At 44.8% G+C, this 1,153,433-nt stretch overlaps 1 protein-coding gene across 4 annotated transcripts; it reads left to right on the top strand.

The window, feature by feature from the left end:
* The first annotated feature begins 329,518 nt into the window (after positions 1–329,518).
* MDGA2 (MAM domain containing glycosylphosphatidylinositol anchor 2) lies at positions 329,519–963,452 on the top strand. Of its 4 annotated transcripts, XM_045015355.1 has the most exons (19): positions 329,519–329,809; positions 564,416–564,555; positions 618,332–618,506; positions 666,461–666,669; positions 671,671–671,803; positions 691,656–691,925; positions 731,908–732,237; positions 744,273–744,566; positions 813,594–813,863; positions 869,197–869,345; positions 909,678–909,855; positions 923,198–923,218; positions 937,618–937,773; positions 938,979–939,137; positions 945,582–945,712; positions 955,094–955,199; positions 956,683–958,610; positions 960,484–960,599; positions 962,615–963,452. In XM_045015355.1, exons 1-17 carry the CDS (start codon positions 329,737–329,739, stop codon positions 956,769–956,771), a joined length of 2,883 nt encoding a protein of 960 aa, XP_044871290.1. In that variant the 5' UTR covers positions 329,519–329,736; the 3' UTR covers positions 956,772–958,610; positions 960,484–960,599; positions 962,615–963,452. The 4 variants fall into 4 exon arrangements, with proteins under 4 accessions (XP_044871290.1, XP_044871292.1, XP_044871289.1 ...); XM_045015357.1 differs by having other exon boundaries at positions 666,461–666,657; positions 960,484–963,452; XM_045015354.1 differs by having other exon boundaries at positions 960,484–963,452.
* Positions 963,453–1,153,433: the final 189,981 nt, after the last annotated feature.

Below are 1,153,433 nucleotides of genomic sequence, written 5' to 3'. Positions count from 1 at the left end.
TGTGTGCTGTGTTGGAGTTTCACATGTAACAAAACAAGGAAACGCTCTCTAAAGAGCAAAAGACTAAGCAATCAATAAACGCATGGGTAACTTCCTTTAAAAATTGCAAAAGGAGATGGGCAGCAGTTCTCAAACAGTAGTGTGTGTACCACTGGTGGTATGCAGGCTGCAACCAGGTGGCATACAGGTTGTCTTAAAGACTAATATCAGAATAAGTATTATAGCAACACTGATTAAAATGACCAAGTACTTTTGAGTTTTAGGCATGTTTTGCTAAATCTTGGAGTCTGAAAATTGTTGGCATATAGTAACTATAACAAATTAAATTATGGTCTGGCTCCATCAATGCTACATGAAGGACAGGCAAGGCCCAAGGGGGAAGAAAAACTAAGATGTGAAATCAATAGCACATCTTGTAGGTAGCAGAACATATGAGTGAGCTCTTAATTCAGGCTGGGGTCAGTTCCCCTCCAGAATTTTAGGATAGCCCTAAACATAATTCAGGAGGCTATGATGCTGGGCTAAGCATATGACTTCTTAGGCTTCCAGCCACTATGAAAAACGCTGCAATGTTTGTTGATCATATTTTCTCAGTCTCAGCCAATGCAAGTCTGTAAAAGCCAGTAGCGGAGGTCTGAGTGCACACAGAGTGAAACACACTCACAGTGGGTTTGATGCTCGTACATATGTGACATAGATTACATTTAACTCTCTTCCTCATCTCTTACTGCCGCATGATGTGCAATGTGATCTTTTCACTAGAGGGTATCCCTTCCAGGAACTATCTGTGTAGGAACTTTTTATCATTCTTAGGAAATCTGACAAAACAAAAATCCAAATGGGCATACAGTAACCCACCGGCGGTTGGGAACATCTGCTCTCAGGGACTTTGAGTCAGTCCTCATTTGTTGAAATTCAGAGAATCCTTCACTTAAAGGCAGTGCCAGGAAGAGAGGGACGTCAATTATTCATTACAAAGGGACTCTGTCTGCAATAATGAGAAGCAAGAGAACAATCTGTGTTTTAGGGTGTTGTAACATTTATTTAGGAGAAGACAGCGCACAGGTAGCCTAGAGGGAACTTTGCCTTTTATTGCCAGAGTCCCCTGAAAAATCAGGATTGTAGTTCTTCAGGATCTCACTGACTCTGAGTGATTGTCAAAGCCCATTTATTTTAGCTGCTGGCATCATACATGTCAGGAATAAAAGACTTCATAAACCTCCTCCAAAACTGGAAATGCTCAGCTCCACTCGGAAACATTTGAAATGTGTAATGTTGCTTGCCTTTGATATCAACAATACCACAGTTATTATAAAACATGTGCAAATCTTTGGAAAAGTAATATCTGACCTCTCACAGGAGATCAAAGTTTTCAGTCTGCTAGTTTTGCCTTGATTCTTTAAGTAGATGAACAAAAAAGTTCATTGCAGAATTACTTTAATCCAAAATGCTCTTGATAAAATGGAGAATTGGTCTGAAATCAACATGATGAAATTCAATAAAGACAAGTGCAAAGTGCTACATGGTGGAAGGAAAAATCAAATGCATGAATACGAAATGGGAAATAACTAGCAAGGAAGTGGTGCTGCAGAAAAGGGTCCTGGGTAATAGTGGATCACAAATCGAATATGAGCAAAGAATGTGACGCTGTTGTGAAAAAGGCAAATTTCATTCTGCGATGTATTAACAGGAGTGTCTACGTCAGACATGGAAGTTGATTGTCCTGCTCTACACAGCACTGGTGAGGCCTCAGCTGGAGTATTGTGTTCAATTTTGGGTGCCGCACTTTAGGAATGATGTGCACAAATTGGAGAGTCCAGAGAACAACAAAAACGTTAAGACATTTAGAAAACCTGACCCATGAGGAAAAGTAGAAAGAAGAGGGCAGGTTTGTCTAGAGAAGAGAAGTGTGAGGGGGGGACATGAGATCTGTCTTTAAATATGTAATAGGTTGTTCTAAAGAGAACGGTGATCAATTGCTCCACATGTCCACTGAGAGTAGGACAAGAAGTAATCAGCTTAGTTTGCAGCAAGGGAGATTTAGGTTGGATATTAATGGAAAAAAATCTAACTCTAAGGGTAGTTAAGCACTGGAACAGTTTATCCAGGGAGGTTGTGGAATCCTCATCACTGCAGATTTTTAAGAACAGGTTAAACATACTCTTGTCAGGGATGGTTTAGGTTTACTTATTCCTGTCTTGCCATTGGGGCGGGGGTGGGGAGCAGCTGGACTAGATGACCTCAGGAAGTCCCTTCAAGCCCTACATTTCTATGATTTTATAGCCATAAAGATTAAGTGTTAGAAGATTCGTGAGAACAAAGTCACAGTGACTGTATTATCTTCCAGTTCTGAATGGTACAGAGATGTTAATAAATAAATAAATAATAATTATTAATAATCTATCAATTATTTAATATAATTAATTAATTAGAAATTAATAATAAACCTGTGCTTCTGTGTAGCACCTTTCATCCATAGATCTCAAAGTGCTTTCCAAAGGATGGTCAATATAATTACACTCAAAATGTACTGAAAGACCATTAGTAAGGGGGCAAAGCCAAATGTTCAAAAGTTAGGAGATGCCAGAATTGGGGTTCCCTGTCCACCCTTTCTTGTCGGCATGTAATGATAGTCTCACATCACATGATCACATAGTATTTTTTTCCACAGCACCTCTGTCTCATTGAGTGCCAAGGATGGACAGTGCCAATTAATAAGCAGTTCAACTCAATATTTTGTTTTCTCCTCATTATTCATAGAACATAGGACTAGGAGGGACTTCCTGGGTCATCGTGTCCAGTCCCTTGCTATCGCAGTCAACTGCATCATAGAATCTTGTTCATAAACTTACCAAGCTCCGTATTAAAACTAGATAGGCCGTTTGGCTCACTGCTGTTCTAGAACCTCACTCCCCTGATAGTTAGAAACCTTCTAATTTCCAGCCTATATTTATTCATGGCCAATTTATATCCATTGTTCTTGTCTCACCATTGCCCTGTAGCTTAAATAGCTCTTCCTCCTCCCTAGAGTTTACCCCCGATACAATTATGGAGAGCAATCAGATACCCTCTCCACCTCTCTTTTTTCTAGGCTAAACAAGACAAGCTCTTCCAGTTTGCTCACGTAAAACTCCATCTCCTGCTCATCCTACTAGCTCTTCTGTGCACTTGTTCAAGAGAAGCATTCAAACTGGAACACAGGTGATCGGAACAGTACACAGTATCCCAGATGAGGCCTTGTCCAATGACATTAAGACTTCCCTATCTCTACTGGAAGTACCTTTTCCACAGCTGCATCACATTGGAGGCTCATAGTCACCCTGTGATTGCCTAATACACCCAGGTCTTTCCCTTCTTCTGTGTTTTCTAACTGATAATCCCCCAGTTTATAGCACAAATCCTTGCTATGAGTGCCTAAGTGCATGACTTTGCACTTTGTATTGTTATATTTATCTCATTTCTTTAATTCCAGTCCTCAAAGTCATCCAGATCTTCCTGTAAAATATTCCAATCCTCCTCTGTATTGATGAAGTCTCCCAACTTAGTGTCATCAGCAAATCTCATCAGCGCACTCCTATGTTTTGTGTCAAGGTCATTAATGACAAATATTAGATAAGGTCAGATCTACATTAGAGTTAGGTCAACACAAGGCAGGTTATGTCAACCTAACTATGGAAGTGTCTACACTTAAATTTTGCTCCCACCAATACGACTGCCCCACTATGCCGACTTTATAACTCCACCTCCACTCACGGCGTAAATTCAAGGTTGATGTAGTTAGGTCGATGCGGTGTCAGTGTTACTGGCTTTCAGTCCAACAATGCCTCACACTGACAGTACACACATTACAAGCACTCATGGTAAGGACATGCACCATGGACACAGGAGCAACGTATAGACATGCACAAGCAATGTAATTACTATGGTGGCTCTAAGCCCATGTAAGTTAGGTTGACTTAATTTTGTAGTGTCGCCATGGTCTCAGGTCCGTCCCAAGACCAATCCTTGAGGAACTCTACTAGTAATCTCCCTCTGTCCCGATCATTCTCCATTAAGCACAACTCATTGTCATCTTTCCTTTAGTCTGTTTCTTATCCACCTTACAATTCCTGCTCTAACTCCCATCCTCTCCCACTTCACTAAAAATTTCCCATGTGGTACAATGTTTAATGCTTTACTGAAGTCCTCATAGGTATAATCTAATGCATTTCCCTAGTAGAAAAAAATCAGTTAGCTGATCCATGAAAGAAAACGGGTCAGTCTGGCAAGATCTACCATTGGATAATCCATGTTGTATTTCAGAGTGTGGCCCTGCACCTTATTTACTGCACTCTATTCAAACCCTGCCATGAAGACAGAAGTTTCTCCTGGGGTTTCCCAGGGTGCCCATCCCAATAGTATTTGAGTGCTTCGCACACAATGAATTTTCACAACACCCGTTTACTGGATTCCTGCCTGCTCCCTCTCCCAGTCTCTTTGCCTACCCAGTCCCAGTCTCCTCCCATACGTCAGCTTCCCCACAGGGTAATCAGTGCAGTTATTGATCAGGAGAAGGATTTGACAAAGCTGGTTACCATTTAAACACTGGTGCTTTCTAGCAGAAGTTGAATAAAGCTTTCTCCAAACCCAACCTTTTTAACCCTCACCACCCACAAAAGGAACAGGGGTCCTTTCGTTACAGGCTAAGCTCAAGGTTTCAAGCAGGTTATAGCTCCCATCCCTTGGCTTATGTCCCTCACTTTACAGGGACGTTGATGCTAAGGAAGCTCATCAGCCTGTCAACCAGCCTGTTCTGGCCAGCAGAGCACAAGGATGGAGGGCTGAGTGGGGAATCTGCCAAGGGGCAGCATTAACACAGCTTTGCCCCAGGGGAGCTGTGCAAAGATATCCTAAACTCGCCAGGTTCTCAGGCGCAATCTCTCTATAGGCTGCTGCCTGAGGACTGGGGCCCATCAGCATGCAAATCAGCATGACTCCCTGAATTTCAATGGAGCAATGCTGATTTACGCCCACCGGGGGCCTGGGCCCAGCTGTGCCTCGCTTCTCCAGCAAGGCTCTGCCTCCAGCTAATGAGCCATCCTGGTTTCCATGTTCATTCCAGTTCCATCCCGGCCCTGTTTGCCCTCTGCAGTTTTGGCCCTGTGCATTTCCCAGTCTGCGGCCTACAGGCTGAGTCAAGTGACTCAACTGCATCAAACCCTGATGCAATACCAAGGCTGTGTGATTTGTTTTCTTCATTCCCTGACATTAGAAAGACCTCAGAAAAAGTATGAATTGGCATAGCCTGAAGGGCATCAACAGTGCTCAGAAAATTCAACTCACAACAGGACGTGTGTGTTTTTGGGAGGGGTGTATGGAAAACATTCTTAAAACTTTCAAAGCTATGCAATGAAAAACACCTTTGATTAAATAATAAATGTTTGTTGCAATGGCACAAGAAGAGCTGGGGTTCATTAATGATAATTACTAATGCAGACTCCCAGCATTGTCAGCTTCCCTTATTGGGGTACACGTAATGTGAAGGTTGTAGATACATCTGATTCATCAGTCAGGCTTATTTTCCTTCCTTTCCTTCTGAATGATACTAGTAACTATTCAAAAGATTTTTTGGGGGGAGGGAGGTCCTTGATTATTCATCTATCAAACACATGCCCCTGTCATTCATGCTGTATTCTGTTTTATGTGCTTTAATTCTGTCTCCCAACCAATTAGCTCAAAGATGGAAATGAATGCCAAAGAACTAGCCTGAGTGGGAAAAACACCCTGGGATTGTAGCCCAAGGCCATCACTTGTTTCTCTTTTCACTGTGCTTTTCAAGCTGAAAACAAAAATTATTGAAGAGAAAGTTGTCAATCTGAGACCATCAAAGAAATCTGCTTTAATCCAAACTCAAGCTTTTTGTTGTTAAAAGCTTGGCAATCCACTCCAGTGCTACATGGAATTAAGTCCGTCTTAAACTGGTATTTATTTAAGAAAACAACTACAACTATAAACAGAAACAAAGAGGCTTCCACACAGCTTGAATTCCTCCTTTGTCTACCTTGTTTACCCAACCCTGTCTGGAACTCTGTTCTGCAGATGTCCAGTGACTGAAAAATATACCCCAGTAAACATTATAGAGATGTTAAAGATTATTATTATAGTTTTACATTGAGTTTCTTTTCAATTGTTGTTCACTTATCCTGCTTTGTTTCATTTCTTTCTAGCAGATGGGAAATGTGTGTGTAATAAATGTAGCCGCACATATGAGAGTGCTGCTATCTTAGGCTTCCTGCCAGTATGAGAACTGGCACGGCATTTGCTGATCATGTAGTCTCAGAAATTAAAATCAGGGGAAAAGATTAAATCTCTGTAATGTTCAGCTGGAAGTATCACCCTTTGATACTGGTTTCTATTTCGACTATGTACTCCTCACTAGGCCTATGTTATAAAAAGTCCTTGACACTACCAGAAGGAATCTCACCGCCTTCTGAGTTTCCTGTATGAATAGTTTGCCTTTGTGGCCCATGGTTTGGGTCTTTCACACACAGTGTCCCATTTAGGTCTGCAGCAAAGAAACCTGCTAGCAGATGAATGGCAGGCACTGGTACTTCTCCAAAACCCAAGAACGATCCTTTAGAACTAGGTACGTCCATGATACTTCAGTTAGGGCTTGTCTTCACTACCAGGGCAAGTAGACCCAAGTTACGCTACTCCAGCTATGTGAATAATGGAGCTGGAGTCGACGTAGCTGAAGTCAACTTACCCCAGTGTCTTCACTGCGCTGCTTCGATGGGAGACTCTCTCCTTACCTTACTCTTCTTGGAGAGATGGCATACCGGGGTCGACCGGAGAGCGCTCTGCCATTGATTTAGCGGATCTTCACTAGACCCGCTAAATCAACATCCGCTGCATCGATTTGCAGCAGCGTCGATCTCTCCAGTAGTGAAAACCAGCCCTTATACTATTTTGTGAATTAACTACTTAGGCTGAAAGAGACAGACTTGCAAAGGTATTTAGGCACCTAACGATGTAGACAGGAACCTAGTGGAATTTTCAACCTGGCAGGTTGATAGAGAACCAGGACCATGGAAGCCCTTGGAGCCCTGTCAAGCTCATGGATCCACAGCAACCTGGGCTGCATGGTCAGCAACTCTTCAACAGCTTCCCAGGTAGCTCGCCTTTAGGCTGGGATCCATTCCAATTCATGGAGTATTTCGAACATTTTGATTTTCATGCCGGATTGGAACAAAACCAAATGTCTAAATCCTCCACCAAATGGAATGAGCTTCTCCACCCAGCTCTAATAAATAACAGTGTCAAGAGTAATAAATCAGCTGGTCTGAGTCCCAAGGTAAATGTTCTTGGGTCATCCATTACATTCTTCCCGGGGAACTTTTCTGTTATTCTCCTGGTCCCAGAAGGTTTCAAAAAAACATTAAACCAGAACAGTCAGCTGGGAAAACTTGTTAGTGTTGTCAGTCTTCTTTTAGGAGAGCAAAATGTACAAAAATGTCTACATTATTTTTCAATGAAAACAGAACAATGTTGCAGACTCCCTTGATGGCTCAGCACCCCCAAAGAACCCCCTTCCTGCTAGTCAAGACATGGCAAGTCTAGCCTGCCTCAGTTTCTCCTCTTACCACAGACCCAGAAGGACAGAAAACCGGTATCAAATCCAGCCTGACGCCTTTTCCTCAGGTGATTACTGTCTTTCTTGAAACCAAAGACACACACAGTTTCTTTGGCCTCACATATACCATCTTCACCCCCAAATTTCCCTCCATTAAGAGCCCCCAGTACAGTCAGTTATTCAATAGTTCTTCCTAGGTCTTACCTTGAGATACAGACCTTTCCGAGTCATTCCCCTAGATCCAGGGCCTTCAGCCAGGAACCCTTGGTCCATAGGTTACTCTTAGTCCACACACCATAGCTTTCCTCCGAACTCATAAAGTTCCTATTTTATTTTATCTCTAGACCCAGGGATCCCTGCAGAGACCTGTGAAGTCTCCTTTCACCAGCCCATCCTGGGGCTCCCACCCAACTCCTTCTCTGCAGTACCAGCCTTCCTTCTCGAGCTCCTTCTGACCTCCCCCTCTTTCTTAAATGCCTTTCCTGACTTTATTAAAATCGGGTGTCCCTCATCACAGCCACCTGGGAGGCACCTCCTGGACTCATTACTCTTCAAGGGACTGGGACAGGCCCCTTCAAAATGGCTAGTGGGACTGATTTGAAAGAGCTATGCTCTGACCAGGACACGATAACAGTCTGCAAGTATTGACAGAGTGTACGAGCCAGAGGAAGTGGAGATACAGTGGAATCAGGTGTAAGCAATGAGGAGAGGTAAGAGGTAAATTCAAGCCGGACATGCACATCTACCTGACAAGTGGGATCTATTAGGCGCTGGAGTAGTCTCTCAAGGGAAGTGGTGGGAGACATTTAAATGCAGACCCGACAGCATTCGAGTGGATGTACCTTACACTAGGGAATAGCCGTGCATTGGCAGGGAGACGAACTACATGGGCTGAGCAGTTTATTCCAGCTCTGACTTCTCTGACATTACCCATCCTCTCCCCTCAGCCAGAGGCCTTGAGCCCAACAAGGGTCACACACCAAAACTGAATCCAAAACACAGCTCCCCACTCCTTACTGCGCTGACCACCCACCTCTCCGGGACACCCCATCTCCCTCCACACACGCCTCCCCCACACAGACCGGGTGCCAGGAGTAGGTCACCATAGGGTTGGCTTGATAAATCCAGCGTCCCTACCTCCTTTCCCCTTGCACACACATGTACAGAGCATGCCCAGAGCAACGGAAGTGTTCAGTACCTCCCACCACGGTCATGCAATGAGGGAAAGGTCTCTTTGGGAATAGAATGCAGGTTTCCTGACTCCCGAGCAATGGGCCCCCACTCTCCGGAAAGAAAAGAGTCACGGGCTTGGGTATCTGGAGGGTGGGGATACCTTCGTGGGGGGGAGGAGGGAGACGAAGCGTGAGACTAATATATAAGCAGAATTGTTTCTAAATTGAATGGTTTCAGTGAGGCAGAAGCTTCATTCTAAGAGACACCTAAACAGCACCTGACTTGGTTCCTCTAGAAGCAGCAAAGAATCCTGTGGCACCTTATAGACTAACAGAAGTTTTGCAGCATGAGCTTTCATGGGTGAATACCCACTTCTTCGGTTCCTCTAGATTCACACAGCAGGTACTTATGCAGTTGCCTGCATTAGGCTTGATCCTGGCCCCATTCCAGTGAATGGCAGAGCTCCCATTGACTTTAGTTAAAGCAGAATCAGGTCCTCAGTGCCCATGCACGTGGGCTTTGCCCTCACAGCAGACACAATTGTGGTGACACAACACAGGAGCCCAAGTGAAATCACTGGGAGTTTGAAGCCCAAATGCCTTTGAGGATCTGGGTCTAGGAGTTTAGGGACAGATTTTCAAAGGTCTTCAGGTGCCCAAAGCTTTGGAGGGGCACCTAGTGGGACTGTGAAAAGCTTAAGGCAAGTGCCCTGCACATTCTGAAAATCAGGTCTACACTTTTGAAAATTATGGCTTCTGAAAATTAAAAGAAGCCACATACCTTGAATACCAAAAGCAGGAGCAGCACGTCATTGCAGATCTATGTGTATATATTCTTTCTAATGAGGCAAGAGCCAGAGAGGTTTTTTTTTATTGGCCTGACTGTTTTTTTTATTTAATTTAATCTGAAGTGAAAGTCCTGCCAGGGATGCACTAAAATGACTTATTTCCCCCTCAAAGTGAATAAATGAGAAATGAGTCCACAGTATGTCCTATCATCCTAGTAATGCCTTCTGCCTGGTAAAGCCACTGAGCAGATTTGTAGTCTCTTTTTCCTAACTGCATGGCCTGCTGACCACCAAACCAGCTAAAGTTGACGAAGCTAGTGGGAAATAGCGTTTCTTATTCTACGTCTCTTTTCATCATGCTTTTCAGGTCCCCGGAGTGGTGAAATTCATCATCACTTTGACACAAACACACACTCATGGGGCGGGGCGAGCCATTGCTGGTGTTTTGGGGGGGCAAAGAAAGGTCTCCACTCATTCCCTGACCTTCTCCTCTCTTTCCCCACTCACGAGCTGGAGCCAGGGAGAATGCTGGGCATGCAGCTCATCACCCGACCCTTGGTGCTCAGCTGCAATGCAGGGAATGGGAATGCGGCTGCATGGGGACCAGGGTGTATTTAGGGCCAGCTAGTAAACCCCTCTCATGCTGCTGAGCCGATATGCACTCAAAGAGCTCCATGGCAGTAGACGCAGCTGAATAACTGCTGAGTCAGCAAAGCACATGCTTAACTTTCAGCACATCCCTCTTCAGCAAAGCACTTAAGCACATGCTTAAGTCTCAGAGATGTGGACTGCTTTGCTGAATCAGGGCCTAATATAAGTAAGAGTTTAATAATCTGGCCCTAAATACAGGATTATGCAAATCACAGACAACACACACCAGAGAGTCACAGCTCCCGTAGCTATATTTCTTTTTCATCCATTTTTTACCATTTTTCGTCTAACTAACCATGCTTCTTTCTTTTCTCCTGCCCTCCACTCTACAACTCACTATAGAAAAATGGTTTCTTTAATCATAGAATTATAGACTATCAGGGTTTGAAGGCACCTCAGGAGGTCATCTAGTCCAACCCCCTGCTCAAAGCAGGACCAATCCCCAACTAAATCATCCCAGCCAGGGCTTTGTCAAGCCTGACCTTAAAAACCTCTAAGCAAGGAGATTCCACCACCTCCCTAGGTAACCCATTCCAGTGCTTCACCGCCCTCCTAGTGAAAAAGTTTTTCCTAATATCCAACCTATTCTTTAGCAGAGTCTTAGCAATGGGTAAACCAAAAGCCCTATGCTACACTATATTATACCGGTACTATGCTATACCCCTACCCTTTACATAACTACTACAAATGCAAGACCTTATTGCTCCCTGAAGACTTGGGGGGCATTGGATCAGCATTCATGGCATGTCCTGCATTGGTACCTAGCTAACCCCTGGAAGCTAATGATCCAACCTAGCAGCCCAAAGCCATTCCCTGGCTTTTTAGTCATCGGTCTGGCTTCAAGGGTTCTCCAACTCAATGTTGAAGGTTTGTCGGCATCCAAGCGCAATGTAATCAGCTAAATGACTTGCCTAGAGGAGACACACATCTGCTGAAGAAGCAAAGAGATATGCCATCGATGGAGTTGATCTTCTGTGTCACACTGCACACGCCCAACTGAAGCCATCTTTTGTTTGCACAAAGCAATTACAAGCAATTTCTCTCTCCTATCCAGTGCAGCAGTCTTCCTGTAGGGGACCGTCAGCCATAGAATAACGTGATGCCTGGCGACAGTAACGAGCTACATTTCTTCAGCCCAAAAAGTAGAAGAGACTTCAATCCTGAACACAAGATACAATTTGGAGCATAAAGTCAGAAAACATAGTCTCATCAGAATGAGCCAATTTAAACCACAGCATGGGTTTGTCACAGCTAAAAAGGATTTTTCATTTGGCAGTGTTCAGAGAGTTGGTGAGCCCAGATTTCCAGTTACATCACAATGGAATTCTGCCCCCTTTCCAACAGGCTGGCTTCTCTGTTGCTTACTCCCTTGTTCCTTTTGGCCTGTTTCAGTAAGGTTATATTTTCAATTCTGCTTCTAGTTTTTCCAGTGCAGAAGTTCACTGTTTTCAATGGTCTGTACAACCGAGATTCAGCATCAGCAATGACAACTAGATGAGTCATTGATAATAATAACAATGGGAGGGAAGTAAGAATGGGTTCTTGGCTAGAAATCTAAGGTTTAAGGATAACACCAGAGCACAGTGAAGGTTCGAGTGACTCAGCAGCTGGCTCAGTGTTCCCATTACAGCAAGGAGACTGCCTTTGTGTTGTAACTAGAATAGTAATTTATCAATAGGTATCTGGTATTCATTGCCTTTGCACCTGAGTGGAATAATTATGCATTGTTCAGGGGTTGCTTTCAGTTGTTAGTATGTAGCTCGGTCTTTCTCGTATACAAAGACAAGCAGCTTCTATTGCATTTCAGTCAGAGAGCTATGTATTGGTAGCACTGACACTTTGCAGGTGGGGATGACGGGCTTGAATTCTAACTACCACCAATATCCACAGGAAATACTCCCAGAATTAGGCCAGACTAACCACCAGGTGTCACTGTTTTTTCACAGGTACAAACACAATGCTAGGTTCTACCAAAGAAATGGGGTGCATCTTATAGGCAGTAGTTCAGAAATGTTCATTTTAGGTGCATTAGGGCCAAAAATCTGCTGTTCTTTAAACTCATTGAGCCTAACAAAAGTTAAACAGCATCTGAAACAGACACCTACTCCTGTCATAGACTATCAGGGTTAGAAGGGACCTCAGGAGGTCATCTAGTCTGATGTCCTGCTTCAAGCAGGACCCATCCCCACACAGATTTTTGCCCTAGATCCCTAAGTGGCCCCCTCAAGGATTGAACTCATAGCACAGGGTTTTGAAGGCCAATGATCAAACCACTGAACTATCCTGCCCCCTGGAGCAGCTTAACTACCCCCAGACAAATGTGTCCACAGTTCTGCATTCTAATGCATAGTGACATCTGGAGCCAGACATTTGCAAAACTGAGTTGGAAAATGACAATGAAAAATCTTTTCCACCCCTAAAGGGGATGGCTAAAAGTCTTCTATGCTTCCAATGGTGTGCAAGTTTGCAGTAGACCTTTCCATGAGAGATTTCACCTTCTTTTGAGAAGAGAAAAAAATAAATAAAAATCAATAGGTCTTTCTGGCTATTGTCTATATTAATTGAGGGTTAACTCTACTTATTGGTGTACTAATTACAACAATTAGCTGGATAATGACCTAACATATATATTTATGCTCAGGAGATCTGAACACCAGCTTCTTTCCTTAGATTTATTGAAAGGTGTGGCATGAGTCTCATTACACATGATTTAATCTGGGACTCACCTCTGAAAGCTTATATGTGACTTGTCAATGAAGCATGAATGATGTCATGTGTTTGGTACCCACAGTGCTAGACTTTGATACTAGAATAGAAATGTCTGGGACTCTTTTTCCTTCATTTAAAATGATAAAGAGGCCATGGAGCACACAGGGTCAATTAGGAGAATGTTTTTTTTCAAGAATGTATTACTTCTTGTAATTTGGTTGGGGTGAGCAACTTTAACTTAGAATTAATGAGGCTTTTGAGGTCTATAAAATAAGGCTCTTTCTGAGATTTGCCACAATCTTTACAAGAGCCTTTAGACTCTGCCTTCATTATGGTTATTATTAATTAGTAGTAGTAATATTGCGGAAGCGCTAGGGATCCCAGTCAGAAGTCAGGGCTCCATTGTGCTAGACATTGTATATAGCCATGACAAAAGGAGGGTCCCTGCCCCAGAGAATTTACAATCTACATAGTCTCCTTGGTTAGGATCGATTTTCCCAGTCAAAACTCCATCCTCCCTGTCCTAGACATAGGCCAAATTTAGACTGGGTGAGGTCTCTGCATCACCAAGGCTTCAAAACTGGTCTTAATGGTGCATAGTCCTTGTTTTGATCCTTAACACAGGAGTGCCTTCCATTCACCATGTGTAAGTCAGAGATGCATGAACCTACAAGAGTCTGAATTCACACAGTGGCTACTAACCACTAACTCACGTTCCTTCCCAGGCAGAATCCCTGCCTTTTGCCATCACTAGGGTATTTTTTAGCTGGAATGTAATGAGCACAATTATTAACTTGGCCAGGTTAACTTGGTAATGGTCTCGGTCTAGTGTTTCTTCTTTTATGGAGGAGGAGAACGAATAAGTGGACCCTTTGTATCGGTTTGAATTTTTACCCTTCGGCCAGCCAGTGCTGACACTGCACTGTTCTGCAGAAATTGGGGGAGTTTCTGAGGCATTAAATTCTTAGTAAAACTGGACAGAACAACAGTAAAGCTCTTCAATGGTACCAGGTTGCGGAAATGCCTGCAGAAGTAGTGCTGGTGAACTTTCCCATTAGGGAATTTACTTGTCTTTGGTCAGATATCTGTAAGACTACTCTTTGATGTGAGATTCTGCTTAAGGGTGTCTTTGAAGTGTTTTCACTGGCCACTCCTTTTGTGATCTCCAAGTTTCAGCTCACCATAAAAAACCTTTTCCAGGAGTCTATCATTGCCCATTATGATAACATGACCAGTTCATCCAAGCTGAGCATGGATGAGCATTGCCTTGATGCTAGTTGGTTTTGCTCTTTCAGGGACATTAATGTTTGAGACTATGCATTGTAAGTGGACTTTAAGAATAGACCAGAGACAGCACATGTGGTATTTTTTAAGTTGGTTAATGTGTCTTCTGTAAACTGTACATGTTTCACACTCTTATGAAAGGGATGCTATCAGTTCTGCATTGTATATCATCAGGGTTGGGTTTTTTTTTACTATTTGATGGTGTCTTGGTTAAGTATCCTATGGGGAAGTCTTCTGAGTGCCTGGTCTTTTGTGTTTTATTGGCTACTTTATGATCCAGGGAACTGTCACTCGAGATGGTGCTGCCAAAGTATGTAATGAGAGTGACGTTCTTTTGTTTTGTACCATTGATGGTGATGTTTGGCTCACTGCTTGTGTTGATGAAGCTGGTGGGTTGAGGACATCAGTTTTTTTCAGGTTGATGATGAGTCCAAACTGGTTAGTTGCCACTGAGAACCTGTGAAGGATAAGCGCTAGGTCACTTTCGCTATGACTAAATACAGTGCAATGATGCGCAAAAAGGGCTTCATGTAGGAGTTGCTCAAGAACATTTGTCTTTGAAGTAAACCTTTGGAGATGGAAGAGTTTTTCATCAGTTCTGCAGCTTATGTAGATGTTCTTTTGAAGGTTGTCCATTGCATAATTCAAAACGGCTGCCAAGAAGAAACCAAAAAGGGCTGGTGTCAGCACTCGGCCTAGTTCAGTGGTTCTCAGTTTTTCTGGACGACTGTACTCCTTTCAGGAGTCTGATTTGTCTTGTGCATCCCCAGTTTCACCTCACTTAAAAACTACCTGCTTACAATCTCAGACATAAAAATACAAAAGTGTCACAACATACTGAACAATTGCCGACTTTCTCATTTTTACCACATAATTCTAAAATAAATTGATTGGAATATAAATATCGTGCTTCCATTTCAGTGTGATGCCTGAGCCTGTTTTTCTCTTGTGAGCCTTGTCATCCTGGGAGGCAGTGAAGCGACAGCAACAATTAAGTTTTTCTCCACAATGAGTCTATTTCTACTCTTTGTCTTGATGGCAGTCATAGCAGAAAGTGAGTCTTCACAAAGATACGTAGACCCCAAAGGTAACACACCATTCAAAGCATGGTTCCCAAGGTCAGTGTATTCTTTCTGTACTCATGGCTGATGTTAGGGGGTGGCAAGCCCGGGGCCCCACGCCATAGAGGGACTCATGAAACTCAGCTGCTCAGCTTCAGCTTTCTGTCCTGGGCCCCAGTGAGTCAAATGCTGGCCCTCACGACCCCATTGCAATGAACTCATGACCCACTTTGAGGTCATGACCCACAGTTTGAGGACCGCTGATTATAGTATATAGAGCAATATAAACAAGTAATTGTTTGTATGAAATTTTAGTTTGTACTGACTTTGCTAGTGCATCTTATATAGCCTGTTGTAAGACTAGGCAAATATGTCTAGATGAGTTGACAGAAGACCGCTGTGTACACCCTGGGATACGCATACCTCTGGCTGAGAATCACTGGCCTAGTTTCACCCCACTAGTTATGGAAATGCTTAAACAAAGGCCATCACCTCAGAATATTTGACTTTGTGGGGTCAATCACATTTTTCTAGAATTTCCAAAGGCCATTTCTGATCAGCATGTAGTATGCTTTTAAAGATAAATGCAGACAGCGTACAATTCCATGTTTTGTTCAATATTTTATTCTGGAATCTGTGTCACAACAAAAGTCACCTTGGTGGTGCACTGAACTGATTTAAATCCACATTGAATCTCTAGTACAAACTTCTCCAGTACTGTTTTGACAAGCCAATTGAGCAAAAATACAGGTGAGGATTTTACCACTGATAGATAGTAAGAAGGTGCCCCTCCCTTTATTTGTGTGTAGTGTCACTATGATTGAAGTCTTGAGGAATTTCCTCAGCTTCCCAGATATCCTTAATGATTGCTTGTAGATGACAGTTTTGGGGCTTGCAGGTTTGAAGATTTCAGCTGATAACTGTCTTTGCCAGGTGATTTGCTTGACTTCATTTGTTCAATAGCTTTTTGCACTTCCTCGGTGATAGGTGGCTGGGCAATTGCTTCAGATATAGGGGGCTGTGTCAGTTCCTCTAGTGCTGTGTACAGACTGTAGAGGGATGGTTGAGTAGCCCAGTAAAGCACTTCACCCAACATTCAGAGATGCCTCTCTTGTTCTTGATTAGGGCAAATTGATCTGCCCTCATTAGTGGAGCTGGTCCTGATTTTGATGGGCCATAAATGGCCTTCAGGGAATCATAAAACATCTGTGTTGTTAGTATGAGCGTAATACTTTAGTTCTTCTTCTCTCTTTTCCTACCAGTTACCCTGTAGGTCACGAAGGCATCTTTGAGCTTTGGCTTGTACATACTTTAATGTATCTTTCTTTGACGTTGATTATTTGTCATTTTGCTATGACATAAATGTATCATTCTTTTCCTTGAGGATCTTTGATTTCATTGTCATTTTCATCAAGCCAACCCTGGTGCCGTCTTTGATTTTCAACTACAGTTTCTTCTGAGGCTCGAAAAATGGCCACCTTAAATATATGAAACTTTTCAAATGCAGCATTGGTGGATGGTGTAATGCTATCAATTTCTTTCTCTGGGTTTTCCCTCCATTTTTTTTTGGAAGACATGGATGTCTCGGCTCCCTATATACAGTTTTGGTTTAATCTGTTCAGCATGTAAATTAAAAATGGCTCTGATAATCCTGTGGTCAGTCCAACGCTTTGTTCCTTGCATTACTCAGGTGATCTTAATGTGCCCTTGCCGTATAATGACATAGAGAATCAAGTGCCCGTGCTTTGATCTCAGATGCATCCAAGACGTTTTGTATTTGTCGAGTCGCCTGAAAATCAAGTTGGTGCAGACCACTGCTGTTCATTTTCCTGACTCCATTGGTCTTTATTACATCAAAGTAAAACCAAATGAACCTCACAGAATCGAATGAGAATGGAATTTGTCCCTATATTTATTTCCACAAGGAAATCAACACATATATGCTAATGACAGCTTCATTATGTTATCTAGGAAATGTCTGGGAATATAAATGTGGTTTGTTCTGTAGAGAAAAATAGAAATTTGCTAGTTACTATTATGCAAATAGTTGGATTTTATTCTAATAATTAGATTAATTATACACAATTAGCTTCTAATAACTAGAATACCAGTATTTCTTTCTTATTCTCACTGCGATGATATATAAGGTCTGTAAACTGGGATTTTTTTTTGTAGCTTTCTATATATATTAAACCTTTCTTAGCCTGAAACCACACCATTCCTTTTATTCTGTAGGAGTTTATAACTCAACTATTCAACTCTGCACTTCTCAAACAAGGCCAAAAAAAGTATATTATCCTTTTTAGCTCTTATTCTAATTATTAGGGTAGTGCCTCAGGCAACCCAAGAGGTGCAGCACAAACACAGAGTAGTAGCTGATCCCTGCCCTGAAGAGCTTACAATCTAAATAGACAGGACAAACACAGAGTGGGGGAAGGGGTCACACACACAAGCAGAGCGAACAATGTGATGGTGGCACATATCATGTTAGTTCCATGCTGCTCATGGAGCTAGGGGGTGGAGCCAGCGTTTTTCCCATACCCAGTCCCACCTGCCAACAAGGGACAGTAGAAGCTCAATGGATGCTGCTATCAGCCTGCATAAGACTGTATAGGATTCAACTTATACCTCAGTAGCCCTCTCTGCTGACATACACCCCACACCACCGTTGTCCTCTTAACAATGTAAATAAATCTAACGTTGGCTCTGTCTTTGGCATCTTTCTGTACAAACACCTTGAGGGAAAAATGTCTGAAATCCCCTCCCTAAAGTGAGGGAAAGCTCTGCTCTCAAGACATTTCTGAAAAGGTCATTGGAGCACTAGCTCTGAAATTACAGCCATCTCTCGCCTCCACACCTGGTCACTCCGGGAAGAGGAATTAAGACCAGGAGACAAGGGATTTCCATTATTTAATGTGAGATATGGTCTCTCTACTGACCCAGAAATGAGCTGAGGATGAAGCATGATTTGTGACCTGAAAGCAAAACAGATAACTAGATAGGCTGTGTCAAAAATTAAACCAGGATCCATTTATTGAAGAGCCAGGGTTGATGCAGGTGAGGAGTTGATGTTTAATTATGGCATGAGTAGGTCCCAGATTGATTGCCCCATAATCCTCCTAATTAGACTGCATAATAGGGCATTGGAAGACAAAGAGGAAAGCAGAGCAACTGTACTTACATAGGAAAAGGTTATCCCACTCAAGATTACACCTTTATGAATATTTTGATATTTGTAATTAGAAAGTAGGCACTGATTATGTCCTAGGCAACAACAAGTAAATGTCAAGGTCTGATCTGGGAAGTGAACGTACGCTTAAGTACTTTGCTACTCTGAGGCTTATGACTTCAGCTTGGTAAACAACTAGCTCCCCCGTCTAGCAAGCCACTTCAAGACATGCTTTAGTTTAAGCACATGAATTGTCTTGCTGAAGTCCTATCCAAGGTAAGCCCGTGCCTGGGGCATTAATCAGCGGAGAGCCTCACAAAAGGTGAGCAGTTGGGGTTACCTATTCAAAATGACTGAACATAGAGAATTTATGCTTTTATAGTGATTAGTATCCTGTGATTCATTACTGAAGTCAAAGCTGCCATAACTAAACCAATAAATTAATCTGTAGGTTTCCTTTGAGTGTCATTTAGGTGTTTTCCGCCCTTTGTTCCATCTCCCAGAATGTTGGCTCTGATATTAAAATGGAGCCTCCATGCTCAGAGACCCATTATCTTCCATTACCCCCAGTAGTAATAATGAATCTTTCTAGAGGGTCTTATCAGTATGGTTTATGTCAGATTGTTTATTTTTATTCACTTGTTACTGTGCTCATTATGGGTTTATCAGCAATGGGTTTTTTTCTTCTTGAAACATCTTCCATTTTCTCCTGAAATTAACGTATTTCGGGTTTAACAGGTACTGTTAAAAAACGACTGTCTGTCTAGGCTCGTAGGCCCATCATTGCATGACTTCTCTATGTACTTCACACAGTACAAGTCACTGAATAAAGGGCTAGACTGAGCACAGGAAAAGACAATGTGCAAAATGTACCTGCTTAAAGGGGAGGAATCGTACCTCAGATAGGCAAAATTACCTCCTGTGCTTTGAGCCCAGAGCATATCCTGCCGACACCCAGTCAGCTGTGCCCAACCCTTCCCCACCTGCTCATGGGCTGGGGGATATCTGGCAAACAGCCTCTGCTCTGCCTCTGCTCGAGTCACAATTCCGTTGTTCGTGTGAGTGTACAAGCCTGTGTTGCTTCCCCTCACCTCCCTGCATGGCCACGCGGTGAATTCCATAATCTAGCTCAGAATGTTTCTTGTTTAAAGATTGTCTCGAATGTGCCCATTTTAGAGGCAAACCTTTGGTGTTGTGATATGCTGGGGCAATAGGATTACCACCTCTTCCATGGTATTTGGGTTGCCTCTGGCACCTTCTCAGGCACTAAGGGTAGGTCTTCACTACCCGCCGGATGGGTAGGCAGTGATTGATCCAGCGGGGGTCGATTTATCGCGTCTAGTCTAGGCGCGATAAATCGACCCCCGAGGGCTCTCCCGTCGACTCCTGTACTCCAGTTCGGAGAGAGGCGCAGGCAGAGTCAACGGGGGAGCGGCAGCAGTAGGCTCACCGCGGTGAAGACACCACGGTAAGTCGATCTAGGTACGAAGTTGCATAACTTAGATCGATTGTCCCTGCGTCCCACCCGTCCCCCCGCCCCCAGTGTAGACCAGGCCTTAGAAATCTTAACCTACTTCTTGACAGGAAGATCAGAAATATGATGTGTCCTTTCTGTAGGAGGTCCCCTCTGGCCAGGCAGAATTCTTTAAACTCAGAGGAAGGTTGGTCGGGAGAATGGTCTCAGCTGTTTATTCATTTCCTAAGTCTACTAAGCTGGGTTAGTTGTTGTTTTTGTTTGTTTGTTGGGGGTGAGGAGATTCTTGCCTTTTCTTTTTTTAAAGGAAACATGAAACTGCCTTGCAAAGTTGAGAGCAAATACATGGACCGCAGCAAAGGCTTTAGCTATATCCAGGGACAACTGGATTGGATTTTGAAAATGTTTATGCTCCTAATCAGTGGACAATTAATACAAACGTAATTTTACCAACGTGTTCATGAGCTGGTCCTTATTGAACCAGTCAGTCCAGTGTGTGATGTTTGAAATCATAATCACAAGGCAAGATCTCTGGCTTTCAGAAGTGCCTGAAATAGATTAAACATCAGACTGGATTCACCATTACCAGACACCTTGTATCATCATTTGCACCAGTGCAAAATGTATGCACAGCACTATTAGAGCAGGCTGGGAGCATTTCACATCCAGCTGGCCCTGGAGGAAGCAACTTTACACAAGGCACAGGACAACAGTGAAGCTGTTCCCGAGCGTTTACTCCTACTTCAGTTGTTTAAAAAGGGGTGAAATCCTGGCCCTGCTGGAATCAATGGCAACACTCCCAATGACATCACTAGGGTCAAAGGTTCATTCCAAGGTGCATTAGCTGAGTTATAAGAAGGGTTAAATTACAGAGAAATCACATCATGGTGTTAACAAACTATACTTGGAGGCCTCAGTGGGGACGCTTTTAGAAACAATTTGCTGGGTCCAGACTGTGCTTCTTGAAAAGAGAAATCCTAGAAGAAGTTGCAAATGGAGTGAAGGTTGGTGCCTGGGGTACTAGAATTGCCGTACAGCCTGTCTCTCCCCCCCACACCTTTCTGAAGCTCTGACTGTAATTTTTACACTCCACCTCCCAGCTTTATTCACTGATCTAGTTAATTTTTTTTCCCCGAGCAAAGTATTTTTTACACTAAAAATATTGATTGGCAGCCTTTTTTGTTTACTTCCAATCCCACCTGGAGGGATCTCGGTGAATAAGATCACAGTGCCTATTCCAAAGGGAATAAATTAGCTCTCCCGGTTTAGAGCGAGCTATCGCAAAGCCCCACCATTGATTCGATTTTATCTCTAGTTCTGCTGACTGCACTAGGTGAGGGGAAATAGAGAATTATTTGTAAAAGCCACATTTGCCCAGGAGAACACAAAAGCAATGTACTTTCTCAAGGCTGGCGAGGGAACAAGGGAAGGCTACACAGCTTTCTAAAGTTCTTTTAGCTCCTGGTTGGTTTCTGTGGTTCTGATCTTCCGCGGTAGTTGAGAAGCACATAATGCAGCTCAGGAGGTGCAAAGCATAAAGGTGGCTTTTAGACTTTCTCAGCCAGCTGTGCACTGGATCAATCTCCTGGCATAAATTACAGCAGCCTCGGGGCTGTTTTAAATTGTACCCATTTCCAGTGTGCCCAAAGGGCCATTTTGGAAGACAAGGATGATTGGATCACAGGGTATCTGCTTTCCCACAGCTGACTGGCAGGGAAAACTTTCAGGCCAAAATTTTCAAACCTGAATGGAGAAATTAAGCACTTGCAGCTTCCCACAGACACCTAAATAAGTAGCCTGGTTTATTTAGGGGCACAGGTCCTCTGAAGATCAGACCATTTATTTAGATGCCCGAAGTCAGATGTCCAACCTTGAAAATGTTGGCCTTCCTACATGAAAACATCCATTGAGAACAATGGCTGAGGGGAGTGGTAAACACAGAGAAGCTCAGATTCTACTGACCATGGAGCTTGACAAATTCATTCCCAAACTTCTGCTCTGGGAATGTGCTTCCAGAGCTCAAGGTTCCCTGGGGCCAGCTCTCTCCCCCTCAGGGGGCCCTATATTTGACTCACTACTTTGCCAAGGAAGTATCTATAAAGTATTACCCAATGCGCAACTTGTAGGAAGAGAGAGTGGTCTCTGCATCCCTCTAGAGGCTGGCCCAGGTAAGCTATTTACAAATTTGCTAGATAGCACATATAGTCCAAATCCTGGAAACTGCAGTTTTTAATGCCGAAGGTCCAGGGTTCAAACCCAGCTGACTGCCTGGATGGGGTCAGTTCCATTAGCACAATGTAATATTTAGGTCATTACACAAAGTGCTTGCAATCATCTCCACTCACCACCCTAGCACCGCGTGACCTTGCAGGAGTCCATACCGCTAGCACCCCCTGTTGATCACCTCCTTGGCCCTGCAGTGGGCTGTTGCTGTCCACAACTTAGCCCTCCAGCTAAGTCGCACCTAGTCCAAACCCCTCCTGGGGTAACAAAAGCCCAACAAAAGTTCACATAGACAAAAAGGCTCGGCCCCCTCTTCAGCCCATCCTCTGGCTCACCTCCTAGCCTGTTCTGGGCTACTTCTAAGTCTCTCTTGGGCTGCAGAATAGGGCCCTGACTCCTCATCTCCTGCCCTAGAGGCCCCTCACAGCCTCTCCCGCGAACAGCCCATCTAGCTTCCTATGATTCCTCCACAAAACCGAGGTTTTTCAGCCCTTGTCTGAGACTCAGCGGTTTCTAACCCCAGTTAGTCCAGCCCCCTCTGGCTAAGATGCCATTAATTATATCACAAGTGTGTTTGATTGAACTGGGCAGGCTAGTCCCAGGTCTCCTAGCCTTTAAAGGGGAAGGACAACCTTTTTACAGTACCATGCACCTTAATTTTTAATTTGGGGTTCGGAAATACTTTTTGCAGGTCACGGAGGCATTGATTGTCCCCAGTGTCACCAATCCACCTCACCTTCGCCAGAAGAATATGAAGCATCAGCGTTCCCTCTTTGCAGGCATCTTCTAACCCTGCACACACCATATCTAAGCCAAAGCTCCATTCATCGGAATCCCTCCTCTACCGAGGACGCAGGTTTTGCTTTTCCCCCACCAGATTCTGCAGCTAGCTTGACTTCTCTCTATGCAGGAATTCAGGTTTGAAGTGCTCGCCTCTGCTTTTTTTTAAATGGTCTCCCCAGGGCTATCAATTTTAGTGGATTAGGATTGCATTAGATATGGATAAGATTTGTATTGAATGTTAATTTTCTTATACAGAACGTTGTGACGAAATCTGATTATCTGAATAGTTTTTCATTTAATTTACGGATCAAAATTAACCTAATTAACTGAGCTAGGTTTTTTTTCCATCCTGTCATGACTCGTTTGCACTCCTCGGAAGAGAGAATAGCAATGGGAAAGGGCAACCTTATTTGCAGGCCAGCCATATAAGACACCTTACAAGACATATTGGGAGTGGCAGAATTTTCTTCACACAACATTTAAGGGCTGGAACGAGAACAGCTGATTGTGGACCACCAATGCCACGCTCACCCCAGTCTTCTTCAGCTGGAAGGACGGAGGCGCTGATATGACTGATATTTCGCAGTTTGCAGATGCCTTTTGCTAGAATCTCTTGGTACATGTAGAATAAAATTGTTTCTGATACTAAAGAGCTGAATGAAAAAAGACACCTCCAATACAATTACCCAGGCAGGAGCACAAGGCTTATGCGATGCTCTAGGAGGGTCAACAAACGGTGGTTCTGTCAGGCCCGTCGAGGAAGTGGGTGCCAGAGGCTAGAGGTCTGCACTCAGAGAGGTCAAGACAGTTTCGCAGATAAACAGATGGGATGTGTGACAGGGCAGTCATCCATTCAGGGCTGGAGCACATATGGGTCAGCCCATCCCATCAGCTGGCATGGCCCTTTAAGGGATTGGAAGGCTCCCATGGATTATAGAGGAACACCCCTAAGGGTCCTGGGCATGCTTGGGGAATGAATTCTGGCACTGTACCTTTAAGGGCCTGAAGCTTTGCAGAGCGGGTGGGTCAAGGCTCCCCTCTCAGTCAACCAACTGGGAAGGAGTTGGGAGGAAGGAATCAGCATGAAGGCTGCCTCCTCCCTCACACCAGGTGGGCCCAGGTGGGACAGGACTGGCTGACTGGACTATCCGGAATGGAAGGCTAATTGGGCAGGGTGCTAGACAGAAAGGAGCTTGCCAAAGGCTTGCAGCTGATTTAAGGCACAGCCCCAGCTCCCGGAAGAGGGCTGCTGGGTGGGATCTCCTGCCTGGAGGCGGGGATAGACAGACTAAACTAGAGATAGAGGAGTTACCCAACCGCTGTGAGAAGGGCTGAAAGCAGCTGCGAGGAGGCATCTATGCAGCTAGCAAAGAACCAGGGATCTCACGTAGGGAGAGCAGAATCCAGAGACCTGGGGAAGACAGCAACAAGCTTGGCAAAAGTAGGAGCAGTGCAGAGAAAGGACAGAGAAATGGAGGAAGCAGTCCTTATCCACCTAGGACAGGGCCCCTGGGCTAGAACCCAGAGGAACCGGCAGGCCTGGGTTCCCCAGACCAAGAGGGAACATACAGGCATCAGAAGGAGAAGAGGTCAAGTATCATGGTCCCAGGCTTAAAAACCTCTGGGCTTTCCAATTTGAGACCTTTCTGTTAACCCCAGAAGGGGACTGGACAGAGAAGTGATCTGGCCACTGTTGTCAGTAGCTACCGGTGTGGTGCTCTCCTCTTGTTCGATGATGATACAGTCGGCTGCCTGCGTGTCCCCTCTGTGTGCTGCCCCAGTTCTACGCAGATCACTGACACAGCAAACCCCGAGAGAACCCCCAAAGACCACAGACTCTAGTAAGGTACGAAGGAACCTGAGCCAGGTTTATTGTCAAACGAAGCACAGTAATAGTTTCCCATAGACTCTACAAGACATGCTACGAATTTGTGCCCCCGGCAATGGAGACAGCTCAGTCAGTGGCGGGACTTTCCACTGCCCCCTAGGCCAGACAAAGATGCGCACTCTGGGACCTACTTTTATACAGTTACAGGACAGATCACTCATCCCTACTGACGTATTAAGGTACAGCCCCTTGGTTCATTAGGGTGTTGTCTCCCCCTTTGATCATATTGTTTCAGACAAACAGATCTATCCATCATGTCTTTAAGATGCACCTGCCTGTTCCTTGTTATGTCTATGGAGTGTCCTCGTATCGGGCTGTCCAGTTCCATCTTGGCACAAGTTCCTCTTATTAGCACTTATATGTGAATGCACCTGCTTCTAACAACCCTCTTCTCACCAACTTCTGTGAGTGGGGTCTGCCTCTGGCTCACAGCCCAGCTTTTGCTTAGCAATGCCTGGAAGTACTTTGGTTCAGGCTTCAGGCCTCAGACTGGGCCTCTGACACAAAAGTTTGTTTCAGGGCCTCATCTTACTACAGCCACATACAATGAGATAGCATTGTGGCATCAGAACGACTAGCAGGGGCATTGGACCATGAGAATACCTGCAACACCACACCCTGACATATGGGGGAGCTCTGGAGGTGAGAGGCAGAAGTACAGAGTGATATAGCCCTTGGTATGAGAGGAGCATGGTCTCTAGCAATGAACAAAAAGGGATGCATTAGGGACATGATTCTTTCCAACTAAAACTGTGGGGCAGAGTGGGGGGAGGAGGCTGGTTGAAAGTTTTCTATCTTTGAACTGTTTGGACAAAAAAAGGGATATTTATGGAGGACATTTTTATGAAAAAATGTGTCCATTTTTGAGCAGCTCTAGTCAAAAATTTGTTGGTGGTGTCTAGGCACTGAAACCAGATTAGCACCCCCTTGTGTTTGGCACAGTATAGACAAAGAGCACAAGGAAAGTCCCTGCCCCAGGGAGCGCTGAACCAATGAAAAAAAATACATTCAGTAGCATAAAGGCATCTTTATTTTCCAGGGTTTCAAATACTTTCACAGTCACAAACACACACGCACATCAATTCCATAATGATGAAAAAGCCTTTACTTTCTTCTTCTTCTATCCCACCTGTTTTCTAGGTACTTTATCCCAGAGGCTTTGGCATACTGACAGCCTGGTTGAGCAGCTCTGTTTGCAGAAGACACTTGAGTCTTTGTTTCCCAGATACCATCTAAATAAGTAATCCTGTGATTGCGGGATGTATGTTTAGGCAGTTGGCTAATGTGTGTACTCCCCAGTTTTCTACTTACTATGACAGCATCAATTAAGGCCCAGAGAGTGCGATCTGACCCCAGTTAATTTCCTTTCTCTAAGCACATCTGGGTGAGTAAAGAAAACCTTTGTTCTGTTATCAGGTACCTCTGCTATATCGTATAATTGCAAGCCTTTCAATTAGCATGTACCATGGTCGGCAATAAAGAGAACCAGGGATTGCAAACCCACCCAGGAGGATAAGAAGGGAAAAATTAAGAGCACATGGCAAGAAGAAGAGAACACTAGAGAACAGAAACCACTGGAATGAAATTCCTATTTTAAGAAATGGCCACTCTGGATATGACACAGAAACTAGGGTTTTTCACTAATCTATGTTTTATCATAAAAAATGTGAATAAAGTACATTTAAAATGGATCATATCTCAGTTATCTTTGTTCTTGGGTATATTTAGCAAGATGGTTTGAACTGCTCCGATAGAAAGGAACTGTGGTGCAGATCCAGATGTGATCATAGAACCATAGGGTTAGAAAGGACCACAAAGGTCATCTTGTCTAACCCTCTGCCAAGATGCAGGATTTGTTGTGTCTAAACCATCAATGGACTTAATGTAAAGAAATGGAAATCCTTGACACTTTTGACATGCAACTCTTGTAAACAGGCAGGTGGGAGAAAAGTTCCCAGAGGTAATTAGGAGAGAACCATGGGGCCTTCCCTGCACATACATCTTCTGATCAAATACTTTGGTGTAAATGTTAAGGAAACATCACCGTGCTGGCTGGCTGGATTCTACTCGGTGATTGTCATAAACAGATAGTTAAGGGTTAAGGTCTCTTTTACCTGTAAAGGGTTAACATGCAGTACCTGATGACCACCTGACCAGAGGACCAATCAGAGACAAGATAATTTCAAATCTCTGTGGAGGGAAGCCTTTGTCTGTGTTCTTTGTTAGAGAGTTCTCTTTTTGGATCTAAGAGAGGCCAGTCATGTCTCCAAGTTCTCCTGGAGTAGTTTCTACTATTCAATAGTGAGTATTAATTAGAAAGGCGGATTAGTCTTATAATTTGATTTCTACATTTGCAATTGTGTGTTGCTGAAGGAATTTCTTTAATTCTGTACTGTTATTGCTTTTACTGAAAAAGAAAGGAGGGGGGATTCTCTCCAGAGATTGATAAGTTTAGACCTGTATATTGTTCCATCTTGGTTACAGAGACAGTGACTTTCTTTTATTTTTTAACAAATCTTTTCTGTAAAGGACTTGGTTAATCTTTCTTTGGGTGGATTCTCAGGGAAAGGGGAGGGGGAGGCATCCCTCTGTAGTTAGATCCCGGTGTCTCTCCTAGGAAAAGGGAGCGGGGAGGAAGCAGGGGGGGAATGGTTTATTTCTCCTGGGTGTAAGAACTCCATGGATTTGGGGCTCTTGGGATCCCCAAGGATTTTGGGGAAGGACTGTGTCCCAATCCACGTACCTGATTGGGTGGTGGCAGCTTTTACTAGACCTAAACTAGGATTTTTAGTTTAGAGATAAATTCATGCAGGTCCCCATATTGGAACCCAACAGCTCTAAGTGGGGGTGAGACCTATGACAGTGATAGAGGCCTGGACATCCAGGAGAGTCATGTCTGAAAGTGCTCGTTGAGTCAGTCAGAGGGACTTAAAATGGGTGCTGGATACAGCATGAGTGAGTTGGTATCTGGACAGTAAGTCTTGGCACAGGCTGGCTAAAGGCTGGTCCTAGGAGAGTATTTCACTAAGCTATTCACTTTTCTGTTTTCTCTATTACTGCACAGAGAAAGACATATCCAGGTGAGCTTATGAGAAGGGATAATCTAGTTTAAGCAAAGCAATTCTTTTGTTTCAGTTCCATTGTCTCTGAGTTTAATGACTCATTTTTACTGAGGTTACTGCTGCCTAGGCAATTTCATGAAGACATCCTCCAGGAGAAGAGAACCTCATAACCCCTAGGGAGAGGTGCTGAAGTGTAAAATAGGTGCTTGGTCAAGGGGCTTGGACAGAGGTGCCGTCTTCCAGGGAGCCGTGTTGCCATCAGGAAGACACAAGGAGAGAGGGAAAAGAACCATGCAGGACACAAGAGCTGGCAAAAGTGTTGGTCCCTCTGGCATCTTTAACTGTGGACTGTGCTAAGTCACCCGAATTTGGGTCATATTTCCCAGGTCAGCAAGGACTGTGAGCCCTTTAGAGACAGCTCCAAGGACAAAAAGCAGAGGGAGAAAGGCGGTTTTGTGGTTAAGGCAGGCCTGGGACTCAGATGATCTGGGTTCAATTTGTGGTTCTGCCACTGACTTCCTGTGTGAATCTGGGCGAGTCACTGAGGGTGTGTCTACATTGCAGGCAAGGCTGTGAAGGGCAGCGTGTGGAGACCCACCTGCATTACTTGTACTCCAGCTGGCCGGTTAAAAAGAGAAGTAAGGATGTCACAGCACAGATCCACAGGCCCACCCATCTGCCCCTCTCCTCCCGCTGTATGTATTCACTCGCATAGTCTGCACCACAGAGTCCTCATGACTATTTTTAGCGAGCTAATGAGAGTACAGCTAGCATGGGCCACCATTCAACCCCTCAGCGGCAATTTAGATGTACCCTCAACCTGTCTGTGCTTCACATCCCTCTCAGTAAAACTGGACAATAATGCTTCTTTTGTCTCTTCACCGTTTAGAGTTTAAGCTGTCTTGGGCAGAGGCTTCATTTGTGCAACATAACCATGGGATCCCTCCCCGTGGCTGTGTCGGCAGGCACTACTGTGATACAAATACTGAAGCACTACCTTGAATGGCTCTTGCAACCCCTCTGATTGTGTCCATCCCAGAAGTGGCACCGATAAGAGCAAGCTGGATGGAACTTGGAGGGAGGAGCCCAGGTTGCAGGAGGGAAGAGTTTAGAGGGGGCAACAGAAAGTCGGTCTGTGGGCACATGGGTAGGCTGCTAGCTGCACTTGCAGTTTCTCTGTGAATAGTTTTCATACTGAAAAGCCAGTTTAGTTTTAGAAATACAGAGTCCTTTCATGTTACCCACCAGGCAGTATATGAAACAGTGATGGATTCTGGACAGAGCCATGCCCCAGAGAAGAGTAAATAAACACCGGCTTTATACATCCTTATCTGAATCCGAGGCATAAACGTAAGTCTCCGGGGTAAGAACCAGGTGCAATAAATCGGCCCTTCGCAAGTCTCAGAGCAGAGAACCAGGAATGCTCACCGATTCATGAATGAAGCTAACATTGCTGCTGTTTCTCTCACACAGTTTACCTCTCTCTCAAAAAAAAACCCCCAAGAGTGCTTTTCAATTCTCTTATCAGCAACCCACCACCTACCACAACCGGGAACCTTAGCCTGCAGATTGATTTGACATGGTACTCATTGCTACGGAAACAGATTTCTTAGTGCTCCGTCTGCTTCTCAGGAAGCCTAGTCCTTTAGGAATCTGACTATGCCAGCAGCATATTAAAAACCTAAAAGGGAGGAGAAGGAAAGGAAATAGAGAAACGTGAATGGAGTAGAGAAGTGAAAAGAACTTTCACAAACAGTCTAACCCAGACCCTGAGGGTCTGATTCTGTCACCTTACTCACCTTGAGTAGGACCTTACTCTGGAAGTTGCTCAGTAGGGATGGGCAATTAGCTGACGACAGGAGCTAGAATTGGTCAGAAATTTTCCTGCGGAACATTTTTCCGTCAGAAAATCCTGTCTCATCAAAAGCAGAACTGTTTCAGAGAAACTTGTCACCTTTGAAAATTCATTTAGTAATGGAAATTGGTGGGGGTGGGGGAGGAAATCAATAAGAACATTTCAACCTTTTCAGAATGGAATGTTTCAATTTTCCGTTTCAGAATTACATTTCTCCCCACCCCAGGGGATGATAAAATGGAAATGACAGAACTTGTCTTGAAACTGTTTTTAGAGCTACTGTAAATGTATGTTTTTCAGAATTACGTTTTGCACGAAAATCCACATTTTTGGATGGGTTTGTGCCATTCCAGAGCAAAAGAAATTTCAAAATCACAAAACACCCCCTGAAACAGAAAATCCAGTTCCTGCCCAGCTCCACTAATAATGCCGACTTCATGGGTGAAATCCTGGCCCCAAGGAAGTCAAAGGCATAGCTCCCACTGACTTAAATGGGGTCAGGATTTGCTTTCTATTTTTAGCCCAGGTAACTAATGTATGGGCTTAGTCCTGTACAATTTGGTCTTACGCTGAGAAACATGCATGAAAGTCTGCAGTCAAGCACCCAAATAAGAGATTATTTTCTCTTTTAAGTTCATTTTCACTGTATACCTCCATTAGGGCCCATTCTTGTTACTGAGTCATTATAAAGTAATTTGTTCTTTTTTTTAGCATTTCATGATGGTTTGTCTATACAGCTAGTTAACCCAGAGATGGAGCTAGTCCATGAAAAAAAGATTATTCAGCCAAAATGAAAATTTCCATTTTGATAGACATTGCCCAGTGAAACAACAAACTAATGCCTTAACTTTTTTGGTAAAGCTTTAGTTTTTGGTCATTTTTTAGATTTTGTTTTTGAAAACAATTTTTTTCCCAAACCAAAATGGCTTTCAAAAATTAAACCTGTTTTTTACAGTTGAAAAAAAAATGTTTTTTTTTTCAAAATTTCCTGCCCAAAAAATTGCACATTTTAAACAGACTTACTCACTTTCCTTGTATGTGCGTGTGGTGGCTATCACCTTATTTCTATTGCTTTCCGATTAGTATTTTTCTCTAGTCCACCTTCCAGTGCTTACTTTGGAGATATCTAAAAAAATATTGTGGCACTCAGAGGGCACATTTCCCAAGGGCTAAAGCCCAGCCCTCACCCTTTATGATAGCTCAGTTTCCACCCACATAATTTATGCTGGCAAAAATAAATTACAAACGTAGATCGAGAGTAGCTACAACCCTAGGTATGGGTCTGTGAAACTCAGCAGTTTTATGGTTGCATGCAAATTTAATTTAAAAAATTCTGTTCATTTGGATTCACCACCCCTGAGTTTCACCACATTTTGCCTGATTTCCCCCCACTCCCCCTTCCAGGCTAGACCACAAAACTTACCTACTTACACATTTCATTCTATATGTTTCACACATGTCTAATGTTGTATTTGGAGGGGAAGGCTCAGTTATGGTCATGGGATTGCGGGTCAGCGATCTAGCGCAAAGGTATTTATAAATAATGTTGTATTTATTGGAGTGGCAAAGGAAACAACATTGATGGCATAGGAGACAAATGGGATATGGTGAGGAGGAGAGGGTGAAAATTAATTGGAAGGCTTGATGATGTAAAAATACATGCTCCTGCCCACCTGCCTTTTTGAAAGAACATATAGAAGGGCTTATACGAATAAAGTGTGCAGCAGCAGCAAGAGCTTCTGTTTGTAAGAACCAGCAGCCCAACTCCTCACAAGTGACGTACAGGAGAATATTTGTTTCACAAGAATTTAGTCATTTAAGCAAATTGGCAGAAGATTGTTATGCATTGGCCAGATCCTTGGCTGGGGTAAATCAGCACAGCTCCACTGAAGTCAATGGAGCTACACCACTTTACACCAGTGGATAATTTTCCTCATGCATTCATTAAGGTCTGGTCCTCCGGGATAGGTGCACACTGATTCTGGCTTGATGTCTTAGTAGGTTTGGTTGCACTGACACAACACTGATATTATTTTACTAATTTATTACAGTCTGGAAGGATATTTTTTTAAGCCTACAGGTGCCATTTTAAATCTTCACCACCATGCTCTTCCCACTCGGAAATCATAGACAAACTTAGCTGGCAAAATTCAAAACAGACTTAAAAAACCCTGACATTTCATGACCATACAAAATGAAAATCCAAGAAAATCAAATGTAGCCAAGCTAATATGATTCCTGCAGAATAATAAACCCCATTATGACCCAGCATTATGCTCAAACTAGCATTTAATTGATGTCAAGTATCAGAGTGGTAGCCATGTCAGTCTGTATCCACAAAAACAACAAGGAGTCTAGTGGCACCTTAAAGACTAACAGATTTATTTGGGCATAAGCTTTCGTGGGTAAAAACCCCATTTCTTCAGATCCACCGGACTCCTTGTTTAATTGGTAATTCTGTACAAGCTGTGACCTATTTGTAGCCCCATGATATAAACAGAGCACTCTTTCTATGGACTGTGTGTTGGTTTACCCCATAAGGCTTCCTGGGAATATGCTTATGAATGTATATATGATATAACTGGAACATGTTTTATGCTACATATGCCACGTAACATACCTATGTAAAGGTTATGATCTACTGAATACATTCCTCCTATTTGTATTCATGTATCATTTTTGTATTTGAAGTTAGGAATATGGGCTGTATACTTGCTTGATTTCTATTGAGAAAGGAGTGTGCAAATTAAATGCCCAATCAAGAACCACTTAAGCCAACAATGAACTCGAAGATGCCAATCCACATCGGAGCTTTCCCCAGCATGTGGCTTGGCTGGTAAGAAACTCAGTTATGCATGGACATGTGACTTGCCCATTATTAATCCGTAGAGCCAGCCAGATCTGCATGTACTGTATTCCTCAGAAAGAGGAAAGACAGCGTGGGCTATGTCCAAGGGCCTTGGTGTCCTGTTGCAGACCCTTTTACCCTGAGTTGCCAACAAGAAACCGCAACTGCCCCTGAGGAAATAATCCCAGTGCAGAGCTGGTGTATGCAACCCTCCACAGCATCGCTCACAGCCCCCAGCATATTGGTTTGCCAGGGACTGAGCGGGGATGAAGCCAATCATTTAATTTACAGTAGCCAATAGGCAGCCCAGGGAAGGCTGCAGTAAACCAACGCAGCCCCCAAGGCTGCCCTATCTTACCGCTGGGGCCAGGCCAGAGCAGCTCAAATAACAGGAGGCACAAAGGTTGTGTAAAGTCCTTCTTCCTGAGCTGTACCTTCTCTTGAATCAGAATTAGGCCCATTTGACATACAGCTCCTTGGTAGGCCCCTGGTATTAGACACATGCACTGGTATTCTCTGCAGTAATCAAAGAAATAATGGACACATAACCAGCAGAGGAACAACACTGTGATGCTTAGTTCAACCAGAACCACCACTCATAGAGGTTCTGTATCTTTGTCAGAGTGTTGAGTTATTGGTTTGTTTTGATTTTATGTTGTCTTGGTTTGGTGGGGGTGGAGGGGCTGGTAGGAGGAAGTTAAGCCAATGCTGGAGTTGTTACTTGCAGAGCTTCAATAAATCCTTTGATCTCTACAACCAAATATTACACAACCAACCTCAAAAGATAAATGTAACCAATAACTATGGTTACCTTGACTATGTTCTTAGTGGGCTGGCCCCATGACTGATACAGGGTAGAGTGTTAAATTAGAGAGGGCCTGTGCTTGCAACTGGACTAGTGGATTCTGTTCCTCTTCAGAATACCTTCTCTTTGATCATCTACTTGAAGAGACTTCAAGGTCAACACAGTGACTCACAGCTCAATCCTAATTAGCCTCACTACTGCTGTAACAATCCGGGGACTTTGCTGAGCAAAGAATGCCCAAGATTCATGGTTCTGGGACATGGACAAGTATCCACAAAACAAGTCAATTGGCAGCTCCAAAGTAACTGGAGTTTGTGGCATAGTTGAGGGTTGAATCCAGGTCATCAGTGTCTTAGTGCCTGAACTGGATGAGCCACCTTCTTTGTACAAGCCTTGAAAAAACTCCACTCTCCATCGTCTCAATTTCTCTCCTTACTGTACGCAACCAAACATGAGGCAATTGCAGCTCAAAGAAGCAATTTGGCCAGTATTGGAATCATATGCATGGGCTTTTGTTGCTCTGTAATTGCATTGCTATTTGAAAGAAGTCCAAGTTGAGTACAGGAGCCTGGTCTGTTTCATAAATCAGTTCTGCACCACTTAGATTCAAATTCCATGGTCCTTTCCCATAAAAATGCAGACCAAACCATAAGAGCACATAAATTCTAAATTGTATGCACTATATCCTCCATTCATTGTACTGATCGCATTGTTGAAAAGCACTTACTTGCATCAACCCTCTGGTCAAGTAGCTATAACACAGTGATACTGTATTGGGAACACCTGACTCAGTGGGATGTTGGCTCCCCCACTACATATAAAACATTCCAGGCATGAGATGGAGTTCCATCTTTACAGCATTACTGGTGGGGCAGGGAAAGTACTATGAAAATATTTCCACATATTCAGCTAAATGAATATTATACGTGACTTTGCTTCAGCTGTGTTTGTACCACTCTTCCCAGTCAACCTAGCAAGCTGGTTCGAATATGGGGCACACCTAGCAAGATGTCCAGTGGGATTTGTGAGCGCTCAGTAGCTCCAGGAGTCACTCGACACCTTGGAGGATTAAGGCCTATTCACAGAAAGCACATTTTGAATTGGCAAATGCAAGTCTTCCTAGCCAGAACAAGAGGCCAAGAGTTACTTATCCAACCAGGTCAGGTGACAGAGGTGTCCAATCAAAACGAGCCCAATTTGACATGTTGAAGATGAGATGCTCACACTGGACAGCTCACAGAGTAGCTAAAGATCAAGAACGAGTCACGGGAATTATTTGGCAATTTGTTTTGAACTGTTGGTAGAACTGCTGCCACTGCACCTTTGCCAAAAAAATCTGGTGAGACATTTCCTAGTGTGGACCAGGCCTTAGAAATGATTTCAGGGGCAGAAAACTGGGATCCAGATTTTGAACACACCAAAGGTTTGAGGGTGGCGATATCAGGCACTGGTCCATCACTTTTGAATAAGGAGGCAGTGTTGCCTAGAGGATAAAATACTGGACTGGGGCTCAGGAGAGCTGGGCTCTTTGCCTGACTCTTCCACTGGCCTGCTGGATGATGTTGGGCAAGTCACCGCCCCTCTGTGCCTCAGTTTCTGCATCTGTAATGTGGAGCGAATGATACCGATCTCCTTTGCAAAGTGCTTGGAGATCTCCTCATGAAAAATGCTGTATAAGAGTTAGCTGTTATTACTGGTAAGGGAGCATTTTAAAGCTGGATTCCCCAGATTTCTGGGGTTTAAGAGACAGCCTGATGATTCAGACATTTCTACACACAAAGCACTAAGGTGAAATAATCTTCTGGCTTTAAGAAGATAATCAATACTAATAAAATGTAGGATTTGTACAGAGAGAGTGTGTAGTGTTACAGCCTGCTCTGAGCCCAGGACGGTTGGAGCTGCACTGCCCTGGAAGCAGACTGGAGAACGTGCTGTGACAATCACAATTCCTGTCCTGCTTGCTCTTGGGCGAGAGTAAGTATTTCATCCCTTTCCATGGGGCAGCTTGCACCTGATTGGGGAGGAGTGGGAGGGGCGGAGTCTGGGCTCCTCCCACTCCATGGCTTTCTCTGTCCCATCCATCCCCGTCTGTTTGCAGAGGTTGGGTAAGGGGGCCTTGCACTTCCCTTTGGGGCAGGAGTCCCAGTTTGAGCAGAGCAGAAGGAATAAGGAAGGCCCCTTACTCCTCTGCCCAGCTGAGTGAGGGCTGTGACAATCTGCCCAGTACAGCTTGATGTTTTCAAAGCCCTAAGGGCCAGATTCTGGTCTCCTGACTCATGCTGGTTTCCTGAACAGTTCCACAGCGAGGTGCTGTCACCTGTCAGTAAAGGGAGCAGCACCTGTTCTGTCCAGAGCTCCTTGCTTTCACACCATATCTTACTATGGGAAGGTTCTTTTTACAGCAGGCGAGGAACCCAACATAAATCTGTGACAGGGAAAATTACTGCATAGATCAGAGCCTAAAAGAAACTTTCTGTCCCACAGTTAGAGCGTCTTTCCTCCTTTATCTCCACTCTCCCCTATTTCAAGTCCAGTTGGCACCGCTGTGTTTTCCCTTCGTTCTTCCCCACTTGCTTTATATTTTCAACCGATAACAGTCTTTGGCCCAGGCTCTTGCCCAGGCCAGCCAGTCCCACGTCACGCCAAGTGACAGGAGATTTATAAATCTGCATTGAAGAGAACCATTAATCAGACTTTCCTCTTTGTCTCAAGGTCCTGAGAACGGGCCAAGGTGTCCTACAGCTGACTTGGAGTGAAGTGTTACATCTGAATGCTTGGGTATGCGGACCGACACCATGGCAAAATTAATGGGACTCTTCAAAATCAGTGCCCTTTCCTTGGGGTCCTAGAGAAGAATGAAATTGCTAAAAGAACTGTAAGTTGCGGAAGGGATATTTTCATCCCTGAATCTGAACTGCAGCTGAGGCATAGCCACAAGAAAGCCAAAGCAGGTGAAATCCTGGGCATTTCTGGCACCTGCAAGAAAATGCAAGTCATCTCACTGTCATCCCAGAGCGAGATAGACAAATGAACAAACTTGTGCTATCCCTATGCAGGAATACGGTCTTGCAGGGATTGGTGTGTTTCAATTATTTTTAACCTTAAAAAAACTTGAAAAAACAGGTTTTAGGGGCAATTTTTTATAGTTAGAGAATGGGTGCCTTTGCGCAGGTACATTTGTACACACAGATCAGGCATTTGCTCATGCAAATTGCTAATTGGGCACCTAATACACCATCTGCATACATAAATAACCTTGTTTGCATCTGTAGTAAATGTAGACATAATTTTAGGTGTTCAAGTGCAGAAGCAAAAGTTCATATGGCCTTCAGGGCTTTTTTTTTTTTTTTTTTTTTAAATCAGGTCCTTAAGCTCTTGTGAACAGGAAGACAGACCAAGTCTGGCTAGCTATTAGAAATCTTCTTCACCAGGATAGGAGCCAGAATTAACTTGGTTAGTGTTAGGATACAGATATTCAGGCCTTTCTATAAAGGCCTGTACTTTAAGAATTTAGGTATATGTTCATCATTTAGCTAGTTATAGTGGTATAAAATAAAAATAAAAATTACTGTCTGCTTGTGTAAGGGCCTTTTCTCACTGTGACAGTCCGAGGCCCTGTTCTTAAACTAAAGCCTTTGGCTAAGCAGTGGTAGCAGCCATGAGCTGGAAAATGTACGGTCACGTCCTTGCACGTTTCAAACCAGTCATATGTAAATAAGGCAATCTGGGGCTGTTAGGAACGGGATCCGATTTATCACCTCCAGAGAAAGGGAAGAGCCTAGAAGATGTAAAAGGAAGTTTAGTTTAATAGTTTTCTGTTTGGTAAGAACTCACTTATCAATAGACATAGTTGGGAAGCCCTAATGTCTTTATAGATGTAGTTGTGAAATCCTCACTTCTGTATTGTTTTGTCATTATAGTTCCCATTTTGCTATTGTTTATTTGCAGGGTCTCTGTCTGGTTCTGTGATTGTTTCTGTCTGCTGTATAATTAATTTTGCTGGGTGTAAACTAATTAAGGTGGTGGGATATAATTGGTTAGCTAATCATGTTACAATATGTTAGGATTGGTTAGGTACATTTCAGTAAAATGATTGGTCAAGGTATAGCTGAGAATATTACTATATAAATTAGGGGCAAACAGGAAGTAAATTATCAGCAGGGTAGCCGTGTTAGTTTGGATCTGTAAAAAGTGACAGAGTCCTGTGGCACCTTATAGACTAACAGAAGTATTGGAGCATAAGCTTTTGTGGGTGAATACCCACTTCGTCAGATGCATGTGGTGGAAATTTCCAGAGGCAGGTATAAATATGCAGGTAAGAATCAGTCTAGCGATAACGAGGTTAGTTCAATCAGGGAGGATGAGGCCCTCTTCTAGCAGTTGAGGTGTGAACACCAAGGGAGGAGAAACTGCTTTTGTAGCTGGCAAGCCATTCACAGTCTTTGTTTAATCCTGAGCTGATGGTGTCAAATGTGCAAAAAAACTGAAGTTCAGCAGTTTCTCTTTGGAGTCTGGTCCTGAAGTTTTTTTGCTGCAAGATGGCTACCTTTAGATCTGCTATTGTGTGTCCAGGGAGACTGAAGTGTTCTCCTACAGGTTTTTGTATATTGCCATTCCTAATATCTGACTTGTGTCCATTTATCCTTTTCCATAGAGACTGTCCATTTTGGCTGATGTACATAGCAGAGGGGCATTGCTGGCACATGACGGTGTATATTACATTGGCGGACATGCAGGTGAATGAACCGGTGATGGTGTGGCTGATCTGGTTAGGTCCTGTGATGGTGTCGCTGGTGTAGATATGTGGGCAGAGTTGGCATCGAGGTTTGTTGCATGGATTGGTTCCTGAGTTAGAGTTACTATGGTGAGGTGTGTAGTTACTGGTGAGAATATGCTTAAGGTTGGCGGGTTGTCTGTGGGCGAGGAAGTAAATTGGGATTCGAAAATAAGGAAAAAGGAACTTGGATTTAAGCTTGCTAAAAGTTCACCCCAATAAACATCAAATTGTTTGCACCTTTGGACTTTGGGTATTGTTGCTCTCTGTTCACGCCCGAAGGACGAGGGAAGTGGGAGAGTGAAGGAATACGCCCTCCATCAGCTACTTGAAAATCAACTGGGATCTCTTAAAATATCAACATAAGTGCCACCAACGTTCATCTGTTGGTGCTTCTGAATGGAGATTCCAGAATGAGACAAATGTTTCCCAAGCTCATTTTGAAATGATTTGGATAGTAGTTGGATGAGAAGAGCATGCTTGATTCTGTGCGTAAATAAGACTACAAAAGATGGAAGGGAGATGGGAGGGAGCATGCTTGGAATCCAATGGGGCAATTTCACAGGCTACTTTTTCCTTCAGTGTCCAAGAAATGGAAGGAGTGGAATGGGGTGTTATGGGCTGAGCCCCACAGTGTGCTTGGGACCCTGAACAAGACCTCTATAGTTGGTGGGAGTCTTTTCATTGTCTCCAGTAGACTATGGCTCAGCACCTTGCTAAGACAAAAGAGAAGAGGAGTGAACTTTGAAATGGCTTCTTTTTCCTTTAGTGTGAGAGACAGGGATCACCGGCTTTCCAGCCAGTGGGCAGAGTTGAAATAGCCTCCAAGTCTCTAGAATGCTTGTTCCACTCTCTGACTCCCTGTATGGAGCACTCCTTGATGTCATTAGGAGTTTTGTGTGGAGGTCAGAACTAGGGCAGCAAAGAAGAAAAGTGTCTCCTGGAGTAAGCTGTGGAATAGCATTCGGTGCTTTTCTTTCCTTGTAGGCCATTTTGTGGCATTTCTTAGAGCAGCCTGGGTGGGAGAGGGAAAAAATATATATTCCGTGGTGTTGTAATGATTAGTGTCCATCAACCCTCACCTGTTGTAATTCCATGCGGCTTCATCGAGCTATGCCCGTTACAGCAGCTGGGGATCTGGCTTGGAACTTGTAGTGGCTGGTTTGTAGACGTATTTATATTGTAGTCTATAAGTAGTCAGGGAGGGAAAGAGAAATATTTGTAAAGGCCCAACTAACAGTAATGCAGTCATTCCTCTGCCTTTATTTTTTCTTGGGAATGCATTTGTTGCATAGCAGATCAATAGCCTCTCTTGAACTGCAATTGATCCTTGAAACGTGTTATATGAATGAACAAAGACATTCAGACAAGTTAGAATTCCCAGTAATTGCAACCGAATGAATTATCGCTAGCTCTGCCAGATACAATCTATAAATTCCTTCCCCACCATGGGGAATATTTACTTAACTATATTTGATAATCTCAGCATCTTTTGCCGTTCCGTTTGAATTCAAAGTTGAAATAACCTAGTTGTGATATTATTTAGGCATGTTTAGAGCTGATAAATAACACAGTTTAAGGAGAGAACTCTGCCTGCTATATGCTTTACTATGCTATGATCCTGCTCCAAAGTCCATTGAGGTTAATGGAGAGACTCCCACTGGATGTGCCACTCTTTGGATTGAGCTTTAGGTCTGAAAATATAGAATCAGGTGAAGATGGGTAATTGGTTGCCTTCATTTCTTGGCCCAACCAGAGAGCTGATGACTACACATTATCATTTAAAGGATGTTTCTTGGCTTATGTGAAATGAGCTGGTGGTTCCCTGTTCTGAATGGGCAGCTGTCCACATTCCAAAAGCCACCAATATTCCCTGGCAGGCTTATTAGTCAGTGTCAGAGGCTAAGGACTGGGTGGGATGGAGACTGCCAACACATGCTTACAGGGGGTTGCTTCAAGACAGCACTGAGGAATGCTAGCAGAATGGCCTTTTAAATGGTTTTTGCTGCCCTTAGTATTAGGATAATAATAACTACTAGTTTTATTTCAAAAGCGTCTCCTTGCAGAGGAATGTCGGATGCTACTCAGCAATAATCCCATAGCTCTCCTGGACAGTGTGGCGTCTGTTTAACTCAGTGTGAGGAATTCCCTCATTCCATCAAGGCTCTCTGCTGGTCTTCCCATGACTGCTGAATAGGGCTATCCTATTTCACCAATGAATGTGGCAGGTTTTTGGGTGACCTATTCATTTAGCTAACAAGAAATCAGAAGGCAAATAAGTCACTGACTTTCCTTGTAGCCTCTAGCTTTGTCATGTGATTAGTTCAGCAGCCTCCAGCTGGTTTCAGGCCTCTAAAGAGAGAATCTGCCTATGTCAATGGGCAACTAATCTGTCCTTTGTGGAGTAAGACATTGCTAGAAATGTGGGCTCCTGCTGGGCTGTCTGATCTTAGTACAGCCCAGTGTGGTCTTTGAGGAGGATGTCTATGGGATTCTGGATTACTTGAGGCATCACCTCTGTACCTTGCACAACCTGGCTTCTCAAAGCAAATTGGGAAGCTGTGGTGCCTTCATTCATTAATATAAGAAGCTTCCAAGGTTGTTCCTCTGAAGCCTACACTTTGCATCACTGTGAAGTGATGGAAAAAGCTATAAGCACGTCTGAGAGATCTTTCTGTTTAGAATATCAACAGGGTCAATCATCGCTGGGATTTACGGTCTGTTACCTTCCAATATTAATGTTCTCAGTCACTTTGACTTCACATATTACACCCCTGTGACAACACTGGCTTTCAATGACAGCAAGGCCTGTATCTATGCCGTGCCAAGAGTCTGAGACCAATCACCAACCTTACTCTACTGCTAATTTGCACATAATGGTGTCATTGGCGGCATGAGGGAGACTGCATGTGAAATACTTGACCAAACTGCCGCACCTGGGCGACACCAAGGCCTTTCAGCTATTAGTACGCATTCTGATCGCCTCCATTTGTGAAGGGAAGATGGCAATTCTCCTCATACAAGCTGAGGTCCAGATTCTTTTCATATCTCCTCTTGCTCCTCAAGTTCTTGCCAGCTGCTGACCTGCTTCCAGCCTCTCCCATTTTTAGTGTACCCTGCTGAGCAGGGGTTGGTTTTTTCAGCTCCATGTGAATGAAGCCACCAGAGAAGTAGGTTGAATGTGCATTTGGGGCTTTTGTGGGGGAGGACGCTGCGAACAAAAACGAACCCTTAGCGCATGATGAACGGATTTAGATAGTAAAGATGGAATTAAGTCAAACACCAGATCCACCCACTGGGGATTTTGACCATCCAAAATCCAGATCTCAGTTTTGCAACTTGGGCCTGGTCTACACTACGAGTTTAGGTCAAATTTAGCAGTGTTAAATCGAATTAACCCTGCACCTGTCCACACAATGAAGCCATTTTTGTTGACATAAAGGCTCTTAAAATCAATTTCTGTACTCCTCCCCGACGAGGGGAGTAGTGCTGAAATTGACATTGCTGGTTCGAATTTGGAGTCGTGTGGACACAATTTGACGGTATTGGCCTCCGGGAGCTATCCCACAGTGCACCATTGTGACCGCTCTGGACAGCAATCTGAACTCAGATGCACTGGCCAGGTAGACAGGAAAAGGCCCGCAAACTTTTGAATTTCATTTCCTGTTTGCCCAGTGTGGAGAGCTGATCAGCACAGGTGACCATGCAGTCCCAGAATTGAAAAAGAGCTCCAGCATGGACCGTACGGGAGGTATTGAATCTGATCGCTGTGTGGGGTGATGAATCTGTGCTATCAGAACTCCGTTCCAAAAGACAGAATGCCAAAACATTTGAAAAAATCTTCAAGGCCATGATGGACAGAGGCCACAACAGGGACTCAACGCAGTGCTGCGTGAAACTTAAGGAGCTGAGACAAGTGTACCAGAAAGCCAAAGAATCAAACAGACGCTCCAGAACAGAGCCACAGACATGCTGCTTCTACGCTAAGCTGCAGGCAATTTTAGGGGCTGGGGGCATCACCACTACCCCACCCCTGTCCGTAGACTCCGATGATGGGGTACTCTCAGTCGCCATGCCTGAGGATTTTGAGGATGGGGAAGATGAGGAGGAGGAGGAGGAGGAGGTTGAGGAGAGCACAGCACACTGTTCTCCTCGACAGCCAGGATCTTTTTCTTACCCTGACTGAAATATCCTCCCAACCCTCCCAAGGCGGTATCCCGGACCATGAAGCCGTAGAAGGGACATCTAGTGAGTGTACCTTTGTAAATATAAAACTTGGTTTAAAAGCAAGCATTTTTAAATGATTAATTTGCCATGAGGACTTGGGATGCATTCATGGTCAGTACAGCTCCTGGAAAAGTCTGTTAATGTGTCTGGGATGGAGCGGAAATCCTCCAGGGACATCTCCATGAAGCTCTCCTGGAGGTACTCTAAAAGCCGTTGCAGAAGGTTTCTGGGGAAAGCAGCCTTATTCCGTCCTCCATGGTAGGACACTTTACCACGCCAAGCCAGTAGCAAGTACTCTGATATCATTGCATGACAAAGCCTGGCAGCATATGGTCCCGGTGTTTGCTGGCATTCAAGCAACATCCGTTGTTTATCTGGCTGTGTTATCCTTAGGAGAGTGATATCGTTCATGGAAACCTGGTTAAAATACGGGAATTTAATTAAGGGGATATTCATAGGTGGCCGTTCCTACTGGGCTGTTTGCCTGTGGCTGAAAATAAATCCTCCCCGCAGTAAGCCAAGCGGGGGAGGGGGGAAGCATTGGTGCTGAGCTGTTTGTGTTTGGTTTCCCTGATACCACCCATGCAGTTGGGGAAGGGTTAAAGCCATCATCACAGAGAAAAGGATGGTGGGGGGGCTTCATGCTGAGCTGTTCACGTTTGGCTAGCAGGGATCTTCCCTGATACCCAGCCATGCAGTGCGGGGTGGGGAGGGTTAAAGCAGTTATCCCAGATAAAAGGATGGGGGGGGGTTAGTTTGGTTTCTGCTACTGCACATTAACACAAAAACAGCAGCCCTAAATGGACAACTCAACGGGCTTTGCTTAGTATGGGAAAGGAGGGCGCTGCTGTTATGAAAGTTGCAGAAGCCAAAAGACTATGGCTTACCATGGCCGCCTGCAAGCCAAAATCTGTTCCCCAGCGTGTTTGAGCTCTAACACCAAAGCCGCAGGCACTCAATATAAGATGCAAAAAATGACCTTGTACCGAAATCACATGTGCTATGTAATGTGAATAGTGTTGTTCACTGTGAAAGAGTATACCCACTGTTCTGTAAAATTTATCTTTGTAAATACTTCTCTCCCTTTTTTCCTCCTGCAGCTGCAAATGTTTCAAGCCTCCCTCCTCCGTCCCAAAGACTATCTCAGATAAGGCGGTGAAAAAAACGCACGCGCGATGAAATATTCTCTGAGCTCATGCAGGCGTCCCGCACTGAAAGAGCTCAGCAGAAAGTGTGGAGGGACACAGTAGCACAGGACAGGAAAGCGGCCAGTGAACGTGAGGCGAGGTGGCGGCAGGAAGATCAGAGGAGGCAGGATGCAACGCTGGGGCTACTGCGGGAACAAACGGACACGATCCGGCATCTAGTGGAGGTTCAGGAACGTCAGTTGGAGAGACTGCCGCTGCAGCCTCTGTTTAACTGCCCTCCCTCCTCCACAAGTTCCATAGCCGCCCCCTCACCCAGACGCCCAAGAACGTGGGTGGGGAGGCTCCGGGTACCCAACCACTCCACCCCAGTGGACAGAAGGCTGTCATTCAACAAGTATTGAAGTGGCCTTTCCCTTCCCTCCTCCCAAACCCCATACGGGCTACCTTGTGAGCTATCTCTCTATTTCTATAATCAATTAATACATGGTTTTTAAACAATAGTGACTTTATTTCCAAGCTGTGATCGAAGTGGGGAGGGCGGTTGGCCTACAGGGAATTAGAGTCAACCAAGGGGGCGGGTTTTCATCAAGGAGAAACAAATAGAACTGTCACACGGTACCCTGGCCAGTCATGAAACTGGTTTTCAAAGCTTCTCTGATGCGCAGTGCTTCCTGATATGCTCTTTTAATAACCCTGGTGTCTGGCTGTGCATAATCAGCGGCCAGATGATTTGCCTCAACCTCCCACCCCACCATAAACATCTCCCCCTTACTCTCACAGAGATTGTGGAGCACACAGCAAGCAGCAATATCAATGGGGATATTGGTTTCACTGAGGTCTGAGCGAGTCAGTAAACTATGCCAGCGATCCTTCAAATGTCCAAATGCACATTCTACCACCATTCTGCACTTGCTCAGCCTATAGTTGAACAGCTCCTTACTACTGTCCAGAGTGCCTGTGTACAGCTTCATGAGCCAGAGCATTAAGGGGTAGGCTGGGTCCCCAAGGATAACTATAGGCATTTCAACATCCCCAACAGTTATTTTCTGATCTGGGAGGTAAGTCCCTTCCTGCAGCCATTTAAACAGACCAGAGTTCCTGAAAATGTGAGGTCATGAACCTTTCCCGGCCATCCCACTTTGATGTTGGTGAATCATCCCTTGTGATTTACCAGTGCATGCAGCACCATTGAAAAGAACCTGTAACGGTGTTGGGACTCACCACCACAGCACCTCCTTCTGGTCACTCCGGGAATTAGCTCAGTCCAGTGGAGTGCCTCCTCCTGGTGGTGTCCTGTCTGTCGTCTAGCCCTCGGTTGGCATATGGACCTGCGTTGCTCCCAATCTGTGGCGTCCTCTTCGAGCCACTGCTCTCCGGCAGTGCCCCTTACTCCATCCTCATCCCCTTTCAGGTGTGTGTGTGTCAATCAGCTGTCTGTCTGCACCCCAGCCAATGTGGGCAACTGCACCCCCAAAGTCACTCTTGGCAGGGGGTTGGTGCAGCCCTGGACAGCCACTCCCATCAGCCGGGTGTAAGGGGGAAGTGGGGGACCCAGGCCTACCCACTACTCTGGATCCCAAACCAGGGACTCTCTAGTGGCAGCCATCTTGCCCTCCTTCTCTCCCTCCATCTGTCCGTGTCCCAGGGCCGCTTCTCCTTCGGCCCCTCGCACCGGCTAGGCCCTTCCCCTCAGGGCCTGCAGCCTGGCAGACACCAGGATGGAGTTCCCTTCTGCTCCCCTGGGACTGCCCAGCACTGCGCTGTCCCAGGTGCTAGTCTCCCAGCTCTGGAGACAGACCTTTCCCTATCGAAGGCCTGGGGCAGACTGCCTGCCTTCTCTCTTAGGGTACGTCTACACTACGGGACTATTCCGAATTTGCATAAACCGGTTTTGTAAAACAGATTGTATAAAATCGAGTGCGCGCGGCCACACTAAACACATTAAATCGGTGGTGTGCGTCCATGGTCCGAGGCTAGCGTCGATTTCTGGAGCGTTGCACTGTGGGTAGCTATTCCGTAGCTATCCCATAGTTCCCGCAGCCTCCCCTGCCCCTTGGAATTTCCGGGTTGAGATCCCAGTGCCTGATGGGGCAAAAATCATTGTCGCGGGTGGTTCTGGGTAAATGTCGTCAGTCACTCCTTCCTCTGGGAAAGCAACGGCAGACAAGCATTTCGCGGCTTTTTTCCCTGGATTGCCCTGGCAGATGCCATAGCATGGCAATCATGGAGCCTGTTTTGCCTTTTGTCACTGTCACCGTATGTGTACTAGATGCCGCTGACAGAGGCGATTCAGCAGCGCTACACAGCAGCATGCTTTTGCTTTTGCATGACAGCAGAGATGGTTATCAGCCATACTGTACCATCTACCAATCCATAAATTGGTAATAAGATGAGCATGGTTACCAGTCGTTTTGCACCATTTGCTGCTGTCATAAGTGCCCCTGGCTGATCTTAGCCAGGGGCGCAAAAGCCAAAATTGGGAATGACTCCCAGAGTCAATCCCTCCTTTTTGGTATCTAAAAATAGAATCAGTCCTGCCTAGAATATGGGCAAGTGTACTAGAGAACCACTGTATCATAGAACCAGAGAGCACAGCTGCTCTGTGTCAGATCCTGCAGAAATAATGAGCTGTATTCTATTCACAGGGGGTGCTCCTGCAACAACCCCACCTGTTGATTCTGTTCTTACCCCAGCCTTCCTGGGCTACCGTAGCATTGTCCCCCCACTTGTGTGATGAAGTAATAAAGAATGCAGGAAGAAGACACAGTGACTTGTTAGTGAGAAATGAGTGGAAGGCAGCCTCCAGCTGCTATGAGAGTCCAGACAGGACAGTAAGGAGTGTGGAGGAGAGGAGCCCAGCATCCCTCTGCTAGTCCAGGGGCAATTGAATCTTTTCTTTACACATGAAGGGTGGGGGCTGATGGAGCTCAGCCCCCTGTTGCTATGATGACGATGGTTATCAGCCATATTGTACCATCTACCAGGAAAAATTAGGGGCAGGCACCCTTGATTGACCTGACAGATGCTAGTACGCATGGTTACCAGTCCTTTTGCACTGCCCCATATGCCAATAGGCTGATGATGACGATGGGTATCAGTCTTATTGTACCATCAGCCACCCATAGTGGGGCGGGGGAGCAAGGATATTGGCGTTGAGTGCTGCACCATCGCGTCTATCGGCAGCATTCAGTAAAGATAGGGTGACATGTAAAAGAGTCAAGAGAGGATTGTTTTCCCTTTCACTTCTGGGGGTGGGTGGGGGGCTGCGTAAATTGCCTAGCTATGCCCTGACCCACCGCTGACACTGTGTTTGACCCTAGAAGCATTTGGAGCTCAGCCAAGAATGCAAATACTTTCGGAGACTGCAGGAACTGTGGGATAGCTTGAGTCCTCCAGTCCATGAGCGTCCATTTGATTCCTTGACTTTCCGTTACGTTTGTCACACAGCAGTGCGCTGAGCCCCTGCTATGGCGTCTGTCTGGAGATTTTTTAAAAATGATTTTGAATTTCGTCTTCTGTAACGGAGCGCTGATAGAACAGATTTGCCTGCCCTTACAGCGATCACGTCCGCATCGTCCATGCGGGAGCTCTTTCTTTATTTTGATTTTTAACTGCATTGCCACACGTGCTGATCTGAGCTCCACGCTAGGCAAACAGGAAATATTCAAAAGTTCGCGGGGCTTTTCCTGTCTACCTGTCCACTGCATCCGAGTTCAGATTGCTGTCCAGAGCGGTCAGTGGTGCACTGTGGGATACCGCTCGGAGGCCAATACCGTCGATTTGCGGCCACACTAACCCTAATCCGATATGGTAATACCGATATTAGCGCTACTCCTCTCGTTAGGGAAGAGTACAAAAACCGGTTTAAAGAGCCCTTTATACCGATATAAAGGGCCTCTTAGTGTGGACAGGTTTGGCGTTAAATTGGTTTAATGCTCCTAAAACCGGTTTAAACGCGTAGTGTAGACCAGGCTTTAGGCAGCCTTTATATAGGGCCTAGTCTAGCCCTCATTGGCTGGCTCTAATCTTGGCCCTGATTGGCTCCCAGTAAGCCCTTTTTTAATTGGCTGCCCATCTGCACAGGCTCACTGGCCTGCTGCAGTCCACACTACCCCTTGCGGTTTATGTACTGGCTGCCTTGGTGGTCCAGTCCCAAGATAGGGATATGGGTTCCGTCTATCACCCCACCACAGTTAGGGAATCCCATTGCAGCAAAGCCATCTACTATGAGCTGCACATTTCCCAAAGTCACTACTTTTGATAGTAGCAGCTCAGTGATTGTGTTGGCTACTTGCATCAGCAACCCCCACAGTAGATTAGCCCACTCCAAATTGATTCCCGACTGACCAGTAGCTATCTGGCATTGCAAGCTTCCAGAGGGCTATTACCATTCACTTGTGAACTGTGAGGGCTGCTCTCATCTTGGTATTCTTGTGGTTCAGGGCAGGGGAAAGCAAGTGACAAAGTTCCATGAAAGTGCCCTTACGCATGCGAAAGTTTTGCAGCCACCAGGAATCATCCCAGACCTGCAACACTATGCGATCTCATCAGTCTGTGCTTGTTTTCTGGGCCCAGAATCGGTGTTCCACAGCATGAACCTGCCCCATTAACACCATGATGTCCACATTGCCGGGGTCCGTGCTTTGAGAGAAGTCTGTGTCCATGTCCTCATCACTCTTGTCACCGCGCTGCCGTTGCCTCCTCGCCTGGTTTTTCAGCTTCTAGTTCTACATAAACTGCACGATAATGCACGAGGTGTTTACAATGCTCATAACTGCTGCAGTGAGCTGAACGGGCTCCATGCTTGACATGCTATGGCGTCTGCTCAGGCAATCCAAGGAAAAGGGCGCAAAAAGATTGTCTGCCGTTCCTTTCACGGAGGGAGGGTTGACTGATGACATTTACGCATAACCACCCGCAACAAATTTTTGGCCCCATCAGGCATTGGGAGCTCAACCCAGAATTCCAGTGGGCAGCGGGGACTGTGGGAACTGTGGGACAGCTACCACAGTGCACTGCTCGGAATGTCGACGCTTGCCATGGTACTATGGACGCACACCACCGAATTAATGTGCTTAGTGTGGACGCATGCACTCAACTTTATACAATCTGTTCCCAAAAATCAACTTCTGTAAAATCGGAGTAATTTCGTAGTGTAGACATACTCTTGGATCTGTCTCTTGTAATAGGCATAATGGAAAATGCGGACAGGCTTATGTTGTACTAGAAGGTAAGGGACTATTCCAGTACTCATGTATTCAACCACAGACATGACCCAATAAGCACTGATAATTATACAGCTCCATGATTATTATTAATAACCTATTAAATATGAAAACATGATTTCAGGATCTTAATTGAATGCCACGTGAAAACGTATGTGCATCTGATGGGAGTAATTGGAATGGAAGGAAAACAAAAGGATTCAAAACTATTTAACACTGATTTATTGTAATTATTTTGTCCCTTTGTCTAGACTCTGCTCCTGTTTTCTAAAGTTCTTGTAGTTTTGTATACACATAATAAAGAACGTTATTAACTGCTGCACTACACAGCTAATTATGCTTATTTTTGGCACTGTATTGCACTTTAATTAAGAACTGTTTGCATTTTCAGAGCTTGAGATTGCCAAAAGTTTGTCTTTTTAATTAAAAGTAAAAAGCAAACTAAGCTGTTCTGTTAGGAATGCGAAATGATGTTAGAATGAACGGGGAAGGACAGAAGCGAAGTTAAAACCTGGTAAACTTTAGTGCCGATGGCAGAAAATGTAATTAATTATACAACAATTGATTGTTTGCCACATATAACCGGTTACAAAATTGTTTGCCAAATCGACTGACAAAATAAACTAATCTCGGTTCTCATTCAGCGTAATCAATATGATTTTGTAAAATTGAGAGATGCACAGGGAGGCCACACTTTTGTGAGGGAAGCCAACCAAAAGTCATTTCAATAAGCCCCTCCTTAGGAGTGAGAAATTGAATTACTACAGGATATTTGCTCTGAAGCAAGAATTCTCTTCCATTTTAGGATGTTTCCTACATTATTTGGTTCACTCATGCCTGCATTATCTGCTACTAAAGGCTGCAGTGCCTTGGGAATCTAACCTTTAGTTCTTGCCGAGGGTGAACCTGACTTGACCAGGGGACTGTCAGTGAAGTTATATGAATTTTGGTTTATGTGTGCGGAGACAATTACTGGCATAATCCACTGTGGAAAAATCTTTCATATTAACAGTTGACTCACCCTATCTTCCAGAGGCACTACAAATGTGCTCCACGTAATGTAGCCATATCCAGACTGTGAGGCACAAAGTGGTTGAGATATTCAGTATGACAGCTACTGAAATTTGCATAAGAAATCCCATAAACCTAGAAGGACGGGGAGGGGGGGGTGTGCTGAAAAATACTCATATATCTTGGCTCAGGCAGCTGCTGCTGAGACATTAGGAGATAGATGTCAAAGATGTTGACACAGGAACTTTTTTACTGAAGTTCTGTGGCCTGTGTTATGCAGGAGGTCACAGTGGTCCCTCCTTGCCTTAGAATCTGTGACTCTATATCCCAGGATGAACTCATAAAATCGTGGATAGGCAGAGTTTGAGGCTTGGGTAAAAAAGCAGGACTGTGACAGCAGCGAAGCTGCCATGTGGACACAGGCTATTTGGAACTGATGAAGCTGGAATGGTAGTTGAAGCATGAAGGGACATATGAATCTTTAGCACATCTGGCAAGAAAATACTTGTGATGCCTGCTACAACAATGCCATGCAAATGCCTGCTCTCACTTTCAGGTGACATTGTATACAGGGAGCAGGCTACATTATTTCCTGGAAATGTAAAAAACGTGTTTGTCTGAGTGATTGGCTGAACAAAAAGTAGGACTGAATGGACTTGTAGGCCTTAAAGTTTTACATTGTTTTATTTTTGAATGCAGTTATTTTTTGTACTTCATTCTACATTTGTAAGTTCAACTTTCATGATAAAAATATTGCACTACAGTATTTGTATTAGGTGAATTTAAAAATACTATTTCTTTTGTTTTTTACAATGCAAATATTTTTAATCAAAAATAAATATAAAGTGAGCACTGTACAATTTGTATTCTGTGTTGTAATTGAAATCAATATATTTGAAAATGTAGAAAACATCAAAATATTTAAATAAATGGTATTCTATTATTGTTGAACAGCACAATTAATCATTATTCATTTTAATTGCTCAATTAATCACTATTAATTTTTTATGCGCTTGACAGTCCTAGCAGAGATTAATAAGACTGGAACATTTCAGCTTGGAAAAGAGAAGATTAAGGGAGGTACGAGGAAGGGCTATAGAATCATGACTGGTGTGGAGAAAGTAAATAAGAAAGTGTTATTTAATCCTTCTCATATATAAGAACTAGGGTCTCCAAATGAAATTAATAGGCAGTGGGTTTAAAACAAACAAAAGGACATATTTCTTCACACAACACACAGTCAACCTGTGGAACTCTTTGCCAGGGGATGTTGTAAAGGCCAAGACTATAACAGGATTCAAAAAAGAATTAGATAACTTCTTGGAAGATAGGTCCATCAATGGCTATTAGGATGGGCAGGGATGCAAAACCATCCTTTGAAATGTCCCTAGCCTCTGTTCAGGTGCCTGGAGCCGCCAATAGAAAGTGGCGGCACTCTGTCTGTTATTGGGGCGGCACATCCCGGTCTGCGGCGGCACTTCGGCAGCAGCTCAGTCACTCTGCTTCAGTCTTCAGTGGCAATTCGGCGGTGGGTCCTTCACTCCCTCTCTTCCTCTTCGGCGGCACTTCGGCAGCAGCTCAGTTGGGTTTTTCTTTTTTCTCTTTTTTTTTCTTTGCCGCTTGGGGCGGCAAAAAAGCTGGAGCCGGCCCTGCCTCCGTTTGCCAGAATCTGAGAATGGGCAACACAGGATGCATCACATGATGATTCCCTGTTCTGTTCATTCCCTCTGAAGCACCTGGCATTGACCATGTTGGAAGACAGGACACCGGGTTAGGTGGATCTTTAGTCTGACCTAGTATGGCCATTCTTATGTACTGCAAGAAGTTACCATATTGATCACTTTTTCCTTCCCACACAGTTCCAGCCTCCAGTCTGCACATCACCCTTATCTTTATTTATTGTTTCTTCAAGCCTCTTTCTTGCTTTCATTTCTTTTTGCAGCTCCTTGTTGTAATTCCCAGGCCTCTCAGTCTGCAATGCCCTCTAATACTTTTCTCTGCTATTATCCCCATAATCACCTCTCTATTGTATTTCTGCTGCTTGCATATTCCTCAATAGCTAGAGCTTCATGCAAATGTCAAAGAACTTACAAATAGTTGCTTGATTTGTCAGTATCCATAAACTCCTGGATACATGTTGCTTTCTACAAACATTCCTAAGAGCACCATTTGGTCTGCCAGTATCTTCAAAGTATCATGGATCCTCATGAAAATACACATTCATATGAGTGTTCACATGGAAAGTGCCCATCCAGCGATGCTGAATGCCCTTTATGGGTTAAGGAGTCATTTAGTCAAACACAGAAGTTGTATCATGTGATTTAGGTGACCAATTATATGGCATTAAGATTGAGTTAGAGATTGTGATTATTCTAAACAACAGGGTCTATGGATAGTTCCCAACAGCCCTGTAGGCTGAAATATGTTTGTAGACACCATTCATCACCAAATCACTCTGACTAATGAAAAACATGTGAAATCTGGCAAACAGACATATGGATAAATCCATGGAATACATTATTGGCTGAAAATAGTTTTCCAACCTTGATTAAAGACCATACTTCAGCCATTGCCGTTGGCATGAGCTGGCAGTGTTAGAGACTGAACAGGCATGAAAGCGGATCTCATATCTTACACCTTGTAGGCATTGCCAGACTGGTTCAGACCCAGGGTCCATCTAACCCAGTACCCTCCCTCTAAAAATGGTCAGTGCCTGGTGTTTCAGAGGAAGGTGCAAGAAACCCCACAATGGGGAATGTTGGGATGCTCTAGCTAACCTCTCTCTAACCCTCACCAGTTAGAGGTTGGCTTCTGCCATGAAGCATGAAGGTTGATATCCCTTTGATTGTCCCTTGAGAGACACACCATGGCAGTCTGAGGCAGCTTGCACTGTGGGGATGAATAGACAGAGCCTCTACTCCCAGGGCTCAGTCTGGCTGCTTTCCCAAGCACTTACTTAGTGTTTAAAACGTGAACTAGGCACCCCTATGTTGTTAGTGTTCATCACACTCTATTCCCCCCGCCCATTCAGCCACAAGAGAAAAGGTGGTCCACTTGTTGGCACACTAGCCTGGGAGACTGGGGTTTAATTCCTGCCCCGCTGGAGATTTTCTGTCTGATCTTGGGCTAGTCACTGAGGCCTGCATGCACAAAAGGAGTCAGGCATTGTGATGCTCAATGTCACAACCTCTAACTTTTAGGCAGCTGGAAAACCACTGCAGCTAGGCTCCTACGCTCCTGTTACAATGAATGGGAACAGATAAATGCCTAAGAATGCAATACACAAAGCCGGCACGCTAGCCTAACCTAGCCAATGGTAGAGGATGATGGGAAGGGTGTGCTAAGCCTAGGCTGCAGGGAGGCACCTGTCTCTGCTTCTCATTCACAGCAAGGAACCCTCTTTGGAAGTGGGCATCTATGCTGTTTTGCAAGAAGCTGGAGGAAGATGTTGGGGTCAGGGCCGCCCAGAGGGGGGGGCAAAGGGGGCAATTTGCCCCGGGCCCCGGGCTCCGCAGGGGCCCCCAAGAGAACAGCTGAGGCTCCCGCCTCCGCCCCTCTCTGGGAGCCTGAGCGCATCAAGCGCTGTCCTCAGATCAGCGCGGCAGCGAGTCTCCGGCGGGGCCCCTGAGCCCCGCCCCGCTCCGAGCCACGCGGTGAGGGGGCGGGGCTGCGAGCTCCGGGCTGAGCTCAGCTCCCTCCGCTCGGCGTGGAGCTCCCAGCCCCGCCCCCTCACCACGCGGCTCTGAGCGGGACGGAACTCAGGCCCCGCCGGAGACTCGCTGCAGCTGTTCAGCGAGGCGCTGAGGCTCCGGGTGAGGAGGGAGCTGGGGGTAAGAGGCTGGGGCCGGGGGGTTTGGCTAAGGGGCAGGGAGTCCTGGGGACAGTCAGGGCACAGGGAGGGGGCGGAGGTTGGGGAAGCGGTCAGGGGGCAGGGAATGGGGGGGGTTGGATTGTGGGTGTTCTGGGGGGGGTGGATAGGGTCAGGGCCGCCCAGAGGGGGCGTGGCAAGAGGGCGCAGGAGTTTCTTCGCTCCCGGTCTTCGCCAGCGGGGGGTCCTTCTGCTCCGGGGCGGAAGGACCCCCCACTGGCGAATTACCGCCGAAGCGGGATCCGCCACCGACATGCAGCCGGGTCTTTGGCGGTAATTCGGCGGCGGGGGCCCTTCTGTTCTGGGACCCGCTGCCGAAGTGCCCCGAAGACCCGTGGCGGGGACCCCCCCCCCCGCCACTGCTGAATTACCGCCAAAGACCGGGCTGCACTTCGGCAGCGGGTCCCGCTTCGGCGGTAATTCAGCGGCGGGTCCCGGAACGGAAGGGCCCCCCGCCGCCAAAGACCCCAGGCCCCCAGAATCCTCTGGGCGGCCCTAGTTGGGGTGGTGGTGTCCCCAAGTATAACTTTTAGCTCAGTGGGTAGAGCACTCACCTGGGATGTAGGAGACCCAGGTTCAATTCCCCACTCTGCCTGAGGGGGAGAAAGGATTTGAAGGTCTCCCACTTCTTAAGAGCATGCTCTAATCACACTATGGGATATTGTGATGCAGGTCTCCCTCAATCTCTCCCATTCAAGTTTTGGCTAAAGAAAGAAAGTCACTGGAGATGGGGGACTTGACCCTTGCCCTAACCACTGCACTACCAAGTCTCTCTCACCCAATGACTATTTAAGTATTTATCCACAGTGGAACAGCCCTCCTCCTCCAGCTGGATTTTGAATGGACTCGATCCAGGAGGCAGCCTCTGAGCTCACCTACCAGATCAAGCCCCTCATATGACTTAGGTGGCTGAACACCCATCTTCCCCCAGTTTGGGAATCACTTCATGGTTTAGGTACAAAATAGGTGTCTGGCTGCCTAGAGAAACATGGACACCAAGGTTGAGTTCAGGCCCCCTCGGTTACGCAGGAGTTTCGTGCATTGCTGTGGAGTGAAAACTTGATGTAGGTCTGAGGTGCCTAACTCCTCTAGTGCACCCAGGTCTTAATCTTCCTGGCTGGGATTCATAAAGGCATGTTGGCATCTAACTCCCATTCATTTCAATCCACTTGTGAACCCCACCCTCTGCGCCTGCGTGCCCCATCTGAACAACTGGGTAATAACATTTGCCCTCCTCTCAGGGGGCTTGTGAGGATAATGCAGTAACAGTTGTGCTCAGATACTCTGGTGATGGGTGATGTGTAGTACCATAGACCGTCTAATCCTCAACCGGCCCTCCCACTCCAGAGAGACACAAGGCCGGAAACACAGCAGAACACCTACACTTCCCATGCCTGGGGAAGAAGGTAGGAAGAAGACCACCCTTTCAGAGGGACACCTTACTCTCCTCTGCACAAAGCCAAACTGCACAGTGATTCTCCAGAGAGAGGTGTGGAAGGGGGTGGTGGTTAAAGACCCTGGGCCCAGCAGAGCTGTATTGCCCCAAAGCACATCTTAGGGACATACCCACTCCTCCTACACAGGCTGTGGGTGCCCAACCCTGCACACTGAATTCAATGGGAGTTTTGTCTTTCATTTCATCTGGTAGAGGATCAAGCCCTTGCAGAGACTTCTTCCTGAGTGCCCTGCTCTGCACCTTTGGGATGGGAAAGACAATCCTCACAGGCAATGTCTTTTTAAGACTTCTATGTTCAGAAAAGCAAGGATTAAGGCTATGAATAGCAGGAACGGTATCTCATTGATATTGGGTCATGTTGAGGGCATTAGCTTGACCTACAGTATGCTGCAAAAAGAACAATACAATTATGATGTAAGCCACGTAGCACGACATCATGGCATAATGAAGAAGAAAATTACACTGACGGTCAAGATCCCTGAACTCTTTAACACAAGTTATTCAGCTAGCTAGGAGTAGAGCAAATATTAAAGTGTCTAAAGTGAGAGCAAACCTGCATATCTCCATTTCACTTACGTCTGGAACAGTTTTAGATAGTTCACCAGATTTCTAGATTTATCATCTTCATATTCTTATATTACCCTCTGAAGCTCCAGAAACCAATAGCAACATTAGACAGCCAAGAAATCATATTTATGGGAGCCATTAAAATACTGTATTGAAAGTTAAATCTAGAGCTTGGAATAAATTATGAGAATTTAATGAGGAATCCTGATGGAGCGGCATCTGAGGAATTCAGTCCATCGCTATGGAAGACATAGATTCATATATTCCAAGGGCAAAAGGGATCATTGTGAGTATCTAGTCTGACCTCCTCCATAACACAGGACACAGAACTTCCCCAAAATAATTCCTAGAGCCAATCTCGATTTAAAAATTGTCCATTATGGGCAATCTACCATCAATTTTGGCAAATTGTTCCAATTGTTAATTACCCTCACAGTTAAAAATGTACACCTTATCTCCAGGCTGAATTTGTCTAGGATCAGCTTTCAGCCACTGGATCATGTTATACCTTGCTCTGCTAGACTGAAGAGCCCATTATTAAATACTGATACTGCATGTAGATATATAAAGACTGTAATCAAGTCATCCCTTGTTAAGCTAAATCATAGAATCATAGAATCTCAGGGTTGGAAGGGACCTCAGGAGGTCATCTAGTCCAACCCCCTGCTCAAAGCAGGACCAAACCCAACTAATCATCCCAGGCAGGGCTTTGTCAAGCCTGACCTTAAAAGCCTCTAAGGAAGGAGATTCCACTACCTCCCTAGGTAACTCATTCCAGTTCTTCACCACCCTACTAGTGAAAAAGTTTTTCCTAATGTCCAACCTAAACCTCCCCCTCTGCAACTTGAGACCATTACTCCTTGTAATGTAAATAGATTGAGCTCCTTCAGTCTGTCACTATAAGGCATGTTTTCTAATCCTTTAATAATTCTCGGGGGGTGGGGGTGGTCAGGGACTCCCTCCTCAGGGGGACTGAGTCATCTATCTGCTGACCCGACCGGGAGAACCGAGAGGTGTGCTGCTTGCCAGGGGCTAGGATTCACGATGTGACGGAGAGACTGTCAAGACTCATCAAGTCCTCGGATCGCTACCCCTTCCTGCTTCTCCACGTGGGCATCAATGATACTGCCAAGAGTGACCTTGAGCGCATCACTGCAGACTACGTGGCTCTGGGAAGAAGGATAAAGGAGTTTGAGGTGCAAGTGGTGTTCTTGTCTATCCTCCCTGTGGCAGGAAAAGGCCTGGGTAGAGACCATCGAATCCTGGAAGTCAACAAATGGCTATGCAGGTGGTGTTGGAGAGAAGGCTTTGGATTCTTCGACCATGGGATGGTGTTCCAAGGAGGAGTGCTAGGCAGAGACGGGCTCCACCTAACGAAGAGAGGGAAGATCAGCTTCGCAAGCAGGCTGGCTAACCTAATGAGGAGGACTTTAAACTAGGTTCACCGGGGGAAGGAGACCAAAGCCCTAAGGTAAGTGGGGAAGTGGGATAGCGGGAGGAAGCACGAGCAGGAGAGCACAAGAGGGGAGGACTCCTGCCTCATACTGAGAAAGCGGGACAATCAGCGAGTTAATTTAAGTGCCTATACACAAATGCAAGAAGTCTGGGAAACGGGTAGGGAGAACTGGAAGTGCTGGCACAATTAAGGAATTATGATGTGATTGGAATTACAGAGACTTGGTGGGATAACTCACATGACTGGAGTACTGTCATGGATGGATGAAACTGTTCAGGAAGGATAGGCAGGGCAGAAAAGGTTGGGGAGTTGTACTGTATGTAAGAGAGCAGTATGACTGCTCAGAGCCCCAGTATGAAACTGCAGAAAAACCTGAGAGTCTCTGGATTAAGTTTAGAAGTGTGAGCAACAAGGGTGATGTCGTGGTGGGAGTCTGCTACAGACCACCAGACCAGGGGGATGAGGTGGATGAACCTTTCTTCCAGCAATTAACATAAGTTACTAGATCGCAGGCCCTGGTTCTCATGGGTGACTTTAATCACCCCGATATCTCCTGGGAGAGCAATACAGCGGTGCACAGACAATCCGGGAAGTTTTTGGAAAGGGTAGGGGACAATTTCCTGGTGCAAGTGCTGGAGGAACCAACTAGGGGAAAAGCTCTTCTTGACCTGCTGCTCACAAACAGGGAAGAAGTAGTAGGGGAAGCAAAAGCGGATGGGAACCTGGGAGGCAGTGACCATGAGATGGTTGAGTTCAGGATCCTGACACAAGGAAGAAAGGAGAGCAGCAGAATACGGACCCTGGACTTCAGAAAAGCAGACTTTGACTCCCTCAGAGAGCTGATGGGCAGGATCCCCTGGGAAAATAACATGAGGGGGAAAGGAGTCCAGGAGAGCTGGCTGTATTTTAAAGAATCCTTATTGAGGTTGCAGGAAGAAACCATCCCGATGTGCAGAAAGAATAGTAAATATGGCAGGCGACCAGCTTGGCTTAACAGTGAAATCCTTGCTGATCTTAAACGCAAAAAAGAAGCTTACAAGAAGTGGAAGATTGGACAAATCACCAGGGAGGAGAATAAAAATATTGCTCAGGCATGCAGGAGTGAAATCAGGAAGGCCAAATAACACTTGGAGTTGCAGCTAGCAAGACATGTTAAGAATAACAAGAAGGGTTTCTTCAGGTATGTTAGAAACAAGAAGAAAGTCAAGGAAAGTGTGGGACCCTTACTGAATAAGGGAGGCAACCTAGTGACAGAGGATGTGGAAAAAGCTAATGGACTCAATGCTTTTTTTGCCTGTCTTCACAAACAAGGTCAGCTCCCAGACTGCTGCACTGGGCAGCACAGTATGGGGAGAAGGTGACCAGCCCTCTGTGGAGAAAGAAGTGGTTCAGAACTATTTAGAAAAGCTGGACGAGCACACGTCCATGGGGCCGGATGCTCTGCATCCGAGGGTGCTAAAGGAGTTGGTGGATGTGATTGCAGAGCCATTGGCCATTATCTTTGAAAATTCCTGGAAATCAGGGGAGGTCCCAGATGACTGAAAAAAAGCTAATGTAGTGCCCATCTTTAAAAAAGGGAAGGAGGAGGGTCTGGGGAACTACAGGGCAGTCACGCTCACCTCAGTTCCTAGAAAAATCATGGAGCAGGTCCTCAAGGAATCAATTCTGAAGCGCTTTGAGGAGTGGAAAGTGATCAGGAACAGTCAGCATGGATTCACCAAGGGCAAGTCATGCCTGACTAACCTAATTGCCTTCTATGATGAGAAAACTGTCTCTGTAGATGAGGGGAAAGCAGTGGACATGTTATTCCTTGAATTAGCAAAGTTTTTGATACTGTCTCCCACAGTATTCTTGCCAGCAAGTTAAGGAAGTATGGGATGGATGAATGGACTATAAGGTGGATAGAAAGCTGGGTAGATCGTTGGGCTCAACAGGTAGTGATCAATGGCTCCATGTCTAGTTGGCAGCCAGTATCAAGCAGAGTTCCCCAAGGGTCGATCCTGGGGCCGGTTTTATTCAATATCTTCATAAATGAGCTGGAGGATGGTGTGGACTGCACCCTCAGCAAGTTCATGGATGACACTAAACTGGGAGGAGTGGTACATAAGAACATAAGAAAGGCCGTACCGGGTCAGACCAAAGGTCCATCTAGCCCAGTATCTGTCTACCGACAGTGGCCAATGCCAGGTGCCCCTGAAGGAGTGAACCTAACAGGCAATGATCAAGTGATCTCTCTCCTGCCATCCATCTCCATCCTCTGACGAACAGAGGCTAGGGACACCATTCTTACCCATCCTGGCTAATAGCCATTTATGGACTTAGCCACCATGAATTTATCCAGTCCCCTTTTAAACATTGTTATAGTCCTAGCCTTCACAACCTCCTCAGGTAAGGAGTTCCACAAGTTGACTGTGCGCTGCGTGAAGAAGAACTTCCTTTTATTTGTTTTAAACCTGCTGCCTATTAATTTCATTTGGTGACCCCTAGAAACGCTGGAGGGTAGGGATAGGATACAGAGGGACCTAGACAGATTAGAGGATTAGGCCAAAAGAAATCTGATGATGTTCAACAAGGACAAGTGCAGAGTCCTGCACTTAGGAAGGAAGAATCCCATGCACTGCTACAGGTTACGGACCGAGTGGCTAGGCATACGTTTTGCAGAAAAGGACCTAGGGGTTACAGTGGACGAGAAGCTGGACATGAGTCAACAGTGTGCCCTTGTTGCCAAGAAGGCTAATGGCATTTTGAGCTGTATAAGTAGGGGAATTGCCAGCAGATCGAGGGACATGATCATTCCCCTCTATTTGGCATCTGGAGTACTGTGTCCAGTTTTGGGCCCCACACTACAAGAAGGATGTGGAAAAATTGGAAAGAGTCCAGCAGAGGGTGTGACATTATTGATATAAATTGGGACCATATAGAACATGGGTTGCAACCAAGGTCCTGTAGTGGCACCAAATCTTAAGTAAAGGGGGTCATATAAGGTGTCTAAGACCAGGTTCTGGGTTGCTGGTTATGATTATACTGTCTGTATGTCTGTGTATCATTTTGTAGTTGAAGTTATAAGTATTGGCTCTGTACTGTCTGTATTTTGTGTTATGCTCTGCTTCTGGAAATATCCCAGACAAGCTGGTGTTAGCCCTGCCTAGCTGGCTTGATGGCCCATTAAGGACCATCAGCTACACAATTGACCCATGGAGAGAAGGCAGACACGCCTTGTGACTCAGCAAAGTATGCAGAGACTTGTCCATGTGACTGCAGACTCCATTTTGCTGTAATTTTCCACAGTGAGGACAAAGAGATTCTTACACCTGGAAAAGTCTATATAAGGCTGAGGCATCATCTCCATCTTGTGTTCAATCCTGCTTCTGACCTCTGGAGGGACTTTGCTACAAACTGAAGCTCTACACAAGGGACTGAATGACCCATCCCAGCGGGAGATGTATTCCAGAGACTTAATTTGAACCTGCAGTTTACTCCATCACTGCTGCAAGCCTGAACTAAGAACTTTGCCATTACTGTATGTAATTGATTCCATTTAACCAATTCTACCTCTCATCTCTACCTTTTTCCCTTTGTAAATAAACCTTTAGATTTTAGATTCTAAAGGATTGGCAACAGCGTGATTTGTGGGTAACATCTGATGTGTATATTGACCTGGGTCTGGGGCTTGGTCCTTTGGGATCGAGAGAACCTTTTTCTTTTATTGGGGTGTTGGTTTTCATAACCATTCATCCCCAGGACGAGTGCACTGGTGGTGATGCTGGGAGACTGGAGTGTCTAAGGAAATTGCTTGTGTGACTTGTGGTTAGCCAGTGGGGTGAGACCACAGTCCTTTTTGTCTGGCTGGTTTGGTTTGCCTAAGAGGTGGAAAAATCCCAGCCTAGGGCTGTGACTGCCCTGTTTGAGCAATTGGTCCTGATTTGGCACTCTCAGTTGGGTCCCGCCAGAACCGCACCGTCACAGAGGGCAACAAAATGATTAGGGGGCTGGAGCACATGATTTATGAGGAGATGCTGAGGGATTGTTTAGTCTGCAGAAGAGAAGAATGAGGGGGATTTGATAGCTGCTTTCAACTACCTGAAAGGGGGTTCCAAAGAGAATGGATCTAGACTGTTCTCAGTAGTAGCAGATGACAGAACAAGGAGTAATGGTTTCAAATTGCAGTTGTGGAGGTTTAGGTTGGATATCAGGAAACATTCTTTCACTAGGAGGGTGGTGAAGCACTGGAATGAGTTACCTAGGAAGGTCGTGGAATCTCCTTCCTTGTAGGTTTTTAAAGTCAGGCTTGACAAAGCCCGGCTGGGATGATTTAGTTGGGGATTGGTCCTGCTTTGAGCAGGGGGTTGGACTAGATGACCTCCTGAGGTCCCTTCCAACCCTGAGATTCTATGATTCTCTGATTCTAGTGGCTCTTCTCTTCTCCAGTTGATCAATATCCTTCTTGAATTATGGGCACCGGAATTGGACACAGGATTCCAGCAGTGGTGACACCAGTGACAAATACAGAGGTAACATAACCTCTCTTCTCCTATTCGAGATTCCCCTGATCATGCATCCCAGGAACATATTAGCCCTTTTGACTACAGCATCACAGTGGGAGCTTCTGTTCAGCTGATTATGCACCACGACCCCCAAAACTTTTTCAGAGTCCTTGCTTCCCAGGATAGAGCCCCACCCCCCATGTTATAACTATGTTTTATCGGTAAAATTTCATATCCCAGCCTACCTGAGCAGTCCATAGTGTTTTGTATCACACATACACATACTATAAAATGTAAACACAGATAGGCTGTAAAATGATGGGCATGTTCAACCATTGCATTGGTATTGTTCAATGTCTGCATTATTTGGAAAAGGGAGACACCTTAGTCTTCAAGCACTGCATATATCCAGGAGCCTTTGAAGGGGAGACAGAGACAAACAGAGAGCTCAGGGTTCTGTTGTGACTTGTAGGCAATGGCCTGTCATGGGGGTGGGGGATGCAGAAGATATAAACAGGCCTGCTCCTGCAGTCCATAAATGGATGCAGCATATGCTCCATGCACAGCCATCCAGTGGCCTGGACTGGTACCATGGGCCCATGGTCTGATTCCTCTTCACATTCTAAGGAATGCCAGCAGGGAGTGGTCTCTGCTGTTTTTTCACTGCTCTCCTTTCTCTCTTCTGCTCTAGTCTGTAGCTGTGGTGCTGGGGGCTTTAAAAACAATCCAATCCCACACAATAATTTACTGAGCCTTTATCTAGGGTATCCATCAATGGCTATTAGCAGGGATGCAAAACCATGCTCTGAAATGTCCCTAGCCTCTGTTTGCCAGAAGCTGGGAATGGGTGAAAGGGAATGGATCACTTGATGATTATCTGTTCTGTTCATTCCCTCTGGAGCACCTGGCATTGGCCACTTTTGGAAGACAGGATACTGGGTAGACCTTTGGTCTGATGCAGGATGGCCACTCATATATATCAAACTTCTTCTCAACATTTTACCTGAGCTGTTTTAGTGGTACCAGATAAAGGCAAAAAGCGTATCATCTATGCATGGAGAACTCTGAAAGTCCTACGTATGGGACAGACATATGACTGGAAGGAAATGTATCAAGCTCAATCTTCAAACTAGTTAGGTTGTTTGCCCGGTTAGAAGTCTGTTCCAAAACCCCACTCCTTTGATGGCTAGACACCTTCTAATTTCCAGCCTGAATTTATTCATGGTGATATATACATATTTGTTCTGGTGCCAACATTCTCCAATAGATTAAATAGCTCTTCTCTCTCCCTGACGTTTACCTCCCAATGCATTTATAGAGAGCAATCAGACCCCTCTCAGCATCTTTTTGTTTGGCTCAACAAGCCAAGCTCTTTTCATCTTCCCTTGTAAGATTGGCTCTTCATTTCCTGACCACCCCAGTAGCCCTTCTCTGCACATGTTCCAGTTAGAATTCCCCTTTATTGAACAGAGGTGACCAGAATTGCACACATGATTCCAAACGGGGTCTTACCAGTGCTTTGTCCAATGGCATTAATAATACCCTATCTCCACTGGAAATGCCTTCCCTGATTGGAGCAGGCAGTCATGATAAAACCACGGGTAGATTTGTGCATGCATTTTTGTCTGGGCAAATGCACAGATACAGTACTGAAAATCGACAGTCCTATCCAGCCATCCCTGTCCGGGAGCTGCCCACATTAATTGCGTTGGTGAGCGAGAGCCTCAGTAGACTTAATGGAGCCTGGGTCTTCTCTTTTCCATGGTGATAAGTAGTATTATTGAGGTAGTTTATTCTGTATACACCAAGGGAAGCCTTTTCCAGAGGCACTGCCTGAGCACACCCAGAGACAATAGCAATAGAGAAAACACTTTTTTTGTTTCCTTTCCCATCATTCCATGTTTCTGTTTGCCTCCAATTGCAGATGAGAGAGAAAAGGGAGCTGAAGTAACGTTTTTTATTGCACCAACGAAGTTGGTGGAAGTGACAATCCTTCAAACTCCACCAACCTGGTCTCTCTCATATCCTGGGACCAACGTGGCCACCTCGCCACAGGAAACAACAATCGGAAATAGCAAATTGTTAATATGTTTTAAATTGGCTTTGCTTTGTTCGGCTGCAGCTTGTCCTCGAGTTCTCTTGCAGCAATGCCAGTGCAAAATTCAAATGCCTCCCTTGGCCTCATGTAACTATTGACATTTTCCTCATCTGTTCAATTATTAAGTGTGTTCTTGTTGCACAGAACCAAGGTCTCAGACCTTTCATACAACGCATTGACAACCAACGTCTGTTTAATTCTGGCCTAACAAGCAACTCTAGTTTAGATTGGCAGCATCGTCCACCCGTGCCCTAAAGCTGAGGGCTCGGCATACTTGAGAAAGCTTTATTACTGTATATCAGTCTCCGAGCTCAATTTAAAAGCATCAAAGCTCACACATTTTATGAGACTGCATATTGTCACTACTAAAATCTCATTTTATCTTTCTAGTTACCTCATTTCGCTGCAGAATAATGTTTGGTGTTAATGACACAGCAAGGGTAATAAAATGTCTCTATGATGATTTAATGCACCAACAATTCTCTCCCCAACAGCCTTGTGACTAGTACTCACTGTTATGATGGACTGCTCATTCACTTATTAAACATTTATTGTTTCCCCAATAAAAGTAATCTTAGATGTATTCAATTATTAATATCAGTAAGGCACAGCATAGGAAACAGCAGCAATCTCATTTTCCTTTTCCGCATCAATCTCCTCTCTTATTCAGCCATCACAGGGGGAAAGAAAAAAAGTCATTTAAGCTGAATGACTGCAAAACATATGAGCCCCACAGCACAGAAGTGAAGTTCTGACCTGCGCCTATGCCAGAAAATCAACAGGAAATCACCACAACTTCAGGAATGTATGCTGGAGGAGAGAAAGCCAGAATCTGGCGGGGCTGAAAATTACCAAGAGAGCCAGGATTGCTAACCCGCTACAGCAGGGGGTAGCTCCCAAGGCCAGTGCACCGTTTCCGGCTCCGAGGACGTTCACCTCTCTGCACGAGGCCTAGGCATCACTAACCTACTTAAGCACTAATTTGAGCGGAAGTGGGACTTAGAGGAGCATAGGCTCATACTCCATACCTTTTGCACAGAGTTTCACTTTTGTGTTTCACTTGGAGGCCAGGAAATGGATGGGGCCGGGATTATCAGGACTGTTGTAGCCAAGAAATGGATTAATTTAATTGTTGTTTCTATTGCGGTAGCACATACAGCGCCAATCGGGGACCCGTAGTGCAAGGTGCTGTACACAAACATACCCCCTCCCCCAAAGGAGTGCCTGCCCTAAAGAGGTAATAAATAAAGGTAATAATTGGAGATATACCAATCTCCTAGAACTGGAAGGGACCTCGAAAGGTCATTGAGTCCAGCCCCCTGCCTTCACTAGCAGGACCAATTTTTGCCCCTGATCCCTAGTTAGCTTATACTCTAACTAGAAGAGAGTCAGCATTTGGGTACAACCAACTGATGGGGGCAGAACAAGGTAAAAGGGACACAGTTATGATTAGGGTGATGAACAGAGATCACACAGCACACCAATGGCCTAGCACTTTTCAGGGTTGCTTGCTGTAATGGGGTGGCTGCTTACTGAGCACCCCCTTGTGGCCAGGGGTTGCTTTGCAGGCCTCCTGTTTGTTCCCTTTGCGAGCTCCTTTAAGTGTCCCACGCAGTCTCTCTTGTGGCTGACAGCACCTCCGCCCCAGGCTGGTTTAACAATAGACAAGACTCAAACAGTCCTCGGAGTTCTTCATAACAAAGGGTTCGAACAATCCTCAGAAAGTCCCGAAAATAAAGTCCATCACCACCCCTGAAAAGTCCATACTCAGGCCGGGCTCTTCCACTGCACACAGAGCTCTTCCTTTTTCTGGTCTGCTCCTCCTGTCGCTGCCAGTCCCAGCCGTCTGTGGCTGGAACCCAGCCCTCTGGCCTTGGCTTCCTTCTCCTTCATTGTCTCTTCTGGTCGGTATATATACTGCCTTTCTCCAGACACCTTCTCCTGATTGGCTGGAAGAGAGGGGACCCTTGCTCCACCCTACACTATGGGGCTCCTGATCATGGGCCCTTAAAGGAACAGTGTCCTGGGGTTTCCCCCCATCCAACTCCTAATTCCCCAGCACTGCTTTCTCTCCTCTGCTACCAGGCCTTTTTCCAGGTTTTTGTTCAATCCAAATCCATGGAATGGCTTCTTGTGGTCTTCTCTGTCCTTAAGGGCATACCCTGTTATGCCTGGGCATTGTGTATATTAGACCCGTTCAAGGACCAGCCCCTTTGCTTTGTTAGGGACCTGTGTAAACGTGTTTTTCAGTCAGTACACTCCCTTCACATCCCTTGAGTTTTGCTTTGAGATCTGAGTTCAAGTGAAGCTAAAATCACGGAGTGAGGGTCGCTCGCAAAGGTCAAAGTCAAGGTTTTGTGCCAAACCCACACAAAATCCCCGCTAGAATGCAAAACTGTTTATTGGCCCAAGTCCACCGGAAACTGGCCCAGGATTCCCCGTTTACTTCACCATTAACGTGATCCAAGTTTCATCTTTTTTAACCAGGCCGAAAATGTGTAGTTTTGGGTTTCATCATATATTTTCCGTAAAGCATCAGTGTGTATTTGCTTTCAGAAGGGGATTTATACCTATTTGGAAGCACCTGCCAGAATTTAGCCATATATTGGCAAAACAACTCTACATATATACAACTCCAGCTGAATAAAACTATGTGGAAGAGAAATCAATCAGAGAAATCACAGATGCTGAGATGAGTGAAGCTTTAACAAGCTGGGACAGCCACAGTCCAACTCTACTTTTAGCACCTCTGGCTAGATTCTGTTCTTGGGTAAATAATCCTTTTCACTCATTTTCATTATTAATTATTTGTATTACAGTAACACCCAGAGACCTCAACCATGATCCAGGCCCCACTGCGCAAGGCCGTGTACAGACACATAGTAAAAGAGCTTCCAAGCTAAATAACCCCCTATTTTTAAGTCACAGTCTCAGTACCCTGCAGTTGTTTTTTGTGCAGTCAGATGTGCTGCGCTATGGTATCAACTCCACACAGACTTACAAAGTCTCTGGGAACAAACCCCAGAGCAATACAGCATCATCGGACTGGGATTCCCTACCCAATCCGAGTCCCCACCCTGTCAGGCTAGGTGAATCACGGTCCCTAGGCTATCTCTTCCACAATCTCTCCCCCTTCCATAAATTCATTTCCATGCGTCGGATAATCACATTTCCATAACACAAACAAACTCAACAGTACAGCAAAAGAATGGGTAGAGAACTACATGGGGGCAGAATGATAAATGAAGTCTGCCAGAGCTAGCTTTGTTTCTTTCCTGCTACATGGGAAGCAGACGGCGGCTTTTCATTTTGACCCCTTCTAGCACTGGGGCTTGCCTTTGCTTTCTCTGCTCTGCACTGCCACGTGCTCACAAGCTTCAAAAATATTCTTCAACCTTTGAGTTGGTTGAATTGGTTTGGACTTTAACCATCTTTTCCCATGTATTCTGGACACCGGCTCCAATAGTTGGGCAGGGCCAATTTGTGTTTGGTGTAGGACCTTGGTTAAGTCAAAGAAAATACTGCTCAGCATGGATGAGGGTGGCAGAATTCAGCCCGTTGTGCATAAGGAGAGTTGGATGGAGCCTTTTCTTTTTAGTATTGCCCTGCTGCCATTTCAGAAAGATGCAACAGTCGTACTAGCCAAGTGAAATTGAAAACACCATCATCCTTGAACGCTGCTCTCAGATGTTGCTGCTGCTTTCGTGTTCCGACTTTGATAAATAAAACAATAATGAGATGATAACAAGTGGGTTGTTGGTAGAGCTTCAAATGGGAGGTGGGGAAGGTCACATTTCCCTCTAACAAAAGAGCACCAGGGCGGCCTCTCAGCTGGAATTAAATGAAATATGTGTATCACTTGAAAGGGCCATCATTTTTCAGATGTCTAGTGTATTGTTAGTACAGCTTATCTGCACAAGTAACCCGGACAGAGAGAAGGGCAGAGAGGAACCCACAGTGCATGCCAATGCTGCTCTGAACTCCAATAATGGGGAAAGCGTGTTCTTCCCAATCTGATGCTTCTCAGGAATGCAGCCCATCCCCAAGGAGGATAAGGGCTGGCTTCTCTTCTTCACTAGAACGGGGTGAATAATTCATAATGACTCATCTGTTCTAGGAATTCCACCTCTCTCTTCTGTTTGCAAACTGACCATGAGCAGATTTTCATTCCCCACATATATTTTGTTATTCAAAATGATTCCTTAAATAACTGCTGGGGGTAATTATTGTTTGGCAGATTGGACAGAAGCTTTCCACGATGAGTTTCCTTGGCTCGCCCACCAGTGTGCCATGATTAGATTAATAGAACTCCACAGTATTATTTGAATGACAGAAGCATCCGGAGGTCCCCACCAAGATGGAAGCTCCCATGTGTCAGGCACCATACAAGCATATCATGGGAGACAGCCCCTGCTCCTGAACAGCTCACTGTATAAATTGCCACGATACACAAAGGGTGGGGGGAGGGAAACTGAGGCACAGAGCAGGGATGTGACTTGCCCAGGGTCACAGAGCGAGTCAGTAGCAGAGCTGTGAGGAGAAGCCAGGTCTCCTGACTCCCAGACTAGCACCCTATGCAATAGACTGTGCAGCCTCCCCTCTTAAAATCACATTTCTTATGTAGGTTTCAATGCTCGTCCTCAGCAAATGTAAAATTCTCCTATAGCTACATAAAATGCACCGTTTCCATGGACATCTCTTCTGGTAAACTCACTTGCTAAAATATTCATGGGAAGTGCACACAAAAGGCAGGTAAAGCTAGATTCCACTTAAAAATTCAAATGAATATTCACAGATGAGTTTTCGCAGTAGTCATCTAGCTTTGTGTTTCATGCTCTTGGAATTCCTGCTAAAATCCTGCCCCAGGGGAGGAGCAGCAAAATATTGGAGGATGAAATGACTTTCATGCTTCTCTTCTCTTGTAGGGAGAAATCTGTAGCCGAAAAAGAAATTCCTTATCACTGATTGATTGATAGCACATATTGCACAGCACAGTGCTGCCTGGCCTGACAAGAAACAGCCTAACGGTGGTGGTGGTGGTGGGGAATTAGGAGTAAAATATAATCGTATGTTTTTATATGTTTTTATATTGGGGAAGTATTTTTACTGTTAAACCCAATGAAACCTCAGCTCCCTGAATATGAATCTCCTAGGACTGGACAATCTTTACATACATAAAACTCCCATAGACTTCAATAGGAACTAAAAACAGATACAGGCTCAGGGGTTGCTATGTAGGATTAAATTCTATGGTCCATATTTCTGACCCCCTGCCCCATCCTCTCTATGTGCTGCTGAACTAGCTAGCTGGGCATTCTTCTTGCCTGGAATTCTCAGGGGGTGTAAGAGCCACGAGGATCCCCAGACCAGGTGGTTTTCTGGGGACATGTCAGGAGCAGGAGAAGGAATGGGGTGATGTGATCCTAGCCGGTAGAACAGCCCAGCAGTGCTGCCAGTTACCAGCTGGTGAAACTTAAAGCAGCTCTGAGATGGTCATATTGGGTCCAGGCTCATCCCAGGATCCAGGGGATGGAAAGGTGGCTTCAGACCTCCTTGACCCACTCCCCCTTTGTGCCATGCAAAGCATCAGCAAACCTGAATGTTTAGCTCTGTAGCTACCCAAATTCCAGGCCATCCTGAGCACTTGATATGAGCTCGTTTACACTAATTAGTCCTGTAGCCCTTGGATCATCCTCACCTTGAATAATCCTTACTCACACAAGTGGTTCTGGAGAGCGACTTCCCCCAAATGCGAAGGAGAGCAGGAGGGAGAAAAATTGTTCTTCTTAACCTCTGAGGATAGGAGAAGAAGTAATGGGCTTAAATTTCAACACTGGCGGTTTAGGTTGGACATTAGGAAAAACTTCCTGTCAGAGTGGTTAAGCACTGGAATAAATTGCCTAGAGTGATTGTGGAATCTCCATCATTGGGGATTTTTAACAGTAGGTTGGACAAACACCTGTCAGGAATGGTCCAGATAATATTTAGTCCTACCTTGAGTGCAGGGGACTGAACTAGATGACCTCTCAAGGTCCCTTCCAGTTCTATGATTCTATTATGCTATAATTTACTTCTGGATGTAACAGGTATTCTTAAGTTCAAGACCTTTGCTGATTTATACAAGCTGAGACTCTGGCCCAGAATCTTTAGAGTTAAGAAATCAGAGTGGCTTTGTTTGTTTATTTTTTCACCTTTGGGTTCATTGACAAATCGGTGGCTGCTTACATAACTGCCCTTCACTGGAAAGTCAGTCCCATAAAGCATGACTGAATACAATCAAATATAATGATTTCTGCAGTACAATGTGCATAGTCCTATAACACAAGATTTTATTTGTCATTTGAAAGAAGTGTGGCTTTGCATCTGATTAGAAATTGAACGTGAGACTTGTGATTTTGAGCGAATACTAGTAAAATGCAACTTGTAGGAATGTGTGTTGTACAGAAGATCCAGAATGGCCAAAAGAACTGAAGCAATATATGGTTCCGTTTGAGTGAGTTCAGACCCAGAAAACTTTTAGTATCTTTCTGTCTTAAACCATCTGCGCAAACGGATATTATAATTGACCAATCTGTGGGTGAGATTGGACAACCCTGACTCTTGCTGGTGAGCACTTGCCTTCTTTGGGGCTCGTGGTGTGTCAAAGTGCTCATCGATATGAGTAAGGGTTATGCACTCTGGCCAAGCAGCGCTACCTAAGGTAATTAATATAAACAGAGTGTGATGATTTCTAGGAAGAAGGGAAATGAGAATAGAAGAAAAACTAACTCAGGGTTAGATGATCACAGCCCTTGCCTCATAACTCAGGGAACTAAGAAGGCATGTGGAGAGTAAATCAGAGTTTGACTCCAGCCATGATGGGAAGACCAGGAGCTACTCACCAACTAGTGAGTGGAGTGTGGGCAGAGGGACATTAGGAGTGGGAAGAGATTTGGCTACCAAGGATGGTTAAGGGGAGCATAAAGCTCCAAGATTCAAAGCAAGGACAGGCAGCTATAATGTTATGTCTACACTAGACCCTTCACTAATGATTGCAAGGTTAGATGCACCAGTTTAAATGTGTCCACTGGTGTCCTGACGATTGTGTTGTCTAACTGGGTGACTCAGTCAGAGAGGTCAAAAATGACAAATTTTTCTTTAAAATATTGAATGTGTATTGTGTTTTTTTTTTTTAAATCATGCATTTAATTCTTTTATTGAAAATATCAAAAATGGTTTTCAATAAATGAAAACAGTCTAAAACCATTTGGATTATATTTTCAGTCAATATTTTGAAAAAAAAATATCCAGAAAGGCATGGGAGTTTTCAAGAAAAATATCAGCAATGATGACATTTTTGTTTTGTTTTTTTTGTGGTGGGAAATGTTGATTTTGGAAAAAGGCCATTTTTCATTGGAAAAAACCTTTTAATTTGGAACATTTTGACCAGTTCTAGGCACTGCAATTTAAATGCCAGCAGATGCTGGCACACCTTTCCTGCCCAAGTGATGAAGCTTCAATAGTGACAAAGCTTGAAGACAGGAAAAGACTCGTGTGGACAAGCCAAAGATTTGCTCTGTTTCAAAAAAGAAGCCAAGTTGTCATTGAGGAGTAAATGCGTATGTATCCCACTGTTCAGGGAGTTATGCATTCTCCTTCTGTGCCCAATCCACAGAAAGCAGGAATCTCTTATAGCTTTTCATTTGGGAGACTTGTTCTTCAGTTCAACTGATAGCAACTCATGCTTTTAGCTCTGGAGATCCCCAGTATGCCAGCCGAGAAGGTGACTGCATTAGTGCGGAGGCATTTTAGTGTTTAAAAAAATCTGTCACTCTTAATTGTGTTTGCAGACAGAAAACTCAATTGCTGATTCTTTCTAATTTTAATTCAGAAAAGGTTAAATTGACAATATACAGGAGGTAGCTTTGGAAGGTATTTTTTGCAACTCACCAAAGCACGTGATAGAACACTAAGGAAATCGGAGATGAAAAATACCTTTTGAATCATCTAATCCATACCTCTGACAATGCAGGTTTGTTCCAGGCCTTGTATTTTTTTAATGTCCCATGTCCTGGTGGTCCTATCACCTAAGACTATTTCACAGTCTAATCCATTTCATCATCAGGAAGCTTTTCCAGAGAGCCGGAGTTTTCCTTTTGTCCATTTTAACTCCTGAAGCTGTGTGAGTCCTTCCAAGCTCAGCTCAAAATGGGTTCACCCATCTTTAGCGAATGCTGATTTACAAGGACTTTACAGACCCAAGAGATCAAAAAGGTTTGTGCTCCTTCAGGCATCTCATCACAATCCTCTAGGCAAGGTACAGAGATTTACACCCATATCTCACACTAGTTGGCTGCTTTGAAAGAACGGAAAGTGGGATTGTAAAGCAGAATTCTGATCTCAGGTAAATAAATTTTCCCTTATAAATATAGGCTATAATCCTTCAGTTAGCTATAATCACAATTAGTGTGCTGTTCTGCATTGTTTGTTTACTTATTTATTTAATGGCAGACTGATTTAAAATGAATCTCAGAGACTCAGTGAAAGCTATTGATTCCTTCGGGAATTAGATTTGACAGTGCAAAGTTAAGAGAGGAAGACAGCAAAAAAAGAACCACACACAAATGATCAAATGATGCTCATTAAGGCATTCAGTACACTTCTCTAAGGAGCTCAGGTACTGTGATGAGGAGGGATCTACAAGAACCAGGGGAGTAAGACACAGAACAGATACCTGATTTGACAGCCTGAATGGAAAAGTAAAAAGGTGGCACTGGGCAAATAGAACCATAGAATCATAGAAGATTAGGGCTGGAAGAGACCTCAGGAGGTTCTAGTCCAACCCCCTGCTCAAAGCAGGCCCAACCCCAACAAAATCATCCCAGCCAGGGCTTTGTCAAGCAGGGCCTTAAAAACCTCTAAGGATGGAGATTCCACCACCTCCCTAGGTAAGCCATTCCAGTGCTTCACCACCCTCCTAGTGAAATAATGTTTCCTAATATCCAGCCTAGACCTCCCACACTGCAACTTGAGACCATTGCTCCTTATTCTGTCATCTGCCACCACTCAGAACAGCCAAGCTCCATCCTCTTTGGAACCCCCTTCAGATAGTTGAAGGCTGCTATCAAATCCCCCCTCACTCTTCTCTCTGCAGACTAAATAATCTCAGTTCCCTCAGCCTCTCCTCATAAGTCATGTGCTCCAGCCCCCTAATCATTTTCGTTGCTCTCCGCTGGACTCTTTCCAATTTGTCCACATTCTTTCTGTAGTGGGGGGCCCAAAACTAGACACAATACTTCAGAGGTGGCCTCACCAGTGCCGAATAGAGGGGAATAATCACTTCCCACAATCTGATGGCAATGCTCTTACTAATGCAGCCCAATATGCCGTTAGCCTTCTTGGCAACAAGGACACACTGTTGACTCATGTTCAGCTTCTTGTCCACTATAGTCCCCAGCTCCTTTTCTACAGAACTACTGCTTAGCCAGTCGGTCCCTAGCCTGTAGCTGTGCATGGGATTCTTCCTTCCTAAGTGCAGGACTCTGCATTTGTCCTTGGTGAACCTCATCAAATTTCTTTTGGCCCAATCCTCCAATTTGTTTAGGTCACTCTGTAACCTATCCCTACTCTCCAGTGTATCTACCTCTCCTCCCAGCTTACTGTCATCCATGAACTTGCTGAGGGTGCAATCCATCCCATCATCCAGATCATTAATAAAGAGGTTGAACAAAAATGGCCCCATGACAGACCCTTGGGGCACTCCGCTTGATACCAGCTGCCGACTACACATCGAGCCTTTGATCACTACCCATTGAGCCCAATGATCTGCCCAGCTTTCTATCCACCTTATAGTCCATTCATCCAATCCATACTTTTTTAACTTGCTGGCAAAAATACTGTGAGAGACCGTACCGAAAGTCTGCTAAAGTCAAGATATATCACATCCACTGCTTTCCCCATATCCACAGAGCCAGTTATCTCATTATAGAAGGCAATCAGGTTGGTCATGCATGACTTGCCCTTGGTGAATCCATGTTGACTGTTTCTGATCACCATCCTCTCCTCCAAGTGCTTCAAAATTAGCAAGCCACATGCTGCCATGGCTAAGACTTGGCAGATGTGACAGCACACTGGAGCTTAATTGTAAAGTAAGTTCCTGAGGAACACTGACATTAGAGTCTGTAACAGATTATATTTCACCAGCTGAGTGGAATGGATTAAGAAAACTTTTTAAAGCCATTTTAATTAAAAACAAAAGCTTCTGCTGTATTTTGATTAGTATTAATAATTTCTGTTTGTGGCCCCAGAGCTTTAGATGGACGCATTTTAAATAAATAAATTAATTGAATTAGATCAATCTATCGATTTTAAATATAGGTCCCAGAAACATGGCCACGGGATCATCTGCTCACTGCACACTCTGGTGTGCTAACACAGACAGAGCACGTGTATTTCTGCTGCCTATGTGGCACCCCAAGTTGAGGGCTTTTTCCATGTATAGACTTTGTATTAATAAAAGAGAAGGCTTGCACACAGCCTAGCCCATGCGTCCTTATCTGCGGAGGAGCTCAAGTCATAAAATGCACTCAGATCTGACTCCCCAAGTCTGATGTTTGGATCCAGGAGGTTGTTTTCTGGATCAATCATATGGCACCAGATCTAGATTTGGATTTTAATTTCCCTGCATGGTTGTAGGTGTTAGCATTCGGGCTTCTGGTTTGTGCCCATCTTAGCAATGAGTAATTTCTTTTTTAGTGTTGTGAGTAGGTAATGCTGAATAAATATCCATCACATGCCAAGATGTTCTTGGTTGCTAGTATTATCATGATAAATGATGGTATCAAACTCCCAAAGAACTTTCCCAGTTAATTATGTGATCTCCTACTGTAATAGTTCCAGCAGCTGTCAAAAGCAAATATAAAGGGTTTTTAAAACTACCTTTTTAAGGACTGAAAAGCATTTTCCAGGATTTAAGAGTCCTTCCAACTCAATTATGGCATTGAAATATAGCGGCAGCCACTCTCTCTTCTCTCTAACTATCTCTTCACAAGGATAAAAACATCCATCTACAGCTAATCACTCATCAACTTGCATAGTAAACTCTTCCCAGACATGTTCTTTGTGATACCATGTTCAATGTGAATGCAAACTAAGAGTGAAACGGGAACCTTCACATTCTCCTCTGTTTCCAGTAGGAAGAGTATATGGTCCCCTAGGCTGCAAAGGAGCCTAAGGCCAGATCCTGCAATGCATTTGAGGACGTGCAAACCTTTATTCAAGAGAACTCAACTGGGCAATCCATGCACATGTGCTTAGGTGCTTTTCTGGACTGGGGCCCCAATCCCTGAGGAATATACTGTGTACACGGAGATGTGAATGTACCTACAGAGCTATGCCTCCACTATGCGAGAATCATTACCCCCTGTTTTATTATTATTCATTACCATACCGCCTGGCAGCCCTAGTCATGGATCAGGATCCCACTGTACTAGACACTGTATAGACAGAACAAAAAGCCACTCCCTGCCCCAAAGAGCATCCAATCTAAGTATAAGATAAGAGACAACATATGGGTACACTCAGAACAATGGGGGAGTACAAGGGAATAATAAGACAGAGAGGAGAGGAAAGTGATCAGGAACAGTCAACGTGGATTCACCAAGGACAAGTCATGCCTGACCAACCTGATTGTCTTCTATGATGAGATAACTGGCTATGCGGATGAGGGGAAAGCAGTGGATGTGTTATTCCTTGACTTTCGCAAAGCTTTTGATATGGTCTCCCACAGTATTCTTGCCGGCAAGTTAAAGAAGTATGGGCTGGATGATTGGACGATAAGGTGGATAGAAAGCTGGCTAGATCGTCGGGCTCAATGGGAAGTGATCAATGGCTCCATGTCTAGTTGGCAGCCGGTATCAAGCGGAGTGCCCCAAGGGTTGGTCCTGGGGCCGGTTTTGTTCAATATCTTCATTAATGATCTGGAGGATGGCGTGGATTGCACCCTCAGCAAGTTTGCAGATTACACTAAACATTGTCTACAGCCAAGCACTGAGGTACAACCGTATCTGCTCTAACCCCTCAGACAGAGACCAACACCTACAAAATCTCCATCAAGCATTCTCAAAACTACAATACTCGCACAAGGAAATAAGGAAACAGATCAACAGAGCCAGACATGTACCCAGAAGCCTCCTACTGCAAGACAAACCCAAGAAAGAAACCAACAGGACTCCACTGGCCATCACATACAGTCCCCAGCTAAAACCCCTCCAACACATCATCAGGGATCTACAACCCATCCTGGACAATGATCCCACACTTTCACAGGCCTTGGGTGGCAGGCCAGTGTTCGCCCACAGACAACCTGCCAACCTGAAGCATATTCTCACCAGTAACTGCACACTGCACCATAGTAACTCTAACTCAAGAACCAATCCATGCAACAAACCTCGATGCCAACTCTGCCCACATATATACACCAGCGACACCATCACAGGACCTAACCAGATCAGCCACACCATCACCGGTTCATTCACCTGCACATCCACCAATGTAATATACACCATCATATGCCAGCAATGCCCCTCTGCTATGTACATCGGCCAAACTGGACAGTCTCTACGGAAAAGGATAAATGGACACAAATCAGATATTAGGAATGGCAATTTACAAAAAGCTGTAGGAGAACACTTCAACCTCCCTGGCCACACAATAGCAGATCTTAAGGTGGCCATCCTGCAGCAAAAAAAACTTCAGGACCAGACTTCAAAGAGAAACTGCTGAGCTTCAGTTCATCTGCAAATTTGACACCATCAGCTCAGGATTAAACAAAGACTGTGAATGGCTTGCCAACTACAAAACCAGTTTCTCCTCTCTTGGTTTTCACACCTCAGCTGCTAGAAGAGGGCCTCATCCTCCCTGATTGAACTAATCTCATTATCTCTAGCCTGCTTCTTGCTTGCATATATATACCTGCCCCTGGAAATTTCCACTACATGCATCCGACGAAGTGGGTATTCACCTACGAAAGCTCATTCTCCAAAACGTCTGTTAGTCTATAAGGTGCCACAAGACTCTTTGCTGCTTTTACAGATCCAGACTAACACGGCTACCTCTCTGATACTAAACTGGGAGGAGTGGTAGATATGCTGGAGGGTAGGGATAAGATACAGAGGGACCTAGACAAAGGACATGTGCAGAATCCCTCACTTAGGACAGAAGAATCCCATGCACTTCTAGAGACTACAGACCGAGTGGCTAGACAGCATTTCTGTAGAAAAGGACCTAGGGGTTACAGCGGATGAGAAGCTGGACATGAGTCAACAGTGTGCCCATGTTGCCAAAAAGGCTAACAGCATTTTGGGTTGTATAAGGAGGGGCATTGCCAGCAGATCGAGGGACGTGATCATTCCCCCCTATTCGACATTGGTGAGTCCTCATCTGGAGTAGTGTGTCCAGTTTTGGGCCCCACACTACAAGAAGAATGTGGAAAAATTGGAAAGAGTCCAGAGAAGGGCAACAAAAATGATTAGGGGGCTGAAGCACATGACTTATGAGGAGAGGCTGAGGGAACTGAGATTATTTAGTCTGAAGAAGAGAAGAATGAGGGGGGATTTGATAGCTGCTTTCCACTGTCTGAAAAGGGGTTCCAAAGAGGATGGAGCTAGACTGTTCTCAGTGGTACCAGATGACAGAACAAGGAGTAATGGTCTCAAATTGCAGTGGGAGAAGTTTAGGTTGGATATTAGGAATAAAACTTTTTCACTAGGAGGGTGGTGAAGTACTGGAATTGGTTACCCAGGAAGGTGGTGGAATCTCTTTCCTTAGAGGTTTTTAAAGCCAGGCTTGACAAAGCCCTGGCTGGGATTATTTAGTTGGGGATTGGTCCTGCTTTGAGCAGGGGGTTGGACTAGATGACCTCCTGAGGTCCCTTCCAACCCTGATAGTCTATGATTCTATGAACATTGATCACCATGACAGGCAGTGGTCTCAGCACCACACCTTCTCACTGTCTTCTGCTCTAATGGAGCCTTAGTCATCTGTTATCATTTCTGCAGCTCCCAGGAACTCTGTGGTGATCACATACTCAGCAATGATTGATTATTTGATTGGCAATCCCTCGATTCCAGGATTATCTCTACCATGGATTTACATATGGGTCCTGAAATGACTCAGGAGTCTGATCCTGGAACCTCAAATCTGCCCGCAGTAGGTAAAGCAGCCTGCTGGGAGAAGGTTATTTTTTCCCCTTCTTCCTGTCTCTCTCTTTTCAGCTTCAAGGGCAAGGTGTTTCTCCTCGAAGTGGGCCACTGCCTGATGGAGTATATGGCGCCATTGGGGTTGGTTGGTGGCTTGCTCTTCCCAGCTTGTGATGTCCACATCAGTTTTCTTAAGATATGTTTTCAGTGTGTCTTTCTAGCATTTCCTCTGACCATCCCGGGGTCTCTGATCATGGGTGAGCTGAGGGTAGAGGAATTTTTCTGGGAGGTGAGAGTCTGGTATTCGCCCACGATGTCCAGCCCAGCAACGTTGGTGCTTGAGGATCGTTGCTTCAATGCTGGTGACATTAGCTTCAGTGAGGATGCTGGCGTTTGTGCAGCCATCTTCCCACTTGATGCAAAGGATCTTCTGGAGGCATCGTTGGTGATATCCCTCCAAACTGTTGAGGTGTTGTCGATAGGTCACCCATAGAGGAGAGTAGGAACAAAAATTGTCTTATAGACTGGGATTTTGGTGTCCCGCCATAGGTCATAGTCTATGAAAATGCATCAGAGCAATTTCCCAAAGGAAGTACTTTTGCACTGGATCCTGTGCTAGATCTCACTGTTGATTTTTGCATTTTGAGAAAGTTGGCTACTGAGGTAGCAAAAATGTTCAGCTGTCTCCAGAGTCTGACACTCAATGGTGATTTGTGGTGGTCATATGCAAGTCCTGAAGTAGGCTGATTGAGCACTTTAGTCTTCTCAACTTTGAGTGAGAGTCCTAGGCTTCAGTAAGCTTGTACAAGAAAATCCAATATGGACTGAAGGTCATTCTTAGTTTGTGCGAGGATGACACAATCATCGGCATAGTGAAGATCAGTAATGGATCTCCTGAAGACTTTAGACTTCAAGCAGAGAAGACGAAGATTAAAGAGCTGCCCATCCATTCTATATGAAATGTCAACTCGGTTGGGGAGACGGTCTTTAACAAGGACCAAAATGACTGCTAAATAGATGGAAAACAGGGTTGGGGCAACAACGCATCCTTGCTTAATCCCAGTTTTGATGATGAAAGGCTCCATCTCAAGGCCATTACCAAGAACCGTGGCAGTCATCTGATCATGGAGAAGCCTTAGGACCTTACTAAATTTTGGAGGGTGGCCAAATCTGGCCAGAACCTTCCACAGGGCTTCGCGATTGACAGAGTCAAAGGCCTTTGTCAAATCAATGAAAACCATGTACAAGTCCTGATTTTGCTCCCAAGATTTTTCCTGGATTTGGCGGGCAACAAATATCATGTCAGTTGTCCGGCGGGATGGTCTAAAACTGCACTGAGATTACGGAAATATTTCCTTAGCAAGGGGAAGTAATCTGTTGAAGAGGATACCAGCAAGAATTTTCCCTGCTGTAGCTAGCAAGGAAATACCTCGATAGTTTCCACACTCTGACTTATCTCCTTTCTTAAAGATTGTAACAATGTTAGCATTTCTCAAATCTTCTGGAATAGTCTCATTATACCAGATATGAAAATCTTGACAGAGTTTTGACCAACATTCCTAACAAGTACAAGATCATTCTCCTGAGAGATTTTAACGCTAGAGTCAGGCAGGAGTCAGATCTCTGGAATGGCACTATTGGAAAAGAAGGCGTAGGAAAGGCTAACTCCAATGGCATCCTCCTTCTGAGCAAATGCATAGAAGATAGCCTGATCTTTAGACAAACTGAGAAGTATAAAACCACCTGGAGACACGCTCACTCCACCTGCTTGGTTATGTTATTGTTAGAGCTCGAGATCAGAAGGATGTCCGCATACGAGGGCCGTGCATGGAACCAATGACTGTTGGGCAGACCATCGCCTTGTTAGATCAATCATGAATTTCCAGATCACCTCAAGACATTGCAAGCAGGCAAAATCAGTATGAAAGAAATTCAACGTCAAGTCCCTTGAAGATATAGTGATTCGGGAGAAACTTCAGCAGTGTCTCCAAGAGAAGTTTGTCGCTATGCCTACAGCTGATGATGATAATTAAAATTTCTGGAAGGGATTAAAGACTGCCATTCTCTTGGCATGTGCTGAGTCCATTGGCTATGTCACCAAGACTGGTTTGATGAGAACGATGCTGAGATTCAGGGCTTGCTTGACCAGAAAAGACAAGCTCATTGCATGTGGCAAAACGACATATCACATCAGCAGAAGAAAGAGCCATCCAAGCAACTCAAGGCTGAAACCCAAGGAAAATCTGTGACATCAAAAATAAGTGGTGGCAAAAAAAGGCCAAGGAGCTTGAGCTTTATTCTGATAAACATGACATGAGGAGTTTCTTTCAGCCAATAAGGGCCATTTATGGCCCACGTTCCCATGGACCCACACCACTCCAAGCCCAAGATGGGTCAACATATTTTAAGGACAGCAAAGCCAGCAAATCCAGATGGAAGGAGCATTTTGAGCTACTCCTGAACCGTGAGTCAATTGTCTCTTATGCCACCACCGAATCTATACCTCAACGGCATGAAAGAGAATCTCTTGTTGACCCCCCCACCCTCGAAGAAGTAACATGAGCCATTATGTGAACTAAGAACAATAAGGAAGCAGGGCCAGATGGCAAATCAGCTGAAGCCTACACGTTTGGAAGTGATGAACTGGTAGGGAAGCTCCACAAACTCATCAATATGCTCTGCTAAAATGACACTGGGGGTAGCATTGACCTTTTCCTTCTTAAACATAGTTTTAAAACATTTTTAATTAGGATTATTTTGCACTTGAATTTAAATTATTCACGCACCATGTTTACACCTTTCTTAGCTTTATTTATAAAATGTATTTTAGGCAAAATAATGATGTTCCCACCTGTGACGGTGATTGCTGGAGGGGATATACTGAGAATGCTTAATCAGGGCAAACTGCAAAGAATAGGCCAGACGATCCTCAAAACTGGTGGTTTATTAGATTAGATTTCACCAAACCAGTAACCAAACTGCTTCTGTAATGCCAAGAAGCCAAAATACGGTTCCCTTTAAGCAACCCAGCCGCTGGCTCCCACCCACACAGCCAAGTCTAACACAGTGAGGGTTACTAAAAACCTTAATCACCATATATAAAGTTCTACCAATCCCAAGAGATTGGAAACATTACCTCCCAGGTCAGTGAATATTTCACATTTTACTCAAATGTACCCAAAAAAGCCAATCCTTATTAATTAAATCTAAGATTTACTAAAAAAGAAAAGAGAGTTACTGTGGTTAAAAGATTATTATACATACAGATATGAAAAAAGCTCTTAGGTCAGTTTCATGGCAGAGATGGTGATGCTGCTAATTTGTAGAAATCCTTCTGGGATTAATTAAAGAAGTTATAGTCTAATAGGCAATCCATGTGCAGAGTTTATTCAAATTTTTTTCATAAAAATTGCAGGGTTAATTCAGAATAGACCTGGAGACCTCAGTCTTGTGACTTAGACTGCCCCTGACAAAGTTGAAGCAGATCTGAGATAGTGAGGATGAGGCTGAATATTCCTTTATAGCTGAAATTCCGATGATAAGCCTCTTGGCAGCAAATGAGCACAGCAGGCATTCCTTGGATGAAGAATAGGTAATGTGCATTGTTGCTTTGAAGTAAATCTCTATTTCCTACGCATACATTGATAATGAATTACTTTCATTAGCATAAGACAGTTAATCATTCAAATATTCATAGGTAGTTTACTACAAACTTCAAAGAGAAATAAAGACAATGATATTATTACATCACAAGTTCCATCTAAATGTTAATGTTAATATCCCCTTTTGATCTCTAAATCAATAGAATATAGTAATGAAATATTATAGACAGGAACCAACGTTTAGCATTTACAAGCTAATTAGACTTCTAACAAGATAAAGGTAAACACAGACAAATTAAATTTAGCTTCTTCTTCTGATTCTCTAACAATACAGGCCTAGTTAACATGGCTTTGCTAACTATCAACAAGGAATGGCCCTGTTTACCATTTTAAAACTCTTCTAATGTGTCCTTACAGGCTGTTTTCAGGTCACACAGCTTGCTGGTTGCTTAACCCTCTCTAGCTCAGTGTCACGCCCCTGTAAAGCATCCCCGAAGAAAGAGCTGGACTGCAGAGACGATTTCAAGGATTTTAAGGCTGTTTAAATGGAAGACCAGGTTCTCTGCTGATAGAGGTCCAAAAGGTCACTCTCTTTATTTGAAGGTGAGACCCTGGCCTGAAGGGTAGAACAGGCAACTATAGGAGGCAGCTAACAGAAGGCCCTGGTTCCCAGGATGTTAGAGTCAGCACCACAGAAGCCAGTGTATATATGTATGTATGTATCTATCTATCTATCTATCCTCAGCCACCTCCTCTATCTATCTATCTGTCTATCCCCAGCCACCCCATCTATCTATCTATCTATCTATCTATCCTCAGCCACCCCCTCTATCTATCTATCTATAGGCAGATGCTCGGTGGGTATAAAGTGAAATCAATGGAGCTATGGCAGCTTACATCAGCTGAGGATCTGCCTCATAACATCTAGGTCTTCCATAGACACACACGCATAGAAGTATACATAATACATTTCTCTTATATATAGGAAAATGTGGTCAAAATGCGATTACTGTAAGGGGATGCACAACTGGTTGAAAGACCACACTCAAAGAGTAGTTGTCAATAGTTTGCTGACAAACTAGCACAATGTATCTAGTGGGGTCCTGCAGGGGTCAATCCTGGCTCCGGTATTAGTCAATATTTTCATTTATGACTTGGATAATGGAGTAGGGAGCATGCTTGTAAAATTTGCAAATGACATCAAGCTGGGAGGGGTTGCAAGCACTTTGGAGAACAGGATTAGAATTCCAAATGACCTGAACAAATTGGAGAATTGGTTTGAAATCAACAAGATGAAATTCAATAAAGATAAGTGCAAAGTACTACACTTAGGAAGGAAATATCAAACACACAACTACAAAATGGAGAATAACTGGCTTGGTGTTAGTGCTGCAGAACAGAATCTGGGCATTATAGTAGATCATAAATTGAATATGAGTCAATCAATGTGATGCAGTTGCAAAAAAGGCTAATATAGTATCGGGAGTGTTGCATGTAAGACCCAGGAAGTATTATCACATTATACTCAGCACTGGTGAGACCTCAGCTGGATTACTCTGTCCAATTCTGGGAGCCACACTTTAAGAAAGATGTTGTCAAATTGGAGAGAGTCCAGAGGACAGCAACAAATTGATAAAAGGTTGAGAAAACACAACCTATGAAAAAAGGTAAAAAAATATATATGACCACGACAGCAAGAAAAGAAGACGGAGGAGGGACCTGACCAAAGTTCCCTCTAATTTTTCCCACTCATGTGGGGAATTAATTTAGTTATGTGCAACAATATGGAGGCCATGTGTGATACATCGCCTCCATATTGGTGTACATAACAAAATCCACATGGTGGGGATAGGGCCAAGGGGTTAGGAGTTGGGGGGGGGCTCACAGCTTGGGCAGAGGGTTGGGGTGCAGGGGGGTGAAGGCTCCAGTTGGGGGTGCAGGCTCTGGTGTGGGGCCGGGGATGAGGGTTTTGGGGTGCAGTTTGCCCTGGGGCTGCGACGGAGAGAGAGGACTCCCCCCAGCTCTCTGTCCCTGCAACAGCACCTGGGCTGAGGGGGAGGACAGCCTCTCCCCAACGTGGCAGCTCCAGGGCTGGGGACATGGGATAGGCATCTCTCCCCTGGCCACGGCAGGTCCATGCCTGGGCTGGGTTGGGTCCAGGGCTGGAGGATAGGAATCTGTCCTGCTGCAGTCCTGAAGCGTCTGTGCTGCACTTAATAGGCTGCTGCACGGTTGTGCAGCTTAGAGGGAACTGAGGACTCAACAACAGTCTTCAAATGTGTTAAGGGCTGTCATAAAGAGGACTGTGAGCACTTGTTCTCAGCTTAATCTGTGGCAAAGGAGGTTTAGATGAGGTGTTAAGGAAAACTTTCTAACGACAAGGTGGTTAAACTCTGGAATAGGCTCCCAAGGGAAGTTGTAGAATCTCCATCATTTGAGGCTTTTTAAGAACAGGTTGGACAACCACGTGTCAGGCATGGCCTAGGCTTAATTGGTCTTGCCTTAGCACAGGAGGATGGACTTGATGACTTCCAAGATCCCGTGCAGCCTGACATTTCTCTGATTCTATATATACCCACATATATCTCTCATAACATTAGAATAAACAACCAGGAGACAGATCCTCAAAAAGTGTAAAGTGGTGTAGCCCCACTAATATATATTGTCAAAAGTTTTAATAAATACATTTTCCTTTCCTTTTTTTGATAGGTATCTTTTTCAGGGCTTATGGAAGTAGAAATAGCTCAGTACATAACGGATCTGAAGCTCCAAACATTTACCCATTAATGGAACTTCCCATGGTAACAAATATCTGGTCCTACATGTCTGCCAGATCATCCTCTACATTGTTAGATGCTTTGATTAATTTTTTAGCAGTTTCTTATTGTTATTGTTGTATGATCTGTGCTCCTGCCTAGCTGAAATTAAAGCCAAATAAAAAAGCAATGTCTTATCCTATTTCCAATTTTAATTGCTTATGTCTGCAATTAATAATTTAAGTACCCAAATATATTTGCAGGCAGCATCCTTATTTATTTCACATCCCATTTTTAACTTTGACTCCTTCTTATGTTTATTATTATTGGTATTTTTGCTGCCTGATTTCCCTGTAGTGGGTAAGTAACGTCCCATGGAATCGTTTATATGCCTGAGCCCCTTCTGCAGCAAGGGGAAAGCAAAGTCTTATTAAAAGCAAGGCAACTGACTTTTGCTTACTGACAGAAACCACTTGAAAATCAATGAGACTTAAGCTCTGCACATAAAAATATTATTAGAGTTGTATAGGGTTTCTTAAGGGCACTTTTAATTTACAACGGCAGACTGGTGCAGTTTTTGGACACAGTATAAAACTGAAAAAAAAGATTCCACATTTAATAAAATAGCTATTAATAAAGCAAACAGGATTGGAAGGGACGTTTCATTTGCTGGATAAAGTACGTTGGCCCATGTGAAGAAATATCATAAGGTTAATTGGGGAGAAAAGTAGAGATGCCTGGATGGTGAAGAGGAACTAAAGAACTGAAGCTGTTCAGTGCAAGGAACTGCAAGCCGAGCAGGCAAAGTGGGTAGGGTTGGGACAGTGGCTCCAGGTTCTCAGATATTGTGTGGATGGGGGGCCATGATAAATACTGAGACTGGGAGACAGAAGAAGACTTATTTGCACATCCCTTATTTAGGGCTCAGTCTTGCCTCCTGGTCCAACTTCATCCTGGAACTCCCTGGAGCTCTCAATGCCTACTCCTTTCAGGATGCTCTCCTGTGTGTGTCTGGCCAGCTCTGCCAGCTGGTGTGGGAGGGAGAGTTGGAACCACATTCTTCCCTCCTCCTCTCCACCTATGCTGTGTCTTATTTAGAGATTCACAGTTTATAAAGCCAGAAGAGATCACTGAGATTATCTAATCTGACCTCCTGCACAACCCAGGCTAGAGAAGGTCCTTGAATTAATTCCTCTTTGAACTACAGCATCCTTTTCAGAACAACAGCCAGTCTTGCTTTAAAGCTTTCCAGTGATCAAGAATCCACCACCACCCTTGCTAAATTATTCCAGTGGTGAATGTCCCTCACTGTCAAAAATGTGCCTCTTATTTCTAGTCTGAATCTGTCTAGCTTTAACTTCTAGTCATTGGATCTTGTTATATCTTTGTCTATAAGGGTACGTCCATACTACCCGCCCGGGTCGGCGGGTAGCGATTGACTTCTCGGAGTTTGATATATCGCATCTCATCTAGACGCGATAGTTCGAACTCCCCACGCGCTCCGGTCAACTCCGGAACTCCACCACCGCGAACGGCGGTGGCGGAGTCGACGGGGGAGCCGCGGACTTCGATCCCGCGGCGTCTGGACGGGTAAGTAGTTCGAACTAAGGTAGTTCGAGTTCAGCTACGCTATTCACGTAGCTAAACTTGCATACCTTAGTTCGACCCCCCCCACAGTGTAGGCCAGGCCTAAGACAGCAGAGCCCTCTTTTATCAAACGTTTGCTGTCCATGTGAGCACTTGTTGGCTGTGATCAAGTCATCCTTTCACTTTCTCTTTAACCTTCTCTTTTTTTGACCTCCCTGGGTCTCTCACTGTCAGGAAGGTTTTCAAACCCTTTAATCATTCTCACAGCTCTTCTCTGAACCTTCTCCAATTTAACAACAGACTTTTTGAATTGTGAACACCAGAACTGGACTCCTTCGGGGGCTCAAAGAGGGATGAGTCCATGCACTGAGCGAAGAGCAGGGACTGCTTTGTGCCTTGGTAGGGGTTTGTCATGTGACTATTGTGAAACATCTCAGAAATTGTTTCTTTCTTCTAAAACTGAACCAGGATCTGTATTAGACTAAGGGAAGCCCTGTTACCTCTAAAGTTCCTCTTTCTCTCTGCATCATCGCTATGCTTCTCCCTTGGACCTTCCCCAGACCCACTCCTGCCTGGTTTCCTGCTGTGGGTTTAAAAAAACAACACCTATATCCTCAGAGGGTGTAAAACAGTGTTTCTCACACAGGGGTTGCTGCTTGTGTAGGGAAAGCCCCTGGCAGGCTGGGCCAGTGTGTTTACCTGCCCCGTCCGCAGGTCCGGCTGATCACTGCTCCAGGCCAATGGGAGCTGCTGGCAGCTGCGCGGGCTGAGGGACGTACTGGCCGCCGTTTCCAGCAGCTCCCATTGGCCCAGAGCAGTGAACCACAGCCAGTGGGAGCTGCGATCAGCCAGACCTGAGGATGGGGCAGGTAAACACACTGGCCCAGCCCGCCAGGGGCTTTCCCTATACAAGCGGCAACCCCTGTGTGAGAAATCCTGGTGTAAAAGAAGGTTGGGTGGAGCATCTTTGATCTTCAATTCCCCTAATGCATTTCTGCAGCAATAGGCACAGCCAGAGATGTTCCCTGGTCTGTTGGGAAATAGCCTGTATCCTACTTGACCCAAATGATGAGGAACCATTTCATGTTTAGCAACAATGTTGTAGATAGATGGTGACAGCAGCATTGTAGATAATGGAGCAATGGCAATTTACACCAGCTAAGCATCTGCCGACACACACACACACACACACACACACACCACTGCTGAAAAGCAGTCACCATTGTGGTGGAGTGCAGCAACCAACTGGGACACTACAAAACAGTCAGGAAGGGGAAATTCTGGACTGGACACGAGGACAAACCCTCAAAGGATCTCTAGTGCCCATGCACTTGAAAAGTGGAACTGGTCAGAAAAAACTCTGACAATACATCTTTTCGATCAGAATTTGCCCACTTGTTAAAATCACTGGGGAGAGAGTTTGATTTTAAGAAAATTCCCCCAGACCCCATGAATTCCATCTGAGGCCATGCAGACTGCCACTGAGGCTACATGTACAGTAGGAGCTCGGCATGCAATTCCCTGGCTAGCATGAATATAAACAGCTGCCTAGCCCCGTAGCACGGGTAGCAGCAGAGAGGGCACAGCTGAGCCATGCTGAGTACAAACCTGCCTGAAACTGGTGGGCAAGTACTGTGTCGCTCAGCCAGGCCTCAGCTGCCATTACCCATGATGCCACGACTACGCTGCTATTTATACTCGCACTAGCTCCACGAGAGACAGCTAGCATGAGTATGTGCTAGGTTGGATATTAGGAAACACTATTTCCCTAGGAGGGTGGTGAAGCGCTGGAATGGGTTACCTAGGGAGGTGGTGGAAGCTACTTCCTTAGGGTCTTTTAAGGTCAGGCTTGACAAAGCCCTGGCTGGGATGATTTAGTTGGGGATTGGTCCTGCTTTGAGCAGGGGATTGGACTAGATGACCTCCTGAGGTCTCTTCCAACCCTAATGTTCTATGATTCTATGTGCACACTGCAGGGGATGATACCCCGAGCTTGTAATGAAGAAGTAGCCTGAGTTAGAGACCCTGGAGCTTCAAGAGTGTGCAGCTGTGGGGCAGTCCCACCACATGGACTGCCTTGGAGTCTGCGATGCCAGGGGCTTCCAAAGGCCACGGCTCTGGGGAAATCCCACTGCGGGGATTGCCCCAAAGCTTCCATTCCCTTTGGCAAATAATGTAGAAAATTTTGGTTTGGGGCCCAAATGGGAATGAAACCAGATTTCAAAACATTTAAATCCTTCATGAAAGAGAATTCCCTTTCTCCACCCAGCTCAATGTTAAGGTCTCTTCTGACAGGCTCCCATATTCACTAGGAAACTGCAGAAGAGCCAATGTTTCTACTTTGGAAGAATGAAAGATTTAGAGTGTTCAGACTTTGAGCTTAATTCTCGTCTAATTTACACCAATTTGACACCATTCCAACTTCATTGACTTCTGCTGATTTGCAGCGGCGTAAAGTGAGATCAGAGTCAGGCCCTGTAAATGCATCCTCAGATTTCAGAGTAGCAAGGGTTCTTAAGTCATCATGCTGCACAGATCAGAAATGGACATTCAAATAACTCTGCTCTGGGTAACCTAGTAGCTGACACAGGATTGACAGTTCAAAATGATTAGGCTGGGCACTTTCTCACAATGACACTGGCGTGTCTGAGGTCAGGCTCCCGCCCAGAACATTATTAACAATGCATGGTCAGCTCACTCCCAGGAGAGGACAATTTTCTGGAATAAGGGCCTGATACACAGGAAAGCTGGGAAGAAAATGTGTTTGATTTTCCAGACCTGGGATCTGGGCTGGGTGATGGGCATTAATATCCTTGTCTGTGACCACTGACACCAAAGCCTTCCATTGCATTAGGACAGCCTCTATTTTCTTATAGTATAGAGCTGTTTTAGTACAGATCCCCACCTCCCTTCATGGGCCTGGGCTGCCCTCCAGACCCTCCATTGTCCCCAATGTAACTGACGTGAACCATCTGTGAATGAGGGGGTTCATGACCTACCAGGCTTTCCAGACTCTCAGCCATCCCTTAGAAGCCCAAAAGGCAGGCAGGCAGCAAGGAGCAGGTTCCATCACCAGCAGCCTGAGAACATAACTTACTCTCCTGTCCCTGTTTATATTTGTTACAGCACTAGCTCATTTCAGTGCTGGGTTCGCCTCTTGAAGAAGAGAAATGAACAGTTGGAAAATTTTGGTGGCCAGACTGAGTCCCTGAATGACTGGGTGCATTCTGGTGGTGGGACCTCACCTGGTCCTATGGTTTGATAGGTTAGGTCACTGAGCGGCATTAGGAAAATAACCTCAGGGGCTTGACTACCAAATTCTTGCTCTGGGACCTGCTGAATTCATCAGGTTCCAGCTCGTCACTTTCACTGTTAGCCTGGGTATTTATTTGCCTGTGACTCAGAAGTAAAAGAAGTTCAATGGGCATGTGCTCCAGTTTTCTCCAAACTCTAGCAAGCCCAATGTGATGGGAATGACCGGTCCCTGTTTTCCAATACTGTTCAATTAAGTCTGCAAAATGGCCTCAAACACAATTGAATGGTGTTTTGCCCTGTGGATTCATAAGGAAGCACAGTCTGGAATCGAAGAAGCAAGGCTTTATTGGGACTAAAACAGAGTGACATAAGACACAGGAGAGCCAGGTGCTCCTAGCTGTGCATCTGGTGAAGGTGACTCTGAGCTGCTTCCAGCCCATTCCTCCTAGGCCAATGTCCGTCTCCCTAACATGTGCTCTTCTCTTAACGGCACCGTACTTACTCCTAACAAGCGGAACACGAGACCACGACTGGGTTGGAGTCTCGAGAAGAATAGCCAGTGCACTGCGTTCATTTGCCACATATGGACAGATACAAGGCTCTCCTAATCATTTTTTTTATCTGACTTCAAAAGACTAATTCTAACGGTAGCTACTGTCTTCAGAAAACCAGTATTTTGTAAATATTAGATGCATAGGGGCAGAGTCACAGCAGGTGCAAATTGGTATAGTTGCACAGAAGCCAATGGAATACTCTGATTTCCAGCAGCCAAGATTCTGGCCCATGCTCTCTAGCTCCAGGTGTAAACATAAATCTGCTAAAATAGGGCAGCTGATAATGAGAAATGGCTTTCCCATTCATTCCCCTTCATTCCCCTTCTCAGGAACTATAATAAAGCTAGATCAATGAGTGACTGTCCAATCCTAATGGGAAACCCCATACTTTGGCTCAGCGGCACATAGGGTAACCATTTTGCATCGCACCATTGAGGTCATGTCTACACTTGGTGCTGGTGCTGTGATTCCTAGCTCGAGCAGGCATACTTGTGCCAGCTCTCATTGAGCCAGGGCACTAAATCTAATACTGTCGCCATGATAGCACAGGCAGCAGTGAGTGGTGGCATGGGCTGGCTGCCCCAGATAGTCACCCACTGGGTCCAGCTGGGTTGGTACTCAAGATGGCTAGTCCATGCTGCGGCTCACTCCCCCCCACCCCAAGGCTACACTACTGTTTTTAGTGCGCTAGCTCGGTGCGTGTTAGCATGAGTATGTCGACGCAAGCTGTGAATCAGACCCCGAACTCACAGTGTAGTGCAGCTGGAGTGTTGGCATTCAGCTAAACAAAACACAGGCAGGGGACTGAGAAAAGAGAGACAGAAAGAGAGAATTTTCCAAAGCCGCAGGTGGATTGAAATTATGGTGTTACCAATAAGATTGAGACGTGTGTCTGTACAGGAAGGCAATGGACTTGTTTCCAATCTCAGTCACACTGGTTTCACATCACTATCGTTCCTGTTCTGCACTGGTGTGGCTGAGATCTGGATCCAGACATATATCTGCTCATTCCATTTCTCTTCTAAATTCCCTATGAATTTAAGGGACTAGCCTAAAGTCCTCTGTGACAATGGCCGTGGTCAATGTTACAGGATATGACAGAGAATGCCAACCAATCACTGCTTCGAAGGATCTCATATTTCTTTTACAACTACCTGTCCCCATTGTACTAGCACATAATAAGAGACAGGACCTGCTCTCAAGAGCTTACAATCGAAATAGACCCCTGTAACGGGCTACTCACCGCCGCGGCGCCTCCTGCTGGTTTTTCCGGGGAATTAGCTCTTTTTCAGCCCGGAGCGCCCTCTGCAGGCCGGTGATCCCCCTTTTTCCTATCGGCCCCGTGTCCCTCCCAGGACCCGGTGCCCCTTTAACTATAATTGGGTCTCCCCCTCCCAGGGGAACCCCCACCCTGCTATCCCCACTTTGCCTCAGTAGTGGCCACTGACAGTCATGGTCTAGCCCCACACCCTGGGGCAGACTGCAGCATCGACCCACTCATCACAGGCAATAGGGGTTTGGACCTGCTGCTTTACCTACTCCTGGGTTGTCCCTTGCAACCCCCAGTACCTCTTGCCCTTTACTAGGCCGCAGCCTGGGGCTTTCCAGGCTGGAGCTTCCCTAGCTCCTCAGCCCTTCCCCAGCCCTGCTTCACCATAGGTACCTTCTCAGCCTCTAAGCAGCCAGGCCCATCTCTCTCTGGAAGCAGAGAGAGACTGTCTGTGCTCTGGCTTCCCTGCCTTCTTATAAGCCCCAGGGCTTCAGTTTGGGGCGTGGCCGCAGCTGCAGCCACTTCCTTAATCAGCCCAGCTTCCAGAGCCACCGCTCTCAAGCCCTGGCAGGCAGCATTTCAAGCGCCTCCGGGCAGGAGCAGGGTCCACCCTGCTACAACCCCAGACACAGGATGGGAAGGGACACAGAGGCAGAGAGAAAAGAAACATCAAACAGCCTTTGTAAAGAGCAGGCTTCAACGAGATGAGCGATAATGGGAGAATGGAGATGGGGCAGTAGGTGGAGAGGCAGGTGGGGACAAGGGTGGGTCTAAAGATGGGCGAGACTAAAACATGCTTGTACTGGGAGGGGAGAGACTCAGAGGACAGGGAGAGGCTAAGAAGAAAAGTAAGGGAGTGGGTGCGAGGGAGACTGGGAGATGGGACGGGGTGCTGGGAGAAGTGGAGGGATTAGAGGAGGAAAGCAGATGATAAACTTCTGTGTCTGACAGAGGAGGAGGAAGCTAGAGTTGTAGGTGGGGAAGGAAAGGTGAGTACAGGGGAGGGGGAAGGGAAGGCGAGCCCGGGGGAGAGGGACGGTCACATAGTAATTTGTCAGTTTGTCAGTTTTCTCTTGGAAGAAATCAGCGAGATCCTGCACAGAGAGGGAAGTGGAGGCAGGTGCCATGGAGGGTTTGAGGAGGGAATCAACGGTGGCGAAGAGGCAGCTGGGATTGCGGGCTCGAGGCTCCATGCAGTTGGAGCAGTGGAATTGCTTAGCAAGGAGAGGGCAGAACTGAAGGAGGAGAGAAGGAATTTGCATCGGGGGGAAGTCAGCCTGGCAGGGGGGTTGCACCAGAAATGCTCCACAGCGCGAGAACAGGCGGGGAGGGAGCTGACGCCTCCAAAGCCTTTACTGACGCTACAGATGTGCAGGCCTGTCACTGCTTCCCCACAGGCCAGTCCCTCAAGCTAGGCCATTGCAGAATCTGCCAGTGGTAAACTCTGTGCTCTGCAAAGTCCCTTCTCCCAGTTCTGCTGTTCACCCCCAGCTGCGTACCAAGGCGACGCCCGCGAGGAAGAGGCAGAGGTTTTGTCCAATAAGAAAATGATTCTGTGCTAGATCGTTCCATGGACAAGGTGCCCACAGAACCTCCATCCCCATACATGCGCTGCCTTGCCCTGATGTGCAGGCAGGCAGGAGTAGGTGAGTGCTGATCCCCTGCTTCTTCCTTAGAGGTTTTTAAGGCCTGGCTTGACAAAGCCCTGGCTGGGATGATTTAGTTGGGGTTGGTCCTGCTTTGAGCAGGGGGTTGGACTAGATGACCTCCTGAGGTCCCTTCCAGCCCTGATATTCTATGATTCTATGATTCTCTACTCCTCCTTGGCAACTTGCTCTGGGCAGGGAATAAGCAGGTGAATAACCCAGCTGCACACCTCCCTCCAGTGTACGGGCAGGACTCTTCGGGGTTCACTGGAGGGGTCCTGTTTCCTTTTATTCTCTTGGACTGTCTGACTCCCAGCCCAGGCCTTTATTAACTTGGGCCTTTAATACATACTCACTGTCTAGGCAGATAGGCCAAGATTGTCACTTGGAGCACCTCCCTTGTGGGGTGCGGAACTTAGCACATGTGAGCAGGTCTGATTTTAAGGAAATACTGAGCATCTCCCTCTGAAAAGCAAGCACCTTGAAGGTATCCCAAATCAGGCAAACAAGGCGCCTCTGATCACTCGTCACAGCTGAAAATCTCATCTCTATGCTCTTGTTGAGTTTTACTTCACTCTCAGCTTTGAATCTTTTCTCTTGGAGTTTCTTTAGGTGCTAGTTTTCCTATGTCTGCCTAGCACATACCTGCAATAGATGTATGATGCTGCTGTTTGAGCCAGCCAAGAGATTGTCTCCAGTCTGCTTCGGCTACTGAGGAACAGCTCCTTGTTCCATGTGCCAGGCAATTCTCCCTCGCATTGCAGCCTTGCTCCTGCAGATGTTGCAATCAGCCATTACTGAATGAGTTCCTTGCAAAGCCACAAGGAAGTTTGCTTATCTGCATGTGATAACTAAAGGGCAAGCCAGGATATTTGCATTAAGATTTTACCCAGCAAATATGACTCCAGATGATTCACAGACATGTTGGAAAGTTTCCTTTGGGCTAAACAATATTTTTAATGTGTTGACGGTGTTTTCATTTCCTCATGATGAAGCAGCACTGGAGTGTAAGGATGGGTCAAGAGGCAATTTAAAAGGAAAGATTTTGCTTTTCCTGACTAGAGGAGGCTGCTAATTAGCCAAACTAGAGAGAGAGAAGTCAATCATTAATGTACAAACTGTAGAGCGCTTGCTATCAAATACATTGATTAGAAGACAAATCATAATCGAACCCTTGGCTTATTAGTGACTTTGTGCAATCAATTAATACTGGTATTTGTCAAATCACAGATGTCTCCAGAGCACAGGGAATTCATTGCAGTATGTTTTTGGAGATAAGAGATGCCGGTTTAGACCCAGGAAATGAATCCCTGGAAGTATAACAGCTAAGTTGTCCTGTGCTTTCTGGATTTTTTTTTGGTAAATGGGTTGTTGAGCATGTTGCTTTAATTCTTTCTTTGTTCTGTTTGTGTTTGAATGTATTTACAGCTGAGAACACATTATTCTCACATTAATTTATTAGTGCTTTCTGCACAGCTACTTGGCTCTAGGGGTCTAGGTAATAACTTCTTCCCTCTGGGGCTAATAATCATTTTCAATAGAGTGAAATTATGAGTGGCAACTTACAAAGGAAAATGCAGTGAGCTTTCAGAGGAGCTCACCACTTTATTACTCTGACTGCAATGCTGTTCTTGACTGATGGGTCTCTCTTGCTCCCCAAACCAGCAGTGGTTGGGAATGCTACCTGAGCTACGTACTAAGGCCCTGAGTCTTTCCACTGAGTCTTTCTTATAACGCCAGTGGGCTTTGGATCAGGCCCTTAGTCCTGGAGGATAGACGGTGTGTTTGCATCCTGTGGTGACCCTGTGTGGACCAGAAAAAAACAGTAGCAATGGACTCTTGAGAGACTTTCATGCTAAATTCTTCAGCCAAGGAAGGTTGCTGCTACAGAGGCCTGGAGGAGTGGGGAAGGAGAAACCTCTGGAGTCCTTCATTTATATCCTGCACAAAAAACATGTCGGTTACCTTCAGCTAGAGCAAAAGTCAATGCAATTAGAGCCTTGGGTAGGAGGGGAGGGAGAAGTGATATTTCCTTCTGAACATACATTTCTCTTGTGTTGCCAAAATTAAACCAGCTAAGGCTCAATCTTATGTTCCTTATTCATTGGCTTCAAGCTGAATATTGTCTCAGCAGGTTGTTTAGCACCTGGCCCCAAAATCTGAACATATCCCAGTGCAGAGATGAAGCAGCTGGGTAGATCTTCTCCGTCACGAATGAAATTTCACAATGGTAATTGTTTAGCTAGGACTTCCTGGGGAAAGGTGACGTTGTGGGCCACAGCCTCAGCCAATATAAATTGGTATGGCCCTGTTGAAAGGCAATGGAGTTACTCACTCACACCAGGTAGGGATCTGGCACAGTGTGTACAAAAGAAGCCACAGTTTTGATGAGTTTTGTCTGGTTTTCCCCTTCATTCACCCTGCTCGCTCCCACCAACAACGGAGGTTTTAAATCTCCATCAAAGCTCCCTTGCCCCACCTCCAAACAGTGCTGAGGATGGGCCGGCATTCTCCTAGCATCAGGACGGCAGTCCAAAGGGAGGGGTTGAAGGGAGCCAGTTAACCCTGGAAGGAAACTTCTCTCTGTGCCAGCAGTCATTTATTTTGGAACTCCAATGTGTAGCCTTTTGCTAGGTTTAATGGATATTTAAATGAATTGGAAGCAGATGGCCTGGACACAGAGGTGGGACATCTTCTTTCCCTTCAACTTGTTACACCTCCAAAGAACAAGATCCTTCAGCCCGAACTGGCAAGGTACTTAATTTCAAGCACACAAATGGGCTGCACAGTTCCCCAGATAGCTCGCTGGGCAGCTGGCAAGCCAGCCAGGAGGGAAGCCGGCCGTCTGCCTGACTGCCCAGCTGCCCGGCAGGTGGATGGGCTGCTACATTGCAGAATTTTCCGTGAAACGGAACAATGTTGACATTTTGTTCCAATGGAAAAGTAAACTAGACAAAACCTTAGTTCATGGCAAGGTGGGGTACAAATCTACCCTGTCCTAGCCTGCTATGCACCGAGTGTTCACGTGGACCTTGCTGCTGTGTGTTAAATGTTCCTGAAGTTGCTTTCAACTACCCCACTTTGACATGGGAGTGGACTAAAGTGCACTAGGGAACATTTAATGTGTGGCAGCAAGGTCACACCGACACAGTGCACAGCAGGCTAGTGCAGAGTAGAGTTGCACCCCAGATTGCTGCGGACTAAATGTTTTTATAGACAACCCTTTTGTGGTAAGCTAGTGACTGATACTGGCTGACCAAAATAAGAGGGAGGAGCAAGCTTCACCATCATGGCTGCTATCTCCACCATCTTCTGAAACCCTGCACCTTCTTTGTCCCAATCATGAGATATGTCCAGACTGGGCCACAGAGAGGGACCCAGACAATGATCACCCCCTCCACCAGCTTCAGCTACATTCCGAACACCATCAGGGATGTAAGGCTTTGTCTCCCCTGGGCTCAGAGATTAATTTAGAAACATCCCCACGTGTCTTTTTCTTTCCCCAGCTTTAGTTATTTTTCCTCTCTTGGTTTGCCTTCTGTTTAACAAGACTCAGGGGCAAGTGGGGCAATTTGCCCCAGGCCCCATAGGGGCCCCCACGAGAGATTTTTGGGGCCCCTGGAGCAGGGTCCTTCACTTGCCCAAGGGGCCCCGGAATACTCTCACAGGGCCCGGGCCCCCGGAGCTTCTTCTGCTCCGGGTCTTCGGCAGCAATTTGGTGGCAGAGGGTCCTTCTGCCCCGGGACTCACCGCCAAAGTGTCCTGAAGACCCGCGGCAGGGGGTCCTTGCGCCCCGGGACCCGCCGCCGAAGTGCCGGGTCTTCGGCGGCAGTTCAGTGGCGGGGGTCCCCTGCCGCCGGAGACCCCAGGCCCCCTGAATCCTCTGGACAGCCCTGACAAGACTGCGGCATAGCTGGCCAAGACGCATACTTTGCAACAGTGCTGTAAGCCTTTGACCAGAAGAGCAGCTAAAAGCAACACCCTACACAGCTCAATGCTAGTAGAAGCGTGTTGGGTCTCACAGTGGTTGACAACACTGTGTGCTGGATCTGTGTTTCTCCAGCAGTGAGGCTGCAAGTGAGAGTCACCACCAGAGACAGAAGTTGCATTTTCTAAATTTGTTGGTCTGTTCTCTTCCCTCATATGTACATTTGTCTTATTTTGTCCTGTAGGCCACAGGACCAGAGTTTGCATAACAACGCTGACAGCTCCAGTCCGTCTCAACTAACTTCTTCTCCTTTGTCCAAAGAGGATGGTTATTCCCATCTAAGATGGAATAACAAGGGTTTTTGGGTTTGTTTGTTTGTGTTTCCTGCTAAAGACCCTCTCCAGCTAAGGGAAAGGGAAGTTGCTAAAATGGAAGCTTTAATACTTTACATTTCAGAGGCCTTAACTGTTTTTTCTTCTTGTCTGTATCTTTAATAAAAGGGTTACAAGGATTTTTAATGATGCATTTGCAAGGTACTAAGCAGGCTGAGGTCTTTATATATCAAACTCCAAACCTTGTTTAACACTATTTAAAGTTGGGCAATGATAGGGTTGGGCCCATATATTCCATCTCAATTAATACAACGAGCCCTAAATGTCCACAACCCAGAATGTCCTTAAAATGGAAATTACCTTTTCTGAGCCTCTAGGGATGCTGGGCAATGACAGTGCTGTTACCTTACTCCTCCAATATCCAAACTTATTTCACTTAGCCACCAACCAGCCATCAGATCGCCGTGATTTGGGACTAGACTGGGCCTTGTAGGCATAGGCCTACTGTAGTCAAGCACAGACTCACCCGGCGGCGCCTTCTGCTGGTCATCCTCGGGAATTAGCTCACCAGCCCTCTGGAGCGCCCCCTGCCAGCCAGTGATCCGCTACCGCTGGGCCGCCATGTCCCTCCCAGGATCCCAGTGCCCCTTTAACTGGGTGCTGCCCCCTGGCAGTACCCCCACAGTTCTGAGGGTCTCCTCCTCCCAGGGGAACCCCCACCCACTATCCCCACTTCGCCTCAGTGTTAGGTTACTGCCAGTCCCCATCTAGCCCCCACTAACTGGGGTGGACTGCAGTGTGCACCACTCAACATAGGCAAAGGGGGGTTCAGACCTGCTGCCTCTACCTACCCATGGGCTGCCCCCTGCAACCCAGTACCTAATAGGCCTTACCAGGCCTGCAGCCTGGGGTTTTCCTAGGCTGGAGCTCCCCGGCTCCCTTGGCCTTTCCCCAGCCCTGCTCCAATCTAGGTTCCCTGCTTGGCACCTTGCAGCCAGGCCCTTCTCCCTTTACAGGCAAAGGGAGACTGCCCGGGCCTCTGGCTCACAGCCTTTTATAGGGGCCAGCTGGGCCTGATTGGGGCGTGGCCCAGCTGCGGCTGTTTCCCCAATCAGACTAGGGTTTTCTCTCTCAACCCCAGCCCTCTCCAAGGGCTGTCTTTAAACATCTCAGAGCAGGAGTGGGTGACCACCCCGCTACACCTACACTGGGGGCAGGGTGGAGATGCACCCCCACCCCACCCTCAGAGCACCAAAAGGGCCATTCGATGCATGGGGGAATGTTCACTGCTACATCCCTTTACCGGTGCATCATACGCCCTCGCTCTCTGGTGGTCGGCGCATAGGGGTCATGATTCCACCTACTCTCCACCTCCCATCCCCCTTTGAGGCACCACACAGCCCTGAAGAGTAATTTGGGAGCACAGAGCCTGCAGTTCTTACCCTTGTGCTTTATGTTAAGCCTGTACTTTAAAGGCTCGATTCAGCTCCCACTGAAGTCAACGTTAGTCTTTTTATTGATGTCGCTGGGAGGTGGATTTGGCCCAAAGACTGAGATTTTTAAAGGGGCTTAAGAGAGTAAGGCACTTGCACTCTGATACTCAATACTCAAAGGTATTCAGGCAGGCGCCAGCCACTGAAATCAATGGGAGTTAGCCACTGAAATACCTCTGGGGATCTGGGCGTCTGTTCCCAATGGAAGTTGGGCTCCAAACTCACCTTTGAAAACCTGCGCCTAAGCGTTTTGGTGAGTCGGAGCCCTTTGTTTGGAAAGAATCCATATCCCATTAGCAGTCCACCATGCCATCTGCTCTGCCTGCCTAATCACTTCTTTTCCTGATAGCAACACTGCACAGGTTAAAAAAATATAATCACCAGCTTTGAAAGATTTAACAACTTTTGTGAAAACAAAACCTGCATCCGTCTGTCAAATGGTGAAAAGTAGCAAAAATGGACAAAACCGCATGAAATCCCACCTCGAAATCTCACAGCATATCCGCCCTGGTAACATTTCAGCCTTCATAAAGAAATAAAAGGGGTGCAGGGGCTGTGACGCAACAGCAAACCATTTTATGAAGTTCCAGGCCAAAACAAATGAGAAGTGAGTGTATATTTCTCAGAATCCTGTCTAACAATTCTCCTTTTTTATAGTGCTCGGGTTTAAATTTTTCCATCCATAGTACCTAAGGACTTTTACTGTGCAAGCTGTTCAGAGTCATATAGCATTTTTTATTTTCTTGGTAGTAAACCATATCGACTGGAGTATCTCTTCCCTTCTAAGGACAGAAAATAATGTAGAATCCCTTTGCAGAATATTTGTCAAACTAAACACGATGGTTTATACAACATCTGTATAATTATTTAGCGCAAATGTATCTCTGTGTCATTTTGCATCTGCCAACTCCCCTTTCTAACTTCCTACCTCTTGAGTGCACTAAAAATGCCCAGAAAATGTTCATTAAAATTGATTTTTCTGTCCAATTTTATAACCAATGGAAATGTATGAAATATATATTTCCTTTGAGTAGCCTGTTTGTTTCTACCATAACAGAACATCCGTACTAATCTAGTCAGGAATAAAGGCAGTCCACTAAAATGGAAAAAGACAGCAAGGGCAGTCCACTAAAATGGGAAAAGACAGCAAATGACTGTTTACAAAACTGAAAATAAGTGAAGAGCACATACGCAGGAAATTCAAGAGTGTTAAGGGATCTATGGACTTATTTTGGAAAGAATGTGGATACATAGTTTTTGGTAATACAGCAGGATAATGTAGGTCTTACAACAAGAGAATGGAATGGTCTCTGGGGCTATAGTCATTGGAGGTGAGAGGGAGGCTACCTGGTAAATATAACAGGAGTAGCAGGGATTGTCATAGACAAGGCAGGACTGTCATAGATGACACCCTATTTAGAGTCACTTATAACACTCCCAAAATGTCCTCTCTTGAGATAAACTTCTCCATGTTTAGCCCCTCACAACACTTCTCTCCCCACCACATGTCTTCCCTTTATAAAAACTTCTTGCAACTCCTATTGAATTGTTCTTCTGTTGGAAGAGCTGGAGATAGAAAGTGGAAATTGGCTCTCCTGAAGGAGAAGTTCCTTTGAGTGCTCCAGCGAAAACTGGGGATAACTTGATCTATTTTAACTTAAAGCATCTTTCACCTTCTTCTGTCTCCTTCGTATATATGATGGGGTCTATCAGGCCTTCTCTGGGCCTGGCTGGAGGGGTTGGCACCCTGGCACTCCCCGCTAAGGAAAACAGACTTAGACTGAGCTACCAATGAAGCTTGGGCTTCTATATCTACACTACGAGCTAGGGGTGTGATTCCCAGCTCATGCAGACACACTCACACTAGCTCCCATCGAGCTACATGCAAAAAATAGTATCTGTAGAAGCACAAGCAGGGGCAGCAACCCGCCAGCCCCCGTAGGTACATACTCAGGGCAGCTGGCCCATGCTGCTGCTACTTCTGTAACTGCAGTTGCACTAATACTTTGAGCACGCTGCTCAGATGAACGTTCAGGTACGTCTACCCGAGCTGGGACCCACAACCCTAGTGTACGCATAGCCTTCGTCCTCCAGAGACCTGGAAGGGCCAGGAGGAAGCACTGAGCAATAGGGATCCAGCAAGCCAGTTAAAAAAAGCAATGGTAAGTGAGGCTGGGGCAGGAGAAGAGCTGCCAGGACTGCTTCAGGGCCAGGCCAGGACTAGATCAAGTCCTTCGCTTAAACACTGCAATTAAACTAACCGACACAAAGGGGAACTGCTTAAGGCACAGACAGCCCAATCTCGAGTTTGGTCACTACTCGCCGCCGAGCTCACGGCATGGGCCCTTCTGCTCCCTCCTGGCTGCCACAGCGTAGTATTTACACTATTTTAGATTCCCTGTTGGCATGGGTGCACATAGGTCTCAAGGAGTCTGCATGTAAGGGAGTCTAGGGGCCTGAGACAGAGCCAGTGGAAAGACTCCTGTTGACTTCAGTGGACTTTGGATCAGGCTCTAACCAAGTTTAAGAGAGTTTAATTTACACCCATTTAGCACTGATTTTAGGCCAGTCTATTGCCTCTGGGATCAATTATTCTATTTTGAGGCTACTTAAAATACTTTTAAATTAATGATTTATTTGAGAAGGAGATCGCTGCACAAATCTGTGGTGAATGAGGATTACAAATCTCATTTCACTTCAAGGAAGTGCCACCATCAGAGGCATTAGGTTGACATTAAATTACTAACTACACATGCCAACACATCCATTTTTTTGTTTAAACTATACAATCCTAGACTAGGGGTCGGCAACCTTTCAGAAGTGGGTGCAATTAGGATGGTGCAATTTCTCTTCACACTAATATTCCATCTAACCCAAAGACAAGCATTGTGCTGTTACAGTATAATGTATTGTAATGGGGTGCACTCATCTCTCACAAGTGCCCCCGTCGCAGTGCATGTGCCTGCACACTCTCTCAGTTTGTGGTGGATCTACGGCGACTCAGCCCTCTGGCAGAGTCCCACACAGTGTCAGGGTCTTGTCCTGGTGGAGTCCCAGCAGCCAGCACAGAGCTCCTTCAGGTTCCCCTCAGCCTTTGCCAGCACTGCTCTGTCCAAGGTCCTGCAGCTCCCTCAGCCGGCCAGGCACATCATCTACTCTCCTCCAGGCCTAGCAAGGATCTGAACTTACTCTGGCCCTGCAGCTCTTCTTATACTAACCTGCTGGGCCCTGATTGGCTGCTTCCCACACAGCTGCTCTAGGCAGCTTGGAAGACCTCTCTACTGCCCTTTTCTGGGGCAGGGTGTAGCATGTCTGTGAGGCCTCCAGCAGGAGGCCTCTGGACCTAGTCCGCCCCATCACATATAAGTTTTTTGATAATGGCAGCATATTTCTAATTGGAAAGACTCATGCCAAGTTTAAACACAGACTTTTCTGATCTTCATATATACACAGATTTTACAGCCAGAAGGGATCATTATGAACATCTAGTGTGACCTCTGGAGTGACAGACCACAGGAATTCACCAGTGGATCCTGCATGGAACCCAAGTACATCGGGCTGAGATAGAGTGTATCTTTCACAAAGGCATCCAGTTGTGTTCTAGAGACCCACCTCATCCTTGGGTAAGTTGTGCCAATGGTTAATTACCCTCACTGTTAAAAATAGGCCACTTATTTCCAATCTGAATTTACCAAGCTTCAACTTCCAATGACTAGGCCTTGTTATGACTCACTCTGAATGTCTACAGAGACCTGTAGTACCTGGTGTTTATTCTCCTGAATGTCTATTTATAGATTGTGATAAAAAGTGAAAGTGGTAATGTACAAGGGTCAGCCAGGGCTCGACCCCCTCTGGGGCGGTGGGGAGTCACACCGGCTCACTACACATAGTTGTTGTTTGGGGGGAATTCGTCTGTCCGCGGGGTCTCCCTCGGCAGCCCTTGCGGTAACTGCAACAAACACTGTGAGCCCAGGCCCTGGATCAGGGCGGGCGACAATGAGTCAAGGGCTCAGGCCCGCAGGCAGGGCTGAGCAGGAGCAGTACAAACAGTATCAAGCCCAGGCCCTGGGTCAGGGCGGGGCAACAATGAGTCAAGGGCTCAGGCCCTCAGGCAGGGCTGAGCAATAACAAGCCCTCAGGCTTGGGGGAGGGGGAGACGGCCACCCACGAATTGGGTGGCAGGGGGGACGCAGGCCCTCACACTCCACTGCGTCCCAGCCCAGGGCCCTAGCACAGGTAGACGACCCGCTGCTGGGTCAGTGGGGATCCTGGCTGCAACACACTGACATGGGCTCTGGCAGTGCTGCAGCCAGACTGGGGTCGGCTGCCCCCGGGCTACTTCCTACCTCCCCCTCGGGTCATACCTGGGTCCAGGTGTTGTCCTCTGGGGGGTTCCAGGACCAGGGGTTCTTCGGGGCAGTGGGCGGTCGGCAGGCCCGGCAACACCTCCGGGTAGCAGGTGCAGGGCAGGCCCGGCCAGTCCTGGTGGCCGCCTTGGGCCACGGGGTTTTCCCAGTCGCGGGCTAGGCTGGAGACGTCTGGTTTCTCCGGCGGCTGGGGCCTTACTGAACGCTGAGGACGAGCCTTTATACTTCCGGGTCATCGCCTGACCCTCTGAGGGGAGGGCTCAGAGCTCCCCAGCTCCGCCCACTCCGGCCTCCGGATGGGCTCTTCCCCCTACGGGGCAGCGGGGAGCCACACCGGCTCACTGCAGGTAATAATAACGATGAAGTCCTTATCTTGGCCGCTAAGACCCCTTTCCCACAGTATGTGGCACAGAGGAGAGCAAAATTATGGCAATGTGTATAGTGGGGCCACTCAGAGGGCAAACACAAGTACGCAGGATATTCCTGGATCCCCTCTGTATAGCAGCCTCTCTCGCATTGGCCAAGAGCGTCACAGCACTTCAGCCAGGCACATGGGCACGTTGGAGCCATACAAAGCAGCCCCGAGCACTGCAGAAAGTGATTCCTCTTTGGATCAACCCCATTGCAGACTCCAAGCCAGCCTACCTCCAATGTGGGTCGGGGGTTGTTACAGAGTCTGTAATTGTAGTCTTCTAGGCACTGAGAAATCAGACTCCTAGTCCTATCCTTGCATGACCCAGCTAAACAGACCAAGTTCACAGTTTGAGCTTTAGTGACCCCAAGGAGGACAGCACCAGCAATCCCTTGTGCAACAAGTGCTTACCCGGTATTTATATTGCATTCCCTTCAGAGGAGCACCCAACCCACCCAAGGTGTCCAGCCCAGAGATGTGTACTGGCTGCAAGCTTTGGGGCATAAGACATCTTCCAAAATCCATTCTTTAGAAAGCAATGCTGAGGCCACAGGTGTCTGAGGTTTTGGGACTAGGCTCAGGTGAGATGCACTGGACTGTGGGGACAGACAGTTCTAGGAGCTGGAGAGTGTGCAGTGGAAAACATTCTCCCGGTGTTTACTATGCTGGAGTGTCGCTGTGAATGCAGACCCTAGTGGGACAGTTGTCTAGGGAGTGCACTGAAATTAGATGTTGCACTCCCATATCCAGGGTAGGCCTCCTACCATGGCGTGAAGTCTGGGCCCAGAGAGTCAAAGGGAGGACAGGTAACAAGTGAGGTGGCAATGCTAACCTCTTCCCCGAGTTTTCCCATTGGCTTCAATGGGAGTAGGATTAGTCCTCTAGGCCTGGATTCTTCTTCAGCTTTTAGGAATAAATTTTCAGAGGACCTGATGCTGTGATGCCTGAGTTTCCTCCCGCAAATGTCATTGCCTAATGGTAGACCATGTTGTCAGGCAGAGCATGGGAAACTCGGAATGGCATGAAGCAGCTTTTGAACTTGGAGCCTGTGGTTAGCAGACTCTATCAGTTTGGACTAGAAGCCAAGCATATTCCCTTTCTCCAAAGGATTACTGAGAAATGCACCTAGCTTGAGGAACTGAGGTGAGTTCACTAAGTGCTGTAGCAATTGATCTCAGGAAGGATATAACTCCTGTCAGTCTCATGCATGAAAAGAGTACAATGCTCCTCTGAAATTGGGCTGGTCAAGGGGACTACAGAGTCCGGTAATTACACAGAGACCCAAAGGTAGACAATAGTCAAATACAATTCTCCTCCACTGAAGTCAATTGGCTTTCAGAGGGTGAACATCGGGGCAGAATTTAGCTGTACATGCCTCCAGTGAATGAGGTAGCTAAAAATAGCAGCACATGCACAATCTGACATACCGTTCTGTGCCCTGCTGCATGTGACAATGACCACAGCTTGGTGCTATGGCCCATTCAGATATGTATCCTCTACTGTGAGTGAAGACAGAAGGTACAAGAATGTTAGAAAGATTTAAGCCTGGTTTGGAGCTTACGCCGTGCATTCTGTGTACTGGCTTCTTGAAGTGCATGAAAATTCCTAGCTTGACTCCAATGACACAAGAAAAGGAATGTCCCTAACCACCACCATTTCTCCTGTACTGATTCTTGGTCCTGGTCTGTGTCTCCTTATTTGCTGGTGCTTGAAATACCTTGGCTAACACGACTAATATAAGAGAACCTAGGGTGGTCAAATGTTATAATACGATATTTGATTAACCCAAGCACCTCCCCCACTTGTGATATATGGGAGGTCAGACTATTTGGCTTTAAACTTTATGAAACTTCTCATGAGAACACATGGAATATTTACATACAATCAGTTCTCTAGGTTAACCAGAGAACCTGTCTTGGATTTTCAGAAGGGCTTCTAGTTTCTCTTGACCTTGCAGGGAGATATGGTGAAACATTTGCAAAAAGCAATGACCCCTTGTAGTGAGGCAGAGTGGCCTCCCACTGAGCCAGAGGGGGAGGGACCACTCTCTGAGCCCAGGTGGGTGGAGCCAGGCCGTGCCCACCTCTCTCACCAGAAGTTAAGAGGCAGAACAGGAAGTATTAATGGTAGGTCCTGGAGCTCAGTTGGGCTGCAGCTGCTGGAGGAGACAGACGTCTCCTGCCCGCTCCTGAGGCTGGAGACTGAAGAGGAGCCCTGCCGAGCTGAGGACTGACAAGAGCTGCTGGAGCCGCCAGCCAACCGAGGCACTGAGGCGTCACTGGGACTGCTGCTGGCCATCTACCCCAGGGGAAAGGTGGACACCCATGAATCCACGTATACCCCGAGGGGAGGGGAGGAAGTGGCCCAGGCACAGCTGACTCCAGTCTGGCTGCATTGCTGCTTGAAGTGTTGTGGCCAGGATCTCCACTGACTCAGTGGCAGAACCCTCCACCACTGTTAGGGTCCTAGGCTGGGACCAGGTGAAGGGGGTGGGCCTGGATCCCCCTACCTCCTGCCATCCCACCCTGGATTGGCAGCCTCCCCACCTTTAGGCCAGAGCCAGGCCGTCTCACTGTTTTCTGCTCTTCCCTGCCTGAGGGCCTGAGCCCTAGACTGCTTGGTGTTTTACCCTAACCAGCCTATAGCCTGCCCGGCCGGAAAGCCAGATCTCCCGAAGACTGCTCCACCCCAGATCCTCACGCCAGACTCTGCTAATTCCCTGACTGTGGGCAGTGTCCACTGACGTAGTGGGGTGCAGTGGTCTCCCATTGACCCAGAGGGGGAGAGACCACCGCTAACCCACTACACCCCTCAGACTCGTGTATTTACCAGAACATCACAGAAATCCACTGAGGGAAATATCAAAGTGAGACAAATTGGCACATTTAAATTGCCAGACTCTGTTTGCCGATTTCATTAATACTATGATTGCTTTTCCCTGGTCAATTATACAGTGGTTCCCTTACTGGTTCCCTGAGAGGGTTTTTTAAATTTGGTTTGGATCAAACTCCCTTGACAATTAATATTTACATTTAATATTTATCAAAACTTTCTACTGGCTGGTCTGTTCTTTTATGTTTAATGTGGGCACTGATTCAGCAAGGAACTTAAGCATGTGCCTAACTGTACGCACATCCGTAGCCCCACTGATGTCATTACAAATACTCTCATGCTTAAAGTTAAGCAGGGGCATAAGCGCCTGGCTGGACTAGGGCCTTAGATGCTGACCCAAATACCAATGTGTTACTTATTCACCCCTCCCACTTACACATTACCTCTGCATTTTGCTCCAGAGCCAAATTATTCCCAAATGGAACATTTTTCAAAGTTTCCCATGCAGTGTCAGCAGCTCTTTAAGTGTACAGATTTTAGGTATGTGCATTAGCTTCTTCATTATTAAAAAAGTGTTATTAAATATGGAATTAAATATTTATGCAGTGTGGTTTTAAAGTTAAAAATCTTAGATCACAAGAGCTTTCTCTAATTGAAATTGTCTTCAAGTGTAGCTGGATGCTAATTTAAACTCTGCCTCGCCTAGTTTAAAACTTAAAACAATTATCACAGAAAATTAATGACATCGTATCTGTATCACTTTTCACATATAAGTGATTGTAATGTGCTCAATTATTTACCACATGCAAAATTAAATGAACAATTTCAATTCGATGTATATTTGCATTTGCACGTCTTGATCGCTTGCTCATTATAAGATCTGACTGGTTGTATAGACAAGTTGAAATTAGCACTGATTAAGGCCCAAATTCAGGAAGATATCTGAGCCCATGCTTAATTTCAAGCACATGCCTAACTCTAAGAACTTGAGTAGTTCTATTGGTGCCAGTTTTGTCTTCTTTGGAGTCAAAGTAACAAGTCACTTGCTTAACGTTAGGCGAGTGCTGAAGTGCCTCGCTCGGTCAGGCAGAGCCATAACTAACCCCTACAGATGAACAGACCTTACTGTAGATGCACCCAAGCTCGATATAAAATACATCCACAGTCCAAGGAGGAAAGTCACCATTGGCCCCTTCTCCTCTCCCAAAAGAGTTTACCTTTTCAAATGAAACTCTCACTTCTCAGCCAAGTGGAAGGACATTCTGACTAATGAGGCGCGTGCAGGCAGGACAGTCTGTCTGGAAAGACTTCAACAAAGATCTGTCCACTCACACAAGAAAAAAGCTGGCCCAGCCTGGCCCAGCCTCACAAACAGAGACAAAGAAGGAATTAAAAAAAAGGAGCAATTTAAAGGGGAGAGCAACAGAAGCATTAGAAAAGGGCAAGCAAACGAAAACAAACGTCATGTGTAGTGCAGGAGTGGGCCAGTCGTAAGACAGCCAAGTGTCAACGACCCAGCCAAGGGGTCCTGTGAGATAGCATGAAATATCCCACTTTGGGCTACAGCCCCATCTGGTGTCAATTGTCTCCATTCCCCTGAAGTCAACAGAGGTCTGGTACAGGAGAGCCCTTCTTCAGGGTCCACAAAGCCCCTGGTCTCTCCTCAGTCCTTCTCAGAACTTGGAGGAACCGTTCATTTGAATAAAACATTCTTTCCATTTTCCTTACAAATTCAGGGCCAGGTGTTCCATTGGTGTAAATCAGTGTAGCTCGATTGGCTTCAGAGGAATGGTGATGTTGATTGACACCAGTTAAGAACCTGACCCAATGTCTTGAAAATGTAAACCAATGCAACCCATGACTAGGATTAAAAACATCGCACTGAGCTTCCCCCCTGCAGATCACAGGCTGCTTTGCATACTTGCATGCTCTAATACGATGCATTCTTCCGTGTTGTTTGGGATGTTCATTCATAACTATGGCACAGTTGCTTAGTGGTTGGGATCCAAGTCAATGAGATCCCACTGTCTTAAGCTACATAATAAACTGGTTTCTACTGATGGTTAATATACTTTGACAGTAAGAAGCGGTTGTCAGGGGTTTCTGAATGGACGCTGCTCCAGCTGGCATTGGAAACTGAACCGATGTTGCCCATGAGCCAAAAAAAAGGGGGTGACATTTTTCAAGAAGAAAAGAGATGAAAATTCCATTAAAAGGAGTTACAGCACCTAGTGACAGTGGAACCGGATGAACAGATTTATAGCTGTGCTAAAACGGTAGCATACAGCACCTGAACTTCTTTTGGAACAGAAATGAGTCCTTTTCAATTTCCACTGTCAGGTGCAATAAATTGTGTTTGGTGACAACATTGCTATTAGCAGGGGGGGTCTTGTAAACAGCAGGCAGGGTGCCTATCTCTAGTACCTCCATTGTCAGAGCAATGTGCTTGTGGACTGTGCTCAAGGACTTGAACCAGACAGTTGGTAAATACACGCACATGCAAAGACCTGGGCAGATAAAGCTGGGCAGATTTGCAAATGTGGGTCTTAAGGTCTCCACCTTTCTTGGCTGAGCATGGAAATAAAATACGGTAAACCCAAATGTGGTTTACGACATAAAAGTAATTCGAAGAAATTCACACTCTAGTTTCTCTAGAGAGAGAGACATCTCAGAGTCAACTTGGCCATGGGCCTGGTCATGCCCATGCTCTCAAAAGCTCAGAAATCCCAAGTTTTAAGGAAACTGCCCCAGTGACTCAGTAAAGAAGATGCCAGAACTCCAAGATCCTCAGATTTTACTCTTTCAAATTTAGGCCAGGTGTACTCTGCCACTTATGTCGCTTGGGGGAGTGAAAAAACACCCCCCCGAGTGACGTACGTTTCTCCGGCATAAGTGGAGTGTGCACAGCGCTCCGTTGGCGGGAAAGCTTCTGTCGCTGCCATAGCTACTGCTGCTCATTGGGGGTGGTTTAATTATGTCAACAGGCGATCTCTCTCCCATCAGCATAAAGCAGCTACGTGAGCAAACTGGTACCACTGCACTGCTGTCAGGTGTCTAGGGTAGACATGGCCTAAAACCTTTCTGTCCCTCTGAGGGCTATTTTCCTTTATCAGGTCTGCAATCAACCCTCCCCCTCCTTTGCACCCCGACAGTTCCATACCATTACTGGCTGCAGCCACTTTAGCGGCCAACTGTATATGAATTTCTTATGGTTGCTGTGACATGTCCCTGTCATGCATCCAATCATCATCCTATTACACCGAGTAATCATAGCTGAGAGCTCTTGGAGGTTCTGCTCAGTATCTATTACCGAGACCTCTACTGGCGCCAGGGTCAGAATAGACTGCTGGAAAGAGGTTTGCTGCTCCAGGCTTGATTGCATCTTGTTCGGCATTTCCCAGAGATGCAGGCCTTGAAAGCTTAACCAGTTGCACTATCAACTAAAAATAGCCAGAAAATAAAGTCTGGAGCACTTCACCGCTTGCTTCCAGCAAACCATCCCTCACCCCACTCAGTGCTTCTTACATTGAGACCTGACATGCTGACCGTCTTTTAGCAAGAATCTGAGACCAGCACTGCCTGAAGCAGCTGAGAGTTCATGCATTTCTGCTCTGGAGGATGAAACAATGCTTGTGGTTTTATTGATTTTATGAGTGGTGCAGAGTCACCCATCTGCCTTACTACATACAGGCAGACAGATGTTTCCACTGGTACAGTCGTAAACTGTCTGCCGTCGGTGTAGCTAGTGATTACTTGTATGGAGGAGTATTGAACAGTTCCAAACTCTCATGGGTAAGTCCTTCAGAATTTCCAACTGCATCCCACTTATTGATCCCTCATTTTGCACCTTGATGCAGTTCTGGCAAGTACAACACCAAGAGCAGCAGGGTACCAAAATAATGTGAGTCATCTGAGGACATGGCCAGAAGGTGCTAAGCCAACATCAAAAGGCATATTTTTTTAAAAGCCACATTAAAAAAAAGCATCAAAAGCATGTAGCTTGACATCTTTTCTTCTCTCTTGATCTGTAGTCGTTCAAATAGCCCATATTAGGAGCAGCAGCCTGTTCCTATAACAGTCCTTACTCACTTTTATGTACCTCTATGCTTGAGAAAATTTTCAAGATGAAAAGGAATTACCCAAAATGTATAGTTAAGCTTCCCACACCAGTGATAAAGCCTGGGGTTTCTAAAGCTAGAATGAGAGAGAGGGGTTAATATTAAATAATGACACCCTTTTCTTACAAATACTCTGAGACAATTTAGCAAAGGGGGACCTTAACATTGCTCCGTGGTATAAACAGGTGGTGCGTAAGGAAGTTTTGAAGGCACGCTGGTCACTGAGAACAGTTCCTATAAAAGATAGGCAGGTATGAAAAATCACACTTTTCACAAACTGTGGCTTGCATACCTCAACATTTTCTGACCCCTTTGCCAACAAACCCTGCATGTTCAGACTTCAGACCTGTCAGAGCACTAGACACAGCCTCTCTGAGTAGAAAACCCTTACACGCTTCAAATACTGCCATTTATAATAGAGACAAGATTTTCACCCTAACTTGACGTAGCTCTGCCTGTGAAATTCCGGGTCCTCACCTGTGTTTCAGCACAAGTAAGGTGAGTGGATAAGGAGACTGAGGTGGCCAGAAAGAGGTGGAGGTCAGGGGTTCTATCTGGGCTCCCTGTCTACGCTCCCACTTTCAGCCACTCCACCCTTTCCTCTTATTAAAGCCTTTTATTCCCAGGGGGTAGGCTTCCCATACCTATACCAGGCCCAGTCTGATGAACTCATGGGACTTTTTCAGACCAGAACTTACCAGCTGGTGATTTATAGATGGGTGACTGGAAGAGGAACGGGTCTCAGGAGCTGAGCTGTGCATACGGCTCCTCTAATTACTTCATGAACAAGCCCTTCCCCTGTCGCTGCATCCTCTCAGCTTTGCAAGAAGGCAGGAAAAGAGTAAATTTGCCAGTGAAGCTGTCTGAGGATCTGAGCTTCCAACCCAGCTCCTGAAACAGCTTCCCCTGCTAGTTCTCAGAGGAATTTGCAGGATTCCAAGGATTCCAAACTCTGTGCAAAGCAACTTCCATTTGGCACAAATAGCTGGTCTGGCAAACCATCCTTATTTAAAAAAATAACAGAAATGCCAACAATGAACCCTGAAAGTCACTGAAATTATACCAGCCAATCAGCCTCCTGCCTTCTTGTGCTAAACCATGTCTGTGGAAACCTTCCATGGCTGGTGTACATGAACCCGGACACCAAGGCAACATGCTTCCACACTTGGCCAACCTACAATATTTTGTGTTCCTCATACGCAACTTGGCAATAGCTGCATTATAGTGGTTAGTGTGAATCTAAAGTGCGGGTAGAGTCTTCCCACGGTGGCTCTACTCCAGACATGCTCACCTTGTTCACATAAGTAGTCCAGATGAAGACAAAAGGACATACCATAGGAGTCATTCTTCTTATTTATATTTTGCATTACAGTAGGGCCGAGAGGGTCAAACCAAGAGCAGCACCAGTTAGTGTTAAGAGCTGTGCAAGCACATCCTTAGCGGCAGGCCTGCCTTCAGGCCTTTACAGTCAGAGACAGGAAGTATCATTACAGAAGCTGAGGTACAGAGATACTAAAGGTATGTCTACAGAGCATTGCAAGCCTGGGTCTGTGCGGGCCATGTCTGCAGACCCAGTGTTTCTTCAGCGTCCACACCGTTTGGGAAACCTGGATCTCACCACCCTGCTGGCACTCCCATACTGCACTAAGCAGACCTGAGTCAGAACTTCAGCTTCCGTGAGCGCGTGCCTGGGTTCTTAGCACTCTCACCAGCTGTCACCCACCGCTCTAGGGCTTGGATCCCAGTGAGTTGTGGAAGAGCCTGTCTGTCCGTCCCTCAGGAGTTGACAAGAAGCATTTTGGGTGGCTTTTAGCTCACCAGTACATCCTGGTGAGCCATTTTGTGTTCGCACACTTCCAACCGCTTGAGCCATCAACATGGATACCTACCCAGTGGAAGAACTTCTCCACTTCATGCATTCAGTTCTATTTCAGGAATCAAGCGGCGCATCCGCGAGATGCTGGTGGACATTTTGGTGGCAGTTTTTAACCTGCTGAAGGCACCTCTCAGAGGGGGAAAATCACATGCCATCTGTGACCCAGCTGATGCTGTTCACGCTTGTTGCCATAGCTGCAGATACTCCCTATGAGACCAGTGCTTCTTGAGCAGGGCCACAAGCGCAGACTGGTGGGATCACAGCATCATGTGGATCTGGGATGACCAACCGTGGGTCCAGAACTTCCATATGAAGAATACATTCCTGGAGGCCTTGCCTCAGCCCTCTAGTGACACAACACCCACGTGAGGGCTGCCATACTCATCCAGAAGTGGGTCATTATAGCCATCTAGAAGCTGGTTAACACAGGCGGTTGCAGGACCATGGCTAACCAGTTTGAAATTGGTAAATCAACTGTGGGGTCTTTGTGGCAGAGGTTTGTGAGGCAATCTGGACTGCGAGGTACCCAAAGGTGGTGAGCATTATAAATGCTGCTGAAGTAACTGCTGCTTTGAGAGAATGGGCTTTTCAAACTGTGCCAGGCCCTCAGATGGGACTCATGTGCCCATAATTTGCCCTTCTCATAAAACATGTGAGTACATCAACTGCAAATGGTGCTTCTCTATTGTTACGCAGGCCCAGGTCGATCACAGGGGCACTAATGTGGGAGGAGTTGCCAGGGTGTTCTGGAGCTCTGGCCTTTACCTCCATGGAGAAGCTGGTACATTATTCCCAATGAATGACATTGTTAGACATGGAGTCACTGTCCCCACTGTTATTCTGGTGGACCTCGCTTACTCCCTGTTGCCATGGCTTATGGGACCATTAGGACCTGGCAAAGAAGGATCAGCGATACACTGAAGGAGCTGTGGTGGAATGTGCATTTGGCAGATTGAAATCCCTTTGGCAATGCCTTCAAAATGGTTTGTGTGCCAGTGTCGTCAATGAAGTCTGCATTATTGTGGCCTGCTGTGTTCTGCACAATGCCTACGAGGAGCAAGGGGAACTTATTTGCCAGGAGTGGACTCAAGACAATGCTGGATTTCTGAACTGCTACACACAGCGAGAGAGTGCATCTGTCATAACTGGCACTGGATTCACACACACAACAGAAATCAAGGATGCTTTGTATGTCCGCATAATGGGTTTGCACAGTCCTGTGCATGAGGGGGAATGCAATGGTATTTGAAGTTGTGCTGTGTATGGGTATGGGGAGCTGTAGAATGCTTTTTTAATGTATAGGTGTTGTGTATTATGAATTTTATAACCACTTTCCTGAAATACACAGAGTCCCAACTCACATGCCTTAACTACAAGCCCAGTCTTCTTCTTCACATAAAATTTGGTCCCCTATGTTGTCCAACTCTGTTGGTATGTAAGAGCGATATAGCCTTAAAAACACAGGCCTGCTCTGGCCTCACTTACACAATGATATGGTGAATCCTGAAAAAAGGGAACAGTGATGAGAAAGCCAGGTTTATAGAAGGTCTCCAGAGCTAGAATCAGATCCCAGGGTTCTTGATGTGAAAGACTCTGAACCGGTGAGCTCCAATTATTGCTTGGGCAATACAAAGGAAGGACCCAGATGTATTTCTCCCTCAGCCCTTTCTAGAGATTTCAGGTAAAGGGAGTTTGCCTCTGCTTACGTTTACATTTGAATTTTCAAATAGAATCCTCGTATGTGTGTGTGGCTTTTTTTTCAATCAGAGCACAGCTATTAGCTCAGACTTAAACTGGTAAATCAAATAATTCATAGTTCATTTTATAGACTTAAAGAATATGGATCAGAGCTATGGGATATGTGCATATTATATTAGGGAGAGGGGGTATTATCTCTTCGCTGTGTTTAAATATTTAGGCATTGTTTGCTCCTACACTTGCTGTAGGATATTGAATCATCTATTCCACACTGACTTTTATGTGGCAATATTCCTTAAGCACCGAGGGCTTTCATCTACACAAATTATATCAATAACTAAGCTTCTTTTCATAAGTTATATTAAATCAAGGCATATGTTGATAGCATTGACAATTATGCACAGCCCAGATTAGGTAGGAATTATAGCACATATTGCTCTTTGTACTGTCAGATGTAAAAACTCATTTGCCCAAATACTCTTGCTAAAATCCAAGAGAAAACAATAATTCCTGAGTATAAAACAACTTATCTGTATGAAAACAAGTTAAGCCCCAGTCCTGCAAATGAGCTGTGTAGGGGCACAGAGTTTACCAGCCTGGAGCTGGAGGAAGTACCAGGGATTTAGATAGCTGAACATGTCCCCCAGACAGTTAACAACATAGGGGTTGGCCCAGTGGATCTGCCCAGTGGTCCATCTAGTCCAGTATCAGTGGCCTGCAGCTTCATGGGACGGTACAAGGAACACTGCAGTAGGGAAAGTTTTCTCCTAGTCTCCAATAGTTAGAGGCTGGTTTAAGGCCTATAAGCAGACAGGTTTATGCCTGCCAAACATTTGACTGTTTTTTAACTCTTTACTGTTCAAACTCTGGATATTTTTGCTATTGTCTAATGCTTTAGGGACAGATTTGGCCACCCGCACTCACGTGAAGTGGTACCATACTCCATGGGTTGGCGCATTCCTTTCAGTAGGATTAGTTATGAAGGAGAGACCATGATGCATCAAAGGAAATGTTGTCCAGCCAGGGAGCCCTGTCCATAGGGGTCATGCAGCAACTCAACTACAACTTCCTGAGTTAAAATGGCAGCGTTGCCAATGCTAAATATTTTGGGGTTTGGCCAAAATATGTGGGTTTCAGATGAAATTTTTCAGTATTTGAATTTCTGCCAATTTTTTTTTTAAATTTCCAGGGGGATAAAAAAACCTTTTTCTCGGTAAGCTCTGAAGGTGGTTGGATCTGCCCTTTATTGAATCCTGCTAAGCCATTCTGTGTCAGAACTGTTAAAGTCAACTTGTCACAAAAGAAAATGCTTGGCAATATTGTATATTTACTATTTATTGGGCCCAGCTCTGACAAGGGAATATATAAGAAGACACAGTTCCTGTCCAAATTACTTACAGTCTATGAAAGCCAAGGAGAGTTTGGCCTTTTTCCTCAAGGGGAGCAGAGTCAGGCACTAAATTAGACCAAGAGCACAGGCGAACGATGGTGTAATTCCACTGACTGACATGAAGATGCAGTCCCTGCATTTGTAAAGGTTTGCAGGACTGGGCTGGGGCCCATATACTTGTGGTTGCTGCTGCAGCACTTTTGCTGCTATGGCAACAGAAGCAGAGATGGAGGACCAGTCCAAATTCAAACAAGGGGGTCCCTCAACAAATGTCTGCCTCAACGGTCGACACATACAACATTCCTGAGTAAAATACTCTCTGTCCCATCTTCCAAAGAATAACCTATTGTCTCAGTACTCATTCACCATCCTCTCGAATCTAGATCCATCACTCCTTCCACCTCAACCCCGACCACATTTCCCACTCGCTAACACCTCAGGAAGGCAATTCTCGGAGTCTTCCCTGCCCAACAGCAGCAGCAAACAATGCTACCACAGCCCTTGCTGGAAGCCCACAGATCGTCCTGTGGGAGGGCTGGTGGGGTGGGGAGTGGGCACCCTGTGGTACTTGTTTTGATGGGAGAGGTGGGGAATGGGTCTCCTTTGGTTCTCAAGGTGAGCAGGTCTCCCCATGATGGTGTAGGGGGACAGTTAGGGGAGGAAGTTTTGTCTGGGTGATGGCAGGGGGAGCAGGGATGAAGTAGGATCTATCCCCACTCCCCGTCCCAGCCTTCTAGACTTTGGGCTGAAATTGTGCATTGGCACGGGCCAGCAGCTGCAGGACCTCCCATCTGCATTGCCTCCACCCCAGCCTCCTCTCACTCCTTCCCCACCTATGCAGTGATGGAGTGGCCAGCAGGGGGCAGATGCAGAAACTAAGTGGCACATCCCCAATGCTCTATCAATGGTAATTCCTGGAGGATACAAGCATGGACCAACTATGGTGGTTACTGCCTTCATGTTCTTGTGGGATGAGCCTTGGATGCTATCCAGCCAACCGATGCACATTTAGTTCTCCGAATCTCTCCCTACAAGCCATGCACGCCCTTCCTCTTAATCAGTTGGTTGCTCTCAGCTGAGTTGTCTCCAAGATGCTGACACTGGCACCTGTTCAGCTGCCCTGATCAGTACGCAGAGTTGCAGGTGCAGTCTCATCTGTTCTGTGCAGGGAGGGACAGCTGCCACATCTCATTGAGAACTTGCAGCCCGTTTGCGAATCGTTATTAGCCTCAGACAATTTTTTCTTTAATTACTGCTTTACAAGCTCTTTCCTCTTGTTGAATATCTGCATGCAGGATCATTTACTCACCGCTGTCATCCTTTGCATTTTTCCAAGTTGAATCTCATTCTGGTTTGGATGCCCATATTTCCACCCCTCATACGTTCTACAATGGCAACCCCTTATGCATGGGGCAAACACCCTGTAAAATACACAAAGGTACTGTTCTATTCCCCTTTCCTAGTCACCACTACCATGATGCCTACAGAACCCAGCCTACTGGGAATAGTTAGGAAAGGGGTGAGCTCTCACTGTTGCTTTCTAGGCAAGTAAGTGGAAGTGTTTGCAGGATCAGGCTCTAGACGTTTGTCCACAGTATGATACCGTATTGCTCTTCTGCTGTTACCATTAGCCAGTTTTCAGTCCCAGGAGACAGTTCACTGCTACAGACTAGGGACCAAATGGCTAGGCAGAAAAGGACCTAGGGGTTACAGAGAAGTTGGATATGAGTCAGCAATGTGCCCTTGTTGCCAAGAAGGCCAACGGCATTTTGGGCTGTATAAGTAGGGGCATCGCCAGCAGATCAAGGGACATGATCATTCCCCTCTACTCAGCATTGGTGAGGCCTCAGCTGGAGTACTGTGTCCAGTTTTGGTCTCTACACTATAAGAAGGGGGTGGAAAAATTGGAAAGAGTCCAGCGGAGGGCAACAAAAATGATTAGGGGGCTGGAGCACATGACCTACGAGGAGAGGCTGAGAGAACTGGGATTATTTAGTCCGCAGAAGAGAAGAGTGAGGGGGGACTTGATAGCTGCTCTCAACTACCTGAAAGGGGGTTCCAAAGAGGATGGATCTAGACTGTTTTCAGTGGTAGCAGATGACAGAACAAGGAGCAATGGTCTCAGATTGCAGTGGGGGAGGTCTAGGTTGGATATTAGGGGAAAAAAATTCACTAGGAGGGTAGTGAAGCACTGGAATGGGTTACCTAGGGAGGTGGTGGAATCTCCATCCTTAGAGGTTTTTAAGGTCAGGCTTGATAAAGCCCTGGCTGTGATGATTTGGTTGGGGTTGGTCCTTCTTTGAGCAGGGGATTGGACTAGATGACCTCCTGAAGTCTCTTCCAAGCCTAATCTTCTATGATTCTATGATTCTCATCTGCAAACTCTGACGACGCAAGATTCCTAACTGCCTCATCAACATGCTTCCATCCAGATACTAGTAGATTTTTGTGCACTGGGAAATAGAATGAGATAGACAGCAAATGGTAATGATTTCCCATCTCTACCAACTCAGTCTACATTTGAAACAGGCACCACATTTAAATCTGTAGGTATTATATATTCACCTTTGGAAATTTTCCCTGTTCTTTTCAGAACCTATACACATTTTATGGAAATAACCGTTGCTTTTTCTTTCGATCCCCTCCTTTTTTAATGTAGTTTTTTAACAAAGGTACAACATCCTATATTGACTAAGGAGTTGTATGTATTTTGTGAAGCTGACCAAAGAATGAGACATTTCCCTCTTGTGAAAAGTTTAGTGCTCAAAATCCAAATGAACGTGTATTTATTTATTCAGATATTCAGGCATGCAAATCTAGGCACTCTAAGTACAAACATAAAGACTTTTATTTTAATCTCACTTCTGCAAATTAACATAGTCATGTAGTTTTCAAAATTAAAAACTCAAAGGATTAAATCCAACTGGCAAACATGGTTTGGAAAATCATTTTTGTGGCCCAAATCATAAGATTACTAAATGTAGATGAAAGAGGCAATTCCAAGAGAAAATTCTGTTCCTTTACAAGGAAAGAAGATAAGCTTTAACTATATGTGCATGCAAAAATGTAATATGATTTATTTTCTAGCAGGCAAATCTACTGTATATAGCTCTAGGTCACAGAGCAATGTGGCTGCAATATAAATAAAGCTCCTGAGGCTGACATGTTGATGATGGTTGTAATTATTGATTAATACTACTGTGGCAGGCTTGAAAACAAGTCCATCTTGGAATGGACACTACCACAATGCTTTTTCATTGCACGAAACTAAAATATTACCCACACTGAGGCTTTCAGATTTGCCAAGGGATAAATGTCATTTCTGGCAGGCGGAAAATGAAATGAATGCCTTTTAACTTTCTGGAGAGAATTTTAATAAAGATTAAACCAGGCTGTTAGAAAATCAAAAGAACGTTCTCTAACCTGACGGCAGCTGCAACACTTGAGTAGCTTTAGGAGTGAAACACAGCCTTCCCTTCATCCTGTCGTTGTTCTTAAGTGTATTGATACTTCGTGTTTGTCTTGCAGTAGCATCTAGAGGCCATGGCCCCACTGGGCCAGGCAGAGAGCAAACAGATAAAGAAGTGATGGTCCCTTCCCCAGAGAGCTTGAGATCTAAGATGAGAGACAACAGGTTATTCAGCTTGGCTCAAACCATTTTGGCTTGGTGAAAACTCTTCACCACTGAGCTGATCTTTTGACTTCATGGAGCTCTGCTGATTTTCTCCTGCTGAGACCTAGTCCTTTTGCTTTGTGAAGGGCTTAGTTACCACCTTCAGGATATTGCATGCATGCTTGAATGATTCATATATGCATAGCATTGATTGACAAGGGCTGAAAAAGACTTCCCTTCATTAATTATTATAGGGAGCAGATAATGAATACTGGGTAAATTCCATGGCCTGCTATGTGCTGTTGAGAGCAGTGCCTTATCTCCATGGAGAGCAGAATACAAACTCAAGGAAAAACTGGGAGAACAAACTCTTATGCCGGCAACTTTGGGAATACTAAGAAAGGGTCATAAAAATGCAACCCAGTGTGATACAAATGGAAATCACGTATTGCCTCTAAGGAGTTCCTCTTGCGGGTGTCCCTAGCTAACTCAGCCTGTCTTTGGTTGGCACTGATGCCCTAACAAAAGTGGCCTGGCATGTCCTGGGAGGATACAGTCCCACAGTGGGCAGCTACAGAAGTCTGCTAAATGATTGATATGGTCTGAATTGGTGCGACTGCAGGGCGGTTGAGAAGGTGGTCAGTCTTTGGCTTAATCACAGCAGCAGGGGTTGGGGGAGGGAGAGGAGGAACTGCTTTAGTGCTGGATTGGATCTCTCCTGAAAATCAAACAGTGGCTCCTGCCCCAGATGCTGTAAAAGCAAGTTTTGCAGGGAGGGGTGGGGAGTGGGGGTTTGCAGTAGATAGGACAATAGCTGGACACACAGGACAGCAGGCTTCAATTCTTTGCCTGCTTACTGTCTTCCTGAGTGTCCTTAGGCAAGTCATTCAGCTACGCTGCACCCCAAGCCTAAAATAGAAACAATCCCTCCCTAGGCCAGAGGGGCCCTGGTGGGGTAGAATCCCGTAAGGCTGGTGAAGTGTTTGATGATGTGAGTGATGACTCTGCTGAGGGATCTAGCTAGATTCTGTCTCCTTTAACCCTCTGATGGAAGCCACAGCAGAGCTAGCTGAGAGTTTGTCTTGCCAGACAGTTGGGGGACACCACCGAGCACTGCAGAATCCCCCACCCTTAGTGCTGTGCAAGAGTCAAAGTAGAAGCTGTGGCAACTTGCCCCGAGTTCCATCCTGCTTCTAGAATTATGGCCAATGCAGCCAGAACACGGTATCTTTGAGCAGGGGGTTGGACTAGATGACCTCCTGAGGTCCCTTCCAACCCTGATATTCTATGATTCTATGATTCCCATCTTGGGGAAAGGGTTTGCGAAAGCCAGTGACCAATATCTAATGTGTATTAACTCACTGGTGTCCTGTCACCATGGTAGAGAAACCTGGCACAAAAAATATGGGGAGACCAAAGGGTGAGAGACCCTTTAGTGTGGCCTCCTGGATCTCAGTCTTTAACAATTGATGGGATATCTGTAGATTTCTCTGCCATTTCTGAACAAATCCCCATCCCCAGCAGTCACATGGGCTCGGGGAAAGAACCTGAAGCGTGAAGGTACATCATCTAACACAGCAGGACCTTCAGTGCTACTGTCACATAGATAACCACCGTCATTTCACCTGCCATGTTCTACTGGGGAGAGACAAATAGGCCCTGGCAGCAGTGTAGGCGCACACACCCCCCAGATAAGAAGAGTTAGGAGAGGAGAGCCCAGCACACTGCAGAATCCAGGCAGAGCCCAACAGGATTTACCGGGGTGGTGAAGGGGGCAGTTACCTTACTCAAATGCAAGTTCCTCAATAAGCAGCAAAGAATCCTGTGGCACCTTATAGACTAACAGACGTTTTGCAGCATGAGCTTTCGTGGGTAAATACCCACTTCGTCAGATGCAAGTTCCTCAATGATACACATAGGCTTGGAAGGATTTGATTTTTAAAATCAACAAATGTTGATTTCACCGTACACACCAACCAATGAAAATACATTTCCATCCATGCTAATCGAAATTTACAAATAGCCAAAGTCAGAAAAACGCTGCCTCAGAACATGGAGTTTGAGTTCTGGATATTTACTTTGTACATTTTGCCATGTGATATTGGCAATTTATGCTCTAACGGTTATGAAGCTTTGACTTTTTGAAATCAGTGTCTACTCATTCGAATATTGTTTGAACCGACCCTTGTTTCCCACAATGGTGAACATTTAAATCAATAAAAATGAAAAAAGATGCTTAAAAATAAGCATCGGCATTATCAAATAAGCATTGATGTTATTCATCAAAATTATAACAATCAAGTTCGGCCGTGGGACACATGACAAAGCCTGGTGCAAAGGTGCAAGGTGATGTAACGAGGCCAATACACAGGAACCAGGCTATAGCCGGGGGAGAGGGGGTCGATTCACTTCTGTAGGTATCTGTCCGAATCATTTAGGGAGATCACAGGGATTGGAAGTCACTGCTGCCATCTGCACAGCACAGTCTTTGAGTACCAGAGGCGGGAGGACTAGACTAGTTTAGGCAGTTTTGTGCCCACTGGAGAAGACACAACTGCCGTAGGTGGATGTTGACTTATGCTACGACTTACTGACCCCTTGTGCTGCCTTCCGACATGAGTCTTCCCTTAGGGGCTTCCCCCGTCTCATCTCTCCCCTCCTCACATTTTCCTCACCCAAATCACTGACAGCTGTCTTTCTTACCCATTTTCACCTGTTACTAGTTAGCATTGGCAAGGCGCTCCATGCTGTACAAGACACCAGAGTAAACAGCAGGTTCTGACAATAAATGCAGAAGCAAACATGGGTGAGTATTTCAAAAAATAGCCCCCTTCTTTGTGCAGAGGGAGCTGAGGGAGACCAGGACACAGAGTGAAATTTACATGAAAAGGCAGAAACGAGAGAGCTGAAAGAGAAATACAAAGAAATGGAACAGTCGCGTCTGGCAGTTTTGAATTGCTCTGTTTCTTCGGATAGTGAAAGGAATAGGCCAAATCCTCAGATGTGCACCACACTGAAGACAACGGAGCTTTGAGGATTTACACCGAGAGGGGCTCTGCAGGGCCTGGGATGTCCAACTGTCTTCACAGGACCCCTGTAGCATTAAGCCTGTTCAATCCACATATAACTCCCAGAAATGGAGCACTTCCCAAGGCAAGAGCTTGGGCTACTGCCGCTTGCCAAACTGTGCCAGACCATTCCTGGAGCCCCTTGGTCCAGAGGGGGAACTTTGCAGCTGATGTAAAATTATGAGGACTAGGGAAACATTGGGCGTCCTCTTGTACCGAAGTATTGAATGAGCACTTGTGGGTTGTGAATCTCCACATCTTATGGTATCTAGTCCCACAACAGCCTGGCCATTCATGTAGTTGTTGAAGCTCGATGTATAGGAAGTCAGGCAACCCTCCCCTGCTCCCCTCAAAAATGAACATCTTGAGCTGGAAGGCTGGGAGTTTCCAGGAGGCCTCTAGACTTAGTGAAATTCAGTGGGATTTGTCCATTTAACGCCCTTTGGCTCCTTTGAAAAACACAAGCCTAAATGACATTGTTCCATGCAAAAATGCTAAGTCAAAGGGAGTTACATTGAGGGTCGTGCTAAGTCTTACGGTTACTTAAAGGATTGCACGTGAAACCTGACAAGGGAAAGCAAGAAGAACTTAGGACAGATGCCTCAGAGCGCTTTCTCCTTCAAATATGTTCACAGCTGTAAGTGGTCTCTGGAACTGTCTCCCAAGCCCACTGTTGAGTCAGAGGCACTAGGGACTTAAGCAATGGATCGTTTTAAGAAACAGAGCAGTTGAACGTAGCTGCTCTGCATACTTGTGGTATTAGGTAATCGGAGGTTCAAGCTGAAGATATATCAGACCTGACTAACACTTCAGGACCCAGAGTGTCATGTGGTGGGTTTGTACAGCATCAGGTCCTGATTTGGACCTTTGGGTCCTACAATAAATATGTTGCTTAGTGCGTATTGTTTCATGATACCAAAATGTGTCAGTAATGTAAGAATCTGCCTGTTGGTTGCCAACTGGAAAACTGAGGATTATACAAATTACAGGAGAGGAAAAAAAGGAAGAAACTGTCAGCCATGAATCTATCAGCACTAGCTGCCTAGTGCAGTGCATACTATGGAGAACACAGGGCGGGGATGTTAGAATTAGAGCAAGAACTTGAGATTCCTGAGGCCCAGCCCAATAACCCAGCCACTGAGTCATGTCACTTCCCCTAATATACACGCAGGGTGCTTTATAGAAAACATCCATCCATTTACACAGCGAGAGGTGACTCAGAGGACACTGGGGAGAGTGTTTAGCTCTGGGTGATCTTTCTCTCCAGTTGGTTTGTATGTACACATGATTGGTGCCTTCCCTTTCATGCCTGCGGCAGTTCAGTGCTGCCCGTGTGAGGCCTGGTACCAGCACAGGAGACTGGCATTCTCTGTGTCTGTGCTGAATGGGCACATGCTCACATCTGACTCTAAACCTGGAAGCACCACCGGAAAGGAGGAGAGGTTAATTCGTTCTCTCTGTCTTGATCCTGAGCACCTCAGGGGAACAGGCTGGTTAGTACACATTGGCAATTCTGACACATCTCCACCCCCGGCCTGAGGCTGGCTTTTTTAAAAAAATACACACTATCAGTGTTCTCTCCATCTCTGAGTTTTCTTTCAGTGCTCCCTACGCTGGAATTTCCTTTAAGGATACAGAAAGACGTCTCCTCCCTCCTAAGCTATCAGAAATTCACCCACTGCAGCCGGATGCAAACCATGTCCTTCTTCCTCTTTGTGTGAAAAGCCTTTACATGTGAGACTTATTTCAAACAGGAGCTGTATCACCGGTAAAACTCCCCAAAGAACTGCAGTATACTGCCAGGCTGCAAGCTTAATTTGTACCTGCCAAGCCAGAGAAGAGACAGGAAATATCTTCACACAGGAAAATTCCTTTATACGGAAGTTTTCCTGGAATTCCTAGCTCAAGAGAGTATGTAGAGAAAGCCAATACTCTATTTTTTTTTAAACATGACATTAAGACAGTAGTTAAAAGCTTTTAACGATCAAACAAACACCTAAGCTGAAGCATCACAAAACTGCAGGCTTCCCATCAGGCTGCCAATGGATTCAAAGATGGCCTTCTACTCCAGACTCATCAATCTTCCCTCTTGGGGGTTCTCTGTGTATCCTCCAGCCATCAGGATGGAGGAAAATCTATATATACACACACACGCAAAAAATCCAGGAGAGTTTGTCCATTCATTTCAAAAGGGCCCGGAGAGGACAGATTTAAGGAAACATGGCTCTGGGAGACAGGATGAAATTTAACTGCAGCCACAACAGGGGAAAAAGGAGAGGACTAGGAACAGGGCCATCCAGAAGAAGTTAACATGTTTCAAATGATAAAATTCAGTGAAATTTCTCACAGAAATGATGTGATGTTCTTAGAACTCCTTTTATCAAGTCACACTTCCACTGCCTTCCTGTGGAGTTCCAGCAGGCCTGGAATAGCTGCTGCTGGGACTGTAAGGTTGCTAATTGAATAAGTCCTTTGCTCTGGATTATTGCTCTTGACCACACAAAGAGCTTTCAACCCACAATGTTGTGTTTACCTTGAGCTTTTTAAAACTGAAGTTCATTTCTGAACAAAAAGTGACTTTCAGTAAAGAAAAAATGAAAATGAAAGGTTTGCCTTCAAAATGCTGAAACAAAATATTCTGGTTTTTCTCTTGTTACGTTTCTGAAACAATTTGACGAGTCAGATGTGAATTCACAAAATATTTTAGTTGACCCGAATCCGCATTTTTGGCAAAAAATGTCCAGTCTGAAAAATTTCACCCAGCTCTACTGAATACTAATCACCTCCGTATTCATCACAGATGGACTCAAACCCCCTCTCTCATTCTAGATTAGGCCTTTGGATATGTTGTAGAGTCCATACATTTCCTAGGAGTTTGCGGAGTGGGTAGGATGAGGAGTTAGAAAGATTAGTCATGGTGCTGTTAAGAATATTATTGTTATGGACAGTAAATAGTACTTGAATTGGAATAGGCAGCTAATCATACATTTTTATTTCCCCCATTTATAATACAATTATAGAGACAGAAATACATACTGTCGATATGTTGGGGAAAATACTGTTAATATCCTAATCAAAGACCTGTGACAAATCTGGCTATTTTGTCATTGAGTCTAATTACGTCCCCTTAAATGAAAGTGAAAATAAGATCAAAATTACAGTAAAATTCCATTCATTTCTGATAGTGTTTTAATTACTGAAAAAGGGTCTAGAGCTTTGATATAGATCTAAATTAGTCAATTACATATACATTTAAAAAAGAAATGAGAACATGTAGTGATGTAAGTGCAGCACATTTGTTCCACGCAACAGCAAGATTTGAAGCAAGCACAGAAGTCATGCAGCTGTTAATGAAGCATTGGCCTTATATTTGCAGAGCGAGACACAAGGGAAACATAAGTGTCTACTGAATGTGATTTATCCTACAAGCTTTGGACTCAGACATTTAAGCCTTTTCAGCTAAAAAGGACCGTAATCTGGTAAACAGGAAATCAAAGTTGGCTTGAATGCTTGAGGTTATGAGCTCCAGAAGTTGTTTTTAGATAAAAAACAAAGAAAAAGAAAGAACCAACAAAACTACAACACAGATTTTGTATCTGACCTATATAGACAACTATAATTTAAAAATTGGTGTCTTTTCTCCTGAGAAACTTTGCCAAAGCTCCCTGATGTTGACAGGGTGCGAAACTGTAGATTTTGAGATCTTCTCAATGATGAGCAAATATTGATCTTAGAGCAGAGATCATAAAACAGATAGACACTGGGGAACCAGGAGATGGCTAGCTTAGGGAATTCATATTAGGAGCTACACTGCTATGCATCTAAGTCACTAGCTGGAATCCACATCAGAGCAGTAGTAGTGACTTATGTGAAATCTCCTTATGATCTGTGTGGTTCCCCCTGGACAAGGCCTTGTCTGGATTAGGATTTGGAAGGTGTTAGGAGTGCCATGCTTGTGCCAGTTAGCACCCTTGCTGGCAAACCTGGCAAAGAGGTGAAGAATGCAGCTGGCCTGGACGCTGAGCTACTTCATCCTGAGAACTGACTCATTCAGCACATGAGTGAAAAGCATGCTGGGACAGTCTGGGAAAACATGCACTGCTGTAGGAATGGTGAGGTGTTACACAGTGCACTGGGCAACAGATAACTTCATCCTTGGCGACTGTCACAAGCACTCAGACAAAGAAAAAGATTAAAAAGGTGTCTGGCCCAAATCCACCATGCAGATTGCTCTCAGTTCTAAGGGCCATTTGCCCTTTGATCGCAGCTTTCATGTTTTATTAGTCTCTGGACACCAAATAGCCCTTTCATCAGGGACAAAGTCACCGGTTTCACCCAGCATGATTGCTTTGCACAGAGTTGCTGAGCAGGTTCAGAGAGTCCCTTCCCCTTGTCCTGTCTAGCACTAGGCAAACCTCAGAAGATCCACAGTACAGACCACTCCTAAAGCCAGGGGTAGTCAACAGGCAGACCGCGGGACAAATCTGGAGCACCAGATGCTTTTGAATGGACCACAGACTCTCTTTATTTACTTATCATTAATGTCATTATTTCTGTATTATTTTCTCTAGAGTCTGGACCTTGACTATACCTTGGCCAAGAAGTTTGGACTTTGACAAAAAATAATTGAGTGCCCCTGACTTAAGCGGAAGGAAAAGAACTCCATTAGCAGGCAGCAAACATTGGCTGCTTGACGTTGCACTCCATATGTTTTATGGAACTATGCTAATTAGTGTGAATATAATGTAACTGGAATATGTTTCATGCAAAAGGTCTCTTGTAAGGTATCATTACAAAGCTTATAATCTACTGAGTGTGGCCATCCTATTTGTATGTATGTATCATTCTTGTATCTAAAACTAGAAATATGAAATATAACTCTGAAGTCGTATTGTAATTATGCAAAATGTGGGCCATTAATGGTGGTTTAGAATCTTGATGGCTCCCATTGACTAGGACAATTGGTTGTAAATGGCTCTGTTTACCTGTAAGCCTTCCTGTGAGTCAGGCCAGGAAGAATGAAGGCTTGGGGGTCTCACAGGACATGTGACCATGTCACCTGGTACTGAAATCCACTTAAACCTGGTGATTTTCCATTTAGAAGGAAGGATGGGGACCCAGAGAAACAAAAGATTCCCGCCTTGTGCCAAAGCTATAAAAGGGGATGGAACAGAACAAATTGGACTGCCAGTCATTAAAAATCCCCTAGTTACCACCTGAACTGGAACTAACAGTACCAGGGGAAAGGATTGGGCCCAGACTCGGAAGGAGTCTAGTCTGTGAAAGAAGCTGATTGGAACATCTCCGAGGGTGAGATATTACCTGTATTCAGTTTCTTAATGTATTAGGCTTAAACTTGCATGCTTTGTTTTATTTTGCTTGGTAACTTACTTTGTTCTGTCTGTTATCACTTGAAACAACTTAAATCCTACTTTTTATACTCAATAAAATCATTTTTGTTTATTAGTAAACCCATAGTGATTAATACCTGGTGGAGCAAACAGCTGTGGATATATCTCAATCAGTGTTATAGAGGGTGGACAATTTATGAGTTTACCCTGCATAAGCTTTATACAGAGTAAAACTGATTTATGGGGGGTTTGGATCCCATTGCGAGCTGGACGTCTGGGTGTTAGAAATAGGTAACCGGCAGAGCTGGTTTTAGTTAAAGTCTGCAGCTTTGGGGGCGTGGACCAGACCTGGTTCTGTGTTGCAGCAGGCTGGTGTGTCTGGCTCAACAAGGCAGGGTTCTGGAGTCCCAAGCTGGCAGGGAAAATGGGGTCAGGGCACATCAGGTGACAGTCTCATGGGGCTCTCTCTGACCGAACTTGTCACAGCTGCTATTCTCCATGTGTATCAGTCAGAGGAGGACCACACATGTTGCAAGAGGGCATGTCTACACTGCAATAAAAAACCCATGGCACCAAGTCTCAGAGACAGGGTCACCTCACCTGGGCCAGCCTCAGCCAAGTCTTTTAGCAGCGCGTAGACATACCCTAAGTGAACTCCAGCACCCCCAAGTAAGTGTAACTGGTACAAAGACTAAGATGCATCGCACACCAGTGGAGCTAGAGCAGAGCAGGAGAACCAGACAAACAGGAAGGAATTGTGCCCTCAAAGTACCATCCTCTTCCTCAGGCTGGAGGCAAACATAGTAACATGGATGAAAACAGTGTAGACAGAACTTTTGTGTCAGTCAAGCCTGCCCACATGCTTTCATGGAAAAAGCGTTCTGAACAGCAGGGTACAGAAGGGAGATTATTCCATTTCTCTCCCCTGGGACAGCAAGCCAGGCAGGTGTTGGAAATAAACACAAAACCTCATGTGTCAAAGCTTGGGACACTAAAATCTCAAAGTACTGTTGTTCCAGGGATTAGAATAATGCAGGGACTCTGCTGGCTGTCAAGAGCTGCAAAAAGCTGCTGCTATGTGTCAAACCTCAGCCTCCAGGCAGGAGTAAGTTATTATGAGCCTTTTAATGCTGTTAATTCTTTTGTATTCCTTAATCTTCTTCAAATGTTCTTGGAGCCCGGCCAGGCCAGAATGTATATTCCAAATCGCTGAAAGTTATGGATTCTTCTCCGTATATTTCACTTGTCAGATTTAAAGGCTGTTTTGGGAAAGCTGAAAAAAAAATCTTAGGATTAGCTTCTACCGAAACTCTATTTTGCAAAGCGCAAGGGCAAGAACCGTGCAAATGAGCTCATCTGGAACACCTAGCACATGCACAAAACAGCCAGGAGAGATCCCAGAAGGCTGTCAATATTTTGAAGCTAGAGCTGGACAAAAACAGCTCAAGTTTGGATTGGGCTGAAAGGATCTATGCCCTTATCCAGCCATCGTGTCTTTATTGAAGCCAAGAGGACTATCCACATGAATAAACTCTGTTTGCAGGATAGGAGCCAAAGGTCCCTGTCCTGCAGCTGGCTCTGCATGGGTGCAAATGTCCAGCCACACAGGTCTGTTTGCATGATTGAGGCCTAAATGTTTTCCATCTTCCACCCTTTGTCTATTTAGACTCCAATCCTGCAAACACTAATGCATGTGTTTGTGGTTAAACACATTGTCACAGGGCTGATACATCCTGTCAACCTTTGGGGCAGGAGAGAGGTGCATTACAGCCCCATGGTTGAGTCTGTAGGGCTGTCCCCAGGCTCTGGGCTGCATGGCCCTTTGGCCTTAGACTGTAGCCCAGCCCTTGGGCTCACGGCACTGTGGCTCAGTGACCAGAGTCAGTGATACGACCTTTGCTCTCAGGGCAGTGAGGCCAGAGTCAATAGTGTAGGTGAGCCTGGCCACCACCCCAGAGTGGCCGGTGGCCAGGACAGGGGGGCCCAGGCCCACCCTCTTCACCAGGTCCCAACTCAGGGCAATGTAGGTGGGAGGGTTGCCCACCACCAACTTGGAGGGGATCCTACCAAAACACACCAAGCCTGTCTCTGGTTCTACCATCCCTTTTCCGCCAAGTTTCCATTTCCTACCCAATCCTCTGCAGTTTCCCGCCTCAGGGTCTCCACGATCTCTCCCCCTCTGCAGTGTCCGGAGACTGTATTTCGTGGTCTGTCTCCGTCTGGCTGGCCTCCGCATCCTGGAGTGCAGGCGTTCCTCCCCCAGGAGTCAGCAGTGCACTTCCTTCCTTGCTGACAGTCAGCCCAGACTGAGCTGCTCTGCTGTCTTTTATATTCTGTCTCCAGCTGGAGCATGCCCAGAAGATGAGAGGGTGTGGCCTCCTCGGCCAAGAGAAAAGGGTTAACCCCTTCTGCACCAGTGCAGAGCTGCTACATCCCGTCACACACACAAATAACTTCAATGGGGCAACCTACGTGGGTAAAGTTCAGCATACAAAGTACTACAGTAGAACCTCAGAGTTACGAACAGCTGGGGAACGGAGGTTGTTCATAGCTCTGAAATGTTCATAACTCTGAACAAATGTTCTAGTTGTTCTTTCAAAAGTTTACAACTGAACATTGACTTAAAACAGATTTGAAACTTTACCAGGCAGAAGGAAAATGGTGCTTTCCCTTTATTTATGTTTTTAGTAGCTTATGTTTAGCACAGTACTGTACTTATTTGGCATTTGGTTTTGGTTTCTTTGTCTCTACTGTTGCCTGATTGTGTACTTCTGGTTCCAAATGAGGTGTGTGGTTGACTGGTCAGCTTGTAACTCTGTTTTTTCGTAACTCCGAGGTTCTACTTTTTTGCAGGATCAGAGCCTCAGAATGTCAGATCTTCTAGGCAAGGACTGATATGTATTGTCTTTCTAGTACCTAGCACAGCAAGACCTTGATCTCAGTGGAAGCCCTTAGCCAGAACCATAGTAGCAATATTTGTCATGCAGAGCTTATGCAAAGAAAATAATAAAAAAAAATAATTGGAGATATACCAATCTCCTAGAACTGGAAGGGACCTTGAAAGGTCATTGAGTCCAGCCCCCTGCCTTCACTAGTAGGTCCAAGTGCTGATTTTTGCCCCAAATCCCTAAGTGGCCCCCTCAAGAAGTAAACTCTCAATGTGGGGTTTAGCAGGCCAATGCTCAAACCACTGAGCTATCCCTCCCCCCAATGACAATGTAAGGACAAAAGGAGAAAAATCAAAATCAGCCCAGCAGTAAAACTAACAAAAAATAGCAAAAATATTCCCAGCAGCTGTGATCATCTCTCATAATATTAAAGACTGAGCAAGGCCCAAAGGAAATTACAACACACTACAGATTAAGCAAACTGTCTCCCAGGTAACTGTGCTGTCTCCTGTGCCACAATCAGCCATCATTCATTAAACCATAAAGTATATGTTTATTGCATGGCAAAGGCAGTGGTGTTCATAAAGGAGTCCCAAAGTGCGCGGACTGTCAGCTCATACATAACCTTGTTGGTAATGAAGTCTATTCAGATTACCTGCTTGACTAAACCATGCCAGACGGGAAGAGAAGGACTTGGGATCTCTCCAGAAATTTAAAATAGCTTTACAGGCCCAAAACAAAAAATAACTGAGCAACAATCTGTCTCGGCGCAACATCTGGGCTCTCTCACAGCACAGTGCTCAGAAGAATCAAAATGGGCACAACATCCAAATGTTAACGGCTTATTTGTGCTCTCTGTGACTACGTGTGCCCCATGTTTGCTACATCAAACAGACCTGAACGATATGCCCTGGTAATCCTTTTCTGAGGGCATCTAAAGCCACTCCTGGGGACCTATTTCTGTGAAATATAAGCTCTGTGCAATCTTACATCTATGGGCTAGATAATGCCATCATTAGTAGATTGAGATCAGTGGGTCTACTGGCAGAGTAAAGTACTAGACTAGGGAGTAACGATGGGAGAATCTGAAAAGGGCCAGACCCTACTTGCCTGAGCCCCAGGGCCGGCTCCAGGCACCAGTGGAGGAAGCATATGTCTGGGGCGGCACATGCTAAGGGGAGGCATTCTGTCCAGTCTTGGGGTGGCACAGTCCGAGTGGCTTTTTTGTTTTTTGTTTTGCTTGGGGCGGCAAAAATGGTAGAGCCGGCCCTTCTGAGCCCTGGTTCTGCAGCCTTTATTCACACCAAGTAGCACTTAGTCACACACAAGTAGACTTTGCAAGCGTTTGCACTGAAGTGGCCTTTGCACCATGAAGTGCTGCTTCAGTTCCGTGAGTGATGGGCCCTGCGAAGCAATGGCCAATGTCCATGAAGGATATTTACCCCTGCAGGAAGGAGAATAGTGGTTTGGAATCCAATGACTCTTTCATTTCCATCATAAACATGCCCTAGTTTGATAGACTTTCTGGCTATGGAATGGGGAACCAAGCAGTGCTTAATCTGTGCCAGCACTTGTCAGGACTAAGCCCTGGCATCTCTAGGCTTGGCAGTTCAGAGCCCTGGCACCTCTGGGCTTGTCGCAACAGTTGTGAAAATAAAAAAAAAATTGCTTGAGCCCCAGCACCTCTTTCATTACAAATTAAGAATCTCTTGGCCCTCATTTTAATCCCAGATCTTTTTAAAAAACTACCATTGGAAGCCAAAATTCTACCTTCAAATTTCAAACTCCTACAAGCAAGTTTCTTTTAAAGCCTTTATGATTCACCTTTAAGCACCTAGCAGTCATCACCACCGCATCAAAGTTTAATTTGCTCTATTTCACCACAATGTCCTCACTATATTGAGGCCAAGGATTAATTACTACCTGCTAATAAAACAACAAATTAAATGCAAACAGCCACCAGACTGAATTATTAAAGAATTACCCGTTTCAGCCTACATTGGGTCCTACTGCCTGTTTGGTTTATTTATTAGCATGTAATCACTTTATATTTTCACCTCTGTAACTGCGTGTGTTAAGTCTACAAAGGTGACTAGACAAAAGTTGCATTAACTAGGACAGAGTTTGCGTTCTACTTTTGGATTACATTTTGAGGCAGGCAGATCAGGTGTGCTTGGTAACTTTCAGCCAAGAACTTGGGTGGTATCCTGGACTTTGACTTCTCTTCCCATGTCACTTTGGTTCTTTAGCTGTCCCCTGATGCTGTCTCTTATTTAATATCTCTGCAGTTTGTAAATACGTAACCATTTCGGTTGCACAACCATGAGCCTTTGCTCTCCTGTGGCTTACCTTTGGATTGCTGCAGTAGAGTTTCAGCAGGTTTGTCTACACCACCATCCCATTGCTTGCCTGCAATTGGTAAAGAGCACAACTTTCACAGCTTTCCCTGTTCCTTATTGCACTCACCACGTGTTATTTAGTGAATTGCGTTGCTTACCTGGGCTTTGGGCTAGTTTCAAAGGCTCCATATTCTTCCATGGAGAATCTTGCAGGAGGGGAATCTGACATGGTATTTCCATTCCCTTATGGCAGCCACTCCAGGTCTGTGGAAAGAGCACAGCATGAGGTCTGGCAGCTGTGCCTGGGGCTCTGAAGTCCTGCAGGGAATTCTCCCTGTAGATATGTGGAGCTTGCTATGGAAAGGCTGCTTCTCCATGGTGCTTTGCCCCTCGGCCCGTTGGCAGCATGTCTCTCTCTGTCACCATGCTGCTGTTGGCCTTCCACTCTGAGCACAGCAACAAGTAACCTTGACTCCCAGTGAAACTTCTTCTGTAAATCCCACAGGACTACTGGGGGAAGATCACCTTCTGGAGCAGCTATCTTCTAGCCTGTGAAAAGCATCCCCATGAAGCATTCACACCAAGGGACTTCCATGTGTCCAGAGGGGAAAGTGAACATGCCAGCACGTTACTGTTTGCTTTAGTTCTATATGCCTGCAGTTAAACAGTGCTATGCTACCTCCAGCATACTACAGCTGTTCCCTGGCCACGCTTCCCTCTCTTCAGAAACATCTTCTGATTTCTGTCTTGTCTTTTATCTTCTCCTCTCTCGAGGAGCTGAGTGCATGCTAATGACTGCTGTGGTTGCTAGTGGTGATGCAAGCACTCATGCTTTAAACGGAGCTCGATACTTTTTACTAAGCATGGATTTTTAGCTTCATCCTGCACGGTGCAAGAAAGGAAGCCAGCAGGATTGTCACAGTGCTCCTACAGGTCAGAGACAAAGGTGTGTCTCTGACCCATAGGAGCACTATCTTTGAGGTCTTTGCAGGTCGAATTTGAACTAGTGTGGAGAAGAGTAGCTGAGCTAATGCTGTAAAATACAGCACAATCCCTCCTGAAATATTAAGAGACAACACTTTACAGTGCTGCCAATGGACATAAAGCACCTCGTGACAGCGTATGCATGCCCCACCCCGAAAGGGAGGTGCCTGGGGTACGCAGGTACTACCGTTAAGTCCGCTTGTCCATCTCTGACCTCACCACCCCGGAGTCTAAGGACCAGCAAAAAGTCAATAGCACAGCCCTTTGGTGCAGGGCAGCATGGCCTAATGGCCAGCACCCGACGGGCCATCAGCAAGCGTGGCTGGCTACCCAGGTAGGGGGGTGTGGGTCCACCTGACTCCACTGGGCCCTGACCCAGGGCGCTGGCAGTGGCGGAGCAGTCCATCACTGGCTCAGCAAGGAATCCCACCAAAACACACTGAGCTTACCTGGGTGGGAGATAACACTCCGTCACCCTCCCTGGATCACTTCCTACCATTGTCTCTGTGTGGCAGTCCATGAGGCTTTGGAGTCTCCAGGCTCTGCAGCACTGGTCACTTCCTGGGGCACCTTTGGTTACAGGGGTCCAAACTGACCCTTGGGGCCTCCAATCTCCGCAGGCAGGGGACCATAGCCAGTCCTCAGCAGGAGCATCCAGTACAAGTCCTTCCCTCCGGCATCCAGCTCCCAATGAGCTGGGCTTCCTCCCTTTATACTGCTGCAGCATCTGGAGCATGCCCAGTCCAGCCTAGGGGGCTGGACTTCCGCTGTCCATAATGTGTGTTTAACCCCGTCTTGGCTAGTGCGGGGTATGCACACCCTGTCACACACCTGCAGAATGCTCCTCCTTACAGCAGTTTTATAATTTGTCAGAATGAGCTTCATAATGTGAAGGAAAATGGTGCTGAAAATGTTTCCCACAGAAGTAAGATCTTAAAATCCTTGAGTTATATCAAGACAGTAGCCTCACTTTATTGGGCATGAATTATCCAGATCCTCCTAACTTCTACAGCCTGAAAGAATAGATTTACTCGCTTATATAATGTAGCCAAAAATGATAAACAATTCCCTTGGAGACTTGCCAGAGTTTTTTCATTTCACAGGGAAGGATAAGAATCAGGGAAATCATATTTAATTCATCTAGAGAGCACTTAACAATTGGTGACCCTCCTGTGCTTGTAATTTTCAGAATTACTTTCCCAGGTTGTAGAATCAAAAAAAGATTTAGAAATACCATGAGATGAAGAAACTAAACTGGAGGGGATTCTTTCACGGTGAAATTCATCATTAGGTGAATCATGCTAGTAAAACAGCAGCATAGGACTTAAGTGGTACCTGGGTCTTCACACATGCTGAGGAAGTCTGACAAATCTGATGAGGTTCAACAAGGACAAGTGCAGAGTCCTGCACTTAGGACAGAAGAATCCCATGCACTGCTACAGACTAGGGACCGAGTGGCTAGGCAGCAGTTCTGCAGAAAAGGACCTGGGGGTTACAATGGCCAAGAAGCTGGAGATGAGTCAACAGTGTGCCCTTGTTGCCAAGAAAGCTAACGGTATTTTGGGCTGTATAAGTAGGGCCATTGCCAGCAGATCGAGGGATGTGATTGTTCCCCTCTATTCGGCATTGGTGAGGCCTCATCTGGAGTACTGTGTCCAGTTTTAGGCCCCACACTACAAGAAGCATGTGGAAAAATTGGAAAGAGTCCAGCAGAGGGCAATAAAAATGATTAGGGGGCTGGAGCACATGACCTATGAGGAGAGGCTGAGGGAACTGGGATTGTTTAGTCTGCAGAAGAGAAGAATGAGGGGGGATTTGATAGCTGCTTTCAACTACCTGAAAGGGGGTTCCAAAGACGATGGATCTAGACTGTTCTCAGTGGTAGCAGATGACAGAACAAGGAGTAATGGTCTCAAGTTGCAGTGGGGAAGGTTTAGGTTGGATATTAAGAAAAACTTTTTCCCTAGGAGGGTGGTGAAGCACTGGAATGGGTTACCTAGGGAGGTGGTGGAATCTCCATCCTTAGAGGTTTTTAAGGTCAGGCTTGACAAAGCCCTGGCTGGGATGATTTAGTTGGGAATTGGTCCTGCGTTGAGCAGGGGGTTGGACTAGATGACCTCCTGAGGTCCCTTCCAACCCTGATATTCTATGAAGCAGCATTAAAAATGAGGTTCAACATGCTAGAAGTAGGTAGGGTGTCATGAAGGGATGCAGGGACACACTTTAGAAAGGGAGATTTGGATGGAGAGAAGGTTAGTAGAGCTGCTTGGAAAAGCTGATGATGAAACTTTTTCAGTGTAATTGACCAATTGGTCAAAATCTAAATGTTCTGCAAAGACTGGTCAGCTCACTTGACTACCTCCTTGGCAACCTTCCTGGCAGGATGCTGGAGAACCCAGGGACTGTGGCTCCAGGGTAGCTATTTGGCATGCAGAATGCTGCTAGAGTCCATGACCCTTGGGAAGCCATCCAGACAGATTGCCCCAGAGCTGGGGACCCCCCCCAGGGTTTCTAGGGTCCACAGCCTTGGGTCAGCCAGCCAGGTGGCTGAGCTGCTCACAAAAATATGCAGTCTCATTAAAAATAGCCACTGTCCCAAAGAACACAGCATCCTCTTCAGGACACAGCCCTCCTGCTGTATCACCCGCTGTTCAACCCCCTACCGGGGGAACCATAGTCCACTGTCCAGCCACTTCCTCAGTGGCAAGTGGGAGTAGGAGGGGACCCAGGCCCGCCCACTATTCTGGGTCCTGGCCCAGGGACCCGGTGGGTGGCAGCCATGTGCTGCGTCCCCTCCAACTCCACAGTCTATTCTCTGGGCCACTTTCCCTCAGCCCCAGCACTTCTCCACCCTTGCCTCAGGGCCCCAGTATGTCAGCAGTTAGCCAGGAGCTCCCTCTCGCTCCCCTGATCCTGCCCAGCATTGCTCTATCCAAGGTGCTAGCTGCCCTCTGCCTGCAAGGCAGTCAGTCCTCCTCCCTTCCTGAGCTCCAGAGAGTGACTGACCTCCTCTGCCCTGCGGCTCTTCTTATATGGGCCTCTCCGGCCCTGATTGGCTGCTCCTCGCAGTCCTCTCCAATAGGCTGTCTCCTGCACAGTACGCCTAGAGTCTCCTCCAATTGGCTGCCTGTTGCTCAGCCTCCCTAGGGTTGCTTTAACCCCTTTCAGGCCAGTGGGGGACAGGTACCCCATTACACACTGTTATAAAGAGGATGGTTCTATCCTCCGTGGAAGTGGTGGACATGAAGCAACTTAATCTGCACCAAGGGAGCTTTTAGCTTAGATATTAGGGGGAAATTGCCCACCTCTATGGATAGTGAAGCACCAGATAGGCTTCCAAACAAGACTGTGGAATCTTTGTCAATGGGGTGTTTAAGAATGGGCAGGACACATGCAGGGGGTGGGGCATGCAGGGTCACATGCCCCCTCAGATTTGCTACTTTGGCTTGTACTGAGCATGTTTACATGGACTGGGACTGAGCATGCTCAGTAACACGGCTGAAGCCAGCTGCCCTCACTCTGCCCCCGCCTCGCTATCGGCAGGCATGGATCATCTCTGAGAACTGGCTACTAGACAAACACCTGGTAGGGGTGGTCTAGGTATATTTGGTCACGTTTTTCAAAGTTTCTTGCTGCCCTTCATTGCCATGTTTCTATTACTACATTTACACAAACACTTTGCAAGATGGTTTATTAGGGAAAAGTTCACCCTTTGGGAACTACAGCTAGGCAACTGGCTAATTTGGGGTTTTTTGCCTGGGCTACTGAGGAAGGGGTTTGTAGCTACTGGGAGGCAGGAAGGGCTGTATCTCGTCTTATCAGCAGTGAGCTCTGAATGGTCCTATCTCCCCACCTGCAGCCCTTCTCGCATAGAAGCCATTGAGAGGCACTCCAGGGAAAGGTCTAAAGGATGTGGCCCAATTGTGAGGCTGCTTCTTAATCTTAATCACTTCACCAGAGGCAAGGGCCTGTGATGATTGGCATACGCTGGGGATCTGCCCAAGGGCGCACAATGTTAACCAGTTAACCGATAACTTCAGTCTTATCGGTAATGTATTCAGTTAACCATTGAACTCCACTGCCGGCTCGTGCTCGGGTCCCAGCGCAGGGTGGCAGCTGAGATCCCGGGCGTGGGGGCAGCAGCTGAGATCCTGGGCGTGGGACGGCAGCCGGGATGTCGGGCACAGGGCCAGTAGCTGGGATCCTGAGCGTGGGATGGCAGGAGAGCCCTGGGCGCAGGGCAGGAGCCAGGATGATGGGCATGGGCGGCAGCCGGGATCCTGGGGGCGGGGCCGACAGCTGGGATCCCAGGCCCAGGGTGGCAGTTGGGATCCCAGGCGCGGGGTGGCAGCGGAGCCCCACATAAAACGTGGGGTGCTGCAGCACCTCCACACTCCTAGTTCCCCGCCTAATGATGTGAACTTAACAGGTAAGCTTAACGGTTAAACCGATAGCATTTTAATCGTTTAAATGGTTACTTTTTAAAATGCTACTTACATCCCTAATCTGGCCCTCTACATGTGCCTGTTTGAATGTGACACAAGGACTGGACACGGTGCCCTCTGCCTTTCACCATCCCTTTAAAATGTTCCTCTTAGACGTTGCCTGCTTGGCCAGTGCGTGAGTGAGGACAGAGGGTGTCTGTACATAATTTCCTTATCATTTCTAGGTGTATGACTCCAGTTTTATCATGTTAGTTTCCCAGCACTGTTTTGAACATTTCCAGATTCTTGCTAATAGTTTTCCTTCAATTCTTGCTCCCAATTAACCTTTCATATTTCCTTTAATCCAGCAAACTGCACTTTCTGCCATTTACATTTTTTATCTTACTAATTGCATTTTTTCATCTCCATCTTTTGGTTTCAAATCTAATTATATTGTTATCACTGGCACCTAGATGGTGTAAAACCACTGGGTTATTGATAACTTCTGTTCATTACTAAATTAAAATTTGCCTTATTGTTCATTGCTTAACAGTTTGATGTGGAAAGCAGTCCTGGGCTGGCTGTGCAACCATTCTGAATGTTTCCTTGGTTTGCTGAAGCTCTCATTAAGTCATTCCGCCCAGACTTCTTTCTTTTTTTCAAATGTAATTCACCCTTAGTCTTGCCCACCTTTATTCAAAGCACTCTATGCAGCAAGAGAATAGGCAGGCATAAAATTCACTTCCATTGCGTGAATGTCTCAAGTGTTCCTAAACAAAACCCAACATTCTATAACAGCTATCAAAAGCTAGTTGCTGGACCAACCATATGAATTGTTGCAGAAGAACATAACAATGACCATACTGGGTCAGACCAGTGGTCCATCTGGCTCAATATCCTGTCTTCTGTCTGTAGCTGCTCCCAGATGTTTCAAAGGGAATGAACAGAACAGGACAATTTATCAAGTCAGCCATCCTCTGTCATCCAGTCTCACCTTCTGGCAATTGGAGATTTAAGGGCACTGAGAGCATGGGGTTGCATCCCTGACCATCTTGGCTAATAGCCATTTATGTAGTTATCCTCCAGGAACGTATCCAATTCTTTTTTAAATGCAGTTATACTTTTGGCCTTCACAATCACCCATGGCAACAAATTCCAGAGGTTGACTGTGTGTTGTGTGAAGTAGTATTTCCTTTTAAACCTGCTTCCTATTAATTCCATTGGGTGACCCCTGGTTTGTGTGAAAGGTAAATAACACTTCTTTATTCACTCTCTCCACACCATTCATGATTTTATAGACCACTATCATATCCCCCTTCAGCAAATGCTCAAGATGTCACAGCAAACACATCACCCTGTCCCACACATTTTTGCTTTCATGTCAGACTACGGAGGTCCTGGAATAGCATAGGCTAAGTTTTGAGAACTAATACACATCTTTTTCAACAGTCTGTGCTCTGAGACAGCTGAATGAACCAAGTTCCAACTCCACAGAAGCCAAAGCATGCTTACACCATGGACTATATTTGGTCCTGAGTCTTCCAGACAACAATAAAAAATGGTTCCTAACAACCAAGGCCATCTGCAGGAAAGGGAAATTTGAAATCCCACCTGCTTATGCTGATCATTTAAAGGAGCTGTCCAATAAGGAGCTGATGAAGGGACTGACATTAGAACAACCTGATGCCTGATTTTAGATCTTACATTAGTCACCAGTTTCCTGGATACAAGTTGTGTATCTGCTCACAGATAACAGTTGGATCAGATGCTAGCTAGGCTACCAAGCCTCTTGTTACTGTAATTATGGAGGATTTTATCAGTGTTTTACATGTATTGAGTTTTTTTCCTATTGGAATAATCTCCCTGTAAGATGATAGGTAGTTTCAGACAGACAGGAACTTTTTCCTTTCTTACCTTCCACAACTGCATAGGTGCATGGTCAGGATTCACTTCCTGAGTAGGGTACAGCATACCCACTAGCACTCAGGATTCTGGACTAGATGCTTGGGTCAGATATTGAAAATTCCATGTTCTTGTGTGATGTGTTTCATTTTTAATTAGCCAAGTGACCTTCCAATTCATAATTCATATTGACCTGCATAATTCATAACCACCTGATACCGGCAAAAACTAAAGTACTGACAGAAGATCAGAAATCTCCAAATGACCTACAAATGTGGGATGAATTCAAAAATTCCAGCTCAGGCAAGTTCTAACAAGGGCAATAATAGGTAATCTGGCAAAGCTCACTTGCCATGATCATTATAATTCAATCCCAGGTCATAAAGGCAGCCAGAACTGCATATTTTTGATGCTAGAGACAAAGTTCCTAGTTCTGAAACTGTGCAAGTTACATTTGAAAAAAAAATTCCAGCTGAATCCTGTGGGGTCACTTCAGTTTTACACTACAACAGAGAAGAGTTTTAGAAAATTTAGAGACATTCAATTACTAATGGTAGTAAAACAGTGGGAGTGCAGAGGGAGCTCCGGAGGGCAAGCTGAGAAATGAAGTTGCATATCATCTGCATAAGAATGAAATTGAACTGGAAGTTCATGTTACAGAACAAAACTGACTAATGCAATGAGCAGACAAAGAGAATGAGAAGAGAGGGCAGCTAACTGAGAAATACTTCCAGCGATTGCTAGATTAGGCAGGACAGGAGCAGGATGACCTAGAAGATAAGATGGGCCAACGTCCACCCTAATGTAATTTTACAGACATTCCTGATGTTACACAAGAGATTTATTTGGTCCCAAGTATAAAGAGTGAAATCCTTGGTGAGCCAAAGGTGCTCTGAAATAAGGAAAGATAATTGGCAAATTCGTAACAGGATATCTTGTCCAGCTGAACAGTAACTGAACTCATGTTTGCGAAAAAGATTTGAATCATACCAGGATAAATCTGTGACATCAGTAAATGTCATTCCCCTCACAAGATTGCACCATTAGAATATAGCCCTTTACCATACATTGCGTAGAATAAGGTCTTGAGCCATTATTTTCAGTGGAACCCAAGGTTCTAAACAGCCTAAAAGGTCTTTTCCATCTCTATGTTTTGTGATTCCCTCATGTAGTGTAATTAAATGCAAAAGCTCATATTGATGCATTGTTAATCTGAGAAACCAGGACATTCCAAGGGTTAAGGGGGCCACCACAAAATTAACTCCAGCCTCATGCACATGGACAATGTTTACTGAATTGCTTTTGCTATTTAATAGATACCCTGGTAACCAGGTTGCTGGGGTGGGGCCCCTTGTGGCCCTTCCAGGAATAGCTCACCCTGCTGCTGGTGGGTCTCTGTCCCACTGAGGTCCAGCACAGTGCACTTTGGGCCTTCTGGCCTTTTCAGTCCTACCCTTCTCAGGGTAGTTAAGGTTCAAAGGTGATCAGGAGCAACAATAAGCCCAACTCAAAACAAGGCTTATCCCACAAACATTCAGCATGGCCCCACATGGCTCATTTCCAAAACAGTCTGTGCTTCCACCAAGTCCCTTCCCAGGGTCTGGTCAGCCCTTCCAGGGGGGTTCATCAGGCCGGGAAGTAAGCTCTCCGGGCTGCAGGGAGGCTTCTCCTCCCCTCCCCGAGAACCAGAGCTCTGCCCTGCGGCCTGGTTAGCCCTGAGCTGGGCAATGCCCTCTCCTTTTATCTGTGCCTGGCTTTGGCTGAAGGTGTATTGGGGCAGGGCCAAGTGGGTCCACAGGCTTTCCTTAACCCCTTCATAGCCAGAAAGGAGCCTGGCACCCTCCTTAACCCCTCATAGCCAGTGCGGGGGCTTCTCTGCCCCATCACGACCTTATAGAATGCAGGATATGCAAGATGCCCAAGCAACCTTTATAGTAGAAGCCTTGGGCCAAATCATTAGCTGGGGTTTACACCACCTGCGGGTCTGGGCCCTTAACTTATGGAATGTCCAGGCTTGCAGGAAAATCCAAGAGCCTGTTTTCTTCCCCTCCTTAAAGCAGAGGAAGGATCCATTAACTGTGTAAATTAGAACACGCAGCTGTCCTCGGACTGTCCTGGGAGCCCTAAACTCTCACAAACCCGGAGGTTTTAAGTGGATTAAGTATGGTTCACAGAGCCTGAAATGAGTGCAATAATTCAGGCTGTTAGAGCATCAGTAGCACTGGGTTCTACGTGGGTTTGATGATGGCCCCATAACAGTGTGGCAGAAGCTCTACGGAATAACACCTCTTCACTTGCCAGGCTCTGAACTTACTGAGATGTCGTCCCTATTTGCATTTCCTCTCCTGCGGTGCGGGCAGACTGAGTTCAAGTGCTACAATTTGTGCAGTGAACCAGGCTTCCTGACACAATATTTCGGCAGCTGTCTTTTAAGTACGGGCGGTGTGCATCCTGCGCAGCCCGGGCGCCAGGTGCTGCGCGGAATGCGTGAGTGCAGAATTCCTGGGCAGGCCCCAGGGAACACGAGACGACGACGCTGGGCAGCTACGAAAGTGCGTCTCGCCTGTTTGCAGTGGTGCCAGACAGGAGAGTGCACGGCCTGCGCATGCTGCTGATGGTGCTCGGATACGTCCTCCACCCGCTGCCCCTCTTGTGATCCTGATAGTGAGCGGGCATTTGAGGGGCTTAAGATTTACTTCCGAGCAGCGCAGAAGCCCACACATAGCTTCTACTCATGCCTGATCAGATGAGCCGGAGCCTGGTGCTCCCTACTGCGTACCACAAAGAGTTCAATAGGTTCTGAGGCCAGAAGGGACCCCTGTGGTCACCTAGTCTGAGCTCCTGTATCACACAGGCCACCGACCTTCCCTCAATTAATTCCCATTTGAATCACAGCAGATCTTTTAGGGGGGGGGAAAACCATCCAATCTAGAATGAAAAGTTGCAGTGATGGAGACATCGTCAGATCAAGGCCTTGACTGTTGCAAGGACGGTCATCGCGTTGCTTGAATGGCCGAATCCTGCCCCCACAGTAGCCTGAGCACCTGGGCCCTGGGGCATGGAGATCAGGGCTGTGGGTTAGCATGGGGGAAAGGGTGGGTGGAGCCACTGCTGCATCCTTTACTCTGTTGTCTGCCCAGGAAGTGTGGGCCTAGTTTAGTTATTAATTTGTTTGCTTTATAAAATATTTCTCTTGACTTGGTGCACATGTGAGCATGGGCCCAATGGCATTAGCCAATGCGCAAGGACGGCCCTTTGCCCCTGACTGGAAAAGCCTGCTGAGCACCAGAGAGAATCCCAGTCAAGCTCCGGTGATCCAGTTTGGAGGATCCTTCTAGGAGCTAAAGCCATTGCCGTGGTTTGTATTACGGCAGCCTCATTGCATTAAGCTGTTTAGAGATACTCTGTAAGCTGTCCCTGCCCTGCAGACCCTACAGACTGAGGGAGAGGAAGGAAGTATTTTTATTACCACTGTTTTATAGTTGGGGAGTTCAAGATCAGAGAGATTAAGGCCCTGAGTCCTTACGCTAAGCACATGAAGATTATTGACTCCAATAGGACTATTCACATGCATAAGTACTTTGCTGACTAGGAGCCTAAGTAACTTGCCCAGGGTCACACAGAAAGTCTGTGGCAGAGCAAAGAATTGGCCCCGGTTCTCCTGAGGTTCAGGACAGTGTGTTAACCACAAGACCATCTTTGTAACTCATATTCCACTGTGGTTTGGAACTTAGTTCTCCAGAGATAAAAGGGGAGGGACCTAAATTATTCTGCATGCCCCACATCTCTTCAAAATTAGATGATCTCGCCTCTAGTATCCTTTGTTGTGGGTAGACATTTTAGTCCCCCATGAAAAAGAGTTAGTGTACTCCTAATAAAAGAGAAAAAATGCATTTGGTTGTCAGGCATGCCATATACAACTGAAACCGTACAGTGAGGTCGCAAATGAAAGTCAGAGTCAGTGAAAATAAGTCATCATTAGTCTGTGTAAACTATTACTCAGTTTAGTTACCTAGGGCATTATTAGGCCAAGAAGGATGTGATAGGACATGTACAGAAACAGACAAATGGTTTTACATTGCACCCACCTTGTATTGCTTCTGACACACACTTTTGCTCAGGTTGGCAGGGTGCCACTCGGGCTGTGTTAATTTTAGCAGCAAGGACACTAAAGAAGGCAGACAGTGGTAATAATATATTCTGTTGGGGTCCTCTGCTGTCTTTTGCGTTTCTTGTCACAATCCTTTCTGCAAGGGGGGAACAAAAGAAGTCACCCATCCAGAGAAAAGAAATCTAGCAGTCATTCTTGGTCCCTGCTGGAAAGACGCGGTGTCAAATTCCCGCTGGTGTAAACAAATGAAATTCCACGGAAGTCAACGGTGTGCAAATCCAACAGCAACAGAGAATTTGGCCTCAGGTTCTATGGTTGGCTGCTGTCCATTGGTGGCTTGAATTTTCAGAGGTGCTCAAGACCCATAGTTTCCGTTGAAGTCATGGTACATCAGGCCATTGGCTTGTTTTCTGCTATATAACTAGAAACAGGAGCAGATGACAGTTTTCCACTAGAGCCCTTCCCTGTCATACCAATCATCAACCAAGGCTTTCTCCAGTTTCCCATACAGATAAGTGAAGAATATTTTGAAAAGCAACTCTGCTCTGCCAATGTTCCCAGCCTCACCTGTGTGCCTCTCAAACAACTACCTCCACCCATCTTCTACGCAGCCTTCTTTGCATGGTTCAAACTCCCTGAACGAATCAGCAAGCTCCATCTCCATCTTGAGCTTCCTCTTAAAAACTCACTCCTGCCATGCTGCCTGTAGAAGATCTTGCTGATATATATTGAAAAACTCTCATGTCATTCCCCTTCCCTGGCCGCTCTCTGTCTGTGCTTAGGCCAAGAGCTTCTCGTGGGGTTGGAAAGAGTCCAGCACATTGTGGATGCTACGGCAAACAAGCAGTAATAATGGGAACATACAGAAGAACATAGACCTTAATCAGAGGAATGAAGAGGAGAAAGTAAATAAGGAAGTGTTATTTGCTCCTTCTCATAACACAAGAACTAGGGGTCACCCAATAAAATGAATAGGCAGCAGGTTTAAAACAAACAAAAGGAAGTGTTTCTTCACACAACACACTGGCAACCTGTGGAACTCTTTGCCAGAGGATGTTGTGAAGGACAAGACTATAACAGGGTTCAGAAATGGACTAGATAAGTTCATGGAGGAGAGGTCCATCAATGGCTATTAGCCAGGATGGGCAGGGATGGTGTCCCTAGCGTCTGTTTGCCAGAAGCTGGGAATGGGTGGCAGGGGTTGGATCACTTGGTGATTACCTGTTCTGTTCATTCCCTCGGGAGCACCTGACATTGGCCACTGTCAGAAGACAGGATACTGGGCTAGATGGACCTTTGGTCTGACCCAGTTTGGCCATTCTTATGTTCTTATGACCCAGATCTCAAAGATATTTATATTTTGAATGATTTCAGTGGAAGTTAGGAGCCTAAATACATTTGAGGATCTGGGCCTAACACCTTAGTTGTTACCTTCTGGATATGATGATTAATTAATCGCATCATCAGTATAAGGAAGGCAGCTTTGATTCCAGTTTCTAGGCAGAATGACTCTTCCTTCCCAGAAATCTGCTTTTCCTCCATGGATCCCTTTTCCATGGCCTACTTTGGCTAGCATCTCCAGCAGTGAATCGATTCTCATGCTATTACCAGCAAATGTTACAACCTAGTCATTCACGAGCGACTGTGACAAAACTGCCTTCATGCAAACTTCCATTTGTTAATGCAACAACCTTCAGAACCATCCACTGTGAGAACAGCAGAGTGGGATCAAATTTCTGAACATAATGACAATGTCAGTGTAGTTTATGAAACCATAACAATGTAAGAAATGACATCTGGTAAGCCCATCATGCATGTAATGTACGGTTAGCTTCAATGATTCCTCAGCGTTTTGCGCTCTGTGTAATGTATGGGTGGCAGGATGCCACTCAAAGTAAGTAGACTCGTTCAGCTGCCTTGAATATAAAGTGGCGAATATACCATGCTTCACTGAGTAGGCTAGTTGCACATGAATTTTGATGCAGATGCCCAGTGGAAATCCTGCTGATAAACAATGTAAGATGAACAACCTAAAGAATCAATACAGAGTCGTATCCTCGAGAATACATTTGCATTTATACTGAAAAATCCTGGCATCCAGGCAGGAGCTGAGCACTGGTGCCACACCTATTAACCCACAGCCCTGTGGCTTTAAATACAAATAAACTCCACGTTGCTCAGGCAACTTCCCCTTTCCTCTACAGATGGTAGACAAGCTTGGTCCCTGAGAGAGCTGAGTCACGGTCTCAGCTGACTTCCTCTGGTCCTTTTCCTGTGAGGAGAAAGCTAGTGAAGGGCTATAAAGGGATGAAATGCAGGGTTACACTGGGGAGGCCATGGACCCACCCAAGGCACCGTGTTCCTTCAGAAGGATCATTTCAGAGGGATCAGGACTTATTGCACTTGCAGTCGTCTTTTTAACTGCCATGGTGAGGTTGGCATTGGCATAAACCACGATATGCAGCCCATCTACCTATCACTGGGCGCTACACGGTTTCCATTGCCATAGTATCTGAGGGCCTCGTTACAGCGTCCAACCATGTATTCCCTCAGCAGACTCTTCAATGGATTTGTCAACACACACCCTGTGAGGTAGGGCAGTGCTATCCTCCTCGTGTTGCAGACGGGGACCTGAGGCACAGAGACACTAAGACTTTCCAAGTTCATATAGGCAGAGTAATTGACTCCCAGAGTCCTGCTCTAGCCGCTGGGTCATCCTGCCTCTCTAGAGTCATCACAAGCCACAGTGTTTTCTAAAATAGAGGATTCTCCTGTCTCAGTCGAGTTAATGTCTGACCGCCAGTGGCATTCATGTGTTCATTATCTGTGGATCCCTGGTTTCCTCAGACTATCAGCCTGGCCCCAGTTTCAAGATGACCCCCAAGTGTATCAACAAGAGAGAGAGTGAACTACGAGAGGTGGGAAATGGGTGTGCACCTCTCTAGTCTGACAAGTCTCTCTTCCAGTGGTGGGTTCTGGCATGGGGGAGGCAGCGTAGGTTTGAGGGCGGTGGGTGGATGATGTCACTTCCTGGTTGCCATTTTGAGGGAATGGTGTAAGATGGGAGAGCAGACCAGCTGGGATTCATGGTTGGAAGCTGTAATGAGTGCGTGTGCAACTGCTGGATGTGTAACTTAGAAATTTGAAAATTTGGCCTAATGTGGCAGCCAGGCCATAATCTGACCTATTCCTCTTTTGCCCATCGTTCCCCCTGTCAAGGAAGAGAGGCAAGTCCAGCTACAGAGGCCCCCTAGTTTGCCTATGCACTGCAATGTTGGGGTACCAAGCTTACCATATTTGCAGAGCACCTCGTGCATTGGGGCCTTGAGCTCTGTAAAGGAGCACTCACCTCTTGAGCATCTCACTGGGGCTGGGTGCAGTACCTCCCTCCTTTTCTCACCCTGATGCTCCTGAAGGCTGGTGGCTGGCCTCGGTGGTCTGGCTCTCTGGACAAGTTACAAAGTCCAAATGAGCCTTTCCAAGGTATCAAAGCGTGACAGTCTCGTTGCCTTTGCTAGGGTCTTCAGCCTTGGCTGTGGGGCCTTTAAATTCAGCCCTTTGTTCAGGCTCCCATATAAACCCTGCCCCATTATGCTGTCTGGAGTGGCTCATGACTGTGAGCGCCTACCTCAGGGCAGACTGCCGAAAACGAGGCAGACACCCCAAACTGGTGCTATGTTCTATAATTAGATTTCGCCAACCCAGCAACAAACGTGAACCCCTGGATCACCGTTAACAGTCTTACCATTAAGTCACAGACAGTCCCCTTGGGCTTGCTGATCTATCTTGCCATCCAGGCAAGCTGGACTTAGTGATAAATGGTCACTTACACCAAAACATTCAGGTTGCTCCCAGTTCCAAGAGAACAGTCACTTACCCCAGGTCATTTTGTATCTCAGATCTCACACCAAGACAATGCTTGTAGCCAGTCCCGTAATAAACTAACTCAAGGTTAATTGATTAGGAAAAAGAAACAGGAGACAGTTATTGAACTGTTAAACAAGCGAGCACACACACACAAATGAGTGACCATCTATGGTTCCTAAAGATGACAGAGATGTAGTAATCTGTCAATTCAAAAATGTCTTTCAGAGTGGGCCCAGGGACAGGTGTAGTAGGTAACCCCTGGGGATCGCTGTCTTCATTTAGTGTTTCTGGCCCTTTGGAAGTTCAATCAGCAAGGAAATGAAGAAAAAAAAATCTTCAACTCAACTATTTTCGTTTCCAGCATTGAAACAGATGAGAGGAGACCTCAGGTAGGTACTTCTCCATGGGTGGATGGGGCAATTAACAAAGCTTTTGTCCTATGATGGCCCACTTAATTGTTGATAGTCCTTCTGGATGGGCCGGGGGAGCCACTCTTCCCGTCTGAGTTCACATGTTCAGAGCAGGCATTTTTACAATTATAAAACCAACATGTTTTACCTTGCAGCATGGAATGCAGACATTACAAGTGAGATTAATGCATCCAGCAACACACAAACATTTCATAGACTATAAACACCAAATGCATTCTTATAAAACTAATACCTGCTTTGAACAAAACTAACCTACAGATTATTTGGTTTGGTTTCCAGCTATGAGTTTGTCTGTTCTGAGCTAATGCCTACAGCCTTGTCCGGAGCTGGCACTTGGTTTACCAGTGTCACATCTGGGTTTATGCAACTTTACCTGTGCTTGGTAGGGGAATCCAGGACCCTATATACAGCAGCCACATATTGCTTGATTCAATCCATTGCTGCTTCTTCCCTGGGCCTCTTCCTACTGGACCCTTTACCTCCATCCCTCTCTCAGGGTCGGCATCCTCAGTCATTCTCTTCCCTCGGCAGTCTCAGCTATGTAAGTTCAGCCAGCCATAAACTATGGCCACTTGTCAGATTCTGGTGGCCAGAGAGGAGCCCCCTTCTTCACTCCTCTGCCCCAGCCAGGGACAGACCAGCTAAGGTCACTCAGCAACTTTTATCTGGGTCAGCAAGGCCCTGATTGGCTGTTACTGGTCCCTCTAGCCCTTGGAGGACCAGGTCACTGTGCTTTTCCAAAGTGGCTGTTCCAGAGAATCCTTTCGAGGCAAGCCTGGAGGATCCACTTTTGCTGCTCTTTTCTTGTCTCTACACTGTTTCTTGGGGTGGGGTATAATAGAACAACAGGACCCCCCCCAGCAGGGAATTGCAATGGCTGAATGCACCCCGTCACAATGCCTAATTGAGACCTCTCAGCATTAGAACAATTTTAAATAATAATTGCAAATTATGCTTTTACTTGAAGTTAGAATTTCAGTTAATGATTATGAAAAAGTCACAAAACTGATGCATAACAAAAAGTTTAGAGTCCTTAAAAAGTATTCCTGCGGCAGAATTTTTTTTTTTCAAAAAATGACGATGGGAAATGTTCTTAGACTATATTATGGGTAGCAAACCACAGCCTATCTCGCTAAGCAAGGTCTTGCTGGCAGAGAGGACTCATTAATGTCATTCAAATAAATTGGTGTGAAATATGATCATCCCAAGCAGCACATTTATTTACACTTGCAAATCAGAAATAATACAGTTAGGATAGATGAGGCAACAATTAAGGAATATGTCTGCAGGTATTCAAGGAAATATTCAGCTTCTGCCGCACAAAATGAATATTTTATTGCCGGTGTGTATGTCTAATTGAATAATGAGGATAATAAAGCTCTTTTACAGGTGCGGCAGCAATGGAAATTTCAGCTAAATATAGAAGTAATTCCCCAGAAGTAGAGCTGGTATGCTAAGCGTCTTTGTCCCCTCAAAGTGCAGGAGATTCTTTAAGAATCACATAATGTGCCATGTGTAGTCTGATTGCAAAGCATTGGTGATACGCTACCGATTGCATTGTACAGGGCTCAGAATGCCATGGCACACCTTCAAAGAGCTGTGCTTAAAATTGCCAGGTTGAAAAGTGAGAACCAAAACAGTGAGCGTGGAAGAACCTGATTTTGCACCACCAGGTTATTCCTTCCTGCTCACAGGAGTAAGCCCAGTGAGTGCAGCATGTAACTAAGCCTCATTACTGTGAGGATTATGTTTCTATCCAAAGACCAATTCAACACCCACACCCTCATTTCACCCTGCACTCTTCAGAGTAAGGAAGGGAGCTGGGACATATTCCCTCTCAGTGCTGATATCTCCTTATTTGCATCTGCATATCACTTTTATTTACACTTACATTGCATGGATCAGTCTAGTGGTCCCAGCTGTGTCCCATCCTCCATCCAACATCCACCAAAATCCATGGGAGCCCTTCCATTGACTTCAAAGTTGGATGAGGTCATATGCATGGTTGACAGGCTCGGGACCAGGGTTCCTAGTTCTTTGACTATTTCAAACAATCCAGAATTGTTGAGCACGGTGCCTACTCCTGCTGCTTCAACTTCCTTTCCGCTCACCCCCTCTTTGATCCACTGTCAACTGGTTTCACCATCTTCCACTTCCCTGGCCCTACACTTCCCAATGTCAATATAACTTCCTCCCAGACCAAATCTTAAAGGCTTTGCTTTGGTCTTAAGACTGCTGTTTGCCGTAGAGAAGGAATTTTGACTGAAAAATTAAAACTCAGGTTCCTCAGGCCGGAAGGGTGTATTTAATTGTGCTGCCCATGTTGGATTTTATTTTTCTCCTTGACAATGAATCTAAGGAGTCATTTTAGGAGATCTAAAACCTCTGGCCTTTCTATTAAAATTTGATAGAATAAAAAGAGTGGAGCAAATTCCCGTGTGTCCTTTATTGAACAAAAGTCCCATTGAAGCAGTTTTGCTCAAGTACAGAGCAAGAGTGTAAACAGAATAGGAAATTTTGCTTCAACAATAGTCTGTATGTACTTCATTACTAAATGGCAAGGCCATTACTGGAGTGCAAATGCTTATTCTATTAATGTTATCTCTTAATTATAGTCGAAAGCCCCATGGCAGCACTTTGAACATCAATACCCAGTAGCCCAGTTTGCTGCAAGCTAGTTTCCCAGCACAGTATAATGGGAGTCTATAGTGATTGTTAAAAGAGAGCATTTAGTGAGCTTATAGCCAGTATAGTAGAAGAGAGGTTCCTTCAGAGCAAAGGCTTCAAATCATGACTACATCTGGGGAGAAAAAGGTACAGATACATTAGAAGGTAATGATTACTACATATGTAGTTGTCACATCAAAGTCATTTTACCGTCACATCCTAATAAACTGCTGTGAAATGTGTCATTTCAAAGTCAGATTAATTCAGATTCCTGTAATATTGTCATCACATCCAAGTTATTATGCTCAGGCTTTTTCGCTGCAATGGATTGTGGGTTTTGCTTGGTTTGTTTTCTTATTGATGAATTAGCCAAATGGTCATTAATATCCCTCCTGGATTTAGGGTATTTTTTTATGCAAATCCAAAAAGAAAAATAGAAAAAAGTCATCTTATTCGAATAAAGTAATAGCCACTTGATCTGCAATGTTATTATTCTGGAACCTATGGAGTCATGTCCAGGCAAATTCAGGAAATGGCACCCATTACAAATCACAGAACTCAATGCATCTGTATATCCTTGTCTGTACATATAAATACAGAATATGTTCGAAAGTCAGCATATGTTAGAGTGAAGAGCAATCTGTTATGATTGTAATTTCATTGCATGCTGTACTACAGAGGATTGTGCTATATAATGCAGCTCATTATGATGGATGTGCTTCATTTTGTTCAACCAGTCATGGTAAAATATTTGGCTAATGTTTTCATTGTTTGCCATCTGTTTGGGCAGTAATATTGTCCAGCACCACTTGAAATGTCACCGTTTCAAATAAGCATTTAATTGAAATTTAATCAGGGAGATCTTTTCTATTAATTAAATAGCAGCTGATTAATGAAAACTCTTTTGATATGTAATAGCCAAGGCCGAGGTTCTGATGCCCTTACTCACACTGAGTGGCAGACTTGCTCCTTGAGTATTGCTATTGAACTAAGTAAATCAGGGTGGATCGGGTCTCAGAATGTGTACCTTGGTATATATTACATCCCAAAAAACGATGTTCAAAGGTTACAAAGTCAGACTCTCAAAGGTTAGGATATGCCAGCCTGAAGATTGCCCTGGAAACATTCCCGGTACAGCTTTAATTCAGTTCCCTTGTGCATATGTATTCCGATAAAGTATTTAATTACTTGATCAAATAGTGTATTTTCCACAGGACCTACCTCCGGCTCATTCAGTGAATGGCGTGGTTACTCAATATTTCTTTTTATCTTCCTCATTCAATCTGTGGTCCAGTGTCTTATTCAACACACACAATCCAAACCCAGCAACTGTATACAAAATTAATAATTTCCTCTTGGGCTATTCCATAGGGCTCTCACCATAGTGTCTGAATATTTTACAAATATTAACAAATCTGTGTCTCTTGTGCCAGTTTTATAGCTGGAAACCTGAAGAACAGAGGCATTAAGGCTAAAATTGCCAGTACTCACTAATTTTGGGTGCCGAACTTGAAACAGTGAGGGATTTTTCAGCATACTTAGCATTTTTAGAGCATTTTATTATAGTGCGGTGATTAAGGTGTATAGTTAAGGTTGTGACTAGCTGATAGTTTAAAAGCTGATTTTTTTCAAGAGCTTTAAAATTTACATTCTGGCTGAGGTTGTCTTGAAAATTCCTGGCTTGTCTACACAGAGATTTTTCCACTTTTACCAGTATTATTAAACCAGTATCATTAAACCACTTTATTTATATCAGTATAATCCTCCTGTGTTTACACTCTTAGGGCAGGTCTACACTATGGGGGAAAATCGATATAAGATACGCAACTTCAGCTACGTGAATAATGTAGCTGAAGTCGAAGTATCTGATATCGAATTACTTACCGTCCTCACGGCGCGGGATCGACGTCCGCGACTCCCCATGTCGACTCCGCTACCGCCGTTCACGTTGGTGGAGTTACGGAGTCGACATGAGCGCGTTTGGGGATCGATATATCACGTCTAGATGAGATGCGATATATCGATCCCCGAGAAATCAATTGCTACCCGCCGATACGGCGGATAGTGAAGACGTACCCTTATTGATCTCTAAGAAAGGCTTTTTCTGGTTTAGCTTAAATCACTTCCCAAGCGACAAAAGCCAAATGGTGAAAAGGCTTTGATATTGGAATTTGTGTATATATCAGTATAACTATAGTACTTTGAATTCATACCTTAGTTTATACTGATACAACTTCCCTGTGTAGACAAGCCCTTAGTCGTACCTCATGTCTGCTTATTACAGGGCAGCCCTGGCTGGAACATGCTTACAGTATATCCCCTTTGGCTTGTGCCAGATCTAGGGGGCAGAGTTAAGGTTATGGGGCAGGGCTGGTATATACCTTCACTCTGCCCCTTGGGGCTGGCATGAGCCACTGGTGACATACTGTAAGTAGGTTTCAACTAGTAAGTACTTTTCTCCTTCCTTCCTGACCAATTCCAGCTGGGTAACCATACCAAGGATGCTCTAATAAAGCGCTTTTGAGATCTACTGAGGAAAGTGCTATACAAGAGTCAGGTATTTTTATTGGTAATAGTATAATACCAATCACTGTTTTTCAAACAAAATCAATGATTGACACATTTTTAAAACTGTCTGTTTATTCATCTTAGGGTTTTCATCTTGGGCCCATCACCACAGTCTTCAAGGGCTTAGAAGGAGTGATAACAAATGTTTCACATACATTGCAGTTTTCCTAATATTTTAAGTGTATCATTTCCCATTCAGGGGGACCCAGTGACACATACAAGCATCTATATATTGGTGAGGAGTCAAAGTCTGTAAATTATGCCCCAAAGCCCCCTGAATTCAAAGAAAAGAGTATTTGCAAGTTATTAAAATGAGCACTTCTGACCTTTGCAACAAACACTTCTTAATTGCTTTTATTTTGCTGACTAGGCTTCGCATCCAGGGGTTCTGCTGGTCAGTGCCCAATTAGTGCTCAAATAAATCACAGAGCCATGTAACTAACGGGAATGAACCTGACGTTCTTGGAATCCAGGCCCAGTGAATTGGAGACAGGCCCTGGGGGACTCTATTCCTCTTCCATCTTTCTCCATTTCGCTGAGGTGTTTGCAAGCCATTCAATAATATTCGACCATCAGGCTCTCATCAACCTTCCCGTTCAGTCTCTTTAATGCCTGCTGCGGTCATTAACGATGCAGTCAGGAAGGCTGAGAGGGCCTGAGTATGTCAGCAGTTAATTAGTCTTCACGCTACACAAAGTTACCTGTTAAGTAATGGAGCTGCATCGAGTCTCTTGTGCAGACACGACAGCCTGGCACTATTGCGTGCGTTCGGTTTGGATGTACACCTTATAAAATGTCTGCTCTAATGGCTGTACGTTCATCTCTGAGGAAATCACTATTAAATAGATAAGGACAAATACTAGGTAACGTTTACAGGAACCACAAATTAAAATGGGAGATAATATATGGTCCTTTATTTAGACACTACTGCTATTATATATATTACTGTAGCACTTAGAGTGTAGCACTTAGAGGCCCCAACTAAGCTCAGGGCTGCATTGCACTAGGTGTGGACAGACACTCAGCCCTGGTCTACACTGGGAGGGGGGAGATATAAGTTACGCAACTTCAGCTATGTGAATAACGGAGCTGAAGTCGACGTACTTAGAGCAGCTTACCGTGGTGTCTTCACCGCGGTGTGTCGACTGCTGCCGCTCCCCTGTCGACTCTGCCTGTTCTTCTCGTGGCGCTGGAGTACAGGAGTTGATGGGAGAGTGCTCAGGGGCTGATTTATTGCATCTAAACTAGTGATAATTCAATCCCCGCTGGATCGATCGCTGCCCGCCGATCCGGCAGGTATTGTAGTCACACCCATAGTAAGTGATTGTCCCTGCCCTGAAGATCTTGCAACCTAAATCAACAAGAGAGAGGCAGGTGGAGAAAAGGAATGTTCATTATCCCCATTTTACAGATCAAACCCACAGAGATTTCTAGACTTACCTGGGCTCACAGAGGAATTGTGGGTGAGTTGGGAATAGAATCCAAGGTCCTGAATCCCAGGTGAGCCACAACAGGGTCCTTCCTCTCTGCTCTGTATTTGATTTTATGTCCATTAATAAGATTTTACACTGTTCCGTTTATTTTATATCCATTAATAATAACCCATTCCCAATACATGCTTTGTGGCTCATCTTCTCCCCCCGGTCTCACCTCCCCATATACTCTGAAGCAGTGTCAGTGAAGATCACATCAGAATAAGAAGGGAGCACTGCAAACACTTGCCTTCATGGTATATCCAATGCCAGCATAGCTCATAGACTCACAGATTCCAAGGCCAAAAGGATCATAGAATCATAGAATATCAGGGTTGGAAGGGACCTCAGGAGATCATCTAGTCCAACCCCCTGCTCAAAGCAGGACCAAACCCAACTAAATCATCCCAGCCAGGGCTTTGTCAAGCCTGACCTTAAAAACCTCTAAGGATGGAAATTCCACCACCTCCCTAGGGAACCCATTCCAGTGCTTCATCACCCTCCTAGTGAAATAGTTTTTCCTAATATCCAACCTAGACCTCCCACAGTGAACCTTGAGAGAGCATCCTGATCATCACCTCCTGCACATCTCAGGCCACAGAACCTCACCCACCCAGTTCTGTAATGGACCCAATACCTCTGGCTAACTGTTCTGGCCTGATTCCTGCCATGAAGGCTGAAGCAGCAGAAAAAGAAAGAGTTGCTGACAATGTGAAGCACATTTTATTTAAAGAAAACAAATTCAAAATCATTGTTGTGTCCTTCTGAGCCTGAATGGCTATTTCTAAGGCTATAATTTTAGACTCTTCAAGTGTAACCTGTAGAGGTAGAGCTGTTATGTTCCCTTTTTGTCTCGCCATAACCTTTTCTGTTCCAGCTTTTTGCATTCCACAGATGTATCCTGTGGTTGTAGTACAGGGATACCTGCTGACTATAAAAATGCTGGGCTCTAAAAAGCTCCTCAAAGACTTTATCCACATTACTCCAGAGCAAGAAGGTTGAAAGGAGAGTGAAAAATATAGCAGGCCACAGTGCGTAAGCACATCACATTAGAGTTCGAGTGCATATCAGTCCTTGTACCATGCTCATCACAGTAGTGCCTGAGATCCTTCCAGTAGTGAATGAAGCAATGGGACTCTAAAGTTGCACTACATATAGGGAGGGCCTTTGGGTGAATAACTGATTTTCCAGTTCAGTGTCACTTCCAAAAAAAAAATCAGAAAAAAATAATAATTGGTTTGGGTCTAACCAAATCTGAATTTTTGATGAATCAAAAGAAGTCCATGGTGGGTTGATTTCTAGCTGGGGATTTAAACCTGCATTTCTCACCCCCTAGGCGAGTTCCCCAGCCCCTGGACTACAATTTACAAGGCTTTGTTAGGAGGGCAGGGAGGGCAGGGCTGGTGGCAGCAACACCCCTGCTCCTGTGGCTGTTTTGTGAATGGCCAACATGAGCCCCTTTTAGTTACGGTGAGTAGGTAATTATACATCTTCACCTTATTTAATTTCCCCTAATGGATTACCCATCATTTTATGAGCTTATTAAAAAATAAAGCAGAACTGCACTTCAGCCTTTGATTCACAAATAGCTAATGACAAAGGAAGTAAAAGCATACACAGGAAAAGCTGTTTTATCCAGCACCTCACCAGTCAGAAAGCTCTATAAACCGGCCTGTCTGGTCTTCCTTGGAATCCCAATGTGGGGCCAGCAGGGTGCTGGGGCGGGGGAGGAGGTGCGGGCTGTGGGCTGTGGGAGGGAGTTTGAGTGTGGAGGGGGCTTGGGGCAGCAGGTTGGGGCATGAGAGGGAATGTGGGGTGCCGGATCCAGGAGCTGCTCATCTCAAGTGACTCCCCGCTAGAGATGACCTGTCCCTGCTACTCCTAGGTGGAGGCGCGGCTGGGGGCTCTGCATGCTGCCCCCCCCCAAGCACTAGCTCCGCAGCTCCCCTTGGCTGGGAACTACAGCCAATGAGAGCTGTGGGGGCGGTGCCTGTGGGCAGAGGTAGCACACAGAGCCATCTGTCGCACCGCCGCCGAGGAGCAGCCAGGACAGGTCGCTGCTTGCAGGGAGCCGCCCGAGGTGAGCGGCCCCTGGATCCGGCACCCTGCACTCCCTTCTGTGCCCCAACCTGCTGCCCCAAGTCCCCTCCTACACCCAAACTCCCTCCCAGAGCCCACGCCACGCACCCCTTCCCGCACCCAAACTCCCTTCCTCTTAGTTAACCAGCATTTTTCACATACTGGCACCCCCCATTCCCCCAACATGCAAATAAAACAGCTTTTACTGTAATTCTCTTGCTCAATGCATATGCACTGCTAAAAAATAGAAAATGCTAAAAATGGTAATGACATGCCAGGTGACCACTGCCTTTTAATGCAGTAGTACCAGGTAGAGAGAATGAAACAAAAGACTCAAGAAACTGAGGGTTTTTTTTTAAAGAAATGCAATTAGCGTACAATAAAGATGGATTAAGTGGAGGTGACACCACTGGAATCGCTAGACCCATTGACAAAACGCAGCCAGAAGTGAATTGTGGTTTAGTACTACAAAGAGAGCCGTACCCATCAAGCAGTGAATGTCACTAATCTACACCACTGTACCCTTCAGAACATTGTCAGAGAAGTTTTTGTCTCCAGATAATTTGTAGCTTTCATCCTGTGATGGTGTATTTCACAAATGTTATCGTTCCAGACAGTTCAAATCTACCTAGAGTCCCGCACACACAGCTCTGAAAATGAGATACTGTAAAGCTCAGGGAAATAGCAAAAGATTAGCCATGAGACAGGGCCACACATTTCAGAGACGGATTAAGATCCAACTGTTAACTGCCCCGTTTCAGAGGCGTGTTCATATCTGAAGTTCTGGCTGAGCTCTTTATAGACTCAGAAACTAGCAGTAACGTTCCAGTCTGAATCTGAAGTTCTCCATGTTTCTGAGGGATGAGGATTCACATACAGTGTTTTGTTTTGGGCTCAGCACACAGAGATGATACATGATGGATATGCCTTCGGGGCTTAGTATGTGCTGCTGGGCGGTGTTGTGGTCCTGTGATATACAAGAGGTCAAACCTGACAATCTAGTGGTCCCTTTCGGCCTTATCATCTATGACTACGGCCTGTCAATACCATTACCGCATATACCTGGAAGGATATCTACATGACTGACTTAATGCTACCCCTTTATTTTCATACTAAATACATTACACAGAAATTACTCTGCAATTATACCATTTTGATACATATGCCTAACACAAAATCCTAGAATCAGAAGGTTAATTACTTGAGTTACACTTCCTAATTACACTATAATTGCTATCTGATTACAATCACTATATTATCAAGAGTAAACGAACTGAGAGATAAAAAGCTTAGTCAAACAAATCAGTAAATACAGAACACTAGATTTTTTTCCCTAAATATTCTAGGAAAGCAAATAATGTATTAAACATTGTGTATGTGTATGTGAACACTTAGGACTTTCTTAGTCTATTTGAAATTATTCATTGAATCTACTTTAGTTCTTGGCTTGTCAATTGCTCACAATGAGTTCGCTGCAAGTATTCGGTATTTGAAAATCAAGTTATGCCAGTTGGACACCTACATCACATGATACTGTTTTTGTTCCTTGCCTGGAAGCACATAACCCTTAAACTTGAATTAGGTTTCTGGTGAGAATACCTGTGTTTTCAAATTCAAAATTCATTTTCTGCAAATATTTCTGAGTATTCACTTTAAATTGCTGTTCCCATGACTATGACTGACACTTTTCAGTAAATCGTTTTCCTGCATCCATAAAAACTTTTGGTTTCATATTTAACTGATCATCGGAGTTTTCAGTTTGGATATAACACAGTTGAAGCTGAAGAGAATGCTAGTAGATTTCCTCTTTCAGGTTATATGATTCCTTGTCAAAACAGGCCAAGCCAGGTGTCCTACAAAGCTTAGCTGGATTCGCCAGATCACCAGCTATGGAATTAGGATAGTCTGTTAAAGATTCCCTCTTGAGTTCTCCTTGGGGGGTTCGCTACTGAAATCATTGTGAAAGAAGGAAAGACCGAATTCAAAGTCCCATATCTGTGTGCAAGAATATCTGGATTAGGACTACTGGGTTGTCTGTTTTGAGATGCCTCGTGCAGTATATGGTCATAGAAATTAGGTCAAGTAACGGGAACTACTGATGATGCTAAATATCCAGGAAAAATTATTCAGTGTGGCAGGAAATAAGGTGGAAATATTTGATGTGGATTGGAGGTTTTACTTATTAGGACCAAATGGAGAAAGGATCAGAGGGGAGCAGTTCATGCTGCTTATCTCAATATAGCCATTCAGGGTTCAGTGCTGAGCACTACTCTGATCTGTTGTACCAAAATGCATGGGAAAGCCACCAGAATCCCAAAGCTGAGGATTCTCCTAGTGTGCTGGCATCACTGGGTGATCTAGAGATGTTGTAGCCAACTCGTACACCAGCCCCATCTCACAGCCCAGGAGGCATGCTGTGAGCATTACTGGAAGAGAAGGGGTGGAGCTGGAGCATCGTGGTGATCTGGCAATGCCAAACTAACCTAAAGCCCTTTGGGGAACATAACCAGACGGGCCTAGTTTAGAGCAGATCTAAACTACGGACTGAACCAGCCCTTGGCCTGGGGTGTGGAGAGAGGCAGTTCGCAATTTTGGCGTTCCGCCCCTCATGTCCATCTCAGCTACACATGTACTCATGTATGCTCGTATCTGCCATGCAGCTCTTCTAGCAGACCAAACTAATACAGCCAGGGGGAATGCTTGAAGCAGAAAACACAGAATAATATTCATAATAGAATGAGGGTTATGAGTGAATATGGATAACTAATACCAACCTCCGAACCATTGCTGGAAACTGGCCTTTGAATATTCCCACTCCCTCTACTTAGCTTCGCAGACTTGCAAGAATCTGTGGTCTCCCATCTTATCTTTCAAAGAGGTTTAGATCCTGAGACCAGAAGGGATCACTATGATCATTTAGTCTGACCTCCTGTATAACATAGGCCAGAGAACGGCCCCAACATAAATCCTACAGCAGATCTTTTAGAAAAAGATCCGATCTGGATTTTAAAATTGCCAGTGATGAGAATCCATTGTTCCAAAGGTTAATTACTCTCCCCGTTAAAAATGTATGCCTTATTTCCAGTCTGAATTAGTCAAGCATCAACATGCTACACCTTTCTCTATTAGATTGATGAGCCCATTATTAAATATTTGTTCTCCATAGATACTTAGAGACTGTGATAAAGCCACCCCTTAATCTTCTCTTTGTTCAACTAAACAGACTGAACTCCTTGAGTCTATTACTCTATGGCATGTTTTCTAATCCTTTAATCATTCTCTTGACTCTTCTCTGAACCCGCTCCAATTTACAAACCTCCTTCTTGAATTGTGGACACCAGAAGTGGACACAGTTTTCCAACTGCAGTTGCACCAGTGCTAAATACAGCAGTAAATAACCCCTCTACTCCTACGTGAGATTCCTTGTTTATGCATCCCAGGATTGCATTAGCTCTATTGGCCACAGTGTCGTTCTGTGAGCTCGTGTTCAGCTGATTATCCACCACAGCTCCCAAATCTTTTTCAGAGTCCCGGCTTCCCTGACCAACCTGATTGCCTTCTATGATGAGATAACTGTCTCTGTGGATATGGGGAAAGCAGTGAACGTGATATATCTTGACTTTAGAAAAGCTTTTGATAGAGTCTCCCACAGTATTCTTGCCAGCAAGTTAAAAAAAGTATGGATTGGATGAATGGACTACAAGGTGCATAGATTGTCGGGCTCAACGGGTAGTGATCAATGGCTTGATGTCTAGTTGGCAGCTGGTATCAAGCGGATACCTAAGGGTCGGTCCTGAGACGGTTTCCTTCAACATCTTTATTAATGATCTGGGTGATGGGATGGATTTCACTCTTAGAAAATTTGCGGATGACACTAAACTGGGGGGAGAAGTAAATATGCTGGAGGGTAGGGATTGGTTCCAGAGTGACCTCGACAAATTGAAGGATTGGGCCAAAAAAAATCTGTTGAGGTTCAACAAGGACAAGTGCAGAGTCTTGCACTTAGGATGGAAGAATCCCATGCACTGCTACAGGCTGGGGACTGATTAGCTACGCGGCAGTTTTGCAAAAAAGGACCTGGGGACTAGAGTAGACAAGAAGCTGGATATGAGTCAGCAGTGTGCCCTTGTTGCCAAGAAGGCTAACAACATTTTGGGCTGTATAAGTAGGGGCATTGCCAGCAGATTGATGGAAGTGATCCTGCCCCTCTATTCGGCACTGGTGAATCCATATCTGGAGTATTGCGTCTAGTTTTGCCCTCCACACACACTACAGAAGGGATGTGGACAAATTGGAGAGAGTCCAGCGGAGGGCAACGAAAATGATTAGGGGGCTGGGGCACATGACTTATGAGGAGAGGCTGAGGGAACTGGGGTCATTTAGTCTGCAAAAGAGAAGAATGAGAGTGGATTTGATAGCAGCCTTCAACTACTCAAAGGGGGTTCCAAAGAGGATGGAGCTTGGTTGTTCTCAGTGGCTGCAGATAACAGAACAAGGACAAATGGTCGCAAGTTGCAGTGGAGGAGGTCTGGGTTGGATATTAGGAAAAACTGTTTCACTAGGAGGGTGGTGAAGCACTGGAATGGGTTACCTAGGGAGGTGGTGGAATCTCCTTCCTTAGAGGTCTCTAAAGTCAGGCTTGAAAAAGCCCTGGATTTAGTTGGGGTTGGTCCTGCTTTGAGCAGGGGGTTGGACTAGATGACCTCCTGAGGTCTCTTCCAACCCTGAGATTCTATGATTCCCAGGATGGAAACCCCACCCTGTAAGTAGGGCCTGCATTCTTTGTTCCTAGATGTATATGTTTACATTTAGCCAGAGTGAAATGCATATTCTTTGCTTGTGCCCAATTACTAAGCCTCCCTGATATAATTCAGTCTATATCAGTGACCTGTCCTATGCATCATTTATCAGTCCCCCAATTTTTATGTGATTTATAAACTTTATCAGTGATGATTTTATGTTTTCTTTCAGGTACTTATAAACATGTTAAATAGCGTAGGGCCAAGAACCTATCCGTTCAGGATCCACTGGAAACACACCTGCTCTATGATGATTCTCCATTTACAATTACATTTTCAGATCTATCTGTTAGCCAGTTATTAATTAATTTAATGTGTGCCATGTTAATTTTATATCATTCTAGTTTTTTAATCAAAATGTGGTGTGGTACCAAGTCAATGCCCTACAGAGGTCTAAGTTTATCACACCATTATCTTTATCAACCAAACCTGTAATCTCATCAAAGAATATATCAAGTTATTATGATAGGATGTATTTTCTATAAGCTTATGTTGATTTGCATTAATTATGTTACCCTCCTTTAGTTCTTTATTAACTGAGTCCCATATCAGCCTCTCCAATATCTTGCCAGGGATCAATGCCAGGCTGACCAGCCTATACTTTCTTGGGATACCCCGTTTACCTTTTGTAAAAATTGGCACAACATTCGTTTTTTTTCTCCAGTCTTCTGGAACTTCCCCAGTGCTCCAAATCTTTTTGAAAATCAATATTAACAATCCAGCAACCTCTCAGCCAGCTCTTTTAAAACTCTTGGATGCAAGTTCTCTAGACCTCATGATTTAAAAATATCTAACTTTAGTAGTTTCTCTTTAACATCCTCCAGACATACTAGTGGAATGGAAAGAGTGCTACCATCACCATGTGATGAGACTATATCATCTGTTATAGCTTGTTGAGGAAGGAGATTTATGTTTCCAAAGGGAGTTCCAGCAGCCAAATGACCCTTCTACTCTAGAGATGGATGATCTCCTACTCTAATTTCTGGACCCCTCACCAGGGAGCCCTTGAGGATTTGGTTCCCTACACTCCCTTCTCCTCGGCTCCCATGTGTGATTTCCCTGAAAATCCCTTACTTTTAATGAGGAGTACTTTAACGAAAGCTACTTTTCATGCAGTTGTCTCCTCTCTGGCAGTGTGTATGCATCTCTGTGCTGCATGCAAATTAACATGAACCACCAGCCTTCACAAAAAAACAGCATCTAGGGGCTTGCTAGGGAAAAGTAGGCAGAAAATACCTCTAGCCTTCATTGCACAGAAGGCTAGTCAAGGCCATTCAATCCCGAAAGCATTTATTTTCAGGGTGGAAGCTGTGGATGCTCTTTGACTGTTACCAGTGCAGGACACAGATGCTAACACCAGTTGCAAAAAAAAAAAACTTGACGCAAGAAGTTACAAGCAGGGAAATTACTTGCTGTAATTCCTTCCAGCTTGAAATGACCTATAAATGTAGAAGGCACTAAATATTTATTCATTTCCCTGTAGAATATTCTGTTGCTTTCACAGCACTGACCAGCAAGTCTAGTAGTACCTTAAATCGTACATAAACTGATTAATATACTGTAGCTCCAAACCAACAGATGGATAATGAACATTTCACTCTCGATCTCATGCGTCAATTTCAAGATACTGTATAGTATTAAAACAGCCATATTCTTAATTCAAAAGTAAAGAAATCCAAGAGGATCAAATGCATACTAAAATGCCCCTTGAAAATCAGATTCACTGAAATCACTTTGAGCTCCTGATGAGATAAAATTGCTTATATGGACAGGAAATGAATCCCTGCATCAGAAATCCCTTCATGCCCTCGGCTAGGCTCAAATAAAACTGGCTCTCTGACACAAACAGCAACAAATCAACTAGCCACAAGAATTAGGTTTGCTGCATAGGCCTAATGAAACTTAAGCAAACACTGAAATTATTTAGTTGTGCACACAAGGAAAGCTATTTACATTGAAATTATACAGTACTTTATTCTACCTGAATGAGATTTACTTGTATGCACAAACTCACATTTATCTCTGTTCATTAATTCCGGTAGCCCTTCATAGAGGTAGAAGGCAGGAGAAACCTGGAAATCAGTAACAGTGAAAGAGACCTATGGGTGAGAGTTCCAGCAAACTAGCCAGTCACTGTTCCGAAGGACTGGGAGGTGGCAAATGTTCGGGCTATATGTAAGAAAGCTCTAGGAGTAATCCAAGGAATTACAGACCAATGAGTCTTACAGCGGAACCTGGCAAGTTGGTTGAAATGAAAATCAAAATCAAAATACATAGACCCTGTGAGAACATTATATCATAGTATCTAATAAGCATAGTTTTGTCAAGGGAAAATTGTGTCTCACTAATCCTTCAGGATTCTTTAAACGCATCAATAAAGTGAAGGATAAAAGACAACAATCAGATGTTATTTATTTGCATTTCCAAAATGTCTTTGGCAAGGTCCCATGCAAGATACAAAAAAGGCTAAGAAGTCATGGGGTGAGAGGCAAAGTATTGTCATGGATAAAAATAACAATGGGTGCCTCAAGATTCTGTATTAGGACAGGACACATGTTGTTTCATATATTTGTTAATGATCTGGAAACAAGGATGAGGAGTAATGTAGCCAAGTTTGCAGATATCACAAGTTATTGAAGATCAGTAATTAATCTGTGGAACTCCCTGCCACAGGAAGTCATTGAGGCCAAGAACTTAAGAAGGTTAAAAAAGAGGCAGGACATATAGATACCATGAATATCCAGGGTTTTAATAATAATTATAAGAATTTGGTGACAGGGATATTAAACCTCATGCTTCAAGGTTTGAGTCAATCTCTAACAATTAAAGATTAGGACAGATTATCCCATATCTGTCTCTACGGGTTTGTACACCTTCCCCTGAAGCATCTGGTACTGGGGATACAGGGCTGGAAGATCTCAGGGCTGATGTAGTCCAACAGTTCTTAGGCATAAGTTTGCAATGTGATATGGCACGCATACAGCCTGTGCGCTTCATACACAGAACCACCATGCCTCGGAGCAGGAAGACCACAGTTCCTCTCAATATGTCTCTCATTTGACTGCACGGGGCATATTGTGTTCAGTATTTATTTATTTTTTTTTAGATATGAGTTCCAGGCCCTGTATTTCCTGATTGATCCTCACAAACCGGAGTGAGTACAGGGAAAAGCAACAAAAATGTAAGTATCGGAGTTAGTCTGTATCCACAGAAACAATGCTATTTATGCCTGCATCTGTAATTTTCACTCCATGCATCTGAAGAAGTAGGTTTTTTGCCCATGAAAGCTTATGCCCAAATAAATCTGTTAGTCTTTAAGGTGCCACCGAACTCCTCTTTTTTTTTTTAAACAAAAATTGAGATCAAGGTGCTGGCTGAAATGATCAAAGTTCTGGCTGGAATGACCTGTATGGACAGATGACTAGAGTTTAAGATGTATCGTTTGGTAGAAAAAGGCTACTCAGACGGGGGTGCAGGTGGGGAATGATCACTGTCTACACATTTTCCAAGAGGTCTGAGGGGTAACATATACCCTGCACTAGCATGGAAGGGGTTAAGGAGCTGCTTCGGTCTGGAGTGCTCCTGCCCCCACTGCACCTGCAAATCACCCCACGACAGGAGGAGGAGTTAGAAGGAGGCAAGTCCGGAAAGATGGGGGCAACCCTGGAATGGGGACAGGCTGTTGAGTTTCTCCAGCCCTGGAGAAGGGGCGACAGCCAGCAGAGCCCTTGCCCTCGCAGCAGGAGGGTGCAGGACCCAGCAGTTGAAGGGGAAAGTAACGGAGGCTGGACAGGAGCCCAGTGAGCTCTGAGGGGGACACTGATAGTCCCAGGCCCCTCTGCAATAAGAGAGGCTGAGAGCCTGGAGGGAGCCGCTTGCAGCTTCTTCTGTACGTTTCTTTGGTTTAACCCCTTTGGCTGACTAGGGGCTGCTGGTGGCTCACCGGGGACACAAAGATGGACACGTTCGAGAGGCCTGCCCACCAGAGAGACGTCCTGTAGCACCCGCTGGTGTGGGGGTGAAGTAAGTGGACTCATGTGCGTGCACCTCCCACGTAACCTAGAAGCAGAGCCCTGCCACAGACAGATTCGTGAGAACTGGTCCATGGGGTAGGACGAGGAGCAATGGCATGCAATTAAGGAAGGAAATCTGCCGTGAACATCAGAAGAAAAGTGAGACGTCAGACTGTGGAATAGTCTCTCCAGGGAAATGGGGCGAGTTCCATTGCTTGGGACATTTAAAACTAGACTGAATAAAATGTCTTGAGGGAAACCAATCCTGGACGGGGAGGGAGAAAGATGGGATGACTTATGTGGTTTCCCCCCACGCCTGGACCAGCTGATGTCAATTAGCAAAGCCCCACTGACATCAATGCGGCTCTACCAATACACACTTTCGAGGACCGGACCTACTCTCATTTGTGGTGCTCTGATTTATAAACAGGCACATTGCAGGAGAATCTCTCTCTTCCTGCAAACATGCAGCAAGCCCACGTCTACCCAACTTTTCTAACCAGGGAAATAGGAAACGCACTTTGCACTAGCCCTTTGAGAACATGTGATGGGGTGTCCACTCCCTCCCAGCCTCAAAAGGATGAACAATGCCGAAAAGGGAGCCAATTAACGTGAAAGGCTGAACCTGAGGGAGACCCAGGAACCCAGCTGAGAAGGAACAGGAGGGGCTGGTAAGAAGACAGGTCGTTGGCAGCAGAAAAGGGCTGCAGGGAAGTAGTCTGCAGTCTCTCCCTGGGAGAAGGGAGCTGTGTTTGGAGTGACAGAGCCAGGTAACGTGCAGTTACTACCCGAGACGAGGGAGTTTGGGCTGGGACACCCAGAGCTGGGGGGAGCCAGAAGGTAGAGCTGAAAAGTAGGAAGATGTAGGAAGGAGTCTAGGGGAAAAGCAACATGGTCTGAGAAGGCTATTGTTGCTAAAGATAGGACAGGAACCCAGAGGAGAGGGTGGGCCCGGGTTCTGCTGCCAGCCGCTGGAGGAGTGACACGGTCAGGGCAGTGAAGGGAAGGGAAGACTGCCGTTTTATATAGAGGGACTTTGATACCCTGGAAGGGAAGGAATATAGTGACCTGGTTGAGTCAGGAAGGAGCACCCCAAGTCCCAGACAAAGAGAGAGGGCCTGCGGAGGGGAACCGACAGAACAGGGCATCAAACCTGCCAGGAGCTAACCCCTAGCAACCTGGGGGAGGTGCTTTAGTGGTGAGCAGACACTGTGACAAGAACACAGCACGGGACAGAGTTCAGACCTCCAGTAATCTTTGTCTATTTGACTATATTTCCAGATTTAATAGGATTCTCTTTCTAAGGAGCAGGATAGCAGCCGAGAAATAAAAGGGACTTTTTTTTTCTTCTGAGAAGAGTGGGAGAAATGATGTTATAAAATAGTTTTAATATGGGGGGGGGAGAGTACATCAACAGTGTGTTGGGCAGATTTTGGCTGCAGCTGTGGCTCTGTCTATCTCTGCCATTTCCCCACCTATTTGGTCACATAGCATCAGGTTATCCTAAGCCAGCCCCAGGGAGATCCTACGCAGCTACACGTGGTGGCTTACTTCTCCTTACTCCACTCTACGGCTACTTGGGAACAGGGAACTCTAGCTCCAAGTGGGCATTTCTGGCTGTTTATATCCAGACACAGCAGATGCGGGTGGGTATTTCAGGCTGGAGTCCCATTTGGTCTCTCTTTGTTTCTTTATGTCTGTCACTATTCGGGCCATATCCTCATCTGGTGTAAGTTAGCATAGGTCAGCAGGGACTTTGGAGTGATGCCGATTTATACCAGCTGGGAATCTGGCCCTGTGTGTCTTCAGTTCCTAGGAAGATTAGATAACAAAAAATAATAATTAATAATAACTGTGTTCCTATCCCGATTGTCTGTGGCAGCGGGGAACTTGTCAGGCCATAACTAGAAAGAGCCTTTTACATTTTACAGGGAACATTCAACTAGCAGGTCCAATGGATGAAAAGAAGGTTCCTTGTGAGATCAAAAATTCCCAGACAAAAGGATTGATCTCTCTTTCTGGCTCACGGTCAGTAAGGAAATAAGGCTCAGCAGAATGTGAATTATGTAAGCAGTGACCTATATTGTCTGTGCTCAGAGCAGCACTGATGAGAAGTCTGCACTGACAGCTGCACAAAGAGGCAAACGAGCAGAGTGCAGAGATTCTCAAAAGGAACCAGCCCCAGTGCTCAGCAGAAGGGGCTTCTAGGGTACTCGGTCTCCCAGTCTGGCGGAGGCCACGAGTGAGGAAACGGAATTTAAACTCCTGTTGACAATCAACCAGAAATGGATTTAGAACCCCCGATTCAGAGATCATCAGCTGACGTTCCAGCAGCACCTCCAGGCCCCTCGTCTCCCGCCTAGAACAGTTCTCCAATTCAGGATGCTGTGTGCCCTGTACTAAACACCTGGGGTGAAACCCTTGGCCCAGTGAAATTAACTGGAGTTTTGCCTTTGACGTCAATGCGATCAGGATTTCACCCCTTGAGTTCAGATGCTGTTATTATGTGTTAGCAGTTTGGATAGGACGAGCCAGATCCTCAGCGGATGAAAATCAGCATAGTCCCATTGAAATCAATGGATTTGTGCTGATTTGCATGAGCTGATGTTCTGGTGCCATGTTTTTAGTTTCTCCCAAGTCTTTTAAAGTAAAGAATGGCAATTTGGTATCTGATTTATTGGTGGATGATTAGGACAGAGGTTGATTGATCACTTTTCTGCAGTGGCCAGAGACAGTAAGAAAGCTCTAGGTTCCTACTACATGACTTACCTGAGAGTAAAGCTTTATTATGCATAATTTAGTCTCTCTCTCTCTCTCTCTCTTTCTCTCCTTTTTGTTTTTACTCCAGTAGGGAAGTCTTTTTTAGTTATTGTCTCATAAGGACCAAAGCTGTCAACATTATATCCCTGAAACAGCACCATTGCCTAGAACTTTATCAGGAATCAAATCAAATTACAAGATGAAACATTGATGTGATATGGGATTAGGCAAGAACCCATTGTGTTTTCAAACTCCCACTGCCCGTTCTTCTCCTCATTTTTTATTTACAGTCTCAGAAGGGCGGAGGTGGGAGGGGATCTGGGAAACGCTAGCGGAAATGGAGGTGCACACCCACACTTGAGATTATTTTTTTTATTTTAATCTGATAGATCTTGGCTAAAAATAACCCAACCCACTATGTAGCCGACATATTACCACATTTTAAAGAAACAGACGGCTTTCCGGATTAGTAAGGGAAAAAACAAACCGGAACGTCTATGTCCATCCAGCACTGCCAGAAGCCAAAATCATTACAATCTGTGGGTCTAGGTGACATCAATTACTACTCGTGTGGTTAGTCCCTGTGCACAGGAGTCTACACATCACCCAGATCAACATGAGAATTCTACCCCATGATGGGAGTCTAAGCAGAGAGGCCAAAACTTGAATGGGTAAGTGGGCAGAGCTTGCTCTTTCCCTAGTGCTGGCCTTTCAGAGTCCGGTTCACCAATGAGGTAGAGAGGTTATTTTACCTCTGTATTTGTCACTGGTGCTGGAATAGTGTGTCCAGTTCTGGTGTCCACACTTCAAGAAGAATTTTGATAAATAGGAGAGGGGTCGGAAGGGCCACAAGAATGATTAAAGGGTTAGAAAACTGTCTCCTAGTGACAGACTCACTCTATTTAGTGTGAAAAAGAGAAGGTTAAGGGGTGACTCGATTACTGTCTTAAAATACCTGCACAGGAAACAAATATTTACTAATGAGCTCTTCAATCTAGCAGTGAAAGATCTAACACGATCCAATGACTGGAAGTTGAAGCTAGACCAACTCAGTCTGGATATAAGGTGAGAGTGATGTAATGAACCGTCAGAACAATTTACCAAGGTTCGTCGTGGATTCTCCATCACTGACAATTTTTAAATCGAGTTTGGACGTTTTTCTAAAAGATCTGCTCTAGGAATTATTTTGGGGAAGTTCTACTGGCCTGTGTTATACAGACTGGATGATTCCAATGGTCCCGTCTGGCCTTGGAGTCTACCTGTCTGGGATTATAACTAGCGCTGGAGTAAAATTTTCAAAAGTTCCTAGGGATTTAGGAGTGTAAGACCCATTTACAAAAGTGACTTAGGCACTCAGAAGTGGAAAGTCAGTGGCACTGAGGCTGTCTTAAGTTCCTAAATCACTTTACCATTTTAGAAATGTTTGCCCTGATCAAAATTTTCCAGATGTCAATTTTCTGATAACATTTCCCACCAAAAAAATCAATTTTAAACAAAATGTGGCAGTTTTTGACCAGCTCTAGTTACAGCAAAATGAGGCAGTGTCCTGTAGGTACTAGAAGGATGCTTATACTGCCTTTGTGCCTGGTCCATGGAGGAAAGGCTGCAACTGCGAACATTTTACCAGGGCTAAGGAACTATTTCTAGTGGGTTGGAGAATTTGTTCACGGCTCTTTTAATTAGTAAGGACAATTGCATGAAAATGACCTGCTTTTCATTCCTCATCACCCTCTGATTGTGACACTCAACAGGGAACCTTATTTGAATAATGAAAACAATGTTATCTCTTCACTGTCCATCTTCCCTGTGCAATTTCTGCCTCGACCCTTACCGAGCCCTGCCTGATGGCTTCCTGCTGCAGATATTTTTAAAAACAGAATGCATATCATCACCATTTCCACAGCAACTAATTGCAGTGTCAGGTATACAGGATGATGAGTGCCTTCAAACAGGAAATGGGTAATAAGACCCAATAAATGATTAAGTAATATAGACACTGGGTCTAATTCTGATCTCACGCAAGCTTACACTGGTGGAACTGATGAGTTGCTTCTGATCTCCTCTGACATAAGTGAGATCAAAATTAAGTCCATTGTTCTGATGCAAATGAGCCAAATCATAAAAATGGGGACAGATAAAAACATAGGATAAGATGCCTCCTCTGCATGTTTTTTTTTTTTTTCAAAATAAGGGTCTTCAGTGGTTTCTGTGATGCATCACCTGGTCTGGAATTTCACTTTGGGGGCTACCTTCTGTGATGCTCTGGTGGATTGTCCTTAACAAGCTAAACTGCTTGCATTGCCAACAACCAGTGTTAGCATCAGTTCCTCCTCTGAGCTGGGAACCTGCCCTTGGTGAGCAAAACGGCCTCATCCGGCAAAGTCTGTAACGCCCACGGACAGGTGCTGAGAGTCCTTGACTCCCTTTGGCTTTTCAGCACCAGACTGTTCTGTTGTAGCAATCTTTCCTGCCTGTGGCGTGTTTTTAAATTGCCATTCTAATGAGTGGGACCGTAGAGGCGTTTGCACTAAAGCAGATTGCTTTGCTGGATGAGTGTTTTGGGGAAGTTTGTGAGCTACTGGAGTCTTTGTTCGTGGGCTGGTTGCCTCGTCCACACAATGGGGCATGAATTACTATGTGCGTTTCTCAGGCCTGTGTGATGTAGAAGGTAAAACTAGATCAGGGGTGGCCAACCTGGGGCTCCGGAGCCACATGCGGCTCTTCAGAAGTTAATATGCGGCTCCTTGTACAGACACCGACTCGGGCTGGAGCTACAGGCGCCAACTTTCCAATGTGCAGGGGGGTGCTCAGTGCTCAACCCTGGCTCTGCCACAGGCCCTGCCCACACTCCACCCCTTCCCGCCCCCTCCCCTGAGCCTGCCGTGCCCTCGCTCTCCCCCACCCCCCAGAGCCTTCTACACCCCATGAAACAGCTGATCGGGAGGTGCTGATCAGCAGGGCTGCCGGGGGGCGGGAGGCGCTGGGAGTTGAAGGAAAGGGAGCAGATAGGGGGTTGCTGCCGTATTACTGTGGCTTTTTGGCTCTTTGGTAAATTCTGGCTCCTTCTCAGGCTCAGGTTGGCCACCCCTGAATGAAATGATGAAAGGAAATTAAAGTCTATAAATCTATGGAAGAATTTGTGCCTGGGTTTTATGCTGCCGCCCGGATTAAATACTATGATGAAAGAGCGCATGCTTTTCTAGTGTGACACCATGGGAAACAGGGAGACTGGTGAAGATGCCGGGCAGTCAGGATAGATTCATAATGATTCATATTTGTGGGGTTTGGAAGTAATGTACTGAAAGAAGCTTTGGGGCTGGACCTTAAAATCATAATTCAGGCCAATAAACCCAACTACAAATGTTTAAGAATTTTGATGAAAAATGGAAACAAACATTTAGCAGAATTTTTTTTCCCCTCCATTTTTCAAGCAGCACTGCCAAAAACCTAAGAGAGGCATAGATTTTATGGCCATCCTGTTTGACCTTTGGCATTGCATGCACCAGAGAGTCTCACCCTGGGATTTCTACATCAAACCCATCACTTCTGGCAGAGGTACAGTATCTCTTTTAGAAAAAGACACCCGGTCTTGGCAGGGCCGCCCAGAGGATTCCGGGGGCCCGGGTCTTCGGCGGCGGGGGGCCCTTCCATTCCTGGACCCGCCGCCGAAGTGCCCCGAAGACCCGCGGCGGGGCCCCCCTCCGCCGAATTACCACCGAAGCGCAGCCCGGTCTTCGGCGGTAATTCGGCGGAGGGGGGCCCCGCCGCAGGCCTTCGGGGCACTTCGGCGGCGGGTCCCGGAACGGAAGGGCCCCTCGCCACCGAATTACTGCCAAAGACCGGGCTGAACTTCGGCGGCGGGTCCCGCTCAGTCTTCGGTGGTAATTCGCCGGCGGGGGGTCCTTCCGCCCCGGAGCGGAAGGACCCCCCACCGGCGAAGACCTGGAGCGGCAGAAGCTCCTGCGCCCGGCCACACAAGAGTTTGCCGGGCACCCCGGAGAGAGTGAGGGACCCCGCTCCAGGGGCCCCGAAAAACTCTGGTGGGGGCTCCCGTGGGGCTCGGGGCCTGGGGCAAATTGCCCCTCTTGCCCCCCCCTCTGGGTGGCCCTGGGTCTTGGTGTAATGGAGAATCTACTGCACCCTCTGGTGGATGATGGTATAAAAAAAATCTTGAGGGCCCTACATACAGGACATACTGACTCTGATTACCTCCTTAGGCCCCGTTCTGCACACACTTGCACACATGTTTAACTTTGCTCATGTAGTTAGTTGGGGATTGGTCCTGCTTTGAGCAGGGTGTTGGATTAGATACCTCCTGAGGTCCCTTCCAACTCTGATATTCTATGAGTCTATGAATTAATCACCTTCACTTCAGTGGGACTACTCACACTGGTCATGTTCCGGATGTACTTAAGGGTTTGCAGTATGGACCTTCACAAAGTCCTCCCTTCACAAAGAGATGTGGGACCTGATACTCTTTTCAATTACACCAGTGTAAATCAGAAGTAATTCTACTGAAATCAGTGGAGTTATGCCAGGGGAAAAGTGGTGTGAGAGAAGAATTATAGCCCAGTCTTTCTAAGAAGATGCAGATCTAAGCACTGACCTTTCAAGGGTACTGAATTCATTTATTTCCAGAAGCCGCTAAAACCGCTCAATCACACCTTCATGAATTCATATGTTTGAAGGAAGAATTCATAAGAAATGGTGCTATTACTTCTCTTCTCTATCTTCCTAAATTGAGGCTTCACATATACAGTAAAGCCAAAATATCCGTTTGACACAATCACAGCAAGCCACATGCCTTCTGAGATTAAAAAGGGCATTTTTGCTGCTGACCCCACTGTGCATCAAGGTGTATCAAGCACTGCAAATCCCCCAGCTAATGGATCAGAAGAACTCTTTGATTCCAGGTTTCTTGTCTTTTACTCTTAGACCTCCGATGACCTTTTAATGAGATTTTTGGATTTAGTTTTATTCTTATAATTCAGCAAATCATCTGCATAGGAATTGATCTTTTTTGCTGAGGGGCTATATTCAGGCACTGGACTTTTTCAACATTTGGCATAGGACTACTTCTAATACTGCAACTTTTCTCTAGATTTGAGAAGTGATATTGCCTTTTGCCTAACACTTCTGCCTTCCCTGACACACAAAGGGCTGTTTAAACATGTAGACGTTGAGGAGGAAAAGAAGGGGGAAGGGACACTGGACTTGCAAAGGGAAATAGTTTTTATTTTATGATGTGTTGACCTTGTGATCCAGTTCTTCAAGGTGCTCGCTGCCTCCTGAGGGGTTCTGAAGACCTGCCACTCCCACCGAGTGGAGGGGTCTCAGCACTGATCTGATCAGGCCCTGTCTCTTGGGAATGTACAACCAGTACTGGGGTTACAATGGCACCAATGGCGCCGTGGTGCTGGGTCCCACTCACAAGAGGCCCTAGTGCCTGGACTGTGGCCCTGCCCCCCAAGGCCCTGCCTGCCGCTCGGCCCCGAGGCCCTGCCTGCCGCTCGGCCTCTCCCCCCAACCCACAAGGCCTCTCCTGCTGCTTGCTCCTCTCTGCCGCTTCCTCCCCATGTGAGTGGTCAGCAGGGCCTCGGGGGGAAAAGGACGAGTCGGGGCTGGCTTTGGGGCGAAGCATAGGAAGATCATGGGGGCTGGGGCTCAGGGTAGAGCATGGGCGGAGCACTAGGGCGGGGCCTTGGTTTGGGTGCCAAGGCCCATAAAAGATTAATCTGGTCCTGTGTACAGCTGTCTTATAAATGCATATTCATGGATTATTTATTTCATAGAACCATAGAATCATAGACTATCAGGGCTGGAAGAGATCTCAGGAGGTCAATTAGTCCAACCCCCCTGCTCAAAGCAGGCCCAATCCCCAACTAAATCATCCCAGCCAGGGCTTTGTCAAGCCTGACCTTAAAAACCTCTAAGGATGGAGATTCCACCACCTCCCCAGGTAACCCATTCCAGTGCTTCACCACCCTCCTAGTGAAATAGTGTTTCCTAATATCCAACCTAGACCTCCCCCACTGCAACTTGAAACCATTACTCCTTATTCTGTTATCTGCCTCCACTGAGAACAGTTGAGCTCCATCCTGTTTGGAACCTCCCTTCAGGTAATTGAAGGCTGCTATTAAGTTCCCCCTGACTCTTCTCTTCTGCAGACTAAATAACCCCAGTTCCCTCAGCCTCTCTTCATAAGTCATGTGCCCCAGCTCCCTAATCATTTTCATTGCCCCCCTGCTGGACTATCTCCAATTTGTCCACATCCTTTCTGTAGTGGGGGTCCCAAAATTGGATGCAATACTCCAGCTGTGGCCTCACCAGTGCCAAATAGAGGGGAATAATCTCTTCCCTCAATCTGCTGGCAATGCTCCTACTAATACAGCCCAAAATGCCATTAGCCTTGTTGGCAACAAAGACACACTGTTGACTCCTATCCAGCTTCTTGTCAACTTTAATCCCCAGGTCCTTTTCTGCAGAACTGCCACTTAGCCAATCGGTCCCCAGTCTGTAGCAGTGCATGGGATTCTTCCATCCTAAGTGCAGGACTCTGCACTTGTCCTCGCTGAACCTCATCAGATTTCTTTTGGCTCAATCCTCCAATTTGTCTTGGTTACTCTGTATCCTATCCCTATCCTCCAGCGTATCTACCTCTCCCCACAGCTTAGTGGACCCAGGACTGACCCCAGTTTTGTTATAGCACTTTGGAGCAGTCATGGACCATTGTGCTAAGCACTGAACAGACACAGAACAGAAAGAATCCTTACCCAAAGATGTCAGGGTTTTCAGATAATCCCTCTACACCACTCTAACAGTGTAAAGAGCTTTTGGTTTAAGTGATCTGCCATCAGCAGCCTGTTGGCCTTCTGCTCCTTCTAACAACATGGACACCATTAACAGAGCCATGTTAATTCACACCTCATGTGAGACAGCTTTGCTGATGCTGCAGTAGATGTGTAGGTCTTTCAAAACCCAGGTGAGGAAAATGTTTTCTAAAAATAAAGTGAAAACAGCACCAATCAACACCCAGCAATGTGTGTCTGCAAAATTACAGTAGGGAGAAGCAAGGGATTTATTTCCTGGCCAGACATGACCAAAAGGTCTCTATCACTGCAAAGGCAGTTTTTCCGCAGCTGTAGTGCTCAGGAAGTGAGGAATTTAGCTAATTTCCAGCCATTGTGAAAAAAAGGCATCCATGCAAAGAATTTGAACATGATTCCAAACAGCTGATTATAAAAGGGCATGACATACTCTACAAATGGCTCTGTAAACATGCTTCTAACAACCATCCCCTCCTTCCATCCATCATCAGGCTAGTTTATAACATATTCCCCGTGTAAATTATGAGCCAGAAAACAACCTCATGTTGACATTTTCACATTCCAGACTACAGGTGCCAAGAGGATTCAGAGATTATTAAATGTTAAGGCCACCAGATACCTTTATGATCATCTAGCCTGACCTCCTGCATAGCACAGGCCAGAGAAATTTACCCAGTGGTTCCTTCACCTAGCTCAATAACTTGTAGTTCCACTCCAGCAGATATTTTTGAAAGACATCCAATCCTGCGTTCAAGCCTCAGAATGTCGGGGAAGTTACCCTCACTGATAAAAGAATTGCAATTTATTTCCAGTGGCAACTTTGCTGACTTCAACTTCCAGCCACCGGATCTTGTTATACGAAATTAAGACGCCCTCTCGTTTCAGACTTATACACCGTGATCAAGCTGCCGCTTAACCTTTGCTTTGGTAACTAGATTGAGTTTATTTACTCTCTCACAGGAAGGAGCGTTTTCATAAGAACTTAAGAACAGCCTTACTGGGTCAGACCAATGGACCATCGAACCCATTGTCCTGTCTTCCGACAGTGGCCAATGCCAGGTGCCCCAGAGGGAATGAAGAGAACAGGGAATCATCAAGTGACCCATTCCTTCTTGCTCATTCCCAGCTTCTGGCAAACAGAGGCTCGGGACACCATTTCTGCCCATCCTGGCTAAAAGCCTTTGCTAGACCCATCCTCCATGAATTTATCTAGTTATTTTTTGACATCACATCATTTATCTAGTTCTTTCCAGACATCACTTCCTTCTTGTATGTCTCCTCTGCCCCTTTCCAGTTTTTCACCATACTTTTTAAGTGTGGATGCTAGAACTGGACACAGTATTCCATTCATACGTTCATTAATGCCATATACAGAGTCAATACAACCACCCCACTCCTGCTCCATATTCCCTTATTTATACACCCAAGGATCATGTTAGTGTTTTTGCCACAGCATCACACTGGGAACTCATGGGCAGTTGGTTATCAACAATGATTCCTAAGTCCAGCCAGGTTACAGTACTTTCAGGATACAGTTTCGTCCATCCATTAAGAATGGCCTGTATTCTTTGTTCCAAGATGTCTATGCCCTTGCATTTGGCTGGGTTAACTTAAATGTATGTTTGATTGTGCCGAGGTTTACCAATGGAGCCGAATTTCTCTCTCTCTGAGACCCATTCTCATACGTATTTCATGGTGGAGAAGTTATCTGTATGCTTCTGGAATGAGGAGGTTTCTTCTATAGGACAGATTTTTTTCCTTGCCTTCACAGAAAGAAAAAGTCTGTGCTATTATCATTAAGACTCAGCTCTTAAGATATGCTTGCTAGGATTTGCAATACATCTAGAAGCCTATTAGAATGGTCACCATTTCTTCAACAATAATTACAGTAACTCCTCACTTAACGTTGTAGTTCTGTTCCTGAAAAATGCGACTTTAAGTGAAATGATGTTAAGCGAATCCAATTTCCCCATAAGAATGAATGTAAATGGGGGGGTTAGGTTCCAGGGAAAAGTTTTTTGTTATACAGCACAGTACTATAGTTGGGAGGTGCCCCTGCCTTACCCCTCCCCCTAGGCACAACCCACTGGCACTGGAGGCAATGAGGCAGGCAAGGAGGCTGAAGGTGCTGTAGGCTGGGAGAAGCACGTTGCGCAGTGGTAGTGGCAGCTTCCCCTACTCTGCAAGTACCAGGGGCAGGGGACCTCGGCCCGCACACTCCACCCCTTCCCCAAAGCCCCCACCCTTAACCCGCCTCTTCTTCCCCTCCTCCCCCTTTACTCCGCACGCTGCATCCTCCCTCATCTCTGCCCAGGACAATCAGCTGGTTTGTGGCATTCGGGAGTCAGGGGAGGGAGGGGGAGCCTGCACGCCAAGTCCTCGCTCCTCCCCCGTCCCTCCTGAACGCCGCCAGCCAGCTGATGGCTGTGGGCAGGAGGCAGGGGGAGAAGGGGGAAGGCGCTGATCCGCAGGGTCTGCCGGCGGGCAGAAGGCGCTGGGGGGGGGGCATAGGGGAGATGATAGGCGGCTGCCAGCTGTGGACAAAGCCAAACGACGTTATAGCGAAGCGTTGCACAACTTTAAATGGAGCATGTTCTGTAATTGAGCAGGGATGTAAGATCAAAACAACATTAAGCGAGAGGATGTTAAGTGGGGAGTTACTGTAGTACCTCTACTTCCCTTACCAGTAGTTCACATCCAATACCAGCTGAAGAGAACAGATCTGACCTATGGCTTCGGCCTTCTTTCAGCTTATTTATTACTTTTGTTCATTTCCATGTCTCACGATAAAAGTGAAAGGTAAATTAAAAGCAGGAAAGTGATAGCTTAATTTCTTAAAGGTAAATGATCATTCAAGCTTATGTGCATTGAAATGTCCAAAAACGTTGGGGAATATGGAACACCAACTTCCAGTGATCTTAATGAGGCCATTGTTTTAATAAATTAGGGACTTCAGTCTTCAGCACTGATCTGCAAGTATTTATCCTGAATGTTTTCTGTTGTTTGGCGGGGGGCCGTGCAGCCTTGCAATGGTTGGAGCATATCTGCCAGATCAAACACATTCTTGAGAGCATTCCCTTTGTTATTAATCGTTCTTTATTACACTAGCACCTGGAGCCCTAATACCAGATGCCAGATGAGCTAGGTAAGCTCATGTACATACATAGAAACCCCCCCTGTCCCAAACAGCTTACAATCGAACTAGACAAGCCAGACAATGAGTGGGAGACAGGACAATGCTATTATCCCCATAGTACAGAAGGGAAACTGAGCCAAGGACAGAGACGTGTCTTGCCCCAGGTAATAAAGGATGTTGGTAGGGTGACCAGATGTTCCGATTTTATAGGGACAGTCCCGACATTTGGGACTTTATCTTATATAGGCTCCTATTACCCCCCAGCCCCTGTCCTGATTTTTCACACTTGCTGGCTGGTCACTCTATATGTTGGTGACAGAGCTGGGAACTAGATCTTAATCTCCTTGAGTTATGGTGCAATGCCTTAACCACAGTTCTGCTAGTGCCCTTGGTGCCACCTTCATTATCGTAGAATGAGGCCCTGTACTGTAATATTGATTGGACCAAATCCTCAGCTGGTGTGAACCAGCATAGCTCCCATGGTTTCAGTGGAGCTAAGTGAATTGACACCAGCACATTATGAACCACATCCATTTCCTTTTCTTTACGTTTTCTTATTTTCCCCATTTCTGACTTGAATTGATTTGCTATTCCATGAAAGAAAAGCCATCAGGAATGGATGAGATTTATGCACCAGACAGTTGTCGAATAATAACAATAAGAATGGCTTTTAAAACATTAAAACTGACTCCAGCTACAAAGGGCAGAGCATTTTCACGGGGACACTCGTCCTGGTAGAATTCCCACTTTGATGCCGCATGTGAAATCTCATATTAGATGAAAACATATGAGCTGCTCACGGCAAGCTCTTTGTCATCCTTGTCAGAAGCTGCGAGTTGAACTCAGGGTTCTCAGAGCTCAAGGCAGTTTGAAATGTGCATCTCCTCTTTCCACCAAGTCATTCACTATTCAAAACTAAGTTTGACTAAAATGTGCCAAGACATATTATGCTGAGGTGTTTCCAAGCAGGAGAAAAGGAGACCCAAATGGTACAGCGATGGTGTCACGGAGTGTGGGGGAGTCCGGCCCTGCACCCCTCTTCCTGGGCTCACAGTGACTCTCAGCCAGCGAGTAAAACAGAAGGTTTATTGAACAACAGGAACACAGGATACAGCCCAGCTTGGGTTCAGAGCCAGGACCCCTCAATCTGGCCTTTCTGGGGGGTTCAGGGTGCTTGGATCCCAGCCTAGGATCCCCTGAAACCCACCTCCCAGCTCCCAACCGAAGACTGATTCCACTTCCCCCCTCCCTTTGTCTAGCTACAGCCAGAGGTGAGACCTCCCCTCCCCCAGGCCAGGCTCATGTTACAGCTGCAGACCTGTCTCTGCCTACCAAGCACACAGACAGTCCCTGCTCTCACCTATCAACCACACAGACAGTCCCTATTCCATCACACCTCTCCCCCCTCCGAGACTGAACTGAGCGGGGTCACTCTGCCCAGTGACCTGGGGAAGTTCAGGGCCTCATCTCCGGGACAGCGCATCCGCTATCAGGTTGGCGCTTCCCTTCACGTGGACCACGTCCATGTCATAGTCCTGCAGGAGCAGGCTCCACCTCAGGAGCTTGGCGTTGGCTCCTTTCATCTGGTGCAGCCAGGTCAGGGGAGAGTGGTCGGTGTACACGGTGAAGTGGCGCCCAAAGAGATATGGCTCCAGTTTCTTCAGGGCCCACACCATGGCCAGGCATTCCTTCTCGATGGCCGCGTAGTTCTGCTCCCGGGGTAGCAACTTCTTGCTCAGGTACACGATGGGGTGTCTCTCCCCCTTTTCATCCTCCTGCATCAACACCGCCCCCAGGCCCATGTCGGAGGCATCGGTAAACACCATAAAGGGCTTGTCAAAGTTTGGGTTTGCCAGAACTGGGCCTTTGAGCAGAGCCTCCTTCAGTGCCTGGAGAGCCTCCTGGCACTGCTCGGTCCAGACCACCTTGTCTGGCTTCCCCTTCTTGCACAGCTCAGTGATGGGGGCAGCTATGGCACTAAAGTGGGGCACGAACCTCCGATAGTACCCCGCCATCCCAATAAAGGCCTGGACCTGCTTTTTGGTCTGGGGAGCGGGCCAGTCTCTGATCGCCTCCACCTTGGCTGGTTCCGGCTTTAGGCAGCCGCTCCCCACCCGATGGCCCAGGTAAGATACTTCAGCCATCCCCACCTTGCACTTCTCAGCCTTTACGGTTAACCCCGCCTCCCGGAGTCGGTCCAGCACTTGTCTAACCTGGAGCACGTGGTCTTCCCAGGTCTGGCTGAAGACGCAGATGTCATCAATATACGCCACAGCAAAACTCTCCATCCCCCTCAGTAGCTGATCCACCAGGCGCTGGAAGGTGGCCGGCGCTCCCTTGAGGCCAAAGGGCAGGGTCAGAAACTCATAGAGCCCCAGGGGAGTGATGAAGGCCGATTTCAGCCTGGCATCTGCGTCCAGCGGCACTTGCCAGTAGCCCTTTGTAAGATCCATGGTGGTGAGGTACCGAGCACCTCCTAGCTTGTCTAGGAGCTCATCAGGCCTTGGCATGGGGTAGGCATCAGATACGGTGATGGCATTAAGCTTTCGATAGTCCACGCAGAACCGGATCGACCTGTCCTTCTTGGGGACCAGCACCACTGGGGAGGCCCAGGGGCTGGCGGACGGCTGGATCACCCCTAAAGCCAGCATGTCCCTGACCTCCCTTTCCAGGTCCTGGGCCGTCTTCCCGGTAACCCGAAAAGGGGAGCATCGTATCGGGGTGTGTGCCCCAGTCTCCACCCGGTGGACAGTCAAATTAGTGCGCCCAGGCTGGTTGGAAAACAACGGTCGGTACAGTTGCAGCACCCCTCTGATCTCAGCATGCTGAGCCGGGGTCAGCTGATCTGAGAGGGGAATCGCCTCCAGGGGGAAACCAGCCTTTGTCCCTGGGAATAGATCCACTAGAGGGTCATCCCCCGGCTCCTCCCAGTGGCCACACACGGCCAACACCATATTCCCCGGTCATAATATGGCTTCATCATATTCACATGGTACACCGGCGGTGGTGCGCCCGGTTAGACAGCTCCACCACATAGTTTACCTCATTTAGCTGCTTGACAACCTTGAAGGGCCCTTCCCAGGCAGCCTGGAGTTTGTTTTTCCTCACGGGGATGAGAACCATCACTTGGTCCCCGGTGGCGAAGGCGCGGGCCCGCGCCGTGCGGTCGTACCAGACCTTCTGCTTCCTCTGGGCTCGGGCCAGATTCTCCCTGGCCAGGCCCATGAGCTCGGTAAGTCTTTCCCGGAAGGTCAGGACATACTCCACCACCGACTCGCCATCGGGAGCGGCCTTCCCCTCCCATTCGTCTCTCAGCAGGTCCAGGGGCCCCCTTACCCACCTTCCATATAACAGTTCGAAAGGCGAAAACCCAGTAGACTCCTGGGGTACCTCCCTGTACGCAAACAGCAGGTGAGGTAAGTACTTGTCCCAGTCCTGTGGGTGCTGGTGCATGAATGTTTTTAGCATCATCTTTAGCGTCCCGTTGAACCTCTCCACCAGCCCGTTGGTCTGGGGGTGGTACGCTGAGGCCCAGCTGGGTCGGACCCCACATTTCTCCCACAGGGACTGGAGCAGGTCCGACATGAAGTTGGACCCCTGGTCCGTTAAGACTTCCTGGGGGAATCCCACCCGGCTGAAAATGGTCATCAGCGCATCCGCCACGGTGGCTGCTTCGGTAGAGGACAAGGCCACCACCTCGGGGTATCGAGTGGCGAAATCTACCACCACCAAGATGTATTTCTTTCCTGACCGGGTCGCCTTGCTGAGAGGCCCCACCATGTCCATGGCCACCTTCTGGAAAGGCTCTTCTATGATGGGCAAAGGCCTCAGAGCTGCTTTCCCCTTGTCCCGGGCCTTCCCCACCCGCTGGCAGGGGTCACAGGATTGGCAGTACTGCCGGACATGGGTAAAGACCCCAGGCCAGTAAAAGTTCTGTAGCAGCCTCTGCCTGGTGCGCCGGATTCCCTGGTGCCCTGCGAGGGGGATGTCATGGGCCAGGTACAGCAGCTTGTGGCGAAACTTCTGAGGAACCACCAGCTGCCTCCTAATCCCCCATGACTCCACCTCCCCGGGGGGAGCCCATTCCCGGTACAGGAACCCCTTCTCCCACAGGAACCTCTCCTTGCAACCTCTCCTCATGGTCTGCACTGCATTGAGGTCAGCCCGTTCCCTGGGCTTCTGCAAGGAGGGATCCTTCTGCACCTCGGCCTGGAACTCAGCAGCTGGGACAGGGATGGGGCCCTGCTCTCTCTCACCGGCTGGGTCTGAGGCCGCAGCCTCTCTGGGTCGTGTCTCTGGGCATTCCCTCCCCACCAGGCACTCGGGCAGAGTACTTTCCCCGTTGTCAGGGTGCAGAGCCCTGCGCCGACTCTGACTACGGGTCACAATCAGGGTACCCCGGGTATTGCCGGGCCAGGTCTCGAGGTCCCCCCCCATTAGCACCTCTGTGGGCAAATGGGAGTGCACTCCCACATCCTTGGGGCCCTCCTTGACCCCCCACTTCAGGTGCACCCTCGCCACGGGCACCTTGAATGGGGTCCCGCTCACGCCCATCAGGGTCAGGTAGGTATCAGGCACCATCCGATTTAGGCCCACCACCTCGGGCCGGGCCAGCGTCACCTCTGCGCCTGTGTCCCAGTACCCAGTGACCTTCTTCCCATCCACCTCCAGGGGAACCAGGCACTGTTTCCGGAGGGGCAGCCCCATGGCCACCCTGTAGCAGCCCCTTGGGACCGGAGCATCCAGCCCCCCAGAGGCGCTGACCGGGGGCCCTCCTCCCTCCTCCCCAGGTGGGACGCTGCCAGCCCCCCTCTCTTGGGCATGTTGCCCCTCCTCCGATTGGGTCTGTACCCAGTCAACCCTCTGCGGGTTGGGTCTGCTCGGTCTGTCTCTGAGCTTGGGGCACTGGGCCCGTATGTGGCCTTGTTGGCCACAGTGAAAGCAGCCCATGTCTCGTGGGTCCCCTCGAGGGGGTCGGGTGGATCTGACGCTGGACGTTCCCCTTTGGTGGGGGTTCTCCATAGGGCCCCGCTGGGACGTCCCGTGGTGACTCTCTCTCTGCGTTGAGGCAGACCTGCCCCCTCGAGACTCCTCCCTGCCATCCCCTGCCCGACTGTCCACATATTGGTCGGCCAGCTGGCCGGCATGCTGCGGGTTCTCCGGCTTCTGGTCCATCAACCATCGCTTCAGGTCAGATGGGCACTGCGCATACAGGTGCTCCAGTACGAATAGGTCAAGCAGGTCCTCTCTGGTTTGGGCCCCGGCTGTCCACTTGCGGGCATACCCCTGCGCCCGGTTGACCAGTTGCAGGTAGGTGCCCTCCCGGGTCTTACGTTGACTCCGGAACCTCTTCCGGTACATCTCCGGGGTCAGCCCAAACTCGCAGAGCAGGGCCTCTTTGAACAGGTTGTAGTCCCGCGCCTCCGCCCCTCTCATTCGGCTGTACACCTCCACGGCGGTGGAGTCCAGTAAGGGGGTGAGGCGCCGGATCCTGTCTGCAGGGTCAACCTGGTGCAGCTCGCAGGCATTCTCAAAGGCCGTCAGGAAGGTGTCTATGTCCTCCCCCTCCTTACGCGGGGCCAGGAAGTTCGTATCGAAGCTCTTTGTAGGCTTGGGCCCCCCCTCACTCACCGCAGCCGGGGTCTTACTGTTGTTCTGCTGGGCCAGGGCCAGTTCATGTCTGCGCTGCTCCTCCTTCTCTCTCGCTTCGAATTCACGTTGCTTCTCCTTCTCTCTCGCCTCGTATTCACGTTGCTTCTCCTTTTCCCTTTCCTCGAATTCACGCTGGCTTTGTCTTTCCTCATGTTCCCTCAGCTCCTTACGCTCCTCCATCTCCATCCGTTTGATCTCTCTCTCCAAGTCCAGCCGCCTGAGTTCCACGGAGGCCGAGTGTCGCCGGGACGATCCCCTGCCGGCCGGGGGGGTCACGGTGCCCTCGGTAGCTGGGCTCCTCCTCCCCCTTCCCCTAGGCCTAGGGGTGGGGGGTCTCGAGGAGCCCTCAGCAGCCGGCTGACCACTCCCAGTGGGTACAGACCCTGGTGTCTGCGCTGCATCTGCCGGGCTGCTTCCCTCAGAGACCGGGTCCGGTTCATTGACTCGATCTCTCTCCTCCAGCCGGGCAATCAGCTGGGCCTTGGTGAGCTTCCCATAGTGCAGCCCCCTCTGCTTACATTGCTCCACCAGGTCACACTTGCGCTGCGTGGCATACATCTTCCTGCTGGCCGCTCGCAGGCCGGGGTGCTCGCCGCTCCCCACGGGTTCCAGGGGGACCCCTAGTGTGCCAGTCCTTGAGGTCACCCCCTCTCTGCCAGGGTCGAGCTGCAGACTCCTCCGCCCCTGGGATCGCTCGCTGTGATCCCCCGGGGGACCCTGTTACTGCAAAGTCCTTCTCTCTGGCCACACTCGCCCAGGGGTGAATCGCCCCTTCGTTTTACTGCTCCCCAGTCACTTACTGCAGGAAGCGCCGTCCGCGGGGTGCAGTCGATCCCACCGCTGCCACCAGTTGTCACGGAGTGTGGGGGAGTCCGGCCCTGCACCCCTCTTCCTGGGCTCACAGTGACTCTCAGCCAGCGAGTAAAACAGAAGGTTTATTGAACAACAGGAACACAGGATACAGCCCAGCTTGGGTTCAGAGCCAGGACCCCTCAATCTGGCCTTTCTGGGGGGTTCAGGGTGCTTGGATCCCAGCCTAGGATCCCCTGAAACCCACCTCCCAGCTCCCAACCGAAGACTGATTCCACTTCCCCCCTCCCTTTGTCTAGCTACAGCCAGAGGTGAGACCTCCCCTCCCCCAGGCCAGGCTCATGTTACAGCTGCAGACCTGTCTCTGCCTACCAAGCACACAGACAGTCCCTGCTCTCACCTATCAACCACACAGACAGTCCCTATTCCATCACAGATGGTTAGGATGACATGTGAAATACTGCATAGTTAAGAGTAGCGTAAAGAATCTCCCCTCTGTTCTTTCAGGCCCCAATTCAGCAGGCCATTCCTTTTCAGTAAAGCGTGTTAGCACATACTTAACTTATTGAAGCACGTGCTTCAGTGATTTGCTGAATGGGGAGAGGCTTCAGCATGGGCTTTTGTAGTTCTGTAAATTGTGCAGTTACAGCTTTTAACTTCTGTCTTTAGGAGTCAGCGTCTTTAAAACCAGAGCAATGCAACTGCACCTCAGCATGCAACAAAATAATTAAAACCACACCTGCACACAGAACAACCCCTGCCTCTCCTTGGGCCTGAGGGCAAAGAGACCCGAGAACCGACAAAACACCTGCTTCATTGAGCTCACCCCCTGGCAAAGTGCCTAGGGGCCATGGCAATGCTCATGGTACAAACACCAGGATAAATAAAAGAACCAGATCTGCTTTTTCCTAGGGCACAAATTGCAGGGGCAATTCTGTCCCTTATTCCGCATCCCACTTTCCTGGTTTAAACAGCGGGACATGCCCAGTGCATTTGACATTCGCGCGTTCTAACCTCAGTTCGAACTTGGTCAAAATAGACCCGGAGAAGTAGCCTGCTCCTGCACGCGTTGTGCACCTAGAACGCCCCTCGGCCTCACTGCAAGTCTGAGGAGCACAACGAATGACAAGGTTTAGGTCTGATGACACTGTTCACTTGGGACAAAAGGGACCAGCTGCCACCCACATACACGCTACCTTTCCTCCCTTCTGCAGCGTGGAACCGAACTCCGGAGCAGAAGATAGAATAGGGTCCTTGCTATCCAAGCTGCCCTTTTCTTTTGTCTTGGAGCCTCTCTTTTCGCCCCTCGTGGGCAAACGGGAATAGTTGTGTTATTTTTGTATAACTATCCCATGTCCCTGGGTGTGTCTTTGTGATGTTATCCTGCATGCTGAGAGTTAGATGAAAAGCAACCAGGCAGGAAAGGTAAAACGGTGACCTAGAGAAGGAGCAGCCCCTCCAACATAATCGCCAGGTTGATCGCCATGGAGAGGGGCTCCTCAGTTTCAACCCTGCACCAGGGCTGATTGGCCGAGAGACCAGTTACGTGACGCTGGTCAGTTAAAAGCTACCCCTGACAGAAAGGTACGGGGGGGGAGTGGACAGGCAGCTGTGAGGCTGACACACAGACTGAGTCAGAGCCAGAGTTTGCAGCAAGAGGAGAATGGGGAACACCAGGGCTAAGTCATGTCTGCCCAGGGGCTGGACTCCACCCTGGGAAGCAGGGACTTTGAAACAGAGCTAGGGGATGTGGCGGGTAATCAGCTGAACATGAGCTCCCATTGTGGCCCTGTGGCAAAAAAAGCAGATGTGATCTTGGGATGCATAAATGGGGGACTCTTGAGTCAGAGCAGAGAGGTGGTTTTACCTCCGTATTCGGCCCTGGTGTGACCACTGCTGGAATCCTGTGTCCAGTTCTGGTGCCCACAAATCAGAAAGGATGTGAAGAAGGTTCAGAGAAGAGCCACAAGGATGACTAAAGGATTAGAAAACACGCCCGATAGTGATAGACTCAAGGAGCTCAGTCTATTTAGCTTAACAAAGAGAAGGTTAAGGGGTGACTTGATCCTAGTCTGGAAGTACCTACATGTGGACCAAACATTGGATAATGGGCTCGCAAGTCTAGCAGAGAAAAGTCTAACACGAGCCAATGGCTGGGTGTTGAAACTAGATAAATTGAGACTGGAAATGAGGCATCTTTTTTTAACAGTGAGAGTAATGAACCATGGCACCATGAAACAAGGGTCACGGTGGATTCTCTATCTCTGACAATCTTTAAGGATTGGATGTTTTTTCTAACAGCTATGCACTGTGAATTTTTTTAGGTGGAGGGGGCGGGGGGAGTTTTCTGTCCTGTGTTATACAGGAAGTCAGACTAGATGATCCCAATGGTCCCTTCTGGACTTGGAACCCATCAATCAATGAAAAAAGGATCAAAGGAATGTTTTTTAATGCAATGAATAATTAATGTGTGGAATTCACTGCTGCAAGATACTGGTGAGTGAACAGAATAGCTTTGGGAGTTTGCAGAAACAAAGAGACATATGTGGGCAAGAATAACATCTGCAGTTTCACGCACTAGGATAAAATCCTTGTGCTTAAGCTCTTCGCCGGATGGGATCAGAAGGCATCCTGCATGGTTTGCACAGCTATTTCCATTATGGGGTTTTTAATGCCTTAATTTGAGTCATTTATTTGTAGGGGACCAAAGACCAGATTAGACGGACCGTTACCTGGTGTTCCGATAGGAGCTTTGATGCTGAAGTGCTAAATAAACATCATTAGTCATGCAGCTCCTACTTACTGGGAAGTACGTTTGTATGCAGTAAAGGATAATTGTGTCATTAAGGCCACAGCGCGCTGTAAAGAACAGTGCACAGATGTGCTCCCCAGCGAGAGCTCCTAGAGGCACAGAGCCTCGGGCAGGGAAAATACCTTCAGGAACCAGCCGGGAGTGTGGCTGTGTGTACTCCCTCCCACAAGGTGTTAGGTCCTTTGGAGGAGACAGGAAGGGGACCACTGGCCACTGACACCCTACCAGGGTGTCTAGTGCTGATGATAGTGCCTAAGTGATGGGGCAAGATCTTACTCCCCCTGTGCACACTGAAGAGCAGTGAAGACAATGGGGCTTCTAGAGGAGTCAAGTGGGGAAGAAGCTATCAGAATCTGCCCCTCGGTCTTTGCTCTTCCATTGTGCCCAGCTCCTGTACAAGAGAGGAAGGGAAGGTCCGTGCACTCACAGGCCAGCTGAGCCCACCGGAGCCTGCAGAATGCACGACCAGGAGGAGAAGATAAATACACCTCTACCCCATATAACGTGCCCCGATATAACACAGGTTCGCATACAAGGCGGTAAAGCTCGGACATGCTGCTCTGAGCAGCGTGTTAAGGGTGCCGGGCCGGGCCAGGGCCGGGGGGTTGGATAAGGGGCAGAGGGTCTCGGGGGCGGTCAGGGGCTCCCCCCCCAGGGTCTAGGAGGCAGGAGCTGTGGGGGGCAATGCTGGGGGTCCTGCCGTCCCAGAGTGGCCCGGGGGATTAGCAGGGGGCCAGGAGCAGCCCGCTCCGCTTCCCTCACCCCGGCCCCAGCCGTGTCACTCGGGGGAGGGGGCTTGGGGGAAGGGATCCCCCCGCACTCACCGGCAGCGGCAGAAGTGGAGCAGCCTGGCCCCAGCCCCCTCCACTCCGCCAGCTCCCAGCTGCGGCGCTCCGCTTCCCGCCGCAGGTGAGTACGGGACCTTTCCCCAACCACCTCCCTCCCCTGCCCCCCAGCGACATGGCTGGGGCTGGGGCAAGGCCACATCACTCCGCTTCCCGCCGCCGGTGAGTGCGGGGGGACGTCCTTTCCCCAACCTCCCCGCACTCACCGGCGGCGGGAAGCGGAGCACCGCGGCTGGGAGGTGGCGGAGTGGAGCGGGCTGGGGCCACGTTGCTCCTCTTCCCGCCTCTGCCGGTGAGTGCCTGTCAGGGGGCGGGGGGTGGGGGTGGATGGGGTCAGAGCAGTCAGGTGGGTTGGGTAGGGGGTGGGGTCCTGGGGGTGATTAGGGACGGGGGTCTCTGGAGGGGGCGGTCAGGGAACAAGTAAGGGGGGGACAAAGCAAGTTCGATATAACGCGGTGAGATTTTTTGTCTCCCAAGGACCGCGTTATATCAGGGTAGAGGTGTGTCAATAAGGTACCTGAGCTCTGCCTAGAGAGAGCTGGCGGGAAGCCAGGATTTCCGTTCCAGTTGCAATTCTGATGGGATTTTTTGGTGGGAGGAGGTGGGGGGGGTAATCATTCCCAATCAGAAGGAGAAACCAAAAATATCAAAGCTTCCTGCAAAATAAAATGACACCAAATTACCTGTTGAAACATGTCACTGGCCCCGAAGAGCTCACGGAGCCCTTGCTACACAACGCCCATCTGGCAGAGTCCCCCTCGGTGCGCCAGAGGCTGGTCCTGGCAGAAAGCACCAGAGTCAGAGAATTCCTGGACTACGACCCGGGGGACTGGGCAGATCCCCAGGCGCTCGGTTGATGCATGGGGCTCTCCACCCTGCACGTACTCCAGGAGGTGGGGGAAGCCTTGTCACCCACCTCTTGGGTTTTCCTTGAGCAGTTCCTGAGCAAAGATGCCCCCTATCCGCCCCTCATCCTGGCCCTCCGAATCTTTTCATCGGGTCCCTGCTCTGTGAGCCCAACCCCACTTCCCCTGCCCCATCCTTTCCACAACCTGAGCTGGCTGAGTGCCCTGCAGCCAGTTCGTTTCTGAACCATGCCTAGAGAACAGCTCTACACACTTGTGCTTCACACGTTCCACTTCCTCACCCTCATGTCCTGCCACTTGGCATCGGGATACCTTTTACCAGCCCGTACTCCACCTTGGTCCCACAGCCTGCTGGGGATATCAGTTGGTGGCTCCTTCATGGAGCCGTGGGAACAGGCTGTGTATCTGGCACTGTTCATCCCCCATCCCCAATGCCTGTCTCTTTTGTGGCGTGAGGGAGACCCAGGTGTACGCTTATCTCGAATGCGCCAGGTTGCAGCCCCTATTCCGGCTCCTCCAGAACCTCCTGCTGAGGTTCTGGGTGCACTTTGCCCCACACCTTTTCATATACACACACCCTGTCCGTGGCCCCATGAAGTGGCGAGACCGCCTCAGCAACCTCCACCTGGCGCTGGCCAAAGTGGCCATCTTCAGCACTAGGAGGAGGATGCTTGGACAGGGAGATGCTCTGCGACTGTGGGGCCTATTTCCATTCCTCCCTGGTCTCACATATGTGGGCAGAGTTCCTTCGGGCAGTGGCCACTGGCTCCCTATACAGCTTTGAGGAGCAGTGGGCGCTGTCTGGGGTTCTCTGCTCGGTGTCCCCCTCTGGATCCTGAATTTTGAACCTATGACCCCGCCAATCTAGGCCCTGTTATTCCTTAGTTGTCCCCTGTATTCATTTGGGTCCCAAATCCAGTAGCTCTTCCCACAAGTCTGGGGAAGGGGCCTCCCGTCCACCTGTCTCCCAGAATTGAATAAGGCCCTTGAAGAGGGAAGAGGCCAGCGCGCATGTGACTTGTCAACTAATCCCCAATTGGGTTTAAAAGATGGCTCCTGGCCCTCGAGGGAGGAGACTGGCTGGTGAGAGCTGCCTGAGGCCTGGAGAAACAGAGAGCTGGACAGTCAGCACCTGAGAAGACTTGGAGAAACAGGAAGCAGCAGGTGAGAGCTGTTCGACCGAGAACAGCAGGAGACTGAGGAAGCGGAGTTCTGAGGACAACTGGAACAGAACTGCTGGTGAGAACGGATGAAAGCTGGGGACCCCTGAGGAGTGGAAGGTTTGGGGAAAAGGGAAAGAACCAGCTTTGGGGGGAAGCTGAGTTCATAATCAAGCAGGGCAAGGCTTAAAGACAGGGCGGCATGTGCAGTGGAGCCATGGTTCATGGCAAAAGGAACTGGGAACACAGTGTTGCTATTTTCAGAGGGGTAGCTGTGTTAGTCTGTATCAGCAGAAACAACGAGAAGTCCTTGTGGCACCTTAGAGACTAACACATTTATTTGAACCTAAGCTTTCGTGGGCTAGAACCCACATGCATCTGATGAAGTGGGTTTTAGCCATGAAAGCTTATGCCCAAATAAATGTATTAGTCTCTTAGGTGCCACAGGGACTCCTTGTTGTTAGTGTTGCTATTGACTCGCCGATGGGGCCCCTTGTTCTGGGAACAGAAAAACCTGTTGGATCTTTTTGCATTTACTGTGAAATCAGAGAAATGTTTTACTACAAGGCTTTGAGGGAACTAGTGCACTGATGTCTATGAATAAATTATACCTGGAGGTGCATTTTGTTTCGGATACCGAGAGATTATGTTCTGATCATAGTTTGGACAAAAAGGGAAGCTGAGGCTGGGTGCACCTGTTGTGCCAGAACTTGCCACTGGAGGGGGCCCTAGATAGGGTCACCCTATGACAAGGACCATCAAAATATTTCATTTCAATTATGTTGAATCATTTTACTTAGTGGTGAAATATTTCATGTAAAGAAGGTAAAAACATGGCATTTCAATAAGGCAAAATGTTTTGTTTAGATGTTCTTGTTTTGATTGATTTTAATCAATTTAATATTGCATTAAATATTAAATATAATATATAAAATTAACATATGTAATATAATAAAAAAGTCAAAAACAAAATGAATCAAAACAATGAAGTCTAAATGAAACATTTGACCATTATTGAAACAAAACATGTTGATGTTATTGAAATTAAGTAAGAACGTCAAAATGATTCATGCAGACTTCGCTGTGTTGACAATGGGGTTGGAATGAACGCCTTCCTGAGAAATGTTGCAGGAGTTTTGTGGATTGCAGTGGAGCCAAAACTAGACCCTAGGCACCTAAACATGTTTGTGGAGCAGGGCCAGAGAGAGACTAAGGGACCAACCCACCATCAGAGAGGGCGTCTGGGCGAAGCAGTGAGTTGAACCTACTTCACCTGAGTCCCAGGCTAGTGCCTCGATCACTGAACCAACTTTTCCCCTTACACATCAAAACTGGAGCCACCACCAATTTTTTTCAAATTTTAAAATTGCAATGAATTCTTTTTGTCTACTAAATGTGAACTTTATTTCAATGTACGAGGGATAATCCCTTAAAATACAGAAATTAGATCACTACTGGATTCGGCATGATCTATATCCGAGCAAAATGGTCTTGCGTTAGCACAGTGCATGTCAACTCAACATGAACATTTGGCTTAGACATGACAGACGAGTGCCTGTCCTGGGAATGTTAATTGAATAATTACAAACAGCCTTGAATTTAGACTCTTTTATGTCTAAATTAAATACAGGATAAATAAAGGGTGATTAGAATCCATTAATGGGAAGGGGAACTAATGGAAATAGACTGTAGGTAGGAAATTAAATCTGTCAGGAGCTTTTGTCATAAAATAAAATATCACTTTAGCTTTTGCAGAGGGCTAGTAGTTATCTGACACACTTTTCCAGGAGAACAGAATTCCAAGCGAGCGGATAATTATTATCTTTGCATTACAGTGGTATGTGAAGGCCCCAGCTGAGATGAGGGCCACTTTGTGTTTCTACAGTGCCTAGGACACCACCAGTAAGAACTTGTAAGCTAAACAGACAAGACAGACAGAGAGTGGGAGAAAAGAGGGGCTATTATCATCATTTTAGAGCTGGGGAGCTGAGACACAGAGAGACTCATTATTTTGGAGAAGGTCTCTGGCCTGTGTTATGCAGGAGGTCAGACTAGACGCTCACAATGGTCCCTTCTGGCTCTGGACTCCATGAATCTGTGAATGAAAGGCCAAGTTCACACAGGAAACCTGTGGCAGATTTGTGAGAATTGGCCCTAGACCTCCTGAGACCACAATGCTGTTTCATGTAGTGTAATAACACGAGAGGCTCCTGCGCTTAATTTTAATGGGACTCTGCCCAGAAGTGCTGCAAGTGCAGGTAACTTTCTAGCCATGAGCATGCAGATTAACTTTCTGGTATAGCTTCCAAATGCTCCCCTTCTCAAACCTGCATTCCCATCCATTCCCCTGAAGGGTGCTACACAGACCATCCTTTCTCTCCAGGACAGTCAGTGTAAATGATAGATAGTGGAGGGATTATGAATGGGAGCGTGGGAATGCAGAAAAGGTAGGAAGAGAGAGGGCAATGCTGAGTCTGGTACATGGGTCTGAGTACAAATTATCTCAAACTACCATGAGAGAACAGCTAAGGGTACAAATTGCTTAATCTCGCTTTTTCCTGGGGAATTAGGCAGTTGATGTGCAGACACCACATATTGTTTCTTTGTGCTCCTCCGTATGTCTGGATCCATTCGTTGTCTCTTGTCTTATACTTAGATTGGGGCAAGGAGCATCTTTTTGTTCTGTGGTAGGACAGTGCCTAGCCCAAGGGGGTCCTGGTCTATGACTAGGGCTCCTCGGCGCTATGGTCATTAATCATAATATGGGGAAGGGATCTGGTGAGCCAAGTGGGTGGAGTTGCTCCACGCATTATCCCTGGCTAATGTGGGAGGGTGGCCAAGGGTCACCACCCATTCCATTGAGATCAGTGAGAATGCTGATGGGGAGGATTGGACTCGACTATGTGAGTGCATGTTGACTGATTTGCCCATCAGCTGTGGGAGGAAGGCTAGGGGCCTCAGATCACTTACTTGTCCTTGGTGAGAGCTCCCAGGGGATGGGTTGTTTTGCATCAGTGAGGTAAGAAGAGTGAGAAGGTCGATAGCAGGGGCAGGGCAGTGGGGTGTCTGGGTGATAGTGCAGCCTGGCTCGGGTCAGGGAGTTCTTGTGCCCTGTCTTGGTAGACGCTCTTTGGAAGGCTTGAGCCCAGCAGCTGTAGCCAAGAGGGGAAAACGCCACAATAGGTGTGTGGAGTCCTCCGGCTGCGTGCATGGTTATGGTGTGAATAACCCTCAGGCGGTTGTATTGGCTGACAATCTCTTCCTGGAGATGGTTATTAGGCGGCCAGGCTGAGTCTTGTAGAGCTGTCAGCTGACTTGGACACAGCAGATCATGAGGTTTGGTGACATGTTTGTGCTTCCTCACAGGGATGGATGGAGCGGCCTGGAGGTGGCTGTTCAGCTTTTTCCCAGAGAGATCAGATGGGGGATGCTAGGAGACATGGGATGGTCAAGACTTTCCTGTGCCAGCACATACACATGGGTGGTTCTCTCACTGGATAAACCCCCACATTTCTTCATTCAAGGAAAGGCAAATCCTCCTTCATGTGAGGAAAGTATGCATCTCCCGGCTCAGTATCTGTTGCAGAGAGAGAAAAAGTTAATGGGAGCAAAGGCCCAGATCCTCAAAGGTATTTAGGCTCCTAACTTTCATTGACCTCTCTTGGATTTCATGGGAATTTAGGAACCTAAATACCTGTTGAGGATCTGGACAGAAGTGATTTTTTTTACCAGTGAGAAAACCTTGAGACTTAGAAAGTAAATGGCAAGTAACAGGTAACAATGCCAGGGAGAAATGGAGAAAAGGAGGCATTGCCTGGGTTCAACATGAAATATGCCTTTGTCAGTGGGAAAGAGGATTTCGAAGCTTAACAAGAAGTTGTGGGGAAATGTTGCTCAGAAGGAGAGAATTCAAAATGCGGGCCAGGACCGCACGGCACCTGAGAGAGACTCCAAATTCAGCGAGGTGGTTACGGCAGCTGTATGTGTAATATCACGATGTGGTCAGTGCTCGTTTTCCATAAGTGCAGAAATTCAGTCATCAGCGCTGGAGCTAAGCATTCAAGTCTTAGGGTCAGGAGAGTCTCTGAAGGGGCTAACAGCAGAACCCTGCCCAACATCCAAGGAGAAGATACTGCCTGAATCTGGGGCCATCAAATCCTCTTTTGTGTACCCGCCTGTACCATGGTTCACATTCCCATGGTCTGTTACACAATCCTCCTATTCTGTGCAAACTTCAGCCCCACTCTGCCAGTCGAAGACCCACCCAACGTTTTGCTGCTCTACTTGCCCTAAGGGTCTGCCGTCGTGACGGAGTTAGCTCAGGTGATCAGCAGCCAGGTCTGCGCACCTGGCTTAGCCTAGCCCAGGTGTGAGCAGGCACACGGCAAAGCCCTGCCTGTGTTACTGTGTCCTGGCGCTGTGCTCCCCCACATGTGTCACTGGGCGTTCTGGGGGCATAGCCCAGGATTCTTTGTGCTGCAGTAAGCTGAGCATCCCTCTGATTCTTTCGCGGTGCATTGTGGGAGCACTGTCCTGGGCCCCTGGAGGGAACTGCAGGAAGGTAATAGAGGACCGTCAGCATTCAAGTGATTTAGCCTGCGTCTTCAATGCAAAGTAAAAGCAGATCCTAGGCTTTAACCCACACTCCTGCCAGGCCAGCTAGCCCGGAGTAAAAGCACCACTAAACTTGGGTGAGAGGTTTTTGTGTGGTTGGGACAGCAGTTTGGGGCACTGGCACGAGCCCAGGGTAACTCTGCAGTGACGACCTACCCTAATATTTCCTTCTCTGCTGGGCTGTACCGAACGTATTCCATTTTAAAGCTGGAGTATTTTACTCTACTAGGAATGCTGCTCGTTGGGGTCGAGCCTGGAAAGAGCTCAGCTGTGGGGGTGTGAGGGCCCCTCTTTCCTCTGACCAGGGTCTTTTTTTCTACTGCATTTTTCCGCACCTCACCCAGGCAAAGCCAGTGATAAGAGATGTCCGAGGGCAGCCAGAATTTGAGCAAAAGCCCCAAGGCAGAGGCTCCTCACACCCTTTGTCTATTTGTCTCCTCATACCCTTTGGGGCAGGGTTTGCCCTTCCCTATGTATTTGTACAGCACCTGGCACAATTCTTATGCTACAGAAATACACATAATGAATAATAAAAGTGCAACCTCTGAATATAAAGCCCAATACAGGGGCCCATTCACATTCCTAGTCCGTGTTTTGGAGGGACTTTTGCCGACTTCTCTGGCAGTTGGTTCCAGTAGGATTAAACGATTCCCTTCTCGCTCTAATGATGTCAACATGGAGCAGGCAGACTGGATACAAAGCGAGGAAGAACAAAAGGCCTTCTCCTTTGCCCCCAGAGGATTAAAAAGATCTCACACGAACCATTCAAAATATCCATCTGGCTGTTCTTATGATATAAAAGAAATCCCCCCCTTGATTAAACCCTTTGCCCTGCTGGGTCAAATTCTGTGTGTACATAGGCACTCAAGATACACCCTTTTAAAGCATCGCTCCATAAAAAGAAAACAAACCAGTTCATCAGCTCCTCTTTTCTTTCAGGATGTGAATTTAAAGTATGGAGCCAGATACTGAATATGTTCCACCGACGTGAGGTGACACCATCAGCCCAGCTCTCTTGGAACAACACAGCTCTGTTCTGGCACCCGTAGCCCCGCAGCCCTTTGGGGGCTTTGAACACTTCCACATCACTGGGGTAGAAATTGACTTTGTTTGGGGTTTGGTTTGGTTTATTGCCAGCTGTTTGCCAGCCTCCATCTGATCTTGAGTTCATAAGAAGATTATCGCTGGTGACTAGGATGGGTTAGATAAGAAGAGGCTATTGAAATTATGTTCAGTTTTATATCCTTGAATTGAGGTTGATGCTAAAGCTACCCTAAATGATTTGTTTTAAAATAGAGCATTCGTGTCCTGAACTCAAAGGTAGTGGTGGCGGGAGGAGGGGCTTGGAGAGAGCCCACCATTACCAGCGAGGGGACGGAAGGGAGGCTCATAAGGTCAAAATGTGACCGCTTGAGTTCCACAGAAATCTACTGATTCAAATGGCATTAAACATATACATAAGAGTTTCATACATATTTTAAGGTTAAAAAAAGTTCATTCCTCTCAAAAAACGACTCTTCTCCAGCTTATCCTGTGTCAAAGGGGAGGTTTAGGGAATGCCACAGGATTGCAAAGTCTGTGTCATCTCTTTGGGACAAAGAACATGTCTCCATACAGCGCCTGGCCAGTTGGGTCCTGATCTCCGCTGGGTCCTACTGTGTTATCAATGATAATTTTATGCTGACCACTCTGACAAATGTTGGATGTACATCTTCATGGCCTGCAAATTGGTGTAGGTCCATTGACTGAAAGGGATGATGCTGATTTACACTAGCTGAGGATGTGGCCCTATATTATTGTTGTTTTGGGGGGCGGGGGAGTGGAGGGTTAACAAACACATATAAGAACGTGCTAAAGGGGCCAGCTGGCAACATGGCTATATGAACAACCCCAATTTGCAAAGCAACTTAATGTCCAGGACCCCAGATCGAAGAGACAGGCCTTGTCTCAGACATGACGGGTGTCTCATTTTCAGTCTTTGGAAGAACAAGCACTGCCAGCATGCTGTTATTAACATTGCAGTAGCAGCTGGAGTTTGGGGCCCATAGTGTATAGACACAGTCTAAGCCTTGAAGAGAATGTCACCTACGTAGCCAAAGGGAGGGAGGGGAAATTGAGGCACAGAAGCATAGTGCCTTGCCCACAGTCACACAGAGCCGGGTCTATAACCCTGATGCCCAGTCTAGTGCTCTCTCCAGTACACACGGCTCTATCCCCTACTGGGCTGTTATAGACTCATAGACTTTAAGGTCAGAAGGGATCATCATGACCATGCACATTGGAGGCCACAGAACCTCACCCACCCACTCCTGTAGTAGGCTTATAACCTTGGCTGAGTAACTGAAGTCCTCAAATCTTGATGTAAAGTCTTCAACTCACAGAAAATCCACCATTTTCTCTCATTTGACCCAGCAAGTGACCTGTGCCCCAGGCCGCAGGGGAAGGCAAAACTCCCTCAAGGTCTCTGCCAATCTGATCTGAGGGGAATTCCCTTCCCAACCCTAGACATGGTGATCATTAAATTCTGAGCCCATGGGTGAGCCCCACCAGCCAGATTCGTTATCCTCATGGCAAATCCCAAAAGGATGCAGTTTCCCTGTGGATCGAGCACCATCCAGACCCTGTTGGGCCAGGTTCATCCCTAATGTAAAGCCATTGACTTGACTATTTACATCTGGGCAATTATGGGCTCGAGCCACTCAGAGGGAAAGCTCAGTCTGCTGAGAGCAGCTGGAGAAGCGAACCTGATCAAAGCCAACTCCTGCGGCACCAGAACGGATAAAAGCTGAGCTACAGAGGGGGCAGATGAAAAGAGATTATTGGGGGAAAAAGAGTAAAATGACATTTGCTTCAAGTGTAAGCGTTTTAATTAGAGCTCATTATTTTGCCAATAAATCTCATATTATTAGACTGAGAATTTGACTCCTCAATAGGGTTAGAGTCTGGCAGTCAAGCACTTGGGGACGTCACGCTGTGATCACTCAGCCCTACAAGGAGATACTTTTTAATTATATTTTTTGAACAGGAAGTGTCAGTGAAATGCTAGTGCAGACCTTACAAATACATGTGTAGGGTTGGGTTTTTCAAAAAATTTCTCGCCAGTCTTTCTGAAATAACCTATGCCCACGCCAGAGTTACACAGCAGAAGCTTCATCTCTCACTGACATCTTGCTGGTTGTCTTGTTTCATTGTTACTGGGAGGAATGTCACACCGTGAGAGGAGCGTAGCTATGTAGCCAGGCATGAGCAATATACTGATGGCGATCACCTTAGAACCATCTCTGAGGCTACCTTGCACTGTACAGCTCTGGAATAACATGCTGATCACCTGTTTCAGAAAGGAAAGAAATCAGTCCTGCCAGGAAGCTCACTCTTGCATAAATGCTGCATTAATAAGGGCCATGAGGGACCTGCCTTAGCTCATTTATTACAGTAATACCCAGCTGCACCTTGACAATAAATGCAGCTCTCCGATTTTTAAAAGAAAGGAGACTTTCAGTTCCTGTGAGCTATAAAATAGCCTACACTTAAGACCGTCTGATGAGGTGGACAAGGCCCTGAGGTCTCATGGTTCTGCCACACCCCGCTGCAGAAAAGAGCAGTGGAGAAGCTCCTCCAAGCTGCCTGCAGAAGCTGCATGGAACACTGCCAATCAGAAAGGGGTTGCAAGGAGCAACCCCCTGCTGGGATATATCTCCCATGCAGACTGTCCGCGACTCGACCGGAGGGCTGGGTCGCTGAAGACTCGTACAGAAAGTGCAGACACGTGTTCGGCCAAGGGGGCACGTGCGAGAGGTAAGTGCGCCCCATTACAGACGGGCAATAGAAAATGTCAAGAGATGAACCTATGGGAATTGGTTGTGGGTGGGGAGACCGTCAGCATGAAGTGACTCCTCCAAAACATGGAGAAGGAGCGTGGTCTTGTGGCTAAGATACTTGCAGCAGGGCGGTTACCCTGCTCCTGCCCTAAAGGGCTTAAACAGCCCGGGGGGGGGCTGTGGCTGGAGAAAGCAGCTTTTAGGCTGGGCTGATTGTGGGAAGTGGCTGCAGCTGGGGCCATGCCCCAAACCGACTCAGCTGGCCCTATAAAGGCAGAGAAGCCAGGGGGAGATAGTCAGTCTCCCTCTGCCTGTAGAGGGAGACGGGCCTGGCTGCAGGGAGCTAGACCGGGTACCTGAGTGGAGCAGAGCTGGGGAAAGGCTGAGGAGCTGGGGAGCTCCAGCCTGGAAAGCCCCAAGCTGTGGCCTAGCATAAGGCCAACAGGTACTGGGGGTTGCCGAGGGCAGCCCAGGGGTAGGCCAAGGCAGCAGGACCAAACCCAACCTGGCCAGTGATGAGTGGCTGATACTGCAGTCTGCCCCAGGGCGTGGGGCTAGGCAATGACTGGTAGTAGCCTTATACTGAGGTGAGGTGGGGATAGTGGGTGGGGGTTCCCCGGGGAGGGGAGACCCTCAGAGAAAGGGGTTACTGACAGGGGGCAGCACCCCAGGTAAAAGGGGCACCGGGTCCAGGGAGGGCCACGGGGCCCAACAGCAAGTGGTAAGGTGGATCACTGGCCTGCAGAGGGCGCTCGGGCTGGAAATCGAGCTAATTCCCAGAAGTCACCGGCAGGAGGCGCCGCAGGGGTGAGTCCGCACCTCTACAATACTCCACTGGGACACAAGAAGTCTGGGTTGTGTTCCCAGTTCTTCCATTGACATCCTGGGTGACTCAGGAAGTCACACAGCACCAGATTTTCAAACATGTAGCACCCACATTTGGGGCAAGATTTTCAGGAGAGTTCAGCTCCCATTTGGGGACCAAAATTAAGCCGAGCTCTTTTGAAACTACGGCCTCTCTATTGGATCCCTAAATGGGGAGCTGAACTCATATGAAAACCTAGCCCCAAGTATGGGTGCAGAGCAGTTTTGAGACTCTGGCCCTACACCTCTGTGTGGCTCAGTTCCCCATCTCAAGAGGGTGGTGAAGCACTGGAATGGGTGACCTAGGGAGGTGGTGGAATCTCCTTCCTTAGAGGTTTTTAAGGTCAGGCTTGACAAAGCCCTGGCTGGGATGATTTAGTTGGTGTTGGCCCTGCTTTGAGCAGGGGGTTGGACTAGATGACCTCCTGAGGTCCCTTCCAACCCTGATATTCTATGATTCTATGATTCTAAGATGGAGTAATATTTCATGTCACCAACTCTACCCCTTTGCGGGCCAGAGGGGCTAGGAAGGCACCTGGCAAGCAGGCAGCCGCTGGGAGTTATCAGACCCAACCGGACAGCATCCAGTGACCCCAAGCTTCTGACAGTATGGTGGAGTGAGAGGCCCTGTGGACTATTTTCAGATCTGGGACAGGCAGGTATAGGCCCACCTAGTCAGTGAAGAGGGAGGAACCGCTAAGCCCAAGCCACAAGTGCGTGCATGGGCCAACAAATGAAAGAACAGGAACAGGGGTGAGGTGAGAGGTCCTGAGGAGGTGCCTGGGCTGAGGTAAGACCTAGGGTAGTAGGCCGCCAGAGGCCAGGAAGGCCACAACCTACAGCTGAAAACAGGCCATTTGCTTTACACTGTCGTTTCCATTTTGCATTTGGAAGAATAAACAAAGCCGTGAGGCAAGGGTAAGGATTGATTTGGGCATGGCTGGTTATTCCCAGATCAGCGAGTAGCTCACCAACCTACACTTCCCCGCCTCATGGGGCCACGATGAAGAGATCCAATTTATGTGAGGTTGCGATGGGCTTACGACGCATCACCTGCCAGGTGAGGGAAAGAACCCCAATTAGTTGTGCTCTGCACAGGTGGGGGCATTAGCTGATTGACTCCTGGCCAGTGAAGGTGGAGGCAGGCCTTACAGGTAAACCGTGGGAAGCTCAGATGGGGGAAGGCCGCAGAGGTAACAGGTCTCTGGTGGAGAGAAGCTGTGGAACAAACAGGAGTTGCAGAAGGCAGAATCGTACAGGCGCTGGGTAGGCCTCTGCAGGGGTAGCCCTGAGGTAAGGCCAACAAGGGAACTACAGTGAAGTCTGAGAGAGGTGGGCCACAGAAGGGCTCTTAGTTTGAAGGTTTGTTTGGACTTTCCTTTGGACCTGTTAGTGTTACCTTGGGGGAGGGGGCAGGCTTTCCTCTGATTTATCCAGAAGGCCAAGCCACAGAATACCTGGAGTGGGAGTGGCGAGAAGATGAAGGCTGAGAAAGGCCATTGCGGGGCTAAGGGAGAACCCAATAAGGAGTGTCAGAAATGAGGATCCTCTGAGAGCTGCAGCCGGAGACAAGTGGGTGCCCACATGAGGATGCACAGCTACATGGATGCTAAGGCACTAAGGTGAGAGGAGCCGTGGAAGGACCTAGTTGATAGTCTGACGGTGGGACGGTCTCCTCCTTTGGCTCGTTGACTAGCTGGGTATGTGAGCGTCACATCACCGTATGAAGAGAACTTGAGCAGTTCACATTTGACTGCCTCTGTGTTTGTGCCCTTTGTATACGTCGCATCCAGTGTGCAGATAAATCTTCTCGCTGAGCAGGAGAGAGGTTGGTTATAAGACTGGGCATCACACCACGTGTTTTCTTGGGCTGCTATTTCCCCCCAGCAAAGCTGATATAATAATAATACTTTTCATCCAAAAGCTTTACAGACCAAGGCCCCGTACTGCAAACATTTAGCATGTGTAACATTATGCACCTGACTTGCATGAGCACTACTAATACAGAGAGAGGAGTGACAGAGTCCTGTGGCATCTTATAGACTAACAGAAGCATTAGAGCATAAGCTTTCGTGGGTGAATCCCCACTTCGTCAGACGCATGTTAGTCTCCAGCCTCCCCTCAACTTCTCTTTGCAGGAGGTATCATAAAAGCCTTTTGCAGAGGGGAAAACTAAGCTGCAGTGTCTCAGTGACTTGTATAATGTGGCACAGGAAGCAGGAGTGCCAAGACAACTATTCAAGACTTAACATCCAGGGCCCAGCAGTAATCTTTGTACAACACTCCCTTCTTAACGCAGCGTGGAAAGAGATTTTTTTTTTTTATGGACTAGCTTCTTCGGTGTCCCTGCCTGTGATGGGCAAAAACTGCAAGTCCAAATAATAAATTATACTAGACTCCCCTGGAGAAAAATGCACAAACATCCACTCAGTGGGGACTTAGCCTGCTTTGTCATTTGACTTCAACCTCCCATGTAGACATAACGAGTAACCTGCTCCCTGAAGCCTCTTTGTCAGACTGCCTGGTAGATGCCCTCAGGCAACGTCACTCCGTTCTTTAGGGGAGACTGAAATCTTAGACCGGAAGGGAAGACAAGGGAATCTCACTTTCAGCTGGAATTCTTCTCAGCCCCATTTCAACTGCAACCCCTTCATCCGAGAGCTAAAAGACCACTTCTCGCACCGCTGTCTCACTGCTTGTGGTGGATATTTCACAATGAAGGTGTTTTTCTCTTACACTCAGAAAACCTGATGGAATAGCACCGATAATGCTTTGGAAAAAACACAGCTGGAACAAAGACAGTTACGGGCCCACAAAGTCAAGTAACAGTGAGCATCATTAAGCGGCAGGTATGTTGCTTTCTTATCTGCTGGCTATTCAGTCAATCGTTGATTTGCTGGAATGCCAGAACTGAATTGAAATGATGCTGTTACCTGTCTCCTAGTGCTGACCCAGTTAATAGGAGCAGGGCTGTAAGTGAGAGGGAAAAGCAGCATGTAGGACCCTGGGCTGAAACTCTTACACATGCGAGTAGTTCACTGCTAGACTGAAAACTCAGGCGGGAATTGTCTCTTTACAATATGAATGTACAAAGCCTAGAACAATGGGACCCTAATCCCTGACTGGAGCTCCAGGCACTAGTGTTAATATCAACACATTTATTTTTCCCAACTATGACTATTAATGGCAGAGCAGCCAATTATTCTCTCTCTCCATTTCTTGTGTGCAAGACAAAAACCTGAAGCGCCCCCCACAAATGGCAAAGGGGGCCAAATCATTGTAAATATCAGAGAACAGAAATCAAAGGGATCTCCTGAGCTACTGCACCCAGGGGCAAGTTCATCACTGCCTGAGGCACAATGCTGTCACGCCTGCTAGTGAAAAGTGTTGCTGTCTCCCACGCGCTTTATATGGAGGCAGCCCCATTGCCTTCAATGCCGTTACCTCTGATCTCCAGCGGTGTAAGTGAAACCAGAATTAGTCCCCTCTCTCTCCACTAAAATGCTGTCTGAAGTGCGTCTCAATCTTATCTGTTCCTCTTCAGGCAATACAGAGACCTAGATAGGCATGGTAGGAAACCTGATACCAGGAGATTAGTACCTGTGGTAGGTAAGAAACCTAGGGAACGCAAGGTTGGTGTATTAAACAGTATCCTCTCTTTTTTGAATAACAATTCAATTATTTGTTATGAAGAAGAGACAACGTCTAATCCTGTTTATCCCTCATTGTCTTTGGCATTAGTTTCCTAAGCTTTTAGTGGAATGAAAATGCATTCTGAGAACACTGTAGCCTGCCAGTGTTTCCTGACGTCTCCTACAGCCTAGGGATCTGGGTGTGTATACTGCCATTGTATGCTACATGGTGGTTAATTTGTCAGAGAACTTGAGCCTTTTCTACTGGAATTGGCACTCACTTAATATTACATATTTGTACCCGGCTGTAGTAAAAATCATGTGTTTATTGCAGCAGTGCCTAATCATAGGCCAAGACCCTGTTGTGCTAAGGGCTGTACAAACACTAAAGAAAAAGATGGCACCTTCCCCGAGGTTCTTACATCCTAAGATGCTACAATATACATTCTGTTTCCCATCACCTGTGGTTTTTGTGTCTAATCTGAAGCACTTTGAAAGCAGTGCGACTTTTCCCATTGACTTCACTGGGCTTTGGATAACATCTTTCTCAATTCTTTGTTTTGCTCCACAGGGCTGGAAAAGCTGCTGGAATGATTAAGGTGTGTGTAGGCAGGTTGTTACATGGTTTTAAATTGTCAAATCTAGAGGAGCTCAGTCTGTTCTTATCGCTTGTATAAGAAAAGCATCTTTGCTTGTCTAGACTGTAGACAGAGGTGTGCTCTCGCAAACTACAACTCCTTAGCTGCATGGATTCTTGGAACAGCATGAGGATTTCTTTATCAATCGGTTTCCAGGCTCCATGTTTCAAGCTCAACTCTTGGTGATTTCCTTTTCATTTGGGTGAAAGATAATTGATTAATAACTCCGTTTTCCCACTTTGCTGTTTCTTTTCATCTCCTTCTTCCCGTTGCTGCCTGCTTCTTGTTCCATAAATGCTTTGTGCATTTCTCTGCCCCTCCCAGAAACTTTAAAACCAATTTCAATCCAGATTAATGTTTCTTTGTTTGTCTATTTGCCATCTGCTGTGATTGAGTAAATAGTCTACTTTGTCGTTGTGTTCCTAATCAATATGTGCAACACTACTTAACAACCTTTCTTATTAAACGCTCTCCCTCTGCTAAATTTTAACCATGGTTCTAGTTTCCAAACATAAATCGTATACATTAATAACCAATACCTTTTGGCTAGTTATTTATTGGATATGCTGGGAGGTGACTGGGGTATTCATTCATTCCCAGTCAGGGACTGACTGTGATACCCTTATGCTGAGTAGTATTTTTTTCTACAAACCATCCATTGATTTCAGTGGACTACTTGTGGCGTTAGATGTGATTCCGCATTATTAAGTGTATCATAATCTGGCAACCACTGTTCATTGCTGATATGGCCTCAGTAACTAGTTATGGCTATTTTAGTGCAACTACAAGACACGAGTAGTATACAAAAAAGATTTCTCATACAGCACTTGTGGCTAAAATCCAAACCAAGAGGAAGATGGCGAGGAATGACGTTGATAATCCTATGAACAGTATGTCTATGTGGAGCGAAGGGCCTAAAATTATTAATGTGATTTGTATTGATGTAACAGGTGGGCTATTTCATTAGAAGAAGCTTTTCTTCTAATGAGAATGGATGAATCCATTTATTCTGCATGAATCTAACAGTCCTAGATAATGGCACACAAGTTAAATTCATTCCTCTATGTCTTCAACCGCATTGTGAAACATACGTCTCGAATGCAATATCTATCTATAACATTTGGGAAGCTTAACAGAATTGATCTTGAAATGTTGAGTTCCTCCTCCTAGTTTCTTGTCTCCTTACACTTTTTAAGAAGGATTTTCTGTTGTTGGGGAAGCAGAAACCCAGAACACAGCATGAATGGCTTTTAAAGATGGATTTGAGCAGAGGGGAAGGTTCTGTGTACAAATAAACTGTGAAAAAATGGAATAGTTGGAGACTCTTCTTACACAAATGTGCAGTGCTTAGAACAATATGCTCCTGAGTAGAGTTGGGCCAATAAGTTATTTTTCATTTTGTTGGCAATTTCATAAACTCAAACACATCATTTTGGGTCAGACAAAACATGAAAAATTGTAAACATTTTGGTGAATGAGAAAATATTTTTTTTTAATTTCTGGTGGAATAAAATATTGAACACTTAATTTTCTTTTTTGAACTTGTTAAAAATAAAATTAGAGGACATTTTGAAGCAAAACATCGTGTCAATCTGAAAAATCAAAATGTTTTTGTTTTGAAATTTCCATTTGTTCGGATTTTTTATTTGTTTTTTCTTTTGTAGATGAACATTTCAGTGATACTGACACATTTGTAAAACATTTCTGTGTCACCAACTCTGCGTTTTTCATACACAAAAATATGGTAAATGTTCATTCAGTTCTTAACCCCAGTGGCTGCTTGGGGCTTCTGAGTGTTCATGCAACATAAATAATAATTGTATAAGTGAATGTTAAACCACTACAGAAGATGGCAAGAGAACTTTACTAGACACAGAGCAGATGGTTATGAGGGTGAGTGTTTCGGATAGTTCACTGAAGAACCAGGGAATTATAATTGTTCTGTATTATTTGAGGTTCTGAGGTATTCCCATAATCTGGGCCGGCTCCAGACCCCAGCGTGCCAAGCGCGCGCTTGGGGCGGCATTTTGCCAGCAGGACGACAGGCGGCTCCAGCGGACCTTCCGCAGTCATGCCTGCGGGAGGTCCACCGGAGCTGCGGGACCACTGGACCTCCCGCAGGCATGACTGCGGAGGGTTCGCTGGTCCCGCGGCTCGGGTGGACCTCCTGCAGGCATGCCAGCGGATGCTCCACCGGAGCTGCGGGACCAGCGGAACCTCCGCAGGCACGTCTGCAAGAGGTCCCCCGGAGCCGCGGGACCGGCGACCGCCAGAGCGCGCCCCGCGGCGCGCCGCCCTGCTTGGGGCAGCGGGATTCCTAGAGCCGCCCCTGCCCATAATATAATTGAGCATCAGGACCCCATTGTACTGGACTCAATTTGAATTTTTTCTGCACCATCAAATGTTACTTAGGATACGTCTCCACTGCAATTAAAAGCCAGTGGCTGGCCCCTGCCAGCTGAGTCGGGCTGGTGGGACTCGGGCCAAGGGGCTGTTGAATTGCAGTGTACACAGTCAGGCTCAGGCAGGAGCCCTGGCTCTAGGATCCCGCAAGGTGGGAAGGTCCCAGTGCTCGGGCTGCAGCCCAAGCCTGAACGTCTACACTGCAATGAAACAGCCCCAGGGTCCCAGGCCCCATGAGCCCGAGTTGACTGGAACAGGCCAGCCGCAGGTGTCGAACTGCAGTGGAGACCTACCCTTAAGGCACAGACATGTCTACCTTGCTGTGTTTGAATAACATAAGTTGTTGGCCTATTGCTCAAACCACGAGGGGTGGCCCTAGCAGGAGCTGAAGCTGCAGCTAGCATAGCTCTGTGTCACTGGAACACACAGGCCTCCCACCTCATGAAGGGACAGTCTGCAAGACAGGATGGGAGCTCTACAGAAGAAGGGGCGAGAACAGTGCTTCATTTGTGCCAGGACTTGCCAGGGCTGAGCTCCGGCACCTCTAGGCTTGGCAGTTCAGAGCCTGGCACTGCTGGGCTGGCTGCATCCGTTATGAATGTAAAAAAATTGCTTGACCCCCCCAGCACCTAATTGCTTATTCCTGGCACCTCTTTCAAATTAAACATGGGTGGGAGAGAAAAAACCCAGACTTTATTTTTATTTTAAATATTAAACCGAGAAGAAACAAATGGACAAAATTACAAAAGCAACCAACAAAATCCCTGCCACTGAATTAAATGGCTTATCTGCTAATTTATTCAAGCAGTAATAGTAGAGATAGCCAAAAATGCATTTTTTTTTGTGGGAAATGTCCCTTTTTGAGTTTTTTTTTTAAATGAAAAACCAAAACTGAAACTCAACATTTTTAAGTTTTCAAACCATTTTTTGATTAAAAAAAAATTGGTTTGCAGTCAACATTTGCAAAGTGTTGAAAAATGAACAACTGACAATTTTAGCTGAAAATGGGAAATGTGTCATGAAAAATGTTGGGTGTCTGGATTCTGGCTTTTCAATGGTTAGCAAAAAAAGAAAATGTTTTCATAGAATCATAGAATCATAGAATCTCAGGGTTGGAAGGGACCTCAGGAGGTCATCTAGTCCAACCCCCTGCTCAAAGCAGGACCAACCCCAACTAAATCATCCCAGCCAGGGCTTTGTCAAGCCTGACCTTAAAAACCTCTAAGGAAGGAGATTCCATCACCTCCCTAGGTAACCCATTCCAGTTCTTCACCACCCTACTAGTGAAAAAGTTTTTCCTAATATCCAACCTAAACCTCCCCCTCTGCAACTTGAGACCATTACTCCTTGTTCTATCATCTTCTACCACTGAGAACAGTCTAGATCCATCCTCTTTGGAACCCCCTTTCAGGTAGTTGAAAGCAGCTATCAAATCCCCCCTCATTCTTCTCTTCTGCAGACTAATCAATCCCAGTTCCCTCAGCCTCTCCTCATAAGTCATGTGCTCCAGCCCCCTAATCATTTTTGTTGCCCTCCGCTGGACTCTCTCCAATTTATCCACATCCTTCTTGTAGTGTGGGGCCCAAAACTGGACACAGTACTCCAAATGAGGCCTCACCAGTGCTGAGTAGAGGGGGATGATCACATCCCTTGATCTGCTGGAAATGCCCCTACTTATACAACCCAAAATGCCATTAGCCTTCTTGGCAACAAGGGCACACTGTTGACTCATATTCAGCTTTTCATCCACCGTAACCCCTAGGTCCTTTTCTGCAGAACTGCTACCCAGCCATTCGGTCCCTAGTCTGTAGCAGTGCATGGGATTCTTCCGTCCTAAGTGCAGGACTCTGCACTTGTCCTTGTTGAACCTCATCATATTTCTTTTGGCCCAATCCTCTAATTTGTCTAGGTCCCTCTGTATCCTATCCCTACCCTCCAGTGTATCAACAACTCCTCCCAGTTTAGTGTCATCTGCAAACTTGCTAAGGGTGCAGTCCACACCATCCTCCAGATCGTTAATGAAGATATTGAACAAAATCTTCTTCTTGGTCACAATGATATTTCTTTGGTCACAATGATATTTTTCATTCAAAAAAATGTTGTTGACCAGTCCTCATTAGAAAGCCTCACTTTCCTAGTTCTACGTTATCTTTAGCAGGGCTTAAACTCTTCTGAAGAAGGTCTCCCCTACTCTCTCAACTCATCCTCTGTTAGATGCAATTACCTATAATCTCTCATCCCCCAAATATTAAAATCTTCCTCTTCATTCAAAAGACACCACCAATTAACTCACATATGCTGCAGATAGACCAGGTAACCTATCAACCTTTTTTATTAAAAAAATTCCCACAACAAACTTTAATTTAACTAGCAAAAAATACCTACTGCAAAATGGCCATTCTGTAGTAACAAAACTACATTTCCCAGAAGGCCATGGCCATGGTTCAAAGATGAATGTACACAACCCAGAATAAGATCCCCTAGCTTCTTGTCCTCATTACAGGGAGTTCTAGGCTTCAAAAAGGATATCTCAGATAAAGAGCAACTCCCTCTTTCACTGACCCTATCTTAGTGTGTAAAGCAGAGATCATGATGATGTGCCAAACCATCACTTTATTCACCAGCAGTATTGGCAATCCCAAGTGTTCACATCTCATCAAACAATGGTCCCCTAATCATGAGGAATTTTTTTTTAATAGTACACTTTTGGGGAGGGATGGGGATTGCCTTCTGGCTTCTGAAGGTGCACTCTGGTCATAGTTCCAAGCTTTTCTCTTCAAGCATGTGGGCGAGAAATGTACTTTGTTTTAATTGAAGTTGAGATTCTGATGCAATCAATTGACTCTCAGAGCTAGGGCTTGGAGAAAATCACCAAATATCACAAGCCTCGTGATTAAATCCTGAGCATTGGCCTCACTTCACCAATGCTCTCTGCATTACGTTGTGGAGTTTTAAGGAGATGTAAAGGTGAACAATATGGACTTCGTGGATTTTGATAGGAGCTTCTCCCATGCATAAAGGACAGCACAAACTAAATGTCATATCTAATCCTGTGTTGTTGTTTTTTAACAGAAAAACAAAGACTATTATTCCACCTCCTAATTAGTAATGATTAGAATTTGCATAATCATACTTAGCATTTAGAACTTTTTCATCTCTTGAATATTTGAGTACCTCACGAGCTGCAATGAATTTGCCATTGTGATGTCCATGGAGGTTAAGTAAAGTGCTCAAGAACACACAGCAAGTCTGTGGCAGAGAAAAACCCAGGCTTCCTGAGCCCCAATCCTATGCCCTATTTCATGCACCACACTGCCTCCTTAGCATGTTGTGCTGCAGAGAAGAACACATTCAGTGCGTATTTTGCCAGTGTGAACAAGAGCGAGAGCAAAGTGGTGTGAGATTAGAAGGAAAAACAACAATGAAGAGTAACTAAACCATGCATAGAACTTGAACTGTTGTGTCACCTGTGGCTATGTTACAGTAGGATCATTGTACCGGTACAGACATAACCAGTATTTCCCTTAAACAAAGATTATGGGCCTTATCAATGCGGAGTGATTTCTTTTCTTGCTTTCCTTATTCCTGCAATCTGACTATATCAAAGGTAACCTGATATGATTTATCCTGGACTGCAGATCGCATTCTCTTGGCTCGTCTATATTTAGAGATGCATCCATTTTTTAGATAGAGGTTTAATCATTCCAGTCTAGACTGAACTGATACCAGAGTTGTTTGTCCACATTGCAGGTAAACAAACAATTAAATGTATTCTTCTATTAAATATTCAAACCAGACCGCGTGCAGATTAATGACTTGGAAGCGTCCATCTGGCAAACCAAATTACTGAGAATATTGGATGGTACAAACTCCACAATGAATGATTATATCAACTCCGCTTAAAGGTAGGAGAGAGGGGAAAACAAAGCGGGTTGAGTGGTGAATGGCCTGTGGATGCCTAGTCTTAGACCCTGAACGGCTTGTTATGTTGGACACAGCATTATCCACTTGTAAAGTTGAGTATTTTGTTACAAATATACATCGTCAGGCCCTGATGCAGCAAGGTACTGAAGCAGCATTCTCCCATGAAAGTTAATGACAAAGCTCCCATTGACTTCCATGGGGCTAGGATTTCACCCTACCTATTTAGTTCCCAGTTCCCATATTAGCTATTAATCTAGTCACATACTCGCTAGTTACCCTGTTTTAATTGTGAACAGTCCACCTCCAATTTAGGGGTCATGGCTGCTAGTGCACAATTTTGGCAGCTTTCAGGGTTACCCCGGCCTGCATCACGACCAAGCCACGCTCAGAAGCCCCTGGAAGTGGGGTAGTGTATGGGGGAAGGGATAGTGCAGTGGTTTGCATATTGGCCTGCTTAAACCCAGGGTTGTAAGTTCAATCCTTGAGGGGGCCATTTAGGGATTGGGGAAAAAATCTGTCTGGGGATTGGTTTCCCCTTTGAGCAGCAGGTTGGACTAAATGACCTTCCAACCCTGATATTCTAAAACATATTACTTTTTTTTTAAAAATTTTTGCCAGACACTTCCCTGCAAAATGACAAGCCGATGAAATATTTGAGCAAGAAGTGGATCTGGCAAAAATGATCCACCAGAAGCTTTCAGTGCCCTTGAATTTTTACTGAGAACGATGAGCTCAAACCATGCAAAACAAATTTGGGACAAATATTAGTGGGGGCAGAGTCTCCAGTTTCCCCCAGTTCTGGTACAACCCTCACCAACTTGTGAATGTTTTCACCCTGATTTTTCATTTCTCCACCATTTTGGGTATTATGACAGGCAATGCTTTAAAATGCTTTCGGGTACAATTGGGGGAAGATAACACCTACATTTTCTCCACCGCTTCTCAAGTGCGGCCTCAGAAGATAAGGGTTCTCATTTGGGAGGCTGACCCATTGAGCTAGGGAACAATACGAGGACCGCCAATCAGAAAAAAACAGATACGTTTTTCAAAAACATAAGGCCCATTTACTCCCACAAAAATGTGCACACACATTTGAATATGCAAACATCCGTTTGCTCTCCAAGGTAGGTGTTGCAGGTGCAAATGAAAGCAGCACATATACAAATGAAGTGTTGATGGGTGCAGGTTGGGTGCCTAGTTTTGGAAACTTTGCCCTGCAGTCTCTCTCTCATTTAAATTCATGTTATCTACAACCCTCACTACAAGGACTATAGAAACAAGTTTTATTCCATAAATATTGCAGCACTAGTAGTTTGCTCCATCTGAATCTGGGTGAAGCTTAGAAACAACAACAGGTGTAGAAAAGTGGTAAATCTTGATTTACAGCTTTAAAACAAATTGTTGAACCTATTTGTGGCATTTCACAATTAAATACTCCATGTTAGCTTCAGATCTAGTGTTCCATAATCAGCATAACAGATGATCTAAGAGACATGACAAAATGGCATGCCTTAAGTTAAAAGCGATGAAAGGAAAACGTACATTGTGAAGTATTCTTTTTTTTAAAAGGAAAAAATATATACAAAAGCAAACAATCCCTGTGAAAGGCTTAAAAATATTCTTTTTTCTAGGAAACTGAAGTTCAGATGATTTTATTTCCCACCTTGCCCTGGTATTCTTCATGCTGGATTGTTTTCTATTAAGCTTCTAACTGGAGAAATGCTCCAGTCCTTTTGGGACTTAAAATGCCATTTCATACTTACTGTATTTGGGGAACTTTATCTCCTTACAAAAGATTTGCTGTGCCTAGCAAATGAGGTTTAGATTCCACTATGGATAAAATACTTGTTACAATATGTTGTATTAATTTAGGTGGAGTAAACGACCCAAAGGTGTTAACACAACTCAGTGTCTGTCCAACATTAATCACTGTCAAACAAGGTCCGGTGTTTGGCATACAGAGACCTTAGCCAGCTTAGTACCATAGCAAACAAACCATTACAAATCCTTTATACCTTTTATTAAAGATACCGAAAAGCAGGAAAACCAGTTAAACGTTAGAAATGTAAGGTATTAAGTAAGGCTTTGATTTTAACAATATTTCTTGTTCCCTTTAGCTGGAGAGAGTTTTAAAAGGAAAGCCCCCTTGTTTGACAGTCTCAATGACTGTCCTTGTGGGGGGAAAGGAGAAGTTAGTTGAGATGGGCTGGAGACGTCGTTGGTGCTGTTGTTAAAGTCCAATCCCATTTCATCTCAGATGGTGTTTGGGTTTCAGCCGGAGCTCGTATGGGTGGTGATGTTATGTGGATCCCTCTCACTGGATTGATCTGCTGAGACATCTCTCAGGATTAGGATGGCAAAGGCCCAGGGTTCCAGGAGATAGTGGGGGGTAGCAGCCATGATGGTGAAGTTCCCTCCAGTAGCTCCGGTTTGTTGTTCTCTACTTCTCCTCACCAAAGTCTCTTTCTTTCAGGACCCACAAAGGGAATGGCGAGTGGAGTAGGCTGTGCCCTGGTTACTTTCTCCACCACTTAGTCTAGTTTCCAACACGCCAATTTTGGTTCATTAATTTCTGATTCCCCATTTTCTGTTTTTACCAAGCATGATTTTAACCTAGTCCTTGCACTGTAGCAGTTGGCCTTTCGGTTTTGGACTCATTCCGTTTTTCTCTCTCTTTCGTACCTTTTCCCATCAACATAGGTTATTTTAGCTTATTGTGACATCTTCTGAGCTTTCACACACTTTTACAGTTGAGCTCACAATTAAAGTAAACTGGTAGGCCCAATTATCACAAAACCACCTTATCCCAATCGGACACCCGAGCCGGACCCAAGCAGGAATGAGGTTGGAGGTGGAATAACGGCTGTCCAGTGGGTAAGAGCGAATGTATATTAAACAAATATCTGTCAGGGGAGGTCTCATGCCTCAGCCTTGGAGCATGGACTAAATTAATTCTTGAGGTCCCTTCCAGCCCTACAATGTACAGCCCTGTCTCTATCATTCGAGGGTCAGTAAGACTCCAGAAGCAAATGAGTTGCTGGGAGTTGAAAGGCTATTGCTTATTCTGCAAAAGCACCTCATTTCTAAATGGTAAGCGTGTACCACCCCCTGCAGATTGCAGAGCATTTTCATGCGTGGCTGGTATTCCAAACAACTAGCTGTGTTTGATGGATTCTGTGCACCACAGAGTTGTCACTGTGCTGAATAGACGGGCAGCTCCATATTGACTAGGTCTCCAGGCCAACACTAGTGGAAGGGAATGGAAAGCAGCTGGCTTCCCTGAGCACTGGATCAGGCTTTAAAGCAGTTGAAGGGAAAGCAGCAAGAAGAAACCAACCCCCCAGGGATGCTGATGTCCCACGTGTAAATTCAGAGGAGGGTACAAAGCAAATGTTTAACGCATGCTACTTGAGGAACCTGCAGGAGAGTCACCTTCAATAATTAGAGGTCAAGGGCTGTCAAGAAAAGGTGTTCTCTGTCCCACGTTCATAAAAGATTCATAAGAACCCCCTGTTTGTCAATGTCTCGTCCAGTGAAAAACAAGTTAAGTGGCATGTCAGATGCAACGATACAGGAAAAGCTACTGCCAGCAGCGTTGTGTTGAACTGTGACCTGAGCCGCATCTGAGCCTGACAGGAAGATGCTATTTCAGGCTGGACTTTCAGCACTGTTCAGTCCTATGTGAGAGTACCGTAATTATCCTACCTTACCGATACAGCGGGGCAGTATTCAGAGGGCTGGAGATCTCACGTCCCTCACTCGTGTCTTAGGCAAACAGTGTCTTCCGATTGCTCCCCCGGTACCCTGGAGCAGCTTTGGATAGACACGCTGAGCTGAGCCAACTGCAGAATCTGCTTACACCAACCCAGAAGAAGTCAGCCTGGGAATTCTTGACGAAAGGCTCTGGAGGAGCGTGTGCAGCCCAGTGTGGATTAGGGTTGTAGGGCCCCAGCGGAGTCTGTTACAGCCCCAGCTATGGCACATTGGCTCTTTAGTTCAGGTTGTAGTAGCACAGCGGGACCCCTATCTCCGGTAGGGCTTCTAGATGCTACTGTACTACAAATACAACGTCATATGGGGAGATTTGCATCTGCTAGTTGCAGTACACTTCGACGTGCACCAGAAGTTTTGATTTGTTTCATGACGGCAAATTCATGATTTTTTTTTTTAAATCACCAGGGCAGATCCTTGGTTGGTGGAAGTAGGCTCCAAGGGGCCCATGACACTTTGAGGCAGAGCCTCAGCCTAGCGTAGAAAATGTATTCATCCCTTGCAATCAACGCATGCAAGTTGCCTGGATACAGGGCAATTTGTGAGGGTTGGGGTTTCCAGAGACCCCCTTAATTTTTGCCTGTGAGCACCCCAAGCTATAGTGCTACTCCTTGAGATCTAAGCAACTTATGTTACTTTTCCACTTACACTTATGTTCTGCTTAGGGTGACCAGATGTCCCGATTTTATAGGGACAGTCCCGATTTTGGGTCTTTTTCTTATATAAGCTCCTATTACCCCCCACCCCATCCCGATTTTTCATACTTGCTGTCTGATCACCCTAGCTGCTGCATGTACACATTATGTAAACCTTCCTCCACCACATACATCATCACTAATTGTATTCCAATGATTATACCACAGTTCAAAATTGGTCATTGTTTGTAAGGGGCTAGTATTCTTAGTGTCCATAGGTATATAAAATATTCTGTAACACATGCAGACCCTGCATGAATGGGAAAAAGCAGATTTTGCTCCATCAGTCAAAATCTAATAAAAATGGACAAAACTTCAAATTGCTTGTATAGACTTTTTTTCCCCACAAGGCTCTTAATTGCTTATACGTTGAGGTCAGACACCATTCGATAATCTCCAGAACACGCTAAGGTTTCTTGTAGTAATGCAGCAGGAAAGGGAGACATGATGTTTATTCGACCAAGTGTCCATTTTTCAATACAATTCATTTGCTTGGGGTTTTTTTTTCACTCATCTGGTTTTGTCAGAACTGGTTGGAGCAACAACTTTGAGGTGGTCTCTTAGCAGGAGCTGTGCTTTCTGGTTTATTTTATTATTCATTGATTTGTCTTGCAGCAGCCCCCAGTTGTGAACCAGAACCCCACTGTGCAAGGTGCTGTACAAAGACAGAGCAAAAAGACACACCCTGCCCCCAAAAGGGTACAAATGAAGTATAAGACAAGAGAGCAAGTGGTCCAGACAGCAAAGAAACAATATGATAATACCAATCAGCATGATAAGTAGTGATCTCAACATACCTGCCTACCTGTGGTCATATGTTGTTGGTTGTGAAAAGAAAAGGAATATGTTTCTTTCAAACATAACCCCCTGGAAAGTTTCCCCAAATGCACAGTCCTGGGCATGTTTTTAAAAGTGGAGGCTAAGAGCCATGCACAAAAATGGGCAAGGGCACATGCAATTCTGTTAACTGTGCAAACAAATGCAATGTTATTCGTCTCTGTGGGACAGTATTACCCAGAGGCCTCACGTGAGATCAGGCTCCCATCATGCTGTATGTACACCTAGTTAGAAACAAGCCCTGAAAATCCAAAGACAGAGGAGGGGTTTACAGGCAAGGGACTGAGGCACACAGAGATTAAAGGTCTTGCCCAAGCTTGGACAAGGAGTTTGTGGCGGAGCTGCGAAATGAACCCAAGTTCTGAGTCCCTGGCTAGTATGCAAGCCCTTCCTCTCCCTGTGCATAGGACGTGCATGCTCAGTTTTGAACATAGTCATCCGCCTCTGCTTTGTCAGGTTTAGCCCTGAGAGGCAAATCCACTCCTCTCATGCATTGTTCACTTTTATCAAACACAAGCATATGGCACTGGGCCGTGGAAAGCTCTCCCAGTAAGCAAGAAAGGAATTCAGAGTTATAGCTGCACTGGGGTTTTTGCATAGCTGCTATGCAGGGCAGCTGAGCCATTACCTTGCTTATTTTGTCTTGATTACTGCACAGCCAATGCATCCACAGCAGCAGACCCAGGGGGAAAAGCCAATGATGGAGGTAATTCAACTACACTAGGATCTGAAAGCTTTTGGGTGTCTATTGTCCATCCCTCTCCTGTGCACTGTGCTGGCGCCTTGCAGTTAACACTGCAAGCTTGAAACAAGAAAGCGGAGGATTGTTTGAAGGGAAGAATAGTTAAGATAATTATCTTTGTTTTCACAGCAATTCTACAGCGCCGCTCTGATCAGAGAGTTACTTCACAGCACACCACTTGCTGTGGACACTAAGCCCCAGGATCGGACACCAATGAAAAGTTCTGACCGCAGCATTCAAGGAAGCAAAACACAAAACAAAACATCCAACTGGTGTTTGAAAATGTTGTAAAACAAGAAGAGACGACAGTGGCTGGATGGGCGGCTGTAGGTAAGGATGGGGTATGCCATTGCTATTTTCCCATTGGAGCAGTAATGTATGTCAGGGGCCAGATTCTTATCTCCTTGTTCCACAAGCAGAGTCATTAAAGTCCAAAGGGCTACTCCTGGAGTAAGCTGCTATCCCATGTGAGGACCAGAAGCTGGCATCATATCACAGCAAAGATGGGGGGGCGGGAGGGGACGGGAAGAAACAGGTGCTTCTCTCAGTCCTCACAACCTTGAAGACAGCTTGAGAGCCAGGGGAATGCCCCTTTAAGAGAGTTCAGCCCACAGCCAAGGCATTCTGGGGCTTCTGGTACCCAGGGCTGGGAGGGACTGTGGGTCTGGCGGTGAAGCATTCTGGGAGACGGGCTAGGACTGGAAGGGCCTGGCCAGTGGCTAGGCAAGGTCTGTGGTGGGGCCCTCAGCCGAGAGGGAACCAGTGACAGGGCCCCTGAGGCAGACCGGAGCGCAGGGAACCCCCGAGAGGTGCATGTTGGCAGTGGGATAAAGGACAGCCCGTGACTCATGGACCACGAGGGATGGACGTTTCGAAAGGGGTGGAGCTGCCAATTTAACTGAGGAGCTAAACGACTCAACCAGCATGGAGGAAACTAACTGAGGCAGCAGCTGGAGCTGACCGGGGAAGGTAAAAGTCACTGTTTCAGCAAACCCCTCCCCCAGCCCTATACTCCAGCACTCTTGAGGCGAGGCTGCCTGATGCAGCAGCAGTCTCTCCTCAGCGGCAAGGTTTGCCTCTGGCTTGTTCCCTGCTGGCATTCCAGTGGATAACCTCACACACCGGGACGGGCCTCTTCCTAGTACTGCCAGGGGCTCAGGAGCTCGGTACTGGGACCCTTATAATCCATGTGAGCATTCAATGCCCCACTCGCACAATCAGTACTGACACCAGTGCAGGAGTGATCAGGGTCTTAGATGGGGCAGCATGTAACTGACCGAATTAAAGGCAATTGTTCAGAATCACTTTGAGTCCCCATTGAAATAAATCCTCCCCTCAGTCCATGTTTTTTAATGGAACCAAAGACCTTAACCAACCTGTGCCGGTTTAGCTGATTGTCCCAGGAGCTGAACAAGCTAAATGCTCACTGGCCGTGAGTAGTTCTCAGTCATGTGAGTAGTCCCATTGCAGGTAACGTGAGTAACATTTGTAGATCTGGGCCTTAAATAAGGAACGGAGTCCAAGTCCTTTTCTAAAAGACAGAGGGGTTAAAGGTTGTAAACAAGAGCTGAATTTGGCTCCAGGTCTGCGTATTTCCTGATGTCAGTGACAAAGACTCGAGTGCATCTAAATAATGGTGTAAGACAGTCAATAGAAAACATCTCTAGCAAGGTGAGCCTTGCCCATGAGGGCCGTTACTAAACTAACACGTAGACACTCTTGTACTGACCCATTGAACTGGCAGCTGCTATACGTCTTTTCTGAAACTGGCAAAGTGATGTTGAAGTTTAATAAGACTGTGGAATGGCAAGTCAGAATAGGGTGTCTGTCAGCTGCGCAGGTTTGTTACAAGCCCATGTCTTGCAAGTGATTGTATCATATATCCAGGGCTGAAATTCAGCTGGCGCTGGCCGGAGCAGAGCTCCAGTAAATATTTTTCAAACCTTGACTCCAGCATGATGCTGTTGTGGTTCTCAACCCGGGGGGGGGAGGTCCATGACCCTCTGCAGCGGGATGGGAGCTGGTTTCAGGCGGTCTGTGGAGTCCTGTGGCTGAAGCCCAGATCCCTGAGCCCCAGGGCGTTCCCCCTCCCCCGCCTCATGGAATGTTGGGGGGGGCAGGGTATTGAGCTCCAGGAAATATTCTATAAGAGTTTAAGCCCTGCATATATCCCATATTTACACACACCCAAAATGGAAGTAGCTACGGTATAGACACAGGGCAAGCGAGGTATAAACTCCTCATTGCTTCAATTCAGTGATCCTGCTTTCTCTGCTACAATCCAAGACTCCAGGAGCCCTTTGTATAGCATACGTTTTGCAACCTGATAGAACACTGACATTATACCTCATAATCTTAACACTGCCTCCCATACCATGGTAAGGGTCAGTGGGCTGGAATCTGACACCATTATTCATGTTGACTAGCATCTTAGTCCAGGGCTGATTGTGTGGAGGTCAACAGTGGAGGTGGGCCGGGTACGGATGAAAACTTGAAATTGTGCGAGTATTTGTGAACCAAGAATCCAAAACAAAAATGTGGATTGGGCCAATCAAAAGGTTTTGTTTCCACTGTGACCATTTAAAATTTGCTTTTAGCATCAATTAACTAAACTTTTTGAAATAAAAAATTGTTTGGAATAAAAAAATGGAAACTCTTATTGTTCAGAAAAAAATTCCCCATTGGAGGATTGGTTGAAACCAACCCTTTCCAAGAATGATTTCAGTTCTGAAAAATCAACATTTTCTCATGACAAAACATCTAATTGGAAAAATATCAAGCAGCTCCAGCCAATCAGCCGGCTTGCGGCGCACCAGCGCTCTCTGTGTGTAAGGTGTTAGAATCTGGTCGCTTATGGGAAGAAACATTTTGGCCTTTTCACTCCCTGTTCCCTATGGAATTGTTCATTTTCAAGCAAATGTTTCATTTCATATTTTTTCCATAACTGAATAATTGAATCTGTGGTTTGATGCAGGATCTATACGTACTTCTACTGAAACAGTAAGATATTGCTTGTGAAGGTAATAAGCTTAGTTAAGCAGCTAAATACAATTAAATTTGGAATTGTAGCGAATCATTTGTGATAGGGTCTTCTGATTAACCTTATTATTTAAATTACTGAAGATCCATATCTGAATTTTCCTTGAACTGTGTATTAACGTTCCCGCCTCTTCTTCCACTAATTCAGCAGGACTCTTCCCTTCTTTGTACAGCTCTGAGATGGGATGCCCAGGATCAGCCCTATTAAATTCTGTTTCTGGGTGGTGCTTTGCTACACAGTGGATACAAGCTTTAACCAGTGGTTTGCTTCTTCCCATTTGCTTTGCTGGTTTTCTGGTGTTCTGCGTGCAAACACTAAGCACTCCCATGAAGCTCATTCTGGCTTTAGAGCTGTTACTGGTTCTAGTGATTGATCCTATTTCAAATATGGGGAATGCAATTGTTGGTACCATTACAATCTCTAAAACTGGAGTGAACCCTAATTGTGCCTGCTCTATGCAGTGTCTCTCCTAACGATAAAAAACTATTTAGGGAATAATAAAGAGGAGAGCATGCAAACCTGACCCAAAGCCCATTGAAGTCATGCAAAGACTTGCATTGACTTCTCTGGGCTCTGGATCTATCCCCATGTTGTTTGGTATTCTAATATTTCTAGATTCTGGGTAACATTTTCAAAAGTGCCTTTGTCTCTCTCTTTCACACACCCTTCCCAACTGCCCCATGTGTCCTTTTCCGTAGCTACCTATTTTTTTTATTTTCCTATCATTCTCTTTTTGCCTTCTAATAAGAGTCTGGCTTAACTGGCTGAGCTTGCAACACTGCGGTAAACCTGTGACCAGAAAGAGGCAGCTAAAAGCAATGCATCAAACAGCCTGATGCTGCTGCTGGTACAAGTTTGGCAGGCCTCAGGTTGGCTAATCAGACTGTGAACTGTGCCTGTGTTTTTCCAGAAGCGAGATTGCAAGTGAGAGTCAGCACCAGAGACAGAAGCTGCCTGTTCTGTCTTTGCTGTTCTTTTCGCTCCCCCTTTGTGTTTGTTTGTGTTGTTTTGTCTTCTAAGAAACAGGATCAGACTTTAACAACAGCAGCAACTTCACAGCTGCAGCCCATCTCCGCTCATTGTTTCTCCCCCCCGCCACCCAACGAAAGGACAGTTTTTACCATCTAAAAGAGTGTTAATAAAGGGGGTTTCTTTCTAAAAACTCTGTCTGGGGAAAGGGAGCAAGGGACATCATTACAATGAAAAGCTTATTTCAGTCTTTACATATAAAACACGTTAACTGATTTTCCTTCTTTTTTCCTTATCTTTCATCAAACATTACAAGAATTTTCAATGGCGCATTTTCCATGGTGCTAAGCAGGCTAAGGTCTCTGTAAACCGAACCCCAAACCTTGTTTAAAACTGTTTAATGTTGGACAGGTTCAGGGTCACGGTAACTCCTTTGATTTTGGGGGTTCATATAGCCCGTCTAAATTACGGGAGCCTCCCCAAAGGAATTAGGCGTCAACTCAAGGGATTTGGGCATGTAGTGCTCTTATTTTACGCAGAAAATCCCAGCAGCCAGTTTGAAAATCTTGGCCTTGGGCTAGAGAATTTTCATCTCTCCAGACAGAGCCATGGTCTTTCCCCCAGTTTCAAAGGGAGGTATCCAGGGTCAAAAATCACTTGACTAAATCTTCGCAGGTTTCTTATGTGTATACAAACTTGAAAACAGGCTGGCTCCACAAGTGTTCACTGAAAGTGTTGCACAGCTCTGAAGAAGGCTTTGTTGGGTGGGCAATAACAATGGATTTTTTGGGAAGAAATGCTACTCTTTAAACAAGCGAGGGCAAACTTTTCCCTAGGCGGAGATTAGCATCACTGCTCTTTAAACAGAGGATCATCCTCATGTTTGAACTAGCTTTCCCAATCACAACAGATGGGGCTTGAGGGTTAATGTTATTTTTATAGCCTTTCCTTTTTTACAATGGCTGGATTATCTCTGAAGCTTTGATTCCGTTCCTAAAGAACCTGGTCCAGGTAAGAACATAAGAGCATCATTTGTTCTGTAAGCACATAAGATCTTAGGAAAAGAAAAACACTGACTCTGACTAGCTCAGCATACTGTATCTGCCCTTTATTCTTATCCGAATCTCAGTCCTACCTTCCTGCTCTTTCATCCTCTGCAAGTACGGAGAGAAGATTAGAACAGGAAAGGTGCCCCTGGAGGCTGTAGGGGGTGTGGGGGAAGAGAGAGAGACTTGACTTTTAAAACATTTTTAATAATATCAGTACAGAAACACTGCAAAAACAAAGTAAAAGATTACAAATTCAAAGCTAGCAAGCAGTACAAAGTTCATTTCCAGTAGCCCACTGCTGAATAACTTGATCCAAAGAGTATAAATATCTCAACTCCACAGGAAGGTGTAAAACCACTAAAAATCTAAAAAAGAACATCGGCAACCCCAGTACCAAATAATTGCCATTGTTTACTTCTTAAAATGGCCGTCTTTGCTTGACACAAAATAAAGTTTGCAAGTCATGCCACAGCTCTCTTTGTGAACCTAGGAGAGAGGAGGTGTGATCATATAGTGCATCATCCAATAGTCACTTATTATTTGTGTTCTAGTAATGCTTAGAAGCCCCAATATAGATCAAGACCCTACTATGCTAGGCACTATTCCCATGCATAGTAAAAGACTCACTGCCCTAAGAAGCATAGAGTATAAATAGATAAGACAAAGGGTGGCAGGAGAAACAGAGACTACCCCAGGTCACACAGCAGGTCAGAGGCAGAAACTAGCAGGTTTCCCTAAAATTCTTCATCATGTTCTCATCTCTCTGTCTTTTACCAAAAGTGGGTACCGACTTAAACCCACCAAGTGTGAATGTGTTCCCTGACATTTGCACATGCAAATGAACAATTGCAAGCACAAAAGGGGATTATCATGTGCAAGACCCCAGTTTATGCACACAAATGTGGTGCCTTTGTACGCCTTTTCCTTTTTTTTTTTTTAAGGTGGGCCACACTCGGCCTCTAGTTTTGAAACGTTTGGCCTCAGTCCACTTTGGAGACAGTGAGCTGGATTGCTTGTACTAGTGAATGTGGAGCATGCTGGTCAACTGAGTTACATCAAAATAGCCCCTGTGCAAGTGAACACAAGAACGTAGAACATAAGACTGGCCATTATGGGTCAGACCAATGGTTCAGCTGGCCTGGTATCCTGTCTTCTGACAGTGGCCAGTGCCAGGTGTTTCAGAGGAAATGAACAGAAGAGGGCAATTTCAAGTGATCCATCCCTTGTCATCCAAATCCCGCCTCAGGAAGCTGGAGGTTTAGTGATACCTGGCGCATGGGATTGTATCCCGGACCGTCTCGGCTAATAGTCATCGATGGACCTATCCTCCATGAAAGGAGAATAAGGTCTGAATAATTTTAGGAAAACCTACTTGTTTCTTTACCCTGATTCATTTTTCTTTATTTATTTTTGATGTGTCAAATGCACCAATTCCAGGTTGTTAGTTGCTGTATATGTCCAGCGGTTCACATCTTTATTGAACATGTTGATTTTACTGGATATTTGTCAGACAGGTGGAAATTTCAGCTTTTTCTTTTTAGATGCACTGAATAACATTTTCTGCAAAATTACCCATCTGGGATTGAAAAAAAGCTATTTCATATGCAGCAGCATCTAATGAAGGAACATGTTGTTCCACAGTATATCTGATGAGCAGTAAACACATTCATCTACTATGTGTGTCCTTTTTGATTTCCCACAGCATTTCAGAAAGCAAATACCTGAGTAGGCATCATTTAGGAAGACTAACAAGAAATGTTTATTTGACTTTAGACCTTTGAACAGCATTATAAACTCTGCAAGGTCTGAAAGTGTATGCATTAGCGGCAAATTCTACAATAAAGATGTATATCATGGAGTCCCTAACATTGTGCTTTCATGGATGTTGTCTAAGCGCTATCAATTTCATGTATGATTGATTTTTGGAAATGTGTTGAATAGAATCCATTTTCAAGGCCCATTTATTCAAGATGAGGTTCGTGTCACATAAAATCTAAATAATCTATTTTGAATTATAAAGACTAAATCTGCTAGAAAAGCTGTTACTTCGGGAAGAACAGCATCCGACACTAGTTTGTTGTGGTGGTGGTGTTTTTTCTCCAAAACATTGTCTTCCTGTAGTCTCATATTAAATCATCTGTTATGCTCTGAAATATTCCTTATATTTAGCAGCACTCCACCACTAAGAACCTTCAGCCTACAGTTATATTTTTAAGAACACAGTAAATATGCCTTTCCTGCATTGGTCACTCATTTACCACAAAAATGTATTTGAATCAAACCCCCAAGTCATATCTCTTTCATTGAGAAAATCACTGAGCTATGTACAAATACCAGTGCTCAAGTAGGACAGGAATCAAAATAAGCACAATCAAAAATATTTTAGATAAGGCATCTCATTCTACCTGTGAGGATTGCTTTGTATGTCCATCCTGTATATTTAGTTAAACTAGTCTCCTTCTAGGACCATTCACTGTAGGCCTATAAAGAAGCAGTGTACAGAGCAGAAGTACGTTAACAAAAAGGATGATTTTAGTTCTGTCTTCCCATGTTCCTGCTAGGGTGGGTTCTGAAGCTACTCAAGGGAAATCTATTCCCTCAAAGTGCATTTATACCCAAAAATTTACTGAAGTGACTGTCAAACTCTAGCAATGATGTCTAGTTCAAGCTTGTTCAGTTTACAAGCTTTCTCTGACTCGAAAAATCAAGCTGTCTTTCTTCTGGCTTTCATGCCATCATTAATAATGGACATTTCACACCTTGACACTTCATTAACATTTCTGTTGATCATGCTGGAGTCGCAACATAATCCAGTTTACTTCTTCAGAGTTGTATTGACTCCACATTCTAATCAGAAGTAAGTTTTTTATGTCTTGTGTTTGACAGTAAATAAGCAACTGCAACACTTCATCCAGCCAGCCTAGAAATGTTTAGTATGCCAGCTGGATTTAAAATTTCAGGCCTACTTATATACATAATAAATTCCCACCCAAAAAGACCTCTGGCAATTAGCAAGTTAAGGGTGCCAGAGTAAATGATAAAACCCTTAAACAAAATACTTAACAAGAAAATTACAATTAAAAAAACCGCTGATTGTTAAGAGGATGGAAATTACCATTTCAGTCACCTTACAGAAGTATTTTATTACTCTTGTAGTCACGTTTTCAGTTGATGAAGGCGTTGAGATTAAGTTTACCATATGCATTGCAATAATAACCTTAACTAGTATTCCTTATGAAGTCATTCACAAATGCATATGTATCATAGCTATATTTCTAATTATATTAAGATTTTTGAGGATTTTGTTAACCAATAGTATCCCCCCAACAAAAACAGAGAAAAAAACCCGCAATAATAATACCACAGAAAATCCAACTCATCAATATATCAAAGTTGTATCAGTTCGAATCCAGAAGTTGCAGAAAGTATTAGATGAATATGCTGTCTGAAACTGCAGGGCTTATGCAAGTAACACACAGAAATTCTGTGAGAACCCTAAATAAAGCAAAACTTTGTTTGCAGGCCTCTGTGTTGCATGATCCATGCCAGCATGGAAATGATTTGCAGCTTTTCAAAATGCCCTTGTGTCCATCATATGTTGTTGGACACTATAAATGTGCACATAGGGGCTTCCATGCTGTGTGCATGTGACCATCACCAACAATGGTCAGATGGCTTCCGGGACTGGAAGCAATAAACACAGTGATTGATAGGCAGAGACCTTTTTCTGACACTTTACTTTTTCCTTCAATTTTTTTCTTCAATTGGTGTCATAAGAAGAAATTTGAAGCCCTTATTACCATAACCACTGAGCTAAGGACAAACACTGTGTCATACAGTATATGAAAGTTCTATGTACTGATAGAAATATTGATACATATTATAGACATGATTATTTATTATAGGGAGTTAGAAGTGCATCAGCAGAATGGGTTATAAATCCCCATCCATACACATGTTGTAATCCAAACAGCAGGTCCCGCAGGGGTCCAGTACTAATCAATATTTTCCTAAATCAATTGGATAATGGAGTTGAAAGTTCACTTATGCAATTTGCAGATGACACCAGGCTGGGAGGGGTTGAAAGCACTTTGGAGGACAGGATTAGAATTTGAAATGCCCTTGATAAATTGGAGGATTGGTCTGAAATCAGCAGATGAAATTCAATAAAAACAAGTGCAAAGTACTACACTTAGGAATGGAAAAGAAAATGCATAACTACAAAATGGGGAATAACTAGCTAGGCAATAGCTCTGCTGGAAAGGATCTGGGGATTATAGTGAATCACAAAGTGAATGTGTCAACAATATGATGCAGCTACAAAAGAGACTAATATCGTACTAGGTTGTTATGACACATGTTGCAGCCTTGTGCAGTATCTCTGGGGGTACATACTGTATTAAGCTTATGAATGGTTTATGTATCACTGTGGGCCAGGGACTGTATGCAACCTGGGGCAGTGGAGGAGAGTGAGGGGGAATGATACCCCAGCTCCTCCAGGAACTAAAAGCAGTGGATGGTGATTTAAGGTGAATCCCTCCGGTTGTAAAGACCTCCAGAGAGGTACCATGCCTGGGGACGCTTGCATAAACCGGTTCAAACTAGGTTTTCCAGAGACCAACGGACTAAGAAAGGATGTTTGGCATAAAACGTCTGTATTTAAACTGACTCAGGGCCGCTTTTTGATTCAGCAAGCGGACAAGTCCTTCTGACCAAAGACTTGGAAGAACTTTGGCTTACTAGGGCCCCCGTCAGATTGAGCGGTGACATCTGATTAGCTTTTAGAGTGTGTCATAAACATACAGTTAAGGGCTAATTCCTCTTTTGCCTGTAAAGGGTTAAGAAGATCACATGACCTAGCTGACACCTGCCCAACAGGACCAATAAAGAGACAAGATACTTTCAAATCTGGGAGGGAGGAAAGTCTTTGTCTGTCTGTTGTTGTGTGGGCTTTTGCCAGAGAAGATCAAGGAGCCAAGCCATCTAACGCCATTCAAATTCAAAAGTTTTGGATTTTTAAGCAGAATTTTTGTATTGTTTCTTCAAACACAGCAAGCAGCAAATATTTGGCCACACACTTCTGAAACCCCAAATCATGTTCAGGTTTTGGCAGACTTATTTCAGCTTTTTCAATTAGAAAAAACACAACAAATTTTGAAGGAAAGCAGACATTGGCCGTGATTTTTTCTGCTTTTTTAAAACCCCTAGTTTTCAATCCAAAAAAAGTTTTGACGGAAAATATTTGTCCAACCCTTTTAATGAGCTGTAGTGCCTTTTAGCACTAGCTGATGCTGAGAACCAGTGATACCTTGTAAAGGTGACTGGAAAAGAAGTTTTCTCAAAACTGGGTTTGTGCTGAGATGCAGAAGGTTTTTAAATGTTTATTTTTCCCAGGGCCGCCCAGGGGGCTGGGGGGCAAGTGGGGCAATTTGCCCCGGGCCCCACAGTGGCCCCCACGAGAATACAGTATTCTACAGTATTGCAACTTTTTTTTATGGAAGGGGCCCCCAAAATTGCTTTGCCCCAGGCCCCCTGAATCCTCTGGGCGGCCCTGTCTCGTCCACCCCTAATCTTCTATGATTCAATGATAGGGGACACAGCTGGGGGAAGGAGCATGTGGCCAAGGCTTCCCTGAACCATGGCAATCCCCACGTGCTGTTAAAGCTGGCCCAGCAGCCTCCTGGCCACTCTAACCTGTGCCTTGGAACTGGCCCAGCATTGCAGGGGCCCCGTGGGATGTCATGTGCTACTTGGCGCAGCTGGGCATTTATGTCTTGCTCTTGTGTCTTGCTCTGCACGTCGCTTCTGCCCAGTAACCAAACGAGAATTTCCTTCCCCAGCCTCCACAGAAAACAGCAAGAGACATGGGCTCTTGGGCTCGTCTCCTGTTTGTTACTGCTGTACAACACACCAAAATTACCTTTAAATTAAACTGCCCTTAGCCTGGGATTTAAAATGCCAGTTAACTACTTCTCTAATCCTGTACATGCTTGAGTTCTCTATAGAGTGGGGAAACAGTGACTTAGTCAAATTGGCTTTATCCACCTCTGCAGAAATATCCACTTACAGATGCCATTAGCCTCTTGTTATGAGTTCTCGTTTAATTATTAGTGCGAGAGAGCGAGATGAGAGACCCCCCACACACAGGATAGCAAGTCCGTTACTGTACATGCATCCAAGGGAGTAATGGGCTCATCCGAAACTCCTAGCAAACTACACATCACACAGCTACAGTATACAAGAGCCTGGATTATCCCCATTTCTGGAGAGGTCTTGAAGCCTTTGGATAACTGGAGGCTTGGATGATTGGGGCATCTTAACACAGCTTTCAAAGCCCGTTGAGCTAGTGCTCCAGTTATAAACATCTTCCCCAAGGCCACCAACCCAGAATGACAGCTACAAGCCAAGCTTGTGGGACCCTGGAGTGCAGTGATGTCTGCTCCTCAAGACTGGCTAGCTCAGGAGAAGGTGGCAGTGTCTGAGGGTGGGATTTCCAGATACCTGCAACACTGGCCTAATTCTGCTCCCAGTGAAGTCCATGAGAGTTTAACCAGTGACTTCAACGGGAGCAAAATTAGGCATTTGGCATTTGGTCCTGGTATGATGTAAGAAGTGTAGCAACCTGCATGGAACTTGGAGGAAGGAGCACAGGTTGCAGTGAGGAAGAGTTTGGAAGAGGCAAAAGGAAGTCAATCAGTGTGCACGTGGGTAGGAAGCTAGCTGCAGCACCGCTGTAACTAGTTCTTTAAACAAAGCGTCAGTTTAGAAACATGGGGTCCTCTCATGTTATTACCCAGAACACAGTCCATGAAACAAGTGGGTGCCAGAGGAGAGGCACGGTAAACCCTGTGGCGTGTAACCCCAGAGTTGGGTGAAGTTCAGCTCAGTTTTGGTTAACAGGGATGCGGTTAAAAGGGACCATAGCTCATTAATTTCTAAAGGATAGAACCAGTAATTTTAAGCTGGTTCTTTTGAAGTCTCAACTCAACATGTTTTGGCCAATCCCTAGGTGCAACCAGAGCAGAAAAACGTATCATATTCTTCCTTTAATTTCTATGGGCCACCTCCAAAATCCCAGTCTAACAACTGATTCCCAAACCCAGCAGTGATTTGCAGCTTTAAAGCCACTCCAGGAAGATCTAAGTACTGTTGCTGGCATGACAGCCAAGTGTACTGACAGCTTGAGCAAAGACAGAGGGGCCAGCTCTGGAGCTTAGGAGATAGATAGATATATCAGTAGATACATTCTTGTTCTCATGCCTTTGTTTCAAAGTTTGCTACCAGTCTTTATGGTGTGAAAGTCATTCCTCCACTTTCCCATTCATTCTAAAAAGAAAAATATGAGCTTCATAGCTGAGTTGTTCTAGTTGCTGTGAATAAATATAGGGCCGGTGTCCCCTCAACCCGCTTGAACTGAAGGAAATTAAAGAATAGTTCTTCCCGCTGTTTTTTTTCTGGTCACAAGGGTAGTAATTTCAGTGACCCCCATCAGCAAGAGTGCCAGGATTTATCTTTCATCGGATCGCTCAGGTTCAGCTAGGGAGCAGGCACTAGCTCTGCTTTATCTCCAAACTTTTTTTAAATAGGTTTCCAGATTTGAAAGCTCTGTGGCATGAGCTTTTAGTAAATGGCTCCTGCATGGAAGCTGCACTTCCCAAATGCTGATGCAGCCGGAGTGGCGGGAAGAGCGGCATGCTGCGTGCAAAGTGAGGTCGAGGTAGTCACAGTGCTCCAGACAAAAGCAGCTCAGCAATAGAAAGCAATTTCACTAGTGCACAGATGTGGACCATTTTCAATTGAGTCCCGCAATGTACAGTGTTCCAATCTGTTCCGACAGAGAGCAAGGACAAAAAATATAATCCTCTCCTGAGAAAAATCCAGCTTTATAATCTCCATCTTCATTTTTCAGCCCTAGATTTAGGAAAACAAAATAAAATGAATTTATTGCAAAAAAAGCAAACAAAATAACCCCACAGCGGATCCGTGCCTCAGCTTTAAAGTGAAACATAGAAACCTCAAACAGAATGAGAGGGGGACAACCTAGGAATCCCAAATTTGTCAGTAGCCACCCGTCAGCGGCAGAACGTCAGAGCAGGGATGGGAACAGGCCTGAGGTCTCAGCAAGAGGCACAGGACTCAGTTTGGCTTTTTATAATCTCATCCTAAGTGCTAGTTAAGAAAAACAAATTCTTATGTAGAGACCATGCAGCAGCACAAAGCAAACCTGAAGCTGGGAGAGGGGGCCATGGAAGGCTCACTCTAGTGTGGTGGGACCTTCCAGTGGTATAGAGCTACCCTATTGCTTTGATCACACCTCCTGTCATAGCTGCTAGCTCCCAGTGGCATGGCCAGATGAAAGATTGCATGGCTAGGCGATCCCTAGCACTAACGGTCGCCCACAACAGTACGGACTGCATGTTGACAGCAAGCCCTTGTTAGAGAACTCTGATACTGTTTCAGTTTATGCTGTGGGACCAGTCTGGCACCATCTCTAGATAGCTGCACAGATCATTCCACTGGAGGATTTGGGCTCAGCCTACCCATTATTTCAGGTTTGCTTATCGTTATTTGGCATATTCCTAAAAATGAAGAAAAACAAAATCTAACCTCAGCTGCTGTCTGCCTTTCTCACCAATGCTAACACAGTCCTAGGGGGGAAAAAAAGAGGCATGCATGCTTGCATGTGCAATTATGCCCCTAATTTGCTCCTGTAATTAAGGTGTGTGCACACTAAAATCCAGCAATTGCACACAAATAGCTAATCCGGCATACGTGTGGATAACAATTCACAGTTTGCACATTCAGTTGTCGCAGTTGTGTGCACATATTTTCATGCATGTTTATACACTTAACTTGTTTGAAACTCTGTTAGTACAACCATTTCCTGCCTAAAGCTACCAATTGGTAAAGCACATAAACAGAAAATCTGTCAGGCACTACTATAAACACTTCGGCCATGTACTCTCCTGCATCAAGAGCCAGTATGTGCAGGAGGGCATATTATCCAGAAGGTGATTATGGCTCCTTGATTCACCAGCCACATTTGCTCCAACCTTGGCTCTGTCATACTTTAGAGCAGCCTAGAGGCAGCTTTTACTTTCACCAGCTGGCTATGGTCCTTGAGGGACCTGCTGAGAACTGGCACAGTGCAGCTGCCCTCTTTGATGGCTTTTCGTCAGCTGGGAACCAAGATCAAGGGAATTTTTAGACGTGCACTTAGGGTCAGATTCCAGCTCCTTTGTGCCATCTGAGTGGTGCAAAGGGCCAGAACAGACAGATAGAATCTGTCCCTTTCCTCTCTCCTGGGACAACTGCAGGTGTCACCAGGTGGTGCTGTTACATTTAGTCATCCAAGTTCTTTTTCTTAGGTTGCGAGTGACCATTCCCTCTTCGGAAGACATGATATGTTGATGTCAGTTTTCTTTGACAAGGCTCTCTGGAGAGGCAGCTTCTAGAAAGAGGGAGCAATGGGAGCAATATGAAAAGTTTGCCGTTTGCACTGGTCTCTGATTGGAGTTAATTCTTGAAGTAGAGTTCTTCCTTGGGCATTGGAGTTGGGCTGAGATTCTAGAAAGAAGGGATTTTTGAGTGCTGTTTGCCCACCGCTGCTCCAGGACTTATATATACACATGTAAATGAAGAAAGTTACAATTACAATATGCTCATTGTTGATTTCTCCTTCAGCTGCTGTCTGCCTTTCTCACCAGTGCTAACACAGTGTGTTTGTAAAGTCCTAGGGGGAAAAAAAAGAGGCATGCATGCTTGCATGTGCAATTATGCCCCTAATTTGCTCCTGTAATTAACCAACCTGCGAGGCCACAGCCATGGTGTTGGAAGAAGAGTGAACAATAATTGCATCTTTTTGGAGTGTTTGGTAAATGTGTGGTTATGTCTAGGTTTGTTTGTTATTTCAGCTGACTGGTGCTTTAGGGAAAGCTCAGATTTTCCTCACTGCACTGGGGAGGAAAGCCATTCTGCAAAGGATCAGCACTGGCAAGTTCCCTTGGAGGGGGTTCGGACTGAAACTAAAGATGTTATTAATAACCATTAAAAATTGAGTTTAAAAAGAGCCATTAGGCCTGATTCTCTTCTCACCTTTACACCTACTGGTGTAAATCAGGAGTCACTTCCTTTACATGCTCCAGGGTAAAACTGGTGTGAAAGGAGAGTCAGACCCACACTGTTTTGTGCACACCTGTAAATTAGGCCAAAGCAGGGTTTGCTTCGCTCAAGTTCTTCCTGCATCAGCTCTTCAAAATGTGGCCATAATCCCCTGTAATTATTGAGTACTTCACAGATCAAGTCAGTTTTACAACCCATTAAAAAATCCAATTAATGCAACAGTTGCAAATGCCTCTTGCAGTAGCACTGCCTCAAGTAGCTGGATTTGCACAAATATGAAGTGTTCTTTGCCTTTGACCCAACGTATTGCAAGGATCACTTGTTTACTGAAAGGCTCATTAATTCCTACTGCGCTGCAGTGTTACTAACGGGGTGCTTCACTTTTCTTAGCTTTCTACATAAGAACATAAGAACAGCCATACTGGATCAGACCAAAGGTCCATCTAGCCCAGTATCCTGTCTACCGACAGTGGTCAATGCCAGGTGCCCCAGAGGGAGTGAACAGAACAGGGAATCATCAAGTGATCCATCCCCTGTCGCCCATTCCCAGTTTCTGGCAAACAGAGGCTAGGGACACCATCCCTGCCCATCCTGGCTAATAGCCACTGATGATCCTATCCTCCATGAATTTATCTAGTTCTTTTTTGAACCCTGTTATAGTCTTTGCCATCACAACATCCTCCGGCAAAGAATTTCAGAGTTCTAAGCAAATATGGGATGTCACAGTTCAGAGAAATTTAGATACATTTCAGTGGATATTTTACTACTAGTCATTGTTGTATCCTGGTAAAATCTGGTGCAAACATAGCTGGTTGAGAGGCCCAGAGAAATGCTCTCCTGCACAGCTCTTCTTCCTGGTCTATACTCCGCATAACATTGGTCTCAGCAGGGTCCAGCCGACAACTCATAGTTACTGTAATGATCAATCCAGGCACCACCCCCGCCAATAGGTGGCACTGCATCTTTATCCTAGTGCTAAGATGTCTCTTGTTTTGATATCATATATTAGGAACAAAGACGGTCAGTCATAGTTACAGGATGGGGGATTCTATCCTGGGAAGCAGTGACTCTCAAAAGCTCCGGGGGGGTCACGATGGATAGTAAGATGAACATGAGCTCCCGGTGCAACACTGTGGGTAACCCTGGGATGCATAATCAGGAGAATCTTGAGTAGGAGTAGGGAGGTTCTCTTACCTCTGTATTGGGCACTGGTGTGACCGCTACAGGAATATCGTGTCCAGTTCTGGTGCCCACAATTCGAGGAGGATGTTGATAAATTGGAGAGGGCTCAGAGAAGAGCCACAAGAATTATTAAAGGATTAGAAAAGATGCCTGATAGTGATAGACTCAAAGAGTTTGTTCTATTTATTTTAACAAAGAGAAGGTTAAGGGGTGACTTGATTGCAGTCTATAAATACCTATATGGGGAACAAATATTTAATATGAACTTTTCAATCTAGCAGAGAAACGAATAATAAACACTATCTGATGTCTAGAAGTTGAAGCTAGACAAATTCAGACTGGGAATAAGGTGTACATTTTTAACAGAGAGAGTAATTAACTTGGAACAACTTAGCAAGGGTCATGGTGGATTCTCCATCACTGACAATTTTTAAATAAAGATCAGATATTTTTCTAAAAGATCTGCTCTAGGAAGTATTTTGGGGAAGCTCTCTGGCCTGTGTTATACAGGAGGTCAAACTAGATGATCCCAGTGATCCCCTCTGGCCTTGGAATCTATTCTATTGATGTTGTTGTGTCTGATTATGGAGGAGTGTTATAGGAAGTTTGAGTCCTGTCTGTGTGTGCTGGAGTTACTAAATCCGTGTCCCACTAAATCCTTTAATTTCTATAAGCAAGTATGATAAAAATATTTTCTGGCTGTCCCTCATGCCCATGTCAAGATGCCTTTCTCCCAGTTTGGAGAGAGGAAGATTCCAGGCGCAAGCAGACCATGCAATTTACCCTGTAAAACTCTGTCCAGTCATTCAACTACAGTGGTCTAGACAGAGAGAGAGCGTGTGTGGGCCCGCTGTTAGGGCCAGGCTGATTTACGCAAGCGAAGGAACTGGCTCAGAGGACTTTCTGTGCTAACAACACCTCTTCTGTTACTGTAACTCCATACCAGAGATGATGAGATGTCCTCTCCACACAACCTCCTGGGCTCTTCTAAGGATTTCTTCTGTTCTTGTCTTACTTACAAGACATCCTTAGAAGCTTTCCATGGTACCAATTGTACTTCACCTCCGTGTTAACATTTGGCATATTCTCCTAATTATGGTATTCCCCGTGTTTTAGGCCACTGCCGTCTCTTTTCCAGCTGTTCCATGGCCTGTGTGCCCTGTGGTGCCATCTGGAAACACGGGACACCTGTACTGCTGGGCGTCTATTGTTGGAGCTAAAAGACCCAGCTCTGTTAGACAAGAATGGAAGAGGCTCATCAACCCAGCCACCACTGAATGTGGACAGAGTACTGCACTGGGACATAGACTGAGCCACTAGGCCTAGTCGAGCATGTACCTGCCGCACCGCAGGAGGAGCCGTAGGAAGGAATTTTGCCTCCTAGCCGTGACTCCTGCTTATTCCCTCCTTGCTCTGACACAGGAGTAATTTACTTCACCCCTTCTCAGGGTGCAATTTCTTCCCAGTGTGCACGTCGTCAGATAGTTTGGCAGACAGGAAGAGCAGGGGTGAGGCCAGGGCTCCTCCCACACCCCATTCATTTGTTCCCCAGAGGGATTAACAAGTGGGCAACCCTTGGAGCTGCAAACTGAGCAGCCTTTACTCTGCAGAGTTAGGGAGAAAAGGCCTGGGAAGGTCTTACTCCCTTCCACAGCCAAGTGTGTCCGAGGGCCAATCTCAGCCTTAGAGATAGACAGCAATAAATGACCTGAACAAGCCCACTAAACATTGTGGTGCAGCGGGTCACACGACCATTATTCAGGCTGTCTAGAAATAACTCTCCCTGGTCTCCACCCCCGTTGTCTCCCTAGAATAGTGCACCTGGTTAGCAAAGAGGAGGCACAAAAGGGAACTTGGTTCAGCCTCTAATCAAACTTTCCAGAGTTGCATTAACAGGCAAAGAGTTGAATTAAAAAGAAATCAAATGGATAAATCATTACAATTTAAGCCACAATTAAAAAGACAGACTATTGTAACAGTTAGGCAAAGCACTGTTTAATAGCAGGTATTGCTGTGATTTTTATAATACCGTCTATAGACACGGAAATAGTGTCATTACACTGCTCACCATCTGCTTTAAACACGGTAATTCATGGAACAGTGAGATTAATTAATCCCATTAATTCTGATTTTCTGGAGGACCCCAATGAATTTTGGTTCTGGATTTAGCTCTACCTCTTCCTGTAAACCAATAAAAGGATTAGGAATGTGGAGTACTTTGTTCACATTTCAATGGACTATCTCAGCTGGGAGACGGTAGTGTCAGCAAATGTGCCTTCTTCAAATAACGGGACATGAGGGATGGAATGTTTGTTGGCACTGTCTGGAGTCAAGCATGGCACGGTCTTGTCTCTCTTGGGACTTAGAGAACAACTAAAATGCTCAGGCAAAGTCCTACTCATTCACCATGCATTTTCTCTACCTTTCATTTCCATCAGTAGTGCTTTGCTCAGTTGGAGACTTCTGGACCAGCAGGGATCTTCTCCTTTCTTCACCTATTCCTACACCCTGACTGGATCCATGGTGGCTTCTCCATCATACCTAGGCCTCCTTGTTTCATTGCACCTAATTTTGGCCACCAAGCCACTGGGTTTGATTAGCTGGGTTTTGGGATGCTGCCCCAGTTCCACCTGGAGTTTTCAAAGCAAGGCTGAAATCCCATCAAGTGAGGTCCTTTCCCCCACTCTCTCTATTTGCCTCCTCTCCCACATGGGAGCACTGCTGTCCAAAGGCTCTTCTGGAGAGTGGGAGAGCACCCCTAATTTCTGGGATAGCTCAGTCCCCATATTACTGCTTAGATAAATTGCCATCTGCAGTAGGGGCAGCACTAGGTTCTTGTGTCCCAATGTTGGTGAATGGGAGACAGACAGGCCACCTCCTCCTTTCACACAGAAGAACCTCACAAGGGTGGGAAGGCAGTGACACCTAGAGCCTGGCCCCAGACAATTGGCCATTTTTCCAGCTGGTTGGGATGAGTTTCTGGAAGGGCAGGGGAGTGTTCAAAACCAAGGTTGGGGAAGTCTGGCATGATGGGAAAAGTAAGAGGGGGGTTGGTGGAGCCAGGACCTCTTGTGGGGGCTCCACATCATTTTCTTGGAGGGGGCAAAACTTTTGCCCAGCTCTAGGCGCCATGGTATCCAATGTAACTGACAGCAGTGTATTGATCTCTGAAACAAACATGTTTATCAGCACTGAGAGCCTTCCTGTGCGCTGGCTTATTGGTGGTCAGAAAACGATGGGAAAGGGAGGGAAACAGCAGAGTACCCAATGGGCTGAGACCCAATGGGTCTCCCTTTTTAGAGTTTGCTGGGCTGTGGCAGTGCAAATCAGAACCCATAAAACAATCAGTTCCAGACCTTGGGTGCACAGTCATCTGGACTCTCTACAGATCTGCCAATATCCCAAAGCTTTGGATGGTAGAAGTAACTTGTACCATATTGGGTTTCCATTGTCCTTACGCACCCTAAGAGACACACCCCAAAACCCCAGTGGTGCTGGTTCATATGAATAATGGAGCCCATCGCTCTCTTTACCAATATGTTGAATGCTGGCCACAAGGGGCAGTCATCACCATCACAGAGCAGAGCTAGCTAGCCAGCAAAATGTTCCCCTTTACGGTGTCTGAATCCTGAATGTATCAGCCATATCCCTGCAGCCAAAGCCAGAGTGAAGACCCGTATGGCTCCAACAGACAGGTGGGTAAAGAAGCCAGGCTAATCTTTGTGCATCTGGTACTTTGTGCGTACCACACAAGAGGCTTGTAATGTTTCACAGAGACACATCTTAAACACTTATCCATAAAGCACATTGATTTCCTTTAACTGAGTTCAAATGCTTGGTGACCTGATTCTAACCCTTGGCTTTTCTTTCTCAAGTTTCTTAGTGCTACAGTAGTGATTTAGCAGCCGTAATCTAAGTTTTTATACATTATGGCGCCATCTATAGGACTGCGTCCTTTTATAAATATTTGTCAGGAATCCATATTTGCATGGCAAATGGAAAATAAATCTACCTGCAGAGTTTGTTTGACTTATCTCCCTTGTGTAAATGAAAATTATGCAGCTGAGATTTACCTGGCCTCAGCAAAATAGATTCTAGTTCATAGACTATGAATAGCATATTATATGTTAAACTGTACATATTCCTTGTTCAGATTTATTCTATTCTAATTAATTTGTATTGCAGTAACACTTAGCAGCCCCAGTGGAGATCAGGGCCCTGTCGATCTAGGCAATGTACGTACACATAGTAAGAGACAGTCCCTGGGTTAAAAAAAAACCAACTAGATAAATTCATGGAGGATAAGTCCATCAGTGGCTATTAGCCAGGATAGACAAGGATGGTGTCCCTAGCCCCTGTTTGCCAGAAGCTGGGATGGATCACTTGATGATTACCTGTTCTGTTCATTCCCTCTGGGGTATCTGGTACTGGCCACTGTTGGAAGACAGGATACTGGGCTAGATGGACCTTTGGTCTGACCCAGTCTGGCTGTTTTTATGTTCTTATCTTGAGTAATGTGGATCGTCTTCACCTCACTATTCATCCCTTTTTCCAGATCATCTATGAATATGCTGAACAGCACTGGTCCCAATACAGATCATTGGAGGGCCCCACTATTTACTTCTCTCCACTGTGAAAACCGACCATTTATTCCTACCATTTGTTTCCTGCCTTTTAACCAATTACTGATCCATGAAAGGACCTTCCCTCTTATCCCATGACTGCATACTTTGCTTAAGAGCCTTTGGTGAGACCAAGTACACTGTATCAGCTGAATCACCTTTGTCCACAGGCTTGTTGACTCCTGTAATGGGGTGTTCACCCCACACAGGACTGACAGGGGTTAAGATGGTCCAGTAGGCCAATTATTTCCACAGGCTGCACCTGGAGGAGAAGCCAGGGAGTAGGAAGCTAATTGAAAGCAGGCTCAGCTGAGCAGGAACAGGTGGTACCTATAAAGCCAGGAAGCTGGCAACAGAATGTAGCTGTTGCTGGGAAAGGGCAGTCACTTCCTGGGAAGAGGGAGAAGTGTTTGAAGGCTGCAGTCACTGCCTGGGAAGAGGGAGGAGGGTTTGGAGCTACTACAGCCAGACCAAGGAGGGGAACCGGGAGTGGTAGGAAGGAGTCCAGGACGGAGCAGTGAGGGCTGGGAAAGGAGAGCCATGAACTGCTGGACTGGAACCCAGATTAGTGGGCGGGCCTGGGTTCCCCTACCAACCACCGTGGGTGTGGCATAGACTTTAGGCAGTGAATGGGAAGACTGCCCAGGATTGCTGAAGGAAAGTCTTTGATATACCCCGGAAGGGGGAAAAACACTGAGTGACCTGGCCGGAGGGCTGAGTCATGAAGACGACGCTGCGGTGAGAGGGTCTGCAAACCAGGGAGAGAGTCAGAGTGATGGCATATAAACTGCAGTAGGGGGTGTTTGCCTTGAGAGCTAATCCCTAGAGTGACCAGAAGGAGGCACCAGACCAGCGGTGAACGGAGAACCATGTGACATTTCCTCAAAGAATTCTAGTATATTGGTGAGGCATGATTCCCCTTTAGAAAAGCCATATTGACTTCCCCAACACATCATTTCATCTATGAGTCTGATCATTCTGTTCTTCAACAAATTTGCCTAGTACTGAGGTTAGCCTAGCAAGCCTGTAATTGCCAGGATCGCCTCCTGAGCCTTTTTTTAAGATAGGCATTACGTTAGCTAGCCTTCAGTCAGCTGGTACAGAGGGTGATTTAAGCGATAGGTTACATACCATGGTTAGTGGTTTTCCAATTTCATATTTGAGTTCCTTCAGAACTCTTGGGTGAATACCATCCAGTCCTGGTGACTTTTTACTGTTTAATTTATCAACTTGTTCCAAAACTTCCTCTATTGTCACTTCAATCTGAGACAATTCCTCAAATTTGTCACCTAAAAAGAATAGCTCATCTGAGGGAACCTTCCCCCTATCCTCTGCAGTGAAGACCGATGCAAAGAATGTATTTAACGTCTCCGCAACAGCCTTGTCTTCCTGGAGTGCTCCTGTAGCATCTACACTGCAAGTAGACACCCGCTGCTGGCCTGTGCCAGCTGACTCGGGCTTAAGAGGTTGTTGAATTGCAGTGTAAACGTTCATGCTCATGCTGCAGCCTGAACTCTGGGACCCTCCGACCTTGCAGGACTCTATCCTGGGAAGCAGTGACTCTGAAAAAGATTTGGGAGTTGTGGTGAACAATCAGCTGGACGTGAGCTGTCAGCACAACAGTGTGGCCCAAAGAGTGAAAGTGATCCTGGGCTTCATAAACAGGGGAATCTCGAGCAGGAGCAGAGAGGTTATTTTACCTCTGTATCTGGCACTGGCGTGACCGCTGCTGGAATATTGTGTGCCGTTCTGGTGCCCACAATTCAAGAAGGATGTTGATCCATTGGCGAGGGTTCAGAGAAGAAACATAAAGATTAGAAAACTTGACTTACAGTGATAGACTCAAAGAGCTCAATCTATTTATTAACCAAGAGAACTCATCAAGGGATGACTTGATTACAATCTATCAGTATGTACATGGCTTGAGGTGAATTCTCCATCATTGACCATTTTAAAATCAAGATGAGGTATTTTTCTAAAAGATCTGCTCAAGGAATTATTTTAGGGTCGTTCTCTGGCCTGTGTTATACAGACTGCAGAGCTGGTTTCCGCTGCCTGAAATCAGCAGTAATATGGGATTATAGGAATGACCTGATGAAAGCTAAGGATTTTAATAGCTGAACATCACAGCCTGATAATATTAGAGCAAGATTTGTGGTGGCACAATAGCTGAGAATGCTTGTTTCCTGTTAGCTGCTGAAATGCAAAGAAATGCAGACAGAGAATTTAGCTCTACCGTGGAATGCCAGGAGTCTCTTCCATTGGCAAGAGTGACAACATTTCCATCTTTGGGTCCAGAGGACTAAGCACTCTGCCTAAACGAACCCCTACTCACCACATCATCTTCGCACCCTAAGCTCCTAGCTAAGTACTTACACGGCCTGGTATCAGTGTGGAGTCTATGCTGGGGAAACTCAGTGACGTAAACATGCAGGCTTTGATTCTCCACAATTCTGGTTCCTGTCCTTGGGGAAAGTACAAAAAGGGAGGGGCGAGTGTTCCCCGCACTCTGGGGCTGGGCCCGAGGGTCCCTCAGAAGCATTGACTAGCCACAGTGCCCCCAATTTGTCCCTACATTGGTGACTAGGAACAGGGCCAGTGCAGAGCTATGACCACCCAGGGAGCCCCATTGCAGAGGCAGTTTGCTTAGGGGCTATTTCTTCTCACTTCAGTGCCCCTTTATGCTCCCGCATGGACCAATAGGGCCTTAACGTAACTGAAAATTCGGCTTGTCAGTCAACTTGTCCCCAACCATGGGTTCCTCCAGTGGAGGAGACCGCATGGTCCTTAACCTCCGACTCAGGTCAAAGCTGACAAAGTAGCTGGAGGGCAGAAGAAAAAGCCTTCGTCGGTGGGTGCTGGCCCACACAGGTTGGATTAGTGTTTCAACTGGCCTGTCGCCGTTTCAATTTGAAAAGAACCAGCACAGTTAACAATAGGGAATTGATCCCTCCAGGGATTAGCTTTAATCCCTCTGTGATAATCAATATAATAAGCACTTATTAGCTTTTATTCAGGCGGATACCTCCTTTCAGAACGGCATTGAAACCTTAAAGAACAAAGACGCCCGCTGAGCCTCAACATCCAGCAGCAGCTGCCGTGTGCTGGAGACAGGCAGAGCCGGCCAGGCCTGGAGCCGGAGCCAGAGCCGAAGCCCAGATTTGGACCGCGGCCTGTCACAAATCTGACCATGGTAGAGCTCCCCCTGTAGGAGCCATGTGGGGAGTACGTGTGAGTGCCTCTGGGTTGTCTTTCTAGAGGGCCAGCGCTCAACCCTCTGGCCAAGGCCACTTGGCGGTTTCTTTCCCTCTCAGGGTGAAACAACAAAGCTGCCTGCAGCCAGCAAACAAGGTTAAACGAAGGTATGAAGGAAAAGAAAAACCTGTAGCTGGCTCTCAAAAGGCTATGGGCCTCTCTTACTTCACAGGGGTGCTGGGAATATCATTGTCCACATGAGAGTTCTGGGTCTCTCGTGCAAATCTCAGTCTTTTCCGCCCTTTAGCTCAAGAGATCAGCACCCTCTGTCAGGGCAGGAGGTCTGCTGGCTGCCAGCCCTCTCCTCGGGGCTGGAGATGCTTAACAGCCTGTTCCCTTCCTAGGGTTACTCCCATCTGAGTGGCGTTTCCTCCTTTTAACTTCTCCTCCAATCCTGGCATGACTGGTAGGTGCACGGAGGCCTGGCTACTCCAGCCCAAAGCACCTTCCTAACCTCTCCCTGCTACTGTGGGGTGTGTTTACCCTGTCACACTGTCCTCCAAAGATGATCTGCCCTAAAGGGAGACTTTCACCTATATATAAGGCTTGGAAATAGCAAATTTCTGTCAGAGAAGCACCTGACCAGTGTCTCTTCTGGGTTCTCTTTGCTAATGCGGAGAATGTTTACACATGTACTTGTACACCCCCATTGCAGTGTCCACCTGTCCAGTACTGCACCATAGTCTTGTACAATCCTGGTTGTGCCAGAGCAAATTCTGAGCCAGATTCTCAGCTGGCGAAAACAGGCACAGCTCCACTGAAGTCATTTGCTAATGAACCACGGGAAGAGACACCTTGGCATCCTATCCTCTGTGCCGCCCCTTATCCTTGGTAAGACCGTTATTTGTTACAGTGAAGGAGCATGTCTCCTGCAGTGCAAGAGAATGGTGTGTTGGAAGGAGAAAACCCAGAGATTAAGAGAAATGATGTGAGAGTGATAATCCATCGACAGTGGCTAGACAGATGCCTGTAGAGATTACAGAGACTTTCTGGCTTATTCAGGTTTTACAATTAACAACAGAAAGTAATTCACTCAAACCTCTCTAATTGTGCGTGTATCTGAGTGTTCTTGTCAGCCCACCCTTTCCAATTCTTACCTACACCCACCCGGGTCACCTGGATTGCAATTAGATTGGAGCCTTTTAGGAAGCTATTCTCCCTTCCTACGTGCTTGCAGGACACTTAGCCTGACTGGACCTCTAGGCATGACCACAATATAAATGATAAATATTAATAACACCTGGTCTGCAGCCACATCTGGAATTTTGGGGGCTCTGTTTATTCCACTCTATAGCTAGCCATCATCACATTTCTGTTGTGCATGACGTATACTCTTCAGCACTAATACGACAGCTGACATTTTCAGTATTCAATTGACAATATTGCATTTAAACTATTAACTGTTGCTATCCTAGCTACAGAAACATTAACTCGATTTCCATGATGCAGATAATGGGCCTGATTCTGCCCTCATCTACAGCAAAAGTCCCACTGACCTTGACTTGCAGTGGACCTAGTGTCTTCCATACCCTAAGTGCAAATCCTATCACTTGCACAAGGAAGTGACAGAGAAGTAAAAGTGTGTGTGCCAGTGTTTGCATGTTCATAAGGAAGGTGCACGTGTATCTTCATAGAGGTACATTCATCACCATAGTCCAGTAGTTCTCAAACATTTGTACTGGTGACCTCTTTCACATAGAGAGCCTCTGAGTGTGCCCCCCCTTATAAATTAAAAACATGTTTTTATATATTTAACACCATTTTAAATGCTAGAGGCAAAGTGGGGTTTGGGGTGGAGGCTGACAGCTCGCAACCCCCCATGTAATAACCTTGCAACCCCTGCCATAGTCACAGAGTCATACTCAGAGTTTAAAGCCAGAAGGGACCACCAGATCATCTCCTCTGACCTCCTGTATAGGACATGCCACCAACACCCCCCAGCACCCGCACAGTAACCCAACAAACAAAATTAGACTGAAGTATTATAGCCACAGGAAACTAAACTATCATGTTTCCAAGACCCCTGCCAGGGCTGATCAAGTGACATATACCCAGATAATTCTGGCACCCACACCCTGTAGAGGAAGACAAAAACCCCATAAGGTCCTTGCCAGTCTGACCCGAAGAAAAATTCCTTCCTGACCCCTCATAGGGCGATCAGGTAGACCCTGAGCAAGAACCAGCCAGCCAAGTGTGTGATCTGAACAGTGAGATCTGAAATTGTACCTCTAAATCTCTTCCCTGTCCCAAACACCTCTGGAGGTTTCCTCTGTGCTGGCTGTCAGGGATTAGGGATTCATCCTGAAAGATGCTAAGTATTCCTGGGGGAGGCTGAATACTCTCCATTTCCATTGGAGCCAGTGGGAACAGAGATCTCTTCACATCTCTCAGGGATGTTCAGCACTTTGCAGTATTCAGCCCTCAAACTGGGTCTGTCTGCCGAGAGGTGGGCAAAGTGTTTCTTCTTTAGAGTGCGGAAAATATTTTAGGATCCTTCTGGTGTAATGCTGTGCACATTTGTCATTCCTTAAAACCGGGGTAGTTGCTATTGTCTTTATTCATGACTATTTGTACTGCAGTAGTGTCTAAGAAGGCATGAGGAAGGTCTTGACCCGATGGTTAGAAGATGAAATTAAGAAAGGGGAACATTTAGACTTAGCATATGGAAAAGGAAGGAAGTTGATGGGGGTGTGAAATAGTCTCACATGGGAAGAGATGGAAATCACATTACTTGGGATACAATTACAGTGCTCAGAACCCTAGTAAATACAGAACTCTTGCATTGTCAGGGGATAGAACAGATGACCTAGTATGTATTTTCTGTCGGTAGCTTCTACAATTCTATGACGTCCTAATCAATAACAAGGGCCCTGTTCTGCACTCAGCTACCCACATGAAACTCTGATTGAAGACAGCGGGAGCAGTTCACGCATCTCTCAAAGCAGAATTGGGCTCTTACTGTGCTATATATAAACTTCTATTGCCACATACAGGATAATACAAAGTCCCCTCAGCCAGGGCAGCAAAGTGTGGCAGTCCTGTTCTCCTATTATTATCCAATTTCTATGCTGGCTTCTGTGAGTGCTTTCAGTGCACTCACAATCCACTGATGTAAAAAACAAAACAAACAGTCTTCTGAAAACAGGCAGAGCGGTGGATGAAAGGTCTCCAGACTGTCTTGAATGTTTTCAAGAGGTTTTGGAGTGCTGGTGGCTTGCTCAGACCTGCACATCAGTCATTACAATGTGAAACAACAAGCATCTGATCCATCAGCCTCGCTTGGAGCAGCATGGGCCAGGGCTTACCCCGCCATGATTGCATGTCGAAACAGAGAAAGAACAGGGAAGACAACCTCTTTTGTTCACTCTGCATGGAAGTAGGTCAGGGATAAGCAAATAACTTGCACCTGTTCAAGCACCAAACACAGGTGCCTCCCCGGAGCCTGTTCTTGAGTGACTCATATTGCAAGTGCCTTGCTGCGGTAGCCTGACTGCAGGGGAATTGGAACACCCCGATGCACGAGAGAGGCCAACCTGCCAAGGAAGAGGAAGACAAAGATCACCAGCCAATTCCTGCCTTGCAAAGGAAAAGGGGACGATTGGAAGAACAGATCCACCTCTCATGGGATCACCATCGGCTCCATTGCACTGTCTCCCCTCGAAAATGGTGCCGGTGGTGAACGTCCAGCAATTCTTGTGGAAAACAAAGAGCGGCAGATACAAGGGATCTTAATCCACCTACACCTCCCAAGTAGGTCTCCGGCGGCACCGCACTATATCTCTTGGCCTTTCCACACCAGCAGCCACCCGCCACTGCCCAACTTGCCTTCTGTTAAAGCTATGGAGGGAAGCTTCGGCTTCAAATTTCATCATAATTTATGCTGCCCTGAAATACAAATATGGGCCCTGTTTTCCCATTATCTTCAATGGTCTTTGGATCAGGCGCATGATACATGGATTAGCCATTTCCGAGAATCCTTCCCCTCCAACCCATGATGGCCTGTAATACTGATGGAGCCACAAAAGCTCACTGGCCATGGAGGGACTTCCAGCAGACCATGGGAAATGGAAACATGCTAGTCATGCACCCCGTGTCTGATCCCACCATGCAGCAGAGGGGAGAGTTGGGTCTCATGTGTCATCACCTTATGTGTGTGGAAGATGCAAGAAAACAATTCACCTGTGTGAATCCTGCAAATCCAAATTCCTAAATCCACAACAAGGAGATAGTTGCCATGGTTAATGAACCAAATTTTATTTGGAGAAAAGGCAAAAATCAATTACCCCTCTTAGTGAGTGATTCAGGTATTCCAAACGAGCTGGCAGAGAGGGCAAAGCTGGACAAGAGCACAAGCAATAGAAAAGAGACAACAAAGTTAGGTCTCAAAGTTGCAGACACTTACATCATAGAATATCAGGGTTGGAAGGGACCTCAGGAGGTCACCTACTCCAAACTTCTGCTCAAAGCAGGACCAATCCCAACTAAATCATTCCAGCCAGGGCTTTGTCAAGCCGGGCTTTAAAAACCTCTCAGGAAGGAGATTCCACCACCTCCCTAGGTAAACCATTCCAGTGCTTCACCACCCTGCTAGTGAAATAGTGTTTCTAATATCCAAAATAGACTTCCTCCACTGCAACTTGAGAACATTGCTCCTTGTTCTGTCTTCTGCCACCACTCAGAACAGCCAAGTTCCATTCTTTTTGGAACCCTCTTTCAGGTAGTTGAAGGCTGCTATCAAATCACCCCTTATTCTTCTCTTCTGCAGACTAAATAACCACCGTTCCCTCAGCCTTTCCTCATAAGTCATGTGCCCCAGCTCCCTAATCATTTTTGTTGCCCTTCACTGAAGTCTCTCCAATTTTTCCACATCCTTTCTGTAGGGGGGGGCCCCAAAACTGGATGCAGTACTCCAGATGTGGCCTCACCAGTGCCCAATAGAGGGGAATAATCACTTCCCTCGATCTGCTGGCAATGATCCTACTAATGTAGCCCAATATGTTGTTAGCCTTCTTGGCAACAAGGGCACACAATTGACTCATATCCAGCTTCTCGTCAACTTTAATCCCCAGGTCCTTTTCTGAAGAACTGCTGCTTAGCCAGTCGGTCCCCAGCCTGTAGCAGTGCATGGGATTCTTCCATCCTAAGTGCAGGACTCTGCACTTGTTCTTGTTGAACCTCATCAGATTTCTTTTGGCCCAATCCTCCAATTTGTCTAGGTCACTCTGGACCCTATCCTTACCCATCAGCATATCTACCTCTCCCTACAACTTAGTGTCATCTGCGAATTTGCTGAGGGTGCAATCCATCCCATCATCCAGATCATTAATTAAGATGTTGAACAAAACCAGCCCCAGGACTGACCCCTGGGGCACTCCACTTGATATTGGCTGCCAACTAGACATCGAGTCATTGATCACTACCCATTGAGCCCAATGACCTAGACATCTTTCTATCCACCTTATAGTCTATTCATCCAATCCATACTTCTTTAACTTGCTGGCAAGAATCCTGTGGGAGACTGTATCAAAAGCTTTGCTAAAGTCAAGGTATATCACGTCCACTGCTTTCCCATATTCACAGAGCCAGTTATCTCCTCATAGAAGGCAATCAGTTTGGTCAAGCATGACTTGCCCTTGGTGAATCCATGTTGACTGTTCCAGATCACCTTCCTCTTCTCCAAGTGCTTCAAAATGGATTCCTTGAGGACCTGCTCCATGATTTTTCCAGGGACTGAGGCGACGCTGACTAGTCTGTAGTTCCCTAGAGTCTCCTTCTGCCCTTTTTAAAAGATGGGCACTATATTTGCCTTTTTCCCATTGTCTGGGACCTCCCTCGCTCGCCACAAATTTTCAAAGATAATGGCCAATGGTTCTGCAATCATGTCAGCCAATTCCCTCAGCACCCTCAGATGCAGTGCATCCAGATCCATGGACTTGTGCATGTCCAACTTTTCTAAATAGTCCATATCCTGTTCTTTCACCACTGAGGGCTGCTCACCTCCTCCCCATACTGTGCTGCCCAATCTGTGAAGACCAAAGCAAAAAAAAAGTATTGAGTATTTCAGCTTTTTCCACACCATCTGTCACTAGGTTGCCTCCCCCATTCAGTAAGGGTCCCTGACCTTTTTCTTATTGCTAACATACCTGAAGAAACCCTTCTTGTTACCCTTCACATCCCTTGCTAGCTGCAACTCCAATTGGCCTTCCTGATTACTGCCCTGCATGCTCGAGCAATATTTGTACATGAGTCACTTTACTCCCGTGAGTGGTCTTAGTGGAAGCCAAAAGGTGCAACATTAAAACCCAGAACTGGGAAAAGCAGACCAGCACCTGAAGCAATGTATCAAGCAGCACCTTGGTAGTGAGGGAATGATTCAGAGAAGCAAATATGATATGGGGCATGGACATACCTAATGAAAATGTGGGTAGAGACCAGAAAGAGGAGAATGATTTTGCTCCATACAGTCTGGACTCATCCATCACTGGATCAAATTAGCCCTGAGACACAGAAGGGATGAAAGAAGAGAAATGTGGTAAATGCAAGGGCAATCTGAAGATCCTGCTAAAAGTCTCTGTCTGATTAGGCTCATTTTCCTGAAATAAGAGAAATTCGACTGAAAAACCAATTACAATCTATTTCAGAGCTGGGTATTTTCTCTGACCTGACTGTATAATATTATAATAATGTGTAGAAAATTGAATAGTGTATTTCAATTAATCCAAAATATTTCACACCAAAAAAGATAATTAATTTGACTCCTTGGACCAAAATAATGTAAACTTTGTTTTTGTATTCCTGTAATATGTGCTTGTGCATTTGTCTAATGTATAGGGAGTTAAAAAATTCCCTAAAGAATAATCAGAACAGATCCCTGCTCACCTAAAGAGTGCTGGGATGCTGGAAGGAAAAGAAAGACGTATTTGAACTACATTATTATAGACAGGGCTGGTAGCATCGTCCATTATTTAGGTTGCCTGACACTCCCCATGATAGGATCCTATTCTCAATGGCTTGTAACTTTTCCAACGTTTAACTATTTGGTCTGAAATTTTCCATGATAGGTATCTGTCTACGCCTGAATTTTCTTGAAAAATTTCAGCCAAAACAGTTCAGCCATTCCCAAGGAGGAGGCTAGCGGGAAACAAGTTGTTTTTCCCATGTCAAAAAATTCTGCCAACCTTTTATTTCAATGCTTTTCAACCTGTGGTCCGGGGACCGCTGGGGGTCTGTAGACTATGTCTAAGGAGTCCATTAAAGGTTGTCATTACCACAGAACAGTGGTTTTCAACCTGTGGTCCACAGCCCCTTGGGGAACTATAGATTAGGGGGCTGGAGCACATGACTAATGAGAAGAGGCTGAGGGAACTGGGATTGTTTAGTCTGCAGAAGAGAAGAGTGAGGGGGGATTTGACAGCTGCTTTCAACTACCTGAAAGGGGGTTCCAAAGAGGATGGATCTAGACTGTTTTCAGTGGTACCAGATGACAGAACAAGGAGTAATGGTCTCAAGTTGCAGTGGGGGAGGTTTAGGTTGGATATTAGGAAACACTATTTCACTAGTAGGGTGGTGAAGCACTGGAATGGGTTACCTAGGGTGGTGGCGGAATCTCCATCCTCAGAGGTTTTTAAGGTCAGGCTTGACAAAGCCCTGGCTGGGATGATTTAGTTGGGGATTGGTCCTGCTTTGAGCAGGGGGTTGGACTAGATGATCTCCTGACGTCCCTTCCAACCCTGATATTCTGTGATTATGTCTGAGATTCCCAAAGGTGTCTGTACCTCTATCTGAAATTTTTAGGGGTCTTCAAATGAAAAAAGTTTGAAAACCACTTTATTTGAAATGCTCTAGCACTCCTATGCTAGGGAGCAGGGATGTGTAACTCGGCTGGGGCGTGATCTTTGTGTCAGGCATATGCCTTTTGTCATGTCTGTGAAAATCCATCCACATTTGGCCAACTTATGAGTCTATGAAAAATAGCATTTGGTACATGCTCAGTTGAGACTTCTTAGCTTTTTAGCAGTTAAATTGCCCAGGAATTCCATCTGCACTAGGTCTCAGAGTGGTAGCCATGCTAGTCTGTATCAGCAAAAAGAACGAGGAGTCCTTGTGGCACCTTACAGACTAACAAATTTCTAAGGTGCCACAAGGACTCCTCGTTCTATCTGCACTAGCTACACTCCACTCCTGGGCCTGGGTAGGACTTTCCCTTCAATTGCAGCTCCAGATGGGGTGTGCTGAGTCCGCGCATAAGAACAGAGAGCCGGGAGCCTGTCTTTTCCGTGCTCTCAATGATCCCCCACTGGGCATATGCATCCTGGAGAAGGATGATGCCTGATCTGAATGCAGAGGAGAGACAAAGGGACTAGACTGGGTCCTGAGTGAGGCAAACACACAGCCACACCAGGGCTGCTCGCTCAGTTGCAATGACTCACCTCCCAGTAGGCCAGTCTGTCTTCCACCCTGGTCCCCTGACTTGCCAGAGATATTACTTGGCAGCTCCTTCATGAAGCCATGAGCTCGGGCGTGTACTTGGCGCAGTTCACCCCCCTCCACGACACCTGGCCCTTTGGTGGCATGCGGGAGACCCGGACACACATCTGCTGATGGGAATGTAAATAAAATCACATGAAGTTGCCACTCAGAGAGAATCTGAGAGATTCCTGGGGCATGTGAGGACAGGATGGGGCGTGCTCCATTATAGTTGCAAAAAGCCAAACCTATATAAATGGGACTAAGGCTAAAGGAAGGAAAACAATAGTGTGGAAGAAATTAGCTGGCTCAAACAGTTGGGAATGGGATCCACAGACACTTGCATCTAGATTAGTGGCTCCAATCCATACGAGGCCAAAAACGGCATCATCATTTTTGTTATCTAAGACTGCCCAATGGCCTGTGCAAAATGAACGGATGATCTTGGTCCAACCGCAGCTGGCAGCCTCAGAAGGACATGAGAGGCAGAATGGCCCAGTAGACAGGGCACTGGACAGATTCAGGGAGATTTGACTTCTGTTGCTGGCTCTACCATTGATCTGTTGTGTGACCTTGGGCAAGTCACTTCACCTCGCTGTTGCCTCTGTTTCCCCTCCTTCCCTTTGTCCATCTTGTCTCGTCAGGCCATGGGCCATCTCTCACTAACCCTGTGTACAGCAGCCAACAGTAACAGAATGGGAATGGAGACTCAACATCTCTAGAGACGGTTCCTCCAGAACAGAGTGGACGCACATGGGCTGAGCAGCAAGGGGAAGCTTGCACAGCTGTGAGCATTTTGTGCCCCTTTAAACAGAGAGTTTTGGTCTTCACTGTTGTTAATCTGACACTTCTCACAAGCCAGAGATTTGCTGTCTGATTTCTTGCAGCACTCCCTGCTCAGGGTCTTGTTTAAGGTTCAGGGATCCTAGAGATGGACTTGGTCCTTGTGTCTGTGTAGAGAGGAAACTATTAGAATTGCAAAAATGCTATCTAGAGAGCCTGCTATCTGGCAGCAATGTTTGCAAATGGGTCATCTCGTTTAGAAAATGACCTCTTATGAAGTGCTATTTGCTGCCTACATAATCTTCTTAGAGGCTGCTATGGATTGTGCAAAGCAAAAGACCTGAAATGTCCTTCTGGAGCAGGGAAAGAGGTTGAACTATCTGAATACCTCCTTGGAGAGTTTAGAAAATGACTAATGTCAACAGTGAGAGAGATTGCTGAAACAGTTCTTCTAGATGTTTGCTCCCTAATGCTCATGAACTACCTTGGTTTGGTTCTCACTGCTACTTTCCTCTGGAAGATGCAATATAATGACCACCGTTAGATCCTGAGGGTGTCCCATGTCATCTTTAATGCAGCATGAATACTTTAAAGAACTATCAACTGGGGGCCCTGATAGCTATTAAGATAAGGGAAAGGAAAGCAGTGACTTTGTAAAGGATTGAGGGATACTCGTAGATACCAAATGGCCACGAGGTCCCAGTGCAGTGCCGTAGCAAAGAGGCTGAACGCAGTTCAAGGATGCATAAGCAAGGGAATGTTGAATAGAAGTAGGAAGGTAACATTGCTTCTGGATATTGAGTCCAGTTCTGGTGTCCACACTTCAGAAAGGTTGCTGATACATTGGAAATGGTTCAGATAAAAGCAACAAGAATGATCTGTCGCCTGGAAAACATGCTTTATAGTGAGATTTAGGGAAGCCAACCAATGAAGGGACTGAGAGGTGTTTTGATCAAGTACCTACAGGGAATCAATTTCTGATGATAGACGGCTTTTTAATCTAGGTGAAAAAGGCGTAACAAGATCTACAGTTTAGAAGCCAATACCAGACAAATTCAGACTAGAAATAAGGTGCTCCAGTCTAGGTTCCCTGCTTGGCGCCTTGCAGCCAGACCCTTCTCCCTCTACAGGCAGAGGGACACTGCCTAGGGCTCTGGCTCATTGCCTTTTATAGGGGCCAGCTGGGCCTGATTGGGGCATGGCCCCAGCTGAGCCTACTTTCCCCCAATCAGCCCAGGCTTCTTGCCCCAGCCACAGCCCTCTCCTGGGCTGTTTCAAGCCCGGCACGGCAGGAGCGGTTAACCACCCCGTTACATCACCCCTGATTTTCTTCAGCTGCACTGAGATGGCTTAACCTCCTTTTAAATGCCAGCTATTTTTTGCCAGTGCCCTTTGCAAATGATGCTCTGCTTATCAAATTTCAGTTCAAAACAAGTTTTGCTGAAATCTAAAAAATGTCAGAGTAAATAGACTGAATCTTCCTTCTGCAAGTCTCCTCTCTCCACTAGTGTGACACTCTGCAGTCGGCAGTGGACTCTCTCCTGAGCCACCCTACCAGACGTCTAACTCTTGGCCTCAAATATCAGGACTGGAAATAATATCAGGAAAGTTGCTCTTTCAAGGATCAGGCCTGTCGTTGACAATCCTGACATCACAACTCCTTTGTGTGCCATGTGTAGCCTTGGAATATCACTGTCTAGCTAGCTGTTCGAGTATTTCCTTACCTGCCAACCTGGAAGAGTGTCTAGACACATCCTGGATGAGTCACTTGTTTGACTGGTAAAGTGAGCTATGTTTTCTAGCACAAGTGGCTTGCAATCCCAAGTTGGAGGTGAAGGAAGGTCTTGCAATTAAGGCCCTGCACTGGAACTCAGGAGTTCTGGGTTCAATTCCCAGAGACTCGCCACCGTAGCCTGTGGTCGAGCAGGGTCTCCAGAATCCCAGGCTAGCCTTCTAACCACTAGACCATTTTTCCTCTCCAAACCATCCTGTCCCTTCAGTGTCATAGAACTTCACTGTTGTAGGCTTCCATCCTGCACCGAGTGCCGCATGGGTGTGCTTGCGTCCACACACAGCCAAAGGTCCATCCATGTGACTCTCAGTGCACTCAAAGCTTCTGATGCTGTAAGATCCTCACAGAGTGTGTGTGTGACGGGGGGATGATGGGGAGTGACTGTATGTAGCTAAGTCAATAACGTTAACGTTTGGAAGGCTTTGCACTGACATACCCCTCTTTAGGTGCTTACTCGTATGCCAGCTCCCAGCTGAGCCCTGGGCCTGTGAAGGGGTGTGTGAGGAAGCCCTTTACATTCCTACATGGGCTATTCATATTGCAGGCTGCAGCACATGGTGAGAGCAGCCTCCCAGGGGCTGCTTCTCCTACTCCTACAGAAGTGGGCAGGGAATGGGCATGCAGGGGTGGGCATGGACAACACCGTGGCTCCACTCCGCCTCAAAGCACCAGCCCGAAGGCCAGGCTCACATGGAGGGAGAAATGATCTGCACCATGGAAAAGCAGGCATAGAGTCCTTCCTGCATGGAGTGAGCGGGAAGCAGGGATCAGACTGTGGCTTTCTGCATTATACCTCAGGCCCTGCCTAGCTCCTGAGGCAGGGCAGCTACATGCTGCCCTTAACAGAGGGAAATTGCAAGGGGCCCACAATGGTTGTGAACAGCAGGCACGTGCAAATGAGGCCTTCAAATGGAAACTGTTTTGCAACCTGACCTTTAACAGCTTCTCCCCTGCTCCCAGTGTAAGACTCCATAGCAGCCCCTGAATTGCTGGGTACATCTCAGAACAATGTGTCTTTCTTTTAACTATCTTAAACAAAACTTAACAAAACTTTTTTAAAAAATCCATTCTCTCCAATTTGCTTTCCAGAACGGGAAATCCCAGCAGGGTTTTAAATCACGTCCATTGCTGAGGAATTCCCAAAGGAACCACCTGATAGCAAGGAACCGTATCCATGTACTAACAATATGTTCCTGCCTTAAATCCTTCCAGCAGCTACCTGCCAATGGAGCCTTCCATATACTCCATCCATTTTCCCTGTAACAGCTACCCTGGTCTCCTGGGTGAACCCAGTTCATTTTGAGGAGCAGTCAGGTGCTGCTGCTTTGTATTTCCATCTGTAATGTCTCCCTTGAAAGCTTGCTTTGCTTCAGCGGTAGTTTCACAGGGATATTCATTCACCCAGTGCCTACCTGCACAGTAGGTGCTACCCTGCCTTATATTTACTCAAACAGCTCTCCCAGTAACTTCATGACAGCTTTGTCTACGTTAAGGTTGAGTGAGATGTGAGGGCCTCGTCATCTCCTGATGTGAAAACCCCAGGGCCGGGGAATCTTTACAAGGTCCTCCTCAGTGACTAGACCTTTATAAGGATCCCTAGAATAGCTACAGCTACATTTAATAGGATGTAGAAGGGTTATAAACCCTCCTGCTTGAGGGCACAAGGCAACCACTGACCAATGGAGGTCAGGAAGAAACTTCACTTATTAGACACTGTGGGATGTGTTGCCACTGGTAGTGGACACCGTCAAACAGAATCTGGGTGAGATGAGCCAGTGGGATTATCTGTTACTTTGGCAATTCCTGTGTTTCTCTCTGATTTTACATGGTCCTTATGCAGTCCCAAAGGTGCTCTGTTCCACGCATTGTACAGAGAGACTTTGGCAAACCAGTAAAGTGCTTGAACCACTATGGCTTATTGTTAAAGGCAGCAATCTGTAAATTGGCCATTCAGCAATCTCAGCTTGACAAAGGCAGGACGGGAGGGGGTTTTGGGTGCCACAGAAAGGGCAGCTTGACCCCGCGTCCTTCTTGATAAGAATGGTGTTGAAGTTGCTGATACATTTTAGAAGAGCAGGATGTGCCCCAGGAATGTCTCTTGGGGTCTCAAGGCTGCAGGCTCTGGAAAAACCCACACCTGGTTAATCAATAATCAGAAGGAACTTCTTGCTTGATCATTGAAAAGCTTACTTAACAAGGTTTCCTTAAGGGACATGTCATTCTATTACGAATGTATAAATAAAGGGACTTGTTTGGGGACTCTTCGAGACTGGTCTGTCCCTCTGGATGCATCTTCTGTTCACCAGCGGCAGACGGGCTGCCGCTGTGTCACTGGAAAGCCACACTCAGCTCTGGTAATTATCAAGGGTTGGGGGTGTTTTACTAATCTGTTGCGGATGTGTGCAAGTGCTTGAGGCTAGTAAAGTTTAGCTTTAAGTGAAAGCACTCTTGTGTTGTCCTGTTTGTGCCAGCCATCTATCAGTCAGACAGCTGTGTCTCCCCTGATTTATTTCCTGACACCTCCTCGCACAGAGTAAAAGTTACCAAGAGCTTTGAGTTGAAAGAACCCTGGGTAACAGCATGACACTCTGTGACACCATCCAGTATCACAAATGAGGCACTAATAAGAGTAGTGGATCAGCCAACATGTCATGGCAACATGGATGTAGTCCAGTCCCTTGATGAAGCCAGCACTGCAATCAGTGCCACGAAGAACTGCAGAGCTCCCGGATCTGGTGGCATTCCTGCAGAAATATTCAAGTATGGAGATGAGAACCTGCTGAGGCAACTGCACGGACTATTTCTCAATACATGGAGTACTGAAGATGTACTGCAAGACTTCAAAGACACCACCATTGTCACCATAGGCAAGAGGAAAGGTTAAAAGTCCAGCTGTAGTAACTATCTCAGTATTTTGTTACTCGCTGTCACTGGAAATGTTCTGACTAGAGTACCATTCAGTCATGTGCTATGCAACATCGCTAATCGTGTGCTACTGGAGTGGCAATGCAGTTTTAGGTCAAAGCGAGGAATGGCAGATATTATATTGGTAGCCCACCAGAGACAGGAGAAATTCATAGAACGGCAACAGGATCTTTACACTGTCTTTATTGACCTGGCTAAAGCATCTGACGCCCTTGGCAATTATTACATAAGTTTGGTTGTCCAGAAAAATTCACCAATGTGATGAGACTATTTCCTGATGGAATGCTCAAGTCGAGTCAGCATAGATGTTCTGTTGGACTAATTTCCTGTCATTAATGGTATTAAGCAGGACTGCATAATTTAGCCACTCACATTTAAGCTATCCTTGATGATGCTACAAGAGACCTGAATGCTGGTATCAGGATACGTTTCCAATCCTCTGGAAAATTATTTAATCTGAGCAGGCTGTGATCTTCCACAAAGTTCTTCAAGGCAATTGTTGATGAGCTGCTATATGCCAGTGTCTGTGCTCTTGAGGCACATACTCTGGGAAGATAGACAATTGATTATGGACAGATTCGCAGACTCTGCAGAAAGGTACGGGCTGACAATCAATCTGAAAAAGACAGAGGTCATGTATCAACCTACGCCAGGGACACCCTCCAGGAAAGCAAAAGTCGCCATCAGCAACCCACATCTTAATGCTGTCACAGACTTCGGCTATCTCAGTAGTATATTGTCCAACGGTGTTACTGGCAAGGAGCTGAAACAGCATATCAACAAAGCCAGTTCATAGTTTGGCAGACTATCGGACAGAATCTGGCAGCAACATGGCATTAAGCTTCAAACCCAGTTCAAAGTTAAAGTTAAAGAGGTAGTGCTGTCCAACTTGTTGTATGGGTGTGAGACCTGGACCTGCTACAAGCATCACATCAAACTTTTGGTAAGTTCCATTTATGACATCTGCATGCCATGCTCTGCGTCAAATGGCAGGATAAAATTACCATTGACGAGGTTCTGGCACGTAATAAGCATGGCTTCAGTCCCTGTGGAGCAAGTACATAGAATCACAGAATATGGTTTCCATGGTTTCTAAGGACCTGGGGATTACAGCGGACAAGAAGCTGGATATGAGTCTGCAGTGTGCCCTTGTTGCCAAGAAGGCCAATGGCATATTAGTAGGACCATTGCCAACAGATCGAGGGAAGTGATTATTCCCGTCTATTCGGCACTGGTGAGGCCACATCTGGAGTATTGTGTCCAGTTTTGGTCCCTTCACTATAGAAGGGATGTGGACAAATTGGAGAGAGTCCAGTGTAGAGCAATAAAAATGATTAGGGGGATGGGGCACATGGCTTACGAGGAGGGGCTGAGGGAACTGGGGTTATTTAGTCTGCAAAAGAGAAGAGTGAGGGGAGATTTGATAGCAGCCTTCAACTACCTAAGGAAGGTTCCAAAGAGGATGGAGCTCGGCTATTCTCAGTGGTGGCAGATGACAGAACAAGAAGCAAAGATCTCAAGTTGCAGTGGGGGAGGTCTAGGTTGGATATTAGGAAACATTATTTCAGTAGGAGGGTGGAGAAGCACTGGAATGGGTTCCCTAAGGTGGTGGTGGAATCTCCATCTTTAGAGGTTTTTAAGGCCTGCCTTGACAAAGCCCTGGCTGGGATGATTTAGTTGGTGAGCAGGGGGTTGGACTAGATGACCTCCTGAGGTCTCTTCCAACCCTAATCTTCTATGATTCTTTATACTTGCTCCACAGGGAGTGAAGCCAGGCTTACCACACCATAGTTACACCGGGCCGGTCACGTTTTGAGGATGGACGACACCAGAATGCTAAAGCATAAACGGAAAGCGGGCAAACCGGATGTGAAGCGGCCAGAAGCAATGCTCCAAGGACACACTGAAGCTTACCATGATCCAGTGCACCATTGCTGTTGACAGCTGGGAATCATCAGCAACAGGTCGATCAGGCTGCCGGCAGTAGTCAGCGATGAGGTTACCCAGTTTGAGATCAGCTGCCCTATGGATCTTCAGGCACAGAGTCTGGGTTGTAAACAGCATCAGACTCAGCAGGCACTGACTGCAATCCCTTCCTCAGCATAGAGCTACCCATGCACTTCATACACAGAGGACTGCCACTCCCACGTCATTCTTTTTAGCCACCACTGTCCTCCCAAGACGTAAAACCACCGTCAGCAGCTTCAGTCACAAATGACAAGAACAACATAATCCTCCAGAAGACCAAAGGGGACTCTGTTCCACGCATGCCATCCTCTGATTCAAGGAGTTCATTTAAATGCCAGACCAGAGGAGAATGGTTCTCTGAGGCTACATCTACACTATGAGCTAGGGGTGTGCCTTCCCCTGCCCATGTACACATACTCATGCTAGCGTGCATTGACCTAGCACAAGTATAAATAGTAATGTCACTGCGGTAGCACATACAGCAGCAGCATGCTCAGCAGCATAGGCATGGCTGAGTTGAAATTAATAGGCAGCAGGTTTAAAACAAACAAAAGGCAGTATTTTTTCACACAACACACAGTCAACCTGAGGAACTCCTTGCCAGAGGATGTTGTGAACATAAGAACATAAGAATGGCCATACTGGGTCAGACCAAAGGTCCATCTAGCCCAGTATCCTGTCTACCTACAGTGGCCAATGCCAGGTGTCCCAGAGGGAGTGAACCTAACAGGTAATGATCAAGTGATCTCTCTCCTGCCATCCATCTCCACCTTCTGACAAACAGAGGCTAGGGACACCATTCCTTACCCATCCTGGCTAATAGCCATTAATGGACTTAACCTCCATGAATTTATCCAGTTCCCCTTTAAACTCTGTTATAATCCTAGCCTCCACAACCTCCTCAGGCAAGGAGTTCCACAAGTTGACTGCACGCTGTGTGAAGAAGAACTTCCTTTTATTTGTTTTAAACCTACTGTCTATTAATTTCATTTGATGGCCCCTAGTTCTTGTATTATGGGAATAAGTAAATAACTTTTCCTTATCTACTTTCTCCACATCACTTATGATTTTATATACCTCTATCATATCCCCCCTTAGTCTCCTCCTTTCCAAGCTGAAAAGTCCTAGCCACTTTACTCTCTCCTCTTATTGGACCTGTTCCAAACCCCTAATCATTTTAGTTGCCCTTCTCTGAACCTTTTCTAGTGCTATAACAGGTTTCAAAAAAAAAAACTAGATAAGTACTTGGAGGATAGGTCCATCAGTGGCTATTAGCCAGGATGGGCAGGGATGGTGTCCCTAGCCTCTGTTTGCCATCTGATAAGACTCATGGAATGTGGTTATTATAGATGAACACATCAGAAGCTTTTTCTACACCACTTCAAGGAGAAGTGAGTTACCCAATGAAGCCTTATTACTATTCTCATTGAGGGAAAGGGAGAGATGTGAGCCAGTGGTGGAAAAGTCATCATGTCACTGATTATAGATACCGTGACAAGGTGGTGACCTGAGGATTGGATATGTGTTTACTCCTCTGACCCCTCTGTTGGTCTTCCAGCCAACTGAGTTACTGTCTTAGGCCTGGTCTACACTACGTGTTTATACCGAATTTAGCAGCATTAAACCGATTTAATGCTGCACCCGTCCACACAACGAAGCCCTTTATATTGATATAAAGGGCTCTTAAAATCGATTTCTGTACTCCTCCCCGACAAGGGGAGTAGCGCTTAAATCGGTATTGCCATGTCGGATTAGGGTTAGTGTGGCCGCAATTCGACGGTATTGGCCTCCAGGCGGTATCCCACAGTGCACCATTGTGACCGCTCTGGACAGCAATCTGAACTCGGATGCACTGGCCAGGTAGACAGGAAAAGCCCCACGAACTTTTGAATTTCATTTCCTGTTTGCCCAGCGTGGAGCGCTGATCAGCATGGACTGTACGGGAGATACTGGATCTGATCGCTTTATGGGGAGACAAATCCGTTCTATCAGAGCTCCGTTCCAGAAGACGAAATGCCAAAGCATTTGAAAAAATCTCCAGACAGAGGCCACAGCAGGGACTCAGCACAGTGCTGCATGACAAGTGTAACGGAAAGCCAAAGAATCAAATGGACGCTCATGGAGGGAGGGAGCGGGGACTGAGGACTCCAGCTATCCCACAGTCCCCGCAGTCTCCGAAAAGCATTTGCATTCTTGGCTGAGCTCCCAATGCCTGAAGGGTCAAAAACATTGTCCCGGGTGGTTCAGGGTATATGTCATCAATTTACCCCCCTGCCCCCCCCCAGTGAAAGAAAAGGGAAACAATCGTTTCTCGCCTTTTTTCAGTGTCACCGTATGTCTACTGCATGCTGCTGGTAGACGCGGTGCTGCGGTGCTGAACAGCAGCAGCCCCTCCCCTTCCTTTCCTGATGGCAGACGGTACAAAATGATGGAAAACCATCCTCATCATCCTGTGAGTGCTCCTGGCTGGCCTCGATGAGGTCAGCCGGGGGCGCCTGGGCAACAATGGGAATGACTCCTGGTCATTCCCGGCAGACGGTGCAAAAGGATTGAAAACCGTCCTGATCATAGCAACTGGGGGCTGAGCTCCTCACCCCCCCCTTTCATGTCTAATGAAGATTCTGTACTGCCTGGACTATCATAGCAGCGGGCGGCTGCTTCCCCCTCATTTTATCCCACTAAAAAGTCAGTGCTTCTTATTCCTGCATTCTTTATTACTTCATCACACAAATGGGGGGACACTGCAATGGTAGCCCAGGAGGGTTGGAGAAGGAGGGAAGCAACGGGTGGGGTTGTTGCAGGGGCACCCCCTAGAATGGCATCATCATTTCTGTGGGATCTCTGGGGCTCTGACCTGGAGCAGCTGTTCTCTCTGGTTCTCTAGTAGACTTGCCCCATATTCTAGGCAGGACTGACTCTATTTTTAGACAAAACATAAAGAAGGGAATGACCTGGGGAGTCATTCCCAATTTTGTCCATGCGCCCCCGGCCGACCTCAGTGAGGCCAGCCAGGAGCACCCATGACAGCAGCAGACGGTACAAAATGACTGATAAACGTCATCGCCAATTTCCAATTGCAGACGGTGATATAGGGCTGGTAACTGTCTCTGCTACCTTGCAAAGGCAAATGAATGCTGCTGTGTAGCAGTGCAGTACCGCGTCTGTCAGCAGCATCCAGTACACATACGGTGACAGTGACAAAAGGCTAAACGGGCTGCATGGTTGCCATGCTATGACATCTGCCAGGGCAATCCAGGGAAAAAGGGCGCAAAATGATTGTCTGCCATTGCTTTCACAGAGGAAGGATTGAGTGACGACATTTACCTAGAATCATCCGCGACACTGTTTTTGCACCATCATGCATTGGGATCTCAACCCAGAATTCCAATGGGCGGGGGAGACTGCGGGAACTATGGGATAGCTACAGGATAGCTACCCACAGTGCAACGCTCCAGAAATCGACGCTAGCCTCGGTACATGGACGCACACCACCGAATTAATGTGCGTAGTGTGGCTGCGTGCACTCGACTTTATACAATCTGTTTTAAAAAACCGGTTTATGTAAAATCGGAATAATCCTGTAGTGTAGACATACCCTTAGAGATGTGTGGGTTTGGTGGGGCAGGTTGCCATCCGTCTACAGTTGGTTCTGGTGTGTTTTGTATTTATGCTATCACAGGAACAATTAGAAATATAATTACCACATACTCCTCCTACCTGCCCCCAAAACAACCTCATATGCTAGCCAGCAACATCCCAGGTACTCTGTTCCAGAGCCATTAAAACCTGCCAGTTCTGTAGGAGGGATGTTCTAATCAGCAAGAGCCCCCTTGGGGGAGGGATAGCTCAGCAGTTTAAGCATTAGCGTACTAAACCCAGAACTGTGAGCTCAATCCTTGGGGGAGCCACTGAGGGATCAGGGGCAAAATCAGTACTTGGTCTTGCTAGTGAAGGTAGGGGGCTGGACTCAATGACCTTTCAGGGTCCCTTCCAGTTCTATAAGAAAGGTATATCTCCATGTATTTTTTTTAAATTGATCCAGTAGGCTTCACCATGCAGGACAAATCCCAAAATTTGTATCTCAGTGTCTAGTTTGCAAAAGATCCTCTTTCATCTCTTCTTGTCTGAACATTCCCCTGCCTGTCCTTCCATGCACTCTACAGTACCTGCTCTTTCACTGTCATTAGGAGATCTCGCTCTCAGTACCAGTGAGGAACACTGGGCTAGTGATGCTGCTGCATGCAAGCCTCTCCACTCCCCAGCCGTGCAACTCCTGTTGCAATCAGAGTGTGAGTGTGCTGGCTGCAGAGTGCAAAGTCACGCTAGTTCTCTTCTGCTTTATTCCTTTCCTCAGGATGCAAATCTCTGAGGAGTGGCTTCCCCCCTGCCCTTGTGCCAGTCCGACTCCCTCCTCTGGCACATCAGGATGTGAAACACTGCTAATTATTGTGGTAGAGTCTAAGTGCAGGATCTATATGCCAGTCCTGGATGGGAGTCAGCTCACCTGGTCTTGCTGACACTTATTATTACCTTTGTTTTTAATATATCTCTTTACAGGCTCAGAATACAGTGGCAATATGATGGTAGCACGTTCCTGGGTGCAGTGATTTTTCTGCCTGTACGGAGAGCCTGGAAAATGAAGGATTACTGAAGCTGTGCTCTGTACAACTTAAACTCTGCGAAGTCTAGGAAGCCCCCCTCTCTTCTTCCACATGGCTTCATTTTAAATGATCGCCCTATCGGAGCTAAACCTTTCTTTGCTAAACAAGTTTGCTCCTTTTAGCTTTCATGCTATATATGCAGGTTTAAAGTTTGGTGGTTCGTATTAAAACTCTTTTAGCTTTTCCTCTTTAAGGGGATTGGTTAAGCAGGCAGTGCTTCTCACTGCTTTACTGTCTCTTTATACTAAAGACTACCAGTCGACCGGAAAATTATTTTAGGACTTCAAAGGCAGATCCATTTCTGGAAGGTGGGGCCTGTGTGTTTTCCCATCCATGACCACAAATAGGGAATGTTACAGCTATTCGGAAACAATCTGTTGCTGTGTTCACTTCCACAGAGATATAATACAGTGAAAGGCGTCCTGCTGACAAGAGTGGCTGAAGAACAGCATGCCAAACGCATTCAAGGCAAGGAGGGAAGAAATGTGAGCCAATATTTCATCCAGGTTCCTAAATGATTGCATGTTGGCAGCGGCATCAGCAACACAAAATGAAGAGAGCACACAGAGACCTGAAATCAGTAGCAGCTTTAGGGCATTGCAAGTGATTTAAACAGCCTCCTTTCATCAAATTCCAACTATTTATGCAAGTCAGTATTGTTTAACTTAACAGTTCAGAAGTAACAGCTTTTTATTTATGGTTGCACAGTCTTTTCCAGAGAGAGAGGGGCAACGCTGAATATTCTCTGCTAAAGGCTCCCTTATCTCTGCAGAGCAGCCGTATTCAGAAGCAGAAGCACTCCATCTGTATTATAAGCTTGATCTTAGCTGCAGAGGAGCAGCAGGCAATACACTCCAAGCCTCTAGAGAGCAGGGGCAATCAGACTGGGAAAACAAAACAAAACAAATAAGGCTACCTACATAAACAGCCCCTCTCCAAGCTAGTCTTTTCTTCGATCAATGTTCTTTGAAAATGACGCTCGGTCAGTTGCAAATCAGACCCCTTCAGTAACCCTGACTCTTCAAGCCGTTAGAGCAGTCGGCTTGTAAGTCGAATCATGGGTGGCTTTTAGGTGGCTGACGTTTTAAGGATTTGGTGGCTTTGAAGCCTGTTTTCTTTCCTTATAATGAAGATCACTTTTCTTACCTCACCTCCATGTGTTCTGCAGGAGATTTAATGTTCCACAACACAATTCATCAGTCCTGGAGAAGCATAATATAGCTGAATGCTGGTCTAGTGAAAGATATCACCTCACCCACCTTGTCTCTGCTCTTACAAAGAGCCACAAGAAGGGCTATGTTCTGGCATATCCCCTCTAATTTATCTAGGGATTTACACAGCCTTCATCACCAAAGTTACCTCAGTGCTCTCATTCGTGGATTTAATCTCATCAATGGATTTTATCCTCATGACATTCCTGTGTGGTAGGGAAATATCCCCCTTGTACTAATGTGGAACTAGGGCACACCGCAGATTAAGTGACATGCCCAAGGTCTCACAGGAATTCTGTGTCAGAACCAGGAAGTGAGCCCAGGTCCACTGGGTCCCAGCCTGCTATAATCACAAGGCCATTTTTCCTTTCTTACCTCAAGGCCTTAAATGGGAGTTAAGTCATGCATAGCACTTGTGCTGGCCCTCAACACTAGGGTGAATTTCAGCCTAAATGAGCGCTATACCTAATCTGGTATATTTGGACCTATACCACATGAAAATTCATTTTCATTTTGTAACTCTTCCAAAAAACATCTGACCTTTACAATTAGATTACAATTATGTTCATATTGCTACATAAAAGAGGGTATTATACACCCCAGTCTGGTGTCTGCTGAACAGTTGGATGTCAATTCCCACTGTTGATTTTCTTTAAAATTGTGCATTGCCCTAAATTACACCGTCTATTAAAATAAAGGTCTAGACCTTAACGTTTCAGGTATTGCACATCAGATCAGTTTTGTTTGTAGGTAGGGTTATGATACATCTGGGTTTTCCTGGGAAGACTCTTTTTTGGTCGTCCGATTTCCGTCCGGGCAGATTTGGGAACTATGAGCAAATATCCGTGATAGGGTATTGCTGCCCTTCTGTGCTGCCTTCAGAGCTGGGAAGCTGCAGCAATCGCCCAGCTCTGAAGGCAGGGCCGCCACCAGCAGCAGCGCAGAGGTAAGAGTGCCATCATGTACTATTCCCACCCTTACTTCTGCACTGGTGCTGGTGCCGGCACTGCCTTCAGACCTAGGCCGATGGAGAGCAGAAGCTGCTCTTCCCTGACCCCCGCCCCTGCTGTAGCAGTGCACTCTAGCTGGGAACTCGAAATATGGTATTTGTAGGAATAATATGGACGTTCACATCAGATCGGTTTTGTGGCTAGGGACATTGCTACCACATTCCTAATACTTGTTCAGCAATGCTAACACCTGCCGGTGGGAGCTATTTGCAGAGCACAAGACATTTTATCAGTCCTACAAAACACAGGGACTATGCTGCGTAGTCTTGAGCGCTATCTTCTACCAGCACCTTATCTGTTAACTATATACATAAATATGGACAGAAAGCCCTCCTATAACAATCCTAGCACCTGGGTGACCTATTTAGTCATCAGAGACACTGTTAGACCTTTAAAAGAGACGAATGGCCTTCTCTTTGAATTACAGCTGCTCTGCTGGTGTCATTCTTCCAGCCTTACTCACACAAAGCTTAACACTTTATTGAAATCAGTAGGACAGCTCACTGGGTTAGTTACTACTCCATGAGATAGGGTGGCTGAATCTGGGCTATAGTGTGGTCAGACCCTCGTGACTGGCTTGCGAGAGAGCCTTGACCTGGCTTTTTGGGGAAATGCCTCCGTATCTAAGTGAATCTTGCAATATGTTCCAATTCTGGAAAACTACGCGTGAGGGCCAGCCCCGAAGACAGTTCGGCCCCGGAAGTGACTCTGTTAGATGTACAGAGTAGATACCACTGGATACAAAATAGTAACAAATATACCCCACAAAGGTTCAATGAAATATTAAGATGATCTCATCCCAGGGTACAGCGCAACCTCCAGTGAATTACTAACAGTGAGGTGAATTGTCATTGTGTTGCATAGGGATTTTTGTTCACAGGGTTTACATGGAATGCTGAAGGACAGACCTGTACTAAGTCTACACAGACATGACAGATATCTGGGTGTCAATCCCAGCCCTACCGCAGCTTACACCATAAGAACAGCCCTACTGGGTCAGAACAAGGGTCCATCTAGCCCAGTATCCTGTCTTCCGACAGTGGCCAATGCCAGGTGCTTCAGAGGGAATGAACAGAACAGGTAATCATCAAGTGATGCATCCCCTGTCGCTCATTCCCAGCTTCTGGCAAACAGAGACTAGGGACACCATCCCTGCCCATTCTGGCTAATAGCCATTGATGGACCTATCCTCCATGAATGTATCTAGTTCTTTTTTGAATCCTGTTATGTTCTTGGCCTTCACAACATCCTCTGGCAAGGAGTTCCACAAGTTGACTGTGTGTTGTGTGAAGAAATATTTCCTTTTGTTTGTTTTAAGCCTGTTGCCTATTGTGTGAAGTTGGACAAGTCACTGTCCTTCTCTGTGCCATTCCCCAACTGTAAACGGTGGCTAATAATTCTTCTCTACCTCACAATGATGTTGTGACGGACCTTTGGCACGGTCTCTTGCCAAAGACTACTCAAGTGGGTGCCTCAAGGTTCCATACAAGGTCCCATGTTGATTAATATAGCTATTAATAATCTGGAAAGAGTGGTGAGCAGAGAAGCAGGAAAAATTGCAGATGACACAAAGTTATTTTGGTTAGTCAGGACTAAGACGACTTTGAGGAACTTCAAAGGAACTAACTAAGCTGGACGACTGGGCAAGATGATGACAAATTAAGTTTAATGTTACTAAAAGCAAGTATAGTGGAAGGGAAAAAATTAAACTATTCATACACCTTACAGGTCTCTAAGTTAACTGTGTCACTTTAGGAAAGGGATCTGGGCATCACTATGGACCATGCAATAGAGACCTCTTCTCAGCATGCAGCTGTGATCAAAAAAGCAACCAAAATGTTAGATTTCATGAAGAATGTTATGGATAATACTGTGGAAAATATTGTTTAAATCAATGGTGCTGCCCCATCTCGAATCAATTTTGAAGCACTTAGAGGAGAGGAAAGTGATCAGGAACAGTCAGCATGGATTCACCAAGGGCAAGTCATGCCTGACTAACCTAATTGCCTGGCTCTGTGGATGAGGGGAAAGCAGTGGACATGTTATTTCTTGACTTTAGCAAAGCTTTTGATACGGTCTCCCACAGTATTCTTGCCGGCAAGTTAAAGTATGGGCTGGATGAATGGACTATAAGGTGGATAGAAAGCTGGCTAGATCATCAGGCTCAACGGTAGTGATCAATGGCTCCATGTCTAGTTGGCAGCCGGTATCAAGCGGAGTGCCCCAAGGGTCGGTCCTGGGGCCTGTTTTGTTCAATATCTTCATTAATGATCTGAAGGATGGCATGGACTGCACCCTCAGCAAGTTTGTGGTGACATTAAACTGGGAGGAGTGGTTGATACGCTGGAGGGTAGGGATAGGATACAGAGAGACCTAGACATATTAGAGGATTGGGCCAAAAGAAACCTGATGAGGTTCAACAAGGACAAGTGCAGAGTCCTGCACTTAGGATGGAAGAATCCCGTGTACTGCTACAGATTAGGGACCGAGTGACTAGGCAGCAGTTCTGCAGAAAAGGACCTAGAGATTACGGTGGACAAGAAGCTGGATATGAGTCAGCAGTGCGCCCCTTGTTGCCAAGAAGGCTAATGGCATTTTGGGCTGTATAAGTAGGGGCATTGCCAGCAGATCGAGGGACGTGATCATTCCCTTCTAATCGGCATTGGTGAGGCCTCATCTGGAGTACTGTGTCCAGTTTTGGGCCCCACAGTACAAGAAGGATGTGGAAAATTTAGAAAGAATCCAGTGGAGGGCAACAAAAATGATTAGGGGGCTGGAGCACATGACTTATGAGGAGAGGCTGAGGGAACTGGGATTGTTTAGTCTGCAGAAGAGAAGAATGATGGGGGGATCTGCTTTCAACTACCAGAAAAGGAGTGCCAAAGAGGATAGATCTAGACTGTTCTCAGTGGTAGCAGATGACAGAACAAGGAATAATGGTCTCAAGCTGCACTGGGGGAAGTTTAGGTTGGATATTAGGAAAAGTTTTTCACTAGGAGGGTGGTGAAGCACTGGAATGGGTTACCTAGCGAGGTGGTGGAATCTCCTTCCTTAGAGGTTTTTAAGATCAGGCTTGAGAAAGCCCTGGCTGAGATGATTTAGTTGGGGATTGGTCCTGCTTTGAGCAGGGGGTTGGACTAGATGACCTCCTGAGGTCCCTTCCAACCCTGATATTCTATGATTCTATGAATGCTGTGTAGTACTGGTAACAACATCTTAAAAAGGATATTGCAGAATTAGAGGGGATTCAGAGAAGGGTGACAAATGATTAGGGGCCTGGAAAAACTTTCCTCCTAAAAGAGATTGAAAATATTGGGATTGCTTTCCTTAGAAAGGAGACAGAGACAAGGGCATACGGTGAAAATGTACTGAAAATGACAGTCCTATGGAAGGTATATTGGGAGCTTCTGTTCTCCCTGTCTTGCAACACAGGAGCAGAGTTAGTGGGAGAAGGGGAGGGGCAGGGGCGGGGCAGGGTTCTTCGGTTTTGTGTGAATAGAAAGTTGGCAACCCTATTGCAGAAGCAGGAGATGCAACCCTTCCATTGCTCTTAGAGGAGAAGCACAAAAAATCAGGGCCCACTGCTCCCAAGGGGTGGCACTCAGCCCTGAGGAGTCAAGGACAAACCCTCCTTGAGGTGCCTGGAGCTCTCCAGGAGAGGGCGATACAAAAGGATCAGAATCGGGCCCATTGGGTTGCCGACGTCGTGCAGGCATGTGGTATTGTTCATATGCATTGCTGAGGTGTCACACTGGAGATTGTGACAGGACAGCGGTGTAAAGGAGAGAGGTCTGCATATGGGTGAAGAGTTCATTAGCAGATGGTGCTCAAGAATATGCATCAGTATTTTGGGGTGTTATGGGGCCTGTGCAGGAACTGCTCTTGTAACTGGCTGACTGGCCTTTGTGAGAGCCACAGGTGGGGTCCCACAGACCTGCATCAGCCTACGGAATATTACTAGCCTGGAAGGCCTTTCCCCTTCAAAAACAGAGGTGGGTTTAAAATTGCTCTGTCTTGGCCATGAAGAAATGCTCCCTCCGGCCTGAATCCCCAAACCACAGAAGTCACTGGAAAGACTTTCCGTGACTTTAGTGGCTTTGGATCAGGCCCTGAGACATCCCAGCTGCTGTACAGTTTGTTTGCTGTTACTGCAAGGGAACAGTAGCTTTCTGCAGGGAAGAATGATTGAAAACGTCAAAGGAGAGAGCCATCTGTTTTGTCCTCTGTAAATAGCACAGTGCTGGAGACCGGTCATTGTGTGTGTAGAGAGACGGTTCTTTTTTCCCTTCTTTTGAAAGGAAAGGAAATTCAGAGCCTGGCTCCTGGAAACATACAGAGTTTGCTCTTTAGTTCATGGTGAACTTGGTGAGGACTTAAGCAAATCTGGCGTAAAGCACTTTGCTGCTGATGGGGAGTGGCAATTTCACTGTAATGATTCTTAAATACCTTTATTGCCCAAATGAGTCTTTACACCATGTTACTAAGCAGCGGGTGGAATCTCAAACACAACCTCCATCAAGGGTTTCCGTGTGTATTGTTCTCTTGCCTCAATTCCCATAACAATACCCACTGAGCGGGGCTAACTCCTTCTTCGCTGATGGTCCCCGTGCAACAATGAAGGGGTAGATTCACAACGGGGCCTCCACCTCTGCAAAGCTCCCTTATGCGACACCAAACATTTAGCTGCCCCGTCGCCTTCTGAAATCGGCAACCCCGAGTTAGGTGCAAGGCCTGGGCTGGGTGAGGCCCGTTTTGAGAATGGGCTTCACAAAAGCCAGCAAACCGAAGTGGGGAACGGCCAACGTAGTCAGTAGGAAATGCTGCGGGGAGGGCTGTGTCCAAAACCCCGTTGCTCAAAGGGAATGAGCTATCTACCTCCGGGCTAGACAGAGGTGTCTATCTCCACTCACGAGTCACAGACATGCACCCCCTCTTGGAGTTAGGTACCTAACCCCAGTCATTCCTTTTCTAATTAGGATGCAGGAAGAGGGGTGATTTGTGGTGGTGCACCACCCTCAGAACTTTCAGGCCAGTGGTTCGGCCACTCACATGGCGGAGGGATACCCAGGCGCAATTCCTCTCTGCCTGATGTGAAGAAAGGTTTGTGAACTTGGGCCTCCTTCCTCCTCGGTGCAGCCTTCAAGCACTGAGCTATGGGATAGGCTGGGTCAGGGCTCTCTCAGGCTGGCCTGTTGAAGCTGTCCCACTGCGTATGCGTAATTCAATATCCATTGGCCCAAAGGCAAAGTGAGAGTGACTCTATACTCAGTAGTTAGGACACTGCTCTCAGGTGCGGGAAGCCCAGCTTCAATGCCGCTGCTTCAATGCTTATTAATTATGTATATACAGTGGTTGTCCAATGTGGGAGACCCAAGTTGTATTGAACATTTATATTGTGGTTGCACTTAGAAGCCACAACCAGGTTAGGTCACACAATGCTAGGTGCTGTACAATTATCTAATCACTGACCTGCCCCAAAGAGGCTGTAGACTAGAAGTTCGGTGGTGGTGCTCATCTCAGCAATATTTCAGTGCTGGGTGACTTTTAACGGGCCCAACTGAAATATCTTGAATCGGTTCACAGATCTGAGCCGTGTTTTGCAATTGGACCTTTGCAGGCAGGCACTAGCCCCTGCACAGACTTCTGGTGGAGTCCATGTGGGTAGGGGAGTCACGCAAGCGCAGGGTCCATTCATGTAGGTCAGGACCTGGGATTGTTCTAAAGCAGGGACTGAGGAATTAATTCTGAATTGGTTTGATTAAGCTGATGGCTTCTGATCCAGATGCTCCTATTATATTTTAATTTGGTATTATTGTTATGTGGCTGGTTTAGGCCAATTGAAGGCTCAGCTTTAAGCTCTGAGTGCCTCCTTCCTCATCCCCTTGCGATAATGCTCTGCTCTTCTCCGCTCTTATCATATTTGTGTAATTAAAGCTGAAAATAGTCCATCACAATGGGGAATATACAACTGCAGAGAGAAGATCTAATATAATTATTAATCAGTCCTAGAATGAGAATAGCTTTTACGAACATCCTTTATTATCCCTTCAATCAAAGACAGACAAGACAAAACAGCCCTTGTAGCTAAAAACACGAGACACTGGAATCAGGAGGTGTGATAGCAGCACATGGAAACATACCTAAGCTAGCTTAGGTTCCAACCGTAGCACAGGCTGCACATACCAGCCCAGGACCCTGGATACTTAGCCAGGTAACTAGCCCCCGCTGAAGTCCAAGCTGCTGCAACTTCTCTGCTATTTCACAACGGAGAGAGATAAAGAGTGGGGTCCCCCCAGGATCTGTACTGGGACCTGTGACATTCAACATATTCATTAATGGTCTGGAACAAGGAATGAGCAGTGAAGTGGCAAAGTTTGCAGATGATAAAAATCATTCAAGATAGTTAAGTCCAAAGTTTCAGAGGGAGCTCACAAAACTGGGTGACAGGGCAACAAAATGGTAGCTGAAATTGAACACGAATCAGTGCAAAGTAATGCACATTGGAAAAATAATCCCAACTGCACATATGTAATGATGGGTTCTAAATTAGCTGTTGCCATTCAAGAAAGACATCTTGGAGTCACCATGGATAATTTTCTGAGAACTTAAGCTCAGTGTGCAACAGCAGTCAAAAAAACTAACAAAAGTGATACAAATAAGCCAGAAAAGATCATAATGCCACTATATACATCCCTGGTATGTCCACACATTGAATACCGTGTCCAGTTCTGGTCACCCCATTTCAAAAAAGAATATAGTGAAAGTGGAAAAGGTTCAGAGAAGGGCAACAAAGATGATCAAGGGTATGGAACAGCTTCCATATAAGGCAAGACTGAAAAGATTAGGGCTGCTCATCTCAGGAAACAGACAACTAAGCAAGGGTAAGATAGGGGTCTATAAAATCATGAATGGTGTGAAAAAAATGAATAGTGAAATGTTATTTACCCTTTCCCACAATACAAAAAACAGAGGTCACCCAATGAAATTAATAGGCAGCAGGTTTAATACAAACAAGAGGAAGTACTTTTTTATACAGCACAGTTAACTTGTGGAACTCATTGCCATGGGATGTTGTGATGACCAAAAAGTATAACTGGGTTAAAAAAGGAATTAGATAAGTTCATGGAGGTTAGGTCCATCAATGGCTATTAGCCAAGATGGTCAGAGATGCAACCCCATGCTTGGGACAACACTAAACTTGTGATTGCCTGGTCTGATCTGATATGGCAATCCTTGTGTTCATATTAGTATTTGTGCTATGTCTAGTATTATGTCTACCTGTGCTGCAATCACATGTCTGAGTGCAGTGCAGACATACCCAAAGCCACGTTGTCCCTTAAATGTCTTCTTACCCTGTCTCACCCTCACATAAACTGTAACTAAAATATTCCATTTATTGTGTTATTACCTTTTCTCAAAAGATGATCTTGCTTCTAATCCTTTTGGAATATTGTAATGAACTATATGGACATGCAATTATGAAGATGCATCCTTTATTCTGTTTGTAAAGGTGATAGCTAACATTTCAGAATCTATCCATTCTATTAGCTTTTGACCAACGAAAGAGTTGAGACTCGATTCTGACCTCCATTTTGCAGACCAAGTCCCTATTCAGTTTTATCATATAGATTCATAGAAGTGTAGGACTGGAAGGGACCTCAATAGGTCATCTAGTCAGTCCCATGCACTCAAGGCAGGGCATTCTTCATTAAGACTGGGCCCATGAATGCTGGCATAATGGAACAGTCCAGTAACACATCCATACACTCTACTGAATTTCTTTTTGTGGCCTCATTATAATACCCCTAGATGGGTCATCAGCAGGAACTGAACCTAGGTACTCTCCACCTGCAAGCATGAACCGCGGCTGCTTGACCTAAAGGATAAAGCCCCCTACATGGCTGCTGTACATGACTGATAAACATCTTATGGGGACCCCACAGCTAGAACGAGACAAAACCCCACACTAAGTTAATGTGCACCCCACTGTGACAAAGTTGCTGAGAGATAGTTGCAGCTCTCCAAATGGAGCCATAGAGACCGGGCTTGTGTGTTTGCTTCTGCTACTGACTCTCTGTGACTGTGGGCGAGTCATGTCATTTCTAGCCCTCAGTTTACTCACTGGTGAAATAGTGATAAGAATACTGACTTTGGGACAGTGTCTTGAGGCCTGTGTGTGAAAAGCTCTAAATAAAGCAAGTGCACCAGTGTTAGCAAACACTATGTAAAGTGTGGTCACAAAGAGACAGGTCTCAAAACCTCATAGGGAAGTTGCATTAAATTACATTTTTCTATTTGTATCTAAAATAGTTCCCTTCAAATAAAATAGGATCCCCTTAGGAGATATTGTAGTTTGCTAGAATACTAAGAATAATGGCACTGGCAGAGCAAAGGTCAAAAACCGGGAGCTAGTTATGTGGTACTGTCTTTATTGTCCATAATAGCAACATACCGTAACAGTGGGGAAACAGTGGCTTCTACTCAGATCTTGTGGAGTCTGTGAGTATGAACCAATGCTCCTTAGGAAAGTAAAACTCTTACTGACTTTTGCCTGCATAAGGGAGTACAGAACTTTGCCCTTCAAACTCTGATATTGGAAAATGCTGGCTAGTTCACAAATTCCTTAATTTGCTCAATATTTTCTTTGTAGTAACAGGATTCATTCTTATGTGCATTTAGATCCAAATTATTCTGTTGTATATATATATATATATATATATATATATATATATATATATATATTCTGTTGGATATATAGATGATATAGATACACGCACGCACACACACCTGGCCAAACTCATCCATTGCACAACTCCACTAACTTTCCCAGACATGAAATTGGATCATTTATTTCACTGTTAACTCAGCTTCCACCTGCAGAATTTGGGGTCATATTGGTTCATTGGTTTTTCAGCAGCAGAGCCAGCCTGGATATTGGTTTCAATAGAAAGTTCTGATGGCACAATTGTATTATCATTATCCCATAGCGTTTAGCCCAGAGTCTATTTTATACTGATGCTAAGTACGGCTACTGGGTAATGCCAGTTTTTCACATTGAACAACCAGGACCTAATCTAATGCCCAGTGAAGCCAGTAGGTAGACTCACATTGACTTGAACGCATGTTGAACCAGGCCTTCAGTAAGCAGGTCTTGGTGCGTATTTTTTTTATGCTATTAGAGTAGAAACCTGTTGCCTCCGTAGGGTCTGTGATAAAAAGTATCGGGACTTATTTCTCCCACGATCATACACGAACAGTCAAGCTGCACTGCTGACTCCCATGACAGCATGACTAAGGGTTAAATGCTGATTGCCTTGCTCACACTGCACCACAAATGATCCAGCTGAAATGAAGGAGACTACAGTACTTGCAGAATAAGATGCTACTCCGTGTGAGCGCTGGCATCAGATATACCCAGAAGTGTTTGTTGCTTGTGCTTAATATTTTTGCAGCTGTGTAAAGTCTGAGAATGAACTCAAGGCAGTCTTAAATAATCATGAAGACTCAGTAAATGTTACCATTATTTTACTTGAAAGCAGGTTGAAATCCTACATGTGTTGTTTTTACTCTAGAAACTAGTTTGAATTCTTAACTCCATTAATCAAGTGCCCCACAGCTGAAATTATTTTAAACACCTTTAGAGGGGAGGGGTAATCTGTCTGAAATTTGATTGTGCAATGAATATATGAAAAACATCCAGAGGTCTCCTTATAATCATTGTTTGTATGGTTTTTACTCCAGCTCATACATTTCAATGGAAATACACTCTTTATTTTGCTGTTCTATTAATAATACAGCAATGTGTAAATAATAGATGTGTTATTAATAAAATGGGCGAATGTGTATCCCCACTGAAATGCATGGACTGGAATGAAATGTCAACCAGAGATTATGGAATGAATATTTGATATTTTAATTTATTGCGTAAGTTGAAATGAGACAACAGTTTGGGTCCTCATTTGAGCTGCATAGCCCATGTGGACACCTGAGGCTTGGATTTCATCTCTCACCTGTGGACACCATTATAACTCCATTAATTTCCATGCAAGTATTTCTCACTTACACAGGTATCCGACAAGATGTGTTCAGGGTGCATCTCAGGAAATAGCTGTGTGTGCAAGGGTAGCTTTAAGCCACTTCTCTACTCACCCGATAGTGAGGTTGTCAGAGCACTCAGCTGGCCCCTGACACAAGTTCCTCAGGAATGCTCTGACTTGAACCAGCTGTCAACGTCCCCCAAAGGGCTGCTGTCGCAGCTGTGGATCACCAGGTTGTAGGAACATGTCCTGTGCCAGCGGCTGGCAGTGAGGAGTGGCATAGGAGCTGCTATGCCCGTTCTCTGCCACCGGATAATTGCCCTCTGCAGTGAGAACTCTCAGAAGGCCAGGTAAGCTGGTGTTCCAGATCTGTTAGGACGTTTTGCCTGACCACAGCAGGGCTAAGGACTCACCCCTCTATTTCCAGTTGAATCTTTTTCCTTTTACATAGTGGCAGCGAGGAAAGGGCGGAGATGCTGCCTAGGCTAGGCCTCCTGTCACAGACGGGAACTGCCCAGCAGGGAAAAAAGAACTAGGTACCAGGGCAACACCCTGACTGATGTTGTTCAGTGCTGCTCAAGGTAATGCATATTAGAAGGAACAATTTAATCTACCGGCACATGCTGATGAGTTCTCAAATCAGCTGCAGTCTCTCAGCAAAAGCATCTAGGCATTCCTAGGCAGCTAAATGCAGGAAAGAGCTCAGAATGTACAGGCAGCCAACAAATCAGTAAAACCCCAGTTCTGAAGCTCTTCCTCATAAGTGCTCCTTGTTCTAACAAATAGAAGTAACTGATTTGCAGCAAGGGAGATTTAGGTTAGATATTAAGAAAAAAAATCTAGCTGTAAGGATAGTTGAGCACTGGAATAAGTTAGCAAGGGAGGTTGTGGAATTCCCATCCTCGAAGGTTTTAAAGAACTGGTTAGACAAATACCTGTCAGGGATGGTTTCCATATACCTAATTCTGGGATGGGCTAGATGACCTACTGAGATCCCTTCAGACCTCACATTTCTGATTCTAGGAAGCAAATAATGCATGAGTAAGGATAGTAAAAGTGTGAACTGCGTGGTGATAGGTGGAACAATATTTCCTCATAATGAAATTCACAAAGTGACATGGAACTCCCCAGATGTTACCACAAAGGACCAGACAGATCACTTCTGCATTTCCAGAATGTTTTGCAGCTCGTTGGCAGATATACATGCATATAGGGGGGACAGATGAGGGGAAGTGAGCATAGCCTTTGCATCACTAAATTGAAGATCGGGTTAAAGTGGTTGAAGAAAGTTAAAAGAAGACTGTGCATCAACAGCGCACAATGAAAAGATCCAAACACAAAGCTTGAACTCAAGAGCAGGTTCAATGTTCTAATGGAGTTAACTGAAGAAAACCAAGACATTGATACTCTGTGGGAAAAGATCAGAGAGTGCTTTCTAGAAAGTACCAAGGCAATTCTCATATCAATGAAATCTAAAAGGGAAGAATGGATTAGCGATGCTACTTGGGCAGCAGGGAATAGAGAAGAAGTGTAAAGCAAGAACTCATGAATGCTAAAACATGCGAAGAGACAAGCAAGTGGCAAGATGAATACAGAGTGCTAGACAGAGAGGTAAAAAGGAGTGCTTAGAAGAGATAAAAGGGCATATAGTGATAGAAAAATGTCAAGAGGCTGAAGATGCTACCCAAAGAGGTTACCTTACAACCTTGTATAAGACAAGCTAACTAATAGGAAACGTTAGCAGTACTGGAGGCCTTATCAAAGATGCAGATGGAAAGATTCTTAGTACAGAAGAAGAGCAAAGGAAAAAATAGACAGCACATTCTCAGTCTGTTTGAAATAGATGAAGCCCAAGTGAACTACTAGAAACACATGATGAATGTTTACCACTAGAGCTTGATATTGATTTAGAAGATATTACAATGGAAGATGCTAGAAAAGCCAACAGTAAACTCAAGAATGGCAAAACAGCTGGAGAGATGATTAAAGCAAGTGTCCAAGGAGCCCTCCAGACTCTCCTTGTGTTTTTGCATAGAATATGGAATGAAGAAAAGACTGCAACCCAGTGGAAAAGAGGTCTCATAGTAAAATTGCAAAGAGAGGTGACCTTATCAACTGCAATAACTGGAGAGGAATCACAATACCTTCAGTGCCTGGGGAAATCATGTACAGCATCATCCTGTAATATATTAAGAAACAAATAGACCTTCAACGTAGAGAGAAACAAACAGGTTTTAGACCATGAAGATCATATGCAGAACATACTGTTGTTCTCAGCCATGCATTTTTAACAATGAGAGTAATTAGCCATTTAAGCAATTTAGCAAAGGTTGTGGTGGATTCTCCAAAACTGACAATTTTTAAAATCAATATGGGATGTTTTTCTAGAAGATCTGCTCTAGGGATTATTTTGGGGAAGATTTATGGCCTGTGTCATATGGGAGGTCAGACCAGATCATCGCAATGGCCCTTCCAGCCTTCGGATCTATGAATCTATGAATTATAGAACAAAAGCATGGCATGGACAGCACCTCTGGAGATAAATATTTTGGATTTCCAGAAGGCATTTGACAGCATACATAGATACAGTCTTTGGAAAATTATGGCATATTATGGAATACCAGCAAAAATAATTAGCATAATTTAAAAAGCTATCTAGCCTCATGCTTCAGGGTATGAAATAATTACCAGCTGGGGTCAGGAAGAATTTTCTTCTGAGTTATAGTATTGTTCATTAGCCCATCCCATCAGGGATCACTCATCCCATCAGGAATCACTCAAATCCCCTCCCAGGTGCTTACTACTGCAGTGGTTTCTCCCCTCTCCTCATATGAACTAGGTCCTGGGTTATTTTTTGTAACACCTGTTGCCTCCACCTCAGGTGACTCCTCACCGTGCCTGGGCCACATTGGGTGCTGTGCCTTGGGAAAATGAATAATGCTACTATTTATGGCCAGGAGTATAAACCCCATTACAAGGGGGTCACATGTTACCCATGAGGAATATGGCTGCCTAGTCTCAGACCTCCTCACTCCCCACATATCAATTCGTCTCTAATAATTACTTTCCTAGCAAACTGGCAGTAAGTTCCTGTCATAAACATTTACGTTAATCCCCTGGATAAACTTCAAGCTGTTGACTGTGGATTCCAAGGAAAAAATGAGAGGCAACAAAAGACCAAAGCCTGAATCACCTAAAGCAGCTGAAAGGGGAGACCACACGGCCAGAGCAGAACCTAGCCCAGGATATCGTGGCACTGAAAGAATTCCTCACAGACTGACTGGATTGCATCTCAAAATATATTTGTGGCTTCTCTAAAGATGTATGTGATGTAAAATCCTGAATGGCTCTCTTGGGAAGTGAGCTATAAAAGCCTCCCATTGAAACCAGTGCAATGAAAAAAGAAACTGCCTCTTTAAAGCTTTAGACTAGACAAACTGGAAGAAAAACAGGGTAACTTAGAAAACAGATCTCAAAGAAACAACCTTCCCCTCTTGCGCCTTGCTGAGGGTCTAGAAGGGAAGGTTATTATCAGCTTTCTTCAGAAGCTGCTCCCTGACATATTTAAATTGGAGACCCAGCTGCCCCCATTAATAGATCGCTCTGTGGATAAAGGTTTCAGTGGTAGCCGTGTTAGTCCATATCAGCACCAAAAAAAATGAGGAGTCCTTGTGGCACCTTAGAGACTAACAAATTTATTTGGGCATAAGCTTTCGTGGGCTAGAATCCACTTCATCAGATGTATGAAGTAAAAGATATAGGAGCAGAATGTATATCTGCGGATGAGGATATCCGTGGATATAAACCAGACATCCGCGGAGCTCAGGAGTCTACTGGGAAGCACAGTGACCAAAGCAGCAGCATGTTGGGTTGCCACTCACATGAGCCAGCGCCCTGTGTGAGCAGCTCCTCTGGCCTGGCTGTACCTGCCCCAGCTATGCCCACTGGGGCAGGCACCGGGCTCACTGGCAGCTGTCCCTGGTCATGCTAGTGTGTGCAAGCGGTTTGCATGCCCCCAGAGAGGAGACGCATACTGCTGTGTGGAAGGGACCAATTTATATCCGTGGATATCCGCATCTGCAGATCTGCATTTTATATCCATGCAGGACTCTACCCATTCAAAAGGCTTCACTGAATGGCTGATACTTGAAGACAGGAATCTGACAAGCTCAGACCCATCATCTTCAAGCTGCTGAAGTTCAATGATAAAGTAATGTTGATGATTGCTGCCAGAAAAGCTAAAACCCTTACGTGCAAAGGCCACAACAATTCTCTTTTTCCTGACTTCTCAGCTGAGCTTAACAAAAAGAGGGCTGCATTCAAAGGCATAAACCAAATCCTGAGGGAGACCAACATCAGATACAGCATCAAGTACCCATCTACTTTCACTATGGAGTTAGCAAACAGCACAAGATTTTGCAAAACTCCCTCTGAAGCTTGGCAGACACTTCAAATACCGAGACCAGATTGGCCAAAAATAACAGTATGATTTTTTTATTATGAACTGCATAGCTCAATAAGTTTAAAAATCAGTTTGTGTTATTATATACCCTTGTAGATATGGTAATATTCACTTCTATAATCTTCCAGAGCCTCTCAGATATAACAATAACCAGATAGCACTGCAATCCATAAAGCAACCGATACACTAAACTGGGGTTTATTGTAACAGTTACTAAGTATTATCTGCACTAATCATCACAACTTGCACTGCTAGACAAAATCTTTTCACTAGCTCTGCCTCTGATGGATTGTATAATGGCAACCACAAGTGCGTCGGAGCAGTCAGTGCTTCTGACATGTAATGTAGACTATCACCTAAACCATAAATAGCACCAGTTATTCTATTTGTGCAGGGCATTTGACATAGTAGGAATATGGAACTTTTTTATATGGCTGTATTTTTCATATTTAGATTTTGTACTAATTTATATTTGATTTACCAAATCAACTGTAAATGTACGTCATGAGTCTGTCTGTATGTATATCCATACGCAGATGTGTGTATATGCATACATAAATACTTCTGTACGTAGGAATACATTATACTTGTTCTTAGAATACTCAATAGTATTGACTTGGTAATATGTGAGTTTAAATGTATTTGCATTTTGAGATGTTTAGAGTAATATTAGATAATACAGGGAGTTGAGGAGCAGATGGAACTGAAGCTTTAAGGGACCTGAACGTGCCCACAATGGCTTGGTTTAAGTCTTTTGTTTGTTTTCTGTTACAAATATAATTTGGAAAACACATGATATTTAACTACTTACCTTTTTTTGTATACCTGACACCTTCAGATGCTCAACTGAAGGCATAAACTCATTCAAAATTAACCAGTATCCAATATGTATAAATACAGACATATCCTAGAGATGTAGTTTTACAATATCAATGGGGAAATATGTATCTTTAGAATAAGTTTATGCATGTTAATATATCTTTTAAAACTTTGCCATGAATTTTCCTAGAGTGTTCTCTTGGAATGTGAGGGAACCTAATCGACCTTCCAAAAGAATTAAAATCCTGAGACACCTCAGATCAAAAGAGTGCCAAGTAGCTTTATTGCAGGAAACTCATCTCACAGAAGAAGATGCTGACAGAATCAAGAAGCTGTGGGTATGTGTTGAGTATCATTCAATGTTGAATTCATTCAACATCCATCTTAATACACAAAAGTTTAACTTTCCAATGTATACAGACGTGGTCAGACACTGAAGGAAGATATGTTCTTCTTGAAGGCTGTTTAAACTCAAGTGTTCATTCTAGGAAGCATTTACATTCCAAGTGGAGGCAATTTTGAATTTTTCAAAGACATTGCAGACATTCTTTCTAATGAAATAGACATTCCTGTAACACTGGGATTCAATTGGAACACTGCTAAATCGACATCTGGACAAATCCAATTTCATGAGACCCAGCTCTCAACACACAATAGGCCAACCTTCATCATTAATGAATGTACTAGATTTAAAATATGTATGTAGACTGAGCTACCCCAAGGAGCATGACTATACATGTTTCGCTACAATACATTCATCTTACTCCAGAACTAACTTTTTTCTTGTATCTTCAGAACAGATTCCAGCATGCCTAGAAACAACTACTGAGAATATATTAATTTCAGATCATGTTCCAATTATACTTACCATAGATGCTGGTTGCATATCATGAAAGTCTTCTACGTGGAAGCTGAACACTCTCCTACTAAAAGATGCAAAATTTTGTTCCACAGTTGATTCAGTCATCTCCAACTTCACACAAGAAAATAAACACTCAGTTACCTCAGTTAGACACCATCTTTTGGGAAGCTCTGAAAACTACTAATAGGGGTGAATGCATTAAGTATGCCTCCCAAAAAGAAGAGAGAAAGACTCAAGTTACTGGACTTTCTGGCCAAGAAATAGATAAGTTACAGAGCATCCGCAAGACTGACCCATATAATGAAAAGCCTCCTACATTCTCTAATCAACGCCAAATATAAATATAATGAATGCTTCTCCAGCCAAGTCAAATTTACACTCAACAGTGTTGGGGTATGTAAGGGTTAAGTAAAGACCTGGGTAACTGCTATCATGGTAATAGGGAGTGAGGTGCAGACAAGAACTATTTCTTCACTTGATAGATAAAGTTGCCACTCTTTCCTCTTCCCTTCTGCTTGTTAAGGATAGATAAGTGTTGCAATATGGTTGTCTGAAGGATCCCCTTGTGTGAAAAAGTGTTATCTCCCCCTCCCTTCCTCTCCCAGTTACATAAACGAGCTCGGGGTCATGGCCCCTTCCTGCCTCCCCTGTGAGCTGCTGATTAAGGGAACTTGTGGCTACAAATACTGCAAAGAAATGTATCTTCAGGGTAAAAATGTCTGTATAATATGCTTAATGCTGTGAATAGTAAACCGGGGCGGGTATAATTATATTCAGTATATAGCTATTAATATTCATTATATGGGCATTCATATTATTAAATATGGGTTTTGGGGCATTGTAGTAAATGTTACTACATATTAACTTAGATAAAAGAGTGTGATGTGATTAATTCGGGGCTTACTCGACAATTGGGTCACGGGGAACAAGTACTGCAATAAAGAAGTCTGTTTACTCAATCTACCTTTTAATACTCTAGAACAAGTGTTCTACCCTAGAACAAGTGTTGTTTATGGACAAAGCTTTTATGGACAAAGCTTTCACATCACAAGAGAACGAACAGGCTATACAAATATTAATTCAGCAAGGCCCCTGGGATGGGTGACTTTCTGGCCGATTTCTACAAAACATTTTTGTAGTCCGCTATCTTCTATTCTTTCAAAGGTCTTCACCAAAATGGAACCATGTCTAGTGACATGAGAACTGCTTCCATTACTCTATTAAAGTAGAACATAGATGGTTGCAACTTTGGTGACTTTTGCCCCATATCTCTGTTGAATACAAATGGCAAAATAATTGCAAACATTTTAGCAACATGACTGAACACCATCATCCCATCAATTATACATGCAGATCATGTTGGTTTCATTAAAAGAGAATAGGCTGCTGATAATATGAGAATAATTGCTTACTTGATCTAGCAAGCTCAGATATCAGATGTTCCCTCGATACCCTTATCTCTAGATGCAGAGAAGGTCTTTGATAGGGTTGTATGGCCTTAACTAATGGCTGTCCTAAAAAAATTCAGGTTTAGACCAATATTCCTGAATTGGATCAGTGTACTATACAACTCTCCCCTCGCTTCGCTATCAACTAATGGAATTATTTCTCCCACGTTTCAACTAGAAAAAGGGACACAATGGGTCTGTCCCCTCTTATGCCTCCTTTTTAATCTCTGTCTTGAACCACTGGCAATATACATACGTCAGCACTCAGCCATTGAAGGTGTGACTGTAAACAGGAAAGAATACAAAATGCTGATGACATTTCAATACTCTTGAAGAATCCATCCTCATTAATCCCATCGCTACTGCATGTAGTTGACATTTTTGGAGAGTTGTCTGGTTTTCACATTAACTGGAATAAATCATATGGCAATGGATATATCTAACAGAATAGATCCTACTCGATTTCAGCATTTTCCATTTCAAATATGCAAGGAAATAACTTCTTTGGGTGTTAAGATTTGTCCTAATCTCCCCAAAATTGTTTCTATAACTATGGACTATCTATTCAAAGAAATGTTCAAGGATGTAGAGAGGTGGTCTCCTCTCTTACTGGGGAGAATAGAAATAGCCCAAATGAATATCTGCCCAAGATTGACTTATATCATTAGCCTATTGCTTTTCAAGGCCTCTCCCTTATTCTTTGCTTGAATAAATAGGCTTGTCATGCAGTTTATATGGGATAAAAAACTGCCTCACTTGTCACATAAGACCCTTAAAAAATCCTGGGCAAAGGGAAGTATGAGGTTGCCAGGTTTGTATCTACATTATCTAGCATTCCAAATGTGTCCTATTGCAAGGTAGTTCCCATCCAATAGCTCTGTATCCACACCAGCCTGGTTTGCTTAGCTATCCCATTTGGTTCCTTCTTCTTCTTTTATATACTGGAAAAATCCAATCTTTGCCTCTTTGTGAGGCATCCTGCAATGCGTTAAGACAATTATAGCATCCGATCTTACTAGTTCTCTTCTCATACCACTATGAGATAACCTGCACCTAAGGATCAAGGCCAACACAATGCTTAGGACAATTTGTGTAGAAAAAAAGATTAACACACATTGAGGATCTAAGATGAGATAATAGACTGGCCTCCTTTGATTACATGTGCGACAAACAGTAACTGCTTCTTTCAGCGGCTAGGCTCGAGGATTCATGCAAGGATAGGGGACAAGTGGTCCATTTCAACTCTCTCAGTTCTAAAAGAATAGGTTGAGAAATATGGAAACAAAAGTCACTTTGTAGGAATTACTTATAGCTGGTTTAACGCTTTGCGGTACCCTCTCAATCTCAGTCACAGAGAAAAACGGGGAAAAGAACTTACCCTTATTAGCCCAAGAGAAGCCTGGGAGGACACCTGGCTTAATGTGAAAGATACTTCAAGTTCTTCATCCTTGCAATTCTTCCAGAACAAGATATTAGACAGGTACTGCTGGGCTCCAGAACATTTGCTTAAGGTTAAATTGGCAACACACAGAGAATGTTGGAGATGCAAATAGCCACGTTCCCACCTTTCATACATCCTCTATACCTGTCAAAAATGCAGGTGTACTGGACAAACTTATTCAGTGCTCTCTCAAAAATTGTAAGTGTCACTATCTTTTCTTCTCCAAACTTGAGTATTTTAGGGGTGCTGGATGACTTGGTATTAGAAACAGATCGCAGTAATTATTTTAGCGGCTAAAAGAGCTATTTTGGGAAAAATAGAAATCTGCAATTCCTCCCTCATATGCATACTGGCTCAGTAAGCTCTCTATTACTGCATTAATGGAAAAAATGACTTTGTTTAATAGAAATGCTTGGAAAAAATATGAGGATATCTGGTCACACATGAAACGATTGCATACTTTTGGAGTTTAGTATATGTTAGTCCCCGATACTTATAGGTTATGGTCTCATTTATTTATCTATCTATTTAGTTACGTTAATAATTAATGCCCTGCATGACCTCTATGGATCCAGGGGTTGGTTGGTTGTTTGTGGCAGGGTTGGAGGGTTCCTCTTGGTTTCGCCAATAATGAATGTTGAATTTGGTAATGTATATGCTAGTTCCATGTTGTGCATGCACTTATATATACTTTTGGGTTTGTGTTGATGTTTTATATAAAAAGAAAGTTTTACAAAACAAACACCAGTACACAAGAAACAATAAAATACATCAACACCAACCCCAGCAAAGAAATAACTCAGCCCGAAATAATATATACCAAAGGGCCTGGGGCAGGGACGGGCTAACTAACAAATACTAAATGCATCAACAAATTCCCCAGCTCACCACACTTCCAGTTCTCCCCCTGGCATCTTCCTAGATGGTATGTTTGGGGTTGGGGATGAGTCTGGAAACAGCATGTTTGTTTGATCAGGAACTTGTAAGGAACTTTTCCAGTTTGTTTTACAGTAAATACAGCTGGAGTTGCTGTGTTAGCCAGCACAAGGGTCTGAACCAGGAACCTCTCCAGCTAAAGCACGAGGCTGTATAATGTCTGCTGAAGAGCCTGCCCTGTAGCTTGCGACTGGAACAGATTTGCATTGACGATGGCCTGGGCACAGGTACTCATAGCACATGCCATCCGGTGGGTCACACAGGCACAACTACTGTGTAATGAGAGCAGAGCATTCTCATTCTTCTGACCTCTGTCCAGAGGAAACTTTCTTTGTTCACAATGGATGAGGTCACCTGAGTTTCTGGTTTTCTCAAGGCACTGAGGAGGCATTCCCCAGTTCCTATGGGGCAGATTTAGGGTAGCTTGGGGGCCTTAATTATGAAGCTGCATATTTTGAAAGGCTTGAGGTTACCTATAAACTTTAATCTGAATTTTCTGATTTTCTTAACTAATTTTGGGTTATGCCTGTGACGGGTTCAGTCACAGAAATCGTCTTGCGACTGTCACCTGATGTGCTGAGATTACCTCTGAGCCTGTTTTCCCTGCCAGCTTGGGACTTCAGAAGCCTGCCTTGTTGAGCCAGACACACTAGCCTGCTGCAACCCAGACTCAGCGACTGAACCACACCCCCAAAGGTGCAGACTTTAATTGAAAAAACACTCAGCAGGTCATCTATCTCCAGCACCCAGATACCCAGTTCCCAGTGGGAGCCAAACCCCAAATAAATCCATTTTACTCTGTATAAAGCTTATACAGGGTAAACTCATAAATTCTCCACCCTCTATAACAGTGATAGAGAGATACGCACAGCTGTTTGCTCCCCCAGGTATTAATCACTTACTCTCGGTCAATTAATAAACAAAAGTGATTTTATTAAGTATAAAAAGTAGGATTTAAGTGGTTTCAAGTAATAACACACAGAACAAAGTAAGTTACCAAGCAAAATAAAACAAACATGCAAGTCTAAGCCTAATTATTACAGATAAATCTCACCCTCAGAAATGTTCCAATAAGCTTTTTTCACAGACTAGACTCCTTCCTGGTCTGGGCCCAATCCTGTCCCCTGGTACAGACCTTATCAGTTCCAGCAGACATCTTAGGTGGAAACTAGGGTTTTTCTCATGACTGGAAGCTCCTTTTGTTCTGTTCCATCCCCTTTTATAGCTTTGGCACAAGGCGGGAATCCTTTGTCTCTCTTTGTGTTCCCACCCCTCCCTCTAAATGGAAAAGTACCAGATTTAAGATGGATTCCGGTATCATGTGACCTGGTCACATGTCCTGTCACATTCTTCCTGGGCTGGCCGACCCATACACAGGCAGGCTTGCAGGTAAACAGACCCATTTACAGCCAACTGTCCTAGTCAATGGGAGCCATCAAGATTCCAAATCACCATTAATGGCCCACACTTTGCATGATTACAATAGGCCCTCAAAGCTATACTTCATATTTCTAGCTTCAGATACAAGAATGATACATTCATACAAAGAGGATGATCACACTCAGCAGATTATAAGCTTTGTAATGATACCTTACAAGAGACCTTTTGCATGAAGCATATTCCAGTTACATGATATTTACACTCAGAAGCATATTTCCATAAAACATTATGGTGTGCAACATCACAACGCCTTCAGGTAACTGATACATATTCTCAACCTTAACTTCAAGTTCATGATTGTTGTCTCACTTTCTGTCTGCTCCACAGTCACCCTATCAGGCTCAGGGTTCCAAAGGCCACGTCCAAGATTTTCAGAAGTGACCAGTGATTTCAGCGGGTCCAGGCTGAGAAGCCATAAAGGGATCTGATTTGTCAGAAATTCCCGAGCCCCCGTCCTCTCAAAGCCAGACTCTTCAGGGTGTCTCCAGGCAAAAATGAAGGGTTTGACATCAGTATTATTTTTTAACATCTCCCTGGGACATGACAAGGGTCAGAACCCACTCAGACCAGCGATCACTGTTCCAAGAGCAATGAGCCTGCAGTGAGGAGCCTAACGTGTGGCTTCCAGCAAACCTTATCATGCATGTCAGGGGTCAATCAACCTCTCTCCACTCTCTGAGAAGTGTTCATTCCCAATGAGCTAAAACTGTATCCTTAACCACCCCCACAAGCCTAAACAGGGGCAACATGCAGCTTATAACGAAACCTCAGGATACATCTGCCCAGCAAAAAACCAGCAACACAGCAGTGAGTCTCAGAGCTCAGGTCTACAGACTCACGCTCCCAGGGCCTGTCGAAGGGGCTAAGAATAGCCATGTGGACAGCTGGGCGCAGGCTCTGAAAGCCACCTCTCTTCTTGGGCTTCAGAGCCCGAGCTCCAGCCTGAGCCTGAATGGATACATGGTACCGTAGCACAAGCCTGAGTCTGTAGACGTGCTTGCTTGTTTTTCACCATAAACATATCCATAACTGCAACCTTAATTCTAGAGTGGCTAATACCCAGTGGATAATGCACTGGACTAGTTACAGGAGACCCGTGTTCAGCTTCTGGGTCTGTCACTAGCCTGCTGGGTGACCAAATCATTCCTGCCCTGTGCCTCGGTTTCCCCATATGTATAATGAGGGGAATCATAGAATTGTAGGACTAGAAGGGACCTCAAGCATCATCTAGTCCAGGCCTCTGCACTCAAGGAAGGACTAAGTATTATCTAATGCTATTGATCTCTTTTGTAATGTGCTTTGAGATCTGAAAATGCTGTGTGAGAGCTAGGGATTATTATTAATGCTGCTCCATCATAAATTACAGCACAGAAGGGAATAAGTAACATTTGTCACTAGTAGCATCAGCAGAATCACCAACACACTGCGATTGATGAAAGCAGGAGAAGAGAGTTTAGAAAAGACATTAAAAGCCTGTGAAGGATCCATTAGTTGCCAATTGTTTGGAGATAATTTCCTCTTTAGTATTTAGTCTATTGATTAGAAACTTGCTCCATACTTTTTGTCCAAGAAAATGCTTTGGAATGAGATTTCTCTGGCAGAGCATCAGCCTCTGAAATCCTTTCATATTATGGGCAAAACATCTGGCTCCTCCCACTTTTGTATCTTATGCAGGACTGGATTCAGTGCAAGAATCTGACTGATCTCCAGCTGGTGTGGGCAAAATTAATCCATGATGTCAATGGAGTTACACCAGGAATGGAGTGGTGCTAAATTTGCCTAGACCTCAGCTACTGGATTACCCCAACAGTAAAGAAATAAGGTTCAAGAAGAACAAATATATGCAATTATTTTTGTTGGACTCTGCATCATTGTTCTTACAGTTACATTTAGTGAAGCCAGCCTTTGGTTGGGATGATAAAACTAATGCTAAAAACATCCCACCAGATCCTACAAAACTTGCAATCAGTTTCTGGTAACAATCTGTTATTTTCCCCCTGATGACATGAGTCCAAGGCCAGGAGGTTTACATGGTTTGACAGAAACCAGAAGGAACTTGCTGGGCTGAAGTTTGCTCTTGTTTATACGGGTATAAAACTTGGCACTTAGTGGAACGACCCCAGGGCTGAATTTGGCAAGGTGATTCCATTGTAGCCCTGGAGTCACAGGGTCCAGCACACCCTGACGCTAATGGGCTTGCCCCCACTTCCAGCAGAGTTGAATGTAAATAAGATTGGACTTATTCTAGGAGATATGCTGTCGTTCAAACAGGAGTTAATTCCAGGAAGTTCTCTAGCCTGTGTTATACTGGAGGTCAGACTAGATGAGGACTAGCATCCATTCTGGCCTTAAATCTATGAAAGAGTCAAGGAAAATATTGCCAGATCTTTGGGAAAGGGACCATCCCTTCATGCTATGTTTGTACAGCTGTCATGGGTCTACCCTCACTTGAAACTGGGCGGTTTCAAAGTGAGGACCCGCATGTATTCTGCTGCCACCAATTTTTGGGGGGTTTTCCTATTGGGAATCTCACCCCCCAACTTTGAGACTTGTTGGTTCAAAGATGGGGAACCCGCAGGTATTCCTGCCACCAAATGTCAAAGGTCTCACACCCCCCACTTGGAACTGTTGGGCTCCAATGTGGGGACCTGAACTTTGGTTTCCTTTAAGATCTACCATGTCCTGGTCTGCACCCTCACGTTGAAACTGGGGGGTATTCAAAGTGATGACCAGCATGTATTCCCCCACCCTAAAAATCCTAGGGTAGGTCTCCTTGTCGCTGCCACCACTGCAATCATGAAATGTGGATTGAGACACAGATCCTTCCCCAAAAATCCTAGGGGGATTCCAAGAGCCCCAAATCCATGGATTTCTCACACCCAGGAGAAACAAACCATATCCCCCTGCTCTCCTCCCCCCCCCGCCGCCCTATCCTAGGAGAGATACCCTTGGGGATCCCAACCTACAGGAGGATACCTCCCCCTCCCTCTTTCCCTGAGAAGCCCACCCAAGGAAAAGACCAACAAGTCCTTAATTAGAAAAGAATTTATTAAGAGAACAAAAAGAAAGTACAAGAATCTCTATGAGCCCAAGCTTGGACACTCAAAGGGTATAACCTATTCAATTCTCATGGAGAGAAATCCCCTCTCCCCCCCCGCTTTTCTCAGTAAAAGCAATATCAGCAAACAGGAATATAAGCATTTCCCTTTTACAAACACACAATTGCAAATATAGAAAATCAAATCATAAGACTAAATTCACCTTTCTAATTAATACACACTATTAATTAGTGGAACCTACTCCAGGAGAACTTGGGAGACAAGACTGTCTTCTGTTAGATCCAAAAACAGTTTCTCACACAGACAAAAAAGGCTTCCCTCCACAGAGATTTGAAAAAATCTTATCTCTTGATTGGTCCTCTGGTTCAGGTGGGTCACCCAGGTACTACATGTTAACCCTTTACAGGTAAACAAACCGTAACCCTTAACTAGCTGTTTTATGACACGCCCCCCAAATCGCCACACATGGGCACTACTTGTGTGGTGATTTTCCTCCTAAAACTGTAAAAAAAAACAGATAAACAAAAACCACATGCACTATTACATATACTACAATGTTATGTAACAACAAGATATTTGACATTGAAGAACACGTTGTATGCATTTGCCCGGACATACATGGCGACGTTCCTTGCCCATTCCCTCACCAGTGGAAGGACTTATTCCCCAACCTGTTCTTTGGTTTTTGTTGAACCCCAGAATGCCCCCTGGGAATGTCAGGGCCCTACTTAAGAGCTTGTCCCAGTACTTAGTTGGAACTACCAACTGTCTTTAGAGGATGCCCTGGGCCGTTCCTGGTGTCCACCAAAAGTAATGTCCTTATATAATAAGTCCTTGTTATACAACAAACTTGGAAAGTTGGGTAGAAGAGCCTGTAGAGTGTGGTGGGGTTGCTCTGCGTGCCGCCGCCGCCCAACAGCTTTTTTAAGGCAGTCTCACACGCTTCCTTCTTTGTCTGGAACAGTTCCCTTTAGGCGGGAGACACCAGTTTTCCTCTGGGAAAAAAAGTTGGGGGGTGGGGATGTAGGTGATGAGGTTTGTTTCCGTTGACTGTAACCGCTCTCCGCTGGATGCACGGAGTGATATTTTAGGCTCTGGCTGAGCCACTGGGTAGAGTTGTCCCTGCTGCTTCTGCCAGATTAGGCCCGTTTGGCCGCCCCCGTGGGCGTGGAGTTGCAAGCGTTGGCGTCAGTGCTGGCGCTGGTTCCTAGCCGCTGGTTGCCTTTTCCAGTTCCGGTCCTGGGACTGGATGTACTATTGGCTGCATGTAGTTTGTTTGGCAATGAGATCCGGTTCCACCACCTCTGTCTGGGGTCCCTCTTGGTAAACACAAGACAGGGGTCCTGGTGGATGGCTCAGGAAACAGGGATGGGAGTGCCTGCTTGTTTGGCCCTGGCCGCCTAGGTTGACCACTCCCCCAGTTCTTGGCCACTGCACATGGTTGGGGCCAAAGTCTTTCCCCCAGTAGCATGGGCATGGAATAATTGTTTTATAGACACAAAGCAAAAGTCCACTTTCCTGACCAGATCCTTGTAACTGGTCTTCAGGGATCGCTGTACTCCATATGGCAAGGTCCCTTTTAACCCTTTTTTGAAGAAGGCCTTAGTGTCCTCACTCTGGCCATGTAGGTGGGGAAATTTCTTGGGATTGGGGAAACAAGTGGCCTTCTGGTTGCTGGCCACACCCCTCTGCAGTCAGTGCAATTTATGTGTGGGCTTGCTGGTGTTGCTTTTTTGGTGCTGGGCCCACACCCCTCTGCAGTCCAGTGAACTTAGTTTCCCCAATTCCTAACCGCTTTCTATTCCCGAGAGACTGAATAGAAAAGAAACAAAACCTTTTCATTTCAAATGTGTAGTTGCTGTTTGCCTGATATACGTGATAAGACCTAAAAAACTGGTTTGGTCCAGTTTCTAGCAACTTGCTAAGTACCTCACAGTAGGGGTCCTTCTAACAAAGCCCAGTTAGAGAAAAAACTTTACACCTCTTTCCTCAGCTGTTTTTCCAAGTCAGACAAAGAAAAAAAGAAAAAAAAAAGAAAAGAAGAAGAAAAAAAAAATCCTTTTCTAACACAGCCCGGAGAAAAAACCTTAGTTTCTAAGGTTTTCTAAAAAACCTGTTTCCCCCAGCTAAACCCAGCTGAAAATATGTATAAAAGAAAAACCAACAAAGACCAATTCTCCCCTCTCCTGGCTTCCCAAAGAAGGTGGAAACCTGCCCAGCAAACTCTCACCTTGCAATTGCTGAAGTACTCTCGAGCAGGGAGTTCCTTGCCTCCAGAGGATTTTAAAAGACACAAGGGAAAAAAAACCTGGCTGGAGGGTTTCTCTCCTCCAACCCCCATACCTTTTTTCACTCCCTGTTGGAACGGATGAGCTTCGAGGAGCACCTCCCCCCACCCCAAGGAATCCTGATTGATACCTTGATATCTACAAAAGGAAGTGACAACTTCCTCTTAAGGGAAGATTTTTTCCTCAGCATAGCCAGTGCAGAGAAAAAAAACTCCTAACCCTGAAAACTGGGCTTGAAACTAAACTCCTTTTCCTGGAAGGCTGCCTGTCCAAGCAAACAGAAGAAAAACTGCTTCCAACAAAGCCTGCTGGAAAAACTTAATTCCCTCCAGCCAACCTGGCTGAAACTGTAAACTTCCCTCTTCTCTCAGTTGCTTTCCTGCTATAGAAGAAGAGAATAGCTCCCTTCAGCGTAGCCCAGCTGAAAAAAACTCCTTGTAACAATGGGTTCGAAACTCCGCTGCCACGAATATCATGGGTCTACCCTCACATGAAACTGGGACGGTTTTCAAAGTGAGGGACCCGCATGTATTACTGCCACCATGTCCTATGGGAGCTCCACCCCTCACATTGAGCTTGTGGGTTCAAAGATGGGAACCCGCAGGTATTCTGCCACCGAAAGATCAAATGTCTCATCCCCCACTTGGAAACTGTTGGGCTCCAATGTGGGGTACCTGACTATGGTTTCCCTTTAAACTACCATGATCCTGGTCTTTCACCCTCACTTGTAAACTGGGGGGATTGCCAAAGATGAGGACCGCAAGTATTACCCCACCCCTAAAATCCTATGGGTAAGGTCTCCTTGGTCGCATGCCACCACTCCAATCATCGAAATGTTGGATTGAGAACACATTCCTTCCCCAAAATCACCTAGGGGATTCCAAGAGCCCCAAATCCATTGGAGTTCTCAACACCCAGGAGAAACAAACCATTCCCCCTGCTTCCTCCCCCCCCCCCCTCCATTTGCCTAGGAGAGATAGACCAGGAATCCAACTACAGAGGGATTACCTCCCCCTTCCCCTTATCCTCTGAGAATCCACCCAAGGAAAAGACGCAACAAGTCCTTAATAGATAAAAGAATTTATTAAGAGGAACAAAAAGAAAGTACAGAATCTCCTATGAGCCCAAAGCTGGACAACTAACCACATAGGTATAACCATATCAATCTCCTGGAAGAGAATCCCTCTCCCTCTCCCCCTTTTCTCAGTAACAAGCAATATTCAGCAAACAGGAATAAAGCATTTACCTTAGCAAACTCACAATTGCCAAATATAGAAATCACATCATGAAGACTAAATTCAACCTTTTCCTAATTAATAACTCACTATTAATTAGTGGAACCTACATCCAGGAGAACTTGGAGACATGAATGTCTTCTGTTAGATCCAAAAAACAGTATACTCAACACAGACAAAAGGATTCCCTTCCACAGAGATTTGAAAAAATCTTATCTCTGATTGGTCCTCTGGTCAGGTGGTCACCAGGTACTACATGTTAACCCTTTACAGGTAAAACAGACCGTAACCCTTAACTATCTGTTTATGACAACAGCCTCTAGCACAATGCAGTCCTGGCCTGTGACTAAGGCTGCTAGATGCTACCACCGTATAAATAAGAACTCTTGTTCTTCACTCTTTCTGGTCATCCCCCCAGAGCTGGCAAAACCAAAGATGCTGTAGCAGCTCCCCGTCTGACACTGAGGAGGCCCCACAATATGTCACCACCATTTTTTCCCCTAAAATCATCCCTCACGCTAGTTTCCACCTAGACTCACTCCCCTGCCAAGCCTGCATCTTACTCAGTTTAGACACCAACGGTGTTCTGTAGCCTTTATCAGGAGAGCCGTAGACAGAGAAAAAACCATGTTGACTACCAGGAGAATAAAGGCAGTTGATTTATCATTCAGCAAAGCACCTTGAACCATTTATTTTCAGTCAATTTAAAAAGAAATCACGAGCTAAACAAAGGCAGATAGTCACCTACAGTTAGAGACACAAAATCTTGAAAAAACCTCAAGAAGAGAGAGGTGCAAGAGGTGGCAGATACTTAGAGACACAGAAAACAGAGCCCGAAACAACATTGTTTAGCTTTAAAAATTGATCTCCTTTAAAAAAAAGAGGTCTTAGTCGGATTGCTGTTCTTTTATATGAATCACAGCTACTGAGCTTGGTCTCTGCAATGGATCTCTTGGCATGCTGCTAACTGGTGAGAGCTATCATTGGAGGGAGGATTCTCTTAAGTTGGCTGTACCCTTCTGAAAACTATTTGTTTAGAATGCACTGGTTAAAAATCTTGGGCAAAACCCAGCTCTGTTACACCCAAGAGATGCCTTTATCTTCATGGGTTTGCACAGATGTGACTAAGAGTGGAAGTGGGCTTTGTATCTCCAGCAGCTTCCACCCTGTTTGGCTGGCATTCAGAGTGTAACCTCTGCATGGAATAGTGGCCTTTGCACCTGGGCTCTTCAGCGCTGCTCTGTGCTTCACAGGTCTCTACCACTTGACCTAAAAGTGAAACCACCTTTGCTCATAGCAGGTAATTATCCTCTAGCAGACAAGTCATTAGAAAGGATTTATTAGCATTACATTAGTGCCTAGAGCCCACAGTGAAGATCAGGGCCCCATGGTGCTAGACACTGTAAACACACAAACTCCATGAAATGTCCTACCCTATGTTAGATAAGGGAGAGAAGCAAAGGTAGATATATAGAGAGAGATCAATACAAGGGGAGGGGGTGGGGGGTGGGGGGGGGGGGGGGGCGGGGGGGGAGGGGGGGGGGGTGGTGGGGGGGAGGGGGGGGAGATGGGGGGGGAGGGAAAAATTTAAGGGGGGGGGGGCAAGGGGGGGACATACAAGGAACAGAACCTGCATCTCCTGAGGCCTAAGCCAGCATCCAAGCCACTAGACCACACTACTTCTTACTGAAAGGAAACTTCAATATGTGGACAATATATAAATACCCCGACCAGCCTAAAGCTAGTGAGTTTCCATAACCAACCTCCCAAACTGAACAGTCACACATCATAAAAGCCCAGAATCGTGAGCAAACAGAGTCTTTAGCATCACCTAGTGGAGCACCACAGAGGGACAGAGCAGGGAGGCGCTGGGGACCCGGGGAAGGGAAGGGCCTGTCTTCTAGCTTTGGAAGACTGAATATAGGATTCCACCAGCCCAGCCTACCTGGCAGGAAATGTGGTAGCAGATGCTTCCTTAGGTAGACTGGGTGAATTCGACTTCAAAACCTAGGAGCTCGCTCACCCACTGCTAATCTCCCAGCCGACTGCAGTAAAAAACTGTGGGTCAGCTCCTCAGCGGGTGTAAATCAGCATAGAATCATAGAATCATAGAATTCAAGATCAGAAGGGACCATTATGATCATCTAGTCTGACCTCCTGCAAGATGCAGGCCACATAAGCCGATCCACCCACTCCTTAGCAAGCGACCCCTGCCCCATGCCTTCGTAGGAAGGCAAAAACCCTCCATGGCCATTGCCGAATCGTCCCTTGCGGAAAAATTCCTTCCCGACCCCAAATATGGCGGTCAAGCTGAAACCCCGAGCATGCCGGGCAAGACTCATTCCAGCCCAAACCCACTGGAAAAGTGTATACATCATACCATTGGACCCATTGTACTAATTTTACCAGTTTGTGGCACTTAATTGACCTATTGACTAAGCCCAGTTATCCTCTCATAACCATCCCCTCCATAAACTTATCTAGCTTAATCTTAAAGTCCATGGAGTTCCATCGTCCCCCACTGTTTCCCTCGGTAGGCCTGTTTTCCAGTATATTGCACTCCCCTGATGGTTAGAAACCTTCGTCTAATTTTCAAGCCTGAATTTTCCTGAACTGACAATTTATATCCGTTTGTCCTCGTGTCCACAATTTAGCACTGAGCTGAAATAATTCTTCGCCTTACTTCTCCTTCCCTGGTATTTATCCCTCTGATCATATTTAAAGAGTGTAATCAAATTCTTCCCTCTTATCCCTTTCTTTTGGTTAAGGAAACACAAACCGAGCCTCCTCAAGTCTCCTTTCATACGAAAATGTCCTATCCATTCCTCCGGATCATACTAGTGGCCCTTCTTTTGTACCCGTTCGAGATTGAATTCCATCCCTTCTTAAACATGGGAGACCAAACTAGCGCACACAAATACTCCAAATTTAGGTCTCACCAACGCCTTATATAACGGGGACTAGCACCTCCTTATCCCTACTAGAAATACCTCGCCTAATGCAACCCAAGAACCGCATTAGCGTTTTTTAACGGCCAACATCACATTGCTCCTACTCATTAGTCATCCTGCGATCAACCAGGACACCTAGGTCCCTTCTCCTCCTCCGTTACATCCAACTGGTGCGTCCCCAGCTTATAAACTAAAAGTTCTTTGTTAGACATCCCTAAAATGGCATAACCTTACACTTTCTCACTATTGAATTGTCGAGCCTGTTACTAATACTCACTCCAGTTACCAAGGTCATCTAAAATCTCCCTGGAGGAATAACCCGATCCTCTTCCGAATTGGCAATACCTCCCCAACTTGGTGGTCATCCGTCAAACCTTTATCAGCCCACTCCTACTCTTGGTTCCCAGGTCAGCAATAAATAGGATTGAATTAAAATCGGGAACCCAAAACCGAGCCATGAGGAAAACTCCACTGGTAAACCCCCCTTCCCAACCGGACAGTTCCCCCTTCAATACTACACCTCCTGCAGTCTCCCCTATTAACCAGCTCCTTATCCCACCTCTGGAATTTTTCATTTCGATCCCCATCTTTTTCCAATCTTAAACCAGTAATTCTTCATGCGGTACCAGTATTAAAACTTCCAAAAAAACCCCGCCTTACTGAAATCCAGATATATTAGATCCACCCACGCATTTTTCCCCTTGTCTAAAAAATCTGTTACACTTTCTCAAAGAAGGAGATCAGGTGTTTTGGGCACCGATCTAACCTTTCGTAAATCCATGCTGTAATCTAAACCCAGTTGCCATCGGCCTCAATGTTCCGGAACCACTCTCTCTTCTATAAGAATTTTTTCCATGGACTTTGCATACTACATCAGATTGTTAAGACCTAACAGGCCTATAATTCCCCGGGTCACTTTTTTTTTTCCCTCTTCTTGAATATAGAAACCTAACATTAGCTTAATCTCCAGTCGAGTCGGATAACAATCCCTCGAATTTAGGGATTTATTAAAGATTATCGCTAACCGGGCTAGCAATGATCCCTCGCCAATTCCCTTAATATTCTATGGATGAAGATTATCCGGCGCCCCCCGATTTAACTTCACGTTAAGCTGTTCAAGTATGGCTTTCTAGCCCATCAGATACCGTAATGTCCTAACCAACCCCCTACATCTTCATTCCCCATCGGTCCCTCTATTCACTATTCCCTTAGCCCTTTCATTAGCCTCATTAAAGACTGAGGCAAAGTATTCGTTCAGATATTGTGCTCATTCCAAGATTATCCCTAATCTCCACTCCGTTTAAAGTTTTAAGCGGTCCCACTTCTTCATTTCTTGGTTTTCTTTCCCATATTTATACATGCTAAAAAACCGTTTGCTATTGGTTTTTAAAATCCCCTTCGCTAGGTCCCATCCTCCACTCGTCGCTTTAGCCCTTTCTCACAGATTTCCCTGCACCCACTGACCCCAATAAGGTAGGTTTTCTATTGCTGATCCCACCCATTTTCCACTCCTGGTACCGCTTTACTGTTTTTTCTTAAATGACCCCGCTAAGGACGCTTGCTCATCCAGCTCGGTCTAAAACTGCTACCGATACGAGCCGTTTCCCCCCTTCTCCGGGATAACATGCCTCCTGACAACTCTGCAACTTCAACCTGAAGTAAACCCCAGGCGTCATCTGCCCTTAGATCCCTCAATATGTTTACCCAGTCCACTTCCCTACTAGTCGCCTTAATTTAGTAAAATTAAAGCCCTTTTGAAATCATACACCCTAGTCTCAGATGCACTATTGATTATGCTCCCATTTATTAGGAAAACGAATTTATCTCATGATTACACTCGAGCCCAAGGTTTGTCCCCTAACGACAATGTCCTCAATCAAGGGACCTCTTTACTCACCCAAAATATCAAATCTACAATTGGCATCCCACCCTCGTCGATCAGCAACCACTTTGGATGAAGTGGAATTCATTAGCTGTCCCACGTCTAGGAAAAGCTTGAGGCCCTATTATTATTACTAGCATTTGTTTCCCAATCTATATCCGGGAAGTTAAATTCCCTCCATGATCAAGCAGTTCCTATTTAGTGTTTTACCTCTCATAAAACAATTAAAGAGCTCTTCTAGTCCATCTCTATGCTAGATCCAGGCCCCGGTCCTATTAGTACACACCCCCAATCACTATCCCGGGTGAGGGCTCTGGTAAGTTTTCTTCCCCAATGTGATCCATTGCCCAAACAGACTCATGTATAGTCCATTGCAGTGCTAGTTATCTCATATACCATTTCACCTCATTATTGATATACAGTGCTACTCCCCCACCTTTACCTTTGCATCGGTCTTTCCTAAACAGCCCATACCCTTCCCATCACCTGTACTACCCAGTCATGGCTACCGTTCCAAACCATGTTTTCCTGTTATTTCCCTACGAATATCCCGGGTTTTCAACTACCCTGACCAGGAGACTCCAGTTTCCCTCATTTTGTTACCTAAAGCTTCTCGCATTGGTGAACAAACATCCTAATTTTTCCTGTTGGGCTCCTCTCACTCCTTTTCACCCAAACTCGGTAGGGACACAGTACTTCCAGTAATGACTTGTAGATTCTAGATATCTGACCGCCCCCCCCTCGTCCTTACATGTAACCCTGCCCCACCCTCCTGGCTATATCTGTTTGTTATCTTGTTGTCCTCAACTCCCAATGCTGAAAATTTGGGCGTGGAGAGCACTAAAGGAGAACCTCCTCCCGACCGTCCTCACTCCCCCCAGTGTCTAGTTTTAAAGCTCTTTAAATCAGAGAAAGAAGCCAGCCACCCTCCTAGAAGTCTACTTCCTTCCTACTTATGGTGGGAAGCCCATCCCCTAGAGAACAGTTTGTCTGTCCCCAAAAGCCTCCCATTGCCCATAACATCCCACAAGCCCACCTTGTAACACCACTCCCTCAGCCAACTATTAATCCCGTCACGATCCTCTCACTCCCTATTGGTGCCCTTCCCTAGGGACAGGAAGAATCCCACTGAAGAATCACCTGAGCCTCAATTTCCTTGAGCGTTCTTACCCAACCTGGCATAGTCTCCCTTGATCCTCTACTAGCGAGAATCCTAGCTGTGGTCATTTTCGTTCCTACAGTGAAGGATGATCAAAGGGTTCTTACCCGCTCACTCATATGATCCTTATTCAACCTCAGGTCTACATCCCGTATTTTATCACCCGGTAGACCAGCACACCCCTTCAGTTCTCCGGATCGGGCCCTGGTCACAGGCCTGTCCAAACCTTTCGCAGTATGTGAATCCCCAATCAACGTAGACCTAGGGGCTGCCTTCGCCTGGGACAGCACGGTCCTCTAACCTATCCCCGCGTATCCCCCCTGGTTTGCAAAGCTCCTTCCATTCCAATCATCACCCTTGTTGGTTCCCCGTAAGCCATCCCTGTATCCTCCCTGGGCCCAAACTTGGTTCTACTTTTCCATTGACTTCCTCCCCTCTTTTTCTATGGGACTTGGCCGCTCGCCCTCTTTTTCTTAGGCCTCCAACTCGTCAGCTACCACTTGCTGTACCACCTTCCTCATTCTCCAAATACCTTCAAACCTGTTTCCTTAGACTCCAATTCCCCCTCACTGGCTCTCCTCTTTTCCTTGGCCTGCTTTCTCACGGTCACATGCTTCCACCGCCCATCTTCCGTCCTCCTCTGGTTGGTCCCCCTTCCTCTGGCCATCAGCCACCTTGCTCCCCCCTGTGTCCCCTGGGCCGTTCCCCCTTCAGTTTTACTCGCTTTGCCCATTGCTCCATCAGCCTCCTCCAAACACCCGTCTATTCTCTATCAGGGTTTGCTACCTGCAGCTCTAGGCCCTGGATCTTTTCCTCCAACAGCTCTATTAGCGAACACTTCATTGCATAAATAGTACTGTTTCTGGGTCCCCTGCTAGGACCAAGTACACATACCACAGCTGACTTTTTTTTTGGCCCAAAATGCCCTCTCATCCTCAGTGTGTCCTCTGCTGCTTGGCTCATGGGCCTTGCTGGACTGCTGGCTGTCTCGGCCTCAGCTTGGTGTTCTTACCTGTGAGGGGCACAGGTGACACGGTGCTGCCCCCTTTCCCCACCTCCCCCTCCCAAAAACTCCCACTCAAAACTTCCCCTGTTGCCGGCTCACCTGGGCCGCTGCGATCAGCTGTGCCGCTGCCTGGCTGGGCGGCCGCTTTTATAGGCCCCCTCCTCCGCCTAGCTCCGCCCCCTAATCAGGGCTCAGCAGTCTATGATTCTATGATTCTATGATTCTATGACACTTGTTATCGAAACAGCCCAGCTAAAAATGAATTTGTTCATTTCCCAGTCGCAAAGGAAGCGTGAGAATGGCATTCCAGCTCCAGCTGTGCATTCACAATCAGAGCCCTCTTCGAGGGTGCTGTGTGAAATCCCCACACAAAACTACTGTAGCCCTGATCCATGGGGGCCGAGCCAGGTGCTTGTGCAGAGTCCTGGACAGATATGATTACAGGATCGAGGCTTAACTAACTGTACCAAGGGAACAGAGAAAGTGACCAGACACACGCCGTGCTGTCCAATGCGCCAAGCAAACACACTGAAGAAAAATAATGTTCTAATCTTAGGTTTTACTGGTAACAATAGTGAGTTAAAAAAATGTTCAGCGAGAAATGTGATTTGAAGACAGGTTTCTCTTTCAGCTGGTGAAAAGGGGAGTGTTGGGACCCAGGAGAGAATCCCCAGTCAGTGATTGTTCAGTTTAAGTGTTGATCCAGGATGGGAAACTACAAGTCAAACCCAGCTGCTGGGTTTTTTCACTCAACCCCCTTGGCCAGCAGAGTGCACTCAAACACATCCCTGCTGCAGAACTGCCTTTGCGAGCAACATGCACTAATCTTCCTGGCTAATAACAATAATACCGAGTGGCTGTAGTGAGTAGCTACTGAAACGTAATTGTTTCCCCGTGCACAATGAAGAAGAATAGAGGTGATTTTACTCAGGGAAATAAACATGGGCTGATTGTGCTACTTTAAATAATTCCCAGGATGCATTTCCATGGTGCAACAGGGGCGACTTTACCAGCAGGAGGGTTGTACATTAATATTTCTGTATAACTTAAACAAGGATTCGCTTTTGTTTTTCTTGCTGATAACGTGCAGCAGACTTGTTCTTTTTGGAATGTCAGCCTTATTCGAATGATCTCTGGTGTGCTGTTTGTTTGCAAAACAGCCAGGCAAACCTGAGAGCTCCCTTTGTAGGGAGGGGAGTCAGAATATGAGGCTGCCGTTGCCTGTGTATTCAGGCCTAACGGCCACCCATTACCCAATAACACTGGTACGTTTTTGTCAAGCAGTCCTATTTGTCACTGTTCAATTAAATGTGAGCTTGGCCTGCTATGCTGTCCCTCTCTTCCACTCCAAGGAATCATTGTTCCCATGCCATAGTCAGCGTGGTCTGATTAAGCCACAAGTGTAAGATGCCTTTTGATTACTGGACACAACAGAGCTCCAGTCTGCAGCCAATTGTGTGTATGTGTGTATATTATAATGCAAGAATAGAGCCACTGAACGAGAGGCAAGATAGCAGAAGCAAGGCAGCGGACTGTGTTTGAACGCCTATGATTAAATTTAATTCAGGCAGCATGGGTATACAAATAACCAGAGGTGATTTTTTAACCTGGATCAATAGGCAGGACGTAACTGAGCTATTCCAAGCTCCCATCCTGAAAGGCGTGCTAACTTGTGGTACTTGAGGTTAAACATTTCCCTCCACAAGGGATTCATGCACTTGGGATGCAATACGCCCTGGGGATGGATAGCTTACAGGTGCAGTGGTTATAACTTTCTGCAATGGAGGATCGATAGCCCCGTGTAGGCAGGCAGGGCTTTTTTGCTGCCCTGACTAGCTCATAGGAGATATGGATACACGCCTCAAAGCGGGGAGGTGAGGAATGCTGACTCATTGTGCCAGGTGTAGCTTGTTAACCTCAGGCCAAGAGGATATAAAAGCAGCGTGCGTGGCACCTGCTAGGAGGAACTGAGAGAGAGAGAGAGGTAAGGTAAGGTAAGGTAAGGTAGGGTAGGGTAGGGTAGGGTAGGAAAGGAAAGGAAACGAAACGAAACGAAACGAAATGAAACTCTAGGTACAGCCAGTCAGCCTGATGGAAAAAACTTGCAGTGGCTTCAGAAAATACTCTTGCTGGTGTGTGCATCTCTGAACCAGCTCTACTCCTTTGAGAAACTCCATGGAGCCTTTACTTGAGACTTGCAAGTTAGAGTTACTGTTTTCGAGAAGCAACATGCCAGTACCCTGATACTGACATTCCCCTGGGCTTTTTATGAGATAACTGGTACATAACCAACTTCTCATGCTTACCCAATGCATCTTTCCATCCGGGCAGGAGGCTTGACTTTAACTATCTGATACAGCAAGTCTTGCTGGAGTTCAAATTCAGCAAAACCCCTGTCAACTAGCTGATTTGCCTCTGCTCTTCCACTGTGGATAGGGGCAAAGGGGACTTCCTTCTGCTGTCCTACTCCCAACACAACAAAGCCCAGGAACTTCTCCATATCAGCCAGCCTCAGGTTCTGGGCTCACCCGATAGGGTGGGGTGGGCTGAGATATTCTCCTACTCTGCCTTCTTTCACGGCCATTAACCCTCTCCTGTTTCTTCCCTCCCCTCAGCCATCCCTCCCTCTCTTTTCCTTCTGGGTTCTGTGATCCAAACGTGTATATCCCCAAAGGCAAAGAGTCCTCTCAGGACTCTGCACTGTTGAGCCCATTGGTTCTCCGCTGTGTGAAATGGTGCTAGTCTCTTCTCAGTGGAATCAGATAGGTTAACTTCTCAGCTGCCCTTTGTACTCAGAAGTCAACAGTGTGCCCTTGTTGCCAAGAAAGCTAATGGCATTTTGGGTTGTATAAGTAGGGGCATTTCCAGCAGATCGAGGGATGTGATCATTCCCCTCTACTCAGCACTGGTGAGGCCTCATTTGGAGTACTGTGTCCAGTTTTGGGCCCCACACTACAAGAAGGATGTGGATAAATTGGAAAGAGTCCAGCGGAGGGCAACAAAAATGATTAGGGGGCTGGAGCACATGACTTATGAGGAGAGGCTGAGGGAACTGGGATTGTTTAGTCTGCAGAAGAGAAGAATGAGGGGGGATTTGATAGCTGCTTTCAACTACCTGAAAGGGGGTTCCAAAGAGGATGGGTCTAGACTGTTCTCAGTGGTAGAAGATGACAGAACAAAGAGTAATGGTCTCAAGTTGCAGAGGGGGAGGTTTAGATTGGATATTAGGAAAAACTTTTTCACTAGTAGGGTGGTGAAGAACTGGAATGGGTTACCTAGGGAGATGGTGGAATCTCCTTCCTTAGAGGTTTTTAAGGTCAGGCTTGACAAAGCCCTGGCTGGGATGATTTAGTTGGGTTTGGTCCTGCTTTGAGCAGGGGGTTGGACTAGATACCTCCTGAGGTCCCTTCCAACCCTGAGATTCTATGATTCTATGATTCTAAGTCAGTTTGTTCTCCTCTTCCCCTCCTCCTGCCCTGTGCAATTGGGCAGGCTTTGGTGTGGGGGTACGTCCTTGTTTCATTGGGCACATGTTCCAGTGGATCTGACGTCCTGAGTAGGTACTCACTTTCCTTTGCCCCAGGTTTCGGAGATCATCAGAGCCTGTGGATGATTTTCTATAAGGGGGACTGCTTCAGCCAGTGATTTCTCCCAGTGTCTACCTACCCATTCCCTGACCATGGAGAGAACCTGCAGGAGCTCTGCCGAGATAGCCCTGCCACCTGTGTCACCAGCCTAATGATGGTGTTAGCCACCTCCACCAAAGTCCTTATGTCTCTGCGGTATAGTTCAGCAGCCCCCTTCCAACCCAGGAATGATATGGCTTCTTGGCTGTGGCCAGTCAGTACGGGATGGCAGCTTTCATCAGCTTGGTAACCTTAGGATGATTTGACTATGGGCCTAAAAGTATCCTGTGCTTTTCCTGATGAGATCTACCAGCATGATAACCCACAGGATGAGTGGCCACCAGACATAGGGGGCTAGACATTCAAATGTCTCTAACGAAGACCTTTTGGTCTGATACTGACCAAGAGGAACCCTGCTAGCCTCTTTCACTGGTCGATTTGGCTCCCACCTACCTGCCTGGAAAGTTGACAGGAGTTGAGGGCTCAGCACCCAACAGAATCTTGCAGAATTGGGCCCTTAATGGGCTTTCCTATGCAGGTCTAGATTGTGCCTTGAAGGCACAGTTCTTCCATGGTGAAAGTATGGGGCCTCTGTGTGGGCCCGGGCGTTACCCGCATAGATACACACTGAACCACCAAAGTGCAGCCCCTGCTGGAGGGTCGTGCTCCACTTATTACCCAAAAATAAAATGAAGAAACCACCTGGGCACAGCTGTGTCCCAAATAACCATGATTAATAAATATACACGAACATGCCAAGTGTGGCTACATACCTGGCGCTGCTCTCACTGGCTTCTGCTGCCTTTGAGCACCTCACCAACTACTCACCAACTACTTAAAGGCACACTACCCTATTCCTACACACTCTAGCGGTGCACACTACAACAGAGGGGAAAGAAGCTTTGATCAAGGACAAGAGGATAAAATCTAGTCTTGTGACAGGGTTTGCATGGTCTATGCAGAGCATATAGGCCCTCATTTTTAAGAGGCTCAGGGCTTGTCTAAACGAACATTTTGTTGGGTGGCAAAGGAGCTCCACTCCAATTTAGGTTTAAACAGGATCTTGTAGCCTTTAGCTTGTACGTTTTAAGACGATGCACATATCACCTATGACTTACATGGACATATAAGAACAGATCAGGCAAGAAAAGTAATTGAGCGTTACCTTTCCCAGGGACAGGGTGACTTTATCAAAATTTCTGGTCTCCGTACTTCCTCTGTGTCTTCTCCACACTTGTCAATCACTTTCTCTTACACCCTGTAACTTAATAATGACTCAGTTACCTCATCTGTCTACCTAACCATTTTAAACCCAAAAACATTTTCATCCATAAATCACAGTAAGTAGCCGGAACTAATACATGATGTTTACCTCACAAAATTTATTTGTTGTCGACGTCTCTCATCTATTCTCTACAGTTAATCCCATTGGCTCCTACAGTTTTTATCATTTTACTGGTCAGTTTTTAATGGCCTTAGGTTTTTTTCTTGTTAGCGTTTCTTTGGGGAAAGAGGGGCACCTGAAGTTAACAATTCCCTCACGACCTTCTGTTTTCTCTCTGGTATTTACACAGACTAAAGTTTTACAAGGTAACACACACAAACCAGGTTTCCTGGTTTATGCAACCCTGGAGCTTTTTCAGCTAAATTCTGGACTGTTGTGTCAGCAAAATTCCTTTAAATTTTTCTAGTTTTATGTATGTTATATATAATAATTTCTCCAACCTTGGTTAGTATCTATATTTGACTAACACAATTAATTACACAGTTTACCAACAATGTGGTTTGTACGAAGTTGAAATGTGAATCTACCCCTCACTAGCCACCTGCACACAAAGTGTCCCTGTAGACCTTGCCGATGCATGTAGAATCATAGACTCATAGAAGATTGGGGTTGGAAGAGACCTCAGGAGATATCTAGCCCAACCCCTGCTCAAAGCAGGACCAATTCCCAACTAAATCATCCTAGCCAGGGCTTTGTCAAGACTGACTTTAAAAACCTCTAAGGAAGGAGATTCCACCACCTCCCTAGGTAACCCATTCCTGTGCTTCACCACCCTCCTAGTGAAAAAGTTTTTCCTAATATCCAACCTAAACCTCCCTCACTGCAACTTGAGACCATTACTCCTTGTTCTGTCATCTCGTACCACTGAGAACAGTCTAGATCGATCCTCTTTGGAACCCCCTTTCAGGTAGTTGAAAGTAGCTATCAAATCCCCCCTCATTCTTCTTTTCTGCAGAATAAATAATCCCAGTTCCCTCAGCCCCTCCTCATAAGTCATGTGCTCCAGCCCCCTAATCATTTTTGTTGCCCTCCGCTGGACTCTTTCCAATTTTTCCACATCCTTCTTATAGTGTGGGGCCCAAAACTGGACACAGTACTCCAGATGAGGCCTCACCAACGCTGAAAAGAGGGGAATGATCACGTCCCTCGATCTGCTGGTAATGCCCCTACTTATACAGCCCAAAATGCTGTTAGCCTTCTTGGCAACAAGGGCACACTGTTGACTCGTCTCCAGCTTCTTGGCCACTGTAACCCCTAGGTCCTTTTCTGCAGAACTGCTGCCTAGCCACTCGGTCCCTAGTCTGTAACAGTGCATGGGATTCTCCTGTCCTAAGTGCAGGACTCTGCACTTGTCCTTGTTGAACCTCATCAGATTTCTTTTGGCCCAATTCTCTAATTTTTCTAGGTCCCTCTGGATCCTATTCCTACCCTCCAAGCTGTGACTACACTGTGCACCACTTCAGGCAGCGCATACGGTATGTGTGGCTGCAGGCTGCCATCCATGTGAGTGAAAGGCTCTGGCAGAGGGGAGGCGGTGGGAAAAGGCTGCCTTTCCAACCTCTGCAGTCTTTCCCTGAGTGGAAGCAGCAGGGAGGCCATCCGCCTTCAGGATGTAAAACAAGCAGAACAACTATGTGGGATTGTACAACCAGAGTAAATGAAACTCACAGGTACATTGACTTACTATCGGGTCATTTGGTGTCCTATTTCCTTGATTTCTTTGACAGATCCCCCGCTAAGCTCTTCCCATTGCAGAGAGGCAGGGGTGGACCATGTAACACAACACACCATGCCTTGACACTGACCGTTACACACACATTCCTCCATAACACAGCGCAGTTCGGAGGGCCGAGAGGCTTCTCCGTGGGTATAGAATGCTTTGTATTTATGACTGAATTAGCCCAACAGCCCTGGGCAGAGCTGGATATTTCCCACCAAAGCTTTGTTTCCCAGATATTGTGAAACTTTCACACTACCCTAATCCTGGGTATACTGACCGTAAAATGCTGGCTTGTTTACTAATGCATTTCATCCTTCCGCCGAAGGGCTGTTTCATATTGCCATCACTTAAAAGAATGGGGTGGGGAGGAATAGTGGAGAAAGATTTATTTTTCTGTCTCTTTTTAATGTGTCTGAGCTTTTATCTAATATGTGAGGCTGCACAAGTCTCATTACTGAGGTCTCTGGGCTGGAAGCAGAGTGGAATTCCTGCTGGAAGGAACGCCATAACAACCATGGCATTCAACCCTGCCAGCTGTGCTGTGGGGCCGCTTTCTGATGATGTGTGATCATGGCAGTGTTAATAGGTGCAACAGAGCGAATGAGGCTTGATCAGCCTCCCCTGTAAAGTCAGCACCAGTCTCCTGTTCTGCTTCCCCTCCCGGTAGTGAGCCAAGGACCAAACAGGAGGCAGATCAGTGGGAAAGGCTTAGATAGTCCCCATACACATATTGAGAATAACGGGTTATAATCAATTCTTACCAGAAGTAATTGGCCATCTGCGGCTACTTTTCCTAGGTAACTACTTGAGTGATGTGATGCGATTATGCTTTACATGTATTACTGCTAATTTAAAGTTCCCAATGCTAACTTGTAAAATACAACGTATTAAATATTTACAGCTACATTTCAAATCAAATTAGTGTAAATAGCTTAACTGAGGAAAACACATAGTTGTCATGTTAGCATTGGGCATTTTTAAATAGTGTTACCACTTTTGTTGACCCAACTAGTGAGCTTGTGGTCAGGATCCTGCAGGCTGTTTCAGATAGGAGGAGAAATTGATGATGGAGTCAGGATATTTCTTTGATGCAGTCTTGTCTGCTTACAAGAATGTACCTACAGGTCTGTTTCTCTGATGCAGTAGGAGCCAGTTTCATTCTTTCCTAGCCATCACTGCCCAAAAGCTGTCTTAGCTTTTGCTCAGAGTAAAGCTGTGACTGTCCTTGGATTTCTGGCTGCCTTGTTTGTCTGCCCCTTTGGCCTTTATCCTGCTTCTGTCTCACGTACAGACACTCACAGCTCCACCAATCAATGCCTTTGCCCCTGCATTTGCTAGATTGATTTCCAGGGAGCCCATGTGTTTCAGCTTCTACTCAAGCCTTGCCATGTGCTTGTTTTGGGTGGTGGCTCCTATGGTTCCAGCTCTCTGGTGCCATAAAGGAGCTTAATCACTTCTTACAACTAGCCTGAAAGAAAGGCAATGGATATGCCCGCCAGCTTCCATGAGGTTTTCGCCCACTCCCAGTATAGCAGTAGCAAATACAGGAACACACCGAAAATCCTCTATGATCTGGGATGTGAGAAGAATTTTATGTATTACAATGTTTTGGCCTTTCCATTTTGACTTTTGTATTCATGCTTTAAAATCTGGTGGCTTTTATTTTTAACTTTTACCTAATGCATTTGAAAAACAAAACACAAAAATGCTTTAAAAAGGAATTAAATCTCTCTCTGGAATAGCAAACAGCTTCTCACAATTGGCCCCACAGCTTGGGCTAGTGCATGATGAATTGTAGACCATATGTCCATGGATGCCAAGCTCCATGGGCCACCAAAGCCTTCTCCTAATGCTCCTGCAGCCAGACCCACTCATGCGATCTCAGTTCTTCCAAGAGAAGCAAGATGCATGAGGCTGGGGATGTACAAGGCTTTCCCTTGATGCTAGTAATAGCAGGTTGGCTCTCAGCTTGTGCAGTTCTGGCTCCCAGCTTCCATTACAAGCAGCTAGCAACAACATTCAGAGTCATAGTCTGAGACCTGCCTCAAAGCATCAAAGTAACAAGTGTCAAAGATTAACCAAGAATATACTGTGTGCATTATATATTTATACTTGTTCCATACGTGGAGCTCCCACTGGCAACAATGAGTGTGCTTTGAGTGGAGAAAGGACAGGACCGCAGTCGTGTGCTATAGCGGCTTTTATTGAACTGCAGTTTGGTCTTGCTGGTTGCAGAGCAATACAACATGCTGGGTAATTAATTTGGAAGTACATGGAGCATTACAGAGCATTTTTAACTGGCATTAACCTGATCATGACAAGAAACTCAAGATTAACAAAAATTAGACCCCATTTAGGGAAAGCAAGCCTAATATAAACAGGATATTATTAAACTAACTTAGCATTGGAATATACTTGTTTCCTGTCGAAGGTCCAAATTCTTCTTGCAGTTTAATCTCGGAATGACTCCAAATGACACCAACCAAACTACTTATTTTAGGGCCAGATTCTGCTCTCCCTCCTAGTGTAAATTCAGAGAGATGTCAATGGACTTTCTCTGAATTTACACTAGGCGGGAGAGAAGAATCTGGCCCTAAAACAAGTAGTTTGGTGTCATTTGTGATCGTTCTGACATTAACTGTACCAGTGAAGAGAACAAGTGTGTCTAAAGGCTCTGTCACACTTAGTTATTTAGCTAATGACTCCATCCCTTAGAGGTTTGGACTTAAACATTGTTAAGTGAACCTGTCTCGATTTTCAGAACTACATCATGTCTGGGGAGTCTGTGGGCTGGAATAGGTGGGTGGGTCTGGGTGGGAAATGGAAGGCCATGGAAAGATATATCTGAGGACTGTACAATCCCATTCATGACTTGGAAAACAAAATATTATTTATACTTCACCTGCTCCAAGTGGAGGAAGGAGAGGAGTGTTGCCTGCAGCACATAGTGAACCTACAACCATTCAAAAATTGAGATTTATACAAATAATACATTGTGGAGGGTTATTTTCCTTCGTGATTTTGAGAATTTAGAATTGATGTTTTCAAGTCTTTCTCTGCAGCCATAAGGGCTAGATTGCTTATAGTTAATCCGGATCAATAAATACTAAGAATTGCATGACTCCAGGAGCTGGCACTCTAACAAACACCAAATATCACAAAGTTCGCAGTAAAATGATGAGAGCTGGCAACAATAAGGCTTTCTTGGGAGAGCAAGGCTTCCCTTATACAAAATGCCATAAGTCAAGGAGGCTGGAATTTAAGCTTATGGGAACAGGGAAACAAGAAGAATCAAAGAAATCCTGCATCTTGGCAGGGGGTTAGACTAGATGACCCTTGTGGTCCCTTCTAACCCTAGGATTCTAAAGAACTGATGTCACACCTATTCCTACTCGGGACAGGTGCAGGCTCTTATTTCCTATTGATGTCAATGGTAAAAGTCCCTTGGGTACCTGTACTGGGTAGGAATGGAGAGGTGGGGGTTCAGTGCACATCCCCCAACAACATCTGGTTGTGGGAGAGGGAAGCTGTTGGCCTGCAACATCCTCCACTTCCTTTTCCCTTAGGGAGAAGAAGTGTGGGGCCCAAGAAACCACCTGCTAGCTGATTATGCCACTTTAGCCTCATAATCCCTCAACGTCTCTCTGGCTCTCACCTCAGTACTGCTCCATGGATACAGGCCTGGCAGGGGCTTCCTTGCCTGAAGCACAGCAGGGTCAGGGTCTGGCCATCGATTTGACCAAGAGCAGGTTCAGGGATCCAATTATCTCCCATGCTTAGTATCCCTCACCAGGGCAAACTGGATGTTCTTGCCATCAACGCTTCAACCTACTAGCGATGCCCCGGGCAGAAGCAGAGCTCCCCCCACTCCAGAGAGGTGCACTACAAAGAGTGCAATGGTAATAGCTTCACTGGACTATCGCTGAGGAAGCATTGATGTTACAGCATGATGATGCACTCCATCACTTCAAGGGCGGCTGAAACAGTAAATGTACCTGGCTTGAATCAATCATGCGGCAGATGCCTTCCTGCCCCTTGCCATCTGAGTAATTCAGCCTATAACCTTACCATCTCCTCGCTTCCCGGAAAATCTTTCCTGGTCGTCTACAACTCACTTGTTGGGCCTGAAGATATGATAACCTGGAGATACCCTGGCTGAAGAGGGTGACTGCAATTCCATAAGTTTGAATCATTTTTGCTGAGCATAAGATCTATGACCAGTTTGGACAGATGGATGAACTAGTGTGACACACCCAGACAACTTATTGGTGCAGCCAATTTACAACAGAATCTTGACAGTTACGGCAAATTCTAAAGGGCTCAAATACCACCCAGATAGATCTCTGACTATATCCTTAAGGTGGCCCGATTGCCAGTGATGGCCATAAACTGAACATACGCTCTTACCGCACGGCTAACACTTTTGGTGCTGATATGATCACTGGCGATGTGGTGGCATTCCTTGTTGGGCACGCTTTGGAATTTGTTGATCTTCCATTCTAAAACATGTCAGTAGCCAGAGAGATGCCAAAACTAAACCAGTGCTGATGGAGGCAGTTGCTAGGTTAGGCTTCAAATATCCTCGTTTCTGATCTTGTCCTGCCACTTGATATGGAACAGCTGATGGATCAGATGATAATCAAAAATTGTTCAGCCTTAAGAGAAGACTGAAGGGGGACATAAGTTTTCAAGTATATAAAAGGTTGTTACAAGGAGAAAGGAGAACAATTGTTCTCCTTAGCCTCTGAGGATAGGAGAAGAAGCAATAGGTTTAAATTGCAGCCAAGGTGGTTTCGGCTGGACATTAGGAAAAAATTCCCAACTATCAGGTTGGTTAAGTGCTTGAATAAATTGCCCAGGGAGGTTGTGGAACTGCCACCACTGGAGGTTTTTAAGAGCAGGTTAGACAAACACTTGTCAGGGATGGTCTAGATAATACTTAGTCCTGCCTTAAGTGCAGGCGGCTGGACTAGATGAGCTCTCGAGTCCCTTCCAGTCCTAAGGGTCTATGGTTCCTCAGCATCCACGTTACACTGGCATACAACTGGTATAACTACAGTGCTACAGCTCCACTGCTTCGTGGCAAGTTTGACGTTGCACAATCCCCACAGAGGCACCTGGAGGGCCCGAAGCATGAGCAGCTCCATCTTTTGAGCCCACTTCACGGTATCTTTTCAATATCTGATTTAACTGTGGACCTAGTCCCAATAGAGAGAGACATCAATTTAGCTTAGTGTCCTGTGTTTAGATGGCTCAAGGTGAAAATGCTACATAGGGAAGAACTGAAATATCTCTTGCTCAGGAGCAAATGACTGGTAGAGTTTGCAATGGCTTAGATTTCCAGAGTTTTTGCAGTTATAGCAATTAGCTTAATTCACTTTGAATTTTCTTTATTTACATCTCTCCTTCCCACAACAGAGAGGACTGTAACATTCATTCAGGACTACATAATACTATGAGAGTCTCTTGATATTGCAAAATGCAAATCTGTCACCAGTGATGAAGTTTACTGACAGCTCTTTATTCTTGCAGCCACAGAAATAGAGCTACAATTTAGTTTAAGAGGACGCACTGCATCAGCCCTACAATAATTGAGTCTCTATGGGTTTTCGTCTATCGTGTGTGGAAGTCGGAGATGAATATGGAATGAATTTTTTTATTGCACTGAAAGACTGTATTCCAAAAATAGCATTACACTATTGTGTAGTTATTTTGGAGGTTCTCTTGGATTCAACGTCTCTTTAAATCAACAGCAATATCCCGACAAAACCAACCTGTCATTTTGTTGCACCGCAAGCCAGCTGGCAATAAGCATCTTACGAGGCATTCTCGCAAAGTGAAGGTGATGACAGAAGTTCAGCTAAAGTAATTGATTAAAAATGTACCTGGTGTTTACTCCCGGGGGGGTGTGTGTGAATGTTTCTGTGCCTTTCCCTTGGCTATAACAAAAACTGCTCTAGGGCTCTAGTTAAAAACAACAGTAACTCAAGATTTGTAGATGACCTTCTTGGATGGCATTAATCAAACTCTGCACAGGAGCTAGGAACCGTATTCCTCACACATTCAAAATTCCCACTGAGGTCAATGGAGGCTTGGATGCCACAGATTAAAACTGAGCTAGTTGTGCCTTTTGGCAGAGCCGTAAGTAAAGGCAGGGTGAAACCTGCACCATCCTGGGAGGGAGCTCTGGGCTGCATTATGCCACACACAAACCTCAAAAGCATTCTGCCCCTTTTGCACTGGCAGCTTTGCTAGATGATGCACAGGATGATGGAGTCTCTGCTCCCTCACCTGGGGAAAATCCATGCTTTTGACCGAAAGCTAAAAGGTGTGGTGGGCATAGCTTTAATGCAGCCGCACAAGCGGGGAATGCTGTCTCCACTACTACTCCTCTGCTTGGCTACATTTAGGGACAGTTGCAATCTAGCTGGCTGCAAGTGTCTACATCTTGCACACTCTCTGCTTGTCATTTATAAAGCTCTTCTCGCTTCGCTGTTGGAGCGATGGCCATGAATGCCACTCTCCCTTCTCAGCATCTTCTTTCGGCACCAATTTCTGGACTGCAATGGACAGATTAGCGCAAAAAAAAATTAAAATGTTCTCAAAGCCACTTGTTTTTCCTTCTGGAAGATGAAGGGGTTGGAATTAATGTTGAGGGTCGCAGGGTACTTAAATGGATTCCATCTGACAATTCATCTAAATGTATCTGATGAGTTTTACCCCAGAAAATTGAAGTCTCTGCTTTAACATGAAGATGGAAAGGCAAACAGCATATCCCGTAAGGATGATGTTCTGAGTGGGAGACCAGCTTCTCCACCAGGATAAATCAGCATAGCTTTGCTGGAGTCCATGGAACCATGTCTAGACACCAGCTGAGGGTCTCCCCTTTGCCTTTTTGGGGATAAGAAATTAAGAGAGGCTCTCAAGGAATCCATTTTGAAGCACTTGGAGGAGAGGAAGGTGATCAGGAACAGTCAATATGTATTCACCAAAGGCAAGTCATGCCTGACCAACCTGATTGCCTTCTATGATGAGATAACTGGCTCTGTGGATATGGGGAAAGCAGGGGACGTGATATATCTTGACTTTAGCAAAGGTTTTGTTATAGTCTCCCACAGTATTCTTGCCAGCAAGTTAAAAAAGTATGGATTGGATGGATTGACTATAAGGTGGATAGAAAGCAGGCTAAATCATCAGGCTCAATGGGTAGTGATCCACTGCTCAGTATCTAGTTGGCAGCTGGTATCAAGCAGAGTGCCCCAGGGATCAGTCCATTTAGGGATCAGGGATTAAAAGGTGGGAGGGGGGACTGTCAGGGATAGTACTGTCAGGGATAGTACTTGGTCCTACTAGTGAAGGCCAGGGACTGGACTTGATTTGATGACCCTTCCAGTTCTATGAGATAGGTATATCTCCATATATTAATGATCTGGATGTTGGGATGGACTGAACTCTCAGCAAGTTTGCAGATGACACTGATGTGGTAGATATGCTGGAGGGTAGGGATAGGGTCCAGAGTGACCTAGACAAATTGGAGGATTGGGCCAAAAGAAATCTGATGAGGTTCAACAAGGACAAGTGCAGAGTCCTGCACTTAGGACAGAAGAATCCCATCCACTGCTACAGACTAGGGACCAACTGGGTAAGCAGCAGTTCTGCAGAAAAGGACCTGGGGATTACAGTGGACGAGACGCTGGATGTGAGTCAGCAGTGTGCCCTTGTTGCCAAGAAGGCCAACGGCATATTGGGCTGTATTAGTAGGAGCATTGCCAGCAGATCGAGGGAAGAGATTATTCCTCTCTATTGGGCACTAGTGAGGCCATGTCTGGAGTATCGTGTCCATTTTTGGGCCCCCCCCCATTACAGAAAGATGTGGACAAATTGGAGAGAGTCCAGCAGAGAGCATTGAAAATTATTAGGGGGATGGGGCACATGACTTACAAGGAGAGTCTGAGAGTACTGGGTTTATTTAGTCTTCAGAAGAGAAGAGTGAGGGGGGATTTGATAGCAACCTTCAACTACCTGAAGGGGGGTTCCAAAAACGATGGAGCTCAGCTTCTTCTCAGTGGTAGCAGATGACAGAACAAGGAGTAATGGTCTCAAGTTGCAGTGGGGGAGGTTTAGCTTGGATATTAGGAAACACTAGTTCACTAGGAGGATGGTGAAGCAGTGGAATGGGTGACCTAGGGAGGTGGTGGAATTTCCTTCCTTAGAAATTTTTAAGGTCAGGCTGGACAAAGCCCTGGCTGGGATGATTTAGTTAGGAATTGGTCCTGCTTTGAACAGGCGGTTGGACTAGATGACCTCCTGAGGTTCCTTCCAACCATAATCTTCTATGATGCTTTGCAGCTTTGGGCAGGCAGGCAGTGAGTTGTTGGCATGCTGGACATTGAGTTGCTGCTATTGCAGCCTGAACCACTATGTTGCCAAGGTGTTGTATTGTTGTGCTTTCTCAGGAACCAATGGTGTCTTCTCCCCCTTGACCGATCTCCAATCTAGCAAATAAGAGAATGCCCTGAGAATGCACCCTGCTGACTGACCTTCTCAAAGAACAAACTGCAGGATTCCCCACTGCAATCTCTAGCTAGGCATCCCACTGGGCATGTCAGTCATGGGGGGCACTTCAGCTTTTGCAGCCAGTTCTTTAAAGTCTCCTTCTGCCATTATGGAAGTAGGGAAGCTACTAAAATAGGCAGCTGTGTTCCCCGGGGTCCTGAGCAGGGCTTGAATTTGGGACCTTTAACACAGCAGACTTTTACTACTTGAGTTAAAGGATAACTCCATTAGCTGGTAGCAGCAGTAGGCTATTATATTTTAGAATACCAGCCACTTCTGAAGTAATAGACACTTTGCCAATGTACAGTAATACTGGGGGGGGGGGGGGGGGAAATGCTTTTGTCTGCCAATAAAGGGGCTCTCACGGTCTCTAAAATGGCCCCCACTATTTCTTGTAAATTGATCCCCCAGGTCCCTATAGTGAGGCTGGATGGAAAGATTTAATGAAACAAGACTTTTCAAACATGACACTCCCCGCCCCCCGCCACTGCCCCACGATGTTTCCCTGTTGTTTGAGGTTTTCCGTTTTTTCAGTTACACAATTTGAAATGAAAATGTTTTTCTGTTCAAAACTCAAACCGAATCAGCTTGAAATGATTTTTTGTGTTTTGTTCCCCTCTACTCAGCCTCCTCCATTTTTCAGCAGGGAGAGAGAGGGAGCAGAGAGAGGACTGGAAGTGTGGAAGGAGTTTTGATTCATTTGGGGTAGAAATGAAACATTTCCATTTCAAAGAGATTCAAACCAAATTCTTTTTGAAAAATGTTGTGAAAGAACCAATTAACAGAGTATCCAGACAGTTCTGAATTAAACAAATGTTTTTCATTTCATTCGAAGTTTCTCACAGAATTCCCACTTTTGACCACCTCTTCCTCTGTGAATAAACGTCATTAATTGACATGATCTGCAGAATGCCCTCAAGCTGCTGTACCAACACTTTTGGGGAGCTGGGGCCTCTGGAGGGGCAGGGGCACCAAGGTAGGCCCAGAGGACACAGGGAAGAGGAGAATGAGCCCAGACCCACTGTTCCCTCAAAGGTACAGAGGCAGTAGTGCCAAGAAAGTTGCTGCTGCCCCTAGTTCCACTAGGGTTGCCAAGCGTCCAGTCTTCTACTGGAATGTCCAGTCGAAAAGGGATCCTGGCGGCTCTGGTCAGCACCACCGACCGGGGCATTAAAAGTCCATTTGGTGGTGCTGCAGGTCTAAGGTAGGCTAGTGCCTACCTGTCCTGGCACCGCGCTGCGCCCCGGAAGCGGTCAGCAGGTCTGGCTCCCAGGCGGGGGTGGGAGGTCACAGGGTGCTGCACGCTGCCCAAGCACCGGCTCTGCGCTCCCATTGGCTGGTAACCGCGGCCAATGGAGCTGGGGGGGTGCGGTGCCTGTGGGCGAGAGCAGCACGCGGAGCCTCCTGGCCCCTGCACCTAGAAGCCAGACCTGCTGGCGACTTCCAGGGCGAGGGTGACCAGATGTCCTGATTTTATAGGGACAGTCCCAATATTTGGGGAGCCTATTATCCCCCCACCCTATGTCCCAATTTTTCACACTTGCTGTCTGGACACTCTATCTGGTGCGCAGCACAGAGCCAGGACAGGCGCGGAGCCTGCCTTAGCCTCACTGTGCCGCTGACCAGAAGCCACCTGAGGTAATCCCGCACCCCAACCCTGAACCCCAACCCTGAACCCCAACCCTGAGCCCTCCTGAAACCCAGAGCCCCTGTGACGTTATTGATATAAATTGGGACCATATAGAACATGGGTTGCAACCAAGGTCCTGCAGTGGCACCAAATCTTAGATAAAGGGGGTCATCTAATGTGTCTAAGACCAGATTATGGGTTGCTGATTATAATTATGCTGTCTATATGTCTGTATCATTTTTAGTTGAAGTTATGAATGTTGGCTCTATGCTGTCAGTATTTCAAGTTTGTGCTGTGCTTCTGGGGGAAGCCTCCCAGACAAGCTGGTGTTAGCTCTGCCTAGCCTGTTTGATGGCCCATTAAGGACCATCAGCTACACAATGGACCCATGGAGAGAAGGCAGACACGCCTTGTGACTCAGCAAGGTATGCAGAGACTTGTCCATGTGACTGCAGACTCCATGTTGCTGTGATTTTCCACAGTGAGAACAAAGAGATTCTTACACCTGGAAAAGCCTATATAAGGCTGATGCTTCATCTCCATCTTGTCTTCAATCCTGCTTCTGACCTCTGGAAGGACTTTGCTACAAACTGAAGCTCTGCACGAAGGACTGTTGACCCATCCCAGCGGGGGATGTTCCAGAGACTTAATCTGAACCTGCAGTTTACTCCAGCACTGCTGCAAGCCTGAACTAAGAACTTTGCCATTACTGTATGTAATTGATTCCATTTAACCAATTCTACCTCTCATCCCTACCTTTTTCCCTTTGTAAATAAACCTTTAGATTTTAGATTCTAAAGGATTGGCAACAGCGTGATTTGTGGGTAAGATCTGATGTGCATATTGACCTGGGTCTGGGGCTTGGTCCTTTGGGATTGAGAGAACCTTTTTCTTTTATTGGGGTGTTGGTTTTCATAACCATTCATCCCCAGGACGAGTGCACTGGTGGTGATGCTGGGAAACTGGAGTGTCTAAGGAAATTGCTTGTGTGACTTGTGGTAAGCCAGTGGGGTGAGACCAAAGTCCTTTTTGTCTGGCTGGTTTGGTTTGCCTTAGAGGTGGAAAAACCCCAGCCTAGGGCTGTAACTGCCCTGTTTGAGCAATTGGTCCTGATTTGGCACTCTCAGTTGGGTCCCGCCAGAACAGCTCCGTCACAGTGGCGTAGTCGGCAGGATCCACAGAACCAGGTCAAGTAAGCTTTGGGTCAGAACCCCACGCTGTCCAAATTTTAACTTTGGGATTGAGAGTTTGGTTGGTTAAAGATCAGTGACCATGAGACAGAAAGCATCAGGAAAAGCAAGGAAACTGCAAGCCTTGAGAGACAGCCTGCAGTTTGATTATGAGCAAGAACTGGCAAAAATTCGAATGGAAGAGAAGCAAGTCTTGGCCCAGCTGGAGAAAGAGGCAGCTGAGAGAAAGAGAGAGGCGGATGAGAGAAAGAGAGAGGCTGCTAAGAGAGAAGAAAAAGCTCGTAAGGGACGTCTAGAGCTGCTGGCTGCTGAGGAGGAGACTCGCAAGGTGCAGCAGGAGACTCACAAAATGCAACAAGAAACTGCTAGACTCCAGCTCCAAGTCAAAAAAGCAAGGGAAGAACGGCAGAGACTGTATCCTCTTGAAAATCCAGTTTGTAACAATGTTGGTATGTGGTATAACTCTGAGCAGTTGTCTGGGGGTAACCAAATGTACCCCAACAATGCCACCTTTTATGTCAATGCTGTTACTGTGTGTTCAGTAGGGGGTGGCCCCATAAATTGTGGCAGTGCTATGTATGAGAGTGTAAAAGTCAATGGTAAAAGCTGTTTAGGGCAAATTATGGCTTCTAACATCACTCTTGTTAAAGCAGATCTGGTCAAAGAGGAAGATTATTTAACAAAGAGTGTGAATGTTGTGATCCTCTGTGAGTTTACTGTCCGTGTGCCTTTAGCTAGAATCCACCTTGAGTGGAATGGGGCTCAGCATGAAGTGATAGCTGGCGTCAGGAAGTTATTGCCTGAAGATCTTTTAATTGGGGAGAATGTTACAGCTTTGTTCAGTCCAGGTAGCCAGTTACAGGAGAGGAATGATCTTAAACCTGTGTCTATTGTGGGCAATGATTTGCCTGAGGAGGGTTGCTCCAAAGGTTTGTCTGTGCAAAAAAGCAGTATTTCTGGGAATGAAGTTTCTGAATGTCTGTCTGATGTCTCGGAAGAAAATCTGGAGTTAGATCAAGAGCAGAAAGATCTCATTGGGGAGGAAAATGTTTCTCAGGTTAAATCCCTAACTGAGGAAGGAGAGGGTAAATTTGTAATGGGTAATGAATTATTGGCTAGTGCAGCTTGTAGAAGTAAACCTGAAATGGGTAACTGTGATTTGCTAAAAGTAGCTCAGTGTAGTGAAAAGAGCAGCAGCTTATCTGTTGGGAGAGGCAATGTGCCTGGAAGGGAAAGTTTGGAGGAGCCTAGGCAGCCTTGTGAGCTGATGGCTTTGTCTAATCAGCAGTTTGGGAAGGGAGGGATAGTGGAAGATGAGTGTCCATATCCCTTACCTGTTTCCTGTGTGGAGAAATGTGACAGTGGAGGGAATGTGCCTGTCTCTGTCAGGAGTATTGACTTGCCTATGAAGGAAGCTACCCCAGTCTCCAAGCAGTTGTCTGTGAACAGCCCTGTGTGCTGGGACAAGGGAAGTAAAATCCCAAGCTGTGTGTCTGGTAAAGGAGAATGTGTCTCCGGCTCTTCTGTGTCTGTGGAGCAGACAGAAGGTGCCTGTCAGCCTGTGATGGTTGAGGGTGATTCAGTTGTCTCGAAGTTGGTTGTAAATACAGCTAAAGCCCAGGAAGGGAATGGTCCTGAGTTTGGGTCTGCTGGGGAGAATGGCACTGTGACTAGGTTGCATCCAGTTAGTGTCTTAGCAAAATCCCAGAGAACAGACAATTCTGGTGCTTGTGGTTTGCCAGTTGCTAATGTGTGGTTGGAAAAGGGTGCAGCAACTCTGTCTGATCAGGGTGATACCCCAGCCAGGGCACAAGGAGAGCATAAAGGTGATTTAATTGTGTTACCGACTGACAGTTTGACAACTTGTAGCAAGAAGGAAAAGATTCCTGAACTTGTTCATGGCCAAGGGAAGGAGACTGCTTCTGACCTGTTATCTAGAAAGTCTGTAGCATCTGTGGTTGCTCAGGGAAGTGTTCCTTTAGAGCAAGCCCTAGGCGGAGAGGGGAAGGGCAGAATTTCTGAGAGGGGTGAATTGCTGCTTAGAGAAGCTCCTAGGGAAAGGAATCCTCATGGTAGCCTGTGCAAGCAGTTTACTGCAACTGAAGGGTGTAAAAGTGATTTAATCAAGGAAGTTTCAGTTCCTAACAGCCAGAAATTTTCTGTTGTGAATGGATCCACGGACTTTCCTTTTGAGAGATCCAGTGTGGGCAGCTTTGAAAAGGTCTCAGGTGGAGTAGAAGCTGTTAAGGAAGTTGAGCAGCCCTATAACCACCTGGCTGTGTCTGGCCAGCTTGTTGGTGGGGAGACAATGCTGTTGGGACAGGAATGTCTCCATGCTGAATCTGTAAGTGAGCAGTCTGTGCTTCAGGATCTGAGGACAGATTCAGTTACTGGTGTTTCAGAGCAGAACAGTTGTATGGCTAAATGCTTGAGGAGGCAGGGGAGAGCCAGCCAGCTCTCACCCTCAGACTCTTTGGATTTGTGTGGTATCTCTGTGAGACAAAGTCCAGCCTTGGAATCCATAGCAGCTGAAGAGTTAAAAGCTAGGGTCTGTGTTGATGCGGATTACTTGGCTGGCAGGGAGAAGACAGAATTGCTAATAGCTGTTAGCACAGAGGGCCCGCCCCATCAGCCAGTGAATTTGGTTAAGCAAGAGAAATCAGGGTTTAATCCAGAAGGAAAGAGAAGACTGAATTTTGCAAAGGGAAGCCACAGGTTAACCCTAAAATGCCCAAACTCCAATGGTATTGAGCCAAGGGTGTGGCATGACAAACATCATTGTAAATGGACACTTGCAATGAATTTGTTGTTATTGCTAATGCTAATTTTTGTAACTAATGTGTTGCTATTGCCAAGAACTGTAAAAATGTACGATGTGCCTAATCTTTTGGAAAATCCCTTGAACATGTTGAAAGGAATACATGAAAACACACTTTATGTTAAAGGGCCTTGCTATACTGATGTTTCACAGTTAATGCCTGTAAACAGTATTGGAACTTTTCACAGGGGAAGATACATTCCAGACCTGATGTGCTGTATGAGAGGGGAAACTGAGGCACACTACCATATTGCTTTCATGGCTAAATGCCAAGATTCCTGTACTATGAACAACATCAATATCTACATTGGTGTAATGTTAATTGGGTTCCAAACATTGGCCAGAGCTGGTATGGATAAAGTAGCTGTTTTCTTTAGCTCTTGGCAAGATCACATGAAACATACAGGAACCATGCTGCAAAAGCTAACCAAGGTATACCTTGAGTTTGTAAGGAGATTCATTCATGTTATTGAACATGACTTTGATAAACCATTTCGGTTATACACTGGTACGGCCTCTAGCCCAACACTAGCTGTAGTGAGACAGACCCAAGGAAAGGGGGCTCTTGGGATGCAGTCAGCGATGTTTTGTCATCCCTTCCTGCATCAATTTTGCGTTGGGGGTGTGACGTTATTGATATAAATTGGGACCATATAGAACATGGGTTGCAACCAAGGTCCTGCAGTGGCACCAAATCTTAGATAAAGGGGGTCATCTAATGTGTCTAAGACCAGATTATGGGTTGCTGATTATAATTATGCTGTCTATATGTCTGTATCATTTTTAGTTGAAGTTATGAATGTTGGCTCTATGCTGTCAGTATTTCAAGTTTGTGCTGTGCTTCTGGGGGAAGCCTCCCAGACAAGCTGGTGTTAGCTCTGCCTAGCCTGTTTGATGGCCCATTAAGGACCATCAGCTACACAATGGACCCATGGAGAGAAGGCAGACACGCCTTGTGACTCAGCAAGGTATGCAGAGACTTGTCCATGTGACTGCAGACTCCATGTTGCTGTGATTTTCCACAGTGAGAACAAAGAGATTCTTACACCTGGAAAAGCCTATATAAGGCTGATGCTTCATCTCCATCTTGTCTTCAATCCTGCTTCTGACCTCTGGAAGGACTTTGCTACAAACTGAAGCTCTGCACGAAGGACTGTTGACCCATCCCAGCGGGGGATGTTCCAGAGACTTAATCTGAACCTGCAGTTTACTCCAGCACTGCTGCAAGCCTGAACTAAGAACTTTGCCATTACTGTATGTAATTGATTCCATTTAACCAATTCTACCTCTCATCCCTACCTTTTTCCCTTTGTAAATAAACCTTTAGATTTTAGATTCTAAAGGATTGGCAACAGCGTGATTTGTGGGTAAGATCTGATGTGCATATTGACCTGGGTCTGGGGCTTGGTCCTTTGGGATTGAGAGAACCTTTTTCTTTTATTGGGGTGTTGGTTTTCATAACCATTCATCCCCAGGACGAGTGCACTGGTGGTGATGCTGGGAAACTGGAGTGTCTAAGGAAATTGCTTGTGTGACTTGTGGTAAGCCAGTGGGGTGAGACCAAAGTCCTTTTTGTCTGGCTGGTTTGGTTTGCCTTAGAGGTGGAAAAACCCCAGCCTAGGGCTGTAACTGCCCTGTTTGAGCAATTGGTCCTGATTTGGCACTCTCAGTTGGGTCCCGCCAGAACAGCTCCGTCACAGCCCCCTCCTACACTCCAACCCCTCATCCCTGCCTCCCAGAGCCTGCACCCCCAGCTGGAGCCCTCACCCCCGCTTCCCCAACCCAAAACCCCCTCCCACACCCCAAACGCCTCATCCCTGGCACCACCCCAGAGTCCACACCCGCAGCCCAGAGCCTGCACCCCCAGCTGGAGCCCTGACCCCCCCTGCACCACAACCCCCTTCCCCAGCCCAGATCTCCCTCCCACATCCCAAACCCCTCATCCCTGGCACCACCCCAGAGTCCACACCCGCAGCCCAGAGCCTGTACCCCCTCCCACACCCAACCCTCTGCCTCAACCTTCAGCGTGCTCCCACATTCCGAATCCCTCAGCTCCAGCTGTTGGGGTTCCTGTACCCCAAACCCCTCAGCCCCAGCCCCACCACAGAACCCACACCCCCAGACAGAGCTCTCAGCCCCTAACTCCCAGCCCCAGCCCAGAGCCCCCTCCCACACCCTGAACCCCTCCTTTCTGGCCCCACCCCAGAGCCCGCCCCCCAGTTAGAGCCCTCACCCCCTCCCACACCCCAACCCCCTGCCCCAGCCCAGTTAAAACTAGTGGGGGAGAGCAAGCCACTGAGGGAGGGGGAATGTAGTGAGCAGGGGCTGGGCCTCAGCCAAGGAGCAGGCGGGGGGGGGGGCCCTCAGGGAAGGGGCAGGCCTAGGGGGTTCGGTTTTGTGCAATTAGAAAGTTGGCAACGCTAATTCCAGCCAGCCAGAGGAGCTGCTCCTAAGGCCAGGCCTTCAGCATGCTGCTACCTAGATGGCTCTTCTGTTCCCCTTCCTTAGGACTAAACCCACCCACAGACGCACCTCCAGTTACCTCCCCAAGGCACTGACAGTGGCCCTCCTTTTCCACTCACCTGACACAGGACAAGGGAGAGAAACTGAGCTGATGGGGTGTGATGCTGGGGCACACAAAGACTGGGGGCACCTGGCTGCCCATCGAAAGGCCTCCCACAGGGCCTGATGCAAAGCTCAGTGATGTCTATGGGAGTCTTTCGATGCAGCATTGTAGCAGGGCCCCTCCCGCGTTCCCAGTGTGCTTCCCCAGACTCCAGCGGTGCCAAGAAATACTCAAATGATAAATATCCTCTTGTTCGGGAAGCAGGGGGGCTGAGAAGGCCTGGTGGCTGAATCCGTCGAGGATTCGCTAAGCACAGAAAGCTGAATCTCAGTGCCCATTGTGGTCTGTGTTCTACATTTCATTGTTCAGAACCATTCCATGGCTATTTAATTCGATTACACACAGCAACACTGGGGAGAGAAAAACCCAAAAAACAACTCTCTTGTAAGAATTTGGTTGGGTGTCACAGATCTGACTTGTGGTTTGTTTTAAATTCCTCCTTTCCTTCTCTTTCCCCCACCCCCCATATACCTGGGCTATGTAGATCATGGTCAGACGAAAGCGGTGTTTAATGGGTCAGACGAAAGCGGTGTTTAATGGGTTGTTGTTTTTTTCACCATTTGTCTGAAAATCAGTAAAGTCATGTTTAATCATTTAAGAATACAGTGTTTAAAAATTGTATTTTAGATAGCAATGCAAAAAAATGCAATTTCACTGTTTTGTATAAAAGGAAAAAAACTCTCCTCTGGAGAGAATCCAGAGGAAAGCAACAAAATCCTAAAAGATTTAGAAAACCTGACCTATGAGGAACGGTTGAAAAACAAACAAACTGGTTCTGGTTAGTCTTGAGAAGAGAAGACCGACTGGGGACCTGACATGTCTTCTAAGTATGACAACAGCTGTTATAAACAGGACAGTGATCAATTGTTCTCCACAGCCACTGAAAGTAAGACAAGAAGTAATGGGCTTACCCTGCAGCAAGGGAGACTTAGGTTAGATATTAGGGAAAGCTTACTAACGATAAAGGTAGTAAAGCTCTGGAATTGGCTTCCAAAGGAGGTTGTGGAATCCCCATCAGTGGAGGTTTTTAAGAACACCTGTCAGGATGGTCTATGTTTACTTGGACCTGCATCAGCACAGGGGTCTGAACTTGATTTCTCACCGTTCCTGCCAGCCCTACATATTTGATTTTATATTTAGTCACCAATCCTGCCAATATTTACATGCATGTTTACCTTTAGCCAATGACAAGTCCCATTGACTTCAGTGAAACTGCTTATGTTTGTAAAGTTAAGCATGTGCTTTAGTCTCAGTAGTATTTATTTTATTGTGTTCAATTCACTAGCAAAATGTTCATGTCCCGCTTTAGTGGCTGGTTCACCAGGAAATAATAGCTTCCTACAACCGCTAGTTAATGGTGTTATTCCTTTAGCTCAAATGGTAGAGATCTGTGCTTTGATGTTGATTATGGGTATCCACAGATGTGGGGGGGTTGTTGCAGCTTTGTGACACTAAACAAAACCGACATGCCAAAAGAGCAGACTTCGGTGTTTTGAACATCAGCTCCATAAAGAGAAGTAACTACCTGATACTCCTTGTTGTTAGGGCTGCGTGCCTGTGCACAGGAACTCTGCAGCATATGGTGGTAGACCTTGGGCAGTGAAGCTCCTCAGCTGGCTTTTCTGCTGCCTGTGCAGCTCAAAGCTCGGCACGGTTGGCATATCTAACTGTGGGGAGGCTGTGTGCAACCATGCTGCCTTTCCTGCCCATTGGCCTAATCTGCAATTTCAGCTCTGGGGCAGGTTCTCTCATTTCCCCCCATCCTTGGTTTGGGCTCTGCAGATCTAGAGGAACCCCCCGGAGGATAAGCAGTAAGCTAAGGAGCCAGCTCTGATGTGCTCGTTATCCCTCACCTTCAATCCCATGGGAGAAACCATCAGAAGTTGATGCCACCTGAGGAATTAACTTGCACTGTTCCCCACCCCCACTACCACGCAGCGGAGAACCCCTCTGGATGGGTTCCTAGGGCATCTGCAGTAGGAGTCTAAGAAACCTGGTTCCTGAAGGAGCTCTTCATCCTCCACAGGTTCCAATGGGGAGTGGAGGCACTTGATCCTACTTATCCCTGGGGTCTTGTGAATTCAGGGAGCAGAACCTTCAGCTTCTCCCACTAGGGCTAAATTGTGCACCTGTTCAGCCCTCCCCCTGCATCCCCAACAAGCCCTGCCCTGCAACAGAAAAATGAATAGTGAACGGAGCCCTCTCTGTCTGGGCGGGGAAGTAACAGCAGAGATGAAGAGAGTCTGCTATGTTGCTCTGGGGCACAGTCAGCATTAGAAGCATTAGCACCACGCTTTTCCTGCTAGGCATGCTGGGAGGGAGCAGGGAGCGAGCAAGCCCGGTGTAACCCAGTGCAATAAGTGCAACAATCCTATCTGCAGCATTACACATCAATTACCAGCATGGATCCTCTAGGCATGTCTCACCTGATCAGTTCCCTGCCATTGCCAGGCCCTGGGACATCGCAGACACCTAGGGCTCCCCTGGTCCCTGCCTGTGGCTCACAACAGATCAGTCTCCGGAGGACTGAAGTGGTTTAGTCTAACCCAGGGGTCGGCAACCTTTCAGCAGTGCTGTGCCGAGTCTTCATTTATTCACTCTACTGTAAGGTTTCGCGTGCCAGTGATACATTTTAACATTTTTAGAAGGTCTCTTTCTATAAGTCTATAACATATAACTAAACTATTGTTGTATGTACAGTAAATAAGGTTTTTTAAATGTTTAAGAAACTTCATTTAACATTAAATTAAAATGCAGAGCCTCCCGGACTGGTGGCCAGGACCCGGGTATGAGTGACACTGAAAATCAGCTCACGTGCTGCCTTCAGCACGCATGCCATAGGTTGCCTACCCCTGGTCTAACCCAGGCTCCTGGGCTCCATACAGGGGTATGTGGATGAAATGTAATGGCCTGTGCCATACAGAGGATCACGTTAGATGATCTAATGGTACCTTCTGGCCTTAAACACTATGAACTCTGTCTTCACAATGTTACCTGCTGGTCCATCGGAGGTGGAGTGGGAGTGGCTTGCTTCTGGGGATCTGCACTCTGGATTCCGGCACAGGACTATTGTCTGTGTAGCTTAGACAAGCCAGGAGGGGCATGCAAGTACTCTTCATATTTGGTGTTACCCGGCTCTATTTTAGGCTGGTTTGATTTTTAATTTTTTTTCATGGAAAGGGTAATGAATGGAGTTGTATTGGCAGGTCAACCCCCCCGCCACTCGGGTGTTTAAAGCTGGGATTGTCCAGTGAGTGTTGTCTGTTGGGGGGAGGGCGGGGTCATTCTGGAAGGTGGAGTAGACTGTACAGATTCATCTACACCACTGGTTTAAAAAAAAAAATTCTAGAGACCCAGTTGAAGAAAATTGTTGATGCCCGTGCCCCAGTGGAGCTGGGGATGAGGGGTTTGGGGTGTGGGAGGGTCTCAGGGCTGGGCCAGAGGTTTGGGGTGTGGAGGTTTGGGGTGCAGAGTGGGGCCAGGAATGAGGGGTTCAGGGTGTGGGAGGGGGCTCTGGGCTGGGGCAGGGAGTTGGGGTGTGGGAGGGGGTCAGGGATCTGGGCTGGGGGTGAAGGCTCTGGGGTGGGGCCAGGGATGAGGGGTTTAGGGTACAGGAAGGGGTTCCGAGTTTGGGGGCGCTCAGGGCTGGGGCAGGGCATTGGGGCACAGACTTACCTCCGGTGGCTCCTGGTCAGCGACGCAGCCGCGGTGCAGAGGCAGGCTTCCCGCCCCTCCTGGCACCGCAGACCGCACTGCGCCTGAAACGACCAGCAGCAGGTCCAGCTCCTAGGTGGAGGAGCGCAAGCGGCTCCGCACGGCTCTTGCCTGCAGGTACCGCCCCCCAGCTCCCATTGGCCGGGAACCAGCCAATGGGAGTGCGGAGCCGGTGCTCGGGCAGTGCGCAGAGTCCTGTGGCCCCCCTGCCTAGAAGCCGGACCCGGTGCTGGCCGCTTCCGGGACGCGGCGCAGTGTCAGAAAAGGTAGCTGGGCAGTGCTGCCAACGGGACTTTTAAGGTCCCGGTCAGCGGTGCTGAGCAGAGTGCCCCAGGGCCTTACATGCCACTTTGAAAAACGCCGATCTACACTGCAACAAACAAAGGAAACCCCCAGAAACAAACAAAATGTAACCCTGCAGCAGCGACTTGAGCTTCCGCTATAGCGCTAAAAATAGCAGTGCAGCCATTCCCACTCCAGCTGGAGCCCAGGCTCTGAGACCCTCCTGTGTCCCTGAGTGTCAGAGCCCAGGCTCCAGCCCCACTGGGAATGTCCACACTGCTGTTTTTAGTGCCATAGCATGAGGCTGAGCCAGCTGACCTGGGCTGAGACTTGCTGCCCGAGGAGGTTTTTGCTTGCAGTGTAGATGTACTCTGTTACCTGGCACTTCACAACCGGTGCTGCTCATCAGTGAGGAACAAGGAAATGGATTTTATCACTGTACAAATGCCCCAGTGTGCTGTGCTTGGAGTGTTCTTGTGAGCCGCCTCCTGCTATTGGATTTACAAGGAACCTAGGAATCAGAAGGCGGAATCCTTGTGTCCAGATGAACAAATATCTGTGCAGGATCTGGGATGGGTGCGGGAGGGGAGAGGCAAATGCGGCTATAGTTCCCTGCCACTTCCAGATTCTCAGGCCAGCAAGATTCAGGCACTGCTTTAAACTCCCACTGAAGTCAGTGGAAATGCTCTCTGTGTGTAGCACTGCCCTGACTCCCAAGGGGCTGTGTGGGTAGCAGGAATTGTTGGAGCACAGCACAGACCCCTGCCATGCCCCGTGCACTCGCACAGAGCTCGTTATGGATACCCGGTGCACATTCCCTCATTGGGAGCACCAGGATAGCTGGCTGAGCCAGCCCGGCACAAAGCAGCCCCAGTGGGACGCGAGAGCTGGCCCACAGCATTTATTAATGCACGTAAGAACAGCTTGTCCTGGACACTACTCTGACTCCCAGTTAATAGTGTGCCGAGCGCTCGTACCCCAACACACTAGATCAGTTCAACCCAAGAGCACAAGAAGTGAGCTCGGCGGCTGGCCGGGATTACAGAATGACTGCAAAGATTCCAAGCCTCGCTAATGCTGTTGACCTCGCTGGGCCACGGGTGTCACAAGAGACTTTGAGAGGACGGCAGCTTCTTCCAGCGTGTCATCTTTTGTTGGCCTCGGACACTAATCCTTAATTGATATAGGCAGGCATGTAAGAGGGAAATTTAGCTTTTCCTTAAAGAGCTGTTTTGCAATCCCAGCTCTCGGTTGTGTGGAACGGTAGGAACTGAAGCTGAAGGGCCAGATTCTGACCTCACTAACCCCAATGTAAATACTGGATAACTCAAGAGCGGCGCGGGTTAAGGAGAAACCTGGTAGGGATTGGGTCCAAGATCACGTGCTGTCCAGTAGGCCCTCGGTCCTGGAGTAAAGGGAGGCCATTCTCAGCCAGAGTATTTAGCAGGACACGGCACCGTAAGAGCAGATTGATGCAGTCTGACTCTTACTCTAACATAGGAATTGAGCCTGTACCTGAGCTCCCGTGGACATGCAGTGCACCAGACGACAGGGGTCTGCTCCTTACACTTGCAATGTTCAAATTTTCACTTAAAAATAGGGCTTTGGTTCGGTCTACTCACCTGTAGTAAGAGGGCCACATTCCCCCATTTCATGTTGGATTCCAATCAACAGCTGCCCATTCCCCACATAAAAACTGCCTCCTCCCCCAGCGCCCGGGAGAAAAGATGGGCCTTGCATTATGTTCAAACTCACGCCGGGCTTACTTTGGGGAGGTCTCCGGTGCACGTGGGGAGCTGGCAAACACCTCACATTCCCTCTCAGCTCCTGATCAGGATCGGGGCCCAGGACACCAGCTTACCTTCCAAGCATTCCCCTGACCTCCGCCTGGAGGACGAGCATGCCCCACGCTTTGGCTAACGGACTGGCCGCAACCGAGGGAAGACTGATTCGCTCCCTGGCAGGCCCTGCCCATGGGGCGGCATGTGCTATGCTGAATGACAGGCTCATCTCACTGCTCCATGTCTTCTCCAACTCTTTGTCCTTTTCACACACACCCCCCCGCGCCCCCGGCCGTGTCACGTCCTAAACCTGGACAGTGGGCTCCTTGGGACAGGGGCTTTCTTCCGCTTCCAAGTTTCTACAGCATCCCAAGTAATGGGGCTGCCCCAATCCAGATCTAATAGATGAAGGAAGAAAAGACCATGTGGGGATAAAGAGAGTGGCGGAGCAGTGGAGTTGAGGGAGAGTAGGGCCTTCCTTAAACAGAGCCCAATGGGGGGCCATCACAGTGAAGCTAAGAACGGCCACACAGGGTCAGACCAAAGGTCCATCTAGCCCATTATCCTGTCTACCGACAGTGGCCAGTGCCAGGTTCCCCAGAGGGAATGAACAGAACAGGGAATCACCAAGTGATCCATCCCCTGTCGCCCATTCCCAGCTTCTGGCAAACAGAGGTAGGGACACCATCCCTGCCCATCCTGGCTAATAGCCATTGATGGACCTATCCCTCCATGAATTTATCTAGTTCTTTTTTGAACCCTGTTATAGTCTTCGCCTTCACAGCATCCTCTGGCAAGGAGTTCCACAGGTTGACTGTGTGTTGCGTAAAGACAGTGCTGTTGTTAATCATGTTTAGTGGAGTAGTTGGGAAGGGCCAACCATGAATGGGACCCCCTGCTGCTAGGCTGGATACACAGGGAAAGTGGGAGATGGCTGCTGCTTCCTAATTCCCAGTGATTTTCCCAGAGAGGAAACACCAGGGGAGGAAAGTACCTGCAGCCTGTGACCCGCGGAGCCGCTGGCCGAGGCGCTACCAGCGGAGAAGGGGAAGCACCAGGAGAAGCAGCAACATCCCCTTGCAGGGGCGTGGGGCCGTTTCTCCAGTGGCGGAGCTGAGGCCAGTTGGTTCCCAGCGGTGACCCCTGGATCTGCTGGAAACCCCTGCGGGCCGGGGGGCGCTGCAGCTCCGCCACGTCCAGCCCCCGTGGCCCCTTGGCGGCGGGGCAGGGGCAGGGGCAGGGGCGGGAGTGTCCCCGCCATCTCCTCCTCCCCCCCCAGCCGGGCTCTGCTCCGGCCTCCCCCCACGTGCCGGGCCGCCCGGCCCCTCGGCTCCCCCGGGGCGCCCGGCGGCGGCAGCCCCCCAGCGCCTCCCTCGGCGCGTCCGCCCCCCGCCGCTCGGCGCCGGCGCGGGAAGGGGGCGGAGGAGGCGGCGGCGGCGGCGGCCGAGCCACGCAGGCTTTGACGTCGCCGGGCTGCGGCTCCCGAGCCCCGGCTCCCCGCACGTAGAGCGCAACGTGACCGCCCCGCTCGCCCCGGCTGCCCCTGGCCGCTCACACACGCGCCGAGCCCGGCCGCCGCCGGACGCTGCATCCCCGGGCCGCCGCCGCTGCCGCCGCTTCGTGCCGCCGCCGCTGGGATCCGCCCCGGGCCGGGGGCCGCAGGGCAGCCGCGCCTCGCTCCCCGCCGGCTGCTGCTGCCCCGCCGGAGGGGCTCGGGGGGCCGGTCCCGGGGCTCCGCGCACCATGCCCCGGGGGCCGCGCGGCGATGGCCTCTGACGGCCGCGGGCAGCCGGCTGGGGTGGCCCCGCGGGCGGCTCGGTCCTGCTGGCGAGTGACCGGGTGAAGGCGACAGACCCCGAGCGGGGGGGACCCCGCGGGGCTGGAGGGCGGCGGCGGGGGGCAGAGGATCGCCCGGCCTCGGCCGCCCGGCAGGGCAGCTCCCCACCCCCGGTGCGCCCCGCGGCGGGCAGCAGCCCGGGCCGGGCACTGGCCGCCGGCAGGTCCCGCGCTTCCTTTCCGCCCGGGGCTGGAGATGTGGATGCCGCCGCCGCGAAGATGGATTTAGCGTACGGGCTGGTGTGGCTGCTGACGGTGCTGCTGGAGGGGATCTCCGGCCAAGGGGTGTACGGTGAGTCCCCCCCCCCGCCCCGCGCCGAGCCGAGCCCAGCCTGACCTTGGGAGGGGGCTCTCCGCCGCGGGGCAGAGCCAGGTGGGACTGACCCCCCCCGGCCCGCTCAGGTCCCCCCCCTGCAGATTGGGGCCGGGCTGCTGGGGCGGGGGGCACTGCTCGGGTGTCGTTGTGCATTGCAAGACTGGAGCCCCCCCCCTCCCCCCCGGGTCCGTGGCTGTGAGCCGGGGCGCGGGACCGACCTGCGGCGCCGGATCAAACTTGCTGTGTGCGACCCTTAGGATTCCTGCCTCCTGACCCCCCCCCCCATCGGCATGCACCCCCCCATCCTCCCCCCGGCTCATTTCCTCCCTCCCCCCCCCGCTTCTCCGGAGAGACCGGGCCCGGGACGTGCGGGGAGTTCGCTTTTTGTGCACCCCCGTTGCCATGAGCGTTGGCATCCGACGAGAGCCCGGGTTCCCACGGCCAGAGACCGCAAGTCGGGGCGAACGGGGCTGGACGGAGGCGCATTCAAGGTGGGGTCGGGGGACGGGGCTCCCGCTGCAAACAGCGCGTCTGGGGGCTCGGTCCAGGGACCCGTCAGCCCTCACTTCCCACCTGGGCCGTGTGCGGCAGAGGAGGGAGCGGGCGGCGTGGGCTGGGAGCTGAGAGACCCATTGATCAGCCGCTGTAAACCCATTTGTCCCGGTTCCCCGCCGCGCGGCGGCGATGAGCCGCCGTGTGAACGGAAAGCGGAGTCCCCGCTCCGGAGCGGGGAGCGAGCGATCCCTCCCCACACACACACCCGGGGGTCCATTGTCCGTGGGCGCCACACGGCCGCGGTGCCCCGCCGGCTGGGACCCTCCCCGTTCTGGGATCATCCAGCTCTGGGGCGCAGGAACGGGGCTGCAGCGAGGCCGGAGTGGGGCTCCCACCCCGGGCCCCCGCTGCCCGAGCAAACGTGGAGCAAGCCCCCAAGGGAGGCGTGGGGCGGGACGGGACGGGGGACCCTCGAAATACGCTTTCCCTGCTGAACGAGCCACGCGTCCGCAGCCACCCGGGGATCCAGGGTCTGCGGGGCTCCCAATTCATGGCCAAATCCAGCCCGGGCTCTTCCAGGGGTCCTGGGAGCCCCTCTGCAGGGGGTGTGTGTGTGTGTGGGGGAGCCAGCTCCTCCCTTCAGCCAGGAGCCGGCGCTTCGCTCCTGGCTCCCGCCCGCTCCCTGAAGAGGATTTTTAGATGTATTTATTTTGCATTTCCCCGTGAATTTCTCTCATTCAGATGCCTGCCCTGGCAACAGCATCCTGGTGTCAGGAATGCTGACCCCAGCCTGTTGGCACAGCGCAGATTCAGAGAAGACAAATATCCCAGTTAGACATGGAGAGGGAAGCAAATTGGTGCATGTTGGAGAGTGGCTGCTGTAGCAATCATGAAGGGTGGTAAAACAGACAACCCGGAATACCAGGATCTGTAACATACCACAGCCTGGAGTAGCCACCATAGGGATCAACTTACAGGACACATTTTACTGTAGGAACGTTTCTTCTCATTAGCCGTGTTACGTTTCTTACAGTGGCTTGTGAATCACCCCATCTAAGATCAGTCTGTATTTCTCTTGCTTGCACTGGCACACACCTGTTAAAAACATAATGCATTGCTCTGGGTGGGGGAGAACCCGTAATTTGAGAGCTGGCTTTGCACGGTTTTTATTGGTGCAAATGGATGGGAATTTGAACATGGGCACTGCAGCCCGGAGGAGCAGATTAGATGAATGCAAGTAGTTTGTCCACAATGATTTTGTGCATCTGGAAATTACAGGGCCACAATCTGTGCTGATTTTCCTCCTCATGCAGCCTTACTGCCTTCAAAGGCATTGTCCAGAATGTAAATCAGTCCTTTATTTAGCTCATCAGCTGGTCATTAAAAATGGTATCAAAAGGTAGGCTATGCAAAACCCCTCCAAGTAGAAGAGACGCACATGCTGTACGGTAGATGCAGCACTTTCACAGGAGACCTTGGTACATATGATAGGCAGCTGTAATCTACGATAAAGCTGTGACAGCGTAACAAACCAGAAAGTCCAAAGAGCAGAGTAACGTTATGGGGCTGGTGGAGCGCAAGCACAATACACACCTCTGGGACCCCGTGTTACTTCATTGATAGCCAAGGGGTGGCCTGGGGATGAGGGAGCTCTGGGTCACATCAATTACTGGTCTAAGTAGATGCAACCCTGTTAACTACAGTATAAGCTGCACTTGTTTGCTTAGGGCTAAATGCGTTCCTCTGTCTCTCACTTGTCCCAGTGTTTCTAGTTACTGCTCGACATTACATAAGCAGCGTAGCGCGGTGTGTGTCATGGCTCTTATGCCTCCCATTCTCACAAGAGTATTGTGGTAGTACATGTTAAGGAATCTTTGTACACGCTTCTTTTGGCAGATGTGCGTACACACATGAATGCAATAGGCCATTCGTGTCCATTACCCCCCTGCAAGCAAACTTATGGCTGGAGGTTTTTTGAAATCTGATGTAATTCAAAACATTAGGAACTGTCATGAGGATTTTCCTTAGCGTTTGCATTACTGACTTGAAGCATTACACTCTGTGTGCCACCAATGCATCCTTTCGCCTGTCAAGCACAGGGACACACATTGTTGGATTTCTTGGAACATAAGTTTCTGCATTGCATAGGAGAGTATTTGTTAAGGCTTATATGTTGTGCATGGGCATCTATGAAGGAGATCGTGCCCTTAGTTGGTTGCTTGCAATTCTGCTGAAATTGTTACTGAAAAAAGGATTGCACATCTGGGTTAAGAGTTCTTTATAAATAAGAGTTAAATGTGATGTATTGTTATTCTGTAGTGCACATTATACTTGGTCTCTGTGATGGACTAGGGACCTGCAGACATTCATGATGTTGGGAGACAAGGTGGTTTTTGAGTTGTACGTGAACATACGATTTTTTAAAATTATACATTAAACTCAGTCTTGTTTTTCAGTTGGCAAGCTCCTCACTTTTTTTGTTTGTTTTAAAATATATCGGTTTAGGGCAATGACACATGTATTTCTTCCTCGAGGGCACCAGTCTAGGATTCCAGCTCCTCAGCCATCACCTCTCTTGGGCAGAGACCCACGACTCTCTCTGTCCTGCCTGGGGCTTTCCAGCTGCACGGTTCCCTGCTTATGCTGTGATATTCCCAGCAAGCCAGACTGCCTAAACAGGCCAGCATCTGCACTTTTGTTTTCTCTCCAGAGGCTATGAACAGCGTAATGGCCTACAGTTCTAAGTTACAACCCAGCCCTTTATAAGCAAGCACATTTATCCTTAAGGTGAAAGCATTACAGGGAAAACGTAGTAAAACAATAAAAGAACCTGTGTGCATCCTAAAAAAAGTTCCCCAGAGATCACCCCAACTCCAACCTCAGGCCCTGGTAGGTGTCAGTCCATCAAAACCCAGAATTGATTTTTCCCCTATGGTTACAAGTTCCTAACAGTTTCAGATTCAGAACCAGAACAATCATGAATAGTTCAGTCTTTCCCTTATGCAGCTTAGGTCTTTGATCTTGTCCTCATGTAGCAGTTGATCAGCAGACAATAGCTCAGTCCTCAGGGTGTAGCTTCAAAAGGCTGGGTTTGGATAACTGGAGCCTGGGAAATTTACATTTGCCTCCCCGTAGATATTCCCCAGGAAAACCATGTAACATGTTTTGTTCCAAGAGTCCATTCGTGTCTGGCACATTGTTCAAGACAGTCCCTTGAAGCCTAGGTCTCACATCTGTTACCACGTTATGGAACAGTAACTTTCCAAAGGGCTCAGCATCCCGTTGAAGTTAAGCAGTCATAATAAAGCTCCTGTTAGCTCCAGTGGGAGCTGTTGGAAAATCCCACTCTATATTTCCGGAATCATTTTGAGGAAAAGTAAAAGTTCCAAATTGCCTAGGTCTCGTTTTCAAAAGTGACGTGGGCACACTTTGGCAACTTAGTGCCTAAATCACTTTTGAAAATATAGAAGCAGCAAAGAATCCTGTGGCACCTTATAGACTAACAGACGTTTTGCAGCATGAGCTTTCGTGGGTGAATACCCACTTCTTCGGATGCAAGCCCACGAAAGCTCATGCTGCAAAATGTCTGTTAGTCTATAAGGTGCCACAGGATTCTTTGCTGCTTCTACAGAACCAGACTAACACGGCTACCCCTCTGATATTTGAAAATATAGGTGCCTTTGAAAATTGTGCCTGAAATTGTTTTGTTCATAGTTTTTTTTCTTTTTTGTTTGACTGGAAAACTAGTGGCAATATTGCACCAAGAATCCTGAAAATGTGGTGGCCTGTCCTGCACCCATTGCAGTTTAATGTTAATTTTTCCACCGATTTCAATGACAGCAGGATCATGCCAAATTGTAATTTCCTTGGGGCAGGGACTTCATCCTCTTTTGTGTACACCCTCCCACTTAATGAAACTCATAGATAAATAATGACAATAAGTAATGTCCAAAATGGACCTGACTACAGTAGTAGGCAAAGAAATTTCACTATCTTTTCCCTTCTCATTTTTTAATATCACTTGTCTTTGGGCTAATTCCTCAACAGGTCTAAATGCCATTGGACTTCACTGGAGCGCTGCTGACTGGTAACAGTGGGGTCTGGCCCTTTGTATTTTAAAATGCAAACCACGGGTTCATGTTAACCTAGGTTCCAGATCCCAGAAGAATGCAGTTCACTTTCTTAAGATAAATGTGGGTATACATTTGTTTTAAACTAACATTACTTCAAAGTATTATTAGTAATAATAATATCTAGCTCTTACGTAGTGCTTTTCAACAGTAGCTCTCAGAGCTTTTCAAAGGAGGTCAGTCTCAGTGTTCCCATTTTACTGATGGGGAAATGGAGGCATAGAGATGTGGAGTGATTTATCCACAGTTACCCAGCAGCTCAGTGCCAGAGCCAAGAATACAACCCAGGGCTCCTGAGTCCCAGCCCAGTGCTCTATCCACTAGTTCTGATTAAATTATTAATAATATTCCAGGTGAGCCTGGAAGACCGATTAACGGCAGTGCGGACTACGGGGGGTGGGGGTGAGTTGGAGCACGTACTGAAGTGTTGCGCTGTAACTGCCCCATGTAGACCCTTCTAGTGTGAACTAGAAGGTACCTGTTTGCGTAGTCCCGTTTAACACCACGTGTACAAGCTCTTTGGGTGGATAGAGACACGGGCTCGACGAGGTGGAGTGACTTGCTCAAGGTCACACAGCAGGTCAGCGCACAGCTAGGAACAGACCTCCGACCTACTTGACTTCCAGCCTAGTGGCTTTTCTCTTATTTATTTCACCTCCTTAATTTTAACAAGCTTGTTTTCTGCAAAATAATTCTTCGAAAAACTCAAGTGCTGCATGCACTTTCCCCTTTTTAAATTACTTCTCTCTGGATGCCATGCATGGTTACTAACGCATAAAAAGTAAGTGCTCAGAACATTACTGTTACTATTCTACAGAAGAGTTGCAGTGCAGTGTGAAACTATCTTGGTGAGAAGGCTTAATATGGGCACGACGTGTTGTTATTAGATAACTTGAATAAACTGTGTTCCGTAAAGATGAAGGATGTAGTAAAGATGAGAGAACAAAATTCTTATGTCAATTTTACAAGCTCTTTAGGCCAAGGATGCCGAATTTCACAGGCTTTTGGATCTGTTATAAATGGTTTGTATTGTTCCAGGCACTCCGAACCATTATGTCTTAGAGTCAAGTACTCCCATGCGTTGCATGCTGCAGAATGAAGAAAAGTGCAGCAAATTACTACAAAGCTCCCCTGAAAAGTCTGACTGCGATCCACACCCTTCTGCGTGATATTACAACAAACTGAATTACAGCGGGGAAATGGCACAACCTGGATGAACTGCCAAAATTATAATATCAGAGGTGGGGGGTGTGGCCTGGAGGAAGAATGGAAGGAGTCACAGAAAATCACGGCCTGTTATACTAGAGACAAAATTTCCAACTCTGTAACAATTTGCACAAGTAACTTGAGATGAGCAGCTATAAGTGTTTTGGTGAGCAGGGCCGGCTCTACAGTTTTCGCCGCCCCAAGCAGTGCATCGAATTGCCGCCACGGGCGGTGGTTGCAGTCCGTGTGCCCTTAGGGCGGCAGGCATGTTTCCGTGACAGTGGCAATTCGGCAGCAGCTTCTGTGTTTAGCTGAAGCCGCCCCGGACAGCTAAACATAGAAGCTGCTGCTTCCGAATTGCCGCCACCGTGGAAATGCGCCTGCCGCCCTAAGGGCACATGGACTGCCCCTGCCGCCCGCGGCGGCGATTCGGCGCACTGCTTGGGGGCAAAACAATAGGGACTGCCGCCCCTTGCAGAATGCCGCCCCAAGCACCAGCTTGGAATGCTGGTGCCTGGAGCCGGCCCTGTTGGTGAGATATATATAATCTAAATGCAGCAATGGCTTCACCAGTCGTACGGTGGCTGTCTGAAAACAGCATGTGTGGGTGGGAGGGAGGCTCATTTGAAAATTCGAAGAGGTTCACAGCCACAGCTTACGTAAATGCAACCCAGTCTCCTTTCCCAGAAGCAGGCCTGGCTCTGCTACGCACAGTGTATTCCATAGGCTGCTCTTCCTCGCCTTAGTTGGTGGTCATCCCTCCAGCAGTGTGCTACTCCATGTTTCACTACATGCCTATGTCTTGCACATCTTTTCTCTTTTTATATGTTTGTTACTTCCGTGCTCTTTCCCCATGAAAGACCCGGCCCTTAGTAATCATAAATGTCCATCAATTCGTTGGTGTCAAAATACTGCTGAAGGTGAGTGCAAGTTTGTGTATGTAAAGACAGGGATCTTCATATAAAGAGAAGCATGTGTATGTAATGTGTGTCCATCTCTACACACACACAAACTAGTTTATAACAGCATCTATAATTCAGAGCTGAAAACCCCACTGACAGACCTGGGTAACAGGAGTAGCATTCCTCAAAATGTTTGTAAATGAACCCCGAAGCAAAGAGAGAGAAATTGAAAAGAATAGACATAGTGCTCGGGGCTTCGGCGAGATGGGCCAAAGCGATGCGATGGCCAGCTTGACACCAGTATCTCGTAGTACGAAATACGCACAGGGAAGTGTCTCCCTCTCAAAAAGCACCCCGGGTAAGTGAAGGATGATCCTTTCGCTTGCTGCCGTGACTAATGTGGAAGGGTGAGCGCTCCTGACACTAAGCACTAGAAAGATTGCTCCTGGTGTGTTTGTTTTTTAATGCCTGCTAAAACCTTTATCCAACAGGCTTAATTTTAAAATATTTTTATGTTTTACAAAGATGCACATTTAAAATCAATGGATCTAAAAATAAGAACTGAGCCTGGCATTCCATATGGCGACTTGATTTGGGGTCTGATGAAGTATCCTGTATAGAAAATACAGCCAGCCATTCAACATAAACTGGTGGTCATGTCTTGTCAAGAAAGAACTTTTGTCAGCTACATTGCTGCTTTTGTTTTTTAGCTGCATGCTAGCAGCGAACCAGAGAAGGAGATTAATGACTGTTGGCTTTAGCAATATTGATGGCTGTATGTCATAGCTGACCCTGCTTTTACCTAATACTCTGGCTGAAGCTAGTGACACAAGTGAGGCTGGATGGAGGTGGGAACCCCAACATTAATGCATTTTCCCTGTTAGGAAAACTAATTAGGCTCAGGAAAATAGCTGATCATTAGCTCTTATATTCAAAAGCCAGCCTCTTAATTACCCAACCCCCAAATGGTACGGCTGGTTTTCTGAATCAGGGCTCCCCGTCATGGATATCTTTGAATGCTGTTATTGTATCATATGGTTTAACCCTGTACAATTCTGGATATTGTGTGACAGAAACCAAAGCAGTCTCACCCGAGAACAGGAAAGGTATTATGTCCTGCTGCAGTGCTATGCATTTCTAAGCAGCTGATGCGCTCTACAACCGCTAACTCCAGGACCATTTACTGAGCAGCCCATCCTTCAAAACTTTAACTCTTAAATCAACCCACTTAGATTCCCTTGAAGGCTGTTCCCTCTTCTCCCCGCATATTTTATCACTGAGATTTCATTAATGCTGGGAGATGATTTCATTTTCTGCATGTAAGCTAATGCACTTAGAGAATGTGGAGAGAGGGAAATAAATCTAGCCCATCAACCTGCCCATTAACCAACACAAATGAATAGAAATGGCTTTTCAAACTGATTCTTTTCTTGGCGGTCCTAGAGGCTGCTGCCAAATGCAATAGGTCACATGCTGCAGCATTTTCCATGGGTGAACCGTGCAAAGGGGATTGGATTTTAATGGAGAGGAACATGTTGGCTTGGTTTTGCACTCCGCTGCACTGGTTTTGTGCTGCCACCAGCATGATCCAGGGAGCAGAATCAACGTATAGAAATGTTCACCGATTTGTAGGAAAACATTAAATAACTGCGATTAAATGAATTTCGGGGGTGGATCCAAAGTCCACTGATGTCAATGGAGACGCTCCTATCAACATCAGTGGGCTTTCGATCGGGCTGAAGCATCACTGAAGTACTATTTTTACAGACACATACTGCAGCCGTTATGCACCAGAGGAGTTCTATTGGAGTGTTACTGAGTGCTAGTTACGGGAGTCAGTAATGCAGGATTAGTCCATTGGTAAATTTCATATCGTAGAGTTTGCGGTGATGGTGTTGTAGCTGTCTTGGTCCCAGGATAGGAGAGAGCCAAGGGGGTCAGGAACTCCGAAGCTTGTCTCGTTCACCAGCAGAACTTGGTCCAAGGAAAGAGATTCCCTCGCCCACCATGTCTCTCTCATATTGGAGCATCTTGTGACCGGCAGGAAAGGCAAAGATATTTGGAATGGTGCCAAAATCTGGCAAAATACGACAGGAAAATGGGCGCGTGGAACATGGCGTGTAATGCTTTCCTTGTAGGGGCAGCTAAAATCCACCTTTATAGATCGGATAAATATCATTAAAACACATTACGTTTCAAGCACGCTAAAGAGCGGGCCGTATCCTCAGCGGGTGTAAGCGGTGGCCGCTCTGTTGTCTCCAGTGGACCCTACTCCACTTTTATACCCAGGCAGGCGCTACCCCGCCGACTGTGCCGCGTTCAGAGTAGGAAGATGATAACTCCAAAACAATCCTCTTGACATTTAAAGCGTTTTCTGTCGGCTGGCTTGAGTGGCTTATTAGCACATTGCTTGCATCTCCATAGAAGGAAATGGTTGATGCTCTGCATATATTGGGTCAAGGTGTTCTCTCCGAATCGGAGCTAGGGGAATTGGGAGGAAGTCTGGCAGCAAGGAGGCACTTCAAAATAAATAAATAAATCTCTCCTGGCTCATGAGCTAAATCCAGTTTAATTAGAGTCAGTGGGAAAACAAATGAAGAGGAAAAATAGCTCGGTCCGGCTTCTCTCCCTCTCCTCGCATCTTTCCTGGCAGCTTGTCTGCTCAGAGGTGCCACCTTTGACTCCCTGTTCATCAGTAAACGCGCCGCCCTTGATCTGCGCCCGCGACTCCCGTCAGCAGCGGTGGGAGCCGTGTGCATGCTGATCAAGGGCTTGAGCTTGAAAGGTTTTCGTGAGCAAGCTTGGCGGAGCTGGTTCGCCCGGTTTCGATTCCCTAGTGCAGAGTTGGCTGTGGCTTTCATTGAAACCCCTTTGGAGGTGCTGTAAACGGAGCAGTTTGTATCTTGGACCAGTTGAGAATAGAACCAATTGAGACATTGGCTTCAAAGGGCTCAAGGGTTGGCTTGGGCGGCTGGGAAAACCAGGGCCGTTTTCAAAGGGGAATGTGGGAGAGGCCTGCTCTTTGAAGACGTGTTCTCACGACTGGGCCTTTGAACCCTCTGGGGGCCCGGTGACCGGGATAGCCAAACGTCACTGCTGTAGGAGGCTGGGCTCTGCAGTGGCTGCTGTCCCGTGTTTCTAAAATGTCTCCCCCTCCCACTACATCCAGTCCCTGAAGGCGCTTAAGCCGTTCTCTGTGCCTACTGGGGCAATATAGCGACGTCAACAGAACTGATAGAAAAGCCTCAGAAATAAATGCGGGGGGGGTCTCTAAAGTGATATCAAAGCCAGTTTTCATAGTCTGGCCCAAGCAGGTAATTTTTAGACCCTGTTGTAGAGTCACCGGACTGACGGCAGGCACAGGTTGAGGGGGGGGAGTCAATGGGGAAAAGAGACGGACCGACTCCGCAGACCCACAAACTGGCGTCGTAGTTACAGAAATGCAGGCTCAGTGGGGTGTGGGGGGGGTCGGGGGGAGCAGTGGCAGGATGTGCGAGTCATGATGTGATTACGGGCGTTACCGCAGCTCTGAACACCCCCTTGGTGTCCCACAGAGCCCTCGTGTTCATGGAAGGGGGTCTCCTGGCTGTTGGCGCAGGCTGCACACTATCTGCAATGGCCAGCTCATCCTGGCCCAGGATTGCTGCAGCCCTTGGTGAGGGGCCTGCCTGCCCATCACCAACTCGTGTACTCTGCGTTCCTGTTTCTCTGCACCAGCTCTGGTCCGCACTGAGCTCCGGTTGCTTGCAGCACAGGTCCATAGCTGGGGATTTCCTCTGGCTGCAGCTGTTGCTGGGACTCCTTGAGTGCCGGGGGAGAGGGGGTGTAGGGGGGAAGTGGACTGTGGCAATCTCTGGAGGGTGGCTAGTGTGACCACTCCAGGCCCATACCCACTCTTTGCACTGCTGTGGGGTGGACCCTGGGTGCTTGGTGGCATCTGACAGAAGGGGATATAGTGCTGAGGATGCAGCCGGTCCCCCTTCTGTGCAGGAGCAGGGGGAGCTCCTGCAGGTGACCCTCTTGGGTCTCTAGGCCAATTACTGTGCTTTGCCAAATGCATTGTCCCCCGTTGGAAATCACGACTCCAGGGGGAAGCGGTGACACTGACTGCACCCACGGTGCGGGAGATGTTCAGAGGCACTAATGACGGGTGCCTCTTACCTCCCATTGATTTCCAGAGGGAGCCATGCACCCAGCGATCCTTTGTGCTTCCGAACAGCTCACGCAGTGCGTGCCGCCCAGCTCTCAGAGGAGACCAACTGAAATGAGCGAGCTGCTTCCCCCCTAATCTCTTTCAGCTCTCGCATTAGGTGATAAAAATAATAATTGCAGGTAGCTTTTCTCGGTCTCGGACACAGTGTGATTGTTCAGCTGACAGTGTCCATTTAAAGGTACATTATACTCTAAACACTACAGTGCCTCTGCTCTGAATACATAATATGTTCTCATTAATATGAACATTCTCAAGGGTCTTTGTGGTTCATCAAACACATAATGGCACTTGAATTTTCTCTCCGTACTCTGTATTATTATTGTGACAGGTAAAGGTTTTAGTGTCTAGGGTAACAATTCAGGTGGATACTGCCGATAGCCTTTCACTAAAGGGCAGCAGGTATCGATTTTAAAAGACGCTCCCGGCTCTGAATAGTAAGTTGGTGTATGTATTTGCTTTTACAATGACTTAATTTTTGCATTCTGCAGTGGGTCGGAATAATTCAGAGTGCAACCCCAGCGTCACTTCGGATTTGTCTACACTGCAGCTGGGAGTGTGCTTCTCCGCTTGGGCAGACAGACGCGCTAGCTCCGCTTGAGCGAACAGTAAAAATAGCAGTGTAGCCGGGAATAGCCCGGGAGGCAGCTTGGGCCCAGCCACCCCAGTACGGTCCCAGTGCCTGAGCATGTATCCAGCCAGCCAGCCCGAGCTCTCTCCTGTGCTGCCTCTAGGTATGTGGCCGGTTTTAGCGTCTACCCAAGCTGGGAAGCTGCAGTGTGGATGTACCTTGAGGGGAAAAGAAACTAGCACAACAAACCAGAGGGACTTTTTACAAATTAGTTGTTTTCTTCAACCTGCAACAAATCTGGTTCAGCTGCTGGGAAGGAAGGAGTTCTCCAGTATCCACGGAGAAGAGTTGCTTGTACAAAGGATAGTACCACCTTCCACCCACACAGCTCAAGCAACTCCTTTGTACCCTGTCTCTGGGCTTCAGTCCTCATCAGCCACGTATCCGCTACCTTGTGCTTGTGTTCCTGGGTATGTTCTAATCCCACCAACCACTCTGCCTCTAGCCAGAGGGGCTCTCCCACACTGCGACACTCATGCTGTCCTCTGCTTACTGGCTGGGTCTTTGCAGGTTTATTCTCATAGGTTTTGTTTCCAAGGAACAGTTCAGTCTGAATGACTTCCTGTCATCGCCATAAGTAATATGAATACTAAATACAGTTGACTTCAGTGGCAATAGCAGAGCCTGTTCTCAGGCCGTTGGCTTTCGGGGCCCCACTATGCTGGAATAGGCTTTTGTTCAACTTGAATGTAGCTACTGTTTCCTGATTGACAGCCAACAAAGGGCCTGATCCTGCATCTCTCTTCTTACATGAGACAGGGCTATCCACAGGCTAAGTGCTTTCAAGGCTGAGCAGGAGGAGGAATACCCTCTCTTCAGGTGTGCCCGTTTTTGCCATGCCTTTTGTTGGAGTTTGATTGGATTTTGGCATTGAGTTTTCACATTTTTATTAATTGCCCCTTCACAAACTTCCCCCGCTATGCCAGGTGTAAGCCAGTGCAGCTTCAGAGCTGGGCACGTGTGAAATCCTGGAAAACGCCTAAGATTATCTTCTAGGTCCTTATGCAACAGTGATAAAAATGAAGCCACAGCATGACAGCCGAGGCTCATACCAGCCTGCCTCCTGCTCCGCTAACCCTCTGGTCAGACGGTCAAGGAAGAGTAGGCAGGCCCCGGCTTTCCATTTTCAAGCCCGGGAGTAGTGTACACATTTATTTCCACATCCTGCTATTACTAAGGTATGGTAACTCTCAGCCTATGCTGCTCAATGATGAATGTACTGTGATGCAAGGCACTGCTCACTGAACTGAGGTTTGGCTGCAGGAAAGATTGTAAAACATGCCTTGCAATGAGGCTAAAGGAGCTCAACCTATTTAGTTTATCCAAGAGAAATGTTGAGAAGTGGCTTGATTGTGGTCTAGAAGTATCTACAGAGGGGAGAAGATTTCTCATTGGCGAGGGCTCTTTAATCTAGTCTCTGGCAAGGGTGCAGGAGCCACTGGCTGGAAGTTGAAATCAGCGAAATGCAAACAGGAACTAGGACATACATTTTTTAACAGTGGGGGTAATTAGCCATTGGAACAACTCACTAAGGGGTGTACTGGATTCCTCGTCGCTTGGTCTTTACCTTAAAAATTGGATGTCTTTTCTAAAAGTTATGCTCTAGCTCACCCATAAGTTGTGGGGTTGGAAGCAGGAATCACGGGGGAAATCTATGGCTTGTGCTGTGCAGAGGTCAGATTAGATAAGTCCCTTCTCGCCTTGAACTCAATGAACCAGTGAATCCCTTTTTAATATTACTTTAATGAAAATATCAGAACAACGTAAGTTACTCAGCAAATGATCTGGCCTTTAACTGTAACCTGTTTTACATTATTAAAAGAATATATATGCTCTAGAGGGTAAGATATCAAACCTGCCTGTAGATATGTGTGTGCAATAACTGCAGTGTTTCTTTGAATTTAAATGAATTTAAATTTCTTGCTTAAAATATAACCTTAATTTCAGTGTAGTGTTCTTTGCATTTGAATATAATCAATATATGGCTGTAACAATAAGGGAACCAAGCCAGAATTATAGACACTCTTGAACTTCTTCAGGGAAGTTCAGAACTTTCCATCTGGACCCTGTCTTTTAAATGAACCAATCCAAACCACATAATTCAATTACTCCCAAACCGTGTGTGAATTTGGTTCTGGAATCCAACTTCACAGACTGGGTCTACCTAAGCCAACCAGAATTTCAAAATAAAAATCGGGGACACTTTTGTGGTGACTTTTTTAGTTTCATGAAGTAGTCTCACAACAGTGCACATAACAAGAAAAGTGTATTGGTTCTGTTACTGCCAGCTTCTCACTCAGCCGGTACATCATTCATGGAGTGGAGGAGGAGTTTTCACAGTAACTTCATGGCATGAATTTGTCATGAAATACTGAGCAAATGTTGACGTTTTCTCTGAGCAAAAGAAGGCAGTAGTTAGTCTCTGCACTCCTTTTCTCTTCACTCCAAATGCTGCTCATCGCACCGAGCCCTCATTCTGTTGGGAAACACAGAGTAAATTTGACTCTGAGCAAATATTTTATAATTATATCAAAAAACAAACAAACCATGTTTTCATTGACTTAAATGAAAAACGGGGATATCTCTGGCCTCCTGTGAGAAGTTCCCTTGATATCATATGAAAAATCAGGATTGTCCTTGGGAAAAAAACAGATGTATAGTTGCTTTAGGGTCATCCATAAGACAAATAGAACTGGAGGGAAAAAAATTTAGATTTAGACTTTCCTACAAAAGCAATGGGATGCATTTTTAAAGAAAATGAAAAATGTCTCCCCCCCCCAGCCCTCTATACATAGTAATTAAATATCCGGGACCAAATGTGGCGCTGGTGTAAATGGACACATCTACCTTGCCTGTCAATGAGAGATGTATCTCATGCATTTGCCTCATTCTCTGGCCCCAGTCCTTTACTGCTTACTTTGGGAAAACCCCCATTGAAGCAAAGGGCTGCAGAGGGACTTGGCCTGAGCAAGGAATTCAGGATCAGGCACTATGCTTAATGGTACCAGTATCTCATCTTTCTAGAGCCCTAGTCCAGAGGAGCCCTTTGCTGTACTCCGATGATGCTGAGTACTGTGCCGGGCTATTCTCCAGGATAATGCTAGGCACAGTTTGGCCTGTGTGTTTGGCACCCTGGCCTGGCAGAGAAGGTTCACTTCAGAAAACCCTGGTGGTCTGGGTTCCTGTGGTGGTCTTTCTTTTTAGAGAATCCAAGGAGCCTTGTTTGTGACTGTAAAGATGTTTCCCAATTACAACTGGTAGTTGGCATGTTTTTAATACACAGCAGTACTCCTAGGCTAGACAGATGGCTTGCCAACATGTTAGCCACTGTGAAAATTAGCTAGCCTGAAATACGCCATACATGGCAAGCGCTTGGAATCTTGCCTACTCTTGATAAAAATGGTTGGAGAGAGGAGCCCTCCGCAGTGCCAGGAGTCTCTCCATTGGAATGGTAGTCCTTTGAAAATTCGACTTTCAGGCTCTGGCCTGTCCTTAGATGCCATTGGTTCCTCTTTGACTTTGATACTCCTCACTCCAACAGGGGTTGGCCTATGCGGAACTGATGCTTTAAAATGCCTTCTTTGACCCAGGTGACCTGCCGTTTGTCATGATAGACAGTGTACTTAAATGGAAGGACTCGCTTGCATCATACCCACTTGGGCGAGCTTAATCAAATGTATTTTGGGGGAAAATATGTTGGATTGTTTCGCTAATTACTGGTAGTGCCTACAGGATGCAAAAAAAGGTTTGGGCCACATTGTGCTAGATACTACACCAAGACAGGCCCTGTCCCAGAGACCTCCCAAACTAGGATGTAGACAGTACTCAAGAGATAAATAGACAGGAAAATCATGGGACTGAGGCAGAGAGAGGTGCATTTGTATAGGTCGGTGGCCCCTGCGGTCTCAGTATTCACAGGTGGTCACTAGTCTTTGGTATGCTAAATAAGTTAGGTACCCCCATCTCGTTTGGTAGCTTGGCGAGGTCCCAGTGATGAGGCTGATGGGGGTTTGTTGTGTGTTGAGGGAAATGTTGTTGGTGATGGAGACTCTGTGGCAGGACGGCTGGAGACTGGGCCAAAGAAGGTGCATGTCTGGGTGGGGAATTAGTCTACGGACAAGGCATGGTGTTGTTTAAAAGTAGCAACCACCAGCCTGCTCCCAAGGAGAGAGAGCTTGTCTCAGCTGTATCTTCTCTCACTAGGACACCAAGTTTTGCTTCAGTCACAGTCCAGAGAAAAACACACCAGGGTTCGCTTCATCCAGGCATACGATATAAGGGGTGGTTGCTTCAGCCTTCATAGATCCCAGGTGTCACAGGAAAGACACCTCCTACTTCTTCTCTTGAGTCCACCTGCTTCTTCTCTGCTAGTCTGTCCCCATAGGTTCTTATATCCCTGCTTGTTAGGAAATTAGGTGGAAGCTGCCCAGGGGATAGCCTAAAGAAATCCCCTCATACTTCTTAGTAGAGTGCCAGGGTAGTTGTTCATTTGTGCTGGGGAGGGCTTTAATGTATCCCTACCAGGCCCTCTGTGAATTCCCATGATCCCCATCGTAGTCTCTGGTTGAGCTGTGACACTGTGACGTAGCTTGTCCTGGATGCATGCACACACTTTGACTGTCTCACCTGTTGTGGATGGAAGCCAAGTCGCTTTGTATTGCCGATGTAACAGCCCTGGGGACTAGCAGCAGGCACTCTTAACAGTGGTGTTCACTGTTTGAGTTGTGTTCACTTGGTAGCGCTGGGTAGGGTTGGATTCACTCAGAACCAGACTGCGGGAAGGAAACCCAGCCATAGAGCAAGTGGTGTGGGTGCCTCAATATGTGGGGTTTTTCTCTCTCTCCACTGCCCAAATATAGTATGAAGGGACACCATCTTATTGGAGATGCTCTGGCTACATATGGTCATTAAAGGTCTCAAGATATCCCCACCCCCCACTAGTAGCAGTTAGTGCTGCTCTGATTCCAATCCCGATAACTACATTCTGCCTCCCTGACCTCCCTCTGTAGCTCTCACTGGAGAAGTTACTCTTTATTCTCCTGCCTAGACTCAATTGTGTACCACGCCGAGGTAATTGCATTTCTGTGACGGATGCAATGATCCCTGAAAAAACTCTTCAGATAGCTCTGGGGTCCCTCTGCTCAAAGGCACTATTCTTAATGTCTGTTTCCCACATTAGGTAGCACAACATAACCCCTCAGTGCAGCCCCCTGCTTCACTCACTCTTTGGAGCCTCAATCCAGCATCTCATTATGCCCCTCTCAATAAAAGAAAGTTTTGCACCCGCAAATGATTGCCAGAGCAATCAGTTGTAGACACAGATGACAGAAACTAGGCCAGAGTTGGGCCAATAGTGAGTGCCCCAGCCGAGATGTATCTCTCCTCTCTGTTGTGAAGTTTTCTAAAATAATAGAGAGTCATTCACAGTGAGTTAAATTTAATACGCAGTGGGAACTGACCGTCTGAAACACCCAGGATTATTAAGATACACCAGCAGCATTTCCAAGGGACGATATGAACAGAAATACACCTTTCTTAGGAGGAGAGAAGGTCTCCAAAGTCCCTTACACAGCAGAAGAGCAATTCCCACTGCACTATACTTTCTGATCACGCAACACTGCCAGCTTGATATCTAGCTGGTTGGAGAAAAGAAGCATTTCAGGTGGTACACCTGCCTCTGAGTCCCCATGGTGATTTGGGTGAGGTTTTACAATTTCGTTTCCCTGTTCTTCTTTTAAATGTTCTCTCCCTTGTCCTTGACTGAAAGACCCATACGCACAATAAATGTCTCTTTGCATGATAGCAACCTGAAGTGATACTTAAAGCAATGGTAGGGAACGATTTTCAGATAGTCATGATGTTGCTTCAATGTGGCGCCTTTCGTAAATCTCCAACAAAGGTTATAGGTCTACGGCTGCAAGTTCAGCGGTGTGCACCGGCTGTGGGAAGGACCGAGCATTTTAGTAGCCGGATACGATATTGTGAGTTTTATACTGGGTTGTCAGACCCCCAATCCAGCAAACTCTTACATGTAAAGCATCTGAAAAGCCTCTTTGCTGGATTGGGCCTTAGTGCTTATAAATTAGTGGATACAAATGTGCAGATCCTGGGAATAGACAATTTTATGCCTAATTGATCACACAATGCAAATGTGAACTGGATGGTTCAGCTACTGCAAACGGACCCATTCAATGGACCAGCCGTCCAGTCTTTCAAAGAGATACAGATAGGTATAATTTTGCTTAAAAAAAATTGTCTACAAACTCCTGTACTTGATCAGTGGGTTTCATTGCCAGGTGAATGACAAGTTAACATATTCTCTCTGAGAAACAAGTCCAGAGAGGCAAAGAGAAATTGTTCCGGTTAAGTATCTTGGTAAGAGTGACAGAGATCTAGAAGATAGAAGCATCAGTAATAATTGGGGAGAAATTGTCATTTCATTCCTACCCCTCCAGACTTCCTGGAACTAACCAGATTTTTAGATTGAGAGAGAATCTGTCAACAGTTTGCATATGCACTAATTGCGTGAGTCACGAGATACCTGTGCGGTGAGAAATCCGTGGTTTTTAAAACAGATGGCTGCTTAAACATTAGATTTGATGATAGACGGTCACTTTAGAATCAGGTCATCTAAAAAGACACCAGTGTTTTTTCCTCTCTCTCTCCCCTCCCCTTTTTGAAAAGAGATTAAGAGGAAAAAAATATGCATCCTTAAAAAAAACCCTGAAGTTCAAGTTCTAGAAATGGCTGTGATTTTGATAACCAAAGGAGATTGGAATTAAAAAAAAAAAAAAAAGAAAGAAAGAAAAAAAACCTAAGCAAAGCTGTTTCAATTGTCAGAGAACGATCTTAATGTAACCCCATCATGGCAGCACTTTCCCCTAAAAGTAATGGGCAGATCACTGGCTTTGTGTACAATAAGGTTGAGCATTGCAGTGCGATGTTCAGCTCTTTGGTGCACGTGTGGAAGGCCCGGCTGAACTGAAATGGAGTGAGCTAGAGAAGCCATTAGTGTATTGGGGCTAGTGCTTGGATGTGGATGTTGTCTTGGACATAACTGTGACTTTATCTGTTGGTTTCTTTGCTTTTGAGTGTTTGCATTGTGAAGAGAGAATTTGGGCAAAGAGAACTAAGCTGATGAAGGTTTGTGAGTGGGAAGAACTTCTAAGAAGGCTCCAATTCCCATGGCTAATTGACTAAAAATAGCAAATTCCAGCTCTTCCTGGGGCTGAGGAAGTTGTCATCTTTCTTCCCCCCTCCCTCCCTCCCGAGAAAAATGCTGCTATTTGGGGATGGAATATTTAACAAGTAGGATTTTCAAAAACACTCTGGTCAGATTAAGGGATAGGCCGGGGTTTTCAAACTGGGGGTTGGGACCCCTCAGGGGGTCATGAGGTTATTACATGGGTCACGAGCTGTCAACCTCCACCCCAAACCCCGCTTTGCCTCCAGCATTTATAATGGTGTTAAATATATAAACAAGTGTTTTTAATTTATAAGTGGGGGAGGGTCGCACTCAGAGACTTGCTGTATGAAAGGGATCACCAGTACAACAGTTTGAGAGCCCCGGGATAGGCACTGCTGGCTCATGCCGATGGCCCAAGTGCCTGGAGTGAGAACTATGTCAGGATCAAAGCTTACTTTTTAAATATAAATCTTTCTAGATCTAGTGGCTGCCAAGAAATGCTTGAAAATGTTCTGTGTCTCACCCTTGCAGTGACATCTGCCTGAGTGTGCGGAGAGCCTGAAACAATAGCTCCTTAGAGAGGGAAGTGCCCCATTCATCCCAATGGAGTGATAACTCCAAGTCACACTGACCTGGGGCGCACCAACCCGGCAGAGGGCTAAGTACATGGCAGGAGAAAGAAGCAACAGGCCTGGCCGGCTGATAAACCCCAATTCCTGGTGTAAGTAGTGGGGGCCACTTCCTGCCATCCTGCTTCTTGGGTGCAGAGGGACCCCTGGTGATGCTCCTTGGAGGGAAATTGGCTCCTCATGCTACTTCAAATTGGGGGTGCAACTGTGGGCATCACCCCTGGTGCACCTTTAATAAATCCCAGAAGTTACTCTGCTGGCCTAACTGCCCCTGTGAAGTCAACAGTAAAACTCCCATTGATGTCAGTGGGAGCAGAACCTGGGCCAACGCTGAGTGCTTCCGAACAGCCCTCCCAATGTGCTTCTTGTGGTGTGGAAATCTGTTGCTGGCATGCAGGTTCTGTGCATGTGCCAATGTGTGTGCATGTGCACCCTCACACCCGGCCAGGAGACGGCATGTCTGCAGGACTGGGTTATTTGCTACTTTGAAAATTCAGGTGGGTCCATCTGAGCCCTTTGCATGAAGCCTCGATGGTTTGAGAAGCCGCTTGTGCTACAGCTGAAGAAAGTAAGACATTCCAAGCCTGTCCACAGCCTGTTCGTGTTTGACAGCAAATGTTAATGACGGGGCTCAAAGTAACCAAACAAAGCAGGTTTGTCATCTCATCTCTTTAGACAGCCAGCTAGAAATGCATTTCTTTGGTCCTGTTTGTCCATTTGCTCGCCACGTAGAGGACTTAGTGCTATTAATGGGTTTGAACAATACAGGCAGTGTATATGCAGCATACATATTCCTCTGACTGAGGGTTTTAGGATGCTTAACCTGTTAAGGTATTTAGGATCTCCCAGTCTGAATGGAAGGAATGACTCAGTTCAGAAACTCTGATAAGACTGGGAACTTTATATGCAGTCCCAGATTCGATTATAACGCATGGAATTTGGATGTGGTAAAGGTAAAAATTGTCTCTCTTTCCTAAGAATTCTGCTGCATAGAAAACGGTTGCCTTAAATCCATAAGAGGCTTTAAAAGCAGCACCATGCCGCAAACTTGAACTTGCCAAGGCTTTTTTTTTTTATTCTTTACAGGGTTTCACTCACTAATGCTGGCTTCTGGCCTAAGGATTTGTCAGATATGGATCAAAGTGGCCAGGAGATAAGTGATCTACTGAGTCTATAGGCTAATCGACGTAGCACCATTTTAGTGGGGTGTGTTCTGATGCTTAATTCAAACCTAAGAATGGGTAAAAACCTGGGTCTGCTTCGTAGGCATTCAGGAAAGGGAGTATTTTCCCACAGACTGGTTTGCACCATCCTTTTTGCAGCTGTGTACAGTAGCTGTTGCTATTAATACTTAGATTAATATTCTGGGTTACTATCTCTTTTCTTAAACTCCAGTTAGACCTTTTGGTGCAGTTCTTGTTTATGAATTTAATGCTGAACTTGAGAGGATTTTCTTTACTAGAAAGATGATGCATTGTAATAAGATGTTGCCGTAGCTAAGGTACATTGCCGTCCTCTTCCCACAAACAACCTGGAATGATTTTTTTAAAAAATGAGGTACCAGTGTTTGTGCAGCCTCTTTCAAATTTCCGGGGTCAGGTCCTCAGCTGATGTCAATTAGCCAGACTCCCTTGAAGACAACTGAGCCAAGGCTGTTGACTCCTGTGGAACATCTGGCCCTATATTTTCATGTTAAGCAAATTTTCTAAGCTGTTCATTTTGGCTATTTAAAAAAAATAATCTTTTGGAATACAGGAAGATTGACAGGTATTCAGGTCATTTCTGCCATCTCCCCAGTCTCTCCGAGCTACTGTTATTTGGATGGAGTTTCCCATTGAGGATTTGTGCCTGAGTTATTTCCTCAACTCCCTTTCTGAATTCCTCTCTGCCTGCTGTGCCCATGAAGATTTGTCACTCTACCTTGACACAGTTCTCTAATAACCTAGTCTTGGTGACTGATAAAAAAAATATGACTTGACTGCTAATTTCAGCAATGCATGGCCATTGCTGCTTGTGTAGGTATTCAGATTGTATAGTCCCTGGGAACGGGTTTGAAGATCTTCTCAGCTAAGGACATTGGCTTCAGTTGGTTAATCATTTATTGCACACAAGCTGTCCTCAAAGCAAACTCTTCCCGGTGAATGACTGTGGCGTGTCATTAGGTCCCTACTGGAGTATGTAGCCTGTCTGTCCTCTTGGCAGCAGGAATTGTTCAACAAGGTGGGCCATATGGGAAGGTGACACCTCCCCCTTCCTTTGGCAGGTATGCTTGGCTTGCGTCATGTAACATAATACAAAGAAAAGGGAAGGTGGAGTGATCAGGGAGGCCAACACTTAGATACTCATTTTGGCCTTAGAAACAAAAAGTAGCTCTGTTTTGGCATCCTGTTCTGGGCCATGCTAGAGTGGTGCACGTTATATTTCGTATGACTAACGAACTCAGTATCTCGCAGAGCAGACGTTGGCTCAGTGGGATTGCTTGTGTGAGGAAGTGTTCACCTGCATGAGTAAGGGATGCATTGGGTTGGTTTAAGTTCTGTTTCACTGAAGGCCTGAAGACAAACTTGGCAGCCAATTTTTCTGCTAACTGTCAGCCTTCACAATGGGATGTGGTTAATCTGGAACCTTTTTGAATGTGTTTAAGCGTTGTGGCTGTAAAAGTAAAGGCCAGGTCTTGAAATGTGATTGATGGGAGGAAAAGAATTGAGAGGAATGGTTGACTTGTTATCTGTAAATTGACTAACTCAACTATTTGGGGAAAGATGACTCAAATGGGATGAACTGATTTGGTAACCCCATTCATAGATTCATAGACTCTAGGACTGGAAGGGACCTCGAGAGGTCATCGAGTCCAGTCCCCTGCCCTCATGGCAGGACCAAATACTGTCTAGAACATCCCTGATAGACATTTATCTAACCGACTCTTAAATATCTCCAGAGATGGAGATTCCACAACCTCCCTAGGCAGTTTATTCCAGTGCTTAACCACCCTGACAGTTAGGAACTTTCTCCTAATGTCCAACCTAAACCGCCCTTGCTGCAGTTTAAGCCCATTGCTTCTTGTTCTATCCTTAGAGGCTAAGATGAACAAGTTTTCTCCCTCCTCCTTATGACACCCTTTTAGATACCTGAAAACTGCTATCATGTCCCCTCTCAGTCTTCTCTTTTCCAAACTAAACAAACCCAATTCTTTCAGCCTTTCTTCATAGGTCATGTTCTCAAGACCTTTAATCATTCTTGTTGCTCTTCTCTGGACCCTCTCCAATTTCTCCACAGCTTTCTTGAAATGCGGTGCCCAGAACTGGACACAATAATCCAGTTGAGGCCTAACCAGCGCAGAGTAGACGGAAGAATGACTTCTTTCTTGTGTCTTGCTCACAACACACCTGTTAATGCATCCCAGAATTGTGTTTGCTTTTTTTTGCAACAGCATCACACTGTTGTCTCATATTTAGCTTCTGGTCCACTATAACCCCTAGATCCCTTTCTGCCGTACTCCTTCCTAGACAGTCTCTTCCCATTCTGTATGTGTGAAACTGATTGTTCCTTCCTAAGTGGAGCACTTTGCATTTGTCTTTCTTAAACTTCATCCTGTTTACCTCAGACCATTTCTCCAATTTGTCCAGATCATTTTGAATTATGACCCTGTCCTCCAAAGCAGTTGCAATTCCTCCCAGTTTGGTATCTGCAAAGTTAATAAGTGTACTTTCTATGCCAACATCTAAGTTGTTGATGAAGATATTGAACAGAGACAGTCCCAAAACAGACCCCTGCAGAACCCCACTCGTTATACCTTTCCAGCAGGATTGGGAACCATTAATAACTACTCTGAGTACGGTTATCCAGCCAGTTACGCACCCACCTTATAGTAGCCCCATCTAAATTGTATTTGCCTAGTTTATCAATAAGAATATGATGCGAGACTGTATCAAATGCCTTACTAAAGTCTAGGTATACCACATCCATCGCTTCTCCCTTATCCACAAGACTCGTTATCCTATCAAAGAAAGCTATCAGATTGGTTTGACACGATTTGTTCTTTACAAATCCATGCTGGCTATTCCCTATCACCTTACCACCTTCCAAGTGTTTGCAGATGATTTCCTTAATTACTTGCTCCATTATCTTCCCTGGCACAGAAGTTAAACTAACTGGTCTGTAGTTTCCTGGGTTGTTTTTATTTCCCTTTTTATAGATGGGCACTATATTTACCCTTTTCCAGTCTTCTGGAATCTCTCCCGTTTCCCATGATTTCCCAAAGATAATAGCTAGAGGCTCAGATACCTCCTCTGTTAGCTCCTTGAGTATTCTAGGATGGATTTCATCAGGCCCTGGTGACTCGCAGGCATCTAACTTTTCTAAGTGATTTTTAACTTGTTCTTTTTTTAGTTTATCTTCCAAACCTACCCCCTTCCCATAAGCATTCACTATGTTAGGCATTCCCTCAGACGTCTCGGTGGAGACCGAAACAAAGAAGTCATTAAGCATCTCTGCCATTTCCAAGTTTCCTGTTTCTCCCTCCTCACTGAGGAGTGGGCCTACCCTGTCCTTGGTCTTCCTCTTGCTTCTAATGTATTGATAAAAAGTCGTCTTGTTTCTCTTTATTTCCATAGCTAGTTTGAGCTCATTTTGTGCCTTTGCCTTTCTAATCTTGCCCCTGCATTCCTGTGTTGTTTGCCTATATTCATCCTTTGTAATCTGACCTAGTTTCCATTTTTTATATGACTCCTTTTTATTTTTTAGATCATGTAAGATCTCGTGGTTAAGCCAAGGTGGTCTTTTGCCACATTTTCTACTACCCAGCGGAATAGCTTGCTTTTGGGCCCTTAATAGTGTCCCTTTGAAAAACTGCCAACTCTCCTCAGTTGTTTTTCCTCTCAGTCTTGATTCCCATGGGACCTTACCTATCAGCTCTCTGAGCTTACCAAAATCTGCCTTCCTGAAATCCATTGTCTCTATTTTGCTGTACTCCCTTCTGCCCTTCCTTAGAATTGCAAACTCTATGATTTCATGATCACTTTCACCCAAGCTGCCTTCCACTTTCAAATTCTCAACGAGTTCCTCCCTATTTGTTAAAATCAAGTCTAGAACAGCTTCCCCCCAGTAGCTTTTTCAACTTTCTGAAATAAAAAGTTGTCTGCAATGCAGTCCAAGAACTTATTGAATAGTCTGTGCCCCGCGGTGTTATTTTCCCAACATATGTCTGGATAGACGAAGTCCTCCATCACCACCAAATCTTGGGCTTTGGATGATTTTGTTAGTTGTTTAAAAAAAGCCTCATCCACCTCTTCCACCTGGTTAGGTGGCCTGTAGTAGACTCCTAGCATGACATCACCCTTGTTTTTTACCCCTTTTAGCCTAACCCAGAGACTCTCAACTCTTCTGTCTCCTATGTCCATCTCCACCTCAGTCCAAGTGTGTACATTTTTAATATACAAGGCAACGCCTCCTCCCTTTTTCCCGTCTATCCTTCCTGAGCAAGCTGTCCCCATCCACACCAACATTCCAATCATGTGTATTATCCCACCAAGTTTCAGTGATGCCAACAATGTCATAGTTGTATTTATTTATTAGCACTTCCAGTTCTTCCTGCTTATTACCCATACTTCTCGCATTTGTATCTAGGCATCTAAGATACTGGTTTGATCTTGCCTCCCAGTTTTGCCCTGACCCTCCTTTCTCTCTGCCATTATAGCCCACGCTCCCTCTTGTTTCCAACCCATCTCCCAGGTCTCCATGTTCTCCACTTACCTGTGGGCTTTGCTCACCTGTCCCCGTCGAACCTAGTTTAAAGCCCTCCTCACTAGGTTAGCCAGTCTGCGTCCAAATAGGGTCTTCCCCCTCCTCGAAAGGTGAAGGCCATCTCTGCCTAGCAGTCCTTCCTCGAATAGCATCCCGTGGGCGAGGAAGCCAAAGCCCTCCTGGCGACACCATCTTCGCAGCCAGGCATTCACCTCCACGATGCACCTGTCTCTGCCCGGGCCCCTACCTTTGACAGGAAGAATCAAAGAGAATACCACCTGCGCTCCAAACTCCTTCACCCGCACTCCCAGAGCCCTGTAGTCATTCTTGATCCGCTCAGTGTCACACCTCGCAGTATCATTTGTGCCCACATGGATGAGTAGCAAGGGGTAGTAGTCAGAGGGCTGGATAATCCTCGACAATGCCTCTGTAACATCTCGGATACGGGCCCCCGGCAGGCAGCATACCTCCCGAGATGAACTGTCAGGGTGACAGATGGGCGCCTCCGTCCCCCTCAGCAGAGAGTCTCCGACCACCACTACCCTACGTTTCCTATTCGCAGTGGTGGCAGCAGACCTCCCAGCCTTAGGGGTACGAGGCTTCTCCTCCTTTACTGTAGGGGGTGATTCCTTCTCTCCTGTATCAAGAAGAGCATAACGGTTACCTATTACCACGGCGGGAGGGTTCGGAGCAGGGGTGGAGCACTGCCTGCTGCCAGAAGTAACCAGCTGCCAGTGTCCACCCTGAGCCCTCTCCTCCTCCACCAGTGGTGTGTCAGCAGTCCTGTGTACTGGGACAGCTACCTCAGCTGTCTCCACATGGACACTGTCCAGGAATTGCTCGTGGATTCAGATGCTCCTCAACCCAGCCACCTCCTCCTGTAGCTCTCCCACCTGCTGCCTGAGAGATTCCACCAGTAGGCACCTTTCACGTTGGATGATCCCCCCAGCCTGGATATCTGTAAGTGGAAATTGCAAGTTACAGTCCCTGCAAAACCACACCAGGACCTGGGTAGAAGCATCCATGCTCAGGCGCTCTGTCTGGCTACAGGCGCAGGTGGAGGAGACAGAAGCAGTGCTGGCACAGGCGTTGCGGGTCTTCCTAACCATCGTACATCTCCCTCTGTCCAGCTCCCTCTCAAACTCCCCTGTCTGCAGCTCCCTGTCTGCTCTGCCCCCCTGGTCGCTCTGCCTCTGGCTTTTAAAGCCTGCTTGCCTAGGTCAGTCCCGCCCCCTCATGAGTCACACTGGGGAAGGCCAATCAAGGGAACAATCAAGGGAACAAGGTCAGGCACTCAGTTCCAACTGCCACAGCAGCTGTAACTGAAATTGAAGTCACCTGAAATCAGAATCACAATTAAAATTCAAACAGTCGAGCACACTCACTCACACCAACAGCTAGTACTCTCACCTGGTAGCCTGTTCAGCAGCGGGATCTCCCTCTCAGACTCCCCTGTCTGCAGCTCCCTGTCCTGTTCAGATCATCTTTATAGCAACAGTATGTAACCTCTACTTCCTCCATAGTCCATTATCTTTTAAATATGACACATTTATTAATACTTCTATACGAAAATAAGTTGTACAGTCAACAGTACTGTTTCTCATTAATAAAAATAGCAACTAGAAAGCTAATAGCTATTAAGAATTTCATCTTGCAAGGTCATATTCTGGCAGCAGTCATGTGTTCTGATTTTAGCCTAGACTGTCATCCATTCCTTACTAGGCACAACAGATTTTCCTCTTATCTAAAACCTTAGACCGTGGGGGCTCAAGAGCCCAGATTATGAATTAGAAAAAATAAATAAGTTTCCTTGTGGAAGAAGCTGAAAAGATTAGACAGATATTGGTACTAACACAGAGCTGCCTAGTTAATTAATAGCCATTCTTCTGAAGATAGAGTTAAAGTTACTATATTGGCCATGATATTTTTGACGTTACATTGGAGGACTATAATGTGACAAGGCAGTTTTAAAAGCCTTTTGTCTGCCATGGGGCCAAAGCTACTGAGGGTGCCCTTGTTGCCAAGAAGGCTAATGGCATTTTGGGTTGTATAAGTAGGGGCATTTCCAGCAGATCAAGGGATGTGATCATTCCCCTCTATTCGGCACTGGTGAGGCCTCATTTGGAGTACTGTGTCCAGTTTTGGGCCCCACACTACAAGAAAGATGTGGATAAATTGGAGAGAGTCCAGCGGAGGGCAACAAAAATGATTAGGGGGCTGGAGCACATGACTTATGAGGAGAGGCTGAGGGAGCTGGGATTGTTTAGTCTGCAGAAGAGAAGAATGAGGGGGGATTTGATAGCTGCTTTCAACTACCTGACAGGGGGTTCCAAAGAGGATGGATCTAGACTGTTCTCAGTGGTACCAGATGACAGAACAAGGAGTAATAGTCTCAAGTTGCAGTGAGGGAGGTTTAGGTTGGATATTAGGAAACACTATTTCACTAGGAGGGTGGTGAAGCACTGGAATGGGTTCCCTAGGGAGGTGGTGGAATCTCCTTCCTTAGAGGTTTTTAACGTCAGGCTTGACAAAGCCCTGACTGGGATTGGGGATTGGTCCTGCTTTGAGCAGAGGGTTGGACTAGATGACCTCCTGAGGTCTCTTCCAACCCTGATATTCTATGATTCTATGAGGGTATCCTTGAAGGTAGAGCTGTTGAAGTAGCAGAATCTCCTAAAATTGTTTGGTGTAGAAGTATACATACGATGCAAGTGCTGTACTTTTCTTCCTCAAGAAGCAATTTAAAATACAGACCTGGGGAAATTTCTTGCATTGACTGTCGATTGCCTGCTTGTATACCCACAGCTGGAGTTTAAAGAGCTTCTTATTTAAATTGCGAGCCAGAGCTTCTCTCCCCAGATCAGTGACAAATAGTACACCGGAGAAGCGGAAAAGTCAGACACATTCTGGCTACCAGCTTCCCCTAAATGTAGCAGAGCCTCATTTTTCCTCAGCCCGCGACACCTTGTGAAGGAGGCTGCCGACATGTAACTCAGTGGTGCAGGGGCACGTTCGTAGGCCCACAGCTTTAATCTCTTCTGATCTTTATTTAAAGCACAAGCAAGACCACAGTTCCTCTGCCTTCCCACAGTGGCAGCAAATAGTGCAGAAGTGAATTGGCTAATCTGGCTTATTCTAGCTACCAACTTCCCTCAATTTAGCAGTTTCTCTTCTTCCTCCTTTGAAATTACTCATTTGCCATATTAATAGAGGGGTGTGCAGGCTAAAGGGGGAGAACAGTAATTAATTAAGCATACAGTGTTAATGAGTTAAAATGCAGGATATGGAGGTAGCTACTTGAGGGGCACATATCATTCAATCATTTTATGCGCTTTTGAAAAAAGTCCATAGAACAGCTAAGTAACAGAGCCCTGAAGAAGTTATGACTCCAGTGCTGTGACTGTTACTCCAGTTTCCTGATGGTGTTACTCCATGGAAATTCTGGGAGAAAGAGGAGGAACTGCCACATAAGCAGAGGACAATATCTGGAATGGGGCAGATGTCGAACTAGTGAAGTAACTTCTTTGTTAAACTGGTGTAACCGTGGGGAATCAAGCACATTATGTTCAATCTGCCTTATCCCAAATCTTAGTTGGATGGCCTTCAATGGTGGCAAGTTGCTGAGCCCATCATGTATGAGCATAAAAAAAGATTTGTGTGACGGTGCCATTTTATCCAACACACGCCAGGGATTGAGCCAGGGCCCTTCGGAGATAAAGGCATGTCGTGCTGCCGCCCAAGCTAAAACTCGGAAGGGACCACAACAGCTGTGGATCAACATAGATGGGGACCTGTAACACACACTCATCAGTGGATTTTCAATCAGTTTTTCATAAGGTATTGCTGTGTGATTGGAGAGCAGATAACGCTGGAGGTGTTTAAGCACCGATTAGACAAACAACTCTCAGGGATAGTCTAGATTTATTTGGCCCCGCCTAAGCAGGGGGGATGGACTAGATGTCTTTTCACGGTCCCTTCCAGTGCTACATTTCTGTGATCTTTAAGCTTTTTTTAATGTAAGAGTCAAAGATCTTAAATATCTATTTTAAAGAAATGAAATAATCTTCCCTAACTAGCCAGTTCTTTGTCTTTAGCTAGGGTCTGGCCCAACTCCCACTGAAAGGTGTACGACCATGTCTAGTGGAGCACTTTCCATGCATGGTAGCACATGCTAACTGATTGCCAATTAATCCATGTTACAGGACTGTAAATACACATGTAGACCATGGGTGTCTGTGCTAGAATGTCTGCTCCCCCCAGGTCTGTAAGAGCCAAGTGGATAATGTGTTTCTAAATTATTTGTCTCCATAGTCTAGGTCTGCTCCAGTTGAAGTTGAGGGCAAAACTTCCACTGACTGCAGTGAGAGCATAGTCAGGCCTTCATTTTTGGCCAACTGCTTCTTTACATGCAAATAAAGGAATCGGTTTATAATCTATTGTCAATCACATCAAAGAGGTTTTCTTTCAGCAGTAAGATCAAAGAATGCTCGTCTCTCTTCATTTGGCAGAAGCAGCCCCTCTCACAATTTCAAATTCATTAAATTAATTAATGTATTTATTTTGAGTTATGAAATGTGCCTATCTGACCCTCAGGCACCTGTAAAAAAATGACAAATTACAATCAAGGATAAATATCTTTTATGTAAATACGCTTTGCCGCCCACGGCCACTCTATGTTAAAACAGATCTCCCTCTAAGCTAAGGGGCCTTTTAAACGTATAAAAACTAATACCCTCTGACTGAAAACCTGGAGCAAAATTCTGGACCTGTTGACGTGCAAGCCACTGACTTCAATGGGGGCTGGATTTCCTCCCATCCCTGAGAAGACAGCTGAGGAGAAAGGAATGATTTTCCTATTCAAGTAATAGCATCTTTTTTTTTTAAGAGAACACAGGATGCGTGGAAGAGCCTCAGCAAAATCACAATTACAAATAAATACATTTCACAACAGCATAGTTGGAAATCATTTTCTCTTCCTCTTTCCTGCCAAAACCTGAGTTCTGTGTTTCTCTTATAATATTTTTGGACACGGCTTTAGTAAAATGAACAAAGCTCTCTGCTCTGGTTTAAATGTTAAGGTTATTGTCAAGCGCTGAAAGATAAACCCAGAACACTGTGAGCTGTGACACAGCTGCTCTGTGCAAATCCCTTCCCCTTCGAACTGCGTTTGTTAGCCCCTCACAGGTGAGCATCAACTCAGTGAAACCTTTGCATGGAACCCAAATAGTTTAATCACCTCTGACATCTTGATATCCTGGATGGATACAGAATGACACTGGCAAGAAATCTTAGTTTAGTTGGCAAATGCCTTCAGTCCAGCCTTCTCCTAGCCGAGGTCCATAGTAAGGAGGGCTGTACCGCTATGCACGCAGTGGGCTGTAAGCTGGGTCCATTTCATTGGAATTTCTAGGTGCTGCTGTAATACATAAAATAAAGAATAATAATTCTGCACAGTTACTCCAGACTTACTGTGCTAAGATCAGAATCTTGCCCCATAATAATAATAATAATAAATTAACCTTAGTCCCGGTTAGCTAAATTGAAAGCTACAAGAACATGTTCACCAGTGCACAGGAATCAGATGCTGCTACCATGCTCCCCTTGACTTGGGCACTCAGCTCCTTGCAGGGGTGGGGGGAGTTGTACGCACAGGGTCTTTGATAGTGGTTGGCTCACAGCCCTGAACTTGGAACCTGGCAGGGTTTCTTTCCACATTTCAGTAATTGCTGATTCTGAATGCTGAAATATTTATAACCGTGTATTGGGGGAAAAAGTTGTGCCAGTCCAGAAATCCCTCCAGTATTAATATAAAGCTAAGGGAACTGGGAATTTCCCTATTACAATTTTATCAAAGTAGGAAATGGTCTCTTTATTCAGAGGCTAACGTGGCTCTTGAGGAGTTCAGCCGGGTCTGCAGGGAGCAGAACAAGTGTCTGTCGGGGACCTCGCACTTTGGAGGCTGGCATTCTTAGATAACATCTCCTCTTCATAATAGAGTCCCAGGATTTCTTCTGACTACGGACATGAAGCATGACAGCATTGGATGCTGTCAATTACTTGCATGACAGCTCAAATGAAGGTGTCCGTGCCCCCGCCCAGGAGCACTGCAGTCTGACAAAGGTTGTGAAGGCAGGATGGGAAAGGAGGGAGGGGAGGAATATCAAGATCAGGTCAGACCCTGAGCTAGTTCATGGCTTCTTTGCTACTGCTATGTCAATTATTTGTATTGCCCTGCATGCTTCAGCAGCCTTAACATGCTTTCACTGAGTAACCCTTTGTTCCCATGTCCTGGCTTTTTTCATAACTTCGCACCATCCAGAAGCAGCCAACTCCAGCACTCACAGCTTACGTAACTTGGCAACGTCTCCACCTCAAGCGAGGAGCGTCCTTTGACCTTTCCCATGAGCTTCTTTTCATTTCTGACACTGGGAGTGGAGATGCAGGCAGATGAAAATCAAGCAGATGGGAGTGTGCTGTAATGAGGACAGCGCAAGATTAATCTCGTGGGTCAATAATGCTCCACCACTGAGAGTTGTACAGCCGTAGCTAACACAGGAAGAAATTCAATTGCAACAGCATTTAGGATCGGTGTTGTAAACCTGCTCAAGGAATTGGTTGTACAGTGAAATATGGCCAGCCAAGTTCCCTTCTATTATTGGAAGATACAATTGTCCCTGACTGAAGCCTAATTTGTCCTTTGTATTACACAGTTTCTTTCATTTCATCCTTTAACTGCCCTGCCAGAGCCGCGTCAACGCTGGGGAAATTCACCAGCTCCTGATCAGTGTTAGACGCAGTGGGAGCCAGAATGCATGCAAGGCATCAGTGTCCAGGCCTGATTTTACTGCTGTTCTACTAAAGCCCGATGAAACGCAAGTCTGAGTGACGTGGCTGGAAAAATGGCCCAGGCCAGAGGCGCTTTGTCCTCACAATGGCTTCCAATGATTTTAACTCTAGTTTAGCAGAATTGGGGTTGATATGAGTGAGAGTCGTAGAGTAAATTTTCTCGGTATGAACCAAGTCCTGTCCCACCGAATCACAAAACTCCCCTGGAGTCCAGTAGCAGCAGAACTGGAGGCTGAAGCCCTGGCTGAGCTAGAAACGGAGGGGCACCTGGCAGGTCTGTAGAAGACTCAGGGCTAGATTCTGGCAGGGAGGTCACAGACCTGAGAAGGATGTGCTGTGGAGCTGCCCTGATCCAGGAAATGCCCTGTGAAATCCAGCAGGGACCGGCTTGGCCAGGACTGCCCTTTGTGTCTGCGAGTCTGCTCCATCCATTTCTCCCCAGGGTGCACCATCCCTCTCTGGAAAGCATGTGGGTCTCTCTCTGCACCGACTGGCATGAGGGGCTGGTTGGACCTGTTCTTGGGGGTGAGAGAGGGCCTGGCCTGAGTGCCGTTGCCTACCTTGGGGGCCCAGAGCTGGAAACAACCTCTCCCAGCTCTGCTGCAGCCAGCAGGAACTGAGAGCAGCTGACAATTGAGGCCACCACCTTCACTGGTGATAGCCAGCTTTACCCCAGCTGCGGGGAGACCAGAATCAGGCCCTGCTTAGCTGCCGTAACTCAGAGCTTCTCCGTTTTCCTCTCCTGTCATTTTCTTTGCTTCTGTTGCCTCTAAAGCTAAAGGCCAGAAATGTTGTTAACCTTCCAGTCGAAAGAACAAGCTCCATGAATGAAAGCTCTTGCATTGTCTAGCTTGACAAGAACCACTAAATGCTGCTCTGTCTGCACGCTGCAGGCCACCCCAGCTTGACTTGCCCAAGCTATGTAGTCTGTTATGTATCTCTGAGTACGGACTGCAGGGCCTAGGAGATCAGAATGAGGTTATGTTGCACAGCTGCCTAAAATCCTGTTCAAAATGGTACCCCGTGGCCACTGCTCATTCAGTGGTGAGTGGTGTGGTCATTCGCCATTAGTTTTCAGGGACCTGTCTCTGTGTGGAAGATCTAAAGCCAGGCTGCTCATCTCTTGTTAGATGTTAGTTTGGGCTGACACACCAGGGATTGAATCAGAGATTTCCAGAGTTAAAAGCAAAAGTCTCATCTGAGTCTTGGAACAAGTGAGCTAGTCAGGTAGACTAATCCATAAGAGAGGGGTAAATACATTAGCGTGGCGGGGAGGGTGAAAAACTCTGTTTATGCTGGGGCTCAGCAAACTATGTTCTGCCCTAAAATTTACATATTTCCAAACCTCTCCGTCATTTAGAGATTATGACAGAAGAATTTCTCTTTTTTTAACACTTTTCTTAAAATGTATAATGTGCAATAGCTTGGCGGTGTGCTGCTGTGTTCTTTCAGCAGGCATAATAGACCAACAAGTCATGTGTATGTGTTCTGATCCCCGAGGTGAAGGCTAATAGGAGTTAAGGGCTGCATGTTAAGGAATTGATGCTATTGGGAGCTGAATTCACCAAGTGTTTTGCTTGCATGTTCGTTTTTTAGTTGATATGATCTGGGTTACCTAGGTCTGTAATGATGCACCAGTGGTTTCACTCTTGCAGTAATGAATATCAGTCGACTCCTCACTTCCTTGTGTCATTCTGATACAAAAAATACCCAGCACTCAGCTATTTGTTCTGCGCTTATTAATGTATAAAGTGGCCTAACGCATTGTATATTAAATAAAGCTGTAGCTCTTCCTGAATGCTGAGGGATGTAAAACTTTATTAATAGCCCTTCTGAGGTAGGTGAACTGTGTGGCTGGGTATTTTTTTCTCTTCATCCTCTATGCCACAGAGTTCACGCCTTGACTCACCTGACTGGGATGCTCCTAATGAAGTGTAAAGTCACTCAGCAGAAGGAAGAGCCATTACTTTATTTAATAGACAATGCATAGTGCAACTCTGGGGTTAGAAAAGCAACTTCCTATGCCATTTAATATCACATGTTGATTAATGTTTTGAAATCAAATATTATAGTTATAACCAAGACTTGTATTAGGGCTACAAGACCATGGGTGAAATGCCATTGACTTCCATAGGGCCTAGAAACATCAAGGCTTGATTCAGATCTCACGTATATTGGTTCTACACCAGTGTAAGACCATTGACTTCCATGGAGTTATTTCTGTGCATACACCTACGGATAGTTAAGCATCCAAGTACCCCAGTTGCATATGCAATCACCGTACTTGAACATGAACTTTAAGCATGCACAAGTTTGCATGCTTTTCGAAAAATCGGAGCCCAAAGATAATGAATTGTTTATTTTTTATTAAAAGCATGCTTTATTGAGCTGTTGAACCGGCGATCTAATGGTGGTGTGAATGTTAATAGCATGAAAAATAGCCTGAAAGCTGTTCATAGCCTTAAGCCGGGGAGTGACTAAAACTCCCCTCTCGGGTCTCCGATCCCCTTACGCATTAGACACCCATCCGAAAAGTTGATCCACACACAATGGTGAGCGTGGAATTTCAGGCTTAACATCGCAAGTTATCATTTCTTATGTGTGTTCCAGTAACACTGGCTGAGATCAGAGCAGCGGCTCCTGGGAGCTTACTGAGAGACGGTCACTGCCCTGAGGGGCTTGTGTTCTAAATAGACAAGAGAGACACTTTGGAACAGAGACACGGAGAGGTCAATAAATTGTCCATTCCAACATCTTCATATATTTATTTATTTCTGAAAAAATGATTTTATTTTATTTTATTTTTTAAGAAAACATTCTCAGAATTGTTTTTGTTTTTTAAATTTTCTGGTACTTAGTTTTCATTTTCTAAAACAAAGTCTAACATTTTGAGATTTGAAAATACGAATTGTCGTATTTTTTATGCATTGTCCAACCAGCTCTGGAGGTGGGTGAACAAGAAGGCTTCACACAACCCTGTAACTGCAGGAACCCACTGCTCACCTTAGTGCATATGCATGTACGCAGCATAATACATTGGTTTCGTGCAGCTACACGTGGGTTTTGCCTGTTTGTTTACGGACCGTTTATAAAGGGCAATGCGTGCTTTAGCCTGTGGTCCGATGACTGAGAAACAGACACCAGGAGTCTTGGCTCCAAAGTTAATTCCTAGCTCTGCCACTGAGCTTCAGTGTGACCTTGGGCAAGTCACTTCCCCTTGCACCTTTTGTTTTCTAGTCTGTTTAGATTGTAAGCTCCTTGGGGCACCTTGTCTACACCATGCAACACGATGGGGCCCTGATCCTGGTTGTGTCTCTAGCTGCTATGGTTAATAATAATTAATAAACAACAGTGAGACTTCTCTCTCTTACCCCTGGACATCAGGTGTATCTTCACTGACATTAGGGTTCTTACACCAATTTTAAACCAGTGTGAACAAGAGGAGAATCAGATCTGTAATAAGGTTTCGCGGTGTATATTTTCAATGAAGGTTTTGCATAGCTTGCCATGCACCACACTGGAAGTTTAACCTTCACTGCTTGTGAAGTTTGCTGTTTGTGTGACCAGAAAAGGGAGCATCTGAACAGCACGAATTACATTTTCAAGTGATATAAATGACATAAAAATCCCAGCGGTAGTAAATATTCAACTTTGCTGAAAGATGTGCGTCACCTGCTGCTACTGCTGTTCTCTGTGAGGATGTTTCTCGCTGATGAAGTGAGAAGCTTTTAAAAACGATTTTATGAAATCACTGTTAGTATGAATAAAAAATAATGTGGAGAATTAAGACCCTCTTAAGTGTCGATTTTTTCCAATTAAAATTTAAAGTTGACAGTTGCTTGGTTATAGCAGAACATGCATTTTCCCACTTCAGAGTATGGTGGGAGCCATTAACTTCATAGTTTTAAAACACAATGTCTTATTATTCATTAAAACGTTACTAAAACGTACATAGGTCAAAGCACTGGGTACTGGAGGGAAAACCCTGACGAGCGTCACGAACAGAGTGCTCTGTGATTGGCCAGGGAATAAAGCCAACTTACCTGTGCACAAAATAACTGTGTTTACCGATGACAAACTTCCAGGCCTAGCTACCTATATGCACAGCTACTCTCCTGGCTTTCGAAATACAAAGACAGTGCTCCCCAAACTGTGAGGGGGACCCCCTTAGGGGGGCACGAAGGAACAGTCGGGGGGTGGGGAGGCAGTGCCTCCCAGCCCTGCTCCGCTCCCAGCTCCAGCCCCACCCTGAGCCGAGGCCCCGTCTTTGGCTCCCGGCCCCGCTGTGCCCCCAGCTCCACTCGGGCTCTGGCCCCGGCCCTGCCCCCAGGCAAGGCCCCAGCTTTGTCTCCCAGGCCTGATCCCTGTTGGGTCCGTGTGGTTTCCTCAAGGTTGCATGGAGAGCAGTCTGGCAACTCTCACCTCTTCTAAGAATCTTGCCTTATGGTCTAAAGTGGGACATGAGGGATGTGCCAGCCTCGTGTTAGCACTGGGGGCGTTCCATCTTGTGTGTGTTTGTGGGGCAGGGGGAGTATAGTTTCGCAGCTTAAATATATTTCCCTGCTTTCAGGATAGGTGCACAGCGATAGTCCCTTAACCACTGAATGCCACTGCATTTTAAAAAGGTTAGTAAAATTTTAATAGGCAGCATAAGGAAGTATTTTTTCACACAGTGCACAGGCAACCTGTGGAACTCCTTGCCAGAGGATGTTGTGAAGGCCAAGACTCTAACAGGGTTCAAAAAAGAACTAGATAAATTCATGGAGGATAGGTACATTCATGGCTATTAGCCAGGATGGGCAGGGATGGTGTCCCTAGCCTCTGTTTGCCAGATGATTCACTTGATGATTCCCTGTTCTGTTCATTCCCTCTGGGGCACCTGGCATTGGCCACTGTTGGAAGACAGGATATTGGGCTAGATGGATTTTTGGTCTGACCCAGTATGGCCGTTCTTATGTAAAATTTAGGACCCTGTTAGCTCTGGACACGCTGAGTTTGATGGCCTCAATGTCCGTCGGGAGCTGGGGGGACTCATCCCTTCTGAGGAGCTGCGTGGAGGATCAGCACTACAGAGAGACGTAAAGGAGAGCTGCCAGGGATTTCCTTCATTCTCTTACCCCCAGTGTCCCTCTTTGTGAAATCCTGCTGAGCCTGGGTTTTTTACTATACCTAACAGAGCTGCACCGAAGGAGCCTTGTCCCAGCACTGCAGCTGCTACAGCCAACGTCCTGTGACCCAGTCTCCTCCTTCAGCTTTGGCCACAGCTGGGCAGGCAAACAAGTGGTGGGGCGTTAGCAGCAGCAGAAGAGCATTGCCAAGGGCTTTGGGATATGCAGGATCAGGCCCATAAAAGGGATCAGAGAGGCTTGTTTTGCCTTCTTTGAAAGCCTTTCCAAATTTGCAGATATGAAAGGTTGACTCAAGGATTTATTGGGGGATGGGGAAGGAAGAACAGTGAAACCCCAGAGTGAAAAAGTGAGCCAAGGGTGAATATGGACTATGGTACAGGGCAAATCGGGTCTCCAAACATAGTGATTCCTTTGTGTGTGTATAACAGGCTGTGAACCCTGGAGCCCAGACTGCTACTAAAGGAGGAGCTCCAATAGCTAGTAGCAGTAGTAAACTGTTGTCCACTGGTGGAGCGGCCACGAGAAAGGGTTGTGATGCTCTCTTTGCCAGCGAGTTGCATAAACTCAAAAGTAGTTAGACGTTTCCCAAAACTTTAGGCTGCAGGTTTGTCCACAGGTCTCCATTTAAAAGATAAAACTGAGGTTAGCAGAGTAGAGGACTCAGAGGCAAAGGAGGAGAGGGTTACAGCTCTCCCACTGCCAGCAGGTGCCATCCTGACTGCTTCAGTTGGCTGTGACTAGGATGCATAACAAGCCAATACTTCCAAGATTTCAGTGCAGCAGGAGGAACAGAAAGAGAAAATAGTCCTGTTACCAAATTCGGATCACGGTGTGTCCTAATCAGAATTTTGCAGAACACAGATCTTCTCTTGTTGTTGCAAGGAGTAATCTGCCATTGGCAAAAATTTCATCCCATAATTAAAAGAATCCATTATACAACCTCTTCTTCCTCGAAAAGGGCCCCCTTTCAAGCGTACATCAGCAGTGCACGTTCTCTGATGCATTGCATGAATACCTCACAAGAGTGAGCTCGTGCTCTGGTGATGCATTACTGTAATAAATCATTGGAACAAGCTCCAATTATAGCATCCTCCATGCTTAGGAAAGAGCCCCTGGGGACTGTATCCATTAAACACACAAAGGCATTAAAATAACATTGAGGATCTGATTTTAAAATGCCGAAGCCTAAGTAGAAGTTGCCACTCACACCTTACGGTGCCTCGGCAGTTGGCAGTACAATGGGCTGAGTTAAAAATGGAGATGGAAGCTCGGCTCTGAAATTGCCATCCAGTCGTTTGTTCTTCTTTTTTTCATTTTAAGAGAGGTCTTTAGGTGCATCGCCGTCCCTGGGTGCAACTGTTGGTAAAGTCAGTGTCAAACACACTCTGCGTATATTAGGGTTATTTGCTGTATTTCATTCATCCATTGAGCTTTGCAGTTGGGAACATCAATGTAAGTTCCTGGCCCACGGAAACAAGTCAGTTCATTTTCTTGGCTCTGTGGGAGAAATGCAGCCCCAGCAAAGTCAATGTTTTGCGATACAAAATTCTGAAAATTGTTCCTGATTTACTGTATGCTTCTATTTACTCTGACGAGAAGATGATGCAGCGTCTGAGAGAGGTGTGAAGGACGGGGATGCAGAGAAGATACAATGGGTGCATGCTGTGTGATGAAAACCTACACACAACCTTCAAAAATGGCTATAGCTTGTAGAAAAACTCAAACCGATTCACTCAGGGTGTATCAAATGCAATTGGATGCTTTCATTCCAGCATCCTAATGGGAAAAAAATAATGCACCATTTCTTCTGTCATACTGCCTGATATGGTTTTCCCACACACATAGCAGATCATTAACTTTCAGCCTGGGTGGGTTTTAATTTAAATAAAAGGCAGCAACAAGGAAAGAAAGTACAAACATAAAGTCTTCAGGAGAGAGCATGGTTTGTGAGGCTCCTTCCCTGCCAGCAGCCATCTCAAAGTTACTCTCAAGGAGAGTTTAAGGAGGTCAACTTTAAATATAAAAGTGCAATACATAGAAAACAGACTGACATTTAAACAGTGACCTGTTCCACTCCATAAAATAGGCATATGATTGCCGTGTCGTTGGCAATTGAACAGATTTCCATTCTTTCTGTCAAACCCAAGGTGTACAAACATGTTTTCTTTGTTGTGGTTTTTAAAATGTTCAGTAAGTTTTTAATTTAGAAAATGGGCAAAATAAGTGCCTCAGTCTCTAGCTATGATAAACAATAAACAAAAAGACAGGCACCGATGTTTCCCTTACCTAAGAACCTGGGGGAGTGAGTGCCTCTGAATCTCAGGACAGTGGTCTTCTTCTGCAGCATGTATCAGCGGGTAGCACAACTAGTTAAGAACCGTCCGATATAGAATTAAAGAAAAAGCTGGATAATTTGGATCCAGACTGTGACCAGCTTAATACATGGGGGTCGAATCTTCAGCTTAGGACAGAAGGAGATGAGTGGCATTTGGAACCGTAGACTCGGTCAGAGAGAATGGATTATTTTCACTCTCGGGAAATAAATGGATAGTGCTTGAAAGATGGATGCCCGCAGTTCTCAGCATTCATATTAGTTGGAAACAGAGAGTAACTAACCACTCAAATAGCTTTGCAAGGGGCATTGTGGGTTCTCCATCAGTTGGAGCCTTTAAATTGAGATTGGACGTCTTTCTAAAAGAGAGCCTCCAACTCAACCACAAATTATGGGCTTGATGCAGAACTCGCTGTCTGAAATTCTCTGCAGGAGGTCAGACTTCAGGGGTGGCCAACCTGGGGCTCCGGAGCCACATGTGGCTCTTCAGAAGTTAATATGCGGCTCCTTGTACAGGCATCAACGCCGGGGCTGGAGCTACAGGCGCCAACTTTCCAATGTGCCGGGGGGTGCTCACTGCTCAGCCCCTGGCTCTTCCACAGACCCTGCCCCCACTCCATCCCTTCCTGCCCTCTCCCCTGAGCCTGCTGTGCCCTCGCTCCTCCCCCCAGAGCCTCCTGCACTCCACGAAACAGCTGATCGGGAGGTGTGGGGAGGGAGAGGCACTGACTGGGAGGGCTGCCGGTGGGTAGGGGGAGCTGGGAGAGGGGAGCTGATGGGGGGCTGCTGGCGTATTGCTGTGGCTCTTTGGCAATGTACATTGGTAAATTCTGGCTCCTTCTCAGGCTCAGGTTGGCCACCCCTGGACTAGATGATCAGAATGATCCTTTCTGGCCTTGGAATCTATGAATCAACCATGGATCACATAGTTGATGGTGGCTGGAATTTTCCCCAGGGGGACTTAGGAGCGAAGTCCCACTGCAGGTCAATAGGATATAGACTCCTCAGTCACTTAGGCCCAGGCCGAGCCTATATGCTGGAGATGTCTGAACTGAGAGCATGAGGAATGAAAGACAGCAACCCTCTGCCCACCCTGGCATTTAGGTGAACCTGACAATTCCCAGAGAAAGCAGAGAACAGAAACAGAAGAGGACAGAGGTCAGGTCATCCTTCCTGACCTGGAGCAAGCGTCACCAATCAAAGAGCTTTCATAGGAGAAAAAATATCCCAGTGTTAGTTCTGAACCCACCCAAAGCCCAGGGCAGATGGTGATCGTTATCATTATCCATGTGCTTTCAGACCTCTTAACTGTACGTCTACACTGCACCCAGGAGGCGTTTGCAGCACGAGCTAGTGCGCTAAAAATAGCAGGGTGGATGTTGTGGTCCCGGGGGCAACTCAGGTTAGTCTCCTGAGTCCAAGCCTGCCTGACCGCCTGGGTCTGAGCTTGGGTGGTTAGCTGAAGCCACCCCCTGTGCCGTGGCAGCCACACTGCTGTTTGGAGAGCGCTCGCTGCTCTTTACCTGCACTGGGAGCCAGACCTGCCATCTGCATTGCAACACGAGGGAGTGGGAAAAACAGGGGCTGAAATAAGTGAGAAATTTTCATAATTGGGAGGGTGGCAAAGGAAGAAGATGGAGTAATTTTGGTGCGATTGTGGTTAAGTGCTTTATGTTTTGGTGAACTAATGCAAGTGTTGGAATTTGGTATTTGCTGGGGGTTTCATCCCAAAGTTTGTACTCATTCCTCACCCAGGCAAACTCCCAGGTAAATGAGTGGAGAATCAGGTCTGAAGTCTCTATATATCTCCCCCAAGTCTTCTGCTTCTGACTTTGCAGGGCTGGCAGCTATAGCTGGCGATTGGGCTTCTGAGAGGGTGTGGAATCTGAAATGCTGAGACTCCCTCCATCTTCTCCTTACGCCCCTCTCTCCAATGCACACGCGCATGGCGGATTCTGCTTTTACAGTTGCATTACATGAGTATAAAACAGACCTGAGCGAGCCAGGTTAGAATCCAGGTTGACACCTTTTATTGTTTGGCCTTCTGCTTTATAAACAGAACTGAAGGAAAGGGACAGGGGTGCAAACCATGGCATCATCAGGGTGATTTGTTCTTCTTAGCAAATTAAATTACAAAAAAAAAATCTTCGCAATCAGAGTTAGAATATTTCTGTACCGTAACCAGGCTTAAATCATGGGGGACACCAAGTTTCAAAACCAATGGGCCAGCATGGTGTTAATGGACAAGGAGGCAGCTGGAAGCCATCCATTGGCAGAGATGTAAACCAAAATCCCTGAGTACTAGTTCACAGTAAACATTTCATGACATTTTTTGCCAGAGCAGGGATATTAGCCTTGCTACCTGAGCTAAATTCCAGCTCTTCTGCCTTCCTGAAATCCCCTTTGGATTTACTAAAGTGGCTTCTGAAAACCCATTGTGGCCATTTTGTCAAGTCTGTGAGCACTTTGTTCATTTAAAAGGTGTGATTATCAGAACCTTCAGTCCATCTGAATAACAGCTGATGATATTTTTAAAAAAATAGATCTGTTAGTTGTACATGATTGTTCTGAGAACGACCAGCAACTGCACACCACACCACACCACAGAAACACTAACCCAGGAACCAATCTCTGTAACAAACCTCATTGCCTACTCTGTCCCCATATCTAATCCAGTGACACCATCAGAGGACCCAACCACACCAGCCACACCATCAGCGGCTCATTCACCTGCACGTCTACTACTGTGATATATGCCATTATGTGCCAGCAATGCCCCTCTGCCATGTACATTGGCCAAACCGGACACTCCCTATGCAAAAGAATAAATGGACACAAATCGGACATCGGGAATGGTAACATACAAAAGCCGGTAGGAGAACACTTCAATCTCCCCTTACATTCAATAACACCCTGAAAAGTAGCCATACTTGAACAAAAAAACTTCAAAACCAGACTGCAATGAGAAAATGCAGAACTAAAATTCATTTGCAAATTTAACACCATTAATTTAGGCTTGAATAGGGACTGGGAGTGGCTGGCTCATTACAAAAGCAACTTTCCCTCTCCTGGAATTGACACCTCCTCGTCAATTATTGGGGGTGGACCACATCCACCCTGACTGAATTGGCCCTGTCAACACTGGTTCTCCACTTGTAAGGTAACTCTCTTCTCTTCATGTGTCAGTATATAATGCCTGCATCTGTAACTTTCACTCCATGCATCTGAAGAAGTGGATTTCTAAAGACTAAGGTGCTACCGGACTCCTTGTTGTTCTGAGATCTGTAATCCACAAAGGCTGTGAAAGAAGTAACAAAATACCTTTTACAGCCACAGTAGCTATTACCGCAGTTTTACTGATACCTCATTTCACTAAGAAACATGTATGTTCTGCTGACCATTACCTCAGTCTTAAATCTGTCTCCTCGTCTGTACAAAATGGGGGGCAGACGTTTTGTATTTGTCTGCTGAATGTTTTGAAGCTTGGACTGTGCTTTCTCTGAGAGTTACTGCATTGTGCCAGTGTTCTAAAATCCCAGAAAAGGCTCTGGGTAGAAACTGGCGTATTTGTAGAGACGGCACCTAAATAATCAGCCTTTGCCACTAGCAGTTACCACATTTGGTGCCTGAGTTGCAGTAGCTTGTTCTTAGTTACCTCAGATCTTTCCTAGTCTTTGTGATGTTTGTTGGCAAATGTTGACCTTTTTGAGGCTGACAAATCTTTCCTTGGAGAGATGCCCAGGGTGCAAGTCTGCTGTCTACCTAGGGTGTGATCAGCAATCTTCTACCTACATAATGATTTGGTATGATAGAGAGAAGAACCAAGGGATGATTTAGTTGGTGTTGGTCCTGCTTTGAGCAGGGGGTTGGACTAGATACCTCCTGAGGTCCCTTCCAACCTGATATTCTATGATTCTATGATTGTATGTTCAGTGAGAGATGCTAATTACTACTTAGCCTCGAGGGCAGTGGGGAAGAATTCAGCAAAAAGTTTTATTTCCTTAGACCCTCCAATCTTCTAATGCTTTCTTGCATGAGTATCAGTATGGGAGTCAGCAGAACTTTATGGCCCTGATTTATGGCAGTTATTTAATCCCTATGCATAACTCTAAGCATACGCTCAGGTACTGAGTGTTTGTCCTTCCTGAGTGCTGATGGAAAATGACTTCAGGGATCTTGCCCCAGCACTCAGCAGAGGGAATTGTTTAGTGTGGCCTGCTGCCGGAGTTGCAGACCTGACTCGGTATGTGTCTGATTTTTCTTAGCACTCTGGTCATTCAAGGAGTTTTGCTTTTTGTTCTGGGCCGAAGAATAGAAATTTTGTTTCTTCTCCTAATAATAAATGCACTGGGCACAGGAGAGGCCCCAGTGTCTGGCAGCTTCTTGGGAGGTACTTGTCTGTTTCTGAAGTCCCGATCCACCTCAGTAGGTGTTACTGAGAGGTCAGGAATGCCAAAGGGACAATGGCCATTTTAAAAATAAGGACGTATGTTTTAAGGAATAAATGATGGAATCTGCTCTTACCTGCCTGTGAGACAGCCAGATACTCTAGGGACAGAAGCAGTATCAATAGTTAAAGTTACTAGCTATGATTTTTGATGGGCTATTGCAGGGGTGGGCAAACTTTTTGGCCCGATGGCCACATCTGGGTATGGAAATTGTACCGTGGGCCATGAATGCTCATGAAATTGGGGGTTGGGGTGAGGGCTCTGAATGGGGCTGCGGGCTCTGGGGTGGGGCCAGAAATGAGGAATTCAGGGAGCGGGAGGGGGCTTCAGGCTGAGGCAGGGGGTATGTGTGAGGGCTGCGGCTGGGGGTGCAGGCTCTGGCGTAGGACCTGGGATGAGGGGTTGGGAGTGCAGGAGGGTGCTCCAGGCTGGGACCGAGGGGTTCGGAGGGTGGGTGGGGGATCAGGACTGGGGCAGGGGATTGAGATGAGGTTATGGGTGAGGGCTGCGGCTGGGGTTGCGGGCTCTGGGGTGGGATGGGGGATGAGGGGTTGGGGGTGCAGGAGGGTGCTCCAGGCTGGGACCGAGGGGTTCGGAGGGTGGGTGGGGGATCAGGGCTTGGGGTGCAGGAGGGGGTCAGTGGTGCAGGCTCTGGGCAGTGCTTACCTCAAGCAGCTCCCGGAAGCAGCGGCATGTCCCCCTGCCGGCTCCTATGCAGCGGCGCGGCCAGGTGGCTCTGCACACTGCCCTGTCCTCAGGCATCATCCTTGCAGCTCCCATTGGCCTCAGTTCCAAGCCAATGGGAGCTACGGAGGTGGTGCTTGGGGTAGGGGCAGCATGCGCAGCCCCCTGGCTGCCCCTACGTGGAGGAGCCAGAGGGGGGACATGCCGCTGCTTCCGGGAGCTGCGTGGAGCCACGGCACGTGCGGAGTGGGGAAGACCTGGACCCCACTCCCCAGCGGGAGCTCAAGGGCCAAATTAATACGTCTGAAGGGCTGGATGTGGCCCCCGGGCCATAGTTTGCCCACCCCTGGGCTATTGGTTTCAAAGGGACCGGACTTCCCGGAGGCTGGGAAGGAAGCTCATGGTTATGAAGCCTCAGATAAAAGATGCCGTTCCAGGACTGATTTAGGTGGGAAAGGAGGTGTTTTCTGCTCTTTGTGTTAATGGGGTTTGAGCATCACTTAGGGGAGAAAAGACCCTCCCCCAAATCAGGGTGTGACAGAGAGAAGAGATCCCAGTGCACCTGTCAGCAGCAAGGTCATTTGTCACCTCCTTTTCCTACTGCCCAAAGGGCTGAAGATCACACAGCTGTGATCCTGCCCTGATGCTGATGCCAATCCTCGCCCAGATGTCAGAAGGGGCATTTCCGGCCCCCGTGTGCTCGCCTGGCATAGCAGTTGGGGTTTAACCTCAAGAATCTAATAATAATTTTCAGCCCTAAGAACTACTACTAAAAAAAAAAATCAGTCCTTGAAAAATTAATCTCCAGGATCTGGGAAACATTTCTCTAGCCTACACAACAGATGCGATTTCAGACTGGTTTTAATCCGTGATCAAAATGAGGGATTAAAATAAGGAACAGGTGGTGGTTGTAATGAACAGTCATATTTTTGGCCTAGACTCTTTCTGTGCTCTCCTCAGCTGGTGGGCATCCACACACACTTCTTACAGCCAGGGCAGTTGAATGATTGCAGGGACAGACTGACACTGATTGTTTCAGGACTAGGCATGTTGCAACTAGGGCTGTATCACGATTAATCGCGCTGTTAAACAACAATAGAATACCATTTATTTTAAATATTTTGGATGTTTTCTACATATATATATATATATGTATAGAGAGAGAGAGATTTCAATTACAACACAGAATACAAAATGTACAGTGCTCAGTTTATATTTATTTTTTGGGGGGGGGTGTTTTTTTTACAGTGCAAATATTTGCATTTTTCAATTCACCTCATACAAGTACTGTAGTGCAATCTCTTTATCATGAAAGTTGAACTTACACATGTAGAATTATGTATAAAACCACTGCGTTAAAAAATAAAACAGTGTAAAACTTTAGAGCCTAAAAGTCCACTGAGTCCTACTTCTTGGTCAGCCAATTGCTAAGACGAGTTGGTTACAATTTACAGGAGATGCTGCTGCCTGCTTCTTGTTTACAATGTCACCTGAAAGTGAGAACAAGTGTTCTCATGGTGCTGTTCTAGCTGGCGTTGCAAGATATTTATGCTTCAACCACCATTCCAGAGACATGCTTCCATGCTGATGATGGGTTCTGCTTCAGAATGATCCAAAGCAGGACGGACTGACACATGTTCATTTTCCTCATCTGAGTTAGATGTCACCAGCAGGAGGCTGATTTTCTTTTTTGGTGGTTTGTGTTCTGTAGTTTCTGGATCAGAGTGTTGCTCTTTTAAGACTTCTAAAAGCATGTTCCACACTTTTGTCCCTCTCAGATTTTGAGCGGCACTTCAGATTCTTAAACTTTGGGTCGAGTGCTGTAGCTGTTTTTAGAAATCTCACATTGGTACCTTCTTTGCGTTTTGTCAAATCTGCTGTGAAAGTGTTCTTAAAACGAACGTGTTCTGGGTCATCATCCGAAACTGCTATAACATGAAATATATGCAGAATGCGGGTTAAACAGAGCAAGAGATATACTATTCTCCCCCCAAGGAGTACAGTCACAAATGTAATTGGTGCATTATTTTTTTAACGAGCATTATCAGCATGGAAGCATGTCATCTGGAATGGTGGTGGAAGCGTGATGGGGCATACGAATGTTTAGCATATCTGGCATGTAAATATCTTGCAATGCCAGCTACAAAAGTGCCATGTGAACGCCTGTTCTCACTTTCAGGTGACATTGTAAATAAGATGCAAGCAGCATTATCTCCAATAAGTATAAACAAACTTGTTTGTTTTAGCGATTGGCAGAATAAGAAGTAGGACTGAGAGGACTTGTAGGCTCTAAAGTTTTACACTGTTTTGTTTTTGAGTGCAGTTATCTAACCAAAAAAAATCTGCATTTGTAAGTAACACTTTCACAATAAAGAGATTGCTTGTATTTGTATGAGGTGAATTGAAAAATACTATTTATTTTGTTTATCATTTTACAGTGTATATTGTTATAAGTGCAATTAATCACAATTCATTTTTTTTAGTTAATCACGTGAGTTAACTGCGATTAGTTGACAGCCCTAGTTGCAACTGCAACATACTGTACCAAATAACATTGCTTGGCTCTTAACTTCCCCTCCCACCAACCCACTTTTTCTCTCTATTATATGTGTATATTCGATGATCTTTGGGGCAGGGATGGTTGTTGTTATTATAGGAGTGCATGCAACTCTTAGCACAATAGCTCTGTAGATGCTGCTGCAATCCAAATATAGCAACAATGGGTAATAAATACTGATCTGTTTATACTGGTACAATCTCAAGTTTTTCATATTTTTGTTCTGAATAGTCCATATTCACAGCCAGTTACATTCCCATTTCATTCATCGTTCAGATTTTTTTCTCCTAAAAACAAGAATGTTCCTGTAGGTGCAGCAGATCACAGTATTCCAAACCACTCGGCAAGAGAGACCCCCTTCTTTCAGTGATGGAACGTGAGTCCATTAAGACCTGAGCAGTGAAAGTTACAAAGCATGCTGCCACATAGATCCTCTTATGTGCTGATGGGATTTAGATTTAGAACTTGCGTCTTGCCAACCTGAACATTCACCCTAAGGAAAAGGGCTCTTTTCTGATTTGCAAAAGCAGTAAATTAAACAAAGGGATAACCCGGTGGTGGCTTGACATGCAATGTTGTCTGTGCTGTTAATGCCGAGTTGTGCAAAATCTCGGGTAGCCCTGCAGCAGGGACTAGATTCCTCCTGAAATATTTCACTTAATCCAACGACCTTGGAAAACATTTCATTTTCTCACAGATCTACTGATAGAGTAGTAAGCTAACTAAAACGGAGCGCTCTTGATGGTGACCCTGTCCGTGTGCAAGTTGTAGGGGGGGCAGATTTCAGGGGTCGGAGACTTGTTGCGGTGTATCGGAGTGAGGCACGGCTATGTAGAGGCTGCATTATGTCTCATGACTCCAAACCACTGCCTCAGAAAATCAGCTGCTGCTTCTGACTGAAGGGATCAGGAAGAAAAAGAAGCCATATTTGTTTCAAAAGAATAACTAAGTTACAGGAGGCGAGCTGCCTTTTCTCTGTGGCGCCCCTAACTGTGTAAATACTTTGGATATTCCTTTTACGGAATATTGACAAGGGAATATTTCATGCTCCAAACCGTCTCTGCTGCTGTCAATCTAAGATCTCTTGGTGTTGAGGGAGGAGTTTCCGATGCAGCGTTGTAGCTTGCTTGAATTCTCTGTGGCCAGCGGATCATACCCTTGGGGTTGGTTTACAGAAGCCTGTTGGTAATGGTTTGGTATAGCTTTGAAATAATGACCACGTTAGAAATCATGCCTCATCTATGCAACTTGTCAACTAAAATAAGCTGTACATGAAATGCAGTGCCTCTCTCTTCTCCCCCATCACCTCCGAGTCTCATGTATTTGATACGGAACCTACAGCATCAAAGATGCATGTAGCCCCTCAGGTTAATTTGGCAACTGTGCTCCTAGGAAACTGCTACTGTACACGAGAGATTTGCTGTATCTCCTCTTGGAGTAAGACTCTAAAGGATCATCCATTTTGCACAGTCCCTCACCCCTGGTTTCCCACTTACTTGGAAGATTTTAAAAGGCTGTTTAGACCTCTGAGCAAAGTAGTAGTTTTGGAGCTGTTAACTGCATAGGTGCTGAAACTAGGGGTGCTGGAGGTGCTGCCACATAGAATCAGAGACTATCAGGGTTGGAAGGGACCTCAGGAAGTATCTAGTCCAACCCCCTGCTCAAAGCAGGACCAACCCCAACTAAATCATCCCAGCCAGGGCTTTGTCAAGCTGGACCTTAAAAACCTCTAAGGAAGGAGATTCCATCACCTCCACCTCCCCTGGCTTGAGGTGGATTCCATCATATACAGGGTTTACAGTTTGGTTCAATGGCTCTCAGCACCACCACTATAAAAATCATTCCAGCGCCCCTGGTTAACTGCCCAGGCAGCGTTACTTATTGTCACAAGCAAGTAGCCGATAGCGTGAATAGCATAGAGGCAACTGATGCACAGTAGCTGGCAAACTTGACATCTAATAAACCAAACGCAGTGAGGCAAACTGTGAAAACTCTCTTTAGTTATGTCACTTCGATGGATTTGGAATGAACCAGCTCATCATCCCTTTGAACATCTGGGCTGGCTGTTGACATATCAATTCTGAGTTAAACGTCCTATATCCGGGAAATGGGCGACAGAGTGCTGGAGCTCGGTTACTGTATATCCATTTATATTTCGGGGAGGTGTTTGGTAAAGAACCACCAGGTCATGGGATTGTTGTCTTGATAGTCTGTCCCCTGGAGGGACCTTGTGTTTGGTTACAAATACAGTGACCTTCCAGCACTCACCTGTTGGTTGTGCTTCATTAGATCCCAATTCCAGCCAGGCCTGTAAGCCGGCATATAACTGAACACAGGAGCGTATTCCCACTCAGTGACTTACACCTTGGTGGATCAGGGCCCTATACAGAAAAAGAGATAAGTGCAAATGGGATTGTGATACAGACTGAATGGGAGGGACCTGCCTGGAGACTTTACAGAATATAGTTGTCTGTGCTGTAGGCTTTCAAGTCAGTGCACTTCGCTTGCCCACACAATTTGTTTCTTTTATAATGAACCTCTTCTTCCCTAGTCTGGAATGCTGCTGTTTCTCACACCACTCCTGGGAGGCAGTGTGGCCTAGACACTGGAGCCCTGAAGTGGGACTCAGAGACCTGAGTTCTAATCCTGCCTCTGCCATTGACCTGCTGAGTGGCTCTATTTCCCCATTTGTGAAACGAGGGATAACTATCCTGACCTGACTTGGGAAGTGCATTGGGATCTACAGATGAAGAGTGAGGTGTTCATAAGACCTGGGGTGACTAATCCCCTTTCAAAGACAGCAAGAAGGTTCCCTAATTTACACTGAAGTTAGAGGAGGCAAGTCTGCGCTCAGCGTCTCTCCTCAGTGTACATTGTCCCGGCTGGAAGCTTTCTCTGTTTGATAAGAATGAAATTGGCTGAGAGCTAGCAGGACTTCAGCACTACGTATGTCTCCCAGAAGCCCTCTTTGGAGTGGGTTCGAGGTGCTGCTCTGCACAGGAGTGACATTTTACTCTAAAGGAGTTTAGGGATCAAGAGACTGAGGTGGAATCTGGCCTATCTTGATTCCAGTTTAGTTTTCTCTTTTGGGCCCAGTTGGAAGCAGCTCTTCCAAAGCAGTAGCGATGCCTGGGCGGTGTTTGTTTGGGGCATCCCAGCACTGGAAAGCAGAACAGTCAGGACAAGGAAAACAAACGTAAAAGCAGGAGGGGAAGGCTGCTGCCACGTTGGTGGTAAAAGTCGGGGACTTGACGTGAAGTTGGCTGAGGATTTGGGGAAGGGAAGTGAAATACGTCCAAGTACCAGGTGTGAATGGGTAAAATGGGGTGGAAGGAATAGGCATCTGAGTGTGAAATTTCCTTTTCTTCCCCAGTGCAGCTGATCTCTGAACTGTGGAGCAGCTGGATTAGCTGCTTGCAAAGCAAACTGCAGACCAGCCTGGCTGTTTTAACCAGCTTTGAAGCCTGCTGGTTATTAACCGGAGGCAAAGTGGAGGCCGATGTAACTGTCTCCCAGTGGCAGCAAGCGTAATCCCCAGCCCAAGTTCACTGAGGCTGCGGGTCCCATGACTTGCCTGTGCCTTTACCCTCTGCTCTTAGCTGCGCTTTTGGGCAGCCCCCCGGGGCTGCTTCTCAAAGGGTCTCGGTTGAGGTCTGTTGTCTGAATGACTGTGTGCCGGGCAGATGCTGATTCTGGTTCAGGGGACTTCGGTTTGTTCACCTCGCCCCTGGCTCTGGCAGCTAGAATAGCAGCTCTGTGCGCCTTTAAATTAAGTACTGAGTAGCTACAGGGAATGGCCGGAGTGTGTCAGAGAAACATGCATCGTTGCTGCGTATACAGCTGTTCAACTGAAAAGGGTTCTGGGGGAAGTCCCAGGCATGGGTGGTTTTTCCGATGCCTCTGAATGCTCAGACAAATGCAGCTCTGTTTAGAACGTCCATTAGGCTCGAAATCCACTGCATGGTAGCAGGAAGTCAGCTTTGTACCTGCTAATGTGGCAGAATAAATTCATACCCCCTCAACTTTGTGGCCTGTTTCTTGTCTTCACCTTCCTGGCCCAGCAGAGAGTCCCTCCCCATTTCCACCTCTGCCCTCATCTCATCCGACACACCCCTCCTGCTCCTGGCAAGCCAAACATTCTCTTCCACCCAGATCCTAGTGCCGCCGGAGTCCATGCAAAACTCCCGTTAACCTCAACGGGGCCAGGGTTTGCCTCTTGGCATCGTACCTTGTGCACATGCTCCCTCCTGCCTCTGAATCCACCCGGGAACCTCTTTGCCATGTCCATCTCTTCCCATACTGTCACCACTCCTCTTTGCACCTTGAGCTGAGGCACCCTTTTATCAGCGTTATTTTGTAAATGCACTGGGGCAGGCACCCTTTGCAATGTCCCTGGGCACTCTGTGGATAATCAGTAATTATTAAAATAAAGGAATGATAGCTATGGCAATTTCCTGCCATGTCCTTGGGAGACCTTATTGAATGAGGTTTAAGTATCTTTGGGGTCCATTGTGTTAAATGAATGGCTTATGTATTATTGTGGGCTGGGATTGTATGTAACCCCCCGAGGAGGGGGACATGAGAGCTGTGCCCCCTGGGAGTTCACCGGACTGTATTGAACAATGTGTCGGGTGAGAATGGACTCTTGGAACAAAACACGTTACATGGTTTTCCTGGGAAATTTCTAGGGGGAGATTAATGCAAATTTCCTCTCTTCGGTGCTCAGGGTGTGTGTACCATGGCTCGGGGGCTAGGGTTGGCGGGGCTGAGAACTGGCAACCTCCAGGTCCTAGTTCCATGTGCTACCTCCGCTCTGCCTCAAGCCCTGGTTCCGCAGCTCCCATTGGCTGGGAACCGCGGCCAATGGGAGCTGCAGGGGTGGTGCCTGCGGGTGGAGGCAGCACGTGGAGCTAGGAGCTGAGGGAGTGGAGTTCCTGTCGCCCTTCTGGGGAGCCCCCCAGTAAACCCCAGCCCTGAGCCTCCCCCAAACTCCTGCTGCTGGAGAGCGGGGGGCTCGAGACTGCCCCAGCTGGTGCAACTGGCCCAGGGGCTGCCCGAGCTGCAAAGGTGGCTCCCAGGCCAGCTGCACTGGATGCTGCAGAAGTCACGGAGGTCATAGAAAGTCACGGAATCCGTGACTTCTGTGACCTCCATGACAAACACGGAGCCTGAGGGAGGGATAGCTCAGTGGTTTGAGCATTGGCCTGCTAAACCCAGCATTGTGAGTTCAATCCTTGAGGGGGCCACTTAGGGATCTGGGGCAAAAATTGGTCCTGCTAGTGAAGGCAGGGGGCTGGACTTGATGACCTTTCAAGGTCCCTTCCAGTTCTAGGAGATGGGTATATCTCCAATTATTACTTTTTTTTTTTTTTTTAATGAGGGGGGATTTGATAGCTGCTTTCAACTACCTGAAAGGGGGTTCCAAAGAGGATGGATCTAGACTGTTCTCAGTGGTAGAAGATGACAGAACAAGGAGTAATGGTCTCAAGTTGCAGAGGGGGAGGTTTAGGTTGGATATTAGGAAAAACTTTTTCACTAGTAGGGTGGTGAAGAACTGGAATGGGTTACCTAGGGAGGTAGTGGAATCTCCTTCCTTAGAGGTTTTTAAGGGCAAGCTTGACAAAGCCCTGGCTGGGATGACTTAGTTGGGTTTGGTCCTGCTTTGAGCAGGGGGTTGGACTAGATGACCTCCTGAGGTCCCTTCCAACCCTGAGATTCTATGATTCTATGATTTTAACTGGAAAAAACAGAGCGAGGAGGAGAAACAACAGCACTGGGTCTGCCAAACTAAGGGAGCCTTAAGGCCCATATAGGCCAGTGTCCTGTCTCTAACAGGGCCACACCTACTGCTTCAGGGGAAGGGTCAAGAAAAGTTCAAGGGGGTCATTATGGAATAAGCCTGGTCATGGTGTTTTCCTCCCAATTCCCTCAGCTAAGGACTGGTTCCTGCCCTGATATAGTTACAAATATTCCTTCTAACCCCCTCGCTGTCACAAGTGTTTGTTTTCAGCCGAGTCTACAGCATTTATGGCACAGCATTTATTAAACCTGACCTTTTCAAAGCAGAGGAATTGTAAAATGTAGCATCTGTGCACACTCTGTCTATTATGGAGTGCAAGGAAGCCGATTACTGTCTCCGATACACTGCCATTGGTTTTGAATTCTCCTGTGAATAATTCGCACCAGCACGTCTGAAGGTTTTCTGTGCTGACAGTGCACTGACATGAACCCTCTTTTAGTTGGGCGCTGGAGCCTGGCAAAGCAAGCTCAGTTTAACAGCAGACAGAGGCTCGGGCCACAGGAGGAACCGAAGGTTGAAGATTGCTATGTGGTTTCCTTCTGGCAAAGATGAATCCTCCAAGCCTAAAAGAGCCCCTACTCAGTGGTTCTGACTTCTCAAAATGAGCAGGTTTGTGACTGAGGAGGTAGAAACGTGTCTTGTAATGCCAGGGATGAAAAATCCCAGGACAGCAGCAGACTGTGTGTGTGTGGGTGTGTCAGAGAGAGCGCGCGCCTCACGGATAGATCACAACTAAACCTGACACCTGCAAAAATAAGTTGTTGAGTGTTTTTGTTTGTTGTTTTAATAGATCACCTTGACTCTTGAGGCTATTTTAGTTATATGCTGGGTTGCATTTTTCTTTCATACACGTCATAGTGAGAGAAGAAGGAATGAGTTGTGCTAATCTTCAGGGACTTTTCCTTCACAAACCAGAAGGAGCTCCACATACTGGGCTGTTACATAAGTGCAGTCTCAGATAATGCCACAAGCTGAACAGTGGATGAAGATGTTTCCCAAGATGGAGTTCAGTTCTGCATGAAGAAGGGAGAGCTCTCACCCCTGGTTTGCTGCCTGATCTCTGTTTAGGGTCTGAAATATTTATCTAGCCTCTAGTCTTCTAAATGGTTTTACATAACGTCTAATATCTGTTACCCGAATGGGACTGCATGCTTATTAAAGGGGGTTTCTGAGAGACAGGCTTCTGATTTCTCTTCAAAGGAAAACTTATAGAAATAGGCTTTATTTCAAGTGAACTTGGGTCCTCTTTTTATCACACACACAGTTCTGAACCAGGATATATGAGATTGTCCTTCTGTCTATCAAATCTTCCATTCTTCCCAAATTGGGCTCTGTATTCCCAGTTGGGATGAATCATTGTCATAAAGGCCTTTTACATTTCAGTGCAACCGCTCCCTTTTATTATCTTCCATTTCATGTCAATTAAATGAAAACGTGAAGAATGATATCATGCTGCTTAAGCGAACGGCCGCGGTGAAAGTTGAAACAGTTCAGTGCATTAGCTTTTTATAGCACATGAATGAAATTGCTCACTAGAGTTCTTAACTATAGAGTTCTTAACGATACAGATGCTAGAGTTCTTAACTGTACGTGTTTCAGGTAAATCAGTTCTGAAAAGTCCTTTTTAAAAATCTCCAGGGAGAGAGAACAAGGAAAAAGAAGTCAAATTGGGGATTATTTTAAGACACATTGTTCCTTCATACAGTGTGGAGTACATGACTGAGAAGCTCAGGAGATTTAACGTTAAAATAACCATCCTGTTACATAAGCGCTAAATAAAGAATATAATCAAAACTTCCCAGGAAAATAGTTCAGATTGAGGAGCAGAATCTGAGAAACATACTTCCATTGAGTTTGCACAGGCAGCTCACTTGTCTAGCTAAATGATGTGTCTATTTCCCACTACCCTGTACAGTTCATCCTCATCTTCTTTCGCGAGAGTTCTCCTCCCCTCCAAACCGAATAGAGCGGGAATAATTCCCAGCAAACTTTCCTGTTGTTAGTACTTCTCCCCTAGCAATAGCTGGCCTTAGAACTTCTAATGACGATTTCAGATTGGCAGAGTGCTGGCACAGCTGTTCTGTTCTGCTGTGGCGAAGGCCCAGTGTTTCTCCTCCAGCATGGAACGGCTGTGTCTTTAACACACACTTTGTCCCCTTATGTGCCTGTTCCACATAGAATGTGAGTCTACCAGATCTTCCAACCAAGGGATTGAGGCTAGCAAAGAGCACAGGCCTCTAGAGGGCCAGCTCATGTAACTCACTTCTTTAGGTCAACCGTTAGATGCTCATGCACTTAGCTCTGCACATTGCGGGTTCAATCCCGCAGGATGGCAGTTGTTACATCTAAACTTTCTTTCTCTTAGTCTCCTATCATTGCTTAGAGCAGATTTAGAGGGTGTCCTGGGTTAAAAAAGGCTGGTATGGGGTCTCCACCAGTGGTCCCACTGCCTCTGTCATCAGTGAAACTGCACAGGCATGAGAATGTAAGGGGTCTGTGAATGCTGTGCAGAAACTCTTAAAATTGGGAATCAATATTGTGAACCCGCTGTTACGCACATCAATTTTATAGAACACCTGGCACCATGTGTACGTAAATACTGCTATCTTCAGCTAAACTGCTGACGTGAAGACTATAGCTCACAACTTTTGCCACCTAACATGAAGACACAGGCCTCTGCCATTTGAATGAAGAATAACTCTTTGCTGTCACTTGTAATGGGGCTTCCATTTTCCTTTCATGACATCTTTGGGGAGCTAGAAAACCAGAAACATTTGAACAGATCCAATTTCTTCCAGTCGATGACAATGATACCCATGCACCGTACTGGATGGTGTGCAATTGCATTTTAGTGGGACTGCATTTTAGGTAAACTTACCTGGGTCTATCTATATCCAGGTATAAACACATAGATTCCTAGAAGAGATCATTAGATCATCTGTATCTTGGCAGAGGGTTAGACTAGACCCTTACGGCCCCTTCTAACCCTATGATTCGATGTATATCACAGGGACATGTAAATACATTGAGTGGAGTAATCCTATAACCAGGGAATTATGGAAATCGCAGATGGAAAATACCTATTGGGTCAAATAGCCACCTGCCAATCCCTAGTGCTTTGTGTAATTCCATTCCATTAAATGAGTCAGGCAATGACTTTTCCCTTAGGGCTTGTCTACACTTGAAAGTTAATTCAGATTAAGGTAGAGAGTAAATTTAAAGCGCGATAGCTATTCTGGAATAACTCCATGTGCGGATACTTAGTCTGGAATAAGAGTGCTCCGTTCCTGTTTCACTTAATTCACTTTGAATGGAGTAAGTCAAACCAGAACAGGGCACTCTTATTCCAGAATAAGAGTATCCACACATGGAGTTAATCGGGATAAATTATTCCAGAATAGCTATTCTGGTATAAATCCATGTACAGACCAGCCCTTAGCAGTTATGCATTTATCCCAGCTAAATGATTAGATCATGGAAAAAGACTCAAATTTCATACACAATGAAATGATAGCCTACCATGTCTACACAAACCTTCCACTGAAAGAACCCTGAATGATACTGACTTCCTTGTAGAGTGCTTTGAGATCTACTGATGAACAGCATTGTCAAAGGGCTAGGTGGTGGTGTTATTCATTAGCAGTATTGCCAACTATCACTGTTTTTATCACAAGTCTCTCAGTATTTTTTAAAGCCTCAGGTACTGCAATCAAAATATTGTGCAGGGATTTCACATTTCATTTTTGTAGGTTAGTCTAGCCCTCATGACTAGAACAGCTTGAAAACATGACCCGTAAAGGCTCAAAAACCACAACCTGAAATGTTTTCTTTTAGAAAACTTGTGATTTTGGAGCCAATCTCATGATTTTTTTTTCACGCCTGATTCATGGTTTTTGAATGTTTGGATTTGGCAGTGCTGCCTTACATGCAATGTGGATATTAGTGCAGAAAAGAGTAACCAATTCTTATCAGCCTCGTATTACAACTACCCTCGTGTATGTCTTGGTCAAACCTGCTTTACCTACAGTTCTCAATACAGCACCCTGCCAGATGGAAGAGCAGTAGGGTCTGTAGTATCAGCAGTAATTACTGAAACACACTCACAGCACTTGCAGCCAGATCATCAGCTGGTGTAAATCCATTGAGCTCAACAGAGCCACACTGATTTATTCTACCCGAATATCTGGCGCTTGGAATGCATCAAAAGGAAATCACTGGTATAGACACAGAGGGTCTATAGCTGACATCCATGTGAGCCTAAAGAAATGACATTTTCAGTGGGGGTTTTCTATTCATCGATATTCATGTTTGTTTATTCAGTCTATCTATTATCTATTTATTCAATAATCATTGAATATGAGTGAACAATGTGATGCAGCTGCAAAATAGGCTAATCGCCTCTACACCACAGGAGTCACACGGGCCGAGATCCTCACAGGTTTTTAAGCACCTGGGGCCCACTGATTGATTGGGTGCCTTGTACCTCTGAGGATGTGGGTCATAGGACTTGCATGGGACATAACCGTTTCATGGGCCTTGTGCCTCTCCTGTGCGCAGGGGTGGATTTCACCCTGCCCTACAGTATTAAGCTTGCTTGAGTCTTTTGTGTGCATTTGAGCTGGATGAACGTTTGGAAGATGTTCCGTCACCTGGGGAGTCAGATACTAAAATCCAGAGCTCAGGTTGCAGGAAATAGTCTAACTCAGATCAGTGAGCTCTCCTGCCCTTCAGGTGTACCAGCCTGGATGCTGTGGACCCCAGCAGCCCGAGCAAGGGAACTCTGTGCCGGGGCAGAGGAAATGCAGCAATCGAACATCCACTGAAGCTTAATGGATTTCTGAAATGATGACAAGGATTAAAAACCACTGGGAAGTACCTGAAACAGAAACAGCAAAGCCAAACCAGCCTGCGAAGTAATAGCTGCAGCCCATGACCCATCGATAATACCTATAAAAAGATGTTTAAAAGATTTTCTACCATAAGGGCAAAAAAATACAAAACATTGAGCCAGCTGCCAGTGTATGATCTCCATTTCCCCCGAGGACTGTACACATCGAAGAAGGCAGATAGTAACTTACACATCGGCACATGTTGAGCACTGGGAGAGAGGTGAACTTGCTACTAAGCGAACAGCCAGCTACACAAGCAGCCAATTGACCACCTAACCCATCGCTAAAGGAAACAATCTGAAAGATGAGTCAAATGGTGCCCTTTGCATATACCTAAAGTTAAAGGAAGTGCTTGTCTTCCGAGGCCTGAATCACTGTGAGAAGGCTGTTGGAGTGAATCCACATTGGCAGTGAATCCTACAATCAGACAATAATCACCCAGAAGGGAAAAGGAACAGAATTCCCCAAGCCAACCGCAGCAAACGGGAGAATGAAAGCAATGGGGTAAGGAAACTCACGCATTATCAAGGGGACATGTGCCCAGTCAGAGCCTTATTTGTGGTTTAACCAGTGACCCGCAGCTAACACCCTAATGTCCCCACCATCCCCAGCAGGCCGAAATAGCTTGCTACCCTTCCCCCCATGCCTTTGGGTCTAAAAAGGTGAATTCCTCAAGGCAGCTGAGTCAGACATAAGGCAAGGAGATGGGAGTGTCCTAAGGAAACAAGAACCACATTGTACTGAAAACAGCGAAAGAGAGGATCCAGCCGGTCCCCGTTGGATATCTGAATAACTTGTGCTCTGTAGGTTTTCTTTTTAAAGATATATTTCCCTAGCGTGACCTGCCCTGCCCGTAACGGGCCAAACTCCATTGGCATGGCGATAAAGTGCTGCCTGTTAGCCCTAAAACCCAGGGGTGAGTGAGGCAGGGGCGGTCTTTCACTCACGGCCAGATGCTTGCCTGGTGTAATTCCACATATCTCCAGTGAAGTCAATGGAGCTATGCTGATTTACACCATCTGAGGATCTGGCCCCCTATCACTGTACAGCACCTAACTCCGTGGGTCCTGGCCGAGGGGGGAACCTCTTAGTGCCACTGCAGTATAAATTGTGGGATGGGGAGAAGGGTGAGGGCCACATTCCGGAAGGGTCATAGGGCCCTTGCTGAACACAAACGGAAAGAGCTCTAGCACTGCAGGGCAACAGAAACCAGGGACGCCTCTTCAGTCAGTGAGGCAGGTGGCATCTTGCCAACTTTCACTGGATGTTCCCCCCTGGCCTTACCTCTCTCTTACTTGGACTGAGCCAGTGTGCTGTCACGGGCTCCAGTATCAGCTACTGAGAAAGCCATTTGAGTGCACTGAGCAGGCCCAGGCTGTGAAGCTGGATGTTCTCGGCATCCTTGAACTGCAACCCAGATGGTCCTGAAGGATGATATGTGGAAGGAACTGTTTCTAGAGGGAACATATTTCAGCTTTCCACGAGGCGGCAGCAGCTGTTGGACTTCACTTCAGATCCTTAAGAGAGGCAAGGTGGGTGAGCTGATATCTTTTATTGGACCAACTTCTGTTGGTGAGACAGACAGCTTTTGAGCTACCTCCTTCTTCAGGTCTGGGAAAGGTACGTGAAGCATCACAGAGCCGTAACTCATCCTAAAACGGTCTCATCTCGGTTCCCATCTCCTCACCCGTCGCAGGTGATGGAGAGAGTGTCGTGGGGATTTTTCCAGATGTCTAGCTGTGGCGGTAATGTTTAGTGAGCAAATTTAGGATTTCAGTGCATGAAATGACTACAGAATTTCAAGGGAACAGATGTCTTAGTCTGGTCTCGGCAAAACCTGAAGCAAAGGAAAACAATGGTGTCACACAAATAAACTAATTTAGATGCATGAGCACAAAAGACAAAATTAGCAGTTTACATTTGCTACAACATTTTTCAGAGGTTGTTTGGGAAGGTGGGCGAGGGAGGGAGGGAATTAATGGCAGTCGTATGGCTGCCTGCTGTGAATGGAAGCTAATCAGTCATATACTGATGAAGTATTGCTAGCCATGTTTTATAGCTAGGGAGTTGAGGCTGCCCTTGCTGTGCCTCCAGGTACCTCCCCCGAAGCTCCCATTGGCTGCGGTTCCCCATTCCCGGCCAATAGGAGCTGTGGGGGCAGTGCTTGGAGGCAACGCACAGAGCTCTCTGCTCCTCTGCCCGGGGGCTGCAGGGACGTGGTGTTGGCGGCGCCGTGGGTCAGATCCAAAGCCCTGAGGGGCTGGATCTGGCCTGCGGGCCGTAGTTTGCCCACCCCTGCTCTAAAGCATTTGGCACCAGCCACTGTCGGAAGACAGGATACCGGGTTAGATGGACCATGGGTCTGACTCAGTATGGCCGTTCTTATGTTCTAGATCAGAGGTTCTAAAACGGAGGGTCAGGACCCCTCAGGGGTTGCAAGGTTATTACATGGGGGATCGCGAGCTGTCAACCTCCACCCCAAACCCCGCTTTGCCTCCAGCATTTATAATGGTGTTAAATATATATAAAAAAGTGTTTAATTTATAAGGAGGGGTCGCATTCAGAGACTTGCTATGTGAAAGGGGTCACCAGTACAAAAGTTTGAGAGCCACTGTTCCAGATAGCATATGACGCCTTTTTGTTTCTCTATTCTGAGATGGTGGCCTTCACTTAGGCGTGAAGATAATAGTGCTGCATTAGTTTAGCATGGATCCATTTTGACTAATTGAGCTTCAAATGTGATATTACCGCACGAAAATTAATTATAACATTTACCCGCCAATGATAGAACTCATGTTCTTCTCTCTACAAACGGGCATGGCTTTCCAAAGCTGCTGTTCCCTGGCATATTGAAATAGAATGGTATCTTTGATGTTGATGCAAAATGCTGTTTTCAACATCACATATTTCGAGTCATTTCTGTAATTTACAGAAGAGCACTCACTTGGCTACCTAACATATGGAATACCAAGATATTTAGGTAATCACAAAAAAAACTTTTTGTTTCATGAAATAGAAGTGTTGACATCTGCTTTGGAAAATAGCAAATGTTCAAACAAATAAACTCATTAAATATCCCTTGAGTGCCATGGCAAAATTATAATTGCACATCTCGACTGACATCCTGGGTTTGCATGCAAGGATCACTAATTATTTTGCAGTTTTTTCCTTTCTTAGATGAGTGCCATGATAATGAATATTTAACAAAAGCTTTCTTGTGTTTTGCATCCGAAATGCTAGTTAAGGGCAGCCCCGCCTTTCTATAATGCATAATATTATGGAGGTGTTGGTGGTGACTCCAAACTTAGGCCTGGTCTACACCGGCCGGAGGAGGATCGATCTAAGTTACGCAACTTCAGCTACGTTATTCACGTAGGTGAAGTCGACGTACTTAGATCGACTTACTGTGGTGTCTTCACCGCGGTGAGTCGACTGCTGCTGCTCCCCCGTTGACTCTGCCTGCGCCTCTCGCGGCAGTGGAGTATAGGAGTTGACGGGAGAGTGCTCAGGGATCCATTTATCACGTCTAGACTAGACATGATAAATCGACCCCTGCTCGATCGATCGCTGCCCGCCGATCTGGCAGATAATGTAGACATACCCTTAATGTAGTGAGTATTATACCACTCATTGTTATTGATACTGCAGTCCTGCATAAAAGCACTCACTGAGATTAGGGCCCCATTGAGCCAGGTGCTGCATATATGCATTGGAAAAGAGAGACAAAAGGGGGGAAATATTACTTTCCTCGTTTTCCAGATGGGGAACTGAGACATCAAGTGATTTGGCTAAGGTCACATGGTCTATGGCAAAGCCAGGAATTGCATCCTGCTCCCCTGAGTCCAGTTTAGTGCCTTTTTCACAAGAGCATCCATCCACCCATGAAAAATGCAGCCCACAATGTTTTTGTGCGCTTAGAACTTAAAATAATGTTGCTTTTAATACTTTTACAAAAATAGTGCAAAGGCCTCGGGTGCCTAGATTATGAAACTCCTGCCATGGTGGACAGTAACTGATGTCAATAACCCGACTGCCATGAATGAGACTACTCATGAGAGTCAGAGATTCACTTTCTGCCCCTAAGTTATTAATATTCACCAGCTAAAACTGGAGTAATGCAGTGGTGAATCAGGCCTTTTATCTCTCTAACATAAACGTAGCATTTCTATACACTATAATGGTATGGACCAGGATAATGTTGCTGGAGTGTTTTGTTTTTTTATGGTTACATTACTGTGGGAAATTCAAGCTAACTAAATGATTTTGTGTGCCTTGGAAATATACAGTACTGTGTTTGATGTCTCAATTATAGTTTCCCACAAAGTCAGACCATTAAATAGACTTTTATCTGTTTAAGGCAGAAGTCTTTGTTTTGGTGAATTGCACCTGGCATCTGCATCTGGAAGTGCAGTTACGTGTACAGTAGCTGTATTTTATTTGAGCAGGAGGTGGTAATTAAAAGTAGCATCTTTATATTTAGGTACTGAATGGGATAAAGGTTCTTCCACGTTTCAGAGTTAACATAACCAACAATTTGCTCAAAGCTTTCACTGTTTCTTTCAAAGAAGATGTTAATACAAATCCGGGTTATCTGAAGAAATAGGGACACTGTCCTGTATCCCTGGTTTGTTCTATATCTAGGAATATAAAGGTGCAGTTATTTTTATCTCTAGAAATAATAATCCTATCTTGTTTTGTTTACGATTTTGGGTATTTTTCTTTGCCATGCCACGGATGGCTTAAGTCAATTAAAACAAACAAACTCTTTTATATTAAACCTGCAGCAAAGTGTTCATCGAGTCCAGTCCAAAGGAGACCGTTATATTAGCCTTTTGTAAGTACTTTGCATTGAGATACACTTGAGGTGTAAGACGAACTGATTGGACCCCACATCTGGTGACCTGCATCTCACAAAACATAGACTTTTTCACCCGCTTATTCTTGCATTGATCCCAATAACATGCGTTTGACTAATTTAAGCACATGTGGGTTAAAGACGCCAAGTGACAGTGAATCCAGCTGTTGAGCTGGTTAATTGTCCTAATTGTTAAAAACATGCACCTTCTTCCAAACAGATGAAAGAGCTCCTGTTTCCAAACAAACTGCATTCCCTCTCCTCCTGCTGATGGTTGTGGGGGAGGGACTTGAGGGGGCACAGGTTTTGTGTAATAGCACAGGCCACATTCACTGCTTGGCCCCAACTGGAAATTGTCCATGTCGTTTGCGGTTTCTTGGTGTGTGGAGCAAAACTGCCAGTGACAGCAGTGGGAGCAGGAGCAGGCTGTAAATGTGCAAAGCAGGCAGAAGTCGTTCGGTTATCTTTACATTAGGGCTGTGAAATGATTAAAAAAATAATCGCAAGATTAAAAATAAGTTGCGATTCATCACTGTTTTAATTGCACTGTTAAGCAATAACAGAATACCAATTTAAATGTATTATATGTATTTTGGGATGCTTTTCTACATTTTCAAATATATTGATTTCAATTACAACACAGAAATACTAATATGCTTATACTTTATAATATAATAATGTACAGTACATAATATAAATTATTATATACTTTATAAAAGACTTTATAATATTTTATATTAATTTTATTACAAATATTTGCACTGTAAAAAGATAAACAAAATAAATAGTATTTTTCAATTCACCTCATACAGGTACTGTGGTGCAATCTTTTTATTGTGAAAGTTCAACTTAGAAATATAGATTTTTTTTTTTACATAACTGTACTCAAAAACAAAACAGTGTAAAACTTTAGAGCCTACAAGTGGAAGCATGAAGGGGCATATGAATGTTTAGCATATCTGGCACATAAATACCTTGTGACACTAGCTACAGCGATGCCATGCTATGCCTATTCTCACTTTCAGGTGACACTGTAAATAAGAAGCCGGCAGCATTATCTCCTATAAGTATAAAAAAATTGTTTGTCTTAGTGATTGGTTGAACAAGAAGTAGGACTGAGTGGACTTACATGAGGTGAATTGAAAAATACTGTTTCTTTTGTTTATCTTTTTCATAGTGCAAATATTTGTAATAAAAATAATAATATAAAGTGAGCACTGTACACTTTGTATTCTGTGTTGTAATTGAAATCAATATTTTGAAAATGTAGAAATTAATCCAAAAATATTTATGATCAATTTAAATTGGTATTCTGTTATTGTTTAACAGTGCAATTATTACTGCAATTAATCACAACTATTTTTTAATCTAGTTAGTTATTTTGCATTGATTGCATGCATTAACTGCGATTACTTGATAGCCCTACTTTACATGTAATTTAGGTTGCTCCTGTGATGGATCCACCACTCTGGTCAGGAGTCAGTACTTCTTTTTAATTCTGTGCCACTTCCTTACTCCTGCTTGAACTTCCCCTGCTTATGCATCATAGATTCATGTGTGCTATCTTAACCAGAGCATCACACTCGGAGTCTGTGTTCAGTAGGTTGTCTACCATGACGGCTAAGACTTGTTCAGTGTCCCTACATTCCAGGCTACTGTCTGCCATCTTATAAGTGTGACCTACATTCTTTCTTCCTAGAAGTATGACTTTGCATTTGGCTTTGTTGAAAGGCAATGTTGTTCAAATGAGTACACTTTACCAAGTGATCCAGCTTGGCTTCCGTGCCTACTTGTCCCCATCGTTACTATCACTCTATCCATTTTTTGTGTCATCTGCAAATGTTACCAGCAATGATGATTTTATATTTTCTTCCAGATCACTGATAAATATATTGAATAGCACTGGGCCAAGAACAGATTTCTGCAGAACCCCACTAGAAACACCCCATTGGATGATGATTCTCTATTAGCAATTACTTTTGATGATCTATCACTTAAACAGCTTTTAATCCGTTTAATATGGGCTACATTGGTCTTGTATAGTGCTATTTTTTTAATGAGAGTGACAACCTACTACAGCTATCTGTTAGCTCAAATGGGGGAGGTCTGTGCTGTGGATCTAAGAGCATGCTTCTGCTATAATTGAAGCCTGCACTGCTATTTTTAGTGAACACGATAGATTTTTAAGGTAGCTCAGCTTTGCTTAGAAGAGCTGCAAATCACCTCTGACTGCAGTGTGGACAGGGGCGGCTCTAGACATTTTGCCGCCCGAAGCACGGCAGCATGCTGCGGGGGGCGCTCTGGCGATCGCCAGTCCTGCGGCTCCGGTGGACCTCCCGCAGGCGTGCTTCGGTGGAGCCGCGGGACCAGCGGACCCTCCGCAGGCACGCCTGCGGGAGGTTCACTGGAGCCCTGCCTGCCGCCCTCCCGGCGACCGGCAGAGCGCCCCCCGTGGCATGCCGCCCCAAGCACGTGCTTGGCGTGCTGGGGCCTGGAGCCGCCCCTGAGTGTGGACACCCTAAATGATGATGACCCATGTGGGGTCCATATGGGTCCATGTGGTGAAATATCTATTTCTTCTGTTTTCTTTTTTAAAAAACTTAGACTGTTGTATACAAGAAACTACATTCAAAGAATGTTAAGGTCGCAAATTCAAGCACTCAAAAGTTAGGAAATGGCAGAGTGGAGTTACCCAATCAACTTGAATTCAGGCCTTTGAGCATCCACATTATGATATAGGCTTTCATTACACAATGCCGTACTATTTATTTCCACGGGACTCCTGCCTCATTCAATGTACTGAGTGGCAGTGCTCATTGAAGGGATAGTTATTTAATATTTCTTTTTCTCCTCTTCCTTCAATGTATAGCCTAATGCCTTGTTTATTTCTGTGTTTAGATTTTAAATAATAGAATAAAATGCCTCTCCAATGTTCTATGCACTGTAACATCATTAATAACACAATGAATAATATCCTAGCAGTGTTAAAGTTCTCATTTCAGCAGGAACTCAGCTAAATGGACATCTTAGATGCCGAACGCCACCCAAAGACACCATACCATCCAAATGCTGCTCTGAATTTAGAATGATGAATTTCCTCATGGGCTTATCTTCACAATACCCATGAAGGGGCTCCATTAGGTCTGCAGCTTTTGAGTGCTTGACTTTGAAACTTTAACATTGTTTTTTTCTTGAATATATAATCTAGCTATTTTTTTCCCCATGGCTGATGCATCCATAAAATCAGTATGTACAATTTTTTTTAAAAAAAGAAGACAGCTAGATGCAGTAGAACAGCAAAAGCAGTCCACAGAAGAATAACAAATAAATACAAATTAATACAACACGAAGTAATTACTCACTTAAACTCCTATCAACTTAAACAGGAGATCTGTCTACATAGGCTCCTTCGCAGAATCTGAGCCCTCGCAGATAGTAATTAATGTCTGCATAGTAAAAGAGACTGTGGGACCAAACCCAGTGGTTTCATTGATTCATAGATTCGAAGGCGAGAAGAGAGCACTGGGATCATGTTGTCTGACCTCTAGTCTAGCTCTTTTCTAGCTTCAACTTCCAACCACTGGAACATGGGTCATTGTTGTCCAGTGTTAGAGAGTGTGGGGGTGTTTTGAAGAAGAGGGGACCAGCTGTGTTCTTACTGGGCCTTAATCGAGACTCTGAAAGTCAATGGGAGTCATTCCACTGATTTGAACGAGCTTTGGATCATCGGTATGTCTAGATCCTGAATAATAATCCGAAGGTGGTTTTAGGTTGCTAGCAGGCCGGCTGCTTGAAGGGTGCGCTTCTTTTCACAGACTGCCCAGTTGGAGAGCACGCTGCTCCCATCAAAGGACAGTGTGAAGTTTTGGGGGTTTTTTTAACCATAACGAGAGCTTCTAAATGTCATTGATTGACTCCACATTTGAAAGGGTAAGGTCGTGCAGACAGCAAATTATCTGTGTACATAATAAATCACAAATAACACCCCGAGTTATCCTTTCTGCAGACTTTTAGAGCATGTAGACTTTATTTTCAAAGTATCAGCAGCCCAAGCACAAAGGCATGCCTTGTTTATCACAAGTCTGCGCAAGTCAATGTAGGCTTTCATGTTTGAATGAGTAAGTGCTCCCAGCTACTGTCACGCTATCTCCCCCCGCCCCTCGATTCCCTGTAATCTGTTCTAATCTATAAATATACAGGATGGTATTAAACCAAATAATTGGACTTCACAGCTACAAAGTTGGGATTTCCTCTTTAAAGAAAAGGGCAGTTTGATGGATTTGTGGTTTGTAGTTAAAACTGTCTCCAAATCATTAAATGCTGGGGCTAAAAATACACTGTAGAGCTCAGCAATCAGCTTTCAGCTTTCACTCTCCTGCTACTCTGTGCGCTTTTATGTGTGGATGTTAAAGTAGCCAGTTCTCCGTTGAGAAAGGTGCCCATTATAGGGGCTGACCCTGTGACACAGAGTTTTCCACCTGTTCCCTGCAGATGCTGGCACTGTCTCTCTCGTTTGTATGGTGCTGTCCGAGTTCATTTGGCATGAAAGGTGGAGAGGGTGACTTTGGTCTCACCAGTAACTTCTGGTCATATAAAACGTGCCTGAAAATAGACACCTTTTTGTATTCAGCCCATTGACTTGTGGAGATCCATGCAAACAACTCACAGGGCTCAGCATGCAAGGCTGCTGCAGGGTCTAAGCACTGTCTCACCTGAGACAATCCTAGGACCCATCTGTCAGAGTCTGCACCCTCACTTGAAACTGGGGGGTTTCAAAGTGAGGACCCACATGTCTTCCCCCACCCCAAAATCCTAGGGTAGGTCTCCCCTGAATTTCCACAAGAGAAGGAATTAACCAAGTCCAAAGAAAAGAAAAGAATGTATTAAGAGAACAAAAAGAAAATACAGAATCTCTATGAGCCCAAGCTGGACACTCATAGGGGATAACCTTATCAATCTCTGGAGAGAATCCCCTCTCCCCCTTTCTTTCTCAGTGAAAGCAAAGTAACAGCAAACAGGAATAAAGCATTTCCTTTAGCAAACACACAATTGCAAATATAGAAATCAAATCATAAGACTAATTCGCCTTTCTAATTAATACTCACTATTAATTAGTAGAAACTACTCCAGGAGAACTTGGAGACATGACTGGTCTCTTTTAGATCCAAAAAGAGAACCTGAGACAAACAAAGAAAACACAGACAAAAGCTTCCCTCCACAGAGATTTGAAAATAATCTGTTCCTTGATTGGTCCTCTGGTCAGGTGTTTCTCAGGTTACTGAGCTTGTTAACCCTTTCCAGGGAAAAGAGACCTTAACCCTGATCTGTTTATTTATGACACCATCTTCCCACCGGGAATTTAAAGGATGCTGCCCCACAGCGATTCCACTGGATCCAATAAGAAATATTTTCTCCCGGGCATTCTGTATTGCAAACCTTCCGGAATGCATGTAGGTGCAATTAAAACCCAGGTGGTGATGGCTTGTGGCTCTTAGCTCGGTAAATATAAACTACAGCTTTGCCATATTGCGGATCTCATTAACTTAGTGTCCCTGTAGCCATGCAATTCTCAGGCCCTAAAGCCATCTGCACAGGCCCAGGGGTCTCAGATCTTGGGTTCCCACAGTAAGATGATGTGGATGCTCGTTGCCAGGGGATGTTTTAAAGGCCAAAAGTATAAACTGGTTCAAAAAAGAATTAGATAAGTTCAGGTTCACCAGAATAGGTCCATCAGTGGCTATTAGCAGGATGGTCAGGGATGCAACCCCATGCTCTGGGTGTCCTTATACCTCTGCCTGCCAGAAGGAAAGTCTGGATGATAGGGGATGGATCACTCAATAATTGCCCTGTTCTGTGCATTTCCTCTGGGGCACCTGGCACTGGCCGCTGTCAGAAGACAGGATACTGGGCTAGATGGACCAGAGGTCTGCCCCAGTATGGCTGGTCTTATGTTCTTGTGTTCTTAAGCACCTGGACAGTTTACAAGAGTAGGCACATGTCCTCATTTAGCTGTGCTGTCCAGTCCATGGTAGCACAAAGACCAGCCCGCTGGTCTCATAAAATGGCTCCCGGTCTTTGGTTTGTGGCATAAATATTTGTATCTGTTGTAATAATATTTAAGAAGTCTCCAGGTGCTTGGGATTAAGTCCACAGGACGCCATTTTGTTTGCCGTGAGTCCACTGCTGAGAATAGCGATGAGGGTGCCAAGCCGAACCATGCCCTTAGTTACACCTATGCAACCCCATTCATCATGAGTGGGCTTTCTTCCAGCTGCAGGATTATTGGCTCCTTTTTACGTAGATATCAGTTTCGTGGCAGTCTGTGATTTCAGTCTCCAGAGCCAGCGCAGGGTCAGGTTCTGACTCTGTCATGCTGGCGTCACTCAGAGTCATCCCGTCAGAGCTGGTGAAGTCGCTCCGCAGTTGCTGTGATTGGGATGTCGTCCATAAACACAGCGAGTCTAGGGCCAGAGGGTGTCAACTGCATTTGGATCATTGGTATGTCTAGTTCCTGGAGAGTCCTGCTAGCAGGCTGGCTGCTTTAACATGGGTATGCCCGTTCGGAGGGCAGACTGCTCCCATCACAGGACAGTGGGAGGATGCAGAGCGAGTCCCAAGAGAGGCAGTGACTCAGACACACAGTCCCCCCCACACATCCCGCACCAAAAGGGGGTGGGCACCTGCATGTCTGTGCAGCCTATCCCTGTGCCTTGTGTGGCAGGCCCAGCCAGCTCTGCAGGGGAGCAGGGTGATGGCGTCAGCCCTCCTGTGTCCCTTTTGGGACAGGCGCACCCACAAGGAGCAGCCCCTTTGCTGTCTGAGCTCAGAGATCGCTCTTGTGCCCTCGCCATGTGCCAGAGCCGTGTCCCATAGCGTGCCCCATGCTGGGCACAATCAGGGTGAGCTCAAATTAGTGTCAGCTAAAGTGAGCCAGGTGGGAACCTGACTCCTCTGTCTGGATTAGAGCCCTGCTCCATCTTGTTTTACCCAGTCTGCAAGGTCTTCAGAGCCAGGATTCTCTCTTTACTACAGCAGTTAGCTCAACGGCCATCTCCCTGACTGGAGCCAGTAGGTGCTACTGTCATGTAAATAATTGATACTTAATCACCCTGTGCTCCAGAGGAAATCAGCCTGCGTGCTCTTCCCTGGGCATAGCTTGGGGGCCAGATATCCCAGCCGATTTCACAGAAAACAAGAATCTCTCCTGAGGGGGAAATCAGGTAATGTCTAGCCAGGCTGATCCTGCCTCCGTTCCAGGAATTGTTCATTACAACTCTCATTGCGGGTGAACTTGCAGGGTGCCCTCAGGCCCTTCAGACACCAACACCTCCCGCCTCCCAGTTGCTCTCTCTCAACTCTGCTTTGCTTAACACGTCGCTTTGGTGTTTGGAAATACCATGGCTTTGGGCCCCATGTCCACACACCAACGGTGACGCAGACGTGCGGACCAGAGAGCTCCGCTTCCCTGCAATGGCTTAACCTCCCATTTCCTCCTGGCTTGCTTCTGAATTAAGGCTGCAGCAACAGTTGACATTGACTGTATCAGCAAGGATCTGGAACGTGGCCAGCATTAGTGGAAAGCTGAAGGAACATCAACTGGATCAGCTGTAATCAACCTCCAGCTTACCACATGTGTTAGAATACTAATCAGAAGCGCCGGCTGGGGGTTATTAATAAGGCTGTGGAAGTGTGTGCTAGAAGTGCTGTGCTTCCATAATAAATATAGGTGCCTGTTTAATTTCAACGAGGGGTCTGAAAATTATATTCATTATTGACTGGGGAAGGAATGGTGATTTAATTCCTGGATCATCATAGCCACAGGTTGTCAGTGCTTGTTTTGGGAAGGATTCCACCTGTGAGGTGGAGACGCTTACAGAAGGAAGATGCAGGATTTACTGGGCTTGAGACATTGTGCAGGAGAGCCTGATGGGAAAACGTCGTTCTTTGATTGTTTCTGACATCTCTCACATAGCTGTGACTAATGGGAAACCCAACCAGTCAGCCACTCAGTCTTGGAATTAGCCGATCCCAAAAACGCTTACAATCAAATCAAAAAGTGAAACTAAAGTCAAACCCGCAGGCTTAACAATAAAGCCTGGAAGGTAACTCTCTGATGACACCAAAGCCATAAGAAATTCTCTTTTTCACTGGCTGGGAGTGAGTTTTGTCCGCTGTAGCTCTTTGTACAGTGTGGGGGGGTGACGCAAAAATTCACGGCCAGTGACCTGTCCATGACTTTTACTATAAACCCCTGACTAAAACTTAGGGTGGGGGGTGGCTCGGGAGAGTGGCGTGTCCCGATGGGGCGTCGCGGGTGCCTGGGGGGTGGGGCGCAGCAGGTACTCCATGTACTGCCTCTGCTCCGCCCCAAGCCCTGGTTCTGCAGCTCCCATTGGCTGGCAACCGTGGCCAATGGGAACTGCAGGGGCGGTGCCTGCAGGCAGAGGCAGCATGTGGAGCTAGGAGCTGAGGGAGGGCAGTTCCTGTCACCCTTCCAAGGCCCTCCCCCAGGTGAGCACCGCCCTTCACCCCAACCCCCAGCCCTGAGCCCCCGCACACCCAACCTCCTGCTGCTGGGGGGTGGGGTGGGGACTTGAGACTGCCCCAGCAGTGGCCTTTGTGCCTGGCCCGGGGGCTGCCTGAGCTGCTCAGAAGGCCCCTGGGCCGCGCACCAGCTGCTGCAGAAGTCACAGAGGTCACAGAAAGTCACAAAATCTGTCACCTCCGTGACAAACATGGATCCTTCGTATTAACTGTATAAATAAAGCACATTTAAATAATTAGACTTGTACATCTACCAAGAGCTACCCTTCCCTTTACCCAGGTGTTACAAATAAATTCATCAGTGAAATAGAATGGTAGAATATTGGTGCAAACAGCCATTCTTATAACAATTCCATCACTATATGCAAACTCCCCACGTACTTTTCCGCCTATTTGCATACATTTAAAAATATGCTATCAAGGCTTCAGCATGTCCCATCAAAGCGTCAGTAACCCTTGTTTATCTCTTTCCTCTTTTAAATAAGGATTAGCATAGTTTAATGCTATAATTTAAATTTCAAATGGCAGATGCAGAAGCAAAGAGTTAGCATTGGAATAATCCGAGAGGTATATTCTCAAAAGCATCAGCTTAATAGTGTCCTTTCCCTGGTGCATTAAATTCCATGATTTGCCCATGTCTCCTTTACAAGCCTAGATATCCTTCACTATGTTGTCCTTTGCACAGCTGTTTGCCCATCATATATTCACATACTCCCATCCATCCTTCATGCACATGGGGAGTATGCTGGAAACCTAAGAGTGTCCTCTTGAGACAGATAGTCTCCTGAAATTTATGGAGTAGCAAAGCTGGGTTAGTCACAAGCCACAGCTCTTTGGCATCGGCCAAATGGATCGGTTCCAGTGTAAACTAAGGCTGGTTTAGTGAAATCAACCATCTGTCCATGGTGGATTTACACACTAAAGCGGTGCTTTGCCCTACTGTGGCTCTACTCTGCTTGACTCACAGTTGTCTGTATGGAGAATGCATCGCTAGACACCAGATTTTCTCCTCAGTTTGGGGCTTTACCCAAGTGGTAGCATCTCTCTCCTACTGCTAGGAAATGTTTAGGATGTGTACCATGTTATCATTGTTACTATTTGTGTGACAGTAAAAACTACAGGCCCCAACTGAGAATGAGGCTCCATTCAGGGGTGCTGGGAGAATTTTTATGGTGGGGGGGGGCATGATGATGGAAACCATACGTTTGGTGCTTGTTACCACTAATTCAAGCTGAGGGGGTGCGGTAGCACCCTCAGCATCCCTTGTTCACACACAACGGCCCCACTGTGGGAGGCACTGTATGCACACAGAGACAGACAGCCCTGCCTCCCGTCTAAATACACAAGGGAGAGACATACAAGTGTAGGCCTATACCATTTCCTGTGCAAAATGTTCCCATCCCTTAATTTCCATCCTTCCTGTACCCGAAATGGTAAAAAAGCCTCCCATTTCTCAAAGCAACTGATCTAGTGGCTTTACTTTCATTCTCAGTGTCAGAGCTCTCTAGGTAAAACTGATTGTGATGGGTCCCCCTCCGGGGTGCCACCTGGAACTGGGGTACCACTGAGCCCCCTTGACCCACCAGCCTGGGCTCCCTTTTACGCTGTACTGCTGCATGTTCACCAGCATACATACAGGTAGGGACACACCCAGCGGCAGATACATACAAGCAGGCTCTGTGACCAGCCCCTGCCTGGGAAGGCTCCAGCTAGAGCACCTCCCAGCTCCTCAGGCACACCCCACCTCTGGAGTGTCAACCCCAAATTATACCGTCTTGTGCTCCATTGGGAACTATACAGCATAAGCTCATAAAATTCACCCCCTGCCTCAATGTGGAGAGGAATATGCAACGGTCTTATGACCCAGAGTTATGATTCCCACACACTGGTATAGATAAAGCAAGAATACATTTATTAACGACAAAGAATAGATTATAAATGATTATAAGGGATAGTAAACAGATCAAATCAGATTACCTAGCAAGTAAACAAAACCTGCAAACTAAACTTAATATACTAAATAGGTTGGATTCTCACCCTAAGAGATGACACAAGCAGGCTGCAGATTCTTAACGGCCAGGCTGCACTTGCTTACAGCTTGGAATCCCCAGTTGTTCCATTCACAGGCTAAAAATCCCTTTAGCGCTTCCCCCAGTTCAGTCCTTGTTCCTCGGGTGTTTCTAGGAGTCTTCTTGTGTGGGGAGCAAAGAGTCCCAGTTGATGCCACTCCCTGCCTTATATAGCTATTGCGTATGGCGGGAACCCTTTGTGTTCAAAGCTTAGTTCCCAGATCGGTCTGTGGAAAACCTGATATCCCAAGATGGAGTCTAGAGACATGGGCTCACATCTATGAATCTATCACATGTCTTTGTAGAGTCCTAGCAGCCATTACTCGGAGGCTGTTTGTAGAGTCCTCAGGAGGGCGCCCCAGGTGGGAGATACGGCCTGTTGTTTTCCTAATGGCCCATTCCCCACCCACTGTCCGGAATGAAAGCATCTTGTCTAGTGGGTGTTCCCCAGGTGTAAACACATTTGAAGTGCTGAGACATAGTCACTATTCATAACTTCAGATTAAAAAATGATACATGCATACAAATAGGATAATCATATTCAACAAATCATAACCTTTCCAATGGCATTTTACATAACTTATCTTGCATAAAATACATCATAACTATGTCATAATCATATCATAATATCACTCTAAAGAATATGGGGTGTAGTGTCACACTGATAACAAGAGTCTGCCCTGAAGTTTGGGCTCCGTTAGAAGACAAACGTACTTTTGTCCAAATTCACCTCTTCGGGGATACCAGCCCTCTGCAGTGTAACTGGATGTTCCTGTGAGTGATTGAAGGCAGGATATTCTCTTACCTCCCTTCTTCCGAACTGTCAGCTGCTTTGCTGGCAGCTTTACGGCTGTAGGGAAGAAATCAATTCCTGTCTTGGTTCCTTCGTAAGAGCGTGTTTGCAATATTCCAGATTGGCTGATAGCAAATTTGTAATCATCATTGACAGGGGGCTACAACTCATTGCCCAGATGGCTTTAGTTACACGTTCCTCTTATTGTGAGGGCCTGGGAGTGATGATAATTCCTGTGGAGGTTATTAAAAGTACTATGTCCTTGACTCGTCTGCAAGACTTGACTCCGGACTAAAAATCTCTAGGTTAGTCAGGGGGAACGCGTTTCCTGAAAGGAACGCGGCAATGCTTCTGAAGCAGGAAGAAGACTTGCACTGACTTTGAATTATAGCAGTGGGCCTAGTAATCAATCATAACTGCTTAGCAGGCAAAGGCTGCTGTTTGATACATAATCATGCTCCTTCAACCCTGTAGCTATCCGCTGTTCACCAGGGGCTGTCAGCAGCAAATTATATCAAAGGCTGTCTAGCCTTGTAACAAGCCCCTGATGTGGAAGAGGCTGGGGAAAAGCGGAGCTTTGTATTGAGAGAGTCTTAAAATGGTCAATTTTATGCAATGTTTCATTTGATCGCCATAATTTGTTTGCTGGTCTTTTGTTCATTTCATATACTTTTTTCCAGGTTAGATTCACCCCCTTGTTATTTTAGCCTTCTAACCATGAGCACACAACACTTAGGGAAACATCTATGAACAGTTCCAGATACTGGAATGAGCCGATGACTCTAGGTGGAGACGCATCAGTATCCATCATCTTTTTGCCTTGGCTCAAAAACTCAAGGTCACACCAGTAAGTAGAATCAGGTGGCTTTCAATCCTTCTAATGGAAGATCATTTCAGATCAAGCCCTCCATCTTGAGTTTATGCATCCCAATCTTACTGAGAGTGGAAGCATCTGTATGCTCTGGCCTATAGGTTAACACCATTCGGAGAGCTACTCCATATGAAAATGGTTTGCAGCTTATAATGAGAGTAACCGAAGGACAAATCATGGCATGTAAGAGCGATTGCATGCACAGAAATCTCTGGAGGATCTGAACCTGTGTTTGTTATGCACTGTTTAATCAGAGGAGCGGAGCTCATCTGTGAAATGGTAGAATCGAGAGAGAATAATTTTGACTAGCTCTTTATTGTGGTTTAATGTTATGAAAGGAACATGCAACCTGTAATTCTGTCCTACGCAGCACCAGCTCACTGCACAACACAGCATCAGCCCCACTTAAACCCTCCAGATGGGAATATGTGGGAATTAAGTTGTCCATAGGCTTTTTGAGATCTCTGAACGGAGGGTGGGGTAGGAATTTCACCTAGATGGGTGGGATTGACTCTAGTCACATTTACAAAATTAGAGGGTCATATCTAACCACATTTAGAAAATTAGGGAATCATATCTATCCACATTTAGAAAATTGTCTGGAGGTAAAATGTCTAAATCTGTCAGGTAATGCTATAGTGATGATGGCAAAAGGCTACCAAAAGTCATTATTTTAGATTCCAGATCTTCATATCCATAAGCTCACTCCACGCCAGTCTCTTGAAAGTCTGACGGGAACCAATCCGTAATCAAGGTATCTGTGAAATAGTGTTTCTAGCTGCACACATCAGATGTTTGTAATAGAGAGATTCCTACCAAATATGTAATTCGCATAGACGTCCACGGAAGCTGAATTGGATATGGTTGGAGAACTGGATTTTGAATTGTTGAACAAGTGGGCAACGCCACCAGATACGTACGTAGGTCCTGAAGTCCGCTGCACATATATTTTACCCGCCGCTAAGCAGGGGGGAGTGGTATGTTCCACGGAATAAGTGGGCATAAACATTCCTGTTTAAAAAAACAACAAGGATTCCAGACCCTTTGGATTGATCTCCACATATACCTTCGGTCACGCCCCTTCTACACAGTATTGATATAGTTACAGTGAAATGAATGGCTAGATTTTGAACTGAGGACACAAGAAGCCCACCTGCACTATGGGTGGGGACTGATTGTCCAGGAAACCCCCTTATTTATATTCAAATTATTTTTTGCAAATGGAAACTGGTACCTCGGCATGATGCGGAAACGTGTTTTTGCAGAAGCGTGCAGTTTTTGTGAGTGCAGCCATTAAAAATATGGCTCGGTGTTTTAACAAATATATCTTCCAGCGATGTGCAGACTAACAGGACTCTTGATATTAACTATTTTATGCACTTACTGCTCCACTGAGCTTATTTTATGCAGTTATTTTCCCATAAAAACATTTTCTACTGAGTGTTGGGCTTGTAAACCTTTGATCACATCTTTTAATAACCCAGGCGCAGAGCTTTGCATTGACTCTAGTTTGAAATGATAATGACATGTTTCTTCCCAAACATACTTTGTATACCAAAGAGCTTGCAATGTAGTTATTTTACATTTAAAAGTGCTGTTTTTACTGGAGGGAAAAAACCCTGAAATGCTACCTATTGCGGGTCTTTTTTGTCTGTCCTTGATTTGCCCTCAAGCGTTAGTGAAAAATATTGTCAGTTCCACTGTATGGAGATTGTTTGGGGGAAAATAAATGTTTCAGCTGTGGAGCTATGTTCCCATTCGATACACCTTTCAGTCTATAAACTGCTGAAGAAAGAAATAGGGACATTTTTTGTTTCAGTTCCAAACCACAGCGAAAGCCTGTTTTTAATATGATAGATAGTGATACAAAACTGGAGATGTCCTTTTATCTTCACGTACTAAAGGCTTCATTGAATCTTTTGTGCGGCTGAGCTCTAGGTGCACACAAAGGCAAGTGCCATAGCGCTGAGTTTAGTGAACACCTTCACAAAACCTACACACCAGGATCTGAAGGGAGGAGAAAGAGAACTGTCCCTGCCCATGACTCACTTTCCTCTGCTAACCCACATCTCCATCAGCATCATTTTCACAGACAAAAGGATGTACAGAGTGCATTTCTACTCAGCAAAGCGACTCAGGCAAAAAGGTGCCATCTGACTTGCCAGGTCTGTCCCCTGCGTGTTCACAGCCAGATCTGCTCGTGTTAGTGACAGAAATACCTCTTCGCTCCTTTTTACTGCCGTTAGCACATGCCCGGTCAGTCTTGGAACTGCAGTCTGTGCCTCGCTGAGAATTGTTTGCTAAATTCTAGTCAGTTCATCCTGCGCTAACCTATAGGACATCATGGGGCTGTACTGGTGGGGCGGGCGCTGAGGGCGTTAGCTTTCAGTATTAAGGAGCATGGGTGAGAAGGAAAGAACCCAGCTTGACTCTCAGAGCTCAGGTATAGTTTGCAGGGATGCTAGTTAAAGAAGGAACATGGAAATCGGTGAGAACAGTACACCTGGTACCATTAATTACAGTCACAGGAGATCTACATTTCAGGCTTAATCCAAAATCTGTGACAAGCAATTGAAACATTTCCATTGTCTTCAATGGGCTTTGGATCAGGGCCTTCACATGTAAAGCGGTGGTTCTCAACCGGGTTACCATTGTGGGCCACATATGCAGCTCTGTGTGTTATGTGGGCCGCATCCACCCTATCTATCTATCTATCTATCTATCTATCTATCCAAACGGCCCTAAGGATGTCACATAGGCCGCAGCTGTGTGCTGATTGGACTGTAGGTTGAGAACCACTGGTGTAAAGTATATCAAGCCTGGGTATTAATATGAATTAGGATGAGGTGTCAACATGGTGATCTCTCCCTTTTAGGTTAATGGCAATTTTTAAAGATAGTGGGAACAGTCCCAAAGTCTGGCCAAATTCTAATTGGGATAATTATGCTCTGCCCAGCTAAACTCCTCCTGTAGCTTTGGTTGGATCTAGGGGCCAACATTTTCAAAAGAGGCCTCATTTTGTGGGAGACCTGCTTGAGACTCTTTAAAGGGTGGGCCTGATTTTCAGAGGTCAGGCTTCTTCAACTCAGACTCTTTTAAAGTATCTCAAGTTGGCTACCCAAAATCATTAGTCCCTTTTAAAATACTTGGCCAGTGTCTTTCACTTCCTGTCCTCAGTTGCTATGTAGCATTGTGATGTTTCGTAGAGCCTCTGTTGTGAGTTTTACCCCAGAGATGGTTTCATGTCAGCAACGGGATGTGTTGAACGATATAGTGAAACCCTAACCTCTTTGAAGGCTATGGCAACCCCCATCCCTTCAATCCCATTGATTTCATCCATGGGGTTTTGGAATCTTTGTGGAGAAGAGACTTGAAACTAATAAATACAAGGGGAGTGAGACCTTTTGTTAAAATATATGAATGAACCTGTCTCTGATGATTTGTATTCAAATACTGCCTCTTTTGTGTGGGTTACTTTCTGTCTCCCATCCCAGTGTCATTCACAAGTCGGCACCAGACAGTCACACTGATTACAGTTTGAAAAGCATGCTAGTATTTGGTGCATTCACTGAGTAGTAGCGATGCTGAGAAACTAAATAAAGGACTTATCTAGAGATTTGTTGGTTTCTGGTTTTGGAAATTCCTGGTTTTTTTTTTATGTAATAGTAATAGAATGGAACACATGGCTTGAGTTGCTTGGATTAGCAGCACCATAATTCAATTACGTTTTTGTGGTTGGTTTTTGGTTTTGTTCTTTTTCTCTCCTATGATGCTAACCGATTATAACTCAAAACAAGACCAACATTTGCTGCTTGTTGTTTAAAAAGAGTAGCCTGCACTGGAAATCAAAATCCTGGCATGCTGTTGATCTCAACTCTTGCCCATGATAGTTACAAAGTGCATAATTCTTTGCACTTTGCAAAGCATGATTCTTTGCTGCTTTGCACTTTGCACTTTGCAAAGCATGATTCTTTGCTGCTTTTAAAGTGCGTAATGATATCCCATGATGCTGTTCCAAACTGGAGTCTAGTTTCATAAACCAAACATCACCACCCAGTGACACTAGCCCTTGGAACCGGTGGCGAGCAGCCATTTGATTACACCCTGCTATTGTTCTGCTGATGTAGTAGCAAATGCTGCTTTATCTTCTTACGGCTGACAAGGAAAATAAAGCGTGTAAAAATGCCTGTCCCATTAGCCAACTGCTACCTAAGCTCATCCCGGGACTGGCGTTAACTTGTCAGTGTTAACCAGGCCTTGTTTGACTCTGTACATAAAGACGGATATAATAAATACTTACAGTTCTTAAAGAGGAAAACCAGGTGACCCAAACATACCGGTTCAGTACATCTATCTGGTCCTCATCACTACAGCAGCCAAGCACCTCACCATTATTTTTGGATTTTATCCTCTCAATATCCCTGTAGGGCAGGATCCCCATTTTGCAGAGGATGAACTGACCCAAGATAGTACACAGAGTCAGCAGCTGAGCTAGGAATTAAACCCCAGTCTCCTAAATCACAGACTAGTGCTCCACCCACTAGACCAGCCTTCCTCTCACAGCTCTCTGATGGAGAATGGGAGTTTTGGGCTCTTGATAATATTACAGTACCCTCCTGAAGGGGCGCCGGGTTGATTTCCCTGTCTCTGAGAGGATTCACTCCCTCTCTGCATGCTGCTGAACAGTCCCTGTGAGAGATGATGTGCACTGGGAGCTTGTAAATACACCTCTGAAGAGCAAAGGTTTTGCCTTTGAAACGGCTGAGGCAGCTCCCAAATCAGAGGTATTTTCCAAAACTTCCTAAGAGAGGATAGCGCTGGCTCCACCCCCCAGGCTGAGCACTATGATATCCTAGCTGTGCACATGGCGTGTTTTTCAAAGCAAGTTCCTTTGCAGGACAGCGCACAGAGCATGCTAGTTGGCACCCATCCATGAGCATGACCATTGTGTACCAAGGGAAAAGATTCCATCGGCTCCCTCCCTGCAAGTAGACGTCTCCCTTATACATATTTGTGGGGTGTATCGCAGGCCAAAAAGGGATGTTTGTTCGTAGGAGCCCCTTGTTCAGCAGTAGCACATCCCAACATTTTTCTCTAGCTCTACAGGATGATTTCTGGCTGTTACAAATCCCTAGAGAGAGATGGCCTGGGGAGCGGAGTCAGAACAGAGGCCTGAAAGACAGGGGTCAACCAATATTTGTGGAGCAAAATTCTCCTTGAACTTCATCCCCCTTCCTTTTAGCTGCACCAATACTCTAAATCACAGCGGGTGAAATCCTGGCCCCATTGAGCTTTGCCATTGACTCCAGTGGAGTCAGGATTTCACCCAGCGGTTTTACAGTTTCAATGGACCCCACACATGTTCATATTCCCACTCCTCTGCCAGTTTTTACTTGTAATTGTAATATCCTCTTTCAGGCTGTCTTGGCCAGGAACGGCTAGTGACTTTGCATTTGTGCTCTCAGACAGAGAGCTATTGATAGTGGCATTTTGAAGGGAGTTTATTTATTGTACAGTTGGCTGTATTGTAAATATCTAATTCGGGGGGCGGGGGGGGGCTTCTTTTTTAAGTTGAGCTTGAGCTTTTGAACTGAAGGTCTTGGCTGTGGGAGAAGTAGAGAGTAAGTCACAAAATGCTGTGACCATGTCAAGCCTTTGGAAGAGAACCAGTTCTGTGGATTGAAGTGGCAATGGGAGTGTTTTCAGAATCTAAAGTTTAGAAGTGAGTGAGTATTTATGGCCTACGGAATGGAGATCACACATAGTAATGGGGCTTTCTCGCTGTCAAATGCAGCTTTTCCACTGAAGCAGGCAAGGCATTTGGGGAATGACTTTCAGATGAGGCAATGATGAATTTGATAACAATACTTAGCTCTTGTATCGCGCTTTTCATCTGTAGGTTTCAAAGCATTTTACGCAGGAAAGTCGGTATCGCTATCCTCATCTTACAGATGGGGAAACTGAGGCACAGAGCAGTGACGGGAAGGGCCCAAGGTCACAGAGGACATTAGTGGCAAAACTGGGACTAGAACTCAGGTCTCTTGATTCCAGCCAAGAACTGTCCGACATTGTGTTCCTTAATGTCACCAAGATTGGACAGTTTCATACGTAACTGTGATGGGGTGTAGCAGACCCTCTGAGGCCCCCTGCTGGAGGCCTTGTGGCTCTGCCACGCCCTGCCCCAGAACAGGGCAGTGGAGAGGGTCCTCCAAGTTGGAGAAGAGTGTATGGTGTGTTGCTGGCTACGGGAGCTACAGGACCCTGGATAGAGCAGTGCTAGCAGAAGCCGGGTGGAGCTGGTGGAGCTGTGGGCTGGTTGTGGGGACTCCATCAGGACAAGGCCCTGAGGTAAGGGTGAAGAGGGTGGAGGGCCTCGGGGAAAGTGGTGCAAGGAATCAGAGCAGTGGCACAGCTTAGATAAAGGGACATGGCAGATGGCTGCTATCTACAGGGTCCCTGGGCTGGGGCCCGGAGTAGTGGGCGGGCCTGGGTCCCTCCCATCTCCCATTAGCCACTAGGGGAAGTGGTCTGGACTTTGAGGCACCCCAGAAGGAGAACTGAACTCCTTAGTGGCCCAGCAAGAGAGCCGGGGCCTGAAACACTCAGGAGGGAAAGAACATTGCCTCAGGGGAAAGCCCTAGAGTGCGGCTCAATACCAGGGCTGAGACCATTGATGGACTATGGGACTAATTAAGGACCTAAGGCCAAGGAGGGCTACAGGGAGAGAAAGTGCAGGCCCACAGACACTCAAACAGGGAGCGCTCGTGAGCTGGGGGTGCATCCCAGTACAGTAACCTACCTCTGATGCTGATACCTCGGCTGAAGTGGGAACCTCCCTCCTATTTCAAATGGAGAATTCACTTTTTGACATGGATTGTGGGATGTGCAAGTCTGAAGTATAGACCAGCAGTGGTAAAATCCCTGAAGAGAGACTCCTCAGAACAGCTTGTTGAAGGTGAAATCCAGGTTCCACAGAAGTCAACTGCAAAACTCCCAGATTTCACCCCAAAACTTTCCCTTGGATAGGAGATTGCCTGGAATGGCTGAAGGGCAGTGGAGGCGAGGAAAGGGCAAACTCTGTCAATTGGGTTCAGCCAGACAGAAGAATAGACTTAGGTGCAGTAGAGCTTGTCTTCATCTTAGGGTTTTCTAAGACCTCCATCACAATTAGGGTTTTCTGGCCTCCATCACTGTAGGAGCTTGAGTACATGTATCCCTAGTAGACTGGGTTGCAGCTAAAGGGGAACATTTGGTGGCAAAGCAAACTATGATCCAATAGCGAAGAACTCTTGAAGTGGAAAATATTCACTGTGGGGAAGAGGCTTTGAATTACACTGCTGTTTGAGCCGGGATCAATGTATATGCTATCAGAAGTGAGAGTTTGGGAAAGATGATACCGCCTGTGCCAATTATTACTGTGCACAATCACTGAACAAAATGTCTTTGTGCTGCTTCTTTCTCTTATTCCATTATCACTGTGCCCACCTGCATTGCTAGATGGAAGCCAGGGGACTGATGCTCTAAGTAGAATTAGTCAACAACAATCCATGAAACACGGTCTTTTATTTTAAAGAAAATCTTTATTTCTTTTGAAATGTTTATGTTCTTTCGTGAAGCATTGAAAATCATTTTTTGTTTGTTTGTTTGAAAATCTAAAACTGGAGAAAAATTCAGTTTTTATCCAAAAACTTGAAAATTTCCATTGCAAATTTCAGATATTCACAGACTCTAAGGCCAGAAGGGACCACTGGGATCATCTAGTCTGATCTCCTGCGTTACACAGGCCAGAGCATTTCCCCAAAAGTATTCCTAGAGCAGAGCTTTTAGAAAAACGTCCAATCTGGATTTTAAAATGGCCAATGATGGAGAATCCACCACCACTTTAGTAAATTGTTCCACTGGTTAATTACCGTAACTGTTAAAAATGTACCACTCATTTCCAGTCTAAATGTGTCTAACTTCAACTTCCAGCCATTAGATCATGTTACACTTTTCTCTGCCAGATTAAAGCGCCTATTATTAAATATTTGTTCCCCGTGTAGGTATTTATAACAATTCAAGTCACCTCTTAGCCTTCTAATTCCTCTGAAATGAAAATGTTTCATTTATTTCTAAATTGCTTAAGGGAAACACATGCCATTCTCCAACTTCAAGGGAAAGAAAGGAGCTCCCCGAGCACATAAGCACCCAGCATATAACAGCGTCGGACCCAATGGAAGAAGATACTCGCTGATAATTGCTATAGCAGTCTTTTGAAAAAATGGACTTTGTAACAGTGTGTGCACTGGAAAATCCCCTGTGGGCAGGTGTTTTCTGAAACAATAGCTTAACTGGAGTGCTGAAAAATGAGTGATAAAATGTATGTTATGTGTATGGAATGGAGGCTATCACCAATGTAAAGACGTGCTACCTAATATTTCACGAAACCAGTGAAACAATTGTTTCCCTGAGGTTCCTCTGTTTATGTTTGACTCTTTGCTAGGAAAGGGAGGGAGTTTGTGTTCCTTCTCTAGATCAGTATTTTTTTTTCAAATCTCAAAACTTATATAGCTGCATTTTTACCTCCAACGGCAGAATCTGTCGTCTTCCTCTGAAGGATGTGTTTCTATGCCATAATTTCCCTACACATCTGCTGGATGTTTTTTACTTGACTTCTCTTGATTTTAATGACTGTTAGACTCCTACGTTGCAGTCAGATTCTGTTATCTGTAAAACTCAGCTGCAGGCCTGATTTCAGCAGGCAGGCCGGGGTTTTTTCATATATAAAATCCCTTTCTAGACTACTTCGGCATGTGCGCTAAGTCCTGCTCCAAATGCATTGGCACCCAGCTTTGATGGTTCCTCAGCCTGACAAGTAGACAGCAGGCTCGTGGTAGGGAAATATTTGTTGATGTTTGAAGATTATTTGTTGTTATCTGAACTTTGTTGACAGATCTGTGAGTATCTCACTTCTGAATTCAGGCTGCTCTGGGTTCTCAGGTTGATTATTTTCCCTTATGATAGATAGTGTTAAAATTTTTTCTTTGACGAGAGAGGAATAAAAATATATTGTCGGTTTGACAGAATGAGAGGGGAAGGAACGTTTCAGTGCACTTTTGTGGTATACCTTGGCTGGAAAGTAACAGCATAAAGAGAGGCCAAACTAATCTGACCTAGGGGCCTAAAGTTAAATGCCTAGATCGATATTTAGGGAGCTAATTGGAACTGGCCTCAGGTGAGACGCAACCACCCAGCTCCTTTTGAGCTCAGTAGGATCTACAGGGGCTATACTATCTATACACTTGGTATGTCTGGATTAACACAGTGGGGAATGAGGCCCACTGAATCCATGTGCTGCATATAATAGACACTATTATATATTGTAAATCACCTGCAGGGATCTGAGAGCAGAACCCACGGCCTTCAAATTTAACCAACAAGCCTCTGTCTCTTAAGGTGAGGGGGAAACACCTGTAGTGATAACTCCTATATCCTCTTGGCTAGCCACTAGGCATTACGCCCGTGCAAATACCAGCACTGTCCAGTGGGCAGGATAGAGCAAAACCGTGGCCCCCCCGTTCTGCACCAGCTGGCACTGTCAGTAGCATTATCCATTGCCCTCTCTCTTTACGTTTGCAGCCAATTCGGTACATTTCCTAGGGATGACTTCCACCAAATATTGTGTATTTGAAACATGGCTGCCTCCTGTGTGAGAGTATGAGGGAGGGGACGGGGCTCTCTTCTCTAGCACTCCTGCCTGAGGTGTGAATCCCAAAGGATGTCTCTTTCGCACAGATGCTCCTTTACCCCAGCAGGCTGTCGGACCATGTGCCACCTTGGAAGTTTTCTAGTGCCCACCAGAAGGCCCCTCTGAAGATGGAAATACGTGGGGGTGGGCACCTGAGACACTCTGACCATACGAAGAAGATGAGAGGGAGCCAGATGTCCCCTTCTTGAAGATGGAGCAGAGGGAGGGGTTATAGGTGACTAGATTATCTCCTTTGCACCTTCAGAACTCTTCACGGGTGAGGTGAATGTATCCAATGGCTCATAGCTGTGAGGTCAGAAGAGAGGGAAGAATCACAGTTATACAACCCCTGCCCCTGCACGCGCGCAGACACACACACACGCACGCACACACAAACACACCATCCATTTTCTGGAACTCTTTTGGTGATCCTGTGTTGGATTTTGGTTTTGCAAGAAAACATAAAACCAGGTTGGTGGCTTCATGCTGTGGTTATGGTCAGCCTGGATTCACATTGTGAATATTTCCCACAGCTCTAATAATTTCATTCTTCCCACCCACCATTCCCGTAGTTTTTATTGGATAGGCTATTCTTTGCTTCTAATAGACTAAGCACAGGGCTGAGAACTAGAGACCAGGAGTCTATTCCTGACTTTGCCACTGGCTCTATATGTGGGCAAATCCTCTGTGCCTTGGTAATTCCAGTTGTAAAATGGAAATGATATGTTTACTTGTAATATTATTCAGCCGCTAAATGCCTCTGGGAGCTGAAGAGAGTTCCAGACTGTTTGTGCTCATTGGTAAACAAAGAAGACAAAGCAGGAACTAGAGCTGTGTGGAAGCATGTTTGATTCTGGCTGTAGCTGTTTTCTTAAATAAATGTCTCCTATCTAGTGTGCTCTGTGATTCCATTTATTTTTTATTATGTTCTCAGATTTACCCTTGAAACAACACTTCTATAGTTATCCTAGATGTAATTTTCTATTAGCATCCTTTCACTGGCATTGCGATAGTCATATAGTGCAGTTTCATTTCTTTGCTTAGAGAGCTGCATACATGCACAGCTAGACTAAAAATCGGAGTGTATTAAAGGAGCCTGACAAGATGTATTTTATTTCTAGATTTCTTTGACTAATTCAAAGATGGCTAGTGCCTTAGCATTAGGGGAAATGGTGCATTATGCAGCCCTGTAGGGAATCTACTGTACAAGAGACTGACATCAATAATTTCAACATTATGCTGTCATCTTTTAAAGAAACCATTGAACTGTAGATTTAGATTAGCATTTGCTGCTGAAGTATTGTTAAGTGTAGACCTTGATACGGACAAAGATAGATTTACTAGGTCCACAGCGTGAGGCAACTCTTCATAAGTGATTCATATCACTGGCACTTGAAAGGCAGAGATCATGTCAGTTAGTACAACAGTCAGTTTAATTGATGGGATCAAAAAAGCCTTGAGTCCAACTTCAAAGGAGACAGCCCCATGGAAATCAACAACAGGGGAAACAATCAACGACCGCACCAAGCAGATGGAACGCTGGGTAGAACACTACTCGGAGCTTTACTCTCATGAAAATATTGTTAGGGACACAGTTATCAATGCCATCAAAAGCCTGCCTGTTATGAACCAGCTCAACGATGAACAGACTGTCAAGGAGCTTAGCTTTGCCATATATGGCCTCTCCAATGGAAAAATTGGATTCTGTCCAAGGTCATAACATGCAGAAAACCTATTTTACTACATCATCTTCATGAGCTGCTCTGTGCTGAAAAGAAGGCGAAGTACCATAAGAAATGAGAGATGCCAACATCATCACTCTCTATAAAAACAAGGGTGACAGAAGCAACTGTAACAACTATCGTGGCATTTCCCTTCTTAGTGTTATGGGAAAAGCCTTTGCCCAAGTTGTCCTGAACAGACTTCAGACCCTTGCAGGCAGAATCTATCCTGAATCACATGTGGCTTCAGAGCTGGAAGGTCTACAATCGCCATGATCTTCTCGTTCAGATAACTATGAGAGAAAAACAACAACAACAAAAACCCCTCTACTTAGCCTTCCTTGATCTCACAAAGGCTTTTGACTTTGTCAGTTGAAGCGGACTATTTGTGCTTCTAGAAAAGATTGGATGCCCCCCCCCCAAGCTCTTAAGCATGATTTGATCCTTCCATGAAAACATGTACAGCACGGTCCAATATGACGGCTCAGTTTCTGAGGCTTTCCATATTTGTAGCAGTGTTAAGCAAGGCTGTGTACTTGCCCCAACTCTGTTTGGGATCTTCTCCTCCCTGCTACTGAAACAAGCTTTTGGTTCCTCAGCTGAGGGAATCTACTTGCACACAAGAGCTGATGGAAAGCTGTTCACTCTTGCAAGACTCAGATCTAAAACCAAGACTTGGGACGCCCTTATCCAACACCTTCTCTTCGCTGATGACGCAGCAGTGACAACCCACACAGAAGCTCATCTTCAAAGCCTAATGGACCGTTTTTCCAAAGCCTGCCAAGACTTCGGGCTTACCATAAGCCTAAAAAAGATGAACCTAATGTGCCAGGTAGTTGAGGAAGCACCCTCCATCAAGATCAACAACTATGAACTTGAAGTGTTGAACGAGTTCACATACCTGGGGCCCGCTATCGCAGTCAACCTTTCACTTGAAACAGAACTCAACATCCGGATTGGAAAAGCTGCCACAACAATGTGTAAACTGAATAAGAGGGTCTGGCAAAACAACAAACTGACAGAACACACAAAGATCTGTGTGTATGGTGCATGTGTTATCAGCACACTTTTGTATGGGAGCGAGACGTGGACCTTATACTCTCATGAGGAAAAGTATCAGAGGGGTAGCCGTGTTAGTCTGGATCTGTAAAAAGCAACAAAGAGCCCTGTGACTCCTTATAGACTAACAGATGTATTGGAGCAAAAGCTTTCATGGGTAAATACTCACTTTGTCAGACGCATGTCATGGAAATTTCCATTGGCCTGCATATTTATACCTGCCTCTGGAAATTTCTATTACATGCGTCTAACGAAGTGGGTATTCACCCACGAAAGCTTATTCTCCAATACATCTGTTAGTCTATAAGATGCCACAGGACTCTTTTTGTTGCTTTTTAACAAGAAAAGAGGCTCAACAGCTTTCATATGCGTTGCCTTCATCGAATCTTTGGACTGTCGTGGAGGGACAGTCTCACCAACACTGAGGTGCTCAAATGGGCCAACATACCCAGCATGCAAACATTCCTCAAACAGAGACACCTCCGCTGGCTTGGGCACATGTGCCAAGTGAATGATGGGCACATCCCAAAGGACACTCTCTATGGTGAAATGGCATCTGGAAAAAGACCCAAAGGATGCCCAACATTGCGTTTCAAGAATGTGTGCAAGTGAGACTTCAAAGAAATGGACATGGATGTGGACAAATGGGAACATCACACTCAAGACCACAGCCTTTGGAAACAAGAGCTTAACAAAGGTCTCTGGAGTTAAGAGAGGAAGCATTCCAGCTTAGCAGAGGAGAAAAGAGCTCTCAGAAGGAAGAACCCAAAGGGTCGAAACATCACCTTTAAATGTGACGGATGCGGCCGAGATCGTCTGTCTTGAGTGAGTCTCTTCAGCCACTTTTGTGGCTGCCACAAAACTGAGTAAATTCTTTACTTCTCAGGGGCGCATACCCATGGTCTCTCAAGACCGAAGGATGCCTACTTACTACTACTACTACATGTTAATTGATGTTTCTAGATCCTTTTATCTCTCTTAATTGCAGACTTTTCTGTACAGATCTGCAAGTGACATGCACTTTTATGACTATCTTGAAGGTTTGTGGTTATTAAGGTCCTGGACCAAATGGAAGGATTCCCGTGGTTCACGATGTACTTGCTTAGTGACTGAAGAGTCACATGGCCTATGTTTTAAAAGAACTGGCCAAGCTGATTTTTCGATAAGTCTTGGAATGATGGGAAAATTCCAGAAGACTGGAAGAAAACTAACGTTGTGCCAATATTTTAAAAAGCATAAATGGGATGACCTGGATAATTGTAGGCATGTCGATCTGACGTCAGTCCCCGGCAAGATAAAGGAGTGGCTGATAAGGGTCTCAATTAATAAATAATTAAAGGAGAATAATATAATTCATGTTGAGCGATATGGGTCTGTGGAAAACAGATCCCGTCAAACTAACTGGATATATTTTAAATGAGATTACATATTTGGTTGATAAAGGTAATAGTGTTGTTGTAATAGACTTTTGTAAGACATTTGACTTGGTACCACATGACATTTTGATTAAAAGACTAGACTGATATAAAATTAACGTTGCACACTTTAAATGGATTACAAGCTGACTAACTGATAGGTCTCAAAAAGTAATTTAAAGGGGAATCACCATCAAGCGGATGTGTTTGTAGCAGGATCCCACAGGGATCTGTTCTTGACTCTACACTATTCAACATTTTTATCAGTGACCTGGAAGAAAACAAACTCATCACTGATAAAGTTTTGCAGATAACCCCAAAAATGCGGGATTTGTAAATAAGAAAGAGGAGAGGTCACTGGTTCAGAGTAGCTGGATTGCTTGGTAAACTGGGTGCAAGGAAACAATATGTGTTTTAATACAGCTAAATGTATACATATAGGAAAGAAAAATGTGAGCCATGCTTATAAGGTGGAGAACTCTATCCTGGGAAATAGAGACTCTGATAAAGATTTGGGGGTTGTGGTGAATAATCAGTTGAACATGAGCTCCCTGTGCAACACTGTGACCAAAAGAGCTAATGCGAATAAACGGGGGAATCTCAAGTAGGAGCAGAGAGGCTATTTTACTTCTTTATTTTGCACTGGTGAGACCACTGCTGTAATACAGTGTCCAGAATTCAAGAAGGATGTTGATAAATTCGGGAGCGCTCAAAGAAAAGCATGAGAATTGAAGGACTAGAAACATGCCTGATAGTGACAAGCTCAAGGAGATCAATTTACTTAACTTAACAGAGAGAAGGTTAAGGGATGACTTGATCAGTCTATAAGTACTGTCATAGGGAACAAATATTCAATAATGGGCATTTCAGTCTAGCAGAGAAAGTTGTAACATGATCCAATGGCTGGAAATTGAGGCTAGATGAATTCAGACTGAAAATAAGGTGGAAAGTTTTACTGGTGAGAGTAATTAACCATTGAACAATTTACCAAGGGTCATGCTGGATTTTCCATCACTGGTGATTTTTAAATCACGACTGGATTTTTTTCTATAAGATCTGCTCTAGGATTTATTTTGGTGAAGTTCTCTGGCCTGCGTTATACAGGAGTTCAGACTAGATGGTCACAATAATCCTTTCTGACCTTGGAATCTATTAATCTATCCGACCCATATCCCTGAAATTAGTTTGCTGAAAATTTACTTCTGCACCAGTGTCATGCCCTCTCTTTGTAGTCGCATTTACAAAACCGTTTCTTTGTTGTGTACAAAATCCCACCATGCACCTGTTTACTCAAAGCCAGCCACTGAGATCAAAAGCAGATGTTGCCAAATATGAGCCTACCCGTGGCTCTTTGGAGCAACTGTGCATATTTACCAAGGAAGTCAAATATTTATCCATTGAGAACAGGTGCATGCAGAACTCTGCTTCAGAGCAGCAATTTCTTTGGCAATCTCAACCGAGCAGCTTATTCACCTTCATACGGTTCCAAGTATTACTGGTCTCTCCTTGGAGCTGAACTGCATGATAATGACAGAGGAGGATCCTTGGTGACAGATGAAGATGGGGCATTGAATGCCCTTAGATCCATCTGAATTCAATTGTGTCTTGTTTTTGAAACACACAGATTGTACCTCGCCTCCTCCCACACTCCAGATAGATTCCGCCTGGTTCTCCTCTCACTTGCACTGGGGTAAAAGTGGTTTAACTGAGAAGAGAATGATGGCCATTATTTTTTTTTCTGGTGGGGAGAAATACGATTTTCCCTGCCACTCACTGTGACTTACTCCCCCTACTAACTCTTTATTTGCCACAGCATCAAGCTCAAAGGTTTTGTACTCGCATTCAAGGTCCTTCATGTCTCTATCCTCACTTCTGACCTGCTCTGACCCAGTGCCCCCTCTATACCACCAATGGCGCCACCCCTAGAGCTTGTGTGTCTGCTTTTGTTAAGATCCACAGGTCGGTTCTACTGCTGTCGAGTCCATATGGCCCTCATCCCACCCCCTTGGGCAGCGCTGGCAAAAGAGGAAAGAGCAGCCTATGATCTCTGTGGAGTCAAGCACCACTGGATGTCCTGCTCCTGGAGGTTTTGGCTGGAGGAGCCTGCTGTGTTCCCTGATTGGCCCAGGCACACTCATGAGGCCTAGAGGATACAGCTGGAGGCTGTCCATGCAACTAGGTTGATCCCTGGCTTGCTACTGCAAACAGACCCTGGTGCATGCTGCAGATGCCTTACCTTGCTCCTGGTTCCTGGCCCCGACCCTGATCCTGATCCCTCGCCTAGAGTGACCAGATAGCAAGTGTGAAAAAAGTGGCAGGTCATAGGATAAAGCTCCGGATATCAGGAGTGTCCCTATAAAACTGGGATATCTGTTCACCCTAATCTCGCCCTGCTTCTCTTCTGCTCACCCGACTTTGGCTGTCTCGCTTGGCTCTGACTCCCACCTGATCCTGTGGCATGACACTGCAATGGACTCCAGCTTCTGGCCTTCACCCTCTAGAGTGAATTCAGACCATGTTCTCAAGACTCCTCCAGCCCACGCCCCCATAGCCGGGGTCCTTACAGCCATCTTCACGCTTTCATACACCGGGGGAACCATCCCGGACCTGAACCTTTTCCTCCTTCAAATGCTTCAAAACCCATTTTTGTCACAATGCCTAGAAGAAATCAGATCATGCCTAGAGTCCTGATCCATCAAAGCCTTCACGCGCACGTTTAGCGTGAACATGGGGGTAGTTCCATTGCAATCAGTGGGGAAATGAAATGCGCTCGCTGGATTGGGACCAACATACTCAGCGCAGTGAGGGACAGACCTCATGTTGGTCTTTGCAAGTGCAGAAATGCTGGTGTCTGAATTGGAAAGGCTGCTCTTGCTCTTGTGAGAGTAAAAAAAATGCTCCTCCCCCAATATACTGCCTGGGAGAGGACTAATGACAACTGCAATTGGGTCAGTGCTATCACGCTGACAGAGAGTGCTGCTAATGCTAGTAAAGAAACATTTGTATGTGGCTCGCTCTTTTCTCTCCGCTTTTCCCAGCCTTGCCTGGAGAAGAATCCCTTTCTCTGCCCTTTGTCATCCTCCTGCTTGTTTTGTTTCCTCATGGGAGAGATTAGCGTCTCCCTAGGATAGGAAAAGAAAAGGGCGGGAGGGAGAAAAGGAGGTCAAGTGACTACATTGGATGAACAGGAATCGAATCTATAATGTGAGGAGAGACATTGTGAGAAGAAGAATGTGAGTTGTGTGGGACGTGCACTAGTAAATTACTGCGCTACCCCAGACCTGTTGCTTGGGTTTGTGTAACTGTGTTGCCAAGAAATCAGCAAATCCAAAGGGTTTGGAGTGATGCTTTGAAACAAACTGCATGAATGGTGAAGCCACCTGGGCTGTTTGTGTTTTGAAGGGAGATTTTACAGCCCCGCCCTCCATTCTCCCCCCACACACTTATTGTTCAGGACAGGGTGAGTTTCTTTTCAGATCTCTTACTTTCTCAGTACTCGCATACACACACGTGCGTGCACTCACTCACACTCACACACAATCACTCTTGCACATGCACAAGTGCATGCTTCCTCACACATGCACACATATATGCTTTGTCTCACACATGCACACACATCTGCTCTCACAAACACACGTGCACTGTCGCTCGTGTGCACACACACACACGCAAAGAGACCTGGAAGCTCTAGCAATGTTGCTGTTTTACTTTATGTACCAAGAGATAAAAATAAAAAGGAGCAGACACTGGAGCCAGGCGCTGTTCAATCCACATGAAAACAATGGTGTGGGCCTAACTGAAACAGACAAACACAAAGAAAGCCAGAGCCAAGGCTGTCATTGCCTTCGGGTATTACAGCAGATGACCTCAGACGTTAGCTACAGTATGTTTCAAAACTCGGGCAGAACAGGGGATTTAAGGACAAAATAGCAGCACTGATTCTGAGCTGTTTTGCTTTAGTCAGTTGTAGTTAAATCCTGAACATGAGTTTAACAGGGGTTTTATTTAATTTCATTGACTTGCTGGTAACATCTATCGAGCTGTTAGTCTGTCTGGGTAACAGAAGCTGTTCCGCAGGCACTTTGCTGGGCACAAGGGAGCCAGGGACCTGAAAAAATGAGAATGAAAGGTCCATTAAAATGTCAAAGGGTTTTCTTTTTATGTAGCTTCATTCATATACCGTGTATATGTATTATTATTAATTTATAGTAGTGCCCGCTAAAACTCAAGGAAAGTAGTGCCTCTTTCTTACACACACACACCCTTATACATATGTATGTATGTGTGTGTATGCCTGTGCAGATGGGGGGAGGGATAGGTCAGTGGTTTGAGCATTGGCCTGCTAAACCCACAGCTGTGAGTTTAATCCTTAAACCATTTAGGGAACTGGGGTAAAAATCTTTCTGGGGATTGATCCTGCTTTGAGCAGAGGGTTGGACTAGATGACCTCCTGAGGTCCCTTCCAACCCTGATATTCTATGACATTTCTATAAAAAACCCTTAAATAATTGCAATAACACTCCCATAGCAGCAGGGTCCCATGTTCAGAATTACCCAGCACTGTTTGCTTAAGCACCTAAATGAAATATCTGAGTTTTCAGAAGTTCTGAGCATCCATTGGTCTCAATATAGATCTGAGTTTATTTGAAAAGCAGAACTTATTTTGGTACCTAAATGAGTGGGGAGGACCTTTAAAAATCTGGCCCTGGATCTTTACAAAACAACATAAAAATAAATTCTTTTGACATTGGTCATGATCATTTTATCAGTCTTCTTCACTCCCAGCAAAATGTCAGTGAAGTAGGTTCCGTTCATACATACCATTGGACTAGCATATACTCTTAGAACCTTTATATTTCCTCTTTCGGCTTGGTAATGACTGTTTCAGAGCACGTGGTCTAATGTTTTCACTGATTGCCTTAGCATTGTCAAATAACCTCCCCCCACTTCCCATGCCCATGGTGCGGTCATTGAGCAACCATCCAGCCCAGAAAAGTGACTCACATTCAAGAGAACAATTGCCGTGGATGACACAATGAAATCATCTGAAAGCCCCTTGTACTAAGAATGCCACTTCCTACTCGCATATGCTGATACATAAGTTGGTTGTCCTCACAAATCAGGAGCCAAATGTTAACTAAAGAAACCAAGCAACATTATCTCATAGGTTCTTTGATGAGATATGTTAACGTCTTAGCAGTACTACCTACTGTGTTGATTTAATGTGTCATTTCCAGATAGATTGCTGACTACCTGGGACTATCCATATTTAGCGATACTACTGCTGGAGACAAAGAGTACATTTACACTGGAATAAAAGTGGCACAGATGTGCTGGCACAGGTCAGCTGACTCAGGCTCAGGCTACTGGGCTAAAAAATTGCAGTGTAGACATTCAGACTCGGGCTGGAGCCTAGGCTCCGGGACCATCACAGGATCCCAGAGCTCGGACTCTAGCCCGAATGTCTACAGTCCAGAAGCCTAAGCCCCACAAGCCTGAGTCAGCTTGATATGGGCCACCCATGAGTGTTTAATGGCTGTGTTGATGAACCCTAAGACAATGGAGAAGGATCTCTGTGCTTGCATTGCTCCGTTTCACACTGAGGGAGCTGCATTTACACATGGATAGAGTTGCCAGCATGAATGTTTGAATATACTGTATTCCTGGCCTTTGGAATCCCAGGGATGACTTCTCCAGTTGCTATATTTCAGAGGGGTAGCTGTGTTAGTCTGTGTCAGCAAAAACAATGAGGAGTCCTTGTGGCACCTTAGAGACTAACAAATTTATTTGGGCATAAGCTTTCAAAGTGGGTTTTAGTCCACGAAAGCTTATGCTCAAATAAATGTGTTAGTTTCTAAGGTGCCACAAGGTCTCCTCGTTGTAGTTGCTATATTGAATCCAGCAAAGGAGAGGACTGCTCAACTAGCAGTTTAGTGCACTCAGTGGACTCGATTCTAATCCAAGATACACCCCATTGAGCTACATGGAAGTTGCATGCGCCTATATGAAGGTGAGGCTAAATTCTCCCTATAGAATCATAGAAGATTAGGGTTGGAAGAGACCTCAGGAGGTCATCTAGTCCAATCCCCTGCTCAGAACAGGACCAATTCCCAACTAAATCATCCCAGCCAGGGCTTTGTCAAGCCTGACCTTAAAAACTTCTAAGGAAGGAGATTCCACCACCTCCCTAGGTAACCCATTCCAGTTCTTCACCACCCTCCTAGTGAAACAGTGTTTCCTAATATACAACCTAGACCTCCCCCACTGCAACTTGAGACCATTGCTCCATATTCAGTCATCTGCCACCACTGAGAACAGCCGAGCTCCATCCTCTTTGTAACCCCCTTCAGGTAGTTGAAGGTTGCTATCAAATGCCCCCTCACTCTTCTCTTCTGCAGACTAAATAATCCCAGGTCCCTCAGCCTCTCCTTGTAAGTCTCCTTGTAAGCCTCTCCTCATATAGCATGTATACAGGATGAATGGTGGAGAGAGGAGGATTGTATTTGACTTCCTTGCTGAAGTTCTTTAGGTCCATCAAACTGCTAAAGGATTGATGGTGTAGGCCCTAAACTAAAGTAAACTGGTAATTCCAAATCAAAAGATTTTGTTGGGAATCCTGTGAACCTGATTAATGTTGCCAGGGAATTCAAGAAAATCCATTTCAGCTCTCCTCTTATGCTTGACCCAGAGACTAAATGTGCAGGACTTCAGCTTCTGAGTGCCATGCACTGCCTTCATTTAATTTGGATAGTTCACTAGATACTGCAGGAGGTATTTACAGTTATCTTTTACAAAGTGCAGCGTTACTGCATCAATACTGAGGCATGCAAAAAAAAAAGTGCAACCATTCTGCCATTTAGTCAACATTAGAGCATTGCCCATATGTTAACCCATTCTGTGCTTAAGCTTCCATTGAGCTTTTGCCCCAGGAAGAGAAAAATCCAGGTCAGCACTGCCACGTTCTGCAGGGCATGCTAAGTATTCAGTGCCTCTATAAGAAGTGGGTTTTCGTTTGGAATAATATAGAGATTTATTGAAACTAGAACTAGCCTGCAAAAACAATGTCTGCCAATAAGTTACTCGAATGGCTAGGTCTCTTCTGCGCGTATAGTCAGGGATTTAGAAATCAGAGGTCTGGTCTACATGACAGACGTATATCAGTATAACTACATCACTCAAGGTACGTCTACACTACCCGCCAGATCGGCGGGTAGTGATCGATCTATCGGGGATCGATTTATCGCGTCTAGTGTAGACGTGATAAAATCAATCCCCGATAGCTCTGCCATCGACTCCAGAACTCCACCGCGGTGAGAGGCGGAAGCAGAGTCGACGGGGGAGCAGCAGCGGTTGACTTGCTGCCGTCCTCACAGCCAGGTAAATCGACCTAAGATACTCCCACTTCAGCTAGACTATACACGTAGCTGAAGTTGCGTATCTTAGGTCCTCATCCCTGAGTGAGGTAGTTATACCGACCCAATACATGCCTCTACCCTCCCCCTTCTCCCTCCCAGACAGCGCTACGGCAATGGGAGGGCTTCTCCCACTCACGTAGCTACTGCCACTCGGGGAGGTGGATTAAGCACGCTGTAGGGAGAACTCTCTCCCTTCATTAAAGCACACAGTGGCGCAGCTGCCTCGGTGCAGTGTTTTAAGTGCAGACGTCCCCAAGTCTCCATAAAACAGTGCCCCCAATAATTTGCACCCACAAACATGGATACAGTTTACATTGGGGCTGGAAATGTGGAGGGCTTATCTGCATGGCACCGCAGCATGCTCTGCAGGGGGGTGAATTGTAGAGCGCACTAACATGTGTTCCAACTGCTACATGGAGATCGCTGGCATGAACTGAAAGTGACCCACTTTGTCCTGATGTTAATGGGCACTAGCTATCTTTTAGTTCGCTCCAGCAGGATCTACACAGGGCACTTCCTTAGAGTGCATCACGTTGGAGCGTTCTACAATTCACGCCCCCTGGAGGACGCACTGCAGTTCCATGTCGACAAGCCCTGAATTGGCAATGAGAAACTTGGCACAAAACGTGTCCGTTTTTAACCTCACTATTGGCACATAAAGACGTGTGCAGTTTTTCTTAGAAGGCAACCAAGAGACAGAGCCTGTATCAACAACCTGCCCAGTCTGCCCATAAAAGCTCTTTAAGGAGCAGCACATTTGATATAATTTGATTAATGTCTGCCAATTCTGTAAGAGTGTGAGTAGGCCTGGTTAAAGGAACTTGCTTAAGTGCCACCTTTTTATGATTATTGCCCATTAGAGGGTTTTTTTCAGTCTTTCTCTCTCTCTCTCTCCTTTTTTAGAAATGTGGATGGGGGCAGGGGGCTTCTAATGGCTGTCATGAAAATTTACTTTTTGTTTCATCTTCACGTTAGGATCTTGGCAGGTATTTCCCTGCGATTGCTCTGATGAGAATGAATGCCAAGCCATTGAGCAAGCAAATTGTATAGCTTTCCTAGACTAAACCAGTCCTGATTGAAAAAGAAAATCCGTTTGCAAATTCTGGGGTGCAGAATTGCTGTTGCTGTGGATTGTCCCATCTCAAGTGACACAGCTAGACTAGCCCTAATTTAGTGAATGCAAAGGTTCATCAAAACCGAAAGTCTAGGTACTGCTCCTATTTCACCTGCCATCCATCTTGTTATCACAGCCACAGCTTGTCTTCCTCCTCCTTCTCCTGTCATGGCTCTAGGGTCTGCAGCTACAGAGGAGCATTCTGATAATGGTGAACTATGCGACTGCACTGTTCTTTGTACCGCCTATTATGAGTGGCTCTTTCATTAGCTGGAGTCTCTCAATTGATCTCCTGCTATCAGCTAACAAAAACATTCTCAGACAGATTGAAAAAAATTATAACGTAGTGTTCCATTTCTGTGGGATTTTGGGGAGTAGACCAAACCATCATAGTGAAAATGAAGGAGCTGGAGAGATGTCACATCCTTGTTCTGATAGCCAAGGAAGAGTCTCTAGATAGCAAACATCTTGGTTCAATCCTCACTCGAGAATATACTTTATGAAGGCAGATAGATATAGTACATGCAACTTGGTTTCGTTACTGAGGCCAGGGCCTTGTTTGTGGTGTTAAAACGCTAAGAGTGTAGCTGTGGTCTCCCAGCTGGGCAGTAAGATGATGCTAGAACACTAGGAATACAAGAAGAAAATAAAAAAGCATCAAAGAATGTTGGGAGTAGTGTCCCGGGTGGGACAGGCAGCTAAGAACATGTCAGAGAGCCTGTCACACGCACAGCACGACTGAGATGGCTCATCATCTCATCTAGCCAACTTTAGGAGCCAAGCACACTGGAGCGGTGGTGAGGCAAGAAGATGCTGAGTGGTGCAGTCATTGTCTGACGGTTCTGGAGTTGGGATTTTGCCGGGAAGCTGAGAAATGTTTAGATTATTTTGATTTAGGTGCTTTTGAGAGACTGTAAGTGCTGGAGGCAGAGGGAGTTAAAGGAGTGAGAGCAACTGAAGCATATATGGAGGCTAGCTCCAGACAGAGGAGTAATAATGGTAAGAATTTATGTGTATTTCTCCTGCCTTTCCCTAGTCATCTCCTTGCTTTTTTTTTTTTATTATTATTTGTTTGGACTTCTGAGTTGGGCTGACATGAACTCAGAACAGGTCAGAATAGAGGTACAATCGCTATGCACAGCTATCTGTAGATTCCACTACCTAGAAATCCACATCATTTTTTACCTTAGTGGTGGCAGTCACTGTTTTCACCCCTGAGGTGATCCTTTGCTTCTATTACCTCAATTTTTTAAATTTCTATATTGTGCTTTTTCTGCTGAACCAGCCCTACTTACCCAGATCACAGATGATAGAGATGGAGAAGGCCTCCCAGGTTCTCTGGGACATGCCTGTGCTTCCCATCCCCACTCCTATCCCTTAGATCATCTGTCAGAGCTGCACTCAGGTTCAGAGAGATGCCGCTCAGAGGAGCGTGAAACTGTTTTCCTTGAGCTTTGATGAATGGCACGTGCACGTGACTCATATGCAGCATGAAATGTAATAAAAGCATAATTCCTTCCCACCCGGTGTCATGGGTAATTCATGTTTATTACCATTGTTTTTTATCTTTAGGCTAAGAAAAAAACTCCCCAAGCTGGAGCAGAATCTGTCTCTCTCCCTCTCGGTACAAATGATGTACATGCAATCAGTTTATGAAGCTTGATATCAAAAGTCACCTTTTCCCCTTGGTCTCACCACTGTTTCTTTTTCTTTTTTTCTTTTTTATCTTCTTTGCTTTCTCCTCTTAGTTTTCATCTCCCCTCTAATACATTTGATGTTTGTTCTTTCTTTCCAGCTGTGTCAGAGCTGGGCCTTTTCCTACTGTCCCACTTGTGCTATTCATTACCATCAGGGTGAAGAAAGGAAGTACAGGAGACAGTAAGGTTTTCTGGTCCCAGACCTTGTTTCATCTGTGGCTACATCAAGGATCAGGTGTATTGACAAAGGCTGTCTCACCCTTCATGGTGGTAGAGGTGGAAGTTCTGTCTAGTGTGCTGATGGTGATAACAAAAGTACTGATGTCCCAACAGCTCCTAAAAAGAATTTTTTTTAAAAGAAAGAAGGATGAAGGATTTTTTTATTGCTGAACCTGCCTAGAAGTGGTTATGTTATCTACAATAATGACTTTTATGATTATCCTCTGAGATCAGGGAATGAATGGATTTCAAAGGAGGCAAAGTCTGCATGTGGGTTTGTTCATGCAGCATGACCACTGGGGAAAACCCTTCTTCAGGATGCTCTTTAAAATCCAGTCCAGGAGGTTCTGCCTCCATAATTGTATCACGATGTGGAACCTCATTAGAGAAAGGAAGCTTAGATATTGCTCCCACTTACCGCTGGGGTAGTCAGTGGCTGAAATTCATGGAGGTGTTCTGGATTTACAGTGGGGTAAAAGAGACCAGATTCCTGCCCACAGATTTCCTAATGGTTACATTCAAAAACATTTATAAATTACAAGAGTAGATTTCATATCAAAAGGATGGTTGAGACCCTTATTTACAGTAGTGAAATCTGACCCCGGAGGGTCTCAACCTATTAAACTTCAAATCATTTAATGCATAGTGAAGAGCAAACCATTCCAGAATGCGGAGCTGCAAAGACATGAAGGTTAGAGTTCAAAAAGGAGATTTTCCCACACAAAAAGAAAAGGGATGGGAATTGTTGAGTATTCCAGTGACACATAATAACAAGCATTTCCCCAGGCTCAGTGGGGAAAGAAAATCTAATATCCATAAATTATAGGGCCAGAATGATCACTCTGCACTGGCCTTATAGGTGCACTAAGTGAGGAACACTAAGTGCCCCAATAACAGCTCTGGGGGGGTGAAATCAGACAATCACTATGCTCTGGAATGAACTCACAGGGGAAAAGATAAAAGACCACATCACCTCTGGGTGAACACTTTTCACAGAGCGATCACTCTGTCTCTGACTCTCAGTCCTCATCCTCAAGGAAACCTCCAGAAGACTGAAATTCATATCTTTGCTAGATACTAAAAATCATGGACTGAATAAAGACGCTGGATTGATGGCTTATTACAACAGACTGTAGCCCACTAAACGCCCCACCTCCCAGCTTCCCCCCTTCCCCATGACTGGAGAGGTGTCAACGGGCCACTTCACCTTGAATGGTCCCTTGAAATACGTGTTAACGATTTATGCTCAACAATCTGTTCCACCCTGTATTTAGCTGTGGCAGTCTGGGTATGTCTACATAGTGAAGAAAAGCCTGTGTCTGGCCCATGCCAGCTGACTCAGGCTAAGGGGCTATTTAATTTGCTGGGTAGACTTCCAGACTTAGGCTGCAGCCCAAGCTCTGGGACCCTCCCACCTCGCAGGGTCCTAAAGCCCTGGGTCCAGCCTGAGCCCAGATGACTACAGAGCAGTGAAACAGCCCCATAGCCCAATGTAGACAAACTAGAGTGACCAGACAGCAAATGTGAAAAATCAGGGCAGGGGTAGGGGGTAATAGGAGCATATTTGAGAAAAAGACCCAAAAGTCGGGACATCTTGTACTCCAAGGGTTTGTCTTAGGGTGACATTTCCCAGACCTGAAGAAGAGCTCTGTGTAAACTCGAAAGCTTGTCTCTCTCAGCAACAGAAGTTGGTCCAATAAAAGATATTACCTCACCCACCTTGATTCCCTCATTTGGAGTACTGTGTCCAGTTGTGGGCCCAACATTACAAGAAGGATGTGGATAAATTGGAGAGAGTCCAGCGGAGGGCAACCAAAATGATTAGGGGGCTGGAGCACATGACTTATGAGGAGAGGCTGAGGGAACTGGGATTGTTTAGTCTGCAGAAGAGAAGAATGGGGGTGGGGGTTGATAGCTGCTTTCAACTACCCGAAAGAGGGTTCCAAAAAGGATTGATCTAGACTGTTCTTAGTGGAAGCAGATGACGAAACAAGGATCAATGGTCTCAAGTTGCAGTGGGGGAGGTCTAGGTTGGATATTAGGAAAAACTTTTTCACTCGGAGGGTGGTAAAGCACTGGAATGGGTTCCCTAGGGAGGTGGTGGAATCTCCTTCCTTAGTGGTTTTTAAGGTCAGGCTTGACAAAGCCCTGTCTGGGATGATTTAGTTGGTGTTGGTCCTGCTTTGAGCAGGGGTTTGGACTATATAACCTCCTGAGGTCCCTTCCAACCCTGATATTCTATGATTCTATGATTCTATATCCTGGGACTGGCAGGGCTACTTCAGCACTGCATACATAATCCCTGAATTAAGTCCTGTTTGCACTAAAGCAGATCTTTTTGAAAACAAAACAAAACAAAAAAATCCATCCAATCTTGATTTTAAAATGGCTGTGATACTTCAGTGGAAGGGAAGCTTATTTAGCTTATGCTAAGCACCAAAACTCTTTTTGTTAATAACAAGGCCGACAGATTTAATATTAAGGTCTTAAAAACAATCTTGACATTCTTCTTTGAAATGTGTCGGTGTGGATCCCACTCCAGGTGTGCATGCACGGGAGACTGGAGATTTTTTGACTAGCAGTGTCAGTCAGGGCCCTGCGCCTCGTCCTGCTCCCATGTGAGGGCGTAAAGGGCAGTATGGTCACAGCTCTCCCTCAGTTTCCCCTCAGCACCCATGGCAGCGAGATGGAACCTGTCCAGTTCTTAGCTCTGGCTAACCTTATCCAAACCTTCTAAAGTCTTCAGATCACTTCTAAAGTCTTCAGATCTTCAGATCACTTTGATCACCATAACTGATGCAACCTGCCTGGATTGAACAGTACTGGTCAGACCCCCTGTACAGGGCTCCTGATCATGGCAGAGATGAAACCTGCTGGCTTCAGGCCCTGTCTGTCCAGCAGTGGACCAATCCCCCTGAAGGATGGATGCAGCGGGTGTGTGTTTTTCTTGGGGAAATCACATATCCCAAATGGAGGCTCGTCCTTGGCACTTTTGAAAATTGTACTCAATGTGATGGCAATCAAACTGGCTAGCATGTATCCCATTTCCTCCTTTTATCCCACCCGGTGCCATTCAAAGCAGATACTTCCAGAGGGGCTGGGAAGGATATCTTGCTCAGAAGTCTGGGAAAGGTTTAAAACTCAAGGAGTCACTGCTGGACAGCAAACGGTTGAGGGTGCCTCAGAGTTCATCGGTATGTAATATTGCCCAGCGACTTTATTCCCAGTAATGTTTAGCAGTTCAGTCACACGGTATTTTGACAGCTGTCAGAGACAGAGCAAAGGTCAAAGATTCAAAACATTTTCTCAGTCGCTAATAATAAGTCACAATTCTTTTTTATTTTCATTTCATTTCACATGAAAATTGGTTTTATCCTATTTAACCTTTTGTCCTGCTGAGTCATACCTTTGGATTCATCCATTAAACTTTAAAGACATCTTTATTGGTTTCATTGATGTATTTTTCTGTTCTACATGCAAAGAATCATTACTGACAATATGGCCTGTCAGAGATTGCCTTTCCTTTCAGCAACAAGGAACCAGCCTTTACATACCAGTAAAAAATAACTCAACCACAGAAGCTTTCCTTAACAAACCTATCTGAATGCAAGACACACACTGTAATAATAAATAGAGAAATCTGAATAAGCATTCCAAAGGAATGATCTTTTAGATACAACCACGTTGCACCCTGCCCTGTAATGGAGGAGGGATGGCTCAATGGTCAAAGTGCTCACTTGGGAAAATTACGTTCAATTCCCTGCCCTGCCATGAACGTCCTTTGTGACTTTGGGCGAGTTGCTTAAATTCTCTGTTCCTCATTTGTAGAATAGGGAGAGCAGATCTTCCCTACTTCACCATGCTGGGGGGGGGCACTCAGAAGCTACAGTGATCGGATCCATATAATAATTCTTATTCTCCATATCAGGATTATACTGGACAGTTACAACTGAGGGGGAAAATGTCTCCCAGACAAATGTTTTAATTTACATTTTTAATGTAAAAAAGATGCAGGACAGAGCATATAGGAAGGAGTTTGCAGGTAAAGAAATAAGATGAAGACGCCATTAAAATATAGTTTGTGTCTATAACATCTATTAAAAAGATTTATGGTCAACAGGTCACTTAGCAGGTCTAGTGCTAATTAACATATTGTAAGTCTGGATTCTGCTGCCAGATCATCTACATAAGTGTTTAATAGAGGAATAAAGCTTTTCCTTTACTTGAAAATTAATATTTTTACAGCAGCTGTAAAGGAATATTTATTTCAAAAACAAATGATCTCAGCATTCTGGTGTATGACATTTAGGTAGCTAATTTCCTTCTTCCCCAAGGATTTTTCATGAGTTTCATTTTGAAAGCTTGAAACCAAAGTTGCTTTTCCTGCAAATGCCAGCTTGTTGGGGTTGCCTTTCTCCACAGCTGGTTGGAATTATTTTTTTTATTTCTTTTTAATGCCACTTCTGCTCTTTCCCCTGGAGTTATAAAGCAGTCTGCCAAAAACTAAAAGTGGGATTGGAACCAAGGCCTGGATGGACCGGGGAGGGGTCCACACCTTGCCCTCAGGGAGATTTTTTTTCAGTGTTGAATTTGTGAACCTTGAAATCTACTAAAAAAAACAGGAGTACTTGTGGCACCTTAAAGACTAACAAATTTATTTTAGCATGAAATCTACTGTAACAGTTCAAAAGCACTAGAGAGCTCCTCGCTTCACATCTTTATGCATCCATACATGTTGGGCCCAATCTAGCTCATATTATGTTTGATCTGGCAAAGAACAATACATAAGGGCCAGTATTCTCTAACTTTGCAAGAGTATTAATAACAATGGATGGCATAAAATCTCAGCATGCGAAAGGGCTAAGTAATGACAACAGACAGGGCTTGGTATCTTAGTGTGATGCCAGCAGCTTATTTTCCTGTGCCTGACTTTTAAAAATTAAAATCATGTCATTTGTCTTTCACGCAAATCCAGTGACTTTCTAAATTACCTTAAAGCGATGACACGTAGGTGACCCCAGAAAGATTTTCTACATTAGTCATGAGTGCTTGTATGAAATGTGCACAAGCCCATCCAAATAATTCCACCCCAAACCATGTTTTGAAAATAAACCCAAGAGGAACGAGTGTTGTAAATAATAGAGTTCAGCTGAGGTTTCTAAATCTGGGAATCCAAATTCCCTAGAGGGCTTTGAAATTTTTACCCTTAAGCATTTAGGCCAATAATTCTTACATAGGTGCCTAAAATTAGGCACGTAGGCGCTGATTTTTAAAAGAACGTAGGTGTTGCTGTGTTGGTGTTGCCATGCCTAACTGATTCAAGAGTGTAAGTCTTATTTTCAAAAAGGATTTAGGCACTTAGAAGCCAAAATCCCATGGACCGTCCTAAGTGCCTAAATCTCTTTTGGAAATGAGATTTAAGCTCCTCAGTCACTTAGGCGTGGCAATGATCAGTGCATCAATGACTCAATACCTTTAAAAAACTGGACCCTAGGCTGAAATTTTCAAAAGTGTCTAGTGGTTACAGGTGCCTCACATGGGGTCCTGTTGGAAAGAGCTGTGCCAAGGAAACTCTTTGCAGTGCACAAGAACAATTTGTATTGGTCCCACAAAACCCGAGAGCTACGCTGCATGTTCTGGAGCACCATCTGCTGGTACCTTATCTAGGAACTGACTATTTACATATATCCAGTCACAGAACATTCTCATAACACCTCAGTTTTTGGGTGCTCAGCTTGACATACCAAGAGCCTGATATTCCGAGGTGGTCAGCATGTGTAGCTTCCATTGACTTCACTTAGCATTGTGGGAACTCATCACTTCTGAAAATCAAGTCCAATTTGTTTCATTTTGGGCATTCATAAAATCAGGGACACAATCATCTGTCACCTTTGAAAATCTCGACCTTTGAATTATATTTGGGCACCTAAATGAAAGTGACGTTCAGAGGTACAGCACTCATTCTGTCACTGAAGTGTGGAAAGTTTGTAAGATTTGGATCCAGGAAAGTACTTCAATGGGATTTAATCCCCATGATTTGAGCACTTCTTTAAGGCCTTTCCTAACTTGGACTATTTTCCAGAATCCAGCCTAAATGCCTGGAACCATTGTAACCCCATTAACCCAATGTGTATCCGTGTCCTTCTCTAGTGGCTGGAAGACGTGAAAAAAGATGGAATACATTGGCATGTCTTGTTTCATTCATTCATCCTGTGATGTTGCTATCTAGTAGCATGCCTGTTGGCTCCATTCTTTCTATGGTATTCTGGGAGAAGGCGTGTGGGGAGAAAGGAAACCAAAATCTGTAAGCAGAACTAAAATGCTGACATGGACTTTTGCAGTGAACAGTTGTTTGGCGAATAAGATGGTGACACGTGAACTTCAGTGTCATTGCAATGCCTTTGGCTGCTTAGCTCACCGTAGCAGGATTTTGGAAAGTTGTGGTCAATTTTTAATTTTGCTTCCAGGCATGGGTAAAGTAACCTTACAGTGAAGCTCTATTAACATAAAGGAGTTCCTAGAGTTAGACCTTACAGGGACAGATTTCAGTTCTTTCCCATGCACACCGTATCTTAAAACAAACAGAGAATGAAGTCCGTCTACCAAGATGCCTTGGAAAGTTTTTTAATCCTCCAGGCCTACCACAGAATGTCTGGGGAGACTGCTCTGTTACTAATGTGATTTAGTTAGACAATGCATTGGAATTTTAGACCTGGCTCAGCTTTCCTCCCTGTACGGCTCTTAATTAATGGTTTCTAAGAATGGACTTTGAGGGGAAAGATACATTCTTCATGCCAGATACTGCAGAAAGTGTATCGTGTGTGCACAAAGTATAGTTGGTACGGGCTTAGAGGCAAAAGGAATTGTATTCTAGCATATGAGGAGTCAAGAAAAATTGGGCTTAATGGCCGTGACAAATTATGATTGTTTACAAGGCAGGTCCCTGCTCTCTGTTGTGCAGATGAAGCGTGAGGTTAATTGTGCAAAGTCATGATTCCTCATTTGCATCAGCACAGTGTCCCCATTGCTAGCTCTATAGAGAATGCTAGATAAGGAGTCTAAGAAGTAGGCGTGGCCTGCTGTCTAGAGGGTGTGGCTAGACACCCAGCACATATGCTGTTGTGCAGCACACAATGAAGTGGGTGCATATTGAGCAAGGTGCAGCCAGTGTGTTGACAGTATGGGTTTGAGATTTCAGTCATGGCCAGTCCTTTTCCTAGCCGTTGTGTTTCCCAAGAATGGGGTCTTGCCAATTATGTGCAGATGTCAAAGTCTTTTATGATGATTTATTATAAATTTTATTGGCACTGTATTGATTTATACAGCATGTAACAGAATGGCTTTCAGTGCCCTTTAGAGGGACAGTCTGAAAAGTCTCAGAGTGGTAGCCGTGATGGGTCACTACAAAAAGTAATTTTCCCTCTACTGATACTCGCACCTTCTTGTCAACGGTTGGGAATGGGACACCTTGATTGCATTGGCCTTGTTAGTGCGACAAAAGTAATTTTCCCTCCTTTGGTATTCACCCCTTCTTGTCAACTGTTGAGAATAGGCCACTTCCACCTTAATTGAATTGGCTCGTTAGCACTGACCCCCCCGCCGCCCCGGTAAGGCAACTCCCATCTTTTCATGTTAGAATATATATTCTGCTTACTGTATTTTCCACTCCATGCATCTGATGAAGTGGGTTTTAGCCCAGGAAAGCTTATGCCCAAATAAATGTGTTAGTCTCTGAGGTGCCACAAGGACTCCTCGTTGTTTTTTCTGAAGTCTGTGACGTCTTAGACATCATCTCTCTTATTCTCTGTTGAGATTAGCTAGAGCACTTGTGTTTGCTGCCTAGAGGTGCAGTGCCGGGCAGACTGGCCTCAGGCCAATTGTAGGGATTATTTGCTTTAGTTTCTTCATTAAGAAAATCTCGGTTGCAACATCTTAGCCAGGCGCAATGTGTTTTGGGTGACAAAGATAGCTAAGCAGTGAGGACCTAGTAACCCAAAACATTCAGAGAGAAAAACAGAAACGTGATAAAATCACAGTCCTCGTGGGATCTAAACATAGAAACCTTTTGTTCCAAATGTACGTTTTCCCCTAACATCCTCACCTGTTAAATCAGTGTGGGTTAGACTGAACAGGCTGTCATAGGTCTCACCCCCACTTGGAGCTGTTGGGTTACAATATGGGGACCTGCATGGATTTATCTAAACTTAAATCCTAGTTTAGATCTGGTAAAAGCTGCCACCACCCAATAATGTACATGTATTGGGACACAGTCCTTCCCCAAACTTCCCCTGGGGAACACAGATTCAATCTCCCTGAATCTCTACACACAGGGAAGCAGCCCACTTCCCCCCTCCCTCTCTCCTAGCCACTCTGGAGAGATTCACACCAATTCAACTCTGTGAATCAACCTCAGGAGGAACTCACTCTTCCCCCCTCCCCTTCCCTTGAATCTCCACAAGAGAAGGAATTAACCAAGTCCAAAGAAAAGAATTTATTAAAGAAAGAAAAAAGTACACTATCTCTGTATTACCAAGATGCAAAAATACAGGGTCTAAACTTATCAATCTCTGGAGAGAATCCCCCCTCCTTTCTTTCTCAGTAAAAGCAATAACAGTACAGAAGTAAAGAAATTCTATAGCAAACACACAATTGCAAATGTAGAAATCAAATTATAAGACTAATCCGCCTTTCTAATTAATATTCACTATTGAATAGTAGGAACTACTCCAGGAGAACTTGGAGACATGTCTGGCCTCTCTTAGATCCAAAAAGAGAACTCTCTAACAAAGAACACAGACAAAGGCTTCCCTCCACAGAGATTTGAAATTATCTTGTCTCTGATTGGTCCTCTGGTCAGGTGGTCATCAGGTACTGCATGTTAACCCTTTACAGGTAAAAGAGACCTTAACCCTTAACTATCTGTTTATGACACAGGCCAAATTAATAAACCTTGTACATTAAACACACTCAGACTTCCTTAACCTTATTCACACCCATCTACAGATAGGGCTCTTAAATTTAGTCTAAAAAGGTGTCCACTAAATCATGGGTTGATCTGCTTCTGTGCATGCATTCTGACAGTCTCCTGATAATTGCTTATGCCCAAATAAATCTGTTAGTCTTTAAGGTGCCACCGGACTCCTCGTTGTTTTTGTGGATACAGACTAACACTGCTACCCCTCTGATACTGGGCTCCTGTGAATTGTGTTTTCTTGCTACACTCTTCTCTTCTGGCCCCTCAGCATGTGAGTTGGCTACACGTGCAGTTGTAGAGCACTCGGAGTTAAACCAGCCTTCGGAGACCGCAGCAGGGAAAACGCCGCCGTGTGGTTACACTCTCAGCTGGAAGTACACTGGCATGGCCACATTAGCAGCTCTTGCAAAGCCACAAAGAGCAGTGCATTGTGGTAGCTATCCCAGCGTTCAAGTGACTGCAATGTGCTTTTCAAATGTGGGGGGTGGGGTGGAGTGTGACAAGGGAGTGTGTTGTGTGTATGTGGGGGGAGAGAGAGTGGGTTTTTGGGGGGCTGGCAGCATGTCCGCATTCCATCTTGTAAGTTCAGACAGCAGCAGACCTCCCCTCCCCCCGCCTCTCTCTCACTCACTGAAAGCAAGCAGCATTCCTTTGTCCCGGAGCAGATAAGCAGCCGGCTGGCAGAAACGGAGCTTTGAAAGGGCATATCCGCATTCCTACAGAGAGTTCAAAACAATGACAAGAGAGGCCACTTGACTTAAGGAGATTATGGGACGTTTCTGGAGGTCAATCAGAGCGCAGTAACACACCACCTCGTCCACAGTGGCGCCGCGGCGCTCCAGCGGGGGCGGCGCAGCAAACGTTATTCCACTCGCCGAGGTGGAGAACCAGCAGCGCTGTAGCCGCGGAGTCAGAGCGCTCTTGCCAGTGTGGACGGGGAGTGAGCTAGGGCGTCCAGGGCTGCTTTATTGCGCACTAACTCGCAAGCGTAGCCAAGCCCTTACTCTTTAAGGTACCACCAGACTCCTCGTTGTTTTTGTGGATACAGACTAACACTGCTACCCCTCTGATACTGGGCTCCTGTTAATTGTTTTTTCTTGCTACACTCTTCTCTTCTGGGCCCTCAGCATGTGAGTTACCCTCGGTTAGATTCTCTTACACACTGTCAGCTGCCGGTGGCCAAAATCCAGTGTGCAAGAGGATAATCATTTACACATGGGTGAGTGGGTGTGAGTTTGGGTGAGCCTATGAAATGATAAATGAGTCTCGAAGGAGACTTGGCTGGTATAATGTGTTTGTGGTGGGGCCCACCCACTTACAACTTACTTCTGAATTTGCTCAGACATGTCTACACAAAATCAAAGCAACAATCCAAAGCTCTGTATGATCCGGAAAACTCTCTATAGTCACTGAAATACTATGGGGATGGGCCACCCTATAAAAACGCAGATAGACAGTGTCACAGGGTTGTTGGCCTTTTAAGGGGAGATGGGCCCAGGCCCACCATAGGCCTCCCCAGATAGGGAGAACGAGCCAAGACCAGTGACCAGTTGCTCATCAGACCCAATCATGCCTCTGGGTTGCTGGGATGAGGGCTGGGGAGGAGCCAGGTGGCTGCCGATGGCTGCAGAAGACAAGAAGGACACCCTGAGCCAATGGGGAGTTGAGAGCAGGAAGGCAGACCCTCAGGGAAGAGGGGTGTGCCCAGCTGGAGACTGACTGAGGACGCTACTTTGAGTTTAATTTGTATTTGAAAGACTTTGCTGCTTATTTGGGGGAACTGGATGAGGGGAACATTAAAAGGGCCAGCTGGAATAAACTGGTCAGAAGCTAAGCACAGCCCAGTCTGCCCTTTGATGTGGCTTGTATGTGTACAGGGGGAGACCTTGTATGCCCTTGGCCATGGGGAAATCAGTTGGGGCCAACAAAATGGTGTAAAAACTTAATAAATTAGTCCCCCAAGAGAGGAATTTTGTTTTATACCTCTGGACTGTGGGGAGATTTTGAGGAGTCCTGAGAAAAGGGGAAACTGAGGCGGGGCACTGCAGAACCACACATAGCACAAGGGGGCACTCGGGAGACAGGTGCCCTGTTATAGAAAGAGAGAATTATGCATGAACAGATAATTTCCTCAAATGGATCTGTTATTCGGTCATATCCAGGGCCCTTTTTATGAATCTTTGGTTCTGTGGATTGACCAGAGCAGTTCTCTGCAAGAATGCGATATTAGATATTCCCTGTTTGAACTATGAGGGTTAGCTGTGAATGGTCAGAATAAGCCAGTGGCAGATTCACTGGCAGGAGAAGGTAGAACTAAACTTTCACCAAACTCCCTGCGGCTGGCATTACTTGCAAACAAGAGTTCAAGACAAAAGCAAATGCACTCAGATACTGGCTACTAACCACCCAATGCTTTCCTCACTTTGGCCAGTTGAAGAGGAGAAGAAATACCTCAGTCATTTAAACCAGTGCAAAATGAGTGCCCACTTATTCCAGGGCACCCGTGTCCCCTTGGAGCTTGCCTACCTTGTTCTGAACATGAATGCAATGGAAAGAGAAGGTCAAAAAAAATCCAGCTTGTGTGATTTTTCGATGATGAACAGAGACATTTCATGAAAACTTTTCATTTTTGACCAGTTGTAATGGTGATTAACTTCAAGCCCCAATTAAGGAAATTGTAAAGTTAATTGCATGCTTAAAATGCTATATTGAACAAGAATTGATGTAAAAATATGCTTAAATGCTGCCAGGGAGGACAGGTCCATCACTCATGGAGGACAGGTCCATCAATGGCTATTAGCCAAGATGGTTAGGGATGCAACCCAGTGCTTTGGACATCAGAGGCCTCTGACTGGCAGATTCTGGGACTGGACCACAGGGGATGGATCACTTGATAAATCGCCTTGTTCTGTTCATCCCCTTTTAAGCATCTGGTATTGGCCACTGTTGGAAGACAGGATACTGGGCTCGATGGACCATTGGTCTGACCCACTGTGGCCAATCTTCTGTTTTCCTGAATCGGGGCCTCCCTAATTTTCTGAATCTGTGGTACAGAAGAAGGAGCTTTTCTGTCCCAAAATGAAAGCTGTAAAAGGTCTGAAAAGAGCAAAGAACCTTTATCTGACAAGCAGGTAAAAGGAGGCATTGTATGATTTAACCAGATGTGAAAATGGCAGGTACGGGATGAACCAAAGGAGATGTAAAGGGAATTCAGTCCAAAAGAAATCTTTAAAAAATGAAAATAAACCTAGGATCTCTCCAATACACAAAGACAAAATAAAAACGGATAGTCCCAGGCAGTTAAATAAAAAAAATGATGGCATTAGCAAGGCAACAAACGAGAGAACCAGTCTGTTTCTAACTGACTCGGGGTCAGGTACTGCCCAGGGATATGCACCCGGGACTTGTCACTGGTTATGCATTGCTATATATTTCTGTGGAATGGAATGGAATCACAGGTTAATTCCTGCGAGTGAATCCCCTTGCCAATTGTAATGGAGTTTTCTGAGTCACTGTCAAGTCAAGTGAGAGAAGAGGGCTGCAAAAAGGTTAGCAGGAAGGGGTTAGCATTCACCAACTCCAAATTCACCTTGCGGCGAGGTTCCTGGGGGTATTCTGTGCGTATTTTCTGTTTACAGCTGCACTGGCTAAGTTTAGGGAAGGGATTTACCAAATGAGATCAGAGAGCAATATCAAGAGACATGAAGCTTAGACACTCATCTGCCTCCCTATTCTTCCCATTGTCTCTGTGACTGGAGAGTAACAGAGCCTGCAGTGAAGGCAGGGGATTATGAAAAAGACTGTGTTTAAATTCCAGGCACAAAGGAGTAATCCTGTGACTGGGGACACTTGTGAGCGGCCGACAGGCCCAAAGCCTCATAGCCGGGGAATAAAGGCTTTCCGGTTAAACCCCTACCGTGCTCACACGTTTCAGACACAGCAGAACCACCACACATATCCTCAGCCCTGGGCTCTGGACCCGGCCTGATATGATACATATTCTATCTAGCTCTGTTCAATATCTTCATCAGTGATTTAGATAATGGCACAGAGAGCACACTTATAAAGTTTGCGGATGATACCAAGCTGGGAGGGGTTGCAAGTGCTTTGGAGGATAGCATTAAAATTTAAAATCATCTGGACAAAGTGGAGAAATGGTCTGAAATAAATAGGATGAGATTCAATATGGACAAATGCAAAGTGCTCCACTTAGGAAGGAACAGTCAGTTGCACACATACAAAATGGGCAATGACTGCCTAGGAAGGAGCACTGTGGAAAGGAAGCTGGGGGTCATAGTGGATCACAAGCTAAATACGAGTCTACAGTGTAACGCTGTTCCAAAAAGAGCAAACATCCTTCTGGGATGTATTAGCAGGAGTGTTGTAAGCAAGACCCAAGAAGTAATTCTTCAGCTCTACTCTGCACTGATTAGGTCTCAACTGGAGTATTGTGTCCAGTTCTGGGCGCCAGATTGCAGGAAAGATGTGGACAAATTGGAGAAAATCCAGAAAAGAGCAACAAAAATGATTAAAGTCTAGAAAACATGACCTAGGAGGGAAGATTGAAAAAAATTGGGTTTGTTTAGTCTGGAGAAGAGAAGACTGAGAGTTTTCATATACATAAAAGGTTGTAACAAGGAGGAGGGAGAAGAATTGTTCTTCTTAACCTCTGAGGACAGGACAAGAAGTAATGGGCTTAAACTGCAGCAAGGGCAGTTTATGTTGGACATTAAGAAAAACTTCCTAACTGTCAGGGTGGTTAAACACTGGAATAAATTGCCCAGGGAGGTTGTGGAATCTTCATCACTGGGGATTTTTAAGAGCAGGTTGGACAAACTCCTGTCAGGGATGGTCTAGATAATATTAAGTTGTGCCCTGCGTGCAGGGGACTGGACTAGATGACCTCTCAAGGTCCCTTCCAGTTCTATGATTCTGTGATCAGTGATTGGGAGAGGTTTCCACCCAGCTATCGATCTAGTCCCAGGGGCGGCTCCAGGCCCCAGCACGCCAAGCGCGTGCTTGGGGCGGCAAGCCATGGGGGGGCGCTCTGCCAGTCGCCGGGAGGGCAGCAGGCAGGGTGCCTTCGGCGGCATGCTTGCGGAGGGTCCGCTGGTCCCGCGGCTGCCTCCGGGAGGTCCACCGGAGCCGCAGGACCGGCGAGCGGCAGAGCGCCCCCCGTGGCATGCTGCCGTGCTTGGGGCGGCGAAATGTCTAGAGCCGCCCCTGTCTACTCCACTGAGACTGCTTCATCCACGGGTTCAAAGCAGTGTAGGTTGGGACTGGAGAGCTGTTGTCCCCTCCCACTGGCTGCAGGGAAAGGGATCAAAAGGAGGCCTGCTGGACTCCCCCAGCATTTAGCTCTCTGCCTGCTTATAGCCATATTTAAATTGTGACGTAATTTCTCTCACACACGCACGCACGCACGCACTCCTCTACCTTTGACCCTGTCTGAAAGCTGCCCCAGACAGGAAGGTGAGGATCCCCAGTGAAGAATGGTCCTGGTTGGTGCGAAGCTGACACATATCCCCCACTCCCCATCTCCTCCTAGATATAGGGGGCATTTCAGGGGCAGCCAGGAAGGGTGGGGGAGGGGCCATTTCAGTCTCTACGAGCCCCAGGATCGGGGAAGAGAGAAGTGGCTCTGAGGCGCCATTTCTTTTCCCTCTCCTCAGCTTCACCAAAGATCTAGGCCGTCCTGTGCAAAATCCGAGTGGGAATCGCTTGGTCTGGATTGTGCACAGCTGACAGGACAAGGATGGATGGGCTTGGGCAGCATTTGATTTTTATTTTTTTATAACGTCGCTGGATTACATCAATGTTTATTTTAAAGCTTTTTTTTTTTTTAAACGGATACGTTTTCACAGCGGTGCAGAATGATGGGTTTAAGCCTTTCCTCCCCCTCCCCCCCCCCTTTTTATCTGTTTAAATTTTCCCAGTTGTGGGGCCACTAATGGAGGAGAGGCCAGACCATGATTATTTCATGACAGTAGAAGCTGAGATTCAGCAAGTTACAGCTTTATAACTGGTACAACACAAATTGTCAACATCACAAGTCAAAATATAGAAAGCAAACATCCTTCAGTCAAACTCGAATAAGTTCCCAAGCAGCATTTTTCTTACTTTGCTGATCTGTACATTTTGATTGTCATCAATCGATGTATCTTTTCTGGGGCTTCTATGTGGACAGGGAAATCAATGTTTATCAATGTTTACCAGTAAAAATCGCATCCTTCCAAGCCTAAGGCTGGATAAGAGAGTGAAATTGACAAGGGGTAACGTAGTTGGCATAGCCACTGGTGGTACCATTCTGCATCCTACGAATGCAAAAGCAGCATGCTTCAAAAGGAAAACAAGCGGTAGTTCAGACATCGATACGCATAACACCCGTGCCCAGTAGAGAGGGATGAGCCAGTGGTTCTAGAGGCCTTGGGAGACCTAGGATTGAACCCTGCTTTGCTACAGACTTCCTGTGTGTCCTTCACCAAGTCACTTACTCTCTTGGTGCCTCAGTTCCCCTTCTGTACAATGCAGATAATAACCTGCCGTACCTCACCAGGGGCTTGTGAGATTAGCTATGTTAAAGCTAGTGAGGCGCTCAGATGGGGCAGCAATGGGGAAGGAGAGAGAGATATTTAGGGAGTTCATTGTGACCTAGAAGAGAATACCCTAAATAACTGGGTTTTAAACTTTTGATATATATATTCCCTGAGACTAATTTTAGCACCAGTGAGGATGTTACACAGTTGCAGCTTCTGCCTTGAGTCTCAAAGGTTCTGAAGTCAGATGCCGTGACTGCAGTAATGGAGGCTGCTGTTTTATGTCGAGCTTTTAGCAGTAATGGCCCAGCTACGTTGAGCTGTTTCTAAGGGATGTGCGCGCGCACACATCCTCTCTCCTTCTGGGCTTTGCTGTGAAATGTGTCCCCTGCATTGATCTCTGTAACAGCAGGCTGCTTAGAAAATGGAGACTAAAGTGCTGGTGGAAGATGAATACGGGCTGCCATTACTCAGTGCACACTGTGATTCGCCGCTGTGATGTGAAAATAAAAATGGAACGCCTGTGACAAACGAGGCACTTGTGAATATGGAGGGAGAAGGAAAGGCACGGGCTGTGTGATTTGAATGGAGTCAGAGGAATCCTTTTTTGTGGTATGATTTACCGATCCTCTTACAGCCATTGCTGCCGAGCTCAGCCCCAGGAACTGGCTTTGGGGTGTGTGACATCCTTCAGTGCCAACCGGCATCTCAGTCGCCTCTCATTTACCCTAGTGGCCCTTCCCAGGAGGCTGCAGTGAAGCTGCTGCTGATGTGGTGACGGAAGACTCATGACCTGATGCTACATTTCAAGAAGCCTTGATGCTGCAGAGGGATGTTCCCAAGAAGTCACCAGTTTGGTGATTGGATGATGGAATTAGCTAGTCAGTAAAGTACTCGGTTTAAAAAACAAACAGAGAACAAGGTGGATTTTTGTTTGTTTGTTTCCTAAGCAGAGGAAAGGCCAGCAGCGAATGGGCTTGGGTTGGAGCTGCAATTTCTGGATGCCTGGTGGAACTGTGGGTGGCATCTAACAAGAGCCACCTACTAGCTATTTTAGGGATGGTTGGCTGATTATTTATATTAAGTCCTTGCCGTAACTTAACCCCTTCCTTACTGGATTCTGCTGCAAAGAAATGCCCCAGCCTTCCAACAGAACGGAAAGCGCTCCATAGGGGCGTATCAGCAATACACCAGAGGCGTGTTTAGCATGTGCTACATTAGGCAACACTGAGGCAGCTGCTGTAAGTTCCTGATAGGAGCTTAGCACCTGTTTCGCCCCACATATTATGGAAGGGTTGGCCGGAGTAATCAGCGCTGGGTACGCATGCACTCAGGGAGAAGAGAGTTTTGAAGGCTTCTGAGAATGTCCCCAGTTAGAATGTCATAGTCCAGGGAGGAACTGGAAAGTGTGTGTGTGTGTGTTAGTGTTAAGTGTGTGTTTGTGTTAGTGTTATGTGGCTCTATGGATTTCCAGTCTCCCTTTGGAGACAATGTGTACAGACATGGTCACACTCACACAAACACATGCTTCAGAGCCGGCTCATGAAATACTGTGTTATGGTGTCAGCAGAAATATAAAGGAAGAAAAGAAAAAAAAATAAACAGAGAAATTGAAGTGGTGTCACAGCTCGTCTGTTTTCTTCATTCTTCTTTGATTAGAATAGAAAAAATTAGGGTGCCCATATTTCCCTATGCTGAATACAGGACACCTGGTAAAATGACTGGTATTCAAGGGAGTTCAATGGCAATCAGTCAGAACTAGGCAGAACAGGCGTTTAACATCCAGTTGGATTCTTTTTATTTACCTTCTTATCTTGAAGGTTTTAGGGCTCACAGGGGTGGGGTGACACAAACACCCATTACCCCCCCCACACACACAAACGGGGAGAGGTGACACACACACACTCCCCTACAGCCCTCTCACATGGGAGGGTGACCAACCGGCCCAACCTTCCCAGCGCTTTCCACCTTTCATGCCTAGCTGGGCCCCCAGGACAGAACCGCCTCTCCTGGTACCTGGTGCTGTGTCTTCCCAAGACAACCCATGGGGAGGGGGACGCAGGGTGAAGTGCCCCTCCCCCCAGATTTCTGTCAGGGTTCACACTAGAATGTGGCCAGTGGCAGCCTTTTGGCATTGAAGAGGGTGCTAAGTCCCTACCCCAGGTGCTGCTGTGGAACCTGCAGGTTCGGGGCACGAACGGGCTGGAAATCGCTTCCCCCCCAACTCCAGAGCTCAGCCGAGGGGCGGAGATGCTGCCCCATATCAGCGCTGTGCGGGGCTTTGGCACATGTAGGGCTCGGCTCCCTCTGGCCAATATCCTGGGCCGGAGGGTCTGGGGCTTTCCCGAGATGCGGGCCCAGCCAGAGGCAGTGGGAGAAGGCGGGCTGAGCGCTCCGACCAGGGGCTGGTTCTCCGCACAGTGCTGGGAGCGGGACGCACCCCGCCAGTGGGGATCTGGAGGAGCAGCGGGGCTGCAAGGGTAAAGAGCCGACGTGTCACCTCTGCTGCCCACCCGTAACTGGCGGCTGGCGCCTGGCGCCTGCCCGCACTCAGCGGCCACCGCAGCTCATCGTGCGCAGCCAGTGCCGGCTGGAAACGGGGCAGGGGGCAGGACCCTGATGGCCGAGAGCCAGCACGCAGTGGGGGCTGCGCTGACGGACCAGCAGGGGGAGCGGCTGGCCCCAGGCTCTGCATCTTTGCCCCACTACCAGCCTCGCATACCCACCCCCATTGTCAGCCGTTGGACCCACCCCCCACTCACCGCTGGTGGGCGTGCGGCTGGCGAGCTGGGATTTGGCCAGCAGCAGGACCCACCAGTACTGACGGGGGCGGGGTGGATATAGAAAATATGGGACAATTTGCCCATTTTTGAGAAACAGTTGAGACACCTACAGGAGGGCTTAAAAACGGGAATGTCCCTTAAAAACGGAACATCTGGTCACCCTAGAAAAGATAGACCCTTCCGGGATGTTATCTCCAGGGACGGCGGGGGCCCAGCTCTCTCTGCTTTTCCAGCAGCTGGGTGAAATGGGTGGGGAAGGGTTGTTTTTAACCTAGGTGTTGTCCTTTGTATAATGGACCCCCCCCATCTTTAATATGGGCAGTGGCTGGCAGGCTTAGTCCTTTGGATATTAGGCATCAGGTCAAGTGTACAATCTCCAACCCAAGGGTGTGCGAGGGCATGGATGGATGTTGGTAAGAGAGCAGGAGACAAAGATGGGGGCGATTAAAGGGATAAGTTAGAACAGAGAAGTTCAGTATTGAAAAAAATAATTTGAGGGGAGAAATTGGAGAAGCAAGAGGGAAAATATGAGGCTGGAGAGAGAGAGAACAATGGAGGGCGAGGAGGAAATGAGCACTGAGGGCAACACAGGGGGGAACGCCCCACAACGGTCTATGATAGGAATGGAAAACCTGGAGTGAAACCAGGGCTAAAGAAAAGCGAAGGCGAGGTAGGCAATAGAGATGGTTGACTGTGAGAAACGCAGCATAGTCTACTGGGCACTGGCCTGGGACTCAGGAGATGTGGGTTCTGTTCTTGGCTCTCTGACTGACCTGCTGGGCACTGTTGCCTCTGTTTGCCCTCCCGCTCTTTGTCGGTCTTGCAAGATCTCTAGGGCACAGACTGACTTCCCCTTGATGGTTATACAAGTGCCTGGCCTGATGTCAGTATTAGTACCCTGTGGTCATATTAGTACACCTCATAACGGTAACCATACTTGTGTTCTGCAAGTATATTACATGACTGGAAAAAAAAAACAACACTGGGGGGTTTTTCAGTGGTATGTAACTGGCCAAATGCTATTTGGCAAATATATTGTTAGATTAATTCCAGAGAAATTCACTGAGTAATATAGTCAGCAATATATTTGGCAAATCTGTTGTTACTAATGACAGAGAAATTCACTGAATAATATATTCAGCAATATTTTGTCTACTACCCAGCCAGCTCTGGTAATAAGTTAATACATTTGAAAGTATTTCTTATATAGCAAGTTGACTAACACTGCTGTAATTAAATGCAATTCACAGTAAACAGTACCCCGCTGCTTTATGCCTTTGAACTGCGGGGGGGGGGGGGAGGTTGAGGGGGTGACACTGGAGTGGGCGTGAGTCGGGCGGGGGGGGGGGGGGGAGAATTGGTATCATTGGTATTTTTAAACCTGGCTAATAAGCTTAAAAACAACAAGGAGTCCGGTGGCACCTTAAAGACTAAGAGATTTATTTGGGTGTAACCTTTCATGGGTAGAAAACCCACTTTTTCAGATGCATGACTCCACGAAAGCTTATGCCCAAATAAATCTCTTAGTCTTTAAGGTGCCACTGGACTCCTCGTTGTTTTTGTGGATACAGACTAACCCGGGTACCCCTCTGATGCCTAATAAGCTTGGTCATCAGACTGGTAAGCGCTGGGTAAGTTTTTCAAGTCTCTGCAAATAACTCATCCTGAAAGAGGGCAAGTCTGTGAGGAGGACTGATTCTCAGAGAGTGCCCTGCCAGCTGAAATGTCTCAGTGCTGGATTGCTGAAGATTGGCAGTTTCCCCAGTGAAATTCGGTTGTGAAAGCTACGGGATGCCAGAGCTTTTGTGCTTCAGCGTTGTCACTTTGCCTCGCTGTGTTCTTGTGTTTGCTGCAAACTTCTCGCCACGTTTCTGGAACCATCTCTGGAGTCACCACATAAAATTGCTTCCAAGACTCTTTTTGCTTTAGAGGCGGTTCACAGATCTCTACAATAGTCTCTTAGGCGCACAAACGTGCATGCTTCTAATGGCCAGTCTGCCAGGGACACAGGATATGTCCAACTCCCACTGAAGTGAATAAGAGCCCTGTTGGCTTGAATGGGGGGTGGATCAGGAGGGCCATAAACCCTAATGCTACTTCCGCTAAGGCAGGCTGCCCTGGGCTCTATCCCACAGATGGGCAGCTTAGCTGGGAACCGTCCTACCTACGGGTGTCATGGAATTGTCATAGATGGGCACCTGGCTGTTGGATCAGAACCCTTGTGATTTCATGGGAGGATGAGCTCTGCTTTGCAATGTGCTACCTCAGGTGGGTTTGTAACTGTGCTGGGTGACGAGCTCAAAGATGTGTGACTGCCACCCGCTAGCAGCTAGCCTGAAAAAAAAGAAGATAAAAGCTCTAATATTATTATGCTACTTGGGATTTCTCAACTGTCCGGAGCTTGTGTTGGATCATGGGATAAGAGGGAAGGTTCTCTCATGGATCAGAAACTGGTTAAAAGATAGGAAACAAAGGGTAGGAATAAAAGGTCAGTTTTCAGAATGGAGAGAGGTAAATAGTGGTGTCCCCCAGGGGTCTGTACTGGGACCAGTGCTGTTCAACATTCATAAATGATCTGGAAAAAGGGGTACACGGTGAGGTAGCAAAATTTGCAGATGATACAAAACTACTCAAGATAGTTAAGTCCAAAGAGACTGCAAAGAGCTACAAAGGGATCTCTCAAAACTGGGTGACTGGGCAACTAAGTGTCAGATGAAATTCAACGTTGATAAATGCAAAGTACTGTAATGCACATTGGAAAACATAATCCCAACTATACATATAAAATGATGGGAGTCTGAATGAGCTGTTGCCACTCAAGAAACAGATCTTGGAGTGATTCTGGATAGTTCTCTGAAAACATCCGGTCAATGTGCAGCGGCAGTCAAAAAAGCGAACAGAATGTTGAAAACCATTAGGAATGGGATAGACAAAAATACAGAAAATATCATGTGGCCTGGCACCCAGCAGTGGTCACTGTTGGAAAACAGGATACTGGGCTAGATCGACCATTGGTCTGACCCACTATGGCCGTTCTTATGTTCTGACGTGTTTTAGGAGCAGAAAATCATAGGTTTAACCCCAGTTGATATGTGTGAGGTCACTGCAGTCACAGAAGGAGTATGAAATAAGCTTTCCTACTTTAAATGAAGTATTAAATAAAACAGTTCTTGTACGTTGTGCCCTAAAAGCAGTGGAAGGGGGTAGAATTCATGTGACAATTGATAAATAATTTAAGGTAATCTAAAAGAATGGGTGCAGCTAGCAGTGTATGGAACGAGTGTCCAGGTAGCTATCTCTTCCTCTCATGTGAGAAACTCTGGGGGAAGGCACTGTTCAGATATTAATGGTTAACAATACCTGATACATGCTCCTCTGTTTTAGCCAACACTGTATTTGTGAAATAAATGGTCTGTAAATATCCATAGGCCTTATTTGGTCTCAGTGGCTGTTACATACAAGTCCTGTTTCATCTAAAGCAGTGTATCTAACATGAAGCTTGTCCGAGAGAATTCTGAGACATTAGGGATATGGATACTAGTGCAGAGGGTTCTTAAGAGAAATCACTTACCATCCTGGAAATCAAATGTGATTTTTGTAGGTGAAGAAAGGGATTTTCAGGGGACTGGAGGCAAGATTTTTGGATTCCATTCTCTCTGCCACTGACTCAGATCCGATCTGCACACAGATTTTATACTAGCATAACTCTTCCAGTTAGAAGTTTGTTGTTTTTTTTTAACCAAAATAGTTATACTAATTGTATTCTATCCATCTCTTGTTGGTACAAAGGTGCTTTGTACAAGCATAGTTTGTTTTCCGTCCCCACGACAATGAGCTATACCAGAATGAGCCCGTTATCCTGGTACACACATCGGGGGTGGGTTTATTGCTTTAACTGTATTGGTATAGTTACAACAGTACAACGTTCTAGTGTAGACAAGGCCTCATTGAGTGACTTTGGCAGTCATTTGTCTGTGCCTCAATTTATTCTCTGTAAAATGGGTATCTCTCAGTGGCATTGTGAGGCTCAACTAATTATCTGTTAAGCAACTTGGGATCCTTGAATGCAAGGTTCCAATGAAGTACAACATACCATATAAATCTTCATTGACCTGACTTCTTTAGCTTCCACTAGCATACTGTACGGGACTGCCATCATAGGAGAGAGAGAATTAGAATTACCTGACCGATCCCCTAGGGTGCTTAGCCCTCTCTGCATATCGGGGAAAGTAAATCATTTAATCATCCTTGAACTTGTAGCAGTTTCTACATCAAGTGTCCTAGTTCCTGCTGCAGCCTTTAAAAGCCTCAACAGTAGCTGGCAATCTGGATTCCATGTGCTCTGTCCTTGTCTGTAATGTCACTTGTATCTGGTTAGCAGAACCACTACAGGCATAAAGGGGATAATTCTGGTAGATTAAGTTTTTTCATTTTGTTTTGTCAACTGTCGTTGTTAAATTAAGTGCAAATTCATCACATTTTTAGCTCTAACAACAGGATAAAACTTTTTTCCCCTCCCCCAGCATGAAGAGCATAATAACCATCTGGAATCTCTGCTTGCAATAAATGTAGATTAGTTCATTACTTTTAGCCCACTGGGATTTTTAAAATGAAGCTGTGGTTGACACGGTTTCTATTTTAATGCAATTATGAAATGAAAGAAGCTGGTAGTTATGGGTTAAGGAACTTAGCACTCTCTCGTTTAATAGTTAATAACAAACATTCATAATCAGGCAGCCCGTCTCTGGTAACTCAGAACAAATATTAATTACATTTGGAGATGCTGCTGTTTGACCTTTAGGTTCCAACTTATGAAAATGTGATTAGTTTAGAATAGCAATATATTACATGCATAATAATATACTCCACGAAGCATGGAACTTGGTATTTCCTCAGAAATTACTTCTTTCCCTGAGCAACTGGTGTCTTAGCACCTTCTAATTTATCATTGTGCTCCAGTATTTATCCACCAAAGATTAGTTACCTTAGCAGCTGCCACGTCCCCAAATATTTAGCTGTCTGAGTGACATTGTTCCTTGTTCACGCATACATTACGTAAGTATCTCATGATGTAACTGTTCCCTTTAGGAAACCTATGTTATAATCAATCTCTTAATAAAAACATATTTACTTAGGGTAGGCCTGCATTTACAGCAGCATGTAGAGTGTACAGATCCCGCTCACCCAGTGAGCATGGGTCCAAATAGCTGGGTGAGGCACTGCTTTAGAATCATAGAATATCAGGGTTGGAAGGGACCTCAGGAGGTCATCTAGTCCAACCCCCTGCTCAAAGCAGGGCCAATCCCCAACTAAATCATCCCAGCCAGGGCTTTGTCAAGCCTGACCTTAAAAGACCCTAAGGAAGGAGATTCCACCACCTCCCTAGGGAACCCATTCCAGTGCTTCACCACCCTCCTAGTGAAAAAGTTTTTCCCAATATCCAACCTAGACCTCCCCCACTGCAACTTGAGATTATTACTCCTTGTTCTGTCATCTGCTACCACTGAGAACAGTCTAGATCCATCCTCTTTGGAACCCCCTGTCAGGTAGTTGAAAGCAGCTATCAAATCCCCCCTCATTCTTCTCTTCTGCAGACTAAACAATCCCAGTTCCCTCAGCCTCTCCTCATAAGTCATGTGCCCCAGCCCCCTAATCATTTTTGTGTGTAGAGCTGACACATTGAGATGCCTGACCCCCAGGGTATATACCCTACATGGCTCTCTACACGCACAAGCCCAAGCTGGGCCTCTCAGGTCGACACAGCTGTTCTTAGCAGTGTCGCGTCCCGCTGTCTCATCCCTGCAGGAGGTTCCGGCCGTGGGGGAGCCTTTCATTGCGGCGTGTGGCTCCACGTGTGGCTTCAGCTTCAGCCCTGTGCGGTGGGGCTCGGGCTTCAGCTCTGGGCCCCCGCAAGTCTAACACCAGCCCTGGTGACCCACTTTGGGGTCCCAACCCACAGGTTGAGAATGCTGGCCTAGTAGTAAAAGCTAAGGGCCCAATTTGCAGCATTAGTGTGTACGTCACTTCCACTGAAATTAATGAGCCACATTCTGATGTAAATCATCACAGTTCCACTGACCTGAATGGAGCTACTCCAGTTGGGGATATGGCCCCATCAGTGGAGTTTTGCCTGCCTGAGGATTTCAATATCAGGATTTCAAATATCCAGGTCCTGAGCCTCTTGCGTTGAATTTTACCTCTAAAAGCTATTGTGAATGGAGGAGTTATAATTGTGCAGTGGCTACTTTGAATGGGGCCAGATCCCGAGAACGTGTCATGCAAGCAAACGTCAAGTGTTTGGTCCCATATTTTTGTTTTGATCATAAGCATCCCACTGTGGAATGCTAATCCTATCTCGGGATGATCCCACCCTTGTACCGACCTGCCGAAGATCAGTAAATACCATTTTATCTCAAGGGGAGTGTTTTAAAACAACTTGAGGTCAGCGTCATAAGGTTCCTTTGACTCTCTGGTTCAAGCGCAGGGTACCCCTGAGGCAATTCAATTTGAGAGGTCAGAAATGAAAGGTCTCTTGAATGTCTAAGGACTGGAGCTTGCATTTTTTAGCTGATTTATTAAGTATCATTTAGGATTGGATTAATTTTGGCCTAAACTGCCATCCTTCATCAAGACCAGAGCTGCTACGCTACTCATAAATCTTTTCCTGAAGAGGCCTCAGAAAGAAAAACTACTTATTCCACTCAGCGCTGATTAAGAGCTTTCTGACGCACAGGAACAAATAATTGCCGTCAGGCGGCTAGGCATGGATACCAAGATGAAGGGCAAAGAAACCACTGAGAGAGTCTGTCTCCTCTGAAACCTCCATAATCATATTCACTCCTAATTCCCAGAATGGTATAAATTATTTCATCTCTTTATTCTGTTCATTCTTGTTGCCTTCTCCTTGGGCAATTTTCATTGACGAGCTTTGTTTAAATGAGTAAAACCCGTTTCCCATTAAATCTGTCCAAAGGCAATCGTTTTCCAAAACCAACTACTGCTATGTACGCTGCCAGCCTGCCTGGTTCCCAAGCACAGCAGAACTGCAGAACTCCACCACACTCCAGATAGGTCTGTAGGTGATGGAATGGAGAAGGTGTGTTGGCAAGAATAGGAGGCAGTACTGCTACTGGATGGATGGATAGATAGATTGCCCCTCCCTGGCTTTCTTTGAAAACTGGCTCATGTTAATACCCTCCTTAGTCTTTTCTAATAAAAAACGATAGAAACCCGTAGCATACGTTAGTGCAGTGTTTCCCAAACTTATAAGAACATAAGAACGGCCATACCAGGTGAGACCAAAGGTCCATCTAGCCCAGTATCTGTCTACCGACAGTGGCCAATGCCAGGTGCCCCAGAGGGAGTGAACCTTACAGGCAACGATCAAGTGATCTCTCTCCTGCCATCCATCTCCATCCTCTGACAAACAGAGGCTAGGGACACCATTCCTTACCCATCCTGGCTAATAGCCATTTATGGACTTACCCACCATGAATTTATCCAGTTCTCTTTTAAATGCTGTTATAGTCCTAGCCTTCACAACCTCCTCAGGCAAGGAGTTCCACAAGTTGACTGTGCGCTGCGTGAAGAACTTCCTTTTATTTGTTTTAAACCTGCTGCCTATTATTTTCATTTGGTGACCCCTAGTTCTTGTATTATGGGAATAAGTAAATAACTTTTCCTTATCCACTTTCTCCACATCACTCATGATTTTATATACCTCTATCATATCCCCCTTAGTCTCCTCTTTTCCAAGCTGAAGAGTCCTAGCCTCTTTAATCTTTCCTCATATGGGACCCTCTCCAAACCCCTAATCATTTTAGTTGCCCTTTTCTGAACGTTTTCCAGTGCTAGAATATCTTTTTTGAGGTAAGGAGACCACATCTGTACACAGTATTCGAGATGTGGGCGTACCATGGATTTATATAAGGGCAATAATATATTCTCAGTCTTATTCTCTATCCCCTTTTTAATGATTCCTAACATCCTGTTTGCTTTTTTGACCGCCTCTGCACACTGTGTGGACATCTTCAGAGAACTATCCACAATGACTCCAAGATCTTTTTCCTGACTTGTTGTAGCTAAATTAGCCCCCATCATATTGTATGTATAGTTGGGGTTATTCTTTCCAATGTGCATTACTTTACATTTATCCACATTAAATTTAATTTGCCATTTTGTTGCCCAATCACTTAGTTTTGTGAGATCTTTTTAAAGTTCTTCACAATCAAAAAGATCTCACAAAACTTGGGACACCGCTTTTTCAGGGAAAGCCCCTGGCGGGCCGGGCGGTTTGTTTACCTGACACGTCCACAGGTCCGGCTGATCGCGGCTCCCGCTGGCCGCGGTTTGCTGCTCCAGGCCAATGGACCCTTCCTGCCTTTGCACTTTGGATTTCAAAGACAGGTCTCGTGTCACTGGGTGATTGGTTTATTTTCTTTTCGGCCTTTTTCCAAAGAAGACTAGACCATGTAACCTTAATGCAGGCTAAGCAGAGGCCCCGTCGGACGCAGCTGGGCTTTTTGGGGAGCTGGAGCATAAGCGTGAGCCTCCGGCCAGCGTATGTGTTAGTGTCCCCTAGCCTGGCTCTCTAGCTCACTCAGGGGCTCGCACTGCATGTCCCTGGTGTGTCGGGTCCATCACATAAGTAGCTGCTGCCCCCCCTTGCAGAGCTGACATGCCACCCGGAGGAGCAGCCCCTGCCCTCAGAGCAGTGCGGGGTTGTTACCAGGGGGTTCCCCTTCCCAGGCTGCGACTGGCCAAAAGGAGGGCCGGGGGTGGGGGGAGGCGGCAGGGTTTCCTGCTGCTGCTAAGATGGTGTGTTCTGAGCCTCTCAAAGAGAAGTGACAGATTGTGTCCCACCTGGGACAAGAGAGGGGGAGAAATTATGTCTCTGAGTCAAAACCCGCTTCCTGGGAGGCCCTGACAACCACCACCCACCGTGCAGGCTGTATGTTTGGCACGGTAGCCAGGACTAGCGTGAGAAACAGTCACTGATGGCCAGAGGCGGCCCCGCTTCTCGGCAAGCCGGCCTGTGTGCTGCCGCAGCTCAGGTAGTGTGGCCAGAGACGCCAGGCACCCTGTCTTGGGAAGGGCAAGCCTGGCTCCACCACATCTTCCCAAAGGGAGAGGCCTTCACCCCCCACATGCTGTGCAGAAAGCAGATGCACACACGGAGCATGTGGGCACGTCTTCCTCTCCCGAGCATAAGGGCTCGATTGGGCTGAGCTGCACCACGCCAAAGGAGTAGCCCTGGGGACATGGTACCTGAGTTACCCCATTGAGGCACAGTGTCCTCCCCGCTTCTCCCTTGCTCTGGGGTAGAATAATGGGCGGCTGCCCCCTCCCATCAGCAAATGACAACACCCTGTAGGCTGGCTCAGCTGTATGACCTGATGAATTGGGGGAAGGACCCAAGGCTCCATCCACGTCTCTCCCACCTGCGCTGACTAATGGGTGTGCTTCTGCATCCAAGGTCTGGGTACCTCCCGCAGTAGCCTGAGACAGGTTCCGGCACCCCGGTATGTCCCAAGGCAGGGACACTGTCCTAGCCCTCATTCGGCCTTCTGTTTGATGCTGTAAGGAGGCGCTGTCTGTCCGCTTGTAGCCCACATACTGTGCTGTCATTGTGTCATATAAACACCTTGAAATCAGTGTAAATCTAACGCAACATCCTGGCAGAGATTTACACCTGCAGAAGTCAAGGAAAAGTGAAGTTATGGTCCCAGAGCAACTCTAACTCACCCCCGGGGTGCGTAAGTAATCTTGAGCTGATTCTTCCATGATAACTGACTTGGGGATTATTTCACTCTGTGAGCAGCCCTACTGCAATAAATGGACCTACTTGTGGGGTAACTGCTGTAAGGGGAAGAAAGTTTGCTATAGATTAACTAGAGCACCTGAAGCCAATTAGAGCACCTGCAGTCAGTCACATGATAAAAACCCCTGCTTCAATCAGACAGTGGGGGAGTTGGAGCAGAAAGGATTGGTATTGGAGCAGAGAACAGTTTGAAGGAGTTGGAGCAGAGAAGATTGGTGTTGGAACAGAGAACAGTTTGAAGGGAAGCAGAGGACAGTTTGGAGGAGTGCTGCGGTGGGCTAAGAAGTCCAAGACCCTAGGTAAGGGGCACCTGGCTTGTGCAGAGGGAGGGCAGGAAGCCACAAGCTGAAGGGCAGGAGAGGGAAGTAGCCCAGGGGAAGGAAGCGTCAGTTCAAGTGGTTCACCACTATCCTCAGGGCCCCTGGGCTGGGACCTGGAGTAGAGGGCGGGCCCAGGTCCCTCCCTCTCCACTCCACTCCTCAAGGACACTAGTGGGGCAATTAATATTCCAATTCAGGAGCAAGAAATGGCGCCCTGAACCCCCCCCCCCAAAGAAGAGAAAGCGCGAGACCCATCATAATAGTGCCGGCAATTTGCCACACTGCTCAGTAGGAATGCGGGTGGTGGAGTCCATCCCATTGGGTTCATTTGCTCATATTGTTAAATTTGTGACTTCAGATAAATGTGCAATGCGGCTAAAGAACAGTCACCATGGTTATCCCTAACTTCGGAATCTTGTGACTTTCGTTAATTTCAGTTTCCTGGTCTTAACATTCGTTTATCACACAGGGGTCTACGTGGGGTTGGTTTGTTTGCATTTCATTTTTATTAACCAGAATGAAAGAGGAGAGAGGAGAAAAATGGCGGTGATTGTGTTTATAAGTGATCCTATGGATATGTGATCTTTGCAATAAATTCTAGACTGGAATTCCAGATCCCATCCATGAACTCATGTGTACATAGGGAAAGTGGCTATTGTGGTCACCATCACAGACCGAAAGCACCAAACGCAGCTCTTCCCTTGTGTTTAGTGATCACAGGTCAGTAAAGTGGCTGGAAGAAAATTCAGCAGTGACTCAAATAGTGGCATAAACTCCATATTGCTTGTCAGTTGGCCATAGAACAGGTACCAATGCATATATGTCATGTAACTTGCACTAATTTGGCATTCAAGGGATGCGTAAAATGAACGCAACTTAGTCCAATCTGGCATTCTGCAGGACCAAATTCAGTCCCGGTTTCATGGGCATAACCTCCATTATTCTAATTTGGTGTTGTTCCTGTTTACATCAGGGCTCAGTTTGGCCCTGAACTACTAAGGAGGATGCAGGGAAAGGCCCGTTTTGACCAACGTCTCTCACATCCATTGTGTAGGCCGGGGCTTCTCAACCTTTTCCTTGCCGAGCCCCCCTCAACATGCTATAAAAACTCAGGGGCCCAGCCGGGGTGGCGGGACTCGGGGCTCTGGGCTGGGGGGGAACCCTTGGGCATAGGCTTACTTCTGTTTGGGGGGGGAGGGGCAAGGGCTGGCAGGACTCGAGCTGGCTCTGCAAATCGGGGTCCAGGGAGGTAGCATCACCTCCACCCCCTGACTCACTTGGGAGGCCACCCAGCTGGTCTGGGCTGTGAGGGGATGCAACCAGAAATATAACTCAAAGAGGAGAAGCTGGGGCTGTATGTGGGCAGGGGGTAACTCAGGGTGCAGGGTGGGGATAGCTCGGGCTGTGTGGAGGCAGGGGGGTAGCTAGGGGCTGGGCTCCCAGCTTCACCAGGGGTGAGGGTGCTGGGGCTCCTTGGTTTAGAATCATAGACTATCAGGGTTGGAAGGGACCTCAGGAGATCATCTAGTCCAACCCCCTGCTCAAAGCAGGACCAATCCTGAGACAGATTTTTGCCCCAGATCCCTCAATGGCCCCCTCAAGGATTGAATTCACAACCCTGGGGTTAGCAGGCCAATGCTCAAACCACTGAGCTATCCTTCCCCCACCTTCAGCTTTGTGCCACTCCTGGCTTTTGGCGGTGGGGGGGAAACGCCTCTTTCGGCCTCACGCTGCTCCTGGCTGGTGGCGGGGGGAAGGGGGTTGCCACCTTCAGCCCGGTGCTGCTCCCATCTCAGTGCCATGGCTCGGGGCACTGGGTTTCAGCCGCAGGGCCCCATGCCCCCGCTGAAGGGGCTCACGGACCCCCAGCTGAGCACTGCTGGTATACGTTACACTCATTTTTTGGATCTCTAATTTTAGAATTTTTTGACAAAAATAAAAAGGACAAAATTTTCAGGGAAACTTTTGTAAAATATGTTCCCATGTTCCCCCAGCTCTACCAATTTAGAACAGCCGCTAAATGCAAAACAGGTGCAATTTCCGGTACTCTTGTCATTTGTATCTGTTTTGCATCTGACACATAACTTACATCAGTGTTTGTGTCACTCCAGATGTGGTCCTGAGCCTTCTTTGGGGATTGGACCAGCTCATTCCAGGCTGCACTGAATTGAATTTGCTGTCTTGTATTTACTGAAATGCCAACGGGCAAAAATAAAGAGATCACTTTCTGGCTCAAGCCATTTGGCTTCCCAAGTTTCTAAACTCAGGACTTAATTCTCTTCTCATTTAAATTAGGTTCACACTAGTATAGCTCTATTGGCTTCAGTCAAGTTCTTCTTGATTTGCACTAGATTCATCCCAAAGCCTCTTGCAGAATGTAAAATCTTGGGGCAAATTCTGATCTTACATATGTTGGTATAAATCAGGATAATTCTACTGAAGTAAATTGAGTTACACTGGAATAAAACCAGGATGCTGTCAGGATGAGGCCCATACAACATGTCTGATGCAAAATCCTAGGTACTACTATCTTAGATCACAAAGGCAGTGAAAATTTAGTATTGTTCTACTAAAGGCACTTTTGTTTAGGGACTTTTTATTGTCAAGAAGCTAGATGTTTCCCCTCTGTAACAAGCACAGACAAACTGGCTTTGAAAGGCAGTAATGCCATTTAGACCACATGCTGGACTTATCAGACATTTTTAACATCGCCATTTGGAAAGTGTCTGCCGTCACCCGGTTTTTATGACTTATTGTGGTAAAATCTGCACTTCACAGTCATTACAGGTACTCTTGGAACCTGAATGTTTTTGTGTATTGGCACAGAGGCAGATAAAGAGAGAATAATCTCAGCTGGAGACCACTTTCCCAAGAACTAAGTGTACCACAGAAAATTTAAATTGCTACCATTCTTCCTAGTGCTGTTCTGGTTATAGGATTTGTGTGTGTGCTGGTATATTATTTCCAAGTCTCATTTTCCTGTTTTTTAAAGAAATCTTTAAGGCTCTGTTGTTGTTAGTTATTTGCCCTGTCTTGACCTAGCTATCTCAGCAAATGTCTCATAGAATACCAGAGTTAGAAGGGACCTCAGGAGGTATCTACTCCAACCTGCTGCTCAAAGCAGGACCAATCCCCAGACAGATTTTTGCCCTAGATCCCTAAATGTCCCCCTTGTGGATTGAATTTACAACTCTGGATTTAGCAGGCCAATGCTCAAACCACTGAGCTATCCCCCTCCTCCATCCTGTGCTAACCAACTTATCCCTCTTGTGTTCCTCCTTCCATCTTGCAGTTCAGAATGCATTTGTTAGCTTATGATGCCCTCTTCTATCTAAGCAGATTCATTGGTTTTTCTTCACTATTGCTGTGTTATGGGAGTTTGATGGTGGCTTTCCTGTCTGCCTTCTGTTCTCCTATCTGTTCTATTCCAAATATGTGCATAGCTCTTCCTTGGCGGGAAGGGATTGTGGAACAAACTTTACTTTGGGAAAGTAGCACCAGGACCGATTTATAAGCGAATATGTTTGCTACAAATGCGCCTGTCTATATCTCACTTTAGCTGCAGCTGTTACTGCCTTGCAAAATGTGGAATCTAAAACTTTTTCCCTGTGATAGTCACATGAATATAATGAACATTCAGATGCTCATGAATAATCTGAGTCTGAACTCTCAAGCTCTCTGAACAAAAAAGTGCTTTCTTGTGCTGTTTGCATCTCTACTTGCTGAGCTGCTGGGCTCCTTTAGTTAGCTTGCAATAATTCTAAGGTGAGCTGAACTATTCATCCACCATATACACCAAGCACAGGTGACACATTCACAAAGTACAATCAGTTTTGCTCTCAGGGTCACTGCCGTCCATGCATCATGCCAAGATTTAATAACCCATCTTCTGTAAGAGAAGTACTTTTGGATCTGTGACCAGGAACAGAGAATTTGTGTTAGCAGCACAGTATTTCCAGGGGTATAATTTACTGTGAGGTCAACATTCCCCTTATTATATACAGCCCATCTTTTCTCATTCCACACAGTTATCTAAAGTTTGACAGCTATTTTCCCCCATTTCTTTTCCTCTCTTACCCCCGTTGCTTTGTGTTGTCTTTCACAACATCTTCTAAAATCTTGGATTAATGACAGGTGTCATAAAGCTACCTTTGCTTCCTCCTCCTTCCTAGATCAACACTAACAGGACTGGAACAGAGAATTGCCCACATGAGCTTTCTTCCTGTACATTATCTATATAGTCTCTTACTTGGACTGGACATTTTACACAGTGAGCTGGTTTCCGATATCTCTGGGCATTTCACAGCTCTGTGAATGGACTTGCACGGGGGTAAAAGTGGTGTCAGAGAGATCGGAAACCAGCTCATTGTGTTTTCAAATGTCAGTTCAGTGAAGGCTCTTTCTTAAGAGAACAAAGTGTTTGGAATCTTTCGCCATCAATTTCACTTTTTGTGTTTCTGTAGGCGGATGGTGGAAGCTTTGAAAGAGAATGTACAAAGTGATGAGCATCCTATGAAGGGATGTAAAAAGTACCAGCGCTTTTCTGCAACAAAAAGGAAAATAACCAACAATACAACAATTCATGTGAACATGTACAAAGAGCAGAGAGTGCATGTGTAACGGAACAGTGAAGTAATTTGCCTGAGTTTCACTTTCCTTGACTGTGGAATACAGAGGATATTATTTATAAGGCCTAAATTAGTCTTTAGAAGCAAGTCTCCAGTAGGTAACAGTATCTGTGTATTAAGAATAATTTTAAATTGCAAGAAGGAGAAGCATTACCTGCCATGCATGAAGAAACCCAGAGACTTGCAGCTCATCTTATTAGTGCCAGATTCAGTGATTTCTAATGAAATCAAGCACTAGACACGAGGACTGTTAGCCACTGTTAGTCCCTATGTGACACAGCCCTGCCTTTTCTACAGAAGTTGGAAACAGCTAGGACAGATACCTGCATTGTTAGAAAACTCAAAGCTGCATGTTAACTGGCCTTGTACTTCATTTGTTTGTATCGCCAGGTGCTGTTTAAAGATTGTGATCTTTGCGTACAATAGGGCGCCAAGATGAAGACCCTTTGAGACATATCTGGGATGATTATGCTGCAAGGGGAAAATGTTACCAAAGAGCACAAAGGAATGGCAGTTTTAGCAATAAGATTAACTCTTCGCTCAATGGTATTGCAAGGCAAAAAGAAAAAAAAGGCAGAAAAGTCTGAAAGTTCTTTTGATTTGGAGATTTAGGATGAGGTTCAAAGGAAACCGAGCTTTACCTACTATTGTACTAGATATAGTCAACCTGGATTATCATCCTGGGTGACTTCAGCATCCCTGAGAATGACGACTCTTCTAGATTAGCTCCAGATTTCCATGGCCACTCAGGGAACAATCCCACCTGGTGTCTGGCTCAACACTGAAACCAGGTTCTGGTTTGTAATTGGAGGTAAAGGGTGAAAAGTGCACACAAAAGATGGACCATTGCTCCCTCCAGTTTCAGGTTGGGGGGTCATGTCTGTTCCTTTGTGGTACAGGGCCTGTTTTTAGTGATCAAGGCATAACAGAATGGGTTGGGTTTCGGGTGCCTCTGATGAAGAATCCTATTGGCTGATGGGTCACACTAGTCAAGTTGAACACTCTCCGTTCATCTTTATTCCTTGATATCAATAGTTTGGTTGCTCAATGCACACGCCTCCCCTTCCTTACTGCGCTGATACCATGGCAATAAACATGGCATGGGAAGATGGCCAGCTGTTGCAATAGGTGTGTAGAAGCTACACTGGGGAGGTGCAGCATCAGTTAGGATCTATGAGGAGGGCATCAGAATAGGAGAAGGAAGCCCAGAAGTACCCTTGGTGAATGGAGAATGGCAAAAGCTCCCACTGGCAAAGGAGTTCTGAGAGGCACAGAGCGCTACTGGCATGCAGCATACAGGTTCTTGGAACTGGGGTGTAGACGCATGTGCATTCATGTCAGAGTGTCTGTGCACAGTCTCACTCCTGTTGAACTCATTAGAAAGATTGTCATTAACTTCAGCAGGAGTTAGGCTCATTAATGACACAGCGGAAAAACTGAAAGAAAGAGCCTGCCCCATTATAGCACCTGCCCGAAAAAAAGATGTGAGGTTTGGGGGATCTATTGTTCAAGATTCCCTGTATTTCCAAATGAGCCCAGCCCATTAGCCCCAGTGGTACGATAAGAGAATGAATCTCCTGGAGAAACTTGTCAGATTCTGCCTCTCTATTAATCTATCTGCAGTGTTTTGTACTGCCACCGTAGTATCTTGAGTGGCTTCTATGTAAAATAGATTGGCCATAGTGAGCTCCCTACTTCAGACTCTGGCTCCTCTTCCTTATAGGAAACTCTGGGTGAGATAGGTGTTTTGGATAAATACCTACCCCAAGCTGGTGAGGGGATAAAGCTGGAGAAAGAGAGACATGATTGATGTGTTGAATATTGTTTTGGTTATTATGGAAAAGCTTTATCAACAAGGAGGTTTTTGACGTGCTTCCTGAGGGTGGTCAGACTGGATTCATGTTATCTCCTAGGAAAGGTGCGGACCCGGATCCCCCAACTGAGAATGTTTTGTCCCTGGCTCTGGGCTTTGTGATTTGCAATGTCCCAGAGGAATGCAACAGTCTTGGCTCTTTATTTACTGCTGTTGAATCTTCAGAAGCTAAAACAGATAATCTGACAGGTAGGAAGCCTCCACTGGAAAATAATTTAGATGTTGTTGACATTCAAAGAAAAAAACAATATTGTCAAAACAAATGTCCATGAATCCCTCAGTAAAGTTTGAAGCTCTAAAGTAACATTGCTCAGAAGATCTGGGAGCACAGAGAATGAGTTGAAGTAAAAGAATGTTAAAAGTTGTAGGAATTCCAACAGGTGCTAAGGGAAAACCTAAAAAAGAGGAAGGAGAAACTTTGTTAACATCTGTGCTGATGCTGGAAATCAACCTCCTTGAAGATACAGCTGATGTAAGGAACTGCACACAAGAAACTGTTTGCTATGCACAACTAGAAGTTGTATTGGTTCTGCAAACCGCAAGAACTGGGCTCCATATTCTTGAGCTCCATCTCTTGGCACCTTTTCTCAGGATGGAGTGATGTAAATCAAAGTGATTTAAGTAACTGTTTTTCATATTAATTTAAATCAGCCAATGGGAAACCTGTAATTAATTTTTAATTGTGTTTTATATTTATTCTTCTTCTTATTTTCATAAAAAAAGTTGATTCTCATTGGTTGGTAACCATTAAAATATGTTGGTTACTAAATATGGCCTTTACACTACATTTGGTAGTTCTTTTAGCTAGCCAAGAGGATACACAATATACCCATTTACATAAGGAATCATATAGCTTAATTTGTGTTTATGCAAATTCTTAATTTTTACCTTTTTTATCATGTTAGAAAATGGTGAATATTGCATTTGTTGTTTGCTAGATGATAATTAGGGTTTTTTTACTTTTTATTCATGTCAAACTCTGTTTGGATGGAAACTGGAATTCAGTTAACATGCAAAATTCATAGATTCATAGACTCTAGGACTGGAAGGGACCTCAAATGGTCATCGAGTCCAGTCCCCTGCCCTCATGGCAGGACCAAATACTGTCTAGACCATCCCGGATAGACATTTATCTAACCTACTCTTAAATATCTCCAGAGATGGAGATTCCACAACCTCCCTAGGCAATTTATTCCAGTGATTAACCACCCTGGCAGTTAGGAACTTTTTCCTAATGTCCAACATAAACCTCCCTTGCTGCAGTTTAAGCCCATTGCTTCTTGTTCTATCCTTAGAGGCTAAGATGAACAAGTTTTCTCCCTCCTCCTTTTGACACCCTTTTAGATACCTGAAAACTGCTATCATGTCCCCTCTCAGTCTTCTCTTTTCCAAACTAAACAAACCCAATTCTTTCAGCCTTTCTTCATAGGTCATGTTCTCTAGACCTTTAATCATTCTTGTTACTCTTCTCTGGACCCTATCCAATTTCTCCACATCTTTCTTGAAATGCGGTGCCCAGAACTGGACACAATACTCCAGTTGAGGCCTAGCAAGTGCAGAGTAGAGCGGAAGAATGACTTCTTGTGTCTTGCTCACAACACACCTGTTAATGCATCCCAGAATCATGTTTGATTTTTTTGCAACAGCATCCCACTGTTGACTCATATTTAGCTTGTGGTCCACTATAACCCCTAGATCCCTTTCTGCCGTACTCCTTCCTAGACAGTCTCTTCCCATTCTGTATGTGTGAAATTGGTTATTCCTTCCTAAGTGGAACACTTTTCATTTGTCTTTATTAAACTTCATCCTGTTTATCTCAGACCATTTCTCCAATTTGTCCAGATCATTTTGAATTATGACCCTATCCTCCAAAGCAGTTGCAATCCCTCCCAATTTGGTATCATCTGCAAATTTAATAAGCGTACTTTCTATGCCAATATCTAAGTCATTAATGAAGATATTGAACAGAGCCAGTCCCAAAACAGACCCCTGCTTGCTCCATTATCTTCCTTGGAACAGAAGTTAAACTAACCGGTCTGTAGTTTCCTGGGTTGTTTTTATTTCCCTTTTTATAGATGGGCACTATATTTGCCCTTTTCCAGTCTTCTGGAATCTCTCCTGTCTCCCATGATTTTCCAAAGATAATAGCTGGAGGCTCAGATACCTCCTCTGTTAGCTCCTTGAGTATTCTAGGATGCATTTCATCAGGCCCTGGTGACTTACCCGCATCTAACTTTTCTAAGTGATTTTTAACTTGTTCTTTTTTTATTTTATCTTCCAAACCTACCCCCTTCCCATAAGCATTCACTATGTTAGGCATTCCCTCAGACGTCTCAGTGAAGACCGAAACAAAGAAGTTATTAAGCATCTCTGCCATTTCCAAGTTTCCTGTTACTGTTTCTCCCTCCTCACTGAGGAGTGGGCCTACCCTGTCCTTGGTCTTCCTCTTGCTTCTAATGTATTGATAAAAAGTCTTTTTGTTTCCCTTTATTCCTGTAGCTAGTTTGAGCTTTGTCTTTCTAATCTTGCCCCTGCATTCCTGTACTGTTTGCCTATATTCATCCTTTGTAATTTGTCCCAGTTTCCATTTTTTATATGACTCCTTTTTATTTTTTAGATCATGCAAGATCTCGTGGTTAAGCCAAGGTGGTCTTTTGCCACACTTTCTATCTTTCCTACCCAGAGGAATAGCTTGCTTTTGGGCCCTTATTAGTGTCTCTTTGAAAAACTGCCAACTCTCCTCAGTTATTTTTCCCCTCAGTCTTGATTCCCATGGGACCTTACCTATCAGCTCTCTGAGCTTACCAAAATCCGCCTTCCTGAAATCCATTGTCTCTATTTTGCTGTACTCCCTTCTACCCTTCCTTAGAATTGTGAACCATCATTTAGATTTTTAATTAATTAATAAAACTACCTTAAATGTGATGGAGACATAAGGAAAAAAGTTTATTGAAACATAGTTTGCATTGGAAACTAAGTGATTTATTAAACAAAAGGCTTGTCTACATGATTCAGCAAAGCACATTTGAAGGGTTTGATTTATAATGTGTTGTAACGTGTTACGCTCTAACTGTCCCACTTAGATCCTGCTGGGTTTCTCAGAAAGGTACCTCGCTCATGCAGACAAGCATGATCTCCGTGGAGCAGTCAGATCACAACTCATTACAGAACTTTACCGTTTTACCCCTCAAGTGTGTTTTTATCAGCATTGTGGAGACATGCCAAAAAAAGTATCATCTATAGTTAGTGAACGAAAGTGATTGTTTCCAGTCACCATGTCCTTCAGGATTTTAGAACTAGTAGAGTAGATCTCATACCTAGTTTTTTATTAATTGATTGGAAGAGGAAAACAAGCTTTCCTGCTTTTCAACTCCCAGTTGGTTTCATCATTTTGAATGAACTAGTCATGGAGCTGAACAAGTTTAATAAACTGAAATGAAGGAAATGCTCTTTCTGCACTTGCAGCAGAGGCTACTGCTGTTGAAAGGAGGTTTAGCACTTCAACGAACTCTAGCTCCGGGTGCTAAGCCAGCGACCGCCACCATTTCAGTGATTTGACATTCTTTGGCAAGAAACAACTACTATTTAATGTTAATTTTTAATTTAATTGAAATGATCTCACTAGATTATCGTAAGTGTAGGCCTTAATATGCGTTGTCATATTTTTAAATAGATTTATTTTTAAAAACAAAAAATGTATTTAATTTAAATGAAAAACCCAATAGTTTTGATTTAAGAAAAACACATTGATTTTTTTCCACCCTGCCTTTTCCATTAACTAACTATATTTAGATAGATATAGTGCACTCCTGTAACAATAGCCTTTTGTGTTACTCTGAACATTCTCTGTTATCTGATACATCAAAGGAAAGAAGCGTGTAACCCATGGGAACAGAGAAACAATTTGGAGGCAGCTAGAAGTAGAAAGGAAATGTATAGCTAAGGACAAATTATTTCCTTTTTGCAAAGCTGAGCACCGAGTCCAGCACTGTAGGAGGCAGAGGTGATTCACGTCTTTGAAAGAAGATTAAAAAATAGTATTGGTGCCAACAGGTTTGTTTTTTACTCAGCAGAATTGACAGTAATCATTTAAATAGAGAAATCATTCATATCTGAGTTGAAGGGGGTGGAGGGTGAAGATTTTACTGGAGTTGTATAAATTGCACAATGAGGACTTCACCCAGGAGATTGAACCCTGGATGGGAGCTGGGGAGGAAATCATTCTCCCTTTCTAGATTTCTATGTGTACTAGATGTTTGCTCCTCCTTTAGAAGACTGGAAAATGTGAGCTGCTTGGCACTACCAAGCAAAATGAGTTGGGATTTGGATAAGGATTCAGAGCTGACTAAAGAAGAGGAGGGAAACGAGGACTAAAGAAAACATTTTGGGGCTCAATCCTTAGCCCTGTTCCCACACTGCCAGAAAGCCAGTGGATTTCCCCAGTGGGGGGGGGGATCCACGGGTATCATAGTGTCAGTGTCATAGAACCAGTACCCCTTGAAGTCCCTTCATGTTGGGGGCATGCTGTGATTGTTGGCCGTGGTGTGGCCAGACTACATTGTTCTCCCGCAATCCCTGGCTTGCAAATGGCCACTTGGAGACATAGTTTCAACTGCGGCCTCTCCTGTAAACTACTAACTTCCCTAGAGCGGCTCTAAATTCCACCTAGGGTCAAACCAACACCCAGCTGGCCCCAGGGTCTCAGACCAGCAAACACCCTCTGACCATTAGCTGCACCCAGCTGATCCTAGGCCCGTGTTTACTCCTTTCATTCTCCTCACTGAGAATTGATTCATCTCATAGGGTTGATCTTGCGTTTCTTTTGCATGCAAAAGCTTCAGTGATTTTAGTTGGTGTTAAAAGCCTGCTCAGGACTTTCAATAAAAGGCCTTTGCAATAATTTTCAGTCATGGAGATGACATTATTCAGTTTGACTATCTACTGACTCAGGGAATTTAGATAATGCATTTTGGAATTTAAGAACTGAATAGCGTAAGATCAATTGGTACTTGATTGATTGACATGTCATGTTAAACTATGTTAATTAGACAAGAGTAGCTTGTTCATGTCAAAACTGCTATACAAATATTGGGCCAAATTCATCCCTGCTATAAATTCAGTGATTTTAAGTGAAAGGAAGAATTTGGTCCATAATTTTAAGGAAAGAAGGTAATAACACGAGTTTAGAGAATAAACTGGTGAAGAAACAACTTGTCCTCGGCGGGATAGACAAAGATAGAGAGTAGGATTTTCAAGGGGATCAGCTACTAGGGGATTTAGATACACAACTCCCATTAATCTCAACTCTGAATCCTCTAGTCACCTCTGAAAATCTCAACCATAACTTTTTGTTTTGCTGGCAAGAAAATGGTCTCATGACCCATGTCTACCTCCAAGCTCAAATTTTGCTCCCAGACCAGCAGGGGATAGGAGCATTACTCAGGCAACAACAAACTCCAGGCCTGATGCTGAGTCTCTGCAGATCCCACTGATGTCACTGGGATTTTCATTTATAGCAAACCTAACCCATGGGTGTGCTGGTAAAAGATTGAACGTTATTTCTTGGGCTCTGCTCACCTGACATGTCCCGTGATGGGGTGAATATCTGCCAACTCCACTGGCTACTCTTGCATTCAGCAATCAATTGCAAATAAAATGCAATGCTAGCTAATAAAATAGAACCCTGCCAGTTAATCAAACACACATGAGAAGTCTAGGATGAAGGTCTGAATCCCCTGACAGATAAGAGGATTATTCTGTCTCTTATTGGGTATCTATCAGTGGCTGTTGTCTCTGAACCTCAGTGGCTTTCTTGTTCCCGCAACAGTTCCGTCTGCAGAGTCCTCTTCCTTCTCTGAGCAGGATTCTGTGATCGATGTCCCTAGCGGTTTAGTTGTCAGTGACTGGGTGGGCATGTTATGTCTGTTAGTCTAGGAGAATTGTCAGTAGCCCTCTGGAAGTCCTCAAGAAACATATTGCCTGTGGCCCCCTGGGTTTTGATGAAATGACCTCCATTCCATCTGTCGATCTGATGTCCTGGTATGTTTATGACATATGCCCTTAGTGCTGATGATTGAGAGGATATGTTGGCAGGAACCCACCTGCTTTCTGTTTGCAGTCTGACACCCTTGACGTATGTCTTGTGTTATAATTGACTGGCATATAGTTCATTGTCTTTGGCTAAAGAAGCTGGTTACATGCTGACACTAAGGTTTTTTTTCGGGGCGGGGGGAAGGGGTTATTTATGGGGAAATGAAATGAACCAGACATGGGTTTGCCAAATATTTTTGTAGAAGCAGCAAAGAATCCTGTGGCACCTTATAGACTAACAGACGTTTTGCAGCATGAGCTTTCGTGGGTGAATACCCACTTCTTCGGATGCAAATATTTTTATGCATATTCTAAGCATCTTCATCATATTCAGCTGAGGTTTGCCATAGATTCAGTTTACTCAGTCTTAATGGCTAAGTTTGCTAAATACACACCTGATGGCTGACTTGATTTCTCCTTAATTTTCTGTGCCTACCAGCATAACACTTTGGCACTGCTGGCAATCTTGGGTGGATCATGGGGAGATCCTCAGATGGGTAAATCAACATAGCTCCATTGGTTTGACAGTTTAAATACATTAGAATACTACAAAGGTCCTATGAATAAATGCACAGTATTTACTATATTTCAGGCTGCGATTTCTCACAATGTCACATTTCCAAAATCTCAGACATGCTATTTTTAAATAATTAATTTGTAGTCTAGCCCGAAGGGGCATTGCCCGGGATTTATAAGCATCCGGCGTGTGAGCAGCTAAATGATTCAGCAGAGTGAGGATACAAAAGCTACACACTTGTCACTAGAAAAGTATTACAAAATAATGCTGGTTTACACCCCTTGAGGAGTACTGGAAATATATTATAGTCTGTTTCATTGTGTTCTCTGTTCCATTCCATTTGTCATGTACCTTCCACCAGCAGCAGCATCAAGAAATTGAATTCCATTTCTGACTCATTTCTTTGCTGTTCCTATTTGTGTTTGTCAGTGCTCTGGCCACCTGCGAGAAACCACTCCAGCCTTAAGATCATTTCCTTTCTCATTCTCGTCCTGCCGCCGCCTCCTCTCTCTCAGGTTATGTTGTGATGAAGCTGCAGGATCGTGTGTTAACACAAACTAAAGAATAATTAGAGTTAAAGCATAGGGGAGGTTTAAAATGCCAGAAAGTCAAATGGCAAAGGCAAAGACGTTCCGAGTTAGAGCATTTCTCATAGCAAGCCAGAGGAAGCTGCCTGTTGTCTTTGTTAAAATGCCAATGTTGATGCTGCACTGTTGTTATTTATTATTGACATAGGGATGGTGCTGTGAGTGATGCTTCACAGGCAAATAAAAAGAGACAGATTAGACAGAAGGCAAAACAGCCCTGGAGGATGTGGAAAGATAACCATAAATAAAAGAGGGGCTCTGGCCTATCAGGACAGGGGGTTGTGCAGTGGTGGGGCACAATCCGGATGCATTGTCGATTTCTTGTCATTTCTCCAAAGAACATTCACCTGGAGGTCGTCTCACAGGCCCAGTGGCAGGTGGGAATGGGTAGGACTTGGTGAGAAAAGGGAGAGTTATGACTAGTCCGAGTGTGATCATCGGGCACATGAGTTCAAAGACCGGAACAAGGAATAATATCGTTGGCTGGTTTTAGTCCCACATTTCTGCACAGCTTGGACACCTGTTCAAATGAGATGATGTAAAAGGCTTATGGAAACATTATTATTTATACTACAGTAGCACGTATAGGCCTTGGGGAGAGCAGAGCCCCACTGGGCTCTGTGCTGTACAAATCTAGCGAGAGACAGTCCCGGCCCTAAAGAGAGATGGTCTAAAGTCAGACAAAGGGTGGGAGAAAGGAAGGATCCTCAGCTCCATTTCACAGCCGGGGAGGTGGCAGAAGCTGATTTTTACTTTTTTATAATTTTGACGAATAACGTCAATGTTTATTATTAAGCATTTTTTAAAGATTTGTATCTATTTAAAAATTTCATCATTGCAGGAAATTGTTGGGGGAGGGGGAGAGGATCAGACAATAATTATTTGACCCTGGCATAACAGCGTGTTTATACACATTACGGTAGGAGTCTACTAAGTTCTTAAGCAGCATTTTTCTTTCCTTGCCCTTCTGTACATTTCTGTGATTATCAATGGAAATATTTTGTGTTGGTTTGTGCGCACGGTGAAATCAACATTTGCTTCTATTTACCCAAATGATCAAATCCTTCCAAGCCTACAGATGGGGAACTGATGCACAGAGAGGCTTACGGCCTGAACCTGAAAACACTTAGGCTTACTGACATGAGCAGTTCCATTGAAGCCAAAGGAGTTACTAACACAAGTAAAATTATGTACATGTGTAAATGATTGCAAGATTGGGGGGTTAGTGACTGGTCGGTGTTACACAAGGAGTCTGTGCAGAGCTGGGAACAGAATCCACATATCTCAAGTCCCAGTTCAAAGCCTTACTTATCGTCCTCTACAACATGAGAGACTGCCTGGCCTAACCAGGGCAATGATCTGGATGGACCACCACCTTCATTTCTGCGTAGACAGCAAAGCAGGGAGCGGCAGCCTTTCACAAGTGCTGTGCCGAGTCTTCATCTATTCACCTAATTTAAGGTTTCGCATGCCAGTAATGCATGTTAACGTTTTTAGAAGGTCTCTTTCTGTAAGTCTATAATATATAACTAATCTATTGTATGTAAAGTAAATAAGTTTTTTAAAATGTTTAAGAAGATTCATTTAAAATTAAATTAAAATGCAGAGCCCCCCGGACTGGTGGCCGGGACCCACGCAGTGTGAGTGCCACTGAAAATCAGCTTGCGTGCCGCCTTCGGCACACGTGCCATATGTCGCCTACCCTTGCAGTAATGGCTACAGAGTTATTTGTTCTCCCTTGCTCACTGGGTGAGAGTCACTGCTGTGCCTCTCAATCTATTTTTATCCACATCATATGGATCCTTCTAAAGTTGCATGGAAAACTCCCCTTGACTTTGAAATAACTTTGATCCCGTCTTTATTAATCAGAAAAGCTGTTACCGTTCTTGACAGCACTCTAAAAACAAAACCAAAGAGCCTAATTCACTAATAGAGCCTAGTGCCCAGCTAAATTCTGCACTGAGTCAGCCTATTTATCAAGACAATTCAACTTGAAAATGAGTCATGCAGAAAGATTTTGTTAGCCTGTATGGAGGGGCCACACAGCGACTTCTGCTGAAGAACAGTACAGTAGCTTCACGCATTTCAGACATGATGCTCCCAGAGGTTCTTTTTGTTTAAGGAAAGATCTCTTCCCTTGCCTGGTTGATGCGGGGAATGTGCTGCAAAGTATTTATTGATGTTCTAACATTATAAAAAGCCACTTAGCTCCATGCTAAGGAGCACGGTGTTAATCATGTAGTCTGTTTTGCGGTACACTCTGAGCATTGCTGAAACTTGTTCTGCAGCCTCTGTTGGTTAGAAAGTGGGGGTAGGAGGGTGGGGTTAGGCCAGCATCATTGTTTTTAACTGCACCATTCTGATTTAGAAACAAATGGCTTAAAATAAGCAAAAGAGCAGTAGAGGTAAAAATGAGAGCGGGAAGCAACTGTAAGCTGTGCTAATGGGCGCTTATATAAAAGGGTTGCTTGACCCGGTGGGATCCTCACAAGTAGGACATGCACATTTCGGTGTCATCGGTTGTGTTATGAAATCCAGGGTGATGAATATTGTAGCATGTCGTGATTCCAGTAATGGAGCAGGGTCACATGTCCATTGCGCTAGGAACCATGCGGAGAAGGAGCAAAGTGCCGTCCAAGTGCTACTGTTGTATAACATGGGTGATTGTAATGGAGGGTAACTGGGAACCACAAGAGAGAGCCTCATAAACAGGATGAAGTGTATCAATCTCGGGTCAGTGGGCCTATGGAGCAGCATTCTGGCATGTAATCAATACCCTGTGGCACTCCGTGTTGCATCACAGAGGCATGCTTTCTGTGACACAGCCTCTGTCCATCTAGGCCTCATCTCGAGAAAAGCCCTGACCTGCTGTTTTTAAGGGTGGCATAGCAAGCAGGGGACACTGCTACTGCACCTGTTACATTGGTACAGAAATGTGCATGCGACCCTGCCTTGTATCATCATCCATGTTCATCTTGAAACAGAGGGTGGATCCATGAAAATCTCTTCCTGAGCAATACAGTTTAATGAGAATATGCATAAATATGGGGGTGATTGAAATATCAAGATTTACACACATGGTTCTCCAGCTGGGAATTCTGTTTTTTAATATAGGATCAGATGCTCAGCTGGTGCGCAGCAGAGTAGCGCCATCGGCTCCAATGGAACTATGTTAATTTACACCTGCAGAGGGTCTGGCCCATGTGGGATTCGTCAGCTGCAGTCCAGATGCTTGACTGTGTTATGGGCAGCACAGCTAGTGATGGCTGTGGTTGAGCTTGTCTGACATTTCCCATGGCAAGGTCCGGAGTTCAGTGTCTTGTAACTTTATCAAACGTAAACAGTTCAAACTGAAATGTTCCATTCCAAATTTGCCATACTGCCTCCGACTGAATTTGTATTGGCATAGTTGAGCTAAAATGGATCAACCATTTCTCAAAATGAGATTAGGGAAAATACATTGGTTTGCCCATGTTAAAAAATATTCTTACAGTTTTTTCCTGTTGAAAGAATAGGGGGTGGCTGAATTAAGGCTGCACAGGCAACCTTAACAGTGGCATTTCCTTAGTTTTGAATATTTGACTTTGCAACCTTACTACTGTTCTTCTGAGTGTAATGTACTATATGTATTGTCAGAAAATGCACTGGGTTATTTTTGTTAATTTCCTTTGTATGAATCTCTAGTATTGAAAGCTGGTGTAATTCACTATCCTAATGCAGAAGACTGTGTATCCATAGATAGATTGTGTACCTGTTAGCTGAACACATTCACCTCCATCCACTTGAAATGTCCACAGTTGTGGCACAATGACTTCCATTCAGATAAGTAGGGTAATGCAATAAATGATCGACTGACGGCATTAAGGGACTATTCAAGGAACTGGTCCCATGTCAACAATAACATATATGACGTCACACTCAGCAGTAGCCTTGGTGCCTGTCTCAGTCCACACGCTGGTTTGGCTCTTCTTTGGCATGTTCTGGCAACTCCAGACCTTGTATTATCAATTTTTTTATTCCAGAAATGCCTAGGAACCCAAATCAGGGCTCATGGCCCCATTGCGTTAAGTGTTGTACAGAGACATCAACAACAAAGAGAGTGCTCATCCCAGCGATCTTCTAAACCACATGTCAGACAGGACAGAAAGACGTGGCCAAAACAAACTGGGTGTGGGTGGGTTTGGAGGAAGAGGTTGCAATTAAACCGAGACTAGCAGAGCAGCAGAGTCAGCTCCCCATTTGTCTAGCCAATACCAATGCTGTGCCCACCTCTAGTTTGTCTAATTACACCATCCAGGTTCTTTTTCTTTTTCTTTTAATTAATTTTTACCAAGCCTTCAAGTGCCAATGCCCAAAGAGTAATTATACACCAGCCCATTTACTCACCACTCCAAGGTGAGCATGTAAGTATTTATACAACAGCAAAACGACAATACAGCTGCTGCTCACCTGGGAGAGCTTTAATTCTTTAATTAACAGCCCTGAAAGACCATTACGAATCTCTCTCTTTTGTTGTGACCCTTCTGTTCTCTCTTTCCTTTAGCTTGATTCTCTCTTTTGAAATGAAAATCCCGTTGATGCTCTGGCTAGTAGTTTTTCGGTCACTTTGTGAAACGTGCAGTCAGGATGCATGCGGTTCTGCCAGTAAGCACACAGCCAGCTTTGCTGAAGCCTTTATTCTCCTGCAGTACACCTTGTGCATCTGGACCTGTGGGGTTTCACTTCTTGTTGTTGCCTCATACTGAGTTTTGCCCGAGGCTAATAATGACAGAACAAACCCGGGAAAAGCTGCTACTGTTGCTGTTTTGGTTTGTTTGTTTTTCTCTCTCCTGAGAACTTCTTGACTCTATCTCTTTATCTGTCGATATTTTTATAATGTTGCCCTTCACCTGAGCATCTAGGAGAGCAGTGGGGTTTGTTTGTTTTTCCTCAGAGACCCCATGGTCCTTTAGCTGTCTTTATATACACAGTCCATATAAAGCCAGATTTATGGTGAATGTAATGGTAAAATTCCAGAATGGACCTTACACTTGACAGATGGTTTCCTAGGGTTCTGTCTTTGTCAGTCTGCAGAGTTCTCTGGCAACAAAGGTCATAGTTGTGCAAGTTGATAATTTTCTGAAAATATACTTCTTTTTGAGCAAAATTTCTCATTCTTGGTCAATCGCATTTGAGAAATCCTCATTCACATGAGTATGTCCTCCACACGCAAATGAAGCCAGCTGTGACATCTTGCATGAATACAGGTTGCAAAAGTATTCAGGTTCTTTATTTGGTACCCAGTTATCTGTTACTGATTGATGCAAACTTAAGTATCAGTGAAATATTGAGCATTCTCATCTGCCATTAATGCAAAACCCCTACTTCAAGCAGAATTTTTACCCAGAAAAGGGAGGAGTGCCAGAGACTCCATAAAATTCACTGGGGACTTCAGTATTGTTATCAATTTCTCTTGGAAGGTGCCCAGATATTTTATTGATAGATGCTAGTATAAAACCCTAAAATAGATAGATAGAAATATAGTACATCTATATGGTCTGTGCAGTCAAGTTTTACCATTCCTGAAAAATAATACTTTGAACCCAAAATTTAAGATGTTACTTATTATTTATTATTTGTATTTCCTTAGCACTTAAGAGCTCTAGTCATGGACCAGGAACCCATTGTGGTAGGCCCTGTACAAAAACAGAACAAAAAGACAGTCCCTGCCACAAAGAGCTGACAATTTAAGATAACACAAAACTTGGTTTAATTACAAAGGAAAAAGTTGCCTGCTCATTAATCTCCCGTTTAGATGGAAGGGTTATACCATAACTGCAGGTCCAGAGGACATTAACAATAAATTTGGGTATTAGATTTACAAAACAAGAAACACATGCCGTTCAGTGTCTGTAGGATGTGCAAATCCCAGACTGGCTCAGTTGTGTTACCTACCAATCAGTTTGTTTGAACAATTTATAACACTTCTATGGCAAACTTTATTAATAGAAATATACCATCATGCCTTGAAAAGAAACTTTCTCTGAAAATCAATGAGATTGACCTTTTTTTCCAGTTTTAATTAACCCCTCTAAGGATCTTCTTTCCTGATGGTGTATCGACCCCTTGCACTACTCATTTCAGACACACGGATTTAGGCCAAAATGCTCACTTTGCGGCTAGAAAACACGATTAAGAATTTTATCCACCCTAGTCTAGCTGGCTTGGTTCCAGGAAGGTCTATGTCACACTGTTTCCAAAAGATATAGATATAAATATAGATATAGATATATGCTTTTGAATAAATGAACAATATGCTAATACTATTTAAAGCATTCGGCTTTGGGCCACAGTTTATAAACTGACTCAAACTATTTTAGTCCATTCCAGGCGAGTGCTTTGTTTTAATAGTTTCCACCGTGTATAGGGGCATAATCCTGGACTCACACTCCCTTGTATGCCGTCTGTCTTCAGTACAATGGCTGAGTGAGTGTAAAATCCAGAAGTCCTGCGTGGGATGATATTTAGCATGTATATTGTGCCATTGCCTAGCGTCTTTACCAGGTTTGTGCCCCATTGTGCTGGGCACTGAACATGCATATGATAAATGCTAACCCTTTCCCGACGGGGCATGTCGACGCTGTGACAAAAGACCCACTGCACAACCATAACTGGCCTGGGTTAGCAACTGGGGCAGGAGCAACGAGGCTATAAAATTACAGGGATATTCGGGCTCAGGCTGGAGCCTGGGCTCTGTGTGCCAGCTGCAGGTCTTATTGCAGTGTAGACCTACCCAACGAGATTACCGTCTAAGGACCTGATGTAAAACGTGGATATCAATAGAAAGGCTCCCGTTGATTCCGTTTGGATTGGGCCCTTACACACAAGGCCTAACTGCTAACTAAGACCAACAGGTAGTGGAGAGGGAGGATGTCATAATAATTTCAAAATAATAACATGGACCCCTGATTATATCCTACTAAAATAATCCACTCAGATCCAGTCAGTGCTGATTCCTTCTGAAGGTTGAATGTTGAAAAGTATGGGCTCTCTCTAGCTGTAGGGTGAATTGTGTTGCTAACAACATAATAGATTTTCACTCTTTCCAACCAAGGTCGGCTTTTGTTACTTGAGGACTTAGTGTCTAGCAGTGTCTCACCATTGTGAATGTCAGATCCCTTTTTATGAGGTAGTTTATATCCTTTTCTTATCCTTTTCTTCAATCAGGAAAAAAACCACGCTGTAGTTGAAATGACAATGCTCTGTTTATTTAAGAGTGTGCTGTTGGCAAGAAGTCAAGGGTAGCTTCAAAACTATGCATTCAGCAATGAGAATTGGGTCAAGTCGTCAAGGAGCTACCATGGGTCTTGAAACTGTGAGGTGCTGAACGTGTCACAGGATCATGCCCATTACTAAGATTTCAGATTTTCTGTGTCACAGAAACCGTAACCCTCTTAATACCATTACATCTTACAATAAAAATGCTCTAAGATGGAACCTCCTCTAGATGTCCTCTTGTGCACTGTTTTTTCTATCTCTTTGGGTCCTGATACAGGAAAGTGTTTAAACCATCGTCTCTTTGGGGGCCCCAGTGCAATCAGCACGGCCCCTCATGTGCTTAAGTGATTTGTTGGATCGGGGTGTTCAACTGTAAATTCCTTGGGCAAAGGATTAAGGCTTTTGTTGCAGTACAGCACAGAGCACACTGTCAGCAATTAACAAATAATAAATGCATATGGATACTTGGTTAGGAATATGATCTCGTGCTTGTAACCTACCTAGAGCAAGACGAAGGAAGAGATATCTGCCTGTGGAAAAATACTTATTAACCCTTCATGTTTCCCTTATAGCTAAATCTCATTGTAAGTTGGGTATTGGCTACATTGAAATAAATTAGTTTTCAATTAAATGGAGTTATACTTAGCTACGTGAAATGGATATATGTTAACCTAAGGAGCTTTCACAGTTGAGGTGGGTTTGAGGATGAGTTCTCTCTCCCTAGAAAATGTCTCATCCCGCTGGCTTAATATATAGCCTCTAACAGGTAACCTCCCTGCCACTTGCCTTCCTGGGGTGGAGGTGTTCCTAACAGAAAGTGGGGGCGCAAAAGGTGGGAGCCTGGCATCTTATAACCAATTGCTGTGGGCAGATGGGGGTCGTTAACTGTGGTAGGCAGTCCACCTAGGAGAAGGGACTCTGATTTCAAACCAACAATCTGAGGTCTGGCCAGACAATTTGTAAAAGGTATGCCAGTCACACATGCTCTATTGGTCTTCGCCATCAGGGACTACATCAGTATAATGCCAGGGTATGCCTCAGAAGCGATGCGTGATGGCTTTGCCTGATGGATGTGGAAAATAGGAAAAAAGCTGCTGCATTCTCAGTGCATGTGGCTAAAGAAGTGAGGCCAAGAACTATAACTGGCTTTCCTGAATGTAGGAACAGTGGCAGGAAATCAAGAGAAGCAGCTGATATGTTGAAAAAAAGGAGTGCATATTGCTTGTATACTAGACACAAAATGGAGGGGGTTAAAATCCATGAACATCGGTGAGGGTTACAAGATAATGTATCAGGGTTCAGTAACCAGGAGGAATGCAGTAAGAGTAATCATAGCAGAAATATTGCAGGATAAGGTAGTGGACATCCCAAAGGAAGAGTGACCATCTGAGGAAAGTTAGAATAGCACTGAGTAGAGAACAAATATTTAATGATATATGTGGATATGTGACACAGGTTGGTTGTACAATTGAGGAGAAGGAGGAATTCCAGATAACACTGGACCAAGTGATATGTGAAGTACTACAAGCTGAGAGTATCTGATTATTGGAGCAGATCTCAATGGACATGCGGGAGAACCCAGTGAGGGCTAGGGTGATTTCACAGAGGTAAAGGCTTTGGAACCAGACATAAGGCGGGTGAGGATATCTTATAATTAGCCAGAGCTATGGCCTGATTGTTGCCAATACATACTTTGTAAAGAGGGAGGAACACTTAATTACATATGAGAGTAGTGCCAGCAGGTCCCAGGTGAATTACTTCTGGACAGCAAGAAGAGATCTAAAACACATGAAACTGTAAAGTCATGGGGCAGCAGCTTGTGGAGCAACATGGATTACTTGTAATGGACTTTTGGGTGAGAAGGTTAGTGTGGGACAAAAGACAAAGAGGTGAAGGTTCATGGATAGGGAAGTTACTGTGAGATTTAAGGGTCAGGTTGGACAGTGACCAGACTCACCATGATGACACCAATGAAGTCTGGATACTTCTCCCCAAACAAGGCACAAGATGCCTGTGGTCAAAGGAAAGGAGGGAAATTTCATGGCAAGGAGAGACGGTGGTGGTCCAACAACTTGCTGGAAGCAGTAAAGAAGCAGAGGGAGGAAAGGCTTAAGGGGTGGCAGTAAACAAGAATAGTGGAAAGTTATGTGAAAAACAAGCTGGTAAAGAAAAGGTTGAAAAGGGCAATGGCGGAAGGTAAGGGTCAGGCATTTTAAGCCTCATATGCAGGACTACTAATGAAGGAAGGGGGAAAAGGAATACATAGATTAGCTAAGATTAGGCAAAGAAGCACAAAGTACTTGGATCTGTGAAGTGTGTCAAAGATGAAGATGGAAGAGAACGGGTGGGAACATGGTGAAACCACTAGGAGTCAGCTGTCCCTTTTATGAGAAACTGCTCAATGAAGAAAATGTGAAGAAACTGCCGTGGGAAGTATGTGCAAGCAACAACCTCACAAGACCTATCACCATGATGGAGACTCAGAGAGTGTTCAAGATGATGAAACATGGGAAGGCAGTGGTACTGGACGTTGTACCAACTGAGGCATTTAAAGCAGTAGGCCATAAGGGAGAGCTGATGATGTCGAACTTTTTTAATGTAATTCTCCATGCTGGAAAAATGCCTGACGAGTGCAGGAGGAGCACATGGCGTGAGGAACTGTAGTGTCGGCGACCAGACCTAGTTTCAGAGCTGGAGCTGGGGTCGGGAGTCAAGCCAAGAGTTAGACCCAGTTTCAGAGCAGAGAGTCAAGCCCAGGGCTGGAGCCAGAAGTGGTAGCCAATGGTCAGGAGTAGAACATAGGGGCAGGAGCCAGAGATGAGGCGAGGATCAGGCACAGACAGGAGCAGGCCCAGAACTGAAGGCAGGAACAAGGAACAGGAGGGGAGTGGAGCAGGAACCAGGAATAGGGGTTCGATGCAGATTGCAGCACACAGGCAAGAGCGGGGTTTGGTGCAGCAGGAACAGAGAGTCTGTGCAGTTGCTCAGAGTGCCCCCACACATCATTTCCATGCTTCAGGAGCGGATGCGAGCCAATCAGACGACCACACAGCTTGGGTATTTCTGATAGGACTTCCCGTGGGGGCTGAATTTCAGGATTGGTGAGGTGCTGCTTTGTCTGTTTCCCTTGGTGTTGGACGAGGAAATGTCAGAGACCCAGGGCCCCAACCCGCAGGTTCTAGACCCATTGAAACGAAGGACACCCACCCTCAGATCCTTACACATTAATCCCTATTTTCAAGCATAAAGGAGATGTAGTAATTATTGACCCCTCCTCAAGATATTTAATCACACGAGGAAATGACTGGAAAGAATGATTGAGAAAAGACTTCGGAAGGAGCCGGAGTGTCAAGAAAGCAACAACCAATTCAGACTTATGCCAAGAAGGTCACCAATGGATGCAGTGTTTGCAGCCCAAATATTGCAGGAAAAATGCAAGGAGTTGCACTTAGTGTTTGTGGATTTAGAGAAGGCTTATAACAGAGTTCCCCAGAGGCATATGTTGAGACTATCATGGACATGTATGAGGATAGCATAACAGTAGTGAGGAGCAACTGTGGCTACAGTGAGTCATTGAATGTGAGGATAGGTCTTCATCAAGGATCAGTCTTAAGCCCGTTCCTATTTGTGATCGTAATGGACACCTTGACACCGGAGATGCTTGAAGCATGCTTTTTGCCAATGACATGTTGTATGGATCTTCATGGCACAAACTGGAAGGGACCTAGAACTAAGGAGGGCTGCATTAGGAGAAAATGACTTACAAATCAGCCAACAAAGGACAGAATGCCGGAGATGTTTCATTGAGAGGGACAATGAGAAGCTTATAAAACTAGATGGTACAGAGTTAAAGTCTGTGCAACAATTTAAATATCTCAGCTCAGTGTTGAGTCATGACTGGAATGAGAGTGTGCGGATGTTACCACCACATGACGAGCACTTGGTGTCAAGGGAGGGAATCAATGGAAATTCTCTGCAGTAAGAACACGCTGAGGAAACTGAAGAGCGAAGTATATGATGAGGCCAGGCACGACGTATTGATTGTAATGCTGGCTGACGAGGAAGAAAGAAGAACTACTTAACACTGCAGAATTGAGAATGCTGACATGGATACTGGAAAAGATGAGAGCTCTCATCTTTTACAGTACGAGCTATGATGCAGGTAGCCTCCATCCTGGGAAAAAAACCGGAAGGAGTATTGACTGAGATGGATGAGTCATGTGAGACACTGATGTAGGTTGCAGAGTAGCAGCCGTGTTAGTCTGTATCCGCAAAAAGAACAGGAGTACTTGTGGCACCTTAGAGACTAACAAATTTATTTTAGCATGAGCTTTCGTGAGCTGCAGCTCACTTCTTCGGATGCATAGAATGGAACACACAGACAGGGGATATTTATACATACAGAGAACATGAAAAGGTGGAAGTATGCATACCAACAGGCAGAGTCTAATCAATTGAGATGAGCTATCGTCAGCAGGAGGAAAAAAAACTTTTTGAAGTGATAATTAAGATGGCCCATAGAAGGTGTGAGGAGAACTTAACATAGGGAAATAGATTCAAAAACAGACTCCAAAGAGAAACTGCTGAACTTGAATTAATATGCAAACTAGATACTATTAACTGTGGCCTAAACAAAGACTGGGAACGGTTGGGTCATTACACCAATTGAATCTATTTCCCTATGTTAAGTTCTCCTCACACCTTCTATGGGCCATCTTAATTATCACTTCAAAAAGTTTTTTTTCCTCCTGCTGATGATAGCTCATCTCAATTGATTAGACTCTGCCTGTTGGTATGCATACTTCCACCTTTTCATGTTCTCTGTATGTATAAATATCCCCTGTCTGTGTGTTCCATTCTATGCATCCGAAGAAGTGAGCTGCAGCTCACGAAAGCTCATGCTAAAATAAATTTGTTAGTCTTTAAGGTGCCACAAGTACTCCTGTTCTTTTTGATGTAGGTTGGTGTCAGCTTGGAAGACACACCTGATGACAATGCTTGGGTATGAAGAACAAGAGCCACTGACCCCGATTGATGTGGCAAGGCCAAGAAAAAGAATGTTAGATAAATTTAAATTGCGATATATCATTCTTATAGCTAGGGTAAGCGCAGGTCATCCGTAAGCAGTGTTACTGTGACACAGAGATAACCCAACCATTTCTCTCCAGTTAATTTGTATGCTGCAATTCTCATTGCTGAAATGAGTGAATGGATACAGGGGAACTGTACACATGTGCTAACATATTTCATTGATGGATTACTTGATCATCTTTACTCAGAGAGAAAATTGGGTTGGCTCTGTGCTGCTTGGTGTATATGCATCTGAGTAGCTTGTGATTTCCACATTGTTTCATATAGGTGCTCAGTGATCCATCTTCTCTTAAATTGCACATAGAAATCTTAACTGTAGCAAAGACATTTTATTATTTAATACTTGTGTGGTAAATGATATAATCATAGAAAACATTTATGTAAATCTATCTGATCTTTTTATGTTATACATTCATTTAATTATGATAGCTTAAATTTAGGCTGGCAATGAAGCTAAAGATATTGACTTGTCACGTCTTCTTATACTTGTGTCTGCTTTAAGCAACACCAAAATTGGTTTGCAAAAGAAAAATTAATAGATGGAATCCTGAAAGTAGCAATTTGACAGTGCCTTTAAAAATAGGAATCCACCCTCCCACTGTCTTCCAGAAAGATTGTCTGGTAAACACAGTTCCCAAGTGGCACAACTGCTTCTTTTATAGTGGCTTACCTTAAACCCATCATGTTGAGAACCCAGAGAATATTCCATACACTGTGAGACTGGAACAGCCACTAGTACTGACTCACGCAGGGTCCGACTGTGGGTATGGTCCCCAGAGGAGAATCGGGGCCTGGGTTGGGAAGTGAACCTGGCAGTGATGGCATACACCCTTTTCCTGTTGTAAGAAAGGTGCAGCGCTGTTGCCACCTCAGCTATTCTGATGGGTCCTCTGGGTGAAGACAATAGGTTGAAGGACATCAGTCCATGGAGAGCAGGGTTCTCAAGGGAATTTCAGGGAAAGATCTTTGTCAGTGGATAAGCTCAAGGCTTTGGAACCTTTTCTCAGCTGAGAGAATTTGCTCAGCTATTTCCTCCTGTTGGCAGGATACCTATCAATATTAGGTGGATGGGGTAACAGGCAGGGATTCTATTTCAGGCTCTGCCACTGACCTGCCGTGTGACCATGGGCAAGTCACGTCACCTCTCTGATGCTTTAGTTTCTCCATTTGTATGATGGGACTAATGATATTGACTCTCTCTTGGCAAAGCACTTTGATATCCCAGGCTGAAAAGCACTATGTAAGCGCTAAGTACACTGGCATGTTTCTAATTAATCATTGTCTGAATGCTGAGGATGTAGATATTGTGGATCTGGAAGAAAAGGAAAATGCAGACAATCCAATAACAAGATAGAAACCAAATACTCTTCCTTCCCTCAACATGCATCCCTCACCCCCAAAAAAGGGAAAAATACTTTTAAAAGACCAAAACAACTGATCCAAAAAAAGTATCATCCACGAGAACAGGCTAGGCAAAATATGAATTCCTCCACAATGCAATACTGCACACTGAGGCTGAGGGAGCTGGGATTGTTTAGTCTGCAGAAGAGAAGAATGAGGGGGGATTTGACAGCTGCTTTCAACTACCTGAAAGGGGGTTCCAAAGAGGATGGGTCTAGACTGTTCTCAGTGGTACCAGATGAAAGAACAAGGAGTAATGGTCTCAAGTTGCAGAGGGGGAGGTTTAGATTGGATATTAGGAAAATCTTTTTCACTAGGAGGGTGGTGAAGCACCAGAATGTGTTACCTAGGGAGGTGGTGGAATCTCCTTCCTTAGAAGTTTTTAAGGTCAGGCTTGACAAAGCCCTGGCTGGGATGATTTAGTTGGGGATTGGTCCTTGTAACAGTGTTGGGACTTACCACCTGGCACCTCCTGCTGGTGACTCCGGGAATTAGCTCTGTCCAGTGGAGCGCCCCCTCCTGGTGGTGTCCCAGCCGTTGTTCCGCCCTCGGTTGGCGTCTCTGGACCCGCGTTGCTCCCTGCTTGGCGGCATCCTCTTCGAGGCCACTGCCCTCCGGCAGTGTCCCTTAGTCCATCCGCACCCCCTTCTGGGGGGTGGGTGATCAGCAGTCCTGTACCCCAGCCACCATGTCCAACCACACCCTCTGAGTCCAATCCCTCTCGTCAGGGATCTGGCATAGTCTATAATGGCTTCTCCCTACTGCCGATGGCTGGGTGCACTGCAAGAGGGGGGGACCCAGGCCTGCCCTCTACTCTGGGTCCCGGCCCAGGGACCCACTGGTGGCAGCCTCACTGTCCTCCTTCTCTCCCCTCATCTGTCTGCTTCCCTGGGCCGCTTCCCCTATGGCCCCTTGCACCCGCTAGGCCCTTCCCTTCAGGGCCTGCAGCCTGGCAGGCTCTGGGCTAGCGCTCCCTTTTGCTCCCCGAGCCTGGCAAGCACTGCGCTGTCCGCGGTGCTAGTCTCCCACCTTTGGAGACTGACTTTCCCCTCTCGAAGGCCTGGGACAGACTGACTGCTCCCTTCCTGGGCAGCCTTCTTATAGGGCTGAGCCTGGCCCTGATTGGCTGTAGGCAAACTGGGCCCTGATTGGCTCACAATAAGCCCTTCTTTAATTGGCTCCCTATCAGTGCAGGTGCCCTGGCCTGCCGCAGCCCACACTCTCAGGGAGTGGGGCAGTCCGCCCCACTACAGTCCGGCTTTGAACAAAGGGTTGGACAAGATGACCTCCTGAGGTCCCTTCCAACCCTGATAGTCTATGATTCTATGATTCTATGACTGGGCACCTTAAAAACTTGCTAATGGCATGACCTTTGCTGTTGATATGAATCATCTTTATTATGGCAAGGCCAAACAAGAGCGAGGCTCTGTTGCTCTAGGTACTGTAGAAACACAGAGTGGACGATAGGCCCTGTCCTGAAGAGCTTACAGGCTTTGTATATGCAGAATTCCCCACCGTGAAGTGTTTTCTGTAGCGACAGAACAAACGTCAAAGTTATTTTTGTCAGTCACCCAGGTGACGCAACCACGTTTGTTCCATGGAGATGAAGAGGAATAATCAAAATCAGGATTAAAACAATTTAAGACAAGATTTACTGAGACTTAAACAATGGAATCGTTCAAGAAAAGCGAATGAGATTGCATCCTGGGGAAATGGAGTATTAGGCAGAGAGTGAGCCTTGGGCTGGCACTTCTCCGCCTCCACCCCTCCCGTTCTTTATTCGTCTGAGTGGGAATGGCACAGCTGATGGATATAAGGATTGGGCCAACTTCACAGTGGAGTAGGCCAAATATGCCAGTTCACATTGTCCCTCCCCCCACGATCTGTGCCCAGAGAGGAGCCCTTTTACGTGGAAGGGGATTTGGCTGGTTTCCCAGCACTATTCCGCCAGGCCGCTGAGGGTGGGGGTGGGCCCAGGGGCAGAGCAGGGCTGAGGCACCGCAGAGAGGCAGCACCTCAGGGGAGCTTGGAGAGGTATTGGCAGTGCGGTGAGGTGGGGATCCACTGATTGCCCAACTCCTTAGGAGGGCACTGTCTACTCCTTAGGCCAGTTTGCGTCTACCTCCTTCTCCACCCCTTGTAGGGGAATATGCACCCCTGGGACAGGTGAAGAGAGCAGTCCCAGTGTTCCCTGAAGCACTGGGAGTTTTGTGACTGCGTGGAGGGTGCTTGTTGTGCTCTCCAAACTCTGCACATCAGGCCGGTCACAATCTGGCTCTTAATTAGTCACAAGTAGGCGTGGAAATTAACAGGCATCTGTGGTGCATGGGGAAAGCTCGCACCTATGTCTCCCATCCTTGTTTCAGACCGTCTGGCTAATAGACTGGAAAATGCAGCAGTGCATTGATTTGTACAGGAAGATTATCTTTGCAACCAGGTTTTAAGCAAAAGCTTAGATTCTGCATCCCTGAGCACAGCGGAGTACGTAGACAGACCCGACGCCCATGTAATCTCTGGATTTGGTTTGCCCCTAGTAAATTCAGAGGTGCATTTTTCTTGTTTCTTCCTAAATTAGATCTTACTCCAGAGAAAACAACAGAATAATGTAGCATATCAATAATACTCTCTTTGAACTCTCGTCTGTACAGATCAGGTAAGGGAGAAGAAAGGGTATTTCTTTATTAGAAATAAAAATCTGAGGCTTGCACTATGGTTTCTCAATAAAACATGCGTCTGGCTTTTGAAAATGGCTGATTAATGACATTAATATGAAGGACTGGAACGTAGATCTAGAACCTAGATGACGTGGGTGAAAGGGTTGGCATCAAGATTCAAGGCTGTTGACGACTGGAGGTGAGTCTATCAGTACACGCCCATTCCATGAAAAGCGAATAAGGCTGTATATAGTCTTGCATTACAAACATATTGGGGGGGAAATGAAAGAGTCTGTTTGTCATTCATAGGAGGATCGAGTTTTCCCTGCTTATTTAAGTCTCTTGTCTTTCTGCAGCACAAACTAATGCACGTGCTAATGTATGAATTTGCTGAAGCTCCAGACAGCATGAAAAGGGACACACTCAATGAAAAGCTTATCAGTCATTAGAGTTTGCCAGTGTGGAAAACAAAGTGATCATCACAGGTATCGCTAGTTATAATATACTGGCTGGCAGTCTCCCAAAAGCCAGATTGCAATCTGAGCCACTTCCTCAGTAGGTAAACATTCAGTGGGTTCCGGGACTGCTTCGTCCTTGCTTTGCACCTTACCGAGATATTTACATCAGTGTGAAGTTGGCGTAAAGCTCTGCCCTTCTGATTCAGAGAAGTTCTCACACTCACTTTCAGCCTGCGTAAATGACAGCTCAGGGTGCACGCCCTTTGAGAATCAGGCCCATTATTTTTCCCTTGGTCCAAACGAAAAATGGACTTCTAAAATAGACACGAAAAACTCAAGGAGATGACCAAAAATGTACCTTCTAAACAAGATGGGAGAGGCAGTGTGGCCTAATTCCAGAGCACTGGGGTGGAAGTCAGGAGACCTCATTCTTTTCCAGCTCTGCCAGTGGCCTGCTGGGTGATTTTAGAATCATAGAATAGACTCATAGAATATCAGGGTTGGAAGGGACCTCAGGAGATCATCTAACCCAACCCCCTGCTCAAAGCAGGACCAATCCCCAACCAAATCATCTGGGCATGTCACTTCACTTTCCCGTGCCTCAGTTTGCCCTGTTGTAAAATGGGAATAATGATACTGAGCTCTTCAGTGAACCACTTGGCTATCTAATCATGAAAAGGGCTCTGTAAGGGCTAGGTATTCTATGAATGTGTTGACTACTCGTCTATTTATCTTAGTGCAATTGTCAAACGAGGCTATAGTTATGCCTCACTTTTCAAGCTGATATTTCAGGAGACACTCCACGGATTGCTTTTGTTCTCAATTTTCTTTTCTTTTGTCCAACTTTAGAAAACTGGCCCCATCTCTGACTTCAGTCCAGTGTTCTGAAATATGATTTCACCTATTTCTAAAGCACTCATTACCATAGTATCCAGGCACTTTTACATATGCTGTGATATTTGTCTAGCACATGTAATGCCCCCTAGTGGTAATATAGTTCTCTCAGGCTCTTCAGCTTCACCTTAGATGTCAAAGTGGAGTTGTTGGGAGCAGAAAGGGGAGAGAAAAATTTGAATGAATAATCAATATGTTTATACTGTATGCAGGCCACCCAAACTCTATACATCTACTCGTTGGTACACCCCCCGCACTGTGATGGAATGTGTACACGTGTATATGTAACACTTCTGTTCCTAATGCATAGCAAAGGCTTCCCCATCCCTAGAAAGAGATCTAGGGTCCAATTCACCAGTACGTTACTCCAGTTTATATTGGTGTATCTCCACTGAAATGCTGTTACACGGGTGCAAAACTAGTGGTAAAAAAAAGTCTGTATTTAAAAAAAAAACAAAAAACATGGGCTCATCCCTGGGTAAAAAAATGGTTTATATTATAGGAGAAAATATGTTCATCAACTCAAACTAATTTTGCAGAACCTCCAAACATAAAATAGTTCCTGAGGTTTGCATCTTGAACTCCAGAGGCTTCATCCATACCTCCTAGTTACCCACTTTTCTTACACAGATCAGTGCCCATGATACCACTGAGAATTACATGTCAAAACAGCAGCTGGGTATACACATAGTTACTTCAATTGCAGTGCACCTCTAATCTCTTATGCCTGCCTTATCCAAGTGGAAAGCAACATTGATATTTTCCTCAGTGGTTTGAGCATTGGCCTGCTAAACCCAGGGTTGTGAATTCAGTCCTTGAGGGGGCCACTTAGGGATCTGGGGCAAAAATCAGTACTTGGTCCAGCTAGTGAAGGCAGGGGGCTGGACTTAATGACCTTTCAAGGTCCCTTCCAGTTCTAGGAGATAGGATATCGCCATTAATTAAAGAAGAATGATTAATTAAAATACAAACCGCTCCCCATAGCACTGTTCCTTTGCTTTCAGCACGTCTCAGGCTGGTTCTTCTCATCAACGGTGCTATTTTTCAGGACTTCTGTTTTATTTCAAGAGAGATTTCCGGTGCAGAAGAGGTCATCGTAACTTTCAATCTCCTGTAGGTTTTGGAGGGACACTGATAAAGCCTCATGGGAGGTAGTGTCAGATGAAACCCTCTTTAAAAATTAAATACGTGGCCTTCCCATGGAGACAAAAAGAACTGAAAGGTCAACATCAACATTCACATTCTCCTTTCGGCCTGTTGAGATTTTGCTCACAAAAAAGGCCGAGCTCTGGAATTTATTGCCTTCAGAAAATGCTGAGGATACTTTGCTGCTCACAAAATGTACGAGTTTAAAGATGAAACCCACAAAATTGCTGGTCCAGCAATTTAGCAAAGCAGTGTTGGAGGGGAGGCTCCCCATGTCAAGTCAAATCAAGACATCTTGTGAGTTCCTTTAGAAGATCGGCATGTTGCCTAGTGGATTTTGTTTGGCCTTGTAAGACTTTCTTACTGTGAGTAAGATGAGTTGCAGGGTTGCAGCATAAAACTGCCTTGCTATAATCTTTTGGAAAGGATGATGGGCACAGGGAATCGGGGGAAAGATAATTGTGAAGGCAATGAAATCCCTGAGCCTGCGAGCGGCTGCTGCTCCTAAACCAGGCTTGTTCTCCTGGTGGAATTGGAGTCTGGTTTATTCTAGCTGTTCAGGCCATATGTATCCGTGTTCCATTATGAACATGTGCATTCCTTGATTTCCCCCGGGTGCGTTGTCTCTCTTTTTCTCCTAAGGTGGTGAGGTGGGGAAGGTGAAAACTAAGGGAGTAATTTTCAGGACAGGCCTCACTGGATCAGTGAGAGCTACAAGTGCCCAGCATTCCATTGTACTAAACTGCGGTACCTGTACTGATCCCAAGTAAATAGGTTTGGCACAGGGGGTGTCAAGGCTGATTCCCCACCCTGGCACTTCAAGTGCAGAAGGTGGGGGCCCACAAGGATTAAAAAAATTAATAATGGCCAGTCCAGGCTTGTATTAAATTCCCAAGGTTACAGCTTCTCTCTGACCTTGGATGGGTAGATGCTGCCACCACCCAAGTGCAAAAAATCCTGTGAAACTAGAAAGGGCACTTGGGAATTCCTTCCTGTGGGGTACCCTCAAGCCCTTTCACCCCCCCCTCCCCCACCCTCCAGGGAAACCAGCTGTTGGCACCAGCTAATTAAACAACATGCACAAACCTCTTAGGACACTAAAAATCCAATCCTGTTCTTAAGAAAGGTAAATTTTATTAAAAACAAAAAAAGAGAAAATACATCTGGATCTTAGGCTTTTGCTAGATTTAAAAAAAAACACAAAAATTAAGCATCAAGAATAACCTTCTTGAGATCCAGCTTAAGGTTACAAGCAAAACAAAAAGCATTTGGCTTTAGTACAGAGGAGTCCACAAGCCAATAAGAAATAAACGTCTTTCTAGACATTCCCTGATTTACGTACATATGTGGCGTTTCAGATAAGCAGTCTCTAGGTATGATCTGATGGTTTTTCATACCTGGCTTTCAGCTTCTCACAGCATAACTGCTGCCCTGTTCCCCTCTTCCCCGGAGAACTACAACACACGGACAAAGGGAAGTTTTTTCCCAATTTTAAAAAGTTCTAGCCCTCCCATTGGCTCTTTTGGTCAGGTGCCCACTCCTTTCCTTTTACCTGTGGGCTTGTTAACCCTTTACAGGTAAAGCAAGTAGAGAACAGACACCAAGAGGGATTCCATAGCCAACTGGCTGGCTGGGTGTCCACAAAAGGGAGCTACCCCCGCTCTCATTTATCACAGGGGGATTGCATTTTGGAAGGGGGATGAAATCCTCTCCCCTAGATTGATCTGGGGCTGCCCCCCCTGTGGGTGGCTGGTGGGTGGATCTACACAGCTGAGTATGAACCCTCCCATGACCATGCCTCTGCCTCACCTTCATGCTAGGGTGCATGAATCTTCTACAGATCTACAGTGCATAGGGATTCTCACCTCTTCATTGGATAACTAACATCCTGCCAGTCCCGGTTATGCAGTGGAGCCTCGCCTGGGAAGTACCCATTCCCTGGGGTGGAAGGATACGTCCCAGCAACAGTAGAAAAACTTCCAGTCAGTTTCAGTGTGGAAGTATACTTTGATGCAGGTCTTGGAGATGAGAGAATAGCCAGAGCACAGTAACGCTCCCTCCGAGCTCTCTGTCTCTATGCGGTGGGAGTGAGCAGCATAGAGGTATTCCCCATGGCTGGCTCTGCCAGCTTAATGATCTCTTCACACTGTGGCAGCAGCATACCAGGGCCACGTCGCAGAGCATGTTCAGATCCATAGCATGCCGTCATTACAATTAGATTGTTTTGAGTTTGATTGGTTAGCCCCATGAGTGGTTTGAGATGGAAAACAGAAAAAGCACAAAGCCTGCGTCTCAACAGCACACTGGTGGCATTTCAGCTTTAAGTGTGGATTTGATTTGAATTAAGTTCCATGCTGTAAGATGTGTTTCTGTGACATAAATGGGCTAAGTGAATCTTTAAGGAAAGAAAATGAGAAATCATTTGTGTTTGTGGTATTTAGGTTAAGGGACAGTCACCAGGGAAATAGAAAGCTGCTGTTCTGGAGTTGCTGCCGCCTCATGGGAAAATGTTCTACCGAGGGGAAAAACAAATCTGCTGGTGTAACCCACACATCTCCTGGGTGTGGTGCTCTGTCCTATGTAGTGGCAGCGAGACCACTTAGAGAGAGAGATTAATGAATCTGCTCTGCAGCCTTAGCTAGCAGCCATGTGGCTTTTAGCTCATGCGGTAGAAGCTTTTGCACTAAGCTCCAGAGATCCCAGTTCAATCCCGCCTGCCGATGACCAGGGTTTGTCAGTGTTACACTGGCATACTGTGTCTTTCCTGTTTTTTTCTCTAGAAACATGGTCATTTTAAGAAAAACAGGAGTTGCTTAGTTTGGTCCATTCATGCTACTTGGTGTCCATGTGTGTGGATCCATGAAGTCAGTTGCATGCATTCCTGTGTATTTGCAGAGTACAACAGGGGGTATGGCTACACTGGCGAGTTGCAGCGCTGGAAAGCCTCCACCAGCGCTGCAATTAGTAAGTGGCCACACCTGCAGGGCACTTCCAGCGCTGCAACTCCCTGGCTGCAGCGCTGGCCGTACACCTCACTCGGCATGGGGAATAAGGATTCCAGCGCTGGTGCTGCAGCGCTGGTCATCAAGTGTGGCCACACACCAGCGCTGTGATTGGCCTCCAGGGTATAAGGATGTATCCCAGAATGCTTTTATAAACTACTCTCTTTGTTTTGTTATGCAGCCTCTCTTTGTTTTGTTATGAACGAGCTCCGATCGGAGCTCCGTTGCTTATCTAAAAAACAAACAGAGCTCCTGTTTGCTGTGATCATCTGTACCTAGCTGTAAACAATCAAATGAGAGGCAGGCAGGGAGGGAATGAAACAGTGGGGAGTCGTGTTGGCTGCAGGCTGTTTGCAATTAAGAGTTAAGACTAAGGGGTCAGAAACATGTTCTGATTTTTCAAGGCAGGAAGCTAAACACACAGTGTTGGCTCCAAAAATCCACTCTCTCTTTCCCCCCGCTCCCTGTCACACTAGACCCCACTCCACCCCCCTCTTTTGAAAAGCACGTTGCGGCCACTTGAACGCTGGGATAGCTGCCCATAATGCATCACTCCCAACAGCGCTGCAAATACTGCAAATGTGGCCACACACCAGCGCTGGTAGCTGTGAGTGTGGCCACACACCAGCGCTGGCCCTGCACAGCTGGATGACCAGCGCTGCAAACTACCAGCGCTGCAAACCGTAAGTGTAGCCATACCCAGGGACAGAGCAGAGAACCACATGTCTCCAGGCCATGTTAGACATAGGAATGGAAGGCTTTCAGGCCACCCACTGCTTTGCCCATTGTTGGAGGAGCACATTGCATTGCAGATTAGCACATCGGGGGGATGGGGGGGTTATGTCGCTTTCTCCATTGCCATGGGATTTCTCTGCCATATGCACCCTCCTGAATTAGTCTACCTGCCCTCCGACATGGGACTGCCACCCATGCAGGCAAGCATTAGATTTTACTCTATGTTGGATGCTCTCCCACTAAGGGCGTAACTAGATAGCATTATGAGGAAACAAAGCATTTGTCATGGAAGACAGTTGCCAAAGCTGTATGAATACATACACACATGCACACACACACAATTGAAAAATAATTCTGGGAAAGTCATACAAATGAAACAGAGATAACTAGATAACAAAACGTAAGTGAAAAAAAGAAACACTGCATACCAGGAGCATGTGAGCAAATAATACAGCAGGAGGCAAATGGTTAATGATTTCAAGCCCCTTGGAAAGTGGAACGTCACTAGATGTTGAGATCATTGATCATTTTATTTGCATTGTAAGAGAACAGAGTTATGAGCAGTTAAGCCAGAGCATCCATCTTTTCCCTGTCTTTTAAAGGCCTGTTGATGATGGGATGTGACGCTGCACATGTGCTGCACTCCTGCACAGAGGAAGAGTTCCGTGGGTTGAGAGTTTAGATGCTGCCTAGGATGAAAGCATTTTTCCAGAATGGAGTTGCAAAGCTTTCCGACCACTGAAAGCTTAGTGAGCTTTCAAGTCTTTGCTCAGAGAATCCCCTGGATCAGAGTGCGGATTTAAAAGCTGCCCCATTTACTTGAAACCCCAAAGGTTCAAAGGCTTTCCATGTCCCCCACAAGTCCTCCAGGTGAACTATGGTCACATTGCATTTAAACAGTCCCTACGCTAACCCTTTGCTACAAAGGAATGGGTCCCATTGTCAGGCAATGCCAGACCTAGCACTTCTTTGAGACACCCATGAAGACCAACATCTAACAGGAGGGAGTGACAGGGTCACCATTCATCATGTTTCTGCTCATCCAGATGCCCTGCTGTTTAGCCGCATTTCCCCTTTGCTCACAGCACAGCAGAACAAAGATCGTCATTTCCATCCTGCCGGAAATTCTGAGATCTCAGGTATGTTTCTGTCCTTTATTGGGATGAAAAGTTAAAATATCAGTTTTTTGGTGGAACGAACTGTTCTGAAAAACTTCAATCTGAACATGACGAAACAGTACATTTTAACATTTTGGATCGAAACAAAACATTTCAACATTCTGAAATAGAAATGCTTCATTTTGGTTCGTTGAAATGACCCGTAACAGTTCATTTCAAGTCAGTTGAACGTAAAACTATATTTCCCTATTGTGGCATACTGCGTCATGGGAGTTGTAGTTTGGGAATCTGATGCCCTTATTCTCCCCTATGGGCCAGGTTCCCTAGCTGGTCTATATTTCCCATAATGTACACCTCTACTCCAATATAACGCGACCTGATATAACACGGGTTCGCATATAGTGCGGTAACCCCGGGGCTCTGGCAGTGGGGCTCCGGCGGCGCTTTAAAGGGCCTGGGGCTCCAGCTGCTGCGGGGAGCCCCAGACCCTATAAATCACCGGGGGAGCCCTGCTGCCGTTACCCCAATATAACGGGGTTTCACCTATAATGCGGTAGGGATTTTTGGCTCCCAAGGACCGCGTTATATCGGGGTAGAGGTGTACTTTCAATCATGTGACTCCCATTATGCTGCACACAATTGCTCAGCAGAGAGAGAGTGCATTGCATCATGGGAAATGGAACCCAGTTAGGGAGCCCAGTCCAGAAGGACGAATGTGGGCTTGAACTACAATTCCCATGAGGCAACGCTGCAAAATGAGGAAATGTAGTTTAGTGTTGCCGTTGACTCAACATTTCAGCTCAGTTGAGCAATTTGAAAGGTTCCAATTCTGGCCAAACCAACCCAAAACAACATACTTGGTTTAGATTTTCATAAAAGAACAGTAAAAAAAAATCTGCAAACTTGAATTTTCCTGTGGAAAATTTTGATTTTGCAGAAACAGAATAGTCTGTCAAAACCAATTTTGATGGGCAATTCCTGACTGCTGAGAGAGAGTGGATGGAGCAGCACACACATAGGATAGTACAGTTCTTGAGATACTACCGCCAAGCTAGGAGGACAAGTTTGTTACACCTTCTGGAAACTAAAGAGCTTCCTGAGTTTTGGCATCCAAATCAGTACTCACTGGATTTTTGACTCACTGGAGATCAGAAGATTATCTTAATGCTGAAACACTGGATGCAGGACATTTCGTCCTATATCAAACAAATAGCCTTGATGAAGGAATAGATACAGTAACTCAACACCAAGAGCCATACTGGTATCTTACCAAGAACTCAAGAGCTGCAACCAATATGCCTATATATTTGCATAAATGCATATGGATTTTTGTATCCGTTTATATTCCCCCATGATACATTTAGAGTAAACAAACCACATATGAATACCTAAAATATATTTTGTTACCATTAAAGCGGCATCATCTGCTGCTGCTTCTTCCCTTTCTGCATTTCTTTTGTCTCTTTCTACCTGCCAATGCTCTGTTTTTCTTGTGTTTTCTTTCACTCTCCTTTACATTAGAATTGCCACTCTCACTTGTATTTGAAAGCATGCTCTTTGCCCAAAGGGCTTACGAACGAAGGGCATCAATGCTACAGAGCTTTATACACATCCTAAACTTTAAGCTTGTGAGTAGTCCCACTAAAATGGAGCACGTGTAAGTCTTTGCACTTGGTATTTTTATATAGAGCAGAGCAAGGTAGGCCTGATAAATAATGGATAATGTGAGAAAAGTCATGATCTGTGATCGCAGGTAAAAAATGACTCCCTGAGTTTTCTGCAACTGAACAGTAGCTTGTTCCCGTGATCTTCTCCAGATTTCTTCCCTGTATATGTAAATGACAACAAACCCTATAGCTCTTCTTGAAAGGCCTGTCTTGCATTTTCCAGACCTATCAGTATTGCCAACCCCAAGCACTCAAAAATCATAAGTCAGGCCCCCAAATCATGAGATTTTGAAAATGAGCACTTTTAAAAAATAGCTTTCTGATTTTTGAGCTGTTCGGGTTCACATTGTCAAATTTTTCTTCATGTGATTATTCACACAGGTTTCCCACTCACAGTATGCACGTGCCCCATATGTGTGAGATCAGTCACACGCATTAAACTCATTAAGCTCCAGGAGTGAAATCTATGAACAACACATCCTGAAGAACCACAGCTCCTGTAAAGTAACTGTTTTCCCACAGTGGTGTTGAATTACTGGGTACAACTGCAAACAGCATCTGCAAATACATGTTATAGTAGTGCTGGGTTGTTTTTTTTTATATGCAGCACAATGAAGAAGCTTATTTAAAAAAAAATGTCGATAAGTAAAGAGAATTATGTAAGGTTTCTGTGATGCTCTCTTCTTTGCTTTCTTTTGGCTTTTCTTAACATCTAATTTATCACATCTGTTATCCTGCAGGGTTTTTAATGTGTCCCCGTGAAGTTAAATCAGGGCTGAACTTCATAAAACTTAATAATTACCAAATGTTTAAAAGTACATGTGTGGAATGCACAATTAACCATGGCTTGAGTCGAGTAATTACAAAGTATTTCCTGGTCAGTAGCACAGCTACAAGCAGCATAGGTATTCTGTGAGCAACCCTTAATCTCGTCTCCCTTTTCCGGATTTCATTTTAGTCCTTAACTATTTCTCTTCTCATTTCACTTCTCCCTTGCTTATAAACACACTAGCCTAAGTTTTCAAAAGGGGCTAGTGACTTTTGCCCAGCCTGAGATACTTTAAAAGGCCTGGACTTTCAGAGAGCAGTTGCAAAGCCTTTTCGGAAATCAGGCCCCTTTAAGGTGTCCCAGGTTGGGCACCTAAAAATGCAGCCACCCAGGAGCACCAGTCATTTCTGAACATTTGTGCCACCATTTCTTACAGCAGTTCTATAGTAATGATCTCTGGAAGCTGAACATATCTAAGACTATAAAGGGATATTGGGAAAGTCTTCTGAACAGTGACCCAACAAAGCAGCCATGATTTATGGCTTCTGCCTGGGAGACCTTCCTTATTCATATTCCATTTTCTATAGCTGGTGGGGGAAAGACTGGACATCTGCAGAACCAGCTAAGCAAAGCTGGTTCTGTGAAAGGGAAGATGGGCAGCATGATGGTATCACTGCAACACTTTGATGTCTGAGCTCTTCTCGGTGTGTCTAAAGGATGAAGGGGAAGGGGGAAAGGCCTGGGCACACGCAAGGAGTTAGGTGTTGTGAGTTTGGTGCCTGGGTGCCCAACGCAATTGGAGGGGTGTGTGCTAAGCCCTGCCCCTCTCCCGTGATAGGTGCCTAAATCGAGGCTGTGGGGAGGCACCTCACTGTGGTAGCTGATCTCAGCTGTGAGCCCTCTTTGGAGTTAGGCACCTGTGCCTGCTTAGCAAGAAGCTGAGAGAGTGTTGTCCACCTTCTCACTTTTAGCCCAGTGGGAAGAGCATTCACCTGGGAGGCAGGAGACCCAGGTTCAATTCCCCTGTGCCAGAGAGGAAGGAATGATTTGAACAGGGGTCTCCTAACTCTCTGGAGAATGAACTAACCACTGAGCTATGGGCTAGCTGAAAGCTCCCTGAGCCTCTCCTGTTGATGCTGTTCCACTGTGGCTAAGTAATGAAAGAAGGACTGGAACAGAGGGGCTGGACCCAGGGTCTCCCACTCTCCAAAGTGAGTTCCTAATCCCTGGGCTACAGAGCCATTCTCTCACTCTCTGTCTGGCCCAGGGACTAGTTAAGCATTTATCCTCGGTGGAACAGTCATGGGGTCAATTGAACCTGGGTCACCCACAGCCCCGGCACAACTCCTCCACCTCCAGCTGCATTTTGAACGGGAGCTGGTCCGGCAGCCAGCCTCTGAGCACACCTACCAGATCAGGCCCCAGCCATGCAAGAGGCAGCTGAATGCCTATTGCCCCCTGATTTGTGACTCACTCTGGGCCTTAGGTGGGAGAGAGGTGTCCGGACTCCTAGAGTGAGGCAGCAGTTTCCATATTCAATTACCAGAGCACAGGCAGGAGGGTCAGAAGCTCCCTAGAGGTGGGGAGTCACTGGTGCCTTAACCATGGCCCACCCCTTCTTCAGCACCTAACCTCGAGGCCCAACCCCACTCTGCCTCTTCACCCAAGGCCCCGGGCCTGTTTCATCCCTTCTCCTGAGGCCCCACCCTCCCTCCACCTCTTCCTCCGAGGCCGCACCCTGTGCAATGCCTGTTCTCCCAAGGTCCCACCCCCACTCGCTCCTCTCCGCCCCCTCTCCTCCCGTTGCACGCCGTTAAGGCAGGTTAAAAGTGATGGTGCCATGGCTCTCTGGCTCCCCCTGGTCTGGCACCCTGGGTGTAGGGAACTTTTACCCCAAAACTTAGGTGCCGAGTGAGTTTAGGTGCCTACAGGGTTCAGCAGGTGTTTTGTGCATTGCAGTGGTCCCGAAATGAAGTCTTAGGCGCCTAAAACGGGGACTTAGGCTCCCGACGACTTTTTTGCATCCACCCCAAAATGTTTAGGGCCTGTGCAGGCATTCTAGCATGGGACCTGCTTCGTCTGTGCTAAGAATGGCTCTGCTGCATTGTCTCCAAAGATTAATGCTATTCCATACGCTTCTGACACCGTCTGCTTTGCTCCCACCTCCTGAGATAGAAAAGCCTAAGCTGGCTTTGAATCTCTGTTCTCCTTCAGCTGCTGAGATGGAACAGCGCCAGGGGGGCTCTGCTCGAAAGGTCCATATCCACCTATGGCTGATGTTTTGGTGTGTACAAAATACAGAGGACTCTAGAAATGTGGAGGTAGGCCAATTAAAATAAACTAATGAATAATTATGGATTTGAGCCAGAATCTTGGAAATACAGCTGACTATAGTCAGAGTATCAATGGATGAGAAAAGCCAAAATGACAGCCCATTCTTTTGAAAATGACCACATTAGTGTGCAGAAAGGCTCCCCTTATTCCCAGTGACTAGAATATATATTGCAAACTGCACATATGCATGTGTATCCAGTTATTATCATTGGTTATGTTTTTAATTCGGACTCAGCAAGCATCTTTGGGGAGACTGTAAATAATCTGATGATGTGTAATTATTATATTAGTATTGCAATAGTTAAAGCATAGTGCCCAGAATTAGTCTAGCAAGCGCTGCTTTCTGCACAATGATTAGAATCTCAAAATGGTCTCGTCACAGAAGTTGGCAAGGTTCCTGGCTCTGAAGTTTTCCTTTTTATTCAAGGAGTGACCTGAGCCAGATGCAGATTTGACATCAAGCCATTAGCAGAGACAGCTGCTTTAAATGCTACCTTTTCTTCAGGACTGAGTAGAGCTGGACTCACTGGTTGTTTCCAAGCATATGCATTAAATACAAATTTGGTGTCGTTAAAGGCTATGTGAATTAAGTTGTCAGAGAATATTCCCTAAATCCAAACTAAGGTCCCAGCTAAAATACAGGAAGAGGACAGTGGTGTTTTGTGACTAAAATTAATTAGTGACTTTAGGGAGACATGTATTTTAGTTGTCTGAATCTAAAGGAAAAACTCAGAAGACAACCATCTTCTGATTCTTTTTATGACCTTCACTAGGCCTGTGCTACCTGTGTGTTTAAAAATTACCTCAGAAAAAAAAGAGACCTGTTTTTCCTAGGTACTGCTTATAATCTCAGATATCCGAAGTTCTGAGATAAGTGCTTTACAGGCCCTGCAGTGTGTCACAATGCACAAGTCTTCTCCTAGACCGTTATTGTACCTATAGAACACAGCTAAAAACTGAGAAGGTGGGGTGTTGCTTTTCCTTGCTTTTCCGGGTGATGAACATGGAAAAATAGGTAGGGCCTTTTCCTCACAGCTGTGTGTTACTCACATGGGTGAGAGCAGTTTTATTCCTGTTTATCAGCTATTTTAAAAAGCAAGAACAAAAAGGAAGTTTTCTTGAAGCTTATACAATAACATATACACAGTGGAGAGCTGGAAACTGGAACATGGAAGAAACTTTAGTGACAATTTTTTGAAAGACCTTGTAGTCTCCTACCAATCCACGACTGTCTGGGAGGGGCTATGGGAACAGGGGACAACTCCTGACCATGGGTGTGGCCACCTACAGCTCTCCTTAGACTTATTCCTTTCAGGATTTAGCCTTGTATTGGTGGAAGATTTTGAGGGAGCAGAGAGAAGAAACATAGGCACCATGTGCTTTGTCAGAGAGCTACAGAATGACCTTCTTGCTGGGAGGGGAAGTGTGGTCTAATAGGATAAAGTGCTACCCTAGCCCCAGAAGACATGGTTTCTATTCCTACCTAGGTACAAACCAGGTAGCATTAATATAAAATTTCCCAAACAATGGATCTTGGATCTTGTTAGGAACTGGAGGAGCAAGAACTCATGTGAATTTAATCCAGTTCTACCTCTAAAGTAGGGGATTCAGAGCAGCTCTTCTGTTTTTCTATGTCAGTGTATCCCATGACTGACTTGGTCATAGTGGCTTCATTTCCATAACATTTAAATGCTAGTGGCACCTGTTTCTTCCCTGGGACCCCTCTGAGATAGGGAAGCATTATTACCCCCCATTTACAGATGGGATACTGAGGCATAGAGAAAATAAGTAACTTGCCAAAGGTCACACAGGAAGTCCATGGCAGTGCAGGGAATGATCTTAGGTCTCCTATTGCCTCAGCATGTGTGTAACACTGACACACCCCAGTTGTTGGCAGGCAGGATTGAACCCGGGACTTCTGGAGCCATGTGGCCCATAGCTAAGGCTGTAGAGCAGACTCATTAATCTCTGTCTAAGTGATCTCAGTGCCACAAGATGGGATAGAACGCCACACCCAGGAGGTGTGTGGGTTCCATGTGCACTAACCTCTGAGCCATCCTTCCTCACATTAAGCAGCTACACATTGTATCAGAAGCAAACATGCCATTAATAAATTGCAGGTTTTCATTAATGCAATGCACAGTTTTCCACAGTTTTCCAGTTAACAGTGTTACTGTTAACTGAAAAATATTGTTGGCGTTCCATTAGCGAAATGGGCGTCTGCAGAGTGTCCAGCTTTGCATCCTCACCAAATATGTGATGCTGGTATCTGTTGCCCCACTTCCGCAGCTAGATCTGGATTCAGTCGCATGGCCCCGGACACCTGGGAGAAATCTTCAGGTCTGTCTGTACAGCTGGTGGCGGCATGTAGTGTATGTTTGTGTACCCACACACGGCAGTGAAAGGCTCTGGCAGAGGGGAGGCAGCAGGACACGGCACTGCTAAAAACAGCAGGTAGCTGGGGGAGGTGCTGCTTGGGCAAGTACAGAGCTATGCAGGGCGTGTACCCTAAGGGTTCAGGCACATCAGCGGTGGCTCATGGTCTACTTCTCTTTGTATCCATCTGAGGGGGTGTGGGCCGTGTGTGTACTCTGCCCATCATTGCAAAGAGTGGGCAGCGCAGATGTGCCCTTCCTGACGTCCGTCGGATTCTGAAAAGGCTGGTGTGAGAAGGTCCCAGTGAAGGAACGAGGTTTCTAGATGTGATGGAGCCAGTTTATAACTAGGGGTGAGGTAAAAATGTTTCATTGGCATGAACTTGGGGTGGCCACATTACTCTGGAGCAGCAAAGCTAGAAGTGGATTGTGCCGGTCATTCCCAAACTAGTACATATAACATCTCCCTCCATCCTATCCCATTGTGGATTCTGTGTAGGCCACTTGTGTTACTGAAAACCTATCTTACAAAACCTTTTTAGCAAAAGAAAAAATACTTTTATTGGGATTATTACCTGTGAAGCCATGGACTTGACTTACATGTTCCAGTCCTGCACTTAGGACGGAAGAATCCCATGCACTGCTATGGACTAGGGACCGAGTGGCCAGGCAGCATTTCTGCAGAAAAGGAGCTAGGGGTTACAGTGGACAAGAAGCTGGATATTAGCTTGCTAACAGCATTTTGGGCTGTATAAGTAGGAGCATTGTAAGAGATCGAGGGACATGATCATTCCCCTCTATTTGACATTGGTGAGGCCTCATCTGGAGTACTGTGTCCAGTTTTGGGCCCCACACTACAAGAAGGATGTGGAAAAATTGGAGAGAGTCCAGCAGTGGGCAGCAAAAATGATTAGGGGGCTGGAGCACTTGACTTTTGAGGAGAGGCTGAGGGAGCTGGGATTGTCTAGTCTGCAGAAGAGAAGAATGAGGGGGGATTTGATAGCTGCTTTCAACTACCTGAAGACGATGGAGCTCTGCTGTTCTCAGTGCTGGCAGATGACAGAACAAGGAGTAATGGTCTCAAGTTGCAGTGTGGGAGGTCTAGGTTGGATATTAGGAAAAACCTTTTCCCTAGTAGGGTGGTGAAGCACTGGAATGGGTTACCTAGGGAGGTGGTGAAATCTCCTTCCTTAGAAGTTTTTAAGGCCCAGCTTGACAAAGCCCTGGCTGGGATGATTTAGTTGGGGTTGGTCCTGCTTTGAGCGGGGGGTTGGACTAGATACCTCCTGAGGTCCCTTCAAACCCTGATATTCTGTGATTCTATGATTGAACACTTGTGGCTTCACAGTTCACAAGTTGTGCAGACATCCAGATTTGTAAACAAAAGCATTAATACAGAACACCATCAGGTATTCTCTCTCTGCACACACACACACTCACTCTCTCTCTCTCTCTCTCTCTCTCATCATCATGCAGGAGTTCTACAACTGGATACTGTGAAAGCTGACGGCAAGCTGTGACATAAATTACTTTTTCCCTCAAAACCAAAACTCTAAGATCATTCAAAATAGCAGGCTGAGAATTTCTACAATTGCTAATTTACTGCAAGAAAGTATTACTAGTTGAAATCCCCAAAGGTTTTGTCTACCCTTCACCTTCTCACAAATACGGATTAGAGAAAGAAGTTTTTGCTAATTTTTTGGAGGAAATCATTTTCCTTTGCTGATAATTTAATCCATGGATTAAATTTGACCCACTTCTCTCAGTGTCATTATCTCACCTCAGATATTTATAATCTAAAAGTCTCTTCTCTATTGTATTTATGCTCCAAATGCTTGGAAGATTATGCATAATTATGTGACAAAGACACTTATAGACTCATAGACTTTAAGGTCAGAAGGGACCATTATGATCATCTAGTCTGACCTCCTGCACAATGCAGGCCACAGAATCTCACCCATCCAATTCTATAACAAACCCCTAACCTATGTCTGAGTTATTGAAGTCCTCAAATCATGGTTTGAAGACCTCAAGCTGCAGAATCTAAAAAGATATACCTCTACCTCAATATAACACTGTCCTCAGGAGCCAAAAAAATGTTACCTTGTTATAGGTGAAACCATGTTATATCGAACTTGCTTTGATCCACCGGAGTCTGCAGCCCTACGCCCCGGAGCACTGCTTTACCGTGTTATATCCAAATTGGTGTTATATCGGGTCGTGTTATATCGGGGTAGAGGTGTAATTGTTATCTGTCAAAGAGTTTTGTATTCTTTAAATCAAGAGAGGTGTTGATGCAACCCTCCCCCAAAGGAGCACACTCTGACTGCTGAAAGTTCACTAGACCTTTGGGTTGGTTCTGGCGTTTTGGTTGTTCACCTCATGTTGTAAAGTCCTTCAACGCGACTGGGGATAGTGTCATTGTTTCATTTGCATTATTCGCCACTGGTCATGCAAAGCACACGTTCCTTCACTGCACAATACATTCTTAAAGCAGTAGACATTAAAAATAATCAGCATATAACCATCTTCCTGTCCCTCTCAAGGCTTCATGAAATGTACAGACATGGTAGAACATTAAACTTTATAGACAACAAACCATTTTATCCAATGTATGGGAAAATAATTAATGAAGAGAAGAAAAAAAGATGAAAATCTACCTTGAATTCTGCTTATCAAATATTTGTGGTCAGAAGAAGCATTGCAGGAATGAATATGATGAATACTTCTCCAATATATTATTCCCCTCTCCCCCACTACCATAATATTTTCAAAGATACTGGCTCCGAAAAAGAAACACAGAGATTTTGCAAAGAAGTTTAATAAAGATATTTTCCTTGTAAAATGAACAGATTTTAAGGCCAGGAGGGACTCTCTGAGCTATAGCAAATAATTTAAAAATAATTTGTGAGCCAGCCATCAAACATGTGGTCCCCAAGAAACTACAATTTCAGTAACACACACAAACCAGTGGCTCTTAAAACCATCATAAAGCACTCAAGACTTGATTGTCTAGGCCTCCATCCTGCCAAGGGTAGTTCTTTTGCAATATTCCCCTTCTTTGATATTTGTAATTGCAGGGTATGTTGTGAAGTTTTTGCACTTAGAGTTTGATGGGAAGGGAGTTACAAATCAGTTTGGCTTTGTAGGCATTGTGTCGCGGCACAATTGTACTTTAGTTCATTTGCATTTTGTCCCATAGGATAAAATGTCACTATTTATATTGGCAATGAATTCAGAAAATAGTTTTGAAATACGACTTCTTCATGATGCATAGCTATTAGAAATGGTTTTGTTTGCTGGCTCTGTGTGTGTGTGTGTGTGTGTGTGTGTGTGTGTGTGTACAGTCTCAGTGTTACATATAAACTAGAGAGTGAGCTCATATTTGGGTGTGATTACAAAAATAAATCCATTTCTGAACCTCTGTTTACAGTAGCTCTGGTTTTTACAGGATTTGAATTCTTCAGAGCACAGCGATAAGAGTTTGAAGAGCTTCTGAGAAGTCTTATGAATGGAATGCCTCCAAGCTACTAAAAGCAATACCAACTTAGCAAAATACTTACAGAGAATACAGATCAGGCAGATCTCCCATTTATACTCTGGGATATACCTGGTCTATCAGATATTTTTCATTGTTAGTGTGTCTTTGAACTTATGCTGATATCACCATGAGCAAAGCATTTGATAAAAAATGGACATTCACCGTGTGATGATGATCATCAAGTTATTAAACTTTGCATGTCTAATATTTCACTATGGTTACTCTGCTGCATTCACCATATGTAACTGTTTGACCATGTTGTATTTTATTAGCCTGCATTCACTAGCTTGCTACACTGCATGTATTTCTGTGCACTCCTCCCCATATACATTAACTATTTCACTCTTCAGTCATTTTCTCCATCACACAGTTTTTGTATCCTGCATATTAGCTACAGTTTCATTGTTGTTCTGTGGATTTCATTCTGTGTATCATGTTTTCTTACAAATTAGGGCCCAAATATTCAAAAGTATGGGCACCCAACTCCTGTCTATGCAGCACCCAAAGTCTGCACAACCCCAGCTAACGTATGGAACTCACTGGCAAAGTCTGTCATCTCCTCCTATAGTGGCTGGGCCACGTAGAGGATAACAGCCTCTACATTGTTGCTACCAATTAATAGCATTGCTCCTTTAGCTTTACAGGTCTGTGCTGTGGCACCAAAATTCCTGCCTTTAATCCCTCCTGCCAACCTGTCAAAGGTAGAACAAGGTCCAATGGCTGGAAGTTGAAGCTAGACAAATTCGGAGTGGAAATAAAGCACAACGTTTTAACAGTGATGGTAACTAACCATTGGAACAACTTATCCCAAGGATTGTGGTTGATTCTTCATCACTGGAAATTTTTAACTCACGATTGGATGATTTTTCTAAAAGATCTGCTCTAGTTCAAGCACAGCAATTGGTCTTGAAGCAGGGATTAATTCAGGAAAGTCCTTTGCCCTGTGTTGCACAGGAGATTAGACTAGATGACCACAAAGATCCCTTCTGGCTTTAAAATATATGAATCTAGGAACCCCATTTGGGTTAGGTGGTTATCATATGGCACTGACTACACTGAAAAGCGCATACATACTATTGTCTGCACACGTTTGAAAATTTGTCTAAATATTTGGCATAAACCCATCTTAATGGACCATGTGTTCGCTGTGTTATTGTGTGACTTTCATCGTACATCTTTCCTTGTGTTTCGCTGGGTAGAACTGAGCATTTTCTTCAAACTGCTTTTGAGCAAAACCAGGGTGGTGGATGTGTAGCATAAGGGCCAGGAGTCTGTGTTCATTCTGTGATCAAAACAACACTCTAATTAGTATTTTTCCTTTAAACGACAACATTGCTTTTTACTTTGTGACCATTCCACTGACCTTTTCATAGTTCTCACTGAATAATCAGTACCATCCAGGAATTTGACCTCTCATTGGTTGCTGTTGTATTTTAGAATGGACATCAAGGGTTTTTTTAATGCGTATTATTAATTAATTAAGTATGATTTTTTTCCCCCATGGCTCATTGGCAGCACCAAATGCAGTGAGTTCCTCCTCACTTGCTCTGACAGGCAGGATGTCGCTCAATCAGTATTTAGGATTTTCCCACTCTCTGGGGCTCCCTCATTTGGCTTCTCTAGTTTGATGCCTCCATCTCTCAGAATACCATGGAGGAAAGTGACCACTGTGGCTGCATCTTGCTGCCATTTTGTGTCTCTGCCAGAAAAGACTAAAGAAAGAAAACCACAAACATTGGGCCTCATTCATGTTGGGGATTACATGGTTTTTATGAACTGATTTAGGGAACCTTCCCTCCCCCACTTAGAATCATAAAATATCAGGGTTGGAAGAGACCTCAGGAGGTCATCTAGTCCAACCCCCTGCTCAAAGCAGGACCAATCCCCAACTAAATCATCCCAGCCAGGGCTTTGTCGAGCCTGACCTTAAAAACCTCTAAGGAAGGCGATTCCACCACCTCCCTAGGTAACCCATTCCAGTGCTTCACCACCCTCCTAGTGAACTAGTGTTTTCTAATATCCAACCTAGGCCTCCCCCACTGCAACTTGAGACCATTGCTTGAGACCACCTTGGTGGAGTCAATTTCTGGAGATGTAATGGACAAAAACAGCTGCTCAGTTTCCCTACAGGGGAGACAGACTCACCTATTCATCTTGACAAGCAGTGTGGTTTTGTGGCATATGGGGCCACATTCCCATGGGAGGGTGGCCTCAATGAACAGGACAGCCTGAAACTCACAGGTATGTGTGTGTTGGGGGTTAATCTTTTCAATTGGAGACTTGCTGGAGCAGCCAGGAAGGCATTTATAATAATTGGAGATATACCTAGAACTGTAAGGGACCTTGAAAGGTCATCAAGTCCAACCCCCTGCCTTCACTAGCAGGACCAAGTACTGATTTTTGCCCTAGATCCCTAACTGGCCCCCTCAAGGATTGAACTCATAACCCTGGGTTTAACAGGCCAATGCTCAAACCACTGAGCTATCCTTCCCCCCATACCAAGACCAGGGAGGGTGATTATGGAGGCAAATGCAGTACCAACATAGACTCAGCGTGTCACGAACAAAGTGACAAAGAGAAGACAATACAAAGAGAAGAAATATTTGAAATGTTTTCATACAGGTGCTAGGAATGTAGGTGATTAGTGGAACTGTAAATCCTCGTTCATCAGAAGACATTTGATATAATTGGCATTGCTGAAAGCTGGTGGGACAGTCGGAATGACGGGAACATTAAAATCAGTAGTTATAGCCTGTTCAGAAAGGAGAAAGTGGGCAAAAGTGGTGTCTGGGGTGGGCACTCTACATTAAAACACCCATTATCTGTTTTAGAATTACTGATAACTTAAAACCACAGTGTCTTAAATGCATGTGGATCGATGTACTAGCTAACAAATCCCAGGAGCGGGTACTGGGTGGGGGGTGTTACAGGCCATCAAATCAAACCAGAGAACAAGATGACTTACTCCCTGACCACCTGTCTGTAATGTGGAAAGAAAGATGCGGTGTTACTGGGGACTTCACTTTGGGAGACATATGCTGGAGGCCTTATGCAGCCAGTAATAAAACATCATTAGAATTTCTAAAAATTATAGATGATTTTTTTAAAATAGAAAAGGTATTGCATCCAGCACAAAATAATGGATAAAGAAGAATTAAAGGAGAGGAACATAATTTATGCCGGATAACATGGCTTTCTGTAAAATAGGTCTTGCCAAACAAACCTGATTTCATTCTTTCACAAGATTACAAAATTGGTTGATAAAGGTAACTGTGCAAGTGTAATAAATTTAGACTTTTGTAAGGCATTTGGCTTAGTACTGCCTGACCTGATAAAAATAGGACTATGCAATATCAACAGAGGACATGTTAAATGGATTAAAAATGGCTAACTGATAGATCTCGAAAAGTAGTTGTCTGTGGAGAATCATTTTCAAATGCAGATGTTTCTAGTGGAGTTCTGCAGGGATCAGTACGAGGCCTGACATTATTCGACATTTTCATCAGTGATCTGGAAGGAAATGTAAAATTATTGCTGATGAAATCTGTGAGTGATACAAAGACTAGCAGAGTGATAAATGAGGAGGACAGGGCAGTCACACAGTGATTCAGTTTGCTTAGTAAGCTGGAGATATTCAAACAAAATGTGTTTTAATGCAGCCAAATGCAAAATGATACACCTAGACACGGGGACTGCAGGGCATGTATCCTGGAAAGCTGTGATTCTGGAAAGGATATAGGGGTTGTCACACTGTCTGGAGTGACTCACAACCGTGAGTGCCTACCTCAGCATGGACTGTCAGAAATAGGGGAGATACCCCAAGCTGGTGGTACATTCTAGAATTAGATTTCCCCAAGCCAGGAACAAATGTGCACTCCTGGATCGCTATACCAGTCTTACCATAGAGTAACAGACTCTCCAGCCTGTCTTGCCACTCACACAAACTGAACTGGGTGATAAAAGGTGATTTAAACCTAAAATCACACCACAGCAGGTTTCTCCCAGTCTCAAGTGACCAGCCACTTACATCAGACCAGTTCGTATTCCAGATCTTACACCAAAGACAACGCTGGCAGCCAAATCTACAGCAACCTAACTAGAGATTATTAGCTGAGAAAAGGAAATAGGAGTTATTGAGAGGTTAAAGCTGGCAAAATATATGCAGAGGTGAATCACCGTTTGTAACTCCACCTGGTGGCAGTGATATAATAAACTGCTAGTTTCCCAAAAGGCTTTCAAGGTATTCAGATTGTCTCTGGGGATCTCCACTTTGCATCTGGTACACTTCCCTGTAAGAGTCCAAACAGTCAGAGATCCAGGATCTGTCTTTGAATCCATATTTATAGCTTCTTCTGACAGAAGACAAGCTGATAGTGTCTCTACCCATGTGGGCTTTTCCTGTGGTGATGATGACGAGTGAGGAATGCACTTAGCCTTTGCATAAAATTTGAAATTAGCATTTTCTGTTAAAGCCCTTAAGTCCTTCCTTAGCATTTCACAAGATTTCTTTGGTGGGTTATTTAGACACAGGAGTATACACAATTTAAATGTTTGCTATTACATTATAACAAGGGATTGCTATTACAATTATAACAAGATAAGTGAAAACAATGCAAGTGACATTCCATTAGTTTTCATGAAGTTTAAACAGCTGAATACCCACTTAGTCATTTAACACTGTGATCTGTACTAACACACATGTGAATGGGCCTGGGGTTCTGACCTGAGCTGGCATCTGGTTTGCCAGCCTCACAGGGGTTATAGCAAAGAAGCAACTGAACATGTGGTCCCAGTGCAATGCTGTGGCAAAAAGCGCACAGGAGATCTCTGGATGCATGAACGAGGGAGCAGGAGTAGGTGGGTGGTTTTACCTCTGTGTACTATGTTGATGAGCCCAATACTGGCAGACTGTGTCCAGTTCTGGTGTCCACATTTTATAAAGAAGGTTGAAAAATTAGAGACAGTGCAGACAAAAGGGCTGGAGAAAATACTTCAGAGTAAGAGATATAAAGAACTCAATCTGCTCAGTGTATCACTGAGAAGTGAGTTAATTACAGTGTGTACAGACCTTCATAGGGAGAAAATACCCAGTGCTAAAGGCTTCTTCACCCGAGCAGCGAAAGGCATTGCAAGAGCCAATGGCTGGACCCTGCAGCCAGACACGGTCAAGCTAGAAAGAAGGCACATGTATTTAACTGCTGGAGCCACTGGAACAAATGACAGAGGGAAATAGTAGATTTCATGATGTCTTCACATCAAGACTGGATGCCTCTCTGCAACGTGTGCTTTAGTCAAACACAAGTTACTGGGCTCCACACAGGGGTAACTGAGTGAAATTGAATAACCCTATATATACAGGAGTCTGACTAGATGACCTGATGGTTCCTTTTGGCTTTAAAATCTAGTACTCTACACATTGACTTCAACTATTTCCCTCAGGGCTATGACTCAAGCTTCTGGTCTATCCCGATGAATACAGTTCGCCCAGGTGAGTATTACATTTGGACACTCAATCCACAATTCATTCCTTCAAAGCTCTCTGTGAGGCCTCTGCCCTGCATGTAACTGAAGAGGGTGAGTGCTTCTCCTGTGCGTGGAGCTGTGGTTTGCAGTGTGGGGGAGAAGGATGGAGATTGGGACTAATCAGGGCTAGTCAGGATTAAACAGTGTGCTGTGATTGAGAGTGCAAATTTACTCAAAAGGTGTGGCTCTGTGGCCTAGGTGTGGGCCCCTTCCCTTAACTATGTAAGGTCACAGGTTCAAATCCCTGATTTGTCTGTCTATGTAGTGATACATCTGTAGCTCACACAATTTTCCTCTGATATACAGGAGGTCAGACTAGATGATCAAATGGTCACTTCTGCTTTTAAAAATCGAGCTTCAGGTAATTACTGTGCCTTACAAAGTTTTTGCCTCTGAGGTGTGGCCTGAATAGCCTTGCCCAGGTGCTCAGTGATGATGTTAGAGGCTTCTGGATCTGTTTCCTTTCAACCCTGCTGTCTTTCCATGGTCTGATTCATGGATAAAGCACATGGTTGGTTTGTTTTTTTCTTCAGCTAAACCAGTTTGCTCCTTTGACTAACAGCAAGCAAGGGGAGACCAGCAGCACCCATTCAGGACAGAAGAAGAGCAGGGAAGGGGCAAAAGAAACAAAGGAGAGAAAGGGGACAGTTAAGCAGTTACTGTTCCTTATTCATCTCAATAGTTTGCAATACCCTATTTCTGCCACCGGGTAGCGCTGTGTGAAGCTATAAAGCACCAGTGGCCCAGGTCCACTTGATTGATTCCAAAATGGTGGCTCCTAGCCAGGAAGAGTCCTGGTGGCTTGTCTTGGGTTGTTAGATCCAGAGAACACCAGGCAGGCATTCCCCTAAGGTGAGAGCGTACCTGGGTCTCTTTGTGGTGGGCGGGCTAAGGCTTCTGCAGTGAGCATCCTGCAGCTGGTTTCAACTTCCTCTGTTAGATTTCAGCAACAGTGTTTGCTGTTAAAATACCCTTAGGGTTTACTACTCTTGCTCATCCAGGGGTGATTTTTCTCTGCCACAATTTCCATTATTCAGTAACAGTCCCGAGCAGCAGTTCGTTAGGAGCTCATGCAGACGGTAGTTAGTTTGTGCAAGTGCTCGCTTCTTCGAACAGGCCAGCAAGTTGTAATTCAAAACCCTAAGTGATTGGTGCACTGAAAATTGTAAATGCAGCAAAATAAGTCTGGTTTCATTGGTCTGGAAATATCTGTGGTCAGCAAGCATTAACTAGGGGCACTTTCAATTCTACCTCTGTAGTTCAATCAAATCTATTTTTGATGAGCTTTAAAGAAATGCGTTTGAAACACTGTCTTTTCCCTAATATTTTCATTTTAAGGGGGGGTGTGTGTGTGAGTAAAATTGCATATATAATGTTGTCAAGTATCAGAGGGGGAGCCGTGTTAGTCTGGTTCTGTAAAAGCAGCAAAGAATCCTGTGGCACCTTATAGACTAACAGACGTTTTGCAGCATGAGCTTTCGTGGGTGAATACCCACTTCTTCGGATGCAAGTGGTGGAAATTTCCTGGGGCAGGTATATATAAGCAAGCAAGAAGCAAGCTAGAGATAACGAGGTTAGATCAATCAGGGAGGATGAGGCCCTGTTCCAGCAGTTGAAGTGTGAAAACCAAGGGAGGAGAAACTGGTTCTGTAATTGGCAAGCCATTCACAGTCTTTGTTTAGTCCTGAGCTGATGGTGTCAAATTTTCAGATGAACTGGAGCTCAGCAGTTTCTCTTTGAAGTCTGGTCCTAAAGTTTTTTTGCTGCAGGATGGCCACCTTAAGATCTGCTATTGTGTGGCCAGGGAGGTTGAAGTGTTCTCCTACAGGTTTTTGTATATTGCCATTCCTAATGTCTGATTTGTGTCCATTTATCCTTTTCCTTAGAGACTGTCCAGTTTGGCCAATGTACATAGCAGAGGGGCATTGCTGGCATATGATGGCATATATTACATTGGTGGAAGTGCAGGTGAATGAACCGGTGATGTTGTGGCTGATCTGGTTTGGTCCTGTGATGGTGTTGCTGGTGTAGATATGTGGGCAGAGTTGGCATCGAGGTTTGTTGATAATGTTGATATCATTGTGATGCAATGCAGGGCTGTGTGATAAACTGGACTGATCGTGCACTTTTGACAGACACTGTAATACAAATAGTAATGTGGGTCTAAAGAAGGATCTTAGAAGTGGATTCCACAGGTTGTCACAGGGGCTGCTCCTTAAATAACTTTCTATATCCTTCAAAAGAATTATGCAAGCGTGTTAATGAAGAAGCTGCTAAATATCTCTTTAATATACAGTAATTGAGGCCAGTCCTGGATCTGGTGATTCTGTATAAGCTCAGCGAGTGGTCTGAAGAGATGGCATAGCCAACCCCCTCCAGGTATATTCCAGTAGGTACTTTAGCTTCAGGGCAGTAATTTCCTCTCTTCATCTTTTAGTATGTTTTTGTATATAATCAGTACCTTCTTTTCATCTCATAATGAACAGTGCCCTCTCCTGAGCACTCATCACCTTGTAATTGTCACTTTCTTATAGCTGTATTCTGACTTGATTACTGCATTCACATTTTTATTGTAGTAGTGACCATTTTATTAAGCTGCTTTAGTGCTGTTCATTATCATTCAATAAACCACTCATTATCAGTCATTTTCCTTTGTTTCCCCACATACTTTTAACCAGTATCTTGAATCATAACCACTGAGAGTATTTTAATATGCAATTCTTACTGTATCTTTCATCTTCATTCACTCAACACTCCAAAAGAGCCCCACCTCTTCCATTACATCATTGGAAATGGTTGGGTCTTTATTCTGTTGGCCACGGTTTTCTCACTGTCACTTGTTTTACTGGCTCCTGGCCAGCACAGTCCCTGCACTGTAAAGATGGATAAGCAGCTGCCTCTCTAACCAACATCAATGACTTTCCTTAGAAGATCTCGGAGATAATTTGTCCATTGTAGGTACACAAAAGACAAGCCATTCCTTCCTTCCTCCACAGAGAATGAGTGTGTCATTTCCCTGCTGTACATAGTCCTTAGTGATCCAGTGAGTAACACAACACATGAATGGCTAAAGGGCACCCCATAAAACCCAGGAATGTATAAGGAACCGTTACACTATCATGACTCTTTACTGATTGCTGCCTGTTCTTGATGCTTAGTTTGGGAATGTAGATAATTAAAATGAAGAACTCAGGTCCAATCTTTGGGTGCAGCCAAGTGGCTATTGGGCCAGGGCCTGGGAAAGGGGGGCAAAGGTGGCTACGTTCTATCATTGTGCCCTTCCACTCCCTGTGGCTATTGGGGCCACGGTGAGCTTGAGGGATGAAATATGTGTAAATCTTTGCAGGATCAGGGCATATGTTTTCAAGGACGTGACAAACAGGATTATATATGATGATAAACATGCGTCAGTTTTGTCCCATGAATAAAACATTCTTGAGTGGAGTTTCTTAAAAATTAGCCTTGTCCTGAATGCAATAAGCCACTGTTTTCTTATGAAACGTTATAGACCTAAGACCTAATGGAGGGGGAAGGTTAGCTTAGTGGTTTGGGTATTGGCCTGCTAAACCCAGGGTTGTGAGCTCACTCCTTGAGGGAGCCATTTAGGGAACTGGGGTAAAAATCTGCCTGGGGATTGGTCCTGCTTTGAGCAGGGCATTGGACTAGATGACCTCCTGAGGGTCCCTTCCAACCCTGATAGTCTATGATTCTAAGACCCTTTTCTGCAAACACTTACTCATGGGCTTAATTTCAGAATGTGGGTAGTCTAATTGACTTCAGCTATTGTGGGGTTTACCTATCAGATTCAGAGAAATAGATGGATATTTTTTTTTCCTTAGCAAAATGAGCAGGAATTCTTGGCTGCAATTCAGTGCATTAGTTACAGGAACATTGGGTGTACTAACTTTTTATTTCTTCTGTTGCTCTTTGGGCAATACACAAGTGTAATTAAAATAAATGGAAGAATATTAAATTTAAAGGTAGAGGTAGGGTAAATAGCTTTTTGACTTGTTTAAATCAAAACAGAGAGAGGTCCTTTAAATACATGACCCAAAAAAGCTGGTGAAACAATCATAGAAAAAGAGACAGAGATAAACAAGTGTCCAGAGTTCACAGTCATGCAACATTTTAAAAGTGAATCCTTATGAAAAAACATTGATTGAATTTAATGCGGATGATTCAGTGGGCTTTACAGAAATGTAATAGGGTCCCATAGTAAATATTCTTACAAACTTGTGGGGCATACTAGATAAATCTTCCTATAACATGCATTTCAGGTATCAATTCAGTCATCTCCTGAAACAGTGCACATAGGAGATGAATAAGCAATTAGGAAGAAAAAGGGTGAACTACAAGTAGACAAAAGCAGCAGTAAAAGCTCTTTTAGTTTATGGGAGTTGGGGAAAAAATCCATTTGTGTGGAGTGGCTCTGTCTCTGTCTGGCTCATTTTGTGCACAAGATAATTCTAAGCTCTTCTGACACATTGCTGTGAACACAGGCTGCTTGGGGGAACAGGAAAACACTCCTCATCCTGTGGGATGCTTCTCTGGGCTGTGTATGTGTGTGGGCACCGGTGTTAAATGCCAGGAATCATGGGGTGTAAGAGAATGCCTTGGCAAAGGGGAGAAACCACGTTTTTGGCCCTGACAGGACCATGTTCCATGTAACTGTTAATGAAATCTATCAAAAACCATGGAGACAATCCAAATCTGTGTGTGCTGCCACCTGCCGCTTTCTTCTGACCGTGCGGCTCATTCGTCTGCAGCAGACTCGCAGCAGTGCTGCTTTCTGTCCCCATGGAAAGGTTTGCTGCTACACGCTGACAGGAAAAATGTTTACTTCAGCGGGGTCAAGTCAGATGCTAACACTGTGCTTTTAATCACCGTTAAGTAAAAACAAACGGCATGCTTGAAAACATTGCTTTACATGATTAGCCATGGACAGATTTTTGCCACAGTTCACGGGAAAACTCTTTGCATATTTCTAACTACAAAGAGGTACAGAGCCTGAAGGAACCTGGTTACAAGCTAACCTTAAAAAAAATCCCTCCTGGAGTAAGAGTCTGAAACAAAACTCACTGAAGACCAGAGTGTTTCACATGAATTTCAGTGGACTGGAATCAGGCCCAGACTGTTAAGCGAGTGCATGGCCTGACTGAAACATTTATAGTGAGGACAAGTCAAACCAGGCTGTCTTCATATATTTGAATATCTAGGCAGATATTTGGGGGGTTGTTCAAAACCAAGCCAAATATTCAGCTCATCTTCAGAAGTCTACTGGAACTCTAATATATTTAGTTTACAAATGTGCACACAACAATTGTTTGCTGTTCTTAAAGTTACTCAGTGCTCTGTTGTTGTCATGCCAAGCTCTACAAGTGGTGCTGAAGTATAACACCCAAAGAGAAATGCTCCCTTTTAAGAGTGCTTCCTACTTGCACGAAAGTTGTCTGTTCTCAAACAAAATTTTACTGATTTATTTTTTTTATCTATTGAAATCATTAATAGTGACCTTGACTCAGCCTCTGGATGCCATAAATGAATGAAATTCAAAATGTTTAGCTTACATCTCTGTCAAAGGACTCTATAATAGTACATCCCTACCCTGCCATCTGTGTATAGCCCCCATCGTCAGGGAGTACAGATAGATCTTGTGCTGCTTTCTGGAACACACTAAACTCTGGCTTTGGCTGTTTGCGCAAGGTGTGGTGGGCTCCAGAGGCCTGGATTGTCCATAAGAGAGTAACCCGCTTGTCGCAAAGAGCTCAGTCTCAGGAAATGACTGGTGATCACAACTGACCTGAGGAGAGACAGTGAGAGAGACAAGCTCTCAAAATACCATTAAGGGCTTTGTAGATAAGAACCAACTCTTTGAACTTCATCCAGAAACAAATGGGCAGCTCAGATGAGAAACTTCCTCCCTTGCTCCCAGATAAATTCATGGCCACAATGATCCAGGCATTGTCACCTCCAGACTGTAATTCACGGTGTCTGAAGTTGGATCAGAAAACAAGTGAAACACTCCAACTTGCTCAGAACACAGTTCTAGAAGTTCAGGCTGCCATGAGCCCATCTTGCCTTTGCCTTTGTTCCCCTCCCTCCCCAGCTCCCAGTTGGCTCTTGCTGCTAGTTCAATGCCTTGGTCCTGAACTTCAAAGCCATTAATGGGTCAAAGTCCAGCTACATTTGACATTGCATCTCTGCTTAGAAACTGCTATGCTAGTTGCATTTTTCTGGGGCAGTGCAGATCAGAAAGCACAGGAGAGCAGCGGATAAGGCATTCTCAGACTGTGGAATAAACTTCTGAGACGAATCCAGACTGTGATGACCCTTAGGTCATGTTGAAAGCCTTCTTCTGCACCATAAACAGAATGAGACAACTGCTACCTCTGACCTCCTTCCCTCTTTAAAAAAAAATACCCTACCCCTCAGCAGAGAATCCCATAAAGAGAAAGAGGTGAAGAGATGCCATGAAGTCTACTAGGGATTTCACTCTGCCAATGTAACTAATGTAGAAGAGTGCTCAGAGGCTATGATGTTGCAGCACAAAACACTAAGGGCTTGTCCAAACTAGAGTAAAAAGTTGTTGTGTTTGCTAACACATTTTAAACCTGAGTGTAGACAGGGAGTGTTATATTTTAATTCACGTTAGTAGGACAAGGAGAACCCAAGAGAGTCTATGACATAACCAAGCTAATACTGAATTAAAAATACAGTCAGTATAAAGGAACACTAAAATAGAATATGGTGAACAGACAAAACCACAGGAGTTAAGAATTTTGAAAACGTCTTAATGTGTCTTGCATCTTTTTAAAAATGTTTTCCCATTGTATGAACATATTGTTTAAAATGATTCAGACAAGAAACTATTACAATAATGTTTTACAGCTGTTGACATTTTCTTGTATTTTCCTTGGGGGGGAGAAGAATGATAGTGCATGCAATTTTCCATCATTTATTTTCCCTGTGAAACGCTTGCCCATCACTGAATGCTGTTGAAATGCCAGTTCTATCATAATTCTCTTAAATATAAGCTGTGAACTGGGAAAAAGCTATAAAATAACTTGTTCTATTTGCTGGTACTTTTCTTTTCTTTTTGCATGATCTTCCTTGTAGAAGAAAATTCCTTGTCAAGATGACACAAATTTATCCATCCTCCCATTTCCTGTGTTCTTTGTCAAAAAAAACACGCTCTCTGGGCATGGGTAATTTTGCTATGGCTCGGTATTTCCATGTGGGTATACTGCAGTGAAGGACAGGTACAGATACAGATTCACATGTGCCAGGCGCTTACCATCACTGGAATCTCGGTTAGGTTCCTGAGATCTTCGTTACGGTGTTTCCTCAATCCACAGAGGTGCACTGTACTGCAGTCACAAAGTAGGACCCCATGTCCTCACACCACGGCAGTGTTTTATTTTGCACAAGATTGGTTGTCACTTGACATGAAATGGCTTCATCAGGCCATTGTGGTGAAGTTCACCCTAGTATAGCAGGTCCATTCGAGGCTCTGTGAAGCACTATATCCCCACGCAAGTCCTTAGAGTGAAATTCACCACGGCACTCGGGTGACCAGACAGCAAATGTGAAAAATTGGGACAGGGGGTGGGGGGTAATAGGAGCCTATATAAGAAACAGGCCCAAAAATCAGGAGTGTCCCTATAAAATTGGGACATCTGGTCACCCTACATGGCACAAGGTCTAGGTGCTACTTAAATTCCACTTAACACCTGCCTTATGCTGGCCCTCTGCAGCAGGGTGCCTTTCACCGTCAGGGATTAAAGTTATATACTAAAGCTAGAGATGAGTCTGATGCAAAACCTGGATCTGAATAATGACACAGTGCTTACAGTGTTCTTCTACAGATCTCAAAGCATTTCAAATAATTACTCCCATTATACAGAGGTAGAAAGAGAGGCCGAGAGGTTAAATGAGTTGCCCCAGATTGCACAGGTCAGCAGTAAATCCAGAATGGAACCCAGGTCTCCTGAATTCCCATCTTGTGTCACATCCATCCAATCAGACTCTATACCTAGAAACTTTAGGACTCTTTGAGATCCAGACCTGGATCTAGATCTGAATTTGAAAATTGCCCTCTTTGTAAAATGGGCCAGACCGAAACCAGGAATCTAAACCACCTTGAACTCTGCAGGATTTGAAATCTGGATTTATTTGTTTTGCTTGAACTAGCGCTGTTTCATATCATGTGGGCCTGAAAAACAGCATTATTTATTTCCATTGTTCCTGCTACATTTGTGTATATGCTCTGGCTAAAGTAAAGGAGAAAACATGTTTTTATGCTTGTCAGCAAATAATAATAATAATAATGTTTTTGGATAGAAGCTCTGAAAATTATAATTGCTGATAATTTACTGAATGAAAAATCCTGATAAATATTTTATGAATATAAATGTTTTCTATCTGAGGATAAATCACTGTTAGAAGATACTAAGTTATGATTGAAAAAAGTTTTAACTAGCACATTTACAAAAATCATATTTCATACTGCAAACTGGAGTACTCATTATTTAGTTCTTTTTATTAGTGATTATCAAGATAGGATTTATTTTTATACTTCAGTAGAATTTAGCAAGCTGTATTTTTTATGTTAGTGTAATTCCATTTTTGGCGATAGACTTACTCCAGATTTATACTAGTAGAATTTGGTTTGATGACTGTTTTAAAATATTGTAATTGTATATGACATTTAAAAGCATAAAAACACAAACTGTTCTTTTTTAAATAATAAATTTAGGCTTTAGATGTTGGTACCATCCTATGCAGCAATCCATCTCCATCTTGCTAAAAAAAGAATAGCAAGGAAAATTAACCCAACTCAAAAGGTAATATATAGCACATTTGTTCTACGCTTAATAAATCAAAAAGCAGCATTAAGGTTCTTGTTCTGTGTTTGTAAAGTGGGGTACTTGTCCATGACTGAGGATCCCAGGCACTACCGCAGTAGAAATTAATAATCATCATCATCATAATAGTATTACGGGAAATTAAAATGGCCAGCTTTTACACACAAGGAATATTTCATTTTCAAGACTTGAGTATACTCAAGATGAAAACAGCATTTTTTGTTTTGGCAACAAAAGATGTCTCAACTATTTTGGATTCTTTCTTTTACTTTATTATCCCTTCTTCAAAGGGGATGTAGATCATGTCTTTCAACAAGACATTATCTTTGGAAGGTGGACAGGATATATTTCAACTTGCATGGCTAATAGGACCAGTAGACTAACAATGGAAAATCTGATTGAGGGTAACCTGAAGGCAAACAACAAAAACGGGTGCCAGATAAGGAGGTCTGAGACTGGCAGGCTATGGCAGATCTTTGCATATGTACTGGGAGCAAGGGATAGTCCACTTGATATCCTCAAATGCTGCTTAAAAGCATCCTGTGTTCCATAAGCTAGTACCTTGAAGTCAATGGAACTACTTGTATTCATAAAGTTAAGCACCTTCAAAAGTGTTTTCAGGATCAGCGCCTTTGTCTATTAGAATTATAGGATGTGAAGAGGCAGAACACTAGGAAATGTACTGCATAGCAGAGACCAGTGCTGCCTGGTCAGAGGAATGCTTTGCATCCCCAGGTAGTTTGTCTCCGTCTCCAGTATTCATTATTACATCACGTGCAGGCCAAGAATCATCCTTTCAGTTTATGTTCATGCAGAATAGTCAGTAGGAGGAAAAAAATCTCTCCATCATATTTTGTCATTGTTTTTTTATTGCATTTTATTTTTTGATTCTTACCAAGAGTAAGCCCAGTCTTCAGTACCATGGGATTCTATTTTATTTTATTACTGCAAAGCAAGGTCATGATTATGTTCTTGTTGACCTTTGGTAAAGGTTTTACCAAAAAGCAGCATTAAGGTTCTTGTTCTGTGGCTTTACTAAGGGTTTGTTTTGTAAAATGAGTAACCACGGTGGTTAAAGGAATCGGTAACTGCTGCCTGTATGCATCAACTTTTCATGGCATTTTGTTAGCTTTAGTTTTATTGAAAGCAAGCACTCTAATGTGAATTGAGTTCAAAGAGGAACACAATTCAGCAAATGTGTTGGGCTGGCGTCTAGGTAACGTTGGGCAAGGTATCACCGGTTTCAAGCGAAAACATTTGGCAACCACTTCTTCTATTTTTGCCCACTTTTAAATAACTCAGAAAATAGAGATTTTCAAAAACGGGAGGCCACTCTTTGTAGGAAAGTGTACACAGGGAGTGGGGCTGAGGGGTTCGGAGGGTGGAAGGTGGCCTGGCCCAGGGTAGGGCAGAAGGTGGGGTGCAGAGATGATGGCTCTGGCTGGGGGGAGGGGGCTCAAGTGGAGCTGGGGATGAGGGGTTTGGGGTGCAGGAAGGGGCTCAGGCTGGGGAAGAGGGTTGGGATGCGGGGGGGGGAGGGTTGGGGGGGTGTTCTGGGGTGAGGCTGGGGATGAGGGGTTTGGGGTGCAGGAAGTGGCTCAGGCTGGGGAAGAGGGTTGGGATGCGGGGGGGGGGGAGGGCTGGGGGTGGGTGTTCTGGGGTGAGGCTGGGGATGAGGGGTTTGGGGTGCAGGAAGGGGCTCAGGCTGGGGAAGAGGGTTTGGATGCGGGGGGGGAGGGCGGGGGGGGTGTTCTGGGGTGAGGCTGGGGATGAGGGGTTTGGGGTGCAGGAAGGGGCTCAGGCTGGGGAAGAGGGTTGGGATGCGGGGTGGGGAGGGCTGGGGGTGGGTGTTCTGGGGTGAGGCTGGGGATGAGGAGTTTGGGGTGCAGGAAGGGGCTCAGGTTGGGGAAGAGGGTTGGGATGCGGGGGGGGGGGAAGGCTGGGGGGGATGTTCTGGGGTGAGGCTGGGGATGAGGGGTTTGGGGTGCAGGAAGGGGCTCAGGCTGGGGAAGAGGGTTAGGATGCGGGGGGGGGAAGGCTGGGGGGGATGTTCTGGGGTGAGGCTGGGGATGAGGGGTTTGGGGTGCAGGAAGGGGCTCAGGCTGGGGAAGAGGGTTGGGATGCGGGGGGGGAGGGCTGGGGGTGTTCTGGGGTGAGGCTGGGGATGAGGAGTTTGGGGTGCAGGCAGGCTGCCCTTGGGCTGGGGCCAGAGGACTCCCCCCACCCCCAGCCCTCTCCCTGCCGGCAGCAGCTAGCTCCGGAAAAGGGGCCCTCTTTCCTGCCTGAACTCCAGGGGAGGGTGTTTCTCTCCCCCCTGCCGGCAGCAGGGAGCTCTGGGGCCGGGGGAGAGGCCCACAACAGCTGTGCAAGCCCCAACTTGCTCCCCTCCCCACTTCCCACCCACCCCCTACATCCCTCCTCTCCAGGTCTCTGCTGCGTGGCCCTTTAGAGTTTTATAGCCTGCTGCACGGCCGCGCAGCTTAGAGGGAACTTAGGGAGCCGCACTGAGGGTCGATGGGAGCCGCCACTGGCTCGCAGGCCTTGCAAGGAAGAACAGTGCATTACATACGGTTGTCTCATGACATCTTACTAGGAAAGTTAAGTGTGAATTAGCGTGGTTATAAGTGGAACCTTATAGACTGAAAACTCTCTGAAGGATCAAGGCAAAGAGTAGTGAACATTCTGTTTAGTGGTGCTGCAGCAATTGGTGCTCCTGGAAGCAGTATACGGTTTCATGTTAACACTCTTGTTTTTAATAATCTGTAAGAGAAGCTTATCAGCATGTTGTCTAAAAACACCAAGACAGCTGGATAAATCATTATTTTAATTAACTTTGTAATAATTAACAATTTGTCTAGGGCTTGATCCAGAGCCCATTGATGTTAATGGGAGTCTTTCCGCTGACTTCAATAAACTTTCAGATCCATGGTGGAAAAATTCACCTCTCTGCTTGCTAATTGTCTGTAAATAGTTACTGGTTCTCTTCAATGTATTGGTTTGAAATTATTTGCCGATGAATAATTCCCGATGGTTAGATTGTGGTTGAGCAGTTCATTAGTATTCACTATTTAAAATTGGCTACTTTTATTTGGCCATGTTGCTAGGCCACTTGCTATGTTTCTGTTCATTCACTAGATGAGCACAAGTCTTAGATGCAGGGTAGTTGTAGCCATGTTGGTCCCAGGGTTTGAGACACACAAGGTGGGTGAGGTGATATCTTTTATTGGACCAACTTCTGTTGGTGAGAGAGACAAGCTTTCAGGCCACACAGAGCTCTTGTTCAGATCTGGGAAAGGAATTCTCAGCCTCACGGCAACATGCAAGGCGGAACAGACTGTTTCACATAAGTAGTTAGCATATTGTAGGGGACCATTCAAGGTAGAGTGGCCCATTGACACCTCTGTAGTCATGGGACAAAAACGGGGGGTGAGGGGGTAAGTGGGTTACAGATTGTTGTAATGAGCCATAAATCCAGTGTGTCTGTTCAGTCCATGATTTTTGGAGTCTAGCAGTCATGAATTTAAGCTCCCAGGTGCGTCTTTTAAAAGCGTTGTGCACATCATAATGGTCCCTTCTGACCTTAAAGTCTATGAGTCTATTTCCTTTGAGGATGTGGGCTGATAGGTCAGATCTGGAGTGATCGCTTTGTGAAAAGTGTTCACCCACAGGGGATGTGGTGTTTTTGTCCTTTATCATTTTCCTGTGTGAGTTCATTTGAGAGAATGTAGTGATAGTCTGGTTTCACCCATGTAATTGTTGTTGAGGCATTTAGTGCACTGGATGAGGTACGCCACATGTTGTGTTAGGGATGTGTAGGATCCATGGATTTTGGAAGGTGTATTGTGGAGGGTATTGATCATTGTAGCAGTGGAGATATGGGTGCAGGTTTTGCATCTCTTGTTCTGGCAGGCTCTGGTGCTGCTTTGAGTTGGTGGGGAGCTTGCTTCTGATGAAGAGCTTGGTGAGGTTGGGGGGTTGTTTGAAGGCCAGAAGAGGGGTTCCGGAAAGATTTATTTCAGAATGGGGTCCTCATCGAGTATGGGTTGTAGTTGTTTGATATCCCATCTGGGCTTCAATGTGGGGTGGTAGGTGACAACTAGGGGTGTGCTGTCGGAGGGGGTTTTATTTCTGTATTGAAACAGGTTCTGTTGGGTGTGGTATTTTGGTGACTTGTTCCATGATGAAATCTACTTGTCTGGTGAAGTGTCCTTGTTTGGTGAAGGCAGTTTTAAGTGTATTAAGGTGTATATCCCAGACTTTCTCCTTGGAGCATCTTAGACTCAAGTTTCTGGTTGAACACGAACATTTATAAATGCAAAATTATCTTATTGCCAACATTCCTCAGTATTGGCTTCTTTTGCCGTTATTCCTGAATATTCCTTAGGAAACAACTTTGAATGCTTTTATAGCAAAGATTACTTATTGCTTACATGTAGCAACAGGAGCTGCATTGCATAGGGAATATCACAGCGCTCTATACCAGCTGAATGCAGAACCAACCGTCGTGTCTAGTTTAGGGCCTTTTTTCAATTATGAAAGAATTGAAATATTTATTGACATACTCATCTGCATAATTTAAACATTATTTTGATATCAAACCACATTCTGTCGCTCTCTTTGATGTTAAGTGGCATGTTGAGTGAGCAGGCGAGGCTGGGGAACTAAGTCCTACTCTATTGTAGTAAATATATTGTGGATAGCTCAATCAAATCATTTTGAAGACTGCAAGTATTCCATTATTTATGATACATTAGAAGTGTGACAGAGAGCGCACACAGATCAGGGAGGAAAGTGTTCAGAGGATAGAGATGATCAGGATAGCTTGTTTGTATCCATTTAATACAGAGGCACCAATCTTCGTGCCATTGAGGTCATTGAGGGCTTTGCTATTGAGTGCAGTTCAAATAAGAAAAGGCAATGTGATTGTGAATAATAGCCTAGTAGACATAGAAAGATTTCTTTTTGAACGAGTTGACTTTCTTTGCAATCCTCAGAGAACAGTAATCTTAAATCATATTGCACAGCTAAAGACAAATTTGTGCCAATTGGTACCAGCAAAACTTCAAGTGACCTGGACCAGAAAGGCGTATAGGTTATTCTCCATCATACAGAAACTCCATATATTAATATTCATTTTTCCCTATAAAATGTGTGTGCGGAGCCTTTTAGTTAGTTTGAACACCAGAAAAGTAGCCACTGCCGAAACAAGATAGGCAAGAATAGCAGCTTGCGGAGCTGTTTGAAATATTTCCCAGACGCACAATAGTGCTGAACTCACAGTAACAAAGATTTGGACAGCTCTTACAAGGCAAGGTAAAGGTGACAGGAATTTGAAAAGCAGCTTGTGGCAACCAAAAAGAGCTGCCATTATGCTGCATGGCCCTGATGCAGACACTATTGGAGCTAACGGAAAGACTGCCAGCGATTCCCATGGGCTTTGGATAAGCCCTCGTGAAAACAGGTGTTTTGCAGCCCTTATCCCCATGACAGGAAACACTAAGGCATTGGTTGCCATTAGAGTACTTACAGTCTTACCTGTGGCCTATTAAACCCAAGCATGATGGTTGCCTTTAGAGAGGGCTCAGTCTTGCCTTGAGGGAGACCTAAAGGGATCACCAGGAGCAGTGCACTCACTGCTACATCCCCTTCCAGCTCTTTCTTTCCACTGGCCCGCCCCCCCGGCTTGCCTCACACGCAGATCTACTGTGTGGCTACGGCTTATGGCCAGGCACCCTCGGGCACTAAACAGTGCTAACAACAGACCAAGTGAGGAAATGAACAGGCAGGTTTAATGATAACGGACTCCTTTGCTCAGTCCTGCTCTCCTCGGCACGTCCGTGGGAGGCTGGCTGTGTTCAGATGCTACCGTGATTAGCCGAGACACTGATTTTTAAAGGTAGTTAGATGTCGCCCTACTTAGGAGCTGAACCCAGGTTGAAAGTCCATGGGACTTTGACTTCTAAGTGCCTAAGTCATTTTTTTAAAATGAGCCTTGCGCTCCGAAGGCATTTAGGTGCCGCAGTATTGAGCAGAACGATGCCTTCGGAAATCCGAGCCTGCATGCTTAGCTAGTGTTGGCGTTGACTTAAATAGCTTTGATGCTGTGTTTTGGGAGCAGGGTCGGCACTTACACTGCCATTCACAAGAAAGGAAAGCAGGTATCAGCAAAGGTACACAGGCAATCGCATGTTAGGATCAAATTTGTTCCCCATGTTAAATTGTTCAGTGGTGCCCAGAAAATCAATAATGCCTTTTAATATAGAAAACCCTGGACAAGTTGCCGCAGGTGGAAGTCCATAGAAAGGCTATTCCTTCAGAGACAACGCGGCTGTATGAAACAATCTGTTTGTCTTAAGATCCTTGGCTGACAAAAGGAATTTATTATTATACCAACTCCGACTAGAGCTATCAATGTTTAAAGCTGCTCATATATTCAGTGTAGTGATAACCGTGTCAGTCCCAACTCCCAGGATATTAGAGAGACAAGGTGGGTGGGTATCTTTTATTGCACCAACTTCTGTTGGTGAGAGAGACAAGCTTCAACAGAGGTTGGTGCAATAAAAGATACAACTTTACCCACCTTCTCTCTCTAAAGCTACTTAATGCAGTCCAGATACATTGCTTTGGTTGTGCCTCACAATGAAAGTGGGACACACCTGAAGCCGGGCCTCTAACCCCCCCCGGTACCTTGAGGGGCTTCAGATCAGGATTCAGATTTCTCAGACTGGACTCTTTGCTCTAAGGTGGAACCAGAATGGAAACGCTGAGTCTGAAAGCCCCTCCACCTTTGGAGTCCACACAGTTCAGATCTTGATTTCAGTCTGATCTGCTCACGTTGAGCTTATCTATACTTAAGGTTAGAGCTCTGGAGAAAGGGAATTCCATTTCACGGAGGATTTTGATAATTCAAAATTCAGCTCTGATTGTATTTTTATACACACAAACACATCGAAATACAACTAGAGCTGGTCAAAAGTTTCTAACTGAAAGTGTGTGTGTGTGTGTGTGTGTAAGGTTTGACACACAATGGCTTTTTTTGTGTATACAGAAATTTCCACAGGGAATTTCCATTTTCAGTTGAACTACTTTACTTTTTAATGAAAACTTGAAAAATTTCAAAGAACATTTTCAGCAAAAATGAAAGCATTCTTCTCAATTTTTACTGATGCAAAATATTCCTGACTACCTCTAATTATAATGATCTGAGCGCCCGTATAATTAGTGAATTGGGATTAAGCTGTATTAGAGCAAAGTTTCTTAAATCACCTTAGAGCATTTTCCCCCTAAACACAGGCCAACATTGTTAGGCCTCCCATGATGCATATCTGCGTGTGGAGTAGAAACCTATCGGTGCAGAAGAATGGTGCATTTGGGAAGTCTAATTTAATCATGTAGACAGGGTAGGCTGCTACTCTTTCTTTCATTCTGGTTCATTTCCATTTTGGGCTCAGTGAGCGAGGAACCATCTGGTGAGTATTTAGTATTCAGAACTGCACAGTCAATACTGGGGTATGGTTTTGCCAAGTTGTAACTTGGGAGGAAGGGGAGGATGTCCTTGTTTCCCATTTTCTCTAGGATTTCTCGAGGCTTCACTGGAGGAGCCCAGATTCCCAATGAGAGAAGGGTTGGGCTGCAGTAATATATGCATGTGACATCCCGCGTTATTTCCTCAGCTCTATGAGTAAAACCATACAGAAAACACTGGCACTTATAGTAAATCAGCCACAAATAGGAAAGGGCTGTGGGATCCCATCAATTCTCTATTGTTCTTGCCTCTTCCCCTTTATTAATAGTATTATTTGTATTTTGGGAGCAGCAAAAGGCCTGTTATGCACTGTGCAAACACACAAGAAATGGCAGCCCCTGACCCCAAGAGTTTACAGTCGAAATAAATCATCTTTCTGCTGGAGCATAAGGCACTACAGTAAAGTGAGGCCGGCTCCTTTTATCCCATCGCTTTGTGTATGTTGCGTGAGTGGCACCAGTTCTCATGGTATTTACTGGTTTATTTTTAGTGTACGCCCCAGCTCCTGGAGTGAAGTGGTTAATGAGAATCTCAGCTTTCATTTACCATATTACACACAGTCACTCACTCACGATTTGAATGCTCCACAGAGGGATGGATTTGAAATTACACTGACATTTGCTAACTATGGGAGACTGCTCTTCACTACTTTCGCATAAAACATGTGATTGCTGGGGGTCTACGGTAGGAGAGGGGGATACTGAACTCTTGATAGCTCATAGATGTTATTGTTGCCTTCTTTTCAACCAGGGTTTGTGATTCAGTGCCACAGGAGCTTTGTCTCTTCCTGACAGACCCGGGGTGTGTGTGTGTCGGACCAGGTCCATGGGGGTTCTGGGAGTTATCACACTCTAATCCTCCACCCAGCAGCCTACAGATAGCAGCAGAGACCAAGGTGAAGCCCCACAAGCCCCCAGCCCGGCTCTGATTGGGAGAGATCCAAGGCTCCTGATTGGGCTGTGGCACCTATTTAAGATAGAAGAGGAAACAGGAAGCTGTTTGTACACTGGGGCTTCACCCCACCATCGATCAGTGGTCTGGTGCTTACCTGTTCCTGCCTCCGGAGCCTGGCCTCCCAGTACCCTGACTCGTCCTGACTCTTGATCCCTGCAGTTTGCCTCTCAATTCTGATCTCCTGGCATCCAGCCAAGCCTGGTTCCTGATAAGTTGCCCCTGGACTGTTGGCCTGCTGATGATGAATTGTTCCAGCCCCAGTCTGGGAGCCTTGTCTCTTTAGCTCATGTTTTTAGCCCTGGCAGGCCCCAGTTCAGTCTCCGATGTGTCGGGCAAGATGGCAAACATCACACAATGTTCATACACAGTGGAGGTATTGCCTACTTTGACCCTCACATTTTTCCCCCACTGCCTTTTAATACCATTTGAAGAGTATATAAAACCCCATCTTGCATCTATAAATTTCCTAGTAGGGTTGGTGGTCATAGTTATGTGGTGTGGAATGTTTAACCTTTTAGCTCCTATTTTTATCTTAAACATCAGTCTCTGAAATCAGCCAAACCAGAAAATGCAAAGACATCAAGTGACTCTGACTGGGGAGATGCCTGGGAGACATTAGGAAGCCATGTTGTGATTTTAAAGCTTGGAGGAGAATTTCTACCATCATTATTTTTATTGTTAATGTTATAATGCATATGTAGCTCTTTTGCTTCTTGAGCATTATCGTTAGCTGTTTCAATTAATTTAAAATGCCGTGAGTCCATATAATCTGACAATGCTCGACTGCACTGAAAAATGCATTATGCATATCTTATGGTACACTAATTAAGAGTGCATTTAAAGAGCCAATAACCTCCTAATAATAAACACTAAAAATATTCTATTTAGAAAAAAATGCGTATGTAGTTCTAATTTTCCATTGTTTTTTGTGGGAGGAGGTTGGTTTTTGTTCTTTTGTTTTTTCTCCTGATTTTTATTAGGATTTTGTTAGTAGGATCACTGCACCAGCTGAACATGAATTCCCAGTGCAGTGTTGTGGCCCAAGGGCTAGTGTGCGCCTCGGAAGCATAAACAGGGAAATACTGAGGAGGAGAGGAGAGGCTATATTACCACTGAATTTGGCACTGGTGCGACCACTGCTGGAATACTGTGTCTAGTTCTGGTGTCAACAATTCCAGAAGGAAGCTGATAAATTGGAGAGGGTTCAGAGGAGAGCCAGAGGAATGACGAAAGGATTGAGAAACATGCTTTACAGTGAAGGACTCAAAGAACTCAATCTACTTAGCTTTACAAAGTAAAGGTTAAGGGGTGACTTGATCAGACTATAGGGACCTACATGAGGAACAGAAATATTATAATGGAGGGCTCCTCACTCTAGCAACGAAAGGTCTAACAAGATCCAGTGGCTGGAAGCTGAAACTAGACAAACTCAGTCTGAAATAAGGTGCAGATTTTTAACAGTCAGGGTAATCAGCCATTGGTCCAATTTACTGAGGATGGTGGTGGATTCTCCATCATTGACACTTTTCAATCAAGTTTGGATGTTTTTCTAAAATACATGTTCTAGTTCAAACAGGAGTTAGTTCAAGGAAATCCTATGGCTGGTGAAATGACAGAGGCCATACTAGATGATCACTGTGGTCCCTTCTGGCCTTACAATCTATGAAAATCAGGGCAAGATTGTCAGCTGGTATAAATCAATGTAGCTCAATTGACTTCAGTGTAGCTACACTGATTTACACCAACTGACAATCTGGTCCTAGAAACTTTATCCCTTAGGAATTCAGTGAATGTGGCTTCTTACATGAAGCTATTCCATGTAAACACCTGTTGTCGTAGTTTCTGTTTTTCTTCTTACATGCATCTTGGTTATCATCAGAATTGTCTCTTCTCCATAAAGAAGTTTCACATGTTAAGTATCTGGGTTTCAAAATTATTTTACACCAGTACATATTCATCACAGCTAGAACATCACCAACATTCACTTCTGTATTTGGAGGCTCTCTACGGAACCAGAGTTCAGGACTTTGAAAAAGGAGGCAGAGCGCTCAAATATTGTGTGTTGCTATTTTGATGTTTGCACAGCAGTAGCATCACACTAGCATCACTGCTGTGGTTGTTGCATAGTGAGCGTATGCCTGATAATAGCAGTCCAAGAGCCTAAGTTGGCAGAGTCAGGGCCGGCTCCAGGCACCAGAGCAGGTGCTTGGGGCGGCCAATACAAAGGGGCAGCCCTCCGGCCTCTATAGGGGCAGCATGTCCTGGTCTTCGGCGACAATTTGGCGGCGGGTCCCTCAGTCCCTCTCGGAGCGAAGGACCTGCCGCCGAATTGCCGCCGAAGAGTGGAGCGGCGCGATCGCACTACTGCGGCTTTTTTTTTTATTATTATTATTATTATTATTATTATTTTATTTCATTTTTTTTTTTGCCGCTTGCGGCGGCAGAAAACCTGGAGCCTGCCCTGGGCAGAGTGCTATTTAGAGAGACTGGGTAGGTGAGGTGATATCTTTTATTGGACCAACTTCTGTTAGTGAGAGAGACAAGCTTTCATGCTTACACCGAGCCCTTCTTTAGCTCTGGGAAACTAACTCAGAATGTCACTATGTTAACTTTTTATGCTAAACAATCTCTGTTCAAACCTTGTATTTAGCAGTGACACTTTGAGTTAGTTTCCCAGACCTGAAGAAGAGCTCTGTGTGGCTTGAAACGTCTCACTCTCTCCAAAAGAAGTTGGTTCCATAAAAGAGATTCCCTCACCCACCCTTGTCTCTGTAATATCCTAGGAACAACATTGGAGGCTGCTACGTACTCATTATTACAGCGGGGTGAAATGTTTCCAATTTTAATTGGAAAAAGGGATGACATTTTGAGGACATTTCTGATTTTTTAGGGTTTTTTTTTTGTTGGTTTCTTTTTTGATACTGGTCACGTCATTTTGAAATTCAAAATGTTTTAAAGTCTGAACTGGATTTTTAAAAAATCCTTATTTTTCAAAAAAATATAATTTTCCCCTTTGTTTTTTCAGTCAGCTTGACTCTATTGCAGGCAGACAGAGCTGCTCTGAGGAGGTTTAGCGGTGGATGCTCATGATTCTGTATGGCCAGGGCCCAAAACTTGGTCAGATGTAGCAGCTTTCACTGACAGGGCTGATGAGTAGGTGGTGCACCTCAGAGGTAATTACTGCTAGAAGATGAGAATTAGTAGTATGGGAGACAAGAGAATGGTCAAGATTAAGGCCAGCAGAGGCATTCATTTTAGACCTTCGCTGCAAGTTGAACAGGCAGAATGTCTCTCACTAGCTTGCTCTCATGCATCTCGGTCAGACGAGCCTAAAATTTGATCTGTGGTTTATAATGTCCTCAGAAACCCTTTGGTGACATAAGATTTGCAACCGTAATCAAAGCAACTGGGGAAAACAGACTTAAAACGCAGTGCAATGACTGGCTGAATGCGATGTAGCAGGATTCTATTGTGTTAAGCATTTCCACCCCAAGGAGGCATTTGAAATAACTCGCTGTCCCTCTGCTTGGGTTGCAGCTAGGATTGCTCGTAGAAAACTCAGTATGGAAGGAGAAAGTGGCATCTCTATTTATATTACTTAAAAGGAGGATGGGGAGCATAAAGTGTTCGCAGTGTTTGTGAATTTGTTCTTGAGCTGTCAGAGACGTTGGCTTCCTTTCATGCTTATACATTATGGTGCAGCAGTAGCTTCACCATAGTCAAGGCTGTGCTATAGAGTGGAGTTTTAACAGCAAAGAATCCCCATGCAGAATATAAACTTTGAGCACTATTTTGTGAAAAATGAAATAGTCATTAACAAATCACTTCTTTTTTTATTGGACTGTCTCACTTTTCTTAGTACTCCTTTTGCAAGAAATCTAAAACCTAGCGTGGCCAAAGGACAGCTCCAGAGTGTTTGGCTCTGAGACCTTGGGAGTGGGGGTGGGTCTTAGAGGCCGGACTCCCCTCTGAGCCAGAATGTCTGTCTATACTGTACTGCAGTTTTATAGCCCTGCAAGTTCAAGTCAACGGACCAGAGCCAGCTGCAGGCTTGCTACAGGTCTTTTATTGAAGTGTGGTATTGCTCCTCATATGCCGATCCTACAATATCACTTACACATCACTAGCGTTTGTCTATAGCGCATAAGATAAAACTGTCATTGTGACCTCACGTGCTCTGATCTTCATGATATCAACAGATGAGCATATCTGACCATTATAGAGCCCATGCATTGGGTAAGTTATTTTGCTTTAACACTGCTGAGGTCCCTGTGAAGGAAGCTGGCTGGACATCGAAGCTAGATAGATTCAGACTGGAAATAAGGCATACGTTTTTAACAATGAGGATAATTAACCTTTGGAAAAATGTACCAAGGATTATGGTGGACTCGCCTTGTCTAGATGTTTTTCTAAAAGCTCTGCTTTAGGTGTTATTGTGTAGAAGTTCCCAGGCCTGTGTTACACAGGAGGTCAGACTAAATAATCACAGTGGTCGCTTCTGGCCTTAGACTCTATGAAAGGTTTTTGCATTAGAATGAGAGTTTGATGAAGCTGGGGGATCCATTGCTTTAGGGCCTCCGTTTGGAGATGGACGCAAAAGCCTCATGGAGAGTTGGAGCGTTATCGACAGTGTGGTGGGTAATATGGAGGCACAAAGCTTTGCCCCGTGCATTTAACATTTGGGGTGGGTAGGGTGGGTCCTGATGCTTTAGTTGTCACGAAACGTAGTTCTTATTTGCTGAAATAGAATGAAGCTCTTCGCCTTCTCCGTTTTGTTTGCATTCATCTGCAAATCAGTCTCCTGCTTATTTTAGTGCTTATTGATAGTTGTGGGCTGCATACTCTGCCTGGTCCAACATTATTAATGTCACGGAGTCTTTCTGTAGAGTCCAGTGGCTTTGGATCTGGCCCTGTTTGGATACATATGGCTGACTGCTGTTGCCAAACTTGAGGGCCTTAGAAGGTACTAAAAAAAAGCTTATTGCCAGTGACTAATTTTGGCTAGAAGAATGAGATACGTTTTGCCTTTAAATGCTTAGCAGGCTTACGCAGATTCTTCATGTAATGAGTGGCTCCATAATGAAAGTTAATGGCTAATTGCACTCTGTTAATTACATTGAAAATGTTATAAGCCAAGCCAGTGAAAAAAGGGCCTGGTAAATCACATAAACAATAATACATGACCTTAATTTGTCTGAGCATCATGATGGGAAGGTAATAATGTTCACCATTTATTTGTATTGATTTGCTGATCACTCATTGGTATCTATTGAAATAAATCATAAAGTTTCTGATCGTTACTCAGGATATTTCTTCTTAAAATAAATGTTTACATTATTACTATGCTATTTTTGTACAGGCTTGGGCAGTGAGAGCACATGCAAGTGTCATGTAAACTTGTGCATGGGAAGTTTGCACATAAATACACCTCTACCTCGATATAACGCTGTCCTTGGGAGCCAAAAAATCTTACTGCTTTCTAGGTGAAACCGTATTACATTGAACTTGCTTTGATCCACTGGAACGCGCAGCTCCCCCGCCCAACCCCCCCCAGAGCACTGCTTTACTGTGTTATATCCAAATTTGTGTTGTATCGGGTGGCGTTATATCGAGGTAGCGGTGTACTATGAACATAACACAGGATTTGTGTAACTCCTCTGTCCTGCATGTAAAGAATGGACCTGTACGGTATGGTTCCGAGTAACAGCACTACCTGGGGATTCAGGAAAAGAAATAAGGCATCAAACTCTCCTTTGACCTATTTATAGGGTCCATTGCTGGGATTCCCTCCAAGCAGAAACCTTTTTCCTCTCAGCGCATCCAGAACACCTCATCCAGTTCTGGAAGAACACGTTATCCAGTTGTCTGGAATCCAAAAGCTTGGTTCCAATCCAGACTCATCACTGCGGTTTCTTTATTGACATTTCATAATGCTACATCTCAGGGGATCAGGCTCAGGTGGAGGGGGTGGGCTAGTGTACACCACAACTCCAATTTATAGAATTATAAATCAGATCCTATGCATATTCTAAACCAGACTAACACATGCACATTACATTCTACATGCTATCACACACTTCGATTGGTTGATTGGCTTACAAATTTTGGGACCCAATCCCTGTATAGATCATGAGCTATGAAGCATGCTAGTAAGCGAAGCTGCAGCTTCATGCTTTTCACACATTACTCTCCTTACTATGTATCTTCTAGCTACATATTATTTACAGGGTCACTTGTGAATTCATGTTTTGTCCATTATCAACCTCTGATTCCTTACGTTGTTCATGCAAGGCCTACACCCATCACATGTGTTGACTAGAATATGGAATTTTTATTGACTTACAGTAAATAAATAGTTGGCATTTTGCTTATACCTTCAGTTTGAAAACCAGCTGATGCGGCTATTACCCACACCCCCTCAGGTATGGTGTTCTGTCCCATCTAGTGGCAGCGAGACCACTTAGAGAGAGATTAATGAGTCTGTTCTACAGCCTGAGCTAACAGCCATATATGGCTTTTGGCTCATGCACTAAACTTTAGAGGTCCCAGGTTCGATCCTGCCCGCCAATGACCGGGGGCTGTCGGTGTTACACAGCCACAGTGAATATAGTACATCTGTATCCTTCAACTTTCGCTCCCAGGAATGGAAGTGGCTTAAAGCAGTCATGAAATGCACAAATCTTCCTTCCTCTACCCCGACCCAGCACCTTAATGCCCATAGCTGAAAATGTATTTTCAGGAAAGTCAACTGAGTTTGTGGGTATCAGTTGACTTTAAAGGTAATAACTTAAAGGATCATTGTCAGCTTAAAAAAATCATACCTTATGAACAAATATATTTTTCTGCCCATGTTAGTAGTAATGCAGGGGAATGTTCATTTGTTTAAAATAATGGTTTTCATTGCCATTTTCTTTTAAAATAGACACGATGCTGTTGACCTTTAGGTTTCATAAGCATATCTCTTTAAAAAAAGGCCAAATTTGAGTTGGTGCTGTCCGTCTGAACAGCATGCGTTAAACCAGGGGTTCTCAAACTGGAGGTCGGGACCCCTCAGGGGGTGACGAGGTTATTACACGTGGGGTCGTGAGCTGTCGGCCTCCACCCCAAACCCCGTTTTGCCTCCTGCATTTATAATGGTGTTAAATATATTAAAAAAGGTGCTTTTATTTTATGGGGTTGGGGGTCACTCGCAGAGGCTTGCTCTGTGAGAAGGGTCACCAGTACAAAAGTTTGAGAACCGCTGCATTAAACAAAACAAGCAGCTCTTTAAAAGAAGGTAAAAGTAAAAGCAATTAGAGTCATATTCACTATAATCCTCCTGATGGCGTTAGTGGACATGGAAGACCTGGGTGATACAAGACAGAACTATACCTGGTCTGAGCAATTAGCATAACGTAGATTTGAACTAAAGAGACTTTTCTCAGTCTCCCGGAACACTGTGTATAGCATGGGCTAATTTCTCTTGGCTCTGATAAGACTTTTCATTTTAATAGTGGTTTTCTTCCAGTACTAGTGGCTTCCATGAGAATGCAGGGGGGCTGCACATTTGTAGCATGCATTGAGTTCCATCGAATAAGTATTTAAATACAAAGTCAAATATTCAACCCTATAAAGGTGTGTATACCCTGCTCGCCATTCTGTATGATGGATGGATGCAAATGGGAATAAACGGAATGGAAAGGCCTCTGGATCCACACAGAAGCGGGCCAGAAAAAAGGCTACTTGCTCACCTTTCTCAGCCATTTGTGGGAGCTACTCCATATCGACACCACCTTGTCGGGTGCTTCGGACTCTGGGAGTTTGGGGCAGGAGGCAGTTGGGGAGCAGCCCACTTACTTCTGATGACACTGGCAGGAATGTGGAGGGGGCCAGTTCTGCTTTCGCCTTGTGCCTTTGATGCCTCTTGCTGGGTGTGGATGGAGATAGAGGAGAAGCATGCAGGCCAAGGTGCTGCTCTGGAGGGACCCCTGCCTCTGGGAGGGGTCACAGAGAAGGAATGTGGGGAATCCTCTGTGCTTGGATTTCCTCAAGCCTCTCCCATGGGTTTCTACACAGGCGAAAAGGAAGGATTTGGCCCGTAGGTTATAGCACCTTGGGTAGATTATTAAAAAGCCAAAGAAACTGATTAATTTTAGGTCGTTTTTGGAGTATGCTACACTCAGCTATAATTTTGCCTGGCTCCCACAGGAAATAAAATGACATCACAGGCCCAGGACTCATTTTTATCAGTAACTTAATCACATTGAAGGTTTTACTCCCACCTAATAAGGGAGACATGGATTTTTTTTTGTTAATTTATTTAGATGTGCATTTTCTGTGGGCTCTGTTTGCAAAGTGGTATTGAAAGTTTCCCACTTTAGGAGAAGCAAATCATTATGCTAATTTAGTGAGACACACACCAAATTATTTTTAACTTGGAAACCCGTGGTTACCCATTTCTAAGGCTACGATTTAATCAGGGGTATTTTTAGTAAAAGTCATGGACAGGCCATGGGCAATAACCAAATAGTCATGGGCTGGTGACCTGTCCATGACTTTTACTAAAAATACCCCTGACTAAAGTTTAGGTGCTGGGGGAAGGGCGCTTCCGGGGATGATGATACTCTGGGGGGTGGGGTTCTGGGGGGGGGGCACTCTGGGCCTCGCCGCTGCTGGGGTGGGGGTGGGGAGACAGCCTGGACCCACCTGCAGCTGCTGCTGGGGAGGGGGCAGCCTGGAGCGCCACTGTTCCAGGGTAGCACCCGGGACCAGCTGGCTGGGACCACCCCAGCTGCTGGGGCATCCCTGGGGTCAGCCACAGCAGCTGCTGCAGAAGTCACGGAGGTCCCAGAAAGCCACAGAATCCATGACTTCCACGACCTCCGTGAAAGACGCGCAGCTTTGCTCATTTCTCCTAGAAGAATGTGTTGATTGGGTTGGAGCATAAGAGCTCTGAATCGTACCGTAAAAGTAAAGGTTTGGTATTGAAGTTGGGCAGTTGGCTCATACAGTTCCTTCTCCATACATAACAATGTGTGTTTCTGTTGATTTGTTGGCCAGAGCTGGCAAAGATTACAATCTGCAGGAGAATGCCAGGTTTGTCTGGCTTTCACATACTGCACTGGGACAATGTATTTGGAGGACTGAGATTTCTGATTGATAGTTGTGCAGTGTTTACTCGGAGTATGGCGCCTTGGGGCATTGTGGCAGCAGCAGAATATGGAGGGCCCCACGCTGGGACCCTTGCAGGTCAGGAATTGATCTGGCAGCATTTGCTCTCTAACTGCTGGAGAAGCCTCTGACCAGCTGTGTCAGTATTGCCAGGACTTACCATTTTGACCCAAACCTTGCAATGCTTGGCTGAAATTTCCCTTGAAGCTGGTTTTGATGAAACAAACAAACAAACAAAAAAAGCCAAACAAAAAATAACAGGGTTTTGACTAAATTAAGTTTGCAGTGGAAAAATTCAGTTTTGTTTTTCAAAAAACCAAACACTTGAAAACTGAAATATTTTGATGCTGAACTGCTGCAATGCCTCATGGGAATTGCAGTTCAGGTGCCTTGTGGTCCGGTTCTCCTCTATGTGCTTAGCTTTATCAAGAGGGGAGGCCATTGGGTATTATGGGCAATGAAGTCAGTCCATGGGAGCCTAGCCAAGGAGAGGCACATGAGATATAACTCTCAGGAGGCCCTGCGGCAGCATTTTCAGATAAAAATGTTTCAGTTTTTGATTAATACCAAAAAGTTCTGATGAAAAATCAGAATGAAAATGTAGACTTTTTTTTTCCCCGTGGGGGTGGGAGGGGAGAGCCATTTTTTGACCAGCTCTAATTTGGTATTAAAAGCCCAGCTGCTTAAATCATGTGAAAATCGGAGCTTCCTGTACATTTTTCTACCCCTTATAGTGACGAAGAAAAGCTTGAAAACATGAGCCCTCAGGTTCAATAAACAGAAATAAAGCTACCCCAAATTTCTTATGTTTTTACAATCTCATGACTTTGGGGAGGATTCTGCCTCTTGGTGTTTGCATAGTTCGGGTTGTCTGTATTTACCACATGGCAGCACTTACAGATACTTCACTTTCTTTTCTGGGGCGGAAAGGAAGGATTATATCAAAATGAATTTGAAACTATTAACATGTTGTGGGCAAAGAGGTGCTATGAGGCACATAGGGGACTTCCTTGCTGGGCATGCTAGATAACTACTTGTTAGAGCTAAAAAGGAATGACCCCGATAGTGATTAGTGTTTAGCGTACACACAGTGAGGTTTAATAGATTTCTTGCTGCATGTAATGGAACGTATTCCAGTCATCCAACGGTTACTCCTATTCCCAGGGTTTCTAAACAAAGAGATGAGAGCTAAATTTGGCAGATTGAGGAACAGTGAACACAATTTTAATTCAAGAAATGCTCTTTTCCCATCTGAAAGCTGGCATGTGTTCTTGCTGGGTTCTGCATACTGATGGCAGAATTGTGCTATCTCAGGAGGGATGCACATTGGTTTTTTTTTTTAAAGCTTTTTGTGCTGGCTCAGCATTACAACATGTGATATTTTTTTCTGTTTGAATTCATGTAGGGCTCTGTGTTTTCAAACTCCTCTTTAATATTCAACATAATATTGTTTTCATTCAAGTAAAATGAAAACCTTTATGAGGCCCACACTGCACTTTCCAAAACTTTCATCCTGTAGCTAGCACTCCACTAAACAACAGGCTCTGCTACGTTGTGATTCAGGTATCCTCCTTTCCCGGTCAGTGCCTGTCTCTTTTTCACTTTGGCAGCACCTTTGGTTGACAAGAAACATCAAATCATAGATAGACAAGGGTCCTGCCTTGTGTCTTTAATATCTTGGGAACAACATGGCTACAACAGCACTAAAATGCCTACTAAAATCAAAGATGTCCATTTGTAGCAGGGGGTCTCAGATGCATTAGGCATTTAAAATGGGATTCTGCCAGTATTCTAAAAACTGCATTATGAGGGTCTAGGTTTCCAGTGACTCATTAGAATCCATAGACTCTATCCATGCACTGAGCAGACAGACCCCTGCACCCACCCATAGCTTCTAGCAGTACAACTCAATGGAGGATGACAATTCTGTTTCATGGCAATTTTCAAGGGTTTATAATTGTTTATTTCACAGAATCATAGGGTTGGAAGAGACCTCAGGAGGTCATCTAGTCCAACCCCCTGCTCAAAGCAGGACCAATCCCCAGACAGATTTTTGCCCCAGATCCCTAAATGGCCCCCTCAAGGATTGAACTTACAACCCTGGGTTTAGCAGGCCAATGCTCAAACCAATGAGCTCTCCCTCGCCCCGTTGGACCCGGACCCACTGGAAGGTACTATTTTTATACAATCACATTTTGGACCATTTTCTGTCATTGTGTCAGAGCGTAGTCAGAGGAAAGCATGTTGATAAGAACATAAGAACGGCCATAGTGGGTCAGACCAAAGGTCCGTCTAGTCCAGTATCCTGTCTTCCAACAGTGGCCAATGCTAAGTGCCCTAGAGGGAATGAACAGAACAGGTAATTATCAAGTGAGCCACCCCCTTTTGCCAATTCCCAGCTTCTGGCAAGCAGAGGCTAGGGACGCCAAATAGCCATGGATGTTTGGCTGGACCTGTCCTCCATGAAGTTACCTAGTTCTTTTCTGAACCCTGTTCTAGTCTTGGCCTTCACAACATCCTCTGGCAAAGAGTTCCACTGGTTGATTGCGTTGTGTGAAGAAATACATGATTTTATAGACCTTTATAATATCCCCCCTTAGTCGTCTCTTTTCCAAGCTAAAATGTCCCAATTTTATTAATCTCTCTTCATGTGTAAGTTGTTCCATGCCCCTAATCATTTTTGTTGCCCTTTTCGAACCTTTTCCGATTCCAATATATCTTTTTTTTGAGATGGGGCAACCACATCTGCACACAATCTTCAAGCTGTGGGAGGGATAGCTCAGTGTTGAGCATTGGCCTGTTAAACCCAGGGTTGTGAGTTCAGCCCTTGAGGGGACCACTTAAGGATCTGGGGCAAAAATCAGTGTGGGGATTGATCCTGCTCTGAGGAGGGGGTTGGACTAGATGACCTCCTGAGGTCCCTTCCAACCCTGATATTCTATTCTATATGGGTATACATGTATTTATATCGGGGCAATCTGATATTTTCTGTCTTATTATCTATCCCTTTCTTAATGTTGCCCAACATTCTGTTCCCTTTTTTGACTGCTGCTGCACATTGAGTGGGTGTTTTCAGAGAACTATCCACAGTGACACCAAGATCTCTTTCTTGTGTGGTAACAGCTCATTTAGACCCCGACATTTGATATGTTGATATTTATCAACATTGAATTTCATTTGCCATTTTGTTGCCCAGTCACCCAGTTTTGAGAGATCCTTTTGTAGCTCTTCGCAGTCTGCCTGGGATTTAACTATCCTGAGTAGTTTTGTATCATCTGACAATTTTGCCACCTCACAGTTTATCCCTTTTTCCAGATCATTTATGAATATGTTGAATAGGACTGGGCCCAGTACAGACCCCTGGGGGACACCACTATTTACCTCTCTCCATTCTGAAAACGGAACTTTTATTCCTACCTTTTGTTTCCTATCTTTTAACCAGTTACTGATTCATGAGAGGGCCTTCCCTCTTATCCCATGACAGCTTACTTTGCTTAAGAGCCTTTGGTGAGGGACCTGGTCAAAGGCTTTCTGAAAATCTAAGCACACTATATCCACTGGATCCCCCTTGTCCACATGCTTGTTGATGCCCCTCAAATAATTCTAGTAGATTGGTGAGGTGTGATTTCCCTTTACGAAAACCATGTTGACTATTTCCCAACAAATTATTTTCATCCATGTGTCTGACAATTCTGTTTTTTTACTATAGTTACAACCAGTTTGCCTGGTACGTGTAATTGCTGGGATCACCTCTGGAGCCCTTTTAAAAAATTGGCACGGCACTAGCTATCATCCAGTTATTTTGTACAGAAGCTGATTTAAATGATAGGTTACAAACTACAGTTAGTAGTCCTGCAATTTCACATTTGAGTTCCTTCAGAAATCTTTGGTGAATACAATCTGGTCCTGGTAACTTATTACTGTTTATTTTATACATTTGTTCCAAAACCTCCTCTAGTAACACCTCAATCTGGGGAAGTTCCTCAGATTTGTCACCTAAAAACAATGGCTCAGGTTTGGGAATCTCCCTCACATCCTCAATCGTGAAGACTGATGCAAAGAATTCATTTAGTTTCTCTGCAATGGCCTTATGGGCATGCAAGTCAAAACCTTACTTTTGTCTCTCTCCACTTGATTGCAAATAAATACCCTGTGACAAATGTTGAGCTACATTGTGGCTTTAGGTACAGCACTGAACATGACATGACATGTATGTGGCATCACCCCACGAATAGGCCTTGGAGCCTTCGTGCCTTGGTGTATGTCTACACTACCCACCAGATCAGTGGGCAGCGATTGATCCAGCGGGGTCGATAACTAGACGTGCTAAATCGACCCACGAGCGCTCTCCTGTTGACTCCTGTACTTCACTGCCACGAGAGGCACAGGCGGAGTCGACGGGGGAGCGGCAGCAGTCGACTCACCACAGTGAAGACACCTCAGTGAGTAGATCTAAGTACTCGACTTCAGCTACATTATTCACGTAGCTGAAGTTGCGTAACTTAGATTGATCCTCCCCCCCCCCCCTCCCTTGCAGTATAGATCAGGCCTTGGAGACACCCCAGTGAGTGCGTCTTAATTCCCTTGCTGCTGCATCTTTGCATTTGGCAGGGGGTGTTGCTGCTACTGCAGACCAGCAGAACATTAAGTTAAGGCACATTCCATGCCAGTTTAGCAATGCTGGCTGATCAGTTGAGGGTGGGGGATTAATCTCGCGGCTACCCACGTTAAGCCTACCTACTCTGCTTTGAGTAACCTGAAGCACAGGCTGGGCAGCCAATGCAGGAGTCAAGGGAGATTCTTGTTCTGCCTCACTCCTGTCCATGGGCATGTAGTTCAGGGTGGAACCTAAACTAAGATTTATAAATGTAGGGAACGCCCCTTGTCATGGGAACAGAGCGTTATACTCTGTACCTAATTTCTTTAGATATATGTACGTACACACACACACACACACACACACACAAATTGCTTTAGTATTTTATTAATGTGTGTAGTGTATTGAGTCACCCTAACGTTTTTAATGTATTGTTGGAACAGGTATCACTTTGTTAACATGGGAATGATAGTTATAAACTCAGGATTTATTGTCAAAGTGTTATACTTAACTCAGTGAAAACTACTTTCAGTTCTGTATATTTATACTGTTATGAGTGGGGGAAGTGTACAAATTAGCTGCATTGAGCATACAGTAATAAGTAAGACACCTTTACCACTAGACTATAATTCTGTTGAAACAAACCTGGCAACATCATTTGCTTTAGGATGTCGGGAACAATGAAATATTTCCTCATTTAGCCCGTCACTTGTGGATAGTCTCTTCACTTATTTCAGAAGATTCATCGAACTCACTGCTTGAGATCTGTGGTTGAGGGTAAGGAACACAAAATACATGAAGAGCATTGAGGAAGTGTTTAGTGGGGGAAGATGTATCACTATGCATGCCTGTGTGACCTCCCAGACATCTGTCTGTTGTCTTGGGGCCGTGGCACATTTGTAGCCTGCACAGGATGTATTAACCTGGCATGATGTACTATAAGCAACAGAATCATGACATGGTCCTTCCTGAATTTGTCTGAACATCTGGTTGGTATATGTGGAAATACATAAGACAGAGGCCAGGGTTATAACATGGAAGGAATCATGCATGTTCTATAGGGCAGTGAAATGTGACTCCTATGATGACCCTTACATGAGTCAGTACTAGGAATATTTTAAAGCAGATCGTAGAATCATAGAATCTCAGGGTTGGAAGAGACCTCAGGAGGCCATCTAGTCCAACCCCCCTGCTCAAAGCAGGACCAATACCAACTAACTCATCCCAAGCTGGGCCTTAAAAATCTCCAAGAATTGGATTTTACTGTATCCTGTGATTTCATGTCCTAGCTACAGCTGTAAAGAATCAGCAAGTCGAGAAATATTCCCCTCTTCAGAAATCCAGCTTTGTAGAAATTGCTGCTGTGGACTGATGTGTTTCTGACGCTAAGATCCTGTTTAGCTCAACTTCATCCCCAGTTTCAGAAGGACTTTGCTGTTATGGTTAGATGCCTCCTTTGAGACCTGCCAATGATGACCTACTCTAAGTTGGCTTCAGATTTATAGTAAAAGGGGTAACCTGGTGTCTAACTTTCTTGATTCTTATCAGTGTATGTGAATTATAACCATCTCAGCATGCCATGGACAAGAGCGCTTTGTGTCTTTGAATTTAATCAGTTGGCTATTTAATGGGCAGAGAAAGAACAACCATAGAAGTCAGGAGATAAATTCCTGGAAGAGCATCAAGAAAATTATTCTTAATTCTCTGCATTTGCAGAAACACATGGTCCTGCTCCAGCAACCCCAGCTTCATCAATAGCTCTTCGTTCTTGTGGAGATGGCACAAAAGACAGACATGGAGAGGTACCTCTCCGGTGGCTTATTTGGGGAAGTAGTAGAAAGCAGAGGGAGTAGCAGGTGTGCACTCTAGCAGAAAAAGGTTCTCTTCTCCTGTCCATGCTGGCAGCATTGTCCATTATCTCTGATATTCTGGGACAATCAATAGAGGTGTTTGTAAAGCTCGCTTGGAGAAGGTTTTTACAGCCCACTAGTTCCATGGATATGATAGAGCTTTCGAACCAGGGTACCTACAATTGGTGGGGGATTCTCTCCTAACATTTTCTCAGCAAAGGTGGGTCAGGAGCTGAGCTCTGTGTGTGTCATGGGATAGTGCTGCACTATAATAGCAGGAGAGGAAACACCAAAAGGCCTATATTTTTTTATCAGGCCTCTCCCATGAAGACAGGCCTTTTGGGACATTAATAAATGGGGTTCTTGAACCTAAAGATATTGTTGCTCTGTAATGCTGAGGTAGGACAGAAAGATGCTTGTAAAAGGACATGTGGCAAGTATGTGAAGGGTTAAAGCTGAATAAAGATTGAGTCCAGTCCCTCTCAATTGCCTGTGCTATGTGCTAATTATCAATGGCTTTCTTGTTCACCTCGCAGTGCGTTTATAAGACAGCTCATGGTAAAAACCCTACAGTAGAGCTGGTCCAAAAATTTTCAATTCAACTTTGTTCCATTAAGAGACGATTTTTTTTGTCAAAACCAACATGTTTTGTGGAAATGTATCAGTTTGACAGTGTGTGTCAGGAAAGTTCTCAGATCTAGGATGAATTTCTGGGGGAGGGTAAACACCGCAGTATGGTTAAGGCAGCAGCTGGGATATGGGAAACCTAGTTTTCCCCTGTTCTCGCTCTCCAGCCAGTGAATACTGAATTATTTATACAAAGTGGAACAGCTCGAACGGCCGAGATTGAGGGAGACGGACTCTATAGCACCGTGTTTAGGGTACTTTCTCCCTTGGAATGTGGGAGTTACAGGTTCAAGTCAGTGGTCTGACTCAGTCTCCCACATCGCGGGTGAGTGCCCTAACCACTTGACTATTCTGGTCTCTTTCTCTCATGGTTTTTCATGAAAAATTCCCCAGGGTCTCATTTTCACTTTGTACCTGGGAAAAATAATCCCTACTGTACATACCCAATGGTGGTTCTAAATTAGCTGTTACCACCCAAGAAAGAGATCCTGGAGTCACTGTGGATAGTTCTATGAAAACTTCCACTCAATGCTCAGCATCAGTCAAAAAGTCTAATAATGCTAGGAACTAATAGGAAAGAGAGAGAAAATGAGACAGAAAATATTATATTGCCACTATATAAATCCATAGTGCACCCACACCTTCAGTACTGTGTCCAGTTCTGGTTGCCCTGTCTTAAAAGGATAGAGTATCAGAGGAATAGCCATGTTAGTCTGGATCTGTAAATAGCAACAGAGAGTCCTGTGGCACCTTTAAGACTAACAGATGTATTGGAGCATAAGCTTTGGTGGGTGAATACCCACTTCTTGAAAATCTGGCCGTTTAATAAACATGAATACAGAAAGCTCAGCCCACCAAAATATATGTCTTGAATGTGTCACTTTTGACGTATGGCAGGCTATTCTCTATTTCTCTGCCGTATGCTATAACTCTATGGCATTCCAGTGGCATACCATTTTGTGAGTGGGCTAAATGCCTCCTTAACTGTTAGACATGAGTGATGGTAGGTATTGCAGAGAGCTAGAAAACGAAGGGCATTCTAAATTATGAGCAGAATATTGAAATGGCAAAATGCCACTTCATGTAAAACAAACATGCCTGAGGCCAAGGCAATATGCCATGATTTCTTGTCCTTAGATTTGGTTTAGGGCAGCAAGATTCAGAAACACACACAGATACTCAAGGAGGTGTCTTGTCTCCAGTGAATCCAAATTTTGCCTCCATTGGATGAGATACAAGGAAGACTCCTGTCCACAAGTGGAGGTTTTTCACCTTCCTCTGCAGTGTCGGGCAGGGTCACTTGCTGGAGGATTCTCTGCAGCTTGAGGTCTTCAAACCACGATTTGAGGACTTCAATAACTCAGACATAGGTTAGGGGTTTGTTACAGGAGTGGGTGGGTGAGATTCTGTGCCCTGCATTGTGCAGGAGGTCGGACTGGATGATCATAATGGTCCCTTCTGACCTTAAAGTCTATGAGTCTATGGACTGGCTAAGATTCTAATACTGTGTGAGGTTTAGGTGGCCAGTTCTCTTATCCCCAGCCAAGGTTTCTAAATGTGATAGTGTATGCTTTGTTTTTACATTTTAATGCTGTTCAGTGGAGATGATTTAAATAACATCTTAAGAGGGGGCTCTTTTGCTCTTGGATAGAGGTGAATCTGAATCAGAACATTATTCTGGAGAGTCCTCCATATGTATGGGGCCGGTATGTACCTATGGTTAATTGGAGCACACAGTGCTATTTACGTTTTGAGGCACCTGATTTGGGGTTGCAGTCAAGTAGAGGGAGGTCTAAATACTTTACAGGGGATGCGGGGAGTAGTTGCCTGCAAATATTTCTGATTACAGTGTGTTTCAAGTGAAAAATAGATTGAGCACCTATTGAAAATCTGGCCGTTTAATAAACATGAAAATAATAGAATAGAGGTTAGGACCTCTAACATTTTTCAGAGGTCCTGTACTACTTTAAGCAGCCTTTTAATTATTTCTTTTAATTTAAGTAATGATAAAATCTTCATGGTCTGCAGAACTTCCAGGATTATTTAAAATGTAATTAAAGAAAATATATTTGAAATAGGAGGCTCAGAATGAATCTCTGAGAAATACAGAATATATTTATCACAACACACTTCAGATCCTAGCAAGGAATATTTTGCAATATTAGACCTGAGTCCTGCAATCATCTTCATGCAGGTGGCCCCTTGACTTTGCATGGAGTTTATTCCAGGATCAGCACCTAAATCTCTAGAACAATCTCTGCTTGTTCAGTAACTAACAATCACAATATAAACATAGATCCACGGTTCCCTTAATTTCCCTCATGCGGCCCCATTGAAAATAAGGGGGTTAATGTCAGTGGATTGCACCCATACAGTCCACTTATCTTTTTTATTAGGATTTTGTACTGATTTCCATCACTGTAGTATCTGAGCATCTACCATGTAAATCAGATTAGCAATAGTTTAACCCCTAGCAGACTTCATGAGGTGCTGGAATATAAAAAGGGGGAATGATCTGACTCCGAATGAGAAGAACTGCAGAAGCATCTGCAACTATTGGAATTAAGTTTTAATACTCACATATCAGCATTGAATTCTATCAGTTGCAAACACGCTGGCCTTGAGGTTTTTCTAGTTTTGTCATGAGATGTATGTGATTTGATAGCAAACAATTCTTGTAAGTAATGAGGGTATTTTACTGTAGGTAGTCTGTGGGAATTGTAAAGTCCCTTTATTGTCAGAGAATAGGCAAGTACAATATTCAGGACACAAAAGCATTTTATTATTGGATCAGCGTTTTCTATTGTTAGAAAATGTAATAAAATTCTTTGGGTTACATAATCAAGTTCTATTAAATTAAATATTCAGGATATTGATTAGATTCATTTTGCCTCTTGGATGACATGAATGCCAAGTACCTAGTATTTGAAGCATTGTATGAGTTTTATATTCGGTTTACATTACATCTGCCTACATAAGGTTTTTTTTGTCCATTTATTGATACATGAAGTGCATTGTGGTGTTCCCAGTGCCGTGGTTATTGGGCAAGAGTACATCAGAAAAAACATCATCCCAATTAAACTTGTGTGTCCACTCTCAGCACATAAGCCGTTGACTGAATGGAGATGGAGTTTCTTATCTTTAGTAATGATAAGCAGAACAGAGTTGAGCCACATTGCAAGAGTATTACAGGGAATCATGGAGCAGAACTGCCCTTTCTGCAGCTGCTCTCTAGATAAATGAAGTTGTTTCTCTCTAGGGCTGTTGGTCTAATACATTAAAGTCAAGATTTTCAAAAGTGATTAGTAACTTTCGTTGCCCAAGTTGAAACACCTCTGTGATTTTCAGAAATACCTGGGCACACAAAATCACAAGTCACTTTTAAAAGTCGTGCCTAAATTCACTTAACTCTGTAACATTTTAGAGGTGTATTGGTCTTTCTTTGGCTAGCTGAAAATAACATTATGGGGAGAGGTCACCATCCATTGTTTTGGTGGAACCAGCGCCAGTGACGGGTGTTCAACTGAAAAGAAAATACTTCGCAGCCATGCCACTTTCACTTATTGCAAGCACTGGCATCGATCCCATGACGCTCCGCTGTGCTGACCCCAACCTGACCTTGCTGCCAAGGCTGTGAAACCAGGACGAGGGTCACCTTTTTCCATTGATTGGGCTCCTTTTGCCAAGTTGCTTGACAGTTGCCCATATTTCTGTAACTTTGACTGTGTTTCCAGAGCTCTGGAAGCTTTCCTGATCGATAGCACTAACAAAAAAAGCACCGAGCTAATTAAATCACAGTACTGCTGCCCAACGCGACAGTCAGAGGCTGACCTAATTTTGACACTACAAAGCTTATCAGCAGAGTATCTATTAAGTTAGAGGAAACATAATTCTGTTTCTAAGAACAGTTAGATTTTTTTTCCTTACAACTCATTACACTGCTGTTTATTGTTCCTCCTGCTGGGCAAAGTATTAAAAACTTACGATCTATGACATATGGTCTGTGTCTGTCAGTATCTGCTTCTAGAACAGTAGGGATGCTCCAGTTTAAAGGAGGAATGGGGAAAAGGCCATGTTATTTCTTCAGACAGAAATATGCTATTTCTTGGGTTGTGATCTTTTAAAGTTTTAGTTTCCTTTTCACTGTGATTTGAAATAATACGAAAAAACCATGGTTGCAAATCATTAGTTCAGCATTGGAATGCGATGTACTAGTTGAAGTGATGCACTTTAGAGCATGGGAAGCAGTAAACTTGCTTTGTCATTGGAAACCTAGAGTAGCAAATCATGGTAAAGGTGTCATAGGAGTTATTTCTTAGTGGAGGCACTGTGCACTCCAGTTTTGCACTGAGATGCCCTAGAGTCTAGGTCCTAAATAAATCAATATGCTAGAGACCTGCACATTTCTGCAGGAATATTCAAGGAGAGAGACGAAAGACTTGTGCTTTTAACCTGCTACGTAAAGATTCAAAAACAAGATGGCACAGGAAACTTTTAAACTTTATATTAGTTTTCCCTCCTGAAATATAAGTGTGGGCAAATGAGGAACAAAATTAATGAAAGGTCTGTGATCATCTAAAAAACGGATTGTGCTGGAATTGGAGAACAATGAATGAGGATCAGATTTGATCTATTTGAATGGCCAGTAATGGTTTCGTATTACAAGTGCACTGGATACAACGGGTGACCGTACTCCTTCATGGATTAGGATGGTCATAAACTTTGTTGCCTTGGTCTGGTATTTTAAAAAAAGTGCATTGAAATGTCCTCTTTCTCTGATCATTTATATAGGTAAGAAAACACATTTTACATTTTGGATCCAATCCTGTTTTTATTGAAGACAATGGACAAAATCAAGCAGACTTAATTGGCAGTAGGATGCAAAACAGACATGAATTAGGCACTTTCATTTTGTCCCCATTAGTGCAAGAAGAGGTAGACAAGACTGTCTTTGAGAATTCTGTCTCTCTCCTAATCTTTCAATACAAACATGTTTTAGTGGAACTGGTTCCATGAGAAAACTATCTACGATCAAGAATGTTTAGATCTTTCCCAAAGCATCAACATGTTTGACCACTCTACTCAAAACCCAAATGACCTGCTGTGGGGTTTATTTATTTATTGACTCAGTCCCATTCAAACGGAAGTATCTCCAGCACCAAAGGTTAAAATAAGAAAGTGAGGCCTTATTTAAAAAAATAATACATTTTGGATTTTATTTGTCTTCTGGTTTTTGAGCCCTTGAGGTGCACAGGGGTCACATTTTCATTTTCTTGTTTCATTCTCATTTTCTCTCCAATCACCAAGGCTAGAAACTTACTTTTTAAAAAAAGCTGGGGTTACCATGTATTAACACAACTCCAGTGACTGACATACATTCAATAAAACAGTGGCTTTCAACTTGTACTCCACCGACCCCTGTGGGTGCACGGACTGCGTCTAAGGGATTTGGGAAAGATGGTTGTTACCATAGAACAGTGGTTTTCAACCAATGATCAGCAGACCCCTGGGGGTCCATGAACTATGACTAAGATTTCCAAAGGGGTCCACACCTCCATTCGGAATTTTTTAGGGGTCCACAAATGAAAAAAAGGTTGAAAAGCACTGTCATAAATCCTACAGGACCCAACTTTCTGATTTTTATAAAAATCCTTTAGTATTACTTGGGCCTGCTATAGTCTATAAACACAGATGTTGTGTTCCCTGTAGGGACATGGCACCTTGCTCCCACAGTGAAATGAAAAAAAAAAAACTTTAACCGGCACGCTTCTCCGGTGCACTGCTCATCCCAGCATCAGTTTAATCCTTTGTTCTGCTTTCCTTAAATCTGACCAGTTACCTGCATATGTCTTCAAGTTCAGTGGCATTTCTAGTACTCCCCGGACAGAAAACTTAAGATACATTTTCACTGGACAACTGTTGTCTAGTTAACAAATTGCCACTCTCGTTTTTTCGTGATCAATTGCGGTTGCTGGCCGAGAGCAGTGGATACAGCTAATATGAGGATCCTGAGATGTGGGGATAGGTTAGAATGGCCACATCTTCCATTTGAAAACAAGGGCTATCTTGGTACCACTCTGAGTAATATGGATTTTTATTTTATTTATTTTTCATTTCTGACCCCAGGCTTGTTTTTGTTGCATTAGGTGTATCTACTGAGGGGTATAGAAGTGTAATGGGTTCTTTCATGCAATATTTACTGTGTATAATAACAAGACAAGTTCTTCTAAAATGCCACCAGACAAAATAAATGCCAAGTAGTATATTACTATAATGGCTCATCTGGTATTTAATCTTGGGAGGCATATTTCAGAAAGAGCTGTAATGAATATTCCTATAGTTGAGAAAGTGGTGACATTTCATAATTACGTAATAACTTCTGAACCATAAAAAGTAAAAATATAAAAAGGAAAGGGATATTTTTGTGTTTGTTTATTTGATCGTTACTTACAGGACTGTGCACTTTTGCCATAATTGTGCATCATGGGTAATATTTGCATGTATGTGTTTCTTTTAGAGACCCGGTGGTTATTGTGTGAAAATGTATTTACACTAAAGTTAAGGGCACTTGAATGTAAAAAGCTCCATTTCTGACAGTGTTGCCAGCTCTCTCAATTTTATTGGGAGTCTTGTGGTATTTGTGTTATCTAAAGCATCAGCTGTTGAAATCCTTTGATTATTGGACAATCTCAAATTTCCTCCTATTATTTTAAAGCAAGAATGTAGCCTTCAGAGTTGCAGAAAGGAGCTTGAAAACAAAACCCAAGTGTACCCCAAAGGCTCAGAAATCAAAAGCCAACTAAAGAATCCAAAACACATTATTTAAAAAAGTCTCATGATTTTTTGGAATCTGACCTCATGATTTTTGAACACTTGGGGTTGGCAATGCTTCTGATAGGCTAGACCAGAGAGAGGGAGAAAATATGGTACATTTTGATTTAATAGACCAGATTGACAGAAAATAATCAAAATCAGGGTCTCAATAATTATTTTTTATTAAATCTACAAAATACTTCTGAAGCATATAAAAAAAAAACCATGGTGACCCTTTTCTTACATTGCTGCACCAGGGCTCTGATTCTGCCCGACACTTATTTTATGATTTATTATTTGTATTCTGGGAGTGGATAGGAACCCAGGAGCTAGGCAGTGTGCACAACCGACCAAAACGACTGTTCCTGCTCCCCAAGGAGTTCACGATCGACGTGTAAGACATACCTGACTTTAAGCATGGGAATAGTCCTAGTCCCATGCTTAAGTACTTTGCTCAATCAGTGTCTAAGGGGCCAGTCAGAGATTCACAGCTTCCAAGACTCCACTGTGGTCATCTAGTCCAGTGCTTCTCAAACTAGGGCCGCCGCTTGTTCAGGGAAAGCCCCTGGCGGACCAGGCCGGTTTGTTTACCTGCAGCGTCCGCAGGTTCGGCCAATCGCGGCTCCCACTGGCCGCAGTTCGCTGCTCCAGGCCAATGGGGGCTGCAGGAAGTGGCGCAGGCCAAGGGACGTGCTGGCCACCCTTCCTGAACAAGCAGTGGCCCTTGTTTGAGACCCACTGATCTAGTCTGAACTCCACCCAAATACTTCCTACAGTGCATCTATTAGAAAAAACATCCCTTCTTGATTTTAAAAGCGTCAGTGATGGAGAACCCACCACGACCCTTGGTAAGTTGATACAGTAGTTAAGTACTCTCTCTGTTAAGTGTATGCCTCATTTCCAGGCTGAATTTGTGAGTTTCATCTTTCAGTCATTGGATCGTATTATACCTTTCTCTGCTAGATTCAAGAGCCCATTATCAAAATTTTCTTCTCCATGTAGATACTTACCAACTGTAATCAAGTCTCGCCTCCCAGGTCATTGATACAAATGTCAAATAACATAGGGCCAAGAACTAATTCCTATGGGACCCCATGCTCCCCAGAATCACGCTTGCTTGTTGATCGTTCCCTTGTACGAATACATGTTGAGACCTGTCAGCTAGCCAGTTTTTAATCCTTTTACTTTGTGCCACATTAATTTTACATTAGTTTTTAATCAAAATGTCATGTGCTACCAAGACAAGCACCTTACAGAAGTCTAAGTATATTACATCAATACTATTACCTTTACCAATTGAACTTGTACTCGCATCAAAACGAAGATATCAAGTTATTTGAGAGGCTCTATTTTCTAGAAACCCATGTTGATTGGTATTGCTTAATTACCGTCCTTTAATTCTTTATTAACTGCGTCCTGTGGCAGCCTCTTTATTATCATGCCTGGGATCAATGTCAGGCTGACAGGCCTATAATTATCAGGGTCATCCATTTACCCTTCTTAAATATTGGCACAACATTCACTTTCTTCCAGTCTTCTGGAACTTAGTGTTTCCAGGGTTATAAAAAATCAACAGTAACAGTCCAACGAGTTCTTCAGCCAGCTCTTAAGCCCTATATAACTTGAACACCTGCCCTTCCACTGTGACTGCAAAGGGAACACTAGATGCTCAAAGAGAAGAATTCTGCTATATGGAAGGGTGTGCCATCAAATTCAGAACTGAAACTAACAAAAGTCTAACAGGAGCGACCAAGTTATTTGTGCCCAGAAACCAGATTTGTGCCAGCATATGAGGTATTTGTGTGTATAACTCAAATAATTGTGCATGCCAGACTTTGAAAAGTAACCCAGAAAAGCGCAGAGTAGAAAACAACTTTACATCATGATATATTTTCTGTCTTTGAAAGGGTGGCAGAGAGGGTGGACCTGCTGGAACTCTGAGAGATGACAAAACGTAGCTGCTGTTTGCAAACTAAACTTATCCATTACAAAGCTGAGGAAACAGCAGCTTTAAAAAATAAGGCTTAGTTCAAAAAGCTCCAGCCAGGTTCTTTTCCAAACATCGCTTCCATCTTCAAAGCCAGCCAGCAGCATCTACTCATGTGTCTATTTCAAAGGCTCTGTTGACAGATGTGGAGTCACTTCACAGTAAGCTGCCATGGTCCTGACAGCAGCTACAAAATTTAGGATCTAAACACTTCCTAATGCCTGCCATGCTTTAAAATCAGTGTGATCAAAATACGTAATGAACATAGAAATACAATGTTAGACGGGGAGCTATATGTTTTCCTAATGTCGTTTCTTGCCCTGATTTTTCACTGGTGATTGGATATGAGGGAAAGTGATGTTGCGAAATATGTCCCAAGCCATGTGAGTGCACCAGGGAGGGCACATGTTCAGGAAACTATAGCCCCAGCCATTTGGGATATGTCTACACTGCAGATGGAGTGGTCTTCCTAGCCCAGGTAGACAGATTCACCTTAGTTGGGCTCAAGCTAGCATGCTAAATATAGCAGTCTGGATATTACCGGACCAGCTGAGCTCCGGCTAGCACTCCAGAGCTCAGACCTATGTAGGGTGACTAGATGTCCCAATTTTATAGGGACAGTCCTGATTTTTGGGTCTTTTTCTTATATAGGCTCCTATTACCCCCGACCCCCGTCCCGATTTTTCACACTTGCTGTCTGGTCACCCTAGACCTAGGGGATTGGGAGGGTTTGGACTCAGGTGGCTAGCCTGAACCACCAGCAGTTTTGCAACATCCACACTGCTATTACTAGCTCGAGCTGAGCTAGCAGGAGTCTCTCCACCCAGGCTAGGAGGTATGCTCCCAGCTGCAGTGCAAAGGGACCTTCAGATTCCTAAAGTCATGCGCTCAATGAGGTGGCTGTGAGCCATCATAATCTGATAGCACCCTCTGCTGGTCACATGGCAATCGTTTTTATCCTAAAGAAGACCAAAGGTCCTACTTCCTAGAGAACGGGTGGCTTATTTAGAGGAGGTTTAGGGAGAAAATGGTTATAGGTTAGAACTAGAAGTCAGCCTTGGGCTCTGGGTCTGGATACAAACCCTTCCAACATCAGAGGGGATTGGATCTGGGTGTAAGGATCAGGTACATCGCTACTATCGAATTAGACCCACATTAGTATTTTTGATGCCTGTGTTCAGCGAATTAATTATTTTTCCCTCTGAGGTATTTTCATTTAACGTTAAGTTAGGTAAAGTTTTAGGAATATAAGTGGGCAAGCAGCCTGCTCCGTAGCCAGTAGAGGTTGGCCCTCCTTTCATTTTCCAGTCACAAGTGTATTATTTCATTTTTGTAGCAGGAAAGCTCCCTCTTGAGCAGGCGGCTTTCCCGTCGGCTCCTAAGGTTCTGGGTTCAAAGCAACTCAGCCCTCTCCTTGTGTCCTCTGTGCCTCAGACACAAGGCCCCCGTGGCAGACTACCTACTTGGGGACCTGGTTTCCTCCAAGTGCATTCCAGCCAGGTTTGATAGTGCTGGCAGGTGCCATTGTTTCGCAGCTGAAGTCAGAGAAGCCGCTCAGGTAAATGGGAAGAATGTAGTTTATGCAAAGAGGAGGCTTGGCTCATCTAGGCATAATTAGGGGCAATGCAGAACTGTCCTGCTCAGGAGAGCCCTAGCCAAGAGGGGTACTCGGCCTCAGGAAGCATAGTGCCCTCCAGGGCACAAAGGTGCCAAGCCAGTGCACCCATTGCCACATACCTTTGTGAGATGCAGCCTGTTCCTTCCCCCCACCTCTGGGGAGACTGGGTAGAACCGAGGCGGAGGTGGGAATTTGCCTGCAGCCGGCCCCGGCAGTGGATCCCCAGGCAGCAGGAAGGGAGCAGTTTCTATACTCCCCGGAGCACAGGGCTTGCTGTTCTACTCAGGCCTTGCACAGGCTGCACGAAGCTCATGACACGCTGGCCCCACCCTCTGCACTGCCTCATGCATGGCACATTGCACAAGGGCTGGACACAGCGTGATCCCAGAACTGCGCTCCTGGAGCCTCTCTCAGTCTGAGGACCATGAACACAATGGTCTCGTGCTGCACGTCTGCTTGAACAAACAGCTTGAGAAGACTTAAGTGAGGTGACTGTAAATTTAAGCAGCTAGTGAACCTGGCTAGTTTCCATGAAACACACCCCTTTGTTACAGTGAGCTGCTAAAGACACACAACTCCAGACCCTGTATGTGGGGAAAGCGGTAATGTAAATGGCTTTATTCTTACTCGGACGAATAGATTAGTCGGGCTGAGGACAAGATGATCGTTAGGGGTTAGATTGTGATGCCTTTACTCATGTTGAATGATACCTTATGCCCCAAGTCATCTTGCTGGAGTCAATGAGGGGGCGTAAGGTTTTACTTAGGGCTGGTGTATATGGGGAAATTAGTGCACAGCAAGCTAGTGTGTGAATTCAGAGCACACTCGCTACTCCACACTAACTCCCTCTGCACGTTCTCGCTGTGCAGCCAGGCTTATGGTCATGCTACGAGCGAGGGGTGTGATTCCCCGGCTCGTGTACCCACACTCACGGCAGCCGCCATTGAGCTAGCATGCGTATAAGTAGCAGCACAACCACAGGAACCTGGGTAGGGGCAGCAAACTCACAGCTTTGCCATGCTGAGTATGTACCTGCCTGAGTCCAGTGGGTACAGACGCGGCATGGCTAAGCCACACCACCACCCATGCTACCACGGCTACGCTATTTATACTTGCACTGACTCGATGGCACTAGCACGAGTATGTGTACGTGAGCAGGGGAATCGCACCCCTAGCTTGTAGTGCAGACACAGCTAAGAGCGCGCCCTCGGGTGGTTTAGCTTAATATGCTTCCAAAGTGCAGTGCACATAGGAGCATTCTCAGAGCACAGCAGAAGTGTCCACACAGCGAGTTTGTCCGGTGTAGGTAGTGAGCTGTAAATTCACACCCTCACTTGCTGCACAGTAACTTCCCATGTAGACCGGCCCTCACGGGAGCACGGGAAAATGACACAGATCTTTAATTTCTTTCTTGCAAGCACTAAACATCACCTTAGGCCAGAGAGAGTCTATAGGTGGACCGTGGGTTAAATTCAGACCGCCAGATGCTTTTGAATGGACCCCAACATCTTTTTATTTACTTGTTGTTGTTGTTGTTTTGTTTTTATTTATTTATTTATCTGGAGTCTGGACCTTGACTATACCTTGACCAAGAAATTTGGACCTTGACAAAAAATAATTGATTATTGGGTATAACGTGTGTGTATTGACTCACTCATTCTACACAGAAGATAACTAGTTTCCCTGGGTGTTGTATCCTTTTTGACTGGGGCTACTTTTGTCCGAGTACTGTCCAAGGAAAACAATGGGTGATATTCATCCCAGAGGACATGAACTCAGAGTGCCTGGAAGATAATTTGCGTTCATGCCTATTTGCTTATTTCAGGTGGTCTAACTGGAATCTTGTTGCTGCTTGTTACTCATGTGGAAAACCTTCAAAACTAATATTCACCTTCTGTCATTTGAGTTGTGAAACCCTGATTAACAAAGGGATCCACTCCATTATAAATAAAGCTATAACATTCAGCCTGTGCCCTTGGGATCGGTGAGCAACAAGGCCAGATTTCTTAAACACTTACCAAAAAGGTTGGCATAGGCCAAGCAAACGGAAAATGATTTTAAATAGAGTAGATTGCAAGAGATGCAATTCAGGGTAGATGAGAGAAAGGGAGTGAGTTACACTGGCCTTAACTATCCTATTCCAGTCCTGTTCATTCACGCTGTCTGGACGACGTTGCCTTAGACTCATTTTTCTTAAGACTTCCAGGGTCGGATATTTAAAATATCAGAAGCCTTGCACATTTATTAATTGTGCACTTGTGATGACCACAAGAACAGGTGCAGATTGGATGTTTTCATGTGAAAAGAAATCTCTGTTGTCACCTGATTGATTATTTAAGCCTGGATTTCTGCTCAGGTGCTAAAACCCTGATCTGCAAAGATTTAGGGACACGCTTGGCGCATAAAGCTATGCAGTGTGACAAGCCAGAGCTGAAAGACAAGGCGGGGGAATTGATGCCTTTTATTGGACCAGCTTCTGTGGGTGAGAGAGAGACACTTTTGAGTGTACAGCTTCTCTCTCTAATATCCTGGGACCAACAGTGCACACAACAACACTGGAGACAGCCATTAGACTCAGACCCTGGCTGTTCCAGAAGGGTGTTTGGAGGGTGGTATATTAGTCTTAGAATGATTAAAGCCCTTTTTCCTATACACTGAAAGAGGTGACCTCAGGTTAATTGGGGACACCTGAGTCTAATTAAGTGCAGCCTGGGACCATTAAAAACCAGCTCCAGTGAACGGGCTACGAGGAGACATGAGATGCAAGATGCAGAAGGGTTGTGTGCGGCAAGGGGAAAAGGCTATTATTCCCTATAAGGGAAGTCTGGTGTTATTTCTGTCTGGGGAGAGGACCTTTGTTCGCAGCATAGCTGGGTTCAGGGTGAGTGAAAGAGGATGGCTGGTGATAGGTAGCCGGCGCGAGGAGAGGCAGTTCTCCAGTAGGAGTGAGGTAATTTAATATTTTTTGTTTCTGTTTAAAGAAGCCCTCGGGCCAACCTGTTGGCCTACCCTCTGAGTACTGTAAATGAACCAATGTCCAGTACTAAACCTCCGGAGTGGGACTGATTTACCACAGGCTCCCTCAGCGCCGGAGGGAGAAACACTGAGCCCTGAGGTGACGAAAGAGGGGCGTTCCCACAGTGTAAAGTTAAGCATGTGCATAAGTCTTTGCCGTATCAGAGCCTACTTAGCCTCCATTCAGTGAGGCCGGGGCTGAGGCTTCCAGGTCATCGACAAAGTGGGCTGCTCAGGCCCCTGCCTCGGAGCTCCTTTGGGCCAAGACTTGGCCACCGGATCTAATTTAACTGCCCTGCAGGCTTGTGCCAGGCTCTCTGATTGAAGGGCCACCAGCAGGTTAACAGTCGGGTTTGCCCCTAATAACTAATAGCATCGCTCCGGAGAGTTTTAACACTGACTTATTTTTTATACATCTGATTTACCTTTTGCCATTTCTGCCGTTTAGTGTCTTGTTACATTTCATTCAGCGAGGGCACCGTAATGAGTACTTGACCTTATCCTCCTATTGATCGGCTCAGGTGGAATTTGAATGAGTGGGAATTGCATGGCACAGAATTACTGACATCCCACAGAACCATTGTTATTCTCTCCTGGACTGTTAAAACAGTACTGTGAGTTGTGCATCCGATATGACAACCATTGTAATTTTCCGGCATAGGTGACACATGCCACACATGTGGGACACATGGAAACATTTCGCTTTTCTTAGTGCAGGTTAAATATACCAGGAAAATGGAATCTGTCCTAACTGAAATTCTGGTCCTGTTCCTGGTCCCAGTGAAGTTGATGGATGTTAATATTCACTTTTAAATGGGAGTTGAATCAACCCCGTTGTGCTGACTACTTTATTTTGGTGGTTCAATTAAAGCTTCTTATTTACCTAATAAGTGTTATAATAGAATTGGAAAGATACATAATAAAAAGAACAAAAACAGAAAGTTGATTTTGGAAAGGAAAACAAAAATAACGAGAGTGCAAATGAGTCTGAAAAAGCATCTTTTAGGGGACAGCTGGGTATACATAAATATTACAGCCAATTTTCATGGCACTAAACTTGTCTCTCACAGCCTACTACTGCTGCCAGCTAATGGAGTTAGTCTTTCAGTTCCTGTGGGGAGGATGCTGTGCTATGGTGCTAAAGTTCCTGTATTCAAATCCTGCTGGTGACCCCTGGACGGGGTCATTATAATTGTGTTTTAGTGCCATATTTCAGGGCAATATGTTTGCAGTTAAACATCTTTCTCTTTCAGTGTTAGCAGTCACGCTGTGTCTTCCACTGTTCTTGAGGTTCCCCATGTGTAAAGAATAAGAAATGGCATCATTAAACAATGGTGTCAGTCCTACTAAAACTTACCTTTAATGCCAGTGGCTGCTAATCTAAGTTGGGAGATAGCCACAGTAGAAATGGGCTTGGGCCAAACATTGAGTATCTGGATTTTGGATCTGAACTTCCCGTAAGTTTGTTGTTTTCAAGTTCCAGGCACCCATCCTCTACCAGAACATATGGACAAAAGGCTACACCGATTGGATAGGTTACAGAAATGGGAGTGGGATAGTCAGTGGATCTTGGCACTGGTTCTAACCTAGTCCAGAAGTCAGTATGCTTCAGACTGTTCCATGCCTTTGCAAAGCAAGCAGGGGATTTCAGGCCAGTGGTTATGGTAAAGGTGTCTGAAAAAGCACCATCCTAACTGTGCCCCATATTCACAACCTCACCGGAGAGCCAACAGCTGAATGGGCAGGCGGCTGAAGTCCTGGCATCTGTAGCAGAGGCCCCACCAGGACAAGGGTGAGCCCAGTTTGTGAGGCTGTGAGGGCGGATCTGCAATGCCCCTGCAGCTCTTGTGCGCATACAGCAGGGATGTCATTTCAGAGCCGCTTCCAATGGAAGGGAAAAACAATCAAATGAAACATCAGAGATGGAGCTGTTACCTGGTTCCTTGTTGGTGGCCCTGCTTTTTATGGGGGTGTCATAAACAGATAGTTAAGGGTTAAGGTCTGTTTTACCTGTAAAGGGTTAACATGTAGTACCTGGTGACCACCTGACCAGAGGACCAATCAGAGATAAGATTTTTTCAAATCTCTGTGGAGGGAAGCCTTTGTCTGGGTGAGAACTGTTTTTGGATTTAACAGAGGACAGTCATGTCCCCAAGTTCTCCTGGAGTAGTTTCTACTAATTAATAGTGAGTATTAATTAGAAAGGCGAATTAGTCTTATGATTTGATTTCTATATTTGCAATTGTGTGTTTGCTAAAGGAAATGCTTTATTCCTGTTTGCTGATATTGCTTTTACTGAGAAAAGGGGGAGAGGGGATTCTCTCCAGAGATTGATAAGGTTATACCCTATGAGTGTCCAGCTTGGGCTCATAGAGATTCTGTATTTTTCTTTTTATTCTTTAATAAATTCTTTTCTTTTCTTTGGACTTGGTTAATTCCTTCCCTTGGGGAAATTCAGGGGAAGGGGAGGGGGAAGTGGGCTGCTTCCCTGTGTGTGTGAGATTCAAGGAGTTGAATCAGGGGGGAGGGGGAAGGTTCCTCCTCTGTGAATTGATCTGTGTTCCCAAGGGGGGAAACAGGGGTGTCCCGGCCCACGGAATTGACCGGGTGGTGGCAGCCGAAGGGGAGACCTACCCTAGGATTTTGGGGTGGGGGAAGACATGCGGGTCCTCACTTTGAAACCGCCCAGTTTCAAGTGAGGGTAGACTCTGACATGGTGGCAGTGGTGTTTCGGACCCAGAGAGAGAGGCAAGGCTTTTCTACCAGAGGCACTCTGAGGCAGTTTCAGGGTTAGAAGTATTTTCAGTTTTTGCAGGGCTTTCTGTTACAAAGCCTCCTGTGGAGCGATACTTGCGTCCATTGTGATACGAGGTACCACTCAGGATTCCTGAGGTGGGGGGAAGTGCTCGCCAAAGTACATTCCCATCCAACAGGAAAAACAGGTTTGGGGGGGGAAGAGACAAACCCTCCAGCCAGGTTTTTTTTTTTTCTCCCTGTGTCTTTTGAAAGGATCAGGAGACAGGAGAACACAAATCCCTGAGGAATAGACCAGATTTTTCTCAGGGGTATTGTTAGCAGCAGCCTTTCAGCTGGGCTGCTGAGTACAGCAACTCAGAGCAGAGGCAGTTTACAGTTTCAGCCAGGTTGGCTGGAGGCAATTTAGTTTTCCAGCAGGCTTTGTTGGAAGCATATTTTCGTTCTTGTTGCTTGGACAGGCAGCTTGAGGAAAAGGCAAGTTTCAAGCAGTTTTCAGGGTTAGGAGGAGTTTTTTTTTCTCTGCTGGCTATGCTGAGGAAAAACTCTTCCCTAGAGGTGTGTCCTTCCTTTGTGATATCAGGTATCACTCAGGATTCCTAAGGTAGGGGGAAGTGCTCGACAAAGTACATTCCCATCCAACAGGGAAAACAGGTTTGGGGGGGGAGACAGAAACCCTCCAGCCAGATTTTTTTTCCCTGTGTCTTTTCAAATCCTCTGGAGCCAGGGAATACAAATCTCTGAGAGGATTTACTACACTTTTCTGCAGGTACTAAGTAGCACCAGCCGGTCAGCTGGCCTTATTAGGAAGATTGTTTTTTTGGAAACAGATTTTCAGCTGGGTTTAGCTGAGGCATAAGGTTTCTAACAGGCTGTGTTAGAAAAGGATTTTTTTCCTTCTTCTTTTCTTTTTTCTCCTTTTTTTCTTTCTGTCTGCTTAAAAACAGCTAGGAAAGAGGTGCAAGTTTTTCTAGGAGGCTTGTTAGAAAGGACCCCCACTGTGAGGTACTTAGCAAGTGCTATAAACAGGACAAACCCGTTTTTTGGGTCTTCTCAGTATATCAGCAAACAGCAACTACACATTTGCAAATAAAAAGGTTCTGTTTTTTTTCTATTCAGTCTCTCGGGAATAGAAAGGGTTAGGAATTGGGGAAACCAATTCCCTGACTGCAAAGGGGTGTGACCAGCACCAAAAAGCAACACCAGCAAGCCACACATAAAATTCACTGACTGCAGAGGGGTGTGGCCAACACCACAAGGCACTGTTCCCCATCCCAAGAAATTTCCCACCTACATGGCAGGTGAGAACACTGAGGCCTTCTTCAAAAAGGTTAAAAGTACCTGCCATGGGTACAGCATCCCTGAAGACCAGTACCTGCCATGGGTACAGCATCCCTGAAGACCAGTACCTGCCATGGGTACAGCATCCCTGAAGATCAGCAAAGTGGACTTTTGCTGTCTATGACAATTATTCCATCCCCATGCTATTGGGGAAAGACTTGGCCAACCATGTGCAGCTGGCCAAGAGGGGGGGAGTGGTCACCCGCGGCCAGGCCAAACAAGCAGGCACTCCCATCCCTGTTCCTGAGCCATCCACCAAGACCCCGTCTGTGTTACCAGAGACCCAGACAGAGGTGGTGGAACCGGATCTCATGCCAACAACTACAGCAGCCATAGTACATCCAGTCCCAGGACCGGAACTGGAAAAGCAACCAGCGGCAGAACCAGCGCCAGCACTGACGCCAGCGCTTGCAACTCCACCGCCAGGGGGCGCCAACGGGCCTAAACTGGCAGAAGCAGCACACAACTCTACCCAAGAGGCTCAGCCAGAGCCTGAAATATCACCTTGTGCACCAGCGGAAAGCGGTCCACAGTCCATAAAAACAACCTCATCACCTACATCGCTCCCAGAGGAACTGGTGTCTCCCGCCTCAAGGGAACAGTTCCAGACAGAGCAGGAAGCCGATGACAGCCTTAAGAAAGCTTGGGCGGCGGCACGAAGCAACCCACCGCCTCTCAGCTCTTCTACCCAATTCCAGTTTGTTGTAAAACAAGGACTTTTATATAAGGACATTCTTTCTGGTGAACACCAGGAAGGCCAGCATCCTCAAAGACAGTTGGTAGTTCCAACTAAGTACTGGGACAAGCTCTTAAGCTTGGGCCCTGACATCCCAGTGTGCATTCTGGGGTCAACAAAGCAATAACAGGTTAAAAACATTCCTTCCACTGGGAGGGGATGGGCAAGGACGTTGCCAAGTATGTCCGCTCAAATGCATAAAAAGTGTTGTTCAATGTCAAATATCTTGTTGTTTACATACTTAGTAGTATATGTAATAGTGCATGTGTTTTGTTTATCTGTTTATTTTACAGTTCTAGGAGGAAATCACCACCAGTAGTTCCCACTGTTGGCGATTTGGGGGGCGTGTCATAAACAGATAGTTAAGGGTTAAGGTCTGTTTTACCTGTAAAGGGTTAACATGTAGTACCTGGTGACCACCTGACCAGAGGACCAATCAGAGATAAGATTTTTTCAAATCTCTGTGGAGGGAAGCCTTTGTCTGGGTGAGAACTGTTTTTGGATTTAACAGAGGACAGTCATGTCCCCAAGTTCTCCTGGAGTAGTTTCTACTAATTAATAGTGAGTATTAATTAGAAAGGCGAATTAGTCTTATGATTTGATTTCTATATTTGCAATTGTGTGTTTGCTAAAGGAAATGCTTTATTCCTGTTTGCTGATATTGCTTTTACTGAGAAAAGGGGGAGAGGGGATTCTCTCCAGAGATTGATAAGGTTATACCCTATGAGTGTCCAGCTTGGGCTCATAGAGATTCTGTATTTTTCTTTTTATTCTTTAATAAATTCTTTTCTTTTCTTTGGACTTGGTTAATTCCTTCCCTTGGGGAAATTCAGGGGAAGGGGAGGGGGAAGTGGGCTGCTTCCCTGTGTGTGTGAGATTCAAGGAGTTGAATCAGGGGGGAGGGGGAAGGTTCCTCCTCTGTGAATTGATCTGTGTTCCCAAGGGGGGAAACAGGGGTGTCCCGGCCCACGGAATTGACCGGGTGGTGGCAGCCGAAGGGGAGACCTACCCTAGGATTTTGGGGTGGGGGAAGACATGCGGGTCCTCACTTTGAAACCGCCCAGTTTCAAGTGAGGGTAGACTCTGACAGGGGGGCGGAGGGGTGGAGCAGTGGGGGAGGGGAAGGTGTCTGTATGAGTAGTGATATAATTGATTTTGCATCTAAAAACAGGGTATCGGATTCTTCCATCAGAGAAGGGCCTGACTCCTCACGTGAACTCAGACTGTCGGCACTGGGTTGGGCTGTGTATGGCTGGGACTGTGTCTAGCAGGTGTTCCTGTGGGGACAAGGGGCGGTGTGGAAACATTTTACTGACACGTTTCTCTTCCTCCTGGTTTGACAGCCCCCCCCGCGGTGCGGATCGTGCACTCCGGCCTGGCGTGTAACATCGAGGAGGAGCGCTACTCGGAAAGGGTCTACACCATCCGCGAGGGGGAGACTCTGGAGCTCACCTGCTTGGTGACGGGCCACCCTCGGCCACAGGTGAGTCCCACACGGCGACCCAGCCTCCTCCAGTAGCTGTCTCGCTATAACTCTCCTGTCGTTCGCCCTTGTAGCCATTTCAGGCCGTCTTGTTTGCAGAGGCATTGATGCGATTTGCTCTTATAAGTGCTGGACTCTCTTGAGTGCCAGTGAAGCTCGTTTAGCCCAATTAGTGTCACAGTATGACCAGGCCCTGAGCATGGGATTGCTCCAGCTCATGATTTCCAAGCCTGGCGTTGCGGGCAAGTTTCAAGGGATTGCAACCACCCTCTGCTTTTTAATGGCTAGAAGGGATGGGATCCTGAAACTTATGGCAGTGGGTTCCTGAAACTTCTTTTGTTGTAACTTCAGGTCATGCTATGGAAAGGTTTGAGAACCACTGGTCTTACTGAACCTCACATTAAATGTTGCTCAGTTTGCTAGTGACTCAAAGCATGTACGGTGCCAGGAAAATAATAAACATATGAAATAAAACACCAGGCTAAGCAATTGAAGCAGATGCATACATAAGTCCAAGGGACATCTAGATTTCTTTCTGGAGCAGGGAGGTTGACCAGAACAAGGAAGCTGCAGAGATGTATAAAAATGAAACATAATGAAAAAAAAATCAAACCAACCTTTTCTGAGCTTCAGGTTTCATGTTTTTCATGGACACATTTTAAGCAAAAGTTCTGGTTCGTTCGTGTTCTGTCCAGGCTGATTCATCTGCCCCTACTTTGCACATCATTAGTTAATTTAATGGAACCAAGGTCTTTCAAACTCTAGAGCTTGGAGAAAGTGTGGTTTATTCCTTTTCATTTTCCTTCTGCTTTTTCCTTCCTTTAGCTTCTCAGACCTGCTTTTTTTGGGTGGGTTTCCATCCATTTCTTCATTCCCCTGCTTTCTGAACCCATCCCTTCTTTGCTTCTTCTGACAGTCTTTCCCTTCTGCTGCATCCGCTTCCTCCTTTCTGTATGTGACAAGGGAGTTGTATTGGGAATTTGGAGATAAGTGGGGGTGAGGAACGAGGGTAGGAGACACAGTTTTCAAAAGACAGAGCTTGAAGGTGTTCACAGTAGGGATAGGCTAGTTCTTGGTGCCGATCTCAGAACTAAAGACATAAAAAGCTAAGCAGGCTCTGCGAGCAAGGCCACAGCTGGAATGTGTCTGACAACTTCTTCCCTAGCCAGGCTCACCCATTCAGATATATTTTGTAGCTACCGTTAGCAGCCTAATAAGATTAATCAAATAATATTTTGTTTCAATAAAGTATCAGGGAACAAAATTCTATGGTGTGAATTCTTTGTATAGCATTTTCAACACTCAAATAAAGACTTGCAGAGAGCTCCTTACAGTCATGATGAATTAAACGTCTCTCGCTTTCATGAGGCCCAGTTTTGCCGTCACACATGGAAATTGTATTGAAATAAGTGGGAGTTTGTGATGTGTGGTTAGCTGAGCCGGGATGTGGACAGTGAATTCACAGGAGATCTTCAATCTAAAACCTGGATCTTCTCCCTGGAAAAGACATAGATGCTTAGAGGTTCATTCTACAGATGTTTGCATTCTAGGGTGGGGTTCAAAACTGCTCAGTATTAGCCTAAAATGGCTCCTGTTGAAGAGTTATGTCAGCACTATGCAACTTTGAGAATTCCCCTCATGCAGTCAATAATCACAGTCAAGTAAGGGCAAATTCTGCTTGTTGCGATCAACAAGTGAATACAGATTACAAATAGAAGACACTTTTCTTCTAAATTTGGTGAATCTCAGTACAGCATATGCGAGGTGAGGAAAGAAGCCATGCATTGATTCACTGCTCAAAATTTTTCCAAATGAAAAAAATAAATAAATAGAGGGTTGTAAGTCAATTCCTTTTTAAGTTATGTTTTGGTTTTTTTTGTTCAGTGTTTGCAATACCTCTTAAAAGTAGAAAGTAACATTTATTTCCTTGCTGACTTTATCCTCTTTGGCAAACAGTGATTTCTCTCGCTCCACCTTTTTCTTTTTTCCCCCTCTCAGTTGTCGCAGTCCTCTAACATCAGTGGCGTGATTAAATGTCAGTGAAGCTGTAGGGAAGGGCTTTGGTGACTTTCTGATGCTGCTGTGCTGGCTGATTGGTTCCCCATTAGCTGAACTTAATTCCCTGAATAAATATTAACTCTGTTTTAAAGATACTGGTACATACTTTTGTATGTATCCACACAGTCTAAAATACATTGCAAGAGAGGAAAACGACTAGAGACCCATATTTAGATACTTTTACTCATGTGAGAAGCCTTTTACTCCTCCAGTAGGGCCTACTGACTTCATTGGAATTACTTATGGAGCCTGAAACTGTTCTGTGTAAGAGTGACAGAATCTCATCCGTCTCGGATAACTTCAATTATCCAACCACCTGTCATCTGAAACAGCTTCATATCCCTCAGTGCCTGTTAATTACATTGAATATTCCCTCAATTATCAGAACCTTTATCATGCAACCTTTCAGAGTCTCTGCAGCATTCAAATAATCAAGCTTGTACTGTATGCACTAGTGTGTTGACTTCTGCCTAGCATCTGTTTGAAGGAAAATACAGTGTATCACCTGGCAAGCATACAAGATTAGAATAAGTGTGCGTGTGTGTATATATATACACACACACACACTATATATATATGTGTGTGTGTGTGTGTGTGTGTGTATGTGTATATATATATATATATATATATATATATATATATATATATACACACACACACCCCACACATCACACATTTAGGTTTCTATTTCAAACTATCCTGTAGTTTACAAAACATTGGGGAAATGGGCAAGTTTGCTACCTTCTACATAGCCTGTGGGAACAGCATGAAGGCTCCAGTCCTGCTCCCATTGAAGTGAATGGTAAAACTGCTGTTGACTTCAGTGGTGCAAAATCAGACCCTAAGGGCAGGTCCACACTACAGCTGGGATCAACGCTCTGAGATTGATCCACCAGCGGTCGATTTAGCGGGTCTAGTGAAGACCCGCCAAATCGACAGCACATTGCTCTCCAGTCGACCCCTCTACTGTACCCCCGATGAGAAGAGTAAGGTAAGTAGATGGGAGAGTTTCTCTTGTCGCCTCCCATGGTGTAGACCCCGCGGTAACCCCACCTAAGGTACGTCGACTCCAGCTACGTTAGTCACATAGCTGGAGTTGCGTAGTGTAGGTCGACTTACCGCAGTAGTGTAGACACAGCCTAAATCCCAAGCTCATAAAACGAGATGTTCCCTGCACTCTCTCTGCAAAGACAGCCTTTTTGCAAGGAGTTATTTCTTATTAACCAAGGTCTCTTCTTCAATGCGGTTCCATTATTATTCCCACATACCAGGCCAGAATAAATGGTATCGATAAGGTTGAAGAGAGACTAGAAATATTGCCCCTCAGAACAGTGGATTTGTAAGCAGCCAGCTATTCCGGTTTCAGCGCATGTTCCCACCACAGTGTAACGGTTTCAAATCGGAGGTCCGAGATCAGATCACTTTTCAGCTGTGCCCTTTTAAAACAGAAGATTCCGTTTCGAAGCTGATGTCCAAGGACACGCCAACTCATCAGTTTCCAGTATTTTCCCCCTGTGGTGGCTCCGCGGCTCCTGGCCGAAGTCATAACAGAGGAATTTCTCTCCAATCCAATAGCCTGGAGGAAAAGTTCTGTACTTATTTTTATCATCATTTTTTATATTTCTTTTCCCACAAACAGGCAGCTTCTCCTGCTGGCATGTTTGCTGACCTGATTGCAATTTTCCAGTCTTTCTGCTGCCACGAAGAGACGGGCTGTTGCCGTCTGCTGTCTGGGAGGACCTTCCCCCCCTTTGCGGGGAGGGGAGGGGAGGGCAGGGCACTTCCCCAGACTAGCGGGAAGTCCTCGGCCTCATTAATGGTTGAGCAGCCTTAGCACGCTCAGCAAAGGAGTCTTGTATTTGGAGCACAGTGTAGTGCTCGGGGCAGAATCCCTTTGCACCAGAGGCTTCCCCCCAGCGCTTACCAGCCCAGGGGTATGTGCTAGGATGGACACGCCTACCAGTGACTGAACTGCCCCCTGCTTGCTGGGCAACAGATAAGGGGCCCACACGGGGTCCAGCAAGGCAGTTTAAGCACCTGACACTGGGTGGCCTCCAGTTTGCTCCCAACAGCCTGCCTACGTTGAGGGCTGACCCTCTGCTTGGGGTCCCCATGGGGAGGGCAGCAGAGCATGTATTGGATCAGCACTACAGAGAGACTAAGGGTATGTCTACACTACAGTGTAGAGGCAGCAAGTCTCAGGGTTGGGGTCAACTGACTTGGGTTTGTGGGGCTCACGCTATAGGGGTAACAATAGCAGCACAGGCAATAGGCATTCTGGAGCCTGGCCTCAGAGACCCGCCCCCTTCAGCGGGTGTCTGAGCCCCAACTTGCACACGGCTATCTTTAGCCACGCAGCGAGAGCCTGAGTCAGATGACCCGGTCGCTGAGATGCACTGCCACGTTGTTGTTGGTAGCGGAGACGTACCCTAAGGGACTTGCCCAGAGTCACGCAGGAAGCCCGTGGTGGAGCAGGGAGTTGAATCAGGGTCTCCTAAGTCTTAGTCTAATGCCCTTGGATAAAGCCACAAAGCCATCAGCAAGTTCAGCTAGAGGGAGGAAAATTCCTTCTGCGGGTCCCACACAGCCAGTGCTGCACTGATCCCCCTTTCTCCTGGGCTTTAGCACCAGTATCGTTTTCCTCTGCTTCTGCATGGTCCTGGGGCCACTTACACTCACCCTCCATTTGCTCTCTGTGCTGGATTGACAGCTCTCCGACTGGATCCCCGGCCAATCAGCAGATGCGAGAGGAGGAACTTTCTGTGGCTGTGCGTTTGTGTGGGCTGGGACAGCATGATGACCTCTGAAGCTGCAGATCCTTTCCAGACCTGCATGTCTTGAGGCTCAAAGCAGCCTAAAAAAAGGCAGGGCTCTTAGGCTGCCTTCAGACTGGCTATAAAAGGTACTTTCTTAAGCAGTCACGAAGCTGCTGCTGCTGCTGTATCAAAAAAGCTGTTCAACAAAAATGTTTTATCAGACAGCATCCGTGCTGCTGCTTTCTCATAAAATCTCTATTTTCTTATCTTGGATCCAGGATGGAAAATTGATTTCAGTTCATTTTACCTGTTTATGGATTTTTCTCACTCGTCTAGCACCTCGATCATCTGTCTCTCTCTCCCATATGTTACAGCTCACAAAAAATCAAGGGACTTGCAATATTTTCTGAAGATTAATTGCTTGGAGCAGGGGGATGGGTCTGATGGTCTCAGAAGTGTGATTCTGCTCCAAAATGTAGGAGGTTTGCAAGACTGAATTTGAACATTAGCCTTTTTTTATCACCTTCCTATTACATTTTCATTGAATTTTAGTGCTCCCGAAAGCAAATGTATGATAACAGGCTAGAACTTGGCATAATGCAGCCAGACAATATCTAAGTTCATGCACACATCTGCCTATAGAAACTTGAATCTTCCTGACCTTTATAGCCTCTGCCTGTCTGTTGATCAAAGGCATGGACCAATCTGGCCTAACTCTGAGTTGGTTTTGTGAATTTGACAAGCAGAGGAAGAGAGAAATTACAAGATGTGGGCACGTTAAACAGATCAATGTTTTCATATGAGATCAGGAAAGAAATGGTGAATCCTTAAGGTTAGCATTTGCCAAGTATCTTCTCCGTCGAAGAGGCAGTGGGGTTTTGTGTCTCATTCATTACTCTCAAGTATTTTGTTTCTAAACTAGACAGTGGTTACACTTCAGAAGTTACTTAACGCAAATGCAGTGACGAGATTGAGATTTCAAAGGAATAGAAGTTAGGAAATTCAAACCCGTGGTTGTGATTTCAGCCAGACCTTGATCATCCTGGGTGCGTACAGAGTCTTGTCTTCATGGGCCACTAAAATGTCAGCTGTTAGATCCCCACAGTACCTGACATTACCAAGAATCTAGACTGTTCCCTCTTCTTATTGCGCAGAGAAATAGCATGGTGGAGCCTGGCGAGTAATAACTGCTGCAGCTGTTTTAAGTGCCAGCCGCTGCGTGGTGGTGGTTTGGTTTGTTTTGTTTTCTTAATGGGCCCAATTCTTAAGCATCAGGCCCATAACTTTTCTGTGTTAAAACCCAGTTATAGTGACTATTTTTTTTAAACCAGGGTTAGGGAAGGAGGGAGGTGTCTATTCTGAAGCTTTTCATAGCATATTTGTGCTAATTTTACAAGGGATCTTGACAACACGTATTAATTTCCCTCATTTCCTGTGGGAAGTGTCACATGGGATTAGAACCATAGTCCATCTAGTCTACAAAAACTTCAGAACATAAGAATGTCCATATTGGGTCAGATCAATGGTCCATCTAGCCCAATATCCATTCTTCCAACAGCTTCAGACAGAATGAACAGAACAAGGCAATTTTTTGAGTGATCCATCCTCTGTCATCCACTCCCAGCTTCTGGCAAACAGAGGCTAGGGACATGGTGTTGTATCACTGTCCATTGATGGACTTATCCTCTATGAACTTACCTAGTTCTTTTTTGAACACTGTTATAGTTTTGGCCTTCACAACATCCTCTGGCAAAGAGTTCCACAGATTGTCTGTGCATTGTGTGAATAAATACTTCCTTTTGTTTGTTTTAAACCAGCTTCATATTAATTTAATTGAGTGACCGCTAGTTCTTGTGTTATGTGAAAGAGTAAATAACACTTCCTTGTTTACTTTCTCCACATCCGTCATGATTTTATAGACCTCGATCATATCCTCCCTTAGTCATTTCTTTTCTAAGCTGAACAGTCCCAATCGTTTTTGTAATCTTTCCTCATACGGAAGCTGTTCCATCCCCTTCATCATTTTAGTTGCCCTTCTCTGTACCCTTTCCAATTCTATTATATATTTTGAGATGGGGCATCTAGAGCTGCACGCAGTATTCAAGGTGTGGGCGTACCATGGATTTATATAGAGGCATTATGTTATTTTCTGTCTTGTTATCTATCCCTTTCCTAATGGTTCATAACATTATTAGCTTTTTTGACTGTCACTGCATATTGAGTGGCTGTCTTCAGAGAACTGTCCACAATGACTCCAAGATCTTTCTTGAGTGGTCACAGCTAATTTAGCCCCCATCAGTTGGTATGTATACATAGGCACAGGAACTGTTGGGGGTGCTGTATCACCCCCAGGTTTTATGCGGGTCTGCTGGCCCTGCACCCGGGGCTCCACTCCCCAGCTCAGGTCCGACTCCAAGTTTTTTGCCGCCCGAAGCAAAAAAAAAATGTCTGTGCCCCCGCCCGGCCCCAACTCCGCCCCTTCCCCAACCCATTCCAACCCCTTCCCCAAATCCCCGGCCCTGCCTCCTCCCCCGGGCGCGCCACGTTTCCCCTCCGACCCCTCCTTCCCTCCCAGGCACGCTCGGGGGAGGAGGCAGTGGTGAGCTGGGGGGGGAGCGGTTCCTCTGCCCCCCCCAGGGTTATTTCCTGTGGACCTCCCTGTGCTCCCCACCGCTGTAGCTCACCTCCGCTCAGGGCCGGCTCCCGGCTTTTTGTGCCTCAAGCAAAAAAAAAAAAAAAAAAAGAGCCGGAGTGCCGCCCCTTGGAAAGTGCCGCCCCAAGCACAGGCTTGGAGCGCTGGCGCCTAGAGCCGGCCCTGGCTGCACTCTGCTCCCCGGGGCTGGCCCCGTGCCTGGGGCCCTGTTCCCGGCCCTGCGCCCGGGACTCCGCTTCGTGGCCCTGTGCCTGGGGCTCGGATCTTGGCTGCTGGCCCCGCGCCCCGCTCCCCAACCCCACACCTGGAGCTCGGGTCCTGGCTACCAGCCTTGGCTGCTGGCCCTGTGCCCAGGGCCCCACTTCCGGCCCCACACCCAGGGCTCTGCTCCTGGGGCCCCAGTCATCAAGTAAGCAGAGAACTGCCACCAAGGTCTGGTCTACACTAAGGTGGGGGGTCGAACTAGGGTACGCAAGTTCAGCTACATGAATAGCGTAGCTGAACTCGAAGTACCCTAGTTTGACTGACTTACCCGTTTAGACGCGGCGGGGTCGAACTCCGCAGCTCCAATGTCGACTCCGCCACCGCCGTTCGCGGTGGTGGAGTTCCGGAGTCGACCGGAGCGCGGGGAGTTCGAACTATCGCGTCTTGATTAGACGCGATACTTCAAACTCCGAGAAGTCGAACTCACCGCGTCGACCCGGCAGGTAAGTGTAGACTAGCCCCAAGAGGGATTTTGTAGCTAATTGGCTGGCTGGGTGTCCGTAAAAGGGAGCTCCCCTCTCCCTCCCCTTCATTTATCACACATGCACTGAAGTAGCAAGGCTCTCACTTGCTGCTACACATTTATTCCTCAAATATCATTTAGTGACTCAATCACGGATTTCATTTGTATTTCATGTGCCGCTAATAAAGACATAACATGATTATGATGCAGTGAGTCCAAGGAAATTGTTGACAATTTTGTTTGATATGAAATGGTTTGAGCTGATGATGTTTAGGAATAAAAAGAGAACCCCCTGGAAATATGCAAAATATCCTTGGATATTACACTGCACTTGGAGAAATAGCTTTATTGTAAGCAATTACCTTGTGATGTAAGTTAATTTATTATACTAACTGGGATACATAGAATACCTAAAGCTGCCTAAATATACACAGTGGAAGTTTTCTGAGAAAATCTGGTTAATGAATGAGTTGTTTTCCCCCATTTGCCATCTTTTTTAATTTCATTTCAGCTTATACTTTTTCAGGCTGCAATCATTCCTGCTGGTAATCACAGACAAAAATAATAAACAGCATTTATTTCATTCTTTTAGGGAATGGTTCTTTTTATGAACTCATAACAGCTTTTTATAAAAAAACAACCCTTATGAATGTGAACAGCAGAGCAGCTGTGGCATGTAAAAATGAGAGAACTCAAATAGTAGTAGGGTTGTGGCTTAACAGTGATTCACAAATAGATTTGTATTTGCCCATTACAGCACTGTGGAGTACGACTCCATTAAACTCCCCAGCCAACTAGGATCTATTTGAGAGCAAGAGATGAGGGACATAGATCAGAAATTCACAGGAAGAAGGACACACAACTTTTTAAAACAGGTCGGACTATTTTGCTGAGTGACAATCCATAATTGATGCACATTAAGGGAAAGAGTTAGCAGCTTTATTAGATACATCCAGCCCTGCCAGTGACCAAACTCCCAATATACTTGTCCCTTGGATGCACTGGTTCCGTAGAGTCCCTTTTGAGTATTTGAGAATCATCATGTAGAAGGAGACTTTTTCCTATGATGTACGATCATTAGCTTCCCAGTATGCCAACTTCCTAATAATTCTTGGCCATATGTAGCCACCCTACCAACCTTCCCCCTCACCTCCACACATGTCCAAAGAAAAATACTTGGAGATATATCCCAACATTGGATGCACCAATTAGCTGGTTGTGATCTACTGGGAGGAATGAGGGATAACTGCATAGTTTGGGGACCAAGAGCCTGATCCAAAGGCCAGTGAACTCCTTGGTAAGACTCTTTTTGACTGCGGTGGGCTTTGGATCACGTCCTGATCATTTGTAGGCCCAGTGGCAATTCGGAAGAACAGTTACCAGGTTTCATAACCTGCCAGCCCCCACATCCCATATTATAATCTTTTTATACTATGCTGTGTGCATCTTCCAAACTTTCCTTCCTTTTGTTTTCTGAATACTGCCCCTTGACCTTTCTGAGTGTTCAGCAGCCATTTTGTTCTCTAAGCTCAGTACAGAACATACAAGGAGAGGTTTGTCTAAGATTTGCCTAAGCTCACAAGAGGCATATGTGACAAACCTGGGCATTGAATCCAGATCTCCCGAGTCCACATTCAGGGCCTGAGTCACAAGATTATCCTTCTAATATAAAAATAAGCTGTACAAGAAGAAAATGAAGGGCTGAAAATGTTGTGACTAGGCTGATGAAGTAGAAACATCTGTTATTATCAGAGAGAATCTCAAATGCCTGAGAACTGTTAAAATGCCTAAAATTGCTCTACAGAATATCCCTATAGCCATTCAAAGTAAAGCAAAATAAAGATGTATGTTAAGGTGCTATTTTGAAAGGCTTTAAAATAATGGCTGGAGCAGACACTTATGTACTTTAGAGTTTAACACAACTGAAGCCCTGCGGTCTACCAAGCTTGTTATGGAATTACACGTTCTGTTAATGGAGATGGCACCATACTGTGTTTTTGCTTTTCTGACTGTGGAAGTAATAGCTAGTAATCAAGCCGTAATGCCGTAATCACAACTGCAGGGTAAGACTGGCTGATGTAATGTATAATATATTAAAAAGAAAAGTCTTTTTTTCCCCAAAAAACCTATTTTCCCTTTCTCTTTACCTGTCTAACAATGCTGTGAGAACTGGTGAAAGGCAGCTCCAAGACTTTAAAACACACAGAAAGACATACCGCAGCCATAGAGTTTTGTATCCAGTTGACGTTATTGTACAGGTAAAGTATACATTTAGACGTAGTACGCCCGCATTTAGACGTAGGTGTTTTTGCACTGAAAGGAGAGCTTTTTGTCCATGTCTACTCTTGTAAGAGAGAGAATTCAGGGAGGGGAAAAAATAAGAGAGAAAAAGAAAAGAAAATGCCACATTAATTAGCTTTGCAAGCCCAACCAAATTAATGGGAAATGTTAGGAAGAAAATGGGAACATTAGCCGAGGCCCTGAAAGAATTACAAACGGGCTGATTTTGAGGAGGAGGAGGAAGACTACAGACCAATCTGATTGACAGAATAGTCATAATGCCGGCTGAAATGCTTTCACATGGACTCCTGATAATTTGAGTGATTAATGAGAGCCTGATGGGATCTGGTCCTCTGTGGTTAGAATCTATATGTAACACACAAGAAGTTGGGACTTTTTGTCCTCCTCTAGTGGCTGGTCCATAGAACAGGGCAGCTGTACAGACTCATTGACAGCTAGAGGTGTTAGTCCTTTAGCTCAAACGTCAGAAGCTCCTGCTTTAAGTACAAGAGGCCCTAGGTCTACTTCTTGCTGATGTTCCAAGGGTTGATTATATGTAGCGTCTCCCCCAAGATGTGGCTCAAGCCTGCTGCTTGGGGTGGCATCTCACCTCAAGGGTATGGGTCCTGGGTTCTTTATCTTGGTGCCTGGTGCCTCCACCCAATGGGGGAGGACTTCACCCAGTACATGGAACACAAGGGTGCTGTCCCTTTGGAAATGCTTACTACCAAACAATACAGTCCAATACACAAGGAATAAAATTATTGCTACTCCCAAAGTATCAGTACAGCAACAGGGGACTTTATTAGGTCCAGGGAACAAAGGATAGGGGGATAATGAAAGAACAGGAGTAGGTAACATCATAAAGCATCCACAATGCCTTAAAGCCTCCACCCCCAACATCTACAATGGGCCCAATCCCCTCAGCTCCCTCCCAGCACCTGCCTAGGCAGATGGTGAGTTGAGAATCAGTTAACTGATGCTGTGCTATAATCGTTAGCTGGCTTGAAACTCACAAGCAAAATAAACATAGGATTTCTTCACCCCTATAGGGGAGGGTCATCCTAGAGTGCCCTGCTCTGGAGTCCAGTGGAAAATTAGGCTGGTTCTCAATAGCCCAGTGTGGAATCGCTCCTCAGCTTCCTGGCCTGCTGGTCTCTGCTGGATTGAAACCTTTCATCAGGCCAGTAACCACCAACAGAGTTCAAAGTTTCCATTTTGGTAGCAAAAGGAAGTTTGCTGGGAATCTCCCCGGCTGTAGCACTTCTCTCTCCATTCCACTCCAAAAATAGCCCAAACCAATAGCTTTGCTTGCATTGTGGCTCACAAATATGTTCTTGTAGTAGCTTCCAGTGTGTTCTGGCTCTGCCCTGGACTCTGGGCAGCCTGGGAAATGGAGTCCTGAGCCTCTGTAGCCATTGCTGTTGTAGTACAGGGGTGAGTCTCCTAAAGCATTTGAGGAGTGTGCCATGAACAACCAGCTCCAGAGTGGGTTACATGTCTGTATGCTTCACTGAAGACACAGAAGCTCCTAGAATGTGTCTAATTTAGGTTTGGTCAGGAGGATAAGGATTGTGGGTTCATCAGTGTTGCTTTGTGTTAGTGATGTGTTTGGTAATGGTGTATATTTTTCCCTAGTCTTGAAGGCAACATTTCTAATAAAAATAATCTTTAAAAATGCTAAATCTGTGTAAAGCAGTTGAAGACATGCTGGAGTGACATGTCAGCCATTTTTAGTGCGGAATTGTTGTCTGTGCACATGGCAGCATGAGGGGATCATGGCAACAACACTCTCAGGACACCAATAAGTTTATTTCCCGGTTTATTTTTACTTCAGTAATTAATGCCAAGGTACTAGTGATTTATCCTGAATGGAGCTCTGCTGGGATGAACCTCTTGAAACATCAGTGAGTAGGCCAGTACCTGGATAGATGATCCTAATGTCTAATCATTCAAGAGGAACTCTTTAGACCAGTGGGAAAGTTTGAGAATGAAAATTCTCCAGTATCTGAAGCCAGCAAATGCCATTTAAATGGTTGGGTGGGATATTCAGCATCCACAGGGCTCACTTTGTTAAATTATCATGAATAACACGTTCTCTAAAGTCAATTGAAAACTAGAGATGAGTCTGAACCCTAGATCCCAGTGTCCGAAATATTTTCAAGAAGTTTTAGATTAGGATCTATTTCCAGACTTTGTGGCTTGGGCCCAAAACATATGAAGACAAAACTATCCGAAGTGTCTATCAATCTGGAGGAGATTTGTCATCTTTGTCAGTTAATCATTGGGAAACTTGAAGGGTGAAAGGGGAAAGTAAATCCAGCGGTTTGGAAAGAAAATACACTGATGGGGGGTGGTGAGTGTAAACCGCAGATGTACAGTATTAGCGGAGCAAGCGTCGCAGTGCGAAGACAAACACAATCAGTGAAGATGATGAGAAATGTAGCAAGGGGAGAACGTGCAGAAAGGGGAATGGACATCGCAGGGAAATTAGAGTCTTTTTGCTGGAGATTTGCACAACTTCACAGCCTTGACTTCTCAGTCATTTGGCCACATAGGGTGACCAGACAGCAAATGTGAAAAATCAGGACAGAGGGTGGGGGGTAATAGAAGCCTATATAAGAAAAAAGACCCAAAATCAGGACTGTCTCTATAAAATCGGGACACCTGGTCACCCTGTGCCCACAGCAGGTATGGAAATGTGTCCGAGCAGCTGTCTTTATTGCCAGAAGACGCTTACTGATTCACTGGGACAGGGGAAGGGTTAATAGCCAGTCCTTGTGCTTACCACTGCGGGGCTGTAGGGGGAGGCGCTGGACATGTGGGTGCAGCAAAGATGCTCTGTTTGTCCAGGGTCTGGAGAGACAATGGATAGAAGAACGAGTGGAAATGGGATAGGAGGATTGCGGGTGAGAGATGGTGGCTCTCAGTGGGAAAAGCCTCTTGGCTTTCTGAAAGGGAGAGAAGGAGAACACTTAGAGGGAAGGAGAGACAGGCCCCCAGTGTGGGGTCAGGGGACAGTGACGTGTGGTGGAAGTTCATCTGGGGCCATCCCTGTGAAGGGCCAGATCCTTTGACTTTACATCCCATGCAATCCTGGTGCCTCTCTGGGCATAAGTCCCGGCACAATTTTCCCCATCGCTTTTTGGGTAGTCGGCTGCATTAGCCCTGCTACTCTCTGCGAGTGTTTTGTTTTGCACTTCTCTGACACTTGTACACTCCAGCGATTTCCACAGCATGTTAGCAAATAAATACAAACTCACATTATGCCCCGATCCATTATTTTCTGGAACATGCTAATTTCTTGGGCGTGTCCCACCTTGAGCGTGGGCCGTGACTTTTCTGTTCCCCCTCCTGCCATTCAGTGTTGACAGAATGCTGACCAGGCAGGACTTTTTATCTAAAATGAACCCAGGGGTATGTCAAGGAGAAGAAATGGCACATCAGCACGGCGGTGAGTCAGATTCACATGCCCTTTCACATCCGAATAAGCAGGAGAGCGGCATGCTTATGCTTAGCCGTGTGTTCCCTAATTACTAACAGCAGTAACGCCAATTGCCATCCATGAGTACACTTGGTCGTGCTCACTCTATTGCTTTATAGCTCTGTTCATTAATATTACTCTTGCCATCACCAGGGAGATGGGAGAAAACAAACCGAAGCTGCCAAATTCTGCCCTTAAACACATGTGCAATGGCCAGGGCATCAGTTGGAGAGCTGAACGCTGGCCCTTAGTCACCGTAAGCGATTTGGTCGTGCGTTAATGGAATATCAGTTCTTTCTGTCTGATGCTGCACTGTGCTCATAACATCAGGGCTTAAAAAAAAGGAGCCTGAGACGGCATGGAAGTAAAAGAATCTATATTTGGGCCCCTGGAGCCAAATTTTTAAAGGTGCATCATTCAAAACGTTCCCTTCTGGGACTGCCTTTGGGTGCAAATGCTAGCACTGAATCCACCTCCCTAATTTGCAGGAACAGTCTGGTAATTAAGCCTCTAGAGTCTAAATACTAGTATTTGGCCAGCTGTTAATTGCCCCTGCAAAATGAGAGACTCTCTTAAAAATCATGCACTTTGCTTAACACAGTGGTTTTCTTGCTTTTGGGATAGCATAACTTCCTTCACCTGCTACTTCTGAACCACACGAGTCTGGTGCACCAATTTCAAGGCAAGAATCTAAACCCAATATAAAGAAAATCTCCATTTAGACTCCTTAATGTGGATGTTGTTAAATGATCAGCCAGATCACTAGCTATCAACTGGGTTGTCAGGTGACAGATACAGCTCTGGTCTTGGAAAATAGGTTTTCAACAGGTGCTGGCATTGGCCAGACTAGCAAGAGGACAACTGCTGGGAGCTATCACAGAGCACGGTGAGGAGAGGCAGCAGAAACCCCCATCCTTCCCACAGACCAGTCAGAAGGGAATGTGGACCCTGCTCCAGTGGGAATAGTTCATTTTGTGCGTATTGTCAGAAAGTCCATGGAAGGGGCTCGCCACCGGAATGACACAGGGTAGCTCAAGTTTGACAAAACCCAGAGTTCCACCTCCAGCTGGCCGAGGACAGGACACTGCATCCCCTCACTTGATGCCCATGCCATGATGATGGGGGTCAGACAGAGTCTCTCTTCTCAAGGCTTGGGAAAGGAGCGCAGCGACAGGTGGGTGCTAAAGATTACTTCGAAGGCGGTTGCTGTACAGTTTTAATGGACTCCAAAGTTATGCTTCATTGTCCCCGCAGCACTCAGGGATTTGCTAGAGCAGGAGCATGTGGTAGATGCTCTCAGACCACTGCTAGAGATTGGTGCTGTCTGTCTAGTCCTGCATTCTCTGAGCGTCCCAGGAGCCTATGCTGCCCTTTCTATAGTCCCCAACACGAGCCGTGGTGTGGGGGGGATAGAAAAGTTAATTCTCTCTTATGCCAACTTCATTGCTGCCTTAGCATCGCTAGATGCCACGCTCCTGTCTCCCACGCCCAGAGTAGGCTGCCCTTACGAACATGGGGCCCTCAGCCTCATCAAAGATGTTCAGCAAGGTCTGGTGGTACAAACAGCATCCCACAGGACAGGGGTGGGATTCACTAGTCTTTCCTCCCTTTCTAAGATGATCTCCCAGCACCAGCTCTGTACTCTGGCACTTATATCACCCACTCTGCTCTATGATTTGTACACAAGAAGGTCAGTTAGCTATGGAAAGTTTCATGTGGGGAGAAGGCCAAAGGGCAGGTCTGGCAACTGGCCCTGGCTAATCTGTGACTGCCTTGTAGGTGAGCAGGAGTGAGCCAGGGCTGGCTCTCCACTGCCTTGCACCTTGTTGGTCACTGACACCAGTGCAGAGTGTAAGATGCTGCCTTTCTGATTCAGTAGCATTTTGCACTTGCTTTGCCCAGGTGCAAGGCAGTGCAGAATCTAGGGTGACCAGATGTCCCGATTTTGTAGGGACAGTCCTGATTTTGGGGTCTTTTTCTTATATAGGCTCCTATTACCCCCCACCTCCTGTCCCGATTTTTCACATTTGCTGTCTGGTCACCCTAGCAGAATCTCACAGAAAACCAGTGCTCTCTGGTAAACCCAATATATTTTTTTCTTCTTGAATTGGAAGCGGCTCCTTTTAGGATTCCCCTGGTGTGAGTTTTGCATGGCACTTGATATCTTGCTTAAAACAACACTTGGGCTAATATGGCTGCAGACTCTGCAGTGGTGTGGTGCAGATCTGCCATTGTGCCATCTGTTTAAGCTTTTCGTGACATACTGTATCATCTGATGCTGCCTTTGGCAGATGTGTGTCACGGGCAACAGTTTGTGATTAGAAACCCGAATCCTATCTTCATTGATGTCGCTGTTCCTCTAGGTGTTACCAAAGTGCACGTTTGAGCCTTGTTATCTTTTGACTTTTCACCTGACTGATGTGTTTTTGTAACAAACTGGCAAATGGTGGGTGCAGCTCATCTGGTTCTGCTCACAGACTGTTGTGGAAATGACACTGATCTGTAAGGGCCTCCTTTGTGAAAACATGTTGCCTTTTTTGCAGTCACAAAATTGTCCTGGCAGTTAATTGCAGGTGCAAATTATTACCATTTAGATATCGAAGTAGCTGGCTGCATTTGCAAAAATGGAAGCAAGATTAAAGCCTCTAAAAAAATCTGGATCTAACAAGAACCAGTAGGGTCTTCAGGGAACAAAATAAAGGAAAGGAAAATATCCTCCAGGAAAAATAATATAACCTGCTGATATGCTAGATAATCTTTCTGCAAAACACAGCCTGGCTTCTCACTGCATGGAAGGTTCTGTGTAGCTAAATACATTTTTTGTCATTATCTCTGCTGTAATACTATAGTCTTTGGTAAATTACTTTAAATCATATTTTGTGCCGTTCTTATACTGACTATTGACTCAGTGGGCTCGATGCTAATAACTTGATCCATTAAATGGCCCATTAGTTGCCATAGAAACTAAGTTTTCTTGATTTAGCCTTTAAAATATTATTGGTATTCGTATTAACGCAGGTGACTGTTATCATGTGGTTGCAAAAGACTTTTCCTTTCTAATCCCCTATGCTCAGATGCTCATAAATTACCCATGCTTGGCCGCTGCCTGAAGGTGAATTTTTCTGCAAAGTTTAAACAAACTCCTTTGTTATTTTAGAGTTATAGAGGAGTGAAAAATACTCTCTCCCGGTTAATATGTAAACTCATTCTGTTGCATATGTATGCACAGCTAGCTTAATACAGAAATAATTAAGTGCCCATTGGTTCGTTCACAAAGTCAGTTTGTGTAATCTGTAAATTGGGTAGCTCCAGCATCTATCCTCTGGGGTTTCGTTTCCCTTTCTGGTAAATAGCGTAGAAATTCAATGCAGTACTATGGCTGCACAGTCAAAATGGCAAAAGTCAGCAAAGCACATGTTAAGGTTAATTAACTGAGCTGCATTGCGCACATATAATATTTTCTATTCCTGTTGCAATGTGCTGTTGTTCATAGCTTGGTATATTGTTTCATGTCATAAAATGTTAGTCCTAAACAAGCAGGACGTGCAATGGAGATGAATGCATGTTACTGCTGAAAGCTTAACTTGTGCAACTCTTGATTTTACGTGATTTGAACTGTGATTTGTACTTAATTGTAGACAAACACCGTACGTTGCTTTGGGGGCCTTTGTTTAAAGGGTGTTTTGACAACATCAGGTGTGATTAATATGAAGAAATGGGCTACCACTGACTTCTAGCCTGCTTCTCTGTGGTGTGTTTCAACTACAATAGTTTAGTTTTTAGGAGCAGGTGGAGGATCAGGTCTGCAGGGCACATGCTGAAAACAGAATTTGGGGTTTAATAAATTCCTTGCACTCTCACGTTGATTTTCCTGAACGATTATGTCCCAAAAATTTCTAATAGTCTTTGAACCTGGAAACCATCAGGCTTATCCAAATATACTGGAGATGTAGGCTTCCTGTGCTCAGCTTTTCTTTCTTTGTACTTAGTGAAGTTGAAAAAGCCCTATTATTGCTGATGTATTCTAACAATGCACTATGAATGATCTCGATTCTGATCCAGAGGTAACCCGTAAAGTGTCTAGCAGTCTGTTTTTAAAGAGGCAATCTGACTTTATGCGTGCCACTCCCTGCAATGTCGTATTTTCTTTAGCATAAAAATGCAGTGTATTTAAAATCAAACTAAACCACAAAATAAACATCCTGAAGCTCTGCTCCGAATAGACCAATGAGATCTCTGAGTTGGGCAGCACACGTCCCCAGGGCAATAAGGGAGAGTGAGAACCGCTGGATCTGTGCCCGAGGTGCTGCAATCTGGTTATTCTCTCCCTGTGGGCAGGGAATGGCAGCCTTGGCTCCCCCCACCACAAAGTATGGCCCAGCATATTGAGCTAGCCTGGTGCTGGTATAAGTGAGCAGCAATTTACTTTCTTGCTTTTCCCGCTCTCCCCAGCTGAGCAAGAAAGAAGCAGGGAATGAGCTCTGCCTCAGAACGGTGTGTCGGAATCATCGTACCACACTGGACTACTTGTGGAGTGCGGCACTTTCCACGCCACTTCTTCCATGAATACCTGGGATTTGTTGGGAATCACTAGACCGTTGAGTTAGCTTCTTGCAGCACTCGACTACGCTCCCAGTGCTGCCATCCTTGTGTGCCCAGAACTCGGGCTGACATAGTCCTGAGTGGTGGCTGTGCAAGGAATGGAAGATCGAGTGCTGCAAGAAGCTAAATCAACTGTCTAGCGATTCCCAACAAATCCCAGCGAGGGAGCAGTTCCGCATGTCGCTTTGCTGATGACCTGGCCCAGACATGATTCCATCCTGGTCCTGTGACTTGGACATCAAGTCACGCTCACCTGGGATCCCTGCTCCAGGGGACTCTGATATTCTTTGCTTTGCTCCTGTTTTGAGGGCCTGGCCTATTCTAATGTCACGTTTCTTCCTTCTGTACAGCTCCTCGCATGTCAGGTATTGGACCTTTAGGGTCTGATTTTGCTGCCTTAACAACTATTGAGGAGTATTTTGACCCATCAGGAATCTCTGTGGAATCAGTGAGTCAAACTATTCTTTTGTGTGGGTGTAACCAGGCAGGTGGGTGCAGAGGCGACATTACAGATAACTATTATAACATCCTTTTTATTGCAGACTTCCGTCTTTTTAGGACTTTTCAGAAGGCACTGCACAGAATTAAACCTTAGGGCTATTATCTGTGCAACCCTGAGAAATGGATGTTAATCATTCCCAGACAGTTTTCAAAAAGAGAGAATTATACACTTGGTTGTACTAAGAAACATTTCATGCACACAGAATTTTTTTAAAATAATATAAAAAATTGCAAATAGTATTTGGAATATTAGGAATAACGTTTAAAGTTATCAGACAGTAAATCTGCACATGCCTCTCAGACAGATTGTTCCCAACTTGTTGCTGTTACATATATTGAAATATAAGCTGTTTCACTATCATATTAACACGTCTGTATTGTAACACACACATCTAAAGATATTTCCCACTGGTCTTCTCTGAGACGATTTCCCAGTCTGGACGGTGTGGTGTTAATATGGAGTGTGGGGCAACTTCAGAGCTTGAGGAAAGTGGCAACATCTCGGTCCTTTCAAACACTTCAGAATCTGGGCACCAAACAGACAGTCTGGGGTCCCCAGAGCTGGCAGCATCCCAGGCCAGGGTCTAAGAAGTGACGGGTGGTGGTGAATCAGAAATGTGTTGCCTGTGTCCATGTGTACAGGCATTGGATCCCAACGCACATAGCTGACATATCTGTTGGTGCTGAGTCCACAGGGCTGTCTTTTACTCCTGTGTTTATAACCTGGTCCCCCATCATTGTGCTCTGATTGGCTCAGCTCTCAGAGGGTGATGAGCGTGCGAGTTGCCGGGCGGATTGCTCTTAATATAAGCCGTGTTTTCCTAGCTACAATCTTGTCCATTGGGACTACTCATAGAGTAAGGAACTGATCAGTCTGAGTAAGGAAGCAGGATTGGGCCCTTAGGTTGGAGGTAGAATATTGAATTCCAATACTCTTTGATAACAATTTATTTTCCAGCGCTACTTTATGTGGGTAACTCTGTTTGAAATGTGTGTGATGTATCACTAAATTCCTGTATTCACCGTAAGATTGTTGTGGTGTTCGCTGCTGGCATGCCATGCTGTTCTTAAACATAGCTCTTCTCCTTAGGGGGGTGGAAATCAGCGAGATGCTTAGTCAATGCCTGGTGCATGCTAGTTCGTCCTCTGGAGCACCGGGGCGCTGAGTACACAGCTTGTGCTAAAGAAATGGGTGGATTTATGTGGTGGCGGTGGGGAATGTTCCCTTAGTGTGTGCTAAATGGCTGAGTAATTGCAGAGCTTGCAAAGACAAAAACTAGCCAGTTCAGTACAAACAAGAGCTTAATGTGCTAACCTAATTTGCATATGCATCTGCTGTGCAGCTAGTGTTCTTGGGGTGCAGGCCACCTGTAGCATGAAGATTACATTTATATTGCAGGAAAAAGAAGGAGCCAGTGCAGGATTTGGTCATGTGTTTGCACCGCTTGGTGAGATGGTGCAACATACCAGGGTACCATCCAGCCTGGGAGAGGGCGGGGGCTGTGTCTCCCCTGCCCTGTAACCTTGGGTGCCTTACAATGCCTTGCTGAATTAGCTCCCACCTGGGCCTCTCCCAAACTGCCTTCCAGCATGCAAGCCACACCCTGAGTGCCTGTGTATAACTGCAGCCTGCCAGCCATACTTTGCTTATACTCTGGCTCTCACCAGCCTGGGTTATACTGCGCGGTGACCCCAGCACACCCCCAGTCTCAGATTTCCCCCCCAGAAATGTATGCCCTATACTGCCCAGCCCTCTCCTAGACGGTTCAAACATTGTGTCTGTTATTCCTTTAAGGGAATAGTATGCCAGTTTATCATCTCCAATAGTAATTCAGACACTTCAGTTTAAACACACTTAGGTAAAACAGTAAAACAAGTTTATTAACAACAAAGAGAGCTTTTAAGTGAGTACAAGTAATGAGGCATAAAAGTCAGAAATGGTTAGAAGACAAATAAAGATAAGACATTTATTAATACTGATCTTAATAAACTAGATCATATTTGGGTAAAGTTTCTCACCGCATGCTTTCGGGCGTCTTACTGACCAAACCTTGTAGACCCCTCCCCCCGAGTACAACCCTTGCTTCCTTGGTCGCTCGGCAGGAGGAGAGAGAAGGGTGCCTGGGGGTGTTTGTCCCTCTTTTTATAGTTCAGTCCTTCTCTTGAAAAACTGGGCATTAGGAGACATAGCATCTATGTGGAAGGATGCTCCCTGCTGGCATTTTCTCACCTGTTTGAGCTTTCTTTGCTTCCTTTCCTGCTTGATTACTCTGCTTACTACTTAAATGCAAATGTAGCCGAGCATACATTGCTTTGTGTAAGACAGACCTGTTTGCCAACCTGTTTGGTCCGGGCTGTGGGGTTTGGAACATGTGTTAATAACATTATACAGGGAAATTTTACAATTCTACAGGCAATGTTGCCACATACAGTTTATCAGGATAGTGCTGACCAGCAATTTACAAGTTATCAAATGATACCTTACAAGACATGCCTTATATAAGAATGATTACAATAGTGTGTAGGGTGTGAATACGGGTACATTCCATCACAGATGGGAAATGGAGGGTTGGAAATGACACTATTGCCCAGTTTCTGCTGGGTTTGGGAAGCTGGGAGGTGTGGGGGCAGAGTGACTAGCCAAGGTGGCCTTTGTGAAGGCCTCACTTGAAAGCTCCGTCCTGTGCATGTGTCGATCTGGTGCTTGAAAGGAGAAAGAAAGAGAGAGGGAGCCAGAAGGGGGGTGAGCAGAACATTAAGAAGCAGGGTTGTGTATCTGGGAGGAGGGGAGAAATTTAGGGCTGTCTGGTGCTAGAAAGAGAGAGAAAATCTCATGTGGGAGGACAGAACAGAGTGGATGGAGATTGTGTCTGTGAGCAGGGGGTTGGACTAGATGATCTCCTGCGGTTTCTTCCAACCCTAATCTTCTATGATTCTATGAGGAGGTGGTGCCATTGGCAAGTTGGACAAGGTGCAGGGCATAGGAAGGGTGCAGGGGGCTTGAGTTATTGCAAGGCAGAGGGAGAGCCCACTTCATATTGTTGCTTTATGTTCCAGGTGCAACTCCCTGCACCCTGGTCCTGTAGGCAGGCTACTGCAGACATAGCACATAGCACTGTGGTGGGGTTGGTATAGAACATTGTTACTGAGTGCAGTGAGTGGCCAAAGAAAACAATAGACATGAGAGGGAAATAACTACTTACAAAGGAAAAGGCTTTGGGCTCTCTCATTTCTCCGTTCCGAAGCAAGCCCAGCAGATGTGCTGGTAAGCCCAAGGCAATGTATAACAGGGTCCGTACTCTGGTCCCAAAGCGCCATGAGACTTCCCACTAGGAGGGGCTTAGTCTGTGATGAACTGAGTGTCTGTTCTGCTTCAGTTCTTTTGCTAACCTGACAGTGTCTGGCTCAGAGAAGCTGCTGGGAGTGGGCAAGCTTCAGTCCAAGAGGGGGAGGACAGGCGGAGGTGGGGAGGCAGGTGGCTGAGGGGATGGAGGGTGCATCTTTAGGGTTAGAAAAGAAGGCAAGGGAGGAAAATTCAGCAAAGTCGGGTGAGGGGTTGCGTGGAGGCCTTACTTTGATTTCAGTGCATGTATATCCAAGGGCAAAATTTACCCAGTTTTGTTTTTTTCCCCAAGATGCTGGCAGAACTAGGGGTAGGGCACGTCTCTGCTTGTCGTGCTCTCTCTCAAAGACTGAGCTATCCCTGGAGAATGTGAACTGACCCCGAGGGCCATTACTAAGGCTACATTTCAGTTACGGGTATTTTTAGTAAAAGTCATGGACAGTAAACAAAAATTTACAGCCTGTGACCTGTCCATTACCTCTACTATATACCCCCGACTAAATCTTGTGTGGGGAGACAGCCCGGAGGCACCACAGGTGCTTGGGGGTGGGGCGGTGGGTGGTGGCACACAGCCCAGGACCCTCGCTGGTGCTGGGAAGGGAGTTGGCGGGGCCCGCAGGCTCCCTACCTGGTTCCGTGCCTCCCCTGAAGTGACGACATCCCCCTCGCTCAGCTCCTAGGTGGAGGTATGGCCAGGCAGCTCTGCACACCGCCTCCACCCCAAGCACCGGCTTCTCAGCTCCCATTGGCCGGGAACCTCAGCCAATGGGAGCTGCGGGGGTTGTGCCTGCAGCCAGAGGCAGCGCGCAGAGCTGCCTGGCCATGCCTCTGCGTAGGAGCTGGGCAAGGGGGATGTACCACTTCCAGGGAGCCCCCCCAGGTAAGCACCGCCCAGAGCCCACCTCACCCTGTCCTGTGCCTGTGCCCCCTCCCACACCCAAACTCTGCTGCTGGGGGCAGGGTGGAGCATGGTAGCCCAAGATACACATTGGCCAGTGCAACTGGTGCAGGGGCTGCCTGAGCTGCCCCCAAGACCAGGTGCACCGGCCGCTGCAGAAGTCACAGAGGTCACAGACTTGCAGCCTTAGCCATTACAGACCCCGAATTAGCCATTCCTTCCAACTCAATCTCTGCTAGTCCCTAGCTTCCCTATGGCCAGCTGCACATCTTTACACCAGGCACGGCTGTCATTTTCTGTATCATGCATGCCACTTCCAATGCATTCAGACGTGTGAGTACTGTTTCTCTAAGCTGCATGGTGTAACTCGTCAAGTCCTTTGATTGCCTTTTTCTTTCTCTGCAAAAGTGCTACCCTTCAGGATGGATGGTGTTGCTTTGTCTCCAATTTTCTTCACACGTATCACTCATTTCTCTTGTCAGACAGATCAAGAGAAGCTTGGAGCGAGCGCTGGATGTACTTGAAGTATTTCAAAGAGGCATGACTCGCGCTGCTGTGTTGTTGGACGAATACAGCAACAACAGCAGAAGCATGTAGGGCGTAATCACCAATTCTTTCCGTTGCTGAGGAGCAACGGCGAAACAATGCATAAATGCTGGCCTCCTTCAGTAAAACTTTTATGAAGATTTTGTCCAGCATAAAATACAGCCTGACAAACTTAGTCATGAGTCAAATTGAATTTTGTCAAGTGTTCAGTGAACATTTGTAGAATCTTCCAGTGAGTTGAGTTGTGTCACACAAAATCATAATAATTTTTCTTAACTAGAGTGCAATTATGGTAATAATTGTAAGCAAAGTGTAATAACAGAACAGCTGTTTCAGCGTAAGCAATCTCCTTCTCAAATATTACGTTTTCTTGAGCAGCGTTAGAGGTTAATACGAAATCCTAGCAATTAAAACTGAACTTCTAATATCAACTTTACACCAGAGAAGTCTTTTATGTTTGACTTAAAATCAATCAAAGGAAATTGCATGGTTTTTTTTTCAAAAGTTGCTTTTTAAGTAGAATTTTTCAGTGGATGGATGAACAGAAAATGTTAATATTTTCTTTGCAAACACTGAGCAGATGAAGGTCGCAGTCTGTACTGGAATGTTCTGAAGCAGGGTGCTACAAGCACTCCACAGAATAATTAAACTGACACACATGTAAATGAATGATGGTGTTTCAGTAACATGCAGCAGCTTTGAGTCTGCAGAATGCCTCTTCTGAAGAATAATCCTGCCGTATGTGTCTTGCTGAATGCTGATTCAAGCGCTGTTTGCAAGAACGTTGCTGGAGTTCATTCTGGAAATCTAGGAAAGGGCTGAGGTATGATTGTGTGTTAGTTATTTTATCTGTGTCAATTATATAATGAACCATTAAGTGTATTTATTATTACAATATTCTTTATTTGATACTCCCTGAATGATTTTATGTAAATCTACATTTCGAGATGCACAGGTTCCAAAATATCATAAGAACGGCCACACTGGGTCAGACCAAAGGGCCATCTAGCCCATTATCCTGTCTTCCAGCAGTGGCCAGTGCCAGGTGTCCCAGAGGGAATGAACAAAACAGTTAATCATCAAGTGATCCATCCCCCATCGCCCATTCCCAGCTTCTGGCAAACAGAGGCTAGGGACACCATCCCTGCCCATCCTGGCTAATAGCCACTGATGGACCTATCCTCCATGAACTTATCTAGGGTTTTTTTATAGTCTTGACTTTGTAGCTCTCATTTCCTGATTATCTTTGTACCTACTGAGCCCCAAGGTTTATTCATATAACCCCAATTTTTGAAGGAAGGTATTTCAGCGGGAAGAGGAGGGAAGGGGAATCTGGACTAGCCAGGGGTGGAGGGAAGGGAATGACTTGATTCTTTTCAGGAATACTGAGAACCTTCAGTTCCCATTTCTAGAGCTGGAGTTGTCGGTGCTCAGCACTTCTGCAAATCAGTCCAGGAGGAAATACAAACCCTACTCAAATTTTTTTTTTAAATTCCAAAAATATTTGTCGGCAGTGTAGAAGTCAGTCTTATTGTGGAGCCAACCCAATGCTGCAGAATTAGAGATTTTGACCCTGAGCAGGTACCCGATGCTCGTTCGTCTGAGTTGCAAACCAGAATGTGGGGCCTGGTGGTTCTATCTCAATGTGAAATCTGACACACAGGTGGGGTAATTGTTTTATCTCCCTGAACAACCATAGGAAGGTGCAGCACACAGGTTTTTGCAGAAATCTGAAGAAACACTCCAGCCCCAGGTCCAAGAAGTGCTTCCCGGCAGAGTCATTCTGGACCTGCTCCTCCTCACTCACCCAGCATGGAACCAACACCCAACCCGACACCTGGAATCTAGGCATTAACCCTACTGGTGCAACACTCCTGCTGGCCAACAGGGCTGGCTCCAGGCACAACCCTTCCTTTGCATCCAGCTGTTTTCCCCGTCTGCAGCATCTTAGTTTTTCCTCCAGTTGGGGACTCTGGCAAATGCTTAGCATGCCCATTTATTTTAACAAGGTCTGTGATTTTCCTGCATCCATCAGCCTTTGCTAGCACCTTGAAGCATAATAGCATCGTGGTGATCATTAATATTTATTTGAATTCTGAATAGCTCTATAGTTCAGCCATGTTCAGACTCCTGTCCGAAAAACCCCCTCTGCACACATATATATATTTTGTTCACACAGACGTTTGAAGAATGGCTGGTTGCTCGTCCGAGGAATGCTCATATTAATGTATTAATGGCATTTGCATGCCAATAAGTGTATTTGCTGATTGCTAATTTTTGTATTTACTTTTCATCTTTTATTATTGGTTATAAATTACCCTGGGATTTTAAAATACCATACACCAATTGAGAAGCAGGAACATCGTTTTACTTAGGCGACCAATCACATGCCGCAAAAAATTATAGTCATGGTTGCAAACAGGGCATAGATTGAAATGTATTCACATAAGGTTAAGCCACTCTCACACACATTCACAGAAATCAGGGTTAAGGTGTGGATGATTTGCAAGTGGATAACAAAGTTCAACTCGTCAGATTTATTTGTAATTAATAATTTCACCAGATCTTCTGGGAGGCTGCTCTCCTTGATAGGAAGTGCAGTTTGTAAGCAGAGGTTGGAGGTGGGGGGAAAAAGAGATGAAGTTAAATCAGGATAAATGCAGCATCAGAGCAATTGAAGTAAAGTTTTTTGGTCGTATTCTCCCAGCTGAGGATATCAAGCCCTCTCTCCACCCACCCCCGGCCTGCTAATGTAGCAGCAATCACTGAAATGAGGCCATCAGAGAATCATGCTCAGCTAATTATCTATCTGTATCTATATGGGATGGCGATTTACCTTGCGAAGTGCGGCTGAGAGATCTCCTACGAAAGAGCGTCAATGAGACACCCAGCAGGATTCTGCTTTTGTCAAGACAGACCGAACAAAACATTCCAATGGGGGGAAAATGTTACAAGCAGCCTCTCCTCTGTCTGTCTCTCCTCTGCTTGTTCTTCCTCTAGATCTTCAGAGGATGGCAGGTTGATTGTATCCATCGCAAAAGAATGATGCAAACAGCAACGTATGCACAGTGACTGTGCCCATCCCCATAGCCCAGCATATAAGAACATAGGTTTCATTGTTCATGAAACGGGACGGGAGGGGTGGGTATGAAGTTACCTGCACCTAGAAGGCAGAAACACAAGCAATTGCATAAAGCATAAAGAATAATTCAAGTAACTTAATAAGTGATGCAGCTGTGGTCTACCGGAGCCTGGCTGCAGAGAAGTGTTTTTGGTAATGAAAACAAAAAATCCTATCGGTGAAAATAAATCTACAATTCCTTGAGAAACAGAACCAATCAAGACATTATCGCTGGGGGTAGCGCCAGGAAATCACTGTTTCCATTGCTGAATTGACCCATCTGGAGGGGAGAATACCATGTTCTGAAGCATCTAGATATAATATCACAGTGCGGTCCGTTCCTGGTATTGGTTTCCATGGCAGCAGGACGTGCACATCGTTGGAGACAACCAACATCTTTAATCCTCCTGTGGATTGACGCCATTTTACTTTAATATTCGAGGAGGGGACTGAAAGAAGAGACCCAGGTCCAAGCACAACTGAACCCTGGTTCTGAATCTGAACTTTGAAGCTCGGCTCCTGTATACATGACATCAGACTCTGAAGCGTAGCCAGTCCTGGAGGGTCATATTCTGCCTTTGGATTTTAGAAGGGCTGCTACATTTCCTTGGGTGGATATACCTGATAGCCACACGCAGGGTTATGCTATCATAGAAGTATTTGCTGTGACCGGCATGCACATTTAAATACACAAAATCTCTTGCCATGTCCCCAGTTTTGGGGCCCACTATCCCACGTTAAGAGCTGATATAGCAAATTGCACACAAGAAGATTTTTGCAGAGCATGAGCCATATGGGGCCATCAAAACCCAGGAATTATCTATATATTCTTGAGTGTCATCTACTGGCACTTTCGAGCTACACAGCGCTCTAAGAGATCTGTGTAGCTCGAAAGCTCGTCTCTGTCTCCAACAGAAGTTGGTCCAATAGAAGATATTACCTCACCCACCTGGTCACTCTTATATTCTGGGCCCAACATGGCTATAAAAGCGCTGCAAACTACTGATGTATAGATCTATCTTACAGAGCACATCTGCAACACCGCCTTTTAGAGTTTTGAGAGTGAGCGCTAAGAGAGATGGGTTTGTGCAGAAGAGGCCGAATGCACCTCGTACCGTATTAAAGTGGTCAGCCCACTGCGTCTTCAAGAGTCAGATTCTGCACCCCAGAGAATGGGGCTTAACTGGCCGAGATGGAGGACACATTGATGGGAGAACTGGCTTTCTGTTCCTTTATAAAGTGTTAACTTTATGTAATCTCTTTCCCTGTAAATTTTTCCCACCAACTGCCATGCACTAGCTATACTTGCCTGCTTGAATCCCAACTGGTTCAGTAACTCCTTAGAACTCTGCCTCTATGGAACCTATTTTGTATACATTTTCACATGAGCTTGGAGGCACTGCTTGACATCACTAATTGACCCCAAAGGCAGTTGCAGGTCAGGTCAGCAACATCCCAGTCTCTTAACCCAGGTCTGTCATGCACATTGGCTAGTGCCTGCCAGCAGGGTGGGGGTTACCCAGAAATGCCGGTTCATTTGAGCATGAGATTATTTCTAGGAGGCTTTTTCTTTCAGATGAGGCCTGATGGATAGGGGATGTTGGGTAATTTTGGTTATTTGGTATTTCCTTGTATCAATACTAGGTTTTTTCTTGTTACTTTATTCTCTGGACTCCTAGCAGGTTCTTCCAACCAATAAAGTTACACAGTAGCAGAGCCGTACCTCCTCACAGAATGGCTGCCAGTTGCCATTTCTGGAAACACCTGAAATATTTTAGGCACTGTGCATTCTGCCGGCTTGTACTCGGACGCTCTAAAGAGAAAGTGAGAGGAGCTAACAGATTTGTGTGTGACATAGGGAATGCGTTCCTTGTGCTGAAGCATACTGTATAACAGGGCTTGTTCCCAAGTTTATTGAAGGGTTCTCGTTATGTTGGGCTTTCTTCGGAGGTTCTGGAACTAGTTCCGGCACAAATTTTTGCAAATTGCTCTGTTTGTTAGTAGCAGAAGGAAATCTGATCCGGGGGAAAAAAGCTGAACTTTAAATAAGCTTTAACCATTTAATCTGTGTGCAAATATTTGCCCTTGTAGCAAAAGGCAATTAGGGAAAAAAAGACTGAATAACCCTTGTCCTAATTCATTTTGTATGCACCAGGTACTTGTTCTTTGTACTGTACTACAGGAGGAACAAAATTAAACACAGTAACTATAAAAATAAAACAGAATAGGGTCTCTTAAGAGTGAAGGACAAATGGCTTAAAAAGCATGAGCTAAATATACTCGTGGGTGCTGAATGTCTAAAACAGTGTGGATCTGAGGCCCTTTCTATTATCCAGAATAGGAAATAATGACATTTTTTAAATAAAAAACAAACCAACCAACACTTTGCAAAGCCACGCTGCATATCTGCCCCTTGCTCAGCCCCGCACTGTTGTGAGAGATGAGATGTAGGCTTTCTCAGTGGCTGCCCCCACCTCTGCTAATGCATCCACCTCCCTGACTGGCCAGGCTCAGGATGAGGCGTTAGACACGTTTTTGTCCATACTTTTCAGTAGTGATGTACGCTGGATTTCCCAGTTATTCTCTCACCTTCTGTACCCTCTCCTTGAATCCCTCCACTGGCTTCCTCTTGTTTCACATCCACAGTCACTCATTTCATCCTTACCTTCCAGGTGACATATTACTCTGCTCCTGCATCCATAGCTACTCTCATGTCTAACTCTTTCTGCACACGCACACCCCCCACCACCCGTTCTGGTCCTTACCAATCTCATCTCATCACTCCCTCTGTATCCTTCCATGCTGCCCTCTACTGCCTGACCGCCTTTCCTAACCACATACCTTCCACCCCTCTAATCAAACCACTCCGTAAAGTTCGTTCATTTCCACAGAGACTGGAAATGCTGTCCCCCATCAATTAAGTATTTTGTTAAGAGAATCATAGAATATCAGGGTTGGAAGGGACCTCAGGAGGTCATCTAGTCCAACCCCCTGCTCAAAGCAGGACCAATCCCCAGATTTTTACCCCAGTTCCCCAAATGGCCCCCTCAAGGATTGGACTCACAACCCTGGGTTTAGCAGGCCAGTGCTCAAACCACTGAGCTATCCCTCCCCACTGTGGGAAGCTGTGTTCTAAAGTGTGACCCAGCCTCTGGGGGCACAGTCTAATTTGGGTGTGTTGTACTGAATGGAAGTGCCTCACAACAGGGCTGCTGCTTTCCTTTATCATCTGTATTATCCCAAACACACAATCAGCATATAACAAAAAATAATTTTCTAGGTGATCTCTACCATCTGAGGTTTCTTCCAAGACACTGCTGCCATAGTGGGTGACTGCATTTGGTCCTTGGTTGTGGGTAGATGGATTATTTCTAGCTCTGGTAATGCTGCCTTAGATATAACATTGATAGGGCCTTGTAAACAATTGTAATAAAAGTCTATGTTAAATGCTCTTATGCTTGCAATTCATGGGATCCAGCCGATAAAAATAACAGGAGTGAATCTTCCCACCCCTATTCATCTATCAGTCAAAATGATAAGGATATTTATGACTTGCACATTTTAAGGGTGTAATTAGGTATAATTACATGTTAAAATGATTACACATATGAACTCTAATTACATAATTGAAGACAATTATGCTAACTAGGTAAACAGACAATTAACTGAAAATCACTTCTCAAATCAAGGAAATTCGTACGCCCATCCAAAAAAAGTTAAAGTTCTGAGATTCCTGCCAAGGTGGTAATCGCTAGCTCTAGTCTGCCATGCGGTATCCTCAGTTGGCCCCGTGTCCTCTCACCATTGGCTGATGGAAACCATGTTTCAACTGCCTTTTATGTATTTTAGCTTTGCCTTACAAACTTCTTTTTTTCCTTACTCCTTTGATTTCTCTTGGTGTCTGGCAGCAAGCTTCTTGGGCTCTCGGGTGTGTGTATGTTTGATGGGTTTTTGTGTGGTTGGTGGGTTTTATTCTTTTTGTTTTTTGTATTTATAGGGTAGTAAGTAATAACTAGGGTGACCAGACAGCAAATGTGAAAAATTGGGATGGGGTGGGGGGTAATAGGCACCTATGTAAGACAAAGCCCCAAATATCAGGACTGTCCCTATAAAATCAGGACATTTGGTCACCCTAGTAATAACCAACATGGATTTGTCAAACCAAGCTAATGTCCATCTTTGACAGAGTTACCGGCCTAGTGCATAGTGGGGAAGCAGTAGACATAGCATCTCTTGATTTTTGGTAAGGATTTTGACAGTCTCACGTGACAGTCTCATAAGCAAATGAGGGAAATATAGTCTAGATTAAATTAATATGAAGTGGGTGCACAACTGGTCAGAAGACCATAGAGTGGTTATCGACAGCTAACCGTCAAAATGGGAGGATGTGCCTAGTGCAGTCTCAAACTGATTTGATCATGCCCCCTCCTTTGTGTTTATAGTCATTTTTGTCCCTCACTGCCAAAATAATACATATATCGCCACCCAGCTCTGAAGGCAGAGCAGAGAGCAGCAGCTGCTGGCCAGGCACCCAGCTCACAAGGCAGCACCGCCACCAGCAACAGTGCAGAAGTAAGGGAGTCATGGGATGGCATTGCCACCTTTACTTCTCCACTGCTGCTGGCGGCAGCACTGCCTTCAGAGCTGGGTGCCCGGCCAGCAGCCGCTGCTCTCCTAAAGCTTCTCAGGCCCCCACAGAGTGCATTCTGTGCCCCCCCAGTTTGAGAATCTCTGGTCTAGTGGGTACCACAGGGGGCTGTCCTGTGTCCAGTAGCATTCAATATGTTTGTTAAGGACTTGGATAACGAAGTGGAGAGGATGCTGATAGAATGGTGGATGACACCAAGTTGGGAGGAGTTGCACTTTGGAGGAAAGGATTTGAATTCATAATGACCTTGAAAAACTGGAGAATTGGTCTGAAATCAACAAGATGAAATTAAGTAAAGACAAGTGCAAAGTACATCACTTAAGAAGGAAATATGAAATGCATTATTACAAAGTGGGGAATAATTGGCTAGCACAGTGTTTCTCAAACTTGGGTCGCCGCTTGTGTAGGGAAAGCCCCTGGCGGGCCGAGCCGTTTTGTTTACCTGCCCCATCTGATCACAGCTCGCACTGGCTGCAGTTTGCCGCTGCAGGCCAATGGGAGCTGCTGGAAGCGGCGGCCAGTATGTCCCTCGGCCCGCGCTGCTGGGCTAAACACTGAGCTAGGGGGTACTAGTGCTGAAAAGGGTCTGGGAGTTATAGTGGATCACCACTGAACGTGAGCCAAAAATGTGATGCAGTTGCAAAAAAGGCTAATATTCTGGGGTGTATTAATAAGGGTGTCATATCTAAGACATGGGACCTAATTGTCCCATTCTACTTGGCACTGGTGAGGCCTCAGCTGAAGTATTGTGTCTAGTTCTGTGGCGCTGCACTTTTAAAAGGATGTGGACAAATTAGAGGGAGTCCAGAGGAGAGCAACAACAATGATAAAAGGTTTAGAGAACCTGATCTATGAGGAAAGGCTAAAAAAATTGGTCATGTTTAGTCTTGAGAAAAGTAGACCTGGAGGAGACCTGATGGCTTCAGGTATGTTATTAAGTCTTCAAATCTGTTATAAAGAGGATGGTGATCTCCACTGATGACAGGAGAAGTAGTAATGGGTTTCATCTGCAGCAAGGAAACTTTAGATTAGATAGCAGGAAAAACTTTCTAACTATAAGGATAGTTAAATACTTGAATAAGCTTCCAAGGGAGATTGTGGAATGCCTGTCATTGGAGGTTCTTAAGATCAAACACCTGTCGGGGTTGGTCTATGTTTATTTAGTCCTACCTCAGAATGTGGGGCTGGACTAGTTGACCTTTCAAGGTCCCTTTAATCCTACATTTCTATGACTCTAGATCTGATACCTTCATGAAACTGAGAAAAAAGTTCAAAGTCAATTAGTCGGTTCTATTTTAACACAGACAGTATGGCTGTAATAAAACAGCAATACATTTATAATGACATTGGAGACCTGCTGAGGATGCGGGATAAAAACTGATTAAAACATTTATCAGCAGACCCATAATAGGCTTTTTCCAGATGTACAAGGTTTGCCTGGTTTGTTCTTCACAGAATCATGGAAGTTAGGGCTTCTCTACATTTGGAACGTTACCGAAATAGCTAAGCGAATTAGGCTAAATTTGAATGAAAAAAAAAAGGCACAGTCATTCTGAAGTAAGAATGCCTACATGGGGTCTTCTACCAAAATCAATATTCTAGAACAGTTATTTTGGTAAATTTCCAAGTGTAGACAAGTCTTTGAGATGGAACATTAGTTCATCTTGGCCATCGGTCTGACAATACAGTAATTAATTATTCCCTATAATACCACTTCCAGTGTTTTATCAAATCTAGTTTTTAAAGGTCCAGTGATTTGATGCTTCCACCAATGCCCTTGAGAAAAACCACAGCTTACTTCATCTTATGGTCATAAGCTTTCTCCTGATATGTACTTTAAAAGTCCCTTTTTAAATTTAATACCTTTATTTTTAGTTACATCCTACATTAACATTTGTATAGGTGCAGTACCTTTGATATTTGTGGATGATTTCCATGTACGCTCTTCATTACTAACAGGTGCAATTTACATCTGTGCCACATTGCACAGTCATTTAGGGCTGTACCAATGCCCCAGTTCAGGAAAGTACAAAATCCTTAAATTAATGGGAGTTAAACACAAGCTTAAATTTAAGCATGTGCTTAAGTGCTTTCCTGACTTGAGGCCTTGGTGCATCTTTAAATGACTATGCAAGATGCAGGAGAGTGGAGAATCAGGCCTCACTTGTCATCTAATGGGCTTTTTTGGTTTCTGTTATTTTCTGAGCATGCGGCATTCCCATGTTGGTGACACTATGTGACAAAGGACAAGCACCTTCCGTAAAAACTAATGCAAAACATGCATGGACATTGCTGAGTGCCTGTGATCTGCACCTCTTTTACATGTGTGAGGGAAGATGGTCCTTGGACATTGCCGGCTATAGGATTATGAATGATGCTTGAAAGAGCCCTGCCCCTCTTGTTGGGGCCTTTCTAATTCCATTTATGAGTTGTTTGTTCATTTCTGGGTATTGTAAACCTGTATTGTAACTTCCTGCTAGTATTAAACAAAAAAAAATTAAAAAAAAATGCTACTATAATATTAAGACTTTGGCTTAATTTGTAAAGATTATCAAAAATAAGGTCGAGACTCCTCCTTAATCTATAGCATAGTGCATATAGTGATGCAATGTTGCAGATAATGCAAAAAACTCCTGATCAGGTTTTAACTGGACGTCAGTACAGAGTAGGACAGTGCTTGGTGTCCATCAGGATCTTCTGTTTCTAAGTTTCAGAACATTTTTCAGAGTCTTTTCAGAGTTCCTTCAAACACAAGGAAGCCCATAGAACGAGAAGTACTTCTAGCAATTTAGAGACTAACAAATGTATTTGAGCATAAGCTTTCGTGGGCTACAGCCCACTTCATCAGATGCATGCAGTGGAAAATACAGTAGGAAGATTATATTATGTCTTTTGCATAGACATGATGGCATATATCGCATTGGTAGATGTGCAGGTGAACGAGCCTCTGATAGTGTAGCTGATGTGACTAGGTCCTATGATGGTGTCCCTTGAATAGATATGCGCACAGAGTTGGCAACAGGTTTTGTTGCAGGGGTTGGTTCCTGGGTTAGTGTTTTTATTGTGTGGTGTGTTGTTGCTGGTGAGTATTTGCTTCAGGTCTGTCTGTAAGCGAGGACTGGCCAGTCTCCCAAGATCTGCGAGACTGAGGGATCGTCCTTCAGGGTAGGTTGTAGATCCTTGATGATGTGCTGGATAAGTTTGTTCACCTGCACATCTACCAATGTGATATATGCCATCATGTGCCAGCAATGCCCCTCTGCCACGTACATTGGCCAAACTGGACAGTCTCTACGCAAAAGAATAAATGGGCGCAAATCAGACGTCAAGAATTATAACATTCAAAAACCAGTCGGAGAACACTTCAACCTCCCTGGTCACTCTATTACAGACCTAAAAGTCACAATTATTCAACAAAAAAACTTCAAAAACAGACTCCAACGAGAAACTGCAGAACTGGAATTAATTAGCAAACTGGACACCATTAAATTAGTCTTGAATAAAGACTGGGAGTGGATGAGTCATTACACAAACTAAACTATTTCCCCATGTTAATTTTCCCCCTACTGTTACTCACACCTTCTTGTCAACTGTTTGAAATGGGCCACCCTGATTATCACTACAAAAGTTTTTTTTTCCTCCTGCTGATAATAGGTCACCTTAATTAATTAGTCTCATTAGAGTTGGTATGGCAACACCCATTTTTTCATGTTCTCTGTGTGTGTGTGTGTGTGTGTATGTATGTTATATATATATATATAATCTCCCTACTGTATTTTCCACTGCATGCATCTGATGAAGTGGGCTTTAGCCCACGAAAGCTTATGCTCAAATACATTTGTTAGTCTCTAAGGTGCCACGAGGACTCCTGTTCTTTTTGCTGATACAGACTAACCCGGCTGCTACTCTGAAAGGAAGCCCATGCCCTTAATATTTTAAAGTACACCATGCTTCTGGCTTACAGGTAGTGAAGAAAATGGGAACTACTTTAAGTAAACATGCTGATCCTGCAATGCAGGAAATCAATAATCTCTGTGCTATTTACTGAAGACAATGTAGTGGAAAAAGAACATTTAAACAAAGTGTTTTATGATGTTCAGTTAACTGGATTTAATTTGAACAGGCAGAGGTGGGCCAAAAACGTGTCCGTGTTATAGTTAGAAGAACGCACAGGACGGCTCTGTGGACTAATACATCTTTGACACCTTTTGCCTCTGAGGACTCGAGTTCAAATTACAGGGCTGTCAGTCAGGTCAGCAGTTTGCTATAGGCTGAAAGCTATTTTCATGATCTCTATCAGGCTTGAATGCTTCTTGGATTGCTGGTGGGAAATGGGGGTTAGATCCCACAGGATTTTATATTATACGTCTAAAGGAAAAACCATACTCTGGAATCGTGATGGGGTTGTTTGGTTATGCTGTAGAATGAAAACGAATGCATTTGACTTTCCACTCTTGCTAGTGTTTATTGAAAAATATTGTCCCTGCCTCTCAACCATCTACAGGTGCATCTAAATATCATGTTGCAACCTTTGGGATCTGTCCATGTGTGCAGCCTTACTGACATTGAAGGGAGATGTGCATATCAGTGAAGAATATATATGTATTTGTTACACTTCTGTCTGAATATGTTTTGTCTAACTACTGTCACAGGGAATACCAAAGATTAGCATCACTGAAAGATGAGAGAAAATACATTGTCCTCACGCTGTTCAGCTTGCTCGTTGTATGCCTTTGACAGCACCGTGGGTGATGTTGGTTTCATTGTGTCCCTTGTATAGTCACTTTCTCCTGTGGGTCTGTCAGGGGAATGAAAAACAAAAATAGGTAAGGGGAATAAAAGCAGGTTTTACACCTAAAATGACTCTTTTTTGGATAAAGCTGGCTAGATTTCAAGATGTCTGTCACTTTTAAATCTGGCTCTGTTCTGAAGAGTGACTCTAAAATAGCAAATTTCTTTTCAACAGCTCTTTTCCCCTGTATCTGTTCAGTCTGCTGATTTTAGTGACAGAAATAAGCTTTTCACTCTTAAGAGGCAAAAAATAGCTAATGGGGGGAGCTGGTTTCTTATTCCTCTTTGTGCATCAACAGAATTGTTTGCTAGTGTCCAGTCAGTTACAACTGTGCAAACGAACTGAAGGCAATGGAATTACAGGAGTATGTCTGATCATCTTTCTTGGTCTGTAAAACCTTGATTTGTGGTCATGATGTATGAGGAAGAAAGGGCTCAGCTTGACTTTGTGATCCCGGATAGCGCTTACAGGGTGAGCAAGAAAATACAAAACCAAAACCACTTTCCATGTAAACCAAGCACATTTGCTCCAGAAGAGGCTGTGACAATAAACAGTCATTTTTGGTGCCATTTTTCAGAGTAGAACCCCACTGAGTTGTATACTGTTTCTGGGCGCTGTACTGCTCTTGTAACTCACAAGAGTTTAATCAGAACAGGCTTGATTTCCTGACAAGTGAACATTTAAGACCAGTATCATACCCATACTACTACAACTGGAATGGTAAGCCTAAGTTTGTCATCAGCAAAGACATATCACAGCTGAGATTTGATTTAATTCAGGTAAAAGTCAGATCACCAAAAATGTGATGAGAGGTGAATTTCCCACTAAGTCCATTGCTTCATTGGTGATGTCATTTATTTAAATTTCTGCGCTGCTGCTGATAGCAAAAAGCTACAAAATAGCTAGTATTTATTTACCCCTTAAGAGTTACAGCTGGGGAATTTGCATGCATTTGAATTCATCAGGATTCAACTCTGACACTGGAATTGGACATACTGCCTTAGTATTCTGGTGGTGGAAAAATGAGAGAAAAATAATTTGTTAAATTTCTAACACATTGCCACGTCTGCACTGTGGTGAAATTAGATTTTATCCCCTTTTGTGAAGTCAAAGCAATATATTTCATTTTAAAGCAAGTTGAAGTTGATGAATAATAGAGCTGGGTGAATAGTAACGATATATTATTCACGGTTGTTCGAACCATTTCATGAAACTCATTGAATAATTTAGTTCATGAACAGTGAATAGTTTCCTCTTCGTAGGGTCTTACTATGCGAGGTCCTGAGTAATTCTTGCAAGAGACCGAGCACTTTCAGATCCCATTGACCTCCATGGGAATTGAGGTGCTCAGAACTTCACTGCTTTGAGCAGTTACCAGCCACTTGCTGCCGCGCAGAAGGGGAAAAAAAGTCTGTCTTTAAGTGAGATATTTATAGCAAAATCAATATTGATTGTTCAGTATAAAAGTGTTTAAATTTAAAGTAGTGAAACCTCTTACAGTCACAGAGAAAAATGTAACAGCGAAATTAGGAGAAATTGCTGCATTTAATCACTTGGTAGGTTACTCAAAAATGTTTTTGGAATGTGCTTCTAAGTGTGACTCCAGCACCACTTGTCATACAAATGGCCCATTACCTGATTCATTTACAACTGGCTATTGTAGAAATGGTCTTAAAAATAGGGTTGTTCTAGCAATTTCCTTTTTTAACTACTGGCGTCCACTCATTAATTTTCTCCTAAACTTTTAAGCTATCATTTGCAATTTATGCACTTACCTCGTTAGTCGTTAGCATTTTCAGCCTTTGAACATGAAAAATCATATTATTGCCTTTTCCAAGCCAAAGCAAGTTTCTAATTCAGGAGGCATCCAAATGTTAATATTTTAATCTTGTGTTCTGCCTGATTTTAAATAGTTTAGCTGATGACGTGTGTGAAGGGTGGGGAGCAAACCTTGCATAACGTCTACTGAATATAACTCATCGTTTCTCTGCACTGTAGGTTTTAGTTTATGGAAATTATGAAAAACAAGATTTAATTTCTTTTGAAGAAAATCTCCCATTTTGAATTAACATATACAAAATGTGACAGGCAAAACAAAACCAAAAATTAAGATTTACTAAAATATCCTGAAGACCCAGTTTCCTTTTTTTACTTTGGGGTCATCGTTATTATTCAATTGTAGACATATTATTTATTATTATTTCTGTTATTGTAGCAGCTTGAGGTTTCCCTGTGCTAGGTACCGTTCAGTCACATCACAGACAATCCCTGCCCCCAGAAGCTTACAGGCTAAAGAAACATGACAGAGAGGTGAAGTGCCTAAGGCCACACAGCTCAGTGGCAGAGCTTTTGAATAAAACCCTGGTCTTATTATTTCCATTACCTTGCCCCGTCCACCGGTACTAGATTATCTCTATCTGGGACAGCACGGGCTGGTCTAGATTAGGAAGAGGCCTCTACCCTGTGCAGAATCAAGCCTTCGAGAGGTTCCACCCAGCCTCTCCAACACAAAAATCATCGTGATGATTAATGGAAATGCAAGTGAAAAGCCAACAACCTGACATGTTCCTACAACTATGCCTGCCTCCAGAGCTGCAGAAAACTCCTGGCATTGGAACGGGTGTGGCCCCACAGTCAGGAGGGCGAGATTAGCAGGGCCAGAAATAGGCTGGAGTCTCTGTGCTCAACTCCCTGCATACCAGCATGCCCTGTGGCAAAACTGACAGATCAGCTGCAACATCAACCCATCCATGTTCAAAGAAAACCTTTGCAGTCTGAGGGAAGGAATCCTCCTTTCCCTTCCCCTGCTTGGGCTGGGGATTTGGCTAATTTGCCCCTAAATTAATAACCCTGGTGGATATTGTATAGGCTTGATCCAATATTCGGAGATCTATTTTTAATCTAAACTTTGGTTAATGTGTTGAAATGGTTACGTAAGAGCTCTTGCTACCAATCAGTCTGGGACTTTGTGCTTCAAGGAACAGAACGTTGGTCAAGCCATATCATCCGGGCCACATTTTTCAGTAGTGGCTTCTGAATTTTGGGTGCCCCCATTTTGAGGTACCTTGGGCTTAAAATTCTGGAGTGCTCAGCACCTCCAGTAACTATTGAAGTCAATGGGAACTTGTAACGGGGTCAACAGCCGCCTCGCATGTGTGCCCCCTTTTCTCTGACTGATAGTGCCTGCCAACACAGTTCTTTTCAAGGGGATGGGGGCCACCCACCTCTCATGGATGTCCCCCTTTGCTCGGTTAGGTGTGAACCTGCTTTTCTTTTTTGGTCTTACATCAGGGCGGCACCTGCCTCTCGTGAGCATCCCTGGCTGCTGGTTCTCGTGGCTGGTCTTTGGCAGCTCAGCCCTCCGGCCGAGTCGCATACGCTTCCTCCTTTCCGGGGTACACAGTCCCGAGTTCTTATCACGGCCCTGGTATGGGGCTGTAGCCCAGAGTCACTGCCTTCTTCAGACACCCTGCCAGGGCCCATCTCGGTTCCCTCAGCAGTGTCCTTTCAGCAGCCCTCCCTGGGTTCAGTCTGCAACCAGACCAGCAGGGCCCATCTCAGTAACCTCGTCTGGGCTGCCGAGATTCTGTGCTCAGTTCCCTGGGCTCAGCCTGCCCGCACTGACCTTTCGACAGCTCTGCTGCTATTCTCTCCAGCCAGCCAGGTACCCAGTCTTTGGCAGCCTTCACTGGGCTCAGTTCTGTCTCATGAGCTCTCTGCAGTCCTGCTGTTCGTCTAGCCAGCCAGGCACCTGGTCCTCCCTCGTCAAGCTCCTCACAGCAACTGAAGGCTCTGCTCTGCTGCTTGCCTTTTATCTGGCCGTTCTGGCCCCTTATTGGTAGCTACAGCAGCCCCTCTAATTGGCTACTTTTCTGCAGCCACTGTAGGCTGCCTGGAGCGCTTCGTGCTGCGGAACAGGGTGATGCAGGGCCATGAGGCCTCCAGCAGGGTCCTCCAGACTTAGTCCACCTGCCATAGAGGTGCAGTACTCGGGAAACAAAGTCTAAGGTGTCTGCACTTGAGTCTCTCTCTTGATTTTGATGCACAGAGAGAAAATGTGAGTGTGTGTTTGTGTTTTAAAATCACAGGGTCCTTTGGAAAATCTTGACACTTGTAGCTGAGGAGAGATTCCATTTAACAAGTTGGGTTGGTCAAATTTTTAAATGCTCTTTTCACCATCTCATTCCTCAAAAAAAAATAATTAAAACAATCTCCGCTCCCCATCCTGTAGCGGCACATGGGATTCTTCCATCCTAAGTGCAGGACTCTGTACTTGTCCTTGTTGAACTTCTTCAGATTTCTTTTGGCCCAATCCTCCAATTTGTCGAGGTCACTCTGGACCCTATCCCTACCCTCCAGCATATTTATCTCTCCCCACAGCTTAGTGTCATCTGCGAACTTGCTGAGGGTGCAATCCATCCCATCATCCAGATCATTAGTGAAGATGTTGAACAAAACTGGCCCCAGGACCGAACCCTGGGGCACTCTGCTCGATACTGGCTGCCAACTAGACATCAAGCCGTTGAGCACTACCTGTTGAGCCCAACGATCTACTCGGCTTTCTGTCCACCTTATAGTCCATTCATCCAATCCATACTACTTTAACTTGCTGGTAAGAATACTGTGGGAGACCATATCAAAAGCTTTTCTAAAGTCAAGATCATGTCCACTGCTTTCCCCAGATCCACAGAGCCAGTTATCTCATCATAGAAGGCAATCAGGTTGGTCAGACATGACTTGCCCTTGGTGAATCCATGTTGACTGTTCTTGATCACCTTCCTCTCCTCCAAGTGCTTCAAAATGGATTCCTTGAGGGCCTGCTCCATGATTTTTCCAGGGACCGAGATGAGGCTGATTGGCCTGTAGTTCTCCGGATTCTCCTTCTTCCCTTTTTTAAAGATGGGCACTACATTGGCCTTTTTCCAGTGGTCTGGGACCTCCCCCGATGGCCACAAGTTTTCAGAGATAATGGCGAATGGCTCTGCAATCACATCAGCTAACTTCTTCAGCACCCTCAGATGCATTAGATCTGGACCCATGGACTTATGCATGTCCAGCTTTTCCAAATAGTCCTTAACCTGTTTTTTCACCACTGAGGGCTGCTCACCTCCTCCCCATACTGTGCTGCCCAGTGCAGCAGTCTGGGAGCTGCCCTTGTCTGTGAAGACAGAGGCAAAAAAAGCATTGAGTACTTCAGCTTTTTCCACATCATCTGTCACTAGGTTGCCTCCCCCATTCAGTAAGGGGCCCACACTTTCCCTGACCACCTTCTTGTTGCTAACATACCTGTAGAAACCCTTCTTGTTACCCTTCACATCCCTTGCCAGCTGCAACTCCAGTTGTGCTTTGGCCTTCCTGATTACACCCCTGCATGCTTGAGCAATATTTTTATACTCCTCCCTGGTCATCTCTCCAAGTTTCCACTTCTTGTAAGCTTCCTTCTTGTGTTTAAGCTCACCGAAGATTTCTCTGTTAAGTCAAGCTGGTTGCCTGCCATATTTGCTATTCCTTCTGCACATTGGGATGGTTCGTTCCTGCAACTTCAACACAACTTCTTTAAAATACAGTCAGCTTTCCTAGGTTTCTTTCCCCCCATATTAGCTTCCCAGGGGATCCTGCCCATCAGTTCCCTGAGGGAGTCAAAGTCTGCTTTTCTGAAATCCAGGGTCCATATTCTGCTTCTCTCCTTTCTTCCTTTTGTCAGGATCCTGAACTCGACCATCTCATGGTCACTGCTGCCCAGGTTGCCACCCACTTCTACTTCCCCTACCAGTTTGTCCCTGTTTGTGAGCAGCAGGTCAAGAGGAACACGACCCCTAGTAAATTAGATACCTTAATTGTCAGGTGGTTGACTTTATCTGTTTCCCAACAAAATCTGAATGAAACTCATTTGCACCGCATAGTAAAACTTGGGATTCTGAATAGTTAAAATATACAGATGTGGAACTAGGAATGTTAATTTCAGGTGACTGAGTGCAGAAGGGCCATGAGTCAGAGATGAAAATAACGTGCTACTCAGTGAGTAAAGTGGCAGAATCTGGCCCTTGGTAAAGAACGTAGGGGTCAATTACAAAATAAATGGCCACTCTTCACATGACGGTTCCATGTATAAGTAGCTTATAAAATGTTAATAAATTATTAGTAGGTGTTTTAATAAAGTGATAATCAATTGTTATAGAGTCCAGTGCTGTATCTTAGACCACGTTGGTCCTATTTCTCTTTTTAGAGGATTAAACAAAATAAACGTTTTGAAGACCTTCATCACAAATGGTGGAAACACAAAATAATTCACAAGGCCTGTGTATGACTATTAACCAACCCAACCTGCAGCCATAGATAAATATAGTACAGTATATTCACTAAGCTCCAGTGCTTCCCTGACTCCATGTTTCCAACAAACAGAAGGATTTCATTTTAAGTAAATAGCTATCCAGCCACATCAAGGAAATTACTCAAAATCATCTGATTTTTTGTATGCCCCAGTTACTGTGTGTCTAACTTGATCCTTATAGTTTCATGAGTTCTGAACACCTACCATAGCACTTGAAGTCAATGGGACCCGCAGGTGCTCAGCATTTCTGTAAAATCAGGCCCGAGATGTCTTACATTTGGCACCAAGCAACTGAGACAGTGAAAATCTCAGGTTACATTTGAAAATGTTGGCACTGCTCTTTTGAGAAGATGGAGTCCATATAAATTATTTGTTTTGAAGTCTTGGTAGATTTTCCTATCTGAGTGTGAATTATTTTTGTATACAAAAATGGAGCTTTGGCTCAGTAAAATTCTACAAATACCTTTACGCCATCTCACTGTGACCCCCCCTCCAAAAAACCCACACAAAAACCCACAAAAAAACCCAACAACAAACCACCTATGCTGACATGAACCTTACAGCCGGCATATGGGAAGATTACCCTTTGTTTCTACTTAGATTAGCTAGCAACTTTTTAGGTGTATCCCAGTACTACTCCATTCTTCTTTCCTTATAGGGAAGATTCCTGTTAATGCTGGTAGGAGTTAAGTGCAAAAATGACCCATGTTGCAATAGAAGAATATACTTGGTTGTTATATGCAATATCTATTTTTGCCTTCAGGGCTAAAAGTGGATTTAAAGGCTGCCCTTTTTACCTTTTAATTTGGCTAGGTTGTCTTCTAGTTCTTTTTCCTATTGTGTTTGGCACACGTGACTATTCTTTTGCCCTGTGGGAATCAGAGAGTATTACGATGCTCTACATGATTGCTTTAAAAGTCTGCCAAAGCAATGAAGAGCTGGAGATATTAAGTTGTAGGAAAGATATTAAGTTGTACTGGAGGAATTCCATATGTTGCACAAGTGTTATTAAACTTCCAGCTTCTAGGCAGTGGGTTTTGCAGTCCTGAAAAGCAAATCTTAGATAACCTGGACTTGGGTATGAAATAGATGTTACCTGTCTCACAGAAAGAGAAAGAGTTGATCAGATGGATCCTAGAAATGAAGTAATAATCAGTTCAAGCACATGTTTTTCCACCTCTCTGGTGTCAGGTTCCTTATTTGTTCTTGTCAATTCCTTGACTTGTAGGGACATGAGTAAAAAGGTGCCTAAATCTTAATTCATAATAGACTCCACGTATTGTCTTCTTATGACTAGTGAGCGATGTGCTAATACAGACTTTGAACATAGTATAAACGTTTTTCTCATAGCTATTGGCTACTTGTAGCTTGATTGTCTCTGCACTGATCTCCAGTATCTGTCTGTATAGCTTGCAGTCAATTAGCAGCATTATTTGTTTCTCTACTAAAAATAAAAAGATCTCTTCCTTTTAACACTCTAACGAAGTGATCAGAGTACAATTATTCCTCTGCTGCCTTCTGGATACATTCTGAACTGATGATGCATCTCTCACATCCCGTTTGCTACTTACAGCTACTGTAGTAGAAACTTACTTTAGCTAAAGGAATAGAGGTCTGTGCTTCTGGGCTGCATTGAAGGAGATGTGTGACTTTAAGCTCCTGAGCAGTGCCATTGATGCCCATGTCATGATGCATGTGCTTAAGTGTTTTCCTGGGAGCAGAGAGAGAGCCAAGTTTTATCCCTGTCCTGCTGTAAAGTTCTGAGTGACCACGGCATGTAACGTTTCGAAAAGCGGGACATTGTTAGGTGGGCACAGTCTGGCTACAATAAATGTCGAGAAATGTGTTTGTAAATCAAAGTCTCTCCCATTTTTGCATTCAGTTCCTAACTGATAGCAGTTTTCTAGTGCTCTCCAAGATACAGGATTATAATTTTTGACTGAAATTGAGGATTAATTTTAATTGGATGTTTCACCCCTCTAATATTTCATGAGGAAAGTTTCAAACAATCGGCATTACTTTTACTGGGGGCCATTTCTTAAGCCTGAGCCTTTCAGAGACATTACCATATGAAATAAACAGGAACAGAAATGTCCATACCTCAGTTGCATATCCGTAGCCAGTAGCAATGTTATATTCAAATGAAGATAGACATTCTGTACCCTTCGCCTCTTCAGGCACAGTGTGTCTTGTTGTTTCTGGTTTAATAAAATTTCAGTACACAGAAAAAAATCATTTTATTTACAGATATATGCAGAGCCAATCCCATACCTGTCCATGATACTTTAGCAATAGTTGCCAGGTCTGTGTGGGCGTTCTCCTGTCACGAATGGTGAACACTTGGAAGATTCAATAGAACAGTACCCCGTTATTCCTAAAGTAAACACAGTGAGCAGGAAAGTCGAGCACATTTTTGGCTTACCTTTCCTCTAGCCATCCTGTGGGCATAGACCAAGTGTGTCTCAGGAATAGTTGTATCTGTTTTTGATGATCTGGGGTGTAGACAAAGCAACCCAGCAAGGTCGAAGCTTGGCAGGATAATTTAGAATTCTAATTATTCAGAGCCACGACCAGACAGTGCAGAAACAACACCTCTGAAATGTCTGAACAAAGGAATCCCTATAAACCAAGAAATCAAAGAAAACATTGCTGGGCTAGCCTGATAGTGGCTGTCATACCGAGGATCTTGTGCGCCGCCATGCACAAGGCCTAGATCCAAACAGCTTGATCTCCACTGCCTTGCATTGTCATTTATACCTGCCATTCCAGAGGTTGTGTTTCATTCCCATTTTGCACTCATGTGGAACTAGAGCTGATCAAGGAAAAGAAAGGGAGGGTATTAAAGGGGGGAAAGGCTACTTTTGGTCAAAATGTGGTTTCAGTATTTCCACTAGCTGCATTGTGCACTGATGTAAATGACCACATAAGATGCAAGACGGTGGAGAATTGGTCCCACAATGCCTTTCCAATCAACCCTTCCTGCTGATTAAACTTACAGCTTGTCTACACTGCAGTCATGGTGTGTGACTGCAGCATGGGTAGACCTACCTGAGCTAGCTAGCTTTAATTTAGCTAGCTTGGGTACTGAAGCAGTGAAATCCCAACAGCACAGGTTGGACAAGCTCACCCAGAACCATGGCTACTTAGTTTGGTGGCTAGCTTGCACTGAAGCCTGTGTCACTCTGGCTTTTCTACTGCCAGTGCTCAAGCTAGCTTGGGTATGTCTAGATGAGCTGCAGTCACATCCCAGGATTGCAGTGTTGACATAACCTTGCTCTTTCAAGAGGCAATTCTACCCAGTTGTGTATCCACTCAGCCGTAGGTTCTCAAACCGTGGACTGGGGTCATCCTCCCTTTCTTTGATTAGATGGGTCCTGAAACTTCGGTTGTAACATGGGGTCATGGTACAGAAAAGTATGAGAACCACTAATTTAGATATTTATATGGCACACACACCCCATACGAGCCATGATGCAGTGCAAACCACAATGCAGGTAGCTCCCATCATGACAAAGCTGAAGGAGTATTGTCTGAGATGGCTGTGTCATGTGAAATGATGCAATGTGGGATATGTTGGCCAGAGAGTATAAGAGGTAGTAGTCACGGGACAAAGACCACGAGGAAGACCTTGAACAAGGCAGTTTGAGAGGCTGAAGGAGGACATGAAGAAGGTTGGTGTGAGCTTGGAAGAGATGCTTGACCAGAACACTTGGAGGAAAAGATCAGGAATCACTGAGACCAATTGATGGGATTAGGCGAGGGGGAAGCAGAAGCTATGATGACCATCCATCACTGTAGTATCTGAACGCCTTGGCTGGAAGAGTGTGGCCACAGAATCATAGAATATCAGGGTTAGAAGGAACCTCAGGATGTCATCTAGTCCAACCCCCTGCTCAAAGCAGGACCAATCTCCAACTAAATCATCCCAGCCAGGGCTTTGTTAAGCCTGACCTTAAAAACCTCTAAGGAAGGAGATTCTACCACCTCCCCAGATAACTCATTCCAGTGCTTCACCACCCTCTTAGTGAAAGAGTGTTTCCTAATATCCAACTTAAACCTCCTCCACTGCAACTTGAGACCATTACTCCTTGTTCTGTCATCTGCTACCACTGAGAACCGTCTAGATCCATCCTCTTTGCCTCTTTTCAGGTAGTTGAAAGCAGCTATCAATTCTCCCCTCATTCTTCTCTTCTGCAGACTAAACAATCCCAGTTCCCTCAGCCTCTCCTCATAAGTCATGTGCTCCAGCCCCCTAATCATTTTTGTTGCCCTCTGATGGACTCTTTCAAATGTTTCCACGTTCTTCCTGTAGTGTGGGGCCCAAAACTGGACACAGAACTCCAGATGAGGCCTTACCAATACCGAATAGAGGGGAATGATCACGTCCCTTGATCTGCTGGCAATTCCCGTACTTATACAGCCCAAAATGCTGTTAGCAAGCTAATATCCAGCTTCTTGTCTACTGTAATCCCTAGGTCCTTTTCTGCAGAACTGCTGCCTAGCCATTCGGTCCCTAGTCTGTAGCAGTGCATGGGATTCTTCCATCCTAAATGGAGGACTCTGCACTTGTCCTTGTTGAACCTCATCAGATTTCTTTTGGCCCAATCCTCTAATTTGTCTAGGTTCCTCTGTATCCTATCCCTATCCTCCAGCATATCTACCACTCCTCCCAGTTTAGTGTCATCTGCGAGCTTGCTGAAGGTGCAATCCATGCCATCCTCCAGATGATTAATGAAGATATTGAGCAAAACCAGCCCCAGGACTAACCCTTGGGGCACTCCGCTTGATACCGGCTGCCAACTAGACATGGAGCCATTGATCACTACCCGTTGAGCCCGTCGATCTAACCAGCTTTCTATCCACCTTATAGGCCAGCTGTGGCGTCTCAAGAATGAGAGTGTGAAAGGAAGAGAAAACGGAAGTCTATCAGCAGGACAGTAGGGGAGAAGTGCACTGGAAAGCTTGCTGTCCTGAGAGCTGTGGCTTATAGTTTCCTGCCCTGTGATTGTAGCAGCTACTCTCTGAATCTGTTTTGCTAAATGAAGCCAAAGAGGAGTCATCTGAGTGAAAGCCCAGGTGTTTTACGGAAAATACAAACGACTCATGGGTCAGATCGAGAACCATCACCCAGAACTTTAACTGAAAGCAAAAATAATCCAGTCAGAAAGGCAGAAAACAATCTGTAATAAAAAGCCTGGCTGTTTGTAAAGGTTCAGATTAATCTTGGTGTGACAAATGTCCCCATCCAATCCAATTACATTATACTGAGATCCTTTTTGGTGGGGAGGGGAGGAGGAAGTTATGCTTTGGCCTCTCCCCTAGCTGACTCCAGACTGTGTGCATGCAAAAAAGGCTGCATGGTCTGAGGCAGGGATTTCAATGTTGGGAGGGTGGCTCAGAGATTTCCTTACCATAAAATTCTCATGGACATGAGAGTAGGACGTTTACAAGCCATTCCAACGTGATTCCTCACTGAGCATGTGGGATAACCTTATTCTGATTATTTTATATATTTGCAGTTGGTGCTTAACAGAGGTTTCCGCTTTGCAATGTAAAAAAGTGATTGCCAAACTTCTCCTTTCCCTCTGATCACTTCGAGAGAAGAAAAATAAATCCATTGCGAAATCTATTGGAAATATTGAATGGTGGCTTAAAACCAATCCATCGATGCTGACCAAGCAGGCTATGTGCTTTGGGTACTTTTGAGGCAATACAGTGTTTGAGCCAATACTTCTGCAATGCATTGTGGTCTGTAAACCTCTGCGTGTCTTTCATAGATTCTAAATTCAAAAGGGACCACAGTGATCATCTAGTCTGACCTGCATAACACAGGCCAGAGAACTGCCCTAAAATAATTCCTTAATTCTTAAGGTTCCTTTTCCGAATAAATAAGGAAAATATGTTTTGCTGCTGCTCTCTGACTGGCCATCTGTGATGTGGAAAAAGCTGACAGGAATCAACTTTTTCTTTTTAGTTCCTAAGCCAAGACTACAGGAGTAGATTACTCAGATGAAACCTGTAAAATCAGACCCATCAGCAGAACAGTTTTGTGCTATCCAATGTATAGTGTACGTGTATCAGTTTTAGTTCAACTACCCCGACCCATCCATTAATAAACAAGATGAGAACCTGCTTTTCAAAGAATCCTAGTTAAAGCAAAAAAGCAATTTACTCTGAAGACAGAAACCATACGCTGGATCATAACTGTGAACTTCTCACAGTATCTGCTCAAACCATTTAAACACTAGCAAGGGTCTTGATGGCTCAATGGATTGATCTACATAGAGTTAGTTGAACTGTTCATTACAAATATTCATTATGAATTTACCTACCTTTAAAAGTGAATCATTCATAAGCCAGCCCTGATTTCTGCTAATGTCCTACTTAGTAATAAGCATTTACGGTGAAGTTTTATTGGCATTCTGAATGACAAACAAAGAGCAGAATCTTGTGAAAACAAAAATGGAGGCTATTCAAAAGTGACATAAGCAGCCAACTCTGAGCAGTTTTGAAAATCTCACCCTAATAGGCCAAGATCAATGCAGTAGGTGAATGTATGTGTGTTCTGTATTAACATGCATTATTAGTCTGATTTGTATAAGTCATGATGTATGGATGTGACTTCAGTAAAAAGCCACATTATGAAAAAGTATAGCTTTAGCCCATTGGTTGCTCGCAAGCTGTTTTCTTTGAATATTTTTTCCTTCATGCAATGTCACACAATTCACGTGGTATTATTTCTGCTCCAGTACTGGGACAATGGAAATTTTCAAACAAATTCTGAATAAGAAACATTCACAACATGGTTTTGGATGAATAATCATGTTCCGTAGGCAACATTTTTGGAAAATATTGGGATTTATGAACCGTGCAAATATCCACTAAGCAATAAAAGCAATTAGCTGGAAATTTTCAATGCAGGAACTGGCTGAACACTTGAATAAAATGATCAAGGTGAGCCTGGGACTTGGGAAATATGGGTTTAATTCCCCGTTCCACTATACATCTCCTTTGTGCCCGTGGGTGAGCTGTTTAGTCTCTCTACATCTCAGTTGCTCACAGGAGAGGTGGAGAGATTAAAAGCACCACCTTACCTCATGGTGGTGCTGAGAGGAGAAAGGCATTAACAATTGTGAGGGCTTAGATACTATGGGAATGATGTATGGAACGGTGCTGACGGATAGCTTTCTCACGTGGTATTTAGAGCCTGATCCAATGCCCAGTGAAATCAAGGAAAGGGCTTTCGTTCAATGGATATTGGGCAAGAACTTAATGACATTCTGCATATCACCCACTGACTGTACCAGGTGCCATACTATAGCCCCTAAATTTCTATAATTAGAGCTGGGTAAAAAATTTCAAATGAAACTTCCCCCCCCCCCCCAAAATGCAGATTTGGGTCAACCAAGAAAGTTCACAAATTATTCTCAAAGTCACTTGAGGTAACCAAAGTGTTTCATTTGACCCAAAATGTTTAGTTTGACCTGAAACAAATTTTATTTTTTTCAATTTAATCCAGTGAACCAAAAAAGCACAGGTCTATCTTGAAGGGAGTTATCCTTGAGTAAGACCTCTAGGCTCAGTCATCTTATTTTGCTGTATTCATTTGCTTTCATTAGTGCATTAGTCATATTTTTTCCATTGTTGGCGCTCAATAAATAATATTATATTGATTGGAATCAGATCATTGTAGTATTTACATTGAGCTAAAGCCAATGTGAATAATGAATTGAGATTAAATCAACTGCAATGTAAACATGCTATTTTTTTCCCCCAGAGCTGCTCTCACTTGAAAGAGAGAGAACCTGGTTGGCCATTTTACACCTTTTTCCCTTAGGAAGATCATCCTCCTTGCTAAGTAGAGGTCAGCTCCAAAATGACTTCATATCATTAATATTAACCCCCCAAAAGTGAGGAATCCTCATAAAACTGAAAATCCACTTATAGGGGCTAATGCTGGCCATCAGAAGTCAGACCTCTGTGAAATGGTGTTGGAGGACGGATTGGATGAAGGAATCGTAGACTGGGCTATGTTGTTTCTAAGATTAGATAGATTGTAACAATAGTGAGTGATTTTAAAAGAAATATTCTGGGACGGATTCTTTCGATGTACTAAATGCCAACTTTTTGAATTTTTCAAGAAAAAATATTTCCCCTTAAAGAACAAAAATCTATTTGTTCGATACATTTTTCTATTTTACTTTTAAAACAATTAATTTAAATTAACAACAGCCTGGCAATTTTTTGTTCAAACAATAACAGTAATAATAATAAAGCATGAAGGAGATTCAGTGACTATCTTCTCCTTTTTGTGTTCCCTTAACACTAAACCAATGCTTATTTTTAAATAAATAAATAAATAAAAGTTTGACAGCAACCTTCTGCACACTCCGTATAGCAAAATTAACCAGGAACACATTTTTATGGATGACTTTAAATGCCCCAAAGCCAGGGCTTTACAGTAGAAATGCAAACATATTAATATTTGTAAATATAGCTGTGGTAATGGCATTTCTCTCACACAAAGACAGAATAATGTATATAAAGAGTTTTAGGTATTTGCTTTATTCCTGAGTGGTCCAGCTATGTTTGAGTTACGCAGATCAGCTGCAAAGAATGTAATGCCTGCCTGCATGCGACACCATCATATATTGTTAATACCCTGTGTATTTTATAAAAGAGATTCAAAATGTTTTAGGGAGCTTTCAAAATTTTATTCTTCTGTCTGTAACCTACAGCCCTTCCGGGGGCGGGGGGGGGGGGGAATATAGATATAAGCTCCCATTTCGGTTCCTAATGGATCAGAAAATGTGGGACTTCAAACCCTGTTGTTGGTCCAGGATTGAGTGTTGCCTGTTTTGGCTTCTAGACCAGTGCAATTTTCAGGGAGGAGTTCCTGTGGGAAAGTAGGAAACGTTTGTTTAGTTTTTAATGGCATCGCTTTCGAAGGTGCTTAGAGCTGCTGGAAGAGGTGGGTAAATAGGAAAAGTTCCAGCAGTGCAGGATCTAGTGTGTTTCCATGTATTTTTTTCAGATGAAAATCATGCTCGCATACCACACAATGGTGGAAGGCATAGAACTGGTTGAATAATATTAATTGGGGACCAGATTCTTACCGGTGCAGAGTGTGTGTGTGTGTGTGTGTGTGTGTGTGTGTGTGTGTGTGTGTGTGTTTGGGGGGTGGGGGAGAGAAAGGAAGCTCGAGGAGTTTTTGGGAGACCGATAGTGTTACCGTTCCTGTACTGTGGTGCGTGAGGTTGGGAGGATAGCGAACTGCACTTCATGATGGGCTGTAGTAGGAAGCACAGAAGAGGTGCTGTAGAAACACTGCAGTCCATGGATAATGGTGTTGTTCAGTGAGAATCAGTCTAGTCCATTGGACCCTGGTTTCTTTTGCTAGCTCTGCCATTGATCTGCTGTGTTGCTCTGGGCAAGTGACTTCACCTCTCTGTACCTACATCTTTCTTGTCTATTCATCTGGTAAGCTTTCCAGGCCACTGTATCCGTACAACGCCTCCCATGGTGGGCCCCTCAAGCTTGGCTGGGGTCTCTAGATGTTCTGTAATATACATCAACAACAACAACAATGTGCTACTCAACATCATTAATGGTTCACAGAATGAGATATTTAATTTTTTCCAGTATATAACAAACTAACTGTAACCACATTAACAAGCATGCCCAGCAGGATATTTTACCAATAATTACTTCACTACTTCTGTAATGTGTTGTCCATAAGGTTAGGGATCCAGTCCCTTCTTCCATTGGCATTCACTGCTAGTTGAAAAAGAAATCCCTTTAACAGCTACGTGGAGATGGCCAGAGACTCAGCAAGAGAAAACACTATTGAGACCATTTTCCTTTAAGTGGCATTTGCCAGAAGTTTGCTTTTTAACAAGAAACTGTTTCGTTCGACTTGTAATTCCAACAGAGACTTTGCATCATTGTTGAACGTGAGATGGAAAAGTCGTTCACAAAATAACTAGGCCAGTCGTTGGCACCGCTGGAACTGAAGCGTAGCTGTGAAGTCAGTGGAGCGACTTGGTGTCAAACTGGTTTAATGGCACGGAATGTTGGGCCGAACATGTCCCTTTTCTTGTGCTGTGAAGTGCGGCCATTGCAACTTGCTCAAGTATTTTCAATGCATGTTTCATTCAATTGTACAAACTTTTAACTGAGTCATACCATAGTAACTGTCTGTATCATTACCAGAGCGGATTCTGTTGTGCACAGCTGTGTTTAAAAGAATTCCATTGTTCGTAATAGAATGTTATAGGCATCCCAACTGTGTTGGCAGTTTAACAGAAGTGTTCACTTTGAAAAGTTTGCACTTTTTTGGAAAATAATTATTGATGTAGGAGAAGTTCTAATTATTGGAACAGACAATTAAAAAAAAAAAAGCCAAGTAACTATTTTAACTCCTCCCCCGCCCCCAGGTATAGACAGCTGCCTGAAATTGTAAGACACTGTTTGATATGGCTATTGAAAAGCAGCTGGAGGCTTCTGTTATGTTTTAAAATGTTTCCAAATAGAAATTTGTGGTCTGATTTTCATTAATTTGACTTCAATGGGAGCTGCAGGGGCTCAAAATCTCAGAAAATGTATCTATTATAACTAGTGCTTTGGCACATTGAAATATTTGTATATATAAACCTAGGTAGAACAATACAAAAATAAATTCAATATAAAATATTGAAAAGAACAGCACAGGACTAGACCTGATGTGCTCTGCTTAATTCTGCTCATACAGGGTTTTTCTGCAGCTATTTAAGCAGATGGGTTACTGTTGGTGGTTGTGTCATCACATATAGCCCTCACCAGCAGGACAGTTTTCTTTACAAGGTATTTCCAACTAGAGTAATCAGCTATTGCTAACAGAGACTAGTTTCAGGACCCTACTCCTGGTATTCTTTGATTTCTCATAGCCACAGGACCCATGCTGCTCTCAGGTTTGTAGAGGAATCTCTGGAGCTGCACTGCATTCATTTTTACAAACTGTCAACCTAAAGTAACAATCTTTTTCGATGCTTGCTCAGATCAGGTGGACGAAAACAGCAGGAAGTGCCTCTGACAGATTCCAAGACTCGAGTGTCTTCAATGAAACTCTGAGGATTACAAATATCCAGCGACACCAAGGAGGCCGCTACTACTGCAAGGCGGAGAATGGTTTGGGTTCCCCAGCTATCAAATCAATCCGAGTGGATGTGTACTGTAAGTAAACAGCTCGCAGTTTCCATTTACCTCCTCTACTGTCTGGCATTGTGTGAAGGGGGCCAAGGAATACTAAGGAAGTGGGGAGCCCCAAAGTACAAACACTCAAACTCTTGCAGTGTAGTTCAGAGATAACACTCTGGGTCCAATTCTGCAGCCTTTACCCCTGCAAGTAATCTTAACTCCTGTGAATATTCCCACTGATGTTCAAGGGGCTGTTCACATGGGTAGGGGTTGCAAGTTCAGACTCTTGCGTTGAAAAAAGTGAATAGTATTATGACGAGGCACATTTATTAGTTAGGAGCTGATGGAGCACCTTGGAAAGGGAAGTTTTGCCCTTGAGATCAGTGCGATCAGGATATGCTGTGAGTGCGTGCAGTCACTACTCCCCAGTTCCCAGTGCTCCTGTGTTCTCCACACGTACAGGGATTGCCCCGGACACATCAACAGTTGCCTGCAGCAAGTGCAGTGTTCCAGATTCCATTGTTGTTAGTTAATGGGGAGTATAGTTAGGGGGAGGGATAACTCAGTGGTTTGAGCATTGGCCTGCTAAACCCAGGGTTGTGAGTTCAATCCTGGAGGGGGCCACTTAAGGATCTGGGGCAAAAATCAGTACTTGCTCCTGCTAATGAAGGCAGCAGGCTGGACTCCATAACCTTTCAGGGTCCCTTCCAGTTCTAGGAGATAGGTATATCTCCTATTATAAAAATATATAAATGGTGCCCTTCTCAGGGCACCTCTGTATTCCATGTTGAATGCATCATCAAAAAAACCCAAACATGTTGAGACCTTGATGAGTCTTCTTTCTATGCATTCTGCTGCACAATACAGCCCCATGAAGTGTTGTGGATAATACAATTGTTTATACAAACTGTATCCAGAAATAGTTATTGTGCTTAATCAAGGGAAGTGAGCAAAAATTAATAAACCTCAAAAACCAATAAAAGCCCAGACCTCTTACTATCTGCACAAAATGAGCCCAGAGGCAAAGGAAGTCGTCTGAGACTTTAGGGGAAAACTTGCAACGCTATAAAAGGGAGTCAGGTGTCCATTTGTACCTTTGAAACTCTCCCCCAAATGGAGTATGTGAGGTGAGCAGTAGTACTGTCTTTCCTACACAACACACACGCTCATGGAAAGTGAGTGCCCAGTAGAACTTGGTACATTGCTTGCCAGAGCAGCCAGGGGTCTGGTCTCCGAAACCCTTCGCCAGAACCATGGAACAAAGGCAATGAATGGGGAATGGAATTGACCATTTCCTCACACTGGGAGCTTGCAGTAAAATCAGTTCATTGGGCTAACAGAAAAGCAAATCCGGTTCTGACCTGTGCATGTCCCAGCTACAAAGACAAAACTAGTCACAGAAGTGAAATATGGTCCCTTCTCATTAGTGGATTGAGCATTTCCCACTAGATGTCTTGTGAACTTTTCCCCGGCATTCGTGTCTATACTCAGTATGGTTGTACCTGCCGATAGCACAGTGGGAAGTTTTGAGTGCCTAATGCACATACATTTACACGGCCCACAGGATAAAGAAAACAGGATCAAAGTCTTTTCTTTTTACTACTTCAAAGGAGAAGGTCCTTGCAGTGAACATTTGGAGGATCCTATAATGTAAGAGGCACTGTCTCAAAGATGGTTTTTAAAAGGACAGCAGAGTTCTCAATTAGTGACCGTTTTGTTTTTCTTTTACTGAACCCTCTAAAAAGTAAGCCGATGGGCCGCTATAAGATTTCAAGAAGTGTGAGTCTCATGTACAGATTTCATCAGCAGTAAAAGCACCCTATTGCTTTTTGACGTAGGGTAGGATAGTTTGCTGGTTTAGAAGACCAGTTGTATCTGCTGTTAGGTTAGTTATCAGTTTTTAAAATGTGAGTAAACTGCGTTTTCCTTCCCTAAAGAGACTCCCAGCCCACTCTTTTATTCACTCGGTTTACTGATGTGCCTTGTTTAATTCACCAGATTAATCACACTATATCAATGGTGAATTTATAAATTGTTCCTAAAGGATTAACAGGTGTTTTAATAAATAGAGAGACAGGATGGGTGAAGTCATATCTTTTACTGGACCTCACCCACTTTGTCACTCTAATATCCTGAGACCGACATGGCTACAACAAACACTGTTTTAATCATTTGTTCCTTTATTACAGATTGTTACAGAGTCCAGTGGGCCAAATGATTGTTGGTAACCTTGCTTAAGAACCAAATCTAACACCTTCTACTTGATGTGCTAAGTACCATCCATACACGCACACACGTAGGCCGTGTCTACCCTAGCAGGCTTACAGCGGCAAAGCTGTATCGATGCAGCCGCGCGGCTGTAAAATCACTCCTGCAGCCGCTCTGTGCTGATGGGAGAGAGCTCTTCCGTCAACATAATAAAACCACCTCAACGATTGGCAGGAGACGCTCTCCCACCAGCAGTGCACGTGAGCGCTTATGCTGGCGAAACTTACAGTGCTGAGGGGTTGTTGGGTTTTTCCCCGCACCCTTGAGCAACATAAGTTTTGTCAATGTAAGTGGTGCTGTCAACGTAGCATTAGTGTTCACTCTGCAGCCTTGCTCCCGCTGATGTGATAATTCCACCTCCACGAGAGGCGCAGGCCTTGATGTCGGTGTGCTTAGGGCGACGCAGCGTCCATGTAGACACTGTTAATTACATTGGCTGTTGGCTGTCATTCTTGTCAATTTCATGAGTCCAATTGACGAGAAAGCTGGGCTGTCACCGGGTGGGGGGGGCTCCAGTCCAATCTCCTCCCCTCCCCCCCCCGCCCCTGCTCCAAGCCAGGCTGCACACTCCCCTCTTGGAGCCTGGTGCTTCCTGGAGGCTCCTGGCTCCTCACTGCCCACCACTGGGGGCTGGCTGCCTGCCCCGGCTCTCAGCTCCCCGCTGGGAGTCTGGTTGCTCCCCACAGGCTCTCCGCTCCCCACCGCAGCTGGGCCTCCCAGCAGGGAGTTCTACCCCTGGAGCCCAGGCGGCTCCCGGGAGCCTCGCACCAACCCCTGGGCTCCCCACAGGGAGCCGGGAGCTGAAGGCGCAGCCTGGCTGGGAATGGGGAGCTGGGCGGGCGCAGCCTGGCAGTTGCTGGAAGGCTCCCGGCTCCCCGCAGGGAGCCCCGCGGCTGACTGAGACCCCTGGGAGCAGGGCAGACTCTGGGCACAGAGCTTGCAGCCGGGAGCCAAGAGCCCGGGGAAGCAGCCAGGCTCCTGGGAGCGGGGATCCCAGGGGACAGCTGGGCTTCCATCAGGAAGCTGCATGCTCAGGCGCTCAGCCCCCCACACTGCCCCACTGAAGTTGGAGTAAGCGTTCCTGGTGCGGAGGCGCTGCACCGACAGAGGGAGGGCAGTGTGCACACGAACCATAACAGCAATGATTGCGGTGGGTGTAAGTTGACCTAACCTAGTGTAGACATGCCCTTCTGTACGTATTCTGCTTCCCCAGAATCTGCCGTATACCCAGGGCCTAAGGGGTAGATCACTGAGTTCAGCTACAGGTAGCCAGCTGCTGAAAACCTCAGAGGGAAATATTTGAGTCTTATTATCATGATGGTGACTTAAGGTCTCTTTTTAATATCCATCACTTGGAATTTCCTTAATTTCTTAATTTTAGGCACATTAATTAAAAGTAACATAAAAGCCTGGCCTTGCATTAAACATATAATTAGTGCTCTGAGAGCTGTTGTTTTGGAAACGTTTAGTATCAGAGGGGTAGCTGTGTTAGTCTGGATCTGTAAAAGCAGCAAAGAGTCTTGTGGCACCTTATAGACTAACCGACGTTTTGGAGCATGAGCTTTCGTGGGTGAATCCCCACTTCGTCGGATGCATGTAGTGGAAGTTTCCAGGGACGGGTATATATATACAAGCAAGAAGCAGGCTAGAGATAACGAGGTTAGTTCAATCAGGGAGGATGAGGCCCTCTTCTAGCAGTTGAGGTGTGAAAACCAACTACAAAAGCAGTTTCTCCTCCCTTGGTTTTCACACCTCAGCTGCTAGAAGAGGGCCTCATCCTCCCTGATTGAACTAACCTCATTAGCGCTAGCCTGCTTCTTGCTTGCATATATATACCTGCCTCTGGAAATTTCCACTACATGCATCTGACGAAGTGGGTATTCACCCACGAAAGCTCATGCTCCAAAACGTCTGTTAGTCTATAAGGTGCCACAGGATTCTTTGCTGCTTTTGGAAATGTTTGCAATTTTAAAGTTTGGATCCTTCTTAACTTAGACTGAGGTTAGATCTGAGGATCAGATTCTTCATTCTCTTTATAAATTGTTTTAGCTGTCATGTTCTTCTTGGATTTACTGAGATCTATTATTATTTATTATCTATTTACAGCTCATTCCACTGCTTGTGCTTGAGAATTTGTCATGCTTCTTGACCATGTCATAACTTTTAGGTCTCGGCCATGATTAAGTCCCTGAGGATTTGGCATGATAAACCAGTCCATGTTCTGACAACTATTTTATGGTCAAATATTTTTGAGCAGACAGCTGTGGAGGTGGGCTCAAAATGCAAATTTTGGATTGAACCTAGATTTTAAAAAAACCTAGGAAACTCAGAGCTAATGAAAATTTTAAAGAAAAACAAAATAATGAAAGTCTGAAGTTTCCCAGCTAAGGTACCTAAAATACTTTACAATCATTGAGCAGTTAGAACTTTCTGTGTTCAGTTCTTTGCTCCTTTTTAGCTGCATTGTAAGTTGTATTTGTAGCAATGCCCTAGATTAGGTCCTCCACAGAGTATTGAACCTGGAACCTTTGGATCTATGAGCCTTTTCTATTTAAGCTGTAAAATGCCAGGTCCTTCAGATCAGAGCCAGTAGAAGACTTTCAAATAAAGTTGGTCAAAAATTTAGTTTTTCAATTACATGGAAATTTTTGTGGAAAATGTCCATTTTTGTCAAAATTGAACGGGGGAAGGATTGTAATTAACCCAGTACCCTGGGAAACCATTTGTGTCATTTAGGCTTTTTTTTAGCAACTGAAAAAGAGGAATTTCAGGCCAAAGCCAGAAACAATCTTGTTTTTTTTTTTCCCAGCAAAACATGTCGCAGACAAAAACTGGGGAGAAGGATTTTAGTTTTTATTGAAATTTTACATGGGCAAGTGTCCTCACCTCAACAAAACCATTTCCCGACTTGCACTACTCCTAATCCTCTGTGTAGTCTAGCCACTAGAGGGAGACAGAGCCACACTATTTTAATGTGGGTTACGTGTTGCTTTGGATATTTCTAAGAGCTACATGAAATTGTCTGCTTACGACTTAAAGTTTGAAAAACCACTTTATTTGTACAGCGAGCAAGTGGTTTCTTGAAGAAAGGGCAAGAGCATTTTGTTTTGTGGCTGGTTGCATGTCTCTGCTGTAGAATTGCTAGCGGTGTGTGTCTCCCAGCTGCTTGGAAAATGTTGATAGGAACAAAATTTGGATGAAAAGTAAAAATTCCCATTTTTTTCCACATTCCAGTCTGCTCCAGGGTCCATTAGCCCTTGGAGCACTGACTGGAATGATAGTGACCATCCCACAAGTTACTCCACGTGGGACTGATGGAAATTTCAACTCCAGGTCCAACTCAGAATAAAGCATCCTAGTTTTGCCATTACTAAGAAGGTGACTCTTGGTTACAGATGCAGGAGTGAGAGAGTCTGGGTTGCTCAGGGCCCACAAGCTGAATGAAGTCTTCATGCCAATTCCTCCGATATTCAGGGAGGCCCTTCAGAACCCCGCCCTGCACCCTCAGCAAGACTTGCTCATTCCTGATGACTCCAAAAGAATGATCAACCCCCCATGAGCCTGTTTAGGTTCATTGAATGGCAGCTCTGTGGCTGGGAGGGATTCTTGAGGCCCCTGATGTGCCCATTATAAGCTTTCCATTAATCCTCACTCCTGCTCTGCTTTCCCCTTCGTTCGCTTCTCCACCACCCTTCACGCTCAGCTGGCACCCTCCATGCTCCCTCTTCTCCACGGCCCCTGCTCTGCTGTCCCTCATACTCTCCTCCTCCAGTTCCCCTCTGCATTCTTCATTCGCCCCAGCTCCCGCCTCCTGTTGATCTGCTCCCATGTGTCTGCTAGGACCCCGGGAAGCAGGAGTTCTATAGGGAGAGGGTAGCGGAGAATAAAGGGAGACATTCCCCCGCTTGATTAGAAGATTATTATTATTGTCTCCTATGTCCTGCTCTCCAGCGTGGAGCTTGGGAAGACACATAGGGAGTGTTTTGTAACTGAGGGTAGGAACATAAAGAGCACTTCAGTTTTGTAGTAGGTGGGGGACCCTCCTTTTCCCCCTGATGAGTCTTTCCTAGTGATTGGCTTACGTGGGATGCGTGTCTCCACAAAAAAAAATGGGGCTGGAGAGTTGGGGCAAGGTTTTTAGACCACTGCAAGCTGCCGAATTCTCACAAATGCATGTGGACAAATTGGAGAGAGTCCAGAGAAGAGCAACACAAATGATTAAAGGTCTAGAAAACATGACCTATAAGGAAAGATTGAAAAAAAAACTGGGTTTGTTTAGTCTGGAGAAGAGAAGACTGAGAGGGGACGTGACAACAGTTTTCACGTATATAAAAGGTTGTTACAAGGAGGAGGGAGAAAAATAGTTGTTCTTAACCTCTGAGGACAGGACAAGAAGCAATGGGTTTAAACTGCAGCAAGGGAGGTCTAGGTTGGACAAGAGGAAAAACTTCCTAACTGTCAGAGTGGTTAAACACTGGAATAAATTGCCCAGGATGCTTGTGGAATCTCGATCATTGGGGATTTTTAAGAGCAGGTTGGACAAACACCTGTCAGGGATGGTCTAGATAATACTTAGTCCTGCCATGAGGGCAGGGGACTGGACTAGAGACCTCTCGAGGTCCCTTCCAGTTCTTTGATTCTGACTGCTGCAGGGTGTGGGGAGGCCAAGAGAACCATCTATGGAATCAACTGCAGGTTTAAGGCCTGGGTGCTTTCATGACAGCTGAGCTCTTGTGCAAATCAGTTCATTACTTCCCTAAAGAAAGCTGAGTGCTCCTGAAATCCTCGAATGTTTTATTTTAAACTTGTCTGAGCCAATGAGGCATCTCGATGTTGCTATTTAAAATCTTAATAACTTTTATAGTTTGAGTTTAATTGCCTAATCATCAGTCCTGTGCACTAGATCTGATCTGGAGCGTGCCACAAAACTAGGTTTTAAAACAAAACTCTTTTCTGTGTTTTGTTGTTTGGTACAAAATAGTCAAGCAAGTTAAAGATTTTTCTGGAATTTGGTGGACCCCTTTATCTTTAGGATATCACAGTTCAGGAACCCCTGTGTCCACATGACTTCAAATGCAATAGAAAATGTTATCTTGGTTTTAGAGCTAATTTACCAGGTCTGGGGCAGAGATTCCTATGCCTGTGGGTTGTAGAAAGAAGAGCAAAATTGGGATGCTTATGTAAACTTGGCTGTAACCTTAGTGAGGGAAGAAACAGTTGCTGCTCCATAATGTTGACAATTTCAGCTGTGAAGGGACAAGGGGGAAATATTCTTGCAATTAGGATAAAAGTTTGACCTTTAGGGTTTTTATTACCATGCTTGGTTTTGGCCTGCATTTCCTGGCACCAAGGTGTTAATAATAAGCTTTATGCAAGATGTTTTTTACTGTGTGTGAACTGTTGGCAGCTATTGAAGGTCCCAATTCTGCAATTGCCTCTGTGTGGGCAGCCCCCCTCCCCTTTAGGGGGACCCCCTAAAGTCAGTGGGGCTCTGCCTGGGCACGGTGGTTCAACCACACAGAGCTCACCGCAGGATCAGAGCCTAAGGGTGGGATAGCCTCCATATTTGGAAATAGGCAAAATCGGGGTAAGTATGTATCCATCTCATTCCTGCACTCCCACAAACGGAGGATGGGCTACGTGTTCCTTTTGTATTATTTTCAGTTACCCCTGATTATATTTTGAGGTGTTGTTAAAGTTATTAACCTGCTTATTATTCTGATATGTAACTGGGTGTGATCTGAGTGTGCTGGTTTATTCTTTTTCTGCTCCAGGATATGTAAAATATGTATTTCATACAAATATGAATGTGAACGGAGCACCTCTGAAGAGTTAAACTAAGCAATCGTTCTATAGATAGCCAGGGATCTAAGTCCTGTGTGGATTGAAGGGAACAGAACTGTTTCAAGAATGAGTGGTTTACATCATATACAGTCTAGCAGATAATTGTCTACCCCAGAGGGCTGGCTTTATTTCCATTCGTTTCAAACCTGCCTACAATATTTCTGAATCCCGATTAGAGCGTTTTCAGGGAGTCCTTCAGATACACCTTTCCTAGCAAAGTGTATCAATTCAAGACCCTGCTTTTAGCGTTCACGCTTGGCTGGCATGCCTAAAAATAGCAGCAGCGGCCTCTTTGTGGGTGATGCCCGTGTGTTTGAGCTTTAAAAAGATAGATAATTGGGTAGGGCTGATGGAATCCTTATTTTCATTCCAGGCCAAACCCCGGGCAGCCTCTTAAAAAGCAATCTTGGCTTCTTATTAAACTTTAAAAGAATCTCGATGTTTGTGGACTCCAGATATATTGGGAAGCCAGATGAAGCAAAAGGCGAAGCCCCTGCTGACTAAGCAGGGTTGTTAGGTCAGAGCAGGTATAACAACAGCTTTAACACAGTAGCAACAGACTGCTGTAAATACCTAGCGGCATTGGGATGCACGACGACGGAATTCAGACTGGCTCTAGCATTGCACCATAGTGGCCTCTTTCAGTTATGTGGAAGCACAGATGTCGCCTGACCATACTCATTTATTTAGGTTGAATGAAAGGCACATGTGGGCATACACATTTAAAGAGGTCTTACATAAATGCTTTGCAATGTTAGAAGTCTAAAAACTGCTTCATAAAACAAGAGCGCATCATACACACCTTCCTGTTCCCCCTGTCGAATATTGTTGGCCATTGTAAAAGGTATCTGACATTTAAGGCCCAGAGGAACTCAACTGATATTGATGCTTGTTTTCTTAACTTTCAACAAACCATCCTTTGAGCTTATGAAAGCACCACCACCAACTAGTTAATGTGTGTGGAGTCTTGGAGACATACAGCAGCACTGGTAAATAAAGAAGTCCTACACTGAAATATATCCTTATGTGAAATTTGGACCAGTAGTACCTCCTGTTCCCACTCAGTCTCTCAGCTCAATGGCTCCCAGGCTCCCCTTTCACCTATTGCAACTCACCAGGGAGTAGAGCAGAGAGATTATTTTACCTCTATATTTGGCACTGGTGTGACCACTGCTGGAATCCTGAGTCCAGTTCTGGTGCCCACAGTTCAAGGATGTTGACAAATTAGAGTCCAGAGAAGAACCATGGGAGTGATTAAAGGATTAGAAAACCTGCCTTATAGTGATAGCCTCCGGGAGTTCGAGCTATTTAGTTTACCAAAGAGAAAGTTAAGGGGTGACTTGATTACTGTCCCTCAGTATCTACATGGGCAACAGATATTTAATAACGGGCTCTTCAGTCTAGCAGCGAAAGGTCTAACACGATCTAGTGGCTGGAAGTTGAAGCTAGACAAATTCAAACTAGAAATAAGTTGTAAATTTTCAGCAGTGAGAGTAATTAACCATTGGAACAAATTCTCGGGTATCGTGTTGAATTCTCCCTCCATCACTAATGATATTTAAATCAAGACTGGATTTTTTTTTCCTGAAAATCTGCTCTAGGATTTATTTTGGGGAAGTTCTATGGCCTGTGTTACTACAGGAAGTCAAATTAGATGATCACATTGGTCCCTCCTGCCTTGGAATCTATAAAAACCTTTCTCAAGGGTGACACTTGTGACCTTGGCCCTTATAGACCGAAAAAAGGGTGGGTGTCTTGAACTTCCAGACTCCTTCACCTGGTAGGGCCATATGCGTGTGGCTCCCTGTGCCGGTCTTTCTCGGCAGTGGAACAGCTGGGTTAACCCTTCCAAACACACAGAAGATCCCTTAGTAAAGTGAGTTTATTTGAAGAATTAAAGCAGTGAGAAAAGTTGAACAAAACAGAATTGAATGTCAGTCGTCTTGCATCTGAGTTTAAGCTCACTACAGATTACGCAGGACAGGCTGCCTCATCTTAACCCATAGAAAAGGAAAATGTATCTGTTATGTTCTCACATGTCCCTGGAGAGAGAGCACGCTTCTGTGCCTCCATCTTGGTCGGACAAACAATCTCCACAGAGCCGCTCGCCGAGCCTGCATCCATTGTCTCTGTGGTGCCATCCATTTCAGGAGAACTCCTCGCTTTCTATACAGCTGTAGCTTTGAGGTACTTACTATACTGGCAATGGCCTTTGTGCTGAAGAGCTATTTTCTGGAGACACAGTTTTCTCCCCCACCCCAAGCTTCTTGAGATACAGGCTGCATCCCAACCCTGGTCTCTGGGTCTCCCGATCTCTCAGGTGTTAAATTGTAAAAATCCCTGGTCCCCTTTTTGGCAGGTATCACTGTCTGGGTGGCATCATCTCACTCCCCGCTTCTCCACTGTGTCATAAAATCTAACTCATAAATTATGGTCAGAAACCAGCTTTTCTTAGCTCTCCAAAAGCCATGTGCCATTTCATCATAAACTGCAGCTCCTCTCCATGAAGGTGCCTCATTACCTACCTCCAATCTTTCCCCTCCTCCTCCGGGAGGGAGCCTTTGTACTTTCCTCTTGAGAAATTTACCTGGGTCACGGAGGAGGTCCCCCTTTATAAGGGAAGCAGCTTATGGTATAAAATGAGCATTGTGGTATAAAAAAGCAGCGCTTTATTCCTTTTTCCAGGAGGGCAATTTACCAGATTTTTACAAATGCGTATTAACTGTTTCATTGAGAGCATATTTACTTAATCCTCTTATGACACTCATATTTATGCATTCCAGGCCAGGATGCACACCCAGAATAACAGAAGGCAGATTTAAAGGTTACACCTTGGCCAAAAGGTGTTTCAAAATCATTTGGAAATTTAGAATGAAAAACACTGACTGGATTTAGTGAATGCGTATATTGAATATATTGCATGCTGTATAAGAGGCAAATGTTGGGTAGGTAACAGTGGGTGTTGAAATGTATCTTTCATGCCAGGATTAAGAGCCCTATTCTAGCAAAACAGCATTACACACAGAGATCCTTTCTCTTGCATGAAGACCTACTGAAGTCTGTGTGTGAATCTGTTTTCAGAACCAGCCCTGTAGGTAAAAATAGTTAAATACAATGGGGGCTGTTGGGTTTTCAATCTGTGGAGTGTGCGCATTAAAAAGGCTAGTATTTACATTTCCCGGTGTTTTCCTGCTGCTTTTTCCTTGATCTCTCTAAGTTGACAGCCTGGGGGAGGCCAGGTCCGTATGTTGCCAGTGTATTCATCGCACACAATCGTACCCTGAACTGAAAAGCTGTGTCCTGCACCCCTCCGTTTAAAATGACTGACAGTGTGTTCTTTGCCTTAACACTTTTCCTTTGTATGCATCGAATATTTCTCTGGATGGGGAAGCTCTGGAAAAGGGAAAGAATGACAAAAAGGCATCTTGGTAGGTAGCCAGAGTCTTAACAGAACATTTCTAGAGCAAACACTTGGGGATAAAAATAATGAAACCCAAACAAATATTATGTTCCCATTGTTTCCTGACGAGGTGAATAGGATACCAGTGACTGGCATACGCTTTCACAGCAGGAGTTATTGTAGTGCACACCGATGTATGTGTATGTTACAACATGCATGTGAATAATCTTGGAGTCAGAAGTTCTGGATTCTGTGCTTGCCTGTGCCTCAGTTTTCCCTTCTGAAAGAGGAGATAATGATCATGAACCTACCTTGCAGAGGTGTTGTGAGAGTTATTTTCAATATTGTGTGGAATGGGCATAGGGACTCTTAGCAAGAGGGTGCTATAGAAGGGGAAGATATTTTTTTTCCTGTCTCAAGTGTCAGCTAAAGTATCCTGTGATTTGTGGGTGAGTATCTCTATCTATAGCTGTAATTTTTTTTAAAGGCATTGCATGCAGAAAATAAGAATCAGGCTGTCCCTGGTTACTAGCTGGGCTTGAGAAGTCAGCCAGGGGGAGAGACCTGCAGCCTGGAAATTAATGAGCCTTCAAAACCAGTTGGTCGGGAGAGAGCATACCCTGCACAATCCCTACAGTGGTGCGACCCTAATGCAGAGCAAGCTCTCTGCACCTGCTCTCAGCAACCCATGGGAGGGCACCAGTTCTACTCCTAATGTTTGCGTGGTGGGATCTATTGCAAGAAATCTTGTTTTTATCAAATTCTGTTCAAACGGTTCCTCTCCCCACCCACCTCAAGTATACTGTTCACGGGAAAGCTATGATAGTCTGGCCCTAATGCTAGGCTACGTCGCCCAGACAGATGGGCCTGGAATGATGAGAAATGGAGCCATGACACCTGGGTGTGTGTTGTTTTGGGACTGACTGCAGAATGGTGCTGCCTGAAGGTGGGTTAGCTTACTACAGAGCCGCCATCCTCTGCTTGCAGAGCACGGAATGCTGTCGATAATGCGTGTCAGACGAGAAAGATCTGAAGCCCCTACCCTGCTCCTGCTTTAGGGTCTGCCCCGTAAGAGCATGTGCAGTCACTGGTCTCTCTGAGCAGTCCTATAAAGGTGGAACACAGAGACTTTTAATGCTGGGATCATGATACTGCTTTTCGTTGTCAGTCTGGGAAGAGCAGCAAAGAGTCCTGTGGCACTTTATAGACTAACAGACGTATTGTGTTGCAGGGAACTGTTGAGTGCTGCTCTGAGGGACCTAGTTGCATCTCCCGCTCTCTCTCATTAATGTTAATGGGAGTCATATTGCTAAGTCTCCACACGCAGCAGTCCAAATTTACCCCTACTTTTCCACCCGCTGCACAAATCCTAATGTGGAAATGCAGAATCCAACCCGATGTCAATAATTAATTAAATCCTGGAAATGATTTGCTGGGCCACTGCAGAATTACTTTGCATTACACTTGAACTTCTACAGGCATGTAACACTGCGCATTCTGAACACCCAGGCAGGTCAGCTATATTTGTAGCCTTTCCTTTTAATAGTTCTCCATTTAGATACACCCCAACAGATATTAGGCTCCAATTCCCTCTTTACTTAGTGTGAGCTGCAGCTCAGTGAAGTCAGTTTTTCATATAATTAAAAAAATAAAATTAAAATGAAGGGTACTAGAAGCAAATCTTCAAAGACAGTAAAATATGGGAAGATGGAGATTTGGCTGAAGTTGGCAAGTTACTTTCAGTTTATTGCTTTCTGTGCTCGGCCATTCTTATCCTCCACCCACGCCCCACTAAATAGATAATTGTATATAGCCAGTGGATGCTGGATTTGAATTTGATAAGATGCAGAGGAAGTGATGTTCCCCTCTCCCCATATGCTATTTTTGGTTTGGCTGAAGATAATGATGTACTCTGCCAGAATGATAAGGAGGCTTGTGCTCCTGATTTACTTTTAGTGCGATGGTGGGATGCAGACCCATCCACCTGACACCCACAAGAGTCAAGGATTCAGGGAGCTTAGCGTTAAAAAAAAGATGTGTGGTCGAACCATTTTGCACTGAAGTTATTGAAGCAATTAGTACAGTAAGTTCACAATTTAAAGATTTAAAGGATAGTTTTGTATCTGGTTTATGCATACATTTGAGATGAAAGCCATTATTGAAGAGCTGCTGTCAGAGCTGTTCCTCCAGTCACTCTGATGGTGGTTCTTTAGATAATTTCATGTGTCTCAGCCTTTCGACACCCTATGCTTTTCAGATCCTGTTATAGGAGTGTGTTAAAGAATTCTCTTGTCAATTAGACAAGCCATTTAGCTTTATACATTGTAAACATCCTCACAGAGATAGACACCTGCTGTGTCTATGGAAGGCTATTGCTTTAAACCAGGCACACATTTGTGTGTGTGTGAGAGAGAGAAAGAGAGAGAGAGACGGGTTTGGAATTGTTTGCCTCTTCACAATTCAGGATTTCCCTGCAGCCCCTGAATGATTTATCCCCCTTTCTTGTTGTGGCTAGCATAGCTGACTGCTCTAGACTTTTGGTGTTGGTTTTATGGAAAGACTATAATACCTCAACAGCATTATTATTATTATTTTCTTTCTTTGCATGTCATAAACAGAGCATCCGGTGTGATGTTCATATCCTGCTGCATTCTTAGCAAGCCCAGAAGACTCTTTGGATGCTTAGCTGTTCACAATCTTTGAAGCATTATGGTGACATAAATAAAGACAAACTAGGCACGAGGCCAATAGCATACACAGAAAATGCAGATGAAGTTGTAAATGGTAAAACGGCTGCATTATTTTTATAAAAAGAAATATTTTTGAAAATCCTTCACTGAAAATCTGGAACAGTTCCAAAGGTCTGATTTCTAGGTTATTTGCTGCAGTGTGATTTTATTTAGATTGTATTGCACACCCAGTGCACATACACTATGAAGTTTTCTATGAAAGTAATACACCAATAGTGTTTTCCCAAGTTCTGATCATCAGCTCCAAGAAGAATCTAATTCATGCCAACTGCAGACATTTTGTTTTGAATGATCCTTTTCATGCTCTGTGTTCCCACTGACCCAAAGAGCAGGCAATGAGATGCACGTCTCCCGCATTCCCCAAATCAGAGCCTTGTCACTAAGGTCTCAATCCACCCCCCGCTTAGAAACGATGGAAGGTTTGCCATTGGCTGACCGAGGAGTTGGATGAGACGATAAATGAGATGGTGGTAAATTAAGGGGCTGATGTGTTGTGGTGATTAGCCCTAAACACAACAGAGGCCCTAGCTGCACTGAGCAGCTTTCTCACGGTTGTGGCACCAGAGCATTCAAGGCTCGTCATTCTTGGTGACTTCAGTGTCCGTGCAACAGTTCTTCTGGATCTGCACCACATTCCATGGCTGCCATGACAACCACGGGACTGGCCCACCTGGCTTTTTGTTTCTGCTGTATGGAGCTGGGCCCATTCCTGACGTACTGTTTGGGGTGAGGTTGGAGTGGGGAGCAGGGATCGTGAAGGCAGGGCCCCAAGCAAAAAAACAAACCAAAAAAAAGCTGCTAGGACTGCTGCCCGAACTGCCGAAGCAAAAAAAACCAAAAAACGCCGCCCAGACTGTGCCACCCCAAGACTGGACAGAATGACGCCCCTTGGCATGTCCCACCCCAGGCACGTGCTTCCTCCGCTGGTGCCTGGAGCCGGCCCTGCGTGAAGGCCATTATTAGCATGAGGGTCGGACTCTCCTTATGCGCCAGAGCAAAGGAAGTAAATAAATAAAAAAATTGTTCTAGTGGGCTAAACTGTGATGTCAGTGAACTCTTCTCTTCTAGCAAATTAAGCCTGTGGTTAATGGTTTGTTCAAAAATACAATGTGTCCCTTTAGTCTCTCTCTGGTGTGCATCTTCTGAGTCCCCCACTTTCTAGTGGTATGATGTGAAGCATATTTCCTTCACACTTCTCTGAAAAGGTTTGTCAGTCTCTCCTGGCTGCAGTAATTAAGACGTAATTCAGGGACTGAAAATATAATTCAGTTGCTTCGTTAGTCCCTGTGTCGCCTCTCTGACTTGTATTTGCCTGATTCTGTCTGCAGAGAATCAAGCCTTCTTATTGCAATGACATTTTTAATTTCCATCCAAGATAGCTGGCAATATTCAGCTGTATACTATTTGATTTTCTTTTTTTTTCTTTCTTTTTTTTTTTTCATTTACTGCAAGCCCCATTAGTGTGGTTAAATCCTGAGATGAGTATTTGAATGGAAGACCAGAATAAAGAATATATATGTATATATATTAAAGGCATTAGTGTAAGCATTAGCATATGAGGAGACCAAACGTTTTCATTCTTCCTCCCTTTCCTGTGCATGGCACAATAAAACTCGTCTTCTGAAGACGCTGTGAAATGAGATATTATGCAGATGGAAGGCATTTAGAAGCCTTCCAATGTTGATAAATGTATTCTTTCAACATGACAGAAATATAAATTTAATTTGAGGATTTCTGAATATTCCCTGTCTGAGGTCAAACTTGTAAATTAGAATATTTCTAATCTCTGCAAGTGGTAATGCTGGCTGCTCATTGAAGAGAGAACAGAGATACAGTATGTTGGGGATGCAGTGAAAGGGAAGTGGTGTGGTTACATTGGCAGAAGCTGGCGGTTCTAAAAACAATGATGTGTGTGGTTGATTCACCTTGTTCAGCATGGTACCATGACTGGGATAAAGCTGCTCATTTGTAAATCAGCCTGTATGTCTTCATAGGACTCTGTAAAGCAATGTCTAACTACTCGGAGAAAGGGAACCTGACTGGGAACAAAAGATTTGGATTCAGTCCACAGCTCTGCCACAGACTTGCTGTACAACCTTGGATCAGTCACATAATCCCTGTACCTCAAGTCCCCATTTGTAAAATGGAGGGAAGAACCCTTTTTCTCTCCAGGCTTTTGACTAAATTGCACACGCTTCACAGCTCCTCTGTGTTGGTTCCAGTGTCTAACACAAGGAGGAATTATGGCTGTCAGCATGAATGAGGGGAATATGAAGGGCACCAATGAAATAATTCATTGCTACGATTATCTCACAACACTTTATAAAATACAGGCCCTAACCTGCACATGAATACCCGTACAAGTGAGGGCTGCGCAATCAGGGCGCTGTATGTCCTAGAACTGGCACTTCTGTTAATACAGCCTAGAATATTAACCTTTTTTGCAACTGTATCATCACATGTTTGGCTCATATTTAATTTGTGATCTACTATAGCCCTCAGATCCTTTTCAGCAGTCCTACCACCACCTACCCAGTTATTCCCCAGTTTGTAGTTGTGAATTTGATTTTTTCCTTCCTAAGTGAAGTACTTTGTGCTTGTCTTTATTGAATTTTCATTTCAGACCAATTCTCCAATTTGTCACGGTCTCTTTGAATTTAAATCCTGTCCTCTAGCCTGCTTGCAACCCCTCCCAGCTTCGTGTCCTCGACAGATTTGATAAGCATTCTCTGCATCATTATCCAAGTTATTAATGAAAATATTGACTAAATAGTGGACCTAGGACTGACCCCTGCAAGACCCCACTAGATATGTTCTCTCACTTTCACAGGAAGCCATTGATAACTGTGCTTTCAGTATCGTTTTCCAGCCAGTTGTGCACCCACATTATAGTAATTTCACATGCTCCGTAGTGACTAAGTCTTTACAATTAAACATACTGTCATTGCAAAAACACTTATTTGACAAATGCTTTTGTAATGACCTTCAGTTTTTCCTGTTTGTCATTTGGTGTTTAAGATTTTTGTTGAGATTTTTCATTGACGTAAACAACTTTTTATATAGGATGACTGCATAATAATCCTATTTTAATAAAACAAATTTTAAGGCAGAACATTGATTTCATTTTATTTCAAGTTTTTTTTTCAGTTTGAAAGACACACATGGTGAATTCATATGATCAAGATGTTTATAGCAATTTTCAACTACGTGCCATTTTGAAGGCTGTTTAAATTGGTCCTGAACATCTGGATTTATCAAGAACTACTGCTACTAACCCTTACTATATTGTCACAAAAATAATTGTGTAAGTTGGGTTTGGTCCTGCTTTGAGCAGGGGGTTGGACTAGATGACCTCCTGAGGTCCCTTCCAACCCTGAGATTCTATGATTCTAAATGCCAATGTGCTTAGCATTTTGCTGCTCGAGTGATTTTTCCACTGCATTCTTTAGCTATTTCTAACTCTACTTTGTATTCTTTCATAGATGAGACAAAGTATATTAGCAATGATCGAAAGGAAATAAATCTCAGTAAGGGAATTCCCTGGATTTTTTTGAGACACAGAAGGGGGATGAGTAATAAAACATAAGAATACAGAGGTCATGAGTCCTATTTACAGCAAACCACAGTCCTCTATTGCATATCTGACTTTACTGGTCCCTTAAACCTTTACAAATTGGCTTGGACATAATGTATAATTCATACTTATGCCCACTGATTTCTATAGTTTTATAAGAGAACAAGTCCAACTAGGGGCAAACAGCTGGAAGTCAGGAATGTACTGGAAGTGTCCATCTTTAATGTGTAGTAATGAACTGGATTATATAGCACTGGTATATTGGAACAAGAAAGAGCCCTTTATATGTCTATTATATTTGACTGCACTTGTGCTGCGAAGGGTCATTCTTCTCCCATTTTTAGCTGAAGAATGAAAAGCCGCCCAGAGGGTGATGAGAGTAAAGTGAAGTGAATATGTGCTTTTCAGGTCTTTAATCGTTGGCCCTGCTGGGTACAGAGTGCGAGGAAAGCAGGTTGGAATTTATCATGACCTGTTTATGTTATAAGTACAAGACCCAGAAGAATGAGAATCGCTCTCTAAGAGGCTGCCAGTGGTCGGTAGATAAATGAGGGGAGTGATGAGATTTGGCAGACAAGTGAAATTTCAGAGAGGTAATCTAAAGAATGCCATTTTAGCAGGCTATTGGAGCACGGACTCATTATTTCTTTTATTGCTACAGTGAGGTGCATTTCAGATGTTAATTGCAGCCGTATCAGGCAGGAAGACCACCAAAAGTTTTTTGAGAAATATGAGTCCATCTCCTTAACTGACAGGGTGACTGACAGCTTCATTTAATTTCACCATCTCGCTTCCAACGCCATGTTTTATCGGGACTGAGTTTCTCACTTCTGATGTTCTAAAATTAATTTTAAATGCAGTTGCTATTTTTAAGGCTTGACAAAAATGCTGATGGGCTGATCTGAAATTATGCTGGTTTGCCTAATAGCTCAGGATTTTTTAGGTGGAAGAGGTTGGGACTGCAGAATCCTTAATAGAATACAGAGTGGATTTTCAAATAGCCTTCCAGCATTCAGGCAAAGACATACAGCTACGGGCTTTTCTGTAATCTGTGTTGCTCCTGCAAAACACACGTATAAGTTTCTGTGCTGAGCTGTGGTTTTCAGTGTGTTGTTTGGTAATCCTCCACTAAACCAATAACATTCCAGCGGTATTCTGTTTAGTAGATTACTGCCATTTTCATTCCAAAAAGTCATAGAGGAAGAAATAGAAGTGTAGACACCGTATACCCCACCCCATCAGTTCATGAAGTCCATCATGGAAATTGGATACTTTGTAAACTGGTTAATTAGGTACTGGCATAGGGAAGTTTCTGCTATAATCGTTATCTTCTTTTGCAGAATATTTTCCTGTGGTAAACCAAATGTTGTTCTGTTACAGTACATTGCTGTCAAATGTGTCTGGATAATATGTACATTGCAGTTAGAAGTTTATTCAAACGTTCCTCTGTCTTTAGAAAGGTCCTGCTTCCATAGGCTTAGCAAAATGAAAATTATGTATATCCTAAAACAGACTCTCTTGTTACACTATGGCACTGCAAATTGAGCTTGGACTTGTGATGACCTTTTTGTTTCAGTTTTCACCAAAAAGCTTAGTAATAACAGGATGTCTAACATAGTGAATGCCAGTGAAATGAGGTAGGATCAGAGGCTAAAATAGGGAAAGAATAAGTTAAAAATTACTTAGACAAGTTAGATGACTTCAAAAGTCACTAGGGCCTGATGAAATGCATCCTAAAATACTCAAGGAACTGACTGAGGAGATATCTGAGCCATTAGTGGTTATCTTTGAAAAGTCATGGAAGACGGGAGAGATTCCAGAGGACTGGAAATATAGTGTCAATCTGTGAAAAGGGGAATAAGGACAAACTGGGGAATTACAGACAAGTCATCTTAACATCAGTACCCGGAAAGATAATGGATTAAATAATTAAGCAATCAATTTGCAAACACCTAGACGATAATAAGGGGATAAATAATCAGTCAGCATGGATTTGTCAAGAACAAATCATGTCAAATGAACCTAATAACTTTATTTGACAGGGTAACAGGCCTTGTGGATAGAAGGGAAGTGGTAGATGTTGTATATCTTGACTTTACTAAGGAAATACAACCTAGATGGAGCTACTATAAGGTGGGTTCATAACTGGTTGGAAAACTGTTCCCAGAGAGTAGTTATCAGAGGTGCACAATCAAGCTTGAAGGGCATATCTAGTGGAGTTGTCCAGGGATCAGTTCTGGGTCTGATTCTGTTCAATATCTTCATCAGTGATTTAGATAATGGCATGGAGAGTACACTTATAAAGTTTGCGGATGATACCAAGCTAGGAGGGGTTGCAAATGTTTTGGAGGATAGGATTGAAATTCAAAATGATCTGGAAAAACTGGAAAAATGGTCTGAAGTAAATAGGATGAAATTCAATAAGGACAAATGCAAAGTGCTCTACTTAGGAAGGAGCAATCAGTTGCACACATACAAAATGGGAAATGACTGCCTAGGAAGGAGTACTGCAGAAAGAGATCTGGGGGTCATAGTGGATAACAAGATAAATATGAGTCAACAGTGTGATGCTGTTGCAAAAAAAGCAAACATGATTCTGGGATGTATTAGCAGGAGTGTTAATGGCAAGACTCAATGCTGATTAGGCCTCAAATGGAGTTTTGTGTCCAATTCTTGGTGCCACATTTCAGGTAAGATGTGGACAAATTGGAGAAGGTCCAGAGAAGAGCAACAAAACAGATTAAAGGTCTAGAAAACATGACCTGTGAGGGAAGATTTTAAACATTGGGTTTCTTTATTCTGGAAAAGAGAAGACTGAGAGGGGACATGATAACAGTTTTCAAGTACATAAAAGCTTGTTACAAGGAGGAGGAAGAAAAATTGTTGTTCTTAACCTCTGAGGATAGGATAAGAAGTAATGGGCTTAAATTGTAGCAAGGGCGGTTTAGGTTGGGCATTAGGAAAAACTGCCTGTCAAGGTGGTTAAGCACTGGAATCAGTTGTCTAGGGAGGTTGTGGAATCTCCATCATTGGAGATTTTTAAGAGCAGCTTAGACAAATACTTGTCAGGGATGGTCTAGAGAATACTTAGTCCTGACATGAGTTCAGGGGACTGGACTAGAGACCTCTCAAGGTCACTTCCGTATGATTCTGTGTTAACCAGCTATAACTGCTGGTAGTTGGTAAGGACATTTCCAACTTCTGGTGTCAAAACTAAATACATTCTTTTCCATCTTGCTGTGTAATTTCCTCTGTCAATGTATATCTTTACGCATTTTAGCTAACTTTATCTTAAACATCCAATCACCCTCCACACTAAACACTGATGTTTCAAGCAGAGTAAAACTTTCTAGACATACCAGATGTTCTAATGTTGACCAGTAGGGCTGCTGTCGTGAAAGATCTGTTAGAATCTCTGCTGCTTGTTTCATGTTTATAGCACCTGTCCAACATGCTATGGGCATTGCTCACAAGTGAATCTAACAATATTTAGTACAGAATTGAAACATGCAGTGCAAACTGGGATTTGAACATCCCAATATCTCAAACCCTTTCCAGTTGCATGCCGCTAAGATTTGGCTGGCATATGGGCTCTGAGTAAAATATTGAAAGTCTGTTTCGCCATTTTCGGTAACTCTTTGAGTTTCAGATGTGTGTGTCTGCCTGCACCTTTCAGGTGCACAAAGGCTAAAAGAAACTCTCACGATAAAAGTCCTGTATTGCTGATGAGCTGATGGGGTCTCGTGGGCAGGCGGGGGCAGCTGCAGTACAGATGATAACATGAACACAAGCCAGAATTTAGGCCACACTGGAATCTGACACTTAAGAGCTCTTCCTTAGGTACTGTAGAGTGGAATCTTTCATGGCTACAAATGGTTGGGGACCTACATTTTTACATCTCTTCTGAAAGATACTTCCAGCAGCTCAGCATGCATTCAGTATTGACATATACAGACAGTGCTCCGTCTTGAATACACCTTTGTACCATTCTGCCTTTCCTTTCAATGCCAATGTCACGCAGACATGACCCAGTTTCATGGGGGAGATCTCAGAGCCGAAGGTGGTATGGTTGCAGGCAAGGAAAGCATAACAGATTAATTTGAAGGAGCTGTGGTTGTAGTACAGTATTTCAATGTTGTATTATTCAAAGAATTGAGTTTAATTCTTTAACAGATACACATCTGCTATTAGGTATGGATATTAATAGTAAGCTTTTGAAAATAAAGTCCTGATTAAAAGAAGAAAAAGAGTTGCACCACAGCCTGGTGGTATTGCAATTAGTTCAGTAAAATATTAATTAGTTCCTTTCTAGAGTGGGAATTTCAAACTAAATCGGTAGCCCATTATTTGGCTTATCTTTGTGTAAACTCATCAGCATTGCGGGGAAGTTGTGCTGGTTGTGAAGGCACTGGACCAGATTTGCCATAGTCTTACACGAAAGGTACACTGATGTATTCCCATCCACGCCAACGGATGTACTTTGGATTTACACTGAAGTACCTAAAAGCAGAATTAGCTCCATTGCCTTTATGAAACAACCCAACCTAATACCACTGAGAATCTGTAAAATACTGAATGCCATGGGCTGATTTTAAAGTAAGTAGAAGAACATGAAATGTTTTAAAATATCCAAATGGAGGGCTTATTTGCCAGCTGTTTGATTGTTTTAATCTGGCATTATCTACACAGCAATTACACATGAATTAAAACTTCTTGAGTGGCTTTCAAGGAAATATTGATCACTAACATTTTAATGATGGCACACTGAAATAGAAATATTTAAATCAACAAGATGAACAATGGCAAAGCAGGTTGAGTTTCAAAAAAGGACGCTTTTTTACCATACACCAAATAACATATCCAGCCTGTGCACTTGATTGAAGCATAAAACTTCCAGGCACATTGATTTTTTTTTCTTTTCTCTTCCAAGAAAATTAATTGAAGTAGAAACAAAATCTTAAAACAAGCTCATTTCATCCACAAATTAAAACGTCACCTTACAAAGGGCTCTAACCTTTGTAGATTGACATCTGCTTCAGATACAGAGATTCAGGTGTGGTTGTTAGACCATGATCTACAGAACCTCCAAGAACCACTCCCCCAGAAACTCCCTCTTTGGGCCCACCAAACTACGATTTGTGGTCTTCATAGATTCATAGATTTGTTAGGCTCAAAAGGGACCGTTGTGATCATCTTGTCTGACCTCCTGCATAACAGAGGCCCTGGGACGTCCCTGGATTAATTACTGCTTCAGATCCAATAGCTCTGGCTGAACTAGAGCATGTCTTTTAGAAAAGCATCCAGTCTAGATTTAAAGATTTCCTGTGATGGAGAATCCTCCATAACCTTTAGTGCAGAGGTCGGCAACCTTTCAGAAGTGCTATGCCGAGTCTTCATTTATTCACTCGAATTTAAGGTTTCAGGTGCCAGTCATACATTTTAATGTTTTTAGAAAGTCTCTTTCTATAAGTCTATAATATATAACTAAACTATTGTTGTATGTAAAGTAAATAAGGTTTTTAAAATGATTAAGAAACTTCTTTTAAAATTAAATTAAAATGCAGAGCCCCCCAGACCGGTGGCCAGGACCCGGGCAGTGTGAGTGCCACTGAAAATCAGCTCGTGTGCCGCCTTCAGCACACGTGCCATAGGTTGCCTACCTCTGCTTTAATACATTATTCCAATAGTTAATTACTGTCTCTGACAACAAAATCTCTGAGCCTTATTTCTAGTCTGAGCTTGTCTGGATTCAATGTGCTATACCTTTTCCTGCTAGATTGAAGAAACCTCTATCAAATTCCTATTCCCCACATACGTACTTGTATACTGTGATCAAGTGACCCTTTAACCATCCCTTTGTTAAGCTAAATAGACTGAGTTTCTTGAGTGTGTCACTATAAGACATTTTCTAAGCCTTTCATCATTCTCGCAGCTCTTCTTTGAAACCTCTCCAGTTTTTCAATATTCTTCTTGAAGTGTGATAAACATGGAAATGTGTATTGATAATAGGGAGATGTATTTGAATAGGTCGTCACATTTTCATAAGTGACTTAGGCACTTATGTGTCCCATTTTTACTTTTAATTAAACGTAGGCTCTTAGGTAAGTTATTTTTTGAAAATGGTATTTCAGGTCCTTGAGCACTTACGCACTTCTGAAAATTGAACCCATAATGTGTGTGTGTGTGTGTGTGTGTGTGTGTGTGATAATTTAAGCTGCACTCTAATATCCTGAAGGAACATAAATCCACACCGTGTAGAAGTCAAGCATAGGAGTTTATTACACACAGCACTGGCGGGTTGTCACCTTGCTTATTAGGCTCAGACACACTGCCAAGTAAGTTGTAAGTTGATTACAATGGAATATATGGATTTTCCATGGGCGGGGGAAAGTGATGGGCTAGGCAGTTCAACACCCCGGGATAGGTCTAGACGCAAGACAAGATAGCACATTAGCCAATGGTTAACAGGTTACATAATGTCTCTGCCCATGTCTCAAGTTAACATTTAATTAATACTTTGATAAAATGTTATTAGTATAAAATATATATGTTGAATTCTGATTTGGGGTCCATAGGAATGGAGTAACTCCTTTGGTTGTCCAACAGGTACATTCCTAGGGGTTAAAGCAAAGAAACAGTGAAAGTATATGGCAATAAAGATTGTGTTTTAAGGCAGGCATTGGTCCCTGGGAAAGGGAGGTGGGAGGATGCCATATCTTATACTGACATGTGCCAACTTTTCATAAACTCAAAGTTGGATCTGTGGGCAGAACGTCTCCTTAAAGAAGAAACTAATAAATAGGAACAGGGATTCTTTGTTCAGTTTGAAACATTGGATGAAACATAATTATTCAGTTATTGCTTCAACATCTGGCATTTCTACTGACCAAGCATATCTTAGCAAAGGCAGTGTTATCTTGTTTATTCTGCTTTCTCTTAGCTAATCACTATTTGCTAGGCTTCTGGTCTCTTGACCAAACTCTGGACTTTGGGTCTGGAAAAGAGATGGCACAATCCATATACCAGGTTGTTATATAAAACGCACATGGATTTTAACCCTTCATATCCTAGAGAAGATTTTTGGACTGATAAACATACACTCCTAATGTTCAGTTTCATTAGCTAGATTTCCTAGCAAATAGCAGTTTATCTAGAAGTTTTGTCACTAACCTGCTGCTGCTGCTGATGTACATCCAGGTAGCGTCCATTCCCGTGATGGTTTGATGCTGAATTTACAAAGCATCCCAAAATGCCATAGCAAAAAAAAAGTTGCACAAAAGCACCTCCAGGATAAATAGTGATTTGTGATTCAGTGGATGACATTTCCTTGTTCCTTTAGCAAGTCTACAATAACTCTTATAATAATAAGGCATCTGGGTCTACCAGGAAGAGTAATTTATGGTGTTTATATTTTTATGAAGTGTTTAGAAGTAAACCAGCTGCTTATAGCCAATTCGTACATCACTACCTTGCATGACTCATGCATTTGATTAGGTTTATCAAAGAAAAAATTGTTTCACTGTAATGTTTTGTCCTCCAAAATTCTAGCGTTTACAGTAGTTCTTGCTGGGATGAGTAAGGAAGGGGTTTTCTTTAGGAAAATGGTTGAGCCAGGTGTCCATGGGAGTTTTAGGCATGTGGCAACAGGTCCCTCAATATAGACACAACATACGCCAGTAAAAACAGGAGCTACACCACTGGAACTTTTGTCTACGCTAAAAGTTTGTACTGATGCGGCTACACCGGTGGCCAAAAATTTGGGGGCTGGAATTTTCAAGTAATCCCAAGGGAATGAAATTCAATGAGTGCTGGGCACCTGCCACCCTTTGTTTCCTTTGAAAACCCCATCCAAATATTCAAGGAACCCACATTTTCTCTTTGCACACAGATATTTCTTTTCCTTCCTTAAAGAAGATCCCCCGGCTTGACTCCAAGTCTGACCTGGCACCTACTCTGTACATATGGAATCAGAAGTTGCATCTCAGAGATGCGTCAGTGGGTGCTATTAAAAATATACCCTTCTCTATCCCCAGACACATGCAGTTAACCACAGTATCTTCCTCCTTAGAATAGGGAATACATCAGTCACTGTGAAATGGCAAAAGATGAGTCTGAATAGCCTATTCTAGGTCCTCTCTTTAGTGTGAAGATCAGAAAGGGGCTTGGATTCCAATCAGAAGCACTCAACCACACCTAATTCTCATCTGTCTTTTGCCATGGATGATTTGGTGATGACCTGATTTTATCAAGTACAATCATGATTTTCCGTGCTGGATCAGTGCTGGATTTAGCTTTTTAAATGAGCCATCACACAGGTACAGGCAGCCCAGATTGTAAACGAAATTCTCCCAGAATCAAGTGATGACCTTCTTCATTGTGGATTGAGATATTTGAGAAAAGCTCATTGCTAATCATGATATGTGTGCCAAGCTTATGGGGGGGAGCAATAGCTCAGTGGTTTGAGCATTGGCCTGCTAAACCCAGGGTTGTGAGCTCAATCCTTGAGGGGGCCACTTAGGGATCTGGGGCAAAAATCAGTACTTGGTCCTGCTAGTGAAGACAGGGGGCTGGACTCAATGACCTTTCAGGGTCCCTTCCAGTTCTAGGAGATTGGTATATCTCCTATTATTATAAACAACGACCTCATCTGCAGCACAGCTCACATCTCAGACTTTGCTAAATACAAAATAAAAATAAAGGAAAAAAGGCATGAAAGAGAATAATTGTAATATGTTGTTAAAATGCCCCAGGCAAGTGGTGGGAGGAACCTTATCACCGTTGCTATATTTGGGGATAAAATTATATTTAATTTTAAGTTATTTTATTTATTTTTGTAATTGAATCCAATGAAGAGGATGTCACCTTAAGGGTGCCGAGAAGCAGTCAGAAAGGGAAACATGCTGTTCTCTCGGCCATGGCTTTTCAATCCCGTTAGCTCAGTCAACACAACAGATTGCAAACAGAACTTGATTAGACTCAGGGTATACCTACACTGCAGTCTGAGGTGTGATGGCAGCTTGGCCAGCCCTTGTGCAGATCTGTAACCTCCACCTCCTGCTTCCCTGAGAAAAGAAATAGATAGCCACGTTTAAAATGAACTTGTCATTGCTGGTATCTCTTTTTAACCCCTCACTGACATGAATGGGGCATGTCACACTTCTCAGACTTATTGTTCTAGTCTTTCTGCAGACTCATCTCCGCATCAATTACACGCTCTGTTCCCACGCTTGTGCTTTCTTAGCACAGGTCAGCTAGAGACCTGGTTTGGGTTTCTTTGGTTAGGATTCTTGTAAGCAAAAGCAGAGATTCCGGATAACAAGAGAGCAGCTTAAAAGAGGTGCCAGTAAAGCACATGGGGACACGCTGGTTGTTTCCAAACCCTGCTTAACAGACACCTGGTTGCATACTTCCCACTACTTGTCACTCCGAAAGCATCAAGGGAGAGGGATAGCTCAGTGGTTTGAGCATTGGCCTGCTAAACCCAGGGTTGTGAGTTCAATCCTTGAGGGGACTACTTAGGGTAGAGATCTGGGGCAAAATCAGTACTTGGTCCTATTATATTATTCAACAGATGTGTTAAAACACATAAACCAAAAAAAAAACACCCTTGCATGATTACATCAGTGATTTTGGAATCAATCCACCAAAAGTATAATGTTAGCTTTTATTTTTTTTAAAAGGGCTATTTGGAACTTGCAATACTTAAAAAAAAATCTCTTAATTGTTAATTAAAGAACCTAGACAGCACTTTGAAATTGCAAACTAAATTAAGTTGCAGGTTAAGGGAATGGCAATCAGATTTGGCCTTTTAAAATGAACTGACACGAAGACTAGTTTTTGGTATTTGTTTTCTATTTCTTGGGCTGGAATGGAAGGTTCCAATATTTCTTGATTCACCCAACAAGGGACATTGGACGGAGGTAACAGAGGTGGGATTTTCAGTATCGGGAACAGATAAGTGGGACAATGAAAAGCAGTTGTACTGTCCCAAACTCTGCCCAGAGCCTACAAATTAGCCACAAAACGCCACTTGCAGTAGACCAGACATGTTTATAATATGACTGAGCCTCTTTTTTTTGTTTTGTTTTTTGTTACATGCATTACGTGTGGTGGCATCAGCTGATCATATACCCAGAACTCATAATCTAACTTTCCTGGATGAAAGAGATGCCTTACCGTGGTGTTCATACAACATCACAGAGAAACAATCTTGTAGCCTGAAAGGCTGGAGCAGATGTATATCGTAGTGGGGAATCCTCTTTCAGGTTCAGGTGCGGAAGTGGGAATTGTTACCACCTGTCTGTCTTCTCAGGTGCATTGCAATGAAGTCAGGTGCTTGATGCTCTTGGACTTGTTGGGCTGTTTTTCATCTCCATCTTTGCCGGTTGAGGCTTCACGTAGGTGTTTATGGAGAGCAAGAATAAGCATTGCAGAGGGCTTTAACAGATCTCTCACTTGATGCTATTCATCTGATACCTAGGAGGTTGCTAAGGTTGTGGATTGTTTTGCTAACATTTCGCACCATTTCGACCATGAATTCAGCTCCATGGGAGCACAAATGCAGACAAGGGTTCAGGTTAGGTTGATGAGGTCATGTTAAAAACAGGTGCTCAGAGCGGGTTTACACCTCGTGGTGCTTAAAATAATTGTCGGAGCCTTCTCAACATGAGTGGTAGCAATGGTGGGGAAAAATTCATAGTGTAGCCGGTGCCTTTGACTGAGGCAGCACGAGATGACACTTTTGGGGTAGACTTAAGTGCACAGCTACTCCAGACTTCGCCAGGACAGTCCATGCTCCTTCAGATACCATTGATTGGCAGGAAGTCTTTGCAGAAGGGAGTACACCTCAAATAATCCCAAGCTGCTGCTGCTGCACTCCCTGCAGCCCCTCATGTAGATGAGCTGTAGGAAGAAAGTCAGAGGCTCTGCATGTGAAGATTGCCCCACCACAGCTCTGAGCTGGAGTAGCACAGAGTAGCTAGAGCAGAGCTGAGGATCCCACCCATTTTTATTGTTGTTGTTTCCATTTTTTCCCCAAAGATGCAACTCTTTCCATATATTCAACTCTAATAGTTAGACCTGAAGAAAGACTGTGTACAAACAAACTCAATGTAATTCCCTTTTGCATTTATAAAACCATAAGAATTAATTTTTTTAGGAGGAGGTTGAAATCCTGGACCCATTGATGTGAACAGCCAAATTCCCATTGACTTCAATGGGGTCAGGATTTTCCACACTGTAATTTTTACAGAACAAAATGTTACATGGGGAAATGTAGATTTCAGTTGCTGAATGATCTGCTTTGGCTAATTAGTATTGATTTGCTATCTATGTACTAATGAGTTAGTGTCTTTTCCTGGCAATGTCACCGTAAGATTGGACTGAATATAATCTTCTCTCCCTCCTCACCCGTCTGCCCCCTTCATCTTTATGGTAAAGGGAGAATGTGCTAATGTATTCTCAAGGGATTCTTGTTCCTGGAAAATTGCTTAGCAAAATCTGCTAATGATTCCAAACTGAGAAAGAGGAAGTGAAAAGCCTAGTTTCTCAACTCTAGGACTGGCCAGTTGAGAACCTGACAAATTAAGGTCACTCTTGTCTTCCAGTCCAGCCATGTCTACACTAAGGAGACAGTAATGGCAAAGCTACCGTAGTGCAGATGTAGCCTACAGCAACGGAAGGGGTTTTCCCATCACTATAGGAACGCCACCTCCAGGAGTGATGGGTAGGTAGGTCAACAGAAGCATTCTTTTGTTGACCTATTTCTGTCTAAAGCACGGTTAGGTTGACATAACTGCAGTGCTCGGGGGTGTTGATTTTTCAACTGAGCACTGTATCTGCGTCTACCTAAATTTGATGTGTAGAGCAGAGCTAAATCTGATAGGAATATTCTCCTTTTGTTTATTGTTTTGTTTCTCTACCCCCAGACCTGGTTGACTCTCTGTTCAGCCACTTCAGCCAAGCTGCCAGCCACTAGCTACCTGAGTAAGAGTTTTGTGGCAGAAATCCAGCTAATCAAACGCTCTTTCTTGCAAGTTCCAGATGTTTCAGAAGAGGGCATAAGAAACTCCTTCAGGGCTAGTTATGGGGGAAACTTAGGGGAAGATTCTCCCTAAACCCTGTGAGCTGGAGGTTGGTTCCTGACCTGAAGTCTGACTTTATATCCCTCCCCAAACTCTTGGCTACTTGATAGTATTCTGATTAAATTAGTTCTATCTGCTACCTTTAAATATAGTTTATAATATAAACATCTTCCTCCCAGTGTATCTTTTCTGCTCGGTGTCTGTATTTTAGATTTGGTCTGTACAATCCCTAGGCTGCATTGTCTTTATATTAGTGTCATTTTTCAGAACCTAGCATATTGTTGCTGTTATTCAAATAATAAATAACAACAGTTCCCAAGTATTGTAGCAGATATCTTGGTGCTTTCTCCAGGAGGATTCACAAGGTTCTCACAGAAAAGTTTTGCTTACTTAGTCTGTTCATCCGATGGGTATTCCTCTGTCCATCTGCACCACATCATCTTTTATTTAGGGCTGTCAAGCAATTTAAAAAAAAAGGGATTAATCGTGCGATAAAAAAAAATAACCATGATCAATTGTGCTGTTAAACAATAATAGAATACCATTTATTTAAATATTTTTAGATGTTTTCTACATTTTTTACAATGTCAAACTTTGGAGCCTACAAGTCCAATCAGTCCTACTTCTTGTTCAGCCAATCGCTCAGCCAAACAGGTTTGTTTACATTTGCAGAAGATAATGCTGCCTGCTTCTTGTTTACGTTGTCACCTGAAAGTGAGAACAGGCGTTCTCATGGCACTGCTGTAACCGGCGCCGCAAGATATTTACATGTCGATGCGCTAAAGATTATGTCTCTTGATTTTCTTCAACCACCTTTCCAGGAGACATGCGTCCATGTTGATGACTGGTTCTGCTTGATAACAATCCAAAGCAGTGTGCACCGAAACATGTTCATTTTCATAATCTGAATCAGATACCACCTGCAGAAGGTTGATTTTCTTTTTTGGTGGTTCGGGTTCTGTAGTTTCCGCATCGGAGTGTTGCCCTTTTAAGACTTCTGAAAGCATGCTCTGTACCTCATGCCTCTCAGATTTTGGAAGGCACTTCAAATTCTTAAATCTTGGGTCGAGTGCTGTAGCTATCTTTAGAAGTTTCACATTGGTATCTTCTTTGCATTTTGTCAAATTTGCAGTGAAAGTGTTCTTCAACGAACAACGTGTGCTGGGTCATCATCCAAGACTGCTATAACATGAAATATATGGCAGGATAAGGGTAAAACAGAGCAGGAAACATACAATTTCTGCCCTCCCCCCCAAGGAGTTCAGTCACAAATTTAATTAATGCATTTTTTTTAATTAGCATCATCAGCATGGAAGTATGTCCTCTGGAACGATGGCCAAAGCATGAAGAGGCATATGAATCTTTAGTGCATCTGGCACGTAAATATCTTGCGATGCCAGCTACAACAGTGTCATGGGAACACCTGTTCTCACTTTCAGGTGACATTGTAAATAAGAAGTGGGCAGCATTACCTCCCATAAATGTAAACAAAGGTGTTTCTCTTAGGGATTGGCTGAACAAGAAGTAGGGCTGAGCTGACTTGTAGGCTCTAAAGTTTTACACTGTTTTGTTTTTGAGTGTGGTTATGTAACAAAAAAAATCTACATTTCTAAGTTGCACTTTCATGATAAAGAGATTGAACTACTGTACTTGTATGAGGTGAATTGAAAAATACTTTTTCTTTGTCATTTTTACAGTGCAAATATTTGTAATAAAAATAATATAAAATGAGCACTGTAAACTTTGTATTCTGTGATGTAACTGAAATCTATATATTTGAAAATTTAGAAAAACATCCAAAAATATTTAGTACATTCAATTGGTATTCTATTGTTTAACAGTGTGATTAATCACAATTAATTTTTTTGAGTTAATCGTGTGTTAAGTGTGATTAATTGACAGGCCTACTTTTATTATTTGCTAAACAAATTAACTTAGCCCCAAAATGTGTATCCCATTTGTGACAGAATTCTTCCTTCCCTTCTCCACAGCTGCTTATAACGCTGCCATCTCCCAGGAAATGATCAGTGATGCTGCAGTCTTCTTCATTCGTCTAATCAATCATAAAATGACTTGCATCTGAAGAAGTGGGTATTCACCCACGAAAGCTCATGCTGCAAAACATCTGTTAGTCTATAAGGTGCCACAGGATTCTTTGCTGCTTCCATAAAATGACTGTAGACTGCTCTCCTGGCAGGACTTTTGGGACATGTCTTCTGGATTTCTGGAAGATACAGGATACTCTGTATTCTGTTCCATTCTATATCATCACCTTGGCATCTTAGTGCTTTCCAGTAGTGCAGTGAGTGATGTGACTGGTCTACTGATTGTGTTTACCCAATCAGTATTATATAATCCAAGTTGCAGAGTAGCAGCCGTGTTAGTCTGTATCCGCAAAAAGAACAGGAGTGGCACCTTAGAGACTAACACATTTATTTGAGCATAAGCTTTCGTGGGCTACAGCCCACTTCATCGGATGCATAGAATGGAACATATAGAGTGGAGATCTATATACATAGAGAGAACATGAAAAGGTGGAAGTAGCCATACCAACTGTAAGAGGCCAATCAATGGAGATGAGCTATCAGCAGCAAGAGAGAAAAAAAACTTTTGAACTGATAATCGAGATGACCCATAGAAGGTGTGAGGATACTTAACATGGGGAAATAGATTAAATTAGTGTAATGGCCCAACCATTCCCAGTCTCTGTTCAGACCTAAGTTAATTGTATCTAATTTGCATATTAATTCAAGTTCAGCAGTCTCTCTTTGGAATCTGTTTTTGAAGTTTTTTTGTTGTAAAATTGCCACCTTCAAGTCTGTCACTGAGTGATTAGAGAGGTTGAAGTGTTCTCCTACTGGTTTTTGACTGTTATGATTCCTGATGTCAGATTTGTGTCCATTTATTCTTTTGCATAGAGACTGTCTGGTTTGGCCAGTGTATATGGCAGAGGGGCATTGCTGGCACATGATGGCATATATCACATTGGTTGATGTGCAGGTGAATGAGCCCCTGATGGTGTGGCTGATGTGATTAGGTCCTATGATGGTGTCACTTGAATAGATATGTGCACAGAGCTGGCATCGGGCTTTGTTTCAAGAATAGGTTCCTGGGCTAGTGTTTATGTTGTATGGTGTGTGGTTGCTGGTGAGTATTTGCTTCGGGTTGCGGGGTTGTCTGTAAGCAAGGATTGGTCTGTCTCCCAAGATCTGTGAGAGTGAGGGATCATCTTTCAGGATAGGTTGTAGATCTTTGATGATGCGCTGGAGAGGTTTTAGTTGGGGGCTGTAGGTGATGGCTAGTGGTGTTCTGTTATTTTCTTTGTTGGTCCTGTCCTGTAGTAGGTGACTTCTGGGTACTCTTCTGGCTCTGTCAATCTGTTTTTTTCACTTCAGCAGGTGGGTATTGTAGTTTTAAGAATGCTTGATCCAAGGCTGCTTTACCGCACTTTCATTTGCAGCCCTTCTAATTGCTAGATGTTTATGATTTGATTTAGCTATTGATCTTGACAATACATATGCTCCTGGATTTACTCTCCTGAAATATCACCAGAGAAATGTGGACTCACTCTCTAGGATTATGGGAAGTTGTGTGTGTGTGTGTGTGTGTGTGTGTATGTTTCCTTGTTTGCTACAAAGTGATGAATATCAGAGAGACACAGAAGGCACAAACTGGGAGGCAGAAAGATGAGATATTCGAACTGCTAGGTAATTTTAATCAAATTACAGTAATTTTAATAATAACAAGTCAAGCATAAAACTGATACAAGGTTAAGCCTTTGGCACTACAATAAGTCTCTCAGAAGCTCTCATATTAGCTGTGCGGCTTTTTTTCATTACCGAGTGATGAAATCGCAGTTCCTTCAGACTCGGTTTCTCTCACAATGATACAAATCAGGCAGTTTATTTAGATATTTATGTTTGTTTTCACATTTAGAAATAATGCCCTTCGCCTTAGCATTGGGTGACTTATGGCTATTTTAACAGACTTCACAAAGCAGCTTCATAGCTGGCTGCAGTGGCATTTCCATCAGATAAGGAAAGGTCTGGGCAGCCAGATAAGTCTCAGGCCTGGCCTACACTGTGGAGTTCGGCTGACATAAAGCAGATTACATTGACCTAACTTTGTAAGCATCCACACACCAATATTGCTCCTGCCAATGTAAGTCACCCATCGACGTAATAACTCCGCCTCCACGAGAGGCGCGGTGCTTAGGTTGATGTAGTTAGGGTGATGCATTGTCCACATAGACATTGCGTTACTGACATCACCTCTGGGCTGTCAGCCCCATGCAGGGCGCACTGCTGGAGCCCACCTCCCCTATGCTTGGGCTGTTAGCTTCAGTTGTGAGTCCCTTGGCTTGCCCCACTTAAAGCGGTGCAAGTGCTCCTGTCGGGCACGTGCACCACCAGCAGAAGGAGAGCAGAGTGGCCATCAAAATTCACAGTAATTACTGCGGTCTAGTGTAGACATGGCCTTACAATGCTTGCTGAAGCTCACCAAAGCCCAGCCCTCGGGCGTAAGTTCCAGAGGCCACCAGACCTGGAGACTTCTGCTCTCGGAACAGACAGCAAGCGTTGCAATGGGCCATAAGGAGACAAGCTTCAGACAGCTGGGCCCTGTGTTTAGTGCTTTGCTAAGCATAACCAACACCCTGAGTTGCATCGGGAAACAAGCCAGATGCCAGCATAGGGCACTGATGTGCATAGCTGATTGCACCATTCTGGTGAGCAAAACTGCTGCATTCACCCTAGCTAACGTTTGTGGCTGCTTTTCCTGCATAGCCCCAGGTAGACTGCATTGCAGTGATTGAGCCTTCCTGTTGCAAAGGTGAGAGTCACTGTGGCAGGGTCCGCATCTTAGAGGTGTAGCTGCAGCCTGCTGGCAGCTGTAGACAGAAAAAGCATCACTCTCTGTGACTCCATCGTCCGTCAATCAGAGAGCAGTGAGGACTCTAATAGGTCGGTGAGGCAGCAAACGGTACTGGAAGAGCTCAAATACTGCTCCAAACGAGGTCACAGTCAGAGCCCCAGCCCCTCGACATGTCCCCCAGCCTCTCAGTATCGCTTCTGTTCTCCTTGCATGACGCTCAGGCTCTCTCATCCACATCCCCACCACTCCTGGACTCTAGGAAAGGGGTAAGGTGGCTGCATATAGGTTCAACTAAAAGACAACAGAGATGTGTGTGTCATTTTCATACTAATGACTCTACAGGCCAGAAGGGCCTCACTAGCTCCCCCAGTGGACAAATATACTGGACTATTGTGAGAGATGACAAAATTTAACAGAACGAGTTTCAAACCTGAAAGATGCAGCACACGCAAGTCCTTGTGCTCGTTTACTATGCGTTGGGTCTCTCTCAGGCAGTTATAAACATACTTAGAGTCCATTTCCACTCTGACAACATCCCATGGGTCAATCAGATCCCCTCCTGTAGTGAGTGTGATGTAACAATGATGACATGTATAATAAAATCAGCAAGGACACTTTAATGATTCCCTTGCTAGGACGTAGTACTTTGAAAGACCAGGTAGTGTGGAGAGTTGGAGTACAAAAAGCTGCCTCCTGCTTTCATAAGTCCTCTGTTTTCTGTGATTTTGCACATGAAGAACGTCCTACAGAATTTATTGTCTGTGCAGGGGGAGGGTGCTGATGCAGAATTTGCACGTGTATTATGGATCTCAGAACAGAATACAGCACTCCGCTGCCTTGCAGACTGATGTGCGTAGAATACATAGAGTGACATATACATTTTTATAATGCCACGTGCTGGGCACTTTCCCATGTTCTGAGAGTGTCCAGTGTAATACTAGCATTGGGAGGACCTCTGAGTGCTCTGTATTCTGAGGATAGTCACACATTTTAACTTGGACCTTATTTTTGTACAACTTCAACTGGAAGAGTCTGAGAATCATTTGGTTCGTAGTGGTGATGTGTGTTTTCAGAGAGACAGTGGAACGACTGAAGTCAATAGGAGCCTGTAAGCAGATCTGAAGACAGAATTTGACCAAGGGCAGTAAAGCTACAATTAATTTATTTGTTGACCTAAAAAAGAAGCATGCAGGATCATTGCGTTTCTGTTGTTTCAAACTAGTTAGTGTTACAGAATTCAAGAAACACAGCTGCAGAATACCATGCGTCGTTCTACAGAGACATAGAAGGTTCACAGCAAACTCCTGAAATCTGCTTTTTGTAATAAGCCTGTTGAATTTCTTCCCTTTGGCTACACGAACCAAGGTCAGTGGGCGCTGTTGTGATAATGGGCCAAAATTTTAGCTGGCCACAAAATTGGATCACATAGGACCCAAACCTGCTCAGTGCCGAGTGCTTCTTAAAACTAGCCTGGTGGTGTTAGTAGTTTAGTCTTAAGGGAGTTTATTTTGATAAACTCAGTTAAGCAGATCGAAAACTCGGGTGTATAAACCTGCCACCTTACCCAATGAACTCTCCATTCAAATCAGCTACCACCATTACAAGAAATAGCGGTGAGACAAAACCAGAGGAACCTAGGGATGAAAAGAAAACGAAACAAAGAGCAGAGACGGAACAGATAGTTTAAGCATCTCCGTATAATTGCTTGTCAGGACCCTTCATGGGGCGCGTGGATCAGCGTTCATGTCACGCTCCCCGGCAGTACCCAGCCCACGCCAAGGAAGCCAACGATCCGACTAGCGGACCAAATGGGGTGATGAATCCTGGTCGTGGGCCGCCTGAGGCATGCTGCGCATAGGCTAAGAAGAAGCAACCTTCGTTAGCCATTGAATTTCCTTTTCCGTTTGGGCATCCACACAGGAAGTCACTTTCCAGGTGCTGCCAGGGTGGCAAGGTAAAATCAGCTCTCTAGAACGACTGAAATCCATTCTTTTTCTCAGCAGTAATGGCAGCCCGTTGAAAATGACTGTCAAGTCCATAATGTCTCAGAGTGTTCGCTGACACTAAATGCAGTCTTCTCAGGTTAAGTCCAGTAGAAACATCCAGCTAAGATGTTCTAGGGCGTGTCTGTAAAATAACCTTTCGGGGGCAATTTTCAAAGGCACAGATGTGTTCAGTGCCCAATTCCTCCTTGTGACTTTGGAAAATTGTCTCCTTCAATAATATTGCCTAATTTCTTTGTCAAAAGAAAAAATGAGCAATGTCACGTGAAGAAGAAAAAAGTCAGAAAGCAAAGCAAGAGGAGAAAATGATGGGGAAAGTTCTGTGCTGCTTCAGGACAGAAGATTTGTTTCAAGAATGACTCAAGGCCTGATCCAATGTCCACTGAAGTCAATGAGAGTCTGCACAGTTTAAGGTCATCTCAGACGTTTCTTTCCATATGGTGAGATTATAAACAGCATTACCCAGGATCACAAGAAGATACCTTTTGAAGTCATTTGGATTTTAATATTTTAGCTCTGAACTTTAACCAAAAATTAGGTGTACAAGTCTTTTTTCCAGCTCCCTTCCTCTCTCTTTCCTTGGCATGTATTAAATATAGTGGACATATCACCTTATACAAGAGCAGAACAGGAGTTCTTTGAGTTACTTCTGTGGAATGCAGGAGTGATCTGATTGTTTTGTCAAGAAAATTAATTCCTTCTTCATGTGTGAGAAATGGGAAAATCTCTTGGAAAGGCTCCTTTCCATTATTGCATGTTAGATTGGAAATTCTTTGGGGCAGGGACTGACTTATTAGGTGTATGTACAGTGCTTAGCACAATGGTGTCCTGATCTCCATGGTGCATCAGTGCAACCCAGTGTGTTTGATTTCTCGTCAATGGGAGCTGTGCATGCACATCCTGCTCCAGAATTGTAGCAATAGCGCCAGTCCATCCATTGACCCTTACTGTACTATGGCTGTTATAATCCAATTGACATTTGATGGAACTGGGAGTTTTAAAACAGGAAGATTGTTTTCTTTTTTACAGCTTTTTTTGTTTTGGGATTATTTGGAAGTTCTTGTTCAAAAATATGGCTTTTTATGAAAGGTAAAAATTGTGATTGTATTCATGTGAATGCATTGATTGTCATTTGGTAACTATCACCATCGGGACTTTTAGTTGAGTTTTTGCTTGTGTGTGCTCGCTATCTCTGTGTCCAAAGATATAAAACTTTTACAGTTAAAACATTAAAATACATGGCTACTTTAGACTGACAACTTTGCTGGCGAAAATTAAGAAATTAAGATTAAATATTCATGCCTGCTAGAATGAAAATGGAAGATTCAAATTAGGTTAAACCAAAGAAGATTTATATTTTCTTGTCAAGTGTATTTTAATGATGTTTAATTAGTCGTGAATAGCTGCTGTTGAACTACTTTGCAGAATTTTTACAATATATTAATTAGGAAATGGCTATTTTTGAACCACAGCAGAGTGCTAACAATTACTTGTGGAATAATAATAATTTCTTATTCGCTGGTTGCAGATGAAGATCTGTTTTGGGTTTTGGTTTTTTTTTAATTAGACAAAGAATCTGCCAAGAACATTGTAAAGTTATATGAATAAATACCTATTACACTGTTTGTTTTCTAAATTTAAACTGATGTCTCTAATTCATAAGAATTCCTAAACTCATATCCGTCTCAAATGTGTACATGTCAAATTTAGGTTCATGAGAAATAATGTTGTAAGTGTCCCTAGGTTATAACACTAGACAGCAAAATTTCAAATAGTACTAGCGATGTTCGGTGCCTGAAGTTTTAAATGCCCATTCTGAAGAGCCCTGTTTTTGAGAAAACGCTGAGTACTGTCCTCTGCAAATCAGGCCCCTTCTACGTTTCTCAGATTAGACACCCACAGATTGAAGCACCTAAAATCATTTGTCGCCTCTGAAAATCTGGGTCAAGAAGTTTACGAGTAACTGCTGTAACTTTTCTATTCTATTTAGGTTCTTATACTGCACTAATCACCATAGTAGCTGAGTGCCTTGCTTGCCTATGAAAGTTATGGCTTTTGCTCTAAAATAAGATAATATCCACTGAGTTTTATCAGACCCAGAAATCTATTTTTCCCTTTGCTTTTCTGTAGCCTGCACAATTCCAACTCTCCAGGTGAAATCCTAAATCAGTTCCATTGACTTCATTGGAGCTAGGCCTTTTCCTGCTATTGTCCATGGCAAAAGTCCCATTGGCTTTGTTGGGAGAAGGATTAGGCCCCAATAGGCTACTTTCTGAACTGGTTTATTTTATTTATTCTTTTTGTGGTAGCTTTAGCCATATTCTTCTGACTTGTAACCTTCATCTCCTGCCAAAAGTGGTCTTTTGTCTTAATGGAGCCCTGTTTCCTTGTTTTCTCATTGTAAACTCAACGTTGTTTCCATCTAGTTCAGGTCTTCTCTTCCCTTCCTGTCACTTCAAAATTCCCTTTCCATTCTCTGGAATCAAAGTTGGGAGGAAGAATGTTCTGATGTAGGAGTTGTGATTGCCAGAGAGTGTGTGGAGCCCCAGAAGCCGTTGTGCGTTGTTGTATTTGGCGGGTAAAGAGCCTAAGTCTGGGAAAGTCATATGAATTTCAGAAGAGATAAGCATATAGAGAAGCAGAATGAACATACCTTTTTACTCTGGTGCAGTCTCTAAAGAACTCTTTGTATGTGGCTAGATATTTTTATAAAGCACTAGTCCCATTTGGTGTATGTGGAAGCAACTGATTAAGTGTTGCAAGGGATGTACATGAGTGAGCAGTGCTCAAGATACTTCCTGAATATAATACTGAGCTGAACTGCCTCTGGAAGATTTTTACAGAAATCATTGATTTGGTGATAGGGTGGGGAGAACATAAACTAGAATTAGTAATTCTTAAGCCTATTTTGTATGTTTCCCCTATAGGATGGGGTCTGTTCAGTCACCAAAGTTATGTTTTCCTGCTCTTTGAAAGGGAGAAGGGACGCATTAATTAGTTGTTGAATTATGCAACTAATAACTCCTCATTTACAGAATTTTAAAGACTCTTTATGTGCATTATTCCTGGGAATACATCATTCTTCTCTACCAAGCTCTCCAGTTTGGTCATTTACATCATTTAACCTTCTGGTTCGGAGGGGAGAGGAGGGTAAATCCTTCATCCCTTTAAATGTAATGTGTTGTGGTGTTACAGTAGAGATACGGTAGAAAATAAAAAGAGAGAATATCAGGATTTACGATTACAGGGTCCCTCATTAATATTGGTTTTAAGGATGTCTACATAACAAGGTGAGAAACAATGTTTGATTAGATTGGGAATTTTAGCACTCTTAAGGCTGAGCTGAGGTCATAATAAGATGTGGTAATGTACAGGATTTTCACACCTCTTGTTTCAAGGTCATACGGAGTCAAAATTGTCCAAGCTGCTAGCTATGTTAACTCAGCCTGCTCCTTTTAACTGATAGTGATGTAAGGATGGGTTTAACTCCTGTTTCCTATGGTCTCCATTTGGGAGTAGCCTCTGGTAATCAGAGTGATTAACAAAGACAAGGCTGAGGCTTGGGATACTGAAGAAGACTGAGGCTCAGATATATTTTAATGTAAGTTGAGTGAAATGATAGTTTAAAGATTTCAAAGTCTTTATTTCAAATATGTGTGCTGTAGTATACATTGTATGAAACCCCCTAATGAATCCTGTATTTGTTTAATGGTGTTTCTTAGTTTCATGGATTTTAAGGCCATTAGATCAACTAATGTGACCTCTTGTATATCATTAACTTACACCTGATTATATCTGTATTGAGCCCAATAACTTGTGTTTGGCTAAAGCAGATCTTCCAGAAAGGCATCCAGTCTGGATCTGAAGAATCCGACACTTCCATTGGCAGTTTGTTCCCATGGTTAGTAATTATCCTCACTGTAAAAAGAAGTGTGCCTTCTTTCTAATTTGAACTGGTCTGGCTTCAGCTTCCAGCTACTGTTTCTTATTGTTCATTTCTCTGCTAGATTGAAGAGTCCTTAGTGCCGGGTATTTTCTCCCTGCGTAGGTTCCAATACTGTCATCAATCACCTTGCAATCTTCTTTCTGAGACACTAAACAGATTGAGCTCTTTAAGTCTCTCAATGTGAGGCATTTTCTCCAACCCTGAAATCATTTTTATGGCTCTTTTCTGCACCCTCTCCAACATCCTTTTAAAAATGTGCACGGTATTTCTGTACTGGCCTCACCAATCCCATATACAGATGTAAAATCACCTTCCTACTCTGACTAGCTACTTCCCTGGATGTAAACTGGCTCTGATTTTTGCCACAGCATTGTACTAGGAGCTCATGTTGAGTTGCTTGTCCATTGTGAACATGAAATGATTTTCAGAGTAACTGCTTTGCAGGGTACAATACCCTATTCTGTAGGTATGACATGCATTCCTTGTTCAGAGATGCTATAATTTTGCATTTGGCTGTACTAAAATGCATTGGTTTGAATGGGCCCAGTTTACTAAGTAGTCCAGGTCAGTCTTTGTGACTGTTGTTCTCATTGTTGTTTACTACTACACCAATCTTTGTGCACATTTTATCAGCGGTGATTTTATATTTGCTTCCAGATCATTGATGAAAATGGTGACTCGCATCAAGCCTGATACAAATTCCTGAAAAACCTCTCTAGAAACACCCACAGTTGATGATGGTTACTGTAGCGGGGTGGTTCCCGGCTCCAGCCCTGACAGGGTTAAAACCAGCCCTGGCAGATGGCTGGAGGGCTGGGCAAACAGCCCAGGCTGAGTGGGAAGCAGGCTCAGCTGGGGCCACGCTCCAATTAGGGCCCAGCTGTCCCTATAAAGGCAGAGAAGCCAGGGACAGACAGAGAGTCTCTCTCTGGCTGTAGAAGGAGACGGGCCTGGCTGCAGGAAGCTAGAGACAGGGTACCTGAGTGGAGCAGGGCTGGGGAAAGGCAGAGGAGCTGGGGAGCTCCAGCCTGGAAAGCCCCAGGCTGCGGCCTAGCATAAGGCCAACACGTACTGGGGGTTGCAGAGGGCAGCCCAGGGGTAGGCCAAGGCAGCAGGTCCAAACCCAGCCTTGCCAGTGATGAGTGGCTGATACTTCAGTCTGCCCCAGGGTGCGTCGGCTAGACGATGACTGGCAGTAGCCATATACTGAGGCGAGATGGGGATAGTGGTTGGGGGTTCCCCGGAGAGGGGAGACCCTAAGACTGGGGGGTTATTGCCAGGGGGCAGCACCCCAGATAACAGGGCCCTGGGCCCTGGAGGGATGTGGGGGCCAGCGGTAAGGCAGATCACAACCAGCAGGAGGTGCTGCAGGGGGGAGTCTGCACCCTTACAGTTACCCACGGACAACTATTTTTGAGATCTGGCAGTTGTACACAGTTCTTAATCGATTGAATGTGCACTTTATTTATATTGTGTGGTGCTGATTTTGTAACCAGAATGTCATGTAGTACCGTCAGATGGCTTTTAAAAGCCTGTGAATTACATCTGTGCAGTTATCGTTATCAACCAAATTTGTAATCTCATCAAAGAATTACATCATTTGTTTGACGAGACGTATTTTACATAAAACCATGTGAACTGGTACCACTGGTATTTCTAGCCTTTAATTCTTCATCAATTTAACTCCCATATCAGCTTTTCTATTATTTTGCTTGGGACGGACGTAGGCAAGCCAGGCCATAGTTACTCAGGTATTTTTGAATATTGACATGACATTAACACTTTGCCAATATTCCAAGCTTTATTAAAAATGAATGGGCAAGAGATCTCCTTTGGCAGCTCTTTTAGGACTCCTTGATGCAAATTATCCAAGTCTGACGATTTAAAAATATTTAACCATAGTAGATGTTGTTTAGCTACTTCTTTAATTACTAATGGACAGGAAAGTGCTTCATCATCTTCATGTGATATGAGTACATCAATCCTGCTTATTTCCAATTTCAGAACGAAAGTATTTATTGAACATTTCTGCCTTTCCTGTATCATTATTTACAGTTTTACCACCTCCATCTAGTAAACCGTTGCTATGATTTCATTTTGTTCCCAATAAACTTAAAAATTCCTTATTGTCCTTAGCCCTGCCAAGGCTGGATTATTTTCCCCTGATGGCTTTATTTTCCTGTATCAACTTTTAGCACTTTATCATTCAATATAAATGTTTTCCAATTTGTTACGTATTGCTTTATTTATTTATTCCTACTTGCAGCCTTTAGAGTGCCACAGAACTTAGATGGGCTGTTAACCAAAGTAGTTATCATTTTGTATTGTATTGAATTGTTGGCTCAGTGGCTTAGAACATTGGCCTGTTAAACCCAGGGTTGTGAGTTCAATCCTTGAGGGGACCATTTAGGGAACTCAGGTGTTAATGAAAAACCAACAACAAACCCTGTCTGGGGATTTGTCCTGCTTTGAGCAGGGGGCTGGACTAGATGACCTCCTGAGGTCCCTTTCAACCTGATTTTCTTTGATAAGTTTTCTCCAAGCATTTCTAAACATTGGACATTAGCAATGTGCATCATTGTACAATGCTGATTCCCATTGTGCCAGCTCACATCGTTGCCCTGCAGGTCATGACATGTTTGTTCTAATTTTGTTTCACAGTTTTTGTTTAGATTTCTGCTTGTGCAAGAGTTTCAGGCTTTCTGGAGGGAATATTTCCCATACAGTATTTAGCATGTGTGCACCATCTGGGTTTTCACTGTCATTTGGTTCAATTCAAAGTTTAAAGATTGAAAAATTGGACCTAATGGGCAGCATCAATCTCTGTGGAAAACATAATTCGAATTATTTTGGGGGATTAATAGACTTTTTAACTTAAAACATCACCCCATGACTTCAGATCCATTTTATAACTGATTAATCACCTTACTCTTCATAATTCTATAATAAAAATGCAAGTCTTATTGCAAAGCAAAGGGAGGAAAATACACCTTGTGCTGAATCTGTTTCTATTGTGCTAGGACCCCCCAGAGATTTCCTTCTGCATTTCCCCTTTGCTAGTTAATTGCCTTGTAAGAACTAAAGTCAATAGCTTCAAGCCCAGACTGTTGATCGGCTTGCTCCTTCAAGTGCTGTTGGAGAGAAAAAAATGCACACATACAGTTTTAACCAATTACAAAAAGAAGTCCATTTGGGATTTTGAATACAGATGGGTGGTGATTCAGCTATGCATTGAAATCAGAACTTCAAGAGAGCCTACTGCAGTACAGGAATGCCATTTTGATCAGATAGCTTTAAAATGGCCTTCTTGAGTGAAACTAATTTGGCAGTTGCCATTCCTGGGTAGTTACAGCCTGTAGCAAATGCCTGGTAGCGCTACAAAATATGTTTTTTGTAACTTTTTATATTGCCTGAGCAAAATGCCTACTTACATAATAATCCAAGAGGACATTTCTCTGACCCGGCACACTAATGGAACATGTAGCTGAATGCTCAGTGAAAGCTCCTAACTACTGAGCAGAATAACGCAGCATTATTTTGTCTTTTCTATTCGTGCTGCTTCTGTTGCTCTTATGCAGCTGGAGAGATTTTCTACTGCCCATGACTCAATCAGTCATTTTCTTCCCTGAGAATTTTCCATTAAGTGGACATAATGAAAATGCTGTGGCAGGGACCTTGCCCTCTGTTGCAGTCCTGAGCTTTGACTTCTTCGAGATTCAGATGATAATTATTTTAAACCCAGTGGAGATAAAGGCCCAATGGTGCTAGGCAGGTACAAACACACACTAAAAGAGAGCGCCTGCCCCAAAGAGTTGACAATCCTACTAGACGAGAGATGAAGCAAGTGTTATCATCACTGCCGTTTTACAAATAGATATCAGAGGTACGCTGAGGTTAAGTAACTTGCCCAAGTTCATATTGGAAGTCTGTGGCAGAGCTCAGAATTGAATCCACAGTACCTTAACCACAAGGTCATCTTTCCTCAAAAGAGTAAATGAGAAGAAGTTCCGTGAGAGGACAGGTTTCAAATTTCCACTCTGTCATTACTATGTATTGTGTTAACGGTTTTGTTGATCAACAAAGACTATGGAGAGCCACTACTGTGTGCTGCGTTCTGCATTTCGCTGGGGCTGTGGGCAACCAGGTGTTTTGGCCTTGAAGTTTAAGCAAACTATTTTCCGAATTTTATTTGCCATTGAATGAATGGAGGACATAACATTTCTGCACTCTCCTTCCTCTGCAAATGTTACTCTATTATAAAATAACCTTTAAAAGAAAAACAACATCTCATTATAAAATACCATCCTAATTTGAAACAACTGTTTCATAATTTGTTTCTGTGATACTACATCCAATATTTTTCAGGGTAGAACTAAGGTAGCATTTATTTAAAATCCATGCACTCTTACCAAGAATTATTGTATGTATTACTTGGATAGATGTATGGAACATGTGTTTCGTATTAATCGAGATGTTTTCTGCAATGTGCACGCAGCCACTGGTCTTACTATTCAAATCAAGATGTACACCTTTAAAGAGCAGCTTACATATTTAAGGCAGCTGTCTATTTTTTAGCACTGATTGGCCCCAATCCTGCAAACATGCAATGGAGCAACTGTGTTCTCCTGGACCTGATTCAGCAACGTACTGGAGTATATGCCTAACTTCAGGCATGTGAGTATACTCCCACTGACTCCAATAGGACAAGGAACATGCTGAAAGTTAGACGTGTGTTTTAGCACCATGTTGAATCAGGGCCTGGAGTTGTTCCAACTGATTCAGTGGGATTTCTCACATTTGCAAAGTTACTCAGGTGCATAAGTCTTTGCAGGACGGGGGTTGTAATTTGTGGATGAGTGGGTAAAATCAGAATTAACTGAAGAAATCCTGCATATCCTAGAATTTAGTGTGTGTGTTTCATGGGCTTCTACACCTTTTTCTAACAAATAAAATGTGTGCCAAATTAACACAAGCAGTCACTGTGTGCATGCAGACTGAGTGTGGATAAGCAGGCACTGTTTGGTATGCAGTCACCCCATATGAGTGTGCAGCTACAGTGAATGTACATGCAGATTGGGAGCATACCTAGGTTTACCTATCTACACCTAGCCTTTTGGAAACCTAAGTGCTTAATTTGGAGAAGCAACCTCCTACTGGTTGTTAGAAGTTTTAGTAGCTAGATGTCTATCTGCCACTAATTGTGAGTGGAACATTGCAGGCTGAGTTATTTGCGGGTGAAAAATTGTGCAACATAAGTTAGTAAAGGTGGCTGGGAGGGGGGTATTTGTATGTTTTTCTTCAATTTAGCCATTATTTTTTAGATAATTTACCAAGATATGACAGTAAAACAACACCACATACAAAGGAATTGTCTCCCCCTTTGATAGGAGATAGCCAAGTGTCGGAAGCTTATTGGTATCCTTGTTTATGCAGGGTTTTCCCACTACACAATTTAACCCTAAATTTCTTTATTAAAATCTAAAGACCACTGGTATTTGTACAATTGCTGTAAATGTCGCTAAAAGCCTACATCCATATCATAACACACATTCATTTGATCAGAAGAATCAGAAAAGAATCAAACCCAGGAACAACACTTTCATCCTGGTTTGCTCCAGTATGATCAGATAAGATCTGAGAAATACCCCTGGTTTTTGTATACAGTGCAACAAACAATTGATGGCATATTGATTGTCACTGTCTGTGCTAAACCCGGGTTTTGGCCAGTTTTGCTGATTCAACATGCAACTATGCCAAGTTACTCGATTTACAGGTCATGCTCCAAGGGCTAACTTTCCTTTCTCATGTTTAGAGGCAGTGGGGTATTTGTGAAGTGTGGACTCGGAATGGGAACAAACTCTGGTGTGGGCTCCAGGGATGCTTAAATTGATACTGCAGGAGCAGGAAGTCTATATTTTAGTTATCAGAGGGGTAGCCACATTAGTCTGTAGCCACAAAAAGAGCGATGAGTCTGGTGGCACCTTAAAGACTAACAGATTTATTTGGGCATAAGCTTTTGTGGGTAAAATACCCACTTCTTCAGATGCATGGAGTGAAAATTACAGATACAGGCATAAATATACTGACACATGGAGAGAAGGGAGTTACCTTACAAGTGGAGAACCAGTGCTGACAGGGCCAATTCAGTCAGGGTGGATGTGGTCCACTCCCAATAATTGATGAGCAGGTGTCAATTCCAGGAGAGGGAAAGTTGCTTTTGTAGTGAGCCAGCCACTCCCAGTCCCTATTCAAGCCTAAATTAATGGTGTTACATTTGCAAATGAATTTTAGTTCTGCATTTTCTCGTTGCAGTCTGTTTCTGAAGTTTTTTGTTCAAGTATGGCTACTTTTAAATCTGTTATTGAATGTCCAGGGAGATTGAAGTGTTCTCCTACTGGCTTTTGTATGTTACTGTTCCTGATGTCAGATTTGTGTCCATTTATTCAATGTACATGGCAGAGAGGCATTGCTGGCACATGATGGCATATATCACATTAGTAGACGTGCAGGTGAATGAGCCCTGATGGTGTGGCTGGTGTGGTTGGGTCCTCTGATGGTGTCGCTAGAGTAGATATGGGGACAGAGTAGGCAATGGGAGAGTCAAGGGCAATTGAGAGTCAAGGGTGTCCAAAGCCTGGGATGGATCTTTTTGTTTGTAGCTTAATACAGATCTAACTAGCTAAAGAGACGTCTGCCTTAAAAATGTGCTATTTTATTACTTTAAAGAAGCACAGATACACTCACATTATCCGATAAGAGGCAAAGATAAAACATTCTCGCCAAATACCATCAAACTTCTCTTACGATGCAAATGAAAACAGCTTGACTAATTATTTCCAGGGTTTGATCAACAGTGTTTTATCTAAGTGAGATTAAGAAAGAAAAAGAAATGAAACTGTTTAAATGAAACATTCGTTCACGCTTAACACCATGAAAGGTTCTGAAGTCATTTCTCTTGTGGTAACAGCTAGGAGCCCCAGTGGTGGGAAGGGACCCCATTATGCCCGGTGCTGTACAAATGCAAAACAGAAAGACGATCCGAATAACTGACAATCTAAGAGTATATACCTCGGGTAGTAACTGTTCTCAGAACAGATCCCAAACATTCTCATACTTGCCTGTTGTTTTTCAAGAAGATGTGCAGTCTTGGTTGCTTACTTGTGTGTAGGAGGCACCTTAGGATCTATGTAAGCCCTGATTTTGTTACCTGAGTTGTGTGTTTTTGTGCTTTTTTTTTTATGCATTTCCAGATTTAGATGACCCGATAGTGACAGTTCACCAGAGCATCGGGGAAGCAAAAGAACAGTTTTACTATGAGAGAACAGTGTTTCTCAGGTGCGTTGCTAACTCCAACCCACCAGTACGGTACAGCTGGAGGCGTGGCCAAGAGGTATTACTGCAAGGGTCAGATAAAGGAGTTGAAATCTACGAACCCTTCTTTACCCAGGTAGGAATCAAGGTACAGTATTTTTCTTTTCCTCATAATATTTTCACCCTTACGTACACAGTATATTGACCCTTTAAAGAACAGTTCCCTTCTTTCTATTTCAGGCTTCACATCTGTTGTTTCTCCCCCACCAAAGCTGATCAAGTAGCTATACTGCATGTTTTAGGGGGGTTCACCAACATGGTTCATTTCTGAAGGAGCTAGAAACTCACTCTTAGCTAATTCCGGTGGGAGTTGGGAGCCTCCTCTCTTGCCTTTCCTCCCCTTTGTGGGTCCTAGCTTCAAACTGTGTTTTGCAGGGGGGTGGAAATTTCAAAAGTGCCTATAGGGCAAGATTGCATGTGCTGTGTGTGTGTGTGTGTGTGCTGTGTAATGATGACATGCCTAGGAGTTACTGAGTGCCTTTATTTTTGTAAGCATCATTTAACATAGAGAAAAAAACGCCTTCTATTTTGAGATTGTTGGGCTACCCTCTAAAAAGCAATTTAAGTCAAAAGATAAGAACAGGTGGCAAGATCTGCTGCAGGTGCAAACTGAAGTAGCTCCCTTGAAGTCATTGAAGTGCACAAATTAAAGATTTGCCCCTCATCATACTGTTATTTCCTACCTATGCTCCAAATAATTAATGCACCGTGTCTCTGTATAGAAAGTTACAGGCGGAAAAGCCTTTCAAGGAACAACTCTCTTACTTATATCTGGACTCTCGCCCCTTTGAACTTAATTTTTGGGTCCAGATTTTGGAATGAAACCATTTTCGTTAAAACACTGACTGGAAAAATAGAGAGAGGTGCTGTTACTCTGAAGTGTTCCTACTAATAAACTCTGGCAACTCAGGTGTATTGGCCACCAAAACTGCCGATCAGATCACATTTTTTAACACATTTGTATTTCTGAAGACTGTAAATCAGCCCCAATATGAAAGTGAGGGAGAAGGAGATCCAGTCTACTGAAAACGTGTGTGTGTGTGTGTGTGTGTGTGTGTAAAAGAGAGAGAGAGAGAGAGAGTTTTGAAAATCTGAAAAAAACACTGAGGAAAGAAACAAACAGCTGCCCATTCAGTCAGAGTTAGAGCAGAACAATTCTGACTAATTCTGAGCTATTGACTTGAGAGCACCGTAATTTTTGCTGTGTATTACACTTTGTGTTGCTAACATAGCTTGCAATACTACAGAGAAATGTGTAGACTGGACCCTTGCAAAGATGAGAAATAGACTGGTAGAGTACCTTTCCTGGACTTCTGAATGCAATGAGATTATTCTTAATTTATAATCTATGGACCCAGTTTAGCTACTCTGTGGACTGTTTTCTAGCGAACACCAAGGTGTGGATTGGAGGGTTTTGAATGGCTTCCTCTGAGATGGGATTTCTTGACTAATGACACCTCAACATGGCAATGTTTACTATTATCTCTTTAGTTAGATATGTTCTTATTAGTCTAGAAAGCGTCACATTAAATTAGATTCCTTTTTTAAATAAAACATGGTTCCTAGGTTATTAGGAACACTCTTGGTAAAACCTGTGTGTGTATTAAATTAGTAAATAAATCAGATTGTCATGTTGATTGTCAAAAGCTTATCCATAACCTTTCTACATTTATTGGTGCTCAGGTTGAATTAGCACATCTATCTGTGTGCATATGAGATTTGATATACAAGGGGACAAAATGTAATTAAAAGTTCAACTCATACATGTTTACTGCATATAACTGCATAACTGGTTCTGCTGCTGATACAGTAGCAAACAGTGAGAGCTGATGTGAAGAGGGAGGAGAGATTTGACTTTAGAACATTAGAGGATTTGAATTTGCGATGGCATTTTCTTTGTGATAGCTTTGAAGCTGGATTATCAGTCCAAATCAAATGAAGTTTAAGGAAAACAAATAGTGAAATATTTTCACTTTTCTCTCGTATTGTTGCCAAAGAGAGGAGGAGTGAAGGAAGCAGCATATTTTATCCGTATCTCCATTTTATGCCTGTTTCCACTAACCTTCCTATTTTATTAAATAAAAGAAGGTAAAACATAAACCACATTATTGCCTTACCTGCATTTTAGGAATCCTGCCACTCAAATTTAGCTCTAGATTTTTAAAACCAGAATTCCTGCAATTCAGTTGTTAACAAGGATTACTTAGTCTAGCAACTGTGTGTGTGTTGGGGGGTGGGAACCCAATCATTCATACATGTACTCATGTATAAAGCAGTTCAGATGGTGATTTTTTTAAAGCTGCAAACTTGCTGCACAATTTTTTCCGTATGGATTTTCATCATCATCATCATCATCATTAGATATTGTAATTGCACAGTTCAATTATAAGATTACATTTGCTGTATTTACACTAATTCTGTAATTAGACATAATTACAGTAATTACACAAATCAGCTAAAATTACTTTTAACAAATCATAGAAATTGACATAACATAAACCACATTACAATTGTGAGATTAGTCCACAACATCAAAGAGTTAACAGCTGAGGCTTAAACTTGCAAGACTCACTAACTCACAGTATCTATGGGCCTGATCCACAATCCATTGACTTCTACAGTCATCTTCATGTCAACTTAAATGAGCTTTAAATTGGCCCCTATGTCCCCCAGAGATACCTGAGCACATTGTAAGGTATGAAATCCTGCATTCCCGTCTCATGCAGAACTACGTTGGTCTCTGAATTTGACCAAAGAGATTTAATAACTCTGTTAACTTCCATCTCCACCACTGTTTGCTGGTCACCCATATTGATCCTTCTTTGAAAAGGGGTACAGATTTCCCTTTGTATTACTGTGTGCATTGAACAGTCTAGTTTGAACCCCTGTTCCTGCAAACACTTATGCAACATCTGCTTAACTTTCACATTTAACTTCACTGAGGCTACTCACATGATTGTAGTAAAGCATGCTACGTTATGTTTGCAGGACTCGGACTGAAGGTTGCATTTAAGACTACCTCTTTCCTGAATGAGGCATGTGCACCATTTATTTCCTTTTCATCTCTTTTTGCTTATTCATAACATGCAGTATTTTTGAATGCAGCCCATATAGCCATCCAAATCCTTCCTATTTAACCCTGTGCACTTGATGTTTGTGCAACAATTTTGTCTCAATAAGACTATACACCAGACAGTAATATTATTAACAACTGAGTGGAAATGTTGTAATAAAGAGTTTTTCAGTTTGTAGGCCTCTTCATGCCTGCTTTATTCAGAGCTTCAGTTTGCTTTAAAAGTGGGAGTTTTGCCTGAGTAAGTCAAAGAGGATTTGTCTTTCATATCCTTTTATTTTAAGAACTGATGCCGTAATGGTCAGATCAATGGTCCATCTATTCCAGTAGACTGTCTCTGACAGTGGCCAGTACCAGAGGGAGAAGATACAAAACAGGGCTATTTTGGAGAGATCCTGCCTGTCTTCCCCTCCCAGCTTCTGGCAGTCAGAAGTTCAGAGTTGCCCTGAGCATGGGGTTGCATCCCTGATCATCTTGGCTAATAGCCATTGATGGATCTCTCCTCCATGAATGTACCTCATTCTTTTCTGAATCCAGTTGTACTTTTGGCCATTGCAGCATCCCATGGCAATGAGTTCCACTGGTTAGTTGTGCATTGTGTGACAAAGTACTTCCTCTTGTTTGTATTAAACATGCCATCTATTAATTTCATTGGGTGACCCCTCATTTTTTTCCACACTTATTCATAATTTGATAGACCTCTATCATACCCCCCTTAATCATCTGTTTTTCTAAGCTGAAGAGCCCTACTCCAAGTCATTCCTTACCCCTGACCATCTTTGCTGCCCTTCTGTGAACCTTTTCAAGTTCCGCTCTATTCTTTCTGAGATGGAGCAAACAGGACTGGACACGGGGAGGTGTGGGCACACCGTGGATTTATATAGAGGCAATATGATCCATTCTGTCTTATTTTCTATCCCTTTCCTAATAGTTCCTAACACCGTTAGCTTTTCTGACTGCTGCTGTGCATTGAGCGGAGGTTTTCAGTGAACTATCCACGACTGCTCAAAAGTCTCTTTCTTTCCCTGATATCAACTCAGATTAGATATTTGCTGAACGTGGGGAGTCTTGAGCTTGAAAAAATATGTTTGTTTCTATGCTGGCACTAATTGCATGTGCACGTTTTAATACAACTTTATTGTATTTAATTTCTGTTTCTGTGGCGCACTGTTAACTGACAATGATTTACCATAAAAATGTTACCGTTGTAACTGTTTTTCCCCAATCTGCCATGCTTCACATTTCTGTTCTTTATCCCCATGATGTCTTTATTTTGTATTTGATCTAAAATTGAGTATTTGCATTTAGCAATGCTTCTTGAAGACATCTGGTATCACTTTGTCAGGGAAACATAAACACCTGTGTCTTTTCTATCAATGATATAAGATTTTGTATATTTTTTTTTCATTAAGTGTTGTTTTCTCAAATGTTTCTGTTGGCAGGTTCTCTGTTATGCCCAATTCTTATAGTATTTTATATGAAAATTTCCTGCCTGGATGCTATAATTTTCTCTAGATCCTGTCGAAAAGAGCTCTGTTATTAAATACTCTGTTCAGATCTTTGCACCATAATTTGCATAACTGCTGTCTAAAAATAAAATCTCTAGGAAGCCGGCTTTCAAAAGAAAGCAACAGGAACCCGTTTACAGTAGCTTATGATTTTTCATTATACAGGTTTTAGCTCAGGATGCATTACCTGAAATGATACCCAGTCAGCAATTGTGACTTCAAAGCTGCTGCCAAAACAAGATTTTTCTTTCATTTGTTTAAGTGTATGTGGGGGAGTTAACCTTTTAGGTCATGCCTGTAAGCGTTTTTTACAGAGCGCTTTTCGCATGCAGCTGGGTTGGTTAAAATCAACTTTTCTTTCTGGACAGTTCCAACTTGTCACCTGCTTCTAATTAGCCATCCCAATACAATATTCTTGTGGCCCCGGCAGTCTGTCTCAGAAAGTTATGATAATCCGCCTGTCCCTGTGGCTTAATCTCGTCCTAATTTACCTTTCTACTGTGTGCAGGGGGAAACAAAGATATTGAAACTAAAGAATCTTCGGCCTCAGGACTATGCTAATTACAGCTGCATTGCTTCAGTGAGGAGTGTGTGCAACATCCCTGACAAGATGGTGTCTTTCAGACTCTCCAATAAAACAGGTATTGTGTGAAACTATCTACTGTCCCAGCGGATCTGGTACTTGTACAGTGTCTTCCAAATGTACAGACTGCACAGGATTATGCTATAATTTACAATATGTGCCAGTGCACAAACCCACATAAGAACGGCCGTACCAGGTCAGACCAAAGGCCCATCTAGCCCAGTATCTGTCTACCGACAGTGGCCAATGCCAGGTGCCCCAGAGGGAGTGAACCTAACAGGCAATGATCAAGTGATCTCTCTCTTGCTATCCATCTCCACCCTCTGACAGACAGAGGCTAGGGACACCATTCTTACCCATCCTGGCTAATAGCCATTTATGGACTTAGCCACCATGAATTTATCCAGTTCCCTTTTAAACATTGTTATAGTCCTAAAGCTAAGCTATGATCTATCTAGAAGTGATGGGCAGAAGCAACAACATTCAGATATTCATCGAAAATGCCCTGCGGTTGGAATGTGTTTGGATCAGGGATTTTGATTTATCTCCTTACATGACAGGGGACAGCTGTGGAATTTGTATCAGGATCTGCATTTAGGGGATTTCTCTATTATCTAGTTTGATAAATATGCATACAAAAGTGTTGCATGTAGTGTCCTCAAAGAATACAAATAATAGCCACATTTTATATAAAAGTATCCTTAATATATTGTTTAGAAGGGATAATAAATGATTAAGAGATGTAAGTGTGTTACAGACATGTGCTATAAACACAACCGGAGAAGGTGCTGTAGATGGTAATAAGCAATATATTGATCTGTTGAACTCTATTACAGTCAATTAATCATTTATTAAAATAACTACTAATAATTTTAAACCTGTATAAACTATTTATAAATTTACCCTTAATCTAAAGTCTAAAAGAAATAGCTGTGGGCCAGGATGAATGGTACCTTACTCTGTGAAAAGTCCACTGGCGTCAGTGCGACTATTTGTAGAGCTGGATGTTATTCAGCAAGAGTGAGAGGATCACAGTCGAGCCCTATAAAAAGATCTTGTGTGGAAGATTTCATAAGAACCCTCTGGATGCTCTGTAGAGCTAGTCAGGAAGTTTCCATCAGAATGTTTTGGCAAAAGAAAATCCTTTTTTTCTTCAAAATTGATTTTTTTAAAAGAAAAACAATGAATTTTGCCAGTGTTTTGATTTTCTGTTGGGAACAGAATATTTAATTTCAGATTGGGTTAACCTCAATCAAAATATTTTGATTTGTCAAATTGAAACATTTTGTGTTGGGTCAGTTAGTTATCAATCGGTGTCTCCTGAGTTGCCACATGGGAATTACAGTTCATGTGCCTCATGTCCCGGTTGTCCTCTATGCTTGGGCCTCCTGTCTGGACTACATCTCCCATGATGCATCACAGTCTCCCCTCTGGTTGAACTGGCATGACGCATCTTGGGAGGTACAGTCTAGTCAAAATAAATTTCAAAATATCAAACTTTCCCACAGGACAACCTTTTCGAATTTTTGACTAGCTTTCGTGCTTTGTATCAATGTTGATTAGATAATTTGCAAGAAATGTTTTGTGAACTGGAAGCCAAACAGCAAAAACCTTGTGTTAGCTCTGTTCAAAGTCAAGTGTAGATAATTAATAACTTCAAGTAGATGTTTTCTCGAGAATTGTTGGTTAGCAAGTGTCAAAACATGTTGAAGATTGCAAGTTAGATTAAGTGAGGTTATGCTTTAATAATATATGCTGCAAGGGCACTGAAAACAGATAATGAATGAATGAAGCTGCCGGTTGAAGATTTAATAAGAGTTCTGCATCTAGGTTGAACTATTCATGGTATTTACATTTGCACATTTTCCCATTTTTCTATAGTCACGGCTCGATTCCAAAGTGTGACCAGCTTATTTGTATATCTCTGATGGTTGCGAAAGTAGGTATAATGTCAAAGACCGAGGGTCTGATTCTGCTCAGGTGTAAATCTGGAGTAACTCCATTGACATCTAAGGAGACACGCTCATGTAAACCCTGTGTGAGTGGGAGCAGAATCAGGCCTGGAGATGGTAGTCAGCAACTATATAATCCAATGATCAATATGTACTTTGATTCCCCGTTGCTATGCCTGGTCCATAGGTTACATCCCCAGCTTCATACAGAGCTTGGCTCTTTAGTTTAAACTATAGACACACTCCTGCTTTCTGCTCTAGCGGTCTCGAGTTTAGTCCCCAGTGTGGTGGCCAAGATTGTGGTTGTTGCCTCTTCACCAGGTGAGACCAGCAGAATCCTGCTCTGAGTTCTCAGAGATGCTATTTAAATGACTGTTGCTGTAGTATATTTTAGCACTGTTAGAGAAAGTCCCCTCTGTGAGCTTGTTAAAATGGGTCCATTAGTGGGGGCACACACCTCGTTCGGAAGTATCGAGGTTACCATCAGAGACGGGATTAGAATAACTAGTTAGTGGTTTATTAAGAACTATGAAAGATGTGACAACTGGGCCAAAACTTGCTTTCATTTACACTGATGTAACTCCCTGCAAGTTAGTGGAGTTTCTCTGGATTTATACTGGTGTAACAGAGCAGAATCTGGTGTACTCTGTGTCCATTTGATTCAGTTTCTGCATGCACATTTGTTCCACCTTTCTGTACTTTTATTGGTCTATAGCGTGGAGCTATTTAAATAGGAGTAACCAAAGAAGAGAAACAGTCAGAAGGGGCTATAAAGTGACAAGGAAATGTAGCAATTCTGATGCATGAAAGTGGTGGCAAGCAAAAGTCAGCTCAGCCTGGGTGTTTAGCATCACAGATAATGTCACTAGTCTCCATCAATCTACTCTGCAACCAAAACTGGAGGAGAAAGTTGTTGCCAAAGATCCCATTGCTGTTACTGATTAGAGAGAGGGCTGGGTATAGCAAAGACCATTTGTGGCAGTGTGATGGGGGCTCAGAGGGCTGGGCAGCCTAGTGGTTAGCGTGCCTGACTTCTGCACCTTCCCCCTCTCCCCGATTGGGTTGCCTGTTCTTGATCATAAGCCAGGAATCTCCAGCTTTCCACCCACATCCAGGCCTTGTCTCTTAAGAAGGTGTGATAGGGAGACTCGGGTCCTCTTCCTCCACTGGGTCCCGGCCCAGGGACCTGTGGGAAGCAACACCGGCAGGGTCTTCCCTGCAGCAAGTCCCAGTTCGCTTCCCTGGGATACTTCCTACCCATAGGTCCCTTCAGTTTGGGGTATGTCTGCCATAGTCCAACCATTCGCTCAGCAAACAGAGTCCAAATGAGCAGGGCGCTGCAGGTCCTCAAAAGGGAGGGTGATTGGAGAAGGCCCTGCCTGGGAGCCTTACTCACTCTGTGGTCCCCTCCCATGCTCAGCCTTCTGCCTGGCTTCCTGGGGAAGGGTTCTGCTCTCCTGCAGCTGCTCTACCATCTTTGCCTGGTAGCTCAGTGGTTTGAGCATTGGCCTGCTTAAACCCAGGGTTGTGAATTCAATCCCTGCGGAGGCCACTTAGGGGTTTGGGGCAAAAATTGGTCCTGCTAGTGAAGGCAGGGGGCTGGACTCGATGACCTTGCGAGGTCCCTTCCAGTTCTAGGAGATTGGTATATCTCCTATTATTACCTTTTCTAAGCTCCCTTCTAACTCGCTCCTCCAGTAGGAGCATGCTTGGCAGGGCCGGCTCCAGGGTATTTGCTGCCCCAAGCAGCAGGAAAAAAAAAAACGAACAAAAAAAAAGTCACGATCAGCTCTACTGCCGCTGCTCCAGTCTTCGGTGGCAATTCGGCAGCTGGTTCTTCACCCTGACAGGGAGTGAGGGACCCACCGCCGAATTGCCGCTGAAGAGCTGGACCTGCCACCCCTCTCACCTGCTTGCTGGGCTGGTGCCTGGAGCCGGCCCTGCCCGGAGGGGTGGGGCTATCTGGGCCCAGTGTTCTCTCTTAACCACTTTGGGTCCTTCACAGCTATTTCTCCTGCCACTGGTTCCTTCGGTCCTCCAAATTATTGTGCACACCTCTAGTTTCTTTCCCCAGCTCTGTGAACGCTGGCACCTTCCACCCACAGAATTTGGTCCAATAAACTTTGGTCCTCGCCCACCTTGTCTGTCTCATATCCTGGAACCAGCACGGCTACCGCAACACTGCAATGACTGTACAATGGACATGCAACAGTTGTGTTATGTTTTGGTTGTGTAGAATAGCACCTAGGCCTGAAAGGAACCAGCCAAGCTCAGAAACCCGCTGAGCTGGGCAACGTATGACCACTACCCGCTCGACCAGGCGGCCTCTTAGAACAAAATCCTGAGCACCATTAGTGTGAGTGCCGCTCCCACCCCCTCTCCCCCGAGGCTGACAATGTAAAGACGTACTAACGCCATACGGACTAGACAGAGAGCTCTGAGAGGTGTGGGGAGGGCAGCAGTGAGGAAAAGGTGTGAGAAGGTCAGTTGGGTTTCTAGCATCATAGCGCTTGGCATGTGCTGAAAATAGGCAGTGCTGCTCTTGGCTAATGTAAGTGTGTGCAGGTAAATAGCTCTAAATCTGCTCGCCAGAGTATGGCAGCGGGGCCGGCATGCTTGAGGCTTTAACTTAAAGGCAGCTGTTCCGCAGCCCTTGCTCCCTTTCAGCAGCATTTTCACATTTGAGCAGTCCCATTAAAAGCACTGTCTCAACATTCATTTGACCCCTCCCGTGAGTAAGAATCAAACCCGTCTGTTCTGCAGCAAACTCGATGGGCTATCCTGACCAAGAGAGGCCTCTGGAAAAAGGGCAATTAGCCTGGGAGACACAGGACCCGTAGTCTGTGCTGGCTTGCAGTCAATCCACGCCCATTGGGCTTCACATCAAATGGGGCCCCACAGTGCTCTTATAAATCATTTGTGTGCATCTTTCAATCCACCTACACGATGCACATTCCTAATTGTCAGTGTGCGTTTCCCCCGGGAGGGAAGGATCTTCGTTTCCAAGGCCAGGGAGCAGAAAGAGTGCCAATTAGATCAGTCAGTCAAGAGGCACTTTCCAGGATGCGGCCACTTAAAGGTTGCAGGGTGTTATGTGCTGTATTTTCTAATGAGATCTGATCTTGTGCCACTCAGGAGCTCTCTACTAATATCCAGCAGTGAGTACCCCGGCATAGGTGCCGGTGTGTGGGATCTGGGGCCTGCATCTGCAGCACTGTCCCCACCTTTTGGCACAGTAGGGGGCAGAGAGTAGGTCAGGAAGGTGTGTGGGGGAGACAGAGAAGACGAGCTCTGTTATTCTGTGTTTATACCCTACTGGCTTGTAGGGGAGGGTCCGCTAAGGATTAGTAATTAAGGAGCCGGAACAAGATCCCTGGTCTTCAGGATCCTTCCCCTTCTCTGGCTCTCAGCACTGCTGCACTTCTCAGGTTTCATTGATGGGCCTGGTTCATTGTCCTAGCAGACACCACCCCGCCCCGCACAGTGCACCTGGAAATGACCCTTTGTGGCTGCAATGCTCTGCCCCTTGTCTGTGTCCCAGATCCACTTCCACTTAGGTTCATTGCTTTGGAGTCACTGTCTCACGTCTGCTTTTTCCTGTTCCGTTTTCACCAACTTAAAATAGTTCCTTTGATCGGCAGAGCCACACAATAGCCATGGTTTCATCTTATCGCCCACATAAGTGTCTCCCTTCTCAAGACCTGCCTGTGTAGTGTCCCAGTTCAGCCCGGACCCAGTTCTGGCCAGCTAAGGGGTCTTGCTTGAATGTGTTAACCCTGTAGCCGGCTCAGCCTGCTTGTAAAGACACAGGGTTCAGATAGTTCAGCATTAATTCTATTCTGTGTCAAACATGAACTGACAGATCATAGTAAAATGCATGACTTACCGCTTAATCTACAGAGCCAGGGAAGCTGACTTTTAATAAAGGTGCTCAGATGTAATAATATGCATCGAGATGTGCGTGAGTTCCTTAAATAATGGCACGGTTCCTTTGAAAGCATTAGGGAAGATACATAATATATATCCATAAGTCCACATGGCTCTTGCATTGCGACAATGATATCAAAGATCTGTAGGGCACTTGAAAGGGTTAAATAGGTAATGAGGCAGTTTTAAATATTGAAATTCTGTGCTTCAGATAATTTTTGGCCTTAATATGATTAATTAAAAATAGATGGAAGTTTTGATCTTAATCTACAAAGCTTTCTCGGTGCCGTAGATTCATTTGAAAATATATTGGTGTGGATTAGTCAAATCGGCCTAGTTAGATAGCAGGGGTCATGACTAAAATATAATGTGGAGGTTGGATTCCAACAGCTTTCAGTACGTGTTTCCTAGCTGTAGGCAGTGTGGTGTGGATGATTTAGTTGGGGATTGGTCCTGCTTTGAGCAGGGGGTGGGACTAGAACCTCCTGAGGTCCTGATATTCTGTGATTCTATAATACGCAGGGCTGAGAGCCCCTCTCTACCACCTGCCCATCGTAGCATGAGGGAGCCTTGTCTGTGCCTGCCAGGGGTTGGCTCCCCATCTCCACCGGCCACAGACACTCCCCAACTCCACGGGCAGCACATGCCCTCCCCTCTAGGCATGAGCAGGGCTCTCTCTCTCTAGACTAGGAATAGGCACGCTCCAACATCTGAGCGTCTCCTTGGAATAGCTGGCCCCTCCTCCGCTGGACACTTGCAATATTTACAGATTTTCTGCTGCCAAGGAAGCAGTGCACCCCAGCTTGCCAGTAACCCCGCAGATCACTGCTCCTCTTCACGCACAGCACTTCAATATGTTTACAGGGAAAGCAAGCAAAAGTTTATTTAACAAAGCCCAGAGATTGCAGTGATGGCAAGTAGACATTTTGGAAACAAACAGTTACATATCAAATAAAATCATAACACGCATTCCAGAGCCTAGACTTAATTAATGAGAGCCTCTTATGTCTGATGAAGTATTGCTCACCAGTACTTTCGCACTAAGCAGGCTGTAATCCCTTTCCCATGATACAAGATATGCTGTCAGCTTGTCTCCTACGTGAAGGATCCAGGGTGTCCCCTGCTATACTCTCACAGTCCGTTGTCTTTGCTCATAAACAAGATCCCTTCCTGCTGTTGATTTCTTCCTGTAAAGATCCTGTCTTGTAGATTTTGCAACTTTTCTACTGCTGTCAGACTCAGTATGCAAACGGGTCTCTATTGTGAGACATACAATGCCCCATGCACACATGATCAGACGGGGAATAAGCATCTGCTTGAAAGGAACCTGCTTAAGACATATCACTTCCTGATCACCTGCTTTAACTCCAAGGCTTTGAGAACATAATTTCCCGCATAGATACATAACTCCTTAAACATTATCCATGCAGACATTTTGATGACCACTGGGCTACTGGCTTTTGATAGAGACCTTACATGCCACCCTTTGGTAAATTTAGTGCGCATCTATATGACCCAGGGGATCCCTAAAACTCTGTGTTCCCCTCTGCTTACTGCTAGCTGGCATCAAAAGGTTCCTGGGTCACACAGAGTTAAACTGAATCATAGTTTAAGCTGGCACTTTATCCTCTGTGGAAGGAATCAAATTGGAAAGGTTTCCTTCGCTTCTAATCTCTCCATTAAGCAGTATTCTGTTTTGTCTAGCTTATATTGTCTCTGTTCATTCCATACAACATTACAGAATTATTCCATTTGAAAAAATAAATATTTCTCTTCACGATCCATGGTGTTCTCCAGGAATATGGTGACAGTACATGAAAACGCTCTGCAGGTATCCGAAATCCCCAGATAAAAATGTACCCAGTATAATAGAACTGAATGCTGAGGCTGGGGATGGTATTAGCTGTGTAGTAGAAAAATAAAGCAACTAATTATAGATACTTACACTAAGTTAACATGATATGCTAGTGGAACCTACTTGTACTGCTGTATTTTAGGAATCATCATTTTTTTCCGTACAAGACACATTTTATCGGGTTTACAAAACAGTCATAAAAAGGTCCTTCCTTCCATTTGATAGCTGGCCTCCAGATTCTCATTTTGGGGATATTGTGTTTAAATCATGGTACGTTTCCTATTGGTTCCTCCATCTGTAAGTTAAAGAAGGAGCAAAGACACAATTGGGAAATCGTTGGAATTTTTAACCTTTAATCTTTGTTTTCCCCACTTCTGCAATTCAAAACCAGCTTTGATTTAATCGGAATTTTTACAGTGAATGATTTTTAAAAATATCTGCCAGCATGGTCTGTTGTTTATGGTTTGGATTTTAGCTAATATAGAGCCTGATCCTGCAAATGGATCCATGCAGCTAGGTTCTGGTGCCACAATGGAGTACCAGTGACGGCAGAGGGGCTCTGCATGGGCAAATGGGTGAGCCCACATGGATCTGCTTACAGGACTGAGTCCATGTTGGGCATGAGATGTATATTCGGTCATGACTTATAGTTCCATACCTTATTTTGTATTTATAATTTGTATTATTGTTTCCAAATACAACAAATGCACCAAAATACCAGATTCATCATAATACACAAAGTAAATAAAGAGGGTTAGGATACAGGGAAGGGAGGAGAAACGACATCTCACACTTCAGGGTTTATGTTAATCATAGACCTCTAAAAAGTCAGCCCAAGTTGCTTTGAATTTGTTGGGCATTCCCTTTCATGTGTTTGCTGTCAGGTTGACCATATCACCAAACCAGGCATCAATATTTGGTGGGGATCGGCTTTTCCATTTTTGCAGAATCAATTTTTTAGCGTCCAAAGCTGCACATTGGGACCATGCTGCCTTGTTACCAAGTAATCTCCAGGTATCAGGAATATATCCAAGAATGAAATTTAAGGAGTGTCCCAACTTAGCGTCCAAAATCAAATTGGTCCTTTGACCCACCTCACAGGAGAAATTCTTGATCCGGGAGGGCTAACCCTTGAGCTAAAACATATGAGCTTATACAGCAGCAATAGAATCACATTTCCAACAGTGGTCAGCATTTATGAGGCCAATTACCATTAGCCTATGTGGGGGCCAGCATATTTGGAAAAGTGTCTTTTGGTGAATAAGCCACAGTCTCAGGTCTATCGGGTTTTTTTAACATTAGATAGACTTGTACTCCACTGGGTTGGAGATAGTTGTGTATGCAAATCTCTGCTCCAAGCCAACCTCAAATTATCAATCTGTGGCAGGGTTTTTTGGGCCGGAAAATCATAAAAGGATACCACTGGCCCAGTAAATCCAGGAAGTCTCCTCCACAATAATAAAACCTTCTTGAGGTTCTGGAGTACCCAATGCATCTGGCCCAAATGTATTCATAAGTAATCCGTTAACTGGAGATATTTCCATGCTCCAAAGCAGGGTTGGCTAAACTGCTGAAGATCTACAGATGGTTTAAATTTAGCATTGTCAGCTAGCTGTGACACAGTCATCATTCCTCTGTCCATCCAATCTGTCCACGAACTTTAAGCATAGGATTGCTCTATAGTTCCATATTTTCAAGCAATTTCTTGCTTAAGGGTGACTGAATTTTTGTGCACCTTTGACTTAGCTGTGTAACCCACCCTCTAGCCCAAGGTGTGTGTGTCAGAGTTGCACATCCTTGTGCATATGCAAACCTGTTTTTCCCAGTGTCAGGGCATTTGCACACCCCTTGGGAGTGTGATGAAGTGCACACAAGCTTAGGTGCAAACCTACTTGAAAATTTGGCCCATAACTGTATCTCTTTTTGGCAGCAAGAGGACCAAAATGCAAACAGAGACAAAAAGATATATTTTAAAAACTGGAAATCAAATCCTACTGAGGATAGTGGAAAGGAGCACAGACTCTGGCAAATCAAGGGTAAAAGTGTAATTAGGCAGGACAAAAAGAAGACAGAAAAACTAACAGCAATTTTTTGAAGTATATCAGAAGCAGGAAGCCTGCCAAAAAATCAGTGGGGCATCTGGACAATTGAGGTGCTAAAGGAGCACTCAAGAAAAAACAAGGCCATCATGGAGAAGCTAAATTAATTCTTTGCATTGGCCTTCACTGCAGAGGATGTGGGGGAGATTCCCACACCTGGTCATTCTTGTTAGATGACTGATCTGAGGAACTGTCCCAGATGGAGGTGTCAGTAGAGGAGGTGTTTTTAGTAAATTGATAAATTAAACAGTAATAAGTCACCAGGACAAGTTGGTATTCACCCAAGAGTTCTGAGGGAACTCAAGTATGAAATTTCAAAACTAATAGCTATGATATGTAATCTATCCTTTAAATCAGCCTCTGTACCAGATAACTGGTGGAAAGCTAATGTAACACTGATTTTTTTTTAAAGAAAGCTCCAGAGGCAATCCTGGCTATTGCAGACCAATAAGCCTGATTTCAGTACCAGGCAAATTGCTTGAAACTATAATAAAGAACAGAATTATCAGAGACACAGATGAACATGGTATGTTGGGAAAGAGTGAATGTGGCTTTTGTAAAGGGAACTCATGCCTCACAAATCTATTAGAATTCTTTGAGGGGGTCAGTAAGCATCAACAAGGGGGATCCAGTGGATATAATGCACTTGGACTGTCAGAAAGCCTTTGACCAGGTCCCTCACCAAAGGCTCTTAAGTAAGAAGTCATGAGATAGGAGGGAGGGTTCTCTCAGGGATCACTAACTAGTTAAAAGACAGGAAACAAAGGGTAGGAATAAATGGACTGTTTTCACAATGGAGAGAGTTAAATAACCCTAGGGATCTGTACTGTGACCAATAATGTTCCACATATTCATAAATGACCAAGAAAATGTGGTAAAGGTGAGGTGGCAAAGTTTGCAGGTGCTACAAAATTATTCAATTTAGTTAGACCCCAAGTAGACTGTGAAGATTTACAAAAGGATTTCACAAAACTGGGTGCCTGGGCAACAAAATGACAGATGAAATTCAATGTTGATAAATGCAAAGCAATGCACATTAGAAAACATAATCCCAACTGAACATACAAAATGATGGGGTCTAAATTAGCTGTTATCACTAACGAAAGAGATCTTGGAGTCATCATGGATAGCTCTCTGAAAACATCTGCTTAGTGTGGAGCGGCAGTCAAAAAAGTGAACAGAATGTTGGGAATCACTAGGAAAGGGATAGATAATAAGACAGAAAATATTATAATGCCACTATAGAAATCCACGAACACCTTGAATGCTGTGTCCAGCTCTGGTCACCCTATCTCAAAAAAGATATGCCAGAATTGGAAAAGGTACAAAGAAGGGCAATGAAATTAATAGGCAACAGGTTTAAACCAAACAAAAGGAAGTATTTCTTCACACAATGCACAGTCATCCTGTGGAACTCGTTGCCAGGGATACTGTAAAGGCCAAAAGTATAAATGGGTTAAAAATTATTACATAGGTTCCTCGAGAATAGGTCCATCAATGGCTATTAGCCAAGATGATCAGGGATGTAACCCCATGTTCTGGATGTCCCTAAATCTCTGACTGCCAGAAGCAGGGACTGGACAACAGGTGATGGATCACTTGAAAATTGCCCTGTTCTATTCATTCCCTTAAAGTGTCTGGCACTGATCCCTGTCTGAAGACAGGATACTGGGCTAGAAGGACCATTGGTCTGACCCAGTGCGGCCATTCTTATGTTTTTATGAACATACTTTTGATTCAGGTGTCATTGATCTAGCAGCATATGATCTAGAAAGTAAAGCACCTTTACCCTCTAAAGCAATATCTATCTAAGGCAATCATCACAGGCGTCAGTAGAAACCTAGTTTTTCTCTTAAGTTCAGAAAATATCAGCACTGGGTCACTAATCAGAATATGCTTCCATTCTATCTGGTGGTGGCAGATGACAGAACTAGAAGCAATGGTCTCAAGTTGCAGTGGGGCAGGTCTAGGTTGGATATTAGGAAACACTATTTCACTAGGAGGGTGGTGAAGCACTGGAATGGGTTACCTGGGGGAGGTGGAATCTCCTTCCTTAGAGGTTTTTAAGGTCAAGCTTGACAAAGCCCTGGCTGGGATGATTTAGTTGGGGATTGGTCTTGCTTTGAGCAGGGGGTTGGACTAGATGACCTCCTGAGGTCTCTACCAACCCTAATTTTCTATGATTCAATGGAGCATGTTAAATGTGGAACTATAATGAGCAATATTTTGTTTACATTTTATTTCCCTGTATTTTCTCTGAATATGAAATTTCCAGTGGGATTTTTTGACAGCCTTAAATAACTCTCATGCTATACATAGTAACAGACCTTTGGATGAAAGTGCAAACTTGACTGGCAGACATAACTTGGGGTAGTGTTCTCATGTGTCTTTGCTTTCAATTGTTCAACTGTCTGCTATGTTCTTTAGACCTCAAAGTGCTTGGATTTTTAAAGTGCCTTTCAGGTGAAAAGAAACCGATGTAAACATTGACGCGGTCCAAATGGTGTAGTCTGGGAAAACATCTTTTAGTAACCTAAGTAATAAAATCTATAGTAGAGGAATGAATTATCTGCTTGCTGCCACTGGAATATGCTTCTTTTCAGATGATATTCCCGACTGGGATCTTGTTCAAGTTCTCTTCTGTGATGAGCATGTAATTACTTTAAGCCTGAAAACACGTTTTTTTAACGTCTAATTTTTGAATGCTGATACATAATATAGCTGAGAATAATATTGAAAATTGTATTTATTATTTCAAGTGGAAAGTAATAGTCAACCTTTCAGAGAGGTCTTTTTGCTGCCGATGCCAAATGGAGGTAATTGTTATGCTGTTTTCTCTCCATAAACCAATATTACTGTTTGTGTTGCAGCTGTATTAGAGGCCCTAGCTGAGATAAGCACCCTATTGTGCTTGGCGCTGTACAGACGCATAGGATGTAGGAACATGGGAATTACCGTCAGATTTAAGATCTGTCTCTGATAGGACCAGTACCAGCTGTTTCAGAGGAAGGTGCAAGAGCCTTGCAGTAAGATTATTCAGGATAATCTGTCCCCCATGTTAGGTCTCGGTCTCTAATATTTAAAGATTAGTTGAAGCCTGGAAACTTGAGGTTTAATATCCCTTCCATATCATTTTTGCCATCATTACTTCTAATAACGCTGGATATTCTTGTCAGTCACGTGAATGTCCAATCCATTTTATAGCCTTGCTGAGTTCTTGGCCTCAGCACCTTCCAGTGGCAATGAGTTCCACAGTCCAGTCACACAATGTGTGTAGTAAAAGACAGTCTCTGCCCCAGAGAGTTGAAAATCTAAATGGATAAGGCAGACCATTAAAGTAGTACTATCCTCTACTGAGGGGCTAAGGCACGGACAGAATAAAGAGTAGTTTTCAAATATTTGTAGAAGCCCAAAGTTGCAGGTAGGTGCCCGGTGGGATTTTCAAAAGCAACGAAATCAATTAGAGTTTGGCACCTCGGCTTTTTGAAAACCCCACTAGGTGCCTGTCTTCATCAAAACCCTCGGGAAAGCTGGCCCCAAGTGACTTGCCCAAGAACTGGAATTTACCCAGATCTCCTGAGACCCAGTCTAGTGCCTTAACCGTGAGACCATTCTCCTCCCTACTTCAAAGCATTGCGTGTCCAACTCATGGACACGATTAATGGGATGGGCTGAGCGCATAGGCACTCAACGCTTAGCACAACGTGCCCCCTCCTCTGGTGCTCCTTTGACTGACAATGGAGGGGCACTGTAGGAGAAGTCAGAGGGCCTTTCCCTTCCTGTCTCCAGTAGAAGCCCCAGCGCGTGTCACAGGGGTACAGTTGGTTAGCTTGGCAGCTCTTTTTTCACATTACATTAAAAAAGAAACCAATGGAAATTAAATTGCACAAGCCAAAACTCCGAGTTCAGGGTGAAGCTGTGTTCTCAGCCCTCTCTGACATGTCCAGGGTGTCTCTAGAAACCAGGCTTTCTCCCACTCTCCTCGCTGTTGTGTCTAGCAGTGAGAGCTTTTCCTCTGCCTGCCTCCATTCTCTGGGGAGCCCTCCCTGCCCCCCGTAATCCCCCACAAGTCCATCTCTCTCTCTTGAAGCGGACAAGCAGAGCACAGACCTGGGGCGGGCACTCCCTGCTTTTCGCCCTGACGAGAACCCCTCTCCCATTCTTGGCCGTGTGTGTCCGGCTGTGCATGGATTGCTGCTGACTGGACTGACTGAGTGAGAGGAGCAGGTTGTGCTCTCTGGGTGTATGGAAAGCCTCATGCTGCCAGCGGTGCTGCAGGAATAGCAGGAGATGGGCAGGTCTGAAAGGTGGGGAAGGTAATTCCATATCCCCCTGAGCACCGTTGCTAACCAGCCAGAACCTGGCAGCTCTGTGGTGGGGTTATATCCAACATACTGTATAATAGACCAAATTATGCCCTCCATTGCTCCACCGTAGAGCTAGCGTAACTCCATTCGGTTGCAGGTGCTGAGTCACCATTGCGTCACCATACAGTGCTGGGTAGCATTGGAGTCCGACAGACATGGAGAGCACTGGAGTGGCCTGTTGATGTCATTGTTGCTTTGCATTCATCCCCCCATTTACATCACAGAGCAGAATTTGACCCGGGGGTGCTCCAGGATGGTCTCAATGAAGGCTAGACTTAAGCCGAGTTTCTTGGCTGTCTTGACTGGGAAGCAGGCCTTTGAAGCTACTATTTGAACAAGCTTCTGGAGTTGGGTGGAATACATTCTAGCTGAGTCTGCTGTGTAGTGTGAGCAGAAGCCAATCACCGTATTCAAATCAGGATTTTCATGTGCGTATTATTTTGAATGCTGGGATGAAAGGGTCGTATCCCAGCATTTTTATCTCATCAGCCACTCTCTGTGCCTCTCTGTTTGAAGCACAGCCAGGGGTCTCCTTTCATCTAAGGGATGATGAGGCCATTATGGTAACAGCAGCAGTCGTGTGGGCTGACGTTGTCAAAGCTTTCATCTTGTGTCCTAGCCGTGAAGCATCAGCTGCGGTGCTGCTGTTCCTGGTCTGCGGCTGATGTTTAGGGAGAGTAGGGCAGAGGCTGTTCTTTGCACGGGTCCTTCTGGAGCTAACGTTAGCCTTGGCTCGTGAAGGAGAATGGCGGTGGTCAAGCCACACCAATATTGATTGACACCCAACCAGTGCACTTCCAGCTCCAGGGATGAATTCTAGCTTGGCGCTGCATGGAGCTACCTGCCTGAAAAGCTGTGCCCAGCATTGTGGATTGGGAGGTTCCCACTCCGATTCTCGCTTCTGCCCCCAAAACGTAAAACCAGCAGTGACGGGAGTAGGAAGAGGTACGGAGTCAGGGCTTGTGATTCTCATGTATGTACATGGATGTCTCCTGACACAGCAGGACCCCAATGCGTGGCACTCGATGGACGTCCCATCTGGCTAGTAACCCCCTTTGTTCCTCATCTCCTGCTCTCCCCTGGACCTGCACGCAGGTCCCACTCTCCAGCCTCACTCTTCCCCACCCAGTATGCATCTCTGCATTCGCACCTCCCTCTGCTGCCAGCTGCCATCCCCTGCCCACTCAACCATGTGGCTTTCCCTTCCGTTATCTACTCCCTCCCTCCCTGCGCTTGTCTCCAGTGTCTCTTCTTCCCATAGGCATCACCACTCCCTCCCTCAACAGACCCCCCTTCTCCGTGACACTCTCCACCCTCGGGTAAGCTCCAATAACCGCCCTTAGCTTTAGTCAGCCCTCGGTAATTTGGGAAAGTTGGAATCAACTGAAAGTGTTGGGCAACCTGAACTCAAGAGGCTGCAGAAAGGAGCCATCCAGAGACTCCACCTGATTGGAGCGGCAGCAGCCAAAGCAGGGTCTGGTGCAATAGGAGGGGAGAGGGAAAATGGGGTAAAGCTGGGGCCACCCCTCTGCTTCCCCCGGATCCAGAACCATGCAGGAGAGACTCCCTGACTCTGGCAACACTAGGACCTAAGCCATGCAAAACTTCCCCACCAACCATGTGGGTTTCAGGGAAGAGCTGGACAGAAATTAACCTGGTAGGGTCAGGAGATGCCAGAACAGGAACCTTCTGACCTTGGGACATTCCAGTCCAAACTGTAGAGTGTTCTCTGACTCCTTTGCTCCAACCCTCATGGTGTCACCCCTCAGCTTTACTCCACACCTGCTCCTTAGCCACCTCCCCTCCCTTACCCACCTCCTCCCCTGTCCTGGCCTCTTATTCAGAGACTCGTAGATTCCAAAGCCAGAAGGGATCACTGTGGTCATCGTGTCTGATCTGCTGGGTAACACAGGCCAGAGAACTGCCACAAATACTTCCAGGAGCGGATTCTCTGAGAATGAAATAACATCCAATCTTGATTTAAAAATTGGCTGGGATGGAGAATCCAGCACAACCCTTCATAAATGGTTCCCATGGTTAATTGCCCTCACAGTTAAACATTTGCACCTTACTTGCAGTCTGAATTTGTCTAGTTTCTACTCCCAGCTATTGGCTTGTCTTATACCCTTCTCTGATAGACTGAAGAGCCCATTATTAAATACTTGTTCCCCGTGGTAGATAGTTCTAGACTGTAATTAAGGCTGCGTGTCTGCCAGGGACGTCACGGATTCCGTGACTTTCTGTGACTTCTGCAGCAGCTGGTGTGGCTGGTCCAGGGGCCACCTGAGGAGCTTGGCAGACTCTGGGCCAGCTGCACTGGCCGCTACTGGGGCAGTCTTGGGCCACTGCGCTCCCTCACCCAGCAGCAGCAGTAGTTTGGTTGTGGGAAGGGGCTCAGGGCTGGGGCAGGGGGTTGGGGTGTGGGGCCGCGTGTACCTCGGTGGGGCTCCCCAGAAGCAGCTGGCATGTCTCTGCAGTCCCCGCCTGCAGGCATTGCCCCCGCAGCTCCCATTGGCCAGGGTTCTCCATAGGAGCTGCAGGGACATGCTGACCACTTCCGGGGAGCTGCATGGAGCCGTGTAGGGAGCCTGCCAACCTCCCCCCTGCAGCAGCAGCAGGAGTTCTGGGACACATGCTGCCGCTCACCTCCCCTCCCCCAGTGGCCCCCAGGGTTGCCCCCCCCGGCAGCACCTGTGACCCCCCCGGCCCAAGTTTTAGTTAGGGGTGAATAGCACAGGTCATGGGCCGTGAATTTTTGTTTACTGCCCATGACCTGTCCATGACTTTTATTAAAAATACTGTGACTGAAACGTAGCCTTAACTGTAATCAAGTCCCCCCTTCTCCCCTCATTCCTCCCCTTGTAGCTGATCCCTTCCAAAATAACCCGCCAATCCCCCGCAAAATTGTAGAATTAACCCCACATTTCCCACCATCACATTCTTCATGCTGCTTGTGTGTCCTACCCCTTCCTCACCCCGTGTCTGGTCTGTTTAGACAATGTTGTCTCATTGTTTCTTGCACTTTCCCCTCTGACTATATCCATTTTTGTCACGTGGCTTAGATTGGAAGCTCTTTGGGAGAGGTACCATCTTTGTGTAGTGCCCGGCCCAGTGAGGTCCATGATTGGGATTGGAGATGATGCAGCTTGTGCTGCCTGTAATGCTGCCCTGGAAGGATTCGATCTGAATAGGGAAAATGTCGGTAAACATCGATGTCACCGTACACATGCAAACCAACAACAATATTTCCATTTCTGACCATCTCAATACAGGAACTCCTCACTTAAAGTCGTCCCGCTTAACGTTGTTACATTGCTGATCACTTGGGGAGCAGACTCATTTAAAGTCATGCAATGCTCCACTCTTACGTTGTTTGGCTGCCTGCTTTCTCCACAGCTGGCAGCCTCCCTATGGCCCGCTCCCCCCAGCGCCTCCCGCCCGCCGGCAGGCTCTGCAGATCAGCCCCTTCCCCCTTTCCCCCCCTGCCTCCTGCCCGCGGCAATCAGCTGGCCTGCGGCGTTTCGAAGGGGGAGGAGCGAGGACTCAGCGCGCAGGCTTCCCCTGCCTCCTGCACACGCCAAGCCAGCTGATTGCCCCGGGCAGAAGGGAGGGGGGAGGAGCGAGGACTCGGCGTGCCTCCCCCCTCCCTCCCCTACTCGGCAATCAGCTGGCTCTGCCTTTAGAAGGGAGGGGAGGAAGAGGAGAGGAGCCAGGACGCAGCCAGCGAAGTAAAGGGGGAGGGAGAAGAGGTGGGTCAAGGGTGGGGGCTTGGGAGAAGGAGCGAGGTCCTTCACGCGCTCCAGGGTCCCCGGAAAGCTCTCACGGGGCCCGGGCCCCCGGAGCTTCTCCGGTTCCTGGTCTTTGGCGGCAATTCGGCGGGGGCAGAGTAAGGAAAATGTCGCTTAAGAACTTAGAGTTTGATTTAAGGTTATTGGCTTTGTAGATTTGGACATGTGACGTTGACAGTTTGTGCTTTAATGGGGATAGAACTTCCTATGTTTTCAATCTCAACATCGGTTGCCCTTCGATAATTATTGTCTGAGCCTCCCAGGAGTTCCTACAACTGTGAAAATGTAAATTGACAAAAAGAGAAAAAATATGAAAACCCATAATGTTTGCACAGTGAAAATGTAAATTGAAAAAAAAAGCTTAAAAATCAATTGATATCTGTCAAAATTATTATAAAAAAATCCAATTCTGCCAAGCCCAATTATGATGTCCCTTTAACATTTATGTAGTTAATGTCTCCAGATCAGAATAAAAAGCCCTCTTCTTTCGTAGATAGTAGCTTGTGACTCCGAGGATCTGAGCAAGATGTTTCTTTCCAAGCGTTTTGCACAAGATTCCTTCTGTGTGGTGCCATTGTTTGATGGAATTACCCTTCATAGCCCAAGAAGAGGGGTTTAGAAATCAGTGCGGCACTTCTGTGGGCGAGACTGTGCCCATTGGCACAGCCCTCAGCAAGCACAGCAGCATTGCCCCAGAGCAGATCGGGGGTGAACTGTGACTGCTCTGCTCCAGGAGCAGGGGAATCTGCTTCTACTCGGTACTGCTGGAGTGGGTGAGCACATGACTTCACCCGTGTGCCTGCTCCTTGCACCGGCCTCTCCCCACCCACCTGTGCCAGAAGGGGGTCAGTGGCCCTGCTCCCCTCCATGTGCTGTGAGCTACAGGTCGTGTAGCCGTTCAGGAGAGTAAGGGGGTGCCGTCTGCCCCTTTGCTCCCCTGTGCAGATGCATCAAGCGATGGTCTTGCCCAGCATGAGACGTCTTGTTGTTTGTTAAATAACTGCTGGCCCAGATTCAGACATGGAGGGCCCGGGGTTTCAGCGGGTGTCTTGCAGAGGAAGGGTGCTGTTCGCTGGCAGGATCTGGAGAATGGAGAAGGCTGTGCTTTCTGTGTTGAATAACAGGAATGCTATTAACAAATTCCCCTCAGAGCTGACCTCCACTAGAAAGCAAGGCTGAGCCAGCTACGTCACTGAGGGGTGTGAAACGTTCACCCCCTGTAACAGACACAGTTAACTCAACCTAGGCCCCAGCATAGATAGTGCTAAGAATTCTTCTGTCACCGTAGCTACTGCCTCCCGGGGAGGTGGACTCACTCCAGTGATGGAAGGATCCCTGTGCTGCTGTAGCGTTTCCTGACACAGGCTCTGTATTTAAGATCCAGTGCTCTGTGCATCTCTCTCTCAAATTAATCCTTGCAAAAGAAACCCTAGACAATGGGCTGCCTGTAAGTAGGTCTGTCTCAACCCCTGCCCTCCACAACGACTCTACCCAAAGGGGTGTGACGGTGGGTTTGCAGCATTCCGAAATCTGCACCAAAATCGAGGACCCCTCTCAGGGTATGTCTGCTCTGCAATCACAGGTGTAGGTGCACCTGAGCTGGCTCCCACCTAGCTAGCTTGAATAACAATAGTTCTGAAGCCCCTTGTGCACATACCAGGGTTCCAGGTAGGCTTGTACAGCCCATGCCGGTGCAGCTTCCTGGCTGTTGCTGTTGAAGCTGGTTAGATCAAAGGATGTGTCTACCTGTGCTGCAGTCACACCTCTGACAGCTATGTAGACATGCTCTCAGAGAGCACCCGGCCAGCAGCCCCTCTCGTTTATATATAGCAGCTCTGCTGACCTCAGCTGCTCTGGTGTATCAGATACAGAAATAACACTGTCAGCCTCCAAACAACATGTCTCTTAAAAATCTTTTCCAGCGTCTCCATCAATTAAGCTCCTGGTGGACGACCCCATAGTGGTGAACCCTGGCGAGGCCATCACCTTGGTCTGTGTGACGACGGGAGGCGAGCCGGCGCCCACGCTGACCTGGGTGAGATCCATTGGAGCCCTGCCTGAAAAAACTGTGCTGAACGGCGGGACCTTGACGATACCGGCCATCACTTCGGATGACTCCGGCACGTACAGTTGCATCGCCAATAATAACGTGGGGAACCCTGCAAAAAAATCCACCAACATCATTGTCAGAGGTAAGCTGGGCTTGAATGCTCCTTTGAGGCCTGTCTCTCCTTTGTTCCTCTCTGGCAGGGTGGCTGCCTGTATATTTGTGTCCTTCTGTGCCAAACGTGGCGTTGGCCAATTATCAAAACATACGGAATAAATCAGTACTGGATCACTGCCATTTCAACGGGGCTTTAGGCACCATAGCATAGGGGTCTCTACAGTCCAGCCCTGAGGGCCTGCCAAGGGGTAGCAGCTGGGGCCCCATTTTTCTGCCCCCTTGGAAAGGGAGGACAAGTAGCCAGGGGCCTCCTGTCCTGTTGGATGCTGTCTGTGGGCAGGTTGGCTGGACCTTCTGCATTTTTGTCCAGCCACACTGGGGTGGTGTTGGCAGGAGCCCCCGAGAGAGCAGGTCTTGGAATTAATTCCCCACTGAGATCCATGGGGCAGTCACCTGCTAGCCTGGTGCTTCAGGCTTTCTGCAAATGTCACCAGGGTCACATGTTCATTCTTTTCTTCATGCCCACGAGGGTGGGAAGCTTACTACATTGGGGGTTTACCTGAAAGCTGATCTTCTGATGTGATCACGTCTGCAAGTGCTGGGGCTTGTTGTATTGGAATAAATGGGCTAATGGTGTTTATATAACTTAGTTACTGACTAATATTAAACAGCATCACACGAGGTTTGGGGTTTGGTCTATAGAAACTTTAGCTTGCATAGTACTCTGGTAAACACACTGTTTGCTTTTGTAGCTAAGCAGTTTTTCTCCCTAAAATCTCTTTCATTAAGGGCACACCACAGGAGTGAAAGGCAAAATAGCTCATCCCCTCATTATTTTGTTATTACTTAGGCTTAGTTTTTGACATACCAGTTTTCATTGACTGATTTTTAATTTGCCACTTTTTTGGATTGCTAGGCACAATTTTACCGCAGTTTTTGTGTTATTTTAGCAGCTCTTTTTGTCTGGATGAATTTAGATTGAGGGTTTATAACTTTTTTCATTAATATTTGATGTTATAGGTTACTATGACGTTTTATGAATTGACACTTACTTTTTAAAGCAGCAAAGAATCCTGTGGCACCTTATAGACTAACAGACGTTTTGCAGCATGAGCTTTCGTGGGTGAATACCCACTTCTTCGGATGCAAGACTTGCATCCGAAGAAGTGGGTATTCACCCACGAAAGCTCATGCTGCAAAACGTCTGTTAGTCTATAAGGTGCCAAAGGATTCTTTGCTGCTTTTACAGATCCAGACTAACACGGCTACCCCTCTGATACTTACTTTTTAAAAGCTACAGATCCAGACTAACACGGCTACCCCTCTGATACTTACTTTTTAAAGGTGACCTTACAATTAGGGTAAATTTGTAGCCCAGGTTATTACAACAGGCCTGAGTCTATGATACCTATAATTTAATCCAGATAAGGGGACAATGAAGAATATGTGCCCAATAATTACTCCTAGGAGAAAACTAAATCTTCATAGTCGTGTTGGCTCACAGTGTGAGCCTGGGCTAACCACAGAGATATGGCTGATTAGTTTGAAGGAAGATTTCTATTGGCTGGTAGGTGGATTAATCTACCTGAACCAAATAGTTCAGTTGAAACTAATTTTCTATAATCTAAGCTGCCAATGGTACTGAAACATAAACTCCCCCACAGTGGGTGCTTTTAGTAATGACTTGTGATTCATCATACTCGGGAGAAACTGCTGTGTAAGGAGCAATGGAGTGATTATTTCATGAGAGCGTGGCCTCTGTTTGCTCCTTAGTCCCGACATGTTATGCTTTCCAACAGGCCGATTAAGTCGTATATTTTGTTAGGGAGGTCTGGGAGAGAGCATAGCACCAGGCATCTGTAGGAGTTTGTCAGGCTATTGCAATGGTGTTATTTGTAGAATAGTTCCATTGGAATCTTTTGACATTTAGCTTAAAGCTTTTATTGTCGTGAAGCAAAAACGCTGTGTTATTTCCAGAATCCAGCATCCACGTTCATTTGCTGTGATTTACAACTGTAATAAGACTGGGCAATGAGGAGGTGCCTGGAACGCATGTTTGGAATAAGCAAAAGGGAAGGAAAAGCTTTTCATGTAAAGAAATCTTGATATTTTCATTGACCCAAAAAGCAGCACTAGCGGCTCAAGAGCAAGAAGCCCTGGCTCCCCACAGAAACAAATGTCATGAGTCATAAGACGATAATACTCTGCTCGTGCGTTTTTATTTATGGGAGCCCATGCCTGGGAAAATATCATTAAAAACGTATCTGGGTTTTCCTTTTCTGAAAAGCCGCCTGGCCCAGTTCATTCCTAACTCAGTCAGGAGGGGGGAAGAAATCACCAGCACCCCAGCAAACGAGAGCTAAGGCACATCCCCTCTCAAGGCACACAGATGAAGGGTTGCACGCGTAGCTGCAAGCCGTGCCCATCCACAGGGGCTATATAGTCACAGCAACTTGGTGGGAGGTCCCAGGGACACTGAGCGCTAGAGGAGCGTACCTGCTGCTACACCAGCGGAAGGGTGCAGCTGTGGCCACCTTTCCTTGGAATGGGCCAACTTCTGCTGCTGCTTGTAGCCTTTCCTGCCTTTCCACCTCTAACCTAGGTGGTTGATCAAGTCAATTCGCTGTATGGCTGCCCAAGAGGTGGGGAGAATGCAAGAGGACCTGGGTGAGGGAAGCAGTGGCCAAATTACTAGATCAGCTTGGCCTGTGTGTGGTGTGGGGGGATGCTAAGGATTTAATTAGCCTGTTAACTGCAAGAGTGGAAAAGGAGTTCAGTAAGGAAGTGCAAGGGGAGGAGGAGGAAAGAGAGAGAGAGAGAAAGGTTGGCAGGGCCAGCTTAAAGGGGGAATCTCTGCATGGACAGATGTCTGTCCTCTCTTAAGATTGTAAGACCCAGTGAATAGAATTGCTGCACGGGACGGTAGGAGGGTGGTGGTTGATAAAACACGCAGAGTACACACTGGTGGTTACAAACTGGCGGTGTCAGAGCCATAGGTGAGAGGACAGGAGTGGAGGGCTGCACCCTGTCACAAGTGGGGGCTTATCCAGGCATTGCCTTATACGTGCTCATGGATAACCGAATGGTGGGGGTCTGATGCAGAGGTCTGTGGTCTGGATAATGGAGGAGACCCTGCAATGGCTCGTACAACAGGAGGAGATGCAGAAGACTCTGCAGGCCTCCCAGCAGTCCCACCACCTGGAGAAACAGTCCTTTATTCGAGAACATGCTCGCGTACAGCAGCAGCTACTCCGAGGTGCAGTGAGTCCTGCAGTGGGGAATGGCAGCTGGGCACAGGCAGTAGGGCCTCCGGGACATGGGCTCTGCAGATGACCCGACTCATTCTTGGTCACTGTTGAAAGAGTAGCTGTGGGTGAAGGCTGAGAGAAGGGAACCTTGGCCCTACGGCTTGCACCCTACTTGACAGGGGAAGCTCAGGCAGCCTACGTGGCTCTAAGTGACGAGCGAGCACTGGACTATGATGTGGTTAAGGCAGCCTTCCTAGAGCAGGGGTGGGGGCTTATCCAATGAAAAGTAACCACAAACGTTTTGGGATGCTAGATGGCTTGGGGTGTTATGGCCCTGGGCGTTTGCCCAGAAACTGATGGACCGGGCCACTCGCTGGTTGAGGCCAGACCCTCTCATTGGGTGAGATCATGGATGCAGTATTTTTAGAACAGTTCCTCAGGAGAACGCTCAGGTACTGATTCTGTCAGGTGAGCTTCATCCCTTAATAAGTCCTCATTACTCCCTAGCTCTCACAATGGTAGAACCCAGCTCAGTGGCCCTTTTGGACTCCATAGGTTTTCCGCCAAGGATCCCACTCGGGAGCTGCATCAGTGCTGTCTGCAACGTTTGTTCCGCCATGACCAGAGACTGAGCCATTACCTCCGTCATCAACGCCATTGGCCACGGCACCGACATTGGCACCAACCGCGGTGCCGCCCTTGACAACGCCTTCGGCACTGGAGGTGTCAGTGGCTCAGATTGCTTCTGATGATAAGTTTGTGGGGGTTGTTTGAAGGCATGAAGTGGGGTTTCAGGAAAGATTTCTTTTAGGTTCAGGTCCCCATTGAGTACGGGTTGTAGTTGTTTGATGATAGCCCATATGGGTTCCAGTGTGGGGTGGTAGGCGACAACTAGGGGTCTGCGGTCAGAGGGGATTTTATTTCTGTATTGAAGCAGGTTCTTTTGGGGTATTTGGGTGGCCCATTCCATGATGCAATCTTCTTCTCTGGTGAAGAGTCCTTGTTTGGTGAAGATAGTTTTAAGTGTGCTAAGGTGTACATCCCAGACTTTCTCTTCGGAGCATATTCTGTGTTATTGGAGTGCCTATCTGTAGATAACAGGTTTCTTGGTGTGTTTGGGGTTGTTACTGAATCTGTAAAGGTCGGTGTGGGGATCCGTGGGTTTCTTGTATATAGTTGTCCATAGGATTCCATTGTTGAAGATGATTATGGTGTCCAGGAAGTTGATGTTCTAGAGGGAGCTTAATGGATGTGTCACTAGGAGCTCTACTCACTGCTGGAGTGTCTCCTTTTGGCTGCGGCTGAGGATTAGCTCTGCTAGTCTAACACCTCTTTCTGTGGGGATCCCTCCCTCTCAGGCCCCAATGGCTCCCTCTTTGTGGCTCGGCCCTCTGGCCAGGTCACTGTAGTTTTCCTCTTCCAGAGGCAGATTTGTGTAACAAAAAGTCTCTCTGTCCTGACCATCCCAGGCAGTCTTCCAATTCACTGGCCCCCACTGGTGCCACTTCCCCAGTGGCTGGTAAGGGAACCTGGCCCCTTCTCTGGGTTTCAGCCTAGGGACCCTACGACCATCAGCTAAAGCCTACACTGTCCCACATCTTGCTCCTGTTTCCCTGGACTGCTTCATACACTGCCTGTATTAGGTTCGTTTTCTACCCTCCTCTGGGTATGCCCTTCCCTCTGGGCCAAGCTTCCTGCTCTCCCTAGCCTCAGGGAGCGTGACTGCTGGCCTCCCTATAGCCCCTTTCTGCCCTCAGCTACCTAGCTTTGTACCAGCCGGGCCTTTTTCTGTCCAGGTGAGCTTCATCCTTTAATAAATCCTCATTACTCCCTGGCTTCTCCTCCAGGTGCCGTTCAGGTGGTTTATTGGCCGTCCTAGCCACCTTAACCCTTTTAGGGGCTGGTATCGGGTTAACACCTCATCATGGGATTGGTGGTGGTGGTTGAAAATGTGGTTGAAATTTGAGGGAGTTTAATTAATCTGTCCAGAGGATGAAAATATCATTAATGTCTCACAGATATATCACTAGTTTCATAATTCATTTGTCCAGAAATTCTTCAAGGTGGCCCATGAAGAGCTTGGCCTACTGGGGAGCCATCCTAGTACCCATGGCTGTTCCCATAGTTTGGACAAAGTGTTTGTTCTTGAGTGAAATGTTGTTATGAGTGAGAATGAAATGAATGAGTTTGGTGATATGTTTGAGGTGGATGTTGGAGTGTTGTCCACACAACAGAGGAAACCAGGAAAGAAAGTGGCTGTGAAATCCTTAACAAATATCACATCTGCCACAATCTCTCCAACGCCAAGAGGACAGCTATACAGTCCTTGAAATCCAACCACTAGATAGTGATCAAACCAGCAGACAAAGGGGGCACCATCATAGTCCTCAGTATATTAACAAGGCCAATGGACAGCTCTCCCACTCCATAGACTAAAAAGAACTCAGAGAAGGCCCTACACCACAATTTATCCAGGAAATTCAAGCATATAATCAATTCCTTCCCCAAACAACTCCCAAGAGAAACTCTACAACCTCTCCCATGAACCCACTGCTGGGACCTTCTACATGCTTCCCGAAATACACAAACAAGGGAACCCAGTCATATCTGGCCCTGGCACCCTTCCTGAAGGAATATCGGGACTCCTACAAACTATCCTCAAATCACTCACCACACAAAGAACCAGCTACAGCAACACTGCATACTATATAATTTTACCAGTTTATTACCCACACATTTTCATTTTCAGGCTCTTTTGTCTGTATAAAGGTTGAATGAATTGTCCCTCTCCATGCCGTTATTAATTTGTTTACTCTCTTTACATCTGTGCATGCAATGGAATTTTGCATTTCTGTTGAGAAGAGAATAGGCCAATGTGTCAATTACAGCTTTAATCACATTTAATCAGAATTTTCTTTGTGTGAGAATCATACAATTCATTTTGAAGGCCCTCTTGCTTAGTGGGATTTTTTTTCGTCCCTATAAAGTTAATTGTTACACCTGTACCACAAAAATAATATATTTGCTTCTTAAGGCTTGTCTTCACTACAGCTGCTGGTCGATTTAAACTACACAATTTGAGTCACGTTAGTAGCATAACTCAAGTCGACGTAGGTTAGATCTATTTACCACAAGGTCCACACTACACTATGTGGACGGGAGACGCTCTCCCTCTGACATTGCTTCCACCTCTCCTTGAGGTGGAGTACAGAAATCGATGGCAGAGTGCTCTCCCTTCGATTGAGAATGTCTTCACTGCCTCGATTGCAGCAGCGCCGATTTAGCTCCGCAGTGAACACAAGCCCTTAGTGTCTGTGTTAATAACTCCTTTTGAATCAATGGACATTATACTGGGGACGTGATAGATCCTCACATACAGAACCTGCCGCAGGAGTTGTTATGAAAATTTTACAATAAAGTACCATTCCTAAAAGATAGTATTTTCCTAGTCAAGCCTTAAGCTGACAAAGTCAGCTCCCTGTGTTTCCCTACTGCCAGGTTTTCATGTTAGTGCCATTCCCTTGTAGCAGTCAGATAATATTAACAAAAATTTTGCTGAGATGATAAAGAGAAATTGTTTTGAGTACTGCAGTGTCGTTCCTTAAGAGGCACAGATACCATGCAATATCTTTCATTCCCTCCTTTTTGCTCTGAACAAGAGCACACTAGAGACAAATAAATGACTTGTTGAATTGTGTTTTTACTGTTGGAGCAGCTGCCTCTATAACAAATTTGTGTGCTGTTTACCTGGCAAGATCACCACTTATTGAGAAAGCTGGCGAAATACAGACATTTCTCCGAATACAGTTAATAACTCATTCCAATCTGCCTGATATCCCAGAATATGTCATTCCTTCCAGAGAATATTCTAATGGGGTCTGGGTCAAAAAAATAATTCGGGTTTCATCAGAAGTGGCCAAAACCCAACTCTAATTATGTAAATTTTCTTTCCAAGTATCTTTTATAGATTAATTAATGAGCTTTTGAAATGGTCCTCAGGCTACATTTGCAGAGTTGAATTAGGATGCTGGTGGATGTTCTCAGTGGTAGTATTTGCCACTTCCTGCTCTCATAATCCCTGTGACTGAAGACCATTGATTATTGAAATTAACCACCTATATTGCATTTCTAGATTAAACCCTGAAAAAGTGCATGGAGTTTAAGGAGCTTTGGACTCCTTCCAATCACAGTCAGGAAATTCCTGGAAGGACAGAACTTAGCCACTTTTCTCACAGAAGTAGACCTGTGGACTATGCTTGGATCACCTGATGATTACCTGTTCTGTTCATTCCCTCTGAAGCAACTGGCACTGGCCACTGTCAGAAGACAGGATACTGGGCTGGATGGACCTTTGATCTGACCCAATCTGGCCATTCTTATGTTATCCTTAGTGCAGTACACACAGGCAAATGCCTTTTAACCCATAGAATTCTTGGGATGAGCATAGGCCTGAAAAGGGAAGGAGATGTCAACTGAGCCCTGATCTCTCTGCTTCCCTACCCCCAGAGATGCCCCTTCGTCCCCTCCTTTGTCATTATCCTGTCTGCTGTCCTAGTCCTCTAGTTCCCAGATCGAGGGAAGTGATTATTCCCCTCTATTCAGCACTGGTGAGGCCACACCTTGAGTATTGCATCCAGTTTTAGTTCCCCCACTACAGAAGGGATGTGGACAAATTGGAGAGAGTCCAGAGGAGGCCAACAAAAATGATTAGGGGGCTGGACCACGTGACTTATGAGGAGAGGCTGAGGGAACTGGGGTTATTTAGTCTGCAGAAGAGAAAAGTGAGGAGGGATTTGGTAGCAGCCTTCAACTACCTGAAGGCGGGTTCCAAAGAGGATGGATCTAGACTGTTCTCAGTGGTGGCTGATGACAGAACAAGGAGCAATGGTCCCAAGTTGCAGTGCGGGAGGTCTAGGTTGGATATTAGGAAAGACTATTTCACTAGGAGGGTGGTGAAGCACTGGAATGGGTTACCTAGGGAGGTGATGGAATCTCCTTCCTTAGAGGTTTTTAAGTCCCGGCTTGACAAAGCCCTGGCTGGGATGATTTAGATGGGGATTGGTCCTGCTTTGAGCAGGGGTTGGACTAGATGACCTCCTGAGGTCTCTGCCAACCCTGATATTCTGTGATTTCCCCATGAAGGGCACCAGAGAAGTTCCACCTATTCTGCAGCCTTCTCCTCTCAGCTGCTTTCTGCCTCACTGCGCAGAGCTAGTGTGGTTTCCACCCTGCTCTGACCTCATTTGCCCTCTTAATATGTACGGCTGCCTTTCTCCAGGATGACACAATGCTCAGGAACTAGCAACAAGTGCTAGTGGGATCCAGCACAAGAACTGGCCAGAAGAGGATGAGGGGAACCTTCCACTTTCTACCTGGGACACGGCTGATCAGGACTGCTTCACCCTAAAGCCCTAACCTGGTCCCACTTCCCAGAACCATTCAGTTCCCCAAGCACGGCACTTCCTGCCTTCTCCATACCTCTAGGTAACTGAATAGTCTTTAAGGTGTAAATCACCTACAGTTTAGTGCTCTGAGTGTCAAGAGTCCTGTAGTTGCTGAGATGCTATTAGCTTGTGTCCTCTGGAGCTCTGTGCACTTTGACCAGGATCTGCTGTGCCCCTGCTAAACAGGACTGTTTGGTTTTCCCTTCAGGCTAGATGTGAAGTTTTCTGCAGGGCCGCACTGTCTGAGCTGAGCCTTAACCTGGTTACACCACACCTGTGTCACTGTCAACGCCGTCGCTTGCATGCATGTGTGCGTACACGTGTGTGAGATGCATGCCAAATATAACAGACCCCTATCACATGTTGGTATATTGCTTCCAGTCCTTTATCCTCCTTTGTCTGTATTGGCTTTTATGTCGGCTTTAGATTGGGGCACAAATCTTGCTTTGGATTTGTCTCCTAAGTGCTGTAAAAATAAAAAATAAAAACCAGGAAGATATGTATGAGTGGGGAGGGAGGGGGAATTCAGTTCCCAGCTCTGCCACGGTCTTTCTGTGTGTGAACCTGGGCAAGTCACATAGTCGCTCTGTGCCTCAGTTTCCCCTCTCTAAAATGGGGGAAATAGCACTGCCCTACCTCACAGGGTGGTGTGAGGATAAACACAATAAAGGTTGCTATATATTCTGATATTACAGTGATAGAGGCCATATAAGTACCATAAATAGGTAAGGATTCAAGGCTTGATTGTCAGAATGATTAGGAATTTTCCTTACTTCCATTTTGGGAAGTCCCAGCTTGAGATGCCTCAAAGGGGCCTGATTCTGAGAGCTCAGGTGCTCAGCGCTTTCTGAAAATCAGGCCTCTTTAAGGTGTCTCAACTTGGGCACCCAAAATCTCTGGTGACTTTTGAAAATCTTGCCCTGGGGGTACAAGTCCTCCAAAGGGATTTCCAGAGACAAAGAGCAAAGTCTCTTCCCTGGTTCTTCATTACTCGTCTGTGAAGAGTGAAAGGTTTTTGGTGATACAAACCTTGAAGGTTGTTCCATTCACCATTAGGGCAAAAATGCAAGGTAGCATTCTTGAAGGACATGTGGGCATGGTATTATGCAAAAGGAAGAGCCAGAGGAATCCTTTACCGTGCTGGCGTGATCACACAGATTGGGGATATGGTCTGGAAGTGTCTCAGATGTAGTGCTTGCACCAGCTCAGAGAATCACTACATCCTTCAGCAAGTATTAGAATGATCAGGAGAAAATGTGTCAAATAGCGTCTTTTACTTTAAAGGCAAAGAGAGTTTTGTGGCCGCTCTCTTTAAGTGACTTTTGGGTCTTCCCTGTGTGAATCTGTTTCACAAAACCTGAAATCTGTTTTTTCCAAGAGTGGAATTCCCAATTGACTGTGTTCAAAAACTGACCCACGCTTTAATGAGCACACAAGCGTTTGCCAAATATTAGGATTTTGAGCAATATACATCACATCCAAAGTGCCCCCGGTTAAATGGAATAGCAGAACAAACTGTTCAGACTGTCAAAAATACACTCAAAAAAACCAAGGTGGACAGCTAGCATTATTGGAATCACCTGCCCTGTTACTTAGGAGTGGATGGCTTAAAATGAGCTTTGCTGCTATAATTTACTTAAACCAAATAATGGTCAATGGTTACCCACTCCCAGTATCTGGCAGTCAGAGGTTTAGGGACACCCAGAGCCTCGGGTTGCATCCCAGACCATCTTGGCTAATAGCCATTGATGGACCTGTCCTCCATGAACGTATCTAGTTCTTTTTTGAACCTAGTTACAATTTTGGCCTTCGCAACATCCCCTGCTGCCTTTTAATTTCATGGGGAGATCCCTCGTTCTTCTATTGTATGAAGGAGTAAATAATACAACTTTATTTGCCTTCTCCACACCTGTCATGATTTTATAGACCTCTGTCATATCCCCCCTTAGTCGTCTCTTTTCCAAGCTGAACAGTCCCAGTCTTTTTAATCTCACCTGATACAGAAGCTGTTCCATACCCCTAATCATTTCTGTTGCCCGTCTTTGTACCTTTTCCAATTCTAATGTATCTTTTTTGGAAATGGGGAGACCAGAACTGCATGAAGTATTCAGAGCATACCATATATTTATATAGTGGCATTATGATATTTGCTGTCTTATTATCTAACCGTTTCCTAATGGTTCCTAACATTGGGCTAGCTTTTTGGCGGTTACTGCACATTGAGCAGATGTTTTCAGAGAACTATCCACAAAGACTCTAGGATCTCTTTTGTGAGCCGTAACTGCTAATTCAGACCTCATCATTGTGTATGTATAGTGGGGACAATATTTTCAATGTGCATTACTTTGCATATTTCACCACTGAATTTCATCTCTCACTTTGTTGCCCAGTCACACAGTTTGGTAAGACCCCTTTGTAACTCTTCATAGTCTGCTTTAGACTTAACTATCTTGAGTTCTTTTGTATCATCTGCAAACGTTGCCACTTCACTTTTACCCCTTTTTCCAGATCATTTATGAATATGCTGAACAGCACCAATCCCAGTACAGATTCTTAGGGGTCCCTGCTATTTACCTCTCTGCACTGTGAAAACTGACCATTTATTCCTACTCTTTGTTTCCTTTTAGCCAATTACAGTCCCATGAGAGACCCTTCCCTCTTATCCCACAGCTGCTTAATATGCTTAAGAGCCTTTGGTGAGGGACCTTGTCAAAGGGTTTCTGAAAGTCCAAGTACACTGTATCCATGGGGTCACCATTGTCCACATGTTTCTTGACCCCCTCAAGGAATTCTAATAGGTTGGTGAGGCATCATTTCCTTTTACAAAAGCTGTGTTGACTCTTCTTCATCAAATGGTGTTAATCTGTGTCTAATAATTCTGTTCTTTATTATAGTGTCAACCAATTTGCCTGGTATTGAAGTTAGACTTAATCAGCCTGGATCTTCTCTGAAGCTTTACCTACCCCCACCCCCAACATGCACACACAACTTTACAACCACCAGTTATCTGAGACAGAGGCTGATATAAGCAATACGTTACATACCGATGTTCTTAGTTCTGCAGTTTCACATCTGAGTTCCTTCAGAACTCTTGGGTGATACCATCTGGTCCTGGTGACTTATTACTATTTAGTTTATCAATTTGTTCAAAATCCTCCTCTACTGACACCTCAGTCTGAGACAGTTCCTCAGATTTATCACCTAAAAAAATGACTCAGCTGTGGGAATCTCCCTCACATCCTCTGCAATGAAGATCGATGCAAAGAATTCATTTAGCTTCTCTCCAATGGCCTTGTCTTCTTTGAGAACTTCTTAAGCAGTCAATCATCCAGTGGCCCCACGGGTTGTTTAGCAAGCTTCCTGCTTCTGATGTACTTTAAATAAAAACTCTGTTAGTTTTTGTGTCTTTTACTAGTTGCTCTTCAAATTTTGTATTGCCTAATTATATTTTTACAGTTTATTTAAGAGTTTATGTTCCTTTCCATTTTCCTCAGTGGGATTTGACTTCCAATTTTTAAAAGATGCCTTTTTGACTCTAATCACCGCTTTCACTTTGTTGTTTATCCTGGTAGCATTTTTTTCATCCTCTTACTTTTTTTTTCTTTAACATTTGTGGCATACATTGAATTTGAGCCTCTATCACAGTGTTGTTGTTTTTTAAAAAGATTCCATGCAGCTTGCAGGCATTTCACTCTTGTGACTGTACCTTTTTCTTTCCATTTAACTAGCTTCCTCATTTCTGTGTTGTTCCCCCTTTTGAAGTTAAAAGCTACGGTGGTGGCCTTTTTTTGCATCTCCCCCCTACAACGGTGTTAAATTTGATTACATTATGATCACAATTACTGAGCAGTTCAGCTATTTCACCTCTTGGACCAGATCCTGTGCTCCACTTAGGACTAAATCAAGAATTGCCTCTCTCATTGGGAGTTCCAGGATTAGCTGCTACAAGAAGCAGTCATTAATAATGTCTATACATTGTATCTCGGCATCCTGTCCTGAGGTGACGTACCCAGGCAATGTGAGGATAGCTGAAATCCCCCGTTATGACTGAGTTTTCTATTTCTCTATCTCCCTGAATATTTCAGTCACTGTCACCATCCTAGTCAGGTGCTTAGCAGTATATTCCCACTGCTGTACTCTTATTATTCAAGCATGGAATTTCTATCCATAGAGATTCTATGGTGCACTTTGATTCATTTAAGATTTTTACTCTGTGCTGTCTTTCACATATAATGCGAAACCCCCCGCCCACCAGCATGACCTGCTCTCATTCCTATACAATTTGTACCCTGGTATTACCATGTCCCCTTGATTGTCATAATTCCACCAAGTTTCTCAGATGGCTATTCTGTCAATATCCTCATTTAATACCAGGCTCTCAAGTTCACCCATGTTAGTATTTAGACTTCTTGCATTTGTATACAAGCCCCTGTTCAAGGCAAAGATAGGGTCTGGGTTTAAAAAGCCATAGCAATATTAATTATCTAGCACCAGCATCCCAGAGCAGCTAGTTGTCTTCTTTCGCAGAAAGAACAGGAGTACTTGTGGCACCTTAGAGACTAACACATTTATTTCAGCATAAGCTTTTGTGGTCTACAGTTCACTTCTTCGGATGCATAGAATGGAACACACAGACAGGAGATATTTATACATACAGAGAACATGAAAAGGTGGAAGTAGCCATACCAACTGGAAGAGTCCAATCAACTGAGATGAGCTGTCATCAGCAGAAAAAAAACCTTTGAAGTGATAATTGAGATGACCCATAGAAAGTGTGAGGAGAACTTAACATAGGGAAATAGATTCAATTAGTGTAATGACCCAACCATTCCCAGTCTCTGTTTAAACGAAAGTTAATTGTATCTAATTTGCATATTAATTTGAGTTCAGCAATCTCTTTTTGGAGTCTGTTTTTGAAGTTTTTTTGTTGCAAAATTGCCACCTTCAAGTCTGTCACTGAGTGGTTAGAGAGGTTGAAGTGTTCTCCCACTGGTTTTTGAATGTTATGATTCCTGATGTCAGATTTGTGTCCATTTATTCTTTTACATAGAGACTGTCCGGTTTGGCCAATGTACATGGCAGAGGGGCATTGCTGGCACATGAGGGCATATATCACGTTGGTAGATGTGCAGATGAATGAGCCCTGATGGTGTGGCTGATGTGATTAGGTCCTATAATGGTGTCACTTGAATAGATATGTGGACAGATCTGACATAGGGCTTTGTTGCAAGGATAGGTTCCTGGGTTAGTGTTTGTTGCATGGTGTGCGATTGCTGGTGAGTATTTGCTTCAGGTTGGGAGGCTGTCTGTAAGCAAGAACTGGCCTGTCTCCCAAAATCTGTGAGAGTGAGGGATCATCTTTCAGGATAGGTTGTAGATCTTTGATGATGCGCTGGAGAGGTTTTAGTTGGGGGCTGTAGGTGATGGCTAGTGGCATTCTGTTATTTTCTTTGTTGGGCCTGTCCTGTAGTAGGTGACTTGTGGGTACTCTTCTGGCTCTGTCAATCTGTTTTTTTCACTTCAGCAGGTGGTATTGTAGTTTTAAGAATGCCTGATAGAGATCTTGTAGGTGTTTATCTCCGTCAGAGGGATTGGAGCAAATACGGTTGTATCTTCGAGCTTGGCTGTAGACAATGGATCGAGTGGTGTGTCCTGGATGGAAGCTGGAGGCATGTAGGTAAGTATAGCGGTCAGTAGGTTTCCGGTATAGGGTGGTGTTTATGTGACCATCACTTATTAGCACAGTAGTGTCTAGGAAATGGACTGCTTGTATGGATTGGTCTAGGATGAGGTTGATGGTGGGATGGAATTTTTTAAAATTATGTGCTGCCAGTCTGAAAAGTGATGTGGCAGCCCTGACATTCATAGTCATTGGATGCCATCACTTGTAATGCTGATAGTGGGTTGTTAGAGCCATTAACTATGCACTTTAGCGGTCTTCCTTTACAATGCTGTGATTTTCTGGGGAGCTGGCAGAGGGATCCTTTTGATTTGTCCTCTCTGCGGTCTATGAAGGTCTCAGCTTCAGCCTGATTTCAAGGCTGTGAAAAGCTCAAGGCCAGGGCAAAGATCCATACACATAACAGGCATAACTACCCAGACCAGACACAAAGGCCACCACCCACTCCCTCGTAGGCATAACCTCACAGCTTGATTCTGCAGAAAGGTGCAGACGGTCTGGAACTCCCCTAACTGCAGTAGAGTTTGAGGGTGCTCAGCACCTGGTAGGACTGAGACCCTACTGGCTTATTTTGCGTGTGTGGGGGAATGAGGTGGGGACCATGACTGAAGCAACCCTCACACAGTTTTTCAGCCTCTAGCATCTCTGGTCTCCTTCAGCTGGCTGGAAAACCTTCTGGAATTCTAGTTTGCAAAAAAATTAAAAAATGAGGTTTCAAAATTTGTGTTTGTTCTGATGTGGAATAAAAATGAGACTTTTAAACATTTGTTGTGGGGAAAAAAACACATGAGGGACCCTGCAGGAATAGAGCAGTGGTCAAGGCACTCACCTAGGTTCAGCTCCCTGCTGTGCCCGATTCAGAGCTTGGATCTCCCACATCCCAAGTGAGTGTGTAACCACTGGGCTATTCTGGGGCGGGTCAGTCGCTCTCTCTTTCTCAGAAATTCCATCCTGGGCCCAGGAAACCTTTCCGCACAAAGTTCTCATTTGACTGGATTGGCATTTTCATATGATAAATCCCTGACTAGCTCTCATTCTCCTGATTATTGACAAACACATCTCTACAACCGTGGTCCAGCCCACAAGAGGTTAGTGGTACAAAACTTCCTCTGACCTGAATTTACAAAATAAACCTCCCACGTGTTGCTATAGTCATGATAAGTTATCTGAGGTTTCTCATAAAAGTTTACAGCTCTAAGACTGAAGGTGTGAAGAGTGGAGCCTCAGAATTTAATAAGCCCATTTATTTTTACTATCTGAAATTGCAACACCAAATGCGTTCTCTCACTCTGTCAGGATGTGGTGTATCATGGATAAGTTCATAAAGCAATTCCACATAAAAATCTAGATAGTTTATTGCTTCTGCAGTTCTTTTCATTGGAACACCGCGGAACCTTTCTGTACAGACATTTTATTTCTAAATAATACGTTGCTCCTGTTCTGTATCTGATTGTGCTGCCAGGAATCAAGATTTCTATAAAAATACTTTACAGACTAGGTTCCAGAGCTACCCAGAGAATTCACGGGGCCCGGGGCAGGGTCGGGTCTTGGGCGGCAATTCGGCGGCGGGTCCTTCCCTCCGAGAGGGACCTGCCGCTGAATTGCTGCTGAAGAATGAAGAATTTGATTTTGAACTTAATGTAACATAGCAATCTAATATTTGTAACAATAATGTCAAAATGAAATGTTTTGACCTTATCTCAGTGAAACGTTTTTATAAGGCCGAAATGTTTCAATTTCGTCGAATGAGCATTTTCCAAAGGTAAACGTTCCCCTGGAAAACTTTCAGCCTGTGCTAACTGGGATGTTACCATGTGTTAGCTTATACGTGGTTTAACACACCCCCCCGCCCCCCCACAACACCACGTTGTTCCCTAGTATAGACAAACCCTGAGGTACAGTTATGCCTGCAAGCAGTTCATAGACTTTTCAGGCTACTAGGGGCCATTTCTGATCTCTAGTCTGACGCCACGCGTAGCACAGGACAGAGCATTTCACTCACCGATTCCACCGATTCCACTCAGTGTGTGGTCAGAGCGCCCGCTGATGTTAAGGCAGTGCTCCTCCTCTGTAGTCTGCCAGCGACGGCTGTGGGGAGGAGACACTTGCATCAAAAGACGGAAAGCACAAAAGCTATTGAGAAGTCGAAAGCAAAACCTGAACGTGCCCCGCTGAGCCCAAGAGAGAGCGGCCATGCCCTGAGGGGTGGGTAGCGCAAACTGGAACGCGTAGGGCTGGAGTTCCTGTAACAGGCCTCGTGTAACAGTGCCACCCCAGGAGCAGGGAGAGGACTGAATAGTGACTCCCAGTTACTGTTTGGTCCTTCCCTCCCCCTTCCTGCACGGGAGGGGAGGGGTAAGCTGTGCCATCCCTTTTCCTTACTCCCCACACCAGGCTACCCTAGCTGCACTGTCCGGCAGGTCAGGCTCAGCTGTTTGGAAGGTAGGTAGCCGCCTGCCCCTTTCACAGCGCATGGCAATGCAGATCACCCACACTGCGGGGGAGAGAGGTCGCTGATGTAGCCCCTTGCTCAACAACCAGGCTCCTGACTGAGCTCAGCGTGATTTGCATTTCAACACGGCATAGAAATTACAGCAGTGCTGAAAGGTCTCTCTTGCATTCCCGCTTCCGAGCTGGACAGGTTAAAGGGGGGGTGGGACAGGGAAGAGAGGGCGATTGAGTGTGCTATTTTTATACTGAAGGTGGTAGCAGGCGCATTGTATAACTATGCAGTATAATCCCCCGCAGGAATGGTCAGGCAATTTACAAGTGGCTCAGTCCTCCAAAACCGAGCCATTGAGAGAATACAAATGTAAAATACTTCTCTGATCCTGCAGTGAAAGTGGACCTTGCTGTGAAGAGCTACCCGGGTTATTAGCAGATTGCTAATTATTAGGGGATTGCATGAGCCAAATCTATCTGAATTTAAATGTACTCTGTTTTGACTTGATGATGGGACATGGTGGCTTGGTTCTGCCCTGCCATCCCAAAGTGCATAATGTCACGCTTTCTGGAGGCTTAGCTGTATGCTTGGGATTATAAACTCACCCACCGGTTGTATGTGATTCTCAGCAACGGGCCTGTGATAGCTGACGGCTGGAGCTAGGTCTTGGAGCGTGACTGTGCAACGTGCATTCACTCGCCTGTTCCCATTGCATCCAGTGGGCTATTCATGTAGGAAAGGGCTGCCAAGCCACCGCTGTTGTGCTGTACATGGTTAAACGATAGCTTGGCCTCCCTTCTGGATTGCTCTTATACGTGAGCTGTCCTGTCTTGTTCCTGCCGGCTTACTTGATGGTTCTTGGCAGGAGTTGTGTCAGTTTGTTGGTTTGCTATGACTGTTTCCAAAATAGATTTGGTCATAGTTCTTAACTAAGGTGAATAACAGGGACTGGATTCAGACACCCTTTCTTCTGTTGAATAGCACCCTCCTCCACAAAGAGTCCCGCTGAAGTGAAGGAGACTACCCACAGAATAGGATACCCATATTGGGGAGAGTATCAGAATGTGTCCTATGTGACTAGAATCCTTCAGAGTGTCCATCTATTTGCTGTGCTGACATTTTTTTTTGCTTAAAAATTAACATAAAAAGGGAAACACAAACCACCAAAAATAACCGTAACATTCAGTATTCTTCCATGACAACAAGGACGGTGAAGACTGAGTAGCCATTAGTCATATGTAATATTGTCAGAAAATTACATGTTGGACTGAAAGTTCTCAACTCCCAGTGACTAATAATTTTGGAAAGTTTTACAAGAACCTGCATAATCATTTTTGAGTCATTAAACCATGGGATAAAAGCCACTAGCGGAGGAAGGAGCTATTCAGCACAATGGATGGTGGCAGAATAAAGCCCTTAATGAAATCTTTATAAGTAGAATTTTAACCTTCAATCCACTCCAAAGTTTATTTTCATTCCAGTGCATTAGGACATAGGAGACTTCCTGGCGTGGGGACTAATCTTGTTTCTTTGCTTTGTAAGTTTTTGAAGAAAGGCAAACATATGTTAAGTTTCATTTATTGCATGTGGGCAGAGTGAAAAGTGCAGATTTACAATACACTGCCTTTTGGCTAGTCACGCAAGGATAGTTTTTCACAGATTAGGCACTAGAGGTGGGCTTTATAAAGGTATTGGCTCCGCTCAACACCCAGCTGTAATGTATAACAAAGGATTTATAATTTGTTTGGCAAGTATGAAACCCACTGGGAATGACGTCAACTTCTCTTAATTGTTTCATTTAGATTCCAATTCTTGACCGGCTTTGTGATGAGACTTGCGAATTTCCAGTTTGTTTTTGTGACGGGCAGTTTGCAGAATGGCATTTTCCTGAATCAATGCTTGTGTTGCTGTTGCTTGCCTGTCTGGTGAACTGGCAAGCTGAAGTCTGTAACGTCTTAGTTTGTTTCCTTTCCTCGGCTCTGTGTTTCCAAAGAAGGCTGAATGCCTGATCAGTAAGCGAGGCAGGTGGTGACCTCGTCCTGCTGCTTATTGTGCAACACTTGTTCGTTAGTCCCCGAGATGCAACCCTGGTATATGTATGTCCACCTATTACTCTCTGTAAGCTTGTTTTACTTCTCTACAACACCAAGGACAGTGGGGTTTCTGTTCTGTTCTGTTGTGTTGTATTAGGGTTCTTTTACTGTCTCTATGGCTGAGGTGTCTTAGCACCTTCCTGTAGTTCCTGAAACAACATGACTGACATCTGATCCCTGGTGTGGCGCTCTTGATTACAGTAATACAAACAATAGTTAGAGAACTAATTGTCAGGCATCAAGGCCTGCAGCAGAGCTAGTCCCAGGCAACCTAAGGAGCACAGCAGGCCTGTAATGGGCTGCCTGAACAGCTGGACCCCTGGAGTGGCTGGAAGAGTCAGCAGACCAGCTATGAAACGTATCAGCAGCAGTTCAGCAGCTGCATTCGCCCACACATGTGATAGCTCCTTCTCTTGCCTGGGACCCAGACCTGTCTCTGTCTTATCCCACTTAGGGTGACCAGACAGCAAGTGTGAAAAATCAGGACAGGGAGTGGGGGTAGTAGGAGACTATATAAGAAAAAGACCCAACAATCAGGACTGTCCCTATAAAATCGGGACATCTGGTCACCCTAATCCCACTCCAGGTAAGCCAGTTCTGACCTCTGCTCTGATTCTGACCTCTGTGTTTGGCTCTGATCCCTGACTCTTCTGGCCTTTGACTCTGGCTCTGATCCCTGTGTTCCAGCTCTGGTTCTTCTCTTGGGCTCCCGTTCCCGGCTACCAACTTCTTCTCTAACCACTAGGGCCTGACTCCTGTTCCAACCACTAGGCACAGCCACCCATATCCCAGTCCTGTGACACTAATTACTAGGGATGGATCTAAAACAGAGTCCCACATTCCAAATGGGATAGCTCAGTGGTTTGAGCATTGGCCTACTAAACCCAGGGTTGTGAGTTCAATCCTTGAGGAGGCCATTTGGGGATTGGTCCTGCTTTGAGTAGAGGGTTGGACTAGATGATCTCCTGAGGTCCCTTATGATTCTATGACCCAGATTTTGTGGCTGGACTCCATCTCTTAATGATCATCATTAATGATCTGGATGATGGGATGGACCTCACCCTCTGCAAGTTCGCAGATGACACTAAGCTGCAAAGAGAGGTAGATATGCTGGAGGGTAGGGATAGGGTCCAGAGTGACCTAGACAAATTGGAGGATTGGGCCAAAAGAAATCTGGTGAAGTTCAACAAGGACATGTGCAGAATCCTGCACTTAGGAAGGAAGAATCCCATGCACTGCTACAGGCGAGGGACCAATTGGCTAAGCAGCAGTTCTGTAGAAAAGGACCTGGGGATTACAGTGGATGAGATGCTGGATAAGAGTCAGCAGTGTGTCCTCATTGCCAACAAGGCTAACGGCATATTGGGCGGCATTAGTAGGAGCAGTGCCAGCAGATCGAGGGAAGTCATTATTCCTCTCTATTCGGCACTGGTGAGGCCACATTTGGAGTATTGCATCCAGTTTTGGTCCCCCCACTACAGAAAGGATGTGGACAAATTGGAGAGAGTCCAGCAGAGGGCAACGAAAGTGATTAGGGGGCTGGGGCACATGACTTATGAGGAGAGGCTGAGGGAACTGGGTTTATTTAGTCTTCAGAAGAGAAGAGTGAGGGGGCATTTGATAGCAGCCTTCAACTAACCGAAGAGGGTTTCCAAAGAGGATGGAGCTCGGCTGTTCTCAGTGGTGGCAGATGACAGAACAAGGAGCAATGGTCTCAAGTTGCAGTGTGGGAGTTCTAGGTTGGATATTAGGAAAGACTATTTCACTAGGAGGGTGGTGAAGCACTGGAATGGGTTACCTAGGGAGGTGATGGAATCTCCTTCCTTAGAGGTTTTTAAGGTCAGGCTTGACAAATCCCTGGCTGGGATGATTTAGTTGGGCTTGGTCCTGCTTTGAGCAGGGGGTTGGACTAGATGACCTCCTGCAGTCTCTTCCAACCCTAATCTTCTATGATTCCATGATTCTTCAATACTTTTGATTATAGATTCTCTTTCTTGTGGTTGCACATCTTAACCTGCCAGTAACGTACTCTCTCTCATTGTTTCCTTGTGCTCCCTGGTTGGTCTGTTGATATACACCTGCTTTCTTTTGTCTAATGCTTAGGATGTACGTTTTTTGCAGTCAGGCTGTGTTCGTACAGTGTGTCCTACCATGGATTCCTGGTCCAGGAGTGGGGCTGCTAGTTGCTACCACAACAAAACAAATAAAAACATAAGAACAGCCATACTGGGTCAGACCAAAGGTCCATCTAATCCAGTATCCTGTCTTCCGACAGTGGCCAATGCCAGGTGCTTCAGATGGAATGAACAAAAATAACTGTAGTACTTAGCTAATAGCAGCATTTACTCTATTGGGGTTACTCATGTTCCCGCAAATGTGAGAGGGGAATCAGGTCCAGGAGGTGGTATCACTTCGCTCTTCTGGTGACAGTTGCATCTTCTGAATATTTACTACTTGAAGCAGTAAAAGGAGAACCCAAGCTGCGGGACATACACTGGGATCTCAGTTTCACCTATTTAACGGTTCATATACTGAGTTATTTGCAGAGTGAACTCCACTGCCGCACTCTGTGGAGAAGCTGAAATCTCACTGGTCCCCCACCAGAAAAAAAAAGCAATAAAAGACACAGAAGCTAATTAACTTGATCCCAGGTGAAAACAGCCATTTGCCACGGTACACCTCCAGAATAACAAGCCCTTCTGTCTTAAAAATTTTAAAGCATTTATAAAAATACAGACAAACTGTGTAAATATCTCCATGCTATTTGCATTTAAATTGAAAATGTGACTGCATCTGGTCTCATAAGTGCCAAATAATTACTTGATATTCAAAAGTTTGGAGATGCTCTGCTAGAAAATGCTTGACAACCTAATTGTTCTGACAGTTATTGAAAGTAAGGGGTTTAAAAGCTTAAACTGAGGCCACGTTATCAGCAGAGAAATGAGCGGTTGGTGATGAAACCGGTGGGATTGTGCACCCACGTTAGCCAGTTTTTTAGTTGAAGTTTTGTCCACCAGCACACTTCCATTGCCCTGACTATGGGTATTGTTCCCATAATCCCCTGCAAGACTCTTACAAATTCCTGGGTACCACTGTGATAGTGACAGGTACTATTGAGCTTGAAGTGCTTGTGTCTATTTGTTTAGCTTAACAAGGAGAAGGTTATGGGGTGAGTTGATCACTGTCTGGAAACACCTTCATGGGGAATATTCATTTGATAATAGAAGCCTTCTCAGTCTAGCAGACAAGTGCCAATGACTGGAAGTTGAAGCTAGACAAATTCTACCATTAGAACAACTTGCCAGGCGTTGTGGTGGATTCTTTATTGCTGGCCATTTTTAAACCAAGATTGGATGGGGTTTTTTTTCTAAAAGATTTACTCTAATTGAAACAGGAATTGATTCAGGGAAATCCTGTGGATTTGTGTCATGCAAGAAGCCAGACTAAATAATCACAGTGGTCTCTTTTGACCTTGCCATCCATGACTGCCTTTTTCTAGTCCTGGCCTTAAGATGGAGGCCAGAATGAACAATCTGCTCTTGCTCCTTGCACAGGAAGAGAGATTTCTGCTGGAGTTTTTGGAGGGACTTCTGCCAGCCATTGCTGAGTGTCTGGGACTGAGACTGGCAGATGGCAGAGTGTTTGCTCCCAGCCATGGAGGAGACAACTCTGTGAGGTGCTTGGGGATGACGGGACAGTGTGTTGATTTTGAGTCCAGACTGGTTTGGACCAAGTTGTATTCAAGGCTTGGGAGGAGCAGAAGTGGCGGCATGAATTCAGCATGAATAAGGAGAGGTCTCTACATTTCTGGAGAGAGCCAGCACGACTTGATCTGCAGCACTAGACCATGAAGATGAGGGCACCTTGGGGGAAGAGAGAGGGGTGTTCAGCTCAGGAAATTGGGCTACCCTATAGTTATTGGATACTTGAACACAAATTTGGGTTTAGGGAGTCCAGAGTGGACATGGTTGCTGTAGAGGGGTGCAAATGGCATTATGGAAGTGTCTAAGTTCCCTACGCTGCTTTGAAATACATCAGTCAGGGCATGTGATCAAGCATCCATTGTATCAGAGATCGCTGAGGGCTTTCAACAATTGGGATTCAAAAATTCTGCAGGAACTATTGATGACCCAATGTGCCCATTGCATTCTCCCTGTCTCCCCACATGCTCAGTAGTCAGTGCGTTTAAAGGAGTCCTGTGCTCCCGTGATGAAGACCTTAATGGAACATCCTGGCAGGTTCTTGGTCATGGGCATAGCATGGCCCGGCCAAACCCATGCTGCAAATTTTCAACGTTCTGTCATTTTCAAGAACAGCCAGAGGAGGCCACTATTTCGATTACATTGGAATTAATGGGGCTTCAATCTCCACTATGATTCTGGGGGACCCTGTGTATCCATTTCTCCCCTGGCTAAGGACACCATTCCCAGATTGCACAGAGCTGGAAAACAGGCCTGTTCGACTCTGTAGGCACAGGGTGGAGTTGGAGAGTGGTTTGAGGAACTAAACACAAGGAGGATACATCTGTTGCCCAGCAATCACCCTTTGATAACCAACGTGATTATAATATCTGCATGTTATAATATAGTAAGATAAACAAACCAAAGGTAAAGAGTGGAATAAGGAGATGGCAGGACTTGCAACAACCTGTACATAGCCAGACAGAAAAGGTGTTGTCCTTGCGGGTGTTGTCCTTCAGTAGCACAGCTGGCTGTTGGTTGTGCTGACAAATTACAAATCTGTGTGCACACACTTTAAAGCAATGCTGGGCCTTCCAGAGGAAGCAGGAAACTAAATATGATCTTTTGTTTTTAGATTAGTCACCCACAGTTATGTTGACAGCGGGTTTCTCTCCATATATTATAATGTCTGTTAATTATATCCTGTGTCCTTGATGCGTACTGCAAGGGAGAGTGTGGAGGAGTCAATTCCATTGACAGGGCAGTAATTATTGGCAGTTTGGGTGGGGAGAGGGTTTGAGTGCTTTTGGGATGGTGGGACTAAATTGTGGATGGTTAAATGTATTTATGGAGCTCGTGCTTTAGTAATGGTCTGCATTCATCGTGGAAGAGCGATGTTAAATAATAGTATGTTTGAAGTGGAAATTATGCAGAACTTTTCTTTTCCAAACATTATATTTATTTTGCCCAAGCTAAATATGAGTCAACAGTGTGATGCTGTTGCAAGAAAGCAAACGTGATTCTGGGATGCATTAACAGGTGTGTTGTGAACAAGACATGAGAAGTCATGTTTCCGCTCTACTCTGCACTGGTCAGGCCTCAGCTGGAGTATTGTGTCCAGTTCTGGGCACCGCATTTCAAGAAAGATGTGGAGAAATTGGAGAGGGTCCAGAGAAGAGCAACAAGAATGATTAAAGGTCTAGAGAACATGACTTACGAAGGAAGGCTGAAAGAATTGGGTTTGTTTAGTTTGGAAAAGAGAAGACTGAGAGGGGACATGATAGCAGTTTTCAGATATCTAAAAGGGTGTCATAAGGAGGAGTGAGAAAACTTGTTCACCTTAGCCTCTGAGGATAGAACAAGAAGCAATGGGTTTAAACTGCAGCAAGGGAGGTTTAGGTTGGACATTAGGAAAAAGTTCCTAACTGTCAGGGTGGTTAAACACTGGAATAAATTGCCTAGGGAGGTTGTGGAATCTCCATCTCTGGAGATATTTAAGAGTAGGTTAGATAAATGTCTATCGGGGATGGTCTAGACAGTATTTGGTCCTGCCATGAGGGCAGGGGACTGGACTTGATGACCTCTTGAGGTCCCTTCCAGTCCTAGAATCTATGAATCTATGAATGTTTCAGGACAATTGGAATAGGAGTACAAGTCATGATATATCCTCCACAAACAGCATGAGGTTCTTCTCAGAGTCACTGCTTCTGAGAACAGAGTCCCCCAACCTGTATGTATGGCCTACATTCTTTGTTCCTAGATGTATGATTTCACATTTGGACGTACTGAAAGACATATTGTTTACTTGCCCTCACCTTGCTAAGCAATCCAGATTAGAGATGGGGGAAAAAATGGCTCTGGTGGTGCCCCTGTTATATCCAATAAGCTAGCTGTGTTAGGGCACTCACTTGGGAAGTGGGAGAGTCAGGTTTGAATCCCTGCTCTGGAGAAGGGTTTAAACCCAGGTCTCTCCCCACCCCCTGGTGAGTGCTCTAACAACTAGGATATTGAGTCAGAAGGAGGGGCACCCTCACCACCATCTCCTCCTTCTAGAGTTTGTCAAGCCAGCCCATTGTTGACTTTGCTTTGATTAAAAAGAAAAGGCTAAAAATGCTCAAAATCAAAACATGTTTAGTTTGATACAAAATATTTTTTCCAACTTTTTTGATTTGCTGAAAATTCAAAGAAAAAAATCAGTTTCGATTCAACCTGAACCAATTTTTTTCCTGTTTTTTCAGAACTACCAACAAACCAAAAAATCAGTTATTCACATACCTTTGGGCTCATAATGGATAATCTACTGAACATGAGCTACCCATGTGACGCTGTGGCCAAAAGAGCTAATGCAATCCTGGGAAGTATAAACAGGGGACTATTGAGTAGGACCAGAGAAGTTATTTCACCTCTGTATTTGGCACTGGTGGAACGTTTGCTGGACACGGTGTCCACTTCTGGAGTCCACAGTTCGAAAAAAAAAAGATGTTGATAAATTGGAGCGGGTCCAGAGGAGAGCCAGGAGCATGATGGACTGGAAAACGTGCTTTCTAGTGATAGACTCCAGGAGCTCAATCAAAGAGAGAGCTAAACGGTGACTGGATCACAGTCTATGGTCACGTTTACACTGCCCCTCAGTTTGGAATATGGGGGTGCGGAAAAAAGTGCTGCTCTTTAACTCTCCTATGTGAATGCCACAGGTGTAAATTAAAAGGTTCCTACTTTGCATTAAAGTAGTTCTGTTTGAAGAGATTCACGCTAATATGAACTAGGAACCTTTTAGTTCATGCCTGCAGTGTCTGCATGGGGCATTACATCACATCACCCTGATGTGCTCTGGCATTCACACCCCCATGATCTGAACTGCGTGGCATGCCCTATAAGTACCTACTTGGGGAACAGAAATTTGATTATAGAAGCCTCTTCAGTCTAGCCGATAAAGGTATAATAAGATCCACTGGCAGGAAGATGAAGCTAGACAAATACAAACTACAAATAAACCACAGTTTATTTTTTCAACAGTAAGGATAATTAACCGCTGGAACAATTCACCAAGGTTTGTGGTGGAGTCTTCAACACTAGAAATATTAAAATCAAAATTAGATTTTTTTTTCTAAAAGTCATACTTCAGTTCAAACAGGAATTAATTCAGGGAGGTTTTCTAGCCTGTGCTAGCCAGGAGTTCACACTAGGTCATCATAGTGGTTCCTTCTGGTTTTGGAATCTACAGATAGTCTCCTGTTTATTACCTAATTTATTAGTTTGTTTATGTACATATTGGCACCAACTGTGATGAATGACAGATAAACAATATGAGATAATTTAAGAGATTATGTAAAAACTGTTACAGATCTAATTAAACCTACACCAGTAAACCGCTTTTGAAGGGCGTGTCATCTCTGTAGTTACAGAATTCACTTCCTTGTTGCACTGCACAATAGTTCTGCTAATGGATCGCTCATACCTGACATCCATTCTTATAGTGGATTGAGTTAGGCTAGAAGAGCCCTTCCTTTAATGGCTTTAAATCAGGACTGGAATTCACCTTAACACATTTTTGGGTGATGCTAACATTATTTTCTCTGTGTGTGTGTGTGTGTAGATATAGATATATACATAAAAAAGACAAAAAAAATCCCCAACTGTTTCTTAACATGAACAACATGGCCAAATGAATGTTTCAGGATAACACTGTGTGTTCTGTTCATCATTGCAGAACATTTTCCCCCCATAGGTCTATGCTCTGTTATTTGTTAGCTATATGCTGTGGAATACTCAGATAATGCATCTATACTGACAGGGGCGAAAAACAAACAAACTTTGTTTCCATGGTGCTGGAGGCAGAATGCTTATTATTGGCTCCACTGAAGAGATCGAACTGGATGTACTAACGAAGAGAGAAATACCAGAGAAGACTTTCCATTAGCTGGGCTCTGCTGTGGAAATGGCTGTTTATTTAACGTGTAGTTCCATTTATATGGTGTTTTCACTTAAAGCCAGAAATTAGGCGGTGTGCTCAGATCTCTTTGCCATGGGGAGGGTTGATTTTGGAGTAGAGATTTCTCCATCTGTGGATTTCTGCCTCACTCAGTCATACAGACAAATAACACTGGAACTCAGCTCAGAGATGAAGTTTTTTGATAGCAGCTTTGAAGGAAATGTGTCTGGAAACAACAAATGAAATTAAATCCATAGCGTGTTTTATTGTGTTTTATTTAAGCTTGTCACTTCACTTTCACAATATGGAAATAAAATCTGTGTTCTGTAATTTCTAAACTCTCATGTTTTACATTGGAATTGAACAAATTACAGTACTATCAGTGAAGAACATGGCTACTAGGCTAAAAACAGCCCTATTTGACTTCACCGAGTTGATCTGCATGCCAGCCTCCATATGGCATTGTTTTGCAGCAAGTTCTTGTTAAGGATTTACTTCATCAAAGCTCGGGTCATTGAAGCTGATGTTTTAGTATTATGGCTTGAACTGAAAAATCTTATTATTTTGCCTTTTGATTTTTAATTGGGCTAATTTTCAGGAAGCTTGAACAGTTCAAAATGATTGAAATAAAACATTTCTCTCATGCAGTAGCACATTTTCTCTTAATATTGTAAAACACGGTGAGTCAATTCATACTCTGTGCTCTCCTCAGGCCTCAAAAACAGGATTGTCACAACTCTGCAAGGTGTGGCCCCAGTCCGGCCAGCAGATCCTCTCAGGATCACACCGGTAGATTCAATAGTTCACTCTGAATGGCACAAAACACGCTGGATTGCGTAAATTGCGTGCTGTAGGGAGCTAGCCATTCCATTCATTTATTGCTGAAAGCATTCTAGTGCAAACCCTGTTCTTCACACTTTGGTTGTGAATGGGTGAGTCCCGCAGCTCAAAATGTTGTTCAGCAAAATTAGAGCAACCTTTGTTTTCCTTCGTTTTTATTTTCCACTGGCTCTGCATGTCTAGGCCGTGTCCAGAAGCAGCAGCAGGGGTGCCAGCAGACAACGAGAGAAACTGGTTTCCCACAAGGTTTTGGAGAATCAAAAGGTTTACATTGTGAAAATACATTTTGACATTTTTTAGGTCCTTATGTGAACTACCCCCCAAGCTCTGACCCTTTGGAATTTCATCTCTGGCTAAGGTCCTGATCCTGCAGTGGGGGTCGCATGGCAATTCCTTGGATGTGTGAGGAGTCCGTTGGTGTCAGTTGGACTCAGGGAGGGCGCCGGGCCCGAAGAACCACGGCCCTGTGTAGTTTGGAAGAAGGGGGAATGGTTTTCAGGGCTCCACTTGCTTTGTGGTTTGCTGTTCTCACCATGAGCTGGATTACGGGGCAGTGTGTAAACTGCACCGACTCCTTGAGTAGCACCGGGCCTCGGCCACATGCCTCTGAGTCAGAGTTTCTCTCTGCTTGCTCCTGCGGGGTGGTCATTTACTCTCTGCCTATACCACCACTACAGGCTGGGTTCACGAAGGGGACTTAGGCATTGCAAAAGCGAACTCCTAGCGGCCCTGCCATCCAGTGGAATCCACAGCCCTGAATTAAGGGCCCAGGTTCCTCGGGCAGCGAATGGGGAGACTTTTGCACCCATGAAAAGGATTCTCAGAAGCCAGCAAGCTGAGCAGGGAGCTGCCTGTGCTAGCCAGGAGTGAAATGCAAAGCAATGAGGCAGTGCTAAGAGCCCCAGTCTACAAAGGGATTTTGCTGCCGAAGGGGGGACGTGACTGAGTAGCGTGCCCGGGGTCAGGTATCGGGGGCAGCCGTGTTAGTCTGTATCCACAGAAACAACAAGGAGTCCGGTGGCACCTTAAAGACTAACAGATTTATTTGGGCATAAGCTTTCGTGGGTAAAAAAAACTTTCTAGGTCAGTGGCTCTCAACCTTTCCAGACTCCTGGTCCCCTGTCAGGAGGCTGATTTGTCTTGAACATCCCAAGTTTCACCTCCCTTAAAAACTACCTGCTTACGAAATCAGACATCAAAATACAATTGCTGACTTTCTTACGTTTACCTTTTCATTATAAAATACAGCAACTGGAATATAAATGCTGTACTTACATTTCAGTGGATAGTACGTAGGGCAATATAAGCAAAGCATGACATTTCCGTTTGTACTGACTTCACTGGTGCTTTTTATGTAGCCTGTCGAAGCAGATCTCTAGAGCAGTTGATGTACCCGCTGGAAGACCTCTAGCGCCCTGGCTTGCTGTGCAGTAATTTCCCAAGGGACTCTGCACTAGAAGCCCCAGAGTGCACTTTGATTGGCTACACTGGACAACTGGGAATTGCCAAAGCCCACTCCGGGGCTTTGACTGAGCTGTGACCGAGCCCACATGGGATGTTACTAGCGAGTCCCACCCTGGCATGCTGCTCTGTTCCATCTGTCTCGACAAGCCCCAACTCCCATTGCTGTAGGACTGTCACGCCTGTCTGCACTCGGGATCCTCAGCCATAAATTGTCTCCTGGAGTTGGGCTCCTAAGCCAGGTCAGCCGTTTCTCATGAAAAGCAGAGTGTGACACCCCTCCCCTGTTATAGCCAATAGCCCAGTGGTTAGGGCACTCAGCTGGGAGGTGGAGACCTGGGTTCGAATCACTGTTCCAAATCAGGCAGAGAGGGGATTCAAACCTGGGTCTCCCACAATCCAGGTGAGTCCCCTGTTGGCTCTTTGGGGATCCAGACCCTATCGTGCTAGGCGCAGTACAAATATAGGAAAAAAAGATGTCCCCTGTCCCAAGGGACGCTCAGTCTATGGATTAGACAAGAGACAACAGATGGGTACAGACAGGTGGGGCCGTATAAGGAAACAATGAGACAATATTGAGCAACATGACAAGATGTGGTCTCATCAAGTGAGCTACCTAATTGTTGTGAAATTTCATTTTTTTTTTAGCATCACAGCAAAGGAGAGATTTGAAGGTGGTTAATGAGGTAAATTTGCAGATGTTTATAGGGAACTCCTCCCACGTATGAGGGACAGCATGGGAGAAAACATGATGATGCCTGCTTGAAAATTGAACAAGTGGACGGTGGCGGCTGGTATCCTGGGCCAACATTGGCAGATTGGTAATGAATGAGATGTTATGCAGGAAGAATTAACAAGATTTAGAGACAGTCTTGATGTGAGGACCTACAGAGAGGGCTGAGTCCACGATGATGCCCAGGTTATGGGTCTGTATGACAGTGATTGAGAAAGGATGTAGCAGGGAAGGTTTTGGGGGAAGATTGAGCTCTGTTTTAGCCATGTTGAGTTTGAGCAGGTGGCTAGACATACCTGATGAGATGTCAGAGAAGCAGGCTGAGATTTTAGTTTGAACAGGATCCAGGCAGGAGCAGCACCAGGGTTTCTGGCGCCCTAGGCAGAATTCGGGGGGCGGCATTTTGTGCGCTCCCCACGGGACGTGCGGGAGCTTCCGGTACCACTCCCATCGTGCCGCCGAAGAAGGACCCTCTGCCGAAATGCCGCAGGCGACAGGAGCAGTCATTGAGCTACTCAATTGCCTGCCGCTGTTTTCCGCGGCACGTCGGCAGAAGGTTCTCCTTCGGCGGCGTGACGGGAGCGGAACCGGAAGCTCGCGCACGCCCCGGGGGAAGCACACAAAATGCCGCCCCCCGAATTCTGGCGCCCTAGGCGACCGCCTAGGGTCGCCTAATGGAAGCGCCGGCCCTGGATCCAGGTCTAGGGTAGAGAGGTAGATCTGTAAGACATCTGCATAGAGATGATGATGGAATCTGTGTTTGTGGGATGCTTACTCCTGGGATGCTGGATTCAAAACTGAGGTATCCTGTCTGAGGCATTGGAGGGCCTGTTTTGTGATTTACCTCTACATGTCAATCCTAAGAAAGAGTCGATGGTTTTGTGCATGGTGGGGTTAAAATAGCACAGAATCCTACACCTTATCACGCCTCCAAACAGGAACTTTGCATATAAGAACAAATGACTGTTTACATCTTCTTTCCTTCCCTTGTGCACATACTCAGAAAGAAAATCTTTCTCTCTCTGGGTGTTGTCTCTCTCTGGCCATTATCAAAGTATTTTACTTCTAAATCAACGAGCAAGAAGACACACATGCCTGTGTAATCTAAGAGGCTCCAGTCATCACGCTAATAAGATGAGCAGAATAATGGGACTGCTGTGATTGTGCTTCAGCACTTCTCTTCTAAAGCTCCATTTTCAGGGATTTCTAACTTTACTGTTTAAAATGTGGGGTGGTTGTTTTTCTTTTTAAGTTTTGTGAGTGCGAAAAATTGTGGATGTTAGTTTGAAACGCTGGTTTTGCACTGTCCTGGCTAGGGAAATACATTCCAACTTTTTACTAAACAATTAAATTGGAGTTACCCGTAATACAATTGCTTAAAGTGTTTAATTTGTCTTTCATCTTAGCACCAAGAGCCCCTTAGATTCACGCCTCTTCTGAAAATTCCATCCCCAAAAGTCACCGGGGTGACCTGGAGAGCTGGCAGTGGCTCCTTCTAAAGCCAATAAACACCCTCAGAGTCATGGCATGGAGTTTCTAGGGAATGATGCTGGTAATGAACTACCTCCATGGAGCCTCCTGTTTGTCCTGGTCCTGGGGGTTCAGGCAAAGGGGTTGGTCCAAATCCCACTGGAGTCAATGGAAAGGCTGCTGATGACTTTGGGTATGTCTACACTGCAATCGTGGCATACCCAAGTAATCTGGCTAACTCGGGCACTGATAGCAGTGAAGCTGTGGAAGCCTGGGATTCAGCGCTGCAAGTCACCCGAGTAACTGTCCAGGGACCCAGGGATAGGTGATGTGTGTGTGGAGGGGGGGCATGTGGGGTCAAGTGCCTCCCCAGATTTCTGCTTGGCCTGCTGTGTGGAGGGGGAGAGGTTCTTCTCCCAGGGTGCCTGCCCCTCAGCACGTTCAGCCGCTCTCCCTGGCAGCCAGGCCCGGGTGGGGCGCGGGACCAGCCGCTTCTCAAACCCGCTGCTCAGGATCACTGCTCTGTGCAGCACGTTGGGTGCCTGTGAGAGCCTGGTTGGGGTGTCGGCCTGCCCCGCCCCCTCTGCTCCCTGCCCAGGCCCAGCTGCCGGGACCGGAGCCGAGCGAGCTGGGAATTTTCCATGGGCAAGGGGATGGGGGGGCTCTGGCTCCCTGGCAGCCAGGCCCGGGTGGGGAGCAGAGAGGGCAGGGCAGTCTGCCACCCCCGCCTGGCTCTCCCTCAGGCAGCCGCTGCGCTGCACAGAGTCAGCAACCTGGAGCGGCAGGCGTGAGAAGCGGCTGGTCCCACTCCCTGCCTGGGCCCGGCTGCCAGGGAGAGCGGCTGAACGTGGCAGGGGGGAGACCTGGCGGGAAAAGGACAGAGTTCCCCTCCCCCCCCTGGATGGGCACAGGGTGGGGAGCTCGCATTGCAGAGGACACAAATGGAGTGGTCACCGTGTCCTTCCCTTTACATTGTGCCATGTCGGGAGGCAGGAGTTGTCTATGGTGCCAGGTGAGCTTGTACAGGTGGCCCTGAACCCCCTGCCGGTGCGGATTCCCGGTGATTGGCACCTGAGCTGTATCAAAGGTAGCTCAGGTATGTCGTCTTGTGTTGCTATTACACCTCCCGATTGCAGTGTAGACAGACCCCTCGATGGGCTGGGGATCAGGCCTTAGTCCTCTGCTCAGGGTTTCTGTGCAGGCCCTCTGCCTACTCAGAAACCTTTTTCACTTGGTGTGAGATAGTTGATAGACAGCCCTGGCCCTCCAAAAAAGGGAATAAGAGTCTATTTCTCTCCCCCTTCTACAGAATTAGGTGTATGTGTGTGTGTGTGTGTAAGAGAAATGATCAGACATCTAAAATGTTTCAGAGAGCTCAAAGAACAGAAGTACTTCTGGCACCTTAGAGACTAACAAATTTATTTGAGCATAAGCTTTTGTGGGCTACAGCTCACTTCATCGGATGCATGCAGTGGAAAATACAGTAGGAACACACACACACACACCATGAAACAATGGGTGTTACCATACACACTCTAAGGAGAGTGATCAGTTAAGGTGAGCTATTATCAGCAGGAGAGAAAAAGAACTGTTTGTAGTGGTAATGAAAATGGCCCATTTCCAACAATTGACAAGAAGATGTGAGGAACCGTAGGGGGGAGGAAATAAGCATGAGGAAATAGTTTTGCTTTGTGTAATGGCCCATCCACTCCCAGTCTTTATTTAAGCCTAATTTAATGGTGTCCAATTTGCAAATTAATTCCAATTCAGCAGTCTCTCATTGGAGTCTGTTTCTGAAGGGTTTTTTTGTTGTAATATTGCGACTTTTAGGTCTGTAATCGAGAGGCCAGGGAGGTTGAAGTGTTCTCCCACTGGTTTTTGAATTTTATGATTCCTGATGTCAGATTTGTGTCCATTTATTCTTTTGCGTAGAGACTGTCCGGTTTGGCCAATGTACATGGCAGAGGGGCATTGCTGGCACACGATGGCATATATCACATTGGTAGATGTGCAGGTGAACGAGCCTCTGACACTGACACACTGGCCACTCCCCTGTGAAAACACAGTCTGCTAATCCTGTTGTCCCCGTGGTGGGTTCCGTGTGACTTTCCCCATGAGGCCTGTCAACCAATGCAGAGCAGACTCTTGGCATGTCTGCACTTGGAGCTGAGGGGGTGACTGCTGGCTCGAAGAGACAGACTCGCGCTAGTTCTGATCAAGCGTGTGGAACGGAATATAGCTGTGGCAGCCCATGCGGTGAGCTGGCCCAAGGACATACCTGGAGTCTCTGACAGGCACATACTCGGAGCTGCTAGCCTACGCTGCATTCTATTTTTAGCGCGCTAGCTCAATCCAAGCTAGCATGGGTGTGTCTCTTCCACCCCTTGCTCAAAGTGTGGACAAACCCGCAGAGCACCCCAGCTGTTTCAAGAGCACTCTCTACCTTTCGCTCTGTAAATTGCCAGTAGAGGTGCTTGGGAATATGTAGCATAGTTCTGGATTTTGTAAGGCCAATAAAAGCTGTTGGTGGGCGTGTGCGCTGCAAATCACATGTCTGGGCAGCAGTTACATCAGCTCTTCGCACCAGCAGATGACTGTCTCAAACCATTCATAGATAACGAGATAAAGCAAAGTTGCTCTCCAGCTTTGACAAGATGCTCACAGACATGATCAACGTTCAAACAGAACCACTGCTGGTTGCGAACAGAGCTTCAAACCAAGTGGAGTCTGACTGTGCATTCAAGGTTCAAATTAATATTTTGCACTGTTCTGCTACTGAATATTGCCATTGCTGACGGTACCAGAAAAACAAGGCCAAGCATTCCCCCACTCCCCTGTGTCAGCTTAGGAGGCAGGCAGTGGCCAGTAAACCATTGTGTCAAAGCTTGCAAATTGTGCAGCAACTAATGAATTCAATCACTCTGTTTGATGCTATTCAAATATCTCAAAATATGCATTTGCAAGATATGAAATATTTTGATGGATTAAAGGAGCATTTGGGGTTGATTGGGGTGGGGGAGGTAAGATATATTTGAATGCAAATAGGCTTTAGTGGAGACACTTTCAATGTATTTCATAACTTTGAAATGTAATTAACTGTGAAAACAGTTGGGGAAGAGTGGAGAAGGTCGCTTCCCCGGTTTCTATTTGATCACATCACAGTTTTTCAGTGACAGACTGACAATTTCCTGAACTGGTTCCGAAGCGCACAGGGCAATTATGGACATTTGCCATTTTTCCAGCACTGTTTGTTGACAGTGTGCAGAAAACCTTGCCAGGACAGAGATATTGTAAGCATGTCTCCACGGCCCCAGCTCCCAGACTCATGTGATTACGTCCAGATCTAAGTTTTCTTTCTTTTTAAATATTGTGCCAAACCCTCAGGGCTGTGAAGAAAAGCTTGCCTTGAAGGTACCGGATGTAGAGACAAAACAAAATAAGCAGTGCACTCCTGGGCAGAACTCAGGGCACCGTGCTTATATCAATCCACCTGCTATTAGGTATGGGGGTCATTGGAAACGATTCAAATCTGGACCTGCTCGGAGAACAGGTGCACTAGGAATGGACAAAGAGCTGTTAATTTGGGCTCCTCGGTGCACGCAAACCCTGAGACCTTATTGAAAATATAGCTGTAAATAAACTTTCACGTGATAGGTGATACTTCAACTCCTGACAGATGGAGGGGAAGTGCTCCTGAGAGGGGGCAGCATATGGGCAGAAAACTTAAATGCCCTGAGGATCGTCAGAGGCATCATCCAGCCTGTGGATCAGGGATATTCTGCACCTCAGATTTTGGAGTAGGCTTTTGCTTCCTGGCCCTACAGAAGGTCCAACAGCCCATGGAGAAATCCCCTGAATCTAGCTCAGTGCAGCAAGGGTCGGGATATTGGCGCAGAGACTGCATGCTCCAGGGCTGTTCACTGCCCTCACTGCTCTTCCAGCCATTGGGACTGAAAGAATCTTCCATGGGAGTCGTGCAGACTTGGGAAACCTGCCTTCAGCTGCCCATGACCCTCCTCTCAGGGGAACGTTTGCAAGTGTGGAGGGAGAGTCTTCATACGATAATATTGATGATGAGCATTAGCTTGCCCGGGGAAGAAAGCAGTTAGTGAATCCCTAGGCTTTCCCCCTGTGAGGGTATGTGTCCTGTTCCTTCCGGCTATAATAGCGACTGGGCTGGGCCGAGTGCAAGCCGAAAGCTCTGCAATGAAGCAGAGAGGGAAATAGATGAGATTAGAGATAACACTGTTCTCCTTAGTCTCATGATGTTTCTTGCTCAACACTAGATGAAAGTGACTCTTTCTGTGATTCTTTACCATGGGAACCTGGCAACCTCCTAAAAACCAGCACCCAGGAGGGGCAGAGTCTCTTGGGAGAGTGAGGAAGTTTTTGTGGGCAAGGAAGATGTGGCTGCCTGCAGGGTGTCAATTTATCTGGACAATTGTCCCTCAAAAAATGTTTAGAACGTGGAGACTTTTGATTATTGCTCTTGGCTCTTTTACAACCTGAATGTGTGACTAGAACGGCCCCATGTAACCAGCGAATGTAATAGGAAAGGAATTAACTTTGAGGCAAATGAATCAATTTCCAACACAGCCTTTGAACTGTTAATGGTGGAACTGAACTGTCTCCCCCTGCAGGTGAGTGAGGTTAGGGAGCTGTGGATGTTGATTGGTTAACAATGGTACTTAATGCTTCAGGGCTACGATTATAAAACCAAAATTGTTCCTCTCATGTTGCCAAGAGAGGCAATGTGCAATGGCAGTGCAGGTTTTGTGAGGCTCCTGGAGCACGCGACCCGAGAGAGAGAGAGGAGAGGCATTCTGGTTAACCAGGTGTAAAATTGGGAGTCCTTGTTGCTGTTAGCAATGGCTGTGATGCTTGCTGAGAGGCTAGGGAAGCAGGATGGTGTGTGAAGGGAGAGCCTCGTGTGTGGAGAGCAGAAAGGAGAGGAGGAGGGGAATGGCACAGAAGCTTTCACTAGCTCTGATTTTATAGGATCTATAGGCTCCTGTAGTTTCTGCCAAGAAATACAGTGTTTCAGCTCCCAGTTTCTGTGCCTCTGAATCTCCTTTGGGAGAATTATTTGGCTAAGGTGAGTGTTGTACAGCAACCCCTGGGACCTACCTGACAGAAAATTTCTTCTGTCATTACAGTGGTTTTAGAAATCTAGGATTTGCCATCGCAGGGCTGAACATTGTCTGGTCCAGGTCCAATATCCTGCCGCTGGTTGTTGCTAATACCTGATGCTTCCACATAAGTAAAAGTAAGACAACAAACCAAACCGCACCTCACTTGCTGGTAGCCAACTATGCAATGTAGTACATGGGCAATGAAAGGAGTGTTCCTGACCCATGAGGCTTATGGCCTGAAGCCTGAGACTCCTTTTCTCCTTAGCTTACAGATGCTCTTATGGTTTTAGCCAAAACCAGGAATGGCTGAGATTTAAAACTTTCTCTTCAACTTTGCTATCCATTTGCTGGGAAAGAGAAATGGCTAAAACTCACTATGTGCAGACAAGGAAAAAAAGATTCAGAATTGAAACCAGCTTGGTGATTTTACTACCAGACAGAGCTGACTGAATTATTCCTTAAATCATTTGCTTAACTTTCTTTTTCTCTATTTGTTACATCCATGTATTTGTGGGAAATGGTATTTGAACAAATTGCAGCAGCTGACTACAAATGTTCATTTTGACAATTTTCAGTTTCGTTATTTGTTGTGTGGGATTGGTCAGCTAAGTCAATGCGCCAGTTTCTGCTTCCTATGTGGTTGATGGCAACTTTTAAACAGAGTAACAAATGATGAATAATTACTAACATTCTGACATGATTTTTTTTTCATACTAAAATTCATGAACCTTTCAAGATTCAGAAATACTTAATTAGAAACCCAGCAGCCATCCATATACCTTAACAATGAAGTACATGAGTTTTCAAATAACCTCTTGTGTTTTCCAACCTGTGCTACAAACAAACCAATTCTTTCATTCTCTAATTAAGATGGTTATGCTATTTCACCAGCCAAAGTTTGTTACTGTGTCTCTCTGGGTCTATTGCCTGTGTGTTTGTCCATCTCTTTCTGTTTGTGGGCTGTTATCTGGATTTTGAAAGATTTTTAGATTTGTGTGTAGAGAATGAAAAAAAAAAGAGGAGTTAAAAAATACAATTAAAATATCGTCAATGAAGTGTCAGCTCTTTTATAGCTATAGAAAGTGGTGAAAATGGTAATTCTGCCTCACTTTGGTTAGCTGCAAAGCAGTTTTATTCCAAGAGTTACTGAGCTAAGGACAGAGAGTCTGAATTAGCATTTTCAACACTTCATAAACAGCTGACAATGGATGCTCCTAGCTTGCTTTGTACCTCATAAGTTCATTTCCATTTCATATTGTTACGCTTTCTGTATATGAGCAAACTGTTTATTACCCAAAGTATGGTATCCTGACAGGAAAATGTTCAGTACACAGCCTTTACCATTTGTAACGATGTCACACTTCATTTGCTGTAAGCATCTAAATACATGAGGCCAGACAGGAGAATGCTGCTGTGTGTCCTAATTTCACCTCAGAATGCTCCATGCATGAAGCGGTGTATGGGCAGTCATAGGAATAAAGGGGGAAAAACAAAGGAACTTTCCAACTGTGATGAAAAGTCACATAATGCAGCAGAAATGTCAGATTTAAATATTTGTCTTCCAATTTTTGTGGTTAGCCTGAATATTTGTTTATAAAATTTGCAACCGGTATTTTCCTTGTGGGGCTTTTCAGTTTGACACAGAATATATAGAGATATATTCTGAGAGAGAGAGAGATTATACAAGTAGCATTCACATGCAGTATATCAGAAGTTATACATATTTAAAGAGCTTAATGGTTGACTCTGGAACATCTTCCAAGAATTAGCATTGTACCAGCTGCTTTGCTAATTCCAATTGCTACAGTTTCAGGATAGTTTTATGTTTGCTTTAAACAAAACTATTGAAAACGAATGTCTGAAGTATGGCATCAAGTTGCTTTTTTATGGCAAATTGCTGAATTTGTGTTAATGACTCTCATTGGTTGAAGACTGTCCTGCCTCACGAGAGTGTCATGGGGTAGCAGTTAGCATTCTTGGCTGGAACCTAGGGCATCTGAATTCTAATGCTGGCTCTGACACTGTCTCCTTAAGCCCTCGTTTAATTTCTGTAACTCAGGTTCCTCCTCTGTAAAACTGGGGCAGTACTTCCCCTCGTTGGCTGGAGGGTTGAGAATTATTTTCTGTACTTAATTCTTGTCCCAGTGAATTGAAGAAAATAACTTTCTTATTAATCTAAAACCCCCCAAAACCTGTTGATGCTTGTGGCCAGGTCCGTCACTGCAATTTCTGGCCAACATTCTGTTCCTATCCGTGTGCGCACCTATTGGCCTCACTTCACTTTGACAGGCGCCGCTCCACCAGGGATGGGCAGCCCTGCTTCACCCCTTGGAAGGGCATGCTGTGTTTTTATAACACTGACAGACCCTTGGTCGTCGGGATTGAACCTGGGACCTCTGGAACTTAGTGCATGAGTCTCTACTGCAGGAGCTAAAAGCCAACTGGTTCTTTGCTAAGGCTACCAATTGAACTCGGTTAATTCTCTCTAAGTGGTCTCGGTGCTGCTAGATGGGACAGAGCACCACAGCCAGGAGGTGTGTGGATTACATTTGCACAGCCTCTCATGCGGAATACACTGGGGAAGGGCAGCTTTAAATTGCTGCTGCGACTTCAGAACAGACCCACTAATGGAGGCTGCTCAGAAGATGCATCCATGCTCCAGGTGTGCACCTTACCTGGCCACTTGTGGGGCTGCAGTTTCTGGCAGGGGGATCCTCATTGGGACAAGCCTATGGAGGCTGCAGCCTGTATGAGTGAGGGGTGAATCCAGGCCATTGATGGGGGAAGGAGCCACATGTGTGTACCTCAGGGAGGATTTTAGCCTAGGAGTTTGTTTGCTTTTTTCCCATGTAGCGAAGTGGCAAAGGGCTGTTCTGCACAGCTGTCTCTGTCCGCAGACAGATTTGAGATGACACTGCTGATCAGTTCAGTGATATTAGATTGATCTCTGTGTTTTCTTATCTTCAGCAAGCTTATCTTCGGGACTCTGAGAGGGCAGTGGGGAGGGGGACATGGATCTACCTAGAGCGATACATAGTCAACACTGAGGAATCTTGAATTGTTTTTATTACCCTTCAATTGCCAGCAGCTCAGCCAGATTTATTTACTGTATCTATTCCTTGCTTGCATGACAACAGTGGTGAGAGCTTTAGCAATGCATATGTATGCCACAGTTATGATGCTGATCCAGCTAACGTTTAATCCACGTGTTCCACTTTATGCATATTGAGTAGTTTACCGTGACTTTAGTGGGACCATTCATGTGCATGGGTATACCAGTTTGCAGGATCAGGGTCTTGGATTGCAAGAGCTGTACCATATTAGACTAACTGTGGGCATGTTTTTATATTTTAGCCTTAAAAAAAGGCCGGTTTTGGATCACGCCTGACCCCTATCACAAAGACGACAACATCCAGATTGGGCGCGAGGTGAAAATCTCCTGCCAGGTGGAAGCTGTTCCTTCTGAGGAGCTCACATTCAGTTGGTTTAAAAATGGACGCCCGTTGCGTAGCTCAGAAAGAATGGTCATCACCCAGACGGACCCTGATGTTTCCCCTGGCACCACCAACCTGGACATCATCGACTTGAAATTCACTGACTTTGGAACGTACACCTGCGTGGCATCCCTGAAAGGCGGAGGCATATCCGACATCAGCATTGATGTCAACATATCCAGCAGTACAGGTAAGGCTGCTCCCTTGGACATGGGCTTCACAATTGTGGCTCTTCCTCAGTGCGTATGCAAGAGAAGAGGAATGAACCTAGCAGGCTTTTCCATAACTTGGACTCCTGGTTCCCAGCGTGTGCTGCCCCCGTGAACAGAGGGTGGAAGGTTGGATGGGTGGCAGATGATGCTCTGCTCCCCAAAGGGAGGTCGTGCAGCTGCTCGCATCTAATAGTAGACATTGGGTGTGGGGCAGACAGCTGTTTTAATGCGTATGTAAGGGAATACTGGGGCTCATGCTGCTCCTAGTTGGCAAAATCCCATAGGCACCCATTGTGGTTTAGGTTCTCAATGCGTGTTCATTTCTATGTCTTACAAGAAAGTATGTCCCTCTGTTGGCAATTGTCTCAGCTAAGAGTGTCTTCCAGTGCGTATGGAGTGTGTGTGTTGGATGGCTTGTAACTCATATGAACACATAGGCTGAATATTGCAGTTTCTTACACTTTTTTACCAGTGGCTGATTTTAGCGACTGACGCAGTCCCCATTCTTACTGTGGCCACAGAACAACAAAAGGCCTTCGGCTAGTATGGAATGCTTTCTGGTAGAGTCAGTTATTTTCTGCATTTGTTACCCATTATTGGGGTTTTATCAATTAGAAGGGATTTCTCCCCCAGGTATGTCAAATCAAATATGAATAGAGCAAAACTGACGATCACCTTTCTCTCATGAGTTTGAAAAAAACAACAACAAAGGCCCTTCAACCAGGTCCAAATGAAAGCTGCTTTAATAATCTACAAAATAGATTTTGTAATAGAAAATATTCTTTCTGCCATCACTAGGAAAAATAGGGTTGCTAGTCAATTTTCCCAGTAAAAATGCATGTGCATTTCCAAATATGTTAAAATAACAAATTTGTGTTATAGTACAGAGGCAAAGCACGTCAGTGTTATGTGCATTATAGGTCCTGTCTTTGATATGATACATGGCTACAACTTCCTTCAGGTTATGCTAGCTGCCATAGACCTATAGACTTAAAGGCCAGAAGGGACTGTTCTGATCATCTAGTCTGACCTCCTGCACATTGCCAGCCACAAAACCTTGCCCACGCACTCTGGCGTTAGGCCCATAACCTCTGGCTAAGTTACCAAAATCCTCAAGTCTTGGTTGAATGACTTCAAATTGCTGAGAATCCACCATTTACTCTAGTTCAAATCAGCAAATGACCTTGCCCCACACTGCAGAGGAAGGCGAATACTCCCTGCCCTTGTCTCTGTCAATCTGACATGGGGGGAAATTCCTTCCCAACCCCAAAGATGACAATCAGTTAGGCCCTGAGCATGTGGGTGAGACCCACCAGCCAGACACCCGGGAAAGAATTCTCTGTGGTAACTCAAAGCCCTCCTCACCTGGCGTCCCATCACTGGCCATTAGAGATATTTGCTAATAGCAGTCATGGATGGGCCACATGCCACTGTAGGCAGTCCCATCATATCATCCCCTCCCTAAACTTATGGAGCTCGGTCTTGAAACAAGTTAGGTTTTTGGCCTCCACTGCTCCCCTATACGCGGATCTGAGGTATGTTGTGGATGTCACACAGGCCACTGGAGTAAGCCAGCAAAGAACACGCATCCCAGGTTCAGTTTTGCAGCAGAGTACGAAGGTGTTGTGGAACAGCCTCATTCTGACCCTGCCACGCGCACACAAACGTGCTGCCCAGTTTCTAAAAGGCTTATTTAATCTCCCCTTGGTAAAATGGGCCTAATAGCACTTCCCTGCCTCCCAGTGAAATGCTGAGTGTATATATACATTTAATGATTGTGAGGTGGTCAGATCCTCCTCTCTGGAGGCCTTATCCAGGTAGCTGAAATTGGGCTGGCTCTGACAAAGACGTGGAAGATTCATCTCCCCCACACCCACCTCCCATGGAAAAATTCCACCCGCTCCTCTACAACCATCATACCCAACAATCAGGGTTCTCTTTGGGTTTTGTTTCACATGTGATCTGTACTGGCCATGGCTCTCATCCTGCATTTGGCTCCATCCTATCAGGAGCTTCTACCCATGTGGGTCTGATTGTAGAATCAGGGTGCACAGGAGTATGTGATTAGTACTCACGCAGTTGGTTTTATTATCTGTCATACCCAGCAAAACACCGTTCAACTATACAGGCATTTTAGGGTCATCAGAGCACAAAACCCCATTCTAGAAATCTCTCTGTTTTCATTGTTCAAAGACCACCACCTCCCATCAGTTTCTGTCTTTAGCCAAAATCTTATGCCAAGTGAAACCTGACGTGAAGCACAGATTTACAGACAAAACAGTCAGTGATTGCGATACTTGGAGTGCTAATTTCTATCTACATGTTTATTTATCACAAAGGCAGTGAAGGCAGAGACTGTGAGCAACAGCCTCACACACCTGAGGTTACGATGTAGTATAGCATGCACTCCAGTTGTACAGCTTAGCGGTGCTCATCTTACTAACCAGGACAGGAGTGAAGTGGAAAGAGAGAGAAGATTGTTAGCTGGCAAATGTAAGGCTGGGGTATGATGGATGCATGTGGGAGAATGACATTCAGTGCACTCATGTGTTACCTCTCTAGCAGAAAGTTACCACAGCGTTATTTTTACTTGCCATAGGATCATCTGGAAGAGTAATGGGATAAATGAGAGGCATCCATCAGATGACCATCCCTGTAAGCTTTTCATAATTTCTGCAGGCAGTGATGAATTATGTCCGTACTTAGGTTCACTCTCCCGTAACATGCAAGACAAACAGAAAGAGGGAGGAAAACATATAATTCAGAACCAGTCTTCCTTAACGTCTTAAAAGACATTATGTCTATTTGTATGACTTCATCATCCAATTAGGGGAAGCTGAAAGTGTTTCAGTCTGAATTTGAAGATCATTAGTGATTCATCAAGATTCATAAGTGCTGTGATAGCGATGAACATAAGGTCCATGCACAAACACATCGTCCAGGTGCCAGAACTGAGCATTGCTGTCCTAGACATCTTGCTGTTCATCAGTTATCTGACTTTGGGCATCATCCTGCATTCCTTACTCCGGCAGGATTCCCACTCCTGTTGAAAGGGGAGGACGCAAAACCTCATGCGCTGCATTGCAAAGAAGGGAAGAGTTTGCCGAAGCTAACTTTCATGGGATGTGCTGTTTCAGCCTCCCACCAATCAGAAATGGATAAAGGACAAGGGGACATGACACGTTTCTGAGCCTTTTTTGTGCATCAGGAGTGAATTTCATTGGGTGTTCGTGAAATTAAAGACCCTCCCTTTCTGCAGGACAAGTGTCGTTTTAAAGATTCAGTGGTAATGGGCCTAAGCCATTACCTTTCCAGATCTATGTGCTCCCAAACCATTTAGAGTCCCAAATCCAATTCTGATGCAAATTAAACAGTTGACCCGCATCTCCTAAAAAACACTCCTGACCTGAGCAGCGCTTTAATGTGGCTGTGTAGTCATGGCACCAGCGCTGGGAGAAAGCTCTGCCAGCGCCATGAGAAAAACCACTCCATGAGGGGAATAGCTCCCAACGCTGATGCAGTGTCTACACTGGCACTTTACAGCGCTGAAACTCGCATCGTTCCCGGGGGTGTTTTTTCACATGCCGAGTGAGAAAGTTGCAGCGCTGTGAAGTGCCAGTGTAGAAGAAAGATCTGGGTGTACTGGTTGATCACAGGATGACTATGAGCTGTCAATGTGATGCGGCCGTGAAAAAAGGCTAATGCAGTCCTAGGATCATTAGGCGAGATATTTCCATTAGAGACAGGAAAGTGTTGTTACTGTTATACAAGGTACGGTGAGACCTCATCTGGAATACTGTGTGCAGTTCTGCTCTCCCATGTTTAAGACAGATGACTTCAAACTGGAACAGGTACAGAGGAGGACTACTAGGATGATCCAAGGAATGGAGAATCTACCCTAACAGAGGAGACTCAAAGAGCTTGGCTTGTTTAGCCGAACCAAAAGAAGGCTGAGGGGAGATATGACTGTTCTCTATAAATACATCAGAGTGATAAATAACAAGGAGGGAGAGGAGTTATTTAAGTTAAGTGCCAATGTGGATCCCAGAGTAAATGGATATAAATTGGCCATCGGCAAGTTTAGACTTGAAGTTAGGCAACGGTTTCTAACCACCAGAGGAGTGAAGTTCTGGAGCAGCCTCCCATGGTGAGCAGTGGGGGCAAAAAAACTAACTGGCCTCAAGACTGAGCTTGATAAATGTATGGAGGGGGATGGTATGATAGGACGGCCTACAATGACATGTGGCCCATCGGCGATTGACTGTAGCAAAAATCCCCAGTGCTAGATGGGGACAGTAGATGGGGAGGACACTGAGTTACTACAGAGAATTCTTTCCAAGGTATCTGCCTGGTGGGTCTTGCCCACATGCTCAGGATCTAACTGATCACCATATTTGGGGTTGGGAAGGATTTTTCCCCTGGGTCAGATTGGCAGAGACCCTGGGATTTTTTTGCCTTTCTCTGAAGCATGGGGCATGGGTCACTTGTAGGTTCAAACTAGTGTAAATGGTTAATTCTCTGTAACTTGAAGTCTTAAAACCATGATTTGAGGACTTCAGTAACTCAGCCAGAGGTTAGGGGTCTATTACAGGAGCGAGTGGGTGAAATTCTGTGTCCTGCGATGTGCGGAAGGTCAGATACACGATCATGATGGCCCTTTTTTACTTTAGTAAGAGTATCTGGGTAAGAATAAACATTACAATTTTAAACCTAACCAGTGTTCCTTAAGTGACTTGCCACAAGGTGTCTGAACATGTTAGTATTAGATTTGACTGGGTCTAATATTTATTTAATTTGATATCAGAATTAGATACAGTGCTCCTGTCAGATAATTTCCAAGTAATTATCTGCGGGGATGGGAGGAACCCAGACAAACAAACAAAAAACTTGGAGTTTTCAGTTACCTAAGTATCCTCTGGAATCACGAATAAAGCCCCCCTCCCCCCAATCTGAAATGACACCTCTTTAGCAGGCATGGAATCCCCCCACACACATGTGCATCCCCGTTGGCCTGACTGGAGCTGCCCCCTCCCCAAATAGTAGTCAAACTATGCCTATTACACTCATAACACAAGAATTAGGGGTCACCCAAAGAAATTAATAGGCAGCAGGTTTAAAACAAAAGGAAGTATTTCTTCACACAATGCACAGTGAACCTGTGGAACTCCTTGCCAGAGGATGTTGTGAAGGCCAAGAGTATAACAGGGTTAAAAAAAGAACTAGATAAATTCATGGAGGATAGGCCCATCCCAATGGCTATTAGCCAGGATGGGCAGGGATGGTGTCCCTACCCTCTGTTTGCCAGAAGCTGGGAATGGGTGACAGGGGATGGATCACTTGATGATTAACTGTTCTGTTCATTCCCTCTGGGGCACCTGGTATTCGCCATGGTCGGAAGACAGGATACTGGGCTAGATGGACCCTTGGTCTGACCCAGTGTGACCGTTCTTATCGATTGGCACTATAGTTGCCCTTTTCCAGTCCGCTGGAATCTCTCCCGTCTTCCATGACTTTTCAAAGATAATTGCTAATGGCTCGGATATCTCCTCAGTCAGCTCCTTGAGTATTCTAGGATGTATTTCATCAGGTCCTGGTGACTTGAAGACAACTAATTTGTCTTAGTAATTTTTAACTTGTTCTTTCCTTATTTTAGCCTCTGATCTTATCTCATTTTCACTGGCATTCACTATATTAGACATCCAATCACTACTAATCTTTTTTGGGTAAAAATCAAAACCAAACCAAAACATCTGTCTCATGTGGTTTGTTCTCTCTCATCCTCTTAGGAGAATTGTTCATGCAGCATTGTGTATTACTTTGGCAGGGTTTTGCTTTTAAATGCCCATGATCCTGTATGTTTCCGTTAGAGAAGGCAGGAAAAGAAACACACTTTGCACTTGGAGCAGAAAATCTGGTGAGATTTCTGGTGATCCCTAGTTCCAGGGGGGAGTTGGTTCCACAGCCTTGGATCTGCTGGCGAGAAAGTGCTTCTCCTATACCAGTGAGCTTTGCTCTTATAGTACAAAGTCCCATTTTGCCAGAGGAGTGAAGTTCATTCCAGAACTTTAGGCGAACTTCTTGACTATGCTCAGCCCAGGCCATTGGACATCTTAAAGATAAGGGCCCATCTTGCAGTAAAAAAGAGGGCACATCGACTCAAATCCCTGGCTCTGAAACTGGCAGGCTTGGCCAGCTGTGCGCGGCTGGACTGGACTTTGCCCGACCACTGCTGCAGAAGCTGAAGCAGAAGTATCCTCTTAGGAAACATCGTAGTTCTGCGGCTGTGAAGCCCAGGAATAGAGCACAATGTGGATGGGACAACGGGTCCAGTGTTGGCCTGATCAGAGTTCACTGGTGTCACTCCTTTTGATGGGACTGTAGAATGAGACTCGTATTTTCCATACAAACACATTAATGCGAACTGGCAGAGTAACTCATAAAGTGCTAGAATGTATCAGTAGAACATCAAGCCACAAATCTTCCCTGTGATGATCTGTTGAGAGGGCTTCCCCTTTAAACTGATCAATTATCTACTAAAGAATTTGCTAATTAAACCTCATTTGTTCATTAGAACTTGGGGCCCTGATCTATTGATGAAGCATTCTGTTTGCTGGTCATCTCATTCTGCCTTTGACAACACATGAAAGAATCATCTTCATTTTAGTTCAAATTGTTTATTAAAATCACAGTAGTGTCTATTTCCATGATGACAAAGAGCATTCTTTGGTATAATTTGTGGGATAATTAAGACATTTGTAAGCCACAAGCATTGTCCAACAGTGATCATTTATAAGTAGTCTAGCGATGTCAAATGGGTTCTGGAGGAAACAAATGACATATTTATTATTGGAGTAAATTGATTTTTGGAGACATCATCCATTAAATGTTTATCATTGCAAGCAATCAATTCATGAGGAGAAAAAGAAACTGTGGGTTGCTTTAAAATGCTTTCCTTTTACGATTACTTGATATCGAATGTGTACAGGACTTTTATTCTTTATTTGTGGACTGAGCTGCCCCGTATACTACACGTTACAGCACAGTTTGTGTGGTGACATGTCTCCCTGCCTTTGTGCTACTGCACAAGGTGATGATGATGAGCTGCTATCACAGCAGATCTCACTGACCCACATCTTCTCTGACTCTCATCTCCTCCTTGGTCTTGTTTGCACACCACAGGCTGACTGCAACACAACTTGATGGGAACAGACAACTCCATCCCTGACCCTTGAATGAAATTGGCCTGGGTGTGTAGACTCTGCAATCTCTTTATCTGTGTACACCTTTGCGTTGCTTGACACCTCTGGATTTACACTTTTCTGAAGCTAAACTACATAAGACCTTGTCAACTTACTTCCCGAGAAGAAGAAAGGAAAGGTGAATGAAAGGTTCAAAAGTTTCCATCTTTTGAAAACACTCCCCTTTGGCAGGACTGGCAGTCTCACTAGCTGTCCAGATACCAACTCTTCTTCTGCCCATTCTCAAGATGCCTGCTAAATCCTCTTCCTGGTTTCCCCAAACAGTTGTTTGAAGACAAACATGCAGTATGTGTTGGTAAACAATTTCACTCTCCTTCCAGGAGATGGTCCATTAAGAAAGAGAAGGTTCCTAATGATGATTAATGGCTGCCTTACTAAAGCTTAATGAGGTAGCTCTGAGGCTGCCTTTCACAGACCATCTTGGATGGCTGTTACCAGTTTCAGCCAGGCCTCTTGGTAACCCTCTCTCCAAAGCAGCTTTTTTGTCTTTGCCATGAACTCTGAATCTGTCGCAAAGCCACCTGTGGCAGGGGATGCACTTTAGGGGTCCTGAACATCACCTTTGACCTTGTAGAAACTGAAGGAAGTAAAGCCCTAAATAAGGGGGCCTCTTATCTCCCTGGCCCAGCAATGTAGTTCCCTTCAATGTTCTTTAGTGCCTTGAGCAGTATAGGTTTAAATGGCGCGTGTGAGGGGCTTCCGTCAATTCTCTTGGCAGATTAACTCAATCTAATCTCAGTTTGGGATTATTTCCTGAAGCACAGCCCAAACATTCCTTTGCCTGACTTCATCCATCCTTACTAGTGCAGTTGCCATTGGCCCACTCTACACAGCCTAGTCCCTTCTTGGTGTTTACATGCACCAAATACTTGTGAACTTTATCCCTCTCTCCCAGAGCCACAACCTCTCTCTCTCTCCTAATTCGGCTATCCACTCATTGCAAACCGTCTTCCTATGTCTGCAAAGCATTGTGCACACCTGCAGAGATGTGTAAGTAATAATCCTCTCCCACCTCCATATCTGGGCTGTCACTAATTCCTGAGCATTTATTTGACAACATTTCAGAATGTTATCCTTTATTCTCCCTCCCCACCTCTAAATCCCGCATCCTGGGCTGGTAATATCCTACCTTGAGCTCTACACCCTCCTCTGAAGTCTCCTTCTCTCTCGCCTTCTCTGTCCTCCAACTGTCCATGCAAAATGCTGCTGTAAATCAAGTAGTGCTTTGAAACTCATGTCCCTGGATGCTATGGGTGATGTGTGCATACTAGATACTTGAGATAGAGGTCAAGTAATTTGCACACTGTTCTGACTCCATTCGTGCCCTCTCCAAATCTTTCCGTTGGCGTCTTCTTGATAGCTGCGTCGAACACAAGCTTCTTGTCCTCGCCATCAGCACTCTGTGCAACTCGTCTCCTGTATCCGTCTTTGCTCCTATGAATGACGATTGTGGTATCATCTAGAGACCCTAATCAGGGATCAGCATGTCGTTATGCTGGGTGCTGTACAAAACCATCACGAAAAATGGTCCCAGCCCTATTGAACTTTAAATCTAAGATCTCTTGGGTAAATTTTCTTATGCTTTTGCGCATCCTTCTTGGCTATCATTGCCCAGATAAATGTTCATGTCTTTTGTTTTCTTCCATTTTGTTCTGGCCTCTTTAAATTAAATACTTCAGCCACCTTTGGAATACTCACCAAACAGACCACAAACTAGGATGGGTAAAACTAATTATCAATGGTTCAATGCCATATTGGGTGGATGTACCTACTGGGGTTCCACAGGGGTCTATCTTGGATCCAGTACTATGTACTGTTTTCACTAATGAATGAGATAATAGAGTTGAGATGATGCTTATCAAATTTGCACATGACACTAACCTGGGAGAGTTCTCTAAAACTTGGTGGACAGTATTAGCATTTAAAATGACCTTGACATACTGGAGAATTGGTCTGAAACCAACAAGGTGAAATTCAATAAAGACAATTGCAAAGTACTACACTTAGGAAGGAAAAATCACATGCAGAATGAGGTGTAACTGGCTAGGCCGTAGTACTACAGAAAAGGATCACAAATATATAATTTATACAGAAGACTGTCATCAGTTATTCTCCATATCTACTGAAGGTAGGACAAAATGTCATTGGCTCAATCTGCAGCAAGGGAGCTTTAGGTTAGATGCCAGGGGGTTGTGGAATCCTCATCATTGGAGGTTTTTAACAACAGGCTGGACAAACCCCTGTCAGTGATAATCTAGGTTTACTTGGCCCTGCTTCACTTTCTGCTAGACAACCTGATGTCTCTTGAGTTCCCTTCCAGCCCTGCATTTCTGTGAGTCTATGAGATTCTGGGCAGAGATGTGTTTGTTGGGGCTGGGCTGCTTTTGTTAACTTGCCTGACTTCTACTGACAAATCATTTATTGCTGCAGTAGTGTCTGTGGGCCAGGGAAGAATAAGATGTGGTCTGAGTGTGCTGATAAATATTGTATCTGATAAAGATTTATTCTTCGAGTGCTGTCTTGTTTCTGCTGAGTCAGAAATTCCATTTGTATTTTCTTCCGCCTCTTTTTGGGGGAAGCATCTGGGCCATGGTGATTCCATGGGGGAATGACACTTTGTCCAACCCCCCCGCCCCCTCCCGGACCCTATTGCTATAACAGGTATGGGGACTGGGGACAGCTGTGCCATGAGTTACATGCTATCTTTCTCTCTTTCTCCCATGTCAGTATGTGGCATTTGGTGTAAAGGGAAAGGCATCAGATATATTTTTCTCAAGCCATTTTATTCCCATGTCTGTTCTTTTTGAGTGAGAAAACTTCATTTCACGACAGCTCACTCAGCATGCTCCTGATAGTTTGTTGTTCTGTGTGTTTGCTGTGTAGGCATGTATATGCATACACACGCTCTCACCATGAGTGAAAGAACACAACGTGGGCAGGGGGTGTCGTGGTTTTATCACCATGAGCTTGGGATGACTGCGGAACTGATGGCTGACGAGGCTCTGAGTGAGGTATGCAGGATTTGCCAAATGATGCCCGATCAAGCCATTGTGCCCAATACCATCGCCTGTGTTGTAGGTGTGTGCCTCACATGTTACACAAGGATGTATTCTAGCAGCGTTTTAGAAAGATTTGCTTTTTCAGTACAGGTTCATTTTATTATATCCTTCTGTAAAACCAGTTTGCCTCAAGTTATGGCATGTCTCACTGGGCAGGGTTCAGAGGGTGCTACTAAAGCCTGTGAAATAGTCTAAAAGAGCATTGCTGTGCCTGAAAATGCCTCTGTTTTAAAGTCTGATACCGAAGGATCTTGCAGGCCTAGAAGTGAGTGCTGGATCCCAGGGGGATGATGGGGCTCTGTCTCCCCTTCTCACCGGTACAAAGGTTCCACTTCTGGCCCTGCAGGGCTGTGAGGTAGAATCAACGAATCATAGAAATGTAAGGCTGGAAGGGAACTCAATAGCCCCCTTCACTGAGGCAAGTTTGAATGCGACACATTTTTATGGACAGAAGATTTGGTTCAAGACTGAATCTTGCCCATCCTGGCTGGGGGCAGGGTAATTTTTTTTTTTTTGGAAAAGTCAACGTTTTTGGGGGAAAGAAGCAATATTTCTCTGGCAGGCCGATTAAAAGGAAATGGTGGGTGTTTGAAGGTGCTGAGAGATTTGAAGCATTAGAACAAGTCCCAAGGGGTGGACAGTTTCTTGAGGGGTGGGCAGGCAAATTAAACTCAACACATGTATTTATTGCATGGCTGTGCACCCAATCGCATGGTATTCCCTCCGCACACTGCACTTGTTTGTATTTAAATGGACCCACTACAAAGCAAGCTGTCACCCGGAGGTGTTAGCCATGGAAGTAAACACAACACTGTGTGGTGCCAGATGTGGCAGTTCACGTCTAGAAATCACACACAGCTCCAGGAATTGTATTTTGTGCTGCCTTAAGCCCAAGGCTCAGAGAGAAGAAAAAACTGGGTTACAAAATGAATATAGGCATGAGGAGATTGCGACGATAATTGAACATGGCAAAAATGTTCTCTTCAAGCCTTTGACGCTCTTAGTGCTCTGTGCTTATCAAAAGTAGCTACGTAAAGTACAGAGGCAGAAGTGCCATCTCTAATGGGGTTAACTGCGGGATGCTTTGCTGAATGCTAATAGGCTCCTAGTACAAACACTGGACTGGTGACATGAGTATATGGTTACAAGCTGCACTTACTTCTGATCTCGCACCTTCCCCGGTAGACTCTTTCACGCGGGAACAAGCTGTCTAGGGAAAAATGGAAATGTTATCATGTATTTCGTACACTAGCACTGATTTCATTGACCGCCTCTTCTTATCATTGTTATGCCGTGCTCCTAGTCAAGGAATTACATGACACTTGTTGGAAAAAACTGTTCAAATGTTCCTTCCCAGGGTTGGTTGTAGGTTTAAAATGTGCATTAAGAAAAGCCTTTGCTGGTAATGTCGTGACAGCATTTTTTTTCCTTCCATTCATGAAGTTTGTTTTGATTTCTGAATCCAACATGAATGTTGCCCTTAGTCCTTGACTGTTATATACGTGGTCTGTAGTAAGTTCTATTGTAAAACAAGTTTGCAAGGTCAAACATACTTCATCGGAAAGCCATGTGACCAGAGGTTCATCTCATGAAAATACTAGTAGCAGCACTGTATGTTTCTTCATTTTTGCAACTACTTTTCCTGTAAATACTAACCAGGGATCCTTCTCTTTTTCCCCCCCTTTCCCGTTGAAGTTCCGCCCAATCTGACTGTTCCACAAGAAAAATCACCTTTAGTCACCCGGGAAGGAGACATTATAGAACTACAATGCCAGGTGACCGGAAAGCCCAAACCTATAATTCTTTGGTCCAGAGCTGATAAGGAGATTGCAATGCCAGATGGATCCATGCAGATGGAGAGCTATGATGGAATACTGAGGATAGTGAATGTGTCTAGGGAGATGACAGGAACATACAGATGTCAGACCAGTCAGTACAATGGATTTAATGTGAAACCCAGAGAAGCATTGGTGCAGCTCATTGTGCAGTGTAAGTAAATTCTTATTTCCTTCTTATGCATTTTTGGGGGGAAATGACTTCATTGTTTCCTGGTAAACTCATAGCAATAGGAGTCTGCTGATTATTCCATGCATCAGTGTCCTGCTGTTTTGGTTCTGTGGTTCCCAGAATTCATGATTAGAATATGCAGATACCATATAAGTAAAAATGACACAAGCTACTCATTGATTTAAAAAGTATATGATGATGCTGTTGTCAATTTTTAATGAACTTGTGTTGTTCTGTGGATGTCTAACATTACTCTTTTTAAGTGCGGGAACAAATATCTCATGTAGAAGAGTGTGTTTCTATAAATATTGGCCCCCATATTGATTTAACTTATGGACATTATGTGAGATAAGAAAAAAAGTTCATGGGTCTTGGTCTATGTGGAACCGTTAACACACTTTGCACAGGGAACTTTTTAGATTCTCAATCTGTGAATTATAAACAGTGTTGCCATAAAATCCAGTCACATTTAGGAGAAAATATGGGGAAATAAATTACTTTGCAAACACTGTGCATTAGTGATCAGAGAATAAGATGTCTGACTTGAGGTGGGGACACTAATTCATTGTCATGTCTGTAAGTGACAGATAAGATGTTCCCTAAGAGATTTTCAAGTCTAAAAATCAAATCAAGTTAAAAATGCTGGTTCTTATTTTCAGTGTTAAATAAAGTGACTTATGCACCACTCAGTTATTCCTGACTTAGATGAACCAAGCAAGGACTCTCTCTAGCCATGTGTACGTTCACTGTTTGGCCAATGAGTCGCTGCTCTCAGTTGTGGCCTCGAGGTAATGCTGCTATTCTCCTCCCAATTAATAATACAGTCACTTATTTTAATATGGCATTTTAATGTTTGATGGTCTCTTGCTGAAGAAAGCATTTGTGATTAGCAGAGCTGCTCTTTTACACTTAGCTCAGATATGCGGAGGTGCACTGGCACATCCCTTATATATGAAAGCTCATGACAAATAGCCCCGTGGATTTTTGTTGCTAAAGATTCTGCCCCAAAGCTGTGTAGCTGAATGTATTGCCTGCTGCTTCCACTTTCTCCTCTCCGCTCTTCCAATTAAATAGTGGCCCTCCATGGGCTAGATGCCTATGCAAGTCACAATGGGTCTAGATCACGCCCACAGGAGACTGGCTAGTCCCTCCTGAATAAAGACCCCCAAATGGCTAATTCCTTCTACGTTAAGACTTCAGTGCCACAGAAGAGGTCAGCTTTTAAAGGAAGAAAAAGGCTACATTAGCTTCCTTTGTACTTTTTGCTGAGTGCAAGAGGAGTCGTGTCCGCCTGCAGATGTGCTCAGGAAAACTCTTGTGAGTGTGAGATTGAATGTAACATGGCGGGGACCTTGGGGGAAAGTGGTCTCCAGACCCCCAGATGGGGAAGTGAACGCAAAATAAATGCAATGATCTTGTTCTGGTGGGCAGGGCACTGGCTGAGGAGCATGGACTCTGGGGCTTGCTTAACTAGAGAGAGCTTAACTAGAAATATTCCTAATGAAAATCTGTTTTTAGGCTTTTTGAAGCTGCTAAGATGTCCATATTCCTGCCTTCTCCAGTCTATTCCCCTTGGTAATGGTAAATCTGTGATTTGTGTGCCTTGTCCTCCACCCTGGAATTCCCTGTGATGACACAACCTTGGAGAGCCTTGTTTAATCCATTTAGAAACCAGAAACATGATTTTCAACCTCATTTGGGCACTGGATTGTTTGTGGGGTCCTTGGAGGAGGGTGGGTTCATTGGGGAATGTTGGAAGAGCACTCTGGACAGTCTGTGCCTGTCAGCATGCTGCCGACGGCAGAGAGGAGCAAAGTCAAACCTGAGGTTGCAAGTAATGGAGGAGTTCGTAGGCAGCTTCCAGCCTGAGGTGCATACCAAGTGTCAGAGTCCGAGTCAGGTTTCAGGGTCCAGGCCAGGAGGTGAGGTCTGAATCAAGCTGAGGTCGTTCAAGAGCCTCTGTTGTCGTGGCAGCTACAGGAGATGTGTGCTGTTGCCTGGCCACTTCCTGGAACGCCCCTTGGGTTTATCTAGGGTGGGAGCCATGCAGATGCAGGAGCTATGAGGCTGCTGCCTGTCAGACTCCTTTGAGGTGGGACTTCCTGCAATCTCTGTCCACAGCGGGTCGTTGATAGGGGAATACAGGCTGGTTATAGCTGCAGACGGTTGGCAGCCTGGAAGTGTTTGCCGCCTGCCAACTCTTCAGGCCCGGATTTGAGATCCCCTGGTCATACAGTGCCTCACTAGCCCTGCTGAGTGTGCTCAGTTGTTTTAGCTGTGTTTTGTGTCCAGGGCCGCCCCGGGGGGGGACACGGCAATTTGCCCCAGGCCCCGCAGGGGCCCCACAAGCCCTGGCCCGGCGGCGTTCCAGGTCTTCGGCGGCGGGGGGCCCTTCAGTGCTGCCGAAGATGCGGAGCAACTGAAGAGCCCCCCACTTCGGAAATGCCACCGAAGACCCGGACCGCCGCTGGGTGAGTACAAGTGCCGCAGCTCCCCCGCTTTGCCCCAGGCCTCCTGAATCCTCTGGGCGGCCCTGTTTGTGTCCCGTCTTGCATATGTCAGGGCCTGATCCGAAGCCCACCGAAGTCAATGTAAAGGTTCTCGTTGACTCCAGTGGGCTTTGGCTCACCCACCTGGGCCACAGTTCAGCAAAACATTTAAGCACAGGATCAGCATTAGCATCAGGGGGAGCTAAGCACGTTTTGCTGAATAGGGATGGACTGCGAAGGCTGGGCCTTGCTTCCCACAAATGCTTCCCACAGTTCTATAGACTTCTCAGCAACTAGCCCCAATCCGCTCCCTGTTAAACTCAGTGGAATTACTCCACTTGACTTCAGTGGATGTTGCTGGCACAAGCGCTCAGATAGCCGAGAGATAAGTAACAAAGTCTCTCTCCCATGCCTCTCAAACTACAAATGACTAATACCTTTGTTATAATGTTAGAGGGGAAAGCTCTGGTTTATATTCGAGATTTAAAAACAAAAGACCACTATACTATATGCACCAGCTGATGTGTTTTGAAAGTGCTGGGACAAACAACAAGAACATGGTTATGAGAGGCCAGGAGTACATCAAAAGTCTTTGGGTGAGGTTTTTTTTTTAAAGTCTTTGTTTACATTTCTATTCTTTTTATTCTGATATTAGCAAGTGAGAATTTGAATAAAAATGGGGAAAGCATGGATTTCATAATGATCTTCTAGGTATTGGAGAAGAAAAGTGTGTGTGTGTGTTAACATTAACTGCAATGTTCTTTTTATAATGGTAATAGTATTAAATTTGTCTGAGATAAAGAAACTTCAGTGCTTTTAAATCAGTAATTCTGTACGATTTATTCTTGGATGATTCTGTGTTCTAAATAGAAAGTGATATTTTGGTGAAAGTTGGTGAATTATGTAATAACTCATTAGTTTTGCTTTTTCTGCAGTGTGTGGGTGTGTGATGAGAGAGGTGTGAGGAAGTGTAATGTATCTAGTTGCATACAATCCAGTTCTTTAGGGCATAAAAACAAACCGTGTGTGGGACCAAATCACCTCTCTGGCCAAGCTGAATGAAACTTAGCTACGTCCCATCCTGGGATACAACCGATTCCATATAACTGAACGTTCTAGTCCAATTCCTCAGTTCATACCCAGGCAAAATTCCCCTTGCCAGTGGTTTTAAGTCAGCTGCATCAGATGTGTAAAGGAATAGGCGTTTTTCATGTGGCCACTGTGAATACTGAACCCCACATCACTACTATCGTATGTAAACGCACCCATCCTTACTGTTCCATTGCCACCTTCCCCAGGGGCGGCTCTAGCAATTTTGCCGCCGCAAGCACGGCAGCACGCCGCGGGGGGCGCTCTGCCGGTCGCCGGTCCCGCGGCTCCGGTGGACCTCCCGCAGGCACACCTGTGGATGCTCCACCCCAGCGCGGGACCAGCGGACCCACCGCAGGCATGCCTGCGGGAGGTCCACCGGAGCCACCTGCCGCCCTCCCGGCGACCGGCAGAGCGCCCCCCGCGGAATGCCGCCCCAAGCACGCGCTTGGCGTGCTGGGGCCTGGAGCCGCCCCTGACCTGCCCACCCCATGTATGTGTGTTTATTCCCATATTGTGTATTGTCGAACTCCTAGATTGTGAATTTCCTAGGACAGGGACTGTCTTTGTGGTACAGGTTTATACTGTGAGCACTAAGTCATTCAGGCCTTGTAAGCCTCTTCAGCATCATGACATTCGGTAGGAGATGTGCCATGCATGGCAAAGGAATCATGGCAGTCAAACATGGAAAAGGCCAGTTGCATTATCTAGTCCACCTTCCTGCTAGTGCAGAATTGGTCAGCATGCTTTCTAGTGCGGTTTCAAAAGCCCCCAGTCAATGTCCCAACCACCTTCTCGGGAGACCACTCTATACTCAAATACAGCAAAATCTACACTCCTTCCTTATGCATGACCTGGGAGGATGATCCAGTGCTTAGGTCATTAGCCGGAGTCCTGGGTTTACTCCCTTGCTCCGCCAAAAATTCCTGAGTGACCTTGGGCATGTCAATTAGTGTCTCTCTGCCTCGGTTCCCCATCTGTAAAATGGGGATAGTAGCACTTCCGTTCCTCCCTTGGGTGTGTGGAGATAAATACGTTAAAGGCCACACGGATGCTCAGTTCACACCGGAGAGCTGCAGGTTTGGGGTCTGTTGTGGACTCTTTTGACATTTAATCTTAAACGCATCAATTGCTTGTGTAACCCACCAAGCTACCCCATCCCACAGGGTGTGAGGGCCATGCCAGGCTTTCCCTGCAGAGCCTTGGGGACTCAGATAAGTACAGCCCCATTTCAACAGTCAAACCAGGATAACAATTGCCCCTCCCCCCCCAGCCTTCTCTTGGACCCATACCCTTTGGTTCCAGTTGCCTTAGCGTCTCATGATTGGCTGGGAATGCTCACCAGAATCCTTGTGGGAAAAATCACCACACAAGGATTTCCCCTCCCCCACCCAAGGGGAGGGACGGTGAAAGGAGGCAGCCCTAAAGTTAGAGGTGTGCCCGGGGCCTCTGTCCTATGTCAATAAGTCATCCGCAGACTCCGGCTGGAGATATCAAGGAGAACAAGAGAGGAGAGACCTTTTCCAGGACATGGTGACTACCTCAGCCGGCCCCCGTGTCCCACCCTAGCAAGGAACAAAGGAACTCTGATGGATCTCGTTCACACTGACAGCAAGGGACACAGATGAATGGTATCGAGCCCCTCAGCTTTGCAGATTCACAGAGACTCAGTGGCTTCTAAGGGGTCTCTACCCTGTTGCAGTTTCTTGCACAATCACTGAACCGTTTTATCCACTGCAGTGGGCCCCACCGTCTAAGAAATGGCCAAAAATTGGGCACTTCACCGTGAGGATTTGGCCTATAAGTACTCAGCGCTATTATCTGTCTTACAGTGCGTAGATTAGGAGGGAGCCCTGATGTGCAGGCAAAAAAATTGGTGTCTGTGTGTGTGGGGTGGGGTGGGGTGTTGTATCCGCATTAGTCCATTTGCATTGCATTTGTGTATTTTCAGTTAACTCAGTCCCTTGGGAGTTTAAATAAAGTCACTTAGGCAGGGCTGCTCACCTTCAGTATTCTCCCTGTCCAATGTGTGTTGTTAGGTGCATTGTTCCCATTAGTGTAAGGGGGGGGGGTCTACTTATAGAGTTTCCTGGGGGACCACAGCCTTCACTCTGAGGCTCCATGCATTTTAAATCTGGTCTTGCCCTCCTGCAGAGCCTACACGAGGTTCCAGTGAACACGGATCTCCTTATCCAACCTGGGAACTGGTGCCTCGACAAGAAGCATCCTTGCCCAGAGGCAAGTGGGTAGGAGTCCCCAAGCAGGAGGCCTTACACTTAAGGGCTTGGCTACACTTGTGAGTTAGTGCACAATAAAGCAGCCCTGGGCGCCCTAGCTCACTCCCCGTCCACACTGGCAAGGCACGTAGAGCGCTCTGACTCCGCGGCTACAGCGCTGCTGGTTCTCCACCTCGGCGAGTGGAATAACCTTTGCTGCGCCGCCCCCGCTGGAGCGCCGCGGCGCCAGTGTGGATGAGGTGTTGTGTTACGGCGCTCTGATCGGCCTCTGGAAACGTTCCATAATCCCTTTAAGTCAAGTGGCCACTCTTGTCATTGTTTTGGAATCGCTGCAGGAACGCGGATATGCCCTTTCAAAGCTCCGTTTCTGACAGCCGGCTGCTTATCTGCTCCGGGACAAAGCAACCAGCACTGTGGAATGCTGTGAGAGAGAGAGGGGCGCGGGGGGAGGGGAGGTCTGCTGCTGTCTGAACTTACAAGACAGCACGCTGACATGCTCTCAGCCCCCCAAAACCTCACTCTCTCTCCCCACACATACACACACTCCCTGTCACACTCCCCCCCCCATTTGAAAAGCACGTTGCAGCCAATGGCATGCTGGGATAGCTGCCCATAATGCACCGCTCTCGATGCTGCTGCAAATGTGGCCACGCCAGTGCGCTGGCAGCTGTCAGGGTGAACAGACTGCAGCGCTTTCCCTACTGCGCTCTCCGAAGGCAGGTTTAACTCAAAGCGTGCTACGTCTGCAGGTGTAGCCATGCCCTGAAATACGTTGTGAAAGATTGCTCTTCCCGATCCAGCCTGAGCTGAAGGTCACCAAGTAGGAAATGGGAGACGTTTATGCAGTGAAATGCCCCTGGGCAGCATCTCTTCACACCGTTGGCCATTTCCTTTGTCTCTCTGCAGCACCATGTGCAAACTTAACTTAATACAAGTTTTGGGGAACAAAAGAAAAGCGGCTGTGCTGGCACAAAAGAGCGGAGTCCGAGAGCGATTTAAATGTTCCGTATTCGCCACTGGAACAGGACACTCAACAAATAAAAATGCCGTCAGGTACAATGTAATCAAATGTTTACATCATGTACTTATCAAGTGCTGCTACTGGAAAGGACAGAATAGTTTTTCATGAGAAGTTTATTCCTTCCTCTTGTGCCCACATTTTATATGCTGTAATTTTACGTTGGTGCTAAATAAAATATTGCTGATAGCTTAAACAGGCTTTCAAATGTACCGGTCCCCACGTACTTGTAAAGCCTCTTAAAACATCAGATATACTTCCAGGTAATTTGATTTGCACAACAATTGGCAGGAGTGTGATACACTGATTTCCCTTCACTATTCGCTGAGGTTTTATGTATGTATCATAGAAACGTAGGCCTGGAAGGGACCTCGAGAGGTCACCTAGTCCTGTCCCCTGCATAGAACATCCTTTACGGTCATTTGTCTAACCTGTCCCTCAAAACCTCCAATGACAGAGATTCCACAACCTCCTTAGGCAATTTATTCCAGTGCTTCACCAGCCTGAGAACTGGGATGTTTTTTTCTAATGTCTAAACTAAATCTCTCTTGCTGCAGTTTAAGCCCATTACTACTTGGCCAGTCCTCAGTGGATAAGGAGAACAATTGATCACCCTCCTCTTTAAAACAACCTTTCATGTACTTGAACAGTGTTTGAAATAGAGCATAGTTCATTAGCAAGAAATACTGGGCCCGATGATGATCTGTTTCATTAATGTAAATCTGGAGTGAATCAGGAGAATTCAGAATAGTTGCTCTGGATTTACATCAGTGTGACTGAGCTCAGAATCGAGTCCACTTTACTTTGATTCTGTGCTTGTACCGCTGGAGATAAGAAAGATCTATTGTGCTCTAGTCAGTCTCTTTGCTAGTGCAAGATTGTTAGCACATCTCCTTAGTAATTGTCCAAACGTGGGTCTAATGAAATAACCAGCTGGGGAATTTTACCTGTATATGTTCATTTGCCCTTGGACTGCAGCAATATAATCTATCAAAGTGTCACACCGTAGTGACACAGTGAGTCTGTCCATACTGTACCCTGTAGCAAGCAGGTAAATCCATTACTCTGGTCCCTCTGCTTATAAATTAAAGTCAAGGCAGAAAGTACCTGCTGTCTATCTAATGTAGAGACTGGCTGGAGATAGAGAGGTGAGAAGGGAAACCAGCGAGCAATATAGGCCCCTTCTGTAACTGAACTCATGCTAGGCTTGGTCTTTACAGCCAGGGTGAAAGGCAGCCTGGGCTGCTTGTGCTTTTTTTGTACAAAGTCTATAGTAAAGACAGGAAACGGTTCTTGTTAAATTTTGCTGCTAGAAAGTGTTGTATCTTTGTCTCTTGTAACCATTTCCGACTTTAATACCATATATTTGTACTCATTGAAAATCTGTCTCTTTGTAGTTAAACTTAGTTTATTTTTTAATCAAAACTTGAAATAGATTTTTTAAAACTGTGCTGTTGGTCTCTGTCTGTCTGTCTGTCTCTCTAAACCCCACGTTACATGGGACCTACAGTATTTTAGTGCTGTGCTGTTGTGGCGCTAGCAGAGGGATTATACACTTACTAAGCAGCTCAACCTATTGCTGTGATGGCAGGGCTGTACTGGGAAGCAAAGGACAGGACCATATTGGCCAGTGCTACCTAAAGAACAGAAATTAAATACATATATATATAAATCCTTGCCAAAGAGGAAAGAGCAACATTCGAAGGAAGAGGCATTTGGGGCCAGATCCTATGCCATGGAAGAAAAACATTCAGGACATTGCAGGAGGGTTAAGAGGAGGCACAAAAGGGACGTTATGCCTCCTTTGTGATCCCTGGATGCTGGGGTCATGTCAGTCGTGGCAGCCTGGAGTTTCTCTGAGCGAAGGATGGTGCGAGACTGCCCCCTCTGTCAGTCCTAGACCACTGGGAGGAGACAGGGGCATGTAACCAGCTGCCTTCTGCACCTGCCATCTTTATCGCTCTGGGTAGCAGGGGCAGAACATCTTGTCAAAAGCGTGGTGTAGTGCATCTGCTTCTGCATGAGAATCGATGCCTTCAGGAGCTTTCTGACCATTGCACTACCCTCTGCTGAATACTGTGCCTTGCGAGCAGAGTGGAGCACTGTCACCGAAGGCACCCCTGTATTCGCACCCTCTACATCATTGTAAGAGTCTTTGTGCAAAGCATGCGTCGTGAGATATGACTGAAAAACTAGTAACGCACTGACCGTCAGTCGTCTTGTGTAATGCCTGTGTGAAATGCGTATTGAGAGTTGTGGACATAAGCTGAAATTATGACAACAATGTGTTTAGCAGACAAGTCTGGGGAGGAGGTAAACTGGGTTCTCAAAGACAACAACAAGCGGGAACCTCCAGACAGGTGTCATCAAAGTTGATTGGCAATCGCCGGTCAAGTGGCCATTCTTCGGCAACGACGAGGGGCAGGAACAGCTTGAGCTGCATTGTAGCAAACAACAATATGGGACCACGAGACTCCATGTCTCCGTCCTCACAGCTGGAATGAGCTTTATCCAGGGGTAACCCTCTGGAAAATGGAAACTGGATGATGAAAGTGAGGGGCAAAACAGCCCAAGCTTGCTCAAGTGCGCACACTTTCTCTTTCTCTCTCACCTAAGAAGACCAAGGAACCAGCCCTTTGACTTTGGGAGGGATCCTGGCCTGAGAATTTGGTCAGCCCTGTTGCTGGGAACATGTGGCAAGGATTTTCGCTTCAACCTAATTTAGCTTGTTAAGTTTTGCTACTAGGAAGTGTTGTATCTTTGTCTCTTGTAACCATTTCTGACTTTAATACCATATATTTGTACTCATTGAAAAATCTCTGTCTCTTTGTAGTTAAACTTGGTTTATTTTTTAATCAAAACTAATCAGTGTTGTGTTTCAACTGAATGGTTTGGGTAATGCCAGTTAAAGTAGCAAACTGTTGCATATTGACCCCTTACGGGGGCAGCGGACCCCTGATATCTGAACTGCCCAGAAGAGGGCAGTACAGTGCAGAACCCATGTTTTGGGGGAAATTTGGGACTGGGAGTGTGTTGGGGTCACCCTGCAAGGAGTAACCCAGGCTGGTGGAAGCCAGAGTGTGAGTGGAGTGTTGCTGACAGGCTGCTGGGCTCAGAGCGCCTGGGCCAGGGCTGCAGCTATACACACACACTCAGGGGGTGACCTGCCTGCTAGTGGCCCAGGTTGGGAGCTACAACAGCAAAACATTGTGAGACACCCCAGAGCTCCAGGGCAGGCAGGGACACAACCTCGCACTGGTCTGGATTGCCCCCTGGAAGGTGACAAGTACATAAAAATGGGTTCCTTAAAGAAAATTAATAAATCTGTGTGTATAAGGATTTCCATGGAGTCTCAGCAGCAGAAACCTGAAGCTGGGACTGGCAACACCACAGAGTTTCTTAGAAAAAATATTGTAATTTTTAAATTATTATTATTATGATGTAGCACTGCACACCCTTTGACTTCTTAAGGTCTAATTTGGTAGCTATTCTGCAGTATCCCTGACCTGAATAGGAATTGTGCCCGTGGGCTTATAGTTTTGCCAGGTCTTCACTAAAGTGAAGTGGAAAAGAACTAGTTGCATGCCTTCTCCATAGCTGAAATAACATCACCCTGGATTTTCAGAATTATTGAATACTGGTTGCACTCAATGGGATCTATGGTTGTTTAGCGTCCCTATAATAAGATGGACTTCACGGGCCGTCTTTTTGTTATATTGTCTATTCAGACTGTAAGTTTTCAGAGTGGGGACTCTCTTACTATGTGTTCATACAGTGCCTAGCATGATAGGGCCCTGCGATCCATTCAGTCCTCTAGGAACCACTGGAATATAAATAATAAATCAAATCTGAAAATCAGGCCCTCATACAGAGTGTGGCCCTTGGTCTAATGTTCATGATTGTGACAAAAGAAATTAGGAACATCTGTGGTTTTACATAGTTATGTCTCTTGCAAGGGCAGATCAGTGCAAATGAATATGAGGATGAAACAGTTGCCCTGCTGACCTTGGAATTTCAGTATCGAGCAGAAATCGAGCCATTTATTGATGTGAAGACTTTGGTCCAAGCTCTCCCCTGGCTTGACTTCACTGATTTCAGTGAAGTTACACCTCCGGAGAACTGGGACATTTCCTCCCCTCCATGCACAGCAGCAAAACTCACTTCTTAGTAACCTTTGTCCACTAAACTTCTTCATGTCTTTGGCTGATACAATCTGAGGAGTTCATGGCGTTGCTTCATTAACTATATTTGGGATCACAAACAGAAACTCCCAGAGGATGGTACCCATCACCACCTCTTTCATCTAAAGCTAATATTGCTAACACAGTAACTATCAACTAACATCCACCCCCAAGAGAGTGCTCTGCTGTATCTGTGTAACAGTGAGATACCGTACCCTCCCCAGGATATTTGTATGTCTGTGTATAACATTCTTATTAACTGGTCTGACACCCCTTTTAAGTTGGGGTGTGTGCGTGCACAGACACGGGGTGAGGAGGGTCATGCTGGATCACAGCTCAGACATTTGTGGGAATCTCTTGACTTTGAAAATATATTTCTTAATTTTCTGTTTGAAATGGAAAAGGGAGAAATCTAATGGCAGTCGATTAGAAAGCTATTTAGGGCGCGTTGATAATTCCAGGGGGGAAAAATGCTTTCCTTAAAAGAGAATGAAATGAGTATTTAAAACAAACAAAGAGGCCACAAAGTAAATCAGTGTTTGTCATTTACAGCCATATCATTTAGATCAAACCCTAAAGGCCAAGCTTATCAAAGCCTTAGCATTCCTCTTCTCATGTTTGCAGCGAAGGCATTAGCAGAAGCCTGAGGCCACACTATTTTTGAGTGATACTGATTGACATTCTGGATGGAGGTTATAGAATCTAGTACATTCCCTAGGCTCTTTGGCTCAGTGTTTTCTGAATTAATTCCCTTATTGGTTATTAGCTATTACCTTCTGACTATATTTAGAGGTTTATTTTTCACTAAATGTTTCTGTGCTAGTTTGTAATTCTTTTGGTTCTTGGACTTTACCAGTGATCTCCCAGACGTAATAAAAGTTGCATGTAAACTTTTAATTTCAGAATAAGGAAGATACTTCAGTTTGCAAAATCACAGATCCCCAAACTTTAGGGGTGATTGAAATTCAAAAGTGGATCTAGATTTAAATTTTTCAAATGGTGTTAATAATAAGACCAAAGCAAATCTTGGATTGAAAGATCTCTCAGCTTCACGGCTGTTCAAAGTTCAGACCTGGCTCCATAGTTTTTGGCTTGACCCCATAGCTATTTTTTTCCCCACCCTGTTCATTAACATTCACCTACAAACAACTTTTATGCAGCCAGTGGCCTTATGCTCCTCATCGCCTTGAGGAGCATGGGGCTTCAAAACTCCAGACTCAATCATGGGAACACTAGGAAATGCTCAGTTAGAATATCCCCACATTGAGTTTTAGGATTACAAGCAAAATCAAACCACAAACTTGTGGGACCATGAAATGCATAATTAAAGTCACACACAACACAACTGGGGAGGTGGGCTTGGCTTGGCTTGGAATTGAGAAAGGCTGAGTAGAGGCGGTAAAAGAAAAGTTCATATGCCAGTACCCCCTGTCAGGTTCAGGGTGGTGGTACAGTCTGCCCGGTGCCTAGCAGAGTGGGACAGCAATCTTGGTTAGGTTTTTTCCCGATAGCATCATAATACTAATATCATATTTTGTAGGGTACCTACAACATTTGCAGTGGATGATTAAAAGGCATGTATGAAAATACTACAGTCTTATCGTTACAAAGAAGTGTCTCATTACATTTATTTCACTGAGAAATTAGAACTTTTCAGCAAAGGTTATATTTTGCCACATCTTTGTTCCCAGCAAAGGTCCTGGTCTTGCTGCTGCTGCTGCTGCTATATTGTCTGCACTTTTTGCATTTGGCAAATGTGTCTGTAGCTGCTTTTTTTTCCCCTGTGCATTTTTTCTCCTTTTGATCATTATCATCCCATTTTCACTTATTAAACTGATGAACTTTTCTCTCCCATCTTAACTTTTCATTTGATTGTTATGGTGCATTTGCCCCCTTGCAGCTTTCATAGTATTCTGCACCTTAGGCTCTTTCTTTGCAGACATTTTGCCTGGGAGGATTGCATTCTCAGTGCTGTTCCATTAGAGCATTTTGATCATTTTTTCAATTCTCTCTTCAGCTAAATTGCTCTTTTCTTGACATCTCACCTTTGCAGCTATACTAAGCAAAGGTGGTGAATAGTCACATAGACTCTTCTGGGTACGAGAGCCCAAGATGTAGTCCAATTACAAGCCTGCTTCATGTTTAAATAATATCTTATTCAGTGTGCAGGGAAAGGGGTCCGTAACTAATGTTTTCAGCCACTACAAGTTTGACCGTGCAAGCAATTCAATACAAGTGTGGCCAACTCTTGCAATTTCATCTTAGAACTCACAATATTTCATAAGGACCCAGCTCCTGGAGTCTAGTGAATCTCAGCTTGCATTTTTTAAAGTAAATGTCTAGCCCTTCTGGAGCTAAGCTGCAAAATGTGACCTGAAAGAGACTACTAGCTCAAAAACCAGAAGGCAAAGAAAAAGAACCCCAAATGTATTATTTTTAAACTCATGATTTTTTTAAAAGCCAGTCTCATGGCTTTTGAGGGGTCTGGATTCAAAATTTTTGAACACTTGAGTTTGGCAACACTGCACCATTTTCTTTAAATATTTATGACTAGATTGAACCCTTGCAGTACTCAAACTAGCAGGGTAGCAAGGGGACGTTAGCTCATGACCCTGCATGCCCTTAATTGGCCTGCCTGGAGTTTGGAGTACAGCCTTTCTTCTCGGAGTAGTTCTCCTGTGAGGTAAGTGAGTAAGGAGGAGATGGAGAAGGGTGGTGAGTGGTCACAGCCTTGACTGTACCCTCTCTGCTCACTGGCAAGAAGTTAGAGCCAACCAAGGTCTGCAGTAACTTGCTTCCCTACTCCAGAGATAGAGTTCAGCAAGAAAGGACTTGCTGCTTTCAGAGTCAAAATTCCTTCCCAGGGCTGCTCTGATGTGGCAGTCAGACACCCCCATTTACTCAGGGCTGAGCCTGAAGGTTCTGTTCAGCCTTCCGTCATTATTCAGACAACTGAGATGGCCGTCCTTGCTCTCCTTGAGATTCAGGCTGCAAGTGGTGTTTTAATCCTGGTGTTTGTCAAAATTCAGTGCAGAGAGTTAAAAACAAAAAAACAGGGAAAAGTTCCTTGGAGAAAGGCTTCTGTGCACAATTTTAGCATGGTAAATAAAGAACAATGACTCTATACGTAATTTATGTGAACATAACAAGGGAGGAAAAAATCATTGAAAAAATATGTAGAAACACTGGCAAAACTGATGGCTTGATCAGTAAAGCAAAATAATATTAGTATTCTGACATTTACCCAGGTCAAAAGCAATGTGTGTCCGGTGACCTGTAGAGGTGATGAATACGCGAACATTGGCAAAGAGGAAATTTATTAATGAGAGCAGGATAATTTTGAATATTTTCTTATCCAGTGGTCAGTGGAAGAACCTCATCAGATGCATCGTGTCTGTTGTTGAAAGTGTTCCCTAGGACAGGAGGTAAAATACAACCTGGAGCACATGCGGGGGCAGAGGTCTCTCTGACTCCCCAGCAAAGTGAGGAGTGAAGTGTCACTGAGACAATGGCAGGGATGAGTGTGGCTACCCAGACATTCTGTAGCTCCTGCTAGTGGGCGTGAGGGGAAATTGGAGGAATGCTCCATATGAGAGCTCCAGCTGGACTCCAAGTGCTCAGCAGTAAAGATGGAGGCCAAGGAGAGTCATGGCAGGGTGAAGTCTCTCTGGTTTGGGAAAAGCCGGCCTCACAGAGACGGAAAAATAATCTAGGCTTAAATTGTGTGCACCTTAATTGTTGGTAGTTAAATCTGAGACACCTTTGAAGGGGCCTGATTTGCCTAGAGGTGTCGTTCAGCACTGTCGGAAAAGCAGGCCCTTTAACAATGTCTCCCGTTGGGCACCTAAAAGCCAAGATGAGTGAACTCACTAGTCAGTTCTGAATATGCAGGCCTGCTTGTACCTTCCTGCATACACTTCCTTCCAGGGAAAGCTAGTGACCCTGTACTCCTGACACAAGGAAAAAGGAAAGCAGTAGAACAGAGACCCTGGACTTCAGAAAAGCAGACTTCGACTCCCTCAGGGAACTGATGGGCAAGGTCCCCTGGGAGAATAACATGACGGGGAAAGGAGTCGAGGAATGCTGGCTGTATTTCAAAGAAACCTTATTGAGGTTTCAGGAACAAACCATCCCGATGTGTAGGAAGAAAAGTAAATATGGCAGGCGACCAGCTTGGCTTAACAGTGAAATCCTTGCTCGTCTTAAACACAAAAGAACAGCTTACAAGAAGTGGAAGATTGGACAAATAACCAGGGAGGAGTATAAAAGTATTGCTCAGGCATGCAGGAGTGAAATACGGAAGGCCAAATCACACTTGGAGTTGCAGCTAGCCGGAGATGTTAGGAGTAACAAGAAGGGTTTCTTTAGGTATGTTAGCAACAGGAAGGAAAGTCAAGGAAAGTGTGGGCCCCTTGCTGAATGAGGGAGGGAACCTAGTGACAGAGGATGTGGAGAAAGCTAGTGTACTCAATGCTTTTTTTGCCTCTGTCTTCACAGACAAGGTCAGCTCCCAGACAGCTGCACTCTGCAGCACGGTATGGGGAGGAGGTGACCAGCTCTCTGTGGAGAAAGAAGTAGTTCGGGGCTATTTAGGAAAGCTGGACGAGCACAAGTCCATGGGTCCAGATCTAATGCATCTGAGGGTGCTGAAGAAGTTAGCTGATGTGATTGCAGAGCCATTCGCCATTATCTTTGAAAAATCATGGCGATCGGGGGAGGTCCCGGGTGACTGGAAAAAAGCTAATGTAGTGCCCATCTTTAAAAAAGGGAAGAAGGAAGATTCAGGCAACTACAGGCCAGTCAGTCTCACCTCAGTCCCTGGAAAAATCATGGAACAGGTCCTCAAGGAATCAATCCTGAACCACTTAAAGGAAGGGAAAGTGATCAGGAACAGTCAGCATGGATTCACCAAGGGCAAGTCATGCCTGACTAACCTAATTGCCTTCTATGACGAGATAACCGGCTCTGTGGATGAGGGGAAAGCAGTGGATGTACTATTTCTGGACTTTAGCAAAGCTTTTGATACAGTCTCCCACAGTATTCTTGCCAGCAAGTTAAAGAAGTATGGGCTGGATGAATGGACAGTAAGGTGGATAAAAAACTGGCTAGATGGTCGGGCTCAACGGGTAGTGATCAATGGTTCCATGTCTAGTTCGCAGCCGGTATCAAGTGGAGTGCCCCAAGGGTCGGTGCTGGGGCCGGTTTTATTCAATATCTTCATTAACGATCTGGAGGATGGTGTGGACTGCACCCTTAGCAAGTTTGCAGATGACACTAAACTGGGAGGAGTGGTTGATACGCTGGAGGGTAGGGCTAGGATACAGAGGGACCTAGACAAATTAGAGGATTGGGCCAAAAGAAATATGATGAGGTTCAGCAAGGACAAGTGCAGAGTCCTGCACTTAGGACGGAAGAATCCCATGCACTGCTACAGACTAGGGACCGACTGGCTAAGCAGCAGTTCTGCAGAAAAGGACCTAGGGGTTACGGTGGACGAAAAGCTGAACATGAGTCAACAGTGTGCCCTTGTTGCCAAGAAGGCTAATGGCATTTTGGGTTGTATAAGTAGGGGCATTTCCAGCAGATCAAGGGATGTGATCATTCCCCTGTACTCAGCACTGGTGAGGCCTCATTTGGAGTACTGTGTCCAGTTTTGGGCCCCACACTACAAGAAGGATGTGGATAAATTGGAGAGAGTCCAGCGGAGGGCAACAAAAATGATTAGGGGGCTGGAGCACATGACTTATGAGGAGAGGCTGAGGGAACTGGGATTGTTTAGTCTGCAGAAGAGAAGAATGAGGGGGGATTTGATAGCTGCTTTCAACTACCTGAAAGGGGGTTCCAAAGAGGATGGATCTAGACTGTTCTCAGTGGTAGAAGATGACAGAACAAGGAGTAATGGTCTCAAGTTGCAGAGGGGGAGGTTTAGGCTGGATATTAGGAAAATCTTTTTCACTAGTAGGGTGGTGAAGAACTGGAATGGGTTACCTAGGGAAGTAGTGGAATCTCCTTCCTTAGAGGTTTTTAAGGTCAGGCTTGACAAAGCCCTGGCTGGGATGATTTAGTTGGGTTTGGTCCTGCTTTGAGCAGGGGGTTGGACTAGATGACCTCCTGAGGTCCCTTCCAACCCTGAGATTCTATGATTCTATGATTCCCTTCTTCCCACACTGCTCCAGCGTCCTTCTGAAGTGAGAGACATCACTCATTTCTCTGGCTAGCTGGGAATGTGTTCCACCTTCCAGTATTCTTTGTGCAAAGAAACCCTGCACAAAGTACTTCCATGAGAAGATAAACTGTAGGTGAAATCCTGGGGAAAAGCAGGCAAATACGTTAGCACATCAGTCAAGCCTGCCTACATTTCAGCTGCTAGATGTACATCATCTCTTTTGGAATGAATGACAGGTTTGCTATTTCTCAGGGAATCTTATGACTCGTTTGAAGGCTGCCACAGATTTTTGAGTGTTACCTGGGCCCTGAACACACAAACTGGCTGAGTGCTGCTATTTAATTCCCCACAGAATCAGACAGTATTTCCATGATCACTGCAATTTTCTATTTCCATTTTCATAGTTCTGCAAAGTTATGGGTTTTAACCATGTTTTTCAGTTTTGATCAATTTAAATTTTCACAGTGGGAGGTCAGACAATAATTATTTAATGACAGTACACAGTGAGATTCAAAAAAGTTAAAGCTTTCCAGCCCTTAACACACACATTGTCAATATCACATGCCAAAATATACAAAGTAAAGAGCCTTTAATCAAACGCTACTAAATTTTCAAGTGGCATTTTTCTTAATTTGCCAATCTGTAAATTTTGAGTATTATCAACAGAAATATTTTCTACACGACATTCACGACTGCTTCTTGGAGCAGCTAGTCTTTGAACCCATGTGGAAAAGACAATTCTTGATTTAGTCCAAAGTGATGCACAGGATCTTGTCCATGAGGTGAATATAGTTGAACTGTTCAGTAATAGCGACCGTAATAGAATTAAATGTAACATCCTTGTGGGGGGGGGAAATTCCAAACATATTCATAAATAAACTGGACAAAAGGGGTAAACAGTGAGGTGGCAACGTTTGCAGACAATACAAAATTACTCAAAATAAGTAAATCCAAAGCAGACTGCGAAGAGTTACAAAGGGATCTCACCAACCTAGGTGACTGGGCAAGAAAATGGCACATGAAATCCAGTGTTAAATGCAAAGTAATGCACATTAGAAAACATAATCACAACTATACATACAAAATAATGGGGTCTAAATTAGCGGTTACCACTCAGTGTGCAGCAGCAGTTAAAAAAGCTAACAGAACATTAGGAACCATTAGGAAAGGGATAGAGAATAAGACAGAAAATATCATCTTGCCACGATATATACCCATAGCACGCCCACATCTTGAGTACTGTGTGCGGTTCTGATCGTCCTGTCTGAAAAGAGAGAGAGATATATAACTGTGGGTTGTGACAGGGCGCCTGCCCTGCGCTGGCCCTGGGAGGGTTAGAACCAGCCTAGGGAGGCTGAGCGGCAGGCAGCCAAAGGAGGGGCTGCAGGGGAAACGGCTAAGGAGGGTGGCGGCTGCAGACAATTAGGGCGGTGGCTGGACCAGCCAATCAGGGCCCTGCCGGCCCATATAAAAGGAAGCTGCAGACCAGAACAGAGTCTGCTGCAGGGAGCCCTAGGGAGAAGACTGGCTTCCTAGAGGGCTCCTGGTGGGCTGCCAGGACTTACAGGCGTGAGGCCCTGGGAAGAAGGCAAAGGAGCGGGAGCCAGAGGCAGGAGCGGAAGGAACTGAGGCTGCGGGGAAGCAGCCCAGGGAATAGAGACAGTGATCTGGAAGGAAGGGGCAGCAGGAAGATGCTGTTTGCAGGGTCCCTGGGCTGGGGCCCGGAGAAGTGAGCAAGCCTGTGCCTGCCCCCAGCCGCTGAAGGAGCAGCCCGGCTGTGGACTGCCAAACCTCTGCGAGGAGTGGCTAGACTCTTGCTGGAGGAGTCCCCTGGAAGGGGGGTGGGGAACAGATGGTGATACGGCCGGCGGATACCTCTATACCTCTAACTGGCAGATGCTGGGACTGGACAACAGGGGATGGATCACTTGATACATTGCCCTGTTCTGTTCATTCCCTCTGGGGCACCTGGCACTGGCCACTGTTGGAAGACAGGATACTGGGCTGGATGAACCATTGGTCTGACTCAGTCTGGCCGTTCCTACATTCCGATCTTTTTGTTGGTTTGTGTGTGTGTACAGTGACCTTGACATTTATCGATATTTACCAATAAAAATGTAACTTTTTCAAGCCTACTCATACTACACCTCCTGCCATCACACACGTGTGTATGTTGGACATCACAAATACAAAACAAAGTCAAGCAAACAAAAACTCCAACCCATTAAGAGAAAGGAGAATTAAAATAATCAGATTTCTTAATTAGCTCTAAGGTCATGAGTGCTAGATTTTCGCCTTTGTCAACAGGATGGGTTGCAAGTCAAGCCCTCTGACTTCTTACACAGTGCAAGAAGCACAGTGCTGCTGAGAGAGTGCGCGGTCGGTGTTTTGGCTTACGGCACTTTGAGGACTTGTTCCTACAACATAAATACATATGACATCCAGAAACTATCCAAGAACCATTACGGTTGCGGAGTCAAGCACTAAGAAGTTAGGAATGGCAGGATGAAGGTGGCCTGTGAAACCTTAAATTGGCTCTGTTTTGTGTTTTCATTATGATGTAGTCATTAACTGACGCCTTTTTTGTTGTGCCATTTTTTTCCACACAGCCCCTTAATTCTGGTATTTCCTGTCTTTTGAATGCTTGACTTTGCCACCTTAATATCCTTTTAACATAGCATTTTTGGTTGCAATATCTATAATTTAAAGAAAGTGGCTCTGTACTCCCTCCATGCAGTTCTATTTTCGTGCAGACATTTTGTGCACTGCTGCTAATTCCAAGTTTAGCAAGGCCTTCTGCCTGCCCTGTTCCCTGCTCTCATCCGCCACACTCCGTCATGCGGCAGTGGGGATGAAGTTAGATCCCAATTGTGCCCGTTATTAGTCACTATCTTCTGGTGGAGCTAACAAACAGGACACCAGATTTGTTACAACAGCCCCCGTGTTCATGGTAATAAGATGAGCCTTGTTTATGGGGGCAGTTCCCTTCCAGTTAAGAACCCACTTGGCTGCATTACTCCCAGCAGAGGCGTCTGAGTTCCGTGTTCAGAGAGGACATGCTCTTTGGCAGCCCAGCTGGTGCCGGTAGTTATGCTTCGCAAGAGGGTAGGAGAGCAGGACGTCAGATGTCTGTGCAGCGTTTTGTGCAAGCCCTGCACGGCACAGAGCACACTTAGCGGGAGCCGGGCTCTCCATGCTGTGGCTGAACATGGAGACCCTGCTGCTGTGTGGAGCCTCCTTCCTGTGCCCCCACCACCACCAGCAGCACCATGTGTGCCATGCTAGGATTCCCAGAGTAAAATCCCAGCCCCACTGATTATTATCCTAGCCCCAATGGTTATTGTGCATTGACTTCAGTGCAACTGGACTTCACCCGTAGAGTCTACTGCAGCCAATATAATGGCTACAGTATCCACTACAAAGCGGCTCCAACACATTATTGGAAGAGTGTGAATTCCTCCCCCTGGGGTCCACTTCCCATCTCCTTCACGCCCAGCCCGACTACTCTGCAGGGTGGTTACTATCATCCACTTAGCTGTATCATTGTGGGCTCAGTCTCTTCCTGAGCCTGTGACAATTCTGTATCTTCCAGGTTCTACCGAAAAAGGTGAAAGCCTTGTGTGAACTTGTGCAGAGGCTGGGGTAGACTCCTTCACGGATGAAACATAAGGGAAATAAGATTTCTAACAATGCTTCTTACATAGAGAAGCCTTTCAAATCAGTAACCATAAAAGTCCAGATGGAGGGGGATTTGACACCCGCTCTTTTGGCAGTTTGTTGTGTCTAGGAAGAGGAGGGGACTCTGTTGTACTTTTCTAGAGAGATTGTAATTTCCAGGTAGTCCAGACCCTTGAAAATATATACTGATCCTTCACACTGGATAAGTAATTCCTAACTTTATAGAGACCCTTCATAGCCAGTTCAGTAATGAGATTTGGTATTTAAAAAGCAATTTTATCTTCCGGGTGTTTTCCCATGAGATGGGTGAGTTTATTTACCTTTCACTTATTAGCCTTGATTATGATCATTGCTTCTTTTTTTCTCCTGGTTTGTGGTGACCAATAAAATGTATTTGCTCCGGTTCTGCACCTATTGTTTCCAGCATGCGTTACGGATATGCATTTAAGAAAGGAATGGGGCCTGTTCTCATTCAGGATGATAGCTTACTCTGAAGCTGGGGAAGTTCGCTTTTCTTCCTGGAGTCCTAGTTAGCATTATAATGTAGTTTCTTCACTAAATTGTTTTGTGATGGTATTTATGATATGATCAGACTTACAAGCAAACGATGCCAGACACTTTCATCTGTCAAGGAGCCCCTTGCTTATCTGATGGTCCAATTAAATATGTTTTCTATGAATTATCTTTGGTGTTCTCAACAAATTCCGGAGAACAGCACATGTCACTTAGCGGACTGCAATAGAACAAGACATGAATCTTATATTTCTGAAATACTTTAAATAATTTGCAGGTGCAATAAAAAAAAAGAGGCCTTCAGTTTTTGTCACATTTTACACGGAAAACTCCATGATTCTGAAGGCAGAAAACCGACCATCCCTCCCTCTTTAAGGGAATTAGCTTTGTAAGAATTCTCTTCTTCACAGTGTGTATGTATAGCAGACATTCTGACATATCTACCCGGTAGCTCCAAAACAAATATTCCTTATTAATTTTCTGCAGTGACTTTAACTGGAAGACAATATCAACAGGAAAATGTAAAGTAGCAAGAAAAATGAATCAAGTTGACCCACATTGAATAAGTTCTTATGTACAACCTGCATCTAGCCCCACTGATATGCAACCAGAGCCCATTAAAGTCTTGGGTTAAGTCTCCAGAAGCACCTGACCAGTCCCTGTGAACCCTGCCACACTGTAGTTCCAGATCATAAAGATGCATTGACCACACACAGTCACCATAGTTCTTAAAACCACACACACTGCAAAATAACTTCCATGTAAAGTCTGTGCTCCTTCCCTGCAGATCAGTTTCCAAATGGCTTTTGATCTAATCAGACTCACAGAGTAGAGTTCTCCCAAATAATGTCATCTTTCAGAAAAGACAGTCAGCTAGGGATGCCAATGCTAATTCAGCCTCCAAGTCTTCCGTCTTATTTATCGTCTCTATTTCAGCTTGGTTTGAGGCAATGCTAGGCAGTTCTCCCAAATCACATGTAAATTAAGATTCATTTGGTTCCTTCACGATAGAGACATTTAAAGATTGGGAGGCCCTAAATCTGGAATGTCTTAGCCTCTGTAAAAGACATATATTCAGTCTTGGTTTTCAAACCCTCGAGCAGCTAATCGTAGACGCGGCCCCCTCCTTTGATGTATGTCTATTGTCATGATGGATATTACCTTGGTCTCGTAGTCATTCTAAGGTTTTGCTCATTTATTCCTTCTTTTTATTCCTGGGAGCCACAAAATTCACTTCCTTGGTTTGTGATTATCGGAGCTGGAAATTCATAAGCCTGGTTACATGGTAGAGCTACTCAGCCACAAAACAATTGTTAGGCCACAGACCAAGGAGGGCACCTGGGGCCATGGCCCAACCAGTTTTTGGACAGGCCAAACCTGAGTGGCACCGTGACCCAGGTCTCAGTGCCATGCACTCAGATTTGGATGGGATGTGTGTAGGGGCACATGGGCTAGAGGTCAGTTGCTGTGAGGCGATGGAGGAAAGGAAGGCAATCAGGAACAGTCAACATGGATTCACCAAGGGCAAGTCATGCATGACCAACCTGATTGCCTTCTATGAAGAATGGACTATAAGGTGGATAGAAAGCTGGCTAGATTGTCAGGCTCAGTGGGTAGTGATCAACGGCTCCATGTCTAGTTGGCAGCCGGTATCAAGCGGAGTGCCCCAAGGGTCAATCCTGGGGCCAGTTGTGTTCAACATCTTCATTAATGATCTGGATGATGGGATGAACTGCACCCCCAGCGAGTTTTCAGATGACACTAAGTTGGTAGGGAGGGTGGAAGGGAAGTGGTAGATATGCTGGAGGGTAGGGATAGGGTCCAGAGTGACCTAGACACATTAGAGGATTGGGCCAAAAGAAATCTGATGAGGTTCAACAAGGACAAGTGCAGAGTCCTGCACTTAGGAAGGAAGAATCCCATGCACTGCTACAGGCTGGGGACCCATTGGCTAAGCGGCAGTTCTGCAGAAAAGGACCTGGGGATTACAGTGGATGAGAAGCTGGATAGGAGTCATCAGTGTGTCCTTGTTGCCAAGAAGGCCAATGGTATATTGGGCTGTATTAGTCAAAGCATTGCCAGCAGATTGAGGGAAGTGATTATTCCCCTCTATTCGGCACTGGTGAGGCCACACCTGGAGTACTGTGTCCAGTTTTGGTCCCCCCACTACAGAAGGGATGTGGACAAATTGGAGAGAGTCCAGCGGAGGGCAATGAAAATGATTAGGGAGCTGGGGCACAGGACTTACATGAAGAGGCTGAGGGAACTGGGGTTATTTAGTTTGCAGGACAAAAGAGTGAGGGGGGATTTGATAGCAGCCTTCAACTACCTGAAGGGGGGTTCCAGAGAGGATGGAGCTCGGCTGTTCTCAGTAGTGGCAGATGACAGAACAAGAAGCAATGGTCTCAAGTTGCAGAGGGGGAGGTCTAGGTTGGATGTTAGGAAACACTATTTCACTAGGAGGGTGGTGAAGCACTGGAATGGGTTCCCTAGGGAGGTGGTGGAATCTCCATCCTTAGAGATTTTTAAGGCCCAGCTTGACAAAGCCCTGGCTGGGATGATTTAGTTGGGGTTGGTCCTGCTTTGAGCAGGGGATTGGACTAGATGACCTCCCAAGGTCTCTTCCAACCCTGATATTCTATGATGCCTGAGGGAGGAAGAGGGGAATCTGTGTTGCACTTGGAGTTTGCCAGCTCCTGGAACTCTGGACTGAGCTTCTAAAGCGTCCTACTCTATGGACTACACCCATAATGGCTACCAGAGCCCTCTAGTGCCTTTTCCCAGCATGCTTTGAGTCAGGGCAGGGATGGAAAGGATAGCAACTCCTGCTGAGGCCCATAGGGAGGCTTCTGCATGAGGTGAGCGGGACAGGTTGTTTGCTGGGATACTGATGAGCCCGGGCTGCTCAGCCCCTCAGAGGGAGGGGACAGCCTGACCCAGAGGCAGAAACAAGGTTTAGTTTCAGTTTTGAGCTGTGAGTGCGGAGCTGAGAGAGACGCAGAACAGCTCAGGGAGTCTCTGATTAACTCCCCTCCCCACAAAGGAGCCTTTGCATGACTGTGGGATCCAGTGCATGGGCCAGGCTCCTCCAGCCCTGCAGAGACCAGTGTCCAGAGGGGCAGAGATCCCACTCAGCGCCAGCTACTGAGAGCCAGCTGAGACCCCCCTACAGATCTCCAGACCTGGGAGTAAGGAGAGGGCCGTGCCCCACCCAGGGGCGAGACACCATGTGGGGGTCCCTTTTGATTAAGCTGGCCAACATTCACAGTGCTTCAGCACCTGTCTCAGCATGCACACTGGTAGTCCATCTGTCTGGGGAGATGCCAGATGGGAAGCTGAGCGTTGGGAAGAGTTGAGTGTTGGAAGGAGGAGGATTAGTTGATGGTTTAGTATATATTTAATTACCCCTAACCATCTCCCGCCCCCAGATTCCATGTTCCTGTTCCCACTAAAATCCCCTTGGTCAGATTGTTGCTTTGGGGTGTGTCGTTTCCTTGCTGGTGTTTGTGCTGATATACTTTGTTGTTCCTTGTTTACTGGGGTTTATACTCCGGGCCAGCAGTGTGTGATGTCCAGGGTCTTGAACCTAGGCCTGGCAGTCCCCTGACTGCCGCTGCATCCTGGCTTCCACCCAATGTCTGCTGAAATCTGGTGGGCTGAGAACTAATAGGACAGGGGTCTCAAACATGCGGCCCGCGGAGCTCTTCCCTGCGGCCCGCGGAGCTCCCCAGGGGAGCTCCGCAGGGGCCCCCAAGAGAAGAGCGGAGGCTCCCGCCTCCGCCCCTCTCCTGGAGCCTCGGCGCATAGAGCGCCGAGTCTCCGGCTGAGCCCCTGAGCCCCGCCCCGATCCGAGCCGCGTGGGGAGGGGGCGGGGCTGGGAGCTCTGGGCTGAGCGCTGCGCTCGGCGTGGAGCTCCAAGCCCCGCCCCCTCGCCACGCGGCTCTGAGCGGGACCGCCGGAGACGCGCTCGGGTAAGGGGGGGGGGGAAAGCGGGACCCGCCGGGGCCGGGCCGGGGGAAGGGAAGCGGGACCCGCCGGGGCCGGGCTGGGGGGGGGAAGGGAAGCGCTCAGGGCTGGGGCAGAGGATTAGGGTGCGGGGGGATGAGGGCTCTGGCTGGGGCAGAGGATTAGGGTGCGGGGGGATGAGGGGTTCATGATGTGGGGGCGCTCAGGGCTGGGGCAGAGGATTAGGGTGCGGGGGGATGAGGGCTCTGGCTGGGGCTGAGGATTAGGGTGCAGGGTCCTAGTGCCTGCCCTCCGCCAGTACTGGCAAGGCAGGCTTCCCTTACCCTGAGCCTCTCCAACCCCAAACCCTCAGCCCCAGCCAGAGCCCTCATTCCCCCCGCACCCTAATCCTCTGCCCCAGCCCTGAGCACCCCCACATCATGAACCCCTCATCCCCCCGCACCCTAATCCTCTGCCCCAGCCCTGAGCGCCCCCACATCATGAACCCCTCATCCCCCCGCACCCTAATCCTCTGCCCCAGCCCTGAGCGCCCCCACATCATGAACCCCTCATCCACAGCCCTCACCCCACACTCCAAACCTCTTCCCTAGCCCTGAGCCCCCTCGCATCATGAACCCCTCATCCACAGCCCTCACCCCACAGCCCAACCCTCTTCCCTAGCCCTGAGCCCCCTCGCATCATGAACCCCTCATCCACAGCCCTCACCCCACAGCCCAACCCTCTTCCCTAGCCCTGAGCCCCCTCCTGCATCATGTACCCCTCGCTCTCAGCCCCACAGCCCTCCTATCCCCAAACTCCGTCCCAAAGCCTGCACCCCCACCCCCTGCCGCAGCCTGGAGCCTGCATCGAGCACAGAGCCTGCATCCAGACCCCCTCCCCCACCCAAACTCCCTCCCAGAGCCTTAGGCAGTAAATCTAAGTGCGTGTTTTGTCCTTTGAGTGAGGTGCATTACTGAGTGTATATATTTATTAAAACTGCGCACGCTTAGGGGAGGAGGTGGAGAAGAGACAGGGCAGGGGCGGGGCCTCATGGAAGGGGTGGATTGGGGGTGGGGCCAGGGGCAGCAAGGGGGCGTGTCAGTGATGCGGCCCTCGGGCCAATGCACTAGTCCTCATGCGGCCCTCGGGGTCATTTGAGTTTGAGACCCCTGTAATAGGACCTTATGCTCAGCCAAGGCACCGCACAAGGGAGCCCTGATTGGAGGATCACCCAGTTTCATCGATTGGTCCAACCAGGCTATTTAAGTCAGAAGGAGGCTGACCGAGGAACTAGGGGATTTCCTGTTGTGGCTGCATTGGACTCTACTTGTGCCTGCCTCCTGCACCCAACCCTGTTCCTGACTCCTGCTCTGCTCCTGCCTCACCCCTCCCTTCTCTCCTGTTCCCGTCATCCTCCTGCTCCGTGCGTCATCCTTTCCTCTCCTCCAGTTCCCGCCCTTACAACTCACCTTTAAACACGTCACCAGCCCTGGCTTGGACCCCCGCCTCCAATTTCCAAGCCTGACTGAGCATTTGGTATCTGACCTCAGCTCTGACCTTCAGCTTCAATTGTTGGTTCTGACTCTGGCTTGACACCCCGGCTCTGTTCCCCAACCTGGACACCTGCTCCACCCACCAGATCTGACTCCTGCTCCAACTACTAGGCCAGACCACCTACATCCTGGTCCATAACACAGTGGTAGCATTTATCCGTTTTCCCCAGGGACCACATCCTATGTCTCCTGGGCACAGTGAGGAGTCACCTAGGGTGGAGGCACCAGGAGTCACAACAAAGAAGCCAAGACCCAGCCCATGTAAGGAGAGGGGAGAAGCCAATCCAAGTAGCAAACATCAGGGACGAGAAAGGAGATGTAAGCCACACCTCGCGGAAGGACCTACACAAGTTAATGAATATTCTCACTATGGGAATTCATTTCCAGCATAGTTACCCTTTTAACTTGGATGTTCATTAATTACAATTGAAGAAGGTGGTGGGATCTGCAGTTCTAGTTGAACACCCTGTAGAGATAATATTTCATTTCTAACCAGACGATTTACTTAAGCTATCCACTTTGCAAACCTAGCTCTCAAGGGTTTGATCATCCAGAAAACTCCATCTGAACAGACTGGATCTTTTGGTCAAAAACCCAACAAAAGCATACAAAACAAAACCAGGCTGCTGCGGTCTCATCATCTCCTGCCCATGGGCAGCTCTCATAAATATTCAGAGGAACAAAACATGCACCACACAAAGGGCCAGCTTCCATCAAGACACTACCACGTTGCTCCAGAAACTCCTCAACATTAACAGCCTCTCTCACAACAGTGTCCTTGCCAGCATGGATATCACCTCCCTGTACATGACTATCCTTCACAATGACGGCATCACTGCCTGCCTCAAATATCTACAAGACAATGGACAACACTCAGAAATCAACCCCAAACACATTGCCAAACTCATCCATTTCATCCTCACCTATAACAATTTTACATTCAACAACAAACCCTTTGTCCAAATATGGGTACTAGGATGGCTCCCAATATGCCAACCTTTTCATGGGCCACCTTGGAGAAGAATTTCTGGGCAAATGCACCCCAAAACTGATGATATACCTGAGATACAACAATGATGGTTTCCATGGTCAGTCAGGAAATTTAGGCTTGAAATTAGACGAAGGTTTCTAACCATCAGGGGAGTGCAATACTGGAACAGCCTACCGAGGGAAACAGTAGGGGCGAAGGACCTCCATGACTTTAAGATTAAGCTAGATAAGTTTATGGAGGAGATGGTATAATAGGATAACGGGCTTAGTCAATAGGTCAATTAAGTGCCAAACTGGTACTTAATTGGGTCAAATTGGGTCAATAATATGATATTCTTAACCTCTTTCAGAGGGTATGGCTGGAGAGTCTTGCCCGCATGCTCGGGGTTCAGCTGACCGCCATATTTGGGGTCGGGAAGGAATTTTCCTCCAGGGCAGATTGGCAGTGTCCCTGGAGGTTTTTCGCCTTCCTCCGAAGCATGGGGCAGGGGTCGCTTGCTAAAAGAGTGGGTAGATCGGCTAATGTGGCCTGCATCTTGCAGGAGGTCAGACTAGATGATCATAATGGTCCCTTCTGATCTTGAATTCTATGATTCTATGATTCTATGATCCTCTGGACAGACAAACTAAACTCCCTCATAGATTTCCACCACTCATCCATTAATCTCTCTCTAGAACATTCCCGCATCAACTTCCCAGACACCATAATTAGTTTCAACAACAGAACCCTACAAACAACTATATACAAGAAACCCACAGTTCACCCCCTCTACCTTCACAGATCCAGTAACTTTGAAATAATGTTCAGTGTTTGCTTGTATAGCTCTTCAGAGAATCCTCTAAGGGGCTCACATTAGCCGTAGCAAATTCCATATACATTTGATCCTATATATTGTTATTGAAATATATACATTTCAATAACACAGTGAGGTTTACAGGGAATGTCATGGAATGCTAAACTCTGTTATACTGTTTTCAGCCACCAGGTGGTGCCATGTGTAACATACCTTACGTGAGCATACAACTTTATCGGGCAGTGCATTAAAGGTTCCTGCAGAGAACATATTGCTGGTATATGTCTCTGGGTAAGAAGGTCTGTAGCCAGTTCAGATCTAGTACAAGAGCCTGACTTGCAGCCTAATGTGTACAAGGGACTATCTCGGCTTTCTGAAGGTGTAAAGGAAGATGAGAAAAGAAATACTTGTATTAAATAATCCAGACAAGAGAACAGTTGTATTGTGTAGAAGAAAGTTGAGCATCCTCACTGGGCAATGATTATGCTGGACAGTCACGTTGAACAAATCTCCAATTTTCCAGCTATGTCCCACTAATCCTTCATTCATGCCCTTTCCTACAAGCTCAAACGGCTTTGTTTTTGAAAACTGGTAATTAGAGGCTTATCCCTTCTTGGACAAATTATGCAAGATGATTGCTACGGCAGATCTCGTAACTTTCCAGCTCCGTGGAATCTTCATAGTCAGGGACCAATCCTTCATACGGCCTCCTCCAGAATAAACGTTGGTAGTTTGGTTTTATTAAAGAAGTTAATTAGTAGCTTTTGGTTACTCATAGAACTTTCTTGATTTTTTTCCCCAATCAATACCAACTGCTTCTAGCAAAAATATGCTTAAAGCTCCCAAATTGCATCATAAAGATAGGTATGTGTGTGTGAATATATATATATATATAATATATGTGTGTGTGAATATATATATATATATATATTCACACACACATACCTATCTTTATGATGCAATTTGCAATATATATATATATTCACACACACATATATATATATTATATATATATATATATATATATATATATATAATATCCCCTAGATGTAGAGATGACATTCATCCCATGAATATCATCATTTCTTCTTGACCACCTTGTGAGTGTGTACAAAAACATGAAGAGCTTACCATTCGGAATTTGGATGGATGCAATGGTATGAATTCAAATGAGCATAAGTGGAGAAGAGAAAAAATGTGAGGAAGGAGACAGATACCCAGATTCTGCACATTAGATTAGAGTGGTATATGATGCTATGCATTGTTTTCAGTTGAGTACATCGCTGGATTTAGGTGCAGTTCTCAACTGGCACACATTGATGTAGCTCCACTGACTTTTAGTGGACCTGTACCGATTTATGCCAGCTGAGGATCGGGCCCTATATCCCAGTGATATAGTCTCTCATTTCTATTTGCTACATTGTAAACTTCTGCAAAATTTTGTTGTCCAAACTTTTAGGGTGCCTGTCTGCAGCTTGAACTGAAGTTCATTATGTGTAGCAGCTGTTTTAGAAAATGATCTTGGTCCCTGTTTGCGGCTTGTTCTAGGGGTTGTTAAACACACCAAAATAAGATTAAGGAAAATGAAATGACAAGCTGAAACACTGATAGCAATGGTACAGCAATGCTCTAAAATACTGACAACTTGATTCTCCCCTGATTTGCAGCCTGTAGACTAGTGCACATCTGTGCACGAGAGGGTATCAAATGTTACCATTCTCGTGCAGTAACATTTAAGAGCTATGCTCTTATGGAGAATCAAGTATTCCAGTTTACCATAGTGTCTTAGGCTACTAGTATTATGGTCACTCTGTCTACATAAGGGACAGGAATGTAGCTATTGTATGAGAACTCCTGCCCCATTCTATAAACAGGAAGAGAGAAAACTTGTGCAGAATAGACTAGAAACTTCTTTTGAGGCACACAGGACAGCTGGACGAATGAATATCTATCTTTGTTTGGAAAGACTTAAACAAATATAGAGCAGCTCCTCTTTAAGAATTAGTAAAATTTGGTTGGGTGTGATGGTATGAACTGAAATGAGCATAAGAGAATTCCAGTTGCAGTCGGAGGAGAGCTGGTGGTTCCCATGTACTGCCGTCCGGATTAGACTGGTGTATTCTACAATGGAAAACAATTGAACAAGATTTTCTGTTTTTTGTGGGCAAGCCCAGGTTGCTCAGGAAGGGGTTTTCTGCTAGCTTGTGTATAACACTAAGAATAACTCCAGCCTCACCAGAAACTATGCGGTGCTCCAAAATATGCATAGCATAAGCCATGGCAGAGTTCAGAAAGGAAATGAAAATGAAGAAAAACGTCTTTCTTCAATAACCTTGAAAATTCAATTTTGGAGATAAAACAGAGGCTGATAAAAATGGATGTGAGGGTAGATGAACTAGAACACAGGGGAAGAAAGAGAGACTGAAACAGCTGGAAGAGAGAGAACTGCATTATACAGATTTACTGAAGCCACAAAGGCAATTATGTGTAAAACATTGAGAAAACAGACCTGGGAGAAATAACGTTAAATTTTATGGAATCTCAGGGGGAGAGGAAAACAATTAAATGCTGAAATTTATTCCCCTCTGCATAAAAATGCTGGACACAGAAGATAAATCTGCCTGCCTGAGGCGGATCCTCAAAAACAGTCACTCTGCACTTTAGTGGGGGGTGGAATGAGGGTGGTTAATTGAAATCTGGACCCATATTCAGGTCCAACATTCATGATTAGTGCTTGTCTCTATTCGAAAGTCAATATTCCAAACATGGATTATCAAGCAGCCTTGCCTGTTGAGACTAAGTTACTGAAAGCAATAAGCAGTGGAAATACAGTCGAGCCCTTTAAAATGGCTCTTGAGCTGTTACATTCTTGCAAATCTTCACGAGGTGGGTTGTCTGTATTAAGACGAGACATTAAAGTGCAATGACATTTGATCTCTGCCAAACTCAAGGCCTCCTGATTTCACATGTGAGCTTCTGTTGGGAAGAAAATAATCTGTATTCTGTGTCAGTGGAAAAAATGCTTGCTTTGCCCTGGCGTGACTGAAATTTTAGCTCAATCACTCACACAATACCAATCTCAATCAGCATGGAGCAATGTACCTGTCAGACGTAGGCATGAGCCCTGGTTGTACCCTGCTATATTCTAAACTTGCCCTTTGTACAGAATTGATCCTTTTGGAAGAAGCATCATTTCAAGTATAGCTCGCACAGAGCTTTGGCCACTACTGATGCTGTGACAAATTGGATAAAGCCGGAGGAAAGCAGAGCCCCCTATATGAGTTGTTAAAGCTCTCTGTCATGCCGGCTGTAATGTAGAGGAATTAAGTAGTAGCCTCTAAATAGTTTTTGAGCCCTCTAGTGGGCTTCACTGTCTTCTACGTTTGAGAAGCAACCAGAACCCGTCCAGAGCAGCAGTATGTATATATAGCTAGGCCTTGCATGTGTACCTAGATAGTAAATGCAGTTATTCGGACACCCCTCCCTCCCATGCCTATGTGGGTATTCTATATTAGGTGTGTTGTGTAAAGAGTAAAAGAGACAACCCTGACATGAGAAGTTTGGATGGACATGGGTATAGAATGTAGGTACATTATTACCCTCTTGGTGGGACATGGATGTAGAATGTAGGTACATTATTACCCTCTTGGTGGGACATGGATGTAGAATGTAGGTACATTATTACCCTCTTGGTGGGACATGGATGTAGAATGTAGGTACATTATTACCCTCTTGGCAGGACAATATGGTGGCCAGTTCGTGGGAGCACAATATTTTGGTTGCTGTTTGCATAAGTGATTTACTTTTTGCATTCAGGTGTATCCTATGAAAGGTCCTAGAGAATAAATAACAGAATCAGAGAGATTGGTGGTTGAATGAATGAAGTTTTCTTGGCCAAGATTTTCAAATATGGGTGCTGATAGTTAGGCTCCTAAATCAATAATTAAGTACTGAAGAATGGACTTAGGAGTCCAATTTTATGGACTCTTGTGAAAATCTTGGCCCAACTCTGTTTCCTTGAAAGGCAGCATTGTTACCAGTAATACCCCCCACAGTGATTCAGTCTGGAATGGCTCAAGTCAAATGGGCATCCCTCTCTTTCCTTGGGGCGAGTACTTCACATTCTAATAAATCACATCAAAATGGTCTGATGTTCAGCCTTCATTTTTGCTTCCTTCATTGCATCATTTTTCTTCTTGTCATATAAACAATGATCTGTAAACAATTACTCCCCTTTCTCGATGTTTACCTCCTTCAGATGTTTGCAGAGGGTTCTCACATCCCACACAAAACACCCCTTTAGCATCTAATTGGCTGTGTTTTCTGTCTGCATTAGACAGTTCCTCCAGAACTTTAATATTTTAAACAATTCTCTGAATGCCATCAAATGTAACATCTTTGGAGTGTAGATGTCCTGAGAAGTGTATGTAGTAGTCAAGAAACAGTCTTACCAGACTCGTATAGAGCAAATGGTGTGGTCATACAGACCCATCACCCACTTGCCTTTCTAGGTGTGTTGCTGAGCATCACATTAACCTTTTATTTTCACTGCTATATCACATTGCTGGTTCCTATCTAATTTGCTGTCCTAGATCATCCTAAATCTCTTTATGCGATTCCTTTTGAAATAGCTTTCTCCTCTTGAATAACTGTGTCTGGTTGTTTTCCCTTGATGGTATTACAGTAATTCCAAAGAGGAAATAACTTGATTGTTTCAAGTAGGATTCCCGTAGTTGGAAAATGGAATGTTTCAGATCGTTTTGCTGCACTCCCAGCTGTTTGCTACCTGCCTTGATAGGCACAAATGTTAGTAGTATGAATGAGACCCCAGCCCTTCATTCTGCTGAGAATCTCTCGTGCCCATGTGACTCAGATTTCACTTCCTTCCTTCTCGTTAGCAATGATCAGTAACTACTATCTCTGTTAAGAGCAATAGCCAATGCGTATTGTATGAACACTTGCTCTGAGTGGGAGAACATTCATTTTTTCCTCAAAGAGCCCTTACATAGCATTAGAAAGGGCAACAGATACATTTTCTCCACTAAATGTTTTTGATGGAATTATGATATGTTCAGCCTTACAAGCCGAGCTGTCAAAGGCCCTAGCTTATTAGAAGATCTCCTATGATGTTTTCAGAGCAAAGACTAGCAAATGCACATGGTGTCATAACAGCTTCAAAGATGGATGCCCTGGTCTAGTCTCTGGTCTGCTCCTAAGGATCACAGTTTAACTCCCTTGTGTGGGGCATCGCCTTTGGTGGTTTCCATTTTACTTTAGATGTAGAACTGGTCAACAATTTTTCGATTAAATGTTTTTTCATCGGAAAATGACAATTCACCGGAAAGGTTTCTGAGGCTCAGGGGGGAATTTCTGGTGTGTGTGTCTGAGAGAGAGACCTACCTCAGAATAGCAAATATCTTGTTCACTAGACCTCTGCCTGATTCAGGTCAGAGACTTGAGCCATTCACGGGCAGAGATGGAGACAAGGATCTCTCTTTCTCTGTCTCTCTCGCTGTCTCTCTCTCATAGATTTTATTTTGTGGGGAAAAAAATGACTGGTCTCATTTTCATTACAATGTGTAATGAAACCAAATTTCAAAACTTCACAATTTTTCAGGAAGGGGTATTCTTGTTTTCTGGCCAGAGGTATTTACATGGCACTCATCAGGCTCCAGATGCTGTTGATACTCATTACTAACAGGCATTTTAAATGAGCTCACAAGAAAATGGAGTTTGGCCTAAAGAAAATGAAGTTTTCAGGAAGTTGCTTTAAGGAGTTAAACAGGAGTAGAGCCCCCAGATGGCCAGTTCTCCTCTTACCAGTACATGCTGCAGTTGAAACAATTAATTAGCTAGGACATTCAAGGCACACAGAAATAATTTAAACATTAAATGGGAATAAAATCTAATCTGACAGGGTAAAATGGACAATACCGTGCCATACCGTGCCTGTGATTTTGTGTTACAGTAAATTGCCTAGTTTCTTTCCTTCCAGTTATTATTCTCTCACTGGTCAAGCAAAGTGAGGCCTAACACACAGCTCCATGGCATTTGTCTGCCTGTCTGTCAGTTAGTTAGGGTTTAAGGTTAGTGTTAGGCTTACCTGGAGAGGGAGTGATGACTGGCAGAGGTACCTCTGGTGCCACAATGCTGCTTTGCCTGCAGCACCAAACGGGCACTGTCAAGGAGACGGATGGCCAAGCCAGACAGCAGGGTTAAGGTTTTATAGATTCATAGATTCTAGGTCTATAAGGGACCTCGAGAGGTCATCGAGTCCAGTCCCCTGCCCTCATGGCAGGACCAAATACTGTCTAGACCATCCCCGATAGACATTTATCTAACCTACTCTTAAATATCTCCAGAGACGGAGATTCCACAACCTCCCTAGGCAATTTATTCCAGTGTTTAACCACTCTGGCAGTTAGGAACTTTTTCCTAATGTCCAACCTAAACCTCCCTTGCTGCAGTTTAAGCCCATTGCTTCTTGTTCTATCCTTAGAGGATGACATAAGAAGCAAATGTAAGGTTTGTGTCAGTACCTTGTAGAATTGCTACAGAAATGCATCCCCGCCCTTCCCAGTACCTGCTAGCTTGCCCTGCATAAGCAATATGTGTGGCCCTCTAATAGTTTTAATTTAATTACTGATTATGATCCATCCTTAAGGCTCATTAGCACGCAATACCTACACCCATCTTTTGATGCTGTAAGGGCGCTAGACCACAACCTGGGTAATTGTCTTTAAAAAAACCTTGCTGATAAAGTGAAACTGAAGGTTGATTGAGAAGAAACTGCTTCTTCTGTACTGCTCGAAAGGGAAGCATTTCTCGTTCCTCATGAACAACTATCGTGAACACACCGAGCCAAGCAGTGTCCTCTCTTAGGAGTCAGGTGTACGTGGGACAGAGAACAGCTGGAAGCTTTTGCCAACCTGACATACAGCAGGTGTGCAAAATGTAACTGACTCCGAGGATGAAAGGAGCCAGGCAGCAAGGAAAACAAGCGAGAGGAGGGCACACAATAAAATGTATGAGGGAGCAGGCACTCTGACTCAACACCGTTAATCACTGCCACTTCTTATTCTTTCTCAGAGTATCAGTATCCTTGACCTGTAGTAGCTACATTGCTATGCATCAGCCTACTCTGCAGACCAGTGGGAGAGGAAACTAGTGCACAAACTGTTAGTTTTGCTGGATTAAAAAGATCTTGTCATTTACAGCATAGTATTTTGCACTGATCCATGAGAATTCAGTAAGATATAACTTGCAACGGTTCTGCTGCACTTGCTGTATAAAAAAATACCCCCATCCCCGCCATCTTTTAAGACCTGTTGCAAAGTCCAGTTGCTTGTCTGCGAACTCAGCTTGCCTATTGTGACTCGGACTGTGCAGCCAGGAACTAATCAAGCCTAAAGAATTAACTGAGGTAGGCAGGTCCCTGTAAAGAGCTGTCTGAACCTAACCGCAAAGCTTAAAAGGGTCGGAGTCCTGGGAGGACAGGAGGAGCCAGTGGCAAGTTGGAAGAGAAGGGAGACAATCTTAGCACATTAGGGCTCATTTTGCAATGGGTACTCACACTGAGTAACACTTACTCATGTGAGTAATCCTTTGACTTTGGTGGGAATACGCCCATGAGTAGATCCAGCTCAACCTAAGTAAAGGCTGCAGAATCTGGCCCTAAGTTGATGTTGACATGGGTAATATCCAACCTGTTTTAATATGCCCCAACAAGAAGAATTGGTGCTGGGACCTTCTGCTTTCCCCCTCGGCTGTTCCAGTTCCATTTTCACTCAGCACTAAATAGCTGCATTGTTACTTGAATGAAAATTATTTTCTGTGCCTGCCAAAACTTCTCTGGCAAGCAGGAATTTCCTTTGCCTCTTTGCAATTACACCAAACGGGCTGCACTTTTTATTTTTTAATCTCACATGCCCAAGTTTATTCATTATACTGCAGGATCCACAAGTCCTTATTTTGCTGTCATGGCAAGTGAGAATAATTAATCTCTGTGCAGCAAAGTTCTGTAGGAAGAAATATGGACCTTCCGGAAACCCCAGAATGCAACATGCCAGCAGACAACAGGTTTCACCCATAAAAATGTTCCACTTTATTGTGCATCTTCATATTCTAGGGCTGGATTCTCTGGCCCCATTCCATTCCTTTTGTGCTGCTCCTGCCATGCAAAGGGAGCAGAAAGGTTCCACGTTTCCCCAGCTGGGTAAGGCCCTGGCATCAAGTAGTCCGCATGGGTGCAGAACTGTGGACAGGAGATGGTTACCGTGTGTGTGTGTGAAGGGGGCGTGGCCTGAAGATAGCATGCCCCGCCTTCCCAAGCTGGTGTGTGCTCCCTTGGGAACCACACAGCCTGGGGCTGCTCTAACTTGTGCCAGGGCTGAAGCAGGTTGGCCCAAAAAGCAGGAAGCTGTAAGTGGCTCCCCTCTGCCTCTCCTGTGCCAAGCAGATCTCGGCATATGAGAGGGCCTGGTCCTTAGTTTTCAGGGTTGCCTCAGCTCCAGAAGAACATGCCCTTTGGTTTCAAATGTGTGAGGAAATGGCACAGTGTGATAGCAAAAGGGGTGAGGATGCCTCTGATGGTGAAAATACTTTGAATGAGATAATCACCTCCAGAATACATGTAGACAAGTGGGAATTTTTTTCCCCCTAGAGATTCTAGTAACAGCAACAATAGTTCTAATTGCTGTCCTTGGACTGGTGTTTTGGAGCAGATCCCTTGTTTACCTTATTCTTGAAGAACTCCCTTCAAAGTCAGTGGGGATATTGCAAGGGTTAGGTGAGCAAGATTTGCTCCTTACACGCCCAGTGTTTTGTAAAGGTTCATTTTGCCAGACTGTGGGATCTCTCTTAAATCATAGAATATCAGGGATGGAAGGGACCTCAGGAGGTATCTAGGCCAACCCCCTGCTCAAAGCAGGACCAATCCCCAGACAGATTTTTATCCCAGTTCCCTAAGTGGCCCCCTCAAGGATTGAGCTCACAACCCTGGGTTTAGCAGGCCACTGCTCAAACCACTGAGCTATCCCTCCCCCCTGTATCAGCTAAATGGCAGACCCACGTGTCCCTGAGGTCAGGATGGAATTCCTGCTTGTAGGTGTCGTGGAAGGTGCTGTGGAGAAGCAAACCAGTGGGGCACGCTTGTCTGAACCTGCGAGCAGTATGGGGCCACACTATGGGTCTGTGGTGTAGGTGCATATTGCAGAGAGGTCATAGGCATCTGTCCTGTTTCACTACCTGCATAAGGCTGAGACACAATAGCAACCTTTCCACTGGTAGACTCACAGACTTTAAAGCAATCACAATCACCTCATCTGACTTCCTGCACATTACAGGCCACAGAACCTCGCCCACCCATTCCTGTAATAGACCCGTAACCTCTGGCTGAATTACTGAAATCCTCAGGTCACGATTTTAAGACTTCTAATTACAGAGGATCCACCATTTACACTAGTTTAAACCTGCAAGTGACCCACACCCCAGACTGCAGAGGAAGACAAAACACCTCCAGGCTTTCTGCCAATTTGATTGGGGAAAAATTCCTTCCTGACCCCAAAGATGATCAGTTAGACCCTGTGCATTTGTGTGAGACCCACCGGCCAGACACCAGGAAAGAATTCTCTGTAATAACTCAGAGCCCTCCCCATCTAGTGTCCCATCACTGGCCATTGGAGATATTTGCTACTTGCAGTGTCATATCAGCTATATACCATTGTAGGCAGTGTCATCATTACACCCCCTCCATAAACTTATCAAGCTCAGACTTGAAGCCAGTTAGGTTTTTTGCCCCCATTGCTCCCCTTTGGAGGCGGTTCCAGAACTTCACTCCTCAGACGGTCAGAAATCTTCATCTAATTTGAAGTCTAAACTTGTTGATGGCCAGTTTTTATGTTCTTGTGTCCACATTGGCACTTAACTTAAATAACTCCTCTCCCTCCTTGTTATTTATCACTCTGATGTATTTATAGAGAGCAGTCATATCTCCCTTCAGCCTTCTTTTGGTTAGGTTAAACAAGCCAGGCTCTTTGAGTCTCCTCTCATAAGATAGGTTTTCCATTCCTCTGATCATCCTAGTAGCCCTTCTCTGCAACTGTTCTTGTCTGGATTCATCTTTCTTAAACTTTGGACACCACAACTGCACACAGGATTCCAGATGAGGTCTCACCAATGTCTTGTATAATGTCAATAACACTTCCCTGTCTCTACTGGAAATACCTCGCTCAATTCATCCTAGGACTGCATTAGCCTTTTTTCATAGATGCATCATGCTGGTGGATCATAGTCATCCTGTGATCAACCAATACACTCACTTCTTTCTTCTCCTTTGTTGCTTCAAACTGATAAGTGCAGGGACTTCCCCCTTCCTAGTACCTGAGGATGCACTCTCCCTCCCTAAGGCAGCAGGGGAGTATGTGGGTCAGGGCTTCCCTGAGCTGCCTGCAGACCTGGCCAGATATGCCTCGGAGAGCACGTTCCTCCATGCAAAGGGATAGAGCAGTGTGTGCGTTGTGTTCCTTCTGTGTGCTGGGGAGTTGGGATGAGGACGGATGGCACCTGAGGCACAGACACTGCCTTCCCAACCTCCCCACCGGTGTGGGCTGTGGGGTTCATAATAACACAAACACGTTCTATACATAGCAATGCAAGGAGATGCGTTCAACTGAGAGTCCATTGTAGGTGGCAAACACACACAGGTGAGCTTTTTACGGTTATGGTTTTCATTTATCTTAAATGCCCACATGATAAATGGTTAAAGTCATCACCTCATCAAATGCAAGTAACAGCCCTTTGTAAGTGAGAGAGAGAGAGAGAGAGAGAGAGAGAGAGGGAGCCCAGGTTATCTGAGGGACAGCACTTAAATTCAGGCATCACAGCTGGACCCGAGCCAGAGAGAAAAAGGTAGCATTTTGGTATGTATGGTGTGCTTTCATTGTATGGTGACATCCATTCAGTAACTGCAACTCGATTTTGTTCCCCAAGGCTGGCTCTCTCTTAATCATATAAGGTTAAAAAAACACATATGCACACAAACTCCACAACTCACTTGCATCATTATTGAGATTTTTTCTCTTGTGAGTTATTGATCGTCTGTGCTGAAAATTGTCAGTACAGGTAATCGTGCAACACAGCTGAGAATTCTTTGTTGAACAGAGTGGATTACAGCTTACTCACCCTAGGGCACAAACAGAAGAAACATCTATACATCCTCCAAGGTTGTGCCTACATATTTAAGGCAAATATTACGGGTGGGAAAACCAGCTGGAATAGAATAAAACACAAGTTGCTAATCCTGCCTGGGATGAGGCCCTTCTGTGCTCACTCCTGTTCTGCCACTGACAAATTCTGCAATGATCCCATCAAGTTAGAGAGCAAACTTTTGCAGTTCAGAGAAGAGATGTCTGTCTTAGCTGTGAATGGGGTTTCTCTAATGAGTCAGACTCTTCCGTAACATCTGCTCTTTAAAGTTACTGGATGTGTCAACGTGTTTTTGCCAGGATCTATCTTGGCATTGTCCTTACCCACTTATTTTTTGTATTTTCTCATTCTTTCTTGATTAGCTTTACAGCATCCCCTTTTTCTAAACTAGCAGTTTTCCTACTAGCCAAGTGCCTGTCCCCTCTTACCAGGTAATAAATGTGCTAGGTCAGGACATATGCAGTGGTTGATCTCGAGACCTCTGGGTTTCAAAGCATGAACCTCCCCTGTTTGAGCTAAAGCAGAAGCTTAGAATCATTAGTAGATTCAGATACCTCGTTATATGGTCCAGCCACCAGAGGAGACAAAGGCCCTCCCTGTCTTAATTGGGATTACATCAATGTCTTTAGATTTAGTACTCTGACATTTACACCCGGAATGCTCAGAAGGGTCTCCAGGACATCACCTGTGTTGGTGCACATGCACACAGACTCACAAATCTATCTTCTCTTTTGGTCCCGCTTTATCAACCTATCAAGAAAGCAAAACACCGTCTGGTTAGAAATGGATCTGGTTCCTCAAAAAAATACCATATGCAGAAAAGAAAATATTCAGTAAGGAAACTGATTTCTGTTTACAAAGGGGTTGCTGCAAACCATGTGTAAAATAACATTTCAAAAATCACCAGAAATCCCTTGACTTTGTCATTTTAAATGAACTCACTTGCTATACTTCTCCAGTCTATACTGGCTGTGTGATGGGGTATACCTGGCCCTTCGAGTCCCTGCTGGGGGGGAACGTCGCCTCCCTCCAGGAAAGGAGCAGTGAAGGTGGGTCTTCCAGACCTGCCTAGAGAGGCTTCACAGAAGCAGCCAATCAGAGCGCAGCAGGATCAGACAAAAGCAGCTGCTGGGGCTGAGCAGGTCAGTTCCTGGCGGGGACCAGAGGAACAATGGAGGGTCCCAGGAGCTCGACAGAGAACCAGCAGATGGGTTCTGGGGACATTTGCTTTCGTTGATGAGGAAGAGGACTGAGAACTTCAGCCTGGAGGTCAGGGTGAAGGGAGAGAGGCTGTGTGGGAAAAGGCCCAGGGATAGCAGCAGTGGACTGGAGACAGTGGTATGTTGCTGCTGTTTATGGAGTCACTGGGTTGGGACTCGGAGTGGTGGGCGGGCCCAGGTTCTCCCTCTGGCCACTGGAAAAGTTACCTACACCCCAGAAAGAGGACGAGGCTCATGTAGAAGCCCGAGTGTTAAAGGGTCCAGAGATGGGGCTGAAGACCCTGGGGAGAGCAGATAGCTTGGGCTTTTGCTACCCGGGAAGAGGTTTGTCCATTTATAACTGTGTGACTTGGCCAGAGGGCAGAGACTCTGAAGACCTGCCTAGTGAGGGGAGCAACCTACAGGGGATGCCAGGAGCGTGGAATAGAGATTGCTGTACCACACTCAGCTGATAACAGGCATTTAGGAGGTGAGTGTCCCATCACAGGCTGCTTTTCCCAGAAAAAGTTGTCCCCGATCCTGGTGAAAATGGGGTTTATTGCAAGGTATTATATAATCAGATGGCAAAAACGTAACCCAGGTATTTGCAGATGTATTGTGCGTACAGCTAGACTGTGTTAGAGTCATGCTCTTCTTGTTATCCTGACGCACACTTTCCCCATGCCTGCTCATTTGTTTCCTCCACCTGTTATGTGTTCTCTTTTAGACTATAAGTTTCTCAGGGGAAGGACTGTCTGTTACTGGCAAATCTCCTTCAGAAGTGTTAAAAATCTTGTTGGGCACAATTACAAGATGGGAGAGAGTAACCTGGAATGCACTGACACTGAAAAGGACTGAGGAGTTGTGGCAGATAACCAGTTGAACAAGCAGTAGCTCAGAGGACTAATACCATCCTTTAATGTATAAACAGGGGAATACTGTGTAGATGTAGGGAGGTGTCCACACTTCAAAAATATGTTGCAAAATTGGAAAGAGTTCAGAAAAGAGATACAAGAGTGATTCATAGAATTTAAGGCCAGGAGGGGACCATTAGATCCTCTAGGCTTATCCCTTGTATATCACAGACCTTTAAATTTCACCCAGTTACTCCTGCATTGAGTCTAATAACTTGTGTTTGGCTAACGCGTATCTTTCAGGCTGGCATCCAGTCTTGACTTGAAGACATAAAGAGATGACAAATCCACCACTTCCTTTGGTACTTTCTTCCGGTTGTTAATCGCCATCGCTGTTAGAAATGTGGGCCTCATTTCTAATTAGAATTTGTCAGCCATTGGCTCTCGCTATGCATTTCTCCACTAGATGGAAGAGCTCTGTAGTACCCTCTGAAGGCATTACACTGTAGTCAAGTCACTTCTCACTCTTCGTTTTGATAAGCTGAAAAGATTGAGGTCTTTAAAACTCACTGTAAGACATTTTTCATTTTCATCACTCAGGGAGCTCCTGTTGAGTTGCTTGCCCGCTATGAACCCTAAATCCTTTCCCAGAGGCCTGGCTTTCCCGAAGACAGCCCCCCATTCAGTAGGTGTGGCCTGCAGTCCTTGTCCCTGCAGGTATAACTTTGCATTTGGCTGTATTAAAACGTGTTTTGTTTGAATGGGCCCAGCTTATCAAGTGATCACTCTGTATGACTGTCCTGTCCTCATCATTAGTTACCACTCCACCAGCGTTTCTGTCATTCACCTTTTTTGTCAGCAGTGATATTGTATTAACTTCCAGATCACTGAGGAAGATGTTAGTGTCAGACCTAGTACTGATCCCTGCAGAACCTCACCGATTGCTACTTTTTGACATCTGTCAGTTAGCCAGTTCTTAATCTCTTTAATGTGTGCTCTGTTGATACTAGATTGTGCTATATTTTAATCAGAATGTCATGTGACACCAACTCAAACACCTTACAAAAGTATATTATATGAGTTCTGACAAACCCATCTGACAGTGAGAGATTTAAGAAACTGAATCTAGTTTATCCTAGAGAAGGCTAAGACTTGACTCCAAACACGTACACGGGGAAGAGATTTCTGAGAGTAGATCGCTCTATAACCTGGCAGAAAAAGGAAAAACGAATTCCGGCGGTTGGATGCCGAAGCTAGACCAGCTGAGACTAGAGAGAAAGCATACATTTTAAATAGGTCAATTAACCATTGGAACAACTTAGGAATGTGGTGGATTTTCCATCAGCCGAAGCCTCTAAATCAAGACTGGATGTCTTTCTAAAAGAGACTCTATAGTTCAAACAGAAATTAGGGTATTCATGCAGGAATTACTGGGGAAAGTTTTCTGGCCTGTGCTGTGCATGGCATCAGATTGGATGATCACAGTGGTCCCTGTTGACTTCAATATCTAAGATTCTTGCAACACGTTTGTATAGTAGATATGATATTATAGTATCTTAAGCTAGATAAGTTTATGGAGGAGATGGTATAATAGGATAACGGGATTAGTCAATAGGTCAATTAAGTGCCACACTGGTAAATAGTACAATGGGTCAATGATATGATATTCTTAACCTTTTTCCAGAGGGTATGGCTGGAGAGTCTTGCCCGCATGCTCGGGGTTCAGCTGACCGCCATATTTGGGGTCGGGAAGGAATTTTCCTCCAGGGCAGATTGGCAGTGGCCCTGGAGGTTTTTCGCCTTCCTCCGAAGCATGGGGCAGGGGTCGCTTGCTAAAGGAGTGGGTGGATCGGCTTATGTGGCCTGCATTTTGCAGGAGGTCAGACTAGATGATCATAATGGTCCCTTCTGATCTTGAATTCTATGATTCTATGATATGATAGTACCTAGCACAGTAGGGCTCCAACCTTGCTGATGTCCCTAGATCAGCGATACTCAGATTGAGGCTTGGGAGTCACAAATGGCTCTTTATTGTGTCTCCTGTGGCTCTTTGCAGAATGTGATATTAAAAACATAAGAACATAAGAACAGCCCTATTGGGTCAGACCAAAGGTCCATCCAGCCCAGTATCCTGTCTGCCGACAGTGGCAATGCCAGGTGCCCCAGAGGGAGTGAACCTAACAGTAATGATTAAGTGATCTCTCTCCTGCCGTCCATCTCCACCCTCTGACGAACAGAGGCTAGGGACACCTTTCCTTACCCATCCTGGCTAATAGCCATTTATGGACTTAACCTCCATGAATGTATCTAGTTCTCTTTTAAACCTTGTTATAGTCCTAGCCTTCACAACCTCCACAGGCAAGGAGTTCCACAGGTTGGCTGTGTGCTGTATGAAGAAGAACTTCCTTTTATTTGAAACACTGTGTGAATTGCTGTGAGAAATTATATTAAAACATAAAGTATAATATAAATAGTAAATGATACAGTGAATTCACACTACTGTGGGTCTTTCTGGTAATGTTAATTGCTAATTTGGCTCCTGAAATGCTGAGATCTGAGTATCCCTGCTCTAGATGCAATGGCTATGTAAGAGCTATAGGAAAATATTCCAGAATCAAGCTTGGTTTCTGAAGGATTCCTTGTCAAAAGGGTAGCTTAAAAAATTGTAATGGATATTATTTGTAATGGAGTTCAGACAGCTGCAATGATAAGTAACAATAGTCCAGTTGGGCTGAAGACTATATGTGCAGCATTGTCACTAACTATGCTAACCCTGGTTTAGTCTTTAAAATTCATGCCGTCCTTGTGCTTCTGGATGTAGATGTGTCCATATCATTCATTTCCCCTTTGTCAATATTAACTGATATGTAAGTGATTAAGTTCAGCCAAGGCATATTGGACTGTATTAATCAACCTCATGTCTGTCACGCAAGTCATTAGAAACAATACGTGGCAGCTATTTTTATATCCCATTTAATTTCCATGCAGGCCTTGCATTTTAATTCTTGTGACAGATCTTCACAATTGACATAATATACATAAATCTAATTCATTGAAAAGGTCCTATTAGCAAACGTGCAAATAAGAACAGGATTGTTATAGGAATCTGATTTCTAGGCTACTTCTGTGATAAACTTCAAAATGGCCATCATATTTTCTTTTGGCATACATGTACCACATTGAAAAGAATCACTTTGCAGGTAAATATTACTACCCTGGACGATTCTAATTGGTTAGAAATTAAACATAAATGGTTGATTCTAGCTAGTACATTACACAAATTACTAGTGCATGGCTTTGTAACATTTCGTTATACAGTACATGCTGTTGTGAATTATTTCCACTCCAGTCCTGAACTTTATTTTTGTGCCAATGCTTGAAGGACAATAGTGGAACCTAGACATTTGTTTAAAATCCATAGTAGCTTATCTACAATCGGTGCTATTTAATATTTTGATGTTTGTTTGTGAGATCATTTATACTGGCCTTTCAGATCCTGTTTCATTTACTTGGCATTAAATGAATGTAACAGTCATGTTTCCAATTGTGTGCAGTTGTTGTAATGCATTTTATTCATGCCATGCAGTAGTTTAAATAAATAAATTCAAAAAATGGTTACAGAATTTAAGGGTAAGATCCTCAGCTGGTATTACATCAGCAAAGCTTTGTTGACTTCAGTAGAGCTACACCAACTTAGGCTAGCTGGAGATCTAGTTCTTTATCTCCCGTGAGAATAAAAAAAAAAAACCAGACCATGTTTCACAGGTGACGAGTTTCTTTTTAGACATTTTAAGGCCAGGAGGGACCCTGGTTATCATCTGGCCACCTGCATCAAATCTTGTTCGACCACAGACTATCAAGGAGTCCTGTGGGTTTTGTGTTGCACTAAAATCTGAAGTTCTTAGTTCACAATTTAACCTTGGTTGGCCACTGGGTTTTGTCACACCCGGCCACCTGGGATCTCAGTGCAGGACATACCATGCGCGTCTCACAGGCTGCCTTAAGTCAGTATTAGAAACAGTGATGTTACCCCACGAGGCCTAATGCAGCCCCGTGCTCCCTCTGGGCAAGGACTTTTCTGCGCTGTCCCTTGTTCTAGATGAAGCCGTGCAGCTATTCCCCCGGGGATGGGAACCTCAGGAAAGGCCCCCGCTGCTGAATCAGGCCCTGCATGTAGTGTGTGGCAGAAGGAGGCAGGGTCACAAGGAATATGCCCTGTTACATAGAAATGTGCTATATGGGAAACTACCAGTAACACGGAGAGGAAACCAGAAGACGTGCATTTGAATTTCAACCGCTTCTTTCACACACAGGAAGTTTCTCTGTATTTCACTCTTTAACACTTGCTTTTGCAAAAGGGCTTTTTTTATTATGTGGTTCCACTGAAAACTGCATGTAAAGTCAGGTTAATAAAGAAGCATTAACTCTTAAATATATAAGGCGTCTGTTCTGTAGCTACTGAAATGAAAAGAACATGAGTTAACCGAAGAAGGTGGGCTAGCCCCGCATTTTAAGGGGGTGTTTTGGTTAAACTCCCTCTGGTAGCAAATAGTGACACCATGTTGGATGTAACTATGAAATATCTTTAAAAGCTTAATACGATGTTAGGAAAAGTTATTTCCAAGGATTCTGAGGCTTGAGGGGAGAGTGTAGTTTTGCTAGAAGAGCTACAAGATCTTTACTTTTCATGAAGGATTTGAATAATCCTCGGTAGATGACCTTTCTGACGAAGGGTAATTTAAAAGAGGATGACTTCCCTCTTATTATACTGTACCTTGAGGTTTCTATTGAAGCAGATGACATTTCCAAAGAACCTTAAATAGAAATATGAAAGTATGGAGCAAAGAAGTACTTGAATAATAGAAAAATGTGTGCGATTGGATGACCTAGATAAGGCCAGTTACATATATTGACACTGCTTCCTTCGGATTGAAGGGCCAGACAATGACCGGAAAAATAATTTAGTGAAACGACTGATTCAGTGTCAGTATTGATGGCGGCAGCATCAAAGCCTTTCGTTTGTTACAGAGTATTTGAAATAGATTTGTTTCTTCACTGAACCCAACGTGCAGGAACTGAGTGATAGAAGGAATCTTGACCTGCACAGCTCTGTCCTGTAAAATAGTCGCCTTAGTCCAATTCATTAATTCTTGCACTGTGTGCATTTGAGATGTGTGCCATAATTTCATTGATAAGTCTTATTTCTGAATGCTTACATTGTGAATGGATGCACCTGGGAAGGACTGTCATTCAGAGCTTTCCTTACATCTGGGGTTCGTGTTGTGTAACACTTTAGGGTCCAATCCTGCGAACACTTAAGCTAATTAGTAATTTTACTCGTGTATCGTCCCAGAAGTTACTCTAACATTTGCAGGATGGAAACCTTTCTTTAAAAACAAAGCGTGGCTCTATAAAAGATTGAATGCAGAGTACATGTCAAGCTCAGCCCGAGGAAATAAATGAATTCCACTGAATTCACAGGAGAACATTCCTTTTCAAGACATATATTAACCTCCACAGACTTAGTAAAAAAGTCTGTTATACAACAGATTTTGAACTGTTGCACGCTGACTGGGCTCAGTTTTTCATGTCTGAACAAACATAATACCCCTTAAATTACAATGTGAATCCCACTAAAAGATGTCAGACAGAAACTAGCAGAGCTGTTTTTTATCATCACTCTGCACTAGATTCCAGCATGTGTGCTCCACAGGGTAAGATACTGCTCAGTGTGAGTCAGGATGGAGAAACTATCCCTATATTTTTTTTCCATTTTTTTACACTTTCATTATTAAAAATGCTTTTACTTATGCACGTGTCAAGCCTTGTTGTTCTGCTTGCAAAAGGTATAAACCCAGACCCAAACCTTTCCGTGTTTTTAATTAGTGTGGCAATTATTTTCATTTGTGTTTAGGATGCTTTTGAAGACTGTTTGTTTGCAGGGCTTTCTGCCATCCAGCAGTGAATTTTAGGGAAATCTAAAGCTGTTGGGTACGTTTTACGGGAGGCTTTTAACAACTGCAATCATTTTACTGCTGATTTTTAAAATGCCAACTACGGCTCATTAACCGAGGGCAGGGATGTAGCGGAGAGGGACACGGAGCAGTCTAGTAAATAGCCCTTGTACAGAAGCCGCTTGAACAATCATTCACTGCCTTTATGAAAAGTCCTCGAGAAACCAATCAAACCAAGAGAAATTGTTCACCAAGTGGGGAATGGTTTCCTTTCCAAAGTAATACACTTGTCTCAAACCAAACTGTTTTTCTGCAGCTAGACAAAGGTCTGTCTGTCTCAACGTTAAAGTGAAGAGCATGCCTCATCCAGCGATCTCAGGACAATGCAGCAGAAGGGTTGGCCCATGATGTGCCTGCGTTGTGCCATTCCCCTCACTGGCAGCCATGTTGTGTGACACAAAGTACCGCCATCTCATCTCACCTTTCGTTTAAACATCTTCCAGTCCTGTGTGTTCTCTCACATAGGGTAATCTGAAACTATTAATTAAGAAATGCTGGTGAATCTCATTTTGTGGCCTCAATGATATCTTCCAGCAGGTTAATTTGGCATGCAAAATAGTATTTCCTGTTATCACTTCTACATTGGCCACCTTCCAATTTCATTGGTCGTCCCCCTGTTCTTTTGCTATGAGAGAGGGTTCATAGCCTTCTTCAGCCCATCATTCATTCTTTTGTGACTATCACATGCCTTCATAGTCATCTCCCTTCAGTCTTGTCCCTCAGCCTTTCCATGCATCTAAACAATTTCTGCATATGTCTATGGAATCCTGGTATCTCTGTTATATTTTTTTTTCTTGAGACTGGGTGACCAGAATGGAACATGGAATTCTAGGGGTGTGTGTATTGTTGCTTTATGTCAGGGCATGACATCATAGAATCATAGACTTTAAGGTCAGAAGGGACCATTATGATCATCTAGTCTGACCTCCTGCACAATGCAGGCCACAGAATCTCACCCACCCACTCCTGTATCAAACCTGTGTCTGAGCCATTGAAGTCCTCAGATCATGGTTTAAAGACTTCAAGGTGCAGAGAACCTTCCAGAAAGTGACCCGTGCCCAAGGCTGCAGAGGAAGGCGAAAATCCCACAGGGTTTCTGCCAATCTGCCCTGGAGGAAAATTCCTTCCCAGTCCCAAATATGGCGATCAGCTAAACCCAGAGCATGTGGGCAAGACTCACCAGCCAGACACTAAGGAAAGAATTCTCTGTAGCAACTCAGATCCCATCCCATCTAAACATCCCATCACAAGCCATTGGGCATATTTACCACTAGTAATCAAAGATGAATGAATTGCCAAAATTAGGCTATCCCATCATACCATCCCCTCCATAAACTTCTCAAGCTTAGTCTTGAAGCCAGATATGTCTTTTGCCCCCACTACTCCCCTTGGAAGGCTGTTCCAGAACTTCACTCCTCTGATGTTTAGAAACCTTCATCTAATTTCAAGTCTAAACTTCCTGATAGCCAGTTTATATCCATTTGTTCTTGTGTCCACATTGTTACTGAGTTTAAAAGCATTGTTTTCTATCCCATTGTTTATCCAGCTTTGTTCATAATTGCTGCACACTGAGCTGATGTTGGAGCACATCTGAGCCAGAGGGAGGGTGTGTGTGTTCCAGCAACTGTGTGGAACCAGTATGCTTGGCAGAATTTGACATATAATTTTGATGGATAATCTCAATGTTGATTTTTAAGCATTGTTAATTTATTTTTATCTATTTAAATTTTTATAGTTGTGGGAAATTTATGGGGTGTCAGACAATAATTAATGACACTAGCAGAGCTTAATTTGTGCTGGGGCACTCTTCTGTCAGTGGCATGCAAGATGTGACCCCACTGCTCATACCGTGTGTGCAAGGTCACGCTTTGCAAGAGAAGCCATCTCCATCCTTAGAGATTTTTAAGGCCCAGTTTGACAAAGCCCTGGCTGGGATGATTTAGTTGGGGTTGGTCCTGCTTTGAGCAGGGGGGTGGACTAGATGACCTCCTGAGGTCTCTTCCCACCCTAATCTTCTATGATTACTTGAGCCCAGGCACCTCTTTAAAGATTAAGCACTGGACAGTAGATGTTGAGATTGAAAAGTTAATGGTTTTATAACTTAAAACTCAAAAAGTCAGCATCGCACGTCAAAAGGTTGAAAGCGAATATCCTTAAATCAAGCTCTAAGTTCTCAAGCAGCATTTTTCATACTTTGCTTATCTGCACATGTCAATTCTTATTGATGGAAATACTTTTTCGTCGGTTTGTGCGTATATGGAGAAACTGATGTTTACTGACATTTACCAATAAAAATCTAATCCTTCCAAGCCGAGGCATCAATTATTTGTACATGAGCTTTATTCAGTGCTTTGATGTGCATGCATAGTTTCCAGGGATTTTAGTGCAGGTTACGTGTGATCATTCAAGGACAGAGTCTGCCCAATACATTTGCTCCTGATGTGCCCATTTGAGATTGTAGGACAAGGCGCGTAGGGCTAAGAACTCCCACTTTTACTAAAACCACACTCTGTTTGGGAGATGTGTGCATATTTTCTGCAATTTGTAGGCACAAGTAGCTGTCTGAATTCTGTAAGTAGAGAATGGCATGATCACAGGAAGTCACAGTTTGGCATGTGGCTGCTGTTAGTCCCTCAGATGCACAGATTGTTCATCTTTTTGATGATCTCTTTGGAGATCTGGTAAGAAAATCACTCTTCAATGAATTCAGTCTTGGAATAAAAACCATCTCCCTATTTTAATTGTATTACTAGCTTAATCAGATACCATATGCTGCCACTATAAATGGTGGCATCTAAAGTAGTGTTGACCCATAAATTCTACTGATCCTGCTGGAAGGGATTGGGGGTTCATTTTTGTTTTTATTATTTTCATTTTGTTAACAGGAGCTCGGTGTTTTTCAGTGGCATCATCCTGAAGAACCGGTGAAAGCTTAAGCATTCAGTAGTGTGGCAGTCTTCAGGTCCTGAGTGTAGTAATGTTTAATAGGCCTGGTCAACATATTTTCATCAACATTTTTTTGATGGAAAACTGGATATTTGATTACATTTTCCAAGGAAGTGTCAGCTTTCTTAAAACAACAACAACAAAAACAAAAACTGTTTGTGTCATAAAATCAATAATGTGAAAACTGAAATAAAAAGATTGGGAAAAAATAGTATTTTGGGCTTTCAGTGAAAAGCCACATTTTTCCCACCCCATTTTCAGATGCTCTGTAGTCCTTAATGTATCCTACAACTGTATGTTTATGTATTATAATTGAATTTTCCTTTGGTTCAGTGATATAGCACACTCTCTTTTCTAATATGGAGAGGTGTGAGTATGAGAGAGAGGCTCTGCACCATAGAAGTAGCCGGTCTCTCAACCAAAATGGCATCCCAAAGAGCCTACATCAGTTTCCCAAACTTGGCCCACACTGCTTCCAGCAGCTCCCATTGGCCTGGAGCAGCGATCCGCAGCCAGTGGAAGCCGCGATTGGCTGGATCTGCGGACGCGGCAGGTAAACAAACCAGCCCGGCCCACCAGGGGCTTTCCCTACACAAGCGGCGTCCCAAGTTTGAGAAACACTGGTCTGCACGATACTTTCCAGACCAAATGCTGAAGGAGAAACTATCAGCCTATTTTCTGGTGCAAAGTCTGAAGCCATGAGCCTTTCCATTATGATGGGCCTAATCCTGAGAGAGCCTCAGCACCTCCATTTACATCTAAATCCACTGGAGGCGTCTTGGAGGACAGGGGCCTAAGTGAATGGTGCTTTTAAAAATAGCCATTTGTTTATATTTGACAAATGGAAAAAGCTAGATTAGAGTTGATGGCTTTGATTCTGGGAAGTTATGTTTACTGAAATATGATAAAATACATCTAATTATTGTACCGTAACTGCATGAAGAGTTATGGTAAAATACTGGTAAAATACTGCTTGAGCTGTTTTGGATTCAATGCAGATTTTACTCTTTTTGGAAGGAAGCTTCATGATATTGCTGGGTTATTTCTAAATATCTCCACCGGATTATTGTGTGCCACGGTTTGCTTGTGCTAGCTAAGAGGCTGCTGTAATAAATGATGAAGATATAACTGCAATTCTAATTTTTTATCATTAACAATAATTATATTGCCCTGAGAACACAGGGCCTGAGCCTGCCAGCTCATGTGAAGAACCATTATTCAGATGAGTAGTTCCCCCGAAGATGAGTAAGGACTCCTCATTCAGAGTTTTGCAGATTCCTACCCATATGGATGTCACTTTGTGGTCCTTGCCACAGGGAATTTAAACGTGAATTCAGACAAAACAGATCTATGAGGCAACAGATCAGATATGAGAGGGTTTGACGACATCCTTGTCGAGGAGAAAACATGCTGCAGGACATAACAGTGAGGGTAATTCCCCATGTGGACAGCTTAGCAGGGGAGGCGGTGAAGTCTCCACTACCGGAAATGTCCAGATTGAGACTGGATACCTTCCTAGAATAGATGCTATCACATCTGACCAGCCCTTTGAGACAAGCTGGGATCAGCCTTCCCGTGACTTAGCAGCTATCTCTCAGCCTCACTGGTGAGCTAGCAGTGACCACAGCTGAATGGGGTAGGCGGATTTAATTGTGACCACTGACCTCAGCTGCAGGGAATCAGGAAGGACTGATAGAGCTGGCAGTCAGAATGAGAGAGAGACTGTGGCGGGACTCTCCTGCAAGTAAGAGAACCCACAGGGAGCTTGGCAGGCTCCTATGAGGGACCCCGGAGATAGAGCCTACACGAAGCAGGGAGCTCCCTAAAGGAAGCTGCCAGAGTCCCTGGGGAAGGGAGGCAGTGGGGGAAACCTGCTGAGGAGGAAACAAGAAAAGAGAAACTCTGCAGGAGCCAGGAGAAGGAGCCAAAAGCAGAGGACTTCAGTGGAGGGGCAGAAAAACTATTAGTTTGGTTGTTAGTTTTGGACTTTCAGTTGCATCTGTTGTTACCTCGGAGAGGAGTGCACTTCTACATGACTCTGCAAGAGGACCAGGACACACAGGACCCAGAGAGAGAGAGGCCATCGCAGAGTTGAGCAAGTGGTTAAAAAGGGGTGCAAAAGACACATTCTTGCAACACTGCCTCCAGGCATGAACACGCACCATTACAGATGCGCAAGCACAGAGTATGGGGCTCATTGCTGGAATCACTGGGTGAAACGCTGTGCCCCATGTTATGCAGGAAGTAAGACTGGATAATCCTAATGGTCCTTTCTGGCCTTAACATCTAGGAATAAGGAAGAGACAAGGGTGCTGCTTGCGGCACGGTGGGAAAAGAAGTGCAAAGCTTAGACTGAGAAGTTAGAAGAAGCAAATTAGGAAGAGTAGGCGGTGATATAAATAGCAATGAGATTGTGCAGGGACTTGAGGTAGAGAGCGTCGAGCTTCAATCTGAAGTGGCAAAAATATCCAGGAGCTGTGAAGAGATTTGAAGACGGAAAGCAATATGGTCTGGCTGGCAGGGGAGGAGGATGATGTCACCAGCAGCAATTTGGAGAGAGCTGGGCGGGGAGGAGTGAGATATGAAGAGTCTGGATACACGCGGTGAAAATCTATGGAAGGTCAGCTCCAGCAGGAGTTCTTTTAGATTTTATTTTGAGGGGGTCTCAGAGTAGAACAGACCTTTGGTAACTGTTGGGGGTCCGTTATGGAGAGAAGAAAGGGGAGAAATGTATGAGAAAATCCTTCCACCACATCCTGTTGAAAACAAGCTTCCTGGGGTTTCATGTACCTTGGGCTGCTGTTTCATGATTTTATTTTTTCACAACCTGTGTATGAACTTTTAAAACAAATGGGCTGGTTTATGAACCTTAGCTCTGGTGGGTAGCAGTTCTGTGCACAATAAACTCATCCGACTTGCAGCCCCACGCAGCTGTGGTTATATGATTACAAGACACTGCGTGGTACTGTTTCTCCTTTGTATTACAGCATTGTTGTGGGATTGCAGTTTCTTTTTATGAATCCATAAAACATTTTGAAACCGAGTGCACAGTTGGCGAAAACTGAATGCAGCTTAGAATGGGGTCTGAGTGCAAAGTTTGCATTTTTTTTTATGTGTATTAACAACTTGCCGGCATAAGAACGCTCCAATGGCGTGTGGAGAATTGTATTTTCCCTCACCCCCTTAAGCTGTCAGGCGACTCCTTTGCAAAACATATAAGTTACAGTGCTTTGCAAGTTTGGATGGAGGCTTAGCCAGAAATGTTCCAAGGCTTTATCGGGGGTGGGGGTGGGAATAATGCTGTTGTCAGGCCTTTATCATACAAAGTGCAGAAGGAATGTTGGCTCTGGTGTAATACCCAAAAGGGACTGGAGCAAAGGGCCTGCTAGTAAATATGCCTGTGCCTCAGGTGAAATATTGAACTGTTCTTGACAACAACCATTTAAGGAAAATTGGCATCTCAGAAAAATCTCTGTAGCTGCTCAGATGACAAAGTATTGATCTGAATATGCACAGAGGCTGATTAGGGGTTTAATAAAAGGTAATAATTGGAGATATACCAATCTCCTAGAACTGGAAGGGACCTCGAAAGGTCATTGAGTCCAGACCCCTGCCTTCACTAGCAGGACCAATTTTTGCCCCAGATTCCTAAGTGGCCTCTTCAAGGATTGAACTCACAACCCCGGGTTTAGCAGGCCAATGCTCAAACCACCAGAACAAGTGGGGAGCCTTCCCCACCCCTTCTGATTGCAGTCTCCCCCATTCCTTCTCCCACGGCTCTACTGCCGGGGAGCGAGGTCGGGGCGTGGGGCCTTGCCCTGTCCTGCCCGCCCTGTGCATCTGCTGGGGAGCAGGGCGGAGCGCGGGGGCTTCCCCTGCTCCTCAGCAGGAGCATCGGGCGGAGCAGGTCAGGGTGCAGGGGCACCCATTTCCCCAGAGCTGGGGAACAAGCCATTGGCACAGGGGCTAGTCCGCCACTGAATATGCAAAATGGTTCTAATAAATTTAACTGCGGCATCTGCTATGGCTTCTTGGCAGAGGATCTGTGGATGTGAGGAGGCCATGGGAGGGGTTTGCACCCCATATTCACCATTGTCTTCAGCTCTGCGGGGTCAGAGGATCCACCACTGTGTCTCTGGCTCTGGGGACAGGTTGCTCTCTGGACACACTGTCTCCTGAAGTGGGAATGTAGCGCCATTGAAAACTAGCCCTCCAGAGCGATTACTAAGAAACCCAGGAAGCGGAGTAGCACATACCGCCTCCTCAGATGCCCCCAAACCTGCCTGGGGCATTTCAAAAGCTGCTTTGCAAGAGTGAGAGCTTTCCCCAGGGCGGCTTGGGGTCTGGGGAGGGGAGGTGCGACGGGGCTGCAGCTGCGGCTGGCCCGGGGCTCCTCCGGGCAGGTGGCGGGGGAGGCTTTGGGGCTTTGTCTGGTCCAGGGCTCCTCCAGGAGGGGGGGAAGGGAGAAGGACAGGGAGGCGCTGGCTGCGAGGGGGGCATGAAGGAAGGGGCAGAGTTGGGGCCTAGCCTCCCCGAAGGGGGGCTCCACCCGCTGCCCATGCAGCTCTTCCCAAGCATGAGAGGCGGCATGGGGCAAGCACAAAGGGGCTAAAGTAAACATTTAACAAGTGGACGATGGAGGCAGGAGTCAACATGCCAACTGTGAATGAGAGAGAATAGGTAGGACAGGGAGAAGCCTTGCAAGTGAAGAGAAGCAGCTTGTGCTTATGGCGAAGGGTGAGCCAGTGGCGGGATGCAAAGAGAGGGCTGACGTGGTCAGAGCAATAGACTAGGAAAATGATCCGTGCAACAGCCTTGTGAATGGAGACCAGCAGGGCAAGGCTGGATTCGTCGAGGCCAGGGAGAAGGATGTTGCAGTAACTGAGACTCGAGATGCCGAAAGCCTGGATGACAGCGTTAGCTGTGTGGGTAGATCGGGAAGGCTGTATCTTAGGAATGTTATGCAGCAGCAGTCTGCGAGATTTAGACACACCCTGGATGTGAGGAGCTAGAGAGAGGTCCCAAGTTGAAGATAACGTAGGTTACAGGCCCGAGTGATGGGCAGAAGTGTGGAGTTGTCCAAGGAAAGAGGTAGTAGGGAGAGGGGCTGGGGGAGATTAAGAGCTCTGTCTTCATAGTGTTCAGCTCAAGACCTCCATGAGGAGAGGTCAGAGAGACAGGCTCAGATTCGAGTTTGGACAGGAGACAGATCTGGAGCAGAGAGGCAGATCTTTGAATCATCAGTGTCAAGATGGGAGTGGAATTTCTGTTTGCGGGTGAGAGATGTGCCCTGGCCCAGTCTCTGATCCGGTCTCCTGCTCTCCACCCACCAGGGGCATCTACGTCTCTGGGTCCTTTCATCCCTGAGTGTTTTAAGCCCCTGGAGAAAGTCAAGCCAGCACCCCAATCTTGGGGTCCCCAGGCAAACATGCAGAGTGAAGACCTGGACTATAGCACTCCTCCTGAGAGCTGCAACCCGCCGTCCAGCTGCCTAGCCCCTCTGGTTGCAATAGTAACCCTTCAGACTCCCCTGCATTTAAAGATACCATCCCCCAGAACTCCACCCCCCGGGAGAGCCTGCTGGTTTGCATCTGAACGCTCTCCGGAGGCTTACAGTAGCTGTGAAGCACATAACACACACCGGCATTCTACAGAGGTCTGACATAATTGCTCTTTTACTTAATCATCTAAAGCCCAAGAGAGAACAGACATTCTAACTGCACTGCCCCTGTATAGCTCACCCTTCCCTTGGGAGTCCTGGGGGATCATCTGGGCTCAGGAAGGCAGACAGTGTCTCCCACCTCATGCAGGCCCTAGAAGCTGGGTTGCTTCTCTCTCTTCTCTTGAGCTGGAGACAAAATGGCAGAAGACCCCAGCTCGATCAGACTTCGTTGCCAAAGCCACCTGTCCTCTGCTAAACTTGTTCTTCTGGCTTTTCGAGCTCTTTCCTTTCACTGGCCGAGCACTTCACGTCAACGACTCTTTTGTTTTTCTTTTGCCACCAGCCTTTGGAATTTCTGACATGGAGGCCAACAGGCAATAGAGAAGGCAAAAGGCTACACATTCAAAATGGAGTTTGTGGCTTGGTAAAGATACATGCAGAGAGACATTCGTGACAGTAGCAGTTGTCATCCTAACACTTCATAATAACTTCATACAGTCAGCCACAATCCATATGTTTGTACAGCTAGGCTCCCAAATAGGCCCATCCACACTCTGCAGGGTTCAATGCATCTAGCCATGGGTCTTTAGCATAAACTGTGCTCCTTCCTGCTCCTCATCCCAACAACATACAGAAAACAGGAAATATTTGAAAAGAATGTTTTAATAACAAATTGGCAATTTGCAAGATGTCTCACTGCTGACACAGGCTATGTTGGAACCCATGTACCCTCTGCTGGTTCCCCCTTCCCTATTGCATCAAACGCAAGTTGCCTGTCTTCACTTTCAAGGCCTTATCTCCACCCTGACTATCATCTCTCATTCACCATGGAGCTGTCGACTCCCTCCTTTGATCAGCCCATGACACCATACTCTATCGCCCGCTTCTTAAATTTTCAGACAGACCCCTTGGTGTTTTATCCCATCATGCATCTCATGCTTTGGAGGATCTCCATGTAAACATCCACAAAACTACTTCAGAGTCTTCATTCAAAACCCTACTTAAATCTGTCCTTTGCTGTGATGCCTACAAGAAACTTGACAATGGTTAGGCCGTTGGTGTGCTGTGATGGTTGCCGGTCATGCTGACCAATATTGACTCACAGGTTCCTTGCGTTCTCCCGTTAGTCTGGCTGTGTGTTGTCTCTATTCATATACTTAGATTGTAAGCTCTTGGGGCCAATGACCGTGTTTTCATTCTGTTTGTACAGCACCTAGCACAATGGGATCTTGGTCTGTGAGTAGGCCTCCTTGGTGCTATGGTAATACAAATAACTAATAATGATGATACCCAACAATCATAAAAAGCAGTATTCAGATGTAAGTGTCTTGAGCTGTTTGTATTTAAAGCTCTCTGTTGCTTATCCGAGGTAATGGCCTTGCTTTTCAGCATATGGTGACACTTGCCAGTAGGCTAAGAAATTATGGGTCTGCATCTCCATTGCCACTCTTGTGTAGTCATATCCAGCCAGGCAAATTGGGTATTGGGCTCCTACATCAGAATGGTAGCATCCTGCATCCCCTTTGCAATCACTTTGCACTGGTATAAATTACATGGGCACAGGACAGTGGCGAGCTGGGCAACATAATAGTATTTTTTAAATTGTTTGGCTAGTCCTGTCACAAGGGAAATTACAATAAAATGGTTTATTATTTTATACAATATACTTCTGCTATGCAAATGCTTTTGCCAGAATATGAAGTATGGAAGCAGAAAACATAAAACATAAGCAGTGGAGCAGATTGTTTAGAAAGAAGATAAAAAGAAGATAGAAGTTTAGAAAGAAGATAAATTATACAAATCCCATGGTCCCTGCTTGTACAGGCTAAAGCTCTTCTGCGGTATCCTTGTTTTTCAAACCTCCGTTACTGCTCTTCTGACTTCCCACAAATCTTTTTGTCCTGCTACTCGCAACCTCAAGTAGAGTGGCTGAAATAGTTAGAAAATAGAAGTGGAGTATCATTAGCTGACTGCTCTCTAGCTAGGCCCTCTCACTGGGGGGGAACTCGTAAACTTGCCACTCTACGTTAAAATCAGTAGATATGGTGACTTCAGTAACTGAACTTCCCTTATCTGCTAGAGGAAGGACAGTCCCATGAATACCGCAAACACTGAAGTTCTCTAACTAAAAATCTTAGTTATCTGAGCTGTTGGCATTTATCAGAACTGCCAGTGCTCAGCATCTCTAGACTAACCGAAATGTATTAGTAGGAGTCTAACATAGTACCTGCGAGCCCTAGTTCTGGAGCGGGACGCTGTTGCATTAGGCACAGTACCAACACAGAACAAAAAGATGACCCCTGCCTCGAAGAGTTTACACTCTAAGTAAAAGACAACAGGTGGACAGATTCAGGAGCAGAAGGAAACAATGAGACAGTGTTGATCAGCATAATAAACAGGGCTCTCAGCACCCCAGCTGACAAGTTTGAATATGTAAGTTGTCAGGTTTTAATGTGAAACATGTTGGCAAGCTAATAACAAATGCACAGGAGAAGAGCTAGTAGAATTTTTTTTTAATATCACAATTCTGATGAGGGTTATTTTTTTTTTCATTCCCCCACCCTCCGTTTTCTGGCCAATTCACAGTTCTGGACAGAGTAGTGAAAATGCTGGTGAAAAATTGTCACCCAAAATGTTGCACATTTTTCACAAAAATATTTTTGTCTTTTTCATTCACCTCTGCTACAGCATGGTCACCGACAGTTATCTCCTGCCTATTTGCAAAATAAATAAATGCATATATAAAAAGCGTGGTGGCATGCCATCAGCTGCCATAAATAGATGTTGCTCCATCGAAGTCAATGGAGCTGTGCCAATCAACGTTTGGTGTGAATCTAACCCAGTGTGTTAAAAAGCCATCTGCCTGAGAAATAATCTCAGTATTTAGAATCCTGTGCAAATAGGTGAGAATACATTGCAGTAGGCAAGCTTATTTTTTATTTCCCTCTCGGGTGTTTTTCAGATACAAATTATGTAATTCATAGGATGTGATTGGTAACATTGCTAGTGCAGTTTTTCAGGTTCATTGGCATAGGAAAAATCCTGCCTGTCCTAATTATCTCTAGTTATCAAAGATGTGATTCAGAAAGGCATCTAATTTACCACTGTTCTACTCACACATAATAATCGTAAGATAAAATACCTCATCTGCAGTACAAAATGATAAACAAGTCTACAGTAGGTACCTATTCTCATAGTTTAGAATTTTAGAAAGTGTGTTTTGCTAAATGGGAAAATAATAGATTGCTGTGGATAGAAACGAGCTGTCATTCGCTTCAAAACTGCTAATGCCAGGAACTGAGAATAAATTTCCATTTAATTGATAAACAGTCACCTAAGAAAATTAATTATTTAGTCTTTTTTTTTAAATATAAAGCTTCAGAACTGTTTATTATTTTTAAAATGTGTGCAAGTGTGTCTTTTTAATTACAATTTTCATGTAATTAACATTCGTGAAAGAGGTTCAGAATCTGGGTTGGAGATATCCAGCATTCTGGCTTCCACTGGAAAGTTGGCACCATTTTCATGGAGATCATGAACGTTACTGATTCATGGATTAAAGGTCAGATGGGACCACTAGACCCTCTAGTCAGCTCTGTGTAACACAGGGACCAGTAAATGTCACCAATAACTTGTTTTTGATTAAAACATTTCCCAGTAAGGCCTCCAGTCTTGACTTGAAGACATTGAGGGCAGGTCTACACTAAGGGCGGGGGTCGAGCTAGGGTACGCAAGTTCAGCTACGTGAATAGCGTAGCTGAACTCGAAGTACCCTAGTTCGAACTACTTACCCGTCCAGACGCCGCGGGATCGAACTCTGCGGCTCCAAGGTCGACTCCGCCACCGCCTTTTGCAGTGGTGGAGTACCGGAGTCGACCGCGGCGCTTCCGGAGCTCGAACTATCGCGTCTAGATCAGACGCGATAGTTCGAACTCCGAGAAGTCGAACTCACCGCGTCGACCCGGACGGTAAGTGTAGACTAGCCCTAAGACATGGAGAATCCACCACTTCCCTTGGCAGTTTGTTCCACTGACTAATCACCCTCACTTGATAATCTGTGCCTTATTTCTAATTTGGATTTGTTTAGTTTCAATTTCATGCATTGGTTCTTGTTCTGCCTTTTTTCTGCTAGATTAAAGAGCCATTTAGTGCCCAGTATTGACTCCCTGTGAATACACTTATATACTGTAATCAAGTCACCTTTCAGTCTTTTTTTTTCCTGGTAAACTAAATAGATTAAGCTCCTTAAGTCTCTCACTGTCAGTCATTTTCTCTAGACCCCCAAATCATTTTTGTCTTTCTTTTCTGCGGCCTCTACAATTTTTCAACGTCCTTGGAGTCTCTGATCTGCTTGGGATATGGCTAAAATTTAACCTCCCTTTAAAACTGCCATATTTATTTCCCCTAACTGTTTGTTATGATTGCTGGAGCCAGAGTGGGAAACCAGGAATTCCTGCGTTCTAATCTCAGCTCTGACAGTGATGTCTTTCGTAACCTTGGGAAAATCATCTAACCTTTTTTGCAGACCCAGGCATGGCTTGGTTCAATCTAGCCCTTAGTTTTTCTCAGTGGCTCAGTCATCAAGGAAGCACAGCTGAGTGTGTCTGGCAGGAAGGGATGTCAAAGGCAGAGCTGCCATCTGCTCCCAGTCACTTTCCTCGGTGCTTCCCTTGTCATCAGCATTTTTAACGTGTAGTTTGGTTTACAGGAGCTGGATCGGGAGCTGTTTAACACTCCCAGGTCAGCGTTTATACAAATGCCTAAAAGTCACTGGCAAGGGAGCACTGATGGAGCTGGATGTGCTTTCAACTCCCTTCTCTCAGACCAGCTGCTTCTCCTCCAGCTGCTTCTCACAGACAGCTGGGCTGCTGCTTTGAAGACTTTTTTTCCTGTTAAAGAGGCTAAATCAGGAGCTAGGAAGTTTCCAGTGCAGCTGGAAGAGCTGTTGGAGAAGAGGAGGGCTCGGGCTGACTGGATACGAGGGGTTGGAGTTGTCAAAGGCTTTCTGAGAATATTTCCTTCTGCGCGGGTCAATGAGGCTTTCACTGTAATTAGTCCAGCAGCTCAGTGCATGATCCAGACCTGATGAGGAGGCACGCGGAGGGTATTGGTGCAGTTTCCCGTTAAGAGATTTGCTTTTATTGTGTTACATTCTGTGGCTTGTATTATACAGCAGGTCAGATAAGATTATCAAAATGGCCCCTTCTTAGATTCAAATTCTGAATTTCTGCCCTTCAACCCCCAAATTCAGTGTTCCAATTGCTGCATTTCACCTAGCTGTGCATCATAATCATGGAAGATCCATATACAACCCTAAATTGGCCCAGGTTCACTTGAAAGACATATCAATTTCCCTGACCTTTCTGTAAACATGGTCTGAGATTGTAAGGAAACACGACTCCAGGTGAGTTTCCTGTAGTCTTGCGCTTTGTTATAAATGTTTTTGGTTTAACAATGGGATCTAAGAGAGAGCCATCCCTCCCCTCCTACTGCTTTAGCCTGCAAATACAGGTGAGCAACTGCCAAAGAAGCCAGTGGGATTACTCGCCTAAGCAGAATTACTCTCAAACTTTTTTTGCAGATCAGACTATAGGTATAGATCAAATGTGGAAAAGCTATATATGTAATATACATTTTCTGTGTGTATATACAAACACTCACTCATACGCATACATGTGTAGGTATCAAGAAATTCCTGATTTATACTTCCCGCATCCAAGTATATTTATAGACCCAAACACAGACACAAAAATAAAAGAAATGCAGTAGAACTTGGAGTTATAAATACAGAATTACAAACCGACCGGTCAACCACACACCTCATTTGGAACCAAAAGTACACCATCAGGCAGCAGCAGAGACCCTCGCCCCGCCCCCAAAAAGCAAAAAGCAAATACTGTACAGAGCTGTGTTAAACATAAACTACTAAAATAATAAAGGGAAACTTTAAAAAAAAAAGATTTGACAAGGTAAGGAAACTGTTTCTGTGCTTGTTTCATTTAAATGAGGATGGTTAAAAGCAGCATTTTTATTCTGCATAGTAAAGTTCCAGAGCTGTATTAAGTCAATGTTCAGTTGTAAACTTTTGAAAGATCAACCATAACATTTTGTTCAGAGTTATGAACATTTCAGAGTTACGAACAGCCTCCATTCCCGGGGTGTTCGTAACTCCGCGGTTCTACTGTAAAAGCAATTGACCTTCGTTATTAAGCATCATACAAATACAACATCTAACCTAGCTACATAGGCGAACATTTCATCAGTAACTGGGAAAAAATGCCTTTTAAGTGATGCTAGAATGATTCTGCCTTTTCCACTGCCTATCCCTCAGGCAGCACTTTACAATATGTTTCAGTCAGTTATTGGAAACAGCACTTGTTTAAATTTGCCCTGCGTCGCCAGCATTTTAAACACTGAAAAGCAACATCAGGAGCCAAAATCAAATGCTTATCGGTCTTCCCCAAATTTTAGGAATATAATATTTTCCATCGCAGATCACATCACCAGTTACTCTGTTGTTCTTCATGGAAAAGCAAAACTGGAATTCTAATCACAAAGAATATGGAGAGAACCATACCCAATTTTTGCCCGGTCCCTAGTAAATACTCAGACATCACTGACATGGACATATTAGAAGCGGATACTGTTATCAGAAGGGAAAAACCTTAGCCTGACAACTGGTGTTGTAGAAAAACCTTGAGATACACAGATTGATAGAAGGATTTGACTGGGACAGATTTAAGTGATGAGACGGCCAGATCACTTATATTGTCTTTGGATAGCAAAAAAGATACGAGAGCCCCCTAGCGTGGCTATTAGTATAATTAAAGATCGGTCACTCCAGGAGAGGAATGTCAGTCTAGTGGACTCAGTGTCCGAAGGCATTTCCACTAGTATTATACATAATGTTCTGGGGTTTTGTGCAGCTTCATCCATTGCTGAATTTGGGAGGTGGGTTTGGTAGGCTCTTGTATCTAGATCATAGAATCATAGAAGATTAGGGTTGGAAGAGACCTCAGGAGGTCATCTAGTCTAACCCCCTGCTCAAAGCAGGACCAACCCCAACTAAATCATCCCAGCCAGGGCTTTGTTAAGCTTGACCTTAAAAACTTCTCAGGAAGGAGATTCTACCACCTCCCTAGGTAACCCATTCCAGTGCTTCACCACCCTCCTAGTGAAAAAGTTTTTCCTAATATCCAACCTAAACCTCCTCCACTGCAACTTGAGACCATTGCTCCTTGTTCTGTCATCTGCTACCACTGAGAACAGTCTAGACCCATCCTCTTTGGAATCCCCCTTCAGGTAGTTGAAAGCAGCTATCAAATCCCCCCTCATTCTTCTCTTCTGCAGACTAAACAATCCTAGTTCCCTCAGCCCCTCCTCATAAGTCATGTGCTCCAGCCCCCTAATCATTTTTGTTGCCCTCTGCTGGACTCTTTCCAATTTTTCCACATCGTTCTTGTAGTGTGGGGCCCAAAACTGGACACAGTACTCCAGATGAGGCCTCACCAATGTCGAATAGAGGGGAATGGTCATGTCCTTTGATCTGCTGGCAATGCCCCTACTTATACAGCCCAAAATGCCATTAGCCTTCTTGGCAACAAGGGCACACTGGTGATTCATATCCAGCTTCTCGTCCACTGTAACCCCTAAGTCCTTTTCTGCAGATAGATCTGCTGGCTATTACTATCAGGTATTGCTGTTGGACGTCCACTTGCCTGGGCTGATATAGGGGGATACTGATGAAAAATAATTTCCCATCCATTGATTTGTTTTTTCTGTGTCCTCCTATACCAGCCCAGACTTCTCACCAGGGTTTACTCCGTATTAAGGCTTGGGGATAATTCTCCATTTTAGGGGCATATATTGTTGATATAAGTTTCCTACGAGATGAACCAGCTGAAAAGTGACCTCCAAGAGAAGTGATATTACAGTTCTTATTTCTTCCTGTCTCAGCCTACTGGGAGACAGGAGCAAATAATCTTGCCTGGGCTGGTATAGAAGAACTTGGAGAAACCAAATTAATAGGGAGGAGTTGCCACTCATGGCCACAAAATCTAAATAAATTCACTGAATGGGATATTATCTCATTAGAAAAGCCTACTACAGCCCGGGACTGCCTTGATACAGAACGTACAGTGAAAAGCAGTTACCTGGTTTAAAAAAAAAGAAAAAAAAACCAAACTTGCTGTCATTCAGCTTGTCGTCTAGAGATCCTTAAAATCTTCCGGGTTATAATCATTATGATGCAATGGTACTTAGACTCACAAACATATTAAACATTCATATAACTTCTGTTGTAACACTAGAATGTCCATCTCCCAAGGATAATTGTTTGAGAGAGTGAAGTGTACTTCCTTCGCAATTTCTCCTTAAATGTTTTTCCAGAGAGGATAGAATTCTGAAATGCGGGAACAAATAATGCAAATGAGCCAGACAGGCATATAAGTCCTATTGTGCAAGGGAATACGTTTCCTCCTGGCCATTAACACCTCCAGTGGAAGTTTCAGACAATGCCATTTTATCCTGAAACAGCTGAGGAGTCGTCATATCTTGTCAAAAGTCCTCACCTAGATTCTACTGCGAGCTCTGGCCTGTTGTAATAATTGTTTTTTCCTTCCTGTCTGTGTCCTTTATAAAAGGTTGAATACATATTTAATAGTGGTTGTTGCCATGGAACTAAGCAGAGTGAGCGCTCGGACCCCAAGCAATGTTCACTCTTTAGTGTTATACGGGGACAGGGTCATGTTAACACATTTGACTCTTGGGGCTTATTTATGACTTTGAAATTAACACAACAGGTCTCCATCCTAACTGTGGTGTTCATTGTTGATTTTTACCTTTTTTTTTTTAATGCAAGCTACAACTGTTATTACCTGCAAAGATAAAATAAATAATGAATGAGTGTTCTGAGCTGGTTGTTTCTTCCAGTCAATTGGTATAGTTGGATCATGCTGAGTTTGAGGCTCATTATTTAAAGAGCTTTTGCCTTTTTTAAACAAAGAAACTTTTATTTAAAAGGCAAATATCTCATGAGAGTAAATACCCCATATTTTCCCCAATATGGACATTATCTGGGGTGGGGAGTGGGAATTCTTAACTTAAACTTGTGGAATTTTCTATGGCTTTCTTCCATCAGGAGTGAGGGTCTTCTTTGATGCAGAACATATGGCAGGGTTTCACTCACACACACACAAATTTGTGGCTCCCTATGATTTCCCTGAGAGTTTGGAATCCTCCAGAGCTAAGGCACATCCACAAGGATGTCACTCACCTTGCCCACAGCTCCATCTCGTTGCATCCCATGAACTCATAGTTCCCACAGAAACTTCCCACATCACATGCTACCTGCCTTGTAGTGGGTTGTGAGGAGAGGGGGTGACTCTTCAAATAATATGGGGAGGAACCAGTGCAAATTACTATTCACACTGTGGACAACAAGGCATTTGGTTGGGGGGAAGGGATGTTGGAATCTAAGATAGCCCCAATCACCCCTTCTTCCCTACCCAAGGTTGCTGGGGGAAGGGAAGTGGATGAAGGATGAGGGCCTTACCTTGTTGACCTGAATACGCAGATCACAACATACTATGAACAAAAGTCTTCTGTTTTCCTTCACGCCAGTGATGTTTTTCCCTCCCTATGACTTTCAAGCTGCTTACAATCATTGTAAAAAGGTCCGTCTTGCTGATTGTTACACAGGCATGAAGTACAACAGCTGAATACCATCATCTGTAACAAATGTTGTCTAAACCTGGTATGCTGCAAGGTTTAGTTTCATTTAAAGTATGCTGGTTATGTGTTGTCTTTAAGCTGCAGGCAGTTAGCAATGCCCTACCATTGGAGGTGCCGTTCCTATTTGGGTGGGTAGTGGTAGCCATTTTCAGTTTACATCATACCTGGGTTAAATGCCAACACTTTGAAGATTATTGGGATCTCTGCAAAATAAGCTAAAAGCAGTGAAGAATCTAGGAACAATATGTTTTTTATCAGATGCTGCCAATAGATAGTAACATTTTAAACAACAAAACACACTCAGTAAAGATTTCTCTCCAGTAGCAATTTTCTGTCTAAATGATTTTTTTTCAGTGGGAAATGCAGGTTCAGCAAAATTTAAAAATTCCATGGGAAAAATTAAATGAAATATTTGTTTTTGTTTCTGGTCAGTTTGAACTGAAACATTTATAGTCATCAACTCAAACTGAAGCAGTTTATTGTCAAACTGACATCTGCCTAAGCTGCCACATTGCCTGATGGGAGTTGTAGTTTAGGTGTCTCATATCCTCATTCTTATTTTCATCAGAGCAAAAGCAAAGGTTGAAATATCAAAATTTCCCACGAGACCACAGTTCCAATTTTCACTCAGCGCTATTCCACAGTAAACTTGTACCATTATCACAGCAAGACTTTTACTTATTAACATTGAACAATTTGTAATGTGCCATATAGTGCAGCTAAATCCTACCTGATGAAAATTTCTGTCCTAGGGTTGCTGCATTGCAGGGCCTTTGATGAGTGCAGCCACAGCCAGTTTCTACTGCAAATTCCTTGACGGAAGGCTGCTTTACAGTCCATTAAACGGTTCACTTGGAGAGGTTTGGTTTATTTTTAGAGGTTTTACATTTTACTTCATCCTTTACAGACAGGAAATTTAACACAGAATGAAATCTGCCTTGGGACTTTTGGAAAGCACAAAAAAAGAGAAAGAGAGAGGGTGAGAGAGAGAGAGAGTTTAATCATCCTCCCGAGAAATAGGAGTGATCTGTAACTTTCTGTGCTCCATAGACTGTACACTCTTTTATCACACCATTCAAAGCCTCTTGTAGTACATGGTTTCAAACACAACCGCAGAGGTCTTCGCTTCTCAACAGGCAGTTCCTTGAATGAAAGTTCTACCCCATTAATAACCGTCACATGGAAGGAAAGCTTCATACAAGAGAGCAGTTTCTCTGTAGGGAGTCTTGATGGGTTTGGAATGAGCAAGCTAGGTTTCATGCAATATGTAATAACTGTGCCTAGGGCTGGCTCTGAAAGTAAGACCTATTAGACAGTCCTTTTAATAGTGATATGTAGATTTCTCGTGTGTTTCTGGAATAGGAGCTTTTCAGGGTTTCTTCTCTTTATTGGTCTAAAAGGAGCATAACAATGACACACAGCTTTTAAGAGTTTTCTCTAAAACTGTGCTTATCTACCACCAAATATCTTCCCCTTTCATATTCCGATTTTTCTGATCTAGAGAGCCACTCAGAAAGTTCTGGCTAGACTAGGACAGAAACCAGATTTTCTTTTCCTGGGAAATTCTACAATTTCATTTTTTTTTTCATTCCAAGAGGGAATAAAAACCAAAAGATTTTAAATTTTTGTGCAAAAACAACCCACAACCTATAAAAATAAATATTTTTGTTTTGATTTTGACCATTGTAAATTGTTTTAATGTTTTAGATAAAAACAATTCATTTGATTTCTAAAAATCATTTTGAAACAAAACATCAAAACATTCCATTCTGATAATGTCAGAACGGGATGTAGTCAAATAAAATTTTGTCAAAATCAACCCATTTTTTTCAGAAAGTATTTATTTTGAAAAAAAATAATTCTGTTTTACAATTAGAAAACCAGCGAAAGGCAAGTACAAATTTAAGACATATCAGTTTTTACATATTTTTTATTCCATTAGAGTCAAAAGTCTGACAAAGTGCTAAATTGCAAATCTAAATAGCTTTTAAATAGCATTTCAGATCAGGGCATGTAAAAATTACAGGCATCTGCTAACTGGAGGAGTAAACTAACTTAACAGGTAGATGGAAAAGACAAGGATAGGACTGCTCACTTTGTTTCCTGGAGGCAACAACCTGGTGAGAATTGTACCAAATTATCTCATGTCCCCTAAGCCACTGCAAAGGAAGAGGGTGCTGAGTTTTGTACCAGGGTATAGTCCCTATTCTGTTCTGTTCAGGTCCTTATACCATGCTTCTCACTGTAGTCCTGGCACCCTGCAAGGAGGCTCACCCTCTGGGACTACAAAAATCAAGGTAGTAGGTTTTTCAGACAATCTAATCTTCATCCTATTACCTATCCATGTCCAACTTTTTGTCTCTTCTCTGAGTTCATGGACCAATAACTGGTGTACGTCTCCATCACTCTGGAGGGCCCCTATTCTCCATTGCAATCCACCCTTGGTATGTCACGTGAAAGAATAATTCCTGTTGTGTCTCCTCCTCTCCTTTAAAGAACACTGTAGCTGTCTGCAAAATTAAGTTTTATCTCCGCTATTGGACATCGACTATAAAACATTACAATACAGTACTCTGGATGTTACTTTTTTTAATTAATGTCCCCATTGATGGTTATCCACCTCTAATCTCATGGACACGTGGTAGATTTGCCATATTGTAAACCTTTTGGGGATGTGTTATCATTATTTGCCATACTTATGTTGTTTTCATAGCTTACCTTCTCTAATAATCTGTCTCCTATAGATCCTCCTGCGGTGGAACCAGCATTTCTGGAGATTCGACAGGGCCAGGGTCGAAGCATCACTATGAGTTGCCGGGTGCTGAGAGCGTATCCAACTCGGGTTCTGACGTATGAGTGGAGACTGGGCAACAAGTTGCTGCGGACTGGTCAGTTTGATGCTCACGATTCTACGGAGTACATAGTGAGCAGCCTTTCCAGGGACAGTTATGGGATTTACAATTGTAACATCATCAATGAAGCCGGGGCGGGCCGATGCAGCTTCCTCGTTACAGGTAAGCTTTCCAAGGTGCCGGCAATCAGTTTTCCTGCAAAATGGTGTTTTCTACCAGAGAGAATGAGAAGAAAAGCATTTTGAGTATCCATGCATGTCCTACAGTAATACCACTGCTGCTCCAGTGGGTTTATTTTTAATATAAGATTTGCATCTCTGGTAACACACTTTAGGCGACTTAATGCCTAATGCTTGAATTAAAGCAAGATTGGTAATGAAATAGGTTATTAAGCATGTTTCATTGGTGCAAGGACAAAAATTGCTGCCACTGGTCTTAAGATACAAATCAAATATCCTTCATTATGTCTGCAGACGGTTGTGGTTGAGATTGTGACACAAGGCATTGCTGGGAGAGCAAACAGATGACAAACTTTACAATCAACCCTGACTTTCTCATTGGCTTAAGATAGGTTAAAAGACCAAAAGTCACGATTCAAGAAACTCTTGTACAGTGAGGGTGGAAATCTGGATCTCTCATTAAAAGACATACAGAGAGAGTTTATGATTCAGCAATGCAGTACCACAAAGTCAGGTGTGATTTACGGTCTCAGCTTTAGTCTAACCGTATCACATAATTAATGTACTAAACTTAAAATTGAGTTTATAACATGTCTTTAATATTCAGCCTCAATGGTAGGATGGGGCTGTAAAGCATTTATCAGAAATACAAGTCTTGGTTCTTTTTCAGTTGGAATTGTGTTGCCATTGTAAGTATTCGTCCTCTTCGAGGGCCTGATCCCCATATGACCTCATGGCCTAGTTCATGTTGGCAGTTAGCACTATGCCTGGCAGTAAATACTTACAGGATTGTGCCCATAATGAAGTGATCATTGCATATTGTTGTTAAACCTGCCTCGCAAATCTTAAAAATAAAGAAGTGATGAAGAATTTATCTCCAAATTCAGCCCCCTTAGTCAACAGATGTGGAATATGGTGGTAGAAGAAATCAAGACCAAGAAGACTGCAAAGCGTTTAAAGAAATTTTGTTTTTTTTCTTTTAACAAGTGCTGCCTGGCATCTTTTTCTTAGTGTTGGCACCATGGATCTCAACATGCCATGCAAACATGACTAGGTGAATATATCAATGAATGATGTCTGTGGTCCTTGGTAAAATTTAATCAAGCTTTAGGTTGGCCTGTCTATTTTGATCCTAAATGAAGGCAGTTGTTACCAGCGACCCTATGTTTTTGCAATGACTGTGGTTCCCAAGCATTGGTGTTTAATCCACAGGGCGGCTTGGAAGGAAACGCGAGAAAAAGTCCATTTCCTCGAATGAGTCAATGAAATCCAATTTATTGTTCATCACTCTTTGGACCCAGGACTGTGGCAAGCTATTCTAAGGCAATTATTTTGCTGAGATTGGGGTAATCTGTGTAGCCTCGGTGTGATTTATTACTGTGACAAAACAAGGAACCTAACTGAAATTAGTAATGAAATAGTTTTATGATGTACTCAATCCCCATCCCACCGTGTGCCACATCACTTTTTTATCTGTACCATTATGTGTGTTTAGCTCTTATTTTCCTGTTTTTAGTAACACTATAACCTCTTCTGATGTGACCTCTATGCTTTTCTCAGTCTTTCAGGTTAAAGCCTGCATGTTCATGGTTGGTAAATATGCCTTTTAGAGGTGTGCGGTCAAAACCCTACTCTCACGTTAAGAGACAAATTGCAGCCAAGGGGACATATTCTGCTTCTAGATCTGAACAAGGCACATGAAGGATTGGAGAGAAAGGAAGTGGGGAAAGGGTTGAAGAAATGACTGATCCCGATAGATTTTTTTACAGAGCGTGAATACAGAGAAATTAGCTCACATCTTACAGCAAAACCCCATTGTTTTTTAAACTACTGCAGGAATCTGACAGCAGCAGGGTGCTTTTCTCTCAGAGTCAGCTTGAACAATGATAAATCAGATGGGTCTATTTCTATTCTATTTTATTTTTAAATTCTCATGCGGTAACACAATGCCGCAATGTTTGAGTTGCAAAGACTGCAGAGGAAAATGCATGCACTTAGGGGAAAAAAACTTACGGAATTAAAAACGTATGTGGAAATATTCATATTGGTCTTAGAATTTGTAAAATTCAGTTTTACTAAATTTATATTTTTGAGCCAAATTTGAGAAAAAACAAACAAAAAAAAACAAATGATATGGACAACAAAAAAATAATTACTCCAGTTTCACCAGTCTGAGTCAAATATGACCTCAGTGTCCTTAGAAAAATCACAAATCATGTGCAAAATGAAGATAAATTTTAACATTCACAAATGAAAATATTCTATATTTATCTCAAAGTCTGACATCACTCATCGTAAGTGAAGATCAATGGAAAGCAATTTTCAGGCATTATGTGGTGCAATTAAGATTCAGCAGAGACTGAAAGAAAATTGACAAAATGCTTGAATGCAGAAAAATGACATGAATATTGCTGACTGTATATGAGCCCTCATGCATGTGGAAGAACTGTTTGAATGCTCAGTTATAAAGTGTAATCAGCAGATGAGAATTACTGCATGTGGCACCGTGGAACATGTGTGGGATGAGGTAAATGGCAGACTTCTTGATGTAAGGCCATATTCAGAAGACTTTGTTCAACTCTCATTAAATTCAGTAGGAGATATTTTTCTGTGTGTACAAGATCTCCGGAACTGTGTCCTAAGACTCAGTTCCTGACTACAGTGTCTGGCCTAGATAGCCAGGTTGAGCATTAGACAAATGCACTGGAGGTGTCACGACAAGGACACCTTCCCTTCCACTGTCCTAAGGCTGCTGAGATGCTCCAGAACCCAGTGGCAGGAGAAGATTCCAGAAGGGACCATTGTGATCATCAGGCATAGCACAGGCCAGAGAACTCCCCCACCAAAAAATTCCTAGAGCAAATCTTTGCAAGAAACATCTAGTCGTGATTTTAAAATTGCCAGTAATACAGAATCCACCACAGCCCTCTTTAAATTATTTCAATGGTTAATTACGCTCATTGTTACAAATGTACACCTTATTTGCATTCTGAATTTGCTAGCTTCAACTTCCAGTCACTAGATTGTGTTACACCTTTAATTGCTAGATTGAAGAGCCCATTGTCAAATATTTGTTCCTCATGTAGGGACTGTGATCAAACCACCCCTTAACTTCCTTTTTGTTAAGGTAAATAGATTGACCTCCTTGAGTCTATCACTATAAGATGTTTTCTAATCCTTTCGTCATTCTCATGGCTCTTCTCCAAACCCTCTCTAATTTATCAGCATCCTTCCTAAAACGGCTAACACGAGAAGTGGGCACAGTATTCCAGCAGCAGTAACACCAGTGCCAAGTACAGAGATAATAGAAACTTCATCTACCTACTCAAGATTCCCCTGTTTATACATCCAAGGGTCGCATTAGCCCTTTGGGCTGCAGTGTTGCACTGGAAGCTCATGTTCAGTTAATTATCCACCTTGACCCACAAATCGTTTTCAGAGTCATTCTTCCCAGGATAGAGTCCCCCATCCAGTAAGTGCGGGTTTCATTCTTTGTTCCAAGATGTTTACATTTGCCCATATTAAAACGTATGTGGTTTGCTTGTGCCCAGCTTACCAAGAAATCCAAATTGCTTTGTAGCAGTGATCTGTTCTCTTCATTATTTATCACTCCCCCAATTTTTGTGTCATCTACAAACTTTATCAGTGATGATTTTATATTCTGATCCACGTCATTGATAAAAATGTTCAAGATTCACAAGGCCTTACACACATCACCTTTCCCCATGTGGCAGAAATGTGAGGGGGGGGGATCTGTAAAGTAGCCCTACCTATCGCTTAAGCTCTCCCACCCCTTCATTTCCACGCAGGTGGTGGGTGGGAAGTGGGACCCAATGCTGCACAGATTGCACACCACCTGCGGGCCTCCCCACATCCAGCTGCTTCTGTGCACAGTGGTAGTGTATGAATTCCACTTCAAAGACACCTCCCACAGGCAGACGGGGGGAGCTGAAATTCATTAGTCAATCAAATAGTTCCATGATGGCAAATGGACTGTTGTTATAACTGTACATTTGTAGGACTAGCACTGAAATATGGAGTATTATTAGCACTACAGGTTCTGCTGCCTGTGCTCAAGGTTACCTGACACTTCACATTATAAGACCCTGTTTTAGTTGCTTATAGCTTTGCCAAACTTTAACCATTTGGACTGAAATTTTCCATGTTGGGTGTCTGCGTCAGGCTGAATTATTTGGGAAATTTTCAGCAAGAACAGTTGTTGTCACTTGCAAGCATAAAGTTAGGGGAAATGATGTCAGTTTTATACATTACAAAATACTTAAAACTATTTTGTTGAGCAACTCTAGCAAGTCCATGCATTGTAGCAGGCACTTGAAACTGAGCCACAGGGTCGCCCTGGTGTCAGGGATGTACCGTTTGCTATCCCTATGAAAATCTATCCACATTTGTGCATGTTGCAAGTCTGTGAAAATGTGAGTTGCACATGCTCAGTACAGACCTGTTTTAATTGGCAGCTAAATTCTCCAAAGATTCTGTCAGTACGGAGCATGCTCTGGTGCCCAGCAGGAATGTTCCTGCAGTGTATCCTCCTGACAGTCAGGGGCTGCTATTGTGCAATGCTTATGACCTGAGAACAGGAAGACTCTCTCTCCTGTGCTATCACTGCTCCCGCTCTGGGAACTAGGTAGCATAGAGGAGGAGGAGGCTTCCTGACTGCAGCGCAGATGGGTGCGGAGCCCTGGGGATGACACCATCGATGCTGTGCATTAAATGAAGCAGGGGTCCTGTGGAAAAAATAGCATGGGGTCATGTACTTAAAGGCTGTATCATAATGCATGTGCACAAGGTGGGCTGAATTAAGGTTGCACAGGCAACCTTAATTCTGGTGGTTCCTTACTTTTGTGTGTTTGACTTTCAACCTTAACGTTCATTTAGTTAATGTAGGGTTTTGTATGTAGTGTATTATCAAATGAGCATAAAGGAGATAATGTTCTGCAATAATCCCGTTCACACATAATTTCCTTGTAATGTGGATAGAAAAGCCTGGGTCCATGGATAGTTGCCTTTAAAAATAAATATGAGAGCTAGTTGATTTTTTTTTAATAAAATCTGATTTTATAGAAAATTATTACGCTGCCATCCTTCCATTCTTTACTGACTGCATCTCTCGTATCAGCCATTCCATGATTTTGCCCAGGATTAATTCCAAATGAATTGGTCTACAGTTACATGGATCATTCCATTCACCTTTTTTAAAATATTGGCAAAACGTTAGTTTCTGCCAGTCCTCTGGAACTTCCCCAGTGTTCCAAGATGTATTAAAAATTTACCTCTGTGGTTCAGAGTGCTTCTTGGTCAAGTCTTTAAAAAATATTAGGCTTTGGAAGTTTAAAAATATCATCTCAGAGTCGAACTGAGTTCTTTTCTTCTTGGGGCTGTTTGGTAACCTACTAGTCCCTGTGTGTGTTATAAGTTCCCCTCCATGCATCGGCACAGAGAATATCAGTTGTTTGAGCCCCCAGCTATAGAGCCTTGGCTCTTTAGTTCAAGCTGCTGCAGCTCATGCTTTTAGCTTTGGAAGTGCCTTGTTAAGTCCCTGATGTGTCAGCCAAGAGGCAGCCATTTGCCCAACTGATAATGGTTTTGCAGGCCTACTTCAGCCCTTAGAAATAGCTGTACGAACTTATAATCTTCAAAATATGCCCTCAGCGATACCTGTTCAACCCTCTTCCTTCAATGGACATGTGTAGATGCAACTGAGTGGGACGTAATATACAATTCTGTCAATGCTGCACAAAAAGGAATAGAATCAGACTCAGTTCCTCTTAGCTGTATTGGCTCTGCAGGGAGGGCAGGAGATAGATAGCAGCAGCAAAAACGTACTGTCATTTCTAAATTAAAGAAACATGACTAAATACACACAGGGGGCAGAGCTGTTGGGTAACTAGGGAGCATTTTTTTTAATCTAGTTACTTTTCAGAGTCGGATTCCACTTTAAGCAATCAGTGTATCCCTTCCGTTCTGCGTGGGAATTCCAAGCCCGTTTCATGCCTTTCTTCCTTTGGTCTAAGAAAGCAGGTCATTAAGGGGTCTGGACTCATCACATTTTACCCTTGTGCTTATATATCTGTACAGCACCCTGCACCTGCACTGTGCAGTATGAACTTGAAATGGCATCAGAGTTATAGTGCTGTATTTGATAAAACCCTCTATACGCTTCACTCCTGTGACATGCGTTTGGAGTTGTATGTTTCTAATGGAGTTATTAGCCGAGTTAAACCTATTCTAGCTCTTGATTTTTTTCTAGCTCGTGTTATCTCAGATTGTGTGATACATTTAGAGTAGAGTCTTGCTAGGGAAACATGAAATATATGTTGTTTGCAGCAAAACCAGAGCGTTCACTTCCCAAGTCTTTTCTAACAAATTTTCAAAAGACCACATGAGGCAACAAGGAAAATCGCAGATTTTAGAAAGCTTATTTGACAGCGTCAGGATTTGTTTCAGGATTTAGGAATGTGCTTGAGCAAATGATCCCAAACGGATGTCAGAGAGCATTTATCTTCCTAGGGTAGCGTGGAGCATTCTGCCAGCGGGATCATCAGGAACCCAGCTCACATTCGATGCAAGTAACTCAGCTAAATGCTACGTGAATTAGACGTTGACTGCATGGAATGTGTAATGGTAGCTCCAGTGTCTAATGTTGCCGAGAAAGCTCTTGTGAAGACTATCAAAGAGAGTGGGGCTAAGAGAAGTAAGAAGGGAAAGAATGGATGAAGAATGGAGAGGGGCCTGGTAAAAGAGGAGAGAAGTAAAACCAGGGAAGAGGCAGGAGTGGAGGAGGATAAAATGAAGCTAATTGAGGCATCACAGAATGAAAGGCCCAACAGGGGAAAGGTGAATTACTTGACCTAAAGAACACTGAAATTGGCATTAACCTTTGCTCTTAAAACATCGGCCTTTTATTTTTGCCATTGATGAGACGTCATTTCACGTGATAGACTACAGCAGCTCAACTGGGTAGATAGCCAGATCTGTCGGAGTCGCTCTTTGCTATAGGCCTTTTGGCTGCAAAGTGTTTAGGGCCAGATAATGATATGCTTACATTGAGTAGTCCCTGGGACAGCTCTAGGAAGAATTATTATTCAGTCTGAGCAAGGGTATTTGAATCTGTCCCTCAATAATTAAAACATGTCTGGTTCCTGTTAATTCATCCCAGTCTTCCTCAGTGGTTCCCTTCGGGTATCGAGGGCACATTTCTGGCAATCTGTGTCTGTTGAATGTGGTCGGAGTTAAGATCTCTCATTAGCAAACTGAAAGTAGGAAAGGCAGAATAAGGCACAGACTCTTCCTGTTTGCAGTGCTTTTGATTGACTCATAGACCAGTAGCTCTAAAGTGACAAAAGATAAACGGATGAGCTGAAATCAGTGTGGAAAAACTAACCAGACTTTTTTTTTACTTCATTAGTGTATAAAGAGCTAATTAAAGGGACTACTTAGACGTAGCCCATTAGCTCAGTATTTCAGAAACATAAAATATTCTCTGTTTGCCTGATCCCTGTTTGAAAGGACACGTCAACTTGAAATCTGTTCAGTCTCAAAAATAGAGCAAAAACTAGTTTCAAGTACTACATCCTCCCCCAATTCCCCCAGCTCATTTTAATGGATTGGCAGTTACATTTTCCTATTTCAAAAACATGCTTTTCTCTTTCCTGCTGATGTGTTGGAACTTGCTTGTAAAGATATGGGGAAACTGACTAAATATCTGATTTATATGGGGGAAACAATGAAAATGTCTAAACACAAAGTGCAATTAAAAAAACCTGATTTTTTTCTCTAATCTCTTTCCATTCTAATCATCTTAAATGTTACTTATAATAACAGTAGTTAAAAAATTTTTGAGGCGGAAGTGTCGTTTTTAAACTGATGGTGTCTCTGTAATCTGAAGGAGATTAAGACACCATCATAGGTATGTTACATTTTGGCATGAACAGCAACTCTGATGATGGATGATCCTTTAGCTTGCCAATGTGTGAAAAGTAGGTTCTTTGGATGAACTGCAGGCATTCCTGAAGATATTGGTACTGTTCTTGGTGCTCCGTGCCTCAATTTCTCTTACATAAATGTCCCATAGTCAGTGACCCTTCACTGAATTTTCTGATGTGTTTTAAGAAATGTAACAATTTTTCTCCCAAACTTGTAATTGTCAGTTTTCCTAGGATGTAATTCAGTTCCACTGAAGTCAGTGGCAAAACTCATTACTTCAGCAGATCCGAGGTGTGACCTAGTCTGTTGGCTCCGGTGTTTTCTGAGTGATATCTGTCATAGTTCGGCATATGTTAATTGCTAGAATTTTGGTTTTGTGTCAGTAGTTTCTAACATTTGTCGTGAGGATCTGTTCTCTTCTATGTAGGTTCTTATACCATAATCATTCCTATACTATCTGAGTGCCTTCCAATAATGCATTGAGCGAAGTGAGTAACATCTGTTAGCTGGTTGCCATTAACATTAATCTAAAGAGTCTTTCTTTGGCGTTTCTGTTTGTTTTTTCTCATTTTATCTTGAAGCCCAAATTGTCTCTGCAAATGGTAGCCTCAAGGGCCATTATTACAATTCATTGTGAAGATTCTGCAAAGTAGGTCTCTGTTGCAGGGATCCTGTGCCAATCTTATGATGCTTTGTGCTGTGTTCTGAGTGAATTCAATCAGGGTTTTTAGCATTCCCTCTTCCCGGAGGTATTTGTTAGCTGTTTTATCATCTTGGTGCAGCTTAACTCACATTTAATGTCAGAACAATCCAAATGTTTCATCACAGTGAAGACATGAAAAGACAAATGACTTTAAAGAACTTCTGCAAATGTATATCCCACAGATCACTCAGGATTCACTTTTTAAATAGACTGTTCACATTTTAAGATGTTTGAAATGAATCTAAAAAAGTTCCTGTGCTCTAATGTGAATCTGTGGTGTTTTGGTCTTCTAAGGATCTCGTTTTTGCTTCCAAGAAAATCTATCATCTGTCTCATCCTGTCTGAATCTTAGTCAAATGACTTGTTTTCTTAATTAGTGTCTGACAGACTATTTTTAAATCTGTATTAACTCATTTTGTAACAGTTATCCACAAAAGTCTAAATGCTCAGAGAACCTGTAGCTAGCCCATCATTCAGGTATTTTTCTTAAAATAAAGTGGTCCTTTAACTCTCATCTGGTGTCTAGGTTGCTCATAATTTCACGAGTGCATTGTTACGGGTCACTTCTGATCGACTACTTGCATTGGATCTTGGTGAAGTAACCCACTTACTGCTTTCAGATATTATTTCATCTACCTTATGATTAGCTGTGACATTTGCTTGAACTGTTAAGATACTGCTTGTAGTTTGGCCCCAGGTTCATTCACTGACTGCATTCTTATCTCTCAAGACATACTCGGATAGTTTGCTTTAATGGACAATTTTCTCACAGTTCTCCTTTTGAAATCTGCCATACTGCAGGGTTGAGTCCAAAGTCCGATTCCTTTTGCTCTTTATCTTCTTCTCTTCAGTCATATTACTGAGAGCCTTGGATTGAATTTTCATCTCCTTGCTGCTGATTTACAGATTTACAGCTTGAGCAGAGATGGTATCTCATTGACTTCTGTTTTTGAAATTTGCTTTTAAGCCATACAAAAGTGGAGGAGGAGGAGTTTTCCTTTTTACATCTCAGTGCCGGTAAGACCAGCCGTCTCATTTTCAAAGGTGCTGATCACGTGCAGAGCCTGCTGACTTAAGTGGGACTTGTGAACACTCCGCATTTCTGAAAAATCAGGCCACCAATGTACGACTGGAACATCAGCTGCTTCTCTGACTGGATGTCTATGTCTCCTGAGTGGTAGCCCACTGAAAGCTTTATTTTTAAATCAACTTGGGGATGGATTTGGGCTATTTTACATACTCTCACAAAAAGGACTAGTTAAATGGCTGATTGGAGTCAGATTTATATACTGTACGTAGGGTGTCATTGCTTAACTGTGTCACGGTTTAGACTGAGATCCCACGGAAATTCTTGCTTTAGGTTTTCATACACTTTGTGTATGTCAGTTCCCATCCAATAAGCTATGTTTAATAAGTATAGTATAGTAATGGCAAAAGTCTCTGTCCTGCCACCTCTGCAGTAGAGGAGACCCCCCAGCTATGGTAGAACTTTGTCATCTTATTTGTAGTAGATAGAATTCTACTCCATGAGGGCTTCTTCTGCACTGCTGTGGAGAAGGGAATTGTCCTCGAAGATCCTGAGGGGAATCAATATCACTAACAAGAGGTGTGAATTAATTTTGTTACTAAACAATAGCGAGCTCTCTTATGCCAATATACATGCCACTCCCCCTTTGTTTCTTTTATTTCTTAAATTCCTTATCACACTAGAGTGAACATACACAAAAAAATGTGTGTCTTTGACGTGCATGCCAGCGTACTAACAGAAATCCTGGATCTATTTACTGCCGGGAGAATTCTGTGCCAAAAAAATTAAAAATTCTGCATGCAATGTTTTGAAATGCTTCATATTTTATTCGTCAAAATAATACAATATAATCATGCCTGTTTCAATAATTTTGGTAATTTATTTCAAAACACCTGTCAACAAGTATGTCTGTAATAGTACAGACAACAAAAAAGATTCAGGAAATGTTTTCGACAAATAGATCCCTTACTAGACATAGGAATACAGGACTTTGAGTAATAATTCATTTAAACTACAATACAGAAATGTATTTCCTGCATCCCTCAGAAGCAGTGCAAAGGCTTGAGGGAGACAGGGGTAATGGAGGAGCTGAGGGACAGGGAAGTAATTGCTGGCAAGGAGCCTGGGAGTGAACCTGGAACATTATTGGGTCTGAGTGGGAGAAGTATGGCAGAGGTTTTTATTGGGGGGAGGAAGGATTGTTAGGGAGTTGGGGAGTTCCCCTATCCAGACCCTGGCAGACCCCAGCCTTTCCCATCTGCCCGTGTCCCTTTCCTCTTCCCATCCCCATGTGTCCCTGCACCCCAATCAGCCACCCCCATCTCCATGTTGCCCTGCACCACCACCCCGCCCCTCATCCGCATATGCCCCTGCACCCCCCTGTTCCCATGTGTCCCAGCCCCCGCTCCTATTCAGACCCCACCCCATTCTGTCGTCCCCCCCACTAGCCCTTCTGAACCCCAGTCTATGTGACCCTCGAGCACCCCTCTGTCGCCCCCCCATCCTGTGCCTCCTCACCTGGCCTCGCAGGCAGGGTGCTGTCAGGAACGCAGCCCATCCTCATCCCTACCAGCTGCTGGTGAGCCAGCTGCCCTCCGTTCTGGCACCACAGCAGCCCCTGGTGGGCAAAAGGTGTAACTGCAGTGTCTCTGGCAGAACGTACTTTTTGAAGAGTAAAAATCCACAGGGGACATGAATTCTGCACGTGCGCAGTGGTGCAGAATTCCCCCAGGAGTAATCTACTGAAGAGTGAACACTTCAGCGATCTAATCATGTTGCAAAAATGAAAAGACCATTGAAAACAGTCTGGTGTCTGAAGCTTGGGAGATTCTGAAATGGAGGTAGACTTACAGCTCCAGAGGACCCCAGGGCCAGACTGTGCCCAGCACCTCAAACTGTGGCCAGGCAGCTCAGCTCAAATTCAGACACCTTAAATAAGGGCCAGATTTAATGTTCTCCACACCCACCATCTCCCAACATGAGATTTCTGGCTGGATTTTCAGAAGAGCTCCATGTCCAGCGTGGTAACCTCTATTGACAGTCTGACTGCTTAATCTGATGCCTAAAAGAGAGATGAGCTTGTTTGAAAATCTGACTCCAATTTTGGGTGCTTATCTTTTCTGAAAATTCCAACCATAAATTGTATTACAAAAGGTATCTCCTGGTAAAAAACAAACAAACCCTGTACTGACTGTTCTGGAGAAAATAGTGTTTCAGCAAATCTACAGAATCTAACTGTTGTCTGGGGAGTAGAGCTGAGCGAAACTAATACTTTTCTCTTCATGAGTATTCACGTGTTACACTTGAGATTTTCCCAAGAGTCTGCAAATTTGATCCATTTCCACTGCCAAAAACAGCTGGCAGTTTTAGTTGTGGTGCAGTTCATACCATAAGTAAAATGCCTCATTATTGTTGTTTTGTTTTTGTGTGAGTGCTTGTGATGTGTTAGGCACTTTCCATGTGCAGAAAAAGGAATGGTACCTGCCTTGAGGAGCTCGCAGTCTGGAGATGGACAGACAGAGAGAAGTCAGGGAAGGAGAACAGAAAAAGATTTTCTAAACATATCAACTAGATCCACTATAGGCAGCACAGCAGAAGTGAGGTTTTAAGAGGGATTTAAACGTGAAAACAAGGGCTTTGCTGTTGAGTTCAGAACAATCAAATCATGAAAAAGAGGGCATGGTATTAAAAAAAATTGTGAAGTTCATAGAAAATCTCATCATGTTCGCCTCAAAATATCATCTTTACTGCTGAGAAATAGGATTTTTCCCATCCAGAATTCACTTTTTTTTTTTTTTGAAGAAACCAGCTACATAAGTTGAGGCTACCCCAGAAAATGGGTTCCATGTTCTTTAAAACATGATTATTTTCCCCTACTACCAATGTTGCAGTCAGTGAAAATAATATTATGTAGCTGTTCTGGAAAGGACCCTCTGGATAGTCTCAATATATGTGGGAAGGACTGTGGGGCTTACTGGAGTGAATTTTGCTCCTTGGCATTGTGCATTCCTATTTAAGAGGGACAATCTACAAAGGCTAATGAATGTGAACTGCTAATATGGCTTTCCTGTATACTAAGGGCAAGGCCATGGTGAAATCAGTGATTATTCCCCCACCCCCACCATTAACTACATCCTATGTCAGCATGTGAATATGTTTAATGCATCTTCCATTGTGGTTTGATCATCTCTAGTCTTCTCATTGGTAAGATCCTTCTGGATGAATTAACATGCTCCCTCTATTAATAACTCTTTAAAGGCTAGTTAACGTGCTCTGAAACAGGCAATGTGGTTTTAGTTAACGATTGCTGGTGTTGATCAGCAATGCTGCATATATTCTGTTTGATGCTCTGAAGATGCTGGATGTCCTTGCCCAGCAGAAAGGTAGAGGCTGTAAATATTTCAGTTGCTATTGCTGACTCACACCCTAGAACTGTGCATACCTCTTCACTGGGTAACGGCTTCGCTGCTGTGCATGAGTGATGTGTGGCTGTCGCTGGCTGAAGCACGTCCGCGCACTACCTGTAGTGCCGTGCATACCAGTGACAAAGACATAGAACCTGCAGGGGAAAGAGCATTCTCATGCCCCATTTAATTTCTCCACTTTCCCAGAAGATTAGTACTAATTCACACCCTAGGAGCTGAGGAGGCCGTTCTCATTTTCCTCTGATCTTCGGTTGTGTTTTTCTCCAGATAGCATTAGAAGCAGAAGGATTGTTTCTACAGGCTGATTTGTCTTTATGGCGAATGCTTAATTTGTGTCAGCTTGCTGGTTGCCCAGCAGGACTCCAGTGTAGCATGCGGTTTCTAACCACGCTGAGGTGCAGCGAGTCAAAGCAAGGGCTAGATTGTGGTTGGTCCTGTTGTGGTGGTCAAGGAGTGGGGAAGGAACAAGGAGCTTTTCCCCCCACTCCGTTATGTCCCCATGCAGGGGCTGGCTGCATTTTCAGGCCATGCAGCGTACAGGGATGGCACCCTCTTGGGTGCAAGCCTTTTCAAGGTGGATGATGAAGGGCAGGGAGATTGGTTCCTCCAACTCCGTATGAGCCATCAAGGTTGCCCAGCTGCACAGGGGGAACCTATGCACTATTAAGTGCTGCACCAGCAGGCACAATCCCTCTGTGTACTAGGGGGTGTGGGAGGTACAAGGACTGCCAGTGCTCCCAGCAGCTCTGAATGGCTGCACATCTCTCCCTGCCCAAGACAATGACTAAAAGACGTAATAGAACCCTACAAGAGAAGTGTATGTTACCGCAGCTAGATGTGATCTCTGCAAGCATCTATTGTAGGAATAGAAAGTTATTACTTGATAAGGAGCCTATTTCCACATGGTAATTGCTAACATTTGGCTGGTAAAATAGTAGCTTGCACGGCAGATGCAATTCAGCATCTTTGAGGTGCTCATGTTCATTTAAACTGAGCTCCCAAGGATCAAGGTACTTTGGCTTTGTGGAGACTGATGGGCTCCTCATCCCCACACCTTCCTGGCTTCACTAAAGAACCACTCACTCTTTCATTGTCATCAGCATGTACATCTCTGCAATTTAACCGGCCAAATAGTGGGGAAGAAAAGTGTGTTTGAATTGCCACTCATAGAAGCTTTCAGATGAATGGCTCGATATGTGCAGCCGTGGTGCTAGTGGTTCACCAGTTCAGGCTGAGCTTGCTGCATCAGGGGCAAACTGCAAAGAGTGCTGCAAATATGACCAATTAGCAGCTCCGAGGCACATGATGTGTGGTACTCTGGGATACAGATGTGGGGACCCACATGAAAGACCCCCTAAGCTTATATTCCACCAGCTTAGGTTAAAAACTTCCCCAAGGCACAAATTCCTTTCCTTGTCCTTGGACGGGATTGCTGCCACCACCAAGTGATTTAAACAAACATTCAGGGAGGGTCATTTGGAGCCCTATCTCCCCCACCCCCAAAAAATATCCCCCTAAACCCCTACACCCCTTTCCTGGGGAGGCTTGAGAATAATATACCAACCAATAGGTTAATAAAGTGAGCACAGACCAGACCGTTGGGGTCTTAGGACACTAAAAACCAATCAGGTTCTTAAAAAAAGAACTTTATTATAAAGAAAAAAGTAAAAGAAGCACCTCTGTAAAATCAGGATGGAAGATAATTCTACAGGGTAATAAAAAGATTTAAAACACAGAGGATTCCCCTTTAGGCTTAACTTCAAAGTTACAAAAAAACAGGAATAAACCTCCCTCTTAGCATAGGGAAAATTCACAAGCTAAAACAAAAGATAATCTAATGCATTTCCTTGCTATTACTTACAATTTCTGTAATTTTAGATGTATCATTTCAGCAGGAAGTGGGTTACCTGCTTGGTCTCTCTCTCTGTCTAGCAAGAGGGAACAAACAAAGAGCACAAACAAAACCTCCCCCTCCACCAGATTTGAAAGCATCTTCTTTCTTTATTGATCCTTTTGGTCAGGTGCCAACCAGGTTATTTGAGCTTCTTAACCCCTAACAGGCAAAGGAGGGATTTTATGCTCCCCGTAGCTGTATGTTTACGACAGTGCTTTTCGGGGTTTTCTAAAAGGGAATCTGGGACTGAGCTGGATGTCCTTGCCCCTGCCTTGTTAAGCTATCTGCTCTTGATGGCATCTCCTGGGGTTTTAACTGTTCCGTTCTCCTGACATCAAAACAACAAATGAACTGGCTGCTCCCATAACTAGCTAGCTGGCAACAAAACCTTGAGTAGGTGGATCTGGCTTAATGATTCACTAAGTACACAGTGTTAGTGTACTGGTTAGCAGAATAACAAAGACAGGAAGCCAAATTTCTCTGCTCCCAAAGCCCTCGGTTGTACTTCACTATGTTTTTTTCAGAATATCAAAGTAGTGCTATGCACGTCTCCAAAGGAAGGTTCAGGTGCTTTTCAGATAAGGACTCAGGAGTTCTCCGCTTATTAAAGTTTGTCAGAAACATTTGAGATCTGGCAAAACAGGTTAGAAATCTTGTGAACATGCTTTCTGATGAAATTTGGGGGTTTTCCTGATTGTGGCTGAAGGTACAGAACAGCCTTTCCATAGTTCCACTTCTGATCCCAGCCCAAATACATCATTACAGACGTATGCAAAAATGAAAAAGCATGCACTAAACCACATACGTAAAACATTTTTGGACTAGCAGGAAAAGCACTGGTGAGATGTAGGACTCACCGCCAAGGTATTTTAAAAAATCTAACTCAGTTTATCCTTCACGCCCATTGATAACTGGATTAGGAATCTAAGGGCAGGTTTGCACTATGTATGGTGCCATCAATAATAACAATGACACCTGGCTGTTACGTAGCACTTTTTATCAGTAGATCTCAAAGAGCTTTACCAAGGAGATCAGTATCATTGTCTCAGTTTTATAGAAGGGGAAACTGAGGCACAGGAAATTGACTTGACTTGCTCAAGGTTACCCAGGAGATGGCAATAGGACCCAGTACTCCTGTGTCCCACTCCAGTGCTCTACGCAGTTGATCATAGACTCATAGACTCATCATACTGACTCCCCAACTGATGAGTGATTGCTACCACCCTGAAACCTAATTAGGCAGCGGTACCAGGCTATCCTGACTAATTAAAACCCCCTCTGTGGCCTTCTGCCCAAAGATAATTGTAGGTTTCATTGCTGTAACATGGGTCAAGTCCCAACAGCAGTTTGGCAGTTCTGTGGTGTTTTGTTTTATTTTGTTTTGTTTTTAATGCATATGCTTGGAGCCACCATTGACACTAGGATGTGCTGCTTATATTATCTGGAACACAAAACAAACTCCTTCTGTTCTGTGGCAGCTCATGTCTGACAATGGAAATAATCTATGCAAATTATCAAGGAAGCCTAAGCTTTTTAAAAATCAAAGATTGCAGATATTTTTCACTGATGTGATTTCTGCCTTGTATGCTGTCAGTGTTTTAAGCAATTGCTGGGGGAGGGGGGCTAGATCTCTGGCAGCTGTATTTAGAAGATCAGAACCCCACCATCAATCTTTTGAGTTGTACTGAACCTAAATAGAGTTAAAAGCACAGATGGGAGTAAATAATCTTCAGATTTAAATTATCCATGTATGCAACAATTTCAAGTGGCAACTTTTTACACATTCTTAAAATGCATTTTTGTTTTGTTTGTTTTTACTTCTCTTTTTGTGATAGCTAACACTGGAGTGCTTCCTCTGCTTTGCAGGATATCATATACCACTGTATCACAGTTCCACATACCCAGTGTAGGGGAGAAATCTAATGTTATTTTAATGGGTCCTTGCTTTGCATTCAGTGGGAAAGAGGTTCTTTTGTCTTTACCATGATTTGGACCAGGAGAGTGATTACGAATTTCTCCTTGTTCATACCAGTGTATGTTTTTAGTGCATTCCCGACTTGGTTTAATGTTCGGTTGTATGCTGTATCGCTCAGATGTCCTGACCTCTTGTCGCAAAAGAGTTCTTGATGCTTTATTTGTACTATTGTAAACCAGAGATTTTAAAGCCAGAAGGGACCATTATGATGATCTAGTCCAGGGGTCGGCAACCTTTCAGCAGTGCTGTGCCGAGTCTTCATTTATTCACTCTCATTTAAGGTTTCGCGTGCCAGTCATACATTTTAACCTTTTTAGAAGGTCTCTTTCTATAAGTCTATAATATATAACTAAACTATTGTTGTAGGTAAAGTAAATAAGGTTTTTAAAATGTTTAAGAAGCTTCATTTAAAATTAAATTAAAATGCAGAGTCCCCCGGACCGGTGGCCAGGACCCGGGCAGTGTGAGGGCCATTGAAAACCAGCTTGGGTGCTGCCTTCAGCACATGTGCCATAGGTTGCCGACCTCTGATCTGGTCTGACCTCCTGTATAACACAAGCCAGAGAACCTCATCCAGAAGTTTCTGTATCAAACCAGTTTAGGTTATCAATGCAGATTTATGAAATAATAACTAGTAATTATACAGACAGATTCTAACATACGGTAATTGAATGCATTTCATTTTAAATGACTTGGCCTATCTTTAGTTCATCCAACCCTCACTTTTTTGTCAGTGACCAATGTCCTCCTGTATATGGATGATGGCAGGACCTGTGTAGTTTCAGGTCATTGCACTGATTGGAGAATCCCTATTCCCTCGAGGCCATATTCTGATTCCCTTATGCATAGTAAAGAGCATCTTACTCCACAAGCCTCACGGAAGCCAAGTGACCAAAATCTTTCAGGGAATAACATCCCAGTTTCATTAAGGAGTCACTAATTCACATTTTCTGTGGAGCACCACGTACATTCACAACCCTTATGTTCGGCTGGTTCCGACTCAGAGGTCATATAACAATAGTGTCCCCCTTACCTAATCTTCAAGCTATATATGGCGTAATATTTCCATTTTTATCTTGCTGTTTCTATCTGTCTGAATGGTCTGATGTTACAATAGACCACACCCCGCTAGCAGCTACTTTTTGCTTTCTTAAAAGCTGGCGAAAATTGTGACATTTTAAAAAACTCAACATTTGTCCAGAATTTCCGTTGCTGAAATTTCACATTCTCAAAAAATGTCAACCAGTTCCAGTTCTCGTCACTGAACTAGTGTCTGAACTTTGTACAGGGTTGCTCGAACCTCTTTGGATTTTGAGGCCCATGATGATTCTGTGAACTAGTACTTTTTTTTGCCCTAAGGTGCCCTTCTCTTTGCACTTTAATAAGACTATAGCGCTTTCATCAGATCTCATTCATATTTGGAGAAATAATCTCTCTCTAATTGGATATCAAGAGGGCCTTACAATTATTCCAAACAGTTTAATCAATCCTGAGTCTTATTTCTGTGTTCTGGGAGCAGATCCAAAACTAAAACTGATTCGAAGGAGCTGTTCTCCTCCCACCAGATTGTATTTTATTCCTAGCTGCCAAATATTAGCTAGTGTTTCAGCCACAGTATCAAAGCTAATATGTTTAAGGGTGAAGCAGTATTAACTGCCTATTTAACATGCTGTACAATACAGCCCATAACGTTTGTGTAGCTGCAAGAGGGAATTCACTTAATACCTTATTGTGTCCATCACCTTTTCAGTCCCTATGCCAGAAGAAAACAGAGTTGGCAGTGCAGTATTCAGAGTCCCTGCAGCATTCCATAAAGCCACTACCTTACCTCCTTCAAATCCCTCCTTAACTCACCTCTGCAGTAATGCCTACAAAGCCCCATCAGCTGATCCCAGCGTGGTGAGCTCTGGCTGCTGCTTATCAAGCAGAAATTGCTTGGTTTGTTGTTACCTTGTCTCCCTGTTCCTCCACAACAGTGGTCTCCAACCTTTTTACGCACAAGATCACTTTTTAAATTTGAGATCAACCCAGGATCTACCCTGCCCCTTCCCTGAGGCCCCGCCCCACTCACTCCATTCTCCCCTCCCTCCATCATTCGCTCTCCCCCACCCTCACTCACTTTCACTGGGCTGGGGCAGGTGGTTGGGATGCAGGAGGGGGTGCAGGCTCTAGCTGGGGGGGCTCTGGGCTGAGCCTGGGGCAGAGGGTTGGCATACAGGAGCGGGTTGAGTGGTGCAAGCTCTGGGAGGGCGTTTGGCTGTAGGAGGGGGCTCCGGGCTGGGGCAAAGGGTTGGAGTGCAGGAGGGAGTGAGGGGTGTGGGTTCTGGGAGGGCATTTGGGTGCAGGCTGGGGCAGAGGATTGAGGTGCAGGAGGGGGTGTGAGGTGCATGCTCCAGCCAGGAGGTGCTTACCACAGGCAGCTCCCGGTCGGCAGCGCAGTGGGGCTAAGGCAGGCTCCCTGCCTGCCCTGGCTCCACGTCGCTCCCGGAAGTGACTGGCCTGTCTCTGCAGCCCCTGGGGGGGCTGGTGGGCTCCACGTGCTGCCCCATCCCCAGCGCTGACCCTGCAGCTCCCGTTGGCTGGGAACTTCAGGCAATGGGAGCAGCGGGGGTGGTGCTTGCGGGCGCGGGCAGCATGTGGTGACCAGCTGCCCCACCCCAGGGGCTGCAAGTGCCACCACTGCAGCTCCCATTGGCTGCAGTTCCCGCCAGTGGGAGCTGCAGAGTCAGAGCTGGAGGTGGAGACAGCAGCCGTGCTCAGATCCACCTGCCCCTCCCCCAGAGACTGCAGAGACATGCCAGCCGCTCCCAGGAGCGGCGTGGGGCCGGGACCAGGGCAGGCAGGCAGCCTGCCTTAGCCCCGCTATGCCGCTAGACATTTAGCAGACAGAGATGGCGACTGACTGGCAGAGGCTCCAGAATCGATCAGTGAATCATGATTGACCGGTTGGTGATCACTGTCGCCTTGTTCCTAAACCAAGGTGGTGAACTCTTTCGGACCTCGGCTATCATTTTACTTCATGTCTCTGCGGCCCCTGGCACAATGGGGTTCTGGTCCCCCCGGAGGCCTAGAGTTGCTGTTGTAATACAAACATTAAATATTTCTTAACGTTACATGCAAGTAATGGGGAGATGTGAGGTCTGCAAGCCTCTGCCTCCAATTCAGATTTCTCCTTCCCTTTGTTGTTTATCTTTGGCCTTGTCATCAAGCACATGGATTTATGATCGCTAAGGGTGTGATAGAAATATGCTTTGGGCTGCAGAATTTTAGTTTATTATCTGTAACTCCAAAACCTACTCTCCTACCCTGGGAGCCAAGCGACCGCTTTACTATGTAGAGGGAAACTGAGTCCACAAAAGGTTGACCTGCCACATGGTTAGTGGAGTTCTGTGATAGCCGTACCCACAAGCCAGTGCTATAGGGCACTAACAGCCCCATTTTAGAAAGAACTCATCTGTAAAAGGAATGTAAACTGCAGTATCTGGAATCAAAGTTCAGCCCCAGCACTGAGAGCTGCTGCAATCTCAAAGAGTCTGTGACTCTGCAGAAAACACGCTTGCAGTTGTCCACCAGTTGCACCCAGCTGTGATATCACGTTTACACTGAAAAATAGCATCACCAAACGCACAGGTCTCATCCCCTGTAAAGTAGAGGACGAGATAATGGGATGTGTTCTAACATGGATTACTGAGCCTATCACACTTTTATTTGAAGTCAGTTATTCATATGCAAGCCTATATACATCAATGGGATAATTGTTTTTTGTTTTTGTTCCATTGTGTGCAGACATGCTCATAACCTGTCCTGCTGCTTTTTTGAATTTTTCGTTATTCAGGTGGTTTATGATTTACCAACCTGCCTCTATTAGGACTGGGGATGCATGGAAGAAGCACTCATTAGAACGGAGTTACACACAGCTTAGGTGAAAGGCAGTTCATTTGGAATTACATGTACAGATTTCATCAGTGTCATCAATAAACAAATAACTGGCTGTCCACAGGTATCTCCCTCTACCCACTTTGGAAAGCCAATCTCAAGTCTATAACCTCTCTCTTGTTCTTTTGTCTGTTGATTTGTTAAAAGAAAGACACCTGCTGAGTGTGCTTTATGCTAAATTCATTGAGTTTAGGTGCTAGAGATGTTCTAGTACTTAAGGAAGCTCACAATTACATAGAAAGTTCAGATGTTGTTTGAGTTGCTGTAGCCGAGAATTATGGGTCAGATTTTGACTCCTCTCCTCCCCTCCAGCTAACAACCCCACTGAAAGTTTTACAGGTAGCGTGTATGCATTGGACTGCTTGAGGAGTAAGGCATCTGAATCTGGCACTATTGTCTCCTCCTTTTAGCTCTGCTCTGTGTCTCCTATTTCCCATCAGAAAGATGTCAGGAATTTATCTCAATGGCCCAGATCTAGCTCATAGGCTCACGGATTTTAAAGCCAGAAAGGACCATCATGATCATATAGTCTGATCTCCTGCTAATCACAGGCCACAGAACCTCACCCGCTCCTGTAATAGACCTATAATCTCTCGCTGAGTTACTGAAGTCCTGAAATCTTAATACACAAAGAATCCACCCTTTACTCTAGTTGAAACCAAAAAATGACCCAGGCTTCATGTTGCAGAGGAAGGCAAAAAGCCCCAGGGTCTCTGCCAATCTGACCTGGAGGAAATTTCCCCCAATCCTAAACATGGCTATCAGTTATACCCTGAACATGTGGGCGAGACCCACCAGCCAGACACCTGGGAAAGAATTCTCTGTAGTCACTCAGAGCCCTTCCCCTCTGTGCTGGCCATTAGAGATATTAGCTAATAGCAGTAGCGGATGGGCCATACGCCATTGTAGGCAATTGCATCATCACCCCTCCATACATTTAGGACGCTCAGTCTTATGGCAAGTTAGCCTGCTATGGTTAAGTGTCTTTCCCTAGAGCTGACGTCATTGCCTTGGCCCTCCGGAAAGACACAGTGAGCTGCATGGCTAGCTGACGCGCCAGAGGCCAGCCTGTCACATTATCACGCTAGTGGGATTCGCCTTCTCCCGCACCCCAACCTTGGGAGCGTTCACGAGGAAATGCCAAGTGTTTGAACATTACTAATGCTACACCTGCTAAGTGCAATATGTTAAATTTCCTTCCCTTCTCAGAACAAATATGAAATGTCAGGAATAATCATTCTCCTCAGGTAAGTTTTAGAATAGTTAATATGATATATATTAGCAAATGGAATTATTGCAGCCATGAGCAAAGAGCTTTATGCTACTTCACAGGATGCCAATAAGAAAATGAAAAATGGAGGTTAATTCTAAATCAAGGCCAGGTACCCTGCAGCCTAGACTAAAAAAGATCTGAGCAAGCCTGAATCGGAGGTAGGACCTGAGACTCTGCTGCAGAGCTAAGGTTCATTTAACATCTAGAGAATATTAGATTTAAATATAGAGCAAGATTATAGAGTGGATGATTTGAATTATCATTGAAATTAATTTATTTCCTTATGAAGACATGCATACAAACTACCTGGAAACCTCGGCTGGCGGTAACAGTGTTTCTGTAAAGGAAGATTTGATTACCAGCTGACTGTAAGTTATTACCTTTCATGTATGTCTAAAGGAATGTTGCAGGCTATAAACTGACTGTAAATTGCAAGCTCTCGTGTACGTCTTAATGATTGTTGCAGTAATGTCTATATCTTTCCCAAGGACAGGAGAAGTCCTTCTTACTGTACCACTGACTCTGGCAGCCTCACTTCCCACCAACCTATCTGACAATAAGACACCAGCATCCTTTTTAATTGGATGTCTCAAGTCTGATGCTGAAACTCTTTAAAACAATTCTGGGGACAGATTGTGCTCTATGACCCGTGTGCTCCAGCAGATGTGGGACTGAGGCACTGCAGCAGCACCCCGGCTCCAGTGGAGTCCACCCCGCAAGTCCAGGACCTCTGCTGGGGAGGGGGAGGAGATGTGGTGGGTTTGGGGATGACACATTGTCCTACCCTGGCCCTGTAGACCTTGCCCAGGAAAGCTAATACAGACCCATTTTGATGTGTGTCTCTTCTCCAAAGGGCATTCACTATCATGGAGAGGGGGTGTCCATGGCAGGAAAGATGCTGCCAGGGAGCTGGCACTAGGACACACGGTGGTCAGAGCTGGGGTGCAGTCACGGAGCCTCCTGCAGAGCCCCAGTGATTTGCCTCTGCCCCAACTTTGACAGCACAGTCGTGGGGAATCTCCACAGGGGGATCTGACTGGAGTTTTCCATTCCGAACCCCCCTCCTACAGCTTTCAACAGTGGACAGTCCAGCCCCAGGAGGCCTTGGAGGGAAGAGGTGGGGCCAGGGGTGGGGCCTCGGCTCTAATTACCAGTAAATAGAAAGGTGGCCACCCCTCCCCCCCACACACACACCAAAGGGAAACAGCCCCTGCCCCGAGAGAGCTCACAGTCTACATTGTCATCCAGATCAGGATCTCAGCTCCGAATACGTAAATGTTTGTGAGTATTCACCTGCAGGGATTCAGTTTGGCCTCCTCTACAGATTAGGCCCCTTTTGCAGAATGTGGGTTCAGAGTCAGGTTTGCATTTCAAACACCCTCTAAAGTTCAGGGATTTCATCCAGGCCCATCTCCAAACAGCCTTGAGAAAGGTCCCAGCAATGAGTTTCCTTTGAATACTTGGAGGCACTTGAGCTCAAAAAAGTTTTAGAGCTTACCCTCAGGAAGAAGCCTGGCAGCAGACCAGGGAGGGGGAGAGGCCGCTCTAAGCATTGAGAGACAGCGCTGAACGTCCAGGAGCATCAGTGAAGAAATGGTCCTGGGAAATTGCTCCACTTTTGTTCTGAAACTGAAATGTTCTGAAACTTACACTTTATGGGCCAGATCCTAAATGGATATAAATTAGTCTAGCACTATTGATGTCAGTGGAGCTGCCTGAGTTTTGACAGCCTGGCTCTATATCAGAGGTAGGCAACCTATGGCACGAGTGCCAAAGGCGGCACACAAGCTGATTTTCAGTGGCACTCACATTGCCCGGGTCCTGGCCACCGGTCCGGGGGGCTCTGCATTTTAATTTAATTTTAAATGAAGCTTCTTAAACATTTTAAAAACCTTATTTACTTTACATACAACAATAGCTAGTTATATATTATAGACTTATAGAAAGGGACCTTCTAAAAACGTTAAAATGTATGACCGGCACGCGAAACCTTAAATTAGAGTGAATAAATGAAGACTCGGCACAGGACTTCTGAAAGGTTGCCGACACCCTGCTCTATATTAACAAATAATAATATTTCAGAGAATATAAGTCCTGATTTTACCTCTAACCCATGAACAGTCCCATTGCATTCAGGGCTAATAAATTCCTCCCATCACTAGTTTGAATGTTTTTTTCACAGATTCCTGTAATCAGGATAGAGTAGTGTATTTCATGGAACATAGAAGGTATAAAATAATCTGTGACCATATGTCTACTGTTTGCACATCTGTTAAGTCGTAAAACCTCCTGTACGTTTGTACGACAATTTAAAAAAATATATATTTGAGTCTTCTTCTAGACACAGCTGGTATTTGATTTTAATTAATGACTCTATGACCATGGGGGTTAAAATAGAATACTATTGAGCCAACAATATCTCCTCAAACTACAGGAAAAGAGCAGTATAAAAGACGCAATTTCCAATTAATGCAGGCGATTGATTTTAATTTGTTTCCTTCTGACTTCGCTACTGGTGAAAAAGCTGGATTGCTGTAACTGACTACTCGAAGACATGTAACTGGAGCACCTCAGATGCTTGACCAGAGCGATACTATCCATTGTGCAATCTAATGTAACAAAGACAGTTGTCTTAATGTAACTGGTTGTTCATTGATGTAGAGTTCTGAAGCCCATTGTAAGCCATGAAAAAGGCGCCTATTAACTTTGATGGTCTATGAAGGCTCTGACTGATTGATCATTAATTTCCATGGTTCAGCTGAATTAAAACTTGAAATTTATTCATTTATTCACTATGGACTGCTAAGAATAGAAAAACCCACCAAATTTGACCTTTCCATCAAAGGTCACAAGTAATTTTTATTGACTTTCAACCATTCAAGTGCCCTTTTATATTAGGGATAGCAATTTCCAAAGGTGATATTAATTAATTCCAAGTTGGGAGTGAGGTCTTCCATTTGGAAAAACAAAGGTTATGTGAGGTGGTCAGAGTTATGTTTGGTTTTAAATCCTGTTCTGGCCAAGAAGATTTCCATAAATATGATTCTCAAATACACACTACAGAAAATAATCCATGCAGTATTAATGGTGCCATATGAGAGATTCATTTGTCCGACAGCAGTAGTAGACTGGCCTGCGGAGGTTGGGGGCAGTGCTTATTCATGCACTGATACTAGAAACCTAGTGGAAAAACATGGTGGGCCAGGTTTTGGTACTCCTTCTGAATATCGTTTTGCTCTGAAATAAGCCCATTGACTTCACTGGTATTGCATGTGGCTGAAAGTACTATTTAACAGGTGTAAGGTATTGCAGCCTGTCTGCATCTAAGTAAGCTCCATCAAGGCAATCCCACATCCCCAAGTGTGATATCAGTATAGCCAGTCCACCTGTTTCACAGTGTTCTAATGCACTCCAAAATTGCTTCTTCCGTTTCTACCATACGTTATGCGTGGAAAGAATTGCATTGTTACTGAGAGGCTGGGAATCTGCAAATTTAGAATTAAGAGAATAATGATTTAAGTGAAAGGATCCCTTTTATCCTCCACAGGCTGCTCTCTGCAATTAGAATAATCTAAGGGCTTGGCTACACTTACAAATTTGCAGCGCTGCAGCAGGGTGTGAAAACACACCCTCTGCAGCGCTGCAAATTGCGGCGCTACAAAGCGCCAGTGTAGTCAAAGCCCCAGCGCTGGGAGCCGCGCTCCCAGCGCTGTCCGTTATTCCCCACAGGGAGGTGAAGTACGGACAGCGCTGGGAGAGTTTTCTCCCAGCGCTGGCGCTTTGACTACACTTAGCGCTTCAAAGCGCTGCCGCGGCAGCGCTTTGAAATGCAAGTGTAGCCAAAGCCTTAGTAAATAATGTTAGAACTTTGAAAAAGCCAGACCTCGCTGTAAGTGAACCTTTGTGCTCCAGCTGCTGACGCCAATAGCCCTATTTGCCTGGAAGGCAAACTTCTGTCATCTCATACGATATAATTTGCAACCATTACTGTACGTGATGCAAACAATTTTTGAGCATGGAAGGGTCAAATCTCGCGGAAGATTATTTTATACTGTTCCTGTTTAGGTGGAATGTTGCCTGTTCTAGGAGCAGCAAGAGAAATCTTCCATAGTTTGGATGCAGAGTGTATCAGGTTTTCTGATTGTACTCTGCTGTTCACAGGCCTGAAAGATTTATTTTTAAGAAGCATGAATGGGCAAAAACACTCTATTTCTCTGCTGATTTTTTTTTTTTAAAGAAATAACCCTGCTTGCCATGGTTGCTAAAAATATTCTCGTAAGTATTTTAATCCTATAGAGCATGAAGAATTTATGTTAAAGAGCATTTACTAGAGAGCCCTCGAGGATTGCCAGTGCAGTGCTCTATATAGGGATGGCAAGCGAAGAGCTAAACATTTTATTGAAATATTGATGGTGGGAAGGAGGGAGGGAGTTTAGTCGGTATTTGGTATTTGACTTTCTTCCGCCAAAGTGCTTGTTTATGAGTGTGATATGGGTCACTTTGTATGCTGCTTTCTGGTTGTCTGAGCTGAATACAGCTGTTTCTTCGTTAGGAAGACCTCCATGTACCAAGGATATAGGAAGGAGGCAATAGAAACTCAATGGCTGTAAAATGGAGAGAGAGGAAGGAAGCGTGTCCTTCCTGGGAGGAAGCCCAATTGCAAATAGGAAGCACTCTGTCAGGTTTTTCACACACAACAAAAATCCAAAAGAACTAGTTTTTGATCTAATGTGAAATGAAAAGAAATGTGGAAACCTCGACATTTTGTGTGAAACAAAATTCTTGTTTTCCAGCCAACCCTAATGAGCATTGGCAAGGAGAAGCCGCATTGGCAACTGGTGAGTATTGCTGAGCTGCAGCCTTGCCAGATAAACCTGGATAATGCCTGCTGAGTATGAATTTAAATCATAGAGGAAAATCTTTGAGTTGAGAGCATGTCAGATAGCCAGGAATTCACATTCTTTGAATATGCCACCATATACTGCAGACCTTTTCATGCTTCCTGGAGAGCGTAGTTCCCCATGAGTTGTAACTCATGCTTCATAATAACTAAGGGCATGGCAACACTTGCAAATCTAGAGCGCTTTGAGTTAAACCTGCCTTCGTAGAGCGCAGTAGGGAAAGCGCTGCAGTCTGTCCACACTGACAGCTGCAAGCACGCTGGCGTGGCCACATTTATGGCACTTGCAGCAGCATTGAGAGCGGTGCATTGTGGGCAGCTATCCCACAGAGAACCTCTTCCCATTCTGGTGCTGTGGCTTGTGGGAAGGGTGCAGGGCATTCTGGGTCCTGTCCCAACGCCCCGTGATGCATCGTTTGCATCCCAGCAATCCCTGTGCTTCCGTCCACATTTGGCACCATCTTTCAATGTTTTTTGTACTGCACGCTCTGTCTTCCCTTTCGGTCTGCGGGAATGGAGCCTGAACTGCTGAGGAACATGCTGATGAGTCTCGCCAGCACATCACGTTTGGCAGTCGAGTTACTCCTTAAGATCCAAACTGACAGTGAGGACTCCAACGATGATATCTACTCGAGTAACGCATACGACACGAGATTGCTTGTGGCATTCACGGACATGCTCACCACCGTGGGTCGCTCAAGCACCGAGTGGTGGGATCACATTGTCCTGCAAGTCTGGATTGATGAGCAGAGGCTGCAGAACTTTCGGATGAGAAAAGCCACTTTCAGGGGACTGTGTGAGGAGTTCGCCCCCCATCCTGCGGAGCAAGGACAAGAGATTAAAAGCTGCCCTGACAGTGGAGAAGCGGGTGGCTATTGCAGTCTGGAAGCTGGCAACTCCAGACAGCTACCGATCGATTGCTAACCAGTTTGGAGTGGGAAAGTCGACTGTTGGAATTGTGTTGATGCAAGTTTGCAGGGCCAATAATCGCATCCTGCTCAGAAGAACTGTGATTTTGGGTAACGTGCATGACATTGTGGCTGGCTTTGCACAAATGGATTTCCCTAACTCCGGAGGGGCGACAGATGGGACCATCCAATTCTGGCACCAGCCCACTTAGCCTGCGAGTAAGTTAGTCAGAAGGGGTCTCTCTATGGTTCTCCAGGTGCTTGTGGATCACCGTGGGCATTTCATTGACATTAACGCAGGCTGGCCCAGAAAGGTGCATGGCGCATGCATCTTTCAGAACACTGGCCTGTTGAGGAAGCTGCAAGCCGGGACTTTTTTCCCAGACCGGAAGATCACCATAGGGGAAGTTGAAATGCCCATTGTGATCCTTGGAGACCCCACTTACCCTTTCATGCCATGGCTCATGAAAACCTACACAGGGAGCCTTGACAGCAGCAAGGAGTGATTCAACAACAGGCTGAGCTGGTGCAGAATGACTATGGAGTGTGCTTTTGGCCGTTTAAAGGGCCGCTGGTGCTCTCTGTATGGAAAGCTGGACCTGGCCAATGACAACATCCCTGTGGTTATATCCGTGTGCTGTACCCTCCATAACATTTGTGAAAGGAAGGGTGAAAGATTCACTCAGGCATGGAACTCGGAGGTTCAGCACCTGGAGGCTGAATTTGAACAGCGAGAGAGCAGGGCTATTAGAGGGGCCCAGCGTGGGGCTGCAAGGATTAGGGATGCCTTGAGGGAGCAATTTGAGGCTGAAAGCCACCAGTAATATCTGGTGCCCTGCACGGGAGTGAAGTGCAGTGGTTCTGATGTTAATAGGAATCTGTGTTTGCTAAGCTGACTTGCAGTGCTTGTTGCTTTCCTGGGCTAAGGTATCTTCTGCTTTATGCAATAATAAAGAATATTTTCAAAGCCAAAAAATCAATTTATTGAAAAGAAAATTCATTTATTGAAAAGAAACACAACTGCTTGGGAAACAGAAAGGGCAAGGGGGTGGTGTGGGGAATGGTACAATCACAGATTTGCATATGTCCTGTCTGGAGTGCTGTGCCATGAGTGCTGCACTTCAAGATGGCTGTACTGCATGGTGATGGGGGTTGAGTGCAGTGGGTAAGGGTCGTAGTTTTCAGGGCTGCATGGTGAAGCTACAGGCATTGGAGGCAGCTGGTGGCGATAAGAACCCGGATTTTGGGGGAAGTGGGTTGGTGGTGACATGGGGGCACAAGGGAAAGAGTTTTGGGACAAGGGCTGTGGGGCGGGGGCATGGTAGTGCTCCGCCTGCATGGCTACGAGCGCCTGGATCGAGTCCGCTTGGCGCTCCATGATGCTTATCAGCCGATCTGTGCTTTGCTGCCAGAGTTCCGCGCTTTTGTGCCTGTGCTCCTCATTCTGCTGGTGCATCCTCCTTTCACTATCCCTCCACTCCTGCACTTTTTGATTTTCATTAAGGGAGTGCTGCATGACTTCATGCAGCATGTCTTCTTTGCTTCCACATGGCCTCTTCCTAATTTTTTGCAATCTTTCGGCCGGTGATAACACGGATGGCTGAGAGCTCAACGTTGTATCTGTAAAGGCAAAATGCAACAGTTAGCAGAGGCAGCATTGTTCACACCAGATAGAGCAATGATTCCTCTGTACTTAAGGGCAAGCACAATCTATATAATAGCACTGGGTCAAGGGGGACTGATTGTTTAATGGCCGTACTGTCCTCTAGGTTTCTGTGCCTTGGGAAGAGCCAACAGCTCCCGTGGGCCCCTATATACTGAACACTGTCCCAACATTTTCCACAGGAGTTCGTCCTGGAAGATATCTCGCTGCTGAGGTGACCTGGGAAGCAAGGGAGGGTCTTCTGCTGCAATGCGGTTTCCGCCCTGACCCATATGCAGCTTGCCTGTGTGCAGCAATGGTCCCCCCGCCCCTCACGGCACAGTGGCACAGACATGGAAGCCTGACTGGGACAAGGACCACAATGGCTCTCCCAAGAAACCTGTGCAAGTGCATTGCCCAAGTTCTGGATGAGATCTTTCAAGAGATCACTGAGGCCGATTACCACGATGTGAGAGAGCGTATCAACGCCCTATTCCACATCTAGGCATTCACGCAGCCCTAGCCCTCCTCGCCCGAAGAGCCTGCACCGAATAACTTCCTTCCCAAAATAAAAGCCGCTTACCGGGCACTTCCTCTGGTGTTTGTCCTTCCCCTAGTACCAGCCGCCGTGACTAGCTACCTTCCACCTGGCTTGAGAACAGCTCCTGGCTGCATGCATCTAGGGATTACAGGGTGTCTTCCTCCTCCTCCTTCCTCACTCCCGCTTTCTTCCTCCTCCTCTTCCTGCCTTGCTGAACTGGGCTCTGAAGTGTCCATGGTGGTACTTAGAGTGGAGGTGGGGTCACCCCCAAGAATCACATCGAGCTCTTTGTAGAAACGGCAGGTCGCAGGGGCAGCGCCGGAGCGGCAGTTTGCCTCGCGGGCTTTGTGGTAGGCATTCTGCAGCTCCTTCACCTTAACCCTGCACTGCAGTGCGTCCTGGTCATGGCCCCTTTCCATCATGGCCCTTGATATCTGCCTGAAGGTATCGTAATTCCTATGGCTGGAGCGCAGCTGAGACTGGACAGCTTCCTCCCCCCAAACACTGATGAGGTCCAGTACCTTGCCACTGCTCCATAGCGGGGATCGCCTGGCCCATGGAGGCATGGCCGCCTGGATAGATTCGCTGAGAGCACTCCATGCCTGGGGGCTGAGCAAACAGCAAGGGGATTTTCAAAATTCCCAGAGAATTTAAAGGGCAGGTCTGACGGTTGGTCACCTGAGGGCAGGGCAGTAGAGTTCAAACTGATGATCAGAGTGGTTAGAACAGGCATTGTGGGACACTTCTGGAGGCCGATCAGAGTGCATTAACAGACCAGGGCGTCCACACTGGTGCTACAGTGCTCCAGCAGGGGGTGCATCAAACTTTATTCCACTCGCCAAGGTGGAATACCAGGAGGGCTCTAGCTGCGGAGTCCGGGCGCTCTACGTGCCTTGCCAGTGCGGACGCGTTGGGAGATAGAGCGCCTGGGGCTGCTTTAATGCTCTCTAACTTGCAAGTGTAGCCATGCCTAAGACAATGTGCAAATAATGCAGTAGCGAAGTGACAGACCAGTTCCACTGGCTCCTCTCTGTTAAATGCAGCAGCACTCCTGTATAGCACTTGCTCCCAAAGGACTGCACTGTATTGGATACAAACGATCACTTGTCCTTCAAATTTTTCAGTGTTGCTATCTGATCTAGGAACATTTTTTCAGACACTGTCGAAAGCTTCCATTTGCATCACCTCTTACTTAGGCTACGTCTACACTACCCGCCGTATCGGCGGGTAGCGATCGATTTTTCAGGGATCGATATATCGCGTCTCATCTAGACGCGATATATCGATCCCCGAACGCGCTTCTATCGATTCCGGAACTCCACCGCCGCGAACGGCGGTGGCGGCGTCGACATGGAGAGCCCCGGACATCGATCCCGCGCCGTGAGGACGGGTAAGTTATCGATATAAGATACTTCGACTTCAGCTACGTTATTCACGTAGCTGAAGTTGCGTATCTTATATCGATTTTTCCCCTTAGTGTAGACCAGCCCTTAGATGCTCTGTTTTGCTGCATATAGCTGTGTTGACAAGATATTATTGTTTAGCAGTCTTTTGGTGACACGCAGTTCTGTTTTCCGTACAACACTTACTCTAATTCTTACACTGATCCTTCATTTATCAGATCTGTAGCACTAGTTGGTATGCAGCACTTGCCCACCCCCCAGTTCTTATGTTTTAAATCCCATTGGATTTCCTTAGTGAGTGCAGTTCAACCAGCAAATAAGTTGCTACTTCTACTACTTACATAAGTTCCACTTTGTTTCCTACTTCACTATTTTTCTACACTTGCCAATAACTGATCTCCATGGGGTGTGTGTATGTCTATATATTAGTCCTTATTTACTGTGCAGGTAAATATGATCCTTGTATACAGCTGAAAGGACTAAGATAAGAGAATTTTGAACTCCAGAGACGGTTCTAAACTAATCTGATTCTTAAATATTTACCTTTCCAAGTATCTTGAGTCATCATGCAGGTCATGTATCATGTTGACCAGTTGGAAAGACAGCTCAAAGAAATTTTACAAAGACATTTCATATAACCAATTACAATTTATCTTGAAACTTTTCTAGATAATCAAATGACTTGTTAAGACAAAAATAATGAATTTTAAATTACATTTCTGCTGAGGAGCAATGTGGTCAATTCTCAGTATCGTCTGATTTAAAGGAAAAAGAGAAAATGCTTCTTACAGCAAATATTACATTAGAAACATCGGAAAAGGCAAAATAGTGGGAGTTCTTCTCCAGTTCAGCCAGCAGATGTCACTTTTGGTTATCACTGACAATACATGATGTGAGCACTGCAGTCCAACTGCTGTAGGTTCACAGCTATCGATTGGTTCAGAAGAATCACAGGGAAAAGAAATAAGTAAAGTGAATGCAGAGAATCCTTTGGATGAAATGTGGGGCATTTCCTATGACTGCTCATTTTTACGTTAATTGAATTGTTGACTGAAACACCATTTTATTGGTTCGGCGCAAAAGGATTGCTACATTTGCAACTGATGAATGTTAAATCATCTGAAAAGAGCAAATATCTCTTTTGAATCTTTTTTTAATCCATTTTCAAAATGAGCCTTTGTACCTGTTTGTTCAGAGATTCCAAAATCATCCTTTCTGCACAAAGTGCTAAGCCATTATATATTATTTGTATTGCAGCATTGCCTAGGCACCCTCGTTACAGACCAGGATTACCTTGTGCGAGGCACTCTATGAACACAGAACAAAAAGTCTCTGCCTCAGAGAGTTTATGATCTAAGTATAAGACAAGAGATGACAGGTGGATACCCAGGGAAGTGGTGGAATCTCCATCCTTAGAGGTTTTTAAAGCCAGGCTTGACAAAGCCCTGGCTGGAATGATTTAGTTGGTGTTGGTGCTGCTTTGAGCATGGGGTTGGACTAGATACCTCCTGAGGTCCCTTCCAACCCTGATATTCTATTATTCTAAAAACAGGGAGCACCATGAAATAATGAGACAGTGCTGGTCACCAGGGAAGGCTGTGGTCCTAGCACACCAGCAGCCTAGCCATTGCAAGTTTGTTTGTTTTGTAGGCATTGCAGTAAAAGAGAGTTTAAAGGAGGGATTTGAAAGAGGACAATGAGCTGACTTTGAGGACGTTTACAGGGAGCTCCTTCCAAGCAGGAGGACAGCATGGAAGAAAGCACAGAGGTGCTTCTTTGAAAATTTAACAAGCAGGCAATGAAGGTTGTCATCGTGGGTCAATCAGAGATGTGAGCTGATATCTCAATAGTGAAACCGAGATGATTGGTTGAGGAATAGGCTATGAAGAACCTTGAAAGTGAAGACAAGTAGCTTATGCTTGATGTGGCCGAGAAAGGGGAGCCCGTGGAGGGATGCAAAGAAGGGTGACATGGTCAAAGTTACCCGATGAGCTAAGAAAATTAACTTTTCGTAGCATGCCAGAGAAAAGGATGTCACAGTAATTGAGATGGTGAGAGCCCGGAGTTTTAGCTGTGTGGCTGGATAGGAAGGCTGTATTTTAGAGGTGTCTGCAGAAAGAAATTGCCAAATTTAGCCATTGCCTGAATGGTAGGATCTAGGGAGAGGTCTGAGTTGAAGATCACATACAGGTTACAGACCTGAGAGACAGGTGAGATGGAGGTCATGTCCACCATTATTGAGAAATGCGGGAGCATAGAGGCCTTTGAGGGGGGGGAGATTAAGAAGTCTGTTTTAGCCATGTTGAGCTTGAGGTTATGACAACACATCCAGAAGGAGATGTTAGAGGCCATGTCTACATTTGAGCTGGAATGAGTAATTCCATCTCAAGTAGACACACCTGATATGTGATTGAGCCCATGTGCCAGAAATAGAAGGGTAGCTGCAGCAGTGGGAGGGGCCAGCCATACCAGGCACAATCCTGTCTGAGACCCTATGCACATATTGGTGTGGGTAGACCCTCCTGCCATTTGCATCACCATAGCTGCACTTATATTTTTAGCATTCTAGGTTGATCAGAGCTAGCGAAGGTATGTCTGCTCAAGCCGGAAATTGCACCTTCCAGCGGGAATGTACACATGCCCAGAGAGACTGGCTAAGATTTTAGTGTGGACTGAAGGACACAGGTCTGCAGTACAGAGGTAAATCTGTGTGTCACTGGCATAGAGATGCTAGTTGAATTTGTTAATGAAATTATCCAGAGACAAGGCGTAGAAGGAGAAGAGAAGGGGACCAAGGGTGGAGCCCCCTGGTACCCCACCCCTGAAATGTTTGAGGGTGTCTGAGGAGGATTCTCTGAATCAATGGCTCTCACTCTGGGGTACACATACCTCTTCCAGGGGGTACATCAACTCATCTGAATATTTGCCTAGTTTTACAACAGGCTACTAGTGAAATTAAATTTCACACAGGCAACTTGTTTATACTGCTTTATATGCTATACTCTGAAACGTAACTACAATATTTATATTCCAATTGATTTATTTTATAGTTATATGGTAAAAATGAGAAAGTCATCAATTTCTCCGTAACAGTGTGCTGTGACACTTTTGTATTTTTATGTCTGATTTGGTAAGCAAGTAGCTTTGAAGTGAAGTGAAACTTGTGAGTATGGAAGACAAATCAGACTCTTGAAAGGGGTCCAGTGGTCTGGAAAAGTTGAGAGACACTGCTCTGAATGACACACTGAAGGAATGATTAGAGAGGTGAGAGGAGAATCAGGAGAGGACAGAATCATGGGAGCCAAGAGAAGACAAGATCTTGAGAAGAGGAGTTTGGTCAACAGTGTCAAAGACAGCTGATATATTGAGGAGGATGAAGCACTGGCTAGGAAAAGGTCATTAGGGACATTGGCAAGAGCAGTTTCAATGGAATGCAAGGGGTGGAAGCAGGATTGGAGAGGGTCTAGCATGGAATTGGAAGCGAGGAACTCGAGACAGACATTGTAGACAACACATTCCGTGAAAGGGAGAAGGGAGATAGATGGGAGTTGGAGACACAAGGGCAATCAAAGATGGATGAAATTAAGGCATGTTTGCATTGTGAGGGGAAAGAACCAGAGGAGAGTGAAAGGTTAAGGAGAAGAGTAAGGGAGTGGGTGAGAGTGGGAGCAAGGCAGATCAGGAGAGGGGGCAGGATAGGAGGAGGTGTGTGGTGCAGCTTTGCCGCAGTTCGTCCCTCAGCGGGGCTGTGGGGTATCCCACCGCCTCGCTGTAGTTCGCCGGCTGTTGGCTCTGCGGTCGGGGGGAATAACGTACACTCGGTTAACGGCTCAGGCCCTTGGAGCGGGGCTGAGTCAATAGCCAAGTGGCGGCCTAGGTCAGGGCGGGGCAGCCAGCAAACAGTCAGAGACTCAGGCCTTTAGGCAGGGACTGAGTCAGCAATTCACTATCAGCCCAGGCCCTGGGTCAGAGCGGGGCAGCAAGCAAATAATCAGGGACTCAGGCCCTTAGGCAGGGGCTGAGTCACTAGTTCAATATCAGGAGGTCCCAGCCTCTCCAGGCCAGGGAAAAGGGGGGAGTCTGCCACCCAAGGAGTTGGGTGGCAGGGGGGACGCAGGCCCTCCCACTCCACTGCGTCCCAGCCCGGGGCCCTAGCAGCGGCAAAGACTCGCTGCTGTCAGTGGGGATCCAGGCCGCAACACACTGACATAGGCTCTGGCAGTGTTGCAGCCAGACTGGGGTCGGCTGCCCCTGGGCTACTTCCGCACTCCCCCTCATAGGGTACCTGAGTCGGCATAGCATCGCCAGCGGTCTCGAACACCATCGGTTCCTCTGGGTAAGTAGCAGATGGTAGGCTCAGCTCCTCCTCGGGGTAGCTGGCAAGAGGCAGGCTCAGCTCCTCCTCGGGGTAGCTGGGGAGGGGCAGGCTCGGCCAGTCCTCCTCGGGGTAGCTGGAGCGGGGTAGGCTCGGCCAGTCCTCCTCGGGGTAACCAGCGAGGGGTAGGCTCGGCCGGCCCGGTGCGACCTCAGGCCGGCCGCGGCCTTCTGCTGTCTCCCCCGAGGGAGCTCGGCCGCAGACATCTGGTCTGTGCGGCGGCTGGTTCTCCACTGAGCTCTGCAGGTGAGCTTTTATACTTCCGGGTCTGCGCCGTGACCTCTGAGGGGCAGGCGCAGGACCCAGTGGCTCCGCCATCATTGGTGTCATGGGAGGTCCGTCCCTCAGCAGGGCTGTGGGGTATCCCACCGCCTCGCTACAAGGTCCATTGGATGCACGGAGGGGTTAGAGAAGAAGAGCCGATGATAACCATCTGAGTCCAGGCCAGGGGAGATGAAAGAAAGAATTGTAGGAGGATAGGGGGGAAGGGGATGGAAAGGTGAGGTGGGGGAGGGATTCAAAAATGCAAAAAAGGTCACTGGGATCATGTGCAATGGAGTCAGTGAGAGTGGAGAGGCAGAGTTGCTTGGCCATGAAGATGGCAGAATGGAATGAGGAGAGAATGAATTTGTACCGGAGGAAGTCAGCCTGGTCCTGGGATTCCTGCCAAGGATAGTCCATGATGCAAGAGCAGGAGTGGAGGAAGCGTCTGTTGCGGATGTGCCAGGCCATGGGATTGGCAGAGATCTTGCCATGAGAAGGAGAGAAAGAAGAGTCAAGTGTGGAGGAGAGTGAAGCTTGGAGAGAATCAACAACTGTATGAATGGACGGAAGGGAGGAGATGGCAAAGAGGAGAGGGCTGAGAGCAGACTAGACGTCAGCAGCACTAAAGGACTGGAAGTCACAGACAGACCGAGTGACGGGGTGTGGGGTCTGACAGGCGATGCTGAAGGAGACCAGCTGATGATCAGAGACAGGGGCTCAACAACAGAGAGAGATCAAAGAGAGCAGTGCTTGGTGTAGACCAAGTCAAGTGAATGGCCCTTTTGGGAAGTGGAAGGGTTGGACCCAGGCAGCAGGTCGAATAAAGAGGTGAGGCGGGGTTGGAAAGGGCACTGAGGAGGAGTGTGGGAACTGGTGAGGAGAGGAGGAGGGAAAGCCTGGAATTGAAACCAGAGAGGAAAGCTTTTGGTGAGGAGTTGGGCAAACAGTAGGTGACAGCAACATGGAGGAGGAGAGGAGAGAAGAATGTGATGAAGGGCTGCTTGAAAGAATAGTCAGAGTGGAAAGTGGGAGGAGGAAAGGGAAAAGCCCAACAGCCCCACCATGGTCTGACCCACAGAAGGGGAACTGAGAGAAGCGGAGGCCTCTGTAAGAATGAGCGGCTCTGTCAGATGACAGAGAGGACAGGGGCTGAAGGAGCCAGCTATAAAGAGGTGATGGGTGGCCGCGATCCTTTGGAGATGGAGTGGACATTCCAGGAATGGCAAGAGAAGGGAGAGGGAAGGAGGAGGGATAGCGTGAGGTTAGGAATGGTGGCACAGGGATGGGTGGGGGTGGAGGGAGGATCGGGTTTGGGACAGATATCACCAGAGAGGAGGAGGACATTGTGGATGTGGATGTGGGACCTGGGATTGTGCTGGTGAGGGGATCAGAATCGAGAGGGGAAGACATATGTTTCCTTTCACATGTGCACATAAAGAATATAAAGTGCCTTCCATTTTTATTGGAAATCCTTCAAAAATGTATGTATAGTGTGTGATAAAATACAGGTGTAGCATCTTTCATACACCGTATCTTGCAGTATTCTATTCGGTTAAATATATTGTATTATTTAGGATTTATAATCCAGGTGCATTTCAGGAGAGGTGTGCAGCTACATTTTCCAAAGGGAAGAATTGTAAATCTACGATTTAAAAAAATATATGTTTATAGCTTCTTTTTTTTTTAAGTGCAAGACACCCTGATCATCTCCTGTACTGAACTGCTGATCATGTCAGGTTAAAATTGTGAATGCCTCCCCAAAAGGAAGCAGAGATCATCAAGATGCTGCACTCACAAACTAATTCCAAACAAATTAGCAGAAATAGATATGAATCGGGGGAGGCGGAGGGCATAAACAGACAAAGGAGTTAAATAACAATCTCCATATCTACTTAAGATTTCACTATTAGTGGCATCCTGCCTGCAAATCTATTACTGTTTGTCTACGCAAGACATGCTAAAGTAAACACTAAGATGGTACTTTGAAACTCCATCTGTAGTCTGCCTGTATAATTAGGGAGAAATTGTAGTTGAGTTTAAGATCATAAGAATGGCCACCCTGTGTCAGACCAAAGGTCCATCTAGCCCAGTATCCTCTCTTCCGACAGTGGCCAGTGCCAGGTGCCCCAGAGGGAATGAACAGAACAGATAATCATCAAGTGATCCATCCCCTGTCGCCCATTCCCAGCTTCTGGCAAACAGAGGCTAAGGACACCATTCGTGCCCATCATGGCTAATAGCCATTGATGGACCTATCCCTCCATGAATTTATCTAGTTCTTTTTTGAACCCTGTTATAGTCTTCGTCTTCACAACATCCTCTGACAAGGAGTTCCACAGATTGACTGTGTGTTGTGTGAAAAAATACTTTGTTTTCTTTGTTGTAAATCTGCTACCTATTAATTTCATTTGATGGCCCCTAGTTTTTGTGTTATGAGAAGGAGTAAATAACATTTCCTTATTTACTTTCTCCACACCAGTCATGATTTTGTAGACCTCTATCATATCCCTCTGTAGTCATCTCTTTTCCAAGCTGAAACGTCCCAGTCTTATTAATCTCTCTTCATACGGAAGCCGTTCCGTACCCCTTATCATTTTTGTTGCCCTTTTCTGAACCTTTTCCAATTCCAATATATCTTTTTTGAGATGGGGTGACCACATCTGCACACAGTATTCAAGATGTGGGCATACTATGGATTTATATAGAGGCAGTATGATATTTTCTGTCTTCTTATCTATCCGTTTCTTAATGATTCCCAACATTCTGTTCCCTTTTTTGACTGCTGCTGCACATTGAGTGGCTGTCTTCAGAGAACTATCCACAATGACGCCAAGATCTGTTTCTTGAGTGGTAACAGCTAATTTAGTCTACCATTTTGTTGTCCAGTCACCCAGTTTTGAGAGATCCTTTTGTAGCTCTTTGCAGTCTACCTGGGACTTAACTCTCTTAAGTAGTTTTGTATCATCTGCAAATTTTGCCACCTCACAGTTTACCCCTTTTTCCAGATCATTTATGAATATGTTGAATAGGACTCGGCCCAGTACAGACCCCTAGGGGACACCACTATATACCTCTCTCCATTCTGAAAACTGACCATTTATTCCTTCCCTCTGTTTCCTATCTTGTAACTAATTACCAGTCCATGAGAGAACCTTCCCTCTTATCCCGTGACAGCTTACTTTGCTTAAGAGCCTTTTGTGAGGGACCTTTTGAAATTGAAAGATAGTGGTTGCACCCAGTATAATTTAAATATACAATACACATTATGGCGTATGGTAAGATTCCTGGAACATAATTTCTTATGCTACTTGGAAACTATACATGGACAACTTAGACAAAATGTAATTCTCCATAGAATCATAGAATCTCAGGGTTGGAAGGGACCTCAGGAGGTCATCTAGTCCAACCCCCTGCTCAAAGCAGGACCAAACCCAACTAAATCATCCCAGCCAGGGCTTTGTCAAGCCTGACCTTAAAAACCTCTAAGGAAGGAGATTCCACTACCTCCCTAGGTAACCCATTCCAGTTCTTCACCACCCTACTAGTGAAAAAGTTTTTCCTAATATCCAACCTAAACCTCCCCCTCTGCAACTTGAGACCATTACTCCTTGTTCTGTCATCTTCTACCACTGAGAACAGTCTAGATCCATCCTCTTTGGAACCCCCTTTCAGGTAGTTGAAAGCAGCTATCAAATCCCCCCTCATTCTTCTCTTCTGCAGACTAAACAATCCCAGTTCCCTCAGCCTCTCCTCATAAGTCATGTGCTCCAGCCCCCTAATCATTTTTGTTGTCCAGTGTACATTGTTTTAGTTTCTGAAGCTTTAAGGGATGAAAATCAGTGTCATATGTGAAAAATCAAGCAAAGATCTTCTACAAACAACAGGAGTTGGATGACTAGATCCTCATCCAAGAAATATTTACACATGTGCTTCACTCCATCTGTATTTAGGACAGCACCTAAGCATATGCTGAAGTCTCATTGACTGCCGTGGGACTTCAGTGTGTGTTTCAAAGTTAAACACATTGAATGTTTTTGGTTGTTTTTTTTTTAATTGAGGCCATAGTATTCTCCTCCCTGAATACCTTGCTGAAAATATACCACTAGGTCGCTTATTCACCAGCATTTTATAATGTACCACGAAGAGGAATCAAAGTGATGTATGGAAGTAGCTGCACAAGAGATGGGCTAATGGCCACATAAGCACAGTATGAAATAACAGGGGCTTGTACAGTAGTGGGGTAGTGTGTCCTTTGGCTTTTTCAGTAACATTGAGGAACTAGAAATGGGAAGAGTTCTGTTTATTTCTTTGTCTGCTCCACTCTTGCATTCTTTACAAAATAGGTAATTCTGAAAGCTACGTTCCAGAACTCGACAATTCATATCCCTCAGAAAATGTTTTAACACCATCTGCCATAACATTTTCTTTAATACCATTGAGCTGATTTCTTCTCCTGCACACTGTCAGGAAAGTGTGTGTGTGTGTGTGTGTGCATTGTTCAGAAATGTAGATGAACACAGCATGAAGATTTTGATGGCCGGTGCCATTTGTGAAAAAGCTCTGTCACGTCTCCGTCATGTGTGGGTTCTTGTGGGAATATTGCAGATTGCTTTGCTGTTCTGGATTTCCATAGAACAGGATCAGCGGTGTGCTGTTAGTGACGGGTACGCTTGTGTGTGTGATACTGCATGTGCTGAGTGCCCTCTTCTCCCATTGACATTAGAGGGAACTCAGAAGACTCAGCTCCTTGAGTTCCATGCCCTGTAATTGCAAAGAGACGGGGGGAAGGAGAGACCTCATATTATGGTGGTTTTGTGGCTCATCAGCACGTTAGGAATGTCTGGGCTGCTTCAAGTTTACTTTGGCTTAGGGAAGTGGATTGAGAACACTGGATTTTCTCCCAACATAAAACAAGCCCACCTCCATGCTGGGCCAGAGAGCGGTTTCAGGCAGGGAAAGAAGGCAATGTTAACTGATCCCACTGCATACCCCCAAAGATTCTTCCTAAAGCTTGCCTGAAAATGTGCAATGGAAAATCAAGGTGCTATGTGATAAGGGCCGTGTTAGGCTATTCATTTTCCGGGCGATTAGGGCCTATGCAAAGCACATTAAAGTGCATGGAAAGATTTCGATTAACAGTGGGCTTTGGATCATGCCCGTTGTGCCCTTCTCATATGGTTGATATGGCCCTGGCCCATGATTTTCAAAAGTGGCTAGTGATTTTTGGGCACCTCCATATTTGGGTGGCTGTAAGAGGGACTAAGTGTCAGAATGTGTTACGTAGCCATCCTATGAAAATCAGTTCCCTTTAAAGTGTCTCAAGCTGGCCACCTACAAATTAAGGTACCCCAAAGTACTGGCCACTTTTGAAAATCTTGACCCTGGCAGGCATGACAGCCAAGGAACTCTCATTTGTTTGATTTAGATAGAAGACGCTTTGGCTATCCTCTTAGAATTTCCCTTCTCATGAACAGAACCATTAAAGAATAAATGCAAACAAAGTCCTTTGCTCACCATTAATGAATTAGAAATATTAAATTCTCACGTTCATGTTTCTTGAGATCTAGTATTACATTCCTTCAAATTTCTATTCTAGCCTTTCTAAGAGACCAATATATTGCGACATTTCATTTCAACCATCTTGCAATGACAGTGAGTGGGGAGGCATATTCTTTAGCACTCTCAGCATTGATAGTTATTTCCCTGGAGCAGGGTTCTATTTGTGTATATAGGCTGTTGAACTTGCTGCTGAGATGGTTGGTAACAGCTAGAGTTAGAGAATATGCACAAGCAATGCCCCGTGCATAAACCTGCCTTGAAATGAAGGTATCATAAACATACAGCTAAGGGTAGCATAAAATCCCTCCTTTACCTGTAAAGGGTTAAGAAGCTCAGATAACCTGCTTGGCACCTGACCAAAAGAACCAATGAGGGAAGAAGATACTTTCAGATCTGTGGGGAAAGTTTTTGTTTTGTCTCTTTGTGTTGTTCTCTCCCCGTCAGAGGAAACAGGGCAGGGAAAATACATCTCCTAAAGCCAGACCTGAACTAAAGGCCTCTAAGATTACAAATTGTCAGTAATAGGAAGGAAATGCATTAGATTATGTTTTGTTTTAGCTTATGAATTTTTTCTCTGCTAAGAGGAAGGTTTATCCCTGTTTTGTAACTTTAAAGTTTTGCCTAGAGGGGAAATCCTCTGTGTTTTGAATCTTTTCGTTACCCTGTAAAGTTATCTTCCATCCTGATTTTACAGAGGTGGTGCTTTTATCTTTTTTTTAAATTAAACTTCTTTTAAGAACCTCCCCAGGAAAGGGGGTGTAGGGGCTTGGGGGATATTTTGGGGGAGGTAGGGCTCCAAGTGGCCCTCCCTGAATGTTTGTTTAAGTCACTCGGTGGTGGCAGCTGTACTCATCCAAGGACAAGGAAGGGGAAGTTTGTAACCTAAGCTGGTAGAAATAAGGGGGTCTGTACCCCAGAGTTCAGAGTGGGGAGGGAACCCTGACAGAATGATATAAAGGGGCAAAGACTGTATTCACCAATAATGATGTGTGGCTTTCTGCACTAGGACAACTCACATGTGGAAAGTGACAGATGCAGAAAGGCTGTCTAGGCCCGAGAACCACTTCCAGGTTTAGATAATTGTGGGGATGTAGTGAGCTTGAGTTAAGAGGGGGCTGCCTTTCCTTTCCAGAACATTACATCTGAATCCCAGGGAGAGTAGGCCAATGAACATGTGGGTTTTTTTCAATCTGAGTATCTGCTCCAGCTAAAGGTTTGAGTAGTTCCTCCGAGTACCACTAATGGTGAATATAGCCCTCATGGGCCAGACGCTGGTGAAGCAATATTAGCAAACACATCAGAATGTGTATTTGCTTTCATGCGGTAGCTCTGGAGAGAAACTGAAAAATCCACAGCCTCCTTTAGCTGTGTGGGAGGCCACAGAATACAACCATTCTGTTTCTCTATCCATCCCTGTACATTATACAGGTCATACCTATGGAGCACAATCAAATTCTGTATCCCCCACCGTGCCATCACGTATTCCATGTACGCCACATCATGCATGGCAAAAAAAATACTTTAGAAATGTTCTGTAGAGGTGAACAAATGTGTCTGACTATTTTTGTATCTTTTCCCTGGTAAAAGCTGTTACTGTGAGGCCAACAGTTCAGGGTAGAGAAGTAGAGAATAACTGAAAGGCAGGGGAAGCGATAGCTCAGTGGTTTGCACATTGCTTCCCTAAACCCAGGGTTGTGAGTTCAATCCTTGAGGGATTCAATCATTTAGGGATCTAGGGCAAAAATCTGTCTGGGGATTGGTCCTGCTTTGAGCAGTGGGTTGAACTAGGTGACTTCCCGAGGTCTCTTCCAACCTTGATATTCTATGGTATTTTAAAGCACCTCCACAACTGCTTTAATAGACACAATGACATTAAAGTCTGATCCCTCAAGAAGTGCTAGGGGTAGATTCTGCTGCGAAGCTGCTCCTTCCTATGTTACAAAGCTTCCATTTCTACCTCTGCAGAGTTGCTGGTTATCAACTGGTGATGTACAGTGATTATGATATACACACTCTCTCTCTGTGTCCTTTCACACACAGTGAAGCAGTCCGACAACGCCCCTTCCTATGTCCGTTAGGCAGCGTTTGGCTGAGGTGGCGGTTTGGTCAGATCAGCGGGCGGATGGCCAAATCATAAGAGAGAATAGCTCATGCCCAGACATGTTGGAGTCAAGCCATTCCTTGCACCCCTAAGTGCACATAGGAATGTGCTTGCAGGGGAGAGACCCCTTTGCTTCCAACTGGCCAGCCAGGGAAGGATGAAGGGAACTGATTGGCTTTCACAGTCCTCTTCTCAATGTGTAAAGCCTTCCCAGGGGCCATCTGCCATATTGCTGCTCTCTGTTCCTGTAGGTGCGGGATATTGAGCTGGGTTTCCAGGATGCCAGGAGTCTGACTGATGGCCTGTTTTGGAAATTAGGAAGGAGGGTTTTTTGTTTGTTTTTTTCCCTCCATTGGGTCATATTGGCAGAGGTTGGAGGTATTTTTACCCTCCTCACAACATTGTGGTGTTCAAGTTTAGGTTAAAAGAAGTAAGTACAGAAATGTTAATGCTAAGAGATAATAGAAGAATGCGTCACTTGTCTCAACTAGTGGCTGCTGTCCATGCAGATAAAGAATAAAAGGGCAATAACCCAGGGGAGAATGAAATCCACAATGTGGATGGGTGATCTTTTGCCTCCAGGGAGAAGGGGAAGGGAGACCTGATTTTTTTTTCAGAAGTCTTGGAGCACTGGAGAGGTTCCAAAGAACTGAATTAAAGCTAATGTTTTGCTAATATTTGAAAGGATAAATAGAATGACCCAGGTCATTGTAGGCTTGTCAATCTGACATAGATCATGAACAAAATAAAGGAATAGCTTGAATGGGTTTCAAGTAATAAAGAAACAAATAATACAATTAATGCCAATTAACATGGGTTTATGGAAAATAGATCTTGTCAAACTAATTGCCTTTTTCTGATAAGATTATAAATTAGGATGATAAAGGTAACAGTGTAGATTTCTGTAGGATGTTCGACTTAGCACCACGCAACATTCCGAATAAGAAACTGGAACCAAACGAAATATATATTACATGGATTAAAAACTGTCAGACAGATCTCAGAATATTACCGTCAATGGGAATCATCAAGTGGGTGTGTTTCTACTGGGTCCTGCAGAGATTGCCTCTCAGACCTCCACCATTTAACATTTTCATCAATGACCGAAATGAAAACATAAAATTTTTATTGATAAAGTTTACAGCTGAGACAAAAACTGGGGGAGTGGCAGATAATGAAGATAACAGGTCACAGATACAGAGCGATCTGGAACACTTGGTAAACTGGATTAAGCAAACAGTGCTTCTTTCAGTACAACCACATGTCAGGTCATAAATGCAGGCTCTCCTTACAGGATGAGATACTCTGTCCTGAGAAGCAGTGACCCTGAAAAAGACTTGCGAGTCGTATGGGATTAGCTGAACCTGAGCTCCCAGTGAGACACTGTGGCCAAAAGGGTTAATGCAATCCCTGGATGTATAAACAGGGGAATCTCCAGTGGGAATAGAGACATTATTTTACTTCTGTATTTGGCACTGGTCCAACCACTGCTGGAATCCTGTGTCCAGTTTGGGTGTCCACAATTCAAGAAGGATGTTGAAAGATTTGAGAGGGTTCAGAGAAGAGCCATGAGAATGATTAAAGGATTTGAAAACCTGCCTTAATGTGATAGCTTCAAGGACATCAATTTATTTAGCTTAACAAATAGATGGTTAAGGAGTGACTGACCAGTCTGTAAGTACCTATGAGCGGAATAGAAATTTGATAATAGAGGGCTCTTAAACAAAGGTTTAACAAGGTCCAGTGGCTGGAAGTGGAAACTAGACAAATTTAGTATCAGAGGGGTAGTCATGTTATTCTGGATCTGTAAAAGCAGCAGAGTCCTGTGGTACCTTATAGACTAACAGACATATTGGAGTATGAGCTTTTGTGGGTGAATACCCACTTCAAGTGGGTATTCACCCACGAAAGCTCATAGACAAATTTAGACTGTATAATAAGGTGCAAATTTTTCATAGTCATGGTAATGAACCATGAGAACAATTTTCTAGTGGTTGACATGGATTCTGCATCACTGGAAATTTTTAAATCAAGATTGGATTTTTTTTCTAAAAGGTCATGCCCTGGTTCAAGCAGGAATTAATTCAGGGAAATCCTATGGCCCGTGTTACACAGGAGATCGGATTAGATGATCACAATGCTCCTGTTTTTATAATCTATGACGTCTTCACAGGCTGAGAGCCCTCTTGGCATCATCTACCCTCCTTTGCAGAGGGTGGGGGCAGAAGAGGATTCAGAAGTGAGCTGAATCCTGGGGCTAGGATGACGAGGGTCTACCCTGAGTTATTGGTCATATGTTGGGAATCCTGTAACCCTGCACTGAACCCAGTTAAATTCCTGGTATATGAAAGATAGAGGGTGGATAGCAAGTCCCTTCCCAGTTGTTAAGTTCATAAATTTGCATCCTGCTGCTTAAATCTACCCATATCTGTCTTTCATTCACCTGTATGTCCTGATCCAGCTAAACATTGTGTGGAATAACATTTCAGCAATGTCTCCCAGCTGTAAATAGCGTACACTACAATAGTTTAGTTACTCAATTTTAAGGATCTGCAAAGAAAGTATTCACCTTGATTTTCTGCTGTTATTGATGGGAAAATCACCTGTATTGTTAACAAGGTTATCCTGGGGTTGTTGTTTGTGGGTAACTTCGCTACTAGACACAATGAATTTGCACTATAATGACATTACTTCGAAGAGACGCATGCTGGTCATGATCCCCATGTTGCAATTCTTATGACAACAGTGGGACTTCTGTGTGCAGATCAAAGGCTGGAAACATGTAGAGGCCACGGTTAGATAATATAAGTGCTGATTAGTAGGCGGATGAATAAGAATATAAACAGTCTGCTAGAATCTAACCCTAGAATTTCCATTCTGTATTACACTGAACACAGCTCAGATGCATAAGCTTACATGAGGCTCCCATATATGGAAAGGAGGAAAATCCTTTCCAGGCTTTGCTGCATTTCATTTAGGCATATTTGACTTGTGCTGCTCTGTTAGAAATGACTCTGCTGACCCATGGGAAATGATGAGAGGTTTATATAAACAGCCTCATTTCTGTCCCAGTTATGTGCTTGCTTTACAACAGAGACAGGTCCCTGCTGCGGTGAAGACTTGCTGTAAGTCTCATGCTCTAGGACAGGCCTGCACAACTCGTAAAGCGGCGAGGGCCACATTACTCCAAAGAAAACAGCCGAGGGCCGAAACCTCCTGGCCCCGCGGAAACACCCCGCCCCAGGGCCGTCCAGCCCTGCAGAAACAAACCCTCCTTCCCCAGCGCCGCCCCACCAAAACAGCTGTGGGCCAAAAAGGAAGGTTGAGGGTGGGGAGGTGATACGTTATTTTAAATCAACCAGGGGCTCCCAGCTGAAGAGGTGGCTGGGAGCCCTCAGGGTCAAATTAAAGGGCTCGGGGCTCCGGCGGCTGGGGGAACCCGGCAGGGCCGGCTCTAGGTTTTTTGCTGCCCCAAGCAAAAAAAAATTTGGCTGCCCCCTGTCCCAGCCCTGGGCTCCCCCCTGCACCCCCAATCCTCGGCTCTCCCCTCACTGACCCACACCCCCTGCCGCCCCAGTGCTGGGCTTCCCCCTTTCCTCCCCATCAGTGCCCTCCCCCCACCCTGCTGCTGCCCCAGCCCTGGGCTCCCCCCCACCAGTGCCTCCCCCCCCACACACCTCCTGCCTCCCCAGCCCTGGGTCACTGGTAACACTCCCAGGGCAGGTCATTCAGCAGGAATTCTGGATGTGCACAGAACACAGACAGGATTGGTTCCCATATGGTTACAGAGCTGCAGTAAAGTGGAACAATTTTCAGCTTGTGTGATTGGAGGATATCTGGATGCATGTTATAAGACTGTCCTCCATAAATGAGGAAAAGTTGAGGTGCCTTTATTATTCTTTTGTTCCACTCTTTCTTTCTATAGGGAATTTGCCAGTGCAATATCACTGTCTTCCTTTTAAACAAACGAAAAGGCAATGGCTGTTGAAAATAGTAATTCCAGTGCTAATAAGCATTTCTTGTTCAATTTTATCCTACTTTTTCTACAGCAAGTTACAGTGGATCAGTATATTTGATTTGGGAGAAATGAAGTAACAGCTGCCCAAACCGAGCTTGAGCACTCCTGAATCCTGAGGTGTTCAAATCTGGAAGGCAGGTGCTGCGGGGTGGGGGGAGGCTGTGGGCTCCACGGGGGAGCATGGCAGCAACGTGTCTGGAGCTGCACGGAGCCAGACACGCTGGTCTGAGTGGCACGGTAAGGGGGCTGAGGGTTGGAGAAGGGGTAGGGAGTTCCAGGGGGCAGTCAAGGGACAGGGAGCAGGAGCGGTTGGATGGGGCAGAGGTTCGGGGGGGCAGTCAGGGGACAGTCAGCGGTTGGATAGGCATGGGAGTCCAAGGGGTTTATCAGGGGACAGGTAGGGGGTGGGGTCCTGGGGGAAAGTTGGGGGGGGTCTCAGGAGGGGGCAGTTGGGGACAAGGAGAAGGGAAGCTTAGATAGGGGCTGGGGTCCCAAGGGGCAGATGGAGCAGGGGTCTTGGGAGGGGGCAATCAGGGGACAAGGAGCAGCGGCATTTAGATAGGGGGTGGGGTCCTGGGGGGCAGTTAGGGGCAGGAGTCCTGGGAGAGGGGTATCAGGGGACAAGGACCAGCCGTGCTTAGACAGGGGGTGGGGATCCTGGGGGGCAGTTGGGGCACGGGTCCGGGCAGGGGACAAACAGCGGCCGTGGTGCCGGGATTCAAACAGCTCTGGGCTGCCTGCAGCCGCGGGGAGCCCTGAGCCCTTTAAATCCCAGCCGCGGCTGGGAATCTCTGCGGGCAGCCCAGAGCCCTCTGACTCCCGGCCGCGGCTGAGATTTAAAGGGCTCTGCGCTGCCCGCGGCTGGGGCAACCCAGAGCCTTTTGATTCCCGGCCGCGGCTGAGATTTAAATGGCTCTGGGCTCCCTGCCCCTGTGGGCAGCGCAGAGCCTTTTGATTCCCGGCTGCGGCTGGGATTTAAAGGGTTCTGGGCTCCCTGCGGCTGCCGGCAGCCCAGAGCCCTCTGATTCCCAGCCGCGGCTGGGATTTAAAGGGCTCTGGGCTGCCCGATGCGGCGGGGAGCCCAGAGCCCTCTGATTCCCGGCCCCGGCTGAGATTTAAAGGGCTCTGGGCTCCCAGCTCCTACAGGCAGCCCAGAGCACTTTGATTCCTGGCCGCTGCTGGGATTCAACGGGCTCTGGGCTGCCCGCAGAGCGCCGTGTGTGGGGGATTTAGAATCCCCCGGCGGGCCGCACAGTGAGGCTTCGCGGGCGGCATGCGGCCCGCGGGCCGTATGTTGTGCAGGCCTGCTCTAGGATGCTGATGGTCTGAGGAGCCATGCCCACATTTCAAACCGGAACAGAAGATATGTGAGGCAACATGAGCTTCTTAAGGGATGAGGGGTCAGAGATTTCAGGCAGGGGAGATTTAAAATTTTAACCACAAGGTTCACCACTTGGTGCCCCTAAATAGCCCTTTCCAGTCCAGTATACTATCCCCACCTCACCTGACTTTCTCCTGGGATGGACTCTTCTCTTCCACCCAAGTCCTTTATCCATCATGTCCGTATGGTCAACCCAGCTTATCCAGCGCACCCTGGCAGACACTGCATGAGCACCTGCACTTTGCTCAGATTGTGGTGTTTTCTGGGTGTGCCCTGAACAGTGAACAGATCAGTGAAAGAATCAGACACATTATGGTATCTTTCTTAAGAGCAAATACTGTATTCAGTGCTCTGCATAACTTTCTCTCACCCTCCAAATCGTAGACCTTTTGGGGTGAGATTTCTCACGCTTGATCTCAGTTCAGAAGTGAGATTTGTGTGCGTTGTTTTCCAGATCGCTTAAAGAAAAACCAAACCCTATCTGTTTTATGGTGGCAGTTCACCAAATGCAAGCAGCAGCTGATGCTACAAAAAGCACCTCAGTTTTTATTACAAAAATATAATCTCAAAGGAAAACGGTAACACTGATTTTTTTCTGAAGTATCGCCAGGTTTTGACCAAGTAACATGCAGACCAGGTAGATTGCAGAGCTTGTGTGCGATTGCGGGAGAGTCCCACTAAGGGCTGTAACATGTAGTGATGACATTTGGACCTGGAACCCCCAGCCAAGGAGTAGGCTCCAGTGTGCTAGTCACTGTGATGCACGTTCAACCTTTTTTGTTTTCTAACAGTGTGATACGAAAACACTTTCCTGCCTCTGCACTTCAATACACAATTCAAGTCAGTCATTTCTTTTAAATGCCCAGGTAACTGAAAGTGGTTTCGGTTATAAAACTTGGCAGGTACATGGGGCCAGATCTTCAGCAGCACTGGCAGAATAGAATGCAGCTGAAGATAGGGTCCATCGCTCTCCATAAGGAATGTGTGTTTTAATTTTTAAAAGGGATCGACAAATTAGGGACCTCATAAATGAGAGAGAATTGTATCCCCCATCCACATTGGACGATATTGTTCTTACGGACACCCGGAGACGCTGGGACTGGTCCAGTTCCCATTAAAGTCAGTGGAAAGATGCCCACTGCGTCGAATGGGAACTGGGTTAGCCCTGTAGCGTACAGTTATGCATCGATATCCGTAACTCTCTCTCACACGGCCTGGCAACTGGCAGTGCAAATTCCACATACCCTAGGGCTGTGCACCCCAGACTTCAGCGCACCTAAGAGTGTATCCAGGTAAAGCAGGGGAGGCGCATGACCACCTGTGATCATTCTGAGATCATCCCAACAGGAGACCCAGCAGAGGAAGGCAGAGGTCATTGCCAGAAGGGAAATGGGGAGAGGCAGGACTGGTCCTCCCAGGAGTCTCCAACCAGGCCTCACTTATCAGTGGTTACAAACCCTTCCTGGCTCAGTGGATTAACACAAGGGAATGGCTAGCTGCGACTATGTGTAACACCTCAGAACAGGTCAGTGAGCTAGCTCTTAATAGAATCGATTGTTTGCCTTGCTTTGCACTGCTGCATCCTGGCATTTAATCCTTATTTGGCCAAATGTCATTGCTACAGCTATTGGATCATTTCTCTCCAGTCTCTAGGTAGTTCCAAGGACAGCCTTTGCTGAATAGCACCGTCTGCTGGAAGCAGCACAATTGCACTGTTGCAGATTTGCATTTATTATACATCTGTCCTAGCTCAAAGCAAATGATTTCAGTGAGGGCTTAGATCTCCAAGACCCAAGTGAACCATCTTCAAAAGAGACATTTGGTGAATTCCAATACAATATCCAGCTTTCTGGTGCTCCTAAATTTCACAAATCAGGTGCTTAATGTTGTGGTGTTACATTTTCATTAATAAAGTAAGGCTTGTGTGTTAGGATGGAATTGGAAGTGTACATGAGTCCTTGTTATATTAGGAAAGGTGACTATGTACCCATGTTGTGACGAGAGTCTGATAATGTATCCATTCTGTAGGCCTCTAGAGATGCCATTATGATTATCTGCAGTAGAGGAGAGAAGATTATTATTTTTGTTCAGCAAAACTGTACTCAATAAAGATTGACACAGGAAAGGTGCTTAAACTCTCATGTGACTTTTTTCTCTGAAAGATAAGTATGAGCCAAAGTAATAAAGGGTCAATATGCAACATAAACATATTTGTCTATCCCTGGCATAACATAGCACCAACAGAATGGAACATTACAAAGATATGGGACTTTTTCATACAGTTAGTTCTAAACTTTTCCTCCAGCAGCTACTTGTGATAGCAATAATGTCCTCGGCCTAGGAACTTTCCCTAGGCATCAATGACTGACTGAGGTTCCTGGCTCTCACCTTCACCTCAGGGGGTTGGACTAGATACCTCCTGAGGTCCCTTCCAACCCTCATATTCTGTGATCCTCAGGAAATGCCCTGGGCCTTCATTGTTATTGCTGAAATAAATGTCAGGGTTACGTGTTTTGCATAGTGTATTTTGGGCCAAAGGTTTTTGTCTTTTCTCATTATATTTTTTTCATCTCCCATTTCATTTCCCTTTTTCACTTTTCCCCACCTTACTGGCTCTCTGTAGCAGTGATGGCCATTTGCATATATGGCCACTATGGTTATGAGTGGTAATGAAGCCGAAGACCCTGTGTGTCTAAAGCACAAGGCTCCAACACTACAGTGAAAGGAGAGCTCCTTCAGCTGGGCTGCAGTCACAGGCTGTATACCATCATTGCAGGAGACAGCTACTAGAGGGAGACACGACTGTACGTGCTTGGCCAGTGCATTATATCTTCACAGTATTGTAGTTCCTTCAGTCCTTAATTCTTCTTAATCCATTGTTTATAACACTGACACACATTGAAAATGCCTGACCCTCAAACTCCATTTGGTTATGCTGGGTTCAGAGACCAAGATGTCTGAAACCTACCCACCCTGGCTATATCCTTCAGGCTAACTTGAGCTGCAGATCAGCTTGGATGGGTTGCTAGCTGTGCTACACACGATTAGTGCTAGAAGTTCTCTCTGTATAATTTAAGTTGTGACTCACTTTTGGTTGTGAACTTAGTCTTGATCCTCCCCTTCCCTGGGGTGGATCAGACCAAGCCAATCTGTCTGAAATTTTGCACATGTTGAGTGAAGTCTTCGTCCCATTAAAATCAATGGTAACACACGCATTGACTTCAGTAGGGCTGGGATTTCACCTGTGGTCTTCTACCAGGTTACAACGTCATTTAATTTTCATAATGTTTGTGGGTAATTAGACAAAGGTGATATTAAAGAGTATTTTGAACACACACACATTATAATCTCTGGGAGATCTGATGTGAATGTTACAATGTGCACAGCTGTGGATGATAGAAGCAGAAAACAAGGCCTGGAAAGGTCTGGCCTAGAACAGGGTTTCTGAGAGCACCAGGTCACCAAAACCAATAATTCTCATGGACTGTTTTGGCAGACCTAATCCCATAAAGGTCTTTTACATTCTCTGAGCACAGGCTCCAGTGGAGATTTTAATCCACACAATGAGATTTGCAGTTGTTTACATGACACTTAATATTTCACGACATGCAAATACATTAAATCTTTCATAGACTATATGTTTTAGCAATCTGTCTCAGAACATTTTGTAAAGCTTCTTAAATACTTGAGTAAATTCCCAGACAAAAACTTTGTTAAACTTGAGGGGGTTTATTTTTTCAAATTTTACCTGAACTTAAAATTTTTTGGCTTTGTAATGTTTCGTTTGATAAAAATGCAATGTTGTTTTAAGAGTTACAACTCTCATTCCAACACAACCAGTTTTTGTTTGTCTGATAACTGTACTAACACTAACATTGTAGGCAGACCTGTGCAGAGGATGGAGGTTCCATTTCATGAAGTATTTTGAGATTTCAACATTTGACTTCATTCCAAATTGCAGTGAAAATTTTAAATTTTCAAATTCTCCATAAAGGAAAATTAAAAAAATAATCAGTCAATTTTTGTCAATCAAAGAAAGGTGTTTCTATAAAAATCAAACTCTTTTGTTTTGATTTTGACTTTTTAAAATGTTGTATTATTTTATAATACATAATATAATACAAAATCCCAAAAATCAAAACCAAAAAACCAGTTTGCAGATTCCAAGACCCACAGAGACCACTGTGGTCATGTAGCCTGGCCTCCTGTATAATGAGAGGCCACAGAACGTCCCTGAAATAATTCCTGGTTGAACTAGAGCATATCTTTTTTTAAAAATCCAATCTTGATTTAAAAAATTGCCAGTGATAGAGAATCTGCAGCCGTTTCAAAAAGGAAAATTGAAATTGTTCATTATGAAAATGCTGAAATGTCTGATTTAGACTTTGTCAGACTTTTGGGAGGCAGGAGGCCGTCTGAAATGACATTCCAGCAAAATTGATCTGATTTTTAAAAGCATGTCAGTTCCAACAGAAATGTATATTCTAACAGAATTATGGTTCTCTCCAAGTTTCTCCAGCCAGTTCTAATTGTAAGCAAAGTGTCTCCTCCTTCAGTGAGAAAATATATTGCATGTAAAGATGTTAATGGCATTTCTGTGTGTGAATCAAGAAATACCCTAAGGCGATTGCATTTTAATAAGAGCTCAAATATCATTTCATCATATGTACAGCAAATCATATTAGGCTTTTCCTAATTTAAGGAACAAAAATTTACACTGTGGTAAACTGTTAGTATATCACAGTGCATTTGAAAATGCCACTTCAAACTCTGTGTTTATTGTGCAATATCTGCATACGTATCTAAATAATATACTGTGGCTATAACTATACATTCGTAGGACTAGGACTGAAGTATGGAACGGAGGTATTGTATTTTCAGGTTGCAGTACATGATGCCATTTGGAATTGATTCTGTTATATGTGGCAGCTATGCATAATGTATTTGCTCTGACAGAGAATTTGAAGCAGGGGTGGGAAAACTACAGCCCGTGGGAAAACTACAGCCTGCGAGCCATTTTAAGCTGGCCCATGAGCTCCCACCGGGGCGCCAGGTCAGGGTACCTCACCATGCGGCTCGGCTCTGCTCCGGCGCTCCAGCCAGGGCACTGGGTCGGGGGGCTGCATCACGCGGCTTGGCCCTGCTCCGGCGCTCCAGCACTCCAGCCAGGGTGCCGGGGCGGTGTACCACGGGGCTCCCGGAAGCCACAGCATGGTCCCACTCTGAGGGTCGGGGCCCGTTCCAACCATAGGAGCCAGAGAAGGGACATGCCACTGCTTCCAGGAGCCACTGGAGGTATGCTCTGCTCAGAGCCTGCATCCCTGAGCCTCTCCCCGTACCCCAACCCCCTGCCCCAGCCCTGATCCCCCTCCCACTCTCCAAACCCCTCGATCCCAGCCCGGAGCACCCTCCTGCACCCCAAACTTCTCATTCCCAGCCCCACCCCAGAGCCCGCACCCCCAAACGGAACCTACGCCCCTTCCCGCACCCCTGTGCCAGCCCTGATCCCCCTCCAAACCCCTCGATCCCAGCCCGGAGCACCCTCCTGCACCCCAAACTTCTCATTCCCAGCCTCACCCCAGAGCCCGCACCCCCAAACGGAACCTGCACCCCTTCCCACACCCCAACCCCAATTTCGTGAGCATTCATGGCCTGCCATACAATTTCCATTCCCAAATGTGGCCCGCAGGCCAAAAAGTTTGCCCACCCCTGATCTGGAGTCATAATAGTCTGAATATCCAGTGTCAGTCACTTTAGCCATGCAAGACCTCTTTGTAGAAGATTTCTTTATTTAGCAGACCAATTTTCTCCTGGACCAAAAATGACACTTGAGAATTACTTAATAACCAAGGAGAAATGAACAATCTTAGTGCATATTTTCTCAAAGGGTGAGACATTTAAAGGTAGACTTGAGATGTGCATGTAGCAAAAGGGCCCTTCACCAAACGGTACTCTAGCAGATGAATAAAGATTGCAGTTGAAAATTCAAATCCTTTTTTTGAGAACTGTTTTATCATTTCGTGTTTCTGTATGTCTGTGTTCTGCAGGCAAAGCCTATGCCCCAGAGTTCTACTACGACACCTACAGCCCCCTCTGGCAGAACAGACCCCGGGTTTACTCCTACAGTCTGCAGTGGACTCAAATGAACCCCGATGCTGTGGACCGCATCCTTGCATACCGTTTAGGGATTAGACAGGTGAGGTTATAATTTGCTTCTTACAACAGGTGCCTGTTTACTGTTGTGCCCCTCTGTGACAACTGTCCTGCCCTTTGTTTTCGTCTCATCTTGTGCGAAACTCAGAATTTATACTTTCCTTTCTTTGAAGATTTGCTGCAGTTCCACAAAGTCAGTCCAGAACCACTTACAAATCCTTGAGGCTAATTTGCGTATTTCCCATGTGACAATGCAGAGATTAAAGAGGTATTCCTCAGGGGGTTCAGAGGAAGTTCAGCTCAAGAGATATTAGAAAGATTACCTGAAAGAAACTTGCAACCAAATTAAACTTTTTATATCTAGCCATATATCAATGTATCTTTTGCTATGTCTCCCTATAAAAATAGATAAATATAGCGATTGTTATATCTTTCATACACAGGCATCTTGTCATCTTTGAGATCTTGAAAACTTTACTTAAACATATTTAAATATATAGCCCTTGTGATTTTGACATTTTAGAACAGAATTGATGTAGTGAAGGATGGACAGTACCAGTCCATCTGCAGAAGAACTATTACATTAATATATAAAAGTTAGCAGTCAGAATTAGTCTGTCATTTGGGAATTTTTTAAAGCAACATCAGCTATCTTCTAATAAGATGACTGCAATAATTAAACTAGCAGAACAAAACTGTACATTGCTAAACTGTGATTAACAGGCAATGCCTCCTCTTACTCCCACCCATAACATGTGGCCAAACAAATGGATGTTTTTGGACTTCTGTATTGATCTCAGTACGCCTAACCTAAACCTTGGAAGTATGTATTCTAAACTAGAGTATATTATTGCTGGTTATTATGGTCCTCTCTGGATTCTGGACTACTTGTATGTGCTAAGCCCTACAGATGTACTGCAGCTTAATCACCATGCGAGTTGAAGACATTTTTATCTACAATATTTCTACACATTGTAGAGGGAAAAATGCCTGATTCCAAAATATCCTTGTGGAATGGGTTCTTCCTCAGCCACTAACACTTTCTCAGTCCAAGTTTTAACCTACAGCTGGTGGAGAGGTGATGTACAGGGTGTGGCAGACTATATCTTCCCTTCTGAATTAATGCATCAGACCTGTGATGCCCCCAGACCTTACCAAGTCAAGCTGCAGCTGCCCTGAACTCAAACTTACACTCCGTTGTCCTACATGATTAAGGCTGTAAGATTTCTGGTTGAAAAGATGCAGTCATAGTTGGTTAAAGGGCTGGTTTTGGTGTAGCATGGAGCATGCCTTCCAAAGCAGGGCAGCAGTACAGAAGAGACGCTGTGGGTCCTGCTGGGTTTTTTGAAGGCAAGCATGATGGAGGAGGGGCCGGGCCAAATTTGAGTTGGTGTGGTGACCCCGCGAGTGAGTGGCGTTGCCACTTGGCGCACAGCTTCACATAACCGCTCAACTATAGAAAGCTGTTGCTGTGTCTCCTTTACAGCCTTATCCATGGTGGACTGAATCAAGTGATTGTGCTGGTTCTGTCATAATCTATTTGATATTAAATTGTTTTATGAGTATCAGTGGTTCATGCCTTTCTTACTAGGGACTGCCACTAATTGTTTCTGAACTAGAAGGTTTGATTACATTGTACCTAAGAAAGCATATTCGTGCTGAGGGAATATGGATCAGCTACTGTGGATGATTCTTAAAGAGAAACCTTTGTAAAATTATAAAGTGCGAAAGTATTTCTTCAGTCATGAATGTCTTACAGTCCTTTTACTGGGCTGAGATTTATATGTGCTAAAGCATGCATACAATGTAAGCATGTTTCCTATAACGATTAACCAATATATTTGTGCTGCTGTGAGTGTCTGGCTCTTTTGCGTTGGGCCTAGAATAGGTCAGAATGGTTTTGGCACAATGACTGTCACACTCGATAGCCTGGTGTTTAGGGCACTGGCATGGGAAGTGGGAGACCTAGGCTATAGTCTGATCCAGAAATCTTATGGTTAAAGTACTGGACTGGGACTCGGGATATATGGGTTCAGTCCCCAGCAATGTCACTGGCTTCAGGATAGCTGCTCTCAGTCAGGGGCGGCTCTACAAATTTGGCCGCCCCAAGCAGTCATGCCCGGGAGGCGCCCCCGAGCCGCGGGAGCAGCGGACCTCCCGCGGGCATGACTGCGGAGGGTCCGCTAGTCGCGCGGCTCGGCTGGACCTCCCGCAGCTGCGGGCGGTTCGCTGGTCCGGTGGCTCCGGTTGAGCTGCCGCAGTCATGCCTGCGGGAGGTCCAGCCGAGCCGCGGGACCAGCGAACCGTCCGCAGTCATGCCTGCGGGAGGTCCACTGGAGCCACCGGCCAAGCGTCCCCTCCACAGTCATGCCTGCGGCAGGTCCGCTGCTCCCGGGGCTCCGGTGGACCTCCCGCAGGCATGACTGCGGCACGTCCGCCGGCCCAGCCTGCCGCCCCCCCGGGAAAAGGCCGCCCCAGGCGGGTGCTTGCCCCGCTGGGCTCTGGAGCCGGCCCTGCTCTCAGTTCCTGTAGCTTAGTGAGTAGAGAACTGGACTGGGACTAAGGAGACATGAGGGAGGGGGAGTCTAGTCTCAGTTCTGCCACTAGCCTGCCTGGTGGCCTTGGGCATTTCCCTTCCCTCTCTGTACAGTGGAGATAGTGGTATTGTTCTCCTGTGCAGAGCACTTTGACATCCGCTGCTGAAAAGTGCTACCTAAAAGCTAAGTACTATTACGAGTAATTGGTTTGGATCAATGGGTCAGACCTGAAAGAACATCAGCCTCCAATGAGGCAGCCCTCTTTTGGAACCTATTTTTTTCCCATCTTTAGTTGAACTCCAAACAGAGATTTCTGTGTCCTCAAACACCTAGATCCAGAGATGCGCAGGGAGACGCTTGCATTCTAGAATCAAAGAAAAGCCACAGTGGGAAGGCCTTCCCTTAACAATTTGCTTCAGGAGGGATTGTGTCCTTTTCTGATGCAAAAGAAGAAGAGACTCCATTGGCTTCCATAGTTGTTGGTGATGTATCAGAATTAAACTCTTTGGAGCAATGACCATGTCTATGTGTATGTTTTGCACATAGCACAATAGGGCCCTAATCCTGGCTGGAACCTTTGAGTGCCACTATAATACTAACAATCATATATCCCAGACAGCCTCCTGATCGGTAAATTCTTCACCAGGCATAGCATGAGAGGTGGAGCAGGTTGATTACCTCTTTCTTGAGCTACAATTACTACCTGCTAATAAAACAAAGAAAGAAGAGGTCTTTCCTTTTATTCTGTGTAAGTGTGTCTGTGATCTTAAACGTATAATTTATATCTGAGAAATTACCCGCTACCTTTCATTCTTTATGTTAAGACCTTCCAGCTGACACTTGTAAATTGACACTTCTACCAAAAGGAAATGCTGTAGGACATGTAAAGTGTTACACAGATTGGTGGTTAAAATAAAAAGGCCTCCAGGGTAGGCCTGGGAAGCAAATCAAAGAATGTTCCTAAAGATAAGAGTCTTTTTCAAAGGTTGGAATGTTAACAATGGGGAGTTTGCTTACCTTGGTAGTTTCGATACATGCATGCTGAAAGCCATGCAGTGGGATTTCAGCTAATGGAACAATTCACTGGCATTCAGTTCATTGCCATAAGGTTTTGAAACTGTTCCTTGCTGGTCTCTCATTGCTAGTGATATTTGTATTTACATTTCTGCTAAACAAAGTTGGTTCTCATTAGCCAGTGAAAGAGGCTGGCCACTTTCACTTTTGCAGCTAGTTTTGTTTCTGTTTTCTTTCATTCTGTAGCACTAGCTATTGGGTCAGATTGATAAAGGTATTTAGGTGCCTAATTATGCAATCAGGTGCCTATTGAGATTTTCCAAAGTGCCTCAGCAGGTGAAGCATCTAACGCCTACAGAAAGAAAATGGGTGTTAAGTGCCTAACTCACTTAGACATTTTTGACAATCTCAGAGAGCACCTGTCTGCATCATAAGGCACCTAAATACCTTTGCCAATCAGGCCCAAAGCCCCAGAAAATGATTAAAAGTCAAAAAGTCCATGGTGAATTAAAAAAGAAATCATGACAATATTTCTGTGTATTTTAGAATTTTTAGCCTTCCTTACCCATTCCATTTTAATTACCTTTCATTGGGTCTTAAATTAGTAGATCCTTTAATCAAATTTCATTAACAATACTTTACATCAACATACTCAAAATATTTTTCTTTCATCTATCTGGGGCTACATTTAAATTTTGTGTGAGCCATTTACACGTTTTCATATGATTTCTCCTGAAACAAGGGTGCTAAGAGTTCTGATTCTGTTTGCTAACAGCAGTTTGCCCTCAGAAATGTTTGTGTTCAGATACTTTACTTTGCAATATGTGTTCTGTTTTTTTTCAGACAGATTGGGCAGGAATGATATGGAATCAGCTTTCATACTGTAGCTAGAAATGGACACTGTCATGCTATGCTTGGTCTTCACTAGAGAGGATGTGAGGGAGATTCCCACACCTGAGCTTTAAGGTGACAAATCTGAGGAACTGTCCAAACTGAGGTGTCAATAGAGGAGGTTTTTGAACCAATTGATAAATTAAACAGTAATAAGTCACCTGGACCAGATGTATTCACCCAAGTGTTCTGAAGGAACTCAAATATGAAACTGCAGAACTACTAGATTAAATCAGATTCTGTACCAGATGACTAGAGGATAGCTAATGTGATACCAGTATTTTTTTTAAAACTCCAAAGGCGATCCTGGCAATTACAGGCTGGTAAGCCTAACTTCAGTACCAGGCAAATTGGTTGAAACCATAATAAAGAACAGAATTATCAGACACATAAATGAGCGCGATTTGTTGGGCAAGCATCAACATAGCTTTTCTAAAGGGAAATCACGCCTCACCAATCTATTAGAATACTTTGAGGGGATCAACAAACATGTGGACAAGGCTGAGCCAGTGGATATAGTGTACTTTAGAGTTTCAGAAAGCCTTTGACAAGGCCCCTCACCAAAGGCTCTGATGCAAAGCAAGCAGTCATAGGCTAAGAGGAAAGGGCCTCTCATGGATCAGTAACTGGTTAAAAGACAGGAAACAAAGAGTAGGAATAAATGGTCAGTTTTCAAACTGGAAACAGGTAAATAGTGGTGTCTCCAAGGGATCTGTAGTGGGACCAATACTGTTCAACATATTTATAAATGATCTGAAAAAACGGGTGAAGGGTTAAGTGACAAAATGTGCAGATGATACAAAAATTACTCAAGATAGTCACATCCAAAGCAGACTGTGATGAGTTAAAAAGGAATCTCACAAAATTGGATGACTGAGCAACAAAATGGCAGATGAAATTACTTATTCCTGTTCTTTTAGTGTTGATAAATGCAAAGTAATGAACATTGGAAAACATAATCCCAGCTATACATGCACAATGATGGGGTCAAAATTAGCTGTTACCAGTCCATAAAGAGATCTTGGAGCCATTGAGGATAGTTCTCTGAAAACATCCACGTAGGGTGCAGTGGGCGTCAAAAAAGATAACATAATGTTGGGAATCATTAGGAAAGGGATAGAAAATAAGTCATAATGCCACTGTGTAAATCCATGGTCCTCCCATACCTTGAATACTGCGTGCAGTTCTGGTTGCCCCATCTCAGAAAGATATATTAGAAATGGAAGAGGTACAGAGACGTGCAGCACAATGATTAGGGGCATGGAGTAGCTTCTATTTGAGAGATTTAAAAGACTGGGATTGTCTATCTTGAGAGACGACTAAGCAGGGATATGATAGAAGTCTGTAAAATCATGACTGGTGTGGAGAAAGTGAATAAGGAAGTGTTATTTACTCCTCATAACACAAGAACTAGGGGTCACCCAATGAAATTAATGGGCAGCAGGACAAAAGAACGTATTTCTTCACACAACACAGTCAACCTTGCAACTGATTGCCAGGGGATGTTGTGAAGGCCAAAACTATAACTTGGTTAAAACAGAATTAGACACCTCTATGCAGGATAGGTCCATCAATGGCTATTAGCCAGGATGCTCTGGGTGTCCCTAAACCTCTGACTGCCAGAAGCTGGGAGTGGATGACAAGGGATGGACCACTCAATAATTGCCCTGTTCTGTGCATTCCCTCTGGGGCACCTGGCACTGGCCACTGTCGGAAGACAAGATACTGGGCTCGATGTACCATTGGTCCGATGCAGTATGGCCGTTCTTATGTTCTAAGCCTTTCTGAATCCAGCTGGCCTGATTCTCCGCTCACTTTGTAACAGAGCATACCAGCCCTTTAAGGCTTGTAAAGGGAACCCATATGGGCCTGTACCAGGATTTCCTGGGACAGACAATGCTCTTCCTGATAAGGTGAAGTGGTCTCAGGGAAGCAGTCAGGACATCATGATGCTGACTTTGGTTTTAGCCCCTGAGGCTGATCTTCCACAAATAGGAGGAGCTGGAACTTCCCTCAGAAGTGGTGAGGAATCAGGTTGGTCCCTTATGCTTCCACCCAAGCTCTGTCTCTCAGAACTAGGAGTCAGTGCCCCTGGTCACTCCTGGAAAGTGAAGGGCAGGTCAGTTTGTTTACTTGTATCTTATTTATTTTGGAAGACTTGGCTGATCTGGCTGTTTTGATAAGGCTTAGATCAGGGGTAGGCAACCTATGGCACGGGTGCCGAAGGCGGCACACAAGCTGATTGTCAGTGGCACTCACACTGCCCGGGTCCTGCCCACCGGTCCAGGGGGCTCTGCATTTTAATTTAATTTTAAATGAAGCTTCTTGAACATTTTAAAAACCGTATTTACTTTACATACAACAATAGTTTAGTTATGTATTATAGACTTATAGAAAGAGACCTTCTAAAATGTTAAAATGTACGACTGGCACGCGAAACCTTAAATTAGAGTGAATAAATGAAGACTGGGCACAGCACTGCTGAAAGGTTGCCGACCTCTGGCTTAGATAAAGAACCCAGATGGGGAACTGACAAGTGCCCAGTACCCACCTTCTTTGTACGACCTGCCACATGCAGGCTTCCCAAAGCATCCCAGCCAAAGAAACGTCTGTTCTTGTAGCTATTATTTATTATATGAAGGTTTCAAGCATTTGTTGTGGGGGGACGGTATTTTTTTTTGGTTTGATTCTATGTTTCTTTTTATTTGGCTGGCCACAAATGGCCTAGGTAGCAAGGTCCTCAAACACCCTCTTTAATTAAAAAAAGAAGAGGGAGACTCTTATAAAAAAGGGGAAGGAGATGAATGCATTGGCAGGTTGGAGGATACTCCTGGGAGGTGACCCAGAGACAAGATAACCCACAAGGAAGGCACTAGAAACTTAGAGCTAGAGGTGGAAGGCCCACAGGAACAGAGGTTCTCCTATGGTATTAGCAAATCCTGCAAGAGCCCAAAGTGGAACCCAGAATATCCTGAGTTCCAGGCCATTTTATGAAGCACAAGACCATGCTTTCATCAGTCAGCCAATATTGAGTATATTGCTCTAAAATTAAGACTTCTGCATGGCCTTGTTTGAGAAAGTGGCAGTTTTTAGTGTGTGAGTTTTTTAAAATTTCCTGAAGTGTTGTGAAGCACTAGTGATAGATTATTGGCTAGGTAGGAAGGTTAGTGTCTGTGTGTGATAGATAAAGAGTGTCACATTTATCCCATTAACAAAATGCTTGTTACATTACTAATACTGAAATCAGAGACTTAAAAAACTTTTCCTGCTTTCCGTACAAAATTGATGCGTTGCTTTTTTATTCTGGGAAAAAATCAGATAACATTTTCAGAGTATACAGTCTATGGCATGTTTATACCTGCTGGGCTCTTCGGTGTGAATGTAAAGAGACTGAAGCAAGATGAAATCTCTTGATGTCTTAATGCAATTTTCATAAAATGTTTGCTTTCTCCTCAACATTTTGTGCATTTGGTGGACCGTTGTGGAAGCTTGTGCATGGTATAAATGTAACAGTTCAATTGTTAAATATAAAAGAAACCTGATGGTAAAAGATTGCAGACTAACTTTTTCCTCATGAAAAAGAAATTGTGGTGCTGTAAAATCGTTCTTTGATTATAGAGCACTCTAAGGAAATTGGGGTGTCAGCCAATCAGAGTGTAGTAATGCTGCAGAGTTAAAGGTATCTCTTTGTACGGTTTTCCCATTTATGCCGTCTCTGGTCTGCCTGGCTCAGGCACTCACATGTTTGCTGGCAGCACAGCAGAAGCTGAAAACTCCAAAATGGCAGTGAATGATCTCACCTCACATTAAGCGGTGGGGGCCATTGTCTGGCTTATTGGAAATGGTGTGTGCCCCTTTGAGGGCTAGAGTGCCAGGGAGTGATTTTGGGGGGCAGGGATAGTTCAGTGGTTTGAGCATTGGCCTGCTAAACCCAGGGTTGTGAGTTCAATCCTTGCAGGGGCCACTTAGGGATCTGGGGCAAAAATCAGTAGTTGGTCCTGCTAGTGAAGGCAGGGGGCTGGACTCAATGACCTTTTAAGGTCCCTTCCAGTTCTAGGAGATAGGTATATCTCCTATTATTAAAAAAACTGCAGTGGCAGCCCAGCTCAGCAGGACTCATTTCTACCCCCAGAAGAGAGGGGGAACTATCTAGGTCCATGCCAGTGCAGGGAAAACCCTCATTTACCGGGACCCGGTGGAGCAGCGCCCACTCTCTTGCTCACGGAAGTGGTGAAATACCAGGTCTCCTCAGGATGTGCTGTGTGCATTGCACTAGTTGTTTCTTTCTCAGGGGACTGGGAAGGAATTTTCCCCTCACTGCCAGATTGACCAAGGTGAAGCAGGTTCGGGGATTGCTTAGTTTGGTGAACATGAAATGGGAACTAGGTTATGATGTTGAACTCAGTATGTAAATGTGGGGCGGGTGTCCAGTGCAGATAAAATGGATTGGGAAGGGATTGAAAAGAGGTATTCTTTAAAGGAGCAGAAACGGGGCTCAGGGCTCCCATGACAGGTATGACAGGGAGCCAACCCTTCCTCCTTTATAGCCCATTGCTTAACCCTCTTTCGGGGGGTGCGGAGGGGGTGAAGTCCCAGCAGCACGTTGGCTGGGGCCCAGGATGGGTGATAGGGTGGGCTGACAGAAGCCCACACTGTACATTGAAATGATTATGGAATGACCTGCACCATGCACTTTTATTGGCCAGGTATTCCCAGACATTTAAGAATAAAACTGCACCCTAATTAAATCACATCCATTGTCTCCCGTCCTGTTTCCAGCAGAACAGGGACAATGAGAACATACAGGGGAAAGAGTTGGGAGTGGACGACAGGGGATGGATCACTTGATGATTACCTGCTCTGTTCATTCCCTCTGGGGCACCTGGCATTGGCCACGGGCAGAAGACAGGCTATTGGGCTAGATGGACCTTTGGTCTGACCCTGTATGGATCATCTTATGTTCTTATGAGACAGGGGCCTGACTCTGTTATGCTACTTTAGGCCACTGTGGGGGGATAAGTAGGCCTTAGAGGAGTTGGAAACATCGCCCTGAAAATGCCGCCTGTATATTTACCTATATTTACCAGCAAATTATAATTTAAATGAAAGTGAGTTTTGTGAAATGTATTCACTTGAACATACACAAAATCCAAGTTGCTGGAAACAAATGCTGTGTACGTTACGTGAGAGGAGGACCTTTTGCCATCTTCCACATACTCGGCCTGGTGCAAGGAAAAAGCCAGTTAAGATCAGGGCATTTTCATTTGCTCTGTCACAGAGCATGTATAAAAACTAGGGATTAAAAATGCAAATATTTCTATTTTTCAGCCACCCTGAAACAAGTGCTCATGGCTGTAATATTTCATATGGGGAGGGGGGGAAGAGAAGGTGTAGAGCAGGCTAATTCAAATATATATTGAATGCTTTTAACATTGTTCTCTTTATGGAAAATTTCAAACAGCCTCAGCAGAGGGACGTGTGCAGTCTTACAGGGTTGTTCATGGCATGAATTTGCTTTTGTGAGGCTAGATAAGGCTTTTTTTAAATTCATCTTGTTACATCAGTTCTTGTGAAATAACAGAGAGAGAGAGTTTGGCAAATACAGTGAATACAGCATGCGAAGGCATGCTTCTTATTGATTCTGTGGAGTTTGGTAAATTGAGTTGGAGACGCAACGGTGCTGTTGTACAATTTTCATTTTGTAATATTATTGATAACTGTTAGGCTCATTCCACAGCAGATGGGACTTGAATTCCAAATGTGGCAAGCGGAGCCCTGTCATTGTAAACATTATATGCAATGGCCAATAAGGTAGTGAATGATTCTTTTAATTGAAATTCTTCGTATGAGTTAGGCAGGGGACTGTATTTGTATGAAAATCATTCAATTGGCAACAATAGAGAGAGAGAACAATATTCAGAACATGAAGGTTGCTCAGTTAATCACTCAAAAATCAAGAAATTTCAAAGTTAAGAGTTTACCTGAAACCTTAACCCAGCAAATGCTGATTCTCTACTTCTGGTCTAGGAGCATCTTAGCTCACCAGTCCTATTTACGTTAATGGTGCTGCTGCTGGAATAAGGTCCTAGCTATTGAAGTTCTCCTTCCAGGAAGTGCCTAAATGGACCTTTGACTCCCGCTGAAGATAATGGGCTAAATTCTCTTCTGGTGTAAATAGACAAAACTCCATTGAAGTCAATAGAACTGTATCCTTTGACACCAACAGGGAACTCAGGTCATTGAGCTAATTTCTGTCCTCGTGATGCTACACATGGGCAGTGTGACAGATATGATGGTATCCTGCAATGTCCTGGGCAAACCTTGTGGAATTAAGTTAAACCATATTGAGTTGCATTTAGTACCTATGGTGTCCATTGTATTGCAAATGCAAATCTCTGCGTGCTGTGCAGATTTTCTCTGTGCTTTTCCCTTCAAGGTACTTGCTTTCACTGCTGCTGACACTTATGCAATTCACACCATTACAGATGCCCCATACGCTGCCACCATATATTTGTCACAGAAGCTGGCATATTATGTCAATACAAGTAATTGCTGCCTGCTCAGACTGCCTTGATTAGTTTTTCATTATACAGTATAAACGTGCAAGAGTAAATTTAAACCTGCTCAGCACATTACGGTACAAAACATATCTTTATGCAGTGGGTATGATGCACAGTTCTCTGTTAGCACTTCTAGTATCTAGCTTGCATTAATGAATTTACCTCTTGAGCATTACGGGAAAGACAGTTGCTTTGTCCGGTCATGTATTAGCAGATACCAAATTGTATCAACTACAATAATTGCAAGAATGGGTCTTGAATGGAACCTTTCTGTTACTCTACCATTAATGTTGTTGTTGTTGTTTGTATTATTGTTGTGCTTAGGAGACCTAATCATAGACCCAGTACCCATTTGTGCTAGGGCCTGTACAAACAAACAGAACAAAACAACAGACCTGCTGCAAGAAGCTCACAATCTAAATATACAAGAAACAACAGATAGATACAGACAGATGGGGGAGCACAAGGAAACCGGGAGACGATATTGGTCAGTATGACAGGCAGTGGTCACAGCACACAAGCTTCCTACTTGATCTGAAGTTTTTAGTAGGCATCACCGCACAGGAGAGCTTTAAGAAGGGTTTTGATAGAGTACAATGACATGACTTTGGAGGTGTTTGCAGGGCGCTCATCCCAGGGATGAGGGGCAGTGTAGGAACCATCGTTTCTTGAAAGGTGACATACATTGGAGAGTGCTAGCAGTCTGGTGGTGCCTCAACCAATTGGGAGCACATTATGTCATCTCTAGGGATGTAGTATTTCCATATCTCCAAAGTTCAGTGCCTACAAAGAAGTAAGAAACAATTTGATAATAGCATTCATAAGATGGTATGATCAGATTTCATTGTTCAGTTATGTTTTAGGAATTCTGAATCTTTCATATTTATTGTCATGGTTTGTTTGGTTTTTTTTAAATTTTGTTTTTGTTAATTTTTCAATGGCCCACTTTGAAAGGAACCCTCTTGCCAACTTGCTGAGAAAGCCTAGAGGCTTGCAAGTGGGCCCAGATTTCAGAAGAGCTCAGCTCCCGTTTAGGCACCTAAAGAAGTGGCCCGATTTTCAAATGAGCTCAGTACATTGGCTGTATGTTGGGTGCTCAGCTCCTTTGAAAATCTGTTCCCAAGTTTGGAAAACTTGGTCTTTGGCTGTTTTGAATTGTTATTCCTTTGCTCGTATTATCTCATTCCTCTTATTATTTATAGGTATTAACATAGTGCCTAGAAGTCCTACCCATGAACCAGGATTCTTTGTGAAAAAGTTGGTCCCTGCCCAAGGAGCTTACAATCTAATTATAAAACAAGAGAGAACTGATACAGTGAAAGCTGTACACCAAAAGAATGTGGCAATACTGGTCATCATGACAGGCAGTGGTCTCAGCTTCCTAACTGTTGTCAAGTTTTTTATAGGCATCACAGCAAAGGAGAGCTTTAAGGAGGCATTTGAGGGACAAAATGCATTAGATCTGTGGATGTTTATTGGGGCAGCATGGGAGACAGCACAAAGGTGCTTGTTTGAAAATGTAACAAGCAGGTGATGGAGGCCAGAACCATGGGCTGATCGGAAGCAGGAGTCAACATCTTGATAGTGTATGTGAGATGATGGATAGGGTGGGGATAGGCCATGAAAGGCCTTGAAAGTGAAGAAAAGTCGCTTATGTTTGACGTAATAAAGAAGGAGGAGTCTGTGAAGGCAGGCAAAGAGAAGGGGGATGTGGCCAAAGCTCTTTGCAGAAGCATTCTGCATGGATATGAGTGAGGCAAGACTGCATTTGGCAAGGCCAGAGAAAAGGATGTTGCCGTGAAAAAGGCACAAGGCAGAGAGAATTTTAGCTGTGCAGATGGGTAGGAAAGGCCGCATTTTAGAACTGTTCTGCAGAAAGAATCTACACGGGCTGGATGGAGAGAGGCTTGAGTCGAAGATGACACCCAGGCTACAGGCCTGAGTGAGAGGCGGGATGGTGGTGTTATCCACACTAATTGAGAAAAGAGGCAACAGGGAGGGTTTTAGCCATGTTGGACTTCAGCTGGTGGCTAGACATCCACAAGAAGATGTCGGAAAGATAGGCCAAGATTTTAGTTTGGACCAAAGGAGACAAGTCTGAGGTAGGGATGACAGTGAGTTGTCAACATAGAGAGGGTATTGAATTGTGTTTGCAGATGAGATTACCCAGAGATAATGTGTAGAGGGAGAAGAGAAAGAGTCCTCAATTAATTGTTCTTACAATAGCTAATCCAGCTATACGGACTCACTCACACACACCACATCCATTCTTTACGTGCACTCTCCTGCTGCAGAGATGTCTGGGATTCCTAAGTCATATTCCTGACTTTGATTAACACTATCAGACTGGTAACTTACCAAAAGATTAATCCATTATGTGTGTGGGGGAGGATGGGGGCATTATCATAACCTTGTACACAAAACGATGACAACGGCATGACCTTATACTTCAGTGAAGAATATGAAATTTCATATGCTTTAGAGTTTACACTCTCATCTATCATTACCAAAATTAATTTCCACATAAAAAATTCAGCCTGTGCATAGCATTATGCCTTAACTTTCATTACTTCCTTCTCAGCAGAAAACTGTATAATATGAATGGATTTCTGCTGATAAATGTAGTGGATCAGTCAGACTTTTAGAGAGGCAGTAGAAGAAAATGATGTGAGTGGAAAAGCAATTTCATGATCGGAGCTGCTAAAGCTAGAGGGATGTATTTTCATAACATTATTTGCATCTGATTACATTTTGACGCTTGATTTAGGTATTCAGACTCCACCTACATGACAAAAAGTTTTGAGTTGTTTCATCCATTTATAGAATCATAAAATCGTAGGAGCAGAAGGAACCTCAAGAGGTCATCTAGTCCAGTCCCCTGCATTCATGGCAGGACTAAGTATTATCTAGACCATCCCTGACAGGTGTTTGTCTAACCTGCTCTTAAAAATCTCCAATGCTGGAGATTCCACAACCTCCCCAGGCAATTTGTTCAAGTGCTTAACCACCCTGACAGGAACTTTATCCTAATGTCCAACCTAAACCTTGCTTGCTGCAATTTAAGCCCATTGTGTCTTGTCCTATCCTCAGAGGTTAAGGAGAACAATTTTTCTTCCTCCTCTTTGTAACAACTTTTTAATGTACTTAAAACTGTTATGTCCCCTCTCAGTCTTTTCTTCTCCAGACTAAACAAACCCATTTTTTCAGTCTTCCCTCATAGGTCATGTTTCTAGACCTTTAATCATTTTTGTTATTCTTCTGTGGACTTTCTCCAGTTTGTCCACATCATTCCTGAAATGTGGTACCCAGAACTGAACACAATACTCAAGTTGAGGCCTAATCGGTGCAGAGTAAAATGGAAGAATTACTTTTCATGTCTTGCTTACAACACTCCTGCTAATACATCCCAGAATGATGTTTGATTTTTTTTGCAACAGTGTTACACTGTTGACTTATATTTAGCTTGTGGTCCATTATGAACCCCAGATCCCTTTCCTCAGGACTCTTATATATGTACAACTGATTGTTCCTTCCTAAGTGGAGTACTTTGCATTTGTCCTTATTGAATTTCATCCTATTTACCTCAAACCATTTCTCCAGTTTGTTCAGATCATTTTGAACTGTAATCCTGTCCTCCAAAGCATGTGCAACCCTCCCAGTACCATCCACAAACTTTGTAAGTGTACTCTATATGCCATTATCTCAATCATTGATGAAGATATTGAATAGAACTGGACCCAGAACTGATCCCTGTGGTAGCCCACTTGATATGCCCTTCCAGCTTGACCGTGAACCACTGATAACTACTCTCTGGGAACGGTTTTCCAACCACTTATGCACCCACCTTATAGTAGCTCCATCTAGGTTGCATTTCCCTAGTTTGTTTATGAGAAGGTTATGCAAAACCATATCAAAAGCCTTTCTGAAGTCAAGATATACCACATCTACCACTTCCTCACATTCACAAGGCTTGTTAACCCATCAAAGAAAGCGCTTTGGTTGGTTTGACATGATTTGTTCTTGAGATGATTTGTTCTGCTGACTGTTATCACTTTACTATCTTCTAGGTCTCTGCAAATTGATTTCTTAATTATTTGCCCCATTCTCTTTCTGGGCACTGACGTTAAGATGACTGGTCTGTAATTCCCTGAGTTGTCCTTGTTTCCCTTTTTATAGATGGGCACTATATTTGCCCTTTTCCAGTCCTCTGGAATCTTTCCCATCTCCCATGACTTTTTGAAGATAATCGCTAATGTCTCAGATATCTCCTCAGTCAGTTCCTTGAGTATTACAGGATGCATTTCATCAGGCCCTGGTGACTTGAAGACATCTAACTTGTCTACGTAATTTTTAACTTGTTCTTTCTCTATTTTAGCCTCTGATCCTACTTCATTTTCACTGGCATTCACTATGTTAGATGTCCAATTGCTACTAAACTTTTTTGGTGAAAACTTAAACAGAAAGGTAATTTAGCCTTCTACCATTTCCACATTTTCTGTTATGGTTTTTTTTCCCCTCATTGAGTAATGGGCCTACCCTGTCCTTGGTCTCCCTCTTGCTTCTAATGTGTTATGCTCCGAGCTGCAGTATATAGATTTTCATGATAGCACATTTAGGCCCCAGTCCAGTGATCTGTGTAGCTGAGATACAAACTCTTTTATATTCACAGGTTAGGTTGGGGCATAACCTTCTTTAGATCATGGGGTCATGCACAGGGGTTACTACAGTCTTGGGATAGCTGCAGCTGTGAGGACAATAAAAGTACAGGACAGTGACTTCAAGAGCAAGAAAGGTGGGAAGCTAATCTCTTCTTCACCCAGCAGTGAACACCGTCCAGAAGGACACATGTTTTCTCAGGTATCAGATCCAAATTGCCTAATGTTAGTTGCTAAAAAGATTTTTAAATTCTGGGCATTGACTTTTTATATCATTTGTTATCATTACAAATGTACAAATTTTCTCTTTGGGCAACAACAGTGGGTTCATTCTTAGCATTGATTTCATATAGTTGTTCCCCAAGTCCATGAACATTCACCCATGGAAACTGACAGGGAAATAGCTCAAGAAACCTTTTAAAATTCAGGATAAGTATAAATGTTGTGTCAATAGCTCACAATGCATTTTATGAGAGAGACACAGGAAAAGTTAGTGCTGCGTGCCTCATATTCACCATGCTCTGCAACTTAAAAGATGGCAAAAAAATAACTACTATATTAAAAGACCAGTCAACATAATGAAAAGTCCGACAGATACAGCATCCTCTTTTGTGGAGATGGCTAAGAGTGTGTTTATAAGGATGCCTACAATTCAGGCAGCGCAGCACTAAATCCTGCAGAACATAATTAAAATGCAGATTGTAATAGGTTTATTCCACTAAAATATTTGAATAAATATAGATATGTTACACACAGAACAAACCTGCATAAAAAAGAACATTTTTAAGATGAAAAGCCAAGCACTGAAAAGTTAGGAAACGCCAGTATTAAGGATGTCTGTGGTGTTTTCTCCCCACACCCCATCTCCTTGTCAGATCTGTCTCCTCTCCCTCAAGTTGGGGATTGGTCCTGCTTTGAGCAGGGGGTTGAACTAGATGACTTCCTGAGGTCTCTTCCAACCTGGATCTTCTATGATTCTATGAACCTCCTTCCCCTGCCTCACTGGTTCCCAATCCCGTGTCCTTGCCAGGCCAGTTCCAGTGTGACCCAAGGCTACTCATCCAATATATCAGTCTCCTCTCTCCACCTACCTACTCCCAGTTCCCCCCCACATACACACACACACACATTTCCCAACCCACAGAGTCTGTGGCTAGCTTGTGTCAGTCTCCCTGCCCCTCACCCCTGGCAGTTTGTCCCAATCTACTCCCCTTTCCCCACCTGTATGTCTGGCTCTTGTCCCCTCTGCAGTCAAATCAGGCAGCTTCCACCTCTCTGTCACAATCTCCAGGCTCTCAGGTCAGGTGCTCCGACCGGGCACAGCTCATAGCAGCCCGGAGTTGCAATTATAGGAGAAAGTCCCGCTCAGCCCTCGACAGGAGCATACCCAGTGCGGATGGAATCTCTGGGGAATGTAGCTGCTAAGCCTGGCATTTAAAGTCTCTGCTGCGCATGTGTGAACTGTAATTTTTCAAAGGCTTATAACTTAGTACCGAATGTGGGCAGATTTTCACAAGGATGGCAAATTGTAAGTCCCTGCCACAAAGCCTCCTCCCTGATCACATATCCAAATCCATTCTCCGAAGCATGGAGGCGCTAGAGTTTTTCAAAGAAAGAGTTGTCAGAATTTTTTAACATGGGAAAAAACGACTTTCTTTTCCCCGTCCTCAGTCTTGGAAACAGCTGACCCATTTTTGCTGAAATTAAAAATTAGCCTCAGCCCAAACTGTTGATGTTTGCCCAAGTTGCAAGCAACTAAAAACAGGGTCTTATAATGGGAAATGTTAGGCAACCCTAATAACAGGCAGAGCTATGTGTAATTTACTATGGACTTGAATGGTGCAGGCTCAATCCCCATGTGCATGCCTGTCAGACCAGCTACCATTCACTGCGGAAAGCTCCCTGGGAGTGTGCAGTAGGCTGGGATGGGACAGAGTGAAGGAGCCACATGGGTGGTAATCTTCCCAGAAGTGTCAATTCTGAGGAATGGACTGCTCCTGCCAGGGAGAGGATGGATGGCTGAGGGACTCGTCTCTCTGAAGACTCTTAACAGTGAGTGAGTTGAGGAGGGACAAGGAGAGGGATGGTGAAGAGTTGAAAAAGGGGGTTGAGAAGCACAGGCAGAGTGGGGCAGGTTTGTAATCGGGAAGCTTGAAAATACCCCTGTGGTTTCTGATCCAGGTTGGATCCAAAACCCAGAAAATACTCCAGGATCTGGTGGTCCGCAGGCCAGAAAAAAGGAGGCTGTGATAATCAAGGTTTGACATGATGAGGGCTTCGACAAGAGTTCTGGCTGAGTGGGCAGAGAGGAAAGCCTGGATTTTAGAGAAGGCGAGTAAGAAGTAAGAAACGCTACCTGGTTTTGTGAATGGTTGGAATATGTAGGTCCAGTATGAGGACCAAGTCAAAGATAACACATAGGTTAGAGACCTAAGTGGCTGGGACGATAGTGGTGGTCTCCACAGTGATGGAGAAACGGGAAGAGGATAGGGATGTTTCAAAAAAAGCAAGAGCCCAGTTTTGGCCATGTTGAGGCCATGAAGATAATGACTGGACACCCACAAAGAAATGTCGGAAAGATAGGCTGAGACAGTAGATAGGATGAAGGAAGAGAGCTCATCAGTAGACAGGTAGATTTGCGAGGTGTGAGATTTAAGATGAAGTAATGCAGTATATAGTGACTAGCCAATGCACGCTTCTCTTCCAGCAGTGTTCTCATGTGCAGAAAGCACAGACTGCTTACAGACAGTATCGGCCTGATCCGAAGCCCATTGATGTCAACAGGAAGGTTCTCACTGATTTCTGTGGGCTCGGATCAGGCCTCCTGTGAGTGAACATTTGACAAACAGGAGGAACAGTAGGGGGTTGGTGGGTCTCTTCTACTCCCAAATGGGGGGTGGCACCACAGTTATTTAAAACAACCCCAAAGGAGCTTATTGAGCTGTGTTTCCGAGGTGGGACTGACACTCACTCTAAAGGGAGCAAGTGCCCGCAGAGAGTTAGAAAGGAGAATGCTTGTGTGCAGTTTGTATGCTGCCGTCTCCAGTGCTGGCTCTGTGGCCGCTCAATCCTTTCCCCTCCCCAGGATCTCACTGAGCCATGCCACTGCCAGGCAGAGTGAGAAGAAGCTGCCTCAGGAAAGTTAAAGAAGGTTTTCAACTTTCAAAAAATAGCTCCCTGTCAAAAAAAAATATTTGAAAGGTCTTTAGTACACGCACTTTTCCTGACCACTGGTAAAGCTGCATAGGAGGAAAATAACAAGGGCTGTTTAAGAATTCCATGTGAGCAAGAAGCAATTAATCTCTGGTTGTATCTAGTGCCTTTTTACTCACATCCAGATACATTTGCCTCTGCAGTTAAAGAAATGCTGCACTAGTCACAGTACAAAAGCTACTTGGTGAACTTCAGAGCCTTGTCCTCCTGCTGCCATTACAACAGCTAAGTGTCTTACGGCTTCCGACACACCTGAGTGCACTGAACTGGATCTGAATGTGTGAAGATGTGCAAAATGGTTTTGCATGTTTCTTCTTGTGCTGCCAATGAGATGTTTGTTTCTTTTCTTCTTCGCCTTTTTTTTTTAACTGCGGCTTGTTTAAAAGGTACACAGAAGGGCAACAAAAATGATTAGGGGTATGAAACAGCTTCCGTAGGAAGAGAGATTAAAAAGACTGGGACTTTTCAGCTTGGAAAAGAGATGACTAAGGAGGGATATGATAGACATCTCTAATATCTTGACTGTTGTGGGAAAAGTGAATAAGGAAATGTTATTTACTCCTTCACATAACACAAGAACTAGGGGTCACCCAATGAAATTAATAGGCAGCAGTTTAAAATAAACAAAACAAAGTACTTCTTCACACAATGCACAGTCAACCTGTGGAACTCTTTGCCAGGGGATGTTGTGAAGGCCAAAACTATAACAGGATTCAGAAAAGACCTAGATAAGTTCCTTGGACAATAGGTCCATCAATGGCTATTAGTCAGGATGGGCAAGGATGCAGCCCCATGCTCGGAGTGTCCCTAGCCTCTGTTTGCCAAAAGTTGGAAGTGGATGACAGGCGATGGATCATTTGATTGCCTGTTCTCTTCATTCCCTCTGAAGAACCTGGCATTGGCCACTGTCAGAAGACAGAATACTGGGCTAGCTGGACCATTGGTCTGACCCAGTGTGGTCGTTCTTATGTTCTTTATTAATTTTTATTCAGTCAAGTTATTGGTGCAAGTAGGAGAGGAGCTGAGGAAAAGCCTAAATGTGATTTATGCATCTCTAACTGTACTGAACATTTGCTATATTTTTAGAGAGGCTGGGGACTGCATGATGGATGGGCAGAGAGTTTAAATAAAATCAGAGACAACCAAACATTTGATTTTTCACTGGTGTGAGGGTAAAAGTGCGCTTAAAATTTGTTGTTGGCTGTATTAAAATATTCTTTGCATTGCTTGTTTTGGCCAGAAATGGAAATACTACATCAAGGGGAAAGTGATTTTTTCACTCAGCAAGTCTCTACTGGCCAAAACACAAGAAGCTGTGGCAATTTCTAAAGAGAGCCTGATCTCATGAGATATGTGGCTTGGTGTCTAAGACCCAAGAAATTTGGATAAACTTTTAAAGTCCTGGATGTTTGTATGAACTGAAGCTCCTAACTCTTTTGATGTCTGCCTAGAACTAATATAACCCTGCTAATAACTAGGGCATCTATAAAAAGCTGCTTTCCAAACAAGACTATTGCTTACCCAATTAGCAATAATGGATTCACAGCCTTCCAGCCAATCCTGTAAGCCTTCTGTCACACAGGTAGTCATTCTCCTGAATACACATAACTGGGCTCAATACAGGGGTAACTGGGTGAAATTTAAGGGCCTGTGTTATACAGGAGGTCAGACGGGATAATCTGCTGGTCCCTTCTGGCTTTAAACTCTATGGGTAGGTCTGTCGAGTACAGACACTGCAAGTCCAGCTAGCAGAGAGATAAATAGCACTGTAGATGGTGAGGCATGGCTAAGACACGCCAGACCTTAGGGTATGCACATGGGTCACTAAAAACCCAAGCAGTGCTTCCCACATCTACACGGCTTTTTTTGTAGCTCCCCCTTACTAGGTCCTTTCTCTTCTGCCTCCCCCCACCAGCCTTTTACTGGCTTGTGGCTCCACATACTCTACCTGCTGCCGCCATTGTAGACAAGGCCTATGAAGCTCTGACTAGTTCCATTGCCTGCTCGTGTGTAGGTCTGTGCAGGATGGGAGCCTGAGACTGTAAGCTCTTGGGAGCTGGGAGTTTCTCTTACCACGTGTTTGTACATCACCTAGCACAATGTCCCCCCCAGTCTTGGTTAGGGCTTCTGGGCACTATTCAAGAACAGTAATAATAGTCTTACCCTTAAATGGGACTGAGATGGTCAGAACGTCTCACAATTGTGCTGGAGCAGGGAGCCACTATTGATCTGTCGGTAGCTGCATTTGCCATAACTGTGACCAAGAGGGATGACAATATTTTTAGAAGATCCCAATAACTTTCAGCTATGGCAGGAAATGGGCAGATGGTGGGCAAGTTTATGTTGGCTGTTTTTTTAAGACCAACCCCGCTTCGTAATCCCTTAATCACACATTCCCCCAAGCTTCTAGCTGTGGGAACGGTATAACGAGTGTTACAGCACACAGCCAGTGCTAGCGGATACATGCTTACCTTAAATAACATGTATTATACAAATGATGAGACATAGGATTGATGGTGAGTTTTTCTCTAATGGACTGCATTGCTTCCTGGCCACTGAATGGGGCCATTTGATCTGTTCTTTTGTTACAGAAACCATTTCATCCTCTAAATTAAATGTATCCATTTTTAAATGAATAAAAATCATATCATCATTCATTAGTAAACAAACCAGAAATGAACTGCCTCTGTGCTTTCTTAACAAAAACACATTCACACTTTGAGAACTTCATTAATGAACCTGGTCGAGATTTCCCTTACTCTTGTGAACCGTAACTATCTGCAGGGAAAACGTTCATGTCTGAGAATTGACCTAATTTTTGTTAAATAGCATTATCTGATGAAAGCAACATAGGCAACAATTGCATGAACTTTCCATGGAAATGCACCTCAACATCATCTAATCGCCTTGTTACTCAGTGATCGATTTATGCAAGAGACTCGTGAAGGTTGCTTGTAATGCAGTCTTGGTTTTCCATTTCATTATTTAAGAATCCTTGTTTATTTACAGTATTGGCTGAGTAGTAAAGCACTACTCTGCGATACTTAAAAAGGCTTTCTGTTGTCGTCTTGATTGCTACGATCTTCATTAACTTGTCACTGCACAGTTATTTAGTATGAAAGAGTGGTGGTTCATGAATAGCGTTTACAAATCATCATAAAATCAATTAGTTTAGCAGTGATGGGGACACACTAGCTGTCATTCTCCAGATTTTTCAAGAGAGAATGGTACAATTCAGGCAACCCATGAGATGGCCGGGTCATTCATTGGTATGTACAGTGCCTCAGTCTTTGCTGAGATGAACCAACACCAGATTTTGCCCTTGTTGCATGAGCACAAAACTAGCCTCAGATGGCTTCCAGGGCCGTGCACATCTATGAGTCTAACCACTAGAAAAATAATTGCTGGTGGGTTTTTATTTGCCACAAGAAATGCAGAATAACTGAGGATGATGCTGAGAATGTGATACTATTTGTCTAATGAAGCAAATAATACAAAAAATGTAATTTTACCGACTACAAATGACATAACTTGTAGTGTAAACCCCCACTCAATCCTTGCTTATTGCGTAGATTGGGAGGAGAACTAGGATAGCGGAATGAAGATTATGTATTTTTGGTGTTCATTTTATTTCTTTCACTTTCATTAGAGCTTGGCTTTATTTTGCTGCAAACAGTGCTAGAATTATTTCTGCAAACAGGTTTTAAAAGTTACCAAGGGCTACACGGGAACTAGACACCCGCGCAAGAGAGCCTAAGAACTACTCCTGCACAGAGCTTGGCTCTGAGCACACAAAGGTAAATGGGGCTAATCGATGTTGTAGGTGCTTATATATCCCCCATTGTTATTGTATCTGAGCACTTCACAGCATGTAATGCAGTTATCTTCACGATCGCCTGGGAGCTAGGGCAGGTTCATTATCCTCATTTTGAAGGGAAGGGTTGATTTTCAAAGGCATGGGTGGGAAGGAGATACTCTGCTTCCAGTGACTTCCAGTGGGAGTTGGGTGCCTCTATATACCCATGTGTGTTTGAAATTCTTCCCCTGTGGGACTTGCCCAGGGTCACACAGGAAGACAGTGGCAGAGCAGGGAGTTGAGTCCCAGGCTAGCACTTGAGCCATGGGACAGCCCTTCTTCTCTGGAATGACTAGATGAAGTGGCCATTTACTCCCTCCCTGGAGTCGGTAGATAGGGAGTGAGCAGAGCTCTAGCACTACCACCCCCTGCTGGCCAGCAGAGCGGGGCCTGTGCAGAAAGGTTTGTAGTTTATGGAGAGCAATTGCAGTTCAGAGGTCTCTCTCTGAGACATCATGACCCCTGGGCAGCTTCCTCAAAATGAACAATCTAACCCTAAATTGACGTTTCTGTGACATTACCCATGGCACAATTTGGACTGTTGAACAGCTGTGTCTCCTCAAGTCTCTAACCTGGAGTGCCTTTTACACTGCTTCGCTGTGAAAGCAACCATTCCTGGTCTGCTCACAGCCAGCCTCCAGCATGTAAATCACTCCCAGCTCTACTGTATGAGTGCTATCGCCAGCCACCCATGAACTACACTGCAGGGCATCCCCAGCAAACTCCCAGTCCCAAACTTTCCCCCAGAAATTTACGTCTTGTACTGCCCAGCCTCTCCTGGACAATTCCAGCTCATAAAGGTCCATCATTTAATAATAAGAAACGATATGCACAAATCTCGTTATCCCAAATGGATTTTCCCAACCATTTCAATCCAAACACGCTGCTTTAGGTAAAACAGTAAAACAAGTTTATTAACCACAGAAAGATAGATTTTAGGTGATTACAAGTGCTGAGCTGCAAAAGTCAGAATTGGTTGCAAGAAAATAAAATGTAAAACACAATTAATATCTAACTTAACGACTAAATGAATTTAAAGCAAAGGTATCTCTCACCACATGCTTTAGCAGACTTACTGTCTGGATTTGTTTCAGTCAAAACTCCTCCCCCAGTTTAGCATTAATGTCCTTGTCTTTCAGGTGTTCTTGATGCCTATGGCAGAGAGAAAGGGGAGGAGACTTTTAGGGTGTCTGTTACCCTTTCTTATTGTTCTCTTTTTCTTTGAAAATCACCTGCAGCTGAGGTTCAGGAGACAGACGATCTGGAGGGATGGGAACTTACAGCTATTTCTTGGCCAAAATGTAGATTTCTCTCTCTCACCTTTTTTCTTGCCAAACAATGGCCACTAACCAGGTGATTTTGTTGACATCTGGCTGAGACATCAATTTGCCTTTTGTTATTGAAGAACTGGCTTGTGCCTGGTTTTTTAAACTTGGAACATGTCTTAGTAATGTTATACAGTAGAATGTTATAACTTTACATACAATGTTGCCCCACATATTTTACCAGGACACAGGTGCGGCTCCAGGCCCCAGCATGCCAAGCGCGTGCTTGGGGTGGCAAGCCGTGGGGGGCGCTCTGCCGGTGCCACGGGGGTGGCAGGCAGGGTGCCTTCGGCGGCTTGCCTGCAGGAGGTCCGCTGGTCCCGCGGCTTCTGGATCTCCCGCAGGCATGGCTGCGGGAGGTCCGCTGAAGCTGCGGGACCAGCGGACCTCCCGCAGGCAAGCTGCCGAATGCAGCCTGCCTGCCGTGCTTGGGGCGGCGAAATGCCTAGAGCCGCCCCTGCCAGGACAATATTGATCAGCAAATTATGAGTTTTCAAATGATCTCACAAGGCATACTTTGTAGAAAATGTATCATAATCTTGTAAAAGAGGTGAACGTAAGGGTACAGAGTGACACAATTTCCTCAGAGACAAATGTAAGAGTCTAGTGCATACACATACACTACATTATGAAATATTTTCCTCAACTAAGTGTGGAGATCTGCTGTCTAAACTTCATTGAACCTCCTTATTTATATTTGTTTCTAGTGTTCGGTCCTAGTGATGCTATTGCAGTAAATTTTATCCATCAGTGACAGGATGTAATTTGAGTTTCTGGCACAATATGTCTATATTGCCATACCTTTGCTGATTGCTACAGTTCTATTTCTGAGAGTCATCATTTGCATTAATGTATTTAATGCTTGCTGTAAAGTTAGAATTAGAGTTAAGAACCTTAATTTTTTATTCAGTTATTTCCTGGTGGTTTTGACTAAGCATTGAGGGATAAATCTTTTCCTTCTTGGGTGAAAGGACAGAAACACATATCCTGACGCACTCTCAGTCCCTTGCATAACTCCCTCATGGAGGGAAGCCTGCAGAGCTGCAGGACTGGGGATGGAAACCCCACAGGTCCCTGGTCTATAAAAAAGGTCCCTGGTCTATAAAAACAAGGGAAGAAGAGTTGCTGCTACTCCGAGGAGCAGTGATTTACAATAATTTACTACCTCATTGGTGGCAACAGTGCTCAGTGGGATCATGCCACATTGGGTTGATATCTGCTTTACTCCAATTGCAATCACATTAATCTCCTCTGTGCAAAGCAGAGCTCCACATAGCAACTATTCTGCGCCGTGTGGGGGAATTCTGCAGGACAGCTGTTATGTCCATGTGTGTCTGCTACTGATACCCTTTCTGCAAAGCATCTATGGGTAGGAGCAGGAGAAGGCGTGTGGATTCTAGCATGGACAGTTACTGGCTAGTCAGTACTGGCTGGATAGACAGAAGGATACTGGACCGCCCAGATGCCTCTCTTCCTTACACCCCCAAAATCATTCTCTAGCCAAATATGTGCAGTGTTTGTAATACACCTACGTCAAAATCCACTCATGAGAATTGACTCAAGCTTTAGTCTTTGCACAAATGGGCACAACTCCAACAACGTCAGCGGAATTGAGGTTGCTTATACCAGGGCTGAATTTGGCCCTTGGGACTGAATTTTCTTGACGCACAAAGGCTGAACCACTACTCTTGCGAAATGAACTGGGACCAAAGACTAAATTAAACATCTAAACCAGAGCTGAGTGACAGTTCCAGTGATTGCATCGGAAAATGTGATAAAATTGAAATGTCATAAATGGCTCTATCACATCACGTAAAGTGGAAACTAAGACAACAGCCAAAAAAAAAACCTAGGGACCATGGCAAAAGATTCAGAGCAGCTCTGCTTTAGTTCTTTTCATCCATATTACAGAAATTCATCACTTTGGATTATGTTCGTCCCATGGAGTCATAGAACCATAGGGTTAGAAGGGACCGCAAGGGTCATCTAAGCAAACCCCCTGCCAAGATGTGGGATTTGTTGTGATTAAATCACCCAAGGCAGACAGTTATCCAGCCTCCTTTTGAAAACCTCCAGTGAAGGAGCTTCCACAACCTCCCTAGGCGTCTGTTCCGTTGCCGTACTGCTCTTACAGTTAGGAAGTTTTCCTGAGATTTAATCTAAAAATGTGGAGCCAACAGCAACAAGGGCCGGGTTCAGTATCTAGGGGTTCCTTTTCAACAATACAACACAAAACTGGCTTGAGCCCCCACCCAGTGACCTGGGACAATTACCCCCTGGGCGCCTCTGAGAGGCAATATTTCCCCTCTTGCAAGCACAGAGTCTGAGTGTAGCAAAAACTTCTAATAAAATGAGGGAAGTAATGCAGCATTAATTCAGGAAAACACCGCAACTAGGGTTTATGAACATAAACCACGAGGAAAAGACCCCCCCCCCCAAATAAGTTGGGCAGTGTCCTTTTCCCCTCAGGTTCTTAAATCCAGCAACCCAAAAGCCCCTTTCACATGCCCGTCCTTTCTCTGCACCCCACTCACAGTTGTTGTCCTTGGCCAGTGCAGCCCCAGAGTTCAGAGGTTCATCCACAGAGTTCACCTCCCAGGGGTCAAGGGGTCTGTGGAGGCACCTTACACGCTCCACTGCTCGGGCACTCACTCATCGCCCCAACAGCAGATTGCCGCAACTCTCTGCGGGGCTCTGCTCTGACCCTCTCTGCAAGCTGCCCCGCTAGCAGCTTGCCACACCTCTCCGCCAGCCGCTCTGCTGGCCGTGTCTCTCCGCCAGTTTGAACCCATTGCTTCTTTTCCTGCCCTCTGTGCCAAGGTAGTAAAACTTTTATGGAGCCTTTCAACTATTTGAAGACCGCTACTATGTCCGCCCTTAATCTCCTCTTTTCCAAATGAAACATATTCAGTTCCTTCTGCCTTTGCTCGTATGGCTAGAATTCCGTCCCTTTGGTCAGGGCTTAAATTCAGCCGGAGCTGGTCAGAGCAGAGCTTCCGTAAATATTTTCAAACCTTGACTTCAACCTTGTTAACCGGGGTTTTCAGGGGCAACTTAACTATTTCACTCCTGGTGGTGTTAGGAATAACTCAATGGGAACACAGCGACTCTGTCTGATAAAAGATGAATGCAAGTAAGTGTGCTCTATCTAAAACTGCAGTCTATTAGATATAAGCACACAGAGACATAAGCAATAGATTTAGAACATCCCAGGTATTTACCTAAACTCTAGAACGGTATTGCATAACTAACCGCAGGCTTGCAATGGCCAGTTGCTCACCCACTGGGGAGAAAAGGTGTCAGGAAAAACATCTCGCAAGCTGGCTTCAGAGGGCTGCTCCAAAGTACATTCTATAGCTACAGGTTTCAGAGTAGCAGCCATGTTAGTCTGTATCCGTAAAAAGAACAGGAGGACTTGTGGCACCTTAGAGACTAAAATTTATTTGAGCATAAGCTTTCGTGGGCTACAGCCCACTTCATCGGATGCGTATGTTCCATTCTCTACGGTGCCACAAATACTCCTCTTCTATAGCTAGTCCTTTTTATAACTAACTTCTACAAAACACATAGGTCATAATGACCCCTACTGGATCATCACTTTTCCTAACTTCCAATAAACTTCTAATATCAGAGGCGTCTAGACTCAAGGTTTCCATCCACTCATCTTTTCTCAGTCTCAATTACTTACTTTTGTCTCTCCTTCTCCCATTCTGATTAACAGAAACTGCCAGCTTGATTTTCACCTTGACTCTAAAAGCCTGCTTTCCAATTAACCCTTAACTATCTGCTGTTCCATTTTATTAATTCATGGTGGCCGAATGCACATAAAATGGTTGCAATTGGCTTGATCACATTCTGGGGTACTCACATCCCTCAAATCCAGGTGACAGCCTGCTAGTGTTGCGGTTCTCAACTGGAGGTCTGTGGCCCTCTAGAGACAGTTTCAGGGGTCCACGGAGCCCTGCGCTGAAGCCTTGAGTCTCAGCACACCTCCTGCTGGGCTGAAGCCCCGGTGCCTCCCCTGGAAAATTGAAGTGCGTGGTGGGTTCCAGGAAATGGCCTATAAGAATTTAAGCCCGGCCTTTGATGATCTTTGTCACTCGCCTCTGGATCCTTTCCTATTTCTCTACAGCCTTTCTATACAGCAGTGACCAAAATCGGACACAGCACTCCAGCTGAGGCCTAACCAATGTTGCATAGAGTGGTGCCATCACCTCCCGTGGCTTCCATGCTATGCCTCTGTTAATACAACCTACAATTGCGTTTGCAGTTTTTGCAGCAGCATCGCATTTCAGACTCATGTTGGGTTTTGATTCACCACAACTCTCAAATCCCCCTGAGCAGTGCTGCAGCCAAGCCAGCTACCCCCCAATTCTGTATTGGTGCATTTGGCTTTTCCCCCCATGCTTTGAAATATAATGGGGCAGTATAATAACCTCATGTTAACTTGGAGAGCTTTATGGTGAAAGTGAGACACCAGTGATAGATGATATTGAACAAGATTGTTAATGAAATGTAACAGCCTGCTAGCTGTAAATCAGATTAGCTGCATAGTGTATGGAAGGCCATTCCCTGTAGAGCATGCGTATAAGTAAATATTTAGCAAGGAAGAACTCATTCGCAGTTTTTGTTTTATTGGGGAAATTAAATGGGATTGCTACATATCTATTTATTTTTATTATTATTTATTATTTATTAATGTATTGATTTTAACTAAATCACTAAATGCTGTCACAGATACTTATGGGAATGATGCAATACATTCATTTATATTAGCCCTCATTAATTAAAGACATGTTTGCTTGATTTATCTGAGTCAATGCGGACAATTTGTGGGTGTAATCAATAGGCCACGTACGCTGGATTAAGGAAGCATTTAGTCTATATAAACATAACTGTGCATGTGATATAATCAATATTTAAATGTCCCATGGGATTAATTTGTCAAAACAACACTACCGTTTGAAACCTTTTAGAGGGCAGAGTGCCAGTATATTGCTTAGCAAACAGTCAAAGACTAAACTGCTAATACCTTTTCATCAACAACAGGGAGAAGGTATTTTCAGCACTTCGTAATAAAGTGTTGCCAGGTGTTTACACTACACTTTTGCTGGCGTCAGGAAGCTGTTCTACCCTTTTTCTTCACACCGGTGACCTAAAATTTCTAAACATTAAAAGATAACTGCAAAAAGATGTCAGTACAAAGTTGCCTTGCTTTGGAATTGTGTATACTTTGGTAGGCTATGGAAAGGTAATTAGATGTTAGCTACAGGATAATCATAATTAATAAATGCCCGTAGGATGAGTCCACTTCTCAAAGCTCTGCTAGCATTCGTAAGCTATCAGAGCTGCTCTTCTTGCAGTTTAGCGCATAGGCAGAGCTCCTTCAGTGAATTTCAGCTGGATGTAGGTTGGGCAAACTGATCTGGATGAAATAAGAAGCCTCCTTTTATCCAAAACACAATTGGAACCCAACTTCTGTTGCATTTCAGAAACATTAGATTTCTCTCTCCTCCTTCCCCGCATCCTTTCGCCCATGAGCTCAGCGTGGATAGACTCTTGCACCTATGTGAAACTTAACTGACACTAACGTAAACATATTACATAGAGTATTTGTGGCACCTTAGAGACTAACAAATTTATTTGAGCATAAGCTTTCATGGGCTAAAACCCACTTTATTGGATGCATCGTGGGTTTCAGCCCACGAAAGCTTAAACTCAAATAAATTTGTTAGTCTTGTAGTGGGGCGGACTGCCCCACTCCCTGTGAGAGTGGGCTGCGGCAGGCCAGGGCGCCTGCGCAGACAGGGAGCCAATCAAAGAAGGGCTTACTGAGAGCCAATTAGGGCCCAGTTTGGAGACAGCCAATCAGGGCCAGGCTCGCCCACATATAAAGGCTGCCCAGGAAAGGAGCAGTCAGTCTGTCCCAGGCCTTCGAGAGGGGAAGGTCAGTCTCCAAGGGTGGAGACTAGCACCATGGACAGCGCAGTGCTGGCCAGGCTCGGGGAGGCTAGGGAGCTTGAGCCCATAGCCTGCCAGGCTGCAGGCCCTGAAGGGAAGGGCCTAGCGGGTGCAAGGGGCCGTAGGGGAAGTGGCCCAGGGAAGCAGACAGAGGAGAGGAGAGAAGGAGGACAGTGAGGCTGCCGCCAGAGGGTCCCTGGGCCGGGACCCAGAGTAGAGGGCGGGCCTGGGTTCCCCCCCTACCTCCCTTGCAGTACACCCAGCCATTGGCCATAGGGAGCGGCCATTGGACTACGCCAGATCCCTGACAAAGAGGGATTGGACTCAGAGGGTGGTTGGACATGGTGGCTGGGATGTGGGACTGCTGATCACTGACTCCCGGAAGGGGGTACAGATGGACTAAGGGGCACTGCCGGAGGGTGGTGGCCTCAAAGGGGACGCCGCCAAGCAGGCAGCAACGCGGGTCCAGAGATAGCAACAGAGGGCAGAACGACGGACGGGACACCACCAGGAGGGGGCGCTCCACTGGACAGAGCTAATTCCTGGAGTCACCAGCGGGAGGGGCCAGGTGGTGAGTCCCACCCCCTTACAGTCTCTAAGGTGCCACAAGTACTCCTGTTCTTTTTGCTGATACAGAATAACTTGGCTACCACTCTTAAACATATTACACAGAGGCTATCTACTGTGTCTGCTCTGTGCTTTGAAAATTAGTTAACCTACCTGGCTGATGAATAAGTAACTATGGACAGAGCTTTCAAAAGCATTAAGTCAGTTATGGGCCAAATTCAATTGAAAGTCAAGCCTAGGATAACATTTTCAAAAGTGCCTGATTGAGGAGCATTAACCCCATTTTCAAAAGTCACTTCGGCTCCTATGGGCCTTTTGAAAATGCACGTAGGCACTTTTGACAATTTTATTCTATAAGATCAATGCCGATCCATCCCCCTATATTCCCCTCAGAGTTCAGAGGGATTTTTATTTTTATCTTTTCCATCATATCTTCTTGCATTAAAACAAATGGCTGGTTGATGTAATTACTAGCTGATGATGTAATTACTAGGTGATATGTCCCATAAGCAGAGCCTCATGCATGCAAAGGGATCCAAGTACTGGGAATCAGTTATGTTTACTACTGTAGCTGAACTAATTGTCAAAGCACATAGTAGGCGCAGTATATGACACTCTTTACAATACATTTGCTTTTAATATTTGCCATTAAAATATGTCACTGGTTTTCATTCTGGATTTCAGTTGTTTCCCTTCCTTGAATGAATGTGGCAGTGTGGATGTGTCTAGCATGACTAACCAGCTGGCCACATCAAGGCTTGTATTGTTAATTAACAGGCCTATTTCCACTCTTGACACTGACAGAATCTTACAGGCAGCTCAATGATTATTACTTATTACATATCTCTGAATAAGATATTTCTGGACTCAGTGGATAATGTGTTTATGCCAATGCTTAATTTCCAGAATTCCCATTGAAATAAGGTTCCTAAGTGGCTTAGGCTCTTTAAAAAATTTACCCCAAATTACTAACTTATCAAGACAAGAATTATTTGACAAATTTCCCCCTCCTCCCACCAAAATTAAGTGTAATAAGAGAGTCCCAACTCTAGGAAGTTGTTAGCTTCAGCAAATGGCTGTAAGAAACAGATAACTAATAGCAAAACACGTATGCGTTGGAAACCCAGCAATGATTGGTTCATGCATCTAGCAGCATAGTGATGATATTACAAATATTCAAAATTGTGACTAAACACCATTTGTAGGAGCCAGATAAGGCTACCAATGTACAATTCCTCTATTGTCTGTCCCAAGAAAGAGCTGGATTATTTACTGTTACAAATTATCTAATGTTCTCCACTCCAGAATGGAGGACTTTCCTTTAACAGCAAGTAGTTTGCTTTTGCAGTACAGACAGTTGTGTTCCTCTTCAGTGCAAAGATTGCTTTTATGTTTTATCCCTATTTTTCCTTTCACTTTTATATAAGTCTTTTGCACTCTAAATATAAAAAGCTTCTTTTGCCAAGACAGAGAACAACAATAACTGAAGCAGAAATAAAATCAGTGTCATTTCTGTGACAAATGTGGCAGTTCCGTGCGATGTCTCTGGGATCCCGTACTGTCTTGGATTTAAGTATCGTTGCTGGCCAGGGATTTTATGTAATCCCATGGGGGAGTGTAACTGAAGCTCCTCCAGCAACTAAGAACAGTGGGAGATGATTAGGCAAATTCACTCGGGGTGTAACACCTCCAGAGAGGTAACATCTCCTGGGGGAGCTCACCTGGACTACTTCAAACTGGGTTTTCCAGAAGCTGGCTGTCAGGCAGAGAAAGGTCTTCTGGATAAATAGCTTGAGTTTAAAGTGACTCAGGGCCTTCTCTCTGATGCAGCACATGAACAGGACCATCTGTCCAAGGGGAGAACCCCAAACGTTAGGGAAGGGTTGGAAGGACCGACACCGGCCAGAGCCATTGTGGAGGTGAGAGGGTGATCTCTGGTAGGCTTATGAGCAGGTGTGTAGGTTCTTGTATTGTTTTAACATGTTTGATGGCTATTAGCCAGGATGGGCAGGGACGGTGTCTCTAGCCTCTGTTTGCCAGAAGATATCAGTGGGAGATAAAATCCCTCTGTTTATGGCTCTGGCACAGCCATAGCTGGAATTTGATGATGGACACCACATGGAAGGATGACATTTAGAGAACAACAACTGGGCTTAGTGATAGGATCAGAAGATACTCCCTTTTGGACAGGATACTCCGTAACAGTCAGTTGTGGAGCTTCTTGCACCTATCTCTGACTCATTTGATAGGAACAGAACAATAGGCTAGGGGTACCATTTTCAAAATCTACTGAGGGCCAGGTGTTCAAAGGTATTTAGGCTCTAAAGATGCAGATATGTGCCTAGAGGGATGTTTCTAAAGCACCTAAGCAGGTTAGGTTGAAATCAGTGGGGATTAGGCATCTAAAGGTACCTACCTGCATCTTTAGGGAACTATATACATTTCAAAATCTTAGGAGCCTAAGTCTCAGGAAGAGTGGTTCCTACATTATTTAGGTCCTTTTTAATGTACCCTGGGTCTCTCTGAAGTCAATGAAATTTAAGCCGTAAAGGTATTTAGGCATTGTTTCAGGGTTGCAATGCCTAACTGATTAGGAGCCCAAGCCTTATGTTAAAAATCCCTGGTTTCCTACGTCCCACGCTCACAAAACTGCTTCCCCCACTGAGCTTCACATTTGGAAATTTGGAAATTTGGCCTCATGTCATCCCTCACTCTGCTACCTTATTCCAAAAGCCGTGTCCCCAGGAGCAGAGGGCTTGCTGATAGATGCAGAAGGTGCCCTTTGGAGATCACTGCAGGAAAACCCAGTCACCACAGTCCACTCCGGACCTGGTTAACAAAATCTTGCTTTATTACGTACATGTGAACCAATGAATTAACTCATTCATTGTTCTTCAAGAAGTGCCTTTTTTTTACCCTCTCAAGCACAGGGAAGTCTTTCTACAGATGCCAGCTCAGACTTTTTTCTCAAAGGCTGCTGATTCCTAGATCCTCCAAACTTGGTCTTAATGCCACCTTCCTGGTGGGCTAGTCTCTGGTCTTCAGCCAGGTCCAGCCAGTAAGCCTCACCTCTCCCTTCCACCAGTCCTTGCCCAACTGCTGGAATTGAACGAACATGCGCCTAGCCACAAAATGGGCCGTCACAGAGTTTTGAGATGTTAAATCCCTGTCTCGTGTTCAACCATGGGCTTTACTTCCCACACCTCCGTGCAGAACATGACAGTAACTCAACTCATTACCTAACATTCTCCACAAAATCCCATTGGTTTCCAAGGACATTGAGGCTCCTAAGTCAGTTAGGTATTGCAATGCTGAGCGAGAGCAAAGACTAAATGCCTTTATAAATCTGGGCCTAAGTCACTTTATATGGATAATGGCAATTCCTGCATTCCTACCAGAAGTGACAAGGAAGCAGAAAGGGCTGAATTTTGAGGAAAGATTAGAAGAGTTAATATGTACACATTTGGTAAGTATTGTTGAAGGAGGAAAATAGAACAGTCTACAAATATCCAAAAGATCATTGCTGCCTAGATCCTTTCTCAGATGTTACTCTGTAGAGATAAGCCCTGTGGTGATTATCCAGTTATCAGACCAACATATGAATACTCCAGCAGCCAATGGTACCGTGAATGTTATACATGCAACTCCAGTGAAGGAAGCTTCTGTCTTACAGAGCAAACGTAGCTGCTGTTTAGAAACATGACCTATGAAGAAAGGTTTTAAAAACTTAGAAAAGAAGGCTGAAGGGGAAACCTGATCATAGTCTTCAAAAATCTTAATAGCCGTTTTAAAGAGGCTGCTGCTCAATTGTTCTCTATGGCTACTGAAGAAAGGACAAGCAGTAATCAGCTTAATCTGTAGCAAAGTAGCTCAGACATTAGAAGCAAGTTCTCACTGTAAGGATAGTTAAGCACTGGAATAAGTTATCAAGGGAGGCTGTTGAATCCTTGCAATGGAAATTTTTAAGAACAGGCTAGACAAAAACCTGTCAGGGATGGTCTCCGTTTACTGGTACTGCCTCAGCATAGGGGGATGGACTAGAGGACTTCTTGAGGTCCCTTCCAGCCCCACAGTGCTATGATTCTACCTGCCTGAATGCAAGTGAAATGCCTAGTAGGCCTAAGGCAGCCTTGGTGGCACAAAGTGAGTGAGTGACAAGGATTTCAGACAGTGATGGTCTCAGGAATACATGTGCAGCATGGTAGAACTGGTGACCTATGTAAGCCGATCAAAATGAAGGATCCCAAAAAGTTGAGGCTGAAAGAATGTGAAGAATTGAAACATGCCACCAGGAGTTTTTATTATTATGTATAGTGCTGAAGGATTGGGGCCCCATTGTGATAGACATTGTATACACATATAACAAAAAGACTGCTCCCATGTCTAAGAGCGTACAGTCTAACCGTTTTATTGGGTCTCTGAAAGGTTTGCTGAAAACGTGGTTAGAAGTTACAACGCTAGTTCTGATTTGCATGCAGGATACCAGTATCAGTAATGTTGAGCTAAACTCTGTAAGAGCTCTCAATGCATCTGTCTGTGAGATTCCCATTTTGATGAATAAGAGTCATAGGGCTGAATTCCCCATGCACCACTTTGAAAATGTAGCCCTAAATCTTGTTATAATTACCCTTAACATCTTCTCTGCGGCGCTGTTGTTGCTTAGCTCTCAAGGACAGCACCGTCTACTTGAGACAAGGTTTATTCATTATTATGTAAAGTTTCCTGACAGATTGCGAAGGTACACAGTGTATTATGCATTATTCAGGGAATATTAAACGTCCCCGTGTCCTTTGTGTTTGTTTCCACTTTATGTTATGAGCATTTGATGTAGGTCGGAATTTAGCCACAAGTGTAATCGGTGTTGAGTTCCAAGGGGTATGTGCTGCTTTCTTTCCCCTGCCATTCACCATGGCATACAAGTGATGTGCAGTTTATCCAGCGTATTGCCCTAGTCACATTTAGCCTGGTTCATTCACTACATTTGAATTAAGGGTTGGTTTGAGCCGTGAATAGAAGAGGTACGTGTGGCATAACAACATATACAATACAAACGACATAAGGAGCAATTCTCAGAGTGGCATAAATGCTGATGTATGCAAATATTTCCTTTGTAAGCTGTGTGATCGCAAAATAATGCATTCTGCAAATCTTGAATATATCAGATATTCGTACTATGTTTATGTTCATGGGGATCCAAACTGGGGAGAGAGAGAAGAGACTGAATGTCTGTTATGCAACGAGTGCCTTGGCTTTCATAGTTCATTTCATTGGTTCTTATCGGTGATGTAGTAGTTAACACCAGAGGAGCCGACATCTAGCAGACATCTGTCAATTTGTAATTTTGTATTAAAAATGCTCATATGATCTTTTTAAAGATACAATATAATGTCACATATTTTGTCATATAGTTCTAATTATTTACTTATTGTGGTGGCCTAGGAATCCTACAAACACGTAGGCCCATTGCTACTTAGTTGACATTTTATTAATATTTGGTCTTTGAAGTTTGGATATTTCCATGCTCATGAATGTGGAAGGTTAATACCACTTTCTGTATAGGGCTCGAACCTGTAAGCTGCTGAGCAAGCAGCCCTCATTCAGCACTTGTCTGTGGGACCGTTCACAAGCTTAAAATTAGATTAATAGATTTCAGGACCAAAAGGGACCACAGCAATGATCTAGTCTGACCACCTGGATAACACAGGTCAGAGAACTTCCCCAAAATAATTCCTACAGGAGATCTTTTAGAAAAACATCCAGTCTTGATTTAAAAATGGTCAATGATGGAGAATCCACCAAGACCCTTGGTACATTATACCAATGGTTAATCACACTAACTGTCAAAATGTACCTTATTTTCAGTCTGAATGTGTCTGTCTTCAACTTCCAGCCATTGGTTCATGCTACACCTTGCTCTGCTTAAATTAAAATAGAATTAAACAATTAAATAATTGTTCCCCATGTCTCCCTCTAGTCAGAGATTTGCATGCCTTTGTAGTCCTTAGGTAGCCTAGAAGTAAGACATCAAGGAGAGCAGACGTGTAATTTCTTCCTGTATCAGAGTGATATTTTAAATACCTTACCACAGAGGAAGAATGGCTATGCAGTGCACACTCAAAGGTTTTTATGGTAAGCTTTGAATCGACAGTATAAACAGTAACAATGACACATTTATAGAACTGTCCACTTTGATGAACTACAGTTTGCACTTGTCCCATCCAGCCCTAAATACTTTCCAGCCCTAAATCCCGCTCATTTGCCTCCTTTTCCACCACTCTGACAGTCATAAAGTCCACAGTTTTATGACTGTGCATGCGTTCGGTCCCTTCCTAGCAAGTAGAGACTGATTCAGATCAATTCCCTGTAATTCAAGACAACTTGGTCTTTTCTGCAAAGTCCTGTGTGGTGGTGTTAATGCGGCAACAGCCTACTGAGACTAATTACAAACAAAGAGCTGCATTGCCACATTTTGCTTAAATAAGTTACACATGCAGAGAAAAATGTTTCCGTATAACAGTTAATTTCAGTTTGGCCTTACTGGAATATATAATAAATCAATTTTGAGAGCGAAATTCCCTTTTTACCTATCTGATGCAGGCACAGGAAAGGAATAATTAGAGTATGTCTCTTCGTGGCTGCAGTTTAAAACCAGCCTTTCTTCTGTAGTCATTTGTCATACGCGGCTATGAAATCGTTGCTTTTGCTGCTGTACCCTGCCTCAGCTGCTTGTTTCTACTGACAGACCCCCACGAATGAACAGATCGTGTATTAATGGACTTCTGGGTACTGCTATGACATAAATAATCTTTCTCCTGCAGCAGCATGCTGCACGGCCCATTTCAAAGCTACCTTTTCAGTGGAGAGCATTGTAGCGAGAGGCTGTATTTTAACAAGTCGAGTGCCATGTACTGCACACACACCATTTTTAATAAACAGCAGAACTTTGATCTTTTATAGGCAATACTGGTCCTCTTATGTCTACTTTGTTTTAAATGGTTCCATCTCTCTCTCTCCTCTTCCAGCTTTTTCTTAATTGACCACCATTGTTTTTATCCCCACCCCTGCATACCTTAACTCGTGAACAGTTCCACTGAAGCCTAAACATTAGCAAGGCCAGAACCTTAGCATGAGGTTTTCCAAAGTGCTCAGCATTGGTCTAACTCAGTTCCCTCGGAAGCTAATGTAATACCCTCACTGTCTTCAGTGGACTTCCCATCCTTCCTTTGGAACGTTCTTCCATTTTGTTGGTTTCTCAACCTTCTTTTTATCTGAGGTGGGTTTGTGCTGTATGTTTAATAATAGACCAGTCCTGCTTTCTTTTCCGGGGAGGCAGATATGAACCTTCCAGTCAATGTTTTAATTTTGCTTTTCACATCATTTGCTGGCATCAAATGTGATGCTTTGGCAGCCTATTTCCCCAACTATTTCCGTACACGCTTTTCTGACCGCTTTGAATTACAAATCTGAAAAGGGGGGGTTGTTTTTAATAAACATGAAGTTCTATAATAGCAAGTTTGTAATAATTAATGACATCAATGCACCTGCCAAGCAGAATCAGTTGAGTAGAACATCTCATTATAACAACATAGCACCTGCAGAGTTCCTTTGGGATGTGTAGTAAATATTTAATGATTTGTTCTTGATAGCCTGGAGAGAACGCCTGTAATAAGCCAGTGTATCTTCAGTAATATTGAAGTATCCAGTAACTTTGCTCCCCAAAATGCACATGGTTTGAGTGGTTTGGGTCATTAATAAACCACTTAGAGCATGAAGGAAATAATGTGGCATTCAGTATTTGTTAAACTTTCTCTCTAATTAGCAACAGAGTCCGGTGGCACCTTATAGACTGTTTGTCTATAGCAGTTAGTCTATAAGGTGCCACTGGACTCTCTGTCACTTTTTACAGATCCAGACTAACCCCTCTGATATCTTCTCTAATTAGATTTTTCATCTCTTGGTCAAGTGCATTGAAAATGACAGTTTATTGATTTAGATGTTGAAAATCCTGTATACTCTATGAAGTGTAAATATATACAACTCCTTATTTGCTTCATATTGACGTTTCATTGTTCTTTTCAATCCATCCACCTTTCTGAGGTGACCAGGGCTGTTAATAATTGTGGAGTTTGTTCCTATGCAGTGCTGAGTGTCCTCAACTCCTGTTGACTTATGGTGTAATTCTACTGTGAAGTGTGACATCCTGGGGTCATGTAATTGTCTCTCAATGATTTCCATGTCAAATGTGCTCATTGTGCAACTAAAAGACATTTCCTTCTAACTGCCGACTCTGCAAGCTCAGTCTGAGCTCTGAGAGTCAAGCTGGGTGATTCCCTTCTTACTCAGCGACAAAGTGGTAAAGCACTGGGAGCCATACTGCACTGTGTTACTCCTGTACTTTCTCATTATCTTCGGTTCTGCCCCAGGTGACACATGGGCAACCTCGTTGCCGCGAATGGGGATGCAGAGGGGCACCTGGCAATGCTCTTGACGAGGAGGAATGGACCTCAGCTCACTCTGCCATGGCTGAGAGCTCTGCAAGCAGAAAAGGAGTAAGGAGAGCTGGCCTAAAAGAGGGAATCCCTTTCCTCAACAATGTTCATGTTTTCGAATAAAGGTTTCATCCTGAAGCAGGGACGAAGCGTTAAAAAGGCAAAATATTCACGGAAAGGGGTTTCAGGAAAAACTCCATTTCAGGAGACCAGAAACAGAAATTTTCAGCTGCCCTCAGGCACTTTACCTCCAGGAGCTGCAGAGGCATTGTCCATGCTCTGGAGCTTAGGGGGAAGTGGGAAGGCAGAGCACCTGGTTTTGTTCCACTCCATTCCCTGGAGCTGGGAGTGAGGCAGGGAAACTTGCCTGTGTTTTGCAGAATGTTTGATCATGTCTGTAATAGATTCGGCAGAACATTTCACTCTATGAAATTGGCACTTTCCAACAAAACTGAGTTTCATCAGAAAATTTCCAAGCAATTCTAGGCGAAAGCACTTACTTCTGTCACTGCAGTCAGCTGGTGTGATTCTAAATACACATTGGGAGCAGGTCTACCAGGCACAAAGGTGTTTTCATACCTAGTCTCTTTTCAGGATACAGCCACACTGTGAATGGCCATCAAGGACTATAAATACCCACAAATTTGGGATCTCTGAGTGCATCAGCTGAACAGCAGCTTTTTAAGAGGGCACATTTTAAACATTCTTAAATCTAATTGATTCTCTCAGTTGAATCTAGAACTTAAGGCCAGAATTTCAAAGGCATCCAGGTGCCTAAAGATGCAAAGAGGTGCTAGTGGGATTTTTAAAAGCATCTACATGCCTATCTGCAGTTTTAGGCAACTCATTTCTTTTAAAACTCTGGCCCTTAGTGCCTTGCATTAGGCCTCTTTCCCTGGTGTGTTAGAAACTTTTTAAGATGAAAAACTGAAAAGGCTTGGTTGCTTTCATGTTACTCTGAAAGACCTGGAGTTATGTGATGTTTGATAGGAGCAGATATGCTACAACAAAGAATGCAATGAGGAGTTTGATGCATAGGAAAGGCAGGTGAGAATGGAAATAATTTATTAGCCCGCAGATTGCAGTGGGCAGGAATTGTGGTTTTAAGGCCAGTTATCTCTGCGACCTCAATTAAGTGATCCATTAGTTATAAAAATGGGGCTTTTATGTGTTAGGTGGCATACGGACAATTTTGTGTTCTCATCTAGAGCCAATCAAGCAAATGATGAAATGTTCTGCAGATCCCTGTGCTCCATTTCCAGAATGAAAGGGTGGCTCCAATCTTTCCATGATTCTTCTGATTTCAGGCTGGACAACAGCGTTGGTGGGAACAGGAGATCACGGTAAACGGAAACATTCAGAAAGGAGAGTTAATTACATACAACCTGACTGAGCTGATCAAGCCAGAGGCCTATGAAGTCCGCCTAACTCCCATCACCAGATTTGGGGAGGGAGATTCAACCATTCGTGTCATCAAATATAGTGGTAAGGAAATGTTATGGTAACAGGAGACATATTGGAATATGGGTCACACAGTTTAATGTAACTTGTAATGTGCAGTTAAGAGCAAACTTTAGTTGCTGTCACTGTAAGCTGCATAATCATGCTCAAAGAAGAATTATCAATGGTTCGATGCCAAACTGACGGAATATATCTAGTGGGGTCTTGCAGGGGTCTGTTCTGGGTCCAGTACTGTTCAATATTTTCATTAACACCTTGGATAATGGAATGCAGAGGATATTTTTAAAATTTGCAGATGTCACTAACCAGGGAGGGGTTGCTAGCACTTAGAAGGACAGGGATTAGAATTCAAAATGACCTTGACAAATTGGTGAATTGGTCTGAAATAAACAAGGTGAAATTCAATAAAGACACATGCAAAGTACTACACTTAGGAAGAAAAAAAAATCAAATGCACAAATACAAAATGGTGAACTAGGCAGTAGTACGGCTCAAAAGGGTCTGGGATTATAATGGATCACAAACTGAATATGAGTCAACAATGTGATGCAGTTGTGAAAAAGTAATACCATCCTGGGGTGTATTAAGAGGAGTGTTGTAGGTAAGACACCGGAGGTAACTGTCCTGCTCTGCTTGGCACCGGTGAGGCCTCAGCTGGAGCATTGTAACCAATCCTAGGTGCCGTACGTTGGGAAAGGTGTGGTCAAATTAGAGAGTTTCCAAAGGAGAGCAAAAAAACAATAAAAGGTTTAGAAAGCCTGGCCTTAAACAAACAAACAAGCAACTGGTCATGTTTAGTCCTGAGAAAAGAAGACTGGCGGGGACCTGGTAACAGTCTTCAAATATTTTAAAGGCTGTGATAAAGAGGATGGCGATCAGTGGTTTTCCATGTCCATGGAGGGTAGGACGAGTACTGATCAGCTAAATCTGCATCAAGGGAGATTGATGTTAGATACTATGAAAAGCTTTCTGACTGTAAGGATAGTTAAGCACTGGAATAGGCTTCCAAAGAAGGTTGTGGAATCCCTGTCATGAGAAGATTTTAAGAACAGGTTGGACAAACATCTGACAGGGATGGCCTAGGTTTCCTCAGTCCTGCCTCAGTGCAGGGGGCTGGACAATGACCTCTCAAAGTTCTGGCCAGCCCTACATTTCTAGGACACTATGAAATTGAACAAATGATGTCACTGGCCCCAGATTGTCACAGGCAGACCCTGGTGCCTGCATGAAGCTTGCTGCTCTGTGGAGAGCTGGGCAGCGACAGGATTTTCAATTTCCCAGGAAATTCCACAGTCTCAATTTTTTTTTCAATTCCAAAATGGAAGAAAGCCCAAAAAAAAAATTGAAATTTCTCCTGAAACACAGTTCAGAAAAAAACATTGTGAGTAGATTAAAACATTTTGTTTGTTAGGATACTTTGTTCCATTTTCAACTTTTTAAAACTTTTCTTTTATATAAAAACAATGAAGTTCATTTCAAAAAGTTGTTTCAAAACAAAATTTAAACATTCCTTTCGGAAAATGTCAAAACACTTCATTTTGGAACTTTTTCTAAACAAAATTTTGTCAGATTTGACACTTTTTAAAACATTTCAGTTTTGATTAAAACAGCTTCTTTTTTGCACAAAATGTTTCAACCACAAAATTCTGACGAGCTCTAGTTGAGGGCAAGTGCAAGAGTCTTCCCACAGAAGCCTGTCCACATGGATCTAGTCGGGTTTTGGTTGCTATAGCCTTTGTTTTACAGAAATCTCCAAATATTTCCTACATTTGACTCCTAGAGCTGTACAAATACCTTAGTTTTTGTGAATATTTGCTTAATGAATTGAATTCTCTTTTCCTGTTTGCTTCCCTTTTGTGTTCACATTCTGTAAATATCATAATGAAAGGACCACATGCCCATGTGGGGTATTTCTACTGAAGTCAGTGAAGCTGGGGCAAAATAATACCAGCTGAGGACCTGGCCCAATGACTGGAAGGATTTTTAACTGAAAAAAATGACGTAAATTTAAGCACATATTGGAGGATCTTTGTAGCAAGGGAATTGTAAAGTTTGGAAATGCAAGTGTTGGCATTAGAAACCTGATACCCTCGTGTGGTACCCTCGTCCAAAGAGGAAACAGACGGCATGTGACGTGTCGAGTCAAAACTAAGCAACATAATTCCTAGACACTCTGGCAGCTAGCTAGCCCAATGACCAGTGCTATATAAAAACTTGAGAGAGCTTAATTTTGGATAAAACAGCTATAATAGACGGCTTAGAGGCAATCTGCAGACTAAGAATTACTCCCAGAAATGATTTGTCAAATAATTTTGAATAATGAAAAGAACTGAGGAAACTGTAAGCAGCTTGTGCACAATTCATGAAAAGAAAAATAGGCTACATTTATCAAATAAATTATTCATGATCAATTATTAGCTTTGCTGTGCTCAATCCCAATGCAAATAATTTATTTTAGTGTGTTAATATCAACAAAAAAAATGAGATGAGACAACCAAAAATATTGATTCCACAGGCACATATTTGTACTTTCCATTTCCGGACAGTTCCCCTACACACAAGATGAGCCTTGCAGAAAGTAGTTGTCTGAGCAATGTATTTGTGTCCAAATGTATGAACTACCAAAGCAGGTGCTTAGGTCACTTAGGTCTCCTGAGTCCCAGGCTAGCAGCTTAACTCCTGGATCATCCTTCCTCTTCCTGACAGATGCAAAGAGCAGCATCCAACTTATGGGTGGTTTGGTTAACTCATCTCTCCTTTGGCTCATCTGGCAGTGCTTGTGGCCTGTGGAGCACAAGAGGTTGTTTCAAGTATTAGCTGTGGCAGTGTGCTAGAGGCATACACACTCACACACCCCTCAAGGTCACTTTCTGAATTCAGGATTTTGCTGACTTGTTAAGTCAACTGAAGTGTCTAGCCCTGCACTGGCAGAAACACCTCCTTCCTGCCACAGAAAGGGCATGTTTCTGCTGGAGGGAACTTTGTTCTCAGATCTGTCACTAATACAGATTTGAATGAAATAAACACACATTTCAAATGTGCTGATCAGGTACCTGCTGCAAAATCAAACCACCCAGCAGAAAACAAGCAGTTTGCATTATATGCAAGATGGGTACCTTAGTTTTGGAGCGCGGTTCAGCGCTATTGATGCTGGTCCCTGCAACTTTGCAGTTTTAAAGATCATGAATAGGCTGCAACTCAACAGGATAAATCTCAAGCTGCTTTCCCTTAAAGTAGAACTCGAGATAGTTAACTTTCATGCACTTCAAACATGGGGTGCATCTGAGCATCATTATCATAACGGTTGTCTCAGCACACCTATTATAAAGCTTTATTTTCAAGGTGTTATAGAGTCAACCATAAAATAATGAGATCTCACACATTTATCCCAATGTAGAGTTTTATATTTATAACCTCAAAATGCTTGATTCCTAGAGCTGTTGTTAACAGGCTGACAGGATGCATTTCACAGCAGCAAGTCCACATAAATGTAGATGGTAAACCGTAAATATTTATCCAGGAATTAAAATAAAAGCAGAGGGAACGTGGCTAGAAAGGACAATTAAGGTAACTATTTGCAAACCATTTTTCACTGCAAATGATTGTTCTTTGGGGCATCTGGCCAAGCAGCGAAGCATTGGAATCGTAAGATTTTCAATATACTTTTAATCAAGTGTGTGTTGAGTTGCATTCTGTCTCCAAGAGGAATTTATCCTGGATTCCAGCAGTGCCAACCTATGTTTCTCACATTGTCTCTTTGGACATTTCTTATAGAAACATACTGTAGGTTTAATTCTCACACTAATAGATTAGTATTCCATTGTGAGCTCTATTATTGGTAACCTACATCTCCTAGTATATTATATATTTATCATCAGGCTAATTATATTTTTACTCACTTTTTATTTTATCCCAGATAAAATGCAGATCAGACTCATTCTAATTAGAGATGCTAGAGCTGTTTGCTGCATCTTTCTTTGAACAGAGCTGAACCCTACAAGTGTACAGAGGGGGAACTGAAGGGCAGGGCACAACTTAAATCCTACTTTGAGGGCTTAAGTTGGGTTTACATCAAGGGTAGGCAACCTATGGCACGGGTGCCGAAGGTGGCACGCAAGCTGATTTTCAGTGGCACTCACACTGCTGGGTCCTGGCCACCGGTCCAGGGGGCTCTGCATTTTAATTTAATTTTAAATGAAGCTTCTTAAACATTTTAAAAACCTTATTTACTTTGCATACAACAATAGTTTAGTTATATGTTATAGACTTATAGAAAGAGACCTTCTAAAAATGTTCAAATGTATCACTGGCACACGAAACCTGAAATTAGAGTGAATAAATGAAGACTCGGCACATCACTTCTGAAAGGTTGCCGATCCCCGGTTTACATAGTGCATCATTAGAACATAAGAACGGCCATACTGGGTCAGACCAAAGGTCCATCTAGCCCAGTATCCTGTCTTCCAAGAGTGGCCAATGCAAGGTGCCCCAGAAGGAATGAACAGAACAGGTAATCATCAAGTGATCCATCCCCTGTATTTTCTGTGTGTTGGCTCCACATGGAGCCAATTTCGCCCTTTAAGAGTTGTTGGAACATTTTCAAGAATCAACAATCAATTTTCATCATGTCTTTTGCTTCTATGGCATCATGAGTTACAGAAATTGATTTCCTCTCAGTGCTTCTGGCAGAGGTAGCAGAGTTCTGGCTACCAGCAAAGAGTTAAAATATGAAATTCTAGTTTCATAAAAATTGAAAGACGTACATGAAAAAAATAAATCCAGTTTGCGCACACAGTATGTTGTTTCAGAGGCAGAGTAACTATAATTCTGTGGTTTCGCACTGGTTAAAAAGCTGTCTGTGAACTACAGAAAAGTAAAAACAGAACAGACTGATTTTAAGTGCACCGTTTACTGGGACCAGGGCCTGGATCCTACAAGAGTCCAATAGCCCTCAGTTCCTATTGACTGAAACCGGGACCCTGCTAGGTTAGTGCACCAACTTTCCTTCCTTCCATCTACTTCCAATCCCTATCCTAGGTTACAAGTGCAAATTACCTTGGTAGCTTGACCGTAAATCCCCATTTTGCAAAGCTTTTCAATATATCGCACAATTTTTGATTGAAGCATCTGATTTGTCTTTAAATAGGTATGCTTGACTTAGGCTAGAATAAGGGTTTTTTTAAGAGATTTGTAGTAAATTGGGGATTGAAGTGCCAAATCTTCAACTAATGCAAGTAGACATACCACCACTGGCTTGTCTTCACTATGGGGGTAAGTCGACCTAAGTTACGCCACTCCAGCTAAGTGAGTAATGTAGGTGGAGTCGACATAGTGTCTCCACCGCACTGAATCGACAAGAGATGCTCTCCAGTCGACTTCCCTTACTCAGAGAGCTGAAGTACCGAGGTCGACCAGAGAGCACTCTGCTCTCGATTCACTAGACCTGCTAAATCAATCCCTGTTGCAGCGATTGCAACAGTGTCGATCTCCCCTTAATGAAGACCAGCCCTTTGTGAAGCTATGCTGGTTTGCATGAGCTGGAGATCTAGCCCAAAGAGTATTTTATGCTAAGTATTCATAATTTTCCTGGGTTTTCAAAATATTCCCATTCACAATAATGCAGTTCATCATAAAATTTCCACCCACAGTTTCTCAGCTGCTTTATAAATCTCAAATCCACACATTTGTACAGGTCTGCAGGAAATGAAGTATAACAATTTTTACAGATGAAATTTCCTCATTATGAGTTGGATTTCTGGCCTTGAAAGCTAGCACCATCAGTGAATTTCCCATTGAAAGCTATCCCCATCAGCAAGTTCATTGCTGAACAGCTGGAATAACTGTATGGAAATATATTGAGATTAATATTTTTCATGTTTATATCTGTTGATGTGGCATTTCTTGTTGTCTTTTACCATTTAAAATATTAAACAGTGAAAAATCTGCATTTCATATACAAATGCACAAGATGTGTCACAGTTCTTCGTGGCTATAATGAATGCATTGGAATCTGAACATATTCCGGTGACTTCTATATTTACTATCAAGTAGTATGAAGTTAATCTAATATGGGAGTGTTCCAGAGCACAGCACAGCGTGAATGAAACCAGCAACTGCAGATTAACATTTACATTGCTCAGATACAAACACATGCAACTTTCAATGAGCTTATCTGTTAGGAGCTGTTTGAATGAATGTCTGAAATGTGGAAACTGTATAATTAGGAAAATCTCAGTAAAGTGTTTTCCTAACACATACTTTTGGGCGTAGATAAAAAGGGGAAAACACACTAGTATCTGGATACTATCAACCAAAAGTGTGTACACATGCTTGGTTTTCTATCTTCTCTCCACTGTGGCATGGAGAAAGGAGAAATCAGCATAGTATGAATGACATCATGATTACAGTCAGCTAACGCTTGACGAATCACTTATTAGATGCATATATTATTCTGCAAGAGAACATTCAGTGCACCAAGTAAACAGAATCACATCAATTTAAATAGCACTAATCGACTGTGTAGGCTAGTGCAGTACAAATACGTCTTGTAGTAACAATTTTAAAAATCATCATCATCATCATTTCACATAAATCCGTGTAGGCTGGTATGGTAAAAGGCAACTATAAAATCTCTGAATGTTCAGTGACTCCATTTCAAATCTGAACACATTTTCCTTATAGATCTTCCTATATAAAAAAAAAATCTTAAGCAGCAATTAAAGTTGCAAACTGAGCTGCTTCTTACCACTCCAAAAGCAATGGGCAGTATTTCTTCACAGTCTGTAGACTGGGACTCTTGATATACCTGTACAGAACAGGAACGGTCTGCCATATGAAGCTGTCAATTACTACTACAACACTTACATTTTCATAGGCTAAATGTTAATTTAAAAAAAAATAACGACTTTTCTGTAGGTTAGAAAAGTATATCACTATTACATACCTTGATCCTGAGGTCAGATCAGACCCCAGATGGGTACAAAGATCCAGCCTCATGGATCCAGTTGCAGGATAGGGACCTTATATAAAAAGATTAGAGAGCAGCACTACAGCACAAAATTAAGGCCATTTTGGGGATGTGCAAACAGAAAATTCCAGGACACGGGTGTGTGTTTAAAACAGCATGTTAAGTTAGGTGTCACAATTAATAGGCCAGATCATCACCCATCCCTGGTTTCTTTTGTGTCTCTTAGCTTAATTGGCTTAATATTTCCTTTCTCCTTTTGTTTGTGTTTCCTATTTAGATTGTATATTATTTGGAGCAAGGGCTCTCACTAACCATGTGTATGTATATTGCCTAATATTATCAGTTCCTGATCTTGATTGGGGCCTTTATGCACTATTGTATAAGAGCCAATCAGGAAATTTTCAACAAACCATTTTTTCACTAAAAAATGAAAGTTTGTTGCAAAAAAACCCAACAACCTTTTTGCAGAACAGGATCCATTTCAATTAATGTCCCTACTGGAAAAGTTTTTGGGTAAAATCTCATTTCCACATTTTCAAATTGGGAAGTTTTGGAGGTTTGAGTTGAAACAACTTTTCATTTTAAAAATTTAGTAAATTTAGACTAAAACATGTTTAAAAAAAGAAAGAGAGTGAGAAGTCAGAATCAAAACCAAACATTTTGATTGACCTGAACCAAAACTTTAAGATTTTTGGTTTCCAAAAATTTTGAAGATTTAGACTTTTTGTCCCAGTTTTGGATGGACATTTTTTCTGATATCTCAAAAAATTTCATAGGATGGGGAAACTGTTTCCCACCAAGCTCTAATTATCATACCAATAATAAAAAATATAATCAGACAGCTGATAATAGAGTATATTTAAGCTTAGCTATTGACGTACAAAATTATTTTGTTTTTTTTAATGAGATGTCTAAGAACAGCCATACTGGGTCAGACCAATGGTCCATCTAGCCCAGTAAACTGTCTTCCGAGAGTAGCCAATGCCAGGTGCGTCAGAGGCAATGAGCAGAACAGGGCAATTAATTGAGCATGGGGTTGCATCCCTGACCATCTTGGCTAGTAACCATTGATGGACCTGTCCTCCATGAACTTATCCTGTTCTTTTTTGAAAACTCAATTATACTTTTAGTCTTCACAACCTCCCCTGCCAATGAGTGTAATTTTGTGTGTTCTTTGGACTAGCACTTAAGGGCACCTCAATTGTTCCTTAATCAAGTTTTCAATTTTGGAAGAATTTGTGGTAAATTTAAATAGGTTTTTAGATAGGTTTTATAATGAGAGAGAATCGCCCATTGAATGTGAAAGGGATTTTTTTTTTACTAAGAATAAAAGATAAGAGCATAACAGAGCTCTCTGCCAAGGTTAGTGTGGTGTAATCTACATGGACAAGGATTACCAGAAATAAGGTCTCAAAATGAAAGTGTGGTTTATGGTCCACGTGCCTGAGGTAAAAAGCTAACAAAACAGACAAAGTGGACCCAGCAGAGTCCAATAGCTTTATAACAATTCTTTCTGTTCTGAGAACGCTTTCTGTATAAAACAGTCAGATCAGCTAGAGTCAGGATGAACTGACTAGAATCACACAATCATAGAATATTAGGGTAGGAAGAGACCTCAGGGAGGACATCTAGTCCAATCCCCTGCTCAAAGCAGGACCAACACCAGCAAAATCATCCCAGCCAAGGCTTTGTCAAGCTGGGCCCTAAAAACCTCTAAGGGTGGAGATTCCACCACCTCCCTAGGGAACCCATTCCAGTGCTTCACCACCCTCCTAGTGAAATAGTGTTTCCTAATATCCAACCTAGACCTCCCCCACTGCAACTTGAGACCTTTGCTTCTTTTTCTGTCATCTGCCACCACTGAGAACGGCCTATCTCCATCCTCTTTGGAATCCCCCCTTCAGGTATTTGAAGGCTGCTATCAAATCCCCCCTCATTCTTCTCTTCTGCAGACCAAATAAGCCCAGTTCCCTCAGCCTCTCCTCGTAAGTCATGTGCCCCAGCCCCCTAATCATTTTCATTGCCCTCTGCTGGGCTCTCTCCAGTTTGTCCACATCCCTTCTGGGACCAAAACTGGACACAGTACTCCAGGTGTGACCTCACCAGTGCCGAATAGAGGAGAATAATCACTTCCCTCGATCTGCTGGCAATGCTCCTTCTAATACAGCCCAATATGCCGTTGGCCTTTTTGGCAACAAGGACACACTGCTGACTCATATCCAGCTTCTCATCCACTGTAATCCCCAGGTCCTTTTCTGCAGAACTGCTGCTTAGCCAGTCAGTCCCCATCCTGTAGCAGTGCATGGGATTCTTCCTTCCTAAGAGCAGAACTCTGCACTTTTCCGTGTTGAACCTCTTCAGATTTCTTTTGGCCCAATCCTCCAATTTGTCGAGGTCACCCTGGACCCTATCCCTACCCTCCAGCATATCTACCTCTTCCCCCAGTTTAGTGTCATCTGTGAACTTGCTGAGGGTGCAATTAATCCCATCATCGAGATCATTGATAAAGATGTTGAACAAAACCAGCCCCATGACCCACCCCTGGGGCACTCTGCTTGATACTGGCTGCCAAATAGACATCAAGCTGTTGATTAGTACCTGTTGAGCCTGATAATCTAACCAGCTTTCTATCCACCTTATAGTCCATTCATCCAGTCCATACTTCTTTATCTTGCTGGGAAAAAATACTGTGGGAGACCATATCAAAAGCTTTGCTAAAGTCAAGATCATGTCCACTGCTTTCCCCAGATCCACAGAGCCAGTTATCTCATCATAGAAGGCAATCAGGTTGGTCAGACATGACTTGCCCTTGGTGAATCCATGTTGACTGTTCTTGATCACCTTCCTCTCCTCCAAGTGCTTCAAAATGGATTCCTTGAGGGCCTGCTCCATGATTTTTCCATGGACTGAGATGAGGTTGATTGGCCTGTAGTTCTCCGGATTCTCCTTCTTCCCTTTTTTAAAGATGGGCACTACCTTGGCCTTTTTCCAATTGTCCGAGACCTGCCTCAATCGCCACAAATTTGCAAAGATAATGGCCAATGGCTCTGCAACCACATCAGCCAACTCCCTCAGCACCCTTGGATGCATTAGATCTGGACCCTGGACTTGTGCACGTCCAGCTTTTCTAAATAGTCCTGAACCTGTTCTTTCACCACTGAGGGCTGCTCACCTCCTCCCCATATTGTGCTGCCCAGTGCAGCAGTCTGGGAGCTGACCTTGTCTGTGAAGACTGAGGCAAAAAAGCATTGAGTACCTCAGCTTTTTCCACATCATTTGTCACTAGGTTGCCTCCTCCATTCAGTAAGGGCCCCACACTTTCCCTGACCACCTTCTTGTTGCTAACATACCTGTAGAAACCCTTCTTGTTACCCTTCACAGCCCTTACTAGCTGCAACTCCAGTTGTGCCTTGGCCTTCCTGATTACACCCCTGCATGCTCTAGCAATATTTTATACTCCTCCCTAGTCATCTAGTGTCCCTGGTTTCCAAATTGCCACTTCTTGTAAGCTTCCTTTTTGAGTTTAAGCTCACAGACGATTTCACCGAAGAATGGATATAACTCTGAACTTTAAAGATTTTCTAGACAGTTCAAACTCAACCTCAGGAATGTAGCCCTTCAATTATCCATTAGTTTCCTTTCATGGCTAATTTTACGTACTACTTCTGGCTCACACAGCAGCCTGACCTTTCAGAACTGAGACTTTGAGAATCATTTGCCCCTGTTTTATAGCTCCTTGCTGCATTACTTAAGAAAGTACTTTTTTGCCAGTTCACCATGTGTAAATAAGTCCAGCCCAACCATAGCTTAATCGGTTATTCTGCTTTTGTCAATCAGTCTGAGCTGACGCTTGCTTGGCAGCCAGCCCTTTTCGGTCTGGTTGCTGTACTCTGAGCAGTCTGACTAGCATGGCTCAAGGTGACCCATTAATGATAGTTTCTATAAAAGCTTCTCTGTACAATTACAAAGCAAGCTCACTAAATGCAGTTTCTAGCAATTTCAGCTAATTCTGAGTTCAGCCACTCAAGAAGCACACAAAATGAATGTTTCTTGAAGAGTGAAAGGTAATTTTTTTCTTTTTAACAAATGCATGTGAGGTTAGCTAATGGAAGTTAACAACTAAGTTCCTCTGGCAAATCACAGATCATTCTTTTAGGTGGAGTGAGATAAAATGGCAGAGCTAGTAAATGGAGGGGTTTTTTAAAATGTCAGGTTGAATCTGCAGCTAAGTATAACTCATGAGGGAAGGTCAGACGCAAAGTGTGTATGTGCATAAACAGAGCAGGTGACTAGTAGTATCAACACATGGAGCAATAATTGGGTAGAAGTCTGTTATTAACAAAGCCTTCATCTGCATATCTACAGTACAGTAGGGTTACAGGGTTTCATCAAATGTTATTTGGAGCCAGAATTAGATTGCAGAGTTTCTTTAGATAATTGTCCCTTTCTGATTCCGGGCCTAAACCATAATCCCTCATGATTACAGGAACAGGTCTCTGTTTCCTAAATAACCCGGCTGAAATCCTCTCCTGTGCATGTGGCCAGCACATGGCCTATGCACCATCTAATTCCCACTTCAGCCTTGTCTTGAGGTCTTCAGTGATGCACAGGCATGGTGCTGACCCTCTCAGCAGGGGTGAATTTTATCCCTACTCCATTAAAAATACGACATTGCGGAATTGTCGAATTATAGATGGGAAAAGGGATATGGATCCAAAGGCGTTCAAAGCAATTACACACCAGATCTTGAATCACACAACCAAGTTTATCTACCATGCTCTGAGACTTAAAATCACTGTGCCTTATCATCCTACTTTGGATCTGTGGGGATTAGCAGAGTAATTACTGTAATATTTTATAAAATTACTGCCTTAACCTTCCAAGTTTATAATCCTTCTCTGATATGCATATATTGTACCTGGAAGATCATAGAGAGGACTGGGATAATGCATTTCAGAACTGTATTTTATTAATATCCTGGCCAATAGCGGTTAATCCTTTATTGTTTTAAAGGTAAGTATATCATGTAACTAGTGAACAATGATATACCTAGAAGTGTCGTGTACTGGTTTTTAGAATAGAATACTTTATTTATATTACTTTGTCGTTGACTACGAAGAAATTATGTATGTTCCCCCTGCTATTGTTTGAAAGTCAGATGGGTGCTTTTGGGGATGCTTCAAGTTCTGTTTCCCAGCGTGTTTTTCTGACATAAAACTTCACTTAAATACGGGCGCAACTGAAATTTCTCTAAGGAGGGGGCCCAGAGCTCTCAGCTCTCCCCAGCCCCACACTCTTCCCTCCCCCCAACCCCGAGCTCCTCATGCTGCCTCTGCACCAAAAACGCATGCTGTCCTCTCTGCACCCACAGCTCCACACTCTCCTCCTGCTGTCCCACACCCAGCCCCACACTCTTTCCATCCCCAGCCCCAAGCTCTGCCCCTGCACCCAGCCCTGCAGTCTCCCTGCCCCAAACCCAGCCCCATGGTCTCACACTGAGAGATGGTCAGGCTGACAGACAGCATCCCCAAGAGAGGCCAGGCAGTTCTGGGAGCCCTTGACCGCATCCTCCATCTGGTCTCCACTTCCCCAGGAAGCATCAAAAGCCCAGATCCAATCTTCCGAACCCTCCTGGAGGCTGGGATGCCCAGTGCCCCCTGCTCCACTCCTCCCAGAGGCTGGGGGTGCCTGTTGCCCATGGCACTTAAAGGACTGCAAAGTGTGTGAGGGGAGCACACAGGGTTGCAACACCAGCCCTGGCTACCCCTCGTCATGCCTGCCGGGAAGGGGCTCTGCTGCTGTGCCACCCAGCTCTGGTCAGCATCCGGGGGGAGCCGGACCCCCCCCTTTGCACCCTGCATTTAAAGAAACCTGAACCAGTGTAAGATGGGAAGTGTGATTTAGGCTGTTGACATTTCACGTGGCAGCATTTTTAAACACATGAGAATGGATTCGTTACAGGTGAAATTCCCTGTAATCCAGTGCACTGCTAGGACCCCACATTAAGGGATGAACAGAGTCTAATGTGAACCCTCTGCACGCTCAATTTTACCCATTTTCTATCATGTGTTGGCTTCAGCAATAGGACATCAGCCTGCTCTTAGCTGGACCACAGCTTTCTTCCTTAAAATAGGTGTGAGGGTCTAGGTTTGATGCCTGACTGTGTGCGCTGTGGAGGAGCATGCTCATCCCTGGAAAGAAGGGCTGTCTCCCATTACTCCATGCCGATGTCTTTCGATAGTTAAAGAGCAGGACGGTGGCTGTGGTGCTGACCCTCGCCGTATGCAATCATCAGCGTTCTCAGACGGCCCCCAGGGGAAGATGTAGGATGAGTAGAGAACTGCTTTTAAAAAGGCTTTCAAATGACACTAAATGTGTTCTTTTCTGTCTTTCTTCCAGCTCCAGTCAATCCTCACTTAAGTAAGTATTTTTATCCTTTGCTGCACTTCATCATTGGAAGAATTAGCTTTGCATTAATTGTTGCTTCATGGTTATGCACCGTTTCATTTTCAGCTATAGTCCATGCATTCCATAAGGTCCATTTTAAGTCTGTCACACAGGACTGCACTCGCTTGCAGTGGGAGACTGGAACTTTTTTTAATTTCCAGTTGCTAAACAGATAGTACTCAGATCAAGAGAAGATTGTGGCTGCTGGACGTACCCCTTCCCCTGTGTCCGAAACCAATGAATAATCCCTAGGGAAAAGGCGCGTATGCTTTCAAAGGTCCTCCAAATGGTCCTTGATTAACAACGAAAGGAGAAAGTGAATGTAAATGAGTGGGTGAAGCTATGGATTCCTCAGTGTAATTTGCACAAATACATAAATACTTGAGTATGTAGCTCCACATCCAAACTTCCTGGGTTTGCAAAATTAGGCTAATAATCTTGAAAGAAAAGACACTCTTCTAAGATTATTAAAACTTCCTCTTCTGTTGGACCAGAAACACCATTGTATTTGTCATGATGTTTTCACAGTTCTGATTCTGGTCAGAACCTCATCTACATACACCTACTTCCAGGATTGATAAGAGAGAGAAGCTATTGCTTCATGCCATAGTGATTAGGCGCGTTGCTATGGGAACGTGTACACTTGCACTAGGGAAGGGCAAACTGGTTCAAATAAAATAAGAACCAACCAGACCTATCACCAGAGAGTGAACCTGAATCATTACTGAGGTTCTGTAAACTACTGTATTGAACATAAGAATGCTTATTTTGGATCAGACCAATGGTCCATCTAGACCAATATCCTCTCTTCCAACAGTGATCAGGGGCCAGATGCTTCAGAGGGAATAAATAAAACAGAGCAATTTATTGAGTGATCCATCCCATCATCAAGTCCCAGCTTCTGGCAGTCAGAGGTTTAGGAATACCTGACCATCTTGGCTAATAGCCATTGATGGACCTGTACTCTGTGAACATATAAAATTCTTTTTCGAATCCAGTTATACTTTTGTTAGTTAACCTTTCCTTTCTATTCATTCTCATCTTCACACACCTCTGAGTTCAGATGTGTTGTAAAAACACAAGAAAGGTTGTTTTCAATGAGCTGGAGGAGATAGGGTGGAAGGCACAGTGAATATCATAGAATATTAGGGTTGGAAAAGACTCCAGGAGGTCATCTAGTCCAACCCTTTGCTCAAAGCAGGACCAACCACAACTAAATCATCCCAGCCAGGGCTTTGTCAAGCCGGACCTTAAAAACCTCTAAGGATGAAGATTCCACCACCTCCCTAGGTAACCCATTCCAGTGCTTCACCACCCTCCCAATGAAATAGTTTTTCCTAATATCCATCCTAAACCTCCCCCACTGCAACTTGAGACTATTGCTCCTTATTCTGTCATCTGCCACCACTGAGATCAGCCGAGCTCCATCCTCTTTGGAACCCCCCCTTCAGGTATTTGAAGGTTGCTATCAAATCCCCCCTCACTCTTCTCTTCTGCAGACTAAATAACCACCGTTCCCTCAGCCTCTCCTCATAAGTCATGTGCCCCAGCCCGCTAATAATTTTTTATGTCCTCCGCTGGACTCTCCAATTTGTCCACATTCTTTCTGTAGTGGGGTGCCCGAAACTGGACTCAATACTCCAGATATGGTGTCACCAGTGCTGAATAGAGGGGAATAATCACTTCCCTCGATCTGCTGGCAATGCTCCTATTAATTCAGCCCAATATACCATTAGCCTTCTTAGCAACAAGGGCACACTGTTGACTCATATCCAGCTTCTCATCCACTGTAATCCCCAAGTCCTTTTCTGCAGAACTGCTGCTTAGCCATTCAGTCCCTGGTCTGTAGCAGTGCATGGGATTCTTCCATCCTAAGTGCAGGACTCTGCACTTGTCCTTGTTGAACCTCATCAGATTTCTTTTGGCCCAATCCTCCAATTTGTCTAGGTCACTCTGGACCCTATCCCTACCCTCCAGCGTATCTACCTCTCCCTCATCTTAGTGTCATCCGTGAACTTGCTGAGGGTGTAATCCATCCCATCATCCAGATCATTAATGAACCAGCCTCAGGACCTTCCATTGGGGCACTCTGCTTGATACCGGCTGACAACTAGACATTGAGCCGTTGATCACTACCTGTTGAATCCAATGATCTACCTAGCTTTCTATCCACTTTGTAGTCTATTAATCCAATCCCTACTTCTTTAACTTGCTGGCAAGAATACTGTGGGAGACCGTATCAAAAGTTTTGCTAAAGTCACGGTATATCATGACCACCGCTTTCCTCATATCCACAGAGCCAGTTATCTCCTCATGAGTGAATCCAATATCTATGTATACAGTGGTGGTGTAGCCATTTTGATCCCAGAATATTAGAGAGACAAGGTGGGTGAGGTGATCTCTTTTATTGGACCAATTTCAATTGGTGAGGGAGTCAAGCATTTTAGCTTACACAGAGCTCTTCTTCAGGTCTGAGAAAATTTAGCTGTGACATTGAGTCTCTTTAGTGAATATCTCATTATTTATAACTGTGATTTTGAAAAAAACTATGATCATTTATTGGATGAGATGCTCAAATAGCTGAAAGCAGAGCTTTCTTGCTGTTTCTCATAAGAACATAAGAATGGCCGTACTGGGTCAGACCCAAAGGTCCATCTAGCCAAGTATCCTGTCTACTGACATTGGCCAATGCCAGATGCCCCAGAGGGAGTGAACCCAACAGGCAATGATCAAGTGATCTCTCTCCTGCCATCCATCTCCACCCTCTGACAAACAGAGGCTAGGGACACCCTTCCTTACCCCTCCTGGCTAATATCCATTAACGGACTTAACCTCCATGAATTTATCCAGTTCTCTTTTAAATGCTGTTATAGTCCTAGCCTTCATAACCTCCTCAGGCAAGGAGTTCCCACAAGTTGACTGTGCTCTGTCTGAAGAAGATCTTCCTTTTATTTGTTTTAAACCTGCTGCCCATTAATTTCATTTGGTGGCCCCTAGTTCTTGTATTATAGGAACAAGTAAATAACTTTTCCTTATTTACTTTCTCTACATCACTCATGATTGTATATACCTCTATCATATCCCCCCTTAGTCTCCTCTTTTCCAAGCTGAAAAGTCCTAGCGTCTTTAATCTCTCCTCATATGGGACCCGTTCCAAACCCCTAATGATTTTAGTTGCCCTTCTCTGAAACTTTTCTAATGTCAGTATATCTTTTTGGAGATGAGGAGACTACATCTGTATTCAGGATTTAAGATGTGGGCATACCATGGATTTATATAAGGGCAATACAATACTCTCCGTCTTATTTTCTGTCCCCTTTTTAATGATTCCTAACATCCTGTTTGCTTTTTTGACCGCTGCTGCACACTGCAGGGAAGTCTTCAGAAAACTATCCACGATGACTCCAATATCTTTTTCCTGATTCGTTGTAGCTAAATTAACCCCCATCATATTGTATGTATAGTTGGGGTTATTTCTTCCAGTGTGCATTACTTTACATTCATCCACATTAAATTTAATTTGCCATTTTGTTTCCCAATCGCTTAGTTTTGTGAGATCTTTTTGAAGTTCTTCACAGTCTGCTTTGGTCTTAACTATCTTGAGCAGTTTAGAATCATCTGCAAACTTTGCCACCTCACTTTTAAACCTCTTTCTCCAGATCATTTATGAACAAGTTGAATAGGATTGGTCCGAGGGCTGACCCTTGAGGGATACCACTTGTTACCCCTCTCCATTCTGAGAATTTACCATTTATTCCTACCCTTTGTTCCCTGTCTTTTAACCAGTTCTCAATCCATGAAAGGACCTTCCCGCTTATCCCATGACAACTTAATTTACGTAAGAGCCTTTGGTGAGAGACCTTGTCAAAGGCTTTCTGGAAATCTAAGTACACTATGTCCACTGGATCCCCCTTGTCCACATGTTGACTCCTTCAAAGAACTCTAATAGATTAGTAAGATACGATTCCCTTTACAGAAACCATGTTCACTTTTGCCCAACAATTTGTATTCTTCTATGTGTCTGGCAATTTTATTCTTTACTATTGTTTCAACTAATTTGCCCAGTACTGACGTTAGACTTATTGGTCTGTAATTGCTGGGATCACCCCTAGAGCCCTTTTTAAATATTGGAGTTACATTAGCTAACTTCCAGTCATTGGGTACAGAAGCTGATTTAAAGGACAGGTTACAAACCATACTTAATAGTTCCGCATTTTCACATTTGAGTTCTTTCAGAACTCTTGGGTGAATGCCATCTGGTCCCAATGACTTGTTACTGTTGATTTTATCAATTAATTCCAAAACCTCCTCTAGTGACACCTCAGTCTGTGACAATTCCTCAGATTTATCACCTACAAAAGCTGACTCAGGTTTGGGAATCTCCCTAACATCCGCAGCCATGAAGACTGAAGCAAAGAATCCATTTAATTTCTCCACAATGGCTTTATCGTCTTTAAGCGCTCCTTTTGTATCTCGATTGTCCAGGGGCCCCACTGGTTGTTTAGTAGGCTTCCTGCTTCTGATGTACTTAAAAAACATTTTGTTATTAGCTTTTGAGTTTTTGCTTGCTGTTCCTCAAACTCCTTTTTGGCTTTTCTTATTACATTTTTACACTTAATTTGGCAGTGTTTATGCTCCTTTCTATTACCTCACTAGGATTTGACTTCCACTTTTTAAAAGATGCCTTTTTAATCTCTCACTGCTTCTTTTACATGGTTGTTAAGCCTGTTCTGTCCTTCCAATATATTTTGTACGCCGGAATGATTGTGTCCCAGTGATTGTCCTCAGTCCACCATGTTTCTGTGATGCCTATTATATCAATATCCTCCTTTATCACGAGGCACTCTAGTTTACCCATCTTATTATTTACGCTTCTAGCATTTATATACAAGCACTTTAAAAAATTGTCACTGTTTGTTTGTTTGCCCCTTTCTGATGTATCCAATTCTTTTTTATGTGAATGTTTCTCATCTGATCTGGCCCCTAGATTATCCTCTTCCATCCTCTCCTCCTGACTAAAACCTAGAGAATCTCTATCAATAGACTCTCCTCTAAGAGAAGTCTCTGTCCGATCCACATGCTCCTCTGCAACAGTCGGCTTTCCCCCATCTCTTAGTTTAAAAACTGGTCTGCAACCTTTTTAATGTTAAGTGCCAGCAGTCTGGTCCCCCTATCCCAAAAGTTTCCCCAGTTCCTAATGAATCTAAACCCTTCCTCTCTACACCATCGTCTCATCCACCCATTGAGATTCTGAAGCTCTGCCTGCCTACCTGGCCCTGCATGTGGAACTGGGAGCATTTCTGAGAATTCCACCATAGAGGTCCTGGATTTCAATCTCTTTCCTAGCAGCCTAAATTTGGCCTCCAGGACATCTCTCTTACCCTTCCCTAGGTCATTGGTACCTACATATACCACGACCACCAGCTCCTCCCCAGCACTACGCATAATTCTATCTAGAACAAAAGCAAAGCAAACTAGCTTTATAAAAGGATGTTACTAAGCTGAAATCCATAGACATTTACTTATGTTGGTAATATTTCATGAAATATCCCGCTAGTGATATTTGACAAAAATAAATCTCAATAAGCATTTTGGCTGTGTGTTGAGCTTTAGGGACTCCTGTGGCAGACTCATAAGATGTAAACTGCTACGGGCAATGAGAAACATACCTTTTATTGCCCAGACATTGTGTTTAGTCAGATGTGCAGAAATGCAGCTGGAAAGAGAAGGAAATATTTCAGTCCCATCAGTATTCTTGCTATCAGTCAACTACAGTGGGAGTAAAACTGGTTCTCAGCTACTGTGAACAGTTTCTCTGATTCTAAAGTTCAAGAATCATAGAATCACAGATTAGGGTTGGAAGAGACCTCAGGAGGTCATCTAGTCCAACCCCCTGCTCAAAGCAGGACCAACCCCAACTAAATCATCCCAGCCAGAGCTTTTGTCAAGCAGGGCCTTAAAAACCTCTAAGGATAGAGATTCCACCACCTCCTAGGTAACCCATTCCAGTGCTTCACCACCCTCCTAGTGAAATAGTGTTTCCTATATCTAGCGTACACCTCCTCCACCGCAACTTGACCATTGCTCCTTGTTCTGTCATCTGCCACCACTGAGAACATCCTAGAATACAGTAGAACCTCAGGAATGGAGGTTGTTTGTAATTCTGAAATGTTTGTTAACTCTGAACAAAACATTATGGTTGTTCTTTGAAAAGTTTTCAACTGAACATTGACTTAATACAGCTTTGAAACTTTACTATGCATAAGAAAAATGCTTTTAACCATCTTAATTTAAAAGAAACAAGCACAGAAACAGTTTCTTTACCTTGTCAAATCTTTTTTAAAACTTTCCTTTTATTTTTTTAGTAGTTTACATTTAACACTGTATTTGCTTGTACTGTACTGTACACTTGTACTGCATTTGCTTTTTTTTTTTAATGTCTCTTCTGCTGCCTGATTGCATACTTCTGGTCCAAATGAGGTGTGTGGTTGACCGGTCAGTTAATAACTCTGCTGTTCATAACTCTGAGGTTCTATTGTAGATGACTCAACACTTTAAACCTGCTCGCTGATGATCCCATGTAGTGTGTTAATAATTAGGGCAGAATGGAAAGACTCCCATTTACTTTAATGGGCATTTAATCAGCCCTTCATTGACTACATATATATTTAATTTATTAAGAAAATATTTAATAGCAATCCCAGGTGCATTAAATGACATTTGTCTCCAATTTTAAAGTTCAAAAGTTCTTGCCTTCTTTTTTTCTTTCTTGGCAAATTTATTGTTCAGTTAAAGGACCCAGATTAACAGTCCTAGACATTAAGTCCTCTGTCTACAGAACAGTTTTGATGTGGGAAACATCAGAGCTGCATTAGTAAGAAGGATCACTTTGAGCAGTGAGTTGGGGTATCTCATTGCCCTACCTATGCCCATGCCCTTGGTCTGTCAGGATCAGCTTCCAGCTGTCCGTGAAGATGGGGAAACATGTCAATCACGAACTGGAGTGAGCCCATCCAATTATTTTACTGAGGCCTGGGCTACACTAATACTGTCATTCGATCTAAGTTACGCTAGTTAAGTTACATAAGTAACATCACTTAAGTGGATGTGCCTTAGTTCGACTTACAGCAGTGTCTGCACCACGCCATGTTGACAGGAGACGCTCTCTGGTGACATAGCTTCTGCCTCTAGTTGAGGTGGATTAAAGATGTCGACCGGAGAGTGCTCTCTCATCGACTTAGCATGTCTTCACCAGACCCACTAAATCATGCTGCTACATCGATCGCATTGGCGTCAAGAGTAGTGTAGACATGGCTACTGAATGGCCATCAGGTGGTAACAACTTTAGGTCAATAATATCTGGGGCAAAAAGCCTGGCCCTACTGAAGTCAATGACAAAATTCTCACTGACTTCAGTTGGGCCAGGTCTTCATCCTTTAGATGGATTCAAACCAGTAAACTAGAGATAAAAGATTCTGTATTCTATTACCCACATCATCTTTGTTTTCTAGATTCTCATCTTATTTATCTCACAAGTGTCAATTTAAAGATGCCGTCTGTCTGTATAAATAAACCACCAAAAACCTGTGTTCATAGGCAACTAAGAACTGATTTAAAACCCAGGAAATTCTTCCCTTTAATTTAACTTGATGTGCCTGATTCTGTGTAAATCAAGAGTAGTCAGTGGATTCGCCCTGGATAAAACTGGTTTGTGTGAGACCAGAATCATTCCCTTCATGCATAAATTCTGCAGCATGCAAATGGCATAAATTTATTCCATATTATGAGACTTCTGAAATAGCTAAATGAGCATTTTCCAGTGAGTTAAAGACTGAGATTTAGCCTTAAATCTGTATTCCCTTTCTTTTGTGAGTTTATAATGACCACTAAGGATCTGTTGTTATGATACATGTATGTAGCTCCCATTAATGTGAACAGAAGTTATGTCTCAATAAGATATTCAAGTATAAATATTCATATTTAAATCTGGGTTTTATAGGGGAATGGATGACCTGAGGGATTAATGATAGCATGCAGAGCATTTTATCTTGAGGATGCTTTTTCACATTTGGCTCTGATTAGCAGTAAAATTAATTAATGGCCTCAATCCAGTTCCTAAATTGCCATTTGCTTGTAAAATAAAAGCCACCACCATATTGGTGCTGTTGACCAGAGGCCCATGACCTGATCCTGAATTATCAGGCCAGCTTAATATTTACGTATTGCAAAAGTGCTTCTAATAATTGTGAGTGAAGCCAATATGGCTGAGACGCAAATAGGAGGATGTAAAGTATGAATATTCATGTTAAGTGAGGCTTGGAATATGCTGAGGCCTACTGAGGCGTGTTAGGCATACGTTTGTCAGCATGGTATTATTGCCTGAACGAAGGTTATGAAATGATACATAGCAGCTGCACGTTCCCCACACCAAAGGCAGCGTGGGGTGTGGTAAACAGAGACGCAGGAGCCTGAGGTGGCTTGATCCCAGCATTTCCATTTATGGGGCCCTGCCCAGGGAGGTCCTGGGGCTGGAGGTTGTAAAATTTAGTAGTGTGTGTCTTGTTACAGTTTAGCAATGCATTTTATGGTAAACAGGTAAACCACAAACAGATGGTAGCATCTTAGGGGCTTTTTGCACTGAGCGGTAACCACATTGACATACCAAAACTGTTGGGAATGGGACTGATGTGAGTGGCGGGCTTACCTGTTGGAAATATGACTATGGTCAACTGAAATAACACATGTAGACAGGTGGAACGTAACGCTGGTCTCCTGGAATACTTGCTATGAATAAGGGCTGAGACTTAATCAGATAGGGCCTCAGATGTATGTGGGTGGAATGGAGAAAGGTGTATAAAAGTTTGTCAAACCTAGCCCTAGTGGGGAGATGTGGAATGACAGTGGAGGTGACATCCAAAACCGTCATCTCCTCTTGTGGTGTGCTCCACTGACTGGTTCTTCCATCTTTGTTTCTAACGGTCTCTGCAAGGTTGTAGGTATGCGTAGTGTAAGGGTACGTCTACACTTACCTGCCTGTTCGACGCGGAGAGTTCGACTTTTTGGAGTTTGAACTATCGCGTCTGATCTAGACGCGATAGTTCGAACTCCGGAAGCACCGCGGTCGACTCCGATACTCCACCTCGGCAGAAGGAGTTGGCGGAGTCGACGGGGGAGCCGCGGAGTTCGACCCCGCCGCGTCTGGACGGGTGAGTTGTTCGAATTAGGGTACTTCGAATTCAGCTACGCTATTCACGTAGCTGAATTTGCGTACCCTAATTCGAACCCCCTTCTTAGTGTAGACCAGGCCTAAGACTGTAAGTATGAACAATGCAGGAAACTTCTGCACTTCTCTTATTCTTACACTTCTGGATTTGTTTTTTTCTATTATTTCAATTATAGTCGTTTGTATTAAGTCAAGCTCATAAAGTTTGTGTGTTTTTCACCAATCTCATCTTCTTAATTAGCACCAAATAGCCTGTTCTTTGTGACAGGTGCACTTTGCAACCTAAATTAATCTCAGGCTATGGTGCTAAATGGTTCCCTTATTGATGCACTTAGAAGATAGGACAAAATTTGAATGCACCTAAAGACCTATACAACTTATCATGAGCTGGGGCATCTCAGCCAGACAGGATTGTGTGGGGAAGCACAGACTGCCAGCACTCATGATATACCTCTTTCATGGATGAATAAAGGACAGTGAAGATCTGTTCAAAACCTCTTGAATTCTCAGACAGGAAATGTACAGATCTGATCTCTCAAGTTATTTTCATGTTTATACTTTTGTCTATTTGTTTATATGTATATAGCGCCAAAAATACTTGGCACCAGCCCTTTCCAATTTATTCCAAATGCTTGAATCCCATTAGCAGCTGACACTGTGTTAAATAAATGGCAAACTTGTGCCCACTTTTTCATTGGGCCTGATCATTTTTTTGCTCACTCAAAAGAAAAAGGCTTTTAATCTGCTGATGTGGAATTTCTAAATGAACCTTCTGCAGCCTGCTTCAAAGTGCAAATGTAGCCTTTAAACTACTGCAGCAGAGTTAGAAATGGCAAGACGGACGGTGAGGCTGACTTTGGGTTTAACTCAGTTTGTTGTTGGAGCTGAATCAGTTTTTACTCATTCTCCACTCTGGTTAGCTGTCACGGAAGCAATATTTCATCCTTGAATTGTGTCACTCTGTGCAGGAGCAGCGCGCGTAAGGTACTGATGACTCCAAGTTTCCATCCTCCGAGCTCACTAATAATGCAACGCTTTGGGTCAGTAGAGATGAGGATGTGGATGAGGGGAAAGCAGTGGATGTGCTATTTCTGGACTTTAGCAAAGCTTTTGATACAGTCTCCCACAGTATTCTTGCCAGCAAGTTAAAGAAGTATGGGCTGGATGAATGGACGGTAAGGTGGATAGAAAACTGGCTAGATGGTCGGGCTCAACGGGTAGTGATCAATGGTTCCATGTCTAGTTGGCAGCCGGTATCAAGTGGGGTGCCCCAAGGGTCGGTGCTGGGGCCGGTTTTATTCAATATCTTCATTAACGATCTGGAGGATGGTGTGGACTGCACCCTTAGCAAGTTTGCAGATGACACTAAACTGGGAGGAGTGGTTGATACGCTGGAGGGTAGGGATAGGATATAGAGGGACCTAGACAAATTAGAGGATTGGGCCAAAAGAAATATGATGAGGTTCAACAAGGACAAGTGCAGAGTCCTGCACTTAGGACGGAAGAATCCCATGCACTGCTACAGACTAGGGACCGAATGGCTGGGCAGCAGTTCTGCAGAAAAGGACCTAGGGGTTACGGTGGACGAAAAGCTGAATATGAGTCAACAGTGTGCCCTTGTTGCCAAGAAGGCTAATGGCATTTTGGGTTGTATAAGTAGGGGCATTTCCAGCAGATCGAGGGAAGTGATCATTCCCCTCTATTCAGCACTGGTGAGGCCTCATCTGGAGTACTGTGTCCAGTTTTGGGCTCCACATTATAAGAAGGATGTGGATAAATTGGAGAGAGTCCAGCGGAGGACAACAAAAATGATTAGGGGGCTGGAGCACATGACTTATGAGGAGAGGCTGAGGGAACTGGGATTGTTTAGCCTGCAGAAGAGAAGAATGAGGGGGGATTTGATAGCTGTTTTCAACTACATGAAAGGGGGTTCCAAAGAGGATGGATCTAGACTGTTCTCAGTGGTAGAAGATGACAGAACAAGGAGTAATGGTCTCAAGTTGCAGAGGGGGAGGTTTAGGTTGGATATTAGGAAAAACATTTGCACTAGTAGGGTTGTGAAGAACTGGAATGGGTTACCTAGGGAGGTGTGGAATCTCCTTCCTTAGAGGTTTTTAAGGTCAGGCTTGACAAAGCCCTGGCTGGGATGATTTAGTTGGGTTTGGTCCTGCTTTGAGCAGGGGGTTGGACTAGATGACCTCCTGAGGTCCCTTCCAACCCTGAGATTCTCTGATTCTATGAGAGGGGAGAGGGCTCCCATGCCAGCCCCCACAAGTGGCAGTGGGTTGGGACCACAAAGCCTGTGGCTTGTCTGAGATCTGCTTGGATGTTTGGGCAGGTGAAAGGGGGCTACTTTTAGCTCTCTCAAGCCCCTCATCAGCATGAGTCCTGTTGTCAGGACACCCCTTGAACCACAACTGCCCCTTGAATCACGTCGAGGGAGGGTTTGTGGGAGGAGCCAATGCAAATTAATGCCAAATTGATCTGAATTAACTTGTTCTATAGTATTAGCTTGTCCTGCAGGTTTTGTAGTGGGGATCTTAGTGGAAGTGTTGCCAGTCCCACCCCGGTCCTCCAAGGCACCTGCTAGCAATACCCTGTCCTTTGAGCACAATATAAACAAGGATCAGAGGCTGCAGTTTCCATCCATCCGTCATATTCCTAGGCAGCTAAGCACCTTGGAAGCTACAGTAAGGACTTGTCTAAGTGGAGGGGAGCCCAGTGTACACGTACATGTCGACGGGAGAGCACTCTCTCATCGACTTAGCATGTCTTCACCAGACCCACTAAATTGATGCTGCTGCATCGATTGCATTGGCGTCAAGTATAGACATGGCTACTGAATGGCCATCAGGTGGTGGTAACTTTATAGAACAAGCTATTTTAATATCAAATCAGTGTAAAATACATTTCTTAAGGTGACACGCTCAGCTTCTATTTTGTTCATAGTCCTTCATCTGCACTGCACTGCACTGCTTCTTTTATGAGCTTTGTCAGTGTCACTGTGTACTCTTTTGTGAGCTAGGAAATAAAGCAGCAGATGCTAATCTGCATCAGTTCACATGCATCATTATTCGGGTTATTGGATTCCACAGACTGTGTAACTGTTTTTCAGATTTCTTCTCCACTGTGGTTGTGACAGTGCTCATGTATTTAACGATTGTGTATATTACAAGTTTTCCATTAAATTAGATTCCAAAATGATGTGGGGGGAGGGTTTCATAATTAAACAAATGAACAGTTGACTCTCAGTTGTACTGATGATGAACAATCCTTTCAGATCAACTGAGGGTGTGTGCTTTAGTTAACTTGATTCTTACAGTCAAATGGTGACAGCTCTACTCAACTCAGTGGATTTATCTGAGAAAATAAGTAAATCTGATCATTGTACTGAGGGAGTAGACATATGTGTCTGGGATAACCTGGTTTTGTAGGGGAATGTTTCACGCTCAGTACTATGAAGTAGACACTTTTCTTACTGTCCTCCTAGCCTAATCAGAAACGGGATGAGGAAGAACCAGAAAAATCTCTCAAAATGGCCATGGGGTTGGGGTGAAATTTCAAGCTTCATTTTTCAGTCTTGAGTATTAGATGATTTCAGATCAGCTTCAGGTTGGCCTCCATTCTTTGGGATCCTTACCCAAACCTAGCCTGTATGCTGATCTCACTGACACAGTACAACATCACTGACCTGAGTGGATATATTACATATTTAAACTCCCAAACCTGCAAACAATTTAGACACCTGCTCGACTTAACATCCCTGAGTAGTCCTATGTAGAGCTTGTCAAAATAGCTGTTGTGCCAGCAAGCACATGTGAAAATGACTCTCTAACTGGTAGTTAGAGCATTCTCCTGGAATGCAGGAGATCCAAGTTCAAGTTCCTGCTTCAATGATTATTTAATTATTTATAAGAAACGGAACAGATTCAACATGAGAAATTGATAGAGACCCCTAGCTCGATGGTTAGTGCATGCTGTTGTAATGGGGAAGATCCATGTTCAAATCCCTTTTTCATATGAGGTGTAGGGGGCATAGAATGTGGCTCTCCCATATGCCAGGAGGCTAAAGGTTATCACTGTGCTAAAGATTATCAGTTAGGTCTCCTTCCTATCCCACCGGACCCATTTTGTGAATTACATCTTCGTTGGCTTTGGTCAAAATCCCTGAAATTGGCATGGAATTTTTGGAGTTGCATTTAAATGAAACTTTTAGCATTGCCTCGACTCAACATTTTTTTGTCTTAACAATTCACTCAGTTTTTTTTTAAAATTCATTTTTGGTTTGACCCAAAATTATTATTTTTTTAAAAAAAAATTGGACATGCCAGTGAACCAAAAAATCCAATATTTGCCCAGCTCTAGTTCTCTGGAGGCCAGTGGAGCAGTACTCCACAGTGATGAGTACAAAATGCACATCTGTGGAGGAGGGTGTAACAAACAGATGATATACAGACAGTGAAGAAATACATCCATTGACCTTGCTGGTGCAGTGCACTCACTGGGACTGCTCGTGTGCATAAAGTTCAGCAGGTGCCTTGGGGCCTTACACTGCTGGGAGGGAGATGAGAATCCAGGCCCCAAAGCCTTGGATGGTTTGGGTTCCTGGCTACCCACTGGCTACAACTCTGTGCTCATGTAATAATGATACACTCAGCTGTGATACACTGAGTTGCATGTGTAAACAGGATGAGACCTCTGGCAATTACTCAGCTAGAAGTCTTTGATTGTAAGCCTTGCGTACTCCTTAAAGTGGAGTCCAACTCTCTTGGCCTTAAGGGCATGCTTCAATGCTTATCTGTTCTCTGTTGCTTTTCTGAAGGGTGGGAGGGCTAAGAAGGGCTGAAGGATTATGCTGAATGGTGGAGGGGGATCTATTTGATAAGATCTGTACGTTTTCCGTTTACACGTACACCTGGAGTGACAGTCAGATGTATTTTTTTAGCAATGACAATAATAAATAAAACAACAAGCCTAAAGGAAGACACATCCTTGACATTCTACCTGGATTATAAAAAAAATCACAATGTCCAATGTTAATAATGGCTGTTGTCCTTTAAAAAGGTTGTTGCACTTCAAGACTTTTGACAGTTACGCATACAATGGTTGCAATGACTGAAATCATGTTCATTTACTGTGTTGGCTGTAGGAGAGTTTCACTGTGGATTTGAAGATGGCAACATCTGTCTATTCACTCAAGATGATACGGATAATTTTGACTGGACGAAGCAAAGCACTGCCACCAGGGACACAAAATACACCCCAAACACTGGACCCAACGCAGACCGAAGTGGCTCCAAAGAAGGTAAAGCGTAGCTTAGATTTCGGCAGTAACAGACCCTCAGCTAGTGCAGATCAACAGAGCTGCGCTGAGGATCTACCCAAAATGCTGAGGCCCAAACTCTTGTCTTTTCTTACTGACCCCCAGCAGTATTTAGGATGAAAATACTGACCTATGTTAAATCTGTAGGGACTCCTTAACGTTTAATAGAGATGATCCCAAAGCAAAATCTTGCATCTGAACATTTACATACAGAGGTCAGATCTGTATCTAAAACCAAACTCTGTGGCTCCTGACCAGTCCTATTTGTTACCATTTCTGATGCCATTTTAAAGATGATCAGATTCAGACAGTAGGTTCTGTAGTGATGTATATTTCAAACTTCCTACAACATTCTGTAGCTTTTAGTCATTTAAATTCTTACTAGCAGATTGTGGGAGCTAAAAGTTTCATTGTCCTGTCTTCATTTTGTATCCTGCTAAAGGGCATGATTTGAAATCTGCCATCCCTGTTAACTAAAGCGCTGGATTCTGCTTTCTGTATGCATTCAAATGGTGACTTTCAGACTCACAGTGCAGGACTATGATCGCTCAGAAAACTATATACTCCACACCCCACCTGCACTACCAAACACAGTAATGCTTGCATTGCTTGTGCTTGGTTACAGTATTGAGCAAGTCACGTTAAAAAACTAGTATATATAATGCTGACATAGACTAGAATCAGGATAATTAAATAATGTGTTCTTTCACTGAGGATGGGCTTTTGAACTGTGAATAGTAGGGCTATCGAAAAGGCTCCTTGAACCGATGCCATGAAGAAATTTTTCATTATTTTAAAAATAATTCTTCTTTCACTATTCATATAAACACTTTGCAACCTTGAGACTGAGATCTGGAACCTAAACAAATAATTTCCCCCTTCCTTGAGTATACGCACTGGTTTATCGCTTTACTGTTGCTTGTGAGTACTGAAGTACTAGCAGAGATTTTTACCGTTAATAGAAAAAAAATCTCATTGAAGCATTTGTTTGTGGAAGCAAATGGGATTTATGCAGGTCAACTGCAGCAAACAAGGCCCAGCGGTGTCAGATGAATGTGAAAAATTGTTCAAGGTTCTTAACAGCTCTGGTGCTGAGCATCTGTACCCTGAGAGAGAGAATGAGAGAGAGAGAGAGAGCGTTTGTTTAAAGACTGAACTTAACAATTTCTGTTCTGGCCTTCTTCTAGGTTTCTACATGTACATTGAAACATCACGCCCACGGCTGGAAGGAGAAAAGGCCAGACTTCTTAGTCCTGTTTTCAGTGTAGCCCCTAAAAACCCTTATGGAGTCACCAACACAGCGTATTGTTTTAGTTTCTACTATCACATGTACGGACAGCACATAGGTGAGAGGAACCCAACCATATTGTCATTTAAATTACACGAGTAACTATGGTTTATTAAAGGAAAAATAACACACACATCTGACCGAGAAAGGAAAGGTCAGCAGCATCTAGATGGTAACCCCTTTGTACCGCACCTAACACCGTGGGGTTCTGCTTCGTGGCTGCAGCTGCCAGGTGCTATGGTAATACAGATTATAATAAGATGTGCCAATTAGCACCTTCATCGCTTTGGGCTTGTTCAGCACAGCCCACACTTGGGGGCAGTAGAGAACCACTCCCTTCAATGCATGGGGCAGCAACAGGAAACCCTTTTAAGTGCCTGTGAATGTGGCTTTGAGAAAGGGAATTTTCAAGTATGGCAGAGAGAAAGGGCTGTAAGCACTTTGCTGGTACACACCAGTATTTTGCGTCCCCTGCCGTGGGGAGGCCAGGGTTGGGGTCAGTTGATTAGCAGCTATAACTCTCTTCTGATGGCTATTGCAACAGCCCAGGAGGGATTTCTGCAGGCTGGCCCTGGCCCAAGATGAAAAAGCAAAAGAAACATCCCAAAGTAGGTTTTTGTTTTTTAATGATGTACATGCCGTATCTGAAGGACCCTGGTGTATCTCAGTGATATATATTTATGTATTAAGAAGGCATAAGCAACAGCTGGCAGATCTCTCTGGATCCTGGAAAACCCCATATAAGTGAACAGAACATCAGAATGTGTCTGAATGGATTTCCAGCATCAAGCTGATTTCAAGTTATTGTTGCCAAAATTACATTTTTCAGGACAAACCCCTCCCTCAGATGCATGTTAGTGGCTCCTTTTGGACTCACCTGCCTATCTCCAGGTAGGATTTAGCCCTTAAATAAAGCAGAGGAGTTGAATGAGTTTTGTTAGATGCCACTGCATGACTAACCACTTCGAGGCAGCCCCAAGGCAGGTCTTCAGTCAGAGCTTTCTTCATAATGGCAAGAGATGCTGAGGCCGCGTCGGCTTTAATGAGTATCATTCAAAGAAACTTAAAATCCCATGGAAAGCTGCTGATGGTATTGGGCAGTAAAGGATACAGTGAGGCTGTGTAAGTAGCCAGCATTTTCTAAGGTAATGGTAGAGTTGAGTAAGGTGTCAGCTTGACATCCCTTTGGACTTCTGTCCAAAGCATCATCACATCATTGCTCCTTCCAGTGCTGCTCAGCCTAGTGTAGGGGCCACGTATCAGGGAAAGTTTCCATGTCTGCTCAGTCCTTGTCTGCTGAGACTTAATGGGAGTTCAGTGTGTGCTAATGGTGACAGGGCCAAATTCTGCCCTCAGCACAGCTGCCCAACCAAATGGCAGAGGATTCCAAGGACAACAGTTGATGGTGGTTGTAAGACGGGTAGGTTTGGTTTGGCCATTTTGAAAAATGGGTGAGTTTAGTGCTCGCCAGGATGAGAGAGAAATAATAGCACTGCTTTGAGACAGCTCTGCCACAGCATCTCAGTCCTGAGGAGCTGTACTTCTGCTTGTCATGGCTTGGGTGCCTCTGGAGCGCAGCCTGCCAATCACGCTAATATTGGTATAATGGCCAAGAGGGAAAAGGGAGCTTATGTGGAGAAATGAGGACTGGGTATGAGATTACCAAATTCATTATAATGTTAGGCTAACGCCTAACTCCCAAGAGAAAAGCAGGCATGGAATTCCCTGTCCTATCACAATTAGGTTTGGAACTAGGGTCTATGTTTCTAATCTTACTCCAAAATATACGTTGCTTCTAACTGCGAATCATATGAGAAGTTCCTGTCAGATCATACAGAATTAACCCTGAGAATGCTCACATCCTCTTGACTGCCAGTCCAACGAGGGTGCATCTACTTTGCATAAGCAGCAAAGAGTCTTGTGGCACCTTATAGACTAACAGACGTTTGGGAGCATGAGCTTTCGTGGGTGAATATCCACTTCATCGGATGCAATTTGCATGGCCACCTTTTCGAAGGGTTAACATTGATTATCCCTGAAAGTACAGACAGAAGATCGTTTGTGTCTGTTGTCTCTGTGAATGGCTGCTCATGTGGGCTCTTTCCTGTGAGGTGCTGAGCTCCTGTAACTCCAGCTCCTGTTCAATGGGAGTGCAGCGTGATCGGCACTTGGCAGGTTTGGGCCACAATAATATTTTCATAAATATTTTCACAAGTGGTGCAGTCGGTCTGTGTCCTACATCACCTTATTTCCAATCTACGTGATCGACACCAGCCTCTCAGTGTAGTACCGTGTTGTTGGGGGAACAAGGAATAAAGCAAAGAGGCACAAGGGTCAGTCTGTATTTATTGAAAGACTGGCAAACCAAACTAAAAACAACAGTGTGCCAGAATATTGTCTGACTGTCACTATTTCAGTAAGATAGGGTCCAGTAGATGCCACCGAAAAGCTAATACAGTCATTAAAGCTTCTCCTCACCTTCAACAAGTTAGCTCAAGAGTTCCCATGCTATAAAACCATCCGAAACGTGAACTCCTCTGATTTATTTTTATGCAAAAATGTAACATGTCTCCATTGCAATTTGTATTATCTGCTCAAGGGTCACTTGGCTGCTCATTTTCCTGTAGGTCAGAATTGTTCTCCGTTTAAAAGAAATGTTCACCATGGGTCAGTTTTTCAAAACGAGTCTTACATGCAGTACTTGTGGTCTTCTGCAAGTATGCACAGCCATGACTGGCAGCAAGTTATACATTTCAAGAGTAGGTGTTTACTGCAGGTTGAATCCATCAAACTTGCAAATGCATTTGGGGCTGACACAGGTAGGTGTGTGTAAATAAACTCAAGAAGCTGCCAGCTTGATTGAGAAGGCCTGCGCATAGCTGGTGAAGTAATGCCTGTTCTTTTAAGTAAGAATGCTCAAAGATGTAGTCGTCTTGTCATTAGTTTGAACTACATGACAGAGTTTGGTGGTGGTATGAATGATCTTATGTTTGGCATCCTGTATGGCCTAAATAATTGAGTCTTGTAATCATAGAATATCAGGGTGGGAAGGGACCTTAGGAGGTCATCTAGTCCAACCCTCTGTGTAAAGTGGGATTAATCCCCAGACAGATTTTTATCCCAGTTCCCTAAATGGCCCCCCTCAAGGATTGAACCTCACAACCCTGGGTTTGGCAGGCCAATGTTCAAACCACTGAGCTATCCCTCCTCCTGGATCAGTGTGTAGTACCCACCTAGCTGTATGCCACAATCTGCATCTCTCAGCACTAGTGGATAATACATTGAAACAGCATCAGTGCATTGCTTGCTATTGGCATTATTTTGAATCTTCATGAAAAGTCAAATTATATGTAATAGTTTTCTTTAAACTAGCATTAAATTTAAGTTCATGCTGTGACTAGTCAGAGGTGGGCTGGCTTTTCTCTAATGTATCTGCAGTAGTTGTTTGGAAAGCGCCCAAGCCTTTAGGGTACCACGCTCTCTTCCTGCAGTTCTGCTCAACCTTGTACTAAACAATCCATGTCTCCCGTAACAGCTCCCATGCTGCAGTCCCTGGCGACTTATCTCACTCTTCTAACTCGCTGCTCCAATTCTGCTCCATTTCCCTGCCCCTAAGAAAACCTCACTTAGACCCTCCTTCCTCTCCCGGTTATCACCTTAACTTCCTGCTTCCCTTCATCTCTAGCATCCTGGAACATGCACCTACTGTCCTCTTCATCCCCTCCAGTCTGGCATGTGCCCTGAACTTGCCCGCACAAAACTCACTGCACGTTGCTTTCTTTGCCTGCTCTACAGGTCTCCACTCCATAGTCATTCTTCACTCCTGCTTTTAACACTCTAAGCCATTCTTGTCTGCTCAAGACCTTCTCTTCCCTGGGAGCCCATAACTCTGAACTCTTCCGTGTTGACTTATGTGTCAGCATTACCTTTGGTGGATCTTCCTCCTCCTGGCTCCCCTTCCCTTTGTTCTTCCGGGTTTCCCCTCACCACCCTTCTTTCCACTACTGCACTCATCCAGTTCCCTCCCCCCACCTTCCCTAGCCCTCTGATTCTTTTCTTCCCTCCCATCCACCTGGGCTATGAAGCCGACCAGCTTCCCATCCCAACTCTCTTTAAGCTGAAATCTCTAACGACAGCTGTTCTTTCTGCTTAGCCTTGGAGGCTTCCTCGTTTCAAATCTTGCACCCAGGACCAGTGAAGAAGCAAGCAGGAAAGGAGGAGAATTATTTTAGCTGAACTGGGATGAATCTTACAAGAGCTTCCCATTCAGTTTGGAGCTGGTTCTTATTTCACAAGAGCCAGGCGACCCGTCCCCCAATGCTGAGCCCTGGTTGGCTCATCTCACAGATGGTGAACATGTGTGGAACCGGCGTGACTGCTGGCCCAAGCTTCCCACACAGCTTCAGAAACAGCTACAGTGCATGTGCAGTACCTGCCACACCCTCGTTCTGGATGTTTGTGGGCCCTTCTAGCTGAGTTGCCCTGCCCACTGCGTGTTTGAAGAGAGAGACAGCGTGTCCACCTAAAGTCCATGTCTCCTCCCCACTGCTTCTCCCTCTTCCTTTCGACTGAAAAATCAAATGCTACAGTGTAAAAAAAAAAAAACTGTTCAGGCACTAAGGCACACCCAGTTTGAAGGTAAGGTGTGGGCCTAATTCTTGGTGTGCCTGCGTAACCATCAGCTGCAGGCACATTTCCTGCTGCTTTTTACATATGCACATTTCATTCCATTTTTGTTTTTGTTTTTTAATCTAACCTTGTGTTTTTCAAGACAGTGAGTTGCACTAGGAACCAGAACTTTGTGTGACTTTGAGCTGTGTCATTGTGCAGGTGTCTCTCATAGCAGAGATCTATTTGTAAACTTAACTTGTACTTTGCATTCCCAGGGTGCTGGAGAAATTACATAATTAATGTTCCAGGGGACGTGTTTTACTCAAGGCTTTGCTGTTCTTTGCATCCCCAGAGAACAGTGGCTTTTGAGAGCTTTGATGCTGTGAACTTTTTCAAATCAAGGCAAAAACGACTTTTTTTTAAAAGGCTGGTATATAAAGGACACCTCCAGCCTCCAGGCAGCAGGAGAAAGCTGTGTCTGATGGGAAGCGTATGAGAAACATGCACCGAGTCTGTGAACTTTGTGACTTCTTAAATCCTGCCAAATTCTATGTGACACTTATGATTTTGTCACTTGAAACAGCAGGAAAAAAACATGTCACGTTCCTAATCAAAGACAGAATGAATAAAGAATACCTAAGGGAGACGTATGGGTGTGATGGCACCCTGGGGTACAATCTGGATCTGTGGGACCTCTGTGCTCCCTTAACTCTTCAGCCTGGGCTCTCACACAATGCTATGTCAGTGACAGGCAGCAATATCCCTCCAGACGCTGCGATCATCAGCATGTGCAGCAAAATTCCAGGCATGCTCCTTGAGCCATCCATGAATCATACAGAGAGCGGCACCAGTCAATCATCCCAGCCTTGCACCCCAGAAATATACCATCTTGCACTGCTCAAGTCTCCCTTGGACAGTGCAAGCTTGTTAGTAAGTTTGCCACTTCAAAGGAATGTGGACATGCACCAGGCTTTGTAATCCAAGCTGTGCTTCCTCAAGCACTGCAACAAAAACATACACTGTTTTAGGTAAAATATAAAACAGGTTTATTAACCACCGAAAGAGAGATTGTAAGTGATAAGTAGCAGACATGGAGATCAAAGTTGGTTATCTAAGAAATAAAAATAGAAATGCAGCCTAAATTCTATCTTAAACAGACTAAGCAAGATTGGAATCAAGCAGTCTCTCACCTAACAGACGTTACAGGCAGCTCACAGTTCTTCAATGTACAGACTGGGACCAATCTCCCTAGTTCAAAGTTATTGTCTTCCAGAGGATCTTCCAGGAGTTGAGATGGGGCCAGGGGCGGAAAGGCCAAGTGATGATTTCACAGTCCCTCTTTTATACTTTCATCCATCTGCTAGAAAGATCCTTGCCCTGACGTGGGGCTCATGCAGTTCCCGTTAGTCAGACAGTCCCCATCTGGGTACATGCCCTCTCCAAGCAATCGCTCAGAGAGTGGATTCTTCTTGATGGCCAGTAATAGCTGCTCCTTTGTCCTTACTGAAAAGCTGGCTGTGGTGTCTCCCAGCCTCACAAGGTACTTCAGTAGCACATATCGCAAAACGTCATGTACAATGGCAGCACAGACAATCCAATGGGATATTGAGACTTATTAAATGATACCTTACAAGCCATGCATTGTACAAAACATATAATTGTATGACAGTGATGAATCAGGGGGTTCTGGGGTGCTACTTTGGGGTACAGTGTGTCACAATGGGAAAGGGGCAAATGCCTACGTGAGGGGCTGCAAAGCAGCAAGACAGACTGTTACCTGTAGCAAAAAGTGTCTGCCCTGGAATCTGCACGCACCTCAACACTGTTAACAATGAAACTGTCTGTGCAAAAGAACCAAACTGACTAATGTTGTTCCTGGGTGTTTTTGCAGGAAGCTTGAATGTTTATCTGCGGTTAAAGGGACAGACCACAATAGAAAATCCAGTATGGTCTTCAAGTGGGAATAAGGGACAACACTGGAACCAGGCCCGGGTTAATATACACCCCACCACTTCGTTTCAGGTAAGGCAGAGGAGAGTGAAGCTCTCTGGTGCACACACTGGAAACAGAGCATTCTCTTGGACACTGATGGGGGAATCAAGCATGTGGCCTGTTTACACTTCTCCTGCTTTTTTGACACAGCATTTCACAGCTCCATTTCAGCTCTGAAAGCTGCTTTCTGGACAGATAATTGCTTCCCCTCTTGTAAATAGGTGCAGATCGCAGAGATTAGCAATGCATATTTAATGTCAGAATGCCAACCCCTAGCTGGAATAGTAACCTGTTTTCAGCTGGGAATGGTGCTAGCAATTTATGTAAAACATGTTTTTTTTTAGCTGAGCAACTTGAATAGAAAGTTTGCTTCATGTGTAATTTGTCTGGGGACCAAGGAGCAATACACAATCAGATCCCTAGAAATTTATGCTTTCGCCACAAAAGAGAAATTATCTCTGAATCTTTGGTAACAATTAGGTGACAAAGAAACAGTATTCCCTGTAGAAAATTCCCGACTTTGCAAAGACACACACAGCATTCATTAGAATTGCACGGCTTGCTGCAGTTTGTCACAAACTTTGTGCTTGGTTTGATCATGAGATGTGTACAGATTTCTGCAAAAAAAATGTGATTTTATGGGCCCAATTCTGCTATCCCTACTCACGAGGATGAATGGGCCCAGGGGACTCAGTATAGCTGCTTGAGTGAGAAACTCCTCTCCAGCATAAAAGTTGCACAAATGAACCTTATGTCTTTAAAGCTATCCTGCTCGCCAAGGATGATTATGGTTCTGGGCTCCAAAATGTACGCACCTCCCAGGCATCACATACAGTACAGTCTGCACAGTGATTAAAAGAGCATATCATTGCTGCATTTCCCAAAAAGAGAAGCCATTGGACCCAGCACACGTCACCTTCCTTCTATTTCTTTCAAAGCAGGGAGATATTTTCTGCCTGCCTATCCCACTGTGCTACTAACTTCTAATTAGCCCCTCACCTTTCAGCATTCTTATGCGAAAATGTGGACAGAGGAACATCACAGAAATATTTACTACCTGTTTAAGCAAGATCTGTAGCCAGTCAGTTCACAAGTTTTGTGTTTTTATAGTTAAATTTAAGGGGAGTGAACTGAAACAAATCATTGTCTGTGGTAAACTGTATCCTCTGACACAGAAATTAAAACTTGTTAATGGGTTAATTTATTCCTAGATTTCTTGTACTTTTTCCCAATCCACATACCCAGTACCGAAGCCTTCCTGGTGAAGAGATTATGAAGGGATTATGAATGCTTAGAACCAGTCTTTATGTAATGCTTATTCTGTCTGTTAAATAACCTGAAGAAGAGCTCTGTGTGGCTTGAAAGCTTGTCTCTCTCACCAACAGAAGTTGGTCCAAGAAAAGGTATTACCTCATCAAATAATGTATGCAATGGTAAATAAAATGAGAATAGAGCATATAAAAATGAAACACTCACTGCTGTCTGTGTCATAACAGCTCTCAAACCGCATTTCAGAAGAGACACTGTGACCAACATTAGCTGCAACTTCCTTGAAGTCTTCCTACTGCTGCTTTCGAGCTCCTTGCAGCAATATATTGCATAGTTTGGCGCACACAAAGAGCTGTTTCCAAAATGATTCTTTTTGCTGGAAGAACTTCCAGCATTGAATAGGATGCAGATAAGGACACAATCTTCCTGATCCTCAGCTGCTGTCACTAGTTGTCCTTGGACATTAATCAACATAGTGCCATTAAACTGGGGATACCATTGAAGTCAGTGGAGCTACCAAACTACAGTGGCTACATGTCATCTTTATTGTCTAATTTTTTTTCGGTGGCTGCTGTGAAGAATGTTGAATGACAGAACCGGCTCCATTTCTGTATTTCCAATAGTGGTTGTTCAATGGCGTTAACCATGGCTGACAAACATAATCCTTTGAATAACCTCTCATCCCACGCAAGTACCCGAAGGCCCATGTCTTCAAATGTGGGTGCCCCAAGTTAGGGCTCTAAACCCATATGTAAATTTGTAAGTAGGTGGCTTGATTTTCAGTGATGCCGAGCACCTGCCGTTTCCATTGATTTTACTGAGCACTCAGCATGTTTGAAAATTAGTCTCCTTCCTTTAGGAGTTTATATATGGACTTAGGTGCCTAATTTTAGGCAACCATGTTTTACTCCTGGGGGCATTCTGCTCCAAAAAATTAAAAATTCTGCACATAATATGTTAAAATTCTGCAAAATTCTGCAAATTATAGTTGTCAAAATAAAACCAAGGGAGAAGAAACTGCTTTTGTAGTTGGTTTTCACACCTCAACTGCTAGAAGAGGGCCTCATCCTCCCTGATTGAACTAACCTCGTTATCTCTAGCCTGCTTCTTGTTTCCATATATATACCTGCCCCTGGAAATTTCCACTACATGCATCCGATGAAGTGGGTATTCACCCACGAAAGCTCATGCTCCAATACGTCTGTTAGTCTATAAGGTGCCACAGGATTCTTTGCTGCTTTTACAGATCCAGACTAACATGGCTACCCCTCTGATACTATCTCTAGTCAAGGGCTCAAGAGGCACATGCGCACCTGAAGTGGAGCACCCATAGGGACTCATATCTCAAAAAACTGCAGTTACTGTCTTCATGTCTGTCGTAGAGTTTTATATTGCCACCCACCACCGTATGTGAATCCCTTTTCATGTAATATCAATAGCATTAGCAACATAGATTCATAGACTTTAAGGTCAGAAGGGACCATTATGATCATCTAGTCTGACCTCCTGCACAACACAGGCCACAGAATCTCACCCACCCACTCCTGTAACAAACCCCTAACCTATGTCTGAGTTATTGAAGTCCTCAAATCGTGGTTTAAAGACCTCAAGGTGCAGAGAATCCTCCAGCAAGTGACCTGTGCCCCATGCTGCAGAGGAAGGCGAAAAACCTCCAGGGCCTCTGCCTATCTGCCCTGGAGGAAAATTCCTTCTCGACCCCAAATATGGCGATCAGCTAAACCCTGAGCATGTGGGCAAGACTCACCAGCCAGACACCCAGGAAAGAATTCTCTGTAGTAACTCAGATCCCACCCCATAAAACAGCCCATCACAGACCCTTCTCTTACCATTCACTTCTGAAGAAGAGCTCTTTGTAAGCTCAGAAGCTGGTCTCTCTCAAATAAAGCTATTACCTCAGCCACCTTGTCTCTCTAACGACCACTTCTAAGTTTAATGGCCTGTTTCCTATATATTTTTCCACTCTTCTTTTCACATGCCCGATTTCAGAAAGCTGTGCCACAGAAATCTGATTGATACAGGAACTCCTCACTTAAAGTCGTCCAGGTTAACGTTGTTTCAATGTTAAGTTGCTGATCAATTAGGGAACATGCTCATTTAAAGTTGTGAAATGCTCCCTTCTAGTTGTTTGGCAGCTGCCTGTTTTGGCTTCATTGTTCTCTCTTTTTAAATTAAAACTCTGTGTAGAGTCTTTTTGTTTGTTCATGAGTTAGCTCGTTTTGTTGGTTGATTTGTTTTTTACAGGGTTTTGTTATTTTTTATATGAAAACAAACAGGCCCAGGAAGACAAGTACAAAAAATGTTGTATTTATGTCTGGGCAAAATGTTTCCATCTCAACTTTTTTCGAGGGAAACATTTTCCACTAAATGTAAATTTTCACAGAAAGTGATTGCTTTTCTTTAAAATGTTTAGTTGGAAAACCTAAACAGTGAACATTTTCAGTTTTTGACACACACACACACACACACACCCAAAAAATTGCAATGTACAAAGATTAAACGCTCAGTTGGTGGTTGCGTCTGTTTTAATGTGACTTTGTTTTGCACCTGGGCAACCTGTGTCAACCAGCATTAACGGCTTTTTGCAGTGTTGTAGCTGTGTTGGTCCCAGTACATTAGAGAGACAAGGTGGGTGAGGTGATATCTGTTATTGGACCAACTTCAGTTGGTGAGGTAGTCAAGCATTTTAGCTTACACAGAGCTCTTCTTCAGGTGACTTGAAGCGCTCTATATAGTTCCAAAGCTTGTCTCTCTTGTCTTTCACACAACACACAATCAACCTGTGGAACTCCTTGCCAGAGGATGTTGTGAAGGCCAAGACTATAATAGGGTTCAAAAAAGAACTAGATAAATTCATGGACAATGGGTCCATCAGTGGCTATTAGCCAGGATGGGCAGGGGTGGTGTCCCTAGCCTCTGTTTGCCAGAAGCTGGGAATGGGTGGCAGGGGATGGATCACTTGATGATTCCCTGTTCTGTTCGTTCCCTCTGAGGCATCTGGCACTGGCCACTGTCAGAAGACAGGAGACTGGGCTAGATGGACTTTGGTCTGACCCAGTTTGGCCGTTCTTATGTTCTCACCAACAGGAGTTAGTCCAATAAAAGATAATACCTCACCCATCTTATCTCCCTAATTTACTGCTTTGGAAGTTATCCAAAGCCAGGCAAGATGTCAGCCTTCTAACATCTAATTAGGCTTATAAACCTCTGTTGTGATTTAAGAACAGGAGTACTTGTGGCACCTTAGAGACTAACAAATTTATTTCAGCATGAGCTTTCGTGAGCTACAGCTCATGCTGAAATAAATTTGTTAGTCTCTAAGGTGCCACAAGTACTCCTGTTCTTTTTGCAGATACAGACTAACATGGCTGCTACTCTGAAACCTGTTGTGATTTAGTCCAGAATAATGAGCATGATTCATTTAATTCTTCAGAAACAAATGGATATTTTACACTAAAGGATGGATCTATCAATAAATAAACAAATAGCCTGCGCGTGCACACAAATAACATGAATTTTAGTGCCTGGAACAGACTGACAGACTGTGAAAGATGAACAGGCTGCTCTGGGGAATTAAATGCTTTGTTTCTCCACAGAACAGGTACAGCACAGGGGTTGCCCAAGGCAAGCAGTTAAGCTGCATGTCATGTGCCTCAGCTAGAACGGATGGGCCATCTCTGGGGTTATGGATGTGGCATAGTTTTCATTCCCATCAGTCCATGTCCTCTCTACTTAGCCCCCGACAAGGATGCCAGACAAGATCAGGGCCCCATTATCCTCGGCTGCACCATCACAAGTGCAGATTTGAAATTAGATGAAGGTTTCTAACCATCAGAGGAGTGAAGTTCTGGAACAGCCTCCCAAGGGGAGTAGTGGGGGCAAAAGACATATCTGGCTTCAAGACTAAGCTTGAGAAGTTTATGGAGGGGATGGTATGATGGGATAGCCTAATTTTGGCAATTCATTCATCTTTGACTACTAGCGGTAAATATGCCCAATGGCTTGTGATGGGATGTTAGATGGGGTGGGATCTGAGTTACTACAGAGAATTCTTTCCTGGGTGTCTGGCTGGTGAGTCTTGCTCAGGGTTTAGCTGATTGCCATATTTGGGTTCGGGAAGGAATTTTCCGCCAGGGCAGATTGACAGAAGCCCTGGGTTTTTTTCACCTTCCTCTGCAGCGTCGGGCACAGGTCACTTGCTGGAGGATTCTCTGCACCTTGAAGTCTTTAAACCACGATTTGAAGACTTCAGCAGCTCAGACATAGGTCAGGGGTTTGTTACAGGAGTGGGTGGGTGAGATTCTGTAGCCTGCATTGTGCAGGAGGTCAGACTAGAAGATCATAATGGTCCTTTCTGACCTTAATGTCTATGAGTCTGTGAGAGTCTATATGAGATGATCCCTTTTTTCATTATTTTGACTTTCAGCTACTAGAAACAGGCTGAGAACATCATCATCTTAGACCCAAATGAAATGTTGGCAATAAACTCCAAAGCTGGCTACAATTGTTACTTGGGCTTTGGGAATAAAAAAAGGCCTCAAGAAGACTTAGGGCTTGTCTACACTGGCACTTTACAGCGCTGCAACTTTCTCACTCGGGTATGAAAAAACACCCTCCTGAGCACTGCAAGTTACAGCACTGTAAAGGTCAGTGTAGACAGTGCCCCAGCGCTGGTAGCTACGCCCCTGGTGCAGGAGGGGTTTTTAGAGCATTGGGAGAGCTCCCCCAGCACTCTGCCGCGACTTCACAAGCCATGTTAAAGCACTGCCACGGCCAGCACTTTAACATTGCCAGTGTCGACTGGCCCTAAGGATAAAAGATGGGGCCCACTGCATCATTTCTTCCAATTAGAGGTGGTCTGAACATCAACATTTAGATCCAGGTTGAAATCTTTGCCAAGTTTGGGGGCGTTCAGACTTGGGATTTTGATTGGGCTTGTTTCTACTTCTATTGAGGAGTCTCTCCAGGGAAGTACGCTCAGCCTGGCATCTACTGGAAAAAGCAACTAAAAGCTAAATTCCCTTTGAGACTCCCTGGATCGATGGGACAACATAAGAAATAGTTTCCATTTTACTTGTCAAGAGAGTAAAGTGGCCTTCAGTATATTTGTAAGCCCTGCTATTCTTCTGCTAAATGCAGCATTTCTAACAACAGCTGTGTAAAATTACATGGGCACAGATAATAGCTTTTGCTAGAGACTGGTAGGGGATTGTGATCCTCTGGCACATCCTGCAAGTAACTATGAGCTGCACACTAGACTGTGCTTCATGCATTGCCAATACTCTCCTGCCATGATTTGTTTTGAGCCAGTGGCCAGCCTGGCTAATAGGGAACCATCTTTGAAACCTATGCAGCTTCTTGCCAAAAGCAGATTTTAATTAAATGCAACCTATTGTATGTTTGTTTATAGAGTTCTTGGTGTCTTGAAGCAGTGCTTGTCCTAACCGGGAGAGATTTGATTTTAAATCCGGTTGATAGGTTCTGTACAGTCTGCCAAGAGAGGGAGAAAAGAGGAGAAAGATATTTTTCTTTCAAGCTGAATACGTTCCAGTATCGGTGTTAGAGTGGGGGAAATGCGATGAGAGGGTAATTACTGGAAACACTGTTTTCAGACAGTGGGCTAAAAATGGAAAAGCTTGCTGTTTTCCCAATTACTGCTCCTGGTTACACTAATGCCTGCCTTGTTACAGTAATTAACCTACAATATCACACTTCAGTAAAATAACGATGGAGCCATCCACTACAAATGTGCTGCTTTCAAGTTTATTTAGCATTGCGTGTACAGAACTTGCCGTGTGACTTAAGGCGCACCAGTCAGCTTTGAAATACATCCCTAAGCCCTGCCACTTTACCGCTGTAGTGTCAATAGCCTAAAGAGTAAATTTGGCTTAATGAAAGTAGGACACATGTCTACTGCTGAGGGTGTGAGTCCCACAATCAAGTCTAATAAAGAAAGTAAAAGCTGCTTCTGCCCAGCATCATGTCTTGTGATCTGGTATTTTGGCACATCGCAGTGCTTGACTATTATTTCTATGGTTGTGTCCATCCAGGCCTGGTGCTGAGCAGTGCGCTGTTTCACTGGGAACTGAGGACTTGCTGGACAGTTGTAATGAAAGCTGCTCATTCTCATTGCATAACACTGACTGAACTGTATTAATTAGCAAAGAAAAGATGGAACCTGCCAAAAGAACTCAATCCTGTGCCCCAATAAATCACTGGTAAAACTGCTGCTGAAATCAATGGCAGCAGCATCCGGCTAAGTGTTCTCTATACATCTGCACTGTAACTAGATTATTACTAAATGCACTGTATTACTCCACATAGAATTAAACGTCTGCCAATTGACTCTACCCCCAAGAGTTAATTTCTGGATCAGTGCCACAGTCTGATGATCTTTGAATTTCATGCATATGTTGTAGTAGATGAAAGTTTAAAACTTGTCATCTCTGTCAACTGAAAGCATTTCAAAAGGATAGCTGTGTGAATTCGATTGCTTGCAAAATAGGTGTTGCATAATTCCCGTCACCTCTACAGAAAGACTTTGAAGTTTGCTATTGAATACATTTTCTCATGGTTCTACAGTACCGTAGTAATCCATCATTAATAACTGGCATTATGGCAAATATTAGTAACTACCTTGCTACAGGGCAGACATCTCCAAACTAGGATATTTTTCCTCTCCAGCTGAAGTAATACAGATTTCTGCCTCTAACTGTCTCACAATGTTGCTCTTTTTCCTCAATCGCATAATTTTCTTGGTTGGAGCTTACCATTCTTGTATTCTGAGAACACACTAGACCAAGTCTGATTTTTTGTCTCAAGTTGCCCTGAAAACAAGGGGTTACATCTACACTGGAGATCTGCTAATCATCACAAGGATGGGAATAGCCTCTCGCCATTCATCTTTGAGCTAGGATCTGCTCGTTTCCTTCACCAAAGCAATAACGGGAAGTGCTGTTGACACCTGGTGCTTCCTGAGAGACCAGTATCCAGCCAGGCCCCTCCAGTGTATGAACCTGGGAAAAACATGACGGACATATACCCCAATAAGCAGTGGTGCTGACATAATGTCAATCATGTCCTCCAGTGACTTGCAATGAATATTTTCTCAAGCTTGTCTCAGTGAGAGAGCCATGGAATCTGGCAGAACCCCAAATGAAAGAGAGAGTTGGTGAATGAGTGTCCATGTGACTCTCTGGAACCTCTCAATAGGAAGGACCGAATACAACACCAGTCTGTTCCACAGGTTCTCTCAGACTGGGGGTAATGGCCACCAGGGGCAGGTTGCAAACAGGTGCGAGGGGGTTAAGACCACCCTGTCCTTTCCATATTGCTGAGTAGCAAGGGGATCCCAGCTTGATCCCAGCTAGATGAGATGGGTGTCGCCATATGGAAATGTAATGGGTGGAACCAGTTGGGTAAAGTGCAGAACCACTGATCTCATCTTACCCAGGAGCTTCTTTGGACTCTGTCTAATTGACACACCCTCATGTCTTCCCCGGAACGTGGTCAAGTGCAATAATAAGTTTTAATGCCAAGAGACCTCCCACAGAGGGCAAACTCAGGTTTAAGCCTGTTGTATAGCTAGCTAACGCCCCCCTTTTTTCATGGCACGTTATCTGAAATGCCTTTACTCTATGGTGCCAGACTATCATCATACCTTTATTTCTATAGTGCCTCCCGTTGAGGGACGCAGGTACTATGCAGCAGACGAGCAAATGTCCAGTCTTGGGATGACTTGCTGTGCTGCCACTGGCTGTTGCTGACTTTTGTTTGTTTGTTTTGTGGGGGGATAGAGTTGCTCCCTGGAACAAGTCACTGGTGTTGGGCTGAGACTCCTAGGAGACAGGATAGCTCTGCATGCTGTTCCAGGCCTGGTGTATACTTGAAAACAAAGCAAGTTACAGTTAACATATGCCCAGACTCTGCACTAATGATTTCTCCTTTACTGGGATGCGGACCTGCTAGCACAACAGGTGTACGTACATTATTGAAGGCACACAGAGAGTAATTAACTACAGCTCTTTAATACCACATTAATTTGTGTCCATGAATAGAGTTGAATATTTCCTCTGTGTCATGAATTCCCTGTATTGTTAATTGCATCATATTTATTTTTTGCAGCTCATTTTTGAAGGGATCCGAGGTCCTGGCATAGAAGGTGATATTGCTATTGATGATGTATCAATTGTGGAAGGAGAGTGTATGAAAGCAGACCAGCCAGCCAACAGTAAGTGTGATGAGCTGTCTAGATACTTACACCGCTCCCCGTCACTGTAAATGTGAGCCATGTTCTGAACCAGACCCTGTGCTGCGGAAAACAAAACAAAACGTTACCCAGTTAAGATGGAGATGTTTAAAGATTTCTTTGGAATCAAAATCTGGAGCCAAAATATCTCTAGTCAAATATGAAATGCATGACATTTTTTAAAAAATGTAATGGCAGCAAAGAGAAGGAAAACCAAATGGGAGTCAGGCAGGCCGGAACCATGAAATTGCACTGTGCTGTGTAGCTAGAGGGCATATATGTATGTATATAATGGCACTAGTCTATATTAAAGGAATACTAGTTCTCCTCATATAGAGCCATTGCTCCGTGCCTTACTCTATAGGTCTTCATTCGAAGTCAGTGGAACTGTTTGTGGAGTAAGGTACAACTGTACTGAAGTCAGGATATCAGAATCTGTCCCCTGGACAATAGACATTTGGATATTAATAACGTACTTAATTTTAAAAGTGTATAGATCTCCTTTTCTTTTACAATTAATAAACATGATATGTGTGTGTGTGTGTGTGTGCGTGCACGTATATATTTATTTGTTTTATTATTATATATAAAAATCTCCATTACCCTACTGATAAATCTGACTGAATAAAGAGAGGGAAGGAGAGAGAGAGCTGGGTGTATGGGGATGGATGGTTGGCTAGATAGATAGCTATTGGGGGAGAGAGAGAGAGCGCTGGGTGTGTGGGGATGGATAGATAGCTATTGCAGGCACACATCTATGCTACTAGAATTTTAAGGTTGCAAAGCCAAACACTCAAAAGTTAGGAAATTCCCAAATGTAGGTTGCCTATGAAACCTTAATTCACCCCCCACACACAGACACTTTGTGCACGGGTTTTATGATAAAGTCTTTAATGATATGATCACTTACTATTTTTCTCACATGACCTCTGCCTTATTCAGTGCCCAGGATTGACCTTGGTCCCCTTATTTATCAATAAATATTGTCCAGTTTATCCCACAGTGCGGGAACCTTGGTGGAAGGAGGGAGCCTGGCCAGGGGGCGCGGCCTTGGGGGGAAGAGGCAGGGCAGGGGCGGGACCTGGTCTCTTGGCCAGCTCCGGGAAGGGGCTGGCAGCATCAGCAGGGGCTAGAGTTTGCAGCGGGGGAGCCGCTTACCTCCGCCGTTGTGAAGCGCAGTCCCGCCGGCACCGCTCTGCATCTGCCCAAGGCAACGCGGCCTCCTTCCTCTCAAACTATGCCCAGGTTAACAGGCAGCCAGGCATGGCCCTCGCGCTTTTAAAAGTTGGTGGGGGGAGACAGGAAGGTGGTGCCGGCACCCATGAGTTATCCTGTCCCGCAGCCTCTGCATTTCCATACGGGATCTTTCAATCTGTGCAGTGTCAGTCTGCCATTGACCCTTGCCTGGTAAACTCTTGATTGTCTGCTTGTTAATTCTACTTTTTTTCTCCCCCACTCTTTGTAGATTTACGAGCAGGTGCTGTTGGGACATTAGCACATATATGGCTTTTTCCAGTGATCCTCCTCATGTCTGTCTTAAGTCATCAAAGGTGACCTTATCCTGGCAGAGGCTATGAAAGATTCACCAGGCATTGGCATGAAGAAAGAGTCTTTGTAAAATGGACATTTAAAAACAAACTACCAAAGATTCCTCCACTGACTGACTCAAAACATTAAAATAAATAAATAAAAATTAAAAAAAAAAAAAGCACTGGGGATAAAAGGCATCATGGGAGCGTAACTGACTCTGAGCCACATATGAAAAGCGATCTGGCGTAAAAGAGACCTTCAGGTGCTTTTGTGGTCTATAAGAAATACGGCATCATCTGGTTGAACTCTGAAAAAAAGACCTATAGAAATCCTTGTCAAAGCACAAAGTCATGGCTGGTTTTGTTTCAAATGAATAGTTTGCTTGTTACCATGGAAACCTAATGGCCTGCCAAAAAAGAGAGAGAGAGAGAAACAACACCTCACTGTAAACAGGGTATCTGAAGAGCTGGCGTTTATTTTCCCTTCAAGAAGGTTTTTAGTCTAGAATTAAATAAATGTAGGCCCTTTCACCTTGGGGTGTCACCTCCCCTAGAGAATAACCCTCGATCAAAGATGTTTAAGACATTTCTGTTTCATTTTCTCATGGCTATGCTAGATAACGGTATGCTGTCTCCTTTTGCATGCATCACTGTCCAGGGTGTGTAACCTGGGCCTACATATGACACAGGCTTATCCGAGTTTGCTTGCAGCCACTTCAACACCTTTCCTCCCCAACTAAGTCATCTGTTCTAATGAAGTGAAGAAACCAAACCACCGTCTTTTATAAATTGCCATGGAAACCAAGTGCCTTCAATGAAACAAGCCTGATTAAAACACAAACAAACAAAATCAACACAGAAGCTTGCACTGCTAAAAATGTGGTTTGTGCAAACTATTTTCTAAACAAACCACAGAGCCTAAGTGTGCAAACAGCAGGCAAGGAAACAGAGCCGCTTCTGGAGAAGGATGGACCTAAGTTGCTGCGTAAGACCCTTTCAGACGAGATGTTCCAGACAGCCATGGCCTTTCAGCTTATTATCCATTAGAAAATAGCTTCCATTGGTCCTGGAGATGGGAGCAGCACTTTTTTTTTTCCAGATGATCAAGTGGGTCAACCAGAGAAAAAGGTTGTTAAGATGTACTTAGCGCAGCAGGTGGTAAAACACAAAAGGGATTTTCTTACTCTAACCTCCATTTGAAAAGAAATTGGCCCGAGCTTTAGAGAGACGAGAAGGTGTGTGTGTGCGATTGCAGTGCATACAAAATAACACAAAAAGGGGGCCGCCAACGCAAAGGGGGCCTGCAAATCTGGCTTTATTCAAAACACGGATGGTATAATGCCTCTGCCCGTTAGTCAGACTCTGTGCAGATTGTGAAATATTATTTTATTATTTTAGCATAATTAAAAAAGATACTTTTACAAAAAAAAAAAAACCTGTAAAAATGATTTTGAGCTACCTGAGTACCTACCATACCTTTAACCGGCCAGTTTTCCAATGCATTGTAAATTTCCCTTATACAGTGGGTTATGAAAATTTGAAAACCTTTTTCCTTAAATTATCTCAGCTTTTAACTTCATTTAAAAAAGACTTTTGTCTAAAGATGATGATGATTATTTTATTATATGTTCAACACCCTAGGATTAAAAAAACTGATATGCAAGTAATTGGGTTACAAATATTAAAAACAACCACCACAAAATATAACATTTGCAAATATTAATATAAAAAGCACAACAAGATGCAGTAAAACAATTACAAGGCTTGATTTTTTTTTTTATTCTGTAGAAAAATGTTTGTGCAAATTCAGTAATTCAACTGAAGAGACAATTTTACAGCTATGTTCAATAAAGCCTCTTTCCAGGTAAGGTATTCTAAGTGGTACGCGTGTTTGTTGCGCTCTGTGCACTTATTCACGAAAAGGGCGTAACTGAGAGTCGCTTTCTTGTGTCGTAATCTGTCATTGTCTGAATCCATAATACTACATGACGTTCAGGGACAAAGATTTTCCCAAGGGCGCTGCCAACTATCTATTTGTAAGCGATTTCACTTGTTTGTAAAACGCTGGTCCTATGGGAGTGCCCTAACTGGAGTCCACTTGGAAGTCAAGTGGGAGTTCTGAGCATGGATTGACTGTGAGGTTGGGGCCTTATATGCTTTTCAATAAAAGACATTTCCAGCTAGCAAGCATCAGCATTAATTAAGGATGGGAGAACAATAAGAACTTGCACTTGGTATATTTTGAGGTTCAGAGCAGTTCTGATAATGCCAAAGTAGTGACATATCACCGGAGAAGATTTTTCGCCCCATATTTTTGGCTTGGCTGTCTTTGGAGAGAGCCTGCCTTGCAAGATTTCCAACCATGTTTCCAGAAACATTATTTCAAGCCCCATCTGAACCTTTTGCAGGTCCCCCATCATTAATGTTTAGGTACGGTATGTCAGCTGCCATCGTGAAAGCAGTGCGACACATTTGGTCATTTTTCAGTCTGAGCACCAGCTTCAGTGGTTCTCTCATCAGAGAGGTCGGAAATCCTTCCCATGACTGTCCCTGAAGACTGCCAGCAGAGGGACCTGAGGCTGGGCTGGTGTCTCAGCTAGTACAAAGGGAGCTATCCAGATTCATATCAGCTGAGGATCTGGCATGTTGTTTTCTGGTTTATCCTTCACAGTAGATTGCTGTCAATTCTGTTGCTGTTTTGTTTTATAAAATCCAGACCGTTTTGCTCTGTGTAGATTGGCTGTGCCCCTTTAAAAGTAAAACATGCACCATTCCCTTTATGTTTGCTACTTTTCCTCTAATTCATGACTGCTAAAACCAGACCAACCTAGGACTGTAATCTGGAGGCCCGTTCTTCAGCACAGGGAAGCAGAAGCATCCCGGAAGCTGTTCCATGGCATCGTACTAAACAGTCTCGGTGTTGTATGAAGTATCGGGGTAGCTGTGTTAGTCTGTATCCACAAAAAATCCACCGGATTCCTTGTTGGTATTGTGTGGACAGCAGCAGTCCGTGACATCAGCTGTCATAAGTAGTGAGAATAATGCGGAGAGAGAATTTGGAGAGGCTCTTGAAATGCCCACTCACATTCAAATGGTTTTGATCAAGATAGTTTGCGAAAAATGAGGGTTTTTTTTCTTTTTGGGGATTGTAAACCAAAATACAAACAGATTTGCACATGCCAGAATTAGTCTGAGTAGCTTTTTTTTTCAATTTTAAAATGAATTGAATGTTTATTAAAGTTCGGGTTTAACGGCTCCAGAGATCAAAGTCCTCTTGGTAGTTCCAGTGCAGCGTAAACACAGAGTAAGTCACCTTCCACACACTACCCTACCCCTCCGTCTTAGCTTTGACCTGCAGAGGTCAACTCTTGGGGTGAGAGGATAGGTTATTTTCCATGCTCATTTTCAATCCTTGCTCCTTGACTGGGTGTAAAAGAGAGCACCAGTTAGTGCGGATCTTCTTGTTCATTATTTGCTCGAGAATAGACTGGAATTGTATTTGTCTTTCTAGTAAGCCACTGGAAAACCAATGAGGTGGCAAAAACTTTGGGTTATTGTGCAGACGCGGGATGTGTCTGAAGTGGGGTCTGAGTAGTGAAAGGTGCTATATCTGGTTACCCAATTCCCTGAGCCGTCTAATCCTGTTTCTGGTGTATTTTTAAATTAGTCATGAAAATGAATTGTTCAGATGTCAACTTTGCAAAAATGTCAGTTCATATGTAATGTTTCTATTAAAGAAAAATGGGGGGGGAGAGCAAAGTTTGGATAATTAACTCCCCTTGACTTCAGCGAGAATGATGGGTGTAGAGTGGCTACAAGAGCGTGTCCCAGCTGAGCCTTCTCAGAGTCACAGGTAAGTGGACTCTACATTAAACATTCAGCAGCCTTTTCATCCCATGCCTTGTAAATATGCCAGCAGGATCTGAGAGAGCTGGGGTGTTACCTTAGCATTTGAAATTCGCGATCTCCTTTTATACCCAGCAATGGCACTGTAACCCACATCTTCTCTAAATGTGTAGTTTGCACATGAAATCCTAAATAATATAGCCAAGTTCTTTGATCTCACTATACCAGCCCAGCTCTTCCCCTGCAGCCAGCCTTATCCAGGGACACCCTTGTTTCTCATGGGAAAACAAAAGAACATAGGCTAAGTAGGGACAAATTACTGCAGAATACATTGCAAATACACTGCATCTCGCTACCTACAACATTGACTCAAGCCAGCTCCATTAATTAGACTCTAAAGGCAGGGAACGGCTCCTCATTCAAGTCTCTCAAAGAGGCTGTGTGTAGTTGGAGAAAAATAGCAAATTTAGCTACCCTACGAGTAGAGGATAGGTTCTTTGCACTCAACCCACTTTATATCAGCCAAGCCTTTTTCAGAACAATCTTCAAATGTGTATAAATGTGAAACCCACAATAATGCTCAAGCACAGAAATCTCTCTCCTGAAATGTCCATTAGAGACCTTGGAAGAAGAACTGCTTGGTCAGCTGGATGTAAGTTAAACTGCAGCTGAAAGTCCTCATGCCATTAACGGCCTCATGCACAATGGGGCTTCTTACAGCCTTCCGTGTACACATGCAATTTCCCTCTCTCAACTCGATGGCTTCTGTCACCACTTTGTTTCAACAGCCTTCCTCCAATGAGTCCATTTGATTTGTAACAGAGTTGGGGAATCAAGACCCCATACTTTTTAAATACCACCTATCAGCTAAAGCACTGCCTCATTCCTCCCATTAAGGCCACGTCAGGGTTTGCTGATGAAACCGTGGCGATGTACACACAAAAATGCTCCTCCTGCTGGTTTAACTCTCATGCTGCACCGATGTCATAAAACCACCTCGATGAGCAGCATAGAGCTTTTGGCGACAAAGTTAGAGTGACGCACTGTCAGTGTAGACCCTGCTCTTGCTTATGTTGCCCTAAGTGGCCTCCAGGAGGTTTCCCACAAAGCCCATCATGACCACTCCGGTAGTCACTTTCAACTCTGCTTCCTTGCAGCCAGGTACCCAGGCATGCACCCCTCCCCCTTTAAAGCCCTGGGAATTTTTGAAATTCCACTTTCTGTTTGCTCAGCATGAACAGCTCACATCACACCTTCCCAGCTGACTGTGAGCGTTCTGCAGTAAATGCGCCCCCACCTGAAGTACACAGAAGTTCCTGGATCTGTTGGGTCTGTGCAGCTGCAGTTCCAATCCAGCTGTAGGAACTTTCACACCTGCGAGCAGATTGCTCGTGGCATGGATGTGAAGGGGCACAAATGGGGCAGGCAGCAGTGCTGTGCTAAAGTCAAGGAGCTGAGTCCGGCGCACCAGAAGGCAAGGGAGGCCAACTGTCGCTCTGGTGCGGCACCAAAAACATGCGGCTTCTACAAGGAGCTTCATGACATCCTTGGCGGCGACCCCACCTCCAACCCGTGTGGGTACTTCAGGGGGCCTGGAGGCACTGGCCAGCAGAGTCAGTCCCAAGGGTGAAGTGGTGGACAAGCTGAAGGAGGAGGTGAGACAGGCGACGTTCTCGCTGGGTGGCATGCTGAACCAGGGCCTCTTTTTGATTCCAGCGGGGTCTAACTACTCTCTGCTTTGATACTGTACGGTTATATGAAGTAGAGGGGTCCTTTATTTTGTTACATGGTGTATGTGGGAGAAGGGATTGAACTTAACAACACTAGATATTGTTTGAATCTACTTTGCATTCCCTTGTGCACCTATGCAGTGCGGGGCCCTGCAGAAAAGTGTGTTCATGCACACCAAGCTCTCCTGGGAATCCTCCACTGAGATCTCCGGGAAACTTTCCTGCAGATACTCTGCAATCCCTCTGCCGAAGGTTCCTTGGCAGAGCTGCTTTGTTTCTTCCCCCATTGTAGGAAACTTTGCCACCCCAATGGGCAATTACTTCTGGAGGAACCGAAGCAGCATATGGACCGGGTCTGAAGCCGCATGCACGCAGGAGATGCACCCTGGAGATATTAGGTTCGATCACCTCTGCCTGTGGAAAATGGTGTCAGTATTCAGAATACTGTCCCTCGGCGCTTGTACTGATCCCCTTCTGAAACCACCCAGACCCTTTGTCCCTTCCTGCACAGCTCTCCTGCCCCCCAGCCCAAACTCGCCATGTTTAGTGCTCCGGCCATGCTGCGTGCTTGCCACGGGAAAGTCAGAAAGGTGTATGTAACTTTTATGATTCAAGACTGTGAGTGCACACACAATACTGATTCTGTGAATTGTTTCTTTTGCTTCTGCAGATGTGCCCCGGAGGGTCAGCTCCAGCAACCAAGCAGAGCACCTCCGTCTGATAAGGAGATGAACGAGGAGGCGTAAGGAGGGCACGTTTCGCGAAGTGCTGCAATTGTCAGATCAGGCCCACAGCGAGCACAGAACGTGGAGAGAGAGAATAAATGAAAAGCTAGAAATGGCTAGCTAGGAGAGGAGACATGGCCAGGAGCACACGATAGAGGGTCAGAACCAGATGATAAAGCTCATGGAGGACCAAGCAGCGATGCTGAGGTCCCTGATTGCACTGCTGGTGGAACACATGCGTGCTCGACTCCCCCTGCAGCCCCTACTGCTTTGCCTTCCTTGCCCTCCCCAAACACAATCCTGACCCATTGCAGTGCCCCTTGCACTCCTCCCCGGGGCCATATAACAACAGCTGGACTTACAGCTGTGAGGTCCTCGCTTCAGAGAGTGCTGCTCACTGCCATGTCCCTCGTAAGAAACGTTAATCTGTGTATTGCTGTTTAATAAAAATTTAGTCTCACAAAGACTGTGATTCTTTATTTGTGACCTACATAGGGCAGTTGCCACATTGAATGACCCCTGTAATGATTCCTGCCTGACCGTTAATTGTAGTCTGCAAATGTGCTGATTTGCCAATTTGTATGCATTTCTGTTGCAAGTTAACAATGGCTGGCTCAATTCATTACAGAGAGACCCTGATTCAAATAGCCCCCCAATGAGTCCCTCTAATAGTGTCTGACTGCTCAAAATCAGCTGCCAGGTGATCCAGCGCAACACCACATCTCTGGGGAAACTTTCCCCCACCTTGGCTTCACAAATGTTATGGACAGCACAGCAGGCTACTATGACCATAGAAATATTTTCCTTTTTGAGGTCTAACCTGCCAAAAAGGCAGCTCCAGTGACCCTTTAATCTGCCAAACACACATTCTACAGTCATTCTGCACCTGTTGAGCCAGTTCTTGAAGCACTCTTTGTTGCTCTCAAGGTTTCCAGAGTATGATTTCATGAGCCACAGCACTAAGGGGTAGGCTGGGTCTCCCAGGATCACTATGGGCATTTCCACATCCCCTACTGGAATCTTCTGGTCTGGAAAGAAGATGCCTGCATGCAGCTTTATGTACAGGCCAGTGTTCCTGAAGAGCCATGCGTCATGCACATTCCCTGACCACCCCAAGTTGATGTCGGTGAAATGACCTCGGTGATCCACCAGCGCCTGCAACACCATAGAGAGGAAGCCCTTTCTGTTGATGTACTCTCTCACAGGTTGGTGTGGGGCCAAAATGGGCATATACCTGCCATTTATTGCCCCACTGCAGTTAGGGAATCCCATTCCTGCAAAGCCATCCACTATTTCCTGCACATTGTCCAGCATCACAGTCCTTGTAACAGGAGGTGATTAATGGCCCTCCACACTTGCATCACTGCAACCCCCATGGTGGCCTTCCAACTCCAAACTGATTTGCAACTGCCCAGTATCAATCTGGAGTTGCCAGCTTCTGCACAGCGATTGCCACATGCTTTTCCACTGTTAGCGCAGCTCTCATTTTTATGTCCTTGCGCCAGGATCGGCACGAGCTCTGTACAGAGTTCAAGGAAGGTGGTTTCTGCTGCCGCTTTGCATCATCCCATACCTGCATCATAATCCAATCCCACCAGTTGGTGCTTGTTTCCCGAGACCAATAGTGATGGTCCACCATGTTCAACTGCTCCATGAATGCTAACATCACTCTTGAATTGTTTCCATGGCACATAGCTGGGCAGGTACCAGGGATTCCTGTTCAGATTCACAGCTCATGAAATACTGCAGCATCAGCTGCGTTGTGTTCATAATGTTTATCACAAGGCTGGTAAACAATTCAGGATCTGTGCATTCAGGCAGAGATGGCAGGTGCAAAGTTTATGGGGGCAGTTTAAAAATGGCGCACAGTACAGTTGGGAGCCCTGGGAACTATGGAACGGACAAAGCTGCATCATAGGATCCACCTACATTGTTAGTATCTAGATCTGTTGTTAGCCTGGGATAGAATTTTGGGTTTGACTTTTTGATACTATGTCCCTTGTTTACACATATTAGTATAAAAGACACTGAGATGTTGCTTCTGCCCAGTCAGCTGGATTTGTTAGTACAGTGGGAACAGATGAGAGCAGTGAAAGTGTTACTCAGAGCACACTTTAAGGTTGCCTCAACCCCTGTGTCAAGGCAAAGTCAAGCAACCAGTCGGGAGGGACTTTGGGGGGAAGGTATAAAACATTAAAAGACCAAAGAAATGCCCAACCCTGACCGGAGCAGAACCTCACTCCTGACCCCTCCCATGGGGTACAAAGAGGTGGGGTGAAGACCCCAGACCCAAAATGGAACATGACCCTAAGTTGTAAGGGGTGGGACTGAGGTCCTGCATTGCAGGTATAATTATGCCTCCTGAGGGGGAAGGGAGGACAAGACACTGGGAAACAAGCCTCTGTGGTGTCAGTTATGGAACATGTTTGCTGGAAACTACCCCAATAAACATCACATCGTCTACACTTCAGACTTCTGCTTTCTGTCTGCATGACAAGAACCAGGGGAGAGGGTGAAGGGACAGCCCTCTAATACACATGATGCACTGCAATCATTCCCCGAACTCCTAGTGGGCGAAGGTGGTGATTTGCACCATGGGATAGATACCCACAGGGCACTGTTCTCTCTGTCGGTGCTAGAGCACCAACTGTGGATGCGCTCCAGTGACACATGCAGTGTTGTGTGAACATGCACAAGTGATGTCATTACAGCAGTTTATGCGCGTTGATGTAACTTAAGCCGACTTAACTCTGTAGTGTAGGCATGGCCTTATCCTTACTTCTGTTATTTCTTAAACTCTGTAAAATCCCAGTTTTGTAGTGAAAGTTCTGGCCCGGCACACACATAAGATTCTTCCCTCCCTTAATGATGAAGGCCAATTTAGCTGTATTTTAGGAAGGTTTTCCTCATCTGAACTTTTTTTCTAATTGAAATGGACTGTTGTACACCACCTCCATTTCTAAGGCGAATCCCTTTCCCTCAGACTAATGGGTTCTCAGTGTTGAGTTAGAAAAAGCCTTTGATTTGATAGAATAGGGCTCTCTCTTTGCTGTTGTGAGAAACAGGGCTTCAGCTGGACTCATACTTGTGGGCAGCTCCTAAAAGCAGTAACAAAGCTAGGCACCAATTTCTTAATCCTTTTCCCCAGGAAAGGGACACATCAAATATATCCCTGTAACCTGCTCCATTCATCACTGCAGTACAAAAACATTACCCTCAGTAGTACAGAAAGAATTAGAATGTGACAAATTAATAATCTGCTTTCACTTTATGCAGATGAGATCACCAACCCCCAAATCATGAACCCATGGCATTTCCTCCCCCACTTGTAGGACATTCTTTTTCAGTTCTCTATCATCTCTGGGCAAAAACTTACCCGGGATGATCCCACTGACCCCAATTTTACCATCTGACAGCACCCAATTAATATCCACTGACTCAAATGTTTAGTGAAAGCAGGTCCAGTCATTGAGAAAGTGTCCTAAGGACCCTCCCATTCTGGACTCCACTCCCACATTCATTGATTAGCCAAATGAAGGCCAACAAAAAAGACGAGGACAGCCAATCTCCTTCCCTCTGAGACTGGCAAACAGATTCAGAGTATATTTAATTCAACAGCAGGGCTGAATGAATTCTGGAAACCCTCTTCCTTCCTGTATCACAAGGTGGCCTGGAGTCACTTACCATTCAAAGACTTGAATCATGTCCCCAAATCAGGGTTGCAGATCGGGCTCTCCACACCAGGATCTCCCCACCTTCCAGGAAAAGCAGGTGGTGGTACCTGCCTCCATAGCACTGTTCCCCATTCTACAAACCTTGCAAAGGGCATTCCATGACTGAGCGCACCACACAGGAAGGAGGTAGAAGCTAAAGGAGAAGGAGGCTGACCAATGGTATGTTTCGGTAGATGGGGATGAATGTGCATCATCCTCTCTCCAATGCTGTGGCCTTCCCTGAAATGTTAAAACCACCAGGGGCTAAATTTATGGCAACCAGATGACCCAATTTTATAAGGAGGGTCTTGATATTCAGGACTTTTTCTTACGTGGGTGCCTATTACCTGCCACCCCCCATGCAGATTTTTCACACTTACTATCTGGTCACCCTAGCTGAATTTTGCATGGAGACCTCCTCTGCCTCCATAACCGTTGGGAAGAGGGGCTTGGGGACCAGAGTCACCATGGAGGCATTGCCTCTGCAGAGCTCCTGGGGTCCATTGGGATTGAACACAGGCTCCACACCATGTTCCATGGGGTGGAAAATCCCAGCCTGCTTGATGGGACAATGTGGGGACCTCTTTGCAGAGATTTGTCATGAGCACAACTGATCCAGACCAACATTATTGCTTTCCAGCTGCATCACTGGGATCCCTGGATTAACACTGGGATCCCGGGTTTAGCAAAAATCCAACTCCAAAAGAGAACACTAGTGAATAACACCTGATGAGGCCTTTTAATAAGAACATAAGAACAGCCGTACCGGGTCAGAGCAAAGGTCCATCTAGCCCAGTATCTGTTTACCGACAGTGGCCAATGCCAGGTGTCCCAGAGGGAGTGAACCTAACAGGCAATGATCAAGTGATCTCTCTTCTGCCATCCATCTCCATCCTCTGACAAACAGAGACTAGGGACACCATTCTTTACCCATCCTGGCTAATAGCCATTTATGGACTTCACCACCATGAATTTATCCAGTTCTCTTTTAAATGCTGTTATAGTCCTAGCCTTCACAATCTCCTCAGGCAAGGAGTTCCACAAGTTGACTGTGCGCTGCATGAAGAAGAACTTCCTTTTATTTGTTCTAAACCTGCTGCCTATTAATGACCCCCTAGTTCTTGTATTATGGGAATAAGTAAATAACTTTTCTTTATTCACTTTCTCAACATCACTCATGATTTTATATACCTCTATCATATCCCCCCTTAGTCTTCTCTTTTCCAAGCTGAAGAGACCTAGCTTCTTTAATCTTTCCTCATATGGGACCCTCTCCAAACCCCTAATCATTTTAGTTGCCCTTTTCTGAACCTTTTCTAGTGCTAGAATATCTTGTTTGAGGTGAGGAGACCACATCTGTACATAGTATTCGAGATGTGAGCGTACCATGGATTTATATAAAGGCAATAATATATTCTCAGTCTTATTCTCTATCCCCTTTTTAATGACTCCTAACATCCTGTTTGCACAATGTATATTTATCTCAGTGTTTCTGGGCAAATGCTTTATATACCATAGACTCATCTAAGGGGGGAATCTCCCCATTTCTTTCCAGAACACTACAGTCAAAAAGTGAAAATGAACTGAGGCAAGACAGGAGAAGTGTCAGCCCGGTTACAGCTGAGAGCTTTTTGAGAACAACTTACACATAAACTTTAACAATAGTAAATTAAGGGTTTTTTTAACTTTTCTAACATGGCGTCTTATTCATTTCTGTAGGAGAAATGTTTGTTGTGTAATAACACTACCTCAGAGAGAATAGAGTATTCAGAAAAGGAATCGGAGCCCTGTGTGTGTGTGGAATACCTTATTCCTCCCCCAATGCACTAAGCATAAGACTATTATTTCAACAATGAATAATCCTGAGGCATATTTTGCAATTCAGTGTGTTAAAAAGTTTATGATGCAATGAACCAAAGTGATTGAAATATAGAGTGAACATTGGCCCTCCTGACAAGAGATCTGTGGAAAAACATGATAAAGTTAGCAGTTCTAATGAAAAAACACCATCACTGATTACTTTTAATGTGTTACATAGCAGCAAATTAGATTAAAGAGATTGCTTCCCCCTCTCGTAGGTTTTCTTCTGATGCTGGTTCTTTGTACCATATGCTTTGGTTTTGCTCTGAGCTCACCAATGCTCTATGAAAAGGTCGCCCATAACCAATTTCCTTTCAGTTCTATCTTCTGAGTATTTCATACATTACAGAAGTGACTTTATTGTTGACAAATTCTCAGGCAAATATATCACTCAAACTTTGCTTATATAGCAACGGAGACAAGTGAAAATTGAAGAGACTGCCACAATTTGCCTTGTGAAAATGTTATAGCTGATTTCTTTGGAGACAAAACTCTTGCATGCCTCAGATCTTCTGACTGTTCTCCCACAAAGGAGAAATACGGAAAAGGAGACAACCAAAAATGTAAGTATATTGATGTGTATTTTACAACTCCCATCACAAAAGCTAATTGAAGAAAGTGTCTATTACACTGAGTTGCAGTGCTGAAGCTGTGTTGGTTCCAGGATATGAAAGAGAGAAGGTGAATAAGATAATATTTTATATTGGCCCAACTTCTGTTGGTAGAAGGGCCAAGTTTGCGAGCTACCTGGAGCCCTTCTTTGGGCCTGGGGCAGGAGGCAAAGAGTCTGAGCTAAATACAGATTGTTAGGCAGAAGGAAGTGGTCATTTGAAGTGAGCGATTGGGAGTAAGATCGTTATGCCTAAAGGGGTTTGAAGTGTGCAACTTGTCTGTGACAGCTGCCTCCCTGCTGCATTCCTTTTTTGTTTTCCTCTCTGTGTGGCCGCCCCTCCCGGCCATGGGGCTAGCAGGAGTCATAGCCTGGCCCTGCTCAGTGGACTGGCCTTTGCAGACTAACCGGAGCCATTGCTCTGCTCAGGTGGGGGTGGGCCCCTGCCTCCTTTGTTCAGACCTGGGCTCGGAGTAGGGGGCGCTGCCCAAGAATGCAAGACCTTATATGGCCACATAGCTGAGCATGTAAGTCATGCCTGTGACTTAGGACTAGCCCAGACACGTCTGTGCACACTGAAGACGTTTCCCTGCTTTCTCTCCTCCCCTCTAACAAGGGGGACCAATCAAAGTTACTGGCGGGAAACTGCCTAAGTCTGCCTATATAACCAGACATTTTCTAAGCAGACCTCGGAGAAGGTCCTTGCTTTGCCACCTGGTCTGATCAGCTAGGGGTCTTTGGGAGGCCCTCTCCCCGCTCTCGTTTGTTTTTGAGCGTACCCCCGTTTTTAAACTCCCCTCCCACGAACAACGAATTTTGCCTGGAGATCTCCTGATTATTGTGAGCAAATTGAGTCCTCTCTGCGTCCTCTGATGCTGCTGCTGTGCCTGCTTCTGCCTCTGCTGTTGTCCTGGGGATTGGTAAGAACTCTCTCTTGCAGACCCTCCCTGTTCTAGCTGCTGGCTGTTCTTTCCCCAACAGACAGACCCAAGTTAACTCCTTGGTCTGCATCTGTAATCTGGTTCTGGTTCTGCAGCTCCTTTGCTGCTAGAAATAAACCTGTGCCTCCCTGGATTCTATCCTGGGCAGCTCACTTGCTCCACTGCTGCAGCCACACCCTTGAAGAGCCACCCCTAGTATAAGGTGCACTCGTTAGGTTAAGTTAGGTTTAGCATTATACTCTGTAAGTTAGGCTTAGAGAATTGTTGCATTGTGTTTTGTTACTTGCTAATTTGTGTAGTCTTGGTTAAGTTAGATCATAGATAAGATTTTGCTGTGTTTTGCATAATTGTGGTTAAGTCTGTCTTTCCACTGCAACCCCCCCCAGCTTCTTTGTGTCTCTCTGACTCCTTACAGTCTGTCTACTCTCTGTGTCTCTCTAAGTTTAAATCTCCCTCTGCTCCACCACGTGCTCCTCTCCCCCAATCCCAATCTAGCATAAAACCCCATTGGTTACTTTTTTCCTCTCTGATACACCTCACATTCTATATTTACACCACTGTGACACATTTTTACCTAAAATTGTTTATTATTTAACATATTTTTCCATAACTGTTAGTTGGTTATATGCTGCTGTGACACACCTTTTTACATAGAAATCGCTAGCTACCTGTTACATTTATACCTCAGTGTTAATTGTTTACCAACTGTATTGTACCCCACTATTGAAACCCCCTATACTGTTCACGAAAAGAAACCCCTCCCCAATTGTCTACCTTAACAAACCCCACACCTCTCACTATTGAATTTTCCCTGTTTTTGCATTTTCTTAATAAAGTTTATTTTGCATCCCACCCGTGTGGTAATTGTCCCCCAAGATCCCCTACCTGCTGGCAGGGACACAACTAAGGGTAGCGGGCAGTGTGCTGTGTTACTAATTGTAATGGGCCATAAAACCATTACTAGAATGTGTTAAAACCTGTTTAAACCCATGGGTTTTGGTGTCTAATCGAGTTCTGAATTTAAGTTCCCAGGTTTGCCTTTTCAAGGTGTGGTGCAGTTTGAGTTTGTTGCTGCCACCTCATACTGGGACCCATGCAGAGCATCATCAAAGAGTTATAACCATATATGATGGGGACCACATCCTGAAATAAAGCTTCCCCTGGTCTTCTGGCCTTCAAACAACTCCCCAGTCTCACCAAGCTCATTATCAGAAGCAAGTTCCCCGCAGACTAGCACACACCAACTCAAAGCAGCAGGGCCGACTCCAGCTTTTTTGCTGCCCCAAGTAGTGAAGAAAAAAACCACCCCAGTTGAGCTGTTGCCGAAGTGCCGCCGAAGAGAACGAGAGGGTGTGCAGGACCTGCTGCCAAATTGCCATCAAAGACCTGGACATACTGCCCCAACAACGGACGGAGCGCCGCCCCTTTCTATGGGCTGCCCCAGGCACCTGATTCCTTCGCGGGTGCCTGGGGCCAGCCCTGCAAAGCGGCACCAGATTCTGCCAGAACAACAGCTGCAAAACCCAGTGGCCATATCTCCACTACTATGATGATCGGTACCCACCACAACACACCTTTCAAGATTTGTGGGTCCCTACACATTCTTATCACATGCGGTGTACCTCATCCAGAGCATCGAATGCCCCGATAACAACTACTTAGAGGAAAGAAGACAAGCACTATACTCTCGAATGAACTCACACAGAAAAATGATAAAAGGCAACAACAACAAAATGGCCCGTGAACGAACACTTTTCACAAAGTGATCACTCTGTATCTGGTCTTGCAATTCTTGTCCTCAGTAGAACCCTGTGCAACACCTTCAAAAGGCACTTAGGGTCTGTCTACACTGCCATAAAACACCCCCAGCAGGCCCACATCAGCCGACTACGTCTTGTGAGGCTCGGCTGCAGGGATATAAAATTGCAGTGTAGCTGTCTCCTTCCTTAGAGGTTTTTAAGTCCCGGCTTGACAAAGCCCTGACTGGGATGATTTAGTTGGGGTTGGTCCTGCTTTGAGCAGGGGGTTGGACTAGATACCTCCTGAGGTCCCTTCCAACCCTGATCTTCTATGATTCTCTCCAGGCTTGTGCAATTTTATAGCCCTGCAGTCCCAGCCTGAGCCAGCTGATGTGGGCCAGAGGCAGGTGTTGTACTGCAGACACACCCTTTAATTCCTAACTCCGCTGGACACCAAAAACCATGGACTTCACAGAGGCACTGGTTTTATAGTTCATTACAGCAATCTGTAGCACACCACACTGCCTGCTACTCTTAATTGCACATTTAAACCCTTTATGATGATAATCTAACCCGGGGGTAGGCAACCTATGGCACGGGTGCCGAAGGCGGCACACGAGCTGATTTTCAGCAGCACTCACACTGCCCAGGTCCTGGCCACCAGTCCGTGGAGCTCTGCATTTTAATTTAATTTAAAATGAAGCTTCTTAAACATTTTAAAAACCTTATTTACTTTACATACAACAATAGTTTAGTTATATATTATAGACTTATAGAAAGAGACCTTCTAAAAACGTTAAAATGTACGACTGGCACGTGAAACCTTAAATGAGAGTGAATAAATGAAGACTCACACACCACTTCTGAAAGGTTGCCGACCCCTGCTCTAACCCCCAATTGCTCACTTCAAGTGACTGCCTCTTTCTCTTTACCGATCGGTCTCAACTTGTATTTCGCTCAGACACTCTGTTTCCTTTTCCAGACCTGAAGAGGAGCTCGGTGTAACTGGAAAGTTTGTTCTTCCACCAACAGAAGTTGGTCCAATAAAAGGTGTCTATGTAATACACAAGGAAGATGAGGTCATAAGGGTTAGCAGCTTCAGCACCTTCTCAGGAAAGATCATATGTGCTTCAACAGGCACATTACCTGTAATGTGTCAGTGTGTGCGTCTTCGTATATATGTAACTGTAGATATCTAAAGTATACGAAGTGAATAGTATGATTTAATCAGCTCAATTACTGTATGTACCCTAAACTTAATCTCTTATTTTATTGGAACACCCGCCATAGATATCTTTTTGTTAATGTATCACTGTGTTTCTCAAACTGGGGTCACCGCTTGTGTAGGGAAAGCCTCTGGCGGGCCGGGCCGGTTTGTTTACCTGTACCATTAAGCCTGATCTAGGCATGCTGTGATCCCTGATGTGAACTATGTAGCAAAGAGATGCACAGGCAGAAGTTCAGTAACATGTGGCACAATTTTCTGGATTTTATGGCTGTCAGTCACACTCTTTCGCTCACACTTCTCCTCACGGAAAGACCAATGTCCAGACAATGGCTTGATTTTAATTTTGTACAGTTGGCATTGAGCTGACAGATCTCTGCATAGGTTCTTTCCCCAGGAATTATTGATGTTCTATTTCAAAGTGCTACGGCAGCTCACAAAATGGAAATCAGCCCTCAGCTCTTTCTATGGCATGGTTAAATCCTCAGTAATCTACTGGCACCTACGACAGTGGAGTCCCCATCACAACCTAGTGCTAGAATAATGTGCAAGATTCAACTAGGAGTGGCAGTGCCAGTCTGTCAGCAAAACAGCTTGTAAATAATTGATTAAAGACAAGAATAAGGCGCGGTCTGTACCGCAGCCCTCTGTCGGTATCACTAAATCCACACCCCGGAGCTTTTGAGCTTGTCTCTCACCGACAGAAGTTGGTCCAATGGAAGATATCATCTCCTGCACATCGTCTCTCTAATATCCTGGGACCGACATAGCTACATACAATATAGGACATGGTCCAGAAGGCAGGATAGCTGAGGGAAATGGGTGTATAAATAATCACATGTGAAATGGAAGAAAAAATGAAAAATCATCATCATCATTTGTAATATTGCTATTGTATTTAGCAATATTGTAATAACATCATGGATTGCCCTAGGTCCCAGCAAGTCTAACACCAGCCCTGGCAAATCCATTAAAATGGGGTCGTGACTGACTTTGGGGTCCCAACCCACAGTTTGAGAACCACTGGACTAGAGAAACTGGCGGTCCCTTCAATTATATTCCTTCTCGTGCCAGGGCCGCTCAAAGGCTGAGTATGTGCTGGAATCAACATGTTAATGACTTTCATCATGTGATGGGGGAGGTGAAATGCACATGGATGTTCGTGTCTCATGGGGTGAGGCCATGGGTGGCAGGAGTTGCATAGAAAAGGGAATGCTGAAATAGCTGGGTGTTTCATAGGGGGGCATATATGCACTGACTGTGTACAGGGGTGCCATGTGATGAGCAATGGAGGGCCATGTTCTGAGGATTGTGTTGCATGAGGTTTGGATGCTGCAGGATGAGGGCATAGGAAGCTGGATGGCTCAGATGGTGTTTGAGCATGGTTTGGCGTGTCTATAAGGGAGGATCTTTATGGTGGGATTACACCACTAGTAGTCGTGACACCAGAATCTATTTTCTATCTGTAGAGGAGAGGCAGTCGGACCACCAGAGACCTGCACTCACACACAACTTTTAAAAATCAAGTGCTTTAAAGCATCTCTCTCCAGCCTGATCCTATGCAGGGGATAAACCAGTGTTGATAAACAGAGAGTTAATTGTGCAAACACAAACATACTTCCCAGGCCCTTCAGATCTGATGGGCTGCAAATAAATGAACTTTGCTTATTTACATTTATAGCCTAAGAGACTCTTAGTGAGCAAACTTAGAGAAGCTTCACGAACTGGTATATCAGAGATATTCTTAATGAGCATCTCAGAAGCTGTCAAAGAGTAATTAGATGTATCAGCACCTACTAGAGCTGGCTGAGGAATAAAATTGGCATCCCATGAGAAATTCTGGTATGTCGACACTTGTTTTTATAACAAATCAGGGCAAAAAGTCAAAATATCAAAACTTGTTGTGGAATAAAACATTCAAAAACAAATTGATTCAGAATTGTTGCCATGTTTCAGTTTGGTTTATTGGCCCAAAATGAAGAGTTTCATTTCAGGATGGTTTGACATTCATCTCTGCATCCAACTGAGCACCAGGGTGCTTCACGGGAGGTCCCGGGGAACATTTGATTTTTGATGAAATCCCACTTTTCAATGGAAAAATGTTTGGTTTGAAAATGTTTGACCAGTCGTAGCAGCAAGGCAGATCTACAGGTGTAATTTCATTGTTCCAAACACATTCTTCTTGCAGGGATCCTTTGCTATGTTATATTTTCTACTCGTGGGTCCCAAGAACAGCATATTGTCAAGATAAGGTGGAGAAGGAACAAGGCTTGACTTAATATGGTTCCCAAACATGTAGGTATTTTAGAGAAGGATCGGGATGAAGATTTCACTGTCAGTTTGACTACTTTTTGAAATCATTGTCAGGCAATGATCCACTAGCGGTTTTCTTTTGGGTCATTCTACCCCAGTATCATGAAGGTCTTCAGTAACAATTCTATGGTTGTAATTTATTTATCTCTTCTAACTCAAGTTATATGCAGAGAATTAAGTGTTGCCTATAGTTAAGGTTACGGTACATGCTTCAGAAGATCCTGGACCTTGTAAGAAATGTCTTTGATGACCAGCAAAGAACAGCGTTGTGTACAGCAGGATCTACACAATGTAAACTGACAAGAAAGCTGACTCCCTTGTTGTAATATGTAAACAAGTGGTCTGATTTTTCTGAGACTCTGAGCACCTATGACTCCTCCTGACATCAGGAGTGAGCCCCTCTGAAAATCAGGCCCAAAGAAATTACTTTGTTATCATTATTCTTTAATGAATTCTGTTCTTGCAGAAAGTTAATATCTGTACTCAGTCAGACAACAGACCGGGGCCAGCCTGAAGGCTAAACCACACAGCCAGGTCAATATTTATCCCCGAACAGCTGCTTCTTTTGTAGGCTTTGCCGTCTGCCTGCCCCGGACACAAATGGAGTCTTGTGAGCAGCTGGCAGATGGGAGACCTTGACCTCCTGAGAGGAGTGGGCTGTGGTTTTTAGTAAGTTCCGTTTTTTAAAGACAAGATGACAGGCAGTAGATGTGTGAGAATTATAGCACTGCGGAAGTGGCTCCAGGCCTGGCAATGTCCCCGTTGCTTGCATTAATCTCCTAGGAACACATTGCTTCTGTCTCACTCTTCAATTAAGAAGTGAAAATTAATAAAAAATCGAATTCCTCCAAAAGCATGCAAATTTCTGCTAAAGGCTATGGCTCCCAATCCACTCCAGGTTACGTCGCATGGAGAAAGAATTGGCAAAGTTTAGCAGTTTGTAATGTTTTAGGCCACGATCCTGCAGTTAGATGCACACAGGCAAGAGTTAAATTAGGAGGGAATGGGGGGAATGCAGCTCTCCTTCCTTCACTAAAAGCGGATAGAGACCCTCTCCCGCCTGTCTCCAGCTTGGGTAATCATGAGTTTCCCCCTCGGCCCCAGCCCCTTTATCTTGTAGTGAGTGTGTCTTCCCCTGTTTCAATCTACTTTACCCGCTCTGTGTGGGTGTATCTGCCCACAGGGATCCAACTGCAGGATTATTCCTTAGCTTGGAAGTGCCGTGGCAGGCAAGGATTGAAACATTGCAAAACATGATACCAGTGCCTCTGTGACATGAACAAATGAGCCAAGAAACAAGCCTAGAGCATCAAATAATCTACCACGGTGCCATTGGTGACTGCCATGGTCACAGCGACATTGTGTCTGGAACTTCCCATGCGTGATGGCAAGGGGAAGCTGAGTGACACAGAATACCTCAACCACACAATTCCCACTAGGAAGGCTAATCAAAGTTGTGTGCCAAGGGATCATTAAAGTGTTTTTAAATTAAAGCTGGGGATAAAGTGGAATGCTAGATTCAAGCACCCTCAGGTTCTGCTGCTCCTCACAGGCCCATGGGTGTGAGAAATCTCTGAATGGGGTTTGTACCTTGGCCACTGTCGGAAGACACGACACTAGGCTGGAGGACCTTTGGTCTGACCCAGTCTGGACATTCTTATGTTGTATTTTGGAGTAGTTTAGACCACAGCTCAGGCCCATTTCCATTTGAAATCAGAATGTGTCACCCTGGTGGTGTTTTCCTACTTCCTTGGCAGCAGATGCCTGTGACTCTGATTGGTAATACAGTACGAAGCAAGAGCCATGCAGAATTGCTAGCAGCCTAGGATGGGGAGAAAGGTTGGGGTGAAGCCATGTAAGTGCAGGAACTCTTACCTTAAAGCGTGAAAAAGAAGGTATAACTCAGAAAGGGCCTGATCCTAAGGCCTTTGAAATAACTGGAAAGTCTGCTATTTACTTCCGGCCAGGCGCAAAGAATGCTGAGTATAGTCACATCAACGGCTTGTGTGAATTCCCGGTAACCAACCAAATTTCAGGGGAAGCTGGGGGTGCTTAGCACCTGGGGCTATGAGGCACTCCACAGCTTCACTTCGAACACTCCTACTCTGCTGCCATCTAGACCGCTGTCTCTGAGTTTTCCCATGGCATACGTGACCCTCTCAGATCAGCCTGGCTGCCCATTCTTTCCTTGGGACATGGTCATTGTTCAAAGTCTCTTCCTCCTTCCAATCATTCCTGTTCATGTCACACAACAGATTGCATAGGCCCCTCCCTCATTAGCACAGAGGTGTAGATTGATCAATCAAGGTTTTCATCAAGCAGTGTTGTGACACTTTCCGTGAGTACCCAAGGTTGTGAGGCACCTTGGTACCACCTTCTCTTTGCACAAGCAAGTCTTGTCTGTGCCTGCTGGATGTCAGCTCCCTGAAACCACCAGCCTCCAGCAGCACAAGTACTGCTTTCCAGGTACGGGTGAGTGGTAGGCACCCGCCTCCCCCAGTCCTCTGAGCATCCCTCTGAGCTGCCCAGCCCATGTTCCACCAAACACTTGCAGAGCTCTCATACATGCTACTCGCAAAGGAATAGCAGCGTACAGGATCTCACGCCACATAGCACTCAGATATATTTATAGTGAAAACAAGAGTAAGTTTGTTATCAAAGAACAGAGATTCAAATGATAGTGAGCAAGAATATTGTCATGTTTGTGGTGAACCAAGGCGGTCCCTATACCCTTATATGTCCCTATGTACTCCTGTGCCCGCCAGTTGGCATCTCACGGTTCTTGGGTCACAAGGGTATTACCCAGAGTCAGCACATGTCAAGAATGAGAAAATTTAACACACAGTTTGGATAAAATTTGTTCCATTATTTTATTGAAAAATGTTGAATGTCGATTTTTTAACCAGTTCTGCCCAGAATCCATTTCAAGCTGACCCAAATTTCATTTCGGTTTCCTTTTTCTTCTTCTTTTATCTATAGGCACAGGGGGTGTGATCCAATTCACCCTTTAAGTCCCCCATCAGAGGACTTGCCTTGACTTCAGTTGAGTTGGATTGAGCCAAGCTCAGGGCGTCTTGTATCTGTTGGATAATCGCAAAGGATCCACTACTTCCATCTGGAATAGTCCCCAGTCAGATTTCTAACACTCTGCTCATGGATTTTACCCCATCCACCAGGGGAAGGGCTAGCAAGACTCCTGTTCCAGCAGTGAGATGCTGCTGAGCAAGAGCCATGTGCTGAAATTCATACCAATCCTGCTGCAATGCAATTGACGGTCACTCCACGGGGACGGTGCAGGAAGCTTGCTCAGGGCTCCACACTTGCGCAGAACTGTTTTAATTTTTATTTCCAACAGCCCTTGTTGTAACTCTGCCCCTCCCCAGTGCACAACAGAGTCACACGGTGTGGTTGCCTGCTAAACCCAGGGTTGTGAGTTCAATCCTTGAGGAGGCCACTTAGGGATCTGGGGCAAAAATTGGTCCTGCTAGTGAAGGCAGGGGACTGGACTCGATGACCTTTCAAGGTCCCTTCCAGTTCTAGGAGATTGGTATATCTCCAATTATTACCTTTGCAATGGCTGCCTCTCTCACACTTTGTAAGCAGAGTGCAGCGTTGTGGGTTATATGAGCCCATCTCTTCACAACTGGGCTGTATTAATGTGTGACTCTGCAAACGACAGGCTGGTGAAGTCTCCCAACTGACTGGAACATGATTAGATATGGATCATTGAGTGATGTTGTCTATCCTCTATTTTTAACCCCTCCCTCTCCTCCACGACCATGATATTATAGAAATTAGAACCAATTTTGTTTGGGTTTTTATTTCTGCTCCCATTCAAGTGGCACCCCACAGCCACCCCCAGGCATCTCAGTATGGGCTAGTGGTCATTTGGTTAAGCGTTATTTCAAGAGCCCAGAGAGCACACATTTAAGGGTTAACAGTTTCCCCAAACTCTCTACTCCATGGGGATGAGGAGAAACGTACCTCTTGCTTTCCTTTAAAAGACACCAGTGCACTAAACTTGCTAATAAACCTGCTTCTTTGTTCACAAAGGTAATCACAGCCTAGTATAGGCATTGAGAGATTCTGAATGAGGTTTAAATGATAACTGTCATTACAGGCCTGGTCATTCACTCAGCGAGGGTCTTCCCATTGTAAGGCTCCTTCCCTGCTGGGTTTGAATGCTGTTGAATGCTAATACATGGCTAATGTGGCTGAGATTGACCACTTGAAAGGAAATAAGATATTTGATTTGATTTGGAAAAACAATCAAGAGCTTTTCTTTAAATGCAAAAGACTTGTATTTAAATTGATAACCAGTAGAAAGTGCTGGTTGACATTTTCCTTTGGATTCTGAATAAAGCACATCAGGAACCACTTCCTTTTATGTGGCAGGAAACGTCTCATGCATAATAAGCATGAAATAAGGCCTTTGTGTGCTAACTCCGTACAACTAATACGGTGTGTAACTTTGGGGTGTTGGAAGAGAAGTGGCAGCAAGAGTTCAGATCGCTTTATATAGGAGGCTTAGCTCTGGATAGCAAAGCCTCAGGCTAATAAAGGGACACCAGAGGTGGATCCATTGTTATCCACTTACTGTTCTCTTGTCATATGTACAACTGCCTCCTTGGTGCGCTGACTGACTCTTTGTTACATATACGTTGGCTTGGAAGGGTTAGATTTTGATTGTCAAACGTCGATTTCACCAGACCCTGGTGAATAAAGTATTTCCATCGTTAATCAAAATTGACAGCTAGGCAAAGTAAGCAAAATGCTCCTTGAGAACTTGTTGAAGTTTAATTTAAGGATATTGATGATGCATATTTTGACGTGTGATCTTGACAGTTTGTGTTTCAAAAGCTATAAAGCGGGACCTCTTTGAATCTCCCCGTCTACTGTAATTAAATATTTTTGCCTGACCCCTCCTCACCTTATTGTCTGACCCCTTCCAGTTTCCTACAGTTGTGAAAATTGAAATCAAGAAAAATCAAATAAAATGTTTAAACCTCATAATTTTGCGCAACTGTGGAAATTTAAATGGATCAAAATCAGGAAAAAAATGCTTAAAATAGACATCAATGTTATCCATCAAAAAGTGCATAAAACACTTCAATTCTGCCAAGCCTACATATAGGTGCACCGTGTCTATCAAAATGGGGCCCCCCAAATCCCAGTCAGAGCCTCTAAAAGTCTTGAGGAACAGGAATAACAATTATCCACTTAAACACATCCAGCTGCCTTGGTTTCATTTTCCTGTGAGTGTTGTTGTATTGGTAAGGAGCACAACAGTATCCAAAGCTTCTTCTCCGCTTTCCGTAGGGAAAGTGAAATTGCCTTGAATGTCAGTGGTACAGGCAAATCCTTAGCCGGGTGATGGGGCCATCTGGGGGTCTAGGCAGATAGATGGTCTTGTCTAATGCAGTGATATCAATTCAACGTTCCCAAGAACCGGGGAAATGCCTGGCAGTGTTGCCTACAGAGCAGAGAGCAGAAGGAGGCTCCTTAAATAGTGATGGTTTAAATAACTTTGGGGGAAAATATCTCTTGCTTTATAACCGCTGTTCATTTAGCTGTTGTCTTCAAAACACCAATGGTGCCTAGCGGAGGGGGATTTGCTTCAGCACAGGACCTTTATAATACTGAGCACAACGCTGCTCTGTCCAGCTACACAAGAGGATGATGGAGAAAACAGCTGTCCCATCTCAGTGGAATTGCGTAACAGGCAAACAGTCGGCCGCTTTGGGCCAGTTTCTGCCCCTCTTCCTCAGGTACAGAAGGACGCTAGCGTTGCCAGTAGTCTCACTGAAAGGTCCGGAGTGCGCAGGGCACAATGTGGCCCTTTATCTTTAAGCGTGCTCAGCTGTATTCCTAGTTTCTAAGCATCCTGCAGCAGGGAGTCTGCCTCCATACCCGCTGGGCTTGGATTACACATCTGTGCAGGGGAGCAGAAGGGAGGAAGCAAAGAAATCCCATTGCAGCTCCCTGTGAACTAGCGGGGCCTTGGGTGCAGGTGCCTCGGGTGAGTGCTCCCTCACTCCCACCCTGGAGCAGGGGGCAGGGAGGAGTGGGGGATGGGCGCAGCCTGGGTTCCATCCCTGAGGGACGTTCCAGCCAGCAGCGCTGGGCCAGTGCTCGGGGAGTGTAACTTGCTGCTGGTGCAGACCAGTGTACCAGGAAGACAGAGATGTGCCTCGGCGTGTTTTTCTCAAAGATACACTCTAGTTCCACAGGGCTTGTTCCAGGACAGTTCTGTGGCGTGGGTTATGCAGGAGGGCAGATTAGTGGTCCCATCCTGCCTTAGAACGTACACATCTATAAGAGGTTTGCCTGCAAGTCCCAGTGCTTCCCGTGCAATTCCGGAGGCGGTGCAACACATGCAACGTTCGCTGGCTCGGCACTGCACCGACAGCCAAATCCTGCCCTCTATAAAGCGACATGCACCCTCCCCCTTCGCACACCCATACGGCACGGTGAACAACCCTTTCCAGTGACCGGATCGATTTCCATTGCCTTAACTGAGTTCTGCATCAGGCCCAGTGTGTACAATGAGTGTGTGAGGCACATACGTGTTGTTTGGGGCAATGATCTTTTAAAGGGAAGCTAAAGAATTTGGACCGCAGTGAAATTTCCTGAAATTTGCTGAAGAGTATATTTTCTACCTTTGTCGTTCCTAATGAAAATCTCCTCACATCTGGGACATACATTCTATACGCAACTGGCATATAAAATACATTTTCTCTTTAATACAGAGATTTTTTTATTTAAGATGGAAAATTAATTGAACAACTAATCTTCTTGCTTCAGCTGTTGCTGTATATGGTGAGATTTAATTTCATTACCTAAACTACATATTCCATTTCACTTTTTAAATGGTGTATTTATTTTTCTAATAAACTTTCACATAAGTCCCTTAAGGAACATGATCATAGTGAGATCAAGACTAAACTATCTTTCACTTTCAATGGTAGACATTAGTCAGAATATATTATTTTATGGCATCTTTGATTAACCTGAAAGCTGACAAGTCTTCATAATTTTTGCTGGAAAGATTTTTTTTATGGCTGATGTTTGCTTTTTACTGACCGACAGAAGGGCTCCATTTTCCATGTACCGGATGCTTGCTCAAATTTATCTTGATCCTATGTCTAGTGAAAGCAATGGGAAAAACTCACGTCAATTCCTGGGACGGCAGAATTAGAACACTTTTTGAGGAGCTCAGCAATTCCTGCTAGTTGTCTCTATTCTGGGATTGCAATTCAAGGTCCCGATCCTGCAAAGACTTCTGCATGTGTCTAAGTTTGTTCATGTGACTAATCCCAGGGAACTACTCATGTGCATATCGTTAATATGCGTGTATCTTTGTGTGACCGGCACTTAAGGGAGGGATAGCTCAGTGGTTTGAGCACTGGCCTGCTAAACCCAGGGTTGTGAGTTCAATCCTTGAGGAGGCCACTTAAGGATCTGGGGCAAAAATTGGTCCTGCTAGTGAAGGCAGGGGGCTGGACTAGATGACCTTTCAAGGTCACTTCCAGTTCTAGGAGATTGGTATATCTCCTATAAAAAAAAAAAAAAAAAAAACAGCTCACGATAGCAACAGGCACATGGATATTTGCGTGACCCTTCTTTTGCGTATGTTTTAGTCAGAGGCCAACTGTCTTTTTAAAAGCAGGTGGTTGTTGCACATTCCCTTCTATGCTGGCAGGTGTGGTTTAAAGGCAGGTGACTAGAGGAGCACAATTGGCAGAAAATAACATTTTTCAGTGTTAGTAGAGGGAAAATGCTGCAAAATGTGGATTAGATCCGTACTTTCCTTAAATTCAAAGCCAGGCTTTTGTTTTCACCCATTAGACAGACTGAAATCAACCAAGAAAGTCACGGAGGGATCCAAGCTTTGGGGTGGTTGGTCCGGGGACATTAGTCTGGGCCATTTCAAAGTGGAAATGAAAGAAACTTGTTTTGTGAGGCAATCTGGGATTTCCTCAACTTTTCCATAGATTTGCAGAAGTTTTCCATATTTTGGCAAGAAAAATCTCTTCCAGATTTTACTTTCCAGGAAGCTACAGTGTACGACCTGGGTAGTCCCTCTAAATAGTTTTTGAGCGCTGTAGTGACCCTCACTGTCTTCCATTTCAGAAGCCACCTGCAAAAGCAGCAGTGTATATATATTGTATTTATTAGTGAACACTACAGCTGGTCAGAAAGTGGTTCCCCCACCTATGGAAAATTTGATGTTTCAGAGATAAATCAAAAATTGGAAAATTTTGGCCAAAACCTTTCAACTGGAAATGAAATATTTGGAAGTGCTGACATGGTGCCTCCTGGAAGTTGTAGATTAGGTGCTTCATGCTCCCCCAACCTCATCTACAGGCTGGGCTTCCCAGCCAAAGTTCATCTCCCATGAGGCACCAGGCTGTGTCCCCTCTTGCTGAGCTGCCACAGTCATGGGAGATGTAGTCCGTCTGGGGAACTTGGCCCATAAAGGAGAATGGGGGCATGAGACACTTGAACTACAATTCCCAACACCAGGGTGGTGTGCTGAATCAAAAAATGCTGGTTTTACAAAAAAATTGCTCAGTTTTCAGAAGTTGTTTTTTTTCAACAAAAATCAAAATTTTCCATGGAAAGCAGATTTTTTTTGTGAAAAAAATTCATTTAGAAAAAACTCAATTCTTTCTCCAAAATGTTGACAGAAAATTTCCAGCCAGTTCCATAAACACTTGTTTGGAGCCCGCTGTGTCCGTGTTGGTCCTTCATATGATGATTGCTGTGTGAAACCTAAGGACACACCACAAGCCCTGATGCTCGCAAGACTGAAGACTTCAATCAGGCCCATAAAGGATACGTCTCAATAGGGCCGTGGCCCAAAGCTAATGGCTCAGAGGAGAGACAAACACAGCTTGGAAGCAGGGCTCGAGCTCAGCTGGAACGCAGTGGAAAGGTGAAGCGCCACCACTCCCATACTGCCACCTTGTGCACCAGCATCTCAGCTTTTTTTTTAAATAAAATCTCAAGCTGTTAGCCTCAAAATTGTGACCTGCATGAAACTCTTTTGCTGACAGTGGCCTGCATTTGCTGGCCCTGAAATGATGGCTCTGAGAGGTGTGATGTGGCCCACACTCATCTCAGATGCCAATGAAATAAAGTGGGGGCGGGGAGGAGATTATGGAGAGCTGCACAAGCTACTGTGCCTGTCAGCTCATTTCGGCATTGCCAGGGCCTGGGCTTGGGAGGGTGAAGCCATTTTATTGTCCCCAGTCAAGAAGAAGCCTAGCGGAGCCCAGCAGGGCATCTGAGCCTCCGCCAAGGAAGAGCCAAGCTCGAGAAGTCTAATGTGTCACGCGAGTGTTAGAAGCCCAACCTGGCATATGAACCTCATTGAAGAGAAGCCAAGCAGAGGAGCCCAGAACAGCCCATGGGAGTACTTAGACCCCCTGCTGGGGAGCACAGCCCAAGGAATAGAGAGACCCATGTGGTCATATTTTGCACAGTGTTCTGTGAGTGGCGTGGAGCTTAGAATCTCTTCCCCCTTTTTTCTCTTCCAATCTGTCCCCTGGGTGGAAAACACCAGAATTAAGTTTGAGGAGGAGGATGGAATCGATATTTCCAGCTCAGTGGGCTTTGCTGGACTCCTGCTAGGATTCAGGTGTAGGGAGAGCAGGAGTAGGAAGGGGAAAGGACAGTGCTGTGGCTGTGTTAGGAGGACGCGTGGCTGTGAAAGTGAGAATACCTAGATGGGGTTATTTGGATACAGTCACACTCTGGTGATGTGCAGTAATGAAATTAAACTGCTGAGGCTTTTCCACTATTGCCCTAGACATTATCCTTCAAATTAAGCCAAGAACAGATGTCTCCTATGGAACTACTTCCTATTCCCTGTGTGTCAAATGACCTCTTCCTCTTCCTTTCAATCCCCTTGTAAAACATGCTCGTCTTGCAAAGAACAATAGTCCCAGCTGGATAATCCACTGAGGTCTTTGCAATAAATAAAAGCATCATCCACCTCCCAGAAGCAGCACACCTCTCTGAGATTTTACCCTCCTTCTGAGAAGCACTTGCATCTGAACAGCGCTGTTTGAATTGGGCCGTGATCACGTTGAGAGCAAGGGACTGTGTCGGCCTCTCTGTCTGTGCAGTGATCAGCACGCTGGGACCCCATGAATGAATAATACCAATGCTCCGTGCAGAGGGGGTTATTATGTTAATTTATCTAATAACCACAGGCACACTTTTCTTTTAAGCCAGTGTGGACACTGCAGTAAAATCTACTGCAGCTCCATTATGCTGGAAGTTGAATGAAGTACACCGACTGGCTTCTTGCTGACAAGCATCTCTATAACGAGGCAGGTACAAAGAAAATATACTAACGAGGGGGAAACAAATTGTGGAAAATAACATCTCTGCTCTAGCAGACATTTTGCTACAAGAACTCCAAATCACTCTGATTTTTGCTCCCTCCAAACACATCACCTTCTCCATTTCCTCTGTTTTGATGATCTTTTTAGCTAGGTTTGGCTGTAAATCTTCATTCGTTTTGAGTCTACAGGATTGCAGTGAAAACTTCTATGGCCATATTCTTAAGAATGTCTGGTCTGTGAATTGAGGCAGTTTATTTTTCCTCAGTGTAAATCAGAGTAAATTTCCTTCAAGAAAAATTCTCCATCGTCCAAAGAAAATTCTGGGAAGAGTTTTCAAGGCCAGGAGGCCATTTATAGTGACAAGGAGACATGGCATCTAATAAGCTTTGTGCTTGGCACTTTGCTGATCTAAAAATACTGGACTGCATGGGAGACATAGAGCTACATAACATTTAATGCAGATGTTGATTTGACCTTATTTATTAAACCTTGCCTTCTCTCTCTCTCCTGGATAGAGGAGGTAAAAGCGTATATGCTGGAGATGAACCTGAAGTGAAGCTCTGTCTGATTCCAAACTTTCCCAAACTTTGGAGAAGTTCAGATATGGGTCTGAACTTTGTGCTTCTAACCCATTTCTCATGTATTATTGCCTTCAGCTGAATATGGGGTTGAGTTTACCATGTGACCAAGTGCTTCCATCTTCCCAGGTGTTACAAAGTTTGTATGGAGTCAGAAAATTCTTCATTTTCAGATGGCAAATGGAAAAAGTGTAACCTCTGCTGCTATAATTTTGCAAAGGGCTAACTTAGCCCTTGTTGGGCTCTTCTGAAAGCCAAGGGAGCTTGTATTTAACTATTTCATTCTTTAATTAGAGATTACAAAAGTGTCACCATGGAAGCCAGAGCTTGCTGTTAGCTGTAGCCTTCAGCTGTCTGTTCTGCTCTGCAGTCCAGAGTTCCACCTTCCAATAAGGACAGTGACCACCACGCATCTCTGCACAGTAGTAAGAGCTGCTCTGCACACCCCTGGTTTTCACATTTACAAAACCCGACTGAAGAGAACCTCTGGCTTTACCAACACCTGCCTGTTTGCAAAGATCTGGACCTGAATTAAGAACATTTTCTAAACTCTGGAGTTCGAATAGAATTGGAACCAAATCTGAACGACCAACCCCAACTGAGGCTTAGAAAAAACAAAATCAACCCTCAGATTTTACCCATCTCTCTATCTACATAAATTACAATCCCACTTCATGCATAACAGCCAATTCACATGCTTTGCTGTGGTTCAGCTAGGATGGGGTTTGGGTCTTTACTGTGGAGGAATTACAGGCCTCAATTTGGTGTGACTGCACTGGTGTGAGTCAGGAGTAACTTCACCAGAGTCCATCTAGTTTCACAAGTTTGAAACCTATGTAGTGAGAAGAGACTCAAAATCTGTGACTCTATATGGGCTCAGTTCAGTGGCCCCCAAATGTTTTTAGTTGATGCAACAGCACCCAATTGTTAGATGGTAAGTTTGTTTTGCCCCCGCTCCTCCCTGGCATGTTTCTGGCTCGCTTCCAGCTGTCAGGGAGGGTGGTGAATGTGTTGGGGGGAGGCACAGGGAGAGAGAGACAGAGCCCCTCTCCCTGCCCCCAGCAGGCCACTCTGGGGGGTGGGGGGCACGTGACCCCCATGCTCCTGCTACATGTCGTCTCTGCTGGCATTAATATTTGGACAAAGTCTGGTAGCCTGGATTTAAGTTGCCCATTCATCAGCACTGAAGCTGGTGAGACAATTCTTCCACCATAGTATTTGTATATTCCCAAAATGTTGGCAGAAGTGTGTTGCATTCCCCTCCAGTAGCCAATTCACTAGAAGATAACAGCCTACTACTAGTCACAACTGAGGAGGTGGTTCCTTTAGCTCAGATGGTAGCAGTAAGTTCTGTGTTTCTAAATGACACAGTTCAGCCGTGCTCACGGTATGTGCTGAGGGAGGTCTACGCACTGTGATTAAATTATTGATTATGTCTCCGTCCTCACTTCCGAATGTGGCTGCCTCATGAAATTCCCTTGGGCATTTCTGCTAAGTGCACAGCAGCTTGAGTTTTCATTTTCTATTACATTCAAATATATTTTGAACTGTTTGATTCCCTGTGTTGGTTTGTCTTTCTCCAGACCCTTTTTCCCCAAATGTAACTTCTCTGGTGAGCAAAATGCATCTATCTTCTGGCAAAATACACTGGTGTGACTAACTTCTGAGGCTGCCTTACTTTACTGAATGTGGTACCTCCATATTTTAATGTGCTCAACTCCTGCGGGTAATAGGCCACGTATCTGCTATGGTAAATTCTATTTTTAAGCTGTCTGAAAAGAGGTCTGTCGCCTATTCATGGAATATCAGGTCACTCCCAATCCAGGAATTAGGTTCACTAATGCTTAAAAATCTCCCATTATCCCGAGGCAGTGTATAATATTCTATCACATGACAAGGGTTGGCTTGGTTCTGCTCTCAGTTCCATTAGTGGAACCCTAGGGTAACCCCCCTTCATGCAGTGGAGCTATTTCCCTGCAGCTGGTGTGAATGAGATCAGAGCTGGGCCCTGTAACTAAGTCTCCTGCTTTATTCTATTTTTGTACTTATTGACAAGCTTCTAGAGATGGTTTTATTGTGGTGCGTGGGTGTAAATTGCTTTCCTCATAGTAGTTATGACAACCTACAGCTAGGATGCAGGAGACAGAAATCTGTCAAAATCTGTTGGAAAAATATGAGGAACCCTGTGGGAATGAACTCACCCTGTGCCGTTATTTAAGTAGCCCATTTAAATCCCAGCTGGCAGGGTGTAAGCCTCCTACTCTTCAGTGTCAAAGGCCACAGCCCCGGACTGTGAGATCCTTTACACTAATTGTATTGCTATTGACTGATGTCTTTTACCAGTGGGTAGAAGTGTCTAACCTGCCTAGCGAACTACGTAAAGAGTATTTGATTTGACACAGGATTTGCCTGTCTTTGAATGTGACTTGATATATTCAAAATGCGATGGCTACAGTTCAGGTTGCATTAGCTTTTTATGCAATACAAATTAGTGCCTTGCATTCTGTTGAAATGATTCAGTCCATTAAAATGTACACCATTAATCCAAGCACATTGATCTGAAAAGAAGGCAGGTGTTTCTATGGACCCCTCAAATATTGAGACTAAGAAATATTGATTATTAGCATATGCAGATAGGGAATCTTAGAAATAAATGGGACCCAACATATTTCTTAATTGTTAATTATTGTCCAGACCTGGCTCCTCTGGTGAAGAGAGAAAGTCTGGCATTGAATCAGGGTGGAAGTCACTTAACAGCTTTTCACACCTCCTGGTGGCCCTTTGTCATGTTCTGGGGTGCAATCCAGACAAGTGAGGGGTTGTCATTACCTGCCTTGTAAACCTGAGCATCCCTGAGTTCCCAGGGGATGCTTGACCCACACTCTGCCCCAGGTCCTGCTTCCACTCCTTCCCTTCTCCCAAGCCTTCACCACCACCCTGCGTCTTTCTGCTCCATCTCTGCCCCTGCTACACCTCTTCCTGCTCCCGCTCCTCCACCTCCCCCCAGCACCTCCTACACGCTGCTGAACGGCTGATCCTAGCGGGCTGCAGGGAAAGCGGAGGAGCTGATCTGAGGGGCTGCTATTTTTTTTCGTGGATGCTCCACCAACAGAGTCACTGCCTATGACCCTGGGTGCCTTAAAATGCTCAGCAGTTGTAGTTACCTTCTTTGGACATTCCCAGCCAGTAGACAAGCACTCACTGTGTGATAAGCAGCTCTGGATCTGCAGCTCTGATTCCTGCAGCCTTGCTGATGCCTGGCAAGATGATCCCAACAGCGTCCATCCCTTTCCTGGATCATTCAGGTTTGTTTGTTTCTCTAAAGTGATAAATTGCCCAGCTTATGAATTTAACTGGAGTTAGCAATCCATTCAGTTCCAACCCAGCACTGGGTTAAAAGTAAAACAAGTTTATTAACAAAAGGAAATAGGATTTTAAATGAGTTCAGGTATGAATGAGAGAGTTACAAAAAAGTGAAAAACACATTCTAGTGGCTAAGACTTAACAAAACGATAGTGTGGGTTCAAGGTAAGATTCTCAACACACCTTCCAGCAAGACGGCTGGCGACTTCTGGTCAGGATCGCCCAGAAGTCCAAAGTGCTCGGTTCCTTTGTCTTCTCAGGTGAAAGATAATGTCTCATCTCTTTTATAGTCCACGGAACCTTTGAAATAGCTCCTTCTGAAGGCTACGCCCAAAGTAACGTTCATTTAAGCTGTGAGGAAGGAGTCATGGAGTCTGTTGGTGAAGGAAATTCCAGGCTGTTTTTTTTCCTCCACTGATGTTTGCTAAAATGCAAATGAATGGCCACTTGGCAGGTGATTGCTAATGGACTCTGATGGCACCTGTCTGGAGCTGTCGCCTGTCCTTTGTCCTCAGACTTCTCTGGTAAACACATTTCAGTTTCACATTTGCTTTATATTTTTATGGTCCCTTGCGTGTTTACCACATACACCCAAACCAGAATATTAATGACCAATGTGCTATTAGTTTCCCAATGATATCTTGCATGACACATATCAGATATGGGTTATGATACTAGTGAGTTGGGGCACGTTGAACTAGGGAGGCCGGCTGAAACTCACTATCAGTTACCAGTGAGCCCCCAGCCTCTTGCACTGGGCTGCTGCTAGGGTCATACGCTTCCCATTTTATTTCTTCCCAGCTGCTGCTGTGTCTTCCAGAGCTAAAGAAACCACTTTAAGCCATGTCCGAATACTTAGCACCATCCAGAAATAAAAGGATGGCTGAGGAATTGACAATGACTAGCCCTCGCTGAGAAGCTAAATAGCTAACACATACCAAGGAGGATTCTTACTATGCAGAAATGATCGAGCCAACAAAGACCCCTGTCCCACTCTCTTTGCAATCAAGGTAAAAACTCCCATTGCTTTCAGTAGGAGTAGAATTTGGCCCTAAAATAAACCTATATGTCTCCAGAACCTAGGTGAGTGGCTGCACCTGTTCTGTTGGAACAGAAAAGAATTAACAAATATAAAATTTTTTTTCCCGTGGGCTGACTGCCTTCAGTACAAACGGACCCCTTCTGACCCAGGAATCCAACACAGGTAGCGTAGAACCATGTGGGTAAAGCTGACAGCTCCCAGACACCAGGCCCTATCTCCCAGAGATTAGTGAGACAGTTGGGAGCTCTGAGCTCCTGTTTCAGTCTCCCCTTGCTGCCGTGAGAACAGGCTGGCCTGTCAGACTCTCCAGCTCTTGAGTGGAAAACAATGTTCTTTAAGCTCATGGCAGAGCTTTCAGCCAATTACGCAATTCCAGTAGCTGGTTTAGACCCGTGGTAAGCAAGTAAACAATATACATTTCACAAAGGGCTTGTGTGAATGCTGGAGGGTTTGCTTTGTGTTGCTTCCTTTCGTTCTTTGCAAGGAAACGCTCAAAGCTCATGAAGAAATAAATCTTTCCTGAACTCGCTAATCCAGGAGAGACTGGCAATGCCATCAATTAACGGGGTTTAAAGCCTTGCCTGAATCAGAGGCCTCAGGCTGCCAAATCTCTGAGGCCAGGATGATGTCATGCTGTTTGTTTTGAAGAGGGCTAGCAAAGGTGACCGACCCGTGCTTCCCGATAGTGTGAGGGCAGAGTGAGGGCGGATGGCTTCAGCAGTCTTACCAAGCATGCTCAGTACAAGCCAAGCAGCAAATCTGGGGCGGGGGCACATAACCCCGCATGCCCTCCCCCTCCAAGTCACCTTTAGGCCTAGCATGTTTGCTCACCCATGACATTAATTAACAATAATCTTGTCTAAAATTGGGGCCTGATGCAAAGTCCACTGGAGTCAAGGGAAAGACGCCCATTCAGGTTGTTGGCTAGGATCAGGCCCCTGGTCTCACTAGCCAAGGCCAAGGCCAAGACCACATTACGTATGATGCATAGGTTTAATTAAAATAAAGAGGAACAGAAATAAAAGAACCACTAGTATCACAGTGCCCTGTCCCATCCCATCCCTTTAAAATGTCTTTATAATTGACTGGGAACAAGAGAAAATGCCATTCTGTTATTATTTAAAACAATGCCAAGTATTGATTTCAGCTTCTGCTGCTTCTAAACTGCTTCAGCAGCAATAATGGTTCCGTGGGAATAATGAAGAGTTTGTAACGTGCTTCCAATTTGACATTCATAGGTGGTGCTTGTAAGCAATCTTCAATGCAATCTCTGGCTGCACCACGAGAAAGCAAGCGCTTTCCTGCACTTTGCAATGCAGTGCACGCACTGAAGTGCACGTTCAGCATTATTTCATGGATGCCTTTCCTGACTCTTGCTTTATTTACTCAGAACATCTTTAAACACATTTCCCAATTGGCAAAATGGCAGATTTACTGGGGCACTTAAAATCCATGTGTATAGCCAAAAGGATTTTAATCAAGAAACTTCCTCAGACACTAAATAAGGCTGTTTTTAGTCCCATTTCCATAGTGCTTAGTGTTTGACCATTTTAATCAGGCAAATTTGCAGTCAAGTTCAGGTTTGTCGTACACCAGCCCAAACACACTTAATTCTGTTGTACTTAGGTGAACTGGATTGGAAAAGGCACATGCTCCGGTGAAGTTTCTGGAGTGTGGAATGATATTGGCTGTGTGAAGATCAGAGCTACTGACCAATATTACATTTCATTGACTATTCACTGCTTACACCCTGCCCCCCACTCTGTTGTATTTCTCTCAGCTTGAGCAGTGACACTAGACAGGTGCCTGTTAGTGCATTTGAATTTTCTTGTTTGGTGTCAACCTGTGCTGTTGTGGCTGCATTTCAAATATTGCCGTGTATGTTTGCAGTTTTTTTTGTAAAGAGCTGTGTAGTGAAAAAAGTGTTTAGGAATCACATAGATTGATACAAGAGATTGTAAGACTCAGAAAAGAAACAGGCACTTCTGAGTTCTACTCTTGAGTCTGTCATTGCTTCACTGTATCATCTTGGACAAACTCTGCCTCGGTTTCCCCATCTGTATAATGGGGTACAAAACCTAGACCTACCTCACAGTGGCAGTGTGAGGCTCAGTTAGTTAGGGGGCCAGTCTCCTTTCCACATATGAAACATGATCTCTCAGGGTCCCTACACAGGACTTCACACTCTGAGGTTCCTGCTGGAGTTGCAGATATGGTGAAATCTCTGCAACCAGTGAGCTTTACCCGTGCAGGGGGAATATGTCCTGGATCCACTTAGTCAAAGGTCCACACGCTCTGACCTCAGTCCATGCCCAGTTTCTCCTTTTGTACATATGAGGAAGCAGAGGCAGCCTGGCCTAGTGGATAGTGCAGCCTCTAGGCATAGGTATTTGCTACGTAAGGCATAGAAGCAAGTTAAGGCAGTCAGGCCTTGAGCCTGTAAGACAATAACTTAGCTAGACAAGCCATAAGGTCCCCCAAAGTCTTAGCATACGTGGTTAACCAGGAGTAACCCTAGATCAGAGGGTGTGACGAGAAAGAATGCTGTAATGCCTGCACTGCTCACCGGTAACCACAGGATACCAGTGACACCAGCTTAGGAAGAGCATCAGATGGAGATGCCCAACCACAAGACTTCCATAGTGACTAATTGACGTGTATGTTAATAAGCTAGCAGTAAATGGAGCAGTTCCCTTAGGCAGGGCCGGCTCCAGGCACCAGCTGACTAAGCATGTGCTTGGGGCGGCACCTTGTAAGGGGCGGCCAATCTTTGGGTGGCAAGGCGGCACTCGGGGGTTTTGTTTGTTTGTTTGTTTGTTTCGGCCGGGCTGCACTCGGGGGTTGTTTGTTTCGGTGGGGTGGTGCGGTGCTCAGGGGGGGGAGGTGTTTTGGTGGCGCGACGCTCGGAGGGTTGTTTCGGCAGGGTGGGGTGGCGCTCAGGGGGGGTTGTTACAGCGCAGTGGGGTGGTGCTCGGGGGGGTTGTTTTGGCGGGGCGGCGCTTTTTTTTTTTTAATTTTTTTGCTTGGGGCGGCAAAAAGTTAGCGCTGGCCCTGCCCTTAGGGAGAAGGGCACCCCAGCATTAGTAGGGTGAGGAAATACACATAAGGCAAAGGGGAGGAAACCCCTCCAGAACATGCACTAGGCGGAGTGTCATCAGTGTAACAGATTATAAAAGTTGTACCCCAGCTTGCATGTCTTGAGAGGTACCAGAATGGGAGGCCACTCATGATGGTGATGAGGAAGATAATGGCTAAGGCCTCAGCTTTTTCTGCAAGGAATGGTGTGAGTATATGGCTGCTCAGATGCTCATTCCATGTTCTCTCTCTCTCTCTACCTTGCTGGGCTGGAGTGCTAAACTACTGCAAACACAGAAGGCTTCTGAGCGCTGCAACTGTGCACGGACAGTAATTCTGATAAAACTGCGCCTGATCTTGGGATGAGAACCTACCAAACCGCAGAGGGTTAACTGGGACTTCCTAAGTAATCAGCATAATTAATACACAGTCAACAGACCAGGCAACAGTAGAGCACTGGACTGGGAGTCAGGAGATTTGGGTTCTAGTCCCAGGTCTGCTACTGGATTGCTGGGTGACCTTGGGCAAGTCACTTCCCCATTCTGTGCCTCAGTTTCTCCAACTGTAAAATGGGGAGAATGCTGCTTATCTCCTCGTTAAGTATTTGGAGCGCTACGAAGGAAAAGTGCTGTCGATGAGCTCGGGATCACGGTGTTACAATCGCTAGAGACCCTGCACTCTGCCTGCCCCAAAGACCATGGAAAGAGGCTCTTTGACTTCAGGGGGCTTGGATCAGGCCCTCCATGTGCTGGCTTTCCAAATCCTGCTTAATCCGTGAGCTGAAACCGCCCCGTTCCACGGTGTCCCGGACGTCCTGCACCCATGGGGCGCTGGCAGGAGTTGCCTGGGCATTAGATCACTACGGTGTGTCCTCAACTACCCGAACAGCAGCCTCTGCTCTGAACTACTTTCCTTTTGCCCTACCCCGTCACCGCCAGCACAGCCTATGGCCGGGACAGGAGCCACTGCTTTGCCACATCGCGGCCTGGCCACAGCCCTCAGCACCACGAGGGCTGGGAGCTTCAGCATCGTGTGGGCAAGGGCTCCCCACTAAATCACAGCCTGGCCTTGACCCCTCAGCACCACGAGGGCTGGGAGCTTCAGCATCGTGTGGGCAAGGGCCCCCCACTAAATCACAGCCTGGCCTTGACCCCTCAGCAGCATCTGGGCTGGGAACAGACGCGCCGGGGAGAGGCCCAGGGGAGTGCAGTGATGAGAGGGACCTTTGTGTTTTAAGGGATGGGGCTGTAGGCATGAGGCCCTTAGATACGAGAGATGGGTGCTGTGAGGTAGTGAGCTGGTGGAGGATGGGGACAAGAGATCTCTGACAGCAATTCCAGGGGGGTTCACTAGGTGCCTGCCCAGCTGACTTTGACAGCTGTCGGGACGACACAGCCATGTGCTGGGAACATGGAGTTCCGAGCGTGCAGTATGGTTGTGTTGGAGTCCTTGACCCCACTGGTAGCTGGTAATAGAACTGGGCAAAGAACTGGGGTTTCGGTTTGCTGGTGGTTCTGAATAATAATAATAATAATAATAATAATAATAAATAATTACTACTAATACAAAATCTGATCAACCTGAGCTGAATCCAAAAAATCGCCCCCCCAATTTTTTTTTAAAATGGCAACTTGAAAAAAGTCTGTTTCAGGACAAACAAAACATATTGTTCTAAAGGGTTAGATTCACAAAACAGCTGGAAGAGGAGGCTGCAGCAACCTGCTTATAACTTTTTGCCTAGTAGTCAAGGCACTCACCCAGCAGGCAAGCGACACAGGTTCTGTTCCCGCCTCTGGCTGATGTGAAAATGGGATTTGAACATGGGTCTCACAAATTGCCCAGGAACAGTCTAGCTGCTAGGCTAAGGGGAATCCTGGCAAGGAACTCAAGCAGTTTCTCCTCTGGAAACTGTTCCACGCTGTACAAGTAGCTAGTCATTGGAGTAGGGACATGAACTTGGGTCTCTCACATCCTCTGTGGGTGCCCGGATAACCACTAGACTATAGATTCTCACACTCTTTCCCTGCCTCATGGCCTATTCAGTGCCATTAATAATAATAATGGCAATTCATAGCCATCTTCCTCCCCCACCCTCTCTTCTTTTGTGAATGGCATCCATGTCTCGGAAAAATACATGGGATGAAACTATTGGGGAAATTCGTGTCAAATTCGCGAATAGCTTTGTGTCAACCAAACTTCATCTTTTGGTGAATAAATTATTCATATGAAAAATATCAACCAGCTCTCGCTGGCAGAGGGAGACGAGGTAGATTGGTAAGGAGAAGGGGTAAGCCACAAATAAGTTGTTTAATTTCTCTTCCTTTGGTGCCACATCCCGAGGAGGGGGAGTTATTGGGAAAGGAGGCTCCTGGCCTTTGGTTCATGATAATTAATGCCAGTTCGATGGGAAATAAAACATCGACCAAATGATAATCTTGATGCTGCTGGGATTTTCTTGTATGGTGAATGGTGTAGTGGGGCACGTACAGTCTTGGATAGGCACCTTTTCATTATTATTTAAAGCTAAATAAATACATAACAATAAATAGATTTTGTCCATTTAAGTTAGACCCTCACTCTCAAACCTCCAAAGAGACACATGGGATGTTGCCACACAGTTATAGGCCAACCTACCACCAGGGAATGCTTCCTCCTAAACACAGATAGTTAGAAGTGGTCGTATGCGCTGAAGTTTACCCTTCCAAACTCGTGTGTGTGTTGTTAGTATTTACTATTCCATCTCTGCTAGACATGGAAATGTCCAGTCCTTTTAATTCACTATAAACGATGTTTTCTAAGTCTTTAATCATTCTCGTGGCTCTTCTCTGAACCCTCTCCCATTTACCAACATCCTTCTTTAACTGTGGACACCAGAACTGAACAGAACATTCCAGCAGTGATTGCACCAGTGCCAGTTTGGTCTGACCCAGTATGGCCATTCTTACGATCTTAATTACAGAGGTAAAATAACCTGTCTACTTGAGATTCCCATTTACACATCCAAGGATCGCATTAGCCCTTTGCGCCTCAGAATCGCACTGAGAGCTCATGTTCAGCTGATTATCCACCACGACCTCCAAATCTTTTACAGAGTCACTGGTTCCCAGGATAGAGTCCCCCATCCTGTACGAATGGCCTACATACTTTGTTCCTAGATGTGCCCATTTACATTTGACTGTATTAAAATGCATACAGCTTTTCAAGCGCTCCACACTGCTCTGTATTAATGACCTGTCCTCTTCATAATTTACCCCCACACACACTTTTTGTGTCTTCTGCAGACTTTATCAGTGATCTTCTGTTTCCTTCCAGGTCACTGATAACGATGTTAAAAAGCACAGGGTCTCTTCCCAAAAGCCTAAGCAGGAGGTTAGCAGAGGCACAAACCCCAGCTAGGCTCTTCACTCCATGGACTTTGAATGGGTGTTAGAAAGTCACTTAGGTGTCCTGGACAGTTTTTCCCTTGGCCTCAATGAAGTTTGGTGGCAGTGAGTTCCACAGACTGATTGTGGGTGTTGTGAAAAAAAATCCTTTGATTATTTTTGAACTGGCCACTTTCCAGTTTCATTAGCTGGCCCTTTGTTCTTGTACTTGCTGTCACAGGTGATTCATTGGAGCCAAGATCAGTGGGTTTCAGGGAACGGTGCATTATAAAGTCCTGGCAAGAGGACTTTATAAGCACTGGGGCTACTCCTGTCTTGCTAGCAGGGGAAAATCCTGAAGCATGGAAAATTCCTGCTGTTCACTGGGGAATTTCTGTCCTGCAGGGGCCACTGACTAACATAAAGTTGCTATTTAAATGACATCATATTCCTACCTGACAGGTGACCTTTGAATTCTGTAGGTCTGTGGGATTTGCTCATCAGAACAGTGGGGTTTGAGTGCTCTTTGTGGGTGGCCTTGTTTTACTGGTATATGTATTAAAAGCTGTAAGTTGCTGCAGGGATTGGCACTTGATATAAATGTGTGCATTAATAAATAAAGCATCTTCTTTGTAAAGTTCCTTTTAAGAACTTGGGATTTATGTATCCGAGTGGGATGCTAGTTACAAAGCAGGATTTTAATGCACTTCAGCGGCGCAGGGGAGAAGAATGCTAATACGTCTTACATCAAGGACAGCCTGAGAAAAAAGAAGCCGCTAAGTAATTGTGCACTATTTATGAAGTAATGTGTGTGGCATGCCAATATTATTGTGTAGCTCTATGATTAATAGTGTTATTTAGCATGTTTTTGGAGAACAGCAAATTTTTTCTTGATTGTTGCAGCATACAAAGGATGTAATCTAAGACTTGGAGACTTGTTTCTGAACTCTGCAAAAAGGACTGGGTGTAGTTAATTAACACATGTAACTAACTGACACACGCTGCCCTCTACGGGAGTCATAAATCTCATTTACTTGGTACCTCACTGGCTTTACACTGTCAATGCAGCTCTTCCAGAGAGTATCACTTAGTGGCTTGAGGGTCAAATTTTAACATTGTCCGTGAGGATCTTCCACCTGATAGTTGATGCTGGAAACAGGATGTATCTCCTTTGCAGTACTACGCAGAGAGATGCTGAATCTAAAGACAATGACGCTGCATCTGACACAACCAGGTTGAGGGAACGGCAGCCACAAGGCATGAAGAAAGCTCTTGGATTCAGCACAATGATCCTTGCCTGGACGCCACTGTTTTTTCCCGTCATTGTCGTAGCCTTGGCCACAGCAGTCATGAAGCTTTATTTTATTCTCACTCAAAATGTTCATAAACAGTTCTGTTAGGCCTTTTCCAGTAGATTCCATGAGATTCTACAAAGGTCCAGAACATCCTAGCAGGTTAGTGAAAAATGACCTGAAAAAGAATACCTGAAATGTTTTACTTCAAACGTTCTTGTGACGAGTTGGATCACAGAAACCCAATTGGGGCTGCCACCTGATGTGCCAAGACTACTTCTGCCCCTGTTTTCCCTGCCAGCCTGGGACTCCAGCACCCTGTCTTGTTGAGCCAGACACGCCCGTCTGCTCCAACACCGACCCAAGGTCTGAACCACGTGCCCCAAAGCTGCAGACTTAACTGAAAGCAACTTAAGAAGTATTCCTGTCTTTAACACTCAGATGCCCAACTCCCTATGAGGTCCAAACCCCAAATAAATCCGTTTTATCCCGTATAAAAGTTATACTGGGTAAACTCATAAATTGTTCGCTCTCTATAACACCGATAGAGAGATATGCACAGCTGCCTGCCCCCCCCCCGGTATTAATACACACTCTGGGTTAATTAATAAGTAAAAAGTGATTTTATTAAATACAGAAAGTAGGATTTAAGTGGTTCCAAGTAGTAACAGACAGAACAAAGTGAATTACAAACCAAAATAAAATAAAACACGCAAGTCTAAGCCTAGTACAGTAATAAATGGCTTTTGTAGGTGACAAATCTGAGGAACTGTCACAGATTGAAGTGTCACTAGAGGAGGTTTTGGAATTAATTGATAAACTCAACATTAACAAGTCACCGGGACCAGATGGCATTCACCCAAGAGTTCTGAAAGAACTCAAATGTGAAGTTGCGGAACTATTAACTAAGGTTTGTAACCTGTCCTTTAAATCAGCTTCGGTACCCAATGACTGGAAGTTAGCTAATGTAACGCCAATATTTAAAAAGGGCTCTAGGGGTGATCCCGGCAATTACAGACCGGTAAGTCTAACGTCGGTACCGGGCAAATTAGTTGAAACAATAGTAAAGAATAAAATTGTCAGACACATAGAAAAACATAAACTCTTGAGCAATAGTCAACATGGTTTCTGTAAAGGGAAATCGTGTCTTACTAATCTATTAGAGTTCTTTGAAGGGGTCAACAAACATGTGGACAAGGGGGATCCGGTGGACATAGTGTACTTAGATTTCCAGAAAGCCTTTGACAAGGTCCCTCACCAAAGGCTCTTATGTAAATTAAGCTGTCATGGGATAAAAGGAAAGGTCCTTTCATGGATTGAGAACTGGTTAAAGGACAGGGAACAAAGGGTAGGAATTAATGGTAAATTCTCAGAATGGAGAGGGGTAACTAGTGGTGTTCCCCAAGGGTCAGTCCTAGGACCAATCCTATTCAATTTATTCATAAATGATCTGGAGAAAGGGGTAAACAGTGAGGTGGCAAAGTTTGCAGATGATACTAAACTACTCAAGATAGTTAAGACCAAAGCAGATTGTGAAGAACTTCAAAAAGATCTCACAAAACTAAGTGATTGGGCAACAAAATGGCAAATGAAATTTAATGTGGATAAATGTAAAGTAATGCACATTGGAAAAAATAACCCCAACTATACATACAACATGATGGGGGCTAATTTAGCTACAACGAGTCAGGAAAAAGATCTTGGAGTTATCGTGGATAGTTCTCTAAAGATGTCCACGCAGTGTGCAGAGGCGGTCAAAAAAGCAAACAGGATGTTAGGAATCATTAAAAAGGGGATAGAGAATAAGACTGAGAATATATTATTGCCCTTATATAAATCCATGGTACGCCCACATCTCGAATACTGTGTACAGATGTGGTCTCCTCACCTCAAAAAAGATATTTTAGCACTAGAAAAGGTTCAGAAAAGAGCAACTAAAATGATTAGGGGTTTAGAGAGGGTCCCATATGAGGAAAGATTAAAGAGGCTAGGACTCTTCAGTTTGGAAAAGAGAAGACTAAGGGGGGACATGATAGAGGTATATAAAATCATGAGTGATGTTGAGAAAGTGGATAAGGAAAAGTTATTTACTTATTCCCATAATACAAGAACTAGGGGTCACCAAATGAAATTAATAGGCAGCAGGTTTAAAACAAATAAAAGGAAGTTCTTCTTCACGCAGCACACAGTCAACTTGTGGAACTCCTTACCTGAGGAGGTTGTGAAGGCTAGGACTATAACAATGTTTAAAAGGGGACTGGATAAATTCATGGTGGCTAAGTCCATAAATGGCTATTAGCCAGGATGGGTAAGAATGGTGTCCCTAGCCTCTGTTCGTCAGAGGATGGAGATGGATGGCAGGAGAGAGATCACTTGATCATTGCCTGTTAGGTTCACTCCCTCAGGGGCACCTGGCATTGGCCACTGTTGGTAGACAGATACTGGGCTAGATGGACCTTTGGTCTGACCCGGTACGGCCTTTCTTATGTTCTTATGTTCTAATAAAACTGAAGAGAGATAAAATCTCACCCTCAGAGATGTTTCAATAAGTTTCTAACACAGACTGGACACCTTCCTAGTCTGGGCACAATCCTTTCCCCTGGTACAGCTCTTGTTCCAGTTCAGGTGGTAACTAGGGGGTTCCTCATGATGGCTCCTTTTCCTTTGTTCTGTTCCACCCTCTTATAGATCTTTTTCATAAGGCGGGAATCTTTTGCCTCTCTGGGTCTCCCCTCCCTCCTTCTAAATGGAAAAGCACCAGGTTAAAGATGGATTCTAGTTCAGGTGTCACTATAAGACTTCATTACCCTCTTGCCAGCACACCCGTATACAGAGATACTTACAAGTAAAACAGAGCCAACTACAGACAATTGTCCTGGTTGATGGGAGCCATCAAGATTCCAAACCACCATTAATGGCCCACACTTTGCACAATTACAATAGGCCCTCAGAGTTATATTTCATATTTCTAGTTTCAGATACAAGAATGATACATTCATACAAATAGGATGATCACACTCAGTAGATTATAAGCTTTGTAACGATACCTTACAAGAGACCTTTTGCATGAAGTGTATTCCAGTTACATTCTATACACACTCATTAGCATATTTTCATAAAATCATATAGAGAGCAACATCACGATTCTATTTTCCCTTTTGTCACTAACCACAAAAACAGCACCTTGAGCCCAGGACCCTGAGCCCAGCACCCCAGGCGGTTGCCTGGGTTGCCTACCCCTAAATCCAGCTCCGTCATCAGCCATATAAATGGACAATCTTTTTTTTAAAGCTTTTCATCTCAATGTCTTGTAACAATGAGTTCCACAAGCTAACTATGCATTGTGTGGGACAATATTTCCTTTGATCCGTTTTGAATTTGCCACCTTTCAGTTTAATTGAATCTTTCCCTGTTTTTGCATCATGAGAAAAAAGAACTACAGTGAAAATGCAAGATATTTGGATGTTTATTAATTCACTTCCCTTGCTGTGATATTTCCCAAGCAGACCAGTAATTCTAAATAAAATAGCCATAATTTATAGTGAAGGGACTGAATTCAAATATATTTTCCTTTTCCTTTAAATGTATTCAACATATCTATTTTCTTTTGAATTGATTCATAAGAGGGCTCTGCGAGCTTATATATAATTCATAAACAATTTCTATTTTTTATATTCTTTAAGCTGGTTTGATTACTTTCTTATCTTTGATTCTTTCCTCACTTTCTCTAATGAAAGTGGTGCTAGTTGCTATGGTAACCTGTTTCTTCTCCTGTCCCTTTCCTTCTTTTCTTCCCCACTTCTGTCTGAAAGGAACTGTTTGTCTGTTTAGAGAACAGCCTTCTCCACTATCCCTGCTCACGACCATGGCTTTCCGAAGAAGGCCCTGCCGTTGCACTGTTTGTATTCAGCACACAGCGTCAGGGCATGGACTGCAAGCCCTTGAGGGTCACACATGGCGCTTCCTGCCCCCTGCTCGGTGAAGTGGAACGACGTTGTGGAAGAACAGGCCAGCACCACCATAGCTGTCTGCAGCGGGAGTGACTAGACCAGAGATGTGCACAGCAAATTGCTCACCTGACAACGTTTGGAAGAAAGTCGGAAGTGACCATATTTGTGGCGAGCGCCGTGTTAGACGTTCTGCAGTATCCGTCCTCTCTGCTCTCTGAGCCCTTTAGTAATTCGAAGCCAGGCAGCTGCTCAGCGCTGCCTTCGCCAGTTTCCCATTCGGAGAGAGGGGGCTAGCTCTAAGAAATGCATGTTCCCACCCCTCGATTTGTGTCCCCCGGCTCAGTAGCCTCCAGGCTTGCGGCTGGCAGGGCCATTCTGACGAAGGAGCATGGCCGTTGTTGCTGCACAGAGTGGAGCAGTCCCTCTGCAGCATGCGCCTTGGCAAGCAGGGAGCTGGGAGAGCTGCTCCGTCATACAACCGAAGGCTTGAACCACATTGGGGCCCATAAGGAGTCAGCAAAATGGGCACAGCAAGGGAGGATGTACTATGTTCTGATGCTCTGCAGCTGCTTTCTGATGCACACGGTGCTTTTTTTTAAGGGCCGTGTTTTCATTCCGAGGCATAAAGCAATAGCCAAGGTTGCTGGCCAGGGAGGTGTGAATCATAAGGGCCCATCTGCCCGCTGCTTGCACAGTGCCCCATGAACGCACATGCAGTTATGTCAGCTGCTCAGTGCTGGAGTACACACCAGATCCCTAAGGTGCCCTGGAACTCTTAGGCAGCTGTTAGACTCTACAGGTCCCAAGACCCACTCAGACACATGGCTAAGGGAGGGGGTCGGTCACTAGGGCTGGCAGGAAAAGGAAAGGTTGCCGACACCGTAGGTACAGAGACTTTACCTGTTACAGCTCAAAGTGAAAAGAACAGGAGGACTTGTGGCACCTTAGAGACTAACACATTTATTTCAGCATAAGCTTTCGTGGGCTACAGCCCACTTCTTCGGATGCATAGAATGGAACATAGAAGAAGAGTGTGTGTGTGTATATATATACATACAGAGAAGGTGCCATACCAGCTCTAAGAGGCTAATTACTTAAGATGACCTGTTATCAGGAGGAAAAAAACTTTTGTAGTGATAATCAAGATGGTCAATTGACAAGAGGTGTAAGGATAGTTATCATAAAGAAATAGATTCAAGTAGTTTAATATCTCAGCCATTCCCAGCCTCTGGTCAAGCCAGAGTTAATTGTATCTAATTTGCAAATCAATTCAACTTCAGCAGTCTCTCTTTGGAGTCTTTTTTTGAAGTCTTTCTGTTGCAAAATTGCCACCTTCAGGTCTGTTACTGAGTGGCCAGAGAGGTTGAAGTGTTCTCCTACTGTTTTTTGAGTGTTACGATTCCTGATGTCAGATTTGTGTCCTTTTATTCTTTTTCATAGGGACTGTCCAGTTTGGCTAATGTGTATGGAAGTGGGGCATTGCTGGCACATGATGGCATATATCATGTTGGTAGATGTGCAGGTGAACGAGCCCCTGATGGCGTGGCTTGATGTGATTAGGTCCAGTGATGGTGTCACTTGAATAGATGTGTGGACAGAGTTGGCATCGGGCTTTGTTGCAAGGATAGGTTCCTGGGTTAGTGTTTTTGTTGTGTGGTGTGTGGTTGCTGGTGAGTATTTGCTTCAGGTTTGGGGGTTGTCTGTAAGCGAGGACTGGTCTATCTCCCAAGATCTGTGAGAGTGAAGGATCGTCTTTCAGGATAGGTTGTAAATCTTTGATGATGTGCTGGAGAGGTTTTAGTTGGGGGCTGTAGGTGATGGCTAGTGGCGTTCTGTTCTTTTCTTTGTTGAGCCTGTCCTGTAGTAGGTGACTTCTGGGTATTCTTCTGGCTCTGTCAATCTGTTTTTTCACTTCAGCAGGTGGGTATTGTAGTTTTAACAATGCCTGATAGAGATCTTGTAGGTGTTTGTCTCTGTCTGAGGTATTCGAGGAACTGCGGTTGTATCTTCGAGCTTGGCTGTAGACAATGGATCGAGTGGTGTGTCCTGGATGGAAGCTGGAGGCACGTAGATAAGTATAGCGGTCAGTAGGTTTTCAGTATAGGATGGTGTTTATGTGACCATCATTTATGAGCACCACTCCAGGAAGTGGACCGCTTGTGTGGATTGGTCCAAGCTGAGAGCTTTTAGGTTTATACAATGTCACTGTGAATTCCCCTATGTTACACGTTTCTGAAAACTGGCATATGCTAGAAGCACAGCACAGGAAACTTACCGCACGCCAGCAGAGATGCTTGCGGAGAATACTTGGTGGCCACTGGTGGGATAAAGTATCTTACTCTGATGTGTTACAAGGGACTCGCCAACAGACTGTAGAGACAATGGCCTGCTCTACACTACCGCAGTAAATCGATCTAAGTGATGCAACTTCAGTTACATGAAAAAACATAACTGAAGTTGACGTAGTTAGATCATTTGGGGTTGGAGGTCTTAGCTTACAACTAGCCACACCTGGTTAGGGGCACAATCAGCAATGGGCAGCAGAGAAGGTGAAAGCTGATCATGTGAAACTCTGTGCCTAATTCATATCTGATCCTGGAAAATCCTGCCAGGTAGAAAGAGAATGAAATTATTCTGCCCTAATAAAAACAAAACAAAACAGAAACACAGAAACAAGTGGCCACAACAAAATGCCTGTTGCCTGTTTTCATTCAGATGTGAAGTTTTTCACCAGCCGTGGTAGCAACTGAGGGGAGAGGAGGAGGCAAGGTCCAAATCGCACACATCATGAAATCTCATCAAAACACAGCATTAAAATAATCATATTCCACCGTTCGCTATGTGCTAGGAATCGTGAGATGTTTCAATCTGCATTTACCAGCCCACCTAATTAGCATATAAAACCGTTTGCTATGAAACAGATAATCTGCAGCGTGACCTTGCTCTGAGTGAACGGGCTCAGGGCCAAGTTCTTTTGTGTTGTGTGCTGTTTCTTAACGTACATAAATAATACATATTCAGAAGGAAAAGCAAAGCTATTAACAAACAACCAGACAGCACAAGGCCCCCACAGTATATGTACATAATTTATTCCTCCTAGTTTCCTCCAAAAAGGCGGCGGGGGGGGAGGAATTGAATTTGTTCCAATGTTTGGTTAATTACCTCAAGCATACCACAAACATGGGCTTTGCAAATATTTGTGCAACTCTAATTTGATATATCTAATTAAATACTATTTATTAAATTACTGTTGCAGTCTCTCCTGAAACAGCCAACAGACTGAGACGAGTCAAACAAGGAGAGGTTTAAGATTTTTCCCTCCCTCTCATGTTGATGCACTTGGTTTATTTTTGAATTGCTAGAGTCTGTCCATTGATTAGTGATTATTGCATCAGGGGATGTCCCATTGTGCTAGGCACTAAATGATCCCATATTAAGACACTCCCTGATCCAGAGAGATTACAAGCTAAATAGACAAGACAGACATTAGGGCTGGAGAGGAGATATAGCCAAAGTGACTTGCCCAAGCGATCAGTGGTTGAGACATGTTATGAACCTCAGTACAAAACCCTGCCCACTGGACCATGCTCACAAATCCAGGGGTTTATGCTTCAGGTGTCAAATTCTACTCCATGACGGAAGCGTGGCATAAAATGTCTCAATCCAAGAGATTTTTTTAATAAAAAAAAAATACACATATGCATATTTCAGCACAACACAACCACCTTAGCTGTACCCTCTGGAGTGTCAGTTTTTTAATGTATTCTATTTTTATTTTGGTGACTAAATATTTTCTTAAAAGATACTGTTATATGAGTAATGTTATTAAGATATTTTTGTCAACACTAAACTTTTCCCATAGAATACTTGTAACTGCTGGATGTTTAGAATGATTCTGTATGTGCATTTAAAGAGGAAAAGTGTATGACATTAATTTATGGTTTAATTAGATATGCACATGGACTTGTATTTAAGAGTTCTTGTTAATGCATACAGATCAGAGGCAACCAATGCCTGCCGATAGCGGTGGGGGCAGAATGAGGGCAGCGGGCTTCAGCAGTGTTACTGAGCATGCTCAGTCCATGTGAGCATGCTCAGTACAAACCAAGGAGAAAATTGGGGGGAGAGGCATGTGACTCCACATCGCTTTCCCTGCCTGTCCCCTCCTCCCCCCGCGTCGTCTCTGGTACACATAACTGTTTTGTGTTTGGAAGGGTTTTGTGCCTGAGAGTACACTTGAAAGAATACTGTTTATTTTGGGACAGAGTTAAGGTGGTTGCTTTGTGATTTTGGTATTATCCCAGTGCCAATTAATATACTATTTGCTTTCTTCTGTGCCCCACTGCTGCCATGTATCAGATTGTCTAGTCCCATGAGTTCCCACTGTCAGTGATCAACAAGAAACATTGTCTTAACACTGCAGGGTAACCCAGCAATCCCATTGCACCACGTTTCCTGGAAGGTCTTTTTGCTGTCCACTCCTGGGTTTGAAGATTTGCCAGATCTTCTAAGTAGAGGCCTCATGCTTCTGGATTCTGCTCTCTCTAATGAACTGCCAAATGGCGTGTTAGGCCTATCTGTTTGCTCAAGCTTTTAATTAACTATTAGATTTTGTAATCACAGTGAGCAGTGGTTTTATTTGTGAGTATTTTATTTGGGATGTCATACTTTGTTAATGCATTAGTGGTTTTTGGTGGTGGAAAGTGCCTAGGTGACTGCTGGCATAATTGATTTAATAAATGCAACAGAACAGTGTAGTGCTTTGGGTTTTTAGAGTTTGAAGAAAATCTAGCTATTTAAAAAAAAATCACCTTTCTGCATATTTGATAAGTCAAAGAAGTGAAAGACTGGGAAACAAGGCATTGCAAATCGTGATGACCGATAATATTTTGGGATCTGAATTGAAGCAATGCATCTTGTGGCCCAAAAATGAAAATGGCAACACTGGCAAATGTCACTATTTATTCATACTTCATAGTCTGGCAAACCTGAGTGCAATGGGGAACTGAATATTCAAACAACTGGTTTCTCTTTTCACTCGCACATGCATGTCCTGTAGGTGACATGTATGCACCTCTTTTGCTGAACTTCTAAAAAAAAAATCTGGGTGAAGTTTCCAAGCTAACTTGGCAAATAATTCATGCTTCAAGCTGGCCTAAATCTATTCACGGAACTCAATGGGCGTGTGACTCTGTACTTCAATGGGAGAAGTGCGAGGCCAGCACTGAGTGCTTTTGAAACTCCCACTCACGCTGCATGTTCCTCATGGTGCAGCAGTCCTACAAATGTCCTTTGTTTTGTTTCAGAGCCTGGGGGGCCAGTTTCCTTCTGGAGTAGGGGTGAGAACACCCTCGCCCCGCGACTAAAAACCTTCAGCCTGCACGTAATTCCTCTTCCCTTCATTTACTTTCAGACTTTCAACCTCTTGTGCTGAAAAATTAGCATTTGTATCTGCCCACAGAATTCAAAATCTTTCTTCCTCCTTACCGACGCTACCTGGGGAGCAGTAGGCAGGCAGGCATGCCTCATTTCTTCCCGACTAATGGAAAACAAATGAAAAGCTGCATATTTAAAATATGCGGCATTCTCCTCATTGTAACTCATGTCCATCACAACGGGACAGAGCATATGGAGGAGCACGGTGCTCCAGAGGAACCTAGAAACAGCAAAACTATCCCAGTGCATTCCATAGGTAAGCAATGGCTGCAATAACTGGGATTTCACCATTCAGTAAAAGACACTATCGCTGAATATTGCTGCTGCCGCAAAGCCAAATAGGATGACCAGATGTCCTGATTTTATAGGGACAGTCCTGATATTTGAGTCTTTGTCTTACATAGGCGGCTCTTACCCCCCACCCCCTGTCCCAGTTTTTCACACTTGCTGTCTGGTCCCCTTAAAGCCAAACAACACAACGAAGGGGAGGAATGTTTGCAATGTTCAGTTCTATGGTTATGAAACTTGGGAGTGTACCAGCTTTTGGTCCTAATAATCCATTACATTCCCCTGGAGTAGGGGCAGTTTGGTCAGAGTCCGTACAGGGGTTTACTGAGAGAAAGGGGAGACGTGTGCAGCCACAAATGAGCAATATTAGATTGCTTGACAGCCTGGATTTAGAGTTGCCTGTACTACCTTCTGAATACTGTTTCTTGATTGGGTTAGCGTAGGGCCTGGTCTACACGGGGGAGAGGGGATCGATCTAAGTTATACAACTTCAGCTACGCAAATAACGAGGCTGAAGTTGATGTACTTAGATCAACTCACCATGGTGTCTTTACTGTGGTGAGTGAACGGCTGACGCTCCCCCCGTCAACTCCGCCTGCGCCTCTCACTCCGGTGGAGGACAGGAGTCGACGGGAGAGCGCTCGGTGGTCGATTTATCACGTCTAGACTAGACATGGTAAATCGACCCCTGCTGGATGGATCGCTGCCCGCCGATCCTGTGGGTAATGTAGACAAACCCTAGGGTTGCCAGGTGTCTGGTTTTCAAATGGAAAGCCCAGTGGGAAAAGGGCCCTGGTGGCTCCAGTCCACACCGCCGACGGGGGCATTAAAAGTCCAGTTGGCGGTACTGCAGGTCTAAGGCAGGCTAGTCCCTACCTGTCCTGGCACCGCGCTGCGCCCCGGAAGTGGCCAGCAGGTTCGGCTCCTAGGCGGAGGGGCCACGGGGCTCTGTGCACTGCCCCCACTGCAAACACAGCTCCTCACCCCCATTGGCCAGGAACCGCGGCCAATGGGAGCTGGGGGAGAGGTGCCTGTGGGTGAGAGCAGCGCGCTGAGCCTCCTGGTCCACCTGCCTAGGAGCCAGACCTGCTAGCTGCTTCTGGGGTGCAGCGCGGTGCCAGGACAGGCAGGAAGCCTGTCTTAGCCCTGGTGCACCACTGACTGGGAGCCGCCCGAGGTAAGCCTGAGCCCCAACTCCCTGCCCCGGCCCTGAGACCCCCCAAACCTGGAGCCTCCTCTTGCACCCCACACCCCTCATCCCCACCCCAAGCCTGCACCCCCATCCAGAGCCCTCACTTCCTCCTGCACCCCAACTCCCTGTCCCAGACTGGAACCCCCTCCCGCACCCTGAACCCCTCATTTCTGGCCCCATCCTGGAGCCTGCAACCCTCAGTTAGAGGCCTGACCCCCTCCTGCACTCCAACCCCCAGCCCAGTGACAGTGAGTGAGGGTGGAGGAGAGGGAGCCACTGAGGGAAGGGGAATGTAGTGAGTGGGGGGAGGGGGCTCAGAGAAGGGGTGGGGCCTCGGGCAGGGGGCGGGGCCAGGGTGTTCAATTTTGTGCTATTAGAAAGTTGGCAACCCTAGGTTAGGGTGGTGTTTACTGAATGCAAAGACTGAGTTCATTTGGCACCAGGAAGCGGGAATGGGTCCTGATGCTCACATCTCCTGGCAAACGTGCGGATGGATCAATGACAATCCAGAACCACCTGCTTTGAAGTCCACCTCTGACATCCGGCTAAGATGCAGGAACCAGTTTAACCAAGCTCAGCAGACACAGGAGAGAACAAAAGCCTTTGGCTGGCTTTAAAAAGGGAGTCGCTGGAGGACAGTGAGGGAGACCAAGGAAAGAGACTGACGGATGGAGACTTTGGGGGGCTAGATGGACACTCAGACTCCAGAGGCCAGGGCTCTGGGATGAGATAAGATAGGCCTGCCTAAGCCTTAGGTAAGGCAGACACATGCACGGGCTGTTTATTATTGTAAAAACCTCTTCTCTGATGCCTTGCCTTGAATCGCACTGGGCAGGCAGTGCTCACCATCACCTCACTGTTCCTTTCTGCTTTATTATCCCTTAGCTGACTCTTGCTCATTTTATTATGACCGATTCTTGCTGCATCCTACATGTCTCATTCTTAAAGACTCATTAGCACCTATGCGTCTCTACATTCTTCTGATCGTTTTACGGATTTGATGTGTCCTCACAGGTGATTAGCTTGATATTCGCCCAGCTATCTCCCAGTAGCAGGGGCAATGCTATGCGAACCTTTGTGCCCACATGTTGAAAAACACGAGCATATCCAAAACGTTAATAAGAGGGGAAGGTTAAAGCGGTAGACTGGGTCTCAGGAGATCTTTGCTAGATTCCAGCATTTTTCAGACTTCCTGTGGGATCATGATTGAGGGACTTCAACTCTCAATTCCTCAGCATTCTGTCGGCAAAATAATACGTCCTTTCTTGCCTAGTTAGGTGTAAGCACTGCGGGGTGGAGGCTGTCTCTTAGAATATGTATGGACAGCATCTAGCATAATGGGGCATTTTCTTGGGTAGAGCCTGTAGGAAGCAGAATAGTACAGAGTAAGCAGTTGCCCAAGCACAATGGGTAACTAAATATTCAAACAACTGTGTACATTGTGCAGGCATTTCTCTCTTTTCACTTGCACATGCATGTCCTGTGGGTGAAATGTATGCACCTATTTCGGTAAAATCTATGGTCTGATTTTCAGAGGTGGACTCCTACCAGCTTCCAATGAAATCAAGAGGAGCCGAGGAGGTTTAATTCAACACTTCTGAAAATCAAGCCGCTTATTTAAGTGCCTAACTGTAGGGACCCAGGTTTCAATAACTTTGCCTTAATCGTTTGTGTTTCAGGGAACACAAAATTCATGCAAAGGTTTGTTTTCATAAGTAAATTTTAAACTCTGACTCTCAGGGAGACTTTAAACTTGTTTATATATGTGCTTTCAACCTTTGCTATTATGCTAGGCAGAGCTGGTCAGAAGACAATAAGTGCCCTATAAAAGAGTGAACAATTAACATTGAGTTGTGCTCTGCCTACAAACAATTTAAAAAGGAATGAAACATTTTGGTTTCCTCAAAAATGTTTGTAAATTTGCTGGCTGAAAGCCAAAATGTTTGTACCAAAAAGTATTTTTACAGAATGTGTCTCTCCTTGTTTTTTCAATGAAAAAGTGGAAAATTTCAAATGAAATCAACATTTTCCACAAATTGTTGTTTTGCAAAACAAACAAAAAACCGGCCATTTTCCATTAAAAAAAAAGTTCAATGGGAATTTTTTGATTGGCTCTAATGCTAGGATCACATGTATAGACTTATATTGAGCTCCAACCACGCAAAACACATTTTGCATTGTATTAAAAAGCTGTAAAGAAAATCAGTATTGTGCTGTCTCCCATTATACCTAACAAGGAAGTAACCCAGATGTGTTATGTAATATGCAGTATGTCTTCAGGGTGCTTAGCATCTTGCAAGATGCACCTAATAGCAAGTCACCAGTTCCCAACATTCATCGTGAATGGTTCATTCTCTTGTAGTGCACCTCACCATTTTTAGATTGACATGAACAGCTTGATGCTGTTAGCAAAAAGAGGAGTTTTTCATCATCCATAAATATGAGATAGCAGATTTCATGCCAGATGAATCAATAATTCTATTTTAAAATGAATGCTCAAATTTGTAGTCTTTGAATATGACATATTTTTTGGAATAAAAGAAAGCATCATTAAATAAAAGTAGTGGTAATTGCCTGCCTCTCTCTCTCTCTCAAAAAAAAATAGTTGACCCTGCATATAAATTCTCCCTCAAGAAACCCATTAGTCTTTCTATATTGGTTAGCACAGTTAGTAATAACGATCCACAGAATAAATCTACTAATAGGTTTTTTTTGCATGAACTTGGGTGATTGACCTGAAAAGATTTCGGATAAAAATGGGAATGTTTCATTTGCAGACAATTGCTACTTCCATTATTTTACATTTTTTCTTTGTTCGTGGGCACACAACAATTCCTTTCATTCTTAATCATAACAGAGTTGGTGGTGAGAAGAAACGTGCTGTGCAGTAAATGTGGTAATGAATACAAGCGGGTCATCTTACCAGTAGACCCCCTCCTCTCCCCTAGTTCCCAATACAGACACTGCAGTGCACACAGGATCTTGAAGATATGTAGCACCCCTCTGTGCTACAGATGATCGAGATACTATGCTTTGTTTTAAACATTGTCTCAAACTTCGTCATAATCTGGAATCGTATCTGCATTATGGAGCTTCAACAGTATGTGCAGCACTGCAAGTTGCTGTGGTGGAATGCATTCTACTTCAGGTGCACACTGGACGTGACAGCCATACGCAGCACTCCCTGCAAGCGGTGCTGGGCCACTGGAGCGCTCCATCTATGCCACAATTCCCACCAAAGCTCCCCATCAGGGTATTGATGGTTATGTAACACAGCGGAGAGCTTTTCCAGCAGAGTGTTCATCAACGTTTTAAATTTCAAATGAAAAATGGGGGGAAATTTTGCAAAATTGTTCTCAGCTATCTCTAGTGCATAATGTCTGTTTGCAGCTGGTCCCGTCATTGCTTTGAACAGTGAGTGCTTTTCTGGAAGAGGATTCAAGCATGTCTCATAAGGAGCCGGGATGCAACTTGCTAGCTGTGTAGTCATGCCATCCCTGAAGAGTGCATAGCTGGAATTCAGGAAGTAGGCAGCAACTGAGACAGCAGCGCCTTGAGATCAGGTGATGAAATAGGAGCTAGGTGTTATTAGCTCAGACCCCAAGAGAACACACTGATTACCAAGCTAACCTAGTCCGAATAAGTGTCCAGCAATGTAAGTACTTACAATAGCCACCATATCCTTTCTCCCCCAAATGCTCAGCTAGATGGGACATCTCCAGGGCCAGCTCCAGACCCCAGCGCGCCAAGTGTGCGCTTGGGGCAGTGTGCCGCGGGAGGGCGGCAGGCAGCTCCGGTGGACCTCCTGCAGGCATGCCTGCGGCGGGTCCGTTGGTCCCGCGGCTGGGGTGGAGCATCCGCAGGCACGTCTGCGGGAGGTCCACTGGAGCCGCGGGACCGGCGACCGCCAGAGCGCCCCCCCCCGTGGCGTGCCGCCCTGCTTGGGGCGGCTCAATTCCTAGAGCCGCCCCAGGACATCTCTCCAAGAAACGCAACAACACACAGGAACAGAAGCTGAAATTAACTCCCCTACAAGTCATGTGTCTAAGGTTGAGGATGGAAGGGAACACACTGATCATCTAGTTTGACCTTTTATATATGCAGCCCCTAGAAGTTTTCCCTGAAGCTGGATTCTTGCTTTTACCCTTCTTGAATTTTTGCATTTTCTTTGAACCCTTCTCTGATACGTTCTGTTCCTCTATTGCTAAAACCACTCCTCGCCTCTCTTCCTGTTCAGAGCTTTGCCTCTCATTTTCACTATTGTACCCTCACATTCTCTGTCTCTCTCTGTGTCCCTTGTGCTCCCCATTCCCATCTCTGTTTCTCCTTTAATCTCCTGCTTGGCTTAGCACTGGAGGAAGGAAAGTCTTATGGATAGGACACTGGGCTAAGACTGAGCAGATCCCAATACCTCCAAATCTTGATATTTTTAAAATAATAAATGTACGGGTTTCTTCCATTTGCCTTCTCATCTGCATCTTCAGGGTTCACATTTTCATACTTTCTTGTCAGTCATGAGGGGTAGAAACGTACTTTATTTTCTAAAGGAAAATTGATGTTCTCATGTTATAACATGACTCCAGGAGCAGAGCCTTTAAGAAAATGACCAAATATCACAAGATTTAGCAACATTGGGTCATGTATAAATGTCTAGGAAGGTTGTGAGCTGGTCTCTTTTCAGAGCCATTTGGTATGTCAATAGTCCCTTTTTTCAGCCTAGTGGCATCCTTCAGTCTCCATTCAGATTTCCTGGAAGCATTTGGGCCCAGAAATGCTCTACAATCATTTTCAAGCCTTCTAAGATCCAAGAGTCACTTTCTGACCTGAGACATGTCCTGTTGAAATTTACATGGACAATTAAACGATGGCTTTCAAACGTGGTTGAGCAGTATCTCCCATGCCTCCACCAGCATCTACAAAGGTGGGAAAGAAACAGTCCCCAGGGGCTGCAGATTAGCTCTAAGGCCTGTACCCCGACACGGTGTGCTGCAGCTCAGTCAGTTGAAGCTAGAAGGTCAGATTCTCTTGTACTTTGTGCAAATGTAAGCAGGGGAATGGTCCTGTTATTGTGGGGAACTCTCCTGCCTTATACACGACCCCAGTGAAGTGGGCTAGTGAAAGGATCTGAGTCCTCGCTCCCATTTCCTTTACCCAGAGGCCTCCCTGCCCTCGAGGGCTCCCCTTCCACTCTCCTGTCTGGCAGAGTCCTCGTAACCCCAGCAAGGCTGGGCCCAGGATTCCTGGGGGACTTGACCAGTCTTCTTGTGGTCACTCAGGACAGGGGCCAGGGTGTCCCCACTCCGGGGGCTCTCTGCACTGGGCACTTCCCTGACCCACTGATCATTACATACAGTTCAAAGCAAATACAATTGATTGAACAGCAAAAAATTAAGAAAATAAGGAAAAAACTGGGAAAGGTGAAAGGAAAACACGTCACCCCGCTCGGTGGCACGGGGACATCACAACCAGTGTCTCTGGGATGTCAGAGAAGTTCAGTCTGTTCCTCACAAGGCCCAGGCTCCTTCTCAGCTCCTGGCTGTGCTGCAGGGACGCTGCGGCTCGGACACTTGCTCTGGTGGTGGCCACATGCCCTCAGGCGCTAGGTGGCAGGACCCTTCTTCCCAGCGTCGCCCCTGCCTCGTTGGGGTTACGATCCCCCTCCCCGTCTGGCCTGCAAGGCATCTTGGCCAGGGGCCTCTCCCCATTGTCCTGGAGACGGACAGTCTCAAGGTCTTGTTTTGCCTCTCTTTTGGTACTGGGAGATGGCCAACCAAAACTCCCCACTAAATTTTAGTAGGGGGCCAACTGTCCCCTAACACAAAGCTGTCCTAATGCCTAAAACATGGGCCTTCTGTGTAGCAGCTTCTATACCAACCCTCTGGCAAACCCGGCCTGAAGGACAGGACAGGAGGTGAGTCTCCAGCTGCCAGAAAGTCTCCCTGCCCTACTCACCATGAGTAGCACCTTCCTTCTTATTAAACACACTCATTGACCGTAGTCCCACTCCTCCATTTGCCTCAGTGGGTCTACTCACGGAGTAGGTCATTGCTCAGTGCTAGGAGAGGCGTCAGATGTGTCTTACCATATGCCTGTACAGCAGCTAGGACAATGGGACCCCGACCTCAGCTGGGGCCTCGCGGTGTTACTAGGGTACAAATGATTAAAAGAATAAGGTCAAGCGTGGAGGAGACTAAAGGCTGACCTCAGTTTCTGGGACTGCTGGGATGGGGGAAAGTGCCTAATAGATCTCAACATATGAAAGTACTAAATTATTAGAATAAGCAGGTACAGTACAAAATTGCATGGTATAAAATACAATACATGCATAAATCAATCAACACTCTGGTAAGTAAAAAAGCAAAATTGTTGGAACAGCATCGGCAGATATGTCAGACAAGTCTTCTTGAACCTCAGAGGGCAGGGATTTGGAATCTAAAAATCTTTTTGTGTCACCAGAATCTACAAAGGTGTCTCTATTACCCTTGAAAAAGATTTCAAAGATGGGCTGGATTTAAAAAAGCCTGAAGCTTCAGCACCCAGTTAAACAAACTCTGCTTTCAGTGATTCATCTCCAAATCCGCTTGCTTGAGTATCACAAGACACATCAGGAAACATGTAAATATGGTGAAACTGACTCTGAGCTCACTTAAGCTGGTTTTGCACCAGTGTAACTCATTGGACTTCACTGGAGTTGTCCCTGATTTATGCTGATATAAGTGACAGCTGAGTCATTCCCTGAACATTTTTCTAGCAAAGTCACAGGTTTTTCTTTCTTTCTAATTTGAAAGCAATCTCTGTCCCGATCCGCCACATAGAACAAAAGGTCACAAGCAGAGTTCAGCTGTGATCAGTAAAAGAGATTCCACCATTTTTTTTATTACCACTAATTATGCCTTGAGGGCCAGAAGTCAAAAAAGGAATGCATAAAGCTTTTTCAGCTTGTAAATGAGGTATACATTTAAAACCATAATTCTTTTTTTTCCCTAGCAAGCCAGGAAGAATAAACATCAGACCTCCACTTAGACCCAAAATATGCAGATTTTTAATTCTGGAAATATGTTCAAAAATTCTAATTCCCAATGTTCTCCTTCAACTGTCATAAAGTGCCTTTCAGATTTTCAGTTCTGATTTAAGTTTTATGACCTGAAAATATAATTTTGAAAATACTTTTGAAGTTGAGCTTGAGTTTCCTCGGTGTTGGTGGTTATCAGGCCAGCAACATCAGTAGTATAATACTTTTTTAAAATCTAATTGTATAAAGGGAGCGGAATAGCTTCATCTCTCTCAACAGAAGCAATACTAACTTGAAAAGAAGGAATAATGAGTTTCATATATCCCTTTTATGCCAGCTCCACGCAACCTTCAGAACTAATCCAGAGGTATCTAGTGAGTTAATATTTCTGAGTTTGCTTCTTTCAATACTGTGTGTGTGTGGAGGGGGGGAGGAAATCCTTAAAAAATCTGGGAGTATTTCATTGTGAGCAATTGTAAAACTTGGATAGATCTTTCTGTTTGCATAAGCAAGTGAATTGTGGAATCCTGTACTGAGGAGGGAATAACACAAGGAGAGATGCCTGTAAGAAACCATAAATTTGATTAGATTGACAACAGCCAAAAATTTCAATGAAGAAAAGAAAACAGCTTGAAATCACGGCTGCAGAGATCTTCAGGTTTCCATTCAGTAAGCCATAATTAGTCACAGTTCATTCTAGAGGTGTCCAGTTTCCCCATCCTTGATTTCTCAGGCGCTCTAATGTTAGCTGCTGTACTGAAAGCACCCCCGCTAACCAGAGATACTGTAAGGAGATATGGGAATGATCATACGAGACCTTGGGCCTGGTCTACACTTAAAATTAGATCAACCTCGTTACTGTTGGCGGGGATCTAGCTCCCTCCTCCCTCTCAGTTCCCAGACACAGTTTGCCAGGGTCCAGTCTGCAGGCAATTCGATGGGTTTATTGGGGCTAAACAAGCAGGCATATTGTAAAGCCCTTCACACCAGTCCGGTTATCTCTATACGCTGGTAGAGTTTTCCCTCCCCCAACGACTGTTCTATACACTGTGCTATACTGTTCTGACCCCTAGCTCTGCATGCCAAGGGAAATCCCTCTTCTCCCTTCATTATACATGTAGTGCCCCTCCCCCGGTACCACCCCTTCCAATATATGGTCATGTTCTTTCTGGGGGCCCTTCAGTCTGGGGGCGAGGAGACCACCTCTTTTGTACCTGATGGGAGGGGTAAGGAGCGGGGTTACTTTTGGCCATGGTCACTTTTTTGCAGACTTTGCATCTCCTCCTTACGCCTTCCTGCTGCTCGATTAGCCCCTTATCGTCTCTGGTTACTGAAAGGCAAGGCGGGAGGACGGGGGGTGCAGCCTTGTGCTTTCACTTACATTCTCTTGCTTGCTTATTCACCCTGTTTAAACTAAAAACAAGGCCAGAAGCAAGATTATTATTATGTAGTCTCTACCCTATTTACTTATAGAATCATAGAATCTCAGGGTTGGAAGGGACCTCAGGAGGTCATATGGCCGTGTGTGGACATTGGGAGGAGCATGATGGGATAGCCTAATTTTGGCAATTAATTTGGCAATTGATCTTTGATTATCAGCAGGTAAGTATGGACAGTGATCTGTGATGGGATGTTAGATGGGGTGAGATCTGAGGTTACTACAAAGAATTCTTTCCTGGGTGCTGGCTGGTGAGTCTTGCCCACATGCTCAGGGTTTAACTGATCACCATATTTGGGGTCGGGAAGGAATTTTCCTCCAGGGCAGATTGGCAGAGTCCCTGGAGGTTTTTCGCCTTCCTCTGCAGCATGGGGCAGGGGTCACTTGCTGGAGGATTCTCTGCAGCTTGAGTTCTTCAAACCACAATTTGAGGACTTCAATAACTCAGACATAGGTTAGGGGTTTGTTACAGGAGTGGGTGGGTGAGATTCTGTGGCCTGCATTGTGCAGGAGGTCAGACTAGATGATCATAATGGTCCCTTCTGACCTTAAAGTCTATGAGTCTATGAGTATATCTAGTCCAACCCCCTGCTCAAAGCAGGACCAAACCCAACTAAATAACTAACAGTTATGTCGCTCAGAAGTGTGAAAAATTTGCATCGCTGAGCCCCAGAGTCCAGCTGACTTAACCCCCAGTGTAGACTCATGAATTCTTCCATTGAACTAGCTACTGCTGCTCGGAGAGGTGGATTAACCACAGCGACGGTGGGAGGGAATGGCGAAACGGCCATCCGGCACAGCGGGGGTTAAAGAAAACCTTTGGGTTCAGCTAGCCCCGCCCCACTATACCGGCAGCCAATGCCAGGCTTGGAGCGGGGAGAAAAGAAGAGAGCCTGGCTCAGTTGGGGTGGACTGGCGAGGAGTCGGGGCTCTCCATCAGCCTGCCTGAAAGGATGGATCAGCGACCTGCCAGCCAATGCAGCCATGGGGAGGCTGCAAGTAACTCCTAGCACTCGGGACCACGCCCCAGACTGAAGAGACTTGTAAGAAGTAGCCCTGGGAAACAGGTCTTGACTCCGCACCATCTTCTCTTTGGGGTTGATCTACACAGGGCCCTGGGCTGGGACCTGGTAGACAGGGAGGGTCCAGGTCTCCCTAACATCCCTTCTGGCCTTACAGACTAAAAAGACCAGTGATCTAGCCACTAGGCCACCCAGCCCCAGAAGGCCCTTTCACAGATGAAAAACCCTCTTCTGTTGCTATAGGAAGCGTCAACACTACACGGCACTACAATGGTATGACTGTAATACCTGTAGCATAGTCATGGCCTTAGTTATGGCAGAAGTGATTGTTAGTTCAAATCCTCCATATAATGGAGGAGTAATACTGTGATTCTTCAGGTATCAGACAGCTGTCTATGGATGGACCATAAAACCTATCAACCCAGTCCTTTTAGGGGTATCTTTGTATGAAACAAAATAACTCTTTAATGGAAAGACATCTATCTCTTCTGTTCAGCAATCAAATACATCTTCCTCCTTCTTCCCTCTTGCAGACATGGTTCTTATATGGCTCTAAATCCCATGCTAAGAAAAAACATGGCTTTAAACTGCCAACGAGGCATCTCCACCTCATTACAAGCGGTACCTGGCACGGATAGTAATTCCTTCTCCCACAGCTGCAGGAACAGGGTGTGTTTTGGCATCGCTACAGCTGGGTAAATAATGAATTGTTTGCATCACTGGCAATTCTGCAAAATAATTTAAAAAATCTTTTGGGGGTCAAACCAAAAATGAAATTGTTTCAAATTTTTTTTGTGAATCAGAAAGTCAAGAAATTTTGTTTCAAGTTGAATCAAATGTTTCATTTAACCTGAAACAAAACATTTCTTTTTGATTTAGAGCAATGTCATAGGGTTTTTTTCCTTCAATAAAATTAAAGGGAATTTTGAGACTTTTTTTTTCAAATAAAAAATAAAAATGTTTCAATTTTTCAGACATATTTTAGTTTTTGGTTTTTTTAAACAAAACTATTTGGCAATGTCTGTGAAGAATCAGCATAACAGGGGGAGCTTCCCAGTGCCACAGAAGATCCTAGAGAGGGCTAAGATGGGACTGGAGGCAGATTGTGTGAGGTGTCTGTGAAGGTGAACCATCCTGCTCCATGCAGAAGAACTTCAATGGTAAGAGGTTGTCTTCCTGGGAAGAACACGTGGGTAGCTCATCAGGAAAAGCAACGGATTCTCAGGGGGTTCCTGCTGGGGCTTCAGGTTGAGCAAACCTGCAGGGATTAAAGGACTCAACCCTGTGAGCCCGGCTTGCAGTCCTAGAAGTCACAAAAGCAACACAAACCGAAACATGCAGAACTTTGGCATTGTGTATCTTCATTAGATCATTTATATGACCGTCATAGTTGAATGGGAAGGGTCCCTGACCCAGGGTCCTGGCTCAGCCAGTGCACCTGCTGAGCCCAGTTCCCCTCCAGAATCAGCTGCTGCTATTGCATATGATCCTCCTTAGGCCCTTTGCATCATGACACCATCCAGCCCATCTAACCCCTCCACGAGTTTGATATCACAGTGTTTCCTCATAAGTTCCAATACACTTTCAGAGACCAGTGCTCACCTCTTTACAGCAGCAATTGTTCATTATGTACACCATTGACTCATACTATCTATCCTGCAGCAACTCTTGGTGTCAGACATGGGGGCCAAGAGTGAAACCCGTATGGGCACATCCAGGATGTTCCTGCTATCCACATCCTACTTCTACTCCTGTGCTCTTCCATAGTCCTATGGACCTCTCCTCTCCTCCTTTCTTCACTTTCCCTTCCTGGAGAGTCAGTAGTAAGACTGGAGAGAAAGATCAGCTGTGAAATTCACCAGTGTTCCAGTCCCTCTCCTCCTCTTTCTGATGAACACCAGCAAATTTCTCAGCCCTACGGAAGCTTGCAGACATTGGCTCGGGAACGCTAGGTAAGTAAAGCCAGCTATCTGCCACTTTGGCCCAAGTTAATGTGTCAAGGTTGTAACAAAATGGTCAATTTGAGGCAACAACTACAGTCAATCTGATCTCCTCCCCGCTTCTTCCCCATGCAAAAAAATGTGTTTTCAAAATATTATTGTTCCTCTAGTGCCAAAAAGAAAAAAGATTAAAAGTCAGTTTCCCCTCAAAGGCCACACTTGTTTTTCAAGAAAGATAAAAGAGATGAAAGCGTCACTGGGTAGCCTTGTTGATGAAAAAGTGTAATAGGCATTTCTCACTTCTTCTTTCTGGGCCACTCTATGAAGTGGAGATGAAATTATTTCTCAGATTCTCTCTCCATGTTCCCTGGCCTCCCATTTAGAGATAAAGATTATATTTCCTGGGCTTTATCATCATGACTGTGCAGGCTTTTGTGTCCCACAAAGGATACAGCTTCCTGGAGTTTAACAGCTCTTTATAACCTGTCAGGGTTCTAATATAATGTGCATGTGACATGGTTATAGTTTATTTTATAATGGCCAAGCCACTCTTGGAATGTCTTTTCCCTCTAAAAGAACTCGTCAGGCTCAGTCGGGGGAAGTTTCCTCTATTTTATTTTCTTGATGTCAGGACGTGTCATGCACTGGACTCTTTTGTTTCCTTTTGGGGGGAAATCATAATAATTGCAAAAGGGACTCAAAAGAAAGACTTTTTTTTTCATTCTCATATCCATTTTACATTGATTACAGCTATGTGCTTGTCCTGTATTTTCTTGATAATAAATAACCCCTTTTGTGTTCATTTTGATGGGCCCAGAGACTGAAAAGAGTTACTGTGGCCCCGTTACTCTATAACGTTAAACAGTTAAATATTGTTCAGGGTTTTGAGACCTGAGACCTCAGCCAGCTTAGTTCCATGGCAAACATGCTAGAAAATTCATGGCAAAATTTGGAAATGTGCGACTAGGATACGCAGAAGTAAAAGAATCCAAAACAAAATGTGTAGCGTCTTGAAACTGCAACTGAGCAGTTATGCAAAATCATCTTAATTTCAATTTCTTAAAAGTCTCTTTTTCAGAGAAAGGGTTTTGGTTAGAGTTCCTTACTTTGTCAAACAGCCTTTCGTAGTGAGGAAGGAAGGGTTAGTTCTTCTGATGGATTTTTAAAGCAGCTGTGAATTTTATCAAAAACCAGACAGACAAGCACAAGATGAGGAACACACAGGATAGCAAAGGTGTGGGGGTGGGGGGATATTACTTTCTGTTGAAATTCTCAGGACTTGCAGTGGCAGGTCAGTCACAGACAGATGCTCTGAGCTGGTGAATTGTCCTCAGCGACTGTTGCTGCAGACGTCCGCTCGCTTCCCCATTCTGGGACATCATTGGCTGGTCTGGCAGGCCCCTCTCTTTCCCTGGTCCATCTCGGGATGGGCTGACTCATCTTTTTGTCCTGCTGCCATACTGTGCAGCTGGTCTCAGGATAAGGACAAAATCCAAGAAACATAAGAGGGAGATAGTGAGGGATGGAAAGGAGACAGATCAGGCTCTCACGTGTATCAATCCAGGGTCCTTGCTGGTCAATCCAGGATCCTCATCGGTGTTTGCAGGTCTGGTTGTACCTGATGATTCTCAAGGCTCACCAGTGAAGGGCAGAGTCCCCAGAGCGCAGCAGAGACTTGTTGGCCTTTTCTGAGGCCTTCTCTCCCCCCACAGGAGTCCCTGATTTTGCTCCTCAAAGTCTCTTTTTTAAGGACCCCAATGAGGGGTAATGGGCAGAATAGCCCATCTCCTCATTATTGTGTCCACCTGTTAGGTCGAATTTCTGACACCCAAATCTTGGTCCTTTATTTTCTTGTTGCAGTTCCCTCTTGTTTGCAAATCACGACCTTCTCATTGTTCTGGGGTCAGCCAGATGGCCCTTGTCTCCTTTTCGTCACCTAGAACAATGAATATTGATAGAAAGGCTGCTGTAGCATTTTATGAACAGGCAACCTCTTTCCAACAAATGAGCTCACAGTCGGCAGGAAGAACCTTCACTATTCCTCTCCATAGCCACTCTCGTGAAGATATCCTGCAGTGTTTTTACTCACCCTCATGTGGTTTCGCCAGTGTCTCCATATGCAGACACTGTGTTCAGTGCAAAACGGTTGTTTGCTGCTCCATGTTGTTTACAAGGGGCCAGCACATCAAGCTTTGGCCTTGACATTTTATTTACGTCCTGAGCATCTTGATATGGCATCCTGAGCCATTCCTAGCCAGTTCATGAGTCATGTTCAGGGCCGGCTCCAAGTTTTTTGCCGCCCCAAGCAAAAAATGTTCCTGCGCCCCCCCTGGCCCCGCCCCAACACTGCCCCTTCCCCGCCCCATTCCAACCCCTTCCCCAAATCCTCAGGCGCGCCTCATTTCCCCTCCTACCTCTCCCTCCCAGGCTTGCTGCATGAATCAGCTGTTTTGCGGCAAGCCTGGGAGGGAGGGTGGAGAAGCAGAGCGGCGGCACGCTCGGGGGAGCAGGCGGCAGTGGAGCGGAGGTGAGCTGGGGGGGAGCGGTTCCTCTGCCCCCCCGGGTTACTTCCTGCGACCCTCCCCACGGCCCCCACCACCGCAGCTCACCTCCGCTCAGGGCCGGCTCCCGGCTTTTTGCGCCTCAAGCAACAAAACAAAAAGGAGCCGGAGTGCCGCCCCTTGGAAAGCGCCGCCCCAAGCACATGCTAGTGCCTAGAGCCGGCCCTGGTCATGCTGCCCTGATGTCTGTTGAACCTGGTGACTCTCTGCAATATTTCTCTCCTTGTCCCTCTCGGTAGAACTACTTTGTCCTTCACTGTACCTAGTCCGTCCTGAGTCCTAAATAGTTTGGCATGAGCCACTAGCTGTTTACTTTCCCTGTGTGAATTATTCGATATGGGCTGCATGACTAGTGGCAATACAGCATCATTTCGTGTCTTCAGCTCCCAGCTTCTACCTGATCTCACCGTTAAGTGTCTCAATTATTTCTACAGCAAATATTATTCTCTGTTCTGTCAGTGTGTGTCTTTTTCTTCTTGTGGGCAATCTAAGAGAGCATGCCTATTACTGGTAAGGTTGAATGGAGTATAAATGCCTTTTCGGCTGTAATAGTATTCTCTCTAATCTAGCAGATGCTTTTCTTAAAGGTTTATTAAGTGCAGTCTGTGATCAGTCTGTGCAGCTTCTCTGCAGAATAAATACGGATTACATTTTCTTGTAGTGTAAAGCACTCTCAGTAGCAATTTTTCTGTCTGGGCGGAGGTCTGCCCAGCAGAATTCAGAGAGCTGGTTGTGTGGCTACTGAACAACTTTGTTGCACTCAGCACCTTTCCCATGTATTTTCTGATGCCAAAACCTGAATCTTTATTGGTGTCTGTGGCTCAAATTCCCACAGAGCTACTTTCAGACAATTGAAGGCATTATCCTGCTGTGACCTGCCAAAACCATATAGTAATGTGATGGCACAAGGTCTGAATGGGTTAATGTGGGCTAGGAGGGGCCAGTTAACCACAGGGACAGGGGAGGGTTAGGGCCTAATTGAAGATGAACCCAGTCCGGGGAAGAGCTGGACTAGGACGATGAAGCCAGGAAGTGAGAGCAGGAATGGTGCTGCAAGGAAGAGGTCTTCAGTCACTCCCAAGAGGGTAAGGGAGTTGACCAGGGACAAGGAGGCAGTGTCGGGGATAGTAAGTCCTGGGGTCCTGCCCTGGGATAGGCAGTCTGGCAAGAGGCTGAGAAGGGTGAAGTAGCCACGGGGAACAGAGGAAACTCTCGAGAGATGGGCAAGGAGATAGTGAGGTCTGATAGGAAGGAGCCCAGGGATACAGCCACAGGATCTGAGATTGAGTAGATTTCGGTTGTTAGCCATAGGGTCCCTGAGCTGGAACCCAGAGTAGCATCAGGCCTGGGTTCCCCTACTAGCTACTGGGAAAATAGCACTTGGAACAGACTTTGTCTGGCCAGCTTGTCTGGTGGGACTTTGCTACTCTGGAAGGGGAGGGCTACGTCATGAGCTGGTCAGAGGGCTGAGTCACAGAGAGACGGGCGCCCAGCGTGAGCAGTGGATAAAAGGGGGCACCAGATGCAAGAAGAGCTAATTTCCAGACCTAGCCACCAGCAGGTGCACTTGCAGTGAGTGGACCAAGGCCCCCTTTACAAGTATCTGCACCGAAGCTTTCACAAAGATGTAGCAGGCTCACTGGGCATAATATGTCATAATCCCTGGTAGGCACTAAGCCAGTTTCTTCATCTTCAAGGGGAAGGCGTTGTTCCTGTGCTTGGCTTGACCTGCTCTAACCCCTGGTGGAATTGCTATGGGTCCTATGGACATCAGCTCACCGCTTTGTGTGACAGGGTCAGGCCAGAGGGCTACAGGAGAGTGATCGAAGGCAGATAGATTAGCCCCAGGTTAAGTAGGTCCCCTTTCCCTGGTAACAGGGAAGGTTCCAGAAGAATCAGGAGCTTTCTGGAAACAATTAAGGCAGACAGGCTGATTAGAACACTTGCAGCCAATCAAGAAGCTGCTAGAATCAATCAAGGCAGGCTAATCAGGGCACCTGGGTTTAAAAAGGAGCTCACTTCAGTTTGTGGTGCGTGTGTGAGGAGCTGGGAGCAAGAGGCGCAAGGAGCTGAGAGGGTGAGCTGCTGCTGGAGGACTGAGGAGTACAAGCGTTATCAGACACCAGGAGGAAGGTCCTGTGGTGAGGATACAGAAGGTGTTTGGAGGAGGCCATGGGGAAGTAGCCCAGGGAGGTGTAGCTGTCACGCAGCTGTTACAGGAGGCACTCTAGACAGCTGCAATGCACAGGGCCCTGGGCTGGAACCCAGAGTAGAGGGCGGGCCCGGGTTCCCCCCAAACCTCCCAACTCCTGATCAGACACAGGAGGAGTTGACCCAGACTGTGGGGAAGATCACTGAGGTGAGCAAATCTGCCAATAAGCACAGGACCCACCAAGGTAGAGGAGGAACTTTGTCACATAATTTATGTGGATCAGCCACGGGGCGGGGACATCAAGCACACACTGAACCAGTGAGTTGTGCCTTGCACATGAAACAACAGTCCAGCACCAAGCATAATAATTCCTGCTGTTTTGCCTGGCCGGTAGGACCTCTCACGCTTTCAATACGTAGTAGCTCTTTGCATATAGTGTTTCATTTAGTGGCTTCTCAAATTCAATTCCTTTGTGTGACTGCTTGCTTGCGTGTGCTTTTCCCCCTGGAGTCTCCTACCAATTTGTCCCCAAATACAGACAATTTGCTTTAATTTTCTGGGTCACAGTAGCCTGGAATGGCAGTTCTGGTGGCTTCTGTTGCAAAGTGCCTGATGTCTACTCAGATCTGCTCCTCTGAGCAGACTTTCTTTTCAGCATTTGCCTTTAGTGCTGACTACACTACGTTTTGAACAAGCTGACTGCTCTGCAGGCTAATACTAGTTGATCATGCTACACATCCAAACACCTAGGAAGAAGTGCTCATATTTGAACCCATTAATTCTTTTTTTCATCACAAAGTCTCTTGCTAAAGACGAGACAGGCATGAATTGGTCTTGTGGTTTTACAATAGCAAATTGTAACAATAAAAAAATCATTACACAGTTATTGGATGAGTCTAGGGCCACTGGTGGGCAATTGCTTGTCTTATTAACCACATTAATATCCTTTATGTAACGAATTTCCATTTCAGCAATGGTATTTTGTGTACAGCATACACAGGAATCGGAGGAAGCAATAAAAGAAGAGAGAAGGTGGGGGCATTGAGAAACAATCCCCCAACTGAGTTTTCTAACGTACCCAAACTAGCCAGTGGTTTATGCAGCGCAGAAACCTGAGTCTGACATGGTGAATTCACCAGATTTCCCAACTCAGATGCCAAAATAATTCTAAAATATTAAAACCAATATGTATCACAGTCTCCCTCCTATTACTCAGCCATCACCCAGATAGTGATCTGCAGTCATCAGAATTTGCTTTGCTACACAGAAGTTTTGAGCTGCAGAGAGATTTCTTGTGTGAGGAATGAGAGTCAAAAGAAATGTAAATGCAATTTTGTCTGGTTAATTTTTTTTTAAAGAGTAGGTATGGAATGGAAATAATTTAAAAGAAAAGCCTATTCATTTCTCCTTCTTCGACCTTCTTGTTCCATTTTTTATCCAGCATTAATGTTTTTTTGCTTCTCTTTGCTGGCTTGTTTCAGATGTCTACCTCCACTTGCTCAGTGCATTCATCACTTTGGTTTGGGGTCATTCATCTCTGCTTTTCCTCCAAAAGTTAATACATGTTTAATGGCTGGGTAATGTGCAAGACAGAAATATTTGACACACTTTTGAAAGGCATTAGAATAATGCCCTTCCAAATTTATCTAGAGCTACATCTCTCATTTGTAAGGTGCTCAATGGTCTTTCAATGATCGGTCTAATGTGCTTGTAAAGTTCATTATCATCTTTGGAGGGGATATAAACCCATCTTTGGCACATTAATCAACAACTTACTGAGAGGGGATAAGGCAGAAACTTTTCTTAGGGACATAACTGCCTGCTGCAGGCCGCCTTGTACCTTCCTCGGAAGCAGAGACAAGATAAAGTTTATTATTTATGTTACAGTTATTTATACACTGTGGGGCCCCAATGCAGATCAGGGCCCCATTGTGCTAGGCTCTGTAAACACACACAGCAAGACAGAGACTGTGCCCCATAACTTTGCCAATCTAAGTAAATAAAACAGAGGTGGTAAAGGGAGTGTTGTTATCCCTATTGCACATGGGGAATTGAGTCATAGAGAGACTAAGTAACTTGCCGCAGGCCACACAGGAAGTCTGTTGCAGAGCAGGGAACTGAATCCAGATTCTTCTTGGTCCCATTTATAAAACTATCCTTCCTCTCAGATTTAGGACATTGGGTTAGATGAACCACTAGTCTGATCTAAGATGGCAATTCCTATGCTCATTTCATTGCAATGTTTTTATTCCTTAGGGGGTCTGGAGGTGGGAAATAGGGGGTCACTGGCTTCATAATCCAGGGCTATCTAATGTCAGCTTCCCCCCCAATTGTAAAAAAAAGTTAGAAAAGAAACATTAAATGTTATTTGATTAATATCCCAAATCCATCCTATCTGAATACCTTTTCTAAGCAGCTTTACAATGGCCAGTTTCCTGTCAATAAATGCATCGAGTCACGATCTGAGATGAATACCTAATAGTTATTGCTTTTAAATTGTATATTATGCAGTTGGGTAAAGTACATAGTCACATCTGTGTCTTTAAGGAATGCAAAAAATTAGAGTAGCCCTTTCAGATAGGCTAATCCCCCCTCATTCTTCTCTTCTGCAGACTAAATAATCCCAGTTCCCTCAGCCTCTCCTCATAAATCGTGTGCTCCAGCCCCCTAATCATTTTTGTTGCCCTCTGCTGGACTCGCTCCAATTTGTCCACATCCCTTCTGTAGTGGGGGGACCAAAACTGGATGCAATACTCCAGGTGTGGCCTCACCAGTGCTGAATAGAGGGGAATGATCACTTCCCTTGATCTGCTGGCAATGCTCCTACTAATACAGCCCAATATGCAATTAGCCTTCTTGGCAACAAGGGCACAGTGCTGACTCATATCCAGCTTCTCGTCTACTGTAATCCCCAGGTCCTTTTCTGCAGAACTGCTGCTTAGCCAGTCGGTCCCCAGCCTGTAGCGGTGCATGGGATTCTTCCGTCCTAAGTGCAGGACTCTGCACTTGTCCTTGGTGAACCTCTTCAGATTTCTGTTGGCCCAATCCTCTAATTTGTCCAGATCCCTCTGTATCCTATCCTTACCCTCCAGCATATCTACCACTCCTCCTAGTTTAGTGTCACCTGCAAACTTGCTGAGGGTGCAGTCCACACCATCCTCCAGGTCATTAGGAGTGGTAGATACATAGATTTGACTAGATGCGTTAATTACCACAGTTATATTTTCATGCAAGTACAGTGGAATTCTACAATGATCTAAAAGCTTACAAGCAATGTTACTTTTATTCTGCTGTTATGCTTCTTGGATATAAATGTGATTTATTCCATACATTTAATCACCACCTTTTTTAAATGAAAGACATTTGAAGTTGAAAGAAATTCCACTGATGGTACCTCTTGCAGAGCTTCTCGGTAAAACTGCTTTGCGTGTGTGTAAGTATAGATGTTTGACTTTTGAACTACTGTCAAGTCTAACAGACACTATTGAGAGATATGGCAGATTATATAACATGGAAATAACATTGATGACATGGTAGGCGATTCTTACAGTGAATTCATGCTTCCAGCTTCTACAGATTGTTTTGCATTCTGCCGTATTTCAGTTTCTGTTAGACAAAGGAAGAAATGAGAACACTTAGAATGGGAATGTGTGGCATACCCAAGGTACAATCTGGATTGAGGAACAACTGTCTTTCCAGTTCTCTGAGGGGGGCTTTTACACTTCTTCACTGAGAGAGCTACTACTCCTGGTCTGCTTACACACAGCCTCTAGCATGTAAATTACTCCCAGTTATGGATTATGCAGCCAACCCCTCTTGAATTACAATGCAGAGTGACACCAGCAAACTCCCAGTCCCAGACTTTCCCCAGCAATGTATGTCTTCTCTCCTGGACAATAGCAGATCATATAAAGTCTGTCATTTTAGTAATAGAAAATGATATGCACAAATCTTGTTATCTCAAATGGAATTTCCTAAACATCAATTCAAACAGTGGTTTAAGTACAACAATAAAACAAGTTTATTAACTACAAAACGATAGATTTTAAGTGGATATAAGTAATGAGGCATAAAAGTCAGAATTGGTTACAAGAAGAATAAAAGTAAAATGAAACTAATGCCTAATTTAACAAACTAGTGTGAATTTAAAGCAAAATTATTCTCACTAAGTTTCGGCAGTCCAACTGGCTGAACTTCTTTCAGTCAGGATCCCTCCCCCAGTCTGATGCTGCTTCCTTTGTTCTTCCGGTTTTGTGGATGCTGTGGGCAGAGAGAAAAGGAGAGCTCCTTTGGGGTGTCTGCTCTCCCTTCTTATAGTTCTTTCTCTTCTTTGAGAAGCATCTCTAGCGGGGGTTCAGGAGACTGAAAGTCCGTGTGAACAGGAACCCCAAGCTGTTTCTTTGTCAAGATGCAGATGTTTCTCCCACACACTCTTTCCTGCCAAGGAGTAAGCCAAGGATATAACCAGGGGATGGTCCATTTGATTTTGTTGACACTTGGCTGAGGCATCAGCTTGCATCATAGAATCATAGAATATCAGGGTTTGAAGGGACCTCAGGAGGTAATCTAGTTCAATCCCCTGCTCAAAGCAGGACCAACTTCAACTAAATCATCCCAGCCAGGGTTTTGTCAACCCTGACCTTAAAAACCTCTAAGGATGGAGATTCCACCACCTCCCTAGGTAACCCATTCCAGTGCTTCACCATCCTCCTAGTGAAATAGTTCTTCCTAATATCCAACCTAGACCTCCCACACTGCAACTTGAGATCATTGCTTCTTGTTCTGTCATTTGCCACCATTGAGAACAGCTTAACTCCATCCTCTTTGGAACCCTTCTCTTCTGCAGACTAAATAACCCCAGTTCCCTCAGCCTCTCCTCATAAGTCATGTGCCCCAGCCCCCTAATCATTTTTGTTGCCCTCTGCTGGACTCTTTCCAATTTGTCCACATCCCTTCTGTAGTGGGGGGACCAAAACTGGACACAATAGTCCAGGTGTGGCCTCACCAGTGCTGAATAGAGGGGAATAATCACCTCCCTCGATCTGCTGGCAATGCTCCTACTAATAATACAGCCCAATATGCCATCCTGACTCTGGGGCCTGATTTGTGGATGCTCCCCAGACTTGGAACATGCCTTAGTAATACCATACAGAGGAATCCTATAATTTTAAATACATACAATGTTGCCACACATATTTTGCCAGTACAATACTGTTCAGCAAATTATGAGTTTTCAAATGATACCTCACAAGGCATACTTTGTACAAAATTTATCTTAGTCCTGTAAAAGGGGTGAACATAGGGGTACCAGACCATCACAGAATGTTTTCAGTTTTTTGTATATTCTAACTGAGATTTTTTTTTATTTGGGTCACAGACCTGATTAACATAAAATAATGGACAAAATTATTATTATGTTGTTTTAATAGGTGACAAGTGGAAACAGTCTCCAAATTCTAAGGCCTTACAGGCCTGATCCTGTAACCCTTCCCCAGGCAGGCAGTATTTAGTCACAAGAATAGTCCCACTGAAATTTAATAGGACCTCTTAAGTTGGCGATGACTGCAGGATCAAGCTATATATATCGAGGGAGGAAGAACAGTGGGGTTGGAACACTAGACTGGGGCTCAGACGATTTGAGTTCAATCTGTAGCTCTGCCACAGGCTCCTTATGTGACCTTGGGAATCATAGAATATCAGGGTTGGAAGGGACCTCAGGAGGTCATCTAGTCCAACCCCCTGCTCAAAGCAGGACCAATTCCCAACTAAATCAAGAGAGATGCATTGAATCAAACTGACTTCTTGTACTGGTTTAAACTGGGAGTCGCTCATTTGAAATCAATGGAGTCACACTGGCGTGAGGAGAGAAGGCCCCTTGATTTCTCTGTCTCAGTTCCCCATCTGTAAAATGGGGATAAGATTCCTTCCCTGCTCCGATTTGTCTATTTGGAGTGTTGTTATACACAGAGTAACTAATATCTGGCTATTTCTTGCAGAAGCCCTGCTGGTGGGGCTGAGAGGGAAGAGGCACAGTGGTGCTAGCATGATAGCTCCCGGGGCCATGGAGATATGGGTATGGGCAGGCGCTGCTGTGTTGTTACGAAGGGGCAGGGTGCATCTCTGGCTGGCACGTGCTGAATGCAGTACAAACAATGCTAACTAAGCTTACTCTGCTGTTTTAAACTTTCAAGCCAGCCAGTTACTTGGTCATTGTAGATCAGTGGAGCTCTGTTTACCCCAATGGAGGTATGCCAATTTACACCAGGTGAGGATCTGACTTTCTGGCTTTACTAGTTAGTCCATTCTGCTTTAGGTAATTGCTTGGCCAAAATGGATGAAAGTTTTGTGGGTTTATTTTGAGTTTTTAAAAATGCCTCTCCAGAAGCACTAGGTGCTCATAAATGAAGTGAAAATAATTTCAAGTATGAAATTCACTTATAAGCTTCAAGTTTGGATATTCGGTGCCAGCTCAAAGACATATGAAATTGTTTCGATTAAACTTCAAATACTGGGATCTGCAACGAAAGTGCTGACCCTTGACTACAGGGATGCTATTTAGCATAGTCCGGAGAACGGGGGCTAGATGATGACTGGTAGTAACCACTGAGGCAAGGTGGGCTTAGAGGGTTGGGGATTCCCCTGGGAGGGGAGACACAGAGTGTGGGGGTACAGCTGTGGGCAGAAGCCCAAGGGAAAGGGACACCGGGGTCTGGGAGGGATACGGGGGCCTGAGGCAGGAGAGACACTGGCCAGCAGGAGGCGCTCCGAGTACTGGAATCGAGCTAATTCCCAAAAGACCAGCAGGAAGTGCTGCGGCGGTGAGTCTGCGATCTGCTACACCTGTTACTGAAAATACCTGTGACTAAATCTTAGGTGCTGATGGCGGGGGGAGGGGCAGCCCGGGGCATCGCTGCCGCTGCTCCGGGGCAGCACCTGGGATCAGGTGCCCAGGGCCACCCAAGCAGCGGCCAGTGTGACTGGCCTGAGAGCTGCCCCAGCTGCTCGGGTGGCCCTGGGGTCAGCTGCACCAGCCACTGCAGCTAGGGAAGTCATGGAGGTCCCAGAAAGTCATGGAATCTGTGACTTCCATGACCTCTGTGAAAGACTTGCAGCCTTAATCATGGTCCATTGCATGGACAGTGTTTTAGAGAAGGCTGAGATCATTATTTTGCTTAACTTCCATACCAGGCTTTGTGAAAGGGTTTGTTGTCTTTTTGTCTTTCCAGATTTGATCTAGCAATAATAACAGTCCGTAGTTGCAGTTGTACATAATCACATGTGAGCATCTGTTCAGGCTCTGATCATCTTCCCAAAACGATCTGAAATGATGCTGCCCCATCTTGTTATTCATTTAGCACATCCGCAAGGATGTTATAACAAAATGCATATTTCTCAGATCCTACGTGTGGCATACAACCACCATACACTGTATAATAATGACTGAATAATACACACGGTCTGCATCACCTTGTTCTTGTTACTTGATTGTTGGTCTGGCATCTCGTGGTCATGATCTAGATGGTCCCTGGACATGTGGAACTCCACAGAATCATTTTCCATCCATCATCTTTACGTTGTTTAAAACATTTTTTGCTTCTTTATTAAGATGCACATTCTTAAGCTGCCACACCATAACAATGTACCTCAGAGGCTTATTGTTCAGTTTATGATCAATAAAATCAGAACTCCGATCATCTATTTAATTAATACTGGTATCATGAGCCCTACTGTAAACTGAATATTTATTATCATTGGTCAGTTCATTTACAGTAATGTTTGTGGTTGCCATGCTATACGTTGAAAATACTTCAGATACTACAGTCAATATTAATACTGTGGGGCAGTGAACATCCATTGTTACTGGTATCCAAGTTCATTTCTAATCCCATGCTATTAGCTGCGTACATTGGGTGAAACTCTAGCTTGGGAGCTTTGCTATTAAATTTGGTGGGGCCAGGATATTCATCCAGTGATTTTAAGATTTTTTTTTTAAATATTCAGGTATTTCATTAGCAGAAGTACAGTAAATGTTCAGAAAAGGGCACACCTGAGGTTATCTGGTAATTTTCAGTATTTCCCAAATACTCGTCCCATCTATAGGCACTGCCGGGTCTAATCCTTCCAAGAAGTAGCTGGCATTTGGAAACTGGGATGCCTCAGGGTAATGTTAGCTAAGCCATGTTGTCTAGTTCTGTGATCTAGTTTCCAGAAGTACCACATTTAAGGGTGATATTTCTAGGAAGGATAACAGCTAACATGATGGTGTTTATCTGCCCAGATATGCACCTGGTGCAAAGCTCACTGAAGTACAAAGAATCTTTCCATTGACTTTGACAGACATGAGGTGAGGCAGGCATAATACTAATGGATTTCAAATTCCCCAGGTTTAAAGGCAACTGAACTTCACCCAGGCTGTTCACCTAGGCTCCAGCCCTGAAACTACTCGAGCCCAGGAGTGACTCACTGAAGTCCCTGGAACTAGTCATGTCAGTGAAGTTACACATGGGGTAGATGAGATCAGGGCCCGGTCTGTACCCAAGAGAAGGAAAATAACCTTCCCTGTTCAGCATTCTAACACTCTCCAGAAATAATACTTCCAAAGGTTTCATGCAATCAAGTTATATCGCTCTTAATTTCTTAAGAGATCAGACATGAAAGGTTAAAAAAATAAGAAGAATAAAACTGATGTGGGGGAATAGGGTGTTTTTTAAAGATGGTTGATCATCAAAAGCTACCTTTATTTATATTGAATTGCTGTAATAAATGCAGGACTGCCAGACTGGAAATAGAACGTATCCTTCTACATCTTCAGTCTGAATCACCCAAGTACCCTTAGAAATGACATTTTTTCATCGTACAGTGCTTTGTTAAATGTTAAAATAAATAAATGTGTTATGCCAGACAGTGTCATTAACTGTCATAAATCACCAGGCTTTCTGGCTGAGAACTAGGAGCAGTAGGTAATATTCCATAACTCTAATTTATAAAAAGGCTGTAAATCCTATTAGTCTCTTGTAAATGAGTCTATTGACACAAAAGACTTGGAGTGTAAAATAAAGAAAATAAGACTAATAGATGGTAGAGCAAGCCCTAAAGAGTCATAAAATGGCAAAGGAGTTCACATGTCGGTTAGACCTTCCAAAGCTGAAAAATATCAGGGGATTAAATTTCATTTCTCGGTCCTTTGCCTTAGCTAGTGTTAAACGACCTCTCATTTTTCCAGGACATGCGTATTTAATACAAACCGTTAGTAATCGTGACAGCAGCGCTGATGCCCCGACAACAATCAGAGCCCCGTTGCGGTAAGCACTGTGTACATGTGTAGTAAGAACAAGTCCCTGCCCCCAAAAGCTTGCAGTCTTATGAGGTCAGACAGACAGAGAGGGAGACAGGCAGGGCTGCTGTGCTCATTTTACAGATGGAGAACTGAGGCCCAGAGAGATTAAGGTCTAGATCCCTAAAGGCATTTAGATGAGAGTTTGGCACTGTGATGGGGCATGTAAACCTCACGCTGGGACAGAAGGGGTTAAGGAGCAGTTCTGGGTCTAAGTGAATCCACCCTGTTGCACCTGCAGAGTCTGCTCCGGCTGGAGGGGGTGGAGTTTAAAGGGAGCCAGATGGCTCAGAAGTGGTGGGGAGAAGAGGTGGACGAGGGAAGTCCCATCTTGGGAGGTCCTGAGTCTGCGCTGCAAGGGAGGGACCTGCAAGCAGTAGCTGCCCTGGGGTGGGGGGTGGGGCAGGCAGGGAAGAGATGCAGGGGTGACAGGCAGCTGGGAGCTTTCTCTGGGCAAAGGGGAGCGTGACAGCCTCGGGCGGTGGGAGCGAAAGCCCGGAACTGGGGCCAGTGTGAAGCTGGGGCTAGCTTGCAAGGAAGAAGGCGACTGGCTGGGCCGAAGATACAGTTATTTTTGCTATTTTCTGTGGGTCTTTAAGTGAAAATTTGAGTCCTTGTGGGACGCAAGTGATAGGAAGTAGCCAGGGAGGCAGGGGTGAAGTTCTCCAGGGTGCTGGCTATCACCTGGGTCAGAGTCTGGGGGAAGTGGAGGGCCAGGGCTCTTCTACCCACCACCAGTAAGCCCAGACCCCGTCACAGGCATCTAAATAACTTTGAGTATCTGGGCCTAAGTGGTTGGCCCAAGGTCACCCAGGGAGTGTGTAGCAGAGCTGGAACCTAACCCAAATCTCCTGGGTCCCAGCCCAGTGCCTTACCTACAAGCCCATCACTCCACAGACTAATGCAGTGAGTTTTAAAGATGAGAATAGTTCACATTGTCTTGTGAACAAAACATTTCATGTCCACCCAAGAGGGGGAGAACAGAGGTTGTCAGGGTTTCGATTTGGGTGGAGTGTCTGATGAGACACACACATGAATTGTGTTATGGAAGTGGTTGTCTAATGCAGCCATGGGAAGATTGTGACAGGCTCCAAATATATTGGCACGGTTACTTCAGTGGCTGATGCAAACACAGACACTGATATTAGCTCCCCAGCTTAAGAAGTGAGCAAAAAAAAAAAAAAAAAAAAGGAAAGGGTCAGAAAAAGCAGAGATAAAGTGAGAGGCAGAAGAAGAAAGAAAGGAAAGAAAGAAAGAAAGGAAAGCAAACAGCCTGGAGTAGCCTTTTACACTCACTGTGCATGACTGAAGTGACCACAGGAGGTGCAGAACCAAGATAAATATGTCCCAAGGAGCAGCTGTAATCATGGAGAAGTGGCCTATATGCAGCTGTGAAGGAGAGAATCAGTAATGCTACGACTGATAGGAAAACAGTAAGATCTTCTTATGACTCAACTAGATCCCTTTACCAACATGGAATCATTTGTTTAGAATAAAAGCCTGTATCTGGAGGGTAAGAACCCCAACAGAGCAGCAGAGAAATAGCAAACAGCTTCGGATGAGGAGTTAAGCTCATTGAGAATGTTCCTCTGTCATTATATATTCTCTTCCCTCTCTTTACAAGAATTCAGATGTTGCCTTAACTTCGTGGGGAAACAACTAACAGCTCCCACTTCGTGAAAAGCGCGACAGCTCTTTCTGAATGGGAACCGGGCTCCTCAGGAGGAAGGACTGGAATAACAATGATTTAACGTCTTGGTTCACCAGTACAGCTCTATACGGGTGATCAGGCTCTCAAAGAGGGGACAAGCCTAGGCTTGATCAGTGTATGACGATCCAAACTTTGCCACTTGCATTAGTAAACTAACCCAACAATAGAACTCAAGGGACTGTGGACGGGGCATGTAAAACAGTCTATTCCCTGTTTTCCTTACCTGCTGACAGTGTGCAGAGAAAAGCCTGGGAGGGCATGAAAGTACTTGTTGAATTTTCTTTTCACTCTGGGCCCAGTCCTGCCACCAGTGACATCAGTGGGTACAGGATCATTCTGTAAATAATTACATTTTGGCCAGTATCTCCACTGCTGTATGCTCCTGGGTATCATTGACAACTATGTAACATGGGTGCAGACACTCACAGCAGTCGGAGTGGGGAATGCTTGTTTGATAGCAGTTTACACCCAATTTGCACAGGTGGAGTGGCAATACCAGGGAAAGGCCGGTTATATCGGGCTCTGGTTTCTACACAATGGGGTTATGGTCATCCTAAATTACTCATTAACTTAGCCTTATTTTTCTTACTGGAGTAGGAAAGTTATGGGAAACAACATGCCCTAATGTCAGCACATTCTTATATTTTCCAAACATGGCTTTTTAGGGGACTTTTGCTCTGTATTTAGCATCTAGGCTTGTAAATCATTAAAGAGTCTTGCCGGCAGTTTTCCCAGTTGCATTGTGAGGCTTTTTTTTTTTTTTAACCAAGGCCCTGGCTTAGCTGTTGCTCAACATTTTGGGGAATATAATATTCACGGGAGTGTCCTCCTCACTTTTTGTGATAATGTAGGGTGGCACATTCCAATGCCTGAGTTCGTTTCTGTCTTTTTTACCAATCTTTTAGCATCTGCCATATTTACAACACATTGTGAGCATTGATATAAGTATTAACACTTGTATCCATAACAATATCTTAACACTGAATGCTCCCAGTTGTATTCCTTTGATTCCCACCAGCTCGTTCTACTTGATGATTTACTATATACAGCTTTTCTCGCATATGAGCTAAATATTTGTATTTCATTTTATCCAAGATTTTAAGTAGATTTCATTTAGCGACAGGCCCTGTAAAATTAGGGAGCTGTCCTCAAAGCCTCAGAACCAAAGCTACTATTTTACTACTATTGGTTTAACAAAGTTGGGTATAAGTATGATTTTTGACTGATCCAATTATAGTTTCAAAATTAGGTATAAAACACCAACTGGACTGATTAACTGGGCATATATAACTGCTGCATGATCACACATCACTCACCATTTCCCAGATAAGTGGCACATGGTTGATGTTCATTACAGGCACTCCGCCGAACTGGGTAATCGATACGAGCCCTTTCTTGGCGTCCCTTCCTGTTACTATAGTCTGGGCTACGATTGCATCGCCCCTTGGGCATCACATCAGCTGATTCATCTGGCTCACACCTCTCTGCAGCAGTTCAGAAGGGGTGCTTGCCACCATCCATATGTGTGTCTCGCCAGTATCTGAGGGACCTTGATGTGTTCCTTAAAAGTTGAGTCTTTGAGGACCCCTACTGAGTTGACCCGTACTACTGTTTCATAACAGTAGATTTCCCAATGGCTATTATCTCCAGTCAGATGAGGGTTTTTTTTTATTTGAAGTTGGGAGCTTTCTCTAAGAAGACCCAGTATTACACTATTGGTTCAGGCAGGTAGTCCTCTTCACTGCTATACCATTCATTCCTTAAGTAAATTGAAGAAAAGTTCCTCCTTAGGTTGAGCACTGACCATGTCAGGGCTGATTAGTCATGCCAACTGTGCTGAGATCTGCAAGACAGACATCAGTTCAAATTCTGCATGTTGCTCACCCCATCTTAGTCAATGCTATTGCTAAAGCTGGTCAGAAAAACTTCAACAGAACCACTTTCCATCAGAAAATGCAATACATCGAAACTGAAATGCTTTGTGAAATTGTCAATGCAGACGAATTTTTTGTTCCAACAATGTCCAAATGTCCCAACTTTGCATTTAATTTTATTTTTCAGTTTATATTATACATTTTTTTTAAAAAAATCAATCAACCTAAAAAAAACCCAGAATTTTTTTTCACTGAGAATTTTTAAATTTTTAGGTTTCATTCGTAAACGGAAATCATGAAATACTTCATGAAACAGAATTTCTTTTCTCTGCAAAGCTTTAACCATTTCCCCCCTTTTGGCACAAGTCTTCTCCACACTTCAGTGCCAGGCAGAAGATTATGTACAATCTACTCATTTTGGATGTTCACGGTTTTAAAGCATAATCTGTTTCCCATGCTGGAGGCACACAGCTATGAAAATCCTATTGTATTGGCTCTGTGGAACTTAACATGAAGAATCGGATGAATGTCCTGTGCCTATCTGAAAATTACCTTCCTTTGAATAAGATCCATCCCACCCTGGAAATGATGGATCATCTAGAACTGAGATGGAAACTGAGATGCTCTGCAGTAGGGAAATTGTTGGTTTTTTCCCCCGCCAAGTATATTTTACTATAATTTTGGAGAGCAGATTTGAATTAACTTGACTGTGGAAGTTTTCTGAAATGGAGGGAACCTCAGGAGATGGGATGTTCCTCTGCTGGTGGTGATTAACAAAGCTGGTTCTTCCCCTCGAGCTGCATATTGGCCAAAGTACCCACCGTAACAGATTTGTGGACTTTATTACTCAAAAAAAGGACATTTTCAGGTAAGCCTGGGTAATTTTTCCTATTTAACATTCTGCTGTATTTCTACTTGAATACGGTACAGACATCTGCCACATGTATTTATCTGAAGGGTGATTGTAGCCGTGTCGGTCCCATGGTACTGAAGAGACAAGGTGGGAGCGGTAATATCATTTGTTGGACCAACTTCCGTTGGTGAAAGAGACAAGCTTTCGAGCTTAGAGAACCTTCTCTTCTTCAGTTTTTATGGTAAATGTCAGCAGCAGGAAACCCAGCTGAGAAGGGATGGAGGCATCTGCCTGTCATATTAGGTTGCCCATCACTATAATGGTAGAGCACCAGCTGCCAGAGTAGGTTCTAGGCATAAATTATTCTTATCTGAAAGAGGGGAATGGACTGTGTAGAGTTTCATATTTTCCTTATTCTCCAAAGAAAGGGAGTCTCACGGGCCATTCTTGAAATATTTATTCACAGATGTACCTGGACAGGGATGTCTATACAATATCGAGTGTGATGAATGTTATCACTCCTTTATGCTTACTTGGCAAGAAGCTGCCGTGAGGGGTGGCACAAAATCAATCTTCAAACCACATTATTAACAACAAGCAGGAAGAACAGTGCATCTCCTCATTGTCAGAGAGACACCATTGGAGGAGCTCTGCTAATTTATTCAATATCTTACCAAAGGCATTCACAGCATTTTTACAAATATTCTAAAACTGAAATGCAAATGAAATGCTTGAAAAGGTTTTAATTGCTCACACTCACAAACAAGATAGTATGTGGCCAGTTTGTAATCTCTAGCCGAAGGCTATACGGTTCTGAAACTGAATTGAGTTGTTATAGTCACATGAAAACAAATAACTTTAATGGAGCAGATGGAAATTGAATATTAGTGGCCAAGGATGTACCATGCCTTTGAATGCGAAGCAATGGGTGCATTTCAAGCTTTCCTATCACCTATGAAATGGTGCAGGAGATCTGAGTATAATATTTACCAGACTTGAGTTATATTATAGGGAACATTTTGTTCTCTTGAATAGGAACCAAAGGAAACAAATAGTAAAATCCTACCTTAAAATAATTGTCAGGCTGAGACACAAATCTGTAAAAAGCAATTTCTGTGTTGTCATTCTATTCTAATGGAATATTTCCACATACCAAACAATCCAAACCTATTTGCTGCTAATCCAGTCCTGTCGATTTTGTTCTAGAAATGACTGTAATTGACTAGTCCTTCCCAGGGTGTCACTTATCTATGGATATACTCATTGTTAGGCAATAAAATAGCAGATGTTAGCTCAGACTCCCCCAGATGAGAACTGTTTTATGTGCCAAATATATTGTCTAATTCAAGAATGTGTGACCATGCAATTAAAAAAAAGGTTATTAAAGAATTTATATGATTAATTAAAATTCCTGCTTAGTACATTGTTCTGTTTTCTTTTACCCTGAGGATGATTTCAGCTTCTGTACTGTTATGGGGAATAAAATGAGTCGCAAATTCCTTAGTTTAGTCATTCTGATTATCTAAATGAAAAATAATTGTGTCCAACCAGAAAGGGACATCACTAACTACTCATAAAAACGCTTTTACAGATTACTATCATTCCAGCAACCGTCATTTGTTTCACTGACTGTACAGACAGAAAGTGATGTCTGATTTTCTCTAAACTCATCAGAGTCCTCCTGGAATAATCAGTTCTCGTTTATAGTCTGAACGTTCCGTTCAGCTAGCACATTTGTCATCACCGACATCAGGCTATGAAACCTTACAGCTTTCCATAAGGAGCCGAAGAGCAAGGAGAACTAGTCACCACGAGTCGCTCAGAAAGCTGCAAGTCCATGAATGGCTTTAACTCTTGCGTTATCATACTGAGATACAGTGTGAAATCCAACAGTGCTTTATTGCCCAAGGGCCTGATTATTCCAGCTGATTCTTGGAAAGCATTTGACATAGTGGGTACAATACATTCTCTGTAAGAATGTAGATTATACTGAAAAGATCCTGCCCTTTATCATCATCATTATTATTTATTATTTGGATTGCAGTGAGGCCAATCAGTGATCAGAGCTCGATGATGCAAGGTGCTGTACAAACAAGTTAGAAGAAGACAGAGCTTGCCCTAGAGAGCTCATGATCTAGGCTGTTGACTCTGGGGGCTGCATATGCCTTGCTCACTTTCCAGGCAGGCGGTAGGAAAAGTGGGCCTGGCTTGTCGAAAGGGAAGCGTGGTCGCCTTTGAGAGCAACTGCATCACCTACCCTTGGGTGCTCAGCTTATTGGGAGCGCAGCAGTGGATGTTTGCTCTTTTAACACACTAGCGTAACGCCAACAGACCCTGGTGATCGGTGGGTGGGATTGAACCTGGGTCCTCAATGCATGAGCCTCTACTGCATCAGCTAAAAGGCACCTGGCTCTTAGCCCAAGGCTGCAGCAGACTCATCAAGCTCTAGCTGGGCTAGGTGCTACCTGTGGGGGACAGAGCGCCACACCCAGCAGGCCTGGATTACAGTAGCAAGCAGGGGAAGGAAGGCCGGGACTAATTACTGTGTGGAGCATCCTGTTAACGCTGGGCCAGATTGTGTAAGGGACACACTGGCGTGATGAAGGGCTGAGGTCTAATACCAGGCACGCATGGGAGTGTGTGTGCGGCACCACACCTTAGGGGGGTTCAGCCTCCTGCCCCGTGCGCTTCCAGCCAACTCTGCTGGCTGACTGTGGAGGAAAGGGAAGGGGATGGCCCTGCCTCCTCCCCACCCCCTAGGAGATGGTTTGCACACATGGGGGTGGTAGGAAGTAGGAAACTGTGATTTGTCTCTGGTCCTTACACAGGCTACACTGCTGGCAGGATGGGTAGGTTCCTTTGCCCTCCCCCACCACTCAGTACAAGAGACAGAGATAATCTAACTCATTGACAATAGTGAGAACATAGGGCCCTTTACTTACCAAGTACAGTACGGCCAATGGTAGTGTAACCCATACGAACCCAGTATAGGTCTTTGTCTCCCTCTAGTGTCCAGACGCTGTGAGGTTTATGAATCTGCTCCTGCGCTCAGCAAATGCTTCTAGGTTTAGTTCACTAGTAGACACTCCTGTTTGTAGATCAAAAGGTCCTGTATTCAGTTCCACCCAGGGGGCTGGTACACTAGTTGTGCCCTACCTACGGCATGTGGTACTTTTAGCCTGGATAAGGGCAGGTCCTTAGGACGTGCATGCTGGGTAACCCTTAGGTAGCACTGTGCAGTTGTGCTGTTAAGATGTTAGTTAAGGAGAGGTGTCTGTCCATGACTTTCCACTACAGAAGTGACTTTGCTACTGGCAGGGAGAACAAATGGCTCTAGGTTGCAGACTGCGCAGGTACAGTGTCCTGCTGAAAGCAGATTTGTTTGAGGTCACGGTCTCGGGGTGCACCATGGTTCATAGTTATCACTTTGGATTTTATTTCCCCTCCTAAGAAATTGCTGTTTTATCCCATCTTTTGGCAAAAGCTTTCAAAGCTTCCCCTATAGATGTGGAATTAAAAGAAAAGTTACCCCACCAAATGCGGGGGAGGGGCTAATACAAATAGCTTCTGAGGCAGATGGATTTGGAACTGTTTAGGAGCTCAGAATAGGAGCTCTGACTTGGCTGTGAGGCCACAGGGATTGACTGCCGGGTGGAGAGACAGAGGGGGTGTGACAGCCCTTGATTTGTTCTTCTATCAGATTTACAGATCAATATTTAATAAAAAAAAATGGCCAATTAAAGGCTAATACCTTCAAAGGGTTTTGGAAGCTAACAATTCCACGCCAAGCCAGGGTGCTTGAGGTTTTCCAGCAGCCTTCGCTATCTGCCTCTAATGCCATTATGCAAACTCTGATGGTCAAACCCCTCTTTTAGACAGCTCCCAGCGGTGCGAAGCTGTTTTGATTGCTAGCTTTCTGCTCAGCTGTCACAGAGAGAAACAGATAATTGGGTCCAGGTTGGAGATGCGAACGCACCCGAGTCCCAGCAGCAGTTGCACTGCTACTCAAAAGTTGGGTGAAAAGTCTGGAAACCTTTTATAAATTAACCTATTTGCTTGCCTGCAAATTGAATAAAAATAGAGGAGAGATAGTATGAAAAAAATCTCCAGATGGTGCAGTCCGACCGTAAAATCTTAACCATGATAAACACCCTTCCGCAGAGCAGTCTGAAACAAAATCAAAATGTAAATTTGTTTTGTGCAATGGTGTTTGTGAGTTCCCTTCCTCTTACTTACTGATAGTCATTGAGTTGGGTACCTGGGCTTGAGCCACTGCAGTCTAGAGTGTATAACTTCCTCCTCACTCCACCCTCCTGTCCTTGCTCCTGGGCAAAGCAAACAGCTGCCAAACAGAAAGACCCAGGATCCACTTTGGCTAAACTAAAGGACAACCCAGCTTTCCCCAGTCAGTGAGTCAGGGGCCAGCCTACCCCTCTGTAATAACCTATTTGGAATCAGTCCGGCTCCTTCCTTGCTGTGATACCCGGTGGACTGTCCAAGAATTGATTTACCTCTGATGTCCCAGTACCATCACTGGTCAACAAGCTGGTCAAAAGGCAACAGTAGAGGGTCAAGAGAGAACAGGATGAAGGGAAGAGGAAGAGGAGGAAAAGGTGAGAGGTATGAGAAATAAAGCAGGAGGTGACAGGGGAGGGATCACTTGATGATTCCCTGTTCTGTTCATTCCCTCTGAGGCACCTGGCATTGACCACTGTTGGAAGACAGGACACTGGGCTAGATGGACCTCTGGGCTGAGCCAGTATGGCCGTTCTTATGTTCTTAATGCTTGATGTCACAATTCCCCCAGGCATCAAAGAGCACGTTATAGGCAGCCAGAGGGAGGGGAGGAGAAATCCAGAGACACACAACTCTTACGTGATGGAAAAGCCAAACTGACGAGGAGCTTATAGTGACACAAGCTGGTTTTTCACATTTCCTCTTTGTTAGCTGTGGAATAAGAGCCCCGCTTTGCATCCCATCCACACGCAGCCATGCCCTGAAGTCCATGGGGGTGCTGAGTGCATTTAGAACATAGAACCCTACTTCTCACGAGAGCTGTATGAACAACTGATTGTTGGGTTCATGAGTCATTCCCAAAGATATCAATTAATTAAAACTAATTGGCTTGGGGTTGACCCCAAACAATGAGTTTTGAATTTTTCAATGAAGCAAAAAGTTGGAAAAAATTGTTTGAGTCAAACAAAATGTTTTGCTTTTATTCCCCCATTTTTTATATTTTTAAATAAAATGGAAGTTACTTTTGAAACCATTTTGAATAAAAAATTGAAATGTTTAATTGTGAAATAAAATGTTTTGATTCTTCTCTGAACTTTTTTCTCAGATTTATTTTTTTGGGGCTGAAACAATTTGGCGAAGCTGACATGAATTCGCAGAATGTTTTGGTTGACCCAAATCTGCACTTTTCCATGTGTGGGAGGGAAGTTCTGGATGAAGCCTGTCACCCAGCACTACTCCGACCTGAACAATTGTGCAAATGTCCTTGTTCAAATAAACACTCTCCAAACCACTTTCCCAGTTTTCACTGCACCTTGTCGCCTGCATTGCTACTGCCCAGGGACTGCAGCAAAGAGCCAGCAAATGCATGCGTCATCACTTCCTCACAGTCCAATTTTAGATGCCTGGTCTGCACAGTGAATTTACCCTACACAAACAAATATACAAAGTGACAGAAGCAGTGGGCAGCTGAGCAGGCTGTGATGTTTATGCTGTCTTTGCATTCACTTTAGAGTCCTCACATGGATTATCTATTTTTTTATTCAAGTTAAATTCAAACTCCTATATAACATACCAGTAATACTAAAAGCAGTTCCCTGTGCTTTTAAAAAGCCACTCAATGGTTCCCTCCCCCTTTACTTGTACCATTGCACAGATGGTGATAATGTACCTGGGAAGCAGTTACAAAGATGACAAAAATAAGCCCAAGAAATCTTGGTGTCAGTCAAATGTATACAGCCTTATCTATTTCCATAAAAATGCCACCTTAATTCAGACTGAGGTAAATGCGTGCAATATGCTCAATTTGTGTTTTTAAATACCTTATGCAATCAGAAATCAACCTTGCTGATTGATCTGTGTGACTGATTACGTACAAAGTATTTTTTTTTTAAATAAAACCCTTCGGTTTAACTCTGCAATTTGAGACCTTTCTGACAGAACAGCTGTCTGAGTTTTGTTTCCCTCAAAGGCAAAACTCAAACCTTTGCCTGTTATTTAAAGTGACATTTTAACCGTATCAAGGGTTTTTTAACTACCATAAGTCTCAAGATGTTTAATTGTTTCAGGTTGAAAAGTATGCAAGCTGCATTCAAATTTCAGACACTTTACACTATTTGCTAAATATTTATTCACCCTTTAAGGTATGATGATAATAGGAGGGATTTTTCACTAGGTTCTTGGTTGCACATCTGAAAACAACTGGAGCAAAACAATGCTGGGACCACGCAGTAAATGCTGCTCTGGTGACATTTGTAGCAAATGACTTTTGGGCAAACTCAAGATATTAGGATGGTTCAGGTAAGGTGCATATCTAAACCAAACCACTCACATATTTGAGTCATACTCGCACAAAAGTCCTTGCTTTTAAATAATTAATCCGGTGTGGTGAATTAAGGGAAAAATCTGCTCTTGAGTGGAATGGAAGCATCTTCAGCTCCTCAGAACTCTTTTGAAGGGCCTCACCTTGGGTGTAGAAGACCCCGATTCAGGTTCAAGTCCCTGTCCTGTCAGAGTCAGACCCCTACTCACTAGGCTATTGGCCATTCTAGGATCTTGCCTTCATTTTGTTCTGATACAGAATGAAAACAAATGAAGGAATATTGGGAAAAAACGAAGAGTCCCTTTTTTTCAGTTTTTTGTGTTTGAAGAAAAAAGGCCATTTTTTTAATGTAAAAGCTTTTTGTTCAAAACAACTCAACCCTCTCTATTCATTGCTTGTTTTACAGAAGCTACAACAGGCCCCCAGCTGAACCAGGCTCCCCACCACGCTAGGTGCTGTACAAAGACAGTCCCTGCCTTGAGGAGTTTACACTCGAACTAGGCCAGGATAGGAGGCGGAAGTGCGGCACAGGGAGGTGAAGTAACTGGTCCAAAGTCACTCGCAAAAACAAGAGTAGAACCCAGTTCTCTTAACAATCAGTTGAATGTCCTTTCCACTGGAGCATGCTAGCTCCTATGCTACCTAGCCCGAGATCTCAAAGCTGACCACCCCAAAATAATATCTATGTACTAGACTGTGTGGTCTCAACCTGAAAGCTGCAAACACGTTTCTGAGGGTTACAACCCTTCCAGCTTTCATTACAGCTATATGGGATGGGAAGGCTTGAAACTTGTGGGGATGGGGGTCTTGAAATTGTTTTCTGTTGTAGCATAGTATGGAAGAGGTTGAGAACCACTGTGCTAAGTATTTCTGTAAACCGACATACTGTGTAAGTATGATAGCGAGTACCGTCCTGCACATCCTTGGGAGACCTTATTGAGTTAAGCTTAGGTATCTTTAGGGTCCATTGTATTAAATGCAGAGTTTACATAGTATTGTGGGCTGGGGTTGTATGTAACCTCTCTAGAGGGGAGATGTGAGACTGGACGTTCAAAGGGCTCTATTGAAAATGTGCCAGACAAGAATGGATTTTTGGGACAATGAGTGTGAAGTGGATTTCCTGGGGAATCCCTAGGGAGAGTTTCATGCAAATTCTCCAGCTCCAGTTGTGCAAAACCCCTGCCCGCTCTGAGGAGAGTCTTTGTCTGGTAATTACCTGTTACCAAAGGTCAAGATCAAAGGCCTGAGCTGTAGAAAGAAATGTTTTTTCTGCCCAGCCTGGGCTCTGGTTCTGAATCTGAGACAGTTAGGAACTTGGAACCAAGGGGAAAACCCGGCTGTGGGTTTTGAAGGACAGGCACTTACTGGAGTCCAAGGTTGGAGTTGAGAGGTGGCCTCTAGTGAGCTTTTTAGAATGCATGTAGGTTTTAAAATTGATTTTAAATGTATTCTCTGTAATGCTTTCACCTTAAGAATAAATGTGCTAGCTTAGAAAGAGCTATGCGGTAGAGCCCTGCGTGGGACTATTTTAAAAATCCTGCTCCTGTCCCTCTCCACAATACCCACTCCCACTCCCTCCGGCATTGTTTCTTGCATTTTTATCTGACTCCCACCTGCAAAAACCTTACAGCCCACAAGAGAGAGAGAACCCCTCCCGCCCCCATGCTACTAGAGAAAAACAAACACTGTTGGTTATGTTATATATACAAATGGAATTCAGGCACAATTTTTACAAATAATACAAATCTTGCTTAAACCATGGAAAAATACACTTTAACTCAAGTTATAATAGACATCGAATCTCTTTCTAGCCCTTGCTTAAATTTAAGTATAAAAACCTTTATTTAAAAAAACACAAAGATTTAGTGTTTTCCTGCAAATTATCACAGTCTGGGTTTTTTGCCCACCCAATCCCATCCGCAACAAAGTAAGTTTTACCTGCTCCTCCTATTATGGGAGTGGTTCCTGGGGACTTGCGGAATTCCAGTTTTAATCGTACCAGCACGTACAAGGTAATGGGTGATAACTAGCCATGTCAGGGGGCAGTAACTGTGCCAGAGGCAGTATGTAACTTGTTTTTATCGGGGTATAAAGATGTATCTCAGAGGGGAGTATCTTTGGGCAGCTTCAGGGGCAGTGGAAAGTCCCACCATTCACTGAGCTGTGGTCATTGTCACTGGCATATATGTCTTATTATCCCTGTAGAGTCTGCCAGGAGCTATGACCATGCTTCGTTGACAATAAACCTGGCCTGTTGCCTTCATACCTTAACGGATCTTGTGGTCATTGTGTGGTTCACTCGAGGTCTGCTGTGCGGCTGTCTGTGCAGAGCTGGAGCAGCACACAGGGAGAACACACACACACAGCCAAACATCTAACAACAGAAACTTGTAACTGTGGGCAATTATGCTGGCCATATCCTTCAAAGAGAAAGCAAAGCACAGATGCTGGCCTACTTAGGCAGTCTGGCTTGCTGGGAACAGCAGGGAACTATGCATCCTGGAAAAAAACAGTCAGGAGAGAGTGTGACATGGGGTCGCAGCCCAAGAGCAGGGACAGATGAGGAGTTTGAGTTTAGAGCATGTGCACTTGATGGACCATGGGGTGGGGAATACAGGTGCAGTCACCCTGAACTGTGACAGTTAGTTGTCAATGTTTATAGTCATTTCTGAGAGATGGCTTTTGATTTCTCCTTCAAAAAACCTTATTATTTCCTTATGTGGGGGCAAATCTGAGTGGGACTCCATCCATCAACTGCAATTAATCTGTGATAAAGTTTTCCCCAAAAATGGTAAAATCCTCCAAAGATCTGCAAAAAAAAATGTACTAAATGCTTTTGGGGTGAAATTCAGTTTGTATACAATTCTTCCACAAAGGGGAACACAGAAGAATGAAATCCCATTTGTCTATTTTGTTTTGACTATATGCTCTGACTCTCCTGTGACCACACAGGGATCCTTCATGCAACACTGCATGTGCGTATGAGTTTTGGAACAGGAAAACAGTGTCTGCAATAAGAATTCCAAAATTGTGCCCAAACCCATCTCGAGCTGCAATGGAGGTTGGCATGTGTCTGTACAAGGCTGTATCAAATCGTGACTTTCAGCTGCCATTGTGACCACCATGCTGAAGAACATGACTTAGCTTTTGAGACGGTCAGTGGAAATGACTAGAGATGTCTAGGCCAAAGCAAGCACGGTTTATTATACTGCCTGACACTTCCATGTAGGGACTAACAGAGCCATCAGCTGGGATTGGTTCAAAGGGAAGCACCCTAAAACCATGTTTCCACTTTTGGGTGCAGCTGGGTTGAAGGAAACTGGGTTTCCCAGTTTGGAGTCCAGGGAATGGGGCCTTTCCTGCGAAGTACCTAACAGGGGTCTGCACCTGATCAGCTGGTTGCATGACAGAAGGGAAAGAAACCTTATTGAAGGGCAGGATCTGCTCCAGGGTCCCCCTGCCCCAGTGGCTGAGCAATGACAGATGGACAGCAGGAGGTAGAGGGGACCTACTCACCTGACACCTGGACTGGGCCCAAGGTTTTATACGCTGGGGTGAGCTTAGGCTGGAGGCGGGGGTGGGGAAGAGCATATAGACTTTTGTTGTTTTGCCTAGAGACCGGTAACTCTTTATGCTTTGAGAGTAAAAGTCACTGGCCGTTAGAAACCCCTGTGCAAAACCTGTGCTCCGGTCCTTTACCCGCTACAAGGCCCCGAAGAGTTACCCATCATGCAGAGCGCCCACAGGGCACAGCTCTGGGGGCGCACACGGCAGCGGCTTGGCAAGCCCAGCTCTGGTTTCGGGATCTAAGGCAGTGAGATTGCAGGGTCCCACATCCCCAGGAGGGAGCCGGGAACGTGCATTTGGGTACGGCTACGCTGCGGCTGGGGGTGTGATTTGCTCCTCGTGTAGAAGTACCTGTGGCAGCTTTAATCTAGCTAGCTTGCTACAAAGAGCAGGGAGGCTGTGGCAGCGTGGGCTTCTGCACAAGCTGTGCACGATAGCACCTACCCAGCAGGTCAGGCGGGCTTGTGCCATCTGCGCTAAAGGCCTTTTCTCACTGCTATTTTTAGTGAGCTAGTGAGATACAGCTAAAGTGGGTGCATCTTCACAATTTACCAGCCTCACCCCGGCTGCAGTGTGGACGTATGCTCAGGCTGTGTCGGAGCGAGGGGGTGACTCCTCTGCTCGCGTACACGTACTCACACTGACTCGCAGTGAGCTGTCTCTTGCCCCAATCGACGCCAGTGAATCACTTTGTTTCAGTAAATCTGCTTGTGTGAATGTAGACGGATGAGGGCTCCACGCAAGCCTGACGTGGTGGCATGTTTTTGCCACAGCCTGCTCTCTTCACTCAAGTGTCTCTCCGATGGTCTCTGGTCTGCTCTTCCTAATGGCTTTAAGTGCAGTCCAACAGGTCTGCTTCCATCCTGATGCCCTGGCGGCGGCAGAGGCTTCCCATGTGTTTGGGTCAATTTGGCCAGCTTTTCTGGCATCCCGATATTTTCCATGACCTCTGCGCATATGTGCTCCTGATTTCAACTGTCCATAAAATATGGCTTTGGGGAGTTGTGTATCATCTGTCCATAGACAGTGACGTTGCACCTCTTAGGGATTCAATGCTAGTCATGTAACACTAGTCCAGGACTTTGATGTTCGGTATCCTGGCCAACCATTGGATGTTATCCATGAGGTATACACAGCGCATGTGAAAATGCTCTAGTTGTTCCAAGCGCCTGGTATAGAGCATAAGGACCAGTGGAGTCCGGGCTGCTGACTTTTCTGCAGCTTAGGCTGGCTTTCCACTAGAGGACCCTGTGAAGCTAGGCTTGGCAGGAAGTACCACACAGCAAGGACTGAGTGACAGCCCCCCACAGTCCACTGATTGGCTGAGGATGGTATTTAACCAGGAAGCCCACAGGGGAAAGTGTCTGAGCAACAACACAAACTGCCTGCCTGTCTCTGCTCCAGCCCCTCCTTGCTGTAGACCCTCGATGCTGAGTTCTGACCTGGTGCTTGACCCTGACTTCCTAGTATCTTGTCCTGGCTTGCTCCCGACCCTGCAACTCATCTCTTGACTGCAATTTAGCAGCTGACCAGTGCACACAGGCCACCGACAGCCCAGTCCTGACATAGCACATCCATGTTTCACAGCCATAGAGAATAGTGCTTAACATGATTGCATGAGAGGCAGTCACTGTGGTGTGGTGTCGAATGCCTCTCACATTCCACAGGGGGCAACAAAGTCGACCACAGGCAGGACTGGCCTTAACCTGCGCTGCCTGATTTCATCATCGATCACGGCGTTGTTAGACAAAGTGCTGCCAAGATAACAAAATGTTCCTACTGCATTAAGCAGCGCATCATCAATTGCGACTTTGAGCTAGCGCGAGTACAAACAGCCGTGGGAGCACAAACAGCAACAGTGAAAATATCCATTCAGCATGGCTCAACGTGCCTCTGATGCCATTAACTGCTACTGTAACCATACTGGGGATTGATCCTTTCCTAGCAAGTGTACATGAGCAGGGGACTCGCACCTCTAGCTCGTCGTGTAGATACAGCCTTAAAGACCAGAGCTAGACACAGTGCCTGGATTCGGCCCATACCCAGCTGGCCTGGAAGCACGTAGGATCCAAAGGTTGGGTCCAGTTCCAGCAGACTGGTGAGTGTCCCTCAGAGTGTCATAAACAACTGTCTCAATGAGCGCTTAAGAAATTCGCATTCCAGTTGCAGCACTGGCCCTTCTCGCCTTTATCCTGGTTTATAACTATATTCTGCCCTGGGCCACATCTGTGCCCATGTCCTATTCTTTTTAAATGTCCGTTTGCCCTTGTCCCTCTCGGAAGAGCCGGGCCAGCTCATGTTTACCTCAGAATCCTCCACTCGATTTCTTAACATGACAATAGTTGTAGCTTTTCATCTCAGTGTTAGTTTTGTTCATTGCTACCCTGTAGTGCGGGGAAGTGGCTGACTAGCTGAGACCTCCAGCCTCTCCAACATGCCTCAGCACAATGCAAACAGTTACTTTAAACAAATCAAATCAAGCATCCAGCTGTGATTCGACAACAGGATGCAGGTTCATTCATCCTCTTCGCTGTGTTCGTGACAAACAGGTAGAATGCCTTTATTTTCCCCGCAGCCGCACAGAACTGAATACAAAGAAAAAAAACAGTGCTCTCCACTGTGCATAGTATTGTGGTAGGAGTTGGCTCAGGAGCTGTGCTAGCTTTATGGAGCCTAGGTTAATTTAGTGGCAATGACTTTTCACATCTGCTTCCCATTTTGCACCCTCAAGTATTTGTGTGCCCAGTTTTGCAGGGACAGAGAATGGCCCAAGTATCGAGCCCTGCTCGAAAGCCTAGTGAAGACTGCTGGAGTCTTTCCATTGACTTCAGTGGGCTGTGGATTGGGCTCAGTGACCACAATTCAGGCAGCTGTTGTAGAATTTAGCTGCCATCATCGTAGCTATAGCTATATAGAATCATAGACCCATAGGGGTTAACGGGACCGAAAGGGTTTTCTAGTTTAACCCCCTGCCAAGATGCAGGAGTATGTACCTGCAGACACTAGTGGGTGAAAAGTGAAAGACTGAGTTTAAAATCCACTAAACTAATTGATCAATTTCTCTTTAAGAAACCGGGGGACATTTATTTATTATTATAACAAATAATTTATTTATTATTCCTACTTACAGCTGGACAAGCAAACCTCATTTTGTGATTCAGAGGACCAACTGTGCGATTTAGGGGCTACAATACAGAAGTCTGTAATAACTGGCTACTCCAGTTTCTTAAATATGTTAGCCAAATTTAATTTGGGTGGGAAATGTTGTTTAATGTATGCATGAAATCTAATATTAGATTAGAGTGAAAACTATTTCCCTTAGAATCGGATGGTGTTCTCCTAGGAAAGCATGTCATAAAAGCTTTGGAAAGTTTTGGGACCAAATATGTTATCCCACAATTGACAGATAATTTTACAAATACTTTTGCGTATGGAAAACCATCGGGTAAATGACAAAATGATGTGAGAGAAAGTTGCACAATACATGTGACAAGTTTGCTGAGATCATCATTAAAGCTATTAATCAACCAGTGTGTAATGCCAGGCCAGGGTATTTGGAGTGATTGATGGGCAAGCACCTGAAATACAGTTGACATAGCTAGGCAGAAGAAGATATCTAATATTAACTTGTTACAGAATATATGACTCTGAGGAACTGGCAGTCTAAAAAACACAGTGCCCATCTATAGAAAGGGAAATAAGGACAACCCAGGGAATTACAGACCAATCAGCTTAACTTCTGTACCCAGAAAGATAATGGAGCAAATAATTAAGCAATCAATTTGCAAACACCTAGAAGATAATAAGGTGATAAATAACAGTCAGCATGGATTTGTCAAGAACAAATCATATCAAACCAACCTGATAGCTTTCCTTGACAGGGTAACAAGCTTTGTGGATGGGGGGAAGTGGTAGATGTGGTATATCTTGACTTTAGTAAGGCTTTTGATACTGTCTCGCATGACCTTCTCATAAACAAACTAGGGAAATAAAACCTAGATGAAACTACTAAAAGGTGGGTGTATAACTGGTTGGAAAATCATTCCCAGAGAATAGTTATCAGTGGTTCACAGTCATGCTGGAAGGGCATAATGAGTAGGGTCCTGCAGGGATTGGTTCTGGGTCTGGTTCTGTTCAAAATCTTCATCAATGATTTAGATAATGGCATAGAGACTACACTTATAAAATTTGTGGACAATACCAAGCTGGGAGGGATTGCAAGTGCTTTGAAGGATAGGATTAAAATTCAACATGATCTGAACAAACTGGATAAATGGTCTGAAGTAAATAGGATGAAATTCAATAAGGACAAATGCAAAGAACTCCACTTAGGAAGGAACAATCAGTTGCACACATACAAAATGGGAAATGACTGCCTAATAGAGAGTACTGCGGAAAGGGATCTGGGGATCGTAGTGGATCACAAGCTAAATATGAGTCAACAGTGTAACACTGTTGCAAAAAAACCCAAACATCATTCTGGGATGTATTAGCAGGAGTGTTGTAAGCAAGACACGAGAAGTAATTCTTCCGCTCTACTCCGCGCTGATTGGACCTCAGCTGGAGTATTGTGTCCATTCTGGGCACCAGATTTCAGGAAAGATGTAGACAAATTGGAGAAAGTCCAGAGAAGAGCGACAAAAATGATCAAAGGAAGGGAGAAGATTGAAAAAACTGGATTTGTTTAGTCTGGAGAAGAGAAGACAGAGAGGGGATATGATAACAGTTTTCAAGTATGTAAAAGGTTGTTACAAGGAGAAAGAAGAAAAAAATGTTTTTCTTAACCTCTGAGGATAGGACAAGAAGCAATGGGCTTAAATTGCAGCAATGGAGGTTTAGGTTGGACATTAGAAAATAAAATGTTCTTACCGTCAGGGTGGTTAAGCACTGGAATAAATTGCCCAGGGATGTTGTGGAATCTCCATCATTGGGGATTTTTAAGAGAAGGTTGGACAAACACCTGTCAGGGATGGTCTAGATAATCCTTAGTCCTGCCCTGAGTGCAGGGGACTGGACTAGATGACCTCTTGAGGTCCTTTCCAGTTCTATGATTCTATGTATGGAAAGGAAAGCAGAATGAAGGTGCATTCAGCAAAAGTGTGGTGAGCTACAAACTTTGCGTGATTTTTGGTTCCAAGCAAAACTGAAGCGTGAAGTTGTAATATACCGTTGAAGCAGGCGTTGCATCCCTGTCTAGTGGGTCAACTAGCAGAGCAGTTTACTAGGCCTTACTCCTTTATTTGGAATGATAGAAGCTTGTTCTGTGGAGTGAAAAGTCATGGGTTCAAACCTTGCTGACCTGTACTAAAAGTTATAATAAATATGAAGAAAAAACTCTATTTCTGAGTGTCGCAAAGGACTTGATTTCCCATACAGGGGTGGAGCTGTGCTGCTGTCACGCTTCATTGAATAGACTACTATGCTAACGGGATAGCTTCTCCAATTGGCCTCGTTAATCCACCTACCCAAGAGGCAGTGGCTGCACTGATGGGGGAAGCTCTCCCCGCTACATAGCATTGTCTTGACCAGAAGTTTGGTCAGTATAACTACATTGCGTGGGGGTATGCAAACTAAAAACAGACTAGCGTTCCAATGGATGCAATCATTCCTGAATTACTCAGTGTATATCTATTTGAGAATTCTTTTCCTAGAAGCTGCAGATCATTCTGAATACAGTTGGTAATTATTTCAATGACAAGTAGCATTACCATATTTAGATGTGGGCATTGGATTTGAGGGTAAATCATTACAGTTGTTCAGTCATCCTGTAAATTACCAATAGACTTAATGATATGTGCCAGAGAGTATGGTGTTAAATCAGCAGAAAGTTTCAGATGTCTGCCGTCCATACAGTTTATGGCAGATGAGTTACGAAAGCACAGCTCTGCTGCTAATCGTGTATGTTATGTTGTTGTTCACCAGGAAATTTTTCTGTAAGGTTTATCACTACCTGTTTCTGGTTATAGAGCCTACTATGCTAACGGGATAGCTCAATGAATACAGTAAACAGTAACCTGACAATGGTTAGGGAGGTAGCAAGCTGTCATTCTCTACATCCTGTTCTTTTTGTTAACGTGTCTTTCATTGCCCTACCCACTCAACCTTGACCCTCTGGTTTGTCTCAAACACCTGTTATGGCCAATCATTTTTGCATGTAAGCTCTTTGAGGAAGAGAGCATCATTTTCAAAAAGTTTGTGCAGCATCTTGCACAATGCTGCCCAACCTCTTGACTTCAACATGCCACCACAATATAAACAATAATATGAATCATTATGACTATCAGTATTAATAATAATGCTGTGTGTTTTTCAGGAAGACAACTATTTAGAGACATATCCTCTCTCCACTTTACAGAAGGAGCATTTATTGACTTCAACGGGGATTCAGAATTAGACCCCGCACAAACTAGATCGGAAGTCAAAATTGAAGAAACAATTGGTTTTTCTTTCTTTCTTTTTTTAGGGTTACTATTATTATCTTGTGCCTCTGCCATGCCTGATTTAATTTGGAAGCAGAAATACTGAACTACTGTGTAAAAAGTCATTTCTGACAGATACCCAGCCTGACTGGATGCTGGGTGAGATTTGTAGCCAAATTCATAGATTAAGGATGCTCAGTTATCTTTAGGAACAATATCTCCAACTATGGATGTGTTACAAAACTGAGCTTCTTGTGATCTAACATGACTATGGGAAGAGGAGAGAGATTTGTCACATCAACATATTCCTTAAAAATGTCCAAGACAAAAATTTCCAACTCAGCTGGTGTTCACTGAGTTGCTAATCTATCAGTCGCCAGAGGACTGTGTGTGCATTATGATGATAAAGTGTAGATTACTTTCTGATGAACATTCATAGACTCATAGATTTAAGACCAGAAGGGATCATCTAGTCTGGTCTCCTGCTTACCACAGGCTAAAGAAATTCACTTGCATCAAGTCCATAACTTCTGAGTGAGCTGTAGTATAGGGCGGAGGGATAACTCAGTGGTTTGAGTATTGGCCTCCTAAACCCAGGGTTTGTGAGTTCAATCTTTGAGGGGGCATTTAGGGACTGGGGGGGGAACCCCAACCCCTCAGGGGCAGTACTTGGTCCTGCTAGTAAAGGCAGGGGACTAGACTCAATGACCTTTCAAGGTCCCTTCCAGTTCTATGAGATAGGTATATCATCATTTATTATATACTTTAGAAAGACATACAGGCTTGTTTAAAAGAGTTAAATTTATGGAAAATCTACCATTTGCCTTGGTAAGTTCTTCCAGTGGTAAATTACCCTTTATGTTAGAAATTTGCACCTTATTTCTAGCCTGAAGTTTTCTAGTTGTAACTTGCAACCACTGGATCTTATCAACCTTTTTCTCCTGGATTAACAAGCCACCTGCTACCATAAATCTCTTCCCCACACATGTAGCCCATGATCAAGTTGCGTCCCAGTGTGACACGACAGGTAACAGGATAAATGCAATCCTGGCCTGTATAAGCAAGCTAATATGAAGTAGCGGTAGGGAGCTGGCATTACGGGTTAATAGGGCATTAGGAAGATCATTAGCTAGGATGGGTAAGAATGGTGTCCCTAGCCTCTGTTCGTCAGAGGATGGAGATCGATGGCAGGAGAGTGATCACTTGATCATTGCCTGTTAGGTTCACTCCCTCTGGGGCACCTGGCATTGGCTACTGTCGGTAGACAGATACCGGGCTAGATGGACCTTTGGTCTGACCCGTACGGCCGTTCTTATGTTCTTATGTTACTGGATATTGTGTCCAGGTCTGGTGTCCCCACTTCAAAAAGGTTGTTAAAAAACTGGAAAGAGTTCACACGAGAGCTAGAATGATGTGAAGTCTGGAAAACTTGTGAAAAGTGAGAGACTAAAGAAGAACAATCTATTTAGAGTCCTGGCTTCTGGAGCATTGCCTGGCCAGAGTTCCTCAGCTGGCTTTCGGCTGCCCCCTCAGCCTGGTTGTGGCCATGCCCCAGGCCTGCTCCCTGGGCTGATTCCCTACACGCACTTCAGGCCACCCTTGGGCCTGATCGTTCCAGTTGCACCAAGCAGCCTCATGTGCTCAGTTCTCTGCATGTGTGTTCTCTTACTAGCCCCACCCCGTGCCAATGACTGGCCCACATCTAATCAGCTCTCCAGCAGCCAGTCCCCTGCCCCTGCTCTGGAGTGACTTTCCTCCCCTCTAAAGGGGAGGCTGGCTGGCAACATGATGGTAGCAGTGGGATTTCCTCTGCGGCCTCCAGAGCCACATCCGAGCTCCTGGAGATAGGGCTGACCCTCCCACCGCATGGATGCGCCGTAGTGGTCAATCCTAAACTATATGAATGAAGGTGTTTTAGTTCTTCTATGGATGCCCTCTCCTCCCCCCTAAAAATCCCCACTTTAACTGTACAGTGTAAGAATGCAGATTGGCGATCGCTAACAGCCATTGAAAGTGCTTAGGAATGTATCCAGGAGCTTGCTCCCGCTTGTTGTTCCATTTCCCCTTTGTTTGTTGTCTTAGAGGGCTATTGTGCTGCTGCATTTGCCAGCTAGCTTCCAATCTATAATTCAATTCAAATCCCTTAAAAGTCTTTTAAAAAAAGCAGACGAGTCTTTGCAGGTGAGCAATACTGATACTCCCTGAAAGTGGACCAAACTGCGGGCTTGATTAACCAACCCTTTCCTGCTAATTAGTATGATTGTTTCCTGCTCTTTCTAAAGTCATGAGGATATTCAGCCTACGGGCGAGTAAATTAAGCCTTGAGGAATGCAAGTCACACCACATTTTTATTGGACTCTCAATCTTAACTTATTTTTAATCTTAATTAGAACTGGAGCCTTTCTAAACAAGCCAACTGTGGCACAGCGATTTAACACACCAGGGGGCTGGCGGATAAATCCTACCCCGCTCAGGAGACAGCACCGTGATTCATCGTGCCGCTGCCTGCATGGAGAGCTACTACCACTGTAATTAGCAGCAACTTTGTGAATCGTGATGTGCCAGACAAAGAAATAACATTTGAAAGCTGCTCTCTAGGCTGGTGGCCGCAGATCAGCCTTTGGGTGTTGAGTTTGTGCAATGCCATTGCGTCGACGACTAGAACGGACAATACAATAGGCCAAGCTAGCTTGCCGCTAGAACTATGTCAGACGCAAAATCTGGGCTGTTCACTCAGGGGTGACACAAGCCAACAGGGCAACAGTCATTGACACGTTCTCCTAGCTTCCAAAAATAATTGATGCAGCAACGTAAAATGCAGCAATGCACGTCTGCTGCTGCTCTAGATAATATCACGTGCCTGTTATCTGACGTGATGGTGGCTGTTGCAATGACATGGACACACATAATACTGCAGCATAGGAATCCACGCTCTCTCCTCCCAGTTTCTCCAGGATATTCCAGGATTTAGACGGTTAACATAAGAACATAAGAACATAAGAAAGGCCGTACCGGGTCAGACCAAAGGTCCATCTAGCCCAGTATCTGTCTACCGACAGTGGCCAATGCCAGGTGCCCCTGAGGGAGTGAACCTAAAAGGCAACGATCAAGTGATCTCTCTCCTGCCATCCATCTCCATCCTCTGACGAACAGAGGCTAGGGACACCATTCTTACCCATCCTGGCTAATAGCCATTTATGGACTTAGCCACCATGAATTTATCCAGTCCCCTTTTAAACATTGTTATAAAATTGTTATAAAATTGCCTGGCTGGCTAATGAACTCAAATTGCCTTTGTTTGAAGTGCCAGACATTGGCAACAGGCCCTGCTAACTGTATATGTTTATTCAAATGCCCCCCGTGTAGGCTACATGCCAGAGGCAGAGGCTACCAGCAGTAATGGACAGTTCAGTCACAGGACCCTTCAGAGAGCATAGGACCCCAAAGATATCAGGACGTCCTATTGGCTGCTGACACCTGAAGGAGTGGGATTTGCAGGACCAGATTCTCCTTTAAACCACCTGCTCCATCTTTCTCCACACTCCAGCTGAGTCCCAGGAAGTGATGATTAAAATAGCCCAATGATAATACACAGGACTAACACCTCACAATTATACTCTGCTTTCCAGGTCCTAAAGCCTTCACCAACATTACTGAATCCAGAGGGTAATTATAAAGCACAGAGTTAATATATAGGAAGAAGAGAACACAGTGGAGGTTGCTTATGAAAAGCACCTGGCTATTTTGGTAGTGATGGTTTGAAAAATGTAGGCCGTGTTTAGAAAATGATCCTGAAGAAAATTCATGCTATAATCTATGGTTGTAATGCGACATGGAGCTCCCACTGCCTTCATGCAGCGCAAAGGTCTACTTATGTATATGCAGTTCCAGGCTCAGGCTTTATATTAATAACAAGAACCTGAGTTGAGGAAATTCAGATAAGGACGAGGTAGGGAGGGAGAAGAAAGGAAGGTTCTGTAGAAGCAAAGAGTCGCAGATGGAGGAGGATTATTTATAGGGTGGGTTGAAATTTTGAATTTTTTTCATAAACGTGTCCATTATTAAGAAATGAAAGAGATATTTGCTCTGATGCAGGTGTCTCTCTCTCTCTCTCTCTCTCTCACACACACACACACACACACACACACACACACCCCTACCTTACTAAATTTTTATTATTTCAACAAAGAAATGAAGACAAATATTTCCCCTCCTTTTCTCTTGGCACAAAGGAAGGAAAACAGGAAAAAGTATCTTGGTGGGGGAGATAATGTGGGTGGCGGGGCGGAAGGAGAGAGATGGAAAAATATGAATTCCAAAACTAATCAAATTTTTCATATAAATTTCATGAAAATTTTTTAATTAAAAAGATCATTATTTTTTAAAATGGCAGAAATAATATAATTCTGACATTTTAAATCTTCCATGAGAAATCCTTTTAATTTTTGTAACAGCTCCGATTATTTGTCAGTGGGTATAGTACTGTGCTTCCTGCAGGAATCAGGTGTATGGACACTCAGGTATGGGGGCACACTTTAAATAGTGCCCCTCAAGCAATCTGGAGATTATTACATCTGTGTTTCTATACCAGACCACAGGGTCCATTTTTGTAAATAAATACCAGGGACGGAGCAGAGTTATTTAAGTTAAGTGCCAATGTTGACACAAGAACAAATGGATGTAAACCGACCCGCAACAAGTTTAGGCTTGAAATTAGGGGAAGGTTTCTAACCATCAGGGAAGTGAAGTTCTGGAATTTCAAGGTCATCCAAGGGGAGCAGTGGAGCAAAATAACTAAGTGACTTCAAGTCTGAGCTTGACAAGTTAATGGAGGGGAAGGTATTATGATCCTGCCTACAATGGTATATAGCTCGCCTGCAACTACTAGTAGCAATGGCTGGTGATGGGACACTAGATGAGGAGGTCTCTGAGTTACTACAGAGAATTATTTCCACGGTGTCTGGCTGGTGGGTCTTGCTGAAATGCTCAGGGTCTAACTGACTGCCATATTTGGAGTCTGGAAGGAATTTTCCCTTGGTCAGATTGGCAGAGACCCTTTTTGTTTGTTTGTTTTTTTTGTTTTTGGCTTCCTCTGCAGCATGGTGCACGTTTGCATGTTTGAACTAGTGTCAATGGTGGATTCTCTGTAACTTTAAGTCTTTAAATCATGATTTGAGGACTTCAGGCACGCAGCCAGAGGTTAGGGGTCTATTACAGGAATGGGTGGGCGAGATTCTGTGGCCCAAAATATGCAGAAGATCAGACGAGATGACTATGATGGTCATTTCTGACCTTAATGTCTAGGAGTCTATTTTCATGTAACACAAAGACAGTCCCTGTCTCAAGGGTTTACAATCATAACATAGGAAGAGGAAAACAGGTAGATATAGGAGACAAACAGGAGGGGGGAGATGGCTGGTATAACAGTGAAACAGGTATGGCTGGTGAATAAATAGCAGTGGTGATTGAGGAATGTATCTTTTGGCCTTACTAGGATATGCACATTGGAGGCTCCAGCTCTGCTGAAATCTCTGTACAGATAAATGGCTTAAATTCAATACAGTCACACATTTTAATGTCCACAAAATAAGCTCATATAAAGCATGGGGCAAACAAAGAAATAGCACAAGTCAGAGGCAAACCAAACAAAGCGAGGCTGCATACCACCCTGGTGTGATCAATGCGACTCTAATGGAGTGCAAGCACCTACAGCTCCTAAGAGCTCCTTTGGGGCTGGTGAGAGATGAGGCAGCTGATTTAGTGCCAATAATTGTGTTGTATGTGCAAGCAAGGGACTTGGCTACAGACAACGTGAACTCTCTTACTGCTTGTGACCTTTCGGTGATGGAGAAAAGATTTCATTGCTGTCTCTCAAGGCAAACACAAAACACTGTAGGGAAAAATCTATTTTGGTAATATAAAAAACTTTAAAAGGAAGATATTATGTGGTAGGAAATAGCTATAAAAGTAACATGAGTAAAGTTTATATATTACTCCAGGTACAAAGGTTGGAGGTCACAGTATGTATTTCCACTAAGGGGCTATATCCGAAATGTTGCTAAGCAGCCTCACTCTCTTGATCCCAAAGGTATCATACAACGCTAGGATCATCTCTACAAATAGAAGGAGAGCTGTCCTCCCTCCCCATCTAACCAACTAATTTTCATGCAAGGTGATGACGGCTCCAAACTTTATGACTTCCACCTAAACTGAGCTTTTGAACAAACGGTTCCCCGGGCTATTGTCAATGTGCTGAAGCCTTGGCAAAGGTGAGCTGTCATGCTGAATGATTGATGAGGGCTGACTGGTGACCTATCTGGGAGAAGAATGTTTCCTCCATTTGGTTTATTGTAGCTAGTGCTCATTAAAAAGGTAATTTAGGTAACATTAAAAATAAATAAATGAAACAATCACTTTCAAGCTAGCGCATTGAAAGGCTCAATATGGCCTGGGATTTTCCCGAGGGAGGTGTAAATGCAGGAGAGAACTTAATCTGCAAATGGTTTTGAAACTTTAGGAAGGGAGCTGCCAGATATCGTTAGAATTTACATTTTGTTGTCTATATGTCGTACGAAATGGTGATACATTAGATTTGCTGGTATTTGCCTTTTCTTGGTTTATTTGATGTTCACCGTGTGCATGCCCCTTTTACACTGTGGCTTAGCTGGGCTGGGAAGGAAGGTGGAGTATCTCTACAAAAGCCAATTCGTTTCTTAGGTGGTTCCTGTTGTCACTGGGCCCAGTATGTGCTCTGGGCTCCCCCCTGCACTCACTAGAGGTTTGTGTAGACGTGGTCCCCTTCGCACCAGGTAGGCCAGGCGTCAAAGCCAGCACATACCCTTCTACTAGTATATCTCCTAATCCAATCCTCTAACACCACAGACTGTGTACAGGGCACGTCTTACAGTTGTAGCCCATATCCTGGAGGACCCTCCTGGCCTGGAGAGGTGTGTTGCGTTGCTGTGTGCTGTTTGTTTCAACTCGGAGGTGGCTGCATTTCAGTGATGGGTGAAGTTCCCTTTCTCATTTGTTTTAAGTTTCTGAAAGGGGTTGGAGCTTGAAGACCTGTGAAATGATTAATTTATGTGAGATGATACAGCTGGTTGACGACTGACCATGTGCAGAATGCCTGTGGGTTGGGAAAGTCCTCCCACAGCCCAGCCTAGCAGGCAGGCAGAAGATACAGCCCTGCTGGTATGCAGTAATTTGCTGCCATTTGGGAGATCCATGGTCTGCACAGGAACATACAGCTCTTACAAGGCGCAGTGTAGCCTTTTCAGCACACTCTCTCGCTCTTCCCTCTGTGGCCATTTGTGTGTTATTCTTCATAGCATGGAACAGTGAAATACGTACATTGAGGGAGAGGTGAGGGCTTCAGGAAAGGATCTCGGATAATGCCCTGCTTGATTTAAATGGTGAATTTTCCTGGGCTTCCAGTTTCTGTGGGGGAAACCAAGTGCATCTTGGCTATCACACAAAGGATTCTTGTGATGAGGGCTGGGAGCTCACTCGGTTTTGTTCATCGTGACCGGCTCTCACTGAATATTGTGTTATAGTCCGAGAAGTATAGAAAAAAAAGGGAGTTTTAGTATTTCAAATTAAAACAGAAAAGCCCATTGAGAAGATAAGCAATGAGTCTATCACTAATCCCACTGCCGGGGCCTGCTATCGGCGAATACAGGTACATTTACTTGTACAGCACCAAAGGAAGAATACTTAAGAGGCGTCTACCAAAGCACATCTTTATAAAACAGCCCTTTCCCACCTTCCCACTCTGGGGGCCTGTGCTTGCCGTCCTGCTGTGAGGGTCCTTGATGCTGGATCGTACAGAAGTAGCAATGCTTGGTTCACTCCTTCTCAGATGTGCTGCCTCACCAGAAAACCCCTTGTTGCAATGTCCATCACTGAAAGCCAGAGAATCGCATGGTGTAGTTTACCTGTCTCCTGCAATACAGCACTATCCGGATGCTCTGGGCAAAGCATGCTAAAAAGAACAATATTTTATGTGCTTATTTTATTTCTTCATCCCCACTATCCATATGTTCCAGGTGCCTTTGGCGTAACGTAAAAAGACAGCAAAATTAATACCCAAACATAACTAATGTGCAGCAGTAAAGCTCATTATAATCCACTACCAGCAAACTAGGTAACTCCGTAATTCAATTCCCACTCCCCCTCCAACATCTCCTCCCCGTTTTCAAAGGCCTGGGAAGGAGGATGAGCTGGAGATGAGTGGAAGGGGTAGGGGTTTCCTATTTGGAATTTCTTAATGTCACCAATTCAAACCTTGAGCAGAATTCACTTGGACAGAAAGCAGCAGGCCAAGGTTTGGATCACTTCTGATTTTTTTCCATGTAATTTTGCCCGTTATGGCCTGATGCTAGTGCAGGTGTCAGGGCTTGTCTAGGCGGCCCCATAATGGGGATTACAGGGGGGGTGAGTTGTGGCATGCACTAAAGTGCTGCACTGCAACTGCCCTGTGTAGACCCTGCTAGCATGAACTAAAAGGTACCTAGTTCATCTTAACATAGTCCTGTTTGAAACGGATCTCTGGCTAGATGTTCGGCTGCATATGTGTGTTCTCCCTGTGTGCTGTCCCAGCTCTGCGCAGACAGCCGCACAGCAGACCTCGAGCAAACTGCCCAATGACCACAAGATCCGTTAAGTTACGAAGACGCCAGGCCGGGTTTATTGTCGACAAAGCACAGTAATAGCTCCTGGCAGACTCCACGAGGATACTAAGACGTGTATGTCAGTGACAATGGACGCAGCTCAGTGAATAGTGGGACTTTCCATTCCTCCCTCTGAGATACATCTTTATATCCTGATATGAACAAGTTACATACTGCCTCTCTGACATAGTTAGTTATTGCCTCCTGACCTGGCTAGTTATCACATACATGTTGGTTTGATGAAAACATCTCAATTATATACTGTCATCCTGACCTTATCTTTTAGAAGGGGTCAGTGTGTTTGTTATCATTGGGGAATGTTTTTGTACCACTCTTGATATAGAGATGTTCTGATACCACTTGATATGGGATGTGTTTGCATGAGTGCTCTGTGCCTAGCACTTCTTAGGAATGTGTATTTCTGCCCTGTTCTTGCCACATTTGGTGATCAGGTCCTGCCTCATACCAGGCCTGTCATACAAGAGCTTATGTCTCAAGGTCTTTTCCTACTACATTCTCCTGCTCTTTGTCTTTTTATGCGGAGGATGTTTACCACTTATCCCAGAAAAGCGTAATTCACAAACTGAAAACCACCCAGTGGGCCAAACTCTGCCTTTTGGCCATTTTGCATCTAGAAAAGCTTTACCTAAACCAGCTAGAAATAAAGAAATAAAACTGCATTAAGTCCCAATAGGAATGCACTCTGGTTAGCCCTTGGAAGCAGACGATCGGGTGAGTCCTGCCAGACGCTTATTTTACCTATATTCCTTATAACCACAGGATACATAACCACTGTGTTCTAAGGTGCAGTGGAAACCACATCAATGGGGAACTGAAGGAAGGATTATGAGTGAAAAAACTGACGGTGGGAGTTGTGTGTTGGTCGGTTGGTTGGTAGAGACATGCAGCATGAGACACACGAGTCCAAAGAACACACACAGAGAAACAGAATCTCGTAGGTGCAAACTTTATTCTTCATGTTTGTGTTTCACGCACCAGATTCTTGCGCCAGCCAAACAGTTTAAATTGAGCGTCATTAGGTGGCAGAAAAAATAGATCATGTCTCCTGGGTGCTTTGCTTTTTTGTCTGGTACAAACATATCCCTCCCCGTTGCTGAGCAAATTGATGCTTCTTCTCAGCTGAACTGTGTGCACTTTCTTTTCCTTTCAAAGAGATTTGCTGCAGTAGGGGCATCAGGGCTCCTCTCGGTGAGATCCCCTTCGTATTGGGATGGTTGTTCTTCCACAACTTGGTGAAAGGCCTCCAGCTGATATCGCCACTTTCAGCAGATGGTGACAGAGAAAGCATGACTTCCGGCTCCACAGTAGATGTAGGGTAGTTGAGCAAAGAAAAGTAATGCACAGTGGGACTTTGAATGAGGACTGAATGTTTACTGGTTCTGGTTCTTCCATGGCCCATCATATCTCACTCTGTGATGGTTTTTAAGACACAGGTGGTTATTGGTATCTTGGTCACGGGTACCAGGTTGGACTCCTTCCATCCACTACAGCACTTGCAATCAGAGAGCTGCTGCTGATCCTTAGCCTTAAGTTCACATGGCTAGTGAACTGGAATAAAGGGATTATCCTCTGGGCTCTGACTCCAGCTTTCCAGAAAGTGAATTTCGTGATGAATAAGGCACTAGCCTCCATAATTACAGCCAAACAACAGGAGGGTGTAATGGAGACCTTTGCTAAGTTACTGCTTCAAATGATGCTTTTCTTTTTAACAGCAAACAACAAACTCAGCTGAAAAAGAAAGCTCTTTGTCACCTGCAAAACCACATTTTATCTGAACACTCAGCTTGAAGATAGATTCCAGCTTGTGTGGCTAAGTATCTGTCCATTGGTCCTCTATCATGGATTGAATTTCTATCTTTCAGATAAACCACGTGTTCCTGTAACTAAGGAAAAAAGACACAGACATGGCACTAAGGTGAAAACATATTCCTGCAACATGTGCTGCTGCTTTCTTCTCATGAAAATCTAGGTCAAGATTATTTTAAAAGTAGCTTTCCAAGTGAGAAGTATCAGTCAGACATAGAACATTTGCCCAGAAATAGCTAATATAAAATATGTGCAAAACTGCCAGATAAGCACAGGGTGCAAAAACATTGTTGTGTCTCTTCGTAATAGCTCAGCATCTTCCTACCACATAAAAATGAGCTGTAATCACACATTTTACTTTACTTCTCTCTATCTCACTGATGACCAATTTATCCACAGCAGCATATTTACATGCCTGTTTACTGCATTGAAATTCTTCACCAGAGCCGATGCTACATTGCCTCCAAGCGCTATAGAATTTAATTGAACCAGCATGAGAGAGCTGATGAATGGGTTGCTGGCACTGACGGGACTAGAGCCAGGGCAGAATTTCAATGGATGATTTAAAGAGCAGCGTTCGCCATTCCTAGCGGGCAGGCAAGCCGAGCAAGACCCGCCCCCATATGTGCAGAGTGACGGGGTTTTTATCCGAACTTACTGGCAGAAAACTATTTCCAATCATTTGCAAATGGTTTATGGCTTTCCTTTCGTTGTGGACCTCAACAATCCAAAGTTACAAATGCCTCCGTGTATGTTGCATACAGAACATTAACTCCACACACCACACACACGAGAATACAAGCCATGCACAAAGGGCAGCATGTCACCTATTACAACTCCTTCACCTTTGCTCAGGGGAGGACGGGGGAGAGGAAGAACTGCCTGTGCTAGGCCTGTATCTGCTTCCTCTCTGCAGGCCAGCGGCTGGAGGAAGGGGCCAATCAAGAGTCTGCTTGCAGCCTGCCCCTGCCTGCCCACTTCCCCCTCCCCCGGGGAGGCCGCACTTCTCCTGCACTGCAGCCCACAGTATGGGAAGCCCATACAGGAGAGTAAGAGGGTGCCTTGTGCTTCCTCACTTCCCTGCATGGGCTTTAACTGAAAACCTGGAGGAAAAGGGGGGTCTTTTTCGACCCTAAACCCTTGCAGGTTTTGTCCAGCAGCTAGAGAAGTCCAGTTGTTCTCAGAGGGTATCGAACACTGGTCACAACTCTGTGGGTTTTATACATGAAGAGAGAGCCCCAAACAAGGCAAGTGGCTCCCCCAAGGTGGCACAAGAAGCCGGTGTAGTAGCTGGGAGAGACCTCGGAAGTTCCACTGGTTCACTTAGCACAGAGAGAGGCCTCCGATCCAATACAGTCAATCTTCTTCCAGAGTGTGCAGGCAGTTCCTTCCGGGATGTCGGTTCAGCCTTAATCAAATTGGGAGCTGACTGGAGTTCACGAGAGAGACACCCTCAGTCAGAGACCTCGGAAGACCTCCCCTCACCGATTCCTTCCTAACTGTTTCAACAAGTTTAGGATACTGGCTCCCCAGAACTTTTTTGAATATTTCCTCTGGCTCCAGTGTTACAGCCTCACTTCTCTTTCTATAAGAGGGTGGTGACGGTGGGAATATCATGCCCACAATAGGTAAAAAATAGAGCAAGCAGCAGCGCATGGGGCTAACTGCGTCCAGGGAGACTTTACTTTTGTTCCTTCTTGTTCTGTTTCATCCAGAAGAGGTCATTTGCCTACAAGGTTTTGCTCCTTCTGTACAGAAATATAACCGCCCTGTTATCTTTGGGCCTAGCAGAGAAGGAGATAGAGACAGGGGGCGCTGATTAAACACAGCCGTCAGATGTGACGGCTTTAGTGTTCTGCAGCAACAGAAACCAAAACCAAAGTGAGGCTTTTCCCGGGGTAGGAGGAGTACAGAGCATCCAAATATTTGAAGGAACAGGGCATCCCATCCCTTACTTTTGTTTTCACACTCTCAACGTGAATATCTCTCTCTCTCTCTCTCCAGCCACCCCCTCTATCTATTTATCTATCTCCCTCTATCTATCTATCTATCTATTCCCATCCACCCCCTCTATCTATCTATCTTCAGCCACCCCCTCTATCTATATATCTATCTATCTATCCCCAGCCACCCCATCTATCTATCTATCTATCTTATACTGCCAGTCATCACCACTATCTGGGTGCGTTCCACAATAAATAGTCTGGCAATAGGCCCCTACTGGAGGTAATAATGTTTAAGTCAGTTTCAAACTTGATGTTTGAGTTGGTTCAGATTTAGGTGAGCTGGGCTCTACCTTTTTCTCTCTTCAAGGGAGAGGTCTGAAGTCGAGGACAGAAGTAATCTTTGTAGCCTGAATGGGGGTCCTGATGAATTGCTCATTTGAGAGTGGAAACCATCTCTCTTACAATGTGCTGGGCTCCAGGGTGGGACTGCATCGAACATTTCCACTGAATAGCGCCTTAAATAAAGACTCCATGCAAAGTAACGGGTCACGGACTGAAGCTGAATGGTGATCATTCAGAGAGAATATCTTTATACCCACGGCTATTGGAATACAGGGAGGAGCAAACCTGTCAAAGTCAGTATTATACACTGGGTATTGTGCTGCAAACCAGAGGGGAATTGAATACATTTTCAGAGTAGGAGCGAATACAGAGAAACAGCTGCAGTACTCACAAGATCTAGAGGCCTGAGCGGATGAAATGTGATTTGACTGGTATTTCCTGGCACCATCCTCAATGGGGTTCTCTTGTCCCTTAAAGGAAAGCAAACATTCAGTGCCCAGATGGTGAGACAGTCTGTCAGATTTTAACCCCTTCATATCTCATTTCCAGCCCAAACCCACTGCCTTTGCTTTCCCAGTAAATTCAATCTCTTCTCGCTAGGGGATCGTATCACTAGCTGAAGGATATACTATTTGTAAGCCTCCTTCCTTTTTGAGACTCTGGATACGATTTTTGGCAGCACCTAAGATTATGGCTACACTGAAACCGAACACCGGAGGCTGGCCCATGTCAGCTGACTAGGGCTCGAGGGGGTCAGGCTTTAGGGATGTTTAACTGTAGTGTAGACATTTGGGCTCCCCCCTCGTAGGGTCCCAGAGCCCGGGCTCCAGCCCGAGCCCAAATGTCTATATCACAACTAAACAGCCCTGTAGCCCAGGCCCCGGGAGCCTGAGTCAGCTGACATGGGCCCACCTCGGGTGTATAACTGCAGTGTAGACATACCCGATGGGATTTAAGATCCTAAATCCCACTGTCAAAAGTGGCTTAAGTGCTTAGGAGCCTAAGTCACTTTTTCAAAATGGGAATCTCATTGAATGGCACTGCCAGCGTGGAGTAAAATCCTTTCTTCTGCAACTTGGGCCAGATCCTCACTTGCTGTAAATCAGCATTCCTCTGACATCAATGGACTGATGCTGATTTACACAAGCTGAGGATCTAACCCGTTATGTATAATTCCCAGTCCCATCCCCCACATTAATAAGGAGTTAACGTTAAGAATACATGTAAAAACCAGAGGGACAGAACCAAAAATTACACCCCCAGGGAAGAAATCCAAATCAAGATTACATTCATACCAAATCCAAACATGTTAAAATAAAGAAATGCACCAAATGACCTTAACTCTGCCTTGTAATGACACGATTCAATAACCATGCAATTACGATTAAGGTTATTTACTGTTTGTGGTCCCAGATGAGAGGCAACCTAATTTAAAGACATATTTTAAAAATATTTTCTCCCGTCATGTTTCCCAGCATGCATTATGTTATCTGCCCTTATCTAAACCCCCTGTTCAGAGAGCAGGCCAGTCTATTCGGATAAAGAGCAATCCTTTTTGTAAACCCCTGCATCTTGCTACATTTATTCCTTTGTGAAAATCTGCCATACTCTGCTTCTACCTAAAACATATTTGTACAGAAATCCAGTGCAATTATTTATGCTGGCGCGGGCATTAGGGAAAATGTGTTATATTTGTGTGTGTTATCACGTATAGTAGGAAAATCATTTTCACAGCTTAGGATCAGTTTCAAGAAAGAGAATTAGTAATTGTATTTGTTTCATTTTTCATGTCAGCAGTTATCGAAAATTTAAAATGACAGACCAATCCATAGTACAATACGCTGATTATTATGCTTCAGATACTAATTTTTGGGCCTGGGTTCTCTCTGGCATTCTGTGCTCTGTGGGTGTTGTCCGGGTGCCAGAATGCAGGGAACAAGCCCCTATTTTGCTGACGTTGACATTTGTCTCTAAATGTACTAGCTACGTCTGCGGGCGGATTCAAAATTCTTCATTAATAGCCAGACATTTGGGTTACTAAAAATTCAATACTTTCCTCATTGGCTCCACAAATGCGAACAATGTTTTCTAAAAACGGGAAATAAATAGCTCTCAGAACTTCATGACTCACAGCAAGCTTGAAGCTGGTAGGAATTGTGGATAAATGGGAAATAGTCGTATTATTATTTATAAATGTGCTGTGCCCCTCAGGCAAGTATCTGTGTGATATTACCCTGCCTGAGTGCAGAGAGAGAGAGATCAAAACCTTAGACCTTTGTTTCTCCTGCCCCACTGGTCCATCAGGCGGTCACCAGGCCATCAGGCAGTCCAGGTCCCCCATTGATTCTGGTCACTCGCTAGTTGTGGTTGATCGAAAGGGGCTGTAAAAATAAATGAGGCAGGCAAGGTAAAACAATGGCCTAATAAGGAGCATTTCTTCAAACAATAGCCAGGTTTATAGCTGTGAACAGGGACTCCTCAGCCCCAGCCGAGGTAGCAGGGCTTTTTGCGGAGGCTGAAGACCCTACAAGATCAGAAGATCCTGGTCTGTTACCGGATCTGCTGTATAGAGTGGGAGGGCAGAAGCCGTCGGTAGCTGCAGGCTGATACAGAGGTTGACTAGGAGTTAGAGGTCGGTAGCAACAAGGGAGGGGAGGCCCAGGGAGGATGGTGGAAGTGCTGGTGACTCAGGGCCTGGAGGCTTTGCCAAGCCTGTGTTGTTTTAAAGCCACTTCTCTAGGCACTGGGAACCTTTTGGTGGAATAAATCAGACTTGGTGTTGGAGAGCTGCTCCTGTTTCCCTGGACACTGGTGCTGTCCACGGGCTCCTGTAGGGAAATGCTCGGGGGTGCCAACCCCATTGGAACTGCGAGGTAATGCCATTGGCAGCCAGGGGAGTGTAACCTGGAGACCCAGATGGAAAGTGGGTAGGCTGTGGGATCCCACCCCAAAGAAAAGTGGAGGAAACACATCTTGTTAAAGCAGAGCAACCCCCTAGTGTGGACGCAGTTATACCTGTATAAAGATGCTTCTATCAGTATAGAGAAATAAGCTGGACTGATTAGATCTGAGCAGGAACAGGATTTTCTGTTTTGGGGGGAAATCCACAATTTCAAAAGAATTCCCTGTTCTAGAGTAGAACGAAAACAAACAAAAGTGAACTATTCCCCCCCCCCCCTCCCAACAACCTACAAATAAAAACTGTTCTGAGTTGACTGAAACATTTCACTGTGATAAAATTGAAATGTTTTCTTCTAGTTTTGATTTATTTTCTATGATATCATTTAAAAATGAAAATTGAAGAGGCTTTTGGAAACAGAAAATCAAAAAGTTCTGATGCACAAAAGGTGGCACAATCGGTTCTGATTTTTTTAAAATAAATTTAATCAATATCTACATGTTTTGCTTTCTCCAAATTGGCATTTTTCTGCCAGAAAAACATTTTGTGGATTTCCAACCCAGTGATACCCATGTAAGCAAACGCTATGCCGGTATAACAGCATCCACACAGGGGTGGTGCTACTTTAACTACAGTAGAACCTCAAAGATACAAACACCAGAGTTCCAGATTTACTGGTCAACTGGACACCCCCTGGAACCGGAAGTAATCAGGCAGCAGCGGGACACACAGCTATAAACCTGGCTATTGTTTGAAACCTTCAGGTAGTTGAAGGCTGCTATCAAATCCCCCCTCACTTTTCTCTTCTGCAGACTATAGGAGCCCAGTTCCCTCAGCCTCTCCCCGTAAGTCATGTGCCCCAGCCCCCGAATCATTTTTATTGCCCTCTGCTGGACTCTCTCCAATTTGTCCACATCCTTTCTGCAGTGGGGGGCCCCACAACAGATGTGGCCTCACCACTGCTGAATAGAGGGGATTAATCACTGCCCTCGATCTGCTGGCAATGCTCCTACTAACGCAGACCAATATGCCATTAGCCTTCTTGGCAACAAAGCCACACTGTTGATGCATATCCAGCTTCTCATCCACTGTAATGCCCAGGTCCTTTTCTGCAGAACTGCTGCTTAGCCAGTCGGTCCCCAGCCTGCAGCACATTACAAGATCACGTTACATAGGTAGCAATTGCATAACTTGGAGGTTCTTGATGATGCCGAATGTTTGCTTTTTTAAATTTACCATAAAATAAACAAAATCCATCATGCTCAGTTGGCTAGTTTCTTATAGGCATTGCAGCAGAGTTAGGGCTTGAACAAGTGTTTAAAGGAGGAGAGGACGTGGGTCATATTTTCATTCATTCCGAGAGGACATTCCATGCATCGGGGTGGTGCTGAAGAAGGCATGGAGACAGCTGTGGGACATGGTGGCAAATGGGCTGAAAAGGCTGAGATATGCTGGGGAGCAAAGAAGATAGGAATTGCCATGAGAAGAGACACAGTGAATGAGTAAGGAGAGGCAGAATGGTGAAGGGGAGCGAGTGGAGGAATTGAAAGAAGGGGTGACGGGGGTCAAGAGATGTGGGTATATGTTTGGGATGCCAGAAAGGGGGTGGCTGCCATACATCAAGACCAGAGATGCCGAGTGCCTAAACTAGTGTTCTAGCTGCCTGGACGCAAAGAAAAGATCAGACTTTGGCAGTGATATGGAGCAAGAGTCAGCAGGATTTGGACACTGCCTGGAAATGAGGCCCAGGGGTGTCAGAGGTCAGAGATGCACCCAGGTTATGGGATTGCTTGACTGGAAAGAAACACAACTATTGCGCAATTTGATAATAACTAGAGCAATCAGATCTGATTCAGAAAGAAACCCTGTGTTTACTAAGGAGCTGACTCAGCAACGTAGCCAATGGGGCCTCAAGTGAGCGAGGTGCCTGGCTGCATCTGCGCCTGGATTACTGCAGGCCATCGTGTATCCAGCTCACATTCTAGCTTCACAAGGCTACAGATGTCCTGAGTAACGTACTCTGTGACGCTTGCTGGCCATAGCTGATCATCACCAAGTTGCAGACGAAGAATCTGACATCCCTCTGGCTTGCATATTGTGTAGAAACCCTTTTTGGGCTCCCTGCAGAAGTGTATAGGATCCATTCCTATGGGTGTTTCCGCATGGCCCCCTCCCCCATATCAAGCCTGAGAGACTAGACTTTGCAGGGTGGGACTAGCACAGAAGATAAAAGAGGTGGAACCTCCCCTCACACCTCAGAGACAGTAAACAGGGCGTGTGTGCAGACACTAAAAGCCAATGACATAGCCTGGAGTACCACTGTGGTTGTGGGTGTGCAGACCAGTTGTTATTCCCTTGCCATTTGCTCACTGCTCTGGGATCCCAAGACAGAAAGCCCCTGCAGAGGACTGCTCCCGGGTTTGCAGAAGCACAGGACTGCTGTGGCATGGCCATCACACGCAGGGCCGGCTTAGGCAGTGCGGGGCCCAATTCGATGGGGCCCCGGCAGGGATTACACACCTGGCGGCGCTCCGGGTCTTCCATGGCACTGAAGGATCCGCCGCCGAAGACCTGGTAGGGAACCGCCCAGTGAGTACACTCCCCTCCCACACATCGGACCCCCACCCATGTACTGCCCCCGACTGCCCCCCTCAGAAACCGCAACCCATCAACCCCACCTGCGCCTTGTCCCCTGACCACTCCTTCCCAAGACCCCCCACCCTAACTGCCCCCCAGGACTGCACTCCTGACCCAACTCTCCCCGCTCCCTGTCCCCTGACTGCCCTGACCCCATCCACCACCAACCTGACAGACCACCGGAACTCCCACGCCTACCCAACCCCCCTTCCCCATCCCCCGACTGCCCCCCCAGAACCTCTGCCCAATCCAACCCCCCAACCCGCTCCCGGTCCCCTGACTGCCCTGACCCCATCCACCACCACCCTGACAGACCACCGGAACTCCCACGCCTACCCAACCCCCCCTTCCCCATCCCCCGACTGCCCCCCCAGAACCTCTGCCCAATCCAACCCCCCAACCCGCTCCCTGTCCCCTGACTGCCCTGACCCCATCCACCACCATCCTGACAGACCACCGGAACTCCCACGCCTACCCATCCCCCCCTTCCCCATCCCCCGACTGCCCCCCCAGAACCTCTGCCCAATCCAACCCCCACCCCACCCGCTCCCTGTCCCCTGACTGCCCTGACCCCATCCACCACCAACCTGACAGACCACCGGAACTCCCACGCCTACCCAACCCCCCCTTCCCCATCCCCCGACTGCCCCCGCAGAACCTCTGCCCAATCCAACCCCCACCCCACCCGCTCCCTGTCCCCTGAATGCCCTGACCCCATCCACCACCAACCTGACAGACCACCGGAACTCCCACGCCTACCCAACCCCCCTTCCCCATCCCCCGACTGCCCCCCCAGAACCTCTGCCCAATCCAACCCCCCAACCCGCTCCCTGTCCCCTGACTGCCCTGACCCCATCCACCACCATCATGACAGACCACCGGAACTCCCACGCCTACCCAACCCCCCCTTCCCCATCCCCCGACTGCCCCCCCAGAACCTCTGCCCAATCCAACCCCCCAACCCGCTCCCTGTCCCCAAGACTTCCTGCCCCTGCCTTATCCAACCCTCCCCTCCCCCACGGCCCCGGTCTCTTACCATGCCGCTTACCCCTGCCGGAGCCCGGCCGGGGCTGGAGCCGCGCCACCTGGAGCCGGAGCTGCGCCGCCTGGCCAGAGTCAGGGCCGGGGCCATGCTGGAGCTGTGCTGTGGGGCTGGAGCTGCTCGGCTGGAGCCGGGCTGGGCCGGGCCGGAGCCGCACTGGGCTGCGCCGCGCCTCCCTGGAGCCCTCCTCGCCCCCCCCCCCCGCCGCCCGCCCCAGCTTACGTGCCGCTGCTTGTTTCCAGGCTTCCTGCGCAAACATCTGATTCACGGGAAGCAGGGGAGGGGGAGGAGAAGGGATGCGGAGCACTCAGGGGAGGAGGGGGAGGTGAGCTGGGGCCAGGGGTGGGGCGGACAGCTGCCGGAGCTTGGGAACTGGCTCCAGCTCACCACTGGGCGCGGGGCCCGATTCAGGGGAATCGGCCTAAAGCCGGCCCTGATCACACAGGATGCTCAGTGCCTTGCACTCCTACAGAAGTAGGGGCCCGGATTTCACCCTGTGTGAATGGTGGCACCAAAGAGCAGGCTTGCAAAGACTAGACTCCACAGAGACCTAAATCTGCCCTAAGCCAGCCACAGTACAAGACCCGAGGAAGTCTATGGCTCTAGAAGGCAAACGGGGTTGGCCCAAAGCCGTGTTTAACAAATGAGATACAGTATCGGATAAAAATATTTGCTTTATTTAGATGTTAACAAATATCCAATGTGCTCTCTTGCCTTGGATCAATTTGATTGAATTGACTGGAGTACTGTAGATTCCTGGCAGCGGTTGTTGGCCGTTAGCAGCATTGGATGGTGTAGGATATGCTGGGAAGTCTAAAATGCAACGCTCTCTCCCTTGGTGCATAACGCAGCTGATGCTCTAGGTTTCCATAACAAAATAGTTTTTAAATTAAAAGAGTCTTTCTGCTGCTCCAAATTGCTTTCCTGTGTGTTTTCATCTTGCAAACAGCAGGTGAATGGGAACAAGCCCAAACCTATTTTTATTTCCTAGTAATTCCCACATGGATGAGGTTTGCAAGATAGCAGCAGCCAAACAAATATGCTGAGGCTGGCATGGAGGGGAGCTGGTGGGCAAAGCTAGACAAGCTACAGGAAAACAGGCAGAGAGTTTTAATAGAAAATTGAAACTTAATCAGAGCAGAGGTACAGCACTTTAACACCAAGGTATTCCTGGTTCCCGTCACTAGTTCTCTTTTGTGACAAAATGGACTAAATACTTTGGGTTGAATTTTGGACAACCATAGAATCATAGAATATCCGGGTTGGAAGGGACCTCAGGAGGTATCTAGTCCAACCCCCTGCTCAAAGCAGGACCAATCCCCGACTAAATCATCCCAGCCAGGGCTTTGTCAAGCCTGACCTTAAAAACCTCTAAGGAAGGGGATTCCACCACCTACCTAGGTAACCCAGGTAACCCATTCCAGTGCTGAAATTAAATCATGCAGGAACCAGACCTTTTTCTCATCTGTGTCTTTCTGTAGCAACTGTATTATTAGATACTGTAGGACATGAGTAGGTCTAATTGAATGAAATCTGGTCATTCGACTGCAAACTCTAGCCCATAAACAATGAAGTGCCGTCACAATTCACACAGGGAAGAAGCTGATGGATATATTTTTAACCAAATAACTGCTGACCAATGTACGTTTTGGAATTGAAAAGCACCTTCCTGAGGAGATGGGCAGGTGTGCCATGCAGGCTGATGGGCACTACAGCATCATGAACAGGGCTAAAACTTCACCAACTTATTCAGTGATTAGCAAAAGGTCAAGTTGCTAAAAAGCAGACGGCCAGGTGGTATAACATGGCATTGAAGGCTTTGTGAAATTAAGGACAATACGAAGTTGTTTTTTAAGCATCTTAGGAACAAAAAGAATCCTAGCAATGGTATTGGTCCATTGCTAAATGGGAATGGTAGAACTAGCAATGCTAATGCAGAGGAGGCAGTATATATTACAATACATTTGTACATCAATACATATTTCTGTTCTATATTTGGGATGAACCAGATGGCGTACTCATGTCATATGCTAACACTCTTTCCATCCCACTAGTCTCTCAGGAGGATGTTAAACAACAGCTAATAAAGTCAGAAATGTTTAAATCAGCAAGTCAGGATCACTTGCATCCAAGAGTTTTAAAAGGGAGCTGACTGAGGAGCTTGCTGGACCATTAGTAATGATTTTCAATATGTTGTGGATCATCTGAGAAGTTCCAGAAAACTGGAAGAGAGCCAGTGTTGTGCCAATTTTAAAAAAGGGTAAATGAGATGACTCAGGTAATTATAGGCCTGTCGGTGTGACATCGATCCCAGGTGAGGTAATGGAGCTGACTCATAAGGAATTAAAGGAGGGTAATATAATTAATGCCAGTCAACATGGGTTTATGGAAAATAGATCTTGTCAGACTTATCTATTTTTAAATGAGATTACAATAGGGTGACCAGACAGCAAGTGTGAAATATCAGGACAGAGGGTGGGAGGTAATAGGATCCTATATAAGAAAAAGACCCTAAAATTGGGACTGTTCCTGTATAGGAGCCTATATAAGAAAAAGACCCAAAAATCGGGACTGTTCCTTTAAAATCAGGACATCTGGTCACCCTAGTTTACAAGTTTGTCTGATAAAGATAATAGTGTTGATGCAACATACTTACCCTTCTGTAAGGCATTTGACTTGGTAGCGCGTGAGATTTTGATATGAAATCTATAACGATATCAAATGAACATGGCTCACATTAAATGTACTAAAAGCTGCCTAAATGATAAGTCTTGAGATGTAATTATAAACTGGAAACACCATTGAACGGGAGTGTTTCTAGCGGAGTCCTGCAGGAATCGGTGCTTGACCCTACACTAACTAACATTTTTATCAATGACCTGCAAGAAAACATAATATCATCACTTGAAGACAACACAAAGATTGGGGGAGGGGTATATAATGAAGAGGACAGGTCACTGATACAGTGTGTAAACTGGGGGCAAGCGAATAATGAGCATTTGAATATGGCTAAATAGAAATGTCTATAACTAGGAACAAAGAATACGGGCCGTACTTACAAGATAGGGGACTCTATCCTTGGAATGGGAACTCTGAAAAAGATTTGGGGGTCATAGTGCATTATCACATGAATATGAGTTCCCAGTGCAATGCTATGGCCAAAAGAGCTAATACGATCCTTGGATGGATAAAACAGGGGAATCACTGGGATATGTACGGTGGATTAAGATGGCTTTCTTTTTGCTGGGCCGGATCCACACTGTAACACAATCAGTAGACCAGAAATGTATGGTGTATACACACTAATGATTCTTAATTCATTAACATCTCCAAAGTGCACTGAAAATGTATAGTGCTATGTAAGCGCTAAGTATTGCTGTGTCCACGCAATAGGATTGCACATCTCTCATGTGACTGAAATGCACACCTGTATGTGTATGTGTGTGTGTAACACATGCAATTCTACCAGCCAAACTGATTCTCCAAGGCAGCACAGTGAGCTTGTACGTGCAGTGGTTGTGCATGTATTACATCGTGGATCTAACCTAGCAAAAATAAGGCCATCTTAGTACACCATACATACCTCAATGATACAGTTTAACTGTTTTCCTTTCGTACATTTATTTGGCATTCTGTGTGCACCTTAATTTGGTGAAATGCTACTTTCTGAAGTTTTAGAATATGTATAAACATGTATAAAGTGCCAAAAATCTATACAAGAGAGACAAGGTGGGCGAGGTAATATCTTTTATTGGACCAACTTCTGTTGGTGAGAGAGGCCAGCTTTCACGCTACACAGAGCTCTGTTTCCGCGCTGGGAAAGGCACTCAGAGCGTCTGTACACCTCGAAAGGTGGCCTTGTTCACCAGCAGCACTTCTTCCAATAAAAGCTATTACCACACCCTGCCCCCCTCGTCTCTCTCATATCCAGGGACCAACAAGCGGCAAGAACACTGCAAACAGTCTCTTATTTGATAATCGACTGCATAAGGTCAGATTCTGAAACTCTCATTCATTCTGTGTCGTTCCTTAGCACCTCTGAAATTAATTACTTGCAGAGTAAGGTACTAGGTGGCGTGAATACATAGTGCTACAGGCATTCCTGGTGATGTTACACTGTAATCTTTACATGAACAATACCATCAAACAGAGGTCTGCCTTACCCATCTTGAGAAGAAAGGAATAAATAGAGGCAAGTAGGAAACTGGTGCTCAGGTAGGGAAGGGAGGAGGATCATAGACTTTCAATAAAGGAGAATGACCCCAGATCAGTGCAGCTCTGGGCTTCAGAGCAGTGACGCAAAGCTAAGTGATTCTATCTGTGATTAATTGTGCAAAGAGGCAACTGCAGGGCATCCCAAGCATTCATAATAAACCAGAGCAATAGAAAACAATTCGAATAATGAATGAAATCAAATGGGATTGAAATGAAGGCGGTTTCCGCTACCTCAGCGTACCCGGACCAAATGGAACAATCCAGCCATTCAAAAGAGGGCAGTTAGTTCTGCAGCATCAGGCAGCAGCTGGATGCAAAACGTGAGAGCTATCGCTGCTCAACCCACCAGCGACCCAGGCCAACGAGCGGACTGACTGACCCTCCCTGAGGGCCTTATGGTACAGTTCTGACGCGTAGGAGGAAAGGCCCTCGGACTCCAGCCCGTCATTCATCACTGCGCTAAAAAAATACACCATTAGTGTCTTTGCAGGCCTTTCATTTTCTGCCTTTAGAATCATAGATTATTAGGGATGGTAGAGACCTCAGGAGATCATCTAACCCAACCCCCTGCTCAAAGCAGGACCAATCCCCAAATGGTCCCCTTAAGAATTGAACTCACAACTTTGCATTTAGCAGGCTAATGCTCAAACCACTGAGCTATCCCTCGGCTTTGAGTATAGAATTCTTAGAAGAAGTCTCATAAATGAGTCCCTGATTGTGTAGGCGAAGCATGTGCAATGGAATAGGAAGACACATTCTCTCTCTCTCTCTCTCCCCCTATTTTATAGAACGTGCATTTCTTTTGTATTTGAAAGTTCATTTTTCGCCATGGCTCCAGCACATGGACACGCCATGGCCTCCCTACGCAGGTAGATAACAGCCATATACAGGGATGGTGGGCTCTGTGCCAGCCCCAAACAGAGGGGACCACAGGGACAGGCCAGATAAGAAGCCACTAGAACCTTGCTGCCACTTTAGTGGCAGGAGCACAGGAATGGGGCAGGTCAGTGGTCACTCACTCTTCCAGCCCATAGGCTGGGGAAGTGGCCTTCAGTAGGACATGGAAAGTAACGTCCAGCTTCCTGCCTAGTGCTCTGTCTGACAGTTGGATTTTTGGCCATCTCCCTCAGCAAATCTCACTTAGGGTGTGTGTACGCTGCAAGCCCAAAACCCACGGCAGTGACTCTCAGAGCTCAGGCCAACTGACACAAGTTTGCGGTCTCGGGTGAAAAACAGCAGTGTAGCTATTCCTGCTTCTGCTCTGAAACCTGTCGAAGCGGATGGGTTGGAGCCAGGACCTCTGCCGTTGGAGCCAGGACCTGGCCTATTGCTTCGTTGTCTGTAGATTCCGGGCATGGAGTCACCTTTGGAAATTTATCTTTGCAGTTTGAAGGGCTAGACCTGAATTGTTTTACACAAAAGCTTCATCTGATCTCCAACACACGGTGCCCAGCCAACCTCACACCAATACTGCACTGTATTCATGAGACCCTTTGTGCCACGGCCCACTTCATGCATCATCAACCATAGGGGGAAGGGATAGCTCGGTGGTTTGAGCATTGGCCTACTAATCCCAGGGTTGTAAATTCAATCCTTGCAGAAACCACTTAAGGATCTGGGGCAAAATTGGTCTTGCTGGTGAAGGCAGGGGGTTGGACTCAATGACCTTTCAAGGTCCCTTCCAGTTCTAGGAGATTGGTATATCTCCAATTATTACAATCAGGACATAGTGAAAATATTAGACACCTCTCTTCAGACCAAAATAACTGCAACCATCTTTCTACGCCTCCCTCTCTTGCTCATTCTGTCTCACTCCCCCCCCCGCCAACTGTATAATTTATGTTATTCAACTGTATTAATATTATTATATTATTTTATTTTAGAGCCTAGGAGCTCTAGGCAGGGATCAGGGCTCCACCAGGCTAGGCACGGTACGTTATTTATTAGGTTTATTATGGTAGTGCCTAGGAACCGTAGGCAAAGACGAGGTTCCAATTGTGCAAGGTGCTGCACAAACACAGAACAACAAGACACTCCTGCCCCAGATTGCTGATTTGTTATTTTGTGGTGGAAGCAACATTTGGCTATGTACAACCTGGCCAATGAAATGTATCAGGAAGCTATGGAAGTTCAGGAGAAGCGCTACAGTGTGAAGTGGGCTATTTACCTCTGATCATGTTATTTAGAGCTTGCTTTACAAGCTTGTTTGTACCAGTAAGGAAACTGCCAAGAACTAATGTCTTCTCTGTGATTCTAGCATGGTGAAAACTAGCTGCAAATTACCAGGCCAGCTTTCATTTATTTACGAATGGCTGAGAAAAGTATCTGTGAACACATGCTTCTGGAACTGATGAGATCCCAGGCTTGTTAAGCAACCTTTCTTCCCAGGCTCTCAGCAGCTGTTAAATCACACATGTGGGCTAACATTTTTACACAGCAAAGAATGGGACCACATGAAAAAAGAAGGCTAATTTGTATTGACCTTTACCAATGCACACTTAGCCCAAATGTACTCAGCGCTTCCTCCGTATGGTTCAAACATTGTACTACCTCTAGATTCTCATTTTATTGTGCTATATCTTGTAATGAATTCAGGGGGATAATTTCAGTAACTCAGAGCTCTAACAGCCAAATGTAAACACATGCAAACTAGAGAGAATCCTATGCAGAGATGTAAGGCAGTGAGCCTGTTACAGAGTATAGCAGTGAAAAACTTTCAGCTCACCCAGAATGATATGCTGATTTAAATCCAGTTTGGGGTGGAAGACAGATCACAAGATCTGGCACTTTGTAAATGCTGCAGATATCTTAGCATTTGCACAGCTTTAGTACCATCTGAATTACAATATCTTCATTTTAAAGTGCTGACTTTCCTCACTTGCACTAGCTTAACAATATGTACCACATCACCAGACATAAAAACAATAAAGGCAATTAAACATTGTTTTCACATCCGATATATACTGCTTAACTGGATAGTGAGCATCTGAGGTGGCTAACAAGGAAAAGGTGGCTTTGTATTCTGGATGATCTCAAATCTTTTTATAAAAATGTTACAGGCTAGATTCTCTTTGGCTGTAAACAGGGGCGGCTCCAGGCCCCAGCACGCCAAGCGCGTGCTTGGGGTGGCATGCCACAGGGGGCGCTCTGCCGGTCGCCGGGAGGGCGGCAGGCAGGCTGCCTTTGTCGGCATGCCTACGAAGGGTCCACTGGTCCCGCAGCTCCGGTGGACCTCCCGCAGGCGTGCCTGCAGAGGGTCCACTGTTCCCACAGCTTCGGTACACCCGCGGGAGGTCCACCGAAGCTGCAGGACCAGCGACCAGCAGAGCGCCCCCCGCGGCATGCCCCCGTGCTTGGGGTGGCAAAATGTCTAGAGCCGCCCCTGGCTGTAAACAGGTATCGTTCCACTGAAGTCAACAAAGCTACAATGATTTACACCAGCTGAGCCTCTGGTTCTGCACTGGTCACCATTGCAGTCATAACCCGCCCCCCAGAGTCCTGCAGAAGATTCTGCGGTTTATTATACCATCAATCAACAAAGAAAACTAAATCAAAGAGCTGCAGGATCTGTCCATTTTCACAAATATTTGTCTTTAATTCATTCACAATGAAATCCTGACCCCATTGAAATCAATGACAAAACACCCGTTGGCTTCGGTGGGGCTAGGATTACACTATTAGTTGTTAATTAGGGTCTTTTTAACCTCTGTTTAACCTCAAGAAGTGGTGTTTGTTAGTTTCAAGAGGCCCTCCTCGCTGTTTCACCCTGGCCCGTGTTGTTGCTGACAAATGCCTGGCAGAAGGGTTACCCAAGTGTTTCTCAAACTGGGGTTGCTGCTTGTGTAGGGAAAGCCCCTGGCGGGCTGGGCAGGTTTGTTTACCTGCCCCATCCACAGGTCCGGCCGATCGCGGCTCCCAGTGGCCGCGGTTCACTGCTCCAGGCCAATGGGGGCTGCTGGAAGTGGCGGTCAGTACGTCCCTCAGCCCGCGCCGCTTCCAGCAGCTCCCATTGGCCTGGAGCAGCGAACCGCGGCCAGTGGGAGCCGCGATTGGCCAGACCTGCGGGCGGGGCAGGTAAACAAACCGACCCGGCCCGCCAAGGGCTTTCCCTACACAAGCAGCGAGCCCAGTTTGAGAAACGCTGGTCTTATGGGAGCTGTAGTCTTCCGGGGACCATGGCTCTTAGGAAGGAATTGGGTCTTGAACTACAGCTCCCATAAGGCAATATGTCCCGATAGGGAAATTCAGTTTAGTGTTTAACTGGTATGAAACAAAACATTTCTGGTCAGTTCAAAAACCAAAATATTCTGATTTGAGTCAAATGGATCCCAAATCAAATCTTTAATTTCAATTTTCCCCAATGGAAAATAAAAAAAAAATTTCAGCAACATTTAAATTTTGCTATAGAAAATTTTGATTTTTGCAGAAGCTGCATTTTCCATCAGAAAATCGCTCCAGTGGAAAATTGCGAGACCAGCTCTAGTGCAGTGTGTGTGGGTGGGTGGGTGGGTGTGTCGGGAGAGTGGGCGGGGAGGTGTTTGAGCTGTGAGGGAGACGTGTTAATGGGTGAAAAGATAACATAGGCCCTTCGGCATATTCCTTTCCTTTTGTCCATACCTGTCTCTTTTCAGCCTCTGCCCCTTGGCCTTGCCCTGGAAACAGATGGAGTCAGAAAGCAGATTTGCGCATCTCCTCCACTCTTTTTCTGATCTTTTTCGATTTCTCTAACCTTCTTTGTTATATTGACTGTGTGTGTATGTGGGACGAATGATGTCGTGACGGGAATGATATTATGTGTGTTAGTGTTTTATTAATATCACCAAAATAAAAAATCAGAACCCTGCAGGCTTTGCCTGCTGTTTGCTCATACTTATGGCAATCTAGTGTGCAGTGATAAAAGGCAGCAAGAAAAGAAGACTGAGATGATACAAGACCTCTCTCTTTCTGTAGTCTCTTCCTTTAGAAGTGTAATAAGGGAAATATTATTTTGGCTTTGACTGTTGCCGTAAGGTGGCATGGGAAAGCACATTTTCCCTACATGAAATCTTTGTGAATGACCACAAAAGGAAAATGATTAGCATTAGCTTCTTTTCAGAAACGATTACAACCATTGAAGATCTGAGGGATTTTTCCCCCCTGTACAGTGTTTGCTTTTACCTTTCCTGTCCTCATACTCTAGGTAACAAAAGATGCTACGTGAAACTACTTTGAGCATGTTTCCAGCTTTTAACACTGAGAACAATTTAATTAAGCATGGTGGATTGTGAAGTGACTTTGTGGATTGCCTACCGTGTGCTACAAGGCTATAGCTGTCCTCAAATAGCCAAGTGTTCTTCAATACACTGTTGTTCTTTTCACTTTGACAGTGGCGAGTGGAACGTCCCATGGAGCTGCGAACAATCCAAGACTGCTAAATAGAAATACCTTGATGAACACAGCAGATGACCCAGCCAGTGAGGGGAAGTACTGTGTACTGGGTTATGAGAGTCTCCTGTATGAAAGTATTCGCTAGTTAAATAGGGTCTGTGGGAAGAGCAAGCAGGAAAGCAACACAGTAGCTCTAGATTAGTGACCTACTAACAAAACCTGGGGCAATTACAGAACAACGGCCTATCTCCAGGCTCCAGCCTGAAGATACGCAGCTGTTGTGTGACACAGTGAGGCTAGACAGCAAAGGGACACTAGATGGTTAAAAGGCCCTCTTACAAGAGAAGGAGGAGTAAATTGTCAGGGGCTGTCCTGGGGTCAGAAGAAGTTGAGCCAGCTGCAGCCCCATAGAATGGAAGCCTTAGGGAGAGGCTGGCATGTGTATACACTGGTTGGTTGTTTTCAGAGCCTTTTTTTTTCAGAAGTGCTTTTGTTCTAATAAACAATGCTTTGCTTTCAGAAGGCTGTCTGGTCACTGTATTAACCACTGGGCACTGCACCCGGTGGGCACAGAACTGCAGGACTGGAGCTTACGTCACGCCTGCCAAGATATTCACAGCTGATTGCAGAGGACTTTAGCCCAATGCCCAGTCTGAGAGTGGGAGCATCACGTGATTCCACCCCAAGAGAGAGGTGACGGCTTGAGGCCTGAGACCTGAGCAGTTTCACTCAGAGACCAGGGGAGCGAGAGCTGCAGTTGATATGACAGTGGTTAGTGTAATTTCAATGTATATACCTTTGCTTAAAATACTGACTCATACCCATTGCTGGGTATTATTTTAGAATCCACAATTATGTGTATATATTTTTATATCATGTTTGTTATATTACATGGCATTGTGGATATATATATATATATATGTGTGTGTGTAAATGCACTAGTACAAATTTATCTGAAAACCTTCTGTATTGTGAAAATCTGTGAATACATTCAGTTATTTTCATCTAACTTAGATATGCAGCTGGAATGTTGACTTGGGTATTCTGCATTCAGTTACATTTCCTAACATTCAGTGTATCGCTCTTACTTAGCTGTATGATAACAGCACCAGTTGAGGATCCGCTGGGTGCTGTGCAGACACGGAGCGAAAAAAAGTCCCTGATGCAAAGAGCTCACAGTCCAGGTTCTGACAAGGGACAATGGGTGGATAAGACAAAAAAGAAGAAGTGGGAAATAGAGGTAGGATAAAGGAACAGTGAAAATGAGCATGCAGTAAGGTTTCGGCTCAGCACCTCATTATTCCGATTCCTCACTTCATAATGGAATTAGTTGAAATTGTCTTTTTTCTTTTTTGTTTTTTTTTAGTTTTTGACATTTTTCATCAAAATTTTGACATGAACTCTTCACTAAACTTGTAATGAAAAAAGCGTCCCACTTTTCAACCTACTCTAGAACTCATCAACATTTGCCGAATTTTGATGGAAATGTCATTGGAATGTCCAATTTCAGACATAAAAAATAGGACTTTTTGGGTAACAATTACGGCAGTTTCCCTCCCCTCAACTCCCATTTTGCGACTAACTCAACTTCATGCTAGAGAGTGGACCTCAGATGTGTGACCATGTGTTGCCTTTTCCTTGTAATACAGCAGAACCTCACTAATTCACACTGAATAGTTCTTGTGAATTACTGGGTTTGGCTAAGACAAGTCAGGGTTGAATTCTACCTTGTCTGGTATTCAGGACCCTCCTGCTGGGTTAGTGGCATGACTCTGCTCTGCAAATGTGGGGAAGCATTTGTGGAGACTTTGCAAGAGGCATGTAACCCTGCTTTATGAGGAACCCATCTCTGCAGGAGTCCTTGGGTTGTCTCATGGTGGGAGTTGAGGACAGACCACAGTAAATGATGGACCATGGTTTATTCCCCATTTATTCTATTCAAATAATTACATCTCGGTTATACAAATCATACAATATTTGATGCTTATCAGCTATATAATAGATTCTGTCTGTTATCATGTATTTCCCATACTGACTGCTTCAGAGCTAGCCAGGAACACAAGAAAACCACCATGTGCCAGAATGTCTCCGTTCCTTGCTTCTGGCCCTGGATTAAAAGAGGAAAGGCACAGGGGTGCAACAAGAAAACATTTTTTTTAAAGCAAATCAACTTTGCTGAAGTTCCAAAATGTTCCCTTTGGTTTTGGCACACGTTTTAAGCCAAAATTCAAGCCAGGTTCTATTATTATATTTGCTCATCCCGCATTAGGAATGTAACGATGTGTTAAAAATTCTATCAACAAAAATAATTTCTAAACCCATTATTCTTTACTGAATGGTGAGCTATATATGAATACGCTCACTGGGGCCTGGATTCAAAGCCCATTGAAGTCAGTGAACGAGGCCCATTGGTTGCAGTGGACTTTGAATAAAGTCCAGTTTTGGTCCCCCCACTACAGAAAGGATAGGGCAGATTGGAGAGAGTCCTGCGGAGGGCAACGAAAATGATTAGGGGGCTGGGGCACATGACTTGTGAGGAGAGGCTGAGGGAACTGGGGTTATTTAGTCTGCAGAAGAGAAGAGTGAGGGGGGAATTTGATAGCAGCCTTCCACTACCTGAAGGGGGGTTCCAAAGAGGATGGAGCTCGGCTGTTCTGAGTGGTGGCAGATGACAGAACAAGGAGTAATGCTCTCAAGTTGCAGTGGGGGAGGTTTAGGTTGGCTATTCGGAAACACTATTTCACTAGGAGGGTGGTGAAGCACTGGAATGGGTGACCTAGGGAGGTGGTGGACTCTCCTTCGTTAGAGGTTTTTAAGATTGGGCTTGACAAAGCCCTGGCTGGGATGATTTAGTTGGTGTTGGTCCTGCTTTGAGCAGGGGATTGGACTAGATACCTCCTGAGGTCTCTCCCAACCCTAATATTCTATGATATTCTATTTCTATATGTTAGTAAAATATAATATTGTATGTACAGTATATCTATTGAAGTCATTGCCTGAGGTGTGTGTGAGTTTTATTTTAAAGGAGAAAATACATACATATAGTCACCAGCTAGACTGTTTGTGTTGAGATGAAGAGCTAGACAGTGGCGCTACATAACAATTCCATATTCACAGGCTAGGATCTCCCATGCTATACAATGAAACTTCACAGTATTTTGCCCTAAAACCATATAAAGATAACATTTCCATAGTCAGTCCCATGGGAGCTCCTGGAACTAACATTCAATTCATGTTCATTATAATGCACCAGGTTGATATGCATTGTTTCCTAAGGAGATGAGACTTCTTATTAAAACATTAAGTCAAATTCCACCTGGCGTGAGCAGGGACAACTCCATTGATTTGTTGCTTCATTGATGCCATTGATATGGTCTTGGCTTCTACAATAAAGGCACAGTATAAAAAGATGTCTGGACAAAGGAAAAATATCCTGTCCATTTAAGTGCCCATTCATCCAGGTTCTCATTTATTTACACTCTCCTCTTCCCACCAGCCACATTAGTTAAATGTTACTTCAAGACTGAGTTTTGATGGTTTAAAGGATGGATTGAGGCCTGTAAGTACATCCATGCTGAGCTGCTTTTTATTCTGATACTAATCTGAGTCTAATATGCCATCTTCATTTCTCTTTCTTCATGTGCAGTAACTCTTAATCTCTGGAAGACGCTAAAATTAACAATTGAGAGAAGGCTTAGAACAAATAAGAAGCCTAAAGCACAAGCATTTACAATCCAATCTTGTTTCTCCTCCATATGGGATTACTATTATTACTGTTTAAGAGTGTCTTGGCTGGATGATATTTTGTCTCCAGTTAATTTAAAATGTCTCTTACATCTCATTGAGTTTAGTTCCCTGTCTTAGATGCTAGTATCCATAGAAACAGGATCCAATGGTTCCTACTCATGCATGATCATCGTAAATCTCGAGTCTAGTGCCATACAAATACCAGCTGAGCACTGCAGACACAGCCACCTGGGGCTTTGTGGAAATGAAATTGCTACTTACAGACCGGATATATCAAAGCAGCTCTCCCTCTTCTGTAAGGGTATTTTAGAAGGAAACGCTGAGTGATACACATGATGATATGATTTTACCATTACATGAATTGAAAGTAATCTGACTCCATTATAAAGCACACTGTCCTTGTCCACCTTTCATTAAACTGGCATTTGAAATCCGGAATGTTTGCTTTATTTTCATAGACATAACTTCTAAGCAAATCAGTGACATTAGTGCATGTGGCCTTCTTCATGGTAATGGGGCTTGGTGGATCACCTCCTGAATGGCATACTGGGTGTAACAGATTTGTGAGCTAGCTGACCAACTATCATGTGTTCACAACAAACCTGGCTAGAATTGGGGGTCTGTGTTTTTCTTGATATTCTCCTGAGTATGGGCCAGACACTTGGCCCCACTAATTCTGTTTTGTGCACAAAGTCACTGTGAAATGGCTTAATAGGCTACCTGGGGATACCCATCCACGATGCTAGAACAGCTCCCTGTGGGACACCAACTTGTACTTAGATTTCCAGAAAGCCTTGTACTTAGATTTCCAGAAAGCCTTTGACAAGGTCCCTCACCAAAGGCTCTTACGTAAATTAAGCTGTCATGAGATAAAAGGGAAGGTCCTTTTTTGGAATGAGAACTGGTTTAAAGACAGGGAACAAAGGGTAGGAATTAATGGTAAATTCTCAGAATGGAGAGGGGTAACTAGTGGTGTTCTCCAAGGGTCAGTCCTAGGACCAATCCTATTCAATTTATTCATAAATGATCTGGAGAAAGGGGTAAACTGTGAGGTGGCAAAGTTTGCAGATGATACTAAACTGCTCAAGATAGTTAAGACCAAAGCAGACTGTGAAGAACTTCAAAAAGATCTCACAAAACTAAGTGATTGGGCAACAAAATGGCAAATGAAATTTAATGTGGACAAATGTAAAGTAATGCACATTGGAAAAAATAACCCCAACTATACATGATAGGGGCTAATTTAGCTACAACGAGTCAGGAAAAAGATCTTGGAGTCATGGTGGACAGTTCTCTGAAGATGTCCATGCAGTGTGCAGAGGCAGTCAAAAAAGCAAACAGGATGTTAGGAATCATTAAAAAGGGGATAGAGAATAAGACTGAGAATATATTATTGCCCTTATATAAATCCATGGTATGCCCACATCTCGAATACTGTGTACAGATGTGGTCTCCTCACCTCAAAAAAGATATACTGGCACTAGAAAAGGTTCAGAGAAGGGCAACTATAATGATTAGGGGTTTGGAGAGAGTCCCATATGAGGAAAGATTAAAGAGGCTAGGACTCTTCAGCTTGGAAAAGAGGAGACTAAGGGGGGATATGATAGAGGTATATAAAATCATGAGTGATGTGGAGAAAGTGGATAAGGAAAAGTTATTTACTTATTCTCATAATACAAGAACTAGGGGTCATCAAATGAAATTAATAGGCAGCAGGTTTAAAACAAATAAAAGGAAGTTCTTCTTCACGCAGCGCACAGCCAACTTGTGGAACTCCTTACCTGAGGAGTTTGTGAAGGCTAGGACTATAACAGCGTTTAAAAGAGAACTGGATAAATTCATGGTGGTGAAGTCCATAAATGGCTATTAGCCAGAATGGGTAAGGAATGGTGTCCCTAGCCTCTGTTCGTCAGAGGATGGAGATCGATGGCAGGAGAGTGATCACTTGATCATTGCCTGTAAGGTTCACTCCCTCTGGGGCACCTGGTATTGGACACTGTCGGTAGACAGATACTGGGCTAGATGGACCTTTGGTCTGACCCGGTACGGTCGTTCTTATGTAACTTCATTGGTAAAGTATAATTTGAATTTACACTATTATGGATTCAAAAATTGAGACTTGAGGATTCTGGGACTTTGTGGAAGGTGAAACAGTAACAAATAATTGCCTTGGACAAATATTGAACTAATACATGCCTATGACATAACCATTGGATAAGATGTAACTTTCTATATTCAATTGCAATAGATTATGTTACCAGAAAATAAATCATGACACATCAATTGGTTTTGTTTCTAGTATAGAATGCAGTTTGCGGCATATTAAAATTCCGACAAGCTCCATCTGTTTAAACTATGTTTCTTTATAATCTAATTACACAAGGTATCCATGCCTGAGTCATTAACAGCATTATGAATAATGATATTCATTAGCACTGGCCTACATGTGCTGTTTGTTTTTCTTTTTTTCCCTGAGATAGATCAGTTACCAGAAAAGATTTCTACTTTGACAATCTCCAGCTGGGTTGTTCTGATATCATTTTGTTCTGTGTGAGGGATATTCATTCTGGTTTCAACTAGCACTAGTAAAGAATGCTTACATCTTGTTTTGAGGGCTTTGTGAGTGGATTTGAAGTCTCATAGCGACAGCGGAGTTGCATTTTTCTCCATGCAAAATTGCCTTTTTGCAACCTCATGCCAAGCTCGGCGGGTTTCTTTTAGGAGCTCCTCAGGCTCCATTGCTGTGTGGAAGGGGACTGTTGCCCCCTTACTAACACTCGGTGGGGGTGTTTTGGTTGCTAGCTCCCAGCACTAAAAGGGGAGGGGTCGATGGGAAATCAGGAGCATGAGACTGACAGTCCCCAGGAACAATGGGGAGAGGCCAATGCTCCAGGTCAGCCTGTTTGACAGGGTGGGCAGGATAATCAGGGAGTCAGGAGGCCGGGGGGCCCCGTCCTCCGTGTGAGCTGGAATTGCCTGAGTCAGACAGGGTGGGGCCGAGCTAAGGAGAGAGCAGGGGCCGGAGCTGAGCTGGGGAGCAGAGCTGGACCAGAGCCAGAGGGGCCAGAGAAGCAGCCACAGAGCCAGACACGGCCCAGGGAGAGCAGATCCTGTGCTGGGAGCAGAGCTGTAGCCACAGAGCCGGGGGGCAGAGAAGCAGCCCACGGGGCTGGAGGCAGAGCAGCAGCAGCAGTGCTGAGGCCGAGTGGAGCCGGAGCTAGAACAGTGGAGCTGGGGCTGGCGCTGGAGCAGTCTGGAACCAGGTGTGGTGACCAACTGGGGCCAGCCAAGGGGGGACCCTGGGCAAAGGGCCCAGCACAGAAAGACACCCCCAGCCACGGGTCCTTGCAGGCCAGGCTGGGAGGGGGACCTTAACCTGCCGGGGGGGCTGGCACTGGGAAGAAGGGTCCCCCCACCCAAAGCCCGGAGGTGTGTGGCCACCACCATTGCAAGTGTCCAACCCGCAGCGTCCCTGCAGCTCAGCCAGGGCCCGAGAAGGAGACTGTTTGTGATATTCCCTGCCACAGAGCAGGGTGATGTGTTTTCCTTTAACTTTTTCCTTATTCTTTTCTTTAAAGTAATTGTTAAGTAAACAACTTGTATTTGCTTTAAATTGTATGTAATGATCAGTGGGTCAGGGCGGTGCCCAGTGCAGAGAGAGTATCCCGGAGTGGGGACACCCTAGCCCCTGTCCTAGGTGACCACAGCAGGGTTGGGGGTCGAGCCCCCCCAGGAATCCTGGGCCCAGTCTTGTTGGGGTTACGAGGACTCTGCCAGACAGGAGAGTGGAAGGGGAGCCCTCAAGGGCAGGGAGGCCTCTGGGTAAAGGAAGTGGGAGCGAGGACTCAGATCCTTTTGCCAGCCCACTTCACCGGGGTGGTGCAGAAGCCAGGAAAGTTTCTCACAATAGCATGACCATTCCCCCGCTTACATGGGCATCTCAGTTCTGAATTGGGCATATTGGGCAACCGATAGTATCCGAAAGTACCCGACATTCAAATCTTCCTCTAGCCTTTAGCTAGCAAGGTTTAGAGTAAAGTAGGTAGGAAAATCAGTTGCTTTGAGAAAATATTTACATAGTTCATGACTGACACTGCCCCAGATTCCATTCAACTTGTGCAGCTGATATTTTCTGTATCGCTGTTTCATTAAGTAAGGTAAATGGGATCAGACAAGACCTCAAGGACTCTGAGTTCCCAATAGCAATTCAGCTCCTTGATTAAAGGTCTGTAAGGGGCTTCTAATCACTGAAAATCCAATCATGATATTAGGAAATATTCAGCACTCTGTGTACAACCAGCCTTATCCAAGACAACACAGTTCCTCCTAGATGCAATAGAACTAATAGCTGCTCACTGATCATTGAAAAGGAAGTTGCTTTTCATTCCTTGTTGCCCATTTGTGATAAGCACACAAGGAAGCAGCAGATAATTTATGCGTCTAGTGCTAAGATTCCTCTGGACCATATCTCCCCTTCACATATCAGGCCCATCTAATCAGTTGAGTGTCAATCCCCGACTGTCCCGTTGACAGCGGACCATGAGACGGGATCCATTGGGCTATTGTTGAGCTTCTCTTTGAAGAAGTCAGCACAATCCAGTGTGGGGAAAGAAGAGAGTGCTGGAGGACCGGGGAGGGTTTTAGGAGGCTGGCAAGGCAGATGTGGGATTCAGTTAGGATACAGACAGGTGGCAGAACTAGAGGTGCAGAGAATGCATTTGTATTGGAGGAACACTTTTGTAGTGGAGGAGGTGTGCATGGCCAGAGCTTTCCTCCAGTCGTGTTCGGCTGCTTGGGAGCAGGAGCAGATGAAGCAGATGCTGGGGAGGGTTAGGGACTTGTGGGTTGGACTTTATGGTGTGAGAGAGGTGCAAAGAAGTAAGGGTGGTGGGGAGATGGTACTGGAGATTAGGTGAAATTTGTCTATGGTGAAGAGAATGGGGAGAAACAGCTGAGAGAAGCAGACATGTCACGGACATTGATATGGTTGAAGCTCATGGACATGCCAGTTGGAAATACAAGTTGGTGGGTGAAACTGAAGGAGATGAGCTGGTGATGGCTAGAGAGAGGGGACTCCGGACGGTAGTGGGAGGGCATCGTGGTCAACAGGTGTGTAGGGGAGGAGTTTCTCTGCACCCTGTGTGCCCTGGAAAGCCCAACAGAAAGGAGGGCGTAGAACTCACAGAAGAGACTGCTCAGATTATTTGTACCTTATGTATATTGTAGAGTAATCAGCAAGAGCATTTATTACCTCCCATGCTCGTTAATGCTCGGGGACAGGTAATAAGGCCCCAAAGGTGCCCTGAGGGCTGAGAGGAGTGATACAAGGGGCTGAAAGGCAGGATTCAGATACCACAGTGATGGCCAGCAGTGTAACATCCAGAGAGAGACTGTAACATGCTGTACTTTTGCTAACATAACCCTTGCCACTTCTGGAAAATCTTAAACCTGGGAATTTTCTGAAGGATTGATGGCTGACTAAACTGGGCCTGCATTGCCCTAAATGATATATTTGCTCTGTGATTATGCAACATCTGCTCAATGCAATATCTGTTTCTTGGGCAAATTTGGCTTTGGCAGTTATTGCTTGAGATAGCAAATATTGATTTGAGGAGAAAAGCAGGTAACTGAGCTTTCTAGCAAGCTTGCACAGCACTGACAGCTATGACTTGAACCCAGAACCTCTCAATTCATTTGAGTTCAAACATCTTGCCTCAAGAGACAATTGTGCTATATTATATTAACCTGATGAGTTCATCATGGGTTCGGAACTCTTCCCCAGAAGATTTCAAGCTTACATGCTTTGGAAACCAATGGAGATAACACAATAAATAAATAAATGCGTCTGACGAAGTGGGTATTCACCCACGAAAGCTCATGCTCCAATACATCTGTTAGTCTATAAGGTGCCATGGGACTCTTTGTTGCTTTTTAAAGATCCAGACTAACACGGCTACCCCTCTGATACTTGACAATAAATATGGTTGCTCTAAGCTGATGAGGGATCCATTGAAAACAAATTCAATAGAAGCTATCAAGACTAAATGAATGTTTTATTACAAATATAAATCTTCTACTCCTTTATTAAGTCATGCAGAGATTTATTAAATTTTGTGGGGTTCAAAAGACACAACAGAATTTTAATTAAAAAAAAGACAGAGTGAATTTAATCTTATTTTCATAAGGCTGCAGCAGGTTGATCAGATCTTTTTGGAGATGGTGAATATTTCAAAATATTACAGAAAACTAATATTTGTGGAAAAAATATTTAATTCAGAGATGTGTAGTTCAACATTTACTAATAAAAAAATCACACGCAGCAGTTTCAAATATCTTGGACATCAGGGTTTTCAGTTTTAAAACGCTGTTTTCAGCATTATTGTTTAATTCAAACACCAGACAGAGTTAAACAACCTGAATGAACCTATATAAACAAGGTCAAATTATGATTTTTACCACTACAGTGTAAATCTGACCCTACTGTGATTATTCCTATATTACAAAATCCCATATTTTATGAGGGGGAGGGGTGTACAATCAGATTATAGATGTGTACAATTATGGACTGTCTCATATCTAAAAAATATGATGGTGCCTGTAGAGCATTTTGAAATAAACATCACCCTCCATGAAGAGCATATCAAAATGAGTCACACAAAATCAAAGAAGAAAAGAAACATTAGATGGAAAATTCACACAGGGTCTGAGCTAGTGCCCAGTGATGTCGGTGGAAGGATTCCCTTTGACTTCAGTGGAGGTTAGTTCAAGACATTAAAGTCTATATTTTAAATGATTAAATGTGCCAGGCAGGTACTGTCATCTTATGTGCAGGAAAAAAATCTTTATTATTATTGTGTTAGTGCATTCATGAGCCTGTATTTATTAGTAATATTGTGGTAGAGCATAAAGTCAGGGCTCTATTGTACTCCATGCTCTACAAAAATATCAAAGAGAGTTTATAACCTAAGTGTAAAGCTATAAATACTAGGTTAGCACAAAGAGCCAAGACCATCACAATGAAACAATGAGACAGAACTCAGCAACACGGTATGTACTATCCCTAGTGCACCAGCCATGGGCAAAGCTTTTTGTAGGCATCATATCAGTGAAAAGAGGAAAACAAAGCTGTAAGTGACAAGATTAGAAAAAATATTCCTAACTTTCTCATAATGTTGAGGGTACATATTGATCCGACTGTCGAGTGTCTTTCTAATTTCATTCTGAGAAGTGGCAAGAGCCAGATTCTCATTTACACTACACAGAGTGCTGTGCATAATGAAGACATTAAGGTCTGGTTCATGCCATGGAAGTTGAATGGATGACTGTGGGACTGCCGGAACAGGAAGTGATTAAAAAAAGATGATGAAGTAGCTGGAAAGTTAAATTACGTTTTTTCATTACTCTTCAATTTCAGACGACAATGGAGAATTGCTAATCCAAGGACACTTTTTATGTGAGTTTAAAATATGGCCTTGACAGAGATTGAAGTCTTTAAAGAGGAAGTGTGAAACACTTAAAGAAATTCAAGTGCGGTAAATCTCCAAGAGTGAAAGTTTGGAGGGTTCTGAGGGAAATGAATTGTGAAATACTGGAGACACTGAAGAGGAAATACAATATCCCTTTGCTCTAGTAATTTATATGACACAGATGGGACTAGAATGCATGCTTTTTGTTTTGTTTTAGAGAGAGGTCATGTACAATAAGCTATGTATATTATAGTATTATCGATGCATGCAAAACTGGAGGTGTTTTCTTCTTGTCAAGCGCAGAGAAGTTTTATATACGCTTGCTGTTTAAATATTGAAGAAAAGAAGCATCTGTCCCTGAAAATTTTGAAAGTTGCTAATGTGATGCCATGTATAAAAACCAAACAAACAAAACCAAACACTGAAGAACACAAGGTCCAAAGAGTGTGTAACCTCCCCTCTGGGCCAAGGAAATGGTAACAGATTTTCAAAACATGGCCTGTCTTGGGTGTGCACCAATTTAGATGTGAAATTTGGGCATGCAAATGATAGAATATACACAGGCAAAGCATATCCCTTTGTATAAATGAAGATCAAATGGGGTTTTGCCTGTAAATGTTATCATATGTGCATATACATCCACGGTATTGATCCTACAAACCCTTACGCACATGAGTAACTATTTGTCAGGAGTAGCTTCTTTGAACCCTGACATGATAAATTCCATAGCATGGAGCTATGATGGTGAAACTCTTTGCCAGGATTCCTTCTCTATACAGATCTTGGGACAGAGGGACTACATATGCGTACGTATTTGCAGGATTGGGCCCAAAGACTACAAAAGTTCTACACCCGAGATAGCTGCATGCAAAAAGGTGCATGCATGTGACCAGAGCTTGGAATGAAGTGCTACTGACAGTTTGGCCTGGGTGGGCTAATAAAAGAGAAAATAGCACAGTCCTTGTCATTGAATAGACATAGTGATCTAGAGTTAACTAGGCATAACGTCTATTGTACTTCTCTAACTTATAAGGGGATCCTCTGCAAAATTAATAGATTAGTAATAATCCTGAGCAATAAAGGTAACCCAATGGACATATAATACCCTTGGACTTTTGATAAGCTCCCACATGAAAGACTATTAAAGAAAAGAAATAAGTAGAGGAGAAAGGGGAACATTATGACCTGGATTAAAAACTTAATAAGTGATAAGAAAAAAAGGTGTCCTAATGAATAGCTGTTTCTTATTGTCGGGAGAGGTTAACAACGGGTGTTCCAGGGAATAACAGGAGAACCAACAATTATTTCCATCGTGTTGAATGATTTGGAGCGGGCATGGCACAGTGAGTAGGTGAAATTGGCTGGTGACTGTACGCTGTTTCACTTAGTAATTGTGGTCATGCTGTATATTAAGTGTACATTTTAAATAGTTTATAAATGTTAATAAGTGATTAATAGATGTCATAACTGCATGCTACATCCATCAGTAGTATGTGTGGTGGAACATTATAAATGCTTCAGCAGAAGGTTTCAGAGATGGTTCTGAGTCTGACACGATGTCCTAGGAGGTGTGCTGTTGCCTAGAGCCTGCACCTGAGATGTGACAGAAAAGTTGCCCATCTGACCACTACCCCATGCCACCTCAGTCACCTGGGCACTAATGAGACCACCAGGGATGACCCTGAGCAGATCAGAGTGACTACAGGGCTCTGGGAGTGAGGGTGAAGTGGTCGGGGGTACCGCTTGTGTTCTCATTCATCCTTCCAGTTGAGAGTAAGGGCCCAGGGAGGAATACACATATTGTGGAAATGAATGCATGGGTGTACAGATGGTGTTTGTGATGGGTTGGACCCCTTGGGAAGCCACCTGATATGCTGAGATGCACTGAGTCAACCTGTTCTGCCAGCATGGGGCCCCTTTAACCTGTCTTGCTGAGCCAAGCTCTTAAAACCTCCTCTAACACTCACAGGCAGGGCCACACCCAGCTGCAGATCAGCTCTGGGAAGAGTCAGCTTCAGAGACTTGCTCCAGCACTCAGACATCCCCCTCCCTTGGAGTGCAGACCCAAAGATATATTATGAAACTCACCCCTCCCTCAATGTGGAGAGAGGTGTTCACACTTCTTAACCCCCACCCCCGTTAGAAATGACAGAAACTGGGTTTAATAATAAACAAAACAAATGTTAATTATAAAAGGCAGAGTTTAAGTGGTAAAAGGGGTAACAAACAGAACAAAGCAGATTACTAATCAAATGAAAACAAACCCACAAACTAAGCTAGTTTCACTAAATAAATTAGTTGCAAATAGTATTTCTCACCCTAGATATTGTTGCAGGCAGTTTGCAAAGTTTCTGTGGTTTAGAGTTCCAGTTATAATCCTTTTCAGACTGGCCTTCCCCCTTGCCTTCCCTTTTACGTCTTTCTTCTTGGGCAGACAGCCCATGGAGAGGAGGAGCCCCCTTTGCCTTCCTCCCCACCCTTAAATAGGATTTACATAAGGCAGGAATCCTTTGTTTCCCAAACTTGACCCCCCCCTACCCTTACCGTGGAAAGTTACAAGACGTCCCAGGTAATGATTTAGTATCAGGTGAGAAGACCACCTGACCCTGAAGTATCACAGTGTCACGAGTCAGTGGCAGTATGGAGCATCCACAGGAAGGCCAAGCTTTTCACAGGCCATTGTCCTCTCTGAGGAGCCATCCCCATGTCTGGCTTTTCATTGTTGTACCTGAAGTGTTAGCAGTGGGCGTCACCCAAAGTAGCACAGTTGAAATACAGCTACAGAGTCACTATTCCTAACTTCAGATACAGAAATGATACAGGCAAACACATTGGATAATCGCATGCAGTAAATCACAACCTTTCCAATGATATCTCACATGAGCCTTCTTGCGTAAAATATATCTCAGTTATGTCATGTTCATATCATAAGCATATGTTCATAAAGAATATGGAATGACACGTCACAGTGTTGATGGGAGGGCTTTGGGTTCCTTGACTATGGGATGCTGTTCCATGAAGGAGAACTGCTGGGAAGAGATGGGGGTACATATGACCAAGAAGGGGAAGATCATCTTTGGACTCTGACTTGCAGCCTAGTGAGGAGGGCTTTAAAGTAGGTAAAAAAGGGAACAGGTGACAAAAGACCACAGGTAGGTATAAAAAAATGTGACCTTAATAGGGGGTTAGATGTTGGTGGGAGGACATGAAAAATTACAATAGGATCATGGGAGCAACTACTCTTGCAGGAATTCTGGCCTAAAAAGTTTGCACCAAAGAATTCAAAATTCTGCATATTTTATTTGTCAAAATTACACAATATAATCAGGCCAGTTTCAATTATTTTGGGAATTTATTTCAAAACACCAGTCAGCAAGTATGCCTGTAACAACATAGACAACAACAACAACAAAGTTTCAGGAAATGTTTTGTGACAAATAGACTCCTTATGAGGTATATGAATACAGAACTTTGAGTAATAATTCATTTAAACTACAAGACAGAACCGTATTTCCTGCACCCCCCCAGAAGCAGTGCAAAGGCTTGGGGAAGTCAGGGGTAATGGAGGAGCTGAGGGAGAGGAAAGTAATTGCTGGGAAGGAACCTGGGAGTGAAACTGGAAAGTGGTCCTTTCCCTGAGGTTTGTCTAATCACTTGGTGGTGGCAGTGTTTACCTAATCCAAGGTACAAGGGAAAATTTGTGCCTTGGGGAGTTTTTAACCTAAGCTGGTGAAAATAAGCTTAGGGAGTCTTTCATGCGGGTCCCCACGTCTGTACTCTAGAGTTCAGAGTGGGGAGGGAACCCTAACAGCAGCCGAATAAAGACAATGGACTTCAAGAAAGTAGACTTTAACAAACTGAGAACAGCTAGGTAAGGTCAATTGGGAAGAAAATATAAGGGGAAAGATGTTCAGGAGAGCTGGCAGTTTCTCAAGGAGACAATATGAAATGCACAACTGCAAGCTATTGCGATGCAAAGGAAAGACAGGAAGAATAGTAAGGAGCCAAAATGGCTCCATCAGGAGCTCCTATATGACCTGAAAAATCAAAAAGACATCCTAGAAAAAGTAGAAACATGGACATATTGCTAAGGATGAGTATGAAAGAATAGCACAAGCATATAGGGACAAAATTAGAAAGTCTAAGGGCTTGTCTTCACTACCGACTAAATCAGCACTGCTGTGATCGATGCAGTGCCATCAGTTTAGTAGGTCTGGTGAAGTTGCGCTAAGTTGATGGGAGAGTGCTCCAGTACTCCACGTCCCTGAGAGGCGGAAGCTATGTCAATGGGAGATCTAAGCGATGTCAACTTATGTCCATGGGCGGCAGGTATAATGGGCCAGGGGAGGCTAAGCCTCCCCTGGTGCAGCCACTGCTGGACTCCGCCTCTTCCCCTCCCTGCTCTTCCACCTTCCCAAGGCCCTCAGCGCTCACTGATGTCTGGTGAGTCTTTCCCTTCTCTCCTCCACTCCACCCCCCCGCTCCGGAGGTCCCTGCTACTCACTGTGTCTCTCCTCATGCCCCATCCCCCATGAAACTCCCCCCTCCCAATGCTCTCCATGTCCCTTCTCACCCATGCCCCCACAAGACCCCCCCCCTTTCCGCTGCATCCCTCCTCACCCCCCGCCCTGCAAGACCACCTCTCCCCTCATGTCCCTTCTCACCCCCCTCTCCCTGGAAGCCAGCGGGGGCTCAGGCAGCCCAGGGCAGCTCGGGACGGCCCGGGCAGGTGCTCAGTCCAGTGCTCCAGCCAGTCTGGGGTCGGGGGGGGGTTAGCCAGGGCTCCTCTGGCTGCAGTGGTGGTCGTGGCCTTGAGGCTTTGGTGAGTGAGTGGGGGTGAAAGGGGTGGGGGAGGGGAGAGCCTCGTGTGGAAGGGGCAGGGCCAGAGGCTAGCGTCTCCAAAGGGGGGGTTCACCCGCCATCCATGGTTACATAATTTAACTAGCGTAACTTAGATCGACCTACCTCGTCAGTCGAGACCAAGCCTCTGGCACAAAGTAAATTACACCCAGTAAGAAACAGAAAAGGAAATAAGAAGAGATTCATTAAGTACGTTAGGAGCAAGAGAAAGATGAAGGAAAGTTTAGGTCCACTGCTTAGTGGGGAAGGAGAGCTAATAATGGATGACATAAAAAAGATTGAGGCGCTTAATGCCTATTTTGCTTCAGTCTTCATTTAAAAGGCTAATTATGACCAAATATTTAACATGATTAATATTAACAAGGGGAAAAAAACACAAGACAGAATAGGGAAGAACAGGGTAAAGAATATTTAGATACATTAGATGTGTTCAAGTCAGCCGGGCCTGATTAAATTCATCCTAGGATACTTAAGGAACTAGCTGAAGCAATCTCAGAACTATTAGCAATTATCTTTGAGAACTCCTGGAGGATGGGTGAGGTCCCACAGGACTGGAGAAGAGCAAACATGGTGCCTGACTTTAAAAGGGGAACAAACAGGACCCAGAGAATTATAGACCAGTCAGCCTAACTTCAATACCTGGAAATATGCTGGAGCAAATGATCAAACAGTTTGTAAGAACCTAGAGACTTACAGGGTAATAAGTTTTCATGAACAAATTATAACAAAACAACCTAATTTCCTTCTTTCACAAGGTTACTGATTTAGAGTATGGGGTGTGGGAAGCAGGAGATGTGATATATCTTGATTTTAGTAAGGCTTTTGTCACAATCCCATGAGACAGTCTCATAAACAAACTAGGGAAATGTGGTCTCAATAAAATTACAATAATGTGGGTGCATAACTGGTTGAAAGACCATACTCATAGTGATCACATGTCCTCCCAGTTTGACAGCAAGCCAACCTAATGCCATCCTGCACAGGCTCAGTCCTTGGTGCAGTACTGTTAAACATTTTTCATTAATGACTTGCATGATGTAGTGGAGGATTTACTTATACAATTTGTGCACAACACCAAACTGGGAGGGATTGCAAGCACACTGTTGGGCAGGATTAGAATTCAAAAGGACCTTGACAAATTGGAGAATTGGTCTGAAATTAACAAAATGAAATTCAATAAAGACAAGGGCAACGTACTTCATTTAGGTAGGAAAAATCAAATGCACAACTACAAAATATGAAATAATTGATTCAGCAGCAGTACTGCTGAAAAGGATCTAGCCGGTAATAGGGATCACAAACTGAATATGTGCCAGTAAATTGATGCAGTTCCAAAAAAGGCTAACAGCATTCTGTGCTATATTAATGGGAACATTTTATGTATGACACAGGAGGTAATTGTCCTGCTCTATTCAGCACTGGTGAGGCCACAGTTCAAGTACTGTGTCCAGTTCTGGATGCCACACTTTAGGAAAGATGAGGATAAATTGGAGAGAGTCCAGAGGAGAGAAACAAAAAGGCTCAAAGGGTATCTTACCTTTCTAAAGAGAGAGAAGTCTGAGCTCAGCTGTGATGCAGCTGATTTACCTCCCCAGGTGGAGAGAATGAATTAAGGCACTTGGCAGGCAGTCATGTGATTAAAGCAGGCATCTGAAAGAGCAATAAAACAGAGGCTTGTAGACACCCAAAGGGTGACTGCAAAACAATGTTGGTGGGAGAGTGCTGATTTCTCCTGCAATGGTCCTTAAGGAAGGGATTTGGGGTTGGGTAGACAGACCCATCTGAAGTTTTGTTTTCCTTTTGTGAGAAGGTAAAAGAGGTGGGAGAGGACTGTGACATTCTATACTTTGGGGGAGCATCCTGTAACCCCCATATTCCTCAATTTTTACATAATTGTGATCTTATATATAAAGCAGGTCATGTGAGGTATCAGGGAAAGGTTATGATCTGCTGAAAGTCATTTCTCTATCCATATACGTATATCATTAATGCTTATGAAATTATGAGAATTGTGTTGTATGGTTGTCACTAAAACATTCTGTAAGTTGGAGAATCAACCAGATATTAGCTCCCCAGAGGCAACAGCAAGAAAAGTAACCAACACCCCGGCAGGGTGTCAAACAACCCACCATTGTCCAGCAGGGGAGCTACAATTCAATGACTCACCTGCATGAGGCCACACCAGGGGAATTGCTCAACCTTGCCTGGAGACTCAGCAATGCCCAGCAGACACGCCTGGACTTGTGTTCCCCAAGCACATGGACTGAGGGTATAAAACAGAACACAGGGGCCCCATGTGGGACCTTTCTCCTTCACCCACCTACACTGCAAGCAACAAGGACACTCTGAAGACTCCAACTGAGGGGACTGGTCCAGATTTCAAGGGTGAAATCTGTGTACTATGAACTGCAGTATCCAGTGGGGTGAGAAAAACTGCTTAATCTAGATGTTGCCCAGTCTAATAGGGTTGAGAGTTTAGACTTTATGCTATTTTATTTTGGTAACTAACTCTGACTTTCTGCCTATCACTTATAATCACTTAAAATCTATCTTTTGTGGTCAATACGTTTGTTTTACTGTTTATCTTTACCAGTGAGTTTGTATGAAGTGTGCGGCAAAACTGCTCATGTTTGGAAAGGCTGGTATACATCCACTTTCCATTGATAAAGTGGTGAACCAAGTCATAAATTTGCACTGCTCGTCTTGAGCAGTGCAAGATGGTTTATTCCTGAGGTACAGTGTTGGAAGCTGGGAGGATTTGGCTGGTGCCTTTCCCTGTGTGATTCATGAGTGGATCTGTGAGCATTCATGCAATCTAGCTTGGTGTTGCATCTCCAAATGTGGTTGTGCTGAGTCATTACAGCACCTGGAGGGGTTTGCTGCTGGTCACTAGCAAGGCACTGAGAGAGACAGCCCACGCTGGAGAGAGTTCAAGGGGCACTGCAGTCCCACAGTCCCAGGCTGCACCCCGGGGATCCCATCACAAGGACTTCTGTCTTCTCCCGCAGCTCAGAGAAGAGCAGAGGAGAAGGTACCTCAGGGAGGAGGGGCTATGTGTAACTTAAGACTGGGTGGAGGACATTTGGGGCTTATTGGGAACTTTATATTAATAAAACCAGACCCTGAGAAGGGCTATTATTGGCTTCTGAAAGTGTCTCTGAGTTTATGCAGAACCAAGAAAGGAAACTGAAACAGGGCACTGCAGAGCCCCCTGACCATGAGGGGTGTGTAGGTGGTGAACAAACTTGTTACATCGGCATTGAGATTTGGAGTCACATAAAGCATTAACAGCTGGCTAAAGTCAACATTTTCAAGCCGGGGTACCTAACGTTCCCCTAGGTGAATGGGGCCTGGTTTTCAGAGGTGCTCATTACCCAAAGCTCTATTTCTTTTAGAGTTGAAATACCCTCCCTTTCATTGTCCTCCCTCCCCAAATGCAGAATTGTGTTGTCTTGGTTGATAGCATCAGGTCAGGCATGGTTAGTGTTTAATGAAAAGAGCACTAGTGATTTTATAATGTGGGTTTTAACTGCTAACGAGTACAAAGGAGACACCGTTCCATTATATTGCAAGTGATTCTGATCAAACATAAGTCCAGGAGGTTGCTTTTCCTCCATTGTTCTTCTGAAATTTGGGATAATTGAGTTTTTTACCTGTCAATTCTCATGTTAGCCATTATCTAGGGCTCAGTTTGACAGACTCATGTATTAGTTACATGGTTTATCCTGCTGAGCTTCTTGATTAAGACCTGCTGATTAAAAGGCTCTTTTCTAATAGCTATACTCACTATGATTTCCCTTCTTCCCCACCCCCTTTGTCAGTGCTAGCAGTCAAGTATACTACAAGCAGAAAGAAAGAACTGCTTTTCTTCATAGGACATATAACAGCCTAGGAGAGCTGAAATAAATGTTTTCCCATTATAATAAACTTAATTGATCCAGGGCATAAACTGGCCTGAATGGACCACAGCACCTCACATCAAGGGAGAAAACTAGTAAGGTCTTTCTAGTATATAACCTGAAAAAAAGGATAGGCCTATGCCCAGTGCATAACTGAAAGAAAGTCACAGACCTGGCCTCTCCATCTAGCGGCGGTATTTGAGAAAGTAGATAAAGAGTAGAACAAAAGGCTTCATGAAGTGCCAGACTCATTTTGCTATGTTGAATCTGCTTCCCCTTTGCTGTACACTGCATTTCGCTTCTGTGTGTGTGAGGCGGAAGTGCTGTGTGTGATAAAGGGTAGTGGTACCTCCAGGCAGCCGGACTGGACAACTAGAGACAGCAAGTGCTGTGGAGAGGGAACAACGGATTTATTTTTAACAAAGAATTTTGCCTTTTTTTTTTAATATCTGAGAAACAAAAAACTGATTTTTAAGCTATCTTGCTATTCAGTGCATCCGCATCAAGAAGTAGATGTATAGATCCCCAAGGCCAGAGGGGACCATTGTCTGACCTCCTGTGTAACACAGGCCACAGAACTTCCCCAAAATAATTCCACCAGCCTCTGCTGGAGAGTGAGGCCCAAGGGGGAGCAAGGAGGGATTGTGAAATTGCTGGCTGGTTGAAACGAGAGAGTTCCTTGGGGCAGCAGGCAACTGTTGGTGCTTTCACGGCCCGATCCAAACCAAATGGAAAACTCCTTTTGAGTTCAGTGGACTTTGGATCAAGACCTTGATCCAGTATATTTAGGCAGAAGATCAGCGTTCCTTTCAATTGGCCCTCATTTTAGAACCAAATTTGCCTCTGTCCCATGCAGATATGATGAGATCTTTCTTACATGACCATGAATGACTGACATCCAAATAGTTGAATCATAACGCTGAGGGTCTACACAGCACAGGTTATATTAAAGAGATAATCTCTTCAGGCCTCTCACCTGGGGTGCGCCCCTCAGTCCATCCTTCCACTTGCAGCGCCAGCTCCAATATCACAGCTGCCTCTGAGCTCTGTAGTCCTCCCGGGTCCCCCAGTCACCTGGCCTGTCAGGCCCACTTTTGGCGAGCTATCCTCCCAGTGCCACAGAATCCCCAGGCTCTGCCCTACGCACACTCCACTGATTGGCGGGTTCATCTTGGACCTTTTCGGTGACTTTTTTTTTTTTTTTAAGCACATGGTGTACTGAATTGGGGCTACGTCTGTACAAGTTATGACTTCTGAGTGTTACTGTGAAGCTTTACTATGCAAAACTGCTGTATAATTTGTGTCCATGTGTATATGTGGGTCCACCATTGCTGACAGGACCTCTAGCAGGTATACACCGGACCAGATCCAATAGAAGGTGCTTAGGACTCAACAACCCAATTCAGGAGCAAACATCTGGGAACAATGGGTAAGATGCATCCTCTGAAGGGGAGGTGGGGGGTGGATAGAGAGACAGGATGAGTAAACATGGGGCATGAGGCATGAGTGAGTAATCATCCCAGAAGCTGTATAAGGGGCTTCAGGAGGGAGAGCCCACTCCCCATGTAACAGCCTGCATGAGGTGGAGGACACCTGGGCTGCCTGGACACTGATGGTCCCTAAGGCCGCCCAAGAGAGCAGGGAGCTAGCAAGGGAAAAGTGTGCAACGTTTGTCATTTTGTATGTTCTGTACTCTCTGTGCTTTATATGATCTCAAACCAGCAGACAAAGGGGGTTCCATCGTAATCCTCAACCGTGATGACCTGAAGAGGAGCTCTGTGTACGCTCAAAAGCTCATGGCTCTCACCAACAGAAGTTGGTCCAATAAAAGATACTACCTGTCACCCACCATGTCTCTCTAATGTAGACTCTGCGAGAGAGGTGTGGCTGTCCGTCGGTCTGTGCCTCACAATTGCTATGTGTCCCTGAAAGAGTTAAGCTTTACACAGAAGCCTTGCGCTTGGGGGGTGGGGAGCGCTCTGGGAGAGGGGGGTGGTTAGCACTAGGTTGCTGGACAGCTGGTTCCAACTCTCAGAAGGGGTCACAGAAGATCTGCACCCTGAGACCTTGAGTTTGGGGCAGTGGCTGGACTGTGCTCTTGCTCCAGGGGCTTGAAACACCTGGGGATCCCGAGTAGCAGAGGTTTGGATTCCCTCACCGCAGCTGAGTGAGTGGCTGGTAGGCGGCTCTCCCTGTGATCTGTGCTGCAGCATTCCTCTGTTGACTGGCTGAAGCCTCAGCAGTAAGTGCAGTGTCCCTAGTTGTGGCCTTGTGCTTCATCTGGACCGCTGCCAGGTGTGGGGCTGAATTTTAGACAGATCTGCATCACTCACCTAGGGAAGCTCGTCAGAGAGACTGCCTTGATAGGTAAGATGAACGTGGGTGGGTGCATGTGAGTGTGAAACTTGTGCTCCTTAGTCATGAAGGCAGTGTTGAAAAAACTACCCCTTGTGAACAGTGGAAACACATATCATTTCTAACCTGTCCTGTAGGATGTGGCATGTGATAACACATTCTATTTCGGAGTGTCCGCCTTGAACACTGATGGCACGCATGTCATGACCTCACCCAAACAGAAAAAGAATTTGAGTGAACAAATATAGTTTTTGTTTTACGATTGCTCTGTAAACAACCAGCATTTAATGGTTCACCAGAACTCCTGGCTCTGGTAGGGCACAGGACTGGTGTAACTACTAGGTGAACTAGGCGGCCGCCAAGGGTGCCAAGATTTGGGGGCGCCAAAAAGCGGTGCCCCAAAATTTTCTTTTACACTACAGTGGAGTCATCTTACGTGGGGGTTAGGCTCTAAGGTCAGCACGTAAGAAGAAAATCGCATATAGTGAAAATTACCATAAAGTACAGTACACACAGTATACACTAGAACAGGGGTCCTCAACCTCCGGCACGCGTGCCAAAGGTGGCACGCAAGGCAATTTTTTTTTTTAATGGCAGGCTGTGGATCCTGGCTGCCGCTGAACCCGCTGCCGGTCTGGGGTTCCGTTCACTCAGCCGGCAGTGGGTTGAGCGGGGCTGGCAATGGGCCGAATGGGGCCAGTGGAAGTTTCACCTAGGGCACAAAATATCCTTGCACTGGCCCTGGTAGGGCACGGAAGAAATACCCAGGCAGAAATTTTTGCATCTTTCCAAAATTGTATCTGCAACATTTTCATCCCACAAAATCCTGCCGAGACGCCTTTAATTCTTGTTTTTCCCACTTTGCAATTAGAAAGCATTGTCACATTTTAGACATTAAAAATTATAATCCATTAATAAAACCCCATTAAATTGTCATACAATCTTTCTTCATTTCCTTTCCCATCATTGCTGATTATTACATACAAATATCCTAAGTAGAAGCTACTCCCTTTATACTCAGCCTGATCCATTCAACTGTTTTTGACATAATCCATTCATCACCATGGAAGCAATTTTGAGATCACAAGTGCTGGATTGTGGTATTACCGAATAAACAAGGCAGGGAGTATGCTGATTAGAAAGAAGGCATACAAAAAATCTTTGCAATCAGCAGTGATAACAATAGAAAAAGTACATGACAGCTAATGAATGAGATTTTGATTAACATTACAGTTTGGAAATATTGCCAGAGTTCTGCAGTGGTTCTTTAAGCTAGACATGGATGAACTTTCACAATGGTGTATCTCTCTGTCAGGCAAAACATCTGTGGACTAGAGGGAGTGTTTTGTTTTGGGAGATGACTGCATTGCAAGAATGCCCTTGTAGGAGTGCCAGGATAGAGCTCCCACACCAGCTAAGGAAATGTATCATTTGAAAACTTGGAAATTTCTTGACACTTTCGCTAAAGGAAAAGTTTAATTCTGCCTTAGTGTCTGCAAAGGTGCTATCTGCCTTCAGAGTCCTTGACACAGGTTATTTTCGGAAGGATACAGGAGGCACCAGGTCTGTCTCAATTATGGGATGTAGCAGTTGCACATAATACTGATTACATAATAGGAAATTTCCCCAAGTACTGTATTTGGGACCGTGCTAGCTGCTCCCCTCGTGAACATGAAAAGATTCATGTACTGTTGACATTATCCTATCCAGAACATTTAGCTATTGTGCAACTACAGACATTCAAAAAATTTCAAGCAGCTCTACTTATATAAAATGCAGTGATTCCAATTCTGGATTAAATTTAAACCACTAAATCAATACAATGTGGCTTTTTCAACAGTGGGAAGAATTAACCCAGAAGTTATTGTCAATAAAAATATTCTCCTTTCGGAGCTCGGCTTTTAAAAGCTCCATCTGATGGACTTATGAGGCCAAAGTAAACAAAGTGTACGCCTTCCGCTAGAACAACTCCTCCGCCGTGCAAAATAACTGTGTATTGCACCCAATATTCGTTCTATTTATCTAAGGGAATAATGAGCCTTGGACACTGGTTAGCAGCGTAACAGAGCGATCAGATTTTTATCAGGCTTGATGCAGCAGCTGCAGCTGATTTGAGCTGCTTATCATAATGTTCCCCTAATGCTTGCAGTGCCTAGAGGAGGGCTAGATGTCATGAACTACATTCATTGGCTTAGCACGCTCCACCCGCAATGAAGGAAAACGACTGTTTTTTTAAAGTATTAGTATCGAAGATAGATTTTATTTTGATGCATCTGATAACTAAGGCAAATCTTTTTACTGGAGTTCCGTAGAAATGAACGAGGATAAAAATCAATGGGTTTCTATAGAAATCACTCTTAAAAACCCCTCTCTTGTGAGTGAAGACCCCCCTCTTTCCAATGCAAAGTCCAGCTCCAAGATGGAGTTTTGGAGTCACATGGGCAAGTCACATGTCCATGCATGACTCAGTTTTTACAGGCAGCAGCCATTGCCCACATGTTATCTTGAACGTCTCCAGGAAGACTTATGTGGATTGGAGCCTTCCAAGATCCATTGTTCATTAAGCGTTTCTTGACTGGGCACTTAATTTGCACATTCCTTTCTCAAGAAGCTGACCAAATGCTTTACTAAGGCTACTTAAAAATCAAGCCAGTACACAGCCAATATTCATAACTTTGAATACAAAAATGATACGTGCATACAAATAGGATGAATAGATTAAGTAGATCATAACCTTTACAGAGATATGTTACATGGCATATGTAGCATAAAATATATTCCAGTTATACATTCATAAGCATATTTCCATAAAGCCTTCGGGGGTGCACGATCATAGTGGCTTTTAAGGTAAATAGGAAAAAATGTTATGGAAGCATCTGTGAAGTAATGTATACAAATAGTCTGGTCATAGTTTAGATATGTGACTTGTCAAAGTTTAAATAACAGAAACTTTACATTAGTGAAATTAGTGCTCTAACGTGAGCACTCTCTATACTTCGTCATGTGATGATTAATTTTCATAGCTAAATAGCTTGACTTGTATTGATTATGGGTCCAGTCCTGCAAAGTACTGAAGGACTGGGACTCAGAACATCCGGAGGTGCTTAGCACATTGGTGGATTGGATGTTTTCTTTGTACTCCCCGATCATACAGAATACCCCAATCATGCTGCAATTCGCAAGGATTCGGTCTTAAACAAACACATGACTGTAAAGGGGTGCACTCAACTCTTGCGAGAGCCCCCCGGCCAAGTGCATGTGCCTGCACTCTCTTTCTCTGTATTTGTGGTGGGTTTTCACTGACTCAGCCCTCCAGCCAAGTCACACACCATCTGCATGTGAAATAAAATCAAAGCAAACCCCTTTCATGGTACAAGTCCAACAGGGCTCTCTAATGTCTCTCTCAAGTTGTCCCTGGTCTGGAATAGAGTGGTGCCCCAGGGCTTCCTCCTTGGAGGCAATGTCTTTAATCTCTCAGGCCCTTTCTGGCCCCAGCTCTCCTGCTGGACCACTACAGTTCAGTTCCCCTGGGGTGCCTCAAATCCAGGCCACTTTCCCACTGGCTGGGGGACCCAGACCCACCCCTCTATTCAGGGTCCCAGCCCAGGGACCCTCTAGATAGCAGCTGTGCCATGCTCCTTAATCTAAGCTGCACTGCTGCTCTAATCCCTTGGCCACTACCCCGTGACTCCAGCCCATTCTTCACCCTTACCTAACGGCCTCCTCCTGGTGGAGTCCCAGCAGACAGCCTGGAGCTCCTTCTGCTCTCCCTGGCTTCTGGCAGCACTGCCTTGTCCAAGGTCCTGCAGCAACCTCAGCCAGGCACCCCATCCACTCTCCTCCAGGTCTAGCAGGGAACCAGTCTCCAGCTGGCCGTGCAGCTCTTCTTATACTAGCCTACTGGAACCTGATTGGCTGCTTCCTCCACAGCTGCTCTAGGCAGCTTGGAGGACCTCTCTACTGCCTTTATTGGGGCAGGGTGTGGTAGGGCCCCCAGGCCTCCAGCAGGGGGACTCAGGACTTAATCCAGCCATCGCAATGACATTGTATGAAAAGCCCAGGCAACTGTCTTTAGAGAGTTCCCTCAAATGTAGGAAAGATGGGTTTAGAGTGAATGGCAGCAAATCTGCCTGGAATTGGTACAAATGTGTTGCAGTCCTTAAGGCCAAGTTGGGTCATGCAATCAGTCCCTGCATGATCCATTCACAAGACTGGAACTGGATAAAACTCATGTAGGTTTGGTTGGTGATTAAATTTCTACAGAACCTTAAGAACCACTCCCACCTCCCTAAGGCCCACTAACATACTCTTTTTGGTCTTCGTGGATTTTAAGATCAGAAGGGACCATTGTGTCATCCAGTCTAACCTCCTGCATAACACTTAACTAAATCTGGGACTTAACTAAATTTATTCCTGCTTCAAGTCCAACAGTTCTGGTTCAACTAGAGCATATGTTTTAGAAAAGCATTTTAGATTGTGCAGTCCTTTATCATCAAATTCTGTTCCTCCCGGAGCTACTCAGAGATGGGGATCAAATCACCCTTTAACCTTCTTCTTGAAAAACCTGTGAGTCTATCAATATAAAGCACGTTTACCAATTCTGAAATCATCCTCATGGCTCTTCTCTAAAGCCTCTCCAATTTTTCAACATCTTCCTTGAATTGTAGACAGAAGAACTGGACACAGTATTTCAGCAGTGGCTGAATCAGTGCCAAATACAGAGGGAAAATCACCTCCCTATTCCTACTCAATATTCTCCTATTTATACATTAAATGATTGCATTAGCCCTTTTGTACTGGGAGCTCATGTTTAGCTAATTATTCACTATGACTCTCCTCCCCACCCAAGTCCTTTTCACAGTCACTGCTTCCTAGGGTAGAGTCCCCTAGCCTGTTCATACAGTTGGCTGTAGCAAAACACATTTTTTATCTTGCCCAGGAGATCAAGTGATCCAAAATCAGTGATCTATTTGAAAACTTTTACAGTGATTTTATGTTTTTGCCTATATAATTGATAAGAATATTAAATAGCATAGGGCCAAGAACTGGTCCCTGTAGGACCCCTCTAGAAATACACCCCTTAACAATGATTGCTTATTTAAAATTACATTTTGAGACCTATCAAGGGTCAGTTTTTAATCAATGTTAATTATGTCTCATCTCATTTCTTAATCAAAATGCTGCGTGGTATCTAGTCAACTGTGTTACAGAAGCCTAAAGTATGATACATCAACACTGTTTGGTTTAAGCATTAGCCTGCTAAACCCAGGGATGTGAGTTCAGTCCTTGAGGGGGGCCATTGAGGGATATGGGGCAAATATCTGTCTGGGGATTAGTCCTGCTTTGAGCAGGGCGTTGGACTAGATGATCTCCTGAGGTCCCTTCCAGCCCTGATATTCTATGATTCTATTTGGTCAACCAAACTTGTAATTTCATAAAAAAATATCAAATTAGTTTGACAAGATCTAGTTTCCATAAACTCAGGCTGTTTGGCAGTAATTATATTACCCTCCTTTAATTCTTTATCAGTTGAGTTTCATATCAGCCATTCTATTTTCCCAGGATCAAAATCAGGTGGATAGGTCTATACCTACTCGGGATTATTCATGTCAGCTTTCCTCCTTCATGCTACTTCCTGAAGCTAAGTGGTCTCTTCTTCCTGGATTGTTCCCCCTTTCTAAACAGTCTTTAGTGAGTCCTAGTTACACCTAATGATAATGGTCTAGTATTGCTTTTTAGTGCCTTTTCAAATGCAAGGTAAACCAACTCCCTTATTATCCAAGCATGTATCATAGAATCATAGTATTCAAGATCAGAAGGGACCATTATGATCATCTAGTCTGACCTCCAGCAAGATGCAGGCCACATAAGCCGATCCACCCACTCCTGAACTAATTCTCTCCCTTGACTCTGCTGTTGAATGCTCCAAATCATGATTTAAAGACTTCAAGTAGCAGATAATCCACCAGCAAGCGACCCCTGCCCCATGCTTCGGAGGAAGGCAAAAAACCTCCAGGGCCACTGCCAATCTACCCTGGAGGAAAATTCCTTCCTGACCCCAAATATGGCGATCAGCTGAACCCCGAGCATGTGGGCAAGACTCTCCAGCCAGATCCTCTGGAAAAGGCTAACAATATCCCAACATTGACCCTTTGTACTAATTACCAGTGTGGCACGTTATTGACCTATTGACTAAACCCGTTATCCTATCATACCATCCCCTCCATAAACTTATCCAGCTTAATCTTAAAGTCATGGAGGTCCTTCGCCCCCACTGTTTCCCTCGGTAGGCTGTTCCAGAATTGCACTCCTCTGATGGTTAGAAACCTTCGTCTAATTTCAAGCCTAAATTTCCTGACTGACAATTTATATGCGTTTGTCCTCGTGTCCACATTAGCACTGAGCTGAAATAATTCCTCTCCTTCCCTGGTATTTATCCCTCTGATATATTTAAAGAGTGCAATCATATCTCCTCTTTATCCTTCTTTTGGTTAAGGAAAACAAACCGAGCTCCTCAAGTCTCCTTTCATACGACAGGCTTTCCATTCCTCGGATCATTCTAGTGGCCCTTCTTTGTACCCGTTCCAGTTTGAATTCATCCTTCTTAAACATGGGATACCAAAACTGCACACAATACTCCAAATGAGGTCTCACCAACGCCTTATATAACGGGACTAGCACCTCCTTATCTCTACTAGAAATACCTCGCCTAATGCATCCCAAGACCGCATTAGCTTTTTTAATGGCCACATCACATTGCCTACTCATAGTCATCCTACGATCAACCAGGACTCCTAGGTCCTTCTCCTCCTCCGTTACTTCCAACTGGTGCGTCCCCAGCTTATAACTAAAATTCTTGTTAGTCATCCCTAAATGCATAACCTTACACTTCTCATTATTGAATTTCATCCTGTTACTAATACTCCAGTTTACAAGGTCATCCAAATCTCCCTGGAGGATATCCCGATCCTTTTCCGAATTGGCAATACCTCCCAACTTGGTGTCATCCGCAAACTTTATCAGCCCACTCCTACTTTTGGTTCTGAGGTCAGCGATAAATAGATTAAATAAAATCGGACCAAAAACCGAACCTTGAGGAACTCCACTGGTAACCCCCCTCCAACCCGACAGATCACCCTTCAGTACGACTCTCTGCAGTCTCCCCTTTAACCAGCTCCTTATCCACCTCTGGATTTTCATTTCAATCCCCATCTTTTCCAATTTAACCAGTAATTCCTCATGCGGTACCGTATCAAACGCCTTACTGAAATCAAGATATATTAGATCCACCGCATTTCCCTTGTCTAAAAAATCTGTTACTTTCTCAAAGAAGGAGATCAGGTTGGTTTGGCACGATCTACCTTTCGTAAAACCATGCTGTAATTTGTCCCAGTTGCCATCGGCCTCAAGGTCCGTAACCACTCTCTCCTTTAAAATTTTTTCCATTATTTTGCATACTAGAGATGTGTCCCATCAGGTCCCAATGATATATAATGGACTTGTTTTTATTTTTTGCAGTATGTCTCACACTTCAAAAGCCATTCTGTCTGTCACTTCCATGGGCAGTAATTGCTCCCTCCTCTGAATTGCTCTACAACATTAATTTATCTCATGAATACCCCAGCAAAGTTCCTAAGCAATTTTAATTTCTTTGTAATCTTTGGTTCATTAGCCAATCTGGGTGTCCTTGACCCAGCTGGGTGCCCTCATTATTCTTCATTGGGATGATGTTTTGCTCTTTTCCTTTGGACATGACTGCTGATATTCTCTTGGGATGATGGCTCTGAATCTTAATTTTTCAGGGATGAGAAAATTAAATGTTCATTATAAAATTAAAATCATGATGTAAAGAAAAAAAGTGGTGAAAAAAGATCAGCATGCTGGAGTAAGGTCTACTTTTCCATGTGTGATGGTAACTGGACATCTGAAAATCATCTGGTGCTTCAATCCCTGTAAAAGAGCTAGTATCTTGCTAGAACTAGTATGCCATGCTACTTCCCCTTTTGTCAGCGTCCAACCAGTGTCACAGCTTGGTTCTGGAGGGCACCATGTTGTCAGAAGTGTAGTCTTCTGAGTGTGATGTAATGGTCATTATCATTTTCTTGGCAGTGCTAGCAGTCACAATCCCTGTGAACTAGTCAATATAGGGGACTAAATACCTAAATTCCACTCCCCTTACCCAATATATCGGTATTCTTAATTTTTGGTACTATAACTATTGTGCAACATGGCTAATGTTGTTTTAATGACAATCATGTTCTAGTTTAGAGGTCCCATTCTATGATCCCATCCTCCATATCTGCACAGCAGAATACCAACTGACAATGCTCAACCAAAAAACGCCAATCAGTATTATATCTCCATATATGATAGGTATATCTCCATATATTATAATGGGAGAAGGGATAGCTCAGTGGTTTGGCCATTGGCCTGCTAAACCCCGGGTGGTGAATTCAGTCCTTGAGGGGGCTACTTAGGGATCTGGAGTAAAATCAGTACTTGGTCCTGCTAGTGAAGGCAGGGGCTGGACTTGATGACCTTCCAAGGTCCCTTCCAGCTCTATGAGATAGGTATACATCATGAGATGCATTACATCAGGGGAAGAAATTCTTATTGGCTGCTCATGGACTGAAGCTAAATAAACCCTTTCATGAGAAGCCCCATTTGTGCGCAAGGTGTAATTCTGTAATGCAGCTCCATGCATGTGAAAGACAATGAGCTATTTTAAAAAATTCTCCCCCCTCTTACTCACGATGTATTCAGGCAATATCCCCTGGACTTCAATGGGAGTTTGCCAGATTATGGACTAAGTAAAAATCGTGTAAAGACTTCAATATTTGGACCTTTGTCTTCATTGATATGAAAGTTCTTAATAGAAACCTAAACTCCTGGCTTGTGGCAGTGTCTGATGTCTCATCAGCACATATGGTCACCATGGCAAAGACATCAATTACCAGTAACACACCACAGTATTTCAGCTACCACAGTGGCTCACTATAGTTATCACAAAAAAATGAGAGGGGTGTGTCTGATACTTCAGTACAGGGACTGTTAACAAATTGTGACTCTTTAACAGTGACTTGTTTCAGTCCTTGCATCTTCCTCTTGGTTTTTCACTTCCTGTTTGTTTGTGTGACAGTCCTTATATGTATTTGGACTTTCACATGCTGCAAATTGAAAGTAAAACAAAAGGGAAAATTGGTGGCAGCTGAAGCCATGACCAGATCTGCAGGAGCCCATCTGTTAGAAACTGTGAAGGTCCCAACTGCTCTGAGCATTTGGAGGAGACCTTCTCTGTATATTCATGCAGCACCTGGGCTTCAGCCTTCTATTTACATATTAAAAAACATGTTAATGGATTAACTGGCTGATGTGGTCACCAGCAAAACACAGCTGATGTTTACTCTCTAGTGTATACACAGAACTAGCCAGCTCCTACATTGTCCAGATTTTGTTTTCTCTGCAATGATTGAATCCCTTATCACCAGAACTGATAGTAGGATATAATTGACCAGCTGGTCTTCTAGCAGGTATAATAAAATAGATGAAAACAATCCAATTTGCAGCTGGATAGCTGGCACAGAGAATTCATAAAAAACACCATCTTCAACCATGCTACAGTGTCAGTCTTTACATTAGCTAATTGACAGTATCATATATTTCTATACGACTGTGTCCTTTAATAATGGTGGTGGCTGTGGGATGTTGATAGTATATTGATATCAGGGTAGTCACTTAATGATGCTCTAGCTACCTTCCAAATATTCAAGAAGAGACAGTGCCTGACCAAAGGAGCTCACAGTCTGAGGACCAGCAGAGAAGTAGACAGGGATTAGGGGAACGAGAACAAAACTGGGAATTCAGAGGCAAGTCAGCTCAATTAGGTCTTTCCATAAGGAGCCAATTGGAAGACGACACCGTGACGATTTTGTGGCAAATAAGGCTGAGAATATTGTCAGTCTGGACAGAGTGATCCAATGTGGGTTTCTATGATCCCCATTTATTTTCTATTATATGTCAATCAATGGTTATAGTGTTTGTAGTCATGGCCTTCTTGAGCAGTGGGACCATACAGTCTGGTCACTTAGACGCTGGAACCAGTGCCTCAGCCCTCCTGGTTCTCCAGTTGCTTAGACATGTTGCCCCCACAGGGTCCACCTGGGTGTGGGAGCTTCGGTGTCTAGCTAATGCCTTCAGGGATAGCATGGCTGTAAAGCAGGGACAGACCGGTTTAGCCAAAAAAAAAAAAATTATGCATCCCTACTTTACTCTTAAAAAGCACAGGAGAGCAACAGATCTGTGGAACACAACAAACTCCCAAACACCATCCCCTTCAGTCTGATCTCTCTCCTTTTGTGAGTAACTGCTTTGGTCTGAGGCCATTAGGAGAAGCAAAATCCATCCTGATATAATGACAGCTGGGTGTTATGTTGCTGGCAATGAAATGGCTTCCTTGGCTTAGAGCACATTCCCTTTTTCAGAACAGTCTCTGCACTTTACTTCTGCTGGGGTTTTCCATGCTTCTGGGCAGAGAGTCATTGAAAGTCAATAGCGCTGCCTAGAGAACCCCCATTGCTCTAGGAGGCAAGAGTCATTCAATGTTGACAGCTCTGTCACAGGTTTCCAGACAGCGTTTCTGCCCTAGGTGTCAAGTCCTGCTACATAACAAATGTGCAAAACCATACGAAAGATTCATTTCGGAACAGAGATTGAAACGCCTTGGGCATTCACAAAACAAAAACAGAATTCACACAGACATATCCCCCAAACTCTGACTGCGTCCTCCTGTGCTGAAGGCAGCAGTGACTGGGACTCAGGTTGATTTGGATTCAATTCCCACCTCTCCCACATGTAGCTCAGTGGGCTAGTTTGCCTTTAGTATATTCACTACTACTGTAGCACGGTGGGCTTGCTTGTCTATATATCTTTTCTTATGGGTTTGATTATTTATTATAACAGGTTTATATTAGGGTATATGTTGGCTGTAACACAAGGGACCTGCAGGCCACATTCTGTATGGTGAGCTAAGGCAAAGTTAGCATACACGTTTGGGACCTTTCACCTAGATAGATGGTGATGAGCTAAAGCATAAGGTCCATATATGGCTGCGACCTTTAACATAGAGGATGTGTTGAAGCAGGTTGGCATAGGGGCTTTCCTAAGTTCATACCCTTTTAAAACTTAACGGGTAAACCACCACTTGGAAAGAACCGAAAGAACCCGTTAGGACAAAAATACCAAATGTGATACATAACCCCAAAGGGCCATGGTAATGAATGGACATATGTGATAATAAGTTGAGGTCATTGATATACTAGCCTGTAGAAAAAAGACACCCCAACATTAGTAAGGTGAGGAAATACAAATAAGGAAAAGGGGAAAAATCCCCTACTGAATATGCATCGAACATAGCGGCTTCAGCATAATGTATTATAAAAGTGGCATCCCAGTCTAGGGGTGGTGGGAAAGAGAGCTGTAGCCCTTGGGAGGTGCCAAAATGATGGCCACCAGTGATGAGGGGGATGGTGATGGTGAAGAGGAAGATGGTGGCTAACATTTCAGGTTGTTCTACAGGAGATGATGTGAGTATATGGATGTGCAGATGTACATTCTGCAATATCCCTATCTACCTTACTGAGTAAGGGATCAGGGCATCTCATTTGGGATGAGAGAACTCCAGGTTCAAGTGTTTACTGTGCCTGATTTGGAGGTGTCTCTGAGCCTGAGAAACCTTCCCAACGAATTTTTCATCAAAACCAACACGTTTCCACTAAACATTTCCAGTTTGACAAAATGGCATTTTTCTACAAAACGTGTTTAGTTGAATTTTTTTCTCCCAGTTCTAGCTATAGCCCAATCCTCAGCAGAGCTCTCATTGAGTTAACTTGGCATTAAGTGCATCAGGATGTTACTCAGGGTTTTCTGAACCCAAAGCAGTGGTAACCTAACTGTTTCTCTCCAAGTGGTGTCAGGAATAAATCAATGGGGACACAGCTCCTCCATCTGAGAAATCACTGGTACAAACACAAGAGGCTTTTACCTAAAAATACTCTTTTATTAGGTCTCTTTTATTAGGTCTCAAGCACACACACACACATGCATATGCTGTAGCAGTAGATTCAGCGCATTCCAAACATTTATCTGAGATGTAATCAAGAGCCAGGATTCTGGGGACCCTACGTCCATCCAGCTGCTGGGGAGTTTAAGTGTCAGCTCCTTGCCCAAAGAAAAGTTCCCTGGACTGCTCCAAAGTGTATCTTTTTTGTCTAATCTTGTATAGCTAACTTAAACACAGCACATAACTCATAGTGACTCCTAGTGGGTCACCAATTCTCCTAATTTCAGCAAATTACTCATGATCTCTTATCATCAAAGCCTTTCTATTATTTCTAGTCATAACAGCAATAACACATGTGTCAGGGGCATTTAACCAAGGTCGGCTGTCAACAGTCCTTCCATTCTCATGACACATTAACCTTCTGTCCCATCCTCCCATTCTGATTAGCAAAACTGCAAACATGCAGCGGTTTTGCCTTTCCTCTCAGAGCTTAAGGTTATCCCTAGCTATGTGGTATTTGGTTTTCAGCTAGCAGTGACTGGACCCATAAAATGGCTGACTGTAGTAATGTCAAGTTCTACAAGGATGGCATGGCCTGGTCCTTAGCATCGGTGCTCTGTTAACCAGCCAGGGCTTCTAGGAAAAGAACAACAAAACAAAGGGAATGGAAATTCTCACCTGCAAAAGGAGACCTGGGAAATAATGAGCCCTGCATTTCAGAAGCTTTGCTGGAAAAGGCCTGCTCGAGCTGAAGATTCCCTTGAAAGCAGGCTTTGGACTGCAGGAAGCTCCCATGAGAATCGTGTTTGCTAAGGAAACATCAGAGAAGACAATAAAGCCAATGACATTACAACAAAGCAGTCAGACGAGGATGAATATGTTTATCAATGATCAGTGATAAACCTTTGATGTTCCTTGGATGAGCTGAAACTCATGTGTAAAACATAAGGGATAAGTTGTGCAGTGCACTAGATTTTTTTCATTAACATTCTGGTTTTGCATTTGCATTAAACCGCCGAAAACTGCGAGTGTTTTCCTTCAAAATACAAAAATAATCAGGTTTGGGACTTGGTTTTGATTCTTTAAGTTAACTGGAGGATTTCTGGTTTTGCACATCATATCCTGGTCTATCTTCAAAAATGATACATTGTGTTAATGTTACAGAGAATATTTGTACTGTTCATCCCAAATGACTCCACCGTCTCCCAGCTGTAAAAGGCCTTGTGTGTCTATTCTGTCGCTGGCCTAGATAAATGAGCATTTAGCTGTCACTGCATTGCACCTAGGCACTCTATCGAGCCAGGCAATGACACATGCTGATGGGGGCCCACCATTCACTAATCCTCACTGCACACTAGGGCCATGTTTACACTGCAGTAAAAGACTTGTGGCTGGTCCAGATCAGCTGACTCAGTTTCACAGGGCTCAAGCTGTGGGGCTACACAGTTGCCTGGTAGATGTTCAGGATCAGTTTGGAGTCCAGGCTCTGGGACCCCCACCCCCATCATGGGGTGGGGAGGTTAGATCCCAGGGTCTAGCTGTGCCCAAATGTCTACGCTACAATTTTATAACCCCACAGCCTGAGATTTATAAGCCTGATCTGGGCTGGCTGTGGGTCTTTTACTGCAGTGTAGACACACCCACGCTACACGAAATGGTAGGTTCCCCAGTACTGGCCATAAAAGAGCTGACAGCTGAAAGGGTCTCACTTCTGCTCTGCTGTCCTCCAAGTCTTCCCCTCCTTTCATTCCAACTTCCCTTCCCCCGCATTATGCTTCCTGTGTTGTCCAGCTCACAACTCGGTTTAGAAATAGAGCAATGGAGCTGTTTTCATTCAGATGCAGAGGTGCCCATAGTGACCCACTCCTTTGTCATCTCCGTATTAAATCGATGTATTGTGCTATGCACAGGATTATACCTTAAGACCACTTGCAAAGTTCTGCTGAGCACCGATCCAGCAAAGCATTTAAGCACGTGCTTAACATTAATTATGTAAGTAACTCCATTGAGTGTTCATACAATAGCTGGATTGCAGTCCATGTGCAGAATGGGCCAGCCTATTAGCTATGAGGTTTCTCTCACAGGGAGAATGATCTGTGGTGGCTGCCAATTTGTTTCTGGGTCCAATTTACAATACTAATTTGATCTCCAAATCTGGAATTGTCAACTACAACTACTTCCAAGATTCCTTCATTGCTGTGTGATCCCCCAGTCATTGAGATCAGCTGAGTGTCTTGAGCAAATACTCCTCTGGGCGAATCACAAGGCTCATTGAGGACTCTTTGACTAGAATATCCACAAAGGATGTATCCAATGTCTCTTACATAAGAACAGCCATACTGGGTCAGACCAAAGGTCCATCTAGCCCAGTATCCTGTCTTCCAACAGTGGCCTATGCCAGGTGCCCCAGAGGGAATGAACAGAACAGGTAATCATCAAGTGATCCACCTCCTGTCACCCATTCCCAGTTTTTGGCAAACAGAGGCTAGGGACACCATTCCTGTCCATCCTGGCAAATAGCCATTGATAGACCTATCTGCCATGAATTTATCTAGTTCTTTATTGAACTCTGTTACAGTCTTGGCCTTCAGAACATCCTCTGGCAAGGAGTTCCACGGGTTGACTGTGCACTGTGTGAAAAAATACTTTTTTTTTAAACCTGCTGCCTATTAATTTCATTTGGAGCCACTAGTTCTTGTGTTATGAGAAGGAGTAAATAAATAACTCTTCCTTATTTATTTTCTCCACACCAGTCATGGTTTTATAGACCTCTATCATATCTCCCCTTAGTCATCTCTTTTCCAAGCTGAAAAGTCCCTGTCTTATCTCTCCTCATATGGCTGCCGTTCCATACCCCTAATCATTTTTGTTGCCCTTTTCTGAACCTCTTCCAAGTCCAATATATCTTTTTTGAGATGAGGTGACCACATCTGCATGCAGTATTCAAGATGTGAGTGTACCATGGATTTATATAGAGGCAATATGATATTTTCTGTCATATTATCTATCCCTTTCTTAATGATTCCCAACGTTCTGTTCGCTTTTTTAACTGCTGCTGCACATTGAGTGGATGTTTTCAGAGAACTATCCACAATGACTCCAAAATCTTTCTTTAGTGGTAATAGTTAATTTAGACCCCATCATTTTATACATATAGTTGGGATTATGTTTTCTAATGTGCATTTCTTTGCATTTATCAACACTGAATTTCATCTGCCATTTTGTTGCCCAGTCACCCAGTTTTGAGAGATCCTTTTGTAGCTCTTCAAGTCTGCCTGGGACTTAACTATCTTGAGTAATTTTGTATCATCTGCAATTTTTGCCACCTCGCTGTTTACCCCTTTTTCCAGATCATTTATGAATATGTTGAATAGGGCTCGGCCCAGTACAGACCCCTGGGGGATACCACTATTTACCTCTCTCCATTCTGAAAACTGACCATTTATTCCTACCCTCTGTCTCCTATCTTTTAACCAGTTACCAATCCACAAAAAAACCTTCCCTCTTATCCCATGACAGCTTACTTTGCTTAAGGGTCTTTGGTGAGGGACCTTGTCAAAGACTTTCTGGAAATCTAAGTACACTGTATCCACTGAATCCCCCTTGTCCACATACTTGTTTATCCCCACAAAGAATTTGAGTAGATGGGTGAGGCATGATTTCCCTTTACAAAAACCATGTTGACTATTCCTCAACAAATTATGTTCATCTCTGTGTCTAACAATTTTGTTCTTTACTATAGTTTAAACCAGTTTCCCTGGTACTGAAGTCAGGCTTACCGGCCTGTAATTGCCAGGGTCACCTCTGGAGCCCTTTTTAAAAATTTGTGTCACATTAGCTATACTCCAGTCATTTGGTACAGATGCTGATTTAAATGATAGTTTACAGACTACAGTTAGTAGTCCTGCAGTTTCACATTTGAGTTCCTTCAGAACTCTTGGGTGATACCATCTGGTCCTGGTGACTTATTGCTGTTTAGTTTATCAATTTGTTCCAAAACTTCCTGTAGTAACACCTCAGTTTTGGACAGTCCCTCAGATTTGTCACCTAAAAAGACTGGCTCAGGTTTGGGAATCTCCCTCACATCCTCAACCGTGAAGACTGATGCAAAGACTGATGCAAAGACTGATGCAAAGAATTCATTTAGTTTCTCCACAATGGCCTTATCGTCCTTGAGGGCTCCTTTAGCATCTGGATCATCCAGTGGCCCCACTAGGGTGACCAGACGTCCCGATTTGGTCGGGACGTGGACAAACATGCAATTTTGCCCCCCGCTCTGGTGCCCCCCTGCCCCGAATCCGCCCACTCCTTCCCCCATTGGATCCCTCCCCAAATCCCCGCCTCTTCCCCAAGCATGTCGCATTCCTCCTCCCTCCCAGGCTTCTGCTGATCAGCTGTATGGCGGCGCAAGCGCTGGAAGGAGGGGGTGGTGCCCGCACTCACCCTGCGAACTCCTCCAGCTTCTCCAGGAAGGTGAGCACGGCCCGGCTGAGATCCCGCAGCGGCTCCCTCCGCCTGAGGCCCCGGTAGAAGGCGAGGCAGGCCTGGGCCTCCAGCGCCGCGCCCATGGCTCACGGAGCGACCCGGCCCGGGCGCAGAGGGCGGCTGGGAAGCGAGCCAGGCTGCCCCAGGGATCTAGCGCAGCACGTGGGCTTGGCAGCTCCGGGCCGGGGTGCGCTCAGCTGTTGCGACCACCATAGAGTCGGGTGGAGACGGGGCTGTGCTGCCTGGTGGCGGCCATCACAAGAAGGCTCTGCCCTGCAGGCGGGCCAGCCCCCCATCTAGTGCTGCAGGGGGTCTAGCCGGGCTGCAGGGAGCTGCCGCTGCTTGCCCAGCCCGGCTTGGCTACCCCTGGCCCGACTCCCACCCGCTGCAGCCACAGCTGGAGAATTCCATGGGCGCTGCTCCACGGCTGGGACCCCGTTTCTGCTCCTCTTTGCACTGCTCGGCTGTGGTCCCCATCATGCCTGTCCCTTGCTGGGCTCCCCGGACACCTGCGGTGCGGTTGGAGGGGCTGGCTGAACTCAGCAGCGGTTTTCAACCTGGGGTCCCCGGGGGCCCACAGACTGTGTCTCAGGTTTTCAAGGGGTCCCGAGGTGAGCTGGTGCGGGGGGGCCTTCAGAGGCTTTTTTTTTCCTTCCCCCACCCCCCGCTTCCCGATATTTCACCTTTGTCATCTGGTCACCCTAGGCCCCACTGGCTGTTCAGCAGGCTTCCTACTTCAGATATACTGAAAAATGTTTTGCAATTACTTTTTGAGTCTTTGTCTGGCTGTTCTTCACATTCTTTTTTGGCCTTCCTAATTATATTTTTACACTTCGTTTGCCAGAGTTTATGCTCCTTTCTATTTTCCTCATTAGGATTTAACTTCCACTTTTTAAAGGATGCCTTTTTGCCTCTCACAGCTTTTTACTTTGTTGTTTAGCCACGGTGGCACTTTTTTGGTTCTCTTATTATGTTTTTTAATTTGGGGGATACATTTAAGTTGAGCCTCTATTATGGTGTCTTTAAACGCTTCCATGCAGCTTGCAGGGATTTCACTTTTTGCGCTGTACCTTTCAATTTATTTGACTAACTTCCTCATTTTTGTGTAGTTCCCTTTTCCTGAAATTAAATGCTACAGTGTTGGGCTGCTGTGGTGTTTTCCCCACCACCGGGATGTTAAATTTAATTATATTATGGTCATTATTACTAAGCGGTTCAGCTATATTCACCTCTTGGACCAGATCCTGTGCTTCACTTAGGACTAAATCAAGAATTGCCTCTCCTCTGGTGGGTTACAGGACTAGCTGCTCCAAGAAGCAGTCATTTAAGGTGTCAAAAACTTTATCTCTGCATCCCAACCTGAGGTGGCATGTACCCAGTCAATATGGGGATAGCTGAAATCCCCCCACTATTATTGCGTTCTATTAGTTTAATACCCTCTCTAATCTCCCTGAGCATTTCACAGTCAGTATCACCTTCCTGGTCAGGTGGTCGGTAATATATCCCTACTGCTATAGTCTTATTATTCAAGCATGGAATTACTATCCATAGAGATTCTATGGTACAGTTTGGGTCATTTAAGAGTTTTACTTCATTTGATTCTACACTTTCTTTCACTTATACTGCCACTCCCCCACCAGCACGACCTGTGCGACCGGTGTCGTGTGTCTTTTTGTATTGTGCACTATGGTATTATTAAAGTGCTGAAAAATGCACTTGTAATGACCTTCCTATGGTTGCTGGGATTTATATGAGGGTCTTTTCAATCGGCGGGATGAGGATTGTGCAGGTTTGACTTGGCTGTGCAGGTACAGGCTTTATTCTCATTTCTCTTAGGTTTCAGAGGATCTCAACTTTGGAAAATCATCTTGGCAACAGGGTTTAAAACCAACTGCCCCACTCAGGTCATCTAAACGGACGTGCTGGAGGGCTGTTGTCTCCCTGCTGTACTGTGTTGGCAATAAGTACTCCCCGATAGACTTTCTAATGACCCCTGTTGAGTCTGGAGCTGTAGGAACATCTGGTCTCTGGGATAGACTCAGCAACATCCCCGTGAGACAGCATGCCTAGGACTATAGGCCTATTTATTTAGGCCTTTGACACTTATTTTTATATAAGTACAAAAATGGACGGGAAGGAGACTAGAGATGATATCGATAATGCTTCCTTATTTGTTTAACTTTCTTTCAACAGCTGCAAGGACCTTCATCACGACTTCATTACAGTCTTTTTAGCAGAGCTAGTCAAAAACTGTAATACATTTTCAACAACAACGTTCAAATGAAAAATATTTGATTTAATTAAAAACCTGCAGAATTTTCAAATGAAACATAGCAGATTTTTTTTTCAAACTGTTGTTTTCGCTACCTCTCTCTCCTTTTTCCCCACTGGAAAAACAGCTGTTGGAAAGAAGAAGAAAGAGCAAAACCAAAAAACCTGCATTTTCATCAAGAAACCAGACAATTTTGGCTACGATAAATAATGTCTGCACACACTTTTGGTTAGCTCCAAAAAACATTTCTTGGGACAAATTTTTTTTTATCAGCTTTGCTTTTCATCTAATTGAAACACTCGCTGGACTGTCCCTATTCGTGCCTGCCCACAGCAACTCTCTTAAATGCTAATGTGAATTATTCATCAAATATCAAGACATCAATGGGGAAAACCCACTCGAATCAAAGATGCACATTTAAAAATATGAGTGAAAATCCTAATATAAAACTGAACAAATATCACCCTATATAAAAAGTACAAAGTATGGTAGGATTATAACCAGCAGGAATATGGGTCATCCAGTTTGCATAGGTACCTTGGTTTGCTGACAACATCGCTCTTCCATCTATTCATTATTCGCTGTTGAAAGTTATAGCAGACAAATAAAGAGCAGCAGCTCCAAAGAGCATAATTTAAGTCCTTTAGCCACAATAGACCATGCTTAATTCACTGTGTAGAGATAAACATGTGTGGATCGAAGAGAATTCTGCCCTAAATTAACATATGTTGCTTTATTTTTAAATGAGTTTTTATTGTCTCTCTCTGTACATAAGAGGGGCAGGGTGGGGTGGGGAGGCAGAGAAGAGATAGTGAAGAAAAAGTACAAAGATAAACAACAAGAGCAAGCTGAGATACCATGTATCACAGCACCCCACATACAACCAAGTCTTCAGTCCATCAAGACACTAAGACTGTGTAACATTCATAAGGTGAAACAGAAGCATTTTTGTTGGCTTATCCAGAGCAGGCCCCCTTGTGGCCATTCACTGAACGGCAGCCTAGAGGCTAAGTAACCGGCATATGAGTCATTCTTAGAATTCTTCCTCTGCTAGGATGTCCCTCAGTTTAATAAACCATCTCTTATGTCTCAGATGATGCTGTTCTGCTGCAAGTGAGCAGCCAACAAAATAGGCTGTAATAACCAATGACATTAGAGGCTGCTTTTTAATTTAAAATAAGGAGTAAGGGAATTCAATCAAATCAAAGCTGCCCTGAGCTTAACGCTTTTGAAGGTTAGAAAAAGTCTGCATGCCTCCCCAGGCTCGTCTTAAGGCAAGACCTCTCTGGAAGGCAGGTGGTCAGCTTCTCCCTGTAATAAAGGCCCTCTGGCCATTGCAGGAAAAGCCCTCTGTCAAGGGCTGACACATTTCCTGCCTACACCCACGAGCCCTGATGAAAACTTTCTTCACAAGGCAAGTTAAAATGCTGGGTCTGATTCTGCTGTTCTCCACACTGCATTCAGGGCAGAGTGCCTCCTTTGTGTTCTGTGGCGTTACTCATGACTTGCACTGGTGTAAAGGGAGATCCAGATCAACCCCATGATGATGGAAACTGGTCTTTATCCTCGGTAATTATCCTGGCAGCATCAAGTAACCTTATCGCTGTGAACAGCCTGGTGCATAACATGTTAATAGGCGATGGCTTTGCCGCAGGAAGGCAGACTAACGAACCAGTTGTTTACGGCTGGTAATGATTGATTTGTCAGTGATTATATAGCTTAATTCTACAGCGGCATGAATCAAAGATGACACTTCTTTCTTTTTAGGCTGTCACTTAGGGTTTAGTGTTCCACGCTGTAATGGGTGTTGAAGGGTGGTGATTGTGATGGCCTTTCACCACGTTTCCTTCTCACAGCACTGCCATAAACTATTTCTTTTTAGTGCCGCTTTGCTCTGAACATAAACAGCTGATGCTTGCACGAGCCGGGGGGAATGGCTTAGACGTTAACCTTTCCTGTTCAGGGATAGCCAGCGTGGACACGGTGGCCCTGATTCTCATTTGTATAAAGGTCGCCTTACACCACTCCTGCAGTGTGGATGGGCCATACAGCAGATCTAAATTAGCTACACTCATTGTAAGGCCCCTTTATGTAGTCAGAAAGGCTTAAAAGGGCCTTAATCTAAAGGAGAATCAGGCCCAGTAAGATTAATTCTATTGCATATTAAGCTGTGTTATGTGTCACTTAAGGCGGCTTTACGTATAACATACCTAGTAGATACAGCCCTCACCAACGGCATGACCATCACACACCACAACCTTAACTCTGCTCCAGTAGGGATGCCAGCTTCTGAGGACACCCTCCCCAAGTTGCACCTTCCACCACCAACAGACCCGACTCCCCTCACGTCTCACCATCCCTTCTGCACAGCTCTCTAAAGTCACAGATGCTCAGGGTTGGGGGTGGTGGTGCTGGAAGGCAGCAGTGAATTGCCTGTGGGTTTTGGGAGACTGCTGAGGCCTGTCTCTGGTTGGAGGAGTTGGGTTTGTACTGCTGGTGGCTTCGCCATGCATTCCCAGACTCCTCTGTACACTGGGCAGCAAACTGGTGGAGCTTCCACCAGACTTCCATCACACGAGGAGTGGGTGGGAGATGTTTGACAACCCTAGCCCTGCAGAATGGGCAGGGGGCGTTTGCCCAGCAGGGGTCTGGGCCATCTGCCCAGAATTCTTGTGCCTATGTCTCCTCCCAGGCAGCAAGGTTCCACTGAAGCTGCATTGACAGGGCTTTTTCCATGCTCTTGGAATGCCACCAAATGGGTCTGTGTCATACAGAGGTTCAGGACAACGGTTAATAAAGCCCCAGCTGGCATTCACTGTGGAGACACCATTTCTGGGTGTCTGCGGCAGAGGAGGAGGAATGAGCCGTGAAGTGCTCCAGCCCCCCAGGCTCTACCCAGCGATAACAACCCCACTTTCTCCCTGATTCCTCTGCAAACTCTCAGTGAAGGGTCAGGACCGTGTTGCAGAATTGTCATGAACCTTGGCTCCCTTCTGTCTGGCATGGGGGACAGCCAGACAGGGGCCAATGGAAGCCTGCAATTAGTCTTTCTAATTAAATGCTCCTTTTCATACAGAAATGTTGGATCTCTCTCTCTTTTGTGACTCCTCCTTATATTAATGGGACCAAGTGCAGGGATTTAAAGGGCAGGGTTGGACTGCAGTTGGGAAATCATGCTTTCCTGTTCTTTTCAAAGAGTGTTTCCTCCTAAGCAACATAACTCCCAATTCCACAAACAGATTTAATTCACTTTTCCAAAAGGTGACCTGAAGGCTTTATGAAATGAATTATTCACCCATCTCCAGTAACAAAACCCATCACGTTTGTTTCTGATCCAGGAATACAAAAGTTATGGCCATCCAGATTTCATCACAATTTGATGTGCAAAGCATTTTTAGCGGATTTCTCTGTTTAAGTCTGTCAAAATGCTTTTTCCATGAGCTGCAAGAGACAAAGAAACATAGATAGAGAGACTGTGTGTTCCCTGAACTAGAGAACATTCAATGCAATTTTCCTGTGACAGATTTAGTGCTTCTTTTCTCCCCTGTTTCTGGAGGTGCCAATACAAGATGATAAAAGGTTTGATTGATGGATAGATTCTCCACTTCTGTGTTGCATATTTGCTGGTATATCATTGAATTAATATATATAAACTCAGATCTTTATATTGTCTTTGTGTAATACAAAAATAAAACTTGAGTGGGTTGCCAAAGCTTCTGACTTAAGATGGATGGATTGGTTTGGAAACACTGGTTAGTTTCACAAATAGGGGTGTTTCTGGATTATTGCTACAATACATGATGTATTTTGACTACTTGACAAACGTCTGGATTAGAATCTGCCATATTAAATATATCATTCCCAGATGAATGGTCTTTGAAAGCGATACTTTTAGCAATGCCACTAAGTTGATAAATGCTGATTGACATCACTGGTGGAAGAACTGATGTCTAGAATCACATACACCTGTCAGTGAGGGATTCTATTTGTCTTCCATGGCTTATTTTTTAACAACACTGTATAGGCCATAAATGACCAGAAAAGTCCTGTCTGGTCTCAAAATATATTAATTAAAAAAATCAAATTACTGTAGGCTAGTAAATTCACGTGATTCCTGTTCTAAAATTAGTTCTGTTTTCAGCATTGATGGTTAATCTTCTCTGTCCCCCTGTCCCGCCAAACAACAAAGTTCATTCTTTGACATCTCCACATGTATCCTAAGGAGATGGGTTCACAACTGGCTATTTCATCTTTGCACACAGCTGAGAAGCATTTGGGAAATGCTTAACATTAGCAAGACTCTCTGGACTGAGATTATTAAAAAAAAGTCACTTAGGCCCAAATTCTTTCCCCAGACCCGACCCGCCCTGCCAAGCTACATGGCAGGCGATTTCTCTAGGATTGGATGAACTAGGAGTCCTTCTCCCTACTGAACACTGGCAGGAGAGCAGCTTTGCAGAAACCCTTCTCTTCCTCTTCCCTCCCCGCCAACTCGGTTAGAGAAACTTGCACCCTAAAGCGTAAGGGGCAGGAAACTGTCCCAAACGTCTCCACTGCAAAATTGTGACAAAGAAAATTCATTTTTACAGCTACCTCAAATGCTGCACAGTGATGATAACATTAAAGGAGTAACTCCAATTTGTGAAACCCACTCTCTGTTTGTAGTTGGTCTTGTATCTATTTTGACTGATGCACAAGACAAAGTTTTAAGAGTGGTAAACCATTGTCCAAAGAAATAAATCTCCCTCTCACCAACTGCTTATCAACTAAATCAAAATCCCTCCTTTTCACTGCTGAGATAGTACCTGGGATTTCTTGCCATCAAGCCATACACACAACTTCCATTGACTCCTGCTAGTGGAAAGGGGGTGGCAAGATATGGCCTTTAGTTTGAAGACTGACTTCATTCCCAGCTGCTCAGACTAGCTTTTCTCTCTCTTAGATCTTTTTACATTATTAACCCTCAAGGCATCCTGCTCAAGTCATTCCGGATTAAAATAAAGACCAAACCACTCTGGAAACAAATACTAGAGGCATTGGAGATAAAAAAAATAAATCTTTCATCTCCTTTATCAATGCCACTGACCTGAAATCTGTAAAATGTTATGAGGGGGGAGGGGTTTAGTTCTGACCCAAACACAGTCACTTTCTATGTCCAGAAATAACCGGCATGAGTCCCAGAAGACTATGTCGTCTAGGAAACAGGTGATTAGCCAGTGACAGGTGAAGGGGAAAGGGAAGAGAAGAGTCGGGCTTTTCACTTAGAGGCAGAAATGTATAAAGTGCCATTTCGTTCCAATACTGGAGAAACTCAGTCTGTTAAGAAAATTAATGTTATAGATCGTATGTCAATTGACGCCCTTACTTCTTTTCGCTTTGCATATAAGTCACTAGGGTTGGGATATCTAAAGGGGCTCAAAGGAGTAGCTGGGCCCCCCTTTGAAAAGCAATGGGAATTGGACAACTAACTCACCTTGAAGCCCCCGCCTGCATTGATATCCAGTTCTAACGAAGGACTAATTCCACCGACAGACACATGCCGTGGGCAGGAGATTGTCTGGATGAGCGATGTGTAAGCAATACACTAGGCAGGGAAGGTAAAATAAAGCCCCCAGACATAGTCCATGGGCAGTTCTTTTGCTTAGGACTGGCTTTGTTAACACACACGAGACCCTAAAGAAGAGCAAAGCAACTCCGAACCCATTGAGCAGGGTCTCTCCCGGAGGAGTGCTCTAACCACTGGGCTCGACTCACTCTCACTCTTCCTAGCCCAACAGAGCTGGAATGTGGAGTGTGCCAGCTCCTGGAACTCTGGACTGAACGTTTAGAGCAGGGGTGGCCAACCTGAGCCTGAGAAGGAGCCAGAATTTACCAATGTACATTGCCAAAGAGCCACAGTAATACGCCAGCAGCCCCCCAATCAGTTCCTCCCCCTCCCCGCACCTCCCGCTCACCGGCAAACTTGCGTTAAACAGTTTTAATGTGCGTTAACAAAACATGGAGGTTAAACTGGCAATCATAAGCATTTTTGATGATCAGAGTATCTTTCTATAGGTGCAGGGGTTTTGTTTTTTCCCCCCAGCTAAATTTGCTACCCATAGTCACCACACAGGAAGAATATGAGGATGTTAAATCTAATCCATTATTTTAGGTCAAACAAAAGGAGCTTTTGATTTTGTATTGTTTAATCTAAGTGAGATCAGTGTGGGGAAAAAGACGATTAGACACATGGTTAAAGTGACACTCAGAAAGAAACGATTCAGCTCAGAAGCTCTGGAATCATGACACTTAAAGGATGCTGCACTGTGGGAATGGTGATAAGAGAGCAGGCTAGGGTGCTTTGAACTTTAGCAGGTCTTAAATATGAGCAATATCCCTAAAAACTCTACTTCATGCAGAACTGCGTTTGTACTGCTAATTCTAAAAAGCTTCTCTTTTCTTTTCATAACAACTCACTGATGTGCTTAGACAGACCAAGAAGCAAGGGTCTCAAGTTGCAGTGGGGGAGGTTTAGGTTGGATATTAGGAAACACTATTTCACTGGGAGGGTGGTGAAGCACTGGAATGGGTTACCTAGGGAGGTGGTGGAATCTCCATCCTTAGAGGTTTTTAAGGTCAGGCTTGACAAAGACCTGGCTGGGATGATTTAGTTGGTATTGGTCCTGCTTTGAGCAGGGGGTTGGACTAGATATCTCCTGAGGTTTCTTCCAATCCTGGTAGTCTATGATTCTATGTTTCATTTACTATCCTGCCAGCCAAATCACAAATATCACTAGCCCCATTGTGCACTAAACTGTAAATTAGCTGCTTATATAAACTGTCCCTCCGTGAAATTGAAGCTAGACACATTCAGACTGGAAAAAAAGCATAGAATTTTTAATAGTGAGGATAATTAACCATTGGAACAACTTACCAAGGGTCCTGGTGGATTCTCCATCACCGACAAGTTTTCTATCAAGATCGGACGTTTCTCTCTAAGACTTGCTCTAGATCAAACAGGAATTATTGTGGGGAAGTTCTATGGCCTGTGTTATAAAGGAGGTTAGATTAGATCAGTCGGTGTCAACCTATTTACTATTCCGGGCCACATATGCAGCTCTCTATAAGTTATGTGGGATACACACACACACACGCACACATACTACCTGTATGGCCCTGACGATGTCATATGGGCCACAGCTGTGTGCTGATTGGGCCACAAGCAGCCTGTAGGTTGAGAACCACTGGACTAGATGATCATAATGGATCCTTCTGGCTTTGGAATCTATGAATTTGCCTCTTGAAAGATTTTTTTTTCTGACAGGATCATTGGCCAAAAACAGGTGAAGAAGCTTTAGTATATTTATACTATTCACTGTTTCCAGTAATCTGCCAGTACCACAGTTACAACAGGATGCAAGTCTACCCAAAGAAAGCAGGAGGTTAAAAGCAAAAATTAATCCCTAATTATTGCAGTTAATTTGGTCTGTACCGTGTTAATAAATGTGTAAAACAGGAGTGCCGATCAGAGCATTTATTTCCAGCTGCAGTCCCACGACATGGGGCCGGGTTATAAAAACACCAATCATGCGGCTATTACATAACAGTGTTCAGTAGTCGTTAATTCCAGGGGCTGCAGCTAGGGTCCATCTCCACTGCGAAATTAACCTGGCTGATCAGCACCCAGGTACGTCTAGTCTCGCTGTGAGCAGCCACACTGCCAAACCATCCCCGAGTCACTGTGCCCTCACTCATCTGCGCTGACAAGTGTGTAGCTAGGACTTCTGGGGGCATATCCCATGGTACCTTGTGCTGCACTAAGCTGAGCTGCTTTATGATTCTTCCCAGTGAATTGTAAGAAAACCTGTTTGTCCTTCTGGGAAAGCAGGGGGAATTGTGGGAAGGCACTGGAGGACTATCAGCACTTAAGTGATTTAACCTGTGTCCTCACTGCAAAGGAGGCAGGTTACCTGAGCGTCAAAGATTTTTGCTTCTTTTTTTTTTTTTAAACAAAACCACACATAGAAAACATGAGGGTTTCCTGTAGATTCTACCAAATAGCTTGAATCAACAATTCACCTTTCTGCCTATGTGTCTTTCTTTAAAATGCATCGTAGTTGCTTTTCAAAGTTTGCTTTAAAGTATGAAGGAATCAATGCAAGGTTACCTCCATTGACCAATTTAAAATGTCAAGATCGAAGAAAGAAAGACCATTAAAGAGATGCAGATCGTGTCCTGTAAGCACAGACTTACTGTTCAATTGGACATTTGACTTTGACGACTCGGTTCTAAGCCATGGTTCCCACCTTTGTTCGTTTCATCTCCTTTCATTTCCTTTCATTCTCTTCAGTGAACTCAGTAGCAAGTTTATATAACATGTCATCACCTTGGAAAGTGTCCTGGTTTTAGTTAAAAATGTTCATGTGTGTGCTTGAATGTATGAATCTCCTTCCTTAGAGGTTTTTAAGATCAGGCTTGACAAAGCCCTGGCTGGGATGATTTAGTTGGGGATTGGTCCTGCTTTGAGCAGGGGGGTTGGACTAGATGACCTGCTGAGGCCCCTTCCAACCCTGATATTCTATGATTCTATGAAGGTGAAAAGTGACATGCACCAAGCCTACAGTGTTGTTGGTTCATTCCCAGGGTATTAGAGACAAGGCGGGTGAGGTAATATCTTTTATTGGACCAACTTTAGTTTTCTCTCTCACCAACAGAAGTTGGTCCAATAAAAGATATTACCTCACCCACCTTGTCCCTCTAATATCCTGGGCCCAACATGGCTACAACTACTTGCACTAGTCCGTTTTTTAAATCTCAGTTCAGGGTTCTGTTTTGATCCAGGTAGATGTTTATGGGTTCTTAGGGTTATATACTAAGAGATGCTCAGCAGAAATCAAATCTGATTGCAGACGATCAGACTGATGACATTCTACCCTTATTGCCATGTCCATTCTGACTCAGCTTTTATCCCCCTCCACTCACTTCCAGTGTATCACAGTCTTACTGTCCACTTCTATATCACTCTTTATATAGTACCCAAAAACGTGCTTGGCATTTTAAAGACAGAATATAAGATACATTAGAAGACTAAAGGGGGAGGAGGTAGATCAAGATAAAATCATTTCTAGTTAAGTATTTTCATTGGGATATTACTTGGATGCCAGCAGAGCACAGGCTCTCTGCTCTCAGTTCTGGGCCTGCACCACCTCATCCCAGAGGAGCTAGGAGGAGCCATGAAAGGGAAAAGTCCTTCTGAGACCCTCTAGTTTAGTCGGTTTATGGGATGACTGTGACGTTATTGATATAAATGGGGACCATATAGAACATGGGTTGCAACCAAGGTCCTGTAGTGGCACCAAATCCTAAGTAAAGGGGGTCATATAAGGTGTCTAAGACCAGGTTCTGGGTTGCTGATTATGATTATGCTGTCTGTATGTCTGTGTATCATTTTGTAGTTGAAGTTATAAGTATTGGCTCTGTAATGTCTGTATTCTGTATTATGCTCTGCCTCTGGGAAGTGTCCCAGACAAAGCTGATGTTAGCCCGGCATAGCTGGCTTGATGGCCCATTAAAGGGCCATCGGCTACACAATTGACCCATGGAGAGAAGGCAGACACGCCTTGTGACTCAGCAAAGCATGCAGGGACTGGCCCATGTGACTCCAGGCTCCATTTTGCTGTAAATTTCCACAGTGAAGACAAAGGGATTCTTACACCTGGAAAAGTCTATATAAGGCTAATGCCTCATCTCCATCTGGTCTTCAATCCTGCTTCTGACCTCTGGAGGGACTTTGCTACAAGCTGAAGCTTTACACAGGGGACTGAACGACCCATCCCGGTGGGGGATGTATTCCAGAGACTCAATTTGAACCTGCAGTTTACTCCATCACTGCTGCAAGCCTGAACTAAGAACTTTGCCATTACTGTATGTAATTGATTCCATTTAACCAATTCTACCTCTTATCTCTACCTTTTTCCCTTTGTAAATAAACCTTTAGATTTTAGATTCTAAAGGATTGGCAACAGCGTGATTTGTGGGTAAGATCTGATGTGTATATTGACCTGGGTCTGGGGCTTGGTCCTTTGGGATCGAGGGAACCTTTTTTCTTTTATTGGGGTGTTGGTTTTCATAACCATTCATCCCCAGGACGAGTGCACTGGTGGTGATGCTGGGAGACTGGAGTGTCTAAGGAAATTGCTTGTGTGACTTGTGGTTAGCCAGTGGGGTGAGACCAAAGTCCTTTTTGTCTGGCTGGTTTGGTTTGCCTTAGAGGTGGAAAAACCCCAGCCTAGGGCTGTGACTGCCCTGTTTGAGCAATTGGTCCTGATTTGGCACTCTCAGTTGGGTCCCGCCAGAATCGCTCCGTCACAGTGGCGTAGTCGGCAGGATCCACAGAACCAGGTCAATTAAGCTTTGGGTCAGAACCCCACGCTATCCAAATTTTAACTTTGGGATTGAGAGGTTTGGTTGGTTAAAGATCAGTGACCATGAGACAGAAAGCATCAGGAAAAGCAAGGAAACTGCAAGCCTTGAGAGACAGCCTGCAGTTTGATTATGAGCAAGAACTGGCAGAAATTCGAATGGAGAAAGAGGCTGATGAGAGAAAGAAAGAAGTTGCTAAGAGAGAAGAAAAAGCTCGTAAGAGGCGTCTGGAGCTGCTGGCTGCTGAGGAGAAAACTCGACAGATGCAACAGGAGACAGCTAGACTCCAGCTCCAAGTCAAAAAAGCAATGGAAGAACAGCAGAGACTGTATCCTCTTGAAAGTCCAGTTTGTAACAATGTTGGTATGTTGTATAACTCTGAGCAGTTGTCTGGGGGTAACCAAATGTACCCCAACAATGCCACCTTTTATGTCAATGCTGTTACTGTGTGTTCAGTAGGGGGTGGCCCCATAAATTGTGCCAGTGCTATGGATGGGAAGGGTAATGGAAAATTCATAGAGTGTGTAAAAGTCAATGGTAAAAGCTGTTTAGGGCAAATTATGGCTTCTAACATCACTCTTGTTAGAGCAGATCTGGTCAAAGAGGAAGATTATTTACCAAATCAGAGTGTGAATGTTGTGATCCTCTGTGAGTTTACTGTCCGTGTGCCTTTAGCCAGAATCCACCTTGAGTGGAATGGGGCTCAGCATGAAGTGATAGCTGGCGTCAGGAAGTTATTGCCTAAAGATCTTTTAATTGGGGAAAATGTTAAAGATTGGTTCAGTCCAGGTAGCCAGTCACAGGAGAGGAATGATCTTAAACCTGTGTCTATTGTGGGCAATGATTTGCCTGAGGTGGGTTGCTCCAAAGGTTTGTCTGTGCCAAGAAGCAGTGTGTCTGGGAATGAAGTTTCTGAATGTCTGTCTGATGTCTCAGAAGTGAATCTGGAGTTAGATCAAGAGCAGAAAGATCTCATGGATGAGGAAAATGTTTCTCAGGAGCAGATTAAAGTAAATGGTCAGGTTAAAGCCCTAACTGAGGAAGGAAAGGGTAAATTTGTGATAGGTGATGGATTGGTGGCTAGTGCAGCTTGTAGAAGTAAACCTGAAATGGGTAACTGTGATTTGCTAAAAGTAGCTCAGTGTAGTGAAAAGAGCAGCAGCTTATCTGTTGGGAGAGGCAATGTGCCTGGTAGGGAAAGTTTGGAGGAGCCTAGGCAGCCTTGTGAGCTGAGGGCTTTGTCTAATCAGCAGTTTGGGAAGGGAGGGATAGTGGAAGATGAGTGTCCATATCCCTTACCTGTTTCCTGTGTGGAGAAATGTGACAGTGAAGGGAATGTGCCTGTGTCGGTCAGGGATATTGACTTGCCTATGAAGGAAGCTATCTCGGTCTCCAAGCAGTTGTCTGTGAACAGCCCTGTGTGCTGGGACAAGGGAAATGAGATCCCAAGCTGTGTGTCTGGTGAAGGAGAATGTGTCTCCGGCTCTTCTGTGTCTGTGGAGCAGACAGAAGGGGCCTTTCAGCCTGTGATGGTTGAGGGTGATTCAGTTGTCTCGAAGTTGGTTGTAAATACAGCTAAAGCCCAGGAAGGGAATAGTCCTGAGTTTGTGTCTGCTGGGGAGAATGGCACTGTGACTAGGTTGCATCCAGTTAGTGTCTTAGCAAAATCCCAGAGACCAGACAGTTCTGGTGCTTGTAGTTTGCCAGTTGCTAATGTGTGGTTGGAAAAGGGTGCAGCAACTCTGTCTGATCAGGGTGATACCCTAGCCGGGGCACAAGGAGAGCATGAAGGTGATTTAAGTGTGTTACCTACTAACAGTTTGACAACTTGTAGCAAGAAGGAAAAGATTCCTGAACTTGTTCATGGCCAAGGGAAGGAGACTGCTTCGGACCTGTTATCTAGAAAGTCTGTAGGTGTGCCTAAAAGGGGATTGTGTAGAAATCCGCCTGTTGGGCCTGAAGTGAGTCTAAATGTAAGTGAGACCCAGAAAGCATCTGTGGTTGCTCAGGGAAGTGTTCCTGTAGAGCAAGCCCTAGGTGAAGAGGGGAAGGGCAGAATTTCTGTGAGGGGTGAATTGCTGCTTAGAGAAGCTCCTAGGGAAAGGAATCCTCATGGTAGCCTGTGCAAGCAGTTTACTGCAGCTGAAGAGTTAAAAGCTAGTGTCTGTGTTAATGCAAATTACTTGGCTGGCAGGGAGAAGAAAGAATTGCTAATAGCTGTTAGCACAGAGGGCCCACCCCATCAGCCAGTGAATTCGGTTAAGCAAGAAAAATCAGGGTTTAATCCAGAAGGAAAGAGAAGACTCAATTTTGCAAAGGGAAGCCACAGGTTAACCCTAAAATGCCCAATCTCCAATGGTATTGAGCCAAGGGTGTGGCATGACAAATATGATTGTAAATGGACACTTGCAATGAATTTGTTGTTATTACTAATGCTAAATTTTGTAACTAATGTGTTGCTATTGCCAAGAACTGTAACAATGTACAATGTGCCTACTCTTTTGGAAAATCCCTTAAACATGTTGAAAGGAATACATGAAAACACACTTTATGTTAAAGGGCCTTGCTATACTGATGTTTCACAGTTAATGCATGTAAACAGTGTTGGAACTTTTCACAGGGGAAAATACATTCCAGACCTGATGTGCTGTATGAAAGGGGAAACTGAGGCACACTACCATATTGCTTTCATGGCTAAATGCCAAAAGTCCTGTACTATGAACAACATCAATATCTACATTGGTTTAATGTTAATTGGGTTCAAAACATTGGCCAAAGCTGGTATGGATAAAGTAGCTGTTTTCTTTAGCTCTTGGCAAGATCACATGAAACATACAGGAACCATGCTGCAAAAGCTAACCAAGTTATACCTTAAGTTTGTAAAGAGATCCATTCATGTTATTGAACATGACTTTGATAAACCATTTCGGTTATACACTGGTACGGCCTCTAGCCCAACACTAGCTGTAGTGAGACAGACCAAAGGAAAGGGGGCTCTTGGGATGCAGTCAGCGATGTTTTGTCATCCCTTCCTGCATCAATTTTGCGTTGGGGGTGTGACGTTATTGATATAAATGGGGACCATATAGAACATGGGTTGCAACCAAGGTCCTGTAGTGGCACCAAATCCTAAGTAAAGGGGGTCATATAAGGTGTCTAAGACCAGGTTCTGGGTTGCTGGTTATGATTATGCTGTCTGTATGTCTGTGTATCATTTTGTAGTTGAAGTTATAAGTATTGGCTCTGTAATGTCTGTATTCTGTATTATGCTCTGCCTCTGGGAAGTGTCCCAGACAAAGCTGATGTTAGCCCGGCATAGCTGGCTTGATGGCCCATTAAAGGGCCATCGGCTACACAATTGACCCATGGAGAGAAGGCAGACACGCCTTGTGACTCAGCAAAGTATGCAGGGACTGGCCCATGTGACTCCAGGCTCCATTTTGCTGTAAATTTCCACAGTGAAGACAAAGGGATTCTTACACCTGGAAAAGTCTATATAAGGCTAATGCCTCATCTCCATCTGGTCTTCAATCCTGCTTCTGACCTCTGGAGGGACTTTGCTACAAGCTGAAGCTTTACACAGGGGACTGAATGACCCATCCCGGTGGGGGATGTATTCCAGAGACTCAATTTGAACCTGCAGTTTACTCCATCACTGCTGCAAGCCTGACCTAAGAACTTTGCCATTACTGTATGTAATTGATTCCATTTAACCAATTCTACCTCTCATCTCTACCTTTTTCCCTTTGTAAATAAACCTTTAGATTTTAGATTCTAAAGGATTGGCAACAGCGTGATTTGTGGGTAAGATCTGATGTGTATATTGACCTGGGTCTGGGGCTTGGTCCTTTGGGATCGAGGGAACCTTTTTCTTTTATTGGGGTGTTGGTTTTCATAACCATTCATCCCCAGGACGAGTGCACTGGTGGTGATGCTGGGAGACTGGAGTGTCTAAGGAAATTGCTTGTGTGACTTGTGGTTAGCCAGTGGGGTGAGACCAAAGTCCTTTTTGTCTGGCTGGTTTGGTTTGCCTTAGAGGTGGAAAAACCCCAGCCTAGGGCTGTGACTGCCCTGTTTGAGCAATTGGTCCTGATTTGGCACTCTCAGTTGGGTCCCGCCAGAATCGCTCCGTCACAATGACACATACAGGGTCAGCATTAGGAGCTGTGAGATGGTTAAGGATCAGTGATAGGATCCTCAGATTTAGCAGTTAAGCTCTACCACATCTCTACGGAGCATGATGCCTATAGCTTGGCCAAATTGGGGTGGATTTTCAATGGCAAAAAGGCATGTCATTGACACCAAGGCCCCCTACCAAATTTTGTGTTCATATTCCAAAGCACAAGGACACTAGATTTTTTTTAAAGAAAAGGTCACTACAAAATTTTAATGTGGTCAAAATAAAGCATTTTTCCTAACTCCATTCTTAGAAACAGCGGAACCATTTGGGGAGACATTTTTTAAGAGCATTTAGCCTAAGGTCATTTAGCCCAGCATGGAAAATTCCAGCCCAAATGGTTAAAGTTTGTCAAAGTTAGAAACAACAGAAAACAGAGTCTTACAATGGTATGTGTCTGGCAACTGTAAGTGTACATGGTGCTTAAGCCCTGCCTATAATCAGATCATCTCAGCCACTGATGAAGAAAATACCTTAAGGAAAAACAGATTATGAATCTGAAATGAATGATGGGAATTATCTGCATTTACCATCCTATGGCTTAGTTTGCCAACACATTCCCCCCTCCACCCCCCAAGAGCCTTTTAATTACTTATAGAAATCTCATCAAATACAGTTGAAAAGGGTCACAACAATTAGTATAAAACAAACACTTCAGCGTAATGCACCATAATGGGTATTCTTTTTGCCATAATCAGTTAGCAAGCTCAAGGAACGTCAGATGCATTTGAAGCTAACTAAGCCATTATCACATTTTCCAAAACTCACAGTCATGCTAATAATTAAACAAATGACTACGCTGATCAGAAGATAAGCTCTCCATGTGAAGGCAGAGCAGAGTATTCTTTCATCAGTGTGTCTGCGTGAGAGGCCCAGATGGGAGGGTGCAAGGGGAGCAGATGGGAAGGCTGGTCCTGTGTTAAACCACTTGGCTCTGGGTTCAATTCCTGCCACTTCCTGTGAGGCTTTGGGCAACCCACAGAATTGCAGCATGCCTCAATTCTAAGACAGGGGGCGCCAGAGCTCCTTTGTGGCCCTATGCAGAGTGTAAATTCTTTAGGGTATTGATTTCTTCCTATTCAGTGGCTGTGCAATGCTAGTGCAATGGGAACATTGCTTGGGCCTTTTAGGCACTAGAGCAATACAAAGAGTGATAACATGGCCCGAGTCAAATACCATGGCATCTGCCTCTGTAATTTGCCCTGCCCGCTGAAGTCAACAGGGAGGCTTCCTTTGCCGTCAGTGACGTTTGGATCAGACCCCAAAGCTATAGCTACACTGTGAGCTAGGGGTGCGATCTCCAGCTCGTGCACACACACTCACGCTAGCTTGAGGAGAACTAGCATGAGTATAAATAGTACGGTAGCTGCAGCAGTATGGGCAGTGGCAGCTTGAATTTTGGAAGGAAAAGAGCCAGACACACCATTACATCCAGTAGAGATTTTGCATTTGCCAACGGCTTTTACACGGAAAGCATTCAGATACTGCAGTGATTGACAGCAGTAGACCACCCTGTGATAGCTAAATAAACAGAGAGAGGGAGTGATAACGGGGTATACAAAGAACAGAGACAGAATATTTTCAGATCTAACGGGGTGTGTGTGGTGGGGGTGTATCAAACCTACCTGTCTCAGCAGCAAGTCAACGTCTAGCCTCATGCCTAGTGCCCTGCACCTGCCACACCGAATGCGGGCACACGGAATCTGACCCATAGTTATCGATGATCGCTGCAATATTCTCCATGCCACCAGTCACAGTTTCGCCAACCTACTGAGTGGTAATATAGTCACGCATGTCAATAGCATTTTCTAACCATGTCTGAGTCCCTGTTTACCTCTCCCCTCCCGCATTTTCCCTTCTGTTTATTCTCACAGGGCTGCTGCTGGCAAACCTACTCTCAGGAGTTTTGTAAATGTTAAGTCTCATGGGAGGCGTTCTGTTTTGCTCCTGAATATTTAAAGTTGTATCTGTGGTTAAACACAGGGATTTGGTGTGTGAGAGATCCCAGCTTTCTGCTGCCGGACAGAAGCACGGTGAGGCTGGGGGAATGGAGAATGGGCAGTGAGCAGCAGCTCAAAGAGGAAAAATTGGCAAAGACACTATCCCCTCTTGAATACAGATTTCACACCAGTCACTTGGGGAAATCCATGATTGTTTAAATAGCTGAGACCACCACTGGAAAATGTCTTTCTGCAGTTCGAAATAAACAGCTATTTGGAGTTGTGGAATGTTCTGTATCTTATTGCTGCCACAGAGCTGACTTTTTCTTTCAAGGCAGGCTACCATTCTGTGGAGCGCCCACTCCAGGATTAATTGAGACTGGGGAGGATAGTTTGTGGCTGTGCTCCTGGTGAGCTCTAGTCCTTCTCTGACACTTCCAGAAAGGACTGAAAAATACTGTTGGGCAGATACTAACAGAATTGGGTCTCCAAACCTCAGAGTGTATTTCCCTCTCATTGCTAATGGGAAAGGAAAGCATATTGCGTGGTCTGGTCCAGTGGTTCCTACCTGGGGGGCTTGTGGTAACTGATCCACAATAAGTAACTCGGGTAACTCCCACTATGATCAATTGGAAGATTCCTGGGGAGTCCAGTGAGAACTGGACTGGACTGTAATACAGTGTCTCTGACAATCCCCAAATAGAGGACAAACCATTTATGGAGTGGACCCACAGTGCAGACCACTCAAAGCCCCTTTCTGATTCCCTTCTGACCCAGAAGCGACCCCCAAACTTTAATTAGTAGAAATGTAAATCTCATTGCCAACATCAAGAGATTCTTTCAACAGCCTGGATGAATTTAGTGTTGTTGTAGCCCTGTTGGTCCCAGGATATTAGAGAAACAAGGTGAGTGAGGTAATACCTTTTATTGGATCGACTTCTATGAATTTACATGGATGAATTTACACAGCCAGCCATGTAACAAATAAATACTAATAGTACTTAGAGCAAATCAAACCAGATATGCAAATTGATAATGATTCTGGCCTGGCTGAACACGAATGATTCCTTCCCATGAAACATTTACAAGCATTATCTGCTAGCTTCCTCCAGGCTATTGAGAATGGTAAATCAGTTACTTTCTAAGGCTGTGTTAAGTTCCCTTATCTTCATTATGTTTATTTAAAACTGATCTCAATTACAGCATTGTCTCCTTGTTTGTTAGTTAGGTAGAACTGATTAGCATCACTGTCTTCAAGGGGCTGATGCTGTGGAGGCACAGTAAAGAACAGTTCTACTCCTTTTCTGCCTTGAGAATGGACCTGAATTTCAACCATCAGCTTCAGAACTGAAATTCAAGTACGTTTCCCCCTCGGTAAAAGGTAAATTCTTGCACCTGTACATCCTGAGGGTTAATCCGGCCAAAAGAGAAAGAAAAATATCCTGGCTCACAGCAGTCAAGCTGCAATCAGGAAAGCCAGGCTCCACAACTTGTGCATATAAAGGTACAACAGGCCTTAGCTTGCTGCAGCAGAACTAGCGGATACATGTCAACCAAAGTTCTCAATTCTGGCTCTGCCTTTAACTCACTGTGTGACTATGAGCAAATCAGGTGTGGTCTCTCTCCCCCTCTCGTTCAGCCAAACCACCAGCGATTTTTCTGCCCCCACTCCAGCTGTGACCATGTAACCACCAGGGCCTTGCTTAATCATCATTTTTCAGATGAGAAGAATACAAATATTTCAAAGAACTAGACCACATGAACTGAACTTATTTTCTTCATAAGAAACAGCCCCACTAGGATCTAGTGGGTTACCAGGGAAGAACATGGCTGCTGCTTCACTCGCTGATAGGCCTTGCATCTGTACTCGGCAGCTATGGAGGAGACAAAGCTCTATATAAAAACAGCCCAGCATGGTGTGTAAATTCTGTCCCATAATGAACCCTTTGTCTGGCCTTCCTACAATGGGAAGCAAAACCCTGGCTCTAAGCACCTGTAAGAGCTGTTGGGGCGGTCAGAACCGTCCTGGGTCTCTCCTCTGTGTCCCAGGCTAATCTCTCTTTGAGAAGACATTTCGGTTACATGGAAGTCAGATGATGGATTAATTAGCTGACGCTTTCTGTAACACAGTGTGCAGATGTAAATCTCTTTACAAGGAAGTATTTTGCTGAATACTGGGGTCCTTAGTCAGGTCTTATTCTGAGAGATTCCCAATTATTCCAATAGGACACTGGTCTCCACACTTTTTAGGGTTGCATCCCCCCTTACACCTGCCTGCACCCCCCCACCCCTTGGAGCCAGGCTAGGAGTGTGGCCATGGCTCCTGGGAGGGGGGAGGGTGTAACTGCCTTAGTGGGTCACAACAGAGGATGCCAAATTCAGGATGAACAGCTGAGAAATAGGGCAGATACACCCCAAGACTGGTGGCTAATCCCCCATAGGATATACCAAACCAGCAACAAAAGTACACTCCGGTTTCACCACACTGGCTAACAAGAAAACAAAGGCAGTTTCCTCGGGCATCCCAGTTCTTATGTCACCACCTCAACACTGGGTTCATAAATGAGTGGTTCTTTATAACCAGTCTCTCCTGATCCCAAAGGACCAGCCACACACCTAGGTCAATATACAACTTAGATCTTACCCAAAAATCATGCTGGTGCCAATCCTTTAGTATCTAAAATCTAAAGGTTTGTTTATAGAAAGAAAGAAATAGAGATGAGAGCTAAAGTTGGTTAAATGGAATCAATTACATCCAGCAATGGCAAAGGTCTTGGTTCAGGCTTGTAGCAGTGATGAAATAAACTGCTGGCTTAAGTCAAGTCTCTGGAGCACATCCCCCGCTGATCAGAGTTTCAGGTTGTAGCAAAGTTCCTCCAGAGGTAAGAAGCAGGACTGAAGACCAATTGGAGGCATTTCCAGGGCCTTTTATAGCTTTTATCATGTGGAGGGCATCCCCTGGTTCTTACTGTGGAAAATTACAGCAACAAGATGGAGTTTGGAGTTAAATGGGCAAGTCCCATGTTCATGCCCAACTGCCCTCTGTCATTGCAGGAAGCCATTACCTACACTCCAGACAGCACGTTTACAGGACAGTCCATCAGTGCAGATGGGCATCTCCCATGGTCCATTGTCAGTCAAGTGTTTCTTGATGAACCACTTAATTTGAATAGTCCCTCCAAGTTGTGCTGGCTAATTACCTTGTGGGCGGTACCCCAGGAGCAAACATTTGAAATCCAGGGACAGAGCCAACACTTATAACTTCAAATACAAAAGCGACACCTGCATACAGACAGCAAAATCCTAACCAGCAAATCATAACCTTTTCATAGACACCTCACTCGATAACCTTTGGACAAGATTTGCTGCAAATATCTGACAGTGGTTGCAACAATGATGTATATGGTAAGATTTTAATCAGATAACGGCACAGGGTGACAGACAGGGACAAGGAGGCCAAGGCTGGGGCTGAGAAGGGAGCCACAGCCAGGGGTTGAGGCTGGGGGCAGGGCCAGGGCTGTGGCTGGGCTGCGGTTGGGGGCCAAGGCTGGGCTGGGAGCCGAGAATGTTACTCGGTGCTCCCCTAGAAGGGTGCACCCCACAGTTGGGGACCACTGCTACCTTTTTATTTCCCCCTCATTATCTATGGGTCCCAATCAGGGACTGGAACCCCACTGTGCTAGACATTGCAGCGGTTCCAGTGATCTGCAGGCCGACAGACTTAATTCCATGGATGATTCCCCTCAAACATAGAAGCTATAGATCTATATAGCCTAGATCCACCATTAATGAATCTGTTACCTGCAGAGAAATAACTAATGGCCATATATATAAATATTCATATCCATGTGCCCATTCCTTCAAGCAGACAAGCTCACTGGATGAATTACTATGTCCTGTTCTCTTCTTTTGTTGTTGCCGTTGTGGTTTGCTCTGGGTTTGGTCCCTTCTGGTTCAGCACATTGCAGATTATTTCGGATATACATGAAAAGGCTGAGATGAGAACACTGAAGGAAGAGGCAGCTGGGGACACATTAGCTGGCTGAACTCTGCGGAGAGGAAGTGATCAATCTAGATTTGGTCCAGGCAATTTTCAGCCAACCTAACAAGTACATTTGTTTCGCTGTTCTTCTAGAGCTTTGCTGCCAAGGATACACTGAGATGCTCAATGTCAGAAGATGAATCCATTATGAGGAACTACTTTTCATCGGCATTTACGAATCCAACTTGACATGAAGGCAGCAGCTTTCCAATAATTTTTTTACTTAAAGTCATTAGTTATAATATCCAACTGCACTACGAGAAACATAAATCTCTCCCAAAGTGGACTATAATGATACTGAATACTACCTATTTTTCACCCAAGAAACATCAGGGGAAAGGGCTGTTCCATGGTCATAGATGAATGTATCCATTTTTTGCTTGCGGTGAAATGGATTCAAACATGGTGTAGATTAACAAGAAAGGGAATAAGTCTGATGGTCTCTCCATGCAGGGGCTTTTAGAAAGGTGCTTACCCAGGTAGGGCCGTCCTTAGGATTTATGGGGCCCTACGCAGTATTATTAAACGGGTGCCCCTATGCCCGATGGCAGCCTGGGCTAGCAGCCTGGGGGAAGGGGGAGGGACAAGGCAGCAAAGGATACTGAGCTGCCCGGCCCGCCTCACGGCAGGTGGAGAGTCACAGTTCCCTGCAGAGAGTCCCGTACCTTCTCCCTCACGCAGAATGCGAGGCACCAACGCATTCGGCTCTGTGAGTACGGCCCCTGCCTACGGAGACTGCAGTGCGCTGGGTATGCAGGAGCCGACCCGCTCTTACCTGCTGTCATGGGCGGTGGGTGAAGATGCCGCCTGGGGAGGCCAGCTCTCCAGCCCACCTGTGGCCCCGCCCATACTCCACCCCTGCTCTGCCCTAGGCCCCGCCCCCACGCTGCCCAGTCCCCTCCGATCACCCCTCCCATCCAAATCCCTGAACCCAAATGAAGCAAATGACATTTGAAAAAAGCACTCTTCTGCAATTTCTTTCTAAAGAAAATGGAGCATGTTTTCCACTGAATGCCAGAAGGTGAAGACTGGGCATGCAGAAGGTACCTAATTAAAAGCACTAAACTTGGGAATAAAAAAATGTCAGGCATGGGTTTTCTATATACCCTGAGGTTTGTCAGAGATTTATTTGCAAAAACTTTGTAGTAAGGGCGAGTCAGCGGTCCTGCTGAATACATTAAATATTATGGAATACACGATGCAGCTCTTCTCTGGTTTACATTTTCTTAATCAGCATTTCTAAGCTGATGTTATATTTTAAATGTTCTCTTAAGCCTTCATAAAGTCCTCATTCCAGATTACTACAGAGTTAACTCACTGAAACAAAGACATTATTTTAAATGAATCAGTCACAGAGGTTTTAGTGTGTTCATTGCTTTTAGAAAAAGGGAACACTAATTTACTTTGTGTGATCTCCATAAGAATAGACATGATTATGAAATTTCACCAACTTTAAAAATATGTTCCCAAAGATTTTAGGCATAACAAAGGATTTTATGTCTTATTAAGGTACTGATTTTGCAAGAGGGTTCTCTTAAAACTAGTTCATGAAATAGTCATAAGTAAAGAAAGGGAAACTCGTTTGTCCAGCTGTCTTTAAGGGCACTCTTCAAAGGGGGGGGGGGGGGGAAGGGATGGACAGAAAGGACAGGAAGGCTTTGGAAGCAAGTTTTTGGTACTATAGTAATTAAAATGTGTATTTTAGATAAGGATGGGCTTTTGAAGGATTTATTTTAAAAACTATATGTCTGAAGATCCAAGCATTTAAGGTTAAAGATGATTGTGCATTTTAGATTGTGCTAAAAATCTATGCAAGAATTTTTTAGAGATGTGATTTGATCATCTTCAGCAACTCACTAATTAAATATTTTAAAGCAAATTTTAAACTAAGGCCCTGTAGACTAACATGTTCTGAGTAAATATTACTGTAATGCCCATCTGTTTTCATCAGTACATTCAGAAACTGACAGGATATACCTGGGGGTTGGCAAGTGACTTAAATGGCTTCATTACCACTTGAATGGCTTTTTAACAGTTTCAGCATTGTGCTGATAGGTCTGGCAGGCTGGGAGGCTCTCTCACTGTTAAGTTACTAGATCCCCTCCGGAGTAAGAGTCACCAGGTTGCCACAGCTAGCTGTGGGAGCCTGCCAGAAGGATCAGAACAGGAATAGGACAGGTTCGGAGGGTGGACACTAAGACCCAGGGGTGCCCCAAATTTTCCGGTGCCCTAAGCAGCCAGGTATGCTGCCTATGCCTAAGGACAGCCCTGTACCCAATCATGCAGCTCCTCTGCAGCTTGTACACACCATCCACAGCACACATGCCTCCGCGCCTCCACAGGAAACATGCAACCTTAACACCAACCACAAACATCAAGCATCCCACACACGCCTCCTACTTCCATCACCTACAGAACACGACCCGGCACACCCTTACACACAGTCAGGACTTGTCTCCATGGACGGGATGTCCTGCTCTAGTGAAGATGCTACTATGCCGACAGGAGATCTTCTGCCAGCAGGGTAGTTAATCCACCTCCCTGAGAGGCAGTAGCTCTATTGGTGGGAGAAGCTCTCCTGTTGATGTAGCCCTGTCTACACTGGGGGTTAGGTTGGTATAACTACGTCACTGAAGGGTGTGAATTTTTCACATCCCCGAGCAACGGAATTATACTGATGTAAGTTTGTAGTGTAGACCTGGCCCAACTTCCCCAAATGATATGGGGGATTTGATAGCTGCTTTCAACCACCTGAAAGGGGGCTCCAAAGAGGATGGATCTAGACTGTTCTCAGTGGTGGCAGATGACAGAACAAGGAGTAATGGTCTCAAGTTGCAGTGGGGGAGGTTTAGGTTGGATATTAGGAAACACTATTTCACTAGGAGGGTGGTGAAGCACTGGAATGGGTTACCTAGGGAGGTGGTGGAATCTCCTTCCTTAGAGGTTTTTAAGGTCAGGCTTGACAAAGTCCTGGCTCTCCTGCCATTCCTAGCATGCTTCTGTGTGGCTGGAAAGTATTAGCTATGCTGTCCCTGCCATTCACTTTCGCCAGATCCCAATCTAGGCAATGACTGAACAGGAGGCGGAGTGGGTCGGGTGTCCCATCCCCCTTTCCTCCCCTGGGTGGCTGCATAAGAAAATAAAATAATCTAATCCCTGAGATTGTATCTGGCTAGTTGTATGTATGTATGCATGCATGCACCCCACCATCAGCTTTGGGAAGCAATTTCTCTCCACATCTGGACTGAGTGGGGCCTCTGCATTGTTCAGCATTACAGCGGAGGCAGCAACATTACAGAATATCAAACTATATATATATATCTTGCCAGCCAGACTGGATTGCTTTGTTGGTAGAATTATCAACTTAGATGAAAGGAACCAGTAACAGATCTGGAGTTTAGTGAAGCGTCAGATACTGTCTCACTGCCTGAAAAATTTATTACATTGGCTTGGATAGCAGCACTTTCATGTGGACTAAAAATTAGCTGAAAGACAGCAGAAAAGGGCCACCGTGCGCAGAAATGTTCTGAGCCAGGTGGCAAAGCCCAGTAGGGTAAGATTTGCATCTACTGGCGAGGACGGAGAAGCAATACAGATGTACCCAGCGACATTAGAAACGTGGCCAGGAAACAACAACATGAGATTCAACCATAAATAATACAGGCTAATACGTGGGAAGTGAGGGGAGGATAAAGTGAAGCATATTGAACAGAAAGGGGAAACCTACGAGCAGGGATGCTGAGATAGACTTAGCAGAGGTGTGGGCAGCAAGTTAGGAGCGTGTTTGCTGTTAGCATGGCCACACGTGTCCAGTGTAATTTTGGGCTGCTCTGGAGACATGTCATGGCACAGCACTGGAAGACGACAGCCCTTCCTGGGTGCTGCAGAGGACTTAGTATAAATACCTGCGGTGGAATGACTGGAGAGAGAGATCAGGTAGACAGAGCCGTGCTGCATGCCTTCCTACCTACAATACCATCTGCAGTTCTCAGTGCCACAATAGCAGAAAGCTACTGACAAACTTGAGGGAGTTCTGAAATTACCAGGAGGCTGGAGAGACTTGTTAGTGCATTGGAGACACAAGGTGGGTGAGGTAATATCTTTTATTGGACCAATATCTGTTGGGGAGGGAGACATTTAGTGCACTAGGAGGAGCTAGTACCCAATGTCCCAACAAAAACTACCTGGGTGAAACCAGACAGACAATCGCGACGCTCTCGAATGAACTGACATGGGAAAGAAAAAAAAACACCACATCACCTCTGGGTGAACACTGTTCACAAAGCGAACACTCTGTGTCTGACCTGTCAGAACTCATCCTCAAAGTAAACACCTTCCAAAGACCGGCCTGGGAGCTTAAATTCATAACTTTGCCAGACACTAAAAAGCCTGGTCTTAATAAAGGTGCTGGATTTATGGCTTATTACAACAATCTGTAACCCACTAACTCCACTTTTTGTCCTCTGACTAGAGGGGTGTTACGGACCATTTCACCTTGAAGGGGTCCTTAGCATATGCACTAACTACTTATTCTTTTTTATCTTCAGTTTAGCTGTGACAGCCCGAGTACCTTTCCCAGAGCTGAACAAGAGCTCTGTGTAGCTTGAAAGCTCGTCTCTCTTCCCAAGAGAAGTTGGTCCAATAAAAGAGATCACCTCCCGCTCCTTGTCTCTCTACTATCCTGCGACTGACACAGCTACAACCGAGCATACATCACTAGAGCACTGGCAGAGACTGAGGCTAAGGTAAGACGCACTGTAACCATTTACATTTGCAAGTGTTTGAATAGTGTCAATGGCAAGGCTGGAGAGAAATGACTTAGGGTGTGACAAGGGGCTATGATGAGGAACAATGAGATAACATTAAGAGAGAGAAGATGTGAGTTGCATATCAGGAACAACTTTCAGTAATCTGTAGAATTATCCAGAGGTGAAAGTAAGCCGGTCCGGTCCGGCGTACCGGCAAGAGCCAGTACTCCGTGCTGGACCGCACCGGCTTCCACGGCGGGGATTGAAAGGGCTCAGAGCTCCCCGCGGCTGCGGGCAGCCCAGAGCCCTTTGAATCCCGGCCGCAGCTCCGGTGGCTGGGCAGGGGCTGGGATTTAAAGGGCTCGGGGCTCCCCTCAGTGGCGGGCTGGGATTCAAAGGGCTCTGGGGTTATTTCAAACCAGCTTGTACTGCAAGGCACAGAAGTACAATGGGAAAGAGACGAACTGGATAACTTAATAGATTTTTTTTTTCCTATGAATCAGTGTGGAAAAATGACTAATGTGCATGTGAATAGATTGTGTCCAAGGAAGACATTACAGTTGCTTTCCTTTTCCTCTTGCCAGGAGCTGTCAGATGTCTGAAACCAATTCTGTTTCAATCAAGCTTTTTGCTTCAGTTCCTTACCTCGTTTACTCTCTCTCTCCCCCTTCCTCCCCCTGAATATCTTTCAGAAGGTTTGTAAGCACCGCTATGAAAAGAAGCTCTGCTTTTGTTTTTTTGCATTAAAACTACATCTGAAAAGAAAATCTAGATGAATGTGCACTGGACCGCAAGAACCTGTGCAAAATAACCGTTGCAACATGCCTGAAGAATTCATATGGAAGATAAATTAGATTACACAGCTGTCTTTGGGGGGAAGGCACTTTTGATAAGGTTAAAAGATAACAGCGGAGAGCATGGACACCTGAAGCAGCTGCAAAGATCTTGCACGCTTCATATATATCAACCAGAGGACTCTTCAGGTGACCAGAAAGGGCCTTTTCAGATTCTAGACCTTTTGGATGAGATTTTCAATGACACCCAATTCCCATTCATGTTAATAGTGGGAAACTCCCCTAGGCATTTGCTGAACATTTCAGCCTTTGTGTGCCGACACTTAGATGCAGAGTAAATCTAACTATCTTCTCCTACTGCTGCCCATCACTGGAGTACCTGCGTGCCACACAATGCATGTACCGCAGTATGTTCAAAGAGCACTGGGAAGGTTTTTTAACTAGAATAAATGATCGGCTACAATGCAGAGAACAGCAATGGAAGAGAGGGTGATTCTGTCATTACAACAGACACAGGCAGGAGAGGGGCTGAAATGGATATTGTGTAAAAGAACTGATCCCGTCTGCACAAGCCTTGTCAATTCATTCCAAGAACTGTTATGAAGCCCAGTTTTAACTGAGATGTGGTTCTAATACAGTGTAGCCAGCCAGCGCTCCAAACCTGTGCTCTCACTTCATAGGCAGGGCACAACTTTTGAGCACGGTTCTAACACAGATTGACCTTGTCCCCACTCGGCAGCCAGACCATGCTGGTGCCTGTTTTGGCCTCAATCAAGTTTACACTGTGTGGAAGGATGCTTATTATATTTTGGTTTTAGGACTGCGTAGATGATACCAGTGCAAGGAACAAGATTTATGGCTAGAGCTAGGTGAAAACTGCCAACTAGAAATAGTACTTTTTTTTTGGTATTTGTGTCAACAAGCACCCCAGAATCCTTTGCTCTGCTTCCAAAGAGGAGGCACTTGTGACAGGTATGGCAGTTTCCTGCAATATCCTGGACAGACCTTATTGAATTAAGTTTAAGTATCTTAGGAGTGTGTTGTACTACAGATGTTTGTGTGTTACTATGGGATTGTGTGTAACCTCTTTAAGGGGGAGACAGGACTAATGTAAACCCTTGGAGGGGTTATGACCATCAAAAGACACTTAAAAAAAAGTTGTTTTTTTTAGTTGAGTGAATGTCCTAGGAAATACAGGGGGATGCAAATTACTCACTTCCAGGTCCATCATTTTGAAGCTGTACCCTGTGGAGTAACCCATGGTCTGCTGACAATCTGTTATGTAAGGACATGATGAAAGGCCCAAATTGGATAAAGGACTGACTCCCAGATTTAAGGGGGTGCTTGTTCTGAGGCACAGCTGGTTCGAACTTGTGACCACAAAAAAACCACCTGGAGGGCTTTGAAGGACTGCTCACTGGC

Source organism: Mauremys mutica, chromosome 4 (genome assembly GCF_020497125.1).
Source record: "Mauremys mutica isolate MM-2020 ecotype Southern chromosome 4, ASM2049712v1, whole genome shotgun sequence".
NCBI lineage: Eukaryota > Metazoa > Chordata > Testudines > Geoemydidae > Mauremys > Mauremys mutica.
Note: the sequence above shows the minus strand (reverse complement) of the source record. Positions and strands in the feature narration are given on the sequence as shown.

Coding starts and splice junctions, on each gene's coding strand:
- MDGA2 (XM_045015355.1), top strand. CDS start 329,737: ATGGATTTAGCGTACGGGCTGGTGTGGCTGCTGACGGTGCTGCTGGAG. Junction 618,507..666,460: donor AATCCGAGTGGATGTGTACT/GTAAGTAAACAG, acceptor ATGCATTTCCAG/ATTTAGATGACCCGATAGTG. Junction 909,856..923,197: donor TCGTGTCATCAAATATAGTG/GTAAGGAAATGT, acceptor TCTTTCTTCCAG/CTCCAGTCAATCCTCACTTA.